Source organism: Macaca mulatta, chromosome 13, assembly GCF_049350105.2.
Source record: "Macaca mulatta isolate MMU2019108-1 chromosome 13, T2T-MMU8v2.0, whole genome shotgun sequence".
Classification (NCBI taxonomy): domain Eukaryota; kingdom Metazoa; phylum Chordata; class Mammalia; order Primates; family Cercopithecidae; genus Macaca; species Macaca mulatta.
Window position 1 is genome coordinate 24368767 of NC_133418.1, and position 1101893 is coordinate 25470659.

At 40.8% G+C, this 1101893-nt stretch overlaps 4 protein-coding genes, 6 long non-coding RNA genes, 1 other non-coding gene, 4 pseudogenes and 3 gene segments (V, D, J or C); 13 read left to right on the plus strand and 5 right to left on the minus strand.

Annotated features, from left to right (window-relative positions):
- Positions 1-1407: 1407 nt before the first annotated feature.
- On the plus strand, positions 1408-2930 carry LOC144333710 (immunoglobulin kappa variable 2-30-like). The segment is given in 2 exon segments: positions 1408-1509; positions 1939-2930. Coding segments are annotated over 2 exon segments (381 nt in total).
- Positions 2931-109732: 106802 nt separating this feature from the next.
- On the plus strand, positions 109733-110604 carry LOC702537 (immunoglobulin kappa variable 1-9-like; annotated as a pseudogene). The gene is made up of 2 exons (XR_013402654.1): positions 109733-109995; positions 110117-110604. The product of XR_013402654.1 is annotated as an immunoglobulin kappa variable 1-9-like (transcript).
- Positions 110605-131094: 20490 nt separating this feature from the next.
- On the plus strand, positions 131095-131583 carry LOC701068 (immunoglobulin kappa variable 1-39-like). The segment is given in 2 exon segments: positions 131095-131149; positions 131273-131583. Coding segments are annotated over 2 exon segments (366 nt in total).
- A 45294-nt stretch (positions 131584-176877) lies between these two features.
- Positions 176878-178496, minus strand: LOC700459 (developmentally-regulated GTP-binding protein 1 pseudogene; annotated as a pseudogene).
- Positions 178497-184782: 6286 nt separating this feature from the next.
- LOC114672086 (U6 spliceosomal RNA) lies at positions 184783-184888 on the plus strand. Its single transcript, XR_003722276.2, has one exon. It is a non-coding gene; the product is annotated as a U6 spliceosomal RNA (small nuclear RNA).
- Positions 184889-217589: 32701 nt separating this feature from the next.
- LOC144333717 (uncharacterized) lies at positions 217590-223768 on the plus strand. The gene is made up of 4 exons (XR_013402655.1): positions 217590-218349; positions 219298-219391; positions 220493-220602; positions 221119-223768. It is a non-coding gene; the product is annotated as an uncharacterized LOC144333717 (long non-coding RNA).
- Positions 223769-232660: 8892 nt separating this feature from the next.
- LOC701504 (immunoglobulin kappa light chain) lies at positions 232661-909547 on the plus strand. Of its 50 annotated transcripts, none has more exons than XM_077959056.1 (4): positions 232661-232754; positions 232871-233165; positions 904795-904832; positions 909022-909547. In XM_077959056.1, the coding sequence occupies exons 1-4, from the start codon at positions 232700-232702 to the stop codon at positions 909342-909344; spliced, it is 711 nt and encodes a 236-aa protein (XP_077815182.1). In that variant the 5' UTR covers positions 232661-232699; the 3' UTR covers positions 909345-909547. The 50 variants fall into 50 exon arrangements, with proteins under 50 accessions (XP_077815182.1, XP_077815180.1, XP_077815178.1 ...); XM_077959054.1 differs by lacking the exons at positions 232661-232754; positions 232871-233165 and adding exons at positions 294238-294318; positions 325946-326237; XM_077959052.1 differs by lacking the exons at positions 232661-232754; positions 232871-233165 and adding exons at positions 325696-325776; positions 325946-326237.
- On the minus strand, positions 233938-236669 carry LOC144333719 (uncharacterized). The gene is made up of 3 exons (XR_013402657.1): positions 236604-236669; positions 234660-234755; positions 233938-234215 (listed from the first exon to the last, which is right to left on the minus strand). It is a non-coding gene; the product is annotated as an uncharacterized LOC144333719 (long non-coding RNA).
- Positions 306878-307711, plus strand: LOC106993071 (immunoglobulin kappa variable 1D-13). The gene is made up of 2 exons (XM_028832100.2): positions 306878-306950; positions 307076-307711. The coding sequence occupies exons 1-2, from the start codon at positions 306896-306898 to the stop codon at positions 307657-307659; spliced, it is 639 nt and encodes a 212-aa protein (XP_028687933.2). The 5' UTR covers positions 306878-306895; the 3' UTR covers positions 307660-307711.
- On the plus strand, positions 544973-545866 carry LOC144333718 (uncharacterized). Its single transcript, XR_013402656.1, has 3 exons — positions 544973-545089; positions 545203-545305; positions 545495-545866. It is a non-coding gene; the product is annotated as an uncharacterized LOC144333718 (long non-coding RNA).
- LOC700324 (protein IMPACT pseudogene) lies at positions 731967-732948 on the plus strand (annotated as a pseudogene). Its single transcript, XR_013402653.1, has one exon. The product of XR_013402653.1 is annotated as a protein IMPACT pseudogene (transcript).
- On the minus strand, positions 880864-881707 carry LOC700696 (immunoglobulin kappa variable 4-1-like). The segment is given in 2 exon segments: positions 880864-881336; positions 881552-881707. Coding segments are annotated over 2 exon segments (507 nt in total).
- Positions 909548-945570: 36023 nt separating the features above from the next.
- On the plus strand, positions 945571-965840 carry LOC144333720 (casein kinase I pseudogene; annotated as a pseudogene). The gene is made up of 2 exons (XR_013402658.1): positions 945571-949476; positions 960409-965840. The product of XR_013402658.1 is annotated as a casein kinase I pseudogene (transcript).
- A 14088-nt stretch (positions 965841-979928) lies between these two features.
- On the plus strand, positions 979929-984799 carry LOC144333721 (uncharacterized). Its single transcript, XR_013402660.1, has 3 exons — positions 979929-980789; positions 981176-981261; positions 982880-984799. It is a non-coding gene; the product is annotated as an uncharacterized LOC144333721 (long non-coding RNA).
- Positions 984796-996723, minus strand: LOC701027 (uncharacterized). Its single transcript, XM_015112821.3, has 2 exons — positions 991051-996723; positions 984796-990885 (listed from the first exon to the last, which is right to left on the minus strand). Exons 1-2 carry the CDS (start codon positions 991207-991209, stop codon positions 990706-990708), a joined length of 339 nt encoding a protein of 112 aa, XP_014968307.2. The 5' UTR covers positions 991210-996723; the 3' UTR covers positions 984796-990705.
- A 980-nt stretch (positions 996724-997703) lies between these two features.
- On the plus strand, positions 997704-1003423 carry LOC144333722 (uncharacterized). The gene is made up of 2 exons (XR_013402661.1): positions 997704-997829; positions 998597-1003423. It is a non-coding gene; the product is annotated as an uncharacterized LOC144333722 (long non-coding RNA).
- A 336-nt stretch (positions 1003424-1003759) lies between these two features.
- Positions 1003760-1057355, minus strand: RPIA (ribose 5-phosphate isomerase A). 2 transcript variants are annotated; one of them, NM_001258126.1, is given in 9 exon segments: positions 1003760-1004016; positions 1016245-1016344; positions 1017624-1017765; positions 1018553-1018621; positions 1019675-1019739; positions 1021880-1021939; positions 1048994-1049049; positions 1050556-1050616; positions 1057045-1057355. In NM_001258126.1, coding segments are annotated over 9 exon segments (936 nt in total). In that variant the 5' UTR covers positions 1057330-1057355; the 3' UTR covers positions 1003760-1003918.
- An 18-nt stretch (positions 1057356-1057373) lies between these two features.
- Positions 1057374-1064078, plus strand: LOC114671911 (uncharacterized). The gene is made up of 2 exons (XR_013402659.1): positions 1057374-1058256; positions 1061552-1064078. It is a non-coding gene; the product is annotated as an uncharacterized LOC114671911 (long non-coding RNA).
- Positions 1064079-1101893: the final 37815 nt, after the last annotated feature.

A 1101893-nucleotide genomic window follows, 5' to 3' on the forward strand; every position in this document is an offset into this window, starting at 1 on the left:
GACCAAATAAGAATTCTAGTTGAAAAATATAAAAACAGTATGGAAAATTCACTGGATAGGGCAACAGGAGTTCAAGTTGGCAGAAGCATCAATGAAACTGAAGATAGTTTAGTAGAAATTATCAAATCTGAAAAAGAAAGAAAAAAAATTAAAGAAAAATAATCATGACCTTAGAGGTTTATCAGTCAATGTGAAGAACCCCAGCAAATGTGCAATGAGTCAGAAAGGAGAAGACAGAGAGAAAGTGGCCAAAAATATTTGGAGGGATGACAAAAGCTTTCAAGAAGCAATGAAACACATTCATCTATAGAGGAAAAAATTGAAAGAACTTATTTCTGACAAACACAATGATACACATAACTATACATATTATAATTAAAATGCTGAACCAATGACAAGGAGAAAATCTCAAGTGTATCAAACATAAAACGACTCTCTACATACAGAAATACAGTGATAAAGCCATCAGATAACTTTTCATCATGCCCAAAGGAGGCTAGAAAACAGTGGAATGACATATTTAAATGCTGGGAAAAAAAAAAAAAACAAAACCAAGGATTCAGTATCCACTGAAAGTATGCATTCAAAATGAAGATAAAGGAAAAACATTTCTCGATAAACAAAAATGAAGAGAAATGATTACTTAAAGACATACTCTTTAGAAATTCTCTAGGAAATTTTTCAGATTCACAAAAAATGATAGCAGACAGTAACTTGAATCCGTAGGGAGGAAGGAAGGTCTCAAAAGTATTAAGGGAACAACAACAACAAAAAAGAGCTAGACCAGACAAACGTGTTTACTTCCATTCGTATGAGGTTTCATGTAGAGAAATCCAATCTATCTGGACAGGCTTCAGAATGCCAGTTTCCTTCATTGGAATCGGGGAACGGCTGTTTCCTGAAAGGTAGGTACATGAGGGGAGAATCTGGAGATTCTGAAGTATTTTACAGTTCAATCTGGGTGGAGAATATACGTAAAACTTTATTCATTGGTATTATTTAACATTTCTATCCTTTATTTTGTGTGTGTTTTATTTCAATTTTTACAAAATTGAAAGGGCCAAATCTGAACTCTTTTAAACAAAAATGAACAAAAACATAAGAATTAGTAAATATTTGTGGAAACTCGGTCTTATTAACAAGAAACATAAAATGTGCCTGAGAAAGTGCTATGAAACATAAAATCTGTTAGGGAAGACAGAAGGAAATACTTCAATTTCTCCCACATGGGCAGCATAGATTTTACGCCTATTGGTTTCCCTCTGAAGAGAGAGATATTTTGAACAGAGAAGTCATTTTGTTCACAAGAGAGGCTCCCACCCTCCCCTTGGCTCTTTCCACCCCACTGCACCCACCAGGTGATTTGCATATTGTGCCCTAGGGAGGACCTTCCCTTAGGAGTCTGAGATAAAAGCTCAGCTCTAAGCTTGTCTTGACTGATCAGGACTCCTCAGTTCACCATGAGGCTCCCTGCTCAGCTCCTGGGGCTGCTATTGCTCTGCGTCCCCGGTAAGCGCAGAAGGGAGATGAGGGAGGAGAATGGGGTGTAAAGGTGAGCTCTGGGGTTCCCACTGCCTCCTATGAGCAGTGAGCTGTGGGGGCCTCACTACACTCCTATGTGTTTTCCTTTCATGTATTGCACGTGCACATCTTGTCCTCCAGGATGGGGCTTGTGATGTTCAGATCTGTGAGAATGAGGAAGATACAAGAAGAAGCAAGGATCTGTGCTCTGGGGAAGACTGACACAGAAAGAGGGGGTGGTGTGGGGTCTTCTGAAGACCACTTTGAGCCATGGATTCCTAGAGTTTCATTTTGAAATGCTATATTCTTGAAATATGAACAAATAAATATATGGCCTGAAACAAACAACAAATCAAAATTTATGAAAATGATGCATAAAGTATCTACATAACCTTGCTCTCTTTGTATTTATTTCAGGATCCAGTGGGGATGTTGTGATGACTCAGTCTCCACTCTCCCTGCCCATCACCCCTGGACAGCCGGCCTCCATCTCCTGCAGGTCTAGTCAAAGCCTTGTACACAGTGATGGGAAAACCTACTTGAATTGGTTACAGCAGAAGCCAGGCCAACCTCCAAGGCGCCTAATTTATCAGGTTTCTAACCGGGACTCTGGGGTCCCAGACAGATTCAGCGGCAGTGGGGCAGGGACAGATTTCACACTGAAAATCAGCAGAGTGGAGGCTGAGGATGTTGGAGTTTATTACTGCATGCAAGGTACACACCTTCCTCCCACAGTGGTACAGCCCTAAACAAAAACCTCCCTATGGGGTGGCCCAGCTGCCCACATGTGGTGCTTGACTGGGGAGCAGCTCAACAGCGTCTCAGAATCTGTGTAAGACGAAGATGCTGGAGAACCAGGGGACAATTCACAGCTGAGGACTCTGGACTTTGAGAGCCCAGCCACACCGCAGGCACCACTCCTTTATGCCCTGGCAGTTGCCACAACCTTGACTGTCATAAGCAGCAGGAGAATGAGGGTCCAGGTGCCCTGGGAGTAAACAAGCAAGATGGAAGGGAGACGAGAATGAAAGCTCACCCTAATGCTCCCTGCCTTGTGTACATTTGCCAATTAAATGTAATCAGCAGAGCAGACAGACCATTGACACAGATTGTGACTATCCATGTTGGATGCATCTTCGGGTTTAGCAGTTGAGGACATTTGATAATATTTAATATTGGTATTTTGCCAGTTTTCTAACTTTCTGCTTCCCCTATTGTCCCACTCCCAAAAGGCAGTAGAGACAACAATCTATACTAGTTACCGTAAGGGGAAGCTGGCTGAGGATAGTCAGTAAAAACCTTGATTTTGGAGTATCAAATAGATTTTTGTAAATTCATGGAAGATACAAGATCCTAATGCTAAAACTGTTTAATTAGCCTTAGTTACCTTTTAATGATAGAAAAAATGAGTCCATGAAATTCCAAAAGTTGTTTTCAAAAAAAAAAAGAATATACTGGAAAATGTAGAGTATGTAATTTTTCCCAAAGAAAACTGGAAAAGTACAGAATGATGTGAACATTTTTACTTCAAAATGTTAAGAATTTGACTGGGAACACTGCAGGGATGAAAGCATGAAGGAAACATAGGAGAGGTCAGCTTCAGTTGAACTGCCCTTGGCCTTTGGTAGGTAGGGATGTGGATGGTGGTGGAGTTGGCAGTTCATGATGTGGACCCAGGAGGCCTGATATGTTTCTTGTGAAGAATCGCAGAGTTGAAGGCACCACTACCTGGCTTCCTGGGTGGAGCCTGCATCACTTCGAATTTCCTGGGAAAATAGTGCTTTGGGAAACGTTTTAGATCTGTAACCACCAAAGGCTTACTGAAATCGCTGTGGAAAGAGACCTGAGGTCATGTTGCTCATATCTTGTCAACCCAACACAGCCAAACAGAGCATCTGAAACTCATTCTGCCCCTAGAGACTGCTGGTTGGGTCTGGAGATGTCACAAGCACTGACATGCTGAGCAGAAGGCCCAGCAGGGTCTACACCAGCAGGGGGCGGGCAGTGCGGGTGGAGACCAGTGTCCATGACTCAGACATGTGTTCGGGATGCTCTGTGCAGCCTTGGGGATTGGGGGAGCACATTGTATCTGTGGGAGTTTTATGTCCTTCTAACCCAGCACCTCCATCCCTGGCTGCTGACTCAGACCTCAACACGTGTCCCATGGAAAGCATGGGGCACATATAGAGGCTGCCCTGTGCAACCCCCAAGGCTCAGCTGGATTCTCCTTTCCCAGGAGAGCTCCTCTGCCTGTGCCAAGTCAGAGCTTGTGTCTGTAGGCAAACTTGGCGGCTATGGCAGGAGGACAAAAAGTCAGGTGTGTCAACTCAACAATGAAAGGTTCTTTTTAGTATGGAATTTCAGAACATCCATTCCTCATTCCTTCCACTACTTTCTTACGTCATTAAAGTCTAACTTTGTTATTGCGTTATTTTAAATGGTTTGTACTTTTTGCAGTGGTTATTTTGACCTTTCCACTTTTATCTACTTCACTGTACCTGAGAATGAAGATTCTTTCCATTGTTTTAACACAAGTAAATTTTAGAAGTGACTACGTTGGTACTATTTGGTCAAAAAAAGGAAAATATTTTCAAACAATAAATGGAATGTATTATTTTCACTGTATCTGGTCAGTACTTGGACATAAAGCTGATTCCCACATTCTTATAATAGTGATATTAAAAAACACACTTTCCACAGAGTCAGTTTAAAATAGTGCTCTATGGATATCTGTGAATTAGTAATGAGCCTGTCATTTGCCTGCTGTGGCATGGTATGACTAAAGTAAAACAATGTTACAATCAACCGGATAAAGTAATCCAGATTTAAAGAAGTGTGTTATATTAGACATGATTTTCTGTTAAAGATAATGGATTCCATGACAAGTATAATTAAATCTGCAGCTTTAACCGGACAGACCACACAGACAGTAAAAATTAGGTTTATAGCAAGTGGTATATAAGACCAAATTTGTGACAAGTCTCCAGAGTATATTTTCACACATACCAACAAGTAAGGACACACATACAATCAAAATTTTATTCATTTCTTCATCACAGGCACCAGTTTGCAGCCTGGAGATGCTACCTGTTCTCCTGTGAGCGGAACAATCACCAGCACCCTGCACAGCCTGAGGACCTCAAACACAGCCTCCCTAGGATGCTCAGCCTCTCAGTGCAGCACCAGTAACTGCAGCGCCCAGAGATGGAGGCCACAGCAGTTGGGCTGGAGAAGATGGTGAAGACGGCTGGAGAACCTTTGAGGAGGAGGCCATGAGTCCTCACTTACAGGCATGGGCTCCACTTCTGTGTGAACAGGGCCAGGGCCCCCAGGAAGCCTCCCAGAGCCTCTCCCTTCCTCCCAACTTAGGGTGCTCTCCCCACATATTCTCCAGGGAGTGGCTGCCATGTCCTCTCTGGAGCAGCCATGAAGTTCCCTGCTGTCCTCATGGCTTCAGGGATGCTACTTCACGTCACTGGGAGGGGGGATCCTAGTGGGTCGTGATCTCACCTGCTGCCTCTGATGACCTTCGGGGCACTTTCTCCTCCCTTTGTCAAATGACCCCACTCTCACCAACCCTCTGTAGGATGGAAAGTTATCTGCACTGCATGATTTTTGCTTTTGAGCAAGTCAAACCTCACAGGGGTCTCAAACATATACAGCCCATATTAATATTACATATGATTTTTATTTCCACTATTCCTATCTTCCAATTTTCTCTGCACACTTACACACCCTGCCCATCCACTTTCTCTTGTGAAGTGGCTAATGTGGGTTTTCATTCCCAGGCTAACGTGATTTCTTTGCTGCAATACTATACATGTGCTCATCACATGCCCACATTTTTAAGAATAAAATATTTTGAGCATAATTTGCTCTTCTTGTACTTGTATGTCAGGGTGGCAACTCAGTGGATTGGTCTGAAAATTTATTTGCTAAAATGCATGAATGTTTCTAGAAATTCAGGGTTATAAATTCGATGTCTTCTTGCATCCCAGAAATTTTGATACGTGTTTTCTTTCACCTCAAATTGCTTTGAAATGTCCATCTCTTGGTTTCATCTTTGTCCCTGCCTTTATTTAATAGTATGTTACATAGTTTAAAAATATTTAGATTTTTTTCTGATAGCTTTCTGTCATTGATTCCTAGTAAATTTCCCTTGCCTTCTGAAACTTTATTTTGTGTGATTTAAATCGATTTAATGTCTTTGAAATATCCTGTGACCCTAAGCATGATCTGTCCAATGTTTTAAAATAGCTATGGAGTCTGCTGTAGTGGTGGAGTGTTCTCTCAGTGTCAATCCTGCCCACATGGTTGAGAGCTTTGGCAAGTCATCTGCATCTGCATTGGCACAAGAGACAGTGTTTGCTACATTGCAGGCTGGACCTGCTGCAGAGCCCTTTTCTGCCCTGGGTCTCACTAAAGGCTGGGAAGACTTCCATGTCACCGAGATGGTGGGCCTGACCAGTGTTCCATGGTGTAGAATCCGTTGCCTCCAGATTCCAAAAAGACCACTGTGAGCTTGCTTCGTTTTTTTAAATAAAGACACTCATGAAGCAAAATGGAATGGAAGACATATGCCTACCAGGAACTCTGATTCTCTCCATGTTTATGGAGCACATATTACAGTAACCTTATTGATATGGGTAAATTATTTAATGCCATTTGTTGGCAGCTATAGAGCTGAGTACCCAGAAATACGAGCTGCAGTGCAATACCAGCTGGAGAAGTCAGCCTCCCAACCATAGCCACAATATGACCAGGCAGACACAAAGAGTTCTCAGGGAATTTTCTGATAATTTTCCTTGTGTCGAGGCAGTTTCTGGTCTGGCTTTCTAACGAGGAAGGGGTAAAAGTGGACACTGTGATGTACTGACTTCTACTGCACCAACTCTTACCGGGTCCTTCGGTCAATAATTCAGTAGGAGACACAAGTCAAATTCCCGATAGGTATATTAACCCTGTTCCAAGTTCTGGTGCAAAGTTTTTATTTTATTTTTTTTTTAAGGATTTGCTTATTCCATTAAGCATTTTAATGTCTTGAATATGATTGTGCAAATCATACCTCTCAGTCTCTCTGCAAATATTAGTATTGGGACAAATGTAATAACACATTTCTCATGATGTCATGTTTTCTCTACCAGTTCTGAATAAGCTGAGCTGGATGTAATGACAAATACTGTAAGCTAGTTTGAACTCAAGACCAATTACTTTGACTGAAATTTAATACCTTAGCATCAACCTGGAAACAAAAGATGTTGATCAACTTTAAGGGTCTATTCAGCAGTATCATAAACTTGCACGTATTTGCTACAATATTCCACAGGATCAATAGATTTTCCGTTTTAATGTGCTTAATACAGATACTTTTTGTGCAATCAGATTTTCTGGGATAAGCGAATAACAGAGATTCTCATATTAGGCTTTAAATTCTACCTAGGGCTGCTAGGATTTCACAATACAAAAAGTCATTTTCTAGGTTGATAATGTTCTTCATTTGCTAAGGTAAGAATATTAAATATGAGTGAGAGCTGGTAAAGTAAGTTTCTAAGACATGGTCATGTCTATAGTCCTTTGTTACACTTTATAATTTCATGCCCTGACTGCTTCTAGAAGGTGAAAATTTATTTTATTTTATTTTATTTTTTTTTTACTGATCCTGCATTCTTTTCTTGCTAGGATATATTTTAGAAAAACAAATTTCTAGAAGTACTGAAATTTGAGCACAGTTGATGCTTCATAGAGCATGTGAACTTTGGGTGATCATTGACTCCTGGCCAAGAGAGGACCAGTCAAAGTGAAATTTACTACTGTGGTATGAAGCTGCTGCTTCCACACGGCAGAGTCACCATTTCCTGGTGGCCATGTAGAGGCTGTGCAGTTATTGGTATTCTTCTTTTTATTGTTGTTATAACAAGGAATGAGCAACAGGAAATTTGTTCAGCTCCTGTCTCTTTCTTGTTCTGAACAGGATTTTTATGAACAGGAGTTGACAGGAAGAGGCTAAAAGAGAATTTCAGTTGATTTTATAAATTAAGTGATTTAATTTTGTATCTGAGTTTTCCTGAAAGTCTTAACATTTCTGCATTCAAACTTCATATGAGTATTTTGTGGATCTTAAAATTAATATAAATTGAGGAGTAGTAAGTTTCAGAATTCTCAAATTATATTTTTAATTTTTCTATAGGTGAACCCTTTTCTCTAAATTAAAAAGTAAGAAACAAATTTCTTTGTCTTCTTGGTATATTCATACAAATTTTCACATCACAGGCAACTTCCACTGCAGTATAAAAGGCTCAAATTCCCAATTCAGTCCCCAGAATCTTCTTGGGGTCTCCACCCTCCACCTCTCAATTAAACCAGGCTTTAATGTAAAGTCAAAAAGACAACTTTCATGTTCAAATGGTAGAAGAAAATTCATAACCTTCCAGACAAGCTGTGGTTTTTTAGAGACCTACTTTTGAGGAGAGAAGCCCCTTTCTACAAGGATAAGAATTTCGAGGGAACTTAAAAGATGCACAAGGTTCAGGGAGGCAATGGAATCCTTGTTTCATTTTTTGTATTGATGTTTGGTGAGTTGGGCTCTGCAGAAAGATTAACATGCACGGAGGAAAAGTCCAGCACTGAATCTCACAGCTCAGTCTGTTGTTTTATAGGACTTTTTCCACTTTTTTTCCCAAGAAAAAGAAAGACAAATAATTCAAACGTTTGGAAACAGATTCAGATTTGGCAGATTTAGAACAGGGTCTGAGAACTCAGAAACATGTTACATGTTGCCTTATGTGTCAAACATGTAAACAACTCTGTTTTCCACAGTTTTTAGAGAAATTCTCAGAAGCACAAGATACAGACATCCAAGAAGGCTTCATTCCCTGAACTCTCCGTGTACCAGAATATTTATCCATGAATCTATGCCCCAGTGGGTGACAGTTTGCAGTTAGTGAGATAATGCAGACAGCTTCAATTTCAGGTGTCTGGAGCCAGGAATCCAGTCATAGGACCTGCAGCATCACAGAGGGAAGCTCCCTTTGCAGGTGACTTGGTCTTAATTCTTACACAGGGGCAAACTCACTTTTGGTCAGGAAAAACCTCCATTGAGGTCCAGGTGGAGAACAGGTCTCTGTATGTCTCAATCTCCTCCAGAACAGTGTGAGTTTGCCTGTTTGGACTAGCACAGTCTGCGGAACAAAGTTTACAGAATATGTGACAGTGTTGTAGAAATGAGCTAAAGATGGCCAGTGCCAACTGTTCCTATGTCATGTGTTTCTAAACTGCAGACTATTTCTAAATGCCTGTGCCAAACTCGAGTTTTCCAATCCAATAATGTCAAAAACAGCCCAAATAAGGTTTTTGTTTGTTTGTTTGTTTGTTTGTTTTTTGAGACGGAGTCTTGCTCTGTTGCCCAGGCTGGAGTGCAGTGGCGCGATCTCTCCTCACTGCAACCTCCACCTCCCGGGTTCAAGCAATTATCCTGTCTCAGCCTCCTGAGTAGCTGGGACTACAGGCACGTGCCACCACACCTGGCTAATTTTTTTGTATTTTTAGTAGACATGGGGTTTCACCATGTTAGCCAGGATGGTCTCGATCTCCTTACCTCTTGATCTGCCCACATTGGCCTCCCAACGTGCTGGGATTACAGGCATGAGCCTTGGCGCCCAGCCCCAAAGAAGATTTTTAGCCGTTCAGAGAATGGTTGCTTTTCATATCACAGAAAACCCCACCCACATCTGTTAGCAGTAGGTAAGATAAGCCCCAGGTTATGAAAATTGGAAACCACCCCTGCCCTCTGGATGTCTCGGACCCAGATTAAGCTGTTGTCTGGCTACCCCTAGACACAGAAGCCCTTTCTCCAATGTTCCTTCACCTTAGGAGTTCCCTTGGTCTCCACCTTTTCTGAGTAGCAACCCCATCATCTTTGATTCTAGACAGTCTCCTGCTGTGAGGGACTCCTTTGGGCACATCTCTCAAAGCTTCACCCAACAGTCATGTGTGCTACTGCCACCCGACAGACATCGCTTTCTCTTTGATCAGAACCCCAATTTCTCAAACTCTCTGTGAACAGATCCACACTGTCCACCCGACAAACACTGACTCTGGCGTAATGGACACAATTCCACTTCTGACACTGACTTCTCAAGTCATACAAATAATACACTTGTCTTCCATTTTATGGACTCCAAACTAACAGCATCTGGCAAGTGACATGCAGTAAACTCCACCTGTATGAGTCCTTCCTCATTCAAGTGATCATGGTCCAGATACGAGGAAGAAGAAGTCAATGCCAGGCACAGCGGCTCACTCCTGTAATCCCAGCACTTTGGGAGGCCAAGGCAGGTGGATCGCTTGAGGCCAGGACTTCGAGACCAGCCTGGCCAACATGTGGAAACCTCTTCTCTACTAAAAATACAAAAATTAGTTGGGCATGGTGGAGAGCACCTGTAGTCCCATCTACTCCAAAGGCATGAGAACTGCTTGAACCCGGGAGCCCGGGAGGCGGGGTTGCTGTGACTGGAGATTGCACCACTATACTCCAGCCTGAGTAACAGAGCAAGACTCGGTCTCAAAAAAAAATACATAAGATTTACAAAATACATAAGATTTACAGAAAGTACTCGAAGAAAAGAATAAATAAAAATTTAAATAATGGAATATGATACATTTATTCTAATCCTACTTTCACATTACAATTTGATGTTCTGAATTTAGGTTACTGCCATGAAGTTAACATTTTAAGCTCAATATCATTTTTACTCAATTTTTTTTCACCAACTATGTTAAAACATCTTATGCCAGTGCATCTCCCAGAAGATAATCGGACATGCTTTGTGTGGAATAATAATACCTAGAGCTCTGTTTGGTTTTTCTGGGTGTGTGTTCCTTACGAAGTAAATCAGACATTATATTAAATCATTGAAGATTACATAGCACTAGAAACTATTCTTTTAATCACTCCCAGGATTTTGTTTTTTTCAGGACAGTGACAGTCCTTGTGACATGATTTGATGTATGCACCATTGTATAGGAGCTGCTAAATTCAATATTAAGCACATCACTGACAAATGAAGAATACTCAGGTTGTTTTCCTATTGTAATGATCCACTGTGTGGTAGATTCATTGTGATCATCTTTCAATAAAAACCTAGGAAAATGTCATCCATAGTACTGCTGTCCCTGAGACCTAAAACTGTGGATCTAGTTCTTGCTTTTCCTGCATAGAGAATCTCCTTTTGAACAGTGGTCTCATAGCTGTGGTTGTGCCACATACAGGTCCGGGGGAGACACGGGTTCACACTCAGAGTTGGCAAGAATTTGGAAGCCCTGACATCCTATGAAATGTTACTTGCCCAGAATTGAAACTTTCAAATTCAGGTCCTTCTTCTTACTCTACTGATGAATTAGATTTTCTTAGTTTCCCACCAAGGGACACTTTCTATCACATTGCTCACAGACAAGACATATCTACCCTCCTTCACCCCCGCCCAGTGACTCTTTCCACACCACTGCACCCACCAGGGCATTTGCATATTGTCCTCTAGGGAGGACCTTCCCTTGTGAGTCTAAGATAAAAGCTCAGCTCTAACCTTCCCTGATCAGGGCTCCTCAGTTCACCTTCTCACAATGAGGCTCCCTGCTCAGCTCCTGGGGCTGCTGATGCTCTGGGTCCCTGGTAAGGACAGAAGGAGATGAGGGAGGAGAAGGGGTTGGGAGGGTGAGCTCTGGTGGCCCCACTGATTCCATGTTTATTCTAACCATGTGTTAAAGGAATGTGGCCTGTGATCCAGGGAGAGGAATTTATATTTTGCCCTGACAATAGAAACCTCCTAAAATCAGTGCTCTGAATAATATCTTGAGAAATGAAAGAGCTCTTGTGTCTATTTAATAAAGGGGTCATTTAAAAAGTTTGTTTTTATGATATGAATACAAGTTTGTAAAACTAAAAGATTAGCCATAAATCAATATCATAAGTCAAATCTCAAAAGTTGCATATTATGCTTTCACATAACCTTGCACTTCTCTCTCATAATTTCAGGATCCGGTGGGGATATTGTGATGACCCAGACTCCACTCTCCCTGCCAGTCACCCCTGGAGAGCCGGCCTCCATCTCCTGCAGGTCTAGTCAGAGCCTCCTGCATACTGATGGATATACCTATTTGGATTGGTACCTGCAGAAGCCAGGCCAGTCTCCGCAGCTCCTGATTTATGGGGGTTCCAACAGAGCCTCTGGAGTCCCAGACAGGTTCAGTGGCAGTGGGTCAGGCACTGATTTCACACTGAAAATCAGCAAGGTGGAGGCGGAGGATGTTGGGGTTTATTACTGCATGCAACATAAAGCGCTTCCTCCCACGGTGGTACAGACCAATACAGAAACCTCCCTGCTGGGGTGTCCCAGCTGCTCACTTGTCTGGGGAGTAGCTCAGCAGGGTCTCTGAGTCTGCAGAAGCGGAGGTTGTTGGAGAAGTCAGGGGCAGGGTTTGCTGTTGAGGGCTCTGGCCCATGAGCGTCTCAGCAGCACCTCAGTCCCACATGGTCAAAGCTTTTTAAGTTTTCAGGCTCATCACCACCCTGCCTGTCTTGCCCACATTTGCCAATTACATTCAGTCAGCATGACAGCCAGAACATAGATGCAGTTTAGTGACAACACAAGTGGAATCCATGTGGAAAGTGACCAGCTTGGGGTTTATTTTACACAAGTTAATACTTGGTGCTAATACTTGGAATTTTTGAGAAATCGGCATTTTCCCACTTTCCTTACTTTCTGTTTCACTTTACCACTCACACTAAACTGCACTTTCCAGTGTCATGTTGGAGATCATGTTCTATACAAGCTGTCCTCAGGGGGTGTATGGATAAGAATAATTAGTAAAAATGTTTGATTTCTGGCAATTCCTAGACTTTGTAAATCCATGGTAAATATAAGATCTTAATGCCAAAAGATTTTGATTTGCCTCAATTACGTTTTTCCCAGTGAAGAAGGAGTTCTTGCAACTCCACAAGTGAGCTTCAGAAATAAGCGGCACGGGCTGTGCACAGTGGCTCATGCCTATAATCCCAGCACTTTGAAATGCCAAGGTGAGTGGATCATTTGAGGTCAGGAGTTTGAGACCAGCCTGATCAACATGGTGAAGCCCGGTCTCTACTAAAAATACAAAATTAGCCAGGGTGTGGTGGCATACACCTGTAATCCCACCTATTTGGGAGACTGATGCAGGAAAATCACTTGAATCCAGGAGGTGGAGGTTGCAGTGAGCTGAGATAGCACCACTGCACTCCAGCCTGGGCTACAAGGTGAAACTCTGTCCAAAAAAAAAAAAAAAAAAAGCATAAACTGAAAGATGGAGAACACAGAGTTTACTAAATATGCTACTGGAAAACTGAGAGCTGGAGAACACAGAGTTTACAAAATATGTCACTGGAAAAATGCAGAATTATATGAGAGGTTTTTTTTTTCTCAAACAAATTCTAATTGTAAAAGTATTTATTCTAAGTACTATTTTAGGGATGATAAATTTAGTACTATGTCATCATAACAAAAGGTTTCAAATATTACAAAAATGTATTATTTACATATGATATCATCATTACCAGAAAATGAATCTGAATCATATGTTTTAGATGTAAAAACAAAGAAAATTTATTCTTTCAATAGATTCTGTACAAAACAGTGTTCTACTGTTATAATATTATGTCAAACTCAATGATGAGCTATGTCAATTACATATTAGAATATTGTGTGATAGACACAAAATGATTGAAGCAACAGAACAAGAAGCTCCTGTTTCAGATTTAAGGTGTAAAGTATATTTGAGATGATTTTCTACTCTAAGGTAATGGATTTCATGACAAGTGCAATTAAAATTCCGAAGCGTCATATCTGTTGGGTTTAGTAGACATTGCTATATTTATATAGGAATCAAGCAGACTAAAACTGTGAAAATAAGAAACATAAGACACTTAATACACTGTTTAAAATGCTAATTAATGCATCATGGAGCTTAAAAGTTATTACAGAATGCGGGGAGAGAAGACAAGCGTAAGTAGCAAGGGCAGGAGTTAAGCAATGTCATCACCATCTTTAGCCATCAGGTGATTGACAGCACCTAGTCACCTAAGATTCTGCTTTGATGTGAGACGGGGGAAAAGGCCCAAACCACTCAAGGTGGTTGGACACCTCTAAAAAACAAACAAACATACAACCTACATGGTGCTGATATCTCAGGCGGCGATACTCTCAAGTCAAAATGGTGAAAAACAAATGATTCCAAATACTGAAAGAGATACAAAAAGAATCAAAGCACAATCAAATGTGTTACAGAGAAGCTTCAAAATATGGTGGACTGAATGTGACAAGGTTTCTCTGTGCCATGGCAGTACAGAGGCAGGCAGGTGGCCTTCGTGCTGTAGGTGGCTCTGCTCCATGAGGTCACTCAGGTCGGCAGGAGGCACGACCACCCTCAGCGCACAGCCTTCTTCCTTCCTCACAGTCTCTACCACCACGGCCATCCTCAGCAGCATGAGGTGGAACAGAGTGAAGGGAAAGCTGTTTTCTTCTAAAGACCAAAGAAAACTCCAGTTTTCCACCAGGGATAAATGTTCTTTTGTGTAAAGCACAGGTTTGTGAAATTTTTCACCAAGTGAAGCTGGTGAAAAACTCACACTTTTTGCTTTTTTAATCTGAAAATGTATTTGCACAATTCCTGGAAATAATAGTTTTGAATATATGATTATATTTGTGGCAGTCTATCTGAAGTTGTCATTTACCATTGAGAATTACTGCTGAAAAGTCATTTGATAAAAAAAGACTCATCTGTGACAGACACTCCTCCTTTGGAAGGACTCTGTCTTTTTATCCCTTTACACTCATTTTAAGCCCTTCAACCAATGTATTAAGTTTAATTCATTATTTTAAACAATCAATGCATTAAGTTTATTATTTATGTTTAATAATTAATTTTCACTATCACAAAATCAAACATCCTAAATGTTGCTATGTCAAAAACCTGCCTGTAGATGGCAAACAAACCCCCCACCGACCAAAAAAAAAAAACAAAAAACAAAAAACAAAAAAACAAAGAGATTGCCTTGATCTAAAAATATAACTTGCATTGCAAGGGTGATGATGTCTGATTATCAACATGGAGTCCCTAAGGTTGAAATGGGGTCTCATGTGTGATCTGGAGCACCCAGGAGGCGCTTGCAGTGTGCTGTGCTATGGGGAAACCCCTCTGTCCTCTGTGATCTGAGAATGTAAGCCTGGCCTTATTCCTCTTATGCAGCTGTAGGAGATGGTTGAGGTAATTGAGGCTAAATGGGGTCTAAAGGATGGGACCATGATCCAATAGAATTAATGTTCTTATAAGCATAGAAATCAGAGAGCTCTCCTATTTTTTCTCTCTCTCTTCTCCCTCTTGCCCCTAACTCAACTTTCTACCCGTGGTGGCTATCTCCAAACCAGGAAGAAGGACCTTCCCAGAAAGTGAACCCTGTTGGACTTTGATCTTGCAATTTCCAGCCACCAGAAATGTAAAACTTAATTTCTGTGGTTTAAGCTGTCCAGCCATATCCATTTTGGTGTGGGAGTCCCAGTGGACTACTACACCATCCTTGCCAGCTCCAAGCAGAATCTCCCTCCAGAGGCTCCCTGTGGACATGGGGACCCAGCTTTGATCCGTTCCTCCTGCTGCTCTGATTCTCTGATGAGGAAGGAAGATGCAGGCTTCATCCTATTTGCTTGCATTTTGTACTAGAATGTCTCCTTGAAGATGAAGTGGTTAGCCTGTTTTGCTTTCTGATCAGAACTTCATCAAACTGAATGAATTACTTGCTTGGTATTAATACTTGGGGATGTTCATGTTTGTTCCCGACATAGATGCCAGTGGGTATGTTGTGTGCACCCCGTCTCTTACCCCTTTTCCTATGTCCCCAGAGAGAAGGCCACTGTCATCTGTAGGGCCGGCCAGAGTGTTAAGAGTGTTCAATTTTAGCTTGGCTCCAGCAGAAAACAGGCCCAGCTCTGAGCTCCTGTTGGCTCCCAGTTCCCTGTGGACACAACGCCTGCCCGGGTCAGGCTTCAACTGCCTGGACAGATATCACTCTGGCCATCAGCAGCCAAGCTGATCAAGGAACCCCATTGTGAACAGGGTTCCAGCAGCCATGTGAGCCATGAAAGCTGAGCCGACAGATCCCACACGGCTCCAGTCAGAGGGGAGGCTGCCAATAGGCTATGGAGGGGTTTCGTCCTGTGACCACACAGCCTCAGCCTCATATGCTGCTCCGTTTGACAGGAGAGCCCTTGGGAAGGACCTGCCCACAGGAAGCTCTGGGCACCAAATGTTCCTCCACCGTGGCCTAGCTCCACTGCCTGTCTCCCCGGCACCTGCTGCTCTGTGTTCCTCAGACCCCCTCTGGTCACTCAAAGTTCTCAGCAATGGGCAGGTCCCTGCTCAGCCCTGCAGGGACATGGAGGTAGAGCCTGAGTTTCCTCATTCTCGGCTCTGCAGTGGGGAAGGAGCCATGGAGTGGTGCACCCATTGCTGGTTTTAAATGTTCTTGAATTTATTATTTTAAATGTTCTTAAATTTATCAAAATGTAAAGTCATGCATTATAACAACAAAGTTACATTTATTTCTGTATAAATCTATATATTATATTGATTTATAATATAGATGCATAGCATATGTAGCTATATCAATATAATTTATATCCAAAACATTATTTACATTTATATAATGTATACATATATATATTTATACACACACACACACATAAACTTATTTAGCATGTGCTTCTTTTCATTCGAATCAGAACAGAATCTGGCTGAGTAAAGGCTCTGGGGGCATTTGCTGTTCCTCCCTCTTTGGCTCCAGCATCATAACAATCACTCGGGACCAGTAAGGACAGAGCTGAAGACAGCTGGCCCCAGGAGCCCAGGCCTAGCCCTAAGGCCCTGATCTCTGAGTCTTTCACCCTGGCCATGAGATCTGGGCTTGGAGCAGCGCCTGTGGGAGTGTGATCAGTTTCCTTCCCTGAAGCCCCTGCCAGGCAGCCCCGTGGGCAGGGCCTTTGGCTCCTCCCATGTCCTGAGCCCCATGGCTCAGGAGAGCAGCTACCTCCTCCACAGCTCAGGGCCAGAACCCAGCAGCATAAGCCTGACCCTAATTACCCCTGGGTTGAGGACTTTACTGCAGATCTTTCCCCTTTTATTTCCATACCTAAGATTCTTTCTTGGTATTAAACTCACAGGCCACATTTTCACAACCCTGAAGCTAATGCTGTCAACTGGAAAATTAGAAATTTGACTTCATTGCCATCCTCAGGGCTTGGCCTGTTCTATTCTCAGAAGGTAGAGATACCTATAGACCTTCTTCTCCCCATGAAACTTCACCTAGAAACTTAGTGAGATTTGGCAAAACTCTTAACACCTACACAGCAGCTATTTCCCTCCTCCTTTGGTGTATAGGGGTGTAGCTCTGTCCTGCTATGCAAGCAAGGACAGTGAGTCTCTCCCAGCCCAGGACAGGAACAGGGATTAGGAGCACACGTGATCAGCTCCAGAATGAGATGTCAGGGGAGTGACGGGAAGTAGACAGGGCCTTGGACAATGTTGATCCCATATAATATAGGCAATGATAGGAAAGAGCTTTGCTCTGGTTTTTTTTCTTTTTCCTTTTTTTTTTTTTTTTTTTTTTGTGTGTGTGTGTGTGTGTGAGGGGACAGGGTCTCACTGTGTGAATCAGAATGCAGTATTAGTAGCATTATCATAGCTTACTGCAGCCTCAAATCTTGGGCTCCAGCCATCTTCTCACCTCAGCTTCCTGAATGAGAACTACAAGTGCTCACCACCACATGTGGTTATTTTTTATTATTATTATTTTTAGTAGAGATGTGGTCTCGCTATGCTTCCAGACTGGTCAGACTCCTGGGCTCAAGCTATCCTCCTACTTTGGCCTAAAAAAAAATGCTGGTATTATAGGCGTGAACCATTGTGCCTTGGCCTGCATTTTTTTTCTGGGATAGTTTTGACTGGCATAATGATTGGAACCAGTGCAGCCCTCTTGAGACCATGAAGCATTAAGCTCAAAATTGAAATCCAAAGTGGTGCAGGTGCAAAGCAATTGGAGGCTGGGCACGGTGGCTCACGCCTGTAATGCCAGCACTTTGGGAAGCCAGCCAAGTCACCTGAGGTTGGGAGTTCGAGACTAACCTGACCAACATGGAGAAACCCCATCTCTACTAAAAATACAAAATTAGCTGGGTGTGGTGGCGGGTGCCTGTAATCCCAGCTCCTCAGGAGGCTGAGGCAGTAGAATCTCTTGAACCCAGGAGGCAGAGGCTGCAGTGAGCAGAGATCATGCCATTGCATTCCAGCCTGGGCAACAAGAGTGAAACTCTGTCTCAAAGAGAAAAAAAAAAAAAAGAAAAAAGAAAAGAAAAAATAGGAACAGAAGAAAAGAAAGACATATTGGAAAGTTGAGGCAGGTGGATGGCTTGAGTTCAGGAGTTTGAGAATAGACTGGGCAACATGACGAAACCCCGTCTCTACAAAAAATACAAAAATTAGCCCGCTGTGGTGGCATGTGCCTGTAGTCCTGTAGTCCCAGCTAAATGGGAGACTGAGGTGGGAGGATGGTTTGAGCCCAGTGGGTAGAGGCTGCACTGAGCCCTGGTTGCACCATGGCTTGCACTGTGGTCCAGCTAGAAGATGATGGAGACTGCATGGGGTGTGGCAGGAAGGGTGAATGTTGGGAGAGGGATCAGATTTGGGATACATTTGGGGTCTGGGATCCTTGGCTTTACTTCCATTTGTTACAAGGTTCTCAATGCAATGTGCTGCATATGCAGCACTTCTGAATATTCTTGTTTTTTTCATTATTATTGAGTTTCATTGAGAATTTCAATCTGCCTGCTGGTGCTCAAGAAGGAAACTTGTCATTTTTTCTTAGGATTCTTTTAAGTAAGCAAGATTTTGTCTCTACTGCACATTTCCTTTCCTTATTGTCCCTCCTCTCTGAAAGGAGATGGCCCAGGTGCTTCACTTCAGAGAGTCTCAACCTCTTACCCAAAGACTTTGATCTAGTGTTTTCTCTTTTGCTTTCTTGCTTCTTTTTTGTATTTTTAGCAATAGCAGCATCACTTTTGCCTTTTATTCCTGGGTATTAAAGATGCAATCTTAGTTTATCACACTGATTACCTTCAGCATGATTAATGGACTTCCAGTCTGGTATTTAGAAATGCACATCTGTGTGCCTAGGAAGCTGCCTGAAGAGTCATGATCTGTCTAGCATGGGTGCTGGGGCCTCTCTGAGTCCTCTATCCAGCCAGCCCTTCAGGATCTCTCTGTGTTTTCATATCACTCACTGCCTTGTCTGAATGAGATTCTGATAAGAATCCCAGTACATCCTACTTGAATCAGGGGCCACCTATACCTTCCAAGAGGGCTGAGGGTCATAGGCTCCTGAAGACAATCACAGGTCCAGAGAGTCACAGCCAATGACTGTCCTCTGTAGAGATAGCTTCTTCCAAGATGGCTAGGAGCTGTCTGGCTCTGTCCTTCCTTGTGCATGATGAGAGGGGACAGAGTAGGTCTCTAAGCAAACCCTGAGCAAGGCCATCCTGTGTGTGTACCTCTGACCTGGACATAGGGTGTCACTGGATTCACTTAGGGAAGTGAAGTGATTTATGATCATGAGATAATTGGGAGGGAGACAGGGGAGACAGAGGAAATGCAATATGTGTACAGTACCAATGCTGAGAGTTGATTCTGTGATGATTTACTGCTCAATGTGATTCCTAAATTATCACATTCTATTCCATGGAGCATATGACTATCTTCTTCTACTACCCATTCCATATTCCCTTTGCCTTCAGCAAGCACCTCGGCAGGTGGAGGGTTTTTTGTTTTTTGTTTTCTGGTGGATGGACCCAAATCTTCCTTCCTGAAAGGTCTAGGCCATTTGTAGCCATGCCTGAAATGGGCTGTTGTAGTTTCTCACCGACCTTAATCACAGGGCATGGTAACACTAAGAGACTCTCTAATGGATCTCCTGTATTCCATGCATACTCTTCTTTACCTCCATTGTGGAGTAGTAGACTGATTTCATCTTGATAGCCTGGGTCAATCACCCCAGCCAACACTGGAAGTCCCTTCTTAGCCTCTTGACTTAAAGGTAGGAGGAGCCCAGTGTCCTGGTGGCAATCCTAACTTCCATTTTAATGGAACCATTGTTGTGTCTCCTGGTGGCAGCATTCCTCCCTCTGGAATTAAGACATCTAGCAGAACTTAATGCTGCAAAAACAGGAAGCAAAAATTTTGCTGGTGGGTCGCTAGGGATCATGGTGAGTGGTGCCACTTTCACTTCCACCCTTTGGTTCCTGGACCTGTGAATCCTGGCAATGGGAGAAACAGTACCATATATTGAATGGTGATTCAGAGCATACACAGCCTTCTGGAGAACTTTTCCCCAGCTCTGCAAAGTATTGTCACCTAGTTGGAGTTGTAATTGTGACTTCAAAGGCCGTTACACCATTCTATCAATCCAGCTGCTTCAGGACGATGGGGAACATGGAAAGACCAGTGAATTCCATAAGCATGAGCCCACTGCCACACTTCTTTAGCTGTAAAGTGAGTACCTTGGAAAGAGGCAATGCTGTATGGAATACCATGACAATGGTTAAGGCATTCCATGAGTCCACGGATGGTAGTTGTTGCAGAAACATTGTGTTCAGGATAGGCATAACCATATCCAGAGTAAGTATCTATTCCAGTGAGGACAAACCTCTTCCCTTTCCATGATGGCAGAGGTCCAACATAATCAACCTGTCACCAGGTAGCTGGCTGATCACCCTAAGGAACGGTGCCATATCGAGGGTTCAGTGTTGGTCTCTGCTGCTGGCAAATTGGGCACTCAGCAGTGGCCTTAGCCAGGTCAACCTTGGTGAGTGGAAGTCCATGTTGCTGAGCCCATGCGTAACCTCCATCTCTGCCACCATGACCACTTTGTCCATGGGCCCATTGAGTGATGACAGGGGTGGCTGTAGAAAGAGGCTGAGTGGTGTCCACAGAATGGGTCATCCTATCCACCTGATTATTAAAATCATCCTCTGCTGAGGTCACCCATTGGTGAGCACTCACATAGGATACAATTATCATCAGTCTTCGACCACTCAGAAGGGTTCATCCATATACCTTTCCCCCAAATGTCTTTGTCACCAATTTTCCAATCATGCTTCTTCCAATTCCCTGACCATCCAGCCAAAGCATTGGTTATGGCCCATGAATCAGTATATAAGCCCACATCTGGTCATTTCTCCTTCTATGCAAAGTGTATGGTCAGGTGCTCTGCTCGAAGTTCTGTCCACTGGGAAGATTTCCTCCACTGCTGCTCTTCTGGGGTATCCTAGAAAGGGGCTGTAGTGCTGCAGCTGACCACTTTTGGGTGATGTCTGTGTATCACGCAGAATCATCTGTGAACAGGCTCTAGTCTTCTCTTCCTCTGCCAACTAAGCATAGGAAACTTACCATGAGGCTGTTGGTGCAGGCTAAGGGGAGAGAAGGCAGGGTGACAGAAGTGGAGACCAGGGGCATTTGAGCGACTTCCTCATGTAACTTACTTGTGCCTTCAGGACCTGCTCGAGCTCAATCGTGTGTATACCACTTCTTTTTGATGATGGAATGTTGCTTTGCATGACCCACTTTTTGGCTAGATGGGTCAGAAGGCACCCAGTTCATGATAGGTAGTTTAGGTCACATGGTGACTTGATGACCCATAGTCAAATGTTCAGTTTCCACCAAAGCCCAGTAACAGGTCAAGAGCTGTCTCTCAAAAGAAGCATAGTTATCTGCATAAGATGGCAGGACTTTGCTTCCATATCCTAGAGGCCTCTGCTGTGATTCGCCAAGGGCGGCTTGTCAAGGGCTACAGACAATATCCCTATCTGCCACTGACACCTCAAGCGCCATTGGATCTTCTGGGTCATATGGCCCAAGTGGCAGAGCAGCTTTCACAGCAGTCTGGACTTGTTGCAGAGCCATCTTCTGTTCTGGAACACACTCAAAACTGGAAGCCTTTCAAGTCACTCAATAAATAGGCTAGAGTAACACACTCAAATGAGGAATGTGTTGCCTCCAAAACCCAAATGGGCCCACTAGGCATTGTGCCTCTTTCTTGGTTGTAGGACATGCGAAATGCCGAAAATTTCCTTCATCTTAGAAGTAATATCTCGACGGGTCCCACAAGACTGGACCCCTAGAAATTTTACTGAGGTAGACGTTCCCTGAATTTTAGTCAGATTTTTTTTTCCCCATCATCTGGCATGCAAATGTCTCACCAATAAGTCCAGTATGTTTGCCACTTCTTGCTCACTGGATGCAATCAGCATAATGTCATCAATGTAATGGATCATTGTGATATATTGTGGAAGTAGAAAACTATCAAGATCTCTCTGAATGAAATTATGACACAAAGCCAGAGAGTTGGTATACCTCTGAGGTAGAATCGTAAAAGTATATTGTTGGCCTTCCCAGCTGAAGGCAAATTGCTTCTGGTGGGCCTTATGGACAGGAATGGAGAAAAAGGCATTATCAATGACTGCATGCCAGGTACCAGGAGATGTGTTAATTTGCTCAAGCAATGAAATCACATCTGGTACAGCATTTGCAACTGCAGTCACCACTTGGTTAAGCTTATGATCATCCACTGTCATTCTCCAAGATCCGTCTGTCTTCTGCACAGGCCAAATAGGATAGTTGAATGGGGATATGGTGGGAATCACCACCCCTAAATCTTTCAAGTCCTTGAATCTCCTCAATCCCTCCAGGGATGCAATATTGTTTTTGATTTACTACTTTGTAGGTAGAGGCAGCTCTAATGGCTTCTATATGGCCTCTCCCACCATAGTAGCCCTCACTCTACCAGTCAGGGAGCCAAAGTGAAGGTTCTGCCAGCTGCTAAGCATGTCTATGCCAATTATGCCTTCTGGCACTGGGGAAATGACCACAGGATGAGTCCCAAAGCTGAAGACCTTGTAGTCCGATGCTCGAGGGCAGGAAGCATCCAGCATGCGAGAAAGATGTAGACAGGGAGGTTAAGCCAGTCTAGCCTTTTCACATGTTTCTACCTGCTTTATGTTCACTGGCAGCTGATTGGATGGTTCCCACCCAGATTAAGAGTGGGTATGCCTTCCCCAGCCCACTGATGCAAATGTTAATCTTTTTTGGCAACACCCTCACATGTTTTTTGACACATCCAGGATCAATATTTTGCCACCTTCAATCCAATCAAGTTGGCAGTAATAACCATCACAATAGGTAAAAACTGTGCTCTTAGCTGCACACTTTTTCAGAAAGCAATTGAGGCTCAGAGAGAGGCATAAATATCCCAAGTTTATGCAGATAATTAATAGGAAATACATATAAGAGAAATTGTGTTGCCTAGACTTTCTATGCACTTGTCTTTTTGACCTGAATGAGTTATGGACTCACCTGTGAGTGCACAGGTCCCTGATAAGGTGGTTCCAGAAATTGCCCCCAGGTCATTCTCAGATGATATGTCTTCTCAATGACAGAAGTATTTGGAGACTCTCCTCCCAAATGCTGACCCTGGAATTTGGATATTCTCAGTTCCCTTTTGCTTTGTATCTCGGCACAACACTGGTTTCTCAGCTATTTATTCCACTTTATTTATAGAAGAGCCCAAGGTTCCACTGAGATGGGTAATTTGTGGGATATCAACCTTTCTGATGACCAAAGTCCATATGTTCCTTACCTGTACCTAATATCTCAGCAGTATGGCTTGTGTATCTGTGTGTGTGCCTTTATTTCACAATCCAGAATCTTGCTGTTTGCTCAAAAATGAATGGGAAAGATTGTGCTCATGGAAAGGGTTCTGGTTCCCAGAAGAAGGCAGTTTTTGGAGCTCATGGACACTAGGGGGAGTAAATCCCACTGCATCTCTTCATCATAACTCTCTATCTATTTCCAGGGAAAAGTGATTCTACCTATCCCTGCCATTGCATATTTTTCCCATTTCTCTACAAATTATAAGCATTTGTTTCTGTATTGTATCATTCGTGTTTTTCAAAGTAAACCCTCAATTCATTGCCTATACTCTTTTGCTTCAGTTGGAACAACATCTCAGATGTTCTACCATGTAATGACTGAGTCCTGTTCTCTGTGATTAACTACTGTGAATTCCTGGCCTTTTTTTTTTTTTTTTTTTTTTTTTTTTTAACAGAGTCTCACTCTGTCAGCCAGGTTGGAGTGCAGTGGTACAATCTCAGCTCACTGCAACCTCCGCCTCCCAGGTTCAAGTGATTCTCCTACCTCAGCCTCCCAAGTAGCTGGGACTACAGGTACGTGCCACCATGCCTGGTTAATTTTTTGTATTTTTAATAGAGGTAGGGTTTCACCGTGTTAGCCAGGATGGTCTGAATCTCCCTACCTCATGATCTGCCCACCTCAGCCTCCCAAAGTGCTGGAATTACAGGTGTGAGCCACTGTGCCGGGCAAACTCCTGGTCTTAATTTTAAAATCAGATGCTAATTAGATTTTGTTCTGTGGAAAATGAAAGAAAAATATTTTACTTATTTTCTGAGGAGTCAAGGGAGTTTATAGGATGAAAGGCAATGTATCATGTAGAGCTAAAGCAATGGTTAAGTACATTGATTTAAAAGGTAGAATGTTCTCTACTCTTGGTTCTTGTTTACAAGATATGTGACTTAGGGCAAATTTTAACTTTTGTTCCTCAGCATACTTAACTGTATAATAATGCATGTTAAAATTGACTTGCTCAGACTTCTACATTGAGTACCACAAAACAACATTAAAAGGAATTTAAAAAGACTTGAATAAGTGGAAAGACATCTTTGTTGATGGATTGAAAGACTTAACATTATTAAGATAACAATACTTCCAATTTGACATATAGATGCAATGCAATCCAAATCAAAATCTCAACTTTCTTTTTTGCATAATTTGTCAATCCGAGCCAATAATTAATATGGAAATAAAACAGATATATGACAGTCAAAATATTCATAAAACAGAAAAGTTAGGAGAATTACACTTCATAATTTCACTTTTTAAATACAAAGCTTCAGTTGTCTAGATTGTATGATTCTGGTGTAATGATAGACATATTGATTAATAGGATAAAATAGGCATTCTTGAAACAAACTCTTACATTGGTGGTCAATTAATTTTTGGCAAGAATTGCAAGATGATTCAATGGAGATCCATCAAACAAAGGATCTGGGACAATTGAATGTCTGTATGCATAGAATAAAGTTGGCCAATAAAGTTGGCCTCACATTGCATACAAAGATTAACTAAAAATGTTACAAATATCTAAATGTAAAAGATAATATCATAACATTCTGATATGGTTTGGCTGTGTCCCCACCCAAATCTCATCTTGAATTGTACTCCCATAATTCCCATGTGTTGTGGGAGAGACCTGGTGGGAGATAATTTGAATCACAGGGGCAGTTTATCCTATGCTGTTCTCATGGTAGTGAATAAGTCTCATGAGATCCGATGGTTTTATTAGGGGTTTCTGCTTTTTGCCTCTTCCTCATTTTCTTTTGCCACTGCCATGTAAGAAGTGCCTTTCATCTTCCACCATGATTCTGAGGCCTCCACAGGCATGTGAAACTATGAGTCCAACTAAATCTCTTTTTCTTCCAAGTCTGGGTTATGTCTTCATCAGCAGCATGAAAATGGACTAGTACACATTCTTAGAAGACAACACAGATATAAGTCTTTGTGACTTTGGGTGAGGCAATAGTTTCTTAGCTGTGGTATGAAAAAGCAAGAAACCAAAGGAAAAGAGAATAAACAGATTAGGCTTTATCAAATTTGACAACTTTTATGCCCTAATAGATTTTTTTTTTTTTTTTTTTGAGACGGAGTCTCGCTCTGCCGCCCAGGCTGGAGTGCAGTGGCCGGATCTCAGCTCACTGCAAGCTCCGCCTCCGGGGTTCACGCCATTCTCCTGCCTCAGCCTCCCGAGTAGCTGGGATTACAGGCGCCCGCCACCTCGCCCGGCTAGTTTTTTTTTTGTATTTTTTAGTAGAGACGGGGTTTCACCGTGTCAGCCAGGATGGTCTCGATCTCCTGACCTCGTGATCCGCCCGTCTCGGCCTCCCAAAGTGCTGGGATTACAGGCTTGAGCCACCGCGCCCGGCCCCTAATAGATATTTTTAAAAAACACTAAAATATGAGAAATAATTGAAAATTATATCTGTTAAGAAATTAGTACCCAGAATATGTATAAAACTCTTGTAATTCAACTCTTTGAAGCCAACTAAGGAGATATCCACAAAGCTTTTGTATTATTATTTCTAAAGATAAAGGATTAGAATCATCAGGCAGCAATGAGAAGTAATAGACAAGTTTCACCCTTATCAACACGAAAGATTTTAAGTCATACTTCTCAGTAGAAAAACAATGAGCCTGGCAGCCAGCAAAGGGGATAGGCATGCTGGAGTGGGTATATAACATGAGGCCAGAAGATTCACTGGAGAATTATTCTCCACAGAAAGAGCCAAAGACAGGCCATTCACCATGACCATAAGTACGGTGTTGGAGAGTGGGACATCAGCAATATTACTATATTGATAAGACATATTGATTAATACAATACAATAGAATAGATATCATGAAGAGTGGATCCTCTCCTCTACAAGCTAGGGCTTAGAATAGGAGAGACTGTCACAGATCCTTGATAACAATGGGATTTTCGAACTTCAGACAATAAAGTCCAGGCGGCAGCACTTAACCAACTGATGTCAGGGGATCTGGATGATCATAATGACAGAGAACATCAGTAAGGGAGCTTGAACCTGCAGAGATTTGTGCAGATGGTCAATAGTACACTGTGTCACTAGGGGCAAAACAGATGTCTAGGAAATGAGAGTATGGATCCTGTAATCTGTCCCAAAGAAGGCAAGAGTGGATGAGCAGGAGGCTGAGGGCAGTGGCCCCAGTAGTCAAAATCTCTGGTGCCATCCTTGGTCTGGGTAAAGCCCAGATCTCCCTAATTGAAGAAGTGGCCAGTATCCATGAAGGGGGACCCTGTGTCACCACCAGCAGTGTGTGAAGCAATGATTTCGCTGTCCTTCCCATATTCATCATATACACGGGTGCTGTACTCTAGGATAAGGGGAGGAACCAAACATTGTGAAGGACGATTGGGCACAAAGACTGAGTTGACATAGATTCCCAGGGACCTGAAATATCAACATGGCCCACTTGCATTTGTTGGAGTGGGAGCATACCTGTTCCAGGTAACAAAGAGTATTTTGGTCAATATCTGGCTTACAATTAGTTCATGCGGGGCTGGGGCAAGTGAGGCGCTAGATTGCAAAATTAAAGAAGATACTTACTTTCAGAAAAAAGTGAATAAAATGTCACACATCAGGATTGGTATGCCCACCAAAGCTTTGACTTGTCTTGGTGTATGATTGAATTAGGATCTAATAGAAGGAGGCACAGAAGAAGGTTAGAAATGGACTATTATCCCTTAGGTTCTCCTAAGGGGATGGAGGCCAAATAATTTGGGGGTTGTCAGAAAATACCCCCAGGGCTCTTTCTCAGTTGCCTGGTAACAAACTAGCTGAGGTTTGGTGCTTCTTTTGCCTGGAAAGAGGTGCTATAATTTTCCATAGCTTCCAGATTGCCAGGTGCTGAACGCCCTGCATATCCAGGCATTCCTCAAAAAGCTGGTTCCTAAGCTCGGAGTGCTTGGGGCCTGCACAGAATATTCCTTCCCTGTGCTGATGGATAGCTCTAAGCTAGGAGAAGCCAGGGGAGAAGGGGAGGCTGGTGTGGGGAGAGAGAAGTGAACATTTCTCTCTGCTTATTGTTTTGTATTTTAATATATTTTCCATTCAATGTGTTATACACATAGTTATGTGTACAATTATTTATTTTATGTAACATCATCCTGTGAAATATGTCATTATGCTCATTGTTTTTCTACTGAGAAGTATGAGTTAAAATCTTTCATGTTGATAAGGGTGAAACTTGTCTATTCTCATTGCTGCCTGATGATCCAGTCAAGATGTCAACTACATTTAACCTATGCTCCTGGTAATAGATACCCAGGTTGTCTCTAATCCTTTATCTTTAGAAATAATAATACAAAAGCTTTGTGGATATCTCCTTAGCTGGCTTCAAAGAGGTGTGTGTTTTTTGGATTGCGGGGGTTATTTGGAAAATTACATGGAGCAAAACTGATGGTTCATAAGAAAATATTTCGTTGACTTGAGTAGTGCCAGAATTTTCTTTGGAAGGCTTCCATTGACAGATGTTAAAGCTGGAAAAGTTTTAAATCAAATTATACCTCTCTTACTCTCAGAAAGAGAAAGCTTTAATAACAAAATTACACAAAGATCAAAAGGTTAGCATCCCGCTTTAGAAATCTTCAATCTCCTTCTTCAGGTGAATGAAGCTTTCCTGCAGAGCAAAACAAATTATCTCACATTTAACAATGGAAGCATATGTGACATATTTAAAGGCCCCTTCAGCTGCAACAGCCTCAGCAGGGCCGAACAGCAGCAGAAAGGAGGACGCAGTGGGCTCTGAGCCACATCTTGCCGGAGGGAAGGCTAAATGAAAGCACATCCTGACTCTTTCTACCAGTGTGCAGATGCCTAACAAATACAGGTAGCAGAATAGCCAAAAAATTCAGGCCACTTTGTAGCAAAACAAGTTGGATACACATGCACACATTTAACCTAAATTGCATTGATTTCACTAGCATAATTGTCAGTGTGGAGCCTAGAGACAGTGCACAGACTCCTGTGAGCAGGACACTCACTGGGGCCCTGCACAGTGTGAAGGCCCCAAACACAAACCTTCCAAAAAGACTCAGCCTCTCAGTGTGGCAGGAGCAGCTGTGGTGCCGAGAGGATGCGTCCACACCAAGCTCAGGTGGAGGTGGCTGGAAAGCCTTTGAGTTAGGGAGGCCATGAGGCCTCAGTTAGGGGCACGGGCTCTTCTTCTGTGTGAATGGGGGCCAGGGCTTATATAGATTTTGAATAAGGCTATTTTAAGATCTCAAGGAAGAATAAAAGACCAAATGAAATAACTTCTGTTGATTTCAAAAATTAACAAAAGTGTTCTTTCAACCATTTAATTCCATACCAAGTTAGCACAAATTCAAAATTTAGAACATGAAAGAGCCACGGGCTGAATGAATTATTCAGTGGCCATTCTTAGCCTTAAATAATAACACAAGCTCTGCACTAGCAGGTGGAGATGGTGAATTACCTCTAATGTGGTAGCAGTAGCATAGTAATAAACTTCACTTTTGGAATCAGGGATACGTGAGACTGGGTAATTTATAAAGGAAAGGTGTTCAATTGACTCAGAGTTCTGCAGGCTGTGCACACATGGTGTGGACATCTGCTTGGCTTCTGGGGAGGCCTGAGGGAGGTTTCACTTATGACAGAAGGTGAAGCAGGAGCAGGCATATCCCACGACTTGAGTGGGAACAAGGCAGGTGGGGAGTGGTGTGAGGTACCACACATATTTAAACAACCAGATCTCACAAAGTACTCATCATCATGACAGCACTAAGCCATGAGGGATCCACCCCATGACCCCCAAACCTCCCACCAGGCACTATCTTCAACATTGGGAATTACACTTCAACATGAGATTTGAGTGGGATAAATATCCAAACCATGTCAACTTCTATCTTGGCTTTTCTTGGCCGAGAGAGAATAATCCAAAGTTTAAGTGCTCCTTGAAGGACAATTGGCCTCACCTTTTGGTACTTTTAGAAATGTACATGTTAGTTCTTCTAAAATTACTATTATGCCAACCAAAAAATGAAATATTAGTAATAAATGACAAATAGAATAAAATACATAATTTTGTTTTCCCTGGAACAGTCATCTGATGAAATCACAAAGTTTACAAATAGTTGGAGGCTAGGATGACTTGTTAGTTACTTATTTAGGCAGATGTTACACATTTCCTATTCTTGCTTTGGATACTAGTGAACTCCAAAACTCAAAGATTACTTGATTCTTGCATAGGACGCAAGGTAGCAGTCCTAGAAGAAATTTAAAACTGATTATGGGAATTTATATTAATCAACTTACTGGGGAGCTCTGATTGCACAGAAATTATCTAAGACAAAAGAAAAAGAAGAAATGTGCTGATTAACTTGTTAAATTAAATGAAATATTTAGTGGGAAATTATATTCTTGAGTATGCTTCTAAAAAAGAGCACGCTTTCACAGCTGGCATATGGTTTTGAGATTGAATAAAGGTAATTTGCTTGGAATAGAAATTAATTTCTTGATAGTGATCAGAATAGGAGCTCAACAATGGAAAAACCTTGTAAACAGCCAGGGAAGCTGTGGTTTTTTGGAGACCTTATTTCAGGGACAGAGGTCCCTTTCTTTAAGGGTGAGAACTGAGAGGGAATCTTAGAGGGAATGAAGACTGGAAAGGACACAGAATGCTTAGGGATGCAACAACATCCCTGGCTCACTTTGTGCAGTGTGATGGGGGTGAGATGGGTCCCACAGATAGATGAACATGTGCAGAGGAAAGGCATCCATGGAAGCACCGGATTCCACAAGCTAACCTCATAGCTCAGTGAGGACTTTATATCATTTATTTTTCTATTTTTTCTAAGAAAGAGGAAAATCAATTGAAACATTTGAAAACAGGTTCAGATTAGGCTGATCAAGAACAGGGTTTGAAGATTCAGAAAGGTCAAATATGTAAATATCCCTGTGTTTCCCAGTGTTTAGAGAGCTTCTCAGAAGCAGAAGATACCTATCCACAGAGCCCTCATTCCCTGTGTTCTCTGTGTACCTGGATATTTATCCATGAATCTGTGCTCCAGTGGGTCACAATCTTCAGTCGATGACATAATACATACGACTTCAATCTCATGTACCCTGGAAGCCAGAAATCCAGCGCAGAGGACCTGCAGCTTCACAAAGTGAAGCTCCCTCTATGGGTGGCTTAGTCTCAATTCTCACCCAAGCTCAAATTTTCAACTTCAATAAAAAATTTTAAAAAACCTCCATTGAGGTCCAGGTGGGGAAAAGGCTGCAGTGTGACTTCAGTCTCATCCATAGCAGTGTGGATTTTGTCAATCTCCACTAATACAGTCTTTAGAACAAAGTCTACAGAATGTGTAACAATGATGTATAAATGAGCTAAAGTTGTCTTGTGTGAATTGCCCATATGTTGTTTGTTTCTAAACTGCAGGCTTATTTCTCTATGGCCTGTGCCAGACTCAAACTTTACAATCAAATCATTTCAAAAACCGCTCCCAAAAGCAGATTTTTTTGCCATGTAGGGAACGCTTACATTATATATCTCAGAGAAACTCACCCACATCTGCTAGCAATAGGTAAGTCCCAGGTTATGAAAACCCCAGACTAATATTTCCCTCTGGATCTCTCTGACCTAGAGACTCCCCACTGTGCTGCTGTATTGAGAAAAGCTGAGTGTTGTGAGAAGCTGAGGCAGGGCTTGCCTGTCTAACATAAGGTAAAAGAGTCTTGGAACATGTCCAGGCTCCAGGGTCTAAAACCCCTTGTGGCCTTTGAAACACCAAGCTCTGTGCTATAAAGGGTGGAAGGCTATCCTGACACACTATAATCTAAGCTCAGGGCATAAAATCCCATGTGGCTTGGATAGGATCCAGGGCTGGTGGCTCTGGAATGCGTCTACATTTGCTGGCTCCTTGCTCTCCCAGGATCGATTGTATCTTGAGTTAAAAGAACCTGCTCTCCATTATCTCAAGTAGCAGAGCAAATGCTAAACCATCACAGCTGTAAATCTTGTGCTTAATGCAACGTGCCCTTTTGACCCCCACATTCTCACCACCTGTTTCTTTGTTGGATTACCAATAAATAGCACTGGGCTCCCAGAGCTCGGGGCCTTCGCAGCCTCCATGATCGTGATGGCTCCCATTTTACTTCTCAAACTGTCTTTTCTCAATCTTTTGACTCTGCCAGACTTGTTCACCCACGTGTCCTGGTGTTGGGTCTGATAACCCCAACACTGCTGTGTGACAACACCTAGACACGTAAGCCCCTTCTCAGCAGGTTTCTTCCTCCTCCTCTTCTGAATAACAACCTTGGCCCCTTGGCCCACAGACAGACTCCTGCTCTGAGGAACTTCCGGCAAACCTGTCAAAGCTTCACCCAATAAAAGTTGTGTGTGCTACTGCCACCCTGTGGACATCTCTTTTTCTTTGCCCAGGCTCCAAAGTCCTCAAATGATCTACAAACAACAGGATCACACTCTCCATCCAGCCCCACAAATACTGACTTCCAAGGATGCAAACACTTCAATTTCCAAGACTATCTTCCCATGTTCCCATGTCATACAAGTACTACACTTACTTCCAATTTTATGGACTCCGATCTCACAGCGTCAGGCAAAGGAGACACAATTACAGTAAGAACCACCTGTATCAGTCCTTCCTCATTCAGGTGACTATGATTCATATGAGAGATACACAGAGGCCTGCTCCCCACCTGGATCAAATGGAAACTGTTCTTACACCTTCTTACCTGTGTCCATTGTGAAGCGACCAGCTCCATCCACCGTTATCAAAGCCTTGGCATAATATGTTAATGTTTAGGAGACAGAGATTTCTATTTGGAATTAGAAATATTATTACTTAAGTATATAAATAGCATAGGGTAGTTTCAAAGCTTTTTATTTTTTGCACCAAATAATTTGTTCAAGATTTTACATTTTCTGAATATATAAGGGCAACAGGTTCTGAAGTAAATTACCAAATACAATGGCAGACTTTTTAAAGCTTTGTTGTTAATTTTCACAGGGAATAGGAATATTTTCTGAAATTCAAAAATATTAAAGAATATTTTGCAAAAGTAACGTATTCTTGAATTGGCTTGCAAAAGAAAGCATGACAGCTTTTTTATCATTTGTCATTTTCTCTCAATTCAAGCATCCATATTAGATAGTAGATAGAACTGGTTCTTCATTTAACATACTTTCAGAGTGATCCTTTAAAACCAGACATAATGCATCCAGTAGTGTTCTTTTGTGTCAGTATATTAGGTTTAGTTTGCATTTTTTATTTTTTCTTTTCACCTACCAATATTTCTGACTCCTTTCACTAGCATGGTGAATTAGGAGTCTGAAATTTTCAAGACTAAGAACCTACATTGAATTGGTCAGCATCATGGGATAAAAAAGTTAAATATACAAAACTTACAAAATGAAATAAAAGAAAGTAATAAACATTTTAAAGACTGAAATATAAGACTTTTATTGCACTCCTACCTCCTCATGATAATTTGTGATCATCAACTCAGAATGTTAACATGGAGTTCAACATTTAAGATTGGTGTCATTTTTACTCAATTATTTTTTTCCAATCTTGTTCAAAAGTCTTATTTTTAGAAGACATGCAGACCAAGCTTTCATGTGGGATCATACTTAGAACTGCATTTCTTTGTATTTTTTTACCAATTAAGCATGACTTTCAGTTAAATTACCCAAGATTACACAGTACTGCAATCTATTACATCGACTCTCCCCAGATATTTTCTCTCCAGGACAGTGAGTGTCCTCGTGAAGGGATTTGATGTAGGCATGATCTTTCAGGAGCTGTTCAACTCATTCTTGAGCATATCATTGACAAACGAACAGTTGGATTGTTTCCCTGTTTTCATGATCAGCTGTGTGGTAGATTGACATCTCTGAGCTGTGATCATCTTTACATGAAAGCTCAGGAAAATGTGTAATGGTAACCCTGAGACAGGAAATCTGTGGATCCAGTTCATGCTCTTCTTACACAGAGAATTTCCACTCGAATTATGAACTCTTGGCTGTAGCTACACCACTTACAGGTCCAGGGGACACTCAGGTCTCACTCAGAGTTGACAAGAAACTGGAAGTCCTGATAGGACCTCATTCTCTGTTGTGGGAAGTCAGGGACCCTAAACGGAGGGACCGACTGAAGCCGCAGCAGAAGCACATAAATTGTGAAGATTTCATGGACATTTATTAGTTCTGCAAATTAATACTTTTATAATTTCTTACACCTGACTTTACTGTAATCTCTGAACATAAATTGTGAAGATTTCATGGACACTTACCACTTCCCCAGTGAATACCCCTGTGTTTCCCTATGCCTGTCTTTACTTAATCTCTTAATCCCCTCATCTTCTTTGTAAGCTGAGGAGGATGAATGTCGCCTCAGGACCCTGTGATTGTGTCAACTGCACAAATCGTTTGTAGAGCATGTGTGTTTGAACAATATGAAATCTGGGCATCTTAAAAAAAGAACAGGATAACAGTGAGGTTCAGGGAACAAGAGAGGTAACTTTGAACTGGCCGCCGATGAGCTGGACGGAAACAGAGCTATATTCCTCCTCTTTCATAAGCAAATAGGAGAAATATCGCTGAATTCTTTTTCTCAGCAAGGAACATCCCTGAGAAAGAGAATGCGCCCTGAAGGTGGGTCTATAGAGGGCCCCTTTTTAAGGTGTCCCGTCTTTTATGGTCAAAAACGATGGGATGAAATAAGCCCCGGTCTCCTATAGTGCTCCCAGGCTTATCAGGTGGACAAAAATTCCCACCTAATAAGTTTTGGTCAGACAGGTTATCTGCTCTCAAACCCTGTTTCCTGATAAGATGTTATCAATGACAATGCGTGCCTGAAACTTCATTAGCAATTTTAATTTCACCTCATCCGGTGGTCCTGTGATCTCACCCTGCCTCTATTTGCTTTGTGGTATCATATTACCTTGTGCAGTATGTGATCTCCATGACCCACACCCTATTCGTGCACTCCCTCCCCTTTTGAAAATTGCTAATAAAAACTTGCTGGTTTGACAGCTCGGGGAACATCACGGATCCTGCCGACATGTGATATCTCCCCCAGACACCCAGCTTTAAATTTCTCTCTCTTGTGCTCTTTCCCTTTATTTCTCAACCCAGCCGAGACACTTGGGAAATGGAAAAGAACCCATGTTAAACATCAGGAGCGAGTTCTTCCGATAATTCTCCACGATGAGGAAGGCTGTGGGAAGAGCTTTTCTTAACACCATTTAGAAAAACATAGTGCAAAGTTAATTTTTGTTCATTCTATATCATTATCTTAGAAAAATCTTCCCTTGATAAATCCTTCTGGTTAATCTGGCATATGTGAGATGATTATGATGGGATATATACCAGATTGAACAATTGGTCACCAGGAATTTTATATTCACTGCCCGAGGAAAAAATTGTTTCCCCCTTTCCTCTTACTTACACTGGGCTCTTGGATCTAAATGTAGAGACCCACATTATTTTCCCTGTGAGGCCCTTGGACAGAGCGCTCTTATGGGGCTCACTCACCAGGTGCCAGGGGAGGGCAGATTCCAACACCTGCTGTGAACTTTCTTGAACAGTTATCCTGGAAACAGCAGATACCAGACAACTCTTGAACTGGCTCAAAACTGTGTTTTATTTGTAGGCACTCTGCTCATCAGTGCTCGTAGGAAAGGGTAATGTTTTCTTTTTTAGATTAGCTGGCAGGGGGCCAAGAAGAACGGCATTCACCCATGTTCATTCTAGACATATTTCCACATTGTTAGGGTTGTTATGCTTTCCTAGAGTTGCATGTCCTATACAATGGAACCTACCCAAGATCCAAACTGTCACAGTCAGATCCTTCCTCCCATTTTATATCACACTGCTCACAGGAGAGACATATCCCCTGTCCACCTGCCACATTGACTCTTTCCACACCACTGCATGCACCAGGCCATTTGCATATTGTCCCATAGGGAGGACTTTTCTTAGCAAGTCTGAGATAAAAGCTCAACTCCAACCTTGCCTTGACTGATCAGGACTCCTCAGTTCACCTTGTCACAATGAGGCTCCCTGCTCAGCTCCTGGGGCTGCTAATGCTCTGGGTCTCTGGTAAGAACAGAAGGAGATGAGGAAGGAGAATGGGGTGGAAGGGTGAGCTCTAGGGCTCCACAGCAACCCATGTTTAGTCTAACCCTGCGTTAGAGGAATATGATCTGTGCTGTAGAAAAGGGAACTTTGTATTTTGCTCTGTGAATAATTGTAAGCTCATAAAAAATATGATGTCTGGTGCTCTGATTAAGATCTTCAAAAAACAAAGGTCTCTTATACTTTACAAAAAATAATTCATTTCAGAATGTGTATTTTTATGGCATAAATCAGTGTTTTTAAAAATTAAGTTGAAATAAATGACATAAGATAAATTATGAAAATTACTCATTAAGTTGTACATAACATTGCAATTCATTATTTCAGCCTCCAGTGGAGATATCGTGATGACCCAGACTCCACTCTCTCTGCCCGTCACCCTTGGAGAGCCGGCCTCCATCTCCTGCAGGTCTAGTCAGAGCCTTCTGAGTAGTAATGGATACAACTATTTGAATTGGTACCTGCAGAAGCCAGGCCAGTCTCCACAGCTCCTGATCTATTATGGTTCTAATCGGGCCTCCGGGGTCCCCGACAGGTTCAGTGGCAGTGGGTCAGGCACAGATTTTACACTGAAAATCAGCAGGGTGGAGGCTGAGGACGTAGGGGTTTATTACTGCATGCAAACTCTACAAACTCCTCCCACAGTGTTTCATCCCTGAACAGAAACCTCCCTCCTGGGGTTGCCCAGTTGCTCACATGTGCTGCTTGTCTGGAGAGCAACTCGGCAGGGTCTCTGTGTCTGCAGAAGAGGAGGCTGTTGGAGACCTCAGGGCAGAGGTTGCTGCTGAGGACTCTGGCTCATGATAGCCTCAGCTGTACTTCAGTCCCACATGTTAATGCCCCATTAGGTGAAAAATAAATGGTTCCAAAAACTGAAATGAAATACCAAGGAGAATAAGAGCACAATTAAGGCTGTTACAAAGAAGCCTCAAAATATGGTGGACTAAATGTGACAAGGTTTCTGTGTCTGTTGCCTGGCAGTGCAGAGGCAGGTAGGTGGCCTTGGTGGTGTCGGTGGCTCTGCTCCATGAGGTCACTCAGATGGGCAGGAGGCACGACCACCCTCAGAACACAGCCTTCCTCCTTCTTCACAGTCACTTGCCCCCACACCCATCCTCAGCAGCATGAGGTGGAACGAGTAGAGAGAAAGCTGTTTTCTTCTAAAGACCAAAGAAATCTAGAGTTTTCTATCAGGGATAAATGTTCTTTTACTTTAAGCACACATTGGAGAAATTTTCCATTGAGTGGATCTGCTGATAAACCCACTTTGTTTGTTTGTTTTGTTGTGTTGTGTTTTGAGATGGAGTCTCACTCTGTCACCCAGGCTGGAGTGCACTGACATGATCTTGGCTCACTGCAAACTCTGCTCCTGGGTTCAAGCGATTCTTATGCCTCAGCCTCCCGAGCAGCTGTGATTAACAGGTGCCCACCTCCATCTCAGGCTAATTTTTGTACTTTTAGTAGAGTCAGGGTTTTACCATGTTGGCCAGGGTGGTGTTGAACTCCTGATCTGAAGCGATCCACCTGCCTTAGCCTCCCAAAGTGCTGGGATTACGGGCGTGAGCCATTGCACCTGGCAGTTGTTTGTTTTTATATGAAAATGTAAAATTATTTTGGAAAATAATTTTTTGAGTATAAAGTTATGTTTGTGGCAGCCTATTTGAATTTATCACTTGATAATTTCTACTAAAATGTCTTTGTAATAAAAGTCATATGTCTTTAATTGTCCTCTTCTGAAAAGAATATGGGTTTTTATCCTCTCAGGCTCCTTTCAGGGTCTTCAATTAATCTCATTTTTATACAATATATTAATTTTAGATTATTATTTATGAATAATTTATTAAGTAATTTTCACTATCACAAAATTTAAAATCCCATAAATTGCTATGTCAACAACCTGTCTCTGGGTGCAAACACACTCCACAATAAACAATAAAGAACACTAGGGTCTTAGAAACCCTGGGAAAATAAGAGTGATAGTGTCCCATTATCAACGGGAAGTCCCTAAAGCTAGAATGGTGTCTCATGTGTGACCTGGGACATCTGGGAGGAGGTGCCAGTGTACTGAGTTGTGGGCAACCTGCTCTGTGTTCGGAGGCTGGAAGCACATCCTTTCCCTCCCCACTGCCTTACCTGTGCACATCCTTTCCCTCCCCACTGCTTGACCTGTGCACACCTGCTATGCTCTAAATTGTGTTCCCACTTTCATGTTGAAGCTCTAATCTCCAATGTGGCTGTAGGAGATAGGACCTATGAGAAGATAATGGCGGTTCCAAGGGTGGGACCCTGACTCAATAGGATTAGTGGTTCTCATAAGATCAACAGAGCTCTCTTTTTCCTCTCTCTGTAACTCCCACACTTCTATGGAAAGACCATGTGAAAGCATGGTGAGAAAGCAGCATCTACAAACCAGGAAGAAGGCCTTTTCCAGAAAGTGAACCCTGCTGGACCTTGATGTTGGACTTTCCAACCATCAGAAATGTGAAAATAAATGTCTGTGGTTCAAGCCATCCACCCAGAGTATCTTGGTGTTGCAGTGCAAGAAGACTCAATCACCGTCCCCACCCTCTCTGAGCAGGATCAGCATCAAGAAATAGCTTATGGATGTGGGGACCCAGCTTTGCTCCTATTCCTCCTGCTGTTCTCACTCTCTCGAGGAAGAAGGGAGGGTTCAGGCTTCATCTTCAGTTTGTTTGCAATAAACAGGAATATTTCCTTGACATTCAGTTAATTCGCCTGTTTTGCTTTCTGAACAAACGACTTGCTTGGTATTAATATTTGGGGTGTTGATGTTTGTTCCCCACTTAGATGGCAGATAGGATATTATATGGATGCAGTCTGTAGCCCCTCTTCCTGTGTACTAGTACAGAGGGTCACTGTCACCCGCAGGGCCAGCCCATGGTCTCAACAGTGTCCTAGCCTGACGCCAGCAGAAACCACGCCTGGCTCTGAGCTCCTGCTGGCTCCTACTGCCCACTGTACACAATGCCTGTAGGGTTAGGGGTGATGGGCTTGGACAGAGTTCACTCGGGCCACCAGCAGCCGAGCTCCCTTCATGGCGTCCCATTGTGAACAGGATGTTCAGCAGCCTCGTGAGCCATGAAAGCTGGGCAGAGAGATCCCACGTTGCTCCAGTCACAGGAGAAGCTGCCGATCGCCAAGTGGAAGAGTTTTGTCCTGTGACTAAGCAGCCACTGAGTCACTGGTGCTGCTGTGTCTGAAAAGAGCCCCCAGGGGAGGAACTGTCTACTCGGAGATCTGGGAACAAAACTCTCCACTCAGGGCCCAGACCCACTGCCCATCTCCCAGCCACCTGCTGATTGTGGTCCCCAGAGCTCCCTTGGGTCTTAGGGGCTCTCTGTTCTGCTCAACAGGGACATGGGGAAGGGTGCGGAGCTTGCTGTCCCTCAGGAAGTCAGGAGGGATCATATTTATGGTGTGCTATTGCTGGTTTTAAATGTTCATGCTCAATTTATCAAATTTGAAATCATACTTTATGCCAACAGTTATATCTATTTCTATGTAAATATGCATATTACATAGATGTATAATATAGATACATATTGTATACAGATACACCAATAATTTATACCCATCGTATTATATATATTTAATTTAAAAATCTATATAATATGTCCATATATTTATTATTTTTGTAGCATGTGTTCCTTTTATTTCTGAGCAGAATAGAGGCTCTCTGAGTAAAGTCTGTGGACATTTGTTGACTCTCCCTCTTTGGCTCCAAAAGGGTCCTGGCATCTCAGGACCAGTAAGGACAGAGCTGAGGAGCCAGCCCCAGGAGCCCAGGCCCAGCCCTAAGGCTCTGGTCTCAGAGACATTCATCCTGACCTCGGGCTCTGGGCTTGGTGTGGCACCCATGGGTGTGTGAGCAGTTTCCTTCTCTGAAGCCCTTCCATGCAGCCCCATGGATAGGGCCTGTGGTTTCCCCCGGGTCCTCAGCCCCATGGTTCAGGAGAGAAGCTGCTACTGCCACAGACCAGGGCCAGTGCCCAGCAGCTTGGGTAATGCAAACCTTCGTCCTGGATTGAGGACCCTATGCCAAATATCTCCCCCATTTATTCTAGTACCTGAAAGTCTGTCCTGGTCTTAATTGCACAGGCTGCATTTCATTAACTACAGAAGCCAACACTGTCAACTGAAAAATGAGAAATTTGACTTCACTGTCATCCTCAGGGTCTGGCCCACTCCAATCTCACCAGATAAAGAGGCCCTTGGACTTTCTCTTTCCCATGCAACCTAACTTAGATACATAGTGAAATATAAACATCACAAAACTCTTGGCACCTACACAGCAGCTGTCCCCTCTCCTTGGGTGTATAAGGGACCAGCTTCATCCTGCTGCACATGGCAAGCACAGTGAACAGGAGCAGGGATTGGGGCACATGAGATTAACTCCACAATGAGACGTCAGAGGTGAGCAGTGGTTCAGGGAAGGACTTGGATCCCTCATAAAGGCAGAGAAGGTGAAGAGCTTTGTCCTGCATTTTTTTCCTGGAACAGGTATGTGTGCACATTGATACTTGGAGCCACTGCAGCCCTCTTAAGATCATGAGGTATTGAATCCAATACTGAAAAACTGAAGTGCAAAGCAGAAATGTAGCAAAATCCTGGGTACTTTCTGCTGTCACCAAGTTGCTGCACCAACCCCAAATGTTCCAAACTTCAGACTTCTTATCTCTGCTGCAGTTATTGCTATCGTTTCTTGTAATTACTTCTAAAATTATTTTAACTTATCCAGAAAAGATACTCAAGGGAAAGAGACTGGCTGGGTTCTTATTTGTGTTTATGGGAGTCAAAGTCACACACATATACACAAAAAAACAGGAAATCATAAAAAGTGATGTCTTCTCCTAACATCTTTGTCATTCTATGCCCATGGTTAGAGAAATCCAAACCACTTTGAAGAATGTATAAATCCTGCTCTCTTCCTGTCTCCTTTTCTCTTTTTATATCTTAAGCATAAAACAGCTCCTTGTTCTTCTTAATGTCTCTATCCTTCAAGATCATAAAAACAGAATCGTGGTTAAGAAACAGGAAAAAAAAAAGTTGGACAAAACATGAAATCTAGGGATTATATGTATTTCCTCAACACTAATGTGGTGTTTGCAGGTTTCCCCTCCTCAGTTGTTTTTGCTAGGAAGATGCTGACTGCTCCAGCCAGATTCCTGTCAGAGGTTGTGTTTGGAGGGTTTACAAAGAAAAGCTTCCAAGGGCTTAGTGCTGAATTCCAAAGAGGATAGCCGGAGAGTGGGTCTGGATTCCCAGCATGGAGGATGCCAGAGTGAGTCTTGGGAAAGGCTATGGACATATTGGGTCCCAGGCAGAGACTTGTAACAGGGAGAAAGCCTCCACAGAAAATCCCTGCCAGGGCAATGTCTAGTAGAGCCATGAAAGTGAGGCAGCCTGGGAGCCCACAGAATTGTAGGGCCAGCAGCATGCAACTCCAGCCTGGGAAAGATGCAGGCACAAGATTCCAACCCATGAAGGCTTCTGGGTGAAGTCAGCCCAGTAAAACCATAAAGGTGGGACTGCCTGAGGCATTGGTTAACCAACTCCCGCCCCAGATTGCACCAGATATGAGACTTGAAGTCAAAGATTATTCTCCACCTTTAAGACTTAACATTGTTTCTCCTGTTGGGTTTTGGTCTTACATGGGATCAGTTAACCCTTTCTTTTTATCTATCTCTCTTTTTTGGAATGAGAATGTTTATCTTATGCCTACTCCACCATTGTACAGTTGTCTCTCAGTATAAGATAAATATTCAAGTCCTGCAGTCAGCTCTGAAGAACCCGCAAATACAAAAAGTATGCCCTCTGCATCTGTGGATTCTGCATCTGCTGAATACTCGATTTTCAATCCATAGTTGTTGAATCTGGATGTGAAACCCATAGGTATGAGGGCCAATTGTATTTTGGAAGCATGTAACTTGGTAATTCACAGGCCTTGTAGCTGAAATAAATTTGCCTGGGATAAACAGTGCCTCGAATCTCACCCATATGTGATTCAGATGAGGCTCTGGACTTTGGACTTTTGAGTTGATGCTGGACCAAATTGAGACTTTAGCTGCTATTGGGATAAAATGAATGTGTTTTTCATGTGAAAAGGACATGAGCTGGAGAGAGTAGGGTGGAATGCTGTGATTTGAATGTATCCTCCTCAGTTTATTTGTTAGAAATTTACTCCCCGATGCAGCAATGTTGAGAAGTGGAAACTTTTAGAGGTAATTAGGTCACTAGAGCTTTATCCTCATGAATGGTTAATGTTATCATGATGGGAGTAAGTTTGTTAGAGTGAGAGTGGGTTACTTATAAAAACAAGTTTGACCCCTTCCTGCTCTTGCTCACTCTGTCTTGTCTTTCCACCATGGAGATGCAGCCAGAAGGACCTTGCCAGATACCTGCACCTTGATATTGGACTTTCCCACCTCCAGAACTGTGAGAAATAGATTTCTACTTTAAAAGATACATTACCCAGTTTCACGTATTCTGTTATAACAGCACAGGCTGAAACAACTATGTTATCATGATTTCTTTTCAGAGTCAACATTCCCCTATTTTGTCCAAAGGGAGCCGCATTCAAACTAGTTCCTAGTAACTTTTTCTCTTACCCCATCATTTTCTGAGCACTTCCTTAGTTTCTGACACAAGAAGTGCAGGGTTCATCTTACATTTTTTCTGTTTTAAACCTGAGATCAGCTATTTTTCCAATAATTATTCTTTTTAATAGAGATTTATATTCAATAAAACAAGATTTGGGCACTAAAGGTGTTTATTGAGGCTTATGTGTTACTGCTTCTGGGAAAAATTACCTATTGATCTGCATTTGTTTTAATCTATATGTGTATAAAACCATCCAAAAATTGGTGAATCTACCTTAATGTCTCTAATTACAATCCAAATCTACACTTTCTCCCTTTTTATATTTGTAACTTTTTTTTCCAAACTGAGAATCTTGGCTGTAATTATTCATACCATATTTACTTAAATGATCAAACATTTTGTGTGACACCAATTTCCTACTGTCCCTGTCACCCGAACTCTCCTTGCAGACAACTTCCCTCTTATGCCTCACACACCTTCATTAGCCTCGATACTCTGTGCCAGTTCACCATGAACTTTGAACCCCTGCATAGGTGCCCTTTTCCCCCCTGGGCTCTGACATTAGCAACTGTGGCCGCCACCCCTGTGACTGTCCTACTCATCCTCATTCAGTTGTGACGTCCTGCACAAGTGGTCTTGCATCCTGCACACCCAGGTAGGGATACTTGTCTCTGCTATCTATAGCTTCAACACCCAGGTGGGCTTTCCTCTCCACCCCACCACATGGGTGCACTTTCTATACTGTGTAGGCTCAGTATCCCATACAGTTCCCTGAATTTTTGTTGCATAGTTTTCTTTCTGAACTGCTCAGGTCAAGTGCCCTAAATCCAGTCATTAAGAACTGCTGTCTCTTAGGAGCTGGAAGAGATTGGTGATTTGGAAACATGCAGGTATAAGGAACAGAGTAGACACAGGGATAGAGGGTGAGCACTTGGTTTAGAGGACACCTCACCTTCTGAAGGGGAATGGCTTGGATAAGAGAAATAAAAGGCATAAATAGAATTCAGGGAGCATGGGAAACATCTAGCATGAGACTGTAGGATGGCATACAGAGCTAGAATATAGCTGAGAACTTTCAGAAGTAAAGGGAGAAAATTTTTGATGTTGCCTGGCCTAGATGGAAGAGGTGGGAAAGAACATTCAGATATGGAGGATGACAATTATGTCTGGAGGTGGCAGATGAGCTATGCCAGATGGTCAGTGGCAGGACCCTTCCCTGCTTTGGCACTATTTTCAAGTATTAGGTTTTTTTTTTTTTAAGTTTTTTATTTCTTTTTAAATAAGCAAATCTATCTATCTATCTATCTATCTATCTATCTATCTATCTATCTATCTATAATTTGTGATTATACTTTAATGCATCCATTGCTGGTAGCACTGACAATTTACAGCACTGGGGGTTCCAGGGAATTGGACCAAAAAAGAAGTCTTTCTGACCTTAATAATAACCACCAGTATCAAATGCAAGAAAATTCTAAAATTTCTTGAGTTTCTAGAGATGTTTTTCCCTAGCAGACCTTACCATAAATAGAAAGCTAGAAAGGGAAGCGTGTCATGAAACATGAAGAGAGCAAAAGAACACTACACACATAGGACAGTAGGCTGATTCTGTCCTGTAGCCCACAGGGAGAAACACAGGCTCTGCAGACTTTGGACACCTGGGAGGCACTGGGCCTGTGCAGTGTTATTGAGATAAGTCATCTTTGCAGCTGTGCAGATTTGCATGCCCCACAGAGCAACGCCTACAGCCCTGAGCATTTATCAATAGGCTGGTGACACCCTGTGCAGAAGTCTCTCTCAGTCCGGACACAGCATGGACATGAGGGCTTCAGCTCAGCTCCTGGGACTCCTGTTGCTCTGGCTCCCAGGTAAGGAGGGAAACAACAACAATTTTACTCAGCCAGTGTAATCATTAATGCCTGGCACTTCAGGAAATTCTTCTTATAACATTATTAATCATGTGAATATGTGTTTTTATGTTTCCAAACTCAGGTGCCAGATGTGCCATCCAGATGACCCAGTCTCCATCCTCCCTGTCTGCATCTGTAGGAGACACAGTCACCATCACTTGCCGGGCGAGTCAGAGCATTGGTAGTAATTTAGCCTGGTATCAGCAGAAACCAGGGAAAGTTCCTAAGCTCCTGATCTATGCTGCATCCACTTTGCAATCAGAGGTCCCATCTCGGTTCAGCGGCAGTGGATCTGGGACAGATTTCACTCTCACCATCAGCAGCCTGCAGCCTGAGGATGTTGCAACTTATTACTGTCAAAAGTGTGACAGTGCCCCTCCCACTGTGATACAAGCCCGAACATAAACCATGGAGGGAAGTAGATGTGTGAGGCTGGGCTGCCCCAACTGCTTCCCCTGGTGCCGCCAACTGCCTACAGCAGTTCTCAGATGCAGCCAAGGTTTGAAGCGCACCAGAAAGTTTTGGTAGAAGAGGTCAGGGAAGCACATCTACATTCTATCCCTCTTTATCCTCAGCTCCATCAGTTGATATGCAAATGTCTCTCCTGATTATTATTAATAAAGGTCAAATAAAATTACACCTAGGAGGTCTAGATTGCAGCATGTCAGACTTATACAACAAAGGAGAAGGTACTCTAGATATTTTAAAAGGATTTTTTTTGATACAAGGGATTAGAGTCTAAACTAAGACCTTTCGAAGATCAGACATAAGTTCATACACATGTAAGTATGTTCAGCCAACAACATATCAAATAAACATATTGCACCTATATGTATATTGTAAACATTTATGTTCTGATCCCACCTTCTTCCAACACTGCCCAGATTAAGATCCACACTCTTCTCAGCATCTCAAATGTCTCCCCAGGTCACTTCCCTGTCAATTCCATGTTCCATCTATATCATACTAGGTCTCTGCTGTATTTTATATCAATATTTATTAATTTTTCCTATACTTAAGCTTTATATAATTGCAATCATACGGTATTTACTCTTTGATGTTTTGCCTATTTTGATCAAAATATTTTTTAGCTTCATCTGTGTTGTTTCTTTCGCAGTCATTTATGCCTTTTTATTGAGGAATAATTTTCTATGACTATACAAAAACATATTCATTTTTCAACGAATGATTTGTTTTTGGTTTGAGAATACTATTGATAAAAATATTAAGAACATTCTTGCGCTTGTATTTTGTGGACTTATGCACTCATTTCTCTTGGGAATATTCCTAAGAATGGAAGTGCTGAGTTAGCATAGATTTTGTCTTAGTAAACACTGACAGTAGTTTACTGAAATGCTGAACATGTTACACAAAACCAACCACATGTAATAAAAGTCTCAACTGCTGTCAATCTTTTTCAGTACTTAGTACTGTCAAACTTTTTATTATATCTAGTGTGGAGGCCAAAGCAACGCCATCTTGGATGCTAATTTGCCATGTCTGACTTCTGATTAACACGAGTTCTGGGACAGTCTCTAAGATTTTCAGTTTATCTATTGTTTCTTATTTAAGAGCAAGTACTTAGCATAAATCCTGCCCTTAAACAGCCTTGATGTAATCATTCTTTGATTGTTGTACACATCCTTTCTGATCCACTGATTTACTATGGTATACAAGCCCTATTTGAGAGGGGTCATGGCAAGTGACTGACCATCTTATCTCCCCGCCGTCAGAGACACAGACATGGCTTCTGTTTTTAAGTCTCTATTACATGTTTCTGAGAAACTGGATGTGTCAGCCTCTTCCTTCAGCCTTTCAGCTTCCTCAGGCATTGTGGTCAAGTTCGCATACATCTGCCCTGTCATGTGCGCTTCAAGATCAGAGCTAACCAGACCCATGAATGTTTATGTCTTTCCACAATGTCAGACTTTTACTGATGCTATTTCAAACACAGAAGCTGCAAGCTACATGCAGCTCCCAAGGAGTCATTTGATGGTCAGTGTCGTAGGCACACAGGCTAAAACCACTGCACAAGCCGGTCAATATTGCAAACCATACATAATAGTATTCTTAATAAATACACAAACATTGTAAGTGAAACTTTACACAACAAACAATGTAATATTTAACACCAAAAGAAAAAACTAGGAGAAAGAGTTATCAAATCAGCCCAGGGATAGTGAAGAAGACAAAACGAATCCTGGTCTGGCCTGAAGGTCCCTCCGTCCTTGCAAGGAAGAGTCTCTGATGTGGCAGAGCCACATGATCTGCCTAAGATGAGGAGTTCTTGTCACAAGTGACAGTGGGATGGCTGTCAATTAAGATGGCCCTTTTGAGATACTGGCAGCCTGCACTTTCATGGTCACAGAGTCCTCCGGTGAGAACTCATAGTGGAAGAGTATGCTTGTCTGTGACCCTATCTGGTTGGATGCAGCCTTTATTTTTATTTTTTTATTTTTTGGACAAAATATTTTATTCTTGTTGGCAAGCTGCCGTATGAAACACATAATGCAGTCTTTATCTGAGATGGAGTTAATTATGTCAAAGTTACACTATACATATCGACCGCAAAACATCTGTACTGATAAATCTGAAGTTGTATCATGATTAAAGTTTATACTTCCTTAATAGATAATGATGTCGAGTCACTTTTCATATATTTATTTTCATTGGCTGTTCACATAACTTTAGGGAAGTTCCTGTTCAAATAGTTTGTCTGTGTGTGTAATGTTATATTAATCATATACATATATATGATTAGAAGTTCTTAATTATAATGTAATCTTATTTGCCATTTTACTTGTCATTTTTTTCTCCTGTGTTTGTTTTGTGTGTTACATGTGTCCTCTGTTTAATAAATTTTTACCACCAAAGGGCTTAAAGATATGCCCCTATGCTTTCTTGTAGAAGCATCATTATTTTACCTCTCACATATAGGCTATAGTCTACCTCTAATCATATTTTTGCCTGGGGTGAAGTGGATCAAGAATTTTATTTTGGTGTCTTATTTTTCTTTTCACAATTAACAACTCTTCACCATTTCTTGCAAAAATAGAGCAAAACAAAACAAACAAAAAAAACAAAACAACTGAGAAACAACCTATACTTCACTCTATTGCCTGTGTTTAAAAATCACATGATTGTGTATAAAAGAATCTTTTTCTTGACTCTTCGTCTATCTCTGTACCTACAGTATACCCACCATCTTAATTACTGTGGCTTTATTATAAAGAAAAAAAATAAAGTCGGAAGACATAATACCAGATTTTTAGACTTAAGATTTTCTTGGCTATTCTAGGTCCTTTGAATTTCCACAAAAATTCTAGAATCGCATTTTCAATTTCAAAAATAACTTTGGAGATTTTAATTGGACTGCACTGAGTCTACACATTAAATCAGAGAAAACTGAAATCTTAACAATATCAAAAATTCTGCTCTATGAACATAAAAATACTATTTATTTATATCTCCTTTAATCCACATTGTATGCAGAGACCTTGATAAGTTATTATTTCTAGCGATTAAGTTTTAGATTAAGAACTTATGTACAAATTTTATCAGCAAATACAGACGTTTTGCTTACTCATTTCCAAACTCCATGAATTTTGTTTGTTTATTTGTTTTGAATTTTTGTATGTCTTAGGACCTCCATTATAATTTTGTATAGCGGATGGTTCAGTATTTTTTACAATTTGAAAAGTAAAATGTTTAATATTTTATCACTAAGCCTGCTGTTTGCTGTAGAATTTCCTGTACTGCTTCTCAATAATTCTAAACCTCAGTAATTCTAAAGGTGAATTATTTGTAGATGCTTCATCAAAACAAAGTGTTTTTTCCATTATTCCTGGCTTGCTGAGAGTTTTATGATGAATAACTGTTGACTTCTTTCAAGTGATTTTCAGCTACTGTTGAGATAATAAAAGTTACTGTTCTTCATTCTGTCAATATGATGCATTATATGGATTGATTATGTAATGTTATAATAACCTTGCACTTCTGAAATATATTCAAGTTGGGTATGGCATATTATCTGAAAGAGATGGAGGTAAATCTTCTCTTTTTTTGAATGTTTATGCCTATGCTTATGAGAGATATTGACATTTAGTTTTTCTATTTGAAATGTCCTCAATAGTCTTTTGATCTCATTCTTATTGTGCAGTTGTCAACATAACTAATCAAACTAGACAATGAGAGATTAATTAGAACATGGGCAACATCATTCTTAAGGCTCCTTGTGGTTATCAAGATGCTGGAGGGGATAGAGAGATAAACCTGAGAAATATTTCAGTGAGAGAGTTGATGGGACTGAAGTCTGCACAGCAGATGGCAGTTGATTTTTAAAAACTGCTTATATGTGCAATTATATTTTCCTTTATAATTTTTACCCTTTACTCTGTGTGTAGAAAATCATATTTTATCCTGCTCTGCTAGGGCATTTGTGTTTTCATTTCTTTCTATAAATCTGAAATTCATGTTTATTTGTGAATTATTGCTTTGCTTAAACATTTTATACAATGCTGTTCTAGCAAGTTGAGATTTTAGAGTACTATGCTGCTGATATTGAATGGTGAACATAAACATAGCCACTAATAGTAACTTATGATCTAAATAAAATACATACTGGTTGGAGTGGGGAAATTGTGCATATCATGAAGGAAGGACAAGCATTAGAAATAAAGGAAATATTTTCTAAGATATTTGATAGCTTCGGAAATATCATTTCATAACACTTATGTTTTCAGAAAAATATTTGAGGTGTTTGTGTTCTATTTCTGAATTAGATGCCAGAGTAATCACTGTGCTGACTCAGCCCCTGGTCTCCAAAAACAGCTGGATCAGTTAGGGTTGAGCAGTGACTCAGCCTGGTATTGGCAGAACTCAGCTTAGTATCCTGTGATTCTTATTATGTACCCGCCTGTCTGACTTCACCCTGACTCAGTGGAGTTGGTCTGAGACAGACGCCTTGCTCACAGTTAGGACCCGAAGGCTGAGGACACTGCACAGTACCACTTGCATCAGTCCTCCTCACATGACATTGCAGGTCAGGATGTGACCTGCTGTGATGTTGACGCTTGAGAACAGCATGCACCACTTCTCAATAACTCTAAATCTAGATAATTCTAAAGATGGACCATTTGTAAATATCCAGAGTACGTATCAGAACAAGGAGCCCCAGGCACCAGCCTACAAACACCTCTTTTGGTTTCTAACTACTCACATATTTTATTTCTTGCCCAAGATCTCTTTGCTCTTGAAACCCTAGACCTTTTATTAACAACTTTATCATTATATAAATCAAACAGCATATAACTCAACAATTTATATTGTATAATTCAATGGTTTTTAGTGCATTCACAGAGGTGTACAGTCATCACCACAATCAATTCTACAACGTTTTCATGACACTCAAAATAAATCTTGTGCCCATCAGCGTTACTCACCTTATCTGCCAGCATCTCATATCCCCTGCCTCAGGCAATCAGTCATCTACTTTTTCTCTATAGATATGATTACTAAGGATATGTCCTAGAAATAGAATCATACTGTATGTAGTCTGTTGTGACTGGCTTATTTCACTTAGCATAATGTTTGCAAGTATCCTCCATATTGCAGCCCGTGTCTGTACTTCAGTTCTTTGTATGGCCAAGTAGTATTCCATTGCATGAATATACCACATTTTGTTTGTCTGTTCCTCAACTGACGGACATTAGGATAGTTTCCACAATTTGGCTATTTCAATTATGATGCTATGAAAATTCATGTGCAAGCTTTTGTGTGGACATAGGTTTTCATTTTTCCTGGGTATATATCTAGGGGTAAAAGTCCTGGCTCATTTGGTCACTATGTTTAACCACTTGAGGAACTGCCAGACTTTATTCCAAACCTGCTGCCTCATATTAAGTCCCTAATAGCGAACAAAGATTCTATTTCATCACCAAACTGTGCATAAGAAGAAAGGTTTTGTTAGTGAGTGAGTGAGTGGAGGAGCTAGAATATATCTGGATGCAAGAAAATAAATCCAAGACAACTCAGAGATGACCACTGAATATGCTGTTAATTTGCCCCACTTTTCCAAAAATTTTGCCAATGTAATCTCTACATTGTGGATGAGAAATCACTTCCAAAGTTGTTGAGAGGAGGGAGTGGGCTGAGAGTCGCTGGAGAAGCTGAGTCAGCTAGGAAGAACTGGCACAAGACACAAACTGGGGAGGACTTTATATTTTAAACTATGGATAACATTACGTTACATTTAGAATATTTTATATATATGTATATACTCATTTGATTATAGGTTCTTAAAATATAACCATTTATTTATTTATTTATTTATTTTGAGACACAGTCTCACTCTGTTGCCCAGGTTGGAGTTCAGTGGCTCAGTCTCAGCTCACTGCAACCTCTCTCTCCTTGGTTCAAGCGATTCTCCTGCCTCAACCTCCCAAGTAGCTGAGACTATAGGTACACACCACCATGCCCAGCTAATTTTTTGTATTTTTAGTGGAGACAGGGTTTCACCATGCTCGACAGGCTGGTCTCGAACTCCTAAATTCAAGTGATCTCCCTGCCTCAGCCTCCCAAAGTGCTGAGATGACAGGCGTGACCCACCACACCTGGCCTATTTTCTGTATGTTTCTATGTACACTTTGTATCTTTTGTTTTGCATTTTGCTTTGAGAATAACATTGAAGAAAATTATATATAGATTTGTTTTTATTTTATCCAAATCTGTAATTCTCTATTTCTAAAGTCAGAAAGAAAACGGCCCTCTTTCTCAGCATACATTACATTAGTTTGGCGGCAAAATGTGCCACCTTTTATTGTAGCCCCCAACCCCAACTTATTATTTTTTCATTAATAATGACGTTTTATACATAGATAATTTTATTAAAATTAAATTGTAGTGAATTACATAAATTAAAATTGATGAACTATTTCTAGGCAATAACTGCATTTATAGATGAATTATCAACTTATATTGATAAAATATAGATTTCTATGATCTATATTCACCATAAATATTTTAAATTCACGAAGAACAGCTTCCTCTTCTTGAGCACTCCACTATATTTAAATTATTGAGCAATGGAAATAAACCTTTCAAAAGTTTATATTTTTAAATATTCATAAATATATTTGGTTTGGATTTTGATCTGATTATAAGTTCTTAAAATATAACAAGCTATTTGTGTATTCTCTCTTTTCATAATTTTTTGTATAGAATTGCATGAGACCATAAAATGTATATTCATTTGAACACTATAAACGCTATTCAGTCTCATAACAGATTTTCTTCATGTTTGAATATTACCTTTTTACAATATAGAACGCTTGTGCGTTCTATACAAAACCACAAGTTTTCTCTCAAAACATTCTGGTTTTGTATATATCATGACATTGTTTTCTGGGAGTTCATTTTATAGACTAGGACTTCAAAGCAAGCTTGATTTTTATTTCTCGGAAAAAAATTCCTTAGTTCTTTTGGATTTTTATTTGATCACACATTCCTAAAATATAACAAATTCTTTGTGAATTCTATCTTCATAACTTTTGTACAGAATTGCATGGAACTATAAAATTTACACTCAGGTCTAGGCGGGGTGGCTCACGCCTGTAATCCCAGCACTTTGGGAGGTCAAGGTGGGCGGATTGCAAGGTCAGGAGATGGAGACCATCCTGGCTAACATGGTGAAACCCCGTCTCTACTAAAATTACAAAAAATTAGCCAGACGTGGTGGCACGTGCCTGTAGTCCCAGCTACTCTGTAGGCTGAGGCAGGAGAATCGCTTGAACCTGGGAGGTGGAGGTTGCAGTGAGCGGAGATCGTGCCATTGCACTCCAGCCTGGGAGACAGAGCGAGACTCCGTCTGAAAAACAAACAATAAAACAACAGCAACAAACAAAGTCACACTCACTAGTATTTAGTAAACTCGGGGATATTATTTTAAACTATGTTTCTCATTATTTTTATGATAATATTCTTCTTTTTTTTTTTTTTTTTTGATTTTGAGATGGAGTCTCGCTCTGTCGCCCAGGCTGGAGTGCAGTGGCCGGATCTAAGCTCACTGCAAGCTCCGCCTCCCGGGTTCCCGCCATTCTCCTGCCTCAGCCTCCTGAGTAGCTGGGACTACAGGCGCCCGCCACCTCGCCCAGCTAGTTTTTTGTATTTTTTAGTAGAGACGGGTTTTCACCGTGTTAGCCAGGATGGTCTTGATCTCCTGACCTCGTGATCCGCCCGTCTCGGCCTCCCAAAGTGCTGGGATTACAGGCTTGAGCCACCGCGCCTGGCCAATAATATTATTTCTTAAGAAAATGTTTAATTATTGGGCTTGGCTCTGTCTTCTGTTTTTATCTATCTGTTTCACCCTCTCTATTATTTAATTATATCTCTAGTGAATGAAGAGTGAATAGTACTCCACTTTGTCTTCTACATTATTTATTGATCTTCCACTGTGCCAAGTCTAGGTGTTGTTTCCTTGCATATTTTTTCGTTGTTATTTTCTTTTTTTTTTTCTTTTGATTGTGCATTTAAGGTTCTATTTTTATCATATGCTGAAAGGGTTGATAAATGTATATTATTTTCACTTGTTACAGACTCCAGTTCCATTTTTATTGAGTGCTGTGATATTATTCCTTTAATTGTGCTGATTATGCAAAACACTTTGTAGAAATTTTCTTCTGGAATATTCATGAGATTTTGTTTTATTATTCCTCTCCTTCCTTTCTTTGCTTCATGTTTTTTTGTTTTTGTTTTTGTTTTTCTCTTTTGTTTGTTTGTCTTTTTCTATCTTTTAAAAAGATACTGTGTTAGTGCCAGTGCAGTGACTCACACCTGTAATCCCACCACTTCGGGAAGCCCACATGTGTGGATTAGTTGAACTCAGGAGTTTGAGACTAGCCTGGGTAAAACGGCAAATCCCTGTCTCTACAAAAAAAATACAAAAATATCAGCTGGGTGTGGTGGTGCACACCTGTGGTCCCAGCTACTTGGGAGGTTGAGGGTAGGATGATAGCATGAACCCAGGAAGTCAAGGCTGCAGTGAGTGGTGATCATGCCACTGCACTCCAGCCTGAGTGAGAAAGCAAGACCCTCTCTGAAAGTAAGTAACTAACTAAATAAATCAATAGATATCGTGTTAATAGATTACAGTGAATTGTGAAATTCTCTTATAATGATAGCAAGCTTGATTCACAACGCACTTCTGCCATTGGCCCATCTGAAGCTCTTTCTTATGCATCCATTTAACCAAGCGCTCACGCATTCGTTTGTAACAATGTAACAAGCTCCTGTGAACCTACCTCACAAAATATAAGTTCTCTGTTATCCCATGTGCCTCCCTCCCACTACCAATTTAACCACAATTTTGAATCTTATATTTTTCATGGCTTTTCTTTCTGTTCTTATTTCTTTTATATTTATCAAACAATATTTTTATTTGCTTTAAACTTTATAAAAATTAAACAATACTATGAGATCTTATTTATTAATCTTCTTTGTGTGGTTATTGTTTTGTGCATCCTCTTCCAGAAACCTTTTCCAACCTCCACAGTGATGAAATATGTTCTATACTACTTTTAGAAGATTTGTGTTTACTTTATTATTTAGAATTGATATTTGTATATGGTAAAATGTATACGTTAAAGTTCATTTTGATGTGACATGAATATCCAATTGATCCAGTACAATTCGTTTATTTCTTAAAAATTTAAACATTCTCTGCTACATTGCAGTGGCACCGTCATTGTAAATTGTATGATTACACATGTGTGGATAATTTTCAAGATCCTTTAACTCATTGCACTGGCTTATTGCCTACCACTTCAGCAATACCATACTATATTTAATTAACATCCCTTGTTATAGACTTTATTTTTTGGTCTTTTTTTTTTTTTTTTTTTTTTTTTTAGACTTTGATATTGAGTATGGTTAGTTCTCCAAAATTGTTCTTCTTTTGCCAGATTATACTGGCTATATTGGCCTTTTGAATGTCCATATGTAGTTCAGAAACATATCTTCAAGTTCAACAAAAATCCTCTGGGATTTTTATTGTGATAGTATAGAATCATTTTGGGGAGAATTAGTACATTTGTAATATTAAGTCTCCCAATTCCAGAAAAAGGTATAACTTTCCATTTATTGGACTCTTCTTTATTTTTTCAATAATATTCTGTACATTTCTCTCTCAAGTTGTCTTGCACATATTTTAAGTAATCTTTTATTTTTGCATAATGTCAAACCTAGAGAAAAACTGCAAAAACAGTATAAGAAACTTCTATACATAATTTACCCAGATTCATTTAGCATCAGTGGATGACTTTCTAATTCCACATTCTGTGTCCAGAGTTGGTTCCTGCTGGTGGGTTTGTGGTCTCGCTGATTTCAAGAATGAAGTCGTGAACCTTCAAGGTGAGTGTCACAGCTCTGAAAGATGGCGTGGACCCAAAGAGTGAGTGGTAGCAAGGTTTATTGTGAAGAGCAAAAGGGTCAAAATTTTCACAGACCAGAAGGGGACCCAAGTTGGTTGCCACTGCTGACTGGGGGTGGCCAGCTTTTATTCCCTTTTTTGACCCCGCCCATGTTCCATTTCTGTCCTATCAGAGTGCTGTTCTTTCAACCCTCCCTGCTATTGGCTACTTTTAGAATCCTGCGGATTGGTGAATTTTATAGAGCCCCCATTGTTACGTTTTACAGAGCACGGATTGGTGCATTTTACAGAGCGCTGATTGATGCATTTTACGAACCCCCTGTAAGACAAGGAAGTTCCTGATTGGTGCATTTTACAATCCTTTTGTAAGACAGGAAGGTTCCCCAAGTCCCCACTCGACCCAGGAAGTCCAGCTGGCCTCACCACTCAATTCCTTTTAAATTTATTAGTTTGCATTCTAGTTTCTATTGATGAAAACCAAATTACCCAAAATGGAAAGGCATTATGAAAACTTCTATTATTTTACTATTATCTCCTTGGTGAGAGGTGTTGCTCACCGAAGTTCCATTCAGGGTTTCTTACGTGGATGCAGTCAGATAGTGGCTGGGGATGAAGTCATCTCAAAGTGGTTCGTGGTGGATGCAGGCTGGGTCCCTAGCTGGAGAAGTTAACCTATTCTTGGCTACTTGGCTTTATCTACACTTCCCCTGAGAGTAGAAGGCAGAAATTATATAGCTTTTATGACCTCTAATACCTCAGAAAACAGTGCTCCTTCCACTATAGTCACAGTCCGGTTTTGACCTAAGGGGAGGAAAGATGGGACAATAAGCCCAGTGGGAGCAATGTCAACGTCAGACGGTGAGAGGAACCTGTAAGATGGGAAATCTTATTACAGGCATTTTGAAGACTACAATGAGGCCAGGAGTTTGAGACCAGCCTGGCCAACGTGGTGAAACCTCATCTGTATTAAAAATACAAAAAATAGCTGGGCGTGGTGGCAGGTGCCTGTAGTCCCAGCTACTCAGGAAGCTGAGGCAGGAGAATCACTTGAACCTGGGAAGCTGAGGTTGCAGTGTGCCAAGATTGTGCCATTGTACTCCAGCTTGGGTGACAAGAGTAAAACTCTGTATCATTAGAAAAAAACTAAATAAAATAATACAATGCACATTTTTTCCAATTTGCAAAATACACTAATTCTCACTCCAGTACCATAAGCATTATTGCATAATGGCATCAGGTCAAAGTCCACAATCTCATCATCAAAATCAAGTGCTGTGTGGATGAGTCCTCTTGCCATAGTTCCTTGAATACTGTTCCTTCAGTACCGGTCCTCCCAACTGGAAGACGTGTGAATGATGGTGAGACAGGGAAACGACTGTCCCTGCTATAAGCACTCTCATTCAATCAGGAGACACACAGCAATATTCAATATTTCATGGACTATACAGCAACAGCTTCCCTTTTGCATTTCCCAATCCCAGTCTTCTTTTCCCAAATTTTACATCTTATCCCTTTAAATTATTTCATTAAATGCAGATAATTAGTCTTAAAGAGCATGTATTTTGTTGACCTAAATTTTCATTATCCTTTGAGGCAGTTCGAAATAAGTTCCTTTAGAAATCATTTGCTATTTTCACTTTACTGTGATTTTCCTTATCTGAATGTAGATCACACAGCATTACTATCTTTAAACGTAGCAGGCAATTCCTGCTATAGAATTCCACAAATTCTTATTTTACGTTGTTTTCCTGAACTGTAAGTTCTCAAGTTTGTCCTATAATGGCATCGATCTTATAATCTTGATAATCCTCTCCAGAACATTCCCAGGGTTAGGTTCATAGCACGAAAAGGGCTGTGTATTTAAGCTGCTTGAGCTCACATCTAACTGAACTCTGTGTCAGCCATTATTATTTTCGATAAACGCTGACTGACAGGGTTCATGTAACACACTTGTGGTCACTCACAGCAGTCACCTCTAGAGGAAGGGCATCTGTAACTGAGGGCTGAGGGAACACAGTGGTGATTTGGACTAAATGAGGGGCTCCACATAGTTCCCTTCCCAACTGAGGACTGTGGAGGAAGCAACCCTGTGTGGCAGCTGTGAACCAATCTGCTCGGAGCCAGATGTCCCCAAATATCTCAATCTGGGATGACTTTCCCCACTTTTCCAAGAGCCCTTGGCCATAGATCAAAGCCCTATCAGCTGCTCCCTGACTCAGGATAGGCGTCTGCCTCAGTCACATAGAGAATGATTGAGGAGCTCAGCTTCTCTGTCTCTTACTACACCAGGCCCAGGTCAGAAAATAGATTATGAGGCTCCCACATGACGAGGAAACAGCCTTTCTTCTCATTGTAAGATGAGTTCTCAGGGCTTGTTTGCATCTGTGAATTGTGACTTCTCACAGGGAACTCACATACTTGAGTGACCTGAGAAGACCATGAAGTGTGATGTATTTAACCTCAATTACATCATCATTTCTCATGGTTTTTTTTTTTTCATTTCAGTTGCCAAAGGGAACATTATGGTGCCCAAACTTACAAAAGTTCCAGACAAAGCTTCATGAGAGAAGCTGAAAGGTCACCATCAGCTGAGAAGCTGTGATGATATTAGTAGCTGCCTGAATTGGAGCCAACAAAATCCAGGTTAGCCTCTGAGTCTTATTATTTATAGTAATTATGATCTGCACCTTGTTGTCCTTGCCATGGTTAGTGACAGTGGGTGGACTGATTTCATCCCCTCCTTCAGCAGCCTGGAGGCTGAAGATGCAGCACATTGCTACTGTCAACAACATAGTAGCTTGCCTGTTACGGTGTGAGGGCCCTGAACAGCGAGAGGACACCAGTCCACTCCTTTCTCTTGTCAAAATGACTGATATCTAAATGGAAAATCTAATGAACCCCTCAGAAAGGGCCTTTGGATACTACTTTATCCCATCATGAAAGACAGGAACTGAAACCATACACATTTGATGGGAATTTGGGCTCATCCACTTAACAGCTGTGTGACTTTCAGGACGTTACTTCAACTTTCTTTGCTTGGCTTTCCCATCTGTAATAATAAAAAATAAAGGAATAACTACACCATAGGGTATTATAAGAGTTGACTAGATATTTTTAAAATGTTTATAAATAGTAAATATTTGATAACATTCATTATCATTATCATTTTGCTCCAACCAGTAATTATGTATGTAATATTTCTCACCCTATTTTTAAAGTTGAACCATTTCATAATTTAAAAATTGTTTTGCAACTTCCACTTCTGTAAAATGCTGGAATGGCTTATTTGGAACCAACCTGCTGGGAACAACTATAAAAAAGTTGAATAAAATATGGAAACATGTTTGAAGGCATTAGAGCATGTCTTAGAGTCTAATTACTTTTGATGTTTTATCCCTGATATCCTCCAAGCCCTTCCTCCTTTTTCTCTGCCCACATCTCTATAAGTACTGGTAGGAAATTCCCCACAACCCTCCAGCCCACAGGGAGAACATTCTCTCACTTTCTTCCTCTACCAACACTAAAAGCCTAAACTCTGCCTCTTCAGGGAGGTCTGTGCCAGCTTGTGCCCACCCCACACAGGTATCCTTTGTGGGAACAATAAATACTCTCTCAAGTTTGCTTGGCCTCAACTTAACAATTATTAATTAGGAAACCGGCCCATCTACCTCCATGTTGGGGCATTAAACATTACAACCCAGAAGTTCTTCAAGGAGACAAGAAAAGCAGGGAAGCCTAGACAGGTGAGCACTAGTTTTGTGTCTTCAATGTCTGTTAAGACATAAGCAGACTCAGAAATAGAGGTTCAGGCTTGAGAATCTGAAAGAAAGGAGGGGCCAAGAGGCCTTGGAGTCCAGCAGAGCTTTCAAAAATCTCATATGGTCACAGGTGAAAAATTGTCCTGAACTACTGCAGAAAAGGAGGGATCCTGACACACACCGAGGTCTTGAGGTGAAATCTTGCTAGGGAAACATACCAGGAGGAGGATGCACCAGGAGTAGCAAGGCTCCACCATGCTGATATCCAGGCCCAAAGTAGTGCAGTCCTTTGATGGCATTAACTTGGTACAACCCTAGCATTTCATTCTGGCAGAATAAGAAGTAAATCCTCTCTGGAATGTGAAAATTATTCCAGAGGCTAAAATTGCTTCTAAAATGTTTTAGGGCAAGTATCAGTTTAAACCTACATAGATATTAAGTGTATTAAACATAGTGTTATTTCAATCAACAATACCCAAACATAGAAAATGAAGAGGAAAAAAAGAGGCAACAGAAATGGACCAAAATAATTTGCAGATATTGGGCCAATAGTATATTATATCCTGAATGCATTCCATGACAAGGTCAAGAATTTTAGCAGAGAACCAGAAACTATAAAAAGAAATCAAACAAATTTCAAATATAAAGTAATTCAAACCAATAACTCAACAGATGAATGTAACTGAAAATTTGACAGTTAAATTTGCTCTTGCAAGTGATCTGGTGGAAGTCTGGTCAGGCCATGAGGTAATTTGTAATAAATAAAAATAATAAAGTAATTTCTAAATAAATATGGTGAATGTGAGTTGATTTAATTGTGAATCATTGTCTCGAAAATTGTGAATTGATTGATCCTCAGGTGAAAGAAGCAACAATCCTTCCACTTTAAATTAAAATGTGTGAGAATTTCCTGACCAGAAAAAGAACACAGAGCACTGGGCAAGAAAAGGAGGCTAAGTGATGAGTTGGCAGCATGAGACCCTCGAACCCGTGTGAAGCCCTAAATTCCGCAGGCTTCAGTACCTTGTGTGGAACCAGAGAGCAAAGTCATTTACAAAAGCATTGCTCTGCCTGTAATCCCAGCACTTTGGGAAGCTGAAGCAGGAGAATCGCTTGAACCCCAGAGGCAGAGGTTGCAGAGAATCAAGAGGATGCCATTGCAGTCCAGCATGGGCAACCATAGTGAAACTCCCTCTCAAAAAAAAAAAAAAAAAAAAGCGTTGCTCCCCACCTTCACACACAGCTTCCAATACAGTTTTGAGAAATAATTGGAATCATTCCATAAATACTGGAATGTAAATATTCCATAAAAATCTAGAATGTACCGCATTCAGAGGAGACAGAAGAGGCAGTCTCCCTGCTCTATAATCATCTGGAGGGTGCTGTCCTGCTCTGAAGTTGAGCTCTAGCCAGAGCTGATAATATGAAGACCTTTTCCTGTGTAGCCATCAGCCCTGACCCCCAGCACTGCAGGGGAGCTGAGAGAGGCCAGAGGCACAGACGTGGTGGAAACTGCCCACAGATTACGACTGAGGGAACAACAAAAGAGCAGAGTAAGACATCACCGACTGAGCTACCTTACGGTCACTCTATTGCTAACTAGAGAGCGCTGGACAGCGACATATTGTGTGGCCTCCACAGCACTTGGAAACCAGATATGAGGAAATCCCAATTCGTAGGTCTTAACATCTAACTGAAAGCTACCTACCACTCGCTTATGTTTCCACAGTCTTGGATAGTGTCTGAAAACCATTTATGACTATTTTTGGCATGATAAACAACCAAGTAAGCAAACAAACAATGAAGCGTGTTTCAGAATATGCAAAAAAAGACGTAAATTTTTTACTAGGAATGACACTGCGGAGTACCAGGAAAAAGCACCAGGTGTCTTGCCAGAGTTGACCACAAGAGGGGGCACGTGTGCAACAGCGATCTCAGAGAAAGTTCTGGGATCTCGGATAACACTGGCCCAGAGTCCAGGATGGTTCTGGCTATTATTATTATTATTATTATTATTATTATTACTATAATTATTATTACCTCATCATCCCAGTTCATAGCTTACCATTTTCATGCACTAATAATTTAACACCTCTTCGCGCTACTCATTTTTCCAGTTGACTGTATTGTAGTAGGACAATTAACACTTAGGACTCAGAACAACCTAATCAATGGGTAACTGGTTAAACATCAGTTCCCTCTGTCACATAATGTGACATGCAGAGTGTGTGTAAGCCTGGAGAAATGATTCACAGGAAATGTCCATGAGGAAGAGCTGTGAGTGAGAAGGTCTGTCTAGCAAAGGAGAGGAGTGAGGACTAGGTTTTTGGAGTGTGGCCTAGTAATTGAAGGGCATCAAAAGGACAAAGATCAAGATGTTCTTCATCCAGGTATGAGGAAGTGCAAAACCTGCAGGTCCTCCCAGGCAGGTGGTCATGGTCTTGGAGACTTGTAGATCTAACCCTCATTTGCTCACATCCACAGTCACTGCCTGGCTCCAAAGATAGCACTGGTGTGGGCTAGCTTCCCGGATCCTCCAGAAGTGTAGGTATAGTTTGTCAATGATTAAGAGGACAATGAAAATTGTATATTTGATTAGATTTATATCTATGACTCCATTCAGGAAAGAAAAATGGGCAAAAGAAATAGCTCTCTGAACTAAACGAAAAATCACAACCTAGTGACACTTTTCCTTTCCCATATTGATCCTTTAATATCATGTTTGACACTCCAGAAAGTCAGCTGACCTCCAGGATATTTATCCTTAAATCATGATTCTGCTCAACCTGAGCCCATGGTTGGACCATGCCCAGGCATCTGAGTACAGCTGGCCTGGGAGCTGCAGCGGGGCACTCTCTTTCATAGGAAGCTTTGACTGAGGTTCAGAGATGAATGCCTAGCACTCAAGGTCTTTTGCATAGAAACACACATGGGCTATTTGACAGCTCCATCTAAGATGTGAAAGTGAACCTATTATCTGATTCTACTCATCTAGGCTGAAAACACACTTCTAGAAGATTCCCCTGCCCAGGATGGTCTTGGTGGTATGGATCTTCTTGCCCCTGGTGCTCTGCATTCATGGTACAGGATTCTTGGTACATATAAGTGATTTTCAGGATGAGAACAGTGATGGCCACTCTTATCCAGTGGGTGACACAGTGAAGATCAATGACCAAAGTTTATATTTCAATCTTTCATTCAGATGGCAGAGGCTTAAAAACCTGAAGAACACCTACATATGATGCATCTTTTTTTTTTTTTCAATCACAACCATTGTGTTTTACTTGTATTCAGAATGATCGATTATTTTTCCACACTTTCCCATCAGACTACTGTGCTGACTCAGCCTCCATCCCTCATGTCTCTGGCCGTGGGAGACAAGGTATCCATCTCCTGCAAGGCCAGTCACAATCTCATCCATAGGAATGGAGACATCTACTTGAACGCGTTCCAACAGAAGCCACACCAATCTCCTCAACCGCTGATCTATATGGTGACAAACAGGGATCCTGGGTCCCAGCCCGCGTCAGTGGCAGTGGGTCTCGGAGGGAGTTCACACTCACAATCCCCAGTGTGGAGTAGGGAGATGTTGCATATTACTTTTGTAAGTAGCACACTCACTGGGAACCTAAACAGTGTAACGGTTCTAAGCATACACCTCCCTGTCAGGCCTCCGAGCCCAAGCTAAGCTGTCGTATCCCCTGTGACCTGCATGTATACATCCAGATGGCCTGAAACAACTGAAGATCCACAAAAGAAGTGAATATAGCCTTAACTGATGACATTCCACCATTGTGGATTGTTCCTACCCCACCCTAACTGATACAATGTAGTCTCCCCCGCCCTTAAGAAGGTACTTTGTAATATTCTCCCCACCCTTGAGAATGTACTTTATAATCCTATCCCAAACCTATATGAACTAATGATAATGCCACCATCCTTTGCTGACTCCTTTTTCGGACTCAGCCCGCCTGCACCCAGGTGAAATAAGCAGTCTTGTTGCTCACACAAAGCCTGTTTGGTGGACTCTCTTTACATGGACGCACATGACACTCCCATGCCAGGTCAACCCTTCTGCTCGGCTGAGCATCTGCTTCTTCCAGGGAATCAATGTCATTGCAACTGCTCCTCTTAGAGAAGAAGGAAGTTGGGGTGAGGTAGAAATGGTGAGGAGCCCTTGAAGGAGTTGGGAAGATGTTGTGTGGCTCCAAGCCCAGGGGTCCCTCTCTTTAAATGATCAGTGTCCAGACAGCATCGCTGAGGCAGCTTCCAGAAGGCTCCATGCTCAGTCTCTCTTCTCGGGTACCCCCCACACCCATATCACTGGCCCTGAGGAAGTACTCTCCTGTCGTCCATGGCTCCAGGAACACAGCTTGCCCTGCCCTGACTTTGCTGCTCAACTCACAGCCTCATTGTAGATTCCACTGGACCATACACAGTGCCAGGTCCATAAGGAGATGCTGATCTGTTCTAAATCAGCTGTTCTGATTCTGAACTTCTTGCCTTATGGCTCATCTCCATGAGATTCATGCGCTCCAGTCTTTCTGGCTCACCCATGCTCTTCCTGGCTTCCCCTAATCCCAGGTTTTCCCCAAGAAGTTTGACTGCCTTCTCCTCTAAGTATGTTGTGAATTTATTTTCTTACCTACTTGATTCCTGAGGAAACAAGTCCTTTCAAGCCTAGGCCCTTCCGAGACCTCAGGGATGCAAGGCAAAAAGAGCAAAGCAGCTGCACATGTACGAGACTGAATTGGTCACCTAAACTGTCATTTAACTTTTTTTTAACTTTTTTGTTAAGTCATTGCTTTTCTCTGAAAATGGTTTTTCAAGCTGCAAGTATTTGATTTTTAAAACATGTGTGGCTTTTCCAAATGCTGTTCTTCTAATTCTTCTTCTCCACAAGTCCAAGTTAGGCTACTTATATCCAGTAAAGTCTGGTAGCCCTTCTCTAATAGTGCCTCTTTCCATACCCTAGCAACACTCAATCATAATCCCATTCATTTGTCAGATCACAAAGGCAAAACTTGGAAAAGTATATATTCTTAGTAACAAATGCTGTATTTTTAAACTGAGGCCCTAGAATTTCATATTCTCCAATATTGTGTCTCAACTGTGTGAATTCTAATATGGCAGCAATTGTATTTCAATCTCCCCAGTTAGGAGCAGCTCAGTGCTTGCAGTACTTTTCCATTTGATTTCTGTAACATTCTGAGTGGTAGAAAATTCAATTCATTTATCCAATTACATGACTTAGTGACAGCTGTCTGTTGGTGTAATACTTCTATGTTTTAATAATCCTAGTCACTGTTCCTTTATTCAAGCTATCAGCATTCCATTGGTAAATGGCATCACAGATAATTTACTGTTTAAGAATGAACACTATTTATTTATTCAATACTCTTTATTGGTTAGCAGACCTCAAAAATAACTAAATTCTGAAAAAAAACAAGTAATGGCAGGTTCAGAGAAAAATAAACCCTTCCTAATAATGTGAGCACATGACCCAATAGGAAGAGCAGGGAAAGCAGTTACCTGCGTTCCCTTTGTCCAGAATGTCTTACAAAAAGGATTTTACGGATCATCGTCCTTCATCGTCACAGGTAATAAGACATGTTGACATTACACAACTCAAGGTGATGCACTGGCTGACAAGGACCATCTCTTCTGTGATATTCTTGTCAAAAACATATGATCTGAATTAGTTAATAGAGAAGATTAGAAGGGCGTTCTTAAAAATCATTGATAGTACATTTTACAAGCATCATGGTCGTGAAAGACAAAGAAAGAATAAACAATGACCACAGATTGGGTGAGATTAAGGAGTCAAGAAAACTAAGTGCAATATGTCATCCTCGGTTTGATACTGGAACTTGAAAGAATCTTCAATGAAAAATTGATTGGAATCCAAATATGGAGTAAATACTATTGTATTAATATTAATTTTTCATTTTATGTCATCCCACTTTGGTTATTTAAGATGTTTAATATTAAGGGAAGGTGGAGGAGAAGTATATTGAAACAATCTACTACTTTTGAAACTTTGTGTAAATCTAAATTTATTTCAAAATTAATTAAAATATACAAACAAAAATATGAGTAAGAAAAGAACATGAGTTCCTAACTAGCAATTCCACAAGTATCATTCTATTTTTCCTCATTTTCTTATCTGTGATTTCTGTTTCTTGAAATGACCTTCCTGGTTTCCATTATCTATAGCAGTGGTCCCCAACCTTTTTGGCACCAGAGACTGGTTTCACGGAAGATAATCTTCCCATGGAAGATTATCCCGCAGAGTGGGGGATGGTTTCAGGATGATTCAAGCACATTATATTTATTGTGCACTTTATTTCAATTATTATTGCATTGTAATATATAATGAAATAATTACATAAATCATCATAATGTAGAATCAGTGGGAGCCCTGGGCTTGTTTTCCTGCAACTAGATGGTGTCATTTGGGGGTGATGGGAGACAGTGACAGATCATCAGGCATTAGTTTCTCATAAGGAGCACACAACCTAGATCCCTCACATGTACAGTTCACAATAGGGTTTGCGCTCCAGTGAAAATCTAATTCTGCTGCTGATCTGACAGATGGTGGAGCTCGGTGGTAATTTTAGCAAGCAATGGGGAGAGACTCTAAAGACAGAGGAAGCTTCACTTGCTCACCCACTGCTCACTTCCTGTGGTTGTAAACGACCAAATGGCACATTGAATTCAGTAGAGTTATTTTAAAGATGTTTAAAAAATTTATTTCTTTCGATCAGTACTCTATGATCAAACACTTACAATGGAAAATATGAAGGAAATTATTAAACACATTGCACCCACCCGAGGGATTTTTCCTGACCACTGCACAGACGAAGACCACAGCATTGTGTAACTGCGCAATGTGTTCACCTTGCCCACTGCCTAGACAGAGCTGATTTCTCAAGAGGGGAATTGCAATAGAGAAACAGTAATTCAGGCAGAGCTGGCTGTGTGGGAGATCAGAGTTTTATTATTACTCAAATCAATCTTGTGAGCATTCTGGGAGCAGAATTTCTAAGAACAACTTTGTGGGTGGTGGGGAAGCCAGTGAGCTGGGAGTGCTGATTGGTCAGAGATGAAATCACAAGAAGTCAAAGCTGTCTTCTTGCACTGAGTGGGAGACCATAAGATCAGATTAGCAGTTTATTGATCTGTGTGGTGCCAGCTGATCCATCAAGTGCAAGATCTGCAAAATATCTCAAGCACTGATCTTAGGAGCAGTTTAGGGAAGGTCAGAACCTTGTAACCTCCAGCTGCGTGACTCATAAACCATAATTTCTAATATTGTGGCTATGTTAGTCCTACAAAGGCAATCAAGTCCCCAGGCAAGAAGAACGTCTGCTTTGGGAAAGAGCTGTTATTGTCTTTGTTTTAAACTATAGACTAAGTTTCTCTGAAAGTTAGTTCAGCCTGTGCCCAGGAATGAACAAGGACAGCTTGGAGGTTAGAAGCAAGATGGAGTCGGTTAAGTTAGATCTCTTTCACTGTCTCAGTCATAATTTTGCAAAGGCAGTTTCATTTGCAATAAAGAGTTTTGGTAGACATGAGGCTGGCCGCACCGCATGGGAGACAGAGTTACCACTCATATCGATCTCCCTGAAGGCCTGCAGTTAGGGGTTTTTCAAAGGCAGTTTGGAGGAAGGGGTGGCCAGGTAATGGGTGCTTGCTGTTGATTGGTTGGGTCAGAGATGAAGTCATAAAACGTCAGAGCTGTCCTCTGGAGCTGATTCTCTCCTGAGTGGGGCCACAGGACAGGGGTTAGCAGGTCCAGGTGGAGCCATTGGTGTCAGATATGCAAAAATACCTGAAAACATATCTAAAAAGGCCAATCTACAATAGTGGTGTTATCTGCAGGAGTATTTGGTGACCAGTCCACACCTTAGCAGAATCAGACTCCTCTCTTCCCACTATTTGATGGCCTTTCATGAGCTTTACAAAGGTAGCTGAGTTTTGGGTAACCCATATTATCATTTAAACTATAGCCTAAATGTCTTCCAGAGTTACCTCTGCCCAAAAGCCCAGGAATAATTAAGGGAAATGCAAGATGGGGAGGTGGGTTAGATCAGATCTCTTTTACTACTATAATTTTCTTACTATTAAAATTTTTGCAAAGGTGGTTTCAAAACAGCGGCTTTCAATAGAAAAGTAGAAGTTATGAAGACAAAAAAATGCCAAAAGAGAATTTTAAGACTGAAAAGTAGAATAACTCAATTGAAAATTTAGATAGGTACCACAACAGTTGACAGTGTCCGAAGAATGAGTGAACTTCAAGATCAACCGATACAAATAATGTGTTCCGAAGAATAAAGATGTAAGCACCAAAGCAAGACCTCAGAGATGTATAGGTCAGTGTGAAGAACACCAAAAAATGTGTATGGGAGTCACAAAAGAGGAGGGAGAGAGAAAGGAGCTGAAAAAATATTTGAAAAAATAATGGGAACATCTTTTTAAATGTAATGAAACACATTACTATATAGATACAAGAAATGTGATGAAACTCATCCACATGAAGCAAAAAAAATTCCTAACTACACACATTGTAATTAAAATGCTGAAATACAGTGACAAAGGGAAAATCTTCAAGAGGAAGAAAAACACTATATACAGAGATACAATAATGTTGACATTGAATAAGGGTCTAAATATGTCTAATGGAGGCTAGAAGACAGTGGAATGGCATACTCAAATGTTGAAAAGAAAAAAAAACCCAAATTCTATATGCAGCAAAAATATACTTTAAGAATAAAGCCAACTAAACATATTTCTTTGTCGATAAAGAGTCAAATTCTGTAAAATATTTGAAGAGATTTATTCTGAGCCAAATATGAGTGACCATAGCCCCTGACACAGCCCTCGGGGGGTCCTGAGAACATGCACCCAAGGTGGTTGGGGCGCAGCTTGGTTTTATATGTTTTAGAGAGGCATGAGACATCAATCAAATACATTTGAGAAATACATTGGTTTGGTCCAGAAATGCAGGACAATTCAAAGCAGGGGTGGGGATGGGGGATGGGGGAGCAGGGGAGGTTCCAGGCTCTAAGTAAACATTTGTTGACAATTGGTTGAGTTTGTCTAAAGACCTGGGATCAATAGAAAATAAATGTTCAGGTTAAGATAAAAGACTGTGGAAAACCAAGGTTCTTTTGGAGTCATATAGTGGCTGCCCTTAGAGACAATAAATGACAAATATTTCCTACTCAGATCTTTAAAAGGTGCAAGACTCTTCTTTAAGATTGGGAGGGCCTGGAAGAAAAAGATCTAGCTATGTTAATAGAGATTCAAATTTTTCCCCACAAAGGACAGCTTTGCAGGGCCATTTCAAGATAGGGTAAAGAAACATGTTTTGGGGTAAAATATTTTAATTTTCTGCCTTGTTGCATAATGTGACACCAGAGTCAGGTTGGAAAGTAAGTCCAACGATATGTAGGGTTAAATAAAACCCATCTGATGAGAATTTATAGTTTTTAGGACATGACTCCTCAGACTCCTTAGATAAGAATTGGGGCAATGTTAAAAAAACAAACAAACAAAACAAACAAACAAAAAAAAAAAACACACCAAAAAAACAGAGCTTAGTCCTTATCTTGATAAACACAAATGGAAAGAAATTATTACTTGTAGACATTCAATGAATTATCTGAAATCACTTTAAGAAAAAATTATTCAGAATCACAGGAAATTATAGAGGACAGTAATTTGAATCCACAAGCAGAAATAAAGGCCTCAAAATAGTAAAGAAGGACAAAGGTGACACTGCACAACAGAGTGAAAAAGATAAAAAGCTGTCCAACATCAATAATCATCCCAGTCCTACAAATGAAAATCACAACTGACTACCACTAAAACTTCAATAGGATGACTCAAAGGAATAATATCAAATACAGTGACAAGGAAGGGGGAACTAGAAGGGCCACACATTGTGTTTGGGAATATAAAGTGGTATCACAAGTTGGAGAACTGATGCTGAATATTTAATCTCGTTTAATCCAGTCCTTCCACTCAGAAATGTGTACTGATGTGCACAGAAACAAATGTGCAATAACACTCATAGCATTATTAGTGATAGCCCCAAACGGGGAACACTCTAAACACAAATCAAGAGTAATTTGCATAAATAAAATGAGGTAGATGCATACAATTAACTACTATGGATGAATGAAAATATAAAAACTGCTACTACATCCATGAATGTGGGTGAATCTTACTAGCAAAATAATGCTCAAAAGACGTTAGAAATAAAAAGCTCACTATCCATGATTCCTTTGCATATAGTTCAAAAACTGCCATCACTAAATCAATGTTACTGAAAGTGAGATTTAAATTTGCACTGGAGAAGAGCTGGGCTAATGTCTGGGAGGAGGCAGAAGGTACTTCTAGGAGATGGGAGTGTTCTACTTGGGTACAGCTGTTATACAATGTGTTCGAATCTCTGAAAATTTTATTAAAACCTGCATTAGGATTTGTGAGTGCCTATACACATGTTGGGATTTATGAATATATATGTATGGGGAGGTTTTATATTATCAAAAATTTTATTTTAAAAAATTTATGAAGCATAATTTTATTTGCACCAATCAATGCATACTAACTGCTTCCATTGTCTAATCAAATTATATTTAATTGTAATCTGTATTCATTTTCACATTCCATCTATGAAACCAAGGCACCAAATGTTAGGAAGCCCAGGGTTTACAAGGTTACCACACTGTTAGTGTCATCAGGAACACATGAGTCACCATAACCTCTTTTTTTTTTTTTGTCCTGGAAAGCATCAAAATTCTAAGCTACTCAAAATGCATTGCATTTTAATGATGGTTCTTATTTACCCTAAATTTATGAATGCAGTTAAGTCAATATTTGTAGAATCAGAACAATTTGCTTCAATGTGTTTTTCACTTTTATATATTCACTGAAGACACTGGTAATTTTACACTATAAAAAGTGAAATAAAAACATACACAAAATTATACTTGCTATATCCTTCAGTAAAGATGAGATGACTAAAACCCAGATAGATTTGTTGATAGGAGTTGTTGAAGATCATCCATTTAGTTGAAGAGCATCACGTAGAATTCTGGTGACCCCGTTTTAGGACAAAGCTTTTCCTAAATAATTCTAAAGATGGGCCAATAACTTGCTAAGAACATTCAAGTACAAGTTTTTGTGTAGATATATGTTTTCCTTTTCGTTGAGTCTACACCTAAGAGTTCCCTGGATCATATGGTAACTCCATGTTTAACCACTTGAATTGCAGACTGTTTTCCAAACCTGCTGCACCATTTTTCATTTCCACCAGCAATGCAAAGATTCTATTTTGTTGCCAATCTATGCAATGAGAAGAAAAAACCTCTGAGTGCGGAGGTATTTAGAAGAACTAGAATATATCCAGATGTGAGAAAATAAATCCAGGGTAGCTTTGAGATGCCCATTAAATAGTTTTAAAATTTTTCCTAGCCTTCCCAAACCTGGGACCATATTTTTACTACCTGGTGGATGGTATTCACTCCTAACAGTGTTTAGAGTTGGGAATGGACCCAGGAAGTGGAAAAGTTCCTTCAGACAAGGAAGAACTGGTTCAAGACACAAACTGAGGGGACCTAATCAGAATGAAAGACAGAGAGCTGAAGAATGTGAAATGAAAATTTCCTATAGGAAAGAGACAACATTGAAGCAAGAATTCCTGGTTCTTTAGGCAGTGTGTCTGTCCTTAGGATCTTGTGCTCTGGACTAGTGCCTAACATAAAAGGACTGAGCACTGACATCTCTTCCTCTCACTAACTAACTTTTTGTATCAGTTATTGTAATTCCTTATATAGAGTAGAATGATCTTGTGAGATTAGATGTTTTATTTTAAAAAAATTAGTAAATGACCATTGTGAGTGAATCCCAAACAAAACAGAATGAGAATAAACTGAAGGAACAAAATGTAAGCATATATGTCATATTTACTTTTTGTTATGCCCATATAAATCTATAATTTTAAATTCTGAAGTCAAGGAAAATACTGGTTGTTAAATTTTATAATATATTAAATTAGTATGATGTAAAACTTGTTATTGCCCTTCAATTATGATTCCTAATTTTGCATGAGTAATTTTGTCATTGTTACAGTCAAATTATTACAATTAAATTGCATTGCCTTATATGCCTTATATTTAAGGAATTTTTCCTGTGGAATGACTTTGCATCTATCAACACATTTTTAACTTACTTAGATTAACTTTTAGGTTTTGTTGATTTCTATCCTCACCAACATTCTTTTACAATCACAAACCACAGCTTCCTCTTCTAGAGCAACCCACTTTACTTCATCTCTTTATCTGCTGCAATAAATTTTTCAAGGGTTTCTAGTTTCATAAATCCTTATGCATATCATAATTTATTTGTTGTTTCAAATTGAAAATTTTCTTCATATTTTATTTCCCTAGTTCAATATAAAATACATGCAGTTTAATTTCTTTTTTATAAAAACTTTGCACATTTTCAGATATAATTACATTGATTACTGGGAGTTCATTATCCCGCCAGGACTCTGAAGCAAACCTGACATTTATCTCTGAAAAAAATAACCCTTACCTTCTTTGAGTTTGTATTTTATTATGAAATATATGTGTTTTCTCATTTTATAAATGTTTGAATACAATTGTGTGATTCCTTTGAATTTCCACTCATTAATAGTTAACAGACATGGAAATTTTATTTCAGATTACATTTCTTCTTACTGATTCTTTTCTAAGGACGCATTTCTTCAGTAGGAAAATGTTTAATTCCCAGTTTTAACTTTCTACTCTGATTTTCTGTCTAAGCTCTCTCTTTATTATCTAATGTCATGATTCTCTCCTTTGAAAAACAAAAGTGCTACTCCAGTTTGCCTTCCATATCACTGTTTTGATGAATTGCAGTGCCAGTTCTGCTTTATTGTCTTGAATATTAGGTTTTGTTTTTAATGATGCAGTTTGTTTTGTTTTTCTTATGTTTCAGCAGAGTTTAAGGAACTATACTTGCATTTTTAATAATTACATATTTTTTGCTATTTTTCATCCTAGGTTATATGTCTTGTCTTTATTTTATTGATTACACAAAACATAATGTAGAAATGTTCTGGAATCTGCAAGAGATTTTTTTTCTTAACTTTTCTCTTTAATTTATTTTTCTTACAACATCTTCTTGTCCTCCGTTCAATTCCTCCTTCCTCCCTTTCAGTTTTTTCTTTTTCTATTATCTTTTTTAATGGGCCTCAACTTTATTAACTGATTGCAAAGAATAATAATCACTAATGGTTAGTAACGTAGTTATAATGTTTGGTCCATAATGCACTTTTATTACGAGTCCACTATGGTTCTTATTTATTTATTTATATTTTTAGCACTCCCTAATTCATTCACTAATATTAGTAATATAATAAATTCATGTTATTATCCTGCAAAACAACTAAAGATATTAACTCATATCCAGTTTGAGGTTCTCCACAATCTCCTAAACATATTATTTCCCACCACCATCAAGTTAATCACAATTTTCAATTCAATATTCTTTATCAATGTAGTTTATTTCTTCTATATGTATTCCTTTAAAAAGTTGTTTCTTTTAAACAATATAAAAAAAAGTCACACTAGTGAAGTCTAATTTATTAATTTCTTTCTTTATGCTAGATATTTTATTTTCTTTAAGAATTATATTTTTATTTCCAGGGTCATGAAATATGTTCCTATACCCTTTTGTAGAGGATTTACTCTTGGGCCTTTCATATTTATATTTATGATTTATTGATGATTAATATTAGTATATGGTACAGAATTAAGATTCATTTTCATCTAATATAGATAAGAATTGATCCAGTATGATTAATTTATTTTACTTCTACTACATTGTAGTGGCACTTTTATTGTAAATCAAATGACTGCACATGGGTGGATCAGTTTCTGGATTCTCAAACTGATTGAACTGGCTAATTTGTTTGACACTTCACTGATACCATATATTTTCATTACTGTAACTTACAGGCTTTGGTATTGTGTAGTATTAGTCCTCCAACATTTTTTAACTTAGCAAGACTATCTTAGTTACCTTTTGCATTTTGAATGTTCATATATATTTAAGTAATGTCTTTTCAATTTCAACAACAATTCTGAGATTTTTTTATTGTGAATATTGTCAACAAATTTTGGGAGAATATACACTATAAAGTCTCCCAATTCATGAGCATGGTGCAACCTTCCATTTATTGGAATTTTCTTTATTTTCATTCAATTACATTTTGTACATTTCTGTTTGGTTTTGTTGAACATATTTTATGTGACTTTTTATTTGGGCATAATGTTAAACTTAAAGAAAAATTGCCAAAGTAGTATAAGATCTCCAATGTATACTTTAGCCAAATTAATTTAGTAACTATAGATGACTTTCTACTTCCAAATTCTTTCTATATTTATGAGTTGGCATCTAGTTACTATTGATTCAGAACAAATCACCCAAAACTTAATGACACATTACAATCTGACGTCATTATACTATTATCTTTGTAATTGTAGGTGTTTCCTGGGCTGACCAAGATTTCTGCTTGGCATTTCTTACATGGATGTAGTCAGACAGCAGCTGGGGATGAAGTCTTCTCAAAGGTGGCCAATCCAGGCTATAGGATGAGTCCTCAGCTGAGGCTGTGCATCTCTACATGTTCCTGCTTGGCTTCCTGTACGCTTCCTCGAAGAGCACCAGACAGATGTTTTATAACCTCTTATGACTTACTATAGCCTCAGAAGACACCTAGTGTTACTTCTATCACAATTATAGTTTCACTAAGACTCCTAAGGGGGAAAAGTATGCTAATATGTCCAATAAAGAAATTATCAACATCTCACTATTAGAGGGAACTAATAAGATGGAAGATCTTACGACCATCTTGGAGTATCCAGTTGGCAACTCTCTACACTTATTTAAATCAATCTACATTTTTTACTATATGCAACATATACTAATTTTCATCTGCAACATCTACAAGCATTTCCCATGATGGTAGTAAGTTAAAGTTTAAGATCTCCTCATCTAGATCAGACTCTGTGCAGTTGAGCGTCTTTGCCCATAGTTCCTAAATAGCACCTGTCCCCAATCCACTCAGGCTTGTGAACAATGATGAGACAGGACTAGGATGCAGATACTTGACAGACAACGCTGTAGATACTCTGTTTCAGGAAGAAGGCACTCAGCAGTCAAAATTCCACATAGCATAAAGCCACAGTTTCCTTTTGGGGCTTCCTGCTTCAAATGTCTGTGTTTTTTTAAATGTTTCTTTTTTCCCCAAACTGTACTTTTTATCCCTTCAAGCAACTTCATCAAATCAAACAACAAATAATGAGTTTTTAGCAGTGTCTTCTATGTTGATCGAAACTCTCATTATCCTTTGAGGCAGTTTGATGTAAACTTTATTCATTAATTGTTTGCTGTTTACACTTGATTTATGAATTTTGTTCTTGAATTGACACTGTAAGGCATGGATTTTTTATTTTCAGTTATAGTCGGTATGGCTTTTGTATAAAATTCTCCAATTTCTTCTTTTACTTTGTTTCCCTCAATTCTAAATCCCCAAGTTCTGTTAGTAAGGCAACTGACCTCATAATCTTGATCTACTTTGTATGGAACATTCCTAGGTTAGGTTCCTACCAAGGAAATGACTCTGTATTCAAGCCACGTGAATTAATAGCTGTACCAGTGATTATTATTTATGATGACCATGGCCTAATGAGGTTCATATAACATGCTTGTGGTCACTCGCATTAGTCTTCACCAGAACAAGATCAGCTGCAGCTGAGGACTGAGGAAATGTTAGGGTGATGTGGAGTATTATTAAGTGAGGGGTTCCACATAGACCGCGTACAGACTGAAGACACTGGGGAAGGAGCATCGGCGTGTGTGTGTGACAGTTGTGAAATATTCTGTTCTGGAACAAGAAGCTCCAAAATATCTCAGCCTGGGATGACTTTATGTGCTTTCCATAGAGCATTTGGCTACATATCAAAGCCATTATCAATGAGCTGCTCCCTAGCTCAGGGCAGGTGTCTGCCTCAGCCATGGACATAATGGAAATAAGGAGCTCAACTCTTCTGCCTCCTGCTGCACTGATCCCAGATGAAAAAAGTGATTATGAGGAGGTGCCACATGATGGTGAAATTTGCTTTCTTCTCATTGTAAGTTAAATCTTTAGTATCTTTTTTTATTTTTATTTTTTTGATCTGTGACATTTGATTTATCATGGAGCACTCACAGTGTTGCGTAACAGGATCAGCTCATAGAGTGGGGTGTGTTTTTAACCTCAGTGACATTTGTGCTTATGTGATTTTTTTCTTAAAAAATGCAGATGTCAATGAGAATATTGTGCTGCCTCAGTTTTATTTATTTTTATTTTATTAACTTTTATTTTAGATTCAGAGATGCATGTGAAAGTTCGTTACATAGCTGAATTTGTGCCATGGGGTTTCGTTATACAGATTACTTTGTCACCCAGCTATTAATCCCAGTGCCCAATAGTTATCTTTTCTGCTCCTTTGCTTTCTTCCACCCTCCACCCTCGGGTAGACCCCAGTGTGTATTGTTCCCTTCTTTGTGTTCATGAGTTCTCAATTTTTAAGTTCTGGACAAAGCTTGAGGGGAGCAAGTCACTATCCAGAACCCTAGTGTCCCTGCATGGTTGAGTGACCATGAGTCTGAGGTAGAATTCGCTCCCACAATCGGCAGCCTGGACCCTGAAGATGCGGCATATTGTTACTGTCAACAGCATCAAAGCTTGCCTCCCTCGTGTGACGAAACTGAGCAAAGGCAGTGCAATGATCCAACAATGTTATCTTGTTCAAGTTACTCATACATAACTGATGAAATCAGATAGAAACTCAGTGAAAGAGATTTTGAAATACTAGTTTCTGTGATAACAGAACACACAGATTGTAATCACATATGTCGGTTGGAATTTTGGCCCTTACACTTAATATATGTGTAAATTTGGCAAAAGACTTAAACACTTTTATCTTGTTTTTTTTTATCTCTAATAAAGGAAAATAAAGAAGTAACTATATCATAAGACTATTATAATCATTAAGTAATTGAATACTTATAAAATATTTATAACTTTCAAATGTATTAAACACTAAATAATTGCTAATAATCATTGTTATTTTGCTACATCTCTTAATTATGTAGATACAACGTTTCCCCAATCCTGTTTCCTTTGACATTATTTACTAAATTATGATTTTTTTCCCCCCAAGCTCTGACTATGTTAAATTGCAGATACATTTTTTTCATGCCAAGCAGCTAAAAGCAGATATAAAAAGCTGGACAAAATATAAAAAGCTGATACTGTAAAGTACCATACCTTCAAATAAGTGCTATATAATAAGCACTCTGACTCCATTTTTGATGTTTGATCAGTAACAGCTTTCAGTCACCACCTCCCAGTTTCCCTTCCACCACATATTTGTGCAACTGCCTGCAGGACAGTCAAGCCTCAGAGAGCCTCAGCAATACAAGATAACATATCTCCAGTCCAACTATAAAAACCCAGCCCTCTGTCTAACTCAGGCCAGCTTATACCAGCTTGTGCATATCCTGCTTTACCCAAGATTCCCTTGTGTGAGTTACAAAATTTCTCCCAAATTCTCTTGTACATGGAGTGTCAACAGCTTCACCATAATATCTATTAATTAGAAAAGATCCATCTCACCTCCATGAGTGACCATAAAATATGCCAAGAGAGCAAGTATTTGATGAATCAAGAAAATAAGATAAGCTTTTATGAACTAAATATTTCGGTCCCCTCAAAATTCACCAGTTGAAGCCCTAAGTCCATGTATGGGTATATTTGGAGACAGTGTCTTTAAGAAACGAATTACAGTCAAATGAGGCCATAAGGTTTAGGTTCTGATCTGATTCAATTAGGGCCCTTATTAATAAATAAATAAATAAATAAATAAATAAATAAATAAGGAGGGAATGGGCACAGAGGCTCGTGATGTAATCCCAGTACTTTGGGAGGCTGAGGCAGGCAGATCATGAGGTCAAGAGATTGAGACCATCCTTGCGAACATGGTGAAACCCCATCTCTACTAAAAATAGAAAACAGCTGAATGTGGTGGCACATGCCTGTAGTCCCAGCTACTCAGGAGGCTGAGGTGGGATAATCACTTGAACCCAGGAGGCAGAGGTTGCAGTGAGCCGAGATTGCACCACTGCACTTCAGCCTGGTGACAGAGTGAGACTCCATCTCAAAAAAAGAAAAAAAAAAATTAGAGACCAAATCTTTTAGCCCATTCTTGCAGGGCTACAAAGAAATACCTGAGACTGGGTGATATAGAAGGAAAAGAGTTTTACTCGGCTCACAGTTCTGCAGGCTTTGTAGGAAGCAAGATGCTGGCATCTGCTCAGCTTCTGGGAAGGCCTCAGGAAGCTTACAGTTGTGATGGAAGGCTATGTGGGAGCAGGCCCATCACAGGGCCAGAGAAAGAGCAAAAGAGAGAGAAGGAGTTGCCATAAGCTTTTAAACAAGCAGATCTCATGAGAACTTACTATCACGAGAACAGCACCAAGAAGATGATGCTAAACCATTCATGAGAAATCTATCTCCATGATACAGTCACCTCCCATGAGGCCCCACTTCCAATACTGGGGATTACAATTCCACATGACATTTGAGCAGAAACAAATATACAAACAACATCCTTTTACCCCTGGACTCTCTCAAATCTCATGTCGTTTTCACATTTCAAAATACAACTAATCCTTTTCAATCTCTGCCCAAAGTCTTACCTTATTCTAATTTTAACTCAAAAGTCCCAAGTCCAAGTCCCAAGCCACATCTGATACTCATCTCCTTCCACTGATAAGTCTCTGAAATCAATACAAGTTATTTACTTTCACAACAATCAAAAGACAAAATTCCATTGGTTAGTCACAGCAGAAATGAAAAAGTTAGAAAAATACCTATTTTGAGAAATAAGTACCATGTTGATATAGCCACATATTCTACAACTTAGTCCCTAGGATTTCAGATTCTTGGAAATCATGTCTCAACTGTGTGCATCCTAGTATGGCACCAATAGCATCTCAACCTCCCACTTTAGAAGTAGCTCGATTAATTCTAAATCTTTCCATTTACTTTCCTAAATATTCTAAGTGATGTGTAGGACTATATATTTGTCCAAATTTCTCAGGAACTGGTGGGTACCACTATGTTTTCATAGATACCAGTCCTCTCTTCCTTCCTTCAGGTCATCAACATTCCAGTGTTGAATGGCCATGATGGAAATACTTGACATTTAAGAGTGAGCACAATTTATTTAATCAGCATCTGTATTGGAGAGCAGACTTTAAGTAGAACTGAATTCTGAAAAAAATAAATAAGTAAAAAGAGAATCAGATAGTGTGTGAGTTCTTTCATGTAACTATAACAAACTCACAGACTGGGAAATTTATAAACAATAAATATTTATTTCTCACAGTTCTGGAGTTCAGAAGTCCAGGATCAAGATGCTAACACATTCAGTGTCTGGTGAAGCTGTCTGGTGGAGTCAGAAATGGCAAAGGAGACAAACTGAATGTTGTGTCTGCACATGGCAACAGAGATGGAAGGGCCAGGCAGCTCTCTGAAACCTTCTATATAAGGCCATTAATCCCATTCATTGAGGGCAGAGCACATGACTTAATCACTTCCCAAGGGGCTCTACATTTTAATATCAACTTACGCTTTACATTCCAACAATAAGTTTGGAACATCACAAACATCTAAACCATAGCAGATACTACTAGACAATTCCTAACAAAGTCAGCATATAACCATATAGGAAGAGTGGCAAAAGCAGCTGCCTTGGTTACCTTTGACCAAGACTTTCTTACAAAAAGAGTTCATACAAAAAGAGTGATATTCATTTATCAACTCCAGTGATGACATGTTGATATTATGTAACTCTTGATAGGATGTACTAAAAACACATCCCTGCTGTAATATTCTTGCCAAAAATGAAAAATCTGACTTGAATCCATAGAAAATACCAAACAATCGAATTTTAGGGACATTCTCAAAAATAAGCAGACAGCATACATCAAAAGTTTCAAGGTATTTCAAAACAAAGACTAAAAAACTGTCAGAGATTGAAGGAAACTAAGAAAGCATGAAAACTGAATGTAATATGGGATCCAGAAATTTTATCCTGAAACATTAAAAGTAAAAATGTTAGATATATATATCAGTGGAAAGTTCAGTGAAATTCAAATATAGATTGTAACTTTGTTAATAGTAGTGGATTAACCATTAATGTTAAAGCTATTTGAAGTACTAGAAAAATAAATCAAAGATGATTTTATATTCAGCAAATCTGTCCTTAAAGAAAAGAAAGGAAGCAATGACTAGCATACATATCTTATAAGAAACTCAGGAAGAAATCCTTTGGAATTCAGAATCAGTAAATGACAATGAACAGTAATTTGAATCCATAAAATTAAATAAAGACTTCATAAATATACTTACCTTAATTCACATGTTGTTGATGTTCAGGAAAACCGAATCTTTGTAATAGATATCAGAGTTGCAGTTCCCTTGGTAGGTTAGAGGCAGAAGCTATAGACTAGAAAGGTGAATGAAGGCAGCTTGTGGAGAATTTAAAATCATCCATATTTGTATCTGGATAGTGAATGTGAGTACTTTATTTGGTTGAGCGATGAACATGTTTGCACTTTACTCAGGGCACAATTTATTTTGATTTATAAAATGACGAGCAAACCAAGACCTCTTCAACACACATGAAGAAAAAATATGAAGCAGCAAATATTCACAGAAGTTCAGCCATATTAAAGAGAAGTGTAACATTCACTGGGAAAATGCTAAGGAAGTAAAAAAATTGACTGTAAACATTGAAATATATCCTGTCCCAATAAGGCTGCATAGATTGTTATTTCTAACAGTTTTTTCTCAAGTATACAAAATATATTGTTCATAGGAAAGGACCCTGTACATACCATGTTATTTCTACACCACTGCACCCATCAGAGGATTTGCATATTGGCCCCCAGGGAGGACTTTTCCTTGTGAGTCTGAGACAAAAGCTCAGTACCAGGCTTGACTTGACTATCAGGATTTCTCAGGTCACCTTCTCACAATGAGTCTCCCTGCTCAGCTTCTGGGGCTGCTGTTGCTCTGGTTCCCTGGTGAGGACAGAAGAGAGATGAGGGAGGAGAATGGTGTGGGAGGGTGAACTCTGGGGGCCCCATTGCTTCCCATGTGTGTTCTGTCCTCATGTTAGATGTGCATGTCTTGTACTCTAGGATGGGGCTTGTAACTTTTATATCTGCATGAGTAAGGCCTGTGAGGCTAAGATTGTTCCAGAAGGAACAAAGACTAATGCTCTGGTGACGACTCTGACAGAGAAAGACGGAATGGTAGAGGAAACTTCTAGCACTCAAAACACTCTGCTGTGCTTTGAAAATAAGTTTTTATTTTGAAATTATGTATTTCTGGGGTCTGAATCAAATTATAAAAATTGATTTAGCCTGAAATAAATAACAGAAGAAAAATTATTTTAAAATTGCTCTTAAAGTTTCTATATAACCTTGCACTTCTCTCTCATTATTTCAGGATCCACTGGGGATGTTGCGATGACTCAGTCTCCACTCTCCCTGCCCGTCACACTTGGACAGCCGGCCTCCATCTCCTGCAGGTCTAGTCAGAGCCTCCTGCATAGTAATGGAAACACCTACTTGAGTTGGTTTCAGCAGAAGCCCGGTCAGTCTCCAAGGCGCCTCATTTATAAGGTTTCTAATCGGGACTCTGGGGTCCCAGACAGATTCAGCGGCAGTGGGGCAGGGACAGATTTCACACTGAAAATCAGCAGGGTGGAGGCTGAGGATGTCGGGGTTTATTACTGCATGGAAGGTACACATCATCCTCGCACAGTGGTACAGCCCTGAACAAAAACCTCCAGTGTGGCCCAGCTGCTCAAGCGTGTTGTTTCTCTGGGGAGGCAGCTGAGCAGAATCTCTATCTGTATAAGATGAACATGTTGGAGATCTCAGGGCAACAGGTTGCATCTGAGGGTTCTGTCCCATGGGTGCCTCAGTTGTACGTCAAACAAAACCCATTCACAGCCCTGTCAGCTGCAACAGCCTTGGCGTGGCATAAGCCATAAGAAACCAGAGGTGATCCCAGTGCCTGCATAGGTACTAGACTACCCTGTGGGAGAGCTGAAGGAAATCCCATCCCAATCCTCTCTGCCTCACCTGCATTGGGAAGTAAGACTTAAACAGGTTAATAGCCAGACAAATAACCCAGATTTGTTGCAACACTTGTTGAAAACAACTTGAGGTTCAGCCATTTAAAGTCTATATTTAAGAGGATAATACGTGGTAATATTCAAAAATTGATATTTTTCAATCTTCCTAACTTCTTATTTTTCTCTTTCACCACTTATCGTCCCACCACATGTTGATGGTGGAAAGAGCCTTCTGCACAAGCTGTCATCATGAGGAGCTGACTGAGGGCAATTAGTAAAAATCTTGGATTTCACCGTCAAAATGGGCTTTTGTAAATTCATGGGAGATAGAAAACATGAATGCTAAAATTATTTTATTTGCTTCAACTGTGTCTTGCTGACGGAAAGGGGTAGTTTTTGAAATTTCAAAAGTTGAGTTTTATAAACAGAAACTTAGACTAGGAGACATGGGTTATAGAATTTGCCTCATAGACCACTGAAATAACACAGAATGATGTGTGATTTCTTTCCACAAAATGTAAGAGTTTGAGGACAGTGGGCAGACTTCAGGAATGGGAGAATGAATGGAAGATAGTGGGGGTCAACTATGGCCAAATAACCTGCTCTTTGACTTACATTAGGTACAGTTGTGGATGGCAGTGACTGTTGGGGGTTGACGATATAAACTCAGAAAGGAACCCAAATGTCTTTCTTATGAAAAATCACGGAGGAGAAAGTATCACTCCCTGGCAACATAGGTTGAGCCTGCACCACTGCAAGTTTCAAGGAAAAGTAGTTCATCAAGAATGATCTTGTAGTTCTGTAGTCATCAAATGTTTATTGAGGTTCCTGTGCAAATAGACCCTTAGGTTATGTGACTTAATCACAGTTGAACTAAAATAATGAGCAGATGCCATGTGGTTGGGTTTGAGAACACGAATCATGCAGTGACACGCTAACCTGAAGTCCCATTAGAGCCTACATCAACTGGGGAGCTGTGGCAATGATGACCAATATATCCGTGATTCAGACATGTACTGTGAATGGTATGCGCAGAATTTATCAACAACAAAAACTCCATGAGACCTCTGTATGGGGCATTTCTACTTTTCTAGATGAGCACCCATAGACTGCACATGTCATGAAACCACAACCCCTGTTCCATGGAAAACACTGTCTGTGAGTAGAGGCTGCCTTGTGCAATGAAAGAGGCACAGCCAGATTCTCCTTTCACAGATGGGTTTCTCTGCCTGTGCCAAAGCAGAACTTGGGTCCAAATGTCTACTTGGCAAATACGGGAGGGGAACAAAAAGTCAGGTAAGCATCAGCTCAATTAGAAAGCTTTTCCTCACTCTGGAATTTTAGATTACCTAGGCCTCGTTCTGTCCACTGTTCTCTGATGTTATAATTTTATAACTTTTGTATTTTTTGTACCTTTTGCTGTGGTTGCTTTAAGGCTTTTAACCACAATATTATTGTAATGGGAGTGGAGATAACTTTTTCAACTGAATAATGTTTTAGAAATTACAATTTTGGTGTTCAATTGTTATGAAAATAATAAATGGTTTTCAACATATAAGTGCATGCACTACTTTCACGCGATGTAGTCATTACATGAAAACGAACCTCATTCCTATCTTCTAGTGGTAATTGTATAGAAAATATATAGCTTGCATAGATGACAGTTAAAATAATGCCCTAAAAGTGTTTACAAAGTAATCATGACATAATATGATCAAAGTAAAGGGGCATTTGAATCAGCAAGACAACATATTCTTTTTCCTTGTTAAGGAAGTAAACCACATTACAAGTGACTGTGTATTCCAAAATAATGCATTCTGTGGTGAAGGAAGATAAAATTCAATTTTTAAGGAGAGAAATCCAGAAGAAAAATGGATTATGGCAAGACATTTGTAACATGGGCAAAGAATGACAGACCTTCAAAGTATTTTTCTGCACATATTCAAAAGTGGAGACACACATCCAGCCAAAATTCTAATGATTACATATTCACAATCCCTTCTGTGGGGCCTGGAGACACTGCACGTACGACGGTTAGCAAGACACTCACTGGGACCCTGCGTTGTGTGATGGCCCCACATACACACCTCAAGGAGACTCAGTCTCTCAATGCAGCAGGAGCAGCTGGGGTACCCAGGGGACACGTCCACACCAGGTGGGCTCAGTTAGAGATGGCTGGAGAGCCTTCAGGAAGAGGCCATGAGGCTTCCGTCACAAACACTGGCTCCTCCTCTGTGTAAACAGGGGTCAAAGCCCTCCAGGACAACTCCTAGAGCCTCTCCCTTTCTCTCCAATTGGTGCACTGACATCCCACAGACTCTCCAGGAAGTGCCTGTCATGTCCTCCCTAGAACTGCCACTAAAGGTCCCTACAGCTGTCATGAATGCAGGGACACTTAGTCACGTCACTGGGAGGGGACCCTAGTGTAGCCTGACCTCACGTGCTGCCACTGATGACTTTCAGAGCACTTCTTTCTCCCTTTGCTGAGTGACCCTCACTGTCACCAACCATCAGGAGAATGGAAAGCTGCCAGCAAGGCATGATTTTGGCTGCTGAGCAAATCAAAGCTCACGGGAGTCTCAAGCGTGTACACCACTTAATAATCTTTTCTGATAATACTATTTGGACTTTCCTTTCTTTCAAATCTGGAACTAATGGAGAATATTTTTTGAACTCTTACTAACACTTAGTATATATGTGTAGTAAGTAGTAACTAGTTTGGCTACTGGTTCATTTTGTTTGCATGTTTCAGGCCATGATGAGGCATGTTAATACTGAAGACAAAGGTACATTTTAGAATTAAGCATTGTCTCTTTCCACACCACTGCAGCCACCAGGGGATGTGCATATTGTCCCTTAGGAAAGACCTTCCCCTGTGAGTCTAGGAGAAAAGCTCAGCTGTAACCTTGCCTTGACTCCTCAGTTCGTCTTCTCACAGTGAGGTTCCCTGCTCAGCTCCTGGGGCTGCTAATGCTTTTGGGCTCCTGGTAAGGACAGAGGAGATGAGGGAGGAGAATGGGGTGGGAGGGTGAGCTCTGGGGTCCCAATGCCTCCCATGTGTGTTCAGTCCATGTGTTAGATGCATGTGTCTTGTGCTCCAGGATAGAATGTGTGGGGGCACTTTTATATGTGAAAGAGTGAGGAAGATTCCAGAAAAAGCAAGGACCCAAGCTCTAGTGCAGACTCTGACTTGGAAAGAGGAGGGTGGCGTAAGTGACTTCCATAGGGCAGCTTGGGCCTTCAAAATGTCTTTTTTTTTAAATTGAATTTTTTTGGTGCGTGAATCAAAATTACAACCCCCCCAACACACACACCGCAATACAATTTTTTAGCATTAAATATATCACTGTAGAGAAATTAGGATAATGTCTCATGATTTACATAACCTTGTACTTCTTTTTCATATTACTTTAGGATCCAGTGGGAATATTGTGATGACCCAGACTCCGCTCTCTCTGCCCGTCACCAATGGAGAGCCGGCCTCCATCTCCTGCAGGTCTAGTCAGAATCTTTTACATGGTAATGGATACACCTATTTGTATTGGTGCCTGCAGAAGCCAGGCCAGTCTCCACAGCTCCTGATCTATAGGACTTCCAATCAGTTTTCTGCCTTCCCAGACAAGTTCTCCTCAATGGGAGTAGAGAGTAGACCAATCATCCCCAGATATGTCACAGGACTAGTTTCAACCTTTGGAAGCTAGCCTATATCCTATGGTTAAATAGGCATTTGTGATATGACCTGGAAATACATTTGGATAAGAACTTCACTAACAATTGAGTCACCAAAGACTTACAGCCATGTGTGATGCACCACTTAACCATGAGTTTGCAGTGGTTGCAGGTCAGGGACAGGTTTTATGCTTAAAATCAGTAGGGTGGAGGCTGAGGATGTTGGCGATTACTACTTCCACCACACTCTACAATATCCTCCTACAAAGGTTCAGCCCCAAACAAAAGCCTCACAACTTGCATTGTCCCAGCTGCCCAAATTAGTTCCTTCACTGAGGAGTAGACAGGATATATTCTCTAAATCTATGTAAGAGGAAGATGTTGGTGAACTCAGGGGATTAGTATGAAGCTACACCTCAGGCATCACACACAAGAGCACTTCAGGAGTCGTAGCCTTAGCATGGGCAGAACCTATAGAAGATGCAAGTGCCTTCTGAGCCAGGAGACAGGAGGAAGGAGGAAGGGAAAGGTAACTTAGCTCATCTCAATCCCCTTTCCTTTGCAAACATTTGTCAATCAGATGTATTCAGCCTACCAGTCACATAACTGAGGCTGATTCATGACAACATAGCACTGGTACATTTTTGGTATTGTTTGGCTTAGCAGTTAGTAGCATATATTTAACAGGAGAATATTTGGTGGTGTTAACACATTGCCTTTCTCCCTTTCCCCAGTTGTTCTTTACACTTGTTCTTGGCACACATTCTCCTCCAGGACTGGAGCATGCACAGAGTTTTATGTTACTGTTCTTACGGGAGTAAAAAGGAAAACAATTCACATCCTTGCTACTGAATTAGGTTGGGATGCCCTGGGCCAAGTTGAAAATGTGAAACATAAGAGTATGAATATTTATTAATTTTTATCTGGAACTAAGATACTTCTCCATGAACCAGTCCTGCAGCTGTGCCCAGCTTGCTCCATCCCCTGCTGATTTGCATGTTCCCGGAGCACAACCTCCTGCCCTAAAGACTTATTAATAGGCTGATCACACTCTGCGCAGGACTCAGTCCCAGTCAGGACACTGCATGGACATGAGGGCTCCCGCTCAGCTCCTGGGGCTGCTGCTGCTCTGGCTCCCACGTAAGGAAGGAGAACACTAGGAGTTTACTTAGCCAGTGTGCTCAGTATACAGCCTGACCATTCAGGGAAATCATCTTATAAATAGTTGTGTGTATATTTGTTTTTATGTCCCAGGAGTCAGATGTGATTTCCAGATGACTCAGTCTCCATCCTCCCTGACTACACCTTTAGGAGACAGAGTCACCATCACTTGCTGGGCGAGTCAGGGCATTTGCAATTATTTAAGCTAGTATCACCAGAAACTAGGGAATCCTCCTCAGCTCCTGATCTATGCTGCACCCAGTTTGCAATCTGGGGTCCCATCACGGTTCAGTAGCAGTAGATCTGGGACACATTTTACTCTCACCATCAGCAGCCTGCAACCTGAAGATTTTATAACTTATTGCCGTCTACAGACTTACAGCAGCCATCCTAGAGTGTTACAATCATAAAATAAACCCCCCAGGAAGCAGAAATGTGAGTCATTGCTGCCTCAGGTGCTTCCACTGGGGCCTTCATCTGCTGAGAGTGTTTCTCAGGTTCAGCCAAGGTTTAAAGGTTTTCGTGGAATTGGCCAGAAGTCTCCTCTGCATTCTAACTCTTTTTCTTCCTGCTCAGCCCCAGCAGCACAGACATGACACTGTCTCTCCTGATTTAATAAGGGATAGCAACTACGATACCTGAAGAATCTGTGTTATCACATCCATCTGGGTCATAGATCAAAAGAGAAACCACTCTACAGATTGCAAGAAAGCACTGTTTTAATACAGGGAATTAGAGTTGAGTATACAAAACTGGGGGTATGGTAGTCAGAGAAGCTGATACTAGAAACAGGGAAATCTCTGGAGGTCTGCCAGAAGCCAGAGTTCATCAGCCCCTAAAGGCATGGGCTGTCTAGCCATGTGGTCTTCTTTGTCTTGGAAGTCCAGATGCGAAGATGAAGATCAATTGATGCAGCACCTCACCAGGTGATTCTCCAATCTTCATCTCAGCGAACATGTTTGCCTACAGGTACCAAAGAATACTGAATCACCTTCTTCTTACCTTCAAATATGATGAGAGGGCTTCTCTTTGAGCAACTCTACAAGAAACCATAGAGGGTTAAATGGGTTTTAGAAAAGGTGCTTTTAGGAGCTGACAGTCAAGTAGGATAAGTATTTCCCAAAATCTCAGAATTTTCCAGGTATGGGGTGGCTTCAGAATACATTTGAATGTGCTTACACATATTATTAGAAAGTCTGGTATTATTGCAAGAAAATTTTATTAAGTCATAAAGGAAAAAATAAAATGACAAAATTGCTTAAACTACGTAACAATCGTTTGACAAATGAAAAAAATTTTTTGACAAAACAAGCAAGAACACTTGTAGGTGCATGTAGCATTCTTTTTCCTTAATATAAAAGCACTTCGCTACTTAAAATTTGTCTGGATTTGAGTGGCATTCTCAGCGTCACTATGAACACAGTACAAATGCAAAGTAGCAGATGTGCTTTACAGCTTATTGCATGATAATCTGCACTTCTACAAGTTAAGAGGTAATGTAGAGATGTTTTAAGAAGCCAAGTTTTAGAAGACATTTACTTCAGCTAAAGATTTCTTTTTCCCACAGTGAGACCATTTATGTTAAAACCACTTAAAAATACATGCTGCTTTATTTCTAATTAATGCAAAATTACATTTGAAATCATTTTTAATATTCTAAAAGTTGGAAAACAATTATTTTATCAATGAATCAAATACTTTGATAATTAAATGCAGTAAATGTTTTTAGAAACTTTAGGACTTAACGAAGTGAAAGAATAAATTAAATTGTGTTCATTGTTTTAGAGAACATTAGGCTACCATTTGCCTGGTCAGCTTTGTTTGAAAATTGTGTTCCTTTTTGCTGCATTCCATACAAATGTTGTGTCTTGGCTAGGCCCTTCCTTGATCCCAAATGAAACACAATCTAAAGGCTGAAGAACAACCCTGCTAAGCCCTTCCTTGATCCACCATATCATTGTTATCATGAACATCTATGAACAAGAAAATACCTGCTTACTTTTATTATGCACTGAGTTTTGAGCAGTGGATAAGTGCACATTTCCATAAGTGCACTTTTTCCATAAGTGAGGTGAATTTCACATTTTAATTCATATTGTTTAGTTTTACTTTCTTCTACCTGTCTTTATAAATGGATGACTCAATATTTATATTTATGCCATCAGATTTGATAACATACATCTATCTGTATGACTGGATGTGTGAATATTATATTGGTCAGCTTTCACCCAGGTGGTCAGGTCTGAAAATGCTGTTAGCTCAGCCTGAGTGTAGAATTTCTATCTTAGGTCACATAATTATATCCCTGTGTCTTTCTGTCTCATGAATTATCTAGATTCAGTGAAGGGTGTATGGTACAAGACTTGTAGGGACTAAATTAAGACGTGTGGTCCCATTTCTTTTTTTTCCTACCCTAAATAAGCCTACTTGTTTTTGTGGGTGCATGAGAAAATATGGTTGGAATGAAGAGTTATTGGAACTTTATCTCCTGAGTATGCCTTTCATTTGCTGCTTAGGGATATTTTCTGAGGGCCCTAAAGCTTCCTCAAAGAGCAACACTCAAGTAACCCCAGTGATGCAGGTGCAAGGATGACCACAACTGCACAGATGAGCAGCACCCAGGTTCGATACCATTTCCCTGAAGACAGGCAATCATGCTGTCCATGCAGGTGACAGGCAATGATGCTGTCCATGCAGGCAGGGAACAGCTCCTTGGGTGATCCTCTAATCTACACACCACTTGATTCTGTACAATGCTTACCAACCCAGAGTCAGGTTCTCTTCTCCTTAATAGATCTGAGAACCTCTGTTTACACCCTTGAATCTCATTTCATATATGGCTGCTCCTTTCCTTTAACCAGCTAAAATCTTTTGCTTTTTCATCTTTTCTCTAGGTATCAAGGAAGCAGTTTTATTAATGCTGCTCTAAGTTTCAATTGGATCTTCATTCAATCTGGAATTAGAGCCAACAATATTTATCTAACTGTCAAGACGTTATCTTGGCAGGCACTGCAATCAAATCCGTTGTGTTGGAGACAGAGCTTTAATGCTTATAGATTATGTGACATTAATAAATTTGCTTATGTGAAACTTTGGCATTAGTAGAATCTACCTAAAAGGTCTCTTTACAATTTATACAAAGTAAAGCATTTAGAATAGTATCTAATCATAATATATGCTGGTATTAATTTTGTTGTTACTATTATGATAACATTTAGCAGTGCAATAATCATTATTATTATCGCTCGACTAATTTAGAAGAGAGTTAGGACAAACAATCTTAATTCTAATCCAAGGATGTTTCATCTATAGCCACATTAGTTTCTGAGTTGGGATTTTCACTGACTGGCTCACAATTCTTAAAATGCTGATGATTTGTTCTTGATCTATATTAACTTGCTCAGACCTTCAATCATGCCCACTCAGATGTGTCCAGTGCATTTCTTCTCAACATTCATTATCATAACTTTATCCTGTGAAAGGTTAGAATGTCATATTGCTGTCCTTCCTTACATAATCTTTATTCTGTCTTTTTAACCTTTTCTCATTTTTTCTTCTACATCTTCCATAACTCAAAAACCAAATCTCAGGTTTTTCCCAGGATTGACGTGCTTCTGTGCTAAAGATGTTGTTCATTCTCTTACTTTCTGGATTTCTACGGGGACAAATTGTTTCAAACTCAGGCCCTTCTGATACCTCAGAGGTATAGGGCATAAAAAAGAAAGCAAAAGCATATGTATGAGTGTGATTTGGCAAATTGAAAAGTCACTTCACCTTTTTGTGATGTCATCTATTTTTTCTTGCAAGGGTTTTCAAGTTGTGTGTATATTTTTAAACGTGTATGACTTCTTCAAACACTTTTCTTCTCTAAGTCTTTTCCTTCAAAAGCCGCAGTCAGATTAACTGTATCCAGTAAAGTATGGTTGGCCTTTCTCTGATAACCTCTCTCTATAGACCCAAAAGTTTCCATTCTCTTCTAACATTTTTGTTTTATTACCATCCAAAGACAAAATTCTATTAAATTTTCAGATAATAAATTAGAAATTTGGAGAAGTACATATTTCTAGAAATAACTGTTATGCATATGTACCACATATTCTTTAACTGAAGAACCAGAACCTCGTATTTCCAGAAAGAGTGTCTGAACTGTGTACATACTAAAATGGTACAAATGGTATCTCAGTCTCCTCAGTAGAAGTAGCTTAGGGCAAGCTGTTCCTACTCATTTGATTCCTGTGGTATTCCAAGTGCTAGAAATTTATGTTTTCCCAAACAGTCGATTCAGTAACTGCTGTTCATTTGTTGATACCACTACATTTTAATAAATCTCATTCCTCTGTTTTGTTTTTTTTCAGGCTATTAATATTTAAGTAGTAAATGGCTATCATCGTAACATTTGCCATTTAAAAGCCAACTCATTTATTTGTTCAATATTCTCTATTGTGCAGTAAGTGTGAAGAGGGTTAAAGCCTGAGTAACATAAGAAAAAAACAGTTTTAGACGGGAATAGATTATTTCTCAGAAAGTCAGCAAATAACCAAATACAAAGAGTGATAGAAGCAGCTGGCTTAGTTAGCTTTGTCCAAGACCTCCTTTCAGAAACCAGAATCTTTGGGACACAGCAAAAGCAGTGTTTAGAAGGAAGTTTATAGCACTAAATGCTCACAGGAGAAAGCAGGAAAGATCTAAAATCGACACTCTAACATCACAATTAAAAGAACTGGAGAAGCAAGAGCAAACGAATTCAAACGCTAGCAGAAGACAAGAACTAAGATCAGAGTAGAACTGAAGGAGATAGAGACACAAGAAACCCTTCAAAAAAAATCAGTGAATCCAGGAGCTGTTTTTTTTTTTTTTTTTGAAAAGATCAACAAAATAGATAGACTGCTAGCCAGAATAATAAAGAAGAAAAGAAAGAAGAATGAAATAGACACAATAAAAAATGATAAAGGGGGTATCACCACTGATCCCACAGAAATACAAACTACCATCAGAGAATACTATAAACACCTGTACACAAATAAACTAGAGAATCTGGAAGAAATGGATAAATTCCTGGACAGATAAACCCTCCCAAGTCTAAATCAGGAAAAAGTTGAATCCCTGAGTAGACCAATAACAAGGTCTGAAATTGAGGAAGTAATTAATAGCCTACCAACCAAAAAATGTCCAGTGCCAGATGGATTCACAGCCCAATTCTACCAGAGGTACAAAGAGGAGCTGGTACCATTCCGTCTGAAACTATTCCACACAATAGAAAAAGAGGGAATCCTCCCTAAATCATTTTATGAGGCCAGCATCACCCTGTTACCAAAACCTGGCAGCGACACACACACAAAAAGGAAAATTTCAGGCCAATATTCCTGATGAACATTGATGCGAAAATCCTCAATAAAATGCTGGCAAACTGAATCCAGCAGCACATCAAAAAGCTTATTCACCACGATCAAGTTGGCTTTATCCCTGGGATGCAAGGTAGGTTTAACATATGCAATCAATAAATGTAATCCATCACAGAAACAGAACCAGTGTCAAAAACCATATGATTATCTCAATAGATGCAGAAAAGGTCTTTGATAAAATTCAACACCTCTTCACGTTAAAAACTCTCAATAAACTAGGTATTGATGGAACGTATCTCAAAATAAGAAGAGCTATTCATCGCAAACCCACAGCCAACATCATACTGAATGGGCAAAAGCTGGAAGCATTCTTGTCAAATACCGGCACAAGACAAGGATGCCGTCTCTCACTACTCCTATTCAACATAATATTGGAAGTTCTGGCAAGCTCAATCAGGCAAAAGAGCGAAATAAAAAGTATTCAAATAGGAAGAGAGGAAGTCAAAGTGTATCTATTTGCAGATGACATGATTGTATACTTAGAAAACCCCATCGTCTCAGCCCCAAATCTCCTTTAGTTGATAAGCAACTTCAGCAAAATCTCAGAATACAAAAATCAATGTGCAAAAATCACAAGCATTCCTATACACCAATAATATACAAACAGAGAGCCAAATCATGCGTGACTCCCATTCACAATTGCTACAAAGAGAATTAAAAACCTAGTAATACAACTTACAAGGGATGTGAAGGATCTCTTCAAGGAGAACTACAAACCACTACTCAAGGAAATAAGAGAGGACTCAAACAAATGGAAAAACATTCCTTGCTCATGGATAGGAAGAATCAATATTGTAAAAATAGCCATACTGCACAAAGTAATTTATAGATTCAAAGTTATCCCCAACAGGCTACCATTGACCTTCTTCACAAAATTAGAAAAAACTACTTTAAATTTCATATGGAACTAAAAAAGAGCCTGCATAACCAAGACAATCCTAGACAAAAAGAACAAAGCTGGAGGCATCACGCTTCCTGGCTTCAAACTATATTACAAGGCTACAGTAACCAAAACAGCATGGTACTGGTACCAAAACAGATATATAGACCAATGGAACAGAACAGAGGCCTCAGAACGATGCTGGAGAATGCTTTTACACTGTTGGTGGGAGTCTAAGTTAGTCCAACCATTGTGGAAGACAGTGTGGCAAGTGCTCAAGGATCTAGGACCAGAAATACCATTTGACCCAGCAGTTCCATTATTGGGTATATAGCCAAAGGATCATAGATCATTCTACTATAAAGACGCATGCACATGTATGTTTATTGCGGCACTGTTCACAATAGCAATGACTTGGAACCGACTGAAATGTCCATCAGTGAGAGACTGGATAAAGAAAATGTGGCACATATACACCATGGAATACTATGCAACCATAAAAAAGGATGAGTTCATGTCCTTTGCAGGGACATGGATGAAGCTGGAAACCATCATTCTCAACAAACTAACACAGGAACGCAGAACCAAACACTGCATGTTCTCACTCATAAGTGGGAGTTGATTAGTGAGAACACATGGACACAGGGAGGAGAACATTACACTTTGGGGCCTGTTTGGGGGTGGGGGGCTAGGGGAAGAATAGCATTAGGAGAAGCACCTAATGTAGATGACAAGTTGATGTGTGCAGCAAACCATCATGGTACGTGTATACCTATGTAACAAACCTGCACGTTCTGCACATGTATCCCAGAACTTAAAGTATAATAAAAAAATTTTTTAAAAAAAGGGTTTCATTGTTCATATTCATTGATCACCATTAATAGAATATGTTGGCATTTTGTAATTCCTGCTGTGCACTGAGGATGCATCCCATTGGTTTTTTGTTTGTTTGTTTGTTTTTGCTAAAAATAAAAGATATGAATCTAATCAGTAGAAGATTTCAAACAAATGCAAGTTAAGGGATTCTCCAAAATAACTTGCTGGCACACTTCAAAAGTTTCAAAATCATGAAAGACAAAACTAAAAAACTGTCACAATTTGGGAAATATTAAGGACACAATAACTAAATGCAATATAGGATTTTGGATTTTTTTCTGGAGCATAAAGAAGGAGATTACTGGAAAAATCAGTGAAATACAAAGGGGATTTCAAATTACTTAACTGATAGCCTTGCATTTATGTTAATTTTCTGGTATCAATACTTATTCTATAGTTATGCTTGATGTTGACATTATAGAAGAAGAGTGGAAGAGTACATGAGAACAATCTTACTATATTATGCAAATTTTAAGTCTAAAAACATTTCAATATTATTAAAATATATAAATAAAAATAATTAAAACAAAACAAAAGAACATGGATTCTTATTAAACAATTTCACAAGATTCATCATGTTTTCATATTTGTGTTTCAATCATCTGTTAAAGACAATCCTGGCTCCCATAATGTAGAGAATTTTCACTTACTTGGTCAGTTCTAGAATATGCATAAGGTATTTTACAGATTTGTAGTGCATTCCCTGAAAATGTGAAATCTAGTGATTAGAGTTACATACATATATTTTTTTTAGCTTTTCTTTTTCTTTTTCTTTTTTTTTTTTTGACAGAGTCTCACTCTGTTGCCCAGGCTGGAGTGCAGTGGCACCATCTCGGCTCACTGCAGCCTCTGCCTCTCAGGTTCAGGCAATTTTCCTGAACCTGAGGCTACAGGTGTGCATCACCAAGCCTGGCTAATTTTTTGTATTTTTAGTAGAGATGGGGTTTCACCATCTTGGCCAGGCTGGTCTCAAACTCATGAGCTCAGGTGATCCACCCATCTCCGCCTCCCAGCGTGCTGGGATTACATTCATAAGCCACCGAGCCCCGCCAAGACTTAATAATAATAATCTTGTTAAGTGCACGATTTCTCTTTAAACTGTGGGTATAGAGTTCAAAGTCTTTACTTCAGAATCACTTATGTTTTAACATATATCTACGTCCTTTCAGTGTTGCTATCATATTCATTAAAATTCATTTTAGAAGGCATCTCTCTTTATGGTGTCACAAAGAGTTTGTTAAATTCTCTCAGCAAAAGTATATGAGAAAGACAAATTAAGTATAAAGCTAAAAAATATCAAATCGATTTCAGCGCTCTGAAAATTGGCAAAGTATAAAACATTTAATAATGTATATTATTCAAAACAAATGAAAGAAAATGTTTTGAGTAAGGAAAGAAATTATATCTGCAGCCTTTTGCCTGGGATTGCTCCTTTCCACTTCCACTCAGTCAGCTTGAATTGCAAATTTAGGGTTTTAATGAGGATGTCAGCAGAAACTAGCAGCTTGCTGTCAAAGAGAGTGGACTAGAGTTGGGGTGGAGAGTCAAGCAAGATCCTTCAGTGTTTCCAGCTATACGTGATGAATTCTGCAGGAAATGAACAGAGCAAGCTAGTTCAAGCTGAGGGCTCTAGCTGGGGCAAGTGGTACACCAGCTGAAAGTTACTAGTGGATTCCTGAAAGTGATGGAATGATAGAATTGCTAAAATAATGTCTGCACACATTTCTGGTGACTTAAAGGCTGCCGGTATGAATAACAGGGATCAAAGGTGGTGCAGTGAAAAGTAAAACAGAGGGAGATAAGAACTGGCTACATTTTGTATGCACTTTTCAGAACATGCACAGATAAATATGTTTGTGAGTTTCACACATTTGGGCAAAATGTTTGCCCAGCTCATTGCTATAATCTTCTTTTCCAGGACCTGGGCCAGCCAGCTATTCAGAAATCCATATGTATACTTGACTCTAGACACTTCTCTATCTACACTAATTTGATGAACATGTGCTCTGCTCAGATATAGGATAACTCAAGGTAATATTTGACAGCCATCCATGACCGTTGCTAGAGTGTGAACACAGTCCACATGTATTTGGACAAATATATGATGCCAACCCATTCAAGAGGAAGCCCAGCTTGTTCTCATTGCGGCTTTGATTTTCTTTGTTTTTGTTTGTTTTCTTTTTCTTTTTTGTATTCTCTCTCTGCATTAGCTGTTCAGGAAAACCCATGATATCATAGAGACAGCTGATGCAGAGGTGTTAAAGTGAGAGAGAAAAATGATACAAGGAACTGGAACATCTGTCTATGGAAATGAAGCATGCCTTCTGAATTTACTTGAACCCAGTTACTAAACTACCATCTGCATCCTAAGCTGAGCTTCACCTGACCTTAAAATTGGTGAGAGTGACATTCTCAATTTATCAGGGCAGCTTAGTCACTTAATTATTTAGTCAAACAGTCAATTACTCAAGGACATGCCTACAAGGACCCTGTGATATTTTGAGAGCTGCATTTTGAGCAGTGAGTTGTTTGTTTGTTTATTTTGGGGGGCATTTCAGGATCTTGCTCAAGAACTGTAGAGATTTTTTTTCTGTGACTCTTTTTTGGAGCTTGCATGGAGGTTTACAGAGTTTCCTCATCTAATATAGATTATCTAGCACCAGGCATTGTGCTGGATCACATGGCTGAAGTGACAGAGGCATTTGGATTAAAACTCAAACTTACTGCAGAATCTTTTCTTTCTCAGAGTTTATTCATGAAAGACAGCCTTCTAAGTTAGCTGATAAATGGGATGGTGTAGTAAACCCAAGTGCGAAATGCATTGTCAACACTCTAGGATGACCTAACCAGCACTGTGCTTCATTGCTAGTGGTTGGAAGTACAAGGTGCAATTATTTTTCCTTACTTTGAAGGGGATGAGCCAGCACGACTCATACCCCTTTTATAAACCCTTGACATTTTCACTAATGTGACAAGCCCTTGACGTTTTGGGGGATGCATCTCCCCCCCCCGTAGAGCACATGTGTTTTCACAAGAAATTCAGAGCTCTTACAATGTCCAGCTCATCAAGTCTAATTACTATGATGTCATCAATATAGTGTTGTATGGAGTGATGCTTTGTGGAACGTTCACAAAGCTTTTCCAGCCTACATTGCGACAGAGAGCAGGAGAGTTAACATAGCCCTGGGCCGAGACCGAGGATGTGAGCTGCTGTTCACCCCAGATAACTGCAGACCCTCCCACAGATGGCAGCGGAGTCTGCCTTCACTCTGGAGCTAGGCCCTGGATCTGGTCAAGCCCTGCCAGAGCCTCAGCGCAGCTCATCCGCAGGCGCCAGCAGAGGGCGCTTCACACACTCAAGGAAGGGGTCGGGCGGACGCTCTCCTGGCAATAGTGATTTCTGTTTATTTAAACCAATAGGACATCCCCGTAATTTGCATATATCGTTCCTCTTACACGTGAAAAGGCCCTGCCTCTCGGTATCTTAAAAGAGGCTCTTTCTCTGGGATGTGGCATGAGCAAAACTGACAAGTCAAGGCAGGAAGATGTTGTCTCCATCACAACTCATTGGGTTTCTGCTGCTCTGGGTTCCAGGTGAGAATATTTCCACAAAGCTAGGTGGAGATATTATTTCAATCTGTAATGTCTTTCATTGGGGGCCCTGCAATAGGTGATTTTTCGCTTGATTTTAAAATCCTAATTTAAAAAATGTAATGCATATTCTTTCTTCATGTCTAGCAAGATTAGAGGTGATTTTCATACACACATATTTATGTTGTACTAATGTTTGCTGTATAATTTCAGCCTCCAAGGGTGAAATTGTGCTGACTCAGTCTCCAGCCTTTCGGTCTGTGACTCTAAAGGAGAAAGTCACCATCACCTGCCAGGCCAGTCAGAGCATTGGTAGTAGCTTACACTGGTACCAGCAGAAACCGGATCAGTCTCCAAAGCTCCTCATCAAGTATGCTTCCCAGTCCATCTCAGGGGTCCCCTCAAGGTTCAGTGGCAGTGGATCTGGGACAGATTTCACCCTCACCATCAATAGCCTGGAAGCTGAAGATGCTGCGACGTATTACTGTCAGCAGGGTAGTAGTTTCCCTCACACTGTGTTACAACCCAGAACAAAAACTAGCTCAGCCTGGTTGAACAGAGAAACTGGGTGATACCCTAGAATACTTCTGATCGTTGCAGGTGCTTCAGGGGCAATGAGTTAACCAATACAATGAAGTCTGGTTCACCCAGCAGAGAGGAAACTAGAGTCACTGCTGCGTACTTTCATCTTTTTAAAAACAAATTGTTTTATTTGATTTATTTCAATAGTTTTTTGGGGTATAAGTGGTTTTTAGTTACATGGATAAGTTCTTTGGTGGTGATGTCTGAGATTTTGGTGCACCTGTTACCCGAGCAGCGTATACTATACCCAATATGTTGTCTTCTAGCCTTCACTTCCCCTTTTATCCTTCCTCCCCTGTCCCCAAAGTCCATTATATCATTCTTATGCCTTTGCATCCTCATAGCTTAGCTCCCACTTATAAATGAGAACATGTGTTATCTGGTTTTCCATTCCTGAGTTACTTCACTTAAAATAATAGCCTCCAGCTTCATCCATGTTGCTGCAAAGGTCATTATTTTGTTCTGTTTTATGGCTGAGTAGCATTTCATGGTGTATATACACCACATTTTCTTTGTCCACTTGTTGCTTGATTGACACATGTTGGTTCCATATTTTTGCAATGGAGAAATGTGCTGGAATAAACATGCATGTGCATGTTTCTTTTTCATATAATGACTTTTTTTTGTTTGGGTAGATAAGAAAAAATAAGTACTGGAATTGCTGGACCGAATGGTATTTCTACTTTCAGTTCTTGAATGAATCTCCATATAGTTTTTCATAGTAGCTGTACTAGTTTACATTCCTACCAGCTGTGTAAAAGTGTTTCCTTTTCACCACATCCATGCCAATATCTATTATTTTTTGACATTTTCATTATGGCCATTCTTGCATGAGTAAGATGGTATTTCAAGGCTATAGTTACCAAAACAGCATGGTACTAGTATAAAAATAGGCACATAGATCAATGGAACAGAACAGAGAACACAGAAATAAACCCAAATACTTACAGCCAAGTGATCTTCAACAAAGCATACAATAACATACAGTGGGGAAAGGACACCCTATTCAATAATTGGTACTGGAAAAACTGGCAAAGCCACAGGTAGAAGAATAAAACCGGATATTCATATCTCACCTTATACAAAAATCAGCTCAAGATGAATCAAAGGCTTAAATTTAAGATCTGAAACCATAAAAATTCTAGAAGATAACATTGGAGAAACTCCTCTAGACATTGACTTAGTGAAAGAATTCATGACTAAGGCCCCAAAAGGAAATGCAACAAAAACAAAAAATAAATAAATGGAACCTAACTAAACTAAAAAGCTTCTACATGAAGAAATAATCAGCAAACAGACAACGCACAGAGTGGGAGAAAATATTCACAAACTGTTCATCTGACCAAGGACTAACCAGAATCTATGAGAAACTCCAACAACTCAGTAAGAAAAAGACAAATAATCCCACCAAAAAGTGGGCAAAGAATATGAATAGACAATTCTCAAAAGAAGTTATACAAACAGCCAACGAATACATAGAAAAATGCTCCACATCACTAATTATCAGGAAAATGCAAATTAAAAACACAGTGACATACTTTCATCTTTACCCATATTTACTTTCAAACTACATGGACAGTTGTTGAAGGTCACCTCTCCCTTTTCTTTCCATAAACTATCTTTTACAAGTCGGTACAAACTTTGGATTTCTCTTCAGGGCTACAGTTTCTCATTTACAGCAAAAGCGTTTTAAAGGGTAAAGATTAGGAAATAAGCAGGTGATGGTCTAGAGCTATAGTGACAGAAGATCCCGAGGATTGAGGTTTCAGTTATTGTGGGTTCACAGGTGTGACAAATTCTATTTCCAAAGCAGCCCCCTGAAGCATGATGTTTATTAAGTCAGATTAACATTAAGGTTCACTCTCACCAGTGCAGCATTCAACTGAGAATTCGGAAAATGCTGAATATTTGGGTTTTGATTTCTGAAAACTGGTCCATGGAAAACATAACTATAGACATTTCTCTAGGGCTTTTGAAAAGGAGACTTTTCCGAAAAGAACATTTACCTGCAATCAAAAACCAGAAGGATACAGAGCCCTTTGTTGCCAGTCTTGGGAGCAGAATAAGATTCCAGGCCCAAGGAAGTTGAAATAAAGTTGCTGTAATAAGAGCAACTTGACCAAAAGTTGAGTGTACCATGGTATTAATGAGTAAGTAAGAGAAAGTAGTTTGGGAGTTCGGATGAGGCGGAAAAACTCAGTGGACATTTTATTTTATATCTTGCCCTGACATATGAAATACAGGGCAGTAACCCTCCACCCTTAGAGTAAATATTCTTTTCTGTGTATCAGAAGTATTGCATATGTCCTCTTTCATCCACCTCCAAAATCCAAACCGCAGTTTGAATTTTCTTTTTTTAAAAAAATGTTTCACCATTCTTGATTATAGGACCAGTATCCTGCTCCTAGATTTTTTTAATACCAAGAGCAACTCGGTTTATTTGTTTTACTTTGTTTCCTGTGCACATAAGTCACTCATTCAAAAATAATTTTTGACATACAGTGTAATCATTGAGAAAACAGACATACCAGATTTGGTGATATTTTGTGAGTGACTTTCACCATATTTTGTCACAAAAAGTTATATCGATTTTCAATAATTTTTTATCACATATATTTTATACCAAAGAGCAATGATACAAGACATTTTATTTCTATATTATGGTATCAGGCAGACAGTCAGCAATAGCAATTCTTTCTTAGGGTAGTTTCAAGTTGCAGACCCTCATGTAGTGAAACTCAAATTGTGTGCCATGATTGGTTAAACCCAAATGGCAAGAAAAGGTGAGGAAAAGGTAACATTTTGTAAGATGCTTTTGTTTGAATGTCTGTGAGCTGTTTGTATGCGTTTAGAAACATGCTGTTTCCAATCCGTATTCCACTCATCCTATGAATATTCCCAAAGCTTCCCCATCAGTACTTCCTTCTGGTATCAAAGCCAATGGAAACGGGATTTACTCATAGTCATATCTAGTCCTGATATTGGATGCTTGCCTGAGATCACTCATCAGACCCTCCCTCACCTTCCAGGGGCAGACATCCTGACCCTCTCCCTCAAACCCCTCCCACTGTGAGGGCCTCTCTTCCTCCTACTGTACATCTTACATGCAAACAAAGTCTATCTAATTTCAAGATGATGCTTGTTACTCCTATAAATGTCCAGTGGATCTTTTTCAACTATAAAAGTAGTTAATTGTCTTTAGCTGAGGGGAAGCCATGATATTTTCTTCAATAAAAAAGAAACATATTTTTGCATTTAATGCATGTTAAACATAATATCAGAGTTTTCAGGAACAATTAAAAGCCATCATGTGAGGGTTAGGAGCATGTGAGTAAATAAGACCATTTTTGATCCCAAGTACTGATATTCAGCAGGGAAATGAGCCATTCAGAGAACAATAGTACACAATGAAAGGGAAAAGAATCATTTCAGTAGCTGATAAATTGTATAAAATTCAGACAGTGGCATGTGGCATCTGGAGGTTGAGGCCATTTATTTGTGCTGACCAGGGAAGGTCTCGGGGTCATACTGAAGATGCATCTGAGTGGTGAGGAGGCAGCCAAGTGTCCACAGGAACAGCAAAGACCATGGGATCATCACGGGAAGGGGAGGGATTGGGAGATTTCAGATAAACCATTGCGCGTTGAAAAAGGCAACCAGTACTATAATAATAAGATGCCTTCTGTGATTTTATTCCTTTCAGGAGAAAATTTATACGAATATCTTTCATCAAACACCTTGACCTGGGTCACACCCATAACATGGAATGTTCCCTGGCTCAGAAGCTGGAAGTTCAGTTTTGCATCCTTGTAAGTCTGCAGGTTCCACAAAGCCCCTCCCTGTCACTCGAGCCTTATCAGTGGGTTGGTTGCTGCCTCTAGGATGGGATCATCAGAGGCAGAGGAAGCACTGGACGTGGGGCTCTGGCCCTTGGGTCCTGGCTGCAGCTACGGGAGCTCCATGTGACAGAGTTCTTATGTCCTGTGCTGAGATACAGATCATTGCTCAGCAAGCCCAGTGTTCACCTCCCACTTGATCAGCCAACACAAGTCTCTGTGAGGCTGGTAGAGTGAGACATTATTAACACTGGGGAAGATTTGTGTTTTGTTTCTGCCTCAGATTCCCGTGGCAACACTGTGGGCCCCAGTCTCCAGCTTCTAAGAGAGAGAGAGTTTCTATCACCAGCCTAGAAGCAGAGAAATCCAGGGAAGTTTCCTGAGATCCACCCATGCGCTCTGTCTACGTTGGCCATGGTCCACCCCAGCTTAGCACAGTGGTCCTGGGGCAGACGCTTGTTTAACTTTTAGCAGCTTGGTTACGCTGATGACATTGCTGATTATTATTGTCTAAAACTGTATCCTCTCACATGGTAAACACTAGCAGTGCCCAGCCACAAATAATGTGAATTAGAATTAATTAAAAATTAAAAGCATGTTTTCTCAGTTACACTAGCTACATTTCAAGTGTTCAATAGCCACATATGACTAATGGCTACCCTGCTGTACAACATAAATATAGACATTTTTATTGTCTTAGAAAATTATTTTGCTTAGCACTGCCCTAAATGTTGACCAGTGTTCCCTCACTGTGTTATAGCTCTGAGCGTAAATCTCACCAGCTGTTAGTCTGGAAAACTGGGAGTCCTCAAAAGCTCTCCAGCTGGCGCAACCACTGTGGTCCTCAGATCAGATCTGGAAGAGATTCCAGAATAACGGGAATGAGCCTGGGCTGACAGATCCAGAAAAGAGACCCTTGGATTTGCACCCCAGCTCCTGCCATTGTGCCCGGCAGGGTCTGTCACAGCCCTTCCTCTCTGTTCCAAAACTACCTTTTCAGCATTTCACATGGATTTCAGAACCTAATTGCTAATCGTTTTGGGAGCAACATCTTTTCTGGATATCCTTTGTCCTCAACTTTGGGACTGGTTTACCCACGAGAGGTATCATTCTGTGTTCTTTATAGGATCTGGCCTACTGATGGATGTAACAGGATCTGCTTCATCAATGCCCATGAAAAGACTCACAGTCAAGATTGACTGGGACTCAGCATCTAAAATCCTATAAGATGCTAAGTCACAAACCAGCCATTAGATGGCAGACAAACACCACAGTAAACACCAGAACTAAGCCTGGTCTTAGAAATATTAGGAAAACCAACAGGGATATTTTAGGGCTAAAATGAGGTCTCATGTATGATCTAGGTTACATGGGAGGGGCTGCCACTGCACTGAGCTGTGGAAAATTCCCCCTGTGCTCTGTGCTCTGAGATTGGAAGCCCAGCCTTGTCCTCCCCACCGCCTTGGCTGAATCCCCAAACACCACCTGATATGGACTGAATCCAGTCAGAGGGGAGGCTGCCAACAGTCCCTGGAGTGGTTTCTTCCTGTTACCAAACAGCCACTGGGCCACGTGTGCTGCTCTGTCTCACGAAGTCCACCAGGGGAGGACCTGCCCACCCTGAGCTCTGGGGACAAAAGTCCCTCCAGTTGGGGCCTAGACCCACTGCCCATCTCCCCAGCCCCTGCGGCTCTGTGATACCCCAGACCCCCTCAGGAAAGTCAGTGTCCTTAGCAATGGGTGGGGAGGTACCACTCAGCCCAGGATGGATGTAGGTTTGGTCCTCAGCTTCCTGACCCTCAGGCTCTGTAGTGAGGAAGGGGTCAGGGGGCGGTGCAACTATTGCTGGTTTTAAATGTTTGTGCTCAATTTATCAAAGTTTAAAAAACATATCTTACACCAACAATTAAAGTTATATCTATTAACATATAAATGTGCATATTATGCTTATTCCTAATATAGATGCATAGTATATCCAAATATATAAATATAACTTATATCTAAAATATTGTGTGTATATGTAATATGTTATATTACAAATATATACTTATGCATGTAATTTTATGTTTGTTTATTTAGCATCTGCTCATTTTCTTTCTAACCAGAACAGAGCCTGGCTGAGTAAAGACTCTAGGGACATTTGCTGTTCCTCCCTCTTTGGCTCCAGCAGGGTCCCAGCCACTCAGAACCAGTGAGGATAGAGCTGAGAGCAGCCGGCTCCAGGAGCCCAGCCCCAGCCCTAAGGGTCATGCCTCTGAGACTTTCACACTGGCAGTGGACTCTATGCTCAATGCAGTGCCCATGGGAGTGTGAGCAGTTTCCTTCCCTGAAACCCCGTCAGGCAGCTCTGTGGGCAGTACCTTTGGTTCTTCCCAGGTCCTCAGCCCCATGACTCAGGAGAGCAGCTACTTCCTCCACAGCCCAAGGCCAGAGCCCGGCAATCTCAAGCAGTGCAAGCCTCACCGTAGTCCTGGGTTGAGGACCCTATTCCAAATCCCTTCTCATTTATTCCCATAACTGAAAGCCTGTCCTGATCCTAAATGCACAGGCCACATTTACATAGTTCTTAAAGCTAAAGATGTCTTATGACAAATCAGAAATTTGATTTCATTTTCATCCTCATCCTGGCTTCTTCCAACTGTATCAGATCAAGGTGTTCATACATTCTCCTCCCCATACAACTTAACTCAGAAGCAAAGTGAAATTTGAAATGTGACAAAGCTCTTGGCAGCTATGCAGCAGTCATCCCCTTCTTCCTTTGGTGCATAGGGAACCAACTGTGTCCTGCCGTACGTGGTGAGGGTGATAAGTTTCTCCCAGTCCAGGATAGGAGCAGGGATTAAGGGCACATGTGATCAGCTCCAAAATGATAATGTCAGGGGAGTGGACAGGAATCATGGGAAAATGGTTCTACCTCAGAAAAGGAGAGAAATTGAAGAGCTTTGCTTTGCATTGCTTCCTGTAACAGTTAAGAGAGGATATGATGCTTAGAGCTGCTGCGATCCTCTTGAGACCATAGGGCATTTACAACAACAGTGAAAAGCCAGTGATGATACAGGTGCAAAGCAAAAATGGAGTAAGAATCTGAGGCCTTTCAGCTGTCACCAAGCTGTTGCACCAACCTTAAGTGCACCAACCTTCAGACTTCTTGTCATTGCTTAAACCATTGTTATTATTTCTTTGACTTGTTTCTAAAATTATTCCAACTTATCTATAAAAAACACTTAAGAGAAAGATCCTGGCTAGGCCACAGATCTGTGCTTCAGAAGAAGAAACATATTATCATAAGTGTGTGTGCTTGTACGAGTCTGAGGCATGAAGGGCAGGAAACATGGTAAGTGACGTTCTCCCCTGGCACCTTCGTCCTGCTATGCCCATGGTGAGAGAAACCCAAACAATGTCAAAGAGTTCATCAATTCTGCTCTTTTGTTATCTCCATTTCTCCTTTTATATCCTAAACATGAAACACCCCTTTGTTCTCCTTAATTCTCCCTCTTCCAAGGTCATGAATTGTTGCCAAGAAAGAGACAGGAACCGTTTGAAAAGCTAAAACCTGGTGACACTGTGCATCTCCTCAACACCAACATGGTTCTGCAAGTCTCCTCCCTTCTCAGTGGTTTTCTTATGGGGAGTTGCTGGCTGCCTCAGCCAGGTCTCTGTCAGAGGTTGCATTTGCAGGGTTTACTTAGCAAAACTTCCAGGCAGTTAGTGCCGGATTCCCAGGAGAGTAGCAGGATGGTGGGTCTGGATTCCCAGCATGCAGGAGGTCAGAGTGAGACCTGAGGGAAAGCTGTGGGTGTGAGAAGAAAGGGCTTAGAACTCAGACCTGTAGCCATGGCCTCTGGAACCCAATAGCGTACACTAAACAGATGGAGCTCAGGGGAAATCTGGTTTAAAGGTGTTACAGCCATCTGTCTTCTTGTTTATGTTTCTAGTGCTACACAGGAATGGATTGGTGGAAGTTTTTATTGTGGAAATAATGCAAATGAAACCCCATTGCCTATAGTGAGTCACATGTTAGTTGCAGAATAATTGTTAGAGAATTTGATTTGAAAATGACATGTGGTTAATAATATCTTTCACAGCCTCTTTATTCTGAGATACTCAAGGGTACATTTAAAGGAAACTGGTATACAAAATGTGCATATAATTTGTGTGTGTGTGTGTTTATGGGCACACATACACAAACCCTTTAGGGTGTTGGTTAAATTCTCACAATACCCCATGACTTCCAAAGTTCTCCATTTCACATATGACAGAACCAGTTATGAGAACTCATGACTGGTTTGCCCAAAGTCACATGGTCAGCAAATGCCCAAAGTCACATGGTCAGACTTGGGATTGAAACCCTGGTCTGTCTGACTTCAGTATGTTCCTTCTACATGGCGACTTTCATCCCATAGTTCAGCCCAAAGCCTATAAATAGGAAGAAGGCACCATAAAAACAGTATGGAATCCACAGCTTCCTGCTGCCTCTGTCACATGCCAGGCTGGCCCTAATCTTAAACTAGCCCCTTCTATGGTTTTCTCTTCAAAAGATAACCCTCTCAAAGTCGTTAAAAATTGTAAATGACTTTGCTTTATACTTTGGAACAGAAACACATCTTGCTTTCCCCGACCCTGTTCACATCTCCTCTTTCCCTTCCAATCTCTCTAAGTCCTTCCTTCTCAGGTTCCAATCTCTCTAAGTCCTTCCTTCTCAGGTTGTGTTCTAACTTGCCTGCCTAACACGAAAACAAACACACAAACAAACAAACAAACCCTCCTCTTTCTATCAGGTGCTATGGGACCTGATCCCTTAACTCTCCAACACACATTGGAAAAGAGCTAATCAAAGGGTTTACTCTAGACATTTTCTACCTAAGAAGAATCCTGGTGCAAGTTCTCATAGAAAATGGTCTGCATCTCTTGTCAAAATTGGCACCAGATTATAACAAGATGGAATGTTTGGGAGAACAGAGGATACCACACACTCCGAGAGGTAAAAGACATTTTTTCCCCTTGCATTAGTTTCCAATTGCTACTGTTTAAATTGCCAAATGTTTCTGTCTTCTAGCAAATTTATTATCTTATGGTTATGGAGATGAGAAGTCTAACTGAGCTAATATCAAGAGAACATAGGGCTCTATTCCTTCTAGAGGTTCTAGGAGGGAGAATCTGATTCTTTCCTTTGTAATCTTCAAGATGCCTCAACATTCCTGGCTCCTTGACCCCTTCCTCCATCACTCCAGCATCCCTCTCCATTGTCCCAGCTCCTGTCTGACTGCAACCCTCCTCCCTCCCTACTGTGAGGATCTTTGTGATTATATTGCTCCCATCTGGATGATCTAGGAGGTTCTCCCAAACTCAAAATCCTTAATCCTTAAGTAAGATGCATCCTCTAAGTTTTGGGATTTTTTATTTTATTTTATTTTATTTATTTATTTTTGCTATGTAAGTTAGAATTCATAGGTTCTAGATACTAGGATACGGATGGGATGCAGACAATCTTCATTTCACCCACAATTAATATCTTCCCCACAATTGTCCTTCTCTAAAGTAGAATTAAAAATCACAAGGCATATTTATGAAGCAAGAGAGCTAGAAAAAATCTTAGATTCAGGGCCCTCAAATCTATGGGTTTTAAATGCTGGAGGACACTTATTCCACTGCCTCTAATGTGGATGTCACAATGCGTAACTAGTTTTAGAGGCTCCTTTAATTCACTAACCCAGAAAAAATTCATTGCATAAAGACAATCTAAAATAGATGGATGAAGGGAAATTAATTGCTTCCTGACCCTTCCTGTATTAGGGTTCTCTAGAGGGAAAGGACTAATAGGATAGATGTATAAATGAAAGGGAGTTTATTAAGGAATATTGATGCACACAGTCACAAGGTGAAGTCCCGCAATAGGCTGTCTGCAAGCTGAGGAGGAAGGAAACAAGTTTGAGTCTCAAAACCTCAAAAGTAGGGAAGCCGACAGTGCAGCCTTTAGTTTGTGACTGAAGGCTGACAAGCCCCTGGAAGACCACCAGTGTAAGTCCAAGAGTCCAAAAGCTGAAGAACTTGGAGTCTGATGTTTGAGGGCAGGAAGCGTCCAGCATGGTACAATGATGAAGGTCAGAAGACTTAGCCATTCTAGTCCTTCCGCATTCCTCTGCCTGCTTTTCTGCTTTTATCCTAGCTGCACTGGCAGCTGATTAGATGGTGCCCACCCAGTTTGAGGGTGGTCTGCCTCTCCCAGTCCACTGACTCAAATGTTAATCTTCTTTGGCAACACCTTCACAGACACACCCAGGAACAATACTTTGCCTCTTTCAATCCAATCAACTTGACACTCAATATGAACCATCACAATTACTATACATGATAAAAACAGAAATGATATTAATTCAGACCAGAGATATACCCCTGCCAACATTAAGGATTTGTCCACTATCTCAGTGAGGTTGACCAGTGACAAGGATTCTGCACAGGCAATAAGTTTACACTGGGAGGGAGGCAGGAAAGTGAGGCAGGGAATCGTAGATGGATGGTAAAAGGTACCTCAACAAGTCCCCTAAATCTTAGGATGACTGAAGCTCGACCCCAAGTGGAAACAGGGAGGAAATGCCTCTGTATTATTCCACCTGAGAAGGGAGGGGGCTGGGGTATGTGCCTCCTCTCGCCATGAATGTGATTGTGAGTTGTCTGTCTTAGTGAGTTTTGTGCTGCTGTAACAGAACACCTGTGGCTAGATAATTTACAAAAAAACGAAATGTATCTTCTCAAAGTGGAAGATGGGATGTTTAAGATTAGGGTACCAGCAGGGGTCCAGTTTGTTTGCTTTTAAGATGATGCCTTGAACACTGAGCTTTCTGGAGAGAAGAAAGACCATGTTCTGGCACAGCAGAAGAGCAGAGAAGAGAGAGAGCCCACTCCCATAAGCCCTGTTTATAGTGACATTAATCCATTCATGTGGGCAGAGCCTCATGACCTAAATGATTTCCATTAGGACCCACCTCCCAATACTGTTACACTAGAGATTAAGTTTACAACAGAAGGATTAAGGGGGGAAACATCCAACCACAACACTTCCCTAAGGGATACTCATTCCAGGCCCTCTGGCCAGCCATACATGCAGGCAGCACTGCCTGCCTCAGCTTCAGAAAGAGCACAGGACACATTGATGGCCACTGGAAGTCAGCAGAGGTACAGCGAAGGGCAAAGGCCCTGGGTACAGACAGGGTACAGACATGTTGAAAAACATGTGTTTGAACTTTACAGATCCACTTATACTCAGATTTTCTTCCACCTCTGCCACCTGTGAAACAGCAAGACCAACCTCTCCTATTCTTCCTTCTCTTCAACCTACTCAATGTGAAGATGAGGAGGAAAAATCTTTATGACAATCCATTTCCACTAAATGAATGGTAAATATATTTTCTCATCCTTGTGGTTTTTCTTAATAACATTTTTTCCTTTGCATACTTTATTGTAAAAATACAGTAGATAGTACATATAACATACTAGGATCAGAAACAGGATCAGAGGCAGGCTGCAAGTGCAGGAATCCAGGAAACACAATTTCAAATATGCTGCATTAGTATGATAATTACCTCAAACCGAAGGCATTTGGAAAACAGCAAATGCACAAAGGGGCTTTTCCTAAATATCACTTATCTGCCTAAAGGCAGATTATCCAGGAGAAAACCAATTGTCCTAGAAACTCTCCCTGGAAATGTGTATCTACCACAGAAGACACAACACGAGCTAAACCATAAGAGACTGGAAGTTGATAGTTTAGCCGGACAAGCTATGATTTATTCTTTTGAGGACCTACTTGTTTTCTCTTTGGTCACTTACTCTCTCTATGTCGCCTACATTCCCCACTTTCCTCTCGCCTGTGGAGAATGCATAAGCATCTAGACTTTACTGGGTTATTGTGATAATCACTCTCCTGTGTGTTAAATACATTTTGTATATCTTTTCTCCTATTAATCCGTCCTTTGTCAATTCATTTTCAGCAAATATTTAGAGGGCAAAATAAACTTTCTTTTCATTCCTCTATATATGCAAATTCTCCTGAAATTCAGGCTCCTTAAAAGATGACAAAATGTTTGTGCACTGGCTACATGACCATGATCTGGCCACCCTGAATCAGGCATCACTAATGCTCCCCAGAGTCTCCAGGCTGCCCCCACTGATGCTGATGTAGTTGAGCCCAGTTCTCCTGCTGCTGATCCAGGTTGGAATGTCCTGGACCAAGTTAGAGAAGTGAGATATAATGAGTGAAATTCAGTGTCCAGTTTTATCTCGATCCATGTGATTTTTCCATGTACATCAGCATTTGCTTGATAACACATGGAGCCTCTCTCTCCTAAAGATACCAACAAGGGGCTGGCATCTTGGTCTGGATGATGTCCCATCTCATTACTGAACAGTAAAGGAGGAAATGGGTATTGATGGTGCATAGCAGGGACATACACCCATCAGCAGCCACTCGCACATAGGAGAGATGGTTAATTGAACTGGTCTTTCTCTAGGGCCTCCCCCTTACCTATCTCCAGAGAGGCAGGCTCCAGAGGACCTGTGCCTGAGCCTCCAGGAACATGCTGGTGAGGAGTGCAGCTCAGAGCATTATCCAGTGGATGTGTTCTTTGTTTTCCTACTTTGGAGACATTATCATTGCAGCCTGGATTGATCCAGAGTTTCAAGTTTATCCTAATCCACACATGTATAGTTAAATAAAGGAACAGTGCATCTGGCATCACTAGTCAGCCCTCCTTGCTGATGAACTGTGGAAATAATACCCAATGGCAGAAAAGAGAGTAGAATGGAAGGCGGGAGGTCCCAAAACCAAAAATAAGATGCAGCCCATTTAGTCTCTGAGTATTAAAGAGACCTGTAGCTCTGACAATGGTGGACCTGGGAGTGACCCACGCATTGAGGAAACATCTCCTCTTTGTGTATCTGCAGTAAGTTGCTTGATCTTACACTGGTAAGAACGATGGCTTAAAGTCACTGTAAAATACTTTCAAATATATTTAGCATAATATTAATAAAATTTATCTTTGATTTTTATTTTAAAAAGGAACAATTTTACACACACAGAAATGTTGTAAGTGCAGCAGATAGTACCCTCCCTCCTCTTACTGGGACTGTTTAAGAGTATACTGAAGACCTGATAATCCCGCCTTGGAAGACTTTACTGTGTGTTCCTTATAAACAAGTGTATTCTCCTGAACAATCTCTATACAAAAACGTAATACACTTCTCCATCTAGTCCTCAGGAACACGGCCTCTGAAGGTGAATCTGGGCTGCCCTGGCCTGACCTGGGACCCTGGGGACAGTGCCCTGTGCTGAGTTACTGAGATGAGCCAACCCTTCAGCAGTGCCCAGCCTGCCCACCCCCTGCTGATTTGCATGTTCCCGGAACACAGTCCCCTGCCATGAAGACTTCTTAATAGGCTGGTCACACTCTGTGCAGGAGTCAGTCCCATCAGGACACAACATGGACATGAGAGCCCCCGCTCAGCTCCTGGGGCTCCTGCTGCTCTGGCTTCCAGGTAAGGAAGAAGAACGCTAAGAATTTACTCAACCAGTGTGCTCAGTACCTGGCAATTCAAGGAAGTTCTCTTCCAACATGATTAATTGTGTGGATATTTGTTTTTATGTTTCTGATCTCAGGTGCCAGATGTGACATTCAGATGACCCAGTCACCGTCCTTTCTGTCTGCATTTTTAGGAGACAGCGTCACCATCACTTTCCAGACAAGTCAGATCATTGGCCTGGGGTTAGCCTGCATCAGCAGAAACCAGCGAAAGCTCCTGAGCTCCTAATCCATGCTGCACCCAGTTTGCAATCTGGGGTCCCATCACGGTTCAGTGGCAGTGGATCTGGAAGAGATTTCACTCTCACCATCAGCAGCCTACAGCCTGAAGATGTTATAACTTATATTTTCAGCAGGAGAGCAGTTTCCCTCCCACAGTGTTACAAATCAAAAGAATAACTCCTTAGAAAAGCAGATATGTGAGGCTGGGCTGCCCCTGCTGCTCCTCCTGGCACCTGCCTCTGCTGACAGCATTTTTCAGACTCAGCCACACTTTGATGGTATTGGTAGAGTGGATGATGAAGCCTCCTCTGCACCCTAACTCTTATATTCTCTTTATCCCAGAGGCCAAATATGTTAATACCCGTCCTGATTTAAATGAAGGACAGAGATTATTACAAAAACCTGTAGAGTCTGGTTTATGGCTTCAGGTGGGACTCATACAGCAAAGGAGAAGCCACGAAATCCTAAGAAGGAATTCTCTTAATACAGTGAATTATGGTCTAAACTAGTGTTGAAGAGAAAATAAAATGTAGAGATGAATCTCTAAATGTAATGTTTTATTTGGGAAAAAGAACTACAATAAGGGCCACATAGGAAGACCGGGTGTTCTTCGGTATCTACGAGGAACAAAGAGATTAGAGGTTTTACAGAATCGGAAAACATTTTACCTGTCACTCTTTAAGAAAGTTCCATGGCATGAGTAAGGGTTTGGGGAACTGGGCATCTTCCACTGGTAAGCAATGGTAGCGGGCAAAATTAGTCCTAGAGTTGTAGCAAGTTATCTCAGAGGCTATAGATAAAACTGGCTTCAGGTCACAACAGGCAGTTTCAGCTGTCAAACTTGCAGAGAATTACATTCTGCGAGCAGTGTTTGTACATTGAGTGCTTTTCCCTGCTGGTTTCTTGATGCAGTTTTAGTTAGGCATGACAATAATGACCCAATTCCTATGATGAACTTTCACACTCTAACCTTTCCAAGCTTGGAATATAGTAGTCAGGGAAGCTGATACTAGAATCAGAGAATTCTCTGGTGTTCCCTCAGGAACCAGAGTGCAACTGCCCCTGAAGGTATGGGCTGTTGAACCATGTGGTCCTCAGGCCTATCTGGGAAACCCAGGGCTGAGGACACTGATGCTCTCAATTGCCTGTAGCACCTCTCCAGTCCACAACTCTGCCCATCTGTGTGTCTCAGGTGCCAATTAATAATATGGAGTCTTCATTTTTTGACTTCCAAATTGCATGGGAGGATCCCTTATTGGGAATCTCTAGGAAACAAAAAAAAATAGGGTATATTTCCCTCAGGTAAAGATTTTTTTCCCCAGTAAGACCATTTAGAAAATGTGTATTTAAAACCACATGTTGAAAACACATCCAGCTTTATTTTCTAATTAATGCAAATTTACATTTGAAAACATTTGTAAGGTTGAAAAACACAATTATTTGTTCATGTAATGACCAAATACTTTTTACAACTAAATAGAGTAAACATTTTTTAAAACTTACTAAATTAAAACAATAAATTAAAAGTGGTGTGAACTTTCATTAGAAATTGTTGGACTTAATTCACCTGTGCAGTTTGGTTGGGGAGGTTGTTCCTTCCTGCAACCTGCAACGAGAATCTTTTGCCCTCAGTAGTCACTGCCCTTCAGCCTTGGCCTCAGATAAATACAGTGAATAGACTGTAGACAAGCTTAGTGCCTGCAGCAGAACCGTACAGCTGAGCTCTGCCTTGATCAACCAGATGATTGTGAACATGAGCATCCATGAACATGACAATGAATATTTAGTGTAATAAGCCACTGACTTTTGAGTCATTAGTTATCAATCATTAATGTGTAAATGCTGACTGATATGGCATAAAAGTAATTTTTCTTAAATTGATGGCAAAAATATGAATATTTAGTAATTAATTTTTAAAGTTACTGAAAGGAAACTAAAGAAGAGATTAAACAATATTTTAATGAATACAGTAAAATTTACCTCATTTATGGAAAAATGTATATATTTATTTTAAACACACACATAGGTACATATATATTTATTTGATACTGGTGGCTACACATATTTATATAATATTCCTTTTTATTATTAAGTTTATTCAGTGATGTATATGCAACATATGCATATTTATAAAATTATTATATAAATTAAATTGATTAAAATGATTTTGGTTATGCCACATTTAAAAAATTGCTACATAAGAATATTTCTAGAGGAAATTGTCTTGTAGTTTTTATTTTTTAAACTCTACAAGTGCTTGTCCTCACTTTAAAATGTTTTGCTAACTCAATAGAGGTCCAAGGGTTAGGAATAGAGATAATATTGCCTAATGTTAAACATTAAATCATCGCATCCTTTGGAGGTTCCCATCATGTGTGTGCCCACAGTGATGATATGCTGGTTGGAGTTGCATCATTGACATCATCAGAGATGCCCTGAAAGAGTGAAAATCACAACAGTGGGTAAACTGAAGAGTTACATCGGATGCTCACTTTGCAAAGAGAACAGCAATTTAATAACATTGGCTATTAGTTTTGACAGATCATCAGGTCTTAGAATAAATACAGCTGAAGGATGAAAGACACCACTATTCTGGAAAGGCTATGACTAGACCTTTCAAAAATGAGCCACAGTTGAAAATAAATGCTATTCAAGTGAATATTTATCTAAATGCCATGAGTGAGGAGGGGACTCTTAATAATCATAATGTTTCAACACATGGACTTTAGTCAGTCACCTTTCCCAACTTTCCCAGAGACACTCATAAACCAATGTCATGGGGGTTCATGCATGGGTTCAACAATATGAATTGCAGCTAACCAAGCTTCAAGGGCTACTGGGTTTTCTGATGTCCTGCTTACCTAGAAATATGACCCGAACTGAACCACTAACATTGTACCACACATCAGGGACCAGACTAATAGCTGGTGTCAGATGATCACAGTAGACCTAACCCAACATTTGGAGGTCAGTGACTATTTTCCTGCATATGCATTTGCCTTTCCTGTCAGCCATGTTTCCATGTAAAATCTTATTTGAAGACTTTCCAAGTGCTTTACTCAGAGTCAGGAAATTCTTCGATAATCTAGCATTGGACTAAGCAATTTATTTATAGCCAGAAAAAAAAAAAACAGTGAAACAAAGGGTTTCTGTTCATGATCTTATCATGTGCACAAGTGCAGCTGTCCCTATAGGAAAGAGAAAACCCGTTATTAGTCAAGCACAGCTGACACACAAGCTCTTGTGATAGTGAATTGCTATCCTACAAGATGTGGTGGGTGCCCTGATTCACTAACCATATGTGGTGCTGTTTCCCATAAATGGAGTATTTGTATCTTGAAAATGAGCAGCAGACTCATCATTAATTATTATGCCAACTGAACAGCTTGAAATGTTCTATTTCTATTTCCTCAAGGCTGTGGTTTCTTAATTCAAAGGTTGATGGTTCTTAATCCAGAGAATGGACATGAGAAGTATTCCATTAAATTGGAAGAAATGTTAAGCCTGACCATTTAGAGTTCACATGATACAAGAGAAACTGTCAACACAGTGTGTTAGAGTGTGGGCTGGGATCCTAGATACATATGCTAAGCAAGGACAAATAGAATTGTTTCTAAGTATTTTAGAGAGAAAGTTGAGAGTATAGAGGACCTTCAGGAATGTTTCTACTTTTTCCATTTTCATAGGTAAATCTACTAGAGCACTTCAGTAGACTTCAGAATGAGATTTTAGGGAACACAGTCAGGTGAAGCATCGCACGCACTTGGAACACTAGTGAGGAAAAGGGAAGATGAAACACATAGTGAGATAAGGAGATGTGAATCCCAGAGACAGCCTTTTGGTCACCTTAAGAGATGAAAAGTATAAAAATTCCTCCATTTATCCCTTCTTATTTGTTGTGTCACTAAATCAGTTGGAGCCAAGAGCAACTGTTATGGGTGGTTAAGCAGAAAGGTGTTTATTGTCACGGATTAAATGGAATAAAAACATTTGAAAGACCACAAGACTAGGCTCAGGCAACTCCACGTACTCATTTTCCTATCCCTGGATTCCCCTGTGTTTTCTATGAACAAGAAATATACTTTCATTGTGACAGAAACCTGGCAAGACAAGTTGTTGGACCCACAGGCCTATGCTGCCTGGCTGTGATCCACACCCGGAAAATGAGCACCCCTCAGTGAGATCAGACATCTCTTCTCCCTCCTCTCAATCTAAAACCATCGTACACTAATGCATTTGATGGGCAGAGTCTTCACCACATCTGGGACTTAGGAAGCCAAGGACTTGAGGGATTAACCTTGCCAGACTCTATCCTAGAGAAAGTCCTACCAGAAACCAGAGGATAAACAGAATAAGAAGGAAACTGATTCACAATAACTGAATAAGTCATGCATACACTTACATATGTTAAATAACTTAATCTCTTTTCTTCCTTCCTTTAAAAATGTTTAAACAAAGTGTTTTCATTGTAAGTTAAACCATAGATTAAATAATATTCAGACTGACTTGTGACTAATGAGAGAAGGTGATTTTTTCCTAAATGCTGTTGGACGGAATGGATTGAAGCATCCCCACATTTTGGGTAGAGGAGAGTGTGCTGTTATTTGTAAAGGAAATCTTTTCATCATATTAGGTAGTAGCATGGTGCTGTTGACATTATTAATGTCTGAAAGTTCAAGTGTGGAAAGATGTATATTTATGATAGAAAGCTACAGGGTGAACAGCCTGCAGCTTAACAAATAGCCTCTGCACTTAACAAAAATTAATAGTCAGCATGAGACTGAAATAGTGACCTAATCAACACACAGAGGGAGAGCTGCAGGCCAATGGGTCAGATCTCTGGCAGCAGGGAACAGATCTGCTGTCATTCCTGGGGCACTAGTGAGAGGGGCAGCTCTCTTCTGATTAAGGCAGCATTAATGTAAAATTCCAAGCAGCAGGGGCTCTTTCCACAGGCTGCATCAGAAGTGCAGTTCTAGGAACTGTTGTTAGAAGCTTTGTCTGAAGCCTGTTTCTTAAGGCTTACAAACAATTTTTGAGCATTTCAAAATGCCATAATAAATTCCTTTCTGCTTGGTGGACTTGTATATGCAACCAAGATCAAAAGCTAATTTGTACTGAGAGCCTCAATACAACCTCCTTTTTTTTTTTTTTTTGATAATTATAATGTGTTTTGGATGGACCTGCCAGAGGAGGCCAACGAACAACCTTCCATGTCATAAAAAGTGCAACCATGTAAGCACAAAGGGAATTGCCGGATTCTCAAACAGTTGCACTGTTTTATGGTACAAAATGAGGAAGGCAAAACTTGTAGCTTCACTATCAAGGAAAAATGTTTTTTTTTTTTTTTTTGAGACGGAGTCTCGCTCTGTCACCCGGGCTGGAGTGCAGTGGCCGGATCTCAGCTCACTGCAAGCTCCGCCTCCCGGGTTCACGCCATTCTCCTGCCTCAGCCTCCCGAGTAGCTGGGACTACAGGCGCCCGCCACCTCGCCCGGCTAGCTTTTTGTATTTTTTAGTAGAGACGGGGTTTCACCGTGTTAGCCAGGATGGTCTCGATCTCTTGACCTTGTGATCCGCCCGTCTCAGCCTCCCAAAGTGCTGGGATTACAGGCTTGAGCCACCGCGCCCGGCTGAAAAATGTTTTTAACAATGTCTTCCACAATCACTCTTCACTTTATAGTAAGACCTGTGTGAAGCAAAATATTGTCCTTTCCTTATCTATGAGTGACACCCAAGGGGTTATTTAACTTTGTAAACTACTGTCTTCTCAGCATAAATAGCAGAAAGGTACAGACAATTAAAAACTTAACATCTTTAATGCCAAAAACATAAATTGCCAAAGAAAATGTATGTGAATGTATAAAATATAAAATGTTTGTGCATCAAAGGGCATAATCAACACAGTGAAAATGCAACTTGTGGAATTAAAAAAAAAGCATTTGTAAATTATATATCTGTTAAGGGGTCAATAATATCCAATATATAATAATAAGTCCTACAGGTCAACAGGAAGCTTTCAATTTTTGGAAAAACCAGATTAAAATAAGGGGAAAGATTTGAATAGACGTTTCTCCAGTGAAGACTGATGAATGGCCAATAAACACAGAAAAAGATGCTCAACATCACTAATTCTTAGGGCAATGAAAACAAAATCCACTTTATACATATAAGGATGGTTTTCCTCCACAGAAAATGAAAACTGTTCATGAGAATTTAGGGAAATTGGAAATCTTGTGGACACTGTTGTGGGGATGTAAAATGGTCACCTAGTATAAGAAACTACATGGCAATTCCTCAATAAATTAAAAATAGAAATACTATATAATTCAGTAATTCCACAATTGGACATACATCCTAATAACTGGCAACATTAACTTGAAGAAATATTTATATACTCACATTCAGAGAATTATTGTTCATAATAGCCAAAAGGTGGAATCAACTCAAATGTTCATGCAGGGAAGGGTGGATAAACAAAACGTGGCATATATATATATATATATATATATATATATATATATATGCTATGTTATTTAACTGGAGTGGAATGTTATTTAACTTTCCAAAGGAAGGAAATTCTGACACAGGCTGCCACATAGATGAACAGTGAAGGTATTATGCTCAGCAAAATCAGCAAGTCACAGGACTAATGAGGTGTAATTCCACTACAGTATTTGCAGCACAGTCTCCAGTTGGCCTTGGACCAAGCCAGTCTCCTCCCCTTTCTCACTCTTAGTTTTCAAGAATCACTGTAGAATGTTCTGGGAATGTAACATCCTGAGATAGGGCAGTATTGGCCACCACAGCACAGGCTCAGTTCCAGTCCCCTTGTACCTGGAAAGAGCCAGGTTCTGGCTGCATGTTCTCATGGCCCAATAACTAGAAGCAGACAAACTAGGAAAGAAGGGAATTTATTGCTATAACCGGATACAGGAAGAAGGTCAGAGATAATTCCACCAGACCAACTCAAAGTGTTGCAATTTTCTTTTTTTTGAGTGGGTTGGGGGATGGAGTCTGGCTCTGTTGCCCAGGCTGGAGTGCAGTGGCACGATTTCAGCTGACTGCAACCTCTGCCTCCCAGGGTCAAGCGATTCTCCTACCTCAGCCTCCCTGGTTGCTGGGGCCACAGGCACCTGCTGCCATACCCAGCTAATTTTTGTATGTGTAGTAGAGGCAGGGTTTCACCATATTGGCCAGGCTGAAAGTGTTACAATTTTTTTAGTGCTCATGTAGGTTGGCGTTATGTGCCTGCGTGCAGTATAACATTCGCCTAAGTCTACAGGCAACTAATTTTGTTTCAACTAGGTCAGAGGCCAAAGCAATGCTAAGTCTGATTAAGCTGTAAGGGCCTCAGGACCTTCAAGACCTGTCTCCTAAATTCTAATTAGTGAGGACTGTGGTACCTGAGTGATTATTTCTATCTTATCTCATTTACAGCTTGGTCCAGAGAGCTGCCTTAGACTCTCCAGTGAATCTATTCAAACAGCTGCCTCTGTTACCTTGACTCATCTCATTTTGTTGACCCAAGACGAGTCCTGGCACTAGGAATGCAAGGCTGGCTCCATTATTTTGACTTGCTCCAGGTTAGGGAGAAGCTTATGCAAGCCTACCATTGACCATATATTTTATTTCTAGCTTTGATGCCTGGGAACCGATTTTCCTAGGTTTAATTATTTGCTCAGTGTTAAGGCAGCGCTGTGGAAATTGTGTTGGTGTAACTGGAGTGCTATGCAGGCCTGTCTGTGTGACTGTCATGCAGACCTGTCTGTGCAATTGACAGGGAGTGTTGGCCTGCCACACCCTCTTGAAACAGGATTTCCTTCAACACTTTAGCTCGACATGATATGTGACTCCAAGCTATAAAACCCAGGGTGGGTCAAATACAGAGTCCCTCAGCTGCAGTGTATGTGAAGCACAGTCTAGACCCCATCAGCCCCAGGCAGCTTTCCTAAGCCTTGGGGGAACAGACCTACAACAAATTCTAGGCTTTTACTATCCCTTGCTGCCTGTCTGTAAATAGTAAATTGCCTCACGTAACTATCTGTGTGAGGGTGTTTTATCTCCCTGGTGAAGGGGTGGACTGCCCCTCCACACCTGTGGGCGTTTCTCGTCAGGTGGGATGAGAGACTGAGAAAAGAAAGAGACACAGAGACAAAGTATGGAGAAAGAAAAGTGGGCCCAGGGGACCGGTGCATGTGTACAAACATCTCAGTGCATCAAAGAGCAGTATTGCCGCTAGCATGTCTCACCTCCAGCCCTAAGGCGATTTTCTCCTATCTCAGTAAATAGAACATAATCGGGTTTTACACCTTTGTGGGTGTGGGGCTGGGTGACGGTCAGGTCTTTCCCTTCCCACGAGGCCATATCTCAGGCTATCACATGGGGAGGAACCTTGGACAATACCTGACTTTCCTAGGCAGAGGTCCCTGACAGTGTATTGTGTCCCTGGGTACTTGAGATTAGAGAATGGTGATGACTTTTAACAAGCATACTGCCTTCAAGCACTTTTTTAACAAAGCACATCCTGCATAGTCAGAAATCCATTAAACCTTGAGTCAACACAGCACATGTCTCTGGGAGCACAGGGTTGGGGCTAGGGTTACAGATTAACAGCATCTCAAGGCAAAATAATTTCTCATAGTACAGAACAAAATGGAGTCTCTTATGTCTACTTCTTTCTGCACAGACACAATAACAGTCTGATCTCTCTTTCTTTTCCCCACACCTGGACTCGGGTAAGTTGGTAATCACTGCACAGTTAACCTGCTGAACGAAATTGCCCCAGTGAGAGGATTCTAGTATGACAGAACCATGGCTTATTGGTGAAGTGGGAAAAATGATACCTCACATTACTTGACCCAGGGGAGGGCCTTCAGACAGGAAGTTGCAAGACCTGGACATGCATCTGGGTGCTTTATGGGGAGTGAGGGAGGATCAATGGCTTATAGATCACTCTTTCCATGAGTTTAGATGAGCTTGCTGCTCAAATGGACCCTAAGATCCCTGAGAGGGAACCAACATATGCTATTTGGGCTTTCACATGAAGAGAGGCTCACTCTCTAAATAAGAGATACAGGAAAAGTTCAAAGAAGTCTTAGGCAGAGTTTGGTGTATTTGTTTGGTAAAACAATATTTGCAGATCCAAATTTCTTCATCTAAATGGCACAGTTAGGGATGCAGCCAATGCCTCTGAGTGCTCACCAGAAACCAGTGGCCCTAGACCATGTAAAAATAAAAGGAGAAAATAAGGAAATACTTTTCTGGGTTTCTGAGTGCCAGAGCCCATAGGTCTCCATTGGGGAAAATTTAACCAATGACATTGAGAGGTTCAGGGACAAATGCAGTGGCCATGGTGCTTCTCTGCTTGTGGATGGTGCCCTGCGGGCCATGTTGGGGTTGGTGACTGTAGTTCCCACTGCAGAATGCAGTACAGGCATTGATATTTGCACCACAGAAAATCACTGCTACATAAAAGATATGTTCCCTCACAGCTAAGAATTCAAGCCTTAACAAAAGGGAATATCCACTGAAGCCTACCACCTAAGCTGTGCATGACTCTGTGGGTTATTTGACAAAAACAGTACTGTCTACTAAGTGAAGAACAAGACATTACCTGCTTTTTTCAAGACTTGCTACAAACAGATTAAAATGTTACATAGCCCCCTGTCACCATGGAGCAACTCAGTTTGGGGGGGCAAAAAGACTTTAGGGCAACAGAGACTAACAATGAACTATTTCACGTTGAATGCGAAGGCCACTCGGACAGGAAACCAAGGAAGGATCACAGATATAGTTAAACATTGTTGGTACTAGCAGCAACCATTAATAAAAAGGAAAACAGCTGGTAGGCCTCTTTGGGTATTGGAAACAGCATAAACCTCTCTGGGGTGGGCTTTTAGTCACATTAGTCAAAATCAAAATCACAAACAAAGCCACCAACCTTTAACAGAGCCCTTTGCAACAGCAGCCTTGGAAGCTGTTCAACAAGACATGGTCCAAGCACTTCTTTTAGACCTTTAGAACCTGTTAGCCTGATGGCAGTTCAGGTGTCCACAGTCTCTCTGCATGCTGACTGGAGTCTGTGGTAACAGAAAATTATCACTGAGTGAGCCAGCCTCTCAGATACTGGACATATAAACTAGCTGAAGCAGCCACCAGATGTGCCTCTTTGGAATGGCAATTCCTTGCTTGCTTTTGGAAACTGATAGGGACTGGACACCTTAGGGCTGAGCACCAAGTGTGTGGCACTGCTGGGTGAACTGCTCCATTTCACTTGGGTGCTTAAAAGCCAACCAATAAAACTGGACAGGCTCAATAGAGCTGAATTATCAAATAGAAATGGTATATTCAGAATCAGGCCTAGCCAGCAACCAGTGGGATCCTAAGGCTTGCTGAACAATTGGCGAGCTTGCTAGAAGGGACTAGATGACCCATGGGGGATGGTTTGGCTCTGCTTTTGGCTACCTGAAGTCCAAGATTCACAGACATGCCTACATCGGTATGGCATGGTTCACTTAGGGCTCTGCAAAACATGCAGACTGGGGGTGGCTATCATCTAGCCAGTGGATGACCATTTTCTTTACTGAGACTGATAATGGTCATTCCACGCAATGGTCCAAACTACATGCAATGGTAATGGCCATGCAGGCCTTTCTGCCACCTCTTGCTACATTTTTACCAACTCATGGGCCATTGCCAACAGTCTAGCTATCTGATCAGGAAAATAGCAATGCAACTGAGTGACTGGACTATTAAAGCATCCCCTCTGTGGAGAAAAGGACTATGGTAGCAGCTTGCCACCTGTAAGAGACAAATATCTCACTCAACTGGATGCTGGGACTCCCATGACCACCCCTGAGATAAACTTATGTCATGTTTTTGGATGCCCACTGAGATTTCACTCTGACCAAGGAAAGTTCTTTACTGCTCAAGCCACATGTCAATGGACACACTCTCATGGGATATGATGGACTTTCCATATACTTTGTCATCCAAAGGCCAATGGATCTATTTAATGCTAGAAGAGCTGACTCACTCACAAAGCAACTGAAGAGTGTACATCAAGACAATCTGTTAATAGGGTGATACCCCATCTGACTATGGCAATTGGACATTAAATGCTGCATTGCAGAGCAAGGGAAACCTGGCATGGAGGTGCAGGTTGAAAAATCCTGAGCTGAGTATGGAAGAAGTTGGACCAGACCAGGCGCCTGATTGGGCTGCCACCGTGAAATCCCAAACTCAATGTTTCCGATCATTTTTTTTCCTTTTATAGTGCATGTTCTTGGGAGTGTTGCAGTCTAGGCCACCATACTAACCCAGACAGGCCTCCTAACTCTAATGTGGATGGAATGATTCCCCTGTGTGCCTTCTATGGGTTCCACAGGATCAAGAAATACCAGGGTGTTAGGGTACTTCTGCTGGTACAGGGGACATCTGATTCCTCCATTAGGGTGGATGACGTTATCAGACATGTCAAGTTTTTACAGTACATGACCTCCCTTCTAGAACTGGACAACCGAGGCTGAAGGGACTGGGTCAAGCAACAAGAGTAATGGGTGCCCAAAGAGGTTGTACTCTTAGAACAGGGAAAGACAGATTGAGTCCCTCCACTAACTCAGCCCAACCCCTGTGGATGGGTAGAGGATGCCTGAGATCCTGGGGTGGGTGGGAGATGGGGCACTGACCTGTCAATCTGCTTTTCCTGCAAAGACTAGGCAGCAGAGACCCAGAAGCTTCACGTCTTTGTTAGGCTCTTCCAAGCCACCACAGATAATTTGATAAAACACTGTATCTGCATCCCAGATCTCACCCTGTCACTGACTGAAGTGGGTCTTTCATCCCACTAACGGTAAACTATACCAGCTATATAGGATAAAAAGACTTCTGGAGATTCATATTACTGATGGTAGAACAACAATGCAAATATACTTAATGCCACTGAACTGTACACTCAATAATGACTAAGATGGCCAATTTTGTGTTTTCTGTATTTTACCATATTTAAAAATTTTGACATCTATAATATTGTTGCCTCGTAAGAAATTGTACTATTTTCTAATTGTCTGAGAAAATGTAAATAAATAAACAATCACTTTGGGATGCCATTTTTCATACCATGTTTTGACAAACAATAGTTTTCTAATGTTTACTTTTAGGGTTGAAATTATAATTCTTTTTTTCTGACTCCTAAGTCAAATGGTATTTTGCTCCAAGTACATTGCCTTATGAAGTAGGAAAATAATAAATATAGAGAATGATTATTACTACTATTAAAACTCCCTTTACATCTCCTATTACCATCCTAAATATTACAGCTTAGTTAAAGTGTTTGAAAAGTGGCTTGGATAGTATTGATTCTGTTCTCAAATTCCTGAAACATGACAATGACAGAGAACTAGCAAGAAAATGCTAAGAAAAACATAGTTTTTATGACCATTAGCTGTTCTGGTCATTGTTTTCGGTGAATTAAGTAATTTTTTAAAAAGTAATTGAAATGTGGGAACTCTCATACATTCTTAGTGGAAGTGTAAAATGGTATGACAGCTTTGGAAAACAGTTTGGCAGAGCCTTAAACACCTGTTGTAGTCAACCACCCTCTTCCAATGAATGCAGAATTTTCTGTTCTTTACTGGCACGACTTACATAAGTAGTGATTACAAGTCTTGAGTTCCAACTGCGGATGTGCTCTCCAACACTCGGTGTATGTAAAGAAGATAAATAATACTAACAAAGGTTAGGTAACTATGAATTTTAAAAAGCTATTTGACAAAGAATTCATACTTCCTTCTCTCCAAAATTACCTGATGATTCTTGCAGGAGTGAGCCTGGTTTGATGCCTCTCTCCTTATGATGATAGAAGAGAGGCACCTCCTGAAATTGGTGAAACCCTGCTCCCTGCACCTATAACCACAACTCGGTTCCCTTCGTCCTTTGATCTAGTCCTTGACTCTGTGTCTCAGTCCCACCTAATCTGTGACTCAAACAACATTTATCAGGAAAGATTCGGGATAGACTTCTCAAGACTCCCTAGAGGTGTCAGAGATTCCTTGACCATCATCTGTTCAGCTCTAGAGGGAGCTGTGGGTATGAAGAAAAGCAGAGCTTACAAATCTTCCAGCTGCTTTTACTCCCACTGTACTCCACAAAAACTACAAAAATCACAACAACAACAAGAACCGTAACAACATCCACAACATCACAGGACAAGCCTCCACTGTTTCCAATGCTTTCATTTCAGTAAATCTTCTCTGCCTTTATCTCAAGTGGCTAAGCATTTTGATAGTCATGGGAATAGCATTGTAGCCTTTTGTTCATAGCAGGAAAAGTAGGGAAGTCTTTGGGCAATGCAGGACTTCCTTAATTCAGTCACTCTTCAATTTTTGGATCATCATTTCACACATACACAGCAGGTTTCTAACATGTATCTAGAAATCTATGAAGTAATATGTACTATTAGTCCATATGACAGAGCCTGTGTTTTCTATTGTATTGTATTTCCCTGGGTGCTTCTGACATTATTTTATTTTATTTTAGCTTTTGTCATTAAAACTAGAGTATTTAAATTTTGAAATTTAAATTTTAACTTAAAAATTAGCACATTCATGACACTCTAATTTTTTAGAACCTAAATAGATAAAATCCTCTATTTTATAAGAAACTGCCCTAATGAATATGCTTATTTCCGAGACAATTTGCAAAATTTCAAGACAACAAGGCTGAAGAAATTATTCTGAAACAGGCTTCCAAGTAATGATGGTAGTTTTTCCTCATTGTGAGTCATGGGACAAGAATTAGACAAAAAGATAACAAAGCAGAATAAGGATTACATAAGAAAGAAGGACAACAATAGGACATGTTAACCTTTTATAGGATAAAGTTTTGGTAATATTTGATGAGAAGAAATGCATTGAACAGAGCTTGGTGGAGCTGATTGAAGACCTGACTAACTTATTGTTTTAAGATCAAATAATTAGAATTTTGAGAGTTGCAACCAGATGAATGGAAGAAAGGCTATAGAACCAAGGCTGTGGTTGAAACACATTTGATGAACTTCAAGAATATTTTCCATGCACCTCTGTTAAGGGGGATAATTATAATGCTAAATATTTTAACAATCCCAACAGCAAAATTAACAACAGTGTACATACTGTCCTAAATAATGTTGTAAATGCTTTATATTATTTAAGCTGTACATAGCACTGTAAGGTATATCCTACTATTGTCACCATTTCACAGATAAGGAAACTGAGGTAAATGGAGGTTACATAACTTGATCAATTTTAAGCAATCCATGAGCAATGGAGCTTCCTCACCAGCCCAGAGAGTACTTCAGGGCCTGCCATGGTAACTTCTGTACTATTGGAGGGAAAATAAACCTAGCTAAGGATGAAGCTCCAATTCCTGAATGAATGATGATTACATCTGAACTTGCTTTTACCTGACATGTGAAAGTAAATGATTTTTAACAGCTTTAGGAAAACAGCAGAATTTTTGTGAATTTGAATCAGTACTACGAACAGAGGAATTTTAAAAAATGTTAATCTGAAGAGGCTCTGAGTCTAGGTTGATGAATGTGTTGTTCAGAATAGCGTGGTGGATAGATTAGAGGATCACAAAAGGAATAGTTCTTTGCCTGCATGGACAGAACCATCTTCTGTCTTTAGGGAAATGGTATCACTACCCTGAGGGTTTAGAGCCCAGGTCTCACTTACCTGTGCCATTGTGAAAGTCCTCGCACCCACAGTGCTGAGGTTAATTGAATGTTACTCTTTTAATTCCTGCAAAGAATGAGACAGCTTCTGGACCCTCAGAAAAGATCACTAACAAGTAAATACAAGTATATCAGGAAGATAAAGTTGTAATAGACTCTTCTTTTCAACCCGATCCATTATGCAGTTAGGGAGTTGACTAGGCACAGTTGGACAACAAAGAGAAAAATGAAACCACAGCCTTGTATTTTGTTTCTAACAGACTTGTGCCAAACATTCTGTGGTTGAATCTAGGTGATGGTGAGACAAGAGAACACAGGGGTTAAATTCTTTGGCCACAGGGGAGAAGTTCTAGCCTCAGGCTGAGCCAACGGCCTTTTCTGGCCTGATCACCTGGGCATGGGCTGCTGACTGCAGAGAGGGGAGGCAGATGGTCTCAGCAGCTGGAAGCCCAGCACCCGCCCCAGCTGCTTTGCATGTCCCTCCCAGCCGCCCTGCAGTCCAGAGCCCATATCAATGCCTGGGTCAGAGCTCTGGAGAAGAGCTGCTCAGTTAGGACCCAGAGAGAACCATGGAAATCCCAGCTCAGCTTCTCTTCCTCCTGCTACTGTGGCTCCCAGGTGAGGGGAGCATGGGATGGTTTTGCATGTCAGTGAAAACCCTCTCAAGTTTGTGGGGTCCTGTTACCTGGCAACTCTGCTCAGAAAAAGCAATCGTTAAAGCTCAATATAAAGCAATAATTCTGGCTCTACTAGGAAGACAGTGGGTTTGATCTGAATTACACTGGGTGACTTTTCTGTTTTATTTCCAATCTCAGGTACCACCGGACAAGTTATATTGACTCAGTCTCCAGCCACCCTGTCTTTGTCTCCAGGGGAAAGAGCCACCCTCTCCTGCAGGGCCAGTCAGAGTGTTGGCAGCAACTTAGCCTGGTACCAGCAGAAACCTGGGCAGGCCCCCAGGCTCCTCATCTATGGTGCATCCAGCAGGGCCACTGGCATCCCAGACAGGTTCAGTGGCAGTGGGTCTGGGACAGAGTTCACTCTCACCATCAGCAGCCTGGAGCCTGAAGATTTTGCAGTGTATTACTGTCAGAAGTATAGTAGCTCCCCTCCCACAGTGATTCAACTTGAAACAAAAACCTCTGCAAGACCTTCATTGTTTACTAGATTATACCAGCTGCTTCCTTTACAGATAGCTGCTGCAATGACAACTCAATTTTAGCATCTCTTCTCTGCCTGGGCATTTTGAGGATCTTAAAAAAGTAATCCCTGGATGTATTTAGACTCTGATTCCTGCATTTTTCCTCCGATCAAGACGGACAGCCAGGTTTAAACACAGTTTCACAGTAATGGCCATTGGATCAAATTTACATCAGTGGACGTCAATAGGTGTCCCAACCAGAGCCATAAGGCAACAACAATAGCAACAAAAATAATCAAAATTGGAAAAGAAGAATTAAAGCTGTCATAATTCACTGATGAGGGATTGTGTGCAGATAGAATGCAAATTTGTCTACAGAGAAACTATTAAAATTGATACGAGAAATAGAAAATCATTAGATTCAAGATCAACTTATTAATTCATAGATTCAAAAATCTATTTTATTTCTGTATAACTGAAAAACATGCTGAAAATTAACATTATAAAACAAACACACCATTTACAAAAACATCAAAGTATCAATTATTTAGAAAAAGTAGACTAAAAATACACTGATGTCTCCAGAATATTATTTTGAAAAATAAAAAAACCTAAGTAAATAGAAATTCATATTATGCTCAAAGACTGAATGTCTCAGTATTATAAAAATGTCAGTTCTTCAAAGATTAAAACATTTATTACGTATAAGAAAAATCAAAATCCTAAAGTATACTCAAATTTATATTAAGAAGCTAATCTAAATATTATGTGGAAATGTCAAGGATGTAGAACAGCCACCGTGAACCTGAAGAAACACCAAAATGAGAACTTACAGTGCCTGAATGCCTGGAATATAATGTGGGTGACAGTAGGGTGATGGTGAGATCAGAAGTTTAAAAATTTGCAAACATGCATATTTTTGGAAATAATTACTATGCACATATAGCCAAATCCTCTTCAACTGTGCCACCAGAATCTCACATTTCCAGAATTAGTTTCTCACAGTGTGATTCTTAACATGGCATCAATAATTCTCAGTCTCCCCAGTAAACGCAGCTCAGTGCATGGTGCAGGTATCCATTTGATTTCTACAATATTGTAAATGGTAGAAAATTATATTTATTTATCCAACAGTTGACTCAGTAAGAGCTGTTCATTCGCAGAGAAGTACCCTGTTTTAATAAATTTCAAAGCTAAGAAAGTCAGCGAATGACCAAGTAGGAAGAGTGATAGGAACAGCTGTCTTAGCTTTGTCCAAGGCTTCCTTCCAAAAGGGATTTCACTGGTCACTTTCATTTATCACCACCAGTAATTTATTATAATTTATTGTAAGGTAGTTCATTGAATATTATATGAAAGTGAAAAACAGAGTAGTTGTACCAGTACTGGAAGCACTGTTTCTACTGAATACAAGTTTTTCACACTAATGTAAAGTCAAAACATTTTAAGTCCAACCGCCATGAATTAGGGACTTACTGTAAGTTCAGGGAAGTAACTATAAAGAAACTCACAAATTTTAAGAAAAATAGAATATATTCCTGATAGAGGTACAGGAATATATTATCTAAAATGTACAGTTTTCCATTAAAAAAATCCTGCAAAGAAACAGAAAAGTATGATCAATATTGAGGGAGCAAAACAAAACAACTGTAGCAAGAAAACACAGTCAATGAAAGCTGATTCTGACTTGTCCTAAATATCAGCTTTAGCAAAGACTACAAAGCAGTTGTTATATAGATGTTTAAATAATTATTCTTAAAACTATGATCACATAGTTTTAAAGACATAAAGAAGTATAAAGACAATGACTCAGCAAATGGAAACTCTTAAAAAATAGAAACTATGGAAAAGAATCAAGTGGGAATTCTAGAAACAAAAAGGACAATAACTCAACTGAAAAATATATTAGATAAGTCCAACATCAGTTTAAGATGGCAAAAGATTCAGTGAACTTAAAAATAGATGTACTGAAATTATTGAATCTAAATACAGAAAGGGGTTTAAGAAAAAATGTGCAAGACTTGACAGAATTATAGCTCAGGTTGAAAGATACCAACAAGTGTGTAAAGGGAGTCACAAAGAAAACAGAGAGAGAGAAAGTGAAAAAAATACTTGGAATAGTAATGACAACAGCTTTTTAAAAATAATGAACCACAAAGGTAATTTAATCTATAGATGAAAGAAATTCAATGAAATCCTTTTAGGATATAACATGAGATTAATAACAAAATACATTATACTTAAAAATGTTGGAAGACAAAGAGAAATTCATGAATGTGTCAGGACTAAAAGCTGACTCTACATATGACACAATAATAATGCCATTGACTAAGTTTTCATTAGGACTGAAGGAGGCTAGAAGACATTGGAATGACATATTTAAATAGTAAAAGGAAATAAAAGAGGACAACCAGCAATTTTGTTTCTGGTGAAAATATTCTTCAGAACTGAAAATATTCCTTGATAAACAGAATGAATTCATTAATAGCAGCTATGCCTTATAAGAAATTCAAGAGGAAATCTTTCAGAATCACAGAAAATTACAACAGGCAGGATTTTGAGCCCACAGGCCATCATGAAGGACTCAAAAGTAGTAAACAATAAGAATAAAGCTAGAAAAAAACACACAATTCAATTTATATGGCATTAAAGACATAAAAACACAAATTACTGTGTTCGACGTCAGAATGACAATTACCTTGGTTGAGATGGGGAAGCAGTTACTGAATAGGAAGGTGTATGGAGGAAGCATCAGCAGAAGGTAAATACAAACTTTTTTATTAAAACATTTATTTATTAGGTCTTTGTAGGTTGCGTAGTTTACAGAGTTTACAGATATTTTCTCTCATTCTGTAGGTTGTCTGTTGACTCTGTTTATAGTTTCTTTAGCTTGTGCAGAAGCTCTTTAGTTTAATTAGGTCCCATTTATCAATTTTTGTTTTTGTTGCAGTTGCTTTTGGAGTTTTCGTCATTAAATTTTTACAATGGCCTTTGTCTAGAATGGTATTTCTTAGATTCTTCTTCTAGTGTTTTTGAAGTTTTAGGTTTTACATTTAAGTCTTTAATTCATAGTAAGTTGATTTTTCTATATGGTGAAAGGAAGGAGTCCAGATTCAATCTTCTGTATATGGCTGGCCAGTTATGCTAGCACCATTTACCAAATAGGGAGCCTTTTCTCGATTGCTACCTTTTGTCAACATTGTCAAGATCAGATGATTATAATGTGCAGCTTTAAGTCTGGGTTCTCTAATCTGTTACATTGATTTATGTGCCTATTTTTGACCAGAACCATGCAATTTTGATTACTGTAGCTTTGTAGTATATAGTTTGAAGTCAGGTAGTGCAATGCCTCTGATTTTGTTCATCTGATCTTCAAGATGGCCCCGTATTCCTGGCTCCATAACTACTTCCTCCATCAGTCCAGCACACCCACGCAGGGGAAAAAAAAAAAAGATGTGAACTTACATCTAAAACTGTGTCTCTCTGAAATTGGATCCTGGCAAGTTGGATGTAAGCAAGTTTCTCTAAAAATTCAGGCTCAAGAAAGGCCACAGGAGGACTGTGCACAGGCTAGACTGTTGTGATTTGGCCACCCCTAGTCCTGCATGCAAATGCTCCCTGGAGTCCTCAGGCTCCAGTCTACTGATGCGGATGCAATTTGTTCCACTCCCTCTGTTGCTGAACCAGGCTGAGACACTCAGGGCCAAGTTAGATACGTGAAAAATCGGAGTTTAAATCTTTGTCCAGTTTTATTAGAATCTAAAATACTTTTTCATATACATAAGCAGTGGTTTGCCAGGAGATGAAGACTCTCCCCCTCTACAGATCCCAACACAGAGACTGGAATCCGGGTCAGGATGATGTCCCCATTCATTGCTTAAGTGTAAAAGAGGAAAGTGGCATTGATGGTGCACAGCAGGAACATACACCCAACAGCTCAATGACCTGGCCTTTCCCCAGTGCCTCCCCTTCACCTGCTCTCCAGAAAGCCAGGCTCTAGGAGAACTGTTCCTGAGTTCCCAGGAACATGCTAGTAGGGAGTAGAGCTCAGAGGATTACTAGGGGAATATGATATTGGTCTTCCTGCTTTGGAGACCAGGTATCATTGGAGCCTGGATTGATCCACATTTTCAGTTTATCGGAATCCAGTCTCCCACATTAGAGAGAGAAACAGATTTTTTTAAAGTAATCAGATTTCCCATCACTATTCATCCTTCATGCTGATGAACTGTGAGAAATCTTAACCAGTGGCAAAAAGAAGGCAGAATATGGGGCTCACCAAACCAAGAATAAGGTGCAGCTAGTCTCTGAGTATTAAAAAGACCTACAGCTCTGAATAACGGTGTGTCTGTAAATGGTGCATGCATTGAAGAATCATGGTACCATCTTTGCATATCTGCAGTGAATTGCTTGACCTAATACTGGTAATTACAATGACTTAGGGATATCACAAAATTATTTTGAGAACATCTAACATGCTTATGATAATTTTTATTAAAAAATTAATTTCACACTTATAAAAATGTAGTATATCACAAAGTATTCCTTCCCACAACTGAAATAACTTCACAGCATGTTGAAGAACTGATAGTTCCACCCTCTAAGACTTTATTCAATAAACCACATGCATGCACACACACACACACACAAAGACATATTTTCCTAGTTACCCCCAATACAATTTTAAAATGCATGACTCCATGTAGTTCTCACAACTGCTTCAAGGTTTGGAAACAGATGCCCAATAAATTACTTGGTAACAAAATGTCCATCTTGGAGAAATATATTCTCCGCAGACAAATCTCCGCTGCCGTGGTATGCCCTCAAACACCTGGGGACACTGAGCCTGTGCTGAGTTACTGAGATGAGCTACCCCCTGCTGATTTTCATGTTCCCAGAGCACAGCCCCCTGCCCTGAAGACTTATTGCTAGGCTGGTCACACCCTGTGCAGGAGTCAGACCCAGTCAGGACACAGCATGGACATGAGGGTTCCCGCTCAGCTCCTGGGGTTCCTGCTTCTCTGGCTCTTGGGTAAGAAAGAAGACCACTAGGAATTTATTCGGCCCAGTGTGATCAGTACTGTCTGGGTCTTCAGGGATGTCTTCTTATAACATGATTAAGTGTGTAAATTGTCTTAAATGTTTCCAATTTCAGGGGTCAGGTGTGACATCCAGATGACCCAGGCTCCATCCTTCCTGTCTGCATCTGTAGGAGACAGAGTCACCATCACTTGCCAGGCAAGTCAGAGCATTAGCAATGATTTAGCCTGGTATCAGCAGAAACCAGGGAAATCCCCTACGCTCCTGATCTATGATGCAACCAACCTGCACACCGGGGTCCCATCGCGGTTCAGTGGCAGTGGATCTGGGGCAGATTATTCTCTCACCATCAGCAGCCTGGAGCTGGAAGATTTTGCAGCTTATTACTGTCAACAGGAGTACAGCTACCCTCCCACGCTGTTATAAGCCAGAACAAAAACCCCTTAGGGAAGTCGATATGTGAGGCTGGGCTACCCCAGCCGCTCCTCCTGGTACTTTCATCTGCTGAAAGCATTTCTCAGATGCAGCCAAGGTTTGAAGGTTTTGGTAAGAGGGGCCAGGGAGGCTCTCTGCATTCTAACTCTTTCTTCCATGTCAGCCCAGCAGCAGAGACTAGGCAATGTCTCTCCTGACTTAATAAAGGAAAGCAATGATGATACCTGGGGAATCCATTTTATGGCCTCAATCAGTGTTCATACATCAAAAGATTAAGATGCTCTGCATATTCCAAGAAAAATACCTGTAATTATAAACAGGGAATTATAATTCAAAATACAAGCCTGGGGTTATGGTTATCAAGGAAGCTGATGCTTGAAACAGGGGAATCTCTGATGGTCCATCAGAAGCCAGAGTGCATCTTACCATGAAGGTCTGGGCTGCCTTACATGTGGTCTTTGGACCTGTCTAGGAAGTCTAGATTTGAGGATGCTGATGTTCTTGGCTGCCTGCAGCACCTTTCCATGTGATTTTCCAGTTCTCAATTCAGTCCAAGGGCCTACCTGCAGATGTCAATGAATATTGAATCATCCTTTTCTGACTTTTAAATATCATGAGAGGACATCTCATTGAGCAACTCTACAAGACACCATAAAGGGAAAACGGGTTTTGGGAGATGTACTTCTGGAAATGCCTATAATAATGGGGAGTTGAGATCTGATAGCCAAGTAAGGTTAATATTCTCCCAAATCTCAAAATTTTGGGGGTATGCAATGGCCCCAGAATACCCTGGCATGTGCTTCCATGTACTATTAGCAAGTCTGGGATCATTGCAAGCTAATTTCATTTAGTCATAAAGCAAAAAGAAAAATGAGAAACTTTCTTAGAATACATAGCAATCTTTTGACAAACAAATGAAAATCTTTCCTTGAAAAACCAAACGAGAAAACCAACTTGTTCACATAGTGTATTTTTCCTTAATGTGACAACACTTTGCCACTTAAAATTTGTCCAGATTTCAGCCACATCCTCAGCATCACTCTGAGCGTGTGACAAACGCAAAGTAGCAGATGCACCTTAGATGGATTGCATGATACTCTGCTTTTTCACAAGTGTCCTGCAGCAGAACCACCCTGCTAAGCCCTTCTTTGATCAGTCAGATAATTGTTAACATGAACAAGAAAATAAAGGGTTAGTGGTATTAGCCACTGAGTTTTGAAATGTCATATACTTTTACATACATTTTTTCATAAATGAGGAAATTTTCCCAGTTTTTAATCAAATACTAGTTTTAGTTTCTTCTCAAAATATTTATCAATAGATTACCAATTATTCATATTAGGACCATCAATTTTGATAAAATATATCTATCTATATAAGTGGATGTTTTGATATTATATTTGTTACCTTTTACCCAGGTGGTCAAATCAGAAAAGGCTATTAGCTCAGCCTGAGTGTACAATTTCTGTTCTTGACCACAGAATTGTATCCTTGTGTCCTCCTGTCTCACCAATCGCCTGGACTAAATGAGATGGTGCCTGGCATGAGACTGTAAGAAATAAAATAGAAGCCTATGGTCCCACTTTGCTCCTTCTACCCCACATGTGCCTGATTGTCTGTCTCCCTTGATGCATGGCAGAATCTGGTTGGAATGAGAGTTGATCAGAACTTTATCTTCTAAGTATAGTTTTCACTTCCTGCTTAGTGATCTCTCCTGAGGGTCCTGAAGCATCCTCAAAGAGTAACACTCAAGTAACCCCAGCACTGCAGGTGCAAGGATGTCACAATTGCACAGATGAGCAGGACTCAGACTCTGACCCCTCAGAGTACCAATATCCACTCCCTGAAGACAGATAATGGTGCTGTCCAAGCAGGCAGGTAGCAACTCCTTGAGTGATTTTTAAAGTTCCATACCACTCATTCTGCACAATATTTTAATCAACCCAGACTCGGGACCTCTTCTCCTTAATAGTTTTGAGAAACTCTGTTCATGTTCCTGAATCTCATTTACTATAAATCTGTTCCTTTCCTTCAAGCAGTTAAACTATTTTGCTTTCCCAGCCTTTCTCTAGGTCTCAAGGAAGCAGTTTTATTAATGGTACTCCAAATTCCAATGGAATATTCATCCATTCTGGAATTAGAGCTTCATGCACAGCCAGAAAACACCCATGCAACAGTCCACATCTTATCTTGGCAGGCCCTGAAGTCAAGCCTTTGGGGTTGCAGAGAGAACTTTAATGCTTACAGTTTGTATGGCATTAGTAAAGTTACTTAATCTTCCGTTGCCTCAGTTTCCAAATTTGCGATACTGTGACAATAATAGGTTCTACCTTATAGATCTACTTACAATTTAAATATGGTAAAGCACTTAGAACAGTATCCAACATATAATACATGGTTCTATAAATTTTGATGGTCTTATTGCTATAATACTTAACACCATAATTATCATCATTTTCATAACTCGACTAACTTTACAGAAACTTATGGGTAAAAGTATTAAATTCAGTTCAAGTTAATTTCATCTACAGCCCATTAGATGATAGAATAGGGTGATTCACTACAACTAACAACTAGCTAACAACTCTTAAACTCCTAATGATTTGGTATTGTTCTATGCTAACATGCTCAGACCTTTATTCGTGCCCACCCATATCTGTCCAATGCCTTTCTTCTCAACATCCATTATCAAAATGTTAACCCACGAAATATTTAAATATCGTATTGCTGTCGCTTTTTTTTTTTTTTTTTTTGAGACGGAGTCTCGCTCTCTCGCCCAGGCCGGAGTGCAGTGGTGTGATCTAGGCTCACTGCAAGCTCTGCCTCCCGGGTTCACGTCATTCTTCTGCCTGCCTCAGCCTCCCGAGTAGCTGGGACTACAGGCGCCCACCACCACACCCAGCTAATTTTTTGTATTTTTAGTAGAGATGGGGTTTCACCGTATTAGCCAGGATGGTCTGGATCTCCTGACCTCGTGATCCGCCTGCCTCGACCTCCCAAAGTGCTGGGATTACAGGCGTGAGCCACCACGCCCAGCCACTGTCGCTCTTTTTAATGTAATCCTTATTCCATCTTTTACATCTTTTCTCTATCTAATATTTGTGCAGTAACTCAGAACTTAATCTCAAGGTTTTTTTGACATGCTTCTATGCTAATGATGTAGTTTATTCAATGTAGTTTATTCTCTTATTTGCTGAATTGCTGTGAAAACAAACTCTTTTAAGCTCAGGCCCTTCTAAGACCTCAGACCTACAGGGAGCACGCACACACACACACACACACACACACACACACACACAAAGAGCTAAGTGAAAATGCATGAATAAGAGTGATTTGGTAAACTGAAGTGTCACTTCACCTTTTTAAAAAGCCATCTATTTTTTCTGGCAAAAGTTTTCAAGTTGTGTACATTTGATTTTTTTTTTTTTTTTTTTTTACCTTTCACAATCATCCAAAGGCACAATTCCATTCATTAGTCAACTACATCATAAATGGAAAAATTGGAAAAGTACCTGCTTTTAGAAAAGATTGTCAGGCATATGTAACCACACATTCTTTAACTGAAGGACCTGAATCTCATATTTCCAGAAATAGTGTCTGAACTATATACATCCTGATATGGCACAGATGGTGCCTCAATCTCCTCAGGAGAAGTAGCTCAGTGTAAGCTATACCTGTCCATTTGATGTCTACAAAATTCTACATGTAGAAAATTCTATTTATTTATCTAAATTGTTGAGTTTTTAACAACTGTACACTTGTAGATAATATCATGTTTTAATAATTGCCTCTTTTGCTATCTCCAGGCTACCAACACTTCAGTGGCAGATGGCAGAAATATTTGCCATTTAAAAGTGAACTAGTTTATTTATTGTCAGGTTTGTTGGCTCACGGCTGTAATCCCAGCATTTTGGGAGACTGAGATAGGAGGATCACTTGCATCCAGGAGTTCAAGACCATCTTGGGCAGCATAGCAAAACCATATGTCAACAAAAAATAAAAAATATGGCCAGGCCTGGTGGCTTGTACCTGTGGTCACAGATAGTTGGAAGGCTGAGGTGAGAGGATTGCTTGAACCCGGGAGGATGAAGCTGTGGTGAGCTGTGATCACACCACTGCACTCCAGTCTGGGGAATGAAGTAAGACCCTGTCTCAAAAAAGTAAAAAAAAATTCTTCAATATTCTCTATTGTGCAGTAAACTTTAAATGGTTTAAGCCTTAAAAACAAAAGTTAAAACAGGTTGAAACAGGAATAGATTATTCCTTTTAAAAAAGTCATCAAATGACCAAATATAAAGAGTGATTGAAGCAGTTGTCTTAGCTTTGTTTAAAACTTCCTTCCCAACAAGTGTTTCTGCTTATATTCACTAATCATTACCAACAATAAAACATGTTGACATTATATGGCTTCTGATATGATGCATTGAGGATACATCCCATCTGTAATATTTTCTCTAAAAATGAAAGATGTGAATTTAATCAATATAAGACATCTGATAAAACCAGTTAGAGGCACATTCTCCAAAGTAATTGGCCAGTACACTTCAAAAGTTTCAAGATCATGAAAGACAAATAAAACTGAGAAACCGGGAAATACTAAGGACAGAACAATTAAATAACTAACGAGATACTGGATTTTATCCTGGACCTAAAAAGGATATGACTGGAAAATCAGTGAAATCCAAATAGGATTGCAAATTACTTAACTAATAGCGTTGTACCTATGTTAACTTTCTAGTTTTGATATTTATACTACAATATGCTTGATGTTGACATATGAAGAAGTTGAAGAAAGAATATATGGGAATAATCTTTATGATAGTATTCAAATTTTAAGCCTAGAAGCATTTCAAAATTAATCAAAATATATAAATAAAAATAGAGGGGGCGGAGCAAGATGGCCGAATAGGAACAGCTCCAGTCTCCAACTCCCAGCGCGAGCGACACAGAAGACCTGTGATTTCTGCATTTTCAACTGAGGTACTGGGTTCATCTCACTGGGGAGTGCCGGACGATCGGTGCTGGTCAGCTGCTGCAGCCCGACCAGCGAGAGCTGAAGCAGGGCGAGGCATTGCCTCACCTGGGAAGCGCAAGGGGGAAGGGAATCCCTTTTCCTAGCCAGGGGAACTGAGACACACAACACCTGGAAAATCGGGTAACTCCCACCCCAATACTGCACTTTAAGCAAACAGGCACACCAGGAGATCATATCCCACGCCTGGCCGGGAGGGTCCCACACCCGCGGAGCCTCCCTCATTGCTAGCACAGCAGTCTGTGATCTACCGGCAAGGCAGCAGCGAGGCTGGGGGAGGGGCGCCCGCCATTGCCGAGGCTTAAGTAGGTAAACATAGCTGCTGGGAAGCTCGAACTGGGTGGAGCTCACGGCAGCTCAAGGAAACCTGCCTGTCTCTATAGACTCCACCTCTGGGGACAGGGCACAACTATACAACAACAAAAGCAGCAGAAAACTCTGCAGACGCAAACGACTCTGTCTGACAGCTTTGAAGAGAGCAGTGGATCTCCCAACACGGAGGTTGAGATCTGAGAAGGGACAGACTCCTTGCTCAAGTGGGTCCCTGACCCCTGAGCAGCCTAACTGGGAGACATCCCCCACTAGGGGCAGTCTGATACCCCACACCTCACAGGGTGGAGTACACCCCTGAGAGGAAGCTTCCAAAGCAAGAATCAGACAGGTACACTCGCTGTTCAGAAATATTCTATCTTCTGCAGTCTCTGCTGCTGATACCCAGGCAAACAGGGTCTGGAGTGGACCTCAAGCAATCTCCAACAGACCTACAGCTGAGGGTCCTGACTGTTAGAAGGAAAACTATCAAACAGGAAGGACACCTACACCAAAACCCCATCAGTACATCACCATCATCAAAGACCAGAGGCAGATAAAACCACAAAGATGGGGAAAAAGCAGGGCAGAAAAGCTGGAAATTCAAAAACTAAGAGCGCATCTCCCCCGGCAAAGGAGCGCAGCTCATCGCCAGCAACGGATCAAAGCTGGACGGAGAATGACTTTGACGAGATGAGAGAAGAAGGCTTCAGTCCATCAAATTTCTCAGAGCTAAAGGAGGAATTACGTACCCAGCGCAAAGAAACTAAAAATCTTGAAAAAAAAGTGGAAGAATTGATGGCTAGAGTAATTAATGCAGAGAAGGTCCTAAACGAAATGAAAGAGATGAAAACCATGACACGAGAAATACGTGACAAATGCACAAGCTTCAGTAACCGACTCGATCAACTGGAAGAAAGAGTATCAGCGATTGAGGATCAAATGAATGAAATGAAGCGAGAAGAGAAACCAAAAGAAAAAAGAAGAAAAAGAAATGAACAAAGCCTGCAAGAAGTATGGGATTATGTAAAAAGACCAAATCTACGTCTGATTGGGGTGCCTGAAAGTGAGGGGGAAAATGGAACCAAGTTGGAAAACACTCTTCAGGATATCATCCAGGAGAACTTCCCCAACCTAGTAGGGCAGGCCAACATTCAAATCCAGGAAATACAGAGAACGCCACAAAGATACTCCTCGAGAAGAGCAACTCCAAGACACATAATTGCCAGATTCACCAAAGTTGAAATGAAGGAAAAAATCTTAAGGGCAGCCAGAGAGAAAGGTCAGGTTACCCACAAAGGGAAGCCCATCAGACTAACAGCAGATCTCTCGGCAGAAACTCTACAAGCCAGAAGAGAGTGGGGGCCAATATTCAACATTCTTAAAGAAAAGAATTTTCAACCCAGAATTTCATATCCAGCCAAACTAAGTTTCATAAATGAAGGAGAAATAAAATCCTTTACAGATAAGCAAATGCTTAGAGATTTTGTCACCACTAGGCCTGCCTTACAAGAGATCCTGAAGGAAGCACTAAACATGGAAAGGAACAACCGGTACCAGCCATTGCAAAAACATGCCAAAATGTAAAGACTATCGAGGCTAAGAAGAAACTGCATCAACTAACGACCAAAATAACCAGTTAATATCATAATGGCAGGATCAAGTTCACACATAACAATCTTAACCTTAAATGTAAATGGACTAAATGCTCCAATTAAAAGACACAGACTGGCAAACTGGATAAAGAGTCAAGACCCATCAGTCTGCTGTATTCAGGAGACCCATCTCACACGCAGAGACATACATAGGCTCAAAATAAAGGGATGGAGGAAGATTTACCAAGCAAATGGAGAACAAAAAAAAGCGGGGGTTGCAATACTAGTCTCTGATAAAACAGACTTTAAACCATCAAAGATCAAAAGAGACAAAGAAGGCCATTACATAATGGTAAAGGGATCAATTCAACAGGAAGAGCTAACTATCCTAAATATATATGCACCCAATACAGGAGCACCCAGATTCATAAAGCAAGTCCTTAGAGACTTACAAAGAGACTTAGACTCCCATACAATAATAATGGGAGACTTCAACACTCCACTGTCAACATTAGACAGATCAACGAGACAGAAAGTTAACAAGGATATCCAGGAATTGAACTCATCTCTGCAGCAAGCAGACCTAATAGACATCTACGGAACTCTCCACCCCAAATCAACAGAATATACATTCTTCTCAGCACCACATTGTACTTACTCCAAAATTGACCACGTAATTGGAAGTAAAGCACTCCTCAGCAAATGTACAAGAACAGAAATTATAACAAACTGTCTCTCAGACCACAGTGCAATCAAACTAGAACTCAGGACTAAGAAACTCAATCAAAACCGCTCAACTACATGGAAACTGAACAACCTGCTCCTGAATGACTACTGGGTACATAACGAAATGAAGGCAGAAATAAAGATGTTCTTTGAAACCAATGAGAACAAAGATACAACATACCAGAATCTCTGGGACACATTTAAAGCAGTGTGTAGAGGGAAATTTATAGCACTAAATGCCCACAAGAGAAAGCAGGAAAGATCTAAAATTGACACTCTAACATCACTATTAAAAGAGCTAGAGAAGCAAGAGCAAACACATTCAAAAGCTAGCAGAAGGCAAGAAATAACTAAGATCAGAGCAGAACTGAAGGAGATAGAGACACAAAAAACTGTCCAAAAAATCAATGAATCTAGGAGTTGGTTTTTTGAAAAGATCAACAAAATTGACAGACCACTAGCCAGACTAATAAAGAAGAAAAGAGAGAAGAATCAAATCTACGCAATTAAAAATGATAAAGGGGATATCACCACCGACCCCACAGAAATACAAACTACCATCAGAGAATACTATAAACACCTCTACGCAAATAAACTGGAAAATCTAGAAGAAATGGATAATTTCCTGGACACTTACACTCTTCCAAGACTAAACCAGGAAGAAGTTGAATCCCTGAATAGACCAATAGTAGGCTCTGAAATTGAGGCAATAATTAATAGCCTACCAACCAAAAAAAGTCCAGGACCAGATGGATTCACAGCTGAATTCTGCCAGAGGTACAAGGAGGAGTTGGTACCATTCCTTCTGAAACTATTCCAATCAATAGAAAAAGAGGGAATCCTCCCTAACTCATTTTATGAGGCCAACATCATTCTGATACCAAAGCCTGGCAGAGACACAACAAAAAAAGAGAATTTTAGACCAATATCCCTGATGAACATCGATGCAAAAATCCTCAATAAAATACTGGCAAACCAGGTTCAGCAACACATCAAAAAGCTTATCCACCATGATCAAGTGGGCTTCATCCCTGGGATGCAAGGCTGGTTCAACATTCGCAAATCAATAAACATAATCCAGCATATAAACAGAACCAAAGACAAGAACCACATGATTATCTCAATAGATGCCGAAAAGGCTTTTGACAAAATTCAACAGCCCTTCATGCTAAAAACGCTCAATAAATTCGGTATTGATGGAACGTACCTCAAAATAATAAGAGCTATCTATGACAAACCCACAGCCAATATCATACTGAATGGGCAAAAACTGGAAAAACTCCCTTTGAAAACTGGCACAAGACAGGGATGCCCTCTCTCACCACTCCTATTCAACATAGTGTTGGAAGTTCTGGCTAGGGCAATTAGGCAAGAGAAAGAAATCAAGGGTATTCAGTTAGCAAAAGAAGAAGTCAAATTGTCCCTGTTTGCAGATGACATGATTGTATATTTAGAAAACCCCATTGTCTCAGCCCAAAATCTCCTTAAGCTGATAAGCAATTTCAGCAAAGTCTCAGGATACAAAATTAATGTGCAAAAATCACAAGCATTCTTATACACCAGTAATAGACAAACAGAGAGCCAAATCAGGAATGAACTTCCATTCACAATTGCTTCAAAGAGAATAAAATACCTAGGAATCCAACTTACAAGGGATGTAAAGGACCTCTTCAAGGAGAACTACAAACCACTGCTCAGTGAAATCAAAGAGGACACAAACAAATGGAAGAACATACCATGCTCATGGATAGGAAGAATCAATATCGTGAAAATGGCCATACTGCCCAAGGTAATTTATAGATTCAATGCCATCCCCATGAAGCTACCAATGAGTTTCTTCACAGAATTGGAAAAAACTGCTTTAAAGTTCATATGGAACCAAAAAAGAGCCCGCATCTCCAAGACAATCCTAAGTCAAAAGAACAAAGCTGGAGGCATCACGCTACCTGACTTCAAACTCTACTACAAGGCTACAGTAACCAAAACAGCATGGTACTGGTACCAAAACAGAGATATAGACCAATGGAACAGAACAGAGTCCTCAGAAATAATACCACACATCTACAGCCATCTGATCTTTGACAAACCTGAGAGAAACAAGAAATGGAGAAAGGATTCCCTATTTAATAAATGGTGCTGGGAAAATTGGCTAGCCATAAGTAGAAAGCTGAAACTGGATCCTTTCCTTACTCCTTATACGAAAATTAGTTCAAGATGGATTAGAGACTTAAATGTTAGACCTAATACCATAAAAATCCTAGAGGAAAACCTAGGTAGTACCATTCAGGACATAGGCATGGGCAAAGATTTCATGTCTAAAACACCAAAAGCAACGGCAGCAAAAGCCAAAATTGACAAATGGGATCTCATTAAACTAAAGAGCTTCTGCACAGCAAAAGAAACTACCATCAGAGTGAACAGGCAACCTACAGAATGGGAGAAAATTTTTGCAATCTACTCATCTGACAAAGGGCTAATATCCAGAACCTACAAAGAACTCAAACAAATTTACAAGAAAAAAACAAACAACCCCATCAAAAAGTGGGCAAAGGATATGAACAGACATTTCTCAAAAGAAGACATTCATACAGCCAACAGACACATGAAAAAATGCTCATCATCACTGGCCATCAGAGAAATGCAAATCAAAACCACAATGAGATACCATCTCACACCCGTTAGAATGGCGATCATTAAAAAGTCAGGAAACAACAGGTGCTGGAGAGGATGTGGAGAAATAGGAACACTTTTACACTGTTGGTGGGATTGTAAACTAGTTCAACCATTATGGAAAACAGTATGGCGATTCCTCAAGGATCTAGAACTAGATGTACCATATGACCCAGCCATCCCATTACTGGGTATATACCCAAAGGATTATAAATTATGCTGCTATAAAGACACATGCACACGTATGTTTATTGCGGCACTATTCACAATAGCAAAGACTTGGAATCAACCCAAATGTCCATCAGTGACAGATTGGATTAAGAAAATGTGGCACATATACACCATGGAATACTATGCAGCCATCAAAAAGGATGAGTTTGTGTCCTTTGTAGGGACATGGATGCAGCTGGAAACCATCATTCTTAGCAAACTATCACAAGAACAGAAAACCAACACCGCATGTTCTCAGTCATAGGTGGGAACTGAACAATGAGATCACTTGGACTCAGGAAGGGGAACATCACACACTGGGGCCTATCATGGGGAGGGGGGAGGGGGGAGGTGGGAGGGATTGCATTGGGAGTTATACCTGATGTAAATGACGAGTTGATGGGTGCAGCACACCAACAAGGCACAAGTATACATATGTAACAAACCTGCACGTTATGCACATGTACCCTACAACTTAAAGTATAATAATAATAAATAAATTTAAAAATATATATATATATAAATAAAAATAACTAAGAAAACAGCATGGATTCTTATTAAACAACTTCATACAATTCATCATATTTTCCACCTTTCACTATCTGTGTTTCTCTTTTCTGTTATAGAGCACCCTGACTCCCACTATGTAGAGTATATTCACTTATTCGCTCAATTCTAGAATATGCATAAGGTGTTTTACAAATTGATAGTGCATTCCTCTGAGAATGCAAAATCTAGGAATTAGAGTTCTATATTGTTAAGAGCTTTCTTTCTCTTTAAAAGTGAGGGTATTGAGTTCAAATTCTCAACTTCGAAATGGTTTATGTTTGTTCATACCGCCATTCTCTTTCAGTGTGACTATTATGTTCATTTAAATTTGGTTTAATGAAGATATCTCTGTTTATGGTGTCACAAAGAGTTAATTAAATCCTCCCAGCAAAGATAAACAACAAACATAAATATAAGTATAAAGCTTAAAAAAAGTTCAAAATATGTCAGCACTCTGAAAATCGACAAAACATTAAAAAAATGAGAACTGGCCGGGCGCGGTGGCTCAAGCCTGTAATCCCAGCACTTTGGGAGGCCGAGACGGGCGGATCACGAGGTCAGGAGATCGAGACCATCCTGGCTAACACGGTGAAACCCCGTCTCTACTAAAAAATACAAAAAACTAGCCGGGCGAGGTGGCGGGGGCCTGTAGTCCCAGCTACTCGGGAGGTTGAGGCATGAGAATGGCGTAAACCTGGGAGGCGGAGCTTGCAGTGAGCTGAGATCCGGCCACTGTACTCCAGCCTGGGCGACACAGCAAGACTCCGTCTCAAAAAAAAAAAAAAAAAAAAAAAAAAAAAAAAAAAAAAAAAAAGAGAACTGTGTACTTTTTATAAAAATGCCAGTACTGTGAGTAAGGACAGGAAAAGTCTGTGGATTTTGCCTAAGACTGCGCCTTTCCACCCCACTTCAGTCAGCATGAATTGCAGAACTAGAGTTTTGCTAATATATGGACGGCAGCAGAAACTAGCAGCCTAAGATCAGACTTCAGTTGCGGGTAGCGGGTTCTAGAGCAAGATGCTTCAGCATTTCCAGCTAAATGTGATGGACTCTGTAGGAAATAAACAGAAAAAGCCCACGGCTTTGCCAGTCCAAGATTATGGCCCTGGTTAGGGCAAGTGGTACACCACCTGAAAGTTAAGAGAGGATTCCTGGAAATGACAGACTCATAGAATTGCTAAAATAATATCTACACTCATTTCTGGTGACTTAAGAGCTGCAGACATGAATAACAGGGATTTAAGTGGGCCCAGTGAGAAGTGAAAAGTGGGAGATAAGGATTGGCTGCAGTTTGCCTGTGTTCCTTAAATCACACACAGACAGATTCGCAGAAAGTATATTTATGAGCTCAAGTTACTTGAGCAAAATTTCTGCCCGAATCACTGGTGACTACTACCAAGCTATGAAAATACATCGGCAGCTCTTAGAAATCCAAATTAAATATTGAAGTTCAGAACAAAAAATGAGCAAATACATTAATAGGCAAATGCCAAAGAGCAATTTACATTCTTCTACATAAGTCCAGGTAAGGTACTAAAAATAAACTCATTAATGCTCAGAAAAATGAAATAGAATCCAGAGAGATGTTCAAGAGTAGTCTGTCTATAATGTGCAGTTTTAAATTAAAAAAAAAAAAATACTGCAAAGAACCAGAAAAGTGGGACCTACATGAAGTGAACAATGTAAGTCAACTATAAAAACAGTCTGTGGATCCTGCCACTGACTCATTTTAAATACTGGCTTTAGCAAAGATTTTAAAAGTTATTTAAAAAATGTTCAAATTATTATTTTAAGACTATGTTCCAAGACTTTAAAAGACAAATATAAAGACAATGACTCAACAAGTAGGGACTTTCCATAGATAAATAGAAGCTATGACAATGGATCAAGTGGTAAATCTAGAAATGAAAAGTATAATAATCCTATTTTAAAATTCTCTAGCTATATCTAACAGCGGTTTAAGATTGCAGAAAAACTGATGAAATAAAAACAACACTCAAAATTAATCCAAAGAAGGAAACAAATTTAAAGAAAAATGTTTAAGACCTCATAGATTTATAGATCAATCTGAAGAACACCAAAAATATGTAATGGGAATCACAAAGTTAAAGACAGAGAGAAAGTATCTAAAAAAAATAAAATCTGAAAAGAAAAGTTGCAAAATCTTTTCAAAAATAATAATAAGACATTAATCTATACAAAAATAAGACAATGACACCTGTTCAGGATAAACACTATGAGATTCATAATGAAACACATTGTAGTTAAAATGTTGAAAGACAGAGAAAATTTTGTATGCATCAAGATTCCCTGTGAAAAACTGAGTCACTATACACAGAGAAACAGTAATAAACCCTTTGGTTAACTTTTCGTTATGACCAACAAAGGCTAGAAGAGAGTAAAATGATATAACTAAATGAAGGGGTGGCGAGAAAGGACAACCAAGAATTCTATTTCCAGTGAAAATATCCTTCAAAAATAAAAGCAAATTAAAAATATTCCTTGGTAAATAAGGATGGACTCATTAATAGCAGATATGCCTGGAAGATATTCAAGAGGAAATCCTTCATAACCTCAGGTAATGACAGCAGAAAGCAGCTGAAGTCCACAAGCAGGAACAAAGTTTTCAAAAATAGTAAGGGGCAAGAAAGAATATTGAAAATACACAAAAACAACAGCAAACAAAAAATCTTTTCCTTCAATTTATGTGAGGTTAAAGCCAAGAACAACTTAAAACTACTGTGACAGATATTAGAATGACAATTACCACGGTTGGGATGCAAGGAGCAGTTGACTAAGATGGTGCATGAGGGAAGCAGCAGGATAATTTGAGTTTGTATAGCTCTATCTGGACAGTAAATATACGTAAACTTTATTCAATTGCACATTAAAGATTTGTCCCCTATACTCTGTGTTTTATCTCTATTAATAAAAATGACAAAAGATAAAACCCAGACTCTTAAGCATAAAAAATTAAGAATAGCCAAATACTGATGAAACTCAACTTATTAGATGTGTAAAATGTGTTTTAGAAAGTACAAAATCAATAGAAATTTGATAGATAAAATGAAAGAAAAAATTTAAATATGACACTTCTGTCACTAGGACAACAGCAACTTTATCTTTATTAGTTACCCTCTAAACATAGAGTATATTTTATGTCACTTCGTTCATGCAAGATGTACTCCCCTTTTCCCTTGACTTTTTCCATCCCACTGCACTCACCAGGAAATTTGCATATTGTCCCCTAGGGAGGACCTTCCTTTGTGAGTCTGAGATAAAAGCTCAGCTCTTACCTTGCCTTGACCTGATCAGGACTCCTCAGGTCACCTCACAATGAAGCTCCCTGCTCAGCTCCTGGGGCTGCTAATGCTCCAGGTCCCTGGTAAGGACAGAAGGAGATGAGAGAGGAGAATAGGGTGGAAGGGTGAGCTCTGGGGGCCCCAGTGCCTCTCATGTGTGTCCTGTCCACGTATTAGATGTGCACATCTTGTCCTCTAGGATGGGGCATGTAATGTTTAGATTTGTGAGAGTGAGGAAGATTTCAGAAAGAGCAAGGACCTTTCCTTGCTCTGGGGAAGGCTCTAACATAGAAAGAAAGGGATGATGTGAGAGAATTCTATAGACTCCTGCACGCTCCGTAAATCTTGGTTATTTTTGAAATTGGATGTTTTTGAGATATGAACCAAAATTTTCACTCACAAAAATAATGATTAAGCATGAGAAAAAGTAACTGAAGGGAAATAATAAAAATGTCTCCTAATAATTACATGTAACCTTGCACTTCTCCTAATTATTTTAGGATCCAGTTGGAATATTGCAATGACCTAGGCTACACTCTCCCTGGCCACTACTCCTGGAGAGATGGCCTCCATCTCATGCAGGTCTAGTCAGGGCCTCCTATATAGTAATGGAAACATCTATTTGAATTGGTACCTGCAGAAGCCAGGTCAGCCTCCACAGCTCCTGATCTATGAAGTTTCCAACCAGTTTTCTAGGGTCCCAGACAGATTCAGTGGCAGTAAGTTAGGCACAGATTTTTGCACTGAAAATCAGCACGGTGGAGGCTCAGGATGTTGGAGTTTATTACTGCCAACAAGATACAAAAGTTCCTACCACAATGGTATAGTTCTGAACACAAACCTTCCTGTTGGGTGGCCGCAACCATCCACCCCAGCCACCCACATATGTTGTTTGTCTGGAGAGCAGGCATTATAGAGCAAGATGATGGAGGACTCAGGGGATGGGCTGCAGCAAATTGCTCTGGACTGTGAGAACCTGGGCTACACCAACCCTATCAGCTGCAACAGCCTTGGCCTGGCAGAACCTACATGAGAGTGAAGGGAGTCCAAGTGCCCTCTGAACAATCACACATGGCAGTGGAGAAAGCTAAATGAAAGTTCATGCTAATCCTTCCTGTCATCCCTACAATTTTTTGTCAAATAGATCTAGTCAGTGTCACTGCTTTGTAAATAAGGCTGGTTCATGGAAACCCAAAACTAATATGCCTTTTGGATTTGATTTTTTTTTGAATAGTTACTGGTGCACATGTGGCTGGATTGGTTTAGTGACATAAAGACTTCCTCTCTCTGTCTCCACTTCACACTTACACTTTTTCTTAGCATGTATCTCCAGTAAAGGGGCAGAAACAGCATTTTATATAATTGTACCAGGGAGTACGCAAGTAAAACTGCTTACTTTCCTAGTTTATGGCTACTAGATAGATTTTGTTAAATCTACTTAAAAACAGAAGTCATGTGTTCAATGTCTTTGATCACTCCCCGGAATGGCAGATTGAAATAAAAAGAGAGATTTCGGAATTTTGAAAATAGTCAACCAAGCCTGGAAGAATTAGAAGGCATGCGTTTGTATGGCATATTCAACAGAATTTTGAAAAATATAAGATAATATAAGGCAACGTTTTGCCTAATAAAAAAGAAGAATGTTAGGATTTGGGACTGTGGCAATGTAGATGAGCATGAAGAACACACGGCAAAGGTCAACTGTTGGTGCAAACCCAGCTCCATTTCTCATTCTGTTGGGGTCCCTATGCAGGTAGGGTTGAGGTTGAGCTACCAACGCAGATGGAAATTGGTAAGTATTTCTTGGAAAGAATCACAATGTTGAATAGACTCCTGCCTGGCCTTCAGGTCTGTGCCCTGGTGTCACTACAAGCTTATGGGAAACTTGTGTATCACACAAGGCTCTAGGACTTTAGTGACTCGAGGGTTATGGAAGTTCCTGTGCAAAAACACCTTAGGTCTTGTCACATCTTCAAGTCAACCCAGCAGGAAATAGGTAAGCTTCCCAAAGTTGATTTTTCCCATATCATATATCTGAGGATGAAATGAGAAAAAAACCCGATAATTCAGAAGACACCTTACATCAAAACAATTAAGATATTAACCAGGGTTGAGTTAGGGCCGTGGAGATCAGCAGGAGATGCAGTGACAGGAGCTCAAGGCCCATGTCTCAGACCTGCACAAAGGATAATCAGTGTTGCTTTTTAAGGGAAGTCCACGAGATGTGGGTGGGAGGTTTCACTCTACCATTTAGATACAGCTGCCAGCCAGATCTAACCCAGAACTCAGCAAATATCACAAGAAATCCAGCCTGGTGTCAACGACTCAGCTCTTGTCCTTTCTGTTAAGGCAGCTCTAAGCAACTGCCAAACTCAGGTGGATTGTCTTCCCCAGGAGAATCCCTCTGCCTGGGCCAAGTCCCCCCAACACTCACATTTGAGAAATTTCACTAAAGAACACAGTGATAGAATAGTATCAGCTCAAATGCAAAAGTGTATTTCTTCTATGGAATTTTAGGTAATCTGTTCTTCATTTCTTCTATAGCGCTCCTATGTCATCAAAATCATGATGCTTTTAAGTTATTATTTATTCTGTTCTGCTTTTTCTGCATTTGTTTTTGTTTCTCACCTAAGACCTACTGCGTCAGAACTGAAAGCGAACTTTCTGAAAATTTTAAATTATAATGTGGGAATTCCGGCTTTGTTACTATACTGGAAGAAATTCACATTGAGAAGTCAGCAAATGCATGTGACAAGATCACACCTATGTTGAAAATGAAGGAAAATAATACAACAATTGAAGGAATGATGGCGATCATGTCAGAGTTTGTAATGCTTGATACTACATATGATTGTCATATTGCAGTAATTAATATATAGAACAATATGCCTTAAACATACATTTAACAGAGTGCGCTAATGTTTTTTATGCAGGACAGGGAATATCAATTATGGTGTTATGTAATGGTAGAAGTAATACAAGTTTAAATTAACAAACAATAAAAAGTATATGTTTATTATAATTTGAGACCCATGGCAATAACGCTGGCACTGCCCATGTTTCTGGAGGCAGCAGGCCAGTGGTGCTCACAGCTGTACATAGCATCCAGAACCTGTTCTATTGCTCATGCAAATGGTCTCACTTAGTCGAACATTGGACAGCCACAGTGGTCTATTGTCATTATTGCTCCAAATCCTGTTTTATAGACTCTCTAATAATGTTTTCCCATGATTAAATATGAAATTTTGAATATATTTTGAGAGAATTAGCTTACGATATTTACGAATCTCAAAGGAATCTTTAAGGAATCTTGAAGACATGTTAGTATAAACAAATATTAAGGTATTTTGCAAATATTATACTACACCAACTGAAGGTAGATCAGAATAAAATATCTCTTATAAAGTATGCTTTGCAGGCTTTCCATTAGGTCTCAGACCTAGTCAATGTCAGCACACGTAGGACAGATATCACGCTCAGTATTTGTACTCTGATACTTGAGGAAGCTGAAGAAGCCACAACACCCTAGGGTGGCCCTCGCCCCGATGAATCACACTATCATACAATCCACCCCCACAGAGAGTAGGCAGGACCTATGACTTGCTTCTAACCAACGTTGTACAGTAAAAGTGGTGAGATGTCTTGCCAGTGTTGTATAGTATTGTATAAGCCTTGGCAGACTGGAGAAAGACACTTACTGGCCTTGAACAAACAAACAGCCATGTATGCCTTGCCTGTGTCAGCATCACATGGCAGGAAATTATTCACAAGCTCTAGCAGTTGAGAGCAGACTCCATCCAAGAGCCACACATGGAACGAACCCAAACGCTCATCAATGATTGGCTGAATAAAGAAAATGTAGTACATATACACCATAGAATACTATGCAGTCATAGGAAGGAATGAGATTATGTCCTTTGCAGGGGCATAGATGAAGCTGGAAACCATCACCCTGAGCAGACTAACACAGGAACAGAAAACCAAACACTGCATGTTCTCACTCACAAGAGGGAGTTGAACAATGAGAACATATGGACACACAGAGGAGAACAACACACACCAGGGCCTGTTGCAGGGTGGAGGTGAGGGGAGGGAACTTAGAGGATGGGTCAATAGGTGCAGAAACCACCATGGCACACGTATACCCCTGTAACAAATCTGCACGTTCTGCACTTGTATCACGTGTTGTTTTTTTTTAAGAAGAAATAAAGAGAAAAAGAAAAGAAATTGAACCCGTAAGTCATAGAGATGCAAGAAAATGAGTTCTGCAACAATCTGAAAGAACTTTGAAGTGCATGTGTTCTCAGGTGAGTTTCATGTGAGAACACAGCCCAGTCTGCCTTTAATACAGTCCTGTGAAGTCCTGTGGACAGAAACAATGAGGCCATGTGCAGATCCTGACTCAGAAACTGTGAGATCATAAAAGAGTGTAGCCTTAAGCTGACAAATCTGTGGTATTTGTTATCTGGCAATAAAAAGTAACACATGTATTAAGTACAAAAAATGGATATAAGAGCAGCCATGCCACTTACATTAAAAGCACATAGTGCATGTGTACATGCATATATATATATATGCATGTGTATGCACATATATAAACACATGCATACGTGTGTGTAAAAACTGAAGGTATAAAATAAATTGTCTCAGCTTCCACCTTATGAAACTATATAAAGAAGAACAATTTAAATCTAAAGATTAAAAGCATGAAAACAGGCCAGGCATGGTTCCTCACGCCTGTAATTCCAGCACTTTGTGGGAGCCGAGGCCGGTGGGTTGCTTCGAGCTCAGGAACTCGAGACCAGTTGGGCAACATGACGAGACTCCCATCTTTACAAAAAATACTACAAAAAATTAGCGGGGCATTGGTGGCTCATGCCTGTAGTTCCAGATACTCAGGAAGCTGAGGCTGGAGAATCGCTTGGGCCCAGGAAATGGAGGCTGCCCTGAACCGAGATCGAGTCACTGCACTCCAGCCTGGGTGAGTGACAGAGAGACATGCAGTCTCAAAAAAAAAAAAAAAAAGAGAGAGAAGAAGAAGAAAATAAGAAATATTACAGCAGCAATCAACAATAAAACTGCAAACAGAAAAGTCATAGTGAACACCAAGCATAGCAAAGACTGGTTCTATGGAAAGAACTATGTTGTTTAGTTTCTGTATGTTCGGAAATTATCAGTTTATGTTGTTTTCAATATTGATTTCTAGTTTGATTCCTCTATAATCAGACAATATATTTACAATGATTTTAATTATTTTAACTGCATTGAGGTGTTATGTGGGCAGAATATATCCTGTTACGGAATATGTTCTGTGGGCAGCTGGAACAAAAAATGTGAACTTCCTCTATTATGGATTGGAATATTCTATAAATGTCAGTCAGGTCCTGTGGATTGATGATATTGTTGGGTTCTTCTGTATCCTTGCCTGTTTTCTATTTGTTCTCTTAGAGGTTAAGAAGGGGTACTGAAGTCTCCAAGGGTAAATGTTCTTTTAGTTTTTGCCACATGCATTGCACTATGTTGCTTTGTTGCTTGGTGCATACACATTTAGAATTACTTTGTCTTCTTTTGGAATGACTTTTTTTTTTTTTCATTATGTAAATACCTTTCAGTCCCTGGTAACTTTCTTTGGCCCTGTAGTCTACTTTATCTGATGTTAATGATAGCGACCTCTTTTTAAAAAATATTTGCATGGTATTTATTTTTTATTCCTTTTATATCCAAATATTCAAATTGTTTTATATACTGTTATGTTTGGTGTGTCAGACAACATAGTGTTGGAAAATTTCTTATTGATTCACACATCACTGTCTATTTTCAGATTTCGTAATATGCATGTTTAATGTAATTATTGGTATGTTAAGCCTTAAGTCTGAACTCCGTATTTTTTGCTTTATGTTTTTGTTTCTCTGTTTTGTTTCCCCGCCTTCCTGGAGGTAACTCGAATGTTTTTACAATTTCATTTTCATTTTACTTATAGCTTTTAAAATTATTCTTGTATTTCTTTTTATAGTGATTTTTAAATTGGTTGCTACAGTATTTCCTTTACATGCATAGCTTCTCACAGTATGTTGGTGTCAATATTTTATCATTCACATCAAATAATAGAATTGTACCTTCCTTTGTGTCCTTCGTTCTCCCCAATTTGTAACAGATTTTTAAAAAGAATTCTTTTGCAGACATGGGGAACAACATCAGACAGTGTGACAACTTTGCTGCAATCATAACACATAAATCAGAAAATCATTGTATTCATCCATCTTTTAGTCTTTTATAGTATTTTTTCTCCAACAGGATTCAAGATTTTTTTTATTTTTATTTTTGGTTTTATCTTTCTAGGGCTTCTTTTGGCTACATTTATGATGGGTCAGCTAACAAAAAATTCTTTTAGTTTCTCTATAATTGAGGAGACTTGATTTTTCCTTCCACTGGTCCTGGGACACATTTTTTGTTTAAAAGTTAGCAGCTTTGGTGTTCTAATGACATTGCTGGTCATTACTGTCTAAAACTGTGTCGTCTCTGCCGGGCATGGTGGCTTTTGCCTGTAATTCCAGCACTTTGGGAGGTCAGGTGGATGGATCACCTGAGGTCAGGAGTTCGAGACCAGCCTGGCCAACATGCCGAATTCCCATCTCTACTAAAAATACAAAAATTAGCCGGCTGTGGTGGCGGGTGCCTGTAATCCCAGCTACTCAGCAGGCTGGGGCAGGGGAATCGCTTGAATCCAGGAGGCGGAGATTGCAGTGAGCCAAGATCACGCAACAGCACTCCAGCTTAGGGGACAAGAGCGAGACTCTGTCTCAAAAAAACAAAACAAAACAAAAAAAAACATGAAAACAAGAAAACCCAAAAAAACTGTATCATCTTACATGGCACCAAGCTGGGACTGTACCGTGGTCAAGGTAGACAAAGCATGTGGGTGGATCTTTGGAAACTTCCCTGGATTCTGCTGCTTCCAATCCGGTGATGGAACCCTCTGTCTTGAAGACACTGATGGGGAAGCTGGAGACTGGGGCTTACAGGGTTGCCACTGGAATTTCAACTGGAAACAGAGGACAAATCTTCCCCAGTATTAATGATGTCCTGCTCTGTGGGCTTCCCAGAAGAGTCATGCTCACTGATCAAGGGGGAGGTGAATGCAGTGATCCCTGAGCAATGGTCTCAATCTCAGTCCCATGAGACATAGGCACTACTAGTAAACACTAGTAACTACAAACATGTGAACTAGAATTAAATGAAATTTAAAATTTTGTACCTCACTGAGCGTGGTGGCACAGGTCTATAATCCCAGCACTTTGGGAGGCCGAGGAGGGCGGATCGCTTGAGGCCAGGAGTTTGAGACCGACCTGGCCAACATGGTGAAACCCTGTCACTACTAAAAATACAAAATTTAGCCAGGCGTGGTGATGCATGCCTGTAATCCCAGCTACTTGGGTGGTTAAGGCATGAGGATCGCTTGTACACAGGAGGTGGAGGCTGCGGTGAACCATGATCGTACTACTGTGCTACATTTCATGTAGGTAGTAGTCAACATACGACTAAAGGCTAGACTACTGTGCATCATCAATATAGATATTTCATCATCTTTTGAATCTCTAACCTCTACCATGGCTGCATTTGGAGATACAACCTATAGGAAGGTAATTAGGTTTAAAAGAGGTGATAAAAGTGCAGCTCTGAATCAATAGGCTTAGTGTCTGTATAAAAAGAGACCCCACAGAGCTCTCCTACACATCTACCCTCTAGGCATGCACTGAGGAAAGGCCATGCGGGAACATGGACAGGAAGTGACATCTGAAAACCAGAGAGAGGGTCCTCACCAGAAAGCAAATCCTTCTGGACTTTGATCTTGGACTTGCCAGGATTCTAAACTGTTAGAAATAAATTATGTGGTTTGAGTCATCCAGCCCAGGGTATTTCGGTGTGGCAACCCCAGCAGAGGAATGCACCCATCCCCTCTCTGAGCAGGATCAGCCTCAGGAGGCCCTCATGGACATGGGCACCCAGCTTTGCTCCTCTTCCTCTTGCTGTTTTGTCTGGTGAGGAGGGAGAACTCAGGCTTCATCTTCAGTTTGTTTTCATTAAACAGAAACACTTACTTGACGGTGAAGTTGTCAGGCTGTTTTGCTTTCTAATTGTAATTTAATCAGACTGAATGAGCTACCTGCTGGGTATTGATATTTGGGGACGTTCATGTTTGTTCCCCCACTTAGATGCCAGTGTGGACGTTATGTGGACCCTGTCTCCAGCTCCCCTCACTGTTTCCCAGGAGAGAAGGTCACTGTCACCTGCAGGGCCAGTCAGAGTATTAACAGCATCCTAGCCTGGCTTCATTGGAAACCAGGCCTGGCTCTGAGTCCCCGCTGGCTCCTGCTGCCCCCCCTAGAGACCATGCCTGCCCCCGTTGGGGCGATGGACCTGGATAGATGTCACTCTGGCCATCAACAGCCAAGCTGTCTTCAGGAGCATGTGCCACTCCTCCTGTCACCACATGAGCACAAACCTCTCCCCAGTTGCAGGTCTAGGGGGCTGCTGAGGGTCTAGGGCTTTCTCGGGGGAAAGGGGTGGGGACAGCACTGAAATTGCAAGCCCCCTTCTCCTCACATCTCCTTCCCACCTCCTCTGCGGGGCATCTCCAGTGCATCTTGTCAGTATCACTGAATGGAGCACTTCAGAGTGTTTTCTCCCACCTCCTACTCTAGGTTTATGAGGCCAACTCATCCTCACTTCAGACAGGAGACATCCATGTCTTCAGAGTTGTGACCCTTGTTTATCTCACATCCCAGCCCAGTGTTGAGCTGGTAGTTCTGACCCCACACCCGGAATCCTTGGGGAAACGTCATGGTAAGCCAGTTGTAGCTCTTGAATACCAGAAAATGAAATGGCGAATATCCGGAAGCTTGTGCATGAGGGATTCATGGTCCAATGTGAATGGAGTCCCGGCAGCTGCGTGAGCGCTGAAAGCTGGGCAGAGAGATCCCACGTGGCTCCAGTCAGAGGGGAAGCTGGGGGTGGGCTGTGGAGTGGTTTCATCCTGTGACCACATAGCCACAGAACCCTGTGTGCTGTGCTTTCTCATGGGAGCCCCAGGGGAGTAAAGCCCCACACTGAGCTCTGAGGACAAAAAGTTCTAGACCCATTGCTGAACTTCCCAGCTCCTGCAGCGCTGTGTTCCCCAGACTTGCCTCGGGTCACTCAGTGTCCTCAGCAATGGTAGGGTTACTGCTTGGCCCAGCAGGGACATGGGGAAAGTCCTGAGCTTCCTAACTCTTAGGATCTGTATAGGGAAAGGGGCCATGGGGTGCTGCACCATTGCTGGTTTTCAGTGTTCATGCTTAATTCATTGAACTTTAGAATCATACCTTATACCAACAATTAAAGTTATATATATTAAAATATAAATACACGTTATATTTAGTTATACTATATAGATATATAGTATATAAATGTATCAATACAACTTTTATCTGAAATATAGACAGATATTGAATATGTAAAGTTTATGTTATAAATACATACATATATACACATAATTTATATTTATTTATTTAGCATGTGCTCTTTTTTCTTCTAACTGTAACAGAGTCTGGCTAAGTAAAGACTCTGGGGACATTTGCTGTTCTTCCCTCTTTGGATCTATCAGGGTCCTGGCCACTCAGGACCAGTGAGGACACAGCTGAGAACAGCAGTCCCAAGAGCCCAGGCCCAGCTCTCAGGCCCTGGTGTCTCAGACTTTTGCTGTGGCTGCAGGGTTCCTATCAGAGGTTGCAATTGGAGGGTTTGCAAAGAAAAGCTTCCAGGCATTTTGTTATGGATTCTGGGGAGGGTGGTTAGAGGGTTGGTCTGGATTCCTGGCATGGAGGAGGCTGCAGTGAGTCCTGGGAAAGGCTGTGGCTATGGAAAGAAAGGACTTAGAACTCCAACCTGTGACCACAGCCTTAAGATTCCAGGGGTGGACCCTAACACAAATAGCCTCAGGCAAAAGCCAGGCTAAAAGTGTTATAGTCAATTATAATTATGTTTATTTTTCAAATGCTACACATAAATAGAGTAGTGGAGTTTTTATGGTGGAAAAAAATGCACATGAAACTCCGCTGTCTTTAATGGGGCATCTGTTTGTTGTAGAATATTGAAGAATTTGATTTGAAAATGACATCTGGCTAGTAATATCTTACATAGTCTCTTAATTCAATGATATTCAAGGATGCATAAAAAGGGAACTGGGTGTGTCTATGTGTGTGTATATACAGACACACATACATATCCATTAAGGTGAATCATCTGTTAAACCCTCAGGACACTCCATGATATGCATAGTTCTCCATTTCACAGATGAGGAAATCAATGTCTAGAACTCAAGGGTGATTTGACCAAAGACGGTCAGCAAGTGCAGGGGCTGAGATGGGAACCCAGGACTGTCTGATCATATTATGTTCCTTCCAGGCGGCCACCTTCATTCCATTGATGAGCCCATGGCCTATAAAAAGGAAAAAGAAACCATAAAGACAGTGTGGAATTTACAGCTCCCTGCTTCTTCTGCCTCACACCATGCTGACCCTAATCCTACACTAGCACTAGTCCTTCTGCAGTTTTCTCCACAAAACACAATTCTCTTAAAACCATTACAAACTGAAGCTGACTGTATTTTAGATTTGGGAGCAGGGACACATCTTGATTCCCCTGGCCCCTTCCACATAGGTTTTTCTCTTCCAGTCAGTCTCTCTGACTCAGTCCTCCCCTCTCGCATTGTGTCTTCCAAATATAATTCGCCTTCCTAATATGAAAACGAACAATTTATGTTCCTCTCATGTGCTGTGAGAGCTGACCCCTAGGCTCTCAGATACTCAGACTATACAAGAGCTAATCAAGGGATTTGACCCAAGAGATTTTCTGCTTTAGAAAAATTCTGGTGTTATCTCCCCTCACAATAGAATGTTCTCCATCTCTTGTCAAAATCGACACCAAATGATAGCAAGGTGGGGATATTTGAGAGAACCAAGGACAACCATGCACTCAGAGAAATAAAAGACATTCCTTCCTCTTGTATTTGTTCCCTGTTGCTGCTGTGACAAGTTTCCACAACCTTACTGTCTTCACACAACACAAATTTATTATCATGTAGTTCTGAAGTGGAGAAGTCTCATTGAGCTAAAATCAAGATGTCAGTAGTTCTATGTTCTTTCTGGAACCTCCAGTGGAGAGAACTGTTTTTCATCTTCAAGATGCCCTCATATTTCTGGTTCTATGACCCCTTCCTCCATCACTCCAGCATCCCCCTCTGTTACCCCATATCCTCTCTGAATGTGATCCTTCTACCTCCCTATTATAAAAATTCTTAATATCCTTGTTATTATGTTGGTCTCACTGAGATAATCCAGAATACTCTCTTGACCTCAAAGTCTTTAACTTAATCACATCTGTTAAGTTCCTTTTGACATATAAGGTTGACATATAAAATAACATTCATAGGTTCCAGATGTTAGGACATGGATATTTTTGGGAGTGTGGGTATTATTTACTGTATTAAAAACACTTACCATTCCCATAACTGTCCACCCCGAAAGTAGAATTAAAAATCACAAGGCTGATATATGACATAAGGGAGGTGCAAGCAATTTGGAACTTAAGGACCTTCTGATCTGTGAATTTTAAGAGTGGGAGATATTTATTCTACTGCCTCTGATGTGGACTTCATGATTTTTGGAGGATTTTTAAAATTTTGTGAGTCAGAAGAAAAGAATCAGTGCATAAATCAAATCTAAGAGAGATTGATAAAGGAAAATTAAGTGCTTCCTGAATTTCCTATGCATCAGAAAGGGAGAAGTGATAAAAAAAAATCAGACCAGAGATTACCCCTCTCCAAGTACAGGGATTTGTCCACTGCCTTAAACTGGGTGCTCCAGCAAGAAGGAATTATATGCAGGCAGCTTATTTACCCTGGGAGGGAAGGAGAAAAGTGAGGCAGAGAATAGAAGATGGACGGTACAACGTACCTCAAAAAGCCTCTTAGGATGACTGATGCTCAATCATGTGTGGAAACATGAGGAAAAAGGAAAATGTCTTTGGCCTATTCCATCTGAGAAGGGAGGGAGTTGGGGTATTTATTCCTACTCCTTATCATCAGTTGAGGGCTATATGTGTTAGTCTGTTTTCTGCTGCTCTAACAGAATACCTGAGACTGGGTATTGATAAATAATAGAAAATTATTCTTTCACATTTCCAGATGATAGGAAGTCTAAGACTGAGGCACTGGCAGGACAGAAATCTCTCTCTCTCTCTCTCTCTCTCTCTCTGTGTGTGTGTGTGTGTGTGTGTGTGCGCTTTCATGATGGTACAATGAACACTGAGTCCTTCAGAAGGTAGGAAGGCCTTGTCCTGGCATGGCAGAAGAGCAGAGAAGAAAGAGTGAGTCCACTCTCACAAGTGAGGCAGAGCAGGACCCCTTGCGTTTAGGGGCCCATGAACCCCTCAACAACATGAATATGTAGGAAAAGCTTGATTCTCTTCAAGGGAAATTCCAGGTACCTAGCTAGCCTTGAGAAATAAATAAGCAACATGATAAGCAAGAAGGCAATAGTAATCTAAACTGATAGCCAAAGAAGCTAGAATCATGAGATGTTTGGTTTCTTATATAAACTAAATATAACATCTTAACAGTGAGAAAAATCTAACAACTGACTCCATCTTGCTTCTGAACTCACAAGCTCAAGCCTTTGCTCATTCCTACACATAGGCAAAGTTAATCATGGAAATTATTTATTTATAGTTTAACTTTAAAGCAAAGATGATAATAGTCCCTTCCCAACACCAATCCTTGAGGAGAAGATAAGGAGGATGTTCATACAAGTAACAATGTTGTGTTAAAAATTTATGGGCACATTGTGACCTGAAGAAGGACAAAGAGATTTCACAACACTGACTTGGACCCTCACTGCCACAGAGACGTCTGCGATCTTCAGTCACCTCTAGATCTCAACCCCCTTCCACATCCCCCTTCCCTTAATATAACTCTAAAATTCTATTAACTTAAGATGCTTGTTTAGAACACTCGGCTGACATGTTCTTGGCTTGCTAACTTTCAGAAATAAAGTCACTTTCCTTGCCGCAAAATTGTCTCTCAACTTATTGTCTATTGTGCAACGAGCAGTACAAGATTTGGACTCGACTATGCTCTTCAAATATGTTTAGCACCATCTCAATACATTTTCTTTTTAGGTTTTTTATAAAAAGAAACACTCTTACACTCAGAATTGTTGTAGGTACGGCAATAAAATACTTCCTGCCACATACACAACTAGAACCATTTGACAGTAGACTGAAGGCCGGACAGCCCCACCCTCTAAGACTTTATTATGTGTTCCCTACACACAAGAATATTCTAAATAATAACATACACCGTAGAACACATTACTACTTTTAGCTCTTAAGAATATTTCAAATTTCGACAATTATCTCAAAGATGATCTTTGTAAAAAAATGACCCCAAGGGAGAATCAAATTCTCTGCAGGCAAATTTGTACTACCCTGCTCAGTCCTGAGACTCCTGGAGATGAATAACCTGTGTTGAGCTTCTGAGATGAGCCAGCCCTGCAGCTGTGCCCAGCCTGCCCACCTCATGCTGATTTACATGTCCCAGAACACAGCCCCCTGCCCTGAAGACTTATTAATAGGCTGGTCACACCCTGTGCAGGAGTCAGTCCCAGTTAGGATACAGCATGGACATGAGGGTCCCTGCTCAGTTCCTGGGGCTCCTGCTGCTCTGATTCCCAGGTAAGGAAGGAGAACACTAGGAATTTACTCAGCCCAGTGTGCTCTGTACAGCCTGGCTCTTCAGGGAAATCCTCTAATAACATGATTAATTTTGTGGATATTTGTTTTATGTTTCTAATCTCAGGTGCCAGATGTAACACACTCAGATGACCCAGACTCGGTCCTCCCTGTCTGAATCATTAGGAGACAGTCACCATTACTTGCTGGGCAAGTCAGGTATCAACAATATTTTAAACTGGTATCAGCAGAAACCAGGGAAACCGTGTAAACTCCTGATCTATAAGGCATCCAATTTGCAATCTGAAGTCCCATCTAGATTCAGTGGCAGTGGATCTGGGACAGACTTTGCTCTCACTATCAACAGTCTGCAGCCTGAAGATATTGCAGCTTATTACTGTCTACAGAGTTACAGTAACCCCCCACCCCAGGGTGTTACAAGCCCGGACACAAACTCCCCAGGGAAGCAGATAAGTAAGGCTGGGCTGCCCCAGATGCTCCTTCTGGTACCTCCTGGTATCTGCTGAGTGTTCCTCAGATATAGCCATGCTCTGAAGTGGTCAGGAAGGCTCCTGTTCACCCTATCCCTCCTTGCCCCTCCTCAGCCTCAGCACCACAGACATGGCAATGCCTTTCCAGATTTAGGAAAGGGAAGAGATTAGTCCACTTGAGGAGTCTGGATTACGGCTTCAGTTGAGATTCACATAGCAAAGCAGAAGCTACTAAAGATATTCTACGCAGCAATTATTTTAATACAGAGAATTGGAGTCTAAATTATACCCTCAAAGCCTAGGGTACAGTAATCAGGGAAACTGATACTGGAAAAAGAGAATTCTCCCGTGCTCCTCCAGAAGCCAGGGTCCACCTGCCCCTGAATGCACAGACTGCCTGATGTAGTTTGGATGCTTGTTCCCTCCAAATTTCCTCTTGCAATGTGATCCCCGATGTTGGAGGTGGGGCCTAATGGGAGGTGTTTTTGTCACGTTTGCAGATCCCTCATGATTGGCTTGGTCCCCTCCCCTTGGTGATAGTGAGTTTTCTGTCAGTTAACGCGAGAGTTGGTTGTTTAGAAGAGCCTGGCACCTCTTCTCTCTCGCTCCCTCTCTTATGTGATAGGCCTGCTCCCACTTCAACCGTGATTGTCAGCTTCCTGAGGCCTTCACCAGAAGCATATGCTAATGCCATGTTTCCTGTACAGCCTGCAGAACTTTAAAGCAAATAATCCTCTTTTCTTTGTAAATTACCCAGCCTAGGGTGCTTCTTTATAACAACACAAAATGGACTAATCACTGCCTATCCATGTAATCCTCAGACCTGTCTAGGAAGCCCAGGAGTGGGGATACTGATGCTCTCAGCTGCCTGTAGAGGTGATTCTCTAGTCCTCACCTCTTTCTGGGTGTCTATCTCAGGTGTCAAGGAATAGTATTGACTTCTCCCTTTTTGACTGACTTGCAAATCTCATGGGAGTTTCCTTTATTGGTCAACTTTACAGGAAATCATAGAGGTAGATGGAGATAATTATTTCAGCTAAAGGAATTTTTTTTTCCACAAAGCCATTTGGAACATTTCTATTTAAAGCCACATGTAAAAAACCTACCCAGCTTTGTTTTGTAATTAATGTAAATTTAAATTTGAAAACATTGTTAAGATTATAAAGGTTAATAACCATAATTATTTTTCCATACGATGATTAAATATATTTATAATTCAATGGAGTAAAGGCTTTTTTAAAAATTTAAGAATTACTAAATTAAATGAATAAATAAAAAGTGTGTAAACATAAATTAAGGGTTATTGGGCTGAAATTTGCCTGGGCAGTTTGGTTTTGAAATGTTGTTAACTCCTGCAATTTGCCATGAGAATCTTGTGCCCTGCATAGTCACTTCCCTTCAGCCTTGGCCTTAGATAAATGCCATCCATGGACTGGAAAGGAGTTCAATATCTTGCAGAACCACACAGCTGAGCCCTGCCTGAGCAGCCAAATGATTGTGGACATGAGCATCCATGAACACAAAATTAAATGCTTATTATTACATGACGCTGATGTTTGAGTTGTTAGTTACCAACCATTCATTTATGAAAGTGGTCCAATACAGTATTTACATACCTACCTATATACACACATGTATTTTTCTTAAGTTGATGACATAAATATGAATATTACCAATCAATTTGTAAAGTTTAGAAGAAATTGAGAAAGAAAAAACTCAAAAATTAGAGTAAAATTTACCTCATTTATGGAAAAATGTGCATATATTTTTATAACATACCATGAAAATAGATAAATGTATATGACACATAAATGGGGTGCAAATAATATGTGGAGGGTTGAGATCTAGAGGTCAGATCTCTGGTAGTTGATGGCAGGGCTGCTGTCCTTCTAAGGGCAGTAGTGAGAGGAGCAGCTCTCTTCCCTGCTGGAGACAGCTTGAATGTGAAGCCACAGGCAGCAAGGGCTGTTTCCACAGGCTGCATCAACAGTGCAATTCTAGTAATTGCTACTAGAGGCTTTGCCTGGAGTCTGATTCTTAAGGCATTTTCACAATTTGAGAGCATTTTAATATCCCCTAATAAATCCCTTTCTACTTGATGGATTTTGCATTTGCAACTGAGAAAAATACCCAGTCCATGCTGAGATTCTTAATACGGCCTCCTTTTTCATTATTAATTGTAATGATTTATTTTCAAGTGCGCTGCCAGAGAGGCTAACATGAACAAGCTTCCACGTCCTCAAAAATGCACCACAAATTAACACATGAGGAGCCACTGGGTTCTCACCCATCTGCACTGTTTCCTGGCACAAAATGGGGGAGTGTAAAACTCTCAGCTCCACCATCAGAGAAAAACACTTTTTAAAAACAGTTCTAATAACTTTTCACATTATAGCGAGAGCTGTGTGAAACAGTGTATTGTCCCTGCCATATCCATTATTGACACATAAAAATTCATCTGACTTTGTAGACCATATGTTTTTCAGCACAGAAAAGCAGAAAATACTTGAAAACTGACATCTTTTCCACCAAAAATAGAGGCAACAATTGTAAAGATATATTGATTATACTACATCAAAATTAAAAATGTTGTATATCAAAAAAGTAATGAACACTGTCAACATGCAACCTGTGAAATACAAGAAAATATTTGTAAATGATATATCTGATAGGAGGTTCATAAAATCTAGTATATGAAAATAAATCATAAATGTCAAGCAAAATAAATATAAATAAATTTAAAAACCTGATTGAAAAATGGGGGAAAGTGTTTGTGTATACATTTCTCCAAAGCAGGTTCACAAATACACAATCAGCACAGAACTAATTTTTAAAAGTTTGGTAGAGCTAAGAGTTTTGTACTCTCACATTTTGTGCCATGAGCCAGTGCAGCTGGGTGAGAGCCCAGTGGCTCCCCCAGTGTTAATTTGTCATGAATTTTTGAGGACATGGAATTTTGCTCCTGTTGGCGACCTCTGGTAGGTCCACTTGAAAAGCATTACAATTAACAATGAAAAAGGAGGCTGTATTAAGGCTCTCAGGGTGGATTGGGTATTTTTCTTGGTTGCAAATGTGAAGTCCATCAAGCAAAAAGGGATTTATTATGAGATACTGAAATGCTCACTACTACAGATTTCTTGTGCCTTGGGGGATGGACTCACAATAAATTCTAGACTTCTGTGGTCCTTTACTGCTTATTTGTAAATAATAAACCCATTTGTTATATGTGGGTGTTCTGTCTCCCTTGACTCAGGTAAGCTGGTAACCAGTGCACAATGAACCTGCTTCAGAGTAGTCATAGTCAGGAAGACAGAAACTAGAATAGAGGCTGCCAGGGACTAGGGGTAGATGAAATGAAGGGCGCAGTTATTGTTTAATGGCTATACACTATCTGTTTTACAAGATGGAAAGAGTTCTGGAGATGGATGTTAGTAATAGTAGCACAATAACGTGAATATACTTGTCATGTGCGTCTATGTGAAGAGACCACCAAACAGGCTTTGTGTGAGCAGTAAAGCTTTTTAATCACCTGGGTGCAGGCAGGCTGAGTCCGATAAGAGAGTCATCGAAGGGAGATAGGGTGGGGCCGTTTTATAGGATTTGGGTAGGTAAAGGAAAATTACAGTCAAAGGGGTGTTGTTCTCTGGTGGGCAGGCGTGGGGGTCGCAAGGTACTCAGTGGGGGAGATTTTTGAGCCAGGATGAGCCAGGATGAGCCAGGAAAAGGACTTTCACAAGGTAATGTCATCAGTTAAGGCAAGGACCGGCCATTTTCACTTCTTTTGTGGTGGAATGTCATCAGTCAAGGCGGGGCAGGGCATTTTCATCTCTTTTGTGATTCTTCAGTTACGTCAGGCCATCTGGGTGTATACATGCAAGTCACAGGGGATGCGATGGCTTGGCTTGGGCTCAGAGGCCCAATAATACTTAATGCCACTAAACTGTACACTGAAAAATAATTTAAAATAATTAAATTAATTAAAATAATTAAAACCAGGAGTTTCTTTTTCTCTGTATTTATGATAGTTTAAAAAATTAATACCTTTACTGTAATATTGTTGGCTTGGAAGGCTTTACACTACTTCCTAATTATCTGAGCAAATGTGAATAAATAATCACTTTGGGATGTCATTAACATCACATTTTAAAAATTAATTTAACTTTTATTTTAGGTTCAGGGGTACATATGCAGGTTTGTAATATAGGTAAACTTGAGACTTGGGGATTTGGTGTAAGATTATTTGTCACCCAGGTACTAACTGTAGTGCTCAACAGTTGTTGTTGTTTTTCCTGCACCTCTCCCTTCTCTCAACCTCCTACCTCAAGTAGGTCCCATTGTCTGTTGTTTCCTTTTTTGTGTCCATGTGTTCTCATCATTTAGGTCCTATTTGTAAATGAGAATATGCGGTATTTGGTTTCTGTTTCTGCATTAGTATGCTAAGGATAATGGCTTGCATGTTCCTGCAGAGGACATAATTTCATTCTTTTTTATGGCTGTGTAGTATTCCATGGTGTATATGTACCACATTTTCTTTATCCAGTCCATCTTTGATGGGCATTTAGGTTAATTCCATGTCTTTGCTATTGTGAAAAGTGCTACAATAAACATGCGTGTGTCTTTATGGTAGAAAGATTTATATTTCTTTGGGCATATACCCAGTAGTAGGATTGTTGGGCTGAATAACAGTTTTGCTTTGTGTTCTGTGCGGAATCACCACACTGCTTTCATGGTTGGACTAATTTATATCCCCATCAGCAGTGTATAAGTGTTCCCTTTTCTTCACAAGAAAGGGAGTCTTTTTTGTGAAGAATCTATTATTTTTTGACTTTTAAATAATCAGATTAGTGTGAGATGATATCTTATTGTGGCTTTGACTTGCATTTCTCTAATGATCAGTGATATTGAGCAATTTTTTATATGCTTGGAGGCCACATGTGTGTCTTCTTTTGAAAAGTGTCGGTTGACATCCTTTGCCTAGTTTTTAATGGGATTGTTTGTTTTATGCCTGTACATTTGTGTAAGTTCCCTGTAGATTCTGTCTATTAGACCTTTTTCGGATGTGTAGCTTGCAAATATTTCCTCCTACTCTGTAAGTTGTCTGTTTACTCTGTTTATAGTTTGTTTTCCTGTGCAGGAACTCTTTAGTTAAGTCCCATTTGTCAATTTTTGCTTTTGTTGCAATTGCTTTTGTTTTTGTCATGAATTTTTTGCAAGTTCCTATATCCTGAATGATATTTCCTAAGTTATCTTCCAGGGTTTTTATAGTTTTAGGTTTTAAATGTAGATCTTTAATTTATCTTGAGTTAACTATTGTATATGGTGTAAGGAGGGGGCCAGTTTTAATGTTTTGCATATAACTAATCCATTATCCCAGCACCATTTATTGAATAGGGAGCTCTTTCCCCATTGCTTGTTTCTGTCAGCTTCATCAAAGAACAGATGGTTGTAAGCGTACAGCCTTATTTCTGGGCTCTCTATTCTGTTGCATTTTATGTGTTTTTGTACTAGCACCATGCTGTTTTGGTTACCATAGCCCTGCAGTACAGTTTGAAGGCATACAATATGATTCCTCCAGCTTTGTTCTTTTTGTTTAGGATTGCCTTGGTAATTCGGGGTCTTTTTTTAGTCCCCATGAATTTTTAAATAATTTTTCTACTTCTTTGAAGAGTGTCATTTGTAGTTTGATATGAATAGCATTGAATCTGTACATTGCTTTGGGAAGCATGATCATGTTAACAATAATTCTTTCCACCCATGAGCATGGAATTTTCTTCCATTTGTTTGTGTCATCTCTGATTTATTTGAGCAATGTTTTGTAATTCTCGTTGTAGAGAACTTTCACTTCCTTGGTTAGCTGCATTTTTAGATATTTTATTACTTTTGCAGCAATTGCGAATGAAATTGCTTTCCTGATTTGGCTCTTAGCTTGGCTGTTGTTGATGTACAGGAATGCTAGAGAATTTTGTACATTTATTTTGTATACTGAAACTTTACTGAAGTTGTTTATCAGCAAATGGAACTTTTGGGCTGGGATTATGGGGTTTTCTAGATATACAATTATGTTGTCTGCAAACAGGGATAGTTTGACTTTCTCTCTTCCCATTTGGATACCCTTGATTTCTTTCTCTTGCCTGATTGATCTGGACAGGACTTCCAATACTATGTGAATAGGAGTGGTGAGAGAGGACATCCTTGTCTTGTTCCAGTTTTCAAGGAGAATGCTTCCAGCTTTTTCCCATTCAGTATGATGCTGGATGTGGATTTGTCATAGATGGCGGTTATTATTTTGAAGTATGTTCCTTCAATGTCTAGTTTATTCAGAGTTTTAATATGAAGAGATGTTGAATTTTATTGAAAGTCTTTTCTGCGTCTATGGAGATAATCATGTGGTTTTTTTGTCCTTACTTCTGTTTATGTGATGAATCACATTCGTCGATTTGCATATGTTGAACCAGTTTGCATCCCTGGGATAATGCCTACTTGATTGTGGTGGATTAGCTTTTTGATGTGCTTCTGGATTCAGTTTGCTAGTACTTTGTTGAAGACAGTTGCATCTATATTCATCAACAATACTGACCTGAAGTTTTCTCTTTTTTGTATGTGTGTGTCTTTGCCAAGTTTTGATATCAGCATGACACTAGCCTCATGGAAAATGAGTTGGGAATGTGTACCTCTGTATTAAATGTTTGGAATACCTTCGGTAGAAATGGTACTAGCTCTGTTTGTTATATCTGGTAGAATTCAGCTGTGACTCCATCTGGTCCTGGACTTTTTTCTTTTCTTTGTTTTCTTTTGATTGATGGGCTATTTATTACCGATTCAATTTTGGAATTCATTTTTGGGTCTGTTCAGGGATTTAATTTCTTCCTATTTCCATCTTGGGAAGATGTGTATGTCCAGAAATTTATCCATTTCTTCTCAATTTTCTAGTTTGTGTGTATAGAGATGTTCATAGTAGTCTCTGGTGCTATTTCCATTTCTGTGGGGTCAATGGTAACGTCCTCTGTGTCATTTCTAATAGTGTTTATTTAGATCTTCTTTTCTTCATTAGTCTAGCTAGTGGTCTATCTATCTTAATAGTTTTTTGAAATAAGTTCCTGGATTCATTGATCTATTGTATGTTTCTTCATGTCTATAGCCTTATGTTCAGCTCTGGTTTTGTTTATTTCTTTTCTTCTGCTAGCTTTAAAGTTGGTTTGTTCTTGCTTCTCTATTTCTTCTAGTTGTCATGAGAGGTTGTTAATTTGAGATCTTTCTAACTTTTTGTTGTGGGCATTTAGTATTATAAATTTATCTCTTAATACTGTCTTAGCTGTGTCCCAGAGATTCTGGTATGTTGTGTCTTTATTCTCATTAGTTTCAAAATAACTTTTTCACTTCTACCTTAATTTCATTACTTACCTAAGAGCCATTCAGGAGGAGATTGCTTAATTTCCATGAAAATGTGTGATTTTGAGCAATTTTCTTGGCCTTGATTTCTATTTTTATTGTGCTGTGGTCTGAGAGTATGGTTGGTAAGATTTCAGGTTTTTTGAATTTGCTGAAGATTTTCTTATGTCCAACTGCATTGTCAATTTTAGGATATGTACCATATAGCAATAAAAAGAAAGTATATTCTGTATGTCTTTGTATGGAGAGTTCTGTAGATATTCATTCGCTCCAATTGTTCCAGCGTTGAGTTCACATCCTGAATCTCTTTGTTAGTTTTCTGCCTCAATGATCTGTTTAATACTGTCAGTGAGATGTTGAAGTCTCCCACTATTACTGTGTGTGAATATAAGTCTCTTATTAGCTCTTTATGAACCTGAGTGTATCTGTGTTAGGTGCCCATAGATTTAGGATAGTTAGGTCTTATTGTTGAATTAAACCCTTTACCATTATGTAATGCCCTTCTTTGTCTTTTTTGAAGTTTGTTGATTTAAAGTCTGTTTTGTCAGAAAGTAGGATTGCAGCCCTTGCTTTTTTGTTTGTTTGTTTTCCACTTGCTTGGTAAAATGTTCTCCATTTCTTTATTTTGAGAATGTGAGATAGGTTTTTGAAGATAGTATACCGTTGGGACCTGCTTCTTTATTCACCTTGCCTCTCTTTTCCTTTTAACTGGAATTTGTTAGAAAATCTTAGACATTTACCCCATTTACATTAAAGGTTAGTATTAATATGTATAGATTTGAACCTGTCATCAGGTTATTATGCAGCTGGTTATTATATTATATTATATTGTCAGCTGGTTATTATGCAGAATTGTTTGTATCGTTGCTTTATAGTGTCACTGGTCTGCGTAACAAAATGTGTTTTTGTAGTGACTGGTAATGGTCTTTCCTTTTCATATTTAGTACTTCTTTCAGGAGCTCTTATAAGACAGGCCTGGTGGTAACAAATACCCTCAGCATTTGCTTGTTTGAAAAGTATCTTATTTCTCCTTAGCTTATGAAACGTTGTTAAGCTGGATATGAAATTCTTGGTTGGAATTTGTTTTTCTTAAGAATGTTGAAGGCCGGGCACAGTGGCTTACACCCGTAATCCCAGCACTCTGGGAGGCCGAGGTGGGCAGATCACTTGAGGTCAGGAGTTGGAGACCAGCCTGGCCAACATAGTGAAACCTCTTCTCTACTAAAAATACAAAAATTAGCTGGGCATGGTGGCACACACCTGTGGTTGTAGCTACTTGGGAGGCTGAGGCAGAAGGTTCAGAGGTTGCAGTGAGTTGAGATAGTGCCACTGCACTCCAGCCTGGGCAAAAGACCAAGACTCTGTCTCGAAAAAAAAAAAAAAGGAAAAAAAAAGAATGCAGAATATAGGCCCCCAATCTCTTCTGGCTTGTAGGGTTTCTTCTAAGAGGTCAGCTGTTAGAGTGATGGGCTTCCCTTTGTAGGCGACCCGTTCTTTTTTCTAGCTGCCTTTAACATTTTTCTTTCATTTCAACCTTGGAGAATGTGATGATTATGTGTTTTGGGGATGATCTTCTTGTTAAGTATCTTGCGGGGATTGTTTGCATTTCCTGCATTTGAATGCTGGCCTCTCTAGCTGGGTTGGGGAAATTCTTATAGATCATATTCTGAAATATGCTTTTCGACTTCCTTTCTTTCTTCCCATCTCTTTCAGTGATGTCAGTGTGTCATAAATTAGGTCTTTTTTCATAGTCACATATTTCTCAGGGTTTTTATTCATTCCATTATTTTCTCTTTATTCTTGCTTGACTTTCTTACTTCAGAAAGTCAGTCTTCAGGCTCTGTGATTCTGTCCTATAAATTGGTCTACTCTGCTGTTAATACTTGCAATTGCGTTATGATATTCTTATAGTCTGTTTTTCAGCTCTATCAAGCTGGTTATGTTCTTTTCTACACTGGCCATTTTGTCTGTCAGCTCCTGTGTTGTCTTACTGTTATTCTTAGCTTCCTTGAATTGTATTTTAATGTTCTTGAATCTCGATGGTCTTCATTACTGTCCATATTCGGAATTCTATTTCTTTTGTTTCAGCCATCTCAACCCAGTTAAGAGCCCTTGCTGGAGAACCAGTACATTTGTTTGGAGGAAAGAAGGCACTCAGCTTTTTGAGTTGTCAGAATTCTCACGTTGTTTCTTTCTCATTTGTGTGGGCTGATGTTCCTACAATCTTTGAAGCTACTGTACTTTAGATGGATTGTTTTGCTTTTTTCTTCTTTTACGCCCTTGGGGGTTGGATTATAGTATAAGGTGGGTTTGCTTAACTGGCTTTGATTCTACTCTGCTCCTGAGTCTTATAGGAGCCTCCTCCAATTGCTGTCTCTGTATTTGTGCCTCCTTTGGTGGGTATTCTAATCCACGGGCCTCCCTCAGGTTGGGGCTGCAGTTGGCCAACAAGCTGTATCCTTGCCAGGTAGGCCCTAATCTGCTGTCAGTGAGCTTCCTGGGGAAATACGGGGTTGTGTCTGCCCCCAGAGTTCAGATGGATGCATGACTGCTGGGTTGGAAACTCTAATGGGTGTGGCCCACCTGGCTATGGAGCATAGGGAGGGTGGGGTTGCCAGCCCTGCCATCTTGGTGGTTGCAGGGTAACAGAAGGCTGTGCCCCTTGGCAAATTCAGGCAGACATAGAACTGCTGGTCTGGAAGCTCTAGCAGATGTTGCCTTCCTGGCTGTCAGTGGTGGGGATAGGTAAGGTCATGTTCCCTGCCAACCAGGTGTTTCCCATTTTGTGTATTCATTTATTTGCTCAATTTTAGAATACACAACAGGCATCCTAAACATTGGTAGTGCATTCCTCTGACAGTGTGAAATCCAGGGATTAGAGTTTAAAGTTTGTTAAGAGATTAGTTTCTCTTTAAACTGAGGGAGCAGCACAAATTTTAACTCCAAAGTCACTTATGTTAGTTCATACCTCCAATTCCCTTTCAGTGCGGCTACTCTATTCATTCAAACTCAGTTTAGAAGGCACGTAGAGTATTTGTAGTGTCACATAGAGTTCATTAAATTCTCTATGCCAAAATAAACACCAAAAAAACAAATACAAATGTAAGTTTAAAGCTGAAAAATATCAAAATCAGTGAAGTCAGCACTCTGGAAACTGACAAAAAAAGTAAGTTGAAAAGTATATATTCTTTAACAAAAAAGTACTAGAGCTGTGGGTTAGGTCAGGAAAAGTTTGGGACCTTCTACCTGGGACTGCTACCTTTTGCCCTACCTCACTCATCATAAACTATAGAATTGGAATTTTACCAACATAAAGATGGCAGCAAAAACTGCAGCTTGCTGCGAACATGGGTGAACTTGAGTTGGGGTGGGGAGTGGAGTAAGATCTTTCACTGGTTTTGGCTAAATGTGATTACCTCTGTAGGAAATGAACAGAGAAATCCCACAGGTTTGCTAGCCCAATGTGATGGCGCTGGCCAGGAAAAGTGGCAGAGCAGCTAAAACTTAATAGAGAATTCCTGGAAATGATAGAGCCACATTGTTGAGATGGCTTCTGTACACATTTCTGGTGTCATGGAAGATGCAGGTATGAGTGACAGGGACCCAAGAGGACATGATGAAAAGCAAAAACAGAGAAAGACAAGAATTGGCTGCATTTTGCATGAACTCCTCAAACCACACACAGATGGATTGGCAGAATATGGATTTATGAGCTCCAGATATTTGAGCAAAACTTCCCAAATCATTGATGACTACTAAGCTATGTAGGCACTTGGGGAGCTCCTATAAATGCAAACTAAATATTAAGTATAAAAATGAGCAGAGACACCAGTGGTCAAACACCAAGTGGGAGATAGATTCTTTGGTATACTGCTGCTCCTACAGTTCCAATGGGGTTATCTTCTTAAAGCTCCATTATAAGTTATCATTGTGATACTATTGTAAAATTAAGAAATCTTAAATTCAACCACTGTTAAGTCAGGGGCTATCTATAACTTTGGACATGTAACTATAAAGAAACTCGAAGATGCTCAGGAAAATAAAACATAATGCAGAGAGAGGTAGAAGAATGTATTATCTAAAATGTACAGTTTTAAGAAAAAACAAAACTCTTTCAAAAAAAAGAAAAGTATGATCAATATTGAGGGAACAAAAACAAAAAAACTACCACCACAACAAAAGACAGTAAGTGGAAGCTGAGAAGTTGATGCAAATTTGTTCTAAATATCGGCTTTACCAAAGACTGCAAAGCAGTTATCGTGCAGGTGTTCAAATAATTATTTTCTTAAATTATGATCGAAGACATAAAAGGAAATTGTAAAGAAAGTGACAGTGAATAGAGACTAAAAAAATTAGAAACTACGAAAAAGGAGCAAATAGGAATCTTAGAATAAAAGTACAATAACCCGATGGAAGAATATTTTACATAAGTACAACATCAGTTTAAGATGTCAGAAGAACCAGTTAATTTGAAAATAAATAGAAACTATTGAATCTAAAGAAGAAAAACAATTACAAAAACTATTCAAGGCCTCAGAGATTCATAACTCAAAGTAAAGAATACCAGTAAATATGTAATTGGGAGTCACAAAGGCAGAGAGAGAGAGCAAAAAACTGGCTGAAAAAAATATTTGGAATAATAATGACAAAAGTTTTTAAAAAGTAATAAAACACATTAATCAGCAGATAAAGGAAACTCAATGAAATCTTTTCAGGATACATATGAGATTCATAAGAAAACACATTATACTTAAAATGTTGAAAGACAGAAAATTTTGAATTTATCAAGAAAATAAGCAGACAATGTATATGTGTGAAAATAATAATGAAGCCATTGGATAAGTTTTAATCAAGACCAATAGGGGCTGGAAGACATTGGAATTACACATTGAAATGCTAAAAGGAAAAAAAAAAAAGCAACCAAGAATAGCAATATGTTCTGTACTCAGTAAACATATTCTTCAAAATTAGAAAAGTAGAAATATTCCTTGATAAGCAAATAAATGTATTATAGCAGCTATGCCTTAAAAGAAATCAAATCAGAAATCCTTCAGAATCACAGGAAATGACAGTAGACAGGACCTTGAGTCCACAGGAAGGAATGAGGCCTCCAAAGTACTAAAGAAGAAAAAAGCTGGGAAAAACACTCCTACTTAATTTGATGTATATGAAGTTCAAAGCAGAAAAACGTAAATTACCGTGTTAAACGACAGAATGAGAGTTACCTAGGTTGGGGTGGGGTAGCAGCTACTAATTGGGAAAGTTCACGAGAAAAGCATCAGAAGAATGTAAAATATTCTGTAGCTCCATCTGGATAGTGAATACACATGAACTGTATTCAGTTACACATTTAAGATTTGTGCCCTTTACTCTGAGTATTAGAATAAAACCAAAACTAGACACTGAAATGTACATAAAAAACAAATAAGTATAAACAAATATTTATGGAAGCTCAGCCTGTTAATAAAAGGAAGTGTAAAATATGCCTGGGAAAGTGCAAAACAGAAATTTCTTAGAGGAAACAGAAGGTGTTTAAATACGTTCCTTTTCCCATTCAGGTTGTGAATGAGGGAAATTTTAATAGTTTCTAAGTAATGGAACTTTTTTTGTTTTTCCTTTCCAGACAGGATCTCTTTCTGTCACCCATCCTGGAGTGCAGTGGCTCAAACACGTCTCAGTGTAGCCTGGATCTCCCAGGCTCAAGCAATCTCCCACCTCGGCCTCCAGAGTAGCTTTAACTACAGGTACATGCCACCATGCCTGGCGAATTTGTGTGTGTGTGTGTGTGTGTATGTGTGTGTGTATGTGAAGTTGGAGTGTTGCCATGTTGTGCAGGCTGGTCTCAAACACCTGGGTTTAAGCGATTCTCATATTTAGACCTCTCAAAGTGCTATTATTATACGTGTCAGCCACCAGACCCTGTCCCCACAGAGGACATATGTCCTTTTATGCACACCAGATATCCCCACCCTCCCCTTGGCTCTTTTCGCACTGCTGAACCCACTAGGGGATTTGCATATTGTCCCCTAGAGAGGACTTTCCACTATAAGTCTAAGATAAATACTGAGTTCTAACCTTACCTTCACTGATCAGAACTCCTCAGTTTGTCTTCTCAAAATGAGGTTCCCTGTTCAACTCCTGGGGATGCTAATGCTCTGGGTCCCTGTAAGGACAGAAGGGGGACGAGGAGGGTGATGGAGTGGGGGACGAGAAGGGTGATGGAGTGGGAGGGTGAGCTCTGGAGGCCCCACTGCCTCTCATGCGTATTCCGTCCACAGGCTAGATGTGCGTGTCTTGTGCTCCAGAGTGGGGCATGTGATGTTTAGAACTGTGAGAGTGAGGAAGATTCCAGAAGGATCAAGGGCCTCTGTTCTGGTCAAGACTCTGACATAGAAAGAGAGGGTTTTGTGGGCAGCTTCTAGAGGGTCCCTTGTGCGTTGAAAATATTTTTATTTTTAAAATTGGATATTACTGGCATATAAAGTGAAATTACAAAAATTGAGCTATCCTGAAATAAATAAACGAAAAATTATTTAAAATTGCTTCACAGGAGCAATTTTTGTACATAATCTTCCATTTCTCTCCTATTATTTCAAGATCCATTGGAGATATTGAGTTGACCCAGACTCCACACTCCCTACCCGTCAACCCTGGAGAGCCGGCCTCCATCTCCTGCTAGTCTAGTCAGAGTCTCCTGCATAGTGATGGAAAAACCTATTTCTATTGGTTTCTGCAGAAGCCAGGCCAGCATCCAAGGCATCCGATTTATTGGGTTTCTAACTGGAACTCTGGGGCCCCAGACAGGTTCAGCGGCAGCGGGGCAGGGACAGATTTCACACTCAGAATTAGCGTAGTGGAGGCTGAGGATGTTGGGGTTTATTACTACATGCAAGTTACACACTGGCCTCCTACAGTGATAGAGCCCTGAACACAAACCTCCCTGCGGGGGTTGGCCCACCTGCTCCAAGTGGGTTGTGTGTCTAGGGAGCAGCACAGCAGAATATGTCTGTACGAGATGAAAATGTTGGAGAACTCCGGGAAATAAGGTACATCTGAGGACTCTGTCCATGGATACCTCAGACAAAACTCATCCACAGCCCTGTCAGCTGCCACAGCCTTGGCATGGTTTAAGCCAAAGAAAAATAGAGATAATCCAAGTGCTTTCAGAACAAGCAGTCAGTAGTACTGAGGAAGAGCTGAGGGAAATCTCATTCTCATCCTCCCTGCCTTGCCTACATCTGGCAATAAGACTTAAACAGCTTAATAGCCAGACAATTAACACAGATTTCCAGCAACACTTATTGAATACCTTTTTGAGGTTTGGCAGTTTTAAGCATACATTTAAGAGGATTATATTTGGTAACATGAAAAAATTAGTATTTTTCAATTTTCCCAACTTCCTGCTTTCCCTTTTCACAAGTTATTTTTCCACCACATATTGGTGGTGGAGAGAGCATTCTACAAAGCTGTCCTCAGGGAGAGCAGGCTGAGGACAATTCAAAAAATCTTGGAGTTGAGCCTCCTTGTAGATTTCTTTGAATTTATGGAAGACAGAATATCCTAATGTTAAAATTCTTTTGCTTGTTTCAGTTGCCTGTTGCTGATAAAATAAGGTAGTTACTGAAATTCCAAATGTTGTATTTTAAAAACAAAAGCCTAAACTAGAAGACAGATTATAGATTTTTCTCGTATAGTACTAGAATAACACAGAATGAGATTTTTTCCCTTTCCTGATACATAAGAATTTTAAGATCGTGGGCTGACTGCAGGAATGAGAAAATGAAGGGAACATAGTCGAAGTCAAGTGTGTTCCAATAACCAGCTATTTGCCTTGTATTTGGTAGAGTTATGGAGAGTGGTGAGTATTGGGAATTGATGATATGAACCCAGAAAAGAGGCCAGATGTGTTTCTTGTGAAGAATCACAGAGTTGAAGGAACCACTATTCCTAGGTGGAGCCTGCAGACTGCAAGTTTCAAAGGTATGTAGTTCATCAAGAAGAATTTTAGGTCTGTGTGTTAGTCCACTTTTGTTACTGTAAAGGAATATCTGAGGCTGGTTAATTTATCAAGTAAAGAGATTTATTTGGCTTATGGTTCTGTGGGCTGTACATGAATCATCGTGCAGGCATCTGCTTCCAGTGAGTGCCTCAGGCAATTTACAATCATGGCTGAAGGCAAAAGGGGAGCCAGCTTATCACATGGTGAGAGGGAGCAAGAGAGAGAGAGAGTCAGGGAGTTGCCAAGTTCTTTAAACAACCAGCTGCCAGGTGAACTTGTTACCTTGGAGAAGGCACCAAGCCATTCCTGAGAGATCTGCCCCCATGACCCAAACACCTCCCACTAAGCCCTACCTTCAACACTGGGGATCACATTTTAATATTAGATTTGAAAGGGAAAAATACCCAGACCATATCAGTCTGCAATTATCAAGTGTCTATTGGAGTTTCTTTGCAAAGAGACCCAAGGTCCTGTGACTCAATCCCAGTGAAACTAATATAGCCCCGAAGAGACAAAGTGTCTAGGTTTGGAAATATCTATCATGCAGTGACATGCTAACCAGATGGCTCAGTAGAGCAAATATCAACAGGGGAGCTTTGGAGATTGACACCAACATCCATGATTTACACATGTTGTAAGAATGGCCTGACCAGAATTATGGGCAAAACAACAACAACAACAAAAACTCCTTGAGCCCTGAGTATGGGGAGTTTCTGCTTTTGTAGCCTAGTATCCATAGACTCCATGTATAATCAAACAACAGCCAATGTCCCATGGAAAACATGGGCTAAGTGCAAAGGTTGTTCTGTGCAACTCCTAAGGCTCAGCCAGATTCTCCTCTCTCAGGAGTGTTCCTCTGTATGTGTCAAGTCAGAGCTGTGTCCACATGCAAACTTCGAAGATATGATAGAGGACAATACGTCAGGTGAGTATCAGTTCAATTAGATAGAATTCTTTTCACTATGGAATTGGAATTTCAGATCACTGAGTGCTCATTTCTTTCACTGTTCTCTGATGTCCTTTTTTTTTTTTGTATATAGCTGACCAGCCTACCAGGTGTTTTATGCAGTTCAACATACAAGGTGACATCAAGGTAAGACAAATGAAGTTCCAGTTTGGGTGCCTCCATCTCCCTCCCCTGGATCCTGATCCAGTGACCGCCAAAACCAGAAAGAACTGGGGTAGGGTGCTTGATCATGGGGAAGGCTGTTGTGGTTTGCCCAGCAGATGGGAAAGGGGAAAGGTTTCACTTCTTCACAATTTAAATGACATCCTCGTCCTCCAACGTATGGTCTTTACCCACTTTCTGAGGATTGTGTTTCACAGAGAGACCCCAGACCAGAGCATATTTAAATTCTTTGTAAGATTTTTGTGACTCTTCATGCAGAAATCCTCCACTGTGGTCCTGGAGTAAGGAAGCACCAGTGGGGATGGGTAATCTGGTAATTGGCCTTTGAGTTTGGTGTAAATTCTCACTAGTTTCAGATAGTCCCAGATCTTTTCCAATAGGTCATCAAAATTCCAGCAGTGATGGGCAGAGATGGGTACACAGTGAGGAACCTTATAGATGATATCCAATTCCTCAATAGAGATTCAGTCTATCTTATTTAACACGTAGATACAGGCGATATAAACTCTGTTTCCTTCCAACACATCAATGAGGTCATCAGCTGTAGCATCACTACGTAGAGTCACATCGGCATTATGAATCTTGTATTTGACCAGAATGCTCTTCACAGTTTCAGCATCCAGCTCACTCTGGGGGCAAGTGACTGTGAGATTAATGCCTCCCTTCTCTTTCTTCTTAAAGCCAATGTTGGGGGGTTTGCTGTTCAAGCGAATGCCAAAGCCTTCCAGCTCATTTTCATTTATCTTCTTATGTCCCAAAGGTTTCAGGACATCCAGAACAATCAGGATCAAGTTACAGGTTTGGGCCACTGCAATGACTTGACCTTTACCTTTCCCATCCTTGGCACCTTTAATGATACCTGGGAGAGCCAGGAGCTGGATCTTGCCACCTTTGTGTCTGATGACACCAGGCACAGTGGTCAGAGTAGTGAATTCATAGGCTGCCACCTCAGAATATACCCCTGCCAGGTTACTAAGCAGTGTCGACTTCGCCACAGATGAAAAACCAACAAATCCAGTTCTAGCATCACCTGTCTTGGCCACATCAAAACCTTCTCCTGGACCTCCACCACCAGCACCCTTTGGAGTAATGAGTTCTCGACGAAGCTTAGCAAGACGAGCTTTAAGTAGCCCTAGGTGGTGTGCTGTGGCCTTGTTCTTTTGAGTCTGAGTCATCTCGGCTTCTGTCTCCACGATCTTAGCTAAGGTGCTGCCCATCGTGGCGAGTACATGTGGCCTCCACACTGTCACCCTTCACACCAACGTTCTTAATATATACTTTTGTATTGTGTTCTTTCTATTTTTTTTTTTTTTTTTTTTTTGCGGTGATTCTTTTGGCCTTTCAACTGCTGAATCACTGTCCCAGGATATGGAGATTTCTTTTCAGACTTAACAATAATTCAGAAATGACAATTTTGGTATTAAATTGTCATAAAAACAATAAAAGGTTTTGAAATAATAAGTAAATATATTATTTTCATAGGATGTGGTCATTATCTGAACAGAAATCTGATTCCCATATTCCAATAGTGATTGTAGATAAAATATATGTTTTGCCCATATTCCACTTAAAAATGTTCTAAAAATGTTTGTGAGCTAATAATGTGCATGTCAGTTACATGTCATGATGTGATATGATGGGAAAGTAAAGGAATGTTTGAATCAACAGCACAAAATATCTTTTTTTTTTTTTTTTTGGTTAAAGAAATGAGCCACATCAGAATTACTTATCTCTTAAAGGATGATGGATTCCATGGTGAGTGAAGTTAAAATTGTATTTCTAAGCATAAATATCAAAAAGAAAGCATATTTTATAGAAAAGAGTTTGTGATATCTAGAAAGAATGACAAGCCTTCAGAGACTTTTTATAGTTCTTTTCATTAGTAGGCACAAACATCCAACCAAAAATCTATTGCTTTTACTCCACAGTCTTCAATATGGTGACTAAACATAGTGAAATTAAAATTATATTTTAAACTAAAAAGTCCAAAAACAATGAAAAGATAGTTTATAGGAAAGAGCTTGTAAAACAAAGAATGAGGAGACTACAAAATATATTCATAAGCGGGAACACACCTCCAACAAAATTCTAGTGATTTCTCCATCACAATTATTAGTTTGGAGGTTGGAGATGCTGCCCATCCTCTGTGAGCAGGACACCCATGGAGACTTTGCACAGGGTGAGGGCCCCAAATGCAAGCCTCCCTGGAGGGAAGGCAGAGCAAAATGGCAGAATAGAAAGCTCTACTCATTGTCTTACGTGCCTACCCCCCAGCAAGGACACTAAGTTAACAACCACCTATGAGAAAAAACATTTCATAAGGACCAACAAATCAGGTGAGGGCTCACAGTACTTGGTTTTAACTTCAAATCACTGAAAGAGACACTGAAGATATAAAAGAAAGAAAGAAAGAGAAAGAAAGAAAGGAAAGAAAGAAAGAAAGAAAGAAAGAAAGAAAGAAAGAAAGAAAGAAAGAAAGAAAGAAAAAGAAAGAAAGAGTCCTGAATCATGTATGCCACGCATCCCCCACCCGTAGTAGCATGGTGCCAGGACCATCAGTGGGCACTGAGGGAGGGAGAACACAGAAATTGTGAGGGATTGAACTCAATGCTGTCCTATTAGGACAGAAAGGAAAACTGGACCAAACTTAGGTGATGCTCACCCATGGAGGGAGAGTTTAAACCAGCCCTAGGCAGAGGGGAATCCCTGACCTAAGCAGTTCAAACTTCAGTGTCTGCAAACCTCTCCACAAAGGACTATAACACTGTGTGCCTGAAAGTAAACTTAAAACTAGACTAGGCCATAAAGACTGCAACTCTTAGGTAAGTTGTAGTGCTGAACTAAGCCCAGATATAGTGGACTGGGGAGTGAGGGCATGCAACATACTGAGACATCAGCTGAGAAAGCCAAGGACATTCTGGTGTCACCCCTCCCCTAACCCCAGGCTGCACAGATTGTGGCTCCAAAAGATAATCCTTTCTTCCACCTGAAGAGAGGAGAGGAAAGAATGGGGAGGACTTCTTACAACTAAAATATCAGTTCAGCCACAACAGGATAGGGCACTGATCAGAGTTGCGAGGCCCCTGTTTGAGGCCCTAGCTCCCAGATGACATTTCTAGACATACACTGTGCCAGAAGGAAACTCACTGCCTTGAAGAAAAACACCCAGTCCTGGCAGCATTCTTCACCTGCTAACTCTACACCCTGAATAACCAGCAGTGATACTCAGGTACTAGATCAAGGACCTTGGGTGAACGTCTGAGACTTGCTGACTTCAGGTACCAGCACAGCCACAAGGAGGCGCTTGGGATCCACATTTTGGGGACTTGACACTTGGACAACTTTTGTGGACCTGCAGTGGGACAGAGGGGAGCCCACTGCCCTGAAGGGAGAGTTCCAAGTCAGGTAGCATTCACAACAAGCTGACTTAAGAGACCTTGAGACTTAAGGGAACATTGGTGGTAGTCTGGCAGTATTCCTCATGGCATAGGGTGATGGTGGCTCTTCTGCCTTTGGAAAGGTGAGGGAAGAATCAGAAAGACTGAATCTTATGGTTTAGTCCTAGTTAAGCGACAATACAATAGAATGCCAGGTAGACTTCTAAGGTTTTTTACTCTACTCCCTGACTCCCGGACTAGTCCCTGCATTTCTGGACCCCCCCAAGGCCTGGGGGACTTCGCTGCCCTGAAGGGAAGGGCACAGGCCTAGTTGACTTTGCCTGCTACTGAATGTATAGCCCCAGGCCCTTGAGAAAACACAGGCAGTACCCAGAGAGTGGTTATAAAAGCCTTGAGTGAAACCCAGCACTGTGTTGGTTTCAAGTTTGACCAAGGGCAGTCATAGCCATGGTGATCATAGTGCTGGTGTCACTCCAACCTTAACTTTAGGTGGCTAAGAACAGAGAGAGACTTAGTATGTTTGGGAGAAATTAAGGGAACAGAGCACAAGTCTCTTTCTGGTAATCCAGAGAATTCTACCGGATCATCTCCAAGATAATCAAGGTGGTACCTCTATGAGTTTGCAAAAAACACAGTGTTACTGGGCTTAGGGTTCTTCCTAAAGCAAATACAGCTTAGGTACCAACACCCAAATCTTTTCAAATATCTGGAAAGCCTTCTCAAGAAGGATGGCTACAAATAAGCCCAGACAGTGAAGAGTACAATGAATATCTAACTCTTTAATCCCCGGACATTGAAGAACATCTACTAGCATCAACACCATCTAGGAAAACATGACCTCACCAAATGAACTAAATAAGGCCCTGAAGACCAATCCTGGAGAAACAGAGATACATGGCCTTTCAGACAGATAGTTCAAAATAGCTGTGTTTAGGAAACTCAAAGAAATTAAAGATAGCACAGAGAAGGAATTCAGAATTCTATCAGATAAATTTAACCAAGAGATTGAAATAGTAAAAAGAATCAAGCAGAAATTCTGAAGCTGAATAATGTAATAGGCATACAGAACAAGGCATCAGAGTCCTTAAGTAGCAGAATCGATCAAGCAAAAGTAAGAATTAGTGAGCTTAAAGACAAGCTGTTTGAAAATGCATGATCACAGAAGACAAAAGAAAAAAGAATAAAATACAATAAAGCATGTCTACTGGGTCTAGAAAATTGCCTCAAAAGGACAAATCTAAGAGTTATCAACTTTAAAAAGGAGGTAGGGAAAAAAATAGGGGTAGAATGTCTATTAAAAGGGATAATAAAAGAGAACTTCCCAAACCTAGAGAATGACATCAGAATACAAGAAGGTTATAAAACAACAAACAGATTTAACCCAAAGAAGACTACCTTGCTAAAAAGGCATTTTATAATGAACCTTCCAAATATCAAGGATAAAGAAAAGCAGCAAGAGAAAAGAAACAAAAAACATACAAAGAAGCCCAAATACATTTGGCAGCAGAATTTTCAGTGGAAATCTTATAGGCCAGAAGAGAGTGGCATGACTTATTTAAAGTGCTGAAGGAAAAAAAAAAACAAACTTATACCCTAGAATAGTACATCTGGTAAAAATATACTTCAAACATGAAGCAGAAAAAAAAAAAAAGACTTTCCCAGACAAATCAAAGTTGAGGAATTTCATCAATACCAGACATTTCCTATAAGAAATGCTAAAGGAGATACTTCAGTAAGAAGGAAGATATTAATAAGCAATAAATAATCACCTGAAGTTATATAACTCAGTGGTAAAATTAAGTATACAGAAAAATACAGAATTTTTAAATTTATTGTAAATATTTATATTTACAGAATATAAAAATATTTTAAGACTAACTGTGGTGTGTAAACAACTGTTAACCTAAATAGAAAGGCTGAACAATGAACCAATCAAAAATAATAACTACAACAATTTTTCAAGACATAGAACAATAAGATATAAATAGAAACAACAAAAAGTTTGTTCACAGAGGAGCCTAACCCTATAGTAACCATCACCCTATGCCATGAGGAGTACTGCCAAACTACTGCCAATGTTCCCGTAAGTCTAAAGGTCTCTTGAGTCCGCTTGTTGTGAAGAGAAACAACAAAAAACAACAAAAATGGGGGTATGTAATTAAAGCACAGAGTTTATATTAGGTTTCTTTTTACTTGTTTGTTTATGCAAAGAGTGTTAAGTTGTTATCAAGTTAAAATAATGCGCTATAAGATAGCATTTGCAAGCTTCATGGTAACCTCAAGCCAGAAAACATACAACAAATACACAAAAAAACTATCTATCTATCTATCTATCTATCTATCTATCTATCTATCTATCTATCTATCTCTCCAGTTAGGTGTATAAACACACACACACATACACACCTGTACTTCAATGTGCATTATCTGTTAACTCTTGGGACAGCCCATGTTACACAGAATGCTCCATTTCACACAGGAGGAAACTAATGATCAGGCCTCATGGATTGTTTCCCCAAGTCACATGGACAGAAAGTTTTGGGGCTGGGATTTGAACCCAGGTTTGCTTGACTACTATGTTCCTTCCACATGACCATGTTCATCTCATAGATGAGCTCATGGCCTATAATGAAAGAGAAAAATCATAAAGAGGGTGTGAAATCTTCAGTTGTCTGCTGCCTCTGTCTCACACCATGATGATTCTAGTCTTAAACTAGCCCCATATGTAGTTCTCTCTACAAAACACAACCATCAAAGCCCTTACAAACTGTAAACAACTTTATTTTGGATTTTGGAGCAGGGATATACCTTGCATCCCCCGGCCCCCTCTACATCACCTCTTTGTCTTCTGTTCTCTCAGACTCAGTTGGTACCTCTCAGACTGTGTCCTAAAAATCTAGTTTGCCCTCCAAATATGAAATCAAATAATACCCCCCCGCCCCATCATATATTGTGAGAGCTGAATGCTAGACTCACAGGTACTGAGATTATACAAGAGCTAATCAAAGGATTTGACCCAAGAGATTTTCTGTCTTAGAAAAATTCTGGCACTACCTCCCCCGCTTACAATAAAATGTTCTCCAACTCTTGTCACAAGTGACACCAAATGACAACAAAGTGGAGATATGTGGGAAAAACAGAGGACAACCATGCAGGAAGATATCAGGAAGATAAAAGTCATTTCTTATGCTTGCATTAGTTTCGTGTTCCTGTAACAAATTAGCATGACCTTACTGGCTGCACAGAACACAAATTTATTATCTTACAGTTCTGGAGGTGAGAAGTCTCACTGAGCTAACATCAAGGAGTTAATAGGGCGGTATTCCTTCTGGAGGCTCCAGGGGAGAGAATCTAATTTCTTGCTTTTCATGTTCAAGATGCTCCAACATCCCTGGCTCCATGTGATGGAGCAGCCCTCCATCACTGCAGCAGCCCTCCATCCTTCCTCCATCACTGCAGCAGCCCTCTCTCCACTGTCTCAACTCCTCTCTGACTGCCAAGTGGGAAATGGATTCTTCAGCACACTGATGCTCTCAACTTCTGATGGGATTACCGTCCATAAACTCATTGTAAGTTGAAACCACTGTAAGTCAAAAATGCATTTAAATCACCTAACCTATTGAGCATCATGTCTTAGCTAGTCTACTTTAAATGTGCTTAGAAGATATATATTCACCTACAGCCAAATACATAATCTAAAATAAAGCTTATTTTATAATAAAGTGTTGACTATTTCATTGAATTTATTAAATATTGCACTGAAAGGGAAAACAGAGTAGTTTTATTATTTATTTATTTATTTATTTATTTTGAGACAGAGTCTCGCTGTCTCTCTCCCAGTCTGCAGTGCAGTGGCACGATCTTGGCTCACTGCAAGCTCCGCCTTCCAGGTTCACGACATTCTCCTGCCTCAGCCTCCCAAGTAGCCGGGACTACAGGTGCCTGCCACCACGCCCGGCTAACTATTTTGGTTTTTTTTTTTAGTAGAACAGGGTTTCACCATGTTAGCCAGGATGGTCTTGATCTCCCAACCTCGTGATCCGCCCAGAGTAGTTTTATGAGTACTCAAAGTACAGTCAGTTTCTACTGAATGTGTATCACTCTCAGATTATTGTAAAGTCAAAAAGTCTTTAAATACAGTTATCATAAGTTGGAGACTGTCAGTAAGTTCAAAAAGTAACTAAAAAGTAACTAAAAAATGCTCAGAAAAATAAAACTTTATCCAGACAGAGGTACAATAGTGTATTATCTAAAATGTACAATTTTCAGGAAAAAAAAAAACACAAAAAACCCTGAAAAGCAATAGAAAAGAATAATCAATATTGAGGAAAGAAAAGCAAAACAATTACCATCACAACAAAAATGTGTTGGTGAAAGCTGACTCTCATCTGTGCTAAATATTAACTTTAGCAAAGACTACAAAGCAGTTACTGTACAGATGTTCAAAGAATTATTTTTGAAGCTACAATTGAAGACTTAAGAGGAAAATATAAGTACAATGATTCAGCATGTGGACACTAAAAAAAGAAAAAGTCTAAAATTCTAAGAGTTAGTATGACAAATGACCAAAGGATAATTCTAGAAACCAAATGTATAATAATCAAATTAAAAATGTATCAGATACGTGCTCACTTCGGCAGCACATATACTAAAAGTGGAACAATACGGAGAAGACTAGCATGGCCACTGCCAAGGATGACACGGAAATCCATGAAGCGTTCCATATTTTTACTCTTAGCGGTGGACGACTTGGTTCATGCGTTGATGAAGAACACAGCTAGCTGCGAGAATTAATGTGAATTCCAGGACACCTTGATCATTGACACTTCGAATACACTTGCAGCTCTGAGACTACAAAAAAAAAAAAAAGTATTAGATAGGTTCAATAGCAGTCTCAGATGACAGAAAAATCAGCGAACTTGAAAATAAAGAAAGAGAAATTAATAGAAATTACTGAATCTAAAGAAAGAAAAAAAAAGCATTTCAGAACTATATTCTACAGTTCCTCCTTGACAGTGAATATACACAAACTTCATTCAGTTACATGCTTAATATTTGTGCCCTTTACTCTGGGATTTTATCAACTAAAATAAAACTAATTTAAAAATCTAGGCCGGGCTCGGTGGCTCACGCCTGTAATCCCAGCACTTTGGGAGGCCGAGACGGGCGGATCACGAAGTCAGGAGATGGAGACCATCCTGGCTAACACTGTGAAACCCCGTCTCTACTAAAAATACAAAAAATTAGCCGGGCATGGTGGCGGGCACCTGTAGTCCCACCTACAGGGGAGGCTGAGGCAGGAGAATGGCGTGAACCCGGGAGGCGGAGCTTGCAGTGAGTGGAGATCGCGCCACTGCACTCCAGCCTGGGCCACAGAGCGATACTCCATCTCAAAAAAAAAAAAAAAAAAAAAAAAAAAAAAAAAAATCTACATGCTAAAATAAGTATGAAAATAATAACTAAGAATAACTGACCAGGTGAGGTGACTCATGCCTGTAATCCCAGCTCTTTGGGAGGTCGAGGTGGGAGGATCACTTGAAGTCAAGAGTTCGAGACCAGCCTGGGCAACATAGTGAAACCCCATCTCTACCAAAAATACAAAAATTAACCAGGCATGGTGGTGCATGCCAGTAATCTCAGCTAGCTGGGGAGGCTGAGGCAGGAGAATCACTTGAACCTGGGAGGTTGAGGTTGCAGTGAGCCGAGATCCTGCCACTGTGCTCCAGTCTGGGTGGGTGACAGAGTAAGTGAAACTCTGTCTCAATACACACACACACACACACACACACACACACACACACACAAATTAAATAAATAAGAATAACCAAATATTTATGGAAGCTCAGCCTATTAAAGACAAGTGTAAAATGTGTTTGGGAAAGTGAAAACAAATTAGAAATCTCTTAGAGGAAATAGAAGAACATGATTAAATATGTCCCTTTTTCCACTCAGGCAGCGCAAACTTTATCAGGTTCCCTCCAAACACAGAGGACACATTACGTCACTGTGCTCACACTGGATGTCCCCATACTCTTGGCTCTTTCCACACCAGTGCACCCACCAGGGGATTTGCATACTGTCCCCTAGGGAGGACCTTCCATTGTGAGTCTGAGATAAAAGCTCAGCTCTAACCTTGCCTTGACTGATCAGGACTCCTCAGGTCACCTTCTCACAATGAGGCTCCCTGCTCAGCTCCTGGGGCTGCTAATGCTCTGGGTTCCTGGTAAGGACAGAAGGGAGATAAGGGAGGAGAATGGGATGGGAGGGTGAGCTCTGGGGACCCCACTGCCTGTCCACATGCACATCTTGACCTACAAGAAAAGGGGTATAACGTTTAGAACTGCAAGTGTGAGAAATAGAAGATTCCTCATTCTTACAGTTCTAAGCTTCATATCCTAGAAGGACAAAGGACTTGTGTTCTCGTGAAGAGTGTGACACAGGAAGAGGAGAATAGTGTAGGCAACTTCTTGAGTCTCTTTTGTGCCTCATGAATGTTTTTTTAAACCTGAATATTTAGGGGTATGAGCCAAAGTCACACACACACAAAAATCACTTAGCATAAAGTAAATAACAGAAAGAATATCATTTTAATGGTTCCCAATATTTGTAGATAACCCTGGACTTCTCTCACTATTTCAGGATCCAGTGGAGATATTGTGATGATCCAGACTCCACTATCCCTGCCCGTCACCCCTGGAGAGCCGGCCTCCATCTCCTGCAGGTCTAATCAGAACCTCCTGCATAGTGATGGAAACACTTATTTGCATTGGTACCTGCAGAAGCCAGGCCAGTCTCCACAGCTCCTGATTTATGGGGGTTCCAACCGTTTTGCTGGAGTCCCAGATAGGTTCAGTGGCAGTGGGTCAGGCACTGATTTCACACTGAAAATCAGCCAGGTGGAGGCTGAGGATGTTGGGGTTTATTAATGCACGCAAGGTATACAGTTTCCTCCCACAGTGGTACAACCCTGAACAGAAACCTCCCTTCTTGCTGTGGTTCAGCTGCCCAAATGTGTTGTTTATCTGGAAAGCAGACACCGTAGATTATCTTGGGAGAGTAAAGAGGAAGATTATGGAGAACTCAGGGTAATACATTACAGCTGAGGGCTCTTGACCATCAATATCTTGGTTACATCTCAGGTACCACAATTTTAGTCCCCATCAGTTGCAAGAGTCTTGGCCTGGCAGAATTTGCAGGAGAATGGAGGAAGGTCAAGTGCCCTCTGAACAACCAGTCATGTTGCAAGGGAAAGCTGAATCAAAGCTCATCGTAATCCTCTCTGCCTTGCCTACGTTCAATTCATCAACTAAATTCATTCAGCCTGACAACCACCTAAATGAAACAGATTAGTGGCAATACAAAACTAATACATTCTTGGTTTTGATTTGGTTTAGCGGTTACTAGTATACATGTACCTTGACAAGATTTGCTGATACTAAAACAGTTTCCCTCCCATCTTCTACCTTCCACCTTATACTTTTCTTGACATACATCTCTGGGACAGCAGAAAGCACAGCATTTTATACTTTTTTTTTTTAGAGAGTGATTGAGTGTATTTATATTCTAGATGTTTAACTACTAGATATATTTTAGTAAGTTTATGCAAAAACAGAGACCTAATGACAAAAATCTTTAAAAAATCTTATTCACAGTATGTTGAAATGAAAAGAAAGTTCTATGAAATCCAAAGCTGTGTTTTAAAAATAAATATCCAAGTTTAAAAAGATAAAAGAAAAAAGACTAAAAATGTATGTCATATTCAATGGAATCTGGATTAATATAAAATAATGTATAAGCTTATATTTTGCCCCACAATCTATAGCCTCTGGGCAGAGGGCAGTAAACAAGAATGTGAGGGCAGCTGTTACTGTGTTGGTGGTGGTGCGCTGGAGTTGATATATGAACCCAAGTGGAAACTCTGCTGTATTTCTTGGGGGGAATCACAGAGTTGTGGGACTCCTGCGTGGAGTTCAAGGCTGTGCTCTGACGCAACGGCAAACTCACAGGGAAGTATTGCATCATGCAGTCTTTAGAGACTCAAAGTTTAGACAAGTCCCTGTCCAAATGTACCTCAGGTCATATCACACATTCCTAGCCAATCCAGCAGGACATAGAAGACCTTGGAAAAGTAGATCCTGCCCCTATCGTTTACCTGGGAATGATTAGAGAAAGAAAGGATCATTCAAGAAAGTTTATAGTTAAAATAAAGATGATGCTGACCAGAGCAGTGCAGGGGCTGGGAAGATCAGGAGGAGGTGTAGCGGTGGGAGCCCAAGGCCCATAGGTCAGACACACATAAAGGAAAATCAGGGCATCGTGGTAGGGGAAAACTCATGAGAATGCAAGAGGTTTCACTGTGTCTCTCTAGCTGACCCACCCAGCTACCATTCTCAACCCAGGCTTCAGCAAATGTCCCAAGGAGAAATTCAGCCTCGTGTTAAGGGCTCCACTCATGACATATAATCCATAGTCTGTAAGGCAGGTACATGCCACTGCCAAAGGTGAGATGAATTCCCCACTCTTGTAGAGATCTTCTGCCTGGGCCAAACCAGAATCTCCAATCACACTCATATTTGGCAAATTTCACTGAGGCACAAAGTGACAGGATGACACAAGGCAACATACAAAGGCATCTTTCCTCTGTGGAATTTTAGGCTATCTGTTCTTTATTTTTTCCACAACTCTCTGATGTTATAATAAATATGATTTTTTAAATTTAGTTTTGCTCTCCTGCCTTTATTGCAATTCTTGTGTCCATCTTCTAAGGCCTATTCCTTACTACTTCACTATTGAAAGTAAATAGTTCAATTAAATTACAAAGTGGGAATGTCACTTTGAATATTATATTGCAAAACATTCACATCTAGATCAATAAATGAATATGGCACAGGGAAATGAAGGAAAAGACAACTGCAGAAATGATAATGATCTGATCAGTGTTTACAGTAATTGATACTGAATACCAAACATGAAATACTGAATTTAATATTCCAGTAATGTATGCAGAAATTACACACATATATGCTTTAAATATACTACATTTACAATAGTACTTTAATATTATTTGGTCCATAAAAGGCTATATGTATTATTTCATCATGTTACAGTAGAAGTAGATAGTTTGAATTAACAAATCAAAATGATCCTGCTTTTGATAAAGGACATAAGCTATGTGGAAGATGGCTGCCTATTCCAAGAAAATATATCCAGTGGCAAGTGCATTTAATATATCTATGTATTACTATCTTTGCTGAGTATGAAATTGTATGACAACATTTACATGTAAGAAAAAGAACCCAAAAGGAACTCAATCCTTCCAATGGAAAATAAATATCAGTAAGTAATTTGACATCTTTGGGGGCCTTTGAAAAGGAAAGAAATAAAATGAGGCAAAATGAATATGCAAATAAATACTGTTTGTAAAACAACAAAATATTAGGCAGTTACATATCAGTAGTACTCTATAAAAAAATGTTAAAGACAATTCTGCAACAGAAAGAATGTAAGACTAAATAGAAACATAAAGATATATAAGAGATGGACATAGGAAAGGATATATATGAATACATACAAATTAATATTTGTGCACAATGATATATGTCATGGTTTGTGAATTTTGCAGTGCATATATAACTGAATGGCATGAAAAATAACATAAAAAGTAGTGCAAATGGAATTTAAAAATCTAACTCTATTTCAGGAAGTGGTAAATTAATATTTGGTACTAGGAAGTAATAAGTTGAGGATAGCTGCTATGTAATAAATGATTGTATATTTAACAAGTTAATGTAAGGAAAAAGATAATAAAATGTCTAATCCAAAGGAAAACAAGAAAGCAGGAAATCTGAAAAAAAAAAAAGGATGGTAGATTTAACTTTAACTACCAGTAATTTAGACATCATAAACAGACAAATTTATCTAAATAAAATTTTTTATCAAACAAGATTAAAATGAAAGGTTTATGCTGCTTATAAAATACTGCAATGAGATCATAAAATGGCTTGAAAAATTAAAAAATGGAAAGTACAAATCATGCAAAAACCGAATTAACGAAATCTGACTTATACTTTAAGGCAAGGGAGAAAAAGGGACTTTTCATAATGATAAATGGGTAAATCTATTAGGAAATCATTAAAATGCTAAATCTACATAGACCCAAAATATAACTTTAAAATATATAAATTGAAAATTGATTAAATAAAGTAAGAAAAAGTCAACTCCATGTTATGGTGGGAGACTTTATGCTCAAGAGATGATAGAAAAGCACAAAATAACATAATAAGGATTTAAAAGATTTGATTAGTATCATTACCACATTTGACATCGTTAAAGAAGAAAAAAAGTATATGGTCACCTCAATTGGTATAGAAAGAAGCACTGGACAAAATTTAGACCCTGTTTATGCAAAAATGTCCTAGAAAATTTGAAATGGAAAAAACCTTCCTTACCTCTCAGAGAATACACAGGCAGACAGGCAGACAGACAGCAGACACACGTACACACACATACACACACACACACACACAATCACATTAAATACTGAAAAATTGTTTTTCTTATTTTGGAATTAGATATTTTTAAAAGATGTAAAGTATCGTCATTCCTAGATAATACTGTACTGGATGTCTTACTAGTACAAAGGGCAAGAAAAAGAAATAAAATGCATGAGTACTGGAAATAAAGAAAATGAATAGTTATTATTTGTAGATGGTATGATTGTTTGGATAGTAAACCAAAACCATAATCTAGAGGTCTTCTTTAACATTTTAATAATGTTTTGTACAGTGTCAAGACTTCACATCTTAGGCCCGCCCCAGTGGCTCACACCAATAATCCCAACACTTTGGGTGGATGAGGCAGGAGACTGACATGAGGCCAGGAGTTTAAGACCAGCCTGGCCAACATGGTGAAATCCTGCCTCTACTAAAAATACAAACATTAGCCTGCCGTGGTGATGCACACCTGTAATCCCAGCTACCCAGGAGGCTGAGGCACGATAAGAGCTTGAACCCGGGAGGCAGTGAGCCGAGATTGCGCCATTGCACTCCAGCCTGAGTGATAGAGTGAGACTGTCTTAAACAAACAAACAAAAAAAAAGCCGGGCGCGGTGGCTCAAGTCTGTAATCCCAGCACTTTGGGAGGCGGAGGCGGGCGCATCACGAGGTCAGCAGTTCAAGACCAGCCTGGCCAACATGGTGAAACCCCATCTCTACTAAAAAATACAAAAATTAACCAGGCGTGGTGGCGCCCGCCTGTAATCCCAGCCCAGGAGGGAGACTGAGGCAGGGGAATCGCTGGAATCCGGGAGGCGGAGGTGTCAGTGAGCCGAGATCACACCACTGTACTCCAACCTTGGAGACAGAGTGAGACTCCGTCAAAAAAAAAAAAAAAAAAAAAAAAAAAGATTTCACATCTTTTATTATGTCTATTAATAAGAATTTAATGTTTTATGATGCTTTTTAAAAAGCATATTTTACAATTCCATCTCCAATTTGTTGCTGGTATGATCGGTTTTTACACATGGTTTTTATATTTATTGATTTTTCTAAATGTATTTATTCATTCAAAAATATGTATTTGCCTTTACTACATTCACCTGATTTTTAAATGTCCTTTGAATCCTATACTAGCTAATAGCATTAAATGAACTTTTAGAAATAAAATTATATATGTTCCTTACAAAAATTCTATGGGCATCCCTACCAGATTTAGATACTTGATTTTCTGAATTTATTTTCGAAAATAAGTTCTCTGTTTATTATTGGTTCACCAAGAAAAAAAAAAAATAAATATTTTCCCATTAACACCTTATTCTCTAGGAGAAATCATCATCTCTATGTAACTATTTTTGCAGACTGCAAGCCCATTTGCTGGCTGTCTGCTGATGCTCTTGGCATAAAAATACAACAGTGAGTTCTAGAGAAGACTGATCCTGTGCTGCCTGGATCATAAGGGAGAGATCATTAAAATAATGGAGTATATACCTGAAATTTTGAATAGTCAAGCATTCCAATCAGTGTATTATTTTCCCAGAATGTATTCATTGAAGATTCAAAGCACAAAAAGAATGCAATTTAGCAAGCATTTACTTAATCGGGTAAGGATGACGCAGTATTTAATAAAATACCTTCTAGAGCTGTGGTCAAGACAGATTTTGGTGCTCCTTCTTGTTTCAGTTAAAAAAAGACAATGAATTGTTGATTTCTCCCATGTGCCTAGGAAAGGAGAGTCGCAACACATTCTAGATATAACTAATTCTGTTGTAGAACAAAAACCAGTGATATCTTCTCAGTAGCATTTTTTTGTCTAATATGTAAACTTACAAAATAATTATTAATTAATAAAGAATTATAGATGCTTTAAAATTATGCATTTTCAAATATGTTCCTAGGTGCCTCTTTTCTTGCAGTCAAGAAATTAACTTACAGTTCAAATATGAATTCACCTGATAAGAATAGTGTGTCTTAACAAATATTACAGTACATTGCACCAAACCTTCTACATATCTAGGACTCAAAAAATATACTTGACACATTTTAAAACATGAAAATATTATTAAATTAGTACCTCACATTTAATTAATCTTTTAAGGTAATTTGTGCATTGGTTTTTTGTTAGACATATCAATTCTTCAATTTTTTATTTCTATATTTGAATTAATTTAAATATATTTAAATTGGTTTAATAACATTATAAAATCAAATTTCTATAAGCAACAAGGAAGTTAACTCTATAAAATGTATCAAATACTTAACCATAAATGTTTGTAATAAACTCTGAAATAAAGATTACAATATTATATTGAAACAGTGGCAAGTTCATAAAGAAGTATGTTAATGCTCACAATAATGAATAACAAATTAAAGGTAAAACTGACCTGTATATAATCGCATTACTTTATCCAGTCTATCACTGATGAACATTTAGGTTGACTCCATGTCTGCTACTGCAAATAGTGCTGAAATGAACATTCATGCCCATATGTCTTGATAATAGAACAATTTATATTCCTTCACATACTTACACACTAATGAGATTGCTGAGTCTAATGGTAATTCTGTCTTTAGCTCTTTGAGGAATTGCCACACTGTCTTCCACAATGGTTGAACTAATTTATATTTCCACCAAGAGTATGTAAGTATTCGTTTTTCTCCACATCCTCTCCAACATTTATTTATTGACTTTTTAGTAATACCAGTTCTGACTGGTGTGAGATGATATCTCATTGTGGTTTTGATTTGCATTTATCTAATAATCAGTGATATTGGACTTTTTTCCACATGACTGTTGGCCACATGTATGCCTTTTGAAAAGTATCTGTTCATGTCCTCTGCCCACTTTTTAATGGGGCTATTTTTTTCTTTTACATTTGCTTAAGTTATTTATAGATGCTGGATATTAAACTGTTGTCAGATGCAGAGTTGGCGAATGTTTTCTCCCATTCTGTAGGTTGTCTGTTTATTCTGCTGATAGTATATTTGGCTGTGCAGAAGTTCTTTAGTATAATTAAATCCCATTTGTCAATTTTTGCTTTTGTTGCAATTGCTTTTGGTGTCTTTGTAATGAAATCTTTGCTCATGTCTATGTCTTGAATGGTATTGCCTAAGTTGTCTTCCAGGATTATTAGAGTTTTTGAGTTTTACGTTTAAGTCTGTAATCCATCTTTAGTTAATTTTTGTATATGGTTTAAGGAAGGGGTCCAGTTTCAACCTTCTACATATAGCTACCCAGTTATCCCAGCACAATTTCTTGAATACAGAATCCTTTCCCCATTGCTTGCTTTTGTTAAATTTGTCAAAAAGATCCGATAGTTGTAGGTACGCAGTCTTATTTGCAGGTTCTCTATTCTGTTCCATTGATCTATGTATCTCTTTTTGTACCAGTACCATGCTGTTTTGATTACTGTAGCCTTGTAGTATAGTCTGAAGTCAGGTAGTGTAATGCCTCCAGCTTTGTTCTTTTTGTTTAGAATGGCTTGGCTATTTGGGCTCTTTTTTGGTTCCATACAAATTTTAAAACACTTTTTTTCTAGTTTGTAGAATAATCACAATGGTACTTTAATGATAATAGCATTGAATATATAAATTGCTTTGGGCAATATGGTCATTATAATGAAATTGATTCTTCCTATCCATGAGCATGGAATGTTTTTCCATTTAATTGTGTCATTTCTGATTTCTTTGAGCAGTGTTTTATAGTTCTCTTTATAGAGATCTTTCACCTCTCAGGCTAGCTGCATTCCTAGGTATTTTATTTCTCTTTGTGGCAATTTTGAATGTTATTGCATTACTGATTTGACTCTCAGCTTGGCTCTTCTTGGAGCATAGAAATAGGCCGGGCGCGGTGGCTCAAGCCTGTAATCCCAGCACTTTGGGAGGCCGAGACGGGCGGATCATGAGGTCAGGAGATCGAGACCATCCTGGCTAACCCGGTGAAACCCCGTCTCTACTAAAAAATACAAAAAACTAGCCGGGCGTGGTGGCGAGCGCCTATAGTCTCAGCTACTCGGGAGGCTGAGGCAGGAGAATGGCGTAAACCCGGGAGGCGGAGCTTGCAGTGAGCTGAGATCCGGCCACTGCACTCCAGCCTGGGCGACAGAGCGAGACTCCATCTCAAAAAAAAAAAAAAAAAAAAAAAAAAAAAGAAAGAAATATTAGTACTTTTTGTACATTGATTTTGTATCCTGGAACTTGGCTGAGGTTGTTTGTCAGCTTAAGTAGCTTCTGGGGTTTTCTGAGACTATGGGGTTTTCTAGAGATATAATCATGTGAGTCCAGGTGCAGTGGCTAGTGTGTGTAATCCCAGCACTTTGGGAGGCCAAGGTGGGTGGATCACTTGAGATCAGGAGTTTGAGACCAGTCTGGTCAACATGGTGAAACCCCGTCTCTAGTAAAAATTCAAAAATTAACTGAGCATGGTGGTATACACCTGTAATTCCTGCTACTCAGGAGGCTGAGGAGGGAGGATCATTTGACTCCAGGAGATGGAGGTTGCAGTGAGCAGAGATTATACTGCTACACTGCAGCCTCGGTGACAGAGCAAGATTCTGTCTCAAAAAGAGAAAAGAAATCATTTTGTATGCAGCAAGGATAGTTTGACTTCCTGTCTTCCTATTTGGGTGCCTTTTATTTCCTTCTTTTGCCCGATTGTTCTGGTCAGTACTTCTAACACTATGTTGATAGGATTGGTGGAGAGAGGGCATCATTGTCTTGTTACAGTTTTAAAGGGAAATGCTTCTAACTTTTGCCCACTCAGTATGATGCTGGCTGTGGCTTCGTCCTAGATGTCTCTTATTATTTTGAGATATGTTCCTTCAATACCCAGTTTGTTGAGAGTTTTTAACATAAAGGGATGTTAAATTTTATCAAATGTCTTTTCTGCATCTATCGAGATAATCAAGCCATTTCTGTGTTTAGTTCTGTTTATGTGATGAATTATATTTATTGATTTGCATATGTTGAACCAAACTTATATCCTGGGGATAAAGTCTACTTGATCATGGTGGATTAGCTTTTTGATATGTTGCTGGATTTGATTTGCTAGTATTTTGCTGAGTATTTTTGTATCAATGTTCGTCAACCATATTGGCCTGAAGTTTTTGTTGTCGTTGTTGTTGTATCTCTGCCAGGTTTTGTAAGATACTGGCCTCATAGAATGAGTTAGGGAGGAGTCCCTCCTCCTATTATGTCTCTCTCTCTCTCTCTCTCTCTCTCTATATATATATATATATATATGTCTATATATATATATATACACTTTTTTTTTTTTTTGAGGCAAAGTGTTACTCTGTTGCCCAGACTGGAGTGCAGTGATGTGATCTCCGCTAACTGCAAGCCCCACCTCCCGGGTTCATGCAATTCTCCAGCCCCAGGCTCTCATGTGGCTGAGATTACAGGCACATGCCACCATGCCCAGCTAATTTTTGTGTTTTTAGTACAGACAGTGTTTCACCATGTTGGCCAGGCTGGTCTTGAACTCCTGAATTTTTTTGTGTGTCTTATCTCCTTCAGTTCAACTCTGATTTGCTGCAATGTTGGAAGAACACTGGTGGCCTGGTGCATGTCCATGGGAGCCACTCTGCTGAAGCATTTTCCTTGTCAGACGCAATCTGCCAGTGCAGGAGCTATGATGTGGGCCCCCAGGATGTACCTAGGGGCTGCAATGCAACCAGGAATGATGAGGCTGTGGCCCCAGGAGACAGTAGCAGCCCAAGGGACACTCAAATCAGATTGGCCATGTTACATGGACAAGATCACCTGGCAGAGTTTATGTCATACAGTTCCCCTAGGGCTAAAGTCTCCTATGGGAGCAAGTTGAGCCTAGGGGAATGAGTGTCCCTGGCCATACTCCACTACAGACGTTCTGCACCAAACCCTCTGGGCCCTGTGCTGGCTGGAGTTCTGTCCCTATCACTTCTCTAAGTAGCTCTCCCTGACAAATCAAAGTCTGTGGTGTTCAAGCGATTCCAGACTCCTTGTTAGTTCAACTCATCCCTATCACAGGAGTCACTGGGAGCTAGGAATGTGTCCTGGTACATGGTAGCCCCACACAGTGTTCCCAGCTTCCTCCCCCTTCAGCCCAGCATCTTTGTCTTCCCTTCATCTGTTCTCAGTGCCTTCCCTCTGAAGATCTGCTAGAAATGCACCAGTCTCTCTAATGTCCTGATCCCTTGGTGTGAGCTCTTCCTCCTGGCTGTGACTAGTCAGCCATCTTGGAGCAGTTCTCATGGAAATATAATTCTATGTTGGCAGGTCTTTTCTTTCAGTACTTGAAATGGTGTTATTTCCTTCTAACCTTCATGGTTTCTGAGAAGGAATTATCTGTCATTCAAACCATTTTTCCCCTAAAGGTTATGAGTAATTTTAAAAAAAATTCTGCCTGTAAAGGTTTTCTCTGTGTTTACTTTTTAGAAGTTTGACTAGGATATGCCTTACCATAGATTTCTTTCTGTTTATCTTGTGTCTACATCCATTTTCCTTTTGGTCTATTTTCTCACTGTTGTTTAGATTTGATAATTACTGTTATTCCAGTTTCCTATGTCTACTCATTTCTGCTATTAGGCCATACACTGAGCTGCTCACACAGTGATTTTATCTTTCAATTCTAAAATTTCCATTTTTAAATTTTATTTTATTTTGTATTTCATTCTTGATGCTATTATTTGTCTCAAGTGTGTTTGCAATTGTTCATTGATGAATTTTTATGAGGGTTGCTTTAAAATACTTTTAAGATAATTTTAACATATCTGTCATGTAGGGGTTAAATAGCTACTGACTTTCCCATTCAAGTTGAGATTTTCTTAATTTTTGGTATAAAGAGTGCAATTTCATTGATATATGGACCTTTTAGGTGTTGTGTTATAGTACCGGACCTAATATTTTGAATGCTCTAACAAGTTCCCAGTTAATTAAAATGCTGTGGCTGCTGGACTACAGAGGCAAAGAGCCAATTAGATAAGAGGTTTTCTATCCTACTTGCATCTATAAATATTCTGGGAAGATTTTTAAACAAGTGGCTAACTGAACTCCAGTCAAGTATTTTTAGCCAACTAGGCTGGGATAAGAGCAGGCAGCAATACTTTTAAAATATTTCAATTTGATTCTAGTATGTGGCTAGAATTACCTTGGAAAGAGTGATTCACAGCTTTCAGGTATGAAATACAAAATGAACACACACGATACATGTTGTTGAGGGAAGTAGATCATAAGACACAAAACTAAAAATTTCCATGAATTTTCTGAGCCTTGGAGGTTCTTGTTATAGCAGCACTTCTCCTGAAAGAGCTGGAGCAATGGAGCCACTTAGAAATATTTTCCTTTTCCTACCTTCTTTTAATTATTTGTAATTTTACTTTACATTAAGTTGAGGATTAATTATCATCTAATTATGGTATGTGTTCTTCAATCCAGACATATTCCCAGATATATTCCTCCTCTAACCAAAAAGGTAGCAGAAAACTATCTTTTCATGATTTATTATTTGCTGAAATAAGTACGTTTGGTTGCCTTCTTGTCTACTGGCATAAGGAAACTTGCATTACCACAGCTTGAGATTTAGCTTTAGGATTTTCTATAGTATTCCCAAGTAGAAGCATCTACTCCTGGATATCCAGGAGTAGACATCTGTGGTCAACAGGGTCTAAAGTTGCATTACTGGACACACGTGTCCACCAGCTGGGTTCCTGTGTAGGATGACTAAAGAATCTGCTTGTACTCCTGGCCCTTGGCTTCCAGAACCATTACCTCATTCTACTACTGCCTTTGGCTTAAAGATTCAGCACACCTTGAGGGACAGCATCTAAAATCTGCAGAATATTATACCCTTGTGGATTTCTTTGGGTGATTTATTTGTTAGAACCAATGGATGCTATAATCACGTGGCTATTATTTTGTTTCTTTCCCCACAATGTAGGAACATGGTTCTGAAATATTCCCATATTAATACAAAAAAACACTCTCAGAGCACTGAGATAGCCAATTATCTTTGGGCAGGAAAGGTAAACATATATCTAGAATACAGAAGGATCCTAGTAAGGATGCATCACAGTCATCTCCAGGGGACAGTCATCTGATATCCCAAATTACCACCCACTGGTTGAAGATATTTGTCTCTGCTGCTGTGAAGTTGGATACCCAGAAGGGGCAACAGTGGTATCAACACAGGTGGGGATGGTGGTTGTGAGGCATGGCTCATGTCATTTTACACATTCATAGCCCTGTCCAGGCCATCATGGCTACTTCATTACAGACTCTATTATGCAAATATTGTGGAAGTTAAGAGAAAAGACTGAGTTCAGTTAATCTGCTTACAAGTGGATAAGCCTTCCAGTATGGTTGGTTGTTTGGCATCTTATCTGTGGAAGATGTGCTCTGCTTTTTGCAGAAATAAATAAAATTCTGCACATGTAATTTCTTATTCATATGAGTGCATCCACATACCTCTCCTCTGGAGCTTCCTGTCTGTGATCTTCCAACTTTCTTTATCAAAGACTGTGACCAACCAGCTATCACTAATTCATGCATATACCTGACTCGGTGCATTTCTCTCTCCACACTAAGTTGATGACTACATGCTGTCCTCAAATATCTGCTAACTCAAGATAATATCTCGCAGTCACCCATGATTGTGGCCATAGTGTGGGAGCAGCCCACTTTTACTTGCACAAATATATGATGCTGACCTATTCAAAAAGCCTAGATTTTCTTATTGCTGTTTTGGTTTTCTTCTTTTATTTGTTTGCATTTTTTGTTTCCCCATTTGCTATTAGCTGATCGAGAAAACTCATGAGGTCACTGGAGTGAGCTGATGAAAAGGTGTTAGAGTCAGAGAGAAAAATGATAGGAGGAACTGGAACACATATCCATGTAAATGAAGCATGGCCTCTGAATCTACCTGAACCAAACCCCAAAAGTACCTAATGTTCATCCTAATATTGAATGGTGCTGAGCCCCACCTGACCCTAAAAATTGGTGAGACTGGCCTCCTCCACTTATGCAGTGCAGCTCAGTCACATACTTTTTAAATGCCTCATGGGTTACCTACCGTTACACAGTGATATTCTGCATTTTGAACAAGAAATTTTTTATTTGTTATCTGGTCACTGTTTGGTCTTTTCTAAAATCCCAGGGATTTGTGTCGTGAGTTTTATTGGAGTTTGCAAGACAGTTCACGAAGTGTTCCCATCTAATGCAGATGCATCTAGCACCAAACAATGTTCTGGATCACATGACAGAGCCACTTGTATCAAAGCCCAAAACCTTCTGCAAAACGTTCTCTTTTTCTGAGCCCACTCCAAAAAGACAGCCTTCCAAGTTAGTTTATAAGTGGGGAGATGGAGTAGACCCAAGTTTGGGATTTGTTGCATCAACACTCTAAGCAGGCCTTGCCAACACTGTGCTGCATTCTCAGTGGTTGGAGCTGCAAAGTACAGTTATTTATCCTTACCTTGAAGGGAATGAGCCAATGCTACCCACCTACCTTCACTAAATCCCTGATACCTTCTCCAATGTGACAGGCCCTTAAATTTTGTAGGGTTGAATCCCACACTCTGGTCTTCATGTGCATTCACTGAACATCCAGAGTCCTTATTATTTTCTGCTGATCCTATCGAGTTACCATGATGACATCAAAATTGTGTTGTATGGGGTGATGCTTTGTGAAGCGTCCACAGGATCAAAGTTTCTTCAGCCTCATTGTGAATGTGTTGTCAGGAAAGTTAAGATAGCCCTGGGCCGAGACTGAGGATGTGAGCTGCTGTTCACCCCAGATGACTGCAGAGCCTCCCAGAGACTGTGATGGACTCTGCCTTCACTCTGCGGCTGGGCCCTGGGTCTGGTCAAGCCCTGCTGGAGCCTCAGCTGCGCTCATCTGCAGGTGCCAGCAGAGGGCGCCTCTCACATTCACGGAAGGGGCGGGGAGGGCGTTCTCCAGACAAAGGTGAAGACTGTATTTAAAACAACAGGACATTCCCATAATTTGCATGTATCCTTCCTCCCACATCTGAAGTGGTCCTGCTTCTCAGTATTTTATAAGAGGGTTTTTCTCCTAGATGTGTCTTCAGCAAAACTGAAGTCAAAAGCACTGAGATGGTGTCCCCATTGCAACTCCTGGGGCTTCTGCTCCTCTGGGTTCCAGGTGAGAATATTTAGAAAAAGCTGAAACTAATTCTTTGAATCATTAATTGTCTTAATTGGGAACCAAGGACCGTATGGAACTTGGCTTGTTTTCAAATGTGATTTTTTTTTTTTAAGTAATGCATATTCTTTCATCTTGTCCTACTAGATTAGTGATGGTTTCATTAAGCAGATGCTTATATTGTGCTAATGTTTGCTGTATGGTTTCAGCCTCCAGAGGTGATATTGTGATGACTCAGTCTCCAGCCTTCGTCTCTGTGACTCCAGGGGAGAAAGTCACCATCACCTGCCAGGCCAGTGAGGGCATTAGCAACTACTTACACTGGTACCAGCAGAAACCAGATCAAGCCCCAAAGCTCTTCATCCAGTATGCTTCCCAGTCCATCTCAGGGGTCCCCTCGAGGTTCACTGGCAGCGGATCTGGGACAGATTTCACTTTTACCATCAGTAGCCTGGAAGTTGAAGATGCTGCAACATATTACTGTCAGCAGGGCAATAAGCACCCTCACACTGCTACAACCCAAAACAAAAACTAGCTCAGCCTGGCTGAACAGAGAAACTGAGCAATATCCTGTTTTTATGATCTTTGCAGGTGCAGTTGGGGAAATAATCTACCAAATGCCGTCACGTATGGCCCATTCAGCAGAGCTGACATCCAAGAGTCAGTGCCTCATACTTTCATCTTTACCCACAGTCACTTTCAAACTAGGAGAAGAGTTGTTGAAGATTACTTCTTCTGTTTCTTTCCATAGGTGTACATAATTTGTCCTTTACAAGTTGGTAAAAACTTTGGATTATTCTTCAGGGCTACAGTTACTCATTTATGACAAAACTGCTTTGAAGGGTAAAGATTAGGCAACAGTCAGGTGATGGCCTGGAGCTCTTTTGACAGAAGAGCCATGGACTCAGGTTTCAGCCATTGTGAGTTCACAGGAATGAGACATTGTTCCTATTTCCAAAGCAGCTCTGTGAAGTCTGACATTTGTTAAACCAGATTAACACTTAAGGTTCACTTTCACTGAATATTTGGGTTTTGATACATGAAACTGGTCCATCAGGAACAGGGTAAATACCTAGCTATGGCTTTGGAAATGGGGACTATCCCAGAAACAATATTTACCTGGAACAAAAAAGGAATCAGCATCTTTTGTTGCCAGTCTTAGAAACAGGACAGGGCTACAGGACGAAGAAGGTTGAAATTAACAACTCTTAATTCCTCCATAAGAACTGCTTCACCAAAATCTGAGTGTACCAAAGCAAAAACTACAAAGAGAAAGTAGCTTCAGGAACTCAAGTAAGATGTAAAAACGAAAAGGACATTTGTTTTTATATCTTGTTTGATATATGAAACACAGGGAGATCACCCACGATCCTTGAAATGTTCTTTTCTGCATGTCAAAAGCATTGTCTGTCTCCTCTCTTTTTCCACCTCTATTATCCAAACTGCAGTTTGAAAAAATGTATTTTTAAATTTTTCATTATTCTTGATCGACAGACCAGTATCTTATTGCTAACATTTTTTAAAACTAAGAGCAACTAAATTCATTTTTTTGAGTTTGTTTCCTGTGTATTTATTCATTTATTTAAAAATAACTTTGGAATACAGTGCAGTCATTGGGAATTCAGGCTTATACTCAGTGACATTCTTGTTAAAGATTTGCATTATATTTGGTCACATAAAGTTACATCAATTTTCTATCAAATTTTTTAATAACACAGATATTTTATTCCAAAGAAGTGAAAAAATGCATTGTAAGAAATAATGTGTTTCAGACACTGCCATCAACTCTCTCCACAAGATATTTCAAGTTGGAGAACATCTTCTGGAAAAAAACTTGAATTTTGTGCCATGGTTGGTTAAACCCAATGTCAAGAAAGGCTGAGAAAGAGACAACATTCTGTAAGGTTCTTTAGTTTTTATGTGTGTGGGCTGTTTGTATGTGTTCTGAAGCATGTTGCTTTCAACCTGTATTCCACTTCTTCTATGGATATGCAGAAACCTTAAGGAAAATAAAGTTGTAATTAGAAATATCTGGTCCTGATATTGGACACCTGCCTGAGGTCACTTATTAGACCCTCCCCATGCATCAAAGAACTGACTCCCCTACTCTCTCTATCAGGTCCCATCCACTGTGAGGACCTTTCTTCCATCTGTGTTGTGTACAATCAATCGTACTGGACATTTTACATGCAAAGTAAATTTTCAGAATGATGCTTGTTACTTCTCTAAATGTGTTTTTATATATTCGTGTCCAATTCATCTTTTTCAACTGTCAAAGTAGTTAAGTGTCTCTAGTTGAGGGAAATGTACCATGTATGTTTCCAATAAGAAAGACAGACATATTTTTGAATTTAATGAATTTTCACTTAATATCAGATTTTTCAGGAACAAGTAAACGCCATCATTTGAGGGTTAGTTGCATGTGAATAATTAAGACAAATTTTGATCCCAAGTACTGAGACTCAGTAGCGGAATGAGCCATGCAGAGAACAATAACCACATAATGAAACTGAATAGAATACTTTCAGTAGTTGACAAACTGCATAAAAATCAGGCAATGATGTGTGGTATCTGGAGGCTGAGGCCACTTATTTTTGCTGATAGGGGAAGGAAGGTCTCAGGGTCATACTGAAGATGTATCTGAGTGATGAGAAGACAACGAAGCGACTGTGGTGACCGGATCACCATGAGGAGGTCAGGGACCGGGAGATTTCAGATAAACAACTGTGTATTGAAAAAAGTATTTTTTTAAACCTCTGTAATAGCCAGCCAATCCTATAATAATCAAATGCCTTCTGTGATTTTATTCCCTTAAGAATAAAATTTATCCTAATATCTTTCACCAAATACCTTGGCTTGGATCATACCCGTGACATAGAATGAATGTTCTCTTGCTCAGAAGCTGGAAGCCCAGATCTCTCCTTTGTTGCTAGTTTGTAGGCTTCCTAAAGCCCCTCCCTGCACTCAAGCCCTTATTGGTGTGTTGGTGGCTGACTTTGGGGTGGGACCATCTGAGGCAGGGGCAACACTGGACACTGGACATAGGACTCTGACCATTAGTGTCCTGGTGTCCTGACTTCAGCTGTGGGAACTCCATGTGACAGGGTTCATATGTCCCATGGGACTGAGATTGAGTCCATTGCTCAGGGAGCCCAGCATTCACCTCCTGCTGGATCAGCCAGCAGGACTCTGCTGGGAAGCCCACAGAGTAAGATGTCATTAATACTGGGGAAGATTTGTATTTTGTTTCCACCTCAGATTCTAGTGGCAACACTGTAGACCCCAGTGTCCAGTCTCTCCCTCAGTGTCTCCAAAAGAAAGAGTTTCTGTCACCTGCCTAGAAGCAGTAGAATCCAGAAAATATGCCAAAGATCCACCTATGTGCTCTGCTTTGACCAACACACAGCCCCAGCTTGATGCAATGGTCCTGGAAAAGACCCTTGCTTTTTAATTAGCAACTTAGTTGTCCTGATGACATTGTTGGTTATTATTGTCTGAAACTGTGCTGTCTCACATGGTTAACACTAGCAATGCATAACTGCAAATATACAAATTAGAATTAATTAAAGTTAAAAATGTAGATTCTTAGCTATACACACTGCATTTCAAAGGCTCAGTAACCACATATGATTAACAGCTACCCTTTCAGAGCATAAATAGAGATATTTTCATCATCTTGGAAAAATTGTTTTGACTGATGCTGTGGCCACTCAGTGTTGTGCTTAGAGCACAAGCCTCAGCAGCTTTCATTCAGAGGTCAGTGTGGCCCTGGATCCTTCCTGGCTGGAGCAGCCACTGTGGTCCTCAGAGCTGCTCTGAAAGGGTTTCTTGGATGAGAAGAATGAAACTGAGCTGACAGTTCCAGACCAGGGCCCTGTGTTTCCCGTCCCCACCTCCGCCATAATGTTCTGCAGGATTCCGCGTGGCCCATCGTCTCTTTTCCAAAACCTTTGGCATCTCACGTAGGTCACAGAATCTAGCCCATAATACTTCTGTGACGAATAAGCTTTCTGAGTAATTTTTGTCCTCAACTATGCAGCTAGTTTGTTGAGAAGAGAAATTATTTTGTGAATCTGGCCTGGTAATGGATGAATCTGGCCTGAGATCCCCTTCATTAATACCCATGAAAAGACTCACAGTCAAGACTCACTGGGGCTCAGCATCTGTAATCCTATGTAAGAGACTAAGCCACAATCCTGACACTAGATGGTAGACAAACCCCATAATAACCCTAACATCTAAGCCTGATCATAGAAATACTGGGAGAGCTTAGGAGTGATAATGTTTCATTATCAATAGCCCCTAAGGCTGGAACGTGGTCTCTGTGTTACCTAGAGTACCTGGGAGGAGTTGCCAGTGCCCTGAGTTATGGGAACCACCTCTGTGCTGTGTGCTCTGAGGCTAAAAGCCCAGCCTTGCCTTCATGCCTGCCTTAGCTATGTCCCCAAAGCCCACCTGCTATGGAGCGAATTGTGCTTCAGAAGTGCTTATCTTGAATCTCTAACCTCGAATATAGCTGCATTTGAAGAGAAAGCATAAAAGGTGGTAATTAGGGTTAAAGGAGATGATAAGGGTGGGGTCCTGATTCAATAAGATTAGTGTCTTTATAAAAAGAGACCCCACTGAGCTCTCCTCCACCCCCAACCTCCATGCATGCAGTGAGGAAAGGCCATGTGAGGACATGGACCGAAGGTGGCATCTGAAAATCAGAGAGAGGGTCCACAGCATAAAGTAGACATTTCTGGACCTTGATCTTGGACTTACCAGCCTTCCAAACTGTTAGAAATAAGTTTCCTTTCTTTAAGCCATCCAGCCCAGGGAATTTTGGTGTGGCAGTCCCAGCAGCCAATCTACTGCCCCCACCTTCTCTGAGCAGGATCAGCCTCAGGAGGCACCTTGTAGACTTTGGGACCCAGGTTTCTTCTCTTCTTCCTTCTGTTCTGACTGCCTGGTGAGGAAGGGGAACTGAGGCTTCATCCTCAGATAGTTTGTATTAAATGTGAACATTTCTTTAATGACGAAGTTGTTAGCCTGCTTTTTTTTTCTGATCAGAATTGCATCAAATTGAATAAACTACTTGCTTCGTATTAATATTTGGGGATCTGCATGTCTGTTCCCCACTTGGATGACAGTGAACTTGTGGTATGAATACCATCTCCAGCCCCCTCCCTGTGTCCCAAGTGAAAGGGTCACTATCACCTGCAGGGCTGGCTGGAGTATGAACAGCATTCTAGTCTGGCACCAGCAGAAACCAGACCTGGCTCTGAGCTCCTACTGGCTCCTGCTATCCCGCTGGACATGATCCCTTTCTGGGTCAGGGGCAGTGGGCCTGAACAGATGTCACTCTGGCCATCGGCAACCAAGATGCCTTCAGAGGTAGGTGCTCCCTCCTCCTGTCCCCTGTCATGCACAAATCTTCCCTAGCAACAGCTCTGCACAGAGGCCGCTAAGGGTCTGAAACCTCAGGGGAACAGGTTTGGGGATACTTCTGAATTCGTATCCCCTCTTTGCCTCATATCCTCTTCCCACCTCCTCTATGGGCACCTCTAGTGTATTTGTGGGCATCACTGCACGGAGCATGTCAGGATGTTTTCTCCCACCTCCTACTCCCAATTCATGATGAAAATTCATCTTCACTTCAGACATGGGCTGTCCATGCCTTGTTTCTCTTATATACATGCCCCGGCACATTGCTGAACCCATAGATCTGACCTGACTCCATGAATCTTTGTGGAAGGGTCATGGTTGGGAAGCTGTGGTTACTGGACACCAGAAAGTAAAATGACAAATACTAAGAAGCTTGCGCGTGGGACAGACATAGACCATTGTCAGCAGAGTCCCAGCAGCTGGTAAGCCATGAAAGCTGGGCAGAGAGATCCCACATCACCCCAGTCAGAGGGGAGACTGCCAACAGGCCATGAGGTGGCTTTATCCTGTGACTACACAGCCATAGAAGCACGTGTGCTGCCCTGTCTGATGGGAACAACCAGAGGAGGACTTGTTTACCCTGAGCCCTGCACACAAAACAGCCCTTTATTCAGAGCTCAGACCCACTTTTTCTGCCCCCATTACTCGTTGCTGTGTTCCCCAGACCTATCTGGGGTCACTCCTGATCCTCAGCAATGAATAGTGACTGCTGTCATTCCAGCAGGGCCATGGGGATGGTTCCTGAGCTTCATGACCCTGGGCTTTGTAGTGAGGAAAGGTCCACGGGGTGGAGCACCCATTGCTGGTTTCCAGTATTCAGACTCAATTTATTAAAGTTTGAAATCATACCTTAGACTGTCAGTTAAAGTTATAGCCATTTATATATAAATACACATAATATATTTATTCATAAATAGATGCATAGTATATATATGTGTATCGATACAGCTTATTTCAAAAATATTAGATATATTTAATATGTCGTTTATATTAGAAATACATATAGACATATACATAAATGTTATGTTTATTTATGTAGCATGTGTTCCTTTTCCTTCTAAGCAGAACAGAATCTGGCTGAGAAAATACTCTGGAGACATTTGCTGACCTCTTGGGCTCCAGCAGAATCCTATCTACTCAGGACCAGTGAGGACAGCTGGCCCGGGAGCCCAGGCCCAGCTCTAAGGCCCTGATCTCTGGGACTTTCACCCTGGCCACAGGCTCCATGCTTGTTACAGCACCCATGAGTGTGTGAGCAGTTTCCTTCCCTGAAGTTCCTGCCAGGCAGCCCCATGGGCAAGGCCTTTGGTTACCCCCAGGTCCTTAGCCCCATGGCTCAGGAGAGTAGCTGTTTCTGCCACAGCCCTGGGCAAGAGCCCAGCAGCTCTTGGGTAGCACAAGCCTGGCCTTAGCCCTGGGTTGAGGACCCTATTCCAAATCTTTCCTGACTTATTACGGCACCTGAAAGCCCATCATGTTCTTAAACTCATTAAGACTTAAAAGACTACATTTCCACAATTGCTGAAACTAAGCATTGCCACCTTGAAAATTATAAATTGGAATTCATTGTCATTCTCAAAGCCTAGCTTCTTCCAAGCACACCAGATGAAGATGCACATAGATTCTCTCCTCTCCACACAACTTTACTTAGAAGCACAGTGAAATTTAAAATGTGGGTAAGCTCTTAGCACCTACACAGCAGCCATATCTTTCCTTCTTTAGTACATAGGGCACTAGCTCTGTCCTGGTGTTTAGGACAGTGAGCTTCTCCCAGCCCAGGACAGGAGCAGGGCTTAGGGTCCCATGTGATCAGTTCCACAATAATATGTCAGGGAAGTGAAGGAGGAACAGGGCTTCCGGGAAGGATTTTGATCCCTCATAAGAAGAAGGAAGGTAAAGAGCTTTGCTCTGCACTTTTCCATGGATACTTATGAGAAGACGTGATGCTTAGAGATGTTGCAGCCTTTTTGAGACCATGAGACCACGACACATTGAGCTCACATCTGAAAACCCAAAGTGATAAAGGTGGCAAAGCAGAAATGTAGAAAGAACCTGGGACATTTCTTCTGTCACCAAGCTGCTATATCCTACCAAAATATCCTGAAATTTAGACTTCTTGTCATTGCTTAAGTCATTGCTATCCTTTCTTTCACTTTTCTCTAAAATTATCTAACTTATTCATAAAATACACTTAAGAGCAGGCCAAAGACATGTTCTTTAGGAGAAGAAATGCATTATTATGTGCATGTGTGTTTGTGGGAGTCTGTGGCATGTAGGGCAGGAACCACACTAAGTGATATTCTCCCCTGGCATCTTGGTCCTGCTATGTCCATGGCTAGAGGCACCAGATCTCTTCAAAGAGTATGTAAATTCTTCTCTCTTCTTGTCTCCATTCTTTTTATATCTTAAGCATAAACATCCCCTGTCTGTCCTTAATTCCTCCCTCGTCCAAGGCCATAAAAGTTTAAGATTTGAGTCAGCATGGCATTGTTACCAGAGAGGGGTTCCTATCCAGACCCCAAGAGAGGGTTCTTGGATCTCACGCAAGACAGAACTCAGAGCAAGTCCATAGAATAAAGTGAAAGTAAGTTTATTAAGAAAGTAAAGGAATAAAAGAATGGCTACTCCATAGGCATAGCAGCTCTGAGAACTGCTGGTTGCCCATTTTATGGTTATTTCTTGATGATATGCTAAACAAGGGGTGGATTATTTATGCTTCCCATTTTTAGGCCATATAGGGTAACTTCTCGGTGTTGTCATGGCATTTGTAAACTGTCATGGCACTGGTGGGAGTATAGCAGTGAGGATGACCAGCTGTCCATTTCATTGACATCTTGATTTTGGTGGGTTTTGGCTGGCTTCTTTACGGTAGTCTGTTTTATCAGCAAGGTCTTTATGACCTTGCTGTAATGTGTTCTGACCTGCTATCTCATCCTGTGACTTGGAATGCCTAATTGTCTGGGAATGCAGCCCAGTAGGTCTCAGCTTCATTTTACCCAGCCCCTAATTAAGATGGAGTCACTCTGGTTCAAACCCCTCTTACAGCATGAGACACAGGCAGCAGGGAGCTGTGGATTCTACACTGTCCTTGTAGTCGCTTCTCCCTCTTTATAGGCTGTGGGATCATTTCTGGAATGAAGATGCCCACATGGAAGGAACATACTAAGGTCAGACAGTCTTGGGTCCAAATCTCGGCCCCAGTATGTGCTGATCATGTGACTTTGGGTAAACCAGTGATGAGCTCTGATAACTGGTTTCCTCGTCTGTGAAATGGAGCACTGTGCATATCATGGGGTATATTAGTTGGTTTTCATGCTGCTGATAAAGACACACCTGAGACTGGGCAATTTACAAAAGAAAGAGGTTTATTGGACTTACAGTTCCACGTGGCTGGGAAGGCCTCACAATCATGGTGGAAAGTGAATGGCACATCTCACATGGCGGCAGACAGGAGAAGAGAGCTTGTGCAAGGAAAGTCCCATTTTTAAAACCATCAGATCTTGTGAGACTTATTCACTCTCATGAGAACAGCAAGGGAAATACCCACCCCCATTCAATTATCTCTCACAACATGTGGGAATTACAGATGAGATTTGGGTGGAGACATATCTAAACCCTATCATGGGGTATTCTGAGGGTTTAATCAAATGGTGCATATTGAACTGCATTTGTGTGTGTGTGTGTGTGTGTGTGTGTGTGTGTACACATACGAATATATATACTCAGTCCCCTTTTTATACACTATTGAATGAAGATATGTAAGATAATACTAATATTACTAGCCAACTATTATTTTCAAACCGAAGTCTTCAATATTTATTCTGTAATTAACAGGGGCAGTGGGGACACAGTGCAGTGAAATCCCACTATAGGCACTTATATGTGCATTGTTCCCACCATAAAAACTTTCACCAATCCATTTATGCAGATTAGAAAGATAAACAAGGTTACAAACAACCATAACACCTTTAGTCCACTTTTTTTCCTGAGCCGATTTTATGTTAGCATTCATCCTTGGGCTCCTAAAGCTGTGGTCAAAAGTCTAAATTCTACATTCTTTCTTCCCACACCCACAGCCTTTTTCAGTGCTCTCTATGCCTCCTCCATGCTGGGAATCCAGACCCACCCTCCTGCTACCCTCGCTTGAATCAAGCACTAACTGCCAGGAAGCTTTTCTTTGTCAGCCATCCAAGACAACCTCTGCCAGGAACCTTGCTGGAGCAATCAGCATCTTCCCCATAGAAAACAACTGAGAAGGGCTGGGCGTGGTGGCTCACGCCTGTAATCCCAGCACTTTGGGAGGCCGAGGCGGGAGGATCACAAGGTCAGGAGATCGAGACCATCCTGGCTAACATGGTGAAACCCCGTCTCCACTAAAAACACACAAAAAAAATAGCCGAGCATGGTGGTGGGCGCTTTTAGTCCCAGTTACTCAGGAGGCTGAGGCAGGAGAATGACGTGAACCCAGAAGGCGGAGCTTACGCTGAGCTGAGATGGCACCACTGCACTCCAGCCTGGGCGACAGAGCGAGTCTCTGTCTCAAAAACAAAAAGCGGGGCGTGTAGCAGGGAACCTGCAAACTCCATGGTGGTGTTGAAGAGATGCATACACTCTTGAGATTTTATGTCTTCTCCATGTGTTCTTGACAACAACTCTATTTTTACGGCCTTGGAGGAGGGAGGAATTAAGGACAGACAAAACACAACTCTCTAAAAGCCTTTACAAACTGTAAATGACTTTATTTTAGATTTTAGAGCAAGGACACATCTTGCCATCTTGCATTCCCTGACCCCTTCCACACTCCTTTTTCCCTTCCAATTTCTCTGACTCAGTCGGTTCCTCTCACATTGTGTCCTGAAAATCTAATTTTCCCTCCTAATATGAAAAACAAAATCCTCTTCCTCCTATCATGTGCTGTGAGATCTGACCCATAAACTTTTTTTTTTTTTTTTTTTTTTTTTTTTGAGATGGAGTCTTGCTCTGTCACCCAGGCTGGAGTGAAGTGGCACAATCTCGGCTCACTGCAACCTCTGCCTCCCAGGTTCGAGTGATTCTCCTGCCTCTGCACCTCAAGTAGCTGGGACTACAGGCACGTGCCAACATGCCCGGCTCATTTTTGTGTTTTTAGTTGAGATGGGGTTTTGCCATGTTAGCCAGGCTGGTCTCAAACTCCTGACCTCGTGATCTGCCTACCTCAGCATCCCAAAGTGCTGAGATTACGGGTGTGAGCAACCACGCCCGACGCATAAACTCTCCAATACTCAGGTTGTATAAGAGATCATGGAGGGATTTTACCCAATAGATTTTCTACCTAAGAAGAATTCTTTTACTAGCTCTTCTCTCACTAAAATGTTTTCTATCTCTTGTCAAAATTGACACCAGATAATAAAAAGGTGGAAATGTTTGAAAGAACTGCACACAACCACAGACTCACTAAGGTAAAGGATAGCTCTTCCCCTTGTGTTAGTTTCCAATGATGTCATTTAAATTACCACAATCTTACTGGCTTGTAACAACACTAATGTATTACCCTATAGTTGTGGAGGTCAGAAGTCTCACTGAGCTAATACCAAGGTGTCAATAGGGCTGTAATTATTCTGGAGGCTTCAGGGGAGAAAATTTGATCCTCTACTTTTTATTTTCAAAGTGCTCCACATTCCTGCTTCCATGGCCCCTTTCTCTGTCACTCCTGCATCCCTTCCTATTGTTTCAGCACTTCTCTGATTGTCACTCTCCCCTGTACCTATTATAGAAAGCCTTGTGATTATATTGGTCTCACCTGGATAAACTAGGATGATTTTCTATCCAAAACATTCTTAATCACATCTATTAAATCCCTTTTTACTATGTAAGGTAGAGTTCATAAGTTCTAGAGACTAGGACATGGACATATTTTGGGATGAGAGCATTTTCCATTTCATGGACAATAAATATCTTCCCCCAAATTGTTCTTCTCTAATGTAGAATTTTTAAAAATTACAAGGCACATATATGAAGCAAGAGAGCTGGAGAAAATCTTACATTCAATGCTATCTAATCTGTGGGTTTTAAATGTTGGAGTATCTTCATTCCACTGTCTCTAATTTTGAGTTCTTGATGTGTAGATAGTTTTAGAGGATTTTTTTGTAACCCAGTGTAAACCAGACAGTATCTGATACAGATCTCAATCAATTTACAGGTTTTGTTTTGCCAAAGTTAAGGATGATGGCCTGTGACACATCCTTAGAAGGTCCTGAGAGCATGTGCTCAAAATGGTTGGGTTACACCTTGGTTTTATGCTTTTAGGGAAGACAGAAGTTACAAGCAAAAGCATCAATCAGTGTATGTAAGGTTTACATTGGTTTGGCCTAGAAAGGCCAGACATCTGGAAGCAGGGACTTCTAGGTCATAGGTGGATGCAAAGATTTCCTGACTGGCAATTTGTTGAAAGAGTTAAGCTCTGCCTGAAGAGTTAAATTCCTCATAAAGAAATGCTTGAGTTTAGATAAAGAGGATGTGGAAGCCAGAATTCTTGTCATGTAGATGAAGCCTCCACATAGCAGGTTTCAGAGAGAATAGCTGGTGAATATCTCTTGTCAAAACTTAAAAGTTGTCACACTCTCCAGCAAAAGATCCAGTGAGGGGAGGAGATTCTCTACAAAATGCAATTTTTTTTCCTACAAGTGACAACTTTGTAAGGCCATTTCGGAATATGTCAAAGAAATATGTGTTGGGGTAAAATACTGTGATTTTCTTCAGGGCCTATTAACTTTCATATGATGCTATACCAGAGTCATGTTGGAATTTGGTGTGCTATTGCTACAGAGAGTCTGCTTTGTCAATTTTAAGATCTCTGTTTTAATTGCAATACTGGTTGATTGTGTCTGAACTACAAAGGAAGGAGGATATGATGAGGCATGGCCAACACCCCCTTCCCAATATGATCTAAACTAGTCTTTTATGTTTCCTTGAGGTTCCCTTGGCCAGGAGGGGGTCCATTCAGTCAGTTGGGGGATGCCTAAAATTCAAATTTTGCTTTACACCAGAAAAAATAAATTACTGCGCAAATTAAATCTAAAATAGGTTGGTCAAGGAAAAGATGGATGGTGAAAGACACGTCAACAAGCCACCTAAATCTTAGGATGGCTGTGGCTCAGCTCCATATAGAAACATGGAGAAAATTCCTCTGGCTGTTCTACCTGAGAGGGGAGGGAGCTGGGATATGTATACACTTCCTTCTGTCCTCACAAATTTCTTATTCTGTTTTGAACTACTATAACATAATCTCCATCACTGGGTAATTCATAGAGACCAGAAATTTGTTCTGTCACATTTCTGGAGGATGGGAAGTCAAAGATCAAGGCACAGGCAGGTTAGGTTCTGCTTTATCTAGTTTAAGATGGCAACCTGAATGCTGAGTTCCTCTAGAAGGAAGGAAGATCATATCCCGGCATGACAGGAGAGCAGAAGAGAGAGAAGGAGCCCACTCCCACTGTCCCTGTTTATGGTGGCATTAACCCATTCATGAGGGTGGATCCTCATTCCAGGCCCTCTGTCCAGCCGTGCATGCAGGCAGAGTTGCCTTCTCCAGGATCAGATAACAGAAGACACATAGGTGGCCACTGGAAGTCAGTAGAGGGACAGTGAAGGGAAAAGGCCTAGAGTACGGACAGGGACTGCTACATTCATCAAGGAAAAAACACATGTACAGTTAACCCTTGAACAACATGGGCTTAAAAGTTACAGTTCCATCAACAGTTAAATTTTCTTCTGCCTATGCCACCTGTGAGGGAGCAAGCACTTAATAAGTAGTAAATATATTTTCTCATCCTTACGGTTTTCTAAATAACATTTTCCATTCTCCAGCTTACTTCATTGTTTTAGGAATATAGTATATTATAAATACAACATAAAAACCCGTGTTAATCTACTATATTATCACTGAGTCAACAATAAGCTACTAGTAGTTAAGTTTTAGGGATCCCAAAGTGATACACAGATTTTTTGCTGCACCAGTGGTTAGTGACCCAACCTCCATGTTGTCCAAGGGTCAATTGTACTTTCAATTTGGAGCTACATCTCTCTGGAACAGGATCTTGACAGGTAGTTTGCAAGTGAAGGATTACAGGAAGTAACATCTCTTAAAATGCTACATGGTATGATGATTATTTCAGACTGAAAACGTTTAGAAAACAACAAATGCACAAAGGCGCTTTTCCCTACATCTCCCTTATCTGTCTAAAATCAGATTCTCCAGGAGAAAAACAATTGTCAAGAAAATCCTCTCTGGGAATTTTTATATCAGAGAAGATTAGTACTCAAGAGAAGTCAAACTTAGAAGAGACTGAAAGTTGACACTTTTTTCCAGACATCCTATTACCTATTCTTTTAAAGGTCCACTTAAAAAAAAAAAAAAAATCTTAGGTCATTTATTCTCCTTAAGTTGTCTGCACTCTCCACTTCCCTCTCACCTATGAAGGATGTATATGCAGCCAGAACTCACTGTATTATCTGGGTGATAATTCGGTGATTTTTCCCTGCGTGTTAAATAAACTGTCTTTTTTCTCCTATGAATCTGTCTTTTGTCCGTTTATTCTCACCAAACCTTTAGAGGACAGAAAACACTTTCTTTCTTTCCCCTTTACACAGGTACCTTCCCTTAAAATTCAGGCTGCTTACAAGATAGCAGAAAAGTTAGTGCACAGGCTACAGCACTATAATCTGACTCCCATAGTTGGGCATCAGTATTGCTCCCTGGAGCCCAAGGCTACAGCCCACTTGTACTGATGCAGTTGGGTCCACTTCCCCTGCTGCTGAGCCAGGTCGCGATGCTTTTGGCAACTTTGGAGATGTAAGACAAAATGGGTGTTCAGTTTTATCTGGATTTGAGTGATTTATCCGTGTACATGGGAAATTGCTTGATAGGAGATGGAGCCTCTCTTACCTAAAGACACCAAGAGGGAGGCTGACATCTGGGTCAGGATGATGTCCTCACTCACTGCTGAAGAGTAAAAAAGGAAAGTGGTGTTGATGGTGCATGACAGGGACATGCACAGAGCAGCAGCTGCCCTTGTTTAGAGGGAGAGTTTCCTGGCCTGTTTCCCCAGGCCCTCTCCCTCAACTGCCAGGTTCCAGGAGAGCTGCTTCTGAGTCCTCAGGAACATGCTGGTGGAAAGTGCAGCTCATAGCATTAGCCGGGGAATATGATCTTTATCTTTCTACGTTGGAGATAATTATCACTGGAGCCTTTATTAACCCAGGGGTTCAAGTTTATCCTAGGCCAGGCTCCTACAGTTGGAGGCAAATACAGTGACTTTCGTTGAAGTAATCAGATCTGCATCATTATTCAGCCTTTCATGCTGATGAACTGTGGGAAACAATATTCAATAGCAGAAAAGGGGAGAATATGGAAGTCCCCAAACCAAGACTAAGGTGCAACTAATTCAGACTCTGGGTTTTAAAGACACCTATAGCTCTGAATAATGATGGATCTCTGAGGGACCCATGCATTGAGGAAACAGCCTGCCATTTTTGCGTATCTGCAGTAAGTTGCTTAATCTTATGCTGGAAAGAAGCATGGCTTAATAGCATTACAAGATATTTTCAGTAATTCAGCATTATTTTGATACATTTTATTTTTAAATTTTAAAAGAAAGGAACAATTTTACATTCATAAAAAAAGTTGCAAGTACAGCACAAAGTACCCCCTCCTGTAACTGGAAACATTTGAGACTATACTGAAGACCTGATGACCCCACCCTCTAACACTTTACCATGTTGTAACCTCCCAATGCATTCACCATGCCTGCTGCCTAGACAGAGCTGATTTATCAAGACAGGGGAATTGCCATGGAGAAAGAGTAATTCGCGAAGAATTGGCTGTGTGGGAGACTGAACTTTTATTAGTACTCAAATCAGTCTCCTAGAATATTTGGGGATGTTTTAAAAGATAATTTGGCAGGTAGGGGCTTGGGAATTGGAGTGCTGATTGGTCAGGTTGAAGACGGGATCATGTGGGTGTGGCGGTGGTTGAAGTGAGGTTTTCTTGCAGTCGTCCATTCCTGGATGGGATCACTGAACTGGTTGATTCAGATTACCTGTCTGGGTAGTGTCAGCTGACCAAGAAAGTGCAGCGTCTGCAAAATGTCTCCAGCACTAATCTCTTAGGTTTTACAACAGTGATGTTATCCCCAGGAGCAATTTGGGGAGGTTCAGAGTCTTGCAGCCAGAGGCTACTTGACCCCTAAACCGTAATTTCTAATCTTGAAGCTAATTTGTAAGTCCTACAAAAGCAAACTGATCCTAGGGCAAGAAGGGTGTCTTTTCAGGAAAGGGCTATTATCAATTTTGTTTCAGAGTCAAACTATAAACTAAATTCCTTCCCTAGGTCAGTTCAGCCCATTTCCAGGAATGCATAAGGACAGCTTAAAGATTAGGTTAGAAGGAACATGGAGTCGTTTAGGTCTGATCTCTTTCATTGTCATAATTTCCTCAGTTACAATTTTTGCAGAGGCAGTTTCAAAGTGTTCCCTATAAACAAGATATTCTCCTAAACAGGCCCAATACACCAATAAAATACATTACTCCAGCTAGTCCTCAGGAATATTTCTAATTTTGACAACTATTTCAAAAATGTTTCTTATGAAATGGTCTCCAGGAAGAAACACAATCTCTGCAGACAAATCTGTGCTATCCTGGTCTGAGCTGGGACACTGGGGACACTGAACCTATGCTGAGTTACTGAGAACCAACCCCTGCAGCTGTGCCCAACCTGCCCCATCTCCTGTTGATTTGCATGTTCCCGGGTCACAGCCCACAGCCCTGAAGACTTATTAATGGGTTGGTCACACCCTGTGCAGGAGTCAGTCCCAGTCAGGACACAGCATGGACAGGAGGGTCCCCACTCAGCTCCTGGGCTTCCTGTCGCTCTGGCTCTCAGGTAAGGAAAAGCATTAGCAATTTACTCAGCCTAGTGTGGTCAATATTGCCTAGCCATTCAGGGAAGGCCTTATAACATGATTAATTGTCTGCATATTTGTTTTTATGTTTCCAATCTCAGGAGTCAGAGGTGACATACAGATGACCAGTCTCCATCCTCCCTGTCTGCATCTGTAGGAGACAGTGTCACCATCACTTGCCGGGCAAGTCAGAGCTTTAGTAGTAGTTTAGCCTGGTATCAGCAGAAACCAGGGAAAGCCCCTAAGCTCCTGATCTATAGTGCATCCAGTTTGCAATCTGGGGTTCCTTCGAGGTTCAGTGGCAGTAAGTCTGGGACAGATTTCACTCTCACCATCAGCAGCCTGCAGCCTGAAGATATTGCTAGTTATTACTGTCAACAGTATTACAGTGACCCTCCCACAGTGTTACACACCTAAACATAAACCTCCCAGGGAAGCAGGTGTGTGAGGCTGGGCTGCCCCAGCTGCTCCTCCTGGTGCCTCTATCGGCTGGAAGTGTTCCTCAGATGCAGATTTAATGAAGGATAGAAATGATTACACATGAGGATTCTGTTTTATGGACTCAGTTGAGATTCATACAGCAAAGGAAAAGTCACTATAGATATTCTAAGCAGGAATTATTAGAATACAGAGAATTGTCTGAACTATTGTTGAAGTCAAAATAAAATGTGGAGATTCATCTCTACATTTATTGCTTTCTTTGGGAAGACAGAATTGCAATATGGAGCATACAGGAAGACCTGGTGGTCTTACATATGTCAGAGGAACAAATAGAAGAGGTTTTATTAAAAATAAAGAAAAATGTTAGGTATTACCCTTTGAGAAAGTTAAGTGGCACAAGTAAGGGTTGGAGCTGGCAACTGAGACTGGTCAGCAATGGTAGTGGGCAAAATTAGTCCTTGAGTTTTAGCAAGTTATCTGAGAAGATGTAGATAAAACTAGTTTCAGGTTACAACAAGCAATCAGGCTCACAGAGAATTACATTCTGGGAGCAGTGTTTCATATCCTGAGTGCTTTTTCACCCTGGCTTCTTGACTTTGTTTTAGGTGAGCATCGCAGGAATGACCCGGTTCCTATGATGAACTTCCACATTACAAACTTTTAAAGTCCAACATATAAAAGTCGGGAAGCTTTACACTAGAAACAGGGGATTCTACGGTGCTCCTTCTGTAGAGACAGCTGCACCTGTGCAGGTGATAAGATCATGAGCTGCACACTTTGCCTTACTTTTTATTTTTTTTGTAAATAAGTTGCCTGATTCAATGCCATATTATGGAAGAATTTCTTAACTGTGATGAAAGCACTTGGAAAATCCTCAAATAATATTTCATGCAGAAATATAACTGACAAGAAAGACAAATGCATGTACAGGAAAACAACCGCCCTCCTCATGTTGGATGAGGCCTTTTTTTTTTTTTTTTTTTTTTTGAGACGGAGTCTCGCTGTGTCGCCCAGGCTGGAGTGCAGTGGCCGGATCTCAGCTCACTGCAAGCTCTGGCTCCTGGGTTTTTACGCCATTCTCCTGCCTCAGCCTCCCGAGTAGCCGGGACTACAGGCGCCCGCCACCTCGCCCGGCTAGTTTTTTTGTATTTTTTAGTAGAGACGGGGTTTCACCGTGTTAGCCAGGATGGTCTCGAACTCCTGACCTCATGATCCGCCCGTCTCGGCCTCCCAAAGTGCTGGGATTACAGGCTTGAGCCACCGCGCCCGGCCTGGATGAGGCCTTTTAAAAACACCTGACACCAGCTATTAGACATGATCCTTAATGTCTGTTATAATCTTAGGTTATTCTTCTTGGAAAGGTGGATGCTCAGAAGTGCCGGTATCCCCGTGAGTCCCAGTATGTGGCCGGGGTTACTTTGAAAAGGTTGATTTGTAGTTTAAGGTCTGACACAGAAAATGAGCACATATGACACAAGTTGCTGGTACAAAACTAAAAACACAAGCATGCATTTGTTGAGCCCTGGAGCCTGTTATCTTCTGGAAGAGCTGGAGCCAAAACTGGGTCACATATCAGTCTTGGATTTATTTAAAAATGTTTTATTTTATCTGTTTTGTTTTAATGACTCCTAGTTTTACTTTATATTAATTTGAGGATAATCATCATCTGATTTTGACATGTGTTCTTCACTGTCTTTCAGTCCAGACATATTCCCTGACATACTCCTGTCACCATATAAGGAACAGAGAACTATCACTTCATGATAGGTTTACTGTTTAACTTTGCTGAAATAGGTAATTATTTGGTTGTCCTTGTGTGTGTTGGCATGGGGGTACCCTGCATCACCATAGCTTTGAGTTTCAATTTAGAGTATTCTATATATTGTACTTGAGGATACATGTAAAGGCATTCATTCCTTTGTACCAGGCCCTGTGGTCAGCAAGGTCTAAAATTGCATGACTGGAAACCCATGTAACCCAGCTGTGTTCCTGTGAATCATAAGAGAGTTTCCTCCTACTTCTGACCTATGACTTCCTAAACCATTGCTTCATGTTAACATGGTCATCAGTTTAAAGATTCTGGAGCTTGCAGTGAGCTGAGATCCGGCCACTGCACTCCAGCCTGGGTGACAGAGCGAGACTCTGTCTCAAAAAAAAAAAAAAAAAAAAAAAAAAAAAAAAAAAAAAAAGATTCAGCACATGTTGAAGGAGAGTATCTGAAGTCAGTAGAAGGTCATAAGGTCATACCCACATGGACTTCCTTGGGTGAAGTATTTGGTAGGACCAATAGATGCCATGATCATGTGTCTATTATTTCATTTCTTTCTCCACGTTTAGTGCCCTGATTATGAAATATTCCCATATCAATAACACATACAGACTCTAAACATGGTAATAGTCAATTATAGGTGAGCAGAAAAGGCAAACATTTATCTAGAACACAGAAGAATCCTAGTACAAATGTGTTACAGCCACCTCCAGGGAAAGTGATCTAATATCCCAAAGTATCACCAAATTTCTGATGGTTATTTGCCTCTGCTGCTGAGAAGTCCCAGAAGTGGCAACAGTTGGATCAGCACTGGTGCAGATAGTGATGGAAAGTCACGGCTCATGTGTTGCACATGTGCACTCCAGGTCACCACAGCTGCTTTGTATAAACAATTCTTATGCAAATACTGTGGGAGTTAAGGGAAGAGTCTAGGTTCGGTTAACCTGTGTAAAGGTGGATGATTCATGAGCATGGATTGTTTGTTGTTGTTTCACCTATGGCAGACATTCTCTGCTGTTTTGATACAATAACAAATTTCTGCACACATAATTTCCTACTCCCATGAGTGCATTGACATGTCTCTTCTCTAGGGCTTCTTGTCTCTGATCTTCCAATCCGTTTTCTAGGATGTTGGCCAACCAGCTTCCCAGGAATCCATGTATATAATTAACTCACACTTCGTTATTCACGTTAGTTTGATTACCGTGTGTCCTGCTCAGCTACCTTCTGACTCCAGGTAATATTTCACAGCCACCCATGATGGTGGCCATAGTGTGGGAGGAATTCACTCCTATTTACACGAATGTATGGTGTAGATTCATTCAAGAAGAAGCCTAGCTTTTTTCTTTGTCATTGTGGTTTTGTTTGTTTGTTTTTGTTTTTATGTGTTTCCCCTCTGGCATTAGCTGAATGGGAAAATCCATGAGGTCATTGAACATTAGCATAAGAGAGGAAAGTTATATGGGAAACTGGAACACCTGTCATTCTAAGTGAAGCATGCTTTCTCTGAATCTCTTTTCACCCAATTCTGAAAGTGCAAACTCCATGGTAATACTGAGTAGTTCTGAACATCACCTGGACATATAAATTTTTGAGACTAAAATTCCCAGTGGATGAGGGGCAGCTCAGTCACATAGTTACCTATTGCCTCATGTGCACATCTACTAGGGCCCTGAGATATTCTGAGAGCTGCATTTTAAACAGAAAATTGTTTGTTTGTTTGTTTTCTGGGCATTACACTGTCCTACCCTAGAACCCCAGAGACTGACGCTGTGATTCTATTTTGGAGCTGGCAAGAGAGTTCACAGTGTCCTCATCTAATACAGATGCATCTAACCCAAGCAATGTGCTGGATCACACGACCCAAGCAACAGAGCCACCTGTATCAGAACCTGAACTTAGGACAGAACTTCTCATTCTCTGAGCCCACTCCAAACAGACAGCCTTGCGAGTAAGCTGATAAACAAGATGGTGTAGTAGACCCAAGCGTGGAATGTGTTGTGACAACACTACAGGGTGGGCTTGCCAACACTATGGTTTGTTCTCATTGGTTGGAGGTGCAAGACGAAATTATTTTCCCTTACTTTGAAAGGAATGATCAGCATGACTCACTCCCCTTCTCTAAATCCCTGATATCTTCCCCAACGTGACAGGCCCTTAAATTTGTAGCGATGAATCTTATCTTCTGTTCCTCAGGTGTCTTCATTGTATAGTGAGAATCCATATTATTTTCTGCTTATTGCATGATCTCATCAACATATTGTTGTGCGGGGTGTTGGTTTGTGAAAGGTCCACAGGATCAAGGTTTCTTCGGCCTATATTGTGACAGAGAGCAGGGGAGTTAATGTAGCCCTGGGCCGAGATTGAGGATATGAGCTCCTGTTCACCCCAGATGACTGCAGAACCTACCAGAGACTGCGATGGACTCTGTCTTCACTCTGCAGCTGGGCGGAGGGTCTGGTCAAGCCCTGTCAGAACCTCAGCACCATGCGTCTGCAGGTGCCAGCAGAGGGCGCTTCTCACACTCATGGAAGGGGCGGGGAGGGCGATCTCCTGGCAACGGTGATGTCTGTGTATTTAAACCAGTAAGAAAGCCCCATAATTTCCATGTATCCCTCCTCTCACATCTAAAGTGGTCCCACCTCTCCTCTCACATCTAAAGTGGTCCCACCTCTCAGTATCTATAAGAGGTTTTTTCTCTGAGATGTGGCTGAAGCAAAACTTGCAAGTCAAAAGCAGCCAGCGAGATGTCCCCATGGCAACTCCTGGGGTTTCTGCTGCTCTGTGTTCCGGGTGAGAGTATGTGGACAAAGCTAAAAGTGGGACCATTATTTCAATCAGTGATATTTTTTTTCATTAAGAACTCTGCCTCTTATGAAATTTAGCATGCTTTTTAATGTGAATTTATAAAAAGTAATGCATATGCTTCCTCCTTGTCTAACTAGATTAGTGGTGATTTTGATACACATACCGTTATGACATGTTAGTATTTTCTGTGTGTTGTTAGCCTCCAGGGGTAATATTGTGCTGACCCATCCCCAGCCTTTCTGTCTGGGACTCCAGGAGAGAAAGTCACCATCACCTGCTGGGTCAGTTAGGGCATTAGCAGTAACTTATACTGGCGCCAGCAGAAACCAAATCAAGCTCCAAAGCTCCTCATCAAGTTTGCTTCTCAGTCCATGTCGGGGGTCCCCTTGAGGTTCACTGGCAACGGATCTTAGACAGATTTCATCCTCACCATCAGTCGCCTTCCAGGTGAAGATGCTGCAACTTATTACTGTCAGCAGAGCAATAGTTTTCCTTACACTGAGTTACAACCCAGAACAAAAACGAGCTCAGCCTGGTTGAACAGAGAAACTGGGGATACCCTGTTCTTCTAACCATTGTAGGGGCATCTGGGGCAATGATCTATGCAATACCATGACATCTGCCACACCCAGCAGAGTTGAAACCCAAGAGTCACTGTCTTATAACTTCATCTTTAACAAGTCTTTTTCAGAATATGTGCAGAGCAGTTGAAGATTACCTCTCCCTTTTCTTTCCATAGACTTACATAAACTATTTTCTACAAGTTGGTAAAAAACAAACAAACACACACACACTTTGGATATTTCTTCAGAGAAATAGTAATTCATTTATGGCAAATAGGTTTTAAAGGGTAAAGATTAGAAGGGGAATAGGTGATGGCCTGGAGATGTAGTGACAAAAGAGCCCATGAACTCAGGTGTCAGTGAGTGTGGGTTCAAAGGAGTCACACAGTGATCTTATTTCATAAGAAGTCCCCTGAAGCCTCAGGCTTTATAAGTCAGATTAACATTAAGGTTCACTTTCATCAGTGTAGGAGTCAATGGGGAGTTCAGGAAGCAATGGATATTTAGGTTTTCATGTATGGAAACTGGTCCATAGGCAGTATAAATATAGACATTCAGCTAGGGCTTTTGAAAATAAGACGGTCTCCAAAATAATATTTATCTAAAGTAAAAAAAGAAATGAATCATTTATTACCAGTCTTAGGAGCAGGATAGGACTCCAGGCCTAAAGAGGTTGAAATTAAGAATCCTCAATTCTTCAATGTGAAATGCTTCACCAAAAGTTGAGTATACCAAGGCACTCCCAAGCAAGAGAATGTAACTTTGGGAGATTAAAGAAGGTGATAAAACCAAATGGACATTTTGTTTCATATCTTGCTGGACATTGGAATTACAGGAGGATCACCCATGATCCTTAGAGAGAATTTCTGTTCTGCATATCAGAGACATTTTCTGTCTCCTCTTTCATTCTCATCCAAAATCCAAAGTGCTGTTTGAAGATGTATTTTTTTTTAAATTTTGCCATACTTAATTGTAAGACCAGTATCCTACTGTGAATATTTGGTGATTCTAATATAAACTAAGTTCATTTGTTTGACGTTGTTTGTTGTGCACTTATCTATGCATTCAAAAATAACTTTGGGGATACGATCTAGTCATTAGCGATGTAGACTGGCATCACAGTAAGCGACACTTTAATGATTTTCATCATATTTGGTCACAAAACTATATCACTTTTCAATAAACTTTTTTTTTACCATACAACACATATTTTATTCCAAGATGAAAAATATGATAAAAAATAATATGTCTACATTATGGTTTCAGGCGTATGATGTTTCAAGTTGGAGAACACAATGTGGAGGATGTCTAATTTTGAACCATGATTGGTTAAACCCATATATCAAGTATGGGTGAGGAAGATATTATATTTTATAAGATACTTTAGTTCCTGTGTATCTGAGCTGTTTAATAGTATTTTGAAATATACTGTTTTTAATCTTTATTCCATGTATTCTCTGAATGTGCCCAAAAGTTTTCCAGCAGGACTTCCTTAAAATATCAAACCTTAAGGAAAAGAACATTGTAACGAATCATATTAGGTCCTGGTTTTGGATGCCTGCCTGAGATCACTCATCAGCTCCTCCTCTGCTTCTAAGGGCTGACTCCCCCACCCTCTCCAGCAAGTTCCAACAACTATGAGGGCCTTTCTTCCTCCTGTGTTGAATACAATTAATCATAATTGTATACTTTACATGCAAACTGTGTTTATTTAACATCAAGATAATGTTTGCTACTTTTGTCAATATGTTTTCCCACCTCTAGTTAATCATTTTCAACTGTAAAAGTCGTTTGGTTTCCTTAGTTGAGGAGATTGCACCATATTTCTTTTAATTAAAAAAAGAAGCATATAGTTGCTTTTAAGGGATTTAAATTAATGTCAGAGTTTTCAGAACCAATAGATGCTATCATTTGAGGGTCAAGTGCATGTAAATAAATAAGATAATTTTTGATTCCAAGTACTAATATTCAGTAGGGGAATGAGCCATGCACAGAACAATAACTATATAATGAAACTGAATAGAATAATTTCAGTAGTTAATAAGTTGCATAAAAATTAGGCAATGGTATGTGGTATCTGGAGGTAGAAGCTGTTCATTTAAGTTGTTTGGGGAAGATCTTGGGGTTGTACTGAGGATGCATCTGAGTGATATGGCAGCAGCCAAGTGACCATACAACCTGCAAAGACCATGGAGTCATCACGGGAAGGGCAGAGGTTGGGAGATTCCCAATAAACTACTGCACATTGAAAAATTTATTTTTACCACTTTAGTAGTATAAAACCCAACAGTCCTACAATAATCAGATGTCTTATGTGTTTTCAATTTCTTAAGAATATAATTTATCGTAATATCTTTTATCAAACACCTTGACCTGGATCACACTCAGGACATAGAATGTTCCCTTGCTCAGAACCTGGAAGCCCAGGTCTGCACCCTTATTGCTAATTGGCAGGCTCCCCAAAGCCCTTCCCTGTCACTCAAGCCTTCATCACCAGGTCCTGTGGGGTGGGATCACCTAAGGTAGGGGCAGCACTGGACACTGGTCATGGTGCTCTGGCTTCAACTGCGGGGGCTGCGTGTGACAGGGTTCATATGTCTCATGGAACTGAGAAATACTATTGATTAGGGAGCACCGCATTCACCTCCCACTTGATCAGACAGCACCACTCTGCTCAGAAGCCTAGGGAGAGGGACATGAGTAATACTGGGGAAGATTTGTGGTCTGTTTCCACCTCAAATTCTGGGAGAAACACTCAGCTTCCCAGTTGCTAGCTTCCCTTTCAGTGCCTTCAAGATGGAGAGTTTACATCATCCATCTGGAAGCAGCAGAATCTGGGAAAGGTTCCAAAGATTCACTCACATGCTCTTTCTACCTTGTCCACCCCAGCTTGGTGCGATGGTCCTAGGATCATCTCTGCTTGATATTTAGCAGATTGGTTGTCCTATGACATTGCTGTTTGTGACCATCTCAAACTTCCCTGTCTCACATGGCAAACACTAGCAGTGCCCAGCCACAAACATGTACATTAGAATTAACTAAAATTAACAATGTAGTTCCTTAGTTGTTTTCACTACATTTCAAGCGCTCAGGAGCCACATATGACATATAACGGCTACCCTTGCAAAGCATAAATCTAGACATTTTCATCATCTTAAAAAATCATTTTCATTAGTGCTGATCAAAAGGGTTACACTGGCACACAGTTTTATAGCTCACAGCACAAACCTCAGCAGCTGTCATTCCAGAGAATCAGGTGGTCTCAGATGCTTCCTGGCTGGTGCAGCCACTGTTTCAAGGATGAGAGGAATGAAGCTGACTAGACACATCCAGACCAGGGGCCCTCTACTCCCCAGCCTAGCCCTCCACTGTGCCCTCCAGGGCCCCTCACAACCTCACTATCTCTTTTCCAGAACCACATCATTGGCATCTCACATGGATCACAGACTCTAGCTCCGAATGTTTTTGTGATCATCTTTTTTGAACACACCTTATCCTCAACAAGGTGACTGGTTTATTGAGGAGAGGAATCATTTTGTGTTCCCTATAGAATGCAGCCTATTGATGGACGTAATAAAATCAACTCCATGAAAACCAATGAAAAAACTCAATCAAGTCTTATTAGAAAGCAGCATCTAAAATTCTATTTGATATTATGTCATAACCTGCCATTGAAGGGTAAGTCACAAACCTTGCCATTGGACAAACCCCATAATAAGCATAAGATAGAAGTCTGATCTTAGAAATAGTGAAAATAAGGGTGGTGTTGTTACAGTATCAGCAGGCGCCCCCAAGGCCGGATGGGGTCTCATGTGTGACCTGGATCACCTGGGAGGAGCTGCCAGTGTGCTGAGTGGTGGGAAAACACCCCCTGTGCTCTGAGACTGGAAGCCTCGCCTTGTCCTTCCTATTGCCTTGGCCGTATCCACAAAGCGCTCCTGCTATGAACTGAATTTTGATTCACAAATTCATACTTTGAATCTCCAAACTCCAATATGACTGTATTTAGACATAGAGGTTATGAAGAGGAAATTAGGGTCAAATGAGGTGAAAACAATGGGGTTCTGACTTAATAGGATTTGTATTCTAATAGAAAAGAAGTATCATTGAGCTGTTCTTTAACCCCTCACCAGCCTCCAAGCGTGCACCAAGGAAAGCATGTACTTGCTTCTCCTACACATGCCCTGGCACATTGCTGAACCCATGAGACGATGTATCCAGAGAGGACATCTGGAAACAAGAAACAGGGTTCTCACCAGAAAGCAAATCCTTCTGGACCTTGGTCTTGAAACTTCCAGGCTTCTAATACATTCACAGTACATGTCTAATAAGTTAGTAATAAATGTCTGTGGTTGAAGCCATCCAGCTGAGGGTATGTTGGTGTGGCAGTCCCAGTAGACTCATCCACTGTTCCCACCTTCTCTGAGCAGGATCAGCCTCAGGAGGCACCTTGTGGACTTTGGGACATAGCTTTTCTCCTCTTGTTCTTGCTATTCTTACTGCCTGGTGAGGAAGGGGAAGTCAGGCTTCAGCCTCAGATAGTTTGTATTAAACATGAACTTTCCTTGATGATGAAGTTGTTAGCCTGTTTTTCCTTCTGATCAGAATTGCACCAAGTTGGATGAACTACAAGCCTGGTATTAATATTTGGGGATCTGAGTGTCTGTTCCCCTACTTGGATGACAGTGAGCATGTGATGTGGATGCCATCTTCATCCCCCTCCATGTGTCTCAGGTGAGGGGCTCACTGTCACCTGCAGAGCTGGCCAGAATATGAAGAACATCCTAGCCTGGCACCAGCAGAACCTGGGCCTGGCTCTGAGCTCCTGCTGGCTCCTGCTGCCCTCCTGGACATGATCCCTGCCTGGATCAGGGAGAGTGGGCCTGACCAGATGTCACTGTGGCCATCTGCAACCAAGATGCCTTCAGAAGTAGGTTCTCACTCCACCTGTCCCCTGTCATGCACAAATCTTCCCTAGTAACAGCTCTGCACAGGGGCTGCTAAGGGTCTGAAATGTTCTCAGGGGAACAGGCTGGGGGATATCTCTGAATTCACATCCTCTCTTTGCCTCACACCCCCTTCCCACCACCTCTATGGGCACCTCTAGTGTATTTGTGGGCATCACTGCACGGAGCATGTCAGGATGTTTTCTCCCACCTCCTACTCCGAATTCATGATGAAAATTCATTCTCACTTCAGACATGGGCTGTCTATGCCTTGTTTCTCTTACATACATGCCCGGGCACATTGCTGAACCCTAGTTCTGATCCCACTCCATGAATCTTTGCGGAAGGGTCATGGTTGCCAAGTTGTGGTTATTGGAGACCAGAAAATAAAATGGCAACTATTGAGAAGCTTGTGTGTGGGGCAGACATAGGCCGTTGTCAACAGAGTCCCAGCAGCTGGTGAGCCATGAAAGCTGGGCAGAGGGGAAGTTGGGAATGAGTCATGGAGGGTCTTCATCCTATGACCATGCCTGAGCCACATGTGCGCTTCGTTTGACAGAAATGACTGGAAGAGGACTTGTCTATGCTGAGCTCTGGGGACAAAACCTCCTTCCATTCAAGAGCCAGACTCACTATCCATCTATCTCCTGGGCATCTACTGCTCTGTGATTCCACAGACCCCCCTCAGGTCACTCATCATCCTCAGCAATGGGGAGTTCACTGCTCTCTGCCCAGGGGGATATCGAAGAGGGTCCTGAGCTTTATGACCCTCAGGCCCTGGAGTGAGGAGGGGCCATGAGGTGGTGCACCCAGTGCTCATTTTTAATGTTCACATTCAATTTATTAAAGTTTAAAACGATACCTTATACTAGCAACCAAAGTTATATCTCTTTATATATAAACATGTACCACATATTTATTCATAAATAGACACATAGTATATTCAAATATACAAATACAACTTATTTCTAAAATATATGCATTCAATATATAAAATTTATATTAGAAATTCTTATTACAGATACACATAATGTTATGTTTATTTGTGTAGCACGTGTTCCTTTTCTTTCCAAGCAGAACAGAGTCTGGCTGAGTAAAGACTTTGAGGACATTTGCTGACCCTCCCTCTTTGACTCTAACAGGGTCAAAGTCATTCAGGACCCTGGAGCCCACTGAAAGTCTCTGACACTTTCACTCTTGCCAGGCTGCAGGATATATGCTTAATGCAGCTCCTCTGAATTTGTGAGCAGTTTCCTTCCCTCAAGCCCCTGCCAGGCAGCCCTGTGGCCAGGGCCTGTGGTTCCTCCCAGGTCCTCAGCCCTGTGGCTCAGGAGAGCAGGTGCTTCCCCCACAGTGCTGGGCCAGCGTCTGGCAGCTCTCAGGCACTGCCAGCCTGACTTTAGCCCTGGGCTAAGGACCCTATTCCAAATGTCTCCTCATTTATTGCGCTACCTTAAGTCTGTCTTGTTATTAAACTCAAAGTCTATATTTCCACAATTTCTAAAGCTAGCATTTGCCACCTGGAAAATTAGAGATGTAAATTCGTTGTCATTCTCAGAGTCTGGCCTCTTCCAGCCCCACCAGATGAAGTTACTCATATCTTCTCTTCTCTCCACACAACTTTACTTAGAATTACAGTGAAATGTAACATGCGTTAAAACTCTCATCGCCTGCACAGAAACCATCCTCTTCTCCTTTGGTGCCTAGGGCACCAGCTCTATCCTGCTGGGCATGGTGAGGACAGTGAGCCTCTCCCAGCCTGAGATAGGAGCAGGGATTAAGAGAACATGTGACGAGCTCCACAATGCAATGTCAGGGGAGTGAAGGAGAGGCAGGGACTCTGGGAAGAATTTGATCCTTCCTAAGAAGATGGAAGGTGAAGAGGTTTGCTTCACCTTTTAAAATCAACCACTTCATTTTAGATTTGGGAGCTGGGACACATGTTTCATTGCCCTGACTCCTTCCACATCTCCTCTTTCTCTTACAATGGCTCTGACTCAGTCTGTCCCTCACAGATTGTGTCCTGAAAATCTAATTTCCCTCCTAATATGAAAACAAACCAACGAATAAAACCCTCTTTCTCCTATCATGTGCTGTGAGATCTGACCCCTAAACTTTGTGACACCCAGATCGTATAAGAGATAATCATGGGACTTTATCCAAGAGATTTTCTAACTAAAAAGAATTCTCATGCTAGCTTTTCTCTCGGAGAAATTTTCTCTGTCTCTTGTCATAACTGACACCAGAAGACAAGGTGGAAATAGTTCCAAGAACAGAGGACAACCATGCGCTCAGTGAGGTGAAAGACGTCTCTTCCCCTTGCATTAGTTTCCAATGCTGTTGTTTAAATTGTCACAGTCTTATTGGCTTCACACAACATAAATGTATTACCCTGTAGTTCTGGAGGTCAGAAGTCTCACTGAGCTAATGTTAAGGTGTCAGTAGGTCTGTATTCCTTCTGGAGGTTCCAGAGGAGAGAATTGTATTCTCTGCTTTTTATCTTCCAGGTGCTCCCACATTTCTGGTTCCATGGCCCCTCCCTTCCTCAAGCCACATACTTCCCCATTGTCCCAGCTCCTCTCTGACTGAGAGCCTGCTCCTCTATTTTAATGACCTTTGTGATTGTATTGATTTCATCTGGATAACCAGGTTGCTTCTTCGCAAAGTCCTTAACTTACATCTGTCAAGTTCTTTTTTTGCTATATAATGTAGAATTGTTATGATGCCACTCCAATGACTGGAGGAACACCAGGGTTCTCAGTCTCACTCCCATTTGTTTAAAACGACACGGATATGTGTGGAGTTGTTTTAAGGAGCGAAAAGTTTAATACGCAAGAAGGAAGGAAGAAGAAAAGAGCTCCCCCGTACACAGACAGAGGGAGGGGGGATTCGAACTAAGAGAAAATTCCATGTGCGGCGGAAAAGTGGCTGCTTATATGAGGAGGCTGAAGGAGGTGGTGTCTGATTTGCATAGGACTCAGGGGATTGGTCTGACCAGGCATGTCATTCATGTAGCCTGAGAAAAAACTTGTCCTCCCACCCTAGGGTTTTAATATACAAATGCAGGGTGTCATAATGTTCTACACACATGGGGATATGTGGGGGCAGCCATGTTGCCAGGCACATGTGGGGACAAGGAAGAAGAAGGTGGGAATCACCATGTTTGACTGGACTCAATTTCTAATGGTTGGTATTTGCATATCAAAGCTTGCCAGCCCTCTAAGAACCAGGGCTTTCCTGCTAGACAAGAAACATTTCTGGAGCTGCTTTAAAAGAAACAAAACCTACCCAAGGACCCCTTTTCCTCTCTATCTAAAATAACTTCTTAAAAACTCCTATAACACTTGGGTTCCAGAGACAAGGACATGGACATCTTTTGGGGTAGGGACATTATTCATTCCACCGCCATAAACATATTCCCCAAAATTGTCCTTCTCTAAACTAAAATTTAAAAAAAAAATCACAAAATATTTTTATGAAGCAAAAAAGCTGGACAAAATCTTAGACTCAGCTTCGTCTAACTTGTGAGTTTTAACTGTTGGAGTAAGCTCACTCCTCTGTCTCTACTGTAGACTTATGGATGTATAGATAGTTTTAGAGGATTTTTAAATTTTGTGACCCAGTGTAAATAAAACAGAATCTGAGACAGGTCTCAATCAAGTTGTAGGTTTATTTTGCCAAAGAAAAGGCTTATGGCCTGTGACACAGGCTTATGTGGTCCTGCAAACTTGTGCCCAAGGTGTTTGGGTTACACATTGGTTTTATAAACTTTAGGGAGACACAGAAATCACAGGCAAAGACAAAGCAGCAGGAAGGTTTGTGCACAGGCTACAGCACTGTGATTTGGCTCCCCTAGTCAGGCATCAGTAAAATTTTATGGAGCCCTAGGCTGCAGCCCACTGATGCTGATATAGTTGCATCCACTTCCCCTGCTACTGAGCCAGGCTGGGACCTTTTTTGGCACATTAGAGATGTGAGATATAACGAGTGCAAATCCCTGTCCAATTTCATCTGGATCCAGCTGGTTTCTACATGTACATGAGCAACTGCTTGATAAGAGACTGAGTGTCTCTTTCCTAAAGATGTTAACAGGGAGGCTCGTGTCTGGGTCACGATGATATCCCCAGTCACTGATAAAATGTAAAAGAAGAAAGTGGCATTGATGGTGCGTGGCGGGGACATCCTCCATGCAGTGGCCACCCTCACTAAAAGAGATGAACTTTGGGAAATAATACTCAATGGCAGAAAAGAAGGTAGACTATGGAGGAGCTCAAAATAAGAATAAGGTGCAGCCCATTTAGTCTCTGGGTATTATAGAGACCGGTAGCTCTTGAAAATGGTGGATCTGTGAGCACTGCGTGCATTGAGGGAACACGGTATCAACTTAGTGTATCTGAAGTAAATTGTTTGATCTTGTACTGGTAAGAACAATGGCATAACACCATTACCTAATACTTACAAATATACATTGCCCCATGTAAATAAGTTTTATTTGTAACATTTTTAGAAAGCAACAATATTAAACTCACAGAAATTTTGCAAGTATAGCTCACTTACCCCCTTCACTAACTGGAATCATACGAGAGTCTTTTGAAGACCTAAGAATCCTACCATCTAACGTTTTACTATGTGTTCCTACAAACAAGACTATTCTCCTAAATATTCCCCACATGCTAATGAAATACATTACTCCATTGACTCCTGAGGAATATTTCAAATTGTCAAAAACAAAAACAAAACAAAACAAAAAACCCTGAAAAAAGGTTTCTCATAGCAAAATAGTCCCCAGTAGAAACATATCTCTTCAGACAAATTTCTGCTACTCTTGTCTTACCTGAGACACCTGGTGACACTGAGCTGGTGCTGAGTTACTGAGATGAGACAGCCCTGCAGCTGTGCCCAGCCTGCCCTGTTCCCTGCTCATTTGCATGTTCTCAGAGCACATCCTCCTGCCCTGAAGACTTATTAATAGGCTGGACACGCTTCGTGCAGGAGTCAGAGCCAGTCAGGACACAGCATGGACATGAGGGTCCCCACTCAGTTCCTGGGGCTCCTGCTGCTCTGGCTCTCAGGTAAGGAAGGAGATCACTAACAGTTTACCCAACCCAGTGTGCTCAGTACTGCCTGCCTATTTAGCGAAGTTCTCTTACTCTTGTTTGGACATTTGTTTTTATGTTTCCAATCTCAGGTGCCAAATGTGACATCCAGATGACCCAGTCTCCATCTTCCTTATCTGCATCTGTAGGAGACAGAGTCACCATCACTTGTCGGGCTAGTCAGACCATTAGCAGTTATTTAGCCTGGTATCAGCAGAAACCAGGGAAAGCCCCTAAGCTCCTGATCTATGCTGCATCCAGTTTGGAAAGTGGGGTCCCATCAAGGTTCAGCAGCAGTGGATCTGGGACAGAATTCACTCTCACCATCAGCAGCCTGCAGCCTGAAGATTTTGCAACTTATTACTGTCAACAGCATAATAGTCACCCTCCCACAGTGTTACACACCCGAACATAAACCCCCAGGGAAGCAGATATGTGAGGCTGGGCTGCCCCAGCTGCTCCTCCTGATGCCTCCATGGGCTGAGAGTGTTCCTCAGATGCAGCCATACTCTGATGGTGTTGGTAGAGGGGGACATGAAGTCACCTCTGCATCCCAATTCCTTTTTCTTTCTCAGCGCCAGCTGCACAGACATAGCAATGCCTCTCCTGATTTAATAATACAGACAGAGATCATGACACCTGAGGAGTCTAGTTTATGGTTTCGTTTGGAATTCATATTACATAGAAGAAGCCACTATAGATATTCTAAGCAGGAATTGTCTTAATACAGAGAATTACAGTAAACTACTGAAGTCTAAATGAAATGTAGAGATGAATCTCTAAATGTAATGTTTTATTTGCATAGAAATATTTGCCAAATGGGACATACAGGAAAACTCAGTGGTCTTCAGTGTGTTGGAAGAACAAAGAGAATGTTAACGTTTTATGAAAAAGGGAAAATATTACCTATTGCTCTTTGAGAAAGTTCATTGGCACTAGGAAGGGTTGGGAGCTGGCAAGCTCAGACTGGTAAGCAGTGGTGGACAAAGTGAATCCTAGAATTATATCAACTTATCTCAGAAGTTGTGGGTAAATTTGATTTCAGGTTACAATAAGCCAGAGCAGTGAAGCTTGCAGAGAACTTTGTTATTGAAATGCCAGGGATTTGATGTAGATCCTGCTGCTCACCACACAGAAAGCCAATCACTAATACAGCATGTATTGCCAAGGAATAGGCTTTAATCAGGTGCTGCAGCCGAGGAGATGGGACGCCATTCACAAATGTATCTCTGTGGCAAACTGAAAATTAGAGGTTTATATAGCAGGGAAGAAAAGTGGGAACACAGAAATTAGGGAGGGGCAAGGAAGGTAATTTGATCAACAGGAAGCAGGAAGTCAGTTAGGCAATGATAATGGGCATAGGATCTCACTGTCCTGATTCAGTGATATGTAAGTTTCAGCTCTTTTATGGTATCTGGAGGCCTGATGGTTGGCTTCCTGAAAAAAAGAACTCAGATAAGACAAATGTAACTATCTGGAGTTTTAAGACTGGAGGGTTCAATATCTACATTTATTCAAAAATCCATAAACATTGGTTCCATGGGATAATAGGGCCTATTTCAATTGCGTTCTAGAAACAATATTTTGCATCCTGAGTGCCTTTCCTCCTGGTTTCTTGAATCTGTTGGGTGTGACAAGAATGACTCAGTTTCTCTGATTAACTTTCACATTACAATCTTTCAAAGCCAAGGATATAGTAGTCATGAAGAAGATATTAGAAGCAGGATTCTCTGGTGCTCCCTCAGAAAAGAGAATGCACCTGCCCCTAATTATGGGCTTTCTAACCATGTGGTCCTCAATCCTGTGTGGAAGTGTAAGGGTGGGTGTGCTGATGCTGACAGCTTCCTACAGCGTCTTTCCAGATGTTTCTCCAGTCCTCACCTCTGTCCCTGTGTCTGTCTTAAGTACCAATGGAGAATATTGAGTCATTCTTTTCTGACTTCCACATCTCATGGGAGGACCTCTTATTGGGCAACTCTACAGGACAAAAGAGAGACAAAAAGGGACATTTACATAAGTTAAAATGATTTCTCCCCCAATGAGGCCATTAAAAAATTAAATTTAAAACCACATATTGAAAACACATCCAGCTTTGTTTTCCTCTTAAAGCATGTTTACATTTTCAAATATTTTCAAGGTTTTAAAGGTTGAAAGCATAATTGTTTGTCCATGGAATGATCAAACACCTTTTTAATTAAATGGAGTTAACATTTTCTTGAAAATTTGTACTCACTGAAGTAAAGGAATATATTTAAAATGTGTGAAACTATGTTAGAAATTATTGGGCTTAAATTCAACTGTGCAGTTTGGTTTGGGATGTTGTTGACTCCTCAGACCTGCCACAAGAATCTTGTGTCATGTGTACTCACTGCTGTTCAGCCTTGTCCTCAGAAAATTGATATCTATAGACTGAAGGCAAGCTCAGTGCCCTTCAGAGAAACCACTCAGCTGAGCTCTTCCTTGATCAGCCAGATGATTGTGAACATGAGCACCCATGAACATGAAAACAAATGTTTCCTGTTATCACCCACTGAGTTGTGTATTTAACCAGTTACCAATCATTAATGCATAAAAGCTTCCTGATACAGTGTTTACACCTCTACCTGTATATACACACATGTATTTTTCTTAATTGGTGGTATAAATGTGAACATTTAGTAATCAAATTATAAAGTTATTAAGGGAAAATTAAAGTCAAAAATAAAACTAATTAATATTTCAATAAAAAATTAAAATTTACTTTATGGAAATATGTGCATATATGTATATAACATACATAGAAGTGAATATATATCTATTTGATAAAAAGTGGGCTACAAATATATATATAGTATTCATATACATTTAAATAACCTTTGTTACATTCCATACAAAAATGGCATTCTGCACCACATAGAGTTGATACTCTTGCTAAGATAATTTCTTTGCATTCTTTATTTTAAAACTCTACTAAATGGTTGTCCTCACCTAAAATATTTTTCCAACCAAGTAGAGCTCCCAGGGTAGAACTAAAACAAATTTTGACTAATACTGAATAATAACCATTGCATCCTATGAAAGTCTCCATTATGTTCATGCCCACAATGATTATATGCCAAATAGAATTCTCACAGCAATGGATACTGGATGGAGTCACATCAGTGCCATTGTCAGGGAAGCCTTGGAAATGTAAAAACTATAACAGTGGGTAAACTGCAAGGGTTACATCTGAAGATCACATTGCAAAGAGAACAGCAGTTTAATAATATTGGCTGTTAGTTTTGACAGATCATCAGGCCTTAAAAGAAATTCAACAGGATGATTGCAGACAAAGCCATTCTGGATGAGCTATGACTAGATGTTTCAAAAATGAGCCATAATCAAAGAAAATGCTTTACAAGTGAGTATTAATTGAAATGCCAGTAAAGAGCAGGGGCTTTTAACAATGAGGATGATTCAACACATGGACTTTAGTCAGTCACCTTTCCCAGCTTTCCCAGAGAGTCTCACGAACCAAGGTTATGGAGTTCCCCGTGGGGACTCAACAATATGAGTTTCAGCTAACTGAGATGTACAGGGCTACTGGCTCTTCCAAACACCTAATTTGCCAAGAAGAACCCCTAACATTGTTTGACACATCAGGGCTCAGACTAACAGCTGGTATCAGGTAATTCTAGTGGACCTCATGTAACATGAGGAGGATAGTGGTTATTTTCCTAAATACAAATTTACCTTTCTTTTTGGTTATGTTTCTGCATAAAATACTACTTGAGGATATTCCAAGTGCTTTTATCAGAGTCAGGAAATTCATCTATAATATGGATTTGGATCAAGCAAGCTGTTTACCTCAAAAAATAAGTGAAGCGAAGTGTAGCTCATGCTCTTGTCATGTGCACAGGTGCAGCTTTCCCTATAGACAGGGAAAAACTCATTATTAGTCAAGCAAAGCTGGCACACAAACCCTTGTACTGTTGAATTGCTGTGCTGTCAGATGTGGTGGAGGCTCTGAAACACTCACGGGGATTGGTGCTTTTACTCCCATAAACTGAATATTTTTATCTTGAAAATGAGCTGTAGACTCATCATTGTTATGCCAACTGAACACCTTGAAATGCTCGAGTTCTATTTTCTCAGGGCTATGGTTTTCTGGTTGACGGTTGACGGTTCTTTTTCTTTCTTTTTTTTAGATGGAGTCTTGCTCTGCTGCCAGCCTGGAGAGCATTAGCACCATCTCGGCTCATTCCAACCTTTGTCTCCTGGGTTCAAGCTTTTCTCCTGCCCCAGTCTACCAAGTAGCTGTCACTACAGGTGTACGCCATCACACCCAGCTAATTTTTGTAGTTTTAGTAGAGACGTGGTTTTACCATATGGACTAGGATGGTCTCAATCTCTTGACCTCTTGATCCGCCCACCTCTGCCTCCCAAAGAGCTGGGATTACACATGTGAGCCACTGCGCTGGCCTGGTTGATGGTTCTTAATCCAAAGGGTTGACATAACAATTATTTCATTAAATTGGAAGAAATGATAGGATAAGCATGTGACCATTTAGACTTAATACAATACTGGATAAGTTGTCAACAACAGGTTTTAGAGTGTGTGCTGGGGCCATAGATGTAGTCCACATAAAGCAAGAGCAAACATAATTGATTTTACATATTTTAGAGAGGAAGTACAGAAAACATGAAACGTAGGTGACCTTCTGGAATGTTTCTATTTATTGCCATTTCCCCTGGTAAAACTCAGAGAAGATTTCAACAGTCATCAGGATGAAGTTCTAGGGATCACAGTCATGTGAAGCATTACCTGCACTTGGATCCCCAGTGAGGCAAAGGGAAGATGAAATGTATAGTGGGATGTGGAGGTGAAAACACCAGGGACAGCCTCCTGGTCAGCTTAAATGTTGAAAAGTGTATTTATTTTTTCTCTTTAGTTTTATCACTGAATCAGTTGGATCTAAGAAAAGCGATTATGACTTTTTAGGCAGAAAGATGTTTATTATCATGAATTAGATGGTTGGAAAACATTTGGGGAAACCAGAGTGGAAACTCCGGCAACTCCAAGCACTCCTTTTGCTATTCCTTGACCCTGCCCGCCCCGTGTTTTCCACACTGAAGGAAGATACTCTCATTTTGTTAGAAACCTGGCAAGTGAAGATATTGTGCCCACAGGACTGTGCTGCCTGGCTGTGACCCAGACCAGGAAAATGCACACATTTGAGTGAGATCAGGCAGTTACCCTCCCTCGTCTCAATCCAAAAGCGTTCTGTAGCAACATATTTGATAGGCATTCTTCACCACATCTGGGACTTAGGAAGCCAAGGACATGAGGAGTAGCCTTTCCAGACTCTACCATAGAGAAAGTATTGCCAGAAACTAGAGTATAAAATAAATATGAAAAAAGTTGGTGACAATAACTAAATGAGTCATTCATATATGTGTGTTAAATAATTTAATCTTTTCTATACACCCTTTCTTAAAAAAAAATCAAAGAGCTATTTTTAGCCACCTTTACAATTTAGACCACAAATTAAATAATAAGTAAACAGATTAATGGCTCACGAGAGAAGAATATTTTTTCCTAGATGGTGTTGGTTTTAACAGATTGGAGTTTCCCCACATTTTGGGGAGGAAAATGTTATGTGGGTGCCATGGTGTCCTTTGTAAAGAAAATGTTTATATTAGGTTGTAGCATGCTGCATGCTGCACTTGATACTAGTAATGCCTGGAAATTCAAGCATAGCAAGATGTGTATTTATAATAGAAAGCCACAGCGTGGACTTGGGCAGAAATAACCCCTGTACCCGTGAAAACAGATGAATCTACATGAGACTGAAATGAAGATGTCATCAACACAGGCAGGGCTGCAGAGAAAGGGGTCAAGTCTCTAGCAGTTGATAGCAGAGCTGCTGTCCTTCTGGGGGCAGTAGTGAGAAGAGCTGCTCTCTTTTCTGCGGGAGACAGCTTGAATGTGGAGTTTCAGGCAGCAGGAGCTCCTCCCCAGCCTGCGCCAGAAGTGCCATTCTTGGAATTGTGCTAGAGGCTTTGCCTGGAGCCTGTTCCTTAGGGCTTTTCAACAATTTATAAGGAATTTAATATATCTAGTAAATCCCTTTATGCTTCATGGATTTGACATTTCCAACAGGGAATATACACAGTCCACAGGGCCATAATTCCCTCCCTCCTTTTTTCTCGACAAATATAATGCTTTCCAGGTGGACCTGCCAGAGGAAGCCAACGGGAACAACTATCCATGTCACCAAAAATGCAAGACAAATAAGCTCAGGGTTCTCACGTAGCTGCACTGTTCCCTGGTACAAAATGGGAGAGTGTAAAACTCTTTGGTCCACCATCAGAGAGATGGTGCAGTGTTACCTTCTGAGCATAGGAAGTGAGTATTTATAGACATTTAAACACTGACACCTTTAACACCAACATACAGACAAAAGTAGAAAAAAAATAAATTGGACTACGTAAAAATTTAAAATGTGCATCAAAAGTCATAATCAACACAGTGAAAATGCAACATGTGAAATAGAAGAAAATATTTGTAAATCATATATCTGATGGGGGTTAATAACATCTACTCTACAAACATAAGTCCTACATATCAACAGTAAAAATAAAATACCTGATTAAAAATGAGAAAAGTACATGAATTGACATTTCCCTAAAGAAGATTATTTAGAGATAATTAGATAACTAGCATAGAAAAAGATGGTTAATATTATTAATCCTTAGAAAAATAAGAAGAAACCCCACTTGACACCTTTTAGGATTTTTTTTTTTTTTCCAGCAGAGACTGACCAGCCTTGATGAGAATTTAGGTATTTGGAACTGCTGTGGACACTGTCGTGGTGATGTAAATGGCCCACCTGCTGTGGGAAACCATATGATGATTCCTCAAAGAATTAAAAATAGAAATACTATATAATTTAGCCATTACATTTTTGTACGTACACCCAATTAATTGAAGACATTAACTTGAGAAGATATTAGTCTACCCACGTTCAGAACTGAATTATTCATGATAGCCAAAAGGTAGAAGCAACTCACATCTTCACAAAGGAGAGAACTGGTAATCCAAATGTGGTATATACATACAATAGCATATTATTGAGGGAAATTCTGACACATGCTACAATACACATGAAACTAGAGGACATTATGCTAAGTGAAATAACTCAGTCACAAAAATACTGAGTTATGATTTCACTTTGGTATTTGCAGAACAGTTTCCATTTAATCATGAATCAACCCTGTCTCCTTCCCTTTCTTGCTTGTAGTTTTCAGGAATAACTGTAGAATGTTCTGGAAATGTAACATTCTGAGATAGAGCAAGATTGGCCAATATAGCCTGGGCTCTGTTTCTGTCCCTACAGGAAACAGTAATTCCTTCAACACTAGCTCAGTGTGTCATGTGATTCCAAGACATAAAACCCAGGGTGGGCTGCTTTGCAGGGTCCCTCAGCTGCAGTCCTTGTGGGGTATGCATAGTCTAGAGTCAATCAGGACCGGGCAGCTTTGTGTTCTCTCATGCTGACTCTCTGTAAGTAATAATTCACTTTATGTAACTGGTTGTGCATGGGTGTTCTGTCTCACTAGATTTGGGTAAGTTGGTGACCTGCGGACAGCAAACTTTCTTGGCAAAATTGGTGCAGTGAGAAGGTTTGATCTGAGAGAAGCGTGGCTTATTGGTGAAGTTAGAGGAAAAATACTCTCCAGTATCCGGCCCAGGACAGAGACGTCAGCCTAGGGATGCAAGGGCTAGACATGCAGATGGATGTTTAATGAGGAGGGAGGATAAATGGGACATTTGTCCTCCTCCCATTAATAAGAATCAGCTGACTTACTGAATTGAGACAGAGAGAAAAGAATGTGGAACTAGGAATGGGGTACACAGTTCTCTAGTTGTTAGACAGTTGTATGACTGCTCATTCCTAAGGCCAGAGAGCACAGGACATGGATAATCAGATGGACCCTGAGTCACCCAAAATGAAACAAGAAAGATACTCTCAGTGGTCTCTGAAGCATCTAGGAAGGAACCAAAATCAACAAAAAGGGCCTTCACAGAAAAGGAGGCTCACTCTCTACAAAAGAGACATGGAAAAAGGCCAGGGAAGTCTGCAGCCTGGTTGGTGTATTTGTTTAGTTGAGCCACATTACAGACCCAAATGTCTTTGTCTGAAAGGGACAGTTAGGAATAGGGCCAAGGTCTCCACCAGAGGCTACTGGCCCTATTTTCCTCTCAAGATAAAAGGTGTAAAAAAAGGAATTCAGACTTTTCTGGGATATTTATACACTGTAATCCACCTGACAATATTTCCAGGTCCCGTCAGAAAAAATTAAACTGATGACATCAGAAGGTGTCCGGACAAATGAGGACCCTGTGATGAGTATGTGCTCATGTCCTGATCTGCATGTGGACCATTCCCTTTGGGCCATGTTGGGTGCTGGTGACCATGGTTCTCACTGCAGAGTGCAATAGAGGTACTGACATTTTACTGCTGTGCCACAGAACATCACTGCTGCCTGAGGGGCTATCTCCACTCATAGCTAAGTATTCAAGACATGACAGTGGGAAATATCCACTCCTGCCTGTCTGCTAAGCTTCCCAAGCCCCAGAACCTTATTCAGCAAAAGCAGGACTGCATATTCAATGAAGATTGGAACACTATCTAGTTAATTTAATAGTTGTAACAAAAAGATGAAAATGTCACAAAGCCTGGTGTCACAGTGGAACGACCCACTTTGGCAGACCAACAATGGAGGATGAATGCCAAGGCCGCCAGAACAGGAAACCGAGGAGGTATCCCAGGTACAGTTACAAGGAGGTATCTCAGGTATAGTTAATTGTTGTTGGTCCTGGTGGCATCCACTAATAAGAAGGAGACCCACAAGCTAGTAAGTATTTTTGGGTACTGGGGATGGTAGAAAACTTACCTGGGTGTTCTTTTGGTCATGTTAGTCAAAATCACGAACAAAGTTGCCATCCTTGAACAAGGCCCATTGCAATGGTACCCTTGGAATCTGTTCAACAAGGCATGACTGATGCACTTCTTTTAAACCTTTAGAGCCTGCTGCCCTGATGGAAATCCAGGTGTTCACTATTTCTATGCATGCTGACTGGAGCCTGTGGCAACAGCAGACACCAGTTGTGCCTCTTTTGAAAGGCCACTCCTTGCTTGCTGTAGGAAACTGATAGGGTCTGAGTGTCTCAGAGCTAGAATATCAGGCATGACGTCACTACTTTAACTACCCATTCTCACCTTGGTGCCTACAAACACAATCAATAAAGCTGGACAGGCCCAACAGATCAAAATTATTAAATGGAAATGATGCAGTCAGAATTAGCCCTAACCCAGTTCCCACAGGATCCATGTGCAAATGAATGAATGCCCATAAACAAATGACAAGCTTCCTAGAAGGAAACAAATGACCCATAGGGGACAATTTAACTTCTCCTTTGGCCACAATGAGCCAAAGATTCAGAGACATGCCTGTGTCAGTATGGCATGGGGCCCTGATGATTGTACAAAACAGATGCCAGTGGGTCTGCTGGGTGTGACCACCATTAAACCAGATGACGGCTGACACTGAACATGGACATTCTGCCCATTGACCACACTACATGCAATGACAGTAGCCATGCAGGCTCCCCCTTACACTGTATTTTGCTCCATTTCCACTAAATCATGGGCCAGCCACTTGTTCAGGAAAATAGCAACCGAGTGACTGAACTATTAAGGGATACCCTGTGCAGGGAAAAGGACTATGGCAATAGCTTGCTTCTTGGACACCTAAATATATGTCACACAATTAGCTGCTGGGGCTACCATGGCCACCTTGGAGAGGAATTTATGCCATGTTTTTGAATATTCCATGAGACTTCACTTTGACCAAGAAACAACCTCACTGCACAATCAACATGACAATGGGCACATTCTCGTGGAACATAATGGATGTTTCATGTAATTACCAACACCCAGCACTGCCTGCTGTACCTGGATAAACACCTCAGGTATCCTAGAAATACAAGTAGAGGTGATCCTGACACAGGCTCAATGACTGCAGACAATGGGGCATCTGAAAGATCCCCCTTTCACCTCTTTAGCTGCAGTGGTCCTCAGAGCTGCTCTGAAAGGGTTTCTTGCATGGGAGGAAGGAGACTGGGATGAGAGTTCCAGAACAGCACCCTGTGCTTCCCATTCCCACCCCTGCCATTAGGTCCTGCAGGATTCCTAGTGGCCCATCATTTCTTCCAAAACCTTTGGCATCTCACATGGGTCATAGAATCTAGCTCATAATATTTTTGTGACAAATAACTTTTCTGAATATCTTTTGTCCTCAACAATGTAACTAGTTTACTGACAAGAGAAAATATTTTGTGAATCTTGCCTAGTGATGGATGAATCTGGCCTAGGATCTCCTTCATTAATATCCATGAAGAGACTCACAGTCAAGACTCACTGGGACTCAGCATCTGTAATCCTATACAAGTTGCTAAGCCACAATCCTGACACTAGATGGTAGACAAACCCCATAGTAACCCTAAGATCTAAGCCTGATTATAGAAATACTGGGAGAGCTTAGGAGTGATAATGTTTCATTATCAATAGCCCCTAAGGCTGGAATGTGGTCTCTGTGTTACCTAGAGTAGCTAGGAGGAGCTGCCAGCGTCTTGAGTTATGGGAACAACCTCTGCACTCTGTGCTCTGAGACTAGAAGCCCAGCCTTGCCTTCATGCCTACCTTAGCTGTGTCCCCAAAGCCCACCGACTATGGACTGAATTGTGCTTCAGAAGTTCTTATCTTGAATCTCTAATCTCCAATATAGCTGCATTTGAAGATAAAACATATAAGGTGGTATTTAGGGTTAAAGGAGATGATAAGGGTGGAGCCCTGATTCAATAAGATTAGTGTCTTTATAAAAAGAGACCCCATTAAGCTCTCCTCCACTCCCAGCCTCCATGCATGCAGTGAGGAAAGGCCATGTGAAGACATGGACAGAAGGTGGCATCTGAAAATCAGAGGGAGGGTCCTCAGCAGAAAGCAGATCTTTCTGGATCTTTATCTTTGACTTCCCAGCCTTCCAAACTGTTAGAAGTAAATGTCCTTCCTTTAAGCCATCCAGCCCAGGGAATTTTGATGTGGCAGTCCCAGCAGACAATCTACTGTCCCCACATTCTCTGAGCAGGATCAGCCTCAGGAGGCACCTTGTGGACTTTGGGACCCATCTTTTCTTCTCTTCCGCCTTCTGTTCTGACTGCCTGGTGAGGAAGGGGGACTGAGGCTTCAACATGAACATTTCTTTGATGATGAAGTTGTTAGCCTGCTTTTTCTCTTTCTGATCAGAATTGCATCAAATTGAATGAACTGCTTGCTTTGTATTAATATCTGGGGATCTGCATGTTTGTTCCCCACTTGGATAATAGTCAGCATGTTGTGTGGATGCCATCTCCAGCTCCCACTCTGTGTCCCAAGTGAGAGGGTCACTGTCAGCTGCAGAGCTGGCTGGAGTACGAACAGCATCCTAGTCTGGCACCAGCAAAAACCAGGCCTTACTCTGAGCTCCCGCTGGCTCCTGCTGCCCCATTGGACATGATCCCTTCCTGGGTCAGGGTCAGCAGGCCTGAAAAGATGTCACTGTGGCCATCAGCAACCAAGATGCCTTCAGAGGTAGGTGCTCCCTCCTCCTGTCCCCTGTCATGCACAAATATTCCCTAGCAACGGCTCTGCACAGGAGCTGCTAAGGGTCTCAAATCTTCTGAGGGAAACAGGCTGGGGGACACCTCTGAATTCACATCCCCTCTTTGCCTCACATCCTCTTCCCACCTCCTTTATGGACACCTCTAGTGTATCTTGTGGGCCTCACTGCCTGGAGCATGTCAGGATGTTTTCTCCCACCTCCTACTCTGAATTCATGATGTAAATTCATCCTCACTTCATACCTCGGCGGGCCACGCCTTGTTTCTCTTATGTACATGGCCTGGAACATTGCTGAACCCATGGTTCTGGCTCTACTCCATGAATCTCTGTGGAAGGGTCATGGTGGGCAAGTCGTGGTTACTGGAGACCAGAAAGTAAAATATCAAATATTGAGAAGCTTGTGCATGGAATAGACATAGACCATTGTCAACAGAGTCCCAGCAGCTGGTGAGCCATGAAAGCTGGGCAGAGAGATCCCACATCACCCCAGCCAGAGGGGAAGTTGGAAATGAGCCTTGGAGGGTCTTCATCCGTGACCACGCAGCCTCTGAGCCACATGTGCTGCTTTCTGAGATGGAAATGACCAGAAGAGGACTTGTCTATGCTGAGCTCTGGTGAAAAAACTTCCCTCCATTCAGGGCCCAGACTCACTATCCATCTCCTGGGCATCTGCTGCTCTGTGATTCCACACACCCCCCTCAGGTCACTCATCATCCTCAGCAATGGGCAGCTCTCTGCTCTCAGCCCAGGGGAACATGGAAGAGGGTCCTGAGCTTTATCACTCTCAGGGACTGTGGTAAGAAAGGGGCCATCAGGTGTTGCACCTGGTGTTCATTTTCAACGTTCATGTTCAATTTATTAAAGTTTAAAACTATACCTTATAGTAGCAATCAGAGTTCTTTTTATATTTAAACATACATCACATATTTTTTCATAAACAGATACATAGCATATACAAATATAGAAATACAACTTATTTCTAAAGCATTATATCTATTCGATACGTAAAGTTTATATTAGAAATTCATGTTACATACACACATAATTTTACATTTATTGGTGTGATATGTGGTCCTTTTCTTTCCAAGCAGAACACAGTCAGGCTGAGTAAAGACTCTGAGGACATTTGCTGACCCTCCCTCTTTGGCTCCAACAAGGTCCCAGTCATTCAGGACCAGGGAAGGCACAGCTGACAGCACCCATCCCAGGAATCCAGAACCAGTCCTGAGGTCTGGGTCCTGAGACTTTCACTCTTGCCAGGCTGCGGGATATATGCTTAATGCAGCTGCTGTGAATCTGTGAGCGGTTTCCTTCCCTGAAGCCACTGCCAGGCAGCCCTGTGGGCAGGGCCTGTGGTTCCTCCCAGGTCCTCAGCCCTGTGGCTCAGGAGAGCAGATGCTTCCTCCACAGCTCAGGGCCAGCACCTGGCAGCTCTCAGGGACTTCCAGCCTGACCTTAGCCTTGGGCTAAGGACCCTATTCCAAATATCTTCTTATTTATTGCAGTACCTGAAAGTCTGTCTTGTTCTTAAACTCAAAGTCCACATTTCCATAATTGCGAAAGCTAGCATTTGCCACCTGGAAAATTAGAAATGTGAATTCATTGTCCTTCTCGGAGCCTGGCCTCCTCCAAGCCCACCAGGTAAAGTTGCCCATATCTTCTCTTCTCTCCACACAACTTTACTTAGAACAATAGTGAAATGTAACGGGTGGTAGAGCCTATATCATCTGCGCAGAAGCCATCCTCTTCTGTTTTGGTGCCTAGGGCACCAGCTCTATCCTGCTGGGCATGGTGAGGTCAGTGAGCCTCTCTCAGCCTGGGACAGGAGCAGGGATTAAGAGAACATGTGACGAGCTCCACAATGCAATGTCAGGGGAGTGAAGGAGAGGCAGGGACTCTGGGAAGAATTTGATCCTTCCTAAGATGATGGAAGGTGAAGAGCTTTGCTTCACCTTCTGAAATCAATCATTTTATTTTAGATTTGGGAGCTGGGACACATGTTTCATTTCCCTGACTCCTTCCACATCTCCTCTGTCTCTTACAATAGCTTTTACTCAGTCTGTCCCTTTCCCTCCTAATATGAAAACAAACCAACAAACAAAACCCTCTTACTCCTATCATGTGCTGTGAGATCTGACCCTGAAACTCTGTGATACCCAGATCGTATAAGAGATCATCGTGGGACTTTATCCAAGAGATTTTCTAATTAAAAAGAATTCTTGGGCTAGCTCTTCTCTCAGAAAAATTTTCTCTCTCTCTTGACAAAACTGACACCAGAAACAAGGTGGAAATAGTTCCAAGAACAGAGGACAACCATGCGCTCAGTGAGGTGAAAGACGTCTCTTCCCCTTGCATTAGTTTCCAATGCTGTTGTTTAAATTGTCACAGTCTTATTGACTTCCCACAACATAAACTTATTACCCTGTAATTTTAGAGATCAGAAGTCTCACTGAGCTAATGTTAAGTTGTCAGTAGGTCTGTATTTCTTCTGGAGGCTGCAGAGACGAGAACTGTATTCTCTACTTTTTATCTTCCAGGTGCACCCATATTTCTGCTTCCATGGCCCCTTCCTTCCTCAAACCATATCCCTCCCCATTGTCCCAGCTCCTCTCTGACTGTAAGCGTCCTCCTCTATTTTAAGGACCTTTGTGATTATATTGGTTTAATCACAACAGTCAGGTTTCTTATTTTCAAAGTCCTTAACTTACATCTGTCAAGTTGTCTTTTTGCTATATAAGGTAGAATTTTTATGATATGGCTCTGATGACTGGAGGAGCACCAGGGTTCTTGACCTTATGCCAGTTTGGATAAAACAACATAGACACAAGTGGAGTGGTTTTAAGGAGAGGAAGTTTTAATATGCAAGAAGGAAGGAAGAAGAAAAACCTCCCTCCTACAGAGACAGAGAAAGGCGGGATTCTAACCAAGAGAACACTCCATGTGCAGCAGAAAAGAGCCTATTGTATGAGGAGGCTGGAGGAAGTGGTGTCTGATTTGCATAGCGCTCTGGGGATTGGTTTGACCAGGTGTGTCAGTCATGTAGCCTGCAATGTAACTGGCCTTCCCGCCATAGCCTTTTAATATGCAAACACAGGGTGCCAAAATATTCTATACACATGGGAATATATGGGGGCAGCCATGTTGCCAGGCATATGTGGGAGAAAGGAAGAAGATGGTGGGAATCGCCATGTTTGGCTGGACTCAGTTTCTAATGGCCAGAATTTGCATATCAAAGCTTGCCAGCCTGGCTCTAAGAGCCAGGGCTTTCCTGCTAGACAAGAAATGTTTCTGGAGCTACTTTAAAAGAAACAAAACCTTCCCAAGGACCCCTTTTCCTCTCTATCTGCCTAAAATAATTTCTTAATAACTCCTATAACACTTGGGTTCCAGAGACAAGGACATGGACATCTTTTGGAGTGGGGACATCATTCATTCCGCAGCCATAAACGTATTCCCCAAAATTGTCCTTCTCAAAAGTAAAATTTAAAAATCTCAAAGTATTTTCATGAAACAAGAGAGCTGGACCAAAACTTAGACTCAGGTTCCTTTCAATTGTGAGCTTTAACTGTTAAGGTATGATCACTCCACTGTCTCTAATGTAGATTTACTGATGTGTAGAGAGTTTTAGAGGATTTTTAAGTTTGTGACCCAGTGTAAACAAAACAGTATTCGAGACAGGTCTCAATCAATTTATAGGTTTGCTTTGCCAAAGATAAAGCTTATGGCCTGTGACACAGCCTTAGGATGTCCTGCAAATATGTGCCCAAGGTGATAGGATTACACGTTGGATTTAAACACTTTGGAGAGACAGAAATTACGAGGAAAGATATAAATCAATACATGAAAGATATATATTAGTTTGTCCTGGAAAGGTGGGATATCTTGAAGCAGGGGCTTCCAGGTCATCCATGGCTTCAAAGGTTTCCTGACTGGCCACTGGTTGAAAGAGTTAAGCTCTGCCTAAAGACCTGAATTCATCATAAAGAAATACTTGAGTTAAGATAAAGGTGTGTGGAAGCCATGGTTCTTGTTATGTGGAAGAATCCTGTGGGTAGCAGACAAAGTAGATGGTGAATGGTGTCTATCAGACATTAAAAAAAAAAAAAAAAAAAGTCAGACTCTTTGGAAAAGACTTAGTAAGGGGAAGAGATTCTCTCAAGAATGAAAATTTTCCTCACTATAGGCAACTTTGCAGGGCCACTTCAGAATATGATGAAGAAATATTTTTAGGGTAAAATATTTAGATTTTCTTCAGGGCCTATTCTCTGTCATGTTGGAGAATGGTATCTTATTGCTACAAAGCATCTGTTTTGTCAGTCTAAAGATCTCTGTTGTAATGATAATGCCGGTCAGTTGTGTCTGAACTCCAAGGGAGGAGAGTATAATGAGGCACATCTAAACCCACCTGCCAGTCATGGCCTAACCTAGTTTTCCTTTTTTCTTTGAAGTTCTCTCTGCCACAAGAGGAGACCCTTCAGCTGGTTGGTGGCTTACAACTTATTTTTTTGTTTTAACAAACAGAAAAAAAAAAATCATTGCACAAATTCAATCTAAAACACATTGGTTAAAAAAATTAAGTGCTTCCTGAATATTCCTACATGTCAAAGAGAGAGAAGTGATAAGAATAAAGATGGGAAATACTTCTCATAGAAAAGATAAACAATTTATTTTACTATCTTAGTTCGGGTCCACCAGCAATGAGGATTACTGTTTAGGCAGCAAATTTACACCGGGAGGAAGGGAGGAAAGTGAGGAAGGGAACAGAAGATGAATGGTAAAAGACACATCAACAACCCACCTGACTTGGGATAACTGAAGATCCACCACATGTGGAAACGTGGATTAATTCCTCTGGGCTGTTGCACCTGAGAGATGAGGAAGCTGGGGTATGTATACAACTCATCCTGTCCTCAATGATTGTGAACTGTCCCTCTTGTCCCATTTCAAGCTGCTATAACAGGTTCCTTGTCACTGTGTAATTCATAAAGAACAGAAATGAATTTTCTCACACTTCAGGGGAATGGGAAATTTAAGATCAAGGCATGGGCAGGTTAATGTCTGCTTTCTCTGCTTTCAAGATGATGCCTGGAGCATTGACTCCTTCAAAGAAAGAAAGGCCTTGTCTTAACATGACAGATGACCAGAAGAGAGAAAAAAATTCAAGTCCCATAATTTCTGTTTGTTGTGTCATTAATGTATTCCCTAGAAGGTGCCACCCTCATGACCTAAGCACATCCCAATAGGCCCCACCTGGCAATACCATTACGCTGAGATTTAACTTTACAACAGATGGATTCTGGAGGACATAGTCAAACCATAGCACTTTTCTAAGAGATACACATTCCAGGCCATCTGGCCAGCAAGGCAGGCAGGCAGATCTCTCTGCCCAAGATCATAAGAACCTAAGATGTATGTATAGCCATTGGAAGTGAGCACAGGTAAAACAAAGGGGAAAGCCCTAGATTACAGATGGGGACTGCTACGTTCATCATGGTACAGTTAATCCTAGAATAACTTGGGTTTTAAATTTGCAGATTCACGTATATTTTCTTCTGTGTTTGTCACCTGTGAGCAAGCACTTTAAAAATAGTAACTATAATTTCAGATTTTTATGGTTTTCTTAATAACTTTTTTTCTTTAGTATACTTTATTGGAAAGAGTATACAATATGTATAACTAAAAAAGGGGTTAATCAACTATTTTATCACCAAAGTTTCCAGTCAAAAGTAATCTATTAGTAATTAAGTTAGGGATGCAAAAGTTCTACACAGGTTTTCAACCACACCAGTGCTCAGTGCCCCAACTTCCACGTTGTTTAGGGGTCAACTGCTTTTTCAGTCTGTAGCTGCATCTCTCTGGAACAGCATCTTGGCAGGTGAGTTGCAAGTAAAGGAATCCAGAAAATAACATCTCAAACTATGCTGCATTTGTATGATGATTATGAAAAAACAAAGGCATTTAGAAAGCAGCAAATGCACAAAAGGGCTTTTCCTAAATATCCCTTATCTGCTTAAAAGCAGATTCTTCAGAAGGAAACCAATTGTCAAGAAAATTCTTCCTGAGAATTTTTATCAGGGAAGATTAACACAAAACAGGAATCAAAAATAGAAGAGACTGGAAGTTGATACTTTCACCAGGCAGGTGATTACCTGTTCTTTTGAGGGTACACCTCTATTCTCATCTGTTCTCTCCAGGTTGCCTACACTTCCCAATTCCCTCTTCCCTAGAAAAAAATAGAAACCACTGGAATTCATTGACTAATCAGGTCATCACCCTGCGATGATGCCCCACTGCACTTTAAGTGAATTTTGTTTGCCTTTTCTCTTATTAATCTTCCTTTTGTCAGTTTATTTTCAGCAAACATTTAGAAGACAAATGGAGCTTTCTTCCTTTCTCCCAGTATAACCAAGTTCTCTTAAAATTTGGGCTGCTTTCAAGGCAGCAGGAAGGTTTGTGCACAGGCTACAGCACTGTGATTTGGCTCCACTAGTCAGGCATCAGTAAAATTTTGTAGAGCCCTAGGCTGCAGCCCACTGATGCTGACATAGTTGGATCTACTTCCTCTGCTACTGAGCCAGGCTGGTACATTTTTGGGCACATTGGAGATATTAGATAAAATGAGTGCAAATCCCTGTCCAGTTTCATCTGGATCCAACTGATTTCTCCATGTACATGGGCAGTTGCATGATAAAAGTTTGCCTCTTTCCTAAAGATGTTAACAGGGAGGCTGGTGTCTGGGTCAAGATGATGTCCCCAGTCACTGATAAAATGTAAAAGAGGAAAGTGTCATTGATGGTGCATGGCAGGGACATGCTCCGTACAGTGACCACCCGCATTAAGAGAGATGAATATTGGGAAATAATACTCAATGGCAGAAAAGAACGTAGACTATGAAGATGCCCAAAACAAGAATAAGGTGCAGCCCCTTTAGTCTTTGGGTATTAAAGAGACCTGTCACTCTTGATAATGGTGAATCTATGTGTGCTGCATGCATTGAGAAAACTCAGTGTCATCTTTGTGTATTTGTAGTAAATTGCTTGAAATTATACTGGTAAGAACAATGGCATAACACCATTACCTAATACTTACAAATATATGTAGCATCATGTCAATATATTTTATTTTTAATTTTTTTTGAAAGGAACAATGATAAATTTACAGAAAAGTTGCAAGTATATGACAAATACCCCCTTCCCTAACCAGAATCAGAGAGGAGTCTTTTAAATGCCTTAGAATTGTATCATCTAAAATTTTACTACGTGTTTCCTACAAAAAGTAATATCCTCCTAAATACTCCCCATACACCAATGAAATACGTTACTCCATCGACTCCTGAGGAATATTTCAAATTGTCAAAAAAAAAATCTAAACAATATCTCTCATAACAAAACAGTCCCCAGTAGAAACACATTCTCTGCAGACAAATTTCTGCTACCCTGATCTTACCTGGGACATCTGGGGACATTGAGCCGGTGCTGAGTTACTGACATAAGACAGCCCTGCAGCTGTGCCCAGCCTGCCCCATCCCCTGCTCATTTGCATGTTCCCAGAGCACATCCTCCTGCCCTGAAGATTTATTAATAGGTTGGTTACACTTCATGTAGAAGTTAGAACCACTCAGGACACAGCATGGACATGAGGGTCCCCGCTCAGCTCCTGGGGCTCCTTCTGCTCTGGCTCCCAGGTAAGGAAGGAGAACACTAGCAGTTTACACAGCCAAGGGTTCTAAGTACTGCTTCACTATTCAGGGAAATTGTCTAACAACATGATTAATTGTGTGGACATTTGTTTTTATGTTTCCAATCTCAGGTGCCAGATGTGACATCCAGATGACCCAGTCTCCATCTTCCCTGTCTGCATCTGTAGGAGACAGAGTCACCATCACTTGCAGGGCAAGTCAGGGCATTAGCAATTATTTAAATTGGTATCAGCAGAAACCAGGAAAAGCTCCTAAGCGCCTGATCTATGCTGCATCCAGATTGGAAAGTGGGGTCCCATCAAGGTTCAGCGGCAGTGGATCTGGGACAGATTTCACTCTCACCATCAGCAGCCTGCAGCCTGAAGATTTTGCAACTTATTACTGTCAACAGTATAATAGTTACCCTCCCACAGTGTTACACACCCGAACATAAACCCCCAGGGAAGCAGATGTGTGAGGCTGGGCTGCCCCAGCTGCTCCTCCTGATGCCTCCATGGGCTGAGAGTGTTCCTCAGATGCAGCCACACTCTGATGGTGTTGGTAGAGGGGGACATGAAGTCACCTCTGCACCTGAATTCTTTTCTCTTTCTCAGCCCCAACTACACAGACATAGCAATGCCTCTGCTGATTTAATGAAGACAGAGATCATGACACCTGAGGAGTCTAGTTTATGGCTTCAGTTGGACTTTATATAACACAGAAGAAGCCACTATAGATATTCTCAGCCGGAATTGTCTTGATACGGAGAATTATGGTAAACTACTGAAGTCTAAATAAAATGTAGAGATGAATCTCTAAATTTAATGTTTTATTTGCATAGAAATATTTCCCAAATGGGACATACAGGAAAATTCAGTGGTCTTCAATATGTTGGAAGAACAAAGAGAAAGGTAGCATTTTATGAAAAAGGGAATATGTTACCTATGGCTCTTTGAGAAAGTTCATTGGCACTAGGAAGGGTTGGGAACCGGCGAACTTAGGCTGGTAAGCAGTAGTGGACAAAGTGAATCCTAGAATTATATCAAGTTATCTCAGAAGTTGTGGATCAATTTGATTTCAGGTTACAAGAGGCCAAAGCAATGAAGCTTGCAGAGAATTTAGTTACTGAAATACCAGGGATTCGGTGTAGATCCTGCTGCTCACCACACAGAAAGCCAATCACTAAGACAACAAGTATTGCCAAGGAACAGGCTCTAATCAGGTGCTGCAGCCGAGGAGATGGGACACCATTCACAAATGTGTCTCCCTGACCAACTAAAATTAGGAGTTTACATAGCAGGGGAGAAATGTGGGAAAACAGGAATTATGGAGGGGTAAGAAAGAGAATTTGGTCAACAGGAAGCAGGAGGTCAGTTAGGCAATCACAATGGGTGAAGGGTCTGACGTCTCACTGTCCCGATTCAGTCATACGTAAATTTCAGCTCCGTGATAGTATCTGGGAGGCCTGATGCTTGGTTTACTGAAAAAAGAGCTCAGGTAAGACAGATGTAACTATCTTGAGTTTTAAGACTGGGGAAGTCAATTTCCATGTTTATTCAAAAAACCATAAACATTAGTTCTGTGGGATAATAGGGCCTATTTCAGATGCATCCTAGAAACAATATTTTTCACCCTGAGTGTCTTTCTCCTCTGATTTCTTGTCTTTGTTGGGTATGACAGAATGACCCAATTCCTATGATTAATGTTCACACTACAAACTTTCAAAGCCAAGGTTATAGTATTCAGGAAAGTTGATATTAGAAACAGGATTCTCTGGTGTTCCCTCATAAAACAGTATGCGTCTGCCCCCGAAGTATGGACTATTTAACTATGTGGTCCTCAGTCCTGTCTGGAAGCTTAAGTCTGGGGTTGCTGAAGGTCTCAGCTTCCTAGAGTATCTTTCCAGGTGTTTCTCCAGTCCTCACCTTTATCTCTGTGTCTGTCTTAGGTACCAATGGATAATATTGAGTCTTCCTTTTCTGACTTCCAAATCTCACGGGGGGGATCTCTTATTGGGCAACTCTATAGGACATGAGAGGTAAGGAGGGATATTTACAGAAGTTAAAATGATTTTCCCCCAAAAAAGGCCATTTAAAAAAATTATACTTGAAGCCACATGTTGAAAACACATCCAGCTTTGTTTTCTTATGAATGCAAACTTACATTTGCAAATATTTTCAGGATTGTAAATCTTGAAAACATAATTATTTGTCCATGGAATGATCAAACACTTCTATAATTAAGTGGAGTAACATTTTCTTGAAAATTTGTACTCATTGAAATAAAGGAATATATTTAAAATGAGTGAAGCTATGTTAGAAATTATTAGACTTAAATTCAACTGTGGGATTTGGTTTGAGAGGTTGATCTCTCCTGTGACCTGTCACAAGAATCTTGTGTCATGTTTAGTCACTGCTGTTCAGTGTTGTTCTTAAACAATTGATATCTACAGGCTAAATACAAGCTCAGTGCCCTGCAGAGGAACCACTCAGCAGAGCACTTTCCTGATCAGCCAGATGATTGTGGACATGAGCATCCATGAACATGAAAACAAATGTTTCCTGTTATCACCCACTGAGTTGTGTATTTAACCAGTTACCAATAATTAATGCAAAAACGCTTCCAGATACACTATTTACACCTCTACCTATATAAACATATGTATTTTTTCTTAAATTGGTGGTATAAATGTGAATATTTAATAATCAAATTATGAAGTTATTAAGAGAAAAAGAAAATTAAAACTAGTATTTCAATAAAAAATTAAAATTAACCTTATTTATGGAAAAATGTGTGTATATATTTAAGATACATAGAAGTGAATGTATATTTGCTTGATAAAATGTTGGCTACAAATATAAACAGTATTCATATTTATGTACATACATTCTATTATATATGCAATATATACATATTTGTAAAATATTATCTGAATTATATACATTTAAATAATTGTTGTTACATTCCACAAAAAAAATGGTAATCTGGACGACATATAATTCATACTCTTGCTACAGAAAATTTTGTTGTAACCTTTATTTTTGAAACTTTACCAAATGGTTGTCTTTACCTAAAATATTTTTCCAATCCAGTAGAGCTCCAAGGGTAGGACTTGAGAAAATTTTGACTAATGTTAAATATTAACCATTGCATCCTGTGAAAGTCTCCATTATGTTCATGCCCACAATGATGATATGCCAAATAGAGTTCTCACAACAATGGATGCTGGATGGAGTCACATCAGTGCCATTGTCAAGGAAGCCTTGGAAATGTAAAAACCATAACAGTGAGTAAACTGCAAGGGTTACATCTGATGATCATATTGCCAAGAGAACAGCTATTTAATAATGTTGGCTGCTGGTTTTGACAGATCATCAGGCCTTAAAAGAAAGGCAACAGGATGATTTTAGACAAAGTCATTCTGCAAGAACTATGACTAGAAGTTTCAAAAATGAGCCATAATAGAGGAAAAAAAAAAAAAACGCTTTACAAGTGAGTATTAATTGAAATGCCAGTAAAAAGCAGGGGCTTTTAACAGTGAGGATGATTCAACACATGGACTTGAGTCAGTCACCTGTCCCAGCTTTCCCAGAGAGTCTCACGAACCAATGTTATGGAGGTCCCCGTGGGGAATCAACAATATGAGTTTCAACTAACTGAGATGTGCAGGGCTACTGACTCTTCTGAACACCTAATTTGCCAAGAAAACTGACCCCTCCAGAACCTGTAACTTTGTACCACACATCAGGGCTCAGACTAACAGCTGGTATCCGGTGATTCCAGTGGACCTCTTGTAACATGAGGAGGGCAGTGGTTATTTTACTATATATGAATTTGACTTCCTTTTCGGTTATGTTTCTGCATAAAATATTATTTAAGGATTTTCAAAGTGTTTTCATCAGAGTCAGGAAGTTCTTCCATAATATGGCTCTGGATCAAGCAACTTATTCAACTCAAAAAAGGTGAAGAAAGTGTAGCTCATGCTCTTGTCATGTGCACAGGTGCTGCTTTCCCTATAGACAGGGAAAAACCATTATCAGTCAAGCAAAGCTGGCACACAAACCCTTGTGCTGTTGAATTGCTGTGCTGTCAGATGTGGTGGAGGCTCTGAAACACTAACTGTGATTGGTGCTTTTACTCCCATAAACAGAATATTTACATCTTGAAAATGAGCTGTAGACTCATCAATGTTATGTCAACTGAACAGCTTGAAATACTCAATTTCTATTTTCTCAGGGTTGTGGTTTTCTGGTTGATGGTTCTGAATCCAAAGAGTAGACATAACAATTGTTTCATTTAAATTGGAAGAAACGATATGATATGCACGTGACCATTTCTACTTAATACAATACTGGACAAGCTGTCAACACAGGGCATTAGGGTGTGTGCTGGGGCCGTAGATCTAGCCCATATAAAGCAAGAGCAAACAGAATTGATGTTACATATTTTATAGAGGAAGTACAGAAAATATGAAACCTAGGGGACCTTCTGGAATATTTCTATCTATTGCCACTTCCACTGGTAAAACTCAGAGAATATTTCAACAGTCATCAGGATGAAGTTCTAGGGATCAGTCACGTGAAGCATTATCTGCACTTGGATGTCCAGTGAGACAAAGGGAAGATGAAACACGTAGTGGGATATGGAGGGGTAAACACCAGAGATAGCCTCCTGGTCAGCTTAAATGTTGAAAAGTGTATTTTTTCTCTTTAGTTTTATCACTGAATCATTTGGATCTGAGAAAAGTGATAATGGCTGGTTAGGCAGAAAGATGTTTATTATCACGAATTAAATGGATTGAAAACATTTGCAGAAACCAGAGTGGACGGCTCAGGAATCTCCAGGTACTCCTTTTGCTATTCCTTGACCCTCCCCGCCCCCATGTTTTCCACAGTCAAGAAAGATGCTCTCATTTTATAGGAACCTGGCAAGTGAAGGTATTGTGCCCACAGGACTGTGCTGCCTGGCTGTGACCCAGACCAGGAAAATGAGCACATTTGAGTGATATGAGGCATTCCCCTCCCTCATCTCAATGCAAAATGACTCTGTAGTAACACATCTGATGGGCAGTCAGAGAAAGGGGTCAGATTTCTAGCAACTGACAGTTGATAGCAGAGCTGCTGTCCTTCTGGGGGCAGTAGTGAGAAGAGCCGCTCTCTTTTCTGCTGCCGGAGACAGCTTGATTGTGGAGTCTCAAGCAGTAGGAGCTCCTCCCCAGCCTGTGCCAGCAGTAGGATTCTTGGAATTGTTCTAGAGGCTTTGACTGGAGCCTGTTCTTTAAGGTCTTTAAGGCTTTTCAACAATTTGTAATGAATTTAATATCCTCTAGTAAATCACTTTATGCTTCATGGATTTGACATTTGCAACAAGGAATATACACATTCTACAGTGACATCATTCACAGTCTCCTTTTTTCTTGCTAAATATAATGCTTTCCAGGTGTATCTGCCAGAGGAAGCCAATGTGAACAACAATCCATGTCACCAAAAATGCAAGACAAGCAAGCTCAGGAAAGCCACTGGGTTCTCACCAGCCTGCATTGTCCCCCGAGTCCTTTTTTTTTTTTTTTTTTTTTTTTTGTGGTCACCTTAGTCAAAATCATGAACAAAGTTGACTGGAGCTTTGAATGGAGCCCTTTGCCAAGGTAGCCTTGGAATCTGTGCAACAATACATGTCCAAGGCATTTCTTTAAGACCTTATAGCCTGCTTGCTCAATGGAAATCCAGGTGTCCACTATTTCTATGCATGCTGACTTGAGTCTGTGGCAATGTAAAATTGTCACTGGGTGCACCAGACTCAGATTTTGGATGCAAAAGTTTTCTGAAGTAGCCACCAGTTGTGCCTGTTTTGATGACAACTCCTTGCTTGCTGTAGGAAAATGATAGGGTCAGATCATCTCAGAGCTAGAGCACCAGGCATGATGCTGCTACCTTAACTAGTCATTTTCACTTTGGTGCCTACAAACACAATCAATAAAACTGGACAGACCCAACAGATCCGAATTATTAAATAGAAATGATACAATCAGAATCAGCGCTAACCAGGATCCTACAGGCCCCAAGTGCCCCATGAACAAATGGCGAGCTTGCTAGGAGGGAACGAATGACCCATAGGGGACAATTTTGCTTCTCCTTTGGCCACATAGAGTCCAAGATTCAGAGACATGCCTATGTCAGTATGGTGTGGGGTGCTGATGATTATACAAAACACATGCCAGTGGGCCCTCTGGGTGTGGCCACCATCCAGCCAGGGAATGGCATCTTTTGACTGACACTGAACATGGACATTCTGCCCAATGGGCCACACTACATGCAATGACAGTAGCCATGCAGGCTTCCCCTACACTATATTTTACTCCATTTCCACTAAATCATGGGCCATTGTCAACAACCCAGCCACCTGGTCAGGAAAATAGCAACCGAGTGACTGAACTATTACAGGATCACCTGTGTAGGGAAAAGGACTATGGCAATAGCTTGCTTCCTGGACAGCTAAATGTATGTTACTCAATTAGATGCTGGGGCTACCATGGCCACCTTTGAGAGGAATTTATGTCGTGTTTTTCGATACTACATCAGACTTCACTCTGACCAAGAAACGGCCTCACTGCCCAATCAACTTGACAATGGGCACACTCTCGTGAAACCCAATGGAGACTTTCCATGCAATTACCAACAGCCAACACTGCCTGCTGTACCTGGATAAACATCTCAGGCATCCTAGAAATATAAGTGGAGGTGATCCTGATGCAGGTTCAACGGCTGCAGACAATGGGGTATCTGAAAGATCCCCCTTTCACCTCTTTAGCATCTTATTTTCTTGATCATGGGATCGTGGACTAGGTCACGGCTTTGGGGGGTGTTATCCTCCTGCCAGTGGTAGTAGCTTTCCTTGGACCAGTGAAATGTACTCTCACTATGGCTTAATAATCTGCATTGAGATTGTGTAAGGCAAGGTGCTTCAATAATCTGAAAAGATAAACTTCTGCACCAGTTCAGGGGAAGTTTGTGGGCATATGAAATATGCTAGCTTTACTAAGGAGGATGTCTAGGTGGTGGGGTAACTGCAAGACAGTTCTTCAGTGACCCTGGACTGACTTAGTTCTCTCCACATTCTTTCTTATTTTAAGAGTTCTCAAGAATAATTGTAGAATGTGCTGGAATTGTAACATCCTGAGATAGAGAAGAACTGGTCAGAACAGCCTACCTGTGCTCTATAGCAGTTTCCTGTAGAATGGAATGTCCTTTAGTACATAAGTCCTGTGTGTCTTGTTACCCCAGGATATGAAACCCAGAGTGGCTGCTCTCCCAGGTTCCTGAGCTGTGGTGCAAGGAGGGGGGACACACAGTCGACTCCATCAGCTCCACATGGCTTTCCTGTGCCTTGTGGGAATGACCCATGAGTCCAAGACTTTTGTGTTTCCTTGCTGCTTCTCTATAAATGATAAGCCCACTTCATGTAACTTGCTGTATGGGGTGTTCTGTTTCCCAGACTCAAGTATGTTGGTAACCAGTGCATGGTGAACCTGCTTCAAAGATGTCATTAACATAGAGACAGAACTGCAGTGGAGGTTGCTTGGGGTAGAGAGTGATAAAATGGGGGGAAGCATTGTTTAAGGGGTATAGATATTAATTTTTATCATACAAGAAGAATTCTGGAGACAGTATCAGTAATAATAGTGAACATGTGAGTATGCTTAATGTCATGCACTGCACTTTTAAATATGGTTAAAATAGGCAGTTTTATTTTCTCTGCATTTTCTATAGTTAAATAATTAACATCTTTATTATAGTATTGTTAGCTCAGAAGACATTTCTTTATTTTGTAATTTTCTTAACAAATGTTCATAATCACTTTGTGATGCCATTGTTCACAAATTTTGTGTGTGTGTGTGTGTGTGTTTTGTAGACATGAGATCTCCCTGTGTTGACCAGGCTGGCATCAAATTCTTGGTCTTACGTGATCCTTCCTCCTCGGTCTCTCAAAGTGCTGAGATTACAGGTATGAGCCCAAACACCTGACCATAAGAAACAATTTATAAGACATTTCATAGGGGACTTCTTCAAAGTGTATATTTCATTGCAGCTACCTCCAAAGTCAATCTCCTAAGCCATGTTTCTGTACACAAGTGCACTTCTCCCTCTGTGATGTCACATGCCCTCAGCATGAAGTCACATGACACATAGGAGAACAAGGCAAGGAGTCAACCCAACTTTATGAGTGGAAATCACTGCAATGATCTGGCATTAATAGGGTTTAGGCGTTGCAGCACTTCTCCACTAGCAAAACAACCTCTGATTCTCTTCCTGGATTGTTTTCTCCAATGTGTTCTAATATGTAATGCTAAAGGTGAGATTAGATCTTTTTTATCCCGAGTCTAGTTGAATGCTACTTCACTCAAAATGTATTGCCTTAAGGAGTATGATAATAAATATTGAATAACGCTTGTTACTACTACCAACAGTCCCTTTAGATCTCCTATTATCATCCTAAATATTATGACTTAGGGAAAATATTTATAAGGTAGTTAAGACAATATTGATCCTGTTTTCAATATACTGATACAAGTCAAGCACCCACAAAAGTCAAGAAAATTGTAAGGAAAACATGACTTAATGATCATTAGCCATTCTGGTCACTGTTGAGTGATGATTAAGAAAAATTATTAAAAACAACTAGCTGAAACATTGAGAACTCTCATGAATTCTGGGAAGAGATGTTAAATGGTACAACTACTTTGGCAAACAGTTTGGCAGAGTATTAAACACTCACTGTAAGACCCAGCAACTGCACTTCTAGGTATTTGCCCGAAAGAAATAAAGAAATATTCATGCAAAGCCTTGTATAATAACATTTGTGGTAGATTTATCCATAATAGCCCAAAGCGGAAACAACTCACGTGGCCGTCAGCAGGTGATGGGATATATTTTGAAATTACTAAACAGCTAAATAGTACTCAAAAGTTAAGAGGAACACATCATGAGGACACAGGGCGACATGAGTGAGACTAGGAGACAATTATGCTGCACGAAAGTCACCAGCTATAAAAGAACACGTGCTATATTCCATTTATGTGAAATTCTTAAAAAGAAAGTGGAATCTATACTAACAATAAACCGACCAAGGATTTTCTGTTCTGTGAGGTGGAAAGCAAGTTGCTTCCTGAAGAGCAGGACAAAACTTTTCGGAGTTATAGAAAGGTTGTTTGTATTGATTTTGCTTACAAGAATGTATTTATTTATAAAACCTTGTTCAAGAGTACACTTAAAATCAGTGTATTTGATTGGAATCGTTTTTTTTTTTTTTCAATAAAATTGGTTAACAGTGAATAGTGAGTAATTGCAAATCCAATTAAGTAACGTCGTCTTCACATCTTCTATTCTTGCAGTGTACTGGAAGCTACATGAGCCAAAAGTTATTTCTGGGAGATAATCGCAGCCTGACACTAAAGAACTGTGTATCTTTTGGCAATAGCTCCCTTTGCTAGGTATTTTTGGATTCTTCCAAGAATTTAAGTATATTTCATAGGTTAAATCAAAATGGTAGATTTTTAATACACATTTCTTATTTATAACAACTAAAATTCTAAGCAATAAAAAGTCATTAAATTTGGTAAAGAATTTAAATACGAGGAAATATTTTTTAAGTTACTGTAAGAGATCCAACATATCATATGATTCATATAAATTTTTCAGAAATTAAAATTGCCTATCCAGTGTTCTTATAAAAACTGTGATACTTTTTACAATGTGTGATCACTAAATGTGTACATATACAGATGGATTCCATTTTTTTCTTGAGATTTTTTTATATTAAAAACAGATACCAGCCTTTAATTTCTTTGTTTTGTTATATCCATATTAATTTTTGGACTACAGGACATTATGAACTATTATAATTCTGAAAGTAATTTTTTATTCACTTGAATCTTTGTGTAATTTTGATAAGTAGCATGTCACTAACTACCAAATATAAAATTGGAGGTTTTCTTTGAGTAACTTTTTATTAGAGATTTCTTGTTACTTTTTAGGCAAGAGGTAGGCAGGACTTCACTCTGGACCAGATGTGAGGCTGGCCTAAACAGGAACAGGGTTCTGAAAGGTCCTCTCCATAAGACACGCTCACCAATGCTATGACAGTTTACCATTGCCATAGCAACATCCAGAAGTCACAGCCCTTTGCCATGGCAACACCTGGAAATTCCTGCCCCTGCCATGGCAACACCTGGAAGTTGGGGCACACCACCCGCTTTCTAGGTATTTCTGAACAACCCACCCCTTAATTATCACATGATTAAAGGTGGGTATAAATGTGACTGTAAAACTGCCCCTGGCTGCTCCTCTCGGCCCTCTGCCTATGAAATACGCCTGCTCTGCAGGAGTAGTCACAGAGTGTAACACCACTGCTGCCTCAATAAAGCTGTTTTCTTCTATCACCGGCTTACTCTTACATTCCTTCCTGAACAAAGCCAAGAACTGGCCTTGCATCAATATTGAGTCAGCCACCCACTACTAGAGATGGTGAGAGGCAGCGTTTGATGTGGCAGTAAGACGGCAGAAACAGCGGAGAAGCAGGACAGCAAGACACAGCACGAGATGGCACTTTATGAGAAGAAGGACACAGCGGTCAGCAATGGGCAAGACAGCTCTTGGAGATGTGGCAAGACAGCGACCAGCGAGAGAGGGCGAGACGGTGATCAGCGCTACAGCCATCAAAGCTACAGAGTTGCTAACATTGCAGAGCTGTTAACACTGGCCAAAGGCTGTTTTAAGAGCCATCATCTTTCCTGACAGGCAGTGGAGCCCTGGGGATGGGCAAGTGGCCACAGAGTCACTGCTTCATGCAGGCCAGCCACTCTGTGCTCCCCCACCGGATCCCAACCCACCCAAGCTGGGGACCCTGGAGAGATCTTCATGCAGGCCCCACGTTAGAGACTGCTTAGCACCATTTTGGTTCCTGCACACCAGTAAGTGTCCCCTCTGCCCATCTGCCCTATATCAGATGATCCAGGGAATCAAGCCTTTGGCTAGATAGTCTATTTGAAGTCCCCCATAGCACACCTGACTACATCCTGGTTGCTCCTTCTCGTAGCCATTTCTCCTCTGTCATTTTATTTATCCATCAGCCGTTTTATCTTATTTTCTGCCCTGATATATACGTTTGGTTTTTAGTTTTGTCTTTGGCTCACTGCTAATTAGGTTTGTGCAATTGTTTAAGGCAGGACACTTGGTTGTAAGAATTCTCCTGTTCTGTTGACTCTAAGAAGCCAGAGTCTCATTGTTCTATGGCCCCAACCAGGCCTTTGGGGCTCATTGTTGGCCAACCCACTGAGGCTCCAGGATTTCCTGCACTGGTCAGCCCCTGGATATTCCAGAATTTGCTGGCATTTGATGTGGGGACACTCACAGGCTGATACTTAGGTACTCTGTGTTTTTAGAATTTGGTACTTTTGGTCACTACTTGGAAGTTCCAGAGTTTTCAGCCTTGACATTCCTCCTTGGATTGTGCATTGGAGGCTCATCCTACAGGAATCTTGGTTTGCCTTCTCTTGTTTTCTGCCCTAAAGTTATCATTTTCCATAATGACATTTTGTTTTCTTATTGTGACTTTATTTGCATATTTTCTTCTATACTTTACTTAATAAAAATATTGTTTAAAGCCCGGTGCAATGGCTCATACCTGTAATCCCAGCACTTTTGGCGGCCAAGGTAGATGGATCATTTGAGGTCAGGAAGACCAGCCTGGCCGACATGGTGAAACCCTGTCTCTATTAAAAATATCAAAAAACAAGTTGAACTAAGTGGAACACGCCTGTAATCCCAGCTACTTGGGTGTCTGAGGCATGAGAATCACTTGAACCCAGCAGGCGAAGGTTGCACTAAGCCGAGATTGCACCATGGTACTCCAGCCTGAGTGACAGAGTGAGAGTCTGTTTCAAATAATAATAATAAAAATAAATAAAAATTTAAAAATAAAAAATAATAATACTGCTTTAGTCATATTTTGTTCACTAACAAATGCTTGTAATCCCCTTTCATAATGTCTTGCTACTTCTACCTTCTATGCAGGAAGTGGAAATCTGAGAAGAGGACAATGATGGCCCAGTCACCTTCCCTCTTGTTAGACTTAGAAAAACTTCTGCGTCCAGTAGAAATCCTTGTTAGAAATGGGGACAACCGCAATCATCACAGAGGACTCTTCACTAGGGTTCCTATTAGGTTATTGGAGCATATTCAAATTCAGCTTAAAGAAAAAGAAACTCATTTTCTATCACAACACTGCTTGGGTTCAGCATAAATTAGAACACCAGGAGACTTGTCTTAAACATGGTTCCAAACATTATAATACTATTTTACAATTAGACTTATTCTGTAAAAAAAAGAAAAGTTGTCTCTTGTGTACATGCTTTTGTGGCCCTCTACTCCCCCCTATTGTTAGCCGCGTGTGGTGGCACGTGCCTGTAATCCCAACACACTGGGAGGCTGAGGCAGGAGAATCGCTTGAACCAGGGAGATGGAGGTTACAGTGACCCAAGTTCGCACCACTGCACTACAGCCTGGGTGACAGAGTGAGATTCTGTCTCAAAAAAAAAAAAAAAAAAAAAATGTAGCTTTGAATTTTAAGCATCTATTTGACAAGAAATTCATAGTTCTTTCTCTTTAAAATAATGTAATGTTTCCTTTAAGAATGAGCCTGGTGTGATGCCTCTCTACCCAACATGATAGAAGTGTGGCATAAATCTATGAAAAATTCCAATTCCCTGTGCCTACCACAACTACCTGGGATTGAAAACTTCTTCCCTTTCTCTCGTCATTTTTTCTACACCCACTTCCACCTAGTCTGAGACTCAAAACAATACTCGTTGGGAAACATTCTGGAAAGAGCAAGAAAGACTTCCTTAGAGGTGTCAGAGATTCCTGTACCACCATCTGATGATCTCTAGAGGGGTTTGTGAGTGTGAGGAAGAGCACAGCTTGTAAATCTACCTGTATTCACTCACACTATATTTCCTAACAACAATCACAGCAACACCTGTAACATCATAGGACAAGGCTTTACTACTTCCAAGGCTTTTATCTCAGTAAATCTTCTCTACCTCTAAGGCAGCTAGAAAGTTTGATACTCATACAAATAGTACTGTAGCTTTTTGTTCATAATTGGAAAAGCAGGCAAGACCCAATGTAACACAGGCATTCCTTAAGCCAGTTAGCATTCTGTTTTTGGATCACCATTGTACACATGTACCAAGCATATGTCCAAGATAGATGTAAAAATCCATGAAGTAAGAGTTATGATAGCTTGTGTTTTCTATTGTATTTTATTTTCCTCTTATATCATCTTCTCTTCTTTGTCATTAAAAAATATGTCAAAGTCAGTCTAAATTAGTGATTGGATCATAAGTAGATAAAATGTTTTATTTGATAACACATTGACCCATTTGATATTTGATAACACATTGTTTCTTTGCAAGACATAGTCTTCATTTCCAAGATAACAAGACTGACAAAATTTTACTGGAGCAAGTCCACAACTAATGATGGTAGCTTATCCTTATTATCTTGCGGCAAGAATTAGACAAAAGATAACAAGGTAGAATAAAGATTACATAAGAAAGAAGGACCACGACAGGACATGGTAACCTTTTATAGTGTAGCATTTTGATAATGGATGATGAGAAGTAAGGTGTTAGACAGGGATGGGTGGGAATGATTGAAGGCCTGAGTACTTTAGCACAGATTAAGACCAAATCATTAGGACTTTTAGAGTAGTGTACAGGTAGTGAAGAAAAAGCCTTAGAATTTAATTTGACTGTGGATAAAACATTCTTGGATTAGATTTAAGACTATTTTCCATGCTGCTTATTTATGATAATGACGATGACTGTAGTGCTGAATATCACAGTTACACAGATATGGAAACTGAGACACAGGGAAGTGAAGTTACTTGATCAATTTCAAGCTATCGGCAAGCCATGGAGCATCTGTGTCAGGGCCTGCCAGGACGTGGGACTGTAAACAGAAGTTTTTCACTTTTAACTCAAAGAGGGTATGTGTCTGGGTTAATGGAAAGCTTCACGACCCTCAGAAAACATTATGAACAAGCAAATGAAGGTGTATTTGGAAGATTACGTTTTAACAGACTCTTCATTTCAATGGATTCAATAATGCACTTAGGGAGATGACTGGACATATGAGGACAGGAAGAGAGAAATGAAAACACAGCCTTTTATGTTGTTCTTAACAGGCTTGTACCAAACATCATCTGGGTGAATTTAGGTGATTGAGGAGAAGAAAGACACAGGAGTGAAATTCTGTGATCACCAGGGGGAAGTTCTACACTCAGACTGAGCCAACCGACTTTTCTGATCTCTGACAACCAGGGCGGCGCAGGATGCTCAGTGCAGAGAGGAGGAAGCAGGTGGTCCCTGCAGCTGGAAGCCCAGCTCCCACCCCAGCTGCTTTGCATGTCCCTCCCAGCTGCCCTACCTTCCAGAGCCCATATCAATGCCTGGGTCAGAGCTCTGGGGAGGAGCTGCTCAGTTAGGACCCAGAGGGAACCATGGAAGCCCCAGCACAGCTTCTCTTCCTCCTGCTACTCTGGCTCCCAGGTGAGGGGAATATGAGGTGGTTTTGCACATCGCTGAAAACTCCAGCCACCTCTGCTCTGGAAGAAATATAGTTAAAATTCAATGTAGATCAAGAATTTTGCCTCTACTCAAAGACAGTGGGTTTGATCTTGATTACATGAGTGCATTTCTGTTTTCTTTCCAATTTCAGATACCACTGGAGAAATTGTGATGACGCAGTCCCCAGCCACCCTGTCTTTGTCTCCAGGAGAAAGAGCCACCCTCTCCTGCAGGGCCAGTCAGAGTGTTAGCAGCTACGTAGCCTGGTACCAGCAGAAACCTGAGCAGGCTCCCAGGCTCCTCATCTATGGTGCATCCAGCAGGGCCACTGGCATCCCAGACAGGTTCAGTGGCAGTGGGTCTGGGACAGACTTCACTCTCACCATCAGCAGCCTGGAGCCTGAAGATGTAGGAGTTTATTACTGTCAGCAGTATAATAACTGGAACCCACAGTGATTCAACATGAAACAAAAACCTCAACAAGACCCTCAGTGTTTACTGATTATACCAGCTGCTTCCTTTACAGACAGCTAGTGGGGTGGCCGCACAGTTTTAGCATCTCTGCTCTATTTGGCTATTTTGGAGTTCACGTTCTAAAGTCCAAAATGACTTATATTAATCCATTACCTCATTCCATTTCAGCATGGCTATTAATCGCATTTTAGAACACATCTCTGTTTATGGTATCACAGATTTAATAAATCTTCTGTGCAAAAATAAACAACAAACACACTTATGAAGCTGAAATATCAAAACTATTTCAGCACTCTGAAAACTGGCGAACCATGAAGTAATTAAGGATACATATTCTTTATAGAAAAAAAAAAAAGTACTAATGCTTTGAGTAAGGACAGATAAAGTCTGTATGTAGCTTTTTACCTGTGACAGCACCCTTTTATTCCCAGGTCATTCAGCGTGATTTACAGAACTGGAGTTTTACCAATGTGAGGATAGCAAATGAAACTGGCAGCTTGCTGCCAAAGGGGGTCGACTTGAGTAAAGCCAAGGAGTGGAAAAAAATTCTTCAATGTTTCCAGCTAAACGTGGAGAACTCCACAGGATATGAACAGAAAAAACCCATAGCTTTACTAGCCCAAGATGATGCCCTGTTTGAGGCAAGTAGTGCATCTGCTGATAGTAAATAGCAGATTCCTGGATAAGATAGACACATATTGCTGAAACAATCTCTGCACACATTCCTAGTGACCTAGAAGCTATAGATATGAGTGATGAGAACCAGGAGTTTTTGTGCAAAGTAAAACCAGAGGGAGGTAGGAAGTAGCTGCATTTTGTATGCACTTTACTTTTTAAACTACACACACATGGGTTGACAGAAGATAGATGTATACACTCCAGATATTTGAGCAAAATGTCTCAAATCATTGGTGACCACTTCGCTGTGCAGACACATGTGCAGTTCCTATAAATTCAAACTAAAGATTGATATTAAGAATAAAAGGAAGCAGAGATATCTGTGGTCAAACACCATGTGAGATACAGATTTTTCAATATCATGCATGAAAATACATTCAATACATCTAATCCACTGAACATTATAGCTCAGCCTATCCCATCCTAAATGTGCACAGAACACTTACATTAGCTTACTGTTGGTCAACGTTATCTTACACAAAGATTATCTTACAATAAACTGTTGAATACCTCATGTAATGTATTGAATCTTGTACTGAAAGAGAAAATACAATAGTTGTATGAATACTAGAAGTTCTATTTCTACTTGAATGCATATCACATTCACACCATCTGGTCTCCACCAGAGACTACTGGCACTATATTCCTCTCAAGATAAAAGGTGAAATAAAGGAATTCAGACTTCTCTGGGATTTTTATATGCTGTAATCCACCTGTCAATATTCCCAGGTCCCCTCAGAAAAATTTAAACTGATGACATCAGAAGGTGTCAGGGCAAATGAGGATCCTGTGGTGAGTATGTGCTCATGTCTTGATCTGCAGGTGGACCATTCCCTTTGGGCCATGTTGGGAACTGGTGATCATGACTCTCACTGCAGAGTGCAACAGAGGTACTGACATTTTGCTGCTGTGCCACAGAACATCACTGCTGCCTGAGGGGCTATCCCCACTCATAGCTAAGAATTCAAGGCATGACAGTGGGGCAAATCCACTCCTGCCTGCCTGCTAAGCTTCCCAAGCCCCAGAACCTTATTCAGCAAATGCAGGTCTGCATATTCAATGAAGATTGGAACACTACCTAGTTAATTTAATAGTTGCTACAAAAAGATGAAAATGTCACAAAGCCTGGTGTCACAGTGGAACAATCCACTTTGGCAGACCAGTGATGGACTGTTGAAGGATGAATGTCAAAGCCACATGAAAATGAAACCGAGGAGTTATCCCAGGTATAGTTACGAGGAGGTATCCCAGGTGTAGTTAATCGTTGTTGGTCCTGGTGGCATCCACTAATAAAAAGGAGACCCACAAGCTAGTAGGTATTTTTGGGTACTGGGGACAAATCTTACCTGGGTGTACTTTTTGTAACGTTAGTCAAAATCACGAACAAAGTTGCCATCCATGAACAAGGCCCTTTGCAACGGTACCCTTGAAATCTGTTCAACAAGGCATGACTGAGGCACATCTTTTAAACCTTTAGAGCCTATTTCCTTGATGGAAATCCAGGTGTCCACCATTTCTATGCATGCAGACTGAAGCCTGTGGCAACAGCAGACACCAGTTGTGCCTCTTTTGAAAGGCCACTCCTTGCTTGCTGTAGGAAACTGATAGGGGCTGAGTGTCTCAGAGCTAGAGTATCAGGTATGACGCCACTACCTTAACTACCCATTCTCACCTTGGTGCCTACAAACACAATCAATAAAGCTGGAAAGGCCCAACAGATCCAAATTATTAAATGGAAACGATGCAGTCAGAATTCGCCCTAACCCAGTTCCCATAGGATCCATGTGCAAATGAATGAATTCCTATAAATAAATGACAAGTCTCCTAGAAGGGAACGAATGACCCATAGGGAACAATGTAGCTTCTCCTTTAGCCACAATGAGCCAAAGATTCAGAGACATGCCTGTGTCGGTATGGTATGGGGACCTGATGATTGTACAAAACAGATGCCAGTGGGTCCATTGGGTGTGACCACCATTACGCCAGAGATTGGCATCTTTTGACTGACACTGAACATGGACATTCTGCCCAATGGGCCAAACTACATGCAATTACAGTAGCCATGCTGACTGCCCCTACACTATATTTTACTCCATTTCCACTAAATCATAGGCCATTGTCAACAACCCAGCTACCTGGTCAGGAAAATAGCAACTGAGTGACTGAACTATTAAAGGATCCCCTGTGCAGGGAAAAGGACTATGACAATAGTTTGCTTCTTGGACACCTAAATATGTGTCACACAATTAGATGCTGGGGCTACCATGGCCACCTTCGAGAGGAATTTATGTCATGTTTTTGGATATTCCATGAGACTTCACTTTGACCAAGAAACAACCTCACTGCACAATCAACATGACAATGGGCACGTTCTTGTGGAGCATAATGGATGTTCCATGTGATTACCAACACCTAACACTGCCTGCTGTATCTGGATAAACACCTCAGGTATCCTAGAAATACAAGTAGAGGTGATCCTGACACAGGCTCAATGACTGCAGACAATGGGGCATCTGAAAGATCCCCCTTTCACCTCTTTAGCTGCAGTGGTCCTCAGAGCTGCCCTGAAAGCGTTTCTTGGATGGGAGGAAGGAGACTGGGATGAGAGTTCCAGAACAGCACCCTGTGCTTCCCATTCCCACCCCTGCCATTAGGTCCTACGGGATTCCTCGTGGCCCATCATCTCTTCCAAATCCTTTGGCATCTCACATGGGTCATAGGATCTAGTTCATAATATTTTTGTGACAAATAACTTTTCTGAATATCTTTTGTCTTCAACTATGTAACTAGTTTACTGACAAGAGAAATTATTTTATGAATCTGGCCTAGTGATGGATGAATCTGGCCTGAGATCCCCTTCATTAATATCCATGAAGAGACTCACAGTCAAGACTCACTGGGACTCAGCATCTGTAATCCTATATAAGATGCTAAGCCACAATCCTGACACTAGATGGTAGACAAACCCCATAATAACCCTAACATCTAAGCCTGATCATAGAAATACTGGGAGAGCTTAGGAGTGATAATGTTTCATTATCAATAGCCCCTAAGGCTGGAATGTGGTCTCTGTGTTACCTAGAGTACCTGGGAGGAGTTGCCAGTGTCCTGAGTTATGGGAACCACCTCTGTGCTCTGTGCTCTGAGACTAGAAGCCCAGCCTTGCCTTCATGCCCGTCTTGGCTGTGTCCCCAAAGTCCACCTACTATGGAGCAAATTTTGCTTCAGAAATTCTTATCTTGAATCTCTAACCTCCAGTATAGCTGCAGTTGAAGATAAAGCATATAAGGTGGTAATTGGGGTTAAAGGAGATGATAAGGGTGGGGCCCTGATTCAACAAGATTAGTGTCTTTATAAAAAGAGACCCCATTGAGCTCTCCTCCACCCCCAACCTCCATGCATGCAGTGAGGAAAGGCCATGTGAGGACATGGACAGAAGGTGGCATCTGAAAATCAGAGGGAGTGTCCTCAGCAGAAAGCAGATCTTTCTGGATCTTTATCGTGGACTTCCCAGCTTTCCAAACTGTTAGAAGTAAATGTCCTTCCTTTAAGCCATCCAGCCCAGGGAATTTTGGTGTGGCAGTCCCAGCAGACGATCTACTGCCCCCAGCTTCTCTAAGCAGGATCAGCCTCAGGAGGCATCTTGTGGACTTTGGACCCATCTTTTCTTCTCTTCCACCTTCTGTTCTGAGTGCCTGGTGAGGAAGGGGGACTGAAGCTTCATCCTCAGATAGTTTGTATTAAACATGAACATTTCTTTGATGATGAAGTGGTTAGCCTGCTTTTTCTCTTTCTGATCAGAATTGCATCAAATTGAATGAACTGCTTGCTTCGTATTAATATCTGGGCATCTGCATGTTTGCTTCCCACTTGGATAATAGTCAGCATGTTGTGTGGATGCCATCTCCAGCCCCCTCCCTGTGTCCCAAGTGAGAGGGTCACTGTCACCTGCAGGGCTGGCTGGACTATGAACAGCATCCTAGTCTGGCACCAGCAGAAACCAGGCCTTACTCTGAGCTCCTGCTGGCTCCTGCTGCCCCGCAGGATGTGATCCCTTCCTGGGCCAGGGGCAGCAGGCCTGAACAGATGTCACTCTGGCCATCAGCAACCAAGATGCCATCAAAAGGAGGTGTTCCCTCCTCCTGTCCCCTGTCATGCACAAATCTTCCCTAGCAACGGCTCTGCACAGGAGCTGCTAAGGGTCTGAAATCTTTTGAGGGAAACAGGCTGGGGGACACCTCTGAATTCACATCTCCTCTTTGCCTCACATCCTCTTCCCACCTCCTTTATGGACACCTCTAGTATATCTTGTGGGCATCACTGCCTGGTGCATGTCAGGATGTTTTCTCCCACCTCCTACTCTGAATTCATGATGCAAATTCATCTTCACTTCATACCTCGGCGGGCCACGCCTTGTTTCTCTTATGCACATGGCCCGGCACATTGCTGAACCCATGGTTCTGGCCCTACTTGATGAATCTCTGTGGAAGGGTCATGGTTGGCAAGTCGTGGTTACTGGAGACCAGAAAGTAAAATGTCAAATATTGAGAAGCTTGTGCATGGAGTAGACATAGACCATTGTCAACAGAGTCCCAGCAGCTGGCAGCTGGTGAGGTATGAAAGCTGGGCAGAGAGATCCCACATCACCCCAGCCAGAGGGGAAGTTGGAAATGAGCCTTGGAGGGTCTTCATCCGTGACCATGCAGACTCTGAGCCACATGTGCTGCTTTCTGTGATGGAAATGACCAGAAGAGGACTTGTCTATGCTGAGCTCTGGTGAAAAAACTTCCCTCCATTCAGGGCCCAGACTCACTATCCATCTCCTGGGCATCTGCTGCTCTGTGATTCCACATACCCCACATCAGGTCACTCATCATCCTCACCAATGAGCAGCTCTCTGCTCTCAGCCCAGGGGAACATGGAAGAGGGTCCTGAGCTTTATCACTCTCAGGGACTGTGGTAAGAAAGGGGCCATCAGGTGTTGCACCTGGTGTTCATTTTCAACGTTCACGTTCAATTTATTAAAGTTTAAAACTATACCTTATACTAGTAATCAAAGTTCTCTTTATATTTAAACATGCATCACATATTTTTTCATAAAAAAATACATAGCATATACAAATATAAAAATACAACTTATTGTTCAGTTCCCACCTATGAGTGAGAACATGCAGTGTTTGGTTTTCTGTTCTTGTGATAGTTTGCTAAGAATGATGGTTTCCAGCTGCATCCATGTCCCTACAAAGGACACAAACTCATCCTTTTTTATGGCTACATAGTATTCCATGGTGTATATGTGCCACATTTTCTTAATCCAGTCTGTCACTGATGGACATTTGGGTTGACTCCAAGTCTTTGCTATTGTGAATAGTGCTGCAATAAACATACGTGTGCATGTGTCTTTGTAGCAGCATGATTTATAATCCTTTGGGTATATCCCCAGTAATGGGATGGCTGGGTCATATGGTACATCTAGTTTTAGATCTTTGAGGAATCGCCATACTGTTTTCCATAATGGTTGAACTAGTTTACAATCCCACCAACAGTGTAAAAGTGTTCCTATTTCTCCACATCCTCTCCAGCACCTGTTGTTTCCTGACTTTTTAATGATCGCCATTCTAACTGGTGTGAGATGGTATCTCATTGTGGTTTTGATTTGCATTTCTCTGATGGCCAGTGATGATGAGCATTTTTTCATGGACTCGGGAAGGGGAACATCACACACCGGGGCCTATCATGGGAGGGAGGAGGGGGGAGGGATTGCATTGGGAGTTATACCTGATGTAAATGACGAGTTGATGGGTGCTGACGAGTTGATGGGTGCAGCACACCAACATGGCACAAGTATACATATGTAACAAACCTGCAGGTTATGCACATGTACCCTAGAACTTAAAATATAATAATAATAATAAATTAATTAAAAATAATAATAATAATAATGTCATTTTTCTGTTTAAAAAAAAGAAATACAACTTATTTCCAAAGCATTATATCTATTCGATATGTAAAGTTTATATTAGATATTTATATTACATACACACATAATTTTACATTTATTTGTGTGATATGTGGTCCTTTTCTTTCCAAGCAGAACACAGTCAGGCTGAGTAAAGACTCTGAGGACATTTGCTGACCCTCCCTCTTTGGCTCTAACAAGGTCCCAGTCATTCAGGACCAGGGAAAGCACAGCTGACAGCACCCATCCCAGGAATCCAGAGCCAGTCCTGAGGTCTGGGTCCTGAGACTTTCACTCTTGCCAGGCTGCGGGATATATGCTTAATGCAGCTGCCGTGAATTTGTGAGCAGTTTCCTTCCCTCAAGCCCCTACCAGGCAGCCCTGTGGGCAGGGCCTGTGGTTCCTCCCAGGTCCTCAGCCCTGTGGTTCAGGAGAGCAGATGCCTTCCTCCACAGCTCAGGGCCAGCACCTGGCAGCTCTCAGGCACTGCCAGCCTGACCTTAGCCTTGGGCTAAGGACCCTATTCCAAATATCTTCTCATTTATTGCAGTACCTGAAAGTCTGTCTTGTTCTTAAACTCAAAGTCCACATTACCATAATTGCGAAAGCTAGCATTTGCCACCTGGAAAATTAGAAATGTGAATTCATTGTCCTTCTCGGAGCCTGGCCTCCTCCAAGCCCACCAGGTAAAATTGCCCATATCTTCTCTTCTCTCCACACAACTTTACTTAGAACAATAGTGAAATGTAACGGGTGGTAGAGCCTATATCATCTGCACAGAAGCCATCCTCTTCTGTTTTGGTGCCTAGGGCACCAGCTCTATCCTGCTGGGCATGGTGAGGTCAGTGAGCCTCTCTCAGCCTGGGACAGGAGCAGGGATTAAGAGAACATGTGACGAGCTCCACAATGCAATGTCAGGGGAGTGAAGGAGAGGCAGGGACTCTGGGAAGAATTTGATCCTTCCTAAGAAGATGGAAGGTGAAGAGCTTTGCTTCACCTTCTGAAATCAATCATTTTATTTTAGATTTGGGAGCTGGGACACATGTTTCATTTCCCTGACTCCTTCCACATCTCCTCTGTCTCTTACAATAGCTTTTACTCAGTCTGTCCCTCACAGATTGTGTCCTGAAAATCTAATTTTCCCTCCTAATATGAAAACAAACCAACAAACAAAACCCTCTTACTCCTATCATGTGCTGTGAGATCTGACCCTGAAACTCTGTGATACCCAGATCGTATAAGAGATCATCGTGGGACTTTATCCAAGAGATTTTCTAACTAAAAAGAATTCTTGTGCTAGCTCTTCTCTCAGAAAAATTTTCTCTGTCTCTTGACAAAACTGACACCAGAAACAAGGTGGAAATAGTTCCAAGAACAGAGGACAACCATGCGCTCAGTGAGGTGAAAGACATCTCTTCCCCTTGCATTAGTTTCCAATGCTGTTGTTTAAATTGTCACAGTCTTATTGACTTCCCACAACATAAATGTATTATCCTGTAATTCTAGAGATCAGAAGTCTCACTGAGCTAATGTTAAGGTGTCAGTAGGACTGTATTCTTTCTGGAGGCTGCAGAGACGAGAACTGTATTCTCTACTTTTTATCTTCCAGGTGCTCCCATATTTCTGCTTCCATGGCCCCTTCCTTCCTCAAACCACATCCCTCCCCATTGTCCCAGCTCCTCTCTGACTGTAAGCATCCTCCTCTATTTTAAGGACCTTTGTGATTATATTGGTTTAATCTTAATAGCCAGGTTTCTAATTTTAAAAGTCCTTAATTTACATCTGTCAAGTTGTCTTTTTGCTGTGTAAGGTAGAATTTTTATGATATGGCTCTGATGACTGGAGGAGCACCAGGGTTCTTGATCTCATGCCAGTTTGGATAAAACAACACAGACACGAGTGGAGTGGTTTTAAGGAGAGAAAGGTTTAATATGCAAGAAGGAAGGAAGAAGAAAAAACCTCCCTCCTACAGAGACAGAGAAAGGCGGGATTCAAACCAAGAGAACACTTCATGTGCAGCAGAAAAGAGGCTATTGTATGAGGAGGCTGGAGGAAGTGGTGTCTGATTTGCATAGGGTCTGGGGATTGGTTTGACCAGGCATGTCAGTCATGTAGCCTGCAATGTAACTGGCTTTCCCACCATTGCCTTTTAATATGCAAACGCAGGTTGCCAAAATATTCTATACACATGGGGATATATGGGGGCAGCCATGTTGTCAGGCATATGTGGGAGCAAGGAAGAAGATGGTGGGAATCGCCATGTTTGGCTGGACTCAGTTTCTAATGGCCAGAATTTGCATATCAAAGCTTGCCAGCCTGGCTCTTAGAGCCAGGGCTTTCCTGCTAGACAAGAAATGTTTCTGGAGCTACTTTAAAAGAAACAAAACCTTCCCAAGGACCCCTTTTCCTCTCTATCTGCCTAAAATAATTTCTTAATAACTCCTATAACACTTGGGTTCCAGAGACAAGGACATGGACATCTTTTGGAGTGGGGACATTAATCATTCCACTGCCATAAACATATTCCCCCAAATTGTCCTTCTCAAAAGTAAAATTTAAAAATCTCAAAGTATTTTTATGAAACAAGAGAGCTGGACCAAATCTTAGACTCAGGTTCCTTTCAATTGTGAGCTTTAACTGTTAAAGTATGATCACTCCACTGTCTCTAATGTAGATTTATTGATATGTAGGCAGTTTTAGAGGATTTTTAAGTTTGTGACCCAGTGTAAACAAAACAGTCTCTGAGACAGGTCTCAATCAATTTATTGGTTTGTTTTGCCAAAGATAAAGCTTATGGCCTGTGACACAGCCTTAGGATGTCCTGCAAATATGTGCCCAAGGTGATAGGATTACACGTTGGGTTTAAACACTTTGGAGAGACAGAAACTATGAGGAAAGATATAAATCAATACATGAAAGATGTATATTAGTTTGTCCTGGAAAGGTGGGATATCTTGAAGCAGGGGCTTCCAGGTCGTACATGGATTCAAAGGTTTCCTGACTGGCCACTGGTTGAAAGAGTTAAGCTCTACCTAAAGACCTGAATTCAGCATAAAGAAATACTTGAGTTAAGATAAAGGTGTGTGGAAGCCATCGTTCTTGTCATGTGGAAGAATCCTGTGGGTAGCAGACAAAGTAGATGGTGAATGGTGTCTATGAGACATTTAAAAAAAAAAAAAAAGAAAAAGTCAGACTCTTAGGAAAAGACTTAGTAAGGGGAGGAGATTCTCTCAAGAATGAAAATTTCGCTCACTACAGGCAACTTTGCAGGGCCACTTCAGAATATGATGAAGAAATATTTTTAGGGTAAAATATTTAGATTTTCTCCAGGGCCTATTCTCTATCATGTTGGAGTATGGTATCTTATTGCTACAAAGCATCTGTTTTGTCAGTCTAAAGATCTCTGTTGTAATGATAATGCTGGTCAGTTGTGTCTGAACTCCAAGGGAGGAGAGTATAATGAGGCACATCTAAACCCACCTGCCAGTCATGGCCTAACCTAGTTTTCCTTTTTTCTTTGAAGTTCTGTCTGCCACAAAAGGAGACCCTTCAGCTGGTTGGTGGCTTACAACTTATTTTTTTGTTTTAACAAACAGAGAAAAAAAAAATCATAGCATAAATTCAATCTAAAACAGATTGGCTAAAAAGAATTAAGTGCTTCCTGAATATTCCTACATGTCAAAGAGAGAGAAGTGATAAGAATAAAGATGGGAAATACTTGTCATAGAAAAGATAAACAATTTATTTTACTATGTTAGATCGGGTCCACCAGCAATGAGGATTCCCGCTTACGCAGCAAATTTACACTGGGAGGAAGGGAGGAAAGGAGGAAAGTGAGGAAGGGAACAGAAGATGAATGATAAAAGACACATCAACAACCCACCTGACTCGGGATACCTGAAGATCCACCACATGTGGAAACATGGATTAATTCCTCTGGGCTGTTCCACCTGAGAGATGAGGAAGCTGGGGTACGTATATACCTCATCCTGTCCTCACTGATTGTGAACTGTCCCTCTTGTCCCATTTCAAGCTGCTATAACAGGTTCCTTGTCACTGTGTAATCCATAAAGAACAGAAATGAATTTTCTCACACTTCAGGGGAATGGGAAATTTAAGGTCAAGGCATGGGCAGGTTAAGGTCTGCTTTCTCTACTTTCAAGATGATGTCTGGAGCATTGACTCCTTCAAAGAAAGAAAGGCCTTGTCTTAACATGACAGATGACCAGAAGAGAGAAAAAAATTCAAGTCCCATAATCTCTGTTTGTTGTGTCATTAATGTATTCCCTAGAGGGCACCACCCTCATGACCTAAACACATCCCAATAGGCCCCACCTGGCAATACCATTACACTGAGATTTAACTTTACAACAGATGGATTCTGGAGGACATAGTCAAACCATAGCACTTTTCTAAGGGATACACATTCCAGGCCATCTGGCCAGCAAGGCAAGCAGGCAGATCTCTCTGCTTACAAAGCAGCAGGAAGGTTTGTGCACAGGCTACAGCATTGTGATTTGGCTCCACTAGTCAGGCATCAGTAAAATTTTGTAGAGCCCTAGGCTGCAGCCCACTGATGCTGAAATTGTTGGATCCACTTCCTCTGCTACTGAGCCTGGCTGGGACATTTTTAGGCACATTAGAGATATTAGATAAAATAAGTGCAAATCCCTGTCCAGTTTCATCTGGATCCAACTGATTTCTCCATGTACATGAGCAGTTGCATGATAAAAGATTGCCTTTTTCCTAAAGATGTTAACAGGGAGGCTGGTGTCTGGGTCAAGATGATGTCCCCAGTCACTGATAAAATGTAAAAGAGGAAGGTGTCATTGATGGTGCATGGCAGGGACATGCTCTGTACAGTGACCACCCGCATTAAGAGAGATGAACATTGGGAAATAATGCTCAATGGCAGAAAAGAACGTAGACTATGAAGATGCCCAAAACAAGAATAAGGTGAAGCCCATTTAGTCTCTGGGTATTAAAGAGACCTGTCACTCTTGATAATGGTGAATCTGTGAGTGCTGCATGCACTGAGAGAATTCAGTGTCATCTTTGTGTATTTGTAGTAAATTGCTTGAACTTATACTGGTAAGAACAATGGCATAACATCATCACCTAATACTTACAAATATATGTAGCATCATATCAATATATTTTATTTTTGATTTTTTTGAAAGGAACAATGATAAATTTACAGAAAAGTTGCAAGTATATGACTAATACCCACTTCCCTAACCAGAATCAAAGGAGAGTCTTTTAAATGCCTTAGAATTGTATCATCTAAAATTTTACTATGTGTTTCCTACAAAAAGTAATATCCTCCTAAGTACTCCCCATACACCAATGAAATACGTTACTCCATCAGCTCCTGAGGAATATTTCAAATTGTCAAAAAAAAAAAAATCTAAACAATGTCTCTCATAACAAAATAGTCCCCAGTAGAAACACATTCTCTGCAGACAAATTTCTGCTACCTTGATCTTACCTGGGACATCTGGGGACACTGAGTCGGTGCTGAGTTACTGACATGAGCCAGCCCTGCAGCTGTGCCCAGCCTGCTCTGTACCCTGCTCATTTGCATGTTCCCAGAGCACATCCTCCTGCCCAGAAGACTTATTAATAGGCTGGTCACACTTCATGTAGAAGTCAGAACCACTCAGGACACAGCATGGACATGAGGGTCCCCGCTCAGCTCCTGGGGCTCCTTCTGCTCTGGCTCCCAGGTAAGGAAGGAGAACACTAGCAGTTTACACAGCCCAGGTTTTCTGAGTACTGCTTCACTATTCAGGGAAATTGTCTAACAACATGATTAATTGTGTGGACATTTGTTTTTATGTTTCCAATCTCAGGTGCCAGATGTGACATCCAGATGACCCAGTCTCCATCTTCCCTGTCTGCATCTGCAGGAGACAGAGTCACCATCACTTGCAGGGCAAGTCAGGGCATTAGCACTTATTTAAATTGGTATCAGCAGAAACCAGGAAAAGCTCCTAAGCGCCTGATCTATGCTGCATCCAGTTTGGAAAGTGGGGTCCCATCAAGGTTCAGCGGCAGTGGATCTGGGACAGAATTCACTCTCACCATCAGCAGCCTGCAGCCTGAAGATTTTGCAACTTATTACTGTCTACAGTATAATAGTAACCCTCCCACAGTGTTACACACCCGAACATAAACCCCCAGGGAAGCAGATGTGTGAGGCTGGGCTGCCCCAGCTGCTCCTCCTGATGCCTCCATGGGCTGAGAGTGTTCCTCAGATGCAGCCACACTCTGATGGTGTCGGTAGAGGGGGACATGAAGTCACCTCTGCACCCTAATACTTTTCCCCTTCTCAGCCCCAACTACACAGACATAGCAATCCCTCTCTTGATTTACTAAAGACAGAGATCATGACACCTGAGGAGTCCAGTTTATGGCTTCAGTTGGACTTTATACAACACAGAAGAAGCCACTATAGCTATTCTCAGCCAGAATTGTCTTAATACGGAGAATTATGGTAAGCTACTGAAGTCTAAATAAAATGTAGAGATGAATCTCTAAATTTAATGTTTTATTTGCATAGAAATACTTCCCAAATGGGACATACAGGAAAACTCAGTGGTCTTCAATATGTTGGAAGAACAAAGAGAAAGTTAGCATTTATAGAAAAAGGGAATATGTTACCTATGGCTCTTTGAGAAAGTTCATTGGCACGAGGAATAGTTGCGAGCTGGCGAGCTCAGCTGGTAAGCAGTGGTGGACAAAGTGAATCCTAGAATTATATCAAGTTATCTCAGAAATTGTGGATCAATTTGATTTCAGGTTACAAGAAGCCAAAGCAGTGAAGCTTGCAGAGAATTTTGTTACTGAAATACCAGGGATTCGGTGTAGATCCTGCAGCTCTGCACACAGAAAGCCAATCACTAAGACAACAAGTATTGCCAAGGAACAGGCTCTAATCAGGTGCTGCAGCCGAGGAGATGGGACACCATTCACAAATGTGTCTCCCTGACCAACTAAAATTAGGGGTTTACATAGCAGGGGAGAAATGTGGGAAAACAGGAATTAGGGAGGGGTAAGAAAGACAATTTGGTCAACAAGAAGCTGGAGGTCAGTTAGGCAATCACAATGGGTGAAGGGTCTGAGGTCTCACTGTCCCGATTCAGTGATATGTAAATTTCAGCTCCTTGATAGTATCTGGGAGGCCTGATGGTTGGTTTACTGAAAAAAGAGCTCAGGTAAGACAGATGTAACTATCTTGAATTTTAAGACTGGAGAAGTCAATTTCTATGTTTATTCAAAAAACCATAAACATTATTTGTGTGGGATAATAGGGCCTATTTCAGTTGCATTCTAGAAACAATATTTTTCACCCTGAGCGTCTTTCTCCTCTGATTTCTTGTCTTTGTTGGGTATGACAGAATGACCCAATTCCTATGATTAATGTTCACACCACAGCCTTTCAAAGCCAGGGATATAGTATTCAGGAAAGTTGATATTAGAAACAGGATTCTCTGGTGCTCCCTCAGAAAACACAATGCATCCGCCCCTGAAGTATGGGCTATTTAATGGTGTGGTCCTCAGTTCTTTCTGGAAGCTTAAGTCTGGGCTTGCTGAAGTTCTCAGCTTCCTAGAGTATTTTTCCAGGTGTTTCTCCAGTCCTCACCTTTGTCTCTGTGCCCGTATTAGGTAACAATGGATAATATTGAGTCTTCCTTTTCTGACGTCCAAATCTCATGGGGGGACCTCTTATTGGGCAACTCTATAGGACATGAGAGGTAAGGAGGGATATTCACATAAGTTAAAATGATTTTCCCCAAAAAAGGCCATTTAAAAAAATTGTATTTGAAGCCACATGTTGACAACACATCCAGCTTTGTTTTCTTATCAGTGCAAACTTACGTTTGCAAATATTTTCAGGATTGTAAAGCTTGAAAACATAATTATTTGTCCATGGAATGATCAAACACTTCTATAATTAAGTGGAGTAACATTTTCTTGAAAATTTCTACTCACTGAAATAAAGGAATATATTTAAAATGAGTGAGGCTACGTTAGAAATTATTAGACTTAAATTCAACTGTGGGGTTTAGTTTGGGAGGTTGATCACTCCTGTGACCTGTCACAAGAATCTTGTGTCATGTTTAGTCAATGCTGTTCAGTGTTGTTCTTAAACAATTGATATCTACAGGCTGAATACGAGCTCAGTGCCCTGCAGAGGAACCACTCAGCAGAGCCCTTTCTTGATCAGCCAGATGATTGTGGACATGAGCATCCATGAACATGAAAACAAATGTTTCCTGTTATAAGCCACTGTGTTGTGTATTTAACCAGTTACCAATAATTAACGCATAAACGTTTCCAGAAACAGTATTTACACACCTACCTATATAAACATATGTATTTTTTCTTAAATTGGTGGTATAAATGTGAATATTTAATAATCAAATTATGAAGTTATCAAGAGAAAAAGAAAATTAAAACTAATTAGTATTTCAATAAAAATTTAAAATTAATCTTATTTATGGAAAAATGTGTGTATATATTTAAGATACATAGAAGTGAATATATATTAACTTGATAAAATGTTGGCTACAAATATATACAGTATTCACATTTAGGTACATACATTCTATTATATATGCAATATATACATATTGGTAAAATATCTGAATTATATACATTTAAATAATTGTTGTTACATTCCACAACAAAAGGGTAGTCTGGATGACATATAATTCATACTCTTGCTACAGAAAATTTCATTGTAACCTTTATTTTTGAAACTTTACGAAATGGTTGTCCTTACCTAAAATATTTTTCCAATCCAGTAGAGCTCCAAGGGTAGGACTAGAGAAAATGTTGACTAATGTTAAATATTAACCATTGCATCCTGTGAAAGTCTCCATTATGTTCATGCCCACAGTGATGATATGCAAAATAGAGTTCTCACAACAATGGATCTGGATGGAGTCACATCAGTGCCACTGTCAAGGAAGCCCTGGAAATGTAAAAACCATAACAGTGAGTAAACTGCAAGGGTTACATCTGATGATCATATTGCCAAGAGAACAGCTATTTAATAATATTGGCTGTTGGTTTTGACAGATCATCAGGCCTTAAAAGAAAGGCAACAGGATGATTTCAGACAAAGTCATTCTGCAAAGCTATGACTAGAAGTTTCAAAAATGAGCCATAATAGAGGGAAAAAAAAAGCTTTCCAAGTGAGTATTAATTGAAATGCCAGTAAAGAGCAGGGGCTTTTAACAATGAGGATGATTCAACACATGGACTTCAGTCAGTCACCTTTCTCAGCTTTCCCAGAGAGTCTCACGAACCAATGTTACGGAGGTCCCCGTGGGGACTCAACAATATGAGTTTCAACTAACTGAGATGTGCAGGGCTACTGGCTCTTCTGAACACCTAATTTGCCAAGAAAACTGACCCCTCCAGAACCCTTAACATTGTACCACACATCAGGGCTCAGACTAACAGCTGGTATCCGGTGATTCCAGTGGACCTTGTGTAACATGAGGAGGGCAGTGGTTATTTTACTATATATGAATTTGCCTTCTTTTTCGGTTATGTTTCTGCATAAAATATTATTTGAGGATTTTCAAAGTGTTTTCATCAGAGTCAAGAAGTTCTTCCAAAATATGGCTCTGGATCAAGCAACTTATTTAACTAAAAAATGGTAAAGCAAAGTATAGCTCATGCTCTTGTCATGTGCACAGGTGCAGCTTTCCCTATAGACAGGGAAAAAACCATTATCCATCAAGCAAAGCTGGCACACAAACCCTTGTGCTAGTGAATTGCTATGCTGTCAGATGTGGTGGAGGCTCTGAAACACTAACTGTGATTGGTGCTTTGTGCTTTTACTCCCATAAACAGAATATTTATATCTGGAACATGAGCTGTAGACTCATCATTGTTATGTCAACTGAACAGCTTGAAATAGTCCATTTGTATTTTCTCAGGGTTGTAGTTTTCTGGTTGATGGTTCTGAATCCAAAGAGTAGACATAACAATTGTTTCATTAAATTGGAAGAAACGATATGATAATCACGTGACCATTTCTACTTAATGCAATACTGGACAAGCTGTCAACACAGAGCATTAGGGTGTGTGCTGGGGCCGTAGATCTAGCCCATATAAAGCAAGAGAAAACAGAATTGATGTTACATATTTTATAGAGGAAGTACAGAAAATACGAAACCTAGGAGACCTTCTGGAATATTTCTATCTATTGCCACTTCCACTGGTAAAACTCAGAGAAGATTTCAACAGTCATCAGGATGAAGTTCTAGGGATCAGTCACGTGAAGCATTATCTGCACTTGGATGTCCAGTGAGACAAAGGGAAGATGAAACACGTAGTGGGATATGGAGGGGTAATCACCAGAGACAGCCTCCTAGTCAGCTTAAACGTTGAAAATTGTATTTTTTCTCTTTAGTTTTATCACTGAATCATTTGGATCTGAGAAAAGTGATAATGGCTGGTTAGGCAGAAAGGTGTTTATTATCACGAATTAAATGGATTGAAAACGTTTGTGGAAACCAGAGTGGACAGCTCAGGAATCTCCAGGTACTCCTTTTGCTATTCCTTGACCCTCCCCGCCCCCATGTTTTCCACAGTCAAGAAAGATACTCTCATTTTATAGGAACCTGGCAAGTGAAGGTATTGTGCCCACAGGACTGTGCTGGCTGGCTGTGACCCAGACCAGGAAAATGAGCACATTTGAATGAGATCAGGCATTTTCCCTCCCTCGTCTCAATGCAAAATGACTCTGTAGTAACACATCTGATGGGCAGTCAGAGAAAGGGGTCAGATTTCTAGCAGCTGACAGTTGAGAGCAGAGCTGCTGTCCTTCTGGGGGCAGTAGTGAGAAGAGCCGCTCTCTTTTCTGCTGCCGGAGACAGCTTGATTGTGGAGTCTCAAGCAGTAGGAGCTCCTCCCCAGCCTGTGCCAGCAGTAGGATTCTTGGAATTGTTCTAGAGGCTTTGACTGGAGCCTGTTCTTTAAGGTCTTTAAGGCTTTTCAACAATTTGTAATGAATTTAATATCCTCTAGTAAACCACTTTATGCTTCATGGATTTGACATTTGCAACAAGGAATATACACATTCTACAGTGACATCATTCACAGTCTCCTTTTTTCTTGATAAATATAATGCTTTCCAGGTGTACCTACCAGAGAAAGCCAATGTGAACAACAATCCATGTCACCAAAAATGCAACACAAGCAAGCTTGGGAAAGCCACTGAGTTCTCACCGGCCTGCTTTGTCCCCCTGAGTGGTTTTTTTTTTTTTTTTTTTTGGTCACCCTAGTCAAAATCATGAACAAAGTTGCCAACTTTGAATGGAGTCCTTTGCAACGGTAGCCTTGGAATCTGTTCAACAACGCATGTCCAAGGCATTTCTTTAAGACCTGTATAGCCTGCTTGCTCGATGGAAATCCAGGTGTCCACTATTTCTATGCATGCTGACTAGAGTCTGTGGCAATGTAAAATTGTTACTGGGTGTACCAGACTCAGATATTGGATGCAAAAGTTTTCTGAAGCAGCCACCAGTTGTGCCTCTTTTGAATGACAACTCCTTGCTTGCTGTAGGAAAATCATAGGGCCGGAGTATCTGAGAGCTAGGGCACCAGGCGTGATGCTGCTACCTTAACTAGTCATTCTCACTTTGGTGCCTACAAACACAACCAATAAAACTGGATAGGCCCAACAGATCCAAATTATTAAATAGAAATGATGCAATCAGAATCAGTGCTAACCAGGATTCTACAGGCCCCATGTGCCCCAGGAACAAATGGCGAGCATGTTAGAAGGGAACAAATGACCCATAGGGGACAATTTTGCTTCTCCTTTGGCCACGTAGAGTCCAACATTCAGAGACATGCCTGTGTCAGTATGGCATTGGGCCCTGATGATTATACAAAACACATGCCAGTGGGCCCTCTGGGTGTGGCCACCATCCAGCCAGGGGATGGCATCTTTTGACTGACACTGAACATGGACATTCTGCCCATGGGCCATACTACATGCAATGACAGTAGCCATGCAGGCTGCCCCTACACTATATTTTACTCCATTTCCAGTAAATCATGGGCCATTGTCAACAACCCAGCCACCTGGTCAGGAAAATAGCAACCGAGTGACTGAACTATTAAAGGATCCCCTGTGTAGGGAAAAAGACTATGGCAATAGCTTGCTTCCTGGACAGCTAAATGTATGTCACTTAATTAGATTCTGGGGCTACCATGGCCACCTTCGAGAAGAATTTATGTCGTGTTTTTCGATACCACATCAGACTTCACTCTGACCAAGAAACAGCCTGGCTGCCCAATCAACTTGACAATGGACACACTCTTGTGAAACCCAATAGAGACTTTCCATGCAAATACCAACAGCCAACACTGCCTGCTGTACCTGGATAAACACCTCAGGTATCCTAGAAATATAAGTGGAGGTGATCCTGATGCAGGCTCAATGGCTGCAGACAATGGGGTATCTGAAAGATCCCCCTTTCACCTCTTTAGCATCTTATTTTTTTGATCATGGGATCGTGGACTAGGTCACGGCTTTGGGGGTGTTATCCTCTTGCCAGTGGTAGTAGCTTTCCTTGGACCAGTGAAATGTACTCTCACTATGGCTTAATAATCTGCGTTGAGATTGTGTAAGGCAAGGTGCTTCATCAATCTGAAAAGATAAACTTCTGCACCAGTTTAGGGGAAGTGTGTGGGCATATGAAATATACTAGCTTTACTAAGGGGGATGTCTAGGTGGTGGAGCAACTGCAAGACAGTTCTCCAGTGACCCTGGACTGACTGAGTTCTCTCCACTTTCTTTCTTATTTTAAGAGTTCTCAAGAATAACTGTAGAATGTGCTGGAATTGTAACATCCTGAGATAGAGAAGAACTGGTCAGAACAGCCTACCTGTGCTGTATAGCAGTTTCCCGTAGAATGGAATGTCCTTTAGTACATAAGTCCTGTGTGTCTTGTTACCCCAGGATATGAAACCCAGAGTGGCTGCTTTCCAGGTTCCTGAGCTGTGGTGCAAAGTGGGGACAGTCGACTCCATCAGCTCCACATGGCTCTCCTGTGCCTTGCGGGACTGACCCATGAGTCCAAGACTTTTGTGTTCCCTTGCTGCTTCTCTGTAAATGATAAGCCCACTTCATGTAACTTGCTGTATGGGGTGTTCTATTTCCCAGACTCAAGTACGTTGGGAACCAGTGCACGGTGAACCTACTTCAAAGATGTCATTAACATAGAGACAGAAATGCAGTGGAGGTTGCTGGGGGTAGGGATAGATAAAACGGGGGGGGGGGAGAGTATTGTTTAAGGGGTATAGATATTAATTTTTATAAGATGAAAAGAATTCTGGAGACAGTATCAATAATAATAGTAGAACATGTGAGTATGCTTAATGCCATGCACTGCATTTTAAATATGGTTAAAATGGGCAATTTTATGTTCTCTGCATTTTCTATAGTTAAATAATTAACATCTTTGTTATAGTGTTGTTAGCTCAGAAGACATTGCTTTATTTTGTAATTTTCTTAGCAAATATTTATAAATAATCACTTTGTGATGCCATTGTTCACAAATTTTGTGTGTGTTTGTTTGTGTGTGTGTTTTGTAGACATGAGGTCTCCCTGTGTTGACCAGGCTGGCATCAAATTCTTGGCCTTACGTGATCCTTCCTCCTCGGTCTCTCAAAGTGCTGAGATTACAGGTATGAGCCCAAACACCTGACCATAAGAAACAATTTATAAGACATTTCATAGGGGACTTCTTCAAAGTGCATATTTCATTGCAGCCATCTCCAAAGTCAATCTCCTAAGCCATGTTTCTGTACACAAGTGTACTTCTCCCTCTGTGATGTCTCATGCCATCAGCATGAAGTCACATGACACATAGGAGAACAAGGCAAGGAGTCAACCCAACTTTATGAGTGGAAACACTGCAAAGATCTGGCATTAATAGGGTTTAGGTGTTGCAGCACTTCTCCACTAGCGAAACACCCTCTGATTCTCTTCCTGGATTGTTTTCTCCAATGTTTTCTAATATGTAATGCTAAAGGAGACATTAGATCTTTTTTATCCCGAGTCTAGTTGAATGCTATTTCACTCAAAACGTATTGCCTTAAGGAGTATGATAATAAATATTGAGTAACGCTTGTTACTACTACCAACAGTCCCTTTAGATCTCCTGTTATCATCCTAAATATCATGACTTAGGGAAAATATTTAAAAGGTGGTTAAGACAATATTGATCCTGTTTACAATATACTGACACAAGTCAAGCACTCACAGAAGTCAAGAAAATTGTAAGGAAAACATAACCTAATGATCATTAGCCATTCTGGTCACTGTTGAGTGATGATTAAGAAAAAGTGTTAAAAACAACTAGCTGAAACATTGAGAACTCTTACGAATTCTGGGAAGAGATGTTAAATTGGTACAACTACTTTGGAAAACAGTTTGGCAGAGTATTAAACACTCACTGTAAGACCCAGCAACTGCACTTCTAGGTATTTGCCCAAAAGAAATAAAGAAATATGCATGCAAAGCCTTGTATAATAACATTTGTGGTAGCTTTATCCATAATAGCCCAAAGTAGAAACAGCCCACATGACCAACAGCAGATGATGGGATATATTATGAAATTACTACACAGTTAAATAGTACTCAAAATAAAGAGTAACACATCATGAGGACACAGGGTGACATGAGTGAGACTAGGAAACCGTTATGCTGCACGAAAGTCACCAGCCACAGAAGAACACGTGCTGTATTCCATTTATGTGAAATTCTTAAAAAGAAAGTGGAATCTATACTAACAACAAGCCAACCAAGGATTTTCTGTTCTGTGAGGTGGAAAGCAAGTTGAATCCTGAAGAGCAGGACAAAACTTTCTGGAGTTATAGAAATGTTGTGTGTACTGATTTTGCTTACAATAGTGTATTTATTTATAAAACCTTGTTCAACAGTACACTTAAAATCAATGTATTTGATTGGAGTCATTTTTTTCAATAAAATTGGTTAACAGTGAAAAGTGAGTAATTGCAAATCCAATTAAGTAACGTTGTCTTCACATCTTCTATTCTTGCAGTGTACTGGAAGCCACATGACCCAAAAGTTATTTCTGGGAGATAATCGCAGCCTGACACTAAAGAACTGCGTATCTTCTGGCAATAACTCCCTTTTCTAGGTATTTTTGGATTTTTCCAAGAATTTAAGTATATTTCATAGGTTAAATCAAAATGGTATACTTTTAATACACATTTCTTATTTATATCAACTAAAGTTCTAAGCAATGAAAAGTCACTAAAATTGGTAAAGAATTTAAATACGAGGAAATATTTTTTAAGTTACGGTAAGAGATCCAACATATCTTATGGTTCATATAAATTTTTCAGAAATTAAAATTACCTATCCAGTGTTCTTATAAAAACTGTAATACTTTTTACAATGTGTGGTCATTAAATGTGTAGATATACAGATGGATTCCATTTTTCTTTTTTCTTGAGTTTTTTTATATTAAAAACAGATACCAGCCTTTAATTTCTTTGTTTTGTTATATCCATATTAATTTCTGGACTACAGGACATTATGAACTCCTATAATAATTCTGAGAGTATTTTTTTTATTCACTTGAATTTTTGTGTAATTTTGATAAGTAGCATGCCACTAACTACCAAATATAAAATTGGAGGTTTTCTTTGAGTAACTTTTTATTACAGATTTCTTGTTACTCTTCAGGCAAGAGGTAGGCAGGACTTCACTCTGGACCAGATGTGAGGCTGGCCTAAACAGGAACAGGGTTCTGAAAGGACCTCTCCATAAGACACGCTCACCAATGCTATGACAGTTTACCATTGCCATAGCAACTTCCAGAAGTCATACCCTTTGCCATGGCAACACCTGGAAATTCCTGCCCCTGCCATGACAACACCTAGAAGTTGGGGCACACCACCCACTTTCTAGCTATTTCTGAACAGCCCACCCCTTAATTATCACATGATTAAAGGTGGGTATAAATGTGACTGTAAAAGTGCCCCTGGCTGCTCCTCTCAGCCCTCTGCCTATGAAATACCTCTGCTCTGCAGGAGTAGTCACAGAGTGTAACACCACTGCTGCCTCAATAAAGCTGTTTTCTTCTATCACCGGCTTACTCTTACATTCCTTCCTGAACAAAGCCAAGAACTGGCCTTGCATCAATATTGAGTCAGCCACCCACCACTAGAGATGGTGAGAGGCAGCGTTTGATGTGGCAGTGAGACGGCAGAAACAGCGGAGAAGCAGGACAGCAAGACACAGCACGAGATGGCACTTTAAGAGAAGATGGACACAGCGGTCAGCAATGGGCAAGACAGCTCTTGGAGATGTGGCAAGACAGCGACCAGCGAGAGAGGGCGAGACGGTGATCAGAGCTACAGCCATCAAAGCTACAGAGTTGCTAACATTGCAGAGCTGTTAACACTGGCCAAAGGCTGTTTTAAGAGCCATCATCTTTCCTGACAGGCAGTGGAGCCCTGGGGATGGGCAAGTGGCCACAGAGTCACTGCTTCATGCAGGCCAGCCGCTGTGTGCTCCAGTTCCCCAACTGGACCCCAACCCACCCAAGCTGGAGAACCTGGAGAGATCTTCATGCAGGCCCCACGTTAGAGACTACTTGGCACCACTTTGGTTCCTGCACACCAGTAAGTGTCCCCTCTGCCCATCTGCCCTATATCAGATGATCCAGGGAATCAAGCCTTTGGATAGATAGTCCATTTGAAGTCCCCCATAGCACACCTGACTACATCCTGGTTGCTCCTTCTCGTAGCCATTTCTCCTCTGTCATTTTATTTATCCATCAGCCATTGTATCTTATTTTCTGCCCTGATATATACGTTTGGTTTTTACTTTTGTCTTTGGCTCACTGCTAATTAGGTTTGTGCAATTGTTTAAGGCAGGACACTTGGTTGTAAGAATTCTCCTGTTCTGTTGACTCTAAGAAGCCGGAGTCTCATTGTTGTATGGCCCCAACCAGGCCTTTGGGGCTCATTGTTGGCCACCCCACTGAGGCTCCAGGATTTCCTGCACTGGTCAGCCCCTGGATATTCCAGAATTTGCTGGCATTTGATGTGGGGACACTCACAGGCTGATACTTGGGTACTCTGTGTTTTCAGAATTTGGTACTTTTGGTCACTACTTGGAAGTTCCAGAGTTTTCAGCCTTGACATTCCTCCTTGGATTGTGCATTGGAGGCTCATCCTACAGGAATCTTGGTTTGCCTTCTCTTGTTTTCTGCCCTAAAGTTATCATTTTCCATATTGGCATTTTGTTTTCTTATTGTCACATTATTTCCACTTTTTCTTCTACACTTTACTTAATAAAAATATTGCTTAAAGCCCGGTGCAATGGCTCATACCTGTAATCCCAGCACTTTTGGCGGCCAAGGTAGATGGATCATTTGAGGTCAGAAAGACCAGCCTGGCCAACATGGTGAAACCCTGTCTCTATTAAAACTATCAAAAAACGAGTTGAACTTAGTGGAACACGCCTGTAATCCCAGCTATTTGGGTGTCTGAGGCATGAGAATTACTTGAACCCAGGAGGCGAAGGTCGCACTAAGCCGAGATTGCACCATGGCACTCCAGCCTGAGTGACAGAGTGAGAGTCTGTCTCAAATAATAATAATAATAAATAAAAATTTAAAAATAAAAAATAAAAATACTGCTTTAGTCATATTTTGTTCACTAACAAATGCTTGTAATCCCCTTTCATAATGTCTTGCTACCTCTACCTCCTATGCAGGAAGTGGAAATCTGAGAAGAGGACAATGATGGCCCAGTCACCTTCCCTCTTGTTAGACTTAGAAAAACTTCTGCATCCAGTAGAAATCCTTGTTAGAAATGGGGACAATGGCAATCATCACAGAGGACGTGTCACTAGGGTGCCTATTAGGTTATTGGAGCAAATTCAAATTCAGCTTAAAGAAAAAGAAACTCATTTTCTATCACAACATTGCTTGGGTTCAACATAAATTAGAACACCAGGAGACTTGTCTTAAACATGGTTCCATACATTATGATACTATTTTACAATTAGACTTATTCTGTAAAAAAGAAGAAAAGTTGTCTCTTGTGTACATGCTTTTGTGGCCCTCTACTCCCCCCTTATTGTTAGCCGCGTGTGGTGGCACATGCCTGTAATCCCAACACACTGGGAGGCTGAGGCAGGAGAATCGCTTGAACCAGGGAGATGGAGGTTACAGTGACCCAAGTTCGCACCACTGCACTACAGCCTGGGTGACAGAGTGAGATTCTGTCTCAAAAAAAAAAAAAAAAGTATCTTTGAATTTTAAACATCAATTTGACAAGAAATTCACAGTTCCTTCTCTTTAAAATAATGTAATGTTTCTTTTAAGAATGAGCCTGGTGTGATGCCTTTCTACCCAACATGATAGAAGTGTGGCAAAAATCTATGAAAAATTCCAATTCCCTGTGCCTACAACAACTACCTGGGTTTGAAAATTTCTTCCCTTTCTCTCGTCATTTCTTCAACATCCACTTCCACCTAGTCCGTGACTCAAAACAATACTTGTCAGGAAATATTCTGGAAAGAGCAAGAAAGACTTCCTTAGAGGTGTCAGAGATTCCTGTACCACCATCTGATGATCTCTAGAGGGAGTTGTGAGTGTGAGGAAGAGCAGAGCTTGTAAATCTACCTGCATTCACTCCCACTGTATTTCCTAACAACAACCACAGCAACACCTGTAACGTCATAGGACAAGCCTCTACTACTTCCAAGGCTTTTATCTCAGTAAATCTTCTCTACCTCTATCTCAGGCAGCTAGAAAGTTTGATACTCATACAAATAGTATTGTAGCTTTTTGCTCATAATTGGAAAAGCAGGCAAGACCCAAGATAATACAGGCATTCCTTAAGCCAGTTAGCATTCTGTTTTTGGATCACCATTGTACACATGTACCAAGCATATGTCCAAGATAGATGTAAAAATCCATGAAGCAAGAGTTACAATAGCTTGTGTTTTCTATTGTATTGTATTTTCCTCTTATATCATCTTCTCTTCTTTGTCATTAAAAAATATGTCAAAGTCGGTCTAAATTAATTATTGGATCATAAGTAGATAAAATCTTTTATTTGATAACACATTGACCCATTTGATATTTGATAACACATTGTTTCTTTGCAAGACATAGTCTTCATTTCCAAGATAACAAGACAGACAAAATTATACTGGAGCAAGTCCACAAGCAATGATGGCAGCTTATCCTCATTGTCCTGCAGAAAGTATTAGACAAAAGATAACAAGGTAGAATGAAGATTATATAAGAAAGAAGGACAGCAACAGGACATGGTAACCTTTTACAGTATAGCATTTTGATAATGGATGATGAGAAGTAATACATTAGACAGGGATGGGTGGGAATGATTGAAGGTCTGAGTACTTTAGCACAGATTAAGACCAAATCATTAGGATTTTTAGAGTTGTGTACAGGTACTGAAGAAAAAGCCTTAAAGTTTAGTTTGACTGTGGATAAAACATTCTTGGATTAGATTTAAGACTATTTTCCATGCTAAGTTTATTTATGATAATGATGATGACTGTAGTGCTTAATATTCAAACAATAAAAGCAAAATTAATTCCCACATACATAATGTAATAAATACTATTGTAAATGTTTTATCTTATTTAAACTGTCTACAGCACTGTAAGGTAGGTACCACTATTGTCACAATTACACAGAGATGGATACCGAGACACAGGGAAGTGAAGTTACTTGATCAATTTCAAGCAAGCGGCAAGCCATGGAGCATCTATGTCAGGGCCTGCCAGGACGTGGGACTGTGAACAGAAGTTTTTCACTTTTAACTCAAAGAGGGTATGTGTCTGGGTTAATGAAAAGCTTCACGACCCTCAGAAAACATTATTAACAAGCAAATGTAGGTGTGCCTGGAAGATTACGTTGTAACAGACTCTTCATTTCAATACATTCAGTAATGCATTTAGGGGGACGACCGGGCATATTGAGGATAGGAAGAGAGAAATGAAAACACAGCCTTTTATATTGCTCTTAACAGGCTTGTACCAAACATCATCTGGGTGAATTTAGGTGATTGAGGAGAAGAAAGACACAGGAGTGAAATTCTGTGATCACCAGGGGGAAGTTCTACACTCAGACTGAGCCAACCGACTTTTCTGACCTGACAACCAGGGAGGCACAGGATGCTCAGTGCAGAGAGGAAGAAGCAGGTGGTCCCTGCAGCTGGAAGCCCAGCTCCCACCCCAGCTGCTTTGCATGTCCCTCCCAGCTGCCCTACCTTCCAGAGCCCATATCAATGCCTGGGTCAGAGCTCTGGGGAGGAACTGCTCAGTTAGGACCCAGAGGGAACCATGGAAGCCCCAGCACAGCTTCTCTTCCTCCTGCTGCTCTGGCTCCCAGGTGAGGGGAACATGAGGTGGTTTTGCACATCACTGAAAACTCCTGACACCTCTGCTCTGCAAGAAATATAGTTAAAATTCAATGTAGATCAACAATTTTGCCTCTACGCAAAGACAGTGGGTTTGATCTTGATTACATGAGTGTGTTTCTGTTTTCTTTCCAATTTCAGATACCACCGGAGAAATTGTGTTGACGCAGTCTCCAGCCACCCTGTCTTTGTCTCCAGGAGAAAGAGCCACCCTCTCCTGCAGGGCCAGTCAGAGTGTCAGCAGCAGCTTAGCCTGGTACCAGCAGAAACCTGGGCAGGCTCCCAGGCTCCTCATCTATGGTGCATCCAGCAGGGCCACTGGCATCCCAGACAGGTTCAGTGGCAGTGGGTCTGGGACAGACTTCACTCTCACCATCAGCAGCCTGGAGCCTGAAGATTTTGCAGTTTATTATTGTCAGCAGTATAGTAACTGGCCTCACACAGTGATTCAACCTGAAACAAAAACCTCAACAAGACCCTCAGTGTTTCCTCATTATACCAGCTGCTTCCTTGACAGACAGCTAGTGGGGTGGCCACACAGTTTTAGCATCTCTGCTCTATTTGGCTATTTTGGAGTTCACGTTCTAAAGTCCAAAATGACTTATATTAATCCATTACCTCATTCCATTTCAGCATGGCTATTAATCGCATTTTAGAACACATCTCTGTTTATGGCATCACAGAGTTTAATAAATCTTCTGTGCAAAAATAAACAACAAACACACTTATGAAGCTGAAATATCAAAACTATTTCAGCACTCTGAAAACTGGCGAACCATGAAGTAATTAAGCATACATATTCTTTATAGAAAAAAAAAAGTACTAGTGCTTTGAGTAAGGACAGATAAAGTCTGTATGTAGCTTTTTACCTGTGACAGCACCCTTTTATTCCCAGGTCATTCAGCGTGATTTACAGAACTGGAGTTTTACCAATGTGAGGATAGCAAATGAAACTGGCAGCTTGCTGCCAAAGGGGGTGAACTTGAGTAAAGCCAAGGAGTGGAAAAAAATTCTTCAGTGTTTCCAGCTAAACGTGGAGAACTCCACAGGATATGAACAGAAAAAACCCACAGCTTTACTAGTCCAAGATGATGCCCTGTTTGGGGCAAGTAGTGCATCTGCTGATAGTAAATAGCAGATTCCTGGATAAGATAGACACATATTGCTGAAACAATCTCTGCACACATTCCTAGTGATCTAGAAGCTATAGATATGAGTGATGAGAACCAGGAGTTTTTGTGCAAAGTAAAACCAGAGGGAGGTAAGAACTAGCTGCAATTTGCATGGAGTTTGCTTTTTAAACCACACACAGATGGGTTGACAGAAGATAGATGTATACACTCCAGATATTTGAGCGAAACGTCTCAAATCATTGGTGACCACTTCGCTGTGCAGACACATGTGCAGTTCCTATAAATTCAAACTAAAGATTGATATTAAAAATAAAAGGAAGCAGAGATATCTGTGGTCAAACACCATGTGAGATACAGATTTTTCAATATCATGCATGAAAATACATTTAATACATCTAATCCACTGAATATTACAGCTCAGCCTATCCCATCCTAAATGTGCACAGAACACTTACATTAGCTTTTTGTTGGTCAACATTATCTTACACAAAGCTTATCTTACAATAAACTGTTGAATACCTCATGTAATGTACTGAATCTTGTACTGAAAGAGAAAATACAATAGTTGTATGAATACTAGAAGTTCTATTTCTACTTGAATGCATATCACATTCACACCATCTGAAAGTCAAAAAACCATAACTCAAACTATCTTAAGTCAGGTACTATCAGTAAGTTCAGACAAGTAACTAAGAAGAAAATTTAAAAATGATCAGAAAAAAAAAAAAAAAAAAGAAATTCCAGGCCTGGCATGGTGGCTCAAGCCTGTAATCCCAGTAATTTTGCGTAATCAGATGGACCCTGAGTCACCCAAAATAAAACAAGAAAGATACTCTCAACGGTCCCTGAAGCATCTGAGAGGAACCAAAATGAGTAAAAAGGGCCTTCACAGAAAAGGAGGCTCACTCTCTACAAAAGAGACATGAAAAAGGCCAGGGAAGTCTTATGCACCCTGATTGGTGTATTTGTTAGGTTAAGCCACATTGCAGACCCAAATGTCTTTGTCTGAAAGGCACAGACAAAGGAATAGGGCCAACGTCTCCACCAGAGACTACTGGCACTATATTCCTCTCAAGATAAAAGGTGAAATAAAGGAATTCAGACTTCTCTGGGATTTTTATATGCTGTAATCCACCTGTCAATATTCCCAGGTCCCCTCAGAAAAAATTAAACTGATGACATCAGAAAGTGTCAGGACAAATGAGGATCCTGTGGTGAGTATGTGCTCATGTCCTGATCTGCATGTGGACCATTCCCTTTGGGCCATGTTGGGAACTGGTGACCATGACTCTCACTGCAGAGTGCAACAGAGGTACTGACATTTTGCTGCTGTGCCACAGAACATCACTGCTGCCTGAGGGGCTATCCCCACTCATAGCTAAGAATTCAAGGCATGACAGTGGGGCAAATCCACTCCTGCCTGCCTGCTAAGCTTCCTAAGCCCCAGAACCTTATTCAGCAAATGCAGGACTGCATATTCAATGAAGATTGGAACACTACCTAGTTAATTTAATAGTTGCTACAAAAAGATGAAAATGTCACAAAGCCTGGTGTCACAGTGGAACAATCCACTTTGGCAGACCAATGATGGACTGTTGAAGGATGAATGTCAAAACCACATGAAAATGAAACCGAGGAGTTATCCCAGATATAGTTAGGAGGAGGTATCCCAGGTGTAGTTAATCGTTGTTGGTCCTGGTGGCATCCACTAATAAAAAGGAGACCCACAAGCTAGTAGGTATTTTTAGGTACTGGGGACAAATCTTACCTGGGTGTACTTTTTGTAACGTTAGTCAAAATCACGAACAAAGTTGCCATCCATGAACAAGGCCCTTTGCAACGGTACCCTTGAAATCTGTTCAACAAGGCATGACTGAGGCACATCTTTTAAACCTTTAGAGCCTATTTCCTTGATGGAAATCCAGGTGTCCACCATTTCTATGCATGCAGACTGAAGCCTGTGGCAACAGCAGACACCAGTTGTGCCTCTTTTGAAAGGCCACTCCTTGCTTGCTGTAGGAAACTGATAGGGGCTGAGTGTCTCAGAGCTAGAGTATGAGGCATGACGCCACTACCTTAACTACCCATTCTCACCTTGGTGCCTACAAACACAATCAATAAAGCTGGAAAGGCCCAACAGATCCAAATTATTAAATGGAAACGATGCAGTCAGAATTCGCCCTAACCCAGTTCCCATAGGATCCATGTGCAAATGAATGAATTCCTATAAATAAATGACAAGTCTCCTAGAAGGGAATGAATGACCCATAGGGAACAATGTAGCTTCTCCTTTGGCCACAATGAGCCAAAGATTCAGAGACATGCCTGTGTCGGTATGGCATGGGGACCTGATGATTGTACAAAACAGATGCCAGTGGGTCCATTGGGTGTGACCACCATTACGCCAGGGAATGGCATCTTTTGACTGACACTGAACATGGACATTCTGCCCAATGGGCCAAACTACATGCAATTACAGTAGCCATGCTGACTGCCCCTACACTATATTTTACTCCATTTCCACTAAATCATAGGCCATTGTCAACAACCCAGCTACCTGGTCAGGAAAATAGCAACTGAGTGACTGAACTATTAAAGGATACCCTGTGCAGGGAAAAGGACTATGACAATAGTTTGCTTCTTGGACACCTAAATATGTGTCACACAATTAGATGCTGGGACTACCATGGCCACCTTCGAGAGGAATTTATGTCATGTTTTTGAATATTCCATGAGACTTCACTTTGACCAAGAAACAACCTCACTACATAATCAACATGACAATGGGCACGTTCTCCTGGAACATAATGGATGTTCCATGTGATTACCAACACCTAACACTGCCTGCTGTACCTGGATAAAAACCTCAGGTATCCTAGAAATACAAGTAGAGGTGATCCTGACACAGGCTCAATGACTACAGACAATGGGGCATCTGAAAGATCCCCCTTTCACCTCTTTAGCTGCAGTGGTCCTCAGAGCTGCTCTGAAAGGGTTTCTTGGATGGGAGGAAGGAGACTGGGATGACAGTTCCAGAACAGCACCCTGTGCTTCCCATTCCCACCCCTGCCATTAGGTCCTACGGGATTCCTCGTGGCCCATCATTTCTTCCAAAACCTTTGACATCTCACATGGGTCACAGAACCTAGTTCATAATATTTTTGTCACAAATAACTTTTCTGAATATCATTTGTCCTCAACTATGTAACTAGTTTACTGACAAGAGAAATTATTTTGTGAATCTGGCCTAGTGATGGATGAATCTGGCCTGAGATCCCCTTCATTAATATCCATGAAAAGACTCACAGTCAAGACTCACTGGGACTCAGCATCTGTAATCCTATATAAGATGCTAAGCCACAATCCTGACACTAGATGGTAGACAAACCCCATAATAACCCTAACATCTAAGCCTGATCATAGAAATACTGGGAGAGCTTAGGAGTGATAATGTTTCATTGTCAATAGCCCCTAAAGCTGGAATGTGGTCTCTGTGTTACTTAGTACCTGGGAGGAGTTGCCAGTGTCCTGAGTTATGGGAACCACCTCTGTGCTCTGTGCTCTGAGCTCTGAGACTAGAAGCCCAGCCTTGCCTTCATGCCCGCCTTGGCTGTGTCCCCAAAGTCCACCTACTATGGAGCAAATTGTGCTTCAGAAATTCTGATCTTGAATCTCTAACCTCCAGTATAGCTGCATTTGAAGATAAAGCATATAAGGTGGTAATTTGGGTTAAAGGAGATGATAAGGATGGGGCCCTGATTCAACAAGATTAGTGTCTTTATAAAAAGAGACCCCATTGAACTCTCCTCCACCCCCAACATCCATGCATGCAGTGAGGAAAGGCCATGTGAGGACATGGACAGAAGGTGGCATCTGAAAATCAGAGGGAGTGTCCTCAGCAGAAAGCAGATCTTTCTGGATCTTTATCTTGGACTTCCCAGCTTTCCAAACTGTTAGAAGTAAATGTCCTTCCTTTAAGCCATCCAGCCCAGGGAATTTTGGTGTGGCAGTCCCAGCAGACAATCTGCTGCCCCCACCTTCTCTAAGCAGGATCAGCCTCAGGAGGCACCTTGTGGACTTTGGACCCATCTTTTCTTCTCTTCTGCCTTCTGTTTTGACTGCCTGGTGAGGAAGGTGGGCTGAGGCTTCATCCTCAGATAGTTTGTATTAAACATGAATATTTCTTTGATGATGAAGTGGTTAGCCTGCTTTTTCTCTTTCTGATCAGAATTTCATCAAATTGAATGAACTGCTTGCTTCGTATTAATATCTGGGCATCTGCATGTTTGCTTCCCACTTGGATAATAGTCAGCATGTTGTGTGGATGCCATCTCCAGCCCCCCACCTGTGTCCCAAATGAGAGGGTCACTGTCTCCTGCAGGGCTGGCTGGACTATGAACAGCATCCTAGTCTGGCACCAGTGTAAATCAGGCCTTACTCTGAGCTCCCGCTGGCTCCTGCTGCCCCGCAGGACGTGATCCCTTCCTGGGTCAGGGGCAGCAGGCCTGAACAGATGTCACTCTGGCCATCAGCAACCAAGATGCCATCAGAGGGAGGTGTTCCCTCCTCCTGTCCCCTGTCATGCACAAATCTCCCCTAGCAACGGCTCTGCACAGGAGCTGCTTAGGGTCTGAAATCTTCTGAGGGAAACAGGCTGGGGGACACCTCTGAATTCACATCTCCTCTTTGCTTCACATCCTCTTCCCACCTCCTTTATGGACACCTCTACTGTATCTTGTGGGCATCACTGCCTGGAGGATGTCACGAAGTTTTCTCCCACCTCCTACTCTGAATTCATGATGTAAATTCATCCTCACTTCATACCTCGGCGGGCCACACCTTGTTTCTCTTATGTACATGGCCCGGCACGTTGCTGAACCCATGGTTCTGGCCCTACTCCTTGAATCTCTGTGGAAGGTTCATAGTTGGCAAGTCGTGGTTACTGGAGACCAGAAAGTAAAATGTCAAATATTGAGAAGCTTGTGCATGGAATAGACATAGACCATTGTCAACAGAGTCCCAGCAGCTGGCAGCTGGTGAGGTATGAAAGCTGGGCAGAGAGATCCCACATCACCCCAGCCAGAGGGGAAGTTGGAAATGAGCCTTGGAGGGTCTTCATCCGTGACCATGCAGCCTCTGAGCCACATGTGCTGTTTTCTTTGATGGAAATGACCAGAAGAGGACTTGTCTATGCTGAGCTCTGGAGAAAAAACTTCCCTCCATTCAGAGCCCAGACTCACTATCCATCTCCTGGGCATCTGCTGTTTTGTGATTCCCCACACCCCACATCAGGTCACTCATCATCCTCAGCAATGGGCAGCTCTCTGCTCTCAGCCCAGGGGAACATGGAAGAGGGTCCTGAGCTTTATCACTCTCAGGGACTGTGGTAAGAAACGGGCCATCAGGTGTTGCACCTGGTGTTCATTTTCAATGTTCACGTTCGATTTATTAAAGTTTAAAACTATACCTTATACTAGCCATCAAAGTTCTCTTTATATATAAACACATATCACATATTTTTTCATAAACAGATACATAGTATATACAAATATAGAAATATAACATTTCTAAAGGATTATTTGTATTCAATATGTTAAGTTTATATTAGATATTTATATTACATACACACATAATTTTACATTTATTTGTGTGATATGTGGTCCTTTTCTTTCCAAGCAGAACACAGTCAGGCTGAGTAAAGACTCTGAGGACATTTGCTGACCCTCCCTCTTTGGCTCCAACAAGGTCCCAGTCATTCAGGACCAGGGAGGGCACAGCTGACAGCACCCATCCCAGGAATCCAGAGCCAGTCCTGAGGTCTGGGTCCTGAGACTTTCACTCTTGCCAGGCTGCGGGATATATGCTTAAAGAAGCCTGTGAATTTGTGAGCACTTTCCTTCCCTCAAGCCCCTGCCAGGCAGCCCTGTTGGCAGGGCCCGTGGTTCCTCCCAGGTCCTCAGCCCTGTGGCTCAGGAGAGCAGATGCTTCCTCCACAGCTCAGGGCCAGCACCTGGCAGCTCTCAGGGACTTCCAGCCTGACTTTAGCCTTGGGCTAAGGACCCTATTCCAAATATCTTCTCATTTATTGCAGTACCTGAAAGTCTGTCTTGTTCTTAAACTCAAAGCCCACTATTCCATAATTGTGAAAGCTAGCATTTGCCACCTGGAAAATTAGAAATGTGAATTCATTGTCATTCTCAGAGCCTGGCCTCTTCCAAGCCCACCAGGTAAAGTTGCCCGTATGTTCACTCCTCTCCACACAACTTTACTTAGAATAATACTGAAATGTAACGGGTGGTAAAGCCTTTATCACCTGCGCAGAAGCCATCCTCTTCTCCTTTGGTGCGTAGGGCACCAGCTCTATCCTGCTGGGCATGGTGAGGTCAGTGAGCCTCTTCCAGCCTGGGACAGGAGCAGGGATTAAGAGCACATGTGATTAGCTCCACAATGCAATGTCAGGGGAGTAAAGGAGGGGCAGGGACTCTGGGAAAAATTCGATCCTTCCTAAGAAGATGGAAGGTGAAGAGGTTTGCTTCACCTTCTAAAATCAATGACTTTATTTTTGATTTGGGAGCAGGGACACGTTTCATTGCCCTGACTTCTTCCACATCTCCTCTTTCTCTTACAATAGGTCTGACTCAGTCTGTCCCTCACAGATTGTGTCCTGAAAATCTAATTTTCCCTCCTAATATGAAAACAAACCAACAAACAAAACCCTCTTATTCCTATCATGTGCTGTAAGATCTGACCCCTAAACTCTGTGATACCTAGATTGTATAAGAAGTAATCATTCATTTTACCCAAGAGATTTTCTAGCTAAAAAGAATTTTTGTGCTAGCTCTTCTCTCAGAAAAATTTTCTCTGTCTCTTGCCAAAACTGACACCAGAAAACATATGTGGGGGATATGTGGGGGCAGCCATGTTGCCAGGCATATGTGGGAGAAAGGAAGAAGATGGTGGGAATCGCCATGTTTGGCTGGACTCAGTTCCTAATGGGCAGAATTTGCATATCAAAGCTTGCCAACCTGGCCCTATGAGCCAGGGCTTTCCTGGTGGACAATAAACTTTTCTGGAGAGGCTTTAATAGAAAGAAAACTTTCCCAAGGACCCCTTTTCCTCTCTATCTGCCTAAAATAATTTCTTAATAACTCCTATAACACTTGGGTTCCAGAGACAAGGACATGGGCATCTTTTGGGGTGGGGACATCATTCATTCCACTGCCATAAACATATTCCCCAAAATTGTCCTTCTCAAAAGTAAAATTTAAAAAATCTCAAAGTATTTTCATGAAACAAGAGAGCTGGACCAAATCTTAGACTCAGGTTCCTTTAAATTGTGAGCTTTAACTGTTAAGATATGATCACTCCACTGTCTCTAATGTAGATTTATTGATATGTAGACAGTTTTAGAGGATTTTTAAGTTTGTGACCCAGTATAAACAAAAGAGTATCTGAGACAGGTCTCAATTAATTTGTAGGTTTATTTTGCCAAAGATAAAGCTTATGGCCTGTGACACAGCCTTAGGATGTCCTGCAAATATGTGCCCAAGGTGATAGGATTACACGTTGGGTTTAAACACTTTGGAGAGACAGAAATTATGAGGAAAGACATAAATCAGTACATATAAGATATATATTAGTTTGTCCTGGAAAGGTGGGATATCTTGAAGCAGGGGCTTCCAGGTCATACATGGATTCAAAGGATTCCTGACTGACCAATGGTTGACAGAGTTAAGGTCTGCCTAAAGAGTTGAATTCATCATAAAGAAATACTTCAGTTTAGATAAGGGTGCGTGGAAGCCATGGTTCTTGTCATGTGGAAGAATCCTGTGGGTAGCAGACAAAGTAGATGGTGAATGGTGCCTATCAGACGTTTAAAAAAAAATGTCAGACTCTTAGGAAAAGACTTAGTAAGGGGAGGAGAGTCTCTCAAGAATGAAAATTTCCCTCACTACAGGCAACTTTGCAGGGCCACTTCAGACTATGATGAAGAAATATATCTAGGGTCAAATATTTAGATTTTTTTCAGGGCCTATTCTCTGTCATGTTGGAGTATGGTATCTTATTGCTACAAAGCATCTGTTTTGTCAGTCTAAAGATCTCTGTTGTAATGATAATGCTGGTCAGTTGTGTCTGAACTCCAAAGGGAGGAGAGTATAATCAGGCACATCTAAACCCACCTGCCAGTCATGGCCTAACCTAGTTTTCCTTTTTTCTTTGAAGTTCTCTCTGCCACAAGAGGAGACCTTTCAGCTGGTTGGTGGATTACAACTTATTTTTTTGTTTTAACAAACAGAACAACAACAACAACAAATCACTGCATAAATTCACTCTAAAATAGATTGGTTAAAAAAATTAAGTGCTTCCTGAATATTCCTACATGTCAAAGAGAGAGAAGTGATATGAATAAAGATGGGAAATACCTCTCATAGAAAAGATAAACGATTTGTTTTACTATATTAGTTCGGGTCCACCAGCAATGAGGATTCCTGTTTAGGCAGCAAATTTACACTGGGAGGAAAGGAGGAAAATGAGAAAGGGAACAGAAGATGAAAGGTAAAAGACGTATCAACAACCCACCTGACTCAGGAGAAATGAAGATCACCCACATGTGGAAACATGGAGTAAATTCCTCTGGGCTGTTCCACCTGAGAGATGAGGAAGCTGGGGTATGTATATACCTCATCCTGTCCTCACTGATTGTGAGCTCTACCTCTTGTTCCATTTCAAGCTGCTATAACAGGTTCCTTGTCACTGTGTAATTCATAAAGAACAGAAATGAATTTTTCCACACTTCTAGGGAATGGGAAATTTAAGATCAAGGCATGGGCAGGTTAAGGTCTGCTTTCTCTGCTTTCAAGATGACGCCTGTAGCATTGACTCCTTCGAAGAAAGAAAAGCCTTGTCTTAACATGACAGATGAAAAGAAGAGAAAAAAAGATTCCAGCCTCATAAGCTCTGTTTATTGTGTCATTAATGTATTCCTCTAGAGGGCTCCACCCTCATGACCTAAATGCATCCCAATAGGCCCCACCTGGCAATACCATTACACTGAAATTTAACTTTACAACAGATGGATTCTAGAGGACATAGTGAAACCATAGCACTTTCCTAAGAGATGCACATTCGAGGCCCTCTGGCCAGCAAGGCATGCAGGCAGATCTCTCTGCCCAAGATCATAAAGAACCTAAGACATATATACGGCCATTGGAAGTGAGCACAGGTACAATAAAGGGGAAAGCCCTAGATTACAGATGGGGACTGCTACATTCATCATGGTATAGTCAACCCTAGAATAACTTGGGTTTTAAATTTGCAGATTCACTTATATTTTCTTCTGTGTGTGTCACCTGTGAGCAAGCACTTTATAAGTAGTAAATATATTTTCTGTATTTTATGGTTTTCTTAATAACATTTTTTCTTTAGCATACTTTTTTGGAAAAATAGAGTTTACAATATGTATAACTAAAAAAGGGGTTAATCAACTATTTTATCACTAAGGCTTCCAGTCAAAAGTAATCTATTAGTACTTAAGTTAGGGATGCAAAAGTTCTACACAGGTTTTCATCTGCACCAGTGGTCAGTGCCCCAACCTCCACTTGTTCAGGGGTCAACTGCTTTTTCAGTCTGTAGCTCCATCTCGCTGGAATAGCATCATGGCAGGTGGGTTGCAGGTAAAGGAATCCAGAAAATAACATCTCAAACTATGCTGCATTTGTATGATGATATGTAAAACCCACGTCATTTAGAAGCAGCAAATGCACAAAAAGACTTTTCCTAAATATCCCTTATCTGCCTAAAACCAAATTCTTCAGAAGGAAATCAATTGTCAAGAAAATTCTTCCTGAGAATTTTTATCAGGGAAGATTAACACAAAACAGGAATCAAAAATAGAAGAGACTGGAAGTTGATACTTTAACCAGGCAAGTGCTTACCTGTTCTCTTGAGGGTGCACTTCTATTCTCATCTATTCTCTCCCAGTTGCCTACACTTCCCATTCCCTCTTCCTTAGAAAAGAAATAGAAACACCTGGATTTCATTGACTTATCAGGTGATCACCCTGTGATGATATCCCACTGCACTTTTAAGTTAATTTTGTTTGCCTTTTCTCTTATTAATCTTCCTTTTGTCAGTTTATTTTCAGCAAGCAATTAGAAGACAAAGGGAGCTTTCTTCCTTTCTCCCAATATAACCAAGTTCTCTTAAAACTCAGGCTGCTTACAAAGCAGCAGGAAGGTTTGTGCACAGGCTACAGCACTGTGATTTGGCTCCCCAGTCAGGCATCAGTAAAATTTTGTAGAGCCCTAGGCTGCAGCCCACTGATGCTGACATAGTTGGATCCACCTCCTCTGCTACTGAGCCAGGCTGGGACATTTTTGGGCACATTAGAGATATTAGATATAATGACTGCAAATTCCTGTCCAGTTTCATCTGGGTCCAACTGATTTCTCCATGTACATGGGCAGTTGCGTGATGAAAGACTGTCTCTTTCCTAAAGATGTTAACAGGGAGGCTGGTGTCTGGGTCAAGATGATGTCCCCAGTCACTGATAAAATGTAAAAGAGGAAAGTGTCATTGATAGTGCATGGCAGTGACATGCTCTGTACAGTGGCCACCCTCATTAAGAGAGATGAACATTGGGAAATAATACTCAATGGCAGAAAAGAAGGTAGACTATGAAGGTGCACAAAACAAGAATAAGGTGCAGCCCATTTAGTCTCTGGATATTAAAGAGACCTGTCACTCTTGATAATAGTGAATCTGTGAGTGCTGCATGCATTGAGAAAATTCAGTGTCATCTTTGTGTATTTGTAGTAAATTGCTTGAACTTATACTAGTAAGAACAATGGAATAACATCATTACCTAATACTTACAAATATATGTAGCATCACTACAATACATTTTATTTTAAATTTTTTTTGAAAGGAACAATGATAAATTTACAGAAAAGTTACAAGTATATGACTAATACCCCCTTCCCTAACCAGAATCAAAGGAGAGTCTTTAAAGACCTTAGAATTGTATCATCTAAAATTTTACTATGTGTTTCCTACAAAAAAGAATATCCTCCTAAATACTCCCCATACACCAATGAAATATGTTACTCCATCGACTTTTGAGGAATACTTCAAATTGTCAAAAAAAAAAAACCTAAAAAATGTCTCTCGTAACAAAACAATCCCCAGTAGAAACACATTCTCTGCAGACAAATTTATGCTACCCTGATCTTACCTGGGACACCTGGGGACACTGAGTCGCTGCTGAGTTACTGACATGAGCCAGCCCTGCAGCTGTGCCCAGCCTGCCCCATCCCCTGCTCATTTGCATGTTCCCAGAGCACATCCTCCTGCCCTGAAGACTTATTAATAGGCTGGTCACACTTCATATAGAAGTCAGAACCACTCAGGACACAGCATGGACACGACGGTCCCCGCTTATCTCCTGGGGCTCCTTCTGCTCTGGCTCCCAGGTAAGGAAGGAGAACACTAGCAGTTTACACAGCCCAGGGTTCTGAGTACTGCTTCACTATTCAGGGAAATTATCTAACAACATGATTAATTGTGTGGACATTTGTTTTTATGTTTCCAATCTCAGGTGCCAGATGTGACATCCAGATGACCCAGTCTCCATCTTCCCTGTCTGCATCTGTAGGAGACAGAGTCACCATCACTTGCAGGGCAAGTCAGGGCATTAGCAATGATTTAAATTGGTATCAGCAGAAACCAGGAAAAGCTCCTAAGCTCCTGATCTATGCTGCATCCAGTTTGGAAAGTGGGGTCCCATCAAGGTTCAGTGGCAGTGGATCTGGGACAGATTTCACTCTCACCATCAGCAGCCTGCAGCCTGAAGATTTTGCAACTTATTATTGTCAACCGTTTAAAAATTACCTTTCCACAGTGTTTCAAACCCGAACAAAAACCCCCAGGGAAGCAGATGTAGAGGCTGGGCTGCCCCAGCTGTTCCTCCTGATGCCTCCATGGGCTGAGAGTGCTCCTCAGATGCAGCCACACTCTGATGGTGTCGGTAGAGGGGGACATGAAGTCACCTCTGCACCCGAATTCTTTTCTCTTTCTCAGCCCCAACTGCACAGACATAGCAATGCCTCTCCTGATTTACTAAAGACAGAGATCATGACACCTGAGGAGTCTAGTTTATGGCTTCAGTTGGACATTATATAACACAGAAGAAGCCACTATAGATATTCTAAGCAGGAATTGTCTTAATACAGAGAATTAGATTAAACTACAGAAGTCTAAATAAAATGTAGACATGAATCTCTAAATTTGTTTTATTTGCATAGAAATATTTCCCAAATGGGACATACAGGAAAACTCAGTGGTCTTAAATATGTTGGAAGAACAAAGAGAAAGGTAGCATTTTTTGAAAGAAGGAAAATGTTACCTATGGCTCTGAGAAAGTTCATTGACATGAGGAATAGTCGCGAGTTGGGAAGCTCAGGCTGGTAAGCAGTGGTGGACAAAGTGAATCCTAGAATTATGTCAAGTTATCTCAGAAGTTGTGGATTAATTTGATTTCAGGTTACAAGAAGCCAAAACAGTGAAGCTTGCAGAGAATTTTGTTACTGAAATGCCAGGGATTCGGTGTAGATCGTGCAGCTCAGCACACAGCCAGCCAATCACTAAGACAACAAGCATTGGCAAGGAACAGGCTTTAATCAGGTGCTGCAGCTGAGGAGATGGGACACCATTCGCAAACGTATCTCCCTGACCAACTAAAATTAGGGGTGTACATAGCAGGGAAGAAATGTGGGAAACAGGAATTATGGAGGGGTAAGAAAGAGAATTTTGTCAACAAGAAGCAGGAGGTCAGTTAGGCAATCATAATGGGTGACGTTTCTGATGTCTCACTGTCCCGATTCAGTGATACCTAAATTTCAGCTCCTTGATAGTATCTGGGAGATCTGATTGTTGGTTTACTGAAAAAAGAGCTCAGGTAAGACAGATGTAACTATCTTGAGTTTTAAGACTGGGGAAGTCAATTTCTATGTTTATTCAAAAAACCATAAACATTAGTTCTGTGGGATAATAGAGCCTATTTCAATTGCATTGTAGAAACAATATTTTTCACCCTGAGTGTCTTTCTCCTCTGATTTCTTGTCTTTGTTGGGTATGACAGAATGACCCAATTCCTATGATTAATGTTCACACTACAAACTTTCAAAGCCAAGGATATAGTATTCAGGAAAGTTGATATTAGAAACAGGATTCTCTGGTGCTCCCTCAGAAAACAGAATGCATCCGCCCCTGAAGTATGGGCTATTTAACCATGTGGTCCTCAGTCCTGTCTGGAAGCTTAAGTCTGGGGTTACTGAAGTTCTCAGCTTCCTAGAGTATTTTTCCAGGTGTTTCTCCAGTCCTCACCTTTGTCTCTGGGCCTGTCTTAGGTACCAATGGATAATATTGAGTCTTCCTTTTCTGACTTCCAAATCTCACGGGGGGACCTCTTATTGGGCAACTCTATAGGACATGAGAGGTAAGGAGGGATATTTACATAAGTTAAAATGATTATCCTCCATAAAGTCCATTTAAAAAAATTCTATTTGAAGCCACATGTTGAAAACACATCCAGTTTTGTTTTCTTATTAATGCAAACTTACATTTGCAAATATTTTCAGGATTGTAAAGTTTGAAAACTTATTTATTTGTTGACAGAATGATCAAACACCTCTATAATTAAGTGGAGTAACATTTTCTTGAAAATTTGTACTCATTGAAATAAAGGAATATATTTAAAATGCATGAATCTATGTTAGAAATTATTGCATGTGAATTCAACTATGTGGTTTGGTTTGAGAGGTTGATCACTCCTGTGACCTGTCACAAGAATCTTGTGTCATGTTTTTTTTTTTTTAATTTATTTATTATTATTATACTTTAAGTTGTAGGGTACATGTGCATAACGTGCAGGTTTGTTACATATGTATACTTGTGCCATGTTGGTGTGCTGCACCCATCAACTCGTCATTTACATCAGGTATAACTCCCAATGCAATCCCTCCCCCCGCCCCCCTCCCCATGATAGGCCCCGGTGTATGATGTTCCCCTTCCTGAGTCCAAGTGACCTCATTGTTCAGTTCCCACCTATGAGTGAGAACATGCGGTGTTTGGTTTTCTGTTCTTGTGATAGTTTGCTAAGAATGATGGTTTCCAGTTGCATCCATGTCCCTACAAAGGACACAAACTCATCCTTTTTGATGGCTGCATAGTATTCCATGGTGTATATGTGCCACATTTTCTTAATCCAATCTGTCACTGATGGACATTTGGGTTGATTCCAAGTCTTTGCTATTGTGAATAGTGCCGCAATAAACATACGTGTGCATGTGTCTTTATAGCAGCATAATTTATAATCCTTTGGGTATATCCCCAGTAATGGGATGGCTGGGTCATATGGTACATCTAGTTCTAGATCCTTGAGGAATCGCCATACTGTTTTCCATAATGGTTGAACTAGTTTACAATCCCACCAACAGTGTAAAAGTGTTCCTATTTCTCCACATCCTCTCCAGCACCTGTTGTTTCCTGACTTTTTAATGATCGCCATTCTAACTGGTGTGAGATGGTAACTCATTGTGGTTTTGATTTGCATTTCTCTGATGGCCAGTGATGATGAGCATTTTTTCATGTGTCTGTTGGCTGTATGAATGTCTTCTTTTGAGAAATGTCTGTTCATATCCTTTGCCCACTTTTTGATGGGGTTGTTTGTTTTTTTCTTGTAAATTTGTTTGAGTTCTTTGTAGGTTCTGGATATTAGCCCTTTGTCAGATGAGTAGATTGCAAAAATGTTCTCCCATTCTGTAGGTTGCCTGTTCACTCTGATGGTAGTTTCTTTTGCTGTGCAGAAGCTTTTTAGTTTAATGAGATCCCATTTGTCAATTTTGGCTTTTGCTGCCGTTGCTTTTGGTGTTTTAGACATGAAGTCTTTGCCCATGCCTATGTCCTGAATGGTACTACCTAGGTTTTCCTCTAGGATTTTTATGGTATTAGGTCTAACATTTAAGTCTCTAATCCATCTTGAATTAATTTTCGTATAAGGAGTAAGGAAAGGATCCAGTTTCAGCTTTCTACTTATGGCTAGCCAATTTTCCCAGCACCATTTATTAAATAGGGAATCCTTTCCCCATTTCTTGTTTCTCTCAGGTTTGTCAAAGATCAGATGGCTGTAGATGTGTGGTATTATTTCTGAGGACTCTGTTCTGTTCCATTGGTCTATATCTCTGTTTTGGTACCAGTACCATGCTGTTTTGGTTACTGTAGCCTTGTAGTATAGTTTGAAGTCAGGTAGCGTGATGCCTCCAGCTTTGTTCTTTTGACTTAGGATTGTCTTGGAGATGCGGGCTCTTTTTTGGTTCCATATGAACTTTAAAGCAGTTTTTTCCAATTCTGTGCAGAAACTCATTGGTAGCTTGATGGGGATGGCATTGAATCTATAAATTACCTTGGGCAGTATGGCCATTTTCACGATATTGATTCTTCCTATCCAGGAGCATGGTATGTTCTTCCATTTGTTTGTGTCCTCTTTGATTTCACTGAGCAGTGGTTTGTAGTTCTCCTTGAAGAGGTCCTTTACATCCCTTGTAAGTTGGATTCCTAGGTATTTTATTCTCTTTGAAGCAATTGTGAATGGAAGTTCATTCCTGATTTGGCTCTCTGTTTGTCTGTTACTGGTGTATAAGAATGCTTGTGATTTTTGCACATTAATTTTGTATCCTGAGACTTTGCTGAAGTTGCTTATCAGCTTAAGGAGATTTTGGGCTGAGACAATGGGGTTTTCTAAATATACAATCATGTCATCTGCAAACAGGGACAATTTGACTTCTTCTTTTCCTAACTGAATACCCTTGATTTCTTTCTCTTGCCTGATTGCCCTAGCCAGAACTTCCAACACTATGTTGAATAGGAGTGGTGAGAGAGGGCATCCCTGTCTTGTGCCAGTTTTCAAAGGGAATTTTTCCAGTTTTTGCCCATTCAGTATGATATTGGCTGTGGGTTTGTCATAAATAGCTCTTATTATTTTGAGGTACGTTCCATCAATACCGAATTTATTGAGCGTTTTTAGCATGAAGGGCTGTTGAATTTTGTCAAAAGCCTTTTCTGCATCTATTGAGATAATCATGTGGTTCTTGTCTTTGGTTCTGTTTATATGCTGGATTATGTTTATTGATTTGCGAATGTTGAACCAGCCTTGCATCCCAGGGATGAAGCCCACTTGATCATGGTGGATAAGCTTTTTGATGTGTTGCTGAATCCGGTTTGCCAGTATTTTATTGAGGATTTTTGCATCGATGTTCATCAGGGATATTGGTCTAAAATTCTCTTTTTTTGTTGTGTCCTTGCCAGGCTTTGGTATCAGGATGATGTTGGCCTCATAAAATGAGTTAGGGAGGATTCCCTCTTTTTCTATTGATTGGAATAGTTTCAGAAGGAATGGTACCAACTCCTCCTTGTACCTCTGGTAGAATTCAGCTGTGAATCCATCTGGTCCTGGACTTTTTTTGGTTGGTAGGCTATTAATTATTGCCTCAATTTCAGAGCCTGCTATTGGTCTATTCAGGGATTCAACTTCTTCCTGGTTTAGCCTTGGAAGAGTGTAAGTGTCCAGGAAATTATCCATTTCTTCTAGATTTTCCAGTTTATTTGCATAGAGGTGTTTATAGTATTCTCTGATGGTAGTTTGCATTTCTGTGGGGTTGGTGGTGATATCCCCTTTATCATTTTTAATTGCGTCGATTTGATTCCTCTCTCTTTTCTTCTTTATTAGTCTTGCTAGTGGTCTGTCAATTTTGTTGATCTTTTCAAAAAACCAACTCCTGGATTCATTGATTTTTTGGAGAGTTTTTTGTGTCTCTATCTCCTTCAGTTCTGCTCTGATCTTAGTTATTTCTTGCCTTCTGCTAGCTTTCGAATGTGTTTGCTCTTGCTTCTCTAGTTCTTTTAATTGCGATGTTAGAGTGTCAATTTTAGATCTTTCCTGCTTTCTCTTGTGGGCATTTAGTGCTATAAATTTCCCTCTACACACTGCTTTAAATGTGTCCCAGAGATTCTGGTATGTTGTATCTTTGTTCTCATTGGTTTCAAAGAACATCTTTATTTCTGCCTTCATTTCGTTATGTACCCAGTAGTCATTCAGGAGCAGGTTGTTCAGTTTCCATGTAGTTGAGCGGTTTTGATTGAGTTTCTTAGTCCTGAGTTCTAGTTTGATTGCACTGTGGTCTGAGAGACAGTTTGTTATAATTTCTGTTCTTGTACATTTGCTGAGGAGTGCTTTACTTCCAATTACGTGGTCGATTTTGGAGTAAGTACGATGTGGTGCTGAGAAGAATGTATATTCTGTTGATTTGGGGTGGAGAGTTCTATAGATGTCTATTAGGTCTGCTTGCTGCAGAGATGAGTTCAATTCCTGGATATCCTTGTTAACTTTCTGTCTCGTTGATCTGTCTAATGTTGACAGTGGAGTGTTGAAGTCTCCCATTATTATTGTATGGGAGTCTAAGTCTCTTTGTAAGTCTCTAAGGACTTGCTTTATGAATCTGGGTGCTCCTGTATTGGGTGCATATATATTTAGGATAGTTAGCTCTTCCTGTTGAATTGATCCCTTTACCATTATGTAATGGCCTTCTTTGTCTCTTTTGATCTTTGATGGTTTAAAGTCTGTTTTATCAGAGACTAGTATTGCAACCCCCGCTTTTTTTTGTTCTCCATTTGCTTGGTAAATCTTCCTCCATCCCTTTATTTTGAGCCTATGTATGTCTCTGCGTGTGAGATGGGTCTCCTGAATACAGCAGACTGATGGGTCTTGACTCTTTATCCAGTTTGCCAGTCTGTGTCTTTTAATTGGGGCATTTAGTCCATTTACATTTAAGGTTAAGATTGTTATGTGTGAACTTGATCCTGCCATTATGATATTAACTGGTTATTTTGCTCGTTAGTTGATGCAGTTTCTTCCTAGCCTCGATGGTCTTTACATTTTGGCATGTTTTTGCAATGGCTGGTACCGGTTGTTCCTTTCCATGTTTAGTGCTTCCTTCAGGGTCTCTTGTAAGGCAGGCGTAGTGGTGACAAAATCTCTAAGCATTTGCTTATCTGTAAAGGATTTTATTTCTCCTTCACTTATGAAACTTAGTTTGGCTGGATATGAAATTCTGGGTTTAAAATTCTTTTCTTTAAGAATGTTGAATATTGGCCCCCACTCTCTTCTGGCTTGGAGAGTTTCTGCCGAGAGATCTGCTGTTAGTCTGATGGGCTTCCCTTTGTGGGTAACCTGACCTTTCTCTCTGGCTGCCCTTAAGATTTTTTCCTTCATTTCAACTTTGGTGAATCTGCCAATTATGTGTCTTGGAGTTGCTCTTCTCGAGGAGTATCTTTGTGGCGTTCTCTGTATTTCCTGGATTTGAATGTTGGCCTGCCCTACTAGGTTGGGGAAGTTCTCCTGGATGATATCCTGAAGAGTGTTTTCCAACTTGGTTCCATTTTCCCCCTCACTTTCAGGCACCCCAATCAGACGTAGATTTGGTCTTTTTACATAATCCCATACTTCTTGCAGGCTTTGTTCATTTCTTTTTCTTCTTTGTTCTTTTGGTTTCTCTTCTCGCTTCATTTCATTCATTTGATCCTCAATCGCAGATACTCTTTCTTCCAGTTGATCGAGTCGGTTACTGAAGCTTGTGCATTTGTCACGTATTTCTCGTGTCATGGTTTTCATCTCTTTCATTTCGTTTAGGACCTTCTCTGCATTAATTACTCTAGCCATCAATTCTTCCACTTTTTTTTCAAGATTTTTAGTTTCTTTGCGCTGGGTACGTAATTCCTCCTTTAGCTCTGAGAAATTTGATGGACTGAAGCCTTCTTCTCTCATCTCGTCAAAGTCATTCTCTGTCCAGCTTTGATCCGTTGCTGGCGATGAGCTGCGCTCCTTTGCCGGGGGAGATGCGCTCTTAGTTTTTGAATTTCCAGCCTTTCTGCCCTGCTTTTTCCCCATCTTTGTGGTTTTATCTGCCTCTGGTCTTTGATGATGGTGATGTACTGATGGGGTTTTGGTGTAGGTGTCCTTCCTGTTTAATAGTTTTCCTTCTAACAGTCAGGACCCTCAGCTGTAGGTCTGTTGGAGATTGCTTGAGGTCCACTCCAGACCCTGTTTGCCTGGGTATCAGCAGCAGAGGCTGCAGAAGATAGAATATTTCTGAACAACGAGTGTACCTGTCTGATTCTTGCTTTGGAAGCTTCCTCTCAGGGGTGTACTCCACCCTGTGAGGTGTGGGGTGTCAGACTGCCCCTAGTGGGGGATGTCTCCCAGTTAGGCTACTCAGGGAGTAGCCTAACTTGAGCAGGGAGACTCACTTGAGCAGGGAGTCTGTCCCTTCTCAGATCTCAACCTCCGTGTTGGGAGATCCACTGCTCTCTTCAAAGCTGTCAGACAGAGTCGTTTGCGTCTGCAGAGGTTTCGGCTGCGTTTGCTATTGCCCTGTCCCCAGAGGTGGAGTCTACAGAGACAGGCAGGTTTCCTTGAGCTGCTGTGAGCTCCACCCAGTTCGAGCTTCCCAGCAGCTTTGTTTACCTACTTAAGCCTCAGCAATGGTGGGCGCCCCTCCCCCAGCCTCGCTTCTGCCTTGCCAGTAGATCACAGACTGCTGTGCTAGCAATGAAGGAGGCTCCGTGGGTGTGGGACCCTCCCGGCCAGGTGTGGGATATGATCTCCTGGTGTGCCTGTTTGCTTAAAGCACAGTATTGGGGTGGGAGTTACCCGATTTTCCAGGTGTTGTGTGTCTCAGTTCCCCTGGCTAGGAAAAGGGATTCCCTTCCCCCTTGCGCTTCCCAGGTGAGGCAATGCCTCGCCCTGCTTCAGCTCTCGCTGGTCGGGCTGCAGCAGCTGACCAGCACGGATCGTCCGGCACTCCCCAGTGAGATGAACCCAGTACCTCAGTTGAAAATGCAGAAATCACCGGTCTTCTGTGTCGCTCGCACTGGGAGTTGGAGACTGGAGCTGTTCCTATTCGGCCATCTTGCTCTGCCTCTTGTGTCATGTTTTCTCACTGCTATTCAGCATTGTCATTAAACAATTGTTATCTACAGGCTGAATACAAGCTCAGTGCCCTGCAGAGGAACCACTCAGCAGAGCCCTTCCTTGATCAGTCAGATGACTGTGAACATGAGCATCCATGAACATGAAAACAAATGCTTACTGTTATCAGCCACTGAGTTGTGTATTTAACCAGTTACCAATAATTAATGCATAAATGCTTCCTGATACAGTATTTACACCTATACTTACATAAACATATGTATTTTTTCTTAAATTGGTGGTATAAATGTGAATATTTAGTAATCAAATTATGAAGTTTGTTAATAGAGACAAAATTAAAACTAATTAGTATTTCAATAAAAAATTAAAGTTTACCTTATTTATGGAAAAAGGTGCATATATGTTTAAGATACATAGAAGTGAATATATATTTATTTGATAAAATGTTGGCTACAAATATATACAGTATTCATCTTTAAGTACATTTATTCTATTATGTATGCAATATGTACATATTTATAAAATATAACTAAGTTATATACATTTAAATAATTGTTGTTACATTCCACAAAAAGAAAAAAATGGTATTTTGGACAACATCTAGTTCATACTCTTGCTACAGAAAATTTCTTTGTAGCCTTTATTCTTAAAACTTTACCAAATGGTTGTCCTTACCTAAAATATTTTTCCAATTCAGCAGAGCTGCAAGGGCAGGACTAGAGCATAATTTGGCTAATATTGAATATTAACCATTGCTTCCTATGAAAGTCTCCATTATGTTCATGCCCACGATGATGATATGCCAAATAAAGTTCTCACAACAATGGATACTGGATGGAGTCACATCAGTGCCACTGTCAAGGAAGCCCTGGAAATGTAAAACTCATAACAGTGGGTAAAGTGCAAGACCTACATCTGGTGATCACATTGCCAAGAGAACAGCAATTTAAAAACATTGGCTGTTGATTTTGACAGATCATCAGGCCTTAAAAGAAATGCAACAGGATGATTTCAGACAAAGTCATTTGGCAAGAGCTATAACTGGAAGTTTCAAAAATGAGCCATAATCAAGAAGAAAAAGCTTTCCAAGTGAATATTCATTGAAATTCCATTAACGAGCAGGGGGCTTTTAATAATGAGGACGATTGAACACATGGACTTCAGTCAGTCACCTTTGCCCACTTTCCCAGGTAGCCTCATGTACCAATGTTATGGAGGTCCCTGTGGGGACTCAATAATATGACTTTCAACTAACTGAGATGTACAGGGCTACTGGCTCTTCTGAACACCCAATTTGCCAAGAAAACTGACCCCTCCAGAACCTGTAACTTTGTACCACACATCAGGGCTCAGACTAACAGCTGATATCCGGTGATTCTAGTGGACCTTGTGTAACATGAGGAGAGCAGTGGTTATTTTACTATATGTGAATTTGCCTTCCTTTTTGGTTATGTTTCTGCATAAAATAGTATTTGAGGATTTTCAAAGTGTTTTCATCAAAGTCAGGAAGTTCTTCCATAATATGGCTCTGGATCAAGCAACTTATTTAACTCAAAAAAAGGTGAAGCAAAGTGTAGCTCATCCTCTTGTCATGTGCACAGGTGCAGCTTTCCCTATAGACAGGGAAAAACCATTATCAGTCAAGCAAAGCTGGCACATAAACCCTTGTGCTGTTGAATTGCTATGCTGTCAGATGTGGTGGAGGCTCTGAAACACTAACTGTGATTGGTGCTTTTACTCCCATAAACAGAATATTTATATCTGGAAAATGAGCTGTAGACTTATCATTGCTATACCAAATGAACAGCTTGAAATACTTTATTTCTGTTTTCTCAGGGCTGTGGTTTTCTGGTTGATGGTTCTGAATCCAAAGAGTTGACATAACAATTGTTTCATTAAATTTAAAGAAATGATAAGATAAGATAGGCATGTGATCATTTAGATTTAATACAATACTGGATAAGTTGTCCAAAGCAGGTTTGGGTGTGTGCTGGGGCCATAGATGTAACCCATATAAAGCAAGAGCAAATAGGATTGATGTTACATATTTTAGAGAGGAAGTACAGAAAATATGGACCCTAGGGGAACTTCTGCAATGTTTCTATTTATTGCCACTTGCACTGGTAAAACTCAGAGAAGATTTCAACAGTCATCAGGATGAAGTTCTAGGAATCACAGTCATGTGAAGCGTTACCTGCACTTGGGTCTCCAGTGAGGCAAAGGGAAGATGAAACGCATAGTGGGATATGGAGGAGTAAACACCAGGGACAGCCTCCTGGTCAACTTAAACGTTGAAAAGTGTATTTATTTTTTCTCTTTAGTTTTATCACTGAATCATTTGGATCTAAGAAAAGCGATTATGGCTGATTAGGCAGAAAGGTGTTTATTATCATGAATTAAATGGATTGAAAACATTTGGGGAAACTAGAGTGGAAGGCTCAGGAAACTACAAGTACTTCTCTTGCTGTTCCTCGACCCTCCCTACCCCCATGTTTTCTACAGTCAAAAAAGATACTCTCATTTCCTAGGAACCTGGCAAGTGAAGGTATTGTGCCCACAGGACTGTGCTGACTGGCTGTGACCCAGACCAGGAAAATGAGCACATTTGAGTGAGATCAGGCATTTCCCCTCCCTCCTCTCAATGCAAAATGACTCTGTAGTAACACATCTGATGGGCAGTCAGAGAAAGGGGTCAGATTTCTAGCAGCTGACAGTTGATAGCAGAGCTGCTGTCCATCTAGGGGCAGTAGTGAGAAGAGCCGCTCTCTTTTCTGCTGCAAGAGACAGCTTGAATGTGGAGTCTCAAGCAGTCGGAGCTCCTCCCCAGCCTGTGCCAGCAGTATGATTCTTGTAATTGTTCTAGAGGCTTTGGCTGGAGTCTGTTCTTTAAGGCTTTTCAACAATTTGTAAGGAATTTAGTAATTCCTTCTTTCAAGATGCTACAGGGCACAGTCCATTTGAAATTTTAAGTCCAAGACTTTTGTGTTCCCTTGCTGCTTATCGGTAAATAATAAGCCCACTTCATGTAACTTGCTGTGTGTGGGTGTTCCGTTTCCCAGACTCAAGTACGTTGGTAACCAGTGCACAGTGAAGCTGCTTCAAAGATGTCATTAACATAGAGAAAGAGCTGCAATGGAGGTTGCTGTGGGTAGGGATAGAGAAAATGTCGGGGGGCAGGGGGAGTATTGCTTAAGGGGTACAGATATTAATTTTTATAAGATGAAAAGAATTCTGGAGACAGTGTCAGTAATAATAGCAGAACATGTGAATATGATTAATGCCACTGCACTTCACTTTTAAATATGGTTAAAATAGACAATTTTATGTTCTCTGTATTTTCTATAGTTAAGTAATTAACATCTTTATTATAGTATTGTTAGCTCGGAAGACATTGCTTCATTTTGTAATTATCTTAGCAAAAGTTCATAAATAATCACTTTGTGATGCCATTGTTCACAAATTGTGTGTGCATCTGTGTGTGTGTGTGTGTGTGTGTCTGTTTTGTTGACATGAGGTCTCCCTGCGGCATCAAATTCTTGGCTTTACGTGATCTTTCCTCCTTGGTCCCTCAAAGTGCTAAGATTACAAGTGTGAGCCCAAGCACCTGGCCATAAGAAACAATTTATAAGACATTTCACAGGGAATTTCTTCAAATGTATATTTCATTGCAACTACCTCCAAAGCCAATCTCCTAAGCCATGTTTCTGTACACAAGTGCGCTTCTCCTTCTGCGATGTCACATGCCCTCAGCATGAAGTCACACAGACACATAGGAGAACAAGGCAAGGAGTCAACTCAACTTTATGAGTGGAAATCACTGCAAAGATCTGGCATTAATGGGGTTTAGGTGTTGCAGCACTTCTCCACTAGCAAAACACCCTCTGATTCTCTTCCTGGATTGTTTTCTCCAATGTTTTCTAATATGTAATGCTAAAGGTGAGATTAGATCCTTTTTATCCCAAGTCTTGTTGAACGCTATTTCACTCAAAATGTATTGCCTTAAGGAGTATGATAATAAATATTGAATAATGCCTGTTACTACTACCAACAGTCCCTTTAGAGCTCCTGTTATCATCCTAAATATCATGACTTAGGGAAAGTGTTTAAAAGGTGGTTAAGACAATATTGATCCTGTTTTCAATATACTGATACAAGTCAAGCACCCACAAAAATCAAGAAAATTGTAAGGAAAACATGACTTAATAATCATTAGCCATTGTAGTTACTGTTAAGTGATGATTAAGAAAAAGTCTTAAAAACAAGTAGCTAAAACACTGAGAACTCTCACGAATTCTGGGTAGAGATGTAAAATGGTACAACTACTTTGGAAAACAGTTTGGCAGAGTATTAAACACTCACTGTAAGACCCGGTAACTGCACTCCTAGGTATTTGCCCAAAAGAAATAAAGAAATACTCATGCAAAGCCTTGTATAATACCATTCCTGACTGCTTTATCCATAATAGCTCAAAGAGGAAACAACCCACGTGGCCATCAGCAGGTGATGGGATATATTTTGAAATTACTAAACAGCTAAATAGTACTCAGAAGTAAAGAGAAACACATCATTAGGACACAGGGCGACATGAGTGAGACTAGGAGACAATTATGCTGCACGAAAGTCACCAGCTACAAAAGAACACGTGCTATATTCCATTTATGTGAAATTCTTAAAAAGAAAGTGGAATCTATACTAACAACAAGCCAACCAAGGATTTTCTGTTCTGTGAGGTGGAAAACAAGTTGCTTCCTGAAGAGCAGGACAAAACTTTTTGGAGTTATAGAAATGTTGTGTGTATTGATTTTGCTTACAAGAGTGTATTTATTTATGAAACCTTGTTCAACAGTACACTTAAAATCAGTGTATTTGATTGGAATCATTTTTTTTCAATAAAATTGGTTAACAGTGAATAGTGAGTAATTACAAATCCAATTAAGTAACATTGTCTTCACATCTTTTATTCTTGCAGTGTACTGGAAGCTACATGAGCCAAAAGTTATTTCTGGGAGATAATCGCAGACTGACACTAAAGAATTGTGTATCTTCTGGCAATAGCTCCCTTTGCTAGGTATTTTTTGATTTTTCCAAAAATTTAAATATGTTTCAATAGTTAAAGCGGTAGGATTTTAATACACATTTCTTATTTATATCAGCTAAAATTCTAAGCAATAAAAAGTGATTAAAAATTAGTAAAGCATTTAAATACAAAGAAATATTTTTTAAGTTAGGGAAAGAGACCCAACGTATCTTACGGTTCACATATATTTTTCAGAAATTAAAATTACCTATCAAGAGTTCTTATAAAATCTGTAATACTTGTTACAATGTGTGTTCACTAAATGTTTAGATATACAGATAGATTCCATTTTTCTTTTTTCTTAAGAATTTTATATTCATAACAGATACCAGTCTTTCTTTGTTTTGTTAAATCCATATTAATTTTTGGACTACAGGACATTATGACCTCCTATAATAATTCTGAGAGTATTTTTTTTGTTCACTTGAATCTTTGTGTAATTTTCATAAGTAGCATGTCACTAAACACTAAATATAAAATTGGAGTTATTTTTCTGGGTAACTTTTTATTACAGATTTCTTGTTACTTTTGAGGCAAGACGTAGGCAGGACTTCACTCTGGACCAGATGTAAGACTGGCCAAAACAGGACATGCTACCAATGCCAGGACAGTTTTCCATTGCCATAGCAACATCCAGAAGTCACAGCCCCTTGCCATGGCAACACCTGGAAATTCCTACTCTTGCCATGGCAATACCTGGAAGTTGGGGCACAGCACCCACATTCTAGCTATTTTTGAACAACCCACCCCTTAATTATCACGCGATTAAAGGTCGGTATAGATATGACAGTAAAATTACCCCGGCTGCTCCTCTCGGCCCTCTGCCTATGAAATACCCCTGCTCTGCAACACCGCTGCCACCTCAATAAAGCTGTTTCCTTCTATCACTGGCTAGTACTCTTACATTTCTTCCTGAGCAAAGCCGAGAACTGGCCTTGCATCGCTATTGAGCCAGTCACCTACCACTGGCGATGGTGAGAGGCAGTGTTTGATGTGGCAGTGAGATGGTGGAAACAGCAGAGAAACAAGACAGCAAGAAACAGCACGAGATGGCACTTTGTGAGAAGATGGACACAGTGATCAGCAATGGACAAGACAGCTATTGGAGACGTGGCAAGACAGCGATCAGTGAGAGAGGGCGAGACGGTGACCAGTGCTACAGCCATCAAAGCTACAGAGTTGCTAACATTGCACAGCTGTTAACACTGGCCAAAGGCTATTTTAAGAGCCATCATCTTTCCTGACAGGCGGTGGAGCCCTGGGGATGGGTAAGTGGCCACAGAGCCACTGCTTCATGCAGGGCAGCCGCTCCGTGCTCCAGTTCCCCCGCGGGAGCCCAACCAACCCAAACTGGGGACCCTGGAGAGATCTTCACACAGGCCCCACGTGAGAGACTGCTTGGTACCATTTTGGCTCCTGCACACCTGTTAGGGTCCCCTCTGCACACCTGCCCTATATCGGATGATCCAGGAAATAAGGCCTTTGGCTAGATAGTTCATTTGAATTCCCCATAGCACACCTGACTACATCCTCATTGTTCTTTCTCTTAGTCATATCTCCTCTAATGCCATTTTATTTATCCATCAGCTATTTTATCTTATTTTCTGCCCTGATATATATGTTTGGTTTTTAGTTTTGTCTTTGGCTCCCTGCTAATTAGGTTTGTGCAATTGTTTAAGGCAGGACACTTGGTTGTAAGAATTCTCCTGTTCTGTTGACTCTAAGAAGCCAGAGTTACATTGTTCTATGGCCCCAACCCGGCCTTTGGGGCTCATTGTTGGCCACCCCACTGAGGCTCCAGGATTTTCTGCATTGGTCAGCCCCTGGATATTCCAGGATTTCCTGGCATTTGGTGTGGGGACACTCACAGGCTGATACTTGGGTACTCTGAGTTTTCAGAATTTGGTATTTTTGGTCACTACCTGGATGCTCCAGAGTTTTCAGCCTTGACATTCCTCCTTGGATTGTGCATTGGAGGATCATCCTACAGGAATCTTGGTTTGCCTTCTCTTGTTTTCTGCCCTAAAGTTATCATTTTCCATTATGCCATTTTGTTTTCTTACTGTCACTTTATTTACACATTTTCTTCTACACTTTACTTAATAAAAATATCGCTTAAAGCCCGGTGGAGTGCCTCATACCTGTAATCCCAGCACTTTTGGCGGCCAAGGTAGATGGGTCATTTGAGGACAGGAAGACCAGCCTGGCCGACATGGTGAAACCTTGTTTCTATTAAAAAAACAAAAAAACGAGTTGAACTTAGTGGAACACGCCTGTAATCCCAGCTACTTGGGTGTCTGAGGCATGAGAATCACTTGAATCCAGGAGGCGAAGGTCGCACTAAGCCGAGATTGCACCATGGCACTCCAGCCTGGGTGACAGAGTGAAAGTCTGTCTCAAATAATAATAATAATAAATAAAAATTTAAAAATAAAAATACTGCTTTAGTCAAGTTTTGTTCACTAACAAATGCTTAAAATCCGCTTTCATAATGTCCTGCTACCTCTACCTTCTATGCAGGAAGTGGAAATCTGAGAAGAGGACAATGATGGCCCAGTAAGCTTCCCTCTTGTTAGATTTAGAAAAACTTCTGTGTCCAGTAGAAATCCTTGTTAGAAATGGGGACAATGGCGAGTATCACAGAGGACGTGTCACTAGGGTGCCTATTAGGTTATTGGAGCAAATTCAAATTCAGCTTAAAGAAAAAGAAACTCACTTTCTATCACAACACTGCTTGGGTTCAGCATAAATTCGAACACCAGGAGACTTGTCTTAAACATGGTTCCATACATTATGATACTATTTTACAATTAGACTTATTCTGTGAAAAAGAAGAAAAGTTGTCTCTTGTGTACATGCTTTTGTGGCCCTCTACTCCCCCCTATTATTATCTGGTAGTGGTGGCACATGCCGGTAATCCTAGCACATTGGGAGGCTGAGGCAGGAGAATCGCTTGAACCAGGGAGGTGGAGGTAATAGTGACCCGGGTTTGCACCACTGCACTACAGCCTGGGTGACAGAGTGAGATTCTGTCTCAAAAAAAAAAAAAAAAAGGTATCTTTGAGTTTTAAACATCTATTTGACAAGAAATTCATAGTTCCTTCTCTTTGAAATAATGTAATGTTTCTTTTAAGAATGAGCCTGGTTTGATGCCTCTCTACCCAACATGATAGAAGTGTGGCATAAATCTATGAAAAATTCCAATTCCCTGTGCCTACCACAACTACCTGGGATTGAAAACTTCTTCCCTTTCTCTCGTCATTTCTTCTACACCCACTTCCACCTAGTCTGTGATTCAAAACAATACTTGTCAGGAAACATTCTGGAAAGAGCAAGAAAGACTTCCTTAGAGGTGTCAGAGATTCCTGTACCACTATCTGATGATCTCTAGAGGGAGTTGTGAGTGTGAGGAAGAGCAGAGCTTGTAAATCTCCCTGCATTCACTCCCACTGCATTTCCTAACAACAACCACAGCAACACCTGTAACATCATAGGACAAGCCTCAACTACTTCCAAGGCTTTTATCTCAGTAAATCTTCTCTACCTCCATCTCAGGCAGCTAGAAAGTTTGATACTCATACAAATAGTATTGTAGCTTTTTGTTCATAATTGGAAAAGCAGACAAGACCCAATGTAACACAGGCATTCCTTAAGCCAGTTAGCATTCTGTTTTTGGATCACCATTGTACACATATACTGAGCACATGTCTAAAATAGATGTAAAAATCCATGAAGCAAGAGTTACAATAGATTGTATTTTCTATTGTATTTTATTTTCCTCTTATATCGTCTTCTCTTCTTTGTCATTTAAAAAAAGTTAAAGTCAGTCTAAATTAATTATTGGATCATAAGTAGATAAAATCTTTTATTTGATAACACATTGACCCATTTGATATTTGATAACACATTGTTTCTTTGCAAGACATAGTCTTCATATCCAAGATAACAAGACTGACCAAATTATACTGGAGCAAGTCCACAAGTAATGATGGTAGCATATCCTTATTGTCCTGCAGCAAGAATTAGACAAAAGATAACAAGGTAGAATGAAGATTATATAAGAAAGAAGGACAGCAACAGGACATGGTAACCTTTTACAGTATAGCATTTTGATAATGGATGATGAGAAGTAATACATTAGACAGGGATGGGTGGGAATGATTGAAGGTCTGAGTACTTTAGCACAGATTAAGACCAAATCATTAGGATTTTTAGAGTTGTGTACAGGTACTGAAGAAAAAGCCTTAAAATTTAGTTTGACTGTAGGTAAAACATTCTTGGATTAGATTTAAGACTATTTTCCATGCTAAGTTTATTTATGATAATGATGATGACTGTAGTGCTTAATATTCAATCAATAAAAGCAAAATTAATTCCCACATACATAATGTAATGAATACTATTGTAAATGTTTTATCTTATTTTATTTAAACTGTCTACAGCACTGTAAGATAGGTGCCACTATTGTCACAGTTACACAGACATGGAAACTGAGACACAGGGAAGTGAAGTTACTTGATCAATTTCAAGCAAGCGGCAAGCCATGGAGCATCTGTGTCAGGGCCTGCCAGGACATGGGACTGTAAACAGAAGTTTTTAACTTTTTAACTCAAAGAGGGTGGTGTCTGGGTTAATGGAAAGCTTCAAGACCCTCACAAAACATTACTAACAAGCAAATGAAAGGTGTATCTGGAAGATTATGTTCTAACAGACTCTTCATTTCCATCGATCCAATAATGCACCTAGGGAGATGACGGGGCATATTGAGGATAGGAAGAGAGAAATGAAAACACAGCCTTTTATATTGTTCTTAACAGCCTTGTGCCAAATGTCATCTGGGTGGATTTAGGTGACTGAGGAGAAGAAAGACACAGGAGTGAAATTCTGTGATCACCAGGGGGAAGTTCTACACTCAGACTGAGCCAACCGACTTTTCTGACCTGACAACCAGGGAGGCGCAGGATCCTCCATGCAGAGAGGAAGAAGCAGGTGGTCCCTGCAGCTGGAAGCCCAGCTTCCCCCCCAGCTGCTTTGCATGTCCCTCCCAGCTGCCCTACCTTCCAGAACCCATATCAATGCCTGGGTCAGAGCTCTGGGGAGGAACTGCTCAGTTAGGACCCAGAGGGTACCATGGAAGCCCCAGCACAGCTTCTCTTCCTCCTGCTGCTCTGGCTCCCAGGTGAGGGGAACGTGAGGTGGTTTTGCACATCACTGAAAACTCCTGTCACCTCTGCTCAGCAAGAAATAGAATTAAAATTCAATGTAGATCAACAATTTTGGGTGTCCTCGAAGACAGTGGGTTTGATCTTGATTACAATAGTGCATTTCTGTTTTCTTTCCAATCTCAGATACCGCCGGAGAAATTGTAATGACTCAGTCTCCAGCCACCCTGTCTTTGTCTCCAGGGGAAACAGCCACCCTCTCCTGCAGGGCCAGTCAGAGTGTTGGCAGCTACTTAGCCTGGTACCAGCAGAAACCTGGGCAGGCTCCCAAGCTCCTCGTCCATAGTGCATACTTCAGGGCCACTGGCATCCCAGACAGGTTCAGTGGCAGCGGGTCTAGGACAGAGTTCACTCTCACCATTAGCAGCCTGGAGCCTGAAGATGTTGGAGTTTATCACTGTCAGCAGTATAATGACTTGCTTCCCACAGTGATTCAACAGGAAACAAAAACCTCAACAAGACCCTCAGTGTTTACTGATTATACCGGCTGCTTCCTTTACAGACAGCTAGTGAGGTTTTAGCATCTCTGCTCTATTTGGCTATTTTGGAGTTCACGTTCTAAAGTCCAAAATGAATTATATTAGTCCATTACCTCATTCCATTTCAGCATGGCTATTAAACACATTTTAGAAGGTATCTCTGTTTATGGCATCACAAAGCGTTTAATAAATCTTCTGTGCAAAAATAAACAACGAACACACTCTTAAAGCTGAAATATCAAAACTCTTTCAGCACTCTGAAAACTGGCGAACCATAAAGTAATTAAGGATGTGTATTCTTTATAGAAAAAAAAGTACTAGTGCTTTGAATAAGGACAGAAACAGTCTGTAACCTTTGGCCTGTGACAGCACCCTTCTATTCCCAGCTCAGTCAGCATGAATTACAAAACTAGAGTTTACCAATGTGAGGATAGCAAATGAAACTGGCAGCTTGCTGCCAAAGGGGGTGGACTTGAGTAAAGCCAAGGAGTGGAAAAAAAATTCTTCAGTATTTTCAACTAAACATGGAGAACTCCATAGGAAATGAAAAGAAAAAGCCCACGGCTTCACTAGTACAAGATGATGCCCTGTTTGGGGCAAGTAGTACATCTGCTGATCGTAAATAGGAGATTCCTGGATAAGATAGACCCATATTACTGAAACAATCTCTGCACACATTCCTAATGACCTAGAAGCTATAGATATAAGTGATGAGAACCAGGAGTTTCCCGTGCAAAGTCAAACCAGAGGGAGGTAGGAACTAGCTGCAATTTGCATGGAGTTTGCTTTTTAAACTACACACACATGGGTTGACAGAAGACAGATTTATAACCTCCAGATATTTGAGCAAAATGTCTCAAATCATTGGTGACCACTTTGCTGTGCAGACACATGTACAGTTCCTATAAATTTGAACTAAATGTTAATATTGAGAATAAAAGGAAGCAGAGCTATCTGTGGTCAAACACCATGTGAGATACAGATTTTTCAATATCATGCATGAAAATACATTTAACACATCTAATCCACTGAACATTATAGCTCAGCCTATCCCATCCTAAATGTACACAGAACACTTACATTAACTTACTGTTGGTCAACATTATCTTACACAAAGCTTATCTTACAATAAACTGTTGAATACCTCATGTAATTTATTGAATACTGTACTGAAAGATAGAATAGTTGTATGAATACTAGAAGTTCTATTTCTACTTGAATGCATATCACATTCACACCATCTGAAAGTCAAAAAATTATAACTCCAACTATCATAAGTCAGGTACTATCAGTAAGTTCAGACAAGTAACTAAGAAGAAAATTTAAAAATGATCAGAAAAAAACAAACAAATTCCAGGCCTGGCCTGGTGGTTCAAGCCTGTAATCCCAGTACTTTGGGAGGATCACTTCATGCCAGGAGTACGACACTAGGTAGAGTGTGCAAAATAGTGACACCCTTAGCTTACAATTAAAAAAAAATAGCAGTGAGTGGTGGCATGCCCCTATAGTCCCATCTACTCAGAAGGATGAAGCTGGAGAATTGCTGGCCCTGAAGAGGTTGAGGCTGCAGCAAGCTATGATCACACCACCGCACTCCACCTGGCTGAAAGAGTAAGACCCTATTTCCAAAAAAATTAAAAGTTAAAATAAGAAAGCTCATAATCTAAAGGGAGATACTATAATATGCTATCAGAATTGTACAATTTTCAGTTTAACAACTCCTGAAAAAAAAACAGAGAAGTATGAACAATATTAAAGGAACAAAAATAAAGCAGCTAAAATAATAAGAACAGAAAATAGTCAATGAAAGCTAATTCTCACTTGCCCTAATTATTGGATTTAGCAAAGACTACAAAGCAGTTAATATGCAGGTGTTCAAATAATTATTTTTAAAACTATGATCATTGATATATAAAAGACAATATTTTTAAAAGAAGAAGATTCGGCAAGTAAGGCCTCAAGAAAGGCATGGAAAATATAAAAAATGACCAAATGAGAACTCTAGAAATGAAAAATACAGTAACTCAATTTAAATATTTATTAGCTAGGTCTAATAGCAATTTGAAATGGAAGGACAATCAGTTAACGTGAAAGTGGAATAATAGACATTATTGGGTCTAAAGAAAACGTTTAGAAAAAAGAAAAGACTTCAGAGATTTATAGCTCAGAGTGAAGGATACCAACAAATGTATAATGAGAGTCACAAAGGAGGAAAGAGAAAGTGGCAGAAAAAATATTTGGAGAAATAATGACAAATATTTCAAAAGTAATAAAAAATAATCTTAGATGAAAAATTCAATAAAAACCTTTTAGATAATCAGTAGAAATTAATAACTGAACATATTATATTAAAATGTTGAAAGACAAAGAGAAAAATCTTCATTGCATCAAGAATGAAAGCAGACACTTTATACAGAGAAACAACAACATAGCCATTGGCTGAGTTTTCATCAGGACCAATAGAGGGTAGAAGGAGGGAAATGTCATATTAAAATGCTGAAAAGGAAAAAAAAAGAAGGCAACCAGGAAATCTATATCCAGTGAAAATACCCTTCAAATCTAAAGAAAAAGCAAAAAAAAAAATATTATTTGATAAACAAAATACATTCATTCATAGCAGCTATGTCTTATAAGACATTTGAGAGAAAATCCTTCAGAATCACAGCAAATGACCAAATGACATGAGATGGGATCTTGACTCCTCTGGAAGAAATGATGACCTCGGAGTTGTAAGGAACAATAACAAGTCTAAAAAGATAAAAATACACTTAATGCCATTTATATAAAGTTCAAGACAGGAAAACCTAAATGATTGTGTAGATGTCAGAAAGACAGCTACTTTTGCTGGGTGGGAGGGGTGAAAACCGACAAAGATTGTCCATGAGGGAAGCACAAGGGAATGTGAAATACTCTATCATTCCACCTGGACAATGAATTACATATAAACTTTATTCAGTTGCATATTCAAGATTTGCACACTTTACTCTGGCTATTTTATCAATTGAAAAAAACTAATAAAAAAAACCTAGACTCTTTCACACTTAGTAGTAATCACAACCAAGAGCCTAGACTAATTTGGAATATTACTATTATTATCACCACTTCATTACCCTTTCTCAACATTTACACTTTTTATCCAGCTATAGTTTGACAGCTCTACCTCTGGCCCATTCTTTTGGAACACCCCATAGTGATAGGCCAGGTAACACCTATGGAAGTCTCATAAATGACATGACTGATGGCTATTTAGCAGAAAACAAGTTCTATGTATCACAGACTGTCCTATGCAGAGGACACAATACGGGTCAGGAAGAGAGTCCCTCTAGCACAGAAAAGAAGTGTGAACTACACCTTCAGAATGTGTTCCAGATTTTAGAGTTCGTCAGATGAACACAGATCAGGGTGTCCTCTCATCTGGGCATAGGAAAGTGAAATGACTGCAGGTTCCCCCCAGATCAGTGCCTTGTGGCTTTGGAGATGTGTACTTGAAACTCACATTTGTTAACATCCACAGTCACTTCCCGGCTTCACCCATAGGAATGATAGTCTGGCTTCAGAGTTATATAGGAACTGTGCACACAGGCTGTCAGTTACTAAAACGACAATTAAAAACAGTGACTTTGGTTACGTGTATATCAGTAGGTACATCGTGGATGAAAAAATGAGTAGAGGGGATATATTTTAATATCAAATAAAAAAATCACAACCTTGTGACTCCTTTCTCTTCCCATATAATTCATTATGTTGTACAGATATTTCAGAATATCAAATGAACCTTATATATTCATCCCTGTAGCTTTGTCCTTCTCCAACCTGAGTCCATGTTTGGGCCATCCAGTGGCATCCAAGTAGACTTGTGAGATGATCACTGTCCAAACAGGATTGCTGGGGCAACTCACAGGCAGCTTCACGCTGAGTCTCCCCTCTAACTCTTACCATCACTGACCCTGAAGGAGTGTCCCCCTGTCCTCCACAGCACCCAGAGCACAGCCTGCCCTGCTATGATTTCACTGCCCAACTCAAAACCTCATCACAGATTCCACTGACTCAGAGACAAAGTCAGGTCCCAGGGAGAGGTTGCTGTGGGGGCCAAAAAAAACCCCATCTTTTCATCAGTTTTTCTGTTAGAAATTTACGGGAATTAATAAGCTGAATTTCTATAATAGTTACTATCTTAAAAATAAAAGCTATTTTTAATATGAGAAACATAAAACATGGGAAATAATTAAAACACACAAGAGCATCATAATCAGAGACTCCAAATTCGCCAAATCTAATTCTGAGCTCCCTGCTTTATGTTCCATTTCCATGGTGTCTATGTGCTCCATCCTTACCAAATATATGTTCAAAGAATTATTTTAACCTATAATAAAAGACTTAAAAAGTAATTTGTAAAGACAATGATTCAACAAATAGAGGCTCTCAGAGACAAAACTATGAAAACAGACTTACTGGGAAATTTAGAAATGAAAAGTACAACAACTCAATTGAAAAATGTATTAGATAGACTCAACAGCAATTTAACATGACACGAGAATCAGTGAACTGAAACACTAGTCAATAGAAAAGATCTCATATAAAGAAGGAAAAAATTATAAAGAAGAATGAATAAAACCTCAGACATTATAGGTCCATGTGTACAATACTAACAAATTTGTATTAGGAATCACAAAGGAGAAGATAGAAAGAGGCTAAACATGTGTTCCCATCTTTATGCCCATGAGTACCCCATGTTAAGCTCCCACTTATAAATGAGAACTTATGGTTTTGTGTTTTTTGTTTCTGCTTCTGCTCACTTAGGAAAATGGCCTCCAGCTGCATCCAAGTTTCTGCAAGGGCATAATTTGTTCTTACTTAGGGTTGCATAGTATTCCATGGTGCATATATACCACAGTTTCTTTATCAAATCCACGGTTGGTGGGCACAATAGACATAGGGGACTACTAGAGGGAACATAATGGGAGAAAGGGCAGGGGCTGAAAAACTACCTATGGGTACAATGTTCACTACCTGGTTAATAATTTCAGTCATACCCCAAACCTCAGCATCATGCAAAATAACTTTGCAACATATCTGTACTTGTATGCTCTGATTCTAAAATAAAAACTGAAAAAGAAAAAATGGAGAAATAATGAAAAACATTTTCACAGTGATGAAACACATTAATCTATACCTGAAAGTAAATCAGTGAAACCCATTTAGGATACGCAGAATGCAATTAATAACTATACACATTATAGTACCAATGTTGAAAGACAAAGACACAGAGAATTTGGAAGACGTCACTAAAATATCAACTTACTCTATACTAGGAAGCAATAATAAAGCTATTGGCTAAATTTTCATCATTAGTAATGGAGGTGGGAAGACAGTGGAATTGTACATTTTAATGCTGGGGGAGAAAAGTCAGCCACAAATTCTATATCCAGCAATACAATCATTTAAACATACAATCAAGGTATATGTGTTCCTTCATACACAAAGACTAATTCATTAATAGTATATATGCCTTGTGGAAAATTCAAGAGAAAATTCTTCAGAATAACAGGGGAATGACAGCAGACAGCAATTCAAACTGATAAGAAGGAAGCAAGCCCTTAAAATGAAAGAAATAAGAAGAAAGCTACAAATAATGTTTACTTTACCTAATGTAAAGATTAAGTCCAGGAAAAAATAAAACAGTTATAACAGATGTCACAATATCAGTTACACTGATTGTTTTGAACAGTATTTGCTGACTGAGAAGCTGCATAGAGAAGGCAGCGAGACAATTGGAAACTTTCCAAATTTTGATTTGGATCATGACGTGAAATGGATCTTGACACACATTTGGATCTTGACACACATTTGTACCCTTAAGATTTGAACCCTTTGCACTGTGTGTTTTACCTTAAATAAAATAAAAGAAACCTAGGCTCTTTCAAAGAAACATGAACCAAAAATAAGAATCACCAAATATTTATGAAACCTCAACCTTATTAAAGAGAAATGTAAAACATGCCTGAGAAAGTCCTAAAGAACTAGAAATCTGGTACAGGAAAGTGCAGGAAATCTCCAAATATGTTCCTTCTGCCACTGAGGAAACACAGATTTTACCTCTCTTGAATTCCTTGAAAACATAAAATATATTTATGTCATTTTGCTCACAAGAGAGGCCCCCCACCTTCTCCTTGGCTGTTTCCACCCCACTGCACCCACCAGGGGATTTGCATACTGTCCCCTAGGGAGGACCTTCCCTTGTGAGTCTGAGATAAAAGCTCAGATCTAACCTTGCCTTCACTGATCAGGACTCCTCAGTTCACCTTCCCACAATAAGGTTCCCTGCTCAGCTCCCAAGGCTAATACTCTGGGTCCATAGTAAGTGCAGAAGGGAGATGAGGGAGGACAACGGGGTCGGAGCTTGAGCTCTGTGGGCCTTGCTGCCTCCCATGTGTGTCCTGTCCTCGTGTTAGATGTGTCTTGTCTTCCAGGATGGGGCATGTGATGTCTAGATCTGCGAGAATGAGGAAAATTTCAGAAGGAGCAAAGACATGTACTTTAGTGAAAGCTGTGACACAGAAAGAGGGGGATGGGGTAGCTGATTCCTAGGGGCCCCTTTGTACTTTGCAAATCTTAGTTCTTTTTCAACCTGTATGTTTTGGGAGTATTAACCAAAATCACCCACAAAAAATAATTGAGCAAAACGTAAAGAACGACAGAAAATTACTAAAATGACTCACAATATTTGTACATAACCTTGCACTTCTCTCTCATTATTTCAGGATCTAATGGAGATACTGTGATGACCCAGCCTCCACTCTCCCTGCCCATCACCACTGGAGAACCGGGCTCCATTTCCTTCAGGCCTAGTCACAGCCCCCTTCACAGTAATGGATACACCTATTTGAATTGGGACCTACAGAATCCAGGCCAGCCTCCATGGCTCCCGATTTATTTGGTTTCCAACAGGAACCCTGGAGTCCCAAAAAGGTTCAGGGACAGTGAGTCAATGACAACTTTCAGGTTTAAAATCAGGAGGATGGATGCTGAGGACGTTGAGGTTTATTGCTGCTGCCAGCAAAGTACACATTATCCTCCCACAATGGTACAGTCCTGAACCCAAACCTCTCTGCTTGCTGTGGCCCAACTGGCCGGATGTGTTGTTTCTGGGGAGAGAAGGTACTGTGGATTCTATTAGATGCCTAAAGAGGAAGATGTTGGAGAACTCAGAGGACTTGGTGCAGTTGAGGGCTCTTGATCATACATTTCTATTTACACCTCAGTCACCATATTTTAAGTTCCCATCAGCTGCAGCAGCCTTTGCATGACAAAGTCTATAAAATGGAAGAGGTACTTGTGCCCTTTGAGCAATGAGACACGAGAGAAGAGAAAGCTCAATGAGAGCTCATTCTAATCCTCTCTTCCTTCCCTACATTCATTCATTAAGTAAATTCATTCTGCATAATAGGCACCTAATTGAGACTGATTACTGTCAATACAAAACTAATACATTCTTTTGATTTGGTTTAGCAGTTACTAGAATACATATATATTGATAAAGTTTAGTGATATTAAGAGTTTCTCTCTCCTTCTCCACATCCCCCCACCACTTTTCGTAAGGCAGACCCCTGACCAGGACAGCAGCAGGCACTATATTTTATTCTACTTTTTTCAGGGAGTACCCAAATAAAACTCTTCACAGTCTAGATTTTTAAATTACTGGACATGTTGTGGCAAATGTATGCAAAAAAAAGACTGCCAAAAGTCTTTGCACAGTCTCAACAACTGCATATTGAAGTAAAAAAGTAGTTTTCTGAACTCCAAAGCTGGGTTTCAACAATAAGGACCAAGTCTGCGAGAATAAAGGAACATGTGTATGGCATCTTAAACAGAATATGGATCATTACAAGATAATATATAAGCCAACTTTTTACCCCATGAAAAAATAACCATCTGAAGACTTGGAGCAGAGGGCAGTACGTGAGACTGGTGGGCTGTGTTTGAGATATGAACTCAGATGGAAGTTCTTATGTATTTCCTAGAAAGAATCACAGAGTTGAGAGATCACTCTGTGGTGTTCAAAGTTGGGCCCTGATGCCACCGCAAGCTCCAGAGGAAGTACTGCACCATGGAGATCTCTAGGTCATTAGTGACTCAAAGTTACCTTAGGTCGTATCACACATTCCAGGTCAACCCAGCAGGACATAGATGAGCTTCCAAAGGTTGATTCTGCTTCCATGATTTACCGAGAAATAATTTGAGAGAGAAATTATAATACACTATATGTGTATTAGGGAGTAATAAGTTAAGGACGTGTGGTGTATAATAATCTTGCATATTTAGCAAGCTCATATAAGAAAAAAGCTATAATGAAACTGACTAATTCAAATGAAAGCATGAAACAAGAAAATCGGAGGGAACAAGATGCTAAGTTTAACCCTAACTTTATAATAATTGCATCGTAAATAAACGAATTTTTCCAAGTAAATCATAAAATTATCAGACAGGATTAAAATCAAAGATGTATGTTAATTATTAAATACACACTATCGGAAGAATATAGAATGGCTTTGAAAATGAAAGAATGAAAAGTACATGTCATGCAAAACTGAACAAAAGAAAATAGGTCGTGACTTAAATGCAAGAGACAAAAATGGACATTTTATAATTATAAATGGGTAAATCAATCAAGAAGCCATTAAAATTCTAAATCTGTCTGCATCCTGTATTAGTCCGTTTTCACCCTGCTGATAAAGACATATCTGAGATTGGGAAATTTATGAAAAAAGAGGTTTAATGGACTTATACTTCATATAGTTGGGGAGCTTCACAGCCTTGGTAGAAGAAAGAGCAAGTCACATCTTACGTGGATGGTGACAAGCAAGTGAGCGAGCTTGTGTAGGCGAACTCCTCTTTAAAAAACCATCAGATCTCATGAGACTTATTCACTATCATGAGAACAGCATGGAGAAGACCTGCCCCCATGATTCAATTACCAACCACCCGGTACCTCCAACAACCTGTGAGAATTCAAGATGAGATTTGGGTGGGGACACAGCCAAACCATATCATTCCACTGCTGGCCCCTCACAAATATCATGTCCTCATATTTCAAAACAAATCACGCCTTTCCAGCAGTCCCCCACAGTCTCAACTCATCTCAACATTAACTCAAAAGTCCACAGTCCAAAGTCTTATCTGAGAAAAGGGAAGTCCCTTCCACCTATGAGCCTGTAAAACCAAAATCATGATAGTTACTTCCTAGGCCCTACTGGGGGTGCAGGCATTGGGTAAATACAGCCATTCCAAATGGGAGAAATTGGCCAAAACAAAGGGGCTACAGACCCCAGGCAAGTCTGATATCCAGGAAGGCAGTTAAATCTGAAGTTCCAAAATGATCTCCTTTTGACTCCATGTCTCATATTCAGGTCACACTGATGCGGGAGGTTGGTTTCCATGGTCTTGACTAACTCTGTCCCTGTGGCTTTGCAGAGTATAGCCCCTCTCCTGACTGCTTGCTAGGGCTGGCATTGAGTCTCTGTGCCTTTTCCAGGTGAACAGTGTGAGCTGCCAGTGGATCTACCATTCTGGGATCTGGAGGACAGTGCCCCTCTTCTCACAGCTCCACTAAGCAGTGCCCCAGTAGGGGCTCGGTGTGGGGGCCCAAACCCCACATTTCCCATCTGCACTGGCCTAGCAGAGGGTCTCCGTGAGCACCCCTCCCCTGCAGCAAACTTCTTGCCTGGGCATCCAGGTGTTTCCACACAACCTCTGAAATCTAGGTGAAGGTTTCCCAACCTCAATTATTGACTTCCGTGTGCTTGCAGGCTCAATACCATGTGGAAGCTGCCAAGGCTTGGGGCCTCTGAAGCCACAGCCTGAGCTCTACGTTGGCCCCTTTCAGCCATGCCTGGAAGAGGTGGGATGCAGACCAACAAGTCCTTAGGCTGCACACAGCATGAGGGCACTGGGCCTGGCCCACAAAATCTATTTTTCCTCCTAGACCTCTGGGCCTGTGATGGGAGGGGCAGCCATGAAGACCTCTGACATGCCCTGGGGACATTTTCCCCATTGTCTTGGGGGTTAAGAACACTAGGCTCCTCATTAGTCATTTAAATTTCTGCTGCTGGCTTGAATTTCTCCTCAGAAAATGGGATTTTTTTTTTCTGTCACGTTGTCAGGCTGCAAATTTTCTGGACTTATGTTCTGCTTCCCTTATGTAACTGAATGCATTTAAAAGCACTTGAGTCATTTCTTGAATGCTTTGCTGCTTAAAACTTTCTCCCACCAGATACCCTAAATCATCTTTCTCAAATTCAAAGTTCCACAAATCTCTAGGGCGGGGCAAATGCCACCAATCTCTTTGCTAAAACATAACAAGAATAACCTTTGCTCCAGCTTCCAACAATATCTTCATCTGAGACCACCTCAGCCTGGATTTCATTGTCCATATCATTATGAGCGTTTTGATCAAAGCCATTCAACAAATCTTAGGGAGTTTCAAGCTTTCCCACATTTTCCTGTCTTCTTCTGAGCCTTCCAAACTGTTCCAACCTCTGCCTGTTACCCAGCTCTAAAGTCATTTCCACATGTTTGGGTATCTTTTCAATAGTACCCCACTCTCCTGGTACCAATTGTCTGTATTAGTCCATTTTCATGCTGCTAATAAAGACATATCCAAGACTGGACAATTTACAAAGAAGATGTTTAATTAAGTTACACTTCCACATGGCTGGGGAGGCCTCACAGCCATGGCAGAAGGCAAAAAGTAGCAAGATACAACTTACGTGGATGGCAGAAGGCAACTCCTCTTCATAAAACCATCAGACCTCAAGATAGTCATTCCCTATCATGAGACAAACAAGGGAAAGACTTGCCCTGAGTTTTATGAACAATGTCACATGGGTGGTGATATTGGGAGTAATATCATCCTGTCTACCACAGGGTACTACGAACAATATCACAAAAGAGGAGTAAATCATCCATGATATAGAGAATATTATCATCCTCTCCACCACGGAGTGTTACAAATAATATCACAGAGGGGATACACTGCACGTGATATTGGGAGTTACATCATCCTCTCCCTGCCTGGGTATTACAAGCAATATCATGCTGGGGCAGGGTACAATGCCGAGATATTGGGAGTAATATCATCCTGACAGCCCTGTGTATTATGAACAATAACATGGCGGGGAGTACACTGCCTGAGATACTGGGAGTAAGATTAAGTAAGATTAAGTAAGATTATTCTCTCCCTCCCAGATATTACAAAAAGGATCACAAGAGGTTGTACACCCCCCACAATATTGGGAGTAATATCATACTCTACCCTGCTGGACATTACAAACAATAGGACAGGGACGTGTATACACAAAAAGTTTATGATGTTGAACGTAATATCATCTCCAATCACCCCTGGGTATTAGAAATTGTATCACAGAAAGCTGTACACCCCTTGCGATATTGGGAGTAATATCAACCTCTCTGTCCCTGGAGTTTACAAACAATATCAGGGGGAGTGTACACCAACAGCGATATTGGAAGTAATATCATCCTCTCCCTCCTGGATATTATGAACAATATCACAGGGGGATTTACAGCACCTGCAATATTAAGAATAATATCATCCTCTACAACTCTGGATATTACAAAAACTATCACAGGGCAGTGTACACATGGAACGATATTGGGATATTGAAAGTAACATCATACTTTTCCCGCCCCCCTCCCCCGGATATTACAAACAATATCACATGGGAGTGTATACTCCCGTGTGATATTGGGCATAATATCATCCTCTCACCCCTGGATATTATGAACAAAATCACAGGGGTGTGTAAAGCCCCAGCAATATTGGAAGTAATAGCCTCCTCTCCCTCCCAGGATATTACAAACAATATCACAGGGGAGTGTACAACACCCTCTTCCGTCGTATTAGGGGTAATATCATTTTCTCCCCTTCTGAATATTACAAACAATATTACAGGGGGTGTATCCCCCGCCGCAATACTGAGAGTAATATCATCCTCTCACCCCTGGATATTACATACAATATCACAGGGGGTTGTAAATCCCCCACGATGTTGGGAGTAACATCATCCTCTCTTTCCCTGAATATTACTAACAATATCACGGGGAGGTGTAAATACCCCATGATACTAGGAGTAATATCATCCTCTACCCCCCTGGATATTACGAACCATATCACAGGGGGATTTACAGCACCTGCAATATTGAGAGTAATGTCATCCCCTACGTCCCTGGATATTACAAAAAATATCACAGAGCGGTGTACACATGGAATGATATTGGGAGTAATATCATCTTCTCCCCCCCCCTCCAGATATTACGAACAGTATCACAAGGGAGTGTACACACGGGATTGTGATATTGGGCATAATATCATCCTCTCACCCCTGGATATTATGAACAAAATCACAGGGGTGTGTAAAGCCCCAGCGATATTGGGAGTAATATCATCCTCTCCCTCCCAAGATATTACAAACAATATCACAGGGGTGTGTACAACACGCCTCCCCCTTGATATTAGGGGTAATATCATTTTCTCCCCTTCTGAATATTACAAACAATATCACAGGGGGTGTATCCCCCACCGCAATACTGAAAGTAATATCATCCTCTCACCCCTGGATATTACATACAATATCACAAGGGGGTGTAAATCCCCTGCGATATTGGGAGTAATATCATCGTCTCTTTCCCTGGATATTACTAACAATATCACAGGGGGGTGTAAATACCTCACGATGTTGGGAGTAATATCCTCTCTTTCCCTGGATATTACTAACAATATCACAGGGGGGTGTAAATACCCCGCCATTTGGAAGTGATATCATCCTCTCTTTCCCTGGATATTATTAACAATATCACAGGGGAGTGTAAATATCCCGCGATACTGGGAGTAATGTCATCCTCTACTCCCCTGGATATTACGAACCATATCATAGGGGGATATTCAAACAGGATGTTTACGATATTGAAAGTAATATCATCTCCAATCCCCCCATGGATATAAGGAACAATATCACAGGGAGGTGTACACCTCCCGAGATATTGAGAGTAATATCATTCCCTCTTCCTCTGGATATTAGGAACCATATCACAGGGGTGTGTACATATCTGTGGTATTGGGAGTAATATCATCTGCTCCCCCCCACCCAGACATTATGAAAAATGTCACAGGGGCGTGCACACTCCCCATGATGTTGGGAGTAATATCATCGTTTCCCCCTGGATATTACGAACATCATCACAAGGGGGTGTATGCAAAAAGGTGTTTACGATATTGAAACTAATATCATCTCCAACCATCCTGGATACTAGGAACAATATCACAGAAGGGTGTACACCCCCCACGGTATTATGATTAATCTCATCCTCTCCCCTCTACATATTAAGAAAACTATTACAGTGAGGAGAACATCCCGCGCGACATTGGGAGTAATGTCATCCTATTTCCCGCTGGACATTGTGAACAATGTCACAGGGGGCTGTGCACGCCCCATGATGTTGGGAGCAATTTCCTCCTGTCTCCCCCTAGACGTTATCAACAATATCACAGAGGCGTGTACGCCTCCCGCGATACTGGGAGCAATATCATCCTCTTAAGCCCTGGATGTTACGAACAATATTACAGGGATGTGTAAAGCCACTGCGATATTGGGAGGAATATCGTCCTCTCCCCTCCTGGATATTATGAACAATATCACAAGTGGAGGGTGTACAGTCCCCACGATATTGAGAGTAATATCATCCTCTCTCCCTGGATATTACAAACAATATTGTGAGGGTGTTGTACACTCCCGGCAATATTGGCGGTAATGGCGTCCTCTTCACCCCTGGATATTATGAACAATATCAAACTAAGAGGTATACACCCCTCACGATATTGGGAGTAATATCGTCGTCTCACCCCCTGGATATTATAAATAATACCACAAGAGGGGTGTATACCCCCCACGATATATATTGGGAATAATATAGTCCCCCAACTCCCGGATATTTCGAAGACTCTCACAAGGGGGGGTGTTCACCTCCCGCGATATTGGGAGTACTATTGTCCTCTCCCTCGTCTGCATATTACGAACAATATCAGAATATTGACTACTGGTTTTGACAGGTCATCAGGCCTTAGAAGAAACACATCTGAAGGACTGGACACAACGTCATTCTGGAGGAGATATGACTGAACCTTCTGAAAAAGGATCACTAGAAAAAAATAAATTCTTTCCAAGTAAATACTTATCTAAAGGCCATTAGAAACAGGTACTCAAAATAATTAAAATAGTTCAAAACATGGACTTCCATCAGTTACCTTTCCCAGCTTTCCCAGGGAGTCTCATGAACCGACATCACGACTATCTGTGCATGGGTTCAACAATATGAATTTCAGTTAACTGGGACTCACGGGGATACTGGCACTTCTGAACATCTGCCTTTCCAAGAAGAATAACCCAAGATTGTACCAGACATCAAGGATCAGACTAACAGCTGGTGTCAGGTGTTTTTAGCAGGCCTCACCCAACATGAGGAGAGCAGTGGTTGTTTTCCTGTACATGCATTTGTCTTTCTTCTCAGCTGTATTTCTGCAAGAAATATTATTTGAGGATTTTCCAAGTGCTTTCATCACATTTAAGAATTTCTTCCATAATAAGACATTGAATCAGGCAACTTATTTACAACAAAAAAGTAAGGCAAAATGTGCAGTTTTCTTATCACCTGCACAGGTGCAGCGATCTCTATAGAAAGGAGAAAACGTATTCTTAGTCAAGGAAAACTGAAACACAAACCCTAGGTAATTGAAATGGTATCCTATCAGATGTGGTGAAGGTTCTGACACACTAATCATGTATGATGCTGTTACTTCCATCAAGGAATATATGTATCTTGAAAGTGAGCTGTGCACTCATAGTTAATTATTATGCCAACTGAGCAGCTGGAAACATTGATCGCTGTGGCACCCACTGAATAAAAGGAGACTCAATGGCTGGTAGGCCCCTTTGCGAATGGGAGACGGTGTAAACCTCACCTGGGTGTTCTTTTGGTTCCCTTAGTCAAAATCATGAACAAAGTTGCCAACTTTGAAAGAGGCATTTTGCAACAGTAGCCTTGGAATCTGTTCAACAAGGCCTGGCCCAATCACTTCTTTAAGATTTTTAGAGCCTGCTAACCAGATGGAAGTCCAGGTATCCACAACCTCTCTGCATACTCAGTGGAGCGTATGGCAGCAGAAAATTGCCACTGAGTGCACCAGCCTCTCAATTTTAGGGTCCATAATTTGCCTGAAGCAGTCACCAAATGTGCTTCTATTGAATGGCAACTCCTTGCTTGCTCTTAGGCACTGATGGAGACTGAACATGTTAAGGTTTCAGCACCATATGTGACTGTGACACTGCTCCCTTAGCTGTCCATTCTCACTTGGACACTTACAAACACCATTAGTAAAAGTGAACAATCTGAACAGAGCCATCATGTTATCACATAGAAATGGTACATCCTTGATCAAGTGTAGTCAGGACCCCACAGGATCTGTGGCTCCATGAACAAATGGGGAGCTTGCTAGAAGCGACCAAATGATTTGTAGGTGATAATTTGGCTCTTCATTTGCTCGTGTAGAGCCCAAGATTCAGAGATTTCCGTATGGCAGGAATCTGAGCAAAACACAAACTGACAGGTCTACTAGGTGTGGCCACCATTCAGCTAGTGGATGGCCACTTTTTAAACTGAAACTTAACATGGACTTTCTACCCAGTGGGCCAAACTACATTCAGTGGCAATGGCCATGCAGGCTGTCCCAACAACATACCATGCCACATTTCTACTAAATCCTGGGCCATTGCTGACAGCCTCGCCATCTGTTCAGGAAAATTGCAACTGAGAGACTGGACTATTAAAGATTCCTCAATGTGGAGGAAAGAACTATGGCCATAGTTTTCCACCTGCAGGAAAAAGAGATATGATGCTCAATTGGATGCTGGGACTACCTAGGTAACCCTTGAGAGCAACTTATATCATATTTTTGGATACCCCATGAGACTTCACACTGACCAAGGAGCATCTTTCACTGCCTAAGCAACATGACAATAGGCACACTCTCATGGAACACGATGAACTTTCCATGCATCCTGCGTCCACACGCCAATGAATATGGTGAATGCTAGATCAGTGGACTCACCCAGCAACATTTGGAAAGGACATCTAGAAAGTCTGTTAATGGGGTGGTACCCCATCTGACTAGAGAATTATGGACATTAAAGATCATATTCCAGATAAAAGGGAATAGTACATGTTGAGAAACATAGAGCTGGGTGGAAGTGAAGGTAGTCCAGGCAGACACTTTATTAGTCTGAACCTGTGAAAGCCATTTCAGTGTTCCTAACCATTCTTTTTCTTTTTTCCTTTAGAACATATGCCCTCGGGTGGTTTGCAATTCAGACCCTTACAACACCCCAGACAGGCTCCCTAACTCTAATATGAGGATTATGTTTCCTCTGGGTGTTTCCATTCTACAAGATCCCTAAATGATGGATATCAAGACTAAGAAATATCAGGGAGCTAGGGACCCTTTTCTGGTGCCAGGGACATCTTATCCTTCCTTTAGTATTAGTGATATCATGAAATATGTCAAGTTTTTACAGGGCATAATCTCCTTTCCTGTAGTGGACAATCAGAATTGAAATGTCTGGGTCAAGTGACAAAGGCAATGGATTGTTCACAGAGCAAGGAGAGCCAAACCAGGTTCCTACACCAACACGGCCCAACCCTTGTAGATTGGTAGGGGACACCTGAGACCCTGGGATGGGTGAGAGATGATGCACTAACCTGTCAGGCTGCATTTTGGCAAGGATGAGGCAGGAAAGGCCTGGAAGCATAACGTCTTTGTTAGCTTATTTTACGTCACTAAGGGTAATCTTTCAAAATAGTGAATCTCCCATTCTTGACCTCATTCTGTCATTAACTAGAGGTTCCCTTTCATTCTACCAAGAGCAAATTACACCAACATTTCAACATTTGATGTACACTATGGTGTACACCATATGGCTCTGGCTCAATGATGTTGCTTTGAGATTGTGTTAGTCAAGGTGCTTCATCAGTCTGGCAAGACACACCTCCACCTCCAGTTCAGGGTGGTTGGTAGGTATATAAAATGTAATAAACATTCTAAGGGGATTGTCTGGGTTGGGGGATGACTTCAATACGGTCCTCCGGTGGTCCTGGACTCACTTGGTTTTCCCCACTCTCTTTCTTACACTTCTCAAGAATAATTGTAGAATGTGCTGGAAATGTAACAATCTGAAATAGGGAGGGACTGGTCAGAACAGCCTGGCCTCTGTTCCAACTCCCTCTAGTACTGTCTTCCTGTATTTAAGTCCTCCAGTACTTTAGCTCCATGTGTCTTGTGACACCAGGGTTTAAAACCCAGAGCATCTTCTTTCCAGGGTTCCTTAGCTCTGGTCCAAATGGGGTACACACAGTCAAGATTCCATCAGCCCCACATATCTGTGCCTCAGGGTAAAGACCCACAATAAATCCTAGGCTTCTGCAGTCCCTTGCTGGCCACCTGTAAAAACTAAACACATTCTTATAACGTGTTGTGTGTGATTGTTCTGTCTCTCTGGACTCTGATAAGTTGGTAACCAGAGCACAGTGAACCTGCTTCACAGTAGTCACTGTCATAGAGACAGAATTTGATTGCAGTTTCCCAGGGACTGGAAGCAGGGGAAGTGGGGAGGGGGTTGTCATTTAATGGCTATGGAGCTTCAGTTCTAGGAGATGGAAAAAGTTCTGGAGATGGCTATTATTGATGTTAGCACAACAATGTGACTATACTTAATGCCATTGCCCTGTACACTTAAAAACGGCTAAGATGGGCAAGTTTATGTTCTCTATGTTTACCATAGTTAAAAAACTTGACATCTTTATTGTGATATTATTGGATCACCGGACATCATTCTATTTTCTAATTTTCTGAGAAAATGTTAATAAATAATCACTTAGAAATGCCATTGTTCACACTACATCTTAGCAAACAGTGTTTTTTTTTCTAGAAATGGGAGGGGGGGTTCCCTATGTTTTCCAGACTGGTCTTGAACTCCTGGATTTCTGCTATCCTCCCTATTTGACCTTGCAAACATCTAGGATAACAGGGATAAGTCACTGCACCTGGTCTTAACTAACAATTTACCAGGAGATTTAATAGGGAACTTCCTTGAAAATGTGTATTCCATTGCAGCCACCTCTAAGGCCAAACAATCTCCTAAGCTGTATTTCTGCACCCAAGTGCACTGCTCCCTCTGTGATGCTACCTGCCCTCAGCATGAAGTCCCATAAGGAGAACAAGGCAAGGAGGCAACCAAATGTTCTGAGTGGAAATTATTGTGAAGGCTTGTTATTAGAAGAGCATCAGTGTTGCAGTGCTACTCGACCAGCAAAACACTCTCTGGTTTATATGAATATTTTTCCCTCAAACTGTTGCTAATATTGAATACTAGGTTTGAGATGAGAATCTTTCTATCCTAAGCCTAGTTAAATGCCATTTCATTGAAGATATATTGCCTTATGGAGTATAATAATAATAAATATTGAAAATACTTATTACTACTCCAACACTCCCTTTATATATCTTGTTACCATCCTAAATATTATATCTTGATAAAAGTGTTTGAAAGGGAACTAGGACAGTATTGATTCTGTTCTCAATATCTTATAACACATCAATTCCCAAAATTGACAAGAAAATTGTAAGAAAACATAGCTTAATAATCACTTGCCATTCTGGGTACTGTTAAATGACGATTAGGTTAAATCTTAAAAAACATTGAAACAGATTTTGGAAGGCATGGAGCTGTAATATGTTATTGGTGGACATTTAAAATATTATAGCCATTTTGGGAAAAGTCGGACAGAGTATTAAACACTTACTGTAAGACACAGCAACTACACGCCTAAGTATTAGCTCAAAATAAATGAAGACATATGTTCACACAAAGTCTTGTTCAAGAACATTCATAGCAGCTTTATTCATATTAGCCCAAAGTGGAAACAATACACACGGCAATCAATAGATGAAGGGATCCATTTTAAATTACTGAAGAGTTAAATAATACTCAAAAATAAAGAGGAACACAATTAATTAGAACACAGGACATCTGAATGAATCTGAGAAACAGTTGTGCTGCATAAAAGTCGCCAGATGCAAAAGAGCGCATCCTGTATTTCATTTACATGCAACTCTTACAAAGAAAATGGAACCTGTACTGACAAAAAGCAGATCAAAATTCACTGATCTGTGTTGTGGAAAGCAAGTTGATTCCAAAAGAGTGGGTCAAAATGTTTTGCAGTTATAGAAATGTCTGGATTTTGGAGGTCATTCTAAAGATTTATTCATTTGTGACAGTTCATTGACAATGTGTTTTATTGTAATCTTTTTTGTTATTGTAATCATTTTTTTTGCAATGAACTTAGTTAACAGTGAGCAAAGCAAGTGCAAGGCCAACTGGGTACTGTTGTTTTCACATCTTCTGTCTTGCAGTGTACTGAAAATTGTATGAGCCAGAATATCTAAGAGATAATCTCTACTTTGAAACTGAAGAACTCTGTATCTCATGGCAAGATTTCTCTTTTTCAGGTACTTTGGATTTTTCTTCTATAGAATGAGAATTTAAATACACATCATAGATTAAATCAAAATGAATAAAATACCTAGGAATCCAACTTATAAGGAATGTGAAGGACCTCTTCAAGGAGAACTACAAACCACTGCTCAACAAAATAAGAGAGGACAAAAAACAAATGGAAGAACATTCCATACTCATGGAAATGAAGAATCAATATAGTGAAAATGGCCATACTGCTCAAGGTACTTCATAATTCAATGCCATTTCCATCAAGCTACCAATTACTTTCTTCACAGAATTAGAAAACACTACTTTAAAATTCATATGGAACCATAATAGAGCCTGCATTGTCAAGACAATCCTAAGCAAAAAGAACAATGCTGGAGATATCATGACTTCAAACTATACTGCAAGGCTACAGTAACCAAAACAGCATGGTACTGGTACCAAAACAGATATATAGACCAATGGAACAGAACAGAGGCCTCAGAATTAACACCACATGTCTACAACCATTGACAAACCTGAGAAAAACAAGAAACGGGGAAAGGATTCCCTATTTAATAAATTGTGCTGGGAAAACTGGCTAGCCATATGTAGAAAGCCGAAACTGGATCCCTTCCTTACACCTTATGCAAAAATTAATTCAAGATGGATTAAAGACTTAAATGTTAAACCTAAAATGATAAAAACCCTAGAAGAAAACCTAGGCAATACCATTCAGGGCATAGGCATGATCAACAACTTCATGCCTAAAACACCAAAGTAATGGTAACAAAAGCCAACATAGACAAATGGGATCTAATTAAACTAAAGAGCTTCTGCATGGCAAAAGAAACTACCATCAGATTGAACAGGCAATCTAAAGAATGGGAGAAAATTTTTGCAAATTACCCATCTGACAAAGGGCTAATATCAAGAATCTACAAAGAACTTAAATTTACAAGAAAAAAACAAGCCCATCAAAAAGTGGATAAAGGATGTGAACAGACACTTCTCAAAAGATGACATTTATGCAGCCAACAGACACATGAAAAATTGCTCATCATCACTGGTTGTCACAGAAATGCAAAACAAAACCACACTAAGACACCATCTCATGCCGGTTAGAATGGCAATCATTCAAAAGTCAGGAAACAACAGATGCTGGAGAGGATGTGGAAAAATAGGAACGCTTTTACACTTTGGTGGGAATGTAAATTAGTTCAAGCATTGTGGAAGACAGTGTGGTGTTTCCTCAAGGATCTAGATCTAGAAATACCATTTGACCCAGCAATCCCATTACTGGGTATATACCCAAAGAATTATAAATCATACTACTATCAAGACACCTGCACACGTGTGTTTATGGTGGCACTATTCCCAATAGCAAGACTTGGAACCAACCCAAATGTCCATCAATGATGGACTGGATTCAGAAAATGTGGCACATATACACCAAGGAATACTATGCAGCCATAAAAAAGCATGAGTTCATGAGTTCATGTCTTTTTCATGGACTTGGATTAAGCTGGAAACCATCATTCTCAGTAAACTCTCACAAGAACAGAAAACCAAACACCACATGTTCTCACACGTAGGTGGGAATTGAATAATGACAACACTTGGACACAGGGTGGGCAACATCACACACCAGGGCCTGTCGGTGGGTGGGTAATTGTGGGAGGGATATCATTAGGAGAAATACCTAATGTAAATGATGAGTTGATGGATGCAGCAAACCAACATGGCACATGAATCCCTATGTATCAAACTTGCATGCTGTGCACGTGTACCCTGAAACTTAAAGTATAATGAAAAAATTTATAGTTTGAGACTCATAGCAATTGCCCTCATTCTGCACACATTTCTAGAGGCAGAAAGCCAGCGGTGCCCACAGCAGTGTCTAGCATGCAGTATCTGCTTTATTGTTCATGAAAATTGTCTTCCATTGTCTAGCAGTGGGCAGCAGCAATTGGGTATTGACATCATTTCCTTGAGTCTTGTTTAGTAGACTCCTTAATAATTCATTTTTCCACTATGAAATATAAATTTTGAAGATATTTAGAGATAACTGGCTTATGAAAATTGCAATTAAGGAACCTTGAAGACATGTTAGAAATCACAAAGATTACGATATTTTGCAAATGTTATACTTCACCAACAGGAGCTAAGTTATCTTAAAACATCTCTTATAAAGTATGCTTCCCAAGATGTTCCCAGGAGTCACAGGACTAGTCAATGCCAGTAAATGCAGGACAGATTTCACACTCAGTACAAGTACCTGATATATGAGGAAACTAAAGATGCCAGAACACCCTAGCAGAACCCTCTCCCCAGTGAATCATACAATTGTATAATCTACCTCCACAGAAAACAAGCAGAACCTAGACTTGCTTCCAATCCATATGGTATGTCATAGATTATGAGATGTATTTCCAATTACTTTATTGTATTCTATAAGCCTTTGTCATAGCAGACTGGAAAGAGACACTCTCTGAAACCTCCTGCTGGCCTTGAACAAGCAAACAGCCACGTGGGCATTGCCTGTGCCTGTGAGCATCACATGGCAGGGAATTGTCCACAGCCTCTGGAACCTGAGAGCAGCCTTGAGCCAAGAGTCAGTTAGAAATTGCAACGCTGAGTCATGGAAGTGCTAAGGAATGAGCTCTGCAACTACCTGAAAGAGCTCTGAAGCATCTGTGTTCTCAGAGAGTCTCAGGGGAGAATGAAGCCCAGTCTACACTGCGGCACAGTCTTGTGAAACCCAATGGGCAGGACCCAACAAAGCCATATCCAAACTGCTGACTCAGAAATTGAGAGATGATAAATGGGTATAGTCTTAAGCTGATAAATTTTTGGTAATTTGTTACATGGCCATAACAAACTTAACACACATTTTAAGAACAAATAGTAGACCTAAGAGCAGCCATGCCACTGACATTGACTTTAGATGGGCACAGGCTTATTCTCATTGTGACCTTAGGGTTTCCAAGCACTGCGAGAGAGAGGAAAACTTTGATGGGCAAGCCCTTTCCAATATTCCAATTGTGTCATATCTGCTATTATCCTATTGGCCTGAGCAAGACACATGGGCAAAACACCTGCATCTGTTTAGAATGAGGCTGACCAAAGTATGAGTTCAGGGAAGGGATTTATTGCAGTGAATTGTGCAAGTAGTTTATCCATAAATTTTTTATCATTATTTGCTGAGAAATACCCTGAGAAAAAGAAACCTTTATAAAAGGCTTAACATTTTTAGGTTGTAGCTTCATTCATTGTAGTGTTCTGCTTTATATCCAAGTATAAATAATTGAAAAATCCTTCAAATTATTATTTGCATGATGTTTTATTTTCCCCATATCTTTATACGTAATTTTGATCCTATAATGTGCTAGCCAAGTTTAGTGTGCAGAGCTGACCATTTGCACAATGAGGCTGACACGCCATTGCACCTTGAATGTGAACCTTGACTAGTGGTGATCTATGAGAATCCACTTCTCAAAAGAATGTATTTGTCACCCCTTTGATCTTTATCCTATCTGAATCCACACACTTCTCTATTGTTCCATGACTAATCCATATCTTGTCCCTATTAACTCACTCTTGCCATAAGTGACTAAGAGCACATAGCACATAAATAATAAATACATCCAGTTGTGAAAATTAAAATTAGTTAAAAAGCATGCAGACATTATAGAAAAAAATGTATAACTATCTTAAATACAAAGAAAATGAAGTCTTTGTATTTTGCAACGAAACAGTGCAAAAGCTGTGTCTGCAGTTTTCAGCACCAGGGTAGGCCCCTGCCTTTCCTGTGACTGAGCGCATTGCCTTTCTCACACCTGCAGGCATCCAAGGAAGTGACTGGATGGGCTGAGCTGAGCTGCACTATTGGGCCACCCTGGGGAGGAGACCTTGGTTATATAAGAGGCATTTCAGAGGATAACAATAACTGCTAACAGCAATAAATAACAGCAGTTCACCTTCTTCACTAACAATGGTCTGTGTACAATTTCTCCCAAACAACCCACAATGAATAGACTTGAACCCCAGAGTTGATCTGGGAACCCATCTAACAGAGGTTGGGGAATAGGACCCATCTCCCTGACCCATGTAAAGTGATACCAAATGTTGTCCAACCTGCACATCAAACCAGCTTCCAGATAGGTTAAAGGAGTCACATCAGACCATCCAGTCACAACTGAACCACAGGGTAACTGCAGACACATGAGTGAACTCAACAGAGATCAGTGCAGCCAGCCCAGAATGGAAGAACCACAGAGCTGACCTTCAGACTTATAAGCAGCTGTACAGTCAGCCCTCTATCCATGCGACCTGTACCCATGGATTCAACTAATCCTGGATCAAAAATATTTAGAAAAATAATTAACCAAATTCCAAAAAGCAAAACTTGACTTTTCCATGTGCTGAGTAACACTTGGATGAATCCACACAAATCATGTGTAGACATCATATTAGGTATTACAAGGAGGCTAGAGATGGTGTGAAATGTACAGGAGGATATGTGTAGGTTATATGCAAATATTGTGCATTTTGCATAAAGGTTTTGAGTCTCCAAAAATTGGAATATCTGAAGGGTGTCCTGGAAACTATTTCCCATGGATACTGAGGGAGGACTGTACATGCTCATTTTATGGTATTTTCTTTGGAGCTGGTTTGTTTTCCAAGAAGAACCAACTAACACAACCTGTTTTTGTGAACAGGAGGCAATAGAGTTAAGTGATAGTGTAGTCCCATTTATTGCAATTTTTTTTGTGATTGCAAAGCCTATTTGCTTGTTTTTTTTTTTTTTTCTTAAAAAAAGATAAGAATACTCATACCTGATTATCATGGACTTTGGATGTCTTCCTTATCTCCCCGGCAAATGCAAAATGCAGCTGGGAAAACAATTTCTTCCCTCTATTTCCTCTCATTCTTTCTGACTATGAAGAGCAGCACACTGATGTTCAAACTTCTCCTTACTCAGAATATAATCCATGTTTTACATTCAGTGGGTTGTTTTCAATGTGTATAGGTCATGAGTGTTGATTATATCTTGGAGAGTTTCTTGGTCATTCACTTTTCATTCATTCGTTCATTCAATAAAGTGTTAGTTGAACAACTATGCCGCACCAGGAATATATCTAGGCTGCATCCCTGAAAAAGTCACTGTCTGATTCTCATTTACCTATATCTTTTCTGTTGAAAACAAGGCCATGTTTAATTAAACATAAATCAACAAAAAAAATTCTAGAAAAAGTTAAGGGTCCTAAAGGAAAAAAATGGCAAGAGAAGAGGAAGTGATTCATGAGAAAATGGAGTCAGTTAGTCGGGGAGGCAGAGGCTACTTTTTCTGAGGAGGTGACTGACCTGGATGAGGAGAACAACTGACCTGAAGAGAAGTTTCTGAAGGACATTGAGGTTCATGACAATCAAGGCTCTTAGAAGGAACACAGCATGAATGTGTGAATGACAGAGAAAAGCACTATGAGGAGAGTGACTTAACCAAGAGGAAAAAGAGAAAGTCTGTGAAGGGACAGGTCAGAGTCATTTTCTCTCAGTGTCTTAAAGATCACCACATATGCCTGGTGTGAAATTAAGAAGGCCTTCATTTTCTGTTTGGGGAGCAAATGCTTTCTAAGTACAGCAGGAAATTCTGGGAATTTTTTTTAAGCAAAGTATCCCATGGTCACATTTATTTTTTTAGCAGAGTAATGACTCTAGTTGGGATGTGAGAAGCAGAAGAGATGTTTCTCTGGGCTAAGTGAATCCTGGCATAAACTAGTCTTGCAGCAGTGAAGAGTACTGGAGACATAAGCAGATGATACCATATTTTTAAATCAATGTCAATTATACTCCTTGGTGTGAGAAGAGTCATATTAGGAGTGTCCTGGCAGCTTTGGCCTTAATATATTAGATAGATTCTGATGTACTGATGTTAAATATATCAACGGTCAAGAAAATTGAGATAAAATGAAAGTAGTTTGTTATTTTTGCTCAATTCTAGATTGAGACAACAATGAACATGCAGATTAAGTGGCCAGGTTTGCGAGTGAGTGGAATTTGAGCTCAGAGGAAAGAAAAAACGCATAGGCATTCAGCAGTGCTTACAGGGTAATTTATGGTATTAAAACCGCATGTATGCATATGCATTGGCACATATTTGTGCATGTGTATGCACGTATATGAACATATGCATATGAGTGTTTTTCAAAAAATAAAAGGCATAAAATCAATAATCTCAGCTTCCACCTTATGAAACTACATAAAGAGGAGCAATTTAAATCTGGAGTAGAACATGAGCAAAATAAATAATAAATATTAGAGCAGAAATCAATAAAATGGCAAACAGAAAAAACGACACTGAACACCAGTCAAACCAAAGGTTGGTTCTTTGAAAGAACAATGTTGTATAGTTCCCATATACTTGAAAATTTGGGGGTTTAAACTTTCAATATTGATTTCTAGTTTGATCCCTCCGTGGTCAGAGAACACATTCACTGTGATTTTAATTATTGCAAATATGTCGAGAGGTTATGTGAGCCATATATTAGCATTTAAAATAAATATAGAATTTTACTTTTTTTATGTCACTTTTCCTCCCCCATTGTAAATAGATTGTTTTTTAAAAGTAATTTCTCTGCATATATTAGGAACAATACAGTATTACAATTTTGATACAACCATCACACATGATGTAGCAATGCATTATATCCATCTATCTTCTCATTTTTGTAGTCTTTTGTCCCTAACATTATTTAATATCCCCTCTTTATCCTTGGTTTTGCCTTCTTAGGGCTCATTTTATATATATTTAAAGTGGATCCATTAGCAGCAAATAGTCTTAGTTTTTCTACAACTGAAGACTTCTCAATTTGTCCTTCATTTCTAAATAATACTTTTACTGGACATAGAATTTTATGGTAGCAGATCTTTTCTTTAAATATTAGAAAATATGTCATACTTGACACCAGATAACAAGGTGGAAATATTTCCAAGAACAGAGGACAACCATGTTCTCAGTGAGGTGAAAGACATCTCTTCCCCTTGCATTAGTTTCCAATGTTTAAATCACCACAGTCTTATTGACTTCACACAACATGAATATAGTATCCTGTGTCAGAAGTCTCACTGGGCCAATGGTAAGGTGTCAGTAGGGCTGTAATCTGTCACATGCATGTGTGTGAAGAGACCACCAAACAGGCTTTGTGTGAGCAATAAAGCTTTTTAATCACCTGGGTGCAGGCAGACTGAGTACAAAAAAGGAGTCAGCAAAGGGAGATAGGGGTGGGGCAGTTTTATAAGATTTGGGTAGGGTAGTGGAAAATTACAGTTAAAGGGGGTTGTTCTCTTGTGGGCAGGGTCGGGGTCACAAGGTGCTCAGTGGGGTAGCTTCTGAGATTCATTGTCCAGGACAAGGAATATCACAAGGTTAATTGATCAGTTAGGGTGGGGCAGGAACAAATCACGATGGTGGAATATCATCAGTTAAGGCAGGAACTGGCTATTTTCACTTCTTTTGCGGTTCTTCAGTTGCTTCAGGCCATCTGGATATATACATGCAGGTCACAGGGGATATGATGGCTTAGCTTGGGCTCAGAGACCTGACATTCCTGTCTTCTTAAATTAATAAGAAAAACAAAAAAAAAGTGGTGAAGTGTTGGGGTGGCAAAAATGTGGGGGTGTGGTATGGAGAGATAATGGGCGTTGTTTCTCAGCACTGCTTTGAGGGGAATTAGGGGTGGCAAGGGAACTTAGAGTGGGAGATATTAAACTGAAGAAAGATTTTGGGGTAAAAAGTGATATTGTGGGGTTGTTAGTAGGAGCATTTGTCATATAGAATGACTGGTGATGGCCTGGATGTGGTTTTGAATGAATTAAGAAACTAAACAGAAGACACAAGATCTGAATAAGAGAAGGAGAAAAACAGGTACTAAAGGACTAAGAATTGGGAGGACCCAGGACATCCAATTAGAGAGTGCCCAAGGGGGATCAGCATAATTATTTGCTTGGTTGGCGAGTTTTTGGGCTCTATCCTGAGTGTTTTTATGTTGTCATATACTAGGCCAGATTGATTTAGGTAAAAACAACACTCTTCATTTAAAAATACACAGAGTCCTCCTTTTTCAGCTGTAAGTTGAGGCCTTGGCAGTTTTGGAGGACAAACACAGCTAAAGAGTCAACCTGGGCCTGAAGGACTGATAAAGTTTGTGATTTATCTGCGATGCTAGCAGAGAAGTCATTAGAGAGGCTACGGAAGGTTGTGACAGAGGGTGAAATGCCCACTATTCCAGTTCCAAGAGCAATAGTGGAGGCAGAAAGCCCTAAACCGACAAGCAAGGGAATTACTGGAATAACCCTTTTTTGTCTTGTTGGTTTCATGAGGGGAACAGGAAGTTGTTTGTTCCCATTTGCAAATTGAATTTTGGGACTAAGGAAATCTAGTGTGCATGTGCCTGTCCAATTAGCAGATAGACACATGTAACTAGAGAATCCACAGAGGAAGAAGTGACCTTGTGCAAGGCAATACTGGAACTGCAAAGTGAAAAGATGAGAAGGAATACTAAAAGAGGTGTCTTGTACCCAGACTCCTAGGGATCCAGCTAGCGCAGCAGCCGTCAGAGGTTGTAATGGGGACTCATGGGGTAACTGCATAGAGGGGAAGGTTCAATTTGCATGGTGTAAGAGAAAGTGTTGAGTGTCTATGAGCAACCTTTCACTGTTATTTATGGAGCTGGGTATAAGCAAACAAGAAGAAGGTCTGGGAGGAGAGTCTGAAGACCAAGGGGAAGACCAGTCAAGGATGGAGCGAAATATAGGGTAAATGTCTTCCTAAGCAATAATAACTGCTAATGTTTTTAAGTTTGTCAGTATTGATAGAAGGCTTATCTGTAATATGGAGCTGGAAAGCCCCAATTGTTTCAGTAATGTGTGTAGCTGGGCTTTGGAGATCAAGAGTGAAGGAACATCGAGAAGATGACAGGTTACCGAGGGGAATTCCAGTGGGTATTTGCCGAGAGATGCATAAAGGAGCAGCCACAGGAATAGTAGCTTGTGTTGTGAGGGGTCCAAACATTGGGGGAGTAGACTTGATATAAGGAGAAAGGCTTTTTAAGGAAGTGTAAAGAAGGGTGGAAGCTTGCTGATATGAAATGTCTGGGGAGGTCTTGCTGAACCTGTCTAGAAAGTAAAGAAATTCTTCAGGAGAGTAAAGGTTAAGGCTGTTGAAAGAAGTTGGGAGATGCTGGGAGGCAGGAGATGTTGCCCAGTAGGTATGTAAGGGGGGGACAGCTGTGTAAGTGCAGGAAGAAAGGGAAATGCAAAGCCAGCAATTGTTCGCAAAGGAGGGATTAGAGATGGCTGGGAGAAGGTGAGTGAGACTGATAGTGTGGTGGAGATAGCTGGGGAGAGGGAGAGGGTGGCATAAGCATGGGAATGAGAATAACAGTGAGCATAAAAGTAAAGAATAGGACTTCATCAGGGTGAAAGTATTGGAGTGTGCCCTGCCAGCAAAGATCATCTATCCACTCTAAGAGGGAGTCAAGAGTGGCAGTTTGGTGATAGGAGCAGGAGATATCAGCTGTGATGGTTTGGAGAAACAGTGTAAACCAGCAGTGTAAACAAGAGCAGGGCATTTATGAGTAGTTGAGAATGGTGACTAGAAGTATGACTAGACAGAAGATAGTAGGGATGACAAGTTTTTGGAGCACAGTCCAAGTAGTGGGAGTGACTGCGTAAAGCCCTGTTGCAAAAAGTAGGGTGAGGATGAATAGACCTAATAGAATGAAGGGACATATTAGGCTTATAAGAGTTACTCATGTTTTCAGAAATGTGAGTGAGTTTAAAGGAAGTAGGGGAGAGTACTTGTGACTTCCAGGAGAAAAAGGAAAGATCAGGCTTGCTGTCTGATAGACACAGCTTTATTCTGGAATGGTGAACCCAGTGGAGAGGGTCCTGCAGACGGACAGCAGTTGGGGTGCTATAGATCACTAGGTAGGGTCCAGTCCATTGAGGCTATAGAGTTTGAGGGGTCAGACTCTTTCTTTTTTTTTTTTTTGAGATGGAGTCTCCCTCTGTCGCCCAGGCTGGAGTGCAGTGGCCGGATCTCAGCTCACTGCAAGCTCTGCCTCCCGAGTTCAGGCCATTCTCCTGCCTCAGCCTCCCGAGTAGCTGGGACTACAGGCGCCCGCCACCTCGCCCCGCTGGTTTTTTGTATTTTTTAGTAGAGACGGGGTTTCACCGGGTTAGCCAGGATGGTCTCGATCTCCTGACCTCGTGATCTGCCCGTCTCGGCCTCTCAAAGTGCTGGGATTACAGGCTTGAGCCACCGTGCCCGGCCTGAGGTGTCAGACTCTTAACAAGAACTGATCGTTCAGCTAGGGTGGCTTCACATGGCTGGAAATCTGGAGGAGGCAAGAGAAGATTAGCAGCCTGGAGAATTTCCTGTCTAGCTTGCTGGAGGACTGCAAGATAGTTGCCCAGAGGGCCAGTGTCTGGAGCAAGGTTGGGGCCAAGCAAGAAATTGAGTCCATATAAAATTTCAAATGGACTGTACCCTGTAGCATCTTGAGGGCAGGCCTTAATTCTGAGAAGGGCAAGTGGAAAGAAGTACTGTCAAGTCCTTTTTAAGTTGGAAGCTGAGCTTGGTGAGGTTTGTTTTTAAAAGATCATTAGTTCTTTCTACCTTTCTTAAAGATTGAGGACACAAGGGGTTATGAAGTTTCCACTGAATATCAAGAGTCTAAGAGACAGCTTGGGTGATTTGACTAATAAAAGCCGAACCATTATCAGACTGAATAGAAGTAGGGAGGCCAAATCAAGGAAGTATATCTGCTAGAAGGGAAGAAATGACTGCAGTAGCCTTTTCAGAGATAGCGGGAAAGGCTTCGACCCATCTGGTGAATGTGTCGATCCAAATCAGGAGATACTTAAATTTACAGAAATGGGGCATAGGAGTGAAGTCAATCTGCCAATCTTGTGTTGGAGTAAATCCACGAGCCTGATGTGTAGGAAAAGGAGGAGGCCCAAGAAAGCCTTGGGGGCTGGTGGCATAGTAGACACAGCATTGAGAGGTGATGGTCTTAAGGATGGATTTCCATGAAGAGAAGGAGATGAGGGGCTGCAGGAGGCGAGTCAGAGGCTTGTATCCCACATGGAAGTGGTCACGAAGGGAAAAAAGCATGGACTGAGCTTGTGAGGCAGGAAGAATGAATTTTCCATGATTTAAGAACCACTTGCCCTGAGTTGCAAAAGACTGGAAAGGCAGGTTTTCAGAAGAGTATGTGGGAGTGATAGATGACGAAGAAACATGCTGGCCCTCTGGAGTGGGAGGTGGAATATTAACGGGTGTGGAGTCATTGGCTATTTCTTTTGCTGTCTTGTCGGCATAGGCATTTCCTTTTGCAATAAGATAAGCAGGTTTCTGGTGTCCTTTACAATGAATGACTAAAGGCTTGGCTAGCAGGAGAGCAGCCTTAAGGAGGACCTTTATTAGGGAGGCATTGGTAATGGAAGAGGTTTGTGTGGTAAGGATGCCTCTTTCAGCCCAGATGGCAGCATGGTTATGGAGGATGTGCAAAGCATATTTGGAGTCAGTATAAATGTTAATGTGCATTCCCTTAGCGAGAGAGAGCACACGAGTTATAGCAATCAGTTTGACTTGTTGGGAAGTGGTGGAGGGAGGAAGTGCAGCAGTTTTGATAATAGAGTTGTGGGACACATCAGTACATCCAACATTAGCTGGTGACAATTGATTGGGTAGTCTGAATTTTGAATTGGAAGAATATAAATATGAGGAAAGGAGGAAGATGCTATGTGTATCAGGGAAATACAGTAATGTGGTTGAGGACTTGTGTTGGGTACTAAGTGAGAAGCTCGGTTGAAATCATGCCCATGGCCAATAGTTACTGTTGGGGTTTCAATAAAGAATGAATAGAACTGGTGGAGTCGAGGAGCAGACAGTTAAGTGTGAAAGGTGTAAGGAGGATATTAATGCTTGAAGGTTATGAGAACGGTAGAGGGTAGGTGGAGCATAGCTTGTGAGTTTGAGGGCTTCCAGAAGTATTACAGCAGCAGCTGCCACTGCACGCAAATATCAGGGCCACACCAGAGTTGTGAGGTCAAGTTGTTTGTTTTTTTTTTTTTTTTTTTTTTTTTTGAGACAGAGTCTCGCTCTGTTGCCCAGGCTGGAGTGCAGTGGCGCGATCTCTGCTCACTGCAAGCTCTGCCTCCCGGGTTCACGACATTCTCCTGCCTCAGCCTCCCGAGTAGCTGGGACTACAGGTGCCTGCCAGCACGCCTGGCTAATTTTTTGTATTTTTAGTAGAGACAGGGTTTCACCATGTTAGCCAGGATGGTCTCAATCTTCTGACTTCGTGATCCACCCGCCTCGGCCTCCCAAAGTGCTGGGATTCCAGGCGTGAGCCACCGCGCTCAGCCAAGTTGTTTTGATAGAAAGGCAACAGGCCATGGGCCTGGCTCCTGTGTGAGGACTCCAGCAGCACGGCCTTGTATTTCAGCTGTGTGTAAGGAAAAGGGAAGGGACGAGTCGGGGAGTGCTAGTGTGGGAGCTCGCTACAGGGCCTTTTTGAGAGAGCAAAAAGAAGAATGGGGCAAAGACTTAGGGCCTAAGGGATGAGTTAAGTTACCTTTTGTGAGCTTGTAAAGTGGTTTGGTTAGGATAGCAAAGCCAGGTGTCCAGAGTCAGAAATATCCAACAATGCCTAAGAAGGAAAGGAGTTCTTGTTCGGTGGTGGGGATTGGGGTCTGGGAGATTAACTGAGCACGGTCTGCAAGAAGGGTGTGTGTATGTTGATGGAGGATTAAACCGAGATAGGTAACACCAGGGGAAGAAATTTGGGCCTTGGAGGGGGATACTCAGTACCGCTTTGAATAGAGATGTTGAAGAAGCAGGATAGTGTCCTCCTGGGAAGATTGGTAAGAGGGGCTGCAAAGAAGAACATCAAACTATTGAAAAGGTGGGAGGCAGATGAGTGAAAAGAAAGCAGACCATGAGAAAGGGCCTGGCCAAAGTAGTGTGGGCTGTCCCTGAAGCATTGGGGCAAAACAGTCCGGGTGAGTTGTTGGGATTGGTGGGTGTCAGGGTCAGTCCAAGTAAAGGCAAAAAGAGGCTGAGAGAAGGGATGCAAGGGAATAGTAAAGAAGGTGTCTTTGAGGTCAATAACAGAATAGTGAGTTGTGGAAGGGGGTATTGAAGATAGGAGGGCATAGGTGTTTGGCACTATAGGGTGGATGGGAAAGACGATTTGATTAATAAGGCAAATATCCTGAACCAACCTGTAAGATTTGTCCGGTTCCTGGATGGGTAGGATAGGGGAGTTGTAAGGAGAATTTGTAGGCTTTAAGAGGCCATGTTGTAACAGGTGGGTGATAACAGGCTCTAGTGGTAACAGTGATTAGGTTGTAACGGGATGGTAAGGGGTGCATGATCAGTCACCAGGGAGGGATAGAGGTATCCTATATTTGTGGATTAAGTCAGGGAGACACAAGGGGAAGATGGGAAGGTGGCTTAGAAGTGAGGAAAAGGGTGGCAATAAGGTGTGGCTCTAGCCCAGGAATAGTCAGGGAAGCAGATAGTTTTGTTAAAATGTCTAGACCTAATAAGGAAACTGGGCAGGTGAGGATAACTAAAAAGGAGTGCATAAAAGAATGTTGTCTGAGTTCACACGAGAGTTGGGGAGTTTTAAGAGGTGTAGAAGCCTGGCCATCAGTACCCACAACACTTATGGGGGCAAGGGAAATAGGTCCTTGAAAAGAAGGTAATGTGGAGTGGGTAGCCTCCACATTGATTAAGAAGGGGACAGACTTACCCTCCACTGTAAGGGTTACCCAGAGTGTCTGCGATGGTCCAGGAGGCTTCCAAGGCGATTAGGCAGCATCAGTCTTTAGCTGCTAAGCTGAGAAGATCTGGGAAGGAGTCAGAGAGCCTTGGGCCAGAGTTCCAGGAGCTCTGGGAGTGGCTGCCAGGTGAGTTGGACAGTCCAATTTCCAGTGGGGTCCCACACAGATGGGACACAGCTTAGCAGGAATCCCAGGCTGTGGGCATTCCTCGGCCCAGTGGCCAGATTTCCAGTACTTGAAGCAAGATCCTGGGGGAGGAGGCCCTGGACGAATGCCGGGCTGCTGCAGTTTAGGCATTTTTAAATTTTGTGACCCAATGTAAGCAAAACACTATCTGAGACAGGTCTCAATCAATTTACAGGTTTATTTTGTCAAATATATGGCTTATGGCCTGTGACACAGCCTTAGGAGGTCCTGCAAACATGTGCACAGGGTGGTTGGATTACACATTGATTTTATGCACTTTAGGAGACACAGAAATTACAGGCAAAGACATAAATCAATACATATCAGATATACATTAGTTTGTCCTGGAAAGGTCGGAAAGCTTCAAGCAGGGGCTTCCAGGTCATAGGTGGATTCAAAGCTTTCCTGACTGGCTACTGGTTGAAAGAGTTAAGCTCTGTCTCAAGAGTTGAATTCATCATAAAGAAATGCTTGAGTCTAGAAAATGGGGTGTGGAAGCAAAGGTTCTTGTCACATAGATGAATCCTATGGGTAGCAAATAAAGTAGATGGTGAATGTTGCTTATCAGACCTTTAAAAAATGTCAGACTCTTTAAAAAAGACTTAGTAACGGGAGGAGATTCTCTATAGAATGCAAATTTTCCCCACAACAGGCATCTTTGCAGGGCCACTTCCGAATAGGTCAAAGAAATACTTTTGGGGTAAAATATTTAGATTTTCTTCAGGGCCTATTATCTGTCATATTGGAGTATGGTATCTTATTGCTACAAAGTATCTGTTTTATCAGTCCAAAGATCTCAGCTGTAGTGATAATGCTGGTCAGTTTTGTCTGAACCCCAAAGGGAGGAGAGCATAATGAGGCACATCTAAATCCAACTGCCATTCATGGCCTAACCTAGTTTTTCAGATTTCTTTGAAGTTCTCTCTGCCAAGAGAGGAGTCCATTCAGCTGGTTGGTGGCTTACAACTTAACTTTTGGTTTTAATACCCAGAAAAAAAAAATCATTGCATAAATTCAATCTAGAATAGATTGGTAAAGAAAAATTGTTTCCTGAATATTCTTACATGTCAAAGATAAAGAAATGATAAGACTTGAGATGATTAATACCCCTCATACAAAAGAATAACAATTTTTTTTTTTTTTTTTTTTTTTTTTTTTACTATCTTAGTTTCAGTCCACCAGCAATGATGATTCCCATTTAAGCAGCAAATTTACACTGGAAGGAAAGTGAGGAAGGGAACAGAAGATGAATGGTAAAAGACACATCAACAACCCACCTGACTCAGGAGAACTGAAGATCAACCACATGTGGAAACATGGACTAAATTCCTCTGGGCTGTTCCACCTGGGAGACTAGGAAGCTGGGGTATGTATACCCTCATCCTGTCCTCACTGATTGTCAGGTGTCTCTCTTGTTCTATTTCAAGCTGCTATGACAGATTCTTTGTCACTGTGCAATTCATAAAGAACAGAAATTTATTTTCTCACACTTCTGGAGAATGAGAAATTTAAGATCAAGGCATGGGCAGGTTAAGGTCTGCTTTCTCCATTTTCAAGATGAGTCCAGGAGTTTTGGGTCCTTCAAAGGAAGGAAGGCCATAGTTTATCATGACAGAGGAACAGAAGAAAGAGAGAGAGAGAGAGAGAGAGAGAGAGAGAGAGAGAGAGAGAGAGAGAGAGGTCCCAGCCTTTTAATCCCTGTTTATAGTGGCATTAATGTATTCCACTAGAGGGCTCCACCCTGACGACCTAAACACATCCCAATAGGCCCCGCATGGCAATACCATTATACTGAGAATTAACTTTACAACAGATGGATTCTGGAGGACAGTGTCAAATCATAGCACTTTCTAAGGGATATACATTCCAGGCCGTTTGGCCAGCAATGCATGCAGGCAGAGTTCTCTGCCCAAGACCGTAAAGAACATAAGACATGTATACTGCCATTCTAAGTGAGCAGAGGTACAGCAAAGTGGAAAGCCCTAGACTACAGATGGGGACTGCTACATTCATCCTGGCCCAGTTAACCCTTGAATAAATTGGGTTTGAAATTTGCAGATCCACTTATATTTTCTTCTGTGTGTGTCACCTGTGAACAAGCAATTAATAAGTTGCAAATATATTTTCTCATTTTTATAGTTTTGTTAGTAACATTTTTTTCTTTAGCATGCTTTATTGGAATAATAGAGTATATCATATAAATAACTTAAACACAGTGTTAATCAACTATTTATTTTATCACTAAGGCTGGCAGTCAAAAGTAAGCTATTAGTACTTAAGTTAGAAATGCAAAAGTTCTACACAGGTTTTCAACTGCACCAGTGCTCAGTGCCCCAACCTCCACGTTGTTCAGGGATCAACAGCTCTTTCAGTCTGTAGCTGCATCTCTCTGGAACAGCATCTTGGCAGGTGGGTTGTAAGTAAAGGAATCCGGGAAATAACATCTCAAACTATGCTGCATTTGTATGATGATATGTAAAACCCACAGTATTTAGAAAGCAGCAAATGCACAAAAAGGCTTTTCCTAAATATCCCTTATCTGCCTAAAAGCAGATTCTCCAGAAGGAAACCAATTGTCAAGAAAATTCTTCCTGAGAATTTTTATATCAGGGAAGATTAACACAAAACAGGAATCAAAAATAGAAGAGACTGGGAATTGATACTTTATCCAGGCAGGCTGTTACCTGTTCTTTTGAAGATGCACTTCTATTCTCATCTATACTCTCTAGGTTGCCTGCACTTCCCAATTCCCTCTTCCCTAGAAAGAAAATAAAATCAACTGGATCTCACTGAATTATCTGGGTAATCACCCTGCTATGATATCCTGCTGCACTTCAAATGAATTTTGTTTGCCTTTTCTCTTATTATTCTTCATTTTGTCAATTTATTTTCAGCAAACATTTAGAGGACAAATGGAACTTTTTTCCTTTCTCCCAATATCAGCAAATTCCCTTAAAATTCGGGCTGCTTACAATGCAGCAGGAAGGTTTGTGCACAGGCTACAGCACTGTGATTTGGCTTCCCTATTCAGGCATCAGTAAAATTTTGTACAGCCCTAGGCCACAGCCCACTAAAGCTGATGTAGTTGGATCCACTTCCCCTGCTATTGAGCCAGGCTGGGACATTTTTGGGTACATTAGAGAGATGAAATATAACGAGTGTAAACCCGTGTACGGTTTCATCTGGATCCAGCTGATTTCTCCATGCACAAAAGGCAATTGCTTGATACAAGATTGAGTGTCTCTTTCCTAAAGATGTTAACAGGGAGGCTTGTGTCTGCATCAGGATGATATCGCCAGTCACTGATAAAATGTAAAAGAGGAAAGTGGCATTGATGGTGCATGGCAGGGACATCCTCCGTGCAGTGGTCACCCTCACTAAAAGAGGAGAACTTTGAGAAATAATACTCAATGGCAGAGAAGAGGGTAGACTATGGAGGAGCCCAAAACAAGAATAAGGTGCACTCCATTTAGTCTCCGGGTATTATAGAGACCTGTAGCTCTTGAAATGGTGGATCTGTGAGCACTGCATGCATTGAGGAAACACGGTATCAACTTAGTATATCTGAAGTAAATTGCTTGATCTTATACTGGTAAGAATAATGGCATAACACTAACCTAATACTTACAAATACATATATATATCATCGTGTCAATAAATTTTATTTTTAACGTTTTTAGAAAACAACAATGTTAAACTCACAGAAATTTTGCAAGTATAGCTCACTTATCCCCTTCACTAACTGGAATCATACAAGAGTCTTTTGAAGACCTAAGAATCCTACCATCTAACGTTGTACTACGTGTTTCCTACAAACGAGAATATTTTCCTAAATAATCCCCACACACTAATGAAATATATTACTCCATCGGCTCCTGAGGAATATTTCAAATATTAAAAAAAAAAAACCTGAAAAAAAGTTTCTCATAACAAAATAGTCCCCAGTAGAAACATATCTCTTCAGACAAATTTGTGCTACCATTGTCTTACCTGGGACACCTGGGGACTCTGAGCTGGTGCTGAGTTACTGAGATGAGCCAGCCCTGCAGCTGTGCCCAGCCTGCCCTGTCCCCTGCTCATTTGCATGTTCCCAGAACACATCCTCCTGCCCTGAAGACTTATTAATAGGCTAGGCACGCTTCATGCAGGAGTCAGACCCAGTCAGGACACAGCATGGACATGAGGGTCCCCGCTCAGCTCCTAGGACTCCTGCTGCTCTGTCTCCCAGGTAAGGAAGGGAACATTAGAAGTTTACCTAAGCCAGTGAGCTCAGTACTGCCTGCCTTTTTAGGGAAGTTCTCTTACTACATGATTAATTATTTGGACATTTGTTTTTATGTTTCCAACCTCAGGTGCCAAATGTGACATCCAGATGACCCAGTCTCCATCTTCCCTGTCTGCATCTGTAGGAGACAGAGTCACCATCACTTGTCGGGCAAGTCAGGGCATTAGCAGTTATTTAGCGTGGTATCAGCAGAAACCAGGGAAAGCCCCGAAGCCCCTGATCTATTACGCATCCAATTTGGAAAGTGGGGTCCCATCAAGGTTCAGCGGCAGTGGATCTGGGACAGAATTCACTCTCACCATCAGCAGCCTGCAGCCTGAAGATTTTGCAACTTATTACTGTCAACAGTATAACAGTGCCCCTCCCACAGTGTTACACACCCGATCATAAACCCCCAGGGAAGCAGATATGTGAGGCTGGACTGCCCCAGCTGCTCCTCCTGATGCCTCCATGGGCTGAGAGTGTTCCTCAGATGCAGCCACACTCTGATGGTGTCGGTAGAGGGAGACATGAAGTCACCTCTGTATCCGAATTCTTTTCTCTTTCTCAGCCCCAGCTGCACAGATATAGCAATGCCTCTCCTGAGTTAATAGAGACAGAGATCATGACACCTGAGGAGTCTAGTTTATGGCTTCGTTTGGAATTCAAATAACACAGAAGAAGCCACTATAGATATTCTAAGCAGGAATTGTCTTAATACAGAGAATTATAGTCTAAACTACTGAAGTCTAAATAAAATGGAGAGATGAATCTCTAAATTTAATGTTTTGCTTGCAAAGAAATATTTGCTATATGGGACGTACAGGAAAACTCAATGGTCTTCAGTATGTTCGAAGAACAAGAGAATGTTAGCATTTTATGAAAAAGGGAAAATATTACCTATTGCTCTTTGAGAAAGTTCATTGGCATGAAGAAGGGTTGGCAGCTGGCAAGCTCAGGCTGATAAGCAGTGGTGGACAAAGCGAATCCTAGAATAATATCAAGTTATCTCAGAAGTTGTGGGTAAATTTGATTTCAGGTTACAATAAGCCAGAGCAGTGAAGCTTGCAGAAAACTTTGTTATTGAAATGCCAGGGATTTAGTGAAGATCCTGCTGCTCAGCACACAGAAAGCCAATCACTAAGACAACAAGTATTGCCAAGAACAGGCTTTAATCAGGTGCTGCAGCCAAGGAGATGGGACACCATTCACAAATGTATGTCCGGGAGAAACTAAAGTTAGAGGTTTATAGAGCAGGGAAGAAATGTGGGAAAACAGGAAATAGGGAGGGATAAGGAAGATAATTTGGTCAATAGGAAGCAGGAGGTCAGTTAGGCAATCATAATGGGCGAAGGATCTCACTGTCCTGTTTCAGTGATATGTAAGTTTCAGCTCCTTTATGGTATCTGGAGGCCTGATGGTTGGCTTCTTGAAAAAAGAACTCAGATAAGACAAATGTAACTATCTGGAGTTTTAAGACTGGGGGAGGGGTCAATATCTATGTTTATTCAAAAATCCATAAAATTGGTTCCATGGGATAATAGGGCCTATTTCAATTGCATTCTAGAAACAATATTTTGCACCCTGAGTGCCTTTCCTCCTGGTTTCTTGTCTCTGTTGGCTGTGCCAAGAATTATCCAATTCCTATGATTAACTTTCCCACTACGACCTTTCAAAGCCAAGGATATAGTAATCATGAAGAAGATATTAGAAGCAGGATTCTCTGGTGCTCCCTCAGAAAAGAGAATGCATGTGCCCCTAATTATGGGCTTTCTAACCATGTGGTCCTCAATCCTGTGTGGAAGTGTAAGGGTGGGTGTTATGATGCTGACAGTTTCCTACAGTGTCTTTCCAGATGTTTCTCCAGTCCTCACCTCTGTCCCTGTGTCTGTCTTAAGAACCAATGGAGAATATTGAGTCATTCTTTTCCGACTTCCAAATCTCACTGGAGGACCTCTTATTGGGCAACTCTACAGGACAAAAGAGAGACAAAAAGGGACATTTACATAAGTTAAAATGATTTCTTCCCCAATGAGGCCATTAAAAAAATACATTTAAAGCCACATGTTGAAAACACATCCAGCTTTATTTTCCTCTTCATGCAAATTTACGTTTTCAAATATTTTCAAGGTTGTAAAGGTTGAAAGCACAATTATTTGTCCATGGAATGATCAAACACCTTTTTAATTAAATGGAGTTAACATTTTCTTGAAAATTTGTACTCACCGAAGTAAAGGAATATATTTAAAATGTGTGAAACTATGTTAGAAATTATTGGGCTTAAATTCAACTGTGCAGTTTGGTTTGGGATGTTGTTGACTCCTCAGACCTGCCACAAGAATCTTGTGTCATGTGTACTCACTGCTCTTTAGCCTTGTCCTCAGAAAATTGATATCTATAGACTGAAGGCAAGCTCAGTGCCCTTCAGAGAAACCACTCAGCTGAGCCCTTCCTTGATCAGCCAGATGATTGTGAACATGAGCACCCATGAACATGAAAACAAATGTTTCCTGTTATCACCCACTGAGCTGTATATTTAACCAGTTACCAATCACTAATGCATGAAAGCTTCTTAATACAGTATTTACACCTTTACCTAGATATACACAAATATATTTTTCTTAAATTGGTGGTATAAATGTGAACATTTAGTAATGAAATTATGAAGTTATTAAGGGAAAATAAAAGTCAAAATTAAAACTAATTAGTATTTCAGTATAAAAAATTAAAATTTACTTTATGGAAAAATGTGCATATATGTATATAATATACATAGAAGTGAAAATACATTTATTTGATAAAATATTGGCTACAAGTATATATAGTATTCATATACATTTAAATAATCTTTGTTAAATTCCATACAAAAATGGCATTGTGCACCACATATAGTTGATGCTCTTGCTAAGAAAATTTCTTTGTATTCTTTGTTTTAAATCTCTACCAAATGCGTGTCCTTACCTATAGTATTTTTCCAACTAAGTAGAGTTCCCAGGTTAGGACTAGAAAAAATTTTGACTAATATTGAATATTAACCATGGCATCCTATGAAAGTCTCCATTATGTTCATGCCCACAACGATGATATGCCAAATAGAGTTCTCACAACAATGGATGCTAGATGGAGTCACATCAGTGCCATTGTCAGGGAAGCCCTGGAAATGTAAAAACCATAACATCGGGTAAACTGCAAGGATTACATCTGATGATCACATTGCCAAGAGAACAGCAGCTTAATCATACTGGCTGTTGGTTTTCACAGATCATCAGGCCTCAAAACAAATGCAACACGATGATTGCAGACAAAGCCATTCTGGATGAGCTATGACTAGATGTTTCAAAAATGAGGCATAATCAAAGAAAATGCTTTCCAACTGAATATAAATTGAAATGCCATTAGTGAGCAGGGACTTTTAATAATGAGGATGATTCAACACTTGGACTTCAGTCAGTCACCTCTCCCAGCTTTCTCAGGGAGTATCATGAACCAATGTTGTGGAGGTCCCAGTGGGGACTCAATAATATGAGTTGCAACTAACTGAGACTTACAGGGCTACTGGCTCTTAGAAATACCTAATTTGCCAAGAAGAACCCTTAACATTGTTTGACACATTAGGGCTCAGACTAATAGCTGGTATCAGGTGATTCTAGTGGACCTCATGTAACATGAGGAGGGCAGTGGTTATTTTCCTACATATGAATTTGCCTTTCTTTTCGGTTATGTTTCTGTATAAAATATTACTTGAGGATTTTCCAAGTGCTTTTATCAGTGTTAGGAAATTCATCTATAATATGGATTTGGATCAAGCAAGCTGTTTACCTCAAAAAATAAGTGAAGCGAAGTGTAGCTCATGCTCTTGTCATGTGCACAGGTGCAGCTTTCCCTATAGACAGGGAAAAACTCTTTATTAGTCAAGCAAAGCTGGCACACAAACCCTTGTGCTGTTGAATTGCTATGCTTTCAGAAGTGGTGGAGGCTCTGAAACACTCAGGGGGATTGGTGCTTTTACTCCCATAAACTGAATATTTTTATCTTGAAAATGAGCTGTAGACTCATCATTGTTATGCCAACTGAACACCTTGAAACACTCGATTTCTACTTTCTCAGGGCTGTGGTTTTCTGGTTGACGGTTCTTTTTTTTTTTTTTTTAGATGGAGTCTTGCTCTGCTGCCAGCCTGGAGAGCATTAGCACCATCTCGGCTCATTTCAATCTTTGCCTCCCGGGTTCAAGCTTTTCTCCTGCCTTAGCCTACCAAGTAGCTGTCACTACAGGTGTACGCCATCACACCCAGCTAATTTTTGTATTTTTAGTAGAGACATGGTTTTCCCATATGGACCAGGATGGTCTCGATCTCTTGACCTCATGATCCGCCCACCTCTGCCTCCCAAAGAGCTGAGATTACACATGTGAGCCACAGCGCTGGCCTGGTTAATGGTTCTTAATCCAAAGAGTTGACATAACAATTATTCCATTAAATTGGAAGAAATGAGATGATAAACATGTGACCATTTAGACTTAATACAATACTGGACAAATTGTCAACAAAGGGTTTTAGACTGTGTGCTTGGGCCATAGATCGAGTCCATATAAAGCAAGAGCAAACATAATTGATTTTACATATTTTAGAGAGGAAGTACAGAAAATATGGACCCTAGGGGACCTTCTGGAATATTTGTATTTATAGTAATTTCCACTGGTAAAACTCAGAGATGATTTCAACAGTCATCAGGATGAAGTTCTAGGGATCACAGGCATATGAAGCATTATCTGCACTTGGATCCCCAGTGAGGCAAAGGGAAGATGAAATGCATAGTGGAATATGGAGGGGTAAACACCAGGGATAGCCTCCTGGTCAGCTTAAATGTCGAAAAATGTATTTATTTTTCTCTATAGCTTTATCACTGAATCAGTTGGATCTGAGAAAAGCAGTTATGTCTGGTTAGGCAGAAAGGTGTTTATTATCATAAATTAAATGGATTGAAAACATTTGGAGAAACCAGTGTGGAAGCTCAGGCAACTCCAAGTACTCCTTTTGCTATTCCTTGACCCTGCCCACCCTGTGTTTTCCACAGTGAAGGAAGACACACTCATGTTGATAGAAATGTGGCAAGTGAAGATATTGTGATAGAAATGTGGCAAGTGCCCACAGGACTGTGCTGCCTGGCTGTGACCCAGTTCAGGAAAATGAGCACATTTGAGTGAGATCAGGCACTTTCTCTCCCTCATTTCAATCATAAACCACTGTGTAGTAACACAGCTAATGGGCATTCTTCACCACATCTGGGTCTTAGGAAGCCAAGGACATGAGGAGTAGCCTTTCCAGATGCTACCATAGAAAAAGTATTGCCAGAAACTAGAGAATAAAATAAATATGAAAGAAGCTGTTGACAATAACAAAATGAGTCATTCATATATGTGTGTTAAATAATTTAATCTTTTCTATACACCCTTTCTTTAAAAAAAAAATCAAAGTGCTATTTTCAGCCACCTTTACAATTTAGACCACAAATTAAATAATAAGTAAACAAATTAATGGCTCATGAGACAAGAACATTTTTTCCTAGATGGCATTGGGCTGAACAGATTGGAGTTTCCCCACATTTTGGGGAGGACAATGTTATGTGGGTACCATGATGTTCTTTGTAAAGAAAATCTTTATGTTAGATTGTAGCATGCTGCAGTTGGTGCTAGTAATACCTGGACATTGAAGTGTAGAAAGATGTGTATTTATGATAGAAAGCCACAGGATGCACTTGGGCAGAAATAACACCTGTACGCATGAAAACAGATGAATCTGCATGAGACTGAAATGAAGATGTAATCAATACAGGCAGGGCTGCAGAGAAAGGGGTCAGGTCTCCAGCAGTTGATAGTAGAGCTGCTGTCCTTCTGGGGACAGTGGTGAGAAGAGCTACTCTCTTTTCTGCAGGAGACAGCTTGAATGTGGAGTTTCAGGCAGCAGGAGCTCCTCCCCAGCCTGCGCTCCAAGTGCCGTTCTTGGAATTGTTCTAGTGTCTTTGCCTGGAGCCTGTTCCTTACGGCCTTTCAACAATTTGTAGGGAATTTAATATCTCTAGTAAATCCCTTTATGCGTCATGGATTTGACATTTCCAACAGGGAATATACACAGTCCATAGGGCCATCATTCACTCCCTCCTTTTTTCTTGCTAAATATAATGCTTTCCAGGTGGACCTGCCAGAGGAAGCCAACGTGAACAACAATCCATGTCACCACAAATGCAAGACAAATAAGCTCGGCAAAACCACTGGGTTCTCACGTATATGCACTGTCCCCTGGTACAAAATGGGAGAGTGTAAAATTCTTAGCTCCACCATCAGAGAGATGGCCTAGTGTGACCTCCTCAGTGTAGTAAGTCAGTATTTATAGACATTTAAACACTGACACTTTTAACACCAATATACAGGCAAAAGAAAAAAAATAAATTGGACTACATAAAAATTTAAAATGTGCATCAAAATACATAATCAACCCAGTGAAATTGCAACATGTGGAATAGAAGAAAATATTTGTAAATCATATATCTGATGGGGGTTAATAATATCTACTGTACAAACATAGGTCCTACATGTCAACAATAAAAATAAAATACGTGATTAAAAATGAGAAAAGTACATGAATAGATATTTCCCTAAAGAAGACTATTTAGAGATAATTAGATAACTAGCATAGAAAAAGATGCTCAATATTATTAATCCATAGAAAAATAAAAAGAAACCCCACTTGACACTTATTAGGAGATTTTTTTTTTCCCAACAGAGACTGACCAGCCTTGATAAGAATATAGGTATTTGGAACTGCTGTGGACACTGTCATGGTGATGTAAATGGCCCACCTTCTATGGGAAACCATGTGGTGATTCCTCAAAGAATTAAAAATAGAAATACTATATAACTCAGCCATTACACTTTTGGACATATACCCAATTAATTGAAGACATTAACTTGAGAAGATATTAGTCTACCCTTATTCAGAACCGAATTATCCATAATAGCCAAAAGGTAGAAGCAACTCACATCTTCACAAAGGAGAGAACTGGTAATCCAAATGTGGTATATACATACAATAGAATATTATTGAGGGAAATTCTGACACATGCTACAACATGCATGAAACTAGAGGACATTACGCTAAGTGAAATAACTCAGTCACAAAAATACTGAGTTATGATTTCACTTTGGTATTTGCAGAACAGTTTCCATTCAGTCACGAATCAACCCAGTCTCCTTCCCTTTCTTGCTTGTAGTTTTCAGGAATAACTGTAGAATGTTCTGGAAATGTAATATTCTGAGATAGGGCAAGATTGGCCAATATAGCCTGGGCTCTGTTTCTGTCCCTACAGGAAACAGTAATTCCTTCAACACTAGCTCAGTGTGTCATGTGATTCCAAGACATAAAACCCAGGGTGGGCTGCATTCCAGGGCCCCTCAGCTGCAGTCCTTGTGGGTATGCATGGTCTAGAGTCAATCAGGCCCAGGGAGCTTTGTGCTCTCTCATGCTGACTCTCTGTAAGTAATAATTCATTTTATGTAACTGGTTGTGCATCAGTGTTCTGTCTCACTAGATTTGGGTAAGTTGGTGACCTGTGCACAGCAAACTTTCTTGGCAAAATTGGTGCAGTGAGTAGGTTTGATCTGAGAGAACTGTGGCTTATTGGTAAAGTTGGAGGAAAAATACTCTCCTGTATCTGGCCCAGGACAGAGACATCAGCCTGGGGATGCAAGGGCTGGACATGCAGATGGATGTTTAATGAAGAGAGAGGATAAATGGGACATTTGTCCTCCTCCCATTGATAAGGATCAGCTGGCTTATGAATTGAGACAGAGAGAAAAGAATGTGGAAATAGGAATGGGGTACACAGTTCCCTAGTTGTTAGACAGTTGTATGACTGCTCATTCCTAGGGCCAGAGAGCACAGGATATGAGTAATCAAATGGACCCTGAGTCACTCAAAATGAAACAAGAAAGATACTCTCAGTGGTCCCTGAAGCACCTAGGAAGGAACCAAAATCAACAAAAAGGGCCTTCACAGAAAAGGAGGCTCACTCTCTATAAAAGAGACATGGAAAAAAGCCAAGGAAGTTTTGTGCATCCCAGTTGGTGTAATTGTTTGGTTAAGCCACATTACAGACCAAATGTCTTTGTCTGAACGGCACAGTTAGGAATAGGGCCAAGGTCTCCACCAGAGGCTACTGGCCCTATTTTCCTCTCAAAGTGAAAGGTGAAAAAAAGGAATTCAGACTTCTCTGGGATTTTTATATGCTGTAATCCACCTGAAAATATTTCCAGGTCCCGTCAGAAAAAATTAAACTGATGACATCAGAAGGTGTCCAGACAAATGAGGACCCCGTGATGAGTATGTGCTCATGTACTGATCTGCATGTGGACCATTCCCTTTGGGCCGTGTTGGATGCTGGTGACCATGGTTCTCACTGCAGAGTGCAACAGAGGTACTGACATTTTGCCGCTGTGCCACAGAACATCACTGCTGCCTGAGGGGCTATCCCCACTCATAGCTAAGTATTCAAGGCATGACAGTGGGGCATATCCACTGCTGCCTGCCTCCTAAGCTTCCCAAGCCCCAGAACCTTATTCAGCAAAAGCAAGACTGCATATTCAACAGAGATTGGAACACTACCTAGTTAATTTAATAGTTGGTACAATAAGATGGAAATGTCACAAAGCCTGGTATCACAATGGAACGACCCACTTTGGCAGACCAATGATGGACTGTTGAAGGATGAATGTCAAGGCCACCTGAACAGGAAACCGGGGAGGTATCCAAGGTATAGTTATGAGGAGATATTCCAGGTATAATTAATTGTTGTTGGTCCTGGTGGCATCCACTAATAAGAAGGAGACCCACAAGCTAGTAGGTATTTTTGGGTACTGGGGATGGTAGAAAACTTACCTGTGTGTTCTTTTGGTCACGTTAGTCAAAATCACGAAGAAAATTGCCATCCTTGAATGAGGCCCTTTGCAACGGTACCCTTGGAATCTGTTCAACAAGGCATGACTGAGGCACTTCTTTAAAACCTTTAGAGCCTGCTTCCTTGATGGAAATCCAGGTGTTCACTATTACTATGCATGTTGACTGAAGCCTGTGTCAACAGCAGACACTAGTTGTGCCTCTTTTGAAAGGCCACTCCTTGCTTGCTGTAGGAAACTGATAGGGTCTGAGTGTCTAAGAGCTAGAGATTCAGGCATGACGCTGCTAACTTAACTACCCATTCTCACTTTGTTGCCTACAAACACAATCAATAAAGTTGGACAGGCCCAACAGATCCAAATTATTAAGTGGAAATGATGCCGTCAGAATTTGACCTAACCCAGTTCCCACAGGATCCATGTGCAAATGAATGAATGCTGTAAACAAATGACAAGCTTCCTAGAAGGAAACAAATGACCCATAGGGGACAATTTAGCTTCTCCTTTGGCCACAATGAGCCAAAGATTCAGAGACATGCCTGTGTCAGTATGGCATGGAGCCCTCATGGTTGTACGAAACAGACACAAGTGGGACCCCTGGGTGTGGCCACCATCCAGCCAGGGAATGGCGTCTTTTCACTGACACTGAACATAGACATTCTACCCAATGGGCCACACTACATGCAATGACAGTAGCCACGCAGGCTGCCCCTACACTATATTTTACTCATTTCCACTAAATCATGGGCCATTGTCAACAACCCAGTCACCTGGTCAGGAAAATAGCAACCGAGTGACTGAACTATTAAAGGATCCCCTGTGCAGGGAAAAGGACTATGGCAATAGCTTGCTTCTTGGACACTTAAATATATGTCACACAATTAGATGCTGGGGCTATCATGGCCACTTTCAAGAGGAATTCATGTCACGTTTTTGGATATTCCATGGGACTTCACTTTGACCAAGAAACAACCTCACTGCCCAATCAACATGACAATGGGCATGTTCTCATGAAACATTGGATATTCCATGTAATTACCAACAGCCAACACTGCCTGCTGTACTTGGATAAACACCTCAGGTATCCTAGAAATACAAGTAGAGGTGATCCTGATGCAGGCTCAATGGCTGTGGACAATGGGGCGTCTGAAAGATCCCCCTTTCACCTCTTTAGCTGCAGTGGTCCTCAGAGATGCTCTGAAAGGGTTTCTTGGATGGGAAGAAGGAGACTGGGATGACATTTCCAGAACAGCACCCTGTGCTTCCCATTCCCACCCCTGCCATTATGTCCTGCAGGATTCCTCGTGACCTGTCATCTCTTTTCCAAAACCTTTGGCATCTCACATGAGTCATAGAATCTAGCTCATAATATTTTTCTGACAAATAACTTTTCTGAATATCTTTTGTCCTCAACTATGTAACTAGTTTACTGACAAGAGAAATTATTTTATGAATGTGGCCTAGTGATGGATGAATCTGGCCTAGGATCCCCTTCATTAATATCCATGAAAAGACTCACAGTCAAGACTCATTGGGACTCAGCATCTGTAATCCTATATAAGATGCTAAGCCACAATCCTGACACTAGATGGTAGACAAACCCCATAATAACCCTAAGACAGAAGCCTGATCATAGAAATACTGGGAGAGCTTAGGAGTGATAATGTTTCATTATCAATAGCCCCTAAGGCTGGAATGTGGTCTTTGTGTTACCTAGAGTACCTGGGAGGAGCTGCCAGTGTCCTGAGTTGTGGGAACCACCTCTGTGCTCTGTGATCTGAGACTAGAAGCCCAGTCTTGCCTTCATGCCTGCCTTGGCTGTGTCCCCAAAGCCCACCTGCTATGGACCGAATTGTGCTTCGGAAATTCTTGTCTTGAATCTCTAACCTCCAGTACAGCTGCATGTGAAGATAAAGCATATAAGGTGGTAATTAGGGTTAAAGGAGATGATAAGGGTGGGGCCCTGATTCAATAAGATTAGTGTCTTTATAAAAAGAGACCCCACTGAGCTCTCCTCCACCCCCAACCTCCATGCATGCAGTGAGGAAAGGCCATGTGAGGACATGGACCGAAAGTGGCATCTGAAAATCAGAGAGAGGGTCCTCAGCAGAAAGCAGATCTTTCTGGATCTTTATCTTGGACTTCCCAGCCTTCCAAACTGTTAGAAGAAAATGTCCTTCCTTTAAGCCATCCAGCCCAGGGAATATTGGTGTGGCAGTCCCAGCAGACAATCTACTGCCCCCACCTTCTCTGAGCAGGATCAGCCTCAAGAGGCACCTTGTGGACTCTGGGACCCATCTTTTCTTCTCTTCTGCCTTCTGTTCTGACTGCCTGGTGAGGAAGGGGAACTGAGGCTTCATCCTCAGACAGTTTGTGTTTAACATGAACATTTCTTTGATGATGAAGTAGTTAGCCTGCTCTTTCGTTTTCTGATCAGAATTGCATCAAATTGAATGAACTGCTTGCTTCGTGTTAATATCTGGGGATCTGCGTCTTTGTTCCCCACTTGGATAATAGTCAGCACATTGTGTGGATGCCATCTCCATCCCCCACCCTGTGTCCCAAGTGAGAGGGTCACTGTCTCCTGCAGGGCTGGCTGGAGTATTAACAGCATCCTAGTCTGGCACCAGCAAAAATCAGGCCTGGCTCTGAGCTCCTGCAGGCTTCTGCTGCCCCGCTGGACATGATCCCTTCCTGGGTCAAGGGCAGTGGGCTTGAACAGATGTCACTCTGGCCATCAGCAACCAAGATGCCTTCAGAGGTAGGTGCTCCCTCCTCCTGTCCCCTGTCATGCACAAATCTTCCCTAGCAATGGCTCTGCACAGGAGCTGCTAAGGGTCTGAAATCTTCTGAGGGAAACAGGCTGGGGGACACCTCTGAATTCACATCCCTTCTTTGCCTCACATCCTCTTCCCACCTCCTTTATGGACACCTCTAGTGTATCTTGTGGGCCTCACTGCCTGGAGCATGTCAGGATGTTTTCTCCCACCTCCTACTCTGAATTCATGATGCAAATTCATCCTCACTTCATACCTCGGCTGGCCACGTCTTGTTTCTCTTGTGTACCTGGCCCAGCACATTGCTGAACTCATGGTTCTGGCCCTACTCCATGAATCTCTGTGGAAGGATCATGGTTGGCAGGTCATGGTTACTGGAGACCAGAAAGTAAAATGTCAAATATTGAGAAGCTTGTGCATGGAGTAGACATAGACCATTGTCAACAGAGTCCCAGCAGCTGGTGAGCCATGAAAGCTGGGCAGAGAGATCCCACATCACCCCAGCCAGAGGGGAAGTTGGAAATGAGCCTTGGAGGGTCTTCATCCATGACCATGCAGCCTCTGAACCATATGTGCTGCTTTCTTTCATGGAAATGACCGGAAGAAGAGTTGTCTATGCTGAGCTCTGGTGAAAAAACTTCCCTCCATTCACAGCCCAGACTCACTATCCATCTCCTGGGCATCTGCTGCTCTGTGATTCCACACACCCTACATCAGGTCACTCATCATCCTCAGCAATGGGCAGCTCTCTGCTCTCAGCCCAGGGGAACATGGAAGAGGGTCCTGAGCTTTATCACTCTCAGGGACTGTGGTAAGAAAGGAGCCTTCAGGTGTTGCACCTGGTGTTCATTTTCAATGTTCACGTTCAATTTATTAATGTTTAAAACTATACCTTATACTAGCAATCAGAGTTCTCTTTATATATAAACATATATCACATATTTTTTCATAAACAGATACATAGTATAAAGAAATACAGAAGTATAACGTATTCCCCAAAATTGTCCTTCTGGAAAGTAAAATTTTAAAAAATCGCAAAGTATTTTTATGAAACAAGAGAGCTGGACCAAATCTGAGACTCAGATTCCTTTAAATTGTGAGCTTTAACTGTTAAAGTATGATCACTCCACTGTCTCTAATGTAGGTTTATTGATGTGTAGACAGTTTTAGAGGATTTTTAAGTTTGTGACCCAGTGTAAGCAAAACAGTATCAGAGACAGGTCTCAATCAATTTACAGGTTTATTTTGCCAAAGACAAAGCTTATGGCCTGTGACACAGCCTTAGGATGTCCTGCAAATATGTGCCCAAGGTGATAGGATTACACGTTGGGTTTAAACACTTTGGAGAGACAGAGATTAAGAAGAAAGACATAACTTAGTACATATAAGATATGTATTAGTTTGTCCTGGAAAGGTGGGATGTCTTGAAGAAGGGGCTTCCAGGTCATATGTGGATTCAAAGGTTTCCTGACTGGCCATTGGTTGAAAGAGTTAAGCTCTGCCTAAAGACCTGAATTTATCATAAAGAAATACTTGAGTTTAGATAAGGGAGCGTGGAAGCCATGTTTCTTGTTATGTGGAAGAATCCTGTGGGTAACAGACAAAGTAGATGGTGAATGGTGCCTATCCGACCTTTAAAAAAAAAAAAATGTTAGACTCTCTGGAAAAGACTTAGTAAGGGGAGGAGATTCTCTCAAGAATGAAAATTTCCCTCACTACAGGCAACTTTGCAGGGCCACTTCAGACTATGATGAAGAAATATTTTTGGGGTAAAATATTTAGATTTTCTTCAGGGCCTATTCTCTGTAATGTTGGAGTATGCTACCTTATTGCTACAAAGCATCTGTTTTGTCAGTCTAAAGATCTGTTGTAATGATAATGCTGGTCAGTTGTGTCTGAACTCCAAACGGAAGAGAGTATAATGAGGCACATCTAAACCCATCTACCAGTCATGGCCTAACCTAGTTTTTCTGTTTTCTTTGAAGCTATCTCTGCCACAAGAGGAGATTGTTCAGCTGGTTAGTGGCTTACAACTTATTTTTTTGTTTTAACAAACAGAGCAACAAAAAAAATCACTGCATAAATTCAATCTAAAATTGATTGGTTAAAAAAAATTAAATGCTTCCTGAATATTCCTACATGTCAAAGAGAGAGAAGTGATAAGAATAAAGATGGGAAATACTTCTCATAGAAAAGATAAACAATTTTTGTTACTATCTTAGTTCGTGTCCACCAGCAATGACGATTCCTATTTAGGCAGCAAATTTACACTGGGAGGAAGGAGGAAAGTGAGGAAGGGAATAGAAGATGAATAGTAAAAGACAAATCAACAACTCACCTGATTCAGGAGAAATGAAGATCACCCACATGTGGAAACATGGACTAAATTCCTCTGGGCTGTTCCACCGGAGAGATGAGGAAGCTGGGGTATGTATACACCTCATCCTGTCCTCACTGATTGTGAGCTGTCCCTCTTGTTTCATTTCAAGCTGCTATAACAGGTTCCTTGTCACCGTGTAATTCATAAAGAACAGAAATGATTTTTCTCACACTTCTGAGGAATGGGAAATTTAAGATCAAGGCATGGGCAGGTAAAGGTCTGCTTTCTCTGTTTTCAAGATGATGCCTGGAGCATTGACTCCTTCAAAGAAAGAAAGGCCTTGTCTTAACGTTACAGACGAACAGAAGAGAGAAAAAGATTCCAGCCCAATAAGCTCTGTTTATTGTGTTATTAGTGTATTCCTCTAGAGGGTTCCACCCTCATGATCTAAACACATCCCAATAGACCCCACGTGGCAATACCACTACACTGAGATTTAGCTTTACAACAGACGGATACTGGAGGACATAGTCAAACCATAGCACTTTTCTAAGAGATACACATTCGAGGCATCTGGCCAGCAAGGCATGCAGGCAGATCTCTCTGCCCAAGATCATAAAGAACCTAAGACATATATACGGCCACTGGAAGTGAGCACAGGTACAACAAGCGGGAAAGCCCTAGATTACAGATGGGGACTGCTACATTCATCATGGTACAGTTAACCCTAGAATAACTTGGGTTTTAAATTTGCAGATTCACGTATATTTTCTTCTGTGTGTGTCACCTGTGAGCAAGTACTTTATAAGTAGTAAATATATATTCTGATTTTTATGGTTGTCTTAACATTTTTTTCTTTAGCATACTTTATTGGAAAAATAGAGTATACAATATGTATAATGAAAAAAGTGATTAATCAACTATTTTATCACTAAGGTTTCCAGTCAAAAGTAATCTATTAGTACTTAAGTTAGGGATGCAAAAGTTTACATAGGTTTTCATCTGCACCAGTGCTCAGTGCCCCAACCTCCACGTTGTTCAGGGGTCAACTGCCCTTTCAGTCTGTAGCTGCATCTCTCTGGAACAGCATCTTGGCAGGTGGGTTGTAAGTAAAGGAATCCGGAAAATAACATCTCAAACTATGCTGCATTTGCATGATGATTATGAAAAACCAAAGGCATTTAGAAAGGAACAAATGCACAAAAAGACTTTTCCTACATATCCCTTATTTGCCTAAAAGCAAATTCTTCAGAAGGAAACCAATTGTCAAGAAAATTCTTCCTAAGAATTTTTATCAGTGAAGATTAACACAAAACAGGAATCAAAAATAGAAGAGACTGGAAGTTGATACTTTAACCAGGCAGGTGATTACCTGTTCTCTTGAGGATGCACTTCTATTCTCATCTATTCTCTCCCAGTTGCCTACACTTCCCAATTCCCTCTTCCCTAGAAAAGAAATAGAAACACCTGGATCTCATTGAGTTATCAGGTCATTGCCCTGCGATGATGTCCCACTGCACTTTAAGTTAATTTTGTTTGCCTTTTCTCTTATTAATCTTCCTTTTGTCAGTTTATTTTCAGCAAACATTTAAAGGACAAATGGAGCTTTGTTCCTTTCTCTCAATATAACCAAGTTCTCTTAAAATTTGGGGCTGCTTACAGAGCAGCAGGAAGGTTTGTGCACAGGCTACAGCATTGTGATTTGGCTCCCCAGTCAGGCATCAGTAAAATTTTGTAGAGCCCTAGGCTGTAGCCCACTGATGCTGACATTGTTGGATCCACCTCCTCTGCTACTGAGCCAGGCTGGGACATTTTTGGGCACATTAGAGATATTAGATATAATGACTACAAATCCCTGTCCAGTTTCGTCTGGATCCAACTGATTTCTCCATGTACATGCAGTTGCATGATAAAAGATTGTCTCTTTCCTAAAGATGTTAACAGGGAGGCTGGTGTCTGGGTCAAGATGATGTCCCCAGTCACTGATAAAATGTAAAAGAGGAAAGTGTCATTGATGGTGCGTGGCAGGGACATGCTCCGTACAGTGACCACCCGCATTAAGAGAGATGAACATTGGGAAATAATACTCAATGGCAGAAAATAAGGTAGTCTATGAAGATGCCCAAAACAAGAATACGGTGCAGCCCGTTTAGTCTCTGGGTATTGAAGAGAACTGTCACTCTTAATAATGGTGAATCTGTGAGTGCTGCATGCATTGAGAAAATTCAGTGTCATCTTTGTGTATTTGTGGTAAATTGCTTGAACTTATACTGGTAAGAACAATGGAATAATACCATTACCTAGTACTTACAAATATATGTAGCATCACGACAATACATTTTATTTTTAATTTTTTTTGAAAGGAACAATATAAATTTACAGAAAATTTACAAGTATATGACAAATACTCTCTTCCCTAACCAGAATCATAGGAGAGTCTTTAAAGACTTTAGAATTGTATCATCTAAAATTTTACTATGTGTTTCCTACAAAAAAGAATATCCTCCTAAATACTCCCCATACACCAATGAAATATGTTACTCCATCGACACTTGAGGAATATTTCAAATTGTGAAAAAAAAATCTAAAAAATGTCTCTCATAACAAAGTAGTCCCCAGTAGAAACATATTCTCTGCAGACAAATTTCTGCTACCCTGATCTTACCTGGGGCACCTGGGGACACTGAGTCGGTGCTGAGTTACTGACATGAGCCAGCCCTGCAGCTGTGCCCAGCCTGCCCCATCCCCTGCTCATTTGCATGTTCCCAGAGCACATCCTCCTGCCCTGAAGATTTATTAATACGCTGGTCACACTTCATGTAGGAGTCAGAACCACTCAGGACACAGCATGGACATGAGGGTCCCCGCTCAGCTCCTGGGGCTCCTTCTGCTCTGGCTCCCAGGTAAGGAAGGAGAACACTAGCAGTTTACACAGCCAAGGGTTCTGAGTACTGCTTCACTATTCAGGGAAATTGTCTAACAACATGATTAATTGTGTGGACATTTGTTTTTATGTTTCCAATCTCAGGTGCCAGATGTGACATCCAGATGACCCAGTCTCCATCTTCCCTGTCTGCATCGGTAGGAGACAGAGTCACCATCACTTGCAGGGCAAGTCAGGGCATTAGCGATTATTTAAGTTGGTATCAGCAGAAACCAGGAAAAGCTCCTAAGCGCCTGATCTATGCTGCATCCAGTTTGGAAAGTGGGGTCCCATCAAGGTTCAGCGGCAGTGGATCTGGGACAGAATTCACTCTCACCATCAGCAGCCTGCAGCCTGAAGATTTTGCAGCTTATTACTGTCTACAGGGTTATAGTACCCCTCCCACAGTGTTACACACCCGATCATAAACCCCCAGGGAAGCAGATGCGTGAGGCTGGGCTGCCCCAGCTGCTCCTCCTGATGCCTCCATGGGCTGAGAGTGTTCCTCAGATGCAGCCACACTCTGATGGTGTAGGTAGAGGGGGACATGAATTAAATTCTGCACCCTAATTCTTTTCTCTTTCTCAGCCCCAACTACACAGACATAGCAATGCCTCTCCTGATTTACTGAAGACAGAGATCATGACACCTGAGGAGTCTAGTTTATGGCTTCAGTTGGACTTTATACAACACAGAAGAAGCCACTGTAGATATTCTCAGCATGAATTGTCTTAATACAGAGAATTAAAGTAAACTACAGAAGTCTAAATAAAATGTAGAGATGAATCTCTAAATTTAATGTTTTATTTGCATATAAATGTTTCCCAAATGGGGTATACAGGAAAACTCAGTGGTCTTCAATATGTTGGATGAACAAAGAGAAATTTAGCATTTTATGAAAAAAGGAAAATGTTACCTATGACTCTTTGAGAAAGTTCATTGGCACTAGGAAGGGTTGGGAGCTGGCAAGCTCAGACTGCTAAGCAGTGGTGGACAAAGTGAATCCTAGAATTATGTCAAGTTATCTCAGAAGTTGTGGATCAATTTGATTTCAGGTTACAAGAAGCCAAAGCAGTGAAGCTTGCAGAGAATTTTGTTACTGAAATACCAGGGATTCAGTGAAGATCCTGCTGCTCACCACACAGAAAGCCAATCACAAAGACAACAAGCATTGCCAAGGAACAGGCGTTAATCAGGTGCTGCAGACGAGGAGATGGGACACTATTCACAAATGTATCTCCCTGAACTACTAAAATTAGGGGTTTACATAGCAGGGAAGAAATGTGGGAAAACAGGAATTATGGAGGGGTAAGAAAGAGAATTTGGTCAACAGGAAGCAGGAGGTCAGTTAGGCAATCACAATGGGTGAAAGTTCTGATGTCTCACTGTCCGAATTCAGTGATACATAAATTTCAGCTCCTTGATAGTATCTGGGTGAGCTCATGGTTGGTTTACTGAAAAAAGAACTCAGGTAAGACAGATGTAACTATCTTGAGTTTTAAGACAGGGGGAGTCAGTTTCTATGTTTATTCAAAAAACCATAAACATTAGTTTTGTGGGATAATAGAGCCTATTTCAATTGCATTCTAGAAACAATATCTTTCACCCTGAGTGTCTTTCTCCTCTGATTTCTTGTCTTTGTTGGGTATGACAGAATGACCCAATTCCTATGATTAATGTTCACATTACAACCTTTCAAAGCCAGGGATATAGTATTCAGGAAAGTTGATATTAGAAACAGGATTCTTCTGGTGCTCCCTCAGAAAACAGAATGCATCCGCCCCGGAAGTATGGGCTATTTAACCGTGTGGTCCTCAGGCCTGTCTGGAAGCTTAAGTCCGGGGTTGCTGAAGTTCTCAGCTTCCTAGAATATCTTTCCAGGTGTTTCTCCAGCCCTCACCTTTGTCTCTGTGCCTGTCTTAGGTACCAATGGATAATATTGAGTCTTCCTTTTCTGACTTCCAAATCTCACGGGGGGACCTCTTATTGGGCAACTCTATAGGACACAAGAGGGATATTTATTTAAGTTAAAATTATTTTCCCCAAAAAAGGCCATTGAAAAACATTATATTTCAAGCCACATGTTGAAAACATCCAGTTTTGTTTTCTTATTAATGCAAACTTACATTTCCAAATATTTTCAGGATTTTAAAGCTTGAAAACATAACTATTTGTCTATGGAATGATCAAACACCTCTATAATTAAGTGGAATAACATTTTCTTGAAAATTTGTACTCATTGAAATAAAGGAATATATTTAAAATGCGTGAAGCTGTGTTAGAAATTATTGGACTTAAATTCAACTGTGCGGTTTGGTTTGGGAGGGTGATCTCTCCTGTGACCTGTCACAAGAATCTTGTGTCATGTTTAGTCACTGCTGTTCAGCGATGTCCTTAAACGATTGTTATCTACAGGCTGAATACAAGCTCAGTGCCCTGCAGAGGAACCACTCAGCAGAGCCCTTCCTTGATCAGTCAGATGACTGTGAACATGAGCATCCATGAACATGAAAACAAATGTTTACTGTTATCAGACACTGAGTTGTGTATTTACCCAGTTACCGATAATTAATGCATAAATGCTTCCTGATACAGTATTTACACCTCTACCTATATAAACATATGTATTTTTTCTTAAATTGGTGGTATGAATGTGAATATTTAACAATCAAATTATGACGTTATTAAGAGAAAAAGACAAAATTAAATCTAATTAGTATTTCGATAAAAAATAAAGTTTACCTTATTTATGGAAAAATGTGTGTATATATTTAAGATACATAGAAGTGAATGTATATTTATTTGATAAAATGTTGGCTACAAATATGTAGAATATTCATATTTAAGTACATTCATTCTATTATATATGTAATATATACATATTTATAAAATATTATCTGAATTATATACATTTAAATAATTGTCGTTATATTCCACAAAAAAATGGTATTCTGGATGACATATAATTCATACTCTGCTACAGAAAATTTCATTGTAGCCTTTATTTTTAAAACTTTACCGAATGGTTGTCCTTACCTAAAATATTTTTCCAATCCAGTAGAGCTCCAAGGGTAGGACTAGAGAAAATTTTGACTAATGTTAAATATTAACCATTGCATCCTGTGAAAGTCTCCATTATGTTCATGCCCACAATGATGATATGCCAAATAGAGTTCTCACAGCAATGGATGCGGATGGAGTCACATCAGTGCCATTGTCAAGGAAGCCCTGGAAATGCAGAAACCTTAACAGTGGGTAAACTGCAAGGATTACATCTGATGATCACATTGCCAAGAGAACAGCTATTCAATAATATTGGCTGTTGGTTTTGACAGATTATCAGGCCTTAAAAGAAAGGCAACAGGATGATTTCAGACAAAGTCATTCTGCAAGAACTATGACTAGAAATTTCAAAAATGAGCCATAATCGAGAAAAAAAAAAAAAAAAAAAAAAAAGCTTTCCAAGTGAGTATTAATTGAAAAGCCATTAACGAGCAGAGGCTTTTAACAATAAGGATGATTCAACACATGGACTTCAGTCAGTCACCTTTTCCAGCTTTCCCAGAGAGTCTCACGAACCAATGTTATGGAGTTCCCCGTGGGGACTCAATAATATGAGTTTCAACTAACTGAGATGTACAGGGCTACTGGGTCTTCTGAACACCTAATTTACCGAGAAAACGGATCCCTCCAGAACCCTTAACATTGTACCACACATCAGGGCTCAAACTAATAGCTGGTATCAGGTGATTCCAGTGGACCTCTTGTAACATGAGGAGAGCAGTGGTTATTTTACTATATTTGAATTTGCCTTCCTTTTTGGTTATGTTTCTGCATAAAATATTATTTGAGGATTTTCAAAGTGTTTTCATCAGAGTCAGGAAGTTCTTCCACAATATGGCTTTGGATCAAGCTACTTATTTAACTAAAAAAAGGTGAAGCAAAGTGTAGCTCATGCTCTTGTCATGAGCACAGGTGCAAGCTTTCCCTATAGACAGGGAAAAACCATTATCCGTCAAGCAAAGCTGGCACACAAACCCTTGTGCTGTTGAATTGCTGTGCTGTCAGATGTGGTGCAGGCTCTGAAACACTAACTGTGATTGGTGCTGTTACTCCCATAAACAGAATATTTACATCTGGAAAATGAGCTGTAGACTCATCATTGCTATACCAACTGAACAGCTTGAAACACTTGATTTCTGTTTTCTCAGGGCTGTGGTTTTCGGGTTGATGGTTCTGAATCCAAAGAGTTGACATAACAATTGTTTCATTAAATTGGAAGAAACGATATGATAAGCATGTGACCATTTAGACTTAATACAATACTGGATATGTTGTCAACACAGGGCATTAGGGTGTGTGCTGGAGTCATAGATGTAGCCCATATAAAGCAAGAGCAAATAGAATTGATTTTGCATATTTTAGAGAGGAAGTACAGAAAATGTGGACCCTAGGGGACCTTCTGGAATGTTTCTATTTATTGCCATTTCCACTGGTAAAACTCAGAGAAGATTTCAACAGTTATCAGGATGAAGTTCTAGGGATCACAGTCATGTGAGGCATTCCCTGCACTTGGATCTCCAATGAGGCAAAGGGAAGATGAAACGCATAGTGGGATATGGAGGCGCAAACAGCAGAGACAGCCTCCTGGTCAGCTGTCATAACATGAGTGAGACTAGGAGACAATGAGTGAGTGAGGGCGACATGAGTGAGACTGGGAGACAATTATGCTGTACGAAAGTCACCAGCCACAAAAGAGCATATGCTATATTCCATTTATGTGAAATTCTTAAAAAGAAAGTGGAATCTATACTAACAATAAGCCGACCAAGGATTTTCTGTTCTGTGAGGTGAAAAACAAGTTGCTTCCTGAAGAGCAGGACAAAACTTTCTGGAGTTATAGAAAAGTTGTTTGTACTGATTTTGCTTACAAGAATGTATTTATTTATAAAACCGTATTTAACAGTATACCTAAAATCAGTGTATTTGATTGGAATCATTTTTTTATTCAATAAAATTGGTTAACAGTGAATAGTGAGTAATTGCAAATCCAATTAAGTAACATTGTCTTCACATCTTTTATTCTTGCAGTGTACTGGAAGCTACATGAGCCAAAAGTTATTTCTGGGAGATAATCACAGGCTGATACTAAAGAACTGTGTATCTTCTGGCAATAGCTCCTTTTTCTAGGTATTTTTGGATTTTTCCAAGAATTTAAATGTATTTCACAGGTTAAATCAAAATGGTAGGCTTTTAATACACATTTCTTATTTATATCAGCTAAAATTCTAAGCAATAAAAAGTGATTAAAAATTAACAAAGAATTTAAATGCAAGGAAATATTTTTTAAGTTAGGAAAAGAGACCCAACATATCTTATCATATACATTTTTCGTAAATTAAAATTACCTATCAAGAGTTCTTATAAAATCTGTAATACTTTTTACCAGGTGTGTTCACTAAATGTTTAGATATACAGATGGATTCCATTTTTCTTTTTTCTTAAGTTTTTTTTTATATTCATAACAGATACCAGTCTTTAATTTCTTTGTTTTCTTATATCCATATTAATTTTTTGATTACAGGACACTATGACCTCCTGTAATAATTCTGAGAGTATTTTTTTGGTTCACATGAATCTTTGTGTAACTTTGATAAGCTACTTGTCACTAAACACCAAATATAAAATTGGAGTTTTCTTTCTGGGTAACTTTTTATTACAGATTTCTTGTTACTTTTGAGGCAAGACATAGGCAGGACTTTACTCTGGACCAGATGTGACGCTGGTCAAAACAGGAACAGGGTTCTGAAAGGACCTTTTCATAAGGCATGCTCACTAATGCCAGGACAGTTTACCACTGCCATAGCAACATCCAGAAGTCGCAGCCCCTTGCTATAGCAACACCTGGAAATTCCTGCCCCTGCCATGGCAACACCTGGAAACTGGGGCACACCATCCACTTTCTAGCTATTTCTGAACAACCCACCCCTTGATTATCACATTATTAAAAGTAGGTATAGATGTGACTGTAAAACTGCCCCTGGCTGCTCCTCTCGGCCCTCTGACTATGAAATACCCCTGCTCTGCAGGAGTAGTCACAGAGTGTAACACCACTGCCGCCTAATAAAGTTATTTTCTTCTATCACCAGCTTACTCTTATATTCCTTCCTGAACAAAGCTGAGAACTGGCCTTGCATCAGTATTGAGCCAGCCACTCACCACTAGAGATGGTGAGAGGCAGCCTTTGATGTGGCAGTGAGACAGCAGAAACAGCGCAGAAGGAAGAGAGCAAGACACAGCACGAGATGGCACTTTATGAGAAGAAGGACACAGCGATCAGCAATGGGCAAGACAGCTATTGGAGATGTGGCAAGACAGAGACCAGTGAGAGAGGGCGAGACAGTGATCAGCGCTACAGCCATCAAAGCTACAAAGTTGCTAACATTGCAGAGCTGTTAACACTGGCCAAAGGCTGTTTTAAGAGCCATCATCTTTCCTGACAGGCAGTGGAGCCCTGGGGATGGGTAAGTGGCCACAGAGCCACTGCTTCATGCAGGCCAGCTGCTCCACGCTCCAGTTCCCCCACAGGAGCCCAACCCACCCAAGCTGGGGAACCTGGAGAGATCTTCACACAGGCCCCACGTTAGAGACTGCTTGGCACCATTTCAGCTCCTGCACACCTGTAAGGGTCCCCTCTGCACACCTGCCCTGTATCGGATGATCCAGGGAATCAGGCCTTTGGCTAGATAGTCCATTTGAAGTCTCCCATAGCACACCTGACTACATCCTCATTGCTCTTTCTCTTAGTCATTTCTCCCCCAATGCCATTTTATTTAACCATCAGCCATTTATCCTATTTTCTTTCTGATATATATGTTTGGTTTGCAGTTTTGGCTTTGACTCACTGCTAATTAGGTTTGTGCAATTGTTTAAGGCAGGACACTTGGATGTAAGAATTCTCCTGTTCTGTTGACTCTAAGAAGCCAGAGTCACATTGTTCTACGGCCCCAACCAGACCTTTGGGGCTCACTGTTGGCCACCCCACTGAGGCTCCAGGATTTTCTGCATTGTTCAGTCCCTGGATATTCCAGGATTTCCTGGCATTTGGTGTGGGGACACTCTTAGGCTGATACTGGGGTACTCTGTGTTTTCAGAATTTGGTATTTTAGGCCTCTACCTGGATGCTCCAGAGTTTTCAGCCTTGACATTCCTCCTTGGATTGTGCATTGGAGGCTCACCCTACAGGAATCTTGGTTTGGTTTGCCTTTTCTTATTTTCTGCCCTAAAGTTATCATTTTCCATAATTGTTTTCTTATTGTCACTTTATTTACACTTTTTCTTCTACATTTTACTTAATAAAAATATTGCTTAAAGCCCAGTGCGGTGGCTCATGCCTGTAATCCCAGCACTTTTGGAGGCCAAGGTGGACGGATCACTTGAGGTCAGGAAGACCAGCCTGGTCAACAGGGTGAAACCCTGTCTCTACTAAAAATACAAACAAATGAGCTGGACGTAGTGGCACATGCCTGTAATCCCAGCTACTTGGGTGGCTGAGGCACGAGAATCACTGGAACCCAGGAGGCGAAGGTTGCAGTGAGTCAAGACTGCACCATGGCACTCCAGCCTGGGTGACAGAGTGACAGTCTGTCTCAAATAATAATAATAATAAGTAACAATTTAAAAATAAAAAATAAAACTACTGCTTTAGTCATATTTTTTCACTAACAAATGCTTACATTCCACTTTCGGAACGTCTTGCTACCTATATGTACACCTTCTATGCAGGAAGTGGAAATCTGAGATGAGAACAATGATGGCCCAGTCACTTTTCCTCTTGTTGGACTTAGAAAAACTTCTGTGTCCAGTAGAAATCCTTGTTAGAAATGGGGACAATGGCGAGCATCACACAGGACTTGCCACTAGGGTGTCTATTAGGTTATTGGAGCAAATTCAGATTCAGCTTAAAGAAAAAGAAACTCATTTTCTATCACAACACTGCTTGGGTTCAGCACAAATTAGAAAACCAAGAGAGTTGTCTTAAACATGATTCCATACATTATAATACTATTTTACATTTTGACTTATTCTGTAAAAAAGAAGAAAAGTTGTCTCTTGTGTGCATTCTTTTGTGACCCTTTACTGCCATCTGTTATTCGCCAGTGTGGTGGCACATGCCTGTTATCCCAGTAAGTAGCTTGGGATTCCCAAGCAGGGAAGCTGAGGCCAAAGAATTGCTTGAACCAGGGAGATGGAAGTTACAGTGAACCAAGATCATACCACTGCACTACAGCCTGGGTGAGAGAGCAAGATATTGTCATTAAAAAAAAAAAAATTGTAGCTTTGAAGCTTGGAATTTTAAACATCTATTTGACGAGAAATTCATAGTTCCTTCTCTTTAAAATAATGCAATGTTTCTTTCAAGAATGAGCCTGGTTTGATGCTTCTCTCCCCAATGTGATACAAGTGTGGCATAAATCTATGAAAAATTCCATTTCCCTGTTCCTACAACTACTACCTGGGATTGAAAAACTTCTTCCCTTGCTCTAGTCATTTCTTCTACACCCAGTTCCACCTAATCTGTGACTCAAAACAATACTTGTCAGGAAAGATTCTGGAAAGAGCAAGAAAGACTTCCTTAGAGGTGTCAGAGATTCCTGTACCAGTATCTGTCCAGCTCTAGGGGGGGTTGTGAGTATGAGCAAGACCAGAGCTTGTAAGTCTTCTACTTACTTTCACTCCCACTGTATTTCCTAACAACAACCACAGCAACACCTGTAACATCATAGGACAAATGTTTACTACTTCCAAGGCTTTTGTCTCAGTAAATCTCTTCTACATCTATCTCAGGCAGCTAGGTTTCATACTCTTACAAATAGCATTGTAGCTTTCTGTTCATAATTGGAAAAGTAGACAAGACCCAGTGTAATATAGGCATTCCTTAAGCCAGTTACCATTCAGTTTTTGGATCACCATTGCACACATATACCCAGCATATGTCTAATATATATGTAGAAATCCATGAAGCAAGAGTTACAATAGCTTGTATTTTCTGTTGTTATTGTATTTTACTCTTATATCATCTTCTCCTATTTGTCATTAAAAAAAAATCTGTTCACATCAATCTAAATTAATTATTGGATCACAAGTAGATAAAACATTTTATTTGATAACACAATGACCCAATGAATATGTTTCTTTTGCAAGACATAGTCTTCATTTTCAAGATAACAAGCCTGACAAAATTATATTGGAGCAAGTCCACAAGTAATGATGGTAGCTTATCCTTATTGTCCTGAGGCAAGAATAAGACAAAAGATAACAAGGTAGAATAAAGATTACATAAGAAAGACGGGCAGCAACAGTACATGGTAACCTTTTATAGGGTAACATTTTGATAATGGATGATGAGAAGTAATGAGTTAGGGATGGGTGAGAATGATTGAAGGTCTGAGTACTTTAGCACAGATTAAGACCAAATTATTAGGATTTAAAGAGTTGTGTAGAGTTAGTGAAGGAAAAGCCTTAGAATTAAATCTGGCTGTGGATAAAACATTCTTGAGTTAGACTGAAGACTCTTTTCAGTGCTAAGTAAGTATATTTATGATAATGATGATGACTGTAGTGCTGAATATTTAATCAATAAAAACAAAATTAATTGTCACATACATAATGTCCCTGAATACTATTGTAAAGGTTTTATCTTATTTCTATAAACTGTCTACAGCACTGTAAGGTAGGTACCACTATTGTCACAGTCACACAGATATGGAAACTGAGACAGAGGGAAGTTAAGTTACTTGATCAATTTCAAGCAATCAGCAAGCCATGGAGCATCTATGTCAGGGCCTGCCAGGACATGGGACTGTGAACAGAAGTTTTTGACTTTTAACTCAAAGACGGATGTGTCTGGGTTAATGGAAAGCTTCAAGACCCTCACAAATCATTACTAACAAGCAAATGAAAAGTGTATCTGGAAGATTAAGTTTTAACAGACTCTTCATTTCAATAGATCCAATAATGCCCTTAGGGAGATGACTGGGCATATTGAGGATAGGAAGAGAGAAATGAAAAAAGAGCCTCTTATATTGTTCTTAACAGCCTTGTGGCCAAACATCATCTGGGTGGATTTAGGTGATTGAGGAGAAGAAAGACACAGGAGTGAAATTCTGTGAGCACAAGGGGGAAGTTCTACACTCAGACTGAACCAACAGACTTTTCTGATCTCTGACAACCAGGGAGGCGCAGGATGTTCAATGCAGAGAGGAAGAAGCAGGTGGTCCCTGCAGCTGGAAGCCCAGCTCCCACCCAGCTGCTTTGCATGTCCCTCCCAGCTGCCCTACCTTCCAGAGCCCATATCAATGCCTGGGTCAGAGCTCTGGGGAGGAACTGCTCAGTTAGGACCCAAAGGGAACCATGGAAGCCCCAGCACAGCTTCTCTTCCTCCTGCTGCTCTGGCTCCCAGGTGAGGGGAATATCGGGTGATTTTGCACATTAGTGAAATCTCCTGACACCTATAGAAATATATTAAAATTCAATGTAGATCAACAATTTTGGCTCTACTCAAAGACAGTGGGTTTGATCTTGATTATATGAGTGCATTTCTGTTTTCTTTCCAATCTCAGATACCACCGGAGAAACTGTGATGATGCAGTCTCCAGCCACCCTGTCTTTGTCTCCAGGGGAAAGAGCCACCCTCTCCTGCAGGGCCAGTCAGAGTGTTGGCAGCACCTTAGCCTGGTACCAGCAGAAACCTGGGCAGGCTCCCAGGCTCCTCATCTATTATGCATCCAGCAGGGCCACTGGCATCCCAGACAGGTTCAGTGGCAGTGGGTCTGGGACAGAGTTCACTCTCACCATCAGCAGCCTGGAGCCTGAAGATGTTGGAGTTTATTACTGTCAGAAGTACAATGACTGGCCTCCCACAGTGATTCAACATGAAACAAAAACCTTGACAAGACCATCAGTGTTTATTAGATTACACCAGCTGCTTCCTTTACAGACAGCTAGTGGGGTGGCCACTCAGTTTTAGCATCTCTGGTCTATTTGGACATTTTGGAGTTCAAGTTCTCAAGTCCAAAATTACTTATGTTAGTCCATTGCATCATACCATTTCAGCCTGGCTATTATGTTCATTTAAACGCATTTTAGGAGGCATCTCTGTTTATGGCATCACAAAGAGTTTAATAAATCTTCTGTGCAAAAATAAACAACAAACACACTTTTAAAGCTGAAATATCAAAACTATTTTAGCACTCTGAAAATTGGTGAAGCATAAAATAATTAAGGATGCATATTCTTTTTAGAAAACAAAAGTACTAGTCCTTTGAGTAAGGACAGAAAAAATCTGTAGCCTTTTGCCTGTGACAGCACCCTTCTATTCCCAGCTCAGTCAACATGAATTACAGAACTGGAGTTTTACCAATGTGAGGATAACAAATGAAACTGGCAGCTTGCTGCCAAAGGGGGTAGACTTGAGTAAAGCCAAGGAGTGGAAAAAAATTCTTCAGTGTTTCCAGCTAAACATGTAGAACTCCACAGGAAATGAACAGAAAAAGCCCACAGCTTTGCTAGTCCAAGATGATGCCCTGTTTGGGGCAAGTAGTGCATCTGCTGATAGTAAATAGCAGATTCCTGGATAAGATAGACCCATATTGCTGAAACAATCTCTGCACACATTCCTAGTGACCTAGAAGCTATAGAGATGAGTGATGAGAACCAGGAGTTTCCAGTTCAAAGTAAAACCAGAGGGAGGTAAGAACTAGCTGCATTTTGCATGTAGTTTGCTCTTTAAACCACACACAGATGGGTTGACAGAAGATAGATGTATACACTCCAGATATTTGAGCGAAACGTCTCAAATCATTGGTGACCACTTCGCTGTGCAGACACATGTGCAGTTCCTATAAATTCAAACTAAAGATTGATATTAAGAATAAAAAGAAACAGAGATATCTGTGGTCAAACACCATGTGAGATACAGATTTTTCAATATCATGCATGAAAATACATTTAATACATCTAATCCACTGAATATTACAGCTCAGCCTATCCCATCCTAAATGTGCACAGAACACTTACATTAGCTTTTTGTTGGTCAACGTTATCTTACACAAAGCTTATCTTACAATAAAGTGTTGAATACCTCATGTAATTTGTCGAATACTGTACTGAAAGAGAAAATAGTTGTATGAATACTAGTTCTGTTTCTACTTGAATGCATATCACATTCACATGATCTGAAAAGTCAAAAATTACAACTCCAACTGTCATAAGTCAGACACTATCAGTAAGTAGTAACTAAGTAGAAACTTAGTTTCTAAGTTGTTAACTTCTTAGTTAACAAGTAACTAAGAAGAAAATTAAAATATGATCAGAAAAAACAAATTCCAGGCCTGACATGCTGGCTCAAGCCTGCAATCCCAGTACTTTGGGGGCCTGATGCAGAAGGATTACTTGATGCCAGGAGAATGAGACCGGGTTGGGTGGGCAAAATAGTGACACACTTATCTTACAATTAAAAAAAAAATAGGAGACAGTGGTGGCATGCCCCTATAGTCCCAGCTACTCAGGAGGATGAAGCGGGAGAGCAGCTGGACCCCAAAAGGTTGAAGCTGCGGCAAGCTATGATCACACCACCATGCTCCAGCATGGTTGAAAGAGTAAGACCCTATTTCTAAAAAAATTAAGTTTAAAATAAGAAAGCCCATAATCTTAAGAGAGTTACTACAATATGCTATCAACAACACACAATTTTCAGTTTAACAACTCCTGGAAAAAAACAGAGAAGTATGAACAATATCAAAGGAACAAAAATAAAGCAACAGAAAATAGTCAATGAAAGCTAATTCTAACTTGCCCTAATTATTAGATTTAGCAAAGACTACAAAGCAGTTAATATGCAGGTGTTCAAATAATTATTTTTAAAACTATGATCATTGGTATAAAAAAGAAAACATTTTATTTAAAAAAGAAGATTCGGAAAGGAGGGCCTCAAGAAAAGACGTGGAAAATATAAAAAATGACCAAATAGGAACTCTAGAAATGAACATTGCAATAACCCAATTTAAATATTTATTAGCTAGGTCTAAGAGCAATTTGAGATGGCAGAACAATCAGTTAACTTGAAAATAGAGGAAAAGAAATTATTGAGTCTAAAGAAAATATTTAGGGAAAAAAAAGAAGACTTCAGAGATTTATAGCTTAGAGTGAAGGATATCAACAAATGTATAATGAGAGTCACAAAGGAGGAGAGAAAGAGAAAGTGGCAGAAAAAATATTTGGAGAAATAATGACAACAACTTTTCAAAAGTAATAAAAATCTCAAATGAAAAAATTTAATAAAAACCTTTTAAATAATCAGTAGAAATTAATAACTGAACACATTATATTAAAATGTTGACAGACAAAGAAAATCTTCATTGCATCAAGAATGAAAGCAGACACTTTATACAGAGAAACAACAACATAGCCATTGGCTGAGTTTTCATCAGGACCAATAGAGGGTAGAAGGAGTGAAATGTCATATTTAAATGCTGAAAGGAAAAAAAAAGAAGACAAACAGGAAGTCTATATCCAGTGAAAATACCCTTCAAATCTAAAGAAAAAAGCAAAAAAATTATTTGATAAACAAAATACATTCATTCATAGCAGCTTTGTCTTGCAAGACATTTGAGAGAAAATCCTTCAGAAGCACAGGAAATGACATGAGACAGGATCTTGGCTCCTCTGGAAGAAATGATGGCCTCAAAAGTTGTAAGGAACAGTAAGTCTAAAAAGATAAAAATACACTTAATGATATTTATACAAAGTTCAAGACAGGAAAACCTAAATGATTGTGTAGATGTCAGAAAGACAGTTACTTTTGCTGGGTGGGAGGGGTGACAACAGACAAATTGTCCATGAGGGAAGCACAAGGGAATGTGAAATACTCTATCATTCCACTGGGACAATGAATTACACATAAATTTCATTCAGTTGCACATTCAAGATTTACGCACTTTGGCTACTTTATCAATTGAAATAAAACTAATAAAAACCAAACCTAGACACTTTCACACTAACCAGTAATCACAGCCAAGAGCCCAGACTAATTTGGAATATTACTATTGTTATCACCACTTCATTACCCTTTCTTGACATTTACACTTTTTATCCAGCTGCAGTTTGACAGCTCTACCTCTGGCCCATTCTTTTGGAAGACCCCATAGCCATAGGTCAGGTAACACCTATGGAAGACTCATAAATGACATGATTGATTAGTATTTACCAGACAACAAGTTATATGTATCACAGACTGTCCTATGCAGAGGATACAATACGTGTCAGTGAGAGAGTCCCTCTAGCACAGAAAAGAAGCGTGAACTACACCTTCAGAATATGGTCCAGTGCTTAGAGTTCATCAGATGAACACAGATGAAGGTATCCTCTCATCTGGACATAGGAAAGTGAAATGACTGCGGGTTCTCCCCAGATCAGTGGCCTGTGGATCTGGAGACGTGTACATGAAACTCACATTGGTTCACATCCACAGTTACTTCCTGGCTTCACCCATAGGAATGATGGTCTGGCTTCCCAGTTACTTAGGAACTCTGCACACAGGGTGTCAGTTACTAAAACGACAATTAAAAACAGTGACTTTTGTTAAATGTATATCGGTAGGTACATCCTGGAGGAAAAAAAATGAGTAGAGGGGATATATTTTAATATCAAATAAAAAATCACAACCTTGTGACTCCTGTATCTTCCCATATAATTCATTAAGGTTATACTGACATTTCACAGTATCAAATGAGTCTTATAATATTCATCCCTGTAGCTTTGTTCTTCTCCAACCTGAGCCCACGTTTGGGCCATCCACTGGCATCTGAGTACACTTGTGAGATGATCGCTGTCCAGACAGGATTACTGGGGCAACTCACAGGCAGCTCCATGCTGAGTCTCCCCTCGAACTCTCAGCATCACTGACCCTGAAGGAGTGTCCTCCTGCCCTCCACAGCACCCAGAGCACAGCCTGCCCTGACATGATTTCACTGCCCAACTCAAAACCTCATCACAGATTCCACTGGCTCAGAGACAAAGTCAGGTCCCAGACAGAGGCTGCTGTGGGGACCTAAAAAAAAACACATTTTCATCAAATTTTCTGTTAGAAATTTCCAGGGAATAATAAGTTGAATTTCTATACATAGTTACTATCTTAAAAATAAAAGCTATTTGTAATATGAAAAACATAAAACATGGGAAATAATTAAAACACACAAGAGCATCATATAGTCAGAGACTCCAAGTTCACCTAATCTAATTTTGAGCTCCCTGCCTTATGTTCCCTTTCTATGGTGTCTATGTGCTCCACCCTTATCAAATATATGTTCAAAGAATTATTTTAACCTCTAATAAAAGATTTAAAAAGGAATTTGTAAAGACAACGATTCAACAAATAGAGGCTCTCAAACAGAGACTAAACTATGAAAACAGACCTACTGGGAAATTTAGAAATGAATAGCACAACAACTCAATTGCTGGAAACCATCATTCTTAGCAAACTATCACAAGAACAGAAAACCAAACACCGCATGTTCTCACTCATAGGTGGGAAGTGAACAATGAGATCACTTGGACTCAGGAAGGGGAACATCACACACCGGGGCCTATCATGGGGATGCGGAGGGGGGAGGGGGGAGGGATTGCATTGGTAGTTATACCTGATGTAAATGACGAGTTGATGGGTGCTGACGAGTTGATGGGTGCAGCACAGCAACATGGCACAAGTATACATATGTAACAAACCTGCACGTTATGCACATGTACCCTAGAACTTAAAGTATAATAATAATAAAAAAAAGAAAAAAAAAAGAAAAATGTATTAGATAAACTCAACAGCAATTTAACATGACACGAGAATCAGTGAACTGAAAAATTAGTCAATAGAAAAGACCTCATATAAAGAAGGAAAAATTATAAAGAAGAATGAATAAAACCTCAGACATTATAAATCCATGTGTAGAATACCAACACATTTGTATTAGGAATCACAAAGGAGAAGAGAGAAGAAGCTAAACATGTGTTCTTATCTTTATGCCCATGAATACTCCATGTTTAACTCCCACTTGTAAGTGAGAACATACGGTTTTTTATTTTTTGTTTCTGCATCTGTTTACTTAGGAAAATGGTCTACAGCTGCATCCAAGTTTCTTCAAGGGCATGATTTTGTTCTTATTTGGGGCTGCATAGTATCCCATGGTGCATATATATCACAGTTTCTTTATCAAATCCACAGTTGATGGGCACAATAGACACTGGGGACTACTAGAGGGAACACAAAGGGAGAAAGGGCAGGGGCTGAAAAACTACCTATGGGTACAATGTTCACTACCTGGTTAATAATTTCAGTTATACCCCAAAACTCAGCATCATGCAAAATAACTTTGTAACATATCTCTACATGTATGCTCTGATTCTAAAATAAAAAATGAAAAAGAAAAAAATGGAGAAATAATGAAAAACATTTTTCACAGTGATGAAACTCATTAATCTATACCTGAAAGTAGCTAGTGAAACCCTTTTAGGATAAGCAAAATGCAATTCATAACTATACACATTATAGTACCAATGTTGAAAGACAAAGACACAGAGAATTTGGAAGGCATCACTAAAATACTGACTTACTCTGTACTAGGAAGCAATAATAAAGCAATTGGCTAAATTTTCATAATTACTAATGGAGGTGGGAAGACAGTGAAATGATATATTTAAATGCTGGGGGAGAAAATTCAGCCAGAAATTCTATATCCAGCAAAACAATCATTTAAACATAAAAGCAAGGTAGAAATGTTCCTTCATACACAAAGACTAATTCATTAATAGTATACACGCCTTGTGGAAAATTCAAGAGAAAATTCTTCAGAATAACAGGGAATGACAGCAGACAGCAATTCAAATTGAAGAGAAGGAAGCAAGCCCTTAAAATGAAAGAAATAAGACGGAAGCTACAAATAATGTTTACCTGATATAAAGAATAAGTCCTGGAAAAAAAACAATTATAATAAATGTCACAATATCAGTTACATTGATTGTGTTTTGAGGCTCAGTTGCTGACTGCGAACCCGTATAAAGAAGGCAGTGAGAGAATTGGAAACCTTCCATGTTTTGATATGGATCATGACATGAAATGATCTGGATCTTGACACTCATTTGTACCCTAAAGATTTGAACCCTTTGCACGGTGTGTTTTACCTTAAATTCAATAAAATAAAACAAAGGTAGAGAAAAGAGCAGGAAAAATCCAAATATGTCCCTTCTGCCACTCAGGCAACACAGATTTTACCTCTCTTAATTTCCATAAAAATATAAAATATATTTATGTCAGTTTGCTCACAAGAGAGGCCCACCACCTTCTCCTTGGCTGTTTCCACCTCACTGCACCCACCAGGGGATTTGCATACTGTCCCCTAGAGAGGACCTTCCCTTGTGAGTCTGAGATAAAAGCTCAGATCTAACCTTGCCTTCACTGATCAGGACTCCTCAGTTCACCTTCCCACAATAAGGCTCCCTGCTCAGCTCCCGGGGCTAATACTCTGGGTCCATGGTAAGGGCAAAAGGGAGATGAGGGAGGACAATGGGGTCAGGGCTTGAGTTCTGTGGGCCCTGCCACCTCTCATGTATTTCCTGTCCTCGTGTTACATGTGTCTTGTCCTCCAGGATGGGGCATGTGATGTCTAGATCTGTGAGAATAAGGAAGATTTCAGAAGGAGCAAGGACATGTACTTTAGTGAAAGCTGTCACACAGAAAGAGGGGGATGGGGTAGGTGATTCCTAGGGGCCACTTTGTACTTTGCAAATCTTGGTTCTTTTTAAACCTGTATGTTTTGGGAGTATTAACCAAAATCACCCACAAAAAATAATTGAGCAAAACGTAAAGAACGGACAGAAAATTGTTAAAACAACTCACAATATTTGTACATAACCTTGCACTTCTCTCTCATTATTTCAGGATCCAATGGAGCTGTTGTGATGACCCAGCCTCCACTCTCCCTGCCCGTCACCCCTGAAGAGCCGTACTCCATCTCCTGCAGACCTAGTCACAGCCCCCTTCACAGTAATGGATACACCTATTTGAATTGGGTCCTACAGAAGCCAGGCCAGCCTCCATGGCTCCCGATTTATTGGGTTTCCAACAGGGAACCTGGAGTCCCAGAAAGGTTCAGTGGCAGTGAGTCAGTGATAAATTTCAGGCTTAAAATCAGGAGGATGGATGCTGAGGATGTTGAGGTCTATTGCTGCCAGCAAAGTACACATTATTCTCCCACAATGGTACAGTCCTGAACACAAACCTCTCTGCTTGCTGTGGCCCAGCTGGCCAGATGTGTTGTTTCTGTGGAGGGAAGGCACTGAGGATTCTCTTAGATGCCTAAAGTGGAAGATGTTGGAGAACTCAGAGGATTTGGTGCAGCTGAGGGCTCTTGACCATAAATTTCTCAGCTACACCTCAGGCACCACATTTTAAGTTCCCATCAGCTGCAGCAGCCTTTGCATGACAGAGTCTGTAAAATGGAGGAGGTACCCGTGCCCTTTGAGCAATGAGACACGAGAGAAGAGAAAGCTCACTGAGAGCTCATTCTAATTCTCTCTTCCTTCCCTACATTCATTCATCAAGTAAATTCATTCTGCATAACAGGCACCTAATTGAGACTGATTGCTGGCAACACAAAACTGATACATTCTTTTGATTTGGTTTAGCAGTTACTAGAATACATACATATCGATAAGGTTTAGTGATATTAAAACAGTTTCTCTCCTCTTCTCCACCTCCCCCCATGACTTTTTGTAAGGCAGACCTCTGACCAGGACAGCAGCAGGCACAATACTTTATCCTACTTTTTTCAGGGAGTACCCAAATAAAATTCTTCACAGTCTACATTTTTAAATTACTAGATATATTGTAGCAAATGTATGCAAAAATAAAGACCTAGTGCCAAAAGTCTTTGCACAGTCTCAACAACAGCATATTGAAGTAAAAAAGTAGTTTTCTGAACTCCAAAGCTGGGTTTCAACAATAAGGACCAAGTCTGAGATAATAAAGGAACATATGTATGGCATCTTAAACAGAATTTGGATCGTTACAAGACAATATATAAGCCAACTTTTTACCCAATGAAAAAATAACTATCTAAAGACTTTGAGCAGAGGGCAGTACGTGAGACTGGTGGGTTGTGTTTGAGATATGAACCCAGATGGAAGTTCTTATGTATTTCCTAGGAAGAATCACAGAGTTCAGAGATTCCTGCCTGGTGTTCAAGGTGGGGCCCTGATGCCACCGCAAGCTCCAGAGGAAGTACTGCACCATACAGAGTTCTAGGTCATTAGTGACTCAAAGTTACCTTAGGTCGTATCACACATTCCAGGTCAACACAGCAGGACATAGATGAGTTTCCAAGGGTTGATTCTGCTTCCATGATTTTCCTAGAAATAATTTGAAAGAGAAATTATAATACACTATATGTGTGTTAGGGAGTAATAAGTTGAGGATGTGTGGTGTATAACAATCTTGCATATTTAACAAGTTAATACAAGAATAAAGCTCTAACTAAACTGACTAATTCAAATGAAAGCATGAGTCAAGAAAATCGGAGGGAAAAAGATGGTAGGTTTAACCCTAACTTTATAACAATTGCATCATAAATAAACAAATTTTCCAAGTAAATCACAAAATTATCAGACAGGATTAAAATCAAAGATGTGTGTTAATTATTAAATACACACTATAGGAAGAATATAGAATGGCTTTGAAAATGAAAGAATGAAAAGTACATATCATGCAAAACTGAGCAAAAGAAAATAGGTCGTGACTTAAATGCAAGAGATGAAAATGGACATTCTATAATTATAAATGGGTAAATCCATCAAGAAGCCATTAAAATTCTAAATCTGTCTGCATCTTGTATTAGTCCATTTTCACCCTGCTGATAAAGACATACCTGAGACTGGGAAATTCACCCCCCCCAAAAAAAAGAGGTTTAAAGGTCTTACAGTTCCATATGGCTGGAGGGCTTCACAACCATGGCAGAAGGAGTAGCAAGTCACATCTTACGTGGATGGCAGCAGGCAAAGACAGAGAACTTGTGCAGGGTAACTCCTCTTTAAAAGACCATCTGATCTCATGAGACTTATTCACTATCGTGAGAACAGCATGGAGAAGACCTGCCCCCATGATTCCATTACCAACCACCAGGTACCTCCCACAACCTGTGAGAATTCAAGATGAGATTCAGGTAGAGACACAGCCAAACCATATCTTTCCACCCCTGGCCCCTCACAAATATCATGTCCTCACATTTCAAAACCAATCATGTCTTTCCAGATGTCCCCCACAGTCTCAACTCATCTCAGCATTAACTCAAAAGTCCACAGTCCAAAGTCATATCTGAGAAAATGAAAGTCCCTTCCACCTATGAGCCTGTAAAACCAAAATCAAGTTACATCCTAGGCCCAACTACGGGTACAGGCATTGGGTAAATACAGCCATTCCAAATGGGATAAATTGGCCAAAACAAAGGGGCTACAGACCCCAGGCAAATCTGAAATCCAGGAGGGCAGTTAAATCTGAAGTTCCAAAATGATCTCCTTTGACTCTGTGTCTCATATTCAGGTCATGCTGATGCAAGAGTTGGGTTTCCATGGTCTTAACTAACTCTGTCCCTGTGGCTTTGCAGAGTATAGCCCCTCTCCTGACTGCTTGCTAGGGCTGGCATTGAGTCTCTGCGCCTTTTCCAGGTGAACAGTGTGAGCTGCCAGTGGATCTACCATTCTGGGATCTGGAGGACAGTGCCCCTCTTCTCATAGCTCCACTAAGCAGTGCCCCAGTAGGGGCTTGGTGTGGGGGCCCAAACCCCACATTTCCCATCTGCACTGGCCTAGCAGATGGTCTCCATGAGCACCCCTCCCCTGCAGCAAACTTCTTGCCTGAGCATCCAGGTGTTTCCACACAACCTCTGAAATCTAGGTGAAGGTTTCCCAACCCCAATTCTTGACTTCTGTGTGCTTGCAGGCTCAATACCATGTGGAAGCTGCCAAGGCTTGGGGCCTCTGAAGCCACAGTCTGAGCTCTACATTGGCCCCTTTCAGCCATAGCTGGAAGAGCTGGGATGCAGGCCAAAAGTCCTTAGGCTGCACACAGCGTGAGGGCACTGGGCCTGGCCCACAAAATCTGTTTCTCCTCCTAGACCTCTGGGCCTGTGATGGGAGGGGCAGTCATGAAGACCTCTGACATGCCCTGGAGACATTTTTTCCCCATTGTCTTGGGGATTCACAACACTAGGCTCCTCATTACTTATTTAAATTTCTGCTGCTGGCTTGAATTTCTCCTCAGAAAAGGGGATTTTCTTTTCTATCACATTGTCAGGATGCAAATTGTCTGGACATTTATGCTCTGCTTCCCTTATGTAACTGAACGCCTTTAAAAGCACCTGAGTCATTTCTTGAATGCTTTGCTGCTTAGAACTTTCTCCCACCAGATACCCTAAATCATCTTTCTCAAATTCAAAGTTCCACAGATCTCTAGGGTAGGGGCAAAATGCCACCAATCTCTTTGCTAAAACATAACAAGAATAACCTTTGCTCCAGCTTCCAACAATATCTTCATCTGAGCCAACCTCAGCCTGGATTTCATTGTCCATATCATTATCAGAATTTTGGTCAAAGCCATTCAACAAGTCTTTAGGGAGTTTCAAACTTTCCCACATTTTCCTGTCTTCTTGTGAGTCCTCCAAACTGTTACCACCTCTGCCTGTTACTCAGCTCCAATGTCATTTCCATATTTTGGGGTATCTTTTCAATAACGCCCCAATCTCCTGGTACCAATTGACTGTATTAGTCCATTTTCATGCTGCTAATAAAGACATATCCAAGACTGGGCAATTTACCAAAAAAAAAAAAAAGAAAAAAGATGTTTAATTAAGCTACACTTCCACATGGCTAGGGAGGCCTCACAGCCATGGCAGAAGGCAAAAAGTAGCAAGATACAACTTACATGGATGGCAGAAGGCAAAGAGAGAGAGCTTGTGCAGAACTCCTCTTCATAAAACCATCAGTCCTCAAGAGACTTATTCCCTATCATGAGATAAACATAGGAAAGACTTGCCGTGAGTATTATGAACAATGTCACATGGGTGGTGATATTGGGAGTAATATCATCCTCTCTACCACAGGGTACTATGAACAATATCACAAAAGAGGAGTAAATCACCCATGATAAGGAGAATATTATCATCCTCTCCACCACAGAGTATTACAAACAATATCACAGAGGGGGTACATTGCACGTGATATTGGGAGTTATATCATCCTCTCCCTGCCTGGGTATTACAAGCAACATCATGCCAGGGCAGGGTACAACACCGAGATATTGGGAGTATTATCCTGACAGCCCTGTGTATTATGAACAATATCATGGCAGGGAGTACACTGCCTGCAATATTGGGAGTAAGATCATCCTCTCCCTCCCAGATATTACAGAAAGGATCACAAGACGTTGTACACCCCCCACACACACAGTATTGGGAGTAATATACTCTCCCCTCATGGATATTACAAACAATAGGACAGGGGCGTGTATACACAAAAAGTTTATGATATTGAAAGTAATATCATCTCCAGTCACCCCTGGATATTACGAACAGTATCACAGAAGGCTGTACACCCCTTGCGATATTGGGAGTAATATCAACCTCTCTCCTCCTGGAGTTTACAAACAATATCAGAGGGGGGTGTACACCAACAGCGATATTGGAAGTAATATCATCCTCTCCCTCCTGGATATTATGAACAATATCACAGGGGGATTTACAGCACCTGCAATATTGAGAGTAATGTCATCCTCTACAACTCTGGATATTACAAAAAATATCACATGGTGGTGTACACATGGAACGATATTGTGAGTAATATCATCCTTTTCCCGCCCCCCCCAGATATTATGAACAATATCACACAGGAGTGTATACTCCCCATGATATTGGACATAATATCATCCTCTCACCCCTGGATATTATGAACAAAATCACAGGGGTGTGTAAAGCCCCAGCGATATTGGAAGTAATACCATCCTCTCCCTCCCAGGATATTACAAACAATATCACAGGGGTGTGTACAACACCCTCCTCCGTGATATTAGGGGTAATATCATTTTCTCCCCTTCTGAATATTACAAACAATATCACAGGGGGTGTATCCCCTGCCGCAATACTGAGAGTAATATCATCCTCTCACCCCTGGATATTACGTACAATATCACAGGGGAGTGTAAGTCCCCCACGACGTTGGGAGTAATATCATTCTCTCACCCCTGGATATTACTAACAATATCACAAGGAGGTGTAAATCCCCCGCGATGTTGGGAGTAATATCATCCTCTCTTTCCCTGAATATTACTAACAGTATCACAGGGGAGTGTAAATATCCCACGATGCTGGGAGTAATATCATCCTCTACTCCCCTGGATATTGCAAACCGTATCAGAGGGGGATGTTCAAACAGGATGTTTACGATATTGAAAGTAATATCATCTCCAATCCCCTCATGGATATAAGGAACAATATCACAGGGAGGTGTACACCTCCCGAGATACTGGGAGTAATATCATCCCCTCTTCCCCCGTATATTAGGAAAATATCACGGGGGAGGGGGACGGTGTGTACATCCCCGTGGTATGGGGAGTAATATCATCCTCTCCCCCCTGGATATTATGAAAAATGTCACAGGGGCGTGTACACTCCCCGCGATTTTGGGAGTAATATCCTCCTTTCCTCCCCTGGATATTACGAACATTAACACAGGGAAGTGTACAGAAAAGGTGTTTACGATATTGAAGCTAGTATCATCTCCAACCATCCTGGATACTAGGAACAATACCACAGAAGGGTGTACACCCCCCGCGGTACTATGATTAATCTCATCCTCTCCCCTCTAAATATTAAGAAAACTATTACAGTGAGGAGAACATCCCGCGCGACATTGGGAGTAATGTCATCCTATTTCCCGCTGGACATTGTGAACAATGTCACAGGGGACTGTGCACGCCCTGCGATGTTGGGAGTAATTTCCTCCTGTTTCCCCCTAGACGTTATCAACAATATCACAGAGGCGTGTACGCCTCCCACGATACTGGGAGCAATATCATCCTCTTAAGCCCTGGATGTTACGAACACTATTACAGGGTTGTGGAAAGCCACTGCGATATTGGGAGTAATATCATCCTCTCCTGCCGTGGATATTACGGACAATATCACAGGGGGGTGTACACACAAGTTGTTTACGATATTGAAAGTAATACATCACCTCTCTACCCCGGATATTAGGAACAATATCACACAGGAGGGTGTACATACAAAGCGTTCACGATATTGAAAATAATATCTTCCTCACCCCCCCACAGAATATTACAAACAATATCACAGGGGGATGTACACACAACGTGTTTACGATTTTGGAAGTAATATAATCTCCCCTTCCCCCATGGCTATGATGAACATGGGGGCATCCACAGCCTGGGCGATATTAGGAGTAATATCGTCCTCTCCCCTGGATATTATGAGGAACATCATAAGGGTGTTGTACTCTCCCCTCCTGGGTATTACGAACGATATCACAACTGGGGCGTGTACACTCACCATGATATTGGGAAAAATATCGTCCTCTCTCCCTGGATATTATGAGCAACATCATAAGGGTGTTGTGCATTCCCCATGATATTGGGGGTAACGGCGTCTTCTCCGCCCCTGGATATTATGAACAATATCAAAATAAGAGTTGTACATCCCCCACAATATTGGGAGTAATATCGTCGTCTCACCCCCTGGATATTATGAATAATATCACAAGGGGGGTGTATACCCCCCACGATATATAGGGAATAATATAGTCCCCCCCGAGATATTAGGAAGAATCTCACAAGAGGGGGAGGTGTAAACCCACCGCGATATTGGTAGTAATGTCATCCTGTTTCACCCTGGATATTACGAACAATAACACTAGGAGGAGTGGACACCTCCAGCGATATTGGGAGTACTATTGTCCTCTCCCTCCTCTGGATATTGCAAACAATATCACAATATTGACTAGTGGTTTTCACAGATCATCAGCCCTTAGAAGAAACACACCTGAAGGATTGGACACAAAGTCATTCTGGAGGAGATATGACTGGACCTTCCGAAAAAGGAACACTAGAAAAAAATAAATGCTTTCTAAGTGAATACTTATCTAAAAGCCATTAGAAGAAGGAGCTCAAAATAATTAAAATAATTCAAAACATGGACTTCTTTCAGTTACCTTTCCCAGCTTTCCCAGGGAGTCTCAGGAACTGATGTCATGACTATCCGTGCATGGGCTCAACAATATGAATTTCAGTTAACTGGGACTCACGGGGATACCAGCACTTCTGAGCATCCACCTTTCCAAGAAGAATAAGGCAAGATTGTACCAGACATCAAGGATCAGACTAACAGCTGGTATCGGGTGTTTTTAGCAGTCCTCATCCAACATGAGGAGAGCAGCGGATGTTTTCCTGTATATGCATTTGTCTTTCTTGTCAGTTATATTTCCACATGAAAAATTATTTGAGGACTTTCCAAGTGCTTTCATCACAGTTAAGAAATTCTTCCATAATATGGCATTGAATCAGGCAACTTATTTACAACAAAGAAAGTAAGGTAAAGTGTGCATTCATGATCTTCTCACTTGCACAGGTGCAGCTGTCTCTATAGAAAGGAGAAAAGGTATTCTCAGTCAAGCAAAACTGACACACAAACCCTAGGTAATTGAATTGGTATCCTATCAGATGTGGTGAAGGTTCTGACACACTAATCATGTATGATGCTGTTACTTCCATCAAGGAATATATGTATCTTGAAAGTGAGCTGTGTACTCATAGTTAATTATTATGCCAACTGAGCAGCTGGAAACATTGATCGCTGTGGCACCTACTGAATAAAAGGAGACTCAACGGCTGGTAGGCCCCTTTGCGAATGGGAGACGGCGTAAACCTCACCTGGGTGTTCTTTTGGTTCCCTTAGTCAAAATCATGAACAAAGTTGCTAACTTTGAAAGAGGCATTTTGCAACAATAGCCTTGGAATCTGTTCAACAAGGCCTGGCCCAGTCACTTACTTAAGATGTTTACAGACTGCTAACCCGATGGAAGTCCAGGTATCCACAGCCTCTCTGCATACTCAGTGGAGCGTATGGCCACAGAAAATTGTCACTGAGTGCACCGGCCTCTCAATTTTAGTTCACATAAGTTGCCTGAAGCAGCCAATAAATGTGCTTCTATTGAATGGCAACTCCTTGCTTGCTCTTAGGCACTGATGGAGACTGAATATGTTAAGGCTTCAGCACCATGTGTGACTGTGACACTGCTCCCTTAGCTGTCCATTCTCACTTGGATACTTACAAACGCCATTAGTAAAAGTGAACAATCTGAACACAGCCACCATGCTATCATATGGAAATGGCACATTCTTGATCAGGTTTAGTCAGGACCCCATAGGATCTGTGGCTCCATGAACAAATGGGGAGCTTGCTAGAAGGGACCAAACGACTTGTAGGTGATCATTTGGATCTTCATTTGCCCATGTGGAGCCCAAGATTCAGAGATTTCCGTATGGCAGGAGTCACTGATGGCTGAGCAAAACACAAACTGACAGGTCCACTAGGTGTGGCCACCATTCAGCCAGTGGATGGCCAGTTTTTTAACTGAAACTCAACATGGGCTTTGTACCCAGTGGTCCAAACTACATTCAGTGACAATGGCCATGCAGGCTATGCAGGCTGTCCCACATTGTGCATGCCACATGCACAATGTGGCATGTACATTTAGTGGAAATGTACATGCCACATTTCCACTAAATCATGGGCCATTGCTGACAGCCTCACTATCTGTTCAGGAAAATGGCAACTGAGACACTGGACTGTTAAAGAATCCTTAGTGTGGAGGATTCCACATTAGCTAGGTGGCCATAGCTTTCCACCTGCAGGAAAAAGAGATAAGATGCTCAATTGGATGCTGGGACTACCTAGGTAACCTTCGAGAGCAATTTATGTCATATTTTGGGTACCCCATGAGACTTCTCACTCACAAAGGAGCATCTTTCACTGTCCAAGAAATCTGACAATAGGCACACTCTCGTGGAACACGATGAACTTTCCATGCATCCTGCATCCACAGGCCAATGAATCTAGTGAATGGTAGACCAGTGGACTCACCCAGCAACATCTAGAAATGACATCTAGAAAATCTGTTAATGGGGTGGTACCCCATCTGACAAGAGTAATATGGACATTAAAGATCATACTCCAGAAAAAGGGAAATAGTACATGCTGAGAAACACAGAGATGGGTGGAAGTGAAGGTACACCAGGTAGACACTTCATTAGTCTGGACCTGTGAAAGCTATTTCAGTGTTCCTAACCATTTTTTTTCCTTTTTTTCCTTTAGAATGTATGCCTTAGGGTGCTTTGCTATTCAGGCCCTTACAACACCCCAGAGAGGCCCCCTAACTCTAGTATGAGGATTATGTTTCCTCCGGATGTTTCCTTTATACAAGATCCCACAATGATGGATAACAAGACTAAGAAATATGAAGAAGCTAGGGACCTTTTTCTGGTGCCAGGGTCATCTTATCCTTCCTTTAGTATTGGTGATATTATGAAATATGTCAAGTTTTTATGGGGCATAATCTCCCTTCCTGGAGTGGACAATCAGGACTGAAATGTCTGGGTCAAGTGACAAAGGCAATGGATTGTTCACAGAGCAAGGACAGCCAGACCGGGTTCCTACACCAACACAGCTCAACCCTTGTAGATCGGTAGGGGACACCTGAGACCCTGGGATGGGTGAGAGATGATGCACTAACCTGTCAGGCTGCATTTTGGCAAGGATGAGACAGCAAAGGCCTAGAAGTATTATGTCTTTGTTAGCTTATTTTACGTCACCAAGGGTAATCTTTCAAAATAGTGAATCTCCCATTCTTGACCTCATTCTGTCATTAACTACAGGTTCCCTTTCATTCTACCAGGGGTGAATTACACCAACATTCGTAATACTACGGTGTACATCAAAAGTACCCCAGTACTGGCCCACGAAGTCAGGATCTGACACCTGCCACTTGTGAGGAAACTGGAGGTCCCCTGTTTAACTTAATTGCCTCTGGCAAATATCATGACCACAATTTAAAAAACATTGGTGGACTAGTATTTTGATGCACCATACTTTTTTGATTGCATGGATGAGAAATGTCCCAATGGCAATGACAAAAACAAGGACTGGACTAATGCCTCTGTCCAGCAAAACTTTGCTCATACAACTCTGCCATCAGTGAGACTTGGCTAATGAACACACCAATACCTGCATAACCATGACTGGGTGATTGAACAAAAATAGGGGAAAGGGGACTGTACGCACTGAAGGGCTACATCTTTCTCTGTGAATGGTCTGGGAGTGACCAAAATGCAGGATGTTGATGCCATCTCTGGATAACTGTGGGATGGTGAGATTCTGCATGTTGTGAATGCTGGAGTTGTCTCTGGATATTACTCCTTGCAATTAGGTGAATCATTGAGCCTGCAGCCCAAAGCTGTACCTCAGACTTACTAGGGACCTTCCAGAAGGTATAACAGATGATAGCTTTATGTCTTTTATGATATTTTTGGTACTACATATAGGAGTCGGGGAGCATGATAAAAAAGTGAAATGATGAGAAACTTGTCCCTGATTATGGCAGATATTGCTCCTCCTCTATAGCCACTGCCTTGGTAAACCAACAGACATCCCTTAAGTCCTTCAGGAAGGTTGTTTAAGATAATGGTGTTGCTCTAGACTTTTAAAAAATCCCAACTGGGAGGATTGTATACAATTTCCAACACCTCCTGCTACACCTGGATAAATACCCAGGTATCCTAGAAATTCAAGTAGAGGAGATCTGGAAACAGGCTCATAATTGCAGAAAATGGGCCCACCTGATGGATTCTTCCTCCGGTCTTTTAGCTAATTCTTCTGTGGATCATGGGATCCTGGGTTACATAACTGCTTCAGGTGGGCCTGATCATCCTGACTCTGGTAGTAGTTTTCATTGACCCAGTGAAATGTATTCTGGCTCGAGCTCAATGATGTTGCTTTGAGATTGTGTTAGTCAAGGAGCTTCATCAGTCTGACAAGACACACCTCCACCTCCAGTTCAGGGTGGTTGGTAGGCATATAAAATGGAATCGCTTTCTAAGGGGGATGACTGAGTTGGGGGATGACTTCACAACAGTCCTCCGATGGTCCTGTACTCACTTAGTTTTCCCCACTCTCTTTCTTACACTTCTCAAGAATAATTGTAGAATGTGCTGGAAATGTAACATTCTGAAATAGTGAGGGACTGGTCAGAACAGCCTGGCCTCTGTTCCAGCTCCCTCTACTACTGTCCTCCTGTACGTAAGTCCTCCAGTACTTTAGCTCCATGTGTCCTGTTACACCGGGGTTTAAAACCCAGAGCATCTTCTTTCCAGGGTTCCTTAACTCTAGTGCAAGTGGGGTACACACAGTCAAGATTCCATCAGCCCCACATATCTGTGCCTCAGGGTAAAGACTCACAATAAATCGTAGGCTTATGCAGTCCCTTGCTGGCCACCAGTAAACACTAAACCAGATTCTTGTAACTTGTTATGTATGATTATCTCCCTGGACTCTGATAAGTTGGTAACTAGTGCACAGTGAACCTGCTTCACAGTAGTCACTGTTATAGAGACAGAATTTGATTGCAGGTTGCCAGGAACTGGCAGCAGGGAAAGTGGGGAGGGGGTTTTCATTTAATGGCTATGGAGTTTCCATTCTAGAAGATGGAAAGAGTCCTGGAGATAGATATTATTGATGCTAGCACAACAATGTGACTATACTTAATGCCATTGCCCTATAAACTTAAAAACAGCTAAGATGTGCAAGTTCATGTTCTCTATATTTACCATTGTTAAAAAACTTGACATCTTTATTATGATATTATTGGATCAGAAGACGTCATTCTATTTTCTACTTTTCTGAGCATATGTTAATAGTCACTTAGAGATGCCATTGTTCCCACCACATCTTCACAAACAGTGGTATGTTTTCTAGAGATGGGGGGTCTCCCTATGTTTTCCATGCTGGTCTTGAACTCCTGGATTTCTGCTATCCTCCCTACTTGACCTTGCAAACATCTAGGATAACGGGAATAAGCCCCTGCACCTGGTCTTAACTAATAGTTTACCAGGAGGTTTAACAGGGAACGTCCTTGAAAATGTGTATTCCATTGCAGCCACCTCTAAGGTAAAACAATCTCCTAAGCTATATTTCTGCACCCAAGTGCATTGCTCCCTCTGTGATGCCACATGCCCTCAGCATGAAGTCCCATAAGGAGAACAAGGCAAGGAGGCAACCAAATGTTCTGAGTGGAAATTATTGTGAAGGCCTGGCATTAGAAGAGCATCAGTGCTGCAGTGCTACTTGACCAGCAAAACACTCTCTGGCTTATATGAATATTTTTTCCCTCAAACTGTTGCTAATATTGAACACTAGGTTTGAGATGAGAACCTTTCTATCCTAAGTCTAGTTAAATACCATTTCATTGAAGATATATTGCCTTATGGAGGATAATAATAATAAATATTGAAAATACTTATTACTACTCCAATACTCCCTTTATATATCATGTTATCATCCTAAATATTATGTCTTAATAAAAGCATTTGAAAGGGAACTAATACAGTATTGATTCTGTTCTCAATATCCTGTAACACATCAATTCCCAAAATTGACAAAAAATGGTAAGAAAAACATAGCTTAATAATCACTTGCTATTCTGGTTACTGTTGAGTGACAATTAGGTGAAATCTTAAAAAAAATTGAAACAGATTTTGGAGTGTGTTGAGCTATAATAAGTTATTTGTGGACATGTAAAATGTTACAACCACTTTGGGAAAAGTCGAACAGAGTACTAAACACTTACTGTATGACACAGTAACTACATGCCTAGGTATTAGCCCAAAGGAAATGAACACATATGTTCATGCAAAGTCTTGTTCAAGAACATTCATAGCAGCTTTATCTCTAATAGCCCAAAGTGGAAACAACCCACATGGCCATCAACAGATGAAGGGATTCATTATAAAATTACTGAACAGTTAAATAATACTCAAAAATAAAGAGGAGCACATAATTAGAACACAGGACATCTGAATGAATCCGAGAAATGGTTATGCTGCACAAAAGTCACCAGATGCAAAAGAGCGCATCCTATATTTCATTTAAGTGAAACTCTTAAAAAGAAAATGGAATCTGTACTGACAATAAGCAGATCAAAATTCCCTGATCTGTGTGGTGGAACGCAAGTTGATCCCAAAAGAGTGGGTCAAAATGTTTTGGAATTATAGTAATGTTCTATGTACAGACTTTACATGTGATTCTAAAGATGTATTTATTTGTGACAGTTCATTGACAATGTGTTTTATTGTAATCTTTTTTGTTTTGTTTTGTTTTTTGTAATGAACTTAGTTAACAGTGAGTGAAGCAAGTGCAAGGCCAATTGGGTGGTGTTGTCTTCGTATCTTCCGTCTTGCAGTGTACTGAAAATTGTATGAGCCAGAATATCTGAGAGTTAATCTCTGCTTTGAAACTGAAGAACTGTGTATCTCAAGGCAAGATTTCTCTTTTCCAGGTACTTTGGATTTTTCTTCTACAGAATGAGAATTTAAATACACTTCATAGATTAAATCAAAATGAATAAAATACCTAGGAATCCAACATACAAGGGATGTGAAAGACCTCTTCAAGGCGAACTACAAACTTCTGCTCAATGAAATAAAAGAAGACACAAAACAAATGGAAGAACATTCCATGCTCATGGATAGGAAGAATCAATATTGTGAAAATGGCCATACTGCCCTAAGTAATTTACAGATTCAATGCCATCCCCATCAAGCTACCAATGACTTTCTTCACAGAATTGGAAAAAACTACTTTAAAATTCATATGGAACCAAAAAAAAAGAGCCCGCATTGCCAAGACAATCCTAAGCAAAAAGAACAAAGCTGGACGTATCACACTATCTGACTTCAAACTGTACTACACAGCTACAGTAATGAAAACAGCATGATACTGGTACCAAAACGGATACATAGACCAATGGAACAGAACAGAGGCCTGAGAATTAACACCACACATCTACAACCATCTGATCATTGACAAACCTGAGAAAAACAAGAAATGGGGAAAGGATTCTCTATTTAATAAATTGTGTTGGGAAAACTGGCTAGCCATATGTAGAAAGCTGAAACTGGATCCCTTCCTTACACCTTACACAAAAATTAATTCAAGATGGATTAAAGACTTAAATGTTAGACCTAAAACGATAAAAACCCTAGGAGAAAACCTAGGCAATACCATTCAGGCCATAGTGCCCTAAGTAATTTACAGATTACTTGCATGGGCAAGGACTTCATGACTAAAACACCAAAGCCATGGTAACAAAAGCCAACATAGACAAATGGGATCTAATTAAACTAAACAGCTTCTGCATGGCAAAAGAAACTACCATCAGAGTGAACAGGCAACCTACAGTATGGGAGAAAATTTTTGCAATCTACCCATCTGACAAAAGGCTAATATCCAGAATCTACAAAAAACTCAAACAAATTTACAAGAATAAAATGAACAAACAACCCCATCAAAAAGTGGGCCGAGGATATGAACAGACATTTCTCAAAAGAAGACATTTATGCAGCCAACGGAGACATGAAAAAATACTCTTCATCACTGGTCATCAGAGAAATGCAAATCAAAACCACAATGAGATACCATCTCATGCCAGTTAGAAGGATGATCATTTAGAAGTCAGGAAACAGCAGATGCTGGAGAGGATGTGGAGAAATAGGAACACTTTTACACTGTTGGTGGAAGCGTAAATTAGTTCAACCATTGTGGAAGACAGTGTGGCGAACCCTTAAGGATCTAGAACTAGAAATACCATTTGACCCAGCAATCCCGTTACTGGGTATATACCCAAAGAATTATAAATCATGCTACTATGAAGACACATGCACACATATGTTTATTGTAGCACTATTCCCAATAGCAAGACTTGGAACCAACCCAAATATCCATCAATAATAGAATGGATTAAGAAAATATGGCACAAATATACCATGGAATGCTATGCAGCCACAAAAAGGATGAGTTCATGTCCTTTGCGGGGACATGGATGAAGCTGGAAACCATCATCCTCAGTAACCTACCACAAGGACAGGAAACCAAACACCGCCTGTTCTCACTCATAGGTGGAAACTGAACATGAAAACAACTGGACACAGGGTAGGGAACATCACACACTGGGGTCTGTAGGGGGGTGGAGAGTTATGGGAGGGATAGCATTAGGAGAAGTACCTAATGTAAATGATGAATTGATGGGCGCAGCAAACCAACATGGAACATGTATCCCTATGTATCAAACCTGCACATTGTGCACATGTACCCTAGAACTTAAAGAATAATAAAAAAAAATTCTATTTTGAGACTCATACCATTGTCCTCATTCTGCTCACATTTCTATAGACAGCAAGTCAGTGGTGCCCACAGCAATGTCTAGCATGCAGTATCTGTTCTATTGTTCATGAAAATTGTCTCACATGGTCTAGCAGTGGCCAGCAGCAATTGGGTATTGACATCATTTCCCTGAGTCTTGTTTAACAGACTCCTTGATAATTCATTTTCCCGCTATTAAATATAAATTTTGAGGATATTTAGATAACTGGCTTATGATAATTGCTATTAAGGAACCTTGAGGACATGTTAGAACTCAAAAAGACTAGGATATTTTGCAAATGTTCTGCTTCACCAATAGAAGCTAGGTTATCCTGAAACATCTCTTATAAAGTATGCTTCCCAAGATGTTCCCAGGGGTCACAGGACTAGTCAATGCCAGGAAACGCAGGACAGATTTCACACGCAGTACAAGTACCTGATATTTGAGGAAACTAAAGATGTGAGAACACCCTAGCAGAACCCTCTCCCCAGTGAATCACAGAATTGTGTAATCTACCTCCACAGAGAACAGGCAGAACCTAGACTTGCTTCTAACCCATATGGTATGTCATAGGTTATGAGATGTCTTTCCAATGATTGTATTGTATTCTATAGGCCTCTGTCACAGCAGACTGGAAAGAGACACTCTATGAAACATTCTGCTGCCCTTGAACAAGCAAACAGCCATGTGGGCATTGCCTGTGCCTGTGAGCATCACATGGCAGGGAATTGTCCACAGCCTCTAGGACCTGAGAGCAGCCTTGAGCCAAGAGTCAGTTAGAAATTGAAGCCCTGAGTCATGGAAGTGCTAAGGAATGAGCTCTGCAACTACCTGAAAGAGCTCTGAAGCATCTGTGTTCTCAGGGAGTCTCAGGGGAGAATGAAGCCCAGTCTACACTGCGGCACAGTCTTGTGAAACCCAATGGGCAGGACCCAACAAAGCCATATCTCGACTGCTGACTCAGAAATTGAGAGATGATAAATGGGTATAGTCTTAAGCTGATAAATTTGTGGCAATTTGTTACATGGCCATAACAAACTTAACACACATTTTAAGAACAAATAGTAGACCTAAGAGCAGCCATGCCACTGACATTGACTGTAGATGGGCACAGGCTTATTCTCATTATGACCTTAGGGTTTTCAAGCACTGTGAAAGAAGGAAAGCTTTGATGTACGAGCCCTTTCCAACATTCCAATTGTGTCACATCTGCTATATCCTAATGGCCTGAGCAAGACACATGGGCAACACCTGCATCCATTTAGAATGAGGCCAACCAAGCATGAGTGCAGGGAAGGGATTTATTGCGGCTAATTGTGCAAGTAGTTTATCAATAAATTTTTGTCATTATTTGCTGATAAATACCATGAGAAAAATAAACCTCTTTAAAAGGCTTAAAGTTTTTAGGTTGTAGCTTAATTCATTGTAGTGTTCTGCTTTATACCCAAGTATAAATAACTGAGAATTCCTTCAAATTATTATTTCCATGATGGTTTATTTTCTCCATATCTTTATAGGTAATTTTGGTCCTATAATGTGCTAGCCAAGTTTACTGTGCAGAGCTGACCATTTGCACAATGTGGCTGACACGCCATTGAACCTTGAATGTGGACCCTGACTGGTGGTGATCTATGAGAATCTGCTTCTGCAAAATAATGTATTTCTCACCCCTTTGATCTTTATCCTATCTGAATCCACACACTTCTCTATTGTTCCATGACTAATTCATATCTTGTCTCTATTAACTCACTCTTGCAAGAAGTGACTAAGAGCACCTAACACATAAATAATAAATACATCCAGTTCTGAAAATTCAAATTAGTTAAAAAGCATGGGGATATTATAGAACAAAATGTTTAACTATCTTAAGTATAAAGAAAATGAAGTCTTTGTATTTTGCAATAAAACGGCGTGAAAGCTGTGTCTGCAGGTTCCAGCACCAGGGTGGGCCCCTGCCTTTCCTATGACTGAGCGCATTGCCTTTCTCACACCTGCAGGCATCCAGGAAAGTGACTGGATGGGCTGAGCTGAGCTGCACTGTTGGGCCACCCTGGGGAGACCTTAGTTATATAAGAGGCATTTCAGAGGATAACAATAACTGCTAACAGCAATAAATGACAGCAGTTCAGCTTCTTCACTAACAATGGTCTGTGTACAATTTCTCCCAAACAACCCACAATGAATAGACTTGAACCCCAGAGTTGATCTGGGAACAAATCTAATAGAGGTTGGGGAACAGGAGCCATCTCCCTGACCCATGTAAAGCGATGCCAAATGTTGTCCAACCTTCACATCAAACCAGCTTCCAGATGGGTTAAAGAAGTCACATCAGACCATCCAGTCACAACTGAACCACAGGGTAACTGCAGACACATGAGCAGACTCAGCAGAGATCAGTACAGCCAGCCCAGAATGGAAGAACCACAGAGCTGACCCTCAGAATCATAAGGAGCTATACAGTTAACCCTCTATTCATGGGACCTGCACCCATGGATTCAACTAATCCTGGATCAAAAATATTTAGAAAAAATGTCCACAAAATTCCAAAAAACAAAACTTGACTTTGCCATATGCTGATTACCACTTGGATGAATCCACACAAATTAAGTCATGTGTAGACATCGTACTAGGTATTATAAGTAGGCTAGAGGTGCTGTGAAGGGTACGGGGGATATGTGTAGGTTATACACAAATATTGTACATTTTACATAAAGGTTTTGAGTCTCCAAAAATTGGAATATCTGCAGGGTGTCCTGGAAACTATTTCCCATGGATACTGAGGGAGGACTGTACATGCTCATTTTATGGTATTTTCTTTGGAGCTAGTTTGTTTTCCAAGAAGAGCTAACTAATACAACCTGTTTTTGTGAACAGGAGGCAATAGAGTTAAGTGACACTGTAGTCCCATTTATTCAAATTTTTGTGTTTGCAAAGCCTATTTGCTTGTTTTTTTAAAAAAGACAAGAATACTCATACCTGATTATCATGGACTTTGGATGTCTTCCTTATCTCCCCGGCAAATGCAAAATGCAGCTGGGAAAACAATTTCTTCCCTCTATTTCCTCTCATTCTTTCTGACTATGAAGAGCAGCACACTGCCATTCATACTTCTGATTACTCAGAATATAATCCATGTTTTACATTCACTGGGTGTTTTCAATGTGTATAGATCACGAGTGTTGATTATGTCTTGGAGAGTTTCTTGCCCATTAACTTCTCATTCATTCATTCATTCATTCAATAAAGTGCTAATTGAGCAACTATGCTGGACCAGGAATATATCTAGGCTGCACCCCTGAGAAAGTCACTGTCTGACTCTCCTTTACCTATATCTTTTCCGGTGAAAAAAAGGCCATGTTTAATTAAACATAAATCAACAAAAAGGGTCTAGAAAAAGTTAAGGTCCTAAAGGAAAAAAATGACAAGGGAAGAGGAAGTGATTCATGAGAAAATGGAGTCAGTTAGTTGGGGAGGCAGAGGCTACTTCTTCTGAGGAGGTGACTGACCTGGATGAGGAAAACTGACCTGAACAGAAGTTTCTGAAGGACATAGAAGTTCATGACAATCAAGGCTCTTAGAAGGAACACAGTGTGAACATGTGAATGACAGAGAAAAGCACTATGAGGAGAGTGACTTAACCAAGAGGAAAAAGAGAAAGTCTGTGAGGGGGCAGGTCAGCGCCATTTTCTCTCAGTGTCTTAAAGATCACCACATATGCCTGGTGTGAAATTGAGGAAGCCTTCATTTTCTGTTTGGGAAGCAAATGCTTTCTAAGCACAGCAGGACATTCTGGGAATTTTTTTAAGCAAAGTACCCCCATGGTCCTATTTATTTTTTATCAGAGTAATGACTCTAATTGGGCTGTGAGAAGCAGAAGAGATACTTATCTGGACAAAGTGAACCCTGGCATAAACTAGTCTTGCAACCGTAAAGAGTACTGGAGACATAAGCAGACGATAACATATTTTTAAATCAATGTCAATTACACTCCTTGGTGTGAGAAGAGTAATATTAAGAGTGACCTGGAAGCTTTAGCCTTAATCTATTACATAGATTCAGATTTACTGATGTTAAACGTATTAGCAGTCAAGAAAATTGAGATAAAATGAAAGGAGTTTCTTATTTTTGCTTAGTTCTAGATTGAGATGCCAGTGAACATGCAGATTAAGTGGCATGTTTGCAAGTGAGTGGAGTGTAAGCTCAGAGGAAAGAAAATACACACAGGTATTCAGCAGTGCTTACAGGGTAATTAACGGTATTAAACCCTCATGTATGCATATGCATCTGCACATATTTATGCATGTGTATGCACGTATATGAACATATGCATATGAGTGTTTTTCAAAAAATAAAAGGGGTAAAATCAATAATCTCAGCTTCCACCTTATGAAACTACATAAGGACGAGCAATTTAAATCTGAAGTAAAATATGAGGAAAATTAATAAATATTAGGGCAGAAATCCATAAAACTGCAAACAGAAAAAGCGACACTAAACACCAAGCAAACCAAAGGCTAGTTCTTTGGAAAGAACAATTTTGTTTAGTTCCCATATTTTTGAAAATTTGGGGGTTACAGTTTCAATATTGATTTCTAGTTTGATCCCTCCATGGTCAGAACACACATTTACTATGATTTTAATTATTGCAAATGTGTTGAGAGATTATGTGGGCAGAATATGTCCTATCTTGGTATTTGTTCTGTGGGCACTTGGAAGAAAAATATGTGCATTTCTATTGTTATGGGTTAGAGTATTCTATAAATGTCAGTTAGATGCCTTGGGTTGGTGATATTGTTGAGTTCTTCTATAACCTTGCCGATTTTTTGTTGAATTGTCCTATTAAAAATTAAAAGGGAGTTTTGAAATCTCCAAGTGTAATTGTTTTGTTAGTTTCTGCCACATGCACTGTATTGCTCTCTTGTTTGGTGTCTACACACTTAGAACTGCTCTGTCTTCTTTCCAAAATGACTTTCTTCATTATGTAATGTACTTTTCTGTCCCTGGTAACATCTTTGGCTCTGTAGTCTACTTTATCTGATATTAGTATTTGCTACTGGTTCTTTCTATTAATATTTGCATAGTATACCATTTTCATTCCTTTTATATTCAATCTACTTGTACTGTTAGAGCTGATGTGAGTGTCTTATAGACAACATAGAGTTGGGACATTTCTTTTTGATTCATCCATTGTTGTCTTTTTTTAATTTCATAATTTACATATTTAATATATTGATAATTATTGAATATTAATATTTAAGTCTGTACTTTCCTTTTTTGCTGTATCTTTTTGTTCGTTTGTTTCTCTTTTTGCTGCCTTCCTTTGGGTTACTTGAACACTTTTACAATTTCGTTTTAATTTTACCAAATTTTGTTGTATCTCTTTTTTGTAGTGATTTTTAAATTGGTTGTCATGGTATTTCCTTTATATGTATAGCTTCGCACGGTATGTTGGCATCAATATATTACCATTTAAAATAAATACAGAATTTTACCTTTTTTATGTCATTTTTCCTCCCCATTATAAATAGATTGTTTTTTAAAGTAATTTCTCTACACATACTAGGAACAAAACAGTATGACAACTTTGATACACAACTATCACACATGATTTAGCAATGCATTATATCCATCTACCTTCTCATTTTTGTAGCCTTTTGTCCCTAACATTATTTAATATCCCCTCTTTATCCTTAGTTTTACCTTTCTGGGGCTTATTTTGGCTATGTTTAAAGTGGATCCACTAGCAGCAAATACTCTTAGTTTTTCTACAACTGAGGACTTCTCAACTTTTTCATTTCTAAATAATGCTTTTACTGGACGCAGAATTTTAGGGTAGCAGATCTTTTCTTTAAATAGTGGAAAATGTGTCATAATTGACACCAGATAACAAGTTGGAAATATTTCCAAGAACAGAGGACAACCATGCTCTCAGTGAGGTGAAAGATGTCTTTTCCCCTTGCATTAGTTTCCAAGATTTCTGTTTAAATTGTCATAGTCTTATTGATTTCACATGACATATATGTATTACCCTGTAGTTCTGGAGGTCAGAAGTCTCACAGAGCTAATGTTAAAGTGTCAGTAGGGCTGTAATCTTTCACGTGTGTCTGTGTGAAGAGACCAAATGGGCTTTGTGTGAGCAATAAAGCTTTTTAATCACCTAGGTGCAAGTGGACTGAGTACAAAAAAGGAGTCAGCAAAGGGAGATAGGGGTGGCGTAGTTTTATAGGATTTGGGTAGGTAGTGGAAAATTACAGTTAAAGGGCATTATTCTTTTGTGGGCAGGGTTGGGGGTCACAAGGTGTTCGGTGGGGAGCTCCTGAGATTCATTGTCCAGGAGAAGGAATGTCACAAGGTTAATTGATCAGTTAGGGTGGGGCAGGAACAAACCACAATGGTGAAATATCATCAGTTAAGGCAGGAACTTGCTATTTTCACTTCTTTTGTGGTTCTTCAGTTGCTTCAGGCCATCTGGATATATACATGCAGGTCACAGGGGATATGATGACTTAGCTTGAGCTCATAGGCCTGACATTTCTGTCTTCTTATATTAATAAGAAAAACAAAACAAAATAGTGGTGAAGTGTTGGAGTGGTGAAAATTTTGGGGGTTGGTATGGAGAGATAATGGGTGTTTTTTCTCAGGGCTGCTTCAAGTGGGATTAGGGGTGGTGTGGGAACCTAGAGTGGGAAATATTAAACTGAAGAAAGATTTGGGGGTAAAGAGTGATATTGTGGGGTTGTTAGAAGGGCCATTTGTCATATAGAATGATTGGTGACAGCCTGGATGTGGTTTTGTATGAATTGAAAAATTAAACAGAAGATACAAGGTCCAAATAAAAGAAGGAGAAAAACAGGTATTAAAGGACTAAGAATTGGGAGGACCCAGGACATCCAATTAGAGCATGCCCAAGGAGGTTCAGTGTAATTATTTGCTTGGTTGGTGAGTTTTGGGGCTCTATCCTTGAGTTTTTTAATGTTGTCATATACCAGGACAGAATGATTTAGGAAAAAGCAACACTCTTCCTTTAAAAAAATACAGAGTCCTCCTTTTTCATCAGTGAGTAAGTCGAGGCTTTGGCAGTTTTGGAGGACAACTACAACTAAAGAGTGAACCTGGGCCTGAAGGACTGATAAAGTTTGTGATATGTCTGTGATGCTAGCAGAGAAGTTATTAGAGAGGCTACAAAAAGTCGTGATAGAGGTTGAAATGCCCACTATTCCAGTTCTGAGAGCAATAGTGGAGGCAAAAGTCCTAAACTGACAGGCAAGGGAATTAGTGGAATAACCCTTTTTTGTCATGTTGGTTTCATGAGGGGAACAGGAAGTTGTTTGTTCCCATTTGCAAATTGAATTTTGGGAGAAGGAAAAGTAGTGTGCATGTGCCAGTCCAATTAGCATGTAGACACATATAGGTAGAGGATCCACAAAGGAAGAAGAGACCTTGTGCAAGGCAAAACTGGAACTGCAAAGTGAAAAGATGAAAAGGAGTACTAAAAGAGGTGTCTTGTACGCAGACTCCTAGGGATCCAGCTAGCGTGGTAGCCATCAGAGGTTGTAGTGGGGACTGATGGGGTAACTGCTTAGAGGGGAAGGTTCGGTTTGCATGGTGTATGAGAAAGTGTCGAGTGTCTATGAGCAACCTTTCACTGTTATTTACGGGTCTGACTAGAAGCAAACAAGAAGAGGTCCTGGGAGGAGAGTCTGAAAAGCAAGGGGAAGGAAGCCAAGGATGGAGTGAAATACAGGGTAAATGTCTTCCTAAGCAATTATAACTGCTAATGTTTTTAAGTTTGTCAGTATTGATAGAGGGTTTATCTGTAACAGGGAGCTGGAAAGCCCCAATTGTTTGAGTGATGTGTGTAGTTGGGCTTTGAAGATGAAGAGTGAAGGAACATCGAGAAGGTGAAAAGTTACCCAGGGGAATTCCAGTGGGTATTCACCGAGAGATGCATAAAGGAGTAGCCACAGGAATAGTAGCTTGTGTTGTGAGGGGTCCAAACATTGGGGGAGTAGAGATGATATAAGGAGAAAAGTTTTTTAAGGAAGTTTTTTAAGAAGGGCGGCAGCTTGCTGATGTGGAATGTCTGAGGAGGTCTTGCTATACCTGTCTAGAAAGTAAATAAGTTCTTCAGGAGGGTAAAGGTGAGGGCTGTAAAAGGAAGTTCGGAGGTGTTTGGAGACAGGAGATGTTACCCAGTCGGTATGAAAGGCACGGACAGCTGTATAGGCTCAGGAAGAAAGGAAAATGCAAAGCCAGCAATTGCTCGCTAAGGAGGGATTAGAAATGGCTAGGAGAGAGTGAGTGAGACTGATAGTGTGGTGGCGATAGCTGGAGAGAGGGAGAGGATAGCATAAGAATGGGAAGGAGAATAAGAGTGAGTATAAAAGTGAAGAATAGGACTTCATCAGGGTGGAAGTATTTTTTTGATCAGTATTTATTTGCTGCCAGCAAAGATCATCTATCCACTCCAAGAGGGAGTCAAGAGTGGCAGTTTGGCGATAGGACCAGGAGATATCAGCTGTGATGGTTTGGAGAAACAATGTAAACCGATAGTGTAAACAAGAGCAGGGCACTTATGAGTAGTTGAGAATGGTGACTAGAAGTATGACTAGACAGAAGATAGTAGGGATGACAAGTTTTTGGGGCACAGTCCAAGTAGTGGGGTTGACTGCGTAAAGCCCTGTTGCAAAAAGTAGGGTAAGAATGGATAGACCTAATAGAATGAAGGGACATATTAGGCTCATAAGGGTTATTACTGTTTTTCAGAAATGTGAGTGAGTTTAAGGGAAGTAGGGGAGAGTACTTGCGACTTCCAGGAGAAAAAGGAAAGATCAGGCTTGCTGTCCAATGGACATAGCTTTATTCAGGAATGGTGAAACCAATGGGGAGGGTCCTTCAGACAGACAGCAGTTGGGGTGCTATAGATGACTAGGTAGGGTTCAGTCCATCGAGGCTGTAGAGCTTGAGGGGTCAGACTCTTAACAAGAGCTGATCATCCAGCTAGGGTGTCTTCATACGGTTGGGAATCTGGGGGAGGCAAGAGAAGATTAGCAGCCTGGGGAATTTCCTGTCTAGCTTGCTGGAGGACTGCAAGATAGTTGCCCAGAGGGCTGGTGTCTGGGACCAGGTTGGGGCCAAGCAAGAAAGTGAGTTCATATACAAGTTCAAATGGACTGTACCCTGTAGCATATTGAGAGCAGGCCCTACTTCTGAAAAGGGCAAGTGATAGAAGTATTGTCCAGTCCTTTTTAAGTTGGAAGTTGAGCTCGGTGAGGTGTGTTTTTAAAAGATCATTAGTCCTTTCTAGCTTTTCCAAAGACTGAGGAAAAGGGGGTATGAAGTTTCCACTGAATATCAAGAGCCTGAGAGACAGCTTGGGTGATTTGATTAATAAAAGCCGAACCACTATCGGATTTAATAGAAGTAGGGAGGCCAAATCAGGGAATTATGTCTGCTAGAAGGGAAGAAATGACTGCAGTAGCCTTTTCAGAGATAGTGGGAAAGGCCTTGACCCATTTGGTGAAGCTGTAGATCCAAACTAGGAGATATTTAAATTTAGAGACACAGGGCATATGAGTGAAGTCAATCTGCCAATCTTGTATTGGAGTAAATCCACGAGCCTGATGCGTAGGAAAAGGAGGAGGCCTGAGAAAGCCTTGGAGGCTGGTGGCATGGTAGACACAGCATTGAGAGGTGATGGTCTTAAGGATGGATTTCCATGAAGAGAAGGAGATGGGGGACTGCAGGAGGCAAGCCAGAGGCTTGTATCCCAAGTAGTCATGCAGGGAAGAAAGCATGGACTGAGCTTGTGAGGCAGGAAGAATGAATTTTCCATGATATAAGAGCCACTGGCCCTGAGTTGGAAAACACTGGTATAGCAGGTTTTCAGAAGAGTAGGTGGGAGTGATAAATAAGGAAGAAAAATACTAGCCCTCTGGAGTGGGAGCTGGAATATTAGCAGGTGAGGAGGCATTGGCTATTTCTTTTGCTGTCCTTTCGGCATAGGTATGTCGTTTTGCAATAAGATGTGTAGGTTTCTGGCGTCCTTTACAATGAATGACTCCATGCTTGGCCAGCAGGAGAGCAGCCTTAAGGAAGGCCTTTATTAGGGAGGCATTGATAATGGAAGGGGTTCGTGTGGTAAGGGAGCCTCTCTCAGCCCCGATGGCAGCGTGGTTATGGAGGATGTGGAAAGCATATTTGGAGTCAGTATAAATGTTAATGTGCATCCCCTTAGAGAGAGAGAGCACACGAGTTAAAGCAATCAGTTTGACTTGTTGGGTAATGGTGGAAGGAGGAAGCGCAGCAACTTTGATAACAGAGGTGTGGAATACGACAGTATATCCAGCTTTGGCTGGTGAAAATTGATTGGATGGTCTGAACTTTGAATTGGAAGAATAGAAATATGAGGAAAGGGGGAAGATACTATGTGTATCAGGGAAATACAGTAATGTGGTTCAGGACTTGTGTTGGGTACTAAGTGAGAAGCTGGGTTGAAATCGTGCCCATGACCAATAGCTACTGTTGAGGTTTCAATAAAGAATGAATAGAACTGGAGGAGTTGAGGAGCAGACAGTAAGTGTGAAAGGTGTGAGGAGGATATTAACACTTGCAGGTTGTGAGAACTGTAGAGGGTAAGTGGAGCACAGCTTGTGATTTTGAGGGCTTCCAGAAGTATTAGGGCAGCAGCTGCCACCATATGCAAATATGAGGGCCACGCCAGAATTGTGAGGTCAAATTGTTTTGATAGAAAGACAACAGGCCGGCCGGGCGCGGTGGCTCAAGCCTGTAATCCCAGCACTTTGGGAGGCCGAGGCGGGCGGATCACGAGGTCAGGAGATCAAGACCATCCTGGCTAACACGGTGAAACCCCGTCTCTACTAAAAATACAAAAAGAAATTAGCCGGGCGTGGTGGCGGGCGCCTGTAGTCTCAGCTACTCCGGACGCTGAGGCAGGAGAATGGCGTGAACCCGGGAGGCGGAGCTTGCAGTGAGCCGAGATCGCGCCACTGCACTTCAGTCTGGGCGACAGAGCGAGACTCCGTCTCAAAAAAAAAAAAAAAAAAAAAAAAGAAAGACAACAGGCCATGGGCCTGGCTCCTGTGTGAGGACTCCAGCAGCACAGCCTTGTATTTCAGCTGTGTGTAAGGGAAGAGGAAGGGATGAGTCGAGGAGTGCTAGTGTGGGAGCCGTCTCCAGGGCCTTTTTGAGAAAGCAAAAAGAAGAATGGGGAAACAATTTAGGGTCTATGGTATCAGTTAAGTTACCTTTTGTGAGCTTGTAAAGTGGTTTGGTTAGGATAGCAAAGTCTGGCATCCAGAGTCGGAAATATCCAACAATGCCTACGAAGGAAAAGAGTTGTTGTTTGGTGGTGGGGATTGGGGTCCGGGAGATTAACCGAGCATGTTCTCCAGGAAGGGTGTGTGTATGTTGATGGAGTATTATATCGAGAGGGGGAGAAATTTGTGCCTTGGAGGGGGATACTCGGTATCCCTTTGAATAGAGATGTTGAAGAAGCAGGATAGTGTCCTGTTGGGAAGATTGGGAAAACGAATTGCAAAAAAGAAGATCATCAAAATATTGAATAAGGTGGGAGGCAGATAGGTGAAAAGAAAGCAGATCATGAGAAAGGGGCTGGCCAAGGTAGTGTGGGCTGTCCCTGAAGCATTGGGGCAGAACAGTCCAGGTGAGTTGTTGGGATTGGTGGGTGTCAGGGTCAGTCCAAGTAAAGGCAAAAAGAGACTAGGAGGAGGGATGCAATGAGGTAGTAAAGAAGGTGTCTTTGAGATTGATAACAGAATAGTGAGTTGTGAAAGGGGGTATTGAAGATAGCAGGGTGTACGTGTTTGGCACTATAGGGTGGATGGGAAAGACAATTGGATTAATAAGGCAAAGAGCCTGAACCAACCTGTAAGATTTGTCTGGTTCCTGGATGGGTAGGATAGGGGAGTTGTATGGAGAATTTGTAGGCTTTAAGAGGCCATGTTGTAACAGGTGGGTGATAACAGGCTCTAGTCTCTCAAAGTCTGTTGTGGCATGGGATACTGGTGTTGAGCAGGGTAACAGTGATTTTAATGGGATGTTAAGGGGTGCATGATCAGTCGCCAAGGAAGGAGTAGAGGTATCCCATATTTGTAGATTAAGGCAGGGTGACACAAGGGGAGGATGCACAGGAGGCTTTGAACTGAGGAAAAGGGTGGCAATGAGGTGTGGCTGTAGCCCAGGAATAGTTAGGGAAGTGGATAGTTTTGTTAAAATGTCTCGGCCTAATAAGGAAACTGGGCAGGTGAGGATAACTAAAAAGGAGTGCATAAAAGTATGTTGTCCAAGTTCTCACCAGAGTTGGGGAGCCTTAAGAGGTGTAGAAGCCTGGCCATCAATACCCACAACAGTTATGGGGGCAAGGGAAACAAGTCCTTGAAAAGAAGGTAATGTGGAGTGGGTAGCCTCCATATTGATTAAGAAGGGGACGGACTTACCCTCTACTGTAAGTGTTACCCAAAGTGTCTGTGATGGTCCAGGAGGCTTCTGAGGTGATTGGGCAGCGTCAGTCTTCAGCTGCTAAGCTGAGAAGATGTGGGAAGGAGTCAGTCAGAGAACCTTGGGCCAGAGCTCCAGGAGTTTTGGGAGTGGCTGCCAGGCGAGTTGGACAGTCCAAATTCCAGTGGGGCCCCACATAGATGGGACATGGCTTAGGAGAATCCTGGGCTGTGGGCATTCTTCGGCCCAGTGACCAGATTTCCAGCACTTGAAGTGAGATCCTGGGGGAGGAGGTCCTGGAGGAACACCGGCTGCTGCGGTTTAGGCATTTTGAAGTTCTTGTATGCTGGAGACGTAACTGGGGTTTCTTTCACAGTGGAGGCAAGTAATTGCAACTCAGAAATACGTTGCCGCTTGGCTGCTTCTTCTCTATTATTGTACACCTGGAAGGCGAGGTTAATTAAATCCTGTTGTGGCATTTAAGGGCCAGAATCTAATTTTTAGAGCTGTTTCTAATGTCAGGAGTGGATTGGATAATAAAATGCATACTGAGAATAAGACGACCTTCTGGAGCCTCTGGGTCTAGGGTAGTAAAGCGTCTGACGGTTGTTGCTAAATGGGCGATGAACTGGGCTGGGTTTTTATTTGATGAAGAAGAGCATAAACACAAACTGATTTGGGAGAGGTCAGATAAGGAAAAGGGAGCACTAACCTTGACTACGCCTTCAGCTCCAGCCACCTCTCTAAGAGGAAACTGTTGGGCAGGTAGGGGAGAGCTAGTTGCAGAACAAAACTGTAAGCCAGACCGGGTGTGAGGAGGGGAGCTAATAGGAGGGTTATAGGGTGGGGTAGCAGAGGCTGAGGAAGAATTGGGACCTGGCTCAGCCTGGTGAGGAGCAGCCTGGGGAGGAGGGGAGAGGTCAGATGGGTCCATAGAAAAGGAGGATTCAATGGACTCAGAGTTTGGGTTGGAGGCTGAAGGAACAGACAGGAGACAAAGAAGAAAGATTTGGCATGAGTCACATTGGGAGCAGAGACTAGGGAGAGGCTGATGTGTAGTAAAGAATGCCTGGACGTGAGGCACCTCAGACCATTTTGCCCATTTTTCAACAAAAATCATCCAGGTCTTATAAGATGGAGAAATCAAAAGTGCCATTTTCTGGCCATTTGGAACCACTGTCAAGTTTGTATTGGGGACTAGCGATATTGCAGAAGAAAATAAGGCATTTAGATTTTAGGTCAGGTAGAAGTTGAAGAGGTTTTAAGTTCTTGAGAACACAGGCTGAGGGAGGCGGGGGAATGGAGGTGGAAGGTTGCCCATAGTGAAGGAGATAAGTTTAAAGAGAAAGAGAGAGACATGGAGAAGGGGGTGGTAAGCAGCCTGGACTGTAATGTGGGTGAGCAGCCAAAACAGGCATCCCCACAACTGACTTGCCACCAAGGGAATGTGGGTGAATGACCAAGGCAGGCATCTCTACAGTGATCAGACACCAATGGAATATGGGTGAATAATCAGGGCAAGCATCCTCGTGATGATCAGACACCAAGGGAAAACTGCCTTCCTGAGTCTGTGAATGGCGCCAGGGTTTTGGGCTCACCGACAAAATGTTTCTTCTTTGTCTCTACTACAGAGGAAAAAGAAGTGGAATTGGAAGGACAGGGAGATTGAAGGATAATGAGAGAGGCTGGAGAAGAGAGTGAAAAGACTGATTACTTGATTCAAAATTGGTGAGATGTTCCTTGGGCTGGTTCTTACCCAAGGATGTAGGTGGATCTCGTGACGAGTGAGGGTGAGTACAGTGGGCCAGTCTCCCTAAACAGTCCCCCTGTCCCAGGTTTCAGCACCAAATGTTATGCATGTCCATGCGAAGAGACCACCAAACAAGCTTTGTGTGAGCAATAAAGCTTTTTAATCACCTGGGTGCAGGCGGACCGAGTCTGAAAAAAGAGTCAGCAAAGGGAGATAGGGGTGGGGCAGTTTTATAGGATTTGGGTAGGTAGTGGAAAATTACAGTTAAAGGAGGTTGTTGTCTTGCGGGCACAGGTGGGACACAGGAGGTCACAAGGTGCTCGATGGGGAGCTTCTGAGATTCATTGTCCAGGAGAAGGAACGTCACAAGGTTAACTGATCAGTTAGGGTGGGGCAGGAAGAAATCACAACTGTGGAATATCATCAGTTAAGGCAGGAACTGACTATTTTCACTTCTTTTGTGGTTCTTCAGTTGCTTCCGGCCATCTGGATGTATATGTGCAGGTCACAGGGGATATGATCGCTTAGCTTGGGCTCAGAGGCCTGACACAATCCTTCTGGAGGCTCCAGAGGAGTGAACTGGATCCTCTGCTTCTTATCTTCCAGGCACTCCCACATTTCTGGTTCCATGGACCCTTCTTTCCTTAAATCACATCCCTCCCCAGTGTCCCACTCCTCTCTGACTGCAAGCCTCCTCTTCTATTTAAAGCCCTTGTGACAATATTGAATTAATCTTCATAACCAGGTTGCTTATTCTCAAACTCCTAGAAAACCAGGGTTCTTGGTCTCATGCCGGTTTGGATAAAATGACACTGACATATGTGGAGTGGTTTTAAGGAGAGAAAAGTTTAATATACAAGAATGAAGGAAGATGAAAACAGCTCCCCTGTACAGAGAAAGAGGGACAGGGGATTGTAACAAAGAGAAAACTCCATGTGTGGCAGAAAAGTAGCTGCTTATATGAGGAAGCTGGAGAAGGTGGTGTCTGATTTGCATAGGGCTCAAGGGACAGGTTTGAGCAGGCATGTCATTCACGTAGCCTGTGGAAAACACTGGCCCTCCCATGGTAGTCTTTTTAATATGCAAATGCAGGTTGCCATAATGTTCTACACACATGGGGATATATGGGGTCAGCCATATTGCCAGAAACCTGTGGGAACAAGGAAGAAGACAGTGGGAATCGCCATGTTTGAGTGAATCCAGTTTCTAATGGCTGGCATTTGCATAGGAAACCTTCCCGGCCTGGCTCCGAGAGCCAGGGCTTTCCAGCTAGACAAGAAGCATTTCTAGAGTGGCTTTAAAAGAACAAAACCTTCCCAAGGACCCCTTTTCCTCTCTATCTGCCTAAAATAATTTCTTCATAACTCCTGTAACATTTAGGTTCCAGAGACAGGACATGGACATCTTTTGGGTGGAGACATTATTCATTCCACCAACAATAAACATATTCCCCAGAATTGTCCTTCTCTAAAGTAAAATTTAAAAAATCATGAAGTATTTTTATGAATCAAGAGAACTGGACAAAATCTTAGACTCAGGTTCCTCTAATTTGGGAGTTTTATCTGCTAGGGTTTGCTCACTCCACTGTCTCTAATGTAGATTTATTGATGTGTAGATAGTTTTAGAGGATTTTTAAATTTTGTGACCCAATGTAAACAAAACACTATCTGAGACAGGTCTCAATCAATTTACAGGGTTATTTTTCCAAATATATGGCTTATGGCCTGTGACACAGCCTTAGGAGGTCCTGCAAACATGTGCCCAAAGTGGTTGGATTACACATTGGTTTTATGCACTTTAGGGAGCACAGAAATTACTGCAAAGACATAAATCAATACATATCAGATATACATTGGTTTGTCCTGGAAAGGTGGGAATTCTTGAAGAAGGGACTTCCAGGTCATAGGTGAAGTCAAAGTTTTCCTGACTGGCTACTGGTTGAAAGAGTTAAGCTCTGCCTAAAGAGTAGAATTCACCATAAAAAAATGCTTGAGTTTAGAAAACGGGGGTTCTTGTCATGTAGATGAATCCTATGGGTAGCAAATAAAGTAGACAGTGAATGTTGCTTATCAGACCTTTAAAAACATGTCAGACTCTTTGGAAAAGACTTAGCAAGGGGAGGAGATTCCCTATAGAATGCAAATTTCCCCCACAACAGGCAGCTTAGCAGGGCCACTTCAGAGTATGTCAAAGAAATGTTTTTAGGGTAAAATATTTTTATTTTCTTCAGGGCCTATTATCTGTCACGTTGGACTATAATATCTTATTGCTACAAAGTATCTGTTTTGTCAGTTGAAAGATCTCTTTGTAATGATAATGCTGGTCAGTTGAGTCTGAACTCCAAAGGGAGGAGAGTATAATGAGGCACATCTAAACCCACACGCCAGTCATAGCCTAACCTAGTTTTTCAGATTTCTTTGAAGTTCTCTCTGCCAAAAGAGGAGTCCATTCAGCTGGTTGGTGGCCTACAACTTAATTTTTGGTTTTAGCACATAGAAAAACAAAATCACTGCACAAATTCAATCTAAAATAGATTGGTAAAGACAAATTAAGAGCTTCCTGAATATTACTAGATGTCAAAGGAAAAGAAATTATTAGAATTCAGATGAGAAATACCCGTCATACAAAAGACTAATGCTTTTTTTTACTATCTTGGTTTTTTACTATCTTGAGGATTCCTGTTTAGGCAGCAAATTTACACTGGGAGGAAAGGAGGAAAGTGAGGAAGGGAACAGAAAATGAATGGTAAAAGACACATCAACAACCCACTTGACTTAGGAGAACTGAAGATCCACCACATGTGGAAACATGGACTAAATTCCTCTGGGCTGTTCCATCTGAGAGATGACAATGCTGGGGTATGTGTACACCTTATCCTGTCCTCACTGATTGTGATCTGTCTCTCTTGTTCTCTTTCAAGCTGCTATAACAGATTCCTTGTCACTGTGTAATTCATAAGGAGCACATATTTATTTTCTCACACATCTGGAGAATGGGAAATTTAAGATCAAGGCATGGGCAGGTTAAGGTCTGCTTTCTTTGCTTTCAAGATGATGCCTGGAGTTTCGGGTCCTTCAAAGGAAGGAAGGTAGTGTCTTAACATCACAGAGGAGCAGCAGAGAGAGAGACAGATCCTAGCTCTATAATCCCTGTTTATAGTGGTATTAATGTATTCCACTAGAGGGCTCCACCCTGATGACCTAAATACATCCCAATAGGCCCCATATGGCAATACCATTACACTGAGAATTAACTTTACAACAGATGGATTCTGGAGGATACAGTGAAACCACAGAACTTTCCTAATAAGGGAGGAGACCACCCCTCATATCATCTTATGCCCAATTTCTGCCTCCAAAGAAAGTAGAAGTAAACACTAAAAAGCAGAAATGAAATCCACAGGCAGACAGCCCAGCACGGCACCCTGGGCCTGGTAGTTAAAGATCGATCCCTGACCTAATTGGTTCTGTTATCTCTAGATTACAGACATTATATAGAAATGCACTGTGAAAATCCCCATCTTGTTTTGTTGCAATATAATTACTGCTGCATGCAGCCCCCAGTCACGTATCCCCTGCTTGCTCAATCAATCACGACCCTCTCACATGCACCCCCCTTAGAGTTGTGAGCCCTTAAAAGGGACAGGAATTGCTCACACGGGGAGCTTGGCTCTTGAGACAGAAGTCTTGCCGATGCCCCCGGCCGAATAAACCCCTTCCTTCTTTAACTCTGTGTCTGAGGCGTTTTCTCTGCGGCTTGTCCTGCTACACTGAGAGATACGTATTCCAGGCCATTTGTTCTGCAATGCATGCAGGCAGCATTCTCTGCTCAAGACCATAAAGAACATAAGACATGTATATTGCCATTGGAAGCGAACAGAGGTACAGCAAAGGGGAAGCCCTAGACTACAGATGGAGACGCCTACATTCATCCTGGTACAATTAACCCTTGAATAACTTGGGTTTGAAATTTGCAGATCCACTTATATTTTCTTCTGTGTGTCACCTATGAGCAAGCACTTAATACATAGAAAATATATTTTCTCATTTTTATAGTTTTCTTAATAACAGTTTTTTCTTTAGCATACTTTAATTGAAATAATAGACTATATGATATAAATAACTTTAAAAAAGTGTTAATCAACTATTTATTTTATCACCATGGCCAGCAGTCAAAAGTAAGCTATTAGTACTTAAGTTAGAAATGCAAAAGTTCTACACAGGTTTTCAACTGCACCAGTGCTCAGTACTCCAACTTCCACATTGTTCAGGGGTCAACTGCCCTTTCAGTCTGTAGCTGCATCTCTCTGGAACAGCATCTTGGCAGGTGGGTTGCAAGTAAAGGAATCCGGTAAATAACATCTCAAACTGTGCTGCATTGGTATGACAATTATGTAAAATCAAAGGCATTTAGAAAGCAGCAAATGCACTAAAAGGCTCTTCCTAAACATCCCTTATCTGCCTAAAAGGAGATTCTCCAGAGGGAAACGAATTGTCAAGAAAATTCTTCCTGAGAATCTTTATATCAGGGAAGATTAATATCAAAGCGGAATCTAAAATAGAAGAGACTGGAAGTTGATGCTTTATCCAGACAAGCTTTTATCTGTTCTTTTGAGGACACACTTCTGTTCTCATCTATTCTCTCCAGGTTGCCTACACTTCACAATTCCCTCTTCCCTAGAAAGGAAATAAAAACAACTGGATCTCATTGAGTTACCTGGGTAATCACCCTGCTATGATATTCTGCTGCACTTCAAATGAATTTTGTTTGCCTTTTCTCTTATTAATCTTCCTTTTGTCAGTTTATTTTCAACAAACATTTAGAGGACAGATGGAACTTTCTTGCTTTCTCCCAATATAAGCAAGTTCCCTTAAAATTCAGGCTGCTTACAAACCAGCAGGAAGGTTTGTGCACAGGCTACAGCACTGTGATTTGGCTCCCCTATTCAGGCATCAGTAAAATTTTGTACAGCCCTAGGCTGTAGCCCACTGATGCCACTGCCACTGAGCCAGGCTGGGACATTTTTGGGCACATTAGAGATGTGAGATATATCAAGTGCAAATCCCTGTCCAATTACATCTGGATCCAACTGATTTCTCCATGTACAAAGGCAATTGCTTGATACAAGATTGAATGTCTCCTTCCTGAAGACGTTATCAAGGAGGCTGGTGTCTGGGTCAGGATGATGTCTCCACTCACTGATAAAAAGTGAAAAAGGAAAGTGGTATTGATGGTGCATGGCAGGGACCTGCTTCATTCAGTGGTTACCTTCACTAAGAGAGATGAACTTTGGGAGATAACAATGGCAGAAAAGAAGGTAGACTATGAAGGTGCCCAAAACAAGAATAAGGTGCAGCTCATTTAGTCTATGGGTATTATAGAGACCTGCACCTCTTGATAATGGTGGATCTGTGAGTGCTGCATGCATTGAGAAAACATGGTATCATCTCTGCATCTGTAGTATATTGTCTGATCTCATATTGGTAAGAACAATGGCATAACACCATTACCTAATACTTACAAATACATGTAGCATCATGTCAATAATTTTATTTTTAATTTTTTTACATAGGAACAATATTAAACCCAGAGAAATGTTGCATGTATATGACAAATACCCCCTTCCCTAACCGGAATCATATAAGAGTCTTTTGAAGACTTGAGAATTGTACCATCTAACACTTTACTATGGGTTTCCTACAAACTACTATATTCTCCTAAATAATCCCCATACACCAATGAAATACATTACACCATTGACTCCTGAGGAATATTTCAAATTGTCAAAAATAAACTATAAAATGTTTCTCATAACAACATAGTCCCTAGTAGAAACACATTTTCTGTGGACAAATTTGTGCTACCCTGGTCTTACCTGGGACACCTGGGGACACTGAGCTGGTTCTCAGTTACTGAGATGAGCCAGCCCTGCAGCTGTGCCCAGTCTGCCCCATCCCCTACTCATTTGCATGTTCACAGCACACATCCTCCTTCTCTGAAGACTTTTTAATAGGCTGGTCACATTTTGTGCAGGAGTCAGTCCCAGTCAGGACACAGCATGGACATGAGGGTCCTCACTCAGCTCCTGGGGCTCCTGCTGCTCTGGCTCCCAGGTAAGGAAGGAGACACTAGCAGTTTACTTAGCTCAGTGTGCTCACTACTGCTTTGCTATTCAGGGAAATTCTGTTACAACATGAATAATTGTGTGTACATTTGTTTTTATGTTTCCAATCTCAGGTGCCAGATGTGACATCCAGATGACCCAGTCTCCATCCTCCCTGTCTGCTTCTGTAGGAGACAAAGTCACCATCACTTGCCGAGCCAGTCAGGGCATTAGCAATGCTTTAGCCTGGTATCAGCAGAAACCAGGGAAAGCCCCTAAGCTCCTGATCTATGCTGCATCCAGTTTGCAAAGTGGGGTCCCATCAAGGTTCAGCGGCAGTGGATCTGGGACAGATTTCACTCTCACCATCAGCAGCCTGCAGCCTGAAGATTTTGCAGTTTATTACTGTCAACAGCGTAATAGTTACCCTCCCACAGTGTTACACACCCGAACATAAACCCCCAGGGAAGCAGATGTGTGAGGCTGGGCTGCCCCAGCTGCTCCTCCTGATGCCTCCACGGGCTGAGAGTGTTCCTCAGATGCAGCCACACTCTGATGGTGTCGGTAGAGGGGGACATGAAGTCACCTCTGTACCCGAATTCTTTTCTCTTTCTCAGCCCCAACTACACAGACATAGCAATGCCTCTCCTGATTTACTAAAGACAGAGATCATGACATAACAATACCTGGCTTTAATTAAACAATGCCTGATTTAATAAATACAGAGATCATGACACCTGAGGAGTCTAGTTTATGGCTTCAGCTGGAATTCATACAACACAGAAGAAGCCACTATAGATATTCTAGGCTGGAATTGTCTTAATAAAGAGAATTAGAGTAAACTACTAAAGTCTAAATAAAATGTACAGATAAATCTCTAAATTTAATGTTTTATTTGCAAAGAAATATTTGCCAAGTGAGGCATACAGGAAAATTCAGTGGTCTTCAATGTATTGAAAGAATGAAGAGAAAGCGTTTTATGAAAAAGGGAAAATATTACCTACGGCTATTGGGGAAAGTTCATTGGCACTAGTAAGGCTTGGGAGCTGGCAAGATCAGGCTGGTGAGCAGTAGTGGACAAATCGAATCCTAGAATAATAACAAGTTATCTCAGATATTATGGATCAATTTGATTTCAGGTTACAAGAAGCCAAAGCAGTGAAGCTTGCAGAGAATTTTGTTTCTGAAATACCAGCGATTCGGTATAGATCCTGCTACTCACCGCACAGAAAGTCAATCACTAAGACAGCAAGTATCGCCAACAAATAGGCTTTAATCAGGTGCTGCAGTCAAGGAGATGGGACACCGTTCGCAAATGTATCTCCCTGACCAACTAAAATTGGGGTTTATATAGCAGGGAAGAAATGTGGGAAAACGGGAATTAGCGAGGGGTAAGGAAGATAATTTGGTCAATAGGAAGCAGAAGGTCAGTTAGGCAATCATAATGGGCAAGGGGTCTGATGTCTCACTGTCCCAATTCAGTGATACGTAAGTTTCAGCTCTTCGATAGTATCTGGGAGGCCTGTTCATTGGTTTACTGGCAGAAATTAAAAACAAAACAAAACAAAACAAAAAAGCAAAAAAAACCTCAGGTAAGACAGATGTAATTATCCTGAGTTTTCAGACTAGGGGTGTCAATTTCTATGTTTATTCAAAAAAACATAAACATTACTTCCCTGGGATAATGGGGCCTATTTCAATTGCATTCTAGAAACAATATTTTGTACCCTGAGTTCCTTTCCCCTCTGGTTTCTTGGCTCTGTTGGGTATGACAAGAATGACCAAATTCCTAAGATTCATTTTCACACTACAACTTTTCAAAGCCAAGGATATAGTAGTCATGAAAGCTGATATTAGAAGCAGGATTCTCTGGTGCTCCCTCAGAAAATAGAATGCATGTGCCCCTGAAGTATGGGCTGTTTAATCATGTGGTCCTCAGTCCTGTCTGGAAGCTTAGGGGTGGGGTGCTGATGCTCTCAGCTTCCTACAGCATCTTTCCAGGTGTTTCTCCAGTCCTCATCTCTGTCCCTGTGTCTGTCTTAGGTACCAATGGAGAATATTGAGTCATCCTTTTCTGACTTCCAAATCTTGTGGGAAGACTTCTTATTGGGAAACTCTATAAGAAACAAGAGAGGCAAAAAAGGATATTTATGTAAGTTAAAATGAGGCCCCTGTGAGGCCCCTGTGAGACCAAGGGTTCTTGGTCTCACACTGCTTTAGATAAAACACCACGGAAACACGTGGAGTGGTTTTAAGGAGAGAAAAGTTTAATACACAAGAAGGAAGGAAGAAGAAAACAGCTAAACAGCTCCCCCATACAGAGACAGAGGGACGGAGATGGAGAAAACTCCATGAGCAGTGGAAAAATGGCTGCTTATAGGAGGAGGCTGAAGGAGGTGGTGTCTGATTTGCATAGGGCTCAGGGGATTGGTTTAACCAGGCATGTCATTCACATAGCCTGAGAAAAAACTAGCCTTCCCACCCTAGCCGCTTAATATGCAAATGTAGGGCATCATAATGTTCTATGCACATGGGGATATGTAGGGGCAGCCATGTTGCCAGTCACATGTGGCGACAAGGAAGAAGAAGGTGGGAATTGCCATGTTTGGGTGAATTCAGTTTCTCATGGCCTTTATTTGCATATCAAAGCTTGCCAGCCTGACTCTAAGAGTCAGGACTTTCCTACTAGAAAAGAAACATTTTTGGAGTTGCTTTAAAAGAAACAAAACCTTCCCAAGGACCCCCTTTCCTCTCTATCTGCCTAAAATAATTTCTTTATAACTCCTATAGAACTTGGGTTCCAGAGACGAGGACATGGACATCTTTTGGGATGGGGACAGTATTCATTCTACCAAAAATTAATATATTTTTCAGACCTCTGAGCCCAACCTAAGCCATCATATCCCCTGTGACTTGCATGTATACATCCAGATGGCCTGAAGCAACTGAAGACACACAAAAGAAGTGAAAATAGCCTTAACTGATGAAATTCCACCATTGTGATTTGTTCCTTCCCCACCCTAACTGATAGGATATAGTCTCCCCTGCCCTTAAGAAGGTACTTTATAATATTCTCCCTCACCCTTAAGAATGCACTTTGTATGGCTATCCCAAACCTGTAAGAACTAATGATAATCCCACCACCCTTTGCTGACTCCTTTTTCAGACTCAGCCCACCTGCACCCAGGTGAAATAAACAGCCTTGTTACTCACACAAAGCCTGTTTGGTGGACTCTCTTCACACAGACACATGTGACAATATTCCCCAAAATCGTCCTTATCTGAAGTAAAATTTTAAAAATAACAAAGTATTTTTATGAAGCAAGAGAGCCGGACAAAATCTAAGACTTAGTCAGAGTCTAACTTGTGAGTTCTCTAACTTGTGAGTTTTAGCTGTTGAGGTGTGCTCACTCCACTGTCTCTACTGTAGACTTTTGGATATGTAGATAGTTTTAGAGGATTTTTAAATTTGATGATCCAGTGTAAACAAAACAGTATCTGAGACAGGTCTCAATCAATTTATAGGTTTATTTGCCAAAGATAAGGCTTATGGCCTGTGACACAACCTTAGGAGATCCTGAAAACACGTGCCCAAGGTGGTTTAATTACATATTTGTTTTACACATTTTAGGGAGACGCAGAAATTACAGGCAAAGACACAAATCAATATACATAAGATATACATCAGTTTGTCCTGGAAAGGTGGGATATCTTGAAGCAGGGGCTTCCTGGTCACAGGTGGATTCAAAGGTTTCCTGATTGGCAACTGACTGAAAGAGTTAAGCTCTGCCTAAGAGTTGAATTTATCATAAAGAAGTGCTTGAGTTTAGATAAGGGGGCATGGAAGCCAAAGTTCTTGTCATGTAGATGAATCCTATGGGTAGCAGACAAAGTAGATGGGGAGGGGCTTATCAGACCTTAGAAAAAAAAATGTCAGATGCTTTGGGAAACACTTAGTAAGGGGAGGAGATTCTCTGCAGAATGCAAATTTCCCCCACAACAGGCAGCTTTGCAGGGCCACTTCAGACCAGGTCAAAGAAATATTTTTAGGGTAAAATATTTTGATTTTTTTCAGGGCCTATTATCTGTCATGTTGGAGTATGGTATCTTATTGCTGCAAAGAGTCTGTTTTGTCAGTCCAAAGATCTCTGTTGTGATGATAATCCTGGTCAGTTGTGTCTGAACTCCAAAGGGAGGAGAGCATACTGAGGCACATCTAAATTCACCTGCCAGTCATAGCCTAACCTGGTTTTTCAGATTTCTTTGATGATCTCTCTGTCAAAAAAGAAGTCCATTCACCTGGTTGGTGGCTTACAACTTAATTTTTGGTTTCAACACACAGAAAAACAAAATCACTTCACAAATTCAATGAAAAATAGATTGGTAAAACAAAAACAAAAACAAAAAACCTTAAGCACTTCCTGATTATTCCTACATGTCAAAGAAAAATAAATTATTAGAATTCAGATGAGAAATACCCCTCATACAAAAGATCAATGATTTTTTTTTTTTTTTTTTTTTTTTTTTTGTATCTTAATTTGGCTATACCAGCAATGAGGATTCCTGTTTAGGCAGCAAATTTACACTGGGAGGAAAGGAGGAAAGTGAGGAAGGGAACAGAAAATGAATGGTAAAAGACACATCAACAACCCACCTGACTCAGGAGAACTGAAGATCAACTACATGTGGAAACATGGACTAAATTCCTCTTGGCTGTTCCACCTGAGAGACGAGGAAGCTGGAGTATGTGTACACTTTTCACTCACATCCATGTGAAGAGACCACCAAACAGGCTTTGTGTAAGCAATAAACCTTTTTAATCACCTAGGTGCAGGTGGGCTGAGTCCAAAAAGAGTCAGCAAAGGGTGGTGGATTGTCATTAGTTCTTACAGGTTTTGGGATAGATGGTCAAATTAGGAACAATGTTTTGTGGGCAAGGGTGGATCTCATAAAGTATATTCTCAAGGGTGGGGAAAATTACAAAGAACCTTCTTAAGGGTGGGGAGATTACAAAGTACATTGATCAGTTAGGGTGGGGCAAAAATAAATTACAATGGTGGAATGTAATCAGTTAAGGCTATTTTCACCTCTTTTGTGGATCTTCAGTTGCTTCAGGTGATCTGGATGTATACATGCAGGTCACAGAGGATATGAGGGCTTAGTTTGGGCTCAGAGGCCTGACATTCCTGTCTTCTTATATTAATAAGAAAAATAAAACAAAATAGTGGTGAAGTCTTGCGGTGGTGAAAAATTTTGGGGGTGGTATGGAGAGATAATGCCTGATGTTTCTCAGGGCTGCTTTGAGCAGGATTAAGGGCAGCGTGGGAACATAGAATGGAAGATATTAAGCTGAAGGAAGATTTTGTGGTAAGGGGTGATATTGTGGGATTGTTAGAAGAAACATTTATCATATAGAATGGTTGATGACGGCCTGGATACAGTTTTGGATGAACTGAGAAACAAAACAGAAGATACAAGATCCGAATAAAAGAAGGAGAAAAATAGGTATTAAAGGACTAAGAATTGGGAGGACCCAGGACATTCAATTAGAGAGTGCCCAAGGGGGTTCAGCATAATAATTACTGGTTTGGTTAGAAAGTTTTTGGGCTGTCTCCTTGAGTTTTTTTATGTTGTCATACACCAGACCAGACTGGTTTAGGTAAAAACAACACTTCATTTAAGAATATACAGAGTCCTCCTTTTTCAGCAGTAAGTCAAGGCCTCGGCCTTTTTGGAGGACAACTGCAGCTAAAGAGTCAACTTGGGCCTGGAAGACTGATAAAGTTTGTAATATGTCTGTGGTGCTAGCAGAGAAGTCATTAGAGAGGCTACAGAAGGTTGTGACAGAGGGTGAAATGCCCGCTATTCCAATAAGAGCAATAGTGGAAGCACAAAGTCCTAAACCGACAAGCAAGGGAATTTGTGGAATAACCCTTTTTTGTCGTGTCAGTGTCATGAGGGCATCAGGGAGCTCTTCGGTCCCATTTGCAAATTGAATTTGGGAGTAAGGAAAACTAGTGTGCACGTGCCAGTCCAATTAGCAGGTAGACACATGTAGGTAGAGGATCCACAGAGGAAGAAGAGACCTTATGTGAGGCAAAACTGGAGATGCAAAGTAAAAAGATGAGAAGGAGTGCTGAAAGGGGTGTCTGGTACCCAGACCCCTGGGAATCCAGCTAGCATGGTAGCCGTCAGAGGTTGTAATGGGGACTGATGAGGTAACTGCATAGAGGGGGAGGTTCGATTTTCACGGTGTATGAGAAAACGTTGAGTACCTACTAGCAAACCTTCACTGTTATTTTCGGGGCTGGGTATAAGTAAATAAGAAGAGGGCCTGGGAGGAGAGTCTGACAAGCAAGGGGAAGGTAGCCAAGGATGGAGTGAAATACAGTGAAATACAGGGTAAGTGTCTTCCTAAGCAATAATTACTGCTAATGTTTTTAAGTTTGCCTGTATTGATAGAGGGCTTATCTGTAATATGGAGCTGGAAGGCTCCAATTGTTTCAGTGAGGTGTGTAGATGGGCTTTGGAGATGTAGAGTAAAGGAACATCGAGAAGGTGAAAGGTTACCCAGGGGAATTCCAGTGGGTCTTTGCTAAGAGATACATAAAGGAGCGGCCACAGGAACAGTAGTTTGTGTTGTGAGAGGTCCAAATATTGGGGGAGTAGAGTTGATATAAGGAGAAAGGTTTTTAAAGTAAGTGTGGAGGAGGGTGGTAGCTTGCTGATGTGAAATGTCTGGGGAGGTCTTCCTGGACCTGTCTAGAAAGTAAATGAGTTCTTCAGGAGGGTAAAGGTGAGGGCTATTAAAGGAAGTTCAGAGGTGAAAGAAGATAGGAGATGTTGTCCAGTCTGCATGTAAGGCAGGGACAGCTATGTAGGTGCTGGAAGAAAGGGAAATGCAAAGCCAGAAGTTGTTTGCTAAGGAGGGATTAGAAATGGCTAGGAGAGAATGGGTAAGGTTGATGGTGTGGTGGAGATAGCTGGGGAGATGTAGAGGGTGGCAAGAGAATGGGAATGAGATTAAGAGTGAGTATAAAAGCAAAGAATAGAACTTCATCAGGGTGAAATTATTGGAGGATCCCCTGCCAGCAAAGATCATCTATCCACTCTAAAAGGGAGTTAAGAGTGGCAGTTTGGGGATAGCACCAAGAGATATCAGCTGTGATGGCTTGAAGAAACGGTGTAAATGGCAGTGTAAACAAGACTAGGGCATTTATAAGTAGTTGAGAATGGAGAATAGGAATATGACTAGACAGAAGATAGTAGGGATGACTAGTTTTTGTGGCTCAGTCCAAGGAGTGTGGATGACTTCGTAAAGTCTTGTTGCAAAAAGTAGGGTAAGGACGAACAGAATACATCCCTAACAGAATGAAGGGATGTATTAGGCTCATAAGGGTTATTACTGTTCTTCAGAAATACGAGTGAGTTTAAGGGAAGTAGGGGACAGTACTTGAGACTTCCAGGAGGAAGAGGAGGGATTAGGCTGGCTGTCTGATGGACACAGCTTTATTCTGGAACAGTGAACTTAGGGACTACGCATCAATATTTATACTGACCCCATATCCTGCACCACCATGCTGTTTTATGGGCTGAAAGGTTTCCTCACTATGCAAAGGTCCTCCATCATCAATGCCTTTTTAATAAAAACCCTTCTCAAGGCTGATTTACTTCCAAAGGAAGCTGAAGTCATTCACTGCAAGGGCCATCAAAAAACATCAGATCCCATCGCTCAGAGCAGCGCTTGCACTGATAAGGTAGCTAAAGAAGCAGCTAGCATTCCAACTTCTGTCCCTCATGGCCAGTTTTTCTCCTCATCGGTCACGCCCACCTACTCTCCCACTGAAACTTCCACCTATCAATCTCTTCCCACACAAGTCAAATGGTTCCTGGACCAAGGAAAATATCTCCTTCCACTCTCACAGGCCCATTCTATTCTATCGCCATTTCATAACCTCTTCCATATAGGTTACAAGCCACTAGCCCGCCTCTTAGAACTTCTCATTTCCTTTCCATCGTGGAAATCTAAACTTAAGGAAATCCCTTCTCAGTGTTGCATCAGCTATTCTACTACTTCTCAGGGATTGTTCAGGCCCCCTCCCTTCCCTACACATCAAGTTTGAGATTTGCCCCCGCCCAGGACTGGCAAATTGAGTTTATTCCCAGGGCTGGCAAATTGAGTTTACTCACATGCCTCGAGTCAGGAAACTAAAATACCTCTTGGTCTAGGTAGACACTTTCACTGGATGGGAAGAGGCCTTTCCCACAGGGTCTGAGAAGGCCACCGTGGTCATTTCTTCCCTTTTGTCAGACATACTTCCTCAGTTTGGCCTTCTCACCTCTATACAGTCCAATAACGGACCAGCCTTTACTAGTCAAATCACCCAAGCAGTTTCTCAGGCTCTTAGTATTCAGTGGAACCTTCATATCCCTTACCATCCTCAATCTTCAGGAAAGGTGGAACGGACTAATGGTCTTTTAAAGACACACCTCACTAAGCTCAGCCTCCCACTTAAAAAGGACTGGACTTTTACCTCTTGCAATCACCTGGGCGCAGGCAGGCTGAGTCCGAAAAGAGAGTCAGCAAAGGGTGGTGGATTATCATTAGTTCTTATAGGTTTTGGGATAGGTGGTCGAGTGAGGAGCAATGTTTTGCGGGCAGCGGGTGGATCTCACAAAGTACATTCTCAAGGGTGGGGAGAATTACAAAGAACTTTCTTAAGGGTGGGGAGATTACAAAGTACATTGATCAGTTAGGGTGGGGCAGAAACAAATTACAATAGTGGAATGTCATCAGTTAAGGCTATTTTCACTTCTTTTGTGGATCTTCAGTTGCTTCAGGCAATCTGGATGTATATGTGCAGGTCACAGGGGATATGATGGCTTAGCTTGGGCTGGGAAGACTGACATACACATGATCCTGTCCTCACTGATTATGAGCTCTCTCTCTTGTTCTTTTTCAAGCTGCTATAACAGATTCCTTGTCACTGTGTAATTCATAAAAACCAGAAATTTATTTTCTCACACTTCTAGAGAATGAGAAATGTAACATCAAGGCATGGGCAGGTTAATGTCAGCTTTCTCTGCTTTCAAGAAGATGCCTGAATTCTTGAGTTCTTTAAAGGAGGGAAGGCCATGTCTTAACATGACAGACAAGCAGAAGAGAGAGCGAGTGAGATCCCAGCCCCATAATCCCTGTTTATACTGGCATTAATGAATTCCACTAGAGGGCTCCACCCTCCTGACCTAAACACATCTCAATAGGCCCCACCAGGCAATACATTTACACTAGAATTATCTTTACTACAGATGGATTCTGGAGGACACAGTGAAACCATAGAACTTTCCTAAGAGATAAACATTCTAGGCCATCTGGCCAGCAATGCATGCAGGCTGAGTTCTCTGCCCAAGATCATAAAGAACATAAGATATATATATATATATAGCCATTGGAAGTGAGCAGAGGTACAGCAAAGGGGAAAGCCCTAGATTACAGATGGGGACTGCTACATTCATCCTGGTAGAGTTAACCCTTGAATAACTTGAGTTTGAGATTTGCAGATCCACCTATATTTTCTTCTGTGTGTGTCACCTGTGAGCAAGCATGTAATAAGTAATAAATATATTTTCTCATTTTTACGATCTTATTAATAACATTTTTTCTTTAGTATACTTTATTAGAAGAGTAGAGTATATAATATATCAACTATTTATTTCATCACTAAGGCTTCTAGTTAAAAGTAAGCTACTAGTACTTAAGTTAGGGATGCAAAAGTTCTACACAGGTTTTCAACTGCACCAGCCATCAGTGCCACAACCTCCACGTTGTTCAGGGGTCAACTGCTCTTTCAGTCTATACCTGCATCTCTCGAGAACAGGATTCTGGCAGGTGGGTTGCAAGTAAAGGAATCCAGAAAATAACATCTCAAACTATGCTGCGTTGGTATTATGATTACGTGAAACCAAAGGCATTTAGAAAGTAGCAAATGCACAAAAAGGCTTTTCCTAAATATCCCTTATCTGCTTAAAAGCAGATTCTCCAGAAGGAAACCAACAGTCAAGAAAATTCTTCCTGGGAAATTTTATATCAGGGAAGATTAACACAAAACAAGAATCAAAAATAGAAGAGTTTGGAAGTTGATGCTTTATCCAGACAGGCTATTACCTATTCTTTTGAGGATGCGCTTCCATTCTCATCTTCTCTCCACGTTGTCTACACTTCCCAATTCCCTCTTTGCTAGAAAGGAAATATGAACAACTGGATATCATTGAGTTATCTGGGTAATCATCCTGCTATGATATCCTACTGCACTTTAAGTAAATTTTGTTTGCCTTTTCTCTTATTAATCTTTCTTTTGTCTGTTCATTTTCAGCAAACATTTAGAGGACAAATCGAACTTTCTTCCTTTCTCCCAATATCAGCAAGTTCCCTTAAAATTCAGGCTGCTTACAAAGCAGCTGGAAGGTTTGTGCACAGGCTACAGCACTGTGATTTGGCTCCCCTAGTCAAGCATCAGTAAAATTTTGTACAGCCTTAGGCTGTAGCCCACTAAAGCTGATATAGTTGGATCCACTTCACCTTCTACTGAGCCAGGCTGGGACGTTTGGGGCACATTAGAGATGTGAGATATAATGAGTGCAAATCCCTGTCCAGTTTCATATGAATCCAACTGATTTCTCCATGTACATAGGCAATTGCTTCATAAGGGATTCAGGGTCTCTTTTCTAAAAATGTTAATAGGGTTGCTGGCATCTGGTTCAGGATGATGTCCCCAATCACTGATGAAATGTAAAAGAGGAACGTGTCATTGATGGTGCATGGCAGGGACATGCTCCATGCCATGGCCATCCTCATTACGAGAGATGAACGTTGGGAAATAATACTCAATGGCAGAAAAGAAGGTAGACTATGAAGGTGCCAAAATGAGAATAAGGTGCAGCCCATTTAGTCTCTGGGTACTATAGAGACCTGTAGGTCTTGATAATGGTGGATCTGTGAGTGCTGTGTGCATTGAGAAAACATGGTGTCATCTCTGTGTATCTGTAGTAAATTGCTTGATCTTATAGTGGTAAGAACAATGGCATAACACCATTACCTAATACTTAGAAATACATATATAGCATCATGTCAATAAATTTTATTTTTCATTTTTTTAGAAAAGAACAATATTAAAATCACAGAAATGTTGCAATTATAGGATAAAGTACCCACTTCCCTAATGAGAATCATATGACAGTCTTTTGAATACCTGAGAATCCTACCATTTAACATTTTACTATGTATTTGCTACAAACAAGAATATTCTCCTAAACAATCCCCATACACCAATGAAATACATTACTCCATCGATTACTGAAGAATATTTCAAATTGTCAAAAAAAAAAAAAAACTAAAAAATGTTTCTCATAACAAACTAGTCCCCGGTAGAAACGCATTTGTTGCAGACAAATTTGTGCTACCCTGGTCTTATCTGGGACACCAGGGGACAGTGAGCTGGTGCTCAGTTACTGAGATGAGCCAGTTCTGCAGTTGTACCCAGCCTGCCCCGTCCCCTGCTCATTTGCATGTTCTCAGAGCACATCCTCCCGACCTGCAGACTTATTAATAGGCTGGACAGACTTCATGCAGGAGTCAGACCCAGTCAGGACACAGCATGGACATGAGGGTCCCCGCTCAGCTCCTGGGGCTCATGCTGCTCTGGCTCCCAGGTAAGGAAGGAGACACTAGCAGTTTACTTAGCTCAGTGTGCTCACTACTGCTGTGCTATTCCGGGAAATTCTGTTGCAACATGATTAATTGTGTGGACATTTATTTTTGTTTCCAATTTCAGGTGCCAGATGTGACATTCAGATGACCCAGTCTCCATCCTCCCTGTCTGCTTCTGTAGGAGACAGAGTCACCATCACTTGCCGGGCAAGTCAGGGCATTAGCAGTTATTTAAATTGGTATCAGCAGAAACCGGGGAAAGCCCCTAAGCTCCTGATCTATTATGCAAACCGTTTGGAAAGTGGGGTCCCATCAAGGTTCAGCGGCAGTGGATCTGGGACAGAATTCACTCTCACCATCAGCAGCCTGCAACCTGAGGATTTTGCAACTTATTACTGTCAACAGTATAATAGTTTACCTCCCACAGTGTTACACACCCGAACATAAACCCCCAGGGAAGCAGATGTGTGAGACTGGGCTGCCCCAGCTGCTCCTCCTGATGCCTCCATGGGCTGAGAGTGTTCCTCAGATGCAGCCACTCTCTGATGGTGTTGGTAGAGGGGGACATGAAGTCACCTCTGCATCACAATTCCTTTTTCTTTCTCAGCCCCAGCTGCACAGACATAACAATGCCTGGCTTTAATTAAACAATGCCTGATTTAATAAATACAGAGATCATGACACCTGAGGAGTCTAGTTTGTGGCTTCAGTTGGAATTCATATAACAGAGAAGAAGGCACTATAGATCTTCTAAGCAGAAATTTTTCTTAATACATAGAATTAGAATCTAAAGTACTGAAGTCTAAGTAAAATGTAAAGATAAATCTCCAGATTTAATGTTTTATTTGCTAAGAAATATTTGCCAAGTGGGGCATACAGGAAAACTCAGTGGTCTTCAATATGTTGGAAGAACAAAGAGAAGGTTAGAGTTTTTTGAAAAAGGGAAATTATTACCTATTGTTTTTTGAGAAATTTTATTGGCTGTAGTGAGGGTTGGGAGCTGGCAAGCTCAGACTAGCAAGCAGTGGTGGATAAATTGAATCCTAGAATTATATTATCTCAGAAGTTGTGGGTAAATTTTGATTTCAGGTTACAATAAGCCAAAGCAGTGAAGCTTGCAGAGAATTTTGTTACTGAAATACCGGGGATTCAGTGAAGATCCTGCTGCTCAGCACACAGAAAACCAATCACTAGGACAACAGTATTGCCAAGGAACAGGCGTTAATCAGGTGCTGCAGCCAAGGAGATGGGACACCATTCGCAAATGTATCTCCCTGAAATGCTAAAATTAGGGTTTATATAGCAGGGAAGAAATGTGGGAAAACAGGAATTAGGGAGGGGTAAGGAAATTAATTTGGTCAACAGGAAGCAGGAGGTCAGTTAGGCAATCATAATGGGTAAAGGGTCTGATGTCTCACTGTCTCAATTCAGTGATTTATAACTTTCAGCTCCTTGATTGTATCTAGAGGCCTGATGGTTGGTTTCCCGAAAAAGGAACTCAGATTAACAAATGTAACTATCTTGAGTTTTAAGACTGGGGGAGTCAATTTCTATGTTTATTCAAAAAATCATCAATATTAGTACCATGGGATAATACGGGCTATTTAAATTGCATTCTAAAAACAGTATTTTGTACGCTGAGTGCCTTTCCTCCCTGGTTTCTTGGCTCTGTTGGGTATGACAAGAATGACCGAATTCCTATGATTAACTTTTGTGCTACAACCTTTTAAAACCAAGGATGTAGTAGTCAGGAAGGTTGTTAGTAGAAGCAGGATTCTCTGGTGCTCCCTCAGAAAATAGAATGCGTCTACCCCTGAAGTATGGACCAATTAATCACGTGGTCCTCCGTCTTGTCTGAAAGCTTAAGGGTTGGGGTGCTGCTGCTCTCAGCTTCCTACAGCATCTTTCCAGGTTTTTCTCCCGTCCTCACTTCTGATCTTGTGTCTGTCTTAGGTAATCAGTGGAGAATATTGAGTCATCCTTTTTTGACTTCCAGATCTCATGGGAGGGCCTCTTATTGGGCAACTCTATCGGAAACAAGAGAGACAAAAAGGGGTATTTATGGTAGTTAAAATGATTTTTCCCCCATGAGCCCACTTAAATAAATTATATTTAAAGCCACATGTTGAAAACATGTTCAGCTTTATTTTCTTATGAATGCAAATTTACATTTACAAATATTTTCAATATGGTAAAGGTTGAAAACATAATTATTTGTCCATGGAATCATAAAACACCTCTATAATTAAATGGGGTAAACATTTTCTTAAAAATTTGTACTCACTGAAATAAAGGAATATATTTAAAACGTGTGAACCTATGTTAGAAATTATGGGACTTAAATTAAACTGTGCAGTTTGGTTTGGGATGTTGTTCACTCCTGTGAACTGCCACAAGAATCTTGAGTCATGTGTAGTCACTGCTGTTCAGTAGTTTTCTTCAGACAACTGGTATCTGTAGGCTGAAGATGAGCTCAGTGCCATGCAGAGAAACCACTCAGCTGAGCCCTTCCTTGATCAGCCAGATGATTGTGAACATGAGCATCCATGAGCATGATAACAAATGTTTACTGTTATCAGTCACTGAGTTGTCTATTTAACCAGTTTCCAATCATTAATGCATGAAAGCCTACTGATACAGTATTTACACTTCTACCTGTATACACACACACACACATATTTTTTCTTAAATTGGTGGTATAAAGGTGAATATTTAGTAATCAAATTATAAAGTTATTAAGAGAAAATTAATGACAAAATTAAAGCTAGAATTTCAATAAAAAGTTAAAAGTTACTTCATTTATAAAAAATGTGCATACACATAAGATACATAAAACTGAATGTATATTTATTTGATAAAATGTTGGCTACAAATATATACAGTATTCATATTTAAGTGCCTTTATTCTATTATATATGCAATATATGCCCATTTATAAAATTATTATCTAAATTGAATACATTTAAATAATTTTTGTTACATTACATAAAAATTGTGTCCTGGATCACATATAGTTCATACCCTTGCTACAGAATTTTTATTTGTAGCCTTTATTTTTAAAACTCTACCAAATGATTGTCCTAACATAAAATATTTTTCCAACCCAGTAGAGCTGCAAGGGTATAACTAGAGCAAATTTTGACTAATGTTGAATATTAACCATTACATCCTATGAAAGTCTTCGTTATGTTCATGCCCAGAAGGATGATATGCCAACTAGAGTTCTCACGTCAATGGATGCTGGATGGAGTCATATCAGTGCCATTGTCAAGGAAGCCCTGGAAATGTAAAAATCATAACAGTGGGTAATTTGCAAGGATTACATCGGATGATCACATTGCAAAGAGAACAGCATTTTACTTATGTTGGCTCTTGGTTTTTGACAGACCATCAGGCCTTAAAAGAAATGCAACAGGATGATTGCAGACAAAGCCATTCTGGAAGAGCTATGACTAGATGTTTCAAAAATGAGCCATAATAAAAAGAAAATGCTTCCCAAGTGAATATTAATAGAAATGCCATTAATGAGCAGGGGGATTTTAATAATGAGGACTATTCAAAACATGAACTTCAGTCACCTTTCCTCACCTTCCCAGGGAGTCTCAAAAATCAATGTTATGGAGGTCCCTGTGGGGACTCAATAATATGATTTTCAAGTAACTGAGATTTACAGGGCAACTGGCTCTTCTGAACACCTAATTTGCCAAGAAGAATGACCCCCCTAACATAGTACCACACATCAAGGCTCAGACTAACAACTGGAGTCAGGTGATTCTAGTGTCACTGGGTACACCAGACTCAGATTTTGGACAGAAAAGTTTCCTGAAGCAGCCAACAGTTGTGCCTCTTTTTAATAGCAACTCCTTGCTTGCTGTAGTAAACAGATAGGAGTTGAGTATCTCAGAGCTAGAGCACCAGGCATGATGCTGCTACCTTAACTAACCATTCTCACTTTGGTGCCTACAAACACAATCGATAAAACTGGACAGGCCCAACAGATCCAAATTATTAAATGGAAATGGTACAGTCAGAATCAGCCCTAACCAGGATCCCACAGGATCCATATGCCCCATGAACAAATGGCAAGCTTTCTAGAAGGGAACAAATGACCCATAGGGGACTATTTAGCTCTCCTTTGGCCACATAGAATCAAAGATTCAGAGACATGCATGTGGTCACCATCCAGCCAGGGGATGGTGTCTTTTGACTGACACTGAACAAGGACATTCTGCCCAATGGGACAAACTATATGGTATGATAGTAGCCTTACAGGCTGCCCCTAACACTATATTTTGCTTCATTTCCACTAAATCATGGGCCATTGTCAACAACCCAGCCACCTGGTCAGGAAAATAGCAACTGAGTGACTAAACTATTAAAGGATCCCCTGTATAGGGAAAAGGACTATGGCAACAGTTTGCTTCTTGGACAGTTAAATATATGTCACTCAATTAGATGTTGGGGCTACCATGGCCACCCTTGAGAGGACTCTATGTTATGTTTTTGGATATTCCATGAGACTTCACTCTGACCAAGAAACACCCACAGTGTCTAACATGACATGAGCACACATGTCCAACTTGACAATGGGCACACTCTCATGGAACACAATAGACCTTCTATGCAATTACCAACACCCTCCACTGTCTGCTGTACCAGGATAAACACCTCATGTATCCTAGAAATACAATTAGAGGTGATCATAAAGCAGGCTCACTGGTTGTAAACAATGGGGCATCTGAAAGATTCCCCTTTCACCTATTTAACATCATAGTCACTACTTTGTAGTCTTATCCTCCTGCCAGTGATAGTAGCTTTCTTGGCCCAGTAAACTGTACTGTCACTATGGCTTAATAACCTACACTGAGATTGTGTAAGTCAAGGTTCTTCAACAATCTGTAAAGATAAATCTCCACCTCCGGTTCAGGGGAAGTTGGTGGGCATATGCAATATGCTAGCTTTGCTAAGGGGTATGTCTAAGTGGTGGGTACCTGCAAGACAGTTCTCCAATGACCCTGACTGACTTAGTTCTCTCCACTTTCTTGCTTATTTTAAGAGTTCTCAAGAATAATTGTAGAATGTGCTGGAATTGTAACATCCTGAGATAGAGAGGAACTGACCTGAACAGACTACCTGCGCTCTATATCATTTTCACATAGAATAGAATGCCCTTTAACCCTGTGTATCTTATTACCCCAGGATATAAAACCCAGAGTGGCTGCTTTCCCAGGTTCCTGAGCTGTGGTGCAAGGGAGGGACACACAGTCGACTCCATCAGCTCCACATGGCTTTCCTGTGCCTTGGGGGACTGACCCATAATACGTCCAGGACTTTCGTGTTCCCTTGCTGCTTCTCTGTAAATGATAAACCCACTTCATGTAACTCGCTGTGTGGGGTGTTCTGTTCCCCACGCTTAAGTACGTTGGTAACCAGTGCCCAGTGAACCTGCTTCAAAGATGTCACTGACGTAGAGAGAACTGAAATGGAGGTTATTGGGGCTAGGGATAGAGGAAATGGCGGGGGAGTATGGTTTAAGTGGGATAGATATCAATTTTTATAAGATGAAAAGAGTTCTAGAGTTAGTATCAGTAATAATAACAGAACAAAGTGAATATACTGCACTCTTAATAATGGTTTAGACATTATTAAGAGTGCATTTCACTGCACTCTTAATAATGGTTTAGACAATTTTATGTTCTCTGTATTTACTATAGTTAAAAAATTAACATCTTGATTATAATATTGTTGGTTCAGAAGACATTGCTTTATTTTCTAATTTTCTCACCAAATGTTCATATATAATCACTTTATGATGCCATTGTTCACACATTTTAACAAATTGTGTGTGTGTGTGTGTGTGTATGTGTGTTTATTTTGTAGACATGTGGTCTCCCTGTGTTGCCCAGGCTGGCATCAAATTCTTGGCCTTATGTGATCCTTCCTCCTCAGTTTCTCAAAGAGCTGAGATTACAGGTCTGAGCCCGAGCACTTGGCCACAAGAAACAATTTATCAGAGCATTTCATAGGAGACCTCTTCAAAACGTATATTCTATTGCAGTCACCTCCAAAGCCAATCTCCTAAGCCATGTTTCTGTTCACAAGAGCACTTCTCCCTCTATGATGTGACATCCCCTCAGCATGAAGTCATACAGACACATAAGAGAACAAGGCAAGGAGTTAATCCATGTTTATGAGTGGAAATCACTGCAAAGATCTGGCATTAATAGTATTTAGGTGTTGTACCACTTCTCCACTAGTGAAACACCCTCTAATTTCTCTTCCTGGATTGTTTTCTCCAAGGTTTTCTAATATTTAATGCTAGAGCTGACATTAGAAGCTTTTTATCCTGAGTCTAATTGAATGCTATTTCACTCAAAATGTATTGCCTTAAGAAGTATGATTATAAATATTGAATAATGCCTGTTACTACTACCTACAGTCCCTTTAGATTTCCTGTTATCATCCTAAATATCATGACTTAGGAAAAGCGTTTGAAAGGGGTTTAGACAATATTGATTCTGATCTCAATATACTGATACATGTCAAGCACCCACAAAGTCAAGAAAATTGTAAGGAAAACATGACTTAATGATCATTAGCCATTCTGGTCACTGTTGAGTGAAGATTAAGAAAAAGTCTTAAAAACAAGCAGCTGAAACATTGAGAACTCTCATGAATTCTGGGTAGAGATGTAAAATGGTACAACTACTTTGAAAAACAGTTTGGCAGAGTATTAAACACTCACTGTAAGACCCGGTAACTGCACTCTTAGGTATTTGCCCAAAGGAAGTAAAGACATATTCATGCAAAGCCTTGTATAATAACGTTCATTGTAGTTTTATCCATAATAGCCCAAAGTGGAAACAACCCACATGGCCATCAGCAGGTGATGGGATACACCACGAAATTACTAAACAGCTAAATAGTACTCAAAAGTAAAGAGGAACACGTCATGAGGACACAGGGTGACATGAATGAGCCTCAGAAACAATTATGCTGCACAAATATCACCAGCCAAAAAAGAGAATGTGCTATAATCCATTTATGTGAAATTCTTAAAAACAAAGTGGTAACTATACTAACAATAAGCTGACCAAGGATTTTCTGTTCTGTGAGGTGGAAAGCAAATTGATTTCTGAAGAGCAGGATGAAACTTTTTGGAGTTATAGAAATGTTCTGCGTATTGATTTTGGAGGTGCTCATAAGAATGCATATATTTATAAAAGTTTGTTCAACAGTACATTTAAAATCAGTGTATTTGATTGGAAATATTTTTTTTCAAGAAAATTGGTTAACAGTGAATAGTAATTGCAAATCCAATTAAGCAACATTGTCTTCACATCTTTTATTCTTGCGGTGTACTGGAAGCTACGTGAGCCAGAAGTTCTTCTGGTAGATAATCTCAGCTTGACACTAAAGAACTATGTATCTTCTGGCAAGATCTCTCTTTTCTAGTATTTTTGGAATTTTCTTCTATAGAATAAGAATTTAAATATATTTCACAGATTAAATTGAAACAGTAGGCTTTTAATACACTTTTTAAAATTTATGTCAACTAAAAGTCTAAGCAAAATAAAAAGTCATTAAAAACTGGGAAAATATTTAAATGTGAGGAAATGTTATTTAAGTTATGGATAGAGATCCAACATACCTTATGGTTCATACAAAATTTCAGAAATTAAAATTGCCTATTGAGAGTTCTTAGCGTAAAAACTGTAATACTCTTTACCATGTGTGTTCACGAAATGTATAGATATGCAGATGTATTCCATTTTTCTCCCTTTTTCTTAAGATTTTTGTGTTTATGTTCATAACAGAAGCCAGCCTTTAATTTCCTTGTTTTGTTGTGTCTTTATTAATTTTTTGACTGGAGGACATTATGACCTCCTATAATAATTTTCAGAGTTGTTTTTTTTTTAATTTCCTTGAACTTATGTGTGATTTTGATAAGTACCATGTCAGTAACCACCAAATATAAATTTGGAGTTTTCTTTCTGGGTTTTTATTACAGATTTCTTGTTACTTTTGAGGTAAGAGGTAGGCAGGACTTCACTCAGGACCAGATATGAGGCTCACCAAAAAAGGAACAGGGTTCTGAAAGCACCTCTCCATAAGACACGCTCACCAATGCCATAACAGTTTACCAATGCCATAGTAACATCCAGAAGTCACAGCCCCTTGCCATGGAAACACCTGGAAATTCCTGCCCTTGTCATGGCAACACCTGGAAGTTGGGGCAACACCACCCATTTTCTAGCTATTTCTGAACAACCCACCCCTTAATTATCACATGATTAAAGGTGAGTATAAATGTGACTGTAAAACTGCCCCTGGCTGCTCCTCTTGGCCCTCTGCCTATGAAATACCCCTGCTCTGCAGGAGTAGTCACAGAGCTGTAACACTGCTGCTACCTCAATAAAGCTGTTTTCTTCTATCACTGGCTTACGCTTACATTCCTTCCTGAGCAAAACCAAGAACTTGCCTTGCATCAGTATTGAGCCAGTCACTCATCACTAGAGATGGTGAGAGGCAGCCTTTGATGTGGCAGTGAGATGGCAGAAACAGCGGAGAAACAAGACAGCAAGACACAGCACGAGATGGAAGTTTATGAGAAGATGGACACAGCCATCAGCAATGGGCAAGAGAGCTATTGGAGACGTGGCAAGACAGTCATCAGTGAGAGAGGGCGAGACGGTGACCAGCGCTACAGCCATCAAAGCTACAGAGCTGCTAATATTGCAGAGCTGTTAACACTGGCCAAAGGCTGCTTTAATAGCCATCATCTTTCCTGACAGGCAGTGGAGCCGAGTGGATGGGCAAGTGGCCACAGAGCCACTGCTTCATGCAGGCCAGCCGCTCCGTGCTCCAGTTCCTCCACCGGAGCCCAACCCACCCAAGCCGGGGAGCCTGGAGAGATCTTCATGCAGGCTCCACATTAGAGATTGCTTGGCACCATTTTGGCTCCAGCACACCTGTAAGGGTCCCCTCTACCCACCTGCCCTATATCGGATGATCCAGGGAATGAGACCTTTGGCTAGATCGTCAATTTGAAGTCCCCCATAGCACACCTGTCTACATCCTCGTTGCTCCTTTTCTTAGTCATTTCTCCTCCAATGCCATTTTATTTATCCAACAGTCATTTTATCTTATTTTCTCCCCTGATATATATGTTAGGTTTGCAGTTTTGGCATTGGCTTCCTAATTATGTTTGTGCAATGATTTAAGGCAGAACACTTGGTTCTAAGAATTTTCCTGTTCTGTCAACCTTAAGGAAGCCACAGTCACATTATTCTATGGCCCAAACCAGGCCTTTGAGGTTCACTGTTGGCCACTCCACTGAGGTTCCAGGATTTTCTGTACTGGTCAGCCCCTGGATATTCCAGGGCTTCCTGGCATTTGGTGTGGGGACACTCCTAGGCTGATACTTGGGTACTCTGGGTTTTTAGCATTTGGTATTGTTGGCCACTCCCTGGATGCTCCTGGGTTTTCAGCATTAACATTCTTCCTAGGATTGTGGATTGGAGCCTCACCCTATACCCTACTGGAATCTTGGTTTGCCTTCTCTTATTCTCTGTCCTAAGGTTACCATTTTCTATACTGGCATTTTGTTTTCTTGTTGTCACTTTATTTACACCTTTTCTTCTACATTTTACTTAATAAAAATACTGCTTTAAAGCCAGGCACAGTGGCACATTCCTGTAATCCCAGAAGTTTGGGAGGCTGAGGTTAGCAGATCATTTGAGGTCAGGAGTTCAAGATGAGCTGGGCCAACATGGTGAAACCTGTCTCTACTAAAACTACAAAAAGTGAGCCAGATGTGGTGGCACCTGCATGTAATTCCAGCTACTTGGGAGGCTGAGGCATGAGAATCCCTTGAACCCAGGAGGAGAAGGTTGCAGTGAGCCGAGTTCCCACCACTGTACTCAATCCGGGATGACAGAGTGACACCCTGTCTCAAAAAATAATAATAAAAATAAATAAAATTATAAAAATACTGCTTTAGTCATATTTTGTTTACTAACAATTGCTTACAATCCACTTTCATAATGTCTTGCTACCTCTACTTACACCTTCTATGCAGGAAGTGGAAATCTGAGACAAGAGTAATGATGGCTTAGTCACTTTCCCTCTTGTTGGACTTAGAAAACTTTATGTGTCCAGTAGAAATCCTTGTTAGACGTGGGCACAATGGCGAGCATCATAGAGGACTTGCCACTAGGGTGTCTATTTGGCAATTGGAGCAAATTCAATTTCAGCTTAAAGAAAAATAAACTCATTCTCTATCACAACTCTGCTTGGGTTCAATACAAATTAGAAAACCAACAGACTTGTCTTAAACCTGGTTCCATACATTATAATGCTATTTTACAATTAGATTTATTCTATAAAAAAAGAAGAAAAATGGTCCCTTGTGTACATGCTTTTATGGCCCTTTACTCCCTCCTGTTATTTTCAGACACCAGGAAGCCACACTTAGAGGATCTGCTCCAAGCTGCTCTCCCTAGATGGCCTACATGGCCTCCCCAGAGTCCCCTCAGTCCCCCAGGTCTGAGGGAGGTCCCACCAATTCTCTAACCTACGATTTTAACCTAAGGCCGTCAAGCATCCCTCCCGCTTATCCAACTAGCGCCTGCCTAAACTCCTTGCTATGAGACCTCAAACTCATAAGAATCACTCTTAAACACGGCCTCTAAAGTTTACAACAACAGGGACAGGACCAGAGAGGTGGAGATTAAAAAAAAAAAAAAGAAATAGCCAAAAGCACAATTATTAGCAGCTGCTTTAAAATCCTGCCACCTCAGGGCTCCCCATCCCAAGAAAGTGTTATAAGATCAGTGTCTAGGATGCCCACATGAGAGCCTCCAACGTATCAGCCCTTCAGCCAGAATCAGTGTGCCTACTATTAATATAAACAAAAGGGACATTGACAATAAGACTGTCCTAAGTGTCCCTGGTGGGAGAGGAAATGGCTCCCCATCAATACTAGAACTAACCTTTCACTAGCCCCAACTAGCTGCCTTGCTCTAGCAAAATTGATACAACTCTGTTGACTGGAGGAACATCAGTGTCCTTAGCCTCACGCCAATTTAGATAAAACAACATCGACACATGTGGAGTGGTTTTCAAGAGTGGAGAGTTTAATAGGTAAGAAAGAAGGAAGAAGCTCCCCTACACAGAGATGGAGGGAGGGTGGCTCCAGGCAGAGACAGGAAACCCTAAGTGTGGCTGAAAACAACCAGTAACATGAGGAGCCTGTGTTTCTTTGTTTTGCTTATCTGGGAGGGCAAGTTTCCGTGTCTGTTTCCAGACATCTTCTTGCAGCTCTAGGCATTCCTCCAGTCTGCTTTTAGCTTCCCTATCTTAGTGTGCCTAGAGGGAAGGGAATATGCTTATTAAGGTGCCCCGTTTTACAGGGGCTCATTGTATAAGTGTGAAGCTGGTGATTACTCAAGAGACTCCCCCCACTTCCCTTCTGTGCCCCAGCTGTCTAATCTGTGTTTTACAGCCTGAACTTTCAGGCTACCTTCTGTTGGAAAAGAAATGATTTCTTTAAGCTGCATGATATTAGAAAGGGGGTTATTTTTGAGCTGCTTTCCATTAGAAGGAAAGTTTGCTGCTGGGGCTCGCTTTACCCTAACTGTCCACCTAAATAATTTCTTTCTGCCTCCTACAACACCAATGTCTAATGGACAGCTTATAATTTCTTGCTTCCTAGGTATATATCAAATGTGTCAAACAAATGTGATATTTATTGGGAAAATAATTTTTGTCTAATTTGGAAATACTAAAAGAGAGGTTCAAAATATGAGGAAATCAGTAGATAAAGAGAGATATGAGGAAAGTTATAGGTGGAAGATGTACGTTTTTTCAGGGAAGGATGTAAAGGAAGAGTAACTTTGTGTGAAAAGGGATCTTGTATGATAAATTCTCATCCTAGAGTAAAATGACTAATTTTCTAAGAAAGGTATCGTATAGGTGAAGTCAGAAAGTTCAAGCATGTTATAAGGAGTCTGTATAAGTCAAGGTAAGGTTTGTGAACAGAAATTTATGAAAGAAATTTTGTGTATGATTAAGCCTGCTATAATTGAAAAATTGTGTGTGGTAGACTTTCTAGAAAATGGTCTGCATATTGAAACTGGGTTTCTTTGTTATTGATTTGCTAAATTACATAAAATTTTGTTTTTGAAGCTGGGTGCAGTGGCTTGTTCCTGTAGTCCCAGTGCTTTAGGAGGCCAAGGTGGGTTGATCGCTTGAGGTCAGGAGTTCAAGACCAACCTGGCCAACATGGTAAAACCCCGTCTCTACTAAAAATACAAAAATTAGCCAGAAGCAGTGGTACATACCTGTAATCCCAGCTACTTGGGAGGCTGAGGCAGGAGAATGACTAGAACCCAGGAGGCGGAGGTTGCTATCAGCCAAGATCGCGTCACTGCATTCCAGCCTGGGTGACAGAGTGAGACTCCATCTCAAAATAAAAAAGACAGAAAATTTTGATTTTGATATGATAACAAGTTTCTTTTAAAGCTTCTGAGATTTGTGTCTTAGAGATTCAACTGTTGTGTTTGTTACTTTCAGCTTGTTCTCCCTTTTAAAGGGCCTGGGATCATTGCTGTCTCCTTTAGCTTCTTCATCAGCTCCTGTGACTTTTTCACCTCCAGTTCTAACTGTTGTTGTGGCCTTGATGCTAAAGTGTTTTGTCTTAGAGGTCTGTGGAAGCAATGTTTTCCCCCACTATAGTATTATTCTATGTACTTAATTTTTCTTAACACATATAACCTTATTTGGGGCTTTCGTTTTTTATTTTTATACTGTTGTCAGGGATGTGTGTTCTCTGGAAGCTCTAATTTCTTGCCTCATCCAGCTCTGGTGGCTGCCAGCATTTGTTGGCTTTTTGCTGCATCACCTAATCTCTGACACTGTGGTCACATTGCTTTCTGCTCTTCTGTCTGTATCAAGTCTCCCTCTTTCTTATAAAAGCAGTAACATTTCAGGCCCAGCAAGGTAATTCAGGATAATCTCCATTTCAAGATGCTTAATTTAATACGGTCTGCCAAAATTTTTTTTCCATGTGACATTCACAGGTTCTAGGAATTAAGATGTGGTTACCTTCTGGGGGCTATAGTTCAGCCTGCCACAAACTTCGTTGCATTATATATTTAAGAACTTTTAGTAAGAAATCATCAAAATCATTTTAAATAATAAATATCCTCCTCAACCCCTCAGTCTCTCTGATTCCTTATCAATCCTGCTACAATACTGCTTTAAAATATTTTTTTTTCTTTGAGATGGAGTCTTGCTCTGTCACCCAGGCTAAAGTACAGTGGGGTGATCTCGGCTCCCTGCAACCTCTGCCTCCTGGGTTCAAGTGATTCTCCTGCCTCAGCCTCCCAAGTAACTGGGACTACAGGTGTCTGCCAACGCATCTGGATAATTTTTTCTATTCGTAGTAGAGACTGGGTTTCACCATGTTAGCCAGCATGGTCTAGATCTCCTGACCTCGTGATCTGCCCACTTAAGGGCTAATGAGTGCCTGCCCACCTCCATTCTGTCTGGCCTAGAATATTTAATTGGCTATAAATTTTTTGATTCCAAGCCTTTTGTCCAAAGGAACTACCAAAGAAATCTTAAGAAATCTAATTCAGGCCATGGTGGGAAACAGGGAGTCAGACACACCTTGCTCTACTCCTATTTGAAATGTAGGCCAGATTCAAAAGGCCTTTTAAAATTTTGAAAACAAAATAGCGCCCTTTTCCACAAAAGAAAATAATAGTTTCTTTGCTCAGCCAGAAGACTTAGTCTTACTAACAATTTAAAAAGAAGAAACTGGCTGGGTGCAGTGGCTCACACCTGTAACCTCAACACTTTGGGAGGCTGAGGTGGGTGGATGACTTGAGGCCAGTAGTTCAAAACCACCCTTGCCAATATAGGGAAACCACACTTCTGCTAAAATTACAAAAAATTAGCTGGACATGATGGTACATACCTGTAATCCAAGCTACTCAGGAGAGTGCGACATGAAAATAGCTTGAAACTGGGACTCAGAGGTTGCAGTGAGCCCAGCCGGGATTGTGCCACTGCAATCCAGCCTGGGCAACAGAGTAAGACTCTGTCTCAAAAAACAACAACAAAAAGGATCCCCCAAGAATCAATAATAACCAGAATAAAGCGGCCCTTATCAGATTTTCTTAATTACTCCAAATACTGTTAGGCTTCAGGAAGTCACTAGTTGGGTACAGCTGTCCAGGATTAAACATGTTTCTTACTAGGTCTTTCTTGGCAGGCACAAAAGGTGGACACCACAACCTCCATTTATAAAACCTAGAAAACTTAAGGCTGTTGTTTTGCAAACACATACATTAATAACGTGGTTCTGTGGTTGAGCATCGGAGCATTAAATTTTCTCTCTCTTCTAATTATAATTTTCTTGTTTAATCTTCTAGCAAAGTTTATATCTTCTAAATTTCATGTAAAGATGATACGATCTGTCACAAGGCTTCCAATTCATTCTGTCTTCTCACCCCACAAATGAAAGCGTCCTGCCATCGGGCCCCTTAGTTCAGGTACCAAAGATTTTTACTCCTCAAATGCTAGGGAAGGCCTGCACCCATCAAGTCAGCAGGAAGCACTTACAGAAAATGGACTCTGCACTTCTGCAGTCCCCTTAAGATTAAGGAGGAGTAGCTAATCTCTGAGGGGCAATGAGATAGGAGGTGGGTGGAGCTCAACTCTGGAAGACTGGCTAAAACAAGAAAGAGGCACTAGAAGCACCTGTCCGTAAGACATGCCCACCAGTGTCATATCAGTTTACCATTGCCATGGCAACATCTGAAAGTTACTGCTCCACAAGAGCAGTCAAGAGGCCGGGCGCGGGGGCTCAAGCCTGTAATCCCAGCACTTTGGGAGGCCGAGGCGGGCGGATCACAAGGTCAGGAGATCGAGACCACAGTGAAACCCCGTCTCTACTAAAAATACAAAAAATTAGCCGGGCGCGGTGGCGGGCGCCTGTAGTCCCAGCTACTAAGGAGGCTGAGGCAGGAGAACAGCGGGAACCCGGGAGGCGGAGCTTGCAGTGAGCCGAGATCGCGCCACTGCACTCCAGCCTGGGCAACAGCGTGAGACTCCGTCTCAAAAAAAAAAAAAAAAAAAAAAGAGCAGTCAAGAGCTGTAACTGCCACCTCAGTAAAGCCGTTTCCTTCCACCACCCGCTTACACTGCGCTCCTTCCTGAGGGAGGCCAAGAACTTACCCTGCACCACTTTGGTCAAGTTAGTTGACACAAAATTACTCATAATATCCTCTCTTAATTTTTTACTTTTACAGGCTGTGTAATGACTTTTTCCTTTCCATTTACAATATTGTGTTTTGTGTCCTTTTTCTTTCCCCCATTTTTGTACAGCCTTCATCAAGCAGTCACAGGCTTCAATTCAATTATTTCCTGGTGGTAATACGACTCACGAGAAATGCTGATTCTTCTGGGTATGAGGCCATTCACCCTTTTTTTTTTTTTTTTTTTTTGAGACGGAGTCTCACTCTCTCACCAGGCTGGAGTGCAGTGGCACGATCTTGGCTCACTGCAAGCTCCACCTCCCGGGTTCAAGCGATTCTCCTGCCTCAGTCTCCCAAGTAGCTGGAACTATAGACATGCACCACAATGCCCAGCTAATTTTTGTATTTTTATTACAGATGGGATTTCACCATATTGGCCAGGATGGTCTTGATCTCTTGACCTCGTCCCACCCACCTGAGCCTCCCAAAGTGGTGGAATTACAGGGGTGAGCCACCACACCTGGCCCACTCACCATTTTTATATTTAATACAGTGGAAAATATTGTGACATAAGTCTCTGTTTACAAACTGATCACTGTCAAACATCATTTCCCAACCAATACAGAGTTTTTCTGTTCCTCACTGGTATAATTCACATACGAGTAGAAATCTCAAGTTTAAACTGTGGATTTGCACTTTACCACTTGGTGTATTAAAGAAGGTGAATAATATTAATACATCATCAGTAGGGCCGAGCACAGTGCCTCCCACCTATAATCCCAGCACTTTGGGAGGCCGAGGCAGGCAGATCACCTGAGGTCAGGAATTTGAGACCAACCTGGCCAACATAGTGAAACCCCATCTCTACTAAAAATACAAAAATTAGCCAGGTGTGGTGGCACACGTCTGTAATCCTAGCTACTTGGGACAAAATAGACTATTCCTAATGAAACTGCTTGGAAGACTGAGGCAGGAAAATTCCTTGAATCAGGGAGACAGAGATTGTGGTGAGCCAAGATCGCACCACTATACTCCATCTTGGGTGACAGGGCGAGTCTGTCTCAAAAAAACAAAAAAAAATTGTAATGTTGAATTTAAACATCTATTTGACAAGAAGTTCATAGTTCCTTCTCTCTAAAACAATTCAGGAATGAGCCTGGTTTGATGCCTCTCTCCCCAACATGATACAAGTGTGGCATAAATCTATGAAAAATTCAATTTCCCTGTGCCTACAACAACTACCTGGGATTGAAAACTTCTTCTTTTGCTGTAGTCCTTTCATCTACACCCAGTTCCGCCTAATCTGTGACTCAAAACAATACTTGTCAGAAAAGACTTTGGAAAGAGCAAAAAGACTTCCTTAGAGGTGTCAGAGATTCCTGCACCACCATCTGTCCATCTCTAGAAGCGGTTATGAGTTTGAGGAAAAGCAGGGCTTGTAAATCTACCTGTTTTCACTCCCACTGTATTTCCTAACAACAACAACCACAGCAACAGCCATAACATCACAGGACAAACCTTTACTACTTCCAAGGCTTTTATCTCAGTAAATCTTCTTTCCCTCTATCTCAGGCAGCTAGAAGATTTGATACTCATACAAATAGTAGTGTAGCTTTCTGTTCATAATTGGAAAAGCAGACAAGACCCAATGTAATACAGGCATTCCTTAAGCCAGTTACCATTCAGTTTTGGATCATCACTGCACACATATACCCAGCATACGTCTAATATATATGTAAAAATCCATGAAGCAAGAGTTACAATAGCTTGTGTTTTCTATTGTATTGTATTTTCCTCTTATATCATCTTCTCCTATTTGTCACTAAAAAAAAAAAAATCTGTTCAAATCAGTCTAAATTAAATATTGGATCATAGGTAGATAAAATCTTTTATTTCATAACACATTGACCAAACGAGTAAGTTTCTTTGCAAGACACAGTCCACATTTCCAAGATAACAAGCCTGAAAAAACTATACTTGAGCGAGCCCATAAGTAATGATGGTAGCCTGTCCTTACTGTCAGTCCTGGGACAAGAATAACACAAAAGATAACAAGTTAGAATCATGATTACATAAGAAAGAAGGACAGCAACAGGACATGGCAACCTTTCACAGGGTAACATTTTAATAACAGATGATAAGAAGTAATGCGTTAGACAGGGATGGATGAGAATGATTGAAGTTCTGAGTACTTTAGCACAGATTAAGACCAAATCATTAGGATTTTAAGAGTTGTGTACAATTACTGAAGAAAAAGCCCTAGAATTTAATTTGACTGTGGATAAAGCATTCTTGGATTAGATTTAAGACTATTTTCCATGCTAAGTAAGTATATTTGTGATAATGATGACTGTAGTGCTGAATATTCAATCAATAAAAACAAAATGAATTGCCCCATAATGTCCTGAATACTATTGTAAGTGTTTCATCTTATTTTCTTCAAACTGTCTACAGCACTGTAAGATTGGTACCACTATTGTCACAGTTACACAGACATGGAAACTGAGACACAAGGAAATGAAGCTACTTGATCAATTTCAAGCAATCGGCAAGCCATGGAGCATCTATGTCAGGGCCTGCCAGGACATGTGACTGTAAACAGAAGTTTTTCACTTTTAACTCAAAGAGGGTATGTGTCTGGGTAAATGGAAAGCTTCACGACCCTCAGAAAACATTATTAACAAGCAAATGAAAGGTGTGTCTGGAAGATTAAGTTTTAACTGACTCTTCACTTCAGTAGATCCGATAATGCACTTAGGGAGATGACTGGGCATATTGAAGACAGGAAGAGAGAAATGAAAGCACAACCTTTTATATTGTTCTTAACAGCCTTGTACCAAACATCATCTGGCTGAATTTAGGTGACTGAGGAGAAGAAACACACAGGGGTGAAATTCTGTGCTCACAAGGGAGAAGTTCTACACTCAGACTGAACCAACAGACTTTTGTGACTTGACAACCAGGGAGGTGCAGGATGCTCAGTGCAGAGAGGAAGAAGCAGGTGGTCTCTGCGGCCAGAAGTGCAGCTCCCACCCCAGCTGCTTTGCATGTCCCTCCCAGCTGCCCTACCTTCCACAGCCCATATTAATGACTGGGTCAGAGCCATGGGGAGGAACTGCTCAGTTAGGACCCAGAGGGAACCATGGAAGCCCCAGCACAGCTTCTCTTCCTCCTGCTACTCTGGCTCCCAGGTGAGGGGAACATGAAGTGGTTTTGCACATCACTGAAAACTCCTGCCACCTCTGCTCTGCAAGAAATATAATTAAAATTCAATGTAGATCAACAAATTTGCCTCTACTCAAAGACAGTGGTTTTGATCTAGATTACATGAGTGCATTTCTGTTTTGTTTCCAATTTCAGATACCACCGGAGAAATTGTGATGACACAATCTCCAGCCACCTTGTCTTTGTCTCCAGGGGAAACAGCCACCATCTCCTGCAGGACCAGTCAGAGTGTCAGCAGCAGGTTAGCCTGGTACCAGCAGAAACCTGGGCAGGCTCCCAGGCTCCTCATCTATGGTGCATCCAGCAGGGCCACTGGCATCCCAGACAGGTTCAGTGGCAGCGGGTCTGGGACAGACTTCACTCTCACCATCAGCAGCCTGGAGCCTGAAGATTTTGCAGTTTATTACTGTCAGGAGACTAGTAACTTATCTCCCACAGTGATTCAACATGAAACAAAAACCTCAACAAGACCATCAGTGTTTACTAGATTTACCAGCTGCTTCCTTTATAGACAGCTAGTGTGGTTTTAGCAACTCTGCTCTATTTGGATATTTGTGTGGTTCTAAAAAAAAAAATCCTTGAACAATTTGGACTCTGATTCTTGGACTCTCTTCAACTGAGGCAGCAGAATCCCAGGTTTCCAGAAATAATGTCTCACTGTATGAATCCTTAAATAGACTCAGTGGTTCTTCACTTTATCAGTAAAAGTAGGTCAGTGCATGCTACACCACTCCATTTGAATTCTGCAACATTCTAAATAGTAGAAAATTCTATTTGTTTATCCAAATAGTTGACTTGGTAAAAGCTGTTCATGTGAAGATACTACCATGGCTGAATAAATCCCATTCTTTTTCTTTCTTCAGGCTATCAGCATTTCAGTGGCAAATGGTTATTATAGAACCATTTGCCATTTAAAAGTGAACTAAATTATTTCTTCAATTTTCTCTATGATGCAGTAGACTGTAAAAGGACTAAAGTCTGTAAAAATAAAGTACATGTTAGGAAAGGAAGAAATAGACTATTCCTAATGACGTCTGCAAATGACCAAGTAGAAGGAGTGATAGAAGCAGTTGTTTTCTGATCTTAGTTATTTCTTGCCTTCTGCTAGCTTTTGAATGTGTTTGTTATTGCTTCTCAAGTTCTTGTAACTGCAATGTTAGGGTGTCAATTTTAGATCTTTCCTGCTTTCTCTTGTGGGCATTTAGTGCTATAACTTTCCCTCTACACGCTGCTTTAAATGTATCCCAGAGATTCTGGTATGTTGTATCTTTGTTCTCATTGGTTTCAAAGAACATCTTTATTTCTGCCTTCATTTTGTTATGTACCCAGTAGTCATCGAGGAGCAGGATTGTGCAGTTTCCATGTAGTAGAGCTGTTTTGATTGAGTTTCTTAGTCCTGAGTTCTACTTTGATTGCACTGTGGTCTGAGAGACAGTTTGTTATAATTTCTGTTCTTTTATATTTGCTGAAGAGTGCTTTACTTCCAACTATGTGGTCAATTTTGGAATAAGTGTGATGTGGTGCTGAGAAGAATGTATATTCTGTTGACTTGGGGTGGAGAGTTCTGTAGATGTCTATTAGGTCCTCTTGGTGCAGAGTTGAGTTCAATTCCTGGATATCCTTGTTGACTTTCTGTCTCATTTAGCTGTCTAATGTTGACAGTGGGGTGTTAAAGTCTCCCATTATTATGGTAGGGGAGTCTAAGTCTCTTTGTAAGTCTCTAAGGACTTGGTTTATGAATCTGGGTGCTCCTGTATTGGATGCATATACTTTTAGGATACTTAGCTCTTCGTGAAGAATTGATCCCTTTACCATTATGTAATGACCTTCTTTGTCTCTTTTGATCTTTGATGGTTTAAAGTCTGTTTTATCAGAGAGTAGGATTGCAACCCCTGCTTTTTTTTTGTTTTCCATTTGCTTGGTAGATCTTCCTCCATCCCTTTATTTTGAGCCTATGTGTGTCTCTGCATGTGAGATGGGTCTCCTGAATACAGCAAACTGATAGGTCTTGACTTTTTATCCAATTTACCAGTCTGTATCTTTTAATTGGACCATTTAGTCCATTTACATTTAAGGTTAATATTATTATGTGTGAACTTGATCCTGTCATTATGATATTAGCTGGTTATTTTGCTCATTAGTTGATGCAGTTTCTTCCTAGCATCAATGGACTTTACAGTTTGGCATGTTTTTGCAATGACTGGCACTGGTTGTTCCTTTCCATGTTTAGTGCTTCCTTCAGGATCTCTTGTAGGGCAGGCCAGCTGGTGACAAAATCTCTAAGCATTTGCTTCTCTGTAAAGTATTTTATTTCTCCTTCACTTATGAAACTTGTTTTGGCTGGATATGAAATTCTGGGTTGAAAATTATTTTCTTTAAGAATGTTGAATATTGGCCCCCACTCTCTTCTGACTTGTAGAATTTCTGCCGAGAGATCTGCTATTAGTCTGATGGGCTTCCCTTTGTGGGTAACCCGACCTTTCTCTCTGGCTACCCTTAACACTTTTTCCTTCATTTCAACTTTGGTCAAAGATCAGAGCAGAACTGAGGAGATAGAGACACAAAATCCCCTCCAAAAAAATCAGTGAATCCAGGAGCTGGTTTTTTGAAAAGATCAACAAAGTTGATAGACTGCTAGCAAGACTAATAAAGAAGAAAAGAGACAAGAATCAAATAGACACAATAAAAAAGATAAAGGGGATATCACCACCGACCCCACAGAAATACAAACTACCATCAGAGAATACTATAAACACCTCTACACAAATAAACTAGAAAGCCTAGAAGAAATGGATAATTTCCTGGACACTTACACTCTCCCAAGACTAAACCAGGAAGAAGTTGAATCCCTGAATAGATCAATAGCAGGCTCTGAAATTAAGGCAATAATTAGTAACTTGCCAACAAAAAACAGTCCAGGACCAGATGGATTCACAGCTGAATTCTACCAGAGGTACAAGGAGGAGCTGGTACCATTCTGTCTGAAACTATTCCAATCAATAGAAAAAGAGGGAATCCTCCCTAACTCATTTTATGAGGCCAACATCATCTTGATACCAAAGCCTGGCAGAGACACAACAAAAAAAGAGAATTTGAGACCAATATCCCTGATGAACATCGATGCAAAAATCCTCAATAAAATACTGGCAAACCGAATCCAGCAGCACATCAAAAAGCTTATCCACCATGATCAAGTGGGGTTCATCCCTGAGATGCAAGGCTGGTTCAACATATGCAAATCAATAAACGTAATCCGGCATATAAACAGAACCAAAGACAAAAACCACATGATTATCTCAATAGATGCAGAAAAGGCCTTTCACAAAATTTCAACAGCCTTTCATGCTAAAAACTCTCAATAAATTTGGTATTGATGGAATGTATCTCAAAATAATAAGAGCTATTTTTGACAAACCCACAGTCAATATCATACTGAATGGGCAAAAACTGGAAGCATTCCCTTTGAAAACTGGCACAAGACAGGGATGCCCTCTCTCACCACTCCTATTCAACATAGTGTTGGAAGTTCTGGCTAGGGCAATCAGGCAAGAGAAAGAAATCAAGTGTATTCAGTTAGGAAAAGAAGAAGTCAAACTGTCCCTGTTTGCAGATGACATGATCGTATACTTAGAAAACCCCATCATCTCAGCCCCAAATCTCTTTAAGCTTATAAGCAACTTCAGCAAAGTCTCAGGACACAAAATCAATGTGCAAAAATCAAAGCATTCTTATACATCAGTAACAGACAAGCAGAGAGCCAAATCATGAATGAACTCACATTCACAATAGCTTCAAAGAGAATAAAATACCTAGGAATCCAACTTACAAGAGATGTAAAGGATCTCTTCAAGGAGAACTACAAATCACTACTCAATGAAATAAAAGAGGACACAAACAAATGGAAGAACATACTATGCTCATGGATAGGAAGAATCAATATTGTGAAAATTGCCATACTGCCCAAGGTAATTTATAGATTCAATGCCATCCCCATTAAGCTACCAATGACTTTCTTCACAGAATTGGAAAAAACTGCTTTAAAGTTCATATGGAACCAAAAAAGAACCTGCATTGCCAAGACAATCCTAAGTCAAAAGAACAAAGTTGGAGGCATCACGCTACCTGACTTCAAACTATAGTACAAGGCTACAGTAACCAAAACAGCATGGAACAGATACCAAAACAGAGATATAGACCAATGGAACAGAACAGAGTCCTCAGAAATAATACCATACATCTACAGCCATCTGATTTTTTACAAACCTGAAAAAACAAGAAATGGAGAAAGGATTCCCTATTTAATAAATGGTACTGGGAAAATTGACTAGCCATAAGTAGAAAGCTGAAACTGAATCCTTTCCTTACTCCTTATATGAAAATTAATTCAAGATGGATTAGAGACTTAAATGTTAGACCTAAAACCATAAAAACCCTAGAAGAAAATCTAGGTAATACCATTCAGGACATAGGCATGGGCAAGGACTTCATGTCTAGAACACCAAAAGCAATGGCAACAAAAGCCAAAATTGACAAATGGGATCTAATTAAACTAAAGAGCTTCTGCACAGCAAAAGAAACTACCATCAGAGTGAACAGGCAACCTACAGAATGGGAGAACATTTTTGCAATCTACTCATCTGACAAAGGGCTAATATCCAGAACCTACAAAGAACTAGAACAAATTTGCAAGAAAAAAACAAACAACCCCATCGAAAGTGGGCAAAGGATATGAACAGACACTTCTCAAAAGAAGACATTCATGCAGCCAACAGATACATGAAAAAATGCTCATCATCACTCACCCTCAGAGAAATGGAGATCAAAACCGCAATGAGATACCATCTTACACCGGTTAGAATGGTAATCATTAAAAAATCAGGAAACAACAGGTGCTGGAGAGGATGTGGAGAAATAGGAACACTTTTACACTGTTGGTGGGACTGTAAACTAGTTCAACCATTGTGGAAAACAGTGTTGCAATTCCTCAAGGATCTAGAACTAGAAATACCATTTGACCCAGATATCCCATTACTGGGTATATACCCAAAGGATTATAAATCATGCTGCTATAAAGACACATGAACACGTATGTTTATTGCGGCACTATTCACAATAACAAAGACTTGAAGTCAACCCAAATGTCTGTCAGTGACAGATTGGATTAAGAAAATGTGGCACATATACACCATGAAATACTATGCAGCCATAAAAAGGATGAATTTGTGTCCTTTGTAGGGACATGGATGCAGCTGGAAACCATCATTCTCAGCAAACTATGGCAAGAACAGAAAACCAAACACCACATGTTCTCACTCATAGGTGGGAATTGAACAATGAGATCACTTGGTCACAGGAAGGGGAACATCACACACCAGGGCCTATTGTGGGGAGGGGGTAGGGAGGAGGGATAGCATTAGGAGATATACCTAATGTAAATGATGAGTTAATGGGTGCAACACACCAACATGGAACATGTATACATATGTAACAAACCTGCACGTTGTGCACATGTACCCTAGAACTTAATAATAATAATAATAATAATAATAATAATAAAGGAAGCAGCTCTTTTCATTATTTTTCTCCAAGACTTCCTTCCAAATAGATTTCATTGTTCATATTCATTTATTATCATGAATAAGACATGTTGACATTATGTAACATCTGCTATGAAGCACTGAGGATACATCCTATCTGTATTATTCGTGCCAAAAATTAATGGTGTGAATTAAATCAATAGTAAACATCATACAAACTCAATTGGGAGGATATTCTTTGACATAACTGGCCAGTAACCTTCAAAAGTTTCAAGGCCATGAAAGAGAAAAAAAAGTGGAAAAACTGTTACAGATTTCATGATATTAAGGACAGGATAGTCAAATAAAATGTGGAAAACTGAATTTTATCTTATAATATAAAAAATGGCATTAATGGGAAAATCAGTGAAATCCATATGGTATTTTAAAGGAGTTAACTAATAACATTATATCTATGTTCATCTCATGGTTGTGATACTTACACTGTGGTTATGTATGATGCGGACATTAGAGCAAGCTGGAAGAGGAGTATATGGGAAGCATCTTTGCTATATTTTTAAAATTTTAAGTTTGAAATATTTCCAAATAAATTTAAAACACATACACACACACAAGAAACTAAAAAATAAGAAAAAGATGTTTTTTAAACAATTCTGCAAGTTTCCTCCTGTTTTGCACCTTTTCCTATTTCTAATTCTATCTCTATTAAAGACAATCACAGCTCCCATTATATAGAGTGTAATCACTAATTTACTCAGTTCTAGAATACAAAGAAGGCATCTTAAAAATTGACAGTGGGTTCCTTCATGAATGTGAAATCTAGGGATTGGGATTCTCGATTTTTGAAGATCTTGGTTTCTCTTTAAACTGAGAATGCAGAGTCCAAGTTCTCAAATCCAAAATTACTTTTGTTAGTCCTTAACCTTATTCTGCTTCAGCATGGCTAATATGTTCATTTAAAAGCATATTAGAAGGTATCTCTGTTTATGGTATCACAAAGAGTTTAATACATCTTCTGTACAAAAATCAACAACAAACACACATATGAATATAAAGCTAAAATGTGAAAGCAATTTCAGCACTGAAAATTAGCAAAGCACAGAATAATTAAAGACATGTATTCTTTATGGAAAAAAAAAGTGCTAGTGCTTTGAAGGAGAACAGAAAAAGTCTGTAGCCTTTTGCCCTGTGATAGCGCCCTTCTACCCCCAGCTCAGTCAGCATGAATAAAGAACTGGAGTTTTACCAATATGAGGATAGCAAATTTGCTGCTGAAGGGGGTGGACTTAAGTAAAGTCAAGGAGTGTTTCCAGCTAAACATGGAGAACTCCATAAAAAATTAACAGTAAAACCCAACAGATTTGCTATTCTAAAATGAGGCCCTGTTTGGGGCAAGTAGTACACCTGCTGACAGTAAACAGCAGATTCCTGGATAAGACAGAGCTATATGCTGAAACAATCTCTGCCCACATTCCTGATGACTTGGGAGCTATAGATAGGAATGATGAGACCCAGGAATGCCAGTGCAAAGTAAAACCAGAGGGAAGTAAGAACTAGCTGCATTTCGCATGTGCTTTTTAAACTACACACAGATGGATTGACAGAAGATAGATTTATAAGCTCCAGATATTTGAGCGAAATATTCTTCTCAAATCCTTGGTGACCACTAAGCTATGCAGATACATGTGCATTTCCTATAAATTCAAACTAAAGATTAATATTAAGAATAAAAAGAAGCAGAGATATCAGTGGTCAAACACCACGTGAGATATAGATTTTTCAATATCATGCGTTTAAAATACATTTAATATATCTAAAGCTCAACCTATCCTATCTTAAATGTGCTCAGAACACTTCTATTAGCTTACAGTTGGGCGACATCATCTAACACAAAGCTTATCTTACAATAAAGTGTTGAATATCTTATGTAATTTATTGGATACTGTGCTGAAAGAGAAAATGGAATAGTCATATGAATACTAGAAGCACTATTTCTATTTGAAGGCATATCACTTTCACACCTTCTGAAAGTCAAAAAATTATAACTCCAACTACTATAAATCAGGTACTATCAGTAAGTTCAGACAAGTAACTAAGAAGAAAATTTTTAAAATATCAGAAAAAATGAAACAAATTCAAGACCTGGCATGGTGGCTCAAGCCTGTAATCCCAGTACTTTGAGAGGCTGAGGCAGACGGATCACCTGAAGTCAGGAGTTTGAGACCAGGCTGGGCAAAATAGTGACATCCTTGTCTTTACATAAATTAAAAAATAATAGCAGAGAGTGGTGGCATGCACCTATATTCCCAACTACTTGGGAGAATGAAGCTGGGGGATTACTGGAGCCCAAGAGGCCAAGGCTGCAGTGAGCTATGATCACATCACCACATTCCAGCCTGGGTGACAGAGTGAGACCCTGTTTCTAAAATAATTAAAATTTAAATTTAAAAAACTCACAATCTAAAGACAAGTACCCTAAAATCTTATCAAAAATATACAGTTTACAGTTTAATAAATCCTAGAAAAAACAGAGGAGTATGATCTATATTGAAAAAACAAAAATAAAGCAACTACAATAATAACAACAGAAAATAGCCAATGAAAGCTGATTCTAACTTGTCCTAACTATTGATTTTAGCAAGGACTACAAAGCAGTTAATATGCAGATGTTCAAATAATTATTTTTAAAACTACAATCATTCACATAAGAAAGGAAATATTAAAAAAAGAAACTTCAGCAAGTAGGGCCTCAAGAAAAGAAATGGAAAGTATAAAAAATGGCCCAATGGGAACTCTAGAAATGAAAAGTACAGTAACCCAATTTAAATATTTATCAGCTAGGTCTAATAGCAATTTGAAATGGCAGAACAATCAGTTAACTTGTAAATAGGGGAATAGAAATTATTGAGTCTTGTTATGCCCAGACCGTTTATTCCCCGAAGAAGACCACCAGAGTCCAGAGTCAAAGCTAAGCAGCAAGGATCTTTATTACAGGTTCGAACCTGGAACTCTCCCTCGCTCGTGAAACGAGACGGGCAGGAGAGCTCCCCCACTGAGCTCCGAGCAATGTTATATAGTCTAAGGAAAGTAGGCATAGAATCATTATACAAATTAGAGGTATGATTGGCTGGAGTTTGAACAAAGCGATTTGGCAAACTATGATTGGTTCCTGCCATTTCTGATATTTCAGTACAACCTTTGAGGCAGAAGAGCAGTTTTACACAAAGGCAGTTAATTATATTGTGTCAGGTTGCACAACCAGTTTATGGCTATCTTGCTTAAACACACCTTGTGACCTGGCTATCTTACTTAAACATTCTTTGTGACCTGGCCTCAGAAAGAAAAACATGTACTTACAGAACTTACAAAACCTCTGGTACGTGCAGAGATTAGAAAGCAGAACAAAGAGTTTAGCAACATCGTGGGGGGAAGGGAGGGTACGCATTTTTGTATCTTTGTGTCCTTTCAGTCTAAAGCAAATGTTTAGAATAAATGGTAGAAGATTTCAGAGATTTATAGCTCAGAGTAAAAGATACCAACAAATGTATAATGAGAGTAACAAAGGAGGAAAGAGAAAGTGGCTGAAAAAATATTTGGAGAAATAACGGCAGAAACTTCTAAAAATTAATAAAAAATACTCAGATAAAAAATACAGTAAAACCCTTTTAGATAATCAATAGAAATTAATAACTGAACACATTATTTTAAACGTTGAAAGACAAAGAGAAAATCTTCATTGCATCAAGAATGAAAGCAGACACTATATACAGAGAAACAACAACATAGCCATTGGTTAAGTTTTCACTGAGACCAATAGCATCTAGAAGCAGTGAAATGATATATTTAAATTTTGAAAGGAAAAAAAAAAGGCAACCAGGAAATCTACATTCAGTGAAAATATCCTTCAAACCTAAAGAAAAAGCAAAAAAAATTATTTAATAAACAAAATAGGTTCATTCATAGCAGCTATGTCTTATAAGACATTTGAGAGAAAATCTTTCAGAATCCCAGGAAATGACAACAGACAAGACCCTAAGTCCACTGGAAGAAATGAAGGCCTCAAAAGTGGTAAGAAACAATACCAAGGCTAAAAAGATAAAAATACCCTTAATGCTATTTCTAAGAAGTTCAAAACAGGAAAACCTAAATGATTGTGTAGATGTCAGAGAGACAGTTACTTTTGCTGGGTGGGAGGGGTGAAAACTGACAAAGATTGTCCACGAGGGAAGCACAAGAGAATGTGAAATATTCTATCATTCCATCCAGACAATGAATTACACATAAACTTTATTCAGTTGTACATTCAAGATTTGTGCACTTTACTCTGGCCGTTTTATCAAATGAAATAAAACTAATAAAAGCAAACCTAGACTTTTTCCCACTTACCAGTAATCACAGTTAAGAGCCCAGACTAATTTAAAATATTATTATTATTATTATCACCACTTCTTTACCCTTTTTTGAAGCTTATACTTTTCATCCAGCTACAGTCTCACAACTCCACCTCTGGACCATTTTTTGGAAGACCCCATAGCCATAGGGCAGGTAACCCCTATGGAAGACATAAATGACATGATTGATGGGTATTTAGCAAAAAACAAGTTGTATGTATCAAATACTGTCCTATGTAGAGGGTACAATACATGTTAGTGAGAGAGTCCCACTAGCACAGAAGTATGAACTATACCTTCAGAATATGGTCCAGTGTTTAGAGTTCATCAAAGAACACAGATCAAGGTGTCCTCTCATCTGGGTATGAGAAAGTGAAATGACTACAGGTTCTCCCCAGATCAGTGGCCTGTGGATCTGGAGACGTGTACATGAAACTCACATTTGTTCACATCCGCAGTCACTTCCTGGCTTCACCCATAGGAATGATGGTCTGGCTTCCCAGTTACTTGGGAATTGTGCACACAGGCTGTCAGTTACTAAAACAACAATTAAAAACAGTGACTTTGGTTAAATGTATATCAGTAGTTACATCCTGGAGGGAAAAATGAGCAGAGAGCATATATTTCAATACTAAATGAAAAATCACAACCTTGTGACTCCAGTCTCTTCCCATATGATTCATTATGGTTGTGTTAAAACTTCAGAGTGTCAAATGAGCCCCATATATTCATCCTTAAAGCTTTGTCCTTGTCCAACCTGAGCCCACGTTTGGGCCATCCAGTGGCATCCAAGTACACTTGTGAGATGACCAGTGTCCAGAGAGCATTGCTGGGACAACTCACAGGCAGCTCCATGCTGAATCTCTCCCCTCCAACTCCCAGCATCACTGACCCTGAAGGAGTGTCCCCCTGTCCTCCACACCACACAGAGCACAGCCTGCCCTGCCATGATTTCACAGTGCAACTCATAATGTCATCACAGATTCCACTGGCTCAAAGACAAAGTCAGGTCCCAGGCAGAGGATGATGTGGGGGACGAAGAAAAACCATCTTTTCATCAATTTTTCTCTTAGAAATTTCCAGGCATCTATAAGCTGAAATAGATAGTTACATAAGTTGTATACATAGTTACTATCTTAAAAATGGAAGCTATTTGTAATATGAGAAACATAAAACATGGAAAATAATTAAATCTCACAAGAGCATTCTTGTTGTCAGAGATCCAAATTCACCTAATCTAATTCTGAACTCCCTGCCTTATGGTCCATCTCCATGGTGTCTATGTGCTCCACCCTTGTCAAATATATGTTCAAGTAATTATTTTAACCTATAATAAAATATTTTAAAAAGAATATGTAAAGACAATGATCCAACAAATAGAGGCTCTCAAACAGAGACAAAAATATGAAAACAGAACTACTGGGAATCCTAGAAATGAAAATTACAACAACTCAATTGAAAAATGTATTAGATAGACTCATCAGCTATTTAAGATGGCACGAGAATCACTGAACTGAAAAACAAGTCAATGGAAATAATCTCATATAAAGAAGGGAAAAATGCATCATCAGCAATTTAAGATGACATGAGTATCAGTGAACTGAAAAACAAGTCAATAGAAATGATCTCATATAAAGAAGGGAAAAATAATAAAGAAAATGTATAAAACTTCAGACATTATACGTCCATGTGAATAATACCAACAAATTTGTATTAGGAATCACAAAAGAGAAGATAGAAAGAGGCTAAAAAACGTGTTCCCATCTTTATGCCCATGTGTACCCATGTTTAGCTCCCACTTATAAGTGAGAACATGTGGTATTTGTTTTTTTGTTTCTGCATCAGTTCACTTAGGAAAATGGTCTCCAGCTGCCTCCAAGATTCTGCATGGACATGATTTTGTTCTTATTTTTGGCCGCATAGTATTCCACAGTGCATATAGACCACAGTTTCTTTGTCCAGTCCATGGTTGATGGGCACAATAGACACTGGGGACTGCTAGAGGGGAGAGAGAGGGAGGAAGGGCAGAGGCTGAAAAACTACCTATGGGTACAATGTTCACTACCTGGTTAATAGGTTCAGTCATATGCCAAACCTCAGCATCGTGCAAAATAACTTGGTAACGTATCTGTACATGTATCCTCTGATTCTAAAATAAAAACTGAAAAAGAAAAAAATGGAGAAATAATGAAAATCATTTTTCAATGTGATAAAACATATTAATCTATACATGAAAGAAACTCAGTGAAAACCTTTTAGGATAAGCACAATGCAATTCATAACTATATACATTATAGTACCAATGTTGAAAGACAAATACACAGAGAATTTGGAATGCATCACTAAAATACTGACTTACTGTATACTAGGTAGTAAAAATAAAGCTATTGGCTAAATTTTCATATTCACCAATGAAGTTGAGAAGACAGTCAAATAATATATTTAAATGCTGGGAGAGAAAACTCAACCACAAATTCTATATCCAGCAAAACACTCACTTAAATATAAAGACAAGGTAGAAATATTCCTTCATTATACAAAGATTATTTCTTTAATAGCATATATGCCTTGCATGAAATTCATGAGAAAATTCTTCAGAATCACAGAAATGACAGCAGACAGTAATTCAAACTGAGAAGAAGGAATCAAGGCCTCAAAAAATGAAAGAAATAAGAAAGAAGCTAGAAAAAATGTTTACCTGATATAAAGATTGACTCCAGGAAAAAAACAATTAAAATAGATGTCAGAATATCAGTTATATTGATTGTGTTTTGAGCAGCAGCTGCTCACTGGGAAGGTGCATAATGAAAGCAGCAAGAGAATTGGAAACCTTCTATGTTTTTATGTGGATCATGACATGAAATGATCTGGATCCTGTCACACATTTGCACCTTTAAGATTTCCACCCTTTGCATGTGTATTTTATCTTAGATAAATAAAATAAAACAAACCTAGAATCTTTTAAATAAACCTAAACAAAGAAATAAGAATCACCTTGGGCCGGGCGCGGTGGCTCAAGCCTGTAATCCCAGCACTTTGGGAGGCCGAGACGGGTGGATCACGAGGTCAGGAGATCGAGACCATCCTGGCTAACACGGAGAAACCCCGTCTCTACTAAAAAATACAAAAAAAAAAACCTAGCCGGGTGAGGTGGCGGGCGCCTGTAGTCCCAGCTACTCTGGAGGCTGAGGCAGGAGAATGGCATAAACCCGGGAGGCGGAGCTTGCAGTGAGCTGAGATCAGGCCACTGCACTCCAGCCTGGGCTACACAGCGAGACTCCGTCTCAAAAAAAAAAAAGAATCACCAAATATTTATGATAGCTCAATCTTATTAAAGAAAAGTGTAAAACATGCCCGAGAAAGTCCTAAAGAACTAGAAATCTGGTAAGGAAAACAGCAGGAAATATCTAAATATGTTCCTTCTGACACTCAAGCAACACAGATTTTACCTCTCTTGATTTCCTTAAAAACATAAAATATATTTAAGTCATTTTGCTCACAAGAGAGGCCCCCACCTTCTCCTTGGTTCTTTCCACCTCACTGCACTCACCAAGGAATTTGCATATTGTCCCTTAGGGAAGACCTTCCCTTGGGAGTCTTAGATGAAAGCTCAGCTCTAGCCTTGCCCTCACTGATCAGGACTCCTCAGTTCACCTTCTCACAGTGAGGCTCCCTGTTCAGCTCCCAGGGGTACTAATGCTCTGGGTCCCTGAAAAGGGCAGAAGGGAGATGAGGGAAGAGAATGGGGTGGGAGGGTGAGCTCTGGGGGCCCCACTGCCTCCCATGTGTGTTCTGTCCTTGTGTTAGATGCGTCTTGTCCTCCAGGATGGGGCATGTGATGTCTAGATCTGTGAGTGAGGAAGATTCCAGAAGGAGCAAGGACATGTACTTTAGTGAAAGCTGTGACACAGAAAGAGGAGGATGGGGTAGGTGACTTCTAGAAGCCCCTTTGTGCCTTGCAAATCTCGGTTCCTTTTAAACCTGTATGTTTGGGGAATATTAACCACAATTACACACAAAAAATAATTGAGCAAAACATAAATACCAGACAGAAAATTATCAAAATGGCTCACAATGTTTGTACATAACCTTGCACTTCCCTCTTATTATTTCAGGATTCAATGGAGATGCTGTGATGACCCAGCTGCCACTCTGCCTGCCTGTCACCCTTGGAGAGCTGGCCTCCGTCTCCTACAGGCTTAGTCACAGCCCCCTTCACAGTAATGGATACACCTATTTGAAATGATACCTACAGAAGCCAGGCCAACCTCCACGGCTCCTGATTTGTTTGGTTTCCAACTGGGACCCTGGAGTTTCAGACAGATTCAATGGCAGTGTTTCAGTGACAGATTTTATGCTTAAAATCACCAGGGTGGATATTGAGGATATTGGGGTTTATTACTGCCAGCAAAGTACACATTAAAGAGAAAGCTTAATGAGAGCTCATTCTAATCCTCTCTTTTTTCCCTATATTCATTCATTAATGAAATTCATTCTGCATAACAAGCATCTAATTGAGACTGATTACTTGCAACACAGAAGTAATACGTTCTTTGGATTTGGTTTAGCAGTTACTAGAGTACATGTACATTGATAAGGTTTGGTGATATTAAAACACTGTTTCCCTCCCCTCTTCCACCTCCCCACTCCACTTTTGTTATGGCAGACCCCTGATCAGGATGGCAGCAAACTCTGTATTTTATCCTACTTTTTTCAGGGATAACCCAAAATAAAACTCTTCACAGTCTAGATTTTTTTTTTTAATTACTAGATATGTTGCAGCAAATATATGCAAAAATAAAGACCTAGTGCCAAAAGCCTTTCATAGTCTCAATCACAACATACTGAAGTAAAAAAGTAGTATTCTGAACTCCAGAGCTGGATTTCAACAATAAGGACCACGTTTGAAATAATAAAGGAATATGCATATGCTATCTAAAATGGAATCTGGATCAATGCAAGATAATATGTAAGCTAACTTTTTACCCCATGTAAAATAACCATCTGAAGACTCTGAGCAGAGGGCAGTATGTAAGACACTGGGGGGTTGTGTTTGAGATATGAACCCAGATGGGAGTTCTCATATACTTCCTGGGAGGAATCACAGAGTTGAGAGACCCCTGTCTGGTGTTCAAGCCTGGGCCCTAATACCACTGTAAGCTCATGAGGAAGTGCTGCATCTCACAGAGCTCTAGGTCCTTAGTGACTCAAAGGTTACCTTAGGTCGTATCACACATTCCAGGTCAACCCAGCAGGACATAGATGAGCTCCCAAAAGTTGATTCTGCTTCCATCATTTTCTTGGGAGTGATTTGAGAAAGAAATTATAATACACTCTATGTGCATTAGGCAGTAATAATTTGAGGCTACCTGCTGTATAATAAACTTAGATATTTAGCAAGTTAATACAAGAAAAAAACATAATTGAATTGACTAATTCAGATAAAAGCATAAATCAAGAAAATCGTGAAAAACAAGATGGTACGTTTAGCTCTAACTTTATAAATAATTGCATCGTAAATGGACAAATCTTTCCAAGTAAAATCATTAAATTATCAAACAGGATTAAAATCAAAGATGCATGCTACTCATAAAATACACACCATGGTAAGAATATAGAATGGCTTTGAAAATGAAAGGATAAGAAGTACATATTATGCAAAAACTGAACAAAAGAAACTAGGTCATGACTTTAATGCAAGAGGAAAAAAATAGACATTTCATAATATAAATGGGTAAATCTGTCAAGAAGCCATTGAAACTCTAAATTTGTCTGAATCCTGTATCAGTGCATTTTCACCCTACTGATGAAGACATACCTGAGACTGGCAATTTACAAAAAAAAAAAAAAGAGGTTTAATGAACTTACAGCTCCATATGACTGGGGAGGTCTTGCAACTATGGCAGAAGGAAGAGCAAGTCACATCTTACATGGATGGCAGCAGACAGAGAGAGAGCTTGTGCAGGGGAACTCCTCTTTATAAAACCATCAGATCTCATGAGACTTATTCACTATCATGAGAACAGCATAAAGAAGACCTGCCCCCATGATTCAATTACGAACCACCAGGTACCTCCCACAACCTGTGGAAATTCAAGATGAGATTTGGGTGGAAACACAGTCAAACCATATCACTCCAACCCTGGCCCCTCAGAAGTGTCATGTCCTCACATTTCTAAACCAGTCGTGCCTTTCCAGCAGTCCCCCACAGTCTCAACTCATCTCAACATTAACTCAAAAGTATGCAGTCCAAAGTCTTATCCAACACAGGGAAAGTCCCTTCCACCTATGAGCCTGTAAAACCACAAGCAAATTAGTTACTTCTTAGACCCAATGGAGGTACAGGCATTGGGTAAATACAGCCATTCCAAATGAGAGAAATTGGCCAAAACAGTTGACTGACAGGCAAGTCAGAATTTCAGCAGGGCAGTTAAATCTTAAAGCTCAAAAATGATCTCCTTTTACTCCATGTTTCATATCCAGGTCACACTGATGCAAGAGGTGGGTTCCCTGGTCTTGAGTAACCCTGTCCCTGTGACTTTTCAGGGCACAGCCTCCCTCCTGGCTGCGTGCAAGGGCTGGCATTGAGTGTCTTGGCTTTTCCACGTGAATAGTGTAAGCTGTCAGTGGATCTACCACTTCTGGAGTCAGGAGGAGAGTGGCCCTCTTCTCATAGCTCCACTAAGCAGTTTCCTAGTAGGGACTCTGTGGGCACTCCAACCTCCATTTCCTTTCCTCACTGCTCTAGCAGAGGATCTCCATGAGCACCCCACCCAGCAGCAAACTTCTTGCCTGGGCACCCAGGTATTTCCATATATCCTCTGAAATCTAGGTGGAGGCTCCCAAACTCCAATTCTTGACTGCTGTGCATTTGCAGGCTCAACATCACTTGGAAGCTATCAATGTTTGGGGCTTGCACCCTCTGAAATCACAGCATGAGCTCTACATTGGCCCCTTTTAGTCATGGCCCCTTTCCCCATTGTCTTGGGGATTAACATTGGACTCTTTGTTACTTATGCAAATTTTTGCAGCTGGCTTGAATTTCTCCTCAGAAAATGGGATTTTCTTTTCTATCACATTGTCAGGCTGCAAATTTTCTGGACATTTATGCTCTGCTTCCCTTTTAAAACAGAACACCTTTAACAGCACCTGAGTCATCTCTTGAATGCTTTGCTGCTTAGAAATTTCTTCTGCCAGATATACTAAATCATCTCTCTCAAAATCAAAGTTTCACCAATCTCTAGGGCAGGGGCAAAATGCCACCAATCTCTTTGCTAAAACATAACAAGAATAACCTTTGCTCCAGCTCCCAAAAAATTGCTTATCTTCATCTGAGACCACCTCAGCCTGAATTTCATTGTCCATATCATTATCAGCATTTTGGTCAAAGTCATTCAACAAGTCTTTAGGGAGTTTCAAACTTTCCCACATTTTCTTGTCTTCTTCTGAGCCCTCCAATCTATTCCTGCATCTGTCTGTTATTCAGTTCCAAAGTCACTTCCACATTGTTGGTCCTGGTGCCAATTTACTGTATTAGTCCATTTTCACACTGCTGATAAAGACATATGCAAGGCAGGGCAATTTACAAAAAAAAAGAGATTTAATGGACTTACAGTTCCACATAGCTGGTGAGGCCTCACAGTCTTGGTGGAAGTCAAAGAGGAGCAAGTCACATCTTACGTGGATGGCAGCAGGCAAAGAGGGAGAGCTTATGCAGAAGAACTCCTCTTCATAAAACTATCAGAACTCAAGAGACTTATTCATTATCACGAGAACAACACGGGAAAGACTTGCCCTGGGTATTACAAACAATATCACATGGGTGGGGTGAACACCCCCCACGATATTGGGAGTAATATCATCCTTTCCCCATCTGTGTATTATGAACAATATCATGCAGGGAAGCGGGTACAACACCGAGATATTGGGAGTAATATCATCCCCTCCTCACCAGCTATTACAGACAATATTACACCAGAGGCACACTGCCTGGCATATTGGGAGTAACGTCATCCTCTTTCCCCCAGATATTATGAACAATATCACAGGGGTGTGGACACACAAATTGTTTAAGATCTTGATAGTAACATCATCTCCAATCCCCTCCTGTATTTTGTGATTGATATCACAGAAGGGTGACACCCCTTGCGATATTGGCAGCAATATCATCTTCTCCCCCGCTGGAGATTAGGAACAATATCAGAGGGGGATGTACACCACCCGAAATATTGGAAGTAATATCATCCTCTCTCACCTGGATATTACGAACAATATCAAAGGAGGGCATCCATGATACTGAGAGTAATATCATCCTCTCTCCCACAGATATTATGAACAATATCACAGGGGGGTTTACACCTCCCAAGATATTGGGAGTAATATCATTCTCTCCAACCTTTGATATTACAAACAGTATCACACAGGGGTGTACACCTAGCATGGTATTGGAAATAATATCATCTTCTATCTGCCTGGATATTATGAAAAATATCATATGGTTGTGTGCAACCCATGTGATGTTGGGAGTAATATCATCCTATCCTCTCACCCCTGGGTATTACAAACAATATCACAGGGGTGTGTAAAGCCCCTGCAATATTCGGAGTAATATCTTCCTCTCTCCCCCAGGATATTATGAATAATATCAAAGGGGTGTGTACACCCCTCATTATATTAAGGGTAATATTAATTTCTCCCCCCTGAATATTATGAACAATATCACAGGGGGGTGTACCCCTCTCCCATGATATTGGGAGTAGCATCATCCTCCTCTCCCCCTTTGCATATTATGTACAATATCATATGGGGGGGTAAATCCCCAGCAATGTTGGTAGTAATATCATCCTCTCTTCCCCTGGATATTATGAACTATATTACAAGGTGGTGTACACCCCTTGCAATGTTGGGAGTCATATTATTATTTCCCCTCCCCCAGATATTACCAACAATATGACGGGGGATGTACACCTCCCACATTATTAGGAGTAATATCATCTTCTCCCCCACTGAATATTATGAACATTATCACAGGGGGGTGTACGCCCCCCGTGATATTGGAAGTAATATCATCCTCTCTTCTACTGGATATTATGAACAATATTACAGGGGAGTGCACACACAAGGTATTAACGATATTGAAAGTAATATCATCTCCAATCCTTCCCTGGATATTGTGAAAAATATAACAGAAGGGTGTACACCCCCATGATATTGAGAGTAATATCCTCTCCCTGCCCTGGATATTAGAAACAGTATCACAGGGGTGTGTACACTCCCCATGATATGGGGAGTAATATCATCCTTTCCCCACCTGAATATTACAAAACATATTAAAGGGGGTGTATGCCCCTTGAGATCTTGGGAGTGGTATCTTTCTCTGCCCCCTGGATATTACAAACAATATCACAAGGGTGTGTACGATATATTGGGCATAATATCATCCTCTCCCCCCCCCGAATATTATGAAAAATATCACAGGGGAGTATACACACAAGGTGTTTACAATATTGAAATTAAAATAATCTCCTGTCCTCCCCTGGATATTATGAACAATATCACAGGGGGGTGCACACCCCCCACGATATTGGGAGTAAAATCATCCTCTCCCCTCACTGAATATTACAAACAATATCACAGGTGGGTGTACAAACCCCTTGATACTGGAAGTAACATCATCCTCTTCCCCACTTGATATTACAAACAATATCACAACGGGGTGAACACCCCCCGTGATATTGGGAGAACATCATCCTCTCCTCTCCCTGGATATTGCTAACAATATCACAGGAAGGTGCTGCCCTCGCGATACTGGGAGTAATTTCACCCTCTCCTCACCCCCCAGATATTATGAACACTATCACAGGGGGGTGTACTCCTCCCACAATACTGGGAGTAGCATCAATCTCTCCCTCCCTGGATATTACAAACAATATTACCAAGTTTTGTAAAGCCCCCACAATATTGACAGTGATATCATCCTCTCCCACTCTATATATTACAAACAATATCAAAGGGGGGTGTACACACTAGTTGTTTATGATATTTAGAGTAATATCATCTCTCACCCACTGGATGTAACAAACAATATTACAGGAGGGTGTATACCCTCCGCGATATTGGGAGTAATATCATCCTCTCCTGCCTTGGATATTGGGAGGAATATCATCCTCTCCTGCCTTGGATAAGAACAATATCACGGGGGGGGTGCACATCCCAGGCGATATGGGGAGTAGCATTGCCCTCTCTCCCCCTGAATATTATGAAAAATATCACAAGGGGTTGTACACCCCCCACGATATTGGGGGGAATATCGTCTTCTCGGGGGGGAATATTGTCGTCTCGCCAGCTGCATATTACGAACAATATCAAAAGGGGGGATGTACACCCCCCGTGATATTGGGAGTAATATCGTCCTCTCCCCTCCCCCCAGATATTATGAACAATATCACATGGTGGGGTGTACACAATCCGCGATATTGGGAGTAATGTAATCCTGTCTTCCCCTGGATATTATGAACAATATCACAAGGTGAGGTGCACAAAACCTGCGATATTGGGAGTAATGTAATCCTGTCTTTCCATGAGTATTATGAACGATATCACAAGGTGGGGGGGAAACCCACGATATTGGGAGTACTATTGTCCTCTCCTGTCTCTGGATATTACAAACAATATCACAATATTGACTAGTGGTTCTGACAGATCATCAGGCCTCAGAAAAAACACATCTGAAGGATTGGACACAAAGTCATTCTGGAGGAGATATGACTGGGCCTTCCAAAAAAGGACCACTAGAGGCCAGACACAGTGGCTCATGCCTTTAATCCCAGCACTTTGGGAGGCCGAGGGGAGTGGATCACCTGAGGTTGGGAGTTAGAGACCAGCCTGATCAGCATGGAGAAACTCTGTCTTTACTAAAAATGCAAAATTAGTTGGGCGGGTGGTGCGTGCCTGTAATCCCAGATACTCCAGAGGCTGAGGCAGGAGAATCATTTCAATTTGGGAGGCAGAGTGCAGTGAGCCGAGAAGCTGCCATTGCACTCCAGCTTCAACAAGAGTGAAACTCCATCTCAAAAAAAAAAAAAAAAAAAAAAAAGGAACTCTAGAAAAAACAAGTTTTTCAAGTGAATACTTATCTAAAGGCCATTAGAAATAGGGGCTCAAAATAATTAAATAATTCAAAACATGGACTTCAATCAGTTACTTTTCCCAGCTTTCCCAGGGAGTCTCATGAACTGACATCATGATTATCTATGCATGGGCTCAACAATATGAATTTCAGTTAACTGGGACTCACGGGGATGCCGGCACTTCTGAGCATCCAACTTTACAAGGAGAATAACCCAAGATTGTACCACACATTAAGGATCAGACTTACAGCTGGTGTCAGGTGTTTTTAGCAGGCCTCATCCAACATGAGGAGGACAGTGGTTGTTTTCCTGTATATGCATTTGTCCTTCTTGTCAGTTATTTTTGTGCATGAAATATTATTTGAGGATTTTCCAAGTGCTTTCATCACAGTTAGGAAATTCTTCCATAATATGGCATTGAATCAAGCAACTTATTTACATCAAAAAAGTGAGGCAAAGTGTGCAGCTCATGATCTTATCACCTGCACAGGTGCAGCTGTCTCTATAGAAAGGAGAAAAGATATTCTCAGTCAAACAAAACTGACACACATACCCTAGGTAATGGAATTGATATCTATCAGATGTGGTGAAGGTTCTGACACACTAATCATGTATGATGCTGTTACTTCCATCAAGGAATATATGTATCTTGAAAGTGAACTGTGTACTCATAGTTAATTATTATGCCAACTGAGCAGCTAGAAACATTGGTCGTTGTGGCACCCACTGAATAAAAAGAGACTCAACAGCTGGTAGGCCCATTTGCGTATGGGAGGCAGCATAAACCTCACCTGGGTGTTCTTTTTGTTCCCTTAGTCAAAATCATGAACAGTTGTCCTGGGATGAATGAAAGATGATCCACTAACCTGACAGACTACATTTCGGCAATGATGAGACTGCAAAGGCCTAGAAGCATAACATCTTTGTTAGCTTCTTCCAAGTCACCAAGGGTAATCTTTCAAAATACTGAATCTGTCATTCTTCACTTAGTACTCTCACTAACCAGAGGTTCCCTTTCATTCTACCAAAGGTAAACTGCACCAACATTCCTAATACCACAGTGTACATCAACAGGACCCGAGCACTGGCCTACCAAGTGAGGGTCTGACACTTGCCACATGGGGAGAAACTGGAGGCCCCCTGTTTAACTGAATTGACTCTGGCAAATGTCATGACCACAACTAAAAAAAACATTGATGAGCTGACATTTTGATGCACCATACTTCTTTGATTGCATAGACAAGAAATGTCCCAATGGCAATGACAAAAATAGTGACTGGACTAATGCTACCCTCTGCCTAGGACAATATTGTATGAGCAAAAATTTGCTCATGCAACTCTGCCATCAGTGAGACTTGGCTAATGAACACACCAATACTTGTATAACCATGACTGGACGACTGAACAATAAAATGGGAGAAAGGGAGCTGTATGCACCCAAGGGCTACATCTTTCTCTGTGAGTGGTACATGAGTGACCAAAATACAGGATGTGTGATGCCATCTCTGGATAACTGTGGGATGGTGAGATTCTGCATGTTGGGAATGCTGGGGTTGTCCTTGGATATTACTCCTTGCAATTAGGTGAACCATTGAGCCTGCAGCCCAAAGGTGTGCCTCAGACTTACTAGGGACCTGTCAATAGGTATAATAGAGTATGGGTTTATATCTCCTATGATATTTTTGGTACTGTGCGTAGGAGTTGGTGCTCATGAAAAAAAGAAATGATAAGAAACTTGTCCCTAACCATGGCAAATATTGCTTCTCCTCCATAGCCACTGCCTTGGTAGCCCAGCAGACATCACTTAACTCCTTCGGGAAGGATGCTTAAGATAATGGTGTTGCTGTAGACTTTTTAAAAATCTCAAATGGGAGGACTATATACAATTTCCAACAGCTCCTGCTGTACCTGGATAAACCCATCAGGTATCCTAGAAATTCTAGTAGAGGAGATCTGGAAATAGGCTCAGAATTGCAGAAAATAGGCCCACCTGAAGGATTCTTCTTTGACCCCGTTAGCAACTTCTTCTGTCCATCATGGGATCCTGGGCTACATAACTGCTTCAGGTGGGCCTGATCATCCTGCCTGTGGTAGTAGTTTTCATTGGCCCAGTGCAATCTATTCTGACTCTGGCTCAATGATGTTGCTTTGAGACTGTTTAGTCAAGGTGCATCAGTCTGACAAGACACACCTCTGCCTCCAGTTCAGGGTGGTTGGTGGGCATATAAAATGGAATAGCTTTCTAAGAGGGGTGTCTGGGTTGGAGGGGGGTGACTCCTGTATAGTCCTCTGATGGTCCTGGACTCACTTGGTCCTCCCCACTCTCTTTCTTACACTTCCCAAGAATAAATGTAGAATGTGCTGGAAATGTAACATTCAGAAATAAGGAGGGACTGGTCAGAAGAACCTGGTCTCTGTTCCAGTTCCCTCTAGTATTGTCCTCCTGTACTTAAGTCCTCCAGTACTTTAGCTCCATGTGTCCTGTGACCAGGGTTTAAAATCCAGAGCATCTTCTTTCCGGGGTTCCTGAGCAGTGGTCCAAGTGCGGTACACACAGTCTGTGCCTCAGGGTAAAGACCCACAATAAATCCTAGGCTTCTGCAGTCCCTTGCTGGCCACCTGTAAATACTGAACACATTCTTGTAACGTGTTGTGTATGTTTGTTCTGTCTCCCTGGACTCTGATGAGTTGGTAACCAGTGCACAGTGAAACTGTTTCATAGTAGTCACTGTCATAGAGACAGAATTTGAATGGAGGTTGCCAGGGACTGGTAGCAGGGGAAATGGGGAGAGGGTTGTCATTTAATTGGAATAGAGTTTCAGTTTTAGAAGATAGAAAGAGTCCTGGAGATGGATCTTATTGATGATAACACAACAATGTGGCTGTACTTAATGCCATTGCCCTGTACACTTAAAAATGGCTAAGATGGGCAATGTTATGTTCTCTATATTTACCATCATTAATAAACTTAACAACTTTATTATGATATTGTTGGATCCGTAGACATCATTCTATTTTCTTTTTCTGAGCAAATGTTAATAAATAATCACTTAGAGATGCCATTGTTCCCACTATATCTTAACAAACATTCTTTTTTTCCTTCGAGATGGGAGGTCTCCCTATTTTTCCAGGCTGGTCTTGAACTCCTGGCTTTCAGTTATCCTCCCTGCTTGACCTTGCAAACATCTGGGTTAACAGGCATAAGCCCCCGCACCTGGCCTTAACTAACAATTTATCAGGAGGTTTACCAGGGAACTTCCTTGAAAATGTATCTGCCATTGCAGCCACCTCTAAGGCCAGGCAATCTCCTAAGCTATATTTCTGTACCCAAGTGCACAGCTCCCTCTGTGATGCCACATGCCCTCAGTATGAAGTCCCATAAAGAGAACAAGGCAAGGAGGCAACCAAAAGTTCCAAGTGGAAATTATCATGAAGGCCTGGCATTAGAAGAGCATCAGTGTTGCAGTGCTTCTTGACTAGCAAAACCCTCTCTGACTTACCTTCCTGGATGTTTTTCTTGTTCCTCAAACATTTCCTAATATTGAATACTAGGGTTGAGATGAGAACCTTTCTATCCTAAGTCTAGTCAAATGCTGTTTCATTGAAGATATATTGCCTTATGGAATGTGATAACAATAAATATTGAAAATACTTATTACTACTACCAACCCCCTTTCTATATCATGTTACCATCCTAAGTATTATGCCTCGATAAAAGTGTTTAAAAGGGAGCTTGGACAGTATTGATTCTGTTCTCAATATGCTGAAATGCATCAATCCCTAAAATTGACAAGAAAATGGTAAGAAAACCATAGCTGGTTGGGCACGGTGGCTCACGCTTGTAATCCCAGCACTTTGGGAAGCCGAGACGGGTGGATCACGAGGTCCGGAGATCAAGACCATCCTGGCTAATACGGTGAAACCCCATCTCTACTTAAAAAAAAAAAAAAAAAAAAAAAAAAAAAAAAAAAAAAATTAGCCGGGCATGGTGGCGGGCGCCTGTAGTCCCAGCTACTCAGGAGGCTGAGGCAGGAGAATGGCGCGAACTTGGGAGGTGGAGTTTGCAGTGAGCTGAGATCATGCCACTGCATTCCAGCCTGGGCAATAGAGTGAGACTCCATCTCAAAAAAAAAAAAAAGAAAAGAAAAAGAAAAACAAAGCTTAAAAATCCTTGCTATTCTGGTTACTCTTGAGTGACAGGTGAAATCTTAAAAAATATCAAAACAGCAGTTGGAGGGTGTGGAGCTATAATAAGTTATTGGTGGACATGTAAAATGTTACAGTCACTTTGGAAAAAGTTGGACAGAATATTAAACCCTTACTCTAAGACCCAGCAACTACCCGCCCAAAAGAAATGAAGACACATGTTCATGCAAATTCTTGTTCAAAAACATTCAAACCAGATTTGTTCATAATAGCCCAAAGTGGAAACAACCCACATGGCAATCAACAGGTGAAAGGGTCTATAATAAATTATCAAACAGTTAAATAATACCAAAAATAAAGAGGATCACGTAATTGGAACACGGGGCATCTGACTGAATCTCAGAAACAGTTATGCTGCACAAAAGTCACCAGGCACAAAAGAGCACATCCTATAGTACATTTACATGAAACATTAAATGGACTCTGTACTGACAATAAGCAGAACAAGAATTCCCTGATCTGTGGGTAGAAAGCCAGCTGATTCCAAAAGAGTGTTTCAAAACTTTCTGAAGTTATAGAAATGTCCTATGTCTGGATTTTGGAGGTGGTTCTAAAGATGTATTGTGACAGTTCATTGACAGTGTATTTTATTGTAATTATTTTTTTCAATAAACTTAGTTAACAGTGAACAAAGTAACTGCAAGGCCAATTGGGTAATATTGTCTTTGCATCTTCTGTCTTGTAGTGAAATGAAAATTGTACGAGCCAGAATATCTGAGAGATAATCTCAGCTCTGAAACTGAAGAACTGTGTATTCCTTGGCAAGATCTCTCTTTTCTAGGTACTTTGGATTTTTCTTCTACAGAATGAGAGTTTAAATATACTTCATAGATTAAATCAAAATAGTAAGCTTTTAATACACATTCGTTATTCATTGTAACTAAAAGTCTAAGCAAAATGAAAAGTCATACAAAATTGGAAAAATTGTTTAAATAAGATGAAATATTACTTTAAAAGTTAGGAAAATTGAACTATCACATATTCTATTTCATATCAGTTTTTCAGAACTTATAATTACATATCAACTGTTTTTAGCATAAAATCGATAATACACTCAGTCCAGGCGCGGAGGCTCACACCTGTAATCCCAGCACTTTGGGAGGCTGAGGCGGCTGGATCACGAGGTCAGGAGTTTGTGACCAGCCTGGACAACATGATTAAACCCCACCTCTACTAAAAATACAAGAATTAACCGTGCTACTCTGGAGGCTGAGGCACGAGAATCACTTGAACTTGGGAAGTGGAGGTTGCAATGAGCCGAGATCATACCACTGCACTCCAGCCTGGGTGACAAAGCGAGACACTGTTTCAAAAACACAAAACAAAACAAAACAAAACTATAATACACCTAATCTTGTGGGTTCACAAATGTATATATAAATATAAAAATGATTTTATTTTCCTTCTTTTCACAATTTTCGTGTTTATGTTCATAACAGATAGCAGCATGTAATTTCTCCTTTTGTTATGTCCTTGTTAGTTTTGGGACTAGAGCATATGGTGATCTCATATGATAAGTTTGGGAATATTTATTCTTTTTGATTCTCTTGAAAGTTTGTGTAATTTTGATAAGGTATCATGTCACCAGTCAGGCATATATAAAATTAGAGTTTTCATTCTGGGTAAGTTTATAGTACAGATTTCTTGTTACTTCTGTCAGGTTAGTTGCTGTACAAATACTCATAATATCGACCTTTTATATTTGTATCATCATAGGCTCTGCAATGATTTTCCCCTTTCTATTTATAGTACTCTGTTTTCTGGCTTTTTTCTCTCCTTTTTGTACCCCTTTCATCAACTAGGCACAGGCTTCAATTCTTTCTGGGAGGTTGTATGGCTCATGAGAAATGGTGGTTCTTCTGGATATGAGATAATTCACCATTTGTATATGTAATACTGTGCAAAGTGGTGTGACACAAGCCTCTTCTTCACGAAACTGATTACTGTGCAAACACCGTTTCCCAACCAATACGGAATGTCCTGTGTCTTTACTGGCATAATTCACATAGGCATACGAACCTTGACTTTAAATTTGTATGTGCCCTCTTCCACTGGGTTTATTTAAGGAAGTTACATAATGAGTTGCTTTGAATTTAAAAAAATCTATTTGGCAAGGAATTCATAGTTCCTTCTATCTAAAATAACCTAATGAATCTTCCAGAAGTGATCCTGGTTTGATGCTTCTGTCCCCATGATAAAAGAGGTTTGGCTGGTCATAACATTTAGAAAGCCCCCCATTTCCCTCTCTACAACCACTGCCCAGGCATGAACACTCTTTTCCCTTGCTCTAGTCCTTTTTTCTACACCTTAGTTCCAGGAAATTTGAGACTCAAAACATTTGTCAGGTAAGATTCTGGATTGAGCTAACAAGACTTCTCCAGAGGCGTCAGGTTCCTGGACTATCATTGATCCATCTCTAGAGGGAGTTGTAAGTATGAGGAAGGGCAGAGCTTGTAATTCTTCCACCTGCTTTTGCTCCCACTATACCAACAACTACTACAATCACAACATCCACAACACCACAGGACAAGCTTCTACTGCTTCCAATGCATCTATCTCCGTAAATCTCTACCTCTATCTTACGCAGCTAGAAGTTTTGAGAGTCATACAAGTAGTACTGTAGTCTTTATTTCATAATTTGAAAAGTAGGCAAGACTCAGTGTAACATTGGCATTCCTTAAACAAGTCACCCTTTAGTTTCTGGATCATCGTTATACACATAAATACAGTGCGTATACACATAAATACAGTGCGTATCATAAATACTGTGGTGAGACAATACTCACCACAGCCTGTGTTTTCTGTTGTATTATATTTTCCTCTTTTACTCTTATTCTTGTTTTTTCATATTGGCTAGCCATAAGTAGAAAGCTGAATCTGGATCCTTTCCTTACTCCTTATACGAAAATTAATTCAAGATGGATTAGAGACTTAAATGTTAGACCTAATACCATAAAAACCCTAGAAGAAAAAGTAGGTAGTACCATTCAGGACATAGGCATGGGCAAAGACTTCATGTCTAAAACACCAAAAGCAACGGCAGCAAAAGCCAAAATTGACAAATGGGATCTCATTAAACTAAAGAGCTTCTGCACAGCAAAAGAAACTACCATCAGAGTGAACAGGCAACCTACAGAATGGGAGAACATTTTTGCAATCTACTCATCTGACAAAGGGCTAATATACAGAACCTACAAAGAACTCAAAACAAATTTACAAGAAAAAAACAAACAGCCCCATCAAAAAGTGGGCAAGGAATATGAACAGACATTTCTCAAAAGAAGACATGCGTACAGCCAACACATGAAAAAATGCTCGTCATCACTGGCCATCAGAGAAATGCAAATCAAAACCACAATGAGATACCATCTCACACCAGTTAGAATGGCAATCATTAAAACGTCAGGAAACAACAGGTGCTGGAGAGGATGTGGAGAAATAGGAACACTTTTACACTGTTGGTGGGATTGTAAACTAGTTCAACCATTATGGAAAACAGTATGGCGATTCCTCAAGGATCTAGAACTAGAAATACCATATGACCCAGCCATCCCATTACTGGGTATATACCCAAAGGATTATAAATCATGCTGCTATAAAGACACATGCACACGTATGTTTATTGCGGCACTATTCACAATAGCAAAGACTTGGAATCAACCCAAATGTCCATCAGTGACAGACTGGATTAAGAAAATGTGGCACATATACACCATGGAATACTATGCAGCCATAAAAAAGGATGAGTTTGTGTCCTTTGTAGGGACATGGATGCAGCTGGAAACCATCATTCTCAGCAAAGTATCACAGGAACAGAAAACCAAACACCGCATGTTCTCACTCATAGGTGGGAACTGAACAATGAGATCACTTGGACTCGGGAAGGGGAAGTGATTGCATTGGGAATCATACCTGATGTAAATGACGAGTTGATGGGTGCTGACGAGTTGATGGGTGCAGCACACCAACATGGCACAAGTATGCATATGTAACAAACCTGCACGTTATGCACATGTACCCTAGAACTTAAAGTATAATAATAATAAAAATAATAATAATAATAAAAAAATTAAAAATATAAAAAAATCTTTAATAAACTTAAGCATATTAACAAGCCAAAAAAAAGAAAAGAAAAACACACAACTTTAAAAAGTGGACAAAGTACATGACCACTTTTCAAAAAAAAGCATATAAACAACCAAAAAGCATATGCAAAAGTGCTAAAAATCACTAATTATTAGAAAAATGCAAATCAAAACCACAATGAGAGACCATCTTACACCAGTTAAAATGGCCATTGTGAAAAAGCCAAAAAATGACAGATGCTAGTGAGTTTATAGAGAAAAGAGAACGCTGATACACTGCTGGTAGAAATATAAAAGAATTCATCCATTATGAAAAGCAGTTAGACAATTTCTTGAAGAACTTAAAACAGAAATATCATTTGACCCAGCAATCTCATTGGGTATATACCCTACATAATATAAATTGTTTTATCATAAAGATAAATACATGTGTGTGTTCATCACTGCACTATTCCCAATAGCAATCACTTCAAGTTTTGCCAATAGATGCTCAAAAATGTACTTGGTAACAATGTGTCCTTTAGTTAGAAACATTCTCTGCAGGAAAATCTGGGCCATCTTGTCTGACCTGGGACACTGGGGACACTGTCCCTGTGCTGAGTTACTGAGATGAGCCAGCCCTGCACCTGTGCCCAGCCTGCCCCCGCCATGCTGATTTGCAGGTTACCAGAGCACAGTCCCCTGCCCTGAAGACTTCTTAATAGGCTGGTCACACCCTATTGTCAGTCCCAGTCAGAACACAGCTTGGACATTAGGGCCCCCGCTCAGCTCCTGGGACTCCTGCTGCTCTGGCTCCTAGATAAGGAGGGGGAACACTGGGAATTTTCTTAGCCCAGTGCGCTCAATACATCTGGCACTTCTAGGAAGTTCTCTTATACCATGATTTTTAGTGCGGATATTTGTTTTTACATTTCCTATCTCAGGCATCAGATGTGACATCAAGATGACATAGTCTCCATTCTTCCTGTCTGCATCTGTAGGAAACAGAGTCACTATCACTTTCCAGGCAACTGAGGGCATTAGTAATGATTTACCCTGGTATCAGCAGAAACCAGGGAAATCCCCTAAGCTCTTCCTCTATGATGCAAAAGATTTGCACACTGGGGTCTCATCGAGGTTCGGTGGCAGTGGCTCTGGGACAGATTTCACTCACACCATCAGCAGCCTGGAGCCTGAAGATTTTGCAACTTATTATTCTAAACAGGAGTTCAGTCACTCTCCTACAGTGTTATAAGCCCGAACATAAATCCCTTAGTGAAACAAATGTATGAAGTTGGGCTGCACAGAGACTCCTCCTGGTGCCTCCATCTGCTGAAAACATTTCCCAGATGTACACACGTTTTTAGGTTTTTGGCAAAAGGGGTCAGGGAGTCTCCTGTATTTCCTTTTTCTTTATCCTCAGTCCCAGAAGCACAGACATGGACAACATCTCCCGGATTTAGTAACGGATAGTAGTTATGATACCTGAGGAATCTGTGTTGCTGCATCAGTCAGGGTTTATACATCAAAATAGAAACAGATTTCAACAAGGAATTGTTTTAATTAGAATAAAAAATCCAACCTGGGGGTGTGGTAATCAGAGAAACTGATACTGGGGACACGGGACTCCTGGTGGTCCACCAGAAGCCTGAACGCATCTGCCCTTGAAGGTGTGGGCTGCTTAACCATGTGGTCCTCTGCCCTGTCTAGGAAGCAGAGATGTGAGGATGTAGATTCTCTTAGCTGCCTGTAGCACCTCACTCGGTGATTCTCCAGTCCTCACCTCAGTTCATGTGTCTACTTTCAGCTGTCAATGAATATTGAATCATCCTCTCCTGACTCTTAAATAGGACATGAGGGCCCATTATTAAGCAATTCTATAAGAAACTATAGCCAGAAAAGTTTTTGTGAAATGTGTTCCAGAAATGATGGTGATAATGAGGAATGGAGAGCTGACAACCAAGTAAGGTCCATATTTCTCCAAATCTCAGAACTTTCCAGATTTGGGATGACCTCAGAATATCCTTGCATGTGCTTCCATGTCTTATTAGCAAGTCTGGGATCATTGCAAGAAAACTTCCTAAGTCATAAAGTAAACAGAAAAATGAGAAAATTGCTTAGAATACCTAGCAATTTTTTGACAAAAAAATGAAAAAACTTACTTGATAAAACAAACAAGGAACCTAATTGTTCACAAAGTATGCTTTTTGCTTAATGTGAAAACACTTTGCTAATCAAAATTTGTCCAGATACCAACTGCCTCCTCAGCATCACAGTGAGCATGTTACAAATGCAAACTAACAAATGCATCTTGGAACTATTGTGTGAAAATCTGCATTTTAACAAGTACAGGGGTAATCAGTATTTAACAAGTATAGGGGTAATGTTTTCAGTAGCTGTGTTCTGGAGAACATTTACTTCAGTTAAAAATGTATATTTTTTAAAATGAGGCCATTTATGTTAAAGCTACATGTTAAAGACACACTCAGCTTTAATTCTAATAAATCCAAATTACTTTTGAAGACATTTTTAAGATTGTAAATGTTAAAAAAACATTATTTTTTATCAATAGATCAAATACCTTGATAATTAAATGCAGTAAAGGTTTTTAGAAATTTTAGTATTTACCAAAATGAAAGAATAAATTAAAATCGTGTGCACATGGCTTAGAGATTATTGGACTTTTAATAATTATTGGACTTAAGCTGAATAGGCAAATAATTTAAGTTCAGTAATTAGATTTAAATTATTTTCCTAGTCAGCTTTGTCTGGGGAATGTATTCACTCCTGCTGCTTGCCATAGGCATGTTGTACCTCGGTTAGACATTGCCTGGGTCCCAGATCAAACCCAACCCAAGTGCTGGTGATAATCTCAGTGCCCTACAGCAGAACCACCCTGCTAATCCCTTCCACAATCAACCAGATGATTGTTATCATGAACAGGAGAACAAATGCTTAGTTTTATTAGCCACTGAGTTTTGAGTGGTTATATACCATATGCACATTTTTTCTTTAGTGACACAAATTACATTCATTTTACTCAAATATTATTTAGTTTTATTTTCTTCTTAATATTTTTTAAATGGATTACCAACTATTCCTATCTATATCATCAATTTTTATAAAATGAATCTATCTGTATGGTTAGAAATGTAAATATTATATTGGTCAGCTTTTGCCTAGGTGATCAGGTCAGAAAAGTCTGTTAGCTCAGCCTGAGTTTAGAATTTCTGTCCTTGGTCACAGAATTTAATGCCTGTGTTCTTCTGTCTCACTAATCATCTAGATTCACTGAGATGGTGTTTGGCACAAGACTGTTAGGAACAAAACAGAAATCTGTGGCCCCATATCTCTATTTCTACCCAAAATGCACCTAGTTATCTCCCTTGGTGCATGATTGTGAGACAGTATGAGGAAGAGAGTCAGTTGTGGCAGAAAAAATACATGGTTCTCAGGATACCAATGGGCCTCACATGTCCAGGCATGTTCCCACTCCTACCTTCTTGCCTCCCTTAACAAACTGACTCCAGTTACATAGCAAAAAGCTGTCCCCTCTCAACTTAGGTGACTAGGCCAAAATCCTAACCATAAAAAGAAGACCCCAACCATTTATCTCCTTTGGTGATATCTCTCAAGGTTTTATTTATTTATTTATTTTTTGTCTTGAGACAGAGTCATGCTCTGTTACCTAGGATGGAGTGCAGTGGTACAATCTCCACTCACCGCAACCTCTGCCTCCCAGGTTCACGCCATTCTTTTGCCTCAACTTCCCAAGTAGTTGGGACTACAGGCACACACCACAAAGCCTGGCTATTTTTTGTATCTAGAGGTGGTGTTTCACTGTGTTGGCCAGTCTGGTCTCAAACTCCTGAATTCCAGTGATCCACCCTCCTCAGCCTCCCAAAGTTCTGGGATTAAAGGCATGAGCCACTGCTTCCAGCCTCCCAAGGTTTCTAAAGTGGAACTCTAACGTTCCTGATAAGAACCTGGCCATCTTCTAAGGTTGCTGCAAGATCTGCATTCCCCCAAAGAACCAAATGAGTTCTAGTTGGCTGAAGCACTGACCTTTTACTGATTTTTCCTCATTATAATCTCATTGTAATACTAAAATATCTGCCAAGGCAGAGCTTATCCTCCATTTTCTGTTCGTGTTATATATGTTAGAGCATGACGTTCCACTGCACAAATGCAAAGAAAACTTCGCCTGAATATGCTTGTATGTCATTCCTTTTTCCGCCTCAGCTTCCTTAAAATGGTAAGAGCTGAGCACTTCAGGGAATTGCCCCTGGGATCTCTTACCCACAGGCTGCTCCCTTGCTTTGCTCATTCTACAAAAATATTTTTTTATTCTTTTTTTTTTCATACTTTAAGTTCTAGGGTACATGTGCATAACGTGCAGGTTTGTTACATATGTATACTTGTGCCATGTTGGTGTGCTGCACCCATCAACTCGTCAGCACCCATCAACTCGTCATTTACATCAGGTATAACTCCCAATGCAATCCCTCCCTCCTCCCCCCTCCCCATAATAGGCCCAGGTGTGTGATGTTCCCCTTCCCGAGTCCAAGTGATCTCATTGTTCAGTTCCCACCTATGAGTGAGAACATGCGGTGTTTGGTTTTCTGTTCCTGTGATACTTTGCTGAGAATGATGGTTTCCAGCTGCATCCATGTCCCTACAAAGGACACAAACTCATCCTTTTTTATGGCTGCATAGTATTCCATGGTGTATATGTGCCACATTTTCTTAATCCAGTCTGTCACTGATGGACATTTGGGTTGATTCCAAGTCTTTGCTATTGTGAATAGTGCCGCAATAAACATACGTGTGCATGTGTCTTTATAGCAGCATGATTTATAATCCTTTGGGTATATACCCAGTAATGGGATGGCTGGGTCATATAGTATTTCTAGTTCTAGATCCTTGAGGAATCACCATACTGTTTTCCATAATGGTTGAACTAGTTTACAATCCCACCAACAGTGTAAAAGTGTTCCTATTTCTCCACATCCTCTCCAGCACCTGTTGTTTCCTGACTTTTTAATGATTGCCATTCTAACTGGTGTGAGATGGTATCTCATTGTGGTTTTGATTTGCATTTCTCTGATGGCCAGTGATGATGAGCATTTTTTCATGTGTTGGCTGTACGCATGTCTTCTTTTGAGAAATGTCTGTTCATATTCCTTGCCCACTTTTTGATGGGGCTGTTTGTTTTTTTCTTGTAAATTTGTTTGAGTTCTTTGTAGGTTCTGGATATTAGCCCTTTGTCAGATGAGTAGATTGCAAAAATGTTCTCCCATTCTGTAGGTTGCCTGTTCACTCTGATGGTAGTTTCTTTTGCTGTACAGAAGCTCTTTAGTTTAATTAGATCCCATTTGTCAATTTTGGCTTTTGTTGCCATTGCTTTTGGTGTACTGGTACCAAAACAGAGATATAGACCAATGGAACAGAACAGAGTCCTCAGAAATAATACCACACATCTACAGACATCTGATCTTTGACAAACCTGAGAAAAACAAGAAATGGGGAAAAGATTCCCTATTTAATAAATGGTGCTGGGAAAATTGGCTAGCCATAAGTAGAAAGCTGAAACTGGATCCTTTCCTTACTCCATATACAAAAATTAATTCACGATGGATCGGAGACTTAAATGTTAGACCTAATACCATAAAAATCTTAGAAGAAAACCTAGGTAATACCATTCAGGACATAGGCATGGGCAAGGACTTCATGTCTCTAAAACTATTAAACCTTGCCTGAGAAAATTTCAGTTTGTTCTAGTGCTAATTTCTATTTAGAAAAGGGGCAAGGGGTCGGGCATGGTGGCTCACGCCTGTCGTTCTAGCATTTTGGGAGGCCAAAGTGGGTGGATCACCTAAGGTCAGGATTTTGAAACCAGCCTCACCGACATGGTGAAACCCTGTCTCTACTAAAAATACAAAACAGCTGGGAGTGGTGGCGCATGCTTGTAATCCCAGCTATTCAGGAAGCTAAGGCAGGAAAATCACTTGAACCCAGGAGGTGGAGGTTGCAGTAAGCTGAGATCGTGCCACTGCACTCCAGTCTGGGCAACAAGAGCAAAATTCTGTCTCAACAAAAAGTAAAAAAAAAAAAACAAAGGGGAGGGGAGTGGGGACGCGGGCAAGGAACTTGGGGTCCCAGCAGCAGCAAAAATTGCCTCTGGTGGGGATGAAGAGCTGATTAGAACTTTTCTTCTAAGAATGCCTTTCACTTGCCGCTTAGTGATTTTTACCAAGTGTCCTGAAGCTGCCTCAAAGAGTAACACTCAAGTAACTCCAGCACGGCCGGTGCAAAGGTGGCCACAGCTGCATGGATAAGCAGGACCCAGGCTCTGACCCTCAGGTCACTGATACAACTGCCATGAAGACAGATGTTGATGCCATCCATGAAGGCAGAGGATAATTCCTTGGCTGATTCTCTTAATCTCCACATCACTCATTCTGTACAACACATCTGTCAAACTAGACTCAATTTCTCTTCTCCTTAACAGTTTTGAAAAACACTGTTCACACTCCAGAACTTCATTTCCTATAAATCTGGTCCTTTCCTTTAAGCAGTTAAACTCCTTTACTTTCTGGACATTTCTCTTTGTCTCAATGAAGCAATTTTATTAATTCTACTCCAAGTTCTAACAGAATTTTCATCCATCCTGGAATTAGAGCTTCATGTCAGCCAGACGAGATCCAGGCCTGGAAGTCAAGGCCTTGGGGTTGGGGACAGAGCTTTACTGCTTACAGACTGTGTGACATTAGTAAAGGGACTTAACCTCCCTTTGTCTCAGTTTCTGTACCTGAGATGCTGTGACAATAATAGGTTCTACCTCACAGGTCTACTTACAGTTTAAACAAGGTAAAACATTTAGAATATTATTCAACCGATAATACGTGCTGCTATTAATTTGGGTAATCTTATTGCTATAATACTTAGCACTGTTATAGTCATCATTATCATAAATGAACTAACTTGGCAGAAACGGCTGAAATAGTGTTAAATCCAAGTTCATTCCATCTACAGCCCCCATAGGTGCTTAAATGGGTTTTTTCGCTACCCAGCTGACAACTCTTTAAATCCTAAGAATTTTATCTTGATCTATGCTAAATTAGTCAGAACTTAAATCATGCCCATGCATATCTGTCCAATGCACTTCTATTATCAAAACATTATTCTATAAGAGGTTCAATTTTCATATTGCTCTTCTGTTTTCTTGTGTAATCCTTATTCTAAATTTAACTCTTCTCTCTGTTTCTCTAATACTTGTGCAATAACTCACAACCTAATCTCAGTTTTTTTGACATGCTTCTGTGCTAATGATGTAGTTTATTTGATTGATGTTGTTTATTCTTTTACTTGCTGGATTCCTATGGAAACAAATCCTTTTAAGCTCAGGCCCTTCTAAGATCTCAGAGCTAGAAAGTGAAAAAGAGCTAAGTGAAAGTGTGTGAAGAAGAGTGATTTGGTGAATTGAAGTGTCACTTCTCCTTTTTCTAAGGTCGTCTACTTTCTATAGCAAGAGTTTTCAAGTTGTATTTGATGTTTTGTTTTTAAAACAAATCATGTATGACTTTGTCAAACACTTCTCATCAAACGCTTTTTTTCTCCAAAAGCCCAAGTCAGATTAACTGATATTCTGATATTCTGATATTCTCCCTGTATATAATCAAAAGTCCACACCTGAGACCCCGCCAGATTTAACAGCCTTGGCCTGGCAGAACCTGCAGGACAATGGAGAGGATCCAAGTGCACCCCGCGCAACAAGACATGACAGCAGATAAAGCTGAGTGAAAGTACATCCTAATCCTCCCTGAATTCCCTAAATTTTTGGGTCAATTAAACTCATTCAGTATAACAACTTTATATTTAAGACTGGTTCATGTCAAACCAAAACTAACATGTTTTCTGGATTTTATTTTATTGAATAGTTACTGGGGTACATGCAGCTGGGTTAGTTTAGGTACATAAAGACTGCTTCTCACCTTTCCCCTACCTTCACACTTCCACTTTTTCTAAGCCCCTGTCTCTCTCTAAGAAAGGGACTGGAATGATCCTCTTTTTATACCACTATTTCAGAGAGTAGTGCGGTAAAACTATTGACGTTCCCAGCTTTTGGCTACTAAGTAGACGTTGTTAAATATACTTAAAAACAAAAGTTCTGTGTCGTATGTCTGATCAGTCAGACATAGCAGGATGAAGTAAAAGGAGAGATTTCTGAATTCTCAATCTGAGTTTTAAAAATGCAGAACGAAGTCTGGAAGAATTTAGAAAGTATACATTTGTATGCCATATTCAATAGAATTTTGAAAAATATAAGGTAATATAAGGCAATTTTTTTGCATAATAAAAATAAGAATAGTAGGACATGGGGCAGCAGCAGTGAAGGTGAGCATGGAGGACACGTGTAAGAGGTCAGCTGTTGGTGCAAACCCAGCTCTGTTGCTCATGTTTGTTGGGGTTCCTATGACAGCGGGTTTGGGGTTTAGCTAAAAATCCAGATAGAAACTCATAAGTATCTCTTGGAAAGAATCACAGTGTTGAATAGACTCCTGCCTGACCTTCAAGGCTGTGCCCTGATGTCACTGCAAGTTCATGGGGGACCGTGCATCACACAGGGCTCTAGGACTTCAGTGACTCAAGGGTTAGGGAAATTTCTGAGCAAAAGCACTTTAGGTCATGTAACACCTTCCTAGTCAACCCAGCAGAACACAGGTGAGCTTCCAAAAGTTGATTTTTCCCATATCATGTATCTGGGGATGATATGAGAAAGAATGAGGTTTGGGAAACGCCATATATCAAAATGATTAAGATATTAACAGGATGGAGCTGGAGCTGGGAAGATCAGAAGGAGATGCAGTGACAGGAGCCCAAGACCCACATCTCAAATCTGCATAAAGGGTAATCAGTGCAACATTATAAGGGAAACTCAGGAGAATATGGGAGGTTTCACTCTACCTTTCTGGTCCAGCCACCAAGCACTCTTCCTAACCCAGACCTCAGCAACTGTCCCAAGGAGAAATCCAGTCCGGTGTTAGGAGCTCAGCTCTTTTCCACTGTATGGAACTGCCAAACTCAGGTGCACTCTTTTCCCTTGTAGAGTTCCTCTGCCTGGGCCAAGTCAAAATCTCCACCCACACTCACATTTGGCAAATTTCATGAAAGAACTCAATGAGAGAGGAAAAGCAATTCACCTACAAAGGTGTATTTCTCTTATTCAATTTTTGGTAATCTGGTTTTCATTTCTTCACTAGTGCTATGATGTCATCATAAACATGATTTTTAAATGTATTGTTTGCTCTCTTTTGCTTTTGTTGCATTGCTTTTGTTTCTCTCTTAAGACATTCCATCATCATTACTGAAAACATAATTTTAAATTAAAAATTAAATTAAGATAGAGAAATGTCAACTTTGTGTTATCAGAAAAATGCATGTCAAGAACATATCAATGCATATAAAATGCATATCAGTAAATACACAACACATGATCACACCTATGTTGAAAGTGAAAGAAAAAACTGAAGAAATAATAGTGATCATGTCAGAGTTTGCAAACCTTGATACTATGATTTTTATATTCCAGTAATACATATATAGAAACATGTATTTTATAAATGCCAATTTTAGAGGAGTGCTCTAATAATATTTGGATCCAAGACAGAGGGTATCCATTTTGATATTATATAATGGTAGAAGTAATAAAATTTTTATTTAACAAACACAACAATTCCATATTATATTTATATTTTGAGACTGATGGCAGTTGTTCTGGTTCTGCAATCATTTCTAGAGGAATCAGGCCAGTGGCGCCCATAGCAATATCTAGCATGCATCATCTGTTCTATTGGTCGTGAAAATTGTCTTGCATAGTCAAGCAATAAGCAGCAGCAACTGGGTATTGACATTATTTCTCTGAGTCTTGCAGACTCCTTAACGCATCTTTCATTATCAAATGTAAATTTTGAAGACATTTAGAGATAACTGGTGATGATACTTCGCAATTAAGGAACCTTAAAAATATGTTAGAAATAACAAGGATTAAGATATTTTGCAAATGTTACACTTCACCAAGAGAAACTGGGTTATTCTAAAACAACTCTTATAAAGTATGCTTCCCAAGGTGTTCCCAGGGGTAACAGGAATAGTCAATGTGAGTAGATGGAGGACAGATTTCGAACTCACTATAAGCATCCTGATATTTGAGGAAATTAAAGATGCCAGAACATTCCCTAATGAGTCACAGAATTATATAATCTACCTCCACAGAGAACAGGCAGAACCTAGACTTGCTTCTAACCCATATGGTATGGCAGAGGTTATGAGATGCTTTTCCAATGATTGGATCGTATTCTATAAGCCTCTGTCACAGCAGACTGGAAAGAGACACTCTCTGAAACCTGCTGACCTTGAACAACCTAACAGCCATGTGGGCATTGCCTGTGTGAGCATCACATGGCAGGGAATTGTCCACAGCCTCTAGGACCTGAGAGCAGCCTTGAGCCAAGAGCCAGTAAGAAGCTGAAACCCTAAGTCATAGAATTGCTAAGGAATGAGCTCTGCAACTACCTGAAAGAGCTCTAAAGTATCTGTGTTCTCAGGGAGTCTCAGGGGAGAATGAAGCCCAATCTATACTGCGGCACAGTCTTGCGAAATCCAATGGGCAGGAACAAACAAAGCCATGTGCTGACTGCTGACTCACAAATTGAGAGATGATAAATGGGTATAGTCTTAAGCTGATAAATTTGTGGTAATTTGTTACATGGCCATAACAAACTTAACACACATTTTAAGAACAAATACTAGACCTAAGAGCAGTCATGCCACTGACATTGACTGTAGATGGGCACAGGCTTATTCTCATTGTGACCTTGGGATTTCCAAGCACTACAAGAGAGAGAGGAAAGCTTTGATGTTCAAGACCTTTCTAAGATTCCACTTGTGTCACATCAGGCCAATAGATGTGCCTATTGGCCTGAGCAAGACACATGGGCAACACCTGAGTCCATTTAGAATGAGGCTGACCAAAGCACGAGTGCAGGGAAGGGACTTATTGCAGCTAATTTTGCAAGTAGGTTATCCATATTTATTATTATTATTATTTGCTGAGAAATACCCTGAGAAAAGGGAAGCCTCTTTAAAAAAACTAAAAGTGTTTAGGTTGTAGCTTCATTCATTGTAGTGTTCTGCTTTATATCCAAGTATAAATAACTGAGGACTCCTTCAAACTATCATTTCTATGATGGCTTATTTTCCCCATACATTCACAGATAATTTTGGCACTGTAATGTGCTGGCCAAGTTTACTCTGCAGAGCTGACTATTAGCACAATGTGGCTGACACTCCATTGCACGTTGAATGTGAACTTTGACTGGCGGTGATCTGAGAATCTGCTTCTGCAAAAGAATATATTTGTCACTCCTTTGATCTTTATCCTATCTGAATAAACACACTTCTCTATTGTTCCATGGCTAATCCATATCTTGTCTCTATTAACTCATTCTTGCCATAAGTGACTAAGAGCACCTAACACATAAATAATAAATACATCCAGTTCTGAAAATTCAAATTAGTTAAGAAGCATAGAGACATTATAGAAACAAAATGTATAACTATTTTAAGTGTAAAGAAAATGAATTCTTTGTATTTTGGAATGAAACTGTGAAAGCTGTGTCTGCTCCATCAGCTCCACATGGCTTTCCTGTGCCTTGGGGGACTGACCCATAATAGTCCAGGACTTTCGTGTTCCCTTGCTGCTTCTCTGTAAATGAAAAGCCCACGCTGTATGGGGTGTTCTGTTTCCCAGACTAAAGTACATTGGTAACCAGTGCACGGTGAACCTGCTTCAAAGATGTCACTGACATAGAGACAGAACTGGAATGCAGGTTGGTGGGGGCAGGGATAGATAAAATGGAGGAGAGTATTGTTTAAGGGGTATAGACATTAATTTTTATCCGATGAAAACCATTCTGGATTTAGTATCAGTAATAATAGCAGAACAATGTGAATATATTTAATGCCATTGAACTCCACTCTTAGAAATGTTTAAGAGAGACAATTTCATGTTCTCTGTATCTACGATTGTTAAAAAATTAACATATTTATTAAAGTATTGTTAGCTCAGAAGACATGTTTTGTTTTCTAAATTTCTGAGCAAATGTTCATACATAATCACTTTGTGATGCCATTGTTCACACATTTTAACAAATTGTGCGTGTGTGTGTGTGTGTGTGTTGTAGACATGGGGTCTCCCTCTGTTGCCCAGCCTGGCATCAAATTCTTAGCCTTATGTGATCCTTTCTCCTCAGTCTCTCAAAGTGGCCAGGGGCTACTAAGAGTCTGAAATCTTCTCGAGGAACAGGCTGGGAGACACCTCTGAATTCACATCCCTCTTTGCCTCACACCCCTTCCCACCTCCTCTATGGGCACCTCTAGTGTATCTTGTGGGCATCAGTGCATGGAGCATGTCAGGATGTTTTCTCTCACCTCCTACTCCCAAGTCATGATGCAAATTAATCTTCACTTCAGACATAGGCTGACCACGCCTTGTTTCTCTTACATACATGCCCGGGCACATTGCTGAACCCACAGTTCTGACCTCACTCCATGAATCTTTGTGGAAGGGTCATGGTTGCCAAGTTGTGGTTATCGGAGACCAGAAAGTAAAATGGCAACTATTGAGAAGCTTGTGCGTGCGGCAGACATAGGCTATTGTCAAGAGTCCCAGCAGCTAGTGAGCCATGAAAGCTGGGCAGAGAGATCCCACATCACCCCAGTCAGAGGGGAAGCTGGGAGTGAGCCATGGAGGGGCTTCTTCCTGTGACCATGCAGCCTCTGAGCCACGTGTGCTGCTTTGTTTGACAGAAATGACCAGAGGAGGACTTGTTTATGCTGAGCTCTGGGGACAAAACGTTCCTCCAATCAGGGACCAGACTCACTATCCATCTCCTGGGCATCTGCTGCTCTGTGATTCCTCAGACGCTTCTCAGGTCGCTCATGATCCTCTGCAATGGGCAGCTCACTGCTCTAGGCCCAGGGGGCACATGGAAGAGGGTCCTGAGCTTTATGACCCTCAGGCCCTGGCGTGAGGAAGGGGCCATGAGGTGGTGCACCCAGTGCTTGTTTTCAATGTTCACATTCAGTTTATTAAAGTTTAAAGCTATACCTTATACTAGCAATCAAAGTTATATGTCTTTATATATAAAGGTGCATCATATATTTATGCATAGATATGTAGTTTATACAAATATATAAATACAATTTATTTCTTAAATATGTATTCAAAATGTAAAGTTTACAATAGAAATTCATATTATACAAATATATAAATACAATTTATTTCTTAAATATGTATTCCAAATATAAGGTCTACAATAGAAATTCATATTACATAGATACATAATTTTATGTTTATTTGTGTAGCGTGTGTTTCCTTTCTTTCCAAGCAGAACAGAGTCTCGCTGAGTAAAGACTTTGAGGACATTTGCTGACCCTCCGTCTTTGGCTCCAGCAGGGTCCCAGTCATTCAGGACCAGGGAGGATAGAGTTGACAGCACCCAGCCCAGGAACCCCGCCCGAGCCCTAAGGTCTGGATCTCTGAGACTTTCACTCTTGCTGGGCTGCGGGATATATGCTTAATGCAGCTTCTGTGAATTTCTGAGTAGTTTCCTTTCCTCAAGCCCCTGCCAGGCAGCCCTGTGGGCAGGGCCTGTGGTTCCTCCCAGGTCCTCAGCCCTGTGGCTCAGGAGAGCAACTGCTTCCCCCACAGCCCAGGGCCAGCACCTGGCAGCTCTCAGGCACTGCCAGCCTGACCTTAGCCCTGGAGTAAGGGCCCTATTCCAAATGTCTCCTAATTTATTGCAGTACCTGAAAGTCTGTCTTGTTCTTAAACTCAAAGTCCACATTTCCACATTTGCTAAAGCTAGCATTTGCCACCTGGAAAATTAGACATGTGAATTCACTGTCATTCTCAGAGCCTGGCCTCTTTTAATCCCACCAGGTAAAGTTGCCCATGTGTTCTCTTCTCTCCACACAACTTTACTGAGAATTGTAGTGAAATGTAGTGTGGTAAAGTCTTTATGGCCTGCACAGAAACCATCCTCTTCCCCTTTGGTACGTAGGGTACCAGCTCTATCCTGCTGGGCATGGTGAGGACAGTGAGCCTCTCCCAGCCTGGGACAGGAGCAGGGGTTAAGGGCCCATGTGATTAGCTCCACAATGCAATGTCAGGGGAGTGAAGGAGGGGCAGGGACTCTGGGAAGAATTTGATCCTTCCAAAGAAGATGGAAGGTGAAGAGCTTTGCTTCACCTTCTAAAATCAATGACTTTCTTTTAGATTTGGGAGCAGGGACACATGTTTCATTGCCCTGACTCCTCCCACATCTCCTCTTTCTCTTACAATAGCTCTGACTCTGTCTGTCCCTCCCAGATTGTGTCCTAAAAATCTAATTATCCCTCCTAATATGAAAACAAACCAACAAACATAACCCTCTTACTCCTATCATGTGCTGTGAGATCTGACCCCTAAACTCTGTGATACCCAGATCATATAAGAGATAATCATGGGATTTTACCCAAGAAATGTTCTAGCTAAAAACAATTCTTGTACTAGATCTTCTCTCGGAAAAAAATTTACTCTGTCTGTCGTCATAGCTGACACCAGATAATAAGGTGTAAATATTTCCAAGAACAGAGGACATCCATGAGCTCAGTGAGGCGAAAGACATCTCTTCCCCCTTGCGTCAGTTTCCAATGCTGCTGTTTGACTTGCCACAGTCTTATCGGCATCACACAACATAAAGGTATTACCCTGTGGGGGTCAGAAGCCTCACTGAGCTAATAGTAAGGCGTCAGTAGGGCTGTGATCCTTCTGGATGCTCCAGAGGAGAGAACTGGATCCTCTGCTTCTTATCTTCAAGGTGCTTCCATATTTCTGGTTCCATGGCCCCTTCCTCCCTCAAACCACATCCCTCCACATAGTCCCAGCTCCTCTCTGACTGCCAGCATCCTCCTCTATTTTAAGGACCTTTGTGATTATGTTGATTTCATCTGGATAACCAGGTTGCTTATTCATAAAGTCCTTAACTTACATCTGTCAAGGTCATTTTTTGCTACATAAGGTAGAATCCTTATGATACAGCCCCAGTGACTGGAGGAACACCAGGGTTCTTGGTCTCACACTGCTTTAGATAAAACGCCACAGAATCTCGTGGAGTGGTTTTAAGGAAAGAAAAGTTTAATATGCAAGAAGGAAGGAAGAAGAAAACAGCTAAACAGCTCCCCCATACAGAGACAGAGGATGGGGGATTCAAACAGAGAGATAACTCCATGTGCAGTGGAAAAGTGGCTGCTTATAGGAAGAGGCTGAAGGAGGTGATGTCTGGTTTGCATAGGGCTCAGGGGATTGGTGTGACCAGGCATGTTATTCATGTAGCCTGAGAAAAAACTGGCCCTCCCACCCTAGCCTTTTAATATGCAAATGTAGGGCACCATAATGTTCTACACACATGGGGATATGTTGGGGCAGTCATGTTGCCAGGTACATGTCAGGTCAAGGAAGAAGAAGGTGGGAATTGCCATGTTTGGGTGAACCCAGTTTCTCATGGCTTTCATTTGCATATCAAAGCTTGCCTGCCTGGCTCTAAGAGCCAGGGCTTTCCTAGCAGACAAAAAAACATTTCTGGAGTTGCTTTAAAAGAAACAAAACCTTCCCAAGGACCCCTTTTCCTCTCTGTCTGACTAAAATAATTTCTTAATAACTCCTATAAAACTTAGGTTCCAGAGACGAGGACATGGACATCTTTTGAGGTAGGACATTATTCATTCCACCAAAAATTAATATATTCCCCAAAATTGACCTCTCTAGAGTAAAATTTTAAAAATCACGAAGTATTTTTATGAAGCAAGAGAGCTGGACAAAATCTTAGACTTAGTCAGAGTCTAACTTGTGAGTCCTCTAACTTGTGAGTTTTAGCTGTTGGGATGTGCTCACTCCACTGTCTCTACTGTAGACTTACGGATGTGTAGATAATTTTAGAGGATTTTTAAATTTTTTGACCCAGTGTAAACAAAACAGTATCTGAGACAGGTCTCAATCAATTTATAGGTTTATTTGCCAAAGATAAGGCTTATGGCCTGTGACACAACCTTAGGAGGTCCGGCAAACATGTGCCCAAGGTGGTTGAATTACACATTGGTTTTATACATTTTAGGGAGATGCAGATATTACAGGCAAAGACACAAATCAATACATATAAGATAAACATTAGTTTGTCCTGGAAAGGTGGGATATCTTGAAGGAAGGGCTTCCTGATCATACATGGATTCAAAGGTTTCCTAACTGCCAACTGGTTGAAAGAGGAAAGCTCTGCCTAAATAGTTGAATTCATCATAAAAAAAATGCTTGAGTTTAGATAAGGGAGCGTAGAAGTCAAGGTTCTTGTCATGTAGATGAATCCTATGGGTAGCAGACAAAGTAGATGTGGCCGGGGGGGGAGCTTATCAGACCTTAGAAAAAAAAATGTCAGATGATTTGGGAAAGACTTAGTAAGGGGAAGAGATTTTCTACAAAATGCAAATTTTCCTGACAACAGGTAGCTTTGCAGGACCACTTCCGAATAGGTCAAACAAATATTTTTAGGGTAAAATATTTTGATTTTCTTCAGGGCCTATTATCTGTCATGTTGGAGTATGGTATCTTATTGCTACAAAGAGTCTGTTTTGTCAGTCCAAAGATCTCAGCTGTAATGATAATGCTGGTCAGTTTTGTCTGAACCCCAAAGGGAGGCGAGCATAATGAGGCACATCTAAATCTACCTGCCAGTCAGGGCCTAACCTAGTTTTTCAGATTTCTTTGAAGTTCTCTCTGCCAAAAGAGGAGTCCACTCAGCTGGTTGGTGGCGTACAACTTAATTTTTGGTTTTAACACCTGGAAAAAAAAAATCATTGCATAAATTCAATATAAAATAGATTGGTAAAGAAAAATTGTTTCCTGAATATTCCTACATGTCAAAGATAAAGAAATGATAAGAATTGAGATGATTAATATCCCTCGTACCAAAGAATAATGATTTTATTTTTTACTATCTTAGTTTGGGTCCACCAGCAATGATGATTTCCATTTAAGCAGCAAATTTACACTGGGAGGAAAAGAGGAAAGTGAGGAAGGGAACAGAGGATGAATGCTAAAAGACACATCAACAACCCACCTGACTCAGGAGAACTGAAGATCAACCACTTGTGGAAACATGGACTAAATTCCTCTGGGCTGTTCCACCTGGGAGACTAGGAAGCTGTGGTATGTATACATCTCATCCTGTCCTCACTGATTGTCAGGTGTCTCTCTTGTTCTACTTCAAGCTGCTATAACAGATTCCTTGTCACTGTGTAATTCATAAAGAACAGAAATTTATTTTCTCACACTTCTGGAGAATGAGAAATTTAAGATCAAGGCATGGGCAGCTTAAGGTCAGCTTTCTCTACTTTCAAGATGATGCCTGGATAGCTGAGTTCTTCAAAGGAAGGAAGGCCATGTCTTAACATGACAGACAAGCAGAAGAGAGAGCGAGATCCCAGCCTTATAATCCCTGTTTATAGTGACATTAATGAATTCCACTAGAGGGCTCCACCCTCATGACCTAGACACATCCCTATAGGCCCCACTTGGAAATACCTTTACACTGAGAATTAACTTTACAACAGATGGCTTCTGGAGGACACAGTCAAATCATAGAACTTTCCTAAGAGATACACATTGCAGACCATCTGGCTAGCAGAGCATGCAGGCAGAGTTTTCTGCCCAAGATCATAAAGAACATAAGATATACATATGGCCATTGGAAGTGAGCAGAGGTACAGCAAATGGGAAAGCCCTAGGCTACAGACAGGACTGTTACATTCATCCTAGTACAGTTAAGCCTTGAATAACTTGAGTTTGAAATTTGCAGATCCACCTACATTTTTTTGTGTGTGTGTCACCTGTGAGTAAGCACCTAATTAGTAATAAATATGTTGACTCATTGTTATGATCTTCTTAATAACATTTTTTTCTTTAGTATACTTTATTAGAAGAAAACGGTATATAATATATCGACTATTCATTTCATCACTAAGGCTTTTAGTCAAAACTAAGCAATTAGTACTTGAGTTAGGGATGCAAAAGTTCTACACAGGTTTTCGACTGCACCTATGGTCAGTGCTCTAACCTCCATGTCATTCAGGGGTCAACTGCTCTTTCACTGTCTACCTGCGTCTCTCGGGAACAGGATTCTGGCAGGATTACTTGTAACAGGCGGGTTACAAGTAAAGGAATCCAGAAAATACTATCTCAAGTTATCTTGAATTAGTGTTATGATTATGTGAAACCAAAGTCATTTAGAAAGCAGCAAATGCACAAAAAGTCTTTTCCTAAATATCCCTTATCTGCTTAAAAGCAGATTCTCCAGAAGGAAACCGATCGTCAAGAAAATTCTTCCTAGGAAATTTTATATCAGGGAAGATTAACATAGAACAGGAATCAAAAGTAGAAGAGATTGGAAGTTGATGCTTTATCTAGACAAGCTGTTACCTATTCTTTTGAGGATGCACTTCTGTTCTCATCTATTCTCTCCAGGTTGCCTACACTTCCCAATTCCCTCTTCCCTAGAAAGGAAATACGAACAACTGGATCTCATTGAGTTATCTGGGTAATCACCCTGCTATGATATCCCACTACATTTTAAATGAATTTTGTTTTCCTTTTCTCTCATTTATCTTTCTTTTGTCAATTCATTTTCAGCAAACATTTAGAAGACAAATGGAGATTTCTTCATTTCTCTCAATATAAGCAAGTTCCCTTACAATTCAGGCTGCTTACAAAGCAGCAAGAAGGTTTGTGCACAGGCTACAGCACTGTGATTTTGCTCCCCTAGTCTGGCATCAGTAAAATATTGTGGAGCCCTAGGCTGTAGCCCACTGATGCCAATGTAGTTGGAGCCACTTCCCCTACTACTGAGCCAGGCTGGGACATTTTTGGGTACATTAGAGATGTGCGATATAACGATTGCAAATCATTTCCAGTTTCATTTGGATCAAACTTGATGTCCCAATCACTGATGAAATGTAAAAGAGGAAAGTGTTATTGATGGTGCATGGCAGGGACATGCTCTGTATAGTGGTCACCCTCACTAAGAAAGAAGAGCTTTGGGAAATAATACTCAGTGGCAGAAAAGAAGGTAGACTATGGAGGAGCCCAAAACAAGAATAAGGTGAAGCCCATTTAGTCTCTGGGTACTATAGAGACCCGCAGCTCTTGATAATGGCGGATGTGCGAGTGCTGCATTCATTGAGGAAATACAGTATCATCTCTGTGCATCTGTAGTAAACTGCTTGATCTTATAGTGGTAAGAACAATGGCATAACACCATTTGCTTGATTCTTAACGAATATACATAGCATCATGTCAATAAATTTTATTTTTATTTTTTTTTATAAAGGAACAATGTTAAACTCACAGAAATGTTGCAAGTATAGTACAAAGTAACCCCTTCCCTAATCGCTATCTCATGAGAGTCTTTTGAAGACCTGAGAATCATACCATTTAACATTTCACTATGTATTTCCTACACACAAGAATACTCTTCTAAATAATCCCCATACACCAATGAAATACATTACTCCATCGACTCCTGAGGAATATTTCAAACTGTCAAAAAAAAAATACCTAAAAAATGTCTCTCATAACAAAATAGTCCCCACTGGAAACATATTCTCTGCCAAAAAATTTGTGCTACACTGGTCTTACCTGGAACACCTGGGGACACTGAGCTGGTGCTGAGTTACTCTGATGAGCCAGCCCTGCAGCTGTGCCCAGTCTGCCCCATCCCCTGCTCATTTGCATGTTCTGAGAGCACATCCTCCCGCCTTGAAGAATTCTTAATAGGCTGGTCACACTTCTTGCAGGAGTCAGACACAGTCAGGACACAGCATGGACATGAGGGCCCCCGCTCATCTCCTAGGGCTCCTGCTGCTCTGGCTCCCAGGTAAGGAAGGAGAACAGTAGGAATTTACTCAGCCCAGTGTGCTCAGGACAGCCTGGCTCTTCAGGGAACTTCTCTTACAACATGATTAATTGTGTGGATATTTGTTTTTATGTTTCCAATCTCAGGTGCCAGATGTGACATCCAGATGACTCAGTCTCCATCTTCCCTGTCTGCATCTGTAGGAGACACTGTCACCATCACTTGCCGGGCAAGTCAGGGTATTAGCAGTTATTTAAATTGGTTTCAGCAGAAACCAGGGAAAGCCCCTAAGCTCCTGATCTATGATGCATCCAGTTTGGAAAGTGGGGTCCCATCAAGGTTCAGCGGCAGTGGATCTGGGACAGATTTCACTCTCACCATCAGCAGCCTGCAGCCTGAAGATTTCGCAGCTTATTACTGTCTACAGCATAATAGTTACCCTCCCACAGTGTTACACACCCGAACATAAACCCCCAGGGAAGCAGATGTGTGAGGCTGGGCTGCCCCAGCTGCTCCTCCTGATGCCTCCATGGGCTGAGAGTGTTCCTCAGATGCAGCCACACTCTGATGGTGTCGGTAGAGGGGGACATGAAGTCACCTCTGCATCCCAATTCCTTTTTCTTTCTCAGCCCCAGCTGCACAGACATAGCAATGCCTCTGCTGATTTAATGAAGACAGAGATCATGACACCTGAGGAGTCTAGTTTATGGCTTCAGTTGGAATTCATATAACAGAGAAGAAGCCACTATAGATATTCTAAGCAGCAATTGTCTTAATACAGAGAATTAGAGTCTAAAGTATTGACATCTAAATAAAATGTAGAGATAAATCTCTAAATTTAATGATTGCTAATTTAATATTTGCTAAGAAATGTTTGCCAAATGGGGCATACAGGAAAACTCAATGGTCTGCAGTGTGTTGGAAGAACAAAGAGTTTTATGAAAAAGGGAAATTATTACCTATCATTCTTTGAGAAATGTTATTGTCTCTAGTAAGAATTGGGAGGTGGCAAGTTCAGACTGGAAAGCAGTGGTGGACAAACTGAATCCTAGAATTATATTAAGTTATCTCAGAAGTTTTGGGTAAATTTGATGTCAGTTTACAATAACCCAAAGCAGTGAAGCTTGCGTATAATTTTGTTACTGAAATGCCGGGGATTCAATGTAGATCCTGTTGCTCACCACACAGAAAGCCAATCACTAAGACAACAGTATGGCCAAGGAACAGGCTTTAATCAGGTGCTGCAGCCGAGGAGATGGGACACCATTCGCAAATGTATCTCCCTGACCAACTAAAAGTAGGGGTTTAGATAGCAGGGAAGAAATGTGGGAAAACAGGAATTAGGGAGGGGTAAAGAAGATAATTTGGTCAACAGGAAGCAGGAGGTCGGTTAGGCAATCATGATGGGCAAAGGGTCTGATGTCTCACTGTCCCAATTCAGTGATATGTAACCTTCAACTCCTTGATTGTATCTAGAGGCCTGATGGTTGGTTTCCTGAAAAAAGAACTCAGATTAACAAATGTAACTATCTTGAGTTTTAAGACTGGGGGAGTCAGTTTCTAAGTTTATTCAAAAAACTATAAACATTAGTTCCATGGGATAATAAGGCCTATTTCAATTGCATTCTATAAGCAATATTTTGCATCCCAAGTGCCTTTCCCTCCTGGTTTCTTGCCTCTGTTGGGTATGACAAGAATGACCGAATTCCTATGATTAACTTTTACACTGCAACCTTTCAAAGCCAAGGATACTGTAGTCAGGAAGGTTGATAGTAGAAGCAGGATTCTCTGGCACTCCCTCAGAAAATAGAATGCATCTGCCCCTGAAGTGTGGGCTATCTAACCATGTCATCCTCAGTCCTGTCTTAAGGATGGTGGTGCTGCTGCTCTCAACTTCTTACAGCATCTTTCAGGTTTTTCTCCAGGCACATGTGTTGACAAAGAAGAAGACAGTGGGAATCGCCATGTTTGGGTGAATCTAGTTTCTAATGGCTGGCATTTGCATAGGAAAGCTCCCCAACCTGGCTCTAGGAGCCAGGGCTTTCCTCTAGACAAGAAGTGTTTCTAGAGCTGCTTTAAAAGAAACAAAACCTTCCCAAGGACCCTTTTTCCTCTCTCTCTGCCTAAAATAATTTCTTAAAAACTCCTATAACACTTGGGTTCCAGATACGAGGACATGGACTTCTTTTGGGGTGGGACATTATTCATTCCACCAACAATAAACATTTTCCCCAAAATTGTCCTACTTATGAATCAAGAGAGCTGGACAAAATCTTAGACTCAGGTTCCTCTAACTTGTGATTTTTATCTGTTGGGGTTCACTCACTCCACTGTCTCTAATGTAGATTTGTTGATGTGTGGATCATTTTAGAGGATTTTTAAATTTTGTGACCCAGTGTAAACAAAACAGTATCTGAGACAGGTCTCAATCAGTTTACAGGGTTATTTTGCCAAAAATAAGGCTTATGGCCTGTGACACAGCCTTAGGAGGTCCTGTAAACATGTACCCAATGTGGTTGGGTACATTGGTTTTATGCACTTTAGGGAGACACAGACATTACAGGCAAAGACATAGATCAATACATATCAGATATACATTTAGTTTCTCCTGGAAAGGTGGGAAAGCTTCAAGCAGGGGCTTCCAGGTCATAGGTGGATTCAAAGCTTTCCTGACTGGCTACTGGTTGAAAGAGTTAAGCTCTGTCTAAAGAGTTGAATTCATCATAAAGAAATGCTTGATTCTAGAAAAGGGGTTGTGGAAGCAAAGGTTCTTGTCATGTAGATGAATCCTATGGGTAGAAAATAAAGTAGATGGTGAATGTTGCTATCAGACCTTTAAAAAAATGTCAGACTCTTTAAAAAAGACTTAGTAAGGGGAGGAGATTCTCTATAGAATGCAAATTTCCCCCACAACAGGCAGCTTTGCAGAACCACTTCAGAATATATCAAAGAAATATTTTTAGGGTCAAATATTTAGATTTTCTTCAGGGCCTATTATCTGTCATGTTGGAGTATGGTGGTATCTTATTGCTACAAAGTATCTGTTTTATCAGTCCAATGATCTCTGATGTAATGATAATGCTGGTCAGTTGTGTCTGAACTCCAAAGGGAGGAGAGTATAATGAGGCACATCTAAGCCCACCTGCCAGTCATGCCCTAACCTAGTTTTTCAGATTTCTTTGAAGTTCTCTATCAAAAGAGGAATCCATTCAGCTGGTTGGTGGCTTACAACTTAATTTTTGGTTTTAACACACAGAAAAACAAAATCACTTCACAAATTCAATGTAAAATAGATTGGTAAAAAAAAAATTAAGTGTTTCCTGAATATTCCTATATTTAAAAGAAAAAGAAATTATTAGAATTCAGATGAGAAATATCCCTCATACGAAAGATTAACGATTTTTTTTTCCAGTATCTTAGTCTGGGTCCACCAGCAATGAGGATTCCTGTTTAGGCAGCAAATTCACACTGGGAGGAAGGAGGAAAGTGAGGAAGAGAACAGAAGATGAATGGTAAAAGACACATTAACAACCCACCTGACTCAGGATAACTGAAGATCAACCACATGTGGAAACATGGACTAAATTCCTCTGGGCTGTTCCACCTGAGAGATGAGGAAGCTGGGGTATGTATACCCCTCATCCTGTCCTCACTGATTGTGAGCTGTCTCTCTTGCTCTCTTTCAAGCTGCTATAACAGATTCCTTGTCACTGTGTAGTTCATAAAAAATTGAGATATATTTTCTCACACTTCCGGAGAATGGGAAATTTAAGATCAAGGCATGGGCAAGTTAAGGACTGCTTACTCCAGTTTCAAGATGATACCAGGAGTTTTGGGTCCTTCAAAGGAAGGAACACCATGTCTTAATGTGACAGACAAGTCGAAGAGACACAGAGAGATCCCAGCCCTATAATCCCTGTTTATAGTGGCATTAATGTATTCCACTAGAGGGCTCCACCCTGATGACCTAAACACACCCCAGTAGACCCCACCTGGCAATACCATTACACTGAGAATTAACTTTACAACAGATGGATTCTGGAGGACGGAGTCAAACCATAGCGCTTTCTAAGGGATACACATTCCAGGCCCTTTGGCCACCAACGCACGCAGGCAGAGTTCTCTGCCCAAGATCATAAAGAACATAAGACATGGATATTGCCACTGGAAGTGGGCAGAGGTACAGCAAAGGGGAAAGCCCTAGACTACAGATGGGGACTGCTACATTCATCCTGGTTCAGTTAACCCTTGAATAAATTGGGTTTGAAATTTGCAGATCCACTTATATTTTCTTGTGTGTGTGTCACCTGTGAGCAAGCACTTAATAAGTAGTAAATATATTTTCTCCTTTTTATAGTTTTCTTAATAACCCAATAATAATTGTTTTCTTTACCATGCTTTATTGGAATAATAGAGTACATAATATAAATAACTTAAAAACATAGTTAATCAACTATTTATTTTACCACTAAGGCTATCAGTCAAAAGTAAGCTGTTAGTACTTCAGTTAGAAATGCAAAAGTTCTACACAGGTTTTCATCTGCACCAGTGCTCAGTGCCCCAACCTCCAAGTTGTTCAGGGGTCAACTGCCCTTTCAGTCTGTAGCTGCATCTCTCTTGAACAGCATCTTGGCAGGTGGGTTGCAAGTAAAGGAATCCAGAAAATAACATCTCAAACTATGCTGCATTGATATAATGATTATGTAAAACCAAAGGCATTTAGAAAGCAGCAAATGCACAAAAAGGCTTTTCCTAAATATCCCTTATCTGCCTAAAAGCAGATTCTCCAGAAGTAAACCAATTGTCAAGAAAATTCTTCCTGAGAATTTTTATATCAGGGAAGATTAACACAGAAGAGGAATCTAAAATAGAAGAGACTGGAAGTTGATGCTTTATCCAGACAGACTATTACCTGCTCTTTTGAGGAGGCACTTTTAGTCTCATCTGTTCTCTCCAGGTTGCCCATACTTCCCAATTCCCTCTTCCCTAGAAAGGAAATATGAACAACTGGATCTCATTGAGTTATCTGGGTAATCACCCTGCTATGATATCCCACTGCATTTTAAATGAATTTTGTTTTCCTTTTCTCTTATTAATCTTTCTTTTGTCAGTTCATTTTCAGCAAACATTTAGAGGACAAGTGGAGATTTCTTCCTTTCTCCAAATATAAGCAAGTTCCCTTACAATTCAGCCTGCTTACAAAGCAGCAGAAAGGTTTGTGCACAGGCAACTTCACTGTGATTTGGCTCCCCTAGTCAGGCATCAGTAAAATTGTGTACAGTCCTAGGATGCAGCCCACTGCTGCTGATGTAGTTGGAGCCACTTCCCCTGCTACTGAGCCAGGCTGGGACATTTTTGGGCACATTAGAGATATTAGATATAATGAGTGAAAATCCCTGTCCAATTTCATCTGGATCCAACTGATCTCTCCATGTACATAGGCAATTGCTTGATAAGAGATTCAGTGTCTCTTTCCTAAAGATGTTAACAGGGTCGCTGGTGTCTGGGTCAGGATGATATCCCAATCACTGATAAAAAGTAAAAGAGGATAGTGGCATTCATGGTCCATGGCAGGGACAGGCTCCATGCAGTGGTTACCCTCACTAACAGAGATGAACTTTGGGAAATAATACTCAATGGCAGAAAAGAATGTAGACTCTGAAGGTGCCAAAAAACAAGAATAAGGTGCAGCCTATTTAGTCTCTAGGTATTAAAGAGACCTGTAGCTCTTAATAACGGTGGATCTGTGAGTGCTGCATGCATTGAGAAAACATGGTATCATCCATGTATCTGTAGTAAATTGCTTGATCTAATGCTAGTAAGAACAAAGGCATAACACCATTACCTAATACTTACAAATATACATAGCATCATGTCAATAAATTTTATTTTTAATTTTTCTAGAAAGGAACAATGTTAAACTCACAGAAATGTTGCAAGTATAGGACAAATTACCCTCTTCCCTAACCGGTATCTAATGAGAGTCTTTTGAAGAGCTGAGAATCCTACTATCTAACATTTTACTATGTGTTTCCTACAAACAAGAATACTCTCCTAAATACTCCCAATACACCAATGAAATTCATTGCTCCATCGACTCCTGAGGAATATTTAACATTGTCAAAAAAATACCTAAAACATGTTTTTCATAACAAAATAGTCCCCAGTAGAAACACATTCTCTGCAGAAAAATTTGTGCTACCCTGGTCTTACCTGGAACACCTGGGGACACTGAGATGGTACTGAGTTAATGACATGAGCCAGCCCTGCAGCTGTGCTCAGCCTGACCCTTCCCCAGCTCATTTGCATGTTCTCAGAATACAGCCTCCTGCCCTGAAGATTTATTAATAGGCTGGACACGCTTCATGCAGGAGTCAGACCCTGTCAGGACACAGCATGGACATGAGGGTCCCCACTCAGCTCCTGGGGCTCCTGCTGCTCTGGCTCCCAGGTAAGGAAGGAGAACACTAGCAGTTTCCTCAGCCCAGTGTGCTCAGTACTGCCTGGCTATTCAGGGAAGTCTTCCTATAATATGATTAATAGTATGAATATTTGTGTTTGTATTTCCAATCTCAGGTGCCAGATGTGACATCCAGATGACCCAGTCTCCTTCCTCCCTGTCTGCATCGGTAGGAGACAGAGTCACCATCTCTTGCAGAGCCAGTCAGGGTATCAGCAGCTGGTTAGCCTGGTATCATCAGAAACCAGAGAAAGCCCCTAAACTCCTGCTCTATAAGGCATCCGGTTTGCAAAGTGGGGTCCCATCAAGGTTCAGCGGCAGTGGATCTGGGACAGAATTCACTCTCACCATCAGCAGCCTGCAGCCTGAAGATTTTGCAACTTATTACTGTCAACAGTTTAGCAGTGCCCTTCCCACAGTGTTACACACCCGAACATAAACCCCCAGGGAAGCAGATGTGTGAGGCTGGGCTGCTCCAGCTGCTCCTCCTGTTGCCTCCATTAGCTGGGATTGTTCCTCAGATGCAGCCACACTCTGATGGTGTTGGTAGAGGGGGATATGAAGTCACCTCTGCACCCTAATTATTTTCTCTTTCTCAACCCCACCTGCGCGGACATAGCGATGCTTCTCCTGATTTAATAAAGACAGATCATGACACCTGAGGAGTCTAGTTTATGGCTTCAGTTGGAATTCATATAGCACAGAAGAAGTGACTATAGATATTCTAAGCAGGAATTGTCTTAATACAGAGAAGTAGAGTAAACTACTGAAGTCTAAATGAAATGTAGAGATGAATCTCTAAATTTCATGTTTTATGTGCAAAGAAATATTTGTCAAATGGAGCATATAGGAAAATGTAGGGAGACCCCCTGAAACTATTGCTGCTGAATAAAAGATGAAATGCTCCTGATTACTGTAAATACAAAATTGCACACAGGATTGTGTAAAGATAATGCTGGGTTGGACTGCCAGAATGAGCCAACAGAGCGTGATATACTTTTCCCTGCAGAGAGCCTATGAATGGATGTGCAGTCAGGGAGGTTTCACATCACCAAGATTCCTATCCCAGAAAAGCAAATGTTCACAGCTCTGGGAATGGAATGCGACCCTCGTGGGGAGCGTATAAACGGACGCATGCGGGGCACCTGTCCATAAGATAGGGCTATAAACGCCCTCATCTTGCTGCGGCTCTTCTAGGCCTTTTTAGGGTTAAGGCATACTCCCTTCCGAGAATTTCTGCTCTAACCTGTTGTCTAACTTCACGTCCTGCTTCTATGAATTGTTTGTAATCAGCTTTTGCTGCAACTGTTACTGCTGATTAATATCTTGCTAATCATAGGTCATGGAAAGACTGTGTTTCTGTTTTAAGGCTCTGTTAGAAATTAAACTTCAAGTCCTGTTTCTATGAATTGTTTGTAACCAGCTTTTGCTGCAACTGTTACTGCTGTTCCTGTTTTAAGGCTCTGTTAGAAATGACTGATGCACACACTATATTGTCAATTCTTATCTCTGTATACTGTACTTCTGCATACAGATGTTACATTAAAGGATTACTTCATCCCTATGTGACCATCTCACCTCATAATCAAATGACCCTAAATCCCTCACTAACCTACCCCCCCACCCTCACTAAACTTAATAATAAATGCTAGCATATCCAGTGCATTGTTGGAACTGTGGGACTAGAAGGCGGTGACCTCCCTGTACCCAGCTTTCACTATCTTGTGTGTGTCTATTATTTCTTGACCTACTGATCTGCCTGGGAATGAAGAGAAAGCCCCACTGCATTGCGGGCTGTTGGCCAGATCCTGCAGTAGCAAAACTCAATGGACTTCAATATGTTGTAAGAACAAAGAGAAGGATAGAGTTTTATGAAAAAGGGAAAATGTTAGCTATTGCTCTTTGAGAAAGTTCATTGGCACTAGTAAGGGTTGGGAGCTGGCAATCTCAGACTGGTAAGCAATGCTGGACAAAGTGAATCCTAGAATTATATCAAGTTATCTCAGAAGTTGTGGGTAAATTTGGTTTCAGCTTACAATAAGCCAAAGCAATGAAGCTTGCAGATAACTTTGTTACTGAAATGCCAGGGATTCAGTGTAGATCCTGCAGCTCCGCACACAAAAAAACAGTCACTAAGACAACAAGTATTACCAAGGAACAGGCTTTAATCAGTTGCTGCAGCCAAGGAGATGGGACACCATTTACAAATATATCTCCCTGAACTACTAAAATTAGGGGTATATATAGCCAGGAAGAAATGTGGGAAAACAGGAATTAGCAAGGCATGAGGAAGATAATTTGGTCAACAGGAAGCAGGAGGTCAGTTAGGCAATCATAATGGTTGAAGGTTCTGATGCCTCACTGTCCTGATTTGGTGATATGTAAGTTTCAGCTCCTTGATAGTATCTGGGAGGACTGATGGTTGGTTTCCTGAGAAAAGATCTCAGATAAGACAATTATAACTTTCTTGAGTTTTAAGACAGGGGGAGTCAATTTCTATGTTTCTTCAAAAAACAGTAATCATTAGTTCCATGTGATAATAGGCCCTATTTCAATTGCATTCTAGAAACAATGTTTTGCACCCTGAGTGCCTTTCCCTCCTGGTTTCTTGGTTCCCTTGGGTATGACAAGAATAACCTAATTACTACAATTAACTTTCACACTACCACTTTTCAAAGCCAAGGATATAGTAGTGAGGAAAGTTGATATTAGAAGCAGGATTCTCTGGTGCTCCCTCAGAAAACAGAATGTATCTGCCCTTGAAGTATGGGCTATCTAACTATGTGGTCCTCAGTCCTCTCTGGAAGCTTAGGAGTAGGGATGCTGCTGCTCCCAACTTCCAACAGCATCTTTCCAGGTGTTTCTGCAGTCTTCATCTCTGTCCCTGTGTCTGTCTTAGGTACCAATGGAGAATATTGAGTCATCCTTTTCTGACTTCCAAATCTCATGGGAGGACCTCTTATCGGGCAACTCTATAGGACACAAGAGAGGCAAACAAGGATATTTACATAAGTTAAAATGATTTTTCCCCCAATGCGGCCATTTTGAAAGATTATATTTAAAGCCACATGTCGAAAACATATCCAGCTTTATTTTCTTATTAAAGCAAATTTACATTTGCAAATATTTTCAAGATTGTAAAGGATGAAAACATGATTATTTGTCCATGGAATGATTATAGCCTCTATAATTAAATGGATTACACATTTTCTTGAAAATTTGTACTCACTGAAATAAAAGAATATATTTTACATATCTGAAGCTATGTTAGAAATTATCAAACTTAACTTCAACTGTGAATTTGGTTTTGAATGTTGTTCACTCCTGTGACCTGTCTGACCTGTCACAAGAATCTTTTGTCATGTGTAGTCACTGCTGTTCAGTCTTGTCCTCAGACAATTGATATCTATAGGCTGAAGATGAGCTTGGTACCCTGCAGAGGAACCACTCAGCTGAGCCCTTCCTTGATCAGCCAGATGATTGTGAACATGAGCATCCATGAGCATGCTAACAAATGTTTACTGTTATCAACCACTGAGTTGTGTATTTAACCAGTTACCAATCATTAATTCACAAAAGCTTACTGATACAGTATTTACACCTCTACCTATATGTACACACATGTATTTTTCCTTAAGCTGGTGGTATAAATGTGACTATTCAGTAATCAAATTTTGAAGTTATTAAGAGAAAATTAAAGACAAAATTAAAACTCGTATTTCAGTAAAAAATTAAAATTTACCTTATTTATGGAAAAGCATGCATACATATATATGATACATAGATGTGAACATATTTTTTGATAAAATGTTGGCTACAAATATATATAGTATTCATGTTTAAGTACATTTATTCTATCATATATGTACTATAAACATATTTATAAAATTCTTCTCTAAATTAAATACATTTAAAATTTTTTATAACATTCCATAAAATAATGGTATTCTGGACCACATATAGTTCTTACTCTTGCTATAGAAAATTTCTTTGTAGCCTTTATTTTTAAAATTCTACCAAACGCTAGTCCCTACCTAAAATATTTTCCCAACACAGTGGAGCTCCAAGGGTATGACTAGAACAAATTTTGACTAATGTTGAATATCAACCATTGCATCCTATGAAAGCCTCCGTTATGTTCATGCCCACAGTGATGATATGCCAAATAGAGTTCTCACAGCAATGGATGCTGGATGGAGTCACATCAGTGCCATTGTCAAGGAAGCCCTAGAAATGTAAAAATGATAACAATGAGTAAACTGCAAGGTTACATCTGATGATCACATTGCAACGATAACAGTGTTGGGGTGATCAGACCCAGCACCAGGTCATGGGGGTGACAAAGTCTGGCAGAGTCAAAGGATTGAGAAAAGACAGTTTGAGAGAGAAAGGTGGGCACCAGGGGCCATCTCTAGTGTATGGAGGCTGCAAAGGCTGTGAGCTCTGGGAGCTCATGGTATTTACTGGTAATCCAACAAAGAAACAGGTGGTGAGAATGTGAAGGTCAAAAGGCCGCATGGTATTAAGCACATGATTTACAACTGTAACAGTTTAGCATTTGCTCGGCAACTTGAGATAATGGAGAGCAGGTTCTCTTAACTAAAGATACAATCCATCCTGGGAGAGCAAGTAGCAAGGAACCAGCAAGTGTAGACACATTCCAGAGCCATGAGCCCCAGATTCTGTCCAAGCCACAAGGGATTTTATGCCCTGGGCTTAGATTATGGTGCGTCAGGGTAGCCTTCCAACCTTTGGCACAGAGCTTGGTGTTCCAAAGGCCATGAGGGCTTTTAGACCCTGGATCCCAGACATGTTCCAAGACTCTTTTACATTATGTCAGACATGCAACCCCTGTCTCAGCTTCTCCCAACACTTAACTTTTCCCAACATAACAGCAATGCAATAATATTGGCTGTTGGTTTTGACAGATCATCAGGCCTTAAAAGAAATGCAACAGGATGATTGCAGACAAAGCCATTCTGGATGAGCTATGACTAGACGTTTCAAATATGAGCCAAAGTGGAAAAAAAAATGCTTTCCCAGTGAAAATTAATCAAAATGCTGTTAATGAGCAGGGGATTTTTAACAATGAGGATGATTCAACACATAGACCTCAGTCAGTCACCTTTCCCAGCTTTCCCAGGGAGTATCATGAACCAATGTTATGGAGGTCCCTGTGGGGACTCAATAATATGAATTTCAACTTACTGAGACTTACAGGACTACTGGCTCTTCTGATCACCTAATTTACCAAGAAGAATGACCCCTCCTGAACCCCTAACATTGTACCACACATGAGGGCTCAGACTAAAAGCTGGGGTCAGGTGATACAAAAGGACGTCATGTAAAATGAGGAGGGCACTGGTTATTTTCCCAAGTATGAATTTGCCTTTCCTTTTGGTTATGTTTCTGCAAAAATATTATTTGAAGATTTTCCAAGTGCTTTCATCACAGTCAGGAAATTCTTCCATAATATGGCTTTGGATCAAGCAACTTATTTACCTCAAAAAAAGTGAAGAAAGGGTAGCTCATGCTCTTGTCATGTGCACAGGTGCAGCTTTCCCTATAGACAGGGAAAAACCCATTATTAGTCAAGAAAAGCTGGCACATAAACCCTTGTGCTGTTGAATTGCTATGCTGTCAGATGTGGTGGAGGCTCTGAAACACTAACTATGTGATTGGTGCTGTTACTCCCATAAGCAGAATATTTATACCTTGAAAATGAGCTGTAGACTCATCACCGTTATGCCAACTAAACAGCTTGAAATACTCTATTTCTATTTACTCAGGGCTGTGGTTTTCTGGTTGATGGTTCCTAATAAAAAGGAAAAAAGGCAATTATTCCATGAAATTGGAAGAAATGATAGGATAAGCATGTGACCATTTAGACTTAATACAATACTGGATAAGTGGCCAACACAGGGCATTAGGGTGTGTGCTGGGGCCATATATCTAGCCCATATAAAGCAAGAGCAAATATAATTAATTTTACATATTTTAGAGAGAAAGTACAGAAAATACGAACCCTAGGGGACCTTCTGGAATGTTTCCATTTATTGCCATTTCCACTGGTAAAACTCAGAGAAGATTTCAACAGTCATCAGGATGAAGTTCTAGAGATCACAGTCATGTGAAGAATTCCCTGCACTTGGATCCCCAGTGAAGCAAAGGGAAGATGAAACACGTAGTGGGATATGGAGGGGTAAACACCAGGGACAGCCTCCTGGTCAGCTTAAACGCTGAAAAGTGTATTTATTTTTTCTCTTTAGTTTTATCACTGAATCATTTGGATTTAAGAAAAGCAATTATGGCTGGTTAGGCAGAAAGGTGTTTATTATCATGAATTAATGGATAAAAAACATTTGGGGAAACCAGGGTGGCAGCTCAGGCAACTCCAAGTACTGCTTTTGCTATTCCTTGATCCTCTCCCTGTCCCATGTTTTCCACAGTCAAGAAGGATACCCTCATTTTGATAGAAACATGGCAAGTTAAGTGTGCCCACAGGACGGTGCTGCCTGACTGTGACCCAGACCAGGAAAGTGAGCACATTTGAGTGAGATCAGGCACTTCTCCTCCCTCATCTCAGCCCAAAAGCATTCTGTAGTAACACAGCCGACGGGCATTCTTCCCCACATCTCTGACTTAGGAAGCCAAGGACATGAGGAGTAGCCTTTCCAGACTCTACCATAGAGAAAGCGTTGCCAGAAGCTAGAGAATAAAATAAATATGAAAGAAGCCGAGGTCAATAACTAAATGTGTCATGCATATATGTATTTTAAGTAATTTAATCCTTTCTATACACCCTTTCTTTAAAAAAAATTCAAAGAGATATTTTTAGCCACCATTACAATTTAGGCCAAAAATTAAAAAATAAGTAGACACATTAATAACTCATGAGAGAAGATCCTTTTTTCCTAGAAGGTGTTGGGCTGAACACATTGGAGTTTCCCCCACATTTTGGGGAGCACAATGTTATGTGGGTATCATGATGCTCTTTGTAAAGGAAATCTTTATATTAGATTGTAGCATGTTGCTGTTGATACTAGTAATGCCTGGAAATTCAAGTGTAGAAAGATGTGTATTTATGATAGAAAGCCACAGGGTGGACTTGGGCAGAAATAACCCTTGTACCTGTGAAAACAGATGAATCTACATGAGACTGAAATGAAGATGTCGTTAACACAGGCAGGTCTGCAGAGAGAGGGGTCAGCTCTCTAGTAGTTGAGAGCAGAGCTGCTGTCCTTCTGGGGGCAGTAGTGAGAAGAGCTGCTCTCTTTTCTGTAGGACACACCTTGAATGTGGAGTCTCAGGCAGCAGGAGCTCCTCCCCAGCCTGTGCCTGCAATGCCATTCTTGAAATTGTTCTAGAGGCTTTGCTTGGATCCTGTTCCTTAAGGCTTTTCAACACTTTGCAAGGAATTTAATATCCTCCAGTAAATCCTTTTATGCTTCATGGATTTGACATTTGCAACAGGGAATATACACAGTTTACAGTGACATCATTCACAGCCTCCTTTTTTCTCGCTAAATATAATGCTTCCCAGGTGGACCTACCAGAGGAAGCCAGTGTGAACAACAATCCATGTCACCAAAAATGCAAGACAAATAAGCTCGGGAAAGCCACTGAGTTCTCACGTAGCTGCACTGTCCCCTAGTACAAAATGAGAGAGTGCAAAACTCTTAGCTCCATTATCAAAGAGATGGTCTAGAGTGACCTTCTCTGCATAGTAACTCAGTATTTATAGACATTTGAATACTAACACCTTTAACACCAAAATACAGGCAAAAGTAGAAAAGAAGATAAATTGGACTACATAAAATTTAAAATGTGCATCAAAAGTCATAATCAACACAGTGAAAACGTGGACTAGAAGAAAAATTGGTGGACTAGAAGAAAAATTTGTAAATCATATATCTGATAACAGGATAATAATATCCACTATATAAAGTAAGTCCTACATGTCAATATTAAAATAGAAACCTGATTAAAAATGAGAAAAGTACATGAATCAACATTTCTCTGAACAACATTCTTTGAAGATAATTAGATAACTAGCACAGGAAAAGATCCTTAATATTGTTAATCCTTAGAAAAATAAAAACAAAACCCTCTTCACACCTATTATGATTCTTTTTTTCCAACAGAAAATGACCAGTCTTGGTGAGAATTTAGGGAAATGGAGCTCCTGCGGACACTGTCGTGGTGATGTAAATGGTTTACCTGCTGTGGGAAACCATATGGCGATTCCTCAAAGAATTAATAATAGAAATAATATATAATTCAGCAATTCCACTTTTGGACATATACCCAAGTAATTGAAGACATTAACATGAGAAGATATTTGTATACCACTCAGAATCAAATTATTCACAATAACCAGAAGGTAGAAGCAACTCAAATGTTCACAACGGAGGGAACTGGTAACCCAAATGTGGTATATACATACAATAGCATATTATTTAGCTCTAAAAAAGGAAATTCTGACACATGCTGCAACATGGATGTAACTAGGGGACATTACGCTAAGTGAAATGAGCCAGTCACAAAAAGATTACTAAGTTGTGATTTCACTATGTTATTTGCAAAACTGTTTCCATTCTGTCTTGAATCAACCCAGTCCTCTTCTCTTTCTTGCTTGTAGTTTTCTGGAATAACTATAGAATGTTCTGGAACTGTAATATTCTGAGAAAGGGCATTATTTTCCAGAACAACCTGGGTTCCATTTCTGTCCCTAATAGAAACAGGAATTTCTTCAACATTCTAGCCCAGTGTGTCATGTGATTCTAAGACATAAAACCCAGAGTGGGCTGCATTCCAGGGTCCCTCAGCTGCAGTCCTTGTGGGGTATGCATGGTCTAGAGTCAATCAGGCCCCGGCAGCTTTCTGCTCTCTCTTGCTGACTCTGTAAGTAGTAATCCACTTCATGTAACTGGTTGTGCATGGATGTTGTGTCTCATCCAATTTGGGTAAGTTGGAGACCAGTGCACAGCAAACCTTCTTGGCAAAATTGGTGCAGTAAGAAGGTTTGATGTGAGAGAACCATGGCTTATTGGTGCTGTTGGAGAAATGGCAAGACAGCGACAAGTGAGAGAGGGCGAGACGGTGATCAGCGCTACAGCCATCAAAGCTAGAGAATTGCTAGCATTGCAGAGCTGTTAACAATAGCCAAAGGCTATTTTAAGAGCCGTCATCTTTCCTGACAGGTGGTGGAGCCCAGCGGATGGGCAAGTGGCCACAGAGCCACTGCTTCATGCAGGGCGGCCGCTCCATGCACCAGTTTCCCCGCGGGAGCCCAACCCACCCAAGCCAGGGAGCCTGGAGAGATCTTCACGCAGGCCCCACGTTAGAGACTGCTTGGCACCATTTTGGCTCCTGCACACCTGTAAGGGTCCCCTCTGCCCAGCTGCCCTATATCAGATGATCCAGGGAATCAGGCCTTGGGCTAGATAGTCCATTTGAAGTCCCCCATAGCACACCTGATGACATCCTCGTTGTTCCTTCCCTTAATCATTTTTCCTCGAATGCCATTTTATTTATCCATCAGTCATTTTATCTTATTTTCTGCCCCGATAGATGTGTTTGCTTTGCAGTTTTGGCTTTGGCTCCCTGCTAATTATGTTTGTGCAATTGTTTAAGGCAGGACGCTTGGTTGTAAGAATTCTCCTGTTGACTCTAAGAAGCCAGAGTCACATTGTTCTATGGCCACAAACAGGCCTTTGGGGCTCACTGTTGGCCACCCCACTGAGGCTCCAGGATTTCCTGCACTCATCAGCCCCTGGATATTCCAGGGCTTCCTGGTATTTGGTGTGGGGACACTCCTAGGCTGATACTCGGGTACTCTGGGTATTCAGCATTTGGTATTGTTGGCCACTCCCTGGATGCTCCCGGGTTTTCAGCATTGACATTCGTCTGAGGACTGTGGATTGGAGCCTCACCCTATGGGAATCTTCGTTTGCCCTGTCTTGTTTCCTCCCCTGAAGGTATCATTTTCCATAACAGCATTTTGTTTTCTTTTTGTCACTTTATTTATGCTTTTTCTTCTACACTTTATTTAATAAAAATGCTGCTTTAAGGCCAGACATGGTGGCTCATGCCTGTAATCTCAGCACTTTGGGAGGCCAAGGTGGGTGGATCATTTGAGGTCAGGAGTTCAAGACCAACCTGACCAACATGGTTTAACCTGTCTCTACTAAAAATTCAAAAAAAATGAGCTGGATCTGGTGGTACATGCCTGTAATCCCAGCTACTTGGGAGACTGAGGCACGAGAATTGCTTGAACCCAGGAGGCGAAGGTTGCAGTGAGCTGAGATCGCACCACTGCTCTCTAGCCTGGGTAAAAGAGTGACATCCTGTCTCAAAAAATATTAACAATAAATAAAAATTTAAAAAATAAAAAATAAAAATAGTGTTTTAGTCATAGTTTGTGCACTAACGCTTATTATTTTTGTTTCATAATGTCTTGCTACCTCTTCTTACACTTCCTATGCAAGAAGTGGAAATCTGAGACAAGAACAGTGATGGCCCAATCACTTTCTAGAAAGTGGTCTGCATGTTGAAACTGGGTTTTCTTAAATTATTGATTTGCTACATTATAGAAAATTTTGTTTTTGAAGCCAGGTGCAGTGGCTCATGCCCGTAATCCCAGCACTTTGGGAGGCCAAGGCGGGTGGATCATTTGGGGTCAGGAGTTCAAGACCAGACTGGCCAACATGGTAAAACCCCGTCTCTACTAAAAATACAAAAATTAGCCAGGCACAGTGGTATGTACCTATAATCCTAGCTACTCGGGAGGCTGAGGCAGGAGAATGGCTGAAACCCGGGAGGTGGAGGTCGTGGTGAGCCAAGATCGTACCACCACACTCCAGCCTGGGTGACAGAGCGAGACTCTATCTCAAAAAAAGAAAAAAAAAAGTAAAACAGAAAATTTTGCCTTTGATATGATAACAAGTTTCTTTTAAAACTTCTGAGATTCGTGTCTTAGATATTCAGCCCTTGTGTTTTGCTGCTTTCAACTTGTTCTCCCTTTAAAAAGGCCTGCGATCATTGCTGTCTCATTTTGCTTTTTCATCAGCTGTTGTGACTTTTTCACCTCCGGTTCTGACTGTTGTTGTGGCCTTGATGCTAAAGTGTTTTGTCTTAGAGTTCCGTGGAAGCAATGTTTACCCCCAATATAGTATAATTCTATGTACTTCCTTTTTTTTTTTTTTTAACATATATAACCTCATTTTGGGCTCCTCCCCAAGTAGCTGGGACTACAGGCACATACCACCATGCCCAGCTATTTTTTTTATTTTTAGTAGTGATGTGGTTTCACCATGTTAGCCAGGGTGGCCTCTATCTCCTGATCTCATCAACTACCTACTTAAGGGCTAATGAGTATCTGTCTACCTCCATGCTGTCTGGCCTAAAATGTTTAAATGGCTATAAATTTTTTGATTCCAGTCCAGTGGCCAAAGGAACTACCAAAGAAACCCAAAAAAATCTAACTCAAGCCATTGTGGGAAACAGAGTCAGACACACCTCACTCCACCCCTATTTGAAATGAAGGCCAGACTCAAAAGGCCTTTTAAATTTATGAAAATAAAATAGTGCCCTTTTCCACAAAAGAAAATAATAGCTCCTCTGTTTAACCAGAAGACTTAGTCTTACTAAAAACTTAAAAAGAAGGAACTGGCTGGGTGCAGTGGCTCCCGTCTGTAATTTCAACACTTTGGGAGGCTGACGTGGGCGGATCACTTGAGGCCAGGAGTTCGAAACCAGCCTTGATGAAATAGCGAAACCATATCTTTACTAATATTACAAAAAATTAGCTGGGCATGGTGGTACATGCCTGTAATCCCAGGCACTCAGGAGCTGAGGCATGAAAATAGCTTGAAACCAAGAGGCAGAGGTTGCAGTGAGCCCAGCTGAGATTGTGCCACCGCGCTCCAGCCTGGGCAACAGAACGAGACTCTGTCTCAAAAGACAACAACAACAAAATGATCCCCCAAGAATCAATAATAACTAGAATAAAGGGGCCCTTTTCAGATATTCTTAATTACTCTAACTACTGTTAGGCTTCAGGAAGTCACTAGTTGGGTACAGCTGTCCAGCATTAAACCTGTCTCTTATGAGGTCCTGCAGGCACAAAAGGTGGACACCACAACCTCCATTTATAAAAGCTAGAAAATTTAAGGCTACTGATTGCAAACACATAGATTAATAATGTGGTTCTGTGGGTGAACATAGGTGCATTAATATTTCTGTCTCTTCCAATTACAATTTTCTTGTTTAACCTCCTAGTAAAGCTCGTATCTTCTAAATTTCATGTAAAGATGATACGGTCTTTCAAAAATCTTCCAATCCATTCTGTCTTCTGACCCCACAAATGAAAGCGTCCTGCCATTGGGCCCCTTAGTTCAGGTACCAAAGATTTTTACTCCTCAAATGCTAGGGAAGGCCTGCACCCATAAAGTCAGCAGGAAGCACTTACGGAAAATGGACTCTGCTCTTCTGCAGTCCCCTTGAGATTAAGGAGGAGTAGCTAATCTCTGAGGGGCAATGAGGTAAGAGGTGGATGGGACTCAACCCGGGACCAGATTGAAGGCTGGGTGACACAAGGAAGAGACACTGGAAGCACCTGTCCATAAGACATGCCCACCAGGGCCAAATCAGTTTACCATTGCCATGGCAACACCTGAAAGTTACTGCCCACGTTCTAGCTACTTCTGAATAACCCACTCCTTAATTAGCATGTCATTAAAAGTGGGGATGAATATGAGTGTGAAACTGCCCCTGCATCGCTGCTCCTGGCGCACTGCCTGTGGGGAGCTCCGTTCCACAAGAGCAGTCACAGAGCTGTAACCGTCACCTCCGTAAAGCCGTTTCCTTCCACCACCCGCTTACGCTGCGCTCCTTCCTGAGTGAGGCCAAGAATCCGCCCTGCACCACTTTTGTCAAGTTAGTTGACACAAAATTACTCATAATATCCTCTCTTTATTTATTTTACTCTTATACGCTGTGTAATGACTTTTTCCTTTCCATTTACCATATTGTGTTTTGTGTCCATTTTCTTTCCCTCTTCTTTTTTTTTTTTTTCTGAGACAGAGTCTCACTCTGTTGCCCAGGCTGGAGTGCAGTGGTGCAATCTTGGCTCACTGCAACCTCCGACTCCCAGGTTCATGCCATTCTCCTGCCTCAGCCTCCTGAGTAGCTGGGACTCCACCACGCCTGGCTAATTTTTTTGTATTTTTAGTAGAGATGGGGTTTCCGTGTTAGCCAGGATGGTCTCGATCTCCTGACCTCATGATCCACCTGCCTCGGCCTCCCAAGTCTTTCCCTATTCTTTATGCCCCCTTCATCTAGTAGTCACAGGCTTCAATTCAGTTCTTTCTTGGTGGTAGTAATACGGCTCATTAAAAAAGCTAATTTTTCTGGGTATGAGGCCATTCACCATTTTCATATGTAACACTGTAAAAAGTACTGTGACATAAGCCTCTACTTCACAAACTGCACTGTCAAGCATCATCTCCCAACCAATACAGAATTTTTTTGCTCCTCAGTAGTACAATTCACATAGGAGTAGAAATCTCAAGTTTAAAGTGTAGATTTGCACTTTACCACATGCTGTATTCAAGAAGATGAATAATATTAATACATCAGTAGGGCTGGGCACAGTGGCTCAAGCCTGTAATCCCAGAACATTGGGAGGCCAAGGCGGGCAGATCACCTGAGGTCAGGAGTTTGAGATCAGCCTGCTCAACATGGCGAAACCCCATCTCTACTAAAAATATGAAAATAAGCTGGGTATGTTGGCACACACCTATAATCCCAGCTACTTAGGAGGCTGAGGCAGGAGAATTCCCTTAAACAGAGAGAGGGAGGTTGCAGTGAGCCAAAATCATGCCACTGCACTTCGGCCTGGGTGACAGAGCGAGACTCTGTCTCAAAAAAAACAAACTCAGTAGCTTTGAATTTTAAACATCTATTTGACAAGAAATTCATAGTCCTTTCTCTTTTAAAAATGTAATAATTCTTTCAGGAATGAGCCTGGTTTGATGCCTCTCTCCCCATCGTGATAGAAGTGTGGCACAAATCTATAAAAAATTCCATTTCCTTGTTCCTACAACATCTGGGATGGAAAATATCTTCCCTTGCTCTAGTGCTTTCTTCTACACCCAGTTCCACCTAATCTGTGACTCAAAACAGTACTTGTCAGGAAAGATTCTGGAAAGAGCAAAAGACTTCTAAGAGGTGTCAGAGATTCCTGCACCACCATCTGTCCATCTCTAGAGGGGGTTGTGAGTATGAGGCAGAGCAGAGCTTGTAAATCTACCTGCTTTCACTCCCACTGTATTTCCTAACAACAGCAACCACAGCAACAGCCATAACATCACAGGACAAACCTCTACTATTTCCAAGGCTTTTATCTCAGTAAATCTACTCTACCATTACCATAGCAGCTACAATGTTTGATACTCATACAAATAGTGCTGTAGCTTTCTGTTTATAATTGGAAAAGTGGGCAAGACTCAGTGTAATGCAGGCATTCTTTAAACTAGTTACCATTCAGATTTTAGATTATTATTGAGCACATATACCCAGCATATGTCTAATATACATGTAAAAAATCCATGAAGCAAGTGTTAAATACCTTGTGTTTTCTATTGTATTGTATTTTTCTCTTACATCATCTTCTCCTTTTTGTCATCAAAAATCTATTTGAATCATTCTAAATTAATTATTGGATCATAAGTAGAAAAAATATTTTATTTCATAACACATTGCCTCAATGAATATGTTTCTTTGCAAGACATAGTCTTCATTTCCAAGATAACAAGCCAGACAAAATTATACTGGAGCAAACCCACAAGTAATGATGGAAGCTTTGCCTTATCGTCAGTCCTGGGGCCAAAATAAGACAAAAGATAACAAGGTAGAATAAAGATTGTATAATAAAGAAGGACAGCAGCAGGACATGGTAACCTTTTCTGGGTAACATTTTGATAATGGATGATGAGAAGTAATGTGTTAGACAGGGATGGGTGGGAATGATTGAAGGTCTGAGTATTTTAGCACAGATTAAGATCAAATCATTAGGATTTTAAGAGTTGTGTACAGTTACTGAAGAAAACACCTTAGAATTTAATTTGTGGATAAAACATTCTTGGATTAGATTTAAGACTATTTTCCATGCTAAGTATATTTATAATGATGATGACTATAGTGCTGAATACTTAAATAATAAAAACAAAATTAATGGCCGCATACATAATGTCCTGAGTACTATTGTAAATGTTTTATCTTATTTTCTTTAAACTGTCCACAGCACTGTAAGGCAGGTACCACTATTGTCACAGTCACACAGATATGGAAACTGAGACACAAGGAAGTGAAGTTACTTGATCAATTTCAAGCAATCGGCAAGCCATGGAGCATCTATGTCAGGGCCTGCCGGGACATGGGACTGTAAACAGAAGTTTTTCACTTTTAACTCAAAGAGGGTGTGTGTCTGGGTTAATGGAAAGCTTCAGGACCCTCAGAAAACGTTACTAACAAGCAAAAGAAAGGTGCATCTGGAATATTAAGTTCTAACAGACTCTTCATTTCCATCGATCCAATAATGCACTTAAGGAGATGACTGGGCGTATTGAGGATAGAAAGAGAGAAATAAAAACACAGCCTTTTATATTGTTCCTAACAGGCTTGTACCAAACATCATCTGGGTGAATTTGGGTGACTGAAGAGAAGAAAGACACAGGAGTGAAATTCTGTGAGCACAAGGGGGAAGTTCTACACTCACAATGAGCCAACAGACTTTTCTGAACTGACAACCAGGGCGGCACAGGATGCTCCGTGCAGAGAGGAAGAAGCAGGTGGTCCCTGCAGCTGGAAGCCCAGCTCCCATCCCAGCTGCTTTGCATGTCCCTCCCAGCTGCCCTACCTTCCAGAGCCCATATCAATGCCTGGGTCAGAGCTCTGGGCAGGAACTGCTCTGTTAGGACCCAGAGGGAACCATGGAAGCCCCAGCTCAGCTTCTCTTCCTCCTGCTACTCTGGATCCCAGGTGAGGGGAACATGAGGTGGTTTTGCACATCACTGAAAACTCCAGCCACCTCTGCTCAGCAAGAAATATAATTAAAATTCAATATAGGTCAACAATTTTGGCGCTACTTAAAGACAGTGATTTTGATCTAGATTACAATAGTTCATTTCTGTTTTCTTTCCAATCTCAGATACCACCGGAGAAATAGTGATGACGCAGTCTCCAGCCACCCTGTCTTTGTCTCCAGGGGAAAGAGCCACCCTCTCCTGCAGGGCCAGTCAGAGTGTCAGCAGCAGGTTAGCCTGGTACCAGCAGAAACCTGGGCAGGCTCCCAGGCTCCTCATCTATGATGCATCCAGGAGGGCCACCGGCATCCCAGACAGGTTCAGTGGCAGTGGGTCTGGAACAGAGTTTACTCTCACCATCAGCAGCCTGGAGCCTGAAGATGTTGGAGTTTATTACTGTCAGCAGGATTATAGCTGGCCTCCCACAGTGATTCGACATGAAACAAAAACCTCAACAAGACCATCAGTGGTTACTAGATTTACCAGCTGCTTCCTTTACAGACCGCTAGTGTGGTGGCCACTCAGTTTTATCATCTCTGCTCTATGTTCTCAAGTCCAAAATTACTTATGTTAATCCATTACATCATACCATTTCAGCATGGCTACTATGTTCATATAAATACATTTTAGAAGGCATCCCTGTTTATGGTATCAGAAAGAGTTGAATAAATCTTCTGTTCAAAAATAAACAACAAACACACATATAAATATAAAGCTAAAATATCAAAACTATTTCAACACTTTGAAAATTGACAAAGCATAAAATGATTAACCATGTATATTCTTTATGGAAAAAAAAAGTACTGGTGCTTTGAGTAAGGACAGAAAAAGTCTGTAACCTTTTGCCTGTGACAGCACCCTTCTACCCCCAGCTCAGTCAGCATGAATTACAGAACTGGAGTTTTACCAATGTGAGGTCAGTAAATGAAACTGGCAGCTTGCTGCCAAAGGGAGTGGACTTGAGTAAAGCCAAGGAGTGGAAAAAAATTCTTCAGTGTTTCCAGCTAAACATGGAGAACTCCATAGGAAATGAACAGAAAAAGCCTACAGCTTTGCTAGTCCAAGATGATGTCCTTTTTGGGGCAAGTAGTACATCTGCTGATGGCAAATAGCATATTCCTGGATAAGATAGACCCATACTGCTGAAAGAATCTCTGCACACATTCCTAGTGACCTAGAAGCTATAGATATGAGTGATGAGACCCAGGAGTTGCCGGTGCAAAGTAAAACCAGAGGGAGGTAAGAATTAGGTGCATTTTGCATGCAGTTTGCTTTTTAAACTATACATAGATAGATCGACAGAAGACAGATTTAAAAGCTCCAGATATTTGAGCAAAATGTCTCAAATCGTTGGTGACCACTACGCTATGGAGGTACATGTGCAGTTCCTATAAATTCAAACTAAAGATTAATATTAAGAATAAAAAGAAGCCGAGATATCAGTGGTCAAATACCACGTGAGATGCAGATTTTTCAACACCATGCAATGAGAATGCTTTAAATACATCTAATCCATTTAACATTATAGCTCACCTTATCTTATCCTAAATCTGCTCAGAACACATATATTAGCCACAGTTGGGCAACATTATGTAACACAAAGTTTATCTTACAATAAAGTGTTGAGTATCTTATGTAATTGATTGAATACTGTACTGAAAGAGAATATAGAATCGCTGTATGAACACTAGTACTATTTCTACTTGAATGCATATCACTTACACACCATCGGAGTCAAAAAATTTTAACTCCAACTATCATAAGTCAGGTACTATCAGTAAGTTCAGACAAGCAACTAAGAAGAAAATTTAAAAATGCTCAGAAAAATGAAACAAATTCCAGGCCTGACATGATAGCTCAAGCCTGTAATCCCAGTACTTTGAGAGGCTGATGCAGAAGGACGACTTGAGGCCAGGAGTTTGAGAACATGCTGGAAAAAATAGTGACACCCTTATCTCTACAAATTTTTTTTTAAAAAAAACAGAGATTGGTGACACGCACCTATATTCCCAGCTACTCAGGAGGAAGAAACTGGAGGATCGCTTGAGCCCAAGAGGTCGAGACTGCAGCAAGCTATGATCACAGCACCACACTCCAGTCTGGCTGACAGAGTGAGACTCTGTTTCTAAGAAAATTAAAATTAAAATTAAAAAGCCCACAATCTAAATAGAGGTACTATAATATATTATCAAAAATGTACAGTTTTCAGTTTAAAAAATCCTGGAAGAAAAAGGGAAGTATGACCGATATTGAAGGAATAAAAATAAAGCAACTACAACAATAACAGCAGAAAATAGCCAATGAAAGCTGATTCTAACTTGCCCTAATTGTTGACTTTAGCAAAGGCTACAAAGCAGTTAATAGGCAGATGTTAAAATAATTATTTTTAAAACTGTGATCCTTGACATAGAAAAGAAAATATTAAAAAAAAAAAAAAAAGATTCAGCAAGTAGGAACTCAAGAAAAGAAATGGAAAGTATAAAAAAAAAAAGACCAAATGGGAACTCTAGAAATGAAAAGTACAATAACCCAATTTAAATACGTATTAGCTAGGTCTAATAGCAATTTGAGATGGCAGAACAATCAGTTAACTTGAAAATAGATGACCGGAAAACTATTGAGACTGAAGAAAATGTTTAGAAAAAAAGGAAGAAAACTTCAGAGATTTATAGCTCATAGTGAAGGATACCAACAAATATATGATGACAGTCACAAAGGAGGAGAGAAAGAGAAAATAGCTGAAAAAAATATTTGGAGAAATAATGACAAAAACTTTTCAAAAGTAAGAAAAAATATTCTTAGAAGAAAAACTTCAATAAAACCCTTTAACATACTCAATAGAAATTAATAACTGAACACATTATATTAAAATATTGAAAGACAAAGAGAAAATCTTCATTGCATGAAGAATGAAAGCAGACACTGTATACAGAGACACAACAATATAGCTATTGGCTTCATTTTCATTGGGACCAGTAGAGGCTAGAAGCTGTGAAATGACATATTTAAATGCTGAAAGAAAAAAAAAAAAAAAGAGGGCAACCAGGAAATCTATATCCAGTGAAAATATCCTTCAACTCGAACAAAAAAGCAAACATATTCTTTGGTAAACAAATATGTTCATTCCTAGTTGCTATGTCTTATAAGATAGTTAAGAGAAAATACTTCAGAATCCCAGGAAATGACATCAGACAGGACATTGAGTCCACTGGAAGAAATGAAGGCCTCAAAAGTAATAAGGAACAATACCAAGGCTGGAAAGATAAAAATACACTTCATGCTATTTATGTGAAGTTCAAGACAGGGAAACCTAAATGATTGTGTTAGATGTCAGAAAGACAGTTACTTTTGCTGAATGGGAGGGAAACCTTACAAAGACTGTCCATGAGGGAAGCACAAGGGCATGTGAAATACTCTATCATTCCACCAGGACAATGACTTACACATAAACTTTATTCAGTTGCACACTCAAGAAGTGTGCACTTTACTCTGGCTACTTTATCAATGGAAATAAAAAGAATAAAAACCAAAACCTAGATTCTTTCACACTTACCAGTAATCACAGCCAAGAGCCCAGACTAATTTGGAATATTATTATTATTAACACCACTTCTTTACCGTATCTTGACACTTATACTTTTTATCCAGCTAGTTTCACAGCTCCACTTCTGGCCCATTCTTTTGGAAGACCCCATAGCCAAAGGGCAGGTAACACCTCTGGAAGACTGAAAATGACACAATTGATGGGTAATTAGCAGAAAACAGCTTTTATGTATTACAAATTTTCCTATGCAGAGGGTACAATACATGTGAGTGAGAGAGTCCCTCTAGCACAGAAAAGAAGTATGAACTAGAGCTTCAGAATGTGATCCAGTGTGTAGAGTTCATCAGAAGAACATAAATTGAGGTGACCTCTCATCTGGGTATGGGAAAGTGAAATGACTGTGAGTTCTCCCCAGATCAGTGGCCCATGGCTTTTGGCAACATGTACACGAAACTCACATTTGTTCATATCCACAGTCACTTCCTGGCTTCACCCATAGGAATGATGGTCTGGCTACCCAGTTACTTAGGAACTCTGCACACAGGCTGTCAGTTACTAAAACAACAATGAAAAACAGTGACTTTGGTTAAATGTATATCAGTAGTTACATTCTGGAGGGAAAAATGAGCAGAGGGAATATATTTTAATATCAAATGAAAAATCACAACCTTGTGACTCCTTACTTTTCCCACATAATTCATTATGCTTGTGCTGAAACTTCAGAGTATCAAATGAGGCCCGTATATTCATGCCTAAACCTTTGTCTTTGTCCAACCTGAGCCCACGTTTGGGCCATCCACTGGCATCCGAGTACACTTGTGAGATGATCACTGTCCAGACAGCATTGCTGGGACAACTCACAGACAGCTCCATGCTGAGTCTCTCCCCTCAAACTCCCAGCATCACTAACCCTGAAGGAGTGTCCTCCTGTCCTCCACAGCACCCAGAGCCTGCCCTGCCATGATTTCGCTGCCCAACTGAAAACCTCATCAGACATTTCACAGACTCAGAGACAAAGGCAGGTCCCAGGCAGAGGCTGGTTTGGGAGTCTAAGAGAAACTATTTTTTTCAACAATTGTTCTGTTAGAATTTTCCAGGTATTTATAAGCTGAATTTCTATACATAGTTACTATCTTAAAAATAAAAGCTATTTGTAATATGAGAAACATAAAACATAGAAAATAATTAAATCTCACAAGAGCATCATCTAGTCCAGCCTTCAAATTCACCTAATCAAATTCTGAGCTCCCTGCCTTATGGTCCATCTCCATAATGTCTATGTGCTCCACCCTTATCAAATATATGTTCAAAGAATTATTCTAACCTTTAAAAAAGAATTAAAAAGGAATTTGTAAAGACAACGATTCAACAAACAGAGGCTCTCAAACAGAGAAACTATGAAAACAGACCTACTGGAAATTCTAGAAATGAAAAGTTCAACAACTAAATTGAAAAATGTGTTATATAGACCCAACAGCAATTTAAGATGACACAAGAACCAGTAAACTGAAAAACAAGTCAATAGAAATGATCTCATATAAAGAAGGGAAAAATTATAAAGAAGAATGAATAAAACCTCAGACATTATAGGTCCGTTTGAACAATGCAAGCAAATTTGTATTAGGAATCACAAAGGAAAAAATAGAAAGAGGCTAAAAAATGTGTTCCCCTATTTATGTCCATATGGACCCCATATTTAGCTCCCACTTATAAGTGAGAAGATATGGTATTTAGTTTTTTGTTTCTGCATCAGTTCACTTAGGAAAATGACTTCCAACTTCATCCAAGTTTCTGCAAGGACATGATTTTATTCCTATGACTTTGTTCCTATTTATGGCTGCATATGATTCCATGGTGTATTGTTGTGGGATGTCAGGGATCCCGAATGGAGGAACTGGCTGGAGCTGCAGCAGAGGAAGATAAGTTGTGAAGATTTCATTTTAATATGGTCATTTATCAGTTCCCAAATAATACTTTTATAATTTCTTACACCTCTTTATGTTAATCTCTTAATCCTGTTATCTTCGTAAGCAGAGGATATACATCACCTCAGGACCACTGTGATAATTGTGTTAACTGTACAAATTGATTTTAAAACATGTGTGTTTTAACAATATGAAATCAGTGCACCTTGAAAAGGAACAGAATAACAGCGATTTTTAGGAAACAAGGGAAGACAACCATAAGGTCTGACTGTCGTCTGGGTCAGGCACAAAGAGCCATATTTTTCTTCTTGCAGAGAGCCTATAAACAGATATGCAAGTAGGGAAGGTATCACTACTTTATTTTCATAGCAAGGAATATTAATATTAATACCTGGGAAAGGAATGCATTCCTATGGGAGCTCTATAAACGGGTGCTCTGGGAATGTCTGTCTTATGCGGTTGAGATAAGGACTAAGATACACCCTGGTCTCCTGCGGTACCCTCGGGCTTACTAGGGTGGGGAAAAACGCTGCCCTGCTAAATTTGTGGTCAGACCAGTTATCTGTTTTTGAACGCTGTTTTCTGTTGTTTAAGATGTTTATCAAGATAATACGTTCACCGCTGAATAGAGAACCTTATCAGTAGTTCTGCCTTTGCCCTTTGTCCTGTTCCCTCAGAAGTATGTGATCTTTATTAGACCCTCATTAGTAGTTCTGCTTTTTGCCCTTTTAAGCATGTGATCTTTGTACCTGCTCTCTCTTTTTACACCCCCTCCACTTTTGAAACCCTTTATAAAACTTGCTGGTTTTGAGACTCAGGTGGGCATCACGGTCCTACCAATATGTGATGTCACCCCTGGTGGCTGAGCTGTAAAATTCTTCTCTTTATACTTTCTCTCTTTATTTCTCAGTCAGCTGACACTGATGGAAAATAGAAGGAACCTACGTTGAAATATTGGGGACAGGTTCCCCTGATAGTGTGTATATACCACAGTTTCTTTATCTAGTCCATGGTTGATGAGTACAATAGACGTTGGGGACTATTAGAGGGGAGAGAGAGGGAGGAAGGGTAGGGTTGAAAAACTACCTATGGGTACAATGTTCACTACCTGGTTAATAAGTTCAGTCATATACCAAACCTCAGCATCATGCAAAATAACTTTGTAACATATCTGTATATGCATGCTCTCATTCTAAAATAAAAACTGAAAAAAAATGGAGAAATAATGAAAATCATTTGTTGAACTGATGAAACACATTAATCTATACATGAAAGAAACTCAGTGAAACATTTTCAGGATAAGCACAATGCAATTCTTAACTATATACATTATAGTACCAACGTTGAAAGACAAAGACATAGAGAATTTGGAATGCATCACTAAAATACTGACTTACTCTATACTAGGAAGCAATAATAAAGCCATTGGCTAAATTTTCATCATTACCGATGGAGGTGAGAAGACAGTGGAATGATATATTTAAATGCTGGGGGAGAAAAGTCAGCCACGAATTCTATATCCAGCAAAACAATCCTTTACATATAAAAGCAAGGTAGAAATATTCCTTTATATACAAAGATTAATTCATTAATAGCATATATGCCTTGAAAGAGATTCAAAAGAAAATTCTTCAGAATCATAGGGAATGAATGACAGTAGATAGCAATTCAAATTAACAAGAAGGAATCAAGTCCTCAAAAAGTGAAAGAAATAAGAAAAAAACTACAAAAAATGTTTACTTTACCTGATGTAAAGATTAAGTCCAGGAAAAAAAACAAACAATTATAATGGATGTCAGAATATTAGTTATACTGATTGTGTTTTGAGTAGCAGTTTTTGACTGGGAAGGTGCATATTGAAAGCAGTGAGACAATTGGAAACCTTAGCTATTTCGATGTGGATCATGACATGAAATGATCTGGATGTTGAAACTCATTTGCACCCTTAAGATTTGCACTCCTTGCACTGTGTGTATTACCTTAGATCAAATAAAATGAAATAAAACAAACCTAGACTCTTTTAAATAAACCTGAACAAGGAAATAAAAATCACCACATATTTATGAAAGATCAACCTTATTAAAGAGAAACGGAAAACATGCCTGAGAAAGTCCTAAAGAAGTAGAAGTCTAGTAGAGGAAACAGCGGGAAACATCTACATATGGCCCTTCTGCCACTTAGGAAACACAGATTTTACCTGTATTGATTTCCTTAAAACATAAAATATATTTATGTCATTTTGCTCACAAGAGAGGCCCCCAACTTCTCCTTGGCTCTTTCCACCCCACTGCACCCACCAGGGGATTTGCATACTGTCCCCTAGGGAGGACTTTCCCTTGTGAGTCTGAGTTAAAAGCTCAGCTGTAACCTTGCTTTGACTAATCAGGACTCCTCAGTTCATCTTCTCACAATGAGATTCCCTGCTCAAATCCCGGGGCTGCTAATGCTCTGGGTCCCTGGTAAGGGCAGAAGGGAGATAAGGGAGGATGACGGGGTGGGAGGGTGTGCTCTGGGGGACCCACTGCCTCCCATGTGTATTCTGTCCTCCTGTTAGATGTGTGTTCTCCTCCAGGGTGGGACATGTGATGTCTAGATCTGTGAGAGTGAGGAAGATTCCAGAAGGATCAAGAACATGTATTTTAGTGAAAGCTGTGACACAGAAAGAGGGGGATGAGGTAGGTGACTTCTAGTGGCCCCTTTGTGCCTTGCAAATCTTGGTTCTTTTTACACCTGTATGTTTTGGGAGTATTAACCAAAATCACACACAAAAAATAATTGAGCAAAACGTAAATAATAGACAGAAAATGATTAAAATGACTCACAATGTTTGTATATAACCTTGCATTTCTCTCTTATTATTTCAGGATCCAATGGAGATGCTGTGATGTCCCAGCCTCCACTATCCCTGCCCGTCACCCCTGGAGAGCCAGCCTCCATCTCCTACAGGTCCAGTCACAGCCCCCTTCACAGTAATGGATGCACCTATTTGAATTGGGACCTACAGAAGCCAGGCCAGCCTCCACGGCTCCTGATTTATTTGATTTCCAACCGGGACCCTGGAGTCCCAGACACATTCAGTGGCAGGGAGTCGGGGACAGACTTCATGCTTAAAATCAGCAGGGTGGAGGCTGAGGATGTTGGGGTTTATTATTGCCAGCAAAATACATTCTTTAGATTTGGTTTAGCAGTTACTAGAGTACCTGTACATTGATAAGGTTTGGTGATATTAAACACTGTTTCCCTCCCCTCCTTCACCTTCCCCTACCACTTTTCGTAAGGCAGACCCCTAACCAGGACAGCAGCAGGCACTGTATTTTTTCCTACTTTTTCCAGGAGGAGCCCAAATAAAAATCTTCACAGTCTAGATTTTTAAATTACTAGATATGTTGTGGCAAATGTATGCAAAAATAAAGACCTAGTGCCAAAAGTCTCTGCACAGTCTCAAACACAGCATATTGAAGTAAAAAAGTAGTTTTCTGAACTCCAAAGCTGGGTTTCAACAATAAGGACCAACTTTGAAAGAATAAAGAAACATATGTATGTAATCTTAAACAGAATCTGGTTCAATACAAGATAATATATAAGCTAACTTTTTACCGCCTGAAAAATAACCATCTGAAGACTTTGAACGGAGGTCAGTAAGTGAGAGATTGGTGAGTCGTGTTTGAGATATGAACCCAGATGAAAGTTCTCATGTATTTCCTGGGAAGAATCACAGAGTTGAGAGACCCTGCCTGGTGTTCAAGGCTGGGCCCTGAGGCCACTGCAAGCTCCTGGGAAAGTGCTGCATCTCACGGAATTCTAGGTCATTAGTGACTGAAAGGTTAGGGAGGTTTGTTTCCAAATGCACCTTAGGTCATTTCAAACTTTCAAGTTCAACCCAGCAGGACGTAGATGAGCCTCCAAAAGTTGATTCTGCTTCCGTCATTTACCTAGGAATGATTTGAGAAAGAAATCATAATACCCTATATGGGTATTACACAGTAATAAGTTCAGGATATCTGCTGTATAATATGCTTGCATATTTCACAAGTTAATATAAGAAAAAACTATAATTAAACTGATTAATTCAAATGAAAGCAAGAATCAAGAAAATTGGAGGAAACAAGATGGTAGGTTTAACCATAACTTTACAAATAATTTCATCATAAATAAACACATTTTTCCAAATAAATCATAAAATTATCAGACAGGATTAAAATCAAAGATGTATGCTACTCATTAAACACACACCATAGTAGGAATATAGAATGGCTTTAAAAATGAAAGGATGAAGCATACATATCATGCAAGAACTGAGCAAAAGAAACTAGGTTGTGATTTTAATGCAAGAGACAAAATGGATATTTCATTATGATAAATGGGTAAATCCATCAAGAAGCCATTGAAATTCTAAATCTGCCTGAGTCCTGTATTAGTATGTTTTCACCCTACTGATAAAGACATAGCCAAGACTTGGCAATTTACAAAAGAAAGAGGTTCATGGGCTTACAATTCCACATGGCTGAGGGGACCTTACAAACATGGTAGAAGAAGGAGCAAGTCACATCTTACATGGATGGTCTCAAGCAAAGAGAAAGAGAGCTTGCGCAGGGGAAATCTTCTTTATGAAACCATCAGATCTCATGAGACTTACTCGTTATCATAAGAATAGCATGGAGAAGAACTGCCCCAATGATACAATTACCAACCACCAAGTCCCTCCTAAACTTGTAGGAATTCAAGATGAGATTTGGCTGGGGACAGAGCCAAACCATATCATTCCGCCGCTGGTCCCTCACAAATATCACGTCCTCACATTTCAAAATCAATCATGCCTTTCCAGCAGTCCCCCACAGCCTTAGCTCATCTCAATATTAACTCAAATGTCCACAGTCCAAAGTCTTATCTGAGGCAAGGCAATTCCTTTCCACCTATGAGCCTGTCAAACCAAAAGCAAGTTAGTTACTTTCTAGACACAATGGGGGTACAGGCATTGGGTAAATACAGCCATTTCCAATGGGAGAAATTGGCTTAAACAAAGGGGCTACCGACCCCAGGCAATCTGAAATATACCAAGGGAGTTTAATCTTAACGTTCCAAAATGATCTCCTTTGACTCCATGTCTCATTTCCAGGCCACACTGATGCAAGAGGTGGGTTCCCATGGTCTTGAGTAACTGTGTCCCTGTGGCTTTCCAAGGCAAAATCTCCCACCTGGTTGCTTACAAGGGTTGGCATTGAATGTCTGTGTCTTTTCCAGGTGAATAGTGCAAACTGTCAGTGGATCTACCATTCTGGAAACTGGAGGACAGTGGCCCTCTTCTCACAACTCCACTAAGCAGTACCCCAGAAGGGACACTGTGTGGGGGCTCTAACTCCACATTTCCCTTCTGCACTAGCCTAGCAGAGGCTCTCCATGAGCACCCCACCCCTGCCGCGAACTTCTGCCTGGGCACCCAGGTGTTTCCATACATCCTCTGAAATCTAGGTGGAGGTTCCCAAACCCATATTTTTGACTTCTGTGTGCTTGCAAACTCAACACCACATGGAAGCTGCCAAGGTTGGGGGCTTGCCCCCTCTGAAGCCACAGCCTCAGCTCCACATTGGCCCCTTGTGCCATGGTTGGAACAACTGGGACACAGGCCACCAAGTCCTTAGGATGCACACAGCATGGGCACCCTGGGCCTGGCCCACATAATTACTTTTTCCTCCTAGGCTTCTGGGCCTGTGATCAGAGGGGCTGCCATGAAGACTTCTGACATGCCCTAGAGACATTTTCCCCATTGTCTTGGGGATTAACATTAGGCTCCTCGTTACTTATGAAAACTTCTGCAGCTGGCTTGAACTTCTCAGCAAATGAGATTTTCTTTTCTATCACATTGTCAGGCTGCAAATTTTCAGGATATTTAGGCTCTGCTTCCCTTATAAAACTGAATGCCTCTAACAGCAACCAAATCATCTCTTGAATGCTTTACTGCTTAGAAATTTTTCCTGCCAGATACCCTAAATCATCTTTCTCAAATTCAAAATTCCACCAATCTCTAGGGCAGAGGCAAAATGCCACCAATCTTTTGGCTAAAATGTAACAAGAATAACCTTTGCTCTAGCTCCCAACAAGTTCCTCATGTTCATCTGAGACCACCTCAGCCTTGATTTCATCCTCAATATCATTATCAGCATTTTGGTCAAAGCCATTCAACAAGTCTTTAGGGAGTTTCAAACTTTCCCACATTTTTCTGTCTTCTTCTGAGCCCTCCAAACTGTTCCAAGCTCTGCCTGTTACCCAGTTCCAAAATCACTTCCACATTTTTGGATATCTTTTCAATGTTTCCCCACTCTCCTGGTGCCAATTTACCATATTAGTCCATTTTTCCATTGCTCATAAAGACATACCTGAGACTAGGCAATTTACAAAAAAAGAGGTTTAATGGACTTACAGTTCCACATGGCTGGGGAGGCCTCACAGTCATGACAGAAGGCAAGGAGGAGCACATCAAATCTTACCAGGATGGCAGAAGGCAAAGAGGGAGAGCTTGTGTAGAAGAACTCGTCTTCATAAAACCATCAGATCTCAAGAGACTTAGGCCCTTTCACCAGAATAACATAGGGAAGACTTGCCCTGGGTATTATGAACAATATCACGTGCATAAGGTACACTTCCTGCGATATTGGGAGTAATATCATCCTCTCCCCCAATGGGTATTATGAACAATATCGGGGGGGTACACCACACATGATATTGGGAGTAATATCATTCTCTCCCCTCTAGGTATTACGAACAATATTACATGGTGGGGGGGGTACAATGCCTGAGATGTTGGGAGTAATATCATCCTCTCCCCCTCTGGGTATTATGAACAATATTATGGGGGAAGAGGAGTACACCGCCTGCTATATTGAGAGTAATATCATCCTCTCCCCCTTAGATATTATGAACAATATCATGTGTACATCCCCTGCAATATTGGAAGTAATAACACACTCTGTCCCCCTGGATATTATGAACATTATCACAGGGGGGTGTAAACAAAAAGTGTTTACAGTATTGAAAATAATATCATCTCAAATCATCCCCTGAATATTACAACCAATATCACAGAAGGGTGTACACCACTTACAAGATTGAGAGTAATATTATCCCCTCCCCCACTGGATATTACAAACAATATCAGAGAGGGGCGTGCACCCCCTGCAATATTGGGAGTAATATCATCCTCTCCCCCCAGTTATTCTGAACCATACCCCAAGGGGGTGTACACCCACCATGATACTGGGAGTAATATCATCCTCTTCCCTCCTAAATACTACAAGCAATATCACAGGGGGGGTTGTACCACCCATACTGAGAGTAATATCATCCTCTCCCACCCTGAATAATACAAACAATATCACCAGGGACAATAAGCCCCTGCAACACTGGGAGTTATATCATCCCTTCCCCCCTTGTATATTATGATCAATATCACAGGAGGGTGTACACCCACTGTGATACTGGGAATAATATAATCCTCTACCCCCATGGATGTTATGAACAATATCACTGGGGACTGCACACCCACGGTGATACTGGGAGTAATATCATCCTCTCCTCACTGGATATTACAAACAATATCACAGAGGGGTGTACACACAAGATGTTTGCAATATTGAAAGTAATATCATCTCCAATCTTCCCTTGTATATTATTAACAACATCATAGAAAGGTGTACACCTCCGGAGATATTGAGAGTAATATCATCTTCTCCATTCCCTTGATATTACAAACAATATCACAGGGGTGTGTACACCTCCCACGAGATTGAGAGTAATATCATCCTCTCCACCCCAGGATATTAGGAACAATATCTCAGGGGAGTGTACACGCCCCGCTATATTGGGAGTCATATCATCCTCTTTCCCCCTAAATATCACAAACAATGTCACAGGGGGTTTACACTCCCCGTCATACTGGGAGTAATATCATCCTCTCCTCCACCCTGGATATTGTGAACAATATCACAGAGGGGTGTACACCCCCCTGGTATTGGAAGGAATATCATCCTGTCTTCCCCCACAGATATCATGAAAAGTATCACAGGCTGGTGTACACACAAGGTTTTTACAGTACTGAAAGTAATATCATCTCCAATCCCTCAAGGATATTATGAACAATATCATGGGAGCTGTATACTCCCTGCAATATTGGGAGTCACATCACCCTCTCCCTCCAGATATTACAAACAATATCACAGGGTGGTGTACACCCCCCACGATATTGGGAGTAGTATCATCCTCTCCCTCCCTGGATATTATGAACAATATCACAGAGGGGTGTACACCCCCCGGGATGTTTGGATAATATCCTCTCTCCCTCTGGATATGACAAAAAATATCACAGGAGGGTGTACACCCCCACGATATTGGGAGTATTATTCTCTTCCTGTCTGGATATTACTAACAATATCACAGGAGGGTGTACACCCTCCGCAATATGAGGAGTAATAACATTCTCTTCCCCCTGTATATTACAAACAATATCACAGAAGGTTATACACCACCCACTATATTGGGAGTAATATCATCCTCTCTCCCGGGGATATTAAAAACAATATTACAGGGGGGTATAGACACAAGGTGTGTTTATGATGTTGAAAGTAATATAATCTCAAATCTTCCCCTAGATATTAAACCCCTCGTGATATTGGGAGTGCTATCATTCTCTCCCCACTGGATATTAGGAACAATATTAGAGGACGTTGTACACCTCCCACGATGTTGGGAGTAATATCATCCCCTCCCTCCCTGAATATTACAAAAAAAATCATAAGGGGGTGTAGATCCATCGCGATATTGGGAATAATGTCATTTCTTCCCCTCCTGGTTATGATGAACAGTATCACAGGGGGGTGAACACCCCCTGCGATATTGGGCGTAACATCATCCTCTTCCCCTCTCTATATTATGAGCAATATCGCAGGGTGATGTACACTCCTGCGATATTGGGAGTAACATCATCCTCTCCCTCTCTGTGATTACGAACAATATCACGGGGGGAATTACACCCTCTGCGATATTGGGAGTAATATCATCTTCTCCCCACTTAGATATTACGACCTATATCACAAGGGTGTGTAAAGCCCCTGCGATATTGACAGTAATATCATCCTCTCCCACCCTAGATATTACGATCAATATCACAGGGGGGTGTACACACAAGTTGTCTATGATATTGACAGTAATATCATCTCCTCTCCCCCACTGGATATTACAAGTGATATCACAGGGGTGTACACCCCTTGCAATACTGGGAATAATATCATCCCCTCCCTCCCCAGATATTATGAACAATATCACAGGCGGCTGTACACAAAAGCTGTTTACAATATTGAAAGTAATATCATCTCCTCTCTCCCCCTGGATATTACCAACAATATAACGGGGGATGTATACCCCCCGCGATATTGACAGTAATATCATCCTCTCCGCCCCTGGATGTTACGAACAATGTAACAGGGAGTTGTACACACAACGTGTTTATGATTTTGAAATTAATGTCATCTCTTCTTCCCCCCGGATATGACGAACAATATCACAATGGGGGGTGTACACCCCCCACAATATTGCGAGTAATATTGTACTCTCCTTCCCTGGATATTACGAACAATATCACAATTTCGCATGTACACCTATAGCGATATTGGGAGTGATACAGTCCTCTCCCCTCCTGGATATTACGAACAATATCCCAAGGGGTAGGTGTGTACACTACCTGCGGTATTGGGGGTAATATCGTCCTCTCTCTTCCTGGACACTGCAAAAAATATCGCAAGAGGGGTGTATCCCCCCCCCCACGATATTGGTGGTAATATTGTCCTCTCCCCTCTTGACATTAAGAACAAATCATAAGTGGGGTTGTACACCCCTCGCGATATTGGAAGTAATATCGTCCTCTCCACCTGGATGTTATGAACAATATCACAAGGGGGTACACCTCCCGCATTATTACCACTACTATTATCCTCGCCTCCCTCTGCAAATTACAAACAATATCACAATATTGACTACTGGTTTTGACAGAACATCAGGCTTTAGAAGAAACACATCTGAAGGATTGCACACAGTCATTCTGGAGGAGATATGACTGGACTTTCCAAAAATGGACCACTAGAAAAAATAAATGCTTTCCAGTGCAACCCACTCGGGTCCCCTTCCACACTGTGGAAGCGTTGTTCTTTTGCTTGCAATAAATCTTGCTGCAGCTCAAAAAATGAAATTATTTCCAAGTGAATACTTATCTAAAGGCCATTAGGAGCAGGGGCTCAAAATAATTGAAATAATTTAAAACATTGATTTCAAGCAGTCACCTTTCCCAGCTTTCCCAGGGAGTCTCATGAACCAACATCATGACTATCCATACATGGGCTCAACAATATCAATTTCAATTAACTGGGAATCATGGGGATACCAGCACTTCTGAGCATGCATCTTTCCAAGGAGAATAACCCAAGATTGTACCAGACATCAAGGATCAGACTTACAGCTGGTGTCAGGTGTTTTTAGCAGGCATCATCCAACATGAGTAGGGCAACGGTTGTTTCCCTGTATATGCACTTGTCTCTCTTGTCAGTTATATTTGAGCATGAAATATTATCTGAGGATTTTCCAAGTGCTTTCATCACAGTTAGGAAACTCTTCCATAATATGGTACTAAGTGAAGCAACTTGTTTACAGCAACAACTGAGGTAAAATATGCAGCTCGTGATCTTATCACCTGCACAGGTGCAGCTGTCTCTAGAGAAATGAGAAAACGTATTCTCAGTCAAGCAAAACTGACACACAAATCCAGGTAATTGAATTGATGTTCTATCAGATGTGGTGAAGGTTCTGAGACAGTAACCACATATAATGCTGTTATCCATCAAGGAATATTTGTATCTTGAAAGTGAGCTGTGTACTCGTGGTTAATTATTATGCCAACTGAACAGCTTGAAACATTGGTTCCCTTGGCACCAACTGATAAAAAGAAGACTCAACAGCTGGTAGGCCCCTTTGCTTAAGGGAGGCAGCATAAACCTCACCGGGGTATTTTTCTGGTTCCTTTAGTCAAAATCATGAACAAAGTTGCCAACTTTGAAGGAGGCCTTTTGCAACAGTAGCCTTGGAATCTGTTGAACAAGGCCCGACTCAGTCACTTCTTTAAGATTTTTTTTTTTTTTTTTTTTTTTTTTTTGAGACGGAGTCCCGCTCTGTCGCCCAGGCTGGAGTGCAGTGGCGGGATCTCAGCTCACTGCAAGCTCCGCCTCCCGGGTTCACGCCATTCTCCTGCCTCAGCCTCCCAAGTAGCTGGGATTACAGGCGCCCGCCAACTCACCCGGCTAGTTTTTTGTATTTTTTAGTAGAGACGGGGTTTCACCGTGTTAGCCAGGATGGTCTCGATCTCCTGACCTCGTGATCCACCCGTCTCGGCCTCCCAAAGTGCTGGGATTACAGGCTTGAGCCACCGCGCCTGGCCTCTTTAAGATTTTTAGAGCCTGCTAACCAGATGGAAGTCCAGGTATACACAACTTCTATGCATACTGATTGGAGTCTGTGGCATCAGAAAATTGTCACTGAGTGCACCAGCCTCTCAATTTTTGGGCACATAAGTTGCCTGAAGCAGTCACCAGATGTCCTTCTATTGAATGACAACTCCTTGCTTGCTATTAGGCACTGATTGAGACTGAATATGTTAAGGCTTCAGCACCATCTATGACTGTGACACTGCTCCCTTAGCTGTCCATTCTCACTTGGATACTTACCAACACCGTAAGTAAAACCAGACAATCTCAACAGAGTCATGTTATCAAATGGAATTGGCACATTCTTGATCAGGATTAATCAGGACCCCACAGGATCTGTGGCTCCATGAACAAATGGGGAGTTTGCTAGAAGGGACTAAATGACTTGTAGGTGATAATTTGGATCTTCATTTGCCCATGTGGAGCCCAGGATTCAGAGATTTCTGTATGGTAGGAATCACTGATGGCTGAGCAAAACACAAACTGACAGGTCCACTGGGTGTGGCCACCATCAGCCAGTGGATGGACACTTTTTAAACTGATTCTTAACATGAGGTTTCTACCCAGTGGGCCAAACTACATTCAGTGGTAATGGCCATGCAGGCTGTCCCAACATTGTACCATGCCACATTTCTACTAAATCCTGGGCCATTGCCAAGAGCCTCGCCATCTGTTCAGGAAAATGAGAACTAAGTGACTGGACTGTTAAAGAATCCCCAGTGTGCAGAAAAGGACTATGGCCACAGCTTTCCACCTGGAGGAAAAAGAGGTATGATGATCAATTTGGATGGTGTGACTACCAAGGTCACCCTTGAGAGAAACTTATGTCATATTTATGGATACCTCATGACACTTCACACTGACCAAGGAGCATCTTTCACTGCCCAAGCAACATTACAATAGGCACGCTCTCATGGAACACGATGAACTTCCCATGTACCCTTCATCCACAGGCCAGTGAATCTAGTGAATGCTAGAACAGTGGACTCACACAGCAACATCTAGAAAGGGCATCTTGAGAGTCTGCTAATGGGGTGGTATGCCACCTGGCTAGAGCAATATGGACATTAAACATCGCTCTCCAGAACAAGGGAAATAGTGCATGTTGAGAAACACCGAGCTGGGTGACGATGAAGGTAGACCAGGCAGGCACCGTATTAGTCCGGACCTGTGAAAGCCATTTCAGTGTTCCTGACCATTGTATTACTCTTTTCCCTTTAGAATGCATGCCCTGGGGTGGTTTCCAGTTCAGGCATCATCATACCCCGGACAGGCCCCCTAACTTTAATATAGGGATTATGTTTCCTCTGGGTGCCTCCTTTCCACAAGACCCCACAAGGAGGGATAACACGACTAAGAAATATGAGGAAGCTGGGGGCTCTCTTCTGGTGTCAGGGATATCTTATCCTTCCTTTAGTGTTGGTGATGTTATGAGAAGGGCATGACCTCCCTTCCTGGAGTGCACAATCAGGACTGAAATGTGTGGTTAGAGTGACAAAGGCAATGTATTGTTCACAGAGCAAGGACAGCCAGAATGTGTTCCTACACCAACACGGCCCAACCCTTGTAGGTGGCTGGGGGACACCTGAGACCCTGGGATGGGTGAGAGATGATGCACTAACCTGTCAGGCTGCATTTTGGCAAGGATGAGGCAGCAAAGGCCTGGAAGCATAATGTCTTTGTTAGCTTCTTCCCAGTCACCAAGGGTAATCTTTCAAACTACTGAATCTGCCATTCTTCACCTCGTACTGTCACTAACTTGTGGTTCCCTTTCATTCTACACCAACATTCCTAATACCACGGTGTACATCAATAGGACCTGAGCACTGGCCCACCAAGTGAAGATATGACACCTGCCACATGGGGGGAACTGGAGGCCCCTGTTTAAGTGAATTAACTCTGTGACAAATGTCATGACCACAACTAAAAAAAAACATTGGTGGACCGATATTTTGATGCACCATAAAGTGAAATCTTAAATTCAAAACAGCAGTTGGAGGCTGTGGAGCTATAATAAGTTATTGGTGAACATTTAAAATGTTATAGCCACTTTGGAAAAAGTTGGACAGAGTAGTAAACACTTACTATAAGACCCAGCAACTACAAGCCTAGGTATTAGCCCAAAAGAAATGAAGATACACGTTCATGCAAAGTCTCGTTCAAGAACATTCATAGCAGCTTTATCCATAATAGCCCAAAGTGGAAACAACTTACATGGCAATCAACAGGTGAAGGGATCAATTATAAAATTACCGAACAGTTAAATAACAGTCAACATTCCTAATAACATGATGTACATCAACAGGACCCCAGCACTGGCCTACCAAGTGAAGATCTGACACCCGCCACATGGAAGGAAACTGGAGGCTCCCTGTTTAAATGAATTGACTCTGTGGAAAATGTCATGACCACAACTGAAAAAACGTTGGTGAACTGACTTTTTGAACCACCACACTTTAAAGAGGAGCACATAATTGGAACACAGGACATCTGAATGAATCTGAGAAACAGATGAGCTGCACAAAAGTCACCAGACACAAAAGAGCACATACTATATTTCACTTACGTGAAACTCTTAAAAAGAAAATGAAATCTGTACTGACAATAAGCAGATCAAGAATTCCCTGATCTGTGCGGTGGAAAGCAAGTTGATTCCAAAACAGTGGGTCAAAACTTTTTGAAGTTATAGAAATGTCCTATGTCTGGATTTTGGAGGTGGTTCTAAAGATGTGTTTATCTGTGACAGTTCATTGACAGTGAATTTTTTTTGTAATTGTTTTTCAATAAACTTAGTTAACAGTGAATAAAGTAAGTGTAAGACCAATTGGGTAATGTTGTCTTCGCATCTTCTATCTTGCAGTGTACTGAAGACTGTACGAGCCAGAATATCTGAGAGATAATCTCAGCTCTGAAACTGAAGAACTGTGTATCTCTTGCAAGATCTCTCTTTTCTAGGTATTTTGGACATTTCTTCTATAGAATGAGAATTTAAATACACTTCATAGATTAAGTCAAAATGGTAGGCTTTCAATACACATCGGTTATTCATTTTAACTAAAAGTCTGAGCAAAATAAAAAGTCATAGAAAATTGGAAAAGTTATTTAAATAAGATGAAATATTCTTTTAAAAGTTAGGAAAATAAAACTGTCACACCTTTTATTTCATATCAAATTTTAAGAACTTATAACTACATATCAAGTGTTCCTAGCATAAAAACTGTAATATAGTTACGCCAGGCGTGGTGGCTCAAGCCTGTAATCCCAGCACTTTGGGAGGCTGAGACAGGCAGCTCATGAGATCAGGAGTTTGAGACCAGCCTGGACAACATGGTGAATTCCCATCTCTACTAAAAATACAAATATTAGCACCACATGGTGACACATGCCTGTAATCCCTGCTAATCAGGAGGCCAAGGCAGGAGAATCACTTCAACTCAAGAAGCAGAGGTGGCAGTGAGCTGAGATCACACCATTGCACTCCAGCCTAAGTGACAGAGTGATGCTCTGTCTCAAAAACAAACAAAAAACTATAGTACACTTAACCATGTGTGTTCACAAATGAATAGATATAAAAATGATTCTGTTTTCCTTTACCTATTTTTCAGAATTTTTGTGTTTATGTTCATAAAAGATACCAACATTTAATTTCTCCCTTTGTTATGTCTTTGTTAGATTTTGGACTGAAGGATATGGTGATCTCATATTATAAGTTTGGGATATTTGCTCTTTTTGATTCTCTTGAAAGTATGTGTAATTTTGATAAGGTATCACGTCACCAGTCAGGCAGATGTAAAATTGGATTTTTCATTCTGGGTAAGTTTAAAGTATGGATTTCTTGTTACTTCTGTCAAGTTAGTTGCCCTAAAAATATTCGTAATATCCTTCTTTTATATTTTTATCATCATAGGTTCTGCAATGATTTTCCCCTTTGTATTTATAGTCCTCTGTTTCATGTCTTTTTTTTACTCCTTTTTTCTAATCTGTCAGAGATTTCTGGACTATCATTGATCCATCTCTCGAGGGAGTTGTAAGTATAAGGAAGAGAAGAACTTTTAAATCTTCCAGCTGCTTTTGCTCTCACTACACTAACAACTACTACAATCACAGCAACATCCACAATAGCACAGGACAAGCTTCTACAGATTCCAGTGCATCCATCTGAGTAAATCTTCTCTACCTCTATCTTATACAGCTAGAAGTTTTGAGAGCCATAGAAGTAGTGCTGTAGCCTTTTGTACATAATGGAAAATTAGGCAAGACTCAGCGTAATATCGGCATTCCTTACACCAGTCACCCTTCAGTTTGTGGATCATCATTATACACATAAACACAGCATGTGTCTAATATATATATATCAAAATCCATGAGGCAAAACTTACCACAGTCCACGTTTTCTATTGTATTATATTTCCTCTTATACTTTTATTCTTGTTTTTCACTAAAAAATCTATAGTGAACAAGCCAAATTAACAAGCCAAACAAACAAACAACACAACCTTTTTAAAAGGGGACGAAGTACATGACCAAACACGTTTCAAAAAAAGGATATAAATGGCCAAAAAGCATAGGAAAGACTGCCAAAAATCACTAACTATTAGAAAAATGTAAATCAAAACCACAATGAGATACCGTCTTATACCAGTTAAAATGGCCATTATTAAAAATCAAAAAAATGACATGCTAGTGAGTTTATGGAGAAAAGAGAACGCTTATACAATGCTCATAGGAATTTAAGTCAGTTCAGCCATTATGAAAAGCAGTTTGGCAATTTCTTAAAGAACTTAAAACAGAAATATCATTTGACCCAGCAATCTCATTACTGGGTATATACCATAAGGAATATAAATTGTTCTATCATAAGGACGCATGCATGTCTATGTTTATCACTGCACTATTCCCAATAGCAAAGACATGGAATCAACCTAAATGTCCATCAATGGTAGACTGGATAAAGAAAAGGTGGGGCCAGGCGCGGTGGCTCAAGCCTGTAATCCCAGCACTTTGGGAGGCCGAGACGGGCGGATCACGAGGTCAGGAGATCGAGACCATCCTGGCTAACAAGGTGAAAACCCATCTCTACTAAAAAATACAAAAAACTAGCCGGGCGAGGTGGCGGGCGCCTGTAGTCCCAGCTACTCGGGAGGCTGAGGCAGGAGAATGGCCTAAACCCGGGAGGCGGAGCTTGCAGTGAGCTGAGATCGGCCACTGCACCCCAGCCTGGGTGACAGAGCGAGACTCTGTCTCAAAAAAAAAAAAAAAGAAAAAAAAGAAAAGGTGGTAGATATGCAACATGGAATACTTACTTTACACTTATAAAAAATGAGTTCATATCCTTTGCAGCCACATAGGTGGTGCTGGAGGCCATTATCCTAAGAAAACTAACACAAAGTTTCAAGCTTATACTAATCAAGATTTCTATAGCAGAAGAAAAAAAACAGTTGTTTTAAAGTAATCAGATTTAGCATTCTTAGGCAGACCTTCATGCTGATGATCTGTGGAAAATAATATCCAATGATAGAAAAGGGGGTAGAATACAGGGGTCCTCAAACCAAAAATAAAGTGAATCCCATTAACACTCGGTTATTAAAGATACCTATAGCTCTGGACAACGCAGGATCTGTGGATGTCAGATGCTTTGAGAAATCATATTATCCTCTTTGTTCATCCACAGTAAACTTCTTGACCTTATACTGGAAATTATATTGGTTTAGGGCCATTACAAAATAATTTTGACAACACTTCACTTGCTCATGATTAAGTGTTCTTTTTTGTTTAAAAAAAATCCATTTCACACTTAGTAAAATGTAGTGTGTGTGTCACGACATGTCCCTCCCCCCAACTGGAACAATTTTACAGTATATTGAAGACCTAATAGCCCCACCCTCTAAGACTTTATTAAGCACTCTCTGCAAACTACGATATTCTCCTACTTATTCCCAATCCAGCATTGAAATACATTACTCTATTTAGTTCTCATAACCACTTCAAATTTTGCCAATAGATGCACAAAAATGTACTTCAGGAAGAAACTTTCTCTGCAGGCAAATCTGGGTGGCCCTGGTCTGACCTAGGACACTGAGGACACTGTCTCTGTGCTGAGTTACTGAGATGAGCCAGCCCCGCAACTGTGCCCAGCCTGAACCACCCCCTGCTGGTTTGCATGTTCCCAGAACACAGCCCCCTGCCCTAAAGACTTCTTAATAGATTAGTCACACCCTGTGCAGGAGTCAGACCCAGTCAGGACACAGCATAGACATGAGGGGCCCCACTCAGCTCCTGGGGCTCCTGCTGCTCTGGTTCCCAGGTAAGGAAGGAGAACATTAGGAATTTTCTTAACCGAGTGTGCTCAATATGTCTGGCACTTCTGGAAAGTTCTCTTATACCATGATTCATAGTGTAGATATTTGTTTTCATGTTTCCAATCCCAGTGTCAGACGTGACATCCAGATGACCCAGTCTCCATGTTTCCTGTCTGCATCTGTAGGAGACACAGTCGCTATCACTTGCCAGGCAAGTGGTGGCATTAGCAATAATTTAGCCTGGTATCAGCAGAAACCAGGGAAATCCCCTAAGCTCTTCCTCTATGATGCAAAAGATTTGTGCACTGGGGTCTCGTCGAAGTTCAGTGGCAGGGGATCTGGGACAGATTTCACTCTCACCATCCGCAGCCTTGAGCTTGAAGATTTTGTAGCTTATTACTGTGAACAGAAGTTCAGTTACCCTCCCACAATGTTATAAGCCAGAACATAAACCCCTTAGAGAAACAAGCGTATGAAGTTGGGCTGCACAGTTGCTCCTCCTGGTGCCCCCATCTGCTGAAAGCATTTCTCAGATGTATACAAGTTTTTAAGCTTTTGGCAGAAGGGATCAGGGAGTCTCCTGCATATTCTCACTCTCTTTCTTCATCCTCAGTCCCAGCAGCACAGACATGACAATGTCTCCCTGATTTAGTAATGGAGAACAATGATGATACCTGAGGAATCTGTGTTGTGGCATCTTTCAGAGGTCATACATCAAAATAGAAACCACTCTACAGATTTCAAGAAGGAATTATTTTAAAACAGGAAATTAGAGTCAAAAATCCAACCTGGGGGTGTGGCAATCAGAGAAGCTGATACTAGAAACAGGGGACTCTCTGGTGGTCCACCAGAAGCCTAAACGCATCTGCCCCTGAAGGTGTGGGCTGCTTGACCACGTGGTCCTCTCCTCGGTCTAGGAAGCAGAGATGTGAGGGTGCTGGTTCTCTTAGCTGCCTGTAGCACCTCACTAGGTGATTCTCCAGTCCTCACCTCAGTCCATGTTTCTACCTGCAGGTGTCAATGAGTATTGGATCATCTTCTTCTGACTTTTATATAGGACATGAGGGTGCCTTATTGAGCAACTCTACCAGAAATCATAAAGAGAAAAGGGTTTTTGTGAAATGTGCTTCCAGAAATGATGGTGATAAGGAGGAATTGAGAGCTGACAACCAAGTAAGGCCAATTTTACCCCAAATCTCAATTTTTCAGATTTGGGATGACCCCAGAATATCCTTGCCTGTGCTTCCACATCTTATTAGCAAGTCTGGGATCACGGCAAAAAAAACTTTCTAAGTCATAAAGTAAAAAGAAAAATGAGAAAATTGCTTAACATACCTAGCAATTCTTTGACAAACAAATGAAAAACCTTTCTTGGTAACACAAATAAGAAACCTAATTGTTCAAAAAGTATATTTTTTCTTTAATATGTAAACACTTTGCTAATCAAAATTTGTCCAGAAGTCAACTGCCTCCTCAACACTACGGTGAGCATGTTACAAATACAAACTAACAAATCCATCTTAGACCTATTGTGTGACAATCTGCATTTCAACAAGTGTACAGGTAACCTACTGGAGTTTTCAGGAGCTACATACTAGAGGATATTTACTTCAGCTAAAAAATGTATATTTTTTACAATGAGGCCACTTATGTTAAAGCCACATGTTAAAAACACACTCGGCTTTAATTCTAATTAATAAAAAACTACTTTTGAAAACATTTTTAACATTGTAAAAGTTAAAAAATCATTTTTTAATCAGTAGATCAAGTATCTTGATAACTAGATGCAGTAAAGATTTTATGAAACTTTAGTATTTACCAAAGTGAAAGAATACATTTAAATTGTGTGCACCTGGGTTAGAGATTATTGAACTTATAATAATTATTAGACTTAAGCTGAATAGGCAAATAATTGAAGTTCAATAATTAGATTTAAATTATTTTCCTATGTAGCTTGGCTTGGGGATTGTATTCACTCCTGCTGCTTGGCATAGGCATGTTGTACCTTGGTTAGATCTTGCCTGGGTCTCAGATCAAACCCTATCCAAGTGCTGGTGATAATCTCAGTGACCTGCAGCAGAACCACCCTGCTAAGCCCTTCCTTGATCAACCAGATTATTGTTATCATGAACAGGAAAATAAATGCTTAGTGTTACTAGCCACTGAGTTTTTAGTAGTTATATACCATACGCACATTTTTTATTTAAGACACAAATTACGCTCCTTTTACTGAAATATTATTCAGTTTTAGTTTCTTATTAATATTTTTCTAAATTGATTACCAACTATTCATATCTATATCATCAATTTTTATAAAATGAATCTATCTATATGGTTAAAAATATATTATATATGTCAGCTTTTGCCCAGGTGATCAGGTCAGAAAAGACTGTTAGCTCAGCCTGAGTTTAGAATTTCTATCCTTGTTCACAGAATTCCTGTGTTCTCCTGTCTCACCAGTCATCTAGAGTCACTGACATGGTGTTTGGCACAAGACTGTTAGGAACAAAGTAGAAACCTGTGGGCTCATTTCTCTCTTTCTACCCAAAATGTGCCTCATTTTCTCTCTTGGTGCATGAATGTGAGAGAGTATGAGGAAGAGAGTCAGTTGTGATAGAAAAAATACATGGTTCTCAGGATCCCAGTGGGCCTCACATTTCCAGGCATGTTCCCTCTCCTACTTTCTTGCCTCCCTTAACAAACTGACTCCAGTTATATAGCAAAAAGCTGTCCCCTCCCAACTTAGGTGACTAGACCAAAATTCTATCCATAAAAAGAAGAGCCCAACCATTTATCTCCTTCAGTGATGTCTCTCAATGTTTCTTTTTTTTTTTTTTTTTTTTTTTTACTGGAGACAGAGTCTCACTCTGTAACTCAGGATGCAGTGCAGTGGCATGACCTCTGCTTACTGCAGCCTCTGCCTCCCAGATTCAAGCGATTCTCCTGCCTCTACCTCCCAAGTAGCTAGGACTACAGGAGGATACCAACATGCCTGGCTATTTTTCTTTCTTTTTTTTTTTTTCTTTTTAGTGAAGACAGGGTTTCCCCATGTTTGCCAGGCTGGTCTCAAACTCCTGACCTCAAGTGATCTGCCCTCCTCCACCTCACAAAGTGCTGGGATTACAAGCGTGAACCACTGCGCCCAGCCTCCCAAGGTTTCTAAAGGGGAACTCTAATGTTCCTGATAAGAATCTGACCATCTTGCAAGGTTGCTGCAAGATCTGGCATTGCCCTAAAGGACCAAATGAGGTCTAGCCAGCTGAAGATGAGATGGTCTTCAGCACTGGCCTTTCACTGATTTTTCCTCATTATAATCTTATTGTAATACTGAAATATCCACCGAAGGCAGAGCTTATTCTCCATTTCCTGATCTTGTTATATCGTGTTACAGCATGATGCTCCACTGCACAAATGCAAAGAAAACTCTGCCTAAACATGCTTGAATGTCATTCCTTTTTCTGCCTCAGCTTCCTTAAAATAATAAGAGCTGGGCGCTTCAGGGAATTGCCACCAGGATCTCTTACCAATACACTGTCCCCCTGTTTTGTTCATGTCACAAACCTATTAAAACTTGCCTGAGAACATTTCTGTTTGGTCTGATGTTAGTTTCTATTTAGAAAAGGGTCAAGGAACTGGGTGCAGTGGCTCATGCCTCTAGTCCCAGCACTTTGGGAGACTGAGGCTGGTAGATGACCTGAGGTCAAGAGATTGAGACCAGGCTGACCAACATGGTGAAATCCCTTCTCTACCAAAAATACAAAATTAGCCGGGCATGGTGGTGTGTGCCTGTAATCACAGCTACTCAGAAGGCTGAGGTAGGAGAATTGCTTGAACCCAGGAGACAGAGGTTGCAGTGAGCTGAGATCACACCACTGCATTCCAGCCTGGGCAACAGGAGCAAAACTCTGTCTCAGAAAAAAAAAAAAAAAAAATGGGGTCAAGGAACTGGAGGTCTCAGCAGCAGGAAAAATTGCATCAGGTAGGAATGAAGAGCTAATTAGAACTTTTCTTCCAAGAATGCCTTTCACTTGCTGCATAGTGATATTTACCAAGTGTCCTGAAGCTGCCTCAAAGAGTAACACTCAAGTAACTCAAGCAGTACAGGTGCAAAGGTGACCACAGCTGCATGGATCAGCAGGACGAAAGCTCTGACCCTCAGGGAACTGATACAATTGCCATGAAGACAGATGTTGATGCCCTCCAGGAAGGCAGGGGACCATTCCTTGGCTGACTCTCTAGTCTCCACTACACTCACTCTGCACAACACATCTATCAAACTACAGCCAGTTTCTCTTTTCCCTAATGGTTTTGAAAAACTGTGTTCACACTTCAGAGTCTCATTTCCTATAAATCTGCTCCTTTTCTTTAAGCAGTTAAACTTCTTTGCTTTCTGGACTTTTCTCTTGGTCTCAAGGAATCAATTTTATTAATACTACTCCTAGTTTTAATGGAATCTTCATCCATCTTGGAATTAGAGCTTCATGTATAGCCAGACAAGATCCATTCTACCCACACAAACATTTTTTTGGGAGGCCCTAAAGTCAAACACTTGGGCTTGGGGACAGAGCTTTACTGCTTACAGACTGTATGACATTAGTAAAGTAACGTGACCTCCCTTTGTTTCAGTTTCTATACCTGCAATGCTGTGACAATAATAGGTTCTTCCTCATAGGTCTGTTTACAATTTAAGCAAAGTAAAACATTTAGAATATTATCCAACATATAATATATGCTGCTATTAATTTGAGTATTATTATTGTTATAATGCTTAGCACTATAATGCTCATCATTATCATAACTGTACTAACTTAGCAAAAACTTATTGGAAATAGTGTTGAATACAAGTTCATTTCATCTACAGCCCCAGTAGGTGCTAAAATGAGTGTTTTCACTACCTAGATCACAACTCTTTAAATCCTAAGAATTTTGTCTTGATCTCTGCTAAATTGCTCAGATCTTCTATCATGTCCATGCATATCTGTCTAATGCATTTCTTCTCACTATCCATTATCAAATCACTATTCTATAATAGGTTCAATCGTCATATTGCTGTCCTACTTTCTTGTTGAAGCCTTATTCTATCTTTTAAATCTTTTCACTGTTTCTCTAATGCTTGTCCTAAAACTCACAACCTAATCTCAGTTTCTTTGACATGCTTCTATGCCAGTGATGCTAATGATGTCGTTTATTTGATGTTATGTATTCTTTTACTTGCTGGATTCCTATGGAAACAAATTCTTTGAAGCCCAGGCCCTTCTAAGATCTCGGAACTAGAAGGTGAAAAAGAGTTCGGCAAAAGTGTATGAGGAAGAGTGATTTGGGAAACTGAAGTGTCACTTCACCTTTTTCTAAAGTTATCTACTTTCTCTAGCAAGAGTTTTCAAGTTGTACTTGATTTTTTGCTTTTTAAATATCTATGTGTGACTTTGTCAAACACTTTTCATCTAAAGCTTTTTTTTCTCCAAAAGCCCAAGTCAGATTAACTATGTCCAGTAAAGTCTGGTCCGCCTTTCTCTGATATCCTCCCTGTATATACCCAAAAGTCCACACATGAGACCCCACCAGATTTAATAGCCTTGGCCTGGCAGAACTTGCAGGATAATGGAGGGGATCCAAATGTCCCCTGAGGAACCAGACGTGACAGCAGATAGAGGTGAGTAGAAGGGCATCCTAATCCTCTCTGCCTTCCCTACACATTTTGGTCAATTAAACCCATTCAGTGTACCAACTTTGTATTTAAGGCTGCTTCACACCAAACCAAAACTAACATGTTTTCTGTATTTTATTTTGATGTATAGTTACTGGTTTACCTGCAGCTGGGTTAGTTTACGTATGTGAAGACTGTTTCTCTCCCTTCCCCCACTTTCACACTTCCACTGTTTCTTAGCCTCTGTCTGTCTCCAGGAAAGGGGCTGGAACGACTCCTTTTTGCACCACTGTTTCAGAGAGTAGCCATGTAAAACTATTGGCATTCTCGTCTTTTGGCTACTAAATGGACTTTGTTAAATCTACTTAAAAACAAAAGTAATTTGTCAAATGTCTGATTAGTCAGACACAGTAAGGTGAAGTAGATCAGGACAGATTTCACACTCAGCACAAGTACCTGATATTTGAAGAAACTAAAGATGCCAGAACACCCTAGCAGAACCCTCTCCCCAGTGAATCACACAATTGTATAATCTACCTCCACAGAGAACAGGCAGAACCTAGACTTGCTTCTAATCCATATGGTATGTCATAGATTATGAGATGTCTTTCCAATGATTGTATTGTACTCTATAAGCCTCTGTCATAGCACACTGGAAAGAGACACACTATGAAACCTTCTGCTGGCCTTGAACAAGCAAACAGCCATGTGGGCATTGCCTGTGTGAGCATCACATGGCAGAGAATTGTCCACAGCCTCTAGGATCTGAGAGCAGCCTTGAGCCAAGAGCCAGTAAGAAGTTGAAGCCCTGAGTCACAGAAGTGCTGAGGAATGAGCTCTGCAACTGCCTGAAAGAGCTCTAAAGTATCTGTGTTCTCAGGGAGTCTCAGGGGAGAATGAAGCTCCATCTATACTGCGGCACAGTCTTGTAAAATCCAATGGGCAGGAACAAACAAAGCCATGTGCCAACTGCTGACTCACAAATTGAGAGATGATAAATGGGTATAGTCTTAAGCTGATAAATTTGTGGTAATTTGTTACATGGCCATAACAAACTTAACACACATTTTAAGAACAAATAATAGACCTAAGAGCAGTCATGTTACTGACATTGACTTTAGATGGGCACAGGCTTATTCTCATTGTGACCTTAGGGTTTCCAAGCACTGCGTGAGAGAGGAAAGCTTTGATGTGCAAGACCTTTCCAAGACTCCACTTGTGTCGCATCTACTATTATCCTATTGACCTGAGCAAGACATACGGGCAACATCACAGTCCATTTAGAATGAGGCTGACCAAAGCACAAGTGCAGGGAAGGGATTTATTGCAGCTAATTTTGCAAGCAGTTTATCCATAATTTTTTTTATTATTATTTGTTAAGAAATACCCTTCAAAAAGGGAAGCCTCTTTAAAGGGCTAAAAGTTTTTAGGTTGTAGCTTCATTCATTTTAGTGTTCTGCTTTATATCCAAGTATAAATAACTGAGAACTCCTTCAAACTATCATTTCTATGATGGTTTGTTTTCCCCAAAACTCTACATATAATTTTGGTACTATAATGTGCTGGCCAAGTTTAATCTGCAGAGTGAACATTTGCACAACGTGGCTGACACGCCATTGCACCTTGATTGTGGACTTTGGCTGCTGGTGATCTATGAGAATCGGATTCTGCAAAAGAATGTATTTGTGACCCCTTTGATCTTTATCCTATCTGAATCTACACACTTCTCTATCTTTCCATGGCTAATCCACATCCTCTCTCTATTAACTTACTCTTGTGATAAGTGATTAAGGGCATCTAACACAGAAATAATAAATATGTCCAGTTGTGAAAATTCAAATTAGTTAAAAAGCATGGTGATATTATAGAAAGAAAATGTATAACTATTTTAAGTTTAAAGAAAATGAAGTTTTTGTATTTTGGAACAAAACTGTGTGAAAGCTGTGTCTGCAGGTTTCAGTACCAGAGTGGGCCCCTGCCTTTCCTGTGACTGAGCGCATTGCCTTTCTCACACCTGCAGGCATCCAGGGAAGTGACTGGATGGGGTGAGCTGAGCTGCGCTGTTCGGCCACCCTGGGGAGACCTTGGTTATATGAGATGCATTTCAGAGGATAACAATAACTGCTACAGCAATAAATGACAGCCATTCAGCTTCTTCATTACAGATGGTCTGTGTGGAATTTCTCCCAAAGAACCCACAATGAAGATACTCATATCCCAGAGTTAATCTGGGAACAAACCTAATAGAGGTTGGGGAACAGGATCCATCTCCCTGACCCATGAAAACCGATACCAAAGGTTGTCCAACTGACACATCAAACCAACTTCAAGACAAGTTAAAGAAGTCACATCAGACCATCCACTCACAACTGAACCACAGGCTAACTGCAGCCACATGAGCGGCTTCAGCAGATATCAGTCCAGCTAGCCCAGAATGGAGGAACCACAGAGGTGACCCTCAGAGTCTCAAGAGGCAGTACAGTCAGCCCTCTATCCATGGGACCTGCACCCATAGATTCAACTAAACCTGGATCAAAAATATTTAGAAAAAAATACCCACAAAATTTCGAAAAGCAAATCTTGACTTTGCCATGTGCTGAGTACCACTTAGGAGAATCCACACAAGTAAAGTCATGTGTAGACATCATACTAGGTATTATAAGTAGGCTAGAGATGGTGTGAACTGTACAGGAGGATCTGTATATGTTATACACAAATATTGTGCATTTTACATAAAGATTTTGAGTCTCCAAAAATGTAAGTATCTGTAGGGTGTCCTGGAACCCATTTTCTACGGATACTGAGGGAGGACTGTACATGTTTATTTTATGGCATTGTGTTTGGGGCTGGTTTATTTTGGAGGAAGAGCTAACTAATACAACCTGTTTTTGTAAACAGGAGGCAATAGAGTTAAGTGATAGGGTAGTCGCATTTATTGTAATTTTTTTGTGTGATTGCAAAGCATATTCACTTGTTTTTTAAGCCAGATCAGAATACTTATACCTGATTATCATGGACTTTGGATATCTTTCTTATCTCCCCAGCAAATGAAAAATGCAGCTGAGAAAACAATTCCTTCCCTCTATTTCCTCTAATTCTTTCTATGAAGAGCATCACACTGCTGTTCATATTTCTCATTACTCAGAATAATTCACGTTTTACATTCAGCGGGTTGTTTTCAATGTGTATAGGTCACTAGTGTTGAGAGAGTCTGGAGAGTTTCTTGCTCATTCACTTTTCATTTATTCAATAAAGTGTTAATTGAGCAACAATGCTGGACCAGGACTGTGTGTAGGCTGCACCCCTGAGAAAGTCAGTGTCTGATTCTCATTTACCTACATCTTTCCTGGTGAACAAAAGGCCATGTTTAATTAAACATAAATCAACAGGAAGATTCTAGAAAAAGAAAAGAGTCATAAAGAAAAAAATAGCAAGAGAAGAGGAAGTGGTTAATGTGGAAATGGAGTTAGTTATTTGGGGAGGCAGAAACTGCTTCCTCTGAGGAGGTGACTGACCTGGGTAAGGAGAATAACTGACCTGAAGAGAAGTTTCTGAAGGACATTGAGGTTCATGACAATCAAGGCTCTTAGAAGGAACACAGTATGAACATGGGAAGAACAGAGAAAGACACTATGAGGAGAGTGACTTAACCAAGGGAAAAAAGAGGAAGTCAGAGAGGGGTCAAGTCAGAGCCATTTTCTTTCAGTGTCTTAAAGATCACCACATATGACTGGTGTGAAATGAAGAAGGCCTTCATTTTCTGTTTGGGGAGCAAATGCTTTCTAAGTAAAGCAGGACATTCGGGGGAATGTTTTAAGCATATTACCCCCATGGTCCTATTTATTTTTTAGCAGAGTAACGACTCTAGCTGGGCTGTGAGGAGCAGAAGAAATACTTATCTGGACAAAGTGAATCCTGGCATAAAGTAAACATGGGGCAGTGAAGATTATTGGAGACATAAGCAGATGAGACTATATTTTTAAATTAATGTCAATTACACACCTTGATATGAGAAGAGTCAGATTAGGAGTGACCTGGAGGCTTTGGCGTTAATCTATTACATAGATTTTGATTTACTGATGTTAAATGTATTAGCGGTCAAGGAAATTGGGATAAAATAAAAGTTTGTTATTGTTGCTCATTTCTAGATTGTGACGCCGATAAACATGCAGATTAAGTGGCCAGGTTTGCAAGTGAGTGGGGTTTGAGCTCAAAGGAAAGAACATACACATAGGTATTCAGCAATGTTTACAGGGTAATTTATGGTATTAAAACCACATGTATGCATATGCATCTGCACATATTTATGCATGTGTATGCACATATATGAACATACACATATGAGTGTTTTTCAGAAAACAAAAGTCATAAAATCAATAATCTCAGCTTCTACCTTATGAAACTACATAAATGGGAGCAATTTAAATCTGAAGTAGAATGTGAGGGAAAAAATAATAAATATTAGGGCAGAAATCCATAAAACTGCAAACAAAAAACTGACATTGAACACCAAGCAAACCAAAGACTGGTTCTTTGGAAAGAACGATGTTGTATAGTTCCTATATATTTGAAAATTTGGGGGTTATAGTTTTAATATTGATTTCTAGTTGGATCCCTCTGTGGTCAGAGAATATACTTACTATGACTTTAATTACTGCAATTACGTTGAGAGGTTATGTGGGCAAAATGTGTCCTATCTTGGTGTATGTCCTGTGGGCACTTGGAAGAAAAAGTGTGAACTAGTATTGTTATGGGTTGGAGTCTTCTATAAATGTCAGTTAGATCCCATGGGTTGATGACCTTGTTGAGTTCTTCTCTATTGTTGTCGATTTTCTGTCAAGTTGTCCTATCAAAAATCAAGAAGGGGTTTTGAAGTCTCCAAGTGTAATTGTTTTGTTAGTTTCTGCCACATGCACTATATTGCTCTGTTGCTTGGTGTCTATGCACTTAGAACTGCTCTGTCTTCTTTCCAAAATGACTTTCTTCATTATGTAATGTACCTTTCTGTCTCTGGTAACATTCTTTGGCTCTGTAGTCTACTTTATCTGATATTAGTATTTGCTACTGAGTCTTTCTTTTTATTATTGTTTGCATAGTATACCATTTTCCTTCCTTTTATATTCAACCTACTTAAACTGTTATATTTGATGTGAGTGTCTCATAGACAACATACAGTTGGGACATTTCTTTCTGATTCATCAATTTCTGTCTTTTTGTAAACTTCATAATTTACATATTTAATATGTTGATAATTATCAGTATATTAAGATTTATGTCTGCACTCTTCTTTTTTGCCATATCTTTTTTTTGCTTCTCTGTTTTCCTTTTGCTGCCTTTCTTTGGGTTACTTGAATATATTTACAATTACATTCTAATTTACCTAATTTTTTGGTATCTCCTTTTGTAGTGATTTTTAAATTTGTAGTCATGGTATTTCCTTTGTATGTATAACTTCTCACAGTATGTTGGTGTCAATATATTACCATTTAAATTAAATCTAGAATTTTACCTTCTTTTATGTCATTTTTCCTCCCCCATTAGTAATAGTTTTTAAAAAGTAATTTCTCTGCAGATATTGGAAACAAAACAGTGTTACAACTTTGATACGACTATCACACATGATTTAGAAATGCATTCTATTCACCTATCTTTTCATTTTTGTAGACTTTTATCCCTAATATTATTTAATATCCCCTCTTTATTTTTAGTTTTACCTTTCTAGGGCTCATGGTGGCTGTGTTTAAAGTGGATCCGCTAGCACCAAACACTCTTAGTTTTTCTACAATGGAGGACTCCTCAATTTGTCCTTCATTTCTAAATAATACTTTTACTGAACATAGAATTTTAGGGCAAAACTAGAAAATGTGGTATTTCCTTCTGACCTCCATGGTTTCCGAAGAGAAACTGTCATTACTTTTCTGCTCAAAGTAAGGAATAATTTTTTTCATGTTGCTTATAAGATTTTTTCTTGTTGTTTTTAGTTTTTAGAAGTTTGACTGTGATATGTCTCGGCACACATTTATTTGTGTTTATTCTACATTCATTTTCTTTTTAGTCTATTCTCTCACTGTTGTTTAAATGGGGTAGTTACTATTATTTCACTTTCCACCTCATGGATTCTTTCCTTTGCCTACACCATTCTGCCATTAGGCCATCCCCTGAGCTGTTCATTATGGTGATTTTATCTTTCACTTCTAAAATTTCCATATTTTTCCTTTTTTATATTTTGTATTGACCTCTTGATGTTTTCTATTATTTCATGTGTTTCAAGCATGTTTGCAATTGTTCCTTGATGCATTTTTATAATGGTTGCCTTAAAATCATTTTAAGATTATTTTAAGTTAGTATACATGAATTACTATCTAATTATAGTCTTTTCTTATTCCAGTTGAGATTTTCCTGCTTTCTGGTATGAAGAGTATATTTTGGTTAATATGTGAACCTTCTGGATGCTGTGTTATGGTGTGTGGCCTGATATTTTGAAAGTCTAACAAGCTCCCAGTTCATGCCAATGCTGTGGCTGCTGGACTGCAGAGAGGCAAAGATCCATTTAAAGCAGTGGTTGACTATCCTACTTAACACCTACAAATATCTTGTGAATATTTTTCAATATGTGGCTGCCTGAATTCCAGTGAAATATTTTTAATCAACTCAGTAAGGGTCAGAGCAGGCATCAATAACTTAAATTACTCCTGTTTGATTCCAATGTATGGTTAGGGTTACTTTGAAAAGGTTGATTTGTAGCGTGAGGTCTGAAACAGAAAATGAGCACACATGACACATGTTGCTGGTACAAAACTAAAAGAATGTGCATGCACTTGTTGAGCCCTGGAGACTGTTATCTTCTGGAAGAGCTGGAGCCAAAGCTAGGTCACATATCAGTCTTGGATTTATTTTAAAATGTATGATTTTATCTGTTTTGTTTTAATGACTCCTAGTTTTACTTTATATTAATTTGAGGGTAATCATCATTTGATTTTGACATGTGTTCTTCACTATCTTTCAGTCCAGACATATTCCCTGACGTACTCCTGTAACCAAATACAGAACAGAGAACTATCACTTCATGATAGTTTTACTGTTTAACTTTGCTGAAATAGGTAATTATTTGGTTGCCCTTGTGTGTATTAACATTCGGTAACCCTGCATCACCATAGCTTTAGGTTTCACTTTAGATTATTCCATGTATTTTACTTGAGGATACAAGTAAAGGCATTCACTCCTATGTATGAGGCCCTGTGGTCAGCAGGGTCTAAAATTGCATGACTGGAAACCCATGGAACCCAGTTGTGTTCCTGTGAATCATAAGAGAGTTTGCCCCTACTTCTGCCCTAGGGCTTCCTAAACCATTGCTTCATGTTAACATGGTCATCAGTTTAAAGATTCAGCACATATTGAAGGAAAGTGTCTGAAGTCAGTAGGTCATACCCAAATGGACTTCCTTGGGTGAAGTATTTGATAGGACCTGTGTGGTGAAGTATTTGATAGGATCTGTTGATGCCATGATCGTGTATCTATTATTTCATTTCTTTCCCCACATAGTAGTGCCCTGAGTATGAAAGATTCCCATATCAGTAAAACGTACAGATTCTGAGCATTGTAATAGTCAATTAGAGGTCAATAGAAAAGGCAAACATTTATGAAGAATATGGAAGAATCCTAGTACAAACATGTTACAACCACCTCCAGAGAAATTGATCTAATTTCCAAATTATCACCAAATTTCTGATGGTATTTGTCTCTGCTGTGGGGAGTCAGGTACCCAGAGGTGGCAATAGTTGAATCAGCACTGGTGCAGATGGTGATGGTACAACATGGTTCATGTGTTGCACATGTGTACACAAGTCCACGTTGCCACAATTGCTAAAGCTATCATTTGCTATCTGGAAAAGTAGACATGTGAATTCATTGTCATTCTCAGAGCCTGGCCTCTTCCAAGCCCACCAGATAAAGTTGCCCATATGTTCTCTTCACTCCACAAAACTTTACTTAGAATTGTAGTGAAATGTAACTTGTGGTAAAGCCCTTATCGCCTGCACAGAAACCATCCTCTTCTCCTTTGGTGCCTAGGGCACCAGCTCTAGCCTGCTGGGCATGGTGAGGACAGCGAACCTCTCCCAGCCTGGGACAGGAGCAGGGATTAAGGGCACATGTGATTAGCTCCACAGTGCAATGTCAGGGGAGTGAAGGAAGAACAGAAACTCTGGGAAAAAATTGAGCCTTCATGATATGGTAGAAGGTGAAGAGCTTTGCTTCACCTTCTAAAATCAATGACTTTCTTTTAGATTTGGGAGCAGGGACACATGTTTCATTGTCCTGACTCCTTCCACATCTCCTCTTTCTCTTACAATAGCTCTGACTCAGTCTCCCTCTCAGATTGTGTCCTGAAAATCTAATTATCCCTCCTAATATGAAAACAAACCAACAAACAAAATTCTTTTCCTCCTATCACGTGCTGTGAGTTCTGACCCATAAACTCTGTGATACCCAGATCATAAAAGAGATAATCATGGGATTTTGCCAAAGAGATTTTCTAGCTAAAAAGAAATCTTGTGCTAGCTCTTCTCTCGAAAAAATTTTCTCTGTTCCTTGTCATAACTGACACCAGAAAACAAGGTGGAAATATTTCCAAGAACAGAGGACAACCATGTGCTCAGTGAGCTGAAAGACATCTCTCCCCCTTGCATTAGTTTCCAACACTGCAGTTTAAATTGCCAAAGTCTTATTGGCTTCACACAACATAAATGTATCACCCTGTAGTTCTGGAGGTCTGCATTCTCACTGAGCTAATGTTAAGGTGTCAATAAGGCTGTAATCCTTCTGGATGCTACAGAGAAGAGAACTGGATCCTCTGCTTTTTATCTTCCAGGAGCTCCCACATTTCTGCTTCCATGGCCCCTTCCTTCCTCAAACCACATCCCTCCCCATTGTCCCAGTTCCTCTCTGACTGTGAGCATCCTCCTCTATTTTAAGGACCTTTGTGATTATATTGGTTTCATCTTGATAACCAGGTTTCTTATTCTCAAAGTCCTTAACTACATCTGTCAAGTTCTCTTTTTGCTACATAAAGTAGAAATTTTATGATATGGCTCCGATGACTGGAAGAACACCAGGATTCTTGGTCTCACACCAGTTTGGATAAAACAACACGGACACGCATGGAGTGGTTTTAAGAAGAAAAAGGTTTAATATGCAAGAATGAAGGAAGAAGAAAACAGATCCCCCATACAGAGACACAGGGAGGGGGGATTCAAATAAAGAGACAACTGTGTGTGCAGCAGAAAAGAGGTTCCTGTATGAGGAGGCTGGAGGAAGTGGTGTCTGATTTGCACAGGTCTCTGGGGATTGGTTTGACCAGGCGTGTTATTCAAGTAGCCTGCAAAATAACTGGTCTTCCCACACTAGCCTTTTAATACACAAATGTAGGGCACCAAAATATTATATCCACATGGGGATATGTGGGGGCAGCCATGTGCCAGGCATATGTGGGAGGGAGCAAGGAAGAAGATGGTGGGAATCACCATGTTTGCTGGTACCAGTTTCTAATGGTCGACATTTGCATATCAAAGCTTGCCAGCCCGACTCTAAGAGTCAGGGCTTTCCTGCTAGACAAGAAACTTTTCTGGAGCTGCTTTAAAAGAAAGAAAACCTTACCAAGGACCCTTTTTCCTCTCTGTATGCCTAAAATAATTTCTTAATAACTCATATAACACTTAGGTTCCACAGACGAGGACATGGATATCTTTTGGGGTGGGGACATTATTCATTCCATTGACAGTAAATATATTCCTCAAAATTGCCTTTCTCTAAAGTAAAATTTTAAAAATCATGAAGTATTTTTTATGAAGCAAGAGAGCTGGACAAAATCTTAAACTCAGATTCCTTTAAATTGTGAGCTTTAACTGTTAAGGGATGATCACTCCACTTTCTCTAATGTAGATTTATTGATGTGTAGACAGTTTTAAAGGATTTTTAAGTTTGTGACCTAGTGTAAACAAAACAGTATCTGAGACAGGTCTCAATCGATTTATAGGTCTATTTTGCCAAAGATAAGGTTTATGGCCTGTGACACAGCCTTAGGATGTCCTGCAAATATGTGCCCAAGCTGGTTGGATTACATGTTGGCTTTAAACACTTTAGGGAGACAGAAATTACAGGGAAAGACATAAATCAATACATATCAGATATACATTAGTTTGTCCTGGAAAGGTGGGAAGGCTTCAAGCAGGGGCTTCCAGGTCATAGGTGACTTCAAAGCTTTCCTGATTGGCAACTGGTTGAAAGAGTTAATCTATGCCTAAAGAGTTAATTCATCATAAAGAAATGCTTAAGTTTAGATAAGGGGGTGTGGAAGCCAAGATTCTTGTCCCATAGATGAAACCTATGGGTAGCAAACAAAGTAGATGGTGAATGTTGTTTATCAGACCTTAAACATCTGTCAGATTCTTTGGAAAAGACTTAGTAAGGGGAGGAGATTCTCTGCAGAATGCAAATTTTCCCTACCACAGGCAGCTTTGCAGGGCCACTTCAGAATATGTCAAATAAATATTTTTAGGGTAAAATATTTAGATTTTCTTCGGGGCCTGTTCTCTGTCATGTTGGAGTATGGTATCTTATTGCTACAAAGCATCTGTTTTGTCAGTCCAAAGGTCTCTGTTGTAATGATAATGCTGGTCAGTTGTGTCTGAACTCCAAAGGAAGGAGAGCATAATGAGGTACATCTAAACCCACCTGCCAGTCATGGCCTAACGTAGTTTTTTAGATTTCTTTGAAGTTCTCTCTGCCAAAAAAGGAGTCCATTCAGCTGGTTGGTGGCTTACAACTTAATTTTTTGTTTTAACTCACAGAAAAACAAAAATCACAGCATAAATTCAATCTAAACTAGATTTGTTAAAAAAAAAAAAAATTAAGTGCTTCCTGAATATTCCTACATGTCAAAGAAAGACAAATCATAAGAATTCAGAGGAGAAATACCCCTCATACAAAAGAATAATGATTTTATTTACTATCTTAGTTTGGGTCCACCAGCAATGAAAATTCCTGTTTAGGCAGCAAATTCACACTGGGAGGAAAGGAAAAAATGAGGGAGGGAGCAGAAAATGAATGGTAAAAGACACATCAACAACCTACCTGGCTCAGGATAACTGAAGATCAACCACATGTGGAAACATGGACTAAATTCCTCTTGACTGTTCCACCTGAGAGATGAGGAAGGTGAGGTATGTATATTCCCCACCCTGTCCTCACTGATCGTGAGCTTTCTCTCTTGTTCTCTTTCAAGCTGCTATAACAGATTCCTTGTCACTGTGTAATTCATAAAGCACAGAAATGTATTTTCTCACACTTCTGGAGAATGGGAAATTTAAGATCAAGGTACAGGCAGGTTAAGGTCTGCTTTCTCTGCTTTCAAGATGATGCCTAGAGCGTTGAGTCTTAACACTACAGAGGAGCAGAAGAGAGAAAGAGATTCCAGGCCCACAATCCCTGTTTATAGTGGCATTAATGTATTCCACTAGAGGGCTCCATTCTCATGAACTAAACACATCTCAATAGGCCCCATATGGCAATACCATTACACTGAGATTTAATTTTACAACAGATGGATTCTGGTAGGACACAGTCAAACCATAGCACTTTCCTAAGAGAGACCCATTCCAGGTCATCTGGCCAGAAATGCATGCAGGCAAATCTCTCTGCCCAAGATCACAAAGAACTTAAGATATATATGGTCATTTGAAATGAGCAGAGGTACAGCAAAGGGGAAAACCCTAGACTACAGATGGGGACTCCTACATTCATCCTGGTACAGTTAACCCTTGAATAACTTGGGTTTGAAATTCGCAGATCCACTTAAATTTTCTTCTGTGTGTGTCACCTGTAAGTAAGCACTTAATGAGTAGTAAATATATTTTCTCATTTTTACGGTTTTCTTAATTTGTTTCCTTTAGCGTACTTTATTGGAAGAATAGAGTTTATAATATGTATAACATAAAAATGGGTTAATCAACTATTTATTGTATCACTAAGTCTTCCAATCAAAAGTAAACTATTAGTACTTCAGTTGGAGATGCAAAAGTTCTACACAGGTTTTTATGTGCACCAGTGCTCAGTGCCCCAACCTCCACATTGTTCAGGGGTCAACTGCTTTTTCAGTCTGTAGCTGCATCTCTCTGGAACACCATCTTGGCAGGTGGGTTGCAAGTAAAGGAATCCAGAAAATAACATCTCAAACTATGCTGCGTTTATATGATGATTATGAAAAACCAAAGGCATTTAGAAAGCAGCAGATGCACAAAAAGGCTTTTCCTAAATATCCCTTATTTGCCTAAAAGCAAATTCGTCAGAAGGAAACCAATTTTCAAGAAAATTCATCCTGCAAATTTTTATATCAGGGAAGATTAACACAAAAGAGGAATCAAAAATACAAGAGACTGGAAGTTGATACTTTACCTAGGCAGGTGATTACCTGCTCTTTTGAGGATGTGCTTCTATTCTCATCTATTCTCTCCAGGTTGCCTACACTTCCCAATTCCCTCTTCCCTAGAAAGGAAATATGAACAACTGGATCTCATTGAGTTATCTGGGTAATCACCCTGCGATGATATCCTGCTGCACTTTAAGTGAATTTTGTTTGCCTTTTCTCTTATTAATCTTCCTTTTATCAGTTCATTTTCAGCAAACATTTAGAGAACAAATGGAGCTTTCTGTCCCAATATAAGCAAGTTCCCTTACAATTCAGGCTGCTTACAAAGCAGCAGGAAGGTTTGTGCACAGGCTACAGCACTGTGATTTGGCTCCCCTAGTCAGGCATCAGTAAAATTTTATGAAGCCCTGGGCTGTAGCCCACTGATGCTGATGTAATTGGATCCACTTTCCCTGCTACTGAGCCAGGCTGTGATATTTTTGGGCACATTAGAGATGTGAGATATAATGAGTGCAAATCCCTGTCCAGTTTCATCTGGATCCAGCTGATTTCTCCATGTACATGGGCAGTTGCTTGATAAAAGATTGAGCGTCTCCTTCCAAAAGATGTTAACAGGGAGCTTTGTGTCTGGATCAGAATGATGTCCCCACTCACTGATAAAAAGTGAAAGAAGAAAGTGTCATTGATGGTGCATGGCAGGGACCTGCTCCGTGCAGTGGTTACCCTCACTAAGAGAGATGAACTTTGGGAAATAATACTCAGTGGCAGAAAATAAGGTAGACTATGAAGGTGTCCAAAACAAGAATAAGGTGCAGCCCACTGAGTCTCTGAGTATTACAGAGACCTGTAGCTCTTAATAATGGTGGATCTGTGAGTGCTGCATGCGAGTCCTTGAGGAAACACAGCATCAACTTAGTGTATCTGAAGTAAATTGCTTGATCTTATGTTGGTAAGAACAGTGGCATAACATCATTACCTAACACTTACAAATATGTGTAGCATCAGGTCAATAAATTTTATTTTTAATTTTTTTAGAAAGGAACAATTAACAATGTTAAATTCACAGAAATGTTGCAAGTATACGACAAGCACCCCCTTCCCTAACAGGAATCATATGAGAGTCTTTTGAAGACCTGAGAATTGTACTGTTTAAAATTTTACCATGTGTTTCCCACAAAAAACAATACTATTCTAAGTACTCCCCATACACCAACGAAATACATTATTCCATCGACTCCTGAGGAATATTTCAAATTGTCAAAAAGAAACCAAAAAAATGCTTCTCTTCATAAACTAGTCCCCAGTAAAAACACATTATTTGCAGACAAATTTGTGCTACCCTGGTCTTACCTGGGACACCTGGGGACAGTGAGCCAGTGCTGAGTTACTGACATGAGCCCACAGCTGTGCCCAGCCTGCCCCATCCCCTGCTCATTTGCATGTTCCCAGAGCACATCCTCCTGCCCTGAGACTTATTAATAGGCTGGTCACACTTCATGCAGGAATCAGACCCAGTCAGGACACAGCATGGACATGAGGGTCCCCGCTCAGCTCCTGGGGCTCCTTCTGCTCTGGCTCCCAGGTAAGGAAGGAGAACACTAGCAGTTTACTCAGCCCAGGGTTCTGAGTACTGCTTTACTATTCAGGGAAATTATCTAACAACATGATTAATTATGAGGACATTTGTTTTTATGTTTCCAATCTCAGGTGCCAGATGTGACATCCAGATGACCCAGTCTCCATCCTCCCTGTCTGCATCTGTGGGAGACAGAGTCACCATCACTTGTCGGGCAAGTCAGGGCATTAGCAGTTATTTAGCCTGGTATCAGCAGAAACCAGGGAAAGCCCCTAAGCTCCTGATCTATAAGGCATCCACTTTGCAAAGTGGGGTCCCATCAAGGTTCAGCGGCAGTGGATCTGGGACAGATTTCACTCTCACCATCAGCAGCCTGCAGCCTGAAGATTTTGCAACTTATTACTGTCAACAGGGTAATAGTAACCCTCCCACAGTGTTACACACCCGAACATAAACCCCCAGGGAAGCAGATGTGTGAGGCTGGGCTGCCCCAGCTGCTCCTCCTGATGCCTCCATGGGCTGAGAGTGTTCCTCAGATGCAGCCACACTCTGATGGTGTCGGTAGAGGGGGACATGAAGTCACCTCTGCACCCAAATTCTTTTCTCTTTCTCAGCCCCAAGTACACAGACATAGCAATGCCTCTCCTGATTTAATAAAGACAGAGATCATGACACCTGAGGAGTCTAGTTTATGGCTTCAGTTGGAATTCAAATAACACAGAGGAAGCCACTGTAGGTGTTCTGAGTAGGAATAGGCTTAATATGGAGAATTAGAGTAAACTACTGAAGTCTAAATAAATTGCAGAGATGAATCTCTAAGCTCAATGTTTTATTTGCAAAGAAATATTTGCCAAATGGGGCATACAGGAAAACTGTATACAGGCTCAGACTGGTAAACAGTGGTGGAGAAGGTGAATCCTAGAATTATATCAAGTTATCTCAGAAATTGTGGATGAACTGGTTGATGGTTCTTAATCCAAAGAGTTGACATGACAATTGTTTCATTAAATTGGAAGAAATGATAGGATGTGACCATTTAGACAATACAATACTGGATAAGTTGTCAACACAGGGTGTTAGGGTTTGTGCTGGGGCCATAGATCTAGCCCATATAAAGCAAGAGCAAATAGAATTGATGTTACATATTTTAGAGAGGAAGCGCAGAAAATATGGACCCTAGGGGACCTTCCAGAATGTTTCTATTTATTGCCAATTCCACTGGTAAAACTCAGAGAAGATTTCAACAGTCATCAGGATGAAGTTCTAGGGATCACAGTCATGTGAAGCATTCCCTGCACTTGGATCTCCAGTGAGGCAAAGGGAAGACGAAACGCATAGTGGGATGTGGAGGTGTAAACACCAGAGACAGCCTCCTGGTCAGCTTAAATGCTGAAAAGCGTATTTTTTTTCTCTCTCTTTAGTTTTATCACTGAATCATTTGGATCTAAGAAAAGTGATTACGGCTGGTTAGGCAGAAAGGTGTTTATTATTATAAATTAAATGGATTGAAAACATTTGGGGAAACAGAGTGGCAGCTCAGGCAACTCCAAGTACTCCTTTTGGTATTCCTAGACCCTCCCTGCCTCAGTTTTTTCACAGTCAAGAAAGATATTCTCATTTTGATAGGAACTTCGCAAGTGAAGATACTATGCCCACAGGACTGTGGTGCCTGGCTGTTACCCAGACCAGGAAAATGAGCATATTTGGGTGAGATCAGGCATTTCCCCTCCTTCATCTTCATCCAAAACCACTCTGTAGTGACACAGCTGATGGGCAGTCAGAGAAAGGGGTCAGATCTCTAGTAGTTGATAGCTGAGCTGCTGTCCTTCTGGGGGTCAGTAATGAGAAGAGCTGCTCTCTTTTCTGCAGGAGACACCTTGAATGTGGAGTTTCAGGCAGCAGGAGCTCCTCCCCAGCCTACGCCAGCAGTGCCATTCTTGGAATTGTTCCAGAGGCTTTGCCTGGAGCCTGTTCCTTAAGGCTTTTCAACAATTTGAAAGAAATTTAATATCCTCTAGTAAATCCTTTCATGCTTCATGGATTTGACATTTGCAACAGGGAATATACACCGTTTACAGTGACATCATTCACAGCCTCCTTTTTTCTCGCTAAATATAATGCTTTCCAGGTGGACCTGCCAGAGGAAGCCAATGTGAACAACAATCCATGTCACCAAAAATGCAAGACAAATAAGCTCGAGAAAGCCACTGGGTTCTCACGTAGCTGCACTGTCCCCTGGTACAAAATGGGAGAGTGTAAAACTCTTAGCTCCACCATCAGAGACATGGTGCAGTGTGACCTTCTGAGCATAGTAAGTCAGTATTTATAGACACTTGAATACCAACACCTTTAACACCAAAATACAGGCCAAAGTAGAAAAGAAGATAAATTAGACTACATAAACATTTAAAATGTGCATCAAATGACATAATCAACACAGTGAAAATACAACTTGTGGGATAGAAGAAAATATTTGTAAATCATATATCTGATATGGGTTAATAGTATCTGTTATATAAAAATAAGTCCTACACATCAACATTAAAATAAAATACATGATTAAAAATGAGGAAAGTACATGAATAGTACATTTCTCTAAACAAGATTCTTTAGAGCTAGTTAGCTAACAAAGGAAACAATGCTGAATATTATTAATCCTTAGAAAAATAAAAACAAAACCCACCTCGCACTTATTAGGATTTTTTTTTTTCCAACAGAGAATGACCAGTTTTGGTGAGATTTTAAGGAACTGGATCTCCTGTGGACACTGTCATGGTGATGTAAATGGCCCACCTGCTGTGGGAAGCCATATGGCCATTCTTCGAAGAATTAAAAATTGAAATACGATATAATTCAGCAATTCCACTTTTGGACATATACTCAAGTAATTGAAAACATTAACTTAAGGAAATATTTGTATACTCATATTCAGAGCTGAATTATTCACAATAGCCAAAAGCTAGAAGCAACTCAAATGTTCACAAAGGAGGGAACTGGTCATCCAAATGTGGTATGTACATACAATAGCATATTGTAGCTTTAAAAAGGGAAAATTAGCTTTAAAAGGAGAAATTCTGAAACATACTACAACATCGATGAAACTAGAGGACATTACACTAAGCGAAATAAGCCAGTCACAAAAAGATGGCTGAGTTACGATTTCACTATGCTATTTGCAGAAAAGCTTCCATTTTGTCTTGAATCTACCTGGTCCCCTTCCCTTTCTTGCTTGTAGTTGTCAAGAATAACTGTAGAGTGTTCTGGAAATGTAACAGTCTGAGACAAAGCAAGATTGATGAGAAAACCATTGGCCAGATACAGCAAGATTGACTCCATTTCTCTCCCTACTGGAAACAGGAATCCATTCAACATTCTAGCCCAGTGTGTCTTGTGATTCTAAGACATAAAACCCAGGGTGGGCTGCATTCCAGGGTCCCTGGGCTGCAGTCCTTGTGGGATATGCATGGTCTAGAGTCAATCAGGCCCAGGCAGCTTTCTGCTTTCTCTGGCTGACTCTCCGTAGGTAGTAATCCACATCATGTTACTGGTTGTGCATGGGAGTTCTGTCTCACTAGATTTGGGTCAGTTGGCAACCAGTGCACAGCAAATATTCTTGGCAAAATTGGTGCAGTGAGAAGGTTGGATTTGAGGGAACCATGGCTTATTGGTGAAGTTGGAGGAACAATATTCTCCAGTACCTGACCCAGGACAGAGACATCAGCCTGGGGATGCAAGGCGTGGACATGCAGATGGATGTTTAATGCAGAGGAAGCATAAATGGGACATTTATGGGCAAGGTCTCCACCAGAGGCTAGTGGCCCTGTATTTCTGTCAAGATAAAAGGAGAAAAGAAAGGAATTAAGACTCTGCTGGGATTTTTGTATGCAGGAATCCACATGACAATATTTCCAGGTCCCCTCAGAAAAGATTAAACTCATGACATCAGAAGGTTTCAGGACAAATGCAGAGCCCGTGGTGAGTATGTGCGTGTGTGCTGATCTGCATGTGGACCATTCCCTTTGGGCCATGTTGGGTGCTGGTGACCATGGTTCTCACTGCTGAGTGCAATAGAGGTATGGACATTTTGCTGCTATGCCACAGAACATCACTGCTCCCTGAGGGGCTATCCCCACTCATAGCTAAGTATTCAAGGCATGACAGCGGGAAATATCCACTCCTGGCTGCCACCTAAGATTCTCAAGTCCCAGAGCGTAATTCAGCCAAAGCAGGACTGCATATTAAATGAAGAGCAGGACACTGCCTAATTAATTTAATAGTTGCTACAAAAAGATTAAAATGTCACAGTGTGCCCTGTCATGATGGAACAACCCAGTTAGGTACAACAAAAATACTCTGGGGGCATGAGGGTCATGGAGACTAACGATGGACTGTTTAACGCCAAATGCCAAGGCCACCTGAACAGGAAACCAAGGAAGTATCCCAGATATAGTTAATCAATGATGGCCCTGGTGGTACCCACTAATAAAAAGGAGACCCAAAAGCTGGTAGGCCTCTGTGGGTACTGGGGCAGTATAAACCTTGCCTGGGTGTTCTTTTCGTCACCTTAGTCAAAATCATGAACAAAGTTGCCATCCTTGAACAGAGCCCTTTGCAACGGCAGCTTTGGAATCTGTTCAACAAGGCGTGTCTGAGGCACTTCTTTAAGACATTTAGATCATCCTTGCTCAATGGAAATCCAGGTGTCCACTATTTCTATGCATGCTGACTGGAGTCTATGGCAATGCAAAATTGTCACTGGGTGCACCAGACTCAGATTTGGGACACAAAAGTTTCCTGAAGCAGCCACCAGTTGTGCCTCTTTTGAATGGCAGTTCCTTTGCTTGCTGTAGGAAACTGATAGGGCTGAGCATCTCAGAGCTAGAGCACCAGGCGTGACGCTCCTACCTTAACTACCCGTTCTCACTTTGGTGCCTACAAACACAGTCAATAAAACTGGACAGGCCCAAAAGATCCAAATTATTAAATGGAAATGGTACAGTCAGAATGAGTCCTAACCAGGATCTCAGAGGACCCATGTGCCCCATGAACAAATGGCAAGCTTGCGAGAAGGGAACAAATGATGCATAGGGGACAATTTAGTTTCTCCTTTGGCCACATAGAGTCAAAGATTCAGAGACATGCCTGTGTCAGTATGGCATGGGGCCCTGATGATTGTACAAAACATACGCCAGTGAGTCCACTGGGTGTGGCCACCATCCAACCAGGGGATGGCATCTTTTGACTGACACTAAGCATGGACATTCTGCCCAATGGGCCACACTACATGCAACGACAGTAGCCACGCAGGCTGCCCCTACACTATATTTTACTCCATTTCCACTAAATCATGGGCCATTGTCAACAACCCAGCCACCTGGTCATGAAAATAGCAACTGAGTGATTGAACTATTAAAGGATCCCCTGTGTAGGGAAAAGGACTATGGCCATAGTTTGCTTCCTGGACAGTTAAATATATGCCACTCAATTAGATGCTGGGGCTACCATGACCACCCTTAATAGGAATTTATGTCCTGTTTTTGGATATTCCATGAGACTTCACTCTGTCCAAGGAACAGCCTCACTGCACAATCAACATGACAATGGGTACATTCTTCTGGAACATAATGGACGTTCCATACAATTACCAACACCCAACACTGCCCACTGTACCTGGAGAAACACCTCAGGTATCCTAGAAATACAAGTGGAGGTGATCCTGAAGCAGGCGCAATGGCTGCAGGCAATGGGGCGTCAGAAGCATCCACCTTTCACCTCTTTAGCATCTCACTTTCTTGATCGTGGGATCCTGGACTATGTCACTGCTTTGGGGGTCTTACCCTCCTGCCAGTGGTAGTAACTTTCTTTAGCCCAGTGAAATGTTCTCTCACTATGTTTAATAATCTGCACTGAGATTGTGTAAGTCAAGGTACATCATCAATCTGAAAAGATAAACCACTGCCTCCAGTTCAGGGGAAGTTGGTGGGCATATGAAATGTGCTAGCTTTGCTAAGAGGGATGTCTAGGTGATGGGGTAACTGCAAGACAGTTCTCCAATGACCCTTGACTGACTTAGTTCTCTCCACTTTCTTGCTTATTTTAAGAGTTCTCAAGAATAATTGTAGAATGTGCTGGAATTGTAACATCCTGAAATAGAGAGGAACTGGACAGAACAACCTACCTGTGCTCTATACGAATTTCCTATAGGATAGAATGTCCTTTAGCACATTAGCCCTGTGTGTCCTGTTACCTCAGGATATAAAACCCAGAGTGGCTGTTTTCCTGGGTTCCTGAGCTGTGGTGCAACAGGGGTGCACACAGTCAACTCCATCAGCTCCACATGGCTTTCCTGTGTCTTGGGGTATTGACCCATTATAAGTGCAAGACTTTTGTGTTCCCTTGCTGCTTCTCTGTAAATGATAAGCCCACTTCAAGTAACTTGCTGTGTGGGGTGTTCTTTTCCCATGCTCAAGTACGTTGGTAACCAGTGCACGGTGAACCTGCTTCAAAGATGTCATTGACATTGAGACATAGCTGGAATGGTGGTTGCTGGCGGTAGGGATAGAGAAGATGAGGGAGTATTATTTAAGGGGTATAGATATTAATTTTTATAAGATGAAAAGATTTCTGGAGATTGTATCAGTAATAATAGCAGAACATGTGAATATACTTAATGCCACTGCACTGCACTCTTAAATATGGTTAAGATAGACAATTGTATGTTCTCTGTATTGACTATAGTTAAACAATTAACATCTTTATTATCATATTGTTAGCACAGAAGACATTGCTTTATTTTCTAATTTTCTTGGCAAATGTTCATAAATAATCACTTTGTGATGCTGTTGTTCACAAAGTGTGTGTCTGTGTGTGTGTGTGTGTGTGTGTTGTAGACATGTGGTCTCCCTATCTTGCCCAGGCTGGCATCAAATTATTGGCCTTACATGATCCTTCCTCGGTCTCTCAAAGTGCTCATATTACAGGTGTAAGCCTGAGCACCTGGCCATAAGAAACAATTTGTGAGAAATTTCATAGGGGACTTCTTCAAAATATATACTCCATTGCAGCCACCTCCAACGCCAACCTTCTAAGCCGTATTTCTATACACAAGTGCACCTCTCCGTCTGTGATATGACATCACACTATTAAGTCACAGTATGAAGTCACACAGTATGAAGTCACACAGACACATAGTAAAACAAGGCAAGGAGTCGACCCAATTTTATGAGTGGAAATCACTGCAAAGTCCTGGCATTAATAGGATTTAGGTGTTGCAGCACTTCTCCACTAGCAAAACACCCTCTGATTTCTCTTCCTGGATTGTTTTCTTCAATGTTTTCTAATATTTAATGCTAAAGCTGAGATTAGAAGGTTTTTATCCTGAGTCTAATTGAATTCTATTTCACTCAAAATGTATTGCCTTAAGGAATATAATAATAAATATTGAATAATGCCTGTTACTACTACCAACAGTCCCTTTAGATCTCTTGTTATCATCCTAAATATCATGACTTAGGAAAAGTGTTTGAAAGGGGGTTGAGACAACATTGATCTTGTTTTCAAAATCCTGATACAAGTCAAGCACCCACAAAAGTCAAGAAAATTGTAAGGAAAACATGGCTCAATGATCATTAGCCATTCTGGTCACTGTTGAGTGAAGATTAAGAAAAAGTCTTAAAAACAAGTAGCTGAAGCATTGAGAACTCCCATGAATTCGATGGTGAGAGGCAGCGTTTGATGTGGCAGTGAGTCAGTGGAAACAGCGGAGCAGTAAGACAACAAGAGACAGCAGAGATGGCATTTTGTGAAAAAGATGGACACAGCGATTAGCAAGGGGCAAGACAAATATTGGAGAAATGGCAAGACAGCCATCAGTGAGAGAGGGTGAGACGGTGATCAGCGTTACAGCAATCACAGCTACAGAGTTGCTAACATTGCAGAGCAGTTAACACTAGCCAAAGGCTGTTTTAAGAGCCATCATCTTTCCTGACAGGCGGTGGAGCCAAGCAGATGGGCAAGTGGCCACAGAGCCACTGCTTCATGCGGGCCAGCCTCTCCGTGCTCCAGTTCCCCCGCTGGAGCACAACCCACCCAAGCTGGGGAGCCTGGCGGATCTTCATGCAGGCCCCACGTTAGAGATTGCTTGGCACCATTTTGGCTCCTGCACACCTGTAAGGGTCCCCCTGCCCACCTGCCCTATATCACATGATCCAGGAAATAAGGCCTTTGGCTAGATAGTCCATTTGAGGTCCCCCATAGCACACCTGACTATATCATGAGGGACAGGACTAGCTGGATTTCCTAGGCTGACTAAGAATCCCTAACCCTAGCTGGGAAGGTGACCACTTCCAACTTTAAACATGGGGCTTGCAACTTAGCTCATACCCAACCAATCAAATACTAAAGAGAGCTCACTAAAATGCTAATTAGGCAAAAACAAGAGGTAAAGAAATAGCCAGTCATCTATTGCCTGAGAGCACAACGGGAGGGACAATGATCGGGATATAAACCCAGGCATTCGAGCCGGCAACGGCTACATTCTTTGGGTCCCCTCCCTTTGTATGAGAGCTCTATTTCCAGTCTATTTCACCCTATTAAATCTTGCAACTACACTCTTCTGGTCTGTTCTTGTTACGGCTGGAGCTGAGCTTTTGCTCACCATCCACCACTGCTGTTTGCTGCCCTGGCAGACTCTCCACTGACTTCCATCTCTCCAGATCTGGCAGGGTGTCCACTGTGCTCCTGATCCAGTGAGGCACCCATTGCCACTCCTGATCGGAGTAAAGGTTCACCAATATTCCTGCATGGCTAAGGGCATGGGTTTGTCCTAATCAAGCTGAACACTAGTCACTGGGTCCCCCAGTTCTCTTCTGTGACCCATGGCTTCTAATAGAGCTATAACACTCACCTCATGGCCCAAGATTCCATTCCTTGGAATCCATGAGGCCAAGAACCCCAGGTCAGAGAACACCAGGCTTGCTACCATCTTGGAAGTGGCTCACCTGCCATTTTGGAAGCAGCCCGCCACCATCTTGGGAGCTCTGGGAGTAAGGACACCCGGTAACACTTGTTGCTCTTTCTCTTAGTCATTTTTCCTCTAATGCCATTTATTTATCCATCAGCCATTTTATCTTATTTCCTGCCCTGATATATATATTTGGTTTTCAGTTTTGTCTTTGGCTCCCTGATAATTATGTTTGTTTAGGGCAGGACAGTTGGTCTTAAGTATTCTCCTGTTCTGTTGACTCTAAGAAGCCAGAGTCACATTGTTCTATGGCCACAACCAGGCCTTTGGGGCTCACGGTTGGCCACTCCACTGAGGCTCCAGGATTTTCTGCATTGTTCAACCTCTGGATACTCCAGTGATTCCTGGCATTTGGTGTGGCAACATTCCTAGACTGATACTCGGGTACTCTGGCTTTTCAGCATTTGGTATTGTTGGCCACTCCCGGAATGCTCCAGGGTTTTCAGCATTGACATTCCTCCTGGGACTGTGGATTGGAGGCTCACCCTATGGGAATCTTGATTTGTCTTTTCTTGGTTTCTGCCCTAAAGTTATCATTTTCCATAATGGTATTTTGTTTTCTTTTTGTTACTTTATTTACACTTTTTCTTCTACACTTTACTTAACAACAATGCTGCTTTAAGGCCGGGTGTAGTGGCTGATGCCTGTAATCCCAGCAGTTTGGGAGGCTAAGGTGGACGGATCGTTTGAGGTCAGGAGTTCAAAACCAGCCTGGCCAAATCGGTGAAACTGTTTCTCTACTAAAAATACAAAAAAAAAAAAAAAAAAATGAGCCAGATGTGGTTACGAGCACATGTAATCTCAGCTACTTGGGTGGCTGAGGCATGAGAATCACTTGAACCCAGGAGGTGAAGGTTGCAGTGAGCCAAGATCCCGCCACTGCACTCAAGACTGGGTGACAAAGTGACACCCTGCCTCCAAAAATAATAATAATAAATAAAAATTTTAAAAAAATCAAAATACTGCTTTAGTCATATTTTGTCCACTAAGAAATGCTTACAATCTTCTTTCATAAAGTCTTGCTACCTCTACTTACACCTCCTAGGCAGTAAGTGGAAATCTGAGATGAGAACAATGAAGGCCCAGTCACCTTCCCTCTTCTTAGACTTAGACAAACTTCTGTGTCCAGTAGAAATCCTTGTTAGACATGGGGACAATGGCGAGCATCACAGATGACTTGCCACTATGGTGTCTATTAGGCTATTGGAGCAAATTCAAATTCAGTTTAGAGAAAAAGAAACTCATTTTCAATCACAACACTGCTTGGGTTCAACACAAATTAGAAAACCAAGAGACTTGTCTTAAACATGTTTCCATACATTTTAATGCTATTTTACAATTAGACCTGTTCTGTGAAAAAGAAGAAAAATGATCTGTTGTGTACATGCTTTTATGGCCCTTTACTCCCTCCTGTTATTTCCAGGCACCAGGAAGCCACATCTGGAGGATTCCCTCCTTGCTGTTCTCCCTAGATGGCCTACAAGGCCTCCCCGGAGTTTCCTCTATCCCCCAGCTCTGAGGGAGGTCTGACCAGTTCTCTAAGATAGGATTTAACCTTAAGGCAATAAAGAACCCACTGCCGCCCCACCTCGCCACCTTATCCAACTCGCCCCAGCCTATGCTCCTTGCTATGAAACCTTAAACCCTTATGAGCCACTCTTAAACATGGTCTCTAAAGTTTGCAACAGTAGGGACAGGACAAAAGAGGTGGAGATAATAAAAAGAAATAGCCACAAGCACAATTATTAGCAGCTGCTTTAAAACCCTGCCACCCTAGGGTTGCCCATCCCAAGAAAGTGTTACAAGATCAGTGTCTAGGATGCCCACATGAGAGCCTCCAATGTATCAGCCCTTCAGTCAGAATCAGTGTGCCTACTATTAATATAAGCAAAAGGGATATTGGCAATAAGAATGTCTTAAGCGTCCCTGGTGGGAGAGGAATTGGCTCCCCGTCAATACCAGAACTAACCTTCTTTCACTAGTCCCAACTAGGTGCCTTGCTCTAGCAAAGTTGATACAGCTCCGATGACTGAAGGAATATCAGGGTCCTGAGTCTCACGACGATTTAGATAAAATGACACCGACACATGTGGAGTAGTTTTAAGGAGTGGAGAGTTTAACAGGCAAGAAAGAAGGAAGAAGCTTCCCCTACACAGAGACAGAGGAAGGGGCCTCCAAGCAGAGACAGGAAACCCCAAGTGTGGCGGAAAACAGCCAGTTATATGGAGAGGCTGGAGGAGGTGGTGTCTGATTTGCATGGGGCCCAGGGGATTGTTTTGAGCAGGTATGTCATTCACATAGCTGCAAAAAGCTGGCCCTCCCACCCTAGCCTTTTAATATGCAAATGCAGGGCACAGTGATGTTCTACACACATTGGGATTTGCAGGGGTGGCCACGTGGCCAGTCATAGTGGGAACAAGGAGAAGACTGCAGGAATCACCATGTTTGGGTGGACCCAGTTTCTAATGGCCTGTATTTGCATATCAAAGCTTGCCTACCAGGCTCTAAGAGCTGGGACTTTCCTTCCAGAAAAGAAACATTTCTGGAGCTGCTTTAAAAAAAAATGTTCCAAGGACCCCTTTTCCTCTCTATCTGCCTAAAATAATTTCTTAATAACTCCTGTAACAAAATTATCAGGCATCCCATACCCTTAACCTGATGGATAGCTTTTGTACTGGCGGACAAGTGGCCAGTTGAACATCTTTCTGGTGTCTCCACCGCTGAGTGAGCTCTCTAGTAAAGCTCCAGATAATACTGGGGTCTCCCTTTGAGCAACGTGGCCCACCCCCTTCCTTCCTTATTTCATGTTTTGGTATCCCCTTCCCTACCTCTTCCTGTCTTTCATACCTACTGGGGCAAAGTTTAGCCACGTAGACAAGTCTTGGTTTTGTAAATAACTTGGATTCATCTGTTTTGTGTAAGTCACTTAGTTTGTGAGGTATGTTTTGTGTCTACCATGCTATCAAATTGGCTTATAAATAAAAGACCACTCATAAATTAAACAAATAAGACTAGTCTATACCTGTTAGTTTGAAGAGAATGTTGTCTTTTCTAAAATTTAACTTTAAGATTTGTACTAAGGCAAGCCAGTAATGTCGGTAGGCTTTAAAATGGCTAAAATGACATTAACTAGTGAGCTTTTTGTGTAGTTAAAATCATAAAATTGTAGAATGGTTTTCGTCTATAGAATGCCAATGAAGTAGCCTCCTTGTCTGGGGTAAATACCAAGGTTCTTGCTCTCACAGCCAAGGAGATCAAGGTCACGGACACACATACCCATACACACACACACACACAGAGTTTGGAGCAAGAGTTTAATAGCAAAAAGAAAAGAATAGCCCTCCATCACAGAGAGGGGTCTCGAGCAGGCTGCCAAGTCATAGTAAAAATGTCAGGGTTTGTATGAATAGGTTAGTGAGGAGGAGTGTCTTATCTTCCCAAGGCCTGAAGATTTAGTTGGGACCAGTTGTTCTATCTGTATAGAGCAGAGTTGTCTATTAGCTTTTACTCTTAGCCTGTGTTTCTTTGTTTTGCTTATCTGGGAGGGCAAGTTTCTGTGTCTGTTTCCAGACATCTTCTTGCAGCTCTAGGCATTCCCCCAGTCTGCTTTTAGCTTCCCTATCTTAGTGTGTCTAGAGGGAAAGGAATATGCTTATAAAGGCGCCCTGTTTTACAGGGGCTCATTGTATAAGTGTGAAGCTTGGTGATTACCCAGGAGACTCCCTCGACTTTCCTTCTGTGCCCCAGCTGTCTAATCTGTGTCTTACAGCAGAGGTTGCAGTGAGCCCAGCCGAGATTGTGCCACTGGACTCCAGTCTGGGCAACAGAGCGAGGCTCTATCTTTAAAAAAAAAAAAAAAAAAAAAAAAAAAGGATCCCCCAAGAATTAATTATAACAAGAATAAAGGGGCCCTTATCAGATATTCTTAATTACTCCAACTACTGTTAGGCTTCAGGAAGTCACTAGTTGGGTACAGCTATCCAGCTATTTCTTATGAGGTCCTGCAGGCATAAATGGTGGATACCATAACCTCCATTTATAAAACATAGAAAACTTAAGGCTGTTGTTTTGCAAACACATAGATTAATAACGTGGTTCTGTGGGTGGACATAGGAGCATTAATTTTTCTCTCTTTTCCAATTATAATTTTCTTGTTTAACCTCCTAGTAAAGTTTATATCTTCTAAGTTTCATGCAAAGATGATACGATTTGTCACAAGTCTTCCAATCCATTCTGTCTTCTGACTCCACAAATGAAAGCATCCTGCCATTGGGTCCCTTAGTTTGGGTATCAGAGATATTTTACTCCTCAAATGCTAGGGAAAGCCTGCACCCATAAAGTTAGCAGGAAGCACGGACAGAAAATGGACTCTGCTCTTCTGCAGTCCCCTTAAGATTAAGGAGGATTACCTAGTCTCTGAGTGGGGAAAGAGGTGGGAAGTGGGTGGGACTCAAATCTGGACCAGATTGAAGACTAGCTGACACAAGGAAGAGACACAGGAAGCACCTGTCCATAAGACATGCCCACCAGGGCCATGTGAGTTTACCATTGCCATGGCAACACCTGAAAGTTACTGCCCAGTTTCTAGCTACTTCTGAATAACCCACTCCTTAACTAGCATGTCATTAAAAGAGGGGATAAATACGAATGTAAAACTGCCCCTGCGCCGCTGCTCCTGGCACACTGCCTATGGGGAGCTCCGTTCCACAAGAGCAGTCACAGAGCTGTAACGGCCACCTCAGTAAAGCCGTTTCCTTCCACCACCCGCTTACGCTGCGCTCCTTCTTGAGTGAGGCCAAGAACCTGCCCTGCACCACTTTTGTCAAGTTAGTTGGCACAAAATTACTCATAATATCCTCTCTTTATTTTTTCACTCTTATAGGCTGTGTAATGACTTTCTCCTTTCCATTTACAATATTGTGTTTTGTGTCCTTTTTCTTTCCCTCTTCTTTATACACCTTTCATCAGATAGTCACAGGCTTCAATTCAGTTCTTTCTTGTGGTAGTAATATGGCTCATGAGAAATGCTGATTCTTCTGGCTATGAGGCCATTCACCATTTTCATATGTAACACTGTAAAAAGTACTGTGATATAAGCCTCCACTTCACAAACTGACCACTGTCAAGCATCATCTCCCAACCAATAGAAATTTTTTGTTCCTCACTAGTTCACATAGGAGTAGAAATTTCAAGTTTAAATTGTGGATTTGCACTTTACCACTTGGTGTATTCAGGAAGATGAAAAATATTAATACATCAGTAGGTCCGGGTACAGTGGCTCAAGCCTGTAATCCCTGCACATTGGGAGGGTGAGGCAGGCAGATCACCTGAGGTCAGGAGTTTGAGACCAACCTGGCCAACACAGAGAAACTCCATCTCTACTAAAAATACAAAAATTAGCCAGGTGTGGTGACACATGCCCGTAATCCCAGCTACTTGGGAGGTTGAAGCAGGAGAATGACTTGAACCAGGGAGACAGAGGTTGCAGTGAGCCAAGATCATGCCACTGTACTCCAGCCTGGGTGGCAGAGCAATACTCTATCTCAAAAACAACAAAAAAAAAATCAGGAGCTTTGAATTTTAAACATCCTTTTCACAAGAAACTCATCATTCTTTCTGTCTAAGATAGTGTTCTGATTCTTTCAGGAATGAGCCTGATTTGATGCCTCTCTTCCTAACATGATAGAAGTGTGACCTAAATCTATGAAAAACCCCATTTCCCTGTCCCTACAACAACTACCTTTGATTGAAAACTTCCCTTGCTCTAGTCCTTTCTTCTACACCCAGCTCTACCTAATCTGTGACACAAAACAATACTTGTCAGGAAAGATTCTGGAAAGAGCAAAAAAGATTTCCTTAGAGGTGTCAGAGATTCCTGTACCACCATCTGACGATCTGTAGAGGGGGTTGTGAGTGTGAGGAAGAGCAGAGCTTGTAAATCTTCTACTTGTTTTCACTCCCACTGTATTTCCTAACAACAGCAACCACAGCAACAGCCATACAAACATCTACTACTTCCAAGGCTTTTATCTCAGTAAATCTGCTCTACCTCTATCTAAGGCAGCTAGAAAGTTTGATACTCATGCAAATAGTATTGGAGCTTTCTGTTCGTAATTGGAAAGGTAAGCAAGATTCAGTGTAATGCAGGCATTCCTTAAGCCAGTTACCATTCAGTTTTTGGATTATCATTGCACGCATGTACCCAGCATATGTCTAATATATATTTAAAATCCATGAAGCAAGAATTATAATAGCTTATGTTTTCTATTGTGTTGTATTTTCCTCTTATGTCATCTTCTCCTTTTTGTCATTAAAAAAAATCTGTTCAAGTCAGTCTAAATTAATTATTGAATCACAAGTAGATAAAATCATTTATTTGATAACACCTTGACCCAATGAATATGTTTCTTTGCAAGACAGAGTCCTCATTTCCAAGATAGCAAGCCTGACATAATTATACTGGATCAAGCCCACAAGTAATGACGGTAGCTTTGCCTTATTGTCAGCCCTGGGGCAAGAATTAGACAAAAGATAACAAGGTAGGATAAAGATTACATAAGAAAGAAGGACAGCAACAGGACATGGTTACCTTTTATAGGGTAACATTTTGATAATGGATGATGAGTAGTAATGCCTCAGACAGGATGGGTGGGAATGATTGAAGGTCTGAGTACTTCAGCACAGATTAAGACCAAATCATTAGGATTTAAGAGTGTGTACAGTTAGTGAAGAAAAAGCCCTAGAATTTAATTTCTGGATAAAACATTCTTGGATTATATTTAAGAATACTGTCCATACTAAGTAAGTATATTTATGATAATGGTGATGACTGTAGTGCTGACTATTTAAACAATAAAAGCAAAATTAATTGTCACATGCATAACGTCCTGAATACTATTGTAAATATTTTATCTTATTTTATTTAAACTGTCAACCGCACTGTAAGGTAGGTACAATTATTGTCACAGTTACACAGATATGGAAACTGAGACTCAGAGAAGTTTAGTTGCTTGATTAATTTCAAGCAATCGGCAAGCCATGGAGCATCTATGTCAGGGCCTGCTGGGACATGTGACTGTAAACAGAAGTTTTATCTTTTTAACTCAAAGAGGGTATGTGTCTGGGTTAATGGAAAGCTTCAGGACCCTCAGAAAACATTATTAACAAGCAAATGAAAGGTGTATCTGGAAGATTAAGTTCTACCAGAGTCTTCATTTCAATGGGTCCAATAGTGCACTTAGGGAGATGACTGGGCATATTGAGGATAGGACAAGACAAATGAAAACGCAGCCTTCTATATTATTCTTAACAGGCTTGTACCAAATATTCTCTGGGTGAATTTGGGTGACTGAAGAGAAGAAAGACACAGGAGTGAAATTCTGTGAGCACAAGGGGGAAGTTCTACACTCAGACTGAGCCAACAGACTTTTCTGACCTGACAACCAGGGAGGCACAGGATGCTCAGTGCAGAGAGGAAGAAGCAGGTGGTCCCTGCAGCTGGAAGCCCAGCTCCCACCCCAGCTGCTTTGCATATCCCTCCCAGCTGCCCTACCTTCCAGAGCCCATATCAATGCCTGGGTCAGAGCTCTGGGGAGGAACTGCTCTGTTAGGACCCAGAGGGAACCATGGAAGCCCCAGCACAGCTTCTCTTCCTCCTGCTGCTCTGGCTCCCAGGTGAGGGGAACATGAGGTGATTTTGCACATCACTGAAAACTCCTGCCACCTCTGCTCTGCAAGAAATATAATTAAAATTCAATGTAGATCAACAAGTTTGGCTCTACTCAAAGATAGTGGGTTTGATCTAGATTACATGAGTTTATTTCTGTTCTCTTTTCAATCTCAGATACCACCGGAGAAATTGTAATGACGCAGTCTCCAGCCACCTTGGCTTTGTCTCCAGGGGAAAGAGCCACCCTCTCCTGCAGGGCCAGTCAGAGTGTTAGCAGCTACTTAGCCTGGTACCAGCAGAAACCTGGGCAGGCTCCCAGGCTCCTCATCTATGGTGCATCCAGCAGGGACACTGGCATCCCAGACAGGTTCAGTGGCAGCGGGTCTGGGACAGAGTTCACCCTCACCATCAGCAGCCTGGAGCCTGAAGATGTTGGAGTTTATTTCTGTCTGCAGAGTAGTAACTGGCCTCACACAGCGATTCAACCTGAAACAAAAACCTCAACAAAACCATCAATGTTTACTAGGTTATACCAGCTGCTTCCTTTACTGACAGCTAGTGTGTTGGCCACTCAGTTTTAGCATCTCTGCTCTATTTGGACATTTTGTGGTTCTAAAAAAAAAAAATCCTTGAACAATTTGCACTTTGATTCTTGGACTCTCTTCAACTGAGGCACCAGAATCCCAGGTTTCCAGAAATAATGTCTCACTGTGTGAATCCTTAAATAGCCCCAGTGGTTCTTCACTTTCCCAGTAGAAATAGCTCAGTGCATGCTGCACTGCTCCATTCGAATTCTACAACATTCTAAGAAGTAGAAAATTCTATTTATTTATGCAAATAGTTGACTCAGTAAAAGCTGTTCATGCGAAGATACTACCATGGCTGAATAAATCCCATTCTTTTTCTGTCTTCAGGCTATCAACATTTCAGTGGCAATTGGTTATTGTGAAAACTTTGGCCATTGAAAAGTGATCTAAATTATTTCTTCAATTTTCTTTAAGGTTCAGTAGTTTGTAAAAGGATTAAAGTCTGTAAAAATAAAGTACATACTAGAAAAGGAAGAAATAGACTATTCCTAATGACATCTGCAAATGACCAAGTAGAAGGAGGGATAGAAGCAGTTGTTTTCATTAGTTTTCTCCAAGGCTTCCTTCCATAAAGGATTTCATTGATCATATTCATTTATTACCACCTATAAGACATGTTGACATTATGTAACATCTGCTATGAATCAGTGAGGATACATCTTATTTGTATTGTTCCTGCCAAAAATTAAAGCTGTGAATTAAATCAAGAGTAAACATCATACAAACTCAATTGGGAGGTCATTCTTCAACATAACTGGCCAGTAATCTTCAAAAGTTTCACGGCCATGAACGAGAAACAAAAGTGAAAAACTGTCAAAGATTTAAAGATATTAAGGGCAAGATGAGCAAATAAAATAAAGAAACTTGAATTTTATCTTGTAATATAAAAAAAAGGGATTAATGGGAAAATCAGTGAAATCCATATGGTATTTTAAAGGAGTTAACTAATAACATTATATCTATATTCATCTCACGGTTGTGATACTTACACTGTGATTATGCATGATGCTGACATTAGAGCAAGCTGGAGGAGGAGTCTATGTGAAGCATCTTTCCTATATTTTAAAAATTTTAAGTTTAAAAATATTTCCAAATAAATTAAAAACTCGTACAAACACACAGGAAACTAAAAATATAAGAAAAAGATGTTTTTTAAAAAAGTCCGCAAGTTTCCTCCTATTTTGCACCTTTTCCTATGTCTGATTCTCATCTCGATTAAAGACAGTCATAGCTCTCATTATGTCGAGTGTAATCACTAATTTGCTCAGTTCTAAGAAGGCAACTTAAAAATTGATAGTGTGTTCCTTCATGACTGTGAAATCTAGGGATCAGGGTTCTCTATTTGTGAAGACCTTGGTTTCTCTTTAAACTGAGGGTGCAGAGTTCAATTTCTCCAATAGAAAATTACTTGTGTTAGTCCTTAACCTTATTCCACTTCAGGGTGGCTATTATGTTCATTTAAATGTATTTGAGAAGGCATCTCTGTTTATGGCATCACAAAGAGTTTAATACATCTTCTCTGCAAACATCAACAACGAACACACATACAAATGTAAAGCTAAAAATTAAAGCTATTTCAGCACTGAAAATTAGCAAAGCATAAAATAATTAAAGATGTATATTCTTTATAGAAAAAAGAAGTACTAGTGTTTTGAGGAAGGACAGAAAAAGTCTGTAGCCTGTTGCCTGTGACAGCACCCTTCTACCCACAACTCAGTCAGCATGAATTACGGAACTGAAGCTTTACCAATATGAGCATAGCAAATAAAACTAGCAGCTTGCTGCCAAAGGGGGTGGACTTGAGTAAAGCCAAGGAGTGGAGTAAACTTCTTCAGTGTTTCCAGTTAAACATGGAGAACTTTATAAAAAATAAACAGAAAAAGCCCACGGCTTTGCTAGTGCAAGATGGTGCCTTGTGTGGGACAAGTAGTACATCTGCTGACAGTAAATAGCACATTTCTGGATAAGACAGAGCCATATTGCTGGAACAATCTCTGCACACATTCCTGGTGACTTAGAAGCTATATATTCTAGGGATGAGACCCAGGAGTGCCTGGTGCAAAGTAAAACCAGAGGGAGGTAAAAACTAGCTGCATTTTGCTTGTGTTTTTTAAACTACACAAGCAGATAGATTTATAAGCTCCAGATATTTGAGCAAAACTTCTTCTCAAATCCTTGTTGACCACTAAGCTGTGCAGACACATGTGTGGTTCCTATAAATTCAAACTAAAGATTAATATTAAGAATAAAAAGAAGCAGAGATATCAGTGGTCAAACACTACATGAGATACAGATTTTTCAATATCAAGCATTGAAAATGCATTTAATATATCTAATCCATTCAATATTACAGCCCAACCTACCCTATCTTAAATGTGCTCAGAACACTCACATTAGCTTACAGTTGGGCAACATTATCTAACACAAAGCTTATCTTACAATCAAGTGTTGAATATCTTAGGTAATTTATTGGATACTATACTGAAAGAGAAAATAAAATAGTCATAGGAATACTAGAAGTACTATTTCTACTTGAATGCATATCACCCTCACACCATCTCAAAGTGAAAAAATCATAACTCCAACTCCCATAAGTCAGGTACTATCAGTCAGTTCAGACAAGTAACTAAGAAGAAAATTTTAAAATGCTCAGAAAAATGAAGCAAATTCAAGGCCTGACATGGTGGCTCAAGCCTGGAATCCCAGTACTTTGAGAGGCTGATGCAGAAGCATCACTTGAGGCCAGGAGTTTGAGACCAGGCTATGCAAAATGGTGACATCCTTGTCTTTACAAAAAACTTTTTAAAAATATCAGAGAGTGGTAGCATTCACCTACATCCCAGCTACTCAGGAGAAGGAAGCTGGAGGATCACTGGAGCCCAAGAGGTTGAGACTGCAGTGAGCTATGATCACACCACCACATTCCAGCCTAGGTGACAGAGTGAGACCCTGTTTCTAAACAAATTTAAATTTAAATTTAAAAAAATGATAATCTAAAGAGAGATACTGTAATATATTATCAAAAATGTACAGTTTACAGTTTAAAAAAACCTGGAAAAAAAACAGAGAAGTATGATCTATATTGTAGGAACAAAATAAAGCAACTACAATAACAGCAACAGAAAACAGTCAATGAAGGCTGATTCTAACTTTTCCTAAATATTGACTTTAGCAAAGACTACAAAGCAGTTAATATGCAGATGTTCAAATAGTTATTTTTAAAACTATGATCATTGACATAAAAAATAAAATATTTAAAAAAATTCAGCAAATAGGGCCTCAAGAAAAGATATGGGAAGTATTAAAAAATGGACAAATAGAAACTCTAGAAATGAAAAGTACAATAACCAAATTTAAATATTTATTAGCTGGGTCTAATTGCAATTTGAGATGGCAGAACAATCAGTTAACTTGGAAATAGAGGAATAGAAATTATTGAGTCAAAGAAAACGTTTGGAAAAAAATGGTAGAAGATTACAGGGATTTAGAGCTCAGAGTAAAAGATACCAACAAACGTATAATGAGAGTCACAAAGAAGCAGAGACAGAGAAAGTGACTGAAAAAGTATTCGGAGAAATAATGATGAAAACTTTAAAATTAATAAAAAAATATTCTCAGATGAAAAAATTCAGTAAAATCCTTTTAGATAATCAATAGAAATTTATAACTTAACTCATTATGTTAAAATTTTGAAAGACAAAGAGAAAATCTTCATTGCATCAAGAATGAAAGCAGACACTATATACAGAGAAACAACATAGCCATTGGCTAAGTTTTCGTCAAGACCAATAGAGGATAGAAGCAGTGAAATGACATATTTAAATGCTGAAAGGAAAAAAAAAAAGGCAACTAGGAAATCTATATCCAGTGAAAATATCCTTTGAATCTAAAGAAAAAAACAAAAAAAAATTCTTTAATAAACAAATTAGATTCATTCATAGCAGCTATGTCTTTTAAGACATTTGAGAGAAAATCCTTCAGAATACCAGGAAATGACATCAGACAGGACCTTGGTTCCACTGGAAGAAATGAAGGCCTCGAAATAATACGGAACAATACCAAGGCTAAAAAGATAAAAAATACTCTTAGTGCTATTTTTGTAAAGTTCAGGACAGGAAAACCTAAATGATTGTGTAGATGTCAGAAAGACAGTTACTTTTGCTGGGTGGGAGGGGTGAAAACCGACAAAGATTGTCCATGAGGGAAGCACAAGGGAATGTGAAATACTCTATCATTCCATCCAGACAATGAATTACACATAAACTTTTTTCAGTTGCACATTCAACATGTGTGAACTTTACTCTGGCTGTTTTATCAATTGAAAAAACAAAAAGAAACAGACAAAAAAATACCAAACTTAGACTGTTTCCCCCGTAGCAGTAATCACAGCCAAGAGCCCAGACTAATTTGGAATATTATTATTATCACCACTTCTTTATTCTATTTGAAGCTTACACTTTTCATCCAGCTATAGTTTCACAGCTCCACCTCTGGCCCATTTTTTTGGAAGAGCCCATAGCCATAGGGCAGGTAATACCTATGGAAGACTCATAAACAACATGATTGTTGGGTATTTAGTAGAAAACAAGTTGTATGTATCACATACTGTTCTATGCAGAGGGTACAATACATGTCAGTGAGAGAGTCTCTGTAGCAAAGAAAAGAAGTGTGAACTAGAGCTTCAGAATGTGATCCAGTTTTTAGAGTTCATCCGAAGAACACAGATCAAGGTGTCCTCTCATCTGGGCACGGGAAAGTGAAATGTCTGCAGGTTCTCCCCAGATCAGTGGCCTGTGGCTTTGGAGATGAGTACATGAAACTCACATTTGTTCACATCCACAGTCACTTCCTGGCTTCACCCATAAGAATGATGGTCTGGCTACCCAGTTACTTAGAAACTGTGCACACAGAGTGTCAGTTCATAAAATGACAATTAAAACAGTTTCTTTGGTTAAATGTATATCAGTAGTTACATTCTGGAGGGAAAAATGAGCAGAGGGGATATATTTTAATACCAAATTAAAAATCACAGCCTTGTGACTTCTTTCTTTTCCCATATCATTCATTATGATAATGCTGAAACTTCAGAGGATCAAATGAGCCCCATACATTCATCCCTAAACCTTTGTCTTTGTCCAACCTGAGCCCACATTTGGGCCATCCACTGGCATCTGAGTACACTTGTGAGATGATCACTGTTCAGACAGCATTGCTGGGACGACTCACAGGCAGCTCCATGCTGAGTCTCCCCTCGAACTCCCAGCATCACTGACCCTGAAGGAGTGTCCTCCTGTTCTCCACAGCACCCAGAGCACAGCCTGCCCTGCTGTGATTTCACTGCCCAACTCAAAAATTCATCACAGATTCCACTGCCTCAAAGACAAATTCAGGTCCCAGGCAGAGGCTGGTGTGGGGGCCTAAGAGAAACTATCTTTTCATCAATTTTTCTGCTAGAAATTTCCAGGCATTTATAAGCTGAATTTCTATTCATAGTTACTATCTTAAAAATGGAAACTATATCTAATGTGAGAAACATAAAACATGGGAAATAGTTAAATCTCACAGGAGCATCATGTAGTAAGAGACTCCAAATTCAACTAATCTAATTCTGAGCTCCTTGCGTTACGATCCATCTCCATGATGTCTATGTGCTCCACCCTTATCCAATATATGTTCAAATAATTATTTTAACCTATTATAAAAGACTTAAAAAGCAATATATAAAGACAATGATTAAAGAAAAAGCGGCTCTCAAACAGAGACAAAACTACAAAAACAGAACTACTGGGAATCCAAGAAATGAAAGGTACAACAACTCAATTGAAAAAAAATATATTAAGTAGACTCATGAGCAATTTAAGATGACATGAGTATCAGTGAACTGAAAAACAAGTCAATAGAAATGATCTCATATAAAGAAGGGAAAATTGTAAAGAAAAATGAATAAAACCTCAGACATGATAGGTCCAGGTGAAGAATACCAACAAATTTGTATTAGGAATAACAAAGAAAAGATAGAAAGAGGCTAAAAAATGTGTTCCCGATCGAGACCATCCTGGCTAACACGGTGAAACCCCGTCTCTACTAAAAAATACAAAAAACTAGCCGGGCGAGGTGGCGGGCGCCTATAGTCCCAGCTACTCGGGAGGCTGAGGCAGGAGAATGGCGTGAACCCGGGGGGCGGAGCTTGCAGTGAGCTGAGATCCGGCCACTGCACTCCAGCCTGGGTGACAGAGCGAGACTCCGTCTCAAAAAAAAAAAAAAAAAAAAAAAAAATGTGTTCCCATCTTTAGGACCATGTGTATCCATGTTTAGCTCCCACTTCTAGGTGAGAACATGTGGTATTTGGATTTTTGTTTCTGCATCAGTTCCCTTAGGAAAATGGCCTCCAGCTACATCCAAGTTTCTGCAAGGACATGATTTTGTTCTTATTTATGGCTGCAGAGTATTCCACAGTGCATATATACCACAGTTTCTTTATCCAGTCCACAGTTGATGGGCACAATAGACATTGGGGACTACTAGAGGAGAGAGAGAGGGAGGAAGGGCAGAGGCTGAAAAACTACCTATGGGGTACAATGTTTACTACCTGGTTAAAAGCTTCAGTCATATCCCAAACCTCAGCATCGTGCGAAATAACTCTGAAATATATCTGTACATGTATACTATGATTCTAAAACAAAAACTGAAAATGAAAAAAATGGAGAAACAATGAAAAATCATGTTTCAATGTCATGAAACACATTAATCTATACATGAAAGAAGCTCAGTGAAACCCATTTAGGATAAGCACAATGCAATTCGTAACTATACACATTATAGTACCAATGTTGAAAGACAAACACACAGAGAATTTGGAATGCATCACTAAAGTACTGACTTACTCTATCCTAGGAAGCAATAATGAAGCCATTGGCTAAATTTTCATCATTACCAATGGAGGTGAGAAGACAGTGGAATGATATATTTAAATGCTGAGGGAGAAAAGTCAGCCACAAATTCTGTATCCAGCAAAACAATCATTTAAATGTAAAGACAAGGTAGAAATATTCCTTCATATATGAAGATTAATTAATTGCATATATGCCTTGCAAGAGACTCATGAGAAAATTCTTCAGAATCACAAGGAATGAGAGCAGTTAGCAATGCAAATTGACAAGAAGGAATCAAGGCCTCAAAAAATGAAAGAAATAAGAAAGAAGTTACAAATAATCTTTACCTGATATAAAGTCCAGGAAAAAAAAAACAATTATTATAGATGTCAGAATATCCATTACATCGATTGTGTTTTCAGCAGCAATTGCTAACTGGGAAGGTGCATAAAGAAAGCAGCGAGAGAATTGGAAACCTTCCATTTTTTGATTTAGATCATGATATGAAATGATCTGTGTCTTAAAACTCATTTGCGCCCTTAAGATTTGCACGCTTTGCACTGTGTGTTTTATCATATATAAAATAAAATAAAATAAAATAACAACAAACCTAGACTGTTTTAAATAAACCCAAACAAATAAATAAGAATCACCAAATATTTTGAAAGCTCAGCATTGTTAAAGAGAAATGTGAAACATGCCTGAGAAAGTCCTAAAGAACTAGAAATCTGGTAGAGGAAACAGCAGGATACGTCTAAATTTGTCCCTTTTGCCATTCAGGCAACACAGATTTTACATCTCTTGATTTCCGTTAAAGCATAAAAGATATTTAATTCATTTTGCTCACAAGAGAAGCCTCCACCTTCTCCTTGGCTGTTTCCACCCCACTGCACCCACCAGGGGATTTGCATACTGTCTGCTAGGGAGCACCTTTCCCTGTGAGTCTGAGATAAAAACTCAGCTCTAACCTTGCCTTGACTGATCTGGACTCCTCAGTTCACCTTCTCAAAGTGAGGTTCCCTGCTCAGCTCCTGGGGCTGCTAATGCTCTGGGTCCCTGGTAAGGACGGAGGGAGAAGAGGGAAGAGAATGGGATGGAAGGGTGAGCTCTGGGGGCCTCACTGCCGCCCATGTGTGTCCTATCCTCATGTTAGATGCATCTTGTTCTCCAGGATGGGGCATGTGATGTCTAGATCTGTGAGTGAGGAAGATTCCGGAAGGAGCAAGGACATGCATTTTAGTGAAAGCTGTGACACAGAAAGAGGGGAATGGGGTAGGTGACTTCTAGAGGCCCCTTTGTGCCTTGCAAATCTTGGTTCTTTTTAAACCTGTATGTTTTGGGAGTATTAACCATAATCACACAAAAAAAAAATTTAGAAAAGCATAAATAACAGACAGAAAATGATTAAAATGGCTCACAATGTTTGCACATAACCTTGCACTTCTCTCTTATTATTTCAGGATCCAGTGGAGATGCTGTGATGACCCAGTCTCCACTCTCCTTGCCCATCACCCCTAGTGAGCCGGCCTCCATCTCCTACAGGTCCAGTCACAGCCCCCTTCACAGTAATGGATACACCTATTTGAATTGGGACCTACAGAAGCCAGGCTAACCTCCATGGCTCCCGATTTATTTGATTTCCAACCAGGACCCTGGAGTCCTGGATAGGTTCAGTGGCAGTGGGTCAGTGGCAGATTTCATGCTTAAAATCAGTACGGTGGATGCAGAGGATGTTGGGGTTTATTACTGCCAGCAGAGTACACATTATCCTCCCACAGTGGGACAGTCCTGAACACAAACCTCCCTGCTTGCTGTGGCCCAGCTGCCCAGATGTGTTGTTTCTGTAGAGAGCAGGCACTGTGGATTCTCTTAGATGCCTAAAGAGGAAGATGTTGGAGAACACAGAGGACTTGGTGCAGCTGAGGGCTCTTGACCATAAATTTCTTAGCTCCACCTCAGGCACCACATTTCTCTGCTCTCATGTCTCATTGCTCAGAGGGCACGTGGACCTCCTCCATTCTGCAGACTCTGTCATGCGAAGGCTGCTGCAGCTGATAGGAACTTAAAATCCTGTATTTCCCGGGAAGAATAACAGAGTTGAGACATCCCCGCCTGGCCTTCAGGCCTGGGCCCTGATGTCACTGCAAGCTCCTGAGGAAGTGCTGCATCACACAGACCTCCAGGTCCTTAGTGATTCAAAGCTTAGAGAAGTTCATGTCCAGATAAACCTTAGGTCATATCACACATTCCAGTTCAACCCAGCAGGACATAGGTGAGCTTCCAAGAGTTGATTCTGCTTCTGTCATTTACCTACGAATAATTGGAGAGAGAAATTATAATACACTAAATGTGTATTAGGCAGTAATAAGTTGAGGATATCTGCTGTATAATACATTTGCATATTTAGCAAGTTAATATAAGATAAAACTATAACTAAACTGATTAATTCAAATGAAAGCATGAATCAAGAAAATTGGAGGAAACGAGGTGGTAGGTTTAACCTTAACTTTACAAATAATTGCATCATAAATAAACAAATTTTTCCAAGTAAATCATAAAATTATCAGACAAGATTAAAATCAAAGATGTGTGCTACTCATAAAATATACACCATAGTAAGAATATAGAATGGCTTTGAAAATGAAAGGATGATAAGTACATATTATGCAAAAACTGAGCAAAAGAAAATAGGTTGTGATTTTAATGCAAGAGATAAAAATGGGTGTTTCCTAACGATAAATGGGTAAATCCATCAAGAAGCCATTAAAATTCAAAATTTCTCTAAATCCTGTATTAGTTTGTTTTCACCCTGCTGATAAAGACATACCTGTGACCGGGCAATTTACAAAAAAAAAGTGATTTAATGGACTTACAGTTCCACATGGCTGGGGAGGCCTTACAGTCATGGTAGAAGGAGGAGCAAGTCACATCTTACATGGATGGTGGCAGACAAAGAGAGAGAGTTTGTGTAGGGCAACTCCTCTTTATAAAACCTGTGGTTATATAAATTCCCACAACCTGTGGGAAATTGAGATGAGATTTGGGTGGGTACAGAGCCAAACCATATTATTCTGACCCTGGCCCCTCACAAATATCATGTGTTCACATTTCAAAACAAATCATGCCTTTCCAGCAGTTCCCCATAGTCTCAACTTATCTCAACATTAACTCAAAAGCCCCTGCAATGTTGGGAGTAATATCATCCTCTCCCCCTCTGAATATTAAGAACAATATCACAGGGGGGTATACACCTCACACGATATTGGGAGTAACATCATGCTCTCCCCCACTTGTATTACGAATAATATCACAGGGGGGTTTACACCCTCCGCGATATTGGGAGTAATATCTTCTCCCCACCTCGATATTACAAACAATATCACAGGGGGGTGTACACACAAGTTGTTTATGATATTGACAGTAGTATCATCTCCTTTCTCCCACTGGATATTACAGATGATATCACAGGGGGGTGTACACCCTTCTCAATATTGGGAATAATATCATCCCCTCCCGCCCCGGATATTACAAACAATATCACAGGCAGCTATACACAAAAGCCATTTACAATACTGAAAGTAATATCACCTCCTCTCTCCCCTGGATATTGCCAACAATATAATGGGGGATGTACACCCCCCGCAATATTGAGAGTAATATCATCCTCTCCACCCCTGGATGTTACTAACAATGTAACAGGGAGCTGTACACACAAGATCTGGAAACAGGCTCATAATTGCAGAAAACGGGCCCACCTGATGGATTCTTCCTCCGCTCTTTTAGCTAATTCTTCTGTGGATCATGGGATCCTGGGCTACATAACTGCTTCAGGTGGGCCTGATCATCCTGCCTCTGGTACTAGTTTTCCTTGGCCCAGTGAAATCTATTCTGGCTCTGGCTCAATGATGTGGCTTTGAGACTGTGTTAGTCAAGGTGCTTCATCAGTCTGACAAGATACACCTCCGCCTCCAGTTCAGGGTGGTTGGTGGGCATATAAAATGGAATAGTTTTCTAAGGGGGATGTCTGGGTTAGGGGATGACTTCACTACAGTCTTCCGATGGTCCTGGACTCACTTGGTTTTCCCCACTCTCTTTCTTACACTCCTCAAGAATAATTGTAGAATGTGTTGGAAATGTAACATTCTGAAACAGGGAGGGGCTGGTCAGAGCAGCCTGGCCTCTGTTCCAGCTCCCTCTAGCACTGTCCTCCTGTATTTAAGTCCTCCAGTACTTTAGCTCCATGTGTCCTGTGACACTGGGATATCAAACCCAGGGCATCTTCTATGATGTCTTTCAGTCCAGACATATTCCCTGACATACTCCTGTCACAAATAAGGAACAGAAAACTATCACTTCATGATAGCCTCATTGTTTAACTTTGCTAAAATAGGTAATTATTTGGTTGCCCTTGTGTGTATTGGCAAGGGGGAACCCTGCATGACCATAGCTTTAGGTTTCACTTTAGAATATTCTATATATTCTACTTGAGGAAACGAGTAAAGGCATCCACTCCTGTGTATCAGGCCCTGTGGTCAGCAGGGTCTAAAATTGCATGAGTGGGAACCCATGTAACCCAGCTCTGTTCCTGTGAATTATAAGAGTGGTTGCTCCTATTTCTGCCCTAGGGCTTCCTAAACCATTGCTTCATGTTAACATGGTCATCAGTTTAAAGATTCAGCACATATTGAAGGATAGTGTCTGAAGTCAGTAAAAGGTCATACCCAAATGGACTTTCTTGGGTGAAATATTTGATAGGACGAATAGATGCCATGATCTTGTGTCTATTATTTCATTTCTTTTCCCAGATAGTAGTGCCCTGATTATGAAAGATTCCCATATCAATAAAACATACATTCTCGGAGCATTGTAATAGTCAATTATAGGTCAGTAGAAAAGACAAACATTTATCTAGAATACAGAAGAATCCTAGTACAAATGTGTTACAGCCACCTCCACGGAAAGTGATCCAATATGCCAAATTATTACCAAATGTCTGACGGTATTTGTTTCTGCTGTGGGGAGTCAGGTACCCAGAAGTGGCAATAGTTGGATCAGCACAGGTACAAATGGTCATGGGAAGGTATGACTCATTTGTTGCACACGTGCCCTCCACGTCACCATGGCTGCTTTGTATAAAAATGTATTATGCAAATACTGTGGGAGTTAAGAGAAAAGTCTAGATTCAGTTGATCTGTCTAGAGGGGGATGAGTCTTGAGTATGGGTGGTTTGTCTCACCTATGGTTTGCCTCACCTATGGCAGATGTTCTCTGCTGTTTTGATTCAATAAACAAAATTCTGCACCCAAAATTTCCTACTCACATGTCTCTTCTCTAGAGCTACTTGTCTCTGATATTCCAATCTCCTTTTCTTTTTTCTTTTCTTTTTTTTTTTTTTTTTTTTTTGAGACGGAGTCTCACTCTGTCACCCAGGCTGGAATGCAGTGGCCCGATCTCAGCTCACTGCAAGCTCCACCTCCTGGGTTCAGGCCATTCTCCTGCCTCAGCCTCCTGAGTAGTTGGGACTACAGGCGCCTGCCACAACGCCCGGCTAATTTTTTGTATTTTTAGTGGAGAAAGGGTTTCACTGTGTTAGCCAGGATGGTCTCGATCTCCTGACCTCGCGATCCGCCCACCTCGGCCTCCCAAAGTGCGGGATTATAGGCGTGAGCCACCGCACCCAGCCCCAATCTTTTTTTTCTAGGACATTACCCAACCAGCTTTCCAGGAATCCATGTATATAATTAACTCACCATTTTCTAGCCACATTAGTTTGATTACCGTGTGTCCTGCTCAACTACCTTCTGACTTCAGGTAAAATTTCAGTCACCCACCCATGATTGTGGCCATAGTGTGGGAGGAATTCACTTTTATTTACACAAATGTATGGTGCAGATTCATTCAAGAAGAAGCCTAGCTTTTTTGTTTGTCATTGTGGTTTTGTTTGTTTGTTTTTGTTTTTATGTTTTTCCCCTCTGGAATTAGCTGAATGGAAAATCCTTGAGGTCATTGAACATTAGCGTAAGAAAGGAGCATTACAGGGGAAACTGGAACACCTGTCATTCTAAGGGAAGCATGTTCTCTCTGAATCTGCTTTCACCCAATTCTGAAGTACAATCTTCACTGTAATATTGAGTAGTTCTGAGCATCACCTGGACATAGAAATTGTTGAGACTAAAATTCCCAGTGTATGAGGGGCAGCTTAGTCACATAGCTACTTATTTCCTTATTTGCATGTCTACTAGGACCCTGAGATATTCTGATAGCTGCATTTTAAACAGAGAATTGTTTGTGTGTTTGCTTTCTGTGCATTACATAGTCCTCCTCTAGAACCCCAGAGATTGACGCTGTGAATCTTTCTTGGAGCTGGCAAGAGAGTTCAGCGTCCTCATCTAATACAGATGCGTCTAACCCAAGCAATGTGCTGGATCACGCAGCCCAAGCAACAGAGCCACCTGTATCAGAACCCGAAATTGCAAAAGAACTTCTCATTCTCTGAGTCCACTCCAAACAGACAGCCTTGCAAATAAGCTGATAAACAAGATGGTGTAGTAGACCCAAGCGTGGAATGTGTTGTGATGGAACTACAGGGTGGGCTTGCCAACACTGTGGTTTGTTCTCACTGGTTGGAGGTGCAAGACAAAATTATTTTCCCTCACTTTGAAAGGAATGATCAGCATGACTCACACCCCTTCTCTAAATCCCTGATATCTTCCCCAATGAGACAGGCCCTTGAATTTGTAGCGATGAATCGTATCTTCTGTTCCTCAGGTGTCTTCATTGTATAATTTTCTGCTTATTGCATGATCTCATCAACATAGTGCTGTATGGGGTGATGCTTTGTGAAAGGTCCTCAGGATCAATGTTTCTTCGGCCTACATTGTGACAGAGAGCAGGAGAGTTAATGTAGCCCTGGGCCGAGACTGAGGATGTGAGCTGCTGTTCACCCCAGATGACTGCAGAGCCTCCCCTAAACTGCGATGGACTCTTTCTTCACTCTGTGACTGGGCCTGGGGTCTGGTCAAGCCCTGCCGGAGCCTCAGGCGGGCTCATATGCAGTTGCCAGCAGAGGGCGCATCTCAGACTCACGGAAGGGGCGGGAGGGCGATCTCCTGGCAACAGTGATGTCTGTGTATTTAAACCAGTAGGACACCGTCATAATTTGCATGCATCCCTCCTCTCACCTCTAAAGTGATCCTGCCTCTCAGTATCTGTAAGAGGTTTATCTCTGAGATGTGGCTTAAGCAAAAGTTACAAGTCAAAAGCAGCAAGATGTCCCCATAACAACTCCTGGGGTTTCTGCTGCTCTGTGTTCCAGGTGAGAATATGTGGACAAAGCTAAAAGTGAGACAACTATTTCAATCAGTGATTTTTTTTTTCATTAGGAACCCTGCCTCTTATGAAATTTAGCGTGCTTTTTAAATGTGAATTTATAAAAAGCAATGCGTATTCTTCCTGCTTGTCTAACTAGATTTAGTGGTGATTTTAATATAAGTATAGTTATGTTATGCTAATATGCCCATTCTTGATTTGAAATCAAGAATCCTCAATTCTTCAGTGAGAAATTCTTCACCAAAGGTTGAGTGTACCAAGGCACTCCCAAGCAAGAGAATGTAGCTTTGGGAGCTCAAAGAAGGTGATAAAACAAAATGGGCATTTTGTTTCCTATCTTGCTTGACATAGGAAGTACAGGAGGATCACCCATGATCCTTAGAGTGAATTTCTGTTCTGCACATCAGAAACACTGTCTCCTCTTTCATTCTCATCCAAAATCCAAACTGCAGTTTTGAACATTTTTTTTTTAATTTCACCATACTTAATTTTGAGACCAGTATCATACTGTTGATATTTGTTGATTATAATGCAAACTAAGTTCATTTGTTTGACTTTGTTTGCTGTGCACTTTTTTATGCATTCAAAAATAACTTTGGGGATACAATCTAGTCATTAGAGATGCAGAATGACGTCACAGTAAATGACATTTAAATTAATGATTTTCATCATATTTGGTCACAAAACATTATGTCAGTTTTCATTCAATTTTTTTATACCACACATATTTTACCCCAAGGTGAAAAAATATGATATGAAATAATATGTCTACATTTTGGTTTCAGGCAGACACAGTCAAGAGTTTCCTTCACATGATGTTTCAAGTTGGAAAACACGATGTGGAGAAAGTTGATTTGTGTGCCCCTTGGGTTAAACCCAAACATCAAGGCATGGGCAGGTTAAGGTCTGCTTTCTCTGCTTTCAAGATGATGCCTGGATCATTGAGTCTTTCAAAGGAAGGAAGGCCATGTCTTAACATGACAGAGGAGCAGAAGAGAGAGAGATCCCAGCCCTGTAATCCCTGTTTCTTGTGTCAATAATGTATTCCACTAGAGGGCTCCACTCTCATGACCTAAACACATCCCAATAGGCCCCACCTGGCAATACCATTACACTGAGAATTAACTTGACAACAGATGGATTCTGGAGGACACAGTGAAACCATAAAACTTTCCTAAAAGATACACATTCCAGGCCATCTGGCCAGCAATGCATGCAGGCAGAGTTCTCTGCCCAAGATCATGTAGAACATAACACATATATATGGCCATTGGAAGTCAGCAGAGGTACAACAAAAGGAAAGCATTAGATTACAGATGGGGACTGCTACATTCATCATGGAACAGTTAACCCTTGAATAACCTGGGTTTGAAATTTGCAGATCCACATATATTTTCTTCTGTGTGTGTCACCTGTAAGCAAGCATTTAATAAGTAGTAAATATATTTTCTCATTTTTATGATCTTCTAAATGACATTTTTTCCTTTAGCACATTTTATTAGAAGAATAGAGATTATAATATATCAACTAGTTATTTTATCACTAAGGCTTCCAGTTCAAAGTAAGTTATTAGTACTTAAGTTAAGCATGAAAAATTTCTACACAGGTTTTCATCTGCAGCAGTGATCAGTGCCCCAACCTCTACGTTGTTCAGGGGTCAGCTGCTCTTTCAGTCTATAGCTGCATCTCTCTGGAACAGGATCTTGGCAGTGGTTGCAAGTAAAGGAATCCAGGAAATAACATCTCAAACTATGCTGCATTGGTATGATGATTCTGTAAAGCCAAAGGCATTTAGAAAGCAGCAAATGAACAAATAGGCTTTTCCTAAATATCCCTTATCTGCCTAAAAGCAGATTCTCCAGAAGGAAACCAATTGTCAAGAAAACTCATCCTGGGAATTTTTATATCTGGAAAGATGAACACAAAACAAGAATCAAAATAAAAGAGACTGGAAGTTGATGCTTTATCCAGAAAGGCTATTACATGTTCTTTTGAGAATGCAATTCTATGCTCATCTATTCTCTGCAGGTTGCCTACACTTCTCTTTTCCCTCTTCCCTAGAAAGGAAATATGAACTGGATCTCACTGAGTAATCTGGGTAATCACCCTGCAATGATATCCCACTGTACTTTAAGTGAATTTTGTTTGCCTTTTCTCTTATTAATCTTCCTTTTGTCCGTTCATTTTCAGCAAATATTTAGAGGACAAATAGAGCTTTCTTCCTTTCTCCCAATATAAACAAGTTCCCTTACAATTCAGGCTGCTTACAAAGCAGCAGGAAGGTTTGTACACAGGCTACAGCACTGTGATTTGACTCCCCTAGTCAGGCATCAGTAAACTTTTGTACAGCCCTAGGCTGTAGGCCACTGATGCTGATATCATTGGATCCACTTCCCCTGTTACTGAGCCAGGATGGAACATTTTAGGACACATTACAAATGTGAGATACAATGAGTGCAAATCTGTGTCCAGTTTCATTTGGATCCAATTGTTTTTTCCATGTACACAGGATAGGTAGTTGCTTAATAGGAGATTGAGTATGTTTTTCCTAAAGATGTTAACAGGGAGGCTGGTATCTTGGCCAGGATGATGTCCTAACTCACTGATAAAAAGTAATAGAAGAAAGTGTCATTCATGGTGCATGGCAGGGACATGCTCCATGCAGTGGTCACCCTCACTGAGAGGAATGAACTTTGGGAAACAATACTCAGTGGCAGAAAAGAAGGTAGACTATGAAGGTGCCCAAAACAAGAATAAGGTGCAGCCCATTTAGTCTCTGGGTATTACAGAGACCTGCAGCTCTTGATAATGGTGGATCTGTGAGTGCTGCACGCATTATGGAAACATGGTATCATCTGTGTATCTGTAGTAAATTGCTTCAGCTAATAGTGGTAAAAAAAAAAATGCCATAACACCATTACCTAATACTTACAAATATATATGGCATCGTGTCGATAAATTTTATTTTTAATTTTTTTAGAAAGGAACAATGTTACACTCACAGAAATGTTAAAAGTATAGGACAACGTACCCCCTTCCCTATCTCGAATTATATGAGACTTTTGAAGACCTGAGAATCCTGTCTAGCATTTTACTATGTGTTTCCTACAAACAAGAATATTCTCCTAAATAATCCCCATACACCAATGAAATACATTACTCCATTGACTCCTGAGGAATATTTCAAATTGTCAGAAAAAAACTAAAAAATATTTCTCATGACAAAATAGTCCCCACTACAAACACATTCTCTGCAGACAAATTTATGCTACCCTGGTCTTATTTGGGACACCTGGGGACACTGAGCCAGTGCTTAGCTACTGAGATGAGCCAACCCTGCAGCTGTGCCCAGCCTGCCCCGTCTTCTTCTCATTTGCATATTCCCAGAGCACATCCTCCTGCCCTGAAGATTTATTAATAGGCTGGACACACTTCGTGCAGGAGTCAGACCCAGTCAGGACATAGCATGGACATGAGGGTCCCCGCTCAGTTCCTGGGGCTCCTGCTGCTCTGGCTCCCAGGTAAGGAAGGAGAACACTAGCAGTTTACTCAGCCCAGTGTGCTCAGTACTGCCTGGCTATTCAAGAAAGTCTTCCTATAATATGATCAATAGTTTGAATATTTGTTTTTGTGTTTCCAATCTCAGGTGCCAGATGTGACATCCAGATGACCCAGTCTCCATCCTCCCTGTCTGCATCTGTAGGAGACACAGTCACCATCACTTGCCGGGCGAGTCAGAGTATTAGCAGCTGGTTAGACTGGTATCAGCAGAAACCAGGGAAAGCCCCTAAGCTCCTGATCTATAAGGCATCCAGTTTGCAAAGTGGGGTCCCATCAAGGTTCAGCGGCAGTGGATCTGGGACAGATTTCACTCTCACCATCAGCAGCCTGCAGCCTGAAGATTTTGCAACTTATTACTGTCTACAGTATAGCAGTAGCCCTCCCACAGTGCTACACACCCGAACATAAACCCCCAGGGAAGCAGATGTGTGAGGCTGGGCTGCCCCAGATGCTCCACTTGATGCCTCCATTGGCTGAGAGTGTTCCTCAGATGCAGCCACACTCTGATGGTGTTGGTAGAGGGGGACATGAAGTCATGTCTGCACCATAATACTTTTCTCTTTCTCAGCCCCAACTGCACAGCCATGACAAAGACTCTCCTATTTTAATAAAGACAGAGATGCTTACACCTGAGGAGTCTAGTTTACAGCCTCAGTTGGAATTCATATAACAGAGAAGAAGCCAAAATAGATGTTCTAAGCAGGAATTGTCTCAATATGGAGAATTAGAGTCTAAAGTACTGAAGTCTAAATAAAGTGTAGAGATGAATCTCTAGGTTTAATGTTTTATTTGCAAAGGAATATTTGCCAAATGGGTCATACAGGAAAACTCAGTGGTCTTCAATATGTTGGAAGAACAAAGAGAAGGTTAGAGTTTTATGAAAAAGGGATAATATTACCTATGGCTCTTTGAGAAAGTTCATTGGCACTAGGAAGTGTTGGGAGCTGGTAAGCTCAGACTGGTAAGGAGTGGTGGACAAAGTGAATCCTAGAATTATATCAAGTTATCTCAGAAGTTGTGGGTAAATGTGATTTCAAGGAACAAGAAGCCAAAGCAGTGAAGCTTGAAGAGAATTCTGTTGATGAAATGCCAAGAATTTCGTGTAGATCCTGCTGCTCACCACTCAGAAAAAAATCACTAAGACAGCAAGTATTGCCAAGGAACAGGCTTTAATCAGGTGCTGCGGCCGAGGAGATGGGACACCATTCACGAATATATCTTCCTGACCAACTAAAATTATGAGTTTAGATAGCAGGGAAGAAATGTGGGAAAACAGGAATTAGGGAGGGGTAATGAAGATAATCTGGTCAATAGGAAGCAGGAGGTCAGTTAGTCAATCGTAATGGGTGAAGGGTCTGACGTCTCACTGTCCTGATTCAGTGATATGTAAGGTGCAGTTCCTTGATAGTATCTGGAGGCCTGATGGTTGGTTTCCTGAGAAAAGAACTCAGATAAGACAAATGTAACTATCTTGAGTTTTAAGACTGGGGGAGTCAATTTCTATGTTTATTCAAAAAAACCATTAACATTAATTCCATGGGAAAATAAGGCCTATTTCAATTGCATTCTAGACACAATACTTTGCACACTGAGTGCCTTTCCCCCCTGGTTTCTTGTCTGTGTTGGGTATGACAAGAATGACTTAATTCCTATGATTAACTTTCACACTACAATCTTTCAAAACCAAAGGTATAGTAGTCATGAAAGCTGATATTAGAAGCAGGATTCTCGGCTCGGCGCGGTGGCTCAAGCCTGTAATCCCAGCACTTTGGGAGACCGAGACGGGCGGATCACGAGGTCAGGAGATCGAGACCATCCTGGCGAACACCGTGAACCCCGTCTCTACTAAAAAATACAAAAAACTAGCCGGGCGCGGTGGCGGGCTCCTGGAGTCCCAGCTACTCGGGAAGGCTGAGGCAGGAGAATGGCGTAAACCCGGGAAGCGGAGCTTGCAGTGAGCTGAGATCCGGCCACTGCACTCCAGCCCGGGCGACAGAGCGAGACTCCATCTCAAAAAAAAAAAAAAAAAAAAAAAAGAACCAGGATTCTCTGGTGCTCCCTCAGGAAACAGAATGCATCTGCCCCTGAAATACGGACTATCTAACCATGTGGTCCTCAGTCCTGTCTGGAAGCTTACGTGTTGGGGTGCTGATGCTTTCAGCTTCGTACGGCATCTTTCCAGGTGTTTCTGCAGTCCTCACCTCTGTCCTTGTGTCTTTCTTAGGTACCAGTGGAGAATATGGAGTCATCCTTTTCTGACTTGCAAATCTCATGGGAGGATCTCTTACTGGGCAAATCTATAGGACAAAAGGGAGCTAAAAAGACATATTTACATAAGTTAAAAGATTTTTCCCCCAATGAGGCCATTTTTAAAAATTATATTTAAAGGCACAAGTTGAAAACACGTCCATCTTTATTTTCTTATTAATGCAAATGTACATTTGCAAATATTTTCAAACTTGTAAAGATTGAAAACATAATTATTTGTCCATGGAATGATCAAACACCTCTATAATTAAATGGAGCAAATATTTTCTTGACAATTTCTACTCACTGAAATAAAGGAATATATTTAAAATGTGTGAAGCTACATTAGAAATTATTGGACTTAAATTCAACTGTGCAGCTTGGTTTGGGATGTTGTTCACGCCTGTGAACTGTCACAAGAATCTTGTGTCATGTGTAGTCACTGCTGTTCAGCTTTGTCTTCAGACAATTGATATCTATAGGCTGAAGATGATCTCTGTGTCCTGCAGAGGAACCACTCAGCTGAACCTCTCCTTGATCAGTCAGATGATCGTCAACATGAACATCCATGAGCATGAAAACGAATGTTTACTGTTATCAGCCACTGAATTTAGTATTTAACTAGTTACCAATATTTAATGCATAAAATCTTACTGATACAGTATTTATACCTCTACCTATATATACACACATGTATTTTTTCTTAAATTGGTGGTACAAATGTGAACATTTAGTAATCAAATTATGAAGTGATTAAGGGAAAATTAAAGACAAAATTAAAACTAATTAGTATTTCCTTAAATAAAATTTACCTTATTTATGGAAAAATGTGCATACATTTATTCAAGATACATAGAAGTAAATATATATTTGATAAAACATTGGCTATAAATATATATAGTATTCATATACATTTAAATAATCTGTTACATTTCATAAAAATATAGTATTCTGCACCACATATAGTTCATACTCTTGCTGGAGAAAATTTCTTTGTAGTCTTTATTTTTAAAACTCTACCAAATGGTTGTCCTTACCTAAAATATTTTTCCAACCACGTGGAGCTCCAAGGGTAGGACTAGAGTATATTTTGACTAATGTTGAATAGTAACCATTGCATCGTGTAAAGTCTCCATTATGTTCATGCCCACGACGATGATACGCCAAATAGAGTTCTCACAACAATGGATGCTGGATGGAGTCACATCAGTGCCATTGTAAAGGAAGCCTTGGAAATGTAAAAACCATAAAAATGAGTAAACTGCAAGGGTTGCATCTGATGATCACATTGCAAAGAGAACAGCACATTGCATACAGAACAGTACTTTAATAATAATAATTTTTTGTTTTTGAGACGTAGTCTTGCTCTGTCGTCAGGCTGGAGTGCAGATCATCAGGCCTTAAAAGAAACACAACAGGATGACTGCAGACAAAGCCATTCTGGATGAGCTGTGACTAGATGTTTCAAAAATGAGCCATAAAATGCTTTCCAAGTGAATATTAATTGAAATGCCATTAATGAGCATGAGGTTTTTAATAATGAGGATGATTCAACACTTGGAATTCAGTCAGTCACCTTTTCCAGCTTTCCCAGGGAGTCTAATGAACCAATGTTATGGAGGTCCCTGTGGGGACTCAATAATAAGAGTTTCAACTAACTGAGATGTACAGGGCTACTGGCTCTTCTGAACACCTAACGCCTCCTGAACCCCTAACATTGTACCACACATCAGGGCTCAGATGAACAGCTGGAGTCAGGTGATACTAGTAGACCTCATGTCACATGAGGAGGGCACTGGTTATCTTCCTATATATGAATTTGCCTTTCTTTTCGGTTATATTTCTGCATAAAATATTATTTGGGGATTTTCCAAGTGCTTTCATCAGAGTCAGGAAAGTCTTCCATACTATGGCTTTGGATCAAGCAACTTTTTTGCCTCAAAAAAAAGTGAAAGAAAGTGTAACTCATGATCTTATCATGTGCACAGGGGCAGCTATCCCTATCGACAGAGAAAAAAACCATTATTAATGAAGCAAAGCTGGCACATAAACCCTTGTGCTATTGAATTGCTATGCTGTCAGATGTGGTGGAGGTTCTGAAACACGGACCGTGAATGGTGCTATTATTCCCATAAACAGAATATTTATATCTTGAAAATGAGCTGTAGACTCATCATTGTTATGCAAGCTGAACAACTTGAAATGCTCTATATTTTCTCAGGGCTGCAGTTTTCTGGCTGATGGTTTTTCGTTTGTTTTGTTTTTTTGTTTTTGAGACGTAGTCTTGCTCTGTCGCCAGGCTGGAGTGCAGTGGTGTGATCTTGGCTCACTGCAACCTCCGCCTCCCAGGTACAAGTTATTCTCCTGTCTTAGCCTTCCCAAGTAGCTGGGACTACAGGTGTGTGCCACCATGCCTAGCAAATTTTTGTATTTTTTGTAGAGACGGGGTTTCACCATATTGGCCAAGATGGTCTCTATCCCTTGACCTCGTGATCTGTGCACACCAGCCTCCCAAAGTGCTGGGATTACAGTTGTGAGCCACTGCGCCCAGCCTAGTTGATGGTTCTTAATCCAAAGAGTTGACATGACAATTATACCATTAAATTGGAAGAAATGATAGGATAAGCATGTGACCATTTAGACTTAATACAATACTGGATAAATTGTCAACACAAGGCATTAGGGTGTGTGCTGGGGCCATAGATCTAGCCCATATAAAGCAAGAGCAAATAGAATTGATTTTACATATTTTAGAGAGAAAGTACAGAAAATACGGACCCTAGGGGACCTTCTGGAATGTTTCTATTTATTGCCATTTTCACTGGTAAAACTCAGAGAAGATTTCAACAGTCATCAGGATGAAGTTCTAGGGATCACAGTCATGTGAAGCATTCCCTGCACTTGGATCCCCAGTGAGGCAAAGGGAAGATGAAACTCATAGTGGGATATGGAGGTGTAAACACCAGGGACAGCCTCCTGGTTGGTTTAAATGTTGAAAAGTGTATTTATTTTTTCTCTTTAGATTTATCCCTGAATCAGTTGGATCTGAGAAAACTCATTATGTCTGGTTACGCAGAAAGGTGTTTATTATCATGAATTAATGGATAAAAAACATTTGGGGAAACCAGAGTGGCAGCTCAGGCAACCCCAAGTACTCCTTCTGCTGTTCCTTGATCCTCTCCCTGCCCTGTGTTTTCCACAGTCAAGAAGGATACCCTCATTTTGATAGAAACCTGGCAAGTGAACATATTGTGCCCACAGGACTGTGCTGGCTGGCTGTGACCCAGACCAGGAAAATGATCACATTTGAGTGAGATCAGGCAGTTCCCCTCCCTCATCTCAATCCAAAAGCATTCTGTAGCAACACATTTGATGGGCATTCTTCACTACATCTGGGACTTAGGACATGTCCTCCAAAGACATGAGGAGTAGCCTTTCCAGACTCTACCATAGAGAAAGTATTGCCAGAAACTAGAGAATAAAATAAATATGAAAGAAGCTGGTGACAATAACTAAATGTGCCATGCATATATGTATTTTAAATAATTTAATCTTTTCTATAAAATTCAAAGTGCTATTTGTAGCCACCTGTACAATTTAGACCACAAATTAAATAATAAGTAAACAGATTAGTGACTCATGAAAGAAGATCCTTTTTTCCTAGAAGGTGTTAGGCTGAACAGATTGGAGTTTCCCCCACATTTTGGGAAGCACAATGTTATGTGGGTAGCATGATGTTCTTTGTAAAGGAAATCTTTATGTTAGGTTGTAGCATGTTGCTGTTGATATTAGCAATTCCTGAAAATGTAAGTGTAGAAAGATGTGTATTTATGATAGAAAGCCACAGGATGCACTTGGGCAGAAATAACACCTGTACCCATGAAAACAGGTGAATCTACATGAGACTGAAATGAAGATGTCATCAACACAGGCAGGTCTGCAGAGAAATGGGTCACATCTCTAGTAGTTGAGAGCAGAGCTGCTGTCCTTCTGGGGGCAGTAGTGAGAAGAGCTGCTCTCTTTTCTGCAGGAGACAGCTTGAATGTGGAGTCTCAGGCAGCAGGAGCTCCTCCCCAGCCTGCGCCAGCAGTGCCACTCTTGAAATTGCTGTAGAGGCTTTGTCTGGAGACTGTTCCTTAAGGCTCTTCAACAATTTGCAAGGAAGTTAATATCCTCTAGTAAATCCTTTTATGCTTCATGGGTTTGACATTAGCAACAGGGAATATACACAGTTTACAGTGACATCATTCACAGCCTCCTTTTTTTCTGGCTAAATATAATGCTTTCCAAGTGGACCTGCCAGAGGAAGCCAATGTAAACAACAATGCATGCCACCAAAAATGCAAGACAAATAAGCTGGGGAAAGCCACTGGGTTCTCATGTAGCTGCACTGTCCCCTGGTACAAAATGGGACAAACTCTTAGCTCCATCATCAGAGAGATGGTGCAGTGTGACCTTCTCAGCATAGTAAGTCAGTATTTACAGACATTTAGATACTAACAACTTTAACACCGTAATACAGGCAAAAGTAGAAAAGAAAATAAATTGGACTACATAAAAATTTAAAATGTGCATCCAAAGTCATAATCAACACAATGAAAATGCAACATGTGGAATAGAAGAAAATGTTTGTAAATCATATATCTGATAAGGGGTTAATAATATCCACTATATAAAAATAAGTCCTACATGTCAACAGTAAAAATAAAATACCTGATTAAAAATGAGAAAAGTACATGAACCAACATTTCTCTAAAGAATATTCTTCAGAGATAATTAGATAACTAGCATAGAAAAAGATGCTTAACATTATTAATCCTTAGAAAAGTAAAAACAAAACCCACCTCTCACCTATTAGGATTTTTTTTTTCCCCAACAGAAATGACCAGTCTTGGTGAGAATTTAGGGACCTGGAACTGCTCTGGACACTGTCATGGTGAAGTAAATGGCCCATCTGCTGTGAGAAGCCACGTGGTGATTCCTTGAAGAATTAATGGAAATAATATATAATTCAGCCATTCCACTTTTGGACATATACCCAAGTAATTGATGACATTAACTTGAGGAGATATTTGTATACCCACTCAGAACCAAATTATTCACAATAACCAAAAGGTAGAAGCAACTCAAATGTTCACAACGGAGGGAACTGGTAACCCAAATGTGGTATATACATACAATAGCATATTATTTAGCTTTAAAAAGGGAAATTCTGACACATGCTACAACATGGATGAAACTAGAGGACATTACACTAAGTGAAATAAGCCAGTCACAAAAAGATTACTGAGTTATGATTTCACTACGGTATTTGCAGTACAGTTTCCATTTTGCTATGAATCAACACAGTCCCTGTCCCTTTCCTGCTTGTAGTTTTCTGGAATAACTATAGAACGGTCTGGAACGGTAACATTCTGAGATAGGGCACGATTGGCCAGAACAGCCTGCGCTGGCTGCGTTTCTGTCCCTGCTAGAAACAGGAATTTCTTCAACACTCTAACCCAGTGTGTCATGTGATTCTAAGACATAAAACCCAGGGTGGGCTGCATTCCAGGGCCCCTCAGTTGCAGTCCTTGTTGGGTATTCATGGTCTCGAGTCAATCGGCCCCGGCAGCTTTCTGCTCTCTCTGGTTGACTCTCTCTAAGTAGGAATCCACTTCGTGTAACTGGTTGTGTGTATGGGTGTTGTGTGTCTCACCCAATTTGGGTAAGTTGGAGACCAGTGCACAGCAAACCTTCTTGGCAAAATTGGTGCAATGAGAAGGTTTGATGTGAGAGAACCATGGCTTATTGGTGAAGTTGGAGGAACAATAGTCTCCAGTACCTGGCCCAGGACAGAGACATCAGGGGATGCAAGGGCTGGACGTGCAGATGGATGTTTAATGAGGAGGGAGGATAAATGGGACATGGTGAGAGGCAGCGTTTGATGTGGCAGTGAGTCAGTGGAAACACCAGAGAAGCAGGATAGCAAGAGACAGCAAGAGACGGTATTTTGTGAGAAGATGAACATAGCGATCAGCAATGGGCAAGACAGTTATTGGAGACGTAGAAAGACAGCGACCAGTGAGAGAGGGCGAGATGGTGATCAGCGCTACAGCGATTACAGCTAGAGTTGCTTACATTGCAGAGCTGTTAACAATGGACAAAGGGTGTTTTAAGAGCCATCATCTTTCCTGACAGGCAGTGGAGCCCTGGGGATGGGCAAGTGGCCACATAGCCACCGCGTCATGCAGGCCAGCAGCTCCGTGCACCAGTTCCCCCGCGGGAGCTCAACCCACCCGAACTGGGGACCCTGGAGAGATCTTCACGCAGGCCCCACATTAGAGACTGCTTGGCACCATTTTGGCTCCTGCACACCTGTAAGGGTCCCCTCTGCACCCCTGCCCCATATCAGATGATCCAGGGAATCAGGCCTTGGGCTAGATAGTCCATTTGAATTCCCCCATAGCACACCTGACTACATACTCGTTGCTCCTTCCCTTAGTCATTTTTCCTCGAATGCCATTTTATTTATCCATCAGTCATTTTTTCTTATTTTCTGCCCCAATATATATGTTCGCTTTGCAGTTTTGGCTTTGGCTCACTGCTAATTATGTTTGTGCAATTGTTTAAGGAAGGACACTTGGTTGTAAGAATTCTCCTGTTCTGTTGACTCTAAGAAGCCAGAGTCACATTGTTCTATGGCCCCAACCAGGACTTTGAGGCTCACTGTTGGCCACCCCACTGAGGCTCCAGGATTTCCTGCACTGATCAGCCCCTGGATATTCCAGGGCTTCCAGGCGTTTGGTGTGGGGACACTCCTAGGCTGATACTCGGGACTCTGGGTATTCAGCATTTGGTATTGTTGGCCATTCCCTGGATGCTCCCGGGTTTTCAGCATTGACATTCCTCCTAGGATTGTGGATTGGAGCATCACCCTATGGGAATCTTGGTTTGCCTTCTCTTGTTTTCTGCCCTAAAGTTATCATTTTCCATAACGGCATTGAGTTTCTTTTTGTCACTTTATTTACACTTTTTGTTCTACACTTTACTTAATGAAAATACTGCTTTAAGGCCGGGCATGGTGTCTCACGCCTGTAATCCCAGCACTTTGGGAAACCAAGGTGGGTGGATCATTCGAGGTCAGGAGTTCAAGACCAACCTAGCCAACACTGTGAGGTGTTGTCTCTACTAAAAATACAAAAAATGAGCCGGCTATGGTGATGCCTGCCTGTAATCCTAGATACTTGGGAGGCTGAGGCACGAGAATTGCTTGAACCCAGGAGGCGAAGGGTGCAGTGAGCCGAGATTGCACAACTACGCTCCAGCCTGGGTAAAAGAGTGACACCCTGTCTAAAAAAAATAAAACAATAAACAAAAATTTAAAACATAAAAATAGTGCTTTTGTCATATTTTGTTCACTAACAAATGCTTACATCCACTTTCATAACATCTTACTACCTCATCTCATACCTTCGATGCAGGAAGTGGAAATCTGAGAAGAGAACGATTGATGGCCCAGTCACTTTCTAGAAAGTGGTCTGCATATTGAAACTGGGTTTTCTTAAGTTATTGATTTGATAAATTATGGAAAATTTTGTTTTTGAGGCCGGCTACAGTGACTCGTGCCTGCAATCCCAGCACTTTGGGAGGCCAAGGCAGGTGGATCATTTGAGGTCGGGAGTACAAGACCAGCCTGGCCAATATGGTAAAACCCCGTCTCTACTAAAAATACAAAAACTAGCCAGGCGCAGTGGTATGTACCTGTAATCCCAGCTACTCAGGAGGCTGAGGCAGGAGAATGGCTGAAACCTGGGAGGTGGAGGTTGTGGTGAGCCAAGATCGTGCCACCGCACTCCAGGCTGGGTGACAGAGAAAGACTACCTCAAAAACAAAACAACAAAAAAAAGTAAAACAGAAAATTTTGCCTTTGATACGATAATGAGTTTCTTTTAAAACTTCTGAGATTAGTGTCTTAGAGATTCAACTGTTGTGTTTTGCTGCTTTCAGCTTGTTCTTCCTTTAAACAGGTCTGGGATCATTGCTCTCTCCTTTTGCTTCTTCATCAGCTGCTGTGACTTTTTCACCTCCACTTCTGACTGTTGGTGCAGCCTTGATACTGAAGTGTTTTGTCTTAGAGTTCTGTGGAAGCAATGTTTTCCCCCAATATAGTATTAGTCTATGTACTTGGTTTGTTAACATATATAACCTAATTTGGGGCTTTACTTTTTTATTTTTATACAGCTTTAAAAATATATATATTCTTCTTTGAGATTCTCACTCTGTCACCCAGGCTGCAGTGCAGTGGTGTGACCTCGGCTCACTGCAACCTCCGCCTCCTGGGTTCAAGCGATTCTCCTGCCTCAGCCTCCCGAGTAGCTAGGACTACAGGCACGTGCCACCACACCTAACTAAATTTTTTTATTTTTAGTAGAGATGGGGTTTCACCATGTGAGCCAGGATGGCCTCTATCTCCTGATCTCGTGAACTACGTGCTTAAGGGCTAATGAGTGCCTATCCACCTCCATGCTGTCTGACTTAAAATATTTAATTGTCTATAAATTTGTTTATTCCACACTCCTTGGCCAAAGGAACTATAAAGAAACCTAAGAACATCTCATTCAAGCCATAGTGGGAAACAGGGAGTCACTCTACCACTATTCGAAATGTAGGCCAGATTCAAAAGGCCTTTAAAATTATGAAAATAAAATAGTTCCCTTTTCCACAAAAGGGAATAATAGCTCCTCTGTTTAACCAGAAGACTTAGTCTTACTAAAAACTTTAAAAGAAAGAACTGGCTGGGTGCAATGGTTCATGCCTGTAATCTCAACACTTTGGGAGGCTGAGGTGGGTGGATTACTTGAGGCCAGGAGTTCAAACCCAGCCTTGCCAACATAGCAAAACCATATCTTTACTAACATTACAAAAAATTAGCTGGACATGGTGATACATGCTTGTAATCCCAGCCACTGAGGAGGCTGAGGCATGAAAATAGCTTGACACCAGGAGGCAGAGGTTGCAGCGAGCCCAGCCGAGATTGTGCCACTGCACTCCAGCCTGGGCAACAGAGCGAGACTCTGTCTCAAACAACAACAACAACAACAAAATGATCCCCCAAGAATGAATAATAACCAGAATAGGAGGTTCTTATCAGATATTCTTAATTACTCTAACTACTGTTAGGCTTCAGGAAGTCACTAGTTGGGTACAACTGTCCAGGATTAAACCTGTTTCTTACGAGGTCCTGCAGGCACAAAAGGTGGACACCACAACCTCCATTTATAAAACCTAGAAAACTTAAGGCTGCTGTTTTGCAAACACAAAGATTAATAACGTGGTTCCGTGGGTGGACATAGGAGCATTAATTTTTCTCTCTCTTCCAATTATAGTTTTCTTGTTTAACCTCCTAGTAAAGTTTATATCTTCTAAATTTCTTGTAAAGATGATAAAGTTTTTCAAAAGTCGTCCAATCCCTTCTGTCTTCTGTCCCCACAAATGAAAGCATCCTGCCATTGGGTCCCTTAGTTCAGGTACCAAAGATTTTTACTCCTCAAATGCTAGGGAAGGCCTGCACCCATAAAGTCAGCAGGAAGCACTTACAGAAAATGGACTCTGCTCTTCTGCAGTCCCCTTAAGATTAAGGAGGAGTATCTAATCTCTGAGGGGCAATGAGATAGGAGGTGGATGGGACTCAACCCGGGACCAGATTGAAGACTAGCTGACACAAGGAAGAGACACAGGAAGCACCTGTCCATAAGACATGCCCACCAGTGCCGTGTCAGTTTACCATTGCCATGGCAACACCTGAAAGTTAATGTCCATCTTCTAGCTACTTATGAATAACCCACTCCTTAATTAGCATGTCATTAAAAGAGGGGATAAATATGAGTGTGAAACTGTCCCTGCGCTGCTGCTCCTCGCACACTGCCTGTGGGGAGCTCCGCTCCACGAGAGCAGTCACAGAGCTGTAACCGCCACCTCGGTAAAGCCGTTTCCTTCCACCACCTGCTTACGCTGCGCTCCTTCCTGAGTGAGGCCAAGAACCCGCCCTGCACCACTTTTGTCAAGTTAGTTGTCAAAAACTACTCATAATATCCTCTCTTTGATTATTTTACTCTTATAGGCTGTGTAATGACTTTCTCCTTTCCATGTACCATATTGTGTTTTGTGTCCTTTTTCTTTCCCTCTTCTTTATACACCATTCATCAAGTAGTCACAGGCTTCAATTCAGTTCTTTCTTGTGGTAGTATGGCTCATGAGAAACGCTGATTCTTCTGGGTATGAGGCCATTCACCATTTTCATATGTAACACTGTAAAAATACTGTGACACGAGCCTCCACTTCACAAACTGACCACTGTCAATCATCGTCTCCCAACCAATAGAAATTTTTTGTTCCTCACTAGTTCACATAGGAGTAGAAATCTCAAGTTTAAAGTGTGGATTTGCACTTTACCACTTGGTGTATTCAAGAAGATGAATAATATTAATACATTAGTAGGTCCAGGCACAGTGGCTCAAGCCTGTAATCCCAGCACATTGGGAGGCTGAGGCAGGCAGATCACCTGAGGTCAGGAGTTTGAGATCAGCCTGGTCAACATGGCGAAACTCCATCTCTACTAAAAATACAAAAATTAGCCAGGTGTGGTAGCACATGCCCGTAATCCCAGCTACTTGGGAGGCTGAAGCAGGAGAATGGTTTGAACCAGGGAGATGGAGGTTGCAGTGAGCCAAGATCATGCCACTGTACTCCAGCCTGGGTGACAGAGCAATACTCTATCTCAAAAACAACAAAAAAATCAGTAGCTTTGAATTTTAAACATCCTTTTCACAAGAAACTCATCATTCTTTCTATCTAAAATAGTGTTCTGATTCTTTCAGGAATGAGCCTGGTTTGATGTCTCTCTCCCTAACGTGATAGAAGTGTGGCATAAATCTATGAAAAACCCCATTTCCCTTTGTCTACAAGAACTACCTTTGATTGAAAACTTCTTCCCTTGCTCTAGTCCTTTCTTCTACACCCAGCTCTACCTAATCTGTGACACAAAACAATACTTGTCAGGAAAGATTCTGGAAAGAGCAAAAGATTTCTGAGAGGTATCAGAGATTCCTGCAACACCATCTGTCCATCTGTAGAGGGGCGTGTGAGTATGAGGCAGAGCAGAGCCTGTAAATCTACCTGCTTTCACTCCCACTGTATTTCCTAACAACAGCAACCACAGCAACAGCCATAACATCACAGGACAAACGTCTACTACTTCCAAGGCTTTTATCTCAGCAAATCTTCTCTCCCTCTATCTCAGGCAGCTAGAAGATTTGATACTCATACAAATAGTACTGTAGCTTTTTGTTCATAATTGGAAAAGCAGACAAGACACAATGTAACACAGGCATTCCTTAAACCAGGTACCATTCAGTTTTGGATCATCACTGCACACATATACCCAGCATACGTCTAATATATGTGTACAAATCCATGAAGCAAGAGTTACAATAGCTGGCGTTTTCTATTGTGTTGTATTTTCCTCTTATGTCATCTTCTCCTTTTTGTCATTAAAAAAAATCTGTTCAAGTCAGTCTAAATTCATTATTGAATCACAAGTAGATAAAATCATTTATTTGATAACATCTTGACCCAATGAATATGTTTCTTTGCAAGACGGAGTCCTCATTTCCAAGACAGCAAGCCTGACATAATTATACTGGAGCAAGCCCACAAGTAATGATGGTAGCTTTGCCTTATTGTCAGCCCTGGGGCAAGAATTAGACAAAAGATAACAAGGTAGGATAAAGATTACATAAGAAAGAAGGACAGCAACAGGACATGGTTACCTTTTATAGGGTAACATTTTGATAATGGATGATGAGTAGTAATGCCTTAGACAGGGATGGGTGGGAACTATTGAAGGTCTGAGTACTTTAGCACAGATTAAGAACAAATCATTAGGATTTTAAGAGTGTGTACAGTTAGTGAAGGAAAAGCCCTAGAATTTAATTTCTGGATAAAACATTCTTAGATTATATTTAAGAATACTGTCCATACTAAGTACGTGTATTTATGATAATGGTGATGATTGTAGTGCTGAATATTTAAACAATAAAAACAAAATAAATTGTCACATGCATAACATCCTGAATACTATTGTAAATATTTTAGCTTATTTTATTTAAACTGTCAACCACACTGTAAGGTAGGCTCAATTATTGTCACAGTTACACAGATAGGGAAACTGAGACACAGAGAAGTTGAGTTGCTTGATTAATTTCAAGCAATCGGCAAGCCATGGAGCATCTATGTCAGGGCCTGCCAGGACATGGGACTGTAAACAGAAGTTTTAACTTTTTAACTCAAAGAGGGTATGTGTTTGGGTTAATGGAAAGCATCAGGACCCTCAGAAAACATTATTAACAAGCAAATGAAAGGTGTATCTGGAAGATTAAGTTCTACCAGAGTCTTCATTTCAACGGATCCAATAGTGGACTTAGGGAGATGACTGGGCATATTGAGGATAGGACGAGAGAAATGAAAACACAGCCTTTTATATTATTCTTAACAGGCTTGTACCAAATATCCCCTGGGTGAATTTGGGTGACTGAAGAGAAGAAAGACACAGGAGTGAAATTCTGTGAGCACAAGGAATGTGCTGGATCACACAGCCCAAGCAACAGAGCCACCTGTATCAGAACCCGAACTTGCGACAGAACTTCTCATTCTCTGAGTCCACTCGAAACAGACAGCCTTGCAAATAGGCTGATAAACAAGATGGTGTAGTAGACCCAAGCGTGGAATGTGTTGTGATGGAACTACCGGGTGGGCTTGCCAACACTGTGGTTTGTTCTCATTGGTTGGAGGTGCAAGACAAAATTATTTTCCCTTACTTTGAAAGGAATGACCAGCATGACTCACTCCCCTTCTCTAAATCCCTGATATCTTCCCCAATGAGACAGGCCCTTGAATTTGTAGCGATGAATCTTAGCTCCTGTTCCTCAGGTGTCTTCAATGTATATTGAGAATCCATATGATTTTCTGCTTATTGCATGATGTCATCAACATAGTGCTGTATGGGGTGATGCTTTGTGAAAGGTCCTCAGGATCAATGTTTCTTCGGCCTACATTGTGACAGAGAGCAGGAGGGTTGTTAATGTAGCCCTGGGCCGAGACTGAGGATGTGAGCTGCTGTTCACCCCAGATGACTGCAGAGCCTCCCCCAGACTGCGATGGACTCTGTCTTCACTCTGTGACTAGGCCCTGGGTCTGGTCAAGCCCTGCCGGAACCTCAACCGGGCTCATCGGCAGGTGCCAGCAGAGGGCGCATCTCAGACTCACGGAAGGGGTGGGAGGGCGATCTCCTGGCAACAGTGATGTCTGTGTATTTAAACCAATAGGACATCGTCATAATTTGTATGTATCCCTCCTCTCACATCTAAAGTGGTCCTGCCTCTCAGTATCTGTAAGAGGTTTTTTCTCTGAGATGTGGCTTAAGCAAAACTTACAAGTCAAAAGCAGCAAGATGTCCCCATAACAACTCCTGGGGTTTCTGCTCCTCTGTGTTCCAGGTGAGAATATGTGGACAAAGCTAAAAGTGAGACAACTATTTCAATCAGTGATTTTTTTTTTCATTAGGAACACTGCCTCTTATGAAATTTAGTGTGCTTTTTAAATGTGAATTTATAAAAAGCAATGCATATTCTTCCTGCTTGTTTAACTAGATTAGTGGTGATTTTGATATACATATAGTTATGTTATGCTAATATGCCCATTCTTGATTTGAAATCAAGAATCCTCAGTTCTTCAATGAGAAATTCTTCACCAAAGGTTGAGTGTACCAAGGCACTCCCAAGCAAGAGAATGTAGCTTTGGGAGCTCAAAGAAAGTGATAAAACTAAAAGGGCATTTTGTTTCCTATCTTGCTTGACATGGGAAGTACAGGAGGATCACCCATGATCCTTAGAGTGAATTTCTGTTCTGCACGTCAGAAACACTGTTTGTCTCCTCTTTCATTCTCATCCAAAATCCAAACTGCAGTTTGAACATTTTTTTTTTAATTTCACCATACTTAATTTTGAGACCAGTATCCTACTGTTAATATTTGTTGATTCTAACGCAAACTAAGTTCATTTGCTTGACTTTGTTTGCTGTGCACTTATTTATGCATTCAAAAATAACTTTGGGGATACAATCTAGTCATTAGAGATGCAGACTGACGTCACAGTAAATGACATTTAAATTAATGATTTTCATCATATTTGGTCACAAAACGTTATATCAGTTTTCATTCAATTTTTTTTATACCACACATATTTTACCCCAAGGTGAAAAAATATGATATGAAATAATATGTCTACATTTTGGTTTCCGGCAGACACAGTCATGAGTTCCCTTCACATGATGTTCCAAGTTGGAAAACACGATGTGGAGAAAGTTGAATTGTGTGCCCGTTGGGTTAAACCCGAACATCAAGGCATGGGCAGATTAAGGTCTGCTTTCTCTGCTTTCAAAATGATGCCTGGATCGTTGAGTCTTTGAAAGGAAGGAAGGCCATGTCTTAACATGACAGAGGAGCAGAAGAGAGAGAGATCCCAGCCCTGTAATCCCTGTTTCTTGTGTCAATAATGTATTCCACTAGAGGGCTCCACTCTCATGACCTAAACACATCCCAATAGGCCCCATCTGGCAATACCATTACACTGAGAATTAACTTTACAATAGATGGCTTCTGGAGGACACAGTGAAACCATAAAACTTTCCTAAAAGATACACATTCCAGGCCATCTGGCCAGCAATGCATGCAGGCAGAGTTCTCTGCCCAAGATCATATAGAACATAACACATATATATTGCCAGTGGAAGTCAGCAGAGGTACAACAAAAGGAAAGCATTAGATTACAGATGGGGACTGCTACATTCATCATGGAACAGTTAACCCTTGAATAACATGGGTTTGAAATTTTCAAATCCACGTATATTTTCTTCAGTGTGTGTCACCTGTAAGCAAGCATTTAATAAGTAGTAAATATATTTTCTCATTTTTATGATCTTAATAACATTTTTTCCTTTAGCACATTTTATTAGAAGAATAGAGATTATAATATATCAACTAGTTATTTTCTCACTAAGGCTTCCAGTCCAAAGTAAGTTATTAGTACTTAAGTTAAGCATGAAAAATTTCTACACAGGTTTTCATCTGCAGCAGTGATCAGTGCCCCAACCTCTACGTTGTTCAGGGGTCAGCTGCTCTTTCAGTCTATAGCTGCATCTCTCTGGAACAGGATCTTGGCAGTGGTTGCAAGTAAAGGAATCCAGGAAATAACATCTCAAACTATGCTGCATTGGTATGATGATTCTGTAAAGCCAAAGGCATTTAGAAAGCAGCAAATGCACAAAAAGGCTTTTCCTAAATATCCCTTATCTGCTTAAAAGCAGATTCTCCAGAAGGAAACCAATTGTCAATAAAACTCATCCTGGGAATTTTTATATCTGGAAAGATGAACACAAAACAGGAATCAAAATAAAAGAGACTGGAAGTTGATGCTTTATCCAGAAAGGCTATTACATGTTCTTTTGAGGATGCAATTCTATGCTCATCTATTCTCTGCAGGTTGCCTACACTTCCGATTTCCCTCTTCCCTACAAAGGAAATATGAACTGGATCTCACTGAGTAATCTGGGTAATCACCCTGCAATGATATCGCACTGCACTTTAAGTGAATTTCGTTTGCCTTTTCTCTTATTAATCTTCCTTTTGTCTGTTCATTTTCAGGAAATATTTAGAGGACAAATGGAACTTTCTTCCTTTCTCCCAATATAAGCAAGTTCCCTTAAAATTCAGGCTGCTTACAAAGCAGCAGGAAGGTTTGTACACAGCCTACAGCACTGTGATTTGACTCCCCTTGTCAGGCATCAGTAAACTTTTGTACAGCCCTAGGCTGTAGGCCACTGATGCTGATATCGTTGGATCCACTTCCCCTGCTACTGAGCCAGGATGGCACATTTTAGGGCACATTAGAAATGTGAGATATAATAAGCGCAAATCTGTGTCCAGTTTCATTTGGATCCAATTGATTTTTCCATGTACATAGCATAGGCAATTGCTTAATAAGAGATTGAGGGTTTTTCCTAAAGATGTTAACAGGGAGGCTGGTATCTCGGCTGGGATGATGTCCTAACTCACTGATAAAAAGTAATAGAAGAAAGTGTCATTGATGGTGCATGGCAGGGACATGCTCCATGCAGTGGTCACCCTCACTAAGAGGGATGAACTTTGGGAAATAATACTCAGTGGCATAAAACAAAGTAGACTATGAAGTTGCCCAAAACAAGAATAAGGTGCAGCCCATTTGGTCTCTGGGTATTACAGAGACCTGCAGCTCTTGATAATGGCGGATCTGTGAGTGCTGCACGCATTGAGGAAACACGGTATCATCTTTGTATCTGTAGTAAATTACTTCAGCTAATACTGGTAAAAACAATACCATAACACCATTACCTAATACTTACTAATATATACGGCATCGTGTCAATAACTTTTATTTTTAATTTTCTTAGAAAGGAACAATGTTACACTCACAGAAATGTTAAAAGTATAGGACAACGTACCCCTTTCCCTAACTCGAATTATATGAGACTTTTGAAGACCTGAGAATCCTGTCTAGCATTTTACTATGTGTTTCCTGCAAACAAGAATATTCTCCTAAATAATCCCCATACACCAATGAAATACATTACTCCATTGACTCCTGAGGAATATTTCAAATTGTCAGAAAAAAAACTAAAAAATGTTTCTCATGACAAAATAGTCCCCAGTAGAAACACATTCTCTGCTGACAAATTTATGCTACCCTGGTCTTACTTGGGACACCTGGGGACACTGAGCCAGTGCTTAGCTACTGAGATGAGCCAGCCCTGCAGCTGTGCCCAGCCCGCCCCGTCTTCTTCTCATTTGCATATTCCCAGAGCACATCCTCCTGCCCTGAAGATTTATTAATAGGCTGGACACACTTCGTGCAGGAGTCAGACCCAGTCAGGACACAGCATGGACATGAGGGTCCCCGCTCAGTTCCTGGGGCTCCTGCTGCTCTGGCTCCCAGGTAAGGAAGGAGAACACTAGCAGTTTACTCAGCCCAGTGTGCTCAGTACTGCCTGGCTATTCAAGGAAGTCTTCCTATAATATGATCAGTAGTATGAATATTTGTTTTTCTGTTTCCAATCTCAGGTGCCAGATGTGACATCCAGATGACCCAGTCTCCATCCTCCCTGTCTGCATCTGTAGGAGACAAAGTCACCATCACTTGCCATGCCAGTCAGGGTATTAGCAGTTGGTTAGCCTGGTATCAGCAGAAACCAGGGAAAGCCCCTAAGCCCCTGATCTATAAGGCATCCAGTTTACAAAGTGGGGTCCCATCAAGGTTCAGCGGCAGTGGATCTGGGACGGATTACACTCTCACCATCAGCAGCCTGCAGCCTGAAGATTTTGCAACTTATTACTGTCAACAGTATGATGATCTCCCTCCCACAGTGTTACACACCCGAACATAAACCCCCAGGGAAGCAGATGTGTGAGGCTGGGCTGCCCCAGCTGCTCCTCCTGATGCCTCCATGGGCTGAGAGTGTTCCTCAGATGCAGCCACACTCTGATGGTGTTGGTAGAGGGGGACATGAAGTCACGTCTGCACCATAATACTTTTCTCTTTCTCAGCCCCAACTGCACAGACATAACAAAGACTCTCCTATTTTAATAAAGACAGAGATGCTTACACCTGAGGATTCTAGTTTATAGCTTTAGTTGTAATTCATATAACAGAGAAGAAGACAAAATAGATGTTCTAAGCAGGAATTGTCTTAATATGGAGAATTAGAGTCTAAAGTACTGAAGTCTAAACAAAATGTAGAGATGAATCTCTAAGTTTAATGTCTTATTTGCAAAAGAATATTTGCCAAATGGGGCATACAGGAAAACTCAGTGGTCTTCAATATGTTGGAAGAACAAAGAGAGGTTAGAGTTTTATGAAAAAGGGAAAATATTACCTATGGCTCTTTGAGAAAGTTCATTGGCACTAGGAAGGGTTGGGAGCTGGCAAACTCAGACTGGTAAGGAGTGGTGGACAAAGTGAATCCTAGAATTATATCAAGTTATCTCAGAAGTTGTGGGTAAATGTGATTTCAAGGAATAAGAAGCCAAAGCAGTGAAGCTTGAAGAGAATTCTGTTATTGTAATGCCAAAGATTCGGTGTAGATCCTGCTGCTCACCACACAGAAAAAAATCACTAAGACAGCAAATATTGCCAAGGAACAGGCTTTAATCAGGTGCTTCAACCGAGGAGATGGGACACCATTCACAAATGTATCTCCCTGACCAACTAAAATTAAGGGTTTAGATAGCAGGGAAGAAATGTGGGAAAGCAGGAATTAGGGAGGGGTAATGAAGATAATCTGGTCAAAAGGAAGCAGGAGGTCAGTTAGTCAATCGTAATGGGTGAAGGATCTGACGTCTCACTGTCCTGATTCAGTGATATATAAGGTTCAGCTCCTTGATAGTATCTGGAGGCCTGATGGTTGGTTTCCTGAGAAAAGAACTCAGATAAGACAAATGTAACTTGTAACTATCTTGAGTTTTAAGACTGGGGGAGTCAATTTCTATGTTTATTCAAAAAAACCATAAACATTAGTTCCATGGGATAATAGAGCCTATTTCAATTGCATTCTAGACACAATACTTTGCACACTGAATGCCTTTCCCCCCCGGTGTCTTGGCTGTGTTGGGTATGACAAGAATGACTTAATTCCTATGATTAACTTTCACACTACAATCTTTCAAAACCAAGGATATAGTAGTCATGAAAGCTGATATTAGAAGCAGGATTCTCTGGTGCTTCCTCAGAAAACAGAATGCATCTGCCCCTGAAATATGGGCTATCTAACCATGTGATCCTCAGTCCTGTCTGGAAGCTTACGGGTTGGGGTGCTGATGCTTTCAGCTTCCTACAGCATCTTTCCAGGTGTTTCTGCAGTCCTAACCTCTGTCCCTGTGTCTCTCTTAGGTACCAGTGGAGAATATGGAGTCATCCTTTTCTGCCTTCCAAATCTCATGGGAGGATCTCTTACTGGGCAACTCTATAGGACAAAAGGGAGCTAAGAAGACATATTTACATAAGTTAAAAGATTTTTCCCCCAATGAGGCCATTTTTAAAAATTATATTTAAAGGCACAAGTTGAAAACACGTCCATCTTTATTTTCTTATTAATGCAAATGTACATTTGCAAATATTTTCAAACTTGTAAAGATTGAAAACATAATTATTTGTCCATGGAATGATCAAACACCTCTATAATTAAATGGAGCAAATATTTTCTGGACAATTTCTACTCACTGAAATAAAGGAATATATTTAAAATGTGTGAAGCTACGTTAGAAATTATTGGACTTAAATTCAACTGTGCAGCTGGGTTTGGGATGTTGTTCACGCCTGTGAAGTGTCACAGAATCTTGTGTCATGTGTAGTCACTGCTGTTCAGCTTTGTCTTCAGACAATTGATATCTATAGGCTGAAGATGATCTCTGTGTCCTGCAGAGGAACCACTCAGCTGAACCTCTCCTTGATCAGCCAGATGATCGTGAACATGAACATCCATGAGCATGAAAACGAATGTTTACTGTTATCAGCCACTGAATTTAGTATTTAACTAGTTACCAATATTTAATGCATAAAATCTTACTGATACAGTATTTATACCTCTACCTATATATACACACATGTATTTTTTCTTAAATTGGTGGTACAAATGTGAACATTTAGTAATCAAATTATGAAGTGATTAAGGGAAAATTAAAGACAAAATTAAAACTAATTAGTATTTCCTTAAATAAAATTTACCTTATTTATGGAAAAATGTGCATATATTTATTCAAGATACATAGAAGTAAATATATATTTGATAAAACATTGGCTATAAATATATATAGTATTCATATACATTTAAATAATCTGTTACATTTCATAAAAATATGGTATTCTGCACCACATATAGTTCATACTCTTGCTAGAGAAAATTTCTTTGTAGCCTTTATTTTTAAAACTCTACCAAATGGTTGTCCTTACCTAAAATATTTTTCCAACCACGTGGAGCTCCAAGGGTAGGACTAGAGTATATTTTGACTAATGTTGAATAGTAACCATTGCAGCGTATGAAGTCTCCATTATGTTCATGCCCACGATGATGATATGCCAAATAGAGTTCTCACAACAATGGATGCTGGATGGAGTCACATCAGTGCCATTGTCAAGGAAGCCCTGGAAATGTAAAAACCATAACAATGAGTAAACTGCAAGGGTTACATCTGATGATCACATTGCAAAGAGAACAACACATTGCATACAGAACAGTACTTTAATAATAATAATTTTTTGTTTTTGAGACGTAGTCTTGCTCTGTCGTCAGGCTGGAGTGCAGATCATCAGGCCTTAAAAGAAACACAACAGGATGACTGCAGACAAAGCCATTCTGGATGAGCTGTGACTAGATGTTTCAAAAATGAGCCATAAAATGCTTTCCAAGTGAATATTAATTGAAATGCCATTAATGAGTATGAGGTTTTTAATAATGAGTATGATTCAACACTTGGAATTCAGTCAGTCACCTTTTCCAGCTTTCCCAGGAAGTCTTATGAACCAATGTTATGGAGGTCCCTGTGGGGACTCAATAATAAGAGTTTCAACTAACTGAGATGTACAGGGCTACTGGCTCTTCTGAACACCTAACGCCTCCTGAACCCCTAACATTGTACCACACATCAGGGCTCAGACGAACAGCTGGGGTCAGGTGATACTAGTAGACCTCATGTCACATGAGGAGGGCACTGGTTATCTTCCTATATATGAATTTGCCTTTCTTTTCGGTTATGTTTCTGCATAAAATATTACTTGGGGATTTTCCAAGTGCTTTTATCAGAGTCAGGAAAGTCTTCCATACTACGGCTTTGGATCAAGCAACTTTTTTACCTCAAAAAAAAAGTGAAGCTAAGTGTAACTCATGATCTTGTCATGTGCACAGGGGCAGCTATCCCTATAGACAGAGAAAAAACCATTATTAATGAAGCAAAGCTGGCACATAAACCCTTGTGCTATTGAATTGCTATGCTGTCAGATGTGGTGGAGGTTCTGAAACACTGACCGTGAATGGTGCTATTATACCCATAAACAGAATATTTATATCTCGAAAATGAGCTGTAGACTCATCATTGTTATGCAAGCTGAACAATTTGAAATGCTCTATGTTTTCTCAGGGCTGCAGTTTTCTGGCTGATGGTTTTTCATTTGTTTTGTTTTTTTGTTTTTGAGAGGGAGCCTTGCTCTGTCGCCAGGCTGGAGTGCAGTGGTGTGATCTTGGCTCACTGCAACCTCCGCCTCCCAGGTACAAGTTATTCTCCTGTCTCAGCCTTCCCAAGTAGCTGGGACTACAGGGGTGTGCCACCATGCCTGACAAATTTTTATATTTTTCGTAGAGACGGGGTTTCACCATATTGGCCAAGATGGTCTGGATCTCTTGACCTCGTGATCTGTGCACACCAGCCTCCCAAAGTACTGGGATTACAGTTGTGAGCCACTGTGCCCGACCTGGCTGATGGTTCTTAATCCAATGAGTTGACATGACAACTTTACCATTACATTGGAAGAAATGATAGGATAAGCATGTGACCATTTAATACAATACTGGATAAGTTGTCAACACAGGGCGTTAGGGTGTATGCGGGGGCCATAGATCTAGCCCATATAAAGCAAGAGCAAATAGAATTGATTTTATGTATTTTAGAGAGGAAGTACAGAAAATATGAACCCTAGGTGACCTTCTGGAATGTTTCTATTTATTGCCATTTCCACTGGTAAAACTCAGAGAAGATTTCAACAGTCATCAGGATGAAGTTCTAAGGATCACAGTCATGTGAAGAATTACCTGCACTTGGATCCCCAGTGAGGCAAAGGGAAGATGAAATGTATAGTGGGATATGGAGGAGTAAACACCAGGGACAGCCTCCTGGTCAGCTTAAACGTTGAAAAGTGTATTTATTTTTTCTCTTTAGTTTTATCACGGAATCATTTAGATCTGAGAAAAGCCATTATGACTTTTTAGGGAGAAAGGTGTTTATTATCATGAATTAGATGGATGGAAAACATTTGGGGAAACCAGAGTGGAAGCTCAGGCAACTCCAAGTACTCCTTTTGCTATTCCTTGACCCTGCCCGCCTCGTGTTTTCCACAGTGAAGGAAGATACTCTCATTTTGATAGAAACCTGGCAAGTGAACATATTGTACCCACAGGACTGGGCTGCCTGGCTGTGACCCAGACCAGGAAAATGAGCACATTTGAGTGAGATCAGGCAGTTCCCCTCCCTCATCTCAATCCAAAAGCATTCTGTAGCAACACATTTGATGGGCATTCTTCACTACATCTGGGACTTAGGACATGTCCTCCAAGGACATGAGGAGTAGCCTTTCCAGACTCTACCGTAGAGAAAGTATTGCCAGAAACTAGAGAATAAAATAAATATGAAAGAAGCTGGTGACAATAACTAAATGTGCCATGCATATATGTATTTTAAATAATTTAATCTTTTCTATAAAATTCAAAGTGCTATTTTTAGCCACCTGTACAATTTAGACCACAAATTAAATAATAAGTAAACAGATTAGTGACTCATGAAAGAAGATCCTTTTTTCCTAGAAGGTGTTGGGCTGAACAGATTGGAGTTTCCCCCACATTTCGGGAAGCACAATGTTATGTGGGTAGCATGATGTTCTCTGTAAAGTAGATATTTATGTTAGGTTGTAGCATGTTGCTGTTGATACTAGTAATTCCTGAAAATTCAAGTGTAGAAAGATGTGTATTTATAATAGAAAGCCACAGGATGCACTTGGGCAGAAATAAACCCTGTAGCCATGAAAACAGATGAATCTACATGAGACTGAAATGAAGATGTCATCAACACAGGCAGGGCTGTAGAGAAAGGGGTCAGGTGTCTAGTAGTTGATAGCAGAGCTGCTGTCCTTCTGGGGGCAGTAGTGAGAAGAGCTGCTCTCTTTTCTGCAGGAGACAGCTTGAATGTGGAGTTTCAGGCAGCAGGAGCTCCTCCCCAGCCTGCACTCCAAGTGCCGTTCTTGAAATTGCTGTAGACGCTTTGCCTGGAGACTGTTCCTTAGGCTCTTCAACAATTTACAAGGAATTTAGTATCCTCAAGTAAATCCTTTTATGCTTCATGGGTTTGACATTAGCAACAGGGAATATACACAGTTTACAGTGACATCATTCACAGCCTCTGTTTTTCTTGCTAAATATAATGCTTCCCAGGAGGACCTGCCAGAGGAAGCCAACGTGAACAACAATCCATGTCACCAAAAATGTAAGACAAATAAGCTCAGGAAAGCCACTGGGTTCTCACGTAGCTTCACTGTCCCTGTGCAAAATGGGAGAGTGTAAAACTCTTAGCTCCACCATCAGAAAGATGGCCTAGTGTAACCTTCTCAGCATAGTAAGTCAGTATTTACAGACATTAGATACTAACAACTTTAACACCGTAATACAGGCAAAAGTAGAAAAGAAAATAAACTGGACTACATAAAAATTTAAAATGTGCATCAAAAGTCATAATCAACACAATGAAAATGCAACATGTGGAATAGAAGAAAATATTTGTAAATCATATATCTGATAAGGGGTTAATAATATCCACTATATAAAAATGAGTCCTGCATGTCAACAGTTAAAATAAAATACCTGATGAAAATGAGAAAAGTACATGAATCAACATTTCTCTAAAGAATATCCTTTAGAGATAATTAGATAACTAGCATAGAAAAAGATGCTTAATATTATTAATCCTTAGAAAAATAAAAACAAAACCCACCTCTCACCAATTAGGATTTTTTTTTTTTTTCCAACAGAAAATGACCAGTCTTGGTGAGAATTTAGGGAACTGGAGCTCCTCTGGACACTGTCATGGTGAAGTAAATGGCCCATTTGCTGTGAGAAGCCACGTGGTGATTCCTTGAAGAAGTAATGGAAATAATATATAATTCAGCAATTCCACTTTTGGACACACACCCAAGTAAATGAAGACATTAACTTGAGGAGATATTTGTATACCCACTCAGAACTAAATTATTCACAATAACCAAAAGGTAGAAGCAACTCAAATGTTCACAACGGAGGGAACTGGTAACCCAAACGTGGTATATACATACAATAGCATATTATTTAGCTTTAAAAAGGGAAATTCTGACACATGCTACAGCATGGATGAAACTAGAGGACATTACACTAAGTGAAATAAGCCAGTCACAAAAAGATGACTGAGTTATGATTTCACTACGGTATTTGCAGTACAGTTTCCATTTTGCTATGAAACAACACAGTCCCCGTCCCTTTCTTGCTTGTAGTCTTCTGGAATAACTATAGAACGCTCTGGAACTGTAACATTCTGAGATAGGGCACGATTGGCCAGAACAGCCTGCGCTGGCTGCGTTTCTGTCCCTGCTAGAAACAGGAATTTCTTCAACACTCTAACCCAGTGTGTCATGTGATTCTAAGACATAAAACCCAGGGTGGGCTGCATTCCAGGGCCCCTCAGTTGCAGTCCTTGTTGGGTATTCATGGTCTCGAGACAATCGGCCCCGGCAGCTTTCTGCTCTCTCTGGTTGACTCTCTGTAAGTAGGAATCCACTTCGTGTAACTGGTTGTGTGTATGGGTGTTGTGTGTCTCACCCAATTTGGGTAAGTTGGAGACCAGTGCACAGCAAACCTTCTTGGCAAAATTGGTGCAATGAGAAGGTTTGATGTGAGAGAACCATGGCTTATTGGTGAAGTTGGAGGAACAATACTCTCCAGTCCCTGGCCCAGGACGGAGACATCAGGGGATGCAAGGGCTGGACGTGCAGATGGATGTTTAATGAGGAGGGAGGATAAATGGGACATGGTGAGAGACAGCGTTTGATGTGGCAGTGAGTCAGTGGAAACACCGGAGAAGCAGGATAGCAAGAGACAGCAAGAGACGGTATTTTGTGAGAAGATGAACATAGCGATCAGCAATGGGCAAGACAGTTATTGGAGACGTAGCAAGACGGCGACCAGTGAGAGAGGGCGAGATGGTGATCAGCGCTACAGCGATTACAGCTAAGTTGCTTACATTGCAGAGCTGTTAACAATGGACAAAGGGTGTTTTAAGAGCCATCATCTTTCCTGACAGGCAGTGGAGCCCTGGGGATGGGCAAGTGGCCACATAGCCACCGCGTCATGCAGGCCAGCAGTTCCGTGCACCAGTTCCCCCGCGGGAGCTCAACCCACCCGAACTGGGGACCCTGGAGAGATCTTCACGCAGGCCCCACATTAGAGACTGCTTGGCACCATTTTGGCTCCTGCACACCTGTAAGGGTCCCCTCTGCACCCCTGCCTCATATCAGATGATCCAGGGAATCAGGCCTTTGGCTAGATAGTCCATTTGAATTCCCCCATAGCACACCTGACTACATACTCGTTGCTCCTTCCCTTAGTCATTTTTCCTCGAATGCCATTTTATTTATCCATCAGTCATTTTTTCTTATTTTCTGCCCCAATATATATGTTCGCTTTGCAGTTTTGGCTTTGGCTCACTGCTAATTATGTTTGTGCAATTGTTTAAGGCAGGACACTTGGTTGTAAGAATTCTCCTGTTCTGTTGACTCTAAGAAGCCAGAGTCACATTGTTCTATGGCCCCAACCAGGACTTTGAGGCTCACTGTTGGCCACCCCACTGAGGCTCCAGGATTTCCTGCACTGATCAGCCCCTGGATATTCCAGGGCTTCCAGGCGTTTGGTGTGGGGACACTCCTAGGCTGATACTCGGGACTCTGGGTATTCAGCATTTGGTATTGTTGGCCATTCCCTGGATGCTCCCGGGTTTTCAGCATTGACATTCCTCCTAGGATTGTGGATTGGAGCCTCACCCTATGGGAATCTTGGTTTGCCTTCTCTTGTTTTCTGCCCTAAAGTTATCATTTTCCATAACGGCATTGAGTTTTCTTTTTGTCACTTTATTTACACTTTTTGTTCTACACTTTACTTAATGAAAATACTGCTTTAAGGCCGGGCATGGTGTCTCACGCCTGTAATCCCAGCACTTTGGGAAACCAAGGTGGGTGGATCATTCGAGGTCAGGAGTTCAAGACCAACCTAGCCAACACTGTGAGGTGTTGTCTCTACTAAAAATACAAAAAATGAGCCGGATATGGTGATGCCTGCCTGTAATCCTAGATACTTGGGAGGCTGAGGCACGAGAATTGCTTGAACCCAGGAGGCGAAGGGTGCAGTGAGCCGAGATTGCACAACTACGCTCCAGCCTGGGTAAAAGAGTGACACCCTGTCTAAAAAAAATAAAACAATAAACAAAAATTTAAAACATAAAAATAGTGCTTTTGTCATATTTTGTTCACTAACAAATGCTTACATCCACTTTCATAACATCTTACTACCTCATCTCATACCTTCGATGCAGGAAGTGGAAATCTGAGAAGAGAACGATTGATGGCCCAGTCACTTTCTAGAAAGTGGTCTGCATATTGAAACTGGGTTTTCTTAAGTTATTGATTTGATACATTATGGAAAATTTTGTTTTTGAGGCCGGCTACAGTGACTCGTGCCTGCAATCCCAGCACTTTGGGAGGCCAAGGCAGGTGGATCATTTGAGGTCGGGAGTACAAGACCAGCCTGGCCAATATGGTAAAACCCCGTCTCTACTAAAAATACAAAAACTAGCCAGGCGCAGTGGTATGTACCTGTAATCCCAGCTACTCAGGAGGCTGAGGCAGGAGAATGGCTGAAACCTGGGAGGTGGAGGTTGTGGTGAGCCAAGATCGTGCCACCGCACTCCAGCCTGGGTGACAGAGAAAGACTACCTCAAAAACAAAACAACAAAAAAAAGTAAAACAGAAAATTTTGCCTTTGATACGATAATGAGTTTCTTTTAAAACTTCTGAGATTAGTGTCTTAGAGATTCAACTGTTGTGTTTTGCTGCTTTCAGCTTGTTCTTCCTTTAAACAGGTCTGGGATCATTGCTCTCTCCTTTTGCTTCTTCATCAGCTGCTGTGACTTTTTCACCTCCACTTCTGACTGTTGGTGCAGCCTTGATACTGAAGTGTTTTGTCTTAGAGTTCTGTGGAAGCAATGTTTGCCCCCAATATAGTATTAGTCTATGTACTTGGTTTGTTAACATATATAACCTAATTTGGGGCTTTACTTTTTTATTTTTATACAGCTTTAAAAATATATATGTTCTTCTTTGAGATTCTCACTCTGTCACCCAGGCTGCAGTGCAGTGGTGTGACCTCGGCTCACTGCAACCTCCGCCTCCTGGGTTCAAGCGATTCTCCTGCCTCAGCCTCCCGAGTAGCTGGGACTACAGGCACGTGCCACCACACCTAACTAAATTTTTTTATTTTTAGTAGAGATGGGGTTTCACCATGTGAGCCAGGATGGCCTCTATCTCCTGATCTCGTGAACTACGTGCTTAAGGGCTAATGAGTGCCTATCCACCTCCATGCTGTCTGACTTAAAATATTTAATTGTCTATAAATTTGTTTATTCCACACTCCTTGGCCAAAGGAACTATAAAGAAACCTAAGAACATCTCATTCAAGCCATGGTGGGAAACAGGGAGTCACTCTACCACTATTCGAAATGTAGGCCAGATTCAAAAGGCCTTTTAAAATTATGAAAATAAAATAGTTCCCTTTTCCACAAAAGGGAATAATAGCTCCTCTGTTTAACCAGAAGACTTAGTCTTACTAAAAACTTTAAAAGAAAGAACTGGCTGGGTGCAATGGTTCATGCCTGTAATCTCAACACTTTGGGAGGCTGGGTTGGGTGGATTACTTGAGGCCAGGAGTTCAAACCCAGCCTTGCCAACATAGCAAAACCATATCTTTACTAACATTACAAAAAATTAGCCGGACATGGTGATACATGCTTGTAATCCCAGCCACTGAGGAGGCTGAGGCATGAAAATAGCTTGACACCAGGAGGCAGAGGTGGCAGCGAGCCCAGCCGAGATTGTGCCACTGCACTCCAGCCTGGGCAACAGAGCGAGACTCTGTCTCAAACAACAACAACAACAAAATGATCCCTCAAGAATGAATCATAACCAGAATAGGAGGTTCTTATCAGATATTCTTAATTACTCTAACTACTGTTAGGCTTCAGGAAGTCACTAGTTGGGTACAACTGTCCAGGATTAAACCTGTTTCTTACGAGGTCCTGCAGGCACAAAAGGTGGACACCACAACCTCCATTTATAAAACCTAGAAAACTTAAGGCTGCTGTTTTGCAAACACAAAGATTAATAACGTGGTTCCGTGGGTGGACATAGGAGCATTAATTTTTCTCTCTCTTCCAATTATAGTTTTCTTGTTTAACCTCCTAGTAAAGTTTATATCTTCTAAATTTCTTGTAAAGATGATAAAGTTTTTCAAAAGTCGTCCAATCCCTTCTGTCTTCTGTCTCCACAAATGAAAGCATCCTGCCATCGGGTCCCTTGGTTCAGGTACCAAAGATTTTTACTCCTCAAATGCTAGGGAAGGCCTGCACCCATAAAGTCAGCAGGAAGCACTTACAGAAAATGGACTCTGCTCTTCTGCAGTCCCCTTAAGATTAAGGAGGAGTATCTAGTATCTGAGGGGCAATGAGATAGGAGGTGGATGGGACTCAACCCGGGAGCAGATTGAAGACTAGCTGACACAAGGAAGAGACACAGGAAGCACCTGTCCATAAGACATGCCCACCAGGGCCAAATCAGTTTACCATTGCCATGGCAACACCTGAAAGTTAATGTCCATCTTCTAGTTACTTCTGAATAACCCACTCCTTAACTAGCATGTCATTAAAACAGGGGATAAATACGACTGTAAAACTGCCCCTGCGCCGCTGCTCCTGGCACACTGCCTATGGGGAGCTCTGTTCCACGAGAGCAGTCACAGAGCTGTAAGGGCCACCTCAGTAAAGCCGTTTCCTTCCACCACCCGCTTACGCTGCGCTCCTTCCCGAGTGAGGCCAAGAATCTGCCCTGCACCACTTTTGTCAAGTTAGTTGTCAAAAACTACTCATAACATCCTCTCTTTAATTATTTTACTCTTATAGGCTGTGTAATGACTTTCTCCTTTCCATGTACCATATTGTGTTTTGTGTCCTTTTTCTTTCCCTCTTCTTTATACACTATTCATCAAGTAGTCACAGGCTTCAATTCAGTTCTTTCTTGTGGTAGTATGGCTCATGAGAAACGCTGATTCTTCTGGGTATGAGGCCATTCACCATTTTCATATGTAACACCGTAAAAATACTGTGACACAAGCCTCCACTTCACAAACTGACCACTGTCAAGCATCATCTCCCAACCAATAGAAATTTTTTGTTCCTCACTAGTTCACATAGGAGTAGAAATCTCAAGTTTAAAGTGTGGATTTGCACTTTACCACTTGGTGTATTCAAGAAGATGAATAATATTAATACATTAGTAGGTCCGGGCACAGTGGCTCAAGCCTGTAATCCCAGCACATTGGGAGGCTGAGGCAGGCAGATCACCTGAGGTCAGGAGTTTGAGATCAGCCTGGTCAACATGGCGAAACTCCATCTCTACTAAAAATACAAAAATTAGCAAGGTGTGGTAGCACATGCCCGTAATCCCAGCTACTTGGGAGGCTGAAGCAGCAGAATGGTTTGAACCAGGGAGATGGAGGTTGCGGTGAGCCAAGATCATGCCACTGTGCTCCAGCCTGGGTGACAGAGCAATACTCTATCTCAAAAACAACAAAAAAAATCAGTAGCTTTGAATTTTAAACATCCTTTTCACAAGAAACTCATCATTCTTTCTGTCTAAAATAACGTTCTGATTCTTTCAGGAATGAGCCTGGTTTGATGCCTCTCTCCCTAACGTGAGAGAAGTGTGGCATAAATCTATGAAAAACCCCATTTCCCTTTGTCTACAAGAACTACCTTTGATTGAAAACTTCTTCCCTTGCTCTAGTCCTTTCTTCTACACCCAGCTCTACCTAATCTGTGACACAAAACAATACTTGTCAGGAAAGATTCTGGAAAGAGCAAAAGACTTCCGAGAGGTATCAGAGATTCCTGCAACACCATCTGTCCATCTGTAGAGGGGCTTGTGAGTATGAGGCAGAGCAGAGCTTGTAAATCTACCTGCTTTCACTCCCACTGTATTTCCTAACAACAGCAACCACAGCAACAGCCATAACATCACAGGACAAACGTCTGCTACTTCCAAGGCTTTTATCTCAGTAAATCTTCTCTCCCTCTATCTCAGGCAGCTAGAAGATTTGATACTCATATAAATAGTACTGTAGCTTTTTGTTCATAATTGGAAAAGCAGACAAGACACAATGTAACACAGGCATTCCTTAAACCAGGTACCATTCAGTTTTGGATCATCACTGCACACATATACCCAGCATACGTCTAATATATGTGTACAAATCCATGAAGCAAGAGTTACAATAGCTGGCGTTTTCTATTGTGTTGTATTTTCCTCTTATGTCATCTTCTCCTTTTTGTCATTAAAAAAAACTGTTCAAGTCAGTCTAAATTAATTATTGAATCACAAGTAGATAAAATCATTTATTTGATAACATCTTGACCCAATGAATATGTTTCTTTGCAAGACAGAGTCCTCATTTCCAAGACAGCAAGCCTGACATAATTATACTGGAGCAAGCCCACAAGTAATGATGGTAGCTTTGCCTTATTGTCAGCCCTGGGGCAAGAATTAGACAAAAGATAACAAGGTAGGATAAAGATTACATAAGAAAGAGGGACAGCAACAGGACATGGTTACCTTTTATAGGGTAACATTTTGATAATGGATGATAAGTAGTAATGCCTTAGACAGGGATGGGTGGGAACTATTGAAGGTCTGAGTACTTTAGCACAGATTAAGAACAAATCATTGGGATTTTAAGAGTGTGTACGGTTAGTGAAGGAAAAGCCCTAGAATTTAATTTCTGGATAAAACATTCTTAGATTATATTTAAGAATACTGTCCATACTAAGTAAGTGTATTTATGATAATGGTGATGATTGTAGTGCTGAATATTTAAACAATAAAAACAAAATTAATTGTCACATGCATAACGTCCTGAATACTATTGTAAATATTTTATCTTATTTTATTTAAACTGTCAACCACACTGTAAGGTAGGCACAATTATTGTCACAGTTACACAGATAGGGAAACTGAGACACAGAGAAGTTGAGTTGCTTGATTAATTTCAAGCAATCGGCAAGCCATGGAGCATCTATGTCAGGGCCTGCCAGGACCTGGGACTGTAAACAGAAGTTTTAACTTTTTAACTCAAAGAGGGTATGTGTTTGGGTTAATGGAAAGCATCAGGACCCTCAGAAAACATTATTAACAAGCAAATGAAAGGTGTATCTGGAAGATTAAGTTCTACCAGAGTCTTCATTTCAACGGATCCAATAGTGGACTTAGGGAGATGACTGGGCATATTGAGGATAGGACGAGAGAAAAGAAAACACAGCCTTTTATATTATTCTTAACAGGCTTGTACCAAATATCCCCTGGGTGAATTTGGGTGACTGAAGAGAAGAAAGACACAGGAGTGAAATTCTGTGAGCACAAGGAATGTGCTGGATCACACAGCCCAAGCAACAGAGCCACCTGTATCAGAACCCGAACTTGCGACAGAACTTCTCATTCTCTGAGTCCACTCCAAACAGACAGCCTTGCAAATAGGCTGATAAACAAGATGGTGTAGTAGACCCAAGCGTGGAATGTGTTGTGATGGAACTACCGGGTGGGCTTGCCAACACTGTGGTTTGTTCTCATTGGTTGGAGGTGCAAGACAAAATTATTTTCCCTTACTTTGAAAGGAATGACCAGCATGACTCACTCCCCTTCTCTAAATCCCTGATATCTTCCCCAATGAGACGGGCCCTTGAATTTGTAGCGATGAATCTTATCTTCTGTTCCTCAGGCGTCTTCACTGTATATTGAGAATCCATATGATTTTCTGCTTATTGCATGATCTCATCACATAGTGCTGTATGGGGTGATGCTTTGTGAAAGGTCCTCAGGATCAATGTTTCTTCGGCCTACATTGTGACAGAGAGCAGGAGGGTTGTTAATGTAGCCCTGGGCCGAGACTGAGGATGTGAGCTGCTGTTCACCCCAGATGACTGCAGAGCCTCCCCCAGACTGCGATGGACTCTGTCTTCACTCTGTGACTAGGCCCTGGGTCTGGTCAAGCCCTGCCGGAACCTCAACCGGGCTCATCGGCAGGTGCCAGCAGAGGGCGCATCTCAGACTCACGGAAGGGGTGGGAGGGCGATCTCCTGGCAACAGTGATGTCTGTGTATTTAAAGCAATAGGACATCGTCATAATTTGTATGTATCCCTCCTCTCACATCTAAAGTGGTCCTGCCTCTCAGAATCTGTAAGAGGTTTTTTCTCTGAGATGTGGCTTAAGCAAAAGTTACAAGTCAAAAGCAGCAAGATGTCCCCATAACAACTCCTGATGTTTCTGCTCCTCTGTGTTCCAGGTGAGAATATGTGGACAAAGCTAAAAGTGAGACAACTATTTCAATCAGTGATTTTTTTTTCATTAGGAACACTGCCTCTTATGAAATTTAGTGTGCTTTTTAAATGTGAATTTATAAAAAGCAATGCATATTCTTCCTGCTTGTTTAACTAGATTAGTGGTGATTTTGATATACGTATAGTTATGTTATGCTAATATGCCCATTCTTGATTTGAAATCAAGAATCCTCAGTTCTTCAATGAGAAATTCTTCACCAAAGGTTGAGTGTACCAAGGCACTCCCAAGCAAGAGAATGTAGCTTTGGGAGCTCAAAGAAAGTGATAAAACTAAAAGGGCATTTTGTTTCCTATCTTGCTTGACATAGGAAGTACAGGAGGATCACCCATGGTCCTTAGAGTGAATTTCTGTTCTGCACATCAGAAACACTGTTTGTCTCCTCTTTCATTCTTATCCAAAATCCAAACTGCAGTTTGAACATTTTTTTTTTAATTTCACCATACTTAATTTTGAGACCAGTATCCTACTGTTAATGTTTGTTGATTCTAACGCAAACTAAGTTCATTTGCTTGACTTTGTTTGCTGTGCACTTATTTATGCATTCAAAAATAACTTTGGGGATACAATCTAGTCATTAGCGATGCAGACTGACGTCACAGTAAATGACATTTAAATTAATGATTTTCATCATATTTGGTCACAAAACGTTATATCAGTTTTCATTCAATTTTTTATACCACACATATTTACCCCAAGGTGAAAAAATATGATATGAAATAATATGTCTACATTTTGGTTTCAGGCAGACACAGTCATGAGTTCCCTTCACATGATGTTCCAAGTTGGAAAACACGATGTGGAGAAAGTTGAATTGTGTGCCCGTTGGGTTAAACCCAAACATCAAGGCATGGGCAGATTAAGGTCTGCTTTCTCTGCTTTCAAGATGATGCCTGGATCATTGAGTCTTTCAAAGGAAGGAAGGCCATGTCTTAACATGACAGAGGAGCAGAAGAGAGAGAGATCCCAGCCCTGTAATCCCTGTTTCTTGTGTCAATAATGTATTCCACTAGAGGGCTCCACTCTCATGACCTAAACACATCCCAATAGGCCCCACCTGGCAATACCATTACACTGAGAATTAACTTGACAACAGATGGCTTCTGGAGGGCACAGTGAAACCATAAAACTTTCCTAAAAGATACACATTCCAGGCCATCTGGCCAGCAATACATGCAGGCAGAGTTCTCTGCCCAAGATCATATAGAACATAACACATATATATGGCCAGTGGAAGTCAGCAGAGGTACAACAAAAGGAAAGCATTAGATTACAGATAGGGACTGCTACATTCATCATGGAACAGTTAACCCTTGAATAACCTGGGTTGAAATTTGCAGATCCACGTATATTTTCTTCTGTGTGTGTCACCTGTAAGCAAGCATTTAATAAGTAGTAAATATATTTTCTCATTTTTATGATCTTCTTAATAACATTTTTTCCTTTAGCACATTTTATTAGAAGAATACAGATTATAATATATCAACTAGTTATTTTATCACTAAGGCTTCCAGTCCAAAATAAGTTATTAGTACTTAAGTTAAGCATGAAAAATTTCTACACAGGTTTTCATCTGCAGCAGTGATCAGTGCCCCAACCTCTACGTTGTTCAGGGGTCAGCTGCTCTTTCAGTCTATAGCTGCATCTCTCTGAAACAGGATCTTGGCAGTGATTGCAAGTAAAGGAATCCAGGAAATAACATCTCAAACTATGCTGCATTGGTATGATGATTATGTAAAGCCAAAGGCATTTAGAAAGCAGCAAATGCACAAATAGGCTTTTCCTAAATATCCCTTATCTGCCTAAAAGCAGATTCTCCAGAAGGAAACCAATTGTCAAGAAAACTCATCCTGGGAATTTTTATATCTGGAAAGATGAACACAAAACAGGAATCAAAATAAAAGAGACTGGAAGTTGATGCTTTATCCAGAAAGGCTATTACATATTCTTTTGAGAATGCAATTCTATGCTCATCTATTCTCTCCAGGTTGCCTACACTTCTGATTTCCCTCTTCCCTAGAAAGGAAATATGAACTGGATCCCACTAAGTAATCTGGGTAATCACCCTGGAATGGTATCCGATTGCACTTTAAGTGAATTTTGTTTGCCTTTTCTCTTATTAATCTTCTTTTTGTCCATTCATTTTCAGCAAATATTTAGAGGACAGATGGATCTTTCTTCCTTTCTCCCAATATAAGCAAGTTCCCTTACAATTCAGGCTGCTTACAAAGCAGCAGGAAGGTTTGTACACAGGCTATAGCACTGTGATTTGACTCCACTAGTCAGGCATCAATAAACTTTTGTACAGCCCTAGGCTGTAGGCCACTGATGCTGATATCGTTGGATCCACTTCCCCTGCTACTGAGCCAGGATGGGACATTTTAGGGCACGTTAGAAATGTGAGATATCATAAGCGCAAATCTGTGTCCAGTTTCATTTGGATCCAATTGATTTTTCCATGTACATAGCATAGGCAGTTGTTTAATAAGAGATTGAGTATGTTTTTCCTAAAGATGTTAACAGGGAGGCTGGGATCTCGGCCAGGATGATGTCCTAAATCACTGATAAAAAGTAATAGAAGAAAGTGTCATTGATGGTGCATGGCAGGGACATGCTCCATGCAGTGGTCACCCTCACTGAGAGGAATGAACTTTGGGAAACAATACTCAGTGGCAGAAAAGAAGGTAGACTATGAAGGTGCCCAAAACAAGAATAAGGTGCATCCCATTTAGTCTCTGGGTATTACAGAGACCTGCAGCTCTTGATAATGGCGGATCTGTGAGTGCTGCACGCATTGAGGAAACACGGATTCATCTGTATATATCTGTAGTAAATTGCTTCAGCTAATACTGGTAAAAACAATACCCTAACATCATTACCTAATACTTACAAATATATATGGCACTGTGTTGATAAATTTTATTTTTAATTGTTTTAGAAAGGAACAATGTTAAACTCACAGAAATGTTAAAAGTATAGGACAATGTACCTCCTTCCCTAACTCGAATTATATGAGACTTTTGAAGACTTGAGAATCCTGTCTAGCATTTTACTATGTGTTTCCTACAAACAAGAATATTCTCCTAAATAATCCCCATACACCAATGAAATACATTACCCCATTGACTCCTGAGGAATATTTCAAATTGTCAGAAAAAAACTAAAAAATGTTTCTCATGACAAAATAGTCCCCAGTAGAAACACATTCTCTGCTGACAAATTTATGCTACCCTGGTCTTACTTGGGACACTTGGGGACACTGAGCCCGTGCTTAGCTAGTGAGATGAGCCAACCCTGCAGATGTGCCCAGCCTACCCTGTCTTCTTCTCATTTGCATATTCCCAGAGCACATCCTCCTGCCCTGAAGATTTATTAATAGGCTGGACATACTTCGTGCAGGAGTCAGACCCAGTCAGGACACAGCATGGACATGAGGGTCCCCGCTCAGTTCCTGGGGCTCCTGCTGCTCTGGCTCCCAGGTAAGGAAGGAGAACACTAGCGGTTTACTCAGCCCAGTGTGCTCAGTACTGCCTGGCTATTCAAGAAAGTCTTCCTATAATATGATCAATAGTATGAATATTTGTTTTTCTGTTTCCAATCTCAGGTGCCAGATGTGACATCCAGATGACCCAGTCTCCATCGTCCCTGTCTGCATCTGTAGGAGACAAAGTCACCATCACTTGCCGAGCCAGTCAGGGTATTAGCAGCTGGTTAGCCTGGTATCAGCAGAAACCAGGGAAAGCCCCTAAGCTCCTGATCTATAAGGCGTCCAGTTTGCAAAGTGGGGTCCCATCAAGGTTCAGCGGCAGTGGATCTGGGACGGAATTCACTCTCACCATCAGCAGCCTGCAGCCTGAAGATTTTGCAACTTATTATTGTCAACAGTGTTACAATACCCCTCCCACAGTGTTACACATCGGAACATAAACCCCCAGGGAAGCAGATGTGTGAGACTGGGCTGCCCCAGCTGCTCCTCTTGATGCCTCCATGGGCTGAGAATGTTCCTCAGATGCAGCCACACTCTGATGGTGTCGGTAGAGGGGGACATGAAGTCACGTCTGCACCATAATACTTTTTGCTTTCTCAGCCCCATCTGCACAGCCATAACAAAGACTCTCCTATTTTAATAAAGACAGAGATGCTTACACCTGAGGAGTCTAGTTTATAGCTTCAGCTGGAATTCATATAACAGAGAAGAAGCCAAAATAAATGTTCTAAGCAGGAATTGTCTTAATATGGAGAATTAGAGTCTAAAGTACTGAAGTCTAAACAAAATGTAGAGATGAATCTCTAAGTTTAATGTTTTATTTGCAAAGGAATATTTGCCAAATGGGGCAAACAGGAAAACTCAGTGGTCTTCAATATGTTGGAAGAACAAAGAGAAGGTTAGAGTTTTATGAAAAAGGGAAAATATTACCTATAGCTCTTTGAGAAAGTTCATTGGCACTAGGAAGGGTTTGGAGCTGGCAAGCTCAGACTGGTAAGCAGTGGTGGACGTAGTGAATTTTAGAATTATATCAAGTTATCTCAGAAGTTGTGGGTAAATGTGATTTCAAGGAAGAAGAAGCCAAAGCAGGGAAGCTTGAAGAGAATTCTGTTATTGAAATGCCAAGGATTCGGTGTAGATCCTGCTGCTCACCACACAGAAAAAAAATCACTAAGACAGCAAATATTACCAAGAACAGGTTTTAATCAGGTGCTGCAGCTGAGGAGATGGGACACCATTCACAAATGTATCTCCCTGACCAACTAAAGTTAGGGGTTTAGATAGCAGGGAAGAAATGTGAGAAAACAGGAATTAGAGAGGGGTAATGAAGATAATCTGGTCAACAGGAAGCAGGAGGTCAGTTAGTCAATCGTAATGGGTGTTTTGCGATAGTGTGTTTTGTGTCCTTTCTCTTTGCCTGTTTTTTTTTTTTTTTTTTTTTTTTTTTTTTGAGACAGAGCCTCCTTTTGTCACCCAGGCTGGAGTGCAGTGGTGCAATCTTGGCTCACTGCAACCTCTGACTCCCAGATTCATGCCATTCTCCTGCCTCAGCCTCCTGAGTAGCTGGGACTCTACCACGCCTGACTACTTTTTCTGTATTTTTAGTAGAGATGGGGTTTCCATGTTAGCCAGGATGGTCTTGATCTCCTGACCTCATGATCCGCCCTCCTCGGCCTCCCAAGTCTTTCCCTATTCTTTATGACCCTTCATCAAGTAGTCACAGGTTTCAGTTCAATTCTTTCTTGGTGGCAGTAATACGGCTCATAAAAAAAGCTAATTTTTCTGGGTATGAAGCCATTCACCATTTTCATATATAACACTGTAGAAAGTACTGTCATATAAGCCTCCACTTCACAAACTGACCACTGTCAAACATCATCTCCCAACCAATACAGAATGTTTTTGTTCCTCACTAGTATGATTCGCATAGGAGTAGAAATCTCAAGTTTAAAGTGTGGATTTGCACTTTACCACGTGGTGTATTCAAGAAGATGAATGATCTTAATACATCAGTAGGGCTGGACACAGTGGCTCAAGCCTGTAATCCCAGCACGTTGGGAAGCCGAGGCAGGCAGATCACCTGAGGTCAGGAGTTTGGGACTAGACTGGCCGACATGGCTAAACCCCATCTCTACTAAAAATATGAAAATAAGCTGGGTATGTTGGCACACACCTGTAATCCCAGCTACTTGGGAGGCAGAGGCAGGAGAATTGCTTTAAACAGAGAGATGGCAGTTGCAGTGAGCCAAGATCGTGTCACTGAACTCCAGCCTGGGTGACAGAGTGAGACTCGATCAAAAAACAAGTCAGTAGCTTTGAATTTTAAACATCTATTTGACAAGAAATTCACAGTATTTTCTCTTTTAGAAAATGTAATAATTCTTTCAGGAATGAGCCTGATTTGATGTCTCTCTCCCCAACATCATAGAAGTGTGGCATAAATCTATGAAAAATTCCATTTCCCTGTCCCTACAATAACTATCTGGGATGGAAAACCTCTTCCTTTGCTCTAGTCCTTTCTTCTACACCCAGTTCCACCTAATCTGTGACTCAAAACAATACTTGTCAGGAAACATTCTGGAAAGAGCAAAAGACTTCTAAGAAGTGTCAGAGATTCCTGGACACCATCTATTCATCTCTAGAGGGCGCTGTGAGTGTGAGGAAGAGCAGAGCTTGGAAATCTACCTGCTTTCACTCCCACCGTATTTCCTAACAACAACCACGGCAACAGCCATAATAGCACAGGACAAGCCTCTACTACTTCCAAGGCTTTTATCTCTACCATTAAATCTGCTCTACCATTACCATAGCAGCTAGAAGGTTTGATACAGATGCAAATAGTACTGTGGCTTTCTGTGTATAATTGGAAAAGTGGGCAAGACTCGGTGTAATACAGGCATTCCTTAAACTAGTTAGCGTTCAGTTTGCAGATTATCATTGCGCACATATACCCAGCATATGTCTAACATGTATGCAAAAATCCATGAAGCAAGCATTATATTAGCTTGTGTTTACTATCGTATTATATTTTTCTCTTATATCGTCTTCTTTTTGTCATAAAAAAATCTGTTCAAATCATTCTAAATTAATTATTGGATCATAAATAGATAAAATCTTTTATTTCATAACGCATTGACCCAATGAATATGTTTCTTTGCAAGACAGAGTCCTCATTTCCAAGATAACAAGCCTGACACAATTATACTGGAGCAAGCCCATAAGTAATGATGGTAGCTTATCCTTATTGTCAGTCCTGGGGCCAGAATAAGACAAAAGATAACAAGGTAGGATAAAGATTATATAATAAAGAAGGACAGCAACAGGAATGGTAACCTTTTCTGGGTAACATTTTGATAATGGATGATGAGAAGTAATGCGCTAGACAGGGATGGGTGGGAATGATTGAAGGTCTGATTTAGCACAGATTAAGACCAAATCATTAGGATTTTAAGAGTTGTGTATAGTTACTGAAGAAAACACCTTAGAATTTAATTTGACTGTGGATAAAACATTCTCGGATTAGATTTAAGACTATTTTCCATGCTAAGTATATTTATGATGATGACTGTAGTGCTGAATACTTAAACAATAAAAACAAAATTAATTCCTGCATACATAACGTCCTGAATACTATTGAAAATGCTCGTCTTATTTTCTTTAAACTGTCTACAGCACTGTAAGGTAGGTACCAGTATTGTCACAGTTACACAGATATGGAAACTGAGACACAGGGAAGTGAAGTTACTTGATCAATTTCAAGCAGTCGGCAAGCCACGGAGCATCTATGTCAGGGCCTGCCGGGACATGGGACTGTAAACAGAAGTTTTTAATTCAAAGAGCATGTGTGGGGATTAATGGAAAGCTTCAGGACCCTCAGAAAACATTACTAACAAGCAAATGAAAGGTGTATCTGGTAGATTAAGTTCTAACAGAGTCTTCATTTCAATAGATCCAATAATGCACTTAGGGAGATGGCTGGGCATATTGAGGATAGGAAGAGAGAAATGAAAACACAGCCTTTTATATTGCTCTTAACAGCCTTGTACCAAACATCATCTGGGTAATTTAGGTGATTGAGGAGAAGAAAGACACAGGAGTGAAATTCTGTGATCACCAGGGGGAAGTTCTACACTCAGACTGAGCCAACAGACTCTTCTGAGCTGACAACCAGGGCGGCACAGGATGCTCAGTGCAGAGAGGAAGAAGCAGGTGGTCCCTGCAGCTGGAAGCCCAGCTCCCACCCCAGCTGCTTTGCATGTCCCTCCCAGCTGCCCTACCTTCCAGAGCCCTTATCAATGCCTGGGTCAGAGCTCTGGGGAGGAACTGCTCAGTTAGGACCCAGAGGGAACCATGGAAGCCCCAGCACAGCTTCTCTTCCTCCTGCTGCTCTGGCTCCCAGGTGAGGGGAACGTGAGGTGGTTTTGCACATCACTGAAAACTCCTGCCACCTCTGCTCAGCAAGAAATATAGTTAAAATTCAATGTAGGGCAACAATGTTGGCTCTACTCAAAGACAGTGATTTTGATCCAGATTACAATAGTGCATTTCTGTTTTCTTTCCAATTTCAGATACCACCGGAGAAATAGTGATGACGCAGTCTCCAGCCACCCTGTCTTTGTCTCCAGGGGAAAGAGCCACCCTCTCCTGCAGGGCCAGTCAGAGTGTCAGCAGCAGGTTAGCCTGGTACCAGCAGAAACCTGGGCAGGCTCCCAGGCTCCTCATCTATGATGCATCCAGCAGGGTCACTGGTATCCCAGATAGGTTCAGTGGCAGCGGGTCTGGGACAGACTTCACTCTCACCATCAGCAGCCTGGAGCCTGAAGATGTTGCAGTTTATTTCTGTCAGCAGGAGAGTAACTGGTCTCACACAGTGATTCAACATGAAACAAAAACAAGACCATCAGTGTTTACTAGATTTTACCAGCTGCTTCCTTTATAGACAGCTAATGTGGTGGTCACTGAGTTTTAGCATCTCTGATCTATTTGGACATTTTGTGATTCTAAAAAAAAAAAAAAAAAAAATCCATGAACAATTTGGACTCTGATCCTTGGACTCTCTTCAACTGAGGCACCAGAATCCCAGATTTCCAGAAATAGTGTCTCACTGTATGAATCCTTACATAGCCCCAGTTATTCTTCACTTTCCCAGTAGAAGTAGCTCAGTGCATGCTACACCTCTCCATTTGAATTCTGCAACATTCTAAGTAGTAGAAAATTCTATTTATCTGAATAGTTGACTCAGTAAAAGCTGCTCACATGAAGCTACTACCATAGCTGAATAAATCCCATTCTTTTTCTTTCTTCAGGCTATCAGCATTTCAGCGCAAATGGTTATTATGGAAACATTTGCCATTTAAAAGTGATCTAAATTATTTCTTCAATTTTCTCTATGATGCAGTGGATTGTAAAAACATTAAAGTTTGTAAAAATAAAGTGCATATTAGAATGGAAGAAATAGACTAGTCCTAACGACGTCTGCAAATGACAAAGTAGAAGGAGTGACAGAAGCAGTTATTTTCATTATTTTTGTCCAAGGCTTCCTTCCAAAAGGGATTTCATTGATCATATACATTTATTACAACCTATAAGACATGATGACATTATGTAACATCTGATAGGAAGAACTGAGGGTATATCCTATCTGTACTATTCTTGCCAAAAATTAATGGTGTGAATTGAATCAATAGTAAACATCATATAAACCAACTGGGAGGACATTCTTCAACATAACTGGCCAGTAACCTTCTAAAGTTTCAAGGCCATGAAAGAAAACAAAAGTGAAAAACTATCACAGATTTAAACATATTAAGGATAGGATAACCAAATAAAATACAGAAACCTGAATTTTATCTTGTAACATAAAAAAAAAGTCATCAGTGGAAGAAAGCAGTGAAATCCATATGGGATTTTAAATGAGTTAACTAATAACATTATATCTATGTTCATTTCGTGGTTGTGATACTTATACTGTGGTTATTTACGATGCTGACATTCGAGAAAGCTGGAGGAGGAGCATATGTGGACCATTTTTACTGTATTTTTCAAATTTTAGGTCTAAAAGTATTTCCACATCAATTTAAGACACACGCACAAGTGACTGAAAAATAAGGAAAAGGTGGTTTTTAAACAATTCCACAAGTTTCCTCCTATTTTGTACCTTTACCTATTTCTAATTCTTATGTCTATTAAAGACAATCATAGTTCCCATTATGTAGAGTGTAATCACTAATTTACTCAGTTCTAGAATACAAAGAAGGAATCTTAAAAATTGACAGTGCGTTCCTTCATGAATGTGAAAACTAGGGATCCGGATTCTCTATTTGTTAGAACCTTGGTTTCTCTTTAAAGTGAGCGTGCAGAGTTCAAGTTCTCAAGTCCAAAATTACTTATGTTAGTAAATAACCTCATTCCATTTCAGCGTGGCTATTATGTTCATTTCAATGCATTTTAGAAGGCATCTCTGTTTATGGCATCACAAAGAGTTTAATAAACCTTCTGTGCAAAAATAAATAACAAACACACCTATAAATACAAAGCTAAAAAATCAAAACTATTTCAGCACTCTGAAAATTGGGGAAGCATAAAATAATTAAAGATGTATATTCTTTATAGAAAAAAAAAGTACTAGTGCTTTGAGTAAGGACAGAAAAAGTCTGTAGTCTTTTGCCTGTGACAGCACCCTTCTACCTACAGCTCAGTCAGCATGAATTACAGAACTGGAGTTTTACCAATATGAGGATAGCAAATAAAGCTAGCAGCTCTATGCCTAAGGGAGTGAACTTGAGTAAAGCCAAGGAGTAAATTTCTTCAGTGTTTCCAGCTAAACATGGAGAACTCCACAGGAAATGAACAGAAAAAGCCCACAGTTTTGCTAGTCCAAGATGATGCCCTGTTTGGAGCAAGTAGTACATCTGTTGACAGTAAATAGCAGATTCCTGGGTAAGATAGAGCCATATGCTGAAACAATCTCTGCACACATTCCTGGTGACTTAGAAGCTACAGATATGAGTGATGAGACACAGGAGTGCCTGGTGCAAAGTAAAACCAGAGGGAGGTAAGAACTGGCTGCATTTCGCATGTGCTTTTTAAACTACACACAGATGGATTGACAGAAGATAGATTTATAAGCTCCAGATATTTGAGCAAAACTTCTCAAATCATTGGTGACCACTAAGCTGTGCAGATACATGTGCAGTTCCTATAAATTCAAACTAAATATTAAGAATAAAAAGAAGCAGAGATATCAGTGAATAAACACTATGTGAGATATAGATTTTTCAATATCATGCACTGAAAATACATTTAATATATGTAATCCACTAGCTCAGCCTATCCTATCCTAAATGTTCTCAGTACACTTACATTAGCTTACAGTAAGGCAACATTATTTAACACAAACTTTATCTTACAACAAAGTGTTGAATATCTCATGCAATTTATTGAATACTCTATTGAAAGAGAAGATGGAATCGTTGTATGAATACTACAAGTACTATTTCTACTTGAATGCATATCACTTTCACATCATCTGAAAGTCAAAAAATGGTAACTCCAAATATCATAAGTCAGGTACTATCAGTAAGTTCTGACAAGTAACTAAGAAACAAAGCTTTAAAATGCTCAGAAAAATGAAACAAATTCCAGGCCTGACATGGTAGCTCAAGCCTGTAATCCCAGTACTTGAGAGGTGAATGCAGAAGGATTACATGAGACGAGGAGTTCAAGACCAGGCTGGCCAAAATAGTGACACCCTTAGCTCTACAATTTTTTTTTTTTTTTTTTTTTTTTTTGTAAAAATAGCAGAGAGTGGTGGCATGCCTCTATAGGTCTCAGCTACATAGGAAGATAAAGCTGGAGGATTGCTGGAGCCCAAGATTTCAAAACTGTAGCAAGTTATCATCACAACACCACACTCCAGCCTGGGTGACAGAGTGAGACCCTGTTTCTAAAAAAAATTAAAATTAAAATTAAAACCCCACAATCTAAAGAGAGGTACTATAATACATTGTCAAAACTGTACCATTTTCAATTTTTAAAAATCCTGAAAAAAAAATTGAGGGGTATCATCTATATTGAAGGAACAAAAATAAAGCAACCACAATAATAAGCATGGAAAATAGCCAGTGAATGTTGATTCTCACTTGTCCTCATTATTGGCTTTAGCAAAAACTACAAAGCAGTTAATATGCAGATGTTCAAATAATTATTTTTAAAACTATGATCATTGACATAAAAAAAGAAAATATTTAAAAAAAGAAGATTCAGCAAATAGGACCTCAAGAAAAGAAATGGAAAGTATAAAAAATGACCAAATGGGAACTCTAGAAATGAAAAGTACAATAATCCAATTTAAATACTTATTAGCTAGGTCTAATAGCAAACTGAGATGACAGAACAATCAGTTAACTTGAAAATAGAGGAATGGAAATGATTGAGCATAAAGAAAATGTTTTAAAAAAAGGAAGAAACTTCAGAGATTTATAGCTCAGAGCAAAGGATACCAACAAATGTATAATGAGAGTCACAAAGGAGGAGAAACAGAGAAAGTGGCTGAAAAAATATTTGGAGAAACAATGACAAAACTTTTCAAAAGTAATAAAGAATATTCTTAGATGAAAAAATTCAATAAAACCCTTTTAGACAGTCAACAGAAATTAATAACTGAACACATGATATTAAAATGTTGAAAGACAAAGAAAAAATCTTCATTACATCAGAATAAAAGCAGACACTATATACAGAGACACAACAACGTAGCCATTGGCTAAGTTTTCATCAGGACCAATAGAGGCTAGAAGCAGTAAAATGACATATTTAAATGCTGAAAAGAAAAAAAAAAAAAGGCAGCCAGGAAATCTATCCAGTGAAAATATCCTTCAAATCTAACAAGAAAACAAAAATAAATTTTGGTGAACAAAATACATTCTTCATAGCAGCTATGTCTTATAAAACATTTGAGAAAATCCTTCGGAAACACAGGAAATGAAAGCAGATAGACTTCGAGTCCACTGGAAGAAATGACGGCCTCAAAAGTAGTGAGGAACAATACCAAGGCTAAAAAGATAAAAATACACTTAATGCTATTTATATGAAGTTCAAGACAGGAAAACCTAAATGATTGTGTAGATGTCAGAGAGACAGTTACTTTTGCTGGGTGGGAAGGGTGATAACTAATATTGTCCATGAAGGAAGCACAAGGGAATGTGAAATATTCTATCATTCCCTCTGGACAATGAATTACACATAAACTTTATTCAGTTGCACATTCAAAATGAGTGCACTATACTCTGGCTGCTTTACCAATTGAAATAAAACTAATAAAAACCAAACCTAGACTCCTTCGCACTTACCAGCAATCAGAGCCAAGAGCCCAGACTAATTTGGAATATTATTATCACCACTTTTTTACTCTATTTTGAAACTTAGACTTTTCATCCAGCTACAGTTTCACAGTTCCACCTCTGGCCCATTCGTTTGGAAGAGCCCATAGCCATAGGGCAGGTAACACTTATGGAAGACTCATAAATGACATGATTGATGGGCATTTACCAGAAAACAAGTTGTATGTATCACAGACTGTCCTATGCAGAAAGTATAATACATGTGAGTGAGAGAGTCCCTCTAGCACAGAAAAGAAGTGTGAACTAGAGCTTCAAAATATGGTCCAGTGTTTAGAGTTCATCAGATGAACACAGATCAAGGTGTCCTCTCGTCTGGGTATGGGAAAGTGAAATAACTGCAGGTTCTCCCCAGATCAGCGGCCTGTGTCTTTGGAGACGAGTACATGAAACTCACATTTATTCACATCCACAGTCACTTCCTGGCTTCACCCATAGGAATGATGGTCTGGCTTCCCAGTTACTTAGGAACTCTGCACACAGGCTGTCAGTTACTAAAACAACAATTAAAAATGGTGACTTTGGTTACGGGTATATCAGTTGGTACATCCTGGAGGGAAAAATGAGCAGAGGGGATATATTGTAATATCACTTGAAAAATCACAACCTTGTGATTCCTGTCTCTTCCCATATGATTTATTATGGTTGTGCTGAAACTTCAGAATATCAGATGAGCCCCCACATAGTCATCCCTAAAGCTTTGTCCTTGTCCAGCCTGAGCCCACGTTTGGGCCATCCACTGGCATCCGAGTACACTTGTGAGATGATCACTGTCCAGACAGCAGTGCTGGGGTGACTCACAGGCAGCTCCATGCTGAGTCTCCCCTCGAACTCTCAGCATCACTGACACTGAAGGAGTGTCCTCAGCACCCAGAGCACAGCCTGCCCTTCTTTGATTTCACTGCCCAACTCAAAACCTCATCACAGATTCCACTATCTCAAAGAAAAAGTCAGGTTCCAGGCAGAGGCTGGTGTGGGGGCCTAAGAAAAACCATCTTTTTGTCAATTTTTCTGTTAGAAATTTCCAGACATTTTCACCATCTGCCAATGGCTAGGTTGTTGTGTCTCTGTATATAGTTTCTGCTTTTCTTCTGATGCAATGAAGATTTTTTTCTTTGTCTTTCAACATTTTAATATAATGTGTTCAGTTATTAATTTCTATTGACTAACTAAAAGGGTTTTATTGAATTTTTTCATCTAAGAATATTTTTATTACTTTCGAAAAGTTTTTGTCATTGTTTCTCCAAATATTTGTTCATTTCCAATTTGTTAAAGTTTAAAACTATACTATATAGTAGCAACCAAAGTTATATATCTTTATATATAAATGTGTACTACATATTTATCCATAAATAGATACATAGTATATGCAAATATATGCATACAACTTATTTCTAAAATATATGTATTCAATATGTAAAATTTATATTAGAAATTCTTATTACAGATACACATCATTTTATGTTTATTTGTGTAGCATGTGGTCCTTTTCTTTCCAAGCAGAACAGAGTCTGGCTGAGTAAAGACTTTGAGGACATTTGCTGACCCTCCCTCTTTGACTCCAGCAGGGGCAAAGTCATTCATGACCAGGGAGTCCAGTGAAAGTCTCTGAGATTTTCACTCTTGCCAGGCTGTGGGATGTACGCTTAATGCAGCTCCCATGAATTTGTGAGCAGTTTCCTTCTCTGAAGCCCTACCAAGCAGACTTGTGGGCAGGGCCTGTGGTTCCTCCCAGGTCCTCAGCCCTGTGGCTCAGGAGAGCTGCTGCTTCCCCCACAGCCCAGGGCCTGCCAGCCTGACCTTAACCCTGAGCTAAGGACCTTATTCCAAATGTCTCCTCATTTAACGAAGTACCTGAAAGTCTATCTTGTTCTTAAACTCAAAGTCCACATTTCTACAATTGCTAAAGCTAGCATTTGCCATCTGGAAAAGTAGACATGTGAATTCATTGTCATTCTCAGAGCCTGGCCTCTTCCAACCCCACTAGATAAAGTTGCCCATATGTTTTCTTCTCTCCACACAACTTTACTTAGAATTATAGTGAAATGTAATGTGTGATAAAAGCCCTTATCGCCTGCACAGAAACCATCCTCTTCTCCTATGGTGCCTAGGGCACCAGCTCTAGCCTGCTGGGCATGGTGAGGATAGTGAGCCTCCCTACCCTGGGACAGGAGCAGGGATTAAGGCCACATGTGATTAGCCTCACAATGCAACATCAGGGGAGTGAAGGAGGAGCAGGGACTCTGGGAAGAATTTGATCCTTCATAAAGAGATACAAGTTGAAGAGCTTTGCCTCACCTTCTAAAATCAATGACTTTCGTTTAGATTTGGGAGCAGGGACACATGTTTCATCGCCCTGACTCCTTCCACATCTCCTCTTTCTTTTACAATATCTCTGGCTCAGTCTGCCTCTCTCAGATTGTGTCCTGAAAATATAATTTTCCCTCCTAATATGAAAACAAACCAACTAACAAAACCCTCTTCCTCCTATCATGTGCTGTGAGATCTGACCTCAAACTCTGTGATACCCACATCATATAAGAGATAATCATGGGATTTTCCCAAGAGATTTTCTAGCTAAAAACAAATTCTCGTGTTAGCTCTTCTCTCGGAAAAATTTTCTCTGTCTCTTGTCATAACTGACACCAGAAAACAAGGTGAAAATATTTCCAAGAACAGAGGACAACCATGCTTTCAGTGAGGTGAAAGACGTCTCTTCCCCTTGCATTAGTTTCCAATGCTGTTGTTTAAATTGTCACAGTCTTATTGGCTTCACACAACATAAATGTATTACCCTGTAGTTCTGGAAGTCAGCATTGTCACTGAGCTAATGTTAAGGGGTCAGTAGGGTTGTAATCCTTCTGGATGTTCCAGAGGAGAGAACTGGATCCTCTGCTTCTTATCTTCCAAGTGCTCCCACATTTCTGGTTCCATGGCCCCTTCCTTCCTCAAACCACATCCCTCCCCATTGTCCCAGCTTCTCTCTGACTGCAAGTCTCCTCCTCTATTTTAAAGACCTTTGTGGTGATTATATTGGTTTCATCTGGGTAACCAGGTTGCTTATTCTCAAAGTCCTTAACTTACATCTGTCAAGTTCTTCTTTTGCTATGTAAGGTAGAATCTTTATGATAAGACTCCGATGCCTGGAGGAACACCAGGGTTCTTAGTCTCACGCCGGTTTGTTTAAAAAGACACGGATTTGTGTGGAGTTGTTTTAAGGAGCGAAAAGTTTAATATGCAGGAAGGAAGGAATAAGAAAACAGCTCTCCCGTACAGAGACAGACGGAGGGTGGATTCAAAGAGAAAACTCCAGTGCGGTGGAAAATGGCTGCTTATATGGGGAAGTTGGAGGAGGTGGTGTCTGATTTGCATGGGGCTCAGGGGATTGGTTTGACCAGGCATGTCATTCATGTAGCCTGAGAAAAAGCTGGCCCTCCCACCCTAGCGTTTTAATATGCAAATGCAGGGTGCCATAATGTTCTACACACATAGGGATATATGGGGGCAGCCATGTTGCCAGGCACATGTGGGGGCAAGGAAGAAGAAGGTGGGAGCTGGGCGCTGTGGCTCAAGCCTGTAATCTCAGCACTTTGGGAGGCCAAAGAAGGTGGATCATGAGGTCAAGAGATCCAGACCATCCTGGCCAACATGGTGAAACCTCCTCTCTACTAAAAATACAAAAATTAGCTGGGCGTGGTGGCGTGCACCTGTAATCCCAGCTACTCAGGAGGCTGAGGCAGGAGAATCGCTTGAACCCAGGAGGCGGAGGTTGCAGTCAGCCGAAATCTTTCCACTGCACTCCAGCCTGGGTGATGGAGCGAGACTCCGTCTTAAAATAAAAAATGAAAATAAAAATAAAGGAAGAATGTGGGAATTGCCATGTTTGGCTGGACCCAGTTTCTAATGGCCAGTATTCGTATATCAAAACTCGTCGCCTGTAATCCCAGCACTTTGGAAGGCCAAGGCGGGCAGATCACGAGGCCAGGAGATGAACACGGTCCTGGCTAACACGCTAAAACCCCGTCTCTACTAAAAATACAAAAAATTAACCGGGCGTGGTTGCGGGCGCCTGTAGTCCCAGCTGCTTGGAAGGCTGAGGCAGGAAAATGGCGTGAACCTGGAAGGCGGAGCTTGCAGTGAGCCGAGATTGCCCCACTGCACCCCAGCCTCGGCACAGAGCAAGACTCCGTCTCAAAAAAAAAAAAAGAAAAAGAAATATTTTTAGAGTAAAATTTTTAGATTTTCTTCAGGGCCTATTATCTGTCATGTTGGAGTATGGTATCTTATTGCTACAAAGCATCTGTTTTGTCAGTCGAAAGATCTCTGTTGTAATGACAATGCTGGTCAGTTGTGTCTGAACTCCAAAGGGAGGAGAGTATAATGAGGCACGTCTAAATCCACCTGCCAGTCATGGCCTAACCTAGTTTTTCAAATTTCTTTGAAGTTCTCTCTGCCAAAAGAGGAGTCCATTCAGCTAACTGGTGGCTTACAACTTAATTTTTGGTTTACAAAACACACAGAAAAAAAAAAATCACTTAATAAATTCAATCTAAAATAGATTGGTAAAAACAAACAAACAAACAAAATTAAGTGCTTTCTGAATAGTCCGACATGTCAAAGAAAGAGAAGTGATAAGAATTCAGATGAGAAATACCCCTCATACAAAAGATTAATGATTTTTTTTTTTACTATCTTGGTTTGGGTCCACCAGCAATGAAGATTCCTGTTTAAGCAGTAAATTTACACTGTGAGGAAAGGAGGAAAGTGAAGGAGGGGCAGAAGATGAATGGTAAAAGACACATCAACAACCCACCTGACTCAGGAGAACTGAAGATCCACCATATGTGGAAACATGGACTAAATTCCTCTGGGCTGTTCCACCTGAGAGGTGAGGAAGCTGAGGTATGTGTACACCTCATCCTGTCCTCACTGATTGTGAGCTGTCTCTCCTGTTCTCTTTCAAGCTGCTATAACAGATTCCTTGTCACTGTGTAATTCATAAAAAACAGAAATATATTTTCTCACACTTCTGGAGAATGGGAAGTTTAAGATCCAGTCATGGGCAAGTTAAGGTCTGCTTTCTCTGCTTTCAAGATGATGCCTGGATAGTTGAGTTCTTCAAAGGAAGGAAGGCTTTTGTCTTATCATGACAGACTAGCAGAAGACAGAGAAAGATTCCAACTCCATAAACCCTGTTTATACTGGCATTCCACTAGAGGGCTCCACTCTCAAGACCTAAACACATTCCAACAGGCCCCACATGGCAATACCATTACACTGAGAATTAACTTTACAACAGATGGATTCTGGAGGACAGAGTCACACCACAGCACTTTCCTCAGATATACACATTCCAGGATATCTGGCCAGCAAGGCATGTAGGAAGAGTTCTCTGCCCAAGATCAGAAAGAACATAAGACATATATACGGCCATTGGAAGTGAGCAGAGGTACAGCAAAGGGGAAAGCCCTAGACTACAGATGGGGACTGCTACATTCATCCTGGTACAGTTAACCCTTGAATAACTTGGGTTTGAAGTTTGCAGATCCACCTATATTTTCTTCTGTGTGTCACCTGAGAGCAAGTACTTAATCGGTAGTGAATGTATTTGCTCATTTTTATGGTTTTCTTCATAACATTTTTTTCTTTAGCATACTTTATTAGAAGAATAGAGTATAAAATATATATAATGTAAAAAAGTGTTAAGCAATTATTTATTTTATCACTAAGGCTTCCAGTCAAATAAAATACAGTACTTAAGGATGCAAAAGTTCTACACAGATTTTCAACTGCACCAGTGGTAAGTGCCCCAACCTCCACGTTGTTCAGGGGTCAACTGCTCATTCAATCTGTAGCTGCATCTCTCCGGAACAGGATCTTGGCAGGTGGCTTCAAGTAAAGGAATCCAGGAAATAACATCTCAAACTATGCTGATTGGCATGATGATTATGTGAAACCAAAGGCATTTAGAAAGCAGCAAATGCATAAAAAGCCTTTTCCTAAATATCCCTTATCTGCCAAAAAGCAAATTCTCAAGAAGAAAAACAATTGTCAAGGAAATTCTTCCTGGGAATTTTTATATCAGGGAAGATTAACACAAAACATGAATCAAAAATAGAAAAGACTGGAAGTTGAGGCTTTATCCAGACAAGCTAATACCTGTTCTTTTGAAGATGCACTTCTATTCTCATCTATTATCTCTAGGTTTCCTACACTTCCCAATTCCCTCTTCAGTAGAAAGGAAATATGAATAACTGGATCTCATTGAGTTATCTGGGTAATCACCCTGCAATAATATCCTGCTGCACTTTAAGTGAATTTTGTTTGCCTTTTCTCTTATTAATCATTATTTTGTCAATTCATTTTCAGCAAACATTTAAAGGACAAATGGAGCTTTCTTCCTTTCTCCCAATATAAGCAAGTTCCCTTAAAATTCAGGCTGCTTACAAAACAGCAGGAAGGTTTGTGCACAGGCTACAGCACTGTGATTTGGCTCCCCTACTAGTCATCAGTAAAATTTTATACAACCCTATGTTGCAGCCCACTGATCCTGATATAGTTGGGTCCACTTTCCCTGCTACTGAGACAGGCTGGGACATTTTTGGGCACATTAGAGATATGAGATATAATGAGTGCAAATCCCTGTCCAGAGTCATCTGGATCCAACTGATTTCTCCATGTACATAGGCAATTGCTTGGTAAGAGACTGAGTATCTTTTTCCTAAAGATGTAAACAGGGAGGTTGGTGTCTGGGTCAGGATGATGTCCCCACACACTGATAAAAAGTATAAGAAGAAAGTGTCATTGATGGTGCATGGCAGGGACATGCTCCCTGCAGTGGCCACCATAAGACGAATGAACTTTGGGATATAATAATCAATGGCAGTAAAGAAGGTAGACTATGAAGGTGCCCAAAACAAGAATAAGGTGCACCTCATTTAGTCTCTGGGTACTATAGAGACCTGTCACTCTTAATAATGGTGGATCTGTGACTGCTGCATGCATTGAGAAAACATGGTATCATCTTTGTGTATCTGTAGTAAATTGCTTGATCTAATACTAGTAAGAACAAAGGCATAACACCATTACCTAATACTTACAAATATATATGGCATCATGTCGATACATTTTATTTTTAATTTTTTTTTTAGGAAGGAACAATGCTAAACTCACAGAAATGTTTCAAGTATAGCACAATTACCCCCTTCCCTAACTGGACTCTTATGAGAGTCCTTTGAAGACCTGAGAATCCTACCATCTAACATTTTACTATGTGTTTCCTACAAACAAGAATATTCTCCTAAATAATCCCCATACACCAATGAAATACATTGCTCTATTGGCTCCTGAGGAATATTTAAAATTGTCAAAAAAATACCTAAAACTGTTTCTCATAACAAAATAGTCCCCAGTATAAACACATTCTCTGCAGACAAATTTGGGCTACCCTGGTCTTACCTGGGACACCTGGGGACACTGAGATGGTGCTGAGTTACTGACATGAGCCAGCCCTGCAGCTGTGCCCAGCCTGACCCCTGCCCAGCTCATTTGCATCTTCTCAGAACACATCCTCCTGCCCTGAAGATTTATTAATAGGCTGGACACACTTCGTGCAGGAGTCAGACCCTGTCAGGACACAGCATGGACATGAGGGTCCCCGTTCAGCTCCTGTGGCTCCTTCTGCTCTGGCTCTCAGGTAAAGAAGGAGAACCCTAGCAGTTTTCAGTACTGAAAACCCAGTGTTGTCAGTACTGCCTGGCTATTTAGTGAAGTCTTCCTATAATATGGTCAATAGTATGAATATTTGTGTTTCTATTTCCAATCTCAGGTGCCAAATGTGACATCCAGATGACCCAGTCTCCTTCCTCCCTGTCTGCATCTGTGGGAGACAAAGTCACCATCACTTGCCAGGCAAGTCAGAGTATTAGCAGCTGGTTAGCCTGGTATCAGCAGAAACCAGGGAAAGCCCCTAAGCCCCTGATCTATAAGGCATCCAGTTTGGAAAGTGGGGTCCCCTCAAGGTTCAGCGGCAGTGGATCTGGGACAGATTTCACTCTCACCATCAGCAGCCTGCAGCCTGAAGATTTTGCAACTTATTACTGTCAACAGTATAACAGTGCGCCTCCCACAGTGTTACACACCCGAACATAAACCCCCAGGGAAGCAGATGTGTGAGGCTGGGCTGCCCCAGCTGCTCCTCCTGATACCTCCATATGCTGAAAGTGTTCCTCAGATGCAGCTACACTCTGATGGTGTTGGTAGAGGGGGACATGAAGTCACCTCTGCACCTGAATTCTTTTCTCTTTCTCAGCCCCAACTACACAAACATAGCAACGCTTCTCCTGATTTAATAAATACAGAGATCATGACACCTGAGGAGTCTAGTTTAGGGCTTCAGTTGGAATTCATATAACAGAGAAGAGGCCACTATAGATATTTGAAATAGGAATTGTCTTAATATGGATAATTAAACTCTAACCTACTGAATTCTAAATAAAATGTAGAGATGAATCTCTAAATTTAATGTTTCATTTGCAAATAAATATTTACCAAATGGGGCATACAGGAAAACTCAGTGGTCTTCAATATGTTGGAAGAAAAAAGAGAAGGTTAGAGTTTTATGAAAAAGGGAAAATGTTACCTGTGGCTCTTTGAGAAAGTTCATTGGCACTAGGAAGGGTTGGGAGCTGGCAAGCTCAGACTGGTAAGCAGTGGTGGACAAAGTGAATCCTAAAATAATATCAAGTTATCTCAGAAGTTGTGGATAAATTTGGTTTCAGGTTACAATAAACCAAAGCAGTGAAGCTTGCAGAGAACTTTGTTACTGAAATACCAGGGATTCGGTGTAGATCCTGCAGCTCACCACACAGAAAGCCAATCACTGAGACAACAAGTATTGCCAAGCAACAGGCTTTAATCAGGTGCTGCAGCCGAGGAGATGGGACGCCATTCTCAAATGTGTCTCCCTGACCAACTAAAATTAGGGGTATACATAGCACGGAAGAAATATGGGAGAAGAGGAACTAGGGAGGGGTAAGGAAGATAATTTGGTCAACAGGAAGCAGGAGGTCAGTTAGTCAATCATAATGGGTGAAGGGTCTGATGTCTCACTGTCCTGATTCAGTGATATGTAAGTTTCAGCTCCTTTGATAGTATCTGGGAGGCCTGATGGTTGGTTTCCTGAGAAAAGAACTCAGATAAGACAAATTTAACTATCTTGAGTTTTAAGACTGGAGGAGTCAATTTCTATGTTTCTTCAAAAAACCATAAACATTACTTCCATGGGATAATAGGGCCTATTTCAATTGCATTCTAGAAACAATCTTTTTCACCCTGAGTGCCTTTCCCCCCTGGTTTTTTGGCTTTGTTGGGTATGTCAAGAATGACCCAATTCCTACGATTAACTTTCACACTACAACCTTTCAAAGTCAAGGATAGAGTAGCGAGGAAAGTTGATATTAGAAGCAGGATTCTCTGGTGCTCCCTCAGAAACCAGAATGTATCTGCCCTTGAGGTATGGGCTATCTAACTACGTGGTCCTCAGTCCTGTCTAGAAGCTTAGGAGTGGGGGTGCTGATGCTGTCAACTTCCTACAGCATCTTTCCAGATTTTTCTCCAGTCCTCATCTCTGTTCCTGTGTCTGTCCTAGGTACCAAGGGAGAATATTGAGTCATCCTTTTCTGTCCAAATCTCATGGGAGGACCTCTTATTGGGTCACTCTGTAGAACACAAGAGAAGCAAAAAAGGATATTTGCATAAGTTCAAATGATTTTTTCCCCCAATGAGGCCATTTATTAAAATTATATTTAAAGCCACATGTTGAAAACACATCCAGCTTTATTTTCTTATTAATGCAAATTTGCATTTGCAAATATTTTCAAGGTTATAAAGGATGAAAACATAATTATTTGTCCATGGAATGATCAAATACCTCTATAATTAAATGGAGTAAACATTTTCTTGAAAATTTGTACTCACTGAAATAAAGGAATATATTTTCAATATCTGAAGCTATGTTAGAAATTATTGGACTTAAATTCAACTGTGCAGTTTGGTTTGGGATGTTCACTCCTGTGACCTGCCACAAGAATCTTGTGTCATGTGTAGTCACTGCTATTCAGCTTTGTCCTCAGACAACTGATATCTATAGGCTGAAGATGAGCTCTGTGTCCTGCAGAGGAACCACTCAGCTGAGCCCTTCCTTGATCAGTCAGATGATTGTGAACATGAGCATCCATGAACTTGAAAACAAATATTTACTGTTTTCAGCCACTGAGTTGTGTATTTAACCAGTTATCAATCATAAATGCATAAAAGCTTACTGATACAATATTTACACCTCTACCTATATTTACACATATTTATTTTTTCTTGAATTGGTGGTTTAAATGTGAATATTCAGTAATCAAATTATGAAGTTATTAAAAGAAAATTAAAGACAAAATTAAAACTAATTAGTATTTCAATAAAAAAATAAAATTTACCTTATTTATGGAAAAGTATGCATACATGTATATAAGATACATAGAAGTGAATATATATGTTTTTGATAATATGTTGGCTACTATATACATTGAATATATAATATTGAATATATATTTGTATTTAAGTACATTTATTCTATCATATATGCAATATATGCATATTTATAAAATTCTTATCTAAATTAAATGCATTTAAAATTTTTTGTAACGTTCCATAAAATAATGCTATTCTGAACCACATATAGTTCTTACTCTTGCTACAGAAAATTTCTTTGTAGCCTTTATTTTTAAAATTCTACCAAATGCTAGTCCCTACCTAAAATATTTTTCCAACTCAGTAGAGCTCCAAGAGTAGGACTAGACCAAATTTTGACTAATGTTGAATTCATGGCATCCTATGAAAGTCTCCATTATGTTCATGCCCACAATGATGATATTCCAAATAGAGTTCTCACAACAATGGATGCTGGTTGGAATCACATCAGTGCCATTGTCAAGAAAGCCCTGGAAATGTAAAAACCATAACAATGAGTAAACTGCAAGGGTTACATCTGATGATCACATTGCAATGATAACAGTGTTGGGGTGATCAGATCCAACACCAGGTCATAGCGGTGACAAAGTCCGGCAGAGTCAAAGGATTGAGAAAAAGACAGTTTGAGAGAGAAATGTAGCCACCAGGGACCATCGCTAGTGTATGGAGGCTGCGAAGGTCCCAAGCTCTGGGAGCCCATGCTATTTATTGGTAATCCAACAAAGAAACAGGTGGTGAGAATGTGGAGGTCAAAAGGACACATTGCATTAAGCACATGATTTACACCTATGATGGTTTAGCATTTGCTCTGCTAGTTGAGATAATGGAGAGTAGGTTTTTTTAAGATACAATCGATAAGATAAGATACAATTCAAGATACAATCGATCCTGGGAGAGCAAGGAGCCAGCAAGTGTAGACACATTCCAGAGCCATGAGCCCAGGATTTTATCCAAGCCACAAGGGATTTTATGTCCTAGGTTTAGATTATGGTGCGTCAGGGTAGCCTTCCACCCTTTAGCACAGAGTGTGTTCCAGAGGCCACAAAGGGTTTTAGACCCTGGACCCCAGACATGTTCCAAGACTCTTTTACATTATGTCAGACATGCAAGCCCTGCCTCAGCTTCTCCCGACATTGAGCTTTTCCCAACATAACAGCAATGTAATAATATTGGCTGTTGGTTTTGACAGATCATCAGGCCTGCAAAGAAATGCAACAAAATGATTGCAGACAAAGTGATTCTGTAAGAGCTATGACTAGACATTTCAAATAGGTGCCAAAATTTTAAAAAATGATTTCCCAGTGAATATTAGTTGAAATGCCATTAATGAGCAGGGGGCTTTTAATAATGAGGATGATTCAACACATGGACTTCAGTCAGTCACCTTTCCCAGCTTTCTCAGGTAGTCTCATGAATGAATGGAGGTCCCTCTGGGGACTGAACAGTATGAATTTCAACTAACTGAGACTTAAAGGGCTACTAGCTCTTCTGAACACCCAATTTGCCAAGAAGAATGACCCCTCCTGAACCCCTAACATTGTACCACACATGAGGGCTCAGACTAACAGCTGGTGTTGGCTGACACTAGTAGACCTCATGTAAAATGAGGAGGGCACTGGTTATTTTCGTATATATGAATTTGCCTTTATTTTTGGCTATATTTCTGCATAAATATTATTTGAGGATTTTCCAAGTGCTTTAATCAGAGTCAGGAAATTATTCCGTAATATGGCTTTGGATCAAGCAACTTATTAACTTCAAAAAAAGTGAAAAAAGTATAGCTCATGCTCTTGTCATGTGCACAGGTGCAGCTTTCCCTATAGACAGGGAAAAACCCATTATTAGTCAAGCAAAGCTGGCACACAAACCCTTGTGCTAGTGAATTGCTGTGCTGTCAGATGTGGTAGAGGCTCTGAAACACTAACCATGATTGGTGCTTTTACTCCCATAAACAGAATATTTATATCTTGAAAATGAGCTGTAGACTCATCACTGTTATACCAATTGAACAACTTGAAATACTCTATTTCTATTTAGTCAGGGCTGTGGTTTTCTGGTTGATGGTTCCTAATCTAAAAAGTAGAATCACAATTATTCCATGAAATTGGAAGAAATGATATGATAAGCATGTGACCATTTAGAATTAATGCAATACTGGATAAGTTGTCAACACAGGGTGTTAGAGTATGTGCTGGGGCCATAGATCTAGCCCATATAAAGCAAGAACAAATAAAATTGATTTTACATATTTTAGAGATGAAGTACAGAAAATATGGACTCTAAGGGACCTTCTGGAATGTTTCTATTTATTGCCATTTCCACTGGTAAAACTCAGAGAAGATTTCACCAGTCATCAGGATGAAGTTCTAGGGATCACAGTCATGTGAAGCATTCCCTGCACTTGGATCCCCAGTGAGGCAAAGGGAAGATGAAATGCATAGTGGGATATGGAGGGGTAAACACCAGGGACAGCCTTCTGGTCAGCTTAAACGTTGAAAAGTGTATCTATTTTTTCTCCTTAGTTTTATCACTGAATCAGTTGGATCTAAGAAAAGCGATTATGGCTGGTTAGGCAGAAAGGTGTTTATTATAATGAATTAAATGGACTGAAAACATTTGCAGAAACCAGGGTGGCAGCTCAGGCAACTCCAGATACTCCTTTTGCTATTCCTTGATCCTCTCCCTGCCCCATGTTTTCCACAGTCAAGAAGGACACTCCTATGTTGATAGAAACTTGGCAAGTGAAGTGTGCCCACAGGACGGTGCTGCCTGTCTGTGACCCAGACCAGGAAAATGAGCATATTTGAGCGAGACCAGGTACTTCCCCTCCCTCATCTCAACCCAAAAGCACTCTGTAGTAACACAGCCGACGGGCATTCTTCCCCACATCTCTGACTTAGGAAACCAAGGACATGAGGAGTAGCCTTTCCAGACTCTACCATAGAGAAAGTGCTGCCAGAAACTAGAGAATAAAATAAACATGAAAGAAGCTGGTGATAATAACTAAATGTGTCATGTATATATGTATTTTAAATAAGTTAATCTTTTCTACATACCCTTTCTTTAAAAAAAATTCAAAGTGCTATTTTTAGCCACCTTTGCAATTTAGGCCAAAAATTAAATAATAAGTAGACACATTAATGACTCATGAGAGAAGAATATTTTTTCCCAGAAGGTGTTGGTCTGAACAGATTGGGGTTTCTCCCACATTCTGGGGAGCACAATGTTATGTGGGTCCCATGATTTTCTTTGTAAAGGAAATCTTTATGTTGGGTTGTAGCATGTTGCTGTTGATACTAGTAATGCCTCGAAATTCAAGTGTAGAAAGATGTGTATTTATGATAGAAAGCCACAGGGTGGACTTGGGCAGAAATAACCCCTGACCCGTGAAAACAGATGAATCTTCATGAGACTGAAATGAAGATGTCATCAACACAGGCAGGTCTGCAGAGAGAGGGGTCAGATCTCCAGTAGTTGATTAGTAGAGCTGCTGCCCTTCTGGGGGCAATAGTGAGAAGAGCTGCTCTCTTTTCTGCAGGAGACACCTTGAATGTTGAGTCACAGGCAGCAGGAGCTCCTCCCCAGCCTGCGCCAGAAGTACCATTCTTGGAATTGTTCCAGAGGCTTTGCCTGGAGCCTGTTCCTTAAGGCTTTTCAACACTTTGCAAAGAATTTAATATCCTCTAGTAAATCCTTTTATGCTTCATGGATTTGACATTTGCAACAGGGAATATACACCATTTACAGTGACATCATTCACAGCCTCCTTTTTTCTGGCTAAATATAATGCTTTCCAGGTGGATCTACCAGAGGAAGCCAATGTGAACAACAATCAATGTGAACAACAATCCACCAAAAATGCAAGACAAATAAGCTCGGGAAAGCCACTGGGTTCTCATGTAGCTGCACTGTCCCCTGGTACAAAATGGGAGAGTGTAAAATTCTTAGCTCCACCATCAGAGAGATGGCCTAGTGTGACCTTCTCAGCATAGTAAGTCAGTATTTATAGACATTTAAATACTAACACCTTTAACACCACAATACAAGCAAAAGTAGAAAAGAAAATAAATTGGACTACATAAAAATGTAAAATGGGCATCAAAAAACATAGCACAGTGAAAATGCAACATGTGGTATAGAAGAAAATATTTGTAAATCATATCCCTGTTAAAGGGTTAATAATAGCTACTATATAAAAATAAGTCCTATATGTCAACATTAAAATAAAATACCTGATTAAAAATGAGAAAAGTACATGAATTGACATTTCTCTGAAGAATATTATTTAGAGATAATTAGATAACTAGCATAGGAAAAGATACTTAACATTATTAATCCTTAGAAAAATAAAAACAAAACGCACCTCACACCTATCAGGACTTTTTTTTCTTCCGATAGAAAATGACAAGTCTTGGTGAGAATTTAGGGAATTGGAGCTCCCGTGGACACTGCTGTGGTTATATAAATGGCTCACCTGCTGTGGGAAACCAGATGGAGATTCCTCAAAAATTAATAATGGAAATAATACGTAATTCAGCAATTCCACTTTTGGACATATATCTAAGTAATTAAAGACATAAGCTTGAGGAGATATTTGTATACCCACATTCAGAACCGAATTATTCACAAGAGTCCAAAGCTAGAAGCAACTCAAATGTTCACAAAGGAGGGAACTGGTAACCCAAATGTGGTATATACATACAATAGCATATTATTTAGCTTTTAAAAGGGAAATTCTGACACATGCTACAACATGGATGAAACTAGACAACATTACACTAAGTGAAATAATCCAGTCACAAAATGATTACTGAGTTGTGATTTCACTTTGGTATTTGCAGAACAGTTTCCATTTGTCTAGAATCAACCCAAGCCTCTTCCCTTTCTTGCTTGTAGTTTTCTGGAATAACTGTAGAGTGTTCTGGAAATGTAGCATCCTGAGATCGGGCATGATTGACCAGAACAGCCTGGGTTCCGTTTCTGTCCCTACTAGAAACAGGAAATTCTTCAACACTGTAGCCCAGTGTGTCATGTGATTCTAAGACACAAAACCCAGGTTGGGCTGCATTCCAGGGTCCCTCAGCTGCAGTCCTTGTGGGGGTATGCGTGGTCTAGAGTCGAACAGGCCCTGGCAGCTTTGTGCTTTCTCTGACTGACTCTCAGTAGCTAGTACTCCACTTCATGTAACTGGTTGTCCATGGGAATTGTGTCTCACTAGATTTGGGTAAGTTGGCAACCAGTGCACAGCAGACATTCTTGGCAAAATTTGTGCAGTGAGAGGTTGGATTCAAGAGAACCATGGCTTATTGGTGAAGCTGGAGGAACAATACTCTCCAGTACCTGGCCCAGGACAGAGACATCAGCCTGGGGATGCAAGGCCTGGACATGCAAATGGATGTTTAATGAGGAGGGAGGATAAATGGGACATGGTGAGGGGCAGCGTTTGATGTGGCAGCGAGTCAGTGGAACAGCAGAGAAGCCGAACAGCAAGAGACAGCAAGAGATGGTATTTTGTTAGAAGATGGACATAGCGATCAGCAATGGGCAAGACAGTTATTGGAGACATGGCAAGACGGCGACCAGTGAGAGAGGGCGAGATGGTGATCAGCGCTACAGCTATCAAAGCTACAGAGTTGCTAACATTGCAGAGCAGTTAACACTGGCCAAAGGCTGTTTTAAGAGCCATCACCTTTCCTGACAGGCGGTGGAGCCAAGCAGATGGGCAAGTGGCCACGGAGCCACCGCGTCATGCAGGCCAGCCGCTCCGTGCACCAGTTCCCCCACGGGAGCCCAACCCACCCAAGCTGGGGACCCTGGAGAGATCTTCACACAGGCCCCACGTTAGAGACTGCTTGGCACCATTTTGGCTCCTGCACACCTGTAAGGGTCCCCTCTGCCCACCGGCCCTATATCGGATGATCCAGGGAATCAGGCCTTTGGCTAGATAGTCCATTTGAAGTCCCCCATAGCACACCTGACGACATCCTCGTTGCTCCTTCCCTTAGTCATTTTTCCTCGAATGTCATTTTATTTATCCATCAGTCATTTTTCCTCGAATGTCATTTTATTTATCCATCAATCATTTTATCTTATTTTCTGCCCCGATAGATGTGTTTGCTTTGCAGTTTTGGCTTTGGCTCGCTGCTAATTATGTTTGTGCAATTGTTTAAGGCAGCACACTTGGTTGTAAGAATTCTCCCGTTCTGTTGACTCTAAGAAGTCAGAGTCACATTGTTCTATGGCCCCAACCAGGCCTTTGGGGCTCACTGTTGGCCACCCCACTGAGGCTCCAGGATTTCCTGCACTGGTCAGCCCCTGGATATTCCAGGGCTTCCTGGCATTTGGTGTGGGGACACTCCTAGGCTGATACTCACGTACTGTGGGATTCAGCATTTAGTATTCTTGGCCATTCATGGATGCTCCAGGGTTTTCAGCATTGACATTCCTCCTAGGATTGTGGATTGGAGCCTCATCCTATGGGAATCTTGGTTTGCCTTTTCTTGTTTTCTGCCCTAAAGGTATCATTTTCCTTAACGGCACTTTGTTTTCTTGTTGTCACTTTATTTACACTTTTTCTTCCACATTTTATTTAATAAAAATACTGCTTTAAGCCCGAGCATGCTGGCTCACACCTATAATCCCAGCACTTTAGGAGGCCAAGGTGGGCGGATCATTTGAAGTCAGGAGTTCAAGACCAACCTGACCGACACAGTCAAACCTGTCGCTACTAAAAATACGAAAAAATGAGCTGGACATGATGGTACATGCACGTAATCCCAGCTACTTGGGAGGCTGAGACACGAGAATTGCTTGAACCCAGGAGGCGAAGGTTGCAGTGAGCTGACATCGCACCACTGTATTCCATCCTGGGTAAAAGAGTGACACCTTCTCTCAAAAAATAATAACAATAAATAAAAATTAAAATATGAAAATAGTGCTTTAGTCATATTTTGTTCACTAACAAATGCTTACAGTCCACTTTCATAACATCTTGCTACCTCTTCCTACACCTTCTATGCAGGAAGTGGAAATCTGAGATGAGAACAATGATGGCCCAGTCACTTTCTAGAAAATGGTCTGCACATTGAAACTGGGTTTTCTTAAGTTACTGATTTCCTAAATTATAGAAAATTTTGTTTTTGAGGCTGGGTGCGGTAGCTCACGCCTGCATCCCAGCACTTTGGGAGGCCGAGGAGGGTGGATCATTTGGGGTCAGGAGTACAAGACCAGCCTGGCCAACATGGTAAAACCCCATCTCTACTAAAAATACAAAAATTAGCCAGGCACAGTGGTATGTACCTGTAATCCTAGCTACTCGGGAGGCTGACGCAGGAGAATGGCTGAAACTCGGGAGGTGGAGGTTGTGGTGAGCCGAGATCGTGCCACCGCACTCCAGCCTGGGTGACAGAGCGAGACTCTATCTCGGAAAAAAAAAAAAAAAAAAAAAAGTAAAACAGAAAATTTTGCCTTTGATTTGATAACGAGTTTCTTTTAAAACTTCTGAGATTCGTGTCTTAGAGATTCAACTGTTGTGTTTTGCTGCTTTCAGCTTGTTCTTCCTTTAAAAAGGCCTGGGATCATTGCTGTCTCCTTTTGCTTCTTCATCAGCTGCTGTGACTTTTTCACCTCCAGTTCTGACTGTTGTTGCAGCCTTATGCTAAAGAGTTTTGTCTTAGAGGTCTGTGGAAGCAATGTTTTCCCCCAACATAGTATTATTCTACGTACTTGGTTTTTTAACATATATAACCTTATTTGGGGCTTTCTTTTTTATTTTATACAGCTTTAAAATATATATATATTCTTCTTTGAGTTGAAGTCTCACTCTGTCACCCAGGCTGCAATGCAGTGGTGCCACCTTAGTTCACTGCAACCTTCACTTCCTGGGTTCAAGCGATTCTCCTGCCTCAGCCTACCTACTGAGTAGCTGGGACTACAGGCACGTGCCACCACGCCCAGCTAATTTTTTTTTTATTTTTAGTAGAGATGGGGTTTCACTGTGTTAGCCAGGATAGCCTCTATCTTCTGACCTCATGATTTGCCTGCCTAATGGCTAATGAGTGCCCCCAACCTCCATATTGTCTGGCCTAAAATATTTAATTGGCTGTAAATTTTTTTATTCCAAACCCCTTGGCCAAAGAAACTACCAAAGAAACGTAATAAAATCTAATTAAGGCCATGTGGGAAACAGGGAGTCAGACACACCTTGCTCAACCCCTATTGGAAATGTAGGCCAGATTCAAAAGGCCTTTTAAAATTATGAAAATAAAATAGTGCCCCTTTACACAAAAGAAAATAGTAGCTCCTCTGTTTAACCAGAAGACTTAGTCTTACTAAAAACTTAAAAAGAAAGAACTGGCTGGGTGCAATGGCTCACGCCTGTAACCTCAACACTTTGGGAGACTGAGGTGGGTGGATCACGTGAGGCCAGGAGTTCAAAACCAGCCTTGCCAACATAGAAAAACCACATCTCTACTAAAATTACAAAAAATTACCTGGGCATCTAGGTACATGCCTGTAATCCCAGCCACTCAGGAGGCTGAGGCATGAAAATAGCTTGAAACAAGGAGGCAGAGGTTGCAGTGAGCCCAGCCAAGATTGTGTCACTGCACTCCAGCCTGGGCAACAGAGCGAGACTCTCTCTCAAAAAACAACAACGAAGTGTTTCCCCAAGAATCAATAATAACCAGAATGAAGGGGCCCTTATCAGATATTCTTAATTACTCTAACTACTGTTAGGCTTCAGGAAGTCACTAGTTGGGTACAGCTATCCAGGATTAAACCTGTTTTTTATGAGATCCTGCAGGCACAAAAGGTGGACACCACAACCTCCATTTATAAAACCTAGAAAATTTAAGGCTGTTGTTTTGCAAACACATAGATTAATAACGTGGTTCTGTGGGTGGACGTAGGAGCATTAATTTTTCTCTCCCTTCAATTATAATTATCTTGTTTAATCTCCTAGTAAAGTTCATATCTTCGAAAGTTCTAAATTTCATGTAAAGATGATACGGTCTGTCAAAATCTTCCAATCCATTCTGTCTTCTGACCCCACAAATGAAAGCGTCCTGCCATTGGATCCCTTAGTTCAGGTACCAAAGATTTTTACTCCTCAAATGCTAGGGAAGGTCTGCACCCATAAAGTCAGCAGGAAGCACTTAGGGAAAATGGACTCTGCTCTTCTGCAGTCCCCTTAAGATTAAGGAGGAGTATCTAATCTCTGAGGGGCAATGAGATAGGAGGTGGATGGGACTCAACCCGGGACTAGATTGAAGGCTGGGTGACACAAGGAAGAGACACAGGAAGCACCTGTCCATAAGACATGCCCACCAGGGCCAAATCAGTTTACCATTGCCATGGCAACACCTGAAAGTTAATGTCCATCTTCTAGCTACTTCTGAATAACCCACTCCTTAATTAGCATGTCATTAAAAGAGGGGATAAATACGACTGTAAAACTGCCCCTGCACCGCTGCTCCTGGCACACTGCCTATGGGGAGCTCCGCTCCACGAGAGCAGTCACAGAGCTGTAACCACCACCTCGGTAAAGCCGTTTCCTTCCACCACCCGCTTACGCTGCGCTCCTTCCTGAGTAAGGCCAAGAATCTGCCCTGCACCACTTTTGTCAAGTTAGTTGTCAAAAACTACTCATATCATCCTCTCTTTAATTATTTTACTCTTATGGGCTGTGTAATGACTTTCTCCTTTCCATGTACCATATTGTGTTTTGTGTCCTTTTTCTTTCCCTCTTCTTTATACACCCTTCATCAAGTAGTCACAGGCTTCGATTCAGTTCTTTCTTGTGGTAGTATGGCTCATGAGAAACGCTGATTCTTCTGGGTATGAGGCCATTCACCATTTTCATATGTAACACTGTAAAAAGTACTGTGATATAAGCCTCCACTTCACAAACTGACCACTGTCAAACATCATCTCCCGACCGATATAAATTTTTTGTTCCTCACTAGTTCACATAGGAGTAGAAATCTCAAGTTTAAAGTGTGGATTTGCACTTTACCACTTGGTGTATTCAAGAAGATGAATAATATTAATACATCAGTAGGTCCGGGCACAGTGGCTCAAGCCTGTAATTCCAGCATATTGGGAGGCCGAGGCAGGCAGATCACCTGAGGTCAGGAGTTTCAGAGCAGCCGGGGCAACATGGTGAAGCCCCGTCTCTACTAAAAATATGAAAATTAGCCAGGTATGTTGGCACGCACCTGTAATCCCAGCTACTTGGGAGACTGAGGCAGGAGAATTGTGTTAACCAGAGAGACGGAGGTTGCAGTGAGCCAATATCGTGCCACTGCATTCCAGCCTCGGTAACACAGCGAGACTTTATCTCAAAATAAATAAATAAATCAGTAGCTTTAAATTTTAAATATCTATTTGACAAGAAATTGCTAGTTCCTTCTCTCTAAAATAATGTTCTGATTCTTTAAGGAATGAGCCTGGTTTGATGCCTCTCTCCTCAACAAGAAAAAAGTGTGGCATAAATCTATGAAAAATTCCATTACCCTGTGCCAACAACCACTACCTGGGAAGGAAAACTTCTTCCCTTGCTCTAGTCCTTTCTTCTACACCCAGTTCCACCTAATTTGTGACTCAAAACAATACGTGTCAGGAAACATTCTGGAAAGAGCAAAAGGCTTCTAAGGTGTCAGAGATTCCTGCACCATCATCCGTCCATCTCTAGAGGGGGCTCTGAGTTTGAGGAAGAGCAGAGCTTGTAAGTCTACTTGATTTCACTCCCACTGTATTTCCTAACAACAGCCACGGCAACACCAGAACATCATAAAACAAACATCTACTACTTCCAAGGCTTTTATCTCAGTAAATCAGCTCTGCCTCTATCACAGCAGCTAGAAGGTTTGATACTCATACAAATAGTGCTGTAGCTTTCTTTTCATAATTGGAAAAGTGGGCAAGACTCAGTGTAATGCAGGCATTCCTTAAACCGGTTACCATTCAGTTTTTAGATTATCATTGCACACATATACCCAGCATATGTCTAATAGATATGTAAAAATCCATGAAGCAAGAGTTATAATAGCTTGTGTTCTCTATTGTATTGTATTTTCCTCTTATATCATCTTCTTCTCTTTGTCATTAAAGAAAAATCTGAAGTCAGTCTAAATTAATTATTGGATCATAAGTAGATAAAATGTGTGTGTGTGTTTGATAACACATTGCCCCAGAGAATATATTTCTTTGCAAGACACAGTCCTTATTTCCAAGATAACAAGCCCGACAAAATTATACTGGAGCAAGCACACAAGTAATGATGGAAGCTTTTCCTTATTGTCAGTCCTGGGACAAGAAAAACACAAAAGATAACAAGGTAGAATAAAGATTACCTAAGAAAGAAGGACAGCACAGGACACGGCAATCTTTTATATGGTAACATTTTGATAATGGATAATGAGAAGTAATGCGTTAGACAGGGATGGGCAGGAATGACTGAAGGTCTAAGTACTTTAGCACAGACTAAGATCACATCATTAGGATTTTTAGAGTCGTGTAAAGTTACTGAAGAAAAAGCCTTAGAATTTAATTTGACTGTGGATAAAACATTCTTGGAGGCCGGGCACGGTGGCTCACGCCTGTAATCCCAGCACTTTGGGAGGCTGAGGCTGGTGGATCACAAGGTTAGGAGATGGAGATCATCCTGGCTAACACAGTGAAACCCCATCTCTACTAAAAAATACAAAAAAATTAGCCAGTCGTGGTGGCAGGTGCCTGTAGTCCCAGCTACTTGGGAGGCTGAGGCAGGAGAATGGCATGAACCCGGGAGGCGGAGCTTGCAGTGAGCAGAGATCGTGCCACTAAACTCAAGAATGGGTAACAGAGCAAGACTCTGTCTCAAAAAAAAAAAAAAAAATTCTTGGATTAGATTTGAGACTGTTTTCCATGCTAAGTATATTTATGATAATGATGATGACTATAATGCTGAAAACCTAAATAACAAAAATAATTGTCGCATACATAATGTCCTGAATACTATTGTAAATGTTTTATCTTATTTTCTTTAAATTGTCTAAAGCACTGTAAGGTAGGTACTACTGTTGTCACAGTTACACAGACATGGAAACTGAGACACAGGGAAGTTAAGTTATTTGGTTAATTTCAAGCAATCGGCAAGCCATGGAGCATCTATGTCAGGGCCTGCCAGGACATGGGACTGTAAACAGAAGTTTTTAACTTTTTAACTCAAAGAGGGTGGTGTCTGGGTTAATGGAAAGCTTGAGGACCCGCAGAAAACGTTACTAACAAGCAAATGAAAGGTGTATCCGGAAGATTATGTTCTAACAGACTCTTCATTTCCATCGATCCAATAATGCACTTATGGAGATGACCAGGCATATTGAGGATAGGAAGAGAGAAATGAAAACACAGCCTTTTATATTGTTCTTAACGCGGTTATGCCAAACATCATCTGGGTGAATTGAGGTAATTGAGGAGAAGAAAGACACAGGAGTGAAATTCTGTCATCACAAGGGAGAAGTTCTACACTCAGACTGAGTCAACAGACTTTTCTGACCTGAAAACCAGGGCGGCGCAGGATGTTCAGTGCAGAGAGGAAGAAGCAGGTGGTCCCTGCAGCTGGAAGCCCAGATCCCACCCCAGCTGCTTTGCATGTCCCTCCCAGCTGCCCTACCTTCCAGAGCCCATATCAATGCCTGGGTCAGAGCTCTGGGGAGGAACTGCTCAGTTAGGACCCAGAGGGAACCATGGAAGCCCCAGGGCAGCTTCTCTTCCTCCTGCTACTCTGGCTCCCAGGTGAGGGGAACATGAGGTGATTTTGCACATCAATGAAAACTCCTGACACCTCTGCTCTGCAAGAAATATAATTAAAATTCAATGTAGATCAACAATTTTGGCTCTACTCAAAGACAGTGGTTTTGATCTAGATTACATGAGTGCATTTCTGTTTTCTTTCCAATTTCAGATACCACCGGAGAAACACTGTTGACGCAGTCTCCAGCCACCCTGTCTTTGTCTCCAGGGGAAAGAGCCATTATCTCCTGCAGGACCAGAGTGTTAGCAGCAGCTTAGCCTGGTACCAGCAGAAACCTGGGCAAGCTCCCAGGCTCCTCATCTATGGTGCATCCAACAGGACCACTGGCATCCCAGACAGGTTCAGTGGCAGTGGGTCTGGAACAGACTTCACTCTCACCATCAGCAGCCTGGAGCCTGAAGATGTTGCAGTTTATTACTGTCAGCAGGAGAGTAACTGGAAACCACAGTGACTCAACATGAAACAAAAACCTCAACAAGACCATCAGAGTTTACTAGATTATACCAGCTGCTTCCGTCACAGAGAGCAAGTGTGGTGGCCACTCAGTTTGAGCATCTCTGCTCTAATTGGACATTTTGTGGTTTAACACACACACACACACACACACACACGCACAACTCCTTGAATAATTTGGACTCTGATTCTTGGACTCTCTTCAGTTGAGTCCCCAGAATCTCAGGGTTCCAGAAATAATGTCTCACTATATGAATCCTTATATAGCCCCAGCCTTTCTTAACTTTCCCAGTAGAAGTAGTTCAGTGCACACTGCACTGCTCCATTTGAACTCTGCAACATTCTAAGTAGTAGAAAATTCTATGTATTTATCCAAATAGTTGACTAACTTAAAGCTGTTCATGTGAAGATACTACCATAGCTGAATAAATACCATTCTTTTTTTTTTCTTCAGGTTATCAACATTTCAGTGGTAAATGGTTATTATGGAAACGTTTGCTATTTAAAAGTGAACTAAAATATTTCTTCAGTTTTCTCTATGATGCAGTGGACTCTAAAAGGATTAAAGTCTGTAAAAATAAAGTACATATTAGGTAAGGAAGAAATAGACTATTCCTAATGACGTCTGCAAATGACCAAGTAGAAGCAGTGATAGAAGCAGTTGTTTTCATTATTTTTCTCCAAGACTTCCTTCCAAAAGGGATTTCATTGATCATATTCATTTTTTGTCACCTATAAGACATGTTGACATTATGTAACATCTGATATGAAGCACTGAGGACACATCCTATCTGTATTATTCTTGCGAAAATTAATGGTGTGAATTGAATCAGTAGTAAACATCATAGAAAACCAATTAGGAGGACATTATTCAACATAACTGGCCAGTAAACTTCAAATGTTTGAAGGCCATGAAAGAGAAACAAAAGTGAAAAACTATCATAGATGTTAAGACATTAAGGACAGGATAACCAAATAAAATATGAAAACCAGAATTTTATCTTGTAATATAAAAAATAGCATTAATGGGAAAATCAGTGAAATCCACATAGGATTTTACATGAGTTAACTATAAGTTACATGAGTTAACTATATCTAATGTTACATGAGTTAACATTATATCTATGTTCATCTCATGGTTGTGATACTGTGGTTATTTATGAGGCGGACATTAGAGCAAGCTGGAGGAGGAGTATATGGGAACCATCTTGGCTATATTTTTAAAATTTTAAGTCTAAATGTATTTCCCAATAAGTTTAAAACAGATACACACACAAGTAAGTAAAAAAAAATAAGAAAAAGGTGTTTATTAAACAATTCCACAAGTTTCCTCCTATTTTGAACCTTTTTTTATTTCTAATTCTCATCTTTATTAAAGATGCTAGGTCTACAATCATAGCTCACATTATGTGGAGTGTAATCACTAATTCGCTCAGTTCTACAACACAAAGAAGGCATTTTAAAAATTGACAGGGCGTTCCTTCATGAATGTGAAAACTAGGGATCAGGATTCTCTATTTGTTAGAACCTTGGTTTCTTTTTAAACGGAGGGTGCAGAGTTCAAGTTCTCAAGTCCAAAATTACTTACATTAGTCCATAACCTTATTCCCTTTCAGCGTGGCTATTATGTTCATTTAAATGCATTTTAGAAGGCATCTCTGTTTATGGCATCCCAAAGAGTTTAATAAATCTTCTGTGCAAAATTAAACAACAAACACACATATAAATATAAAGCTAAAAAGTCAAAACTATTTCAGCACTCTGAAAATTGAGGAAGCTAAAATAATTAAAGATATATATTCTTTATAGAAAAAAGAGTACTAGTACTTTGAGTAAGGAGAGAAAAAGCATCAATCAGCATGGATTACAGAACTGTAGTGTTACCAATATAGGATAGCAAATAAAACTAGCAGCTTGTTGCCAAAATGAGTGGACTTGAGTAAAGCCAAGAAGTGAAGTAAAATTTTTCAGTGTTTCCAGCTAAACATGCAGAACTCCGCAGGAAATGAACAGAAAAAGCCCACAGCTTTGCTAGTCCAAGATGATGCCCTGGTTGGGGCAACTAGTACATCTGCTGACAGTAAGTAGCAGATTCCTGGATAAGATAGAGCCATATGCTGAAACAATCTCTGCACACATTCCTAGTAACTTAGAAGCTATAGAGATGAGTGATGACAACCAGGAGTGCCCGGTGCAAAGTAAAACCCGAGAGAGGTAAGAACTGGCTGCATTTTGCATGTGCTTTTTAAACTACACACATATGGATTGACAGAAGACAGATTTACAAGCTCCCAATAATTGAGCAAAACTTCTTCTCAAATGATTGCTGACCACTGAGCTATGCAGATACATGTGCAGTTCCTATAAATTCCAACTAAAGCAGAGATATCAGTGGTCAAACACCACATGAGATACATATTTTTCAATATCATGCATTGAAATTACATTTAATATGTGTAATCCACTGAATGTTATAGCTCAACCTATCCTATCCTAAATGTGCTCAGAACACATGCATTAGCTTACAGTTTGCCAACATTGTCTAACACAAACCTTATCTTATATAAAGTGTTGAATATCTCATGTAATTTATTGAATACTGTACTGAAAGAGAAAATAGAATGGTTGTATGAATATGGGAAGTACTATTTCTACTTGAATGCATATCACTTTCACATCATCTGAAAGTGAAACAATTATAACTCCAACTGCCATAAGTCAGGTACTATCAGTAAGTTCAGACAAGTAACTAAGAAGAAAATTTTAAAATGCTCAAAAAAATGAAACAAATTCCAGGCCTTACGTGGTGACTCAAGCTTGTAATCCCAGTACTTCAGGAGGCTGATACCGAAGGATCACTTGAGGCGAGGAGTTCAAGACCAGGCTGGGCAAAATAGCGACACCTTATCTTTAAAAATTTTTTTAAATAAATAGCAGAGAGTGGCGGCATGCACCTATAGTCCCGGCTACTCAGGAGGATGAAGCTGGAGGATCATGGAGCCCAAGAGGTTGAGGCTGCAACGAGCTATGATCACGCCACCGCACTCCAGCTTGGGGTGACAGAGTGAGACCCTGTTTCTAAAAAAAATAAAATTAAGAAAACCCACAATCTAAAGAGAGGTACTATAATATATTATCAAAAATATACAGTTTTCAGTTTAAAATTTATGGAAAAAAACAGAAATGTATGATCTATATTGAAGGAACAAAAATAAAGCAACTACAATAATAACAGCAGAAAATAGTCAATGAAAACTGTATCTAACTTGCCCTAACTATTGGCTTTAGCAAAGACTACAAAACAGTTAATATGTAGATGTTCAAATAATTATTTTTAAAACTATGATCATTGACAAAAAGAAAATATTAATAAAAAGAAGATTCAGCAAGTAGGGCCTCAAGAAAAGAAATGGAAAGTACAAAAAATGGCCAAATGAGAACTCTAGAAATGAAAAGTACAGTAACCCAATTTAAATATTTATTAGCTAGGTCTAATAGCAAACTGAGATGGCAGAACAGTTAACTTGAAAATAGAGGAATAGAAATTATTGAGTTTAAAGAAAATGTTTAGAAAAAGAAGTAGAAGACTTCAGAGATTTTTAACTCAGAGTGAAGGATACAAACAAATGTATATTGAGAGACACAAAGGAGGAGAGAAAGAAAAAGTGGCTGAAAAAATATTTGTAGAAATAATGACCAAAACCTTTTCAAAAGAAAGAAAAAATAATCTTAGATAAAAAATTTAATAAAACCCTTTTAGATACTGAATAGAAATTAATAACTGAATACATCATATTAAAATGTTGAAAGAAAGAGAAAATCTTCATTGCATCAAGAATGAAATCAGACACTATGTACAGAGAAACAACCATACAGCCATTGGATAAGTTTTCATCAGAACCAATAGAGGCTAGAAGCAGTGAAATGACATATTTAAATGCTGAAAGGAAAAAAAAAAAGAAGGCAACCAGCAAATCTATATCCAGTGAAAATATTCTTCGAATCTAAAGAAAAAGCAGAAAAATTATTCGATAAACAAAATACATTCATTCATAGCAGTTATGTCTTATAAGATATTGAGACAAAATCCTTCAGAATCACAGGAAATGACAGCAGAAAGGACCTCGAATCCACTGGAAGAAATGACGGCTTCAAAAGTAGTAAGGAATAATACCAAGTCTAAAAAGATAAAAATACACTTAATGCTATTTATATGAAGTTCAAGACAGGAAAACCTACATGATTGTGTAGATGTCAGAAAGACAGTTAACTTTTGCTGGCTGTGAGGGGTGACAACCGACAAAGATTGTCCATGAGGGAAGCACAAGGGAATGTGAAATATTCTATCATTCCATCTGGACAATGAATTACACATAAACTTTATTCAGTCACACACTCAAGATGTGTGCACTTTTCTCTGACTGCTTTATCAATTGAAATAAAACTAATAAAAACCAAACCTAGACTCTTTCACACTTACCAGTAATCACAGCCAAGAGCCCAGACTAATTTGGAATATTATCATTATTATCACCACTTCTTTACCTTATCTTGACACTTACACTTTTCATCCAGCAACAGTTTCACAGCTCCACCTCTGGTCCATTCTTTTGGAAGACCCTATAGCCATAGGACAGTTAACACCTATGGAAGACTCATAAATGACATGATTTATGGGTATTTAGCAGAAAATAAGTTGTATGTATCGCAGACTGTCCTATGCAGAAGGTACAATACATGTGAGTGAGACAGTCCCTCTAGCACAGAAAAGAAGGACAAACTAGACCTTCAGAATATGGTCCAGTTTTTAGAGTTCATCAGAAGAAGACAGATCAAGGTGTCCTCTCATCTGGGCATAGGAAAGTGAAGTGACTGCAGGTTCTCCCCAGATCAGTGTGGCCTGTGGCTTTGGAGATGTGTACATGAAGCTCACATTTGTTCACATCCACAGTCACTTCCTGGCTTCACCCATAAGAATGATGGTCTGGCTTCTCAGTTACTTAAGAACTGTGCACACAGGTTGTCCGTTACTAAAATGACAATTAAAAACAGTGACTTTGGTTAAATGCATATCAGTAGTTACATTCTGGAGGGAAAAATGAGCAGAGGAGATATATTTTAATACCAAATGAAAAATCACAACCTTGTGATTCCTGTCTCTTCTCATATGATTTATTATGGTTGTGCTGAAACTTCAGAGTATCAAATGAACCCCACATTGTCATCCCTAAAGCTTTGTCTTTCTCCAACCTGAGCCCAGGTTTGGGCCATCCACTGGCATCAGAGTGCACTTGTGAGATGATCACTGTCCAGAGAGCAGTGCTAGTGCGACTTACAGGCAGCTCCATGCTGAGTCTCCCCTTGAACTCCCAGCATCACTGACACTGAAGGAGTGTTCTCCTGTCCTCCACAGCACCCAGAGCACAGCCTGCCCTTCCGTGATTTCACTGCCCAACTCAAAACCTCATCACAGATTCCACTACCTCAAAGACAAAGTCAGGTCCCAGGCAGAGGCTGGCGTGGGGGCCTAAAACACCATTTTCTCATCAACTTTTCTGTTAGAAATTTCCAGGCATTTATAAGCAGAATTTCCATATATAGTTAGTATCTTAAAAATGGAAGCCATTTGTAATATGAGAAACATAAAACATGGAAAATAATTAAACCTCACAAGAGCATCATCTAGTCAGAGACTCCAAATTCAACTACTCTAATTCTGAGCTCCCTGCCTTATGGTTCATCTCCATGGTGTCTATGTGTTCCACCCTTATCAAATATATGTTCAAAGAATCATGTAACCTATAATAAAAGACTTAAAAAGGAATAAGTATAGTCAATGACTCAAGAAATAGAGGCTCTCAAACAGAGACAAAAGTATGAAAACAGACCTACTGGGAATTCTAGAAATAAAAAATACAACAATTCAATTGAAAAATGTATTAGACAGACTCGCCAGCAATTTAAGATGACACAAGAATCAATGAACTGAAAAATGAGTCAATAGAAATGATCTCATATAAAGAAGCAAAAAATTGTAAGGAAAAATGCATAAAACCTCAGACATTATAGGTCCATGTGAACAATACCAACAAATTTGTATTAGGAAACACAAAGGAAAATCTTTATGCCCATGTATACCCATGTTTAGCTCCCACTTATAAGTGAGAACATGTGGTATTTGGTTTTTTGTTTCTGCATCAGTTCACTTAGGAAAATGGCCTCCAGCTGCATCCAAGTTTCTGCAAGGGCATGATTTTGTTCTTATTTATGGCTGCATAGTATTCCATGGTATACATATATCACAGTTTCTTTATCCAGTCCATGGTCGATGAGCACAATAGACATTGGGTGCTAGTAGAGGGGACAGAGAGGGAGGAAGGGCAGAGCCTGAAAAACTACCTATGGGTACAATGTTCACTACCTAGTTAATAGCTTCAGTCATATCCCAAACCTCAGCATCGTGCAAAATAACTTTGTAACATATCTGTACATGTAAGCTCTGATTCTAAAATAAAAACTGAAAAGGAAAAAAAATGGAGAAACAATGAAAATCATTTTCCAAAGTGATGAAACACATTAATCTATAAATGAAAGAAACTCTGTGAAACCCTTTTAGGATAAGCACAATGCAATTCATAAATATACACATTATAGTACCAATGTTGAAAGACAAAGACACAGAGAATTTGGAATGCATCACTAAAATACTGACTTACTCTATACTAGGAAGCAATAATGAAGCCATTGGCTAAATTTTCATCATTACCAATGGAGATGAGAAGACAGTGGAATGACATATTTAAATGCTGGGGGAGAAAAATCAGCCACAAATTCTATATCCAGCAATACAATCATTTAAATATAAAGGCAAGGTAGAAATATTTCTTTATATACAAAGGTTAATTCATTAATAGCATGTATACCTTGCAAGAGATTCAAGAGAAAATTCTTCAGAATCATAGGGAATGGCTCTAGATAGCAATTCAAATTGAAAAGAAGGAATGAAGTCCTCAAGAAATGAAGCAAGTAAGAAAGAAGCTACAAAAAAAAAATGTTTACTTTACCTGATATAAAGATTAAGTCCAGGAAAAAACAAACAAACAATTATAATGGATGTCAGAATATCAGTTACATTGATTGTGTTTTGAGCAGCAGTTTTTGACTGGGAAGCTGCATAAACAAAGCAGCAAGAGAACTGGAAACCTTCCATATTTCGATGTGGATCGTGACATTAAAAGATCTGAATCATTTGCACCCTTAAGATTCGCATCCTTTGCACTGTGTGTTTTATCTTAAATAAAATAAAATAAAACAAACCTTGTCTCTTTTAAATAAACCTAAACAAAGAAATAAGAATCACCAAATATTTATGAAAACTCAACTTTATTGAAGAAAAGTGTAAAATATCTCTGAGAAAATCCTAAAGAACTAGAAGTCTGGTAGAGGGAACAGCAGGAGATATCTAAATATGTGCCTCTGCCACTCAGGCAACATGGATTTTACCTCTACTGATTTCCTTAAAAACATAAAACGTACTTAAGTCATTTTGCTCCACGAAAGAGGCCTCCAGCTTCTCTTGTGCTCTTTCCACCCCACTGCACCCACCAGGGGATTTGCATACTGTCCCCCTAGGGAGAACCTTCCCTTGTGAGTCTGAGATAAAAGCTCAACTCTAACCTTGCCTTGACTGCTCAGGACTCCTCAGTTCATCTTCTTACAATGAGGCTCCCTGCTCAGCTCCTGGGGCTGCTGATGCTCTGGGTCCCTTGTAAGGGCAGAAGGGAAATGAGGAAGGAGAGTGGGGTAGGAGGGTGAGCTCAGGGCACCCTAATGCCTCCCATGTGTGTCCTGTCTTCCTGTTAGATGCATCTTGTCCTCCAGGATGGGACATGTGATGTCTAGATCTGTGAGAGTGAGGAAGATTCCAGAAGGAGCAAGGACATGCACTTTAATGAAAGTTGTGACACAGAAAGAGGGGGATGTGATAGGTGACTTCTAGGGGCCCTTTTGTGCCTTGCAAATCTTGGTTCTTTTTAAACCTGTATGTTTTGGGAGGATTAATCAAAATCACACACAAAAAATAATTTAGCAAGACATAAATAACAAATAGAAAATTATTAAAATGGCTCACAATGTTTGTACAAAACCTTGCACTTCTCTCTCATTATTTCAGGATCCAATGGAGATGCTGTGATGACCCAGCCTCCACTCTCCCTGCCGGTCACCCCTGGAGAGCTGGCCTCTATCTCCTGCAGGTCCAGTCACAGCCTCCTTCACAGTAACGGATACACCTATTCGAATTGTTACCTACAGAAGCCAGGCCAGCCACGGCTCCTGATCTATTTGGTTTCTAAGCTGGGACCTTGGATTCCCAGACAAGTGCAGTTTCAGTGGATCGGGGATAGATTCCACGCTTAAAATTAGCAGGGTGGAGTCTTAGGATGTTGGGGTTCATTAGTTCCAGCAAAGTACACACTGGGTCCCTCCCACAACACATGGGAATTCAAGAGGAGATTTGGATGGGGACATAGCCATACCACATCAAATACAAAACAGAGATTCAAAATATATAAGTTAAAATTGATTAAATAAAGTGAGAAAAAGCCAACTCCATCTTTTGATGGACGACTTTACCCTCTAGCTGCTATAGATGTTTCAAAAGTAGAAAATATCACAACAAGGATTTAAAAGATTCCGTTAAAGTAATTAGCACATTTGACCTAGTTAAAGGATAAAAAATCCCAGCTCTTTCAGTAGCAGTGGATCCAGGACATAGTTCAAACTCAGTATCAGTATTCTGATAGTTGAAGATGATGTAACACTCTAGGGTGTATCACCCTTCCCCCAGTGAGTCACACTCATGTAATCTGCTCCCACTAAGGGTGGGCAGACCCGTGATTTGCTTCGAACCAATATAATATGGCAAAGTGATGGGATAGAATTCTAATGCTTGTATTAGATTATATAATCTTCTGTCTTAACAAACTGAAAGGAGACACTTTCTGCCTGCCTTGAATAAGCAAACAGCCGTGTGTGCATTGCCTGCGGGAGGATCACTAGCAGGGGATTGTCCACAGCCTCTAGGACCTGAGTACAGCCTTCAGGCGAGAGCCAGTAAGAAATTGAAGCCTTGAGTCATAGAGATGCCAGGAAATGAGTTCTGTAACAACTTGAAAGAGCTTTGAAGTGCGTACGTCCTCAGGTGAGTCTCAGGTGAGAATGCAGCCCAAGCTACACTTGGGTACAGTCTTGTGAAACCCTACGGATAGAACCCAAATAACCAGTGTGCAGACTCCTGACAGCAGTAGTAAGATTATAAATTCTTTATTGTTCCCTGATTGGTTAACATCTTGTCTTCCCCAACTGTTTCTTGCCATAAGCACCTGACACAGAAATCATAAATATTTCCATTTTGGAAATTTTAAGTTAGATAAAAACATGCAGGGCAGAATACGAAGCAAATTCAGAACTACTTTATTGAGAATGAAGAAAAAAATGTCTAGGTATGATGATGCAATTGTGTGAAAACTGTGTCTCCAGGGTGTGTACCTGGGTGGGCTCCTGCTTCTCGTATGTTATGGACACCCCCTCTCTCACATCTGCAAGCAGCCAGGGAAGCAACCTGGAGGGCTGAGCTGCACTGCTCACTCAACTTAGACAGATACATGCTGCAGAATATGGTAGCTTTAGAGGACTGCTAAATGCTGGAATAAGTTGCAGCAGGTTCAGCTTCCACGTTACTGACGGTCAGCGGGAAATCTGTCTCAGATAATCCATGCTGATCAGACTCTGACCCCAGAGATGATCTAGGGACAAATCTAGTAAAGGCTTTGGAAACTGACCCAGGTTTCTGACCCAGGACAAACTGATGTCAAATTCTGACCTGTCCTGCACATCAAACCAACAGCTTAGCAAAACATTGTAGACCATCCAGCCATAGCTGAACCACCAGCTGACTACAGACACATGAGTGAATGCAACAGATCAGCCCAGCCAGGTCAGAATAAAGGCACCTGCAAGCTGGCCCTCAGAATTGTAAGGAGTAATAAATAATTGTCTTCTGCCATTATGTTTGGAGCTGGTTTGATTTTTAGCTAAGGCTAACTGATACTTGTGAAAAGGAGGCAATAGAGTTAAGTGTGGGGTAGGCACAGTTACTATAATTTGTGTAACTTCAAAGCATATCTGCTTACTTTTTTAATCCAGATATGAATAAACATGTCTGATTATTATGGACTTTGTATATCTCCCTTATCTCCCCAGCGAATCCTAATGAACTGGGGAAAAAGACTCTTTTTCTCCATTTCCTCTCATTCTTTTTGACTATGAGGAGCAACACACTACTGTTTATACTTCTCATTATTCAGACGAATTGATGCTTTAATTTTAGTAGGTTGTCTTCAACGTTTACAGGTCACTGGTGTTAATTATGTCATGAAGAGTTTCTTGCATACTCATTTTTCATCCATTCATTCCATAAAGTGTTAGTTGAGCACTTACTCTGCACCAGGCATGTGCCTAGGCTGCAACCCTGAGAAAGTCAAAGTCTAACTCTCATTGACTTATACTCTACTATAAACAATATAAAATGTTTAGTTAAACACAAATCAACAGTAAGATTTCAGGAAAATTAAAGCTATAGAGGAGAATCAGTATAGAGAGAAGTGGAGACTAGATCAGTTGGGGAGGCAGAGCCTGCTTCCTCTGAGGAGGTGACTGATGCAGAGGCAGACAACTGACTGTAGGGAATCTCTTGAGAAGAGCTTCGCGATCTACAGAGATCAGGCACAAAGGATCTGAGAAGGAACACCATAAGAACACGTGAAGGACAGAGAAAGCCACTAGGAGGAGAGTAAATCAATCCAGGGAAGGAAGAGGAAGTCAGAAGGGTGGCAAGTCACTGTCTTATCTCAGAGTCTTATAGATCACCACACATAATGGGTGTCAAATAAAGAAGGCCCTCCCTGTCAGTCCGTTTTCATACTGCTATAAAGAACTATCCCAGACTGGGGAACTTATAAAGGAAAGAGGTTTAATTGACTCACAGTTCAGCACGGCTGGAGAGGCCTCAGGAAACAAATACCACATGTTCTCACTTATGAGTGGGAGCTAAATACGGGGCATGCATGGACATAAAGATGGGAACAATAAACACTGGTGACTACCAGAGGCAGGAGGGAGGAGGTGAGTTTAAAAAAAAAAAAAAACAACTGCCTATTGGATACTACACTCACTACCTGGAGGACAGAATCATTTGTACCCCAAGCCTCAGCATCATGCAATATACTCTTTTAACAAAGTACATGCACCCACTGAATCTAAAATGAAAGTTGGAAAAAAAAGACCCATTGGGAGCCCAAAGTGAAAATCTTGTAAGTTGCTGCCAGTGGATGGCAAATAAACTCTTTAATAAGCAAAATATAGAAGTCTGATCTCAGAAATGCTGAAAATGTAAGAATGATAAGAGTCCCATTAACAGTAGGGAGCCCCCAAGGCTGGAATGGGTTCTCATATGTGACCTGGAGCGCCTGGGAGGAGCCAGTGTGCTGATTTACGGGAACCCTGTCTGTGTTCTGTGTTCTAAGATTGAAAGCCCGGCCTTGCCCCTCCCTGCTGCCTTGGCTGTGTCCCCAAGGCCCATCTGCCATGGACTGAATTATGTTCGCATAACTCATATATCGAACTCCTAACCCCCAATGTGGCTCTATTTGTATATCGCCCTTATAAAGAGGTAATTAAGATTAAAGAAATTCATAAGAGTGGGGCCCTGATCCAATAGAACTTGTGTCCATAAGATGAGTGCGTCTGCCCTCTGATCCATCCTGCCATCATGCCCTGAGGAAAGGCCGTGTGAAAACATGAGAGCAGCTGCCTGCAAACCAGGGAGAAGGTCCTTTGCAGAAAGCAAACCCTGCTGGACCTTGACTTGAATTTCACAGCCTTCTGAACTGTGAGAAAACTCTGGTTTAGTCCAGCCAGCCTGGGACATTTTGATGTAGAAATTCAAGCAGACTCATCCACTGTCCCCACCCTCTTTGAGCAGGATCAGTCTCAGGGCACCCTGTAGACTTGGAGACCCAGCTTTGCTCCTCTTCCTCCTCTTGTTCTGACTTTCTAGTGAAGAAGAAGAAATCAGGCTTCATCCTTAGATGTGTTTGTTTGTTTGTTTGTTTTTGCATTAAACACGAATGTTTCCTTGAAGAAGAAATTGTTAGCTTATTTTGCTTCCTGATCAGAATTTAATCAAACTGAATGAACTACTTGCTTGATATTAATATTTGGGAATGTTCATGCTTGATCCCTACTTAGATGCCAGTGGGGATGTTATAGGACCCCACCTCCAGCCCCCTCACTGTGTCCCAGGAGAGAAGGTCACTGTCACCTGCAAGGATGGCCAGAGTGTTAACAGCATCCTAGCCTTGCTCAAGCAGAACCCAGGCCCTGCTCTGAGCTCCCACTGGATCCTGCTGCCCACTGGGCATGATGCCTGCCAGGATCATGGGTGGTGAGGCTAGACAGACATCACTCTGGCCATCAGCAGCTGAGCTATCTTCAGGGCCACATGCCCCCACCTCCTGTCACTACGTGGACACAAACTTCCCCCAGCTGTGGCGCTATCCACGGATTTCTCAGGGTCTGGACCTTCTTGAGGAACAGGCTGGGGACAGCTCTGAATCACATTCCCTCTCCTTTCACCTCCTTCCCTCCTCCTCTCTGGGGCACCTCCAGGGCATCTCCATGGCATCCTTGCATGGAGAATGTAAGGGTGTTTTTTCCACCTCTTATTCTGAATTCATGATGCTAATTCGTTTTCACTTTAGACATAGGCTGTCCATGTCTTCAGAGTTGCCACCCTTGTGTCTCTCACACATCCCAGTCAATTGTGGAGCCTATAGTTCTGGCTCCACCATATGAATCTTAGTGGAAGGGTCATTGTTGGCAAGTTGTAGTTATTGTAAGACCAGAAAGTAAAATAGCAAATATTCAGAAGCTTGTGCATAGGGCAGACATGGCCATTGTGGACATCTTTGTCCTGCTATGCTCAGGGCCGGAGAAACCCAAATCACTTTGAAGAGTTCATGAATTCTGCTCTCTTCATCTCCATTTTTCTTTTTATATTCTAAACAATTAGCTCCTCATTCTCCTTAATTTCTTCCCCTCTCAAGGTCTGCTAGAAACAGGCAAGACACTTGAAGAAGACATAAAATCTGGGGACTGTATGTATCTCCTCGACACCAAAATTGTGTTCCAATTTCCCATCTTTCTCAGTGGTTTCTGATGGGAAGATGCTGACTGCTCCAGCCAGGTTCCAGTCAGAGGTTACATTTAGAGGGTTTACAAAGAAACCTTCTGGGTACTTACTGCTTGATTCCCAGGAAGGCAGCAGAAGGGTGGACCAGGATTCCCAGAATAAAGGATACCAGAGTCACTCCTGAGAAATGTTGTGGGTATGAGATGAAAGGATGAAAGGATGTGAACAGAGTCCCAGCAGCTGTGTAAGCCATGAAAGCTGGGCACAGAGATTCCACATCGCTCCAGTCAGAGGGGAGGTCTTGTCCTGTGACCCCACAGTCACTGAGCCAGTGTACTGCTCTGTCTGACAGGAGCCATGAGGGTGACCCACGGCTGAGCTCTGGGAATGTCTCTGGCAGATTCTGTTGCTTCCCAGCCCTACCTAGAGTCACTCAGTGTCCACAGCAATGGGCAGGTCTCTGCTTGTCCCAGCAGGGAAATGTGGGTGAGGCCTGAGCTTTCTGACCCTCAGGCTCTGTCATGGGGAAGGGGCTGTAGGGTTGGTGCACCATTGTTGGTTTCAAATGCTCAATTTATCAAATTTAAAATCATACCTTATACCAACAAAGTTATATCTATTTCTATGTGAATAGATATTCTATTGATTTATGATATAGATAACAAATGTATAGTACATATAAATATATCAATATAATTTATGTTCAAAATATATATTTAATAAATAAACTTTACATAATATATAGGTATATTTATATTACCTATTAAGCATGTGCTCCTTTTTATTCTAACTTAACAGAATGTGGCTCAGTAAGGATTCGGAGATATTTGTTGACCCTCCTTCTTTGGCTCCAGGAGGGTCTTAGTCACTCAGGACCAGTGAGGACAGAGCTAAGGAGAACGGGCCCCAGGAGCCCAGGCCTAGCCCTAAGGCTCTGGTCTCTGAGACTTTTGCCCTGGCTGTGAGCTCTGGGCTTGGTGCAGCATCTGAGGAAGCTTCCTTCCCTGAAGCTTCTGCCAGGCATCCCAGTGGGCAGAGCCTTTAGTTCCTCCCAGACTCTGAGCCCCATGGCTTAGGAGAGCAGCTGCTTCCTCTACAGCCCTGGGCCAGAACCAGGCAGCTTTCTGGCAGTGCAAGACTTTCCTTAGCCCTGGGTTGAAGACCATATTGCAAAGCTCTCCTCTATGTATTAGTGTACCAGAAAGTCCATCCTGCTCTTAAACTCAGAGAACACATTTCCACAATTGTTGAAGCTAGCACTTCAACAGAAGCTGCATGTGGATTCTGGGGAGGTTGGGGGTGGAGGGTGGGATGGGCAGAAATAATTAGAAATTTGACTTTAAAAGAAAAATGGAGATGAAGAGAGCAGAATTCATGAACTCTTCAAAGTGGTTTGGGTTTCTCCAGCCCTGAGCATAGCAGGACAAAGATGCCAGGGAGAAAAATAATTTATTATGGTTCTTGCTCATGGTTCCTTTCTTCAGTGCCTGGCTTTTTTCAACCCTCACCAAATAAAGATACCCGTTGGGATTTCTCCTCTCCATCCAATGTAACCTAGAAGCATATTGTGATTTAAAATGTGACAAAGCTCTTGGCACCTACACAGCAGCTGTCTCCCCACCATTTGGTGTATAAAGCACCAGCTCTGTCCTACTGTGCAAAGTGAGGGCAGTGAGCCTCTTCCAGACCAGGACAGGAGGAGGGATTAGGGGAAAATGGAATCATCTCCACAATGAGAGGTCAGAGAAGTAAGGGGTGGGCAGGATTTGAAAGGGGTTTGATCCCTCATTAAAATAGTAAAGGTGAAGGGTTTGCACTGCCTTTGTTTTTGGAACAGTTATGAGAGGTCATGATGCATAGAGCCACTGTAGCCCTCTTGAGGCTGTGAGGCATTGAACCCAAGACTGAAAAGGCAATGTGGTGCAGGTGCAAAGCAGAAATGTAGAAAGCACGTGGGCCTTTTCTGCTGCCACCAAGCTGCTGCACAAGCTCTGAATGTTCAAACTTTGGACTTTGTATCTTCATTTAGCCACTGCTACATATTTTTTAAACTGCCTCTAAAACTATTATAACTTACTCCAAGGAGATACTTAAGGGAGTGTGGCTGAGCCTTCTACTTGAGTTAAAGGAGAAGATAGGCATGAATATATGTGGGGTGTGGTGAGGACCTGTAGGGTGGGGGAGGGAGTCTGAGGCATGAAGAGCAGAAACCTTAAAAAGTTATTTTTCTCCCTGGCATCTTTGTCCTGCTATGCTCAGGGCTGGAGAAACCCAAACCACTTTGAAGAGTTCATGAATTCCGCTCTCTTCATCTCCATTTTTCTTTTTATATTCTAAACAATTAGCCCCTCATTCTCCTTAATTTCTTCCTCTCCCAAGGTCTGCTAGAAACAGGCAAGACACTTGAAGAAGACATAAAGTCTGGGGACTGTATGCATCTCCTCGACACCAAAATTGTGTTCCAGTTTCCCATCCTTCTCAGTGGTTTCTGATGGGAAGATGCGGACTGCTCCAGCCAGGTTCCTGTCAGAGGTTGCATTTGGAGGGTTTACGAAGAAACCTTCCAGGTACTTATTGCTTGATTCCCAGGAAGGCAGCAGAAGGGTGGGTCAGGATTCCCAGAATAAAGAATACCGGAGTCATTCCTGGGAAAGGTTGTGGGTATGAGACGAAAGGATGTAAACCTCGGACCTGTGGCCGAGGGCTTAGAGGCATGAAAGTGAAGACCATATATCTAAGAACAAGGGACAAAGGAGAATCTTATATTTGGGGAGAGATGGCCATAGTCCAGGTGGAAGATGGTGGAAGCTGCAGAGGATGGGGCAGTGGGGGTAGAGGTGGGAAAAGGGGTCAGATTTGCGATACATTTGGGGTCTGGGATTACTGGTTCCACTTTTGTTTGTTACAAGATACCCAGTTCAGTGTATTGAGAATGCAGCAACTGTAAGCATTTATTGATCTTACAGACTTTAATTTATTTTGAAATAATTTTGGTGAAGAATTTCAGTTTTTGATGACTGAGATGGAGGGGAAATTTACAAGGCAAAGGGCAGAAGGCCACCGACTTCGGTCCTTACGTAAAGTTCTAGTTTTGTTTTTTGTTTTTTAAATAAGTACTTTGCCATTTGTTTTATGTCTTTGGCAATTTCCAGCGCCCTAAAATCATTAGATATCACAAAAATGCATAAACTCACAAAACAATCACAAAATTGTGTGGTATTGTATGTTGTAGTTAATTTGATTGTGGTAATCATTATACCATGTATATGTATATTAAATAATCTTGGGTGCTTTAAAAATATGTGATTTTATTTGTCAATTATACCTCAATAAAGCTGATAAAAAGTCCCACAAGTAACGCATTCACAACACATATCCTGATATGTTCTGTATAGTTAATCCTAAAAGGAGGAGATATGAGCCCCAAGGAACAAAAGTCATCCACGTTGGAATGTCCTGCTTCAGTGATGGAGAAGAACAATTACACATGAACTGATCACTGAAGGAAAACCAGCTTTCAACTGGGAACTGAAACTTCTCTCTAATAACTGGAATTGCATCGCATAGTTCTTTAAAGCCAACCCCTAACACTCTGACCCCTCTGAACCTTTAATAATTGGGCAGCCACTTCCACCGGCTCAGTCCCTCAGCTTCCTGCTGCCCAGGAAAATGGGCATGGGGCAGTCCTAGGTGCTGATGAACATCACTCATTACCGGATGCTCTTGGTTGCTTCTGTGGGGTGTGCCTAGTGACCCAGCTAAAACTCACCTCTAACATCCCAAATGACCAGGCCAGGCTGGCTCTGCTGGGAGATGAAGAATATGACCTTGTAACAGTTTGGTTGCATTGGTTCTGTTTCCCAGTGCAGATGCAACAGGGGATATTATTAACCAATCGTTAACTCTCCATCCGTGTCTTTGGAACAGAGGGGACCAGCAGGGCCACTCAGGGTATTAGTGCTGACTTAGGCTGGTACCAACTCAAACAGGAGCAGAATCTTAGGTGGTAATCTAGGAAGTGACCACCAGACCCCAGCAGCCCCAAATCAACTTCAGTGGCTGTCAGAGTGGGGTTATACTGTCACAGTCAGCAGGGTAGAACCAAAGGAGACAAGCTGTTTGAGTCAGATTTGCTCTTTGTGGCATGGCCCTGAACCAATACTTGTCCACTGGGTGCTCAGAGCCTCCGGGACATAACAAAAACTTTCTTCAGCATATGCTGTTTATTCTGATAAGAACAAATCCCTATTTATACTTAGATGTCATTTATGTGACTCAACAGGCAGCCACATATCCTAATTCTCCCAAGCCCTATGCTGCATATTTAGGACCAGGATATTTTCTGTATAGCAAAGACAAATAACTAATATGCCAATTAATTTAAAATACTAGGTGATTTTCACAACTTTCGAGAATCAATTTGTATTAAAAACACTTGAGAAAGCATAAATTCACAAAGAAAAGAAAAGACACCATCCAGTTTCTCGGCAGCAGGAAATGATAAGATGCATTTTCTCACCAGCTAGATAATGTCTCTCTGCGACATTATGTCCCAGGTAGTTTCATTTTGGGCTTTGCAATATTTTTAAAGTGATGATCAATGAGATATAGAAAAACATATTCATGTATTGGATTAACATTTATTTGTATATGATTAATAATAAACCTGTTGTTATTTTAATAATTTTTGAATATTAAAGAAAAGCCCAAAGAAGATAATTGTAAAACGCTTAACATCAAATAACCCCCTCAAAAAACATGCCATAGAATATTTTATCACATCAACTTCCAAGTGTTCTTTTTTTTCTCCTATATGTGTGTTTGACTGTTGGTCAAAAACACTGTGGTATAACCCATCTTTCACAGCAGTCTACCTACAATTAACATTTGTGAATAGTCGGTATGCCATTCAGCATTATTTTTGATGGATGCTTAGCATTTCATTACATTTATAAATCTTATTTTATTTAGTCTCCAAATGATAGAATATAATCTGAAAACATTACACCAGATAAAAGAAAAATGAGCCACCTAAAGGTCCCAAACCTAGAACTTTTCACTGGCTTCTCGCCCATGTCTACTCCTTCCTCACTCATGACCAAGCTTCCCACTGCTTCGGAGAAGACAGCATGGGTGTGCAAGTCATTGCCTCACTCAAACACCCCCAGACTCTTCAGCCATCTAAGCTTAGAAATATAATCAATGAGAAGATATCAAGTACATGTGGCCTTTAATAGTTAATAACTACTATTATATTATGTTTCTCATGTTTGCCATGTAGGCACAAAAGAACTACTACTTTTGTGGCCAATGAGTTTTATTCTTGATATGCTATTACCGATTCAGAAGGAACAGAGTCCTGCCCTTTTTCAATGCAATAGTCTTTATCCAAAGAATCACAGAAATTCTGAAAAACATGTTTTAGAAGGATATTTGAAAGCATTAATTTCATCTAATTATAAATCCCCCATTAGATGATAGAAAATGATGAGGAAACTTTGGAAAACAGCCTTAAATACTTTTTTTTTTTTTTTTTTTTGAGACAGAGTCTCGCTATGTGGCCGAGGGTGGAGTGCAGTGGCCGGATCTCAGCTCACTGCAAGCTCCGCCTCCCGGGTTTTTACGCCATTCTCCTGCCTCAGCCTCCCGAGTAGCCGGGACTACAGGCGCCCACCACCTCGCCCGGCTAGTTTTTTGTATTTTTTAGTAGAGATGGGGTTTCACCGTGTTAGCCAGGATGGTCTCGAACTCCTGACCTCGTGATCCGCCCGTCTCGGCCTCCCAAAGTGCTGGGATTACAGGCTTGAGCCACCGCGCCCGGCCAGCCTTAAATACTTTTAAAGAAACATGCCTACACTAATAAAAGTGTGCAAAATCTCAAATTTTGCTACTAGAATAAGTTCCAGGAATATTTCTGTATTAATTTATTTTTCGTATTTATTTATCAAACATATATATATTTACAATTTACCACGAGTCGTTGTCTCTGCTAGTGTTGGCATCCAACACTGAAACATTTAGTATTTTTCCTTTAGCAAGGGATTTGCCATGTAGCACATTCCTTACAAGGTACAACAAAATATTTGTTGAATAAAAAAATTATAAATTTCATATCATTTTTGTTTTTTAGAAGAGTATTATAACTCTCCTTCTCCTCTAGAAGGGTTAACAGCCATAGTGCCAGTTGTCTATTGAAGATAAGAATTTATACTTTATCCCCTAGGACCTTATCAGCAGGGAAAATTATTTTGTGTAATTTGGTTATAGCTGCAGAAGGGAGTGCCACAAAAAAACAAGCTGTACAACTCTTCTAGCTTAGGGAAATCAGCCTCCAGATCACCACCAGAATGTTACCAGGCAGTCCAGAAAGAGTTCCTGTGTTACTTTCAGATAAGTTGGTCTCTGCATAATCTCTAGATTGGTGATTCGGAGATTCCAAAATGTTAGAGTGTTGTTTCTGTACTTCTGTTGTACCTATTCCATCTGGTGCTTATGTGCAAAGCATTATAGAGACACTCAAGTCAAATTCTCAATAGACATATTTATCATGTGCCGAATTCCAGACCAAAGTTTTTCTTTACTTGTGTATGTAATTGAAAAATGTAATGCTATTAGGATGGTTAACCAAATTGTGTTTCTCTCTCAATGGATGATGATGATGAAGATAGATAGATAGATAGATAGATAGATAGATAGATAGATAGATAGATAGATAGATGATAGATAGATAGATAGATAGATAGATAGATAGATAGATAGATAGATAGACAGACAGATAGATAATCTCTCTGTCTCTTTCTCCAAACATTAAAACTTTACCTTGGATCAAATTTTATAACAGGTTTTTTGTATCTTTTTTTTCTCTACAAGTTCTGAAATGAGTTGAACCACTGTTATGAGCGCTACTAAGAACTTAGTTTGATTCCAAGCAAATTACTTTACTGAATCTTGAAATATTATACCAGATAAAAGATGTTGCTCTTTTTTTAGGGGTATACTCAGAAATACTGCTGGCAAACAAATATTTGCTTTAATATGTTTAAATCAACGGGCTCATTCTCTTTATTTTGCCTTAAGAAGTTTTGATACATATTTCCTGGGGTAGTTATCATAATGTTTAATATTTCACCCAGGATTGCTGGGATTATAGAATATGAGAGAACCAAACAGCCTCTGGATTTTGGAGCTTACTATTTTTCAAGTCACGCATAAGAAAGATGAGTAAAATTTACCCAAATACACAGGGAGGGCAACATTACACACCAGGCCTGTTGGGAGATTGGGAGCAAGGGGAGGGATAGCATTCAGACGAATACCTAATGCATGCAGGGCTTAAAACCTAGATGATGGGTTAATAGGAGCAGCAAACCACCATGGCACATGTATACCTATATAACAAACCTGCACGTTCTCCACATGTAGCCCAGAACTTAAAATAAAATAAAATAATAATAAAAAAAGATTTACCCAAATAAGTTCCTAACGGATTATTATAGCCTTCAGGGATTTTTTGTTAGTCTGTTGTCGTTGTTGTTTTCCAAACCTTACAATTTCATCCCCTCGCTGTTCCAGAAAGCATATCATTATTTGCTTTATTTTATTATATTCTTTTTCATTTTTCATAATGAAGAATACTACTGATTCTTCATTAACTCCTTGGTATGAGGTGTTTTAGAAGAGGCAACATGTAAACTCCTAGAAGGACTAAAGGTGGGATGAGTTGTCTATCAAAGAGCACTTAAGACTTTGAGTGATCCTGGGCCAAAACAGATAGAAGGAGAAGTGAAATTTACTGCTGTAAGGCTGCTTCAATATTAGAATAAGGAGCTATCATTTCCACTTATTGATGAAGAGACTGTATTTTTCTTTATAAAACAAAGAATGGGCACTATTAAATAATTCATTCAGCCTTTCTCTTCTAAAATATTTTTTACTTTTATTAACAGAAGATGAAAACAACTGGTTAAAAGAAAATTTAAGTTGATTTTGGGAGTCAGATTAAGTAATTTAATTTGGTCTTTGATTTTTTTCTGCAAGTCTTAAAGTTTTCTCGTTACACATCTATATAATCATCTTGCGGGTTCTTGAAATTTTTTAATATTGAAAAATAAACGTTTAATTTTAGAATTATCCATATATATTTGCCATTTTTCTGTGGGTAAACTATTGTATCTACATTAAAAATTCAAAGAATATCTGTTTTTAAAAACATCTTGGTATATTCCTACTGTATTTCATGGTAATGGCAGTATCAACTACAATTTATTAAGGCTGGTATATTTTTCCTGTCCTTAGCATCTTTTTGGGCTTTCCACTCTTCATCTTCAAGTAAAGCAGTATTTATTACAAGATCAAACAGACAAAGCTTACATCAAGACACTGTTAAGAGTTTTATTAAACTTGTAGGCAAGCTGTGGCTTTTAAGGAGACCTTCTGTAGAAGACAAAGGCCCCTTTCTTCAAGGGTTAGCCTTGAAAGAGATTTTAGAGGCAGTAAAGAACTCTTTAAAAGAGGCAGTAAAGAACTTATATGGCAGATAATTCTCAGCTAGGCAATGGAATTATTGTCTTATTTTGTCCAATTAGTTCATGAGTGAATTGAGACTCAGCAAAAAGATTAACTTTGTCAAACAAAGGCTTTCAATGACAGCACACATTTCCCCAAATAATCCTATGACTCAATTGTATAACTTTATAGGAGTTTCCTATTTATTTCAAGAAGGAAAAAATGTTAAAGATTTAAATGTAGATCACACTAGGCAGATGGAGAATAAGATCTCAGGAATCCAGAAAAAGGAGGCATGTAAACACACAAGACCTGTTTCTCAGTGTTTGGAGAGGTCATATAATCTCAGAAGATAAACACATTCACAGAGCCTTCCCAGGGCTCCCTGTAAACCAGGATATCTATCCATGAAATTATCTTCTACGGAGTGACAATGTGCAGTTTTTAAGAAAGAGTTTCTAGTTTCAATCACAGGTGCCTCTGGGGTCAGGAATCCACCCCAACTGACCTGCAGCTGGTGGCGGCTACCTCTGCTGGGTGGATTGATCTCAATTCTCACCCAAGAACAAATTATCACTTTTAATCCGAAAGAATTTCCATTTGTGTACAGGTGGAGAGCTAGCCTCTGTGTCTCTAATCTTTTCTAAAAGGTGGGGCTTAGGCTCCTTGGGATGACAATATCCAGATAAAGTCTACAGAATGAATAACAGTATCACACTCTCAACCCCACACACGCACAAAAGAAGGCTGTGAGGTAATGGTATCAAACAGTTCCACCAAGACAGAACAATTCTTCCCAAGTCACACAAATCACAGACTGGCTTCCAGTTTTCTGAACCCCAAACTAATACTACCTGACAACAGAGACAGAACTACAATAAAACCCAGCTATATAAGTCCTTCCTCACTCTATTATGGTCAAGACTAGAGACTCAGAGTGGTCTGCTCTCCACCCAGAGGTTGATTTTTAGACACTTATAAGCCCATTGTTTCTGTGAAGTGAGCCATGACTGGAATTGGCTGCTGGTTAGTTTTGTCTAGTGACCTCAGTGTGGTTTGTTAACATTCAGGATACAGAGATACATTTTTAGAATTAAGATTCTCGTACTTTTTGCCTACAAAAAAATGTTCCTATACAGGCAGTATAGGAAAATCTCAAATGCTTTTTCTAAACCAGAAATAGTATTAAAGATATTTTACATTTTCTATATATTTCAGGGCAGTGGATTATAAAATGGAACAACCAGTCAGAATTGGAGATTTTAAAGGATTTATATTAATTTCACAGAAAACAGCAATACCCTCTGAAATCCAAGCATCTTAAAAAATATGTGGTGAAAGCAGCATTTTCAAAAAAATGCTACTTTGATTGGTAATAGAAGAAAACACAACAACATTCTCACCACTGAATTTCACATGATCTATGTTTCCATATGGGATAGGTGGTATATTAGTTCCTAGATCTGTTTTAACAAAGTACCACAAACATGTTGGCAAAAAAACAATAAAAATTTATTTTCTCACAGCTCTAAAGCCTGAAAGTCTGAAATCCAGGTGTCAGCTAGGCCATGTCTTTTTTGAACCTATAAGGAAGGATCCCTCTTTGCCTCTTCTAGCTTTTGGTGGCCCCAGGTATTCTTTGGCTCTTGGCACCAAAGCTCAAATCTCTGCCTCTGTCTTCACATCTTAACTTCTTCCTTCATGTCTCTGCCTCTGTGTCTTCTCTTGTCTTCTTAAAAGGCCACCAGTCATGTTTGATTAAGGATTCACCACACTCTAGTATGACCTTATCTTGGTAAACTAATTATATCTGCAATAATTATTTTTTCCCCAAATAACCTTACATTCTGAGGTACTAGGGAATAAGACTTCAGCACAATTTTTAGGGGGACACAATTCAACCTATAAAAGTAAGTAAAATTTAATTATTAACTTAATACCATTTTAGAATGGTTTTTCAAAACTAGCTTTAAGATTTACAACAGTGTCCTTTTATTTGTTTTTGTTTTTTATTTCAACTATTTTTCTTTCTGACTCCTTTCAGTAGCGTGGTTAATTAGGAGGACTGGAATTTTCAGGACAGCAGTCTCCTACCTGGTAACAGCAACATCTCTTTGCATTGGTATTTTCAGAAGGTAGGATTAAGACTCAAAATTCTCTTTCTTAGCATCATAAGAAATGATCAGTTTGAAGAAACAAACACCTTTAAAAAATGAAATAAGTAAAAGAGTAAATAATACATTAAGTAATAAAACATGAGGCATGTACAATTCTACACTGACCTCATCACCACAATCAATCTTGAATAAATCAGATGACTAAACATGGAGATCAAAGTTCGAAGGTAAATATCATTTTTGCTCGATTTTGTCTTCCAACCTTCTTTAAAAAGTCTTATTCTTGAGAATTTCCCCGAAGATATTCAAATCAGGATTGGTGTGGAATTTTACCTAGATTTGTGTTTGTTTTCTTGATTAATTAAGTATGACTTTAGTCTTAAATTAGTCATTAGATTTAATGGGACTGCATACTCTATTTTTTTAGTTGCTCCACGATTTTGTTTGTAAGACAAAAGCAGTGTGGCATTGGCACCATTTATTCAGAATGTGTTCAATTCAGCATGACCTGCATCGGGCTGATACAGGAAGAATATTCATGTTCTTTCCCTCTTTAATGAAGGGTAGTGTTGTAGATGGGCACCCATGAGCAGCGCTGACACAGCCCCTATTACATAGTGATCATCTTTAAGGAGAGGACCAGGAAAATGTTAGACACAGGTACAGATTACCCTGAGACGTTAAAAAAGGGGATCCAGTTTTTGCTCTTCTCACAGAATTTCCTTTTGAACTGTATACTGTGGAGGCCCAACGTACAGTCCAGATGAGAGTCTTAGGCTCTCACACAGAGCAAACAAGACACCAGAAACCATGACAGGACCTGGTTCTACATGATGAAAAGAATTGATGTTGTATTCGTACTTGTAATAGGTTTGTTTGCCTGAAGCACAGCAAATCAATATACCAAGACACCAGGGATTGTAACAGGGAAAGGGTTTAATAATTGTAGGGCAGACAAATGAGGAAGCCTCAAATCTGCCTTCATAAGGAGTTTAGAACTAGGGATTTAAGGAGTTTGGAGTGGGACAAGGTTTGCGGATAGTTGATGGGTCAAATAAAGTAGGGCAGAGTCATGGAAATGAAGAAACTACATTTTCATGGTGAGTTGGTTCCTCTGCGGAGGTCTTCGAACTGGTTCACCTCAGCCCTTCTACTGGAAATCAGGCTGTAAAGTGCCTCAGCTATTCTTAAACAAAAAGCCTTATGATTGTAACATTAGTAATTCTATTCATAGGGACAATGGGGATGCAAATCAATTCTTAAACAAAAGCTTTAAGATTCTTAGATCAGAAACCCTATCTACAGAAACAATGGGGATGCAAGTGATCTGTATGGAGTGCTATGTGGCATTTGGCTACAAGGAAGTGGAGCAAAGTACAACCTGCTTAATGCTTAATTATGACTCTATTTCTGCCTAGAATCCACCATATAATTCTTGTTAACCCTATGAGGATAGTTTCAATATGCAAAGTTTGCTAAGCACCATTCAGAAAAAAATATATAAAATTAGCTTTTGTTTATTGTGACCCATTGTCTCAAGGCAATTTTTTCTTAGAAATCCTTTGATTGTAACAACTAGCTACCGGGAATTTCATATCCACTTACTGAGACTTAAAATTATTTCCCATTTTCCTGTTGCTTTAAACTGAGCTTGTTGTGCCCAGACCGTTTGTTCCCCAAAGAAGACCACCAGAGTCCAGAGTCAAAGCCAAGTGGCAAGGATCTTTACTACAAGTTCAAACTTGGACCCTCCATTTCGCAGCATACAAGAGGGCCCCGAACAATGCGAGTGTTTGCTTTTTATAGCCCGAAAGTTACAGGGGAACAAAGGAATTCTTTTGGTTCCCATGCTTTTAGTAAAACTTCGAACGGCTGTCTCCTTATCGGAGACTTTCCAGGTGGTGTTTGTACTGGGCTCAGGAAGTTTGAGAGATATATGGCGATATGTGGTGGGATGGGATGTGTTTGTACTGGGCTCAGGAAGTTTGAGAGATATATGGCGATATGTGGTGGGATGGGATGTGTTTGTATTGGGCTTGTTTGTTGTTAGCCCGGGGCTGAGGAATGTGCCCGACTCCTTTCAAGCTATTACTTCTCCATCTGTAAGAGACACATTATTTTCTCTCAGTCAAGGTTGTTGGACTTGAGTCTTCTCATGGATTAATATATTTGGTGTCCTCCAAAGAGAAAATAAATTTATGTCACTTTGCTCACACAACATGCCTCCCCCGTACCTGCTGGCTCTTTCTACACTCCTGTACTCGCCAGGGGATTTGCATATTGTCCCCAAGGGAGGACCTTCCCTTGTGAGTCTGAGATAAAAGCTCAGCTCTAACCTTGCCTTGACTGATCAGGACTCCTCAGGTCACCTTCTCACAATGAGGCTCCCTGCTCAGCTCCTGGGGCTGCTGGTGCTCTGGGTCCCTGGGAAGGAGAGAAGGAGATGAGCGAGGAGAATGGGGTGGGAAGGTGAGCTCTGGGGGGCCCTCTATCTCCCATGTGTTAGGTGTGCTCGCCTTATCCTCCAGGATGAGCCATGTGAGGTTTAAATCTGTGAGAGTGAGTAAGATTCTAGAAGAAACAAGGGCCTCTGCTCTGGTGAAGATTCTGACACAGAAAGAGGGTCATGATGTAGGTGGTATCTAGAGACTTCTTTGTGCTTTGCAAATCTCTGTTTTTTTTGTTTTTTTTGTGTTTTTTTGAAATTGATACATTTTAAGGTAGAAATCAAAATAAGACAGAAACTGAAAATGACTTATTATGAAATAAATAACAAAAGAAAAACAATGAAAATGTCTCCTAATGTTTGTTTATATCCTTGCATTTTGCTCTCCTAATTTCAGGATCCAGTGGCGATATTGTGATGACCCAGACTCCACTTTCCCTGCCCTTCACCCCTGGAGAGCCGGCCTCCATCTCCTGCAGGTCTAGTCAGAGCCTTGTGGACAGTGATGGAAACACCTATTTGTGCTGGTACTTGCAGAAGCCAGGCCAGTCTCCACGGCTCCTGACCTATAAAGTCTTTTTTTAACCTGTTTTCTGGGGTCCCAGACAGGTTCAGCGGCAGTGGGTCAGAGACAGATTTTACACTGAAGATCAGCAGGGTGGAGGCTGAGGATGTAGGATTTTATTACTGCACGCAAAGTACACAACTTCCACCCACAGTGATACAACCCCGAACAGAAACCTTCCTGCTTGCTCTAGCCCAGTTGCTCTTATTTCTTGTTGCCCAAGAAGCAGCTTAGCAGCTTATCTGAGTCTGTGTCAGTGCATGATGCTGCAGAACAGGGAATAATTTCCCATAACCATAAATAAGTGGTGTCCTAGGTGTAGCTGTTGACTTTGGACCATGGGAGCCTCAGCTACAGCTAAGACACTCCTATTTATGCCCATCAGTTGCAGTGGCCCTTACATAAACAGTGCAAGAATAAGGGGATCCAAGTGCCCTCGGAGTAAACAAGCATAAAAGAAAGGAAAGGTGAATAAAAGCCCATGCTAATCCCACTGATTTTACCTATGCTTGTCTATATAATTTAGTCAACTTAACAGCCAGCCTATCGACACAGATTTTTGGCAATACATGTTGAATACATTTTGGGGTTTGGCAATTTTTGCTGTATTTTTAAGCATAAAATATTTAGTAATATTCAGAGATTGGTATTTTTCCACTTTTCCAACTTTCTTTATCTTTTATTTTCTACTTATCTCCCCACTCCACAAAGATAATAGAGATAGCATTCTACACGAACTGCCTTTCAAGGCTGCAGGGAAACTCACTCATATCACTGGGAGGAGACCAGCTGTAGTGTTGGAACCGAACTGTCGATTCCCTCCTGGGCAGGGGTCGCCGCGAAGGACCACCGACACAAGATTCACAGCAGAGAGTTATTTATTACTAGCGCGCTAGGGTCCCAAGCTCTAAGTTGGCCCTGGGACCCCGAGTGCTTGTTTCAGGTTGTTTATATAGGCAAACACAAGTTCAAACACAGCTTAAGGCGCGAAATTCAAACAAAGCTTTAGGCGCGTGGTAATTGGGTCTAGCTATGGCCTGAGCAAGGTGTTTTGTTCTAATTGGTTAGAGCAGGACCTTATGAGGTTTTTTTCTTGGAGTTGCTGATTCTGGGAACTTCGAGGCAGGGTGGGACCCCCGGAATTGGCAGGGTGGGACCCCATGGGGTTGTTTCCCGGAATTGGCAGGGTGGGACCCTATCAGGGTGGGACCCTATCGAGGCAGGGTGGGACCCTATCCAGAGCCACCTGGTGTTAATTTTTTTCTATGTGAGGCCTAGTTTCTAAGTTTTATGAGGCCTAGTTTCATTCCCTCCTCTTTTTGTGTCAGAGGCTCAATCTTGAGCCTCTTCTTCAGTCCTGAGGGTCTGGTATTGTTGGGTCAGAACCATAGCATGTACTATGTTTAATCTATTTTTAATAAGGGTGAGTAAGCGGTTGAGTATTCATGGCCCGAAAGTCAGGATGAGCATAAGCAGGATGAGGGGTCCTAAGATGGTGGAGATTAGGGTGCTAAGCCAAGGGGATTGGTTGTACCAATTTTCAAACCAATTTTGCTGAGATTCTCTCTCTTTTTTTCTCTTGTCTAATCTTTCTCTTAGTTTTGCCATAGAATCTTTAACTACTCCTGAATGATCTGCATAAAAACAACATTGCTCTTTCAGGGCTGCACAGAGCCCACCCTCTTTCAGAAAGACAATTTCTAGTCCTCGTCGGTTTTGTAATACAACTTCAGACAGAGAAGTCAAGGACTCTTCAAGTTTTGTGATGGATTGTTCTATGGCTCTAAGGTCTTCATCTATGGCTACTCTAAGTTGTTGCAGATGATGGTTACCATGCACTAGGGCTGCTGTCCCGGTCCCAACTCCAGCCGCTACCCCAATTCCTAACATTACGGCGAGGGTGAGGGAGATAGGTTCTCTTTTTGGTCTAGTATGAGTTTTTTGCTCATACCGGAGATCAAAGGAGTCTCCAGAGTGATAGTATACTCGGGGAACAACTTGTACCAACACGCAATAGTGGGTGCCACTGCTAAAAACGGCTGTGGATATACAGGGGGTGAGCCCAGTGTTGCAAGCCCACCAGTCCGTCTCGGAGGGGACCAGATAGTGATTGGAGCTGGGTACTGTCAAGGTTACATTACAAAGATGCTGATGACTAGGGGGCACCTGGCCTATGCAGGTTCCTGACCCAGAAACTTCAGCCAGGGTTAGTTTTCTTTGTTGTTCCCATGCGCATCCAGTAGGATTGGCGGAGTTAGTGAAATTATTAGTGGAGGCAATGCCTTCATAGTAAGGGGGGCCTGTTGCCAGACATAGCCAGCAAGAGGATGTAAATTCTGGCTTTGTCTGGTTTAAAGCGAAGTAGGAGCCCTTTATGAGATTTAGGAGCCTGTCACCTATTCCTAGGTCAAGGGGCCCGCGGGTGACGGTTTGGGCTGAAGGTGTGTATTTAGAGGAGGTGGAGATTAGAGGCGGGGAAGTGCTTTTAGGAGCTCTTGGTTGGGGCTCTCTTGGTGCAGGAACCAGGGGCTTCCTTGTTTCTGATAAAACTTGGTTTGGTCCTACTGCGACAGGGGCTGTGATAGGGTTGACTATTAATTTGATTTGGATAGGGATTCCATACAGTGGCTTTTGGTATAAATATAGGCCCCATATTAACCCGGATATCCAACGGTTATCAGATTTTGCTGCATCTTCAAACTTGATGCGGACCAGATTGCAAGTTTTTGAATATCGGGTTCTGGTGCAGCGCTGGACAAAGGACATGGTTATGTACCAGGGTTTCGTGGCCCATTTCCATTCTCCATCATTAGTAGTTATACAGGACCAACTAGCGCAAAACAGGGCATCTATTTCTCCACAAGTTTTTTTCATTTCTCCTGTCCTGAATCCGGGACAGGCATAGAACCCGTTCCGGCTTACGGACACCCTTCTAGCCTGTTTTCTCCATTCTCCCCCTTCCATGTCATCTATTTTTGCTATTTTGTCTAGGTTGAAATAGAGGTCAGGGAACCAAGTCCCCATAGGAGCAATTTTTGAGGTTTTATCTAAGACTTCATGAGTACTAAAATCAATCACCTGCCAGGTCAGGTTATATGGCCGGTGGGGGTTATTACTGCCAGCGACGCAGGGAAGGAGGGCTAGTAACAAGCAAGGGGCTAGATAGGAGAGAGTCTTATCTTGAGCGGGTCTTCGGAGCATCGGAGTTTCCATGTCTCAGGTGGTGTTGGTCCGGGCGTCCCTGGAGCAGCCTTGGCGTGGGATGCGTGGATCCAAGTGGAGATTCCGTCCACCTTTATGGCTGTGGGTGTGGTCAGGAGAACAATGTAGGGTCCTTTCCACCGAGGCTCTAGTCCTTGAGTGCGATGCCGTCTAACGTAGACAGAGTCTCCCACCTGGAAGGGGTGACTGGTCTGTGGATGTCCTGGTTGGTACAGTTCTGCCAAGGGGGCCCAGATTTGGGCCTGTACTGCTTGGAGTCCTTTTAGCCCGGCCTGTAGGTCAGTCTTAGGATCGGAGGGGGAGAAGGAATTAAGCAAGGTTGACAAAGGGGGAGGTCCTCCGTAGAGGATTTCATATGGAGTGAGCCCAAAACGGTTAGGTGTATTCCGGGCCCTTAACAGAGCTAAGGATAGGAGGCGTCTCCAATCTTTTAAACCAGTCTCTAAGGTCAATTTAGTGAGGGTCTCTTTTATTGTTCTATTCATTCTTTCTACCTGTCCTGAGCTCTGGGGTCTATAGGCACAATGTAATTTCCAATTAATCCCCAATATCCTGGCGAGCCCCTGACTTACCTGAGAAACGAAGGCCGGCCCGTTATCTGACCCAATTACCTTGGGAAGTCCAAATCTAGGAAAGATTTCTTCCAAAATTTTCTTGGCTACTATGTGTGCCGTTTCTTGCCGGGTGGGGTAGGCTTCTACCCATCCTGAAAAGGTATCTACAAACACTAGTAAGTACTTATATCCAGCATAGTGAGGTTTTACTTCAGTGAAGTCTATTTCCCAATAGACTCCTGGGCGGTTACCACGAGTTCGTTTTCCTTCTGGCACTCGGGTAGCCCCAGCGTTTACCTGCTGACAGACCTTACAGGCAGATGTCACTTGTTCTACGAGGGTACTTGCCTTTGGGATTAGAAAGTCAGTTTTTTCAATCAGTAATCTTAGCTTTCGATTACTCAAGTGTGTCCAGGCATGCATCTGCTGGATCATTGCCAGGGTCTCCTTTTGGGGAAGGACTATTTTCCCTCCTTTTTCCCAGTTTTTAGTGTCTTTGTTTTCTATAGCCCCTATGGCCTTTGCTTCTTCCTGGTCTTCTGCGGTATAAGTATGTTCAATAGTTATGTGGCTGGTTTCGTCAGGTTCTGTGGCTAGGGTCAGTACTTCCGCCATGGCGGCTTGCCTGGCTACTTGGTCAGCCTGTCTGTTTCCTACTGCGACTGGATCCTGTCCTTTCTGATGCCCGGGGCAGTGAATTATAGCCACTTATTGAGGAAGAAAAAGGGCTTTCAATAAGGCAATTATTTCAGCTTTGTTCTTGATTTCCTTTCTTTCTGAGGTTAGGAGACCTCTTCTTTCATAGATACTTCCATGAGTATGAGCCGTTGCAAAGGCATACCGGCTATCAGTATAAATGTTAGCTTTCTTTCCCTTGGACAGCTCTAGGGCCTTGGTTAGTGCTATTAACTCAGCCTTCTGTGCAGACGTGCCAGGAGGTAGTGATTGTGCCCAAATGGTGTTGTGGCCATCTACTACCGCCGCTCCCACCCTCTGGGTACCTGAGTCAAGGTAACTGCTGCCGTCTGTGTACCAGGTGTGATCCGCGTCTGGGAGTTCTTGGTCTTTAAGGTCTTCCCGTGTTCCATGGGTCTCAGCCAGTACTTGCCGACAATCGTGTGGGCTTGGTTGGTCTTCCGGTACCGGCAGCAGCGTAGCAGGGTTTAGGGTGACCGGAGGGCCAAACTGGACGTGGTCCGTGTCCAGTAGGAGGGCCTGGTAGTGGGTTAGGCGTGCGTTGGTTATCCACCGGTCCGGGGGCTGCCGCACTATGGCCTCTAGAGCATGTGGGGTAATAATAGTCAGTCGCTGCCCAAGGGTTAACTTAGCAGAGTCCTTGACTAGCACAGCGGTGGCTGCCATGATACGGAGACACGGGGGCCAGCCGGCCGCCACAGGGTCTAGCTTCTTAGACAGGTATGCTACCGGTCTTTTCCAAGGCCCTAATTTTTGGGTCAAGACCCCTTTGGCAATTCCTTGCCTTTCGTCTAGGAAGAGGGTAAAGGGCTTTGAGGTGTCCGGTAACCCAAGGGCCGGGGCAGACAAGAGTGCTTGTTTTAGTGCCTCAAAAGCCAATTGATGCTCTGTCTGCCAGGTGAAAGGGGTGCTCTCCTTGGTGAGTGCATAAAGGGGGGCGGCCAGTTCAGCAAAACCAGGTATCCACAAGCGACAGAACCCAGCAGTTCCCAAGAATTCACGTACCTCCCTGGGATTTCGTGGTGGTGGAAGGCGAGCCACTGTCTCTATGCGCCCAGGGGTGAGCCACCTTTTCCCTTCACTCAGGATATACCCCAGATATGTTACCTTGGTTTGACAGAGCTGTGCCTTCTTGGCGGATGCCCGGTATCCTTTTTCACCCAGTGCCTGGAGTAGATGCCTGGTACCTTGTATACAGATTTCCTTTGTAGGAGCAGCCAAGAGGAGGTCATCCACATACTGGAGTAGAGTCACGTCTGGATTTTGGGTCCGGAAGTCGGTCAGGTCTCGATGAAGAGCCTCATCGAAGAGAGTGGGAGAGTTCTTGAAACCTTGGGGAAGCCGGGTCCAGGTCAATTGGCCCGAAATTCCTTTCTCAGGATCCTTCCACTCAAAGGCAAAGAGTTCTTGGCTTTGGGGGGCCAGAGGTAAACAGAAGAAAGCATCTTTTAAATCTAATACTGTATACCAGTCATAGCCTGGTTTTAAGGTGCTGAGTAAGTTGTAAGGATTGGGGACCGTGGGATGGATGTCCATTGTTCTTTTGTTGATTTCTCCCAAGTCTTGGACAGGCCTGTAATCCTGAGTACTAGGCTTTTTTACTGGCAGAAGAGGAGTGTTCCAGGGCGAGCGACAAGGTCGCAACACTCCGAGTTCTAGAAATTTGTTAATGTGCTGCCGAATTCCTATATGAGCCTCTCGGCTCATGGGATATTGCTTGATAGACACGGGCACCGCCGTGGGCTTTAGATCAATTATGATTGGGGCTTGATACTTAGCTAGCCCGAGTCCTCCCGTTTCCGCCCAAGCTTGGGGAAAATCTTGCAACCAAATATCAGGGAGGCTAGTGTTAACCGGAGCGTCGAAAAGCCGATGCTCATCTTGCAGAGACACAGTTAAGATTTGGATGGGCTGACCGTCCCGATTTAATACCTGGGCCCCTGTCTCGGAGAAATGGATTTGGGATCCGAGCTTGGTCAGAAGATCTCGCCCTAGGAGGGGGTAGGGGCATTCAGGTACCACCAAGAAGGAATGTGTCACCATTCCTTGTCCAAGATTAACTGTCCGGTGGTTAGTCCACTTGTGCAATTTTCCCCCTGTTGCCCCCTGGACCCAGGATGTGCGGGAAGACAGGGGCCCGTCTGCCTTTGTCAAAACTGAATGTTGGGCGCCTGTGTCCACCAAGAAGGTGGTGGGTTGCCCCCCTACAGAGAGAGTTAGCCGGGGCTCGGGGGGGGCTCCAGAGCCTTGACACCCCTATTCGCTATCTTCACCTAGGGTGAGGACAGCGGCAGGTTTCTTTTGGTCTTTAGGACGCTTGGGGCAATCTTTAATCCAATGTCCCCGTTCTTTGCAGTAGGCACACTGGTCTTTTTCCACTTTTGGCCGCCTTCGCTTTTCTCCCTCTCTCCCTGGTCCTTTCTCTTTTACAACTGCCGCCAGGATTTTTGTTAAATGCTTATTTCTTACTCGGTCCCTACGATCCTCTCACTCCATCTGTTCCTTTGCTAACCTGGCTTCCCTTTCCTCAGGGGTTTCTCTCTTATTATATACTTTTTCTGCCTCCCTAACCAATTCCTGTAATCCATAGGTTTGGATTCCATCTAGCCTTTGGAGTTTTCCTTTTATATCTAATGCAGCTTGGTCTATGAATGCCATAGCTACGGTAGCCTTATGTTCTAGGGCCTCTGGATCGAATGGGGTATACGTTCGGAATCCTTCCAGAAGCCTTTCCATGAAGGCTGCCGGGCTTTCATCCCTTTCCTGAGTTATGGTCCTTACCTTGGCCAAATTTGTGGGGCGCTTTCCTGCCCCTTTGAGACCCGCCAACAGAGCCTGGCGATAGATTCGGAGACTCTCCCTACCTGGTGCCGTTTCATAGTCCCAGTCTGGGTGGGTGAGGGGAAATCCCTCGTCTATTTCATTGGGAAGTTGGGTTGGGAGGCCTCCTGGTCCTGGCACATTTTTCCGGGCCTCCAGGAGGACTCGCTGCCTTTCTTTAGTGGTTAGGAGGACCTGCAAAAGTTGCTGGCAATCATCCCAAGTGGGCTGGTGAGTGAGGAGAATGGATTCTATTAACGAGGTTAGGGCCTGGGGGTCTTGGGAAAAGGAAGGGTTATGGGTTTTCCAGTTGTAGAGGTCAGAGGCAGAGAAGGGCCAGTACTGGACCGTGCGATTGACAGTACGGAGGGGAAAAAGGGAGGATTGCCAAGTAGAAGGGCCCTCTGGGTCCTCAGTCCACCGCAAGCAGAGACGAGGAGGTGTCGGCAGCGGCGTCCGAGGGGTGAGTTTGGGCGGGGCTGGAGAGGGAGATGGGGTGGAGGGAGGGGCCGAGGGAGAAGTTGGAGAAAGGGTAGGGGCCGAGGTGGTAGAGGAAAGAGCTGGGGACAAGACAGGGGGCAAGGGTGAAGCGTAAGGTGGAGGTCCCAGAAGGGGGTTCTGAGGTGGAGGAGGCAGGGGGTCAAGAAGGAGGAGATCCCTCTGGGGTTCATCTGGGAGGACTGGCTTAGGCGGGTCTGGATTCCGATTCTTTGGGGCTTCTAAGGCAAGGAGGGTAGATTGGGATGGGGAAGGGGGATGGAGGAAGGGTTTCACCCAAGAGGGAGGATTTCGGACCAGATCCTCCCAAATAATTATGTAGGCCACCTGGTCCGGGTGTCCGAGTGGCCCAGGATCCATCACTTTTGCTTTAACCTGCAAGATAATTGAGAGGTTAAATGTTCTGTCCCGGGGCCATTCCCCATGGAGGGTTGGCCATTCGGACGAGCAGAATGTTTTCCATCGTCCCTTACGGACTTCTACAGAGAGGTGGTGGGCTCGAGCCCGGACGTCAGGGAAGTGAGTCAGGGTTAGAGACAAAGGAGTCGTCAACGTCTGTCCCATTTCGTCCACGTATAACAAGGACAAAACAAAAGAAACAAAAACAAAGACCAGACAAGTAAGGAGAAGCCGCGCGGCCAGAGAGTGGCGCCACAAGATCACAAAATATTCAGACGGCAGGGGCGGCCTGCCTACAGATTTGAAGAGGCTAACTGAGTCGTTAGCCTTCTCCCAGACTACCGCCAGGGCGTCCCCCAGGGTGCAAGTGGGAAGGTGCGGGACACGTCTGTCCCCCTTCCCCACTTAATTCAGAAGGAGTACTCCCCAGAGTTCAGAGTTAGCCGGCAAGACAGACAGAACAAAACGAAAGTACCTGGTAGGTCCGTTCAGTCAGCAGTCCGTGGCCCGGGCCAGATGGGTCTCCGCCGGATGGGTCGGGGGTCCTCAGACGACCCCACTTCCCGGCCAATGCACCAAATGTTGGAACCGAACTGTCGATTCCCTCCTGGGCAGGGGTCGCCGCGAAGGACCACCGACACAAGATTCACAGCAGAGAGTTATTTATTACTAGCGCGCTAGGGTCCCAAGCTCTAAGTTGGCCCTGGGACCCCGAGTGCTTGTTTCAGGTTGTTTATATAGGCAAACACAAGTTCAAACACAGCTTAACGCGCGAAATTCAAACAAAGCTTTAGGCGCGTGGTAATTGGGTCTAGCTATGGCCTGAGCAAGGTGTTTTGTTCTAATTGGTTAGAGCAGGACCTTATGAGGTTTTTTTCTTGGAGTTGCTGATTCCGGGAACTTCGAGGCAGGGTGGGACCCCCGGAATTGGCAGGGTGGGACCCCATGGGGTTGTTTCCCGGAATTGGCAGGGTGGGACCCTATCAGGGTGGGACCCTATCGAGGCAGGGTGGGACCCTATCCAGAGCCACCTGGTGTTAATTTTTTTCTATGTGAGGCCTAGTTTCTAAGTTTTATGAGGCCTAGTTTCAGTAGTTTGGATGTTTGTGTCTCCCAGACTTCATGTTGAAATTTTATTCCCAATGTTGGAGGTCGGCCCCAGTGGGAGGTGTTTTGATCATGGGAAAAGATCCCTCATGAATATATCAATACCCTCCCTGGAGGGAGAGGAAGTTCTCATTCTACTAGTTCCTGAGAGAGCTGGTTGTTAAAAAGAGCTGGGCACCTCCACTCTCCTTCTCTTGCTTCCTGTCTGGCCTGATCTTTGCACACACTAGCTCCCCTTTGTTTATCATCATGCGTGGAAGCAGCCTGAGGTTTTCATCAGACACTCAGTCTTCCGGCCAGCAGAATCATGAGCCAAATAAACCTCTTTTCTTTACAAACTACTCAGCCTCGGGTATTCCTTTACAGCAAAACTAAACATACTGTGACAAGACCATAGCATGTCCTGGCATCACCTGATGCCACTGATGACCTTCAGGGCACTTTATGCCTTTGCCAAGTGACCCTCACTGGCACCAATCACCAGAAGAATGGAAAGCTGCCTGTACTGCATGACTATTAACCTTTGACCAAGTGTGTCAGTCTGTTCTTGTGTTGCTAAGAAGGAATACCTAGGCTAGCTAATTTATAAGGAAAAGAAATGTAATTGGCTCACAGTTCTGTAGGCTGTACAGGAAGCACGGTGCTAGCATCTGCCTCTGGTGAGGCCTCAGGAAGCTTACAATCATGGAGGAAGGTGAGGCGGGAGCAGGTGTATCATATGGCAAGAGCAGGAGCAAGAGAGACAGAAGGGGGAGGACTTGGACTCTTTTAAACAACCAGATCATCTGTGAACTAACTCATTCATGAGGAATCACTCATCACCAAGGGAATGGTGCTAAGCCATTCATGAGGGATCCACCCCTGTGATCCAACACCTCCCACTAGGCCCAACCTCCAACACTGGGGATTACATGTCAACATAAGATTTGCAGGGATCAAACATCCAAACCACAACACCAAGTCAAAGCTCATGGAGTTTCACATATCTACAGTCCATAATAATATTGCATACTGATCCTGTTTTGACTTTCCCTGCTTTCTCATTCCCTCTGAGCAGTTACTCATTCTGCCCATCCACTCTCAGACTTTTGTGAAGTTGCTAATATGTGTTTTTATTTTCAGACTGATGTCTAGAAAATAAAATAAGCACTAGACAGTGCTTATCACTTTCCTATGTTTCTAAGCATAAAAGGTCCTGATTTCTACTTTAATTTTTCTTTTACTAGTATGGCAGGTATGGCAGGTGCCTGAGCTGATTGATTTAATACTTTACTAATATACCCACTTAGTGCTGTAAGTTCAATGCTATGCATTGACTGCTTTCTTACATTCCAGAAATTTTTATATTCCATGTTGTATTTTAGTACAAAATACTTTCTTATTTCATTTTTTTGTTTCTTCTTGATCCAGATTTCTTTTTAGTATTTTGTTAGTCTGTTTTCAAATATTTGGGGATTTTTCTTATGACTTTCTGGTGTGAATTTCAAATATAATTTTCTTGATTTCAAAAATATATTTTGCATAATTTGAATCTATTTAATTTTATCAAAATATCTTGTGGCTCAAAATATTAAAGTGAAACCTAGGAGAGCCAGAGTAATGCCATTTTAAACACAGCTCCATCTTGAGACTAACAAGGCACATTCCTTGCCAGCCATGATCCATGTTCATAAGATGTTCATAGTTGAGGAAACAGCCTAAGGATACCTGCAAGGACACACTTCTACAGCAGTGGAAAGTCCAGATGTCCCAATCCCATAACTGTATGTGCTTTCAAAATAACTATAGGTATGCTTTGATGTATTCACACACTAGAATGTCAAGAATAGTTTCCCTTAAATCAACAGAATAATACATTTTGTCATAATGTCTGCTCATCCGCATGTAGGCACAGCTTAGTTTAGTCTGTACATAGACAACACTCCTATATAAGAAAAACTTAAAATAAAGATGGTGTGCTCCTCTGCTTGCTTTCTGAGGATGCCTTACTCTGTAATGGAGTAGTTTTCAATAAACTATCTCTTCTCACTGCACTTTGTGACTTTCCTTGAATTTCTTCCTGCATGAAATCCAAGAATCCTCTCTTGGAGTTTGGTTCAAAATCCCCTTTTCTGGTAACAATATGGTCTATTTTAGTAAATGTTTTGAAAAGATTATGCAATCTGGTGTGCTAGTGGAGTGTTCTCAAAGCGTCAATTATGTCCAGATGGTTTATTGTGTTGTCCAATTCATCTGCATCTGCACTGGCCTGAGAGGCAGGGCTGCTACAGGGTGAACCTGCTGCAGAGCCCTTTTTTTGGCCCCCGTCCCACTCAAGGCTGGCTGACTCTTGTATCAGTCAGTCAGTGAGCCAGAACAGTATTCCAAGGTACAGAATTTCTTGCCTCCAGAATCCATAAAGGCCTACCAGGTCCTTCCTGCCTTCAAAGACAAAGACACTTATTAGATACAATGGAATGGAATATGCATTCCTCTTCCCGTGAACTCTGTTTATGAAGCACGCTTTACAGCTAGCTTATTCACTGGAGCATCATTTAGTGCCATTTAATGGCAGCTATAGAACCAAGTGCCCAGAAATACCAACTACAGTGAAATACAAGCTGCAGGAAATCAGTCTTGCAACTACAGCCAAATAACTCTAGAACTGTTTCAAGTTCATCCTGATACTTGGAGACATTCTATCAATGAGCACCAGAGTTAGTGAGAGCTATTTCCTCCTAAGAATTAGCTGGGTGGAGCCAAGAAGAAAGTTTATTCACCACCTAGAGATTGACACACATCTTCATCATAAGAATCTCCATTGCATCAGCAGCATATGAATTGTGAAGAGTGACAGGCTGCAGTCACACTGTCTTCCACATTGATTCATAGTATTTCAGAATGTCACCCTTGTAAGCCAGACAACACCAATATTTTATTTTGGTTTCACCAGCACAAAAGATATTTTGTGTCACTTTGCTTACATAAGAAGCCCACTCTTTGATCCCAACTGGATCTTTCTTCACTACTGCACTCACCAGGGGATTTGCATGTTGTACCCTAGGGAAGACCTTCCCCTGTGAACCTGAGATAAAAGCTCATCTCTAACCTTGCTTTGAGTGATCAGGACTCCTCAGCTCACCTTCTCACAATGAGGCTCCCTGCTCAGCTCCTCGGACTGCTGATGCTCTGGGTCCCTGGTAAGCACAGAAGAGAGGAGAATGGGACTGGAGGGTGAGCTTTGGGGATTCTACTGCCTCCCACTTGTGTTCTGTTCACATGTCAGATGCAGATGTCTTGCCCTTCAGCAAAGGGAATTTAATATTTAGACCTGTAAGAACTAAGAACAAGCTACAAGGAAAAAGAATAGTGCACTGTTGAGAACTTCAAAAAGAAAGAGGCCACTTTGTGCCTTTAATTATTGGATCATTTTTGGATACTGGATAAATGTAGTGTATGAATCTAATCAAACACAAAAAAGTAGCCTAACATATACAATAAAGCTAAATTATAAAAATGTCTCACAATGTTTGTATGTAATGTACTTCTCACTGTTATTATTTTGGGATCCAGTGGGGATATTGCGATGATCCAGAATCCACTCTCCCTGCCTGTCCCTCCTGGACAGCCAGCCTCCATCTCCTGCAGGTCTAGTCAGAGCTTCCTGCATAGTGATGAAAGCACCTATTTGGATTGGTACCTGCAGAAGCCAGGCCAGTCTCCATGGCTTCTTATCTACCTAATTTCTCACAAATTCTATGGAGTCCCAAGCGAGTTCAGTGGCAGCAGGTCAGGGACAGGTTTCACACCTAAATTCAGCAAGGTGGAGGCTGAGGATGTTGGAGTTTATTGCTGTGAACAGGGTCTGCAAGGTCCTCACACAGTGGTATAGCTCCAAACACAAACCTTCCTATTTGGGATGGCCCAGCTGTCCACAGGTGTTTGCATGGGAAGCCTGCATGGCAGATTCTGAGTTGGCTTCACAGGTAGATGTTAGATGACTGAAGGGAATAATTTGCAGAAAGATCCAGATGGTTCTGGCCCCATCACTGTAACAGCCTTATTTCACATGGCTCAAGCAGAAGAATGAAGGTGATCAAAATGATCTCTGAGCAACTAGACATGACAGAAGAGAGAGCTACCTTGAAAGTGCATTCTGATCCTCCCTGAGTTTCCTGCATTTGTCAATGAGATTTAGTCAGCCTAACAGCAAGAAAATTGAGGCATACTCATGGCTACAAAAGTTGGGTAGATGTTAGGATTAGCAGGTTTTATTATATTTTTACACGATAATATTTGGTAATATTCAGAAATTGGTATTTTCCCACTCTTTAACTTCCTACCTCTCCATTACCAGTTATACCAAACCGCCACTTACATGCCTGTGATTTCACTCTACACAAGCTATACTCAGCGGGAGTGTGGCTCACAGCAATTGGTGAAAATGTTTAGTTTGCAAATATCTAAATAGACTTTGTCATTTCATAGTGGATATAACATTTTATCCCAAAAGTCTTTGATTTGCCTCAACTGCCTTTTGTGAGAGAAAAGGAGAGTTCTTAGAATCACAAGTGGATTTTGAAAATAAAAGTATAAGCCATTTGGTGACAACTGCAGAGGGGAGTGCCCACAAATTTCAGCTGTACAGTACTGATACCTCCAGCTGGGGTAAATCAGCCATCCAACCACAGCCAGAATGTTACTAGGCAGCCCAGAAACAGTTCCAGGGCATTTTCACATAACTTTTAAAAAAATCTTTATACAGTATCTGAGCTGCTTTAGTTAGGAGGATCTAAAATTTGACATTATAATTTTTCATTACTTCTGCTGTGTGTACCTCCGTCTAGTCCTTATGTCAATACAACCCCAGGGTGAAGTCAGGTCAAATTCATGAGAGCCATATTTACCCTGTTCCAAGTTCTGGTTTAAAGATTTGCATTTGCTTATCAAATTGAAGATATCAGTGCTATGAAAATGGATATTCATAAAACACCCCCTCTCCTTCACAAATGTTAACATTGGGGTACATTTCATAACCTATTTCTCATTATCTCTTCTTTTTTGTTGTTGTCTGCTACAATTTCTGGTGGTAGTTGAACTACAGTTATGACCAATACTATGAGTCTGAATCCAAGGCAAATTGCTCTTAACTAATCTTGAAAACTTAGCATTAATCCAGAAACAATGATGTCACTGTTATGTAGGGGCATACTTAGGATTAGCTTTATTGACCAGCAAATATTCAGTTAACTATTTCCATGGAATCAACAAGTTTTTCCTTCTATTTTACTCTAAATAGTTAATTTTTGTATAACAGATTTCCTAGGATATTCTGGTTAGTATAAATTCTCATAGTTTCAAATTTCACCTATGGCTGTTAGGATTCCAGAATATAAGAAAGGCAATCATTCTTTGGGTTGAGAAAATTCCTAATTTGTGAGAGCAAGAGTATAAAATAAGAGTAAAATTTGACTAAATTAGTTTTTAGTAAGTTGTTGTAGGCTCTAGTTTTTTGTTAAACTTTATAATTTTATCCCATAACTACTTCCAGGAGTTCATAAGTTATTTTATTTTATTCTATTTTATTTCTTTTTATTTTATTGCTGATCCTTATTTTTTTTATTTGGCATAAAAAGTGTTATAGAAGAGCCAGTATGAACAATTCTAGAATTATAGAAAGATGAGGACTGTTGCTGCTTAAAGACCACTGAAACAGTGAGCTACCTGCGGCTCCTGCACAAGAAAGATCAAGACGGAGGAGAAGTTTACAACTCTGAGTCCCCTGCTCCCTTAAGGCAGAAAGTCACCATTTCCACTTTCTGATGAAGATATTTTCTCATTATTATCTCATTGTAACTAAGAGTGACCACCAAACACTTCATTTACCTATTGCATCTTACTTTATCTAATGTTTTTGATTGTTGTTCATTGGAAATAAAACAAAGTGGTTAAAACACAATTTTGGTTGATTTCAGAAATTAGTGTAAGGGATATAATTTGGTTCTTGTTTTTTTCTGAAGCTCTTAAAATTTCTTTTTTTAAAGTTTATCTAAGTATTTTATAGATTCTTGAAATTATTTAAACTGGAAGAAAAAACATTGGATTTGAGAATTCTAAGTTGATATTCTCCATTTTCCTGCAAGTAAACTATCTTATCTAAATTAAAAATACAAAAAAAATTGTTTACTTTGTCATTTCAGTATATTTATACAAATTCTTATTTCAAAGACAGACGTAACCACAGTTTAAAATGCTATTGTCCTTGATTCTATCTCTAAACTCTTCTTGACTTTTCCACTTTTCATTTGTCTGGCAAATCAAATTTTCTTACAAGGTGGAATAGACAAATCTCACATTTAAAAAAATGAAAATTATTAAACTTCCAAACAAGCTCTGGTTTTTGAGAAAAACTTCTTTTCAAGATAGAGGATCCTGTCTTCCAGAGTGAGCCTAGAGCAGATATCTTAGAGGAAGTTAAAAACTTTTAAGGTGGGGAATGCTCAGGTAGGCAATGGAATTATTGTCTCACTTTATCCAGTTAGTCTGTGGATGAGTCGGGCTCAGCAGAAAGTTTAACATTTACAGATAAAAAGCCTTCATCTCCAACACATGATTCTCAAATTCATTTTTATGGTTCGGTTGAGTACCTCTGCAGGATTTTTTTAGTATTTACTTTAAGTAAAAGGAAAGAAAAAGAATTTAAACATTTGGATACAAATTCATATTAGGTAGATCAAAAATGGGGTCTTGACGACGCAGAGAAGTCAGACATGTAAACATACTAATGTCTCCCAGTGTTTAGAGAGAATATATAAATTTGGAGGATAAACACGCCCACAGAGCCTTCTCTGAACCTGTAACACAGAATGGTTAGCCATGAATTTTACTTCTTCCGGGTGACAATTTATAGTTATTTAGAAAAGACAACCAGCTTTCATTACAAGTGCCTTGAAGCCAGGAATCCACTCTAGACAATCTGCATTTGGGACTAGGCTAAAAATCTCTGCTGGTTGAGATTTTAAAAACCATTTTATTGAGATAATTGACATACAAAAAAAAATACTGTACATATTTAATGTACACAGTTTCACGAGTTTGAAGATTAGTACACACCCATGAATCCTTCACCACAATCAATGCTATAAGGAGCCTCCATTTGGGTATGGGAAGGAAACACACACATGGGTATGTATTCTAGTGCAAAGCATTATGGGTTTGGAGAGTTTAGGTTGATACAGTCTACAGCACAAAGACTACAGGATGTGCAACAGCGATATATAAATGAATCAAAGCTCTGTTTACTGCCCTCGAAGTTGTGTATTGCTAAACTGCAGGTTTATTTTAAAACTACTACCATCAAGTTCAAATTTTACACAACTAATTATTTCAAAAATAGCCCTCAAATTTTATTTTTTTGCCATTTAGACACTGCTTGCTTTGTATATGCCAGGAAACCTCACCTGCTGCCAATAAATAAGGTAAGATCCAGGCAATAAAATCCCCAAACTGCAACTGTCCTCTGGAGCTTTCTGACCCAGGGTGTCCCCATCGTGCTGCTGTGTGACATCACCTAGACACACAAGCCCCCTTCGCCAGCGTCCCTTTCCTCACGTGTTTTCTCATTTCCCTTCCTTTCTGAATAGCAACCTGGCACCTTCACCTCTGCAAAGACTCCTGCTGTGATGGACTTGTCCCTGTGAGCCCCTCAAAGTTTCACCCAATAAATGCGTGTGTTACTGCCACTCTGTGGTCACCTCTTTTTCCTTGATAAGCCCCCAAATCTCCTACAAATAGGATCACACTCCACCCTACCAACACTGAATCCAGCTTAATGGACACAAAAAATTCCACTGCCAAAACTCTTCTTTCCCAAGTCATATATATATAAAACATATATATATCATGTATACATTATATATATGATATATATATAAAACTCCTGCACAAGAAAGATCAAGACAGAGGGGAAGTTTACAACCCGGAGTCCCCTGCTCCCTTAAGGCAGAAAGTCACCATTTCCACTTTCTTAATGAAGATATTGTCTCATTATTATTTCGTTATAAGTAAGAGTGACCACCAAACAATTCATTCACCTATTATGTCTTACTTTAATGTTTTTGATTGTTGTTCATTGGAAATAAAACAAAGAAGTTAAAACACAATTCTGGTTGATTTCATGTAATATATATTATTACATATATACACACAAACACACACACACACACACATATATATATAAAAAATGTGCTTTTACACTTATGGACCCCCAAACAGAATTTGACAAGGAAGTTGAACTACAAGAAAACAGATCTATATAAGTCTGTCCTCATGTAGTTGAATGTGGCCAAGACCGGAGACCCACAGTGGCCTGCTTCCCACCTGGATCTAAACGTAGGCTGTTCTTACAAATTTTATCAATTCTTATCTTTGTCCAGTGTGGAGTGATCCACTTTGCTGCTGTTGTCAACGTTTTGGCATGGTGTATTAATATACAGAAGGGGGAGATTCCCGTTTAGAATTAAGAATATTATACTCCTAGTCTATTGACAGTATGAGAAAATTTCAAAGTCTTTTTCTGATGAAAGAATTCTTACAAAATTTTACGTGTTCTGGATACTTAAGGGCGACAGATTTTGAGATAAAATAACCAATTACAAGGCAGACTTTTTAAAGGTTTATCATTAATTTTTACTGGTAATAGCAATACTCTGAAATTCAAAAAGGATTATTTTGTAAGAATAATATTTTTAATAATTGATTTATAATAAAAGAAAACGTGACAAATCTCTCACTGTTACTCATTTTCCCACAATTCAAGTTGCTATATTAGATAGTGGAAATAACTAATTATTTTTTAAGAAGTTATATTTTTAAAGAGCTCATTTTTAGAGTAGTTTTGGAAGATGTGGATTCTCGTATCTTTCTCTGACACGGGCAAAACCTCCCCAGTTATCAACATTCCCCACCATAGTGAACCTACATTGACACAACATTATCACCCAGAGTTTAGATTAGGGTTCCTTAGTTTAAATTAGGGTTCACTTATGATGTCGTACATGTTATAGGTTTTGAAAAATGTATACGAGTTGCGGTTCCGGTCCGGCCGCGCCGCAGCCAGCTCTCGGCTCTCAGCCGCAGCGCCCCGCCCCCTCGCTCCGGACCGGCAGGCGGCGGCTGCAGGGCGGGTCCCTGGGCCACATGGCTGAGGGAGACGCAGGCAGCGACCAGAGGCAGAATGAGGAAATTGAAGCAATGGCAGCCATTTATGGCGAGGAATGGTGTGTCATTGACGACTGTGCCAAAATATTTTGTATTAGAATTAGCGACGATATAGATGACCCCAAATGGACGCTTTGCTTGCAGATGATGCTGCCGAATGAATACTCAGGTACAGCTCCACTTATCTACCAGTTGTATGCTCCTTGGCTTAAAGGGCTAGAATGCGCGGATTTATCAAATAGCCTCGAGGAAATATATATACAGAATATTGGTGAAAGTATTCTTTACCTGTGGGTGGAGAAAATAAGAGATGTTCTAATACAAACATCTCAGACGACAGAACCAGGCCCAGATGTAAAGAAGAAAACTGAAGAGGAAGAGGTTGAATGTGAAGATGATCTCATTTTAGCACGTCAGCCAGAAGGTTCGGTTAAAGCACTGGATTTTGATATCAGTGAAACTCGGACAGAAGTAGAAATAGAAGAATTACCTCCGATTGATCATGGCATTCCTATTACAGACCAAAGAAGTACTTTTCAGGCACACTTGGCTCCAGTAGTTTGTCCCAAACAGGTGAAAATGGTTCCTTCCAAATTGTATGAGAATAAGAAAATAGCTAGTGCCACCCACAACATCTCTGCCTACAGAATATATTGTGAGGATAAACAGACTTTCTTACAGGATTGTGAGGATTATGGGGAAACAGCAGCTGGTGGGCGTCTCTTCATCTCATGGAGATTTTGAATGTGAAGAATGTCATGGTGGTAGTATCACGCTGGTATGGAGGGATTCTGCTAGGACCAGATCGCTTTAAACATATCAACAACTGTGCCAGAAACATACTAGTGGAAAAGAACTACACAAATTCACCTGAGGAGTCATCTAAGGTTTTGGGAAAGAACAAAAAGTAAGAAAAGACAAGTAGAAGAATGAATATTAATACCTGAAACTATAGGAAAGGTTAATTTGCCTATAATCATATATACATTACATAGTCATCAAGGAATATATTGTGCAGAGAGAGTATCCTTGACTGCTCAAGTCAGCCAATTCAGCATGGATACCAACATTAACTTTTCTTCTTTGGTTATATCATCTGCCAAAAATAAAGAACTTATGATCTATTCATGTGTGTTTCAGGCTTATTTGGGAGAACTAATTGGAACTTAATCACCACTTCATCTAATTTTAGGAGGGTAACAGTTGCCCAGGGCGGTACCTGAATTAACTATCCATTTCAGTGCATGTCAAGTGCCTTTGTTAGGTGGAGAAGAAATGTCTCTAGAGGAATATAAATACCTGATTTCTTGTCATCGAGATTCTCGTACTGTTAAATGAATATTGCCTGTTACTGCTCTTTATGGCTTACTGGAATAGCAGCTCATTTAAGATTGATCTTGGAGAGTTTCTTCTTGTGATTTTAGTTCACAAGTATGTCACCTTTCATTTTATAGTGTTCATCATTGATTAACGGATTAAGTGAAAATCCAGGAGTATCCATCTGCAGTTATGTGCTGAGGTGATAATTCATCCAACATATTTGTTAGCATAAATATTATGCCTCAATTTCTGTTGCAAATTGGTGATTGTGAAATTTCAGAAAGTGATTTTCTAGTCTCTGCTTTTTTTGTTTAATTCTTGTAATGTAAGCAATAAATATGGAGTGTCAGTAGTCTCCTTCCACTCCAAAAAAAAAAAAAAGTATAATAAGAAATATCCATCTTTGTAGTATCAGACATAACAGTTTCACTGCCCTAAAAATTGTTCACCTCCCCCATTCATCCCCCACCCTCCCAAATCCCTAACTACCACTGATCCTTTCACTGTCTGTATGGTTTTGTCTTTTACAGAATATCATATAGTTGAAATAATATAATATGCAGTCTTTTCAGATTGACTTTTCCACTTAGTGATATGTATTTAAATTTCCTCCGTGTTCTTTCATGGTTTGATAGCTTGTTTATTTTAGGCAATGAATAATATTCCATTCTCTGGATGCTCAATTGTGTTGGATACACAAGAATTGACACTGGATTAAATCAATTAATTTTTAACTACTGAATCAGCCTTTCATACCTGGTATGGATTTCATACCATAAATCCAACTTGGCATACTATATTGTACAGTGTTTTTTATACATTGTTGTAGTCAATTTGCTAATACTTTGTGGAAGATTTTTGCATCTATGTTCATGAGAAATATTTGTAGTTCTATTTTCTTGTAACGTCTTTGCCTGGTTCTGTTAGTAGACTAGTATTTCCATCACAGAATGACTTAGGAAGTATGCCCTTTGCTTCTATCTTGTGAAATAGACTGAGAATTTGAAGAATTTGTGCCTTAAATATTTGATAGAATTCACCATTGAATCCATCTGAATCTGGTGCTTTATTTTTTATAAAGGTTGTTAGTTATTTATTCAATTTATTAAATATGTAAAATATTTGTATGCCAGTTTATACTGTCTATTTCTTTTAGTTAGTTTTGGTAGATTCCTTCTTTCAAAGACTTTGTCCATTTCATCAAAGTTATTAAGTTTGGGTCATAGCATTGTTTATAATATTACTATAACATACTTTTAAGCTTCGTGGGATCTGTAGTGATATCCCCTCTTTCAGTTCTGCTATTAGTAATGTGTGTGCTTTCTGTGTTTCCTTAGCTTGGCTTCAGACTTACCAATATTATTTGTATTTTCATAGTATTAGCTTTCAATGTTTTTTTTCTGTTGACTTCCTGTTTTCAATTTTTTTATATCTGCTTTAATATTTATTTCCTTTCTTCTGCCTAATTTAGATTTAATTTGATCTTCTTTTTCTAATTTCATACAGTGAAAGCTTAGATTGCTGATTTTAGATTTTTCTTCTTTCTTATTTATACATTTGATAATATAAATTTCCCTCTCAGCACCTCCTTTTGCTGTATTCCACAAATATTGATGAGTCATGTTTTTATTTCTATTTAGATCAAAATCTTCTAAAATTTCTCCTGAGATTTCTTCTTTGACTCTTTTGTTATTTGGAAGTGTGCTGTTTAATCTCCACATATTTGGGTATTGTCTGCATTTTGGTATTGATTTATATTTTAATCCCATTGTGGTTTGAGAGAAGGCACTGAGTGATTTCTATTTTTTTTTAAATATGTTACTGTGTGTTTTATGACCCAGAATTAAGTCTGTCACAGAGAATATTCCATGTGATCTTGAAAAAATATGTGTTTGTACAAAACAGTGTACAGATGGCAATTATACATAGCTCATTGATAGTGTTGTTGAGTTTGACTGTTTTTATGGGTTTTCTGCCCCCTGAATCTATCTATTTATGATAGCGAAGTGTTGAAGCCTTTAACTATAATCATGGGCTCAGCTGTATCTTCTTGTAGTTCTATCAGTTTTTGCCTCATTTATTTTGACAGTCTGTTGTTAAGCTCACATACGTTAAGCATTGCTTTGTCTTCTTGAAGAATTTGCCCCTTTTTCATATGTAATGCTCTTTCTGTCCATGATCACTTTCCTTGCTTTGAGATCTTCTTTTCTGAAATTAATATAGTTACTTGTGGTTTCTTTTGATTAATATTAGCATGGTATATCTTTCTCCATTCATGTACTTTTCAATCTATATGTGCCTTAATATTATATTTAGATTTCTTATAGACACCATAGAGTTGAATCTTACTTTTTGTTATACTCTAATAATATGTCTTTTAACTTGTACATTTAGACACTTGATGCTCCAACTAATTATTGATGCCTTGGATTAATGTCTACCATATTTTCACTGTTTTCTATTTATTGTCCTTGGGTTTTTTTTTTCTATTTTTATCTTCTACTTGTTTCTGCCTTTTTATGGTTTTAATTTAGCATCTTATACATTTCTATTTTCTCTCTTTTATTAGCATATTAGATTTTTTCACCACTTTTAGTGTTGTTCTGAAGTTTTCAAGATACATTTACAACTAATCCAAGCCCACTTTCAAATACTCCTATAACATTTCATAGGTCATGTGAGTACCTGATAATAACAAAGTATTCCTAATTTTTTCCATTTGTTGCATTATTGTCATTCATTTCACTTATATGTAAGTATAAATAAGTATGCATATATGTGTATATGTATTTATATATGTAAATGTATACATCAGCATGCATAATAATCACATTACTATTATTTTGAAAAAAATTTATATCAGTTAAGAATAAGAAAAATATATTCCTTAATTTTTCCTTCACTTATTTCTTCTTGATGCTCTTCTTTTATGCAAATTCAAATTTCTGACCTATACTATATTCCTTCTCTCAAAAGAACTTTTCTTTTTCTGTTTGTTACAAAGCATGTTTACTGGCAACAAATTTTCCAAATTTTTGTTTGTCTGAGAAAGCCATCATTTATCATTTCCTTTTGAAGGATGATTTCATAGAAAACAGAATCCTAGGTTGGTGGTTTTCTGCTCTCAGCACAAAACACGTCACTCTCCTCTCCTCTTGCTTGCATTGAAGTGAAGAATCCTTCCTGTTTCACAGAAGTTGGATACAATATTTACATTTGCTCCTCTATACAAAAGGTTTGTTTCTCTTATGTTCATGCTCTTTCTCTCTCTCTTTTCAATACTTTTTCTTTGTTTTTGACTTCCTATAGTTTAAAAATTATATGCTCAAGTGTTTTTTGTTTTTGTTTTTGTTTTGTTTCTTTGTTTGTTTTGCTTGTTTGCTTATTTTGGCATTTATACTGCTTAGTGTTTCCTGATCTTCCTGGATCTGTGGTTCGATGTCTGACATTAATTTAGAAATATTTTTAGCCAGTACTGTTTCCTTTATCACCCCTCCACCCCGTCCTCCTCCTTTTTCTTCGTGTTCGTTAACCTATTTGCCTTTTGCCCAAGAGTACTTGCTGGCAGCACTTGCAACTACGGTGTTTACCTCAAGAAGAAAGTGAGAATGTGACCAACATTCCACAATGATACTGTGATTGAAGCAGACAACAGAAATGGAAAGAAAACTAAAAAGCCATATGTCATTGTGGACCCTAATGAGAAGATGGGAGCAGTGGACTCAGATGATTTGATGCTCACTTCTTCAGAAAGCACAAGATTTGGTCTAAGCAAGTATTTCACTACCTTCTAAACATTACAGTGCTGACTGAACCTCTACATCCTGTTCAAGAAGGATAATCCTGAGCACACGATTAGCCATGTAAACTTCAGACTGACATGGATTGAAAAAATACTGTTAAAGCATCACAAGCCAGGGCAGCAAAGTCTTCCAGCTCACCCTTGCTCTGATGATATCATACCTCTTCACCTGTATGGAATACCTTTCCCCAAGAGCATACCACCAACATCAGGCAAACGAAATCCAACAGGTCGCTGCAAAGTTTGCTGCTTGTACAAAGACAAGCCTAGCGAGACAACCTGAAGAGAAATGTGATATTTTTGTGTGGAATGTGATATTCCACTTTATGTTGTTCTTGAAACATAAATTTTTGAAATTTACCACACAAAAAATTATTAAATACTGATTATCATATACATTTCTGTTATATTAGGATTAGAGACAAGTTCTGTTTAGAAATAATTCCAAGAATAGATTTTATATTTTATTTCACATTGAAAATCAGTCAGATTTGCTTCATCCACAAAGAATGTGTTCATGTAAAATCACATGAATGCCGGTAGAAAAGTGTACTTTTTTTTCTAAAGAGAAAAAGGGTTAAACAATGTAACACCTTTTGTATCTGTCTCACAGTTCTTGGGCCTTTGGTTTTCAGTCTTTGTTCTCTTTTCTTTTCATTTTTGGAGACTTCTGTCAATATACTCTCAAAATCAGACTCTTTTTTTCTCAGCCATACCCAGTCCTTTCTGTTACAGTGTTCTGTTTTGTTTTTTCATCTCTAGCATTTTTTTTTTTTTTTTGCTTTTTCTTGGGATCTTCATCTTTCAGTTTACATTTCTCCTCTTTTAAAAATTACAACATCCCTGCCATGTCTGGTTTCGACGCTTGCTTGATCTCTTCAAACCGTGTCTTTTTGTCTTTTATTATGCCTTATAATTTTTACTTGATAGCCAGATAAAATATATTGAGTGAAGGGAAGTGCTAGAAATAGGCCTTTAATAATATGGGGGTAAGATATAGGGGAAGAGAAGCATTCTATACTCCTATGCTTAGGGTTCAGTGCTTTAGTGAGCTTATGTCTGTGGACTGTTAACATCACAAGTGTCTCTGCTTCTTTCTCCACCATGTAGGTGGCACAGGATCTAGAGCTGGATGGGGTTGACTATTTCTCTTTCTCTAGTCAGTTAGACAATAATAAAACTGTATGTAGCATATTAGGCTGGTTAAATAGTTTCTCCCTAGAGTTGAGCTTAAGAACCAGTGCTCTGACTTCCGCCCTATACAATTGTATCATGATTTTTGGTTCAATCAACTTACTGTGCTTCTATTAGTGAGAAAACTATAGTCACCCCAAGAAATGTGAATCATATTTAATATATGAAAAAAATTGCTATATTGTGTATGCTATAGTTCTGTCGTTATTATTGTAGGTTCTCAAACATTGGATTATGTGTTATAAAACACATTTTGCATTTCTGCTTTTACACTTGATATTGTATAATAAACAGATCAATTGTTTGAAATTAACGCTTTCAAAACTTGTATGACTTTTCATAATATGAAAATAGCACAATTTATTTAGCCATCTCTTACTGATAGGCATTCAGATGTTTCCTTAGACAATATGGAGTTTTTATTTCTATAGGCAATTTTCTTAGTAGTAAGTTTGGGTTAACAAGTATACATATTCTAAATTTCACTCCAATAGTGAGCAGAGATTACTTAGGAAAGTCTGTAGAAATCCACATTGCAGCCACCAAAGTAAGGGCTTTTCCATCCCCCTCCATTCCCACCAGCAGAGGGAGGCATAAGGCTTTAAGATTTTGCCAATTATTTCATGGAAAAGGGCAATTCATTTTTTTTCAAGGTTTTCAAGTAATAAAGCTTATGGTTTTTTTTTTTTTACTTTTTGTTTTTACATAGTTACAGGTTCACGGGAAGTTGCAAAGAAATATACAGAAGTCTCATGCATCTTCATTCAATTTCCTCCAATTTTGACATCTTTCATAGTACAATACCAAAGACAGGAAATTAACATTGGTGTCATCCATAGAACTTATTCAGTTTTCACAAGTTACACATGCACACAATTTTTGTTTGTTTATGTGATTGTGTTTATGTGTGTGTAGCTCGATGTGAATGAATCATGTATGTGGCCTTCTATAACCACCACTGTAATCAAGAAACTCAGCTAAATCATCACCACAAGACTCCTGGTGTTACCCTTTTACAGCCACCCTCACCTTCTCTACCCCATCCTTAACCCTTGGCAAACACCACGTAGAAGACATCATACCATAAGTACCATTTCGAGATTGGCTTATTTCGCTGAATATAATACCCTTGAGGCTCATCAAAGTTGGGTATAGCAATAGTTTATTGCTTTTTATTTCTGAATGTATTCTATGATATGATGACCCCAGTTTATTTAACTGTTTACTTACTGAAAGACATTTGGGTAATTTCCTTGATTTAGCTACTATAAATAAAGCTTCTGTGAACATTTGTGTACAAGTTTCTGTATAATAATGTTTTATTTCTCTGAGATAATTGCTCAAGAGTTCATTTGCTAAATTGCTTAAGTCCACTTTCAATTTATTACAACCCTTTAAGAGAGATTTCTTTTCAGATCAAAAACTTCAATTTAGGTGAGGTGTAATTTATTAATTTTTCATTTTATGGATTATTTTTCTAATTTAAATTTGCTTTCTTTATCATTTTGTGAGATGTCTTTGTTATAGTCTATTTTTATTTTTATATGTATTGATTTTCTTCAGTGTATAATTTTATGTTTGACATTGATTTAAAACTTCTACTTAGAAACTTTATATTAGGTTTCTGTTGCTTTCTTTATATATTTATTTTTTGTTTCTTTTAGAATTCCTTTTTCTTCTGGCTTACAAATAGTCTCTTTAAATACCAAGTCAGATATATATTCATATAAATTCTTTGTTATATAATTTTTATAGATGTATCTTTTAATATTTATGTATTTAATAAATATGTAATTCATATATATGTTATGGTGGGGTGTTTTAACATATCTTCACTTAAACATATTAACATTCTGGTCATTATGTTATTACATTTTATTTCATATGTTATTTTATTAAATTCTATAATTAAAACACATCAACTATCCATGTATATTGGGTGCCTGTTTTCTGTCCTTTCTATAATTATCTGTAATTGATTTTTTTGCCTTTTATTCTGAACTTTATTCCTTTACTAAGCTTACCTTATGTGTCTTTGACTCCATTTATTTCTTTACCTGATTATACTTTTTCTATGTTATAATAACTAGTTCTGCTTTACTTTTTAAATCCTGTACCTGTAGCCAGACACGTTTATTTTACCTATTATTTTCTTGCTAATTATCTCATCCTTGAAAATAAATTTAAGTGCTTTTTTTTTGGTGTGTCTTCTAATTTTACAATCATTTGCTGGAGAAAATGCTTTTGTTTTACTAGAGTACATCATTTTCAGAGGAGTTATCTAATGTATTATTTACTTGCTATGTATTTTTGTCAGTCCTATAGCCCTCTCCCATGGTAAATTTGTAACTTTTCAGTATTATTTCACTTCAAATTACTTATCCTTGATGGGGTTGCTTTATCCAAGTCTTCTATTTGCCAAAATATGGTATAGTTCATTATTTCTTGATCGCTCCAAACACATGTGGGTGCATTTTATCATTACCTTACCTACCTCCACCTCAGAACTGAGTCTGAGGACTGTGTCTTTGCAGGTTGTGTTTAGTAGGTCTTTTTTATCGCTTGGTTGCTGGAGAAAGAGTAGAAGACAGAGGACAGGACAGTGGACAATTTAAATTGGTCAAGTTTGTCTCTATTTTCTACAGGCTTCTTAATGATCAGTCCTCTTGGCGGCCTAAAAAAAAAAAAAATGCAAATTTCGCCCCAATCGTCTGCCTTTTACTTCCTACCTCTGTTTCTGTCCTCCTCCACCCAGAGTTGTAGGAGGGGGAAAAGCTCAAGGATTGTCCCAACCCTAATCATGGCACAAAAGTGCCAAGGGTTCAGCTGAATTTTTTCAGGACTTTCCTCATGGCATACCGGCTCCTCTGAAATATTTTATCTTTCTTTTCAATCCACAAATTGATGCTTGCCCTGTTTTCCAGAGATATCTACTAGACATCTGAAAGGTTGAAGTATGAAAACTTCTTAAATTTCTTGAAAATGTTCTTTGTTTCTTCAAGGAATACTCAAATTCCATTATTCCTACTTTCTTCTAGGGGAATAGAGCTAGGTAAGCCTAATTTAATTATTTAGGAAAAACAAGAGGGTTACAGAATTTTCCACTCAAACTCACCACACTAATCTAAGTTCCCACTCTTCATCTCCTTTGCCCTAAGGTGTAGCTGGAATTCTCAGGTGTTCATTTTCAACTGTTTATAAAAATGTAGATTTAAGGTGTAGAAAAACCATTATTGTAATTCTACCTAGATCCTTTGGGAAACCACTAATTTATTTTAGTCTAAATAAAATAAAATAAAATTTTAAAAACATAAAAACAACCCTCAGAGTGATAAAAGAAAACTTTTGGTCAAGTAGAGCTAATATGCATGTTAATATCAATGAAAAATAGAACTGAGTAATCAGGGACTCAAGTGCACAGTTGGAAGCAGTGTAGAGGGACCTCTTTGGCCCTGAACTCCATCACAAGTAACAGAATAGAATCCTGGAGTGGAGCTCATGGAGAACTGATGATTGGCATCATGCTCCCTGGCTTTTCAAGTTCCTTGTAGCCTTTTGTTGGTGTCCGCACTTTTGAAGATGCAGTTCCCTCTTCCAGACATTTTAGACTGGTTTTGGTGGGGGAAAACCTTCACCTATTGGGGGGTGAGAGTGCCAGCTGACTGGTGTGGACACCCTCTCTTGCTGTAGGAGGAGATGGAGTTCCTTAGCTCTCAGTTTCCAGTGGCAAGGCAGATGGAACCAGCAGGAATTGGGGGATGGTTATTCTCCACTCTGAATAGGATCCACTACAATGACTCTTCTGCCCCTGAGGGACTCTGGTGAATAGAGCATTGGTTTCAGGACTAAGCAGATGGAGAGACCCTGCCTTGTCCACACTGAGGCAAGTTCCTTGATTAGTTTAGTTTTCCAGTCTTCATCAAGGTTTCATACTCACTCCCCTCATCCTTTCCAGATCATGATAACATTTATAGACTTGTTTTAAATACCACTCACTCAGTGGAACAAACTTCCCCTTCCCATATGAACCAGTTTCATAAAAGCCACCCAACTTGCTTTCTCTGTCTCACAATGATAACAATTTAAAATGCATGATTATTGATAATGATAGAAAATTGTAATTTTGAATAATCAAAAGTATTTCTGAAATAACATATCCAAATGGCAGGGCAGCCCCAGTACTCTCCTCCACATGGTATCTCAAGTAGACTGGCAGGCAAAGATCCAATAGAAAAAGTCACAAAATCCCTTGGGACATGCTTGAGCTACCCTAGGAAATGTTTTGTTAGCCCCAACTCCCACTGGGTGAAATAAGAGCAGGTGTCCCCTTTGAGCACCAACCCAAACTTTTCTGAGCTGATTTGCATGTTGGGTCATTAGGCAACAGTCCAAGCTGCTTAGAGCATCCTTAAAGGCAGCTTGTCAGGGGCCCTGAGGAGCAGCCTCTAGTTCAGCTCTCAGAAATGGGGTCCTGGGCTCCTTTCCTGTGGATCCTCCTGCTCTGTGCTCCAGGTGAGGGGGTATAGAGAAACATTGGGCAAACTCATGTGGCCACCATTGTTTTTTGTTCTTGGTTGGGTTCTTGGCTGTTGGATTTAAGGCATTCATTGGAGTTTGTAAGTTCCCCAGTTATCTTGTGTTTTCTGGTTACTCAAGATGCTGCATATGACTGTGGTTACAAGTGTCACCAATGCATGGGCCTACCTGGGGACAGTCTCAGTATATCTGATATAGTTTATTTCTCTTTATCATTTCAGGCTGCAATGGGGACATTGTGCTGACCCAGTCTCCAGCCTCTTTGGCCGTGTCTCCAGGGCAGAGGGCCACCATCACCTGCAGAGCCAGTGAGAGTGTCAGTGTCTTTGGAATAAACCTCATTCACTGGTATCAGCAGAAACCAGGACAACCTCCTAAACTCCTGATTTACCAAGCATCCAATAAAGACACTGGGGTCCCAGCCAGGTTCAGCGGCAGTGGGTCTGGGACCGATTTCACCCTCACAATTAATCCTGTGGAAGCTGACGATGCTGCAGATTATTACTGTCTGCAGAGTAAGAATTCTCCTCCCACAGTGCTTTAGGTCTAAACAAAAACCTCCCCAGGCAGCTGCTCCCTGAGGCTCTAATCCCTCAGATGTGGCTTTTTATCCAGGCCCATCAGCCTGCTGTCATAGGCTTGTTTGAACAAAGGGTCAAACTATCAGAAAATCCTTAAATTGATGTTTGTGTGTGTGCACGTGTGTGTGTTACAACCAGCTTTATAATTTATTAATTTCTTTACTGCATCAGGACCTCTCAGAAATTTTCTACTTCTCAATGTATGTTTTTATGTCAAAGACCCTTACCAACAGAAAAATCTCAAACTTTAAGAAAATTTTGTAGTCATTTTTTAAAATGCTCTGAATAACCAAAATTATTGCCATATCTTTCAGATATAGGTGACCTTCTCACCTGAATTTTGACTTTTCTCCACTTTTATTTGCTGAATCCACATTAAAAGGCTTTTCTTTTTTTTTTTTTTTTTTTTTTTTTGAGACGGAGTCTGGCTCTTTCGTCCGGGCTGGAGTGCAGTGGCCGGATCTCAGCTCACTGCAAGCTCCGCCTCCCGGGTTTACGCCATTCTCCTGCCTCAGCCTCCCGAGTAGCTGGGACTACAGGCGCCCGCCACCGCGCCCGGCTAATTTTTTGTATTTTTTTTTTCTAGTTATTTAGAAACCTAACAATTGTGAGGTAGTTATCTCTGCTTATTTAATTTAGATGTCTCTGTCTCTGTGCCTTTCCCAAAAGTTAGATTCTCAGCTCTAGGTTTAATAACTTGTCTTTTACTCCTCATGCAGTGTTCATGTCCTTTTTCTTTTTTCTTTTTTTTTTTTCCAGGGTCTCACTCTGTCACCCAGGCTGGAGGGCAATGGCACAATCTTGGCTCATGTCAGCCTCCACCTCCCAGGTGCAAGTGATTCTCTTGCATCAGTCTCTCAAGTACCTGGGATTACAGGTGCCTGCCACCACGCCCAGCTAATTGTTTATATTTTTAGTAGAGATGGGGTTTCACCATGTTGGGCAGCCTGGTCATGAGCTCCTGACCTCATGATTCACCCGCCTCGGCCTCCCAAAGGGCTGGGATTACAGGTCCTTTTTCTATGATATTTTCCACGTCCATTGTCAAGGTTTTCTCTCATCTCTCTTTTTGCTTTTCTAATTGCTCTAACACTACAGGTAGAGTGGTCTCCAGAAATGCAAGTGTACGATCATGAAAAAGTTAGCGATCCTGTGCCCCTCCATCCCTACCTTGGCCTCTCTCAGTCTTCTACATCCTCCACAAAGGAAGCAGAGAAACTATGGCAAAATAGGTTTTTGCAGCATTTCAGTCTAATAAGATTTACATTGGTTTCTAAATTTGTAACCCTATCTCACTACATCTGAAATTTCATTATTAGTTGACTGGCCATGCAAATTATCATAATCACACACTCAGTGGCTTAAATTAACACACTTTCATAATTCACACGCAGTTTCTATGAGTCAGGAGCCTGGGCACAGCTTATCTGGGTCCTCTCTTCAAGGTTTCACAGGCTATAGTCAAGGTGTTGACCAGTCTGCATTCTCACCTGGGGACTTAAAGGGTCTGCTTCTGTGATCATTCAAGTTCTTGACAGAATTATTTTCATAGTAACTCTAAGGCTGAGGGTCCTGGCTTTTTGCTGGCTGTTGGATGGAGATCACCCTAAGGTCCTAGAGAACATCTGAAGTTTCCTGCCACATGGGCTACTAATAATCAAACCAGCTAGGAGAATTTCTTGGTAACAAAAAGAGTTCAGTTCCTCTTTTAGTGGCTTTGACCTAATTAAGTCAGATCCACTCAGAATAATCTCCCTTATGATTAACTCAAACCCAACTGATTCGGGACCCTGATTGCATCTGCAAAGTACCTTCAGCTTTGCAATATTGTATATGCTAGAAGGAAGTCACAAATTCTGCCCAGACTCAAGAAGAGGGAATCACACTGTTTATGAACACCAGTGGTTATGTATCATGGAACCCACCTAGGACTGTCCACTAAAGCTGTCATACTGCCTAAGTGTTTTGTTTGTTTTTATTCTCTTTCTCTCAAATGACCCCTGCCCTAAGGGGATTAAATAAGGAAGCTTCCCCTGGTAATATGTTCTTACCAGCATCAGACAAACAGATCCCTCAAAATAGTGTTTTCATCCCAGCTTCTCACATTCCTCCTGTTACTTCCTGAGTGAGGCAGTGGTGAAGGTTTCCTCTATAGAGTAGACGATTTGAAATAAATAAATAATTGTATAAATATTGGCCTGTAATTACCTGTATTAGTAAAGAAAGAAAGAATATCTAAAAACCAATGGGATAGTTTCTATCCTAAGAGACTAGAAAAAGAGGAGCCAGCAAGATTCACAGCAAGCAGATGGAAGAAAATAATAAAAAATGAGTATAAATCCATGAAGTAAAAGACAGAAAATCATTGAAACCAAAAGTTGTGTATTTGGAAAGACTGGCAAAATTGAAAATCCTTTATGACTTTTGAAGAACAAAAGAGAAGGCCAAGATTATTAAAATCAGGGTTGAAATAAGGGATATAACTGCCTACCCTACAGAAACTTTAAAAATATTGTAAGAGGATATGATAAACAATATTATGTTATTAAATTAGATAATTTAGATGAGATAGCCCAAAACTAATTCAAAAACAAATAGAAAATATGAGTAGAACTATAACAAGAGAAGAAATTTAAAAATTTCCGATAAAGAAAAGCTGAGGCCCGGTGCGGTGGCTCATGCCTGTAATCCCAGCACCTTGGGAGGCCGAAGCAGGCAGATCACGAGGTCAGGAGATTGGGACCATCCTGGTTAATACAGTGAAACCCTGTCTCTACTAAAAATACAAAAAAAAAAATCTAGGCCTGGTGGTAGATGCCTGTAGTCCCAGCTACCGGGAGGCTGGGGCAGGAGAATGGCATGAACCCAGGAGGCGGAGGTTGCAGTGAGCCCAGATCACGTCACTGCACTCCAGCCTGGGCGACAGAGTGAAACTCCGTCTCAAAAAAAAAAGAAAAAAGAAAAGTTGAGACTACATGGCTTCACTGGTGAATTCTTCAAGCATTTAAAGAATAAATATTACCAATCTTCCATAAATTATTTCAGTAAACAGAGGAGAAAAGAATACTTCCCAACTTATTCTATGAAGCCAGTATTACCGTAATAACAAAATCAAACAAAGATAGTCTAAGAAAAGAAAACCATAGACCAATATCCCCTATTAATGCATGTGAAAACATTCTCAAAAGATATTAATAAATAGAATCCAGTAGCATATAAAAATGATTATACACCATAATCAAAATGAGATTTATTAAACAATGCAAGGTAGATTGACATCTGAAAATCAATAATGTAATATGTCACATAAATACAAAAACTGTAATCATCTCAATAAATGGAGAAAGCCATTTGATAAAGCTCAAAACTCTTTTATGACAAAAGCTCTCAACAAAGTAGTAACAGAAGGAAACTTACTTTGCCTTACAAAGGATATATATGAAAAACCTACAGCTAACATCATATTTAAAGTTAAAAGAATGCTTTCCTTCTAATATTATAAACAAGCAAGGATATTCACTCTTGCTACTCAATTCAACACTGCCCTGGATGTTCTTGTCAAGCAATCAAGCAAGAAAAAAATGAAAAATAAAATACATCAATATATAAAAGAAAGAAGTAAAATTATTTTAATTACAGAAAATATAATCCTGTATGTATATTAAATGATAAGGAATATGTGTCTCCCACCACTACACATATAATCTACTAGTAACAAACAACCTTGGCAAAGTAACACAATAAAATATGCATTATGCACAAATAAATTTTATCTCTCTATACAGTTACATTTTATTGTATTTCAACAGATATCTGCAAAGTCACAAATGCTGAATTAACAAATATTGAGCCATTGGTCCTAGTGGTAGTACTGGTTTATGTTACTGTGAGCCTCTGGTCACATTTTCATTAGCTGATCAATATGTAACTTTTTGTGTGAGTATCTTAAACAGATTATATATATCTGATAAAGTCTTAAATATAGGCATATACATATAGACATACCTGTAGGTTTGGTTCCAGACCACTGCAATAAAGCAACTGTCACAATAAAGTGAATCACACAAACTTTTGGGTTTCTGAGTATATATAAAAGTTACATTTATACTATACTGTAGTCTATTAAGTGTGCAATAGCATTATGTTTTAAAAACAATGTACATAATTTAAAATACTTCATTACTAAAAAATAGTAATACCTATCTGAGGCTTCAGTGAGTAATCTTTTTGCTGGTTGAGAGTTTTGTCTCAATGTTGTTGGCTACTGGCTGATCAGGGTGGTGGTTGTTGATGATTGGGGTGATTGTGGCAATTTCCTAAAATAAGACAGCAATAAAGTTTTCTTCATTGATTGAATTTTCCTTTAATTAAATATTTCTCTGTAGCATGACATACTTTTTGATAGCATTTTACCTATAGCAATACTTCTTTCAAAATTGGAGTCAATCCTTGAGCCCTATTGTTGCTTTATCAACTAAGGTTTTTTTATACAATTATGAATCCTTTGTTGTCATTGTAACCTTGCTCACAGCATCTTCACAGCAGTAGATTCCCTCTCAAGAAACTATTTTATTTGCTCATCCATATGAAGTAACTCCTCATCCATTCATGTTTTACTGTCATATTGCAGCAATTCCGTTACATCTTCAAGTTCCACTTCTTTTCTTTTCTTTATTTCTTCTTACAAATGGGATACATGTGCAGAACATGCAGGTTTGTTACATAGGTATACTTCTAATTCTAGTTCTCTTTTAATTTTACTACATCTTAAGTTACTCCACTGAAGTCTTGAACCCCTCAAAATCATCCATGAGGGTTGGAATCAACTTTTTTCAAACTTCTGTTAATATTGATCTTTACATTTTGGCATGTTTTTACAATGGCTGGTACCGGTTGTTCCTTTCCATGTTTAGTGCTTCCTTCAGGAGCTCTTGCAGGGCAGGCCTGGTGGTGACAAAATCTCTCAGTATTTGCTTGTCTGTAAAGGATTTTATTTCTCCTTCACTTATGAACCTTAGTTTGGCTGGATACGAAATTCTGGGTTGAAAATTCTTTTCTTTAAGAATGTTGAATATTGGCCCCCACTCTCTTCTGGCTTGGAGAGTTTCCGCTGAGAGATCCGCTGTTAGTCTGATGGGCTTCCCTATCTGGGTAACCCGACCTTTCTCTCTGGCCTCCCTTAACATTTTTTCCTTCATTTCAACTTTGGTGAATCTGACAATTATATGCCTTGGAGCTGCTCTTCTCGAGGAGTTTCTTTGTGGCGTTCTCTGTATTTCCTGAATTTGAATGTTGGCCTGCCTTGCTAGATTGGGGAAGTTCTCCTGGATAATATCCTGCACAGTGTTTTCCAACTTGGTTCCATTCTCCCCATCAATTTCAGGTACACCAATCAGACGGAGATTTGGTCTTTTCACATAGTCTCCAATTTCTTGGAGTTTTTTTTTTTCATTTCTTTTTACTCTTTTTTCTCTAAACTTCTCACTTCATTTCATTCATTTGATCTTCAGTCACTGGTACCCTTTCTTCCAGTTGATCGAATCAGTTACTGAAGCTTGTGTGTGCATCACATAGTTCTCATGCCATGGTTTTCAGCTCTATCAGGTCATTTAAGGACTTCTCTCCATTGGTTATTCTAGTTAGCCATTCGTCTAATCCTTTTTCAAAGTTTTTAGCTTCTTTGCAATGGGTTCAAGCTTCCTCCTTTAGCTTGGAGAAGTTTGATCGTCTGAAGCCTTCTTCTCTCAACTCGTCAAAATCATTCTCCATCCAACTTTGTTCTGTTGCTGGCGAGGAGCTGCAGTCCTTTGGAGGAGGAGAGGCACTCTGATTTTCAGAAATTTCAGCTTTTCTGCTCTGTTTTTTCCCCATCTTTGTGGTTTTATCTACCTTTGGTCTTTGATGATGGTGACGTACAGATGGGGTTTTGGTGTGGATGTCCTTTCTGTTTGTTAGTTTTCCGTCTAACAGTCCAGCCTCTCAGCTGGAGGTCTGTTGGAGTTTGCTCGAGGTCCACTCCAGACCTGTTTGCCTGGGTATCAGCAGCGGAGGCTGCAGAAGAGTGAATATTGCTGAACAGAAAATGTTGCTGCCTGGAAGCTTCATCTCAGAGGGGTACCCGGCCATGTGAGATGTCAGTCTGCCCCTACTGGGGGGTGCCTCCTGGTTAGGCTACTTGGGAGTGAGGGGCCCACTAGAGGAGCAGTCTGTCCGTTCTCAGCTCTCAAGCTCCATGCTGGGATAACCACTACGCTCTTCAAAACTGTCAGAGAGGGACATTTAAATCTGCAGAGGTTTCTGCTGCCTTTTGTTTGGCTATGCCCTGTCCCCAGAGGTGGTGTCTACAGAGGCAGGCAGGCCTCCTTGAGCTGCAGTGGGCTTCACCCATTTCAAGCTTCCTGGCCGCTTTGTTTACCTACTCAAACCTAGGCAATGGCAGGCACCCCTCCACCAGCCTCACTGCCGCCTTGCAGTTAGATCTCAGACTGCTGTGCTAGTAATGAGTGAGGCCCCGAGGGCGTGGGATCCTCTGAGCCAGGCACAGGATGTAATCTCCTGGTGTGCCGTTTGCTAAAACCCTTGGAAAAGCGCAGTATTAGAGTGAGAGTGACCCAATTTTCCAGGTGCTGTGTGCCACGGTTTCCCTTGGCTAGGAAAGGGAATCCCCTTACCCCTTGTGCTTCCTGGGTGAGGTGATGCCTTGCCCTGCTTCAGCTCTTGCTCAGTGGGTTGCATCCACTGTCCGACATGCCACAGTGAGATGAACCCAGTACCTCAGTTGGAAATGCAGAAATCACCTGTCTTCTGCATCACTCATGCTGGAAACTGTAGCCTGGAGCTGTTCTTATTCGGTCATTGATGCTAGGAAGAAACTGCATTAACTAACGAGCAAAATAATCAGCTAACATCATAATGACAGGATCAAATTCACACATAACAATATTAACCTTAAATGTAAATAGGTTAATGCTCCAATTAAAAGACACGGACTGACAAATTGGATAAAGAGTCAAGACCCATCAGTGTGCTGTATTCAGGACACCCATCTCACATGCAGAGACACACATAGGCTCAAAATAAATGGATGGAGGAAGATCTATCAAGCAAATGGAAAACAGAAAAAGGCAGGGGTTGCAATCCTAGTCTCTGATAAAACAGACTTTAAACCAACAAAGATCAAAAGAGACAAAGAAGGCCATTACAAGATGGTAAAGGGATCAATTCAACATGAGCTACCTGACTTCAAACTACACTACAAGTCTACAGTAACCAAAACAGAATGGCACTGGTACCAAAACAGAAATATAGACCAATGGAACAGAACAGAGCCCTCAGAAATAATACCACACATCTACAGCCATATGATCTTTGACAAACCTGAGAAAAACAAGAAATGGGGAAAGGATTGCCTATTCAATAAAAGGTGCTGAGAAAACAGTCTAGCCATATGTAGAAAGCTGAAACAGGATCCCTTCCTTACACTTTATACAAAAATTAATTCAACATGGATTAGAGACTTAAATGTTAGACCTAAAACCATAAAAACCCTGGAAGAAACCCTAGGCAATACCATTCAGGACATAGGCATGGGCAAGGACTTCATGTCTAGAACACCAAAAGCAATGGCAATAAAAGCCAAAATTGACAAATGGGATCTAATTAAACTAAAGAGCTTCTGCACAGCAAAAGAAACTACCATCAGAGTGAACAGGCAACCTACAGAATGGGAGAAAATTTTTGCAATCTACTCATCTGACAAAGGGCTAATATCCAGAACCTACAAAGAACTCAAACAAATTTACAAGAAAAAAACAAACAACCCCATCAAAAAGTGGGTGAAGGATATGAACAGACACTTCTCAAAAGAAGACATTTATGCAGCCAACAGACACATGAAAAAATGTTCATCGTCACTGGCCATCAGAGAAATGCAAATCAAAACCACAATGAGATACCATCTCACACCAGTTAGAATGGCAATCATTAAAAAATCAGGAAACAACAGGTGCTGGAGAGGATGTGGAGAAATAGGAACACTTTTACACTGTTGGTGGAACTGTAAGCTAGTTCAACCATTGTGGAAGACAGTGTGGTGATTCCCCAAGGATCTAGAACTAGAAATATTATTTGACCCAGCCATCCCATTACTGGGTATATACCCAAAGGATTATAAATCATGCTGCTATAAAGACACATGCACACGTATGCTTATTGTGGCACTATTCACAATAGTAAAGACTTGGAACCAACCCAAATGTCCATCAGTGACAGACTGGCTTAAGAAAATGTGGCACATATACACCATGGAATACTATGCAGCCATAAAAAAGGATGAGTTCATGTCCTTTGCAGGGACATGGATGCAGCTGGAAACCATCATTCTTAGCAAACTATCACAAGAACAGAAAACCAAACACCACATGTTCTCACTCATAGGTGGGAACTCATCAATGAGAACACTTGGACACAGGAAGGGGAACATCACACACCGGGGCCTGTCTTGGGGTGGGGGGAGGGGGGAGTGATAGCATTAGGAAATATACCTAATGTAAATGACGAGTTAACAGGTGCAGCACGCCAACATGGCACATGTATACATATGTAACAAACCTGCATGTTGTGCACATGTACCCTAAAACTTAAAGTATAATAAAAAATAAATAAAAAACAAGAAAAAAAGAAATACACAATGCATTGTTATTTTTTAAAAAGAAATATACAATACATTGTTATTAAACAATACATATATTGATCTTTTGGCCAGCTCCCATGAATCACAAATTTTCTTAATGGCATATAAAATAGTGAATCCTATCCAGAAGGTTTTTAATTTACTTTGCCCAGATCTATCTAGAGGAATCACTATCTACAGCTGTTCTAGCCCTTATGAAATGTGGTTCTTAAGCAATAAAGCTTGAAATTCAAAATTACTCCTTGATGCATGAACTGAAGAATTAATGTTGTGTTAGCAGGCATGAAAACAACATTCATCTCCTTGTACACGTCCTTCAGAGTCCTTCAGTGACTAGGTGCCTTGTAAATCAATGAGCAGTAATATCTGAAAGACATATTTTTTTCTGAGCAGTAGATCTCAACAAATATTTGATAAACCATGCTCTAAACGGATGTGCTGTCATCTAGGTTTTGTGGTTCCGTGTATACAGCACAGGAAAAGTAGACTTAGTATAATTCTTAAGGGCCCTAGGATTTTCAGAATGGTAAATGAGCATTGACTTTGACTTAAGGTAGGTCATCAGCCACATTATCTTAATAAGACAGTCTGCCTGTCCTTAGAAACTTTTAAACCAGGAACCTCTCTAGCTATGAAAGTCTTAGATGGCATCATCTTCCAACATAAGACTGTTTCATCTACATTAAAAATCTGTTATTTAGTGTAGCCACCTTCGTTAACAATTCTAGCTAGATTGCTGGGCGCAGTGGCTCAAGCCTGTAATCCCAGCACTTTGGGAGGCCGAGACGGGCAGATCACGAGGCCAGGAGATGGAGACCATCCTGGCTAACCCGGTGAAACCCCGTCTCTACTAAAAAATACCAAAAAAAAAAAAAAAAACTAGCCTGGCGAGGTGGCGGGGGCCTGTAGTCACAGCTACTCGGGAGGCTGAGGCAGGAGAATGGCCTAAACCCAGGAGGTGGAGCTTGCAGTGAGCCGAGATCCGGCCACTGCACTCCAGCCTGGGCAACAGAGTGAGACTCGGTCTCAAAATAATAATAATAATAATAATAATAATAATTCTAGCTAGATCTTCTGGATAACTTGATGCAGGTTCTCCATCAGCACTTTGCTGCTTCACCTTCCACGTGTATGTCATGGGGATGGCTTTGTTCTTTAAACATCATGAACCAACTTCTGCTGGCTTCAAACTTTTCTTCTGCAGCTTCCTCACCTCTTTCAGCCTTCATAAATTCTATGAGTTTGGGCCTTCCTCTGGATTAGGCTTTGGATTAAGGGAATGTTGCGGCTTGAGCTTCTATCCAGATCACTAAAACTGTCTCCATATCAGCAATAAAGCTGTGTTGCTTTGTAGACATTCATGATGTGTTAACTAGAGTAGAACTGTTAACTTTCTTTAAGAAGTTTTTCTGTGCATTCACAACTTGGCTAACTGGGGCGAGAAGTTTAGCTTTTGGTCTATCTAAGCTTCTGACATGCTTTGCTCACTAAGTCTAATCATCCTAGCTTTTGATTGACAGTGAGAGACATGTGACTATTTCTTTGACTTTAACTCTTACAGATCATTATAAAGTTCTTAATTAGCCTAATTTTCATATTATCGTGTTTCAGGAAATAGGGAGGCCCAACAAGAAGAAAACAAGGAATGGCCAGTTACTGGAGCAGTCACCACACACACATTTATCAAGTAAGTTTGCATCTTACATAGGTGTGGTTTGTGTGTTTTGTGGTTCCTTAAAGCAATTATAATAGTAACATCAAAGATCACTGAATACAGATCACCCTTATAAATATAATAATAATGAAAAAGTTTAAAATATTGTGAAAATTAGCAAAATGTGATACAGAGACACAAACTGAACACATTCTTTTGGGAAAATAGTGTTGATCGACTTGCTCAACCCAAAGTTGTTGCAAACCTTCAATTTGTAAAAAACAGTATCTTCAAAGAGCAACAAAGTGAAGTGCAGTAAAACAAGGCATCTTCCTATACACACACACACACACGCACACACGATTTATTAACATTGAACTCATGGCCAAAAACACTATGACCTGTGCCTGAACAAAGTTTATCTAGCACACATATTTTATTCATAAGACACATGGCAGACTTCCTGTGCTTAGGAACACTAAACAGCAATTCAGCATTATGTTTGGGGAACACTTATAACAGCAAAATTACCAACAGAAAGAACAAAATTGAGCAAAAGGATGCTTGTTTACAGTATGAGAAGTGAAACAAGATGACAGAGTGTGGCTTTGTTAAACCTCAGCTGGGAGCATGCATGTTCGGTGGCTCAATCTTTTTGCCACTCTGTGCATGTCCACAAATGAGAATAAAAGCACCCTGTGTATTGACTTTGGGATTACATTAAATTTTAGCAGGCAGGCAAACTCACAAATACAGAATACACAAATAGGATTGACTACTGTTGACCAATAACTTGAAAATAAAGTATAAAGACAATGAACAAACATTGACAAGAAGGAAATACTTATGAATATATTTAACAAAAAAGAGATATGCTGAAAATTATAAAACATTACTGAGAGAAATTAAAGAAGACCTAAATAAGTGAAGAGACATTTCATTTTCATGGATTGGAAGATTGAATATTATTAAGATGATAATTCTCTCCAGTATGATCTACAGATTCAACACAATTTGAGTCAAAATCCCAGTAGCCTTCTTATAGAATTTGGTGAACTGATTCCAAAATTTATATGAAAATTCAGAAGACTTCAAATAACCAAAACAACTCTGCAAGAAAATTGAAGTTGGAGGGCATAAAAATTTCCAGTTTCAAAACGTACAGTGGACCCTCTAACAATGTGGGAGTTAAGGGCCCAGACGCTGTGCACAATAGAAAATTTATGTGTAACGTTTGAATCCCCAAAAATCTAACTACTAATAGCCTGTTGTAGACTGGAAGCCTTACCAATTGTATAAACAGTTGATTAGCTCATATTTTGACTGTTATATGTATTATATACTGTATTTTACAATAAAGTAACGTAGAGAAAAGAAAATGTTTAAGAAAAGTATAAAGAAGAGAAAATATATTTACTATTCATTAAGTGAAAGTGGATCACTATAAATGTCTTCATCCTTATCGTATTCACATTGAGTAGGCGGAGGAGGAGGGAGAGGAGAGATTGGTCGTGTTATTTCAGATGTGGCAGAAAATCCATGTATGAGTGAACCTGCGCAGCTTAAATCAGTGTTGTCCAAGGATCGCCTATACTATAAAGCAGAGAACAACTATAAACTACAGTTTTCATGACAAGATGGTACTGGCACAAAAATGAACTTATAGATCAGTAGGATGGAATTGAGAATCTAGAAATAAACCTTTACATTTTTGGTAAGTTATGTTTTACAATAATGCCTAGAAAATTAAATGGGAGGAAGGATAGATTTTCAATTGGTATCTATAGGTGAAAAGACGAATTTAGGCCCTGACCTCTTGCCATGCACACTAGATCGAAATAAATCAGAGATCTAGTTTTATTTTTTAACTTTTAAGTTCAAGGGTACATATGTAAGATGTATAGGTTTGTTACATGTGTCATGGGGATTTGATGTACAGATTATTTCATCATGCAGGTATTAAGCCTAGTATCCATTAGTTATCTTTCTCCCACCCTCCACCCTCCTATAGGCCCAAGTGTGTGTTGTTCCCCCTTATGTGTCCATGTGTTCTCGTCATTAACTCTCATTTACATAAGTGAGAACATGCAGGGTTTGGTTTTCTGTTCCTGTGTTAGTTTGCGGAGGATAACGGCAGATGGTTATAGGTGTGAGGACATATTTCTGGGCTCTCTATTCTATTCCATTGGTCTACGTGTCTGTTCTTGTACCAGTACCATGTTGTTTTGATTACTGTAGCCATGTAGCATAATTTGAAACTGGGTAGTGTGATGCCTCTAGCTTTGTTCTTTTTGCTTATGATTGCCTTGGTTATTCAGACTTTTTTGTTATTGTTGTTCCATATGAACTTTAAAATAGTTTTTTTCTAGTTTTATGATGAATGTCAGTGATAGTTTAATGGGAATAACATTGAATCTATAAATTGCTTTGGACAGTATAGCCATTTAATGATACTGATTCCTCCTATCAGTGAACAAGGAATTTTTTCCATTTGTCTGTGTTGTTTCTGATTTCTTTGAGTAGTGGTTTATAGTTCTCCTTGCAGAGATCTTTCACTTCCCTTGTCAGCTGTATTTCTAGGTATTTTATTACTTTTGTGCCAACTGTGAATGGGAGTTCGTGATTTGGCTCTCGGCATGACTGTTGTTGGTGTATAGGAATGCTGTATGAATGTATGAATGGTGTATAGGAAAGCTAGTGATTTTTGCACATTGATTTTGTATCCTGCGACTTTGCTGTAGTTGCTTATCCAGCTTAAAAAGCTTTGGGACTGAAATGATGATGTTTTCAAGATACAGGATCATGTCATCTGCAAACAGGGATAGTTTGACTTCCTGTCTTCCTATTTGAATGCACTTTATTTCTTTTTCTTGCCTGATTGCCCTGGCCAGAACTTCCAATACTCAATTGAAAAGGAGTGGTGTGAGATGACATCCTTGTCTAGTGTCAGTTTTTAAGGGGAATGTTTCCAGCTTCTGCCCATTCCTAAAAGCTGAAATTATAAAGCCTTTAGGTTAAAACTTTTCCATCTCTGGGTTCATCAAATATTTCTTAGTTACAATATCAAAAGCTCAACTTATGAAAGAAAATGCCAATATACTAGGTTTCACTAATGTTCAAAATATTTGCATTTCAAAGGATACCATTAAAAAATGAAAAGACAAACCACAGACAAGAGAAATTATTTATAAACCATTTATCTGATAAATACCATATTTCCAGAATATATAAGTCATAAGACAACTCAATTCAAAAAAGGAACAAAATATTTTAGTATAAATGTTATGGAAGAAGATACATGAACAGATAGTAAGCACATGAAAAGGTGCTCAACATTATTAGTCATTAGCAAAAATCAAATTAAATTCACAATAGGCACCATTCCATATACACTATAATGATTTTGATAATAGTTTAAAAAACAGACAATAACAAAAGTTGGTGCCAGACAAAAAAGGTTCCATGGTGACAGAAAAGGAGCCTTCATACACTGTTGGTGCAAATGTTAAATGATGCAGCCACGTTTGAAAACAGTTTGGCAGTTTTTAAAAAACAAACAGAAATTTATCGTATGGCTCAGCATTTCCACTTGTAGAGGTCTATCTGAGAAAAATCAAACCCAGTGTCCACACAAAGACTTACAGGCAAATATTCATAGCAGCATTGTTGACCATCATATAACCAAAAAGTACAAAGGATCTGATTGTTCCTCAACCTGTGAATAGATAAATAAAATCCATATAGCAGAATACTATCCAAAAACAAAAAGGAATGGACTACTGATACATGCTAAAACGGGGATGAACCTAAACTTAGTTTAATGGAAAGAAACCAGATAGAAACGACTACGCATGCATTATTCCATTTATATAGAATGTTCATATCAGGCAATCAACAGAGGGAAAGTCGATTAATAAATGCCTGAGACTGGGAGTGGAAATAAAAATAGCTGCCGGTCTGCATAAGGGATCCTTCAGGCGGTGATTAAAATGTTGCAAGATTAAACTCTTGTTATCTACAACTTTGCAAATTTACCATAAGTCATTGATTTGCACACTTAAAACAGGTGCTTTTCAGGGTTTGACACTGTACTTTAATAAAGCAATTTAAAAATTCCACTGAGGACTTTGATTTTGTGACTGATCTACCTTGGACTTTCACCTGGGTAAAAGACACCTGAGGAGCTGAGCCTGGAACTACACTTCCCCTACAGATATGGTGGGTGCAAAGGAGTGTTGATTATGATGAATCTGCACACTGATAAGGGCTTCCAGCAGCTGGACTTTCTTTGCACATCTAGGGAGGGCGTGGGTCAGTGGATAGGCAACGTTATCACGCAGAGCTCTGGAATCCTCCACTGTGGGGACTATTTCATAATCATTTCCCAAAGGCATGATCTCTCAGCTCCCTCTTGGGGTCTGAATATGCAATGACACTATGGCTTTCCATCTCACTTCCCGCCAAAAGTTTTCAGTGCAGTTGAAACGTGATTAGATGAAGTTTGATGTAGTCAGAAGGTCTCCTATAATGCTAAACAGAGAGGAGTCCTGAAAGTTGTAATGTGCATTAGAAGTCCAAGGGTTTAACCAACAGGCATTTACACGATCATGCCTGGACTCAAGAAATATCTCATTACCTGATATGATTTAGGTCAATTGTTTAAAAAATATTTTTCTGAGTAGCATCCTATTTCTCTGATGGTGAAAATATTAATTATAATGTAGGGACTTCCATCTTTCTATGAATGAACACACATATACAGAATCTTTTTTAGTTCTAGTGATTATTATGCTGTTTTTAGATGTTTATATAGCACTGTTTTATTTCTGTAATATCCTTATTTCAGGCATTGGTCAGTTTTTATTGTGTTTACCTGTCTCCTCTCATTCCATATTCCTGACATATATATATTCAATATAAATCAAATTGCCTTTTACATTTTTCATTTGTCACTATAACTTCATTTATCTCTGTGAACATTGATGTATGTTACACATACATTTTTCCCATTGTCATAATCCCCTTTTTTTCTTCATTGTAACCCCACAAGATGCAAAATGATTCCATATTTGTAAAGATAGAAAAGACAAACTACTACTCTTCATAATTCTGCCTCTGTGATTTCAAATATTGGCTCATAAAATAGCATTTTTGTGAATTTATATTTAAATATATTTAAAGAGATTATCTCCAGATCAAGAGATGAAAAACATAACCTATTCTTTATCGTCACATTTTGGATTGTGTAGAGAACGTATACTTTATTCAAGCATTTCTATTGAGGGGAAATTAAATTACGTTCAAGTTTTGCTAATATAACCAATAGATTAGTTAATATAATTTTACCTATATCTTTACACATGCATACTTCTATTTCTATAAATTGGCTTCTCAGATGTGTTTTGGGTAATAGATACGTGTCTTTTTAATTTTATTGTAAAAATTCAAGTTGATGCAATTTATTAATTTTTCTTGCTGTGTAGCATTACTTTGTATAAATAATGTCACGCTTTGGTGTCTACTGATCAAACAAAAAAATCTTATTCAGAAAAAATTCTCTCATTTTGAAGAAACAAGAATAAGATTAATAGCTAACCTCCAAACATAAATGAGGAAAAGCAGAGACCATAAAATATCCTCAAAATGATAAGAAAAGGTAGCCATATACCTAGAATTCACTTCAAAGTTAAGCATCCTTCAAGAATTAAGGTAAACTCAACACCACATAGGAGGTCAGTATCTCTAGGCATGGGAACTTTAGTCACAAATTCCCTAAGTTATTTTTACTTCTAATCTTTGAGAATCAATGAGCAACAATGGGAGAATTCTTTCCCGAGAGAATCAATGAGGCGATTAAACATCCTTGAGGAAGCAATGCAGATATTTTCATGCTTCCTCGTGGTCTTCATGAGGAATGGACTACTCCTCAGTAGCCCATTCAAGAGGAATAGAATCCAAATTTTCAATGAGACTAAAATTTAAGACCTTGCTTTGAACAAGCTCTTACATATATTCTCGGTTTCTAGTGCTCTCACTAACTCTTTGTGAATTAATATATAACTTTTAGGAAAACTATTCTTCAGCATACCCAGATAAAAATAGGACCTCTGGCTAAACACTCTAGCAACAGAACACTGCTCATATTGTGACTAAAATAACCATCACTTTGATTTGTAGTTATTTAATCTGAATCTCTCTTCCAGCTCCATAAAGCCCAGGGTGCTTTCAAAATCAGTAGAGGTATAGTGCTAGGTAAGTTGCACTTGTTAATGAACTAATGACTGGATTTCCTTCAGTTTCATACAAAAAGGTTGACTTTGCCCTACCTTACTGGTGTTTTATCTTCTCTGAATGAAACCAGTGTGAATCTTCTGTGAAAATATCTCTGAGGATGTCTAGGTTCCAGATTACACACTGGGATTTTTTTTTTTTTTTTTTTTTTTTTTTTTGAGACGGAGTCTCATGCTGTTGCCCAGGCTGGAGTGCAGTGGCACGATCTCGGCTCACTGCAAGCTCCGCCTCCCGGGTTCCCGCCATTCTCCTGCCTCAGCCTCCTGAGTGGCTGGGACTACAGGCGCCCGCCACCGCGCCCGGCTAATTTTTTGTATTTTTAGTAGAGACGGGGTTTCACTGTGGTCTCGATCTCCTGACCTTGTGATCCGCCCGCCTCGGCCTCCCAAAGTGCTGGGATTACAGGCTTGAGCCACCGCGCCCGGCCCACACTGGGATTTTAGTAGAGTCATTTGAGGAGACCACAGTGATTGGGAAGTTGGCTAAACCACAGTTTAGCAACTTCCAGAGAAAGAGAAGGAACATCTGTGGAGTTTGGGGTTTTCCCATGGACATTATATAGGTATTCCTTAGCAAATTCATACCACAGAGCTAATACAGCTCACACCCTGCCCGGTAGAACTTCCCTCGCTAAGAGGTCAAATTAAGCCTGTGTGCACACAAACAAATAGATAATGTCCTGAACCAGTGTTCACACCACTTCAGAAAAAGAACCGAGAAGCTTCCCTGTCCTGTATCACTTATACAAGAGGAAGGCCCCTAGGGACTTACAAGCCAAGGACCTCCTACCCTGCTAATTTGCCTACTTCTTCCTCAATAACCACAAAATGCTCAGAATTGCTTTTAAAGGGTGTTCATTTTAAGAAGAGGTACGTTTAGCCTGTGACAGGGCTCAGCTAGCATAATGGATTTTCAGGCTCAAATTTTCATCTTCCTTCTGCTCAGTGTCACAGGTAAGAAAGAGGAAGCTCTAAACTCAGGATTGTATTTTGCATGGGAGTTTGAATCTAAAACAGGCTTTTCATTTTTTTCTTTTAAAATTAAGTCTTATAGTACTTTTACATATTGCATGGTATGAGGACATTCTATTTTTGTTCACATTTATACATTTTCATCCATTCTATATAATCCTAATGTCCAATGGAGAAATTGTGCTGACCCAGTCTCCAACATCCATGGCTGTTGATGTTGAAAGAGTCACCATCTCCTGCACGGCCAGCTCAAGTGTAAGCACCAGCTATTTGCACTGGTACCAACAGAAGCCAGGATTCCCTCCAAGGCTTCTTGTCTATAGAACATCAAGTCTGGCTTCTGGAGTCCAGCCAGGTTCAGTGGCAGCAGTTCTGGGACCTCTTACACGCTCACAATCAGCAGCATGGAGGCTGAAGATGCTGCAAACTATTACTGTCAGCAGGCGCATAGCATTCCACCCACAGTGTTAGAGACTGGAACAAAAACCCTCTTCCTCACGGCCCATCTGCTTCCCCCTCTGAGACTGTGGGGGTCATGGTCCCTGCTTCTTGCTTCACGGTGGCCTCTAGTGAAGTCTGGGTGGGATTAGTTGACTGCTGATGATGGTTGACCAGTAGAAGAAAGTAAAGAAACAAGGTCAAGGGGACAAATAAACCCTGAGAATGCTCTAGTTTGGTGGCAGCTGGTGTAACAAAGGCAAAAATACAGGTATGTTGTAATTCTTTTCTCAGTAGAGCATTAATCTTTAGGTAGGTTTTTTCTTAAGATGTGGCTGCATAAGCAGGAGAAGGAGGATAAAACTAGCAGTAGAACTTCTCTCCAATCAAGAAAATATGATTATAGGCAGCAAGCACACAGTCCTGGATCCTTTGGGTCATTTGGTTGAAATAATATGTTACTTTGTATTAAGGACTGCTGATATAAAACCCAACCTCCTTCTATAGTGAATGGTAATATTTAAATTATTTTTGGAATAAACGATAAAATTCTAATCCCTGTGAGGTTTAACAGGGTTACCCAAAAAGGGGACTATGGTGTTATGAAATGTCCAAACTGACAAATTTCTTGCAGTATTGTGCCCATTCTCTTGTTCCTATTTTCTTTCTTGAGATGATAAATCCTATTGATAGCAGATAGGGCAGCATTCCTTGACTGTTGAACCTTTAATGTGGTATAATTAAGACCTGGCAGTCCTTAATGTCTTCTCTAGTCATGCAGGTAGGATACAAGTGTCCTCCCTGAACATTGTTCATCCTCCCTGGGAATGAGATGCCTGGGTCTAAGAGAAATCTGTCAGAAAGCATGTGATTTAGACAGCTTTAAAAATCATTGTAGGTGAAAAAATTATATGCGATAGACAGAGGACCTAGGAGCAAAGAAAAGTAGAAAGACAATAAAAGAATTTTTTTAAAAAGAGAATTTAAAAAGCAACAATTATAAATGGCATAGCACCATTATTGGGTTAATAATATGTAACAATCAGCCTCTCAAAAACCTAAAATGCCTGGTGTGCAGCATTTACTGATTTCCATAAATGCAGTTACATTTTGACATACTACTTTCAGTAATTGATATAACAAGACAGAAAACCATTAGGTATATCAAAAATGTAACAGAGTATACCAACCAACCTGAACTAACTGCTCATGAACACTATCCCCCAACATGAAAGAATATACATATTTTTCAAGTGTCCATAGAACATTCACCAAAATAACACATAACCTGTGCTGTGCCATAAAATAAGAATGAGTAACAATGTACCAAGAAAGAATTGTGAAAATTTCTTTAAAAATCTGAACAGGCCAATAATTAGTAAGAAGATTCAATCAGTAATCATAAACATCCCAATAAAGAAGAGAAAAGGACCTGATGGCTTTACTATTGAATTCTACCAAACATTTAAAGAAGAATTAATGCCAGTTACTCTCAAGCTTTCCAAATAATTGAAGAAGAGGAGACACTTCCAAACTTATTTTATGACATCAGCATCCCTTATTCCAAAGCTAGATAAGAACACTACAAGAAAAGAAAATTACAGACCAATATTACTGATAAACCTAGATGCAAAATATCTTAGCAAATTACTAGAAAACTGAATTCATCAGCATGTTAAGAGGATTATTCACCACAATTAAAAGGGATTTATCCCTTGGATGCAAGGATAGTTCAACATACACAGGTAAATAAAATCTGTATTTATAATAAATAAAAACACCCCGATAACAGAGTGAAAGAGGAAAAACATCATATGAGCATCTCAATAGATGCAAAAGCACATTTGATTACATTTAACATTTTTAATGATTAAAAATTCTCAACAAACTAAGTATAGAAAGAATGTACCTCCACATAAAGGCCATATATGACAATCCCACAACTAACATTGTACCCAATGGTGAAAAGCTAAAAGCTTTTCTTCTAAGAACAGGAATAATACAAGAGTGTTCACTCTAACCACTTCTGTTAATATAGTACTGGAAAGTCCTAGTCAGAGCAATTAGACAAGAAAAGGAAATTAAAGGCATTCAAATCAAAGAGAAAGAAGTTAAATTGTCTCTGCTTACAGACAGCATGATCTTATATACAGAAAACCCGAAAGGGTTCATCAATAACTCGAGATGGATTAAAGACTTGTATTAGTTCATTTTTACACTGCTGATAAAGACATACCTGAGACTGGGTAATTTACAAAAAAAAGAAAAAGAAGTTTAATTAGACTTACAGTTCTACATGGCTGAGAAGGTCTCACAATCATGGTAGACGGCAAGGAGGAGCAAGTCACCTCTTACATGGATGGCAGCAAGCAAAGAGAGAACTTGTGCAGGCAAACTCTCATTTTTTAAAACCATCAGATCTCATGAGACTCATTCACTATCATGAGAACAGCCCAGGAAAGACCCAACCCCATAATTCTATCGCCTCCCACCAAGTTCCTCCCATGACATGTGGGAATTGTGGGAGTTACAATTCAAGATGAGATTTGGGTGGGGACACATATAACCAAATCATATCAAGAGTTAAATGTAAAACCCCAAACTATAAAAACCTTAGAAGAAAATCTAGGCAATACCATTCAGGACATAAGCACAGGCAAATATTTCATGACAAAAACATCAAAAGCAATTGAAATAAAAGCAAAAATATACACATGTGACTTAATTAAACTAAAGAGCTTCTGTACAGCAAAATAAACTATCATCAGAGTGAACAGACAAGTACAGAATGGGAGAAAATGTTTGCATTCTATCCAACTGACAAAGGTCTAATATCCAGAATCTACCAAGAATTTAAACAAATTTACAAGAAAAAAAACAAACAACTCTATTAAAAAGTGGACAAATGACATGAACAGACACTTCTCAAAATATATGTGGCCAAAAAAAATATGGACAAAAAGCTCAACATCACTGATCATTGGATAAATACAAATCAAAACCCCAATGAGATACCATCTCATGCCAGTCAGAATGGCAATTATTAAAAAGTCAAGAAACAGTGGACACTGGTGAAGCTGTGGAGAAATAGAAACACTTTTAAACTATTGGTGGGAATATAAATTAGTTCAACCATTGTGGAAGACAGTGTGGCAATTCCTCGAAGACCTAGAACCAGAAATACCATTTGGTCCAGCAATCCAATTACTGAGTATATACCCAAAGGAATATAAATCATCCTATTACAAAGATACATGCTCATGTATGTTCATTGCAGCACTATTCATAATAGCAAAGACATGAAATCAACCCAAATGCCCATCAATGATAGATTGGATAAAGAAAATATGGTTCATATACCATGGAATATTATGCAGCCATAAAAAGTAATGAGATCATGTCCTGTGCAGGGACATGGATGGAGCTGGAAGCCATTGTCTTCAGCAAACTAACACAGGAACAGAAAACCAAACATCTCATGTCCTCACTTATAAGTGGGAACTGAACAATGAGAACCCATGGACACAGTCAGGGAAACAACACATACTGGGAGATGGGGAAGAACATCATGATAAATAGCTTATGTACATAGGGCTTAATATCTAGGTGATGGGTTGATAGGTGCAGCAAACCACTGTGGCACACGTTTACCTATGTAGCAAACCTGCACATCCTGTACATCTGTACATATATCCTGGAACTTAAAACAAAATATTTTTTTAAAACTCATCAAAAATATTAGAACTAATAAATAAATTAAATATCGTTTCAGGACAGAAAGTAAAAAAGTTTCATTTTTACAATAACAATAAGCAATCTGAAAAATAAATTAGGAAAATGATTCCATTTACAGACTTAAGTGAATAAAAAGGTAAGCCAGAGACAGAGACAAATGCAAAAAAATACTGGTTCTCTCTATCTATATCTATAGTTTTATAAATACGGATACAGATGTTAGTTCAGGCTGCTATATCAGATTACCATAAACTGAGGGATGGAAGGGGTTAAACAGCAGAAATTTATTTCAGTTCTGGAAGCTGAGAAGTTCAAGATCAAGGTGCCAGCCAATCTGGTCTATGGTGAAGCCCCACTTCCGGGTTTGTAGAGGGCCTTCTCCTTGCATCCTCATGTAGCTGAGAGCAGAGAGCTAGCTAGCCCTCTGGTCCCTTGGCTTCTTCTTATAAATACATTAATTCCATTCATGAGGTCTTTACCCTAACAGTCTAATTACCTGCCAAGGTTCAATCTTGATCAATATATTGGAATTAAGATTTCAACATATGAATTTTGGCAGAGCACAAACATTCGGTCTGTCTTGATCAATGGATAGATAGATGGATGGATGATAGGCAGATACATGCTGATATATATCATGCGTATGTTGTATATATTTTTTCATACATATCAATTCAACTAAATCAGAAAATGCATTAGCAAATGGGCAGACCTGGACAGAAATTTTAACACAGAGGATGGTCAAATGCCTTACAAGCATATATAATCCATATATAATCCCGCAAACACAGATCATAATTATGGAGTGATACTACTACACATGTAGAAGGAAGGCTTAAATTAAAAAGTTTTACAATACCAAGTATTGGTGGAGATGTAGAACAACAGAAACCCTCATACATTGCTGGTAGAAAGGTACATTTGTATACCCTGTTTGGAAATCAAAAGGATTATCCACTACAGTTTGATATACCAGCAACAATGTATTTTACTTTATATTCCAGCAAGTGTGTTCAAAGATTGCTAACATGTTACATATCCTTTCTAAAGTTTGGGACATAAGACATATATAACTTTTATCATTTCTTCTATACACACACACACACACACGCACACAAATATGAGTATGTATCTGTGTTTATGGAGATAGATTAGACAGACAATAGATAGATGGACAGATAGATCAACTGATAGATAGAGAGATAGATAGATGATGTTTTTATAATGCTGCTGTGGTAACAGTGTGAGAGACCCAGGGAATGTCCAAGAAGTGTACACAGTTACCCACATAAATAACCTTGTCTCTGCCAGCTGCTTCAACAGGTTCATCCTATCATAAACCACTGAGGGTTGTGTATATGGTGCAAGCTAGTGACTCAGTAAGAAACTAGCACACAGGCAAGGGATAGAGCATCTATATAAAAAGAAATAATCAGGGTTTATATATTCTCATACAATGGAAATTCACTTTTATGTCACTATGAGCCTAAAGTACATGGGAGCATAGAGAAAGGGATTATAATGTAATATTTCCTGGACAGGATTTTTACTAAAACCTGGAGTTTCAATCTTAGAGACTTGATAAGAATTTGCAAAACTCAATAGTTTTATTTTTAGCTAAATACTTAATAGTCTTGTTCACATTCTGACCACTTTCTGTATTCACCATCTTGAGACTAAACATATTATTTATTATTCTTATTGATGTCTGCTCCAGACATTAAGGGGAGAGATTACATTAGTCAAGAAAGAAGTGTAAGTGAGGATTAAAAGCTGATAAACACAAATGTTTCTGTTCACTCTTATAGGGTAGTCACTAATATTGACATCACCTTAATATTCTGTTGACCATATTTATCAATGTATGTCCTTGGAAGTGGAAAAACAATTATAGCAGAAAAGAGCTGTAAGAGAAAAAAATGAGATTCCAGAATCAGATTATTTGATGTCTGCTCTTACAGAAAGTGGGGGAAATCTCTGAAATTGAGCCTTCCAAAGAACTTAACATATGAAATCATGTTTTTGATTATCATTCATCTACCCTGCCCTCCAGGGTTCCAGCCCAGTTTAATGACAGTAAATCTAAGACAGAAATTGCTCTTAACTATGAGCTCATCATTGTGCATATTATTACTGGGTGCAATGGCCTTTGTTGGTCTTCACCAAGCAATAACCACAAAGTCCTCATTTCTATGATCCAATTATTTCCTTCCTTGGTAATATTATTTCAGCTGCTCCTTATTTGTTGGCTATTAAATACTAACCTGAGAAGTCAGTTAAGTTTGCAAAGTTAGGGATAATTGCAGATAAATCTTAATATTTCCTTAGGAAACAATCCTACGTGAGATTTCTTTAGGTAGCAGCTGTAGTAGAACAACAGCATAAAGGCTAACATAATCTGGGAATAATGAGGTCAAAACGTGAAGACTACTTCGCTGGTGCTGTTTTTCCACAAGTTTCAGGGGAGTGATTCTAAATAGCAAATGCTCAATTTAAAAGAATCACCTGAACATTAAAGAGTGAAGATAAAAAGATACGTGTTTCCTCAAGTATTGTGATTTGTCAAATTTAATTTCCTCAACCTCTACACAGTTTTCAGATTTTTGGAAAATTATGTGGGATTTCAGGTAAGATTTGAGCAGTGGCATGAAGGGGATAAACCAAAACTTGTCCAAAGACATAAAGGATATCTCTTTAAATTTAGAATTATAGAATTGAATTGTGTTAAAAGAACAAGTATCTCAAAAGAACAGGTTTCTTAAAAAAAGAAATGAGACATCTTACTGATCAATATAAGTAAGAAAAAAAAGGAAAATAAAAGAAAGATAAATACTTGAAATCTGAGGCGAACCTGACTAGTAAGAGTCTGCACCCAGGTTACATGTTGCTCTCAATCACTTGCTTTTCTCCATCACTGGAGGGAGGACTGAGGAGGACTGATGAGCACTCAGTGGGTTAGGGAAGAGTCACAATGACTGTGTGGATGAGGGTGAGAATGTTTATAGGAAGGGACAGTGTCCTTTAATGCTACTATTTGGAATCTAAGCTAGATGCATTTTGGTCTTTGGAGGTGGAAATGATGAGTGTGGCAAAAGACAGGGAGTTGGCCATGAGAAATTACCTCTGCTTGGAAGTGAAATTGTTGGCACAACTGGACAATGTGAGAAAGGCTGTCCTGGTTTTTGTCATATCAAGTGTTTCAAGCACAGCATGGGGGCAGCAGAAACTACAGAAACAAAAAGAAAAAGGAAGTGAGTTGCATGGGCATGGAGAAGCGTTATTAAACACCAAAGGGTCACCCAGTTCCACATTCTGAATATTTTCAGCAGCAGCTGAGGCAATCCCACTGAGAGCATTCGGAGGTTTTTGTAACAGGGTGCATCACTGTGAGAGGGAAATTATCATGTTGTAGACAGAAGTAATATGCAGCATCCTCAGATTCTACATTATTAATTGTGAGAGTAAAATCTGTTCCATACCCGCTGCCACTGAATCGAGGTGGGATTCCAGAAACGAGAGTAGTAGCATCTTTAATAATGAGTTTAGGAGCTTCTCCTGGTTCCTGTTGGTACCAGTTCATGTCATCATCAATGTCTTGGCTGGCTTTGCAGGAGATGGTGACTTTGTCTCCTGGAGTCGCTGACATGAATGCCGCAGACTGTGTGAGTATCGTTTCTGCCCTGGCATCTGATTATGGAGCAAAGTAAAAAACATAAATCAAATGCATCATATTTGGAGAGAATGAGGAAAATCCATTCCTTATGAAAATAAAATATTTTTGTGGAGATGCAGGGGACTTAATGGCACAGAGGAGACGAAGTGTGTCTCTTACCAGAGATCCAAAGGAGGAGGAAGCTGAGGAGGTGAACCTGGGATCCCATAACCTTGGCCCTGACCTGCAGGTGGTAGTCAGTTTCCTAATCAGTTTGACAGCATAGATTTTATGGCCACAAACCTATTACAGGGTTATATAAGGGAGAAATATGCAAATTATGTGGTACATGATGGTGACATAGGGAGTGTTTAAATGGCAGCGTGTGCGAGACCTAACCCATGAGCTGTGCATAGTTTTAGCTTCACAGCTGTGCACACTCAGAAGGTTAAAATTGACGTAACCTCTTGGGTGTGCATTTATCATCTTTCTTTTTCTTTGCTTTTCTGCAACAAGACTCATTATTCTGCAGACTTCAGTGCTACCTCTTCTGTGGTTCTGACACTCAGTAACCTACCACTGGTAGACGCCCTGGCAATCTTCCTGGCATTGCCAACAATTGCCTTTCTTTGAGCCCTACATCAAGCATCCTGTTCTGTTCCCTGTGATGAAACTCAGGGTCAGAGAGGCTGCACTTTTATAATGCACACTTGGTTCCCTGATTACTGAGCCCTATTTTTCTTTGGCATTAATGCACTTGTTAGTTCTACTAAACTATAATTTCATAATATTCTGAGAGTTGTTTTCATGTATTAAAATTTTTATTTTGACTACAGTGTATTAATTGCTTTTCAGTGGAACCTGGTTGTCATAAAATGATTTTCTTTCTATACCATAAATGCACATTTTTAAACACTATAAGCAGACTTTGAAAATGGAACTCTGGCCGCGCGCGGTGGCTCAAGCCTGTAATCCCAGCACTCTGGGAGGCCGAGGCGGGCGGATCACGAGGTCAGGAGATCGAGACCATCCTGGCTAACACGGTGAAACCCCGTCTCTACTAAAAAAAATACAAAAAACTAGCCGGGCGAGGTGGCGGGCGCCTGTAGTCCCAGCCATTCGGGAGGCTGAGGCAGGAGAATGGCGTAAACCCGGGAGGCGGAGCTTGCAGTGAGCTGAGATCCGGCCACTGCACTCCAGCCCGGGCGACAGAGCAAGACTCCGTCTCAAAAAAAAAAAAAAAAAAAAAAAGAAAATGGAACTCTGAAAATTAAGGCATACCTTAGCGTAAAAGAGATAAAGAGTGAGAAATTAGATTAGTATAATCAGTTTGAGTGGAAAGTGATGTTACTCTCCTAGGTTTTTTTTTTTTTAATAATAAAATTCTGTTTTTCCCATTTCATTCTTCTAGAAGGCAAAGGGAATCATGGAGGTGGAGGATTCTTGCTAATGAAACAAAAAGCATTCTGGAAAGTTTCCAAACTTCAACATTGCTGGTATCTGACATGTATTACTGGAAAACAGAACCAAGTACATAATTTGTGAGCTCCAGTGCAAAATAAAAATGCAGGGCTGCTTCTTAAAACAGGAAGAGAATTTTCTTTAAAATATTTTTTTAACTTTGAAAATATAATAGTAACATGAATAACAAGACAAGCTTTCATATAATTCAAAATGTCTGCTTATGCATTCTATCATATCACTGGATCCTCCACTACAAGGAAAAAATAATTTTTGAATTGTTTTTCTCACTAATAATTGATTAATTTGAATCTTCATATGAGAATAATGTGCTTTGCTATCAAATATAACAATATTTAAACTTAGTTTTTACTTCTAAGACTGTGGAAATTTGCTTTGCATTATTACAGCAATTTTCAAATGTGGAGATTCTAAACTCTTGGGAGAATTATAATAACTCCTTGATATGTTTTATTACAATGTTTATGAGTATGAATTTATTTTGTAATGATTTACGCACACTGTCTACTGCCTAAGCATTAGTAGTTCCTGTTTTAATACTCGGGCTGAAGAGTTAAAATTAATTATACTTTAATTTAATTTCAATTTATTAAGCCACATAATTATATAATAACAGTAATACATAGAATTTTGATTAATAGCTACTATTAACAGAGCATACGCTTATGTTCCCAGGGTCCATACCAAAGGCACAGTATCTGCTCTATCCTTCCTATCATGTCTGTGAGATATTTTTAATCACCCCTAAAGGATCACCTGGTTGATACATTAAATAGCTTTCCTAAGTTCAAACATTAGCTAAAAGAAAAGTAAGAGTTTAGACCTTAGTTCGCCTAATCCCAAAGTTCTTGGTATATAGTCTGTCTACAGTGATGCATGGTTGTCCTCAGATTCATCTATGTGTTACTTTCTCATGTTCATCTTTTTGGTGTGATTTCATACTTTATTTGTAACTTGTGCTGCAGTCTCCCTCATCTTTCATAATGTCTATAAAAGAGAGAATCACAGGCAACTGTAAACTGGCCAACTGTCTATGCTGTTAAACTAAAGCTAGTTCTAAAGCCTTTTATTCTGTATGACTCCCACCCAGCCCTCTGGGTGCTCAGCTACTCACTTTAGGATGGAGACACTCTCGGCACGTTTCATTAAACGAGAGGCCTGGTAAGCAGGGGTTCCTCTAACAGCTGGAACACAGAACCCTTTTCCTGGTATGAACCTCACTCTGGAAACGTTCAGTCGAAGATTGATCACAACTGTCAGGACAGTTTCCAAATTAAAGGAAATTTTGAATTTAGATTTCAGTGGAACAATGTAAATAAAGAATTTAAATAACTACAGCCATACCTGCTATATTTGAGAACAATAATGTGTAATTTAAAGAGGAAAATGTCATAATAAAGTAAAAATAGAAAAGGATTTATAAAGAACATTTAGCTAAAACTGCCTGTAGGAAGAATAAGATGTGAGATCAACATAGAAGACACTTTTTAAGACTCATTATTGGGGTTTGTTCTCATGAAGAAGCTTAAAGGAATAAGAAATATGGGTTGAAACAGAGGAAGTGAGAGCAAGATAGAGGGAGAGAGAAAGAGAGATTGCAAGTGGAGGGCCCACGAGGGAAGCCGCCTTATACGCTACAAGAATATAAATTACTGTCCTCTTTTTGGATGGGAGGGTCTATAGCAGTTGTGCCATTCCTGTCTCACTATTATTTGCAGGTCCTCAGATTTAAAAGAACAGGACTGAAGGAACAGCGTTCAAAGAACCATGGACAAGAGAACTCATTCACAACAGAACTTGATTTAAATAACGGTATCTTGGACTTTAACCTGACACTCATGGAATAACACTTGGGATTTGGGGGTGAGAATTAGTGTATTTTACATATGGGTAGAATGTGGATTGTTTTAGCAAAGATGAACATAGACGATTATATTCTCCGAGAGGATTGCAAGAAGATCTCTCATTCTACATGTTCCTCTAACAGTGTGATCTATTAGATCTATTAGTAGATAAACTGTGACACTCCTCCCATTAACTCCAGGAAATGAATGTTAAACTTTACATTTTACCATTTATAGATATCAGTGCTAAATGAATCATTGACTTAAATATGAAAGTGAAAAGAATAAAACTTCTAGAAAATGTCATAGAAACATCTTTAATGACCTAAACATAGCCAAAGATTTTCTTTAAAAGATATACAACACACCAAACACAATGGAAAAGAATAACAGGTTAGACATCACTAGCATGATTTCTTTTTTGTATTAAACAAATGAATAGAGTTACCTTTTTACAAATACATATTGAAGAAATAAACTTCCCAGAGGAAAGCCAAATTATAAAAAAGAAAGATTCAGAATGTAATTACCTTGGTGGGAAGAGGTAGGTGTATGGGATTATGAAGATGTTCAGATCAGATATAAGTTACTGTCAAGGTTCTAACTTGCATTTTGTGTAGTAGGTTCACATGAGTTTATTACATTATTATATACAAACATATTAATAAATGAGTGCCTGAATAAATAACTAAGAAAGAGCCATGGAAGGACAAATGAAAGTGCATTATGAACCAAAAATTATAGTTAAGTAATTATGATCACGTGTCATTCTTATTTTCTATTAATTATTACAGACAACAACTGTGGTAATAATTAGTTATTTATTCAAGCACTCATTCATTAATATGTTTATATGTAACAATGTAATAAACTCATGTGAACCGACTACACAAAATGCAAGTTAGAACCATGACAGTAACTTATATCTGATCTGAACATCTTCATAATTATTACAGACCACAACTGTAATAATTGATAGCAAATAAGAATGACAAATGCTGATAATTAAGCTGGTTGAAGTGCTGTTCACCTGCAGGTCCAGCTACTCAGGAGGTTGAAGTACGAGGATCACTTGAGCCCAGGGGTACAAGTCCAGCTTGAGGAACACAGTGAAACCCTATCTCAAAGGAAAGAAAAAAGAGAAATGGTACAAAGATAGCGTAAAGACAAAAGAAAGAGAGAGGGAAAGATGACAATAAAAATAAGCAATGAAAAAATCTTATGCAGATTCCAGAAGAAAAATTCTGCAGTGTTTTCACATAATCAATAGAATTGAAGAATGACTATCATAATCCCACAAGAAAATCGAACAAAAATGTGCAATACAAAAGTGTAAATGTAAGTCTAGGTCTATGAACTCTGCTGGTGAATGAGGAAAATACAACCTAAATTCACTATTTTAAAAAATAACCAATATTTAAGGCAATAGCAACTGGACTTAGCACTATGAAGGAGCATGTCTGCAACGTGAAAGTCACACTGGAGCACTGCTACCTCTTCACATTCTAGAAGTATGATGAGATTGTATAATAAAGAGAGAGGGTGAAATGGATTTAAAAAATAAAAACAAAAACAAACAAAAAAAAAACAGTGTAGAGAGCCAAACCTAAGAATTAAACATTTTTAGAGCTATAGCAGAATTATTTGAATAAAAACAATACAAAAATATATAATTTAAGGTAATATTTCTGAGTCCGCTAAGAACTGACTATAAATTGAACAGATTCACTCAATCCTAGGACAAAGTCTATTACAAGAAAAAGCATACAAATAATTTGTAACATTTTTAAAAATCATGATCAAATAAAAAGCCAAAACATCTAAAAGTTTTTTTCCTCAAGACATAACATTTAGGTTTAATTTGGCGTTCTACTCTGGTGTTGTAATGATATCTACAAAATCATAAAGTTTTGAGAGAAAAAAGTTTACGACCCAAGCATGTGATAGTGACCTAAGGAATGATGAATATGACATAAATTTGCAGTTATGAAGCTAGGCAGAAATTATAGTGCCCATAAAAATTTAAAAAATAGAAAATCTTGGAAGGTTGATTTCAATTGGTCAAGAGTAGAAATAATATAGTTGAGGGTTAAGAAGATAAACTGTGATTTGTGGTTTTAAAGGCTGTTGATGAGGATAGAAATCACTGAAACTAAGAACTTAATCTAAGTAGCTTGAAACTTTGTTTATAACTATTCATTGCATTTGAACAATTCCTCAAATACAGGGTATGTAATACAATAGAATTTAGTATACAATAATCTATGTATAAAAATGATGTTATTACTCATGTAAAAACAGGGAGCAGAATTGGGGGTTGGGGTCAAAGAAACCAAGTTTTGCTGTCATACTAAATTAATATAAGGAGAAACGTAATGACTTTCTTCCCTTAACTTTACAAATACTAACTGTAGATTTATGTAGACTTAAGATAAAAGAAAAATTTGTATAATTTTCTCCATGATGATATGTAAAGGAAATATAACATGCAGAAAGTATTTAGAGAGAAAAATACAGAAGACACGAAAAAGCGTCAGGCATAAAAACAAGTTCTAAAAAACAGATTATAAAAGTAACATCAACACATCACAATTCCACACTGTTATGAGGAGTCCTGGAGTAACTCCTTATCCCTCAATGGAATCAGATCTATCTTCAACCAGTGGAGATGAATCCTAAGCGCGAAAGAAAGAAAGAAAGAAAGAAAGAAAGAAAGAAAGAAAGAAAGAAAGAGAGAGAGAGAGAGAGAGAGAGAGAGAGAGAGAAAGAAAGAAAGAAAGAGAGAGAGAGAGAGAGAAAGAAAGAAAGAAAGAAAGAAAGAAAGAAAGAAAGAAAGAAAGAAAGAAAGAAAGAAAAGAAACGAAAAGAAAGAAAGAAAGAAAAAAGAAAGAAAAAGAAAGAGAGAGAGAGACAAAGAGAGAGAGAGAGACAAAGAGAGAGAGAAGGAAGGAAGGAAGGAAGGAGGGAGGAAGGAAGGAAGGAAGGAAGGAAGGAAGGAAGGAAGGAAGGGAGAAAGAAAAGAAAAGAAAAAAAGAAAAGAAAAGAAAAGAAAAAACTTAGAGCTTTCTTTCTTTCTTTTTTTAATTTATGTTTACAGGCAGGGTCTCTAGCTCTGTCACCCAAGCTGGAGGACAGTGGTGCAATCATTGCTCACTGCAGCTTCAAACTCCGGGGCTCAAGGGATCCTCCCACCTCAGCCACAGGGGTAGTTGGGACTACAGGCGCACAACCACGCCCAGCTAATCATCTAACTGACTTGTGTTCTGGCAGGATCAACCCCTCTCTGTTCTTCCAATGATACAATTATTTTCAGTCATCAGAACACTGAACGGAAATAACTATTCAACTGCTGGTTGGCACTGGGGCTCCTCCCCGTTTGTCACTCTTACAAATAATACTATAAGCATTATTGCCCATGTGTTCCGCTGCACACCTGTATGAGCTTCTGAGTGGAAAGGATGGATCACAGGAGATTTATATATTCAGTGTGAGTTCTCCAGCTTAGTGCCACTTGAAAATTCCCATGAAGGCGTGGCCTGCCCCTCCACACCTGTGGGCTTTTCTCATTAGGTGGAACGAGAGACTTGAGAAAAGAAATGAGACATAAAGACAAAGTATAGAGAAAGAAAAAGTGGGCCCAGGGGACCGGTGCTCAGCATACAGAGGACCTGGCGCTGGCCCCAGTCTCTGAGTTGCCTCAGTATTTATTGATAATTATCTTTACCATCTTTAAGAAAAAGGGAAGTGGCAGGACAATAGGGTCACAGCAGGGAGAAGGTCAGCAGAAAAACATATGAATAAAGATCTCAGTGACATGAATAAGTTTAAGGAAAAGTGCCTTGATGTGCATATGCAAGCATCTCCATAAACATTTTCAGTGCATAAAGAGCAGCATTGCCGCTAGCACATCCCACCTCCAACCCTAAGGCAGTTTTTTCCTATCTCAGTAAAAAGAACATACAATATCGGGTTTTACACTGAGAGATTCCATTGCCCAGGGACGGGCAGGAGACAGATGCCTTTATCTCATCTGCCAAGAGGCCTTCTTTCCTCTTTTACTAATCCTCCTTAGCACAGACCCTTCACGGGTGTCAGGCTGGGGGACGATCAGGTCTTTCCCTTCCCACGAGGCCATATTTCAGACTATTACATGGGGAGAAACCTTGGACAATACCTAGCTTTCCTAGGCAGAGGTCCTGGTGGCTTTCTGCAGTGTTTGTGTCCCTGGGTACTTGAGATTAAGAAAATGGTGATGACTTTTAACCAGCATGCTGCCTTCAGGCATTTGTTTTACAAAGCAAACCCTGCACAGCCCCAAATCCATTAACCTTGAGTCACCACAGCACATGTCTCTTGCAAGGACAGGGTTGGGGGTAGGGTCACAGATTAACAGCATCTCGAATACAGAACAAAATGGAGTCTCTTATGTCTACTTCTTTCTATGTAGATACAGTAACAGTCTGATCTCTCTGTCTTTTCCCCACATTCCCAGACTCAAAGTCTGAGTGTTCCAGATGCTCCACTCCCTATGCTGTGTTTAGCACGGTTTGTCTTATTAGTGTTTAGTCATCTTATGATTTAATAGTAGTTTGCTTGCTGTGATCGTCACTCTCTGGTGATTTGTGATGCTGAGGACCTGTTATATCCTAGCTGACCATTCATGTATATAATTGACCTAGATCTTTTCTGTAAAGAGGTACATACGGTTTCTGCAGCATCATCTTTGGAATTAAAAAGTAAACAGTATATGGGTGGGTTTATCTCTAAACATTCTCTTCTGTTCCACAGGACAATGTGGCTGAACTTACACCAGCTGCACATTCCTGGCATGGAGCACTGTAAACTTTATTCCAGTGCTTCTTCAGGATTGCTGTGCTTGTTCTATGCTCTTCACATTCCCATAAAAAATTTAAAATCGGCTTATACTTTTCCATTATAAAAAAATTATCTTAGAATTTTGATTTCAATTATGATGAATTAACGTATCAATTTGTGAAGACTTAACATCCATATAATACTAAAACTTTCAATCCTTGGACATAATATACTCCTCTATTTCCTTAGGTTCTCTTCTATTTCATTGAATGTTATTCTAGATATTTCAGGGTAGAAATTTTACACTTTTTTATTCTTTCCTAAATATTTAATGTTTTTATGCAATCACAAATGATACTTCATCATTTTTCATCATGTGTTACAGTTAGATAGAAACCAAATTGATATTTCTGTATTGAACCTGAATCCAATGACTTGCTAATTCCCTTATTAACCCTAATACTTTCTCTGTATATTCTTTTGAATTTTCTCTGCACACAATTCTTTAATTTGCCAATTGTGATGGTTTTAATTATTTCATTTTAATGCCTGTTCTTTGCTGTTGTTGTTGTTGTTGTCTTATTGCACTGGGCATGACCAGGTATATCTTTAAAGACATTCACTCATATAAGTCTGATCCAATACCATTGGAAGTGAAATGGTTCCTGAAACTGCCTGTGTAACAGTCTGAGAAAAACTCTGGAAATCAGAGCCCAAATCTCATCAAGGTGTTACTCTTTAGAACCCTAAAACTTCCACATAGAGGCAGAAATGCTGAGGCTGAGCAGCCACTATGGCAGCTGCCTGTAAAGGAAACAGCTGGTGTAAGCAAAACACACTGATGGTCTCCTGGAGGTTTTTGTTTCATGTTGAATCACTGTGGGGTACCCGCTGTAATACTGATAGCAGTGATAAACTCCAACATCTTCAGGCTCCAGGCTGCTGATGGTGAGGGTGAACTCTGTCCCAGACCCGCTGCCACTGAACCTGTCTGGGATGCCAGTGGCCCTGCTGGACGCACTGTGGATGAGGAGCCTGGGAGCCTGCCCAGGTTTCTGCTGGTACCAGGCTAAGTAGCTGCTAACACTCTGACTGGCCCTGCAGGAGAGAGTGGCTCTTTCCCCTGGAGACAAAGACAGGGTGGCTGGAGACTGTGTCAATATAACTTGTCCGGTGGTACCTGAGATTGGAATAAAATGGAAAAGTCACTCATGCAATCTAGATCAAACCCACTGTCTTCCCAGTACATCCAGAACCATTGATCTACATTGAGTTTTAATTATTGTGCTTATTGAGCAGAGGTGCCAGGTCCTAGGACCCCATGACATTGAGAGAGTTTCACCAACATGCAGAACCATCCCATGTTCCCCTCACCTGGGAGCCAGAGTAGCAGAAGGCAGAGAAGCTGAGCTGGGGCTTCCATGGTTCCCTCTGGGTACTAACCTAGCAGCTCTTCCTCGAGCTCCGATCCTGGCATTAATACGACAGCAGGGCAGCTGGGAGGGACATGCAAAGCAGCTGGGGCAAGTGCTGGGCTTCCAGCTGCAGAGACCACCTGTCTCCTCTTCTCTGAACTGAGCAGCCCCCGCCCAGGTGGTCAGGCTAGGAAAGACCATTGTCTCAGCCTGAGGGTAAAACTCCTCCCCTGTGGTCAAAAAATTTAATCCCTGTGTCTTCTCACCATACCATTTACCTAGACTCAACTAGGTGGTGTTTAGTACAACCATATTGAGAGGTCCCGTCTCTCTTTCCGACACCAAAACATTCAGACATCTCCTTCGGTGCTTGGTTGAAACAGACAAAATAAGGAGTTGCCCAGAAATTTATATTTCAAATTATTCTTTCCTTTACTACCTGGCTTTTTTTGTTTGTTTGTTTGTTTGTTTTCCTGAGCTCTCTGAAGCCACCTCATTTCTCATTCTCTGTAAGAATTAGCAAAGAGCAACACCCAATTAGGCCCAGCACTATGGGTACAAAGACAACCACAATTGTGCCAATTGTGTCAAAGGCAGAATACTTATGACATAAAAGCACTAGAAACAGAGGCCTGTGCTGTGCTGTGTGATTGTGGTGGTGGTTGTTGTTGTTGTGGAAGACAGTGAGAGTAAAAGCGCCTGGAAGATTTACAAGCTCTGCTCTTCTTCATACCCATAGCTCCCTCTAGAGACAGAGAAATGATGGTCCAGACACCTCTAGAGAAGTAAATACACATATTTAAGGTGTACAACTTCAATACACACATACATTGTGAAACGATTACCACAATCAAGCTAGTTTACATATCCCTTACTTAGAGAAGTCTTGTTAGCTCTATCTGGATTTTTTTTTCCTAAGTGTTGCTTTGAGTAACATGCCAGGTAAGATTGCAGTGTAGAGGAAAAGACTATCATAACAGAAAGTAGTCACAGTTGTGAACATAGAGAGCTGGTGGGTTTCTTAGATTTGGTTAGGTGCCACACCTTTATGATGATGGAGAGAGAGATATTAAACTAGGCTCACTCCTGGAAGAATTACTAGGCTAGTTTAAACCGAAATGATTACGCTTTCCTTCTTAAATAGATTTTCTTATTCAAACCTACTTTATATCTATTAATCATTTTATCTTCTTTACTCCCTCTGAGTTGTGGAGGGTACATTCCAAATGTAAACTGAAATCCTGTACTGCTTATCTGAATTGTTTCAGTAACAAGCAGAGAAACTGTGCATTGATTGGTAGATAATGCTCGAACAGGTCACAGTTTGGTGAAAGGGAGGCTGATGTCATAACCCTTTCCAAATTGTTACATATAAAAACTGTGAATAGTCTCATACTCAGAATAACCAACATATCACAGCACCAAAAAGGAATTGAAGCCTATGGCTATCCAAGAAGAGGGACAGGACAAAATAAGGGGAGAGAGAAAAAGACACAGAATACATTATCAGAAATGAAAAGAAGGAAATCATTACAGAGACTATGAAAGTAAAAACATAAAAGGAGGATATTAAACTTTTATGGCAACTTTTTTGACACAGTAATAATGAATCTGGAATAAACTCCTGTCTCATATATGGTGGACTAGTTAATTATACTAAGTGTTTAAATAATATACCATATCAAAATTAAATGAACTTTCAAGATAATAAAAAAGGGAAAATACTTCCAAAATTACTATATGAGCTCAGGGTAATCTCAATACCAAAAAGTGATAGGAACATTACAAATATGAAATTAAACACCAATATTTCTCATGAACATAGACATAAGAATTATTTTTAAGAAGAGAGAAGGCCGGGCGTGGTGGCTCACGCCTGTAATCCCACCACTTTGGGAAGCTGAAGTGGGCAGATCACGAGATCAGGTGATCGAGACGGTCCTAGCTAACACGGTGAAACCCCGTCTCTACTAAAAAATAGAAAAAATTAGCCGGACTTGGTGGCGGGCACCTGTAGTCCCAGCTACTCGGGAGGCTGAGGCAGGGGAATGGCGTGAACCCGGAAGGCGGAGCTTGCAGTGAGCCGAGATCGCGCCACTGCACTCCAGCCTGGGCGACAGAGCGAGACTCCGTCTCAAAAGAAAAACAAAAGAGAGAGAGAGAAAATTAAATCCATCCACAAGACTATGCATGGTTTCTGCTGGTACCAGCCCAAGCAGCTGCTAACACTCTAATTGGCCCTGCAGGTCATAGTCGGCTCTTTCCCCTGGAGACAAAGACAGGGTGGCTGGAGACTGTGTCAATATATATTATATAATCAATATTATATCTACTTGTAATCTATAAGTATGTACACCAATTCATTATGACCAAGTAGAATATATTCCAGGAATGCAAAGTTACTTTAATGTAAAAAGATGAATCTGTATAATTCATCATGGTGACAGAATACCAAAGAAAAACTATACGAATATCCCAATAGATGCTAAAATCATTTAAAAACAGTCAACAGCCATTCATAGTAAAAATTCTCAGTAAGTCAAAAACAAAGGAGAAATTCCTTAGTCTAATGAAGTACATAAAATATCCTACTGCAAACATCACACTGTCATACATTATTGAATATTTTATCAACCAGATTAGAAAAAAACACGTAGATATCCATTAGCACCATTTCTATTCAAAATTTTACTGAAGGTCTTAGAAAATACAACAAAGCAGCACAAAGAAGTAAAAGTTACAATTCTGCAAAGATAGAAATATGTCTTTATTGCTAATAGTATATTGTGTACCTAAATTCCTAGGCCATCTACAAATAAACCAATAAAAACAACAACTTAACCAAGTCTTTGGATATGATGTCAACGTATAAAATATCTACTGTCAATTAAAGAAGATTTCAGTAAATATTTTTTTGCATGTTCACCGAGCAGAATACTCAATATTGTTATAATTTAAATTTCCTAAAAATTGACATGTAGAATTCATTCAATCCAGTTAAAATCCCCAAAGGATCATTTTTTGAAAGTGATGTGCTGATAACATTAATAAAGTAAGTAGACACATTGAAAAAGGGGAGAAGATATTTTAAAGCATATTTATAACAAAAATGTTATCAGAATATACAAAGAACTCAAAAAATGACTATATACACTATATATAAAGAACTTAAGAAAGGCTATACACATAGTCTTGAGACGTGCTTGTTTAAATGCATGGTTTCAAATGCATGATTTGAAGAAGCACATCTCAAGCCTATGTATATAGACTTTATTATTGAGTTTCATTCTAATAAAAAGTTTAGCTTAAAAGGGTGAAAAAAAGTTGATTTGGGTTAATTACACATTTATTGCAAGATTTAAACAAGCATATCTCAAGAAACAAGTTATCCAAATAGCCAATAAAGAATACACATATGAAAAGTCACCCAGCATCATTATTCATAGGTTTAGCAAAGACAAACCTATGCCAACCCTACAACTCAGCACTTTCATTCCTAGGACTATGCCTAAGAGAAGTGGTTGCACAAATCCACAAGAAGACATGTACAAGAATGTTTCTAAAAACTTTTCTAAATACAGCCCGCAATTGTAAACAACTCACTCATTGAAGAACGTTTGATTTTATTAATTTAACATTAAGTTTTGTAAATTTAATGTGAAAAATATTCAGAAGAAAATTAACCAAGTAAAAGTATTCGGAAGAAACAATATTTGAAGCAACAACTGAGAAAGCGCCCAAGTTAATGTCAGACACCAAATCACAGGTCCAGGAAGCTCAGAAAACACCAAACAAAGATAAATGTTGCCCTGCAGAAAAGCAACAACAAAAAATTATACCTAGGCATATCAGATGCAAAATTCAGAAAAAAAAAAAATACAAAGGTAATATCTTGAAAGAAACCAAAGAAAAAGGTCACAGTGTCTGTAGACAAGCAAAGATAAAAATTTCACACTACTCCTCCTCAGAAACCAGGCAAACAAGGACGGGGGGAGTGAGATATCAAGAAGTGAAATAATTGACAGTCACGATGAAGGGAATAGGAGATGGGGACTATACATAGCTATCATAACATATTTGCACTACCCGTGAAACAGTTTAATGTTAATTAAAAGTGGACTTAGAAATAAACCAGTCGCAGAAAGACAAATATTTCCTCTTCTCACTCATATGTAAGAGCTAAAGTAGTGGATCTCATGAAGCCAGAGAGTAGGGTAGTTACCAGAAACTGGGAAGGGGGAATAAACAGAGGCTGGTTGATGGGTGCAGACATGCAGTTAGAGAAAAGGCTTAAATTTTTTATAGCATCATAGGGTGACAATAGTTATCAATAACATTGTACATTTAAAAGAGAAGATTTTGAATATTCTCAACACATAGAAATTATGAATGTTTGAAATGATGGATATCCTAAATATCTTGATTTGATCATTACACATTGTATGCATATATCAAAATATCACATTTATCCCATAAATATGAAAAATTAAAATTTAATAATAAAATGTTTTGGAAAAACAAGAAAAAATTATTTTATTAAATCACTGGAAGAGTAGAAAGACCACTAGTGGTATATAAAGAGTGGCTTTTACTTTTTAATCTAAATACTTTATTGTAGTCTCGTAATAACAAGAATGTATTCAAACATCACTTGTATAATCTACACATAAGAATATATATTAAAAGTTTTCTCTCTATAAGTTGTTTTCTTATCAGCTTTCATTCTAACAAAAAATCTAGCATAAAAAAGTAAAATAAAAGTTGACTTGGATTAATTGTACATTGCAAACCCTAGTACAACTACTTAAAAAGTAAAAAAAAAAAAAAATCACCTTCACTGATATGCTAAGGAAAGAAAGAAAATGGAATCATACAAAATGCTCAATTGAAATCACAAAAGGCAGAAAAAAAGTGCGGAGACAAATGAGAAAAAAGAACCAAGGCACCAAATACAAAATAATAATAAACAGTAGACATTAATCCAAATGTACTAATAATCACTTTAGACATCAATGGATTGATACACCAATTAAAAGAGATTGTCAGCATACATTAAAAAACACTCCCAATGATATGTAGTCTATAAAAAATCCATTGTAAATACAAAGACATATAGATTAAAAGTAAAGGGATGGAGAAAAATATACCATGCTAACACCTATCAAAAGAAAACCACAATAGCTTCAGACAGACCAGACTTCAGAGCAAGGAAAAGTATCAAGGAATTAAATTAAAAAGAGGACATCACTACAGATTTTAGGGACACTAAAACATGGTAAAGGATTACTATAGATAACATACTTGATAAACTAGATAAAATAAATCAACTTTTTGAAAAATACAATCTACCAAAGCTCACACTGAAGAAATTGTAAAATCAGAAAAGACCTATATCTATTAAAGAAATAGAATCAATAATTAACAAGCTTTCAAAATGGAAAACACCAGGCCTAGATGGGTTTATGGGTGAATTCTATCTAATATTTAAGGAAGAAATTATACCAATTCTCTACAATATATTACAGAAGAGAAAAGTGGAGAGAATACTTCCTGTTCCTGTGAGACCAGCATAACCAGAATGCCAAACCAAAATGAAGAAATTACCAAAAAAACTACAGACCATTATTGCTCATGAAAATAGATGCAATATTCCTCAACAAAATATTAGTAAATCGAACCCAACAATATCTAAAAAGAATTATATACTACAACCAATTGGGATTTATTCCTCATCTGCAAGGCTGGTTCAACATTAATAAACCAATTAATGTAATCCTTCATATCAACAGATTAAGAAGAAATACATAATCATATCGATAGATGCCGAAAAAGAACTTAAAGAAATCCCATACTCATTAATTATAAAGAAAAAACTCTCAATAAACTGAGAATAGACGAGAACTTCCTTTTGTAGATGCACGTCATAAAGTCCATCTACAAAAATCTACATATAACACCATATTTAATGGTGAGAAATTAGAAGCTTTCCTGCTAAGATACGGAAAGGATATTCCCTCTCACTTCCTTTTCCACATAGTACTACAAGTTCTAGCCAACATAATAAGATAAATAATGGAAATAAAAGATATACAGATTGAGAGGGAAGAAATTTCATATGATCATATCATTAGGTGCAGAAAAATCATTTGTCAAAATCCAATACCTATTCATGACTTTCAAAAATTAGAAAATTTAAAACACAATAGCTGTTCATAGCAGAATTTATTCACAAAACTAAAAAATGAAAATGAGGCTGCCGCCAAACTAAGTTTTTGAGTGGCACATTTGTTAGCTAAGCAAGAGAAGCTACTTACCCATGGTAAGTTAATTAATTCATATTTGATTGTAGCAGCTAAACACTGTGTCCAGAGAATATAAAATTGCTTAGGACTATTGAGTTTCCGTAAGTTTATGGATCATAGTTCAGGCAAAAGCACTGTGTTCAGGGAAGGTAAATCCATATCCAGAGTAGCTATCTATTCTAGTAGGAATGAAATGCTGTTTCTTACATTATGGAAGTGGTCTAATGTAATCAACCTGCCACCAGGTAGCTGCTTGTCACCCAGGGGAGTGGTGCCATATTAGAGAATTAGTGTAGGTCTCTGCATCTGACAAATTGGACACTCAGCTGTGGCCACAGCCAGATCAGCTGTAGGGAATGAAAGTCCATTTCACTGAGGCCATGCATAAGCTCCATCCCTGCCACTGTGATCACTTTGTTCATGAGTCCATTGGGCAATAACTGGGCATTTTGCTGCCATTCTTATTACCCTTATATGACCAAGCCATTCAGTGAAGATACACAAAGATAACACCATGTTTCTTTGAAGGGTGGGTAACTCACACATACATCATTGTCCAAGGCCATAGGTCTCTTTAATTTCCAGTAAACCAAATGGGCTATACCTTATTCTTATTTTGGAAACTTCCATATTCCATGCTTTTGCTGCCATTTGATCTTATTTCCCACAGCTCATCAGCATGAAGCCTCTGACTACTGATGCCACAGCGATTATCTTCTAAAAATCACCATTGCTTCCTCCAACTCAAGACGATAACCCTGGAATTAGAGTCTGGGTCAGGATAAACCTAAAACTCTGGATCAGGTGAGGCTGCTGAGGATGAGTTTTCTCTAAGGCAGGATGAAGACCAAGAATATCCCCAGGATATCACCTGGAGAATTACTGTGATTTGCATAGGGCATAAGGAGGAAGGGAAATTGGAGATAGAGTCAAAGCCAGTTATGCTATCAATGTAGTCAGGCCAGGGAAGCCCCAAGCCCTCAAGTGGAGGCTGCAAATAACAGCAAACTTGTGTCTGCTACTCAGAGTCGAAAGCCTGTCTGTGCACAGTGGTCCTGGTACCATCTGTGTCAGTGATGGCTCAGGGGTCAGCTTTTACATATGTAAGTATTTCTTGAAGCATTTTAAAATCTTACAAAAGAAAATTCTAAGGGTCAGACTGAGAGAAAGACTTAATTCAATATCTCATTGGTATCAGTAAGATCTAATTTGCATCACTAGGATCTAATATGACTTAGACAGTGTCCTTCCTCTGCACTCTGTCTACCTTTGTACCAGTTACATATTAAGGGAAACTTTAGTCTGGACGCCCATAGATCCCATAATTATGTATTTCCTTTTATGTTCTGTGTTCATTCCTCGCATTCCATCAGGAATCTGACATTCTCTCCATGTAGTCAAGCTTAGATAATGACCATCCATTGACAGGTCATTGCAGCCAAGGAGATGGTTTCTCTGAGAGGCTCATCACTGTCCTGCATTTCTTCCCTGGGTTGAAATCAGCATTTCCAAAGCCAAACAGTCTACCAAACAGCAATTGAACGTTTTAAAATAGTAAATAGATATGTTGGAGGAGAAAACACAAACGTCCATACTTCTACTTGTCGTAGAACTCTGAGTTACAGATTACAGAAAAAAACACAGCAGTAACTTTAATGAGAAGTTATAGCAAACCCAAGGAATATAACAGGGGAAAGCTCCTTTTCTCTTATCTAGCCCAGGAAAAAAAAAATACATAAAAAAATAAATTTTAAAAAAGGAAGGTTAAAACAGAAATAAAGTGATCTGCACTGCAAATAAATAAGAAACGTTAAAAAACCCTCTGCTAAAACTGAGTCTACTTCATTTTTATATATTGTGTCAAAACATTGATTCTTGTCACTGACCTGTGTGCTGGGCTGTTTCATGCTATAGGAAAATTATGCCTTAAAAAATCACTATCCTTAATCATGAGGTAATTTGGATATCAGGCAATTAATGAGACTGCAATTGACTCTTTTTTCAGAAAACACAAGTGTTCAGCTACACCAACTTGCTCCCTCTTCCTCTGATTGTCCATTCTGAGAGATGAGGGTACGCTAAGTGGGCCCAGATGCCCACTGTCCCACCTGCCCTGAGTAATTGCATTGCTGCAAGGGAGGAACTCGGGGAGCAGGGGAGGAGCCACAGAGAAATGTTATGTGTTTATTATCCGTCCCTCCCATTACAATGTTTGCTCTATGCAGCTGGGGGCTCTGTTTAATTTGTTCAAAATCCCCCCTGCCTAGAAGAGTTCATGATACTGCTAATTGTGTAAGTTTATATTTTGGTGGAAAGGGGTGGGAATAAATGAGGAACCGCTCTATCACAACTTGAAAGCTGAAGCTATTTCGCCAATTTCCCCCCAGGAGGAGCTGTGGCACCTTAGGTCTGCTAGTGACAGGAATCTAGGAAGACTCTAAGATGTTATTTGAGAAATTAGTTGGCCTAAATAGCAGTGACAAGGAGAATTCATATGTATTGGATAACTGATTTTTCAGATAGTGTTTGTGATGAGGGAGGTATCAGAGGTCTAATTTGGATGTATTTGCCTTTGAGTTGTGCCTTTGAGTTGTCTGAGAAGAATTTAAAATATACAATTAAAATTAAGAAGAGAATCTGAGATAGAGGTATAAATCTGTGCATTGTACCCTCACTATATCCAGTGACACACATGCAGTCCATGCACTGACACCATATTAATGTTTCAGTTAAGTTTTGAAATTATATCCTCACAGACATATATAGTCTATTTCAAAAGTCATTTATGCTTTCAACTTGACTGCATCTTATTTGCAAGAATATAGTGTATGTAAAAAATATTTTCCATTAGGAAACTTTGCTAAACCTTATTAAAAATTATAGTCTTAAGTTGATTCCTGGGCAGTCGTAGCCATATAATAATATTTCTAGGGTAATAGTATTTTGGTCTCCTCTTTCCATTGTCTTCAGAGCTCACTGCACAGACGCTTTTGCTCCCTTCCTCTCTAATGCTTTGCATAGGCTTCTCGGGCACCAGGCTGGCTTCTCAGAGCTCTATTCATGGAGTTTCTCGGAGATGGGGCCTGGGGGCATCAGAAGAGTGAATTTAACAAGATGGAGTCGCAGTCCAAATTTCTCATCTTCCTGGTATCTGAATCTCAGGTGAAGGTTTAAATGACTGTCCTTTTAGAAAATTGGAAACGTGATTCTGACATGTAGAGTGAAAAATTTCATCTGAAAACAGTCTGATTACTTATGATTAAAAATATATTTTAGATGTACATTTTAATATCTTTGTGATAGAACGTGTAGTCACTGTCTATTCCCGATTGCAGGTGCCTGTGGGGATATCAGGCTGACCCAGTCTCCAGGCTTGCTGGCTGTGTCTCCAGGAGAGATGGTCATCATCAACTGCAAGTCCAGTCAGAGTCTTTTAAACACGTTTGACAATAAGAACTACTTCGCCTGGCACTAGCAGAAACCAGGACAGGCACCTAAGATGCTCATCTCCTGGGCATCTACCCAGGCACCCGGGGTCCCTGACCAGTTCATTGGCAGCAGGTCTGAGACAGATTACACTCTCACCTTCAGTAGCCTCCAGGCTGGAGATGTGGCAGTTTATTACTGTCAGCACTATTATAGCACTTCTCCCATAGTGCTTCAGACTCAAACACAAGCCTCCTTTCCAGGCCATGGGTCAGTGGATCTTTGCTGCAGCTGCTGCCTCCTTTCTGTTCAGCCCTATTTCTCCCCTATTTGTATGAGAAGCCTTCTCCTAATTTAATCATGGGAGTATATGCACGTTTCAAGAGAAGATTGAGAAGGTTATCCTGTTCTGAGTCTCTTGTACATGGAAGTCATCCCATGAACACTCTGTAATGATCTATCATGGTCCCTTCTCTACTTCGTTCCAGGTTTTCTTTCCATCACCTGATTCTGCGTTGTCCTGACAGATGTATTTGTACGCTGAGCCCATCCAGCCTTCATATGCATCTCGTGATGTAGAGATAGCTGGCTTCACACCCTGATTCATTCAACATCTCCTCTTTGTGTCTGATGACACTGAACTTTCCATTTTGTTCCTTTGCTGTGTCACCTTGCTCGTATCACTCACTCACCTTGGGAGCCTCCCCGGGTTCAATCCTCAGTACCTTACTATCAAGAACTTCTTCATCAGACCTTAGGCTGTTTCTCTAGCCTATATACTCTCCAACAAGTCTCTTCTAGTAAGTGCCTCCTGGTCTGACTTTCTGCATTTACACCTTGTGGGCTTTGTTTCAAAACTGGATTCTTTCCTCCTTCCTGTTCCTCTGGGACATAACTATTTTCTAATTTCCATTCTGGTGTTCTACTTCCTCCTTATAGGCTTTCTTTCGATATAAGTATAGCGCATGGTGCTCTTCGTTCCTCCAGAAGCCACCAGTGTTAACTCTGTAAATGTGTGCAACCATCTCAATAACTTGATCCATCAATCATAGGTCACTTACGAACTAGAAATTTAAATCCAATTGGAAGTATTCCGTTCTTACCTTGTCTGACTTCACTTTCACGTTTGCACACATAATCATTGTTATTTGTTGTAGATTCACCATGTGTAGTGCACTGTTCTAGATAACTAAACATGTTAAAATTTTGGTGGACAATACTGTGATTCTTCTGTCTTTTAAAAATATCGTGCAAATGTTGTCTTCAAAAGCATGTCTGCTGTTATTTTAGGCAACAGAAGAGTCACCTAGGGTATTGTTAAAATGCAGATTTCCCCTCCGCAATTTGGAAATGCTGATCTTTTAAGATGAGTTGATATCTGGAGAAAACATATTTTCACAAGCTTCCTACGATTCTGAAGCTTAGCCAAGCTTAGAAAGCGCTAGTTACTAATAAATAAGGAGGGTTATGAAAGAAGACACATATGAGTTCATAGGATTCCAGACATATTTTTGGTTTGAAAAAAAAAAGGTCAAGTTATTTTCTGTGCCTCAGTTCACTTGTATGCAAAACAATGTCAGGCACTATTTCTCAGAATATGAAAATGATTAAATAAGACACCATATGAATATACTGTTTTTTAAAATCTCTACCAAATAGTACATATTCAGCAAGGTTGAATCTCTTTTAGTGCTTACCAATGTTCTACATTTGCAACTCTGTTTCCTCGTCTTATGTCATAATTTATTCCATTTTCTTTCTCTACTTCTCTAATTGCTACTTTTTCTTTTTTAATCTGTTATTACAGTGAATTTCATTGATTGCTTTTCAAATACAAATCAGCCCTACATTCTTGGGATAAATTCTATTTGGTTGTGATGCATTATTCCATTCTATTTATTGATGGATTATTTTTGAAACTATTTTGTCAAAGGGTTTTGCAACTATGATTATGAGAAATATTAGTCTATGGTTTTCCTTTTTTATTTTGCTTTTTTAAAATAATTTCAACTTTTATTTTAGATTCAGGGGGTACATGTGCAAGTTTGTTACATAGGTTTACCATGTAACACTGGGGTTTGTAGTACAAATAATCCCATCACCCAGGTGGTACACATACTACTCAATAGGCAGCTTTTCAGTTCTCTCCCTTCTCCTTCTCCCCCCATCTAGCAGTTCCCAGTGTCCATTGTTCTCATCTTTATGTCCATGTGTACCCAATGTTTAGCTCCCACTTATAAGTAAGAACATGTGGTATTTGGTTTTCTGTTCTTGCTTCATTCACTTAGAATAATGGCCTCCAGCTGAATCCGTGTTGCTGAAAAGGACATGATTTTATTCTTTTCCATGGCTGTATAGTATTCCGTGGTGTATATGCACCACAGTTTCATTATCCAATTCATCATTGATGGGCAACTTGGTTGATCCATGTTTTTATTATTGTGAATAGTGACACAATAAACACATGAGTGCATGTGTCTTTTTTATAGAACAATTTATTTTCTTTTGGATATATATCAAGTAATGGGCTTGCTGGGTCAAATGATTTAAGATTTTTCAGAAGTCTCCAAACTGCTTTTCACAGTGGCTGAACTAGTTTACATTTCCACCAACAGTGCATAAGCATTCTGTTTTCTCCACAGCCTCACCAGAATCTGTTATTTACTGACTTTTTAACAATAACCATTCTTACTGGAGTGAGATGATGTCTCATTGCAGATTTCATTTGCATCTCTCTGTGGTTAATGATGCAAAGCATTTTTTCGTGTTTTTTGGCCACTTGTCTGTGTTCTTTTGAAAAGTTTCTATTCATGTCTTTTGCCCACTTTTTAATGGGGTTATTTGTGTTTTGCTTGTTAAGTCATTTAACTTCCTTATAGATTATGGAGATTAGGCCTCTGTCAGTTGCATAGTTTGTGAGCATTTTCTCCCATTCTATAGGCTGTCTGTTTACTTTGTTGATAGTTTCTTTGATTTTCAGAAACTCTTTGGTTTAATTAGGTCCCATTTGTCCATTTTTGTTTTTGTTGCAATTACTTTTGGTTACTTTGCCATGAAATCTTTGTGAAGCCCTGTGTCCAGAATGGTACTTCCTATGCTTTCTTTTAGGATTTTTACAGTTTGAGGTCTCCCATTTAAATTTTTAATCCACCTTGAGTTAATTTTTGCATATGATGAAATGTAGGAGACCAGTTTTATTCTTCTGCATATGGCTACTCAGTTACTCTAGCACCATTTATTAAATAGGGAGCACTTTCCCATGGTTTTTTTTTATTTTATTTATTTATTTTTTTGAGATGGGGTCTCATTCTGTCACCCAGGCTAGAGTACAGTGGCATGATCTCGGCTCACTGCAACCTCTGCCTCCCGGGTTCATGCCATTCTCCTGCCTCAGCCTCCTGAGTATCTGGGACTACAGGTGCCCGCCACCACGCCCGGTTCATTTTTTGTATTTTTAGTAGAGACGGGGTTTCACCATGTTAGCCAGGATGGTCTCAATCTCCTGACCTTGTGATCCGCCTGCCTCAGCCTCCCAAAGTGCTGGGATTACAGGCGTGAGCCACCGCACCTGGCCCCCATTGTTTATTTTTATCAACTTTGCTAAAGATCAGATGGTTGTAAGTGTCTTACTTTATTTATGAATTCTCTATTCTGTTCCATTGGTCTATGTGTCCATTTTTGTACCAGTACCATGGTGTTTTAATTACTGTAGCCTTATAGTTTGAAGTCCGCTAGTGTAATGCCTTCTGCTTAGGATTGCTTTGTCTATTCAGGCACTTTTTGTTTCCACAGACTTTTTTTTAATAGTTTTTTCCCATTCTGTGAAAAATCACATTAGTAGTCTGATAGGAATCACATTGAATCTGCAGATTGCTTTAGGGAGTATGACCATTGACCATGGAATGTGTTTCCATTTATTTGCATAATCTCTGATTCTTTTCAGCAGTGTTTTGTAGTTCTTTGTGTAGAGATCTTTTACCTCCTTAGTTAGATGTATTCCTAGATAATTTTTTTAATGTGTGGCTATTGTAAATGGGATGGAGTTTTTTATTTGACTCTTGGTTTGAATGCTATCGATGTATAGAAATGCTACTCATTTAGTATTTAATTTTGTATCCTGAAACTTTACTGAAATCATTGATTATTTCTAGGAACCTTTTGGCAGATTCACTGGTTTTCTCGGTATAGAATCGTATCATCAGCAAAGACAGATAATTTGACTTCTCCTTTGCCTGTTTAGATGCCTTTTCTTTCTTTCTCTTGCCTGATTGCTCTAGCTAAGATTGCAAGTGCCATATTGAATAGTAGTGGTGAGAATGAACATCCTTCTCTTCTTCCAGTTTTTAAGGAGAATGCTTCCAGTTTCTGCCTATTCATTATAATGTTGGCTATAAATTTGTCATAGATGACCCTTATTCATTTTGGGTAAATTCCTTCGATGCCTAGCTTTGTGAGGGTTTTTGTTATGAAGCGTTGTTAAATTTTATCAGAAGTTTTTTCTGCATCTATTGAGATGATCCTATGATTTTTGTTTTTAATTATGTTTATGTGGTGAATCACATGCATTGATTTGGGTATGTTAAACCAACTTTACATCCCTGGAATAAAGCCTACTTGATCAGGGTGAATTAACATTTTAATATGTTGCTAAAATCAGTTTGCTAGTATTTTGTTCAGGACTTTTGCATCTATGTTCATCAAGGATATTGGCCTGCTGTTTTATTTTTTGTGGTGTCTTTGTCAGATTTTAGTATCAGGATGATGCTAGATTTATAGAACGAGTTAGGGAGGAATTCCTTTTCCTTGATTTTTTTGGAATAGATCCGCTAGTACTGATAACAGCTATTCTTTCTACATCTGGTAAAATCTGGCTGTGAACTCGTCTGTCTGGGACTTCTTGTGGTAAGTAGTTTTTCTTTTTTTCATTACTGATTCAATTTCAGAGTTCAAAATTGGCCTACTCAGAGATCTGATTTCCTTGGGAGGTTGTGTGTTTCCAGGAATTTATTCATTTCCTCTAGTTTTTCCAGTTTGTGTGCATAGAGGTGTTCATAATAGTCTCTGAGGATATTTTGTATTCCTGTGGGATCTGTTGTAATGTGAGATTTTTTTATTTCTGATTGTTCTTATTTGAGTCTTTTTTTTGTTTCATAATCTACATAATGATCTATTAATCTTGCTTATCCCTTCAAAAAACTGACTTTTGGTTTCGTTGGTCCTTTGTATGAATTTGGGGGCCTCAATTTCCTTCAGTTCTTCTTTGATTTTAGTTATTTATTTTCTTCACCTAGCTTTAGTTTAGTTTGTTCTTGTTTTTCCAGTTCCTCTAGGTGTGATGTTAGATCATTAATTTGAGATCTTTCTATCTACTTGAGGTAGGTGTTTATTGCTATAAGCTTTTCCTGTTAACACTGCTTTTGCTGCCTCCCATAGATTTTGGTATGTCACGTCTCTCTTTTTATTTATTTCAAATAGTATTTTTATTTCTGCCTTAATTTCATTGTTTTCCCAGAAATCACTTGGGAGCAAGTTGTTTCATTTGCATGTAATTGCATGGTTTTGGGATATCTTCCAGGTGTTGATTTCTGTTTTTATTTCACTGTGGTCAGATCTTATAGTATGTCCCATATGCAGATGAGAAGAACGAATATTTTATAGTTGATGGGTAAATATTCTGTAGATGTCTGTTAAGTCTAATTGGTCAAGTGTCAAATTTAATTCCAGAATTTAATTTCTTAGTTTTCTGCCTCAATGGTCTAACATGGTCAGTGGGGGGTGTTGCTGTTCTCCATTGTTATTGTGTGGCTGTCTAAGCCTTTCCATAGGTCCAGAAATACTTGTTTTTTTAATTTGGGTGCTCCAAGGTTGGATGCATGTATGTATATTTAGAACAGTTAAGTCTTCTTGTTGAATTGTTTTCTTTATCATTATGTGATGCCCTTCTTTGTCTTTTTTCACTGTTGTTGATTTAAAATCTGTTTTCTCTGATGTAAGAACAGTGACTCCTGCTTATTTTTTGTTTTCCATCAGCAAGGTAGATCTTTCTCCAACCCTTTACTTTGAGCCTGTTGATGTCATTAGATGTGAGATGAGTCTCTTGAAAACAACAGAAAGATGGGTCTTGTTTTTTTATCCAAATTGTCACTCTGTGCCTTTTACCTGGGAAAGTTTAGACCATTTATATTCAAGGTTAATATCAACCTGTGAGGTTTTGTTCCTATCGTGAAGTTGTTGGTTGTTTCATAGTTTCTAGTGTATAGGTGCTTTATAGGGTGTGTGGGCTATGTATTTAACTGTGTTTTGTGGTGGCAGGTATCATTCTTTCATTCCCAGGTTTAGAACTCTCTTAAAGATCTCTAGTACAGCTGGTCTAGTGGTAATAAATTTTATTAGAGATTGTATCTCTGGAAAAAAAAATTGATTTCTCCTTTGTTGATAAAGATTTGGTGATATACAAAATTCTTTGTTGGAATTTTTCACCTGAATTCTGTATTCTTCATGTAATATACAATTTTGTTCATGTCTTGGAGCAGAACGAGTGTACTGAAGTTCTCCTCTGCTGTATTGGGCTGACTGGGACTGGGTGACATGATCTTAGGTCTCCTTGCACAGGAACTTTACTAAACATTTTATTATTACAGAAATAAGCAAAGTCCTGCTTGAGGTACTACTTACTAATGGAACTTTCAGTGGTGCAGGGTTTATTCTAGGAAGTCTAGCAGAGTCTTCTTTAATACTGATTCTTTAAAAAAAAAAAAAAAAAAAAAAAAACACCTGGGCTTTTTTCTAGGTTTGTATTATCAATGTATTATCAACTCACAACCCTACCACTACCCCCACTTCTGCTATTTATAAGCCAAAGAGCAGGTTAATTGTCCAATAGCTGATGGCTACTGTAGTCTCTTCATGTACCCATTCTTACAGTCTCCCCAAAGAATTAATATTCTTAGGTTTTGAAAAAGAAAATAAGATCTCATATCATTCTGTATTTGTCTAGTTGTGTAAGGGTAAATTCTATACTTTACATCTTCCAGTTTATGCGTTTAGTTTTCAAACTCTGCTTTTGGAATTTCAAGAACTCAGTTTTTCTTTGAGCAAAAGTTAATTGAGGCAAATCAAAAACTTTTAGCACTAAGATCTTCTATGTGCTATGAATTTACAAAAGTCTATTTGGCTGCTCAAAGTCAAGGGTTTTACTAGTTGTTCTCAACTGACTTTCTGAGGACAACATGTGTAGAATGCTATCTCAAACCTGCTAAAGGCATAGGAAGATACATAGTAACAAAGAGACATAGGAAGTTGAGAGAAAAAGAAAATACCAGTTTCTACATATTAACAAATATTGTCCTACGAAAAATACAGGAAAAAATCTCCTAAACCCCAGCATGTATTCCACTTGTATTGCCACAAATCTTCCTCAGTGCTCTGTCTGTCATGCCAACTAAATTTAAATGCCAAATGTACAAAAAAGAGTGAAATTAGGATGGGATTTTACTCACCTCTCCCTTCCCTCATGCCAGGGTATTCACCGACATGTGGACCACTTCTCTCCTGCTGCTTATGGCTGTCAGAGCTGCAACTGATGGGACATAAACATGAGGTATCTGAGGTGAAGCTGTAGCATTCAGGGTCCAGAGCCCTTCAGCAGTAAATACTCCCCTAGGTTCTCTAAAGTCTTCTCCAGTAGTCTTAGAAAATCTGTCTGTTGTTTTCTGGACAAGAAGAACATTTGGGCAGCTGGACCACCTTAAGGGAGAGGTTTGTGTTTGGGGCTGTACCACTGTGTGAGGGAGTTGTAGACATTGCACGCAGTAATAAACCCCGACATCCTCAGCCTTCACCCTGCTGATTTGCAGTGTGAAATCTGTGTCTGACCTACTGACAGTGAACCTGTCTGGGACTCCAGGAAAACGACTGGAACCCAAGTAGATCAAGAGCTGTGGAGGCTGGTCTGGTTTCTGCAGGTACCAATTCAAATAGTTAACTCCATTACCATATGGGAGGCTCTGACTAGACCTGCAGGAGATGGAGGCTGGCCCAGTGACAGGCAGGGAGAGTGGAGTCTGGGTCATCACAGTATCCCCACTGGATCCTGAAATGATGACAGAGAAGTGAGAATTTATTTACAAATGTTATGAGCAATTTTCACAATTTACCTTTGTTACTAATTTCAGTCTAAATCGTTTTTCAAGTTTGTAATTTTTATTCATGCCCAAAAAACATTGAATTACTGAGCTTTACAAGCACAAAACCCCTCTATAATTCTCCTAAACCATCCCCCTCTTTTTGTGTCAGAGTCTTCACCAGAGCACAGGTCCTTACTCCTTCTGAAATCTTCCTCACTCTCACAGATCTAAACCTCATATGCCCCATGCTGGAGGACAAGATGTGCACGTCTAATAAATAAACAGGACACACATGGGAGGCAGTGGGGCCCCCAGAGCTCACTCTCCCACTCCATTCTCCTCCCTCATCGCCTTCTATCCTTACCAGAGACCCAGAGCATTAGCAAAGCCAGGAGCAGAGCAGGGAGCCTCATTGTGAGAAAGTGAACTGAGGAATCCTGATCAGTCAAGGCAAGGGTAGAGCTGAGCTTTTATCTGAGATTCACAAGGAGCAGTCCTCCCTAGGAGACACCATCCAAATCCCCTGGCGGGTGTAGTGATATGGAAAGAGCCAGAAGGGGTTGAGCGTGGGGAAGAGGAGCCCTTCTTGTGAGTAAAGTGATGTAAAAATGTCTTCTGTGTTTGAGGCAAAACTAGGAAATAAAATCTATGTTCTCTGACTGGAAGAAAGAATATATTTTAATTTTCTTTCTATTTTTTGTTTTCTACCCGTGTTCTAGTTATTTAGCAGTTTCCCAGGCACACTTCACACTACATTTTAAGAAGGTTGAGTTTTCATAATTATTTGGTGAAATAATTATGAAATAATTCTTTGTTCATATTGGTTTAAATTGTCTAGTTTTGGTCTCTTTTCTCGGCAGGGAATGACATGAAATACATACAGAGTAAAGGGTAGAGACCTCAAGTATGAAACCGAATAAAGTTTTCTCTATGATCGTGGAGATCATGATCCAGATCAAAGTAATTATGATCCAGATCAAAGTACAGAATATTTCAAATTCTCCAGATACCTCTTTAACACACCTTCTCTGTCGATTATTGCTCTTGGTATTCCAACCAAGGTAACTGCCATTTTTACATCAATCACAATACCTTAGGTCTTCCTGGACTTGAATATCATATCAAATAAAGTATCATTTTGTTCCTAGATTATTTCTTATTTCTTTACCCTTTTTGAGACTTTTATTCCTTCCTGTGTATTTTAGTAACCATCCCACGTCATTTCCTGTGAGTAGAAAGGATTTCCGCTTGAATTTCTTACAGAGAGTATCTGCATGTAATGTTTCTGTTTGTTTGTTTGTCTGTTTGCTTGTTTGTTTGTTTGAAAACAGAGTCTCACTCTGTCACCTGGGCTGGAATGCAGTGGTGCTGACTGTAACCTGGAACTCCTGGGCTCAAGCAATCCGCCCGCCTCGGCCTCTTGAGTGGTTGGGGCTATAGGCACATTCCACCATGCCCAGCTAATTTATTATTATTATTATTTTTAGAGAAAGGTCTCTCTATGTTGCCCAGACTGGTCTCCAACCCCTGGCCTCAGTAGCCCTCTGTGTTGGCCTCCCTGATTCCTCTTCATTTTTGTCTATCAAATAACGTTTTTACTTTGCCTATGGTTTTTGGGGGTGGGTTGTTTGGGGGGTGTGTGTGTGTGTGTGTGCACGCATGTGTGTGTTTTGAGATGGAGTCTCATTCTGTCACCCAGGCTGGAACGCAGTAGTGCGATCTCAGCTCACTGCAACCTCCATTTCCCAGGTTCAAGAGAGTTTCCTGCCTCAGCCTCCCAAGTAGCTGGGATTACAGGCATGTGCCATCACGTCTGGTTACTTTTTGTATTTTTATTTTATTTTATTTTGTTTATTTTATTTTATTTTTATTTTTGGTAACCAGCAAGATGGATAGACAAAAGATCAATAATTATTAAAAGCCAACTATATTTTCATCTCCCACATCTTGCTGAAAGATAAGTTGATTCTCGGCATCAGAACATCGACAAAGGTTCACTTTTCTATAACCGTGGATTCCTTGCTACAGATTAAACTTTCACATTTTAGGTCACATCCCTTCCATTGAATACCAAAATGCATTTCTTTATAGTGAGTAGTTTAGCTTATCTCCACTCTCTGTGGACAGAGGCCATATCACCAGAGAAACACAACCATTTTCACGTGAAATGTGGTCTAAGTTTATGAGACTTTAGCCACCTCTTCATGTGAAAATAGGATCTCTCTAAAATTTATGTTCATTCGAAGAATGGAAGCCAAGGAGAAGCCGAATGCCTTATATAATATTGGAATCCTGGTTGTAGGAAACAGAACTACAAGGCAGGAAGCGTGTTCTTGTTTCTTGATATTTACCATAAACATGAGAGGAAGGTTCCTGAAGTTTACGCAGAGCACTTTTCCTTGTGGGTTTACAGGAGATGGCGAGGATGAAAAAAATTCACTGATCCTGTCTCATGGAATCACATTGTTTATGTAGGCATTCCTCCCAGAATATTAGATTTGCGAAAGGAGATATGTGTTCCAAGGTAGTTTCTGGGACGGTGGAGTCTATAGGAACACTTTCTCATGCAGCCCTTATAGGCAAAGAATAGCTGAACTGGTAGACAAATGTCAACTCTTGGGTACATCACCTAGATTCTCTGCCAGGACCAGGGACTAAGTATGTTGAAAATTTCATTTAGGTGGCATTGACACAGATTAAGGTCTAATTTTGCTTCCTTTTACATTATCAAACCTCAAGTGTTAAACATAGTCCTTCTGTAACATTACACAGGGGTGTTATAAGATAAAAATGTGTAGAAAGCCCTCCCAAAGACCTTCTACATGGACAATTACGTTTGTGGCTGAGTTTGGTGTGGGTCCCTTAAAATCATGCAATATCGTGGAGCCTCACTCCTCCCTAATGAAGTTCCTTATATAAGAAGAGTAATTACTTCCAGGAAACTATGTTACCAAATGATTTCTGAAAGCAAAAGGGGCAAAGATCTCAACTGGACAATTTACAATTTGTCTTTAAATAGTCATTTCAATACCAGTTGTTATATATTAGGCATTTTTACACAGCAACCATCTGAGGAATGACATCAAACTAAGAATTTTAAGTGGTGTTTTCCAGGAGAGGTGGCGTCAGTGCGTTTATCCTAAGAATGCCTAGGGAGTGAGACAGCTTTGAGTAAGAAAAAATGCACTCAGCTAAGATCCTAGAATCTGAAAAGCATCATTTCTAGAGGCCTAGTTCCTGCTTGTGATATAATCTCTCACAATTCACTTGATGTGTCCAAAGGACAAGGGGAATGACAAAATATCAAGCAGAGGAAACCTTTTATCTATTTTATTTGGACTTACCTATTTTATATGTGTTTTAAGTCTTTAATAAACACTATAATTTTAAAAACTATAAGAATAGCTTAGTCTATAGATTACCCAGTGCATGATACTGTTTCCATTGGAAGAAGGATGAGAAATATCTGTGCCTTACACTCAGAAGCTCACAGTCTATTGTAAGTGATACATACATGCTCATCATTTGTTGGCTTCCATATTTGCAAGTTTGCCTACTTGCTAAAATTGATTTGTAATCTAGCACTTTCATGGTTGTCCAGAAATATGAACAGAGTGGTGACAATTTTCAATAATTTACACCCACATTGCTCACATTTTTGTGCTTTTGTTGGTGATGTCACTCTCAAATGGCACCCAAGTCTGGTACTAAAGTGCTGTCTAATGTTGCTAAGCACAAAAAAGCTCTAATGTGTCCAAAGAGAAGACTGGTGTGTTCAATTAGCTTTGTTCAAGCATGAATCCATGAATAATAGTACTGTTTGCTATGCATTCAACGTGAATGGATCAAGTGTATATACATATGTACACACACACACATACATAAAATAAATATATATGTTAAATACATAGATTATATATATATTAAATATGGTGTCTTTAAACAAAGACATACAAACCAAGGTCATGAATTGACCAGTTGATGAAGTGTTGTAACCAGTGTCTTCATAGACCCCCTAAGCCTGTGTTTCTCCTAAGACCAATAGTATTATGGTAATTCAGCATTCATGGTGTCTTTATAGAACACTACTCTCATAAATAGCAAGAATCAACTGTGCATGTATAGATATGTGTGTGTGTATATATGGTATGTGTGTATGTATATGTATATACGTACATTATTGTACATCCTTGTGCTGCACGAAGTATGCCCAGGTGTCATAAGAGCACATAAAACAGCCACAGCTAGAAAAGGAAGAGGACTATGAAAATGCCAATATAAATCTACATAAACAATGAAATGGCCAACATGGTGAAACCTCCTCTCTACTAAAAATACAAAAATTAGCTGGGTGTGGTGACATGCACCTATAATCCCAGCTACTCGGGAAACTGAGGCAGGAGAAATGCTTGAATCCAGGAGGTGGAGTTTGCCATGAGCCGAGATCATGCCACTGCACTCCAGACTGGGCAAAAGAGCGAAACTCCATCTCAAAAAGCAAACGAACAAACAAACAATGAAAGACAGGTTAAATGGGTTCTCTTGGATAGTTTGGTGACAATACTTTTTGTAGTTTTAGTACAGACAGGGTTTCATTACGTTGGCCAGGCTGGTCTCGACCTCCTGACCTAAAATGATCCTCCCACCTTGGCCTCCCAAAGTGCTGGATTACAGGCATGAGCCACTGTGCCCGGCCTTTGCCTATAGTTTTTGAAGATTAGCTTTCCTAGATACATAATTCTTTTTAACTCTCATTTCCTTTCAACATTTAAATATGCCATTCCTCTTTTCTCTAACCTCCACTGGTAATGATGAAGTTAGCCAATAACTTTATTATTACTTCCCTGTAATATATGGGTCAGTTTTTTCTTGTTGCATTAGATTGTCTCGAAATCTTTGTCTTGCAGTGTTTGAACTATAATGTGTGTAATTCTGAGTCTCATTGCGTTTACCTAGATAAGTTCCATTGAGTTTATTTGATCTATAGATCAATATGTTTCATTATGTTTGAAAGTTTTTTGCCATTTTTTTCTCCAAATATTTTAAAATTAATATTTAAATAACTTGAATGGTGAAGACTATTGCTCCAGTCTCCACCCCAACTCAAATTCACCCCCTTTGGCAAGAAGCTACGAGTTTTTGCTGCCATCCCACGCTGGTTAAACTACAGTACTTGTTGACAGCTTTTATATGTTTCAAGACCAAATCCAGGATTCTCTACTGAATTTAGTTGTCATATCCCTTCAATCTCCTCCAAATCTGTGACTGTTCTTTATTCTTTCTTTTTTTCTCATGACTGTGGCACCTTTAAGGTATACTGAACAGTTGTTTTTCAGAATGTCCCTTTGACACAGATTTGTCTGATGTTTTCTATTGATTAGATTCACATTACACATTTTTGACAAAAATATTATAGAAAGAGTAAATCCTTTTCAGTTCAACATATCAGGAATCACATAATGTCAATATGTGTTATTACTGCTGATAATAAATGAACATGACTAATGAAACCCTCCTCATCAGTAAGTCATGGTCAAGCATAACCATGACAACTTCTTTTGTCACTCTTCCTACTGGGTCCTACTGGGTCACTTTTATTAGAAATAGTATTTTTCTCTTTGAGTCTGTCTTTACTTATATTTTTCAGAATTTAGTTCTTTTTAAAGGCTCCTATCCAATAGACATTGTTGAAGAAACACATTTTGCTTACTATTAAATGACAAATGATTTTGTAATAGCCGTTTACCACTGGGAAGGTGAGAGTATGGAGAAAGAAGAGTCATAGGATTTGTAAAAACATGCTGGGTATCCACCAGTGAATGTCTATAGCTCAGTCAAATAAATGGATAAATGGATGGGATTTTCCAGCTCTTAGAATGTTGTGGAAATTAACTAGGTACAGCATGTGCTAAGCAATATCTACCTGGGGGGTCGAGATGCCACTGGTGCCATATTAAGATTCACACAGTTGAGCCATTACTTCCAGGAATCTAAAATTCTTTGGTCTCAGCTAAAGAAAGTGTGGCTGCATCTATATGACATTTCTTTCTAGTGATATGTGTTTTTCCTTGTTTTCAGTTACTGATCCAACCAGTCAATGGGACTTGGTATTTTGATTGTTATGAAAGGCAAGATTTAGGAGAGGGCTAAGGCCAACAAGACTGTATAGTTAGACTGATTTAAGGGCTTTTGGAGAAAAGACTTAGAAGAAATGTATTGGAAGAAGTCACAGATGGTTAAAAAAAAAATACTTGCAAATCGGAAACCTCCTTTAAGAGAAAAGAAATAACTTACCAAAAAGATAAGTGACAGAATAATGACCAAACCACTCTTACACATACACAGTCACTTTACTGTTTTTGCCCTGTCATTCTGAGGTCTCAACAAGACTAAACTTGAAGGCATTTGTTTCCCTAGAAATCCAGAAAGTAAGAGAATTAACTTACAACATTGTTAAGGGATAATTATGTCAAACTTGGGAAAGACATGAACGAGGGATAACCAGCTTGAGAACTAGGATGGATGGACCACGTGAAACATGTGGAGAGCATCCAAAAATCAGAAGCTTCAGAATCAAATTGAATTTAGCAAAATATGAGTCTCTGACTAGATCACAGTCATGTAAGACATAAACTTTGTTGTCTTATGTTTCTCATACTGAGGGAAGTTTTCTGTTTTTATGATAGCACCCGTGTAGAGTGATTCAGCTTGTAATGGCCTGAACGTTTTCATGAGGGAGAATAAGGGAAGGACAGTGTTATTAGGCCCACAGACCAGCCTCTCCTTGGGGACACAACACTGCCTATAGCCCAGTGGAATCTGCGATGAGGCTGTGAGTGTAAGATTGAAGTCAGGGCCGTGCAGGCCTGTGCTCCTGGTGACATGGAGAACAGGTGACCATTCCTTCAGGGTCAGTGATGTTAGGAGCCCAAGGGGAGAGGCTCAACATAGAGCCATCTGTGAGCCACCCCAGCAATGCAGTCTGGACATTGGTCATCTAATGAAAGGGATCCCTGCTCACCCTGAGTATCTTCTCACCCTCTTTCAAGGTCTCTCCACCATTTCCATGCTGCACATCAGTGATTGTGAGTGAGAAATCTGTCACAGAAGCACTGCCACTGAACCAGGCTGGGATCCCTGGAGACCTGTTGGACATCCTATGATCCTTGGCTTTTGCTGGAACCAGTGCCGGTAGGTGTTTCTATTACTGTGGATGAGCCTAAGACTGGCCTTGCAGGAGATGGAGACACTCTTTTCCCATGGCCACAGACAGAAGGAATGGAGACTGAATCAGCACAGCATGGGAAAACTATGGAAAACTATGGAAAAAGAAAGAAATGTAATCGTAATCTGAATGCAAATACAAAACAATTGTCATTACAGAAAAAAATTGACACATCATATTCAGGCATTTTTCATATAAATGTCCTCCCTGAGAAATAGTTGCTTTGAGTGACACATCAGGTAGGACTAGAATGTCGAGTAAAGAACTAGAGTAACAGGAAGAAGTGTTCAATACTCAGGTAGTGGTTGTAGGCATAGGGAGTTGGTGGAATCCATAGGTTTAATTGGTTGTTATTTGTTCCTCTTGATGAAGAGAGACACAATAGCCATACTCGCTCCTGGAATAATGACTAGGTTACTTTGCAGTGATGGGACAATACACTCATTGTCAAATAGATTTTTTTCATTCAAAGCCACGGCTTTGAATGAAAAAACACACACACACACGTGTGTGTGTGTTATAATTATATAATAAAAATTATATAGATAATTTTTTTGACCCGTTGAGTTGTGGAGGGCACCATTATCATGATTCTGAACCTGACCAATTGCACTGTGCAAATTGTATCAGCAAAGGGAGGTGGTGTGTGAACACTGATCAGTTATGTTACAACAGTTGCCCAGGAGAACTAACAGGCCACATGCACCATCTATCATGTAGAAATAATCAAAGCCTATGGCTCTACGGCTTACTTTGCAGGTAAATAAAATGATGCTAAACTGCAGAACTTTTCTTTGGCAATGCCCCTCGAATTGTCTTTTATTATCATATACTACACATTGTTAAGTAATACAAAGTGAGATTGAACATTATGTTGCATGAAATTTACTCTATTTTTCTGATCCCCATCACAGTAACCCAAAAAGTCACCATGGGAGTGAGGAAGCAGCTGATGCAGGTTGGACTCCAGAGGCAGCAGCACAAGGGGTCACAGACTCTCCTGCAGCATCCTGTGAGGAGGACCAAGGCAGGTGTTACTGTGCAGTCTCCTCAGCCTTAGAGCCCTAACTGTGAGTGATGCCTCTGTCTTCCACCGGTTCCACGGAGTCAGGGTAAAGTTAGATGGGGGCAGTCATGAAGAGAATCACAGGATCCTAAACTGAGCTCTACCAATGCTAGGCTGAGTAACTGCTGGTCATAGCCAAGGCTTTGCCAGTCCTAGGACTGCCACTTCCATTCCTACAAATATATACAAGAGAAGTGTGTGCACATGTCCACAAAAGGCATGTACAAAAATACTCCTAATAACTTTATTAACGATAGTTTCAAAAGGAAAACAACCAATTAATTGAAGAATGAATTGATAGTTGTGTTACATTCATATAATAGAAAACTACACAGCAGTAAGAAGGAAAAAATTATTGCCACACCAACAACATAGGAAAATCTCAAAAGACATGATGACCAAAGAAGCAAGATATGAAAGGTTACATCCTATAATATTTCATGTATATAACATTCAAGAACAAAGAAACTCAATCAATATTGGAGGACAATAGAAAATTATGGTCTCTGGCAGTGGTGGATGGATCATGAAACTGATGGAGAAGGAGCATGAGGAAGCCATTTGGGATGCTGAGGATGGTGTATGGGTTCATCTGGGTAGTGGTTACAACGGGTATGTATATGTTTATACTCATTAAACTGTACACTTTATATTCACTCTATATGTAGTAAATACAGTTCACTAAATTTAGCTATATTTAGAATTTTAAAAATTATTATTAGGTTGGTGCAAAAGTAATTGCAGCTTTTGCCGTTGAAAGTAATGAATGATGAGTAGAAATTACACAGTCAACATTAGAGGATTAGTATCAGAGTATCTGTTTTATGTTCTCTCACAAACACTGGTACCTTGAGCAATTAAAACTCTGGGAATCTCTAACTTCTGATCTACAGATGATTATTGTGAGAGTAATTCCACTAGGTTTATTTACCCTTTGTACTATATTCAACACACAGGAAGTCTCCAGGACTTTAGTAAATGACAACAGACAATGTAGTTGCCTAAGAGTTGTAGTTGTTATTTCCCTGGATATGGTATTATGTTTGTTTGTTTGTTTGTTTGTTTGTTTGTTAACCTAGTTGTCTGCCTAAAAAAACATCTCTTCCCAGAGAGGGAATTCAAAAACCATACTATGAATGGAGTCTTTGGCAGGCCTAATCCAGAGATGTCCTTTTTAGAATTAATTGAAGACTTGGGTGTCTTTTACTGTTGCAAAAGTAAGCCTTTCAAGTACCAAAATTCCTTTCAGGTTTTTTTTTCCCATAAGCCTGGAAATCCTACTCAAAAATAGACACTATATTTCTGAAGACACCACATGGGAGAGTGCAACCATGAAACCATATACACTCACTGCACAACCAGCCTGACAGGAAGGTTTGTGTTAAGGGCTGTAACATGGTAGAAGGGACTGCATAGTCCTGCTGGCAGTAATCAGTAGCAGCGTCATCAGCCTCTACACTGCTGATTGTGAGAATGAAGTCTGTCCCAGACTGTATCCCAGAGAACTGAGAGGAGGCACCAGAATACAGGTTATCAGCATCATAGCTAAGGATCTTAGGAGCCATGCGTGCTTTTTTGCTGATACCAAGTTAAATAAACACGAATGCGCTGATTGGCCCTACAAAGGATGGAGATGCTGTCTCTCAGAGACACAGAGAGGAGGGCTGGAGACTTGAGTCAGCACAGTGTTCCCTCTGACACCTGAAAAGGAAGCAAAACACAAATACACCTTCAGTATCTCAATCCCACTCCATTTTCCTCCAGCATGTTCCAGAAGCTCTATACCCCTAACCTGAGAGCACTTGGGTCTCTGAGGGGAGACGATGGATCAGAAATCCACAGAGACCCTGCAGGGCTCTCACAATTAGGAGAGGAGGTCCCCATCATCTCAGAGGTATTCCCTGCATTCCCCTCCTCACCTGGGTGAGAGAGCAGCACAAGGCAAAAGAGTTGAGTCAGGACACCCATGTTCATTCTAGGTCAGCCAGAGGCTGTTTCTTGCCCAGAACCACTGTGAAGCCTGTTCATGAGGATTCTGAAAAGCAGATATGGACTCCAGGGAAATTATGCAAATCAGGGAGGGGTTGAGTAGGTCTGGCCTTGCAGCTGAAGAGCTGATGCCCGTGAAGGGCTCCGTGCCTTCTCGGCTCTGCTTTCAAACACTGAATGCAGGTGTCACTTTCAGTCTCAGAGGAGTTCTTTCCTAGTGTTTGTAAGATAAAACCATCTCTAATTTTTCTGGTCTTTGTGTGTCCTCAGGGCATAAAAGATTGTAGTTAGAATATGAAGTCCTCCTTCTAAGAATGAGGAAATTTAAAAGTTAAATGATCCCCCTCCCTAGACTTAAACTTTAATTTGAACATGTAACTGTCCCCCTAGAATTACACGAAACATTATCTCCTAGAGGTGGATGTGTTGCTTTTATCTTGATATATTATTAGCATAGATATTGTGAACTATGGGGGAAGAAAAGAGGAGAAAATGTCTTTGGAGGAAATCTGTGCCACGACACTTTGGGCACTGTGCAGCAGAGAAGGCTCATAACTTCTTGGAGTAAATTTCCACATCCAGCATTATTGTTAATTTTGGAGATTAACGTATTTTGTATATTAACTTTCTCTCACTTAACTTTTTTCTCATTTCTCTCATTAAATTCCTCTCATTGTACTTTCACATCTGAAGTTAACGATGTGTTCTTTTTGCTTGATATACTTCTTGTGTTATCATTAATAGCGTCCAATTTGTAAATGCTCATGAATGGCTTAATTCAGATGAACATTTATATAGTCACTCTATATACTGATTTTTTATCTTTCCTTTTATCTTTCCAGTTTACTAATAATGTATTTCTTAAATAAAAATTAGTAATTAATGTTTTAGCAAATATCTTTATATCATCTATTAATATAATTGAACCATTTTCTTCTGTGACCCATTTTTATGTACAAATACTTCAATAAACCATCTGAACTCACTGAAGCTATTGAGATTATCATTATCATGGGAGATGCTAGGGATCATTATTATCCTATAGCTGGCCATGTGGGGTGGGCACTCATGGATGCTCATTTGACCCAATGCAGTTGTTGAGAAGATGGCTGTCTATCTCCCTGAGGTCCAGCTCCAATTCTTAAGGGGAAATTCAATTACACCACATAGCTGATATTTTGGGACAAATCTTTATACTCTTGACCTCACAACACTATGAAAATCTCTCCTTCATCTCAACTATTGTGTAGCCGAAAGGACCAGCACTCTGAAGTGTTCTTGCAAGTACATTTTTAAACCATGATGGGTATATCGTCGTCAGCCATTCTCAAATACTCCCTAGAAAATTACCAACCCTATGACCATTCCCATGTGATAGTGTATCAGACAAACAAAAAAATGTGAACTTATTCATACAAATTTTCTTAAAGCTTTCTTACATTCTTGCAAATTCCTACTATCCTTGCAATTTAATCTATTTCATCACAATATTTTAATAATGTACATGGAAGTAATTTTAATAATATTTACTATTTATGCATTTAGGTCTACACATGACATTGGTCTGCAATTTTCTTGTTTTTAATTTTTTAATCTTTTTTAAATCAGTGGGTTTTTTAAAACTTTTATTTTAGGTTCTGGGGTACATGTGGAAGGTTGTTATATACATAAACTTGTGTCACAGGGGTTTGTTGTGCAGATTATTTTGTCACTCAGGTATTAAGTGTAGTACCTATTAGTTATTTTTCTTCATATTCTTCCAACTTTCACCATTGACCCTACAATAGGCCCTGGTGTGTGTTGTTCCCTTCTGTATGTCCATATGTTCTCATCATTTAGCTCCCACTTAGAAATGAGAACGTGTGGTATTTGGTTTTCTGTTCCCGTGTTAGTTTGCTAAGGATAACGGACTCCAATTCCATCCATGTTCCTGCAAAGGTCATGGTCTTGTTTTTTTATGGCTGCATAGTATTCCATGGTGTATATGTATCACATTTTCTTCATCCAATCTGTCATTGATGGGCAATTTATGTTGACTCTATGCATTTGTCATTATTGTGAATAGTGCTGCAGTGAACAAATGCATGCATGTCTCTTTATTTTTTTATTTAATTTTTTTTTTTTTTTTTTTTTTTTTTTTTTTTTTTTTTTGAGACGGAGTCTTGCTCTGTCACCCAGGCTGGAGTGCAGTGGTGCAATCTCGGCTCACTGCAAGCTCTGCCTCCCAGGTTCACGCCATTCTCCTGCCTCAGCCTCCCAAGTAGCTGGGACTACAGGCACCCGCCACCAAGACCGGATATTTTTTTTTTTTTTTTGTATTTTTAGTAGAGATGGGGTTTCACCGCGTTAGCCAGGATGGTCTCGATCTCCTGACCTTGTGATCTGCCCATCTCGGCCTCCCAAAGTGCTGGGCTTACAGGCATGTGTCTTTATAATAGAATGATTTATATTCCTGTGGGTGTATATCCAGTAATGGGATTGCTGGGTCAAATGGTATTTCTGCTTTTAGGTTTTTGAGGAATCGCCACACTGTCTTCCACAATGGTTGAAGTAATTTACGTTCCCATCAACAGTGTATAAGTGTTCCTTTTTCTCTGTAACCTCACTAGCATCTGTTATTTTTTTACTTTTTGATAATACGCATTCTAACTGCTGTGAGATGATATCTCATTGTGGTATTGGTTTGCATTTATCTAATGATCAGTGATGTAGAGCTTTTTGTCATGATTTTTGGCCACATAAATGCCTTCTTTTGAAAAGTATGTGTTCCTTTGCTCACTTTTTAATGGGTTTTTTTTTCTTGTAAGTTTGTTTAAGTTCCTTATACATGCTGAATAGTAGACCTTTGTCAGAAGCACAGTTAGCAAAAATTTTCACATTTGTCAATTTTTGCTTTTGTTGCAGTAGCTTTTGGCATCTTTGTCATGAAATCTTTGCCCATTCCAATGTCTAGGATGGTATTTCCTAGCTTGTCTTCCAGGGTTTTTATAGTTTGGGGTTTTACATTTAAATATTTAATCCATCTTGAGTTAATTTTTTTATATGGTGTAAGGAAGAGGCCCAGGTTCAGTCTTGTGCATGTGGCTAGCCAGCTACCTCAGTACTATTTATTGAACAAGGAATACCTGCTCCATTGCTTGTTTTTGTCAAATTTGTCAAAGATCAGATGGTTTTAGGTGTGAGACATTACTTCTGGGCTCTCTGTTCTATTTCATTGACCTTTGTGTCTGTTTTTGTACCCGTATCATGCAGTTTTGGTTACTGTAGGCTTGCAGTATAGTTTGAAGTCCAGTAGCATGATGTCTCCTACTTTGTTCTTTTGTCTGAGAGTTGCCTTGGCTATTTGAGCCCTTTTGTGTTTCCATACGAATTTTAAAATAGTTTTATTTTATTTTTTTCTGTGAAGAATGTCATTGGTAGTTTGGTAGGAATAGCATTAAGTCTGTATATTGCTTTTGTCAGTATGGTCATTAAACAATATTAACTCTTCCCATCCATGAGCATGGAATGTTTCTCCACTTGTTTACGTCATCACTGATTTCTTTGAGCGAGTTTTGTAACTCTCATTATAGAGATCTTTCACCTCCCTAGTTAGCCTCACTCCTAAGTATTTTGTTCTTTTTGTGGCAAATGTTAATGGGATTGCTTTCCTGATTCAGCTCTTAGTTTGGTTGTTGTTTGTGTACAGGAATGCTAGTGATTTTTTTTCTTTTTTTGGCATGTTGATCTTATATCCTGAAACACTGCTAAAGTGGTTTATCAACTTACAGAGGTTTTTGGCCAAGAATATGTAATTGTGTAGATATAGAATCGTGTCATCTGCAAACAGGGATAGTCTGACTTCCTCTCTTCTTTATTATAAAAAAAAAAAAAAAACCCTTTATTTTTTTCTCTTACCTGATTGTTCTGGCAATGACTTCAAATTATTAACATATGTTGAATGAGAGTGGTGAGAGAGAGCATCTTTGTCTTGTACTGATTTTCATATGGAAAATTTTGTCTATTCAGTATGATATTGGCTGTGGGTTTGTCATAGATGGCTCTAATGATTTTGAGGTATATTTTTTTCAATACCTTGTTTGTTGAGAATTTTTAGCATGACTGGGTTGTTGAATTTTATTAAAATCTTTTTCTGCATCTATTAAGATGATCATATGGTTTTTGTCTTTAGTTCTGTTTATGATTTGCATATGTTGAACCAACCTTGCATCCCAAGGATAAAACCTACTTGATAGTGGTGGATTAGCTTTTTGATGTGCTGTTAGATTCAGTTTGCTGATATTTTGCTGAAGATTTTTCCATCAATGTTCATCAAAGATATTGGCCTAGAGTTCTCTTCTGTTTGTTTTGTCTCTGCCAGGTTTTAGTATCAGGATGATGCTGGCTTCATACAGGAGTCCCTCCTCCTCAATTTTGGAATAGTTTCAGTAGAAATGGTACTAGCTCTTCCTACATCTGGTGGAATTCAGCTGTGAATCTATCTGGCCCTGGGCTTTTATTGGTTGGTAGGCTATTTATTACTAATTCCATTTCAGAGCTCTTTATTGGTCTATTCAGGGATTCAATTTCTTCTTGGTTTAGGCGGGGCACAGCAGCTCACGCCTGTAATCCCAACACTTGGAGAGACCGAGGTCAATGGATCATTTGATGTCAGGTGTTCGAAACCAGCCTGGACGACATGGTGAAACCCCATCTCTACAAAAACACAAAAATTGTCCAGGCATGATGGTGCATGTCTGTAGTCCCAGCTACTTGGGAGGCTGAGTCAGGAGAATCACTTAAACCCTGGAGGCAGAGGTTGCAGTGAGCCAAGATCACGTCACTGCACTGCAGTCTGGGTGACTCTCTCAAAAAACAGTATTCCTGGTTCAGTCTTGGGAGGACATATGTGTCCAGTAATCTATTAATTTCTTTTAGACTTTCTACTGTGTTTGCATAGAGATGTTCATAGTATTCTCTGACGGCTTTGTGTATTTCTGTGGGGTCAGTGGTAATATTCCCCGTGGTATTTCTAAATGTGTTTATTTAGATCTTCTCCCTCTTCTTCTTTATTTGTCTAGGTGGTGATCTATGTATCTTATTAATTTTTATTTTTTCAAAACATCTCCTTGATTCATAAACATTAAAATGTTTTTTTGTGTGTGTCTCAGTCTCCTTCAGTTCAGCTGTGATTTGGGTTATTACTTGTCTGCTGCTAGCATGCGGGTTGGTTTTCTTTTGTTTCTCTAAGTCTTTTAGTTGTGATATTAGTTGGTTAATTTGAGATCTTTCTAACTTTTTGATGTGGGAGTTTAGTGCTATAAATTTCCCTCTTCTCTTAACACTCCTTAGCGTGTCAAATATTCTGCTATATTGTATCTTAGTTCTCATTAGTTTTAAATAACTTCATGATTTCTGCCTTAATTTTATGCTTCACCCAAAAGTCATTCAGGAACAAGTTGTTTAATTTTCATGTAATTGTATGGTTTGAACAATTATCAGTCTTGAATTCTACTTTTATTGTGCTGTGGTCCAAGAGTGGTGGTTATGTTTTTGTTCTTTTGCATTGGCTGAGGATAGTTTTATTTTCAATTATGTGGTTGATCTTAGAGTATGTGCCATGTGAAAATTAAAATAAGGTACATTCTGTTGTTTTAGGTGGAGTGTTCTGTATACGTCTAGCAGGTACCTTTGGTCCAGTGTTGAGTTCAGGTTCTGAATATCTTTGTTAATTTTCTGCCTCAGTAATCTGTCTAATACTGTCACTGGGGTGTTGAAGTCTCCCACTATTATTGTCTGGGAGTCTATGTCTCTTTGAAGGTCTCTAAGAACTTGCTTTACGAATACGAGTGCTCCTGTGTTGGGTCCATGGATACTTAAAATAGGTCTTCTTGTTGAATTGAACTCTTTACCATTATGTAATATCCTTCTTTGTCTTTTGTGATCTTTGCTGGTTTAAAGTTTATTTTGTCTGAAATTAGGATTGCAACCCCTGCTTTCTTATATCTTCCATTCTCTCGGAATATTTTTCTCCATCCATTTATTTTGAGACTATGGGTGTCATTGCATGTGTGATGGGTCTCTCAAAGACAGCATACCAATACATACTTGTTCTTTATCTAGTTTGCTACCCTGTTTCTAATACTTTGGGCATTTAGTCCATTTACATTCAAGGTTATTATTGATATATGTGGATTTGATCCTGTCATGATAATGCTAGATAGTTATTTCCCACCCTTGCTTATGTGGTTGCTTTATTGTGTCACTGTCTGTGTACTTCAGTGTGTTTTTGTAGTGACTGGTAATGGTCTTTCCTTTCCATATTTAGTGCTTCTCTCAGGAGCTCTTGTAAGGCGGATCTGGTGGTAATGAATTTCCTCAGCTTTTGCTTGTTTGCAGAGGGTCTTATTTCTCCTTTGTTTGTAAAGCTTATTTTGGTTGGATATGAAATTCTTAGTTGGAATTTTGTTTCTTTAAGAATGTTGAATATTAGCCCCCAATCTCTTCTGGCTTGTAGAATTTCTGCTGAAAGGTTCACTGTTATTGTGATGGGTTTCCCTTTGTAGGTGACTTGTCCTTCTCTCTAGCTCTCTTTAACATTTTTTCTTTCATGTTAACCTTGGATAATCTGATAATTTTGTGTCTTGAGAATGTTCTTCCAGCGAAGTATTTTGCTAGAGTTCCCTGCATTTCCTGAATTTGAATGTAGGTTTGGGAAGTTCTCATGGATAATATCCTGAAGTATATTTTCCAAGTTACTTCCATTCTCTCCATCTCTTTCAGGGATGCCAATGAGTCATAGATTCAGTCTCTTTACATAATCTCACATTTCTTGGAGGTTTTTTTTATTACTTTTAATTCTTTTTTCTTTATTCTTGTCTGATTATCTTATATCAGAAAGACAGTCTTTAAGCTCTGAGATTCTTTCTTCAGCTTGGTCTATTCTGCTGTTAATGCCTGCAATTGTATTATAAAATTCTTGTAGTGTTTTTCAGCTCTATCAGGTCGGTTAGGTTCCTTTATTTTCTAGTTAAGAACCCTCTTGGGAGAACTACTACAGTCATTTGAAGGAAAGAAGACACGCTGGCTATGTGAATTGTTGGAGTTCTCGCACTGGTTATTTCTCATCTTTGTGGGCTGATGTTCCTTCAATCTTTGACATTTCTGTCCCTAGACAGAAATGGGTTTTCTTTCTTTTATCCTATTTGATGACCTTGGGGGGTTGATTGTGCTATAAGGTGGGTTCAGCCAAATGACTTTGTTTCTATAATATTTTAGGGGGCCAAGGCTCAGCTCAGGACTCTTGGACTGCCTGCTCTAACTCTGGGGTACTGTTATTGGACCCTAGCTTTGTTCTCTGGCTCCTTGAGGTTAGAAATGTGCTGCGCTGGAGGGGCCAAAGTTCCCCCAAACTACTGATCACAACAATCTGATGGGTGCTGCCAGTCAAATAACTTTGTACAGTTGTGGCAATGGAATTCATCCCTCTTTTGCATGTGCCAGCAGCAGTGACCATGTGACATGGTGAATGCATTTGCTCCAGCAGTGGTGTTAGCACAGGGGCACGACACTGCAGGGCACAGTACTGTGTGCACCCTCTGTACACATTTCCAGAGGTAGCAGTGGCCGCTCAGAGTGGGTGTGAGTTCGCTGTTTTGAATGCCTAGTTTTCCACAGTGGCAGTGGCAGCACAGGTGAAAGGTGCTGGCAGGGGCAGGGCTGGTGGGCTCCATGTCTGAAAATGGTGTGACAATGATGACCGTGCAGTAGAGGAAGGGGAAATGGGGTGCACTCGTACCAGCAGCAGTGGCATGGCACGGTACATGTACACAAGCACGCTGGTAAAGAGAAATTAAGTTGTGTACATGCGCACATGGCAAAGCAATTGTATAGTGGCCCTGGGCAAGTGCATGCAGGCAAAGTGACACAGGGGAGGCCGCAGTGGCAGGAGGGTGGGTGGGCTGTTGCATGTCACCAGGGCCCATTCTGCTGCAGCATTCTGCTGGTCAGGCATGGTCTGCCAGTGTTGGAGCTATGATGTGAGCCCAGAGGAAATACCTGGGTGGTGAGGGGAGCTGCACTGCCCCAGGGGGCCCAAAAGAGGCAAGCAGACTGAGGTGCTCAGGTCGGAATGACCCCATCACCATCACCCTGGAAAGCTCAGGTCTGACAGTTCTTCTAGGGCTGAAGTCTCCTATGGGAGCAAGTTGAACCTAGGGAGATGGGCATCCCTGGCGGTGCTCCATCACAGATGCTCCTGCACCAAACCCTCCAGCTCTGCACCAGCTGGAGTTCTGCCCTTACTTCTTTTCTAAGCAGCTCTCCCTGCAACTCTGGTGTCCAGGGTCCTGCCAGGATTCCAGGGGTCTGTGGCAAAAGACAGTTGCTCCTTGCCTGTTCGACTCACCCCTTCCACGGGAATTGTTGGGGGCCAGGACAAGTCCTGGTATGAAGTAGCCTGTGCAGGGTTCCCAGCTTTCTCCCCCTTCATCCCTGCATCTGCGTCTTCCCTCTGTCCACCCTCAATGTCTTCCCTCTAAAAATCTGCTGGAAGTATACCAGTCTTCTCAATGTCCCAGTCCTTTGATGAAAGATATTCCACCTGGCTGTGTCTAGTTGGCCATCTTGGAGAGCTGATTTTTAAATTTTTTAAAAGACATATAATAGTTTTATATATTTATGTTGTACATATTGAGTTTTGATATATACAATGTGTAGTAATCACATCAGGATAAAGAGTATATTCGTCACCCAAACATTTATCTGTTATTTTCTCTATGTTACTTTTACTATCTTAATATCATAGTTATCTCACTTTTGTTGTTAAAAATTTAGAAATCATTCTAACTACATGATCTAGTCTAGTATAAATAGGTTGCATTACGATTCAAGCCATATTTGTAAAGCCAGTTAATGCAATTCTCAAATATTTTATATTTTTCTGCCATACAGTCAACACGAGAAATATCAAAATATGAAATATATTTTCATTCACTCTGTTGCTATTATAGCTCTACGAATTTACCCTTCTTTTAATTTTTTGACTATTAAATTTCCCCACGTATTTTAGAATCAACCTGTTCCTAATAGTATAATACAATTTAAAAAATGAGTAACCACAGTTGTGTAACAAGCAAAGATATTATCTTATTTTCTTCTTTTTTGGCTTTCTCGCTACTTAAAACGTTATGATTGTACAGGGGTTTAAGGACCAGGTGACTAAACTGAGAACCCCTTTCTTATGGGTGTCATAGGTGAGAGAGCCAAGTCTCTGACCAGGGCCTGGAAAGTTTGCTTCACTGACCTGTTGGTATTCAAACTTAACAATGGCACTAGCCTCAAGACTATTAATTGAAAAGGTTAAATCCGTGGTCCAGTCATTTTAACTATCATGCTCTATGGGCACCGCAGAAATACAGAAAGTTGACCGACATAATATAGTCTGTGGTTAGGTGTTTATCCTGTTTTCTCTTAAAACTGTTGTGTGACCTGATAGCCTCTTTTGTAAGTTACTGTCTTATAGGTTCTACAGAAAAAGGTGACAGCCTCCCAAAGAGAAAAGCAGAAAGGGGAGCTAGAGACTGAGTCAGCAAAATCTATTACCTGGAACAGATATCAAGTATTAAAAAATAAAAACCAGGGGCTCAAGTCTGTAATCCCAGCAATTTGGGAGGCCGAGGTCAGGCCTGAGGTCAGGCCTCAGATCACCTGAGGTCAGGAGTTTGAGACTAGCCTGGCCAACATGGTGAAACCCCATCTCTACTAAAAATAAAGAAATTAGCCAAGTCTGGTGGTGGGCACCTGTAATCTCAGCTACTTGGGAGGCTGAGGCAGGAGAATCACTTGAACCCGGGAGGCAGAAGTTGCAGTGAGCCGAGATCATGCTGCTGCTGCACTCCAGCCTGGGCAACAAGAGCAAGGTTCCATCGCAAAAAAAAAAAAAAAAAAAAAAAAAAAAAAATTAATTAAAAACTAAAAACCAGACTCTTAGAACATTTAATGCTATCATTCATTCTAGTGAATATTCCTAGCAATCCAACAAGGTAACTATTTTTTAAGGAGTTTAAGCGCTATAGGACAGGTGCTTTGACCAGCACTGTTAGGTGACCCCATCCCATTAGTAATGACATAACGGCCATGTTCCTCTCAGTGGTATCGTGACATGATCATTCTTACTGCTCTGCTCTTAGTGCCATGTTACTTACCTACAGAATGACCCAGGAAAATTGAATTAATAGTAGAGTCATTATCATGACAAGTGGTACCATATTTTATTTTCCTCTCTTTTTGAAGCGAGGTAAAAATCTCGACCTGGGAGGTAATAATCAAAGTTCATATTTAAGGATTTTAAACAATAGGCATAAAATCGGGAGTGTGTAAAAAAACAAGCATGAGGAGTCAGGGGGAGTATACATTCTCACAACTATCTAGGAAAAGAAAATTTCCCAGTTCTATAAATAATTCAGAAACAAAAGGAAACACCAGGATTAACCAGGTTAATATAAATATAACTATTATATTTATATTTAATATAAATATATAAATATTTAATAATATCAAAATAACCATTATAAGGTGTTTATTTTTTTCTCATACCAAAGTGCCTAACCGGGGAATTTTTAATAGTAGTAATCATCTCTAAGTCCCGTTTATCCTGTTTTATCTATAAAAAGGAGGAATTAGAGCAGGTGATCTACACCAAAATGATTATCACAATGCTGCTCTCTGTTAAAATCATTAGGATACAGGTAGGCTTGCATAAGTTTTTTGCATTTGTCACATTGTTCACACTGTTGATTATTTATTTTGCTCTACAGAAGATTTTTAGTTTAATGAAGTCCCAACTGTCTGTTTTTGTTGCATTTGCTTTTGAAATTTAGTCATGAATTTTTTGCCTAGGCCAATATCCAGAGGAGTTTTTCTAGGTTTTTTTTTCAAGTACTTTTATAGATTCAGGTCTTACATTTAAGTCTTTTTTTTTTTTTTAATTTATTTATTATTATTATACTTTAAGTTGTAGGGTACATGTGCATAATGTGCAGGTTTGTTACATATGTATACTTGTGCCATGTTGGTGTGCTGCACCCATCAACTCATCATTTACATCAGGTATAACTCCCAATGCAATCCCTCCCCCCTCCCCCCTCCCCATGATAGGCCCCTGTGTGTGATGTTCCCCTTCCTGAGTCCAAGTGATCTTATTGTTCAGTTCCCACCTATGAGTGAGAACATGCGGTGTTTGGTTTTCTGTTCTTGTGATAGTTTGCTAAGAATGATGGTTTCCAGCTGCATCCATGTCCCTACAAAGGACGCAAACTCATCCTTTTTGATGGCTGCATAGTATTCCATGGTGTATATGTGCCACATTTTCTTAATCCAATCTGTCACTGATGGACATTTGGGTTGATTCCAAGTCTTTGCTATTGTGAATAGTGCTGCAATAAACATACGTGTGCATGTGTCTTTATAGCAGCATAATTTATAATCCTTTGGGTATATACCCAGTAATGGGATGGCTGGGTCATATGGTACATCTAGTTCTAGATCCTAGAGGAATCGCCATACTGTTTTCCATAATGCCTGAACTAGTTTACAATCCCACCAACAGTGTAAAAGTGTTCCTATTTCTCCACATCCTCTCCAGCACCTGTTGTTTCCTGACTTTTTAATGATCGCCATTCTAACTGGTGTGAGATGGTATCTCATTGTGGTTTTGATTTGCATTTCTCTGATGGCCAGTGATGATGAGCATTTTTTCATGTGTCTGTTGGCTGTATGAATGTCTTCTTTTGAGAAATGTCTGTTCATATCCTTTGCCCACTTTTTGATGGGGTTGTTTGTTTTTTTCTTGTAAATTTGTTTGAGTTCTTTGTAGGTTCTGGATATTAGCCCTTTGTCAGATGAGTAGATTGCAAAAATTTTCTCCCATTCTGTAGGTTGCCTGTTCACTCTGATGGTAGTTTCTTTTGCTGTGCAGAAGCTCTTTAATTTAATGAGATCCCATTTGTCAATTTTGGCTTTTGCTGCTGTTGCTTTTGGTGTTTTAGACATGAAGTCTTTGCCCATGCCTATGTCCTGAATGGTACTACCTAGGTTTTCCTCTAGGATTTTTATGGTATTAGGTCTAACATTTAAGTCTCTAATCCATCTTGAATTAATTTTTGTATAAGGAGTAAGGAAAGGATCCAGTTTCAGCTTTCTATTTATGGCTAGCCAATTTTCCCAGCACCATTTATTAAATAGGGAATCCTTTCCCCATTTCTTGTTTCTCTCAGGTTTGTCAAAGATCAGATGGCTGTAGATGTGTGGTATTATTTCTGAGGACTCTGTTCTGTTCCATTGGTCTATATCTCTGTTTTGGTACCAGTACCATGCTGTTTTGGTTACTGTAGCCTTGTAGTAGAGTTTGAAGTCAGGTAGCGTGATGCCTCCAGCTTTGTTCTTTTGACTTAGGATTGTCTTGGAGATGCGGGCTCTTTTTTGGTTCCATATGAACTTTAAAGCAGTTTTTTCCAATTCTGTGAAGAAACTCATTGGTAGCTTGTGGGGATGGCATTGAATCTATAAATTAGCTTGGGCAGTATGGCCATTTTCACGATATTGATTCTTCCTATCCATGAGCATGGTATGTTCTTCCATTTGTTTGTGTCCTCTTTTATTTCACTGAGCAGTGGTTTGTAGTTCTCCTTGAAGAGGTCCTTTACATCCCTTGTAAGTTGGATTCCTAGGTATTTGATTCTCTTTGAAGCAATTGTGAATGGAAGTTCATTCCTGATTTGGCTCTCTGTTTGTCTGTTACTGGTGTATAAGAATGCTTGTGATTTTTGCACATTAATTTTGTATCCTGAGACTTTGCTGAAGTTGCTTATCAGCTTAAGGAGATTTTGGGCTGAGACAATGGGGTTTTCTAAATATACAATCATGTCATCTGCAAACAGGGACAATTTGACTTCTTCTTTTCCTAACTGAATACCCTTGATTTCTTTCTCTTGCCTAATTGCCCTAGCCAGAACTTCCAACACTATGTTGAATAGGAGTGGTGAGAGAGGGCATCCCTGTCTTGTGCCAGTTTTCAAAGGGAATTTTTCCAGTTTTTGCCCATTCAGTATGATATTGGCTGTGGGTTTGTCATAGATAGCTCTTATTATTTTGAGGTACGTTCCATCAATACCGAATTTATTGAGCGTTTTTAGCATGAAGGGCTGTTGAATTTTCTCAAAAGCCTTTTCTGCATCTATTGAGATAATCATGTGGTTCTTGTCTTTGGTTCTGTTTATATGCTGGATTATGTTTATTGATTTGCGAATGTTGAACCAGCCTTGCATCCCAGGGATGAAGCCCACTTGATCATGGTGGATAAGCTTTTTGATGTGCTGCTGAATCCGGTTTGCCAGTATTTTATTGAGGATTTTTGCATCGATGTTCATCAGGGATATTGGTCTAAAATTCTCTTTTTTTGTTGTGTCTCTGCCAGGCTTTGGTATCAGGATGATGTTGGCCTCATAAAATGAGTTAGGGAGGATTCCCCCTTTTTCTATTGATTGGAATAGTTTCAGAAGGAATGGTACCAGCTCCTCCTTGTACCTCTGGTAGAATTCAGCTGTGAATCCATCTGGTCCTCGACTTTTTTTGGTTGGTAGGCTATTAATTATTGCCTCAATTTCAGAGCCTGCTATTGGTCTATTCAGGGATTCAACTTCTTCCTGGTTTAGTCTTGGAAGAGTGTAAGTGTCCAGGAAATTATCCATTTCTTCTAGATTTTCCAGTTTATTTGCGTAGAGGTGTTTATAGTATTCTCTGATGGTAGTTTGTATTTCTGTGGGGTCGGTGGTGATATCCCCTTTATCATTTTTAATTGCGTCGATTTGATTCTTCTCTCTTTTCTTCTTTATTAGTCTTGCTAGTGGTCTGTCAATTTTGTTGATCTTTTCAAAAAACCAACTCCTGGATTCATTGATTTTTTGGAGAGTTTTTTGTGTCTCTATCTCCTTCAGTTCTGCTCTGATCTTAGTTATTTCTAGCCTTCTGCTAGCTTTCGAATGTGTTTGCTCTTGCTTCTCTAGTTCTTTTAATTGTGATGTTAGAGTGTCAATTTTAGATCTTTCCTGCTTTCTCTTGTGGGCATTTAGTGCTATAAATTTCCCTCTACACACTGCTTTAAATGTGTCCCAGAGATTCTGGTATGTTGTATCTTTGTTCTCATTGGTTTCAAAGAACATCTTTATTTCTGCCTTCATTTCCATATGTACCCAGTAGTCATTCAGGAGCAGGTTGATCAGTTTCCATGTAGTTGAGCGGTTTTGATTGAGTTTCTTAGTCCTGAGTTCTAGTTTGATTGCACTGTGGTCTGAGAGACAGTTTGTTATAATTTCTGTTCTTGTACATTTGCTGAGGAGTGCTTTACTTCCAATTACGTGGTCGATTTTGGAGTAAGTACGATGTGGTGCTGAGAAGAATGTATATTCTGTTGATTTGGGGTGGAGAGTTCTATAGATGTCTATTAGGTCTGCTTGCTGCAGAGATGAGTTCAATTCCTGGATATCCTTGTTAACTTTCTGTCTCGTTGATCTGTCTAATGTTGACAGTGGAGTGTTGAAGTCTCCCATTATTATTGTATGGGAGTCTAAGTCTCTTTGTAAGTCTCTAAGGACTTGCTTGATGAATCTGGGTGCTCTTGTATTGGGTGCATATATATTTAGGATAGTTAGCTCTTCCTGTTGAATTGATCCCTTTACCATTATGTAATGGCCTTCTTTGTCTCTTTTGATCTTTGATGGTTTAAAGTCTGTTTTATCAGAGACTAGTATTGCAACCCCCGCTTTTTTTTGTTCTCAATTTGCTTGGTAAATCTTCCTCCATCCCTTTATTTTGAGCCTATGTATGTCTCTGCATGTGAGATGGGTCTCCTGAATACAGCAGACTAATGGGTCTTGACTCTTTATCCAGTTTGCCAGTCTGTGTCTTTTAATTGGAGCATTTAGTCCATTTACATTTAAGGTTAAGATTGTTATGTGTGAACTTGATCCTGCCATTATGATATTAACTGGTTATTTTGCTCGTTAGTTGATGCAGTTTCTTCCTAGCCTCGATGGTCTTTACATTTTGGCATGTTTTTGCAATGGCTGGTACCGGTTGTTCCTTTCCATGTTTAGTGCTTCCTTCAGGGTCTCTTGTAAGGCAGGCCTAGTGGTGACAAAATCTCTAAGCATTTGCTTATCTGTAAAGGATTTTATTTCTCCTTCACTTATGAAACTTAGTTTGGCTGGATATGAAATTCTGGGTTTAAAATTCTTTTCTTTAAGAATGTTGAATATTGGCCCCCACTCTCTTCTGGCTTGGAGAGTTTCTGCCGAGAGATCTGCTGTTAGTCTGATGGGCTTCCCTTTGTGGGTAACCCGACCTTTCTCTCTGGCTGCCCTTAAGATTTTTTCCTTCATTTCAACTTTGGTGAATCTGGCAATTATGTCTTGGAGTTGCTCTTCACGAGGAGTATCTTTGTGGCGTTCTCTGTATTTCCTGGATTTGAATGTTGGCCTGCCCTACTAGGTTGGGGAAGTTCTCCTGGATGATATCCTGAAGAGTGTTTTCCAACTTGGTTCCATTTTCCCCCTCACTTTCAGGCACCCCAATCAGACGTAGATTTGGTCTTTTTACATAATCCCATACTTCTTGCAGGCTTTGTTCATTTCTTTTTCTTCTTTTTTCTTTTGGTTTCTCTTCTCGCTTCATTTCATTCATTTGATCCTCAATCGCAGATACTCTTTCTTCCAGTTGATCGAGTCGGTTACTGAAGCTTGTGCATTTGTCACGTATTTCTCGTGTCATGGTTTTCATCTCTTTCATTTCGTTTAGGACCTTCTCTGCATTAATTACTCTAGCCATCAATTCTTCCACTTTTTTTTCAAGATTTTTAGTTTCTTTGCGCTGGGTATGTAATTCCTCCTTTAGCTCTGAGAAATTTGATGGACTGAAGCCTTCTTCTCTCATCTCGTCAAAGTCATTCTCCGTCCAGCTTTGATCCGTTGCTGGCGATGAGCTGCGCTCCTTTGCCGGGGGAGATGCGCTCTTATTTTTTGAATTTCCAGCTTTTCTGCCCTGCTTTTTCCCCATCTTTGTGGTTTTATCTGCCTCTGGTCTTTGATGATGGTGATGTACTGATGGGGTTTTGGTGTCGGTGTCCTTCCTGTTTGATAGTTTTCCTTGTAACAGTCAGGACCCTCAGCTGTAGGTCTGTTGGAGATTGCTTGAGGTCCACTCCAGACCCTGTTTGCCTGGGTATCAGCAGCAGAGGCTGCAGAAGATAGAATATTTCTGAACAGCGAGTGTACCTGTCTGATTCTTGCTTTGGAAGCTTCCTCTCAGGGGTGTACTCCACCCTGTGAGGTGTGGGGTGTCAGACTGCCCCTAGTGGGGGATGTCTCCCAATTAGGCTACTCAGGGTTCAGGGACCCACTTGAGCAGGGTGTCTGTCCCTTCTCAGATCTCAACATCCGTGTTGGGAGATCCACTGCTCTCTTCAAAGCTGTCAGACAGAGTCGTTTGCGTCTGCAGAGGTTTCGGCTGTGTTTGTTATTGCCCTGTCCCCAGAGGTGGAGTCTACAGAGACAGGCAGGTTTCCTTGAGCTGCTGTGAGCTCCACCCAGTTCGAGCTTCCCAGCGGCTTTGTTTACCTACTTAAGCCTCAGCAATGGCGGGCACCCCTCCCCCAGCCTCGCTGCTGCCTTGCCGGTAGATCACAGACTGCTGTGCTAGCAATGAGGGAGGCTCCGTGGGTGTGGGACCCTCCCGGCCAGGTGTGGGATATGATCTCCTGGTGTGCCTGTTTGCTTAAAGCGCAGTATTGGGGTGGGAGTTACCCGATTTTCCAGGTGTTGTGTGTCTCAGTTCCCCTGGCTAGGAAAAGGGATTCCCTTCCCCCTTGCGCTTCCCAGGTGAGGCAATGCCTCGCCCTGCTTCAGCTCTCGCTGGTCGGGCTGCAGCAGCTGACCAGCACGGATCGTCCGGCACTCCCCAGTGAGATGAACCCAGTACCTCAGTTGAAAATGCAGAAATCACCGGTCTTCTGTGTTGCTCGCGCTGGGAGTTGGAGACTGGAGCTGTTCCTATTCGGCCATCTTGCTCCGCCCTCCATTTAAGTCTTTAATCCATCTCTAGCTAACTTTTGTATATGGTGAGAGACAGGATTCATTTTTATTCTTCAGCATACGGCAATCCAATTTTCTCAGGACCATTTATAGAATAAGGTGTCCTTTCCCTAGTGTATGTTTCTGTCAACTTTATCAAAGATCACCTAGCTTTAAGTATATGGCTCTATTTGTGGGTTCTTTATTCTGTTCTGTTCCTCTATGTCTCTCTATTTTTACACCATTACCATGCAGCTTTGGTTATTATATCCTTATGGTATAATTTGAACAGGTAATGTGGTGGCACCTGCATTGCTCCTTTTCCTTAGAATTGCTTTGGCAATTTGGGCTCTTTTTTGGTTCCATATAAATTTTGGAATTATGTTTTTTAATTCTGTGAAAAATGATGTTGGTGTTCTGATGGAAATTGCATTAAATCTATAGATTACTTTGGACATAATGGTCATTTTAATGAAATTGATTCTTCTGGCCCATAAGTATGGGGTGCTTTTACATTTGATTGTGTCATGTACAGTTTCTTTCGTAAATGTTTTAGTTTTCCTTGTAGAGGTATTTTACCTACTTGGGTAAATATATTCCTAGGTTTTGTTTCCTGATAGCAATTATTATTGGAATTGGCTCTTGATTTGGTTCTCAGCTTGATTGTTATTGGTGTATAGAAATAAAACTGATTTTTGAACATTGATTTTGTATCCTGAAACTTTACTTAATTCATTTATCAAATTTAGGAGTCTTTTGTAGAATTCTTTAGGGTTTTCTAGGTAGAAATTTATATCATTAGAAAACACAAATAATATGACTTCCTCTTTTACAGTTTGATTACCTTTAATTTTTTCTCTTGCCTGAACATTCTGCATAGAAGTTCCAGTACTGTGGCAGAGTGGACATCCCCGTCTTCTTTCAGTTCTTAGGGAAACTTCAACTTCCCCATTCAGTACAATGATAACTGTGATTTTGTTGCATATGGCTTTTATCATTTTGAGGTATGTTCCTTCTTCACCTAGTTTGTGAGGGCTTTTATGATCAAGGAATACTATGTTTTATCAAATGCCTTTTCTGCATCTACTGAGATCATCATATCATTTTTGTTTTTAATTCTGTTTATGAGGTCAGTCACATTTATTGATTGCGTTGATAAACCATCCTTCCATCCCTGGAATAAAACCCACTTGGCTGTGGTATATTGCCTTTTTGATGTGCTGTTGGATTTGGTTTGCTAGTATTTTGTTGAGGATTTTTGCATCTAGATTCAACAGATATATTGGCATGTAGTTTTCTTTTTTGTTGTTGCTGCATCTTTGCCTGACTTTGGTATCAGTGTGATACTGGCTATATAGAAGGAGATACAAATGATTCCCTCTTCCCCTGTATTTTGGAACAGTTTCAGTATACTTGGAACCCTTTCTTTTTAATACATTGAGTATAATTTGTCTGTGAATCTGATATGGTTTGCGTCTGTGTCCCCACCCAAATCTAATGTTGAATTGTGATCCCCAGTGTTGCAGGTGGGGCCTGGTGGGAGATGATTGAACCATAAGGGAAAGTTCTAATGAATGGTTTAGCACCATCTACCCTGGTGCTGTTCTCATGATAGAGTTCTCATGAGATCTGGTTATTTAAGAGTGTGTAGCACCTTCCCACTCTCTGTCTTCCTCCTGCTCTGGCCATGTGAAGCGTTGCTGCCTCACCCTTCACTTTCTGCCATGCTTGTAAGTTTCCTGAGGCCTTCTCAGAAGCCAAGCAGGTACCACCATGTTTCCTGTACCTGCGAGCCAATTTTCTTATAAACCTCTTTTCTTATAACCTCTTTTCCTTATAAATTACCCTGTCTCGGGTATTTCTTTATAGCAATGCAAGAACTGACTAATACAGAATACATGTATTGCTGGACTTTTGCTTATTGGGAAATGTTTTTATTGCTGATTCAATCTCAGTACTGATTAGTGGCCAACTTGGGATTTCTAGTTCTTCCTGGTTAAATCATTGGAGGTTGTGTGTTTGTAGGAATTTATCTGTTTTCTCTGGGCTTTCTAGTTTGTGTTCATAGGGTTTTATAGTCATCTCTGATGATATTTTTATGTATGCGATATCAATTGTAATGTTTCTTTTTGCATTTCTGAGTGTGTTAATTTGAATCTTCTCTCGTCTTTTCCTGGTTAATATAGCTGGTGGTCTATCAATGTTATCTTTTCAAATAACCAATATTTTGTTTCATTTATTATTTGTATTTTTTGTTCTAATTTACTTTATTTCTGATCTGATTTTTGTTATTTCTTTTCTTCTGCTGGGTTTGGGTTTAGTTTGTTCTTACATTTTTAGTTCTTGTGTTTGTGACATTAGAGTGTTAGTGTATAATCTTTTCATTTTTTTGATGTAGCATTTAACACTGTAAACTTCCCTCTTAGAAATGCTTTTGCTTTATCCCAAGGTTCTCATATGTTGTGTCTCCATTTTCATTCATTTCAAAAAACTTTTTCACTTCCATCTTAATTTCATCAATGAACCAAAAAATTATTTAGGAGCATAGTATTTAGTTGCTATACCTCTGCATTATTTTGAGAATTCCCCTTGGAATTGATTTCACTTTTACTTCACTGTGGTCCAAAAAGATACATATATGATTTAAATTTTTAAAAATAATTTATACTTATTTTGTGGCCTAATATATGGTCTATCTTGTAGAACGTCGCATGTACTGATAAGAAGAATTTATATATATTCTACATTCTATATTCTTGTTGGGTAGAATATTCTGTAAATGTCAGTTGGGTCCATTTGGTCTAAACTCTAATTTAAATCTAGTGAATCTATTTTGATTTTCTATCTCAGTGATCTGTCTGTTGCTGTTTGTGGGAGTTGAAGTCCCCAACTATTATTGTATTGCTGTCTATCAATTCTCTTAGGTCTAATAATATTTGTTTTATCAATCTGAGTGCTCCAGTATTGAGTACATATATGTTTCAGCATGCTATACCTTCATGTCAAATTGATTCCTTTATTATTACACGATGACCTTCTTTGTCATTTTTAAGTATTATTGATTTAGAATTTGTTTGATCTGATACACATACTTCTGCTTGGTTTTGGCTTCTATTTGCATGGAACATCTTTTTCCACCCCTTTTGTTTCATTCTCCAATTGTACTTACCAGTAAGATGAGTTTTTTATGAGCAGCATATACTTAGATCATGCTTTTAAAAATTCATTCTGCTAATCCATATCTTTTAAGTGGAGCAGTTAATCTATTTACACTCAAGGTTTATATGCTATGTGAAATTTTGTTACTCTCATAATGCTAATTACTTACTATTTGTTTCGTGGCCTCCTTTTTAATACTGTTTTATAAGACTTGTGAGTTTTATACTTTCATGTATTTTTATGATGGCAAGTATCAATCTTTTGTTGCCATGTTTAGAACTTCCTTGAGCACTTTTTGTAAGACCAGTCTGATGGTGATCAATTTTCTCAGCATATTCTTATCTGGGAAATCATATATTTCTCTCTCACTTTTGAAGCTTATTCTAACAGGATACAAAATTGGGGGTTGCCAGTTTTTTTCTTTACACACTTAGAAAATAGAATCTCAATCTCTTCTGACATAAGGTTTTGCTGAGAAGTATACTCTTAGTCTGATGGGATTATCTTTATAGGTGATTAAATGCTTTTCTCTTGCTGATTTTAGGATTTTTCCTTCACTGTTGATTTTAGACAGTCTGATGACTGTGTTGTGACAAGGTCCTTTGTGCAATATATGTTTCTGGAGTTCATTGGTCCTCTTAAATCTGAGTATTAAAATATTTTGCTAGACTAGGGAAGCTTTTCTCAATTATTTACTTAAATAGGTTTTCCAAATTTTTGCTCTTTCTTCTCTTTTGGAAATACCTATGATTCATAGGTTTCATCATTTTATGTAGCCTCATACCTCTTGAAAGCTTTATTCATTCTTCTTTATTCTCTTTATTTTTGCCCTCTGAATTAATTCAGATCTGTCATCAAGTTCTGAGATTCTTTCTTCTACTTAGTATATTGTTGAAGTTTTCAACCATATTTTGTAATTCCTTTAATAAATTTTTTCTTTCAAGAACTTTTTTCTTTTTTTTTAAATCTCTATAGTAAACTTCTCATTCATATCCTGAATTGATTTTCAGATTTCTTTACATTTATTTTACATTTTATCTTAGATCTTTCTGAGTGCCTTAAAAATCAATATTTAAAATTTTTTATCTTGTATTTTAAACTTTCATTTTGGTCAGGACTCATCGTTAGAGGGTTAGTGTGATCCTTTAAGGGTGTCATAACATCCTGTGTTATTCATACTTCCAGTATTGCTATACACTGATCCCTTCCTTCTCATCTGGAGAAACTATTATTTCTTATTATTGAATTTATGTTCATTTGGATGAGATCTTTTCCTTTTTTTCCATTTGAGGATGTGCCTATAATATATGTTTTGTATGGTCCTTTAGTTTTGCTTCTGGGTACTTTCAGTGTCAAAAACTCTGTATAAATTGCTTGATTATAGATAGCCTTAGAGTGGTAGCTTTTCTAAATGCCAATCACAGCCAGTGAGGTACTGGCTGTGTGAGCAGGCTCATGGCCTCCAGTAGAACCTGCGTGGCAGAGGTATCAAGAAGCTTATTGCATTCCCAGGTGCTGTGCTTTCATATCAGCAGATTTTGTGTTGAATTATACACTTTCACCTCCAGGCCAGTAGTCCATGCTTGTAGGTAAGAGCCAGCTACAGCAGTAGAAGTAGGGTTTATGCTTGAATTTTTTTTAATTTGGAGAAGCTCTCCAGTACCTCAGGCAATAGGCTGATCTGTGAAATGCACAATAGCCTGGGTTCCATGCTCACCCCTGGGTGAGGGATCAGGCTTGTCAAAGCTGACACTACCAACTTCACCCTTTGGTCCAGTAGCAGGTACAAGCACCAGCCCTGATGGGAGTGGCAGGAACATGGTGTACACCGTATGATTACCTTGATTTTAATAGCCTTAGTTTACTGCCTTTCTCAAATTCCAGTTGTATTAGTAATATAACAGGTGGGTGAGCAGGCTCTGGACATCATGATTAGCCAGGGTTGTGGGTGCTGGTTGGTAGCAGAGGTCATGCAAAATTTGTGTCCTTTCTGAATGCTATGCAATTGTGTCAGTAGATGTTGTAATGGGCTAGCAAAATTGACTTCCAGGGCAGTAGGTATCACTTGTAAGTGAGAACTGCTGCGATTGTGATATTAGAGCTTGATCTTTGTTAGCAAAGAGAGGTACTGGTATATCCTGGTCAATGGAATGGGCTGCCAGACTCCAAGGGGTCCCAGTCTCATTCTCTGCCTTTGAAGTTTGTGGGGCAGGAAAGCTAGGAGGGGCTGGGTTGGGCAAGCCTTTGCTTGGACTCCCCAGTGGTATGCACAATTTCTGGCCACGATGGGGGTCAGAAAGCAGCTCTCAAACTGCAGGGGCAACACTCCAAAGGGAAATAGAGCAACTTCTGCCATGCCAAAGAGCTAACATTGGAAATAGGAATGGATCCGCAGACAAGCAGGTGGTAGTGAGACCTGCCTCACTTCCACTCTCTTGACTTGGCAGGGTTTCCTCCCATGGCTTGCTGCTGGCAGAAAACTGAAACAGTCAGCCCAGTTACAAGCAGGCTGTCATCAGATTGCAAAACTGCCACAAGCCATAAAACTCTGTGCCTGAGACAAAAACTGTGACTCTTAGGTCACCCCTCTCCATCTGGTTCTAAGAAAAAGAAAAAGCGATTCCCCTTCTGCCCATGGCTCAAGCCCATGCCACACTCTTCTTTCATATCTGGCTGTGGGGCTCCTACCCCACTCAAGACTAGACTGCAAATCTCAGTCCGGAGACTCTCCAAACCATTGACTGCATACAGCCTGTGCTGGCTAACAGATTTCCCCCACAAGGCCCTTAGAGCAAGGATCAGAAATAGCTACCTTCCATCAGTGACGAGGTCTGTGAGCATGCACCAAGCACTTCTTTCTCCCTTTCCTTCTCACAGTCTGTCCTGTGCTCCCCAAATCAGATCCAGCACTTAGTTGTCTCAAGGAGCTCCGCTATACCCTGGAATACCCAGCTCCCCAGTGGGCATACATGGGAAGCTAGGTAGTCCAGGCTATGGTGTAGCTCCTTCAGACAACTGAGCGCTAGATCTGGGGAGTCTCGTGCACTGGAGGCTCACAGTTCTCCACTAGACCAGCAGGGCAGGTTGCTGCCCACCATATTTTTCAAAGTATCTAAAGTTTCTTTTACTTTTATGTTGAGGTCCCATGTTCCTTCTGGATAAAAGTTCACACTGTGAATCCCTAACACACAATTTTGCTATTTCCAAATAGGTGAGACATGCTGACAAACTTTCTAATCCAATATCTTGGAGAAAAATAACAACAACAACAAAAACACTTTTACCCCGTTTAATTTCCAAGATACTTAAAGACATCATTGAAAAATAATTATATATTTCATTTTTGACAATTTTAAATAAGTCTTAAATATGATTTTGAGCCAGCGGTGGTGGCTCACACCTACAATTCCAATGCTTTGGGTGGACAAGATAAGAGGATTGCTTGTGGTCAAGAGTTCAAGACCAGCATAGGCAACATAACAAGACCTCGTCTCTACAATAAATACAAAAAGCTGAGAGGTGGTGCATGCCAATAGCCAATAGCCCCAGCTAATCAGGAGGCTGTAGCAGAAGGATTGTTTCAGGCTAGGAGTTCGAGGCTGAAGTGAGCTACGATGGTGCAACTGCCCTGTCTCAAAAAAAAATTCCATTAATTTGAAAGGAAAGCAAGACCATTTTCAGTGTGTGGCTTTAAACAGAATTTTTCAAGATAACCTCATTGGAAAAAAAATGGTCACCTTGGCTGCCATAAATGTCCCTTTAAACACAGCATCCTAAACTTACACAGACCCCCTAGTATTTTGTTAAAATGGACATTCTCATCAATAGGTAGACTTCTATTTCACATTTCTAACAAGTTACCTATAATTTCTGAACAATTTTTGAACAGCAAGGTATTTCCATATTAAGGGAAACATATGCGATATCTGTATTTGTCTGTATAGTTTTAATCAAATCTCATTTGAGATTTGGAGGTCAGAAGAGCAGGATTCAATACTAGCCATCAGCATCTGTGGACAGACAGGTGGACACAGGTGAGGACTGAAGAATCAGCTGGAGAGGTGTTACAAGCAACTGTAAGCATCAGCACCTGCACCCCTCAGCATACCAGACAGGTCTGAGGACCACCTGGTTAAGTAACTTATACCTTCAGCAGAAAATGTGCTCTGGCTTCTGGGGGAGCACCAGGAAATCCCCCCATTTCTAGTGTCAACTTTCCTGATTATCATAGCTGATAAAATTAGATTTTAATGGCTATAGTTTAAAATATAACTCCTTGTGTAAAAAGAAAAAAAAAAACCTATTGGAATATCCAGGCAAGATTTTCCTTATTTATTTATTTTTATTTTTATTTTTATTTTTTTGAGATGGAGTCTCACACTCTGTCCCCCAGGCTGGAGTGCAGTGGCACCCAATCTCGCTCGGCTCACTGCAAGCTCCACCTCCCAGGTTCACGCCATTCTCCTGCCTCAGCCTCCCCAGTAGCTGGGACTACAGGTGTGCGCCACCACGCCCGGCTAATATTTTGTGTTTTTAGTAGAGACGGGGTTTCACCTCGTTAGCCAGGATAGTCTCCGTCTCCTGACCTCGTGATCTGCCCGCCTCGGCCTCCCAAAGTACTGGGATTACAAGAGTGAGCCACCGCGCCCGGCCTGATTTTGCTTATTTTATGAACACTGACTGATGTTATAATCCAAACTACTCAAGTGTAACAGGCTGTCCTTAATTAACTCATGAGATAAATGGTCTTGCCTGTGTTGCTGGGGCTGAAGAGAAGAGACTTGAAGTGCAGAGGAGCATCCCTGACTCCTTCTACCAAAACCAAAAAGTGACCTTCAAAATGTGGCTGTTTCCAAGAAATGCTGTCAGCAGATGGAGCTGCAAGAGAAACATCTTGGGCAGCCCAGCCTTACATATCTTCTTCCTTGGGTGGTTTATGTTCTGACTTGTAACACTGTGAGAGGGTAACTATTATACTGGAAACAATAATAAGTTGCAGCATCTTCAGGCTGCAGGCTACTGATGGTGAGCGTGAAATCTGTCCCAGATCCACTGCCACTGAACCTCGATGGCACACCAGTGTACAAATTGGATGCATAAGAAATCAGCAGCTTAGGCGCTTTCCCTGGCTTCTGCTGATACCAGGCTAATCCTTTGTTAATGCTTTGACTCGCCCGGCAAGCGATGGTGACTCTGTCTCCTACAGATGCAGACAGGAAGGTTGGAGACTGGGTCAACTGGACGTCACATTTGGCACCTGAGAGGGAAAAATAATAATTATCCACACAATTAGTTACGTTGTAAGAGAATTTCTATGAAGAGCCAGGCAGTACAGAGCACACTGGCTGAGTAAATTCCTAGCGTTCTCCTTCCTTACCTGGCAAACAGAGTAGCAGGAGCCCCAGGAGCTGAGCAGGGGCCCTCATGTCCGTGCTGTGTCCTGACTGAGACTGACTCCTGCAAAGAGTGTGACCAGCGTATTAATAAGTCTTCAGGGCAGGGGGTTGTGCTCTGCAAACATGCAAATCAGCAGGGGATGGGGCAGGCTGAGCACAGCTGCAGGGCAATTATTCAGCAGAGGCCCAATGTTCCCAGGTGTCCCAGGTTGGATAAGAGCTGAACAGATTTGCCTGCAGAGAACGTGTTTCTTGCTGGGGGGCCATTTGGTTACATTTTGTTACCTGTACATATGACGAAGGCCAGACAGGCTTCCTCGTTGCTTGGATTGTGTAATGATCTTCGTGTGATAAATTATCAGCACTACCGTCCAGAGACGGCGTGAAGTAGAAGAGCAATAAAAAACAGTAGATCATGAGTTGTAAGGAAGGACAGTGTTTGTCATTATTAACCAGCCATCTCCAGCTAAGTGACCTGTCCTTCTCCATCTCTGAGCACTGTGCCTTACTACTTCCATCAAGGCCATCCAAGGACAAGGGTTTTCTTCTTCCGTATCTGAGAGCATCAGAGCATCAGCTACCTTCCTGGGTCGGTTTGCTACCACAGATACATGCTGAAGGTTCCCTTAGTGCCTCAGATTATTGCCATGCATTCTAGTCCCTGTTAACCCAAGCCATTCCCTTCAGAAGTTCAGGTCCTCTGTAGATCAAGTGTTCTTTTTTTTTTTTTTTTTTTTTTTTTTTTTTTTGAGACTGAGTCTCACTCTGTCGCCCAGGCTGGAGTGCAGTGGCCGATCTCAGCTCACTGCAAGCTCCGCCTCCCGGGTTTACGCCATTCTCCTGCCTCAGCCTCCCAAGTAGCTGGGACTACAGGCGCCCGCCACCTCGCCCGGCTAGTTTTTTGTATTTTTTAGTAGAGACGGGGTTTCACCGGGTTAGCCAGGATGGTCTCGATCTCCTGACCTCGTGATCCGCCCGTCTCGGCCTCCCAAAGTGCTGGGATTACAGGCTTGAGCCACCGCGCCCAGCCCAAGTGTTCATTTATACTCCAATCTACTGTGTTCCTAAACCCACATCGTTTACCATCACCAAATATCTTCGTATTACTAAGAAAATAAATGCACTTCTCAATGGTTGGCTTTAAGACATTGGGGCCCAAGCAGGGTGAGGAGAGAAGCAGGCAGAAAGTGAACGTAGAAGCCCTGCCTGGGATGTTGGAACTACAGTGGTGGGGGGATGTTTCCCCAAATGGAAGAGAAGGCACTGTTGGGTCAGTGTGTATACCAGAAGGTGGGATGGGCAGTGCATTCACATAGGTAAGAGGTCCCAGTGCAGAAGTCAGAGCCCAGGCGGCATAAGGAGGACACCAACACAGAGGGCACAAAGTAAGGGATGGCCACAGAAATGGTATCAGAACTAGAGCAGGGAGTGTGGATTTGTGTGTGCAGAGCTGTCTGCGAGGAAGGGGTAGGTGACAGTGATGACTAGAGACTGGTTTATAATAGAAAAATTGAATTAGCAAATGCATTAATGATAGGGCCAAGATTTTCGCAGTTAGAAAAAATGTTACAAACAATAGAAGAGGAATATTTTAATAAACTCTTTGGTTTTGGAATAGAATTAGAGATACCAGTGTAAACTCGGGGTTTTTGTAGATATAGACATAAATGTGTATCTATGTGTAAATAGATAGTTAATTTTTCCTAGCCTAGAAAAAATGATACCATGGTCCTAAATAGTACCCATGGTGTTCAGATATTCATTTGAAAATGCCATTTTCCGCTAAAAGGAACCAGTAATTCTTGGAGAAACGTCTATTTCTAGGACTAGGATAGAGAAAATGCAAGATGAGCCTGGACCATCTTGAAACTAACAAACGCTGAAAGAATAATGTAGTCATGGCAAGAGGAAATACAAGCCAATTTGAATGTGACACAAATTGGTCAGATCTGAGAAATTTTAAGTATCAAAATGATGATTAATGATGATAACATATTATAACCCAATGAAGAAAATACAAGCCTATGAGTTCATACCGATATTTCAAAAACAAATGGGGGAGTCGTAAAATATCAAACAACTTCCCAAATTTTTATTAATTACAAAGGGAAAAAGCAGCTGTGCCTCAGAGAGTTCTAGCAGATATCACCTTAATTCAGGTCCAAAACAAACATCATCAGTAACAGGACAAATTAAAATAAGGCACTGCCTGGTAGGATGCAATGAGAAGACCAGAGCATCACTTCTAGACATACCTGCCTGTTGTGAGCTCAATTGGTATCTCCCAAAATTTACATGTTGAAGTTGTAACCCGTAGTACCTCATAGTATGACCATATTTGGAGATACAGTGTTTAAAGAAGTAATTGCATGAAACAAAATCATTTGGTTAAGGCCCAATCCAACATGTCTGGCATCCTTATAAGAAGGGGAAATTGGGACACATACATATGTGAGGGAAAGACCCCGTGATGACACTTGAGAAGACAGCCATCTATAAGCCAAGGAGAGAGGCCTCAGAAGAGAACAATCCTGCTGACAGTTATATCTTAAACTTGTAGCCTTCAGAATTGTGAGAAAATGAATTTCTGAAATTTAAGCCACCCAATCTGTGGTACTTTGCTCTGGCAATTGTAACAAATGAATCTATAGCAAAAGATGCATTGTCTGAACTTAATAATGGGGAAACAAACAAACAAACCCAAATTGTGGGACATCTCACAAAATAACTAGTGCATCATCTTCAAAAGTTACAAGATCATGAAGTTCAGGAAAGACTGAGGGTCTGTTCCAGACTAAAGAAAACTACAGAGACAAGGGCCAGTAAAGGAGGCACACAATGTGGGACGGGGTCATTTTGCTACAAAAGTCATCAGTGGAACAATTGACAAAACTTGAAACAGACCTGAGGACTACATAGAGTGATGTGTTAATGCTGATTTCCTGATTTCATTATTGTATTGAAATGACACAGGAGAAAGTCATTTGTAGTGACATATAGTGGAGTCTTAGAATGCGCCTATAACACTTCCAACTTACACTCAAATGGTTCCAGTGGGAAATAAGTACTTCATGCTGTCCTTAATTTTCTTATTTATTTATTTATTTATTTATTTATTTATTCAAGACTGAGTCTCACTCTGTTTCCCAGACTGGAGGGCAGTGGTGCGATCTCAGCTCACTACAACCTCCACCTCCTGAGTTCAAGCGATTCTCCTGCCTCAGCCTCATGAGTAGCTGGGATTACAGGCATGTGCCATCACACTCAGCTAACTTTTGTATTTTTAATAGAGACAGGATTTCTCCATGTTGGCCAAGCTGCTCTCGAACTTTTTACCTCAGGTGATCCACCCACCTCAGCCTCCCAAAGTGCTGGGATTACAGGCATGTCACTGCGCCCCCAGCCTGTTCTTACATTTCTTTCAAAGTTTTAAAAATAAAACATCAATTCTTAAGTGCGGGCTAAAGATATTCTTAGTATTTTGGAGTGGCTCTGACCCATCTCTATCATCATTATAAGATCAAGTGATTTACTACAGATACACAAGATGATATCACGTTTGCTCAAAGGATGTGCTACTCACACATACATCACTGTCCAGAGACCAAAAGTCATAAGTCTCTTTAATACCCAGTGAACTAATGAACTGCGCCTCTTTCTTGATTGGGGTCCCCCATATTCTACCTCCTTGGCGTCATTTGGCTTTATATTCTATATCTCATCAGGATAAAATTCTGACTAATGTTGTCAGGTCCAACTACCTCAGCATAAATCATTTCTTCCTCCAACTAAAAAGGATTGCCTCAGAATTGGAGTCTGGATTAGGATAGACCCTGGATCACCTAGGTCACCTAGGATTAATTTTCTCCAATGTAGGATGAAAAGCAACCAAGACCATGTCACCTAGGAAATTACTGTTAGTTGCAGAGAGACCAGGGAGGAAGGGGCTATGGGGATGAGAAAAACACCTGCCCTGCTATTCATGTATCAATGCCAAGGAGTCCCCAAGGCCTGAAGTGGAGGCTGCAAAGAGAACGCGTGTCCACACAACACAGAGTGGGAATGCTGGTGTCTGCACAGCGGTACTGCTGCCATTTGCGTCTATGATGACTCACGTACCTTCTGTTGTATAGAGAAATGTTACTCAATGCTTTTAGATATCTGTGTTATCAAAATGTATTCTAAAAGTCTTTATTCAAAGCAATATTTTTTCTATGTAGGAGATGAAGATAATATAATTTATGGTGAAAAATAGATGGCAGAATACATGTAAACATATGCAGCTAATTAAAAGATACTGACCAATGTTGCTACCAATTTTGCCAATGTTTTCATTACAAATATATGTATGTGTGTGTTCCATTCTGTCCTTCTGTACTCATTCCAGAATTAGATCATGTGCTGTCTCAGGACTGTAACTAATATTTTAAATGTTAAATTTATTCCTCAAATTAATGGCTTTTAATGACTTAAAAAACCTTTTTAATAATCTTATGAAATAGTGAACTGTCTGCCTAGAAAATGCTGATCTGTGAAATATTGATCTATAATTTTCATGACTCTCCAGGTTCAAGAACAGACCATGCAATTTTTTTTTTTTTTTTTGAGACGGAGTCTTGTTCTGTCACCCAGTCTTGTTCTGGCATGATGTCGGCTCACTGCAAGCTCCGCCTCCTGGGTTCACGCCATTCTCCTGTCTCAGCCTCCCGAGTAGCTGGGACTGCAGGCACCCGCCACCACGCCTGGCTAATTTTTTTGTATTTTTAGTAGAGACGGGGTTTCACCATGTTAGCCAGGATGGTCTCGATCTCCTGACCTCGTGATCCACCCTCCTTGGCCTCCCAAAGTGCTGGGATTACAGGCTTGAGCCACCGCGCCCGGCCTATTTTAATTTTTTGATTTTTATTTAATTTATTTTTTATTTCAATAGGTTTTTGGGGAACAGGTGGTTTTTGGTTACATGAATAAGTTCTTTATGGTGATTTAAGAATAGACCATTTAAAATAATGATCTTTTTTGTTTTCTGTGAATTTCACTTGTAGGGTGAAATATAAAACGATGATATTTTCCATTTTATTACCAGATTATACTGGTTAAGACTATAGGATCATTTGACAAATTTTTAGTTCCAGTGAGCAAAAATCTCAACTTACACTGTGTTAAATAGTAAATGGAATGCTGATACTTGTATTAGTCCTTTTTGTGGTGCTATAAGGAACACTGAGGCTGGGTAATTTATAAAGAGGTTTATTTGGCTCATGGCTCTGCAGTCTGTACAAGAAGCACAGCACCAACATCTCCTTCTGGTGAGACTTCAGTAAGCTTTTGCTCTGGCAGAAGACAAGGGCAGAAATCATCACATAGCGAGAGAGGGAGCAAAATAGAGAGAGGAGGCTCCAGCCTCTTTTAAACAATCCATTCTCCAGGGAACTAACTAGGCAGAACTCACTCAATACCAGAGTGTGCCAAGCCATTTATGAGGGATTCGCCCCCTTGACCCAAACACTTCCCACTAGGTCCCACCTCCAACACTGGGGATCCTGGTTCATCATGAGATTTGATGGGAAACAAATCCAAGCTGAATCAATACTCAAGTTAACATAAAGTCCAGAGAAGAAGTTTTCAGAGAAAACTTTATCCAATTGACTCATTTTTGTCACTACAATCTAATTTATTCTTACCTCTCTGTGGGCGGCAAGCCACCCAGGTGCCGAGGCAAGAGATGGAGGGCACGAGCGGTTCCAGTATAATAAAAGATATAAAATAAGAATAGTTATACTAGATATAGATAATAGATATGATTATATATGAATGTCATTAATCATTAGTTTGTAGCAATTACTGTTTATTCCAGTATTATAATAATCCTTGCTCTACAATCATAACCGAGGAAAAACCAGGCCATACAGAGATAGGAGCTGAAGGGACATGGTGAGAAGTGACCAGAAGACAACAGTGTGAGCCTTCTGTTATGCCTGGGCAGGGCCACCAGAGGGCTCCTTGGTCTGGCGGTAACGCCAGCATCTGGGAAAACGACTGTTGCCAAGCAGACTGTGGTCTAGCAGTAGCATCAGTGTCAAGGAAAAGCACCCTCTACTTAGCAGACCAGGAAAGGGAGTCTCCCTTTCCCCGGAGGAGTTCAGAGAAGACTCTACTCCTCCACCTCTTAGTGGAGGGCCTGACATCAGTCAGCCCTGCCTGCAGTTATCCGGAAGCCTAATGGTCTCATCTGTGATGCTGTGCTTCAGTGGTCACACTCCTAGTCCGCCTTCATGTTCCATCCTGTACACCTGGCTCTGCCTTTTAGATAACAGTAGCAAATTAGTGAAAGTACTAAACGTCTCTGATATGCAGAAATAATGGCGTAAGCTGTCTCTCTCCTCTCTTTCTCTCTGCCTCGGCTGCCAGGCAGGGAAGGGCCCCCTGTCCAGTGGACATGTGACCCACATGACCTTATCTATCATTGGAGATGGCTCACACTCCTTACCCTGCCCCTTTGTCTTGTATCCAATAAATATCAGCGCAGCCTGGCATTCGGGGCCGCTACGAGTCTCCGCATCTTGGTGGTAGTAGTCCCCAAGGCCCAGCTGTCTTTTCTTTTATCTCTTTGTCTTGTGTCTTTATTCCTACAATCTCTTGTCTCCACACACGGGGAGAAAAACCCACTGACCCTGTGGGGCTGGACCCTACACCTCTCCACTGTGCTTTCCATTGTGCCAGTTCCATATTAAGGGGCTTTAGAATTGACGCTAAGAAATCCTGGTGTTTTATACTCTTTGCTCATATATGGTGTTCATTCTTATAACTCCAGCAGTAATTCTGAGATTAAGCCCAACTGGGCAATACATCCTTGGAGCTGGGTTGGGATATACATTTCCAAAACAAAACAGTCTGTTAAATAGTAATTGAGATCTATGGAAGAAGAAAATAGCTGCTTTAGATGAAAGAATACAAATGTTCACTCTCCCATCTGTGAACATAACTCAGAGTTAAAGAATGTAAGTGGAAAGATAAGCTGGAATTTCAAGGAGGAGTCATTATAGATCTGAGGGACATAAAGAAAGATGGCTCCTTCCTCTCTTTTGCCTAGAAAAAAAAATCATGTTTAAAGAAGAAAATAGAGTAGAGTAAAGAGGAAGAAAGTGATCTTCACTACAAATAAATACTAAACATAGGAAAAGACGCTCTGCTAAAACTGGGTCCAGTTCATTCTTACATATGGTGTCAGAGCACTGTGTTAGGAGGTTTCACATAGCAGGGATATGATGCGTTGAAAGACCACTATCTTTGAACATAAGATGATTTCGTTATCTGGCAATGAATAAGACTACAATTGGCTGTATTTTTCAGAAAATGTAAGTGTTCAACTTCCTTAATATATTCCCCTTTCCTCTCACTGTCCAGGCTGAGGAATGAACAGTAATAATGAACAGTAATAATACATTAAGTGGACCTGGGTGCCCAGTGCCCCACCTGCCCTGAGTAATAGAATCTCCAGGGGAGGAACTCGGGGGGAGCAGGGATGGAGCGGCAGTGAAATGTTATCTGTTTGTTTACTACCTGTCCCTCCCATTAAAATGAAAACTCTATGAGGGCAAGGCTTCTTTTGTATTTGTTCAAAATGCACTCTGCCTAGGAGAGTTCAAGATGTTGATACTGTTATTTGTATACTATTGTATACAAATAATGATCCTGTTATCTGTGTAGTTCTACAAATGTTTTTTATTTGGGTTTTGGAATAAATGAAGAATTGTTCTACCAGAGCTTAAAAGCTGAAGCAATTTCACCTACCACCCCCAGGAGGAGCTGTGACACCTTAGGTCTGCTAGTGACAGAAGGACTTGGGAGGTCTTGACTTGTTATTTGAGAACCTGGTAGACCTAAAAGCAGTGACAAGGGCAATTCCTAAGTCTGTGGTGACTCATTTTCTGAGATATTGTTTATGCTGAGGGAAATATCAGAGATCTGGTCTGGATTTATTGAAGTGCCTATGAGATGTGCAGGAGAAACTTAAAATACATATTCAAAATTCAAAAGAGAGTCTCAGATAGATAAATTTGAGCACTTTATTCCTTTTAGTGGTACAAATATATTTCACATACTGACATCAAATTTATGTTTCAATTGTGTGTTGAAATTATATGCTCATAAACACAGGGTCTATTATAAAAGTTATTTATGCATCCAAGTTGACTGCTGTTGATTTGAAAGAGTGTAGATGATGTAAAAAAATTTACATTAAGAAACTTTGTTAAACTTTATCAAAAATTTTAGTTTTAATTTAACTCCTAAGCCTTGTAGGCATACAATCACATTTCTGGAGTAATGGTATTTTTTTTTTCTCCTCTTTCCATTGTTTGTCTTCACAGAGGCAATTTTGCTCTCAATGCTCTCTGAAACTTTGCATAGGCTCCTCAGGCACCAAGCTGTATTAATAAGGTTCCCTGGAGTTGGGCCCAAGTACATTAGGCAGTGAATGGCAGCAAGATGATGCCACAGCGCCAAGATTACCTAGCAATATCTTAGAACTCAAATATGAGTTTGAAACAGTTCCTGAAGCCACAGATAAGTGAAAAAACTCCTAGCAGACAGTAAGGGAATCAGGCTTCCATATCTATGATGCTTCTATCCTCAACTTGCCTGACACCAAGTTCTCAAAAACTAGAACTACCATACGATCCAGCAATGCCATTACTGGATATGCATCCAAAGGAAATAAAATCAATATGTCAAAGAGCTATCTGCACTTCCATGTTTTTTGCAGCACTATACACAATAGCCAAGATATGGAATCAATCTGTGTCCATCAACAGATAAATGGATAGAGAAAATGTGGTATATCTGCACAATGGAATAGCATTCAACAATAAAAAGAAGGAAATTCTGTCATTTATGACAACATGGATGACCTTTGAGGACATTATGTCAAGTGAAATAAGCCAGATGAAGAGAGACAACCACCTCATGATCTCATTCGTATACGGGATCTTAAACAGTTGATCTCATAGAAATAGAGCATTATGGTGGTTACCAGGGCCTGGGGTGGTTAGGGGAGAGGAGATATACTGGGGAGATGTTGGTCAAAGATACATAATTAGTTAAATAGGAGAAACAAATTCAAGAGATCTATGATACACCAAAGTAACTATGACTAGTGAGCATTTTATTCTTGAAAAATGCTGAATGGATGTTACATGTTCTCACTGCAAAAATAAGAATTATGTGAAGTAAAGCATATGTTAGTTAGCTAGAATTAGCCATTCCACAATGTATATAAACTTCAAAATATCATATTGTACATGATAAATGCATACAGCTTTATCTGCCAATTGAAAATAAATACATTTGAAAAAAATGGCAACAACATTACTTAATACTTTTTCTAACTCCAATTATAATAATCTGTATTCTCCAAATGTTTTTATGATCAAGAAACTAAGAATGGTAATATTCATTTAAAAACTTTGGGATGCAGTTAAAACAATATTCAGAGGAAAACTTACAACTTTAAATGATTATATTGGATGAAAAGAATTGTTTAAAATTGACAATTTTCTGGGGTTCCCCTTACTTCCACTGCTTTCCTTGTTTGATGGCTATTAAATACTAAACTTAGTACTCATCAAAGATTGTAGAGTCAGGTGTAGTTTTGGGTAGACCTCAAAGTCTCATTAGAAGCCACAGGGTTTGAACACATACACATGAAAGTTCTCTAGGTGGGGACTATAGGGAAACAACAGCAAGGAAGCTGATAGGCTGGGAATGATAAGATCAAAACATAGAGATTAGTTTAATGTTATCATTGTTTTCTCACCAGACACAACAAAACTTCATTTAGACAACAAATAATTAAATAACCTAACTGTTATTTAATCCTTATTGATTAGAGTGGGGTGGTACACAGATTATTGCCTCCTTGAGTATTCTGAATTCCAAAATTTAAGGTAATGTCTTTGTTCTCTACATACTCCTTCCGTGTAAGATGTTAGGTGAAAGTTGGCCAGTAGTGCAATGGGGTTAAGCGGAAAAGTCACCTGATAATAGTTTATGCCAAGGATATAAGAGGAAATCCTTTAACCTTGGTATTATGTAGTTGAATAATATCAAAGAAGAATGGAGATGTTTAAGAAGAGAGAGAAAGAGAGAGAGAAATAAGTAAGAGAGAACTCAGTTCTACTAAAAGTAGAACTACTGCTTGATCCAGCAGTCCCACAATTGAGTATCTACCCAAAGGAAAAGAAGTAATTATATGAAAAAAATTCTTGCACATGCATGTTTATAGCAGCACAATTTGCAAATACAAAAATATGGAAACAACCCAAATGCCCATTAACCAATAAGTGGATAAAGAAATTGTGATATATATATAAAATTACAATTTATATATATATATTTATATATTTAAATATATTAAATAATATATACAAATATTTATATATTTTTATATATAAATATATTTTGTATTTTTTATTTCCATAGGTGTTTGGGGAACAGGTGGTGCTTGTTTACATGAATAAGTTCTTTAGTGGTGATTTGTGAGATTTTGTTGCACCCATCACCCAAGCAGTACACACTTAACCCAATTTGTATTCTTTTATCCATCACCCTCTACCCACCTTTTCCCCCAAGTCCCCAAAGTCCATTGTACCATTCTTACGCTTTTGCATCCTCATGGCTTAGCTCTCACTTATGAGTGAGAACATACAATGTTTGGTTTTCCATTCCTGAGTTACTTCACTTAGAATTATGGTCTCCAATCCCATCCAGGTTCCTGCGAATGCCATTATTTTGTTCCTTTTTATGGCTGAATAGTATTCCGTGGTATGTGTGTGTATATATGTGTGTGTGTGTGTGTGTGTATATATATATATATAATGTTCTCACTTATAAGTGGGAGCTAAACATAGAGTTCATATGAACACAAAGAAGGCAACAACAGACACTATAGTCTGCTTGAGAGTGGAGGGTGAAGAGTGAGGATCAAACAACCAGTTATCAGGTATTATGCTCATTAAAATGGTGACAAAATAATCTGTACACCAAACCCCTGTGAAATGCAGTTGACCTGTGTAATAAATCTGTACATGTACACCTGAACCCAAATTAAAGTTAAAAAAGAAAATACAAAATTCAAATTTTAATGTCCTTAAGAGAATTTTATTGGCATTCAAAATGGTAATTTTTATATTTTAACTTTTATTTTAAGTTCAGGTTACAAGTGCAGGTTTGGTATACAGGTAAGCTTGTGTCATGGGGGTTTTTTGTACAGATTATTTCATCACCCAGGTATTAAGCCTAGTACCCATTAGTTATTTTTCCTGATTCTCTCCCTCCTACAACCCTCCGAAAGGCCCCAGTGTGTATTGTTCCCCTCTATGTGTGCATGTGTTCTCATGATTTAGCTCCCACTTACAAGTGAGAACATGCAGTATTTGGTTTTCTGTTTCTGTGTTAGTTTGCTAAAGATAATGGCCTCCAGTTCCATCCATGTTACTGCAAAGGACATGATCTCATTCTTTTTATGGTTGCATAGTATTCCATGGTATATATGTACGACATTTTCTTTATTTAGTTTATCATTGATGGGCATTTAGATTGATTCCATCTCTTTGCTATTGTGAATAGTGCTTCAACGAACATAATGCATGTATGTGTCTTTATGATAGAATGGTTTATATTCCTTTGGGTATATATCCAGTAATAGGATTGCTGGGTCAGGTGGTATTTCTGTCTTTGGGTCTTGAACAAACACTTTCACTTTGCTTTTTTTGTTGTTTGGTTTTTGTTTGTTTGTTTGTTTGTTTTTTCTTCAAATTTTATTCTAAGTTCAAAGGTGCATTTGCAGGATATGCAGGTTTGTTACATATGTACATGTGTGCCATGGTCATTTGATGCACAGATCATCCCATCACCTAGGTATTAAGGCCAGCATCCATTAGCTATCCTTCCTGATGCTTTCCCTCCAGCCACATTCCCCCTCCAACAGGCCCTAGGGTGTGTTGTTCCCCTTCATGTGTTCTCACCATTCAGCTCCCACTTATAAGAGAGAACATGTGGTGTTAGCTTATCTGTTCCTGCATTACTTTGCTGAGGATAATGGTTTCCAACTCCATCCATGTCACCACAAAGAACATGATCTCGTTCCTTCTTATGGCTGCATAGTATTCCATGGTGTATATGTACCACATTTTCTTTATCCAGTCTATCGTTGATGTCCATTTAGGTTGATTCCATGTCTTCGCTATTGTGAGTGGTGCTGCAATGAACATACATGTGAGTGTATCTTTATAATAGATACTATAAAGATACATGTATGTGTATCTATTATAGTGTCCGTTCATGTCCTTTGCCCAGTTTTTAATGTGGTTGTTTGTCTTATTCTTGTACATTTGTTTAAGTTCCTTGTAGATGCTGGATATTAGATCTTTGTCAGATGGATAGATGGCAAAAATTTTCTCCCATTTGGTAGGTTTTATGTTCATTCTGATGATAGTTTATTTTGCTGTGCAGGAGCTCTTTAGTTTAATTAGATCTCATTTGTCAATTTTTACCTTTGTTGCACTGCTTTTGACATTTTCATTATGAAACCTTTGCCCACGCCTGTGTCCTGAATTGTATTGCCTAGATTTTCTTCTAGGTTTTTATAGTTTTGGGCTTTACATTTAAGTCTTTCATCCATCTTGAGTTAATTTTTCTATATGGTATAAGGAAGGGGTCCAGTCTTAATATTCTGCATACGGCTAGCCAGTTTTCAAAGCACCATTTATTTATTCATTTATTTATTTTGAGATGGAGTCTGGCTCTGTTGCCCAGGCTGGAGTGCAGTGGCGCAATCTCGGCTCACTGCAACCTTCGCCTCTGGGGTTCAAGCGATTCTCCTGCCTCAGCCTCCCAAGTAGCTGGGACTACAGGCAAATGCCACCATGCCCAGGTAATTTTTATATTTTTAGTAGAGACGGGGTTTTCTCATGTTGACCAAGCTGGTCTTGAACTCCTGACCTCAGGTGATCCACCTGCCTTGGCCTCCCAAAGTGCTGGGATTACAGGCATGAGCCACCACGCCTGGCCTGCAGCATCGTTTATTAAATAGGGAGTCCTTTTCCCATTGCTAGTTTTTGTCAGGTTTGTTGTAGGTGTGCAGTCTTACTTCCGAGTTCTCTATTCTGTTCCATTGGTCTATCTGTTTATTCTTGTCCAGTAGCATACTGTTTTGGTTACTGTAGCTTTGTGATATAGTCTGAAGTCAGGTAGCATGTTGCCTCCAGCTTTCTTCTTTTAAGCAAACACTTTTGAAAAGAAGACATACATGCAGCCAACAATCATCTGAGAAAAAGCTCAGAATCATTGATCATTAGAGAAATGCAAACCAAAACCAAGATAAGATACCATCTAATACCAGTTAGAATGGCTACTATGAAAAGTCAAAAAATAACAGATGCTGGTGAGGTTGTGGAGGAAAAGGAATGGGTATACACTGTTGGTTGGAGTGTAAATTAGTTCAGCCATTGTGGAAGACATTGTGGCAATAATATATTTTAATTATAAAATTAGGTGAATAGTAGAGAAAATAAATTTCAAGATACAATAACAAGAGTGGTTATATGTCTAAATGAAGATACGTCAAACCACTCCATTTTAACATCTATACATATAAATTACTTATTTATGAGGCATTAATATAAAAAATAAATATATAAAATTACATAAAATATTTTAAGTTACTATATGTCTATCTCAGAATTGGAGGGACTATTTGAGTAAGACTGGAAAATAAGAAATTTTCAAAGTAACAAAGAACAAATATCGAAAGAAAGACAAAAAAAGAAACCTAAAATAAGCTTTGAATATAGAAGTTCTAAAGTCATTGTCAAAGATGAAGAATATGTTGAAAAGACACTTATGAAAAAATGTGTATATATGAGAAAAAAATGGGAAAAATATAATAATCAAATATACTTCACAAAAGGATAAGGAAAGCAAATTTCAATTAAAACAATCCATAAAAGAAGAAAATAATGAATTAGACTTCATCAGAATTAAAAACTTTGATATTCAAAAGGCCATCTTAAGTGGATATAATTCAAAGAACAGACTGAGAGGCAATATGTGCAAACCATGTAACCAACAAAGGGCTTGTACCTAGAATGTATAGTGAACCCTCAAAACTTAACGTTAATTTTTAAAATCCAATTAAAAAATAGGTAAAAGACATGTACAGACAATTCACTGAAGAAGATATACCGAGAATAAATAAGTACATGAAAAAATATTCGTCATTAGACATTAGAATAATGCATATTGGAACCAAATGCATTTATCAGAATGGCTGCAATAAAAACTAATGAAATGTTAAATGCTGGCGAGGATGCAGGAAACCACTTATACAATGCTGATGATAATCTAAAATGATATAGTAACTGTGGAAATAGTCACAGTTCTTTTAAAATTGATAATGGACTTGCTATACAACTAAAACTTTTGAACATTTATCTCAGAGAAATGAAAACTTATTTTCATGAAGAAACTTGTACACAAACATTCAAAGATGCTTTATTCGTAATAGCCAAACACAGGAAACCACCCAAATGTCCTTCAATGTATAAATAGTTAAATAAACTGAGATAATCCATACCATGGATACTACTCATCATCAAAAAGCAATGAACTATTGATACATTCAACTGGGATGAACCTCAAGGAAGTTAGGCTGAATGAAATAAGCCAATCTCAAAATGATACCTATTACTTGATGCCTTTTGTGTAGTGGTTGCCAGGAGTTAGTGATGGGGAAGAGAAAGTGAGTGTGGCTATACAGGGTAATACCAGGGAGTCTTGCGCTGATGGTTCAGTTGAATATCTTGATTATGGTGGTGGTTAGGTAAGGCTATATATATGAAAAGTTGTATAAAGCTACACACAATTACACACACACAAACACAGAGATAAGTGCATGTGTAACTTGTGGAAACTGAACAAGCATTATGGATTATACAAATGTCAGTTTCCTTGTTTCGGTTCTGTATTGTACTATAGTTATGCAAGATGTCAACATTAGGGGAAGCTGAGTCAGAAATATATGAGACTTCCATTTGCAGTTCTTTGCAACTTCCTGTGGATCTATAAGTATTGGGAAATAATTTTTCAATCGGGTTTTATTATTGGAAAACCCTAAACAAGTAAGTCGCCATTTCTCTCAAATGTTTGGCAAATGTGCTAAAGCTTTATGACTCCCTCCTTTATGACTCTCACCAAGTTATCTTGGTGAGACTATGAATTGCTACAGACATTTGTAAAGCAATCTGCAATTATTAATAGAGGAAATGTAAAATATGTATGCTTGTTGATGTAATACCACTTTCGGGAAAATAACTTATAAAACTTTATCATTTCATGGAAGTATCCTCACTGCCCACGAATAAGAGATGCCTGAATAAATTGTGGTATTTCCATATTCTGAAAAAGTATACAGCTACTGAAAAGGGTTCCTTTCATACCATTGACCTAAAACTATACTTCAACATTAAGTATAAAAATCAGGATTCCAGAAATAGTACATGATCCAATGTTTGACAGCCTACAATTATAAAACTAGAACTAGGGTACACATGACATAATACAGTTTGTTTTCAAATATTAAATATGATATATACTTGTTGGTTTTACTATAAATATTCTTATTAAGTTAGTCACAGGGAGTTGATTAAACCAAAAATCATGAAATAACTATGCAAGGAAGAAGCCAAAATAGAAAGTCTTAGGTGTTGGGTTTATGTCTAGGCTGGAGTTTCAGAAAGCAAAATCCCTATCTCTGGATTGAGAAAATCTATATTTAACAGCTAAAGCCTAAAATTTACAATAAATCTCTTGAGAAATATCTGTGTAAGTGTATTATTTAGAAATGTGAAATGCAACATCAAAAGCAACATTAAAATAACATAAAGTTGCTATAAGACAAAGTGGAATCCAGAGGCTGAGCTAAACTCCTAGAAGCCAATAACAAAAGCCAAAAGAAAAATGGGTAAATATTTTGAACAAGTAGTTTTTCTTGTAAGGGTCATACTGAAACAACAGATATCACCAGGAAACTAGAGAAATTTATTGTGATATATTTACACAATAGAATACTGCACAGTAAAGGAAATAAATTATCTGGTGTTATGCAAAGAATTTTAATAAATCATTCATGCACAACATTATGCAAAAAAGACAGAAAGCAAAGAATATACTTTGAGTGGTCCCATTAGTACAAAGTTGAATACACAGCAAAAGCAAACAGAATGTTACACTGGGTACAGAGGGAGGCAGTTGAGATTGCGAGGTAGTTCCAGGACTGAGCTTCCTCAATGCTGGCCATGACACCAGTTCATCACCTGCATGGTGGTCACATGAGAACTCACATTGTAAGAATTCATTGCACTTTACATTTCTGTTTATGTATTTTCTCTGTGTAATAATTCCAAAAAATAAATTATTACAAAAAGAGCAATGAAAAGCAACATAAATCTCTTAGCCTTGTTTTGGTTTTCTCTTAGGAAATCAATAAATATCAAAATGATTACACTTTTTTTACCATTGAATTGTATTTAGAAACAATTTAGAATACAATGGTCAAAAATATACAGTTTGAACTGTAATGCACACAGAAAGAACAAACCTCGAGTCTGAATTGAAGAATCTCATTGAGGGCTGTTTGTTAAGTATAATAATGAGAGAATAATCTCACCAAGGTAAATTGTCTCTAAATTCAATTGGTAATTAAAAGAGCATCCTACAAAGCATAGTGGGAAATGGGGCATCAGAACAGGACAGTTACAAATATGCAAAATCAAAATGAAATGAGAATTTTCAACAGTAAAACTGGATGATGGGGGAAAAACTCAATTAATGCTTTTGAGATCCCAAGAAATTTATTTTTGTAATATCAAAATATTCAAGATACATACAAATAGGATAATAGAATAAAGAAATTTTAGGTTTCAAATATTTCACTTTTCAAGTCCCAATTTTTAGGAAACTACTAAATAATATAGTCCACCAGAAGGTCATATAACAGAAAATAAATTTAGCACAAAATAAATAATGCTGCTATAGTGATATCCCACAATAATAGTGCAAAATGTCTAGAGTAAGGCAGCCAGGTTGCACAAGGAGAAGACAGAGCTCACAAAAGATGTCTCCAAAAATATCACAATAATTATATAGTTACACACCATTTGTGAATATACAGGACTTACTATTTTGTTAGAGTTAATGTATGGATAAATTATTATTAGATATAAAGAAAAATAATGACAGAACATAAAAGTTATACAATAGAGAAAATGTAATCAGATCAGGCATGATAGCTCACACCTGTAATCTCAACATTTTGGGAGGCTGAGGTGGGTGGATCATTTGTGGTCAGGAGTTCGAGACCAGCCTGGCCAGCATGGTGAAACTCCTTCTCTACTAAAAACACAAAAATTAGCCAGATGTGATGGTGGGCACCTGTAATCCCAGCTACTCAGGAGGTTGAGGCAGGAGAATCACTTGAATCCGTGAGCTAAGATCATGCCACTGCACCTCAGTCTGGGTGATAGTATGAGACTTCATCTAAAACAAACAAATATATATATATATATATATATGTATATATATATATATATATCATAATATGCTGAATTGTTAGCTTTGGATACTATTGATAATGATGCTGATGATGATGATTTAAATTCAACATACTCTGTTCCCTGGGACATGGCCCTAAAGGCAGATCATGTGACCACCCCCTACCCAGGCAGACAGCACTGGCTTGGGCTTACAGTACAGCGACTTTGCCTTCACCTGAGCTCTGTGGGTGGGCACATCTCTGTGTTCCCCCTAGAACTTCCCATACAGAAGATCATGAGACCACCCCCACCCCTGCTGCTCCTAGTCAAACAAGACTCACTGGCTGGGTCTTCTAATCCATCCCACTATGCACTCTACAAATAGCCCCAGCTTCACATTCACCTAGCAGCAGCCCAAATGGCATATGTGCAAACCCCTGCCCTCATTATTCCTAGCTAGGAAAGGTTTACTGGCTTGGGCTTCAAGCACAGTAACTCTGCCCCTACCTAAACACTGCAGTGGGTCATAGCTCTGTATTCCTCTAAGGCAAAACTCCCAGAGGTAACAGACAATGCTTGGAACCTTTCAGTACCCCCAACAGTGAAGTTCAGCATTACTTGGGTAGGAGGGATGGGCAAATATCCCATATGGCCCATGGATAACAGTCTCCACTGAAACCACTCCCATAGAGTTGCAAAACAGGCATTCCCAATGGCTCTCAACCATGTTGCTATCCAGAGAAAGACTACAGTGTGCATCTGAACTAGGAGTCACAGGACAAGGAACAGAGATGTGATAGGGAAAACAGATTGCATTCTTGCCTATCTATGATGGGAGCCAATGTAACCCCCAAATTCCCCCTGCAGAGACCTCTGGGCACTTCACCAGGAGCTCCTCCCAGCCACCTTCGTCAGGGTTCCACAAATCCTTTAAAGCAACTACACAATAGAAACCTCAAAGCAACCAGCTAACAGCTTCAAGATAGGATCAAAACCTCACATATCAATATTAACTATGAATTGTCTTAATGCCCCCACTTAAAAGGAATATAGCGGCAAGTTGAATAAAAAAAAAGACTCATCCCTCCAGTGTTATCAAGAGACTCATTTCACGTGTAACAACACCCATAGACTCAAGATAAAGGGTTGGAGAAAGATCTACTGTGCAAACAAAACAAAAAACAGCAGGGGTCATTATTTTTATATCAGATAAAACAGACCTTAAGCCAACACCAGTAAAAAAAAAGGACAAAAAAAGGTACTACATAATTATAAAGGATTCAATCCAACAAGATGACTTTACTACCCTAAATATATACACAGCAAGCATTGGAGCACCCAGATTCAAAAAGCAAGTAGTTCTAGACCTATGAAAAGATGGATAGCCACACAATAATAGTGTGGGACTTCAATACTCAAATGACAGTGTTAGACAGATTGTCGAGGAAGAAAACTAACAAAGAAATTCTGAACTTAAATTTGACTCCTGACCAATATAACTTAATAAACATCTACAGAATACTCCAACCATTAACCACAGAACATACATTCTTCTCATGTGCACATTGAACATACTCTAAGATTGACCAGATGGAATATGGAATAAAGATGGAAATCAATACCAAGATTTCTTGTGTATTGTGAGGTTTTGACCACACAATTACATGGAAATTAAGCAACTTGCTCCTGAATTACTTGTGCATAAACAATGAAATTACAGCATAAATTTAAAAATTATTTTAAATAAATAAAGAAGAGAAACAACATACCCAGATCTCTGGGATGCAGCTAAAGCGGTGTTAAGAGGAAAGTTCATAGCACTAAATGCCTACATCGAGAAGTTAGAAAGATCTCAAGTAAACCCTCTAACATCAGACCTGGAGGAATTTGAAAAACAGAACAAACTAATCCAAAGCTATCAGAAAAAAAAGATATAACTTAAATCAGAGCAGAACTAAACAAAATTGAGACCCAAAAATCAGTACTAAGCATCAGTGAAATCAAAAGCTGGTTATTTGAAAGGATAAACAAGATCAATAGACTTCTAGCTAGATTAACAAAAGAAAAAAAAGAAAGAAAAAAGATCCATATAAGCACAACCATAAGTGACAAAAGTGACGTTAATACTGATTCCACATAAATATAAAAGATCCTCAGAGATTTTATGAACACCTCTATGCACAAAAAAACCTAGAAAATCTAGAAGAAATGAATAAATTCCTGGAAACACACAACCTCCCAAGACTAATTCAAGAAGAAATTGAAACCCTAAACAGACCAATATTGAGTTCTGAAATGGAATTGACAGTAAATTACCAACCAAAAAGAACCCTAAGCCACATTAATTCACAATCAAATTCTACCAGACATTAAAGGAAGAGCTGGTAACAATCCTACTGAAACTATTCCAAAAAATTGAGGAGGAGGGACTCGGACACATTTAAAGGAGGTTATTTTTCTATAGCGTATACACTAATATTAGTGTTTAAAGGAAGTGGCCACAAAACCCCAGGAAGACATTACTCAACAGTGACTTTATTTTCAGTAGGTTTAGAACAGGCCCTGAGCAACCTTTTTGCTCTGCTCTCAGTGACTCCTATGAACAAGCCCACAGATGCCATGTCTATCACAGCTGCATCATAGATGGGGAAACATCTGCTGAGCCTCACTGAGCACCCTCTCGGGGGACTCTTGTGAAGAAGAAAGTCATTATATACAGATATTTGCATGCTTGGGCACAGAAATATATTGCCACATACTCACACCAAAGACTGTTAATGCCAGGAGGAAGATCCATCCAGACTCAACATCACTGAACCAAGAGCACCATGAACATGAACTCAGTTGGCAGCTGGTCACTGAGGAGCACAGGAGACCATATGGAATATGGAATAAAGATGGAAATCAATACCAAGATTTCTTGTGTATTGTGAGAACCAGTGGCTTGTGCCAGAACCAGACTAAGTGGTTCCTCCTCATAGTGTGTGAGACTCTGACCGCTCTGCAGTTCACGGTGACTCTCTCTTCTGGGACACAGTCTGCAATGCTGGAGTTCAAGGAAGATCAGCCTTCTCTCAGGACCTGCACTCACAGACAGAGACTGGACCTAGAGTGTTATGCAATTTGTTTATGAAAAAAAGAAATGAATCCGGGCACAGTGCCTCCTGCCTGTAATCCCAGTACTTTCAGAGGCCGAGGTAGGCAGATCACCTGAAGTCAGGAGTTCAAGACCAGCCTGGCCAACATGGTGAAACCTCATCCCCTCAAAAATAAAAAAATTAGCCGGGCATGGTGGTGGGTGCCTGCAATCCCAGCTACTTGGGAGGCTAAGGCAAGAGAATCACTTGAACCCAAGAGGCAGAAGTTGCAGTGAGCCGAGATCATGCCACTGCACTCAGCCTGGGATTCACAATCTATACATAGATTGTGTATAGATTCACGATATGTATAGATTCACATATGTATAGATTCACAATCTATACATCTGATAAAGGGCTAATATCCAGAATCTACAATGAACTCAAACAAATCAGTAAGAAAAAACAATCCAATCAAAGAGTGGGCTAAGGACATGAATAGACAATTCTCAAAAGAAGATAAACAAATGACCAACAAACACATGAAAAAATGCTCAACATCACTAATGATCAGGGAAATGCAAATCAAAACCACATTGTGATACCACCTGACTCCTGCAGGAATGACCATAATCAAAACATCAAAAAACAGTAGATGTTGGCGTGGATGCAGTGAACAGGGAACACTTCTACACTGCTGGTGTAAATGTAAACTAGTACAGCCACTATGGAAAAATAGTTTAAATTTAAAATTGAGTGCAATTATATTAAATTTTAAAATCCAGGACCTGAGATGCACTAGCCACATTTCAAGTGCTCAATGGCCACGTGGGTTTAGTCACTAGACTCTAATGCTACTATGATGCTTAGCACAAATGCAGAATATTTCCATCGTTGCAGAAAGTTCTATTGAACAGTGCTATCCAAGAAGATTTCGTGATAACTAACGAGAGTTTTTGAAAAACATAGTAGAAGATTTTCAAAACTCAGGGAGTGGAGAGAGATAGGACAAGAGAAACTCTGTGCTTAAGTACTAAATTTTAGAAATCTACATTATTTATCTGTCATTGAACAAGTGATTCACTTCTTGTCAACTCCTTTGATGAGCTTCTCTTATGCAAGATGTAATTCTTGATTTTTCTATGATAAAGAGTACCTCTTGTTCCAAACTGTGTCTATGCTAGGAGTCCTTCCCTGTGTAGACAGACATCTAGAAAAAGCAGAGTGTATATTACTTCGGACAATAAGACAGCCAGTGACCTATCAGAGTCTCACTTTTAGGCCAGTGGCTGAGTCATGGCACCAAATGGTCTTGTCAGGCCACAAAGCCATAGAGGAGAATAGTTTCTATGAAGGTGACAGTGGCCATCAGTGGGCCAAGTGAACAGGGTTGTAGGGACAGTGAGATGGACAATTGGAAAATGAGGTTAAGTCTAATTGGAGAGGGCTGGCCTGTGGCTGCAAATCACCTAGGCCTACATTCCATAGTTAGGGGTTGAAAGGATAAGAAGAGAAGTGACTGTAAGAGATGGAGAAGGAGCTGTGCCAATGTCCAGAGGAGACTCAGGAGAGGGACATGTGGGAAAGAGACAGAGAATAAATTCATCCTGGTTCCTTCTACTTTTTTCGTGTGACTGCTCCTATCTTTGAAGTGTTTTCTATGCAAAATATTTAAGACCACAAGGGGACAAGAGAGGTCTCCAGGCAGCCTGTGGCCAGTACGGTTAAACTGCTTCTCACATGCCCGTGTACTGACTGTGCTCAGCTGTTCCTGCCAGATGAACTCCTGTGTGAGGGGCCCAAAGGGAGGCTGGGTCTGTGGGCTTGCCCTGGTAGAGAAGTTAGTGTTCAGGGCTCAATCACTGTGGGAGGACTCTTCAAAGTTTGAAGACAGAAATAGGTTGCAAAGTCTGCTGGCTTCAGGTCTTCAATGGTGAGAGTAAATTCTGTCCCAGATCCACTGCCACTGAACCAGATGGGCACCCCGTCGACTTGGGTGGAAGCATGGCAAATGAGAATCTTAGGGCTCTGCCCAGGTCTGTGCTAATCCCAGGATAAGTAGTCCTTCCCGTCCGTGTAGAGGAGCCTCTCACTGGCCCCGCAGGGAGACTTTCTCTCCCAGGGAGGCGGGCAGAGACTCTGCAGCCTGGGTGAGCACAGTCTGCCCATTGGAACCTGAAATCAGAAGCACGTGGGGTTAATCCAGAGGTGCTGTGAGATCCTATTAAAGCTGGAATGTGCCCACAAGGGTGAGGACAAACCCTAACCAGGCCTGTGGCGTTAGTGATATTTGTTTCTTGCCCCTCCCAACACCACTCTTCTCAGGGAGTGTGAGGATCACCCTGAAGGAGCTGTCCACAGGGACCTTATCTCACCTGGAACAGAGAGCAGCAGGAGCCCTAGGAGCGGGGATGGCACCATCTTTCTGCCCCTCACCAGCCTGACTCTGACAAAAGGCTTTATTTATTAGGCTCAGTCACAGGACTGTGCCTGTGGTGGGGTCAGTGATGACATTTATGCAAATCCTCAACCAGGATGAAGGCAGGGCTCCTGAAATTCAAGGTTGTGGTCACACCTGGTGATGCACTAACCAGAGCATCCTCTGGGCCACCTGCCCTGTGGATGTCACGATGTGCCTGTGCTTGTGGTTACATGAGCTCCCCCAACAACACCCAGTGTAAACAGACATTTGGTAGTGACAGGGGTGCAGTTCCTATGTTCATAATTCCCCAGCAGGGCCCTATGTCACCTCTAAGATATACCATGGTACCGCCTATAAAAGAACAAGAGCAGTTCTCTATGAGGCATCGGACAACGCCTGTGTCCCTGTGACTCAGAAATATGAGGTCAGTCGTCCGCAGGTGTTGCTTTGCTCCTTTTCCTGTGGACATTTATTGGGTGCTAAGCTGTGATTCCAGAACAGTAGAATGGCCTACTCTTCTTTCTCAACTTATCCTCACTGTAGAGTTAGCCCCTTGGTTGTTTAGCTATTCATTAAACAAGCCAAATCGTGAGATGAACTCAGACAAAAGCTTTGTTACCTTCCCCCGTGGTGTTAATTTCCACCTGAGGGGTCATTTTTCTTGCCCATTGGATGAAATCACCAGCAAATCTCACACCATTTTTGGTAAATCTGAAATAATACCATCATATGGACATTTTTTGTCACAGTCAAGTCTTCCTTGGGTGTGTGGTAATGCTTGCCCCCTGAAGAAGCACTGGTCTTCCGCTCCCTCCCCTCCCCCAGCTTGGGTTCCCCATGGGCTGCTGTCTGAGGTGGGGAGGGGTCAGGTGGCACCTCTCTCGTGAGCTCACTTTCCTTGCATGGATCTCACTGCCACCAGCTCCCTCAGTGTGAGGAGAGTAGACAACTAGTTCCAGTGCTGGGAGTCGCTGCCTCTCTTAAGAAATCCACCTCTCATCACTGGACTCCCACTCTGCAGAGCAGCACTTCAGCCAGCCTCTCCTTTAGTTGCCTCAAAGAGAAATCTGACACAGATCTCCTGTGTTCATGCCAAGCTTTTTTTTTTTTTTTTTTTTTTGAGACGGAGTCTCGCTCTGCTGCCCAGGCTGGAGTACAGTGGCACAATCTCGGCTCACTGCAACCTCCGCCTCCTGGGTTCAAGTGATTCTCCTGCCTCAGCCTCTGGGGAGTAGCTGGGATTACAGATGCCTGCCACCACGCCCAGCTGATTTTTGTATTTTAGTAGAGATTGGGTTTCACCATGTTGGCCAGGCTGGTCTTGAACTTCTGACCTCAAGTGATCTGCCCGCCTCGGCCTCCCAAAGTGCTGGGATAACAGGTGTGAGCCACTGCGCCCGGCCTCATGCCAAACTTCTAAAGACACATGTCACACTCCACAAGGAGTCCCAGAGTGGGAAGGTGAGACTCAACACTAACAGCTGCCTGAAGAACCCTTTCCTGATTTTTAGCCATTGATCACCTTAGTGTCATTTCTTTATAACATAAAAGTACCAAAGTGAAAAAAAGTGATTTTCAGAAAACATGAGGGAGCGTCTAGTGCTTGGAGCCTCATGAGAAATAAGGCTGACAGAGTACCATTTTGCAAGGAGGAGAAATATACTGAACTTAGAGAGTTTATAGAAGGACTAATGTGAACACTAGACGTGAGCTTGCATGGACCTCACTATCAGGACCATGAAGAAGAAAAGTCTTGGACCCCTGAAGTCAGTTTCTAAGGGGAAGCAGCCCTGGAGATGAGAGTGTGTTGTAACCTTCTGGGCAAGGGAGGTGTTTAATTCCTGCTCCTCCGGAGCCTGGCTGTCTCTTTCCCAGCTCCCTCCCTCTCTCAGCTCCACCCGCCAACTCTTCAAGATCTACCTAGAGTATGTTTTCTCTGAGCCTGTCTTCAGCTACAAGTGGTATCTAACTCCTGGCTTTGCACTGCCTTTCAGCTCCTCCTTCTGCTACAGTCTGACAAAGTATCTTCCTAGACAATTCTGGTCAAATTTCTATGTGGAAAAAATGTGACTACCAATTAATCTCCATCATCCATCTTTGACATATGTTTCTACTAGCCCATGTCATAAACCCTTGGTAAGTCTTTACATTGGCTGAGCCTGGGTCAGGTGACACTTTTCCCCTGGAAGTATATCAACATTTTCAGTTCCAACATGTGGTTTATAACTTAAGCACTGCTACTTCAATAACTGGCCTAGTCTGGTAATTCACAATGATATGTGGGCAGAGAATTTCCCTCAGAAAGGGGCAGATACTTTTTCTGGCCTGCATTTGTAAAGGCCCCGCCTAGAAAACCACAGAAAGTAAACTTTCTCTGATGTGTCATCTCAGTTTTTCTTGTTCCTGGCTTTTTTGCTATTCTGTCTAATAGCCCCAGTGCCATCTAGTCAATTGCTCTCCCACATACACCCTGTGCTATTATCTTCATAGCATTTATCTCCATCTGACATCGTAGGGAGAATTGATTAGAAGTGAAATTTATTTCACTGGAAGAGGGAATAGTCAGAGTTAGGGTTATGTAGTAGAAATAACATAGTTAAATTATTAAAATGGGAATGTGATAAGGTAAATGAAATATGTAGTCATTTAATAATAAATTATTAAAATGGGAATGTGATAAGGTAATAATCCAAGCAAGGGAGAGCGAAGGTGACCATATGACTCTGAAATGGCTGACACTGCTCTGGACCCAAAAGTAAGGCACTAAAAATCAAAGCTGATCATACGAAATGGAAGGCTCAAGAGGGGCCACAGATACCTCCCTGCTTCTTGTTTCCGTGGAAACTGGGACGTCATTTCATGAAAATTGGCTAGATAGAAAAAATAAAAATAACTTCACTTACTTATCAGGGCATGAGAAATCGCATGTGGTTTAACTAGTCTCTGTTTGGAGTAAGTTGCTGGGAGCCATTTAGGAAGGTGTTGTGTAGAAGACAAATTATTAGCTCATGAGAAATGATGTGGGTAATGGATACAGGGTGGACACTGGACCTGTGTGCTGGAGAGCTTCCATTTGCACAGGGATATCCTTTTTCCCATGCATTTGGTCATGGTGCCTGTACCTAACATAACACAGTAATACATGCATCCTTGTTGTCTTCGTTTCCTGAGGGAACTCCAAAGGGAGCAGGGAGGAATAGTTCCTGGCCCTCCCAAGTTTCTGACTTCATAAACATTAAAGTCACAAAGGAAGAAACAGGAGTGGGAAGGCAGGAACTGCAGGGATGTTGGAGCTGTGATTCCCACGGGGCTGTCATTGATAATGTGCTCTTAGGGGAGTTTTTCTAATTATTTCTTTTAAATTAATTTCAAACTTACAGATAATTGCAAAATTAATTCTGATTTTTTAAAATTTCTTTGCCTAGCTCCCAATGATTAACATTTTACTGTTTGTAACAATACCCTCTCTATACACTTCATATGTAGATATACATTCTTTCTTTTTTTGCATTTTGGTAAGTTTTTTATAATTTCAACTTGTATTATAGATTAAGGGGTACATGTGTAGGTTTGTTACATGGGTATATTGCATGACATTGAGGTTTGGAGTAGAAATGGGAAGTTCAAGGTTGAGGAGGTGCATCCAGTAAAAGCCATCTTGTCAGTGGGGACTATCTATGGAGTCTTGAGGTGGTGCAGGGCATCATATGTCAAGGGGGTTGAATATTCTAGCTCAAGTCTTTCCTTCTCTTATAAAGCCACTAATGCCTCACTCTCATTACCTCATTTAATCCTAATTACCTCCCAAAGGTACAGATGGCCAACAAACGTATAAAAAATGCTCAACATCACTAATGATCAGAAAAATGCATGCCTTTTTGTGGCTGATTAGTATTCAGATATAGATATAGATATATAGATATAGATATAGATATCTCACAGTTTCTTTATCCACTTGTTGATTTGTTGATTGGTGAGCATTAGGGTCGGTTCCACATTTTTGCAATTACGAATTGTGTTGCAGTAGACACATGTGTGCAAGTATCTTTTTCATGTAATGACTTGTTTTCCTCTGGTTAGATACCCAGTAGTGGGATTGCTGGATCAAATGGTAGTTCTACTTTTAGTTCTTTAAGGAATCTCCACACTGTTTTCCATGGCAGTTGTACTAGTTTATATTCCCACCAGCAGTGTAGAAGTGTTCCATGTTCACTGCATCTATGCCAACATGTATTATTTTTGGATTTTTTGATTATGGCCATTCTCGCGGGAGTAAGGTGGTATTGAACTGTGGTTTTGATTTGCGTTTCCCTGATCATAGTGATGTTGAGCAATTTTTCATGTTTGTTGGCCATTTGCATATCTTCTTTTGAGAATGTCTACTCATGTCCTTAGCCCACTTTTTGATGGGATTGTTTGTTTGTTTTTTCCTGCTAATTTGTTTGAGTTCGTTGTAGATTCTGGATATCGGCCTTTTTTCAGATGTATAGATTGTGAAGATTTTCTCTCACTCTGTGGGTTGTCTGTTTACTCTGCTGACTGTTCCTTTTGTCATGCAAAAGCTCTTTAGTTTAATTAAGTTCCAGCTATTTATTTTTGTTTTTATTGCATTTGCTTTTGGGTCCTTGGTCATGAAACCCTTGCCTAAGATAATGTCTAGAGGGATTTTTCTGATGTTACCTTCTAAAATGTTTATAGTTTCATGTGATAAAAGTATTCAGTAAAGTTTCCAGATATAAAATTAATATACACACATCAGTAACTCTGCTGTACACCAACAGTAATCAAGCTGAGAATCAATTCAAGATCTCAACTCTTTTTACAATAGTTGCACAAAAAAATTACTTAGGAACATACTTAACCAAGGAGGTGAAAGATCTCTACAAAGAAAACTATAAAACACTGCTGAAAGAAATCATAGACAACACAAACAAATGGAAACATATTCCATGCTCATGGGTTCGTAAAATCAATATTGTGAAAATGAATATACTGCCAAAAGTAATCTACAAATTCAATGCAATTCCTATCAAAATACCACCATAATTCTTCACAGAACTGGAAAAAACTATTCTAAAATTCATATGGAACCAAAAAATAGCCCACATAGTGAAAGCAAGACTAAGCAAAAAGAACAAATCTGTAGGCATCACACTACCTGATATCGAACTATACTATAAGGCCATAGCCACCAAAACACCATGGTACTGTCATAAAAATGGGCACATAGATCAATGCAACAGAATAGAGAACCCAGAAATAAACTCAAATATATACAGCTAACTGATTTTCAACAAAGCAAACAAAAACATAAAGTGGGGAAAGGACACCCTATTCAAGAAATGGTGCTGGGATAATTGGCAAGCCACATGTAGGAGAATAAAACTGGATCTCCATCTCTCACCTTACACAAAAATCAACTCAAGGTGGATCAAGGACTTAAATCAGTCTCTTTATTACTGGTCCGTTCAAGCTTTCCATTGCTTTCTGATTCAAACTTGGTAGGTTAGAATTTCTAGGCTTTTTATCCATTTCCTCTAGGTTATTCAATTTGTTGGTGTATTATTGTTCATAATAGTCCCTTATGATCCATTTTATTTCTGAGGCATCTGTTGTAATGTCTCCACTTTGATTTCTGATTTAATTCATTTGTGTATTCCCTCTTTCGTTCTTAGTTCAGCTAGGAGTTTGATTTTGTTTATTTTTTCAAAGAACCAACTCTTGCTTTCATTGATTTCTTTCTATGATTTTTCTGTTCTCTGTTTGACTTATTTCTGTTCTGATTTCGTTTGTTTCCTTTGCTAATTTTGAATTTAGTTTGTTCTTCTTCTTCTAGCTCCCTGAAGTGTAATGTTTGGCTGCTTACTTGAAATCTTCCTTCTTTTTTAATAAGAATTTATTGCTATAAATAAACTTCCATCTTAGAAGTGCTTTTGCTGCATCTCATGGGTTTTGAAATGTTGTGTTTCTGTTGTTGTTTGTCTTAAGATATTTTTTAATTCCTCTTTTGAAATTAAAAATAGAACTGTCATGCAACCCATCAATCTATCTTCTGGGTTTGTATGCAAAGGGGAAGAAATCACCAGCTTGTAAAGATATCTGCATTCCTATGTTCATTGCAGCATTATTCACAATAGCCAAGATATGAAAACAACTTAAATGTCCATCATCAAACAGGTAGATAAAGAATATATAGTTTATATACATAATGGAATATTATTCAGCCTTGGAAAAGAATGAGATTTTGCTTTTTGCCACAACACAGATGGACCTGGAGAACATTATGCTAAGTGAAATAAACCAGGCACAGAAAGAAAAAAAAATTGCATGATCTCACTTAAATGTGGAATATGAAAAAGGAAGATACTCAAAATATGCAAAGCTAGAGAATGAAACAATGGTTACCATGGGCAGGGAGCAGAAGGAAAGGGGGATATATACAGCAGATATGTAGGATAAACAAGTTTAGATAGTTAATAAAATTGTATTTTATTGGAGATTTTTGTTAAATAAAATTTAGCTGCCCTTGTCACCAAAAAAAGTGAGATGATAAATTTGTTAATCTGCTTCACTATGGTAACCATTTTACTATCCACATGTGTCCCATAACATCATGTTGTAAATCTCAAATATAAATAAAATTTATTTTTAAAAACTTAGTGTAATAACTTAGTGTTTGCTATATCTTTCTTATAAAATTACTAGATTTTATAACTTGTTATTTTAAATTTAGTTTTACTTAATTATAAGTACATACTCTTAGTCATTCCTCCATGCATTAAAATGTCCAACTTCATCCAGTGTGCATGGTAAATTTTTGGAAACCAACAAAAGGGACAGTAAGGGAAGAGAGAAAAAAATCAGAAAGGCAATGAGCTCTAGCAATACTGAGACATTTAGTGTTTCAGACTGATTATGAAGTTATGGGTTTTTTTCTATTATATATTTAAAGATTGTTTTTTATTTGTTATGAACCTCATAGCTCTCTCTTCATTCAGTTTAACCATTAGTGACTTTTAACAAGGAAGCCAATAGGTCATCATTCTTTTACCTTTGTAGAAACCAAGAAAATTTATGAAGAAATGTTATTGTTTGTTCCCACTAATTTTTTTCAGACACTTAAGTCATTTATTTTTTCAAGAGTATTTCCTAACTGGTTCTATTATAAGACACGTAGGCTAGAAAAAATATGTTAACCTCTGTCTTTAATTTTAGAAATTTTGACATGTGTAAACAGCTTGCATTTTATTTCACACAGTTTCTACTTCATAAATCTTTGACAAGTAGATTAAAACCTTAACATCAATATTTCCTAACTTCATCAATATTTCCTAATGTCATCAATATTTCCTAACTTCTTCACAGCTGGGAATGCAGCATGAATATATGTAAGTGTGTGTGCTGTGTTTACGTGTATGTTTGTGTGTGATTATGTATGCATAATTCTTCCCTTACCTACTGGCAAGGACACTCAGAGTGAGGACCATTCCTAGTGACTGCTTCTCAAAAGCCATTTAGCTTTTCCCAAGCACACAGGAATTTGCCTTTGTTTCTCATGTAGGTTTTAATTTAGCCTCTACCTTGGACCATGAACTGACCCTGTCTTTATTTAGACCGTTTTTCCAAGAGAGGGGACCGCTAACAGAAGCAGCAGTGTTGGTGATACCTGTGAAACTAGCAACAAGAGAAACAAGTTCCTAAGCTCCTGATCCACTTGTTACCCAAGAACATCTCTGAGGTCTCCAACCACTTCTATGAGAGTAAGTCTGGGCACATTTCGCCCTCACAGTTGGCCTGTGGAGGCTAAATGGTGCTTCCAACTTAGCTCATGGCCAAGATGATACTGAAATCTTGGACTTGAGATGAAGTTTGGTCAGTTTCTGCTCTTTTCCTACCACAGGTATTTTCCTAATATGTGTCAACACTCACAAGATTATGGCTGAATAGAACTCTATAAAAATACAAGTAGGAACAGATCAGCATTGAAAAGGTCATGGGTCTATCCCTTCTGTATTTTTGGCTAAGTTCTCTGATAGTTGAGGGAACTCTGGGCAAAGTGCTCTATAGGAGACAGGAACTAGCTGAGGACCTCCTAAACAGACCTGAGTCACGCTGCTGCCTGCGCATTTGATTAAGGTCCCAGGGGCTTCAGATGCCCAATATGGATGTTTCCTTCTATGTGGGACATCACAAAACAGTTCAAATTGTTATCTCATTCTAAAGAAAAAATGTTTTTTCTCTCATTTCTATTTTTCTTTTTTTTATTTTAATTTAAGTTCTGGGATACATGTGCAGAATGTACAGATTTGTTACATAAGTGTACGTGTGCCATGGTGGTTTGTTGCACATATTGACCTGGCATCTAGGTTCCCTCTGCTCATCCCCCAGCCCACCAACAGGCCCCAGTGTGTGTGTTGTTCTCCTCCCTATGTCCATGTGTTCTCATTGTTCAACTCCCACTTATGAGTGAGAACATGCAGTGTTTGATTTTCTGTTCCTGTGTTAGTTTGCTGAGAATGATGGCTCCCAGCTTCATCCATGTCCCTGCAAAGGACATGATCTCATTCTTTTTTATGACTGCATAATATTCCATGGTGTATATGTATCACATTTTCTTTATCTAGTCTATCATTGATGGGCATTTGGGTTGGTTCCATGTCTTTGCTATTGTAAATAATGCTGCAATAAACATACATATGCATGTGTCTTTGTAGTAGAATGATTTATAATCCTTTGGGCATAAACCCAGTAACAAGATTGCTGGGTCAAATGGTATTTCTGGTTCTAGATCTTTGAGGAATCCCCACACTGTTGTCCACAATGGTTGGACTAATTTACATTCCCACCAATAGTGTAAAAGTGTTCCTATTTCTTCACAGCCTTGCCAGCGTCTGTTGTTTCTTGACTTTTTAATAATTGCCATTCTGACTGACATGAGATGCTATCTCATTGTGGTTTTGATGTTCATTTTTCTAGTGATCAGTGATGAGGAGCTTTTTTTTCGTGTTTGTTGGCTGCATAAATGTCTTCTTTTGAAAGTGTCTGTTCATATACTTTGCCCACTTTTTCATGGGGTTGCTTTCTTTTTTCTTGTAAATTTGCTTAAGTTCCTGGTAGATTCTGGATATTAGACCTTTGTCAGATGGGTAGATTGCAAAAATTTTCTTCGATTCTGTAGGTTGCCTGCTCAATCTGATGATAGTTTCTTTTGCTGTGCAGAAGCTCTTTAGTTTAATTAGATCCCATTTGTCAATTTTGACTTTTGTTGCAATTGCATTTGGTATTTTCATCATGAATTCTTTGCCCATGCCTATGTCCTGAATGGTATTGCCTAAGTTTTCTTCCAGGGTTTTTATGGTTTGGGGTTTTACATTTAAGTCTTTGATCCATCTTAATTTTTGTATAGGATGTAAGGAAGGGCTATCAGCTATTTCTGTTATGCAAATTCTTTGTATATCCTAATTATAGATAACATTTTAGGTGAGACCCCATTATACATTTACTTCACACAGCTCACACCACCTCATACTCTTCTCTGGGTACACCTAACACATCCATGTTCCTGCTATAGACCTATCAGCAGACAAAGCAAATTAGGAAGGGCTGATTTATATGCAGGCAGCTTTAAAATGCTCTGGAGTTCCCAAACATTTATATATGGTCTATGGGACCCTTGTTCTCCACTGTATCTCCCTGTGCCAGAGTAGGTGCTCAATTATTATTTTCAATAAATATATGAATGGCATTAGTTATCAAATCATTTTCATAAAGGCACAAAAATTATTCTGTTCCAAACATTGAATTCTATTCATTCATGCGAGATATGAGGACTGGAAGGTAGTCTGTCAAACACAAAATCACATCCATCACCAGCATGGAGTGAGATTTCTCAGTGTTGATGTTTGGAAAGCAAATAGGAGACACTTTAGAGGGAGATGTGGCTCTGGAAGAATGTTCAGAGAGATGACTTCTTACTGGCTTTGAAGATGGAGGAGTGGGGCTGCCAGCTGAGGAATGCAGGAGTCTGGGGGCTGGAAGAGGCAAGACACAGATTCCCTCTTACACCTCAAGATGAGAGCGCAGCCCTGCCAACATCTTGAGTTTAGCCCAATGAGACCTGTGTTAGACTTCTGATCTTCAGAACTGTAAAATGATACATTCCTAATGTTCCAGCCACTGAGTTCGTGGTAAATTGTTACAGAAGAAAAAGAAAGCTAATACAAAGGTCTTTATGACATTTTTCTTTTCTTTTTATTTTTCTTTTTATTTTTTGAGACTGAGTTTCGCTCCTGTTGCCCAGGCTGGTAGTGCAATGGTGCAATCTTGGCTCACTGCAACCTCTGCCTTCCAGATTCAAGTGATTCTCCTGCCTCCGCGTCCTGAGTAGCTGGGATTACAAGCACCTACCACCACGCTGGGCTATTCATTTGTATTTTTAGTAGAAATGGGATTCACCCTGTTGACCAGGCTGGTCTCGAACTCCTGACCTCAGGTGATCTGCCCACCTCGGCCTCCCAAAGTGCTGGGATTACAGGCATGAGCCACCGTGCCCGGCCCTTTATGACTTTTTTTAATAAGGATCTTCCATAGCCAGGAATCTAAGAGACACTGAGTCCCTTAATTTTCTGCTGGGCTCTGCAAACCTTCCCATAAGTTAGTCAGGACACAGTCCCTCAGGCAGATACAGTACATATTCTAGTCCAGGGCTATGTGGGGAGGAAGCAGCAGGTGAGACTCTGAGAGGAGGACTGTGTTCAAGGCTGAAGCACTGTAAAGGAGTGGAATGTTGCTGACAATTATAATGTTACATCTTGAGTCCGAGGCTGCTGATAGTGGGAGTAAAAACTGTCCCAGATCCACTGCCACTGAATTGACCCAGGACTGCAGATTCCCAGGTGGATGCCCAGGAGGTGAGCATGTTAGAAGCCTGTGCCAGTTCCTGCTGATGCCAGGCTAAGTAGTTTCTACTGCTCTGACTGGACATGCAGCTGATGGTGATCCTCTCTCCTGCAGACACAACCATGGGACCTGGAGACTGGGTTGTCATGATGTCCCTGACGGGCACCTACAATCAAGAATGATCACACACATACACACACACTTTATCTTACACACATTGAAACATGTCACTTACAAAACAATGATATAAATTACTGTCTAATGATATTAAATGTCAGCCCATAATTGAGTATACTTTGAAAATAGCCATTTTTTTCTCATTACATCTCAAAATTCCTTTTTGTCTTTACACAGATGTTACTCTGAAGAAGCTATGGCAATTTTAAATTCTGGAGGAATTTAAAACCGAGACCCAGAGTAACCGGGACATCAGGACCTGGGTCTGTAGCACCATCTTGCTGCCGCTGCTTGTGTGATGCAGCTTAGTTCATATTTCAGAGTTCTCGCTTACAAAATTTGGTCAACTAACCTGGGTCTGGAGGGTCCTGTGCAAACCAATCAGAGAGTTTGGAAGCAAATTGCATGGGTAGTGGGCTGTTAAAGTATCCGACATAAATCAAGACCCAAAAATATCATCACAGAAAATGTAATTGTGTGACTAGAAAAGACACAAAATTCAACTTAGAAACTATGATAAATTTAGAAGCTTAGTACACACCACTAAGTAATCTAATGAAGACCTTTAGTCTTAAATCAGGAGTATATTTAAATAGGTTGAGTTTCCAGAAAGAATACACTACCTTCCTCAGATCAACAATTCTAGTGAAATAACAAAACATGCTAAGAAGAAAACAAAACAACAAAGGAAGGAAGGGAGGAAGAGAGGGAGAGAGGGAGGGAGGGAGGAAGGAAGGAAGGAAGGAAGGAAGGAAGGAAGGAAGGAAGGAAGGAAGGAAGGAAGGAAGGAAGGAAGGAAAAAAAAGAGGGACAGAAAGGAAAGACAAAAATAAAATGACAACTTTTGGCTCAAATTTTTATAAAATCTGTAACCAAAAAAATGTCTCATCGCTAAAGCCACTTGTATCCTGAAGGTACTTAAGAACAATGCAAATGGTGCTAAGGAAAAATAAAAGGGGAAAGCATATTGATTATATGGAGAAATTAAAGACATATTTGGTTGTCAATAATGTTTCTGGCTGAATGCTAAAGTTTTAAGATCAGTTAAATAATTTGAGACATATCCCTGAAGCCAGATCAGTTAAATAATTTGAGAAACTCTAAGGTAAATTCAGAAGCTTACTACACACCACTAAATGATCTAGTGAAGACCTTTGGTTTTAAGTCAGGAATATATTTAAATAGGTTGAGTTTGCAGAAACGATAGGCTACCTTACTCAGATCAACAATCTGATCTGGCTTCAGGGCAATGTCTGGGCCAGAGCAACAGAACACAGGCCCAGAATTCACTCATGTGGAAAATCTTGTGCTACCCTAATTTAAGCTAGGGGCAAGAGGGGCTCTAATCTTAAAGTAAGAGTGAACCAAAGAGAAACTGGAAAGTCTGCTTTCCACAACTGCTAGAAACTGAAAAGAGGGTTCCAGGTTAGTTGGGAAATGGAGAGAAAAAACCAAACACGATTTCCTTAGAAAGTAATAGCTGCAGATCAACACTTCCAAGGATTTTCACTCCAAGAATGCATGTCCAAGAAGGGTCTAGAGCTCTCCAGTCTTGAAATTGCTTTAAGATAACTTTTCTGGTGTGGCATCCAAATGAAATGTCCTCTGGAGGAGGGCACGACCATGTTAAATTTTCAAGAAACTTTACAAATAATTTTCTAAGGGCCAATAGACCACGAAGTCAGAAATTCTTCATTTTGAAGCACAATACAACAATTGGAGCATGAAGGAGAAACAACAGAAATAACAAAGAGCAAAGTCTGCCTAGATTTCATATTTGGGATCATGAAAGCAAATTTAAGGAAGTAAGTAACTAACTTACCATGTTGTGCAAAGCACAAAAAGCGAAAAAGAGAAAACAAGAATCTCTTCAACCAACTGGATTTAATTGACATCGAAGGCTAGTTTGGATCCAAATAAAATTATTTAACTTATCTTAAAACTTTAGCATTCAGCCAGAACATTATTGACCACCAAACATGAGTTTTAATTTCTCCATATAACAGCATGTTTCCCCTTTTATTTTTCCATAAATGGATAATTTAGGGAAACTTTTCTCATATAGAATATGTAAATGAATTCTTATAATCTGTTCCCAATTTTACCTACATCTGCTAGGATACCATAATATGACATAGTCCAACTGTCTGGGCTGAGGAGGTTCCTAATTTCTGGATACGAGGACACTAAAGATGAGTAAGATCTGCCCAAGTAAGTTTCTAACAAGTTATCATATTCTCTAGATTTTTGTTAGATTTTATAATTTTACTTTGTGACTGTTCCTATGAGCTTGAAAGTCATTTCCTTTCATTTTATTTACTGTTACTTACTCTGATTCGGCCGATGGAGGGCAAAGTCTCGAGGATCCAGAAAAGTCAGGAAAGTGAACATACCTGCTTCTCATGTTGTTTAGAGAGGACGTATACTCTCAGAGAATAAACACATTCACCGAGCTTTTCCTGAGCTCTCTGTTAACTAGGATATTAATCTGTGTATTTATTCTTTTTATTTTTTTGTTTGTTTGTTTGGTTGGTTTTTTGTTTTATTTTGTTTTGTTTTGTTTTGTTTTGAGACGGAATCTCGCTCTGTCGCCCAGGCTGGAGTACAGTGGCACGATCTTGGCTCACTGCAAGCTCCACCTCCCGGGGTCATGCCATTCTCCAGCTTCAACCTCCCGAGTAGCTGGGACTACAGGCACCCGCCACCACACCCAGCTTTGTGTGTGTGTGTGTGTGTGTGTGTGTGTGTGTGTGTATTTTTTAGTAGAGACGAGGTTTCACTGTGTTAGCCAGGATGATCTCGATCTCCTGACCTCATGGTCCATCCACCTCAGCCTCCCAAAGTGCTGGGATTACAGGCGTGAGCCACCGCACCCGGCCCAATCTGTGCATTTATTCTCTAGTGGTGGGTTGCAAATTACAGTTACTTAGAGAAAGTGACTAACCTCCATTACAGGTGCCTCTGGACTTAGGATTCCACTCCAACTAATCTGCAGATAAGAAAGCTACTTCAGCTGGCTGGAATGATGTCACTTTTCATGCAATAGCAAACTCTCACATTTAATCAGAAAGAACCTCCATTGGGAACCAGATAGGGAACAGGCTACTGAATGTTTCCAAGTTTGTCCAAATCACTATGCGTGTGAGGTGTTTGGGTTGACAAAGTCTTTAGCTCAAAATCTACAGGATGTGAAACCACATCACTTTCTCCACCCCACAAACACTGACTCCACCAACAAGTCAGTCTTCCCAGGTGATAAAAATCACACAGTGGCTTCCAGTTTTACTGACTCCAAAATAACAGATTCAACAGATTCTCACAACAAGATGAAACTACAATAAAACTAACCTGTATTAGTCCTTTGTCACTTGGTTGATGATGGCAGCTGGACAGTTTTGTTGTCTGGCTCACAGCATGGTTTCTTAACGAATAGTAGACAGAGGTTCTTCTTTAAAAATAAGACTATCAGACTTTTTATCTACAGATAATATAGAAAAATTTCAAAGCACTTTTCTAAGAAGACAATTCTATAACATTTATATTTTCTGTATATTTCAAGGCAACAAATCATGAAATAAAACCATCAATCAGAACTGAGGATTTCAAGGGTATTAATTTCACAAAAACTAAGAACATTCTCTTAAATTCAAGCATCTATAAATACTGTGTAAAAGTAGCTTTCTCAAGCTGAATTGAATTTACTACTATTTAATAGAATAGTAGTAAAACAAACAAAAAGATCTCAATAGAATTCTTTCTCAATTTCCCCCAGACAAGTTTCTGTATTGGATAGCGGGTGTATACCTTTCCTAGAGCTGTTGTAACAAAGGATCACAAGCTTGGTGACCAAAAACAACAAAAAGTTTTGTTCTCACATTTTTGGAGGGAACCGGTTAATGCCTTGACCGGTTCTGACCTAGGCCCCTCTTCCATAGTGACCATCCTTGATGACAGTCCAAGGAAAGACATTGAAAGAATTGATTCAATTCCTGTTGTTCTAACACATGAAATCTCCTTTTCGACTGTGAACTCACAACTGTGGCTATCCAACTACATGACAAGAAAGAAAAGGTATGGGAGTAATTTTCTGTTACCATTCATAAAGAACATATAAAATAATCCCTTGTTCATTCTGTCCTGTCTTACTGTCCTGGGAGAATTCTTTCCTTAAGAAATCTTTTGATTAATGAGAATTACCTCCTTAGAAACCTTTTGATTAATCTGGTATAGATGTATATACATATATACACACATATATGAATTATATATATACACATATACCCATATATGCTATATAATCTCTATATAGAAAGATTTTATATATATATTTTACAAATATATACACACAGAGAGAACAGAATATCCACCAGTTTATAACAACTAATTACAAGAAATTTCATATTCACTATCTAAGGCCTGAAATCCTTTCCCTGTTACCTCTACCTTAAACAAGGTTATTCACTCTCTAGCTTAAAGAGGCAGATGTATTTTTCCCTGCCAGGTTTTCTTGACTTGAGTGCTGTCATGAAGTTTAATTCACTATGTTTAGGAAAAGACCATTTCTAACACTTGTTCCTAACATTCTTAAACAGTTTATCTGGTAATAGCAGATACCAGACAACTCTTGAACTAGTTCAACTCCATGTTGTTATTAGGAAAAAAATGTGAAGATCAGTACTAGACAGGTTGGAAGCTGTTTCCGTCTTCAGACTAGCTTAGAAAGGAGCCAAACAAGGTGGCAATCCCAAAGACTGACCAAAACAAACATCTCTACATTGTCAGATCTGTGATGCTTTCTTAGAGGGGCAGGACCACATGCACTGTGTCCTCACTGTAAATCTAGACTTTCACAGTGGGATCCCTCGGACCCCTACTGCAGGGGGCATGGACTTAAATCTCTATGCGCTTTCTTCCAAAGACAGAAAATACTTGATGTCATTTTGCTCAAAAAAGAGGACCTCCACCCTCCCTTTGGCTCTTTCCACACTGCTGCACTCACCAGGGGATTTGCATATTGTCCCCTAGGGAGGACTTTCCCTTGTGAGTCTGAGATAAAAGCTCAGCTCTAATCTTGCCTTGACTGATCAGGACTCCTCAGTTCATCTTCTCACAATGAGGCTGCCTGCTCAGCTCCTGGGGCTGTTGATGCTCTGGGTCTCCGGTAAGGAAAGAAGGAGACGAGGAAGGAGAATGGGGTAGGAGGGTAGCCTCTGGGGGCCCCACTGCCTCCCGTATGTGTTCTGTGCACATGTCAGATGTGCATGTACTGTCCTCCAGGATGGGGCATGTGATGTTTAGATATGTGAATGTGTGGAATAATCCAGAACAAGGACCTGTGCTGTGGGAAAGACTCTGACACACAAAGAGGAGGATAATGTAGGAAAACCCTAGAAGTTCGTGTGTGTCTTGTAAATATCCGTTCTTAAAAATTAGGTATTTAGATATGTAAACCAAATCACAAACACACAAAAATGATATAGCCTGAAATAATTCACAAAAAATTACGAAATTATGAAAATAACACATATTTGTACATAACCTTGTACTTTTCTCTCAATATTTCAGGATTCATTAGGGTTATTGTGATGACCCGGATTCCACTCTCCCTGCCCGTCACTCCTGGAGAGCCGGCCTCCATTTCCTACAGGTCTAGTTAGAGCCTCCTGCATAGTGATGAATACACCTATTTGCATTGGTACCTGCAGAAGCCAGGCTAGTTTCCACAGCTCCTGATCTATGGTGTTTCCAACCAGTTCTGGCTCCCAGACAGGTTCAGTGGCAGTGAGTTAGGCACAGACTTCACACTGAAAGTCAGCAGAGTGGAGGTTGAGGATGTTGGGATTTATCACTACTTGCAAGGTACACAATCTCTTCACACAGTGATACAGTTCCGAACCTAAGCTTCCCTGCTGGAATGGCTCAGTTCCCCACATGTACTGCTTCTCCAGGGAGTAACTCAACAGAATCTCTGAGTCTATATAAGGGAAGGATGTCAAAGGGCTCAGGGAAAGAGCTTACCCATGAGGGCTAGGGTGCATGCATGCCTCAGCTTCAACTTAAGGACCATTCATTCAACCTCCTCAGCTGTAGCTCTTTGGCATGGCAGTACCAGGAGCAGAATGAAGGCATTCAAACAACCAGAAGTGATGGAAGAGAAAGCCTAGTAAAAAGCTCATACTCCTCCTCCCTGCCTTGTGTACATTCATCAATTAAATTCATTCAGCCCGAGAGTCACATAATTGCAGCTTATTCATGACAACGCAAAACTGAGACCTCTTTTGTTTGTTTTGTTTGGTTAAGCAGGTGCTAATGTGCACGCATGAGAACATCTGGTGACATAAGACACTTGTTCTCTCTCACCTCCCACTTTCCACTCCCACTTCATTTACCCCATTTCTCCCTTTCCACTTTCTTTTAGCACAAGTCCTTCTCCAGTGCAGGGGCAGGCACAGGATTTTATACTACTCTCTTCGAGGGAGTAGCAAAGGAAAACTATTTATATTTTTTATTTTGAGCTGCTGGATAGAGTTTGTAAATCTCTTCAAACACAAAGGCCTAGTGCCAAAGAGTCTTTGAACAGTCTCAGTCACAGACTTGGAATAAAAAAATTTTTCAATTGCAAGCTGCATTTTAAAAGTAAAACACCAAGTCTGGAAGAATTAGAATTCATAAAAATATATGCTCAATACAAGATTATAGAAAAGCTAATATCCCTCCCTCCCAAAACACACACACACACACACACACACACACACACACACACACACACACATATCTGGCTTTGGACATAGGACAGTAAATAAGAAGATACAGGGCACATGGTAGAGGTCAACTGTGGACTCAAGACTCAGCTCTGTGGCTCCTAAGTTGGATGTTGATGCTGGTGGGTGGGGGTTGAGATGTAAATCCAGGTGTGAGCTCTGAGGTATTTCTTAGGAAGAATCACAGAGTTGAAGGAATGCCTTCCTGGCACTCAAGACTGTGCCCTGAGCCACTACAAGCTCATGGGAAAGTGGAGCATCACACAGGGCTCTCAGTCTCAGAGATTCAATGGTTAGTAAAGTTCCATTCCAAATGCACCTCAGGTCATATCACACATACTTGTTTAACACAGTAGAGTATAGGTGAGCTGCCAAAGGTTGAATCTACCTTTATCATACACCTGAAAATGATCTGAGAGAGAACATCGTTCAGAACAGACCATGTAGTCAGGAAGTAGATTATGTTGACCAAAAGGCAGAACTGGGTCTGGGAAGGTCAGTAGGAGATTCAGTGGTGGGAGGCAAGGGCCATGTCAAAGAATACATAAGGGACAATTAGTGCAGTATTAGAGATAGGAAGCCCCATGAAACTGTGAGAATTTTCACACTGTCTTTCAGGCACACCCTCTCAGCTGCCTTTCTCACCCGAGACCACAGCAAATATACCAAGGGGAAATCCAGCCCGGTATTACGAGTTCAGCTCCTGACCATCTATTAAGGCAGCTCCAAGCAACTGCCAAACTCAGCTGGATTCTCCTCCCAGTAGTGTACCTCTGCCTGGGCCAACCCAGAAACCCTGTCAACACTCAACTTCAGCAAACTTCACTGCAGAACTAAGTGAGATAGCAACAAGCCAGGTTCTGTTTAGAAGTGCAGAGTGAGAAGTTTCCCTGTGCTGTGCAGGGGCTAACAATGGACACCCAGAAGGACGTTCAACCCCCAAAGCAGAAATGTCTATACATATGTATAGACATGTATGTCATGTATATGTACATCTATATATGTATATCTATAACTATATATGGAGAATGTCACACAGAAAATGAAATAAAATACAGGGATCCAATCAGATTCAGAGAATGTGGATACAAAATAACATACAAGAAAAGGGCAACAAGATTGGCAGTTTTTGATGCTTGATGAAACCTGGGAATTCAAAGAAATGTCTTCACTTATACTTGGATTTGTCTTCTCAATATTTTTCATTGTTGTATAGCTTCAGTTTTGGGTAGAGTAGTTCCCCCTTATCCTCAGGGGATGGGTTCCAAGACACCCAGTGGACTCCTGAAACCTCAGATAATGCCAAACCCTTTATACACTGTTTTTCCTATATATACATACCTATAATAAAGTGTAATTTGTAAATTAGGCATAGCAAGAGATTAATAACAATAATAAAATAGAACAATGTTAACAACATACTGTAATAAAAGTTTTGTGAATTTGGTCGGTCTCTCTTGCTCTCAAAATATCTTCTTGTACAGTACTCATGTGTTTTAGACTATGGTAGACTATAGTTAACTGAAACCACAGAAAGGGGATTTTTGGATAAGGGGGGACTAATATACTTAGAAATACAACTATATACATGTGATTTCATTTTTAAGACCATATTGCATTTAGGTATCTACTAATATATAAAGCAATGTTTTATTCCATTACATGGCTTTTAGTTTTATCATATAGGTAAACAGACACACAATAAAGTGTAAAATTGTTTCCGCCAACCACGCTTTTACTCAAAACTTAGAATCATCTGCAGTCCTTGGTTAAAAATGTGTTTTTCTAGAACCTTCTGCTGTTCTGATTAAATAAATTCCGTGGAAACCACACACCCACACACACACACACACACACGTATACACACACACAAACCTAAATGAGGGCTCAGATTTACCTCACCTACAGAGGTTTCTTTCTTCTCTAGAATTTTAGTTAATCTGATCTTCGTGTCTTCTGTAGCTCTCCGATGTCATCATACACAGGAATTTTTAGTTAACTTTTTGTTTATTTCTGCATTTATACCAACAGCTATAGTGGTATTCTAAGTGGAAGTTCTTTCATTTTTTAATTAAATTATAATATACAGATGTCCACTTCTGTATTATAAGACATTAAGGTCTATGTCAATCGATAAATACATATGACATAATCACACAAATGCTGAAAACTTTTAAAAACTAAAGAAATGATAGTGATCATGCCCGTTTATAATATTAGATAATAAATACGATTTTCTTATACCGGTAATAAATGTCTAGAAATATATGTTTTAAATACACTGCATTTAAAAGTTTCTCTTTTTTTTCCACAAGGGGTCTTGCTTTGTCACTCAAACTGGCCTCAAACCCATGAGCTCAAGCCATTCTCCTGCCTAAGCCTCTCAGTCCTAATACTATTTGTGATTTAACAACAGAATACGTCACTTATGGCATAGTGTTACACTAAAGTTAATGAAGGTTTGAATTCACAACAAAATAATCCTCCTTTTGCCAAAGGGAATAAATTGTATTTGAGATGCTGCCTATCCCAAAGTAAGACATCCCATGGTGAGTACAATCAAAATTTCAATGACAATATATATCATACATCAATATATAGAGAACAGAAAGAAAACTTAATTATTTGATTAAAAAATCATTATCTCAGCTGGGTACGGTGGCTCATGCGTGTAATTCTAGCACTTTGGGAGGCCGAGGTGGGCGGATCACTTGAGGTCAGGAGTTTGAGACCAGCCTGGCCAACATGGTAAACCTCTGCCTCTACTAAAAATACAAAAATTAGCCAGGCTTGGTGGTGTATACCTGTAGCCCCAGCTACTCAGGAGGCTGAGAAGGGAGAATTGCTTGAACCCATGAGGCAGAAGTTTCAGTGAACGGAGATTGCACCACTGCACTCCAGCCTAGGAAACTGAGTGAGACTCTGTCTCAAATAATAATAAGTATTATTATTACTATTATTATTTTCTCAATAATTAATTTACAAATATTTGAAGTCACAGAGAGAGAAAAAATAATAGAGCAGAAGGAAATACAGTTGGAAAAAAACAGACAGATACTTATCAGTGCTACTCTATTAAAGAAATGCTAAAGAAGTCTTTGCTCATGCCTATGTCCTGAATGGTATTGCCTACATTTTCTTCTAGAGTTTTTATGGTTTCAGGTCTTACATTTAAGTCTTCAATCCATTTTGAGTTAATTTTTGTATAAGGTGTAAGGAAGGAATCCAGTTTCAGTTTTCTGCATATGGCTAGCCAGTTTTCCCAACACCATTTATTAAATAGAGAATCCTTTCTCCGTTGCTTGTTTTGTCAGGTTTGTCAAAGATCAGATGGTTGTAGATGTATGGAATTAATTCTGAGGCCTCTGTTTTGTTCCATTGGTCTGTATATCTATTTTGGTACGTGTACATTAGTTCAACAGTTGTGGAAGACAGTGTGGCAATTCCTCAAGGATCTAGAACCAGAAATACCATTTCACCCAGCAATCCCATTACTGGGTATATACCCAAAGAATTATAAATCATTCTACTATAAAGACACATGCACATGTATGTTTATTGCAGCACTATTCACAGTAGCAAAGACTTGAAACCAACCCAAATGTCTATCAATGGTAGACTGTATAAAGAAAATGCGGCTCGTGTATACCATGGAATACTATGCAGCCATAAAAAGGATGAGTTCGTGTTCTTTGCAGGGACACGGATGAAGCTGGAAACCATCATTCTCCGCAAACTAACATAGGAACAGAAAACCAAACACCGCATGTTCTCACTTATAAGTGGGAGTTGAACAATGAAAACACATGGACACAGGGAGGAGAACATCACACATCAGGGCCTGTCGGGAATGGGGGGCTAGGGGACGGATAGCATTAGGAGAAACGCCTAATGTAGATGACGGGTTGATGGGTGCAGCAAACCACCATAGCACGTGTATACCTATGTAACAAACCTGCACGTTCTGCACATGTATCCCAGAACTTAAAGTATTATAATAATAATAATAATGAAAGAAAACCAAGTCCAGGAAACCCAAGTTAAACCCATTTGCTTGACTGATCATGATCCTACTGGATACATTCTCATGGGTCCCAATTTTGCCCCCTGCTCATTTTCACTGATCTCATTTTAGGGGGTTTTAGGTATGGAGTCCTTAGGATTTGGGGTTAAGTTTGGTGATTTTTCAGAGAGGCTGATCACCAGAGCTGCATCAGTGATCATTTGACTTTATGTCTGACCCTGTGCACAGGTGGCTACTTGTCTCCTAACCTCAGTTGTCCTCTTTTTCCTTATTAGAAAACAATAACAACATCAACACAGACCCTCTTGGAGCTAGGAATGGCCAATAGAAGTGGTGTGTAAAAAACAAACAAATGGCCGGGTGTGGTGACTCAAGCCTGTAATCCCAGCACTTTGGAAGACCAAGGCGGGTGGATCACGAGGTCAAGAGATCGAGACCATCCTGGCTAACACAGTGAAACCCCGTCTCTACTAAAAATACAAAAAATTAGCCCAGCATGGTGGCGGGCGCCTGTAGTCCCAGCTACTCGGGAGGCTGAGGCCAGAGAATGGCGTGAACTCGGGAGGCAGAGCTTGCAGTGAGCCCACATTGTGCCACTGCACTCCAGCCTAGGTGACAGAGCGAGACTTCGTCTCAAAAAAAAAAAAAAAAAAAAAAAAAGATAAATAAGTAAATAAAAACCCTTAATAAACGGGATGTAGAAGAAACATATCTTAACATAATAAAAACTATATATAACAGACACTCAGTATCATATTGAACGGGGGAAAAGTGAAAGCTTTTCCTGAGAGATCTGGAACACGACAAGGATGACCACTTTCACTACTCTTATTCAGCATTGTACTGGAAGTCCTAGCTAGAGCAATCAGACAAGAGAAAGAAATAAAGGGCATCAAAAATTGAATGAAAGAAGTCAAATTATTCTTGTTAGCTGATGATATGATCTTTTATTTTGAAAAACCTAAGGACTCCACTGAAAAACTATTATAACTGAAAAACCAGTTCAGTAAAGTTGGAGGATACAAATCAACATACAAAAAAACAATAATATTTCTATATGCCAACAGTGAACACTCTGAAAAAAATTAAAAATAATCCCATTTACAATAGCCACACTTAAATACATAAGAATTAACCAAACAAGTGAAAGATCTTTATAATGAAAGCTATAAAATATTGATGAAAGAAATTGAAGAAGACACCAAAAATGGAAAGATATTTCATGCTCATGGATTAGAAAAATCAGCATTGTTAAAATTTCCATACTACCCAAAGCAATCTACAGATTCAATGCAATCCCTATCAAAACACTAATGACATTTCTCACAGAAATAGAAAAAATAATTCTTAAATTTATATTAAACCTCAAAAGACCCACAATGACCAACTTTATCTTAAGCAAAAAGAACAAAACTGAAAGAATTGCATTACCTGACTTCAAATCATACTACAGAGGTAGAGTAATCAAAACAGGGTGGCACTGGCATAAAAAGAAACACATAGACCAATCGAAGGAATAGAGAACTCTGAAATAAATCCACATACCTGCAGTGAATTCATTTTCAACAAAAGTGTCATCAATTGACATTAGGGAAAAGAGTCTCTTCAATAAATAATGCTGGGAAAATTGGCTATCCATATGCAAGAGAATGAAACTAGACTTTGATCTCTCACCGTATAGAAAAAGCAAATCAAAATGGATTAAAAATAAGTCTGAGACCTCAAACTATGAAACTACTACAAGAAAACATTTGGGAAACTCTCCACATCAATCTGGGCAAAGATTTCGTGAGTAATACCCCACTAGCACAGGCAATCAAAGCAAAAATGGACAAATGGGATCACATCAAGTTTAAAAGCGTCTATACAGCAAAGGAAGCAATCAAAAAAGTGAAGGGCCAACCACAGAATAGGAGAAAAAGTTTACAAGTTATCCATCTGACAAGAGATTAAGAACTGTAATATATATATAAGAAGCTAAAACAACTCTATAGGAAGAAGTCTAATAACCCAATCAAAATTAGGCACAAGATTCGAATAGATGTTTCTCAAAAGGAGTCATACAAATGACAAGCAGGCATATTAAAAGGTGCTCAGCATCATTGATCATTAGAAAAATGCAAATCAAAACTACAATGAGATATCATCTCGCCCCAGTTAAAATGGCTTATATCCAAAAGACAAGCGATAACAAATGCTGGCAAGAATGTGGAGAAAAGGGAACCCTTGTACACTGTTGGTGGGAATGTAAATTAGTACATCCACTATGGAGAACAGTTTGGAGGTTCCTCAAAAAGTTAAAAATAGAGCTACCATGTCCTTCAGCAATTCCACTGCTGGGTATATACCCCAAAGAAATGAAATCAGTACACCAAAGAGGTATCTGCACTCTCGTATTTGTTGCAGCACTGTTGACAATAGCTAAGATTTGGAAGCAACCTAAATGTCCATCAACAGATGAACAGAAAAGGAAAATGTAGTACATAAACACCATGGAGTACTATTCAGCCATAAAATAGAAAGAGATCCTGTCATTTGCAACAATACGAATGGAACTAACATCATTACGTTAAGTGAAATAAGCCACGCACAGGAAGACAAACATCACTTATTCTCATGTATTTGCAGAGTCTAAAAATGAAAACAATTGAATTCATGAACATAGAGACTAGAAGGAGAGCGACCAGAGGCTGAGAAGAGTAGTGGGCGGGGGTGGGGAGTAGGGGGAAAGTGGGGATAGTTAATCGATACAAAAAAGTAGTTAGAAAGAATGAATAAGTCCTACTATTTGCTAGCACAACAGGGTGACTTTAGTCAACAATAACCATACAGTTTTAAATAACTAAAACAGTATAATTGGATTGTTTGTAACACAAAGAATAAATGCTTAAGGGGCTGGAGACTCCATTCTCCATGATGTGATTATTACACATTGCATGCCTGTATCTAAATATCTCAGGTACTCTATATATATATACATATATATATATGTGTGTGTGTGTGTGTATACATATACACACACACACATACCTACTATGTACCATGAAAATTGAAAATTAAAAAATAATAAATAAGAAGAAAGTTGGCAAACTATTGTAAAAGGCAATGAAAAATGCTGTCACATATTTCTAGAATAACAAAAATTAGAAAATTGCCTATGAAAGTATTAATACGATTGAAAGAAACTGGGGGTGGAAGGGCAGAACAAAAGGAGGTAGAGTGAATAAGAATTTTCAGCAACATCGACCAGATGGGTTTTGTTGGAAAACAAGGTCTCTGGAAGGAAAAAGCTACAGAGGGACACTACCTTCTATGTGGGAGGCTATGAATAGGAAGGATCAAGGTTTAACATTGGGAAGGATTGCAGATGAAGGAAAAAAAAAAACAAGAGAATTAGGAATTCAAGTAGAAACTTTCCAGAGTCAAGGAAGCACACAGAAGAAACAATTCACCCGTCAGTGTGTAAAACTCAGTGAACCCTGGTCTAGAAAGTAAAGATAAATCTATTTGGCTCGGTCACGTGATGCGTCCATGTGAAACATGAAGGTTCCTGAAACACGAAAACTCCTGACAATGTCTCTAAGGGATCTTTACTACATTTTGCTTTAATAACCTTCCACAGAAAGAAATCCAGAAAAAGCCAAATCCCTTCATTTTATCCTGGGCCCTGCAAACCCTCCAAAGACTAAATCAAGAGAGTGACCTCCCCGACACACAGAGGAAGCCCGCATGTTTGGGGCTGTGTGCAGAGGAAGCAGCTGTTGCAGCAAAGACCCACTGGCCCAGTGCATGGGGAGGAGGTTTGTGTTCGAGGCTGAAGCACTGTGAGAGGAGAGCTATAATACTGCTGACAGTAATAAACTGCCACATCTTCAGCCTGCAGGCCACTGATGGTGAGAGTGAAATCTGTCCCAGACCCACTGCCACTGAATCGGTTAGGGACCCCGGATTCCCGGGTAGATGCCCAGTAAATGAGCAGCTTAGGAGCCTGTCCTGGTTTCTGCTGGTACCAGGCTAAGTAGTTCTTATTGTTGGAGCTGTATAAAAGACTCTGGCTGGACTTGCAGTTGATGGTGACCCTCTCTCCCAGAGACACAGCCAGGGAGTCTGGAGACTGGGTCATCACAATGTCCCCACAGGCACCTGTAATGGACAATGATTATACATAAACTTACACACGCTTTCTCATATATAATTGAAATATGTCATTTAAATGTGCTTTCTAGTAGTAGTATAAGTCAGCACATAATTGGATCCATATTGGAAATAGTCATTATTTCCAATCATATCTTAATTTTTTTTTTTATTTCTACACAGATATGACTCTGAAAAGACTGTGGCACTTTTGAAATCCTCACCAGAGATCCAGAGCAACAGGGAAATGAAGACTTGGGTCTGTGACACCATCTTGCTGCCCCTGCCTGCCTGTTGTAGCTCAGTTCACAGTGCAAAGGTCCCGTTTATAAAATCCGAACAGCTGGTCATGGCCTGGAGGGGTCTATGCAAAAACGATCAGTAAGTACAAAAGCAAATTTCATGAGCAGTGGGTTGTGAAAGTATCCAATGTAAATCAAGAGCCAAAAATATCACCACAGAATATGTAACTCTATGAATAGAAAAGACAGAAGTCAACTTCGAAGCTCTAAAACTACAAACTTCTAGATGATCTAATGACTAGGACTACCTAGTAATTTTCAGAGGGGCATAAATGTTAAACACCTTGTGCATCATAGCAGAAGAGAAAGCATTCCCAATTTCTTAACTGCGTTTTACCTATATTAATCAGTAATATGCTGGCTTTTACCTGTGTTAATCAGTCATAATAAACAAATTCTCAATAAATTTTATTGATACTCTTCAATGCCTGCTCAGCAACATTTTCCAAAGGCAGCTCGGGATATTAAATAACTCATTACTTTCTATATGTTCCATTTGCTCACCTATATGTCCCAGTCTCCTTACAGATGTAATCAGTTATGGCCAATGATATAGGCATGGAAGTAACATACATCCCTTGCAGGTTGAGGCAGGAAAAAGAGCATATGGAATTTTCCTGTCTATCCTTTATCTACAGAAGCAACTTAAGAGGCCATGTGCTCCAAATGGTGCAAATACAAGATGGTAGAGCCTCTGTCTGCCTGGATCCTTGAGTGACTGCATGGCCCTTGTGAAGAATGTAGCAAGAGCAAGACATAAGCATTTGTTGGTGCTAGACCATGAGATTTGGGGCAATGGTATAACCTACTCTATTATGGATAATATAAATACATAAAAGACAGAAGAGAGAGAGAAGTGAGAGAAGACTGTGAGAGAAGTGAGTGAGAGAAGACTGTGTTTTGTTCATTTCCTATACTCCTATATCACCATGGGATCTTGTGCCTTCTGGCGATCACACTAATGTTCTATAGCTCCAAAGAAGAAAGCTCGCCTAACGTCTCCATTCCAATGACTTACAGACTAAAAGCCAAAAAGAATCATAGAAATTATCTATTGCATTATTTGATGTAAGGAAATATCTTAGAGGGCACAGATAGAAATGTCTTAACCCGGGTCACTTATTTAGTTTGTGGCAGAGCTGAGGTTAAAACCAGGCCTTTTAACTCCTAATTTTATGCTCTTTCCACCTTCTCACATCACTTCTCCAACCCAAAGTCTAGCAGAAAAGGCTAAAATAAGATATATGCACAAATCTGCTATTATAAGTCAGTGTATTTCATCAGACGCTTTAAGATGGGGCTTCTCATGGTTCACAATAAGCTGCAGAGGGAAGTGAATAACTATCTTCGTCTCCCCCACTGCTATTTGTGCAGTTTGAAGTTTATCTTTTAAATCATGTTTTCTTCTTATAGTAAATATTACAACTTGTGCCTTTTATGTGTGCGTAAATTTTAATATATTTTTTTTCCATGAAACATTCAAGTAAAATGGACACTCTAAAAAGATGTTTGATAAGGTTACATGGCTTCACATTTCCCCCTGTTACACTATCTTGTGGAGCTACAGATTCACCTCACCCAAATTTGAGAAAAATAATCAAGAAAATGACTCACATTAGTAATGAGACCAAGTCCATAAGCAGTCATGTCATCAGCGCACGCTGCAGCCTCGTGCTGACGAGCATGTTTTGGGCGTATCCCTGGACTAGTTTAGTGACATGATCAAGGGTACATTTTCCACCTGCATATCCCCATCCTGGATCTACAGCCTTCCCTGTGTCTTTGTGAGCAACCTAGTGTGAACTCAGAGTGTCAGAGACAGATCTCAATTAATTCAGAAAGTTTATTTTCCCAAGGTTAAGGCGAAGCCCATCATAAAGTTTCCGGAGGTCCTGATTGTACGTGCCCAAGATGGTCGGGGCACAGCTTGGTGTTATACATTTTAGGGAGACAAGAAACATCAATCATTGTGTATAAGATGTACATCACTTCGGTCTGGAAAGGCGTGACAACTCGAGGCAGGGAAGGGGGCTTCCTGATGGGGTTGCATTATTTTGAGTCTCTGATCAGCCTTTCACTGAATATACAATTCACATATGAAAGGTGGGTAGAGAAATACCCATCTATGCTTTAGTCCGGCTTATTGAAACAATAGGGCAGAAGAAGCAATGCATATGCATTTGTCTGAAGTGAACAGAGGGATGACTTTGAGTTCAGTCCTTTCTTTGTCCACAAGGAATTTCCTTGTGGAAAAATTGTGAGGGAGCTATGTAGCTTTTTATTTTTGTAGCTATCTTATTTAGGAATAAAATGTGAGGCAGGTTTGCCTGATGCAGTTCCCAACTTGACTTTCCTTTTTGGCTTAGTGATTTTGGGGTCCTGAGGTTTATTTTTTTCTTTCACATTAGTATAACTACTTTTCTTTCTCTAATTCTTTTTCTAGTTGTATGTGTTACAGCTGACTTACGTTACTTGCAAAAAGAATTCTGACTAACGCACCATCCAACTAGAAGGTAATTCTATCATACGATGATAACGAATCCTCCAGAATCTAGTAAATAGAATTGTCTGGAAAACAGGTGGGTGCCTTCTTGGGGAATTTCTCATGACAATAGATGGCAACTGGTCAAAGGATTTATGACCAGACTGAGCTCTCTTTTATCTCTTCTGTTACTCACCAAGACCTATTAGGGTTTGTACTCCACAGGGACCCTAGTTTCTAACTTCTAGGGTTAAACGGTCCACTCACAGGCCCACCACACCACACCCTCCTGACATCTGGTGAACAGCAATAAAATTGTTTCTTATTCTGAAAATGCTCCAATATTTCCACCATCCCCAGAAAGGCAGTGGAGGAGGAGAGAAAATGAATCGTTCCATTAGAGGACACAATATCTATCATATTATTCTCGGCCTTTGAGATACCTTACAAAACAAATACAAAAAAAAAGTCCCAATTTAACCTCTTTTAATAATCTTTACAAACCAGAACATACCTCCTTTCTTAATAGCAGTCAAGAGGCCCAGTGGCAGCTGTGGTGAAAAGTGTCAGATTCTGGTCATGTTTCAAAGGTAGAAAAAAATAGCATTTGTTAACATATCGGATGTGAGGCATGGGAGAAATGAGAAATCAAGGTGGTTGCAAGTGCTTGAACCTGAGCAACTAGAGAATTTGGAAGGACATTTTCTGAGGCAGGGAAGGCAGGTGGGAATCAGGGCTTAGAGTTGAACATATTAGACATTTGAGATACCTGCTAGACCTCTAACTGGTAATATCCCTTGGACAGGTGGATGAATATATGTGATTCTGGAGTTCGGAGAAATAGTCTGGGCTGAAGATGCAAATTTGGGAAACAGGTCGAGGTTACTAGGCAATGAGTTAAATCAATGAAGGCAGACTGGGCCCTCGTAGGTAACCCAACAAGCAGAGGTCAAAGAGATGAGAAGAAACCATCACAGGAGACTTAGAAGCAGTGGTCAGGGAAGAAGGAGTTGAACCAAGGAAGTGGTATCCCAGAGCCAACACAATAAGGATTTCTTTTCTGTTTACAAATGTAAAATTAAAACGTTTAATAAAAAGAAAATTTACTTTTAGGGTTGGTTGTTATTAAGTGGTCCAAACGCTGCCTCATTTGTAGGATCAGAACTCTGTCATGGCGGTAGAAAATTTGGAAGGTTACTCCTTAAAAGGGGTGGGCACTGCTGCGCTCTGCTGGTCAAGTTTATGCACTGCAAATTCCAAGGACGATTGCTCGTCAGCATTTCTCCTTTAAAAATAGCTCAGACTGTACAAGCTGGAAAGAACCTCACAAGACATTCCTTCCAACATTTGCATTTGACTTATGGGAAGTGCAGGTTCAGCCAGAAAAGTTGTGTGCAAGGCCGATTATGTAAGTTCATCAGACCTGATTCTTAGGGCTCTTCCCATTGTTTCGAGCCTCCCTCCCATTCACTTCTCTCTCATGAGCGACCAAGTATACAGCACAAGAGTAGCTACTCTGCACTTTATAGCAACTCCACTGACACTCTGATGTTCTTTAATTACAAGCTTTATGACAGTGCTTCTCAACCCGCTCCACTGCCTCCACCTAGTGGCAGAAAGAAGAAAATATGTGTAACTCAGGAGTCTGTTCTCAAAGCTCTGGGGTACCATTTCTTCAAAGTCTTGAGCTTGTTTTTGTTTGTATTTGTTTTTGTATTTATTTATTTATTTGTTTTAGAGACAAGGTCTCGCACTGCACTCTAACCTGGGCGACGGAGCGAGACAATTCAGGATCTATCTAGTGAATAAAGAGATGCCAGTAATGACTGTTTTATATTGTGGCTGTAGCGCATTCGAGGGATAATTTGATTCTGTTCTGCTTTCGAATGAATGGCTCACTGTAACCTCCAACCCCCGGGCTCAGGCGATCCTCCTACCTCAGCTTCTCCAGTAGTTGAGCTTGATTTATTTTAAATTTTCATAAAATTTTGGCATTTCTTTCCGCAATACGGCCATGTGTCCTTTACTATAAAATATTTTCATCACAAAATTTACATCGTTGGAAATCCCCATAAAGCAGTTTGAGAAACACAACCCAAGAAAGCAGAACAGACTCAAATTATCCCTCAAATCCCCCTTAGCCACAAATATAAAACAGTCCCTGGCTGGGTGTGTTGGCTCACACCTGTAATCTCAAGAATTTGGGAGGCCAAGGCGGGTGGATCACTTGAGGTCAGGAGTTCAAGACCAGCCTGGCCAACATGGTGAAACCACGTCCCTATTAAAAATACAAAATTATCCAGGAGTGGTGGCAGACACTTGTAATCCCAGCTACTTGGGAGGTTGAGGCAGGAGAATCGCTTGAACCCAGGAGGTGGAGGTTGCAGTGAGCCAAGATTGTACCAATGCACTCCAGCCTGCGCAACAGAGTGAGACTTCCATCTTTAAAAAAAAATTTAGATAAATAAAATACAGTAAAATAAAGCAGTCCCTATTAATATCTCTTTATTCACTAAATAGACCCGGAATTGACTTAAATTCTGATTTTTTTTTCATCATGGATTTTTTGCATTAATTTTGATTGCTTAAATATTGCATTAAAATATTCTTTATCTTGACTATTGAGTTTGGGGGACCTCCTTAAATTTTATGACCAAGGCAATGCCTCATTCACCTCACCATAGTCTGGGCCACATATCAGGGGCTCCAATAGCAAGCAACATGACTGTTGAACAGCTAAGACTTCTGTCTTTACTGTGAAGACCAGATGGGCCCTGCAAACGGTGTAATCTGTACATGAAAATGCACGAGATTCTAACTACAACTAGGAACAAAAGACTGATGATGAAGTCCCAGGCCTCCAAGCCCCAGCTTCTTGAAGGGAAAGAGCACCCCAGGTTCTGACCAGAGGCCAGAGTCATAATGAAGATGGAATGTGAGCTTGACATGGAAGGGGTGGTAGAACCTGACTCAGTAATGAAGAGGCTTTAGGTCCTGAAGGAAGAGCTCAGTACATTCAAAGATTAGAAGGGAGGTTCCAGTCATAGGAGCAGGGAAGGAGAGAAGGCCCAATAAGAAACACAGTTAGACAGGAGGGAGGGGTCAGGGCAAAATCATACTGGAAACATCTAGAGAGCTCATAAAAGTTGCAGTGCCCAGTCCCCACATGGACCAGGCTCCTCAGAATCTCTAGGCATCAATTTGGGCACCAGCAGTTTTCAATGTTCTCCAGGAGTTTCTATGCACAGTAGCCAAGGGTGAGAACCACAGATGTTGGCCTAGGGATCATGACAATGAGTTTCTAAGCGCAATAAGAAACTTTCAGAGAGTTTAAGCAGTGGAATAACTTGGTTTGTTTCTTGTTTGTGATTTTTAAAGATCAGTCTGGTTACCGTGTGTAAGACAATAATCCAGGAAACCTGTTGCTCATGAACCACGTATCTGTAAATTTGCTTCCCCTGTAACTGGATCTAACCAACAAAAACTAGTACTTACCAAGAAATTACATGCCCAGGGATTGTGCTAAGTAATTCATAAACATTATTTTATTTACTCCTCACAGCAAGTTTATAAGAGAAATGTTATTATTTCCACATTTCCGATGAGAAATTCGAGGCTTGGGGAAAGTTAAGTAATTTACCTAATGTCATACCTAGTTCATAAGATGCAGAGTTAGGATTCTAATTCCATGTCTAAGTTGATGCTCCATTGAACATACCACGCCTCCAACTAGGAAGAAACATGCTGACCAGAGGATGCCGTCATCAAGTTTACAGGATGGTTAGATTTCTAGGCACAGACGAATAAATCAACATGTTGGTTTGCAATAGTAGAATCTATCCAGCTCTGAAATTGCATCCAAGGGTTCGTGAGCACACAAGCATAAAAGTGTGCCCTCAGCTCTGCTAGCTTCATCAAGGTGAATACTTAGGAGGCCACCCTCTGAGATCACCAGATGGACAGTCCACCTGATTCCCAAGCCACATACCAGCTTTACCATCTGATGCTCTCTATTCGCATTCAACATTTATACAAGAAATAGTCATATGGATCCTTTTCCATAGACAGTACTGGGGAAATTGAATTGCCATATGCAGAGGAATGGAACTAGACCTCTATCTCTCACCAAATACAAAAGTTAACTCAAGATGGATTAAAGACTTACATATAAGACCTGTAACTACAAAAACACTAGAAGAAAACCTAAGGAAAATGCTTCTGGAATTGATCTAGGCAAAGAATTCAGAACTAAGATATCAAAAGCACAGGCACAAAAACAAAAATAGATAAACAGGACTTAATTTAACTAGAAAGCTTCTGAACAGCAAGAGAAATAATCAATAGAGTGAATGATCTGCAGAATGCGTGAAAATATTTGCAAACTGTGCATCCTACAGGGGACTAATGTCTAGAATTTATAAGGAACTCAAACAATTCAAGAACAACAACAACAAAATAACCCCACCAAAAAGTGGGCAAAGGACACGAATAGACATTTTTCAAAGGGAGGTATATGATATGGTTTGGCTCTGTGTCCCCACCCAAATCTCACCTTAAATTCTAATAATCCCCACATATTATGGAAGGGACCTGGTGGGAGGTAATTGAATCATGAGGGCAGGTTTATCCCATGCTGTTCTCATGATACTGAATAAGTCCTATGAGATCTGATGATTTTATAAAGGGGAGTTCCCCTGCACACACTCTCTTGCCTGCCTCCATGTAAGATGTGCCTTTGCTTCTCCTTTGCCTTCTGCCATGATTGTGAGGCCTCCCCAGCCATGTGGAACTGAGTCAATTAAACCACTTTTTCTTTATAAATTACCCAATCTTGGGTATGTCTTTATTAGCAGCGTAAGAACAGACTAAAACAGTATACAAATGGCCAAGAAGCATACAAAAAACAAAATGTTCAAATCACTAATCACTAGAGAATTGCAAGTTAAAACTACAATGAGATATTATCTTACAGCAGTCAGAATGGCTATTAATAAAACACCAAAAAATAACATGTTGGCAAGGATGCAGAGAAAGGCGAATACTTGTACACTATTAGTGGGAATGTAAATTAGTACAGCTTCTATGAAAAACCCTACGGAGATTTCTCAAAGAACTAAAAATAGAACTACCATGTGATTCAGCATTAACACTACTGCGTATCTACCCAAAGGGAAATAAATTATTATATAAAAAAGATATCTGCACTCACATGTTTATCGCAGCCATATTCACAATAGCAAAGATATGGAATCAACCCAAGTGTCCATCAACAGATGATTGGATAAAGAAAACATGATGTGTGTGTGTGTGTGTGTGTGTATACATACCACAATGAAATACTATTCAGCTATAAAGAAAGAATGAAATCATGTCTTTTGAAGCAATGTGGTTGGAACTGGAGGCCATTATCTTAAGTGGATAATTCAGAAACAGAAGGTCAAATGTCACATATTCTCACTTATAAGTGGGAGCTAAATAATGTGTACACATGGACATAGAGTGTGGTGTAATAAACACTGGAGATTGAGATGGGTGGAAGGGTCGGGGAGGTTGAGTGATGAGAAAATACTAAATGGATACAATGTACATGATTCAGGTGATAGATACACTAAAAGCCCAGACTTCACCACTACACCATATAGCTATGTTGCAAAATTGCACCTGTACCACCTAAATTTATACAAGTAAAAATAAAGTCATACGAATTCTGTTTTTTATTCTCTATGAAATTACTACTAAGAGTATTATCCAATGCAGTTTCTATGCAATGCCCACAATATTATCTTTTTAGCAGCTCCTATGCAATGCCCCAAGTTAGAAATTGTCTTCAACTTTTATCCCAGGAAAACCTTCAGTCACACTTAGAAACTAGAATTTTTTCCCCTAGACGAAAATTATGTAACTTAACACATTATCTTCATTTAGTCAGTTTCCAAGAAGCTCAGAACCAGATTTTGTGATCAATCAAAAACTGGTTATTTTAAGTGAGGTTTACTGAGGTATAAATTACAATAAAAGCCACCCTTTCGTGTATATTTCTATAAGTTTTGGCAAATGCATAGCTCTGAAACCACAACCACATTCAAGATATAAGACAGGTCAATTACCCTTTAACGTCCCTTTGTGCCCCTTCCTTCACCCCCAGCCCCTGACAACCACTGGTTTTTGTCTGATCCAATCGTTTGCCTCTTCCTGAATGTCATATAAATGGAGCCATGCAGTGTGAAGCCTTTTGAGTCTGACTTTGTTCACTTAGGAGAATGCATTTGAGATTCATCCATGCTGTTTCATATATCACTAGTTCACTGTCTTTTGTTGAGTAGTATTCCATTTTGTGGATATGCCACAGATCATTTATCTAGTTAACAATTTAAAGACATTAGGTCATTTCTAATTCTTGGCTGCTAAGAATAAAGTTGCTGTAAGCTTTTCAATGCAGGTTTTTGTGTGAACTCAGGATTTCATTTCACTTGGGTAAATTCCTAGCTTTGGGACTGCTGAGTCATCTGGTAGGTGCGTGTTGAACTTTATAAGAAACTGCCAAACTGTTTTCCAAAGTGGCTGTGCTATTTTGCACTCCCATCAGCAGTGTGTGAGGGTTCCACTTGCTCGAGCCTAGTATTGTAACTTCATTATATACCTTCTTTGATGACATATCCTTTCAAACTTTTGGTCAAGATTTTATTGGGGTGTTGTTACTATGGACTATGAGAGTTCTTCGTATATTCTGCATACGATTTCTTTCTCACATTTGTGTTTTATGAATGTGTTCTCCCAATATGTGGCGCCTTTTATTTTCTTAATGTGGCATTTGAAGAGCAGAAGTTTAATTTTTACGATGTCCAAATTATCTTTTTTCTTTTCTTTTCTAGATCAAAATAGGGGTTGATTTTGATTACCACTGTTATTTTATCTCAATTTGAATTTCTATTTTTACTTTTATTTTTCTAATTTCTTTGTAAATTTTTAATTAAACCCAAATATTTTAGGGGAAAGAGGCAAGATAGAAATAGTCTAACTTGGCCATAAATTTTAGAGTCATATTCTCTTGCCAAGAAAGGAAACTAGCTCTCTTACATTGATTGTTTAATTTCAGACTTCACTACTTTATAAGGATGCCCAAATTATAGGCTTTAAAAAAAATCCAAACAGGGTTTCAGAAAGAATAATTTTTCCACAACAACACAAAAAATGATTCCACCATAAGTTGGTCCAGTGACAGGGTCTATATTATTTTCTATATATCAAATTCTACAACTGGTTCTTAAAGCTATTGTATATAACCTAAGTTAAAATACAATGGTATTAGTTGATAAGACATTTTATCATCTATGAAATGTTGCCTGTTGTCATAACTAGAAAATCTTTTAAAATATGGAGCTCTTTTCATAGATTGAACTATGCCACTTAAAAGCTGGGTAAAAAGAATGACAGAATAATATTTATGTTTATCATATAAGGTTTTAAAGTAAATTCCAAGTAGGTTTTGCAAATATGTATGTATGAAAATACTGATTTAAATTTCAGATAAGAGGAGACTTTGAGAAAGAGAGAAAGGCCAAATGATTTTATAATTGTAATAAGTTCATAGGTTTATGGGGATTTTATGTAGTTTTCTACCTAACTTCTCTATAAGACTTTAGTGAATCACTTAGAATTTTAAAAATAATTTATTATTACTCTGTACCTATTCTTTACTCTGCAAATCTTACCATGCCCTTTTGTCTAAAAGCAATAAAATCTGACCTGTGTCATTGCTTTTGTTACTTAGCAAGCACAATGATCCATTAGGCCTGTGTAGGCTCATGGTTTATACAACACTGCCATCTGCTGACAGAGTGTGACAGTCACAGTCAGCAACGTGAAACCACTTTATTTTCATTTTCAATGTTTATAGGAACATTCAACCATTTATGAATATACACAAATAGTAAAACGAACCCTAGGCTTCACAAATTAACATTTTGCCAATCTTGTTTCAACTACCGCCCCCCAGCCAATTACTGTTCCCTCACCCTCTCACACACAGACGCTGGTAGTGTTTTTCAGTCAATCATTAATATATTGCCAACTGACAAGGACTTTTAAAAAATAACCACCATTCTATTATGATTTCTAGCATAATGGAGAGTGATTCCTTAATATCCAATACCCATTTCTTATTCAAATTTCCTTGATTGTCTTCAAACTGTTTCTACCCTAAGTTTGCTTAAATCAAAGTCCAGCTCCTGTTAAACATATGGTTAAGTTTTACCAAAACCTAATAAATAAATAAATAAATACCTATGTTTTTTCCAATTTCAGGGAATAGTGAAAGAGGGTAAATGCCATTATTTAGAAACATAAATCACATCATAGGGTTAGAATTAGCTTGAAGTCAAAATTGAAGACTGAAAATGAAAAAGAAAGGTACAGACTAAACTTATTTAAAAACTTCAATGCAGAACTCTAAGAGAAAATATTGGAAAGGTGTACCAGTATTCATTATTCAGTATTCATCCATATTCACTCAGCTATATGTAGTTGAAATCTAACTAGATGAACTTGATCAGATAAAGTGGTATATTTTTCCCACCAACACTGACTCTGGAGGCAGGTGTTTCAGAACTAGACAGCTGCTGCAGGACCCATGTCCTTTCCCTGCCTGCTTCTCCACTCTAGCTTGTGACTTTCATCCTGTAAGATGGTGCTTCTGCCAAGTTCCAGACAGAAGAAGACAGAATACAACGAATAAATAAGCAGCATTGCTTCTGTCAATCAAGCAAAATTTTTCCAGAAATGCACAAGAGATTTCAGATTATGTCTCAACAGTCCTAACTGAAAAGGAGCTGAGGAATTAGATTTTTGGCTGGGACACTGTTGCCCTGTAAAAAATTGGGATTCTGTTATTAAAGAATAAGAAGAGGGAAGAAAGATTGAAAACTTCTATGCAATAGCAAAAAAAATAAGCAACTCAATAAAAAAGTGGGCATACCTTAAGAACAGGCAATTCACAACAGATGAGACCCCAATAGCCATGATCAACCACATGAGTGATCAGAAAACACAAATATGTATTTTAAACCAAAAATGAAATATAATGTGTTGCCCATTTGACTGGAAAAAAATGAAAAACCTGATAATATCAAGTATTGGAGAGGATGTAGATTGAGGAAACTCCATGGAGGAGCTATCATTGCAAATGTGGGGATGTAAACTTAATACATGAATTTGAGGCCAATTTGTAAATTGAAAAATGCACACACCCTGCAACCAAGAAGTACCCCCTAGCAATATTTTTGAAAAGACAAAAACGTTATGTAAATGGAATCATGCAATATGTGACCGTTATACTCAGCATAATGCCCCTCAGATCCATTCAAGTCATGTGTATCAAGAGCTCACTATTTTATTTTTTATGTTTTTTAGAGACAGAGTCTCACTCTGTCACACAGGGTGGAGTGCAGTGGTGAGATCATCACTCACTGCAGCCTCGAACTCCTAGGCTCAAGCATCCTCCTGCCTCAGCCTCCCAAGTAGCTAGGACTACAGGCACGGGACACAACACACAGCTAAATTTTTATTTATTTTTTTTAGAGACATGGTCTCGCTATGTTGCCCACGCTGGTCTCAGATTCCTAGGTCAAGCGATTCTCCCACCTCTACTTCACAAAGTGCTGGAATTATAGGTATGAACCACTGTGACCAACTCACTACTTTTTAGTACTAATATTCCATGGCATGGATGTACCACAGTTTGTCTTACCATTAATCTATTGTAGGACATTTTGACTGATTCTAGTTTTTGTTAACACAAATAAAACCGCTATAAATAGTTGTGTACTGTATACGTTTTTGTGCTGACGTAAGTTTTCATTTTTCTGGGATAAGTTTTCATTTCTTTGGGCTTTTGCTATATTCTTGATATTATAATATGTTGCATCTTCAGTTTTATTCTATTCAATATATAATTGTTTCTTTTCCTTGAAACCTCCCATGGATTGTTTAGAAGTGTGTTGTTTTGTTTCCAAGGGTTTGGCATTTTCCCCATTATTTTTCTATTATTGATGTCCAGTTTGATTCCAGGTGGTCAGAGAACACACTCCGTGTGATTTCAATTCTATTGAATTTGTTGAGGTTTGTTACATGGCCCAGTATATGGCAATTTTGGTATATGTTCCATGGGCACTTGAATGTGAATTCTGCTGGTGCTTGTTGGAGTTTTCTAGCAATGTTGATTTATGATCTTACTCATTGATGGTGTTGTTGAGTTTGATGTGTCCTTATGATGGCAGCTTTAACATTCTTGTCAGATAATTCTAACATCTCTGTCATGTCAGTATTAACACCTCTTACTTGTCTCATTAAGGCTGAGATTTTCCTGGTTCTCCTGGTTCCTGGTGGGATGTGTGGTTGTCAGTTGAAATCTGGACTTTGGAGTATTGTGTTATGAGGCTTTGTATCTCGTTTAAACTCATCTCAGCGGACTTCCTCTTTTGCGACTCAGGAAGGAGAAGTTAGGGTTTTTGTCATGGTGTATGAATGGAGCAGAGCAGTTACTGCCTAAGAATTGTTTTACTGGGCTTCCTTTTTCTTTCTCCTTTGACTAGAAAGAGCCAGCTTTTATTAGGGCTTTTTGTCTGTCTGGGCATTTTGGTGTTTCCGGGTTGACAAACTTCTCCAGAACCAAGTCTGGAATGGATGAGGCAAAAAGAAACCCCGGGGAATGCACTGCTGGGTCGCTCCTTGGGTCCCAGTATTCCTAACTGGTCTGCCTTCTTCTCTCCACCCTTCAGAGTCTTTGTAAGTTTGCTTTAAGTGCAATGTCCAGGGTTTTTATATTACTTGAGAGAAATAGGTAAAAATAATTCTACTCCATCTTTCAGGAAGTAAAAGCCCCTTGTGTATTTTTTTAAACTTTCAAAAACAAAACAAAAAGCAGCTGCAACAGTAAAGAAGCTAGTAACACCCTTGGTGGGAAATTCAAGCCCAAATACACATTTTAAGTTTGGCTAGCCAGTGAGAACATCAGAATAGTTCAGGCTTTAAACAAATTATATTTATGATTACGCATATACTAAAAGCTGAAGTCATCTTATATTTACTAAGCACCTATTTTGTTCTTGTTAGGAAGACACAATGCCATTCCCTGGGAAATGTGGCCTGGCAGCTGGACCTGAGCCACCCGGCCACTAGAGCACAGAGCAAGTACCCTGCCCCAGCCACCCCTCAAGACAGGATCCTTTCTCTGGGAACTGTAGGTAACAACGAAAGAAGAAAGGAAAGGAAAGGGAAGGGAGAAGGGAGAAGGGAGAAGGAGAAAGGAGGGACGGAGGGAGGGAGGGAGGAAGGAAGGAAGGAAGGAAAGAAGCAAGGAAGGAGGGAGGGAGAGAGAGAAGAAAGGAAGGAAGGAAGGAAGGGAAGGAAAGAAAAAAGAAAGAAGGAAAGAAAGAAAGAAAGAAAGAAAGAAAGAAAGAAAGAAAGAAAGAAAGAAAGAAAGAAAGAAAGATAGAAAGAAAGAAAGAAAGGAAGGAAGGAAGGAAGGAAGGAAGGAAGGAAGGAAGGAAGGAAGGAAGGAAGGAAGGAAAAGAAAGAAAGAAAGAAAGAAAGAAAGAAAGAAAGAAAGAAAGAAAGAAGGAAAGAAAGAAAAGAAAGGAAGAAGGAGAGAGAAAGAAAGAAAGAGAGAGAAAGAAAGAAAGAGAGAGAAAGAAAGAAAGAAGGAAAGAAAGAAAGAAAGAAGGAAAGAAAAGAAAGAAAGGAAGAAAGAGAGAGAGAGAAAGAAAGAAAGAAAGAAAGAAAGAAAGAAAGAAAGAAAGAGAAAAAAGAGGAAGGGGAAGGGAAGGAGGGAGGAAGGAAGGGAGGAAGGAAGGGAGGATCCTTTCTCTGGGAACTGTGGGTAACACTAAATCGTCCTGGAACACAACAATGAAAGAAGAAAGGAAAGGGAAGGGAGAAGGGAGAAGGAAGGAAGGAAGAAAGGAAGGAAGGAAGGAAGGAAGGAAGGAAGGAAGGAAGGAAGGAAGGAAGGAAGGAAGGAAGGAAGGAAGGAAGGAAGGGAGGAAGGAAAGAAAAAGAAAGAAAGAAAGAAAGAAAGAAAGAAAGAAAGAAAGAAAGAAAGAAAGAGAGAGAGAGAGAGAAAGAAAGAAAGAAAGAAAGAAAGAAAGAAAGAAAGAAAGAAAGAAAGAAAGAAAGAAAGAAAGAAAGAGAAAGAAAGAGGAAGGGGAAGGGAAGGAGGGAGGAAGGGAGGGAAGAAGGAAAGGAGGAAGGAAGGGAGGAAGAAAGGAAAGGAGGAAGGAAGGGAGGAAGGAAGGGAGGGAAGAAGGGAAGAAAGCAAGGAAGGAAAGAAGGAAGGAAGGAAGGAAAAAAGAACAGCAATTACTTTTGCAACAACCTAATATAAGTTTTAAATAGTTAAATATTCTATTCCATGCATTGTTGCTGAATACCTTATAAACAACAGGGCATCCTATGACCTGAATTTCCCAAGTTATGAGTTGAGGGCTTGAACTAGTTTTAAAAAACAAGGAGGCCAGGCGCGCTGGCTCACGTCTATAATTCCAGCACTTTGGGAGGCCGAGGTAGGTGGATCATGAGGTCAGGAGTTTGAGACCAGCTTTACCAAGATAGTGAAACACCATCTCTACTAAAAATACAAAAATTAGCCAGGCAAGGTGGTGCACACCTGTAATCTCAGCTACTTAGGAGTCTGAGGCAGAAGAATGGCCTCTGGGAGGCAGAGGTTGCGATGAGCCAAGATCACGGCATTGCACTCCAGCCTGGGTGACAGAGGGAGACTCCATCTCAAAAACAAAACAAAATTTAAAAAAAAAAAGGAATCTAGAACAAGACATTAGAAGTATATGTACTTTTATTTTCCTTCTGTGCTATCTTATGCCTACTGCTATTTCTCTTCATATTTAACCTCCAACAGTGACATTTTGCTCCCTCCAGACCACCTGATTGGAGCTTACGTACTCTCACACAGTACCTCCAACCAGAGGAAGTCGAGTGCCACAGAAAGGCATAAAAATCACCAGTAATTTTGCATTTATTTTACTTTGTGCCTTGATACAGAGTACTCAACAAATGCTCTTTGAATCATATTTAATAAATATGTGTATTTGGGATTGTATCATATTGCAGCTACCTGGATATATAATTTAATTAGAAATATAAAAATTTGTGTAGCTCAATCAACAAATGACTTTTCTCTTTCTCTCTCTTTCTCTTTCTTCCCCTCTCTCTCTTTCTTCTCAGTTGATGTTGCTGGAGTTCAGTGTTGTGCAGATGGCAGTGACAAAGGCCATAGCCACATGAGATATGATAAAAGGTCCCTGAAGAAGGTGGAGAATCAGACATCTTATGAAATTTTCCAGAGTGGGTACTGGATCTCTGCTGTCTAGCACCATGCTGTCCTCAGCCCAAGGGGAATTTCCTTCCAGAGACAGAAGACAGTGACTGAGGTGGGGAGACAGATTGTAACACTGAGACTTACGTGGGGACATCAAACAGAAAAAAGGTGGAAAAAACAGAAAATTCTTTCTTCTGGACAACCTTCTCTGTTCTAACTTTAACAAAATTCTCCCCCCAGCGGATGCCAGTACACAACCCTATACATGCTATGTTTTTTCCTATACATACCTACCTATGATAAACTGTATTCATTAGTCGCAGTAAGAGAGTAACAACAATAACTAGTAATAAAATAGAAGAATTCAGTAAAATAAGAGTTACTTGAGCACAAACACTAGGATATCATGACAGTCAATCTGATGACCAAGAGGGCTACTAAGCATCTAAATAGGAGGGTAAGTGTAGACAGCATGGAGATGCCGGACAAAGGGATGATTCAGTCCCAGGCTGGTATGGAGCGGAAGGGCATGAGATTTCATCACACTACCAAGGCACACAATTTAAAATGGGTAAATTCTTATTTCTAGAAATTTCTATCTAATATTTTCAGACTATAGGTGCCTACAGGTAACTGAAACCCCAGAAAGTAAAACTGTGGATAAGGATGTACTACTGTACATCCTCCTTTGAACTAGCCTTATCATTTGCTAGTATATACATATATACCTACATACATACATACATATACACATACATGCACACACCTATATGTGTACATACACACACACACGTGTACATCTACTAATGTTGGAATAACTTTGCTAAATAAGATGCACAACTTGTTAATGTCCTACAGAGCAATGAAACCATAAGCATTGGGGTTATCTTTTCTACTAGATAAAAATCCATTATCATTTTCATAAAGTTTTCTTTACATTAACATCTAACTTTTTGCTATCTAGTTTTTAATCAATCATAAATAGAAAGCAAATGAACTATTTCTCTAGTGAATCAAATGTCCTCAAAAAGACACAAAAGTCATCTTTTTGCTTTATTTTTATTTTTACATAAATTAAAGTTTTAAATAACAACATTCACGGTAGTTTGTGACTGTATATTTTGACTTCGTCCTTCAAACTGATTTTGTACTTTGATGTATCATGCTTGCCTCAATTTTTTATTCACTTCTCCTGAATTTTGCTGGATTGGTTTATTATTTTTGTCTATTTCTTTTCCTTCTAGTGGTTTGGGAGGGTTTTTTTAATCCCATTACTATTGAATGCCTGTTAACTTGGCCCCTTTTTCTTTCAATCTCTATTCCCACGGCCTGAAGCATGAGGGTCAAGCTGTCTGTAATCAGCAGAGAGACGACCCAGGTGTTATTCCACCTCCACTGCCCACCTATACCATTCCCAGCCCCACATAGCTCTGAAGTATGGCTTTTCTGGGGCTCTGTGGGGAAAACTAGAACTGGCTGCTTCAAGGACTCCGCCTGTTTTTGCAATGGAAAAAAGTTCTAGATTCCAGTTTCTCCATGAATTCAATGACATGGTTTAAATATCTGTGGTGTTCTTCAAAGTTTTTTCTTCTAATAGAACCTCTCATGATTCTCCAACCATGAGATAAATTCATTATCATTTTTATATTTCTTTTGTCATTGCAAAGGAGGTTTTGAAAGAGTGGAGGACATGCTAACGAACTCAAAAATCCACATTATTTCTTGTTTCCATCTGTTGCTCATTTGTTATTTCCGTTGGCCTGTCCACGTCCTATCCTCCCTCTTAGACTTGGAACTTTAGTCTCGGCCAGTGTAGGGAAAAGAAAGAGAGATCAGACTGTTACTGTGTCTATGTAGAAAAGGAAGACACAAGAAACTCCATTTTGATCTGTACGCTGAACAATTCTTTTGCCTTGAGATGCTATTAATCTGTAACTTCAGCCCCAACCTTGTGCTCACAGAAACATGTGTTGTATAGAATCAAGGTTTAAGGGATCTAGGGCTGTGTGGGATGTGCCTTGTTAACAATATGTTTACAGGCAGTACGCTTGGTAAAAGTCATCGCCATTCTCCATTCTCAATTAATCAGGGGCACAATGCACTGTGGAAAGTCACAGGGACCTCTGCCCAGGAAAGCCGGGTATTGTCCAAGGTTTCTCCCCACTGAGACAGCCTGAGATACGGCCTGGTGGGACGGGCAAGACCTGACCGTCCTCCAGCCTGACAGCCGTGAAGGGTCTGTGCTGAGGAGGATTAGTAAAAGAGGAAGGCCTCTTGTGGTTGAGATAAGAGGAAGGCCTCTGTCTCCTGCATGCCCCTGGGAACGGAATGTCTCCGTGTAAAACCCAATTGTACATGCGTTCTATTCCGAGATAGGAGAAAATTGCTCTGTGGCTGGAGGCGAGATATGCTGGCAGCAATGCTGCTCTGTTATTCTTTACTACACTGAGATGTTTGGGTGAGAGAAGCATAAATCTGGCCTACATGCACATCCAGGCATAGTACCATCCCTTGAACTTATTTGCGACACAGATTCCTTTGCTCACGTGTTTTCTTGCTGACCTTCTCCCCACTATCACCCTGTTCTCCTGCCGCATTCCCCTTGCTGAGACAGTGAAAATAGTAATCAATAAATACTGAAGGAACTCAGACACCGGTGCCGGTGTGGGTCCTCCGTATGCTGAGCGCCGGTTCCCGGGGCCCACTGTTCGCTCTTTCTCTATACTTTGTCTCTGTGTCTTATGTCTTTTCTCAGTCTCATCCCACCAGACGAGAAATACCCGCAGGTGTGGAGGGGCTGGCCACCCCTTCAAGCCGGGATTATCAGGGCATTTGGGTGTCTGAAAAACCAAGCCCAAACTCATCAGTTTCATAAGTGCATCCAGAGCCAGCATGACCATAATAGTTGCCTATGATGAGTTTCTATGCCTTAATATGAGAAGAGAACATAGGAGCTGGATGCCAAGTAGGTAGACAGGGAGGGCAGGGAACTCTGAGACAGAGCTTGAGGAGCCCATTCCTCTTGCAAAATGAAACAAAAACCACAGCACTGAATATGTAAATCTCGGTGGCTGAACCCCTCCTAGGATAATAAGCCCTGACACAATTGCTTCTATCTTCTCTTACTCTCAAGGAAGTCAAAAAAACACCTGCAGCCCCACTGTCCCCTTGGAAACAAGATGAACATCTACATTTTCTAGAGCGGGACCAGAATCTCTGTTCATATTTATGTCCCATGCATTTGCACATGGCCGGACAAAGGACTTTGCTTCTGCCAGCACATCTGTCTTCAGATATGAGAGGGAACAGACACAACCCGGAAGCAGCAAAGAAGCAGTTCTTTCTCAAGTAACCTCCTCTATCTCCCTCCTTCCTGGCTAAGGGGTCAGCCTTGATCCTTGGGAATCCACGAGACATCCACTCATGACAAACTAGCTGGAAGAATGACAACCAATCAGGTTCTAAGCACCACTGGATGTGAACCACAGAATTCCCCCCTCTCCTTGTGGAATATCAGCTTATGTCTGACAAAAAAAACATAAAAATGAGAGAGTTACAATCTTAAGGAGGAGTCAAGCTAAAGCAAAAAGAATCACCTACTCTGGATTTCAGCGTGACTGCTGAGCTCAAATATATACAAAGAGAGAAAGAACCACAAACTTGAAGATGGATATCGGCTACAGACTTTCCTGAGTCAGGTAGGGAAACTGCCATCCCTCAAACCTTGCAAAAGGCAAACTTATGCCTTGTGTCCCCTGACGTACTGGGTGATGTACTGTATGTTACTGCATTGAGGGGAACTTCCTAAATTGGCTAGTAAATTATGCCAAATAAAAAGCAAAAATGATAATTCTTGAAATGTTACACCTGAGGAACATTGCTAAAATAATGTATCGGTAGTTTTCAGGATGATTTGTAGATGTGCATTGAAGTGTGTGCTTGTGCTCTCTCTCTCCTCTCTCTCTCTCTTTCTCTCCTTGCCTCCCTCCCTCCCTGCCTTTCCTTCCTCTCCCCTCCAAAGCAGTTTATTTTTTTTCTGATAATCTAACTTTGCTGAGGGTTCAATGTAACGCAGTTTCAGTGATGAGTTAGTTGGAATGTTCCCCAAGAAATTCTATTTCCAGCACTCTTATACATGAAATCCAAGAGCCTCTCAGACTATCTTACTGACACCTTGCCTTTCCTCAACAAATCAATCTTATCAATGTCCATCATAGATATTTTGTAGAATGGTAGATCCTGGCAGAGTCTCTCAGATGCTTCTGAGACATGATTTGCTTTCAAAAAATGAACCACACACATCCTAAGGATCTCAGCCACTTTCCATGATTCATTTTATGTTACAGCAGACATCACAACAATCATTCCTATAGATCACCACTGCATGTGATCAATAAAATAGTTTTGCCACAATGATACTTATGCTAATCGTCTTTTATTGGTTACAAAGCCTGCTTTACAATGGTTATTTGGTTTCACTGTTCATATTAGATTTCCAGTTAGTTCACTTAGGAACATGAGTCCCTCGAGCAGCTCGGTCATCTTTTCCATTCCCATTTCTATCCCCTACATCTCTTTCATTTGCAGAAGACTATCTCCTACACTGAAACAGGAAAGCTTTTACCTTTTTGGCATGCTTGATTTAAAGATTATAGAAAAGTATTTGACAAACAAAACTCATACATGTGTGTACATGTCATTTAAAACTTTATGTTTACGCATTGCACAGGAATATTGAGAATGCTACTAGGCAATGTCAGAGTTTACTTTTTTTTCAAAATTAGTACAGTTTTATTATTTCTGAAAACTGTAAAATGAATATATTCACACAACCATACAGAAGAGTAGGAAGAGAAGGTGTCATTGTTCCTCCTCTGCAATCCCAGGAGATAACTACCAAGCACAATTTATGTGTCCTTTACAAATCAGCCCATATTTATATACATATATAATCAATTTAGATGGGATCATGATATCTCACCACACATACTCTTCAGTGGCCTGCATTTTCACAAACACCTTCCACATAACTATATAGAAGCCTACGTCTTCCTCTTATTGTCTGGCTTTGTGCAACATTGTAAAGCTCTAATAGGAGTTTAATTAAATTCCTATTAATGATGATTTCAGTTATTTTTCACTTTTTAAACAATATTTCCATGCATAGTCTTACATATAAGTCTGGACAAGCTTATCCCAGTCTAAGGAGCTCCTTTTACCTTTCCCAATCCCAGCACTCCCTGTCATGCTTGCTACTTCCGTTGGGTGACTTTACTCCTGGAGTATAATCTGCATATAGTTCAGTTAAGTACATGGGTTCTGAGTTTAGGTCACAGCTCTGCCACTTACTGCCATATGCCAGTTCCTTGACCTCTCTGCCCTCAAGTTTTTGCACCTACAAAATAGGGGTAGTTCATAGAGTCTTGGGAATAATTAAATGTGATGATCCATGTACAATGTCTGGCACTCAAGTAAGTGCTCAATAAATGTCACCCTTTATGATTGGTATTGCTTGTATGTCTGCAGAGAAAATCATTTTATGTCTCCTTTAAAAAAGGACTGTGCCCTTGGTCAGCTATTTTGCACATTTAAATTTCACTTGCCAATGTTAACTCTCCACCTCTATCTTGATCCCTCTCATTCCTCATCTTCTGGTGAGACCAACTGCTGATTCAGCTATTCAAGGCAACTAGCAAAGCTGCCAGTGACAGAATCAAATAAACCTACCCTTAATCTTTAGAATTATAGTTATGATTTGTGTTGTAAAAGTTACTATTGTGGTAGTCGTATTAGTCTCCGCTCTATGATAGCCTCTCTGATCTATTATTGATTTTCAATTGTGCGGTTTTTTTTTAATTTATTCTGAAAATGTTTGTTAATCATTTACTAAGTAAAGATACTGGACTGGGACTGAGCCTCCCAAATACAGGACAAATAAAACATCAAACAACTTATAATTTAGAAGGGTAGAAGAGAATCTGAAAGCAGGTAAAAATAAGGAGGCACTCGGCCAGGTGCGGTGGCTCACACCTGTAATCCCAGCACTTTGGGCGGCTGAGATGGGTGGATCACGAGGTCAGGAGATCAAGACCATTCTGGCTAACGTGGTGAAACCCCGTCTCTACTAAAAAAATACAAAAAAATCAGCCGGGCATGGTGGCGGGCAGGGTGGCAGGCACCTGTAGTCCCAGCTACTGGGGAGGCTGAGACAGGAGAATGGCGTGAACCCGGGAGGTGGAGCTTGCAGTGAACCGAGCTCGTGCCACTGCACTCCAGCCTGGGTGAGAGAGCGAGACTCCGTCTCAAAAAATAATAAAAAATAAGTAGGCACTTTAGGCCCAGTGACCTGTCTCTGTACTCTGTAAATTCAGGTCACCTGCTCAGGGATAATCTGAGAGAAGGTCTCTCTTCAGTTGAATCTTGAAAGACAATTAGCAGTTCACAAGCTAATCCAAGTGGACAAAGGTGTTCCCAAGCAGAGGGAGTGCAAAAGCTGGAGGCCATAGAAAAACTGTAAGGAATGTCGGGAGGTGGGAGTAATGTATGGAAGGGGTGGAGATGGAAGGTTAAGAGAGATACAAGACTGCAAAAATGGAGCTGGACTCAAAAGAAAACACTGCAAAGGTCTTCAGTGTTGTTGATGAGATCACTGTGGAAACACTATGGAACACTGGGACTCCATGGCAGCTCCAAAGATGGCATGCACCTGGTCCAGCTCAGACAGAGCTGAGCTCTACCTGTGCTGTGACAACAGACACACCAACCAAGTAAAGTCTACTTTTCTACTCTGTTAATCTTCACTTTGGTTTCATATACCATCCGTAGCTACATTTCAAAATGCACTTCAAAGTTTTGAGCCTTAATTTGATATACATTTAGTCTGCCTTTTTAAAAATAACATTGCAGCAAAGGAGAAGTTAAAATAGTAAGACAGCCTGTAATTATTACTCACTGAGAAGCTGATTTCCATAATTACACTAAATGAAGTTTATCCTTTGCAAAAGCCCCCCAGCCCACCCCAAAAGAAAGTACAAAAAAAAACTGACCATTTTTTTCATTGCTTTTCTTTGTAATTTACATTCAGTCTACTTTCTAAAAAATAAATAAATAATAAGCAGTCCAGATGTGGCAAGTTGCTAAAGAAAGGAACCATCAGGCCATAGGAATAAATACATTCTCTTCTTGGATTTTAGATCTCACCTAAGAAAATAAACATATACTATGTCAGAGAAGCCTCAGGGCTTCCACACCTGCTCAAAAAGGGAGTTGAGCTTCAGCAGCTGACCCAGGGCTCCGTTCCCCTTTGGTGAGAAGGGTTTTTGTACAGCAAGACAATGGAGAGCTCTCACTGTGGTGGACGTTCGGCCAAGGGACCAAGGTGGAAATCAAACGTGAGTAGAATTTAAACTTTGCTTCTTCGTTGTCTGTGTCTTCTGTTCCCTGTGTCTATGAAGTGATCTATAAGCTGACTCTGCAATCAGACTCTGACATCCTTCAGGGAAAATATAAAGATAAGTCTGTAGTCAAACTTGAGAATTGAGTGTACATTTTCTTTGAAGAGCAAGCAAGATTCATTCATTGGGTAAGAATAACTTGCCTAAGCAATAGCTTCAGAAATGTCCTGGGGAACATAACATGTTCTGGACAGAGCCTTGGTCAATTGTCAGAAAGGGAGTTTTTGTATAGGAGGGAGGTTAAGAGGAACCATTGTGTGTACAGTTTTGGCCAGGGGACCAAAGTGGAGATCAAACGTAAGTACTTTTTTCCACTGATTCTTCACTATTTCTGTCTAATTAGTTTACTTTGTGTTCCTTTGTGTGGATTTTCATTAGTTGGATGTCAGGGAACTAACAAACTTCATTCCCAGGTTAGGTACAGTGGAGGGGAAATTGTTCCACAGCAGGCTAGCTTGTGGCTAACTTTTAAGATTTCTAAATCAAAATAACTTCAGTGGGGGAAGGAGGTTTGCTGACCTTTCAGGGAGGTTTTTGTAAAGGGAGAAGTTAAGACGAATCACTGTGATTCACTTTCGGCCCCGGGACCAAACTGGATATCAAACGTAAGTACATCTGTCTCAATGATTCGTGAGATTTTGGTGCCATTGTATCATTTGTGCAAGTTTTGTGATATTTCGGTTAAATAAACCTGGTGACCCAGAAGTAAACAGCGGGACACCAGAAAATCAACTTAAAAAGCTGAGCAAATAGACAAATCATTGGGTTTGGGAGGAGAATAGGATTCATGGGGGAAATGGGAAAGAAATAGCTAGATTTTTCTCTGAACAAGCAGCCTATCTCATGATTGGCTTTGAGGGAGGTTTTTGTTGAGGGAAAGGGTAAGATCCCTCACTGTGGCTCACTTTCGGCGGAGGGACCAAGGTGGAGCTCAAACGTAAGTGCATTTTTGTAATGTTTTTTCTTATAAGGTTGTAAATTTGGGGAATTTTTATGTTTAAGATATTAGCTCAGGTCAATTCCAAAGAGTACCAGATTCTTTCAAAAAGTTAGATGAATAAGGGACTGAAAATTAGTTCATCTTAAGGGATAGCCAAGTGCTAGCCGGTTAAGTGAGGCATCTAAATTGCAAGATTTTCTCTGCATTAGTCAGGCTAGTGACATTAACAGGGAAAACAGATTTTTGTTAAGGGGAAAGTAAGTTAATACTGTGGATCACCTTCGGCCAAGGGACACGACTGGAGATTAAACGTAAGTAATTTTTCACTATTGCCTTCTGAAATTTGGGTCTGATTGCCAGTATTGACTTTTAGAGGCTTAAATAGGAGTTTTGTAAAGATGGGTAAATTAGGGCATTTAAGATTTATCATGGGTTACGAAAGTTAAACTCAGCTTCAAAAATGGATTTGGAGACAAAAAAATTAAATTGTTCTAAACTGAATGACACAAAGTAAAAAAAAAAAAAAAAGGTTTAACTAAAAAGGAATCCTTGTATTTCTAAGGAGCAAAAGTAAATTTATTTTTGTTCACTCTTGCCAAATATTGTATTGGCTGTTGCTGATTATGCATGATACAGAGAAGTGGAAAAATATATTTTTTAGTCTTTCTCCCTTTTGTTTGATAAATTATCTTTTCAGACAACTATAAAAATCAATAGCATGCCCTAAAAAAATCAGGAAAAAGTGACGTGTACCTATTTGCTATGTAGAAGAGGCAGCTTACTTGAAAATCCGCAGCAATGTTGTTTTTAGAGTCTATAATAAGCAACAAACTCAAAAAGACACATTCTGTAGGAATAATGGCTTCACAGATAGAGATCATTTTTTAAAAATCCAATTTGTCCATTAGACTAAACATGAAATTATCTCTTATTGCAATGGTGGAAAGGTGGTTATTCCCAAAAGCTCAATCTCAAAGAAATATGTTTAAATTGAAAAAAAGTAAATAATTGCAATTTTTAATGACCATGGGTCTATGAAAAAATAGGAAATCTTTTGAAGAGTATGTTCTTTTATTGCCCTCTGTTATGACTTGTCTATATTTTTATTCCGCCAAGAAGTCGGTGGCACCGCGAGCTGTAGACAGAGCCGCGGTCTGTCTTGATTAAGCGGCTTTGGTGGCCTTGCCGCCGCCCTCTTGGGGCAGCCGCCTTGCCGCTAGCGGCCATGGCCACCCCGCGTCTGCCCGATTAATGCTGCCGTAGCCAGATTTCCTGATGCACAGTGATACAAATAATGCCATTAACGGAAAGAGAACAGAAACGTTACGGGCGCTGAGCTGGGAAAACTAGGGAGAAGACTGATTTATTAGAGATTTCAGAAATAAAATTCACATTCATTACGATATCTCATTAGTGAAAATTTCCATTGGGGATTGTAAAGAATTTAAAGCTTTTTTTTTTTTCAGTGCTATTTAATTATTTCAATATCTTCTCATCAAATGTATTTAAATAACAAAACCTCAATCAAAAAGAAAGAAATATGTAATTCTTTCAGAGTAAAAATCACACCCATAACTTGGCCACTGAGGGCTTGATCGATTCACTTTGAATTTGGCATTAAATACCATTAAGGAATATTAACTGATTTAAAAATAAGATATATTCGTGACCATGTTTCTAATTTTCAAAAATGTAGCTGCCGGTGTGTGATTATATTTCAGTTGTACAAAATATCTAAACCTATAGCAATGTGATTAATAAAACCTTAAACATATTTTCCAGTACCTTAATTCTGTGATAGGAAAATTTTAATCTGAGTATTTTAATTTCATAACCTCTAAAATAGTTTAATGATTTGTCATTGTGTTGCTGTTGTTTACCCCAGTTGACTTCAAAAGTGATATTTAAGGAGGATTATTTTGGTCTGCAGCAACTTGATAGGACTATTTTAGGGCCTTTTTAAAGCTCTATTAAAACTAACTTACAACGATTCAAAACTGTCTGTTTTAAACTATTTCAAAATGATTTTAGAGCCTTTTGAAAACTCTTTTAAACACTTTTTAAACTCTATTAAAAGCTAATAAGATATCTTGAAATAATTGTCATATCAAATACATTGATTGTTTAATGTTTAAATGTCAGATGAAAAAGGTAAAGCTATTAAGAATTCACCCAGATAGGAGTATCTTCATAGCATGTTTTCCCCTGCTTATTTTCCAGTGATCACATTATTTTGCTACCATGGTTATTTTATACAATTATCTGAAAAAAACTGGTCATGAAGGTTAAAAGAGAAGAAAATATTAAACATAAAAGGTTCAGTCTTTCATGTTGAACTACTTGGTTAACAGCGAATTTAGCTTTTAAAAAAAAAAAAAAAATCCTATTCCTGTTATCTGTTGACTTCTCCTGGCAAAAGATTCTTGTTTTTCGTTTGAACTACTGCTCTCCCACCCGACGACTGGAAATCCCCAGAGGGGGATTTCCAAGAGGCCACCTGGCAGTTGCTGAGGGTCAGAAGTGAAGCTAGCCACTTCCTCTTAAGCAGGTGGCCAAGATTACAGTTGACCTCTCCTGGTATGACTGAAAATTGCCGCATATGGTTACAGGCCTCGAGGCCTTTGGGAGGGCTTAGAGAGTTGCTGGAACAGTCAGAAGGTGGAGGGGCTGACACCACCCAGGCACAGAGGCAGGGCTCAGGGCCCACTGTGCAGGGAGGTTTTAGCCCAGCCCAGCCAAAGTAACCCCCAGGAGCCTGCTGCATAGTCCTGGAAGAGGCACAGCGGAAATAAAAGCAGACAGAGGCTTTTCTTGACTCAGCCGCTGCCTGGTCTTCTTCAGACCTGTTCTGAATTCTAAACTCTGAGGGGGATCAGATGACGTGGCCTCTCTTTGCCTAAAGCATTGAGTTTACTGCAAGGTCAGAAAAGCATGCAAAGGCCTCAGAACGGCTGCAAAGAGCTCCAACAAAACAATTTAGAACTTTATTAAGGAATAGGGGGAAGCTAGGAAGAAACTCAAACATCAAGTTTTTGAATACACTTCTTGGCCTCCTTGCTATAATTATCCAGGATAAGCATGCTGTTTTCTGTCTGTCCCTAACATGCCCTGTGATTATCCGCAAGTAACACACCCAAGTGCAGAACTTTGTTACTTAAACACCATCCTATTTGCTTCTTTCCTCAGGAGCTGTGGCTGCACCATCTGTCTTCATCTTCCCGCCATCTGAGGATCAGGTGAAATCTGGAACTGTCTCTGTTGTGTGCCTGCTGAATAACTTCTATCCCAGAGAGGCCAGCGTAAAATGGAAGGTGGATGGTGCCGTCCAAACGGGTAACTCCCAGGAGAGTGTCACAGAGCAGGACAGCAAGGACAACACCTACAGCCTGAGCAGCACCCTGACGCTGAGCAGCACAGACTACCAGAGTCACAAAGTCTATGCCTGCGAAGTCACCCATCAGGGCCTGAGCTCGCCCGTCACCAAGAGCTTCAACAGAGGAGAGTGTTAGAGGAAGAAGTGCCCCGGGCCCCCCACTTGCTCCTTAGCCCCAGCCTCACCCCCTCCCATCCTTTGGCCTCTGGCCCTTTTCCCACAGGGGAGCTACCCCTATTTCGGTCCTCGAGCTCATCTTTCACCTCATCCTCCTCCTCCTCCTCGGCTTTAATTATGCTAATATTGGAGGAGAATTAATAAATAAAGTGAATCTTTGCACCTGTGGTTTCTCTCTCCTTCCTCATTTAATAATTATTATCCGTTGTTTTACCAACTACTTGATTTCTCTTATAAGGGACTAAATATGTAGTTGTCCTAAGGCGCATCAGCATTTATAAAAATCATCCTTCATTCTATTTTACCCCATCATCCTCTGCAAGACACTCCTCCCTCAAACCCACAAGCCTCCTGTCCTCACAGTCCCCTGGGCCGTGGTAGGACAGATTTGCTTCCTTGTTTTCCCCTCATAGTCCTTTTTAAGGGTGGCAGTTCTTACAGTCACACATCCTTTGATCTAATTCAACCTACCCTGAGAATCTACCAAAGCAAATTTTTCAAAAGAAGAAACCTGCTATAAAGAGAATCATTCATTGCAATACGATATAAAATAACAACACAATCAAAGCAACCTAAATGAACAAACAATAGGGAAATGTTTAAGTTCATCATGGTACTTAGACTTAATGGAATGTCATGCCTTATTTCCATTTTTAAACATGTACTGAGTGACTTCTGTCTGCCAATGGCCTTACTGAGTACTTTCCACAACCTAATTTAATCCACACTATACTGTGAGGTTAAAAACATTCATTAAAATTTGCAAAGGTTCTATAAAGCTGAGAGATAAATATATTCTATAACTCAACAATCTCACTTCCAGATGACTGAGTGTCCCCACCCACCAAAAACTATGCAAGAATGTTCAAAGCAGCTTTATTTACAAAGCCAAAAATTGGAAATAGCCCGATTGTCCCACAATAGAATGAGTCATTAAACTGTGGTATGTTTATACATTAGAATACCCAATAAGGAGAATTAACAAACTACAACTATACCTACTCACACAGACAAATCTCATAAAAATGATGTTACATAAGAGAAACTCAATCAAAAGATATATTCTGTACGTTTTGATCCACATAAAGTTCAAAACCAGGTAAAAATAAAATTATAAATTTGTATGGAAATTACTCTCAGCTGGGGGTGGGTGAGGTAGTGCCTGGGAGAGGACAAGAAGGGGCTTCTGGGGTCTTGGTAATGTTCTGTTCCTCAGTGTGGGGTTGTGAGGTTATGGTCTGTGCACTGTTCTGTATATACATTATGCTTCAAAATAATTGCACATAAAGAACATCTTATACACAGTTAATAGATAGAAGAGGTGGAGAGGAATAAGTAATAAGTCAAGACCATACAGCTGGTAAGTGCGGGGGTCTGGGATCAAATAGCTACCTGCCTAATCCTGCCCTCTTGACCCCTGAATGAGCCTGCCTTCCAGGGCTCAAGGTGCTGGACAAAACAGCAGGCCTGCTATTTTCCTGGCATCTCTGCCCTGTTTGTCTAGCCAGGAGCACACATACATAGAAATTAAATGAAACAGACCTTCAGCAAGGGGACAGAGGATAGAAGTAACCTTGCCCAGACACTGGAAACCCATGTATGAATGCTCACATGTTTGAGAAGTGGGAGGGGCACATGTAATACCAACCTTGACTCTTCCTCATTCTGTGGGGCACTCTGGCCCCGTCCCTCTCAGCTACTCATCTATCCAACACACCTTTCTAAGCACCTCTCTCTGCCTACACTCTGAAGGGGGTTCAGGAACAACTAATACAGCATCCCTTCCCTCAACAGATTGACAATCCCCTTGTCCTGCTCTGTTTTTCTTTCCCATCAGTGCTGAGACAGTGGGGAAGGACAGTCATGGAAAAACTCTTTAAGGAAGCACCTTGCCCTTCTGCCTCTTGAGAATGTTGATGATTATCAAATCTTTCAAACTTTGGAGGTTTGAGTAGGGGTGAGAAAGACTCAGTAATGTCCCTTCCAATGACGTGAACTTGCTCACTCATCCCTGGGGGCCAAATTGAATAATCAAAGGCAGGCATAATCCAGTTATGAATTCAAACCTTCTTCTCAGAAGGCAACACTCTGAAGCGAGACCCACCCATAGCCTAAGCAAGTGAAGACAGGTGCTGCAGGTGGAATTGCGTCCTTCAAAAAGGTATACTCAACACCTAGCTCTTGGTGCCCATAAACGTGACTTTATTTGGAAATAGGGTCTTTGCAGAGGTAATCAAGTCAAAATTAGGTCATACTGAAATGTCTGTGAGGATGTGGTGAAAATGGATCATTCATATATTGCTGGTGGGAATATGAAAGGGTATAGCTACTCTAGAAAATAGTTGTCAGTTTCTTGAAAAACTAAACAAAAGACACCTACCGTATGATCCAGGAATTGAATTGTGCTTCTTGGGAATTTGCCCCCAGGAAATAAAAACTGATGTCCACACAGAAACCCATACAGAATTGTTCACAGCAGCTTTATTTGTTCTAGTCAAAGCTAGAAAGAGCCAATCCATCCCCCAATAGGCAACTGGTCTAACAAATTGTAATATATCCATACCATAGAATACTATGAGGCAATAAAAAGGAACGGAGTATTGATATAGAGAACAACTGGAGTGATTCTGAAGGACTTTCTATTGAGTGAAAAAAGACAATCTCAAAGGGTCATTTGAGATTTGATTCCTTTTACGTAACATTGTTACATTATAGGGTGTTACATTATACCCTATAATGTAATTACACCCTATAATGTAATGTTACATTACACCCTATAATGTAATGTTACATTGTTACATTACAGAGTGACAACTTTATAGGGATAGAGGACAGATTCTGGTTGCCAGGGGTTAGGGTGGAGAAAAAAGAATAGACTAGACTATAAAAGGAGATCTTCGTGATCATGGGATAATTCTCTGTCTTGATTGCAGTGGTAATTACAGACAACTAGACATGTAATAAAATGACATAGAGCTGTACACACTTACTTTATCAATGTCAAATTCTTGGTTTTGATATTGTACTGTAATTATGTAAGAAGTAACCATCAGGAGAAAATGGGTTCAGGGCACATCAGACCTCCTTGCTTTATATCCTGTCTTTGCTACTTTCTGTGACTCTATAACTATTCCAAATAATTTTTTAAAAAACTTTTTTTTTTATGCTGGATCTGAGTGGGCCCTAAATCCAATGACTGGTGTCCTTAAAAGGACAAGGAGATTGGAGATGCAGGGACACACAGGAAGAATACCACGTGACCAAGAACGCCTCCGGCAGAGACCAGAGGGATGCAGCTGAGAGCCAAAGAGCACCAAGGATTGCTGGGAGCCACCGGAAGCGGGGGAGGTGTGGAATGGTTTCTCCCTGACAGCCTCCAGAAGACACTAACTCTGCCTGTGCCTTGAATTCAGATTTCTGTCTCCGGACCTATGAGAGAACAAACTTCTGTTGTTTTATGGCTCTTAGTTCGTGGTACTTTGTTAGGGTAGAACCAAGAAACTACTACAATGGGGATGGCCGAGAAGAGAGCACACCTCCCAGGGAACTCCCTTCTACACTAATGAGCCAGACCCCAGCAAGGGTTCACCTCCCCAGGTGGCTGGCCAAATCCACTCACAGAAATCAGGCTCCACAGATCTGAGAGTTACTCAAATCCAAAAAGTTCAGGTCAGCATGAGTTAAAAGCCAAACAGACAAGAGGTCTAGCCTGCTTCTCTTGAGATGTGGTATGCTTTTGGCTCTAAAAATGAACTTTGGAATGAGAATGCCCTTACTCTGACAGGTACAGGCTGTGTGGCCCTGAGCAAGTTTCCTTTTTTATTATTATTTTTACACTTTAAGTTATATGGTACATGTGCACAACATGCAAATTTGTTACATATGTATACATGTGCCATGTTGGTGTGCTGCACCCGTTAACTCGTCACTTACATTAGGTATATCTCCTAATGCCATCCCTCCCCTTTCCCCCAACCCCACGACAAGTCCCCACCTTGTGTCCAAGTGTTCTCATTGTTCAATTCCCACCTATGAGTGAGAACATGTATTTGGTTTTCTATCCTTGCGATAGTTTGCTCAGAATGATGGATTCCAGCTTCATCCATGTCCCTGCAAAGGACATGAGCTCATTCTTTTTTGTGGCTGCATAGTATTCCATGGTGTATATGTGCCACATTTTCTGAATCCAGTCTACTATTGATGGACATTTGGGTTGGTTCCAAGTCTTTGCTATTGTGAGTAGTGCCACAATAAACATATGTGTGCATGTGTCTTTATAGCAGCATGATTTATAATCCTTTGGGTATATGCCCAGTAATGGGATGGCTGGGTCAAGGCCCTGAGCAAGTTTCTTAATCTGCCTGGGCCTCCCTTTCTCACCTGTAAGGTGCAGATCATGATGGTAATGCCTGATAGGTAAAGAATTGTGAAGATTAAAAGAGATAGCACAAGCAAAAAGCTCAGCACACTGTGGATTGTATGAAAAGCTCGGTGAGTGCCAGCTATTGAGTGAACACATGTGCTTTCATTGATCTTCAGGGTAGGCTACTCTTTGGCTCCAAAGCTCCCTGGGTCCCATGGTAGATCTAAGGCAGAAGCTAGGCAAGAGAAAGAAAAAGAAAAGAGAAGAAATCAAAGAGGGAAGGAAAAAGAGAAGGGAGGAGAGAAAAAAAAGTGAGAAAAATATGTCTGCAAAGGAAAACCAGGAAGGCCATCCCATGATATGCCCCATCTGTGGTAGGATGGGTATCCTTACTCCAGGTCAGAGATGGCAGCTTGGCACACCACGTGGCTCACCAAGCATGAAACAGTGGTCATTCTGAGAGAGAAGAGGCAGGCCCACACCCATGGCACAGAGCCTCACATCAACTGTGGAATGATGCCTGGACATGGGGGAAAACAGTGTATGGTGCCACAGAGACTAAGACACAGTAAGAAAAATGAAAACTTACTGATAGTTGGCAGTGGGGTTAGTATAACAATAAATGTTTAGTGTCACAAGATTGGGGCACTCCAAATGCTAACCACCACCTCCACTGACACTCTTATCAGTCACCTACACCATCCCAGGTAAACTTGGGCACACAATTCCCCTTGTCCCTCCCTCACCCTGTCTGTGAGACAAGGAGCTTCGCTGATCGTTTCAAAGTCTTTTTCTGGCTCTCATGTCTATACATCAGAGTGGGGTCCTCTGTGGCTTCAAAACCGGACTATACCTTTCTATTTTTAATTCTTTTTCCTATGAGAACAAGTTTTTAGAATTCGCCATGTTTCCTAGAGTTGGTGTTAATACCTTCACCCACAAGTCCCTGAGCAAGTCAATAAGTTGAACATATTATTTTGGAGAAAAGAGAAATGGAGACGAGAGGATGAGTAAATGAATTTTAGAAGAACAATAAATGGAAGACAAAGAAATTGGGAAGGACGGGGAGGAGGAGGTGAAGGAGGAGAAAGAGGAAGCAAAGGCTGACTGATGGAGGATGAGAAATGAAACAGAAAGAGAAAAGAGGAAGCCAGATCGATGTTTGTGTGTTTCTTTGTCTTTTCACACTGGACCTTGTTCCAGGTATTAACAATTCCAAGACTTAACTCTTCAACTGCTTCCCTTCAACCTAATAGCTCTCTTTGTTCTTTCCTGAAACCTGCACCCCCAGTGAGCTCAAGTGCATGCCAGTTCTTTTCTTCTTCCCACAGAAAGTGCCCCTTGGGCTGGGTACCTGTGCTGGGGAAGGGGAAGGAGGATTTTTTATAACAGCTATCAGGGTGGGATCTATCATTTTACTAAATTAAATTGTCAACCAGAGCAGCCACTGGAGAACCCAAGTCTAAGTCACTAGAACGCAGGCCAGGGGCTCTGCAGCCCTTCCCTCACTCATGGAGCACAGGTGGGTGGCCACCAGGGATCAAGTCAGCCATTACCATGAGCATGGAGAAACATAGTGAATAAGTTATTGGGCTGCTTTCCCTACATCATCCTGTACATATAATTGCCTGGGAAAATATGCTCACAAGTCATAATAGCAAGTTACTGCACTTTGGTGCTTCAGTTTTCTCATCTGAAAGGGAGTGGGGGTCTTACTTGTAAGATTGTTGTGAGGATTAAATGAAACAATTCACATAAAGTTCTAAGCATCAGGTCTAGTATATACTAAGGGATCTATAAATATTTGTTATCATTAGTAATGGAAGGAGTAGCTCAGTGAAATTTGGCTATTGTTTGATTTCCTCCTTGAACTTGTTCTTCAGTCATAACTCTTTCAGCCTCAGTGTGCTTGAACCTTGAATTAACTCACATACATTCTAGACTTGATATCCAATATCCTGCCACTAGCCTCGCAGAGCTATTGAGCTCTGGAGATAAGACCAGTCCATACTGAGATGGGCTATATATGTAAAAACACATCCAATTTTTAATATTTTGTACAAAAAATACAGGTAAATTTTAATATTTCATATTGATTACATGTTGAGATTACCCAGTATATATTGGAAGCAACCAAATTTATTATTAAAATTGATTTCACAGATTTCTTTTTGCTTTTATAACATGGCTAGTAAAAATTTTTAAATTATATATGTGGATCACATTATAATTTTCTATATTTCCCGTGTATTTCTATCAGGCAGTGTTATCTAGATTATTCTAAACTACTAAACGTATCCTTGAAAATGGTCCCAAGCCCAAGAGAGTTTTGGATCTTGGCATTAAGCTGGCCCATGAAGAAATAAGATATAAGAAATAAGAGTTCCCTGGACTCACACCCAGCACCTCGGCAAGGATTAGAATAAATGTTAATCAAAGGATTTTTCTACTTCAACACCCCCACTCTTACCATTGTACAGATAAGAAAACTGACAGAGAAATTCTTGCTTCAGATTATCTGGCTCCTAGAAGGCTAGGCTTGTATATCCTGACAGTTAGCTCACTATTAATTCCTTTTCACCACTCTCTCTTCTTCCAGTCACTTATTCTCCTGGAAATGCTCTCAATATTTTTTTCTTATAAATATGGGCATAGTAGTTATAACAACATAAGCCATAATTACATAATTGCCCAAGAATATGAATATACTAAAACTCAAGTATTGATATGACTTATTTTGTACAGCGTGAGAAGGAGGTAGACCTAAAACATTTATAAATACTAATCTATTTGTATGATATGACATATGATGTAGGGAACTGGATGGAGGGAAGCCACTCCCATGTTCCCCCTCACAATGGCAGCAGTAGTGGAGGATATAGAGCAGTACAAGATAAGATCCACAGTCCTTGCCATTAGTGCTCTGCCAATCTAATTGGACAGTCAAGCAATGGATAAGGAAGTTGAACTTGCCCCATGAAACAACAGCTTCAGGCAGGAAAACAGTTTGGGGACATGGGAAACACTGACCAGTCATCTGTAGACCTCAATCACAATTTACTCTTTTTTTTTTTCTTCAAGACAGAGTTTTGCTCTTGTTGCTCACATTGGAGTGCAATGGTGCAATCTCAGCTCACTGCAACCTCTGCCTCCCGGGTTCATGTGATTCTCCTGCCTCAGCCTCCTGAGTAGCTGGGATTACAGGCATGTGCCACTACGCCCGGTTAATTTTGTATTTTTAGTAGAGACAGGGTTTCACCATGTTGGTTGGGCTGGTCTCAAACTCCTGACCTCAGATGATTTGCCCACCTCGGCTTCCCAAAGTGCTGGGATTACAGGCGTGAGCCACCGCGCCAGGCCACACTTTCTTCTTTCACTCAGTAAGTATGTATTGAATGCCTGAAATGTGCCAAGTACTGTCTTTAATGCTGAGGCTATCACACAGGTAAAACTCCCTGCCTTTGTGAAGCTTATAGTCTAGCTGGGGAGATAAATGATAAAGATTGATAAATTTTAAAATTTATTATTTTAGGTAATGATGGGGTAAAGACAGCATTAAAGCCAGGGCAGGAATTGTTGGAGGAGTGTTATAAGTTTCAACAGGGTCATCAGGAAAGGTGTCACTAAGAAGGTAGCATTCAGGTGAAGATTTAAATGAAGTGGGAAGTAAACCATGTGGATAAATAGGTAAGAACACAGCAGGAACTGCAAATGAAAAGTCCCGAGGTGGGCATGTGCCCGGATTGCTCACGATACAGGGTTATAAGGAGGGCAGGTCATGTCGTGTTTTGTGGGTCACAGGAAGCATTTCTTTTACTGTAAGTGAGCTGAGGCTGGTAGACTTTGAGCAAAATAATAATATTGAGGCCAGGGACGGTGGCTCACACCTGTAATCCCAGCACTTAGGGAGGATGAGGTGGGTGGAGTTTGAAACCAGCCTAGGCAACATGGGGAAACCCTTTCTCTACAAAAAATATTATACAAACAATTAGCCAGGTGTGGTGGCATGTGCCTGTAGTCCCAGCTACTTGGGAGGCTGAGATAGGGAGCCCAGGGAGGTGGACACTGCCGGGAGCCATGATCGTGCCACTGTACTACAGCCTGGGAGATGGAGTGAGACCCTGTCTCAAAAATAAAAATAATACCCTCCGTAGAGCCCCTTATTTAGGGACTCTGTAGAGTCCCTTATTCCCCTTATAAGGGAACTCATTTCTTATATCTTATTTCTTCATGGGCCGGCTTAATGCCAAAAAAATATATATCATTTGACATATATGAACAGGATTTCTCTAGGTAATCTGATGAGAATAACCCATCAGGGGTGGGATAAGAAGAAGTGTGGAAACCCCAGTTGGGAACCAGTTACATAATCCAATCGGGTGAGGAAGCTACTTTGAAAGTAGCCCTGTCAGGAAGCACTGCCAGTGTGGATGTGGGGAAGAAAGAAAATTGAAGTGGGAATCCAGGGTTTTCAGCCTGATGAATTGGAAGGATAGATTTGCCTTAACTGAAATGAAGAAGTCTATAGAACATAGGGATAAGTTTGGAAGCTCAACTTGAATTCGCCTGGAATTCATTTTTGTGTATAAGGTAAGGGTCAAGGTTCATTTTTTCCATGTGGATGTGCAGCTGTTCCAGCATTATTTTTTACTTTTATTTTTACTTTTTTTCATAAAATACATACCTATTTCATGAGCTGCTGAAAACTCCAGCACTATTCATGTAAAAAGACTTTTCTTTCCCATTAGATTGCTTTAGTGTCTTTGTTGGAAATCAACTGGCAATGTAAGTTTGGTCTATTTCTATTCTATTTAATTCCCCTGATCAATTTGATTATCCTCATGCCAATAGACACAGTCTCGATTCCTGAAGCTTTAGGAGCTCTGTTTTGGGCACGTCGAGTCTGAGATGTCTATTAGACAAGCAAGTGGAGATGTCAGATGGACAACTGGCTATAAGAGTCAAGAATTCAGAAGCAAGAGGTCAGTGCTGGAGACACAAACATGATGTCATCACCACACATATGGTGTAAAAAGCCATCAGACTGGGAGGAAGTACGTAGCAATGACATATGGAAAGAGAAATCCAAGCACTGAGCTAGGAGGCACTCCAATGTAAAGAAGCTGGCAAGATGAGGAGGAACCAGAAAAGAAGATTGAAATAGACTGGCTAGAGAAGGAGATGGAAAAAAAAAACAAAAAACAAAAAAAAAAACAAAAAAAAAACCAGGAGACTGGTGTTATCTTAGGACCCAAGAGGAAAAACATTACAAACAGGAAAAAGTGGATCAACTGTGTCAATTGCTGATAACAGGTCAACCAAGATTAGGAATGGAAATGGGCCACTGGATTTAGCCATATTGGGAATCACCGGTGAACTAGACAAGTGCAGTTTTTATAGAACACCAGGGACAAAAGTCTGATCCAAATGGGTTAAAAAGAGAATAAGAGCAAAGAAATTGGAGAGAGCATGCATGGACAATGCTTTCAAGGAGAGAATTAGAAGAGGGAAGGAAAGAAATGAGGTGGTCACTGGAAGGACAAGGGGGCTCTACAAAGGGTATATTTTACTTTTGTTTATTTTCTTATGTTTTAATACTTTGTTTATAGATGGTTCTACATGATATGCAGGTGAGGGTTTATTTTAAATGGAGAGAAATGACAGCACTTTTAAGTGCTAATAAGAATGATTTGGTAGAAAGGGAAAAGCTGGTGCTGAAGGGGAGAGAAGAGAAAATTGCTGGAGCAATGTTCCTGAGGAGGTAGGAAGGGTGGATGAAGACAGATGGAGGTGTCATCCTCAACTAGGAACACAGATACTTCAGCCACAGAAACAAAGGAGAAAGAGGTATCCAGGGCACAGATGCAGAGAGGTCCACAGGGGTGCTGGGAACTGTTTGTGATTTCTCCAATAAATGTATGTCACTTAGATTTTGCAGGTGTAGAAGCTTGGGAAGATCTTGAAAATGGAAATGAGCAAGGAAAAGCTATAGCGAGGGTGCTAAGAGAAGAGAGGATGGGGAGAAGAGTGACTCTCACAGGAGGACATCCCGACCACCTGCCAGTCCTTTCTTGTTGGCTCCATTTGCAGACCCTTTCCCTGAAAAGACCCTCCATAAACACCCCAACAGACATGCCCTCACCTGCTGCCTTCCCTCTCCTCTTTCCATTCCACTTGCTCCTTTCCTGTTCTCAGATACAAAATGTCATCCTTTCTCCCTTCCTCTTCCTTCCCTCTTCTCTGTCTCTCTCCCCAGTTCCTCTCATCCTTTCCACATCTCTATTGACCTGCCAAACTCTTCTCAGGGTCTGAACAGCCCTTACTACCCATACCATGTGGTTATTGATCTCTGTATGAGAAGGGTCTGTCTCCCAACTCTGGAACCTTTTGTATCCCTAAAGTTAGCAAGATTCTCTGCATGTAGCCAGAAAAGGGATGACAGAGGAGAGGGTCAAAGCAGTTAGGAGGTAGAGAAGAGAAGGAGGCTGACATTTGCTAGCACTGTCACTTGTATGACCCCCTTTGCTGTCATACCATACACTGAAATGTTTCTCATTTGCCCTGTCTCATAGATGAAGAAACAGACTAAGAAAGATTGCATAACGTGTTTGGGATTGCAGAGCTAGTAAGACAAAGAATCACTATTTAAACTCAGGTTGTCAAACCCAGACTTCCAAGCATTCCCCACAGTTTTGCACATGGTAGCTTCTGTGTTGGTTTCCAATAATATTGGTTTGTAATAAGAACAGTTAGGTCTCAGTCAGCTCCTTTAAAACTAATAAGGTCAGACTGAATGTTCAGTAAGGGCCTTTCATCTCTATGAATCCTTCTAAAAAATATATAAGGTTTTATTTCACCATGGGCCCAAGAACAAACAAGAAAGAGCCCCCAATTTATGACACAGCATTAAAATATTGATGATCAAAATGAAAAAACAAAATAGGCACAAAAGAGATGTATGAAATTGCTGGCATCTCGGCCCATGCCAACTTGTAACAGGTTTTCATTCTGTGATAGTTGTAATGGATACAACGTCTCAACACTGACAAGCATCATGTCACTGAATCTTCCAGCAACCTCTGGGGAGCTTGTTTTACCCTCTTTTGTAGACAAAAAAAACTAAGACTTAGAGAGAGTTAATACCATGTCCAAAATCACATCATCAGAAATTCCCAAATCAGGATTCAAACTCAGGCAGTCCAATCAAGAGCCCTAACTCCAAAACACAGTGCTAGTTTCTCAATCATTACTCTTCGTGGTTGCCATTTTCAGAGGCAAAGCATTAGTGACTCGCAGAGTGAAAAGGAGCTTGGAAATCAAATCTCTCATTTAACACATGAGAAGACCCAAGGAGAGACTGAATGACATGACCTGGTAGAGACAGATTTGAGATTCGAGGTCAGTGTTCTTTCTATCTGTTATGTTTTTACTATTTGAGCTAATTGCAGACATCTCAGGGGAAGAATTCTGAATGTCTGCAAAAATGGAGAGTCACCAAGCCTAAGACAACTAGGAGGAGTGTTGGTCTAATTTGGAAAAATAACTCATTAATGAAAGGTACCTCTTGGTACCCCAGCATCTTCCACCATCACATCCCAGTAGTCAGGCCCAAACATGCCCCCAGCCAGCCCTACCTCAGACTAGTTATTACAAAGTTTCATGGTTACTAGCCTGAGAAGATTAAAAAAAGTAATGCTACCTTATGAGGGAGAGTCCCAGGGACCAAGATAGCAACTGTCATAGCAACCGTCACACTGCTTTGGTCAAGGAGAAGACCCTTTGGGGAACTGAAAACTGAACCTTGGGCAACATCTGTTGCTTTCACTCCCATCCTCCTCCAACAGGGCTGGGTGGAGCACTCCACACCCTTTCAGAAGTTCCCAAGGCCCCACGCACCTGGGGCCCCCACAGCACCTGGCTGAGGCTGTGTCCAGCACTGGGATGGAAGTAACACCAACCCCAACCTTGTTTGATATCACTTCACCTAAATGCATTTGTTCATCTCCAGCCCTGGGGTTCTCATCTTGGAAAACCTCAGCCCAGAATAATAGTGTCCTCTAAGAGATGGATATGGTAACAGGACCCATGCAGACTGCATGTAAGAATGAAGTTGTGAGCAAGCAGGTGCTTCATGAGACCCAGAAGTGTCCTGGAAATATTTAAGAGTAGCAAGAAACCATTTATGTTGAATAGTTTGGTATTCTCAGAAAAGAGAGGCTGGGAAGATTAAGGATGAACTATATATATCAACCTTTCAGAATATATTTCAGTAAACTTCCTAGAGCCCATGACAGAAGCATTCTCTTCTATTACATTCCCTTTCCATCCATGCATATAACCATCTGTACTTCTATCCACCCATCTGTTGATCCTTCCTCAAGTCATAAGGCTTATTGACAGCCCTTCTACACCAAATAACACTAACTCCAGAAAAAAACCTGTTCTTATGCCTAGACGTACGAATGTCCACCTTCACTAATTCCATAGAAATGTATTAGCATTTCCATGTACCTGGCTCTCAACGAAGATTTGCAGATAACATAGTCAATAAGACAGAACTCTCAACTCAAGGAGCTCCTAGCCTAGTGTAGAAACAATCAGAAATTGCAACACAGAGAAATGGAGTTGAAAGGAGTGCCTAGAGAGCTCTGTGTAAGCACACAGAAGGAGCACCTAACACATATTGGAGGCCAGAGAAGGTACACACCTCCTGCCCAAACATTAGTCAACCTGGGAATTACCTAACATCAACAGTGTCTTCACAAGTCATTCCAATGCTCCAGACCTCTGTTTGGGATGCCATGGGTTCATGAACTCTCACATGGAATCTATCACTTTTTTATCCGCTCTTGGTTTGGGGTTACTTGTTTATAATAAAGCAATAACAATAAACCTCTATGTCAACATCACTGTGCACAGCAAATGAAATACTGTGTATTCATTTCCACTTCATACAGAGCATGGTGCAGAGAAGGTGCTCAATTCACAATCTTTTCATATTCTTTATTATTAACAGGTTCTTGAGTTCAATGGCTGAGCTCAGTGGATAGTCTCCCTGCAGTAATTTCACAAAGAAATCCTTCTTAACTTTGACCTGATACCTTTGTTTCTTCCAATATGCAATGCATTACAATCCTTCCATTCATCCTTACCTACTTAACATGTAAAAGCAAAAAGTCTCTCAATTTTGGGGGTGAGGAAGGAGGGATAGCATTAGGAGATATACCTAATGTAAATGACGAGTTAACGGGTGCAGCACACCAACATGGCACATGTATACATATGTAACAAACCTGCATGTTGTGCACATATACCCTAGAACTTAAAGTAAAATAAATAAATAAATAAATTTCAGTACACCTCTAGTAGGATATATTCTAAAGGAAAAAGAACCACAAAAAAACTTACACTGCATTCAGTTGTCTTATTGTAGCACTAATAACATGATACAGAAAAAGAAAAGCAAATATTTGTTTTAATTCCATTAGGAACTGAGATTTTCACAGTAAGAAAAAAGAGATCCAAGTATAAAATCAAAGAAGTTACATAAAAATTTTAAAGAATAATGACTGCAATGGATTAAAACATCAACTATATACAAATTTGTGAGCTCATTGTGATACTTTAAAAAACGCATTGGTTTACATGGGAGGTTGCTAGATCACTAAGTGACTACGCATTGATAAATAAAGTCGGGGAGGGACAAAGAATTCTACCTTTCCTGTATAAATAAAATAGTTAATGAGGGGGAAAAAAAAGTCTCTCAATTTTGAAACCTGAAGAAACTGAGCCACAAGGTGAAGGCAGTAGCTGCCAATACTGTGTCTCACTTACAGGCCTAAGGATCCTGTTCAGTTCAGTGTATTTCCCTTCAGTCCATCCTGCCTCCTGCCTGGTGCCATGATGGAAGTTACAAAATGCTGCAAGATTAGGGTGAGTGGTGGATTTCCACAAAAACTGATATTTCATACTGAAAAAAAAAGAAATGTGCACCATCAGCACCAGTCATCAGTATATAATTTAAAGCGGTGCTATCATTCAGCTATCTTCCCAGCCAAAAGACCAGTGAGTTAAGTGTTTGTTTTGTGTCTTTGTGGGAAAGGAGGTTCTAGACTGAGATGTGACAAACTGTTCTCGGGCTACATGCCAATTGAGACCTGTCTTCCCAACCTCTTGGTTCATGGGCAGGGAAGTGATAGCATGTTTACTGAAGTCCTTTAGGGACTAGAACTATTTTTGTTTTGTCTTTCATTGTGCAAAGATACAAATAACAAGAAAAAAAGAACCATCACAGATAGAGAACAAAAAGAAAATAAGTAGACAAACAACTTGGGGAATCAGAATATATTCAACCCGATCTCTTACAACTTCTGACCCCACATGTATTCCTGGATTTTTCCATCCTATAGACATTTATGAACCCCTGGTCCATGTGCTAGAAATAGGGAAGCAGATGAGGGAAGGAACACAAGGAAGAGGAGGACATGGCAACGCCTGTCCTTGTAGTGCTGAGCAGGATTTACAGACACTCACTTTGAGTCCTTTCAGAGCTGCAGCCACCAAACCAAAGCCTAAATCTGTTCCTGGACATGAATAAGAAGGATTTCTCACCTTCTCCCATTCAATTTTCACTGTACTCTCTACTGTATTCTCAAGGATCCACAATTGGGTTTCCAATATATATTTTCCTTTGTCATCCACCAGACAATAATGTAGATGTGAGGAAATTCTGGATTAAGGGCCACTAATCTAAACAAATAATCTGCCCTGGCCTTCAATATTCCTCCAGATTTTTTAATTCTTTCTATGTGTTTTGTTGTTTTTCTTGTTGTTGTTAAGAAATAGAAAATATTCTGTGAGTGTGGGTGTACACAGTATTTTATTTAGAAAATTGATGTTTATCATTTAATTCCATTGTGTGCGCAATTGAAGTAAATTTTTCAAAGGACTAGGGGAAGGGATAATATACCGACTTTAGAGAAAGAGAAACAATAATAGTGATGGGAATAATGAGAAAGCAAAGGAAAAGACAGAGAAACAGAGACAGACTGGGCAGGCTCTGAAGAGCATTGTAACCAGAGGCCCTCCCTAGAAGTGTTCTGGCTGAGGGTTTCTGAGAAATGCTGTGCATTGAGATGTTCATCAGCTAGTCTGCCAGAGTCTGCCACTGCACCAGAGTTCCATTGCTGGATGACATAATTTTTATTAGAGTCTCCACTATATTAACCAGAGCAGCCTACCCAGAATTTGAAAGATTTCCTCAGGTTGCAGCAATAGCAAAGAGAACCACTCCAGCCAAGGGGCTAGAAGATTCTGAGGCTTAATGCCCACTATTCCCACCCATCCTTTTAAGATTGTCAATGCTTGAGGACAGAGGCAGAATAGCCTAAATTGACTATTAATAAAACCCAAAGTTCCTGAAACAGAAGAAGCTAAATAAACATATGCGGAAAATGACACAACCTACCCCTCCTTGCCCCCACCCTGGCACCCACGCAGGCTGGCAGATACGTGCTGCTGTCCAGATACCCTCTGCAGCTGCCTCTCTCCACCCTCAACCTCAGTTTGGTTTTCTAATTGAAATTACGTTTCCACTGGAAACTCTTGAGCCTTGTTGCTCAGAAATGTAGTAACCCCTAATGATTAATGTAAGAAATGATTTGATTAAGTAAGAAAAAGGAATGTGCTTCTTTCAAGTCTATGTTCTGTAGTAAGAGTTGATAGATACAATTAAACAAGTTCTTAAAAGTTACATATTCACTAGAACTACCTGATAATACAGTGGCAAATAGCATTGTCACCCATGTTATCAGATTCTTGACACATTCCAAAATAATGAGGCACAAATAAATTGTCAAATGTAACACTAACAAAGTTGTTAGTCTTATAATTCTTACGAGCTATTTATCTGCAGGTATATCTGAACATGAAAGCCTGGCTCCATTTCCAGCTGAGCTAAAAAGTCCCACCTCCCCTAAAGAGACCATCTGTGAATAATGAGGTACCCTCCTGATTTCACCCAGAATACACCTTCTCTTTGATTCCCCACAGTACTGTATTCACTACATACCAGCCATCATTTATGTATTTAATTTGTCTAAGTTCCAAGTATTTCTATCTTTGTTTCCTATCAAAATATATACTCCTGAAAAGCAAGGCCTTTTGTCCACTATAGAAACTGGCAGTTTCCCTGGGAAACTGTGCTCCCAAAAGAACATTTGAGGATCACAATAGTCGTGGAAGACCTCCTTACTTTACTTCCATGTTTCAGTCTGATTCACCTATCATTTATTGAGGACCTGAACTAGAATTTTTACACCTTGGTCTTTATACAATTCCATATTTATTGTAGTGCTTAGCACAAAGCAAAGTGCCTTGGTCATACAAGTATTTGTTGAATAAATGAGTGAATGAATAAATGAATTGTTGATGATTAATATATGTTTATAGGGCATTTATGGGGATTGTTTTTCTGTGTGTGGGGTTGTTTGTTATTTGGATGCACCAACTCACAGAGTGTGACATTACTAACCCAGTTTACAGATGAAGAAACAGGACCGGAAATATCAAGAGACTTGCCCAAGTGGAAATGTCATCTCTCAGGTACGTGCTCGCTGATTTCAAATCTTTTTACTCCACATGACCACCCACCTAGAACAACACCATTAGACCTGATGGACCATTAGGCCTCCCTGAAGAGCTCTACTACACTGCTAATCCGCTTTCCAACTATGACTTCAGGGACTGGTCAGCTCACTCTTCTGCTGTCCTTGTGCAGCACGCCCACCCTTTGTTGCCCTGAGTTCCAAAGAACGCTTCATATAAAAATAGGAGATGGCACCTTCTGAAGCCAGCCAGCTAGAAATGAATTTTCATTTCACATGATCCCAGATAATCTAGTCCAACTCCACCAACACTGCACCCACCTAGCACCATGGCCATTCTCACCAGCTCTGTGCACACACAATGGGCACTTACACGTAGAGTCAAGAGGATCAGTCCACTTTATTTGTGGAGTGGTTTGACCAGAGGCAAGAGGTCATTGAGTTGCCCAGGAAAGGAGTGCCTGTTTGCCCTGAGGGTGTGTGTCTCTCCAGACAAATCTGCCAAACAACCTCATTCGGTGCATTGGGAGTTATACCTGATGTAAATGACAAGTTGATGGGTGCTGACGAGTTGATGGGTGCAGCACACCAACATGACACAAGTATACATATGTAACAAACCTGCACGTTATGCACATGTACCCTAGAACTTAAAGTATAATAATAAAAAAGAATAATAATAAAAAAAAGAATAAATCTTTTTTCAAAAAAAAAAAAGAAAAGAAATGTTCCTTGTGAAGTTACTTCCAATATGTACTCTAAAAAGAAATATTCGATCTATAAAAATTCTAGGGTTTATGTAAAATATTGATATGATTTTACTCTTGAGCTATGACTTCAAAAGATAAGAGAAAGAGTCTCAGAATCACTGAGAAATGTGTTGTTTTGACAAGGACCCTAAGAGTGCAGGGCACAGTGAGGACATACAAGCACACAGATATCACAACATCTATCCTCAAGGAGCCAGTTAAAAAGAAAAAAATTCAATTCTTGCCAAAAAAAGAAAAATTTTGAAGGGTACAAACACAGGAAAATTCTAATAGTGCAAACTGAGCACTAATGCTCTAACAAGAGCCAATTAAAAGTGGCAGAGTGAAGAAGCTAGGTTCTAATGAATCAAAAATTTGCATTAAAAAGCTAAAAATGAATTCATAGACTAGGAGGACTGGAGAGAAGGGGCCAGAAAAACCAGACTACCCTCTTTATTTTAACAAATATGGGGACTGAGACTTTTAGAAGCTGACTGACTTCGTCAACACTGTTAGTAGTTGGAGTTGAACCCAGACTAGAAGCCACTTCTCAAGGCTGTCTGTCCATTTCTCCTTCCTCTACTCTACATTCTCAAGCAAAATTAGACAAGGAGGCCCTGAGAAGTTGGCACAAGAAGTAAGAAAGAGCCTCAGGCTTCTTAATGGTGGCAGGAATGACTAGAGGGCAGCATGAGCTATGCTGTTTTGTTAACTTGTAATTCACAGGGAAATGATTTGATCATTAGATTTATTGGCACAAACACCCAAGTATTTTTTGTTAGATTGGACTCATTTGCGTCAGATTGGCTTGCATAGGGTTGAAATGAGTGACTCGAAACCAATTAAAAGCTGGAAGACCACCAAGGGTCACAGTTGTGTTGCATCTCTTCAGATTGTTTCATTGAAAGGGAACCCACCTACTCAAGCTGTGGAAGGCCAGCCCTAAGTATGCATTACCACCTACAGGGCACGTCACTGCATGGAGTCCATGTGTTCCAGGGAAGTCAAAACACTTTTAAAGGAAGTTCACAGGGAGTTCTATTAAAAATGAGGGCTCCATCTGCCAAAGTAAAATGTAAACCACCTCTGGAATTATCCATTTGCTAAGTTGACTGCTTTTTCTCGAAGGAATAGGTACCTCCATTAGGGCTGACTCATTCTTGGGAGAACCAGGCATTTTCTAAAGAAACGGCAGAACAAATCCCTGAACCCTAGTATCAGGGCTCCCAGAAACTCTCCCTTCCTTCAGATTCAATATCAGGTTATAGGGAGTTTCAGAAGGAAGATCCACAGAAATGTAAATGGAAGAGAGAGGATTCCATCACCTACTGGGTTTGTCATACATTTTTCTCTTAAAAGAAAGCAAGCCATTCAAAGGCAGAGATCATGATGAAAACCAGAAAGGAAATCCTGCCCCAGAAAAAGATGGAATTTTCACCCAGGGACTGGTATATTGTGCCATCCAAGTCATTATGCAATGTGTAATTTTTCAAAGTGTTTGGCTTATGAAGTGAAAGCCTAATAAAAGGAACGTTTTTGAAATTCATCCATAAACCCATAACCCTAACACATCTATTATTTTAATTTTCCACATTATATTCTTTTCTAACATTTATCTGAGTATCTTCATACATAGCCATAGGGTCATTGACACGATTACTACAATTTTGTGTTCAAATTATTTCACTTGCTGTTGTTTCACAGGACTTCTTTTTTCTACTTATACATCATGTTGACCATTTTCAAAGGTGCACATCATTCTCTCTTACTAACAGTGCATAACTTACTTCGCCTTTTCTCCATTGTTGGAACCCATAACTTGTGGTCTTGACTTTTTCTTAGGATGATCAGCTATGCTGGCACTTCACTCTCCAAAATTTGACTCAGAGACCATCTTTTTAAGAATTTGCCTGTTCTGCATGGGGTACCTTGTCCTAGGTATAGCATTTGAAGGATTTTCCTGACTTAATCCATTCTCTAACTGTTTCATATGCATTTATTTTGTCTTATCCAAAATATTGCTAGCTTTCCTTGCTCTAGGAAATAGCTTTAAAAAAGAGATAAAATATTGCTAGCCTCTTGAGATCAGAGGGCCCATCTTAAACTCATTTTTCAGCCTCAGAGCTAGTCAATAACTAGAAGTCATGAAGAGAAAATGGACCTTATTATTTGACCTCAAGTGAACAAGCATTGTCTGAATGCCTAACGGGTTTCACTTGCCAAACAATGTTAAATCCTCTCTCTCATATGATTCACACCATGAATAAGGTATTATTATTCCTAATTTACAAAGAAGGAGACTGGGGTCCGGGGCCTAGGGACAGAGATGGTTGATGGTATAAAGCAAATGTGATGTCCACATGGTGAGATGATGTGCTTTAACCAAGAATAAGTTTTAGTCCAAGCTATTCCTAGTGGAATAATATTGCTGGGAGAACTAAACAAGATAGAAATGGTGAATTCCAAAATCTGGGCCCTTATCAGAAGCATGGACACAGATTATCAAAGCTAGGAGAGACCCTTGAGGTTAGGAAGAACAAGTCCTGTATTTTACAAATGAAGACACCAGAAAGGTCAACTCATAATTACAGGGAGTCAAGAAAACACCACGATGAGGGGAAAGATCTTCATCATTTCATTAATCTGATCAACAGGCAAGGAAGCAAGGGAGTTTCCACCATGCCACGTCACATGAAACAAGGGCTTCTATTTTAAGAGCCTGGCCCTGCACCTGCTCTATCCAGATGGGCTTGGTGAAAGAAGAAATGAAAACAGACTTTTCTCACTATGGGCCTGGGGTGAGGGTCTGGGTCACAGGTTTCTTAAGCAAAATGGAGGAGCCAAATGTCACTGATGTGCCCCTATGGGGGTGGGGAGCCTTTGCTCCTAAGATTCTCAATTTAGTTACTACAGAGCTTGTCCTCATAACACCAAGGGGGAAGTAAGACAAAGTCCGGGGAGGGCCTGTCTAACACCCTGGCTCATGTGTAGTCCCACTGTGTGCTGATAAAGCAGGAGGAACAGGAAGCAGGAGAAGGTGCAGCCCAGCCAGCGGGTAGAGGCAGGGAAGTTGAGAGCTAGTGCTCTGTGCTCAGCAGGTCCAGGAAAAAGAAATGGTTAGATCTTGAAATAAATTGTCAAGGAAAGCAGAATATATTTTAATCATAATTTATTTGATGTAATAATAAAAGTGCAATGAAAAGATTCTAAGCTTTAGAGCCAGACAGCACTGACTTGGAATCCAGCTCTGCCACACATTGAGTGACTGGCTTTGAACAAGTTACTAACACTGTCTAAACCTCAGTTTATTCATCTGTAATTTTTAAAGATAATAACAGAGCACCTCTTTGAAGGTTATTATGAAGGTGGTGACAACATGACAGCACCTAGGGTAGGACCTAGGTAAACTTAACTTCTTTTGTTACTTTTATCAACTTACATGTGAACATCGCTTTACAATTTTCAAAGTTTTGACAACATACTTCATTAGTCTGTTTCTTCATATCAGAACACAAGCAATAAGTCCTGTCTTCAGAGTCCTACCAGCGATACAGAGGCCATTCTGTTGTATCCTCCTTCTTCCAAGAACCTACCTCTCAAATTTGAAAGATTTTGTAAATGTTAGTTTCAATCATTCATTAGACCTCCTTGCTCTATCAAAACCAGATGATTTAAGATCCGTTGTGGGCAGTTATCAAGATCCACAAACACTATTTCTTTAGAAAAAAAAAGAAGAAGAAGAAGAAATAAAAATACTTGATGCAGAGCTAAGGAAATTGCCAAAATTTTTTAAGTAACCTCAGAAAATTCTGTATTAGCTGCCTTACTTTAAGAATGAGTTAGTCTAGTTAAAATAAATTGAACAGATTTTAAAAGACCATGACTGAAGTAAGATAGAGCCAGTAGCTCTGGTTTCCTTTTTTAAATTATTTTCTTCCTCTGATAATTCAGAAACCATTTCAGAATTTCACAACAAATTATTGCAGTACTATAAAGGGGTAAAAATGTTGGCGAATTAAGGTTCCATTTCATAAAATATCAAATAAACCTTATCTTCCATGTTTGTATTTCTCTATTTCTCTGTGTCTAAGAGTCTAAAAACTATAAAAGACTCCACAACTGTAAGGTGCCATTGTGATTATGATTAATTTTTTTGCCTCTGATTTCTGAACTAGGATATTTTCCCTTTAGTCAACTCTGTTCCCTTTCTGTAGAAGAAGACCAAACATCAGATGCTCACTAAACAGTCATTAAAAACAGCGAACTGAAGTCCCTTCTCAGTCACTACCTTGTTAATAACTGGGAAAGTCACCAGGCCTCCAGTTTCCCTGTCTGTAACATGAGTGGGTTAGACTGAGTGACTGTGAAGCTCCCCAGCACATCTAATATACTATGATTTCTGCAAGGCAATATGAAGAATTTTTAAGGTCTTTTCTTTGAACGTGATTTACTATCTACAATGTGGAGATGACCACTTCATTATGAAAAGAGGCCTGGCAGCGTTCCTTTTGGAGACAAATGTTTAGATTTCACCAAATGAAAAAGCATTTAAAGACGCACTACTCTAAGGAAGATAACGGACCAAAGAGAATAACAGCAAAATAACAGCTCTGCCTGAAATAGACTGGGCCCATCATGCAACTTGATTCACAATTCCCCCAGTGTGCATGGCCTTGGGCCTCCACAGGCCTTTAGGAACTCACTGCTTAAAACACATGCCCTCCCTCAAAGACACTGAGAATACACCTAGAGAGTCCAAGAGCAAGATCAGGAGATGATCCAGATTATTTCAACAATGTAGTCAGAAGGAAACACAAATTCAATCTAGAAATCCCTGAATATCCTGGTTTGAGTGGACAAAATTGCCAAGGCAACTGATCTAGTTTTCTCTTCATCTTTGCTGTGGATTCCTATTGAGAGATCCCTACTCCAAAGGATATGTTTTAAAATAGTTAAGTGGCTGAAAATGGAAATAAAACTTTGGAAAGCAGCACTGGAGTTGAAAACAAACTTGGTTCTGGTTCCGCTTGGATGCGATTCTGACTGAGTCATATAAACCATCTAAAATAAGTCTCGGTATAAAATTGGGGATAAAATCACCTGACTACATTCTACACAACGTCGAGTAATGGTGACACAAACAATGGTCAAGAAAACACTTTGCGAGTTTGTTGAATATGACCTTCTAACGACAGCTCCCAGGGATGGCAGCAGATTTTTTTCGTGAAAGGCAACATGGTGCCTCCCTGTCCCTGCCAACAGTGGGAACCAAAAGCATTTTCTCTGTATGTGATGGGCTCACAAGTCTACTTTCCCTTCTGACTCCATATCCAGCGTTCACTTAGTACTGTGTAATTAGGACAGCAGGAAGCATTTCCCTCAACTCCCTGTTTGGATAGAAATCTGCAATCAGAAGCAAAAAGTCAAAGTCTCCACTTTAATCTTCCACTTTAATTTTTGTGACAAAAAAAAAAAAAAATTACAGCATCAGACTATCAAATAGAACAAGCACCAGACTTGCAGCCTGGATAAGTCAGTTATTCTTGCTCCTCAGTGAGAGAATATCTGTAGAATTCAATATCTGAAGCTTAGACATTCGTAGTAAAAGTAAACACACAAGCATATATATATATGTCTATATCCTAATTCACCCCCAAGAACTTTTTGTTTTCTCTGCTGGTTGGAGAGGAGAGACAGCGATGTATAGAAATAAACTGAAAAATAATCCTCACATAGTTGGAAAATAACACTTGTAAAACATTTAATTGGCATTGAAATCAGTACAATCTTTTGAAAATGGATTTAGTGACGCACAACAAAGGTTGCTAAAATTCTGCTCCCTTTAACTCAATAATTTCAAGAAATTTAAAAGTCAATCATTAGGAAAGTTCTAAATGCTCAACAATAGGAGAAATGACCGAGGAAATAATGGGGCACCAACTCAGTGGGTAACTTGCAGTCGGTTGAGAGGAGGCCCTTGAAGTCTATGTGACAACATGGAAAACAATAAGTTAGCTAAGCATTTATAAAGTGTGGAATTCTATACCTCTTACAATCAGCTCTATATAGAAACATATGTGTTTATAAACAAAGATTGAAAAGAGAACACAGACAAAAGTGCTGAGACTATAGTTAATCTTGCATTAAAGTGCAAGATTGCAAATTTTTTTCTTTAAAATGTTTAGTTAGAATATCATTTTTATTACACAACAAGTAATATTTAGGAATGGGAAAAGAGGTAGAACAACCTGCCAACATTGCATAACAGAAGTAAGAAATAAACCTTTGTCTGATTTTCAGATTGAGATGGAACCAGTCCTTCCCATGCCAGGGCCTGCGTGGATCATTCCACAGCTCCAAAGACCCTGCTCTTGCACCGGAAGTAAAATACTTTGACCAACCAGAAGAACATAAGAGCTAATTGCTTCCTAACAGTGTGAACTAAATGATCCGAAAGGTAAAAATTCCCCAATACTGGTGAAATTTTAATGGTCACACAAACAACAATAGAAAACATTGTAAGCTTATTGAACATGATCTTCTAACAACAGCTTCCTGGGATGGTAGCAGAATTATTTTTGTGAAAGGCAACATGGCATGCCTTCTAATGTCTGACTTTTAAATTTACTGAAATCATTCAGTTAAAGGGAGTGGCATTTTCGTGGCTTTTGAAATGTGTTACTAAATTTCTTTTCAAAAGATCGTACCGATTTGCAATACCACGAGAGGCAAATGCTTCCTAGAATCGTAAACGATCTTTTATTGTCAAGTGGCATGTAGAACCATAAAAGTAAGTTCAGCCATTCTAGAGTGAGAACTGGAAATACTTTAGATTCTGACAATTGTCTAAAATATTAATAAATTAACAAAGGTATGTCTGGGCACAGATGCATGTTTAAGTTAAAGTCTCTTCTCTCTAATTTATCACTTCCATTTGTCTAGTTCCATTCTTGAGAGTATTCAAAAAGGCAAAAGTAGGTATAAAAAAACTGAAAAGCATCAGAAATTTTACTGATTTGACTATTATAATGTTTCCATTTCTTCTGGAAAGGCAATGCATGCATTTGGTAAAATATTCAAAAAGTGCAAGAGAGTAGCCATGGGAAGTTATTCCCTCTATCACTCCATATCCCCCAGGCTAAGAAATTTTGAATAAAATATTTTAGCTCTGAAGTAGGCTTTTAAATTTTTTAATAAAATATTTTTGCTCTAAAGTAGGTTTTTAACCCCAAAACTGGTATGTTAATAAAGGCATAACAAGAAGCTAGGGCTTAGAGGTACAACTTGTATAAGCTCTCCTTGCAGAGCCAAATAGTTCTTGAACTTCTTCTAAAACCAAAACTTTCAAAATTTGTTTAGAATTATCCTTACTATGAAATTCAGATTGTAAAAATGCTCGTCATTTTAATTACAGAAAATCATTCAAAAAATAGGTTCTAGAATGCAATTTCTTATATAAATATATTTGGGATCATTTACTTATTGTCACCATTTATACTCAGATACAGACTCAGAATTACAAATAATCCAGTAAGTTTCCTATGGAAAGGGGCACACAGAAAATATATTTTGCCCATGAACTGAATTTATAATTAATGAGAACTTTTTGTATGCATGCAATTAAAAACAAAATCTATAAAGTTACTTAGAGAAAGGATTCTTCTTTTCTCCTCAAAACTTTTCAACACAAATATAAAATTTCATATGCACACATGTCCTATGATACAGCAATCTCTTTTAGGAATAAGAGTGTATTATGATGAATTTTTATTGTATATTTCAATAAAAAGTAAGAATGTACTAAAAACCCAAGGAAATTGGGCTTAAAAAAGGACCCAATCTTCTTGGAGAGTCACGTGAGAGAGCACAACTCAGCTCTGAAAGGTACCTGCAGAATTTTCAAGATCAACATTCGTAAGCATTATCAGCCCAGGATAATGCTTATTTATGGCAATTCAACTTTTCTCACCTGCAATAGTTTACTTTGATGAAATCCTGCTTATTTTCACAACTAAAATTGCATCCATGACCCTTGTTACCCTTAAGAATTCTATTTTGCTGACACAATCTCTTTATTTACATTTCACCTAAGTAAACTTTTTCTTTAAATGATTTTAAGTCATTTTCCAAAACAGAAAAGCATAGTTATACAAACTTCTATGCGTATTGGAGGAAAAAAACAGGTGACACAAATAAAAGTACACTCTCTCAGTTAGGGAGTAGGCAGGAGGAGGGGGTTGAGAAAGACAAACCAGAAAGAATTACATGAAATTTTCCTTCCTCCTCATTGAACCTCCCTTGAATTGTCGAATAATATCCCCCCAACACACACACACACACACACACACACACACACATAGACACAGAGCAAACTGTGAGGGACACACAGCCTGGGTGGGACTCCAGGAGCCAGCTCTTACCCCAGAGTTTCTGCACGGGCAGCAGGTTGGCAGCACACACTGTGGGAGCCCTAGTGGCAGCCCAGGGCGGCTCCTCGTGAGGCTGCAACTGCATTTTTGCCATATCCACTATTTGGAGTTTGATCTCCCCAGGAAGTCTCCCTGCTTCCTAGGACAACCTGCTCTGACCTCTGAGGACCTGTCTGCAAATGTCCAGGGAAAAGCATGTGCCTGAAGGGTCTATGAAGGGGCTTGAGGCAAGTAGGCAGCCCAGCCCAGCTAACGTTTGCAGCCATGGGATGGCTTTGTGTACCTAGGAGAGCAAAGATGAGGACTAGGCGAGCACAGGCTCCAAACATTCATGATACACATCTCACTGCAAAGAAATGTCCTCTGGCCACTTCATAATGCAGCTCTTACTATAACTGGTGCTTTGCTGGTTTGTGGCCTGGGCTGGTCTCCCAAAGTCAGTGGATATGGGTGAGATGGCTCCAGGAAACAGCAGAAACTCTCATATATGAAGCCTTGCATGCAGTGATTTGAGGCTTACTAGGGAAAAGCCACGATGGGTTTTGTGGAGCATTAACTGTGATACGCCATCTAGGGCTGAGAGCTCTAAGCAGTGACCACTGGCACCTCCATGCAAGTGCCCTTAGGCTACACATAATGAGCACAGTGAGGCTCTGGGCTCAATGGACACCCTTGCCAATCACCCAAAGGGACAAGGAAGGACCCTCGAGTGCCAGTGGTGCTTGGCTTGGCTTTCTCATGAGTCCTGGTAAGAGCCTGCTTGAAATGGGAGGAAGGGTCAGCTCTGAGATGGAGGGTAACAGAGACAAACCTCTTGGAGGCAGGAGCTAGTTGACAGGATGACACCTGCCCTAGGCTCCTGCTCTGAAATGCAAGGAAATCCCAGCCACAGTCCACCGGTCAAGGGAGGCCTTGTGCTAGACTGGATCGCCCCCTGCTGGCCGCATGCAGCCAGGACACTAGCCCTTTTAGGGCCACTGACTAAAGCTGGAGGGAGCAGGAGACACAGCACGTAAAAGTCCATTGTATAACAACATCTCATCCATCCCTACATACACATTATCTTTTTAAAAACGTTATTGTATCTGCCACAAACACACTTTCCACTTATTTAATTTTAATAATATTATTCAGTTTCTTTAGAAAATACAGAAAAAATAGGAAACTAAAAGCCATATATAGCCCTATCAGCAAAAGTAAGTACTTTTAATACCATTTAACATGCATCATGTTTATCTAGTCGAGATCATGCTGTGTGGTGGTCATTGTCCGTCTACTCAGATCCGTTTCCTGTCCATGGTTCCATTGGCAACTGGCTTCCGGCTGTATATGGCCAATGGGAGACACCAGCAAGAGACTGGGTAGTGAAAAGAAGGGATAAGGCAGAGTACTTGTCCCTCTCTCTGCTTCAGGAAGAAGTTTTGCATCAGTAGCTGCATCTCCTCCATGATTCTAGCTACCACCAAGTGCCCAGACTCTGGGCTCTCTCAGCGCCACTTTCTGCAGCCCTGGGGGTGGAGTGGCTTCCTGCTGTGACCCATCTCTGGGCTGCTTCCATGATGAGTGGGTCTCTGCTCTTCATCACCTGTGAAGCATTTCCCACAATAAATTCCCTTTGTTTAAAGTGTCCAGGGTAGTTTATTTTCCCCACTGGATCATGAATGATAAATGTCACATGCATAATTTTTGGTTAATGTATTACTTAACAATGGATTATTATTCCATTAAGGTTTTCCTGTAATCGTCAGCCCCCCTTTTTTTCCCCCTCTTTCCAAGATGGAGTCTTGCTCTGTCACCCAGGCTGGAGTGCAGTGGCGCAATCTCGGCTCATTGCAACCTCCACCTCCCGGGTTCAAGTAACTCTCCTGCCTCAGCCTCCCCGGTACCTGAGATTACAGGCACCTGCCACCGCGCCTGGCTAATTTTTGTATTTTTAGTAGAGACAGGGTTTCACCATGTTAGTCAGGTTGGTCTCGAACTCCTGACCTCGTGATCCACCTGCCTTGGCCTCCTAAAGTGCTGGAATTACAGGCGTGAGCCACTGTGCCCGGCCAAGCCTCAGTTCTTTACAAACCTTTCTTAGGGGTTGCTTCTGCTTATTATCTTATTACGTCACATTTGAATTGCCTCATTTCATTTCAAGTTTCCAATTTTTACTAAAATGTGAACATCTTCGTGCATAAATTTCTTTCCATACGTCTAAGTATTTGCTTAGACTAGATTCCTGGAAGTGACAAAGAACGACTCATTTTAAGATCTTAGTACATATAGCCAAAAAAATCTCCAGGAAAAAAGGTTAGGTCAGTTTACTATCCCACTAGCAGTTGAAGAAAGCTTGTTCTCACCATACCCTCTGCAGCTGTGATTAGATGCATTTGCAAACAGTAAAGGCAAGAACAAAAAGGCATCTGGTTGTTACTGTTTTAATTTAGATGTGTTTTGTTTTTATTGTAAGTGAGGTGGGACATTTCTCAGGAGTTTATTACCCACCTGCATTTCCTCTTTGGTAAATTCTCTTGTTTATTTTACTGTACAGTCCTTAGTGATTATCTTATTGACCAAAGAATCAGTCAGCACCCTTAGAGGAAAACAACAGAAGCTGTCTGTGGCTAAATTAAGCAGAAAGGACACTTATTAAAAGGATATCATGCAACTCCAAAGTGAATTGGAAGTCTGAAAAATTAGGATCAGAAAATAGGTGAAAACAAGGGAAGCTGGTAAGCTGGAAATATGGCCAAGGTCCTACTCTAAAACATTCTGGAAAAAAAAAAATGTCACTATTAATGCTGCTGCCTGAATGCTATTCCTGTCACTGCTGCCACCCACCACTGGATTGGATGCCGCCAGCTGAATGAACTTTAGTTTAACTCTTCTTGCATCTTTGTCATTCCCTTTAACAGACAACTTGCAAACTCTGCATTCACCCCTTCTCTCATCAGGAAGTGGAATCTATTTCTCCACCTCCTTGAATCTAGACTGACATTTTGCCTTGCTGTGAGCAATAGAAGTGGTAGCAGAAGCATCCCTCACAACCCACACTTGCTGTGCCTTGAAACTGGGAAGAAAACATTGCATCAGCTTTAAAGAAAGCCTTACAATCAGCTGAGACCCCTCCCTGAACCATTTCTATAGACTCATAACTGATGCCCCAGCCCAAACTCTGCCTCGTTCAACCCAGCCTCCTCCCTGCAGCCAGCAATGGCTTTAGTCATGCCACTCCACTGCCTAAAAACCCCCACTGTCAGGTTAAGTCCAGAGTTCTTAGTGATGGTGAGCACGGCTTTTCATTACAGGGCTCCTCCCTTCCCTTGTCTTCTCTCAACACCTCCCCAGAGCCAGCATTACTTGTCAGCCTTCAAAGTTCCTCGAATTCACCTGTACCAACCACATCCTCACTGACCTTGTCTTTGCACACGCTGTTCCCTCGGTGTGGATGCTGCTTCTCCCCTCACTCCTTCCATCACACTGCCTGCCTGGTGACCTCTTAGTCTTCCTTCCAGATTCAGTAACTACACAAATTACTAAGAAAGTTATACATACATATATATGTTTTTTTAAAAAGATGAATTATACTGGTATGAAAAATTTTACATATATACCAAAAGAAAATAAAGGAGGAATGGGTAGACGTGGTCCCGGGGGAGGAGGAAGCAGGAATGGGGAGGCCTGGCCCTAACTCAGGGCCCCTCCCAGACTGTGTTTCCTGGCATTCTGGACCCATCCCAGGGAGGCCTGGCACACTGCCAGCCCCATTCTGTGAGTGCTTATGAGTGCCAAGGACCCCGTTATATGACTTGCTCAGCCAGGAGCAGCTGTGGATGCGAGTTCCCGCCAGTGCTGGATGAAAGTTCCCACCCACACTGTTCTCCAGTGGGAGATGAGAGCTGGCCTTCACTGGAGGCCTTAGGGGCCTGGGCTGGCAATTTCCTACTAGACTTAAAGCCACAGAAAAAGGAAATTCTCCCTCCATGAGCCAGGACGCAGTGACTCGGGGTTTGGAAGTGTGCTAGGTTGAACTGCGGAGTGTGGAACTTCCATGCAATGCTACTTGTTTGCGGGGTCCTCTTGGGGTACAGGAGACAGGCCTGCCAAGCCCCTACTGGGTTACTGAGGATGCCCCTCTGCCTTTTAGAGCCAGCATCCTCCCGTATTCAAAGCACAAAGGAGATAAGGATGGCTGCTCAGAAGGCTTCATGAGGCTGCAGGGCCAGTGACACGGGCGTGGGAGGTGCCTCATGAGCTGTAAGCAGCACCCAGGTGGGCTCTGGGTCTCTGAGCCACCCACAGGGAGACTTGCAGTCAGGTGAGCCCTGCCCAGGAGCACCCAGCACAGTCTGGCTGGGTCCCTGGACTCCAGCTGTGGCACTTGGGGTGGGAACATGTGTGTGGAAGACCCTAGCTCAGGTACAGGGCGTTGCAGCTCCACAGAGGTAGGGCACTCCGGGGCTCCTCCCACACTCCCTGACAACGGGCCTGTCATCTCACCACATTTCCCTTTACCTTCTTCAGTGGCTCCCACTCCCACCTAGGCCCCCACACGGCCCCTCAGGCCCTGGGATGGGGCTCCTACTGCAGCTGCCAGGCTGGGACCTGTGCTGGGCTGTGGCCTACCCAAGGGACAGTGCTGTGAAGAAGAGAAGTGGTCCAGGGACAGGCAGGAAGGAAGGCACGCTGGAGCAAAGGCTCCCACAAACTCATTCACAGAAAGAGAGAGATTTCCATGGCAACCTGGTACACTACAGGCGGGGGTGGGTGTGTGTGAGTGAAACAAAATACTCATGAAACAGTATTTCCCTTTCCTGTACAAAATACACTCCTATACTTTATATCCTAGTCTGCTTAAGTTCTTTTTTTTTTTTTTTTTTAAGAGACAGAGTCTTGCCCTGTCGCCCAGGCTGGAGTGCAGTGGTATGAGTATAGTTCACTGCAGCCTCGAACTCCCGAGCCCAAAGGATCCTCCCACTCAGCCTCCCAAGTAGCTAGGACTACAGGTGTGCGTCACCATGCTCAGTTAATTTTTTGAAATGTTTTCTAGGGACAGGACCTCACTTTGTTGCGTAGGCTGGCCTCAAACGCCTAGCCTCAAGTAATCCTCCCACCTGAGCTTCCCAAAGTGCCGGGATTACAGGTGTGAGCCATTATGCCCAGCTGGCTTCAGTTCTTAATGCTGGTTGATAATCCACTAAATGAAGTCACAATCCATGAATGAGTCTCACTCACAATCTGCCAGTCTCAGGACTGGGAGAAGTGGTGGAGGCTTGGGGAGCCAGGCATAAAGGCAGAGAGTGGTTGCCCTGAGTTTGGCCTGGGAGTTGTGGGAGGCAGTGCAGTGTTTGAAGGGAGGGCGAGGCGTATGGGTGACCTGCACAGACTTGAATCCCAGGGACTCCTCAGCAGTGCTGTGAAAGGGCTGTCGCTGGCTGAGACTGGTCTTAACGGAAGGGAAATGCACTATCTTGTGTCCTGCAATCTGGGTCAGCAACTCGGTCATGTCATCTGGGATGCAGGCTCCTTTCATCTTTCTCCTCCTCCATTTCATGGCTCCAGGTTCACCACTGCACAGTAATGGCCAGAGCAAGAAAAGGACCATTGTGCCCTGTGCCCCCTTCTTAGGCACCAGGAAGACTTTCCCTCTGTCTTATTGAACAGTCAAGTATGTGTCCCTAGCTAGGGAATGTGAACCGCCTAATGGCGTGGGCAGTGACATCCCCTTACTGGTCAGAGCCTGTACCTCTCACCGGAAAGCCCAGTTGGGGAGCTCATTCCACAGAAACAGTGTATAATGAGAGAATGTTCTCTGCAACAGTTTATAATGAGAGAATGCTCTCTGAACTGAAGCCAACTGGGCATAATGGCTTACACCTGTAATCCCAGTACTTTGGGAAGCTGAGTTGGGAGGATTGCATTTGAGGCTAGCTCTAGGCCAGCTGCAGTGTTTGCTGCAGCAGCATCTGTAACAGGAAAAAGCTAGAAAACCCCACATACCCTGACTAGGGCCTAATTGAGTAAATGAGGTTTTATCAACTTGACCGAAGATAATTTTGACATTGAAAATACAGTGGACCCTCATAACTCCTAGATTCTGTATTTGCAAATTCATCCACTTGCTAAGATGTATTTGTAACCCCCAAATTAATACACTTGGCACTTTCACAGTCACTGACATGCTCAGAGCAGCGAAAAACTTGAGTTGCCACACATGCACACACATTCCCAGCTGAGGTCAAGCAAGGTGACACTCTGCCTTCCTGTTTGAGTTCTTGTGCTGTAAGGTGTCCTTTTCGAGGTCCCCTTAGTGCTGCGTGTTCAGAACCAAACTCCCGGCCAGGCGCGGTGGCTGAAGCCTGTAATCCCAGCACTTTGGGAGGCCGAGACGGGCGGATCACGAGGTCAGGAGATCGAGACCATCCTGGCTAACACAGTGAAATCCCGTCTCTACTAAAAAATACAAAAAACTAGCCAGGCGAGGTGGCGGGCGCCTGTAGTCCCAGCTACTTGGGAGGCTGCGGCAGGAGAATGGCGCAAACCCGGGAGGCGGAGCTTGCAGTGAGCTGAGTTCCGGCCACTGCACTCCAGCCTGGGTGACAGCGCGAGACTCCGCCCCACCCCCCCCCAAAAAAAAAAGAACCAAACTCCCACTCATTTTGCGTGAACAGAACCAAACTCCCGAGGGATGCTACAGTGGCAGGAACATGCGCACATCTGTTTGACAGAGCTGTGACTCTTGAGGAATTTTGCACGGCAACTGCCTGATGGGGTCTGAAGCACAGCCCCAGGATAGGACTTGTCTTGTTTTTCCCCCTTTTTTTTTTTTTTTTTTTTGAGACAGGATCTCACTCTGTCACTCTTGCTGAAGTGCAGTGGCACTGTCAAGCCTGTCCACCTCCCAGGCTCAAGTGGTCTTCCCATCTCAGTCTCCCGAGTAGCTGGGACTACAGGCATGTGCCACCATATCTGGGTAATGTTTATATTTTTTTTTAGAGACAGGGTTTTGCCATGTTGCCCAGGCTGCTTTTGAATCCTTGGGCTCAAGTGATGCCCACCTTGGCCTCCCAAAGTGCTGGGATTACAGGCGTGAGCCACTGCACCCAGCTGTTTTTTCCTTTTCGGGAGTGTGCATCGAAGAGCTATTTGGACACCTGTGTTCATAGCAGCATTATTCACAATAGCCAAAAGGTGGAAGCAAGCCCAGTGTGTATAAGCAGATGAGTGGATAAACCAGCCGTGACACACATACGCAATGGAATAGTATTCAGCCTTGAAAAAGAAGGACATTCTGACACATGCTACAACACAGATGAACTTTGAGGACATTATGCTAAGTGAGGAAAGGCAGTCACAAAAGGACAAACACGGCATGATTCCATTCATATCAGGTACCCAGAGTGGACAGAAAGCAGAATGGTGGTTGCCAGGGACTGTGGGGAGAGAAGAATCGGGAGTTATTATTTAACAGGTGCAGAGTTTCAGATCTGCAAGATGGAAAGCACTCTGGCGACGGATGGTGGTGATGGTTGCATGACAGTGTGAATGAATATGAATGCCAGTGAACTGTACACTGAAAAATGGTTAAGATGGTTGATTTTGTTATATGTATTTAGCCACAATTTTTAAAAAGAGAGAGAGGTATATAGTAGACAAGAGAGCCTGGACTTAAACAGCATGCACTCTGCACACCTGAATGCGAGGGGCAATCGTTTCCTTCATCCGGAAACATCACAGTGGCAGAGGGAGCCTTCGTGGCATCCAGGTTCCCACTGTGGGCAACAGCTGTGTGTGTCCTTTACAGAGCCCATGCCTGCCTGGCCCGTAGTGGAACCAGGAGACCCCGGCTCACTTGTGTGCTGATGACATCAGCCGCACCCATCGTGACTGGGGTCTCTTCCTCTCGGCCTGAAGTTTTTGAGGCTTTATGAAGCCTGTGATCACCTGAATACCAGGGAAGAGAAGGAGAGGCAAAGCTGTCATGAAAATTAAGAGGTGCAGTAAGAAAAGGAATTTGGGGTTGGCAGTACATGAAACCTGCCATGCTGAAGCAACGCCCAGCTATGCAGAAAAACCTGCCACCAGGTACCCACCCCGGGCACTCCTCCCTGCTTCTCAGCTCCTTGTCTGCCCCACCCCAAACCCACACCTCCCAGCCACAGCCCAGAGCCCTGGCCACACAGACCTGAGACCATGCATCTTTTTGACATATCCTTCACCATTCCCAGGGCGTCATTACTCAGGCAGTGTCTGTCTCAGAACCTCTCAGTGGGTGAGCCCGGCCCCTGTAGCAGCCCCTCTCCCGCCCATGAGGGGCTTCCAGCTGCTCTGTGCAGGAGAGCAGATCCACTCTCCCCAACGGCCGTCCTCCTTATCTCTTCCCAGTCAGAATTCTCCAGTGAGCCTCCAATGCCCACGCAGCATTCTTTTCTTTTTAAAATGTACATATTGTTTGTTTTGGATTAATTTAAACATGAACATGGTCCTACATTCAAAACTGTCTCCAAGCCAAGTGATCCTGCTCCCCTGACACCAAGGCGCGGACTGGCTGATTGGGTCTCATTCTGGAAACATTCTGTTCACCTGCAACAAATGCACATATGCACAGACACTCACACATGCATTTTCTTATTTTTCTGCACAAATCATAGCACACTGGGTACACTGGTCTGTGCCTTTACAGATTCTTGGAGCTTGTTCCATTTTGGAATACAGAATTTTCTCTCTTTTTTTTTTTTTTTTTTTTTGAAGATTGCTGAGTGTTTCACTTTGCAGACATAATTGATTTAACTGGTTCCCTCTGAATGAAGGGGTCATTTCCTAGCTTTCCTGTAATCAACAGGCTGCAATAAACAACTTTTGTATTTGTCATTTTGCTCACATGCATCATTTGTAGGACAAATTCCATTAAGCGAAATTACTTAGTTGAAGAGTATGGGCATTTAATGTTTTGATCAATAATGCCAAAATAATAGAGTCGTTGATGACACAGTTATTTAACCTGGAGGTGGCAATGGACTTCAACTGGAGGCTTGCAGACGGACACTGGGGGGTCTGTGAGTCCTTAGATTTGTAGGCAAAAGTTGTGTGTGTGTGTATAGGTACATTTTTCTTGGTAGCTAAAGCTATCATCAACTCATAAGAAGGGTCTGTGCCCTCTAAATGTTATCTTGCCCACCCAGCTAATTGATCTCTCATCCCTCCTTTCCAAAAGTGAACTTCCCATCCTTTAGAGAGGCCCCTCTTGGACGTTCCCTCCTCTGTATCCTTCTCATGGAACGTCCCTTCCTGCCCTCTGTGCCATTCCAAATGGTTATGGCTACTGCAGCCAACATTCACCATGTGCCAGACAGACTCACCAAACCCTCACAAGGCCCAGATGATAGAGGGGCCAGTGAGACCCCTGCTTCCTCTATTTGATAGACAGGGACACAGAGGCACAGACAAGCTAAATAACCTACCCACCAGGCAGAGCTGGGATTCAAACCCAGAAGGAATGGCGCTGCATGATGCATGGAGTGGAGGTGAGAGTAGAAGTAGAGAGCTGGCCTCAGGTTTTCCGAGCCCTGGCCACCCCGCCTGGGGAACTCTCAACAATGCAGCCTCCCTTGCCTGTTCAAGCAGACTCTGTGGGGCAGGACCCAGACCCTGGGACTTTCTTGAAGTCCCCAAAGGGTTCTAGGAGTAGCAGGACGGGACTTGGAGTGCTGCCCGGAGGGTAGTGCTCAGTTATACGTGTATTTGAGAAGCTCTTTGCCCCCACACCACATTTTTTGCCGGTTTCTTTTTCTTTTAAAGCAGTTTTCAAAATAATAAGCATCCTCCAAAAGTGACCAAAGAAGTTTTTGTTTTAAGTATCATTTTGAACTCGTGAATTTCACCTTAGTTGGTGCATTCCAATCCATTGTAGCTGTAAGAAGCCCAAGCGGTCCCATCTTTGGCCAGCAGGAGCCTGCTGATTCCTTTTAACCAGACCTCAGGAGCCTTTGGAAATTTTCTCACTATCTGGTGTGGTAACATCCAGGCTCAACCTCCCTCTCCAAACCTGGGGTCAGCCATTTCTTCCTGGACTCCAATCTGGGTGTTGTTACCCCAGTTATTATATTCTGGTTCTTAACCAACTTTCTAACCATGAAGGAGCTCTTCTTCATGTTCTAGAGAAGAACAGGTTTTAAAAACCTATTGTTAAGCTCCATCTTTCCTTAAAACGTCCTTTCAAGTGTCAGTTCAGCCTTTTGGAAAATTTATTTAAGACTGTGTGTGTTTCTTATAGAAAAGGATTTTGCCGGTGTTGTGCTTGAAATCTACTTGCTCTAAAGGGCTCACTGTAATCAAATATTTCTCCACTTTGAGGGCCAGCCCCAACCATTGAAAAATATCTCCTGCTCTGAGGAAATACAAAAATAAGCATTAAAATGGGAAAGCAGTTTAGGCCACCATATGAGCTTTAAGAAAAAGTAAAAACAAATACTCAGTTTTCACAACTATAAGGAATCCAAGCTACACTACTTGAGACAGAAATGAGATCACGAACTCCACCGGGTTTAAATCCACCTGTAGCCCTTGGCTCTGGTCCCTCCTACTGTTCAGAAGGTAGAGGGGTGTGGAAATAAGAAGTGAGTGACTTTCTTCTGCAGAACATTGATTCTGCAACATTGAAGCCATTGCAGGAAGGTTCCCACGACATTTGAGTAGATTCCCAAATGCTCAGAGGCCCCTGGCCTGTTGTGAAAGGCAGTACAAGGATCCCTAAGCCGTAGCTGGAACCCAGAGAGAGGAGGCCGCTGATGGGCTCCCTGAGACTGCCGGTATGATATCCCCATCAAGGCCCCTAATGCCCCAGGCAGAACTTGGCTGAGGCTCTAGCAGGCCACCCTACGGCATATTCTAGGAGCCTCTATCTGGCCCTGCCCTTGGCCGTGAAATCTGGTTTCAGGGCAAGAACCACAAGTGTCCTACACCATGTCCAAGTCCCCCACCACGCACTGCCTGTGTGACCTCAGGCCCCAGTCCCCTCCAGTACAGTATTACCTCATGGACTGTGGCAAAGATTAAATGTGCGAATGTAATATGCATATGTAATATGCATATGGCTGTGTCTGGCCAAGGAAGCTTCTGATGGCAAGATGGGGACTAGGACCTCTCTGCAGGCACTGACTGGCAAGATGCAGCTGAGGTTCCCTTGCTGTCCCCATGTCTGGCACAGGTGAGCTGGCAGTAAGCAGTGGAAGGTATCAAATGGTAGTTCTCTGGTCTTTCCAAGGGAGTTAGAATTGTTGTGTGGACTAAACGAGGCAGTCTGAGTGAATGCATTTTATTAACTGTAAAGTACCTGGTGAACCACTAATAACCAGCATTATTTGGGTGCTGTTCACATGCCAACATTTTAATGCACTTCTCATGGCTTGGCAGAGAGGTCGCTTGGCAAGTGCCTTAAAGCTGAGCCCTGGTACCTTTCTGAAGCATCAGCAGCCCTTGCCACTGGGATTGACACGCAACAGCACAGTTGAGGGGGAGCCAGAGGACAGCGGCTCCCATCCCTCCCGCCCCTCCCTAGGACAAGTCGGCCTTGACTCATTCTTTGGCAGTCTCAGACCAGCCTAGGACTTCCAAAATTCACTTGGATATTGATTGTTAAACGGGAATTTGCTCCCAGAACTGGTGCTTTAAGAGGCGACCACGCTGCTGGAGCTCTTTTCCAGCCCTGTAAAGCTGTGATTGTACTCTTTGCTGAGGAGTCTCTGCCTTGTGGTCAACTTCCTGTTCTATTCTGGCTTCTCATCTCCCTTTTCTTTTTTCTCCTTAAGAGACCATGAATACTCCATAAATTCAAAGACAACAGCCAGACAACAGCAAGTGGAAGTCTCAGAAGAGAAAGGGTGACATATCTATGTCTATGTATTGGCCAGTTGTAAGATAAGAACTGCTGGTCCCAGAAAGCCAGGGACATAGTTTGGAAAGCAGAACTGAAGTTGTATATCTTTTGCCTGAGCTACGCAGAAAAGAGTGAAGGCAGGGCACATTGGCTCATGCCTGTAATCTCAGCACTTTGGGAGGCCAAGGCAGGAAGATTGCTTGAGGCTGGGAGTTTAACCCAGCCTGGGCAACACAGCAAGACCCTGTTTCTACAAAAAATAAAATAAAAATTGGCCAGGTGTTGTAGTGTGTGCCTGTAGTCCTAGCTACTTAGGAGGCTGAGGTGGGAGGATCATTTGATCTCAGGAGTTGGAGGCTGCAGTGAGCTATGATTGAACCTCTGCATTCCAGCCTGAGTGACAGAGAGAGACTCTCTCAAGAAAAAAAAAAAAAAAAAAAGTGAGTGAAGTGCTTTGGTCTAGAAAGTTTCTAATACATCATTCAGAACTGAGTTACCCCCACAGACATGAGCTTCCAAACAAAATTCACTAAACATAAGAGGAAACAAGCGAACAAGAATAGAAGTTAATGGAAGCCACAAACTGCAGAATCAAGCTATTAAGGCCAAATGAATGGAATTTTCAGATATTGAATATAGAATGAATACCAAGCAGGAGTAAAAAAAAAAAAAAAAAAAATCCACATCTCGACACATGGTATCACTGTTTCACAAACTGCAGAATGCCAAAGACAGAGTAAAAACTAAATACAGCCAAATAAGGAAGACAGATTCCTACAAAGCAAGAGTTCAACTGACAGCTTACCTTTCGGCAGCAACCGTGGAAGCCAAAACACAACAGAAGCGTACGGAACATATACAGCACGGCGGAAATACATCTCGGAAGTGCGGAGAGAAAATAATTGTCAGGGGAAATTTCAGGACGTTTTCTAATAAATCAAACTGACTACTACCCACTGACCTTCACTAAAGAGATTACTAAAGGGTGCACTCCAGGAAAAAAGAAAATTGTGTCAGGAGGAAAATCTGGAATGCAACAATATCTTCATGACTCAAAATAGAGAAGAATTTCTTAAACTTTATAAAAAACATAGTCAATAAAGGAAAAGATTGACATATTCAACTGCATTAAAATTATAGGCTTAGTTAACCAAAGGAAGCCATAAAGTATGTAAGTGCTAGCAGAATATATTTGCAATGTTTATGACAGCCCACGAAATTTGCACTGTTATCAAGAATTCCTATGAATCAATAAGAAAAAGAAAAATCTATTTTAAAATACTTAACTGATAAAAATATTAAAAAGACTTTACAGAGGAGGAAATATTAATTGCTAACAAATATGCAAAAATAAGCTCTATCTCATTAGTAAACAATTCCACATTGTCAGTGAGCAACAGGGAACGTGTCACAGCGTGCTGTGAGGTTAACTGGGTGAGGGGATGTGGTCCACTGAGGACTCCAGGTCCTTTTTAAAGAGACAGTCACAACTCATTCCAGCCTACTCTGACCTGAGAAATGGGTACACTGTGGCCAGGACCCATGGATTTCTATAGAAATGACCCAAATCTGGATTTTTCATGTGAAATATCCTGTTTTAAATGTTGGCAACTTATTCAGAATTGTTTAAAAGTGTATATGCCAAAACTGCTTGAGCCAAGAAGACACATTCACAGGCCAGAGTTAGTCGAGAGTCCCTCTGTTTGCAACCTCTGCATTAACCCCTTGAATTTCCTAACAACCGGATCTGACTTAACCATGACTCAGAGGAGCCAGCCTTCCTTCCCCATTTCCTGCTTGGTTCCCTCCTAACTTCACCTGAGCTTTTAACTAGAGACAGAAAAGAGATGCCCTGCAAAGGGAAACATGCTCCACACTAGCTAATGAAGCCCCTCCTTTAATGCTTTTATCTTCCAGATATTTGGGTTCTAGGTCTGGATCCTGGTAGCCACCACCCGAGTAGCAAACCCATTGTTGCAAGGATGGGTGATGTATGTCTCACTCACCACATTTCTCATCTCCCTGATGTTCCTGTTGTCTTCCTTGTTTGGATTTTACAAAAGATTTGAATCCTGGGGAGTTCTGGTAAGAACCAGCAGCATGGCTCCTCCTGGTTGGATGTCCTGGGTTGGGTGAGGACAACTGGCCTTTCCGGGCAAGGAGGTATCTTGGGCTAGGCTCCTATGGAACCAAGACATTTTATCTTAGTATGTTTACTACCAGGCCAAAATGAAGACATTTCTCTGCAAGAGTAAATCATTCCTTGTATTCCCCTTCACTGCCTTCCCTGTTAGGAGAATACACAATGCCCTGTGATCAAGCATATTCTCATGTGTTTCCCCTAAATTTTGTTCCTGGTAAAATCCTTGGAGCAATATTGAAGAAAAGGCTAGCAGGAAGCAAATCACTCCATTCTCAAGGCCCTATCACAATCCCTGTGCCAAGTTATTTCTTCCATATCCCACATAAATTTTATGCAAATATATATATATGTGTGTGTGTATATATATATATATATATATATGTGTGTGTGTGTGTGTATATATATATATGTGTGTGTGTATATATATATATATATATATATATATATATAAAAAAACACTCTACAAATAGTTTTGGATGTAGATGCTTTCATTTAATATTATGTCATTAATTTTTATGTTGTTTCATCACCTCAAAAAATTGTTTAGAAGTGTTCCATATTGAACAATTAAAGACATATTTAAAAGTACAAAATATTGTATTGTAAGCCCTCATGTAGCCATAACCAAGATTCCAGCATTTATCAAGATCTTACCACATTTGTTTCATCTAGCCTTTGTCCCTACTAAGGAATTTTAAGGCAAACTCCATACATCATGTCATTCTTTTCCACACACTTCAGTATGTTTCCAAAAAAACCCACAAACTTTCTCACATTATCACATGTATAAAAAGTTATCAATTCCTCAGCATACCTAAGATAGTATACAGTGATTCCCCCCTATCTCTGGAGGATAAGTCCCAAGACCCCCCAGGGGATGCCTGAATCCTCAGATAGTATTGAACCCCAATGACGCTATGCATGCACTTCTTTTTTCTTCTTCACAATTTCACAGACAGACAATTCATTCTTACTATAGATCTTAACAACCTCAGCATATATTTTTCTTTCCTTATTATGATGAAAGCTTTCACCTTTTCACTTAAAGAAAGCACCCTATGACTTCTCTTTGGCATATCTAAATTGCCAGCATCACTACTCTTGCAATTTGGGGCCATTATAAAGCAAAATAAGGATTTTTACTTATTATTTACATATTTATTTATTTATTTTTACTGACTTATTTTTTTACTTATTTTTATTTACAGTACCACCACAGTCAATCTGATAGCCCAGAGAGGGACAAAGTGACTAACATGGGTGGCACAGACAGTGTAGATATGCTGAACGAAGGGATGGTTCACCTTCCAGGTGGCACAGGGTGGGACAGTGCGAGATTTCATCATGATACTCAGAAAGGCACACATTTAATTTTTAATTTCTGGAATTTTTCATTTAATATGTCAGACCAAGATTGACTTTGGATAACTGAAACATACTGATCTTTATTAATCTGCCATTGCTTACGACATAGACATTATGTTTAAAATACTGTGTATTAGTCTATTCTCACTCTGCTATGAAGAACCTGAGACTGGGTAAATTATAAATAAAAGAGGTTTAATTGACTCATAGTTCCTCATGGTTAGGGAGGCCTCAGGAAACTTACGATCATGGTGGAAGGTGAAGGGGAAGCAAGGCACACCTTACATGGCAACAGGAGAGAGGTGGGAGGTGAAAGTGCCATACTTTTAAACAATCAGATCCCATGAGAACTCGTTCACTATCATGAGAACAACATAGGGGAAATTGCCCCCATGATCTAATCACCTCCTACCAGGTCCCTCTCTTGAAACATGTGGATTACAATTGGAGATGAGATTTGGGTGGGGACAAAGGGCCAAACCATATCATTACAACCCCAGTCCCTCCCAAATCTCATGTCCTTCTCACATTTAAAAACACAGTCATGCCTTCCCAACTGTCTCCCCAAAGTTTTAACTTATTCTAGCATTAACCCAAAAGTCCAAGTCTAAAGTCTTATCTGAGACAAGGGAAGTCTCTTCTGCCTATGAGCCTGTAAAATCAAAAGCAAGTTAGTTACTTCCAAGACACAATGAGGGTACAGGCATTGGGTAAATGCTCCCATTCCAAATGGAAGAAATTGGTCAAAACAAAGGGGCTACAGGCCCCATGCAAGTCTAAAACCCAGCAGGGCAGCCATTAAATGTCAACACTCCAAAATCTCCTTCGACTTCATGTCTCATATTAAAGTCACATTGTTGCAAAGAGTAGGCACCCAAGGCTTTGGGCAGTTCCACCCCTGTGGCTCTGCAGAGTAGAGCCCCTGCAGCTGCTTTCACAAACTGGCATTGAGTGCCTATGGCTTTTCCAGGTGCCTGGTGCAAGCTGTCAGTAGACCTACCATTCTGGGGTCTAAAGGATGGTGGCCCTCTCCTCACAGCTCTACTAGGTAGTGCCGCAGTGGGGACTCTGTGTGGGTGCTCCGACCCCACATTTTCCTTCTGCATTTCCCTAGTAGAGGTTCTTCATAAGGGTTCCACCCCTGCAGCAGTCTTCTGCCTGGACATCCAAGCATCTCCATACATCCTTTGAAATCTTGGCAAATGTCTCTAAACCTCAATTCTTGCCTTTTGCATGCCTGTAGGCCCAACACTGTGTAAGCTGCCAAGGCTTGGGGCTTACACCCTCTGAAGCAATGGCCTGAGCTGTACGTTGGCCTCCACTGCTGGAGCTGGAGCAGCTGGGATACAGGTTGCTGTGTCCCCAGACTGCACGGAGCAACAAGGCCCTGAGCCTGGTCCACAAAACCATTTTTCTCTCCTAGGTCTCTGAGCCTGTCATGGGAGGCGATACTGTCACGATCTCTGAAATGCCCTGGAGATATCTTCCCCATTGTCTTGGGGCCTCTCGTTACTAATGCAAATTTCTGCAGCTGACAGCTTGAATTTCTCCCCAGAAAATGTGTTTGTCTTTTCTACCACATGGTCAGGCTGCAAATTTTCCAAACTTTTATGTTCTGCTTCCCTTTTGAATATAAGTTCCAATTTTGGACCATCTCTTTGTGAATGCATATGATTGTACACTTTCAGGAAAAGTCAGGTCACATCTTGAATGCTCTCCTGCTTTGAAATTTCTTTTGCCAGATACCCCAAATCATCTCCCTTAAGTTCAAAGTGCCACAGATCTCTAGGGCAGGGGTGAAATGCCAACAGTCTCTTTGCTAAAGCGTAGCAAGAGTGACCTTTATTCCAGTTCCCAAAAATTTCCTCATCTTCATCTGAGACTACCTCAGCCTGGATCTCATTGTCCATATATCAGCATTTTGGTCAAAATCATTCAACAAGTCTCTAGGTAGTTCCAAACTTTCCCACATCTTCCTGTCTTCTTCTGAGTACTCCAAACTGTTCCAGACTCTGTCCATTACCCGATTCCAAAGTCACTTCCACTTTTCAGGTATCTTTATAGTAGTACCTGACTTAAGCATCAATTTTCTGTATTAGTTCTGTTCTCACACTGCTATAAAGAAGTATCTGAGACTAGGTAATTTATAAAGAAAAGAGGTTTAATTGGCTCACGGTTCTGCATGGCTGGGGAGGTCTCAGGAGACTTCCAATCATGGTGGAAGGTGAAGGGGAAACAAGGCATCCTTACATGGCAGTGAAAGAGAATGGGGAAGTATCACACTTTTAAACAATCAGATCCTATGAGAACTCCCTCACTATCGCGAGAACAGTATAGGGAAACTGCCCCCATGATCCAATCATCTCCCACCAGGTCCCTCCCTCAACATGTGGGGATTACAATTTGAGGTGAGATTTGGGTGGGGACACAGAGCCAAACCAAATCACACTGCAAACAAGAAAAGCAGGAGTCTGTGGGGCTGGTCTGCCTCGTTTGCTCATTCTTTACAGCTATGTAGCCAAAAAGGAAAGTGCTCACCTGAGTGATGTGGCCATGAGTGGCTCTGCTCTGCATTTCCAGGACAGCCTGTACCATGAGACCACTGGCATTCTGTACATGAGTGCTGCTGTCCTACAAGTACATGTTACGATTGTGTCTGAGGCCCAGGACCTGAGAAACTACTACATTAACACGGGAGCCTTGGTGAGTGAGCTAGCAGGAGACCACAAGTCTTGGCTGGAGGATGTTTAATGCAGGAGGCCTAACTGCTTGTGCTGTATAGACCCTGAGACCTCAAGTAGAAGGAGCCATGGGGGCAGGAGAGAGGGATGCTTGTCCCTGTAAACATGTGCACCCACATTCAGGGATCTTCTTTTACCTTCTATCGTTCCCACCCCAGTTTTCCTCTCTCTTAGACACCCCCACATTGTCTGCAGAATTTTTTTTTCCAAAACACAAATTGGAACAGGTGTTTCTCTCCTACTGAAAATCTGTCAATGGCTCCTACTGCCTTTGGAATGGGGCCCACATCCCTCAGTATGACTGAACTATTCTAGTGTCCTTTGTGTCAATAACAGAACCCTAGAGGGGTAATGTACTGGTTGCGGGACCACAGGCGAGATGGTCCAGCCACAGGGTGGAGAAAGCAGGACCCCCAGGCTTCAGGTCCCCTGGGGCCTCTCGTGCCTGCCATTTACCAGCCAGCTCTCCTCTCCTTCCCTTGTGGGATGGCACCCTCACATGGCAGAGAGCTCACAGCGACACATTCCTCCTTTGAAGTGTATATTAGTCCATTTTCACGCTGCCAATAAAGACATACCCGAGACTGAGCAATTTACAAAAGCAAGAGGTTTATTGGACTCACAGTTCCACATGGCTGGGGAGGCCCCACAATCATGGCAGAAGGCAAGGAAGAGCAAGACACATCTTACATGGATGGCAGCAGGCAAAAAGAGAGCTTGCACAGAGACACTCTCATTTTTAAAGCCATCAGATCTCATGAGGCCCATTCACTGTCACAAGAACAGCATGGGAAAGACCCACCTCCATGATTCAATCATCTCCCACTGGGTCCCTCCCACAACACGTGGGAATTATGGGAGCTACAGGGTGAGATTTGGGTGGGGACATGGAGCCAAACCGTATCAGAGTGGCCTGACCTTCCTGAATCCTACCTTGAAAACTTCCAAGGAAGGACTCCAACAGCAAGACTACATCTGTTCCCATCCCTGGATCAGTCACTGTGGCCAGAAGGCCCCATGTCAGCCTGGCGGCTCTTGCAGTCTCATGTGGCCATGGCAGGAGGAAGGGGTTCATGGTGGGGTGCTGTCTTCAGAGTAAGTTTTGGGTTCCAGGGAGCACTGTGACCCTCTGGGGTGGCCACAAGATATTAGAGCTGCCTTCCAGCCTGTCTGCCTCCCTTCCTTCTTCATCAGGTGAGTTTAACTTCCTAAATTTGCAAGCCTAGCAATGACCCCTGGGGCCCTCCATGACCCAGCCTGTCCCCAGCAAGGTCCCCTGCTGTTCACCCATGGTCAGATGCCCCAGCTAGACCACCCTCCTGGCTGCCCGTGAGCACACAGACATGCAATCATGTGGGACCTTGGCAGGGGTAACAGTCTGGTGGCTCCTGCCTCCTTCTGTCCTCTTGACAGGGCCTTCCCTGATGTCCCCTCCCCTGAGACCTCGGTATTCCGCTTTCCCCTTCCCTGCTTCATTTTCTCCCGGGCATTTACCTCCATCTAACCCATGTATGTGTTACTCATCTATCTTGCTGCTATCTGCTTCTTCTCTCTCAAATGTAAGCTCCATGAGGGCAGGAATGTTTGAATATTTTCTTCACTGTTATACCCACAGTTGTTCTTGAAGGAAAGCAGATGCATAAAAAATATTTGTTTACTGACTGACTGAATGAGTAGCCTGTAAGTGGACAGTGGGGCAGAGTGGGGCTGGGATGGTTGGCAGGGCCCGAAAGCTATTGAAGGTGATGGCCCTACCCTGAGAAAAGAGCAGAGCCATCACATAGCTTCAATGTGGGGCAACACGATCGTGTTCTCCCCATGAGTGAGAAGTGTCCTCACTTGTCCACTTCTGCCTGCCCTGCCCAAATCACGGAGCAGATTCGAGGGGCAGGGCAGGCAGAAGTGGAAAAGTAAGGCCATGAGGAGTCCTGGCCTGGGATGCCAGTGGCTGAGACAAGGGAGAAATGCATGTCCCATGAGCTAGGCAGGGAAATCAGTAGCCTTTGGGGTGGCTTTGCACATGGCTGGCAAGGGAGGCAGGAGGAGTCGGGGGCCACAGGCATCAGGCTCAGAGAGCAGATTAAGAAGAGGACCCTGGGGCCCACTGAGCTTGTAAGGCTTTTGAAGAAACGTCAGAGGCTCAGTGTGAGCCAGGAAGAGCTGGAGGAGGTCTGAACATTCACAAGGAGCTGATGAGCTGCTCAGAGCAGAGTTCTGGGCCAGCAAGTGGAGCTGTAGGAGCGGTCAGAGCATGGGTTTTCTGGAGGTGAGCAAAGGAGAGTGGGCCTCGGGCAGGAGGTCAGCGTGGGATGTGGGCCCAGGGCCGGAGTGGAGGTGAGCCTGCTTCACAGCCAGGTGCAGGGAAGCACATCTCAGTAATAACTAGAGGCTAGACTTGAGAGTCAAAGGCGAGCTCCTGTTCAAAGGGAGGGACTGTGAGGGAGCATTACCAGTTCCTCCCCTAAATCTGCAGAGCTCAGATCCCAATTTGTGCCGCTAGATTCACTCAGTTAGATCTGGTCCTCCTTGGGACACCAGCAGGTGATGAGCTCCCTAGCTCCAGAGCCTCTCTCTCCCTCCATCAGTCATCTCCAGTGCTGCAGGTACCTCTGGCCAAGCCTGATTCCTGGCACTGTGCCTACCCGTCACCCTCCATCGTTTCCTGGGCTGGGAGAAGGGTGTGATGTTTCCATGGTGATGCTGGACCACCCCCGTGCAGAAGCTTAATCACCATGAACTTTTACTGATTCAGTGGCCCAGGACTCTGTGTACAGGAGTAAAATGGGATTGTAAAGCCCTCTACCTCCCATGTATGTTTGTGTTCTCAGAGAAAGAATGTTGGAATTAGTGGCAAAATATCTGGGGTGAGTCAAGGCCCCACGCAGATGCCTCTTCTATTCTAACTTACTTGCCAGCAGGGTCCAGGAAACACACTGATTTCTGAGTCCACATCTAGGATCTCTATCCCCTGAAGGGCCACACATCCAGCTCACTGGTTCCAACCCACTTTACTGCGTCCCACTGACCAGAGTCCACCCTCATTCCACCCCAGTTTCTGTGCCTTGGGTCACACCTGTGGGAGATTCTAGCCAGGTGGAGTATCTCTGGCTTGTCTCCTCCCTGCCCTGCCTCGCCTGACACAGCCCCTGAGGAACTCCACCCTGCTCCCCAGTCCTCTCCTCCCAGCCTTATTCCTGCCTGGCCATCCTCAGCCCTGCTCAGCACAATGACAAGGCCTCGTCCCTTGCTGGGTCACAGCCACTTCTCAGAAGCATCACGTCCTCATCTGACAGATGAGGAAACAGCGCAAATTTCACATCCAGAACACATTGCAGTCAACACTTAGATCAAGGCTTCTTAAATGTCAGCCTCTGTATTTCCCAACCTTTTCTTCCTCATCTCAGCCCTTAGCCATAAGAAGTTTTCAAAGAACAGACCCAGTTCATCAGAACATGCAAAACATCATCCCAGGAACATTAACTGTCCCGGGGCGTTCTGTCTTCTCACTTTCTCATTCTCTGGGATTTGATAAATTAAATGTGCGGTTTTAAGTGTCTGAAACTTCTGTGACAGTCAGTGCCCCTGACACCTATTCCTGCCTTCTCCTTTGTTAGCACACTCTTGAGATTGTACTGTGCCTGGCCTCCCTTGCAGCCAGGGCTCAATTCCGGCCACTGAGAGAGAAGCCAAGGAATGCTCCAGGGCTGGGGTTGCTTTCCTGATACCGTGGTCAGATACAACTGCTGTCTTAGATTGACTTTCCGGGGACAGACTCTGAGACGGAGAGCCCTGTGCATGCGTTTACTGTGGAGGCTTTTGGGAGATGCACCTGGGACAGATGAGGGAGGCAAGATGGGGCAGGGGGAAAAGGTGGCTGGCAATGAGGTTGCAAGTGAGGCTGTGGCTGACACTGCAGGGCGCTCTGGAGCTGGTTGGCCCTGCAGCTGCCCTGCCTTGAGTCAAGTGGGCAGAGCCTTCGTCTCTCACTTCACCCAGTAGTTCCCAGCAGGGGTGAAGGCATCTGTAGCAGCTGCTCTCCCCAGCAGCTGTAGGGAATGCCTTGGCTTGAACAGGTGACCTGGGCAGGGGGCCACCACATCCACTACACTGCCACCTCCTCTTCCTGCCTGGGACGAGGACTTCACAGCCAAAGAGATGGCAAAAATAGAAGCCCAGATGCTGGCAGCTGTTCGACCAACACCAGCCACCTCTTTGAACTTCGTAAGAAGTCCAAGATGACAAAATCCGTTCCCCACTGTGCTCAGCTCACAATACATGCAGCTGAATGCACTGCAGCCTGGTAGAAGTGAGCTTTCCCACCTTCCACTTCCTCCGAAGGTTCACCAGGGTCGTCCCTCCAAAGCCTGGTCCTCCCTCAGGCCTGATTCAGAGACTCTACGTCCAGAATGGACCTGGAATTGGTCTTCTTCCTCCTACCTCCCAGGCCCTGCCCACGCCCTCACCACTGGGTACTGCGGAACCTGCATTCCAGAGTCAGGCAGCTTCTCCAAGGACTTGGGCCAGTCTCTTAGCCATGGTCAGATTCAGCCCATCTCTGGCCCCAAATCCTTCGCTGCCCTCACGATAAAGTTCAAACCTTTTGGAAAGTGACCTCCCAGGCCTTAATTGCAGGTATGACCTTGCCGTATGTCCACCTGCATCTCCTGCTACCCGCATCGCCCAGCCCTGATGGTTCAGTGTCAGCACAGCAGCTGTGGCCAGCTCAGCGCTGCTGCTGCATCCATGCATGCAGTGGACATTCCATTCCCTATTCCCTCTCCCTGGGAACAGGAAGCCCTCTTCTTGTCTACATGAAAAACTCTTGTTATCTTTTTATCTCAAAGTCTTTCTCAACCCCCCAGCCCTTCCATGCAGTTAATCATTGCCTCCTTGGGCACCTTTGCACCTGGGGTGCATGTTGTGCTGTGCTGCGTTACCCACTCATGCAGTGCTGGTCTCCCCCACAAGACTATGAGATTCCATGAGCAGAGGTTTGGTTCTTGGATGTTTTTTATCATCTTTGCCCTTCCCTATGCCCAGCATCCTCCTCTGACCCCACCAACCTCAGCTCTGAGTGCTCTACTCACACTGTTGACAGGAATGGGGACTTGCAAAAGCCATAGCCAGGCTACAGGGATGGATGACATGGCTGGCTCTTAAGCCCTCCCAGTCCTTACCCCCAACCCATGGTCTACATCTCAGGGGAAAAGGGGTGTTCTCTGCTTCTTTCCTTTTCTCCTTGGCCTGCACTATTGGGGATTAGTTCTTTTCACTCTAGCTTCCCACCTGTGCCAAGAGACTGGCCTGCCACCGCCAGGACCCGGTCCAGCTTTGGTGGCCCTTCAGGGCCATGCACCATGCACAGCCAAGGCTATCCTGGCTGTAGGGAAGGCTGGCCAGCTGAGGAAGGGCCCAACTTGATTCCAGGCCACCTCTGGCTGTGGGCCCAGCACTAGTACGTGTTGACTTAAAAGGAAGAGTTTGAGGCAGAAAATATAAAGAGTGTACTTGAGCCAAAGTGAGGACAGTTGCCTGGAAGACTCAGACCCAAGTAAGCTTGGAAATAAGCTTCATTGGGTCTTTGTTACAAGCAGTTTTTTAAAGGCAAAAAGTGGGGACAAGAAGTGGGCTGATATAAATGCGTCAGGAATTCTCATTTGTTTTTAGAAATAACATTGAGGCCAGGCACAGTGGCTCATGCCTGTAATCCCAGAACTTTGGGAGGCTGAGGCTGGCAGATAACTTGAGGTCAGGAGTTTGAGACCAGCCTGGCCAACATGGTGAAACCCTGTCTCTACTAAAAATACAAAAAAAAAATTAAGCCAAGCGTGGGCAGCAGGGTCAGCAGCACAAACTGGCATCTACAAGGGCCTGGAAGGCCTGGACAGGCAAGGTGAGTCCCCCCACCAGGGGAATCCTGGGTGTGTGGACAGCCAGGAGGCCAGAGCTGAGTGCAAAGAGCCAGCAAAGGGAGAGTCCCATCAAGGAACCACGGATGGGGTCCCCATCACAAAAGCACCACGGCATGAGAGAATGTGACTGCTCAGGGCACAATCTGGCAGAGAAAACTCCAAGAGCCCCAGAGGCCCAGGGTTCAGCCTTTTCCCCTGCTCACTGGCCCTGGGCGGAGGAGAAGGGGTGGAGAGAGAGGGTGGGGCCAAAAGAACAGTTATTAAATAGAAGAAAAGGTAAAGTGAGAACGAGAGAAAAGCCCTCCATTGGCTGCCCTTTCTACGAAGGTTTCTAAGCCTGGGTTGGGGAGGGGGATGTTTGGATTGGAAGATTGCAGCTTTGGTTTCAGACGGCACTGGATTTTCTAAGACCTGAAAAACAAAAACATTTCTTAATACCTGAGAGCCACGTGTGGCTACTGAGCCCTCGAAATGAGGCTGATCTCATTTCACATAGAGATGTGCTATGAGTGTAAAATATACACTGAATGCCAAAGAATTGGCACAGAAAGAAAGAATGTAACATATCTAAAAAATTCTTCTATTAATGCATATGTTTAAATGATAATGTCTTAGATATCTTGGGGTTAAATAAAATACTTATTCAAGTTTATTCTACCTGTTCTATTTTCCTAATGAGCCACTAGAGCATGTAAACTTAAGTATGCAGCCGCTGTGGCTCAGGTCATCTTTCTCTTGGACACTGCTGTCATGAGGAGAGAGCCGAGATTTCTCCCAGGGCTGGAAGGAGGGCTCTGCTTGGCATTTAAGGGGGTGGGAGAGGAGAAGGAAAGTTACTTTCCCATTTTCCCAACAGACTATACCATGCATTGATGACACGGGCCATCAGAAGCAGCTGCATGTGAATTTCCCACCAACTCTTTACTGTTTGGATCAGTTACTGTTCTGGATGAAAGCATGGGCAGGTGGTCTGGTAATTCTTGGGTGATAAAAACTGGATCCAACGTTGAGTCTCCTTCTCTTCTTCTGCCGGTCCCCAACCCCCGCTCCAGCCTGCTGCAGCCAAGGGGCGGCATGGTAGGCTGCATCACTCTTCTTCAGGCCTTCTTGTCAAAGCAATTCTAACCCTCCCAGTGTGGAAACAGGAAAGGGAGGAGGGAAGGGCGGTAGGCACGGTTTCACTTGGTGGGGGTCTGCGGTGTGGTCTGGCCCTGGCAGAGGTGGAGGTGGCCTCTTTCTCAGACAGGTGTTCTGACTTCTGTGGAGATTCTCCCCCACCCTCATCCCACCACACTTGCCCTCCAGGTGCTGCACTGTGACCTTTGGGTGCAGACACTGAGGAGGGAGCAGGCGCTCTGATCAGCTTGGTCGCTTACTCCCTCAGCCCCTGGGCAGCCGGCCTCACCTCCAGCCCCTCAGATGGTCCCTTTCCACAGGAGCTGCCACCACCTCGGGCCACCTCACTCTCTTACCTGGCCTCTCCTTGATGTGAACATTTTGGTTCTTCTTTCCCATGATCCGCTTGGGCTCCAACGTGAGAGCTGGCCGCCATGAATAGCCTGTTGTTCGTTCTCTGGCTTGTCCAAGCTTGGATCTGAGGCCAATCCCTATGTCCCTCAAGCTGCGCGGGTCCCAGTTAAACTCTTCAAGCAAGCTCCTTAACGCCTTTACTTCAGATGAAGTAGACCAGCCGCAGCCCTCTCCCTCCCCTCGGGATGGATCCTGGCTCCCAAAAAGTTCTTTCTGAGGCCCACCTCTCAGCCTTCCCTCCCTTAATGAGAGTGAGCTTTGAGGAGCCCTGCGAAGCGTTTTCCCCAGTCCCTCCATGGAGATTTTGCAGGTGGTTGCCCCAGAAGAAAAACACAATTAATGGCAAAGCCCTCTCGGGATATTTGACAGGAAAGGAGACGCTAATGTTGAGGAAAGTCAGAAGCACAGTGGATTTGGGGGTTCCCATGACAGCCGCCCGCCCAGTTCTGCCAAAATCTCCCTTATAAGTGTATCCTAAAGCAGAGCTGCTCCGCGGTCATCTCCAATCTCCCTACGTGGGCCTCATCAACCAGCAAGCGCGTGACACACCTGACGTCACGGGGCTGTGATCCAGCACATGGAGACGGCTCCGCTCTCGGCAGGGGCTCCAGTCTCTGTTATAGAACAATTTCGTTCGGCGCAGCTGTGCACCTGCGCGGTAACACCCTCTGTGCTTTCAGATGGTCAAGTCGAGAACCCGATCCTCAGCTTCTAATAGATTGTACTTGGCCCTCCTCCCTTCACACTTCCTGAAACGTGGCGTCGTTATCTCTGGCTGCCTCCCCTGAACTTTCCTTTTAAGCATCTACTGCACACATGCAAAGCAAAAAGGACTCACTCCCTTTCATATGCATATATTTATAGAGTGTATCTGAACATCTTTCCATGTGATTGTAGTGTAGTGTACACATTGTAGTGTTTCCTCATAATGGATCCCAGAATCCCTACAAGGCAGGTGTAATGAAACCCCCTCCCAGCCTGGCTTAAGGCAACCTGTTTCTATTACAGTCGTTTTAAAAAGCAGCGAGCGAAGCAGGCTCTGGCCAGTAGCCTTCGATAAGCCCTGGATGTCTTGCTCTGTGCCCAGCCTATGACCTGACCGCCCGCCTGACCGAGGGCTGCCAGTCCCCCAGGGTCACCACCACCAGCTTCTCCTCTGCACTGCCCATTCCTCTCCTCCCTGTCTCTGAGTCACTATGGCCCAGGAAGGTTTAGAATAAAGTACAGAATTATTTGAGAACTAACCAAACCCCCAATAATATTAATTCTTCATATAAGTTCGCACATAATTCCCAAATTCTAGGTGTCTTGTCATGTTTAAAAGAAATTGATCCTACTGGCTCTTCTTTTCTTTCTTTTACTTTTTCTTTTTTTTTTTTTTTTTTGAGACGGAGTCTCGCTCTCTCGCCCAGGCTGGAGTGCAGTGGCCCGATCTCGGCTCACTGCAACCTCTGCCTCCCGGGTTCACACCATTCTCCTGCCTCAGCCTCCTGAGTGGCTAGGACTACAGGTGCCCGCCACCACGCCCGGCTAATTTTTTGTATTTTCAGTGGAGACGGGGTTTCACCGTGTTAGCCAGGATGGTCTCGATCTCCTGACCTCATGATCCGCCCTCCTTGGCCTCCCAAAGTGCTGGGATTACAGGTGTGAGCCACCGCGCCCGGCCCTGTAGTGCCTTTTAAATTTTTTTTCCTTGTGTTCACTTCCGGGTCCGGCGTCGATCCAGATGCCAGGCGCCCTTTGCATTCATTCCCGGCTGCATCTGTGGCGACCGCAGCGGCTCGGGCAGCGACTCTCCGGCCAGCGGCGGCGGTAGGAAGCACCGGCGGCAGTGTAGGGACTGAATCCGAGCCGCGCTGCGTTATCTCCCTCTCTCGCTCCTTCCCCTCTACCTCGCTCGCCAGCTCCCTGCGTGGTTCGCTTTCCTCGTCCCGCCGCCCGCGGGTAAGACGTGCGGCCGCCACTGCCCCCTCGGGAGCTTACGGACAGGCTAGGGGCTCAGCCCGCGCCCGGGGCCGACGCCGCTGCTCGTGGCCGCGCCTCTGAGGGAAAAAATTATACGCAAATAAATATGTGGCAATGAAGCTGGAGCCCGTGAAATCAAAACACCACAGCTACATTGGGAAAACAGATTCTATAAGCGGTTAGGACCTGGAGATTGTATACCTCAAGTTTACTATTTCTGGCCTTGTGGTAAATACAATGCTATGGTGCTGGAACTGCTGGGACCTAGTTTGGAATATTTGTTTGACTTGTGTGACAGAACATTTTCTTTTAAAACACTTCTCGTGATAGCTCTACAACTGATTTCTCTCATGGAATATGTCCATTCAAAGAACTTGATATACAGAGATTAAAACCTGAGAACTTCTTAATAGGACGACCAGGAAACAAAGCCCAGCAAGTTATTCATATTATAGATTTTGGTTTGGCAAAGAAACATATTGATCCAGAGACAAAGAAACACATACCATACAGAGAACATAAGGGCCCTATGGGAACAGCTAGATATACGAGCGTAAACACACATTTAGGAAAAGGACAAAGTAGAAGAGATGATTTAGAAGCTTTAGGTCACATGTTCATGTATTTTCTGAGAGGCAGTCTTCCTTGGCAAGGCTTAAAAGCCGACACATTAAAAGAGAGGTATCAGAAAATTGGAGATACAAAACGGGCTACACCAATAGAAGTGTTAGGTGAAAATTTTCCAGAAATGGCAACGTATCTTTGTTATGTAAGAAGGTTAGATTTAAAAAAAAAAAAAACAAAAACAAACCAGACAATGACTGCTTACGAGAGGTTTTTATTGACTTGTTTGATTGAAAAGGATATATGTTTGATTATGAATATGACTGATTGGTGAACAGTTGCCTACTCCAGTGGGTGCGGTTCAGCAAGATCCTACTCTGTCATCAAACAGGGAAGCACATCAACACAGAGATAAGATGCAACAATCCAAAAACAAGGTTGTAAGTTCTACAAATGGAGAGTTGAACACAGATGACCCCACCGCAGGATGTTCAAATGCACCCATCACAGCCCCTACTGAAGTAGATGTAATGGATGAAACCAAGTGCTGCTGTTTTTTCAAATGAAGGAAAAGGAAAACCATACAGCACCACAAATGACTCTGGACACAGACAGATCCTGGGGAGTTACTTACATGTTCATCTGCTGTCTTGTGATTAAAATCATCTCTGTAGATGGAACAGGAATTAAAAGAAATCAAAGAATGTGTAAGCAAAAAACTCAGTTGTATGTAAGAAAACCCAATTCCCCTTGAGAAAGAGAAAGAGCTGGAGTCCTTTAAAATAAACTGCCTGTTTTTCCTTCTGTGGCTAGTGAGCCTTATCTCTCCCTTTCCCAGGCATTGTGAAGACCCTGTTTCTCTAGCTGTAGCTGCAAAGTCACTAGACAGATCATCTCAAGTCGTAAAACATGTTGTTCCTTGAAAAGTAAGAAATAATGTAATGCATGTCTTAATTGAATAACTGTCTTTGTTTCTCGCTTCTGTAATGTGCTTCCCCCTGCACAGATCTCCTCCTGCCCCACAAAATGCTTAAAAGGTAGCTTGACTCTTTGTTCAGGGCTCAGTCCTTTGGATGTTAATCCGACTGGGTCGGTGCACCTAGATAATTAAATAATTCCTCCTCAACCCCTTGGTCTCTCTGATTCCTTAATTATCCCGCAGCATAGTGACCAAATATATTTTCAAGGACTCACTCTTAGAAACAAAAATGTCATACTTTCATACTTCATTCTGTGGTTGGCTCATATTCATTTTTTTTTTCTAATTTAACTTTTATGGAAGCTTTAAAGTTTTGTTAAAACGTGAGTGCTTTGCCCATCAATGAATGGAATGGACCAATGAGGTAATATTGACGAATGTAGTTCTATAGAACATTTTTCAGAAGTTCTTCTGTTGTAGAAAGCAGTACAGTATCTTAAGAGTCAACCAGTTATATACCTAATCTGGTTTTTTATAACTTCTCTAAGAGCATAATCGAACAGGATTTTTTTTTCTCAGTGGACAATACAACAGAGAAAACAGAGTTGCCCAAATATTTAAAAGAAGTTACTCCTTGAGAAGTTCATATTTTGGATCATCTTCATTGATTTCAGTATTACTGATGGTACTGTTATTCGTAAGTCATATTAACATTCTCTCTGTGAAATCATAGTACAGTCACTGCCCAGAGGTATGGAGGAAAAAGCAATGTGGGTTTGGCAGAAGGTAGTGGTAAAATTAATCTTAAGTAGTGTGGTAAATATGTGCTCTGCTTTTATTGCACCACTATGTGAAGCACTGTGTTGCAGAAGTGGCAAAACTGCTTATTTTTTAAAATGCAAAATATTTGTGTAATGTAACTTTATGCTTCCAAATAATAATGTATGTTAGATAGCAAGAAATGAATACTTTGAGAAGTGACATATGTTGGAGTTATAAAGAAATACACTAAGGAGAAGTAGTGATTGTGAATCTTGTTGCAACGTATAAGGTGGAAGCCTAAAGAAATCTCACTGAAACCTACTGCTGAATGAGTACATTCTCCCTTAAGCAGAAAACTATGGATGTGCCATGCAATGGTGTCTGTGTAATTACTTTGCTCTTTGATTAAAAAATAAGACACCCAGCAATAAAAAGTGGGTCACTCTATGCCCTCTGTGTACATTAGTCTCTTGTATTCAACTTTGCTGATTCTCTGGAATTTTCCTACTCTTTAGTGTAATTCTGATGATTAAAAAATATTTTGGAAAGGATGGGTCAGGTGCTTTGTCTCCATAGTCTTTTGAAGTGCCTGCATATGAACAACCAAAAAAACTCTGTAAAAAAGGAAGCCCATTCCACTTTTCAAGTATGCTTTGTTTTAAGCCATAAAGACACACATGTACTTTTGTCACATTCTACTAGCCAGAATTTTCAAGAAGGGTTAAAACAGAAAGACTGGCTAGAAAGATAATTATTTTGAACAAATCTCATATTCATCTTTCATTTATAAAATTGTTACTTATTCCTTCAAAAAAAAAAAAAAGAAATTGGCCCTAATGGAGTAAAAATTCACCTTTTTTATTCTAGTTTAAAATATGTCATCAGCTAAGATTTATGATTTTCAATTAAAATGTCCTAAATATATAAACAGTATTAGAAGGCCTGAAAGAACTTAAAACACATCATATTTCTAGATTTCGTGTATTAGATTCATAAGAATTATTTAAATATTCAGGAAGATTTTTAATAAGTCAAATGATTGGAATACTTAAAAGAAAAATAAAAACTATTACATTTATAAATATAATTTTAAAGGCATAAGGGAATTTAATTCTTAAGAAATTATTAAGAAATAAAGTTGCCCTTAAAATGATTGCTAAAAATGTAAAAGATATAAGATTTTAAATCTGTATGTATATACATATACATATATATGATTTTAAAATGTGTTGGCTGAAATTAAATGCTGAGGTAAAAACTGGGTTTTTGAAGTTGTGAGTTTCATGAGCAACATATTAACTCTATAAGGCAGAGTAACCTCTGGTTAACCTTTCCTGTACCAAAAACTTTCTTCAAGGACAACAAAAGATGCCATGAAGGAAGCTTTCTTTTGGGGACCGGTCAAAGGGAATCAGAATGACCCCAAAGCACAGAGCACTGTGGGCAAAGTAGAATGAAATAATAAAAAGAATAAGCATGAGTAACACAGGGAAAGTCTAGTCAAGATAAGGCCTACTTATCCCTAGGGGCCACAATTTTTATATATGGCTCTAAATTTGCATTATCTGGTCAATCATTTTCTAATCCATCATGTATCCTATTATTTGATAAATCTACTCTTCAATTCTTTGTAAGGTTTGATGGCCTCCCCGAGGCAGGGGAGGGTTTGCTGTGGAGCTGTGCAGTCTCGGCAGCTGGGCCCTCGCTGGCCGGGTCCCTCGCTGGCCCTGCAAGGGGAACTGGCAGTGTGTTCACATAATTTTGTGTTGTATAAATTTCACAGACTGTGAGTATATAAATAATAATTGTAAAATTTGAATTACTGAGACCCAGGGGCAACTGAACTGGTTTGGGGCAAAGTAGAACACTGCAGTTAAGTCCCTGGACTCTGGGCTGGACACCATCACTCACACCTGTAATCCCAGCACTTTGTGGGGCAGAAGCAGGAGGATCGCTTGTGCCCGGAGTTCAAGGCCAGACTTGGCAACATAGCAAAACCTTATCTCTACAAAAAAATACAAAGAAATTATCCAGGCACGGTCACACATGCCTGTAGTCTGGAGGCTGAGATGGGAGAATAACCTGAGCCCAAGGAGGTTAAGGCTGTACTGAGCCATGATCACCACTGCCCTCCAGCCTGGGCAACAGAGTGAGACCCTCCCCGACCTCACCAAAAAAAAAAAAAAAAAAAGATCCCAAAAGGGCAAATCCCAACTCTGCCATTTTCTAACCATTGTGATTCTGGGCAAGTTATATTTCATCTCTCTGTGCCTCTGTTTCCTTTTCCTTACAGTGGGCATGCCAGCATTGCTTCCCTGGTAGAGCTGATGTGAGCTCATCTTAATCAAGACTTCGCCCAGGGGCTGCTGCACGAAAACATGGTAGCTCTTAGCATTGTTGTCACCACCTCACAGCGGAGATCAGAGGGTGTGGGCTCTCCTTGTGTCTTAGTCAGCTCAGGCTGCCATAACCAAATACCAGGGGTTGGGTGGTTTAAACAACAGACATTTATTTCTCCCAGTTCTGGAGGCTAGAAGTGTGGAGACTGGGTGGGAATGCAACCGGAGCAGCTTATGCAGAGAGAGGCCCTTCCAGGGGTTAACAAATGCTGAGGCTGTCCTTTATTAGCCACTTATATAGGATGGGCTCAGAATAGGAAAGACTCTTTTAAACTCTCAACAACCCCATGGGGAGGTACCACCAGGATGCCTGCTCCCCATGTGAGCAGCCTGGGCTTTAGGGCGTGAAATAACTTGTGACAGCTTTCAGGTGGTAGAGGTGGACTAGAGCTCATGCATGTGACCCAAGAGCCAGCCGGCTTCACAGGGCTCATCACGGGCCCATTCCTTAGGCCTCTGTTGTTCCTGCCCCTAAACAGCATTCCCTCTACCTCCAGGAGGCCATTAGAACAGGCATCCCATCTAATGCTGTTGGAGCCTGCAGAGCTGCAGGAGCCAGGGCCTCACCCCTCCCCACTCCCCAGCCCATCAGTCCTGCCTTGGGCTCCCTGGGCTCTGAGCCTGGCAGTCTGCTGCGGACAGAAGTCTAGAGGTCTCTAGAGGTCTAGAGGTCTAGTGGCCTGCCCTGCTCTGGCTGCAGAGTGATGAAAGCCCAGATTACATTCCAGGGTCTCTCATCAGGTCATAAAGCCTGCAGCCCATCGGCAGCCCCACCCCACACACACTGCTGCCTGTGTGCCTCCTGCTCCAGCACTTGGGAGCTATGAGGGGGAGGGGCTTTCTGCACCCTGGGCTCTGTGATGGAAGAGATGAGACTATGGGGTCATCTATCACTTTCTCTAAGACCTCGGGCTTGATTCCCTGCTGCTATCATGAGCTCCATCCTCTCATTTGCCACCAGTCTATGGAGGTGGATTTTTAAACAGAAAGTCTGACCAGGAGATGGATCGTGCAGAGGGGCTGGCATCTGTGGTCAAGGGCTGCTCTGTGCCGGGCACCAGATGCCTCCTTCTGAACTCTTGTGACCCCAATTTACAGATGAGGGGACTGAGGCTTAGGAAGGAGGTAACAGCTCAGCCTGCCACCAAGGCAACTCCTCAAAGCATTGGATACCCAGAATGGTAGCCAGAGGAAAGTGTAGACTCTGCATTCCAGAATGAACCTGGGTTCAAATCAGGCTCCACCATTTCCTTGCTCTGTAGGCTTATGAAAGTCACTAAGTCGCTCTGAGCATCACTTTCTTTGATTATAAGGATGGTTGTAAGATTTAGAGATCATGAGTAAAAAGCCTTTGACACTTAATATACGCTCAATAAATGGCCACATCTATCCCCTAATCCTCAGAAGGGCAGGTGGGGCTTGGAGGACAGAAGTGGCCATCAGATGGCTCCAACCACCAATCATAAACCTGGCAAAGATCTCCTCGCACAAAAGACCTTGCATGTAGGTCATGGGCTGTAAGGAAGAGCCCCGAAGCTCCAACCAGCCCACAGGAGAGTTATCATTGGCCATGGGAAAGGCTGCCATCCGTTGTAGGAACTCCCCTATTTCCAGGTGCAGTGGCTCATGGTGGCCCAGGTCACTGGTACCAGCACCTTGGCCTCTTGGTCATCAGCACTTAGACTATTCCTGGGTCTTCAGGTCATCAGTGACAACAGAGGGCACACTCCCCTGTTCCAAAGCTTCCTTTGATCTGGCCAAGTGTGGGTCACTGACTCTGACCTTTCCTGCTGCTAGAGTGGCCCATGACATCCCTCCTAAGAGGCCAACACTCTGATTCTCCAGGACTGGCCAGCCCCCTGGTGGACTCCTCCTCCCAGTACCCTCCAATGAGACATTGGGGCTTGTTGTATTTTTTGTGTAAAATGCACATCAGGCCAGGCGCAGTGGCTCCTGTCTGTAATCTGGCACTTTGGGAGGCCAAGGTGAGAGATCACTTGAGGTCAGGAGTTCAAAACCAGCTTTGGCAACATAGTGAGAGCCTGTCTCTGCAAAAAACTAAAAATAGAATTATCCAGGCATGGTGGTGTATACCCATTGTCCTACCTACTTGGAAGGCTGAGATGGAAGGATCCTTGATGGAAGGACTCAGGAGTTTGAGGCTGCAGTCAGCCATGATTGTGCCACTGCATTCCAGCCTGGGCAGTAGAGCGGGACCCTGTCTCTAAAAAGAAAAAACAAAACAAAACAAAAAAAGAATGCACACCAGACATCATCACACCTGCACAGAGACATGCACAGACACAGAAGGAACCCACATCTGCTCTGTGCTCCTTTGCACTGTGAAGCTAGGGCCACTGATACACACAGGATTATGCAGTATGAGCACAGGACCAGGCTACTTCTGAGTGCAAGGAACAGAATCCCAACCCAGAGAGGAACTGAGTGCCACATCCCATTTAATGGAAACGCTGGAGGCAGAGCACCTCCAGGATTGAGTAATTCAGTAGCTCAACCCTGTTCAGGGCCCAAGTCAGCCTCTCTGTCATTTCTATGGTTTTTCACTCATCTTCTCACAGAGGCTGCTGCAGCTCCAAGCATATCTTTACACAATAAGCTTCAAGGACATAAAAAAGCCACATCCCAGAAGCAGTCCTCTGGGGTATAAGGCCTAAAACTAATATCAATGATATTAGGTGCTGCCTTGACATCTGGTGAAACCAGGAGGGCCTTGAATGGGCTAACTGCAAGGTCCCCTATGCATACCTCCACCCTCCTTCCCAAGTGGACCAGGCACAGTTTCTGCTTGTCCCTGTATTTCCATTCCCTGCCTGCCCACAGAATTATTCAAACAAGCCAATCACATCATCACATGGGAACTAGGGTCACCCCATCCTCTTAATACTGCAAAGCCTGCCTCTCCTAACACCTGCTGGTTCCGTCTGTTCCCAGGTGTAGCCCCCATGTGGCCCTGCATCCTCCTCTCCCAAGCTGTGAACATATGTGACCCATAAACTCTTGTCCATCTTGTCTGTCTGGCATGTCGCTGTTGTGTATGGGGCCATCCCCCTATCTCTGGGATGAGAATCCCTCCCTCACCAACAGGGTGAGTGGAAGGTGATTAAAACACCCTGGCCCATTGCAGCAGCTCTCTCCCTAGGCAAAAGCTCCATGAGGAAGGGACTTTGTTCTATCCCTGCGAATCCCCTGTGCCCACAATAGTGCCTTGTAAACAGTAGGTGCTCGAAGCAAGTGGAATAAATGTGCGAATGGAAATAGAATGAATCAACTCTGTCACTGCCTAGGGCTGTGTCGCATGCCCAAGCCCGAGCTAAAAACTGGCACAGGGACTCTCATTACAATGACTGGTGACTGGCCTAGACCTGGGCTCCTCCTCTGGTGTGCAGGGGTGGGCAGGCTGAGGTGCTGCTTCCTTGGGCCTGGAACAGGCCTCTGCCACCTGTACCAGTTGTAATGTAATTTAAAAAAATACTGTCTTGACTCGGTTTTAAGGCCCTGATTAGAGGCCAGTTAGTTTACTTTCTTGAGCAGTTAAGCCTACATTTCAACCACTTCCCTTTTGGGGCTCCCACTATGGCAGGCTCTCCAGACCACTATGCATCAGTCCTAATTGCCTGGGGTCAAGTGTTAGACAACTAGGGACAGCTCCTATCCTCCTGAGACTGCCATTTTGTGTAAATAAATCAATTCCCAGGGACCCCATGAAACCTAGCTAAGCCCACCCTACTTGCCATACACAAGCTGCCCTGAAACCTCCAGTGTGCCGGTACAACCACCCCTGGGCACACCCCTGCACGGCCCTGCCTGGCAGCCTGCTCTCCTTTGGAACTGTGAGTAACAAAAAGCTCTGCCTTTCATCTATTTCAGAGTCTTTGTGTTGTGTCCACTGCCAAAAGAACTTTTAAATCTTATAAAACAATTGGCATTGTGAGCAGGAGGGCATGGCCATGGCACCGACTCATGGGCAGCTTTGTTGGGGACTGCTCTTGGCTAGTCACTTGGTTCCAGGCCACCTTGAGAGGGCTTGGGACAGAACTCAAGCTTGCACAGGGCTCAAGCTCAGCCCTGTTGCGTCCCGCTATGCCTGCCGTCAATGATCAAGTCTCTCCCTACCCAAATTTCCTCAACATTCATTCAAAGTGAACAGAGCTAACTGGCTAGACTCCAAGACTAAACAGTAGCCCAGAGTGAGGCTTACCCTAGGGCAAGGAGAGTGATGGGCTACTTGAGCCGTTCTTCCCGGGGTGAGGCATTCTGGTGTGTGTGGTGGAGGCCTGTCCTAGGAGCCCGTCACTTCTACAGCGTTTATCATTATTTGGAGTAGAATCCCGGCTTGTCTGTGCCTTTTGAGCAACCCCGACGGAGGATGGTGTTGTCTGAGTTTCTCCACAGTAGAGAAATGAAACCCTGGCCTCATTGTCGATGTAGCTCAGGTGGGGGTTGCAGCCTACCTGTCTCCTTTGCTGCATACCTTGCTGCTGTCACCAGCAAACTTCATGCACTCTTGATCCCTGCCACTACTCCTTTTAGTACCCTTGGAGACTCCTTCCCTGCAGACACTTTGGCAGCCTCCTCCAACCTCCCAGAGTGTCTGGACCACCTATGCTGGCCATGAGTTGCCCAGGGGCTTCTGATGCAAAAAAACTGCCCTTCTTGGCTCCATGCTGTACACCTTAAAGAAAAAATTGCTGGCCACATACTGGGCTCTTCTGAAAATAGAGGCTCTCAGAGACCCTGAGCCTATGGGACTCCATGCCCAGCTGCCCACTATTCTTTGGGTCATGAAAGCAGCATCCCAAACAGCTTGGCACAGCTAATAAGGTCTCATTGATATTATATGGAGCCAAGTCTGTACCTTCTCGTCTACTTTACCTGCAGAAAGGTGGCCTCCCCTGTCCTCAGTCCCTTGTAAGATCACCCACCTCAAACCCCTTGGCTACCTGGAAGTCTCTTGGATTAACTGAGTGAACAGCAGTAAGAGTTTGTAGACTGTATAGATGGCACTGCCAACCCTCATAAAAATGAGGGCATTAAATGGAACGTTGCTGCTTCCCACCCCTTAGCCAGCACGTCCCTAAGGGATGCCTAATGGGACCCAAGAGCCAGCACGACTGGCCAAGCTTCAGGCGGTCATCTCAGCATGAGATGGTCAGCAAACGGCCTCAACTGCACATTTTTATGAACTGTTGGGCTATTGCCTAGAAGTTGCCCCTACAGGATAAAACTCTGGGACTCTCTTGCCTCACAGCCGAAATATAAATCAAAGTCACACAGTCTTCATATATACTAAGGCCGCAATACAAGGCCTCACCAGAAGGCCCACCCCTTCCAAATTTCACACATTACTGATAGTGACCAAGACACACATTTCACCTCTCATAATACACAAGGCTAGGCTCTTTAAAAGATATTCAATTAAACCTTCATTTAAACAATAGGCTCCAGGTAGCCAGTTTAATGGAAAGGCCTAACAGATGTCTCAAAGGACTCTTTTTTTCAGAAACAAAATGAAAATAAACTCCAAAATGGGTCTCTATCTTGCCCCAGGTCTTAATCTCTCTTAATTCAAGGCGCCTTGATCAACTCACAACTCACACTGACTTTTAGAGCCTTCCTATTGCCTTTGCCTGTGTTTAAAGGAGTATACACTAAAGGCCTCCATGTATCTGAGGACTTATTATATAATGAGGCCCCTTAAAAATGTCTCTTCCATCTTTATGGATTTTTTATCCTGCCCCATCTAATAAGGGCTGAAGGCCTGATAGATGGCACATACTGTTCTGGGAACCACTAACCACAGATTGTCTCATGGGTCAGACAGCTGCCCATCTGGAACAGGACCCATTTCAGCTTATATTTCTACCACTCAAAACTCCTTCCTTCATACTTGTTTTGTAAAGGATGGATAATTAATCCAGACTCTCCCTCTAACTCCCTTTAGGGAATTTTAATTAGTTCCCCAGAACCCTTCCCATAGACAAGTAGACTACCAAAAACAGAGATTTTTAAAACTCTCCTTAGTAAATAAAAATCACATTCTGAGCTAATACCATATCCCAAGATGATTAAACCAGACAACCCCACCTTGGTAATAATATATGTCAACACTGGACAACAAAAGCCCGTCAAGGGCAGCTACACACCATTTGTGTTGATTGTTGGCCTTGCTACAACTGGTCTATTTTCACAGTTTTGCAATCCAGAGGTTCAAACCCTCCTGATGTGGCATGGTTGCAACTAAACATGGCAAGTGCCGAGGCCCACGTGCCATTCCAGTGAGTTTAGCTAATACAAGCCCTGCAACCCAAAGGTCTTGCTGGCTTGCCCATCACCAACCAAACTGACAACTGAGGAAAGGGTCATAGAGATTGGCTAAATTGGAAGGCTTGCCTACAGGCTAATGCTGCAGCTCCCATCTCAGCCACAGATATTTTAATTGACAAACAATCTGACACCCTATTAACAGCATGCATCTGGCCAGGAACTAGCTCAAGCTTGTAACGCCCACACCTTGGGAGGCTGAGGCTGGGGAATTGCTTGAGTCCAGGAGTTTGAGGCTGCAGTGAGCTATCATCACATCACTGCATTACAGCCTGGGCAACAGAGTGAGAATTTGTACCAAAAATAAAATAATAAAATAAAATAAACATCCAATAGGGCCATATGATTTTAAAACCTTTTGATTATTCATAATGTTGCTTGAACCCTTAAATGAACTAGGTTCCTGCAAGGGTGATCAACTTAGCCTGGCTTGCCTGGGACTTTCCTGGCTTTAAAACCCAAAGTCGGCCGGGCGCGGTGGCTCAAGCCTGTAATCCCAGCACTTTGGGAGGCCGAGACGGGCGGATCACGAGGTCAGGAGATCGAGACCATCCTGGCTAACACGGTGAAACCCCGTCTCTACTAAAAAATACAGAAAACTAGCCGGGCGTGGTGGCGGGCGCCTGTAGTCCCAACTACTCGGGAGGCTGAGGCAGGAGAATGGCATGAACCCGGGAGGCGGAGCTTGCAGTGAGCTGAGATCTGGCCACTGCACTCCAGCCTGGGCGACAGAGCGAGACTCCGTCTCAAAAAAAAAAAAAAAATATATATATATATATATATATGTATATATATATATATATATAAAACCCAAAGTCTTGCATCCTGGGAAGCCTCTCTGTCCAGGCAAACTGGGATGGTTGATCACCTTACCTGGGACTCATGCTTGGCCACTTAATCTCCAACCACAACTATTTACCTATTTTACAGCGAGGTGATTGGAGGAGCCTTGTGTTGACGTTAGAATTGTGAACATGGTGACTTGAGCTGTAATTTTGTCTCTGGGGCCATGGGATTGTTTTCAGTCCCTGGACATAGGACCCTCATGGACCCCATCTCTTTCTAACCTGTAGGTGCTGTGGGCCTCTGCTGTAGGCTTGGGCATGCCCTTTCTGGTTAGACAATGAGGACGGACAGAGCATAGAATAGCCTCCTGGTCCTGGTAGCTGCTGCGCAGAAAATGGTCCTGAACCTTACGGTGCTCCTCCTTTCTGACCTCGGGCAGAGGCCATCCTACAGACAGGAATTTGGAGTCCCAGCTGGAATAGGGTTGGTGCTCCACCTCTACTCCTTGGTTCTAGAAAAATCAATCCAAGAGTCAGGCATATTGTACAGCACCCATTCCCCATATAGTCATATAAGTGTCTGTTTTCAGTACAAGATAGACCCTTTTTCCACTCTGTCCCATGAGGGCCAATTCCCCCATTCTCCAAGCTCCCCTGAGAGAGGCAAAGGCCCCTGTGAGAAGCTGAGCTTTGAGGGTATCCCTGTCCTGGGAGAGCCATTTTGTATCAGTGGAGGCAGAAAACACCAACTGGGGGACAAAAGAGATTTAAGTGGGCCTGCCTAATACAGCACATTAATACATGCGGATACAACGTTAATCTAAAAGAGGCCCTGTTCATAGATAACTGTGCAGCACTAAAAGCATCTGAAATTTTAGTCTTCAATTTAACTCTGGAAAAGAGTGAAAATAATTATACTACCCATTTCATAAGATCATTTAAATAATATTTGTAAATGTGGATTGCTTTGCCTGACACAAGATGAAAACTCAATAAATGGTGGTGGTGGTAAGGGTGATGGTGGTGATCATAGTGGTGGTAGTCATGGTGATGGCGGTGGTGATGGTGATGATGGTGATCATGGTGGTGGTGGTGATAATGGTGGTGGTGGTGCTGATTATGGTGGTGGTGGTGGTGGTGATGGTGATGGCGGTGGTAGTGATGATGGTGACGATGGTGGTGATGGTGGTGGTGGTGATGATGATGATGATGGTGGTGATGGTGGTGGTGGTGGTGATGATGGTGATGGTGATGGTGGTGGTAGTGGTGATGATGGTGATGGTGATAATGGTGATGGTGGTGGTGGTGGTGATAATGGTGATGGTGGTGGTGGTGGTGATGATGGTGGTGGCAGTGATGGTGATGGCGGCGGTGGTGGTGATGGTGATGATGGTGGTGGTGGTGGTGATGCTAGTGGTGGTGGTGATAATGGTGGCAGTGGTGGTGATAATGGTGGTGGCAATGGTGGTGATGATGGTGATGATGGTGGTGATAATGGTGGTGGTGGTGGTGATGATGGTGGTGGCGGTGGTGGTGGTGGTGGTGATGGTGATGATGATGGTGATCATGGTGGTGGTGGTGGTGGTGGTGGTGATAACGGTGGTGGTGGTGATGATGGTGATGGTGGTGGTAGTGGTGATAATGGTGATGGTGGCAGTGGTGGTGGTGAAGATAATTGTGGTGGTGGTGGTGGTGATGGTGATAATGATGGTGGTGGTGGTTGTAATGATAGTGATGGTGGTGGTGGTGGTGATAATGGTGGTGGTGGTGGTGGTGATTATGGTGGTGATAATGGTGATGGTGGTGGTGGTGGTGATAATGGTGGTGGTGGTGGTGGTGATTATGGTGGTGGTGGTGATAATGGTGGTGGTGGTGATGATGGTGATGGTGGTGGTAGTGGTGATAATGGTGATGGTGGCAGTGGTGGTGGTGAAGATAATTGTGGTGGTGGTGGTGGTTGTGATGATAGTGATGGTGGTGGTGGTGGTGATAATGGTGGTGGTGGTGGTAGTGATTATGGTGGTGGTGGTGGTGATAATGGTGATGGTGGTGGTGGTGGTGATAATGGTGGTGGTGGTGGTGGTGGTGATTATGGTGGTGGTGGTGGTGATAATGTGATTGTGGTGGTGGTGGTGATGATAATGATGGTGATGGTGGTGGTGATGTGGTGGTGGTGATAATGGTGATGGTGGTGGTGGTGGTGGTGATAATGATGGTGGTGGTGGTGATAATAGTGGTGGTGGTGGTGGTGGTGGTAGTGATAATGGTGGTGGTGGTGGTGGTGGTGGTGATAATGGTGGTGGTGGTGGTGGTGATGGTGGTGGTGGTGGTGGTGGTGGTGGTAATGGTAATGGTGGTGGTAGTGGTCATGATGATGGTGGTGGTGGTGCTGATGATGGTGATGATGATTGTGGTGGTGGCCTCATTACTGCATGTGTTGGAACAGAGCTGGGACTAGAATGTCTCAGTGTCCCAGTTCCCAGTGCAGCCACCTCCAAACCTGGAGTCTCCAATCAAGCTGAGGCCACTCAGCATGTCCAAGACACCCACTCCATGTCTCAGGCTGTGGCTATACCATTTCAGAGGCAAGAGACATCAGGACAATCATGCAGCACTTGGCTATGGGCAGCCACAAGATGGAACATATTGGGTCCAACTTCCTCAACTCTCCCCTGTCGAACTACAGAATTTTCAAAGTTTTTCAAGGAGGTAGACATTTTTTCTTTCTTTTCTTTTCTTTTTTTTTTTTTTTTTTACTCAGTTAAGTCCTGCTGTGTAAAGAGATAGATTTTTGTCTCCTTTTCTCTTTTTGTTTTAGCTAAAATCACCCTTGATAAAGTTTTATGTTTTAAGGATCAAGGGAAAACTCCTATACTCTCTGAGGTTTGCTGGAAAACCATTTGACAAAAGGTAGATTAATAGGAGAAAAAGGCATACAAATTTATTTTAAAGTGCATAGCATGGGGGAATTGCAGAAGAACTACTCAATAACGCAGTGGGGTCTAGACACTTATCTAACTTTCTTCATAAGAGAGGGAGGAGGTGGGGAATGCAGGTAATTCTTTTTAGGGGCAATGAATGAGTATTAGGGAGAATGAATGGACCTGGGGGACAAAAACTAAGTTGTAAATGATTCTCTTTGGAATTTGAATGAGCCTGAGAGACAGACATTATCTTGTGAAAAGGTCTAACCAGGTATGGGATTTCAGGGAATGAATGGAAAGCAATTGCTGTCTCTGGTGGATCCAGTCTTTAGGCAGAGAGGTGAAAAGCTTCATCCAGCATCTGCTTGTCTCCAAAATATTCATCATACTAAAGTGCCATATCTTGGGGTAAAAATAATTTGTTTTGTTTTTAAAGGTAAAACAGTGGAGAGTTAAGATTTGTTTCCTTTGAGCAAAACTTGCAGAAGTAATGACCTAAGGATATTCACCAAACTCACATTTCCAGGCACAGGCTGGCTTCAGGCCAATGCTTCCCAGTTTTCGGGTGTGGACTTGCATTCCAGAAGCTGCCTTTTGCAAGTTTGGTTCCATGGTCCAGTGCATTTAGGAACTGCTGCCCACTGTGTCCTCTTTTGAAGATTTGTGAAACCCATGAAAAGATGTTCAAAACAATTAGTATTAGGGAAACACAAATCAAAACCACAATAGATAATACTTTACACCCACTGGGATGGTTGTAGTAAAAAAGACAGACAATAATAAGGGATGGCAAGAGTGTAGGGAAATTGGAACTCATGTACATTGCTGGTGGAAATGTAAAATCATGCAGTTGCTTTGGAAAAGAGTCTGGCAGTTCCTCTGAAAGCTAAATGCAGAATTACTATATGACCCAGCAATTCCACTCCTCTGTATAGACCCAAGAGAACTGAAAACATAGGTTAAATAAAACTTGCTCATGAATGTTTATAAGAATGTTATTTATGACAGCCAAAAAGTGAAAACAACCCGAATGTCCATCAGTGCATACATGCAATAATGTGGATGAACTTTGAAAACATTAAGTTAAATGAAAGAAGCTGTTCTCAGAAGGTCACACAGTAAATGATTCCATCTATGTGAAATGTCCAGAATAGGCAACTCTATAGAGGCAGGAGGTAAATTATTGGTTTTCAGGGGCCAGGAAGGAAGGGGATGGGAAATGGCTACAAACAGCATGAGGTGTTTTGGGTGGTGATGGAAATGTTCTGCAGTGATATTGGGATGGCTGCACAACTCTATACTAAAAGCCACAAATTATTTACTTAAAGTGGGTGAATTTTATACTGTACAAATTATATCTCAATACAGATTTCTTTAAGTCTTCAAGAAACCCTCTGGTAAAGAAATCAGCCTAATCCAGCCCTGAACTCATCTGACCATCAAAGTTTTCCTCACATTGACACCCTGAGAAACTGGTATTCTGAAGAGTATGTTTTAGGAAAAACTGCTTTAGACCATAGGAGTTTGGCAAGAGGAACTTTGTTTCTGTGAACACATATTTGGCACGTCAGGGTACACCGTTTTATATTTTATTTATATTTGATGTGTCTATGTCTTGTCTTCTTGGTGGCTTTATAAACATTTTGGGGAGGGAAAGTATGATTTTTTCTCTTTGAATTCCTACTTCTCACCACCCATAATGTGGTGCATACATAAATATCTGTAAATATGCAGTTAGAACTTTGCATCACTAATGAGTTAATTAAACTAGTCAACAAAGCCAAAAATATGTATTAAGTGCCTTCAAGTGCCAGGCATAGTTTTTGGCACTGGGGATACAAAAATGAGGGAGCTTATGGTCTAGTCTGAGACCAGGCCAGGAGCTGTGTAGTAGAGGCACCTCTCCCTGGGGTGTCTGAAATCATGTACCAGGATATGACCCTTTTAAACCGTGCCCGTGGTCTCACTGCTGTGGGCAGCGGTGGTGATGTCAATGTTTGCTCTTCTCGGGCTCCCTCCATGCCACTGAAAACACGGAAGTGCTTTTACCTGTCCAGAGGAGGGGCAGCTGAAAGGAGGGAAGTAGGTGGTCCTGCGCAGGCGCAGCCTGTTTGGAACCTTCTGTGCCTACACTGGACCACCCATTTCCCTCCTTCCTCCTTCCTTCGGCTGCCCCCTCTTCTGGACGGGTAAAAGCTTCTCCCATCTCCTCCTGGACTTTCTCACAGCTGTAGGCTTCCATGTTCCCAACCTCTATTATTCAGAGGAGTTCAGCTCAGCCACGTCTGTGCCAGAGCTTTGACGCCCCACCTATCAGCCACACAAAGGGCCCTGACATGAATAAGGCCTCCCTCACTGAGGATCCTTAATTTTTTAAAATAATTACACCTCTGCCATAAAGTCAGTGTCCTGGCCGCCAGTCACCAGGCAGAACCTACTAGACTTCTCTAAAATAGATACTGGGGCCTCCTTCCTCAATCATGGTCAAGACCTAAGCTTCCTTCTCAAAGGCAGGCAGTCCTGGGTTTTATGGCAAGAAGTGCTTCCTATGTGCAAGGTGCCCTGGGGAAGGGCTGAGTGTGGAGGGCCGTGTGTGAAGGTCTTTAGGATTTCAACTGAGCTGCCTTTTCTTGCAGTTTAAGAAGAAAACAGCCAGCTGTTCCCTCCTTGTAATAAATGTCTCTGCATATTTGAAGACAGTAGTTAGGTCATTCTTGAGCTTTCTCATCTCCAAACAAAACTGTGGCCCCTGTAACCTTTCCTTTGGCAAATTGTAAGGCCCATATGCAGAGGAAAAGCAAAACAAAACCATCTGAGGAGGAGGGCGTCCTATCTCTAACCAAGTGTCTATTTTCAAACGCGGTCTGCACTCGAGTCTTTAATTACATGTAAATTCGGTAGCTTCAAGTGTCTGAGCCAGTGGGAGACCAGGTGCTGCTCATCAGGCCCCTTGGACGTACTCATGCTGCAAGGCTGGATGATAGTGCTTGGCAGAGGCTAGGATTTCTTCTCTTCGCATTCATTTTGGGGCATGAAAATGGCCATCCGTGAGTGACCCAGGAGCACAATCAGCTGATGCTTCCTGCCCAGGTCCCCTGAGAGTAGGATGGGCCCCAACAGCCTTCAGAGAGGTTGAAGAGCCTGCTAGGAAGGCTGCCCTTGGCCTCCACAGAAGCCAGCAAGAGTGGCTTTCAGATGTCCCTGGTGGAGGCTGGTAGCCTCATCCTGCAGCCAGTGGCTTCCAGATGTCCCTGGTGGAGGCTGGTAGCCTCATCCTGCAGCCAGTGGCTTCCAGGGCAGGCTTCCTGATGCTGCTAACTCAGAGAGAGGTGCCCTGCTGAGCGCCTGCCCTCGGTGGCGGGGGTTGGGGGAGATGGGTTCTGATCACATCACGTTTCTTCCCATGGTTCTAACTCCTTTCCCACGTTTGCAGTGTGTTATCTTGGTGATACAGACAAGAGGCAAGGAAATACTGAGTAGAGAGTCCTTAAATTTGTGGTCCTGGAAGCTATTGTAAAGGTAAGATTTTTTTTCCTCCCCAAGTCCTACCCATCCTGAATTTTCAAGTTTGCAGGGTCTCTAATAATCTCTCCTCCTCTTCTTTGAGATAATCTCCCTCACTCTCCACTCTCCAATGTGGCACCCGTAAAGTCTCTTCCAGGGATCTGGGGCTGCATTCCAGGGTCTCTTTGCTCTGAGCTGTCTGAGGCCTCAGACTGTCGTAGTAAATCAAATGGCAGGGATCTTCTCCAACATCATCCTTCTTCCTTCTGCTTTCCTATGAGGGCTGCAATTCAACGTGTGTGTAGAGGACTCTCTGCGTGCAGGGTCTCAAGGAAATTTCCAATTTGATGGAGGTGAAGAAGGGAGAGAGAGACTAAAAATTGCTTGATGGCCACCATGTGCCACGTGCTCCCAATACAGTCTCAAACTCATGACATCTCCCAGCCAATGGATTCACCCCCTTAACCAGTTCCACCTGGAGCTCCATCTCCCAGACACGCAAAGGCCATGTTGGGGGGGCTTTGGAGTCAGCTGCCTGCCGTTCCATCTCAGATGTTACCGTGGGAAAGTTGTTTAACCTCTTTGAGCCTCAGTTCCCTCACATGTAAAATGGACCTATACGTTTCTCACATAGGGTTGCCCTGGGGCCAGGATTGCCAGATAACATATAGAATGCCTGGTATAAAAGTTATATGGGACATACTTATACTAAATATGTCCCCCAAATTGTTATAGCTGTAAAATATTATGGCTCCAAATCAAATGTCTGAACTCTATGAAACAGAGCAAAAACCACAAACACAAAGAAGTAATAGGGTCAAGAGAAAAGAGCATGCACTCGGAGAGCAGACATCCAGGAACACCATCTCTGCTCTGTGTAAGCCAGGCTGCCACTCTGATAATTAAATGATGCTGTGCCTCGCTGACTCCTCTGTGCCATAGGGACCTAAAGAAAGGCCCTACCTCCCTCACATGGCACAACTAAGTACTTTAAAAACATTAAAAGCATGAAAACAGTATGTTTTACTCTCTATTTATCCAGGATGGGCCAGGAGCAGTGGCTCACAACTGTAATCCCAGCACTTTGGGAGGCTGAGGTGGGCAGATCACTTCAGGTCAGGAGTTCAAGACCAGCCTGGCCAATATGGCAAACCCTGTTTCTACTAAAAATACAAAAATTAGCTGGGTGTGGTGGCAGGCTTCTATAATTTCAACTCCTTGGGAGGCTGAGGCAGGAGAATTGCTTGAACCCGGAAGGCAGAGGTTGCAGTGAGCTGAGATTGCACCGCTGCACTCCAGCCTGGGTGACAGAGAAAGACTCCATCTCAAAATAAATACATATATATAATATGTATTTAAGTAATTATATATATAAGTTATATATATAATTGTGTATATATAAAATATAATAAATATAATATGTATTTAATAAATTAAATTAATATAATTTAATAATATGTATTTATATAAATATAAATACCCAGGATGTGTGTAGTGATACGCCAGTAAGTTCACAGGGTGTCACTTTACATCCCTCCCTCCTGCACCAAAAAGCAAACTCATCCATCTAAGAGCACTCAAGACTGTATGAAACCTTTACAGAAAAATCTAACCTGTTCCTTCTAATCATCAGGACTGCACTGAAACCATCATGGAGATTGGCATCTTTTTCTATTTCTGAAGACCTCTGGGGAGGCAGATTCTACAAACTGCCTTGCAGCTGATGTGCTAGCACAATGTAAGCTAACTTATACAGTCAGAGCCAAGGAGGGCCTCCAGAATGCAGTCCAGCATGGTGTGCACTCATGGAGCCCTGACATATGGCTAAGGAACATTGTGAAAACTCAGGCCATCCCTCTCATCACTCCTCTTCCTTTTAATTGCAATTGACCCTTCAGAAATCAAGTACATTAAGGGGGAGGGAAAAGAAGAATTTGTGCTAGTAAGACACTCTGAAGAATGTAAAATAAATAATACCAAGCTCACAGAAATAGAATAGGCAGAAAGAAGGGGATGAAGAGGTAGAGGGAAGCATTTTTCCTCCTAGTACATAGTAGGTCCTCAATAAACATTTGTTAAATGAATGCATTCTTAGCAAGGACAATTTCCTTATCCATATTAATCAGAAATGTTTTCTTGATACACTATTTGGAAGTGACCATACTACAGCTGATTTAATGGTAAAGCCATCAAGTCTGCATTTCATCCTTCTACCTGGTTACTGTCTCCAAGAATCTGTTCTCTATCAACACAGCAAGACCCTTGACTTAGAGCGCCTCATATCCACAGCAGGAATAAAAGGAGAGGAGAAATAGGAAAGAAAATCAGCCTAACCTTCCTTATCTAGCCCTTTTCTAATTCATCCAGGTACCTTTTCCAATTCTTCACAAAGACACTATGTAAGTTGTCAGAAGATTTAGCTGGGTTACACCTCTACGTTTCCAGGATTTGAAGAGTTATGTCAATATAGAGACCAATTTCTGGACCCTGAATAGCAAATCCGAAATCACTCTAAACTGGTGATTGTCAATCAGGATGGTTTTGCTCCTAGGGGACATTTGGCACCACCTAGAGACATTTTTTAAAATTGTCACAACTGGCGGTTCTTATTGGCACTTAGTGGGTAGGGGCCAGGGATGCTGCTAAAGTGCCTGTAACACACAGGACAGTGGCCCACAACAAAGAATCATCTCAGTATCTCAGCAAAGAATCAGGTCAATAATGCCACAATTGAGAAGCGCTGTGCTAGATTCAAATCTCCTCTACAGTGTCTTCTCAGACCAAAGTCTTACCTATGACAACTTATAGTAACCTATCTGCTTTGGTGTCCACACCTTAATTTACCAAGTCAACAGATCCACCAAATTCCGTACAACAGATGTACCAAATGCCTGTCGCTCTCTGCCAGGCATGCAAACAAGGAAAAAGCAACAACTTTCCTCAAAATAAAACCACAGAAGTAGTTAGAAAAGAAAGTGCAAAACAGAGAGTATCTTCTCAAAGAAATAAAGCAAACAAAAAATCCAGAAGGTAGCCAAGCACAGAAATGCACATAGTGTTTCTGTCATTTCTGAGGAAATGAGTTAGAATTATGGATGGCTCAGGTCTCCTGGGTTCAATCTGAAGTCTTTTTTTTTTTCTTTTTTTAGGGAAGCTAATAGACAAAAAATTGAGAAAGAATGGGTGGAGGCAGTTTGGTTTAGTATGTTCTCTGGAACACTGTTGCGTTTTCCCCATAGAAAGACTTTACAAATGGTAGTTCAGTTCCAGGTAGGCCCAGAAGAGCTTACTGAACCATAGTCCAGCTGAGGTGCCAAAACCACAGGAGTCTGGGGATACACAAGCCCTGAGCTTCCTTGGAAGAAAGAAGGACAAAGAGATTATCTGTTTCTTCTCTCCTCAGACTCTCTAAGTCCCCTGCTCTACACCACCTCTCTCAGAGGTAAGAGTAATCCTAGAACACCTTTAACTAGTTTTTTTGTTCTAATTTATAAGTAAAGTACATACAAATTAAAAATCTGGTCCTGGAAAAGAAAATCCCACCTCAGACCCATATCCCCAGGTTCTATTCAAAGAGACAAAGTCACTGTTTATTACATTTCTTCCAGAAATACTCTCTTCATATACTCAAACGTATGCATGCATATATCACCTTTCAAATTACAGGCAGAAATGGAAGCATGAAGTCTGTTGTGCACTTTTTTTTCAACTTATTTTAAGTTTAGAGGTACACGTGTGGAATGTGCAGGTTTGTTACATAGGTAAATGTGTGTCATAGTGGTTTGCTGTATAGATCAACCCATTACCTAGGTATTAAGCCCAGCATCTATTAGCTGTTCTTCCTGATGCTCTCCCTCCCTATCCCCGTGACAGGTCCCATTGTGTGTTGTTTCCCGCCCATATGTCCTTGTGTTCTCATCGTTCAGCTCCCACTTGTAAATGAGAACATGAGGTATTTGGTTTTCTGTTCCTGAATTAGTTTGTTGAGGATAATGGGTTCCAGCTCCAACCATGTCCCTGCAAAGGTCATGATCTTGTTCCTTTTTATGGCTGCATGGTATTCCATGGAGTATATGTACGACATCTTCTTTATCCAGTCTATTATTGATGGGCATTTGGATTGATTCCATGTCTTTGCTATTGTGAATAGTGCTGCAGTGAATGTACACATGCATGTATCTTTATAATATGATGATTTATGCTGCTTTGGGTATATACCCAGTAATGGAATTGCTGGGTCAAATGATAGTTTTGCTTCCAGATCTTTGAGGAATCGCCACACTGTCTTTCACAATGGTTAAACTAATTTATACTTGCACCAACACATATAAAAGCATTCCTTTTTCTTTGAAACTTCTCCCACATCTGTTGTTTCTGGATATTTTAATAATTGCCATTCTGACTGGCATGAGATAGTATCTCATTGGGGTTTTTTATTTGCATTTCTCAAATGATCAGTGACGTTGAGCTTTTCTTCATATATTTGTTGGCTGCAAAAATGTCTTCTTTTGAGAAGTATCTGTTCATGTCCTTTGCCCATTTTTAATGTTTTTTTTTTTCCTTGTAAATTTGTTTAGGTTCCTTGTAGACCTTGGATATTAGACCTTCATCAGGTGGAAAGATTGCAAAAATTTTTCCCCATTCTGTAGGTTGTCTGTTCACTCTGGTGATAGTTTCTATTGCTGTGTAGAAGCTCTTAAGTTTAATTAGATCCCATTTGTCCATTTTTGCTTTTGTTGCAATTGTTTTTGGTATTTTTGTCATGAAATATTTGCCTCTGCCTATGTCCTAAATGGGATTGACTAGATTTTCTTCTAGGGTTTTTAGTTTTGGATTTTACATTTAAGTCTTTAATTCATCTTGAGTTGATTTTTGTATAAGGTTTAAGGAAGGGGGTTACAATTTTCCACATATGGCTAGCCAGTTCTCCCAGCACCATTTATTAAATAGGGAGTCCTTTTCCCATTGCTTGTTTGTGTCAGGATTGTTGAAGATCAGATGGTTGTAGGTGTGCAGTCTTATTTCTGAGTTCTCTATTCTGTTCATTGGTCTATGTGTTTGTTTTTATACCAGTACCATGCTGTTTTGGTTACTGTGGCTCTGTAGTATAGTTTGGAGTTGGGTAACATGATGCTTCCAGCTTTTTTCCTTTTGTTAGGATTGTCTTCACTATTTGGGCTGTTTTTTTGTTTTTTTTTTTTTTTTCAGTTCTGTATGAATTTTAAAATAGTCTTTTCTAATTTTTTGAAGAATGTCAATGGTAGTTTAATGGGAATAGCATTGAATCTATAAATTACTTTGTGCAGTACAGTCATTTTCATGATATTGATTCTTCCTATCTATGAGCATAAAATGTTTTTCCATTTGTTTGTTTCCTCTCTGATTTCCTTGAGCAGTGGTTTGTAGTTCTTCTCAAGGAGGTCCTTCACTTCCCTTGTTATCTGTATTCCTAGGTATTTTATTCTTTGTGTGGCAATTGTGAATGGGACTTCATTTATGGTTTGGCTCTCTGCTTGCCTGTTGTTGGCATAAAGGAATGCCAGTGATTTTTGCGCATTGATTTTGTAAGTTGAGACTTTGCTGAAGTTGCTTATCAGCTTAAGAAGCTTTTGGGCTGAGATGATGGGGTTTTCTAAATATAGGACATGTCATCTGCAAACAGGGATAGTTTGACTTCCTCTCTTCCTATTTGAATACTCTTTATCTATTTCTCTTGCCTGATTGTCCTGGCTAGAACTTCCAATACTATGTTGAATAGGAGTGGTGAGAGAAGGCATCCATGTCTTGGTATACTTTCTTTTTACCCATAAATCTACCTTACTTCTTTAATGGCTGCAGAATATCCCATGGAGGGCCTGACATTGTCATCTGAGAATCTGACACGATTGACAGTTCATTTGAAGCCTATCTCTTTTTAATTCAGATAGCTGGGCTCTGAATTAATAGAGATAGGCTTCAAATGAACTTTCACTGCTTGTTATTAAATAGTCCATGGGCTTTTTCTAGCAATATTTTTATCTTAGCTGTCAGAAAGCTCTGTATGAAATGTTATTCTCGATTACAATCTTAGGACCCTGGTGCAAAGATTTATGTAATTATAATCTTAGGACCCTGGTACATAACTCCTTTAAAAATTTGTATTCTAGTTTCCATATTAATTCTTACTTAAATTTTTTTATTTTAGGTAAAATATAAATCAGAAATAAAAATACAATGGCTTATCAATTAAAGCTCTAATAATGACCTATATGAATTATTTATAGCATAATGAAAGCCGCTAAATTACTTGCATCTTGTATTTATTTGTTTCTTATTTATTTATTTATTTATTTATTTATTTATTTTTTGAGACGGAGCCTCACTCTGTCGCCCAGGCTGGAGTGCAGTGGCGGGGTCTCGGCTCACTGCGAACTCCTCCCCCCGGGTTCACGCCATTCTCCTGCCTCAGCCTCCCGAGTAGCTGGAACTACAGGCATGTGCCACCATACCCAGCTAATTTTTTGTATTTTTAGTAGAGAGGGGGTTTCACTGTGTTAGCCAGGATGGTCTCAGTCTCCTGACCTCGTGATCCGCCCGCTTCGGCCTCCTGGAAGTGCTGGGATTACAGGCGTGAGCCACTGTGCCCGGCCAATTACTTGCATGTTTAGGAGGCAAAGCTGAACAGAAAAATACCATGTTGTCTACAATATGCATAACCTATGCAACTATACCATTATTCACCTTAAAAAGCTTACATGCATTCTAATGGGAAGATGATTATTTATGGTATATATAAAGAAAAATAGTTTATAAAAACACCACCATCTAAATTCAAAAGTTCAACCACATTACTAAGGGATTTATATAAAATATAGACTCTATATTTAAATAAATATAAAATGTCTTGAAAACCTTGAAATATTTACTAAAATATACTATAAAACAGGGCTTGTAAAGTCATCCCTACAGAGGCAAGGGAGATGACCTGAGGAAGTACCTAGGTAGGCACAGTAGCAGAACGGAGACCACACGCCTCATAGAAAGGGGCAACCTCTGCACAGCATCCTAAACGTGAGATAGGCTCAAGGGACACCAGATTGGATTCTTGAAGAGAAGCCTGGAATCCAGATCTGTGCGTGAGTCTCCTAAACCTTCCATGTTGAGACAATTTATAGAGGCAAACTAAACATATGTATGGGACACATTTAGACTATAGACCTTGTATTTTTATATTTGCTATGGATATGTCTCCAAGCGATTATATATAAAGCAAGTATTTTCATGTAAAATACTTCCTTTCTTTAGTTTCAGATTTTTTTTTCCAAAACAGGCCCAAGAATGCAATAAAAATTGTTACTAAGAGTCATAATACCCACTTTAAGCACTTTTACAACATGCATGCATTTATAATTTATGTTTAATTTTCCCAGACTGTTCATCAAATGGATAATTAGTTCATAGGACTCCTGCAACTATATTATTAAAATAATATTAAATTACTATTCTAGTTTCCATATTGTTACCTAATTTTTTTATTTTAGGTAAAATATAAATCAGAAACAAAAATACAATGGCTTATCAATTAAAGCTCTAATAATGCCCTATATGTGTTCTCCGTATTCTTATTAACTTCATGGTTTTCAGCGTTTAAAACTGCTATCCTGATTATGCCATAGTTCTATGTACTTAACTGACATACTGAGGCAGTCCATAATAGAGCTTCAGCTTTAAAAAAAGGTTTAGAATTTTTTACTATTAGAATTGAGAGAACCCTGCTTTTAATAATGATGTATTGACCTAATCACCAGAATGATAACAAAGAGACTCAAAGTCCTGAAAGAGTCAGTCTCTACTTATTGAAAGAGTACCCAATAGTAAATTTCTAACGACCCTATGAATGGCAGTGAATAAGTGATGGTGGCAAAGAAAAGGTGTTATTTTTCAGCTGATAGATACTGCAAATAATAGTCCTTTTAACTTCCCAACCACAGAAGTAGAGACAGATAAAAGTCAGGCTAATATTATTGGAAAGGAGAAATTTAAAGGAAGCAGCGCCTATCATCCAACTCTTCTACAGATTTTTTACGTTTTTGAGATATGGGAATTTACCATACACTTATCTATTCAGTAGTTCTTAACCAGCAGCCTATCAGTGTCTCAAGAAATTTGTTATTGTTGTTGTTGTTGTTGTTGTTGTTGTTGTTGTTAGAGACAGTGTCTTATTCTGTTGCTCTGGCACCACCATGCCCAGCTTCAAGGAAATATTTTACAACATACATGTCCAGTAATATTTAATAGTAAATATTAGATTTACTATATTAAAATCATCAGGGGATATCCTAGACTTAGAGATTTGCTTTTAATTTCCCCAGGTTACTGTCATGCACAATTCTAACTGTGGACTAGCACAGTTGATAATCACTTCAGTCTCATCTCTCACCCACATGGCAAATGCCCTTTATCATTTGGGATTTGGCCGAAAAGAGGAAAGAGCAAAAGATAGAGCCGTTCACTGAAAACTCCATTTACTTTTCCTGGGTAGGGGTAGAGAAGAGACTAGTAAACTCAAAATCCAACTTGATTTTACTATTTATAAGCTCCTTATCTCCCACCTGCCCATCAAGACATTGTGGACTTGAGAGTAGAGTTTAGATGCTTATCTAAGTGGCTGTTTCTGCCAGAATTGAATAATATCCATTAATTGTGTGTTCTTCTCTCTGCTGAACTGTGTGCCACTTCATCGCCTCTATTCACTGCCAACCTGGTTTCCTCAGAGTCCTACCAAAACTGATCCCCAGGCAATTTTGTAACTCATAAACTCTTGCCTAAAGTAAGAATAATTATCCCCAAAACTGAAGAGATCCTTGTCTCAACATATAAATAGAAAACAAACCACAAAACACACAAAAACCCTCTCCACAGTATTTTCCCTCATTACCTAATTTCCAAATTAGCTTGTGCATTTCTGGTTGCTCTCCTTTTCTTCATTTTTCCCGCTTAAGCCTTTCCACAGAGGAATCACTTTCAAATGAAATCACCTTCACATACAATACTTGTCAATAGCAGCAAGAAGGACATTTATTGTGAAATGCTTTAATTTTCTTTGAAATTTAAAATAAAGCCTATTAATAAGGGCAAATTTTACTTTCCTGTGTCACTTCACACTGATTAGAAAAAAAGTAACTTAGTGGAAAACCACTTAACTATTCCCTTTCCCAAATTCAGTTGTCATGAATTATAAATTTATTGTAATTCATTTGTTTTTATAATTATTTACCATAAGTGCATGAAAAAAAGCTGTACCCTATAATGCTTCTTTAAAAGTTCCAGTATTTAAAGTAAAATCTTAGACAGTTAAGGCATTTCAAAGTATTTTCATTCAAGGAATATTTGAGCTTCCAAATATGAAAAATAGACTCTAACATGTGTCAACGTTAAAATAAACGTATTTCAGATAGTTTGAAAATAACGTTGGTTGATCTATACCTTGCTGCATTCTTCAATATCTGTATCATGTAAAAGAATTTTTTCTATCATGGATGTATCTTCATTATACACAGCATAGTGTAGAGCAGTCCTTCCATAGAAATCCATAATATTTGGATCGGCACCATTTTTCAGCAGAATAGTTGCACAAGCCTCCTGCCTCAGTTGTACAGCCTGTCAGTATTAGACCGAGAAACATGCAAATACTGAAAAATCAAAATAAACACTCCATATGATTTACTAACTAGTTATACAGTGGCATCCAATGAGATAAGTTCTTTTTATTCTATGTACTTAAACCAAATCCATCTTATGCTCAAAGAGTCGGCTACTATATACCTTGACGAGGGGTGTCCTGCATTCACGGTCGTAGAAGTTAAGCTCACATCTTCTGGACACCAGGAGAGATATGACTTCCAGTTGGCCAGTGGCACAGGCCAAATGTAGGGCAGTCCTGTGAGAGTGACAGGACTTTTTAAAACAGGTAACTGTAAGCATTAATTAGCGTGTTATTTCTCTGTCTTCAAAACAAATATTTAATTTTCTTGTGAAGAAAGTACAACCTTTGTTAGTGCTTATTACTCACCACATTAATGAAAGAGCAGGCTATTTAATAGAAAAAGCTTGACTTTTGGATTCAGTTTAATTGGGGCTTAAAATTTACTTTCAGCTCTGTCGCTTAGCTATTATTTAGCCTTTCTTTGCTTCAATTTCCTTATCAATAAAATATATGAGAGAATAGTAGCTATCCCACAGAACACTGCAGTGATGCTTACATAAGAATCCATGTACAGCATTTAGAACACTTCCTAACACAAATAACAGCTCAATAATTTTTAGATATTACTTCTTATAAAGACATTCTAATTAAGTAAAATGATACAATCATATCTATATTGAGGTATCCATTAAAGATTAGATGTATCATTGTATTTCCATCATTCTCAGATGCTCATTTTCTCACTATTCTCTTATATAGTAGCATCTCCTGACATTAGGATACTGTTTACAATTCATTATATATTACAATTATAACTGGCAACATTTTAAACATTATCTTATTGATATATAAAGTAATGTGGCATCACCCAATCCATGATGCCTTACATTAAGTACATAGAACAGGCAGTTCTACTCATATAATTGGCACCTAAATAAAGTACTGTGGAAATAGAAGGCAAAAATAAAAACAACAAATTTTTAAAGCAAAGTAATTCTTACTTCAATTTTCAAAAAAGAATAATCCAAAGAAAACTCAGTATTCAAATGAATGGGTATGGCTCATTTTTTTTCAATACCTATAGAATGTTATATAAATTAGGTATTTGCAATGATTAATAGTAAATTTGAGACTGTCGTAAGTTTTTGAAAGGTCAGTTAAAGGTTATCTTTTACTATTTTCTAACTTCAGAATTGCTTTTGTTTCAAAAAAAAAAGAAAAAGGAATAAAAGATCCAATTGGGATTCAGTCCTAATGCTTCCATTTTAAATCTCTCAGCTTGCTCAGGCTGGGCAGCTAAACATGAAGTTGTTAAGGGTGGAAGAGTCCTGAGAGATGGTAGAAAGTGTCTGCTACATAATAGGTATTCAGATCATGCTTGATGAATAACTGGATTGAAAGAATGCATACATACAATTGGGGAGTTTATTATGAAAAAAACTATAAATTAAAGCAGTGCTTTTGGAATAGTGATAATCACTTATATTTGCTCGTTTTCATTTTCATGAGGACACTGGTAAACTAAAATGATTAATTTAAAATTGTTTGCATATATGTAATAAAACTATAATAAAAACATATTTGTCCACTAAAATCTATGCATAATAAAATAATCAAGCACATATAAAAATATTCCCTCTACCTCTGAAGAGGCTAAAAGTTCACAGAAGATACCAATAAAAAAAAAAATAAAAATAAGGCCAGGCACAGTGGCTCACACCTGTAATCCCAGCACTTTGGGAGGCAGAGGCGGGGGGATCACCTGAGGTCAGGAGTTTGAGACCAGCCTGGCCAACATGGTGAAACCCCATCTCTACTAAAATATACAAGAATTAGCCAGGCATGGTGGCGCACACCTGTAATCCCAGCTACTCAGGAGGCTGAGGTGGGAGAATCACTTGAACCTGGGAGGCAGAGGTTGCAGTGAGCTGAGATCATGCCACTGAACTCCAGGCTGGCAACAGGGCGAGACGCCGTCTCAAAAATAAGCAAACAAACAAATAAATAATAAAATGAAATAGAAAGTGACAATTATTTTTTCTGTGCAAGATTTATATTTCCTCTTTTCCCAAGGATAATTTCATTAATAAAAAACATTTACTAGAAGTTTTAAACATACTGATCATTTACACATCACAGATAAGAAAAAAATCACAATATACCTTCCAGAAAAGAAGAAATGCTATATTTTGTACACATATTTGGCTTACAAACACCATAGACTGTGTATATGTATCATCAAAGTACATCTTCACACCTCATCATACATCTGTATCTACTGACAGCTGCAAAGGTCCCCTATTGTCCCATCCTATGGATGCAGTGAAATTTATTGGTAAATTTATAAAATTTATAAAATCCATTATAAGGGGTTTTCCAAATACATTGCTATTTTAAGCAGTGCTGAGAAAAATAAATTGCATGTATCTCTATTTCCTAGAGATATTTTAGTATAATGGAATTGATGGGTGAAGGGCACATACATTATTTTAAAGTGTAATACTTACCAACAAATTTTCTATTTGAAAAGTCATCAGAAACGTAAACTTTAAACAGCAGTATATGTACTGCTACTCTTTACCCTCACAAACTTGTGGATAGAAAACAGTGTTTCAGTATTTCATTCCTTTTTTTTTTTTTTTTTTTTTTTAGATGGAGTCTTGCTCTATTGCCCAGGCTGGAGTGCAGTGGCATGATCTTTAATTTTTTGTATTTTTAGTAGAGATGGGGTTTCACCGTGTTAGCCAGGATGGTCTTGATCTCCTGACCTCGTGATCCACCCACCTCGGCCTCCCAAAGTGCTGGGATTACGAGCGTGAGCCACCACGCCCGGCCTCCTTTTTTAACTTAAATAACTTCTCCTCCCAGGAGCACTAAACATTTTTTCATATGTGCATAGGTTGCTTGAATATCTGAAAAAAAAAATGTTTTGCTCTATTTTAAATGAGTTCTTATTGATTTGAACAATTCTCTGTAAAATGAAAATCACTTTTTTATCTAATATGTATATATACATACTGTCTTTTGTTAATTTTTTTCTTATAAACAGGTTTTAATTTTTTATTTTGCTAAATCGACCTTCAGAATGTGTGCTTGTGATATTTGTAGGAATATAAACATGTATCAATATAAGTAGGCATTTGTGTTTTTTCTGTTACCTTTCTTATTTTGTGCATTTAAAATGTTTAATCTACATTCCATAACGAACTTATTTCTGTGACATAAAAATCTAACCAGTTTTCTCCAAATAGTTAGCAGGCACTTCATTTATCAGTAATTCACCTTTTCCTACTAATATGAAATGTCACCATTATCGAATTCTATTAGATTGGTGCAAACACAATTGCGGTTTTGCCATTACTTTTAATTGCGGCAAAAACCGCAATTGCTTTTGCACCAACCTAATAAATTCTTACACATATTGGGGTGTTCCTGGATTTTCTAACCTGTTCCATTCACTGATTTGTTGTTTCAGCTGTTAGTAAATAACTTGTGGAAATTAAGCACATTTTCATATCTAGAAAGGCAAGTCTTTCTGACTCCATTTCAAAAGTTTTGTTACTGTCATCACAATAGTAAAAGACAGCACGAGTAATTTTAACACTCTGATAACTTTATTTGGATTATGTAAAATTTAAAAACACAGAAAGAGCTCAGAGCTTTAGAAAAATGTGTCTTTCTGTTCAAGAACACAGACCACCTTCCCACTTCAAAGTTTCCCTCTAAGGTCCCTCAGTGAAAACCATATTGACATAGGTGTCTATTGATATAAAATAAATATTGGATTTTATCCAAAGAATTTTTAGCCAGGAAGTTGATATATTATGGAAATGATTTCTCTCACTATGCACCTTTCCATAATGCATGTAACATTATGCTTTAAAATGTGTACATTAAAAATAAAACGTTGTACATGCTGAATTTTATTAATGAAATCACTTTAAAATGATTTATAAAGCAGCAGCATGCTGAGCGATTGGAAACCAGCTAAAGTTTTGTTTCTGTTTTGCTGCTCATGAAACTGGCCTGGGTGCTCGCCCCCGCCAAGGTTTCCACATCCCAGGTGCAGCTGAGCCTGCCAGGGAAGAAGGTCCAGCCCCTTTGGTGACAGGATTCGCCCCCCTCACCTCTGTGCCCCTGTCCCCCACCCCATTCACCCCCACACCCAGTCGTCTATCCCATTGAACCGTCACCCCATCTCCCCACCCCACACCATCCACAGAAAACCAAACTCCCATTTTTAAAACTATCAGATCTCATGAGACTCATTCACTATCACAAGACCAGTGCAGGAAAGACCTGCCCCCATAATTCAATCACCTCCCACCAGGTTCCTCCACGACCTATGAGAATGGTGGTAGTTACAATTAAAGATGAGATTTGGGTGGGGACACAGCCAAACCATATCACTTTCTGTGTGTCACTTGAGCTTTTTTTTTTTTTTGAGACTGAGTTTTGCCCTTGTCACCTGGGCTGGAGTGCAATGGCACGATCTTGGCTTACTGCAACCTCTGTCTCCTGCGTTCAAGCAATTCTCCAGCTTCACCCTCTCAAGTAGCTGGGATTACAGGTGGCCGCTACCACACCCAGCTAATTTTTTGTATTTTTAGTAGAGATGGGGATTTCACCATGTTGGCCAAGCCTCCACCAGTTCCCCCAGCCCTGGGACTGACAAACTGTGAGTGAGACTCATTCATGGACTGTAACTCCATTTAGTGGATTGTTAACCAGCATTAAGAACTGAAGCCATAATGGTTCACACCTGTAATCCCAGCACTTTGGATGGGAGGATTGCTTGAGGCTAGGCATTTAAGGCCCACCTAGGCCGTAAAGTGAGATCCTATCTCTAGAAAACATTTCAAAAAATTAAATCCCAAGTATTCATTCAAGCTGAGCACCTACTCTCTCTCTCTGCCAAACACTGGCGATACAAAAATAAACAAGACAGACATGGCCCCTACCTATGGAGCCTGATGCGTAATGAGGGCGATAGAGAACAGCCAAGCAAATCTGTAACGGTGCTGTGCCTGTCACGATCCAGTAGGAAACAGAAACCATGACAGGTGCTTCACACGGAGGGGATTCAACACAGGGACTTGTTGACACAGTCGTTGGAAGGCTGGATGAACAGAAAGAGGCCACTGAACAATCCAGAGAATAATAAGCGCTCACAGCAGCTGCCGCCCACCCCCAGAATCAGGGACAGAAGGGCAGCGACACTGATGCTCAAACCTATAGATGAAGCTGTCCCTGCCTTGCCAGTGCTCAGACCAGTGTGGGTGCTGGGAGACAGTGGTCACCCTAAAGAAAGGGCACTGGGACCCTCATCTCCAGCTGCTGCTGCTGATTCTGGAAAGACAATGGCAAGACCTGGAAAAGGCAGCAGGAAGTTTTCCCCCACTTCTCTCCTAACATCCCAGCCTCCCTCCAAGTCCTCCCCTGCCAGAACCTAGCAAACACCCAGTCACGGAGGGAGCCCACACCACACAGCAGAGAGACGTGGGGAACCACCTGGCCTGGCCCCTCATCCCTGGCCACTCCGGCCCCTGTCGGAACTTCCAGCCCGGGTCTTTCCCTGGCCGTCCAGCAGGACCATGAGCAGCTGTCCCTGAACCAGTGGCCTCTCTCCGCTCGGCCAAGACAGACAACCAAGCACACTGTCAGAAGGTCAGCCCACTCGGAGGGGTCCACAGAATTGACGGCTGCCCTGAAGGAGCCACCGGCTGCTGGCATGGAGCCTAACAGAGAGGCCCGGGTAGTCTGACCCACTGGACCCAGGGTGAGCCCCAGATAAGGAGCCTTGCCAGTAGAAGTGCTGGCTCTCTCCGCCATTCCCAGGAGCTTTCTCCCCGGAGAGCCTTCCCCTGGGCAGGGCAGGGCAGATCTGTGGGAGTCAGGAGAGGCTCCTAGAGTGTTGTCCAGACTAATAACACTCAGGGCAAAGGGCCCTAGTGGGGAAGAGCTCGAGGACCCTGGCCTTTGCCCCCTCATCTCTTTCCAGCCCTTCACCTGCCTTGTCCATCCCTGCCAGCCAGCCCCTAGCCTTGGCCCCTCTTTGCTTCCTGAAGAGGCCAACCTGTCCCTCAGTCACTACCTGGTCAGGCTCCCCCATCTCAGCCAGAATGGATGGCTGCTCAGGCCCCACACAGGGCCCACCTCATTGGACAGGGCCAACCCTTGTACCACATTCCAGAGCACTAGCTCCCCATGGCACCACTTCCTGTCCCCTGGCCACAAACTCTCCCTAGAAGATACCAGCGGGGTCCCAGAGTACAGCCTCAGTGGGCTCCACATCCAGAGGGACCGAATATCACGGGTCTGGGACTCATCTTCAGACCTCTTTCAGAAAAGGCTGAATTCTTTGAGCTTTGCTTTTTCACCTCGGCACTATTCACAGATCCCCCCAACCAGCCTCCCCACAACACAGCCCATCTGGACTCTCTCTCTGCCCCAGTGATGTTGGGGGAGATGTGGAGGGGGAGGTGTATTTATTTGAGCACCGTCCTCTCTGACAGCACAATTGTTAGTGGTCTGTCCTATGTACGAGGGCGGTGGAGCGTCTCAGGATGACGAGGGGTGCCGGTGGGGTGAGGGAGGCGGCAGGGTGGTGGGAAAAGTCTTCCCGGGAAATCCTGAGAGAAGGTTGCTCCCTACCCTACTGGGAGAATTTCTGGGGCCTGGGAGGTGATGGAGCAGGAAATAGGTGAGGATGAAACAAACACACGTCTGTCCCCATTTGGTTCAGGCTCCTGGCAGGAATGCCAGTCTGTGGCCGGGCCACAGTGGAAGGCCCAGAAGGCAGCAAGCGGTGCCACCTTCATGGGCATCTGTCCCAGGAAGCTGAGGCTGTGAGCAGCTAGTGAGTGGTGTGTCCAGCAGCCCCAACCTCCTTTCTCAAGTGAGTCAGTGACATGCACCAAGCACTTGCTTTATGCCAGGCTCCGTGCTGTATCCCAGGGACAGAGACCTCAGGGCACAGTCCTGCCTCCAGGAGCTCAGAGTCCCGGCAGGAGGCAGAGAAGAGACAAAGAGAGACAATGAAAGTGGAGAGTCCTAAGGGAGGTAGGCTGGGGGGCTTGGTAGTCAAGGGTGGCTTCCTAGAGGAGGTGACATGGGCTGGTCCCTGCCTTTCAGGGTCTGGTCATAGATAAGACTGGGGGTCAGCTGGGGAGAGCCAAGCAGGCAGTCAATTAACCAGGACTAAGTGACCTGGTGCCTGATGAAGGGCTTATCTGCTGGAAGCACAGATGAAGGTTTCAGTTCAAACTGAGGGTACTGAGTGGACCTCCCTGGGGTAGCTTTCCACTAGACTCAACTCTCTGTGAGTTCTAGAAACATGTTAAGGCTACAGAACTCCAGACTTGCTCCAAGAAATCAGAGCCTTAAATAAGCCAGAACAGGGGCTATGCGTGTACCCCTTGAATTCTAGCTGTGTGCTCTCTGATGCCATAGCCACTCACCACGAGTGACCATGGAGCACTGGGAAAGCAGACAGTTCAAAATGAGATGTGCCAAAGTTAAGTACACGTGGCATTTTGAAGACTTCATACAAAGAAAAAACATGAAATACTCCTTATGTGTGAAAATAGTAATATTTTAGATATTTTGTGTTAAATAAAGTATTTTACTAAACTTAGTTTTACCTGTTTCTCTTCACTTTTCCAGTGTGGAGACTAGAACATTGAAGATTATGTGGCTGGCATTTCTCTCAGGCAGTGCTGTTCCTGTTCACACCTGTGCTGCTCTGGGTCTAGCACCTTGTGGGCTCTCGCCTTGTGAGTGCTTCTCCTGGGTTCACAAGGAGACCAGCGGCAGCATCACTGGCACAGAGGAACTGGGCTCTCGCCTTGTGAGTGCTTCTCCTGGGTTCACAAGGAGACCAGCGGCAGCATCACTGGCACAGAGGAACTGGGCTCTCGCCTTGTGAGTGCTTCTCCTGGGTTCACAAAGAGACCAGCGGCAGCATCACTGGTACAGAGGAACTGCGGCCAGATGCAGCTAAGCCCGGAGAATCAAGCCCTGGAACCGTATAAACTCATTGGTGACTGGAAACTGGTCTCACCGTCCACTAAGAACAGGTTCGGGAATAAACGAGGATGCAGCCCTTTTCCTATTCGAAACTCAAGTTAGAAAACCCCCAAACCTGGGAACTCTCAGAATGTGTTCTCTCTGCCATCAGGGAGCATTCAGAGATATTATTGCCACTGCGTTGAGCCCGACAGAGATGCAGCCGGCCAGGACTTCAATTCTGAGCTGCTTCCTCTCCCACCTTGCTGCTGAGCCGATGGTTCTCAGTGATCAGACATAATAGAATGGGGTTTCAGCACTGAATTTATTCATCTGTCTATGTAATTAATGCATTGTCTGCAGACACCAGGCTTTCCTTTCCTGGGAAGTCTTTTCCTTCCCTCTTTGGATTCTGCCTCGTCTGCACTGGCCACGTGCACTGTCACACTTCCATCCCTCTCCAAACACCATTACAGATGTTTATCTGCTGAGGCCAACTTGGGTACATTTGAATACTAGGTTATATTGGAGTGTTTTGCTGTGCTGCAATACAACGCAGTTACTAATAAAGCAAAGGCACTGAACCTATGTTTAAAACCGCAGCTCATCTGATTACTGGGTTAGTGGAGAGTGAAGGCTGATGCAATCCTAAATCTGGCAGCTTCAGCTACCAGGTGCAACAGGAAGTGAGCAAAGTCAGGCATCGGAGAAGCAAGTCACAAAAAATGGTTGTCATGGCACCAGTGAAGTCTGAGGGCTGGAGTGACATCTTGGGTATGTGGGACCTGACTCCTGCACCCCAGTGCCAGGTACACACAACTGCTCAATATCAGTTAGTCAAAGGAACTGACAAACTCAGTATCAGTTAGTCAAAGGGTGGAAGAGTTGATTAGAGAATGCTCAGGCCCTCTGGATCCTAGGGGCTTCTGCCATATCTTCAGAGACAGAGATGTTGCCCGAGATGGCTGGGAGCTGGCGTGGCTCTATCAGTCAGGTCTCAGTGTTGCTACAAGCTGGCCTGGCACCCACAGCCAGGCCATGATGTTCTCGTGTGGAACAGTTTCACCAATATCAACATCAGACAAGGCCACTCTGTGACCACGATGAAGACAAAACCGAGACCATAATTGCACAGACAAAACCTACTGTCCACATCACAAAAACTGGCCACCATCATTAACGAGTAACTGCCCCTTCTTTACCAATGGTAGCTTTAGGCTCACCCCATTCTTCTTACTTTCTAGGTAAGAATTGTTAAGATACCCAGTTATAGAGGTAGCCCTGCTTCCTGAAGGTATGCAATCCAGAGCTAAGCTCTGCTTCCTTGGGCCTAAACCCTAACGGTAAGATAACTGCAGCTTCCCAAGGCATGTGATTTCCCTTATTCAACGGGTAAATGACTCCAGCTTCGTTCAACTGTGTGTGTTCCTGAATGGTCTTTGGCTAAAAGGAATTAACAGTCCTCAGCCATAAATGCCCCTTCGCAGGCTAGCAATGCCTCTGGTAGCCACTGTGCCTAAATCACAGGGAGAAAGGAGGAAGAAAGGAAACAGACGAGAGACAGAAACCAACGGTTGTCAAGTTCCATTCCAGGGTGACAAAGAAAGGTGACTCCTACAAAGGGCACTTTCCTGTGGCCCACCCAACGCTATGTGCAATGTTCTCCTCCTTCCTCCTAACAAAGAAAGTGCATCAGAAGACAGAAATGGATTATTATAGGATTAACCATGAGCTACACACATGACCCAGCCACTCACTAACTCCAGTGCTTTAACAAATTACTTGTCACTCAAGTTACAACTTATGGACACAATTAAGGAACACAAACTATTCCAAGCCCTATAACCACCTTGAAGTAGGAACAAGGCCTAGAGCCAGAGAAGTCTGGTTGGTCTGCTTTCCAGTGGGTGACCTGAACAAGTTACTTAAACTAAGCCTCAGTTTCTCACTCAGCAGATTATAAGAACAAAAACACCATAAAGATGTTGTGAGCTCACAGGGCAAAAACCCAAATAGTGCCTGGCACACATTCAGGTTCAATATGATAGCTCCCTGCTTCCCCTTTATCCTTGCCACTTTAGGATAAAATTTGAAACTACTGAAATATAACAGTTCCATTAAAATAGTACATCAAAGCAAAGCCCTGCCCCTGAAATAAAAGATAGCTTCTTGGAACGATTACTCCAAACTTAGCTCTTCTGTGGAACTTGCCTGTCTCCATTAGAATTTTCCCACAAAAAGTTGCAACACACCATCCCTGGCACTTCTTGAGACCAACATAAGAGTATCCTCCCAGACACTACAAAACCCCCAACCTGAAGACCAGGGGTTCCAGGGCTGGCTCAGTCACTAACTAGCTCTGTCTGTGACAAGTGACTTATCCTATTCAGGCCTCTTTCTCCGCCGTCAACTGATGGCTTATTTAATGAGAAGTGCTTTAATGGAGTCAAAGCCGGCAAAGACTGCACGTAGGAAGCTGTCACCAGAGTCATCTGTCAGCCACTTTCTCCATACATGACTCACCTCTTGCCCCCCTGCCCACCGTGTTCCTCCACTACACCATTCCTCTGTCCAGGTGCCTGCCAGGCTCACCAGGCTGGAAGCCCCTGGAGCACAGGAGGATCTTACTCATCTGTGTCCCATCCTCTCCCTCCCACTAGTGCCCACTAGGAATTGGCCCATGATGGGCGTTCAAACAGTCTGATCAATGAAGAATATAAAAACTTAATGAGAGGTTGTAGCTGAAACCAAATTGAATCGATTTTATTCGAATCAGAGTGATTTTGCTCCTTTGATACCTTCCAGAAGTGTGACTGCTTACCTTGGTTATAACCATTTCTCAAAAACCAAACTTGCAGCTCACCCTTGTCCCTGAGATTCATCATTAATCACATGTACTGGCATGTGGGTCACATGAAAAAAATTGTTTTTTCCATCTAACTCCCCAGAAAGATCGCATTTAATGAGTTTTAATGAAGAATCTTTAGTCGAAAGGTACCTTGCTGCATGTGTAAAGCAGAGCAGGTGTTTTGTTTTCTTCAAGAGACGAAAACCTAACATCAACATTCAAAGGAACTTCAGATCCATCACAGGTGCAAACGCCTGTGAAACCCACAGAACATTTACATGTGATGTGGTGCATGCAGGTGTTTTTCAGAAATTCGGCTTAACTTTGTTGTTTATCTTTATTCCTAAATTTAATCCATGCCACAAAAGCTTTAAAGGATTATTTCAAAAATTAGTTCTATCGAGATCTCAGCTAAGTTGTAGTGCCCGTTTTGTGCAAAAATTATGACCCAAATTAAAAGAAAATAAAGCACTCCTGACAATACGTTTCCTAACAATATGTGAGGCAACTATTTTTAAAGAGCACCTTGAAAGTGAAGAGGGATTCTGAAATAAGCATCTTTAATGCCTTCTCTCCTGATTAACTTCTATTTTACAACTTGATTTAGCAAGAATTTAGATGCTAACATGGCTGATCATTATTACCGAAGCATCAAAATAGAGGGTAAAATGAGGGAAATGACTGTTCCAAGTATCGTGCAAAGTTAGCAAGGGGAAATCAGGGCTCTCAGCATCAACACCCTTTAACAGCAGGATGGATTCCTTTGAGCCTTGTCTAGAATGCTCACTGAGCTGGTCAGGCCTTTCCTTTCCCTGTCTATGAGGCTCTTTTTTGGAGAGCTGTTTATTAAGCAGATTGTCTGCAGATTACAGAGTTGGGGGTGCTAATGAGGAAATTCAGGTTACCTGTTTTGCTGCATATCAGCTTCCATGACTAAAGAAGGTTTGACTAATATAAAATGTGGAGATAATTTGTGACTTTTGTTCATCTGTGTTACCCTTCATGTACGAAGAAAATTAATACCTTGCCTGACAAAAGGCTACAGCGTATTTCCTTAGATAACTGACTGACATATCTGGAAGACAGCTCTCCCAGAAATAATGAAAGTAGTAACCTATTCTTTGGTTCAAGATTTCTTGAGTGAATTCCACCCCTTATCACAGATCTGATGTACGCTGGGTGGGCAAAACTGATTCCCCTCCCATCTTGGCTTTCCTTCTGTGGCCATTTAAATTTAAATTCTACAATAAAGACAAAAGAGTCAAAATGGCACCACACTGTTTTATTTAAACCTGCAAACAATATAAAGAGGTAAGGACTTCTGACGCCAAACCATGCAAGTAATAACAAAAGAACAGAAAAAAATATTAACAAAAAGAAAATCATTAAAAATAAAACAACAAAGTACTTCACATTTCACAGCAGTGCTTTGGCAGTACTGGCAAACATTTCTGGTCAACTGCTTCCAACAGCAGGGATATGAAGAAACCCCCAGATCTTACCAAAAGTATAACCACATTTTCTCCCTGATAGCTTACATGCCAAGTCATTCCATACCATACAGCTCCACTCCACAGTTTTATAAACCTGATCTTAAGATGTAACTAGGTATTATGTGTGCTCACAATGAAAACTAACTAAAAACAAAACAGAGGGTAGCAGACAAGTAAACAAAGTTTCCAGTAAGGCATCAGGAGATCACTGCTGGCTGGGCCCCTCACTTTACCAGCTTAAAGAAGTTTTGATTTTTATTTCTCAGCAAACCCAATATTCAGAAGCTTTACCAGCAGACTCAAGTCAAAGGTTTTAAATACAGTTCAGCTCTCCCTTTTTTTTTTTTTTTTTTGGTAAATATTTCATATAAAACATGAAATCAAGTTCTACTTTATTTAAAAAAACTGAATATTTTAATAGTAAAAATATATGTTTATATTTCTCTTTTTAAAAAGACATTTAATAACAATACTTCATAAGACCGATTTAACTCCCCTCCCACTCTCCCTCCCCGCCCCCCCCCGCCACCAGTTGTCCACCCTGGCAGAGATACATTAAGGCAAAGGCTCCTGGAGAAGTACGTTCACCTTGGCTGTGGGCTGGAGACTCAAGGTGAACACACTCTGCTCCTTGCAGGGTCAACAGAAAGGCTTCTCCCTCATGTTCACTGAGCCATCCTGCATCCCAAAGTAGACTCTCTCAGCCATGTTGATGAATAGGCCTGTGTCCACCACACCTGCAGGACAAAGGACAGAAAGAAACATTAACGTTTCAGTCTCCTAAAGCAAAATCAAAGACTGCAGGGTCACTAGAAGCAACTGTCATACACAGCATTGGACGAATGACAAATCTAAAGCCTTTCTCTCCCACACAGCAATGAAAAGAGATTCTGATTATCTTCATTTCTTCTTGCCACCTCCTTTTCCCCTCCCACTTTGGCCTTCTTTCTGTACCCAAACATGCTAAGCTTTGTCCTGCCCTGAGGCCTTTGTTCATGCTGTTCCCTCTGCCTGGGCCAGTCATTGTCAAGCACTTCAAGGGGCTGGCTTGTCTCTGTCCTTCAGACATATCGGATGGCAAGTCATCCTCTAGAGATCCTCCATGACTACTCCAACCAAGGAGCCCCACTACCAGTTATTTTCAATCACACCACCAGCCTTGAAAGATTTCCTCGGAATGGGAGGAGATATTGGCAAAGCACATGCCTGACAAAGGACTCATATAAAAAATATAAACAATTTACAAATCATCAAGAAAAAGACAGAATCCCCATAGAAAAATGGGCAAAAGACTGAACAAGTACCTCATAAAAGAAGCTATCCAAAATGGCCAATAAACATTTTAAAAGATGCTCAAATTCATTCACTGAAAGGAAATACAAATTAATATTACAAGATATCACTACACACACACTGGAGTGAGTGTAATGAAATTTTGCTGGGATGCAAAGACACTCATACACATTGATGGTGAAAGCTGAGCTGGCAAAAGCACTTTGGAAATGTGAATACATCTTCCAAAGCTGAACGTATTCATACCTAACCACTCAGCAATTCTACTCCTAGGTATACCACTGTTAGGCATACATATGGTCATCAAAAGACATGTGTACGATGCTCATAGTGGCGCTTTTCCTGTTAGCTAAAAACTGAAAATACCCAAATGTCCATCAAGAGTAGAATAGAGGCTGGGTATGGTGGCTCATGCCTATAATCCCAGCACTTTGGGAATGAAGCCCAGGAGTTCAATGGAGCTCCAGATGGAGCTGATGGAGCCCAGGAGTTTGACACCAGTCTGGGCAACATAACATAGAGATGGCAGCTCTACAAAAAAAATACAAAAATTAGCCAAGCATGCCGGCACATGCCTGTAGTCCCAGCTACTCGGGAGACTGAGGTGGGAGGATCGTCTGAGCCCAGGAGCAGAGGGTGCAGTGAGCCATGATTATGACACCATACTCCAGCCTGGGTGACAGAGCAAGGTCCTGTCTCCAAAAAATAAAGAAAGAGAAAAAACTAAAAGAGTAGAATAGATATAAACTTTTTTTCACACACATACAGATGATGGAATATGATTCAGCAGTGAAAATTAACAACTACACACAACCTTTACCAAGAATATTTACATACACACACACATACTTCAATGATATAACACTTTAACTGTAAGAGAAAAGGTATAATGAACCAGGTATGCATGGAAACACACCTGCACACACTGCTGGTAGAAGAGTAAGTGAATACAAGCTACAGACAGCAATTTGGTACCATCTAACAAAAATCACAGACGCATTAATCTTTTCATCCAGTGATTCCCTGCTAGCAAAAATCTGCAAACGTAAATGATCACTAGTGGTGATCCAGTTAAGCAATAATGTTACATAGCTAAAGTGGAATACATTCAGTTATTCAGAAAAAAAAAAAAAGGAACAAGGAAGCTCTTTTATAAGCCAATGTGTAATAATCTCCAAGACAGGCAAAGCAGGAAACAGAACATGTATAAAGCAGGCTACCACTAGTGTAAAAACGGGTGGGGCGGGAGGAGTTTCAATTTGTGTGTTTATTAAAGTCTATCTCAAAGGCCACCCAATTTTGGTAACACTGGCTGCCTCCAGGTAGGGTAACTAGTTGGTTGGAAAAGTGGCAAAGAGGACTTGCCATTCTTTAACTCATAATTTTAAACTACACAAATTCAAAAAGATAAACACAATGAAAGCTTGCAGGAAAATGGCGGACAGGAGACAGGACTAATGTGCAGCGCCCACTTGGATAGACAAAACAGTGAGTGGGGATGCACATTGTGAACTTGTGCTCCAAGAACCGCCATAGGAACATACCAGGAAAACCAACAGAATTCACAGACCCTTTGAAAGAAGTGGCTTGCTGCTGTAAACTCCACAAGACAGCCAAAAAACTGTGAGTTCCCAAAGTGTGAGAGGGGGAAAAGTCAGCCTCTGAACATACATCCCCACTGGGGAACCTGAAAAATCCAGATCACAGAAGCTGGATTTAACCCTACCTAGAGCTGAAATGGATTTAGAGAGCTGAGCAAGCTATAAAAGTAGAAACAGCAGCAGGAAGAGCTATGCAGACACTCCCAGTTCCCAGCTTGAGCCCAGGGAAGCCATCCCTGGCTTTATTTCACAGGGGTCCTTGGGGAAGAAAATGCAGCCAGCAGAACTGAGGAGGGGCCACACGGTGAAGGAAGCTTCTAGCTGAACTTTGTAATAATTTCAACTGAGCACAAATTTTTCCGAGAAGAAGCCGGTAGGGGACAAATGGGAAGTGCAGATACAAATGAAGAAGCCACAGCCGAAGGTGCAGACAGGCAGGCAGGGGTGAGGCCTGAGAGGCCTGCTTGCTTTCTCAGTAGGGAGGCCTATAGCCTGGGCAAGATCTCAGCCCTGCTCACCATGGTGGGGCATGGCGGGAGTGAAACTGGCCTTGCTGGCTGTGTGGCAGCTGGGTGGGGTCTGTCACTGCTGCCTTTCTCCTACTTCCCTGGCAGCCTGTATGACGCAGAAGAGGCAGCCATAATCCCCCTGGGAACATAACTCCATTGACCTGAGAACTACCCTCCAACCCCCTCCCCAGTGGCCACAGCAAGCTCCGCCCAAGGGAAGTCTGACTCAGACCCACCTAACTCTGCCCTAACCTGATGGTTTTTCTCTACCTGCCGTGGTAGCCAAAGACAAAAGACATAAACACTTGGGAGTTCTATGGCCCTGCCCATTACCTAAGAAACCAAAATACTTATCCTGGCCAACATAGACAAGCTTGTATCCCCACTATACTACTGCAGCTGATGCTTTCTTGAAAGCACCACCTCCTGGCTGAAGGCCAAGCAACTCAAGCCACTACAGAAACTCGTAACAGAAAAACCCGGCTCCAAAAAGGAGAAAACAACAGCTAATTCCACTGCCTGTAACATCCTGGCTAACCAGAGATCCTGAGTCTGTCCACATGACTTCACTGCTAGCATAAATCAGCATTCAAGAAAATCAGTGTACTAAACAAAAATACAACCAGGGACTCCCACAGAGTCCACTTCACTCTCCTGCTCCCTCCACCAAAGCAGGTGCTGGTATCCACAGCTCGGAGACCTAAAGACAGATCACATCACAGGACTTTCTGCAGACATTCCCCAGTACCAGCCTGGAGCCTGGTAGCCCCACTGGGTGGCTACACCCAGAAAGGCACAACCACTGCAGTCCAGTTCTCAAGAATCCTCATCCTTAGGGGAAGGCGAAGAGCACCCCATCAAAGGATCACCCCATTGGACAAAAGAATTTGAACAGTAGCCCTTGGGTTCCAGATCTTTCCAATGAAACAGTCTACTCAAATGAGAAGGAACTAGAAAACAAATTCTGGTAATATGACAAAACAAGGTTCTACAGCACCTTCAAAAGATCACACTAGCTCTCCAGCAACAGATCCAAACCAAGAAGAAATCTCTAAATTGCCAGATAAAGAATTCAGAAGGCTGATTATTAAGCTACTGAAGGAGGTACCAGAGAAAGGTGAAAACCAACTTAAAGAAAATTTTAGAAGACTCCAGAGAAAGAGATGTCATAAAGAAAAGACAATCAAACTTCTGGAAATGAAAGACACACTTGAGAAATGCAAAATACACTAGGAAATTTCAACAACAGACTAGAACAAGTAGAAAAAAAGAACTTCAGAGCTCGAAGACAAGGCTTTCAAATTAATCTAATCCAAGAAAGACAAAGAAAAAAAAAATCAAAAAACTGAACAAAGCCTCCAAGAAATTTGGATTATGTTAAACAACCAAACATAAGAATAACTGATGTTCCTGAGGAAGGAGAGAAATCAAAAAGTTTGGAAAGCTTATTTGAGGGAATAACTGAGGAAAACTTTCCTGGTGTTGCTAGAAATCTAGATATCCAAATAAAAAAGCTTAAAGAACACTCAGGAAATTCATTGCAAAAAGATCACCACCTAGGCATACAGTCATCGGGTCATCTAAAGTAAGACGAAGGAAAGAATCTTGAAAGTTGTCAGGCAAAAGCATTAGGTAACCTATAAAAGAAAGCCTATCAAATTAACGGCAGATTTCTCAGCAGAAGCCCTACAAGCCAGAAGGGATTGGGGTCTTATCTTTAGCCTCCTTAAACTAATTATCAGCCAATATCCAGCAAAACTATGCTTCATAAATGAAGGAGAGATACAGTCATTTTCAGACAAACAAATGCTGAGAGAATTCGCCACTACCAAGCTAGCCTGACAAGAAATGCTAAAATGAGTTCTAAATCTTGATACAAAACTCACAATAAACCTAAATAGAACCTCCTTAAAGCAAAAATTTCACAGGGCCTATGAAACAATATCACAGTGCAAAAATAACAAGGTATCCAGGAGACAACTACCATGATGAATAAAACAGTACCTCACATCTCAATATTAACGCTGATGTAAACTGCCTAAATGCTCTACTTAAAAGGTACACAATGGGCCGGGCTCGGTGGGAGGCCAAGGCAGGTGGATCACCTAAGGTCAGGAGTTTGAGACCAGCCTGGCCAACATGGTGAAACGCTGTCTCTACTAAAAATACAAAAAAATTAGCCAGGCTTGGTGGCAGGCACCTGTAATCCCAGCTACTCGGGAGGGTGAGGCAGGAGAATCACTTGAACCTGAGAGGCGAAGGTTGCAGTGAGCCAAGAATATGCCATTGAGGCCGGGCGCGGTGGCTCAAGCCTGTAATCCCAGCACTTTGGGAGGCCGAGACAGGCGGATCACGAGGTCAGGAGATCGAGACCATCCTGGCTAGCACAGTGAAACCCCGTCTCTACTAAAAAATACAAAAAAATTAGCCGGGCGAGGTGGCGGGTGCCTGTAGTCCCAGCTACTCGGGAGGCTGAGGCAGGAGAATGGTGTAAACCTGGGAGGCGGAGCTTGCAGTGAGCTGAGATCCGGCCACCGCACTCCAGCCTGGGCGACAGAGCGAGACTCTGTCTCAAAAAAAAAAAAAAAAAAAAAAAAAGAATATGCCATTGCACTCCAGCCTGGGCAACAAGAGTGAAACTCCGCCTCAAAAAAATAAAAAGATACACAATGGCAGAATGCATAAAAATCTACCAACCAAGCATCTGTTGTCTTCAAGAGACTCACCTAACACATAAGGATTCACATAAACTTACTGTAAAGGGGTAGGAAAAGATATTCCATGCAAATAGAAACCAAAAGCAAGCAGGAGTAGCTATTCTTCTATCAGACAAAACAGACTTTACAGCAACAAGTTAGAAAAAACAAAGAGGAACATTATATAATGATACAAAGATTAGTACAACAGGAAAATATCACAATCCTAAATATATATGCACCTAACACTAGAGCTCGCAAATTTATAGAACTGTTACTACTAGACCTAAAAAATGAGATAGATGGCAATACAATAATAGTGGGGGACTTCAGTACTCCACTGACAGCACTAGACAGGTCATCAAGACAGAAAGTCAACAAAGAAACAATGGACTTAAACTATACCCTGGAGCAAATGGACTTAACAGATATCTACAGAACATTCCACCTAACAAGTAAAGAATATATGTTCTTTTCATCAGCGTGGAACATTCTCCAACATGACAGGCTACAAAACAAGTCTCAATAAATTTTTTAAAAATCTAAATTATATCAAGTACTCTCGCAGACCACAGTGGAATAAAACTGGAAATCAACTCCAAAAGGAACCCTCAAAACTACAAAAATACATGGAAATTAAATAATCTGCTCCTGAGTGATCTCTGGGTCAACAATGCAATCAAGATGGAAATTTAAAAATTATTTGAACTGAATAATAATATAGATACAACCTATCAAAACCTCTGGGATACAGCAAAAGCAGTGCTAAGAGGAAAGCTCATAGCCTTAAATGCCTAAACCAAAAACTCTTTTGAAAGAGTACAAATAGATAATCTGAGGTCACACTTCAAGGAACTAGAGAAACAAGAACAGACCACACTCAAACCCAGCAGAAGAAAAGAAATAACTAAAAGCAGAACTAAAGGAAATTGAAACAAAAAATACAAAAAAGATAAATGAAACAAAAAGCTGGTTCTTTGAAAAGATAACATTGATAGACCAATAGTGAGATTAACCAAGAAAAGAAGAGAGAACATCCAAATAAGCTCAATTACAAATGAAATGGGAGCTATTACAACCAATACCACAGAAATACAAAAGATCATCAAGGCTACTATGAACACCTGTATGTGCATGAACTAGAAAATCTGGAAATATACAAGCCTCTTAGATTAAAGCAGGAAGAAACAGAAACTATGAACAAATCAATAACAAGCAGCGACACTGAAACAGTAATTTTAAAAACTGCCAACAAAAAAACAGTCCAGAACCAAACGGATTCACAGCTGAATTCTATCAGACATTCAAAAAATTGGTAGCAATCCTACTGAAACTATTCCAAAAGATGGAAAAAAAAGGGAATCCTCTCTAAATCATTCTATGAAGCCAGTATTACCCTAATACCAAAACCAGGAAAGATCATAACAAAAAAAGAAAACTACAGACCAATATCCCTGATGGACATAGATGCAAAAATTCTCAACAAAATACTAGCTAACCAAATCCAACAGCATATCAAAAAGATAATACAGCATAGGCGAGTGGGTTTCATACCAGGGATGCAGGGATGGTTTAACATATGCAAGTCAACAAATGTGATACAACACATAAACAATTAAAAACAAAAATCATATGATCATCTCAATAGATGCAGAAAAAGCATCTGTCAAAATCTAGCATCCCTTTATTATTAAAACCCTCAGCAAAATCAACATAAAGGGGGACATACCTAAAGGTAATAAAAGCCACCTATGACAAACCTACAGCCAGTATTATACTGAAAGGGGAAAAGTTGAAAGCATTCCCCCTGAGAACTGGAACAAGACAAGGATATCCACCTTCACCACTTCTATTCAACACACTACTGAAATCCTAGCCAGAGCAATCAGACAAGATGAAGACAGGGCATCCAGATCATTAAAGAGGAAGTCAAAAGGTTGCTCTTCACTAATAATAGGATCATATACCTAGAAAACCCTCAGGATTCATCCAAAAAGCTCTTAGATCTGATAAATGAATTTAGTAAAGTTTCAGGATACAAAACCAATGTGCACAAATCAGTGGCACTGCTACACACCAACAGCAACCAAGCAGAGAATCAAATCAAGAACTCAACCCCTTTTATGACAGCTGCAAAAAAAATAAAATACTTAGGAGTATACCCAATCAAGGAGGTGAAAGATCTCTACAAGGAAAACTACAAAACACTGCTGAAAAAAACCACAGACAACACAAACAAATGGGACACATCCCATGCTCATGGATGGATAGAATCACTATTGTGAAAATGACCATATACTGCCAAAAGCAATCTACAAATTCAATGCCATTCCCATCAAAATACTGCCATCATTCTGCACAGAACCAGAAAAAACAATCCTAAAATTCATATGGAAACAACAAAGAGCCCACATAGCCAAAGCAAAGACTAAGCAAAAATAACACATCTGGAGGCATTACATTACCTGACTTCAAACTACACTAGAAGGTCATAGTCACCAAACAGCATGGTACTGGTATAAAAACAGGCATATAGACCAATGGAATAGAATAGAGAAGCCAGAAATAAAGCCAAATACTTACAGCCAACTGATCTTCAACAAAGCAAACAAAAACATCAAGGGGGAAAGGACACCCTATTCAACAAATGGTGCTGGGATAACTGGCAAGCCACATGTAGAAGAATGAAATTGGATTGTCATCTCTTACACAAAAACTCAAATCAAGATGGATCAAAGACTTAAATTAAAGACTTGAAACTATAAAAACTCTAGAGGACAACATTGAAAAAACCCTTCTAGATACTGGCTTAGGCAAAGATTTCATGACGAAGAACCCAAAAGCAAATGACAAAAACAAAGATAAATAGGTGGGACTTAATTAAAATAGGGAGCTTCTGCACAGCAAAAGGAACAGTCAAGCAGAGTAAACAGACAATCTACAGAGTGGGAGAAAATTTCCACAATCTATACATCTGAAAAAGGACTGATATCTAGAATATATAAGGAACTCAAATTAGCAAGAAAAAAAATCCCATCAAAAAGTGGGCCAAGGACATGAACAGACAATTCTCAAAAGAAGACATACAAACGGCCAACAAACAGATGAAAAAATGCTCAACATTACTAATGATCAGGGAAATGCAAATTAAAACGAAGATGTGATACCACCTTACTCCCGCAAGAATCAAAAAATAATAGATGTTGGCGTGGATGCAGTGAAAAGGGAATACTTCCACACTGCTGGTGGGAATGTAAACTAGTACAACCGCTATGGAAAACAGTGTGAAGAAGATTCCTTAAAAAACTCAAAAGCAGAACTACCATCTGATCCAGCAATCCCACTACTGGGTATCTACCAGAGGAAAAGAAGTCATTATATGAAAAGGACATTTGTACACACATGTTGATAACAGCACAACTTGCAATTGCAACAATATGGAACCAGCCTAAATGTCTATCAACCAATGAGTGGATAAAGAAAATGTGATACACACACACACACACACACACAAACACACACACACAGCATGGAAGATTACTCAGCCATAAAAAGGAATGAAATAATGGCATTCACCGCAACCTGGATGGAGTTGGAGACTATTATTCTAAGTGAAGTAACTCAGAGATGGAAACCCAAACATCGTATGTTCTTACTTAAAACTGGGAGCTTAAGCTATGAGGACACAAAGGTGTAAGAATGATACAATGGACTCTGGGAACTCAGGAGAAAGGGTGGGAGTGGGATGAGGGAGAAAAGACTACGCATTGGGTACAGTGTATGTTGCCTGGGTAACGGGTGCAACAAAATCTCAGAAATCACCACTAAAGAACTTATCCATGTAGCCAAACATCACATGTTTCCCAACAACTACTGAAATAATTTTAAAAATTAAAAAAAAAAAAACTCCCAAAGACAGCTCCCAATAAACAAATACAATGGAGTAGTGATCCAGTGACGAAAAGCCAACAGGCAGAGCAAAGAGGTGCTGAACACAGATAAAGGTCCCTGGCACCAAACTGTGCCTGTGCAACTGGATCCTTCCAAAGATGGGCAAAGGAGCCACTCAAGACCCGTTCTTTTCAAAATGTCTGCAATATAAGGAGAAAGCTTCCACTGATCCAAAAGACAGTTAAACGAGGTTCAGAAAAGACTTTAAAGAAAGAGCAGAGATGAATGGGCAGGAGTCTAAGGTAAGACTTTAGAGCAACTTCTCTTTCAATTACTGAGATGCTGGGTGTGACTGACCTCCCCCAATTCCCCGATCAAATATAGTGGAAAGAGCAGAGGATGCTAAATGTGAACCTAGGGGAAAGAACTCCAGTAGCCCGGTCCTTCCATTCAGAGTCACTATGCTCTGGGTGGAACACAACAAAACATCAAAGGGAGCTGTTCTCCAAGCGTCCTCACATACTACGTATGAATACACATGGTAACAGATATAAACAGGGAAACTCGCCCCGCTTCTCTTCTCCTGATATTGGTCCAGCCATGAATCTAATAGACTCAATCAGGAAAAGAAAAAATGAGAAAAGATATAGCAAACCACTCTGATTGTCCTGTAGATACCACATTTTTATATGATTTAATAGCTAGCCTCTTTTATCATTTTCCTCACTCTAAGTTCCTAACAAAACTCTGAACGTCTTTAGGATGCAATTTCTACATATTTTTGTTTGAAGAATCACACATGAGGGAAATTTCCTTACAAAGGACATCTCAGAATCTTAAGCCAAGAAAGGTCTAACCAGGAGCAAGAGTGACACCTAGTGGGCACTGCAAGAAATCCACCTATACAGCACCCACATTGGTGAGCCCTTTCCTCCTGGGGGCCCTGGGTTTGTCTGCATTATCACCAAGGGCAAGTTCTCCCACTTTACTAACAGTGATCTGCAAATCTTCTCTTCCTCCTACCTTCTTGGCTGTTTAGTTCTTCCATTAAAAAGAGAACACTAACCAAGAAAATGAGTATAAGCCAACTCATCTTTTTGACTTAACGTGGTAAAAGACTGTCAATAAAAAACTAAAATAAAATAACAGACTAAAGTAGAATTGGCGTCAGGCACAGTGGCTCACACCTGTGATCCTGGCACTTTGGGAGGCCAAGGCAGATACTGAGCCCAGTTCAAGACCAGCCTGGGCAACACTGTGAAATCCCATTTCTATAAAAAATTCAAAACTTAGCCGGTCGTGGTGGTGTGCGTCTGTAGTCCCATCTACTGGGGACGCTGAAACAGGACGATTGTTTGAGCCCAGGTCAATGCTGCAGTAAGCCATGATCACACCACTGCACTCCTTTCTGGGTGACAAAGCGAGACCCTGTCTCAAAAAATAAATGAATAAAGTAGAACTGGAAGAACTAGCTTTTCATTACACACCTTATATTCACACTATTTTAAATCCCAACTAGCACAGGTGTATCTTAGACTCTTAGTATATTTAATTAATAGTAACAATAGTACCTTTCTTTCAAGGAATTTATTCATTCAACAAACACTTTCCCTTCTGCAATGGGCACTGTTTTAACTCATTTAATCCACCCAATAACCTTATAAGGTAGGTACTAGAATTAACTAGCCCCTTCTACGTAGGAAGAAACTCAGGCACAGAGATGTTAACTAACTGCTAAAAGGTAACATGCCAGAGCACAGCTGGGTTAGGATCCTTACCCAGAATAGTCTGCTCCACTAAACTGGTCTGAAAGGTCCTGTCAGTCAGTTTCAGCCCAAGAATATTCCATGTTAGGGAATATTCCGTTAGCCTCTTAGTCTCGCAACATCCTAAGAAGCTGATACCTCTCAAGACTGCCTCTTCCTTTTAATCCCCTTGTACGAGTCCTTGATACCTCCTCTAGCCTGGACTAGGGCTCCAGCCTCATAACTCATCTCTACACTGCCCACCTATCCTTCACACAGGGCCCCATCCTGGCTCTTATTCCATCATTCCCTGGCACAGCTGCATTAGAGGCTCCCTAAGGCTCTAAATGTTCATTTCACACAGACTCTCCTCACCTGGTGCTTCAGCAAGTAAGCATTAAACATTTGGGGTCTAGTGGCAGACAACTTAGGGTGCCCATCCTGGTGCTGTCTTTGGGCAAACAGCTTAACCTTCCTCAGCCAGTGTCCTCCTCTATAACTACCTCATCAAAGCAGGAATCAAAGGAAACATTTTTAGACACTTAGCACCATGTCTAACTTATGCTATGCCAAGGCACGGGTGAAAAACCACCTCTACACCATAAAACATCCTCGCATTCTGCCAAAAAGAACCTTTTTGTGCACTCTAGACTCTTGGTATTCCTCTAGTAGAATTTAGCACATTCTATCTTATTTGTAGGCATGGCTTCTACACATACACACAGATTTCCACAGGTTTACATCAATTCTCCTTAAGGACAGATTACAAGTCCTCCAAATTGAAGTATCCCCTGTAACACACAGCACAACATCTTGCCTTCGGCATGCATCCAATGAATATGGATTAACTGAGTTATTTTCCCCCATGCTTAAGAGAGTCCACAAAAAGAGGCTGCAGTCCAGCTCCTGGAAGGAAAGGTTCTACCCAGAGATGATAACCTTATTTCAAGGCAAGTCCCCTCTGAACTTCCGTCAGCTTCAGGATTATCCCAACTCAAACAGGCTGTGAAATGCACAAGCAACAAAGGTGCTAGGTAAGCAACAATTGTTAGGGGAAGGGAATACGGCAAAGGAGGTGAAGTTAAAAACCCAAACATAGTATAAAGGGAATTCTTCTTTCCAACCAAGCCTTACAAAGCCCATGTCCATTGTGCTTTCCCTAGCCAGATGTAGGGGCCAGTTATGAAGGGCATGGGGGTGTACATGCCTGTTGAATGCCACTCATGTTACCTGGGATCATTTTGATAGCTGTGTTCACTTCACTCCATTTGTGTACCCGGTCAAACTTCCAGTCCAAGATAAAATTCCCATTATCTGTCACCACAGGACCCTAGAAGATAATTTTCCACAATGACCAAGGATGCAGATACAGGTAGGCAGAGAAGGACAGGAAAGTAGAGGGCACAACAAAAGACATGTATGCATTTTAACCAGCTCCCACTTTATGCTTTCTTAGAAGGTGTGCTGTGAAGTGGTAATAAGCAGGGGCTTTGAAATCAGACTTAGATTGTAGTCTTTGTAGAGAGAGAATACAAGCCTCTTAACAAATGTATCAAGCTATTTTTACTCACATGAGCTCCCACTATGACTATGTGAACATGTCACAATTATCACCACATTCCTATCTGATTTCTGGTTCATTGTTCTTACTTCCTTTAGTCCAAAATTTATTGTTCTTATCTGCTTCCTTAAGTTACTACTGGGCCAATAAGAAAAAGGGCAAGAAACAGAATCCAAAAGACAATAAGAACACTAGCAGCAACGTGGCTTTCAAATAAGAACTCTGACAGGGTCAAGGTCGAACGACTTCTCCATTTTGTGCTGCATTTCTTTCACGCGCCAACAATATGAACGTCAGTCAGAGCACCGTACAACCACTAGGAATAGAACTACGGTTTTTTTAAAAGTCACAGAAACACCGGGGACAAAGTATATTAAAATAAAAATGTATCAGGGTAGGGTGACAGATCTTTTCGCTATCCTCCAAAGTGTTTATGTAGTTACACATGTAACTGGGGTTAGCTTCTGGATTGCTCTTTGCTTGCTTATTTAAGTACAAAAAGAGGGAAAAGTTCTGTGCAATCCACTTTAGAAGCTAAAGAGAAACATGAAAAATCTGGACCATCTGGAGTGTGTTCCTGGGGAAGAGTTCACACAACCCAGGAAATTCTACTTCTTGTCACATTTAACCACAGAATGAGAGGAAAGAAGAGGGAGAAAAGAAGTTACACCGTGGAACCTAAAAAACTTTCTGCTTCAAACGGGTTCCCAAAGCCAGTGTTTCACAGCTGCCAATCAGGGTGTTCCAGGCCTCAGGCACAAAGGTCAGATCACCTGTGGGATGTCAGAACCTGAGGCACAGAGAAAGAATCATTCCCCCATCTGTACAAAGGAGATGCACTGTATTAAGTGTGGTCTTGTCTACAAGAGTTTGAATGCAGAAACTAACAGGGCCAACTCTCTGAAAATAAACAAACACATCAATTAAAAATAAATAAAAGCCAATTGCCTGGTGGAGGCACAGAGAACCTAACTGGAACAGAAGGGAGCACACCACACTGAAAACCTGAGTGCACCCAGGACACTCCCGGCCCAATCAGGCCACTCACAGCCTTGTTGACAGCCATTCGAAGTTCAACCACGCCCCCAAACTTCTGGCTCACAGCTCGGCTCACTGGGACATAGGCCATTGGGATGACTTCGATGGGGATTCCCTTGTGCCACTGATCCCCGAGATTCTTCGAATCTTTCCTGGAAAGGAGGAGTCAAAAAGTGAAATAAAAGTAAATAAGTTCAATAGTACAGGCAAACACCAAATTCAGGAATAGGGTTAATTAGGTGGTAGGAAGGCAAGGAAAGTGATCAGAGGCAGTATACACAGGGCTTCAAATGAATTAGCTGTTTCACTATATAGGAAAAGAGCTATTTGAAATACATATGACAAAAATGTTAAAATCTGATATTGCTGGCTTGTAGGTATGTAGGTGTTTAATATTTATGCTCATCCTGTGGCTACATTTCACAAGCAAATACACACATGCACATATTTGAAATTAACATGCTCAGCACAGTGCTTTTGACCAGATTCCTCTCAGATGCTCATCTGAGAGCCTGGCCAAAGACTATCAATGACACCAGTCACCTGCGGCAAACCCTGACCTGAGAAGAAGCAGGGCATGCTGAGTCACTGCCCGTGGGCAGGGCACACCCTGAGGCTCCCTGTGAGGATCCAGTGAGTGACATGACACATGAGAGCACGATCTGCTAACAGGGTGAAAAGCTGTTTCCCCGTTCCACTGAACACGTGAAATAATGCTAGAGATCCTGGCTGCAGATAACAGTGGTGTGATTAGCAACATCTACCTTCAGCCTAGAAGCAGAACATAAAGTCTCCCAGACACTGTACTAAGTCCTAGCAATCAGTCTCAGAAAGTCAGAGAGTCCCTGCAGCTCTCCATTTCCCCCTTCACAAAAATGAGGATGAGGCCTAGGGCTCCAATCTACCTCCTTAGTTGGCAGTTCAGACACCAGAAACTACCTGAAATCAGCGATCACGATGAAGCGACTAGCATAGCCAGCCACAATCTTCTCCTGGGTCAGGCAGCCTCTGCAGATAGGAAGGAAGCAAAGGAACACAGGAGTAAGACAAAAATCTCAGTTTGGGAACTAAGGTCACATACAGGAATCCCAAATCCACTCAATCCTGGCACTTAAAAAGAAACTTAACTTTTAATTTTCAAAGGGACATCCCCAGTCCCATCATGCTGCTCCTAGTAAATGGACTCTAGAAACATTACCCTGTGTCTGAAAGAAACCTAGAAAGCAGACAAGGTTCCCATTCAGGCCAGGCATAATTCCATCCAAATGCATCTGAGAGGAAGCATTGTGTACAGGGAGACGTCATCTGGACATGGCATGAATGGGAGGGTCTAGAAGCTGAGGGCATGCTTTGAACAACCTGCCCAATCGACTATTTGCCAATGAGGGTGATGAAGTGGAGACAGCCCAGAGCACTGAATCAGCAGATTTGGGTCCAGGTCTACCTCTACGGTTCAGCAGCTAAATTATCTCACATCTGCAGTTGACATGATTAAATAACACATAAGGAAATCTAATAAACAGTAAAGTGTGATTTTAAACAAATGCCACATCACTCCATAGTCTGCTTGATTATAAGAGCCAGCAGAACAGGATTTCACCTTTTTCAACTCACCATTTCTACCACTCCCCAAATCAGCACTTAAGAAATACCCAATTAATGTCTTCCAAAGGAACAAATAATATCCCTAACTGCTCACAGAGGTAAGCACAGCTTCAAAGCAAAAGTCACACACTGGTGCCCACAGACCTAATAATCTAGCCAATATTATTTTGATATGGCCTTACGTTTTTAAAGTCTGAATCAACAAAAGAACACAGATCCACAGGGAATCCATTATGACGAATGATCTCACTAAAGAGGCGCAGGTTCCTCGTCACTAAATTGCTGCTAATGACCAGAAATGCTGAGTTGGGTCCAAGGCCATATGCTATTAATATCCCAGGAGAAAGCCAAACTTGCATACGTCACAGTGGCAATTTGTTTATTCTGTATCCATCTTGCTTTGCTAAGGATTAACTGGCAGATACTCTTTAGCACAGAAGCCCCCACCACACTCACCCGCCGCCCTTGATGAGATTGAGATCAGCATCTACTTCATCAGCACCATCGATGGCAAGGTCGATCTGCATCGGAGGGAAAGGAAAGATACAAAAACCACTTGAGGGGAGGCTCTGTGCTAATTGCCCGAGCGTGCAATAGCTCCTCAGATACTCAGCAGCCCTATTAGCTAATTCCAGTACTCCCATTTAACAAATCAAGAAATTGAGCTACAAGAGATTAAGGTGCTCCACTAGGATCAAAGGGAAACAGCACAGGACTTGGGACTCTAACCAGGGTACAGTTCTTACCCACAAGACTATGTTCCCTTTTCTCATTGATGGGCTTCCCTGTGGACAACCTGGCACTATTTAGAACATATGTTCTCAGTGTGGGTGCTATCACCTCCCCCAAGAGGCAAAAATTGGTTTTCGGTGGGGGAATAAAAAATCTTAGATATTACAATGAGTCTTGTCCAACCAAAGGGTCAATACAGTAATATCTGTGCTACTAAATTCCACTGGGGGTGGGAAAGTGCAAAAAAAAAAAAAAAAAAAAAAAAACCGGATTCAGAATTCTCTGTACTGTGAGCAACATCAAATGAAGAGATACGTAAGAAAGTTGACGTGTTCCCGAACTGGAAATTATCTGGGACATTGCCACTAAGACCCCACTTGTCTGGGCTTGCCTGCTCCCTCTATTAGGAAGCTCCACCACAAGCCCCTAAAGCGGTTGGGGGGCAAATGGGTTCATCTAGCTTTCAAAAATCAAAATCAAGAAAGTTACACATTTCTCACCACTCATGGTATCTGCATGGACAATGTAGGAACCCCAAGTATATTTTTAAAGACAGCAAGCAGTATGCAGGGTACAAATTCTATTCATGGTGCAGTTACTAAGTTGCCTGGCATGGCTGGCATGGCACAGGTATAAAAAATACAGGTCCATATGGGTCATGCTTGCTTCCAGGATTTTACAGACTCCAGCCTTTGTCTGAAGTTACAGTCAGCACTGCTCTCCGCAAGCCTGCACTAACCCGAGTCAGGCTGCACTGTGGCAATTCTCAGGGGTATGGAAAGTGGCAACTTTTTCTGTCTGGGCTCCAGGCCCACCTTCAGCCCAAACCACTCTCTTCACAGCTGCTGAACACATGATCAGCCTGTGCCCCTGGCTCTGCCCACGGAAATCTCCAAGTCCTTCCCATAGTTCTTACTAACCCCTGTGAGGCCCATGTGTATGACAGAAACATGGGCTACTAGATCACCATCAAGTCTCAACCCCCCGCCTGGTTTTCCAGGTGCCTCAAAACCACCCCACTTTTCCTATCCAGCTTTGCTTTCCCTCTCCCCACTATGCACCAACGCAGTACACTCACTCTGTCCTATCACCCCAGCCAGTCTGAGCAGTGTCCATTTGCCCATGTGGAGCTGTTCCTGTGGTTCCCATCTACCACCCTCTGGAATGTTCTCTCCTGCCCTTGCCACCTGGCCTTTAGAGCGCAATTCAAACTTTACCTCTTCCCAAAAACCTCAAACTAGCATTAGTCTAGAATAGATGTGCCTGAGTTCAAATTCTGATTCTGCCACTTAAAAACTGTGGCATTAGCCATATGACTTACCCTCTCTGTGCCTTTTTCACATCTATAAAATGGGAAAATTATGGTATCCTATCTTCACGAATACTGGAGATGAAAGTTTAATACAGGTACAGCACTCAGCACAAAAGCTGGTACATAATAATGACTCAAAAAATGCCAGCTACGGTGTGTGATGCTGCTCACCCTCATCAACGTCAGTCTCCCCTGGACTGCCCCGTGTTAGTCTTTACCACAAAACTTAATTTTAATGTTTTCAAATGTCCATGGCTGCCTCAGATGATTCTTCCTTATTTCTACTTAGTGGCAAGCTCCATCAGCTGGCTCACTCTTATATCTCTGCACAAAGACCTCAGGAAGCCCTAGGATGCAGCCCTGGGCTTGCCCACTTCCCTTCACTACATTCACACTGAGCCCTCGGGGTTAAACCACAAGGAACGTGGTGGAAAGGAACCACCTCGGCACTTGTGACCTCAGCCAAAATTAATACTCAAGGTCCCAGGAGAAAACTTGGTACAACTAACTGACATCTTCCCTAGATTTGATAAGATATCTGGAGCTCACGAACAAGTGACAGCCACAAAAAAGCAGAGAGAAATACTCAGTGGTCTGCCTCTGAGTGGCAATCTTACCTCTGGGTGTCGATCCAGGTCACTGAGGGTCAAGCCATACTGCAGGATGAGCTGGCGGGCCTGCGGGGGACAGGGAAGAGCAACCACAAACATTTACCTGAGTTCATGGCAAGGATTCTCAGAATTCTTCTGGATTTAAGTGTCCCAAGTCCTGCCCAAGCTCACTCCCAAAGCCCAGCATGGCCCTCCAAGAGGTAGGAGATCTAGCCCCATGGATGGCAAAACTAACTGCTGATCCAACCTGGGAGCTGGACAAAGGCAAACAGCGCAGCAAAGACCCTGTTCCAATGCGAAGCTAAGAGCTCCTCCTCAGTGCAGCAAAGACCCTGTTCCAATGCTAAGCTAAGAGCTCCTCCTCAGGGCAGCAAAGACCCTGTTCCAATGCGAAGCTAAGAGTTCCTCCTCAGTGCAGCAAAGACCCTGTTCCAATGCGAAGCTAAGAGCTCCTCATCAGGGACTTGTGACGAAAGAGAATGCCATGGCATCCTAAAGCTTCTGGCAAAACAAGTGCGACAAAAAGTTCCTAACGTAGAACCAAATCCATAACATTTTAGAAAAGCTTTTAAAACAATCCAATGGTATAAAAACAGACTGAGGAAGATCACTATGAAAGGACACGGAGTGATTTCCAGCCCACACCGTTAAGTAAATATGAGAAACAGAAAATATACACTTAAAAATGCCAGAAACCAAAAAGACTAAGTGAGGAAATCAGCAAATTTAGCACACTAGACTGGGAGAGATTTAGGATGTTTGTGAAAAAGTCAGCACCACTGACTTTATAGTCATGCTTCAGAGCTAATCTTTTTAAAAAGGTGACACAAGGGGAGAACACTGGTTACAGCCAACACATGGCTCTGAGCAGGATTCGTAGCTGGAATAAAGAAACCTCAAAACTTCATGTTTGAATGTCCAAGTCCTAGCGATGTGGGTTTATGTTCATGTCATTGTTTATAATGCACAGAAACCAAACGTTTCTTAAAACAAAAAGCACCTGAGATTAAGAATCAGAAGGTCCAGGTTCCAATCTTAAATGAGCCAGCTCTGTGACCCTTGGCAATTTTTCTCATCTATAAAAAGGTAGGGACAGATGAAATGACCAAAGTCAACTTTCTAATCTAAAATCCTAAGACTCTAAGACTAAAACATAAAGATCTTGAAAATTGTAATGTTGGAGCCAAATTCAAACAAACTAAAAAATATATTTTTAAAGGATAAGACAATAAAAAAACTCTGAACCCCAGATATGATGTTATTAAAAAGTATTGATGTTATTAGAAATTATTGCTTTTTTTTTTTTTTTAGTATTGTGATGTTTAAAAGACTCCCTATTTTTCAGAGAGACATATGAAATATATACAATGAAATAATATTATGCCTGGAATTTGTTTCTAAATAACAAGAGTCGGGGGATATTTAGGTATGGATGAAACAGGATTGGCTGTGAATTGATAATTATTGAAACTGGGTGCTGAGTACATGGAAGTTAATTTTATAGTTCTCCCTCCTTTCTAAACTTTGAAATTTTCCATAATAAAAAGCTAAAATAAAATGCTGGCTGAATAAGCAAGTTCAAAAACACACTTATGATTTTGTACTTACTAAAGAGAAATATATACTGTAAAGGAAAACAGCAAAAATAGTATTGCTAGATTATTTCTTAATTCTTAGATTTCTCCAAAAGTACTATTAGAACTATGCTGTCATTAAAAACAAAAAGAAAGAGAGATCATGTCCTTTTCAGGAACATGGATGGAGCCAGAGGCCATTATCCTTAGCAAACTAGCGCAGGAACAGAAAACCAAATACCACATGTTCTCACTTGTAAGTGGGAGCCAATACAGCGCAACAATACACACTGGGGCTGACTGAAGGACAGAGGGTGGAGGGTGGGAGGAAGGAGAGGATCAGGGAAAATAACTAATGGGTACTAGGCTTAATATCTCCGTGACAAAATAATCTGTACAACAAACCCCCACGACACGAGTTTACCTATATAACAAACCTGCACATGTACCCCTGAACTTTAAAGTTCAAAAAAGTAAAAGTAGTATTAGAGAAACCATCCTAACTTCAGATCTGAGACTATAAAAACATTGGAAAGTGACCTCTTAGATGGCCCCAATAATCCTCACCTCCTGATATTCATCCCTTTGGGTCATCACTTCCCACTGTCCCAGAACTGGTCTGTGTGAGTGACCAATGGCACAAAGCGGAGGTGATGACATGACACCTCTGAAATTAGTTTATAAAGAATGCTGCAGAAGGAGGGCAGGGGTAAGGCTGCAGAGTGGCACGCTCCTCTCTCTCCCTCACACACACACACGCACGCAAGCGCGCATACATACACACACACACACACACGGGGTATTAAACCAATCATTAACACATCGCTTCGCTAACAGCCATGCACGGTGGCTCATGCCTGTAATCCCAGCACCTTCGGAGGCCAAGGTAGGTGGATCAGTTGAGGCCAGGAGTTCAAGACCAGCCTGACCAACATGGTGAAACCCCGTCTCTACTAAAAATACAAAAATTAGCTGGGCATCATGGTGTGTACCTGTAATCCCAGCTACTCAGGAGGCTGAGGCAGGAGGATCACCTGAGACCAGGAGGTGGAGGGTGGCAGTGAGCCGAGATAGTGCCAATGCACTCCAGCCTGGGCGACAGAGCAATACTCTGTCTCAAAAACAAAACAAACAAACAAAAACCACACTGCTAACTGATAAAGACATTTTAAAAATAGGTGTCGTGTCCTAGACAAGGAGTTGGCTCTCCTTCCCCTAAAAGGCACATTATCTCCACTGCTTCTCTACCATATACTTATAAAATATTGCATACGTGAATGTAGCATTAATTCTTTGAACATTTGTGGAGTGCCAGGCACCACACCAGACACTGAAGATAGTAACACACTCTCTCCATGCACAAGGGCCTCTATAGTCTTATATAAATGTATATACCTTAAATCAGGGGTGTCCAGCCTTTTGGTTTCCCTGGATCACACTGGAAGAATTGTCTTGGGCCACACATAAAATACACTAACACTACCAATAGCTGATGAGCTTAAAAAAAAAAAAATCACAAAACAACTCAATGTTTTAAGAAAGTTTATGAACTTGTGTTGGACCACATTCAAAGCCATCTTGGGCCACAGGTTGGACAAGCTTGCCTTAAATGATCACCACAACCAACTGAGCTACGCCTCCTCACCACAACCACCGGCCACCCAGCCTAGTATCTGACCAAAGCCTGGCACATGAAAACGGCCTGGTTGGTAAGCACTGTCTATATCTGCAGCTGGGAGGCCCTCTGTGATTCCCCTGCATACCCCCACACTCCACCCTCAACCTCTGCAAGCCCTGAGACTCTCCCATTTTCCCCAACAGACAATAAGCAACAACACAAGAGGAACATCTGTACTCCCTTAAAACAGTTCTGTGCCCCAATTCACAACACGGGTCTCAGAAATTCTGCCAGTTTGTTAAAATGGACAACTGAAGTACTTCAGAATGGGACGTTTTATGGAGACAGGATCTTTAGAGAGGTAATCAAATTCAAATGAGGCCATTGGAGTAAGCTCTAAATCAATGTAACTGGTGTCCTTATTAAAAGCGGAAATTTTGACACAGAAACAAATAGGCCCACAGCGAGAACAACATGTGAACATGCAGGCAGAGATCAGGGGGATGGACCTACAAGCCAAGGAACACCAAAGGATATCAGCAACCCACCGAGAGAGTTAGGAGGAAGGCACAGAACAGATTCTCCTTCACAGTCTCAGAGAACCAATTCTGCCAACACCTGCATCTCGGAGTTCTAGCCTCCAGAACTCTCAGACAATACATTTCTGGGTTTTTTTAAGCTACTCAGTCTGTAGAACCCTGTTATGGCAGCCTTGGCAAACTGATGCATGGAGTTTAACAAACAGCATGAGGGTTTTGACCCACTACTGGCTCAGTGAGCATATGCAGCCTCTGGTGCTCCACTGAGATTTGCAACTGCTAGACACCAGAAGCTTCTAACAGGCAAGGAAAAAGGTTTCTGGAGCATGTAAACACCCCTGCCTGCACTTCTGGCCAGAGCTCGGGAAAGTGCAAGGAGCAGAAAAGCTAATGATTAGCTTGTGATTCTGAAGAAAGACAAGAAGCAAACCCCACAGCTGGTACCTCTAAAGGTCTCTTGTGATTAGGGACAGTGGCACTTGGCAGGCTAACGGTACTTCTGTTTTCCCTTAATTTGACAATAAAACCTGAAAATGTAGTTCTATTATTTCACAAAATGTGGTTTTCAGGTTTTGTGGTGCTTACATTGTAGAAGCGTAAACATTTTCCCTTCTACTACCCAATCAAGGTAGAACCGAAGACAGAGTGAGCAATAAACGCTGTTTTTGGTTTAAACCAGTTCTGGCTTTCAAGTGCTTTACCTTCTTCTTTACCTTCTATCTTTAAAATTAAAGGCCTTTAATTTTAATCCACCAAATCCACCAAAATCATTTAAATCCCTACAGGTTTACTTATTTAAAAAGTAGGGCATGAAACTGTTGGGGCTCAGGATACCCCAAAATAAAGGCCTCAGAAACATCCTCAGGAGCTGCCGGGCATGGTGGTTCACTCCTATAATCCCAGCACTTTGGGAGGCCCAGGTGGGTGGATCACCTGAGGTTGGGAGTTCGAGATCAGCCTGGCCAACATGGTGAAATCCCATCTCTACTACTAAAAATACAAAAAAATTAGCTGGGTGTGGTGCCGTATGTTTGTAATCTCATCTACTAGGGAGGCTGAAGCACAAGAATCACTTGAACCTGGGAGGTGGAGGTTGAAGTGAGCCAAGATCACACCACTGCACTCCAGCGTGGGTGACAGAGTGAGACTCTGTTTCAAAAAAAACAAAACAAAATAAAACAAAAAAAGAAAGAAAGAAAAGAAAGAAAAAAGAAAGAAATATCTTCAGAAGCAAAAGTTCCTTTCAATTTATTCTGCCCTCCTGACTCTGGCCCCTCATGCTCCCCTGAGGATAGCCATAGAAACTAGAATCCCTCCTCCCCAAGGCAGGTCACAGAAACCACAACCACTTTCCTTTTCCCTTTCCCCAAAGCCACACATAAAACTGTGAAAGGAAAATAAATCTTGAGGCCCCATAACCACTCCAGCTGGGAACTGCTTAGGGCAAACCTGCCTCCCATTCTATTCAAAGTCATCCCTCCGCTCACTGTGATAAATGCATATCTGATTGCCTCCTTTGGAAAGGCTAATTAGATGCTCAAAAGAATGCAACCATGTGTCTCTTATATACTATAAGCTGGAAGCCCCCTTCCGGCTTCAAGTCCTCCCGCCTTTGCTTGAGTTGTCCCACCTTTCCAGACCAAACCAATGTTCATCTTGCATATACTGATTAACACCTCATGTCTCCCTAAAATATACAAAACCAAACTGTGCTCTGACCACCTTGGCCACATGTCATCAGGACCTCCTGAGGCGTGTCACAACCACGTGCCCTCAACTTTGGCAATATAAACTTTCTAAATTAACTGAAACCTGTCTCAGATTTTCAGGGTTGACATTTTGGTAACCACAGAGGATTCTGAGTGGAGGTGCCCCTGACCTTTGACAAATCTCCTATCAGTGCCTGGGACCAGCATGAGCTAATTTTATGGCTCAAACCAACAGGACAATTTGCTGAGGTCTGGGAGCACACCCTCCCGAGAATCCCTGATCTCCCCAAATCTGGTCAAAAATCTAAAGTTTGTTTTGCTGTACAACTCACCCCTCTTTTTTTTTTTTTTTTTTTTTTGGAGTTTTACTTGCTTCCAGCAAGGAAGGCAAGGCAGGCAAGATTTCCTGTTTCCATGATGATGGAAGGCAGGTAACTCCTTTATGGAGTTTGACCTCGCTCCCAGCAGGGAATATGAGTTCAAGTTTTTTTGTTTTTTTTCCTCCTGCTTCTAGGGCAGTAGAAAGCAGTCTTTAGCCTGAAACCCATCCCTAGGTAAGTAGTTGAATTGAAGTTTTATCTTGTCTAAAGTTTAACAACCAGTTGGTTTTAATTTCTCCTTACCATTAGAGCACTCAGTGTTCATACTGCCAGCGTTTTTGTTGTTGTTTGTTGCAGTCTTCTCCCAACAGATTTGACCAACTCTACCTGACTTGATCAAATCCAAGTAAGAATTCCAAATTATCAGTAACAAACCCTTTCTACTTTGGCTAAAGTTCCTCGCAGCTGCAAAAGAGGGAAAAACAAACAAACAAAAAAACTATGCACTTGGTTTCTGTGTTTGCTTCCTGTCTTTAAAAAAAAAAAAAAAAAAAAAAAAAAAAAAGTTCTTTCGTTTACTTTTCTTCCACTCTATACTTCTCCTTCCCCCTTTGCCATCTGCAGTACCAAAAAAAGTCTAGATGTTTATAATGACTTGAACTCCTTTAAAGAATTCAGAACAAAGGTGCCACTCACCACAGTTGGGGTGTTCTGTTTTCCCTGTGGAGTTTCAAGAGTCATGTGCAGATTCTTCTTAGGTCTAAAGCTCTGTTTTCCTGTATTGCGTGACCTGAACTCTTTGGCTGTGGGGTACCAGAGATTACTTTGTACAGTACAGAAAGGATTTGACCATGGCTTGTATAATGGCAGACCAGACAAAGAACTGTTATTGTCTTTGTTTCAAAGCTAAATTACAAACTAAATTCCTCCCAAAGACCAGTAATGAACAAGGACAGCATAAAGGTAGAAGCAAGATAGAGTCAGTTAGGTCCTATCTTCTTCACTGTCTCAGAATTTTGCAATGGAGAGTTTTATAACTTTAATGACTACCAAACTTTTCATAATCTAGATAAACAATTAAGTCAATGTAATGCGACAAATACTTGTATACAAACTTGTCATAATTTAGAATCAAAAGTTATATTAAATTATAGATATTTCATTATTTGGATATTTTCCAATAAAAATATATTGTAGGAAAACATTCTTTCTAAAAAAAGTGCCCTTAAAAAGGTGAACACTTTTTGTCTGATTCAAAGCTTTTTTAAAGGTTATGTATAAAACAAGGTAAAAGAAACCACAAAATAAGAGAGATGCAAAGAAAGCTATAGAAATAAAGGGGTTTTTTTTGGTGAAAAAGCTTAAAGAGAAATACTTTTATATGAGAAAAAATCTTGTATGATTAATTTGGACCTAGAATAATATGACTGGTTGTTTAAGAAAGAGGTATGTTCAGGACAAACCAGAAAGTCCAAGCATGTCATGAGGAGTCTAAGGCACAATAAAAGGATTAAAAAAAATTTTTTTTACATGATCAAGCTGTCTATAAATAAAGGGAAATGATAATGGTCTTTCTGGAGATTGGGTTTGCTATTTTAAAAAGCCATTTATATACTAAAGAATTTATTAGAACAGTAAGGGATTGATTTCTTAAGGGATTTACTCTTAATAATTAGAGATTTTAATTATGCTTTAAAATAAATATATGTAAAGATATATTTAATGTTATTAATACATAATCATGTTTCAATACATAATTATAATTACATAATATATATTATATGAACTCATCCTTTCTTATGGCTGCATTCCATGGTGTATATGCACCGCATTTCCTTTATCCAGTCTATCACCGATGGGCATTTGGGCTGGTTCCAAGTCTTTGCTATTGTGAATAGTGCTGCAATAAACATACATGTGCATGTGTGTGTGTGTGTGTATATATATATAATAGATATAAAAAACATATCTATTATATATTAACATATATTAATTATAGTAATAAAATATACTAATATGTTGTATTATATATTAGTTATACTAATTATATTAAAATACAATTATATTAATATAATTAATATATTTATAAAATATAATTACATTAATAAAATTAATAAATTTATGTATATTAAAGTGTAATTATTAAATGTTTTTCTTTTTTTATTATACTTAAAGCTCTGGAATACATGTGCGGAACGTGCAGGTTTGTTACATAGGTATATACATGGCATGGTGGTTTGCTGCACCCATCAACCCATCATCTACATCGGCTATTTCTCCTAATGCTATTTCTCTCCTAGCCCCTCACCCACTGACAGGCCCCAGTGTGTGATGTTCCTCTCCCTGTGTCCATGTGTTTTCATTGTTCAACTCCCACTTACGAATGAGAACAAGCAGTGTTTGGTTTTCTGTTCTTGTGTTAGTTCGCTAAGAATGATGGTTTCCAGCTTCATCCATGTCCGTGCAAAGGACATGAACTCATCCTTTTTTATGGCTGCATAGTATTCCATGGTGTATATGTGCCACATTTTCTTCATCCAGTCTATCATTGATGGGCATTTGGGTTGGTTCCAAGTCTTTGCTACTGTGAATAGTGCTGCAATAAACATACATGAGAATGTGTCTTTATAGTACAATGATTTATAATCCTTGGGGTATATTCCCAGTAATGGGATTGCAGGGTGAAATGGCATTTCTGGTTCTAGATCCTTGAGGAATTGCCACACTGTCTTCCACAATGGTTGGACTAATTTACACTCCTACCAACAATGTAAAAGCGTTCCTATTTCTCCACATCCTCTCTAGCATCTGTTGTTTCCTGACTTTTTAATGATAGCCATTCTAACCAGTGTGAGATGGTATCTCATAACTATTAAATATATTTCTATATATTTAAATAATATATATTTAAAATATATTTAATAACGTATTTTAAAATATATTTAATAACGTATTTTAAAATAATTTAAATTTTTTAAATTTTGTTTTAGAAGTTTGACATTTATTGCATCTCACCATTTTCAGTTTTCTCTCCCCTTTTAAAAGGAGCAAAGTAATGCTCTCCAACTCATTTTCAGCTCATATAAGTTTTTTTCCCCTCAAGTTCTATTTGTTGTGGCCTGATGCTAACAATAATTTCTTAAAGGTCTAAAGGAAATGTTTTCTTCCAACATAATATTCTGTAACTGGCCTAACAGATTTTACGTTTTATGGAAATAATTCCTATGGCATTAAGTTTTGGTTTGCTTAGGAAAAAAACTGAGACTAATTTTTTTTTTAATTAAGGTTATTACATCCATGTATCTTTTTGTATGTGCTTTTAAAGTTCTTGTAATATTAAGTTACAGGGCTTTGACTCCTGAGTCTGAAAAGGATACCAAGTCTTGTGAAATCTTAAATACTGACAGCAATTAAAGCCTCATCATCAGATCCCATATAAGATGTCAATCAAAATAAACTTCATTACTGAGACACAGGCCAGAAATTAAAGCTATTCAACTCCTCAAGGCCAAGGGACTATCATGGAAGAGGTGGGTGTGTGAGATTGTCAGAGCCAATTCTGAGAGATAAAATAAGTTCAGTTTCACTATAAATAAATCATTAATGTCAAAAGCACACTGATGCAAGACCAGCATATGGGCACCTGTGTCAGATGAGCAAGGTTATCTTGAGGCATTAACCGACTCCTTAATAAAGGTTATAAAGTTTATAAAAGGCTTATGGAAGTAATATCTTATGTTCAAGATTAAAATGTTATAAATTGTTTATAAATTTTGGAAAACTAATTAGCTTCATGTTTTTATTAGGGCTTATTGTTTGGAAAATTAAGTTTCCTCTTTTAAAAAATAAAGGTTTTTAACTTTTTTTTTTTTTTTTTTAAATCCTTAGGTTATCACTTTGGTTAAATGAATGACTTATTTTACAATGACCTGTGATCCTCTTTTGTGATATCAAGTGTTTTAAACGTTTGATATTTGACAATATTTCCAAAATCAAATTATAAATTATGTCTTTTTCTGACCTAATTAAATCTTTAAGATACCAGGTTCCCTAAAATCCAATGACATAATTTGGCTTATTTGGTATAAAAATTATACAGGAAGCATTGTCATTTATGAAATAGTGTTTGCTTTTCTCTGGGCTGTATTTGTATAAATGTTATTAGTATGTGTTCCAAAATTATGGGAAACTCCTATAATTCTGATATGACTTAATATATGTTATCAGTAATAATTATAATTGTTATGTTAAATTACTATGTGCCACAGAGGTAACAAATTTCCTTCTCAATTGTGTCTTTGACTATGGCTGCCCTAAAACTTTTTGTCATCTATGACAACTGTTGTCTTGTTTAGTACTCTTTAGAAGGTGGCTTTATAATGAGCTATAAAACTCTTAACAGGTGCTCTTGAATAGAAGTTTCTCATAACTTTGGAGATTGTAACATCAGAATAAAGAAAAAACTTTCAGGACTCAGAGAGCTGAAATATTCATGAATATCAAGCAGAACAGGAATTAACTGCATGGACTAAACTAATAGAAGTCTGAAGTAATCTTTTTAACGTTTTGCTTAAGACGTTGCTGATCCTTTTATTTTTCAGAGTCAAAAACTTCTTTTAAGCTTTTAACAATTTAGTAAAGTATACTGTTATGAACCAAATTTGGGGCATACCTGTTTTTCTCTACCTGATTTCTACAAAATTTGGGGAGTATTGGTGACTCCTCTTACCTTATGACAATACAGTTATTTGCATAAGTGCAATAAGAATCTGTATTTGTAATGGGGCACAATTAAATAAACTGCTTATTTTACCAACACTTTAACCTGAATGGTGTGTCTTCCATAAAGAAATCAAACTGACTTATGGAGTCAATAAAAGGCCGTTGGAAAAACTTATACCTTTGTCTACACAGTCCCAGTACAGGGTTCCTGACCTGTGGTAAGTAAAGAATGTCACTTTCTGACAGGCCCAGGAGGCCCAAGTTTATCTTGGAACCTCAAGAGGAAAGGAATTCACCCAGCTCATAGGTATTTGATGGTACAAATCCACAATGGATGGGCTCGGCTCAAAAAAAGGAGTCTTATCTGAGATTCCTTCTATGGAACAAAGTTCCATTAAAGCCAATTTAAAAGCCTATGTAAAAAAAGTAATTATCATTCTTGCTGCACTGTATACAAATAATAAGGCCAAGTAAAATAATGCAAATCAGTCCTACCATGATTTGTCTTTAGTAAAAATGGGAAACTAGAGAAAAATTGTTTCAAAAACTACAGCACACCTGTTGTTACATTCCAGTCTTGCCTACATTTTTTCAATTTTACTATTTTCTACAACTTGAACCAAATTCTAATTTTCCTTGGCTACAACCCTACAAAATAATGTCTTCAGGCTTTTTTTTTTCCCCCTTCTTTTTTCCCCACTGTTCCATATTTAGAGTCACTGAAAACTGAACTGTGCTTTCATAAAGCCCTGCAAACTGAAGCTAGACAACTTAAACTTTAGAAGAAAACAACAGCAACCTATTTACATACATAAGCCACTTTCATACCTGTCTACTAATGTATGGACTTTAGAGCAATGTGGCCTACATCAGTTTTCCAGGATTGTTCTTTTGTTTGTTGTTGCTTTTCTCCCTTCCTCCCCCTATTTACTCTTCATAGGACATGAGACTTCACGACCTGCTAAAAATGAACTTTCCTAAAAACTCAGGACCTACCTGTCTAGGAATAAACAATCCCAGCCAAGAGAGATCAGAAGAAACCTGAAACCAGAAACTCATTTTCTTCTAAAATGCTTTCTCCAAAAGATTTTTTAAAAGAAAGTGGGGAAATGTGAAAGGAAAATAAATCTGGGGCCCCAAAGTCACTCAAGCTGGGAAATGCTTAGGGCAAACCTGCCTCTCATTTGATTGAGTCACCCCTCTGCTCACTGAGATAAATGCATATGTGATTGCCTCTTTTGGAAAGGCTAATCAGAAACTCAAAAGAATGCAACCATTTGTCTCTTACCTGCCTATGACCTGGAAGCTCCCTCCCTGCTTCAAGTCTTCCCGCCTTTGCTTCGAGTTGTCCCGCCTTTCCAGACCAAACCAATGTTCATCTTGCATATGTTGACTGATGGCTCATGTCTCCCTAAAATGTATAAAACCAAACTGTGCTCTGACCACCTTGGGCACATGTCATCAGGACCTCCGGAAGTGTATCACAGGCATGTGTCCTAAACTTTGGCAATATAAACTTTCTAAATTATCTGAGACTTATCTCACATTTTGGGGGTTCACAAAATTTAACAATATTACTCTAACCTCCTCCCTCCCTCATCTTTCTATGCCAAAACTGGACATAAAGAAATTATCTCACCTATCTTTGTTTGACTGTAGGTCATAAGACCCCCATTCCAAAGACGGCCCTGCCCCATACCAAGAAGGAAGGAGTGCTGCAGAGATCGGGAAGGATCTAAACCGAGGGTCTTGCTGGGTTTCTCAACTCAGCTGGTATCTACTAGCATTAAATCATATCCTTTTTGTCCAATCGTATCTCTACACGGCTGTTCATACTTTGATGAACCCAAGCATAAAAATGAAGAGTTTCCTCTGATCTTTGGATCTTCATGCTGAAGGCACTTGTGCCACATTAAAACAATGATCAAACACATTTGTATGCCTTTTGTCAGTAATTTTCAGTGAATCTTCAGAGGGCAAAGGGGAAGTTTTCTCTTGGCCCCCACAAAATATTCTGACTTCCTTTCAACCATTTCCGGAGACTGTATCTGGCTAAACTTAACACAAAAATAAGTTTATGTTTGAGTGGGACAAAAAGTAACCTGAACAAGTGAATTTTAAAAGGCCCTGTGAATTCTCAATGACTCCTCCACCCAATTAACTGGAATGGGCCAGCATTTTCCAGTCTGTATACACTGTTATCAATTGTCACCATAAAACACAGTTAGGTGAAGAGTGCTGTCTTAAAAACACAGGATCAAACTTCCAGGTAAAGATGGCAGTTTGAACACCTGCATTTAGCTCAGCTCTGTAAACCAAAAGGTATCTGAGACAAGTCTCAATCAATGTAGAAAGTTTATTTTGCCAAGGTTAAGGATGTGCCTATGACAGAAACTCAGAAGGTCCTGACATGTGCCTCAAGGTGGTCAGGGTACAGCTTGCTTTTACACATTTTAGGGAGACATGAGACATCAATCAATATGTATCAGATGTACCTAGGTTCAGTCTGATAAGGCAGGACAACTTGAGGTGGTGAAGGGGTCTTCTGGGTCACAAGTAGATAACAGACAAAAGACTGCATTCTTTTGAGTTCTCCAGCCGCCATCCACTGAATACACCATTTAGTCTAGCTCAATATCTGCATTTTTACATAAACAATAGGGTAGAGGAAGCAATCAGATATGGATTTGTCTCAGGTGAGTCTCAGAGGGATTACTTTGAGTTCTGTCTTTTGTTCACAAGGAATCTCCTTGTAGGCAAATTTTGAGGGAGGTATGTACCTTTTTAATTTTGTAGCTATCTTATTTAGAAAGCAAACGGGAGGCAGGTTTGCCTGACATAGTTCCCAGCTTGACTTTTCCCTTGGCTTAGTGATTTGGGGGCCCAAGATTTATTTTTCTTTCACAGCTCCTTCTCAAAACCTCTCTGAAACTACAATAAAGGATTTTTTTCTTAAAGGCATAAACCTCACCAAAGAGGAGAAAATAGCAACAAATTTTAAAAGCTGGAATACTGATGGACAACGGTAAATGCAGGAATAAGAAACAAAAAACCTAGGCCAGTACTAAAGAAAGCTAAGAAGTAACTAAAATACCACAGAACCTCCCAAAAGTTTCAGGAAGCAGTGATATTTTCAACTTCAGGATGTGAAGCCAACCTCACAGGGTTAACATGAATTCTGAACAAAAATATAGTTAAATTAAGCATTAATCAGGCTGCACTTTGGCCCACTTCCTCGTAACCAAAAGTCATGTAGCTCTAGATACTGATCACTTGTATCTTCACTGTTCCTATAGATAGAATTTCTGACATTAGAGTCATGGGCTTTTAAGAATTAATTGCATCCCCCAGTGTTCTTATAGATGGGATCTCTGACATTAATTAGAATCATAAGGCTTTTAAGAATTGCTTATGATTTTTTCAGATCCTGAATTCCAGCTGAATAGTTGACATCAACTAGTTTGAAGCTCCTCTTCCCCCCTAAGAGGTACAAAATCAGCATGAGAATACTGTTTCTTCATCTCCTGTCCCTTGACTTCAACCTGCACTCTTTCCAATCATCTCCACACTTCAACCCATTCCAAAACCCTTAAAATCCTCAGCCCCCAACTACTCAGGGAGATGGATTTGAGGATTCCTCTTGTATCCCTGATTGGTGGCCCCAGGGTTAAATCTTTCTCTGCTACAACCCAGTGTCTCTGTGTATTGATTTGCTGTGTGCATTAAGTGACGAACCTATTGTGGTTACAGTAGGAGTAAAACAGAGAGAAGACTGGTTGAAAGGCTAATCTAAAACTTGTTATACCTCTAATCCTCCCGCTATACTCCCAAAACAGCATGCTGATTCTCTAGAGAAGGTCAAACATTGGTCTTAGGACTGGGTGGCCAAGCACATTTGAGGACAAGGGTACCCTATCGGTGAGCTACTGCTGCACAGCAGCTATCCCAGAACTTGGTGGCTGACAAACAAGTCACATGTTCATGCCCAGGTTCAGGAGATGCTGCAAAATGTTGTAGGCACTTTCTCTCATCTACCACAGGTATTGTATTGAAAACAAGAGAATTAAAAGCAAGTTTACATCCAGAATACTGACAGACATCTTCTCGTCCTCTTTACCTACTTGACTCCCAGGCCATGGGTAGCCATGCATACCCCTCCCAAAAAGAAATGGGGCAGCCTTCTCTAGGACATCTGACCAGCCAGAGGAAAGACAAATGATCTGACATCAAGAGTTCCCCAATGTAATGACCTGACAGACAATCCTTATCCTGAGAGCTGGCTGACAATCAGGTAGCCCAGCACTCTTCAAAGGAGCAGACAGGGGCCAGGTACAGTGGCTCACACCTGTAATCCCAGCACTTTGGGAGGCCAAGGCGGGCAGATCAGTTGAGGCCAGGAGTTTGGGACCAGCCTGGCCAACATGGTGAAACCCTGTCTCTACTAAAAACACAAAAAATTAGCCAGGTATGGTGGCAGGCGCCTGTATTCCCATCTACTTGGAGGCTGAGACAAGAGAATCACTTGAATCCAGGAGGTGGAGGTTGCAGTGAGCCCAGATCGTACCACTGCACTCCATCCTGGACGTCAGAATGAGACTCTGTCTAAAAAAAAAAAAACAAACAAAAACAAACAAAAAAAACAAAACAAAAACAAGAAATTAGCAGATAGGGAACAAAAGATCAAACAATCCAACAATATTTTCATTGTGTTGGTTGCTACATGACTGTGCTTGTCAAAACTAAAAATTATATTTAAAAGGAGTGAATTTTACTGTGAAGTGTACCTCCCATGAACTGGAAAAAACAACTGAGGAAACTTGTACAAGAAGAAGTCCCTTAAACAAAAATCATTAACATCCTCAAAGAAGAAATTGAAGAAAAAAAAAATGAACCATAAAACAAAAACAAGATCCTACTAAGAAAAATTTTCAGAAAACAAAAAAGAGCAGTTAAAAACTAAACACATGAGAACAAAGAAAGCTCAGTAAAAGGGTCAGAAAAAGACAAAGCTAAAAGTGAAGCAAAGGGACAAAATAAGACTGTCCACAAACACCAAAGTCACAAGAAGGTCCCAGAAAGATGAACCAGAAAAAAACATCAGGAAGAAAAATGAAATAAATAATAGGGAAAATATTCCCAAAACTGCAGAGACGATGAGCTGTCCCAGCAAGTGCCCAGCACACTGGATGAAAATAGATCCACACCAAGACACACATCATGGTGTTTTCAAAATGCTGGAGAAAAACATGAAAACAAAAGGTTATGTGAGTCCTCTGAGAATTAAAAACAGACTTCACACAAAGGATCACAAATCAGAAGGGTATCTACTTCCTCAACAGCAAATTAAAAACCAGAAGACAACAGAGAAATGCCTACAAAATTCCTAAGAAAGTATTTAACATAGTGTTCTACAGAGTCAAATGACTGACTGAGGAAAAGTCGCATAAAGATATTTTCTTAGCCAGGTGTGGAGGCACACATTTGTATTCCAGCTACTCAGGAGGCTGAGGTGGGAGGATGGGTAGAGGCCAAGGGGTCAAGGCTGCAGTGAACCGAGATTGCACCACTGCACTCCAGCATGGGTGACAGTGAGAAGACACTGTCTCGAGAAAAAAAAAAAAAAAAAAGTCCTACTCGTAGCTTGAAAAAAAAAAAAAAATATATATATATATATATATATATATATATTCAGACATCCAAAATGTCATGGCCAACATAGTGAAACCTCATCTCTACTAAAAATACAAAAAAATCAGTTGGTCATTGTGGCGGGCACCTGTACTCCCAGCTACTCGGGAGGCTAAGGCAGGAGAATCGCTTGAACCCAAGAGGCGGAGGTTACAGTGAGCTGAGATCACGCCACTGCACTCCAGCCTGGGTGACAAGAGCAAGACACCATCTTAAAAAAAAAAGAAAGAACAAAGAAGAAAAAAGAAAGAAGAAGAAAGAACAAGAAAGGAGAAGAAGAAGAAGGGAGAAGGAGGAAGAAGGAGGAAGACGGAAGAAGAAGAAAGAAGGGCTGGGCATGGTGGCTCACGACTGTAATCCCAGCACTTTGGGAGGCCGAGGCGGGTGGATCATGAGGTCAGGAGATCGAGACTATCCTGGCCAACATGGTGAAACCCCGTCTCTACTAAAAATAAAATATTAGCTGGACGTGGTGGCAGGCGCCTGTAGCCCCAGCTACTTGGGAGGCTGAGGCAGAGAATCACTTGAAACCCGGGAGGTGCAGGTTGCAGTCAGCCGAAATTGCACCACTGCACTCCAGCCTGACGACAGAGTGAGACTCCGTCTCAAAAAAAAAAAAAAAAAAAAAAAAAGGCAGCAGCAGTAGCAGCAGCAGCAGCAAGGGCAATCCAAAACAAGACAAAAGAGAAGGAAATTTCCTGACTGTGAAGGGAGACCCCAAGAGTGCAGCCAAGTAGAGCAGCTTGCAGTTGACCATCCTGGACGACACAGAGAGCCTTCACAACGCAGATGAAATTGATGGAGTGGGATGCCCACTGTGCTGGATAAAACAGATTTCACCACTTTGGGGAAAACAAAATATTGGGCAGGCAAGGAAAAGTAATCATACATAAAACACTGTGTGGTTCTTGCAGTTACAATTCTGTAAAAAAACAAGTAAAATCTAACTAAAATGTAACTGTACTGGGACAATTAGGAGAGGAGAGGGAGGATGAACTGTGAGAGCAGGGTAAAGAATAAGCAAATGTTCATCTTCCATTTATCCATTCCGAATTACAATTACCTAAAGTTGTCAGAAAAAGAAAATCTGAAAGAATTTTAAAAGCAGCTCAAGATGGCTGCAGGTTGAACACACAGGTAAAAGAAACCAGGCCTATAAATTAAAGATGAACTCTCACTTGCAAGGCTGGAATTTGTCAAACATTTCACTAACATTCGCTGACTGTAACCTTCTTGCCTATCAGATGAAGCATAAATGCAGGAGAGAATCAATCATTTCTCTCCAGATCCTGAGACACCTGCATACTGGGTAACTTTTTACCCTATATACATTGTAAACCAAAAACAAAATTCTATGCCTCCCAACTGACTGATGGACCCCTACTCTCAGTCAGGGGAGTTCCAAAGAAAACCTGAAAATCAAGTTCAGGTCATGATGGGAAAGGGGAGTCAAATATGCCTCATTATACCATCTTCCCTTTGGAATTCAGGCACAACTGACAACCATTAACATTAAAACAGATTTTTGTTCTTAATCTTTTTTTAGAAATAGAGTCTCACTATGTTGCCCAGGCTGGTCTCAAACTGAGCTCAAACAGTCCTCACACCTCACCACTCCCAGCTAAAACAGATCTTAAGATGAACAAAACAAACTATTTGTAGCAATAAGACACCAAATTCCAATCTGATTCTAGTATAGAATCACATGACAGCAGGTCCTGAAAGAAACTGTATTTTACCCTAAAATGTATTTCTTTGACATATTTTGAAATAGCCCAGTAAAGCTGTCTCCTGTAGAGGAAAAAAATCTACATTCTGTAAAGAATCCCCTTCCCTTTCCAGGTCTTTTCCTTGACGCAGGGGAGAATTAATTAAGAGTCTGGCACTTTTTAAGTCTGATACGAAACATTTACAATCTATTCTGACACCTGCTACCTAAAAGCTTCATCTGCATAAGTAACAATCTTGGTCTCCATAACCCATTATCTTCACCCAAACATTCCCTTCTATTGATTCCAGGTCTTTAGATAATAATTATTTCAACCAACTGTCAGCCAGAAAATCTTTGAATGCAGCTATGACCTGGAAGCCCCAACTCTGCCCTCGAGCTTCAAGTTGCCCCACCTTTCCAGACTGAACCAAAGCACATGTTACACGTACTGATTTGATGTCTTGTTTCCCTAAAACGTATAAAACCAACCTATTGCTTGACCACCTTGAGGTGGTTGCTTTGACTAGCTGAGTGTTTTTCTTTTCAAAAGCTCCTTTGTCTGCACCAATCCTTTACATTCTATATAAGAGCAATAGAGATAAAATTGCTCCGAATATAAAGGATACTTGCACCCACCAGCCCGAATCGCAGGTATTTTTAGGTGACAGACAATCCCGTGGAAGGGTCAGAGGAGATTCCTCATGACATGCAGTGGTTCCAAAGGGCTTTACAATCAACAGAAAAACACTTAAGTTGTAATAGCTCCTCCAGGGAACTCTCATAATAGGCTGGTCACCTAGCATTCAGGGCACCTCGCTGCTATAGCAGGCGAGTTTCTCCTGAAACACCTAAGAGAGCAGACCAACATAGGGGTAAGAGCCTGAGGAGAGAAGCTCATAAGCAACACATTTTTGACCCTGAACACATTCCTAATCTGGTGCAGACGAGAGAGAAGGGAGGAGAGACATTTAAAACAAGACATCTGAAGTTGAAGCTACTGAAGGAGAGTTACCATCTTCCAAGATACCAGCTAGGCTTGTGACTAAAAATTATGGCACCTTATCTTATAAATTTTTTGACTCCTTGAACCAACATCACTGAAAATTAAATTAGCTTAACTTGGCCAAAATGGGGCTCATTCAACACCCCAAAATTGAATTATTTATGTGCACAACTGGAAGGAGTGGCTTAAAAATTAAACACAAAGAATGGGATAGTTACTACAATGGTTTTTAAACGCTTCTAAAAGAAGTAATGATAAAATTGCTTCCATACAGGAGGTGAACCACAAGATCCTGGAAACTGTTCCTGGACTGAAAAAATTGTCTCACATTCCCACTGTCTCACCTCCTCCCCTCCAACTGCTCCTTCAGCCCTCTTATTCTTTGCTTTCAGAACTGCCTTGGCTGGGCACAGTGGCTCACACCTGTAACCTCAGCACTTTGGGAGGCTGAGGTGGGTGGATCACTTGAGCCCAGGAGTTCGAGACCAGCCTGCACAACATAGTGAGACATCATCTGTACAAAAAATTTTTTAAAAGCTGGGCATGGTGGCATGTGCCTGTAGTCCCAGCTACTCAGGAGGCTGAGGCAGGAGGATCGCTTGAGCCCAGGAGGCCGAGGCTGCAGTGAGCTGTGCTCATGCCACTATACTCCAGCCTGGGTGACAGAGCAAGACCCTGTCTCAAAAAAAAAAAAAAAAAAAAAAAAAAAAAAAAAAAAAAAGAACTACTTTGCCCAGATCAGATGTTCCTTATTCCCTCCTCCACCCACAGAAGTTTTGATAGCACCTTTTAGAGAAAATCCTGACCCAAAGGGAGACCCTTCAGTAGTTTAGACCCCCAGGACAAGGCAGAACTTAGAGCCCCCTACTAAGGAATTCCCAGAAAAAAAAGAGGCGATTATTAAGATTCTTGGACACTCCAAATTCAGCCCTTCCGAGAAAAAGTATTTTGTTGATGCAGCAGCCAAAGGCTGCTCTAACACTAATATCAGATGAAACTACACGGGTGACTATTTTTTTTTTTAATGAGCTCCATTGAAAAGGAACTCCAAGTGGCTCAAGAAAAGGGTTCAGAGAAGGAAAAGCAGATATGGCTAACAAAGGAGACACACCTTTCCCCCACTTGCAAATTATAGTATGGACTCAACAACAGACTTGTTTTGTCTTTGGAATTTATTTCAATTTCCTGTATCACAACATTTCTGTCAGCTCACTCACTAGGGACCTCAGAAAATGACTGCCTAAGAAAAAACAGTATTACTGGAAACAGTCACCCACAATCACTTATAAGTCTTATGTTAAATGTGCAGTTTGTCCTAAACATAATCCAGGACAGCCTCTTCATGGATATCAACGGCATTTTCCTTTGCCCACCAGACCTTTTGATATCTAGCAAGTGGATTTTATCCAATTACCTCCAGCCCAGGATTATAAATAGGTCCTGGTTATGATTTGTATGTTCTCTCACTGAGTTGAAACATTTCCTTGCAGAAGTCATGGCACACACAGGAGGAAAATATCATTGAAGCAGATAATTCCCTTTTGGGGAATTCCTTCCAAATTACATAGCGATAGAAGAATTCGTTTTACTAGAAAGATAGTCCACTCAGTTTGTAAAATCTGGCCCATTTTCCAACATTTTCATTGTGTATACCATCCTTAGTCTTCTAGATTGGTGGAACAAATAAATGGAATAATAAAGATCCAGCTAGCAAAATTAACAAAAGCTTTTCATACTGGGCCAAAGGCTCTTCCACTGATTTTGCTTAACCCAAGAGCAACTTTTCTTGGATAACATCAATTACGAGATAATTACAAGTCAACCTATGAAACATGATAACAATTTATATGAACCAACTTTATTGAAAGGTGCTATACTCAGTTATTGTCAAGGCTTAACTAAACTTCCTTCTCCAAAAGAAATTAATAAAAGATTCTTTTTACAGTGTACTCCTGGGAGACAAAGCTCTTAAATACCATAATGTCTAGCCAAAGGACCTTTTTTTATTGGAAACGACACCAACTAAAAGACTCACCTGAACCTCACTGGAAAGGACTCCATCAGGTATTGTTAACTAATTGCTGTGCAGCAAAACTTGAAGGCTGAACCTGGATCCACATTTCTCATTTAAAGAAAGCTCCAACAACTAAATGAACTTAGAAGTCCACTGGAGACCTCCAATTAAAGATCTCTAAGATTCCTGACACCTCTGAGGATGGGAAGCAGACAAGACCTGACTAGATAACATTGCCCAAATTACCAGGCCAGGCCTGAACTCACAATGAATTTCTTCTGCATATACCTTTTGTTTTTGTATTTTCCTGCATGATGACTGAATTTCTACTAACACCCCCTCATTTGTTTGATCCCCATTCCTCTTACTGGGAAATTGTTTAACTGATATGAAAGTAGGACAAACATTTTTTCAATATCAAGAAGATACTGGAACCCTACATCAACTTCTTAGAATCAGTCCAATGTTCCCATGGCCCATGGCACCAGTTTTTCAGGCGTAATAAACTATCAAGAGGACCCCACTTAGGGAAAGAGATCCAGGAAGTTCTTCCCAATTCCATGCCTGGTCTGGCAATTTTTAACACTTTACAAATAGATCACTATGTTACTGTGAATACAGATGATCACTTACTATACAAACTCCTGGATATGACGGAAGACATTTAGCTGCAGTTTATGTGCCTTGCCATAGTATCTCCTGTCCTAGGAGTCAAGGACCTTGTTTTTGTGACTGGTCTATACAACATTCTAATGAAGCTGGAAATCAAATAGTGAGAGTTACTTGGTGGACAAGAGTACCACCAGAGGATACTTGGGAATGTTACAAGTATACAAGAAGCCTTACAATATACTCAAACTAAACTATATCTAGGGGTAACTACTGCTCCTCTCACTTTAACTTGGAGCACCCAACATTATTGGGTTTGTAACTGGTACTCACGTTGGATTTCCATTATAAATGCTCAATGGCAACAACATGTTTAGTGGATAAAACAGCACTAGCCAACTAAGGCAAAAACAACCTTAGGTGCAATAAAGGCAGGACTTGAGATATTAGGACAAGCTAAAAATGTATTTAACAATGACAAAAAAAAAAAAATCACAAGAAAAGTCAATACTTACCAGTCTAAATAGATTAAAAGAAATATTCTTTCAGAAGGAAAGTATGGGTTGGGAAGCTACACAAAAAGATAATGACACTATTGTTAAGTAGGTAAATCAACTACTCAACTAACAAGGAGCCATGTCAAAACCCAGTGATGGAAAACAGCATGCGTCCAAACTCAACAAGGTTTACTGACCATGCTAATCCAAATGGAAACTGAAGTGGCCTCTAAAATGTGCCCTACCATTTTGGATGCAGAAACACAAGGTATACATTTATGCACAAACATTATGAACCCTCTTCCTCCTGGAAAATTACTATCAAGGATATGTAGCTTAATTCACTGTACTCTTACAGCATTAGCACCCCGCATGGATAATAACTAGACATATAACATAGTGTTAGTAGGAATAGAGATTTTTTTAAAATAATACTTATATTTTCCCAATGGGGAGCTGATAGGCCATATTAAATAATAGTACTTAAGAGTCTAGTTTCAGTTCTACACTGTAAACAAATTCAGGAAGTTTGTGCTGTCCCCAAAATGTTTGGAATCCTGAAATCATATAAATATGACCCTTAATTTCTTTATTTTTAAATTTAATTTAAAGTTCCAGGATACATGTGCAGGATGTGCAGGTTTTTTACATAGGTAAATGTGTGCCATGGTGGTCTGCTGCATCTATCAATCCATAACCTAGGTATTAAGCCCTGCACGCATTTGCTATTTATCCTGATGCTCTCCCTCCCCCTGCACTCCCCACACAGGCCCCAGTATGTGTTGTTCCCCTCCCTGTGTCCATGTGTTCTCACTGTTCAGCTCCAACTTATTAAGTGAGAACATGTGGTGTTTGGTTTTCTGTTCCTATGTTAGTTTGCTGAGGATACTGGCTTCCAGCTCTACCCATGTCCCTGCAGAGGACATGATCTCATTCCTTTTTATGGCTACATAGTATTCTATGGTGTATATGTACCATATTTTCTTTATCCAGTCTATCATTGGCAGCATTTGGGTTGATTCTATGTCTTTGACATTATGAATAGTGCTGCAATGAATATACATGTGCATGTATCTTTAGATCAGAATGATTTATATTCTTTTGGGTATATACTCAGTAATGGGATTGCTGATTCAAACGATATTTCTGGCTCTAGGTCTCTGAGGAATCACCACACCATCTTCCACAATGGTTGAATTAATTTACATTCCCACCAACAACATAAAAGCATTCCTGCCTCCACAGCCTCATCAGCATCTGTCATTTCTTGACTTATTAATAATCGCCATTCTGACCAGCATGAGATGGTATCTCATTGTGCTTTTGATTTGCATGTCTCTAATGATTAGTGATGTTGAGCTTTTTTTCATGTTTGCTAGCCACATAAATGTCTTCTTTTGAGAAGTGTCTGTTCATGTCCTTTGCCCATTTTTTAATAGGATTGTTCGGTTTTTTTCTTATAAATTTGTTTAAATTCCTTGTAGATTCTAGATATTAGAACTTTGTCAGATGAATAGATTGCAAAAATCTTCTCCCATTCTGTAGGCTGTCTGTTCACTCTGATGATAGTTTCTTTTGCTGTGCAGAAGCTCTTTAATTAGATCCCATTTGTCAATATTGGCTTTTGTTGCAATTGCTTTTGATGTTGTTGTCATGAAATGTTTGCCAGTGCCTATGTCCTGAATGGTATTTTCTTCTAGGGTTTTTATAGTGTTTTTCATTTTCTAGGGTTTTACATTTAAGTCTTTAATCCATCTTGAGTTAATTTTCATATAAGTTGTAAGGAAAAGGTACAGTTTCAATTTCTGCATATAGTTAGCCAGTTCTCCTGGCACCATTTATAAAATAAGGAATTTGTTCCCCATTGCTTTTGTCAGGTTTGCCAAAGATCAGATGGTTGTAGATGTGCAGTCTTATTTCTGAGATCTCTATTCTGTTCCATTGGTCTATGTGTCTGTTGTACCAGTACCATGCTGTTTCGGTTACTGATTTGGTTACTATAGTTTGAAGTCCAGTAGCATGATGCCTCCAGCTTTGTTCTTTTTGGTTAGAATTGTCTTGCCTATACAGGTTCTTTTTTGGTTCCATATGAATTTTAGAGTAGTTTTTTCTAATTATGTGAAGAATGTCAATGGTAGTTTAATGGGAAATATCATTGAATTTATAAATTACTTTGGGCAGTATGGCCATTTTCATGATACTGATTCTTCCTATCCATGAGTATGCAACGTTTTCCCATTTGTGTCCCCTCATTTCCTTGAGCAGTGGTTTGTAGTCCTCCTTGAAGAGGTCTTCACTTCCCTTGTTAGCTGTATTCCTAGGTATTTTATTCTCTTCATAGCAACTGTGAATGAGAGTTCATTCATGATTTGGCTCTCTGTTTGTCTATTGTTGGTGTATAGGAATGCTTATGATTTTTGCACACTGATTCTGTATCCTGAGACTTTGCTAAAGTTGCTCATCAGCTTAAGGAGCTTTTCGGCTGAGAGGATGGGGTTTTCTAGATACAGAATCATGTCACCTACAAACAGAGACAGTTTGACTTCCTCTCTTCCTATGTGAATACCCTTTCTTTCTCTTGCCTGATGGCCCTGGCCAGAGCTTCCAATACTATGTTGAACAGGAGTGGTGAGAGAGATGACCCTTAATTTCTATACCCTGCTGAAAATAATATATGGTATACAGGTGACATGGTTTGGCTCTGTGTCCCCACCCAAATCTCATCTCAAATTGCACTCCCATAATTCCCATGTGTTGTGGGAGGGACCTGGTGGGAGATAATTAAATCATGAGGGTTGTTTCCTCCATACTGCTCTCGTGGTAGTAAGTCTCATGAGATCTGATGGTTTTATCAGGGGTTTCTGCTCTTGGGTCTTCCTCATTTTCTCTCTGCCTGCTGCCATCCATGTAGAATGGGACTTGCCCCTCCCTGCCTTCCACCATGACTGTGAGGCTTCCCCAGTCACATGGAACTGCAAGTCCAATTAAACCTCTTTCTTCCGTAAATTGCCCAGTCTCATGTATGTATTTATCAGCATTGTGAAAATGGACTAATAAATTGGTACCAGCAGAGTGGGGTGCTGCTGAGAAGATATCTGAAAATATGGAAGTGACTTTGCAACTGGGTAACAGGCAGAGGTTGGAACAGTTTGGAGGGCTCAGAAGACAGGAAAATGTCTTTCTAATATTCCTATGTTACAAATATTATAAATACTGCAAAAATGTTACCAAAAGAATAAAACTCCAGCCAAAATTATGTTAGCTCATCAATTTGAACTACAGCCACAGAATGTATGTAAGGTGGTCTTCTATTGTCTGTTTTATCCAACATACTCTTTCCTCTAATTCTGACCTACTGAATTACAGCAGAAAGGGACATGCTCCCAGTATACTCTGAGTCTGTGTCCCTGGTCTATAGTCCTCAAACTTGGCTCAGAATAAAATTAACTTTGACTTAAATCCATAGTGGCTATTATTTTAACCTTTTGGGTCAACCTAGTTGAGAAAAATTTAAAAAGATCAAGAAAAGCATGTAGTTTCAAAATACTGGGGCAAATATCCAATCACCTAAAAGAGCTAAAAGTATGTCCACGTAAAGAGCAAGAAATAGTGGAGGTGAGGGGTGCGGAGGTGAGAAGAGTGTGCTTTCTGGGTAGTGGTCATCTCAGGGAAGGTGAGGGAAGTGTGCTTTTATCTCTTTTAAATAAAAAGACTTCAATTATTTGTTTCTTCCATGCACGTGCATATATAACTTTAAAAATAAACACCAATGTAATTTATTAACTAAGAAATAAAAGTACTTGATGATCAAGTCAGTTGGAAAAATTAGATAATTAGCTTTCCAAAAGACTAAAAAAATCCACCACAAACCACTGAGGCTTTAAAAGTGTCTCCTCAAGACAGCAGAATTAAAAAAAAAAAAAAAATGCAATATAAAACACTTAAGGTATTGCCTTCAGTCCCCTGGGTGGCCATTCACCTTGTTTAAGGTCTCCGAGAGATTTAACATCAAGGAAGCTCCAATAGTATGCACTATCCAACTCCCTAACCTGTCTACCTGGAATCTCTGCCTTGCTCCCTATTGTTAAGCTGAGACCAGTCTGGTTTAGAAGGAACCTTAACCTCTCTCCCTTCACCAAAGCTGGCTGCAGGCTACCAGCATTCTGTGCCTCCAGGATTGGGAGGGTTTCCTAAGAAACCCAGCTGTCCAAGCCTAAGCCCATAAAGTCCCGGAAGCATCAGTCACTCATAAATCTCACCTCCTACCCTAGTGCATAGTATCACCTTGACTAATCCAATGAGAGATTATACACATACTCCTCCCTGCAATGGCCAGATGAGGGATAAGAGTTGGCTCCACCTGAGCAACTGTCTTCCCTTCTACTTCCCAAAACCTGCTCTTTCCTTATCTCTCCCTATATTTAACTGGCTCCACTGCTTTCCTCCATCAGCTCCTACTAATTTATGATGTACTTGTATTACTAACACATTGCTTAATTCCTTTTAGCCTGATTCTTTTTTCTCTTCTTCAGACAGGGTCTCACTCTGTCGCCAAGGCTGGAGTACACTGGCACAATCACAGCTCACTGCAGCCTGGACCTCCCTGGGCTCAAGGGAGATCCTCCCGCCTCAGCCTCCCACCTAGTTGGAACTACAGGTACAAGCCGCCACACCCAGATAATTTTTGTATTTTTTGTAGAGGCAGGCTTTCACCATATTGCCCAGGCTGATCTTGAACTCCTGGGCTCAAGGGATCTGCCTACATTGGCCTCCCAAAGTACTTGGGATTACAGGCATGAGCCACCACACCTGGCCTAGCCTGATTTTCACCTATAAACAGGAATAATATTCCTTGAGGAGAGAGACTACCTGGCCATCTCTGCATACTCCGTAGTGCCTAAACTCAACATGCACTGAAACATTCTCCGAGTAAATAAACAAATGCACCTAAAACTACAATTCCAAGAAGGAATCCTTGGTCAATAAACTCTCCTATTCCTGGACTCTCTGACCTAGAACAACCTTGAGGTGCAAGACAAGGCCATGTGTCCACAACCTCGGGGAACCAGAAGATACAGCAGAAGCTGTCACGATGCAGATGGAAAGCAGGACATACCTGGAAGGAAGTGGGAATACAGACGAGGTTCAGATTCTCTTGCTTCACCCTTTCCGCTGTGGAAACAAAAGCCATATTGGCAGTTTTTCACTCTCCTTACTTTATTTCTCTTGTCATATGTGTTTGCTCAAATCCAAGACAAAGGAAGATCTATTTCCCAAGGACAGCTTCCTTTCACCCTGTATCCCCTCCTTGGTGGGAAAGCTGGTGACTGTACTTCACGCACCAGAAGACAGCGACACCAGAAAGCCTGGAGAGGTAAGCACTGACCACAGAAAGCAGAGTCAGTGTTTGCTATTGTTACGTGCCTGACAACATTCTAAGAACTTTGTATATATGAATTCTTAATCCTAACAACCCAAAAGGTTAAATTATTTTCCCCATTTTGCAGATAAGGCAACTGAGGTTCAGAGAGGTAATGTAATTTGGTAGTTATACCGCTAATAAGGGGCACAACTGGGACATGATCCCAGGTCGTCTAGCCACACAGTCTTAACTCCCCTATATTGCCTCTTCTAGGAAAAAGCCAGAACTTTACTTTTGCATTTTAGTAAAAAAGATACTTATTTGTAGGCCCCAGAGAGTGGCTAAAGGAGATTTATTTTTTCAATTTGGATTTGTACCTTTCAGGAAAGTTTGATTAAAAAAAAAAAAAAGACTTCAGGAAAAACCTCTTATTAAAATTTCAAGCCTTTTTAATCACTGAGTGCATCTTGGGAGGTTTGGGTGCCACTATTACAAAATCCATAGTAACCCCTGTGCCCTGAAAGTATTCTCCAGACACTTGGTTAAGATTGAAAGGTATACAACACAAAAGCTCCTATTTGGCCAATGAGAAGGCTTCCAGAAGCCATCACACCAGCACTACAACCACTCCCTCATAACAAAGTGTTCCTGGACTTTCCCTGCTGGGCTCTGCCCCTTGGCACCTAGAAGAATTCGGCATTCAAGCAGGCCTCTCCTCTGGGCTTTGTTCTTTTTTTTTTTTTTTTTTTTGAGATGGAGTCTCGCTGTGTCTCCCAGGCTGGAGTGCAGTGGCGTGATCAAACAAAGAGCAGGGCAGTAAAACCTGTGGAGCAGCCACAGGGGCTGATAATTCCTGAGCCTTTCCTAAGCATAGAGACACCCTAATCAGTGTGAAATGAGCACCTGCAGGAACCAGCCATCAATGGCAGGAGCCCCACATCCACTCCAGGGGCATGGACAGTGTGGCCTCAATTATCTGCCTGAGGAAGTCTGAGATCATGCAAAGAACTCAATGGTAGAATGCCATGGACATGATTAAAATTATATTGGGACCTCGAGCTAAGTCAGCTCCTCCCCTCCAGCTGAGCAGAGTAAACAAAGGCAAGGACACCCTTCAAAGTTGGATGAAGAGGCCCAAGATTCCCTCTCTCCACAAAAGAGCAGAAACAGCTGACCTCAGGTAATCCCTCTCTCCAGCTCTGTACTGCTGAAGCCAAAAGGGCAATGCCAAACCTGTGCACCACTTCCTCCCTCTCCTCTACCTCCCTACCCCATCATCACCCACAAAGCATCCAGTAGACAGTGAGAGAGCATACCTATTCGCTGCACAGCGTGGACAATTGTCGAACCGCTTCCAATTCCCAGCACTTGGTTATTCTGCCAAAAGGGGGGAAGAAAAAACGAAACTTATTAATACCATATTTTACTCCTTTGTCAGCCCACTTCCTAAAGCTATAAAATTATTATGAACAGCAATTCACCAACACAGGTACAAGACAGGTACCGTGCCTATTTTATAGGAACATAAACACTGAACCTCAATGCTGTACTTTAACCTATGCATGGTGGACAAATGTTCAACAAGGCTCTCCTCCCTTGTTTCTGACACTGTCAACACCACCACTTCCTCCCTCCATTCTACCAAATAATTGGTGCAATTACTTGCAACTGAATAGCAACTTGCGTCACCCTCATAGAAATGGCCTGCATATAAACACTTAAAGATTCCCAACATTTCAAGCCAGCAACAGTGTGTTTAAAAAAAAAAAAAAGAAAGAAGAAGAAGAAAGAAAAAGATTCCTGGCCAACCCCAAGGAGGTAATTAGAAAAACACTTAAAAAATAAAATAAAATAAAATAGAGCCTGGAGCCCGGGTAAAGGAAGAAAGCTAAGCCTTCTGGCTTCAGTGTCTTCCACAGGCACCTTCAAGTTGGTAGCACCACAAAACACATCAGGCCCACCATCTAGAGCTCTCCCAAAGTCAGCAGACAAAGGGAGGGCCTGAAGTAACCTCAAAATAATAAAGTATGTCAGCATCTGCTGAGGTGACGCCACGGGGTGCTCATTTTGCATGAGCCTGCCTCAGAGAAAATGGGAAGAGGGCAAAGGCTTAGTTAAGAACATGAAAAATAGTCTTCATCTGCAATAGGAAGGATGGTAATAGAGCAGAGCACTTCCTGAGTACAAAGTACAAGCAGACATCACAACACCGAGCCTACCACCTTAAGAAACAAAGAAGGTACCTACAAACAGACCAAAGACAGAGTAAAAGCTCAGCTGAGTCTACTAGACCACAAAGAGCAAAACGAGGCCAGGGTACTAACAGTCAGGAACTAATATGGAGTTCAGTGCCTCAGCAACTTCCTGACATCTATCTCCTGCCAGTGCAAGGCAAAGTCAACTGAACACCAAAGCGGCAGCTACCATTTATTAAGCACCTACCAAGAAGGCTTATAAATGTTAATATAAAGTCAAATCTCACAACAATCACTTATGACCCAGAGACCCACTATTAACACTTTATAGATGAGTTCAATATTGTAAGGAAAAACTTCAGACTTTGAAATGAGCAAAAGAGACTACTGGATATCCTTCCAATGGGATGCTGGAACCTGATTGTATTGTCTGACTTGAAGAAGGTATGTGCCTTTGTCTTTAAGATATATGACGACTCTAGAGATACACTTTAACTTGCAGAAAACTGTTAACAAAGCAAGTAATTTTTGTTCATAGAAAAGCAAATTAATAGTGTTCTATGAGATACAATTATTAACAGATCTTCTAAACTCATTTTAAGATTTTTTTTTTACTACATATGAGCTTATGGTTGACTTCTCCTGTTTGCTTTGAACATCTCCACCAAAACTCATGTTGAAAGTTAATTGCCATTATAACAATATTAAGAAGTGGGACCTTTACGAGGTGATTGGGTCAGAGGGCTCCACCCTCATGGGTGGGATTGGTGCCCACCCATAGCACCGCAACATCTGTTCTCTCTCACCAGATGCCAGCACCTTGATACTAGACTTCGTAGCCTTCAGAAGTATAAGCCAAAACATTTTTGTTCATTATAAATTACTCAGTCTCAGGTATTCTATTATAGCAGCACAAAATGGACTAAGACACCTATGAACAGGTTCTAATAACTTTTCCAGTTCCCTAATTTAGTGAGTTAAATAAAATCTTTGACATATATTCATTTTATATATGTGTGATTTTACCTGTTTTAAATATACATACAAGATATAGATCTTGTATATATATTTACAATACATATAAATAATATCAATGCCCCCCCCCCGACATACACACATATATACAAACTCATCCTCAAACTCCTGGGCTCATACAACCCTACTGCCTCAGCTTCCCACATAGCTAGTACTACAGGAACATGCCACCACGCCCAGCTAATTTTTAAATTATTTTAAGAGACACAGTCTCACTGTCAACCAGGCTAGTCTCGAACTCCTGGCCTCAAGTGATTCTCTCAACTCTGCCTCCCAAAGTGCTGGGATTACAGGATGAGCCATTTCAATCGAATAAGCAACTTCCGGAAGTTCAATTTGCTGAAACATCAATCTACTTCAAATTTCTTAAGATTTCCAACAACTGATAAACAATTTATCTGACAAAGGAAAACCTTCTTTTTAGGAAGAAGAAAAGTCCTGAAGGGCCTTCAGGACAAACAAGGCCACAACTAAATTCCTTCATTCCCCACAGGACAAAGGCCATAGGAATACTTAAAGTCAGCCCATAGGCCTCACATTAGATATGGTCCTTCTCACAGTTAGACTACATCTATAACTAGAAAAGATTAGTAAGAATGACCAACAAATAGAGTTACCAAAAAAAAAAAAAAAATCAAATACTAATGTCCCCACAACCACATACATGTACACTAAAAATGCTTCTATAGCCTCTCCTACCTACAGAAGACTTTACCCAACAACTTTTGTGTTACTGACCTGGTGGAAACTGCTTTTACCAGCTCACAGTTCCAAAGTCACTGAATACATCAGGGGCTTGGGTTATCAGAACGCGGTTCGCACTAGGTCAGGATTCCACCTGTGCCAATGCTCTCAAGAAGGCAATGTGTCTAATACAGTTGTTTAGCTACCTGGACAATCTCCAAAGGCAAGGACTTCAAGACAAGTAAATGACACATCACAGCACAGAAACATTCAAAATGGCTAAATATCTCACATATAAAAATCTTCAAGCAATGAGAAAATGTCCTATGTCTGAGTGTGGAAAAACTCAAACTTTTTCCTCTGCTCTCACACCACAACAATTATCAACACAGAAGACTTCTGTAACCAAATGTATGGGGATTTCTCCCCATATCCCAAGTAAGCAATCTACTCTGCAGCAGACACCAGCTGGGTATCCTCCAAATCAATTTCAACACTCTCTACTTGGAGATACCATAAGGTTCCACTGGTTGAGGGCTCAACTCCCAAGATTGCCTCCTCCTTCCTACCAAATGCAAGTTCAGGCCTCCAGAACTTCTGACTTGCCAGCTTCAAGTTGGAGTTCCCACAACCCTCTCTTTGGGTTTGATTAACTTGCTAGAGTGGCTCACAGAACTCAGGGAAACATGTTTACCAATTTATTATAAAGGCTATGATGAAGGATACGGATGAAGAGATGCATAGGTAAAGGCATGTAAGGAGGAGCACAGAGCTTCCATGCTCTCTCTAGGCACACCATCCTCCAGGGACCTTCATATGTTCTGCTCTCCAGAAGCTTCCAAACCCTGTCCTCTTGAGCCTTTTTTTTTTTTTTTTTTTTGAGACTTTATCGAATAGATATGATTGGATCTTGGAAAAGACCAGGAATTACAAGGGCCTAGAAATGTGACTGGACAAAAATGGCATGATCCAATACTAGCAGACTGACTGGGGAAACCCTGCAAGGGCTGTCTGTTCAGATTCTTCACCTGCAGCATTCCTTCCTCCAGGCTATGGAAGAGGAACCCTTCTGAAATGGGGATCTTAATGACCTACAATCAGACAACATAGGTCACAGAATTTCTTTATGGCCAGCTCCAAGAGAGAAAAGCATTGGGGAGAGAAAGGAGCAAGCGGAAGGAGGGCAGAAGGTAAGAGAGGAAGATTCTGTTTTCTGAGGCCTGCTCTGGGCCCTAAAGCACCCCAAATATAACAAAAGACTGTAGCAAGAGTTATGAGTGTTATGAACCAGGAGCCATGGATAAAAACATTGTGTGTATGTGTGTGTGTTTAAAATATCACACTAGATAGAATTAGCCTGACCTTCACACTTGACCTGAAGCTAGGAACTCTAGCTTTACAGTCATTCAATCACCAGATTCCTGGTTACCAAGCTTAGCCATACATTCAGGTCACTCACAGTCCCCAGCAGGCAGGTGGCACAGAGGTGAATTCGGATGAATCAGACAAGCTCTGTGTAAGGTTCCTTCTTTGCCTTTTGGAAGAGACCAGGAATTGCAAGGCCCTGCCAGGCCTAAAGCTCTTCAACCATGTGATCCCTGCTGCCTTGGAATCAAATGACTGGCCCAGGAATCAGTGTCTTTGCCAAAGCCAACCAGAGGTGACCAAAGGCTGCCTATGAGGTGGCCCAACAGCAGAAGACTGCCAAGCAGGCCCTGCTAGAGGAGTGGCCCCATTCTAATGGGCAATATTAAACCACACGTATATGCAACATCAGAACTTCCCTCAGCTTGTCAAATGGAGTAACTCTGGAAATACTACTTCTGCTAACCAACTAGAACCACCGCCCATCAGCTTCCTCAACCAAGCCAGTCAAAAAAACAAAGCCTAGGCTCCAAAGAGAACAAAGGGATGAGGCTACAGACGTTCAGAAGAGCCTAGTTCTGAATGGCGGCCCATCCTGGGTAGCTACACCCCCAGAAACAGACAGAGCTGGGCCCAGGGTGGCTATACAAAGGATTCACCTGAGAACTCTCCATGTTTTCCATCCACCCAGACATGGAAGTGGTCGACATATTGGAACTCCAATGGACTAGGGAACAGGAAGCCCTACTCGCCAGAGATTCTACACAAAGAACCTCCAATAACCCCAACACTTTCATATTTGTGTCCACACTGCACACAATTGAACATACATGTACTGGGCAGGCCCCATTGTGACCAATGCTAAATGAAAGTTAACTGCCCTCCAGGAGCTTACCGTTTAAGGGGCTGGAAGAAATGAACACACAGATGACCAAAATATAAGATACAACATAAAGCACATAAGAGGCGTGAAGTGCTACAGAATCGCGGAAAAGAATTCTTCCTCTCCTTAGGACGCTAAGGAAAAACTGAAAGGAGGAAATGGACTTTAAGCCAAACCCTGAAGGGCATATATGCCTTTAACAGGTGCCCCCAAAAGGTCACTGTAGATCTCCCCAAAATCGCCTAACTTCATGAAATGTGGTCAGAATCCAGTGTTTTGGGGCTCTAGCCTAAGGTCAGGGCCTGAAGATTTTTATTTAATCAAATACATAACTATAACACAAAGGTCAGGGAGATGTGCCACCAAATATTAACATAAATTCATTAACTGAACAACTTAGATACGGTGCTTTTCTAATTGTATTCTCATGCGGATTACATTTAACTATTAGCTATTCACTTTATGCAGACATTTTGAAATTTCAGCTTATTGTCTCACTTTTACAACTGAGGCACTGAATCTCAACGGTAGGGTCAAATTAACACATTTTACATTATCTCTGTTAATCCCCATAGAAAATCCTATTGCCAATCAGACTTGCAACAGGCTACACCAGAACAGGGTAGCAGTGGAAAGGGTAGAAGGGAACACTGGAACATCCCTCCCACAGAACTGGCTGAGCCACAGGTTACCACACTGTCCACTCCCACTCAAACACGCTGTGGTGAAGCTCATCAAACATCATCTAAGCAAAATAATTTTGTTGAGTAAAGCATTAACAAATGTAAAGAACTATTATCAGAGAAGAAAAGAGACTCTAATACCACTTTCTAATAAGTAGAAATGAGAAATAAAAAACCAGTAAGACCAAGGAAACTACACCACAGGGCAGACATACTCTACTTGGCTTCCTTATTACAAATAAGATAATTAACTTGATTGCTGACAGCAAAACCACCTGGATCAAAAAAAAAAAAAAAAAAACTCCACTAACAGCACCATGCCACTTAACAAACAAGTAGGGACCACGACCTGGCCGAATAACAGCTAAACATCTCTGCAGCCCCGCCTTAAAAAATAAACCAGCATCCTCCAGACTTAGTCCACCCCGCCCTATGGAAAGAAGGAAGTTTGAAGTCCCGGTCTTCCCTTCCCTCCAGGAGTTCACTCAGGGGCCGGCGCGCACCAAGCCCAGAACCACATTCGACTGAAATTTCAAAGCACTAGCAAACCAACTCTCCGCCGGCTTCCGGGTCAGTAACGAGAAATGAAAACCTCTCCGCAGTCCCAAAGCCCACCATTTTCCATTTATTGATAAGGAGACCACAAGGCAAGTGCCTCTAGCCCCCATTCCAAACATGAGACAACACCAGGCTCCACTTTGCAAACTGTTCCAGCTAGACAAGGAGTCTTTCGAAACCTCAAATATTAGAAGATTCGCCCCCAACCGATTCCACATCTAAAAGGTCTCTAAAGAGCAAGGAAGAGGGGTCTAAACTCGGGTAAAATGCACACTCTCTACCCTCTCACTCAGCCCCCGCCCTGCCAGGAGGTAGGCGCGCCTCGGCAGCACCCAGAAAGCGCAACAGGAGCCCAACACGCCGAGGACATGCTTCCCGCGCCCCACGTCCCCAGGTGCTCACCCTCACGTGGTTCTCCACGGCCGCGCGGCCCGCCAGCTTCTTGGCCTCCTCGGCTTTGGACATCGTGGAGGGGGCCGGGCAGATGCTGCTGGAGTCCCCGCAGCTGGTGCTTGTGTTGCCAGCACCGCCACGGGTCCCGGACTGTGCACGCCCCGGCAGCCGCACGTGGGAACCCGGGAGGTCCCAGCTGTTCCCTCCTCCGCCAGAGGCCGCGCCCCCGGCCCTCCCGGGCAGCGGGGCCAAGACCCGCCCGTAGAGGGTGCTGAAGGGCCCGGGGCGCTGCATCCCGACACCTCGCTCCGGCCTCCGCTGAAGTCCCGCCCCCGGCTCCCCCGGAAATCTGGTCGCTTACGCACACACTCTGCGTGCCCTGCTGCGCGGGCCCTGCTGGGAAGTGTGGTTCTATGGCTTCGAGGACCGCTATCTGCGCCTCAGTCTGGACTACCAACCCCATAATGCTCTCCGCGACGAGATGCGCAATCGCCGGCGACGGGCTCCGGCACTTCGCTCTGTGGGAGTATCAGTGTGGTGACTGCTTACCCGGGGGAAGTGTTCTCAGGGCACGATTAGGTGAAGGCCAGGGATATTTCTGTTCGCCCATGCATCCGAGAAAGGAGTGTTAGACCTGACCCTGTTGTTTCTCCCAGCAGTGAGAACGTGGCCATGGACGAGAATTCCAAGTAGTGGCACTTCTGTAGACGTCGCGGCCCTTTTGGGGTTACTACTACCCAGGAAACTCACATGCGACACGGGCGCCAGCTGAAGTCCATCTAGACCCCCGCAGACCCAAGGTCACAAGTTGAGAACTCCCTGCCGTAGACATTCTTCTGCACCTAGTGGTGGAGCAGGTGGAGCTGCACCTTGCACCGCCCATTTGGAGACTGGTTCTGTACAGATGAGTGTGCCCTGCTGCGATCCTGCAATCTTTGGTGACTAACAAGGACTTACTGTGAAAACAGATTTATCTTTTCTTCTCTACCTTTAAGGTTTCTTGCTGTGGAGAATAGTTAAGGGACGAGGAATTCTTATTGTCCCCATTTTACAGGCAAAGAAACTAATACTGACCCCAACCTTACCGACCACTTGGAGGTCCCTAAAAACACATGACCTTTGCGTTTCTCCGCTGTTAGTGGAATCCTTTCTGTCTGCTCATGAACTCATCTTCAAACGCATTCCAGGCCTTCAAAACTCTTCTGTGAGCGCAAGTCCCTGGTATGGGCCACTGTTAACTGCCGCTTATCACCTGGATTTTCTTATCTGTGCTTTGCCCCCTGAGGCTGTGAGCTCCTGAATCTTCACCTTTGTCTGTAGGAGGAAAAGTTGTTTGAGATGATATTTGAATCCTTCAATTTAGGCCAAATTCAGAACATAGCAGAAGGTTCTGGCTAACATGCAGAAGCGTATGACTGGACTCCCATTACTGTTGGTCTGCAAAGTTGAAGGCTACTGTAGGCAAATGTGTCACCTTTAATGTATCTCCTTAGGAGCAGTCTTTCACCTTATTCATGCTCCTCGGCACCCACACCAAAAGATTGATGAAGCAAATGGTAGCTAGTCTCTGCTTTACCCCGTCACCCCTGGCCTGAGGACCTTTGAACCATTTTAAATGCTCTACCTGCCAGCCTGGCCATCTATGCACTGCTTGCTCCATCTACCCTTCTGACTCAGCTGAAATACCACCTTCTCAAAGAAGTCTAAGTGACCACCTCATCTAAATTGGGTTTCCTACCCACCCCTCCTCTATCACTTTGCCCATGGTTGTATTTCCATTACAGAACTTCCATCCATCATTCATTTCCTTCGTTTTGTACTTGTTTATCATATATCCTCTGTAGAAAAGAACATTCTGAGAAGACAGACTTTGAGTGTCTTTCTACAGAATCCTCCATTCCTAAAACTGCCTGACCTGTAGATGGTCCTCGACAAATATCTAAAACACTTTAAATAACAAATAGATGTCATGTTTTAACCCTACACTCCACCTTCGGCCATACAGAATTTTAGTCCCTGCGTCCATGCTCTTACCTCCGTGTTTTCGTACACTCTGTACCCTTCTAACTCTCAGATATTCTTCAAGACTTCATTCTGTTACTTGTTACTCTGCAACTCTAAACCCTACTCTTAGTTGAGTTGGCTGCTCTTCCGTGCTCCCAATCACCTGTAACCTCTCTGTCATAATCATCTCGCTCTATTCATTTGACTGTCTCACCCAAAAGACATGTCCCTTGATGGCAGAGACTGTTGCTCATAAAGTGGACAGTGCCTTGTTCAATTACTGTTTTGGGGTGGCAAGGTCTGTCTGTGCCTGTTTGTGTTCTCTTTCCTTCTCTCTTTTCTCCATGTTGTACTCATCTTTCCATTTCTGTACCCCTTTTAATCCTTTCCTTAGGTTGTTATTCATGCCTAGTGATTCTCATGGACATTCTGAAATCCAGGTTCTTAGGGCTGAAGACTATGCCGATCTTTGAAATAATATGAGTATCGCATTCTGATGACACTTCATTTGCATAATTATTGATAATAGTGCCAGGTACGATGCTAAGTACTTTGCAGACTTTATCACATTTAATCCTAACTTCAAGAAGTGGATACCATTAACTCCTGGCCAGGCACAGTGGCTCTCACCTGTAATCTTAGCACATTGGGAGGCCAAGGCGGGTGGATCACCTGAGGTCACGAGTTCGAGACTAGCCTGGCCAACATGGTGAAACACTGTCTCTACTAAAAATATAAAATTAGCCAGGTGTGCTCGCACACGCCTGTAGTCCCAGATACTCAGGGGGCTGAGACAGGAGAATCACTTGAACTTGGGAGGTAGAGGCTGCAGTGAGCTGAGATGGCACCACTGCACTCTAGCCTGGGCAAGACAGAGTGAGACTTCATTTCAAAAAAAAAAAAAAAGTGGATACTGTTATCCTCATTGGTATAAAAGAAGTCCTCACTTTGGGAGACCAAGGCAGGCAGATCACAAGGTCAGGAGTTCGAGGCCAACCTGGCCAACATGGTGAAACCCTGTCTTTTCTGAAAATACAAAAACTAGCTGGGCATGGCGGTGGGTGCCTGTAATCCCAGCTACTCGAGAGGCTGAGGCAGGAGAGTCAGTTGAACCCAGGAGGTGGAGGTTGCAGTGAGCTGAGATTGCAACATTGCACTCCAGCCTGGTTGACAGGGTGTGAGACTCTATCTAAAAAAAAAAAAAAAAAACAAAAAAAAAAAAACAAAAGTCCTCACATACTCAAGGTCACGCTGCTTGTAAGCGAAGCTGGGATATGAACCTCCAGTGATTATAGGACCAAACCCTGACCTAATGGAATCACCTAGATGGGGATTTATTGATTGCCCCACCCCACCCCCAATATAGCCATGAACTTTGTATAAACCACACAGGTAATGCCTTTTCTCTTTAAAGCCACAAGTAATAGCAGTAAATCTTAAGACAAAATGGTTAAGAGGGAAAAAAAACTATGTATGAGAAAGTACTAAATGAAAGCAAGTGCACAGGTTTTGGATGATGGACCAGATTCAGGGTCTGATAAACAAAGTAAGATCAATCTACTTTATAACTTAACCCACTAAAAAGCCTTTTTTTTTTTTATTACAAGGGCCATGCTGATCTCTGTATCTTGCCAGTTTTAGTATATGTAGTGCCAAAGCGAGCACTAAAAAATCTTTTTTTTTTAAACTAGATTGCACTAGAAAGAACCGCATGGGATTTATTCTTCCCTCTTTCAAGAAACCTAATGAAATTGGGCTGAGATTCCAAGGAACTGCTGGAAAAGAGTTATCAGTACCAGAATGAAGGATCCTAGAGGGCAGAGCCCACCGTTCTATTTATAGTGGTAAGAGGTAGGGCCTGTGCCTGCGTGGGCTTTAGTTATTCGCTCCCATGATAGTCCCGGTGTGGTCCAGTCTGAGAGGAAACAGAGGCAATGGGCACCATGGCACTTCACTTAATGCTGTTGTATTAGTCCATTTTCATGCTGCTGGTAAAGACATAGCTGAGACTGGGCAATTTACTAAAGAAAGAGCTTTAATGGACGTATAGTTCCACGTGCCTAGGGAAGCCTCACAATCATGGCAGAAGACAAGGAGAAGCAAGTCACATCTTACATGGATAGCAGCAGGCAAAGAGAGAGAGCTTGTCCCATTTTTAAAACCATCAGATCTCGTGAGACTTACTATCACAAGGACAACACAGGAAATACCTGCTCCCACAGTTAAATTATCTCCCACCAAGTCCATCCCACAATACGTGGGAATTATGGGAGCTACAAGATGAGATTTGGGTGGGGACACAGAGCAAACCATATCAGCTGGGATGTAGGCACCACCAGGAAGATACATAGCCATCATTGTGTGCCTGCCCAGGCTTCAGTGAAGCAGGAAAAACTCTTGCTTTCCACTTCCTCATTTCCATTTCCTCTCCTTTCTCACTCACTTTTCTCAAAGTTTGTACATTTTCTCACTTTTCTCAAAGTTTGTACATTTTTCTCACTTTTCTTCACAGTTTGTACATTTTGAAGATGATTTCCATGGAAGACTGTACAGAGCTACAAACTAGATGTTGGAATGGATTTGAGGATCCTGCCAGAGACTGAAGATGCTGGCTCAGATTTATCTCAGAATAGAGTTTGGCTCACCCTGCTTTCATTCAACAGCTTCACTCATTTAGACATAGCAACCCAACTTCACACCCTCCACTCTCACACCGTTAGAATGACCCTTTGGAACCTCAACTTTTGGCCTGCCTTGCTCCATCCCCTTTTCACAAGGGCAGGTTTATTGTCTACTAGCAATCTTGACTAGGGCCTTGGAAGAGGATTGGACCTTATTTATAGTGGTCTAATGATCAAAGCAAGTCATTGTTAATACATCAGTGTTACTACCTTGCTATGCATGTAACACTGGAAAACAGCATAGTGCAGTCCATTTACCAAAACCAAATCTTCTTACTAGTTGACCAACACCATGTGGTCCTGAGAAAAAATGTGTATAGAACAATCCCTTACTGCTGTATAAAACCATTCCTTGCTTAAGGATCACCTGCCTTTTGATGTCTTTACACCAGTGATTGTCAACTTGGAATGATTTTTGCCCCTCCCCTCATGGGGATATTTGACAATGTATGGACACATTTTTTATTGACACAATTGGGAGAATGCTACTGGCATCTAATAGGACAGGGCCAAGGATACTGCTAAACATCCTTCAGTACACAGACAGCCATATACACAAAGAATTTTCCCAACCAAAGTGTCAATAGTGCTGACATTGAGAAACTGCCTTAAAGAATCTTCAGGTGGGATTACATGGGAGGTTGTGTTAGCAGTGGCAAATCCATACAGGTCTGCAGCAACCTCAATTCTTGCCTCCTCAGAAGAAAGAATTCAAGGAGGCATTAGGCAATTCGAAAGACCAATGCAAGTTTTGGAACAGCAATAAAAATTTGTTTAAAAACTTTAGAGAAAGAACAAAAGGAAGGAAAGTCCACTTGGAAGAGGGTCAAGCAGGCGACTTGAAAGACAAGTGAGTGGTTTGACCTTTTGAATTAGGATTTTATATGTTGACAAACTTCCAGGGCTTGCATTTTTTTCTCCCCTAATTCTTCCTTTGGGGTGGGCTGTCTGCATGTGCAGTTGCCTGCTAGCCCTTGGGAGGGGACCATGCATGGTGTGTTTACTGGAGCTGTACACATGCTCACTTGAGGCGTTCTTCCCTTACCAGTTGAATGTCCCTAGGAGGCCATATACCAGTTCACCTCTGCCATTTTTCCTCTTAATGCACATGGTTGAGCCCACTCATGCAACTCCTGAGATCTTATTGGGAAGCTGTTGACTACCAGTTTCAGGTTTTTCCTATCTGTTGGGAGACTGAATTTCCCGGGCACTGGCGGCAACCAATTATTATTTTAGAGAGGCAGTTAACAGCTGCCTGACCATCACCTGATGGTCACCTGACATTCTTTGTAGGGGTTCGGGCGAGTGCTCTCCTGCCCTGCTCATGATCAACTATCTACCCACTGTAGCATTTCTCCCCTCAAGATTCCAAGACCTCAATTCTTTGGGAAGAATGGATGATCAGCCTTTCATAAATCCCTCCTGCTGATGGTGGGGCAGTGGTGGTTGTTCTGTGACTGTTGGCCTGTTGCTAGCTGTCAGGGAAGGAGAGTGGCTCCATGGGTTGATGAAAGCAGTATCCAGCCAGGTCCAAGGGAGGCAGGGGCAGAATTTTATCTCCATCATGTATCCCTGATGGACATCTAGGGGTCCCCTGTAAGAGGGTGACTCTTGAATATTGAGAGGATGGTATCCCTCACTGAGGATTATCTGGAGCTTGATGGCCTGAAGATGAAAATAGACAATTGGGTTATTTGTAACTGGTGGCCATAGTCATGCCTGCCAAGACTTAGGTTTATTGGGTTGCTAGCCAATTCCAGTATGTGCCCAGAATTAGAATATTCATCCAGATTTGTACATTACCCATCCCTTTTGTTTCTTCTGAGCTGCAGCCAGAGATCACTAGCTGGTTCACAGGAATGAAAGTTAGTCTAAATTGCAGAGAAAAACTCAAAAACAGCTGATGAGACTAGAATCTAAGAACAGGTATACCATAGTTCTTGAAACATAATTTGCCAAGCATGGTGGCTCATGCCTGTAATCCCAGCACTTTGGGAGGCCAAGGTGGGCAGATCACTTGAGTTCAGGAGTTTGAGACCAGCCTGGCCAACATGGTGAAACCTCGTCTCTACTAAAAATACAAAAATTAGCTGGGCGTGGTGGTGGGTGCCTGTAATCCCAGCTACTCGGAAGGCCATGGCAGAAGAATCGCCTGAACCCAGGTGGCAGAGGTTGCAGTGAGTTGAGATCATGCTTCTGCACTCCAACCTGGGCAATAGAGTGAGAGACTCCATCTCAAAAAAAAAATAAGAAAAAAAAAAAAGAAATAAACATAATTTTTCTCTCCAGTCCTCATTTTTATTAAAAACAAATCATGACAGGACAGATTTGTTTGCAAAATAAACTTTAATCTTATTATACTTGGCCTAATTATTTGCATAAAGCACAGCAAGAATAATTATTTCCCATATAGGCTCCTGTTTAAATTGGCTTTGATGGAACTTTGTTCCATAAGGAATCTCAAATAAGACGTTTTTAAAGCCTTAAGCCCAGGCATGGGTTGGTGCCATCAAATACCTGTATGAATTGAATAAACTCCTTTCCTCTTGAGGTCCCCAGATAACCTGGGACTCCTGGGCCTGTCAGAAACTGGTATTCTTTACTTACTACAGGTCAGGAACCCTGTACAGGCACCATGTAGATAAGGTATGTTTTCCTACGGGGACTTTATTGGCTCTATAAGTCAAATCTGATTCCTTAAAGGAAAGCATACCATTACAGTTAAAGCCTTGGTAAAATAATCAGTGGCTTCAATTTTGTCCTTGCAAAAGAAAATAGATTCTTATTGCACTTATGCAAATTACTATGTTGCCATAAGTTAGCAATACTCACAAATAGTTTCCAAATTCTGGGGAATCTGGAAGAGAGAAATATGCTACAAATTTTGTTTACAAAGGTATGCTTTGCTCATTTGTTAAAAATTGTAAATAGCTCAAAAGAAAAGCTTTCTAGGCTTTGAAAAACAAAAGATTAGCAATGTTTTAAGCAAAAAGTAACAAGAGGATTGTTTTAGTCTTTTCTTGGTTCAGTCCACGCAGTTTAACTCCTGTTCTGCTTCATATTCACGAACATTTTAGCTCTCCATGAGAGTCCTGAAAGTTTTTTCCTCTATTATAATGCCACAATTCCAAAGTTATCAGAAACCTGCATTTAAGAGCACCTGTTAGATTCCCATAGCTGATTATAAACTGCCTTCTAAAACAATCCTTTAACCCTCTAAAGTGGGCAGAAAAATCCATATTCCCATGACTTCTTATAACTTTTTCCCAAAAGCACATTCTACCTTCCTTACATACCTTACATGTAAAACTATTTTTCCAGTAGCCTCAAGTACTTGTTACATTGTTAAGTCTCAGCAATTTTTACTTTTGGTGAAAAAACTGGTAAGTAAGTGATTTTAATTATGTACTAGGTTTGGAGCCTAGGACACCAGACAGAAGTCCAGATAAGGTTTGACTGTTTTCAGCATAACTAGGTGGCAGGGCTAACTCTGTATGTTCCCAGGCCTTACCTAGCTTTAAAGCAGGGAATTTGTAGAGTTAAGAACCATAGTGCCAGTTTGTGAAGCATTTAGAAGGCATAGTAATCTTTACAATTGTATAGCATTTCTTTCATAAATTCCCTTTCACAAATCTTTTTTAACAACTTAGACCACCTACAACATGCTTGGACTTTTTCACTTGTCCTAAACATCCCTCTTTTTAAACCACCAGTCATTTTACTTTAGGATAAGAATTTACCATACGAGATTTTTTTTTTTTTTTTTTTTTGTCCTACAAAATCTCTTCTTTATATCCTTCCTTACCAGAGATACCACTTTACCTTTATAACCTTTGAATTAGACAAAAGTCATTTTCCTTCTGTTAAAAAGTTAAGGTTTGTACTGCATGTTGCTATGTGAGTCCTGTGGAGGGGGAGCAGATAAGGCGGTTATTGACATACTGCAGAAGTTATCCACTGCTCAAGAGTTTGCTCAGTTAGACTTTTCACTAGAACTTTTATGAATAAATGTGGGCTATTTATAAACCCCTGAGGTAGGACTGTACAGGATAAAGTTATTGGTTAAAGAATTAGGTAATTTTGCGGGGAGAGATAGGGCTATCAGACAGAAAGATGAATTCAGAGGCTGGGTAAATATTGAGTGAGCACCCATTTTGGAAAGTATATTTTTGCCCCAAAGAGGTGTGAGGACATTACCAGGGAATGGTGGGAGAATAGTAATTGGTCCCTTAAGTAATGTAAAGGGGTGCGAATCTTTTCTTTTGGGGGGGTGCCATTTGCCCCCATTGCCTAACAGGATTTGTAAGAGAGTTGCTCAGAGAACAATATTAGCACAGAGTAGGCAGCTCTTGAACCCAAAAGGGAAATTTATAATTGTACTTGCCACCTGCAGAGTTGCCCTCAGCTTTGTCCTGTTGGTGATGATGTGTGATTTGGAAGGCAGCTAGAGCAGAGAGCACCTTCAGCTCAAGCTTATCAGGGGTTGGGATTCTGTCCCAAGGGCCCTTTGGCCCGTCAGGGCAGTCGCATTTCCAGTGGCCAAGCTTGTGGCAGAGAGACAAGCCATTAGATGCTTTTTCCCATTTATCCCATTAGGGCACTTTGTCTTCCAGTGGCCTGGCTTCCCACATGAATGCCAGTGCCCTTAGGGCAACCTGAAGGAGGCTGGTGGGCTTGCAGAGGAGCCAATACTTGAACCCACCTCCTTTCTCTGTGTTTCTCCTTTTACTTAGCCTTGTCATCCTTATTCTGCTCTCAGTTATAAAAGACTGAGGTGGCTAATCTGAGGACCTCCTGCACAGGGGTACTGAGTTGTAAGGCTGACTTTTGCAATTTCCTCCCAGTCCATTCTTAAGCCAAATAGTATTACAAAGGAAAACTAGTTTTTTTGTTTTAAGATTTGGGGGAATCAGACTTTTCCCCGTTTTAGGGGGTGCATCCAAGGGGCATGATCTTTAATATGGAGATGCTGTTACCCATCTGCAAAGGGCAAACAGAGGAGAAAAAGGGGAAAACGTTTTTCCTCTGCTTTCCTATTATTCTGAATGAGACATCCCCCATTGTCCTTAGCATTCCAGAATAAACCGGTCCATCTCATCACAATTACCCACTTGAAAACAGAGGAGATACCGGAGTGAAGAGTGGGCCCTCTGTTCATCCCTGACGTTCTGGAAGGAACTGGTCTTACTGTGTACCCCTAACCTTGCTTTCTTCTCTGTTCTAATGGTAATCTGTTAGCCTAGGGCCAAACTTCATCTCTGTCCTATGGGTCTCTTGCACCTGCTGCCTTGGGCCAGCCTACATCCTTGTCTCCATGACCCTATAGTAACTCTCACTTCAGCATTTTAGCAACAAAATGATTATCTCTTTTCTTGTATTCCCATTTCCATGTTCTTTAAGTAGATGAGAAGCCTGTTTTTCAGCTAACTGCTGCAAGGGGCTAGACTTCCTTCCCTGCAAATATGACCTTGAAGGTCTTGATGTATGTTAAGAAGCACATGCAAGTGATTAGAGAAATGGAAGCTACAGGAGAAAGTGGGAGGAAGTGAGAGGAATACTCATGGAAAGCCTTCATATGCGCACAAATACAGCAGCCCTTGGATTCAAGAGGGCAACATTTATTTGCCCTCTTGACATAAAGGAGTAAACTCCAGAGGACTTGGGGCTTGGGGTAAGAACTCGCAAATGGTGAAGGAAGAATTTGTCCTCCTCTCAATGGGAGCTTACTCAAAAAAAAAAAAAAGGCCGGGCGCGGTGGCTCAAGCCTGTAATCCCAGCACTTTGGGAGGCTGAGACGGGCGGATCACGAGGTCAGGAGATCAAGACCATCCTGGCTAACGGGGTGAAACCCCGTCTCTACTAAAAAATACAAAAAACTAGCCGGGCGAGGTGGCGGGCGCCTGTAGTCCCAGCTACTCAGGAGGCTGAGGCAGGAGAATGGTGTAAACCCGGGAGGCGGAGCTTGCAGTGAGCTGAGATCCGGCCACTGCACTCCAGCCGGGGTGGGGGGGGAGGTGTGTGGAGGGACAGAGCGAGACTCTGTCTCAAAAAAAAAAAAAAAAAAGCAAGTAGGTGGGATCCTTAAAGGGCCAGAGTGAGGTCCTATGCAGGCAGACAAATTGCTTCAAACGCCACTGGAAAACTTGGCCCTGTGGTGTAACAGGAACAAAAAGCATATAGTAAGTTATAAGGAGCTAGCAGAGCTAGAGTTCCAATTAGTATCTGTCTCGGCAATGTGCCAGCAGACGGGGAAGGGTTGGAGGTCATCTGAGCTGGTAGGATAAAAACAAGTATAAATCTCAGGGGCGATCTGCTGTGTCTTTTCTGCCATGAAAATTCAGCAAGCGCCACAGACACACGAATAACAGGGAGTGTGTGTTTAAGAAGTCACGTGGCATGTGAAGTGAAAGCAAAGAGCCAGACTTGCCCCCAAGGCAGATGGTCTGGCTGGGTGTTCAAGGCCATTTCAGAACACACAGAGAAAACAGGAGAATAGGCAGTGCAGGTTCTTGGGGGAAAGCTGATTTTAGTTGAAAAAAACAGAGGAAAACCCAGACATTGCACACTTTTAGACTTTAGCCCTATCACTTTCATGAGCCTCCTGCCCAGGAGGGCCATTAGTTCTACTCAGTGTGGACCCCAAGGTCCTTCCCACTCCGGTGAGCTACCCATCAGGGTGAGCTGAGAGATCAGCTGGGGGGAGTAGAGCCACTGTAGCTGAGAGGAATTGTTTGTGGAGTTGGTTAGTAAGCGGGAGAGCAAAAAGGAGAAGGAAACCATGAACAGGGGTTGAACCCCTCCAGCTGAAGCAGGCAAGGCGTATAGGTCTCTTACCACGAGGGAACTTATCCGAGTCATACAGCCACCGAAGTATGTTAGTGGTGGTGAGTTCACACAGGTCTGCAGCAACCTCAGTTCTTGCCTCCTCAGAAGGAAGAATCTGACTGAGGAGATGGAAGGCGGGAGAGATCAAGGCAAGTTTTGGAACAGGAATGGAAGTTTGTTTAAGAGCCTTAGAGAAGTCACAAAAGGAAGGAAAGTCACAAAAGGAGGCATCCCACCTCAAGGAGGAGGTGAGAGGAGGAAAACAGACTATTCTGCCATGTCAGTGTATAAATTCTCTAGAAAAGTCAGAGGGGCACTTTGTAAGACTGGATCACACATCCATGGACCTTGTTGAGTCTGAGAAAATGATACACCAAGATAAAGGTCGCAGAAGCAAAAGTTTTCTCTGACCTTCTCCTGCCCTCCAGTCTCTGGCCGCTCATTCTCCCCCAGGATAGTCATAGAAACTAGAATTCCTCTTCCCCAAGGCAGGTCACAGAAACCAGAACCCCTTTCCCCGAAAGCAAGTGGACTTGGAAGAGGGCCGAGTGGGTGACTTGAAACATCAGTGCGTGGTTTGACCTTTTGACTTAGGGTTTTATACGTTTGCATACTTCCAGGGTCTTGCGTTCGTTCTCCCCTGATTCTTCCCTTGGGGTGGGCTGTCTGCATGTATGGTGGCCTGCTAGCTCTTGGGAGGGGAACGTGCACAGTGTGTTTACTGGAGTTGCAGGCATGCTTACTCGAGGAATTCTTCCCTTACCAGTCAAATGTCCCTGGGAGGTCATATACGAGTTCAACTCCACCATTTTGCCTCAGTGTGCATGCTTGAGCCCAGTCGCCCAACTCCTGATATCTTATCATGAAGCTGCTGATCACCAGTTTCAGGTTTTTTCTATCTGTTGAGAGACTGCCTTTCCCTGGCATGGGCTGCAGCCAGTTATTTTAGAGAAACAGTTAGCAGCTGCCTGACCATCACCTGATGATCCCCCGATGTTTTTGGTGGGGGTTATGGGGAGCCCTCTCTTGCCCCGCTCATGCCTGACTAGCTACCCACTATAACACCTCATCTATCTTGTGCAGCTTGTTTCACCTGTTTCATCCATTCCCAGAACTCCCACAGGATCACCTTCTCCAGACCTATCTTACCCCCAAAGAGCTCCCTAGCTCCCAGTACCCCCACCCACACTGGCTGTTCCTTGTTTGCCAAGGCACTCTCTGGAGCTCACCTCTTTGTCAGTGTTGTCATTTAGTTCCATCCATTTGTTTTCTCTGGATGAAGCTGGAAGAAATTTCAGATCCATATGGGAGGAAGAGGAGAAGGATGAAGGAAACCAGGCTTTGCCAGTTTGCTGAGGTAGGGGTGAGGAGCAGACATTCACAAAAAAAGATCATTCCTTTCCACACCGTCAGAGGAATCAGCTCTAGCCCTGATACCTGCACTGTTGCCAAAGGGCCCCATCTCTGTTCAGTCTTGAGCATCAGCCTAACTTACCAGTTACCAAGCCCTGAAAAGAGGGAATGGATGTGCATCCCACCTCAAGGAGGAGGTGAGAGGAGGAAAACAGACTATTCTGCCATGTGAGTATATAAATTCTCCAGAAAAGTCAGAGGGGCACTTTCTAAGACTGGATCACACATCCATGGACCTTGTTGAGTCTGAGAAAATGATACACCAAGATAAAGGTCGCAGAAGCAAAAGTTTTCTCTGACCTTCTCCTGCCCTCCAGTCTCTGGCCGCTCATTCTCCCCCAGGATAGTCATAGAAACTAGAATTCCTCTTCCCCAAGGCAGGTCACAGAAACCAGAACCCCTTTTCCCGAAAGCAAGCCATAATGCCTAAGAATATTACTCCAACTTCCCCCCACCTTTCTGTGTGAAAATTGGCCGTAAAGAAATTGCCTGACCTACGATGTAGGGATAACCATTCCAGAGAGGCTCCTACCCCATACCCAGAAGGAAGGGATACTCCACAGAGAAGCCAAGAGCCATCTAAGCAGACAGGCCTTGCTGGGTTTCCCCCACTCGGTCTGTTAGCATTACATCATAACCTTTATATACGATCATATTTCTACATGGCTATCCATAGTTCTTGAACCTAAGCATAAAAATGGGCAGTTTTCTCTGTATTTTTGAGTCTTCATTCTGAAGACTCCCATGTCATGTAAAATGATGATCAAATACATTTGTACTCCTTTTCTCCCATTAATCTGCCTTGTGTGTGTTGATTTTTCAGTGACCCTTCAGAAGGTGAAAAGGAAGCTTTCACTGGGCCCTTCAAACATTCACAAGGCTGGCTCCCTTACCTCATTCAGGTTTAGCCACAGAGGTCTTCCCTGATTTACTAATAAAGTACCACTGCCCCAATCCTCAGCCCTCCCATCTCCCCCTCACTTCCATCAAATTATCCTATTGTGTTCTGTCATCGTCTTGTTATCAAGAAAGAAAAATAGCTCAGAGCTGTCTGAGGAATGTGAGGTGTGTAAAATGTATCAGGCCCAGAGAGCACCGGACTTCAGTCATCCCATCTCTCCTGCACCCATTCCCGGAGGCAATTGTTTAAAGGCATTTTCTTTTCCTTTCATTTCCTGTAGTTTCATAATGTAACCCTCACCCATTATCTTCATATTCCCGGAACTTGTCATCCAAAGAACAACATAGAGGCAATCACCAATCAACATTATTTCTGTAAACCAGTGAGAATCCTTGACAAACAACTTTGTATCAGTCTACTCCTTGTCCCTCCTTTTGGTCTATAAACACCTGCCTGTTAACAAAGGCTGAATGGAGCTCACATCCAAAGTTACTTGGGACTGAGTCCTCCTCATGGCTCAAGTAAGTTCTTTAAAATGACACTTTGTGCCTCACCTTCTTGCTTTAGATCAACATTATGTTTTTACTCATTTATTTATTTTTGACACATGGTCTCACTCTGTTGCCAAGGCTGGAGTGTGGTGGCACCATCATGGCTCATTGCAGCCTCTACCTCCTGGGCTCAAGTGATCCTCCACCTCAGCCTCCCTAGTAGTTGGCACTACAGGTGTGTACCACCATGCCTGGCTAATTTTTGTATTTTCTTTGTAGAGATGGAGCTTTACCATGATGCCCAGGCTGGTCTCAAACTTCTGTTCCAGAAGCGATCCACCCACCTCAGCCTCCCAAAATGCCGGGACTACAAGTGTGAGCCACCATGCCTGGCTGACATTATATAATCTTTTGTTTGTTTATTGCCTATACTCCCCCCTTCTAAAATATAAGCAGAAAGCTCACCTTCCTCATTCACTGCTGGATCCCAGCATTTGCAAAATGAATGAACGCAGGGTGCCAGCCCTTAACACCTCCTTTCTTTCATCCTCCAACTCCCCACCTTCAGCCTCATGCTACCTCAGTCAGCCTGGAATTCCTCACTCTTATTAGCTCACAAGCAGTTTCACATTTAACAATCCCACCAAGAAACTATGATTTTTTAAAATGGACCGAGATAACTCCAGCATGTTTCTCCTTCTGCATTTCTGAAACAGTTTGCCATTTATCAAGCACACCATTGGCTCTGTTGGGTGCCCTATACAGGGTTTGTGATATCTTTTGCAGCAACCGTTTTCTTGCTGGTCTCCGCGACATCATGCCCAGTGACAGCTTATAGGGAAGGAGCTGCTGAGGCCACTGGGCCTAGGGCAACATCACACAAAGGCAGGTTCAAGTTAGAGAGGAACAGACCTGAGGTCAGCTATCTTTGTTCTCTTCACTAGAAAAGCAGGCCAAGTCTTGATTGCCATTTAGATATGGACTGACATAAAGTACTATTCATGGAAAAGGAAGATTCAGGAAATGAAAATTGTTTTTTATTATTTCAGGGAGGATAAAAGCAAAACAAATGGCTAACTTTCTTAGGATGTTTTTATTATGTTGTTTAGAAAGTTCAGGCTCTCTCAGCCTTCAATTTTTATGTCAATTTCCCACCATGACTTCGTACATTTTTTTAATGACCAAACATTTGTTAAAGATAAGGCTAAGTGTCTAACTATTTAATGCTGTTAAGGAAAAAAATATTACTCATGCCACTTGTGAAAAATGGTGAGGCAGACTTATCCAAGAGGAGCCATGCTGATAGGTGTAGGGACCATTGCAAAGGGGTCTTGCAGTGGGAGAGGGAGGTTAGACTCAATTCCAACTCCAAAAAGGACAAGCAGGGATTTATAATCAAGGAGCAGGGCCTGGGCATAGTGGCTCATGCTTATAATCCCAGCAGTTTGGAAGGCCAAAGCAGGAGGATCCCTTGAACCCAGGAGTTCGAGACTAGCCTGGGCAACATAGTGAGATGCTGTCTCTACAAAAAAATTAAAAATTAGCCCAGCATTGTGGCGCATACCTGTAGTCCCAGCTTCTCAGGAGGCTGAGGTGAGAGGATCACTTGAGCCCAGGAGGTTGAGGCTGCAGTGAGCTGTGATCAAGCCACTGCACTCCAACCTGGGTGACAGCGAGACTCTGTCTCAAAAAAAAGAGGAGCAGGGTGGGAGCCAGTGGATAGAAAATTACTAAGGGGAAACATCGAGGATAAGGGTTTCTGGCTAAACTGCCTTGATAGGATTATTGCTGAAGGCAGTGTACGGTGATAAGATATTGAGTGTGGTCAGATACCAAGGGCGGATATTTTTGCTAAACTGACTTGGAAAGTTTCTTGCTCAAACTGGATTATATAAGGACAGAGGAAACAGCCCAAGGTTATACCTAGTTAAAAAGGACTCCAGGAGCCTCAGGAAAGTTTTGGTCAAAGGATAGAGCCATGGTAAATGCTATTGCCTCGGGAGAGTCTGTTTTTAACTTTTGGAAAATATCAGGGAGAATAAAGAAGCCAGGTAGTCGAGGAACCTTTTATTAACCGTCTCAGTTGACTGTTGTAATATGTTTAGTTAGAGCACAGAACATGGTGGAGGTACTTCAGTGTGGTTTAGGTTGTAAAAGGAATAACAAATTAAGTCTGAGAAAGAGGGAGGACCTAGATGTTTTTATTTTCAGCACAGCTACTGACTGGCTTTGTGACCTTTGTGAAAGCCCTTCATCTCTCTAAACCTCACCTTTCTCCTATTAACTGAGAGTTGAACTCATATAAACAGAGTTCGAGGGTGGTGGGGAGTGGGGTATGGGGGAATGAGAGTTGAAGTAAATTATCTCTACGGTCACTTCCAACATTAACATTTTACACAACTGTTTCTGATAGATCATTCCATTTAACCCATGTTTACAGAGGATAAAGCATAGGGTGAGATGTAAAGGCAAACTGTACCCCTAAGTCCCAACTCTGAGCTACAGGGGATCCTGCTTTCCCCAGTCAGAAGAATTCATCACTGACTCCTTCCCTGTGACATAATTCTGCAAATTCTGCAGGACTCCAGATGGGGTTCCCACAGCCCATTCTGCTGAATACTACCCAGGAATAAAAATGTATACAGTAGACTTTTAAAAACTTAAAAGACTAATACAAGTGTAACAATGACTATTCACTGCAAGAAAGAAAAGAAATGAAATAGTGAAGGAGATCCCACCATCATTCTTTCAATGCTCTCAGCCAGCCTCAATTCTCATGAGACTCACTGTTTGAACATCTTGAGGCCCCAAATGTGAGTCTAGTGTTCAGCCTGATTCCTAATGCATGAGCCAACAACTTCACTTGGTGCCGGCAGTGGGTTAGTACCTGGAAGAAAAACTGGCTGCTGTGGACCTAAGGAGAGGCTCAACAGGGCTCTCCAGCATGCTATTTTCAGGGGAATTTTCAATATTGATTTTCCTGATAGTTGAATTTCATTATCTGCACTGAAATTAGAACCTAAACCCTGGTTAAAATGAGGCTCTACCATTAGCCAGGCATAGTGGCATATGTCGGTAGTCCCAGCTACTCAAGAGGCTGAGGCAGGAGAACTGGTTGAACCCGGCAGGCAGAGGTTGCAGTGAGCTGAGATCTTGCCACTGCACTCCAGCCTGGGCAATAGAGCAAGACTCCAGCTCAAAAAAAAAAAAAAAGGCTGTACTATATGTCCTTTATTGCTCCTGCTGCCATCTTCAATAGCAGTCTGATTCCAGTTATTTTTTGCCACTGTAAAAGTTGTCAGAATCAAAATAGGGTCACTTGTGTTAAAAACCCTGAGAAATGAAGCCAGGGAAGGCCACAAAAGGAGCGTTCTTACATACAAATGCCAGAGGACAAGAACTCTCACAAAATAACTCTGAAAAAAGCACAATCTTGCAAAAGGGCCATTGCAACCTTACACACACAAGAAAAACTTCTGTGAGGACATTTGCCCAGCAATTGTCTGTCCCACCTCATTGTTGTTATTGATCCTTGTAGCCAAGGATAATTATCTCAAAACAATTCTGTAATCCTCCTCATTTTTCTTCTAAAAAATATCTGTTCTTCTAAATATGCTCAACTGCCTAGGCTGGCTGATATGATATGCTCTAGAAAACAAATGATACAACCACCAACAGGGGAAGGGCCCCAAGTGTGCTGGCCCTTGGAAGTTGAACACAAGTTTCTGCCCCTTATGAAGTCCATTGTTCCCTCTCCTTAAGGAAATCTCCCCTTCCTTGTTCCCATAGAGAACAATGTCTTCTCTCTCTCTTTTCCTTCTCAATCTACACAGCCTAAGCAGAAGGTTTTCATTCAGTTGCCTCATCTATTCATTCAACAAGCATTTGTGGAGCACTTACTACGTGCTAGATGCAGCTCCAGTTTCCAGGAATAGAGCAGGGAGCCACAGAGACAAATGCAGCCCATTTTAAAGCTCACATTCAGTCCTGTGCCTCAGCTGTCATGGCCCGGGCACCTTCCAGTGGAAATGATTCTGTTCCCTCACTACCTCAATGGTGGATCATGCTGTTGAAAGAGAATTTCTTTAAGATAAAATATAACTCTCATACAGATAAAAAATAAACACATGTTAATACTTTATTGAGCTCATTAATGAGGAATCTGGTGAGGTGTTACAACCATTTTAAAGAAGTTCCAAAAAATCACAAATTATATGGAGTAAAGGAATGTTGAAATGAATGTGCCAATGGGGGAAACAAAGCAACTTCCTCCATGTATTAGTCTGTTTCCACACTGCTATAAAGATACTACATGAGACTAGGCAACTTATAAAGAAAAGAGATTTAATTGACTCACTGTTCCACATGGCTGGGGAGGCCTCAGGAAACTTACAATCACGTGGAAGGCAAAGGAGAAGCAAGTACCTTCCTCACAAGGTGGCGGGAGAGAGAAAGACCAAGGAAGTGCCACACTTTAAAATCATCAGCTCTCGTGAGAACTCACTCACTATCACGAGAACAGCATGGCGGAAATCACCCCCATGATCCAATCACCTCCCATCAGGTTCACTCCCTTGACATGTGGGGATTACAATTTGAGATGAGATTTGGGTGGGGACAGAGAGCCAAAACATATCACTCCGCAATAAGACAAGGAATTCGATTGAACCTCTGCCATACAGAGCAGATTTTGCATGTCTTTAGATAAAAATTACTTCGTATTGCTGTTATTTGTTCATAATTTACAAAACTGAAAAATAGCTTTCGTGGAATCAGATAGCCTGGAAGGCTGTCCTGCACAGTTCAGATAAAGCAAAGTTTTCCACTGAAGTATGAAGTTTTCCCTACAATGCCAACTTCAAGATTCCCATGTACCTATCTCTCTAAAGCTGCAGGAAGCTATTAGAGGATTTCACAAACTCAGCAGTGCGGACATTTTGGGCAAGACAATCCTTTTTTTTTTAACTAAAAAGTTTTTTTTTTTTTTGAGACAAGGTCTCACTGTGTTGCCCAGACTGGCCTCAAATTCCTGGCTGGAAGGGATCCTCCTGCCTCCGCTGCTATTTTACAGTAAACAAATGAAAGCTGATTTATGATGTTATTATAGTTAAAATCTATCCCAAACTACATCCGTTCCTTGGAAATATCTGTATTTATTTGAAGATGATGGGCTTAGGTAACGCACAAGCAAAAACTGTTTTCAGTAAATGAATGTACAAATTCCAAGCCAGGGTTCTAGGAATAGTCCTCTCTTTCACTATATTCCATTAATGACATTCTACCTACACGATCTACCTCCTTTGTAACACTCAGACCCAGCCCTTGTATTTATGTCCAACTCCAGCTGCTCAGTGCAGGCATTTTATCCATTCGTTTTTCTTTTTTCTTTTTCTTTCTTTTTTTTTTTTTTTTGAGGTGAAGTCTCACTCTTTTGCCCAGGCTGGAATGCAGTGGCACAATCTTGGCTCACTGCAACCTCTGCCTCCTGGGTTCAAGCGATTCTCCTGCCTCAGCCTTCCAAGTAGCTGGGATTACAGACACGCACAACCCCCATGCCTGGCTAATTTTTGTATTTTTAATAGAGACAGGGTTTCACCATGTTGGCCAGTCTGGTCTTGAACTCATGACCTCAAGGGATCCACCCACCTCAGCCTCCCAAAGTGCTGGGATTACAGGCGTGAGCCACTACCCCCAGCCATCAATTCTAGATTATTACAACAGCTTCATAATTTTTCTCCTTTCCTCCAATTTCAACTCCCTTCTTCAGCCATCAGAGCGATTTTTAAAAAAAAATCTGATCATGTTATCCTTGTTTAAATCTTACAATACATCTGTTTTAAGGTTAAAGTCCAAGCTTCTTAACAAGGCATGCAGGGCTTTTCCATGAGCTGACCTCTTTTTCCCTCAGCATCATCCTCCTCCACCAGTCCCCTTTTACCGCCTAAACTCCAATTATAGCCAGCCACTCAAAGTTTCTGTAGCGTACCTTGTTTTATGTCTTCATGCCTTTGCAAGAACCAGTGCCTCCACACAGAATGCCTCCACACAGAATGTCCTCGTTATACCTTCCCCCCTACCCCATCCTCCTAGTCTTCATCTTCATCTGGCTAAGCCATCTTCTAGGTCAGACAAGTAAGTATGTATCTATGTATGTAATTGCTATACCAGGGTACGAGGTGGAAAAATAAGTGCTATGCCTGTTTTTGCCCACTAGAGGGCAAGCTCCTTGAGTGCAGAGCCTGCATCTATAGGTTTTTACGTCTGCATCCTCAGGGCTTTACGCTGGCACCAGTATGAGGTTATCGGATGGATGAATGCATGGATGGATGGACAGATGATGAATAGATGAAATCATCATGTTAAAATCCCAGTACAGCGTAGGGGGTCACTCCTGTAATCCCAACACTTTGGGAGGCTGAGGCAGGCGGATCGCTTGAAACCATAAGTTCGAGACCAGCCTGGCCAACATGGTGAAACCCCCGTCTCCACTAAAAATATTTAATATTAATACAAAAATTACCCAGGTATGGTGGTACATACCTGTAATCCCAGCTGCTCAGGGGGCTGGGGCACGAGAATCGCTTGAATACAGGAGGCAAAGGTTGCAATGAGCCGAGATCGTGCCACTGCACTCCAGCCTGGGCAATGGAGTGAGACTCTATCTCAAAAAATAATAACAAATAAGTAAAATAAAGTCCCAGTACAATCCAGAAATTGTATAATTGCTTACAGTTTATTAAAATATGATTTAATTGTTGTATAGTATAATGGTGTAAAAGTGCATGGTATAGTAGATAATGGAAAATAAAGAACTGAGTTAGAAGAACCAATTTTTAGTCCTCTCTTGGTCACAAACTGGTAGAGGTTGCCTGCATTTCTTGGCTCATGGCTCTTTCTCTGCATCACTCCAACATCTTGGTTCCACGGTCACTTCTCTCACTCTGATCTCTTGGTTCCCTCTCACAAGGGTCCTTATGATGACACCCAGCCCACATGGATAATCCAGGATCACTTCCCCATCTCAAGAATCTTAAAGTTAATCACACCAGCAAAAGCGCCTTTGTCATATAAGGTAACATTCTCAGGTTCTAGATATTAGGATGTAGACATTATTCAGCTTGCCATTGATAAGTATAGGCAAAACTAAACAAAACAAAAGTTTGGGTGCGGTGGCTCATGCCTATAATTCCAGCACTTTGGGAAGCTGAGATGGGCAGATCACTGGAGGTCAGGAGGTCAAGATCAAGGCTGCAGTGAGCAGTGACTGCACCACTGCACTCCAGCCTGGGCAAAACTCTGTCTCAAAAAAAAAAAAAAAAACAGAAAAACCACTTAAACCTCACACTTTATACAAAAATTAACTCAAAATGGATCACATATTTATTTATTTATGAGACAGGGTCTTGCTCTTTTGCCCAGGCTGGAGAGCAGTGGTGTAATCTTGGCTCATGGCAACCTCGACCTCGTGGGCTCAGGGGATCCTACCACCTCAGCCTTCCAGGTAGCTGGGACTATATGCGCATAGTACAGGCACTCATTTTGGTATTTTTTGTCAAGAAGGGATTTCGCTATGTTGCCCAGTGTGGTCTCGAACACTTGAATTTAAGCAATCCACCTGCTTCAGCCTCCTGAAGTGCTGAGATTATGGATGTAAGGCACAGCTCCCAGACCCAGTTCTGTATCTTGATCACAGTGATAGTTATATGGATTTACCCGTGTGATAAAATAGCATAGAACTATATATTTATCCTGTGCCAATATCAATGTCCGATTTTGGTATTACACTCTAGTTCTATAAGATGTAACCATTTTTGCCACTTCCTGTGAATGTATAATTATCTCAACATAACAAGTTTAAAACATACAGGCATATTGCATGTAAACTATACTGCAACAAAGTTATTTCTTATAGAGTGATCTGTTAAATATGTGACAAAATGCAGTGTAACAGCCTGAGATCATACTTTGGTGCCAGAAAGAACTGAGGTTGAATCAACTGTGCCCTTTATTTTCTTGCTTAATCTCAGAGAAACACCTTAACCTCTCTGAGTATCCATGTTAGCATCTGTAAAATTTATGTAATATTATCCATGTTACAAGGTTGTGGGAGAAATTTATGTAGATGTCTAGTTCACATGAATATTCTGCAGGTTTTAGTTCTCTTTTCCGTTTCCCTTACCCCATTGTGAGATTTCTCACGTACAATAATTCACAAACAATTTTAAAATATCATTTGTGAAGTTTATTTATTTTAGTGTTTAAAAATACAGTCAAAACCTAAGGCGCCTCCAGTTCTTCTTATAATTCTATGCCCAATTAATTCACCCAATAGAGGAATTGTGCTTTACCAGGGAGCAATGTTATGAGTTACCATTAGGTGGCAGACCATCCTCCCTATTGACCCATCAATTTGGTCAACAGAGGTAATGGTAACCACCTATACTTAGATTATGAAGTCTTTCTGTGTTTCCTGCTGTGAGGAATTTCTGGAACAGCCCAGTTTCTTCAGATTTCCTGGCCCTGAAGCTTTAAAAGTGATCTGACAATATACTCAGCTAAACTCGGCTCAACAGTTTATCGAATCTTTATCAAGCTCAGACAACAGGTGCTGTACAAAGGATTTGGAGTCAAACCATATTAAATGTTCAGTCTGTGTGGCACGTTTGCTTTGTGTGTGTGTGTGTGTGTGTGTGTGTGTGTATTGCAAGGTATTTTTTTTAACAAATCCTCCTATATAATGTCATCCAAAGTATTGCAAAAAGTATTTGTTTTTCTTTGGTATCCAACTTTCATGACTTAGACAAAGCTAAAGAGAATTAAATTGAATGGTCAAAGGTGATTCAACTGGATTTTTCACTGTTGAACTTCCTCAAGAGATCTCAGATCGTAGGGTAACCAACTTGTCCTAGTTTTCCTGAGACTTTCCCAGTTTTTGATTTGAAAACCCCATATCCTATAAAACCCTGGGAATCTGGGGCAGTTGGTCACTCTACCAAAAGATAGCCTCTCTTTTTCTCCCACTCCAAGGAGTATCAGAATGAGAAATGGGAGTGGATTTGAGAATGACCTTGTTCTGTCCTTTCACTAAGCCTGTCTTGTCACGGTACCTGCCAATCAGGACACCATGTCTAAATGTCAGGCAGACCTAATGCTGTTCTTTGAATCTTGGGACAGCATCCAGAGCAAACATGAGTCAGTAAAGCCTGGAAAACTCTGGTGATAAGGTGGAGAATAAATTGGGGTGGGAGAGCTTTAGTTTGGGTCATCAGAAGGCTACTCTGAGGAAGTGACATTTGAGCTGAGCCCTGAAAAAAGAAAAGGAGACAGATATCCAAAGTTCTGTAGGGGAAGGCATTGCAAACAGAAGAAGTAGCAAGTGCCAAGGCCATGCAATGGGAAGAAATGTAAGATGTTTGTGGAACCAAAAAAAAAAAAAAATGCTCAGTGTGGCTAGAGCAGAGTGAGAAGGAGAAGAAGGTAGAAGGTGAATTTGTCAGGGCAGGCGGCAACTGGTCCATGGAAGGTATTGTGGGTCTTGGTAAGGAGTCTGGATTTTATTCTTGGTAAGGAGAAGCCACTGGAGATCTTAAGAGGGGGAAGGACATGATCAAGCTTATGTTGTAAAAATATCCCGTGGGGCTAAGGTGGGGATAGGTAAACCATTCAAAAGACACCCACTGTTGGAATCAAACTCATGGTATCAGACTGGCGAGAACCCCTGTGCCATCATCTGAGAGGACATGCTGCTGTGGGGGAGAGAAGGTAACAGCTTTTCCTCACCCGTCACAAGGTTCATGATTGATCCTCCCATGACAAAAGACAGATTAACAAGAGAAATGTGTACACGTGTATTTCATATAAGTTTTGCACGAGAGACTTCAGAAACTAAGATGCAAAGAAACGAAGAAAACACTGTTTTTATGAACAGTCTTGCAGAAGTATGATTGGAGGACCAAAGGGTATGAGCTGATAGCAACAAACTGAGGGAAACTTAGCAAGGTTGGTTTGTTTAGATTTTTCTCGGCTCTCCTGTGTAACATTCCTCTTCTCCAAGTGTAGGATGGGCACCTGTCACATGGGGATGTTAAGACCTGCTTCAGGAGAAGCTCAGCTTAGTTTCCTGGTCTGCTTCAGAGGGTAAGAGGTGAGGGGAAAGTATGAGTGGCCTTCCTGCTTTTGCTGTTTTCTCAAATGCCAAGGTGCCACATATTGTAGTAGCGTGTCCTGAACCTTATAAGTATCAACAAGGAAAGAGGGCTGCCACTAAGAACAGCTACCCGACTGGAATCTCTCCCCAGTTCCCCACACCCTGCCTTAGAGCCAAGAAGCGGCTCAGTCACCCAGCATTAGGCCTCACCAAGAGCAAGGGATTACTCCCCAGAGACAGCCACGAAGTCCTTGGACACTACTACCTATGTATCTTTACCCTGAAAGCATGCAGAAGAGGGAGAGATGAGAGAGTGAGGAGATGTGGTCCAAAAGTGAGAGAAACTGTAAAAGCATGAGCACTCTCTAGTGCTCTTCATCCTGAAATGCCCTGCAATACACACTCACTGCCTCATCCCACTAGTTTTCCTCTTCCATCCATCTGATGCTGGAGCTGAGCGGAAGACGATCGGAAGTGTCTCTCAGGATCTGAGAATGCATCCGCTATCATTCTTGAAATGAAGAGGAATGTGAATGCGAGATCAGCCAGCCTCCCCCAGCAGCAGCATGGGCACATCCTGACATGCCAGGCTATTGGGGTGTCAAGTTTTAAAGAGGTGTAAAAATGGTGGCACTGGTTGCCCCAGGTAGGGGGCATTAGCGAGAATTCTGGTGGCAAAGGCAAGATCTCTGAGAGAGAGAGGTAGATAGAAAAACAGAGAGAGATCTTTAGCAGGTCCCCAAATGATCATACCACCTGCTTTTCTGGACACCCCATTTTACCCTTGGATTGGACACAGGCATGGATTCAGCAATGAAATTTGTGGGTGAGAGGAAAGAGATGATGAGCTGGTCAGCTCGTGTTAATAAAAACGCGCAACTACACACATTGTTGGTCTTCAATACTCCACCCCTCCAAGGCCAAGAAGTTTGTGAACCACACAGCTCTGCTTTCTGCTATGAAGAGTGCTGAGTTAAGCTTGATTAAGAGTTGCCACCAAATAAATGCTTGGAATGAGTTAGGGCGATTGAGAAAAAGTGAATCACCTGCACCAAGAGGCGCTCCTGGGTGATGTCTGGTAGGAGTGCTAGGAGTGGGGGAATTCAGGGACAGTGAGGCTGAGGAGGGAATGAGGCCTCAGCATGGGGTCCAGGGAGTGTGTCCACACACAGTCTGTACCTTAACAATGGATTTGCTGCAAAAACTGGGCCAAGGTTCCAAGGTAAACAAGACTCATGGCCAACTGCATCTGTGACTAGTATGTTTGATCTGGCAGGGACCAGGGTGGGAACAGACACAAGCATCCCATGAGCATGACTCATACCTCTGCTATTGACGGCACCTGAGAATGAGGGCCCCTGAGAAGAGCAGCAGCTGGGGAAGGCAGGAGAGCTGCCACCCAACCACCTTTGGAGAACCTAGACCTGGACTGGACTAATCACAAGGTATTGTTGGACAGCGTCATTCTTTCCTCCGCCCTCACTGGGGTAAGGTTATCTTACCTGTGATACTTAGGTCTGTAAAGATAAGACTTCTGGCCAGGCACCGTGGCTTCATGCCTGTAATACCAGCACTTTGGAAGGCCGAGGTGGGCAGATCACTTAAGGCCAGGAGTTTGAGACCAGTCTGGCCAACGTAGTGAACGCTGTCTCTACTAAAACTACAAAAATTAGCAGGGCATGGTGGCACACACCTGTAATCCTAGTTACTCGAGTAGCTGAGGCATGAGAATCATTTGAACCCAGGAGGCGGAAGTTAGCCTGACATAAAGTTTGTGTAAAAGATAGTAGGTAAATTATTGAATCTTCCTTTGATTTATAGGCCACTGTCACTTCCAACATGGTCCCAACTGATAACACCCCATCATGATATTTCTGCCATTACATTTGATCACCAATATATTTATATGTCTCCCTTCCCACTCTCATGTGAGATTTTTGAGGGCAAAAGGATGGTGTCAAACATCTCTGGAACCTAACACTCTGCTTGGCACATAATAAATACCAAATGATTGTTTGTTGTATAAGTCAATGACTGTATCCTAGTCCAGGACGTTCTGTTTTTTACCTTTATGCTCCTACCATGGACTGCTTCCAAGTGAGAGTTTATTTTTCTCCTCTCATAACCCTGAGTCAGATACTTGATGGAGCCTTCTTAATAAGAACAAAACCCAGGTCCTTGGACACTAGACCAAGGATCTCCATGTGAGATGGGGGCATGTGGGCCATGAGGTTGCACCTTTGGTCTAGTTCCTCTGCTTGCCCAGCTGTGAACAAGCTCTCCTTACTACACCTTATATCACAGCTGAAACATGCAAACCCAACTTCAAGAAGGACTGGACAATCATACCCAATACTTTGTTATGAGGACGTTTTATTCATTTATGTAAAAAAAAAAACTTGCCAATATCTACTTGTTAGTAACTGCTTTGTTGTTATTGTTGTCTCCCTCTGTCACCTAGGCCAGAGTGCACTGGCGCGATCTCGGCTCACGGCAACCTCCGTCTCCTGGATTCTAGCGATTCTCCTGCCTCAGCCTCCTGAGTAGCTGGGATTACAGGTATGCACCACCATGCTCGGCTAATTTTTGTATTTTTAGTAGACATGGGGTTTCACCATACTGGCCAGGCTGGTCTCAGACTCCTGACCTCAAGTGATCCCCCACCCTTGGCCTCCCAAAGTGCTGGGATTACAGGTGTGAGCCACTGCACCCAGCCCAGTAATTGTTCTTCTAGTATTTGTTGACTAATAAAATTCATAATGAAAAATTAATACATTCCCCAATGATTTAAAACATATTTGCATTTTATTAATCATGCTATTTCTAGATTCATTAGATAGATTGTCATCTGTATGTGTGAGATATATTGTTTATTCAGCCCATAGCCAAAAGCTTGGTGGTCCTGTGGGTTTTCCAAAGCCTTGCCCCCTCTCCAAACCTCATGTCCTGATGACTCTGTGGTCCCTCAGGAAGGTAGCTTGCCTAAAAGATAAGGCTTGACTCCCAACTCAGGAGACACCCATTCATATGAGATTCTAGGAAAATAATACCACTCAGGAAGCTTCCCTTCTTCACTTCTCAACTCTTCCTTCTTCAGTATCAGCCCTGGGTCTCCCCACCCTTCCAGAAAGGTGTTCTTTCAGGATTCCCCAAAGACATATTGAATAACTTCAGTAGTTCTTAGGGGTTAGATGCCAGCCCCAAGGTCTTAGTAAAAGACTTATTTTGTCTAATATAAAATAAAACTAAGCGAAATTAAAAATGGGGACTTTCTCGTATAGGGAGAGTTCCACACTCTTTAAAAATCCCTAGCTGCAGTGGCTCACACTGTAGTCCCAGCACTTTGGGAGGCCGAGGCGGGCGGATCACTGAGGTGGGGAGCTTGAGACCAGCCTGACCAACATGGAGAAACCCCATCTCTACCAAAAATATAAAATTAGCCGAGCGTGGTGGCACATGCCTGTAATTCCAGCTACTCAGGAGGCTGAGGCAGGAGAATCACTTGAACCCGGCAGGTGGAGTTTGTGGTGAGCTGAGATCGTGCCATTGCACTCCAACCTGGGCAACAAGAGCGAAACTCTGTCTCAAAACAAACAAACAAACAACCCTAGATATTGTCATGCATGTCCACAAGAATTCCTCTACTACCTTTCTCCTGATGTGATATCCAAACCGTATCAGGAGGTTTAAAGACATAGAGTCTAGATGGAGCATTCAGAAACAACTCCCAAATGTGAAGTAATCAAATAGGTGACCAGGGGCTCTACTACATTGGGAGGCTGGCACACAGCCCTCCTCCCCCTCCAGCCAGTGCTAGCACTTCTAATTTTGCCGCCTTTCCCACTTAACTCAGTTCTGAATTCAAATGTCACATACATGCTTAGGATTAGTGGAATGAGAATGAGATTCAGAGCCCTACATGCAAGGGGAAATGTTTGTAGATTTCTTGCCCCTACAATACAGGCAAGCACACAGGAAGAGGCCCACACAGAAGTTGGGGCGCCAAAGCACAGAATTTCCTGCCTGTAGACACCCTTCATCTTGATTTCACCCCTGATTGGAGGTCTTGGAATCCTACCCAGATTTTCTGGGACGTTGCTAATCCAGTGTGATCCGGGGACCAGTAAGTTAAGCACCACCTGAGAGCTTTTAGAAATGCAGACACTCGGGCCCCATCCCTACTTCATTAGAATCTGCATTTTAGTAAGATCTTCAGGTGATTTTTATGATATTAATGTTTGAGAGTAACAGTTTGACTCTCAAACTTGACTTCACATTGGAATCACTGGGGAAAGTTTAAAAACTACCAATGCCTGCTTCCCGTCTTCAGAGCATCTAATTTTACTTGTCTGGGGTAGTCTGAGCATCAGCTTTTTTTGATATGCTCAAAGTTAGAGAACTACTAGCCTAAGAAAACAGAAACCCTTGCTTGGGCTTTGCACACTAACCTTGGAGCTGAGTGTTCACCGTGCTTGCACTTCACTGTCTCATGGAGTTTGAATGCCAGGACCCTGTCAGCCTGCTAAAGGTCTCAAGCAATCACAGAGTTATGTTACTCTTCACAGAATTTTCTGTTTAGTTTAAGAGACCATGGAAATCGGAAAGGTGCTGAAAACTAAAATTTCCAAACTACCATGAAAAATAAATTCCAAGATGAAGGAGTTGCAAACAGGACTACACCCTTTTCTTAAAGACTCCTGCTTGGATATTTAACACAATACCTAGCACATTACATATGTCCATTTAAATGCCACAAAAGACTGGGCACAGTGGCTCATGCCTATAATCCCAGCACTTTGGGAGGTCGAGGTGGGAGGATCACTTGAGGCCAAGAGTTCAAGACCAACCTGGTCGATATGGCGAAACCCCATTCCATTAAAAATACAAAAATTAGTTGGGTGTGGTGGCAGGCACCTGTAGTCCCACCTACTTGGGAGGCTGAGGTAGGAGAATCGCTTTAACCCTGGAGGTCAAGATTGCAGTGAGCTGGGATCGTGCCACCGCACTCAAGCCTGGGTGACAGAGCAAGATTCCGCCTCAAAAAAATAAAATGAAATAAATGCCACAGAAGTGATTTTGGATACTGACAATGTACTGTGCTTCTTAATTGGTACAAATGCTTCCACACTGGTCAGATTCATAAGAGTATTCACTGTACAATTACAAGCTGGATTAGATCAAACTTTCATTGTGATGAGACTCTTGGGCTCCATGTCATGGGGCACAGTAAACGTGTGGTCCATTGCATTCTACAGTAGTTCAACTCTTGGTTTAGTTCCAAGACAGACCTATATTATAACAAAAATTTTTAACAAAATGACATCCAAGAAATGTTCATTGAATTGAACATGTGGTGTTGCGTGTTTTACAGGATCTTTGTCTATACAATATCTTTTGTAGTGTAGATGCTCAGAAATATTTACTGGCTTTGGATATGACTGGTTTTTCATTCAAAGCTAGTGAGATTGCATCTGCGAAGACTGAAAGGTGCAGCTACATAGGTGATGAGTGTTATCCATTCCCCAAAGTGTACAGACATGTCCCCTCCACCTCTCTGGCATTTACATCACTGTGGCCTTCCACAGTTCATAATGAGGTCAATTTTGATCAGACAATAGAATTAAGTGCATCACTGCTCTAATCTTCTTTATACAGTGTTTAATAGGCAGAATTAGAAAGGTTAACATTTCACAATGGGCTAAGATGCCTGAGCTAGTTTATCCTGTACAATGAAAAAGTAGTATCAAAATTAGTTTGGGTGTTGGTCACCAAACACCATTTAGTGACAGGGGCCTGGAAAGGTTAGGATTTCAGAATGGGAAGAGAAGAAAGAAAGAAAATTTGGAGAATATTTGGTAGATCAAATTATGATATACCAAATGACAGTCTTTATGAACGTGAGGTTGAGAACCTACAGGTAGGTCTAACCAAATCACTACGGCTGAAAATATTCTCTGCCCCCATATGGCCCCAGTGTTTGATACAGGTTTGCCCCTTGCCTTTTGTCCCACCTGCCTTTCCCAGCATACATCAACATCTCCAAATCTTCCATGAGTCTTTTCATTCAGTCTTTAGAGTCTGGAGTGATTAGATGGTGTGGTTGCCCCTGTGCTAATTGACTGGCAGCCAGCAACTCACTCTCCATTCCCATGTTGGCTTTCTATTGAGCTTTTAAGAATTAAAGCTTGTATTGTTTGAAGCATGAATAAACACTTCGGAAAAAACGACTTTAGAGACAAAACTACAAAATTTCATGACAACTAAGGTTGGTGTAATGGGTTTAACAGAAGGGATCTGTCTACTTTACATATCACCTTGGTTGTACCTGAGTTAAGTGTTTAGTTAGGGCCTTACCTCCATGGAAGTCAGATGACAGAGAAGGGAAAGCAGCCTGAGAGGAAAGTCACTCCAAGTGACCTGGAGCAGATTGGGTCCAACTCTACAGTACATCTGCGGAGGTGTGAGGGTTAATTTTATATGTCCACTCAGCTAAGCCACTGTACCCAGCTTTTTGTCAAGCACCAGTCTATGTGTTACTGTGAAGGTACATATATTTTAGATGAGATTAACATTAGAGGTTGAGTAAATGAGAATACCCTCCATTATAGGGGTGGGCCTCACCCAATCAGTTGAAGGCCTTAAGGGAAAACACTGAGGTCCCCCCTAGGAAGAAGGAATTCTGCCTCCACACTGCCTTTGGACTTGACACTGCAACATCAACCCTTCCTTCAATTTCCAGCCTGCTCTCCAGATTTCAGTCTTACCAGCCCCAACAATTACGTGTGACAATCCCTTAAAATCTCTCCCTCTCTCTGACACATACACCTTCCCCCACCTTCCCCCACACACATACATGCACATTCTGATCCATTTCTCTGGAGAGCCCTAATTCCGGAGGAGACCCTCCCCCAGGTCCAGATATCCTCCATCACTCTCATCTGGCCTACCAGTGTGTTGTATGCTCTGGGAAGGGGAGAAGTATAGTACAAATGAGTAAAACCATGACACGGGGGCCCTGTGGCTCTCCTAAGAGCAATCTCTCTGAAATGAGTTTCCCTGCTGGCCAGAGAGAAGACAGCTTGGTGCAGAGTCATCTGGAATGTGTCCATGAACAAGGACAGGCATGAGTGGGCAGAGAGGAACAGCGGCAGCCTTGGGGCAGGACCACATGAGCTGGGGTGTGAATGTGAGTGTGGGAGGTAGCTCTCCCTCTAGCTCTTTTGCTCCCTAAACTATAGAAGAAAGGAAACTTAAGTAAAATTGCAAACTGGCCAAGCCTTGGAGGCGCTGGAACTATACCTGTGAGCATTCCAGAAATATTTGCAGATGAGAATCTCTAGAAATATGACTTTCTGTCAGACCTAGTGAGTATTACGTTTTATAATATTACTATCAATGGAACTTATTTTGAGGTCATTTGCTCCTGGGGCTTGGACATGCTAGTTATATTTGCCTGATATTAAATCAATTGGACAATATGTCCACGCAAGTAAAGAAACTGCTTAGAAATGCAGTTGCCTGTGCTATTGAAGAAGGATAGTTATTTTGTTGTGAGACTGGCTAGAAAAATAGAATCGTGTTCTCAGCGATACACTCTCAGTTGGTCTCCACCTCTGGTTTAAGCAGAGTACAATAAAAATCTTATGACTTCTCAGAGACTTGACAACAAAGATGCTTTGTGAATTTTTAGGATATTCTAGGACTAGTGTGAACTGTGTTCCCTAAACTTATTTGCCCATGGAACCTTTCTTCAAGGGGTATTTTTTGGGGACTCGTGTTTCATGGAACACATAAACTGGTGATCTTCCTTTAAAGATGCTTTTCCTATTATTCACCAGCTCCAAACCTTTTCATTCTTTCTGCTTGCAGAACAAATCCCTTAGTCTGACATGAGAGGCCATTGGTGATCAGGCCCTCTCCTCTGTAGCTGTATCTCCTACAATTCCTGTTTAGTGATGTACTTCTGCAGCCAAATTCACCATTCCCGGAACCTGAGTCCCATGCCCAGCTTTTCTAAAAGCTTTCTTGGCTTTGTTCTGGTTCTTAAATCCTCATGTCCAAAAGTCCTGTCCTGGTGCATGTGTACAAAGGGCCTTCTGGGTTTTAAAAAGAAATAAGTAGAGCTGCCGGTTTCTGGGAGGCCCTTACACCTTTGAGAAACGTAATCTGAACTAAGACCCACTTGTGGTAGCTGAATTTTATATCCAAAAAGTTTCCCTCTTATGGTTTTGGTAGTTTATGTGTCTTGGTTATTCAGAGGACCAATTATAGATTCCCCCTTTAGCCACCAGAGAGAAGAAAAAAACTCAAAACATCTCTGGTATTGCCACACACTGAGATACCAGATGCCCAAATGCCTGTACAGAGTAGTACAATGTGGCCAGGGCTGGTACAGAGTATTCAGTAGGTGCTTATTCAGTAGGTGCTGTGTTGCTGTGCTTCAGAAGAGAAGATTCTCTCTTCTATTCTCACATCCTCGAAGAGTCTTAGTGGGGATTTATGTCTATCTTCCTTGCTGAGCTGCTTATAGCTCATTCAAGTTCATGATGTGCGTGGCCTTTTGACTTTAACAATTCTGGCCAGGCGCGGTGGCTCACACCTGTAATCCCAGCACTTTGGGAAGCCGAAGCGGTGGATCACCTCAGGTCAGGAGTTCGAGACCAGCCTGACCACTGTGATGAAACCCCATCTCTACTAAAAATACAAAAATTAGCCAGGCGTGGTGGCATGTGCCTGTAATCCCAGCTGCTTGGGAGGCTGAGACAGGAGGATTGCTTGAACCCAGGAGCTGGAAGTCGCAGTAAGCCGAGATCATGCCATTGCATTCCAGCTTGGGCAATAAGAGTGAACCTCCGCCTCAAAAACAAACAAACAAACAAAAAACAAAAAACAATTCTGAGGAATGTGGGAAGCCAGAACTGTGTATGGAAACTGCCCTTCTTTCTGCCTTCTTTTCGGAACAAAGAATTTTTCCTATCAAATGGCAGTTCTCCCTACCCCCGGCCCCAAAGAGAGAGGCAGCAAGGGAAGAAGGTGGAGGAGGCTCCACTTCACAGCCTCTCTCTGACCTCACTTTTCCAGCTCATGCCAGTTCTCCCAGAATAAACTGGTAAATAAAGTCATCTGATCCTCTGAACCCCACCCATGAGCAGCAGGCCACAGCCGCAGCTGCCTTAGGCATTTCAGAAAAACACATCAGAGTCACTACTGGCCTCTCTCAAGGGTCAGGTGACTGTCACTCTACTGAAAACGCAATTTCCAAGCCAATCAAGAAGAGCTTATTATAAGCACACATTTCCTGCTTTTGGGATTCAGGAGCTGCAAGGAAGCTGCTTTCAAAGTGAAAGAAGGATTTCAGGAAGCTGCAGACTGCTGGGAAAGGAGAGAATAGAAACATCTTACCTAAAGCACAGCAGCAAGAGGGGAAGCCCTTGTTCCTGTAGAGAGACGCGAGGGGCAAACTTAGCAAGCTGACCACCATCCACTGCAGCTGGGCCCTTTGTTGATCATCTCACTCAGAATGTGTTTGGTAGAGGAAGGCATTAAAGCATGGGATAGTACTGCCCTTTCCTGAACTCCTTTTTTTCCTGGAAATCCTTTAGATCAGCACTAGGAGAAGAGTGGAGGCCCCATATTCTTGATTCGAGAACAAGTCCAGGCAAAGACTCTTCGTTCCAGTCATTCATTTCTTCATTTGTCATTTATATTGTCAAATATTTAAGGAGTGCCTACCATATGCCAGATGGTGCATAAGGACTGAGGACACAGCAGTGACCCAGAGAGCCTGGAACTCCCAAGTCATAAAGTCCCTTATCTTCCTGAATGGAATGTGGGCCATACCCTGGCAGGGTATGGCAGTATTAACTGGCAGTATTAACCAGTCACCATGCTGCCAATAAAGAATGGATGTACCGGTCTTAGGAATGCCAGTAGGTGGAAATGTAGAACCATGTGACCTTTGTGTCGGAAAGGACTGTCAAGATTATCTCTCAACTTCTCCATTTTCTGATTCCCAGCCCCGTATTCCTTCTATTATACTCATGAACATGACGCGACTGGCTCATAAGCAATAACATATCCACTTTGAATGATTTTTCTAGCTCTATATCAGCACTGATTTAAACTATTTTTACCAACTGCATTACTTTTTGATTTCACTAAATGGAAATTCTGTAACTGCAGACTAGTGAAGGGGGGTTAAACATTCCTACTGCAAACATTCAAAGCTAAGGATTAAACACATGTTCTTGATAACATTAGTGCTCTGGCCTTGTTCAAATAAATGTAGATGTCGTAGGAAGAGAAGAGATAGGGAGGAAACGGATAAAGAAGTTGAGCTTTCTAAAAAAGCCAAGATCTTGCCACAGTGACTCAGGATGATTGCAAATAAAGCAAGATTGGAATTTTAAAATGCTGTCTCCTTGGCTTCTCATAACCACTCTTCCAAAGGTTTTCGATCTTTCTGAAAACTGATGAGTAATAATAACAGCCATCCATTCTCCAGATCTCGACAACCAAGCTTTGCAATGCAAAAACAAGAAATTACGCGAAGTGCCCAAAGTGGCCTCAAAATGGTAAATGAAAGGCACATTATATTTTCTATTTTTACATTTTGACTCTTAAGAGAATAAAGGACCTTAGGAAAATATAAGTATCTTATATTTTATATAATATATAAAATAAATAAAAATATAGTAAAATATAAGTATATTATATTTTGCTGTATGTATTATGAAAATATATAGGAGGCACCCAGACAAGTCATCTTGAAGTTGCTATTTAGCTAGAATTTATTTTATTGTGTGTTTAAAGATATCCAAGAAGAAAATTCTGTGGCTTTCTGGATAAATTACTCCAATATTTAGTAACTTCCTTAACACTCACCTAATGTTTCTCTAATATATCTGGTTGTATGATCAGGAGGGTTACTATGCTATATTTTCACAATTCAGCATCACAATGCAATAATTATCAATAGGTAACATGAGCCTCTCAAATAGTGAGTTGGTGGTGCAGGTGAATTGGGAAGGACAAAAAAACAAAACAAAGCAAAAAACACAGTCCTCTGTAACTAGGCCAAGGGATGGAACCTTCTTTGGCAGGAGCAGGTAGCAGAGCTCTTGCCTTGAGGTATTGTGAGTTACTGCACATCCTCCTGTCCAGAAACCTTTCATGTTCTTCCGTTTTATTAGTTTCAAGTATATTTTTTAATGTCCAAGGAGTTTTATCTCTGTTGAACAGAAAAGGCCGGCCAGTCAAATGTCCTCTATTTCTCTAACGTAGCCTTTGCTTCTCAAGCTTCACCAACCACAAGAAAGTCAAGGGTCCAGGTTACCCTCCAAGGCCTACCTAGTCTTTCTGGAACTCCAGCTCCATAGCTGCCCATGCTAAGGCCCCGCCCCAGAGTTCTTCCTCTTCTAAGTAGTAGACATCTGCTGTTTCTGTCTGCCTAGCATCCATCTCCCTATTTAGCTGATAAAGGAACCCTAATTTCCCTTAGGAACACTCCCCTCCCCACCCACTCTGTGTAGTTATGAGGGGACTATTGACCAAGGGCCCTGCCCTCCCCTAGCTAGAAATAGACTCACAATCCAAGCTTGGTCAACAGTCCATCTCTCCAGGGAATGTAAACTTTGAGAGTGTAGCTCAGGAAAGAAAATTGAGGTGATTCACTCTTGAGAGATTTATCTTCCTGGATTCCAAAGCTGCTCGGGTTCCTGTACTTTTGGAGGCTTGGTTATTTAGCTTTTTCTTTAATTTTGTGAGCTATCCCATATCCTCCCAACAACAATATATCTTTAAAAATTGTCTTTAAAATGGTTAGAGTTGGTTTCTGTGGCTTGCCACAGAAGAGCCTGGACTGACATATTCCTCAAAGCCTTAGGGACAATTATCCTAAGATAGAACAAAGTATGACCAGCCACAGAATCAGAACGTCATGGAAAGACAGCCTTGTTGTCCCCTGGCTGGGCAATTCACCTACTCCAGTTTCTCAAAGGCTTGGAGCCCCTGGCAGGATAGTGCTGCTGACTCACATTCACATTCAGTCCACTCCAGACCAATGCTTCTGGACAGCTCTGACTCCCCCGGGTCTCTTGTGACAACAACAATCTCCCTCTACACCACAGCTTGTCCCAGCTCATTTTGCCTCAATTACGATGCCATCTGGGAATCACCATATATTCTACCTGGTCAGGAATGGCTGATACCATAGGCCTTTTAGATTAACGTTTATTTTAGCAATTTAGGCCAAGCCTCCAGGAGTTCAGCTGAAAATCAGTTCCAACTGGAGTTGCATGTGAAATGAGGGTAAGATTCTAAAGACAGAACTAAGGCAAACCCACATAGGACTGAAGGACTGAAACCACCCTATGCAATGGAATGCCCTATGGCAGTGAAAAAAAAAATGAGGAAGATTTCTGTGAGCTGGAATTGAAAGATTTCAAAGATACATTATCTTTTTAAAAATTTTAATTGTGGAAAATTCCAAACATGTACAAAAGAACACAAAATAGTGCAATGAAGCCCCATAGACACACCTCCCAGCTTCAACCACCATTAACTCATGGCCAATCTTTTTCCATCTATACCCTTACCCACATCCAACCCTTCTCTTCAGATTATTTTGAAGCAAATCTCTAACATTATATATATATATAAAAAATATATATGATGCATTTTGATATATATTTGTATGTGTGAGAAAGAGAGGAAGACAGAGAGAGAGAGAGTCTCATTCTGTTGCCCAGGCTGGAGGGTAGTGGTGCAGTTACGACTCACTGCAGCCTTGGCCACCTGGGCTCGTCTGATCCTCCCAACTCAGCCTCCCAAGTACCTGGGACCACAGGTGCAGGCCAGCATGCTTGGCTAAATTTTGTATTTTTTGTAGAGACAGGGCTTTGCCATGTTGCCAAGGCTGTTCTCGAATTCCTGATCTCAAGCAATCTGCCCACCTTGGCCTCCCAAACTACTGGGATTACAGGCATGAGCCACAACACCTGGCCCCTCAGCCATATTATTTTACCCACAACAATTTCAATATACGTATCTCTTAAACACAATCATAATACTATTATCACACTGGAAAATTAATTGTAATTCCTTGGTATCATTAATAATAAGTTCAAATTTCCAAGATTTCATTTGTTTGACTCAAATTCCAACTAAGGTGCTATGTCCAGGGTCCCCAAGATCACCCCTAGGTTCAGGTGGTCATTAAAAGCATTCACAGGACCTATACTTGTGATTATGATTTATTATAAGGAAAGGATACAAAATAAAATCAGCAAAGAGAAAAGGTGCATGGGGTAAAGCCCAGAGTAAACCAGACTTAAGCTTCCAAGGGTCATCTCCTAGAGGAGTCACAGTGGATTCACTTAATTCCTTTAGCATCAAATCATCACAACCGTGTGAAGCGTTGTCTACCAGGGAAGCTCATTAGTGATTCAGTGTCCAGAAAGAAAGCAGGCATTCACCATAAACCATACTGCACAATGGTTTAGGCACAATGAGCCACTCTTACCGTATAGGGGTTGGTAGGAAACTTCATGAACTCCAAGTTTCCATATGCCAGCCAATGGCTAACCTTACAAGGAGACCTTTCCAAGAATAGCAGTCTCAGGCCTGCTGTGTCAACTTTTTTCTTCACAGGTGCATTCACTGCAACTGGTTAGGATCTCTTAAATCTCTTTTAATCTATGGGATTCTTCTCCATCGCTTTTTTCCTCCTTGTAATTACTTGTTTCTTATAGTCTGGATTTTGCTTACGCACTTTTGTAGAGTCATTTAAAATATTCCTCTGTTCTCTATCTTTCCCGTGAACTGGTAGTTGTATCTACTGATATAATCCAATGTGGGTTCTCTGTTTTTCCTTTTTGGGGGGCAGTAAGACAACTTCATAAGTGGTGTTGTGTACTTCGAGAGGTCTATTGCATCAGGCGGCCTCTCTGCTGTGATGCCACTGGCTCAGTCCTTTGTCCATTAATTCAAGAGGGTCCAGAGCAGTGATATTCTCTCATTCCTTCTTCATTAGCTGGAATATTTCTATAAAGAGAAACTCACCACATCATACTTGATGACTCAGTGCTATAGTTTGTATAGTTTGTATAGAAAATTCACCCTCTTATTTTCCAGTTTTAAAACTAATGATGTCCTCTAGATCCCTCCAAAGATGACATATTTTTGAATATCATTATAAAATAAAGACTTACACATATTTGATGGGCACCGGACACAGTGGCTTACGCCTATAATCCCACCACTTTGAGAGGCCCATGCCAGCAGATCTCTTGAGCTCAGGAGTTCAAGACCAACCTAGGCAACATGGTGAAACCTCGTCTCTACAAAAAATACAAAAATTAGCCAAGCATGGTAGCATGCGCCTATAGTCCCATCTACTCAGGAGGCTGCGGCACGAGTATTGCTTGAACTGAACCCAGGAGGTGGAGGCTTCAGTGAACCAAGATCACCCCATTGCACTCCAGCCTGGGCGACAGAGTGAGACTCTGTCTCAAAACAAACAAACAAACAAACAAAAGATTAAAAACTAAACATAGTTGATGGTTTTCAATCTGTCAATGTCCGTATTATGCTATTGCTGCCCATGATGAGCCTCTACAGTTTGAAACCTGAAACCTTTACACATGATTCTACTGGTCTTTGAGAACTTGCTTCCTTTCTTAGGAGACAAGTTATTCCCGAATCATCTTGTGTATTTCCTGTCCAAATCTGGAATGAACAGTTTTTCCCAGAATTCATGGTTCTTTTAAGTGAAAACTGGTATTTAGTGTTTACAATCTGGGTGCTAGGATCCCTAAATATTCTCACATTTAAAAAAAAAGAGAAGGTGCAAAATAGAACATGGTATGTTAATATTTGTGCAAAAAGGTGGAAAAAATTAAAAATGTTTTCATTAGCTGGACTTGTATAAAGAAGTTCTGGGGACCGGGCGTGGTGGCTGATGCCTGTAATCCAAGAACTTTGGGAAGCTGAGGCAGGTGGATGACTTAAGGTCACGAGTTCAAGACCAGCTGGGCCAACATGTTGACATCCTGTCTCTACTGAAAATATAAAAATTAGCTGGTTGAGGTGGTGCACACTTGTAATCCCAGCTACTCAAGAGGCTGAGACAGGAGAATCACTGGAACCTGGGAGGTGGAGGTTGCAGTGAGCCAAGACCAAGTCACTGCCCTCCAGCCTGGGCAACAGAGTGAGATGCCGTCTCCCGCCCTCTGCCAAAAAAACAAGACTCTAATAAAAGTAGTATCTATATGGAGGTAGGAGGAAGGAGCAATAAATTGGATTAAAAAATCACCTTTGAAAAATCCCTCAAATACCACAAAAACAGTATAGAGAAATATAAGCTCTTAATAAGTCAGACATGGTCAGTGTTGAAACAGATCGCTTTTTCCTCGGATGAACACCAGATGAAGTTATAAGCTTAAGTTTGGGGGTCATTTTGCGTGACAAATATGTATCTTTAAACACTAGAATCACACTCGGCACAGTATGAAATCACACTAGGAACAGTGAGTTAGACACCAAGACCAGCTACAGAGATTCCCAACTCTAGCTGCATCTCAGAATTACTTGGGAAGCTTTTACAATCCTGGTGCTCAGGCCATACCTCTAACTAATTTATTATATCAGAATTTCTGGCAGTGGGTTCTAGGCATCTGCATTTTTTTTTTAAGCCCACCTTGTCATCCCAGTGCAGTCAAGGCTGAATCCCACCACACTAAAGGTAAAATTGATGTTAATTCTTCCTTCTCAAGCTCATCAGGGGCAACCCTGAGTGGAATGTTGAGCAGAATAACCTGTATATTAATAAAGATATAGAAACCTGCATTATTTACATACTTATTTCTTTTTTAAAAGTCTATTTTATTTACTTACTTTTTTTTTTTGAGAGGGAGTCTTGCTCTGTCACCCAGACTGGAGTGCAGTGGCACAATCTCAGCTCAGTGCAACCTCCGCCTCCCAGGTTCAAATGATTCTCCTGCCTCACCCTCCCGAGTAGCTGGGATCACAAGTGTGTGTCTCTACTCCCAGCTATTTTTTTATTTTATTTTATTTTTTAGTAGAGATGGGGTTTAACCATGTTGGCCAGGCTGGTCTCACACTCCTGATCTCAGGTGATCCACCTACCTTGGCCTCCCAGAGTGCTGGGATTACAGGCATGAGCCACTATGCCTGGCCTATTTACTGACTTTTTGAGATAGAGTCTCACTCTGTCACTCAGGCTGGAGTGCAGTAGTGCAATCTCAGCTCATTGCCACCTCCACTTCCTGGGCCCAAGTGCTCCTCCCACCTCAGCCTCCTGAGCAGCTGGAACTACAGGTACACACCACTATGCCCAGCTAATTTTTTGTACTATTCGTAGAGATGGAGTTTTGCCATTTTGCCCAGGCTGGTCTTGAACTCCTGGACTCAAGTGATCGACCCGCCTAAGCCTCCCAAGGTGCTGGGATTACAGGCATGAGCCACTTGCCCATTAAACGGTTATTTCTCTTAGATCTCATTTCTCCACTCCCACTTTTACTTTTCCCCTCCTCCACCTCTCCTTTCTGCCAGACATATCTAGTTGAATTTGTATAAGTTCAGCACTTGTGTGATGCTCTGTCCCCGCTCTATCCATCTGTCTTCTGAAGCAGAGATTCATGCCTTCATAGCCTTCCTGCCTCCTAGTCTCGAGGTCTAGTTCCAGTCCTGATCCCTGCCAACCCTCTTTACATTTCATTTCAGAGAAATATACCTCTCACCTAAGTAGACCTGCCTGAAGACTTGCCTTGACCTACAGCATTCCTGAGATGACTGTGCCAATCAATTCCCTTTGGAGCCCTGGTTTTCTCCTATTCATGGTGTTGGATTTTCAGGGCTTATTAAGGCATTTAAGTTAACTGAAGAGAAGAAGGTTTCTTTGTGTTCTCTGATAATAGGTCTTACAGGCTTGGTTGTTGATCAAGTTGGGTGTCAAAGTCAGAAAACTTAGAGGAGATGAAAAGATCGAAGCTCCTGCCCAAGGCCCCCTTTGCACCCTTAGGGACCCAATTTTGAAAGACGTAGCCCCTGCCCTAAGGAAATCATAGCCTAAGAAGAAGGCAGGTATTTAAGCAGGTGAATAAAATACCTTATGGTAAGTGCTCTGCTAGTGGTGAGCATGCATTTGACAGAAACTAAGAGAAGAGAACAAAGCTACCATGAAAAGGTGGAGAAAGGGTCAAGGAAGACTTCTTGTAGGAGGTGCCACAGATACTGTGTTTTTATTTTTTTACTTATTTGAGAGGTAGTCTCGCTCTGTCACCCAGGCTGGAGTGCAATAGCGCGATCTCAGCTCACTGCAACCTCCTCCTCCCAGGTACAAGTGATTCTTGTGTCTCAGCCTCCCAAGTAGCTGGGGCTACAGGCATGTGCTGCCATGCCTGGCTAATTTTTGTATTTTTAGTAGAGATGGGGTTTCACCATGTTGGTTAGGCTGGTCTCGAACTCCCGACCTCAAATGATCCTCCCACCTCGACCTCCCAAAATGCTGGGATTACAGGCATGAGCTACCTCGCCCAGCCTATTTTTAACTTCAAAATACACAGGTAATGTATGTTCATTGTAGAAAATTAGAGTGAATTGAAAAGAGACACTGAAAATGAACATAAACACATTTTTTAAATGTTCTAAAGGCGAGGCATGATGGCTCACATCTGTAATCCCAGCACTTTGGGAAGTGGAGGCAGGTGGATCGCTTGAGCCCAGGAGTCTGAGACCAGCCTGGGCAACATGGTAAGACCCATCTCTATTTTTTTTAATGTTCTGACTTGTGCTAAGTTGGAGGGAGTTATGAGACTAAACATGTAATCACTCCCTTGTACACGATCCTCTTCTGGAACATCACGCTTGGTAATGAGTGCCTGAAGATGCTGCCAGAGCAGTGTGCTGTATTAATCATTCCCCAAACTTGGAAGAGACCAAGATGTACTTTAGTAGGTGAATAGATAAACTATGGTATATCTGAATAATGGAATATTACCCAGCATTAAGAGGAAGTGAGCCAGGCGCAGTGGACCACTGGGAGGCTGAGGTAGGAACATTGTTTGAGCCCAGGAGTTTGAGACAAGCCTGAGCAACATGGCAAAAACCCATCTCTAATAAAAATACAAAAAATTAGCCAGGAATGGTGGCACGCGCCTGTAGTCCCAGCTACTCAGGAGGCTGAAGTGGGAGAATCATCTGAGCCCAGGAAGTCGAGGCTTCACTGGACTATGATTGCACCACCGTCCTCTAGCCTGAGCAACAGGAGTGAGATCCTGTCTGGGGGGAAAAAAAAAAAGGAAATTAGCTCTCAAGCCATGAAGAGACATGGAGCAAACTTTAACGTATACTATTAAGTGAAATAACCCAGTCTGAAAAGGCAGCATAGTATATTATTCCAACTGTAGAACGTGCTGGGAAAGACAAAACCATGGTGATACTAAAAAGATCAGTGTATCCCAGGGATTAGGGGAAAGGGAGGGATGAATAGGAGAGTGAAACTATTCTGTATGATAGATACTATAATGGTGGATACATGTCATTATACATTTGTCCAGACCCATAGAATGTATAACACCAAGGGTGAACTCTTGTAAACTATGGGCTTTGCACCATAATGATGTGTCAGTGTGGGTTCCACAATTGTAACAAATATACCACTCTGGTGTGGGATGTTAATAGTGGAGGTGGCTGGGGAAAAGAAGTATGTGGAAAATCTTTGCACTTTCAACTCGATTTTACCATAAACCTAAAACTGCTCTAAAAATAAAGTCTATTTAAAAAATTCTAAAGAGTCATTTAAAACATCAACTTTGGGCCAGATGCAGTGGCTCTTGCCTGTATTCCCAGCACTTTGGGAGGCCGAGGTGGGAAAATCAGCTTGAGTCCAGGAGTTGGAGACCAGCCTGGACAACATAGCAAGACCTCATCTCTACTAAAGATAAAAAAAATTAGCCGAGCATGGTGGTGCACACCTGTAGTCCCAGCTACTCAAGAGGCCAAGGCGGGAAGATGGCTTGAGCCCAGGAGTTCAGGGCTACAGAGAGCTATGATTGGGCCACTGCACTGCAGCCTAGGAGAAGACTCTGTTACCTAAAAAAGACAAAACAAAACAAAACAAAACAAAACTTTGACAGATGTTATTATGGTTGTATCAGCTTTCTTTCTTTTCTTGTTTTTTACTTATTTACTTATTTATTTATTTTTGAGACAGGGTCTCGCTCTGTCGCCCAGGCTGGAGTGCAGTGGTGCTATCTCGGCTCACTGCAACCTTCGCCTCCCGGATTCAAGCCATTCTCCTGCCTCACCCTCCCGAGTAGCTGGGATTACAGGTGTGTGCCACTATGCTCGGGTAATTTTTGTATTTTTGGTAAAGATGAGGTTTTACTATGTTGGCCAGGCTGGTCTTGAACTCCTGACCTCAGGTGATCCAACCACCTCAGCTTCCCAAAATGCTGGGATTACAGGCATGAGCCACCATGTCTGGCTTGCATCAGTTTTCTTTTTGCTATTGTCTACACGTACATCTTTTTGCAAATACACCTTACCATTAAGATATGTCTTGTCTTTCATCCAGTCTGACAAGTTTTGACTTTAAGAGGAGTACTTACTCCATATATGTTTAATGTAATCACTGATATATTAGGGTTTTAAATCTACATATGGCTGGGTGCGTTGGCTCAGACCTGTAATCTCAAAACTTTGGGAGGTCATGGCAGGTGGATTGCTTGAGCCCAGGAGTTTGAGAACAGCCTGGGCAGCATGGTGAAACCACATCTCTACTAAAAATACAAAAATTAGCTGGACATGTTGATGCATGCCTGTAGTTGCAGCTACTTGGGGGGTGCTGGGGCAGGAGGACCACCTGAGGATTGGGAGGTTGAGGCTACAGTGAACCGTGATCATGCCACTGCACTCCAGCCTGGATAACACGGTGAGACCGTATCTCAAACAACAACAAAAACAACAAAACTACAGTTTACTATTCTTTTTGTCTTATCCCACCTGCTCTTTTGTCTTTTTTTCTCCTTTCTTGCCTGCTTTGTTAACATTACATTTTTTTTTATTATTCCATTTTTCCACTCCACTAGCTTGATAGTTATACAATCTTTATAATTTTTTTCTTTAATTTTATCTATTAAAAATATAGAGACAGGGGTCTCACTGTGTGGTTCAGGCTGGTCTTCAACTTGGGGACTCAAGTGATCCTTCTGGCTCCACCTCCCAAAGTGCTGGGATTACAGGAGCGAGTCACCGTATCCAGTCAATCTTTACAATTCTTTAAGTGATTACCCGAGGATTATAACGTTCTTATTCCTGACTGGTTACAGTATAATATAAATTAGTACTTTACTTTGCCAGACAACACAAAGATC

Coding starts and splice junctions, on each gene's coding strand:
- LOC106993071 (XM_028832100.2), top strand. CDS start 306,896: ATGGACACGACGGTCCCCGCTTATCTCCTGGGGCTCCTTCTGCTCTGG. Junction 306,951..307,075: donor CCTTCTGCTCTGGCTCCCAG/GTAAGGAAGGAG, acceptor TTCCAATCTCAG/GTGCCAGATGTGACATCCAG.
- LOC701504 (XM_077959020.1), top strand. CDS start 742,812: ATGGGGTCCTGGGCTCCTTTCCTGTGGATCCTCCTGCTCTGTGCTCCA. Junction 742,861..743,105: donor CCTCCTGCTCTGTGCTCCAG/GTGAGGGGGTAT, acceptor TTATCATTTCAG/GCTGCAATGGGGACATTGTG. Junction 743,416..904,794: donor CAGAGTAAGAATTCTCCTCC/CACAGTGCTTTA, acceptor GCTCTCACTGTG/GTGGACGTTCGGCCAAGGGA.
- LOC701027 (XM_015112821.3), bottom strand. CDS start 991,209: ATGCTTACAGTTACCTGTTTTAAAAAGTCCTGTCACTCTCACAGGACT. Junction 990,886..991,050: donor GCAGGACACCCCTCGTCAAG/GTATATAGTAGC, acceptor TAATACTGACAG/GCTGTACAACTGAGGCAGGA.